This window comes from Panthera onca, chromosome D1 (assembly GCF_046562875.1).
Source record: "Panthera onca isolate mPanOnc1 chromosome D1, mPanOnc1 haplotype 2, whole genome shotgun sequence".
Lineage (NCBI taxonomy): Eukaryota > Metazoa > Chordata > Mammalia > Carnivora > Felidae > Panthera > Panthera onca.
The window spans coordinates 4,848,608-5,910,208 of NC_138348.1; the positions used below are offsets into that span (position 1 = coordinate 4,848,608).

The 1,061,601-nt window shown below is 51.0% G+C and overlaps 47 protein-coding genes, 6 long non-coding RNA genes and 3 pseudogenes across 150 annotated transcripts; 28 read left to right on the forward strand and 28 right to left on the reverse strand.

The window, feature by feature from the left end:
* The first annotated feature begins 2,912 nt into the window (after positions 1-2,912).
* CHKA (choline kinase alpha) lies at positions 2,913-64,093 on the forward strand. Of its 12 annotated transcripts, none has more exons than XM_078433752.2 (13): positions 2,923-3,412; positions 3,539-3,634; positions 28,340-28,451; positions 40,773-40,826; positions 48,239-48,352; positions 51,291-51,424; positions 51,677-51,781; positions 52,470-52,528; positions 54,369-54,456; positions 55,194-55,302; positions 58,036-58,142; positions 59,534-59,615; positions 59,966-63,508. In XM_078433752.2, exons 1-13 carry the CDS (start codon positions 3,069-3,071, stop codon positions 60,074-60,076), a joined length of 1,515 nt encoding a protein of 504 aa, XP_078289878.2. In that variant the 5' UTR covers positions 2,923-3,068; the 3' UTR covers positions 60,077-63,508. The 12 variants fall into 12 exon arrangements, with proteins under 12 accessions (XP_078289883.2, XP_078289885.2, XP_078289887.2 ...); XM_078433753.2 differs by lacking the exon at positions 59,966-63,508 and adding an exon at positions 63,860-64,093 and having other exon boundaries at positions 2,933-3,412; XM_078433763.2 differs by lacking the exons at positions 3,539-3,634; positions 59,966-63,508 and adding exons at positions 39,718-39,747; positions 63,860-64,093 and having other exon boundaries at positions 2,939-3,412.
* A 2,391-nt stretch (positions 64,094-66,484) lies between these two features.
* On the reverse strand, positions 66,485-77,897 carry TCIRG1 (T cell immune regulator 1, ATPase H+ transporting V0 subunit a3). 4 transcript variants are annotated; one of them, XM_078433749.2, is made up of 21 exons: positions 77,777-77,863; positions 76,612-76,676; positions 75,265-75,385; positions 74,812-74,890; positions 73,916-74,136; positions 73,733-73,818; positions 73,086-73,212; positions 72,922-73,004; positions 72,665-72,758; positions 72,373-72,585; positions 71,717-71,861; positions 69,378-69,517; positions 69,127-69,284; positions 68,952-69,042; positions 68,272-68,390; positions 67,968-68,181; positions 67,586-67,714; positions 67,342-67,446; positions 67,145-67,262; positions 66,734-66,911; positions 66,485-66,635 (listed from the first exon to the last, which is right to left on the reverse strand). In XM_078433749.2, exons 3-21 carry the CDS (start codon positions 75,379-75,381, stop codon positions 66,557-66,559), a joined length of 2,496 nt encoding a protein of 831 aa, XP_078289875.1. In that variant the 5' UTR covers positions 75,382-75,385; positions 76,612-76,676; positions 77,777-77,863; the 3' UTR covers positions 66,485-66,556. The 4 variants fall into 4 exon arrangements, with proteins under 4 accessions (XP_078289875.1, XP_078289874.1, XP_078289876.1 ...); XM_078433748.2 differs by lacking the exon at positions 76,612-76,676 and having other exon boundaries at positions 77,777-77,897; XM_078433750.2 differs by lacking the exons at positions 76,612-76,676; positions 77,777-77,863 and adding an exon at positions 76,718-76,931.
* A 2,503-nt stretch (positions 77,898-80,400) lies between these two features.
* NDUFS8 (NADH:ubiquinone oxidoreductase core subunit S8) lies at positions 80,401-84,818 on the reverse strand. Of its 3 annotated transcripts, none has more exons than XM_060607459.3 (7): positions 84,739-84,818; positions 83,585-83,642; positions 83,444-83,494; positions 82,497-82,586; positions 82,226-82,398; positions 80,652-80,780; positions 80,401-80,569 (listed from the first exon to the last, which is right to left on the reverse strand). In XM_060607459.3, exons 2-7 carry the CDS (start codon positions 83,640-83,642, stop codon positions 80,438-80,440), a joined length of 633 nt encoding a protein of 210 aa, XP_060463442.1. In that variant the 5' UTR covers positions 84,739-84,818; the 3' UTR covers positions 80,401-80,437. The 3 variants fall into 3 exon arrangements, with proteins under 3 accessions (XP_060463442.1, XP_060463443.1, XP_060463441.1); XM_060607460.2 differs by having other exon boundaries at positions 84,682-84,774; XM_060607458.3 differs by lacking the exon at positions 84,739-84,818 and adding an exon at positions 84,390-84,523.
* Positions 84,819-86,023: 1,205 nt separating this feature from the next.
* On the reverse strand, positions 86,024-99,659 carry ALDH3B1 (aldehyde dehydrogenase 3 family member B1). 7 transcript variants are annotated; one of them, XM_078433764.1, is made up of 11 exons: positions 99,607-99,659; positions 97,537-97,699; positions 94,642-94,752; positions 94,411-94,531; positions 94,065-94,150; positions 93,488-93,569; positions 91,383-91,769; positions 90,829-90,995; positions 88,249-88,348; positions 86,839-86,905; positions 86,628-86,738 (listed from the first exon to the last, which is right to left on the reverse strand). In XM_078433764.1, the coding sequence occupies exons 2-10, from the start codon at positions 97,696-97,698 to the stop codon at positions 86,874-86,876; spliced, it is 1,248 nt and encodes a 415-aa protein (XP_078289890.1). In that variant the 5' UTR covers position 97,699; positions 99,607-99,659; the 3' UTR covers positions 86,628-86,738; positions 86,839-86,873. The 7 variants fall into 7 exon arrangements, 5 of the variants coding, with proteins under 5 accessions (XP_078289894.1, XP_060463424.1, XP_078289890.1 ...); XR_014135280.1 differs by lacking the exon at positions 86,839-86,905 and adding an exon at positions 88,001-88,063 and having other exon boundaries at positions 86,660-86,738; XM_078433768.2 differs by lacking the exon at positions 86,839-86,905 and having other exon boundaries at positions 86,024-86,738.
* Positions 99,660-111,788: 12,129 nt separating this feature from the next.
* Positions 111,789-122,082, forward strand: UNC93B1 (unc-93B1 regulator of TLR signaling). The gene is made up of 11 exons (XM_060607436.3): positions 111,789-111,966; positions 112,171-112,312; positions 112,810-112,963; positions 115,236-115,397; positions 115,602-115,734; positions 116,067-116,160; positions 116,715-116,839; positions 117,643-117,825; positions 118,293-118,566; positions 120,440-120,558; positions 121,303-122,082. Exons 1-11 carry the CDS (start codon positions 111,871-111,873, stop codon positions 121,642-121,644), a joined length of 1,824 nt encoding a protein of 607 aa, XP_060463419.1. The 5' UTR covers positions 111,789-111,870; the 3' UTR covers positions 121,645-122,082.
* A 31,996-nt stretch (positions 122,083-154,078) lies between these two features.
* ALDH3B2 (aldehyde dehydrogenase 3 family member B2) lies at positions 154,079-160,639 on the forward strand. 3 transcript variants are annotated; one of them, XM_078433746.1, is made up of 10 exons: positions 154,079-154,185; positions 155,906-156,068; positions 156,748-156,858; positions 157,072-157,192; positions 157,344-157,429; positions 157,549-157,630; positions 157,842-158,228; positions 158,630-158,796; positions 159,375-159,474; positions 159,747-160,639. In XM_078433746.1, exons 2-10 carry the CDS (start codon positions 155,907-155,909, stop codon positions 159,929-159,931), a joined length of 1,401 nt encoding a protein of 466 aa, XP_078289872.1. In that variant the 5' UTR covers positions 154,079-154,185; position 155,906; the 3' UTR covers positions 159,932-160,639. The 3 variants fall into 3 exon arrangements, with proteins under 3 accessions (XP_078289872.1, XP_078289871.1, XP_078289873.1); XM_078433745.2 differs by lacking the exon at positions 154,079-154,185 and having other exon boundaries at positions 155,858-156,068; XM_078433747.2 differs by lacking the exon at positions 154,079-154,185 and having other exon boundaries at positions 155,859-156,068; positions 156,752-156,858.
* Positions 160,640-166,401: 5,762 nt separating this feature from the next.
* On the forward strand, positions 166,402-171,820 carry ACY3 (aminoacylase 3). The gene is given in 10 exon segments (XM_078432644.2): positions 166,402-166,640; positions 167,409-167,562; positions 167,565-167,597; positions 167,871-167,955; positions 168,095-168,130; positions 168,133-168,189; positions 168,389-168,428; positions 168,430-168,454; positions 170,583-170,765; positions 171,596-171,820. Coding segments are annotated over 10 exon segments (1,077 nt in total).
* A 1,010-nt stretch (positions 171,821-172,830) lies between these two features.
* TBX10 (T-box transcription factor 10) lies at positions 172,831-180,403 on the forward strand. The gene is made up of 9 exons (XM_060604512.2): positions 172,831-172,990; positions 173,311-173,364; positions 176,990-177,242; positions 177,328-177,429; positions 177,828-177,999; positions 178,837-178,992; positions 179,323-179,390; positions 179,577-179,671; positions 180,114-180,403. Exons 1-9 carry the CDS (start codon positions 172,831-172,833, stop codon positions 180,401-180,403), a joined length of 1,350 nt encoding a protein of 449 aa, XP_060460495.2.
* Positions 180,404-181,751: 1,348 nt separating this feature from the next.
* NUDT8 (nudix hydrolase 8) lies at positions 181,752-184,335 on the forward strand. 3 transcript variants are annotated; one of them, XM_078433744.2, is made up of 5 exons: positions 181,752-182,146; positions 182,783-182,915; positions 183,458-183,535; positions 183,633-183,870; positions 184,247-184,335. In XM_078433744.2, the coding sequence occupies exons 1-4, from the start codon at positions 181,953-181,955 to the stop codon at positions 183,858-183,860; spliced, it is 633 nt and encodes a 210-aa protein (XP_078289870.1). In that variant the 5' UTR covers positions 181,752-181,952; the 3' UTR covers positions 183,861-183,870; positions 184,247-184,335. The 3 variants fall into 3 exon arrangements, with proteins under 3 accessions (XP_078289870.1, XP_060463415.1, XP_081646353.1); XM_060607432.3 differs by lacking the exon at positions 184,247-184,335 and having other exon boundaries at positions 181,753-182,146; positions 183,633-183,941; XM_081790227.1 differs by lacking the exons at positions 181,752-182,146; positions 184,247-184,335 and adding an exon at positions 182,161-182,398 and having other exon boundaries at positions 183,633-183,941.
* An 11-nt stretch (positions 184,336-184,346) lies between these two features.
* On the forward strand, positions 184,347-189,683 carry LOC132662096 (double C2-like domain-containing protein gamma). 6 transcript variants are annotated; one of them, XM_060607429.3, is made up of 13 exons: positions 184,359-184,462; positions 184,692-185,033; positions 185,776-185,846; positions 185,964-186,350; positions 186,523-186,602; positions 186,679-186,750; positions 186,967-187,076; positions 187,172-187,307; positions 187,434-187,487; positions 188,668-188,819; positions 188,914-188,995; positions 189,170-189,266; positions 189,374-189,683. In XM_060607429.3, exons 4-13 carry the CDS (start codon positions 186,101-186,103, stop codon positions 189,502-189,504), a joined length of 1,164 nt encoding a protein of 387 aa, XP_060463412.2. In that variant the 5' UTR covers positions 184,359-184,462; positions 184,692-185,033; positions 185,776-185,846; positions 185,964-186,100; the 3' UTR covers positions 189,505-189,683. The 6 variants fall into 6 exon arrangements, with proteins under 6 accessions (XP_060463413.2, XP_060463412.2, XP_078289867.1 ...); XM_060607430.3 differs by lacking the exon at positions 184,692-185,033 and having other exon boundaries at positions 184,347-184,462; XM_078433741.2 differs by lacking the exons at positions 184,359-184,462; positions 184,692-185,033 and having other exon boundaries at positions 185,541-185,846; positions 189,186-189,266; positions 189,374-189,488.
* A 383-nt stretch (positions 189,684-190,066) lies between these two features.
* On the reverse strand, positions 190,067-195,525 carry NDUFV1 (NADH:ubiquinone oxidoreductase core subunit V1). Its single transcript, XM_060607428.3, has 10 exons — positions 195,354-195,525; positions 194,188-194,270; positions 193,945-194,115; positions 193,033-193,216; positions 192,011-192,200; positions 191,398-191,610; positions 191,059-191,225; positions 190,697-190,778; positions 190,324-190,469; positions 190,067-190,220 (listed from the first exon to the last, which is right to left on the reverse strand). The coding sequence occupies exons 1-10, from the start codon at positions 195,423-195,425 to the stop codon at positions 190,134-190,136; spliced, it is 1,395 nt and encodes a 464-aa protein (XP_060463411.3). The 5' UTR covers positions 195,426-195,525; the 3' UTR covers positions 190,067-190,133.
* An 11,873-nt stretch (positions 195,526-207,398) lies between these two features.
* Positions 207,399-210,373, reverse strand: GSTP1 (glutathione S-transferase pi 1). The gene is made up of 7 exons (XM_078433739.2): positions 210,276-210,373; positions 209,866-209,901; positions 209,452-209,558; positions 209,249-209,336; positions 208,813-208,916; positions 208,054-208,161; positions 207,399-207,876 (listed from the first exon to the last, which is right to left on the reverse strand). Coding segments are annotated over exons 1-7 (633 nt in total). The 5' UTR covers positions 210,277-210,373; the 3' UTR covers positions 207,399-207,687.
* Positions 210,374-245,035: 34,662 nt separating this feature from the next.
* Positions 245,036-247,420, forward strand: LOC132677581 (glutathione S-transferase P 2). The gene is given in 6 exon segments (XM_078432592.2): positions 245,036-245,142; positions 245,255-245,342; positions 246,339-246,365; positions 246,368-246,441; positions 246,536-246,654; positions 247,234-247,420. Coding segments are annotated over 6 exon segments (573 nt in total). The 5' UTR covers positions 245,036-245,049; the 3' UTR covers positions 247,406-247,420.
* A 5,822-nt stretch (positions 247,421-253,242) lies between these two features.
* On the forward strand, positions 253,243-258,571 carry CABP2 (calcium binding protein 2). 3 transcript variants are annotated; one of them, XM_078433738.2, is made up of 7 exons: positions 254,195-254,334; positions 254,896-255,078; positions 255,655-255,685; positions 257,000-257,134; positions 257,525-257,634; positions 257,748-257,895; positions 258,461-258,571. In XM_078433738.2, the coding sequence occupies exons 1-7, from the start codon at positions 254,278-254,280 to the stop codon at positions 258,484-258,486; spliced, it is 690 nt and encodes a 229-aa protein (XP_078289864.2). In that variant the 5' UTR covers positions 254,195-254,277; the 3' UTR covers positions 258,487-258,571. The 3 variants fall into 3 exon arrangements, with proteins under 3 accessions (XP_078289862.1, XP_078289864.2, XP_078289863.1); XM_078433736.2 differs by lacking the exons at positions 254,195-254,334; positions 254,896-255,078 and adding an exon at positions 253,243-253,407; XM_078433737.2 differs by lacking the exon at positions 254,896-255,078.
* On the reverse strand, positions 258,103-265,918 carry LOC144612998 (uncharacterized). Its single transcript, XR_013550284.2, has 4 exons — positions 265,834-265,918; positions 263,853-264,257; positions 259,017-259,286; positions 258,103-258,499 (listed from the first exon to the last, which is right to left on the reverse strand). It is a non-coding gene; the product is annotated as an uncharacterized LOC144612998 (long non-coding RNA).
* Positions 265,122-267,312, forward strand: CDK2AP2 (cyclin dependent kinase 2 associated protein 2). 2 transcript variants are annotated; one of them, XM_060607422.3, is made up of 4 exons: positions 265,122-265,805; positions 266,103-266,203; positions 266,291-266,423; positions 266,788-267,312. In XM_060607422.3, the coding sequence occupies exons 1-4, from the start codon at positions 265,724-265,726 to the stop codon at positions 266,853-266,855; spliced, it is 384 nt and encodes a 127-aa protein (XP_060463405.1). In that variant the 5' UTR covers positions 265,122-265,723; the 3' UTR covers positions 266,856-267,312. The 2 variants fall into 2 exon arrangements, with proteins under 2 accessions (XP_060463405.1, XP_060463406.1); XM_060607423.3 differs by lacking the exon at positions 265,122-265,805 and adding an exon at positions 265,820-265,936.
* A 366-nt stretch (positions 267,313-267,678) lies between these two features.
* PITPNM1 (phosphatidylinositol transfer protein membrane associated 1) lies at positions 267,679-282,045 on the forward strand. Of its 3 annotated transcripts, none has more exons than XM_081790228.1 (24): positions 267,679-267,852; positions 269,623-269,741; positions 271,453-271,667; positions 271,752-271,873; positions 272,050-272,274; positions 273,743-274,069; positions 274,146-274,241; positions 274,324-274,431; positions 275,102-275,163; positions 275,257-275,507; positions 275,836-276,025; positions 276,109-276,216; positions 276,488-276,645; positions 276,740-276,945; positions 277,411-277,581; positions 278,230-278,394; positions 278,644-278,792; positions 278,910-279,020; positions 279,473-279,589; positions 279,753-279,901; positions 279,987-280,136; positions 280,217-280,400; positions 280,759-280,887; positions 281,522-282,045. In XM_081790228.1, exons 1-24 carry the CDS (start codon positions 267,849-267,851, stop codon positions 281,783-281,785), a joined length of 3,780 nt encoding a protein of 1,259 aa, XP_081646354.1. In that variant the 5' UTR covers positions 267,679-267,848; the 3' UTR covers positions 281,786-282,045. The 3 variants fall into 3 exon arrangements, with proteins under 3 accessions (XP_081646354.1, XP_081646356.1, XP_081646355.1); XM_081790230.1 differs by lacking the exon at positions 267,679-267,852 and adding an exon at positions 267,998-268,122; XM_081790229.1 differs by lacking the exon at positions 267,679-267,852 and adding an exon at positions 268,452-268,661.
* A 583-nt stretch (positions 282,046-282,628) lies between these two features.
* AIP (AHR interacting HSP90 co-chaperone) lies at positions 282,629-289,164 on the reverse strand. Of its 3 annotated transcripts, none has more exons than XM_078433733.2 (6): positions 288,923-289,164; positions 285,528-285,707; positions 284,128-284,316; positions 283,490-283,666; positions 283,252-283,393; positions 282,629-282,944 (listed from the first exon to the last, which is right to left on the reverse strand). In XM_078433733.2, the coding sequence occupies exons 1-6, from the start codon at positions 289,019-289,021 to the stop codon at positions 282,739-282,741; spliced, it is 993 nt and encodes a 330-aa protein (XP_078289859.1). In that variant the 5' UTR covers positions 289,022-289,164; the 3' UTR covers positions 282,629-282,738. The 3 variants fall into 3 exon arrangements, with proteins under 3 accessions (XP_078289859.1, XP_078289860.1, XP_078289861.1); XM_078433734.2 differs by lacking the exon at positions 288,923-289,164 and adding an exon at positions 288,352-288,761; XM_078433735.2 differs by having other exon boundaries at positions 282,765-282,944; positions 283,260-283,393.
* Positions 289,165-298,585: 9,421 nt separating this feature from the next.
* On the forward strand, positions 298,586-303,586 carry TMEM134 (transmembrane protein 134). 8 transcript variants are annotated; one of them, XM_078433730.2, is made up of 9 exons: positions 298,588-298,859; positions 299,758-299,833; positions 300,341-300,403; positions 300,556-300,632; positions 302,187-302,305; positions 302,584-302,667; positions 302,833-302,877; positions 303,095-303,148; positions 303,236-303,586. In XM_078433730.2, exons 1-9 carry the CDS (start codon positions 298,717-298,719, stop codon positions 303,316-303,318), a joined length of 744 nt encoding a protein of 247 aa, XP_078289856.2. In that variant the 5' UTR covers positions 298,588-298,716; the 3' UTR covers positions 303,319-303,586. The 8 variants fall into 8 exon arrangements, with proteins under 8 accessions (XP_078289857.2, XP_060463399.3, XP_078289856.2 ...); XM_060607410.3 differs by having other exon boundaries at positions 298,590-298,859; positions 300,314-300,403; XM_078433731.2 differs by lacking the exon at positions 302,187-302,305 and having other exon boundaries at positions 298,586-298,859; positions 299,758-299,822.
* Positions 303,587-306,763: 3,177 nt separating this feature from the next.
* LOC132662089 (calcium-binding protein 4) lies at positions 306,764-314,163 on the reverse strand. Its single transcript, XM_060607409.3, has 6 exons — positions 311,574-314,163; positions 311,165-311,195; positions 310,938-311,081; positions 310,009-310,118; positions 309,523-309,670; positions 306,764-309,411 (listed from the first exon to the last, which is right to left on the reverse strand). The coding sequence occupies exons 1-6, from the start codon at positions 311,934-311,936 to the stop codon at positions 309,383-309,385; spliced, it is 825 nt and encodes a 274-aa protein (XP_060463392.1). The 5' UTR covers positions 311,937-314,163; the 3' UTR covers positions 306,764-309,382.
* A 475-nt stretch (positions 314,164-314,638) lies between these two features.
* Positions 314,639-319,268, forward strand: GPR152 (G protein-coupled receptor 152). The gene is made up of 2 exons (XM_060607407.3): positions 314,639-316,114; positions 316,307-319,268. Exons 1-2 carry the CDS (start codon positions 314,783-314,785, stop codon positions 316,586-316,588), a joined length of 1,614 nt encoding a protein of 537 aa, XP_060463390.2. The 5' UTR covers positions 314,639-314,782; the 3' UTR covers positions 316,589-319,268.
* Positions 319,269-319,496: 228 nt separating this feature from the next.
* CORO1B (coronin 1B) lies at positions 319,497-326,236 on the forward strand. Of its 2 annotated transcripts, XM_060607396.3 has the most exons (12): positions 319,497-319,595; positions 320,993-321,045; positions 321,856-322,058; positions 322,316-322,438; positions 322,544-322,673; positions 322,856-323,037; positions 323,126-323,245; positions 323,910-324,014; positions 324,098-324,243; positions 324,485-324,542; positions 325,310-325,588; positions 325,774-326,236. In XM_060607396.3, the coding sequence occupies exons 1-12, from the start codon at positions 319,573-319,575 to the stop codon at positions 325,897-325,899; spliced, it is 1,548 nt and encodes a 515-aa protein (XP_060463379.1). In that variant the 5' UTR covers positions 319,497-319,572; the 3' UTR covers positions 325,900-326,236. The 2 variants fall into 2 exon arrangements, with proteins under 2 accessions (XP_060463379.1, XP_060463377.2); XM_060607394.3 differs by lacking the exon at positions 319,497-319,595 and having other exon boundaries at positions 323,913-324,014.
* A 367-nt stretch (positions 326,237-326,603) lies between these two features.
* PTPRCAP (protein tyrosine phosphatase receptor type C associated protein) lies at positions 326,604-328,860 on the forward strand. The gene is made up of 2 exons (XM_060607406.3): positions 326,604-326,721; positions 327,997-328,860. Exons 1-2 carry the CDS (start codon positions 326,719-326,721, stop codon positions 328,618-328,620), a joined length of 627 nt encoding a protein of 208 aa, XP_060463389.1. The 5' UTR covers positions 326,604-326,718; the 3' UTR covers positions 328,621-328,860.
* Positions 328,861-328,968: 108 nt separating this feature from the next.
* On the reverse strand, positions 328,969-334,794 carry RPS6KB2 (ribosomal protein S6 kinase B2). 3 transcript variants are annotated; one of them, XM_060607399.3, is made up of 15 exons: positions 334,637-334,793; positions 334,270-334,310; positions 334,043-334,163; positions 333,691-333,759; positions 333,024-333,171; positions 331,897-331,954; positions 331,694-331,794; positions 331,479-331,569; positions 331,303-331,393; positions 331,073-331,180; positions 330,292-330,354; positions 330,077-330,154; positions 329,880-329,984; positions 329,663-329,775; positions 328,969-329,389 (listed from the first exon to the last, which is right to left on the reverse strand). In XM_060607399.3, the coding sequence occupies exons 1-15, from the start codon at positions 334,706-334,708 to the stop codon at positions 329,206-329,208; spliced, it is 1,443 nt and encodes a 480-aa protein (XP_060463382.3). In that variant the 5' UTR covers positions 334,709-334,793; the 3' UTR covers positions 328,969-329,205. The 3 variants fall into 3 exon arrangements, with proteins under 3 accessions (XP_060463382.3, XP_060463381.3, XP_081646358.1); XM_060607398.3 differs by having other exon boundaries at positions 329,880-329,987; positions 334,637-334,782; XM_081790232.1 differs by lacking the exons at positions 329,880-329,984; positions 330,077-330,154 and having other exon boundaries at positions 334,637-334,794.
* A 1,134-nt stretch (positions 334,795-335,928) lies between these two features.
* Positions 335,929-345,176, reverse strand: CARNS1 (carnosine synthase 1). 3 transcript variants are annotated; one of them, XM_078433727.2, is made up of 10 exons: positions 344,983-345,176; positions 344,501-344,527; positions 342,936-343,209; positions 342,060-342,149; positions 341,322-341,809; positions 340,915-341,089; positions 340,740-340,825; positions 339,807-340,038; positions 339,428-339,708; positions 335,929-338,113 (listed from the first exon to the last, which is right to left on the reverse strand). In XM_078433727.2, the coding sequence occupies exons 2-10, from the start codon at positions 344,501-344,503 to the stop codon at positions 336,887-336,889; spliced, it is 2,856 nt and encodes a 951-aa protein (XP_078289853.1). In that variant the 5' UTR covers positions 344,504-344,527; positions 344,983-345,176; the 3' UTR covers positions 335,929-336,886. The 3 variants fall into 3 exon arrangements, with proteins under 3 accessions (XP_078289853.1, XP_081646357.1, XP_060463373.1); XM_081790231.1 differs by having other exon boundaries at positions 344,934-345,176; XM_060607390.3 differs by lacking the exon at positions 344,983-345,176 and adding an exon at positions 344,885-344,936.
* Positions 345,177-349,799: 4,623 nt separating this feature from the next.
* TBC1D10C (TBC1 domain family member 10C) lies at positions 349,800-356,695 on the reverse strand. 4 transcript variants are annotated; one of them, XM_078433728.2, is made up of 10 exons: positions 356,479-356,695; positions 355,351-355,529; positions 354,519-354,618; positions 354,212-354,319; positions 354,017-354,123; positions 353,702-353,816; positions 353,015-353,080; positions 352,691-352,880; positions 350,785-350,939; positions 349,800-350,483 (listed from the first exon to the last, which is right to left on the reverse strand). In XM_078433728.2, the coding sequence occupies exons 2-10, from the start codon at positions 355,500-355,502 to the stop codon at positions 350,136-350,138; spliced, it is 1,341 nt and encodes a 446-aa protein (XP_078289854.1). In that variant the 5' UTR covers positions 355,503-355,529; positions 356,479-356,695; the 3' UTR covers positions 349,800-350,135. The 4 variants fall into 4 exon arrangements, with proteins under 4 accessions (XP_078289854.1, XP_060463386.1, XP_060463385.1 ...); XM_060607403.3 differs by having other exon boundaries at positions 355,814-356,695; XM_060607402.3 differs by having other exon boundaries at positions 355,796-356,695.
* Positions 356,696-356,818: 123 nt separating this feature from the next.
* Positions 356,819-360,092, forward strand: PPP1CA (protein phosphatase 1 catalytic subunit alpha). Its single transcript, XM_078433729.2, has 7 exons — positions 356,819-356,974; positions 357,518-357,649; positions 357,802-358,032; positions 358,619-358,723; positions 359,116-359,339; positions 359,423-359,557; positions 359,632-360,092. Exons 1-7 carry the CDS (start codon positions 356,920-356,922, stop codon positions 359,740-359,742), a joined length of 993 nt encoding a protein of 330 aa, XP_078289855.1. The 5' UTR covers positions 356,819-356,919; the 3' UTR covers positions 359,743-360,092.
* RAD9A (RAD9 checkpoint clamp component A) lies at positions 359,866-365,788 on the reverse strand. The gene is made up of 11 exons (XM_060607404.3): positions 365,573-365,788; positions 365,416-365,486; positions 364,882-365,010; positions 364,340-364,454; positions 364,160-364,259; positions 362,463-362,572; positions 362,238-362,347; positions 362,094-362,158; positions 361,880-362,002; positions 360,910-361,114; positions 359,866-360,820 (listed from the first exon to the last, which is right to left on the reverse strand). The coding sequence occupies exons 1-11, from the start codon at positions 365,604-365,606 to the stop codon at positions 360,725-360,727; spliced, it is 1,158 nt and encodes a 385-aa protein (XP_060463387.1). The 5' UTR covers positions 365,607-365,788; the 3' UTR covers positions 359,866-360,724.
* An 11,027-nt stretch (positions 365,789-376,815) lies between these two features.
* Positions 376,816-386,838, forward strand: CLCF1 (cardiotrophin like cytokine factor 1). 4 transcript variants are annotated; one of them, XM_060607385.3, is made up of 4 exons: positions 378,247-378,330; positions 380,218-380,408; positions 383,417-383,583; positions 385,412-386,838. In XM_060607385.3, the coding sequence occupies exons 3-4, from the start codon at positions 383,431-383,433 to the stop codon at positions 385,904-385,906; spliced, it is 648 nt and encodes a 215-aa protein (XP_060463368.3). In that variant the 5' UTR covers positions 378,247-378,330; positions 380,218-380,408; positions 383,417-383,430; the 3' UTR covers positions 385,907-386,838. The 4 variants fall into 4 exon arrangements, with proteins under 4 accessions (XP_060463366.3, XP_060463367.3, XP_060463368.3 ...); XM_060607383.3 differs by lacking the exons at positions 378,247-378,330; positions 380,218-380,408 and adding an exon at positions 376,816-377,622; XM_060607384.3 differs by lacking the exon at positions 380,218-380,408 and having other exon boundaries at positions 378,194-378,330.
* A 7,370-nt stretch (positions 386,839-394,208) lies between these two features.
* Positions 394,209-396,008, forward strand: POLD4 (DNA polymerase delta 4, accessory subunit). The gene is made up of 4 exons (XM_060607389.3): positions 394,209-394,511; positions 394,763-394,852; positions 395,032-395,143; positions 395,511-396,008. The coding sequence occupies exons 1-4, from the start codon at positions 394,415-394,417 to the stop codon at positions 395,533-395,535; spliced, it is 324 nt and encodes a 107-aa protein (XP_060463372.1). The 5' UTR covers positions 394,209-394,414; the 3' UTR covers positions 395,536-396,008.
* Positions 396,009-397,891: 1,883 nt separating this feature from the next.
* Positions 397,892-413,970, reverse strand: LOC132662076 (uncharacterized). Of its 4 annotated transcripts, XR_009602508.3 has the most exons (6): positions 413,743-413,970; positions 413,293-413,400; positions 411,204-411,328; positions 406,230-408,154; positions 402,863-406,175; positions 397,892-402,298 (listed from the first exon to the last, which is right to left on the reverse strand). XR_009602508.3 is itself a non-coding variant. In XM_078433725.2 (5 exons), the coding sequence occupies exons 1-4, from the start codon at positions 413,701-413,703 to the stop codon at positions 401,010-401,012; spliced, it is 339 nt and encodes a 112-aa protein (XP_078289851.1). In that variant the 5' UTR covers positions 413,704-413,970; the 3' UTR covers positions 397,892-399,895; positions 400,970-401,009. The 4 variants fall into 4 exon arrangements, 2 of the variants coding, with proteins under 2 accessions (XP_078289851.1, XP_078289850.1); XR_013550278.2 differs by lacking the exon at positions 413,293-413,400; XM_078433725.2 differs by lacking the exons at positions 402,863-406,175; positions 406,230-408,154 and having other exon boundaries at positions 397,892-399,895; positions 400,970-401,099; positions 413,688-413,970.
* Positions 413,971-414,156: 186 nt separating this feature from the next.
* LOC132662078 (uncharacterized) lies at positions 414,157-423,248 on the forward strand. Of its 5 annotated transcripts, XR_013550279.2 has the most exons (7): positions 414,157-414,302; positions 415,491-415,658; positions 416,149-416,306; positions 418,768-421,961; positions 422,093-422,233; positions 422,586-422,800; positions 422,988-423,248. It is a non-coding gene; the product is annotated as an uncharacterized LOC132662078 (long non-coding RNA). The 5 variants fall into 5 exon arrangements; XR_013550280.2 differs by lacking the exon at positions 416,149-416,306; XR_013550281.2 differs by lacking the exon at positions 415,491-415,658.
* SSH3 (slingshot protein phosphatase 3) lies at positions 417,325-425,550 on the reverse strand. 3 transcript variants are annotated; one of them, XM_060607377.3, is made up of 14 exons: positions 425,169-425,542; positions 424,611-424,648; positions 423,788-424,019; positions 422,724-422,842; positions 422,572-422,643; positions 422,154-422,219; positions 421,851-422,039; positions 421,674-421,767; positions 421,132-421,260; positions 421,008-421,054; positions 420,139-420,285; positions 419,741-419,941; positions 419,376-419,649; positions 417,325-418,310 (listed from the first exon to the last, which is right to left on the reverse strand). In XM_060607377.3, exons 1-14 carry the CDS (start codon positions 425,232-425,234, stop codon positions 418,038-418,040), a joined length of 1,947 nt encoding a protein of 648 aa, XP_060463360.2. In that variant the 5' UTR covers positions 425,235-425,542; the 3' UTR covers positions 417,325-418,037. The 3 variants fall into 3 exon arrangements, with proteins under 3 accessions (XP_060463360.2, XP_060463359.2, XP_060463361.1); XM_060607376.3 differs by having other exon boundaries at positions 424,611-424,651; positions 425,169-425,538; XM_060607378.3 differs by lacking the exon at positions 417,325-418,310 and adding an exon at positions 418,946-419,059 and having other exon boundaries at positions 424,611-424,651; positions 425,169-425,550.
* Positions 425,551-426,436: 886 nt separating this feature from the next.
* Positions 426,437-436,724, reverse strand: ANKRD13D (ankyrin repeat domain 13D). Of its 2 annotated transcripts, XM_060607379.3 has the most exons (15): positions 436,206-436,721; positions 435,647-435,782; positions 435,408-435,532; positions 434,601-434,646; positions 434,374-434,517; positions 433,932-434,121; positions 429,890-429,956; positions 429,409-429,490; positions 429,129-429,190; positions 428,895-429,025; positions 427,781-427,938; positions 427,570-427,692; positions 427,325-427,488; positions 427,150-427,241; positions 426,437-426,813 (listed from the first exon to the last, which is right to left on the reverse strand). In XM_060607379.3, exons 1-15 carry the CDS (start codon positions 436,293-436,295, stop codon positions 426,600-426,602), a joined length of 1,824 nt encoding a protein of 607 aa, XP_060463362.1. In that variant the 5' UTR covers positions 436,296-436,721; the 3' UTR covers positions 426,437-426,599. The 2 variants fall into 2 exon arrangements, with proteins under 2 accessions (XP_060463362.1, XP_060463363.1); XM_060607380.3 differs by lacking the exon at positions 427,570-427,692 and having other exon boundaries at positions 436,206-436,724.
* Positions 436,725-439,225: 2,501 nt separating this feature from the next.
* Positions 439,226-458,727, reverse strand: GRK2 (G protein-coupled receptor kinase 2). 2 transcript variants are annotated; one of them, XM_060607374.3, is made up of 21 exons: positions 458,377-458,727; positions 448,026-448,102; positions 446,167-446,240; positions 445,953-446,054; positions 445,756-445,830; positions 445,569-445,630; positions 444,787-444,838; positions 444,421-444,512; positions 443,938-444,037; positions 443,765-443,843; positions 443,543-443,673; positions 443,160-443,254; positions 442,977-443,084; positions 442,711-442,777; positions 442,330-442,430; positions 441,721-441,787; positions 441,546-441,641; positions 441,159-441,321; positions 440,866-441,002; positions 440,642-440,755; positions 439,226-440,529 (listed from the first exon to the last, which is right to left on the reverse strand). In XM_060607374.3, the coding sequence occupies exons 1-21, from the start codon at positions 458,487-458,489 to the stop codon at positions 440,365-440,367; spliced, it is 2,070 nt and encodes a 689-aa protein (XP_060463357.2). In that variant the 5' UTR covers positions 458,490-458,727; the 3' UTR covers positions 439,226-440,364. The 2 variants fall into 2 exon arrangements, with proteins under 2 accessions (XP_060463357.2, XP_060463358.2); XM_060607375.3 differs by lacking the exon at positions 458,377-458,727 and adding an exon at positions 456,325-457,718.
* LOC132662079 (uncharacterized) lies at positions 448,099-452,201 on the forward strand. Its single transcript, XR_009602513.3, has 2 exons — positions 448,099-449,343; positions 450,101-452,201. It is a non-coding gene; the product is annotated as an uncharacterized LOC132662079 (long non-coding RNA).
* A 10,941-nt stretch (positions 458,728-469,668) lies between the features above and the next one.
* Positions 469,669-583,419, reverse strand: KDM2A (lysine demethylase 2A). Of its 7 annotated transcripts, XM_060607372.3 has the most exons (22): positions 581,266-582,348; positions 581,058-581,182; positions 549,855-550,003; positions 519,567-519,705; positions 518,215-518,293; positions 517,717-517,763; positions 513,118-513,296; positions 506,262-506,368; positions 505,808-505,901; positions 504,471-504,624; positions 503,250-503,365; positions 497,310-497,436; positions 493,565-493,959; positions 483,632-483,715; positions 481,919-482,188; positions 481,229-481,360; positions 479,144-479,233; positions 476,257-476,969; positions 474,378-474,541; positions 473,711-473,869; positions 472,928-473,143; positions 469,669-472,504 (listed from the first exon to the last, which is right to left on the reverse strand). In XM_060607372.3, exons 1-22 carry the CDS (start codon positions 581,334-581,336, stop codon positions 472,323-472,325), a joined length of 3,792 nt encoding a protein of 1,263 aa, XP_060463355.1. In that variant the 5' UTR covers positions 581,337-582,348; the 3' UTR covers positions 469,669-472,322. The 7 variants fall into 7 exon arrangements, with proteins under 7 accessions (XP_060463355.1, XP_060463353.1, XP_060463352.1 ...); XM_060607370.3 differs by lacking the exons at positions 549,855-550,003; positions 581,266-582,348 and adding an exon at positions 583,308-583,419; XM_060607369.2 differs by lacking the exons at positions 549,855-550,003; positions 581,266-582,348 and adding an exon at positions 582,404-583,241.
* Positions 583,420-614,137: 30,718 nt separating this feature from the next.
* On the reverse strand, positions 614,138-623,264 carry RHOD (ras homolog family member D). The gene is made up of 5 exons (XM_060607367.3): positions 623,054-623,264; positions 618,723-618,810; positions 617,821-617,930; positions 615,321-615,455; positions 614,138-614,768 (listed from the first exon to the last, which is right to left on the reverse strand). The coding sequence occupies exons 1-5, from the start codon at positions 623,183-623,185 to the stop codon at positions 614,601-614,603; spliced, it is 633 nt and encodes a 210-aa protein (XP_060463350.1). The 5' UTR covers positions 623,186-623,264; the 3' UTR covers positions 614,138-614,600.
* A 5,361-nt stretch (positions 623,265-628,625) lies between these two features.
* SYT12 (synaptotagmin 12) lies at positions 628,626-650,976 on the reverse strand. 2 transcript variants are annotated; one of them, XM_078433720.2, is made up of 8 exons: positions 650,571-650,976; positions 644,115-644,170; positions 639,469-639,662; positions 637,087-637,479; positions 634,162-634,377; positions 633,508-633,628; positions 632,531-632,664; positions 628,626-630,834 (listed from the first exon to the last, which is right to left on the reverse strand). In XM_078433720.2, exons 2-8 carry the CDS (start codon positions 644,146-644,148, stop codon positions 630,661-630,663), a joined length of 1,266 nt encoding a protein of 421 aa, XP_078289846.2. In that variant the 5' UTR covers positions 644,149-644,170; positions 650,571-650,976; the 3' UTR covers positions 628,626-630,660. The 2 variants fall into 2 exon arrangements, with proteins under 2 accessions (XP_078289846.2, XP_078289845.2); XM_078433719.2 differs by lacking the exon at positions 650,571-650,976 and adding an exon at positions 650,108-650,445.
* A 12,607-nt stretch (positions 650,977-663,583) lies between these two features.
* LOC132662065 (small ribosomal subunit protein eS25 pseudogene) lies at positions 663,584-746,508 on the forward strand (annotated as a pseudogene). Its single transcript, XR_009602500.2, has 4 exons — positions 663,584-663,737; positions 672,602-673,003; positions 686,899-687,358; positions 746,228-746,508. The product of XR_009602500.2 is annotated as a small ribosomal subunit protein eS25 pseudogene (transcript).
* LOC132662066 (uncharacterized) lies at positions 666,998-668,150 on the reverse strand. Its single transcript, XR_009602501.1, has 2 exons — positions 667,775-668,150; positions 666,998-667,176 (listed from the first exon to the last, which is right to left on the reverse strand). It is a non-coding gene; the product is annotated as an uncharacterized LOC132662066 (long non-coding RNA).
* CD1H11orf86 (chromosome D1 C11orf86 homolog) lies at positions 684,631-686,390 on the reverse strand. The gene is made up of 2 exons (XM_060607365.3): positions 686,043-686,390; positions 684,631-685,479 (listed from the first exon to the last, which is right to left on the reverse strand). The coding sequence occupies exons 1-2, from the start codon at positions 686,310-686,312 to the stop codon at positions 685,381-685,383; spliced, it is 369 nt and encodes a 122-aa protein (XP_060463348.1). The 5' UTR covers positions 686,313-686,390; the 3' UTR covers positions 684,631-685,380.
* PC (pyruvate carboxylase) lies at positions 697,253-798,214 on the forward strand. Of its 6 annotated transcripts, none has more exons than XM_060607355.3 (23): positions 697,281-697,372; positions 701,437-701,530; positions 701,853-701,889; positions 774,809-774,944; positions 775,094-775,278; positions 775,494-775,659; positions 775,772-775,917; positions 776,077-776,194; positions 776,469-776,620; positions 778,152-778,270; positions 780,865-781,027; positions 783,315-783,497; positions 793,327-793,471; positions 793,826-793,915; positions 794,005-794,226; positions 794,713-794,869; positions 795,382-795,622; positions 795,773-796,022; positions 796,226-796,470; positions 796,557-796,736; positions 796,811-797,059; positions 797,364-797,504; positions 797,587-798,214. In XM_060607355.3, the coding sequence occupies exons 4-23, from the start codon at positions 774,809-774,811 to the stop codon at positions 797,833-797,835; spliced, it is 3,537 nt and encodes a 1,178-aa protein (XP_060463338.3). In that variant the 5' UTR covers positions 697,281-697,372; positions 701,437-701,530; positions 701,853-701,889; the 3' UTR covers positions 797,836-798,214. The 6 variants fall into 6 exon arrangements, with proteins under 6 accessions (XP_060463337.3, XP_060463338.3, XP_060463339.3 ...); XM_078433714.2 differs by lacking the exon at positions 697,281-697,372 and adding an exon at positions 697,409-697,425; XM_060607354.3 differs by lacking the exon at positions 701,437-701,530 and having other exon boundaries at positions 697,253-697,372.
* LRFN4 (leucine rich repeat and fibronectin type III domain containing 4) lies at positions 786,445-789,783 on the reverse strand. Its single transcript, XM_060607358.3, has 3 exons — positions 789,668-789,783; positions 787,869-789,227; positions 786,445-787,288 (listed from the first exon to the last, which is right to left on the reverse strand). Exons 2-3 carry the CDS (start codon positions 789,215-789,217, stop codon positions 786,727-786,729), a joined length of 1,911 nt encoding a protein of 636 aa, XP_060463341.1. The 5' UTR covers positions 789,218-789,227; positions 789,668-789,783; the 3' UTR covers positions 786,445-786,726.
* A 1,834-nt stretch (positions 798,215-800,048) lies between the features above and the next one.
* Positions 800,049-803,277, reverse strand: RCE1 (Ras converting CAAX endopeptidase 1). 3 transcript variants are annotated; one of them, XM_060607361.1, is made up of 8 exons: positions 802,982-803,277; positions 802,743-802,845; positions 802,566-802,649; positions 802,235-802,313; positions 801,540-801,707; positions 801,340-801,411; positions 801,006-801,068; positions 800,049-800,721 (listed from the first exon to the last, which is right to left on the reverse strand). In XM_060607361.1, exons 1-8 carry the CDS (start codon positions 803,164-803,166, stop codon positions 800,486-800,488), a joined length of 990 nt encoding a protein of 329 aa, XP_060463344.1. In that variant the 5' UTR covers positions 803,167-803,277; the 3' UTR covers positions 800,049-800,485. The 3 variants fall into 3 exon arrangements, with proteins under 3 accessions (XP_060463344.1, XP_060463345.1, XP_060463346.1); XM_060607362.2 differs by lacking the exon at positions 801,006-801,068; XM_060607363.2 differs by lacking the exon at positions 802,982-803,277 and having other exon boundaries at positions 802,566-802,645.
* A 26-nt stretch (positions 803,278-803,303) lies between these two features.
* On the reverse strand, positions 803,304-899,866 carry TOP6BL (TOP6B like initiator of meiotic double strand breaks). Of its 2 annotated transcripts, none has more exons than XM_078433717.2 (16): positions 899,735-899,866; positions 897,621-897,759; positions 890,591-890,644; positions 847,644-847,753; positions 842,214-842,297; positions 840,998-841,053; positions 840,552-840,623; positions 838,413-838,605; positions 828,978-829,128; positions 826,962-827,108; positions 822,710-822,831; positions 821,454-821,564; positions 819,653-819,751; positions 807,073-807,148; positions 803,559-803,746; positions 803,304-803,461 (listed from the first exon to the last, which is right to left on the reverse strand). In XM_078433717.2, exons 1-16 carry the CDS (start codon positions 899,762-899,764, stop codon positions 803,396-803,398), a joined length of 1,698 nt encoding a protein of 565 aa, XP_078289843.2. In that variant the 5' UTR covers positions 899,765-899,866; the 3' UTR covers positions 803,304-803,395. The 2 variants fall into 2 exon arrangements, with proteins under 2 accessions (XP_078289843.2, XP_078289842.2); XM_078433716.2 differs by having other exon boundaries at positions 838,413-838,608.
* On the forward strand, positions 851,159-865,500 carry LOC132662060 (elongation factor 1-alpha 1 pseudogene; annotated as a pseudogene).
* On the forward strand, positions 853,903-854,047 carry LOC132662675 (U2 spliceosomal RNA; annotated as a pseudogene).
* Positions 899,867-899,937: 71 nt separating the features above from the next.
* Positions 899,938-903,651, forward strand: LOC132662063 (uncharacterized). Its single transcript, XR_009602497.3, has 4 exons — positions 899,938-900,272; positions 902,042-902,183; positions 902,574-902,734; positions 903,465-903,651. It is a non-coding gene; the product is annotated as an uncharacterized LOC132662063 (long non-coding RNA).
* LOC132662062 (uncharacterized) lies at positions 900,658-923,093 on the reverse strand. The gene is made up of 5 exons (XR_009602495.2): positions 922,978-923,093; positions 920,493-920,680; positions 912,762-912,821; positions 911,499-911,594; positions 900,658-900,752 (listed from the first exon to the last, which is right to left on the reverse strand). It is a non-coding gene; the product is annotated as an uncharacterized LOC132662062 (long non-coding RNA).
* Positions 913,505-953,319, forward strand: SPTBN2 (spectrin beta, non-erythrocytic 2). 5 transcript variants are annotated; one of them, XM_060607351.3, is made up of 37 exons: positions 913,505-913,980; positions 920,765-920,943; positions 925,413-925,564; positions 926,013-926,186; positions 927,008-927,099; positions 927,259-927,339; positions 927,665-927,780; positions 930,309-930,421; positions 930,556-930,743; positions 931,991-932,108; positions 932,685-932,843; positions 933,170-933,472; positions 934,734-934,887; positions 935,148-936,018; positions 937,794-937,931; positions 938,297-939,053; positions 939,930-940,132; positions 940,516-940,606; positions 940,854-941,000; positions 943,399-943,662; positions 944,885-945,109; positions 945,419-945,508; positions 945,861-946,121; positions 946,207-946,337; positions 946,580-946,784; positions 947,341-947,715; positions 948,416-948,660; positions 948,754-948,892; positions 949,156-949,240; positions 949,515-949,711; positions 950,012-950,154; positions 950,245-950,320; positions 950,405-950,455; positions 950,677-950,897; positions 951,412-951,585; positions 952,086-952,128; positions 952,456-953,319. In XM_060607351.3, the coding sequence occupies exons 2-37, from the start codon at positions 920,787-920,789 to the stop codon at positions 952,687-952,689; spliced, it is 7,173 nt and encodes a 2,390-aa protein (XP_060463334.1). In that variant the 5' UTR covers positions 913,505-913,980; positions 920,765-920,786; the 3' UTR covers positions 952,690-953,319. The 5 variants fall into 5 exon arrangements, with proteins under 5 accessions (XP_060463334.1, XP_060463335.1, XP_078289839.1 ...); XM_060607352.3 differs by lacking the exon at positions 913,505-913,980 and adding an exon at positions 914,486-914,649; XM_078433713.2 differs by lacking the exons at positions 913,505-913,980; positions 952,456-953,319 and adding exons at positions 914,725-914,841; positions 952,232-952,438.
* A 5,292-nt stretch (positions 953,320-958,611) lies between these two features.
* Positions 958,612-969,208, forward strand: LOC132662055 (RNA-binding protein 4B). Of its 6 annotated transcripts, none has more exons than XR_013550277.2 (5): positions 958,612-958,799; positions 959,483-959,906; positions 964,991-965,667; positions 967,269-968,164; positions 969,089-969,208. XR_013550277.2 is itself a non-coding variant. In XM_060607346.3 (4 exons), the coding sequence occupies exons 2-3, from the start codon at positions 959,495-959,497 to the stop codon at positions 965,656-965,658; spliced, it is 1,080 nt and encodes a 359-aa protein (XP_060463329.1). In that variant the 5' UTR covers positions 958,612-958,799; positions 959,483-959,494; the 3' UTR covers positions 965,659-965,667; positions 967,269-968,767. The 6 variants fall into 6 exon arrangements, 3 of the variants coding, with proteins under 3 accessions (XP_060463329.1, XP_060463330.1, XP_060463328.1); XR_009602491.3 differs by lacking the exon at positions 969,089-969,208 and having other exon boundaries at positions 967,269-967,430; positions 968,084-968,767; XR_009602492.3 differs by lacking the exon at positions 969,089-969,208 and adding an exon at positions 968,165-968,767 and having other exon boundaries at positions 967,269-967,430.
* Positions 969,209-987,594: 18,386 nt separating this feature from the next.
* LOC132662054 (RNA-binding protein 4) lies at positions 987,595-995,306 on the reverse strand. 3 transcript variants are annotated; one of them, XM_060607342.2, is made up of 5 exons: positions 995,198-995,306; positions 993,794-994,216; positions 990,500-990,578; positions 989,885-990,169; positions 987,595-988,032 (listed from the first exon to the last, which is right to left on the reverse strand). In XM_060607342.2, exons 2-4 carry the CDS (start codon positions 994,203-994,205, stop codon positions 989,893-989,895), a joined length of 768 nt encoding a protein of 255 aa, XP_060463325.1. In that variant the 5' UTR covers positions 994,206-994,216; positions 995,198-995,306; the 3' UTR covers positions 987,595-988,032; positions 989,885-989,892. The 3 variants fall into 3 exon arrangements, with proteins under 3 accessions (XP_060463325.1, XP_060463324.1, XP_060463327.1); XM_060607341.2 differs by having other exon boundaries at positions 989,885-990,578; XM_060607344.2 differs by lacking the exons at positions 989,885-990,169; positions 990,500-990,578.
* On the reverse strand, positions 995,278-1,011,376 carry RBM14 (RNA binding motif protein 14). Of its 4 annotated transcripts, none has more exons than XM_060607337.2 (3): positions 1,010,931-1,011,376; positions 1,003,995-1,005,459; positions 1,002,339-1,003,216 (listed from the first exon to the last, which is right to left on the reverse strand). In XM_060607337.2, the coding sequence occupies exons 1-3, from the start codon at positions 1,011,265-1,011,267 to the stop codon at positions 1,003,009-1,003,011; spliced, it is 2,010 nt and encodes a 669-aa protein (XP_060463320.1). In that variant the 5' UTR covers positions 1,011,268-1,011,376; the 3' UTR covers positions 1,002,339-1,003,008. The 4 variants fall into 4 exon arrangements, with proteins under 4 accessions (XP_060463323.1, XP_060463320.1, XP_060463321.1 ...); XM_060607338.3 differs by lacking the exon at positions 1,010,931-1,011,376 and adding an exon at positions 1,010,434-1,010,911; XM_060607339.3 differs by having other exon boundaries at positions 1,003,081-1,003,216; positions 1,005,349-1,005,459.
* Positions 1,011,377-1,028,454: 17,078 nt separating this feature from the next.
* On the reverse strand, positions 1,028,455-1,041,279 carry CCS (copper chaperone for superoxide dismutase). Its single transcript, XM_060607336.3, has 8 exons — positions 1,041,147-1,041,279; positions 1,040,742-1,040,814; positions 1,034,173-1,034,310; positions 1,033,788-1,033,965; positions 1,033,211-1,033,271; positions 1,029,064-1,029,141; positions 1,028,889-1,028,992; positions 1,028,455-1,028,775 (listed from the first exon to the last, which is right to left on the reverse strand). The coding sequence occupies exons 1-8, from the start codon at positions 1,041,183-1,041,185 to the stop codon at positions 1,028,622-1,028,624; spliced, it is 825 nt and encodes a 274-aa protein (XP_060463319.1). The 5' UTR covers positions 1,041,186-1,041,279; the 3' UTR covers positions 1,028,455-1,028,621.
* A 72-nt stretch (positions 1,041,280-1,041,351) lies between these two features.
* CCDC87 (coiled-coil domain containing 87) lies at positions 1,041,352-1,044,428 on the forward strand. The gene is given in 2 exon segments (XM_060607335.3): positions 1,041,352-1,043,992; positions 1,043,994-1,044,428. Coding segments are annotated over 2 exon segments (2,553 nt in total). The 5' UTR covers positions 1,041,352-1,041,463; the 3' UTR covers positions 1,044,018-1,044,428.
* The last annotated feature ends 17,173 nt before the right edge of the window (positions 1,044,429-1,061,601 follow it).

Sequence of the window (1,061,601 nt, forward strand, 5' to 3'; positions counted from 1 at the left end):
TTGGTTGAGCGTCCGACTCTTGATTTCAGCTCAGGTCATGAACTCACGGTTCGTTAGATCAAGCCCCACGTCGGGCTCTGGGCGGATAGCACGGAGCCTGCTTGGGGTCCTCCCTCTCCCTCGCTCTCTGCCTCTCCCCGGCTCGTGCTCTCTCTCTCAAAATAAACAAACATCAAAAAAAATAAATAAATAAACTACAGTGTAGTGGAAACATAACTTTGATATATGGCACCGGGAAACCAAAACATTCATTTGAGTCACTTCACTGTGATACTTGCTTTATGGCGGTGGTCTGGAACTGGACTTGTCATGTCTCTGAGGCATGCCTGTGATCCCCATTTTACAGCCGCGGAAACTGAGGCTCAGTCCCAAGTCACACAGCTACTAAGTGAGGAGCCAGAACTTCATCCAGGCAGAAATATTTGACTGTCTACAATCAGGGCCTGCTGGTCAAGATCTCTCCCGGAAGTCCCACGTGGGGAGGAGACTGACAATACACAATAAACCAACGGGGATGAGGGGAGAGGCACAGTGTGGCAGCAGAGGGGGGGGGGGGGACAGTGTTGCTATTCTTTATTGGACCGGGAGCCAAGCGTAGCGGGTTGCCAGGTCAAGGGTCATGAGCAGATTTATCACTCTGGGTTTCTCCTTGTGGATCGTGATGGGTCTGGCACTTTTCTTGAGTGCCTACTGCACGCCAGACCCCGTCTTCACTATGTATCCTCACAGGTGACTCTGGAAAGTGGACAGCCTGGAAAATGCCTTCTCAACCCTCTAAAGCCTTGCTCAAGAGGCAAGGCTGGGGAGGCTTCCCCTACTTCTATGGCAGAATTAGTCTTTTTTCATTGTAAAACCTCTTATTTTAGCGTTACTCTAGGCCAAGCTTCCTCAGTCTCCCTCTGATAGTCTTGCCCCAGCCCTGAGGGTGGGCCCTGAGTGGCCAAACGAAGGATGAGCTAATGAGAGCTACATTCAGGACTTTAGCTTGCCTGCAGGGGAGGGAAGTTTTATATCCTCTTGGAAGTAATGCTCTTTCTTCACACAAAGGAGCGGGGACACCTGCCCTTGCCTCTCATCTTAGCCGAGGGACCTCAGCTGAAACACACAGACCCTGCAGGACTCAGTCTCCACATCTATAAACGGAAGCAATAATAGACAAAACTTTTCCAACACCTTTAATAAGGCATCGTTTTCCTCCCACAGGGAACGGCAGTTCCATAAAGGCGCCTGTGGGTTCTAATAGCTCAAACCAGCAGACGCCAGGGTTATTTCAAACAACAGAGACCCAACCCTTACTTCTAACGCCCTTTCCTCCCCGCCAGGTTTCTGGCATTCCTGAGATTACTAGGCGGGTGCCAGGGGACAGGGGGACAAAAGGTCTGTCACCTGGGTAGGCCACGGACACGGTCCCACCCCTGCAGTGGTATTTTTAGACAGAGTCCTTGGCTACTTTATCTAAATGGCCTGACTGAAGACCTTGAATTTTCAGCTTTTCAAACATCCAATGGGACTCCCACCCTGCTTCCCTTCTAAAACGCCCAGGCTACTCCCAGGTCCTCAGTTCAGGGCACAGGCCCACCTCTACAGCTGTCTTGCCAAAGGCCCCTTTTCATTATAATACTTTTGTTCAAAAAGTCCACTTTTCTTGGAGCAAGTTCAGCCAAGCACACACACGATCTAAAAAGAGATGTTTGCTTCTGGCCGACTGTGAGATCCCACACAGAAGCCATTTTCTGTAATCCAGGCGCTTAATTTCCTAAGCAGCCTGGGAAACCTCTTGTCCCAGCTCACGTCCCGTAAAATAGGATCTGTAATTTTTATATTTATCTGTAACCCCCTACCAGAAAGGATTGGGGCCACGGGCTCAAACAGGAGTGAGGGACAGGGGCCGGGGCGGCCCATTGGAGAAGGGGCCCTCGTCCCCCTCCGCGGGCAAAGGTGCGTTAGTCACGGTCACGCGGCTGCCTCCTGCGCGGGGGCGGGCGGGGCGCGTCCACAAAGCCAGCAGCCCCGTGGCACTCACCTTTGGCCAGTGATCCGCGTGGCCGCGGCGGCCCCGCTGCGGGATGCCGCCCCGCCTGCCCCGAGCCTTCAGTGCCCGGCGTCCTCAGCACCAAGGACAGGGAAACTGAGGCTGCGGGAGGGACCCCCCCCCCCCGGAGGGCGGGGTCACTTGTTCAGCCTTGAGCCAATCGCCTCTGCCCTGTTTTCGGACCCGGGGAAAATAATTCCTCCGGCTCTGGGTTGTTCGGCGCGCGGCCGCGCCTCGCAAGGAGCCGAGCCGGCGCTGGGAAATGTTATAAAAACACACCCACGGAGCAGCAGAGAGAGGTGCCTTGCCCCAAGGTCATGCAAAAAGAGAAGCCAGCCTGCAGGCACTAGCTTCCTGCCTGCACCCTGCCAGGCCCCGGCTTCAGATGTCCTGGGGTTCCCAGGGGCCCGAGCAAAGTTTCGGCTCCCAGAGCCAAGCCCGGGCTGCCCGAGGCTCCGGGGCCGGAGGCTCCCACCGGGCCCCCGCGCCGCTCTCCGGGCGCCCCCGCACCTCAGTTGCTGCTCTCCAACCCGGCGACCCCCGGCTCCGGCTCGACGCCCCCGCCCCCCGCGCCGGCCCCGCCCCCCGCGCCGGCAGCGCCCGGGGCGGGGGGCGGTGCCGCAGCCAATAGGGAGGTGGCGTGGAGAGGGCGGTGGCGACTGTGAGTCCAATCAGCGGCGGCCGGCGGCCAATCAGCGGCGGGCTCGAGGGCGGGCTGTGACGCGGGCGGCGCTCCTCGTGCGGCGGCGGTATAGGAGCGCGCGCCGCGGCCAGCGGGGCCCGCCGAGCGTCTCAGCCGCCGCCGCCGCCGCCGCCGCCGCCCGCCGCCCGCTCGCTCGCTCGCTCGCTCCCTCCGCGCCGCCGCCCCGCGCCCGCCCGGCGCGCCCCCAACCGCCGCTCCCTCCCCCGGCCGGCCCGTCAGCGAGCCGGCGAGCGGCCTCCGCGCCCGGCCTCCGTGAGGGGGCCGCCCGGCCGGACCCTGAGCCTCGCTCTCTCGCGCTGCGGCCGTCCGCGCCTCCTCGGCCGCCTGCCCGGCATGAAGACCAAGTTCTGCAACGGGGGCGAGGCGGAGCCCTCGCCGCTCGGGCTGCTCCTGAGCTGCGGCGGCGGCAGCGCGGCCCCGGCGCCCGGCGTGGGGCAGCAGCGCGACGCCGCCAGCGACCTCGAGCCCAAGCAGCTGGGCGGCCCGCAGCCGCCGCTCGCGCTGCCGCCGCCGCCGCCGCCGCCGCTGCCGCTGCCGCCGCCGCCGCCGCCGCCGCCGCCGGCCGACGAGCAGCCCGAGCCTCGGACGCGGCGCAGGGCCTATCTGTGGTGCAAGGAGTTCCTGCCCGGCGCCTGGCGGGGCCTTCGCGAGGACCAGTTCCACATCAGTGTCATCAGGTCGGTGGCGGCGCCCCGCCGGGGTGGGCGCGCAGGGCGGACGCGGGGAGCCGCTGGCCGGGGCGGGGGGCGGACCCCATGGGAAATCCAAGCCCCCCCCCCCCCCCCCCCCCCCCCCGCCCCTAGACCTTCCAGAAGACCGGCTGTTGAACGGATCCCGGTGCCAGGCGAAGACAGGTCTCCTCCGAGCAGAACAATACCGTTGAATCATCACCAAGTGCGGTTTGTGCCGAAGCTTCTTAAACCTTGCCGGGGGAGGCCCCCCCTTTGGGGGTCAGGGCCTCGAGTGAGGAGCGATGTTGTGACTGGCTTTAAAAGAAGACACTTGGTGCCTTTGCTGCTAGTTGCCCGCGTCCACGACCTGCTCCCCGCCCCCCGGGATTCACTCGTTCGTGTCCTGGGGGTAACATCTGCCCCTTCCCCGCTAACGCTGCTCAGCACCGGGGTGTATTCGTGGTCCGAGTTTAGGAGGTGTGGCTCCAGGAATGACGAGGAGCGAGGTGGAAAGGGCCTCCCCTTTGCTTAAGCTAAAAATATTTAGCCGTATACTTAAATGACCAAAAAAACGTACGCGTGTGTTTGTTCAGACCGAAGAGGACAAGGGGCTGCCTTGATTTTCGTTGCCACTCTGGCCCCAGGAGATGACCGTTTAACGTTTAGCGTGGGACCTACTTAGACCTTTATTTGTTTGTTTGTTTGTTTGTTTTTGAGAGAGCGCAGGTGGGGGACGGACAGAGAGAGGGGGACAGGGGATCTGAAGCCGGCTCTGCACCCGACAGCAGTGAGCTGGACGCGGGGCTCGAACTCACGAACCTCGAGATGGTGCCCTGAGCCACCCAGGCGCCCCTAGACCTTCAAAAGCGCATTTCTTTCTCTGCCCGTTGTCTTTTCGCTGGTTGACTAGGCTGAGTGTAGTATCTAGAAACTGGCCGCCCGCCACTGATAATCCCCAACTCCAAGTTTAGTCATTTGATTCCTTTTCTGTGCCCAGTCTTGCAGCAGAGCTTCACTTCCTTGTTGTGCCTCTGGCCCCTCTCACGGATTTGCTTGCGAGCAGCAGGAGCCAAAGGTGGGAATCAAAGGAGCTTGCCCAGTGAAAGGTGTTTTATATTTTCATTTTACTTATTAAAAAATTTTTTTTTAATGTTTATTTAGTTTTGAGGGAGAGAGACAGACAGAGTGTGAGCAGGGAGGTGCAGAGAGAGAGAGGGAGACACAGAATCCGAAGCAGGACCCAGGCTCCCAGCTGTCAGCACAGAGCCCCACGCGGGGCTCAAACTCACCAACCGTGAGATCAGGACCTGAGCCGAAGTCGGACGCTCAACCGACTGAGCCCCCCAGGCGCCCCTCCAATGACAGTTTTAAGCAAAAGACAACAGCCTAACGGACCAGTGACACTCCCCTGAAAGGGCCCACAAGGGAATGTCGTAAGGCTGGATCCCGGGTGTCCGAACATCCTCACAGGCAACAGGCAAGAGCACTGGGGCAGGAGTGGGGTACCAGAGACCTAGTCTCTCAGACTCTGACATCAGCGAATAGCCACTGACCTCCAGCCCCTCTGGGTTTCCCGTTTATACAGACTGATGATTACATGGCCTGGGATGGTCTCTATCACCCTTTTCTTTGAGAATTTTCAGGCCTACCTGAATGTGATGGTTTTGCAGACACTTTCATTAAAAGAATGAATAGGGGCACCCGGGCAGCTCAGTCGGTGAAGCGTCCGACTTCGGCTCAGGTCATGATCTCGTGGTTTGTGAGTCTGAGCCCCGTGTTGGGCTCTGTGCTGACAGCTCAGAGCCTGGAGCCTGCTTCCGATTCTGTGTCCCCTCTCTCTCTGCTCATGTTCTATCTCTCTCCTTCAAAAATAAATAAACATTTAAAAAAAATTAGTAACTGTTACTGTAAGAGCATTGAAGATGTTTTCTTTTCTCCAGGAATTGGTACCCGCAGAAGTAGTCTTGGAAGCTGTCCTTTTTGTTTAGAGGACCTTTTAAAACTATGGTATACATTGCCTCTTAGTCCTGTTTTCTGCAACAGGATGTAATTATGGAATGGGTTTCATGAGAAAAGAGGTGATTTAGCACATGGGAAGTGGGTGATGCCTAGCTTTAAAAAGGGGCAAAAGAGGTGGGCTCCTGGGTGGTTCAGTTTGTTACACATCTGACTTTGGCTCAGGTCATGAGCTCTTGGTTCTTGAACTTGAGCCCTGTTTCAGGTGAGCTCTGCTTCTCCCTCCCTCCCTCCCTGCCTTCCTCCCTCTCCCTTCCCCCGTCCCCTCCTCCTCTCTCCCCCCTCCCCCACTCTCTTCCCCTCCCCCACTCTCTCCCCCCTCCCCCTGCTCCTTGTGTGATTCTGTCTCTCTGTCCCTCGCTCACTTGTGCGCGCTCTCTCTCTCTCTCTCTCTCTCTCAAAAAAAGGTGGGGGGCAAAAGAGGCAGTTCACAGTGAGGAAAGGGATTCCTCTGGGTCGAAATCCAGTGGCCCTCCACAGGCAGGTGGCACTTCCTGTGTCTCTGGCTATCGTGTTATTGACACTTCACAATCTTTCAGCTTTTTACTGAGTGCTGGTCTATCCGCAGGGGTTTATCAGACCTCGCCACCTCAACTCAGTCCGTCTAGTCTGTCCCACGTTTAACCCTTTTGCTCCTTCCCACCCTGGAATATGCTTTTGCTGCTTTCTGTCTTGGAGTTGTAACAGCAGCTGGCCAGAGCTGCAGGACCACTGCCACCTTTGCACTCCCCCAGAGGCCCCTCCTCTGCCCGCAGTGACAGCTGAGACCTGGTGAGCCGCTTTTGCCTTTTGCGTTCACACCTGCTGTCTCCTCTGTTTGCTGTTTCTGAAGCCAGGAGTCCAGGCCTGCGCCCTTGCTTAGACCCTGTACCAGGAGGCACCTGTGGATGTCCTTGCACTTTGGGTCCCCCCCCACCCCCATCCATTCTATATCTCGTTGCTCGGTATTTCTCAAATATTGTTATTCTTGTTTTAAAAAATTAAAAAAAAATTTTTTAATGTTTATTATTTTTGAGAGAGACAGAGCACAAGTGGGGAGGGGCAGAGAGAGAGGGAGACACAGAATCCGAAGCAGGCTCCAGGCTCCGAGCTGTCAGCACAGAGCCCGACGCGGGGCTCGAACCCACGAACTGTGAGGTCATGACCCGAGCCAGAGTCAGAGGCTCAACTGATTGAGCCACCCAGGCGCCCCTGTTCCTTTAGCTTTAAAAGTTTACTGTGGCTTCCTGTAGCTGGAGATTAAAATCCAAACTTGTTGGCGTGCTTTCAGCCTGGGCCCCAGCCTCCCTTTTTAGAGTGGTTCTTTCTTGTTGTTGTTGCTATTGTTTAAAAATCGCTCTCCCCCCTTGCCAGCAACAAGGAACAGGGAGCTAGTTACACTGGACCCTGCGTTTCCTGAATGAGCTTTGTGTTTTCAGTCTCCAGGCCTTTCTTTGCGCCTCTACTCTGCTTGGCAGCCTGGTGTCTGCTTCTAAACTTCCTCCTTCGAGGCCTGGCTTAGGGAGAAACAGAATTAATTTCTTCCCTGTTTGTTTGTCTTCCATAGCACTTCATATACATACACACCTTCACGGCAACAGCACTTACCACATCTGTGTGTTTATTCTTTGACTCCCACGTTAGATTGAATTAATTCCTAGAGGGCATTTCCTGTTCATCCTTGTGTCTCCAGCAGTGGAATAGTGCCTGACTCGTGGTAGGCACTGGATTTTAGCTTAAATTGGCCTCTTCACTATCCTTTTAATGTGATTGATGGCAGGGGTCTCTGTAATCAGACTGTTGTTTGCCTGAGTCCTTTAGCAGTGGTATAGGGAAAGATAAGAATTACCATAACATAGGGGTGCCTGGGTGGCTCAGGCAGTTAAGCGTCCGACTTCAGCTCAGGTCATGATCCCATGGATCGTGGGTTCGAGCCCCAAGTTGGGCTCAGTGCTGACAGCTCAGACCCTGGATCCTGCTTCAGATTCTGTGTCTTGCTCTCAGCACCTCCCTGCTCTCACTCTGTCTCTCTCTCTTTCAAAGATAAATAAATGTTTAATAGAAATTGTCATTGATAAACTGACCGCTCAAAAATTTTGTCCATGCCCAACTGTCACAGCTGAACACTAACTTTTGTCCAGGCCCATCAAATCAAGTGTTTGTTATTATCACTCTCGTTGCTGATTGATAAAAGTCACAGTCAGTTGTGAAATGAAATTGCAGATCTCTGCAAGATTTCCTGAAGTTTGCTGGAAGAAACGCTTGAGGGCTGTTAAAGTTTCACACATACCTGTTGACACAATATATCCCACAGACCCACTAACAGTTGAAAATTGATGGGGAGGATGATACCATGAGCCCTTCACAATAGAATGATTTAAACATCAAAAAACAGAGAGAAGCCCTTGAAAAGACTGGCCAAGTCCGTAGATGTATTTGCAGAATGATGCAATAAAAGTCAAACAGGGAGTGAATTACGGTTTATGGTGTGTCATCATTAACTTTTTGGTAAAATTATGCCAAAATTCCCTACCTAATTTCCTTTTTATGTGCACGGTTGCATTATAACTTATGTTATAAATAACTTTTAGTTTCATTTTCCAAGATGTTTCATTTACATTTTGTTTTTACTGTTTACTGTGAAAATTTGGTCCCTTAAGGGGTCTTACTTTTTTAAAAAATGAATAAACTTGGAGCATAGGACTGGCTTAGTGGAGCATGTGACCCTTGATCTTGGGGTCGTGAGCTCGAACCCCACACTGGGCATAGAGCTTACTTAGAAAAAATAAACTTAATTTGTTTTAGGACAGTTTTAGTTCACAGCCAAACTGAGCAGAAAGTACCGAGGGTTCCCATATACCCCAGTCCCCCACCCCACCAGAACCCCCATCACTGTTGACATCGCCCCCCGCCCCACACACCAGAGTGGTACGTTTGTTAAAATCCGTGAACCTACATCAACACATCACCGTCACTCAAAGTCCATGATTTACTTTACGCTAAGGTTCACTTCCAGTGTTGCGCATTCTGTGGGTTTGGAGAAATGGATGAGGACGCATTTCCACCGTCCTAGCAACCTGCACAGTAGCTTCTGTGCCCTGAAGGTCCTCTGTCCTCTGCCTGTTTACCCCTCTCTCCTCCCAACCCCTTTTCTCAGATGTCGAATGATGGGAAGCACGAAGTATGTAGCCTTTCGATTGGCTTCTTTCACTTAACAGCCTGCATTTAAAAGTCTCCTTCGTGGCTTGATAGTGTGGGTCGTTGTAGTACTGAACACTGTTTCATCCGGATGGACTACGGTCTGTCCGTTTACCTACTGCGGGACACCTTGGTTGCCTCTAAGTTTCAGCAGTTAGGAAGAAAGCTGCTGTAAATATCCATGTGCAGCTTTCTGTGCGGACATCAGCTTTCTCCTCTTTTGAGTAAATATGAAGGGGTGCGGTTGCTAGCTCGTGGGGTAAGAGCATGTTTCGTTTTGTTAAGATACTGCTGGTCTGGGGCGCCCGGGTGGCTCCGTCGGTTAAGCGTCTGACTTCAGCTCAGGTCATGATCTCACAGCTTGTGAGTTCGAGCCCCGCGTCGGGCTGTGTGCTGACTGCTCAGAGCCTGGGGGCCTGTTTCGGATTCTGTGTCTCCCCCTCTCTCTGCCCTTCCCCTGTTCATGCTCTGTCTCTCTCTGTCTCAAAAATAAATAAAAACATTAAAAAAAAAAAAAAAAAGATACTGCTGGTCTGATCTCCAGGGCTGCTGCTCCGTCGTGTCCCGCCAGCTGTGAGCGAGAGCTCCTGTCGCTCCGCACCCTTGCCCGCATTCGGGGTCAGTGGTCTAGATTTGGTGTGAGCTGGTGTCTTGTGGTTTTAATTTGCAATTCCCTAAGGACATGTGATGTATATGCTTTCTTGTCCTCTGCCTGTCTTCTCTGGTGAGGCGTGTGTTTAGGGTTTTTGCCCATTTTTTAAGTTGAGCTGTTTATCTCCTTATTGTCGTGGTCAAAGGGTTCTTTGTATCTTTTGGCCGATAGCCATGTGTGTGTCTTTTGCAGGTATTTTCTTCCAGTTTGTGGTTGTCGTCTTATTTTCTTGAATGACGTCTTTTGCGGAGAAGTTTTAAATTTTAATGAAGTCCAGCTTATCGATTATTTCTTTCGTGGATCATGCCTGTGGTGTGGTATCTAAGATGTAATCACCATAACAGGGTTGTTTAGGTGATTTCCTGTCATAGTCTGGTTTGTCGTTTTGCATCTTACATTTACATCTAGGATCCATTTTGTGTTACCTTTGGGGAAGGATGTAAGGTCTGTGTCTAGATTTCATTTTTTAAATGTGAATGTCTAGTCACTCCAGCACCATTTGCTAAGACTGTCCTTTCCCTACTAAATTGCCTTTGCTCTTTGTCAAGATCAGTGGACTGTATTTATGTGGATCTATTTCTGGGCTGTGCAATCTGTTCCATCGATCTGTTTGTCCATCGTTTTGCCAACACCACACAGTCCTGATTATGCAGCTTTGTAGTAAGTCTTGAAGTCAGGTAGTGTCAGTCCTCTGACTTTGTTCTCCTCTTTTAATACCAGATTGGCCATTCTGGGTGTTTCGCCCCTCCATGTAAACTCCAGAGTCAGTTTGCCAACATTGGGATTTTGATTGGGATTCGTTGGATCTACACAAGTAGGGAAGAATTGACATCTTGGCAATATTGGGTCTTCCTATCCATGGGCATGGGATATTTCTTCATTTTATTTAGTTCTTTGATATTTTTCATTAGAGGTTTGTATTTTTCTTCTTATAGATCTTGTTGGTATTTTGTTACATTTATACTTCAATGTTTCATTTTTTGGTTGCTGATGTATGTGAGAATAGGTTTTTGATTTTAATTTGTACTTGTTCATTGCTAGTATAGGGGACAGTGATTGACTTTTATGTTAACGTTGTATCCTGCAACCTTGCTATAATTCTTATTAGTTCCAGGATTTTTTTTTTTTTTTTTTTTCAGCCTAGCCTCTTAGCTTGTCCAGCTCTGACACCGATGCCCATGTTCTCCTTCTGGGTTTTTCCCTGCAGTGGAACCCTGGCAGCCAGCCTGGCCCCCTCCACTATCTCACCATCCTCTATCAGCTGGCGGAGAATCTCGTCCTGCCCTTGGACAGCCCTTGTCTTTAGCTTTTCAGGGGTCTGTTTTGTATCCACAACGAGGTTGTACAGTACATGTCTTTCATAAGTTATGTATGTGTGTAAGCAAGCTCTGTACCCAACCTGGGGCTCACACTCACAACCCCCGACGTCAAGAGTTGTACATTCTACTGACTGAGCCAGCCAGGCGCCACTCCTTGTCATTCATAACGTATTTACACATCTCACTGTGGCCGGTGCTTTTTCTGTTCAGTGTCCCAGTGACCCAGGGGCTGATGATGAAACAGCAAGACAATAAGGCCTGGGAGGTCCATGTGAGCTAGGAGTGATGCGGGAGCCCTTTGTGGAGAAAGTGGCAGCACCCCTGAACTCTGAAAGGTGCAAGAACCTCTCTGGTGAGAAGAGCAGGAAGAAGCATGCTACCTTCCAAGGATGCTAAGAATAGTGGCTTGAGGGGCGCCTGGGTGGCTCAGTCGGTTGAGCGTCCGACTTCGGCTCAGGTCATGATCTCACGGTCTGTGCGTTCGAGCCCCGCGTCAGGCTCTGTGCTGACAGCTCAGAGCCTGGGGCCTGTTTCGGATTCTGTGTCTCCCTCTCTCTCTGAACCTCCCCCGTTCATGCTCTCTCTCTGTCTCAAAAAACAATAAAGGTTTAAAACAAAAAAAAAAAGAATAGTGGCTTGAAATGGGTATTTTGGGGGGGGCGCCTGGGTGGCTCAGTCAGTTAAGCATCTGACTCTTGGTTTCGGCTCAGTTCACGATCTCACGGTTCGTGGGTTCGAGCCCCACGTCGGGCTCTGCACTGACAGTGCGGTGCCCGCTTGGGATTCTCTCGCTCTCCCTTTCTCTCTGTCCCTCCTCTGTCTGCTGTCTTTCTCACAATAAATAAGTAAACTTAAAAAAAAAATCGGTGTTTTAGGAACCCTTTCTGTGGGACATGTGGATTACCACGATTGGGTGGTGGTTGTGGTGGTGGCACTAAGGGGATGTAGTGGGTGGAGAGCAGGGGTACCGCTAACCTTCTTACAGTACAAAGGACAACCCCTCCTCTTCCTCCAGCAGAGGATCCTCAGACCCCAAGTGTCAACAGTGCCAAGGTTGAACAGCCCTTGGAATACGGGGCTGAAGACCAGCTTTCCTCTTTTGTCCGTTTGGCCCACTCTTAACACATGCGCCTTTGCTTTACCATTGCTCCTGGTGGCGGCTGGCATTACCTGATCGTCACAGAAACCCCTATCAGATGCTCCTGCATCATTTTATGGTGAGAAGACAGGCTTAAAAGGCATCGAGTAACTTGCCCAAGGCCACACAGCTGTCTGGGAGCCAGCAGCTCACCAAGGTCAAAGGCTGTTCACTTAACTCTGCCTCCAGGCTCGGGGTTAAGGCCTCTGTTCCTGATTACCACACACTGATGCTGGCGTTTCACTCTAGTTTTGTTTTGTTTTTTTCCCCTCCACCTGAGCTATGATTATTTCAAGTTGAGTTTTAGATGGTCAGAAGAAGTTTTGCAAAAATCCACCCCCCCCCCCCTTTTTTTTCCTTATTCCGTTTGTGCTCCAAATTCATTGGCTGTTTTGGTATTTCACTGTCTTCTATTTTCTATGTATCCAGTCCTTTGTTCTTGCCAGTCCTTTCTCTGTGGAGATAGTGGTTGTGTTTGAATCCCCCCTCCCCTTGCCCCCCAGTCATTTGACTTTGAGAAAAAGTGAAACCTTTTGTTTCCAGGCGGCGAGCCCCAGGGAGACTGAGTCCGCGCGCTGGACCTGACGCCCAGTTACTTGTGGATAATTTGCAGACATTTCAGGAGCTTTTTTGCTTTTTAGCAAAATACGGTTGGTTAGGTGTGGATCAGATAACTCCCCATCTTAGTTTAGCAGGTGAAAATCTTTTGTTCAAGATTTCCCTGGAGTAGGCAGGTTCTTGGGTTGATCATTCCCTGAACATTGAGCTGATACACCTGAATATGAATCCTTTTCCAAACAATTAAAGATATACAGATGTTTTTGATGGATGAATGGATTAGCAAAATGTCCCATTTACGTACAATGGAATATTTGTTAACCTTAAAGAGAGTCTTTTTTTTTAATTTGAGAGAAAGCGCGCACTCGAGCCGGGGAGAAGGGCAGAGAGAGAGAAGCTTAAGCAGGCTCCATACTCAGTTTGATCCCATGACCCTGGGATCGTGACCTGAGCCTAAATGAAGAGTTGGACACTCAACCAACCGAGCCGCCCAGGCGCCCCGAAAAGAAGGAGGTTCTGACACATGCTACCACAGGGATTAACCTCGAGGACATGCTAAGTGAAATGCTTGCCAGTCACAAAAAAGACCTATATTGTACGATCCGACTTCTGTGAGACCTCTAGCGTAGTCATATTCATACACACAGAGTAGATGGTGGTGGCCGGGGGAGGGGGGCGGGGAGAATGGAGCGCTAGTGCCCAATGGCTCAGTTTCAGTTTTGCAAGATAAAAAGAGTTGTGGAGACAAATGGTGGTGGTGTTTGCAAAAACAGTGTGAATACACTTAATGCCACGGAACTGTGCGCTTAAAAACGGTTAAGGTGGTAAATTGATATGTGTATTTTATCACAATTTAAAGATTGGAAAAAAATAGGGGTGCCTGGCTGGCTCTTGACTTCAGGGTTGTCAGGCGAACGTGATAACCACTACACTACGGAAACCCTTGACTTCAGGGCTGTAAATTCAAGCCCTGCGTTGAGTGTAGGGATTACTAAAAAAAAATGAAGAAGAAAAAAGGGGCGCCTGGGTGGCTCAGTAAGGTGAAGCATCCAAATCTTGATCTCAGCCCAAGGCTTGATCTCACGGGTATGAGTTCCAGCCCCGTGTTGGTCTCCATGCTGAGCTTAGAGCCTACTGAAAAAATAAAAATAAAAAATAAAAACTTAAAAAAATGGCTGTTGAAAAATTGGAAAAAAAAGGTATGTAGATGTTTGACATTAGGAATGTCATATTTCAAGACTTTGGGCACTCCACTAAGTTGTATCACTATAGCATGGAATTTTCCTGCTTAGACTGCTGTGGAATAAAATAGGAATTAAGTGACCTCTTTGAGACCTGCTAAGTCTACAAATACAGGATGCGAGCCAGTTTTAAAACTGTTTAAAAATGTGTTCCTAAAATAAAAGCTGTATTACACAATAAACCCTATCTAGCGAAGTGATTATACTCCAAAATTTTAGAGAAATGCACTCTGTAGCATAAAGAGTTGAAAACATTGAAGCCACTCCTAGATGCAAATGCAGAGACTAGCTCAGAAGCTCTCTCTTATATGTTTGCCTTATAACTTGTAGTTAAAATTTGTTCTTCAGCAAAATCTCCCAACTACTTCTTTTAAAAAAAATTTTTTTTTAAATTTTTATTCATTTTTGAGACAAAGACAGAGCATGAGTAGGGGAGGGGCAGAGAAAGGGGGAGACACAGAACCTGAAGCAGGCTTCAGGCTCTGAGCTGTCAGCACAGAGCCTGACGCGGGACTCAAACTCACAGAGTGTGAGATCCTGACCTGAGCTGAAGTCGGACACACAACCGACTGAGCCACCCAGGCGCCCCTCCCCAGCTACTTCTTAACCTACAAACTGGTAGTTGAATCTCGGGATGTGACATTCGCCAAGTGCCCAAATCTGTACTGTGTATGCCAGCTTCCTGATGCTGATGTGTTAAAGTGGGTCACATGATGCAGCCCAAATAAATCACATCTACTGGACTGTTAAGCTTTTTTCCTGGGGCTGAGAAAGTTTTGATGATCTCATTGACTCCAGTCTGTCTTCCTTTTATTTATTTTTATTAGCAATTTTGTTTATGATTTCTCCTTTTTTTTTTAGATGTTTATTTATTTTGAAAAAGAGAAAGAGTGAGTGAGCAGGAGCAGGGAGAGAGAGAGAGAGAGGGAGAGAGGGTCCCAAGCAGTCTCCGCATTGTTAGTGCAGAGCCCAACATGGGGCTTGAACCCATGAACTGTGAGATCATGACCTGAGCCACACCAAGAATTGGTGAGCCACCAACTGAGCCACCCAGGGGCCCCTTCCTCCTCCTCCTCCTCCTCCTCCTCCTCCTCCTCCTCCTCCTCTTCTTTCTCTTCTTCCCCTCCTCCCCCCTCCCTCCTCCTCCTCCATTTTATTATTTTAAGTAATTTCTACACCCAGTGTGGGGCTCGAACTCACAATTGTGACATCACGAGTCACGTGCAGACACCCCTTGACTTCCTTTCACATGTAGAGTGTGTTTAACACGCTGTGTGAACTTTACAGAGCAACCAAAAAATTGCATAACAGTTTTCGTGGCCAACAGCTGATGGTAGCATTCGATGCTTTTGGCAAGGTGGGCGGAGAGTCTGGACAGATTTGCGAAGTGGCCTTTGTTTCCTCTGTTTGTGCTGTGGAACCAAGATGACAGCTCGCTCCTGTGACTTTATGCCTGGAGAGGGGGTGAGGAGCTTCCGGGCAGCACTGTCCTGTCCCACGTGACGGTCCGGACAGTAGAAAGCAGAGGGGTAACTTTCCAGCTGTGGCAGCAGTAACCGCCTTCCCTTGCTTCCTCTTCGTATGGTGGGGTCACTTCAAGCGACTTGTTCCCTGTGTTTCAAAGGGGAGCACTTCGGCCACCGCTGGCCTCCCAGGTGAAAAACAGCTGTGCCCCAAACGGTGACGTCAGTGGCCTTGTCTCATTTACCTCGTAGTGGAGAAGTGTCCATTTTCTCTCCCCTTCCTTGACGATTTACACTTTGCCAGTATATTACGTCCGGGAATTAATTGTGCTTTATGGCTACATGTTAGAGTAGCCTGTTCGAATGGTGAGGGCCTAGTAGCAAATTAAGAGGAACTTGATTTCTTTTGTGCACTGCCGGGTTTTGGGGTTTTGCGGACTTGCCCCGGGGTGTAGGTAACATATAAATCTCCCTGAGCTGCTTTACTGTCTAGCAGCCTAGACTTCTGTTGGAAAGGGGTGTGCTACCAGCTCTGGAACAATGGAGCTGATGTAGAGAAAGACAAGTTGGGGGAGAAGAATACCTAGTTCTCTGAAGTTGAGGGTTGGAAAATTAATCAAGAAGCAGATGAGCTCTTATTATAGATAATGGATAAAAAACATTTAGGCTGTGTTAAAGGCCATCAGGAAATGCAGGGCTGAAAAGGAGGCCTGGGCATAACAATCCTGAAAAGCACCCAGAATATTATCTGTTATGTGACTTGAGGCACGAAGTTTGCAGTAAAAGCTCGATGAGCTGGGGCCCAATTTACTGAAAATTTTCCTTATTCTTTTTTTTTTTTTTTTTTTTTTTTTAACTACTCTCTTGTCCATAAAATCAAGTAAAGGGTTAGATTTGTGCTTATCAAACTAGAATACCTATGTTAGTACTCCGGCCACCGTGTAATCTTATAAATCTCCCCAGAAAGCTAATTGTATTAACAGATTCAGAGAGTAGTTTGCATTGACCAGCTGTGTTTGTTAAAACAGAAAAATGGTATATTATGGAGCAGAAGAGAAAATGCTGCCTGGATATGTATATAAAAGTTTGCACTTAGGAGAAAGCAAACGTGTTTCTTACCTGGCATTCGAAACACTTTGATGGGAGAGTTTGAGAAGTTATGGTTTAAATGGTATCTCTGGGTTCTTCTGCTTTAATACTCTTGTCTTTTATGAGAAAGTTTTGTTTTTTATTGAAGTATAATTAACATACAGGGTTATATTAGTTTCAGGTGTACAACATAAGATTCAACAATTGTGCACATTATTCAGTGCTCACCATGATAGGTGTGGTCTCCATCTCACTAAAAAATGTTATTATAATATTATTGACTCTGTATTCTCTGCTGTACTTTTCATTTCGGTGACTTGTTTATCTCATTCTTTTGAAAGAAAATGTAAAAGTAAGAAGATGCAAGATTATCTAAGAGTTAAAAACATTCCCTGTTGTGCTTTGGAAGCCACTCAGGTCTGAGTTCCCTTGTTGTTCTTGCCTCTCTAGTTCTGCAGTGATATTTCATGTTTAGATCAGCAAGGGGCTCAGATCATTAATAGCTACATCATATTTGTAAGTTATATTTAAGGCAGGAATGGAGGGAGGTATGAAGGAATTTTAGATTTTCAACAAGAATGTTCCGTTAACCTGTAATTGTCTTGTGGTTAGGATGATACTTCTTCGTACCTACTTGACGATTAACCAGGAAGTTCAATCAAGTGGGCTAGCTCCCTCCCTGAGCATTCCTTTTCTTTGTGAAGTGATTACAGAAGACAATGGGAAAGAACAAGGGTTATTTTTGTTCATGTTGTTAAAAAAAATTTTTTTTTTGAGTAGGTAATCTGCGTACTGGTTTTCAAATTCAGACATGAAGGGGTGTGCCGTAATTCTTTCTGTCACCTCTGGCCCCAGTGCTCCTCTCTAGAGGCAAGCAACGTTCTTAGGTTCTTAAACATTCTTCCAGAGAGATGCTTCGCGTGTGTTAGTATATTTGGGTGTACTCATTCTTTCAACAAATATTGAGAGCTGCTCTGGGCCAGGCAGTGTGCAGGGGGCTACGAATATGTAGCCTCCTCCTCCTCTTTAAAACTTACAATAAAAAAAAAAAATGTGAACTTACAATAGGTCACCTTTTTTTGTGTGCTGAGAGCAGCACTATATCTCAGAGATCGTTTTATATTGGTATTTATTGAGCTGTCTTATTCTTTTAAGTAGGGACATGATGTTGTATTTTAACTTAACTATTATTCTGATATTTTCATGATAGTTCAAATACCAGAGCTTCTGTTTTCTAAGGTAATCACTCTAATAAAAAGATTGCATGTATGAAGTGCCTACTATTGCCAGATACTATATTGATCACATTCATCTCAGTTAATCTGGGTAGCGGTCCTAGGAGAGAGGTGTTCTTAGCCCCGGGGTCCCAGAGAGGTTGAGTAGTTTGCTGGAAGTGAAAGTGTTAATTAATGGTGTGAATAATCAGCCTCCTGTCTGATCTTCTAGTCTCCTTCCCATTGCAGTTCCCACACAGTGTGATGGTTCTTTCTAACATTCACTCAGATACGCGCTTCAGTTTTGGCAGGAGGTTATGTTCTCCTGTCCCTGTTATTGCCCAGCTTTTTTGTGATCAGTCGCTCCGTATGACAGCACCCATTGCTTGTCAGGTATGTGCGCAGGTATCCAAGGACTCCGGATGACCGTGAGTGTGTTGCTCAGTCCTGTGTTTGAGATCGGTAATAACCAAAAGATATTGCCACCCTCACATCCAATCAGATACGCCTGAGCGTTAGAGACCTGTGCGGGCACACATCCTGTGACAGTCCGGGACCAGGTGACATTTGTGTACATTGAGAGCAGGGGCATGTGGGGAAGCCCAAGAATCTTGCAGGTGTCTCTGACCCTTTTCAGGGACCCCACGTCACTAATGAAAACTGCAGACAGATCTGGTGTATGGGTGGCCCTTCGTCCATTTGTGGACTGTGAATAAAGAAGCCTAGGGTTCTGCAGGGCGTGTGTATGATCAGTGGGCAGGCAACTCATGCCTAAAGTAATGGTTGTAGTTTGACTTTTCCCTGCCCATGTGCTATTGAAAATGCCATCTTTTCTGAGTCTTCCTGTCTGACTCTCTTCCTTTTCCTGCCTTTGCATTTGGCCAGCTGGCTCAGTGGCGGAATTCAGGATGATGTGCTGCGGAAGCCCCCTCGGGGGGAGACGGCCATAGCTACTAAGGCAGAAGTTGAAGACTTTGAAAAGCCAGGAGAGTGTGGACAGCATGGGAGTCTGTAGGAGGAGGGCAAAGGGCAAGAGTGGTGGGTGTTAGCAAACTTCCATTCCCTGGACTTTATTCTGGAATGTTTCTCTTGACTGTTTTTACAGTGTCCTGGGTGCCAGGACGGTGGAACCCCGGCAGTGGGAGAGGGGGAGAAGAGAAGGTACTGGGTTCTGTGTCTGTGTGAGAGTCCTCTCCTACTGGCCTCAGACTTGAAGGGAGGAAGGAAAAGTGGCAAAAAAGATCTGTGGGGAGGAGAAAAGAAGGATCTGGCCGGGACCAGAGAGGAAAGGACCCCTGGTGGCAGTGGCGGGGCAAGAGTAAGAATGGACATGTGAAGCTGGGACTCAGAACAGCCGTGGAGAGGTTTCCGGAAACTGGGTAACTTTCTCATTCTGCAGCTCTTACTGATGTTTCTTTTTCCAGATCTGAAAACCAGAGCTTGATTGCTCTTAGGGTCTTCCAGTTCCACTGGAAGTGTTCAGTCGTTGGGAACAGATTTTAACCAAATGATGGTGGCCGTAGTTAAGACACCGAAGTTTAATATTAAGAGGATGGTTCAGATAAATCCATGAATGTTCAGTCCACAGTGAACTACTTAAGGCAAGTCAGTTATCACTGGCTTAAAGAGAAAAATAACAGCTTTATTAGGATACCATAAAGTGCACCCTTTTAAATTGCACAGTTCAGTGGTTTTTAGTATTTTTAAAGGGTTCAGTCACCACTGTCTTTTCAGAACATTTTCATCACCCCAGAAATAAATCCTGTACCATTATAGCAGTCTCTCTCCATGCTCCCCTTCTTAGCTCCTGACGACCACTAATCTATTTAACATCTTATGGACAGTTAGGGTCCTACAACATGTGTGGACTTTGTGACCGTTTCTTTCACTTAGTATAATGTTTTCAGTGTTTGTTCATGTTGTAGCATGTATCAGTACTTTGTTCCTTTTTGTGGTTGAACAGTATTCTGTTGCATGATATTCCACAGCTCGTTTATTCATTCATCAGCGGGTAGACATTTGAGTTTTTCCATTTTTTGGCTATTGGGGACATCGCATACAGTTTTTGTGAGGACATATGTTTTCAGTTCTTTTGGGTGTATATGTCCTAGGAGTGGAACGGCTGGGTCAGGTGGTGACTTGATATTTAACCTTTTGAAGATGTCACTGATCTTTTGAAGCCTCTGTCAAAGAGAATCTCCATAGACCCCAACAGATATTCTCCATTGTGATTGAGAGGATACCCAAGATTGTTGTTGCTTTGACCCGTTGTGATCTTTACCAGCACCATGTTTTCCTGCTACCTACGGTCTCGGTTTTATATATACCCTAAATTGCCAACTGATTTTTTGAGAAGAGTTTGTTACAGTGTATGCTGTTGATTGTGTATTAGATGCCATGAAGTATGTGACATAAGCTCTTAATTAAAAATTACAAACATTTAGAAAGTAGTAAAGAATTCAAAAGTAGAGGAACTTTATCAAATTGGAACACTCTGCTTAATTGGCCTCAGGTTCCTTCCTTTGCCCAGAAATAACCATCATTCTGAATTGGTGTTAAAATTCTCTTTGTTTCATCCTGAAATAAGATTGTGATCTAAAGATTAGGTCTTTATAATTGAAATCTTATATAACCTGTGTGGTTTAAGTGCTAAAGCGTTAGAGTATTAAAAAAAAATTTTTTTTAATGTTTTATGTATTTTTGAGACAGAGAGAGACAGAGCACGAGCAGGGGAGGGGCAGAGAGAGAGGGAGACACAGAATCCGAAGCAGGCTCCAGGCTCCGAGCCATCAGCACAGAGCCCGACGCAGGGCTTGAACCCACAAACTGTGAGATCATGACCTGAGCCGAAGTTGGACGCTTAACCAACTGAGCCACCCAGGCGCCCCAAGCATTAGAGTATTTTTTGTGGTAGGTGGAGTTGTAATAGAATAGCTGACATGTAGGAGAATTAGTAATCCTGTGTGTTTGGGGATATTGTGGTTCGTATCTGACTACATGGAACCTGTTGCCATGTAGGCTTCTATGGCGGGAAGACCTCTCATGCCAAGAAGGCATGGTTGATGTTTTTTGCCATAAGGAACTTTGAGAGCGAGTAGCATCAGATACCAGATGTTAGTGTTACATGGGGTGGTTTCTGTTTTGAAATGGTTTTGTAGGGCTTCTCAAGGCTCTTTTTAATAATTGTTGATAAAAAAAAGCAATTGTTGATTAGTATGTTGCCTACTGTGACATAGTATCTTTGACCCATTTCTGAGTCAACTAAATTTTTAGATTAACTGCTAGTTTACATTTTCTGATTTTCTCTTCTCCTCACAGTGGTTAGTGCAATTAATTTTATGGCTTTCTGGGGAGAGTAATGAGTTGACATTTATCAGTTTGGGGGAAAATCATTGATGCTTGTTGCCAAGAAGTCATTTAAATAAAGCTGCTGGCTCTCAGCATGTTTTATAGTTTATTTAATAACTTTTTTGGTCTGTATTGATGTACCTACAAATATTTCCTGTGCAAGTTTTTTAACTTTAAAATTTTTCGTAGCCTTTGTTAACTTCATGTATATTATAGCCTTAAAAAAATAAGTTCTCGCTAGCAAATTGATGTTTCTAGAAAGTAATATTTTGATATATCAATTTTTCATTGATAAGTCAGTCAAGACTGTGAGGCAGGAGTTGTGATGTGCTAACAGGCGAGGACGAGTGAGTGGCTTATATGTAGGATACTTTGGCAATGGGCAGCAAGAATTTTAAGATGTTAGTGTCCTTTGACCCAGGAAAACCAGCTGTAACTAAAGGGTCTCGTCAGATTGTGCAGAAAGGTTGATGTACAGGTGTCCATACTATAGAGTTATGAATAGAAGTAAACAGTTACGTAGAAGCCCGCCGTCTCCAGCAGTCCGCCCTTGGCTAAATAAACCATGCTCGGTCTTTAAGATGAAATTGTATGCATGATTAAAAATTGTGTTTTTAATGATGAATTGATGGAAAATGTTCGTAATATAAATGGAAAAGGAACATTAGAGTGTGGTCCTAATTTTAATAACAAGAAAGAAGTAGGAAAAGAGGAGCTTAGGAAAATGGCAAATAAAAAACCCAGAACGTGTAGGGGCGCCTGGCTGGCTCGGTGGATAGAGCATGTGACTCTTGATCTCAGGATCCTGAGTTCACGCCCCATGTTGGGCATGGAGCCTACTTAAAAAACAAAACAACAACCCAGAATTTTCAAAGTCGTCATGTTCGAGTGATAGACTTTGGGTAACTTGTTATATTTCTTATTTTGGGAGTCTTTAAGATCCGTATTAACAAGATTTTTTGGAACACGAATTCTGAAATCCGAAAGGCACACAATTTACTGCACGTCATAAGCAGGCTCCTTTAGTTGGTCCGGTAACACTGATAAAACCTGCGTCTTTAAAAACATGCCCAGGTCACCTGAGTTCTTTATTGCTTGTGGTGGGGAGGTCGACCTTCAGAGCCAGTGTGATGGAAGCAGCACAGTGCTGCTTTCTAGAAAGGGGCTGCTGTGTGGCTTTGTTTTCACAAACTACTTTCTTTAGCACAGAAACCCCTTAGCCATCGGGCTTCAGCTTGGTGGGGGTTTCTTTGCTTTGTTACTGCGTGGCTTTTCTATCCTTTGTGTTTCCACGTGTGCTGCCATTAGAGAAGTCGCTGTTCTTCGTTGTGAGTTGTTTCTTGATTAGCTGTATATCAAGAGAAATTGAGATGGTTATTTTAATGTCTGATTTAAGCACTTTGTTCCACCCATTGGTCCGTTGGCTCTGTGTTAGAGGCCTGCGCGCGGGATGGGTTACAGGCACGCGGCCTGGTGAGGGTGCCCGCCAGCGGCGCCGTCCAGGTTGCTACCTGCTGTGGGTCGCTTCCATGTGTCGACTGCGAAATGAATGTGTTCGTTTTGTTTGAGTTGATATTTTTGCTTACTTGAGTGTCCCCAGAGTTTGACTATGACACGTACGTTTCTCAGAGAGCTGTTCTGCCACTTGTTTGAAGCCTGGAGAGTTTCTGGGATTTTACTTTGGAGAATATCTCGACAAATTATACGGTCATTGGGCTGTTGTAGTCTTGCTACCATGTCTAGGGCATATCTTCCCAACATATCTTCTTGTTCCTTGCTGTGTTGTTTGGCTCCGTTGGTAACTGGGTTTTTGTCTACGTGGTTTCTCCCCGTTTGGGTCATCCGTGGTAATGACCTTGTTTCCTTTATCTTGCTAGTCACTACAAAATAACCAACGGTTTACTTCCTCCCGCTACAGCCTATTGAGCAACAGGGGCTACAGATAATTCAGGAGATGAAGGGTTTCCAGGTTGTGGGCTTGTTTCTGGCCCAGCTGGCTGGCCTGCCTCCTCTAGGAGTACGGGATTAAACTTTGAAATGAGTCACACAGTTTAGAACAGTAGCTCATCTGTTTGCTCCCGCTGTTGACTGAAGTCTCAAGAGTGTGTGACAGGAAGGAAAACGAGGGCTTTTAACTGATGGAATGCCTGTTCTCTCGCCTGGTAGCCAGGAGCCTGTGTGGCTGGGCGGTTCTGATAAGCTGCCCATTAGAGGCGTTGCCCTGAGTTGAGAAGAAAGGTCAAGGCTCCCTCAATCCTCTCCACACCTTTCCGTGTGCTTCAAGGTTCACTTGGGGGAAGTCCGAGCCTTGGGTTCCCCTGGTCTGTCTTCTTCCCTCACTGGGGTGGCAACTGATTTGCCTTTTTGGGAAAAGAGGTCTTTATTCTTGTGAAGATTCCTAGGTACTCATGATTGTTTTCTGTTAAATAAGATACTGAAAAAGTTCTTAAATATGACTTTTGTTTACATGTAGGAAATATTGTTTCTGTAGAAACACATTCAAGTTTTTAATTGGTTAGGGGAAAATCATTCCATAGGAAAAAAGCCATTTTTCTTTTTCAAAAAGTGCTTTATTGACATATAGTTCACATACCATACAATTCACCCATTCAAAGCATATGTATCGGTTGGTATATTTGCAGGTATGGGCAACTGTCATCCCATAGTCCTTTGTAAAAATAGCTACCTTTTAAAAAAATGTCTTATTCACTTTTGAGAGACTGCAAGCAGGGCGGGGGGGGGGGGGGGTGCGCAGGGAGAGAGGGACAGAGGATCCGAAGCGGGCTCTCTGCCGACAGCAGTGTGCCTAATGTGGGGCTTGAACTCATGAACTGTGAGATCATGACTTGAGCCGAAGTCAGATGCTCAACTGACTGAGCCACCCAGGTGCCCCTCCCACAGCCAATTTTAGAACATTTTCCATCATCTTGGAAGGAAACGCTGGCCCCTTCAGCCCTAGGCACTCACGGATCTACTTTCTGTCTATAAATTTCCTGGTTCTGGACATTTTGTATGAATGGAATCACATAATATGTGACTGGTTTCTTTCACCTAGCATAATGTTTTTTTTTTTTCAAATGTTTATTTTTGAGAGAGAGAGTGAGAGCCAGGGAGGGGCAGAGAGAGAGGGAGACACAGAATCCAAAGCAGACTCCAGGCTCCTAGTCGTCAGCACAGAGCCCAGTGCGGGGCTCGAACTCATGAACTGCTAGATTATGGCCTGAGCTGAAGTCGGACGCTCAACCAACTGAACTACCCACGCACCCTTCACTGAGCATAATGTGTTTAAGATTCATGTATGTCATAGCAGGTGTCAATACTTCATTCGTTTTTAAAAACATTGTGAGGGGCGCCTGGCTGGCTCAGTTGGAAGAGCGGGCAACTCTTGACCTCGGGGTTGTGAGTTTGAGCCCCATGTTGGACGGAGAAATTGAAGAAGCTTTAAAAAGATAAAACATTGTGGTGAAGTATACACAGCGTGAAATTTACTCCTTTTAACCATTTTCAAGTGTGCAGGTCGGTGGAATTAAGGATGCTTGCACTGTCGTGCAGCCGTCGCCACTATCCATCCCAGGAACACTTTCGTCTTCCTGGTCTGAAACTCTGTCCCCGGGTTACACATCCAGTTCTTCATCCCCCCCCCCCCCCCGCCCAACACTGTCCTTTGAAATTCAACTAGCTCAATCTGTTTTTAGTCATTTTGTATGTGTTTCGTGGAATGTGGTATATCCCTTTGATATTCAGCCCTGCCGACATCTTGATTTTAGCCACATAAGACCTATTTCCTGGCATCTGAACTCCAGAACTGTAAGATAAGTTTGTGTTGTTTTAAGCCATGAAGTGTGTGGTCGTATGTTACGGCAGCCACAGGAAACAAAGACCTTTGTTTTATGCAAGTTTGTACAGATTCATCCTGATGTAAGGCTCTTGGGATTGTGTGGCTGGCACAGCACCTACTATGTGCTTAGCATGACACCTGGTGCTCCCCCACTCTGTTTGGTCTCCCCATCTATGAATGGGCGGCAGGATCAGCATCCACCCTGCCGGACTGCAGGGAGAGTGAACTGAGCTCACCTGTTGAACACTGCAGCCCAAGAAGCGCTCTCTCTCTCTCTCTCTCTCTTTTTTTTAAGTGTATTTATTTTGAGAGAGAAAGCACGTGGGGAAGGGGTAGAGAGAGGGAGAAAGAGAATCTCCAGCAGGCTCCACACTGTCAACATGGAACCCAGTGTGGGGCTTGAACTCACAAACTATGAGATCATGACCTGAGCCAAAATCAAGAGTCAGACGCTTCACCAACTGAGCCACCCAGGTGCCCCATGGAGCTCTTAAAATGACTAAAGAAAGTGCAAGTCTTTTCCAGAGGGGTGAGTCTGAGGCTCAGAGAGATTTAGCGAGGTGCCCAAGACCACACAGCTGCCACAGTAAGCGGCAGAACTGGGATTTGAAGCCCTGGCTCTGAAGCCAGTGGTCTTTCTTGCAGCATGATGCCTTCTCCCGGGACTGTCTCTTAGGGGGCCTACGGTCTCATTAGTCAGGGAGCCACGCCTAACCCACTAGACCTAGTAGGACAGTGAACATGACAGGAGGGAATTGGAGAAGAGACACTCAGTGGGACAAGAGTGCTGTTGGTTATTGTCATCTTCAGAGAAGCTTTATTGAGCACTGACCATTGGGGGTCACTAGCCTTGAGTATTGAAGAGAGATATTCCCCCTGCCTTCAAGGAGCTAGCATGGAAGATGGGGAAAGCTTCTTGAGGAGGTTGGGCTTTGAACTTGGTCTTAAACCGTAAGGAGGTAGTTTTTAGCAGAGTAAGGAGTTTCCAGATGGGGAGAACACGATTAACTGGATGTGTGACCAGCTGGATCGGTTGGTACTAGGTTTAGCCGCTTCTAACGGAAAACCCCAGAGTAACAATGACTTAACACAGAGATTTATTTCCCTTTTGTGTAAAGGGACACAAAGGTGGACAGGCTGGGCAGATGTGGCAGCTCCGTGGGCTTGATGGGGATGCGGGTTCCTTGCAGCTAACTACTCTGCCAGTCCTAGGACGTGATCCAAGAAACCGCTGAAGCTCTGGCTGTATGTGCCTGGCGAGATCTCGGCAAGAAAAGCGGAAACAACACTAGACATTTCAACATAGAGAATTTAATATAGGGAATTGGGAATCGGCTGAACGGGTATCGGAGAACGCAAAAAGCAAAAATGGGACCCAGTGGCACACAGAACCGCAGGAAGCAGCCCCTTCCCTGGGCTGAGGGACAGAAGGAAGAGGTTGAGGTTACGAGACCCTGGGGCTGGAACCCCCAGCCCCCGTGGAGAGGGCGCTGCTGGGCTGCTACTGGATCTGAGAACTTGCAGGGCCCCCCGCCCGGAGCCGGGGCCCAGGCCTGCGAGCTGGTACCCTGGGTGATGCCGGTGTTGGCGAAAGCAGCGGGGCTTCCGCTGTTGCTCCCGCCGCGCTCGGAGAAGAAGAGCCGGCAGACGCAACATCTCCCTCCTCCTGCCTTCCTGCCTCCCTGCAGGACCCCCGCTGGCCGGACCTAACTGGGAGCAGCTGGCAAAGGAGATTTGTAACCGGTGGAGCCCCAGCCCGGCACCACAATGGAGAACTGCAGGGTGGATATGGACTCAGAGGCCAGAGCTTAGTCACCACTTGACACGCCACCGTCTCCCGTGTCAGACGGCAGGAGAAAGGACGGGGAGAAAGGGGCAAGGCCCGTGCGTGTGTTTTAAGTTGACCTCCACAAGTCGCACAAACACCTCCTCTCATGCTGTATTTGTCAGCACCCGGTCGCATGGGCACACGTACCTGTAAAGGCAGCTGGTAAATGCGGTCTTCGTGGCGGGCGCGTTGCTGCCTGCCTAAAATCTGGCTTTGCTTACCGAGGAAAGGGAGGAGAATGCCACAGCTGAAATTCTGAAATTGCTAGTTAACGTCAATCTGCCAACACAAACCCCCAGATGAAAATTTCTCCCTGTTCTCTTTCCGCCCCACACGGCCTCCTGGTCCGTATCTTGTAGCTCTTGGCGGCCCCGGTCATTGTGTGCTCGTGATACCTGTGTAATTGTGCACTTGACGGTGTAAATTAGGTTTGTGTTCTGGCCTCACTTGGGGAGCGTAGCTTGACTGGGCTTTTTATGGATGGAGCAGGGAGAGAGCTGGGGACTCCTGTGACCAGGAGATATCCTTCTAGAAACTGTGGTTCGGTCTGCTGGTCACTTTTCCTCCCAGAGTTGCACCTACTGCCACGAGATACCGCAGCCTCTGCGAGGCAGGTGTGGACGTTGCTGCAGCATGTAGCCTCCCGCACTGCCCTGTGACTTTGAATTCGGACAGTTTTATGTCTGCTTCCTTCGCCAGAGAGGATGTTTCTTGAGGGCGAGGCCCAGAACACAGTCGAGGTTTATGTTACCCTGGCTCCCGGCAGAGGGCTGTACTTACGGAATGGCTCCTTAAGATTTGCCAGGTGGATAAAACTAGGGCCGAGGGACTCTGAAGTCTGCTGCAGATGGGTTGCTTCTTGTATTTCGTATTCCTTCATTGAGCTCGATTCCTCCGTTCGCTAACCTTCTGCTTCTGTACCTGATCATGTCCAACCTGGGCAGGTGCATTGTCCCAAAGGCAGTTCCTTTCCTGTTTTAAATGACCTCTGTGACTTGTTTCTTGTCTCTCTCATAGAGTGCAAGTTTCAGGGTACTGAGATGTCCCATTTCCACTGAGTGCTCCAAGGACCAGTTACATTGCGAATCAAAAAAAAAAAATTTTGGGGGCGCCTGGGTGGCTTGGTCGGTTAAGCGTCCGACTTCGGCTCAGGTCATGATCTCATGGTTTGTGAGTTCAAGTCCCGCGTCAGGCTCTGTGCTGACAGCTCGGAGCCTGGAGCCTGTTTCCGATTCTGTGTCTCCCTCTCTCTCTCTGACCCTTCCCCGTTCATGCTCTCTCTCTGTCTCAAAAATAAATAAAAGTTTAAAAAAAAAAAAAAATTTTTTTTAATGTTTATTTTTGTGAGAGAGAGAGAGAGACAGAGACAGAACGCGAGCAGGAGAGGGGCAGAGAGAGAAGGAGACACAGAATCCGAAGCAGGCTCCAGGCTCCAGGCTCCAAGCTGTCAGCACAGAGCCCGATGCGGGGCTGGAACTCACAAACTGTGAGATCATGACCTGAGCCGGAGTCAAGAGTTAGACACTCAACTGACTGACACCCCCGGAGTACCCCCGGTTGAGGGATTTTTAAGAACATGAAACTACATGTACTTCCAGTGGAAGGTCCTGGGGGAGGTGGTTTAAGTATTGCCCCGAGATTTTAACCTGCTCGTTGTGGGAATATAATGGAAATTTCGGATCATGGAAGAACATGGGCCTGAAAGAGCGCATCTGGGATTTCCTCTATTCCCAGTGCTGCAGGGGGTTCTCTTCCATCCAGGTCATTCCCTAGAGGCACCGACCGTGTGCAGGCGCACACATGCAGTTTAGACAAAACTCCCCCCCAGCGCTAATCTAAGAAGAATACGTTGGGAATTTGCCTGTTTTTAATATGACTGAATTGGTCTAAAAACCGTGGAGCCTGTCATTGGTATCGCGTGTATCCTAAGAGCTGATGGAGACTTCGATGAGAACCGTTCCCGTGGGACCCCGATTTCTCATCCATAGTTGCCCAAGAAGGTTTAGCTGACCTTGAAAATACTGATGCTTACTGTCCTCTTACTTCCAACAGAGGTGGCCTCAGTAACATGCTGTTCCAGTGCTCCTTACCTGACACCGTGGCCACCATTGGTGACGAGCCTCGGAAAGTGCTCCTGCGGCTGTACGGGGCGATTTTAAAGATGGTGAGTTTGTCGGCTGTGTGGGGTCGGGAGGGCCCTGTGAACAGTTTTCATCCTCTCTCTTGAATTACCTGGAAAGAGATTTTAAATACTTGAATGGTATTATTAAAACTGTTTTTTACATACTGCTTTTATTTTAATTCGGCTGCACAACTGGGTTTTTTGCTTATATCCTGTTATGTTCTGAATTCCTGTTTTTGCTTATAATTCATTAGTATGCTAGTACAAATATTCTCAGCTTCATATCCAGAAGAAATATGATGTTGGTTACATCTTCAGTAGTGGTTATGATGCTTGGATTTTCCACACATTGAAATTTTTAGCTGAGACCTGGGTTGTAAAATTCTAATGTGGAAAAGGTATTGTTTTAAATTACATATCCAAAAGGTTTTATGGGTACAAGGGAGTTCCAGTGGACAAAGTATGATCTCAGTGGAGCTCTATTTATTAACTACCTCCCATCGAGATTTTTTTGAAACTTTGAATTGGTTAGACTCATAATCTTCCTAAATTTTTATATTACTAAATTGAATCTAACTTTCAATTAAAGTGCTTTATTTTTTGAATCGTCTTAACCGATTATAGGAGACGCCAAATGTCTGGCTTTTTTTATTTTTTTTTTACTATTTATACTCTGAATTTACCATTTTACTGACCATACACACAGATGTTCATTTGCTATATTTCTGTGGTAGAATTTTGATATCCATTTAAATTTTCTTTGAAAGGGCCTATTTTGATCATCATAAAACAGGGAATAATTTTCTCATTGTTTTAAGAGACTAGTCTCAATTCAATCTGATAAGCAGATTATGTCCATGCCTACAATAATTTGGTTGTAACGTTCAGAAATATTATAGTTAAAATCGGTACTCTGTGTCATAACGTGACCGAGCCTTTTCGTTGGATAGTTTTTCCTCGGCATTTTCAAGCTGTGCAGTGCTGAGGATCTGACAGTTGGAAGCCAGATGATATGTTCAAGTTGTGTGTGTTCACCCAAGGAGATCTGAGGCCTCTTTGTGATGGAGCACACAGCTGACCCCGGCCCCTTACAGACAGTACACAGGCAGCAGGGTTCTAATGTTGACCACCCAGCTGAGTTTTTCATTTCATCAAGTTGTACTTTCAAAGCACAGTTTTTGAAAAATCCAGTTGATGTCCTTTTGGTACTTTTATTTTTTTGTTTTTTTTTAATTTTTGTTTATTTTTGAGAGAGAGAAAGCATGAGCGGGGAGGGGCAGAGAGAAAGGGAGACACAGAATCCGAAGCAGGCTCCAGGCTCCGAGCTGTCAGCACAGAGCCCAACGTGGGGCTTAAACTCACAAGCCACAAGATCATGACCTGAGCCGAAGTCAGATGTTCAACCGACTGAGCCACCCAGGTTCCCCCCTTTTGGTACTTTTAAAGAAATCAATCTGTAGCCATTTTTTCTTTGGGGGACTTTCACATTTTCTAACCATTATGTCCTATTTCTGTTTATTTGTGTGCTTCCATTTAAGCTGCACTTTTTTTTTTTTAAATTTTTTTTTAACGTTTTATTTATTTTTGAGACAGAGACAGAGCATGAACGGGGGAGGGGCAGAGAGAGAGGGAGACACAGAATCGGAGGCAGGCTCCAGGCTCTGAGCCATCAGCCCAGAGCCCGACGCGGGGCTCGAACTCACGGACCGCGAGATCGTGACCTGAGCCGAAGTCGGACGCCCAACTGACTGAGCCACCCAGGCGCCCCAAGCTGCACTTTTAAAATACTTAAAAAAAAAAAAAATATATATATATATATATATATTTTTTTTTTTTTTACATGTATATATATATAGTTTACATGTATATATATATATTTTTAAATGTTTGCTTTGAGAGAGAGAGAAGAAGTGGGTGAGGGGCAGAGAGAGAGAGAGAGAGGGAAAGAGAGAATCCCAGGCAGGCTCCACACTAACAGCATGACTGTTCACGGCTTGATCCCATGAGCTGTGAGATCATGACCTGAGCCGAAATCAAGAGTTGGATGCTTAACTGACTGAGCCACCCAGGTGCCCCTAAAATACTTTAGTAACCAGCTGCTGGAATTGTGTATGATACAGACTATTGTTTAAATCTGCTTTATGAGGCTTTTATTTGTATTTATAACTTAAATAAGGGTGTTTTAAACGTGTGCGATGCACTCTTCCAGGTGCTGGGCTAAGCCAGTTGCCAGGCTCTGTGCTCTGTCTGGAGCCGCAGTTCGGTGACGGGGGCGAGGGAAGTGCTCGGGATCTGTGCCGTTTAGGTTGCTGGTCACTGGTCGCACGTGGCTACCAAACATGTGAAAATGTGGCAAGTGTGACCAAGGCTTGGAATTTTAAATTTTAATTAATTGAAATTACAGTGGTCACACCTAGCTGTGGCTACCATGTTGGACAGCGCAGCTCTAGAATGTGCTGTGTTATCTGATGGGTAACTTAGTAGAAGCCACCGACAGCACAGCCTGGAACTGAGCAGTTGTCTCTTCCCCCTAATAAAGATTCACTATCAGTAGTTAATATTTTGTCCTGTTTGAAATTTTGGCAGTGTAGAATTACTGCCTTACAGTACTTAAATGCAATAGAAATGTCTGGAAATAGATATATTTTTTTAATGTTTGTTTATTTTTGAGAGAGAGCGAGAGAGAGCAGGTGAGCAGGGGAAGGGCAGAGAGAGAGAGAGTGGGACAGAGGACCCGAAGCAGGCCCCAGGTTCCGAGCTGTTCGCACAGAGCCCTAGGCGAGGCTCAAACCCACCAACTGTGAGATCATAATCTGAGCTGAAGTCGGGCACCCAACCAACAGAGCCACCCAGGCACCCCTGGAAATAGAATTTGTTTTAACAATTCTATTTTCCTATTCATTTTTACAAAAACAAATAAAAAACCTCTTAGGTAACTCAAAATAAATAGAATAAAGCTACTCAAAGTGGAATTAATCCTTACCAAACTAACAGAATGGAGTATGTTTTGCATATAATTCTAATTTCTGGGGAACACCCTACGTTTAGCTTCTTAATGATGCTTATCAGCAAATGCCAGTTGCCGTTCCTGAAGGTGCATCCGCCATGCAGGGCAGAAGCTGTACCTGGAGGTGAGCAGCTTACTGACTGGACAGCAAACGTGTGTTTACAGTCTCACGATTGACTTATTAGACAATAATCTCATTTTTGTTGGAAAAAACGCTGTTCCTTTGCATTATAGGAGAGAACCCATTTTCAGCATAAATACTCGTTTGGTTGAGTCCTTACTTCAGGGACACTTTTTTGGTTGAAGTTCAAGCTTACTAAAAATATGAAACCTACAGCCTCAAATATAAATATTTTTGGTTCCCGAAACCCAGGTTTTGGCGGGGGCACTGGTTGCCAGTGGAATTTTAGACATTAATGGCCACTGTTAAAGCGTTGGTCATTTGAATACCTTGACAACAGGGGGAACCAAATCCGGGGCTCTGAGAAACGACTGCCCAAGAGAGAAGGGGGTAGGGACAGAGCTCGAGCCCGGGGGACACGAACCAGGCAGCAGGTGCTGGGTCCCGGGGCCGCAGAAGCTGAGCTGTCACCACGCTGTGCCAGGGACTTCACCACAAACTTAAATACCTTTTCCAGTATTTTCAGCTCAGATGTGAAGTACCTCTATTTATTTTGTTGCTGGGGCGTGGGTTCAGTCCTATCGCCGATCAGCTTTTCAGAAAGAACCTGGCCCTGTCGTGGAAGGACAGTTAGGTAGAGTCTACCAGGAGGTTCCCGTTCCCACCCCGACAAAGCAGTTGCCAGCGTTGACAGTGATGTGTCAGGATTTGCATCGATGAAGAGACGTGGCTGAGCAAATCTCGAGCCCGCCTGAATAACAAATGCCATTCCTCTCATAAATGTAGCGATTAAAGACAGAAATGTCATACAACTCAAATGTCACGCTCTCCCCGTCTGTACTCTGCCTGCGGGGAGAGCACACGCGTGCCTGTGCGTGGACGTGCAGTGTGCAAATAATCCGGGACCCCCGAGGTCGGCCGTAAACACAGTTGCGGCATCCTTGGAGGTGGGTTGGAATAAGCTCCTTCCTTCCACATCGTTCACTGACAGCCACAGGTGATGATGGTCCCGTGTGTTTTCTCAGACTGTCCTTTTTTGTTTAATGAAACCCTGGGCCAGGTGAGTTGAGTGTGTCCCTTCCTTCCCTTTCTCCTTCTCCTTTTACACTTTTGAGTTTTTTTACCTCTGAGAATCAAATATTAAGTAGAAGTATTTCTTTGATTTACACTTACTATTATTTGCAAGTGACCCGGCTTAAAATAATTTGATGTTGCTCAGCTTTTCCATTTTTCTTCATCTTGGGGCTGCAGAACGTCTAAGATCCTAGCAGCGCCACGACTGCTCTTTGGTGCAGCTCATGGGGGTTCAGGCGGCACAAAGCCTACAGTTTCCGTCCCCAGACATCGTTCTCCCCCAGCCCCTGTTTCTGTAACGTAGACACTGTGAGCATAAAAGTATCGGTCTGGTCTTAAAACAGCACCTGTCAATGTAATCGATATAATTCAGGGTCTGTTTCGCACGGCCTAGCTTTCACTTCAGTGGGGCGGTCTCCTCAGTGGCACAGACGGTGAAAACCGGATTCCAGTGTAAAATTACCCCGAAGCAAAGTGGGATAGTTTAACAGAAGCTGGGCAGAAGTACCAGTTCAGCCGCTGCCATTGTGGGAAGAGACGTAACTGCTAGAAGGAGCTTGAAACGATGACACAGGCTATAAATGTAACTTGGTTTTTTTCCTTTCTGACACTGGGAAGGAACATGAGCCCTGCAACGTCCAGCAGCGGCCTTTTCAAAGCAGCAAGTTTGGCTGATTGCAAATAACCCGTTTGCTTATTTATCATGAATTGTGGAAGACACAAATGTCAGTACATATTGTTCATTCAGTGTCACCTGTACCAGTGGGCAGAAGTCTCAGGGGACTGCTTTGTCCCTTCCTCGGTCAGAACAGCGACTCTGCGTGGAGCCAGTTCCTTCTGTGCGTGAATGGAGAGATTTGGCCTCACCGTTTTGAACGGTCTCACAGGCACGAACGTCTGGGATACACATCAAAGCTCTCTCGAGCGTTGTCTGGGAAAATGTTTTTGTGTGTTCTTTGAGTGAGGGAAGGCTAATATTAATGCTTGTTTGAGGACTAACCGTAATAAAATGAAAGGCACCAAGGCACAACGCAGATATGTGTTAATGACTCAAAAGAGTGCAATCTGGGACACGGTCTGCTTTAAAACCAGAAAGCAGAAGGTCGTCTTCCCTTAATGCCAGTTTAAATAGAAATTAAACCACAATAGAATATGGGAAACACCCGACACGGGAACAGCCCATAGATCATTCACAGTCAACTATTGGCCACTGAGAAATTGCTCGCAAACAATTCTCCCCGGAACGAGGGTTGCGTCGTGCAAAGACCGTGCGACTCACGTTCCCTCACGAAGAGCCCTGCTTGGTCCCAAGAGACTGTGAGAGCACGTGTCGCCAGTAACCAGACACTGGGAACTCTGTGTATTTTTTTCTCATTATATGAGGATTATCGTGAGTTTAACTTGTTTTTACCCTGCTTCTGAAAAACCGCCTCGTACTTTGTGGTGTGATCTGACTTCTCCCTAAGGTGGTGAGACTTGCCTCTCCAAAGTGAATTTTTCCAGTAGTGTGTGTGCCCATTTGGTCTCACCGAGTATTTCTTCAGTTAATGCTCGAGGGACGGTTGCCAGATCACCCTCTGTAGCCCCTTCCATACCTGCTTTGGTGCCTTCTTTTGATAACTAAAGAAATCACGGACTACTGTGTCTAATTTTGACATATGCAACATGTCTTTGTCTTGCTGGTCTTAAATGTGTGGGATTTATAGCACGAAGCCAGTCCGGGTTTCTGGTCCCTGGAGCGACGGTGTGAGCGCAGCACACCCACCTGGGGAAGGCATGTGCGCGCTGGGTGGCTTGAAGGGCACGCGGGGGGGATGTACCACTTTAGCTGTCTGTGCCTATGTGTTCTCTGCCGCAGGCTGCCCATGCGATCGTGCCTGGAGCAGTCTGCTTTCCAGGTGACAGACCCGATTCACGGTATAGTATGAGTCCTCCGAAAGTTGGAGCATTCTCTACAGCTTTAATTTCTTTCTTTTAGTTCTTGGGTTCAAGAAATGCCTTTTAAAAAGAAAATTGTAATGCTTTTGTTAAGTAGCACCAGCTACAGATTGTGCTGGGCTTAGAACAGTGCAGTGATGAAGATTTCAGAATGTTACGTATGGGCTCTATGGCCTTTGTTTCTTGGGGGGGGCGGGGGGGGGGAGCTTGTTTTTGTTTTGTCCCAGGCAAATCCAATTCCTCTCTTCTGTTTCCTCAGTAGAAAATGGTTGGGTGATTGTAGACATTCATGGGCCTCGACTTGGAAACTCACTTCAAGTATTTAGCTGCTTCCTCCTTCATACTGCTCCGTTGGAAACGCCTTGCTCTGTTGATATTCTGGTCGGAGTTAGAAACAGACTTTCTTCTTTGTCCTTATCAGGCAGTGCCCTCCCCTCCCCCACACCTTTATGGGGCGGGGGGGTGGGGGTGGGGGGGGGATCAGCAGTAGCTCTGGGCCCTTGGGAGGCGCCTGCAGGCTGGGGAAGCGAGGGCGCTGTTCCCGGAAGCGGAAGCATGTGGATTACACGTCAGCGCTTGGGGTGCTTATGCCTAATGCACTTGGAAGCCTGGGGGGTCTGGGGGCAGCAGGTTACCCTGGATCAGACGTAAGTTTTGAGGAGGTCCTGGGAAGAGCCTGCCTTCCGCGGTCTTCCCCTTGCCTGTCCTCTGGTTTGTGCCTTCCGAGAGCCTCTTTCTTAGAGGGTCTAGTCTCCAACTGACATTCGTCAAGTCGTCCGGTCCCATTTTACAAAGTCAGAAGATGGAATTCTTTTGGAGTGTTTCTCAGGGCAATTGAAGATGCACTAGAGAAGACCACAAAATGCTAAATATCGTTTGTCTCTTTAAGTTCTCGTAATTCGTATGTGCTCAGTAGGTAATCACATGGGCTATATTTTTTTTTTTAAGATTTTATTCATTTATAGATATATTTAGAAATTTATTTAAAAACATATACATTTATATAAATTTATAAAAACATTTATAAGTATTATAAACATGTTTATTTTGAGAGATGGAGAGCACGAGCAGGGGAGGGGCAGAGAGAGAGGGAGAGAGAGAATCCCAGGCAGGCTCACGAACCACGAGGTCATGACCTGAGTCAAAAACCAAGAGTCAGATGCTTAACCGGCTGAGCCACCCAGGCGCTCCTGAATTATTCTTTCTCAGTCTCTCATTTATGGGTCCCAAAGTGTTATCAAAAGGCCACAACCAACGTACTCTTTTGTACAGAACCTTTAAAGGAGCCGGCTGAAAATAAATAAATAAAAATAAAAGAGTCAGCTGAGTGCTCTGTGTAGTTTTTTGTTTCGGTTTTTGGTGGAGAAGGGCTAGTAAGAAGAAGAGTTGTCCTCTGTGTTTCTATAAAACACTCTTTTTTGTATCTTTTTATTTCTGTGGCTACTTCCTCCTTATAACAGTATTTACGATTGATGATGATTTGATTTCTTAAATGGCATTTCCAGCTCATTATACTGTTGATGAGACGTCATTCATGTAGCTGATTCAGCACTTTTCCCAGGCTGTCCCCTGGCAACTAGCTTGTGCCGTGCTGGGCTTTTAAAGATACTTTTTTTTGGGTTAATGTTTGTTTATTTTTGAGAGAGTGAGTGCATGGGAGGGGCAGAGAAAGAGGGAGACACAGAATCCAAAGCAGGCTACAGGCTCTGAGATGTCAGCCCAGAGCCGGACGTGGGGCTTGAACCTACGAACCGTGAGATCGTGACCTTGAGCCGAAGTCAGACCCTTAACCAACTTGAGCTACCCAGGTGCCCCTAAAGATACTTTAAAGACAAATGTTTTAGTCTTAGAGATGACATTTAAATAGCTGGACGCCACTCCATGCCACTTTCTTTACACCACTTTGACTGATTTATTTACATGCATAGCCACACATACACAGACTTTAGGGAGAGCGAGGTATGCTTTGTTTCATTGCACAAATGGGGCTTTCTTAAAGTAGTTCAGTTGTAACACTAGCTCCCTCATCATTAGAGGAATCTGTTAGTAAGAACTGGCCAGATAAGAGTTGATTCTGCACAAACGCGTAGACACATCTAAAGAAATAAACCTTGTGGAGTATGGGGTAACTTTGTTTTTTATTTTTATATTTTTTTAAGTTTATTTTTTTTAAAGGTAACACATATGCTTTATTTTTTTTTTTAATGTTTATTTGTTTTTGAGACAGAGAGAGACCAAGTGGGGGAAGGGGCAGAGAGAGAGAGAGGGAGACACAGAATCCGAAGCAGGCTCCGGTCTCTGAGCTGTCAGCACAGAGCCCGACACGGGGCTTGAACCTACAAACTGTGAGATCATGACCTGAGCCGAAGTCGGACGCTTAACCGACCGAGCCACCCAGGTGCCCCTAAGTTTATTTTTTATAAGAGGGGTTTATTCATTTTTGAGAGAGAGAGGGAACGCCTAGGGGAGGGGCAGAGGGGAACAGAGGATCCAAGACGGGCTCTACCCTGACAGCAGAGAGCTCAGTGCGGGACTTGAACTCCCAAACCGTGAGATCATGATCCGAGCTGAAGTCAGATGCTTACTTAACCAGCCGAGCCACCCAGGCACCCCTCGGGTAACTTTAAATAGAATGTTTTTGAATCCTAAAATTATTTAAGACAAAATTTAGTCAAGCGATATTTTCTCATCTCAGCCTCTAAAGTCTACTGACTTCCATTTTCTTTTCAAAGCATATAATAAAACATTTAAAAATCTAATAACTTATAGTGTCAATGTTAATTGTTTTCCTATTTAGAAGTTCTTGGCCCATGAAAAATCTGACTCCGCTTTCAAAATCTTGATCTCTAAAACGAAATATAAACCATACCCCTGTTACTACTGCTACCCCCTTAGACAATTTTATTTCCTATATCACAGTCTAATGAATATGTGGATTATAATGAATCCTTTTATAGATTCTCTTGAAAAACAAGCCCAAAATAGGAAGAAAAGAGTGAGGAAGATGGGAAGCCAGTGGCGGTATATTTTAAATTATCTTCGGGTGTCTTTTGTTTTTTGTTTTTTTAAATGTCTTTATGTTCTACAGTTCACCCATTTAGAGTGTACCGTTTAATGGTTTTTACAATCTTAAACATATTTGATGCATTCTGACTTCTTAGGCCCTGAAATTTCTGTTTACTTAAAAAAAGGAGTTTTTATTATGGGGAATTTCAGATACATACAGAGTAGAGCAGAGGAGTATAATGAACCCCAAGTGCCCAATACCCGCCTCCCCTCTGACCAGCCCTTTGTCTTCACCCTCGCTCCTTCGGTAAGGTTATTATGAGGCACACGCAGACATTGTGTTACTACTTCCGTGAACGTTTCGGTCTCTGTATACATAAGATGATTTAAAAAAAAAATGACCATAATCGTGTTCACATCCATAGATTTTAGTAATTATTTGATATTAACCAGTGTTCAAATTTCTAATGTAAAAAATTGTAGTTTTCTTTTATATATTTTCATATAGTTTTTATTAACTTGCAAGTTGGCAGAAAATTTGGGGTCGTGTTAAATATTTATACGAGATATTTTAATATCTGCTTCAAATAAATGTGTGCCTCTGAAGTAGAATCCCACAGATGCCAAGATCTATTTTACTTCCCGTTTTCCTGCACAAAAAAAGTTCTCTGACCTCTTTTTTGGCAATGTGAGTCTGTCTCTCTGTGGCTTATCAGGAGGAGGCCTCTTCTCTCAATTTTTGTGAATATCTGATTGGTTTGAGACTTCCTGGTCTTTTTCTTACTCTTCTTGTTTGCAGGATTGAGGGAACCTGAACATTCTGTACTGAGGAAACAGAACAGAGGGTTGAATATGGCAGAAGTCCATCTTGCCTTCAGGATGGTGCTCTTATGGTATAAGTAATGCATTCATTTGGGGGTGGAATGGAGTGGGCAGGGGTGGGGAAATTATTAACGGAATTGATTTCCACTTAAGGGTACGAGTATTAAAAAGGAATGGCCGTGGGAACTAAGGCAATTTGTGACTTTGGAGGAAGTGACTCGCTTTGGAGAGCACCATTGGACAAGGGAAAGGGACTTCTGTTGGCTGTATAACCCATTAACTGTATCTCCCTAAGAAGATACAGTTTGAATAATAACAGTGTAGGAATAACTGTAGTCATTTAGAATTCTGTACAGGTCAAATCCCGTTACAACGGATTTCAGTAGGATATCCACATTCCATATTTGTCTTTTTGACAAAGTATCGATATACAGTATGTCACATTACGGTACTTTTTTTGTTCTTCACTTTCCTTGGAGAGAACAAGCCCGGGAATTAACGTCTGGGGGGCATTTGGCCCCATTCAGCATCCTGATTAACACTGTAGCCAGTTTCCCCGCTGCGCTGCTCCGATCAGGGACGCGAGCTTGCCCAGTGCCCGCCAGCTCCGGCCCAGAGGCCATGCCTTGAGCTTCACAGCGCGGGAGTGGCCTTCCATCACCCCAACAACAGTGCAGTGAGCGCCCCGATTGCTTGGTGCTTTGGGGGAAGACTAACAATAAATAAAAGATGGAGTCCCTATTCATTAGGAACTTGTAGGCCACTGGGGAGAGAGGAGACGCTAAAGTCAGAGTCTGAGGTAACGGTTCAGTAAGGGGAGTATTTTGGAATTAAGGAAGGAGGAAAGCTTTAACGGTTCCCAGTTACTCCTTCCTAGAGTCCGTCATACCATACGTCACGCTGTCGGCAAACATCTAAAAGTATTTCCGTAGCGTTTTCATTTTTGTAGCTTTGATCGTAACGGGATTTCACCTGCAGCATCTTTTCATCAGAGAAACGCAGATTACGCAAACGAAACTATATGTCCTCCATTTGTATTTTTCTGTACTTTGTACAAAATGAACTTAACTGGATGTTAAAGATGTTGCCGAATATGTATAAGTGCGAGGTTTTTGCAGATAGCTTCATGAACGTGGGTATTTGTTTACTTTTATATCGCATAAGCCAGCACGTGTACGGTTTGTGCAGAACACACATTAAGACGTCTGTGCACTGTTTCCGTATATGATGGATGCGAGCCCCGCTTTAAATCACTACAGTCTTGAATGGTGCTAGAGTAGCTGGTGTTGCTTAACGTGGCATTTTTTTTCCCCTGTCCACACTTTCCACCCTCGGTACAGGTATTTTTGATAAAGCTGTGGAATGGAAAGGTATGTTTTTCACGGGATGTTCCAGAATCTTTTACCTTAAAATTTTTAAAAAGCTCCCTGTGGGCTTCCTTCTGTGTCTGGCTTAAGCCGACGTAGTTCAATGATAACAAGTAACATTTCTGGAGGTGATATTTGAGTATAAAATGTCGACACGATCCTTAAATTTCTGACTTGCTTTTCTCCATCCCCTTATTAAAGATACTGTGAAGGCTTTTAAAGCATTTGGGGTGGGGGTGGGGGGGCTTTTAAAACATACGATCTGTGCCTTGAAGAGAGAACGGAGCCAGAGAGTCATTTAAGGTACTTAATGATCTAGTTGTTACTTGCCAGATCCCTGGCTTCCAATAATTTGCAATTTCATTGAGGAAAGTGATACACGGATCCCTTAATCCATGAAATAAGCTTAGGGGCTTTATTAAATTTGCACGACCCTCTTTTTGGCGGAGGAAGAATTCAGATCGAGCCAGGGACAGGCGGAGCGAGCAGGGCCAGTCTGTGAACGTACCAAGTTGGCAGGCTCGTCGCCCACGTTCGGTGCTGCGTTTCCCGCCCGCACAGGGCTTTCTTCTCTGTCCCAGTTCTGTGCTGACCACCACTTGCCCTGGGTGTGTGTACACTGCCCGTTCTTGTAGGAAGGAGGCTTCCTCGGGATAGTGTTGCCTTGAAGGAACCGCCTACCTAAATCGGGGAGACCACTTGACGGTCGGTCTCGGGAAGGCCTGATTGGAAGAGCGCCCCCTATTGACTTTCCTCGGACAATGAAATTGTGAAAAGGTACAAGGCTGTGGGGTGTCGACAGCACATTCCTTTTCCTGGAGAGAAATGAAGCGATTCCTTGGGTATCAGTATTAGCGTGGGCACTGGTGGGGCATTTTAGCCTGCCGCTGGTGGCTTCAGTGGGTTGAGAAACATTCATTAAAGATCTGTGATGTTTTATAAACCCTGACTGTTCTGGTGGTTGCAAAGTTAGTGTCTGTGTGGTGTTCCCCATCTTACCGGAAGTGTTTGCTTTTTCTCATTCGTAGAGGTCCTGTAATAAAGAGGGATCCGAACAAGCTCAGAAAGAAAATGAATTTCAAGTAAGTAATTAAGTCCGTTCTGCGTCTGTATGAGGTGTAAACCCGTGTTAGCCCACGTCGGCGCTCCGGTCTCGGTGCCTCTTTCCCGCCCCTGGACGGCCCTGGTCTGTCGGTCTCAGGGCAAGGGCTCTTGCCACACTGGGGTTAAGACCGAGCGTGCAGCCGGTATTTTCAGTTCCTCCTGAGTGTAGGCAGTGGACGTGTGGTGCCCCTGTGGCAACCTAGACATTATTTGGGGTGCTGGGAGAGGGCAGTTTGGGGAGACGGTTGTGCGTGATAGGCATGTGCTGCTGCTCTGACCCCCTTCTCTGGTCACGCGCCCCTCTGCTAAGCAGGCACTGCCTGGTGCAAGCAGGGGTGCCTTTTCCCAGAGTGGCAATCCGGTCAGAGAGGCTTCTTCCCAATTAAAATGACCTCACTCTCTGAAATGCTCACACTCAGAGAAGAGCCTGGGGTCGGGAGCACTGCTGTGTCCACACCTGGCCCCTCTATGAGGCTCAGAAGTGGGGAGTCTTGAGAGTGATCTCCACGTTCCGGGGAGTAAGCAACTTTTGAGCATACTGTCCCAACATGTGCAAGTTTGTGTATAAGTATACACCCCCCCCACACACACAACACAGACATAAAACCTGCATCTACACACGCGTATGTAAGTACACTGGCTTCCGCACTGTATTCGAATTACTCAAATGGTCTAGAGGTAGGAACTGAAAAGAGGTGAGGTCATGAAGAAACAGAAGTACTGGGAGTGACTTCCTTCTCGTGTCGCGGTGCATTATTGTGGGTGCGCCCTTCCCTGGAGACCCTCGTCTAGTGGATCTGGAACTTGTGCTCTCTGGGTGACCGCTGACAGAGACGCCCTTGGGCAGGAAGTGATTGACAGTGAGTTTGCAGCCATTTGAGGCCTTTGCCTGTGGACCTTCGTGTGTGCCGGCGGTAGAAAAGGCTGGGCCACCAGGGCCACTGGGGCCTCCGTGACACAGACCCCCCGTGCGCCTCCAGTTCTGACTCCCCTTCTCTGCAGCACTCGATAGCACCCTGCCCTTTCTGAACGCTTTCTTCCCCTCCTCGGCCCCTTTTCAGGCCTGACCTCCTAGCGTCTCAAATGCCAGAATGCCCGTGACTTGCCCGAGGCTCTCCTCCCATGCTGCCCCTCGTCCCTGGGTCGCTTCCCGGCCCTGACCCCTGCCTGGGGTAGCGCCACCCGCCGCCGCCTCTCAGTGGCGTCACCAGGCCCAAGACGAACGCACGGACTCCTCCCCACCCCGTCCTCTCGGCAGAACCTCAGTTTCTCCTTTCTCTGCAGACAGAGGGCGGGGAGTCACCTCCGATATCCCCTTCTCTCCCTCGCCCCGTATCCGAACCCCGAGTCTATTTTCCTCTGAACTCTACCGAGGGTCTGTGTGCCCGTCTCCTCTGGAACCGCCCACCTCCAGGGTCCAGGCTCCCGCCATCTCCTCTGGGGGCGCTGCTTCCGCTCCCCCTCCCGCTCGAATCGCTCCTCTGGTCAGGTCAGCCTCTCGCCTGACATCCTTCAGTGCTCACTCCACCCCAGGTCGGGTTGGGCTTTATCCCAGCAGGTGCCTGTCTGATCCTGCTGAACCTTCCGTTCTCCCCTTCGTCCCGCATCCACATTCCTGCTCCAGCCACGTTCTCCTAAACTGGTTTTCTTGTAGCCACAGAGCCTTTGCCGATGCTGCTCCTTCCGGCTGGAGTGCTCCCCACTGTGCCCGCTTCCCACCCCCACTTGTGCACGTAATGGGACGTCACTCGGGGTTGCTTCCCCAGGGAGCCCTCCTGCTCTCTGGACTGGACGTGCGTGTCTGTTCCGTGCCCGCACCCCGAGCGCCATATGCCGCCACTCCGCTCCTTGTCAGGCCGGGGTTTTCAGTGTCAACGCGATTCACGTCTGCCTCCTCCTCTTGTGAGATTCTAGACTCAGGGCAGCACCTCGCCACCCCGTGTGGTCTCGCCACGGCTGTCCTGCCTGGTGTACAGCAGGCGCAGTATAGAATTGTTGAACGTCGGCTGCAGCTGGAGCCAGTGGACAGCTCTGGAACATTCTGCCCCTTGCCCGCTGGTGCACACGCTCCTTGTCCCTTCCCCTCCTCCGTCCAAGATGCCCTTGCCTCGGGTGACCCGTTGGTCACCGCCACGCTTCTTCCTCCTGTGCCTGCTGGATTTCCACTCAGAGCCCAGCAGCAAACAGCGGGTGCTCTGATTGTAATTTCTTTGGGTGAAAAGGTAGGGATTTGGCTGCGGGAATGGGGAAGGTGGTTTTTCTTCTTGGAGCCCCTTTGGATGGCTGGCCTCTGTCTGTAATCTTGTCCTCTCTCTTCTGAACGTTTCCCCCACCACCTGGCCTCTCCACAGGCTCACTGTCTCAGAGACTGCTCCCCAGCCCCCTTCTCCAGGCCGACTGGTGGGGGGGGGGGGTGGTGTCTTTTCGCTTCTTCCCCGTTCCTCTGTTGAAAACCGTCAGAGAGCTGCCCTGGTTCGCTGAAGATTTCCATGTCCAGCTTGGTCTTTGGGCCCAGCCACCTGGCCTTCTCTAAGCCCGTACCTGAGCAACATCATTGGCGGGAAACCGCTTGGCCGGGGAGGACCGCCCCCGGCAGGCCACGGAGCCCCAGTCTTTGGTGGCTGCTATGCTCTCGGCCCTCGTCTGTCCACTTGCAAGCATGTGAACTGTCTGTGTTTGCACCTGCCCTTTCCACGGGCTGGTCCTTCCCTTGGGCTCCAGACTCCAGCTGTCCTCTCTCCCTGTCTGCGGGCGCGTTGCTCCTGTCCCTCGTGGCGGACAGAGCTTGCTGGCCTTGCCTGCTCCCTCTTGTAGCAGGATTTCTTGAGGGAGTATGAGAGTACTTATATACTCTGTTTCTCACTTCCCGATCAACCTTTTTTTTTTTTTTTGAAAAAGTTTTGAGCGCGTGGAATAGCACAGAATAATTTAGTAAACACCTTTATGCCACCGCGCAGAATTTGTAGCTGACTTAATCATATTGCTGATTTCAGTCTTTTTTTTTTTAATTTATTTTGAGACAGCATGTGCGCAAGTGGGGGAGGGGCAGAGAGCGTGTTAGAGAATCCCGAGCAGGCACCCCACTGTCAGCACAGAGCCCCACGTGGGTCTCGAACTCAAAACCGTGAGATCGTGACCTGAGCTGAAATCAAGAGTCAGCTTAACCGACTGAGCCACCCAGGCACCCCCTGATTTCAGTCTTTTCTAGATGCATTTCTTTATTTTTAACTTTTTATTTCAAACGAATTGTAGACACAACGGAAGTTTGCTTTCAAGCTAGTACAGAGAGCTCCCATACGACCCTCCCCCGACCTCCCCTGACGTTAACACCTGACACACCCGTGGAGACCAACGTGGCCCAGTAACAACGACTTGAGTTTCCCAGGTGTTTCCACTGTTGCTCTGTTCTGAGATGTGGCCAGGACCCCAGTGCTGCGTTTGCTGGTCGTTCCCCCCTTAGTCCATGTATCTGCTTCCGTGTGCCTCACGGTCCCAGCGCTCGCTGGGCACTGGGCCCAGCCACGTCCCCTCAGGTTTGGGTTTGTCTCGTCTTTTCTCATGACCGGAACGAGGTTATGCATTTTGGGCAAGAATACCACAGAAACGCTGTTGTGTCTTCTCAAGAAGTTCATAAGTTTGATATTCTATTCCTGGATTTTAATTTCTTTTAATACATCTTTTAAGTTTAGTTTTGAGAGAGAGAGACAGTGCAAATGGGGGAAGGGCAGAGGGAGAGGGAGGGAGAGGGAGGGAGAGAGTGGGAGGAGGGGCAGAGAGAGGGAGAGAGAGAATCCCAAGCAGGCTCCACGCTGCCAGCGCCGAGCCCGATGTGGGGCTTGACCCACAGCCCGTGAGATCACCGCCTGGGCCAAAACCTAAGGTCGGACGTTTAACTGACTGAGCCACCCAGGCACCCCTGGATTTTAATTTTGTAAAGGAAAATGATCTATCATTATAGATAAAATGAAAAGTCTGCCTAGACACTTCTGCCCCTGTACCCCTCACTCCCCTGGAGAACCATTCTTGTTTTGGTCACCGACGACTTCCACGTGCTCGGATCCAGTGGCCACTTTGCTCCGCCCCTGAGTTTTGCCTGAGTGTGGTTGCACACGCAGCACCACACTCTCTCCATCACGGCTGTGCCCTCTCCGCCTCCTCTCCTGCTCCCTCCTCCTCCTGCTGCCCCCATCTGAATCGTTCACAGACATGAGATGTCAGCGTTTTTGTTGCTTTTTAAAAGGAAACACATTAGAAAATGCTAGAAAGTCTGGCACAGTCGTGAGCACATAAGGTTTGTTTTAAGGATCGAGTGGGTCCAGAGTGTGCTCCTCACTGTCGCCGGGAATTCTCAGGCCCTTTGTGGGTTCCTCCCCTTAAATGCTCCGCGCTGAGGTTTCTCCGGCCGGGCCTCCTCTTTCCTGGTGGCTGGGCTCCCGGCGCCCGCCCCTCCCCTCCCTCGAATGTGCCAAAGTCACTCCCGCCTCGGGACCTCCGTCTCACCCTCAGGTGTCCTTGTCATTTCCTGGAAGCAGCTCTGTCCTGCCCCTGCCGCAGGGCTTGTGCGTTGTCTGCTTCTCTCTCCGGGATACGGGTCCCTGCAGGCTCTTCCGGTTTCCCTGGGGCCAAGTAAATGGTTTCAAGCGGAGGTAGGACCTTCTGTCCTAAGAAATTAGGACCAGTGTCTGGATGGCCAGTGGCGGCGCCTGGGCCAGTGCTGGGGCGGTGAACTGGGTCGCTCTGGTCCCGTCTGGTTCTTTACTCGCTTAAGTAGCAAGCAGGGAGGTGTTTGGAGACCTGGCGGTTCCCAAAAGGCTGGCACAAGTCGATGCCCTCATTCTGAGATGGCCCGCTCCCCTTTTTCTTCTTTTCTTGAGTAGGCTCCGTGTCCTGCATGAGCCCAATGTGGGGCTCAGACTCAGGACCCTGAGATCAAGAGTCGGTCGCTTAACCGACTGAGCCACCCAGGCGTGCCACCTGCTATCCTTCTTAACCCATTTTAACCATTTTTCTTGCTTGTGATTGTTTTCCTTCGTTTCTTCCTCCTGACTTTTCCCCCCACGCACCAGCTCCTCTTCCTCCCTACCGGGAATAAATATTGAACTGCGATACTACATATGAACAAAGAGATTTCTTATTTATAGTGTTTGGAGCAATGCCAGAGAGAACTGCAAAGTTCTTAAGTCTCTTTCCATCTTCTCTCCATCCTGGCGATGGGTTGACTCAACTCTAGAGGATTCTGGACAGTGTGTGTGTTCAGCCCGAGTGCCAGCGACAGCACGGCCTGTGAGGTCAGTCCCCAGTAACCTTTGTACTGAGTGGACACGATGCGCAAAATGCTAAGGCTACTGAGGTAACGTGGTGGGTCTTAACTCTGTATAAAGTTTGTAACTTCGAACGCGCAGGCCTGTTCAGGATCGGGCACTCGGATGTTTTATACGGCGCCAACCCTAAGGCCCTTAGGCTTAGTCACTCCACACAGAGGGAAGCCAGAAAACAAATTTTGATTCCGACAAAATCTGGATACCCAGACAGAAGAAATCCTGATGCAACTCTTTGAAATTGTGAGACGGGAGGGTGTGCAGAGGGGAGGGTGTGCCGAGGGCTGCACAGAGCCACCACGGACAGCCTGTCCGCCTCCACACCCCCGTCCCCCGTCCCGCGGTGCCCGGCCTGCATGCGCCTTGGCATTTCACTCCACACCGACATCCAGGTGAGAGTCTGAGAGGCACCTTGCAGATCTGCGCACACTCTCCTGCGGGGTGTCTCTGGCGCGGGTCGTCGGGCCGCCAGGGACTCCACCTCCTTCGAGGGGTTCAGAAATAAAACCTGTCTGACCCTCGACCCTGTTCTCCACGCCGTTAACCTGACAGGGCAGTGCCGTGTGCGGTCATTGTCTGCGTCTGCCCAGGTTGCCATAACAGGCTCCGTGGGGGTGCGGACAGCACACGTTTATTTCTCGGCGCTGCGGGCCGGACACCTGAGATCAGGGTGCCGGCACGTTTGGGGTCTGGCGGAGCCCTCTTCCTGGCCTGCGGGTGCGGTCTTCTCCGAGCCCTCACATGGCAGAGGGACGGAGAGACAGAGGGAGGCACAGCGGGCTCTCTGGTGTCTCTTCGTGTAAGGACGCTGATCGCGTGGGCGCCCCGCACTCGTGACCTCATCTGTGCCCGTCCCCCTCCCAGAGGCCCGTCCTCACACACCATCACGCTGGGGGCCAGGGCTTCGGCGTGTGGATTTGGGGAGGACGCGGTATGGTTCATGGCAGCCGTAGGCGCAAAACTGCAAGTGAGTAAGTAAAGATCGGGTCTCACGAGGTGGTCAGCCCACAATTGTGGGAATAAATGACACACACGAGACGGTGGCTAAACTGGAATTATGCGGGACCACCAGCAAAGCCGTTTGCTCCCCAAAATGTGAAGGTGATCAAATGGCTGTTTACTCCAGTGTGGTTCCGTGTCCTTTGGAAAAGCAGCTTCTCTGTTTTCTTCTCTGTGACGTTAGCGCCCTGTCATTGCCTGAGTTGGTCCCGTTGCGCGTGTTTGTAACATGAGCGTACAGAGCTGCTTCGCTTTGCTCCGTGTTTGTGCGGGATCGCACTCCCCACGGCACGTTTCTTAACAAGGGGTGAATAAGAATCCTCTGAAAGCTCCCCCCGCCCCCCACGCCCGCTGGCCCCTCCTCAGACACAGTGACTTAGAGGTTAATTCGCTGTTTAATGGCAGAGGACTGAGGAGTGAATTTGAACTGAGGCCAAAAGATGAGTTTTGTAGGCAGGATGGTTGTGGATCCACCTGAGTCACTGGGACTAGAGACCGTTTAGGAGCCTCGGGGATTTTGGCAAGAGACAAAGTTAAACCGGCAGCAAAGACTAGGGATAAGAGCAGGGCATGGAGGCCGGGGATGTTCTGCGCCAGGGCGCTCTTTGGACGGAAAGACAGGCCCAGGTCTGTCAGTCGTCCTTGAGGATGGGTTCGGTGGCAGAAGGCCCCCGCGCTCCTGCTCTGCGCTCGCGGCTGAAAAGCAGGCCAGCACCCCCCTCTCCAGAGCGGACGGCATTGTGGCGGCCTTTGAGAAGGTGCCATGGGTGGAATTCAGAGAAGTTCTAAGATAGATACGAGCAGTAAAATACCAACAGATACTCTGTTTTTGGAATCAGCGACCCAGTTAAACTGGAATTTGAAATCTTACTGATATAGTGTGACCCCTGCAAGCACGGACCCTGCACGTTACAAGATGTTGATCTCTGTGTCTTCGCGTTCAAGATGGGGGTGGCGGTCATGACGCCCAGTCGTAGAGTCGCTGGGGGTGATGCCGCTGCTCCCGTGGAAGCGCCCGTGCCTGCGCACCCTCAGCCCTCAGGAAACATGTGCTGTGTTGCTGTCTGTTCTAGGGGGCCGAGGCCATGGTTCTGGAGAGCGTTATGTTTGCCATTCTCGCAGAGAGGTCGCTGGGACCCAAGCTCTACGGCATCTTCCCCCAAGGCCGCCTGGAACAGTTTATCCCGGTAAGATGTGTTCTGCACCCGTCGGCCGGCACGCGCCGCAGACAAAAGATGGATTCTTGCCCTTGTGGCCGCAAGAGCCCGAGACGTCGTGCTCTGGCGTAGCAAACGTGACGCGTTATTCCATTGCATCAGAAATAAAGAAAAAACAAATTTCTGTTGCGTTTACATTAGCACCTCTGTCTTTCTGCAAAGATGTTCATCCGAATGAAAAATCTGTATGAAGCCTACATTCCACTGACCCCTAAGGCTGCTTACCCCGGCATTTTCCCCCTTCACCTTGTTCCTGTGGACGTCTGGGCCTCCTTTAGAAGTCACAGCCGGTCCCCGTGGCCCTGGCCGTCGCGTGCCACACCCGGGTCTTCGCCCCGTGGGGCCACCACTGCTCTTTGCCTCGTCTCCCATCTCACTCCCTCTGTCTGAGTCTCCCCAGCTCCCACGGGCCGTCAAGTGCCTCTGGCGTTTCAGGGCCCGGCTCAAATCCCGTTTCCCAGAGTTGGGAGCGTTTGCCCTTTCTTGCTGTCCTGAGGCATTTCTGATGTTGCTCTAACGTCCAGACCCGCGTGTCTTGCTTAGAGTTACGTGTGAGTAAACCCACGAAGGGCTTTGGGCCTCAAGAGCTCGCGTTAGAGGGAGCGTGGGGCGGCTCCGGGCCGTTTAGGTGGAGCTGCTGAGCCTGGCTGGCCTGCCTCCCCACTCACGGCCAAGCTCACAGATGTGGTGAAGGGTTCCTCTTCTTCGGCTGTGGGGCCCCTCGAAAACAGGGTCACGCATGGCTGCCTTTTCCGGCCCGGCCTCACGTGGCCACCTGTACGGTTGGCCTGGCTGAAGGGAGGCCCTGCTCGCCAAGACTCAGCCCGTGTTCGGCGAGAGGCTGGAGGAAGGGCTGCTGATGGTCTGATTCCCCACAGCCCAGGGATAGGAGCCTCCTTGTGACCTGTCTCCCAGGAGGGGAACCCTCTTCTAGGTCGTGCGGTGGCGCCATACGAGCGGCCGCCAGCCGACAGGCCTCGGTCTCTAGCCTGGCACCTGGCTTGCCGCCTGGCGGTTGTTTTATTTATAACTGTCCCAGTAAGGACAGTAACATCTGGCTGCATGAGCATCAAATGAGATAATAATAAAGCATTTGAAAGAATTAAAAATCTAAAGCACTTCCTGTGGTTACGAGTGGCGACACGGATGCACCTTAAGATGACACTGAGCGACAAGACCAGGTGGTGAAGGCTACAGATAGGATAGGTCATTTTAATAAAGCCCTGGAAGCACTCCGGGAGCTGTGTGAAGTGTGCGCCTGTGGTGAAACTCCTCGTAGGGAAGGGAAAGGAGCAGGGACCGCAGCTCAGAATAACGGGGCGTCCTGTCCCGGACCAGGATGCGGGCGTCGGAGTGTCCGTGGGGTGCGTGCGGTTTTAGTTCTGTAGTTGCAGTGTCTTTATGTATAACGTTTGCTATGTCGTGAAGATTTTTAAAAATTCTGTTAAAATACTAGGTCGAACCACTTGAAACTACCGTTTTCCAACCGCTTTTGACCCCAGAGACGGTGATTGCATTTGGCTCGGCCTGATGGCACGTCTTACTTGCAAGTTTACTCAGGACTGCCGCGTGCGCCCCACCCCATCCGGTCCCCGTAGCCACGTTCCAGAGGGCACAGGAAGTGACCTCTGCGAACGCTGGTCTCCTGTTGCTCTTTCCGAAGGAGCTTAGAACCCTGCAAGGGGCTCATTTTTGAGCGCGGTTAGTCTTACACTTTCCACGGTGCCAAACAGATCAGGGGCGTTTTGTAACCGAGCCGAGGGAAAGCCGAGTGAACGCCCTGCCCTCGCCTTGGTGCCACCGCTCAAGAAGCTGCAGGGTCCCAGGTGCAGGAGGAGGGAGAGGTTGGGCCTGCTGCTTCCAAGGGAGCCCTGAGCTCTCGTCGCCGGGCTCCCACCATTTGTCAAGACCTGCCCGGCGGGCTGCTGGCCCAGGGCCCTTGCCTGCAGCGCCCGCCCTCGTTCGGAGCAGCCCGCCAGGGACTTGATGCGCTTCTCATTTTGTGGAAACCAGAAAGTCAGACGCAGAGGTCTGAGCAGCGTGCCTTTGGCCCCTATGCCTTTGGCATGAGGATTAAAGCCAGGGTTCGAGCCGGGTTTTTTTTCTCTAGCTTGGAGACTCCCCCTGTTCACCCTTGTGCTGTGCCGCTCTGGATTTTCGGAGGAGTGCCTCTTTGGGCTTCTGGAGGGGAGCAGTGCACGTGGGAAGGACGAACAGGTCTCAGTGGCTTGTGCTTTCCTCGTGAGGAGCTGGGACGTGCCTCCGGAGCGGGCGTGGCCTCGGGCCGCGGTAGTGGGGACTGGGAGCTCTGGGGGTGGCGGTGCCGGGAGCCGCAGTGGTGGGAGCTGGGCGCCTCTGTTTCTTCGCTCAGCTTTGCGCTCTGAGAGCCTGCTCTGTGCCAGGCGGGGGCTGTGGACGCCACCGTGGGCGAGGGGGCCGTGGCTCATGCTGAATTCCTGGCGGTGCTTCCGACTGGGACCACCTCTTGCCTGAGATGTGTCCGGGCGGGGTGTCCGAGCTGCTGAAGGAGTTAGACACGGGCTCGTGTGACAAACCGCTGGAAACCTGGAGCTTTTACCAGGGAAGAGGGCACGCTCTGGCGTCAGGCAGAGGGCAGGGAGCACGGAGTCCGCCTAAACGCTTACGTGCGGGGAGGACCTTCTCACGATTAAAAGGGTTCAAAGTGATACTGAGCTGTGGAGCAGGCCCCTCCCCCTTGCTGACAAATGCCATGGCGATTGCTGGGGCACTGTCCGCGGGGCACGGTGCCCGTTCCTACGGGACTTCGGTGCGCCGGAGGAGACTTAGATGCCCTACAGAACGGACTCCTAGTCCTTAGGCTTGTGTGATCGCACGCCTCCAGCTTCCCTGAACAAATGCCGTTTTCTGACTCCCTTTTTTATTCCAGAGCCGGCGATTAGACACTGAAGAATTAAGTTTGCCAGATATTTCTGCAGAAATAGCTGAGAAAATGGCCACATTTCATGGTATGAAAATGCCATTCAATAAGGAACCAAAATGGCTTTTTGGAACAATGGAAAAGTAAGTGGCCAAACCGCTTGGCTCTGACTCAGTTTTGTGTTAGCGGCCACCAGAGGTGCCAGCGTGAGTACTTGTTTGCCACGGTGGTCGGAGTCCTTCCTCTGGTCTGCCGGACGGGTGGGTGGGCAGGAAGTGAGTTTTCTAGAGAGCCCGGGGCTCCCCGCTGGCATCCCGTGGCTACGCTTCACGGGAGCTCCAGGAGGAGGCCACGGGGGACTGAGCGGTGGTTTCCGTTCTCCCCTTTCCTGCAAGGTATCTGAATCAAGTCCTGAGGGTCAAGTTTGCCGGGGAGCCCAGAGTGAAGCAGCTCCACAGACTCCTCCGCCACAACCTGCCTCTGGAACTGGAGAACCTGAGGTGAGGCGCGGTCCGTGGCGACGGCGCGGGTTTTCTTCTGGAACGGAGGTCGTGGGGGCGGCAGGCTGGGGGTGTCCGCAGAGGAGGGGAACCGTGCGCCGCAAGCTCTGGGGGGAAATGGAGTAGGAAACTCGGTGCTGGCCTCCGAGCAGGGGCTACCGCCGGCCTTTGGGGTGCAGCGGTGCAGGCCTCCGGCATTCGCCCCGAGTGCGGGCGGTCCCGGCCTTCCTCAGTCACATTTGCACGTGGTGCCCAGCAAGTGGTGACCGGGACGTTCTCCAAGGCGCTTGTGTTTTAGTAGGAGAGACGGAGACCAGCAAACACGTCCCGTAATGTCAAGTCGTGGTAAGAGGTGTGACGGAGACCAGAGGCAGACTGATGAGGAGGGTCATACTGGGGGGGGGGGGGGGGGCTGCGAGCCAGGACCCACAGCCACGTGAGGAGGGTCTTCCAGGAGGGGGCCCACACAGGAAGAGCTGGGCACCCCGGGGGCTCACGAGGGTCTCTGGGTTGAGCTGCCGTGGAGCTGTCGTCGCGTGATGGTGGCGCTCCCGGAGGCCACAAGAAAAGCACTGCACGGAGGCCGTGTGGCGCCGCGGAGCGTCCGTGCAGCGCCGGGCACAGAGATGGTGGCGCTCTGTCTCTGGCCTACAGTGTGACGAGTGACGACAAAACCTTCCTTTCCCAGGTCGCTGCTGGAATCCACCCCTTCTCCAGTTGTGTTTTGTCATAACGACTGTCAGGAAGGTAAGGATTGCTGCCTGTTTTGTGGAGCTGGCTTTGTGTGTCTGCTTGGAAGGCTGAGTGTGTGTGTGTGTGTGTGTGTGTGTGTGTGTGTGTGTGTCCACTGTGTGATGAGTGCCAGGGCCGCGGAGAGGGGAATGGCCGTGTGAATAATGGCAGGGCCGCACAATGGAGTGCTGTGTAACTGTTGAAAAGAACGAGGTCGAGTTTTTATACAGAAAAATCTCCAGGATGTGTTAAGAGAAAAAAAGCAACTTTTGGAAAAACACGGGGGGTATCCTCCCATTTTTGCAAGAAATATATTCACAGAAGAAAAAATGAGAATGTTCGCTAACCTGGGAGGATAAAGGATGGAAACTTCCCAAGTTACTTACTCGTTTAGTGTTTACTCTGGTGGACACAGGACTTCGGTAATCTGAGGGCACAGTAGGAGATGACCGTGGCCGGGATCGGTCCTGGGGGCCTCGTCCCCTCCACCTGCAGCGCCTCGCGGCTAATCGAGGTCACCTGCTCTCAAGATCAGTTCACTCTGCCATGGCCTTGAGTCTCTCTGCCTTCAGGAAATTACGATGCCGGATACCCCTTACTGTGAGCCACCTTTGCCCACCGTGACTTCAAATGGAGGCCCGGTCTAGCTGGGCAGGTCCCACGGGTGCTGCCGCGGTTCTCTGCTGTCCTTGTCCTCTCCGTCACTGTTGGCTCATGCCCACCCTCGGGCCGTTTGCCAGGCTCAGCGGTTTGTTTTTAATTTTAACAATAGTCCGTGTTGAGGGTCAGTCATCGATAAGACATCAGTTTGAGCCAAAATACGTTTTATTGAAGAGTTGATCATTGCTGGCCACGTCTCGCACAGTGTAGACGCGTCAACCACAGGTTTGCGTGGCAGCGGGCGGTAGCGGCACAGACGTCACCGGGGGCGTGAGGGAGGCCGGCTGCCGGCGGTGGCCATGTGTGCAAGGGCCAGAGAAGCTGGGGGCGTCTGTCTCCCTTTTTCTGCCGCTTTGGGCATCTGCTTCCGAGTCTCCTTTTGCTGGCCACCGGAAACAGAAGATGGATGCCGAGAAGCCTAGAAAGTGCACCTCCTGCAGAAACCCCGGAGAGAGAGGGGCCGAAAACCTAGCAAAGCCTGGCTCGCCGGTGCCACCCCCCAGCCCCGTAGTCACGCTGAACGTCGTGTAGAGTGTGGGGGTCTTGGAACGTGTGTCTGAAGAGCCAGTCTGGCAGTCAGTTCACTTGTGGCCCGGAATTCGGCCTCACGGGACCTGTGGCGGAAGGAACGCCACCTGTGGCCTCCTCCTCAGGAGGAGAAGTGGGTGAGGCGAAGCGGTGGGGCCGAGTATGGTCCCCGGAGCCATACGCACGGTAGCTGCCCTCACCGGTGACATCCTTGTCGGGGGGGACACCAGGACGCGGCTCCCTAGCTGGTGGGCCACATCCGGCCCGTCTGCCACCCCGCCTCAGCGCTGCCGGGCATGTTGGGTCAGCCAGAACTCTGGCATGCCAGTCCAGAGTCGTCTTCTGCACCCCTGTGTGAAACGACTGGGGAGTACTGCCCCAGCAAGCGAATGGCGGGCCATTCTTGTTCGGGGGTAAGCCCGGGGCCGTGTTACTCTTGGGCTGCTGTGAACAGGGGCTCTTGTGTCCGCGCGGCCCGGGCCTTCTGTTTTGGGGGTGGGGGGTGGGTGTGACAGTGCTGCTCCTGGGACTCTGTGGCCTGCGTTCACTCGTGTGGTTCGGATTCCCGGAGGGGATCAGAACCGCTCTTGGCCCTGCCGGTCAGGGGCTCGTGCCTTCGACTGTGAAGCCCACAGTAAATGGCACGTCGTCGAAACCTTTTTTGCAGGTAACATCTTAATGCTGGAAGGCAGAGAGAATTCTGAAAAGCAGAAACTGATGCTCATCGACTTCGAGTACAGCAGTTATAATTACAGGTAACACGTTACAGTAAAATGTGTTTATTTCCGTATCGTTCTATTAGGTTAATGATGCACGTAGGAAACAATTAGAGCAGAAAACAGGCAGCAGTGCCAACAAAATACAGCGGAAGCTGGTGCGTCTGCCCCCGCGGCCTGCAGCGGTGCGTGAGGCAGCGAGGCCTGTTCTCCGTGGTTCGCGGGGAGCAACGGTGTGAGGAGTCACGACGCACAACTTGGTATTTTGTCGGTGTCAGAGGTCAGAGCCCTGAGTGCAGGAGGCTCTCGAACCATTGCTTTTTTTCTTTTTTAAGTGTTTTTTTTTTTTTGAGTGAGTGCACACGCATGTGCAAGTGGGGGAGGGGCAGAGAGAGAGCGAGCGAGAGATTGAGATTGAGAGAGGGAGAGGATCCCAAGAGGCTCCACACTGGCAGCACAGAACCCAGTGCGGGCCTCCCTCCCACAAACCGTGAGATCGTGAGCTGAGCCAGAATCCAGAGTCCGACGCTCAATCGACTGAGCCACCCAGGCGCCTCTTGAGTCATGGGCACTTTCGTGGCTCCGGTCGGCTGTGGTTCTGGTAACTGCCCCGTCGGCTCTCCCTGTCACTGACGCTGTCATCCCCGGGGAACCTCGGGAAGGACAGTTTGTTGCTGGGAGGGGTGCTCACGACTCGGCCTTTGTCCTTCTCTGGCCGGGGAGCCTTGTGCCGTGGCAGGGTGCCCGCTTCGCAGCGTCTCTTACCTCTCTTTCAGGGGATTTGACATTGGGAATCATTTCTGTGAGTGGATGTATGACTATAACTATGAAAAGTACCCTTTCTTCAGAGCCAACGTCCTGAAGTACCCCACCAAGAAACAGCAGGTAGGAGACTACTGGGTGGAGGCTTGATGGGAGGTAAATTACATGAGTCAGTTTTATGCAGTTAGAATCGATTACTTCTTCAATTTTCACAGGACCCTTGTGAAAGGGTCAGTCAGAATGGTTCAGCAGACCCTTTTGCTCTAAAAGGTTATTTTGTGTCAAGACACAAACTTGACATTTTAATCCCTGAGCCGGCGATAACCTGTGTTCGGTTAGAGAGTGGTCTCTCGTGTAGCTCCTTCTGGTTTTTTCCAGAAAGCCCAGCCTCTGTTCTGCTCTCTGGCCCTCTTTTTGGAGATCACGGTGTTTCCTGTGTGTGTTTCACTCCCTGCAGACAGAAGGAATCTTCCGGGCAGCATGACTTGGGAGCCGCTGTGGTGCCAACCAGTTCCCTGTCCTGTCCCGAGTGTGGGGGTCGAGGGGCCGCGTGAAGAATCACCCTGTGGGAATCTCCCCCTTGGGAGCCCCTCCTCCATTCCTCAGCCCGCTGCCGGAGCGGCTGGGGATAAGTGGGTAGCGGGGTGGAAGCAGGCCAGGTTGTGGACAGGGAGGGCCAAGCCCGCTTCCCTGAGCCTGTGCAGGACGGCGTCTCTACCCGCTTCGCGACCCCCCTGCCACAGAACCGCTCTTCCCGCGGAACCCCTGCCGGTGAGCGGCATTTCAGAGAGGTCAGAGCGGCGCGAGGACGGGGATGCAGCCAGCTGCTGCTGTAACTCACTCGGGACGTGTTTCTCGGTCACTCGCCTGCGCCAGGCGCGGTGGTGGCGTCTTCGGTCGATGGCCCACACGCCAGGGGCTGCGGTTCAGATGTCGACTTGCTGTGGGACGGAAACTGCGTTGCCCTCTTCTCGCCACGTCGTAGGGCCAACTGTGATGAACTTGAGAACCAGTTGGCCGGGCTGGTTCTGGCCCTCAAGGTCATGCTGTGTGAGAAGGAAGGGAGGGGAAGAGTAGGCCATTTAGCCTGAGGAAGAAGAAACAGCCGTCTTCGGGTATGTGAATTTTTGCCTCACTGAAAAGAAAGCAGACCTTTGTAAAAACTGGGCAGCCCTAGAGGTGAGACCCCTCAAGCCGGGAAGAGGGGCTTTTCAGTAAGAAGGCAGGTTTCCTGTTAGCGCACAGAAGAGCGGTGTGACCGCCAGCACCGCACAGCAATGCAAATAGTTACTGGTCTTTTCTCGATACCCCTTCTGCACCGCTGAGGTAATCTCGCGCTTGCCTCACTTTAGGCCGTTAATGAGATGTTTTAAAATGTTAAACCATCTTAGAATTTCTAAAATAGACCACTCGAGTGAAGTGTGTTATTTTGGAGCGCTCTCTTGGATCCAGTTAAGCAATCTCTCACTTAGGGGTTTGACATCTGCGTACATATGTGGATTGGGCTCTTAACGTTGGTTTTAAAAACCATTATTCATATCTGCTTGTGCAATAAGGATTATACTAGTCTAATAAAATGAGTCGGGTATCCCTTTTTAATTTTCTGGAACAAATTTATATTAAACGTGACGTTCTTTGAAGATTTGGTAGACTTTGCCTGTAAGAAAACGTGGGCCTAGAACTTTTTGGGAGAGAAGGCCATGAATGGTGACCCCATCTCTTAGGGTGTTGATCTGTTCAAATTTTCTGCCGACTTGAGCATTTAGTATCTCCTGGAAATTAACCTCATCACGTGTGGTGGTTCACGCATGGGTTTTAGAAACTATTGTGCCATTTGAATCCCAATCTGCTACTGACTTTACTGTCACCTGCTGTGTCTGTGCTTCCATTTCCTCATCTGCAGGAATTATTTTGTCACCGTGAGGGGCGAGGTAATATGCAGAAACAAATGCTCAGAGTAGCACCTGCTGCATAAAATTTACTAGGGGCCAGCGGTCACCTTTTCTGTGCAGATTTACTCCTTCTGGAACCCCCTACTAGGACAGTGCTTGGGCTGGAGGGATGCCTTCTGGTGGGAGGGGGTGCACTGTGTGAAAGCCGGTTTTGGACAAGGGCAATGGCAGAGCTGGTTGAGAAGCAGTGTTGGCATTCCAAGTAGGTAATCGCTTCCTGGCGTTCTTCTAGGTCACGTAACTGATGCCGTTTCCTTATGTATCAGAGAAAGCAAGCGGTAGTTTGCTGTGTTCTGTATAAGATGAAATACTGAAGGACATGGGATCTCCCAAATCCTAATGCGGGTGTGGACTCTGGGGCCTGGTAGACCCTCTTCTCCAAACCAAAATTAGACGTGGCCAATGGACGGACATAAATGTGTAGATAATCATGGCACCGCAGGGGGAAGGCCCTTCTGCCTGGTCTGGTCAGCTCTCACCCTCGGGTGGCGGGGGGGCACCTGCCAACACCTTTGGGCTCCCTGGCGCCTGTGCCTGGGCTTCCTGCGGTGACCCCGCACAGAATGCCAGCCAGTCTGGGGAGACGCATGATGTAGGCTTTGCACCCAGACCGTGGGAAACATGAGTGTGGATTAGATTCTACCTGTTTTCGCTGGAAGTCATCGTAATTTCCTGTACTAGTCTTGCCAACAAGACAGCATCGACAGCAAGCTGGAGCTCACTGCCGGATCAGCGAGCTTCCACACTCCCCACGCCTGGCACAGAGCTGCTCGGGCTCGGCTGGGCCTTCTCCAGGCGTCTCTGGCGATGCGGGGTGTCCACTGGACGTGTAGTGCTTCCTGACAGCTGTCGACACCATCTGTCTAACCATCACTGACTCTAATGTAATTCCTTTTTTTTAAAGCTCCACTTTATTTCCAATTACTTGGCCGCATTCCAAAATGAATTTGAAAACCTCAGTAATGAAGAAAAGTGCATTATAGAAGAAGAGATGTTGCTTGAAGTCAATAGGTAATTGTTTCCTTTCATTGATTGATAAAGATAGCTGTCCTGTTCCAGAATATAAGTGGGGTGACTGCTCGCAATCCTGAGTATTTTAGGAGCTTCTCTACAAACATACGTCTCTAGGACTTGTACTTTGTCCAAAGGGGAACATTTGACACCTCTCCAGGTTGCAGCTCACGGCAGGGGCGGGGAGCAGGGTCAGTGCACAAGGTCAGGAGGCTTGGATGGTGCCCCAGACTGTAATCCACGTGTAAGACTCAGCGGAACAAGGCCGTGCCATCCAGGCCTGCACCCTCTTGTCGCCTGATGCTCGTGAAATGGTGGGCACCATCCATTAACGTGTTTCTTCTAAAAAATAATGACAGATTGTGAGCATTGGTTCTGAGTCTTGCTTGTTTAACTTTGTTTCAGCAGCTCTCAAAGCAGGGCTGAGAAACTTCTGGATTTTGTAGAGGTTCCGACCCCTGTGTATCATACACACTCCTCTCCCAAGTCTGGAGGCTTGAGTTACTCCCATCCTGTGGGGTCTGTTACAACAGGAGATTCTCGCTAAAAACGTCTCCGTACCTCTGACCCACCTTGTTCTGTCCAGCCCACTTAGCACAGATCATGTCTTCCAGATCCTGGTCTTCAGAAGTGTCCACACCCCTGTTGCTGAGCATGTGGCCAGCCCTGCCGTCCCCGGGGCTCCCCCTGCAGCACGGAGCTTCCCTCTCTGGTTCGGGAATGGATAGAAAATAGAAAAATGGAGAGCCAGACAGGAAGGGGAGCCCCAAGGGACGTGTAGAGGGTCAGGGAGTACAAGCAGGGGTGAGGAGGATACTAGAGCATTCAGTGAAGCCCACAGGCACTGTTGTGAGGGGGCACGTGCGTGGGTTCACGGTGACCAAGGCCACGGTGCAGTGTAGAGATGGGGACTGTCACACCCTCCTCTGTTTCACCGCTGTGCTGCGAGGGCAGGGGTGAGGGTGGGGCGGCATCCAGCTCCAGGAAGGGTGGTGAAGTTATGCAGAGGCCTGCATTTTCCCCCTCTTGCTGCACAATGCGCGCTGAGGGTTGCTGGTGCCGTGGGCTCACACGTGTAGCAGAGAGCGTTTCTTTCCCAGCGTAGCCCGTGCCTGCCTGCGTGGCCCCCAGGGCCCCCGTTGAGTCCCGTGACTGTGTGACTGTCGCTGTCCCACTCGGCAAGTCCACCCGCCCCCAGCCAGAGGTGGGCGGAGCCGGCAGCCGTGCTCCCAGCTGCTCGCTCCCTGTGGCGTGTAATCCCACCGAGCTGGCCAGGGCAGACCCAGTTTGCATCCAGAGGAGGTAAAATGCCCACCTGCAGGAAATTCCGTCATCGGGCCCGTGGCTGGTGCCACCCATCTCACGTGCGTCTCCTGCTCTTGTAATTACAGGTTTGCCCTTGCGTCCCATTTCTTCTGGGGACTTTGGTCCATCGTACAGGCCAAGATTTCTTCCATTGAATTTGGGTACATGGTATGTTTTGGGGGTGGTTTTCTCTTCTATTCTCAGAAAGAAAATTGTTAACGATGTCTGTGAATGCCTGGTGGTAAATGACCGCTCTTTGCAGAGGGCTCCCTGTGCCCCCGCAAGTTGTGAATGAGGCGACCCGGCACCAGGACAGCAGGCTCAGCCCAGGAAGCTGAGGGTTAAAGGCTGCATAATTTAACCCACTCTCACTGGCTCCGCATCTGCAAAGGCAGGTGACCAGCAGGCCAGGCCTTCCCTGCTCCAGAGAAGTGCTGTGTGGTCCTGTGGTTCGCCTGGGGGATGTAGAAATCGGACCCTAGAGGTCCAGCCCTTGACCTCAGTCCCTTCGGACACAGGGGACAGCGAGTGAAGGAGCACGATGGGGTCTGCCTCTGTGTTTTCCTCAGCTGTCACGGCTCCGTTCTCCGTCCTGCAGCACCCCACGTCGTGCGGGCGGCTGGTGCTGACTCATTGAGCCGTCTTGGTTGCTGCAGGCAAGTTTGACAAGCCAGGCTGTCGTTTTCTTCTAACTTTAGGAAGCGTCCTTGACATAGACAGTTTTAACCTCGAGTTAAGCCCTCTGTTGCCCCATGGTGAGTGTTGGGAGCGTGTTCCAGGGCAGGGGCGTGTAAAGTCTCTAGTGAGCACCTTGCTTTGAGACAGGAGGTGGGAGTGACTAGTTCTCTGATCCCCTAGTCCTGTACGAGGCGGAAGGTTGGTACTGCACAGGTGGTGTCAGGCCAGAGAAGGGGAATATGGAGTTTTGAAGCAGATTTAGTCACGGTCCAGTGATTATTGTAAGGCAAAGTAGACATCAAACAAATACTACCAAAGATAAAGAATAATTTTGTAATAATAAAAGGATCGATTGATCTAGAAGACATTAAGAAAATCGTGAATGCGTCCATACCTTTCTTGCTTCAAAAGACGTAAAGCAAAACCTGAGAAAACTGATGGAGAGAGAGGCGGACCCACAGAGCAGACCTCCCCCTCCCTTGGTGACAGCAGAGCCAGAAACACAGCAGCAGGAGGGACGGAGGAGTGGACAGCACTCTCCCGGCTTGACGTAATTGATGCCCACCGCAGAAGGTACATTCTTGCCCATTGAATATGGAATGTTCATCAAGATGGACCGTATGCTGAGCAGTAGAAAATAGGTGTCAAGTGGAAAAGAATTGAAATGCAGAGAATATACTCTGACCCTGGTGGAATTTAATAGGATATCAGCAACAGCAAAATCTTGAAACTTCTTAGTTATTTGGAAATTAAACAGTACATCTAAATAAGCCCTGGATCAAAGAAGAAATGAAACAAAATATTTCAAAGAAAATTATAAGGGAACACAGTATATCAGAATTTGTGAGATGTAGTTCGAGTAGTGTTTAAAAACTTGTGGCTTTGAAGGTTACACATCTGTATTAGATAAGAAAGTTTTCAAACCAGTGACCTTAAGAAGCTAGAAAGAGAAAAACAAGCTTAAGCCCAAAGTCAGTAGAACTAAATAAAAATAAAAGCAGAAATCGTTGAAATAGAAAATGAATGGGAAAAAAAAAAAGAGAGAGAAAGTCGGTGAAACCAAAAGTTGGTTCTTTGAAAAGTTCAATAATAATTATAAACTTTTGGTTATACTGAGCAAGTAAAAGAGAAGACACATGACTGATACCAGGTATAAAGAAGACATCACTACAGATCCTATGGATGTTAAAAAGGGTAAGAGAATATCATGAATAACTTCATGCCAACAGATCGACAGCGTGCACGTGCAAATTTCTTAGAAAATACAAATTACCAAAACTGACATAACAAATGACCATATACTTATTCAATAAATTGAATTCCTAATCAGAAGGGAAGAAGAACAACTGCCTTTATTTTATAGGTGACATGATCATGTACATGAGTAAATATAAAAGAATCAGTAGAAAAGCTAGTTAAACTATGCCGGGAGTTTACTGAGGTCACAGGATACAAGGGCAGTGTATAAAAACCAGCTGCATTCCCATAGGGTAGAAATAGTTACAGATGAAATTTCACCATATTGACAATGGCATAAAAGTATGAAATACTTAGGGGGATAAGGTTTTTAAAATATGTGCATGACCTGTATACTGAGAGCTGTAAAACATTGCTAAGAGAGCCTAAATGGAGACAGAGACCACATTCATGGCTTCAGGAGACTCAGTATGAAGAGTCTGTTCTTCCCAAACCGATCTCCAGAGTCTCCACGATCCCAGTCAAAACCCCCACAGGCTTTTTGGCAGAAACTGATAAGCTGATTCTAAAATGTATGTGAAACTAAAACTAAGGAACCAAGTCGGAAGACTCGTTCTGCCTGATCTCGAGATGTATCGACACAGTGGGGCATTGGTGGAAAGACGGACGTCGGTCAAATGGAGCAGAGTCCACTGCCCAGAAACAGACTCACACGTAGAGCCAACCAGTATTCGACAGAAGGGCCACAATAATTCATTGGGAGAAAGAAAGGGTTGTGTTTTCAAAACTGATGTGGGAACAACTAAATAGCCATATGGAAAAAATACTGAACCTTGATCTCCTGCCATACACAAAAGTTAACTTGAAAGAGACAACAGACCTAAATGTAAAAGCTCAGACCACCACGTGTCTGGAAAACACAAGGGAGAAGCTTCCTGACCGAGGCAGAGGTTTCTTAGGTTACATAAAGCACCGACCATAAAAGTAAGTTGGGCTTAATCAAAATGAAAAACTTTGGCTCTTTGAATGACATCCTTAAGGAAATAAAAAGGCAAGCACCAACAGGAGAAGATGTTGCAAATTTGTATCTGACCAGGACTTGTTTTTAGAATATAGAAAGAGCTCACAACTTAGCAAGAAACCAAACCTCCTTTATAAACAGGCAAAAGATTGGGACACTGCACAGAAGATAAACAAATGGCCAGTACACATCTTTTTGTCTGCATAATGTAATTAGTCATGAAAAGAGATGCAAATTAAATCTCCAGTGTGATTCCCTCCACACCTGTGATGGTGGCTAACACTTTAAGACCCTGACAGTATCAGACGTTAGCGGGAATGTGGAGCGGCCGGAACTGGCGTATGTTGCCGAGGGGGCTGGTGAGAGGGTCTGACCGGTCTGGAAGACAGTCCGGCCACACGTTTACCGTACAGCCCGATAGTCTTCTACTGGGGCATCATTGATCCAGGAGACGTGCAAGCATACATCCACGCCAGGACTTGGGTTCAAATGCTCACAGCAGCTTCCTGTGTGATAGCCCTGAAATGGAAGCACCCTCCATGCCGCTCAGATGAACGGATGAACGTGCCGTGTGAGGTCCAGATGATGGAGAAGTACCCCGCAGTAAGCCGGAACGAACCCAGATGCTCACCGCAGCACGGACGAATCCCAGGAACGTTATGCCGAGTGAAACAAGCCAGGCGAAAGGGTACAGACCGGGTGACTCCATTTATGGAAAAGCTTTCTATTAGCAACCCGTACTGATTGAAATTGGTTCAGAGGCTGCCTGTGGCCAGGCGGCGGGGTGGGACCCGTGGAAACTTGAGTGTGCCGGAATATTCTTTATCATAACTGTGGCGGTGCTGCTGAACTGGATGTATGCGTTTGTGAAAACCGTCCAACCGTGTGCGTGAAGGAGTTAATTTTTGTGGCGTAGAAGTTACACCCCAACACCGAGTTGTGAACAGCGATGCTGTGATCTTCTGGCAGTTAGCATCACACGCTTTTCAGTTTGGAGCAGGTGCTTAAGAGATCGCATCGTCCACCCCGACGGATGGATGGGGGAGCAGGCCCAGAGACACACGGTGGCTTGACCGTTCTCGTTCCCGAATGCCCGGAACGCGAGACCAGCTTTTCTTACTTCCCTCTCTCATTCTGGGCAGTAATCATGCCGTAGGGGGTTCCAGAAAACCCATGGTGCGTCCTTTCTTGCACCTCTGTCCTCTACTTCCTGACGCCCCCAGGACCTTTTCCTTTGAGAGGGGAGCCTTTGTTTGCATCAGTGTCTGCGGCGTTCCGGTCGACAAGATGGGGCACCGTGGCAGCGCACAAATACGTAGGCGGGGGTCCCGCCTGGATTGCAGGGCCAGGGTGGCCAGGGTGACTGAGCTTGGTGCCTGGGCTCCCGGACAGCCTGCGGCAGCCGGAGCTGCTCTGTGGCCTTGGTGGTTGGGGCCCTGCCCTGCAGGGGGGGACGGGACGTGGGCGGCTCTGGGCGGGAGTCCTTGGTGAGCCTGCCCTTCCTTGTGTCTCCTAGGACTATGCCCAGGCAAGGTTCGATGCCTATTTCGACCAGAAGAGGAAGCTTGGGGTGTGAGTGTGGGAGGCGCCAGCGGCTTCATCCCTGGACCGTGCAGGGGCGGCCGAGCCAGAGGGGCCCTCGGTGCTCCCGACTGCCGCACCTGCGGCAAGAAGGCTCGGATGTCTCGCTGCCCAACGCAGATGTGTATGATACGAAAGACTGTATTAAAACTGAGTAACATTTATTTCATATCTTGTTTACGATTTCACTAGGACTCTGCGATGAGATCGGGAAGCAGAAATATAGTACAATAGTGCAATATCTCAGAATCCTTTTAATCTAGGCAAGGCATCTTGTGTCCGGGGCCTGAAGTTTTCAGTCAGATATGGCAGACAGCAAGAGTGAACCGTGTTTCTGTGGGTACTTTTTTTGGTTAACGTTGATTTTTTCAAGGATGTGAGTGAACGTGCTGGTGAGCACGGCAGCCAGGCTCTCGGGGGTAACGAACGATGTGTGTAGACACCGCTCGCTCCCGAGGGTGGCCCGTCAGCCGGGACAGACTGTGATGTCGCTCTGCGGCCTGGCCGCGAGTCTCCGAAGCTGCTCCTTCACCTTCTGGTCCACGTGGCGGACGCACGAGACCGCAGACGGCTCGGGAGGGGGGTGAGCCGTTGTCTGCGTCCCGTGACCGTAGCCCCCGGGGACCGGTCAGGCCGGCGCGTCGCCCCCTAACCGGGCGCTTCCCCCGCCCTGCTCTCCTCCGTAACTGAATGTGCTTCTCTAACCCCAGCTTCGGGGCGGGCAGGCGGCTGTGGCCCACACAGAGCCCACGGCCGGCCGGGGAGCAGTGTGGGGTCCTGGGGACACACACGCCTCCCGGCTGCCTTCCCCGTGGAAAGCGGGGTTGGCCCGAACGTCTGCAGCTTTTCTCTTCCTCCTCTGCCTCTGCTCGGGGATCCTGTGACCGGGCTGGCTGCCCTGGCATCGTCCTGCCCGGGGGCTCCCTCTGCTGGGGGCCGTGGGGCGCCGGAGGCCCGGCTTTGGCCCTCGGCCAGGTGCCCCTGCCCTCGCTGCCCCCCTGTGTCCCTGACAGGTCATTCTGGTGGGAAAGAGCAGCCAGTATACGGAATGTGGGGGTGTGGATGCGGTAGGCCTGTGACACCCATATATATTAAATGTCCTTTGGGATGATTTTTTTTTTTACTCTGAACTCTTATTTGAATTGTTATTTTGTGCATACATTTCTGCTACCAGAGATTGTACTATACAAACAATAAAAGCATACAAACCGATCCTCACTGTCACCCTTGGGTGTGTCCTAAGTGTCAGGCAAGGCTCCCAACCCACCCCCATCCCCGTAAAGACCCCTACCTAGAAGGATGTAGAAACTGGAAGCAGTGGTATATCCCAGAGGAAACTGAACGGTTGCCTTGGCCAAGGCAGGAGGGACATTTTCCACTATTCACCCTTCTAGACGTTTAAAATTTTAACCAGGTGAATGTGTTTTGGTATCTGAGCAATAAACGGTCCCTCACGCCTGCGTAAGCTCTCACCCAGAGCGATGCTCCCCCCTCCTTCCTGTGCCCACCCAGGCTCTGGCCTGTGGCCCCGCCAGCCACAACCTCCCCACCGCGTCTGGGGGCTCCGAGCAGGGCAGTCCTGGACCCAGGGGACGGGCTCCTCCCAGCAGCTGGCCAGATGAGCGCCAGGCCACCCGGCTTGCTGTGCCCAGGGCCTTGCTGGCCTCAAAGCGGCCTTTGTTCCCGGGGCCTCCTGCCGGAAGAACCACTTTGCAGCTCTTCGGCCCGAGCAAGCAAGGCCTCTAAGAAGCACTGGTGCTGCCTCCTAGCCGGTGGTGGGACCCAGGCCAGAAAGACATGTGAAATGCCATCATCCACCCCAGCAGCCGGAGGATGGCCTCAGGGGAACAGGACCGGTCACCCAGGGAGGGATGGGAGAGACCACAACCTCCCCTGAAGGGGCGGTGGGGCCTGGAGGCCAGTTCAGCCTCACCCGCGGGGCCCTGGACAGCCTCTGCCCTTCTCTGCAGGACGGTGGCGTGTGTATGTATGTAATCACTGCCCCGTGTGAAATGCGTGCGTGTGTGCGTGCGTGTGTGTGTGTGTGTGTGTGTGTCCTCGCTTTGGACCATCGTGAGTGCCTGGGGTGGGGCTGGCACCAGGGCGTGGAAGTATTGGCCCATCTGTGCCAGACATCACCCTTCGTGCCCAGAGTATCCGGAACGTTCTCTTACAGCCAGTTTGCGCATCCCGCGGATGAGGAGCTCACTCCCCACCAGCTCAGCCTGGTAAGACACTCATTCGGAACTAGAATGTGCTGGAAACATCTCTCCTGGGTCCTAGTTCTGCCCCTACTTCACCCCAAGGCTCTGGGATTACTGCAGATGTGCCGTGGGGCCTCTCCCCAACTTCTCAAGGCTCTAGATCCCACACCAGGGCCTCCCACCCCGCTGTACCCCGCACCAACCTCAGCTGCAAAGGAGGGGACGAAGGAGACGAGCGTAAAGCAGGGTGCGGGGCCCACGACACCGGGAGCCCCGTGGGGGTGGGACCGGCGCGAGCCCAGAGCCCGGCCCTGCCTGCCCAGCCCCCGGCACCGCAGACAGGACTGACACGCAGGTCCCAGTCCTACGTCTTTATTTCTTGTCTCCGGAGCTAAGGGCAGGGACCGGGGTGCGGCCACAGACAGACACTAGCCCTCCTCTGAAGCGAAGGTGAAGGGGCTCAGCTTGTAGCCGGTGCCCGAGTAGAACTTGTTCTGAAACTCCACCCTGGGGGTGAGCAGGGGAGAGCCGGTGAGGGGAAGGCCCTGGCCCTCGCGCTGCGCCCCCCACCCCCCGCCCCGGGGCCGGCCGGGCGGGCCTCTCACCAGTGCAGCCGCAGCGCATGCAGGAAGGCCGAGAGCCCCTCCATCACCAGCAGGATAGCCACGGTCAGCACGGCGAAGGCGGCGAAGACGGGGACCAGCGCCACGGCTGCCACGCCCAACTTGCGGCCCAGGCCCAGGCCCGAGCGCATCACCATGGCCCACAGGACCTCCGACAGCTCTGGGGGGTCGGGGAGGCAGCAGTGGGGGCCAGGGCCGAGGGGGGCGCCCGCCCAGCCCCCCCGCGGCAGCCCGCCTTCCTGTGGAGCCGGTGGGGGGGGGGGGATCTCCTCCAACATCCTCCCTTTGCAGAGGGGACACCGAGGCCCGGAGAAGTGACCCGCCCAGGCCACCCAGCCGGCAGCGCTGAGCGGCAGAGGCGGCCAGCCCTCCCGCCGCGACCGGGTCACTCACGGGCGTGGGCCAAGCTCAAGGCCCAGAGGCGCAGGTAAGAGGCCGTGTTGGAGATGCAGCCCAGGCAGAACTCGATGGTGTGGATGGCCTGGTGCATCAACACCTCGGACAGGACAAACTGAGGGGCGGGCAGCTGTGAGGGGCGGGCCGGGCGGCGGCCGGCACCCCACACGCACACCCGGGGAGACCACACCCACCTCGGCCGCCTCTCCGTCCTCCGGGCACCCCGCTTTCTCCTCATCAGGGCCCCAGCCGGCCACGGATGCATCGGAGGAGTCCAGAATCTCGGACTTGTCCTCATCCTGGGGGTGGGGAGCAGGTGGCATGAGCGGGGACGGGGCCCGGGCCGCCGCCGCCGCCCGCTCGCAGCCCCTCGGAAGCCGAGAGGAGGCCGGGGTGGGGTCAAACCTCCCGGCAGCCCCCCCCCCCCGCCCCCCCTACCGGCTGTCGGCCAGCGGGCCCCCTCTGCGAGCGGCTGCGGTGCCGCCAGCGCAGGAACAGCGGCGTGCCGAGCAGCAGGACGGGCACCGTGACCAGGGCCAGGATCACCAGTGCTGACTGCACCGCTTCCTGCGGGGGAGGGGGTCCCAGTCACCGGCCCTCTCTGAGCCGCGCCGCGCACCCAGCCCCGGCCCCTCCCCCGGGGACGTGACTCCGCAAGGAGTCCTCGGAGGGGGGAAGCTCCCAGCACCCACTGCGCCGGCCCTCCTTCCACCTCCCCGGCTCCCCGGCGGAGGGAGGCCTGACTCGCGTCCCCGATTCTCAGATGAGGCTCCCAGTGGCCCCGCGGCGGGTGCGGGCCGGCACCCCCGCGCCTGCGCACCTGCCCGTGGAAGAGGGGCTGGTTGGTGGGGCTGCGGGAGAAGAGGAACATGTTGATGAAGTGGATGAGGATGCTGGGGGCCGAGGCAGCCCTGGCGGCGTAATCTTGCAGCCACTTGTAGACGACGAGGAAGACCAGGTAGCCGAACAGCCCCAGCAGGAAGACCAGCTCCGGCAGGGTCTCTAGGAGCAGCCGGTGCCACTGGCCGAAGTGCCTGCGCCGGGAGAAGGGCGGGGTCGCCGGGTCACCCACCCGGCCGCCCGGCCCCGCCTGCCCCGGTGTCCCCCGGAGCCCGGGCCCTCACACGTGGTTGAAGACTCCCAGGACCACCCCGAAGGTCATGTGGGTGACCCCTAGGATGACGGACATCTTCATCTTGAAGGAGTTGAGGAAGCTCAGGTGGTTGACGGCCAGGCTCCAGATCTGGGGTGGCAGGAGGGACGGGTGTCACGCGGGGGGCTCCCCGCCCGAGTCCCTCAGCAGCTCGTCTGCCCCCGTGGGGCCTCGGCACGTCTGTGGCCCACCTGCCCGCTGTGGGGCAGCAGAGGGGAATGGCCCCGACCCCAGCTCTTCCTAGCTAGGGGACACTGAGCCTGTGATCCCTGTGCCTCTGCTTCCTCATCTGCGAAATGGGGACGGTGCTGATGGGGTTGTCTAAATATCCCATCACGTCACGTCAAGGGCACGGAACAGTGCCCGGCGCAGCAGGCCAAGAACGAGCCGAGGGCCGCCCTTACTACCATACGCTTCTCTGCTTTCTGAAGCCAGGGGAGCCCCCTCGTCCTTCCGGACCCCCACACCTCCTGCACCGGCACCAGGCCCGGCACTCGGGAGGGGCTCGGCGAGCATGGCTGAAGGGGCGGGGGCAGGGGGTCACGTCAGGTTCAAGGTTGGGTCAGGGTCAGCGGAGGAGCCCCGGCCCGGCCCTCCCACCTGCCCGCACCCCCCCCCCCCCGCCCCCCGTGGCAAGTGGCGGGGACTCACGGGGTCGATGCCGAAGGGGTAGGGTCCCAGGAAGACGCCGCTGACGTTGGGGTCCAGGGCGAGCAGCGGGTGCTGGGCCAGGAACGCGTCACTGTGGCAACAGTACGGGGTGGGCGGGGGCTGCGGGGGGCGGGGGCGGGGGGGGGGGGGCTGCGGCGCCGCGGCCCGGCCTCACCTCCAGTCTGACTGGGTGGCCATGGCCGCCACGCTCCAGCCGGAGGAGAAGATAGCAGTGGCGCGGCTGAAGCACTCGTTGTAAATGAAGCCGGTGTAGACGGAGAACAGGCCCATGAGCAGGAGCAGGTAGCGGCCGCTGAAGAAGGTCTGCCAGATCTGGGGATGGGGGGGGGGGGTGCCGTGAGGGACCACCCCGGGCCCCCAACCCACGGGAGCACCGTGGGTTGGGCCCCCCGGGCCGGCCCTCACCTCGTTCTGCGCCGACTTCACGGCCGGCCGGTTCTCCGTGAGCACCATGGCCAAGGCGAAGAGGAACATGAGCAGCCCGTGGCCCACGTCGCCGAACATTACGGCAAAGAGGAAGGGGAAGGTGATGATGGTGTAGGGTGCTGCGGGCAGAGGGGCCAGGCGGTCAGCCAGGACCCCCAGGGACAGGCCCTGGGACCCCAGGAAACGGGGAGGGGTGCTGGCGAGGCAGGGGCACCAGGCCGTGTGTCTGCGTTCCAGAGCCCTGGCTGTGTGACGGCGGGCTAGTGACTTAACCTCTCTGAACCTCCGTTCCGACATCTATAAACTGGAGGTTCAATACTGCTGCTTCGTAGAGCTGCTGCCCATGAGTTTATGAGGGCAGTACTGGTGGGCCGCAGCACTCGAGGGAAACCGGGTCCTGCTGCTGTTAAGAGAGCTGCAAGCATACACTCGGAAAGAACAGAGAGCCCGGTGGCGGTCCTGACCCACACATGGCAAGTTCCGGAAGGCCCAGCTGGTCGCTTAACCTCGGAGGTCTCACTCTCCCTTCAGCGAAATGGGAAAAACCCCTAACGGGCGTTACGAGGACCACAACGCACATCCCTGTGAGGAGTGGAGTCGTGTCCCTTCCAAAATGATACACTGGAGTCCTAACCCCCAGTCCCTCAGAAAGTGGCCTTAATTTGGAGGTAGGGTCTCTACAGACGTGATCAAGGGAAAAGGAGATCAGCAGAACAGGCCCTACCCCGCTAGGAACGGCGTCCCGATAAAAGGGGGGAAACTTGGGGGCGCCTGGGTGGCTCAGCCGGCTAAGTGTCCGACTCTAGATTTCGGCTCGAGTCACGATCTCGCGGTTTGTGAGTTTGAGCCCCGCGTCCGGCTCTGTGCTGACAGCGTGGAGTGCTTGGGATCCCGCCCCCCCGCCTCTTCCCTGCTCATGCTCATGCTCTTTCAAAATAGACTTTAAAAATTGGGGGGGGGGGGGCGGATTCGGACACAGATGCATTCCGTGGGAGAGTGCCGCTTAAACGTGAGGATGGCTGTCTCCAAGCCAAGCACGGAAGTCGGCCTGGGACGGAGTCCCCGTCAGAAGGAAGCGGCCCTGCGGACACGGGGATCTCGGACTTCCAGCCTCTGGACTGGGAGACGAGAAGTACCCTTGGTTTAAGCCCCCACCTGTGTGCTTTGCTGCACCAGCCCTGGCGGACTGATCCCCCCCAAAGTGACTGCTCCGAGAGCTGGGGGCGTTTTGTCAACTGGCCGCCTGGTGGTCAGGCTGCCCTAGCTGGACTGGCCTCTGCTAACACGGAGGAGCTGTGAGCACGCGAGACGGGAGGGGCCCAGGTCGAGCTCCAGGATGCTGACCCCGCGGGACGGCAGGCCCCGAAGGACTACATGCGGCCCTGATCACCGTTCACTCGATGGTTCCATTCTCACGTCCTGCCCGGGCCACCTCGGGGAGGGGGGGGGGGGGGTCCCAGCACCCTGCCTCTAGCCCCCTGGGTGAGGCAGGACCCTTCCTTGGCCAATTACTAAGTCCTCTCCAAAAACGGGTCCCACCGTGGTTCGCCTCCTACACCCATTCTTTGGGCTCAGAGACCCACCGTGGTCCCCACCCGGTGACACAGGGGCCGCTGGGCCACTGGCTACACTGCAGCCAGCCTGCTGCAGGGAGAGCCGTGTCTGGAGGGAGAAGAACCAGGCAGGTGACAGACCAGGTGCCCCAGGAGTGCAGAGGGGGCTGGGGAGGGAGGAGAGCCAGCCCCCTGTGGCCCCCCCCCCCCCCCGACTCCCAGCCCTCAGTTTTCGCCCCTGCCCCTGCGGTCCCTGACTGGTTTCTCCCAGGAGCACCTCTCTTTAATTGAGTCCCCACCTCAGGGTGTGCTCCTGGGAGAGCCCGACGGCCCCCAATTCACGCTTCTCACAAACACGGTGCGGCCTAAAAGCGCATCAGTGGGCCGGCTAACTCTGGCCTCAAGGACTGCTGCCCTGCGATCTGATGACGGGCAGCCTTCCCAGCACCGCTCTGAGAGCCGAACTATGCGTCCCATTTTACAGATGTGGAAACTGAGGCTCAGACGAACGAAAAAATGTGCCAAGTTAAGTGGGACCTCAAACCTGAGCTGTTTCTACGGCAAAACCTGTTCTTTGCACAGCCCCGCGCTGGACCCCTCGTAAGCCTCGCTAGGGGGCTTGCTGGGGATAAACACAAAGTTCCCACGCGGCCTCCCCTTGCCCCCCACCCCCACCCCCACCCCGGAATGCTGGGAGTGTGCTTCTCAACCTAAGAGGGCGGGACGGCCCAGTGGGGAGACACCGCGGGGCTCCATGGCTCTCACCGGGATTGACCTCCTGGTAGCGGCCCACGCCGTAGGCGTCCACGATGCCTTGGAAGCTGGCCGTGAAGCAGTTGGTGCGGATGAGCGTGGGGGGCATGTCCCGGCAGGGGATGCGGTGAACCACGGCACTCACCCCTGCCTCGCTCTGGGGCACCGGGTGGACAGACAGAGGGATGAGACGGAGGGCGGGGACCTTCAGGGACCCTTTGACACGCCCAGCCAGACCCGGCTAGAGAGGCGGGGCTCCCTGGGCAGGTGCCTGGGAGACTCCTCCCCTCTGTGCGAGAGGACGACCAGCCCTACCTGCCCCAACCGCGGGAGATCCAGGGAGAGCCTGAGATGAGCTGACCCAGGAGAGGGAGCCCCATCGCTACACGTGAGAGCCGACGGGGCGCCCGCAGACGGCCGTGACACCCATTTCACGGATGCGTAGCCCCAGGCTCCCTCCGACGGCCCAAGATCCCCCGGGCCAGGGCCTGCTGAGCTGGCCTCCAGGGTGCTCTGGCCCGTCCCAGGGCTTCTACGACCTCGGGATGGCCGAGGCCATCAGGGCAGCCTCCCCAGAGGAAGGGGGGGGGGGGGGCTGGGCAAGGCACGGCACCGGGAACAGGCACCCGCCTGGCAGGGGGGGGAGGTGGGAGACCCGCCGCACTCACCGAGCTGTCCTGCAGCGCCTGCTGTAGGGTGGGCAGGTCGCGCGCGGCACACCAGCCCTCGGCGATGAGGCACTTGTGCGTGGCGCTCACGCTGCACTGGTTGAGGGCCAGGTACACGGCCTTCATCTTGCGGATCTGCACCTGCCAGGGCGGCAGCAGCTGCTGCACGCGGGCCAGCACCTGGCTCAGGAAGCGTTCCGTCTCCCCCAGGACCTGCGGCCGGCGCGGGGTGGGGGTTAGGAGGGGCAGGGGTGCGGCGGGCGGGGCGTCCAGCCTGGCCCCCAGCGCCCACCTCCTGCAGCTCGTGGCTCTGCTGCTGCACCTGCTGCAGGGCCCCGAGGCGGCCCTCCTCGTGCTCCGCGTACGGAAAGATGTGGCAGTGGAAGCTGGCAGGGAGGAGGGGTGACGTGAGGGGAGGCCCGGGGGGCTCCGGCTGGGCAGAGGCGGAGTAATGGGGCAGAGCGGGGGACAGGGTGGTGACAGGCAGGGGCCTGGGCACAAGCGCGGCGGGCGCCCAGCCGCCCCCCCCCCCCCCCCCCCCGATCTCACCAGTCCGTGATCTTGCGGATCTTCTGCCCTATCTGCTCGCCCCAGTAGGAGATGAGGAAGGTCATCCACGTCGAAGGCTCGCCCTGCGGGAGGGGGGCCCACTGTACCTGCGGTCCTGGCCCCGCCCGGGACGCACCCCCAGCCCGGGCCTCCCCGGCCCTCACCGTCACGGGGTCCTCTAGCTGTTGCTCTGTCTCCCGGAAGCTGGCGATAAGGAAGCCACGACAGGCCCTCCAGAGCAGGCGTTCGAGGGCAGCGGCCTTGGAGGGCTCCACGGCACCTGCCACAAAGCTGCCGGGCCGGCCGGGCTGGGCGGGGGCCGCCCCAGCTTCCCCCTACCTAGCCCCGGCCAGGCCCCCTGTTCAGGACAGTCTGCCAGGCACGGTGCCCTGCTCCCAGGGAGAAGGCCGGAGCCTCCCCACCCCGGCAGGGCCCAGAAGAGGAGAACCCGGGGTGCCTGAGTGGCTCAGTCGGCTGGGCATCCGACTTCGGCTCAGGTCGCGATCTCACGGTCCGTGAGTTCGAGCCCCGCGTCGGGCTCTGTGCCGACAGCTCGGAGCCTGGAGCCTGCTTGGGATTCTGTGTCTCCCTCTCTCTCTGCCCCTCCCCCACTCACACTCTGTTTCTCTCTCTCTCAAAAATAAATAAACATTTAAAAAAAAAAAAAAAAGAGGAGAACCCGCCCCGAGCCAGGGAAATTCTGGGCCAGAAGGAGGAGGCCGGGGGGCAATCTGAGGGTGGGCGAGGAGAGCACCGGACAAGGAGTCCGTCAGGGCCTCCGGCTGAAAAGCTTGAAGCGCCCCTTACTCACTTGACTCTCAGGTCCTGGTGGGGGCCCCCGGGGGGCTGGAGCAGGGGGACCCTTTCCGAGGGCCCGTCGGCGTGGGTGGCTGCCAACTGGGAGCCGAGAGGCACCGTGAGCCCCGCGACCGGACGGGGGCCTGGCACCCCCAGCCCCACGCGAGCCTCCCCGCCTCCCCGGGCTGGAGCTGACCGGCGGGCCGTGGCCCTGGCCCAGCACGGCAGCGTGGAGCCGCAGCTGGTGCAGCTGGACCTGCAGGGACTGCTGGTTGCCCCGCACGTCCCGGAGCTCCTGTGCCAGGCGGTCCGTCTCCTCCTGGATGCGCAGCAGGTCCCGGGGCGGGGGCGCGGGCAGCCTCCCCTCCGGCCGGGACAGCACCTGCCCGGCCCGCCGCACCTCCTCCTGCAGGAACACTGGGTGCGGAGGGTCGGGCGTCGGGGGAGGCCGTCCGGGGGCCAACACCGGCTAATGGCCACCGTTAGCCGAGGGCTGCCTGATGTCTAGGGGGTCCCGAGTGCCGCCCCAAACTCCGCTGGCCGCCAGCTAGTCGATTCACTGGATCCGAGACCCCCAGAAAAACCCCAGGCCAAGCCTGTATCTCCTCCCAAGCGTGTGTGGACTGCTTGCCCGCTCCAGGGCCCTGGCCACGGCCCCCGCCCAGGGCCTGGGCCCCACAGTGGTGGTCCAGGGCAGGGGTCCCTCTTGTCCGGGTTAAAGAAGCAGCAGCTCCTTGGGGCACCTGCCCCTGGATACTGGCCTCTGCCCACCCCAGTCCATCTGTAGCAAAGAAAGCTCTGTCTGAGCCCCTCCCCTGCTTAGAAACCATGGTGGCTCCCAGCAACCACTGGATGAGTTCCTAGGCCCTCACGCGGTATTCGAGGTCTCTTCCAAGCAAGCCCCATTGTCAAGAACCCCCCCACAGACCCCCCCACAGACCCCAGCTGCCCTATCCTGGCTCTGCAGGGCCTGGCCTGGACCTCTCTTCTCTGCCTTCCACCTGGGGCACCAGGACTCTTCCTTTCAGGCCAAGCTCGACTGGCACCTCCTCCGGGAAGCCTGCCTGGGATGTGGGCCTGGGGCCAACTCACAGAAGGTTTTCTCCAACTCCTCGCAGCGTCGAACATCCCCCACGAAGCGTCTCTGGAAGGCGCTCACCGAGGCATTGAGCTGTGGTCGCCGCACAGAGGCGTCAGTTTTCTGGGGAGGGGGCCGGGGAGGTCCCCACCCAAGGGCCCAGGCTTGGCTCTCTACAGGCCATGGCTGCCTCCCTCTCCCCCCGCCAAAAGGTGTGAGGACACCATGAACCTCCAGATGCCCAGCTGGAGACGGACCAGGCCCTGCGTGCCCCGGGGACGGTGTGACGGGGCCCAGGAGGCGAGATGGCCTCAGCCGTGCGTAAGACTGGCCTTTCAGGGAGCAGAGGACCTACGGCAGAGGCTGCTGGGATTCAGGCACAGCCAGGGGCCGTGTGGGGGTGGCGTCGCACCATCTAGGACGCCTAAGGACAAGCCCCGCCCCCACGCGCGTCCGGCCCCACTCACGTCTCTGAACTCCACGAGACCCAGCTCGCCAAGCTGGCTCACGCAGGTATAGGCAGCGGAGGTGGGCAGGAAGAGTTGCACCAGCACGACCTCCTCGCTCCGGAACATGGAGCCCATGGTCCTGTGGGACGGGCAGGGGGTGAGGGCTCAGCCGGCGGGGACCACAGACGGCTCCCCGTCAAGTAGGGATTCCGTCCGCCGCGGCGCAATCCACGGAAGGTCCCGCTACCAACCCCATCTGACAGACGGGGAGACTGAGGCCTGGGGAGCCTCAAAGCGGTGCTGAGGTCACACAGGAAATAAGCGTGCAACTGGGAGCGGACCGACCTCACGGCCTGAGCCACAGCCCGACCTCACTCCAGCTCTTTCCCAGCGGGCTCTGCCCTGTCCCGGACACCCACCCCTGACCGCTGGTGGCACCGGCTCTTCTCACACTTGCCCTCTGCTCCCACTGTCCCTCCTCTGTGGCCTGCCCTCACCTGGGATCCTGATCACCCTCGGCGCCCCAGGCCAAGGGTCACCTCCAGCAGCCGGCCTCCTAAGTGCCACGGCCCTCGCTGGCCATGAGCCCTTGTCCTTCTACACCACGGAGCGCCCATCCGTGACCCAGACACTCAGCACTGAGGTTGGGCCTGTCCCCACAGGCAGCTGGAGCCCTGCTCCCTCCCTGAGGTGTCTGGGTGTGTGCTGAGGGGGTGGGGTCTCCGCCGGCTCCCCTCACTGAGGCCCGAGATGCCTGGCGGCAGACATGCCCCTGAGGCCCGGACTGCTTGGCAGCTGCAGTCTACACTGGGGCGGAACAGCCTCCCAGGTGTCGAAATCCACAAAATGAAACTGGAAACTGACACGGGCAGGAAGGGCCCGCCGGGGGCCCTGCCCAAATGCCGAGGGAGGAGGCCCCGCAGATGCCCTGGCCCACAAGCCAGGACTCCATGGCCCCTGCTCTGGGGGCCCAGGGCCAGCCACTTCCCCTCTGTGGGACTCCGTCTCCTTAGCTCCCAAACGGTGGGGGAAGGGGACAGACACGAGTGAGGTCCCCAACTGAGAGGGTGACCAATTGGCACCAAAGGCCCTGCCGGCTGTCTGGGCCGGTTGGGGCCAGCCCAGCTGGTCACTTCCGCCCCCCGGGGCCTGGGTTACTTCAGTCTAATGAGGGAATGCAGCCCCGGCCCCAGCCTGGAAGAGGAGAAAAGGCTGAGAGGCAGCCCGAGGCCGCAGAAGCATTGGGCCCTGGACAGGGAAGGGTGGGCAGGAGGGGCTGGGTTCCATCCCCAGAAGGCCGGGGACCAGGGTTCAGAGCCCTGCCCAAACTGTGACTGGCTGTGTGACCTTGGGGGAGTCTCTCACCCTCTCTGGACTTTCACTTCCTCTTTGGGTAAATGGGACTTGGCCAGCCCCAGGAGACACGGGACCTGGGTAGGGAGTAAAAATAATGAGAGTTTACCCACACTACCTCTAAGCCTAACGGCAATCCTGGGGGGAGAGGACCCCGTAGGCCTGTTTTACAGACGGGTCAATGCACGTGGAGAGTTGAGGTCTGGGATCAGGTGGTCAGCAGGTGGCCGAGCCAGGCAGGAGCCCGGCCCTGGGGCTGCGGGTCTGGAAGTCCCAGTGCACAATATGTGCTCAGAGGAAATATGTGTTCTCTGCCCTGAGCACCCTGAAAGGCTGGAGGGTTGTAGGGAACCAGGTCTGGGGATCCAAGGGTCCAGCGGCCCCACGCTGCACCCTTCACTCACAGGGCCTCACCCTCGGCAATTCCCTTGGCGACAAGGACAAGCTGGGGTGGGCCCGGTGTGTAGGGAGCTGGTCAGACCCCTCCCCCACATTTTAGGACTCCACTGGCTCACCCCTTCCCCCCATCCTCCCTGGCCCCTACCCAAGCCAGGGGCCACCCCAGTCCCTTTGATGGAGCAAATGAAGTTTCCTCAGTTCTGTGGCCTTCAGGGTCCAGACTGCAGCCCTCTCCTCACTCTATGTCCCCTCCTTCTGGTCCCTCAGGGACTGAGGCCAAGGCCAACTCCAGGAACCCCCAGATCTCTCCTCTAAGCCCCCGACCCAGGGATGAAAGCTGGACTGGAGGGGAGGGCCTGAGGCCTCTTCTCTTCCAGACCGGTAGGCTCTGGAGCTGGAGTGACCCTATTTGCCTCTAGCTCTCCCTCTTTGTAAGTGGCCTTAATTTCCTCATCTGTAGAATGGGTCCCGCCCTCCGAGGAAGATGCCACAGAGAAAGCTCTGAGCACCACCAGCGCGCCACCAGGCCCAGCGGAGTTGGGCTCAGTAGTTAGTGGCTGTTAACTCCCCATCTTCCTCTTCCTCTTCTCTTTCCCCCTCCTCCTCCTCGCCGCTGTGGCCCCCACCAAGGCCTGACACCCGGCGGGCGGGCCGGCAGACTGAGTCTCATCCACTGATCCAGCTGGGTGGGGGTTCCAAGATCCCCTTCCGGGCGCAGGGCGAAGCGAGGGTGGCAGACGGGGCTGCGGGCCCTGCAGACCCCTGCCGGGGCACTCACCCCCGGGCCAGCAGCACGCGGCGACCCTCGGCTCTGCGCTCGGCTCCCGGCACTGCGCTCCCCGCCGCGGCGCCCACGCAACTCACTTTCCCCGGCGGGCGGGCGGGGCCGCGAGGGGCGGGACCACGGAAGCCCCGCCCCGCCCCGTCCCGTCCGGGCCCCGCAGTCCCCACCCGGAGTCCCGCGAGCCGCTGGAAAGGTCGCCGGGCTCCGGCTGCGACCCCGCCCGCCCTAACTTCCTGAGGGACCATTGGAGGAGTGTGCCGAGGGGCCCAGAGACCAGAGCGCGGACACAGACCAGCGCCGACCGCGCACGCCTACGTGGCCCGGGGTGCGGGGAGGCGTCCGGGGATAGGGCATGGGACGTCCCCCCCCCTCCCCCAACCTAGAGGCCTATGGCTGAAGGTCTCTCATGAGACCACAGTTGCACCGGATCCTTCCACCTTCCTGCCCCTGACCACCCGGGGTAGGGACCTAAGCTCCAGGCCCAGTGCTCTGTGCCCTTGGGTAGGTGCTCACTCTCTCTGGGCCTTTTTCCTCAATGGCAACAGGACATGGAGGGCCAGGCCATGTTATGTCCTTCCACTCAGGGCTGGACACCCAATGTTAGCTGTCGCTCCCCCTCCCCCCCTGCAGCTGGGGGCGCCCTGGAGACTTTGGTCCTGCCCCAGCACCCCTGAGCTGAGGTTCACACCTGCCCAGCTGCCTGCCCTTTGAACGGGCCAGGACCATACCCAGCGGGGACAGGAGGTGCAAGGGGCCCCTCAACTCGAGTGATCCTTGAATCCCACATGGCAAGGTCCTCTGAGGGGTGGAGTGGTGGGCAAATGGAGCCCCAGAGCTGGGGGTGGAAAGTACAGCCAAGGTCAGTGTCCTCTGAAAAGTGGGGGCCCCCATCCTGGGGCACTGTAGGTCTATTTCCAGGGTGGGGAGGACCCCTCAACACAACCAAACAGCACCAATGGGGGCCTCAGGTCAATACCTCCTGGTGCAGGGGAGACCAGGACCCCACTGTTACAAAATGGCATTAGAGGTGCATGTGCATGCACACACACACACACACACACACACACACACACACACGCAGTTTCTGACAAGTCAGAAGGGGGTAGAACCCAGTCAGGAGCTGGATAGCCTGACCCAATTTTTTTTTTTAATTAGAGAGCAAGAGAGCAGGAGAGGGAGGGGCAGAGACAGAATCTCAAGCAGGCTTCACGCTCAACACGGAGCCTGACACAGGGCTCGACCCCGTGACCTCGGGATCACATCCTGAGATGAAATCAAGAGTTGGACGCTCAATCCACTGAGCCACCCAGGCGCCCCCTGATCCATTTTTAGAAGCGTTCTGTTTGTCTGTGTACAAATATAGGCTCCGTGACAATTATCTAATGCTGGTTCTACCTGGGAAAAGTGAAGTTAGAGGTGATTTAGGAGTTTTAAGCCAGCCTCATTATTGCAGAGCTCTGGCATCCGACAGCCACCGGGGCTGGCCGGGGGCTACGCGCACAGACACTTCCCGGGGGCCGGTCTTCCCTTCCAGGCCTGCACTCACTCCTCAGCTCTGCACCTTGTTCCTTAGGCTGTGGGGGCCCAAGCAGGTCCTGGGCCACCTCAGCACCAGATGGCCCAGCTAGCAGCAGTGAGAAAAAGGGGTGTCCTGGGGAATGAGTTGGGGAAAGGGTGGGGTTCTTTGCTACAGGCCTTCTCAGAGCCTTGAACGTGGTCACACGCGGTGCCTATCACAGAAAGAGGGCACTTGGGGCATTTCCTGCACTGACTGGTTCACAGAACACCCTCCTCTCCCTTCTTTCCGTGAAACATCCTGGGAGGTTAGTGTTTTGTAAAAAGTACTTTTGGAAATGACGGAGAAGGGGGACTCAGATCTCCGACCAAGTTAGTTTTCATTGGACGCATGCTGTGTGATTCTGAGCCGGTCACTTCACCTCTCTGAGCTGGTTTGCTCACAGCTGAGAATATACTGAAGTCCCTCCGCAGGCCCTGGCGCGGAGTTCGAGGGAGCCGTCTCTGACGATTCTGTCCACACGGGGCTAGCGTGTGGCCCCACAGGGAAACCACGCCGCTGCCGGGATTGCGAAGCCGGAAGTTCTGAGCAAGCAGAAGCCAAGCCTACAGCCAGGGCCAGGGGAACTTGGGGAGGAAAGGGGATGTGGCTGGAGATGAGACAAGGCCAACTCAGGTGCAGCGGGGTCTGTGTCACCTCCTCGTGACTGTTACCCACCACTCCCAGCAGGCCTCTCCCTGCCCCCAGGGAGGACAACGCCCTGGCCGGAGTTTCCACCGCCTGATGTACTTCTGCCTGAGGCTCTGGGAGGCTCCATATCCATAGGGTGGAGTCGTGGGAGGCCCTCGGGTGAGGGCAGGTCCAGCCCCGACCCTGTGGGCACCCAGGATTATGGGAATAGCAGACCCCAGGCCGAGCCTAGAGGCACTGCCCAGAAGACGGGTGTGCAGCAGGGCCGCTCTGGGCTGACAGCCACAGGGAGCCCCAAAGGGACCCAGAGAGTCCCACAGGGAGGCCGGGCCACCTCTGGTGGCCCCACTGAAGGACCTGTCTTGGGGAGGAGTCCACAGGCCGTGGCCGGGATTCAGGACAGAGGCGGTGCGGGAGGGCAGAGCTTTTTTATTGGGCCGCGGGGGGCGTCAGCGGTACAGGTAGTCGGCCTGGATGTTGGCGGCGATCTCGGCCTCCCACTTGTCCCCGTTGTTGAGCAGTTTCTCCTTGTTGTAGAGCAGCTCCTCGTGTGTCTCCGTGGAGAACTCAAAGTTGGGGCCCTGCGGGTGGGGGCGGGGCGGCCACGTGAGGCGGCTCCAAGGCGCCGCTGCCCCGGCCTCACCCAACCCCATGCCCACTCACCTCGACGATGGCGTCCACGGGGCAAGCCTCCTGGCAGAAGCCGCAGTAGATGCACTTGGTCATGTCGATGTCATAGCGCGTGGTCCGGCGGCTGCCGTCGGCCCGCGGCTCGGCCTCGATGGTGATGGCCTGGGAGAGGGGCACGGGGCACTCCTTACCCTTCGTTCCTGTCCCCTGTCTGCCCTGTCCTGGAGGGGTCGCTCTGGGGCCACGGAACAGGTCCTGCCACCCACTTTCAGCCTGATGTGCCTTCCCTGCCGCCCCTCCCAGGAGGCCCCCGTCACACAGCCTAGCATGTGCCCTGGCTGACATTTTTCTTGTTTGTTAACGGCCGCCATCTCCCGCCCGAGAACCTAAGTCCCACGAGGGGAGGACTTTTGCCTACTCCGTTCACTTCAGGGCCTGTAGCCCCGAGGGGGGTCCTCAGGACTAGCCCAATTGCTGTCGGTTGCACGCTGAACGGCTCTCCCATTTATGTCTGGTTATCCCCCTTTAAGGGATGAGAAAATTCAGGCTCAGAGAAGTTGAGGGGCTTCCCAAAGCCACACAGCAAGTGAGGCTCAAAGCCCAGACCCGAAGGCAGGTCTTTAACCCTCAGTTTCTGGGTACGGCTTTGTGCCAGCAGGGAAAAGGCCAACCTCCCACAGCCCGAAGGACCTTCAAAGGGTGTGACAAAGGCCTTCACGTGCCCCCCAGCAGTGTAATGCCCACATTCAGTGGGACCCTAGACTGGTAGCCTTGCTTCTTTGTACCTCAGTTTCCTTGTCTATAAAGACAGGGATGATCACCTCTGCATCCTAGATTGATGCAAAGATAAGTCATGAGCTGGACCAATGCCTGATCCGTGGACGCTGCTCACTGCCCGGTGAGTGTTAACCACCACTGCTGTTTGGGGGCTCTTCTCTGTGCGCCGGGGTGGCTGGATCAGAGACATCGAGGCCACCACGCGTGGCCTGGAGCAGCCTCAGCGGTGGGGGCGGGATCACTGTGTGGTGATGAGTGACCACGGTGCCCGCTGGGGCTCCAGCTGGGCACGCCCACGGGCCTTCCCAGGAGCCTCAGCTGGATGTTTCTGTTTCTACACTAACAGCCCCCGCCTCTGGGTGGTCCATGTGGGACCCTCCAACAGAACTCGGAGCCGGGGGCTCCAAGGAGCAGCAACCAGGGGCAGGGAGGGCCTCAGCTGCGGCACGCGTGTCCTCAGGGCTGGCCCTGTGACAGGCACACGTGCACAGCTCCTGAGACTGCTGCTGTGCTCGGGGCAAAAGCGGAGACCTTCAGGGGCCGCCCCGTGGCTCCCAAGCCCAGGTTTCACGCCCCTGACCAGATCCCCAGGCGCGGGACCCACGTGGGTCATGTCACGTGGGTCACGCGGCCCGCTCAGGGCCACAAGCCTGCCTCCGATGACTCACTAACGCTGAACCGGCCCGGCAACGGGACTCAGACAGGGAAAGGGGTTTTCCTGGGGACACAGCCAGCAGGGGGACCAGAGTTTGGGCCCCAGGCTGCCCAGCTTCCCCCTCTCCGCAGCAGGCTGCAGCCTCCTCCTCGAGGGGCAGGGGCCAGGGGCTCACCTGGGCGGGGCAGACGGCCTCACAAAGCTTGCAGGCGATACAGCGCTCTTCTCCGGACGGGTAGCGGCGCAGTGCATGCTCCCCCCGGAAGCGTGGGCTCAGCGGGCCCTTCTCGAACGGGTAGTTAATGGTGGCCGGTTCCCGGAACAGGTAGCTCAGGGTCATGCCCAGGCCTGTGGGCAGCATGGGCGTGGTGGTGGGTGGGGGCCCCTCCTCCCCAACAATCTGTGCCCACGCCCCGCCTGTGCGGCCCCTTCCCCCCAGGGCCCACCTCGGATGAGCTCAGTCCACAGCAGGGTCTGAGCCGCCCGGTCGGTCACCGACTTCATGTCCATCGAGGTCTCCCGCATGTTCACGAACTCTGCAGGGGAGGTGAGTGGAGGGGCCGTCGTGATAGGGCTTCTCATAGCCGCACATGCCCAAGTCCCCCACGAGCCCGACTCAAGGAGAAAAGGCCTGGTCATGGGGTGCCTGGGGGGGTGCTCAGCCGGTTAGGCATCTGACTTCGGCTCAGGTCATGGTCTTGCAGTTTGTGGGTTCGGACCCTGCGTCGGGCTCTGTGCTGACAGCTCGGAGCCCGGAGCCTGCTTCGGATTCTGTGTCTCCCCTCTCTCTCTGCCCACCCCCCGCCCCCGCCCCTCCGACTCTGTTTCTCTCCCTCAAAAAAAAAAAAAAAAAAACATTCAAAAAGAAATTAAAAAAAAAAAAGGCCTGGTCTTCCTTCCAGCTGGACCTCCCCCCAAGGGCCTGTTCGCTCACCAAAACTGCCCACCTCAGCAAGCTCGGAGAGGCCTGCCTCTGGCTCTGGCCAATCCTTGCCCACCTTTCCCTGTGTCTGGGCAGCCATCTGAGCCCAGGAGTTGAAGGGGGCTGGAAGGGGGCTGGAAGGGGCTTGGGTGGTGGGGTCCTGGTGAGGAGGATGCACACCCAAGGCTCACACCTGGCAGTCCCCTGCCCCAACACACACCCCCCCCCCCCACCTGTGCCACGCAGGGTAGCTCTGAGATGCCCGTGTGGCCACAGGGAAGGCTCCCCACCCCCTAACTGACAGACCCTGCCCCCATGAATCATACTCAAGCTTGATCGTCATGACAGAGCAGAAACGGAGGCTCAGAGAGGGGGGGCCTCTGGCAAAGCCAGGACTGGAACCCAGGCTTCCTCCCCTGCCTCTGGCAAGTCCCTGATCAGGAATGAGGCTCAAGGTGCCCCGGGACTCACTGTAGGTTGCTGCCACCGTGCTGCTGTGGAGGCTCCGGCCACTGGGGTGCCCTGGAAGGAGGGGGATGACGCTGTCAGCGGCGGCCTCACATCGGGAGGCTGGGCCCCCCTGCGCCCCAAGAAAGGCTCCCCTGGTCCTACCTGCACGTGCGGCCTGGGCCAGGGCCCGAAGCAGCGTAGCTGTCGTCAGGCAGTGCATCTGCGGGCGTGAAAACGGAGGGAGACACGGGTGGGTCCCAGACCTGTCCCCGCGGGAAGTCTGGCACTGCGGGAGCCCTGACCCCAATGTGTCACCTGGTCTCCTGTTCCCCCCATTCCTGTCAGAGGCACACAAGGCCTCCCTGTCCCCAGGTGTGGCACCTCTCAGCCCTCCAAACCTGACTCCGCGCAGCGAGGCTAAGATTTAGGGAGTATCTGTGGGCCCAAGTTCCATCTAGCTCACCTTCTAAGAAGCCTTTAAAACCCATCCCTCCTCTCTTCCCCGATCGGTGCTCCTGCCTCCCACCTCTCCCCTCCCCTGTTCATCCTCCCCAAAGCTGGCCCAAATAAGCTGGCCAGCAGCCACCAGCACCGACAGCCCACTGTGTCAGGCACTGGGCTAGGGGGTCACACACACTGTCATAGGTCCTTACAAGGGTCTCTCCTGAGAGACACAGAGAAGCTGAGGCTCAGCCATGTTAAGTGACTTGTCCAAAGTCACACAATGCGGGTTGAGGGGTGGAGAGAGTGGGACCAGTATGGAACTCCTGCACACCCACAGTCCACCCCCGTTGGAAACCCTTTTAAAGGCTAAAATAACCCTCGGGACCAAATTCTTTTCCCCAGCATCAAGGTCCTTCTGGACCGGTCTCCTAGCCTGCCAGGTGACCTTGGGCGGGGGAGGTCATCTGACATATTTTCTCATCTGTGGAATGGGGGCCACGAGAACGAAGGGAGGTGTACATGCCCAGAGCTTGGCATCTGGCCGAAGCTCGAAAGTGCCCTTCCCGTGATCTGTGACTTGTCTCGGGCCCATCTCTTAGGACCGCTGGCTCCAGCGCCAGGCACCTGGCCCAACATCTGCCCGACCTTCGCCCTGACCTCTGACCCCACAGACGCGGGCGGGGCATGCGCCTTGATGGTGCCGGGTCACGGGTCTGCTCGCGGCGCGCTGAAGGACACCCGGGCCGCGCGTCGTGAGCAGACCGAGATGAAGTCTGGCGCAGAGTCGACGGGGCCGACGAGGGCACCGCACTCACCCCCCGACGCCGCGCCGCCGAGGTCCGGCTTCTAACAGCTGACCCCTGAGCACCCACCTTGAAGCGCTGCCTCTCCTTCCCTTGCTGAGCGGCCTGTCCGCCGAGAGGCGGAGCCTACACTCTGAGACGCTGCCATTGGGCCGGCTGGTTTCACCTTTTCCGCGCTCATCTTTTACGGCGTACTCTGATTGGCCAATGGTGCTCCTGAAAGAGGCGGGATCCAGCAGCATCTTTCCTCTGATTGGCTAGGGGGGAGCAGGCACTTGAAGTTGCGTAGGGCGCCTCCATGTTGGGTTAGAGAGGCCAATAAGCGAGGAGTCCCCACCACCGCAGGCGGGACATCCGGGGCGTGGCTTAGGAAGTGGCTCCGGGTCGGACCCGGCGCCCCGTGCTGGAGGCCGGCAGCTCACCGCAGCGGGTTGTGTGTGATAACGGTGCTGAGAATTGCGGCCGGCAGTGATTCCGCGGGAGCCGTGCCTGCTCGGCGCTAAACCTTTACCCAGGAGCTCTGTATGGAGGATTATTCTCGCCTTAACAGCCGGGGAAATGAGGCACGGGCTGCAAAGTGCGGCCGCCTGAATCCCACCTGGATCTGTGTGACTCGGGATCCTTGTCCCTCAACAGCCACCAAACCTGTTTCCTCCCAGTGGATTGATTGGTAGAGGGCCCCCGGAGGTTGCGGGCACCGAGAAGGCCCTTGGGACCGCCTCTGTGTTTTGGGGAGAATTGGGAGGTGGTCATGGAAGGCTTCTTGAATGATGGGATGTCCAGGCTGTCCGCGAGGAGGAACAGGGCAGTCCAAGGGCAGGGCAGGCGTGCCCACGTGCGCGCAGAAGTCCTCTTGAAAAGGAGCACGCCGGGTGTGGGGGCACAGGGCCCTGGCGGAGCCCCCCAAGGACTCGTGTGGGTCCTGACTCGGCGGGCCACTGAAGGGACTCAGGCTGAGGGGTGGAACGGTCCAGCCTGGGAAGATCCTCGGGTGCCCTGAGGTCGGGCCCACGGAGAACGGGGAGGTGACAGATGGCCCCGGGCCTGGTGTTCCGTGTGTGGATTGGCAGGTTCTACAGCATGATACAACCCTCAGGACTTTTCTCAAAGATGGGACTTGGGAGGTGAGCAGGGATCCCCCAGGGTTTAGTTTGGTGGGTGAGCGGATGAGGGACCCGTTTCATGGCGTCAGGGCCCGGGAGGGTGAGCAGGACAGGGAAGAGGGTGAGTCCGATGTGGGATGTGGCGAGGGGAAGACACCCAGTCCCGGGGGATGAGACTGCTCAGAACTCCCAAGGGGCCTGAGGGGAGACAGACTGACCCCACGCAAAGGAGGAGACAGGATGCCGGGAGCTTGGGGTCAACAATTCATTTATTAAACTGCAAAATCGAATCCTCATGACGATCTCCAAAGGTGCCAAGACATCACCTCCACTGTGCAGATAGAAAAACAAACTCAGGGAGGGAGGGCAAAGATTTTTTACCCAGGGCCTGGGCCACTGCAGGTCTGCGGTGTGGCCTGGGCCAGACTCCAGGGCCCCTTCTGCACCCTTCACAGGAAGGGGGGTGACTCAGAGGCATCCCTGTCTGCCGGCCTCTCCCAGGACACAGGTGGCTACATCGGAGGTGGGAGAGGGCAGGTTACTGCCTTGTTTCCCATGCTCTCTCACCGTGGCCCGTCCTAGCTGGGGGGCGGCCAAGGGAGGAGGCTGAGGGCTGGAGGAGAAGGCCCCGGGAGGGAGGAGGGCAAGGCCGGTCCGGGCTGTGGTCTTTTCCTCCTTGTGTGTGGAGCCCAGGCCACATCTCCAGGAGCTGCAGGTGGCAGGGGCAGCAGACTCAGATGAGAGTTGGAGGGACACCCCAGTGCCCGAGGCGGGCTCAGAGCAAGGTGCAGCTGCAGCCACGGGCCTCCATGGCCATCAGCAGCACCCTCAGCTTGCGAGGTGAGTAGGGCGGGTAGCGGATGGAGTAGATCTTCTCCATCCCGGGGCAGCGCAGCAGGCAGGCGCGGTGGTGGGAGAAGGTGTCAAAGGAGAACTTGCCGTGGTAGCTGCCCATCCCGCTGGCACCTGTACAGGGGCATGGGAGACAGCAGTCAGCCCCTCCCTGGCCAGCCGAGGGGTGTCAGACAGACCTGGGCTCTGCCAGTCACGCACAGTATGACCTCACCTCCGAGCCTCAGTTTCCCCATGTGTAAAATGGGCCTAGCCCCGAGCCTGCAGCAGCTCACCAGAGGCTGTGGCAAGATAGGTAGACTGGTCAAAGGTGTGGATTCTGGAATGACTGCCCAGAGTCGATCCCTGCTCTGAATCAGTTCTGTCACCTTGGACTTTGCCTCGGTCTCCTTGCATGTGACATCGGGTGACCGGGGCACCCACCTCCTAGAGCTGTGGGGGTCGGGCGGGTGTTCAGGCCCGTGGACGAAGTAAGTCCTGGGGTGTGTTAGGAGTCTGAAGTATCCAGGTGGGGAGGCAGTCAAGGACCAGGCTTCGGCACCGCAAGTCCGGGAGACCCAGGATGGGTGGGGTGGGGGCAGTGAGGGAGGGCTTCCTGGCGGGAGTGAGGTCTGAGGGACGTACAGTTGACCAGATGAAGAGGCAGGGCTCGGTGTGGGCAAGAGGGGCCCAGGCTTGGGGACAACCCAGCCTTGGAGGTGGGTGGCCTGGGCAGGGCTCAGTGTGGCTGGGGCAGCAGGGAGAGGAGGTGGGAGCAGGACCCCGTTGCCAAGCCGGGAAGAGCTGGGCCTCCGGAAGCTGTGAGTCAGGGCCTTGCTCAATCCTGGGGGGAGTAACAGGATCAGATTCGCCCCCAGACAGACCGCCCCACTTCCCTGGGGAGGAGGGGCTGGGACTGGAGACGGGCGGGCTAGGTCGGGGCTCCAGGACGGGGTGGCGGGGGGAGGCCACGCAGCCACGGTGTTGGCCCTCGGCCCGCTGTGTGCTCCTGTGGCACCGGCCGCTCCCAGGGAGTTTCCACACCCGCCCGGACAGCTTGCCAGGCCCTGGGTCATTTGCCCAGGTGCCTAGTGTAGACAGGTGCCGGGGTCAGTGTCTGGCCCTCCCAGTCCACTGAGGAGGAGGTGGGCTCAGAAAGGGGATGTGGTTGCCCCAGGTCACACGGCCAGTGGGCTCGCTGGGACCAGCCCTAAGGTTTCCTGCCTCGGAGGCCAGAACTTTGCAGTGGGAATGGGGGCTGCCGGGGCCGGGGATCCCCGCTCACCCGGCTTCCCTCGGGCAGGGAACAGCCCCTGTCTCCTGGGGGAGGGGGTGACATACCGAGTGCTGGACTGAGGGGACACAGGAAGGGTTAAAGGGGCAGTTGATAGCCTCACCGTGGCATGAAGGGGACACACGAGGTTGCCCCGCGTGAGCTGGTAGGCAGATTCAGAGCCGTGCTGTTGGTGAGAAGGGCAGGGCCAGCCACCACAGTGGGGCTGAGAACCCTGGATTGTGTCTCCGTGGGCCCACCCACACGTGTACATGCAGGGACAAGTCTGGAAGGTTTCTTCAGGATGGAGATGTCGGGATGCCCCTCGGTCCGGCAACAGCTAGGGAAGGCGGGGCCGTGCCGGCTACCTACCCACTCCTCCAAAAGGCAGGCTGGCGAGGGTCAAGTGCATGAAGCCGTCGTTCCCACAGAAGCTCCCACTGCTGGTCTGGGCCAGCACTCGCTTGACCACCTGCAAGGGAAGCAGCGATGAGGCCCCGTGGCTGGGCAGCAAGAGGCCACCAGGAAGAGTCTGGCCACCGTGTGAGCTGCAGAGGGGTGTGGTCGAGTGGCAGCCGACACTGAGCCCCCAACTCGGGACGTGTTTCCTGAGCATCTGCTCCGTGTGGCCCCTGCTGGGGATCCAGGCTTAGAGCCGAGAGGGAGGCGGGAAGCCCAGCGGTCGTCTGGGGACACGGAGAGTTCAGGGTGAAACGCCAGGTCGTCAGGGAGGCGTCCCAGAGGAGGGATGAGCTGCACCTGTGGCATCTCAGGGGGAAAGGGGGCCCCCCAGGCAGAGGGAGGGACAGGTGCAGAGACCCAGGGACTGGCCCACGCGGTGTGCGGCACAGGGAGGACATTGACCCAGGGCGACACAGCCAGATTGGTATTTTAAAAACATTAACTTGGCCCTTGCGTGACTTCAGGAAGATCTTTTCTCTTTAACCTATAGGTGTATTTGAAGAACGAGAGGGAAAGAAGATTAGTAAACGCTAAATAGTCGTTGCCGAAAACTTGGCTGTATTTAGCTTCAACACGTGATCCTGAGCTAATGGCTTGTCTGGACGGTGGGTAGAGTGAACCCCCCCATCAGGGGCTCAGGAATCACGTGGAGGCCAGCAGCAATCGCGACAAAAGATGGGACAGGAGTGTCATGGTGCTTCTCGGGGAGTAGGGGCAAGTCACGGGGGCAGCCAAGCCTCATAGGTGTGATTCTCTGTCTCCCAGGCAGTGCCAGGCCTTCAGAAAAGCTTGAAAGTCACTCTGCCAGACAACCCCCTTCCGGAAAACCCGGATTGCATTTTCTAAAGTTCAGTCTTTTAATTTTATGTTTTACGTTATTTTATTTATTGAGAGTGAGCACGTGCGAGTGAGCCAGGGGCAGAGACAGAGAATCCCACGAGGTGCAGAGAGAGTTTGGAGCCCAGAGCGGGGCTTGAGCTCACCCGATGCGGGGCTCGAACTCACGAACCGTGAGATTATGACCTGAGCCGAAGTTGGATGCTTAACTGACTGAGCCACCCAGGCGCCCCACTAAAGTTAATCCCATCCAGGTAAAGCAAGGCTCCTTCGAGGAATGGCTGATTCTAGGGCTGGGCGAGGGAAATACAGGATGAGCCAAAGCACCTTGTAGACCCTGAAAGGAAGGAAATGGTCCGAAGACAGAAGGGTGACTCGATGAATGGAGGGCTGGATGTCTGAGGGACATAGCAGCTCCCACTGCCCAGGGCAGGACAGCTTGAGCAAGGAAACAAGCCAGGTGTTGCCTTGTAACCCAGAGGATAAAGCAGATACGAGCAAGTCCACGCTGATACAAAGAAGTGGTTCCAGAGCAAAACCTTTCTGACAGATTCCGGGTGATCTGTGCACAGATTCCCCTCCAGCAGGTGGAGCTGAACCACCCCCCTCCCGTGGAAGGGGGGGCTAGTGACCGTTCCCAAGGAGGAAGTTCTCTTGGTGGAGACCCCTGGCGGACAAGACCTCGGCCAAGTGGTGAAGGTTAACCTCACCCGCGACGTGTGGATCCTGCGGATCCCTGATAGGACGTCAGAGGCCAGCCCTTGCTTCCGGGGTAATTCTCTCATGGGCAATACCACAGACCGCTGAAAGTGGGGACGGTGTGCCGGAGACCTTGCCAGTAGCTCTCAAGCTGAGAGATGGTCACGGGCCAGAGGAGCCATGACAGCTGAATGCAACGTGGGACCCTAGCTTGGATCTTGAGGCTGGAAAGAAAGCTGGCAAAATCCGTATCAAATATGAAGTAGAGTTAACAGTAACTGACCAGCCTCAGCTACTTAGTTTGGACCAACACACGGGCCCTTAAGTAAGGACGACTGGTTGTGGGATATAGTGGGACTCCCGGGACTGGCTTTTATCTTCTGTAGATCTAAAATTACTCCAAAGTAAAAAGTTTACTGAAAAAAAATCCTGTCCAACCTACGAGGGATCTCGTGGGAGCTGGGCGAGAGGGGAAGGTGGGCCTCGAACTGAGGACGCCCACCCAGTGCCCTGGAGGCTCCCAGGCTGCCCACAGCGGGTGAGCCGGTCGGGGGGCGGGGGCTCATTGTCCTGCCTGTGTCGTCTGGTCCGTCACCCTCCACTGTCATTCCACCCCATGCCACGTGTGCCTTCGATGAGCCAGGTGCTGGAAGGGGACCCTTGTCCACCAGCCCAGATAATGAGGAAGACCGAGGTGGGGACTGATAGAGCAGGGACACAACCCCGGGGGGAGGTTCTGGGGGCTGCTCTCTAAAGGCCCAGGAGACGGTGGCTTAGATGGGAGGGAGAGGAGGTCTGACTGTCCCAGAGAAACAGGACCCCTCACCCTGCAGTCCCTTTGGTCCACTCCTGTCCTAGAGCCACCTCCCCTCTGCTGCAACCACCCCACCATCCGCTCCTGGCCTCTGTCTCTATCTCTGTCCGACCCCTACCCAGCCCCACCCGAGCCCCCACCTGTTTGCTGTTGGAGAAGGCGTACAGGGCCAAGGGCTTCTCCCGACGGTTGATGAAGTCGATGGCCTCGTCCAGGCTCCTCACGTTCACGATGGGCAGGATGGGTCCGAAGATCTCCTCCTGCATCACGGGTTCCGTCTCCTCCACGTCCACCAGCACCGTGGGGGCTGCGGGCACAGGGGGCGGCTCAGCCCTGGGGAGGGGGGCCTCGGGCAGGGCTCAGGGACCTTCTGGGGAAGACAGTGTCCCCACGGCCCCCAGGAAGGACCGTGAGGGGTTCTCCAGCCTGGCCGGGGCTGAGGCGGATGCCCGCGTCTCCCAACAGTCTTCCCAGAGCCAGGGTCCAGGCTGGACGCGGCCAGTGCAGCCGTGGGAGCCTTGGGGCCCAGACTCACAGCCCAGACTCATGGCCCAGGTGGGAGCCTTGGGGCCCAGACTCGCGGCTCAGACTCGCGGCCCAGGTGGGAGCCTCGCGGCCCAGACTCATGACCCAGGCAGGATCCGCATCATGGACGGGTCTTCCCACGGGGGTCGTGGCAGGACGGCAGGCTCACCGATGTAGCGCTCGCTCTCGTCGCTCTGGCCGCCAATGGCCACGCGGCCACAGCCCAGCAGGCCTCGGAGCCGCTGGAAGTGCTTGTCGCTGATGATGCGGCCCAGGTTCGGGGAGCTCCGGGGGTCCTCGCCGTAGAAGCGGGTGATGGCGCTCTGCAGGGCGGGCAGCAGCCGCTCCTGCGTGTCAGGGCTGCACAGGACGTAGTCGGGGGCCACGCAGGTCTGGCCGGTGTTGAAGTAGCGGAACCAGGCCAGGCGGTTGGCCACGGTCTGGGGGTCACAGTCGTCGTCCACGTAGCAGGGGTTCTTGCCCCCCAGCTCCAGCGTGACGGGCGTCAGGTGCTTGGCGGCGGCAGACATGACGATCCTGCCCACCCGAGGGCTCCCTGGTGGTGGAAAGAAACCAGAGTGGCCCTCAGTCACCTCGGCCAGGCGGGACGGCCTCAGCCTGGGGATCGGGACCCCTCGAGGAGGGCCCACTCCCCGGAGAGCTGCACCAGGACCCTGCTCACGTCCTCCGCCAGACCAGCCCGAACAACGCAGGGTCTCCGTGGAGTCTGTGCAGGGCTCTGCACGGGGCAGCCAGCCAGGCCCCTGCTCCCTCTCCCGAGCTGCCCGGTCAGCAATCCAGGCGCCCCTTGCCCTGCTTCTGGTCCCAGGCTCACCCTGCCAGTGCCTCTTGCTTCCACGCCGCCCTGCACCCCTCCCCACCTCCCCAGGCTCCTCCAGCACTGACTCTGACTGCTCTGGCCCGAGACCAGACTCCAGCTCCAGGGGCCGGCGCCCGGGTCTCCCTCTCTGACCAACATGGCCGTCCTGCCCCCCTCACCACCCACCCTTCCCTCCGCTCCTGACTCTTGGCCGAAGTGGCCACCTGCTTGTCCCCTCCTCTCTCCTCTGGCTTGACCTGCAGGGCCTCACAGTCCCCTCCACCCACCTCCCCCCCCACCCCCCCATTCCTCCTTCAGGTCCTCCTGTCTTTCAAAACCATCTCCTTGTCTGGGAGGCCTTCCTGTGAGGTCCTCCCTGTCTGTTGAACCCCGACGAGCTTCCTGTCACGGGCCCTTCCAAGAGATGCTGTTCCTCTCTCTGTCCCCTGTGCCCTCGTTATGACGTGACAGAGTCTGGACAGGGCACGCTCTCTCAGAATGCAGTGAGCAAGTGAACAACACATTCCCCAGGCCATGTGCCGTGACAAAGGCTCCCATGAGTTCATGTGTCCTGGAGACAGACCTGTGACCATCGTCAGATAAGGAAAGGCCCGGAGAAGCCGGGAGGTTGTGGCAGAGTATATCCGGGTCAGTCTGCCGGCCCCTGCACAAGCTGCCCAGGTTCCTGGCCGCAGTCACGGGGGCCCAAGGCCCAAAACCCGCCGAGCCGCGGCTGGGATGCTAGAAGGTGGACCGCCTCCTCCCGGCTGTCTTCTCCCCCTCACTAGGAATCTGTAGGACCATCTGAGGACCCTGCCCCCTGCTTCTATAGTCACCCTCCCTGACTGCCAAGGCAGGGGGCCTCTGGGCCCTGTCCTGGGCTTGTGGCAGGGTCTGGGGGCGGGGGGAGGGCAAAAAGGCAGAGACAGCGCTCTCCCTGCTCTGATGTGGACAAAGGGTGCAAGGCAGGAGGCCAGTGAGCAAGATTCCCTCTCTTCCAGAACCTTGGCCAGGTGAGACTGCCACCTACCTGCCTCCTCGGCTCTTTCACTCAGAGAAACTCCCTCCTGGCCGCTTGAAGCCAGGTGGTGCCTGGGCCTCGTGGACACATGCCAGGGAGATGACAAGTGACCTCTGAGAACAATTCAGAGGGCCTGGAAGGAAAATCCAGCCTTCCCCGATCCTGGCCCCAGGGGGTGACCCAGGCTGGGGGCCTCATTTCTTTGTCACCTTGGCCTCCAATCCCTCACCTGTCCGGCCCTCCACAAGGCCTCTGGGTTGGTGGGGTCACACGTACAAGGTCCTGAGGCCAGTGGGTGGTACAGAAGGTCGTGGGGGCACAATGAGAGCTCAGCAGGGACAGATGCTGTCCTCTGTGACATTGTGACCAGTGAAGGGGCCTGCGCCAGGGGATAGGACCCAGCCCTCCAACGGTCCCGGGGGGTCAGCCTCACCCGTGAAGAAGATGTAGTCGAACTTGTGCTCCAGCAACTGCCCCATCTCCTGGGGCCCGCCCAGCACCACGGCAAAGCAGCTCTGTAGGACAGGATGGCAGAGGGATCCCTCTGGGACCCCAGCCCGGAGAACCCAGAGGCTGGCCTGCCTGCGTGGGGCCGCCCCCCTTTGCCTGGCCTGACCCCCCAGTTGCCAGGGCTCTAGGTGGACCTGGTGGGACCAAGGTGGGAGCAGGGAGCTGCCCGGGGACACTGGGCACCTGCCAGTCGCAGCCCCACAGGCGCGTGGTTAAGAGCCTGGCTGGGGTTTGGGGGAGCGGAGGCTGGGGCGTGGCAAGCAGGGGTGACCAGATGACAGATGGGAGTCCCCAGGGGACAGGCCCCTCAGAGCACAGCTGTGATCCCCACCCCTCTGCTTCACCCAGAGGGAAAGAGGCTGAGGGGTGGTGACCCGGCCATGGCCACGCAACCCAGGGGAGGCAGGATTGAGGGTGGAACTCGGGTCCTGCCCGAGGGGGCCTGCCTGGCCCTGTTCAGCCCAAGGGTAGCTGCTCGGTCCCCTCCCTGCCCGGCTCACCTGGTCCAGGTATCGGGGCAGCACCTCAGCCAGGACCTTCTCGGTGCTCCTGCTGAACTCCGATGGCTTCAGCACCACGCAGTTCCCTGCAGGCCAGGGCAGGGCAGGGGGAGCGCTGGGAGAGGGGTGGCCCCTCCCGTCCCGCCTCACTCTCCTTTCAGTTGAAGAACCTGGCTTGGAGAGGTGACCGAGGGGCCCAAGGCCCCACAGCCCGGGCATGGTGGGCCAGGTGGGAAGCAGGTTTTCTTAGCCAATTATTGCCGGCTCCCTGCTCACTGGCTCTGTGGGCCACCGTGAGGCCCGAGGGCGGGGACGGCGGCAGCGGGAAGGTGGAAACTGCTCTCACCTGCGGCAAGGGCGCCCACCAGGGGCACGAGGGTCAGGTTCACAGGGTAGTTCCAGGGGGCGATGACAAGCACCAGGCCGAAGGGCTCCTTCCGGATGAAGGCCGAGTCCAGCTGCGTGGCCTGGGCCCCCGCCAGCATGGTGGTGAGTGACAAGGCGTAGAGACCCCCCAGCCGCTCTGTGCCGCCCTCCACCTGGCTGCCTGCCCGCCCTGACCCCCAGGCTGGCTCACCAGATTCTTGGGCACTTTCTCATCCTTCATCCAGGCCCTCAGATTCCTGAGGGCCAAGTTGATCTCACTCTGGGTGATGCTGATCTCAGACACTTCCGACTCGAAGGCTGACTGCGGGGGAGAGGCCAGGCGACCAGCGTTGGCAGGTGGCCAGAGCCCTGTGGCGGGCACAGCCTCCTCCAAGCAAGCCCTCCTATTTGCTCGTTCATTCATCCACTCAGTGGGTGGTGAATGCTTACAGTGCTCAGGGGCCCCTCCTGTGCCAGGAGCGCAGCCGTGACCGAATGCACGGACAGCCTGATGACTCGGACAGAGCCGATGTTGTAGAGGAACAGCCAACATGTTAGGGAGAACACTGATGTGACAAGAGCAAGGGAAGGTGAAACACGGTAAGAGGGAGAGACTGCTGGAGCATAGGTGTGTGTGTGGGGGGGCGCTGTGCACGAGCGTGCGTGTGCGAGTGCATAAGTGTGTGTGCTTGTGTGCGCGTGTATGTGTGTTTGCTTTGCTTTATACCAGATAGTCAGCGCTGGCCTCGGAGATGCGGGGACATTTGAGCAGCAAAGATAGGGAGGAAGGGAGCCCAAGGATACCTGGAGGCAGAATCTTCCAGGCAAAGGGCACAGCATGTGCAAAGGCCCTGAGGCGGGTGTAGGCTGGCTATGTTCCTGCTAAACAAAGAGCAGAGTGGGTGAGGTGATGGGCCCAGGCAACGGGGGCGAGGACTGTCGAGCAGAGCAGGGACAAGATCTAATTCAACTGTCGGTGTGGTCGTGCTGTGGCCTGCCGTGTGGCTATCAGTCTGCAGGGGAACACCGGGGACAGATGTCCCTGGGTAATTGTGGATAGTTCCCACAGCCCAGGGGACAGGGCAGGAGTGAGAGAGAGGCAAAAATCAATAGGGGGATTGTTATCCTGATTTCTGCCTGTGGGCATGTCTGTTCCACTCCTGCCGCGGAGAAGAGACCCAGCCGAGGGCTACAGGAGCTGGAGGCCCAGGCCTGGGATACAGAGTCAGGCTGTCCTGATGCCCGAGACTCGGCTGTTACAGTGCAAGCTCTCCCCCGCTAGAATCGAGAGGGGCGAGCCTGAGGTGTGCCAGGACAGTCCAGAGAGTGAGCTGAAGCCTGTCCAGGGTCACTCAACGAGCCAGGGGCAAGGCCAGGGCCAGAGCTGAGCCTTGAGGAAGAGGGAGCCGGGACCTTGGGGAAAAGAACCACATACACCAGCACTTCTAGGAGCTGAGCCTGGTTCAGGCATGCCTTCCGCTAAGCCTGTGTCCAAAGCTCACGTTCCTGCCAGCAAGGTTGCCCTTGACCTGAGTGAGGTTTGGACCAGTTTATGAGCAGTCTGGACCCAGCTGAACTTTGGAAGAGGAGGCTCTTTTCATCCAGGGCTGTGTGCCCTGAGGCAAGACCGTGCCCTCTCTGAGCCTCCTGTGGGGATGACTGGGGGTGACTGTCCCTACCTGGAAGGACTGTTGGGGGTGAAATGAGAGAATTCGTTCAGGGAAGGCAGGGCAGATGCTTCTGCCAGAAGGGTCAGGGACAGGATTGATTTTCTGTGCTCCTGGAGCCTTGAGGAGTTGGAATGAGAGGCAGTAGGTAAAATCTGAGCCCAAGGGAGAAAAGGGACCAGATAGACAGGTCAGGTCTCACAGAGGCGGCCAGGCCAGGCCAGGCCAGGCCAGCAGGTGGGCGGTGGCTAAGGCTCACTGGGGGTGGGAGATGTAAGCCCCTCCATCCTGGACCAGGCCCAGGGAGTGGGACACTTCCCACAGAAGGCAAAGCTGGGCCCCTCAGGCAAGGGCACACCAGGAGGGGTGTGATCTGGCACGCTGGTTTCACCGAGAGACGGATGATTCCAGAAATGGCCGACAAGGAAGCCTGGGCCTCACCTGGCTACAGTCACAGAGCATCCTGGTTAATGGCAGGTTGGGGACACTGAGAAACGGAACAGGCATCGCCAGGCCACACCCTCAACATGAGTCCTTGTGGCCACACTTTGCTGTCCCCAAAGGACGGGGGTGCCCTTGTCCATGACCCCGGGTGCCGTGAGGCACTATTCTCCATGTCTCTGCTCAAGCGCCATCGTCTTGGGGGAACTGTCCCTGACCTCCTGACCTCCACATATAAGACAGCACCCTGATCCTGGTCCTCTCCCGCCCCCTTCGCCCCGGGAGGGTCTCTCCATCCAACAGGCTATACAATTATCTATTTATTGTTCTGTGCCTCCCTCTAGCAGGCCAGCTCCCTGGGCACAGGGACTTTGTTTTTTACCCTGTTGTACCCCCAGAGCCTAGAACGGTGTACCTGGCACGTAATAGGTCCTCAGTAAATAGTTGTGGAGTGGGTGAAGAAATGAGCAGATGGCCCTGCAGAAGAGGCCCTCCAGGCACAGGGAAGGGGGTGGGGCTTGATGGGCTTTTAGTTTCCGTTCCTGGGGGCCTAGAGGATGCCACTGTCCCCTCCCATTTATCCTGGCCTCCCCAGCCCTGCCCCCCCAGCCCCGCCCCCCTTCCCATCCTTGCCCCCCAGCCCCGCCCCCGTTCCCATACTTGCCCCCCATCCCTGCTCCCCCTTCCCATCTTTGCCCCCCATCCCTGCTCCCCCAGCCCTGCCCCCCCTTCCCATCCTTGCCCCCCAGCCCCGCCCCCCTTCCCATCCTTGCCCCCCAGCCCCGCCCCCCTTCCCATCCTTGCCCCCCGTCCCTGCTCCCCCGGCCCTGCCCCCCCTTCCCATCCTTGACCCCCGTCCCTGCTCCCCCGGCCCCGCCCCCCCTTCCCATCCTTGCCCCTCCCCTGCTCCCCCGGCCCTGCCCCCCCTTCCCATCCTTGCCCCTCCATCCCTGCTCCCCCCAGTCCTGCCCCCTCACCCCTGCCCCGCCCCCCCTCACCTTGTGCAGGTCCTGCGCCAGCGCCTCGTGCAGGAGCTGCTTGTGTTCCTGCAGGAAGCGGCCCAGGCCCCTGAGCTGCGCCGCCCGGAACTCGGCCGGCCGCGTCCGCCCTGCGCTGAAGGCCTCCCGCAGCCGCCTCAGCGTGTCCGCGAAGGGGTCCATCCTGCAGGGAGGGGGCGGCGTGGGCCGGGGCTCCCCCACCCTCACGGCCAGTCCCCCCGCCCCCGGCCCTGGCCGCAGCCACCAGGGCTCAGGACACTCCCGCAGGGACACACGTGTAGCCCCAGAGGGCCCGGGCTGCCCCCGCGCGCACACGCACACCACGCGGGGCACACTCACATGTACACGCGTACAGTCACGCACCCCAACAGGCTCACAGTCCCCTCCCTTTGGCCAGGGGGCAGGAGAGCCCCGGACCTTGAGGTGCAGGACGGGGCGTGGGCTCGGGAACAGCCACCCCACTGCCGCTAAGGGTAGGCAGGCAGCCAGGGGACCCCGCTTTCTCCTGCCCCCAGGCCACGACCCGCCCTACCCTGGTGCCCCTCGGGGAGATGGGACAGCCCTCGTCCCTGCCAGGCCTGCACAGAGTAACCAGGAGGAGTTTGGTAAGTAGAGGGACGGTCCACCAACAGCCACCGTGGCCATCCCTGTGGGACGGTCCAGACACAGAATACACTGTCCCCTCCGGCTCCTAGCCTGGGGAGGCCAGGCTGGCTGGTGGTGGCTCAGGGGGCTGAGTGACCTGGGCAGTGGCCACTTCTGTGCCCCGTCCCCGGTGCCAGGGATGGAAGAGCAGAGAACAGTGGGGCGCAAGGGCTGAGGGGCAGTGACGCTGCCCTGAGTGACAGCCACAGTCCCCCGGGCCCCCGCCTGTTTACTCGGAGCTCATCGGAGGAACACGGTGACGCACTCACTTCTTGCCCTGGTGCCAAGGACCCGTGGGGACCCTTTCCGCCTGCCCGCTCTGACTCGCTTCCCTTCAGGTCTCAGCTTGGCTAATGCCTCCTCTAGGCAGCCTGCCCTGATTATTCCTTCACACAAGGAGTGGGTTTCACCCTCTCTGCCCCCCCGCCCCTCTCTGCCTGCCTCCCTGAGTTTGGTCCCAGTGCCCCAATCTCCTCATCTGTTAGGGGGTCACGGGAGCGCCCGCCAGCTGACACGGTGCTTCTCAAGGATGAGACCGTGCTGTCCAGTTCTGAGCCCAGGGCTGGACATCCATGCACCCAAGGCTGCCAGCTACGGTTAAGGGGCTACCCCACGGCCCTCGGTTTTCTGGAATGCTCCATAGTCCTGAGAGCCGAGCCTGCTCCAGCCAATTGGATGGCCCAGCCCATAGGGTGTTCTGTGCTGAGAGCCTGGCTGGAGCCCTAGGCATGATGGGGGCCAGACTGACCCCACAGGCCTCCTGCTCTGATTGAGATTAACTGAGCAGTTGCCTGGGGCACAAGGCAGGCCCCATGGCCCCCAGAGAGGGTGACAGTGTAGCAGAAAGGGGACATTCTCAGAGCCCCTCTCGGTCTCGGCCTTGCCCCCCAGACCCCGCCCTCCATCTTGGCCTGTGCCAAGACCCAGGAGCCGAGAGCCCTGCCTGCCATCCGGGCTTGTCCCCTGGCCGAGACTCATACTGGCCTTGTGACCCCGGGCAGCTAACTCATCTCTCTGCCTCAATTTCCTTGTCTGTAAAGTGGGGACGATAATGGCACTTGCCACCGTCCTGATGGCTAAATGGCATAAAGCCATGTAGACGCTCAAGAAAGGCCAGCAGTGGTTATGGTTACCACGTACCTATCAAACATTTCTTTCTCTCCACCCTCCGCCACTCCCTTCTCTGTCTCGCTCACACCTTCGGACCCCCGCTGACGGATGTCGAGGGCAAAGCACAGCACCCCCCCCCCCCCCCCCGCCCTGCCGTGCCTTTTCATAACAGCGTGTGAAGAACCCACAAAAATGTAAGGCAAGTAACTAGAATGGCACAGGTCTGGGCAAGTGAGGGGCAGGGAGCTCCGTGGGGGTGCAGCTCTGGATGGAACATTCCAGCAGCCTCTCTTGGCAACACTGAGGTCAACTTACCTGATAGTGTCCCCGGCAGGTTGGTCACTCTGGACTGAGGGACCGAGGGGTGCCTGTTGGGGGATGGGAAGCTGGGCACAACCCAGGCGTGCAAAGGAGCCCAGGCCACCTTCTGCCTGGGATCTGCGGGACCCTGGGCCTGTGAGCTCACAAAGGACACCCAGATGAGGGGGTTCGTGTATCGGGCTGGGCTGGAGTCCTTGAGCCCACCCCCGTGCCCCGCCCCTCACCCCCGGGGTACATCTGACGCTGTGGAGGCTCGTAAGGACGCTGAATCACATTTCCTGTGCCTGTGTGACTCATCTGACCACCATGACAGCCTGCTGAGGGCAATGTCCTCTCCCACAATGAGAGGGATACCTGGGCCCAGAGACCGTAAGGAGGTGGCTGAGACCGCTCAGCTTCTTTACATTGAAAACTGGAATCCAGGGGCGCCTGGGTGGCTCAGTCAGTTAAGCGGCCGACTTCGGCTCAGGTCATGATCTCATGGTCCGTGAGTTTGAGCCCCGCGTCGGGCTCTGTGCTGACCGCTCAGAGCCTGGATCCTGTTTCGGATTCTGTGTCTCCCTCTCTCTCTGCCCCTCCCCTGTTCATGCTCTGTCTTTCTCTGTCTCAAAAATAAATAAACGTTAAAAAAAAAAAAAAAAGAAAACTGGAATCCAGAGGAATCCAGAGGAATCCAGAGGAACACAGGGCTGCCACCATCCACCCTTCATCCCCTGCGTGGCCGGGTGGGGAGCGGGGTAGCCCGACCCCTGGGGAGAGGGGACACCTCGGGGGCTGGCCTGAACTACAGATGCAGGGCCCGGCAGGCGGGCTGTGTGGCTGGGCTCGGGAGGGGCCTTCGAGGGGGAGCAGGCGTGCTGTTTGCTCCCGTTCCCTGCCTCCTTGCTGTTCCTGCCGGCCCCCACCCTGCTTCCCCCTCTGGTCCCCTCGGGCTCGGTGCTGAGGGCCCCACTTTCAACTACCCACTCGGCCGCATCTGTTCCTGACCTGATGCTTCTGGGTGAGGGTGGCAGGGGGTGGGGTGGTGGGAGTTGCTACATCAGTTGATGATGGCACCAATAAGTGGATGGCCTGGAGGCCGGGGGAGGACACGCCGCGACCCCTCAAGGCCGTGGGCCCGGGGCTCCCCTAACCATCATGATAAGCAGGCCCTGACTGCAGCGTGCCAGCCTGGGTGCCCGGGGTGGTGCAGTGTGGCTGTTAGCATGGTGACCCTGAAGGCAGCTGAGGCCCAGAGAGGTCGCGTGGGGTTAAGGAGGGGTGAATAAGGTGGGCACTCGGGTCTGCTGGCTCCAGAGCATCACTGGGAATCTACTGCCCTGCCCCCACCCGCTGCATCGTGGCCAGTCCTGCTGACGAACAATCCTCGGTGCAGACCCTACTCTCCTCCCACCCCAGCCTCTGCCCGCTCTGTCAATCTTTCTGCCTCAGTTTCCTCGGCGCTCCCAGAGGCCTCCTAAGGGCATCCTTTTGGTATAACGTGTCAGGGCCCGATGACCCGGGGTCGGGATCCTGGCAGTCCTGTTTGTTGGCTAGGAGTCCTCGGGCGGGTGGCTCGGCTTTTCTGTGGCTCACCTTCCCCATCTGTGAAATGGGGATGGTTCCTGTAGCTGCCCCATGGTTGGGAGAGTTCGGGGGTGCAGTGTTCCGTGCAGGGCCGAGCCCTGTGAGTGCTCGGTGACTATGGCCCTGCAGGATCATTATTCAGACAGACTGTTAAGGACACCTGTGCCAGCTTCAGGGAGGAGACCCCGGGGGAGGAGCCCGAGGAGACCTCGGCCCAGTGTGGGCACCAGGGAGGCAAGAGCCACGTAGGGGCAGGGATATGGAACTGGCCACGGTGACAGAGATAAAAATGGTGGTCTGAGGGCCTGGGGGACCCCGATCAGGCTGCCGGAGTCAGACGTCACAGGGCCGGCCTTGGTGACCCCATAGGTCCTAATAGCCCAGATCTCCCCTTGTAGCCTGAGCTGGATTTTCATAGGCTCTCCAGAAGCTCTGGCAGAGTCCCCTCCCTATAGTGGGGACCAAAGGAACTGGGGACCAACCCTTGGCCTGTGGGCTGAGCCAACCCCAGCCCCACCCTACAGAGAGGTCGGGCTACCCGTTCCCCAGCAATGTCCCTCTGAGAATCAGTCCCTCCTCGAGGCCGGGTGGGTCTGGCTGGTCCCACCTTCCTGGACTCTGGCAGAGCCCGTTCCCAAGGATGAGACGTCCCAGAACCACTGGGTACCCCTGCCCCAGCACCGGGCACGCACAGCAGTGCTCAGGAAATACGTGTAGCCAGGTGGATGCTTGATGCCCCCACCCCTTCCCCAATTCACCGCCCCCCCCCCACCCCATCCAAGGATGGGATTCCCTCCTGGGGCAGCCAGGACCGGAGCTGGGGCCCTCGGACCCATAAAAGATGCACAGTAACACCAGCAAGAGGAAGACGGTGGTCCAGCTCCCACAAAATGAGGGTGCCTGCTGACCACCAGCCTCAGGAACCCCAGAGCCTCTCCTCGGCCCCTCCCTTTCCCGCTCTCATTCTTAGATCGGGACAGAGGGAAGTTCCTCCCTCCTTCCCCTTTCTCCCCAGGCAGGCAGGAAGACAAAGCCAGCCTGTGACATGTGGCCGTGAGTGGCCAGGCCTGCCCAGGCAGCCAGCAACCTGGAGTCCCCGAGCGAGCCCACGAGCCGGGGCCCTGGCCCCGACTGCCGGCTGCTCCAACCCCACCTCCCTGGGACATCGTACCTGAGGCCCTGCCAAGCTGCCCTTCCTCCTGGCCGTCCCTGCTCTGCCTTGCTGCCCTGTCGTTTATGAGTCACGAGCCCTTATGAAATGTCCGAGGCTGGGCCAGCCCCTGGGGCGGGGCCGCCCTGGCCTCCTGCCTGACTTTGGCTCTGGGCCAGCTGGAAGCTGCAGCCTGAGATTTCACCACCTCCTCTCTCAGGGGCCTCTGGATCCTCTCCTGGACCACAGAGAAGGGCCCAAAGTCAGGCAGGGCCCAAAGACGGCCAGCATGAGGCCAGGGCCACACCGCAATTCTTTAGGGAGCTCTGATCGGAGGGGTCCAGCCCCAGGTCTGGTGACCAGGGACCCAGGCCCAGGAGGAGGAAGAGGAGGAGAGCCCAGGGCAGTGACCCTGGGACTTATGGTGTGGGGTGGGGGTCCAGTGGTCCGGAATCTCAGGGAAAGCCCTGCCCCCACACCACCCCCCAGCCCCTGCGAGCATCAGTTTTTCCATATGCAAAACGAAGACATCAGCGTCAAAGATGGCTGGAGTCCAGAAAGACGATCGCAGGGCTCACGCCCGCCGACCCCGCCATTCCCTAGCTCTCCCCATCTTGTCGTGTCTGTCAACACCACCTCGTCCAGCACCGCCTCACGGAATATGTCACCCTGCAACCTGACATTTTACGGCGAGAAAACACGGCCCTCGAGAGGGGACAGGACTTGACCACCCAGGGCAAGAATGTCAGGGCCGGGACCCACACTGGAAGCTTGTCGCTCTGGAGCAGAGGGGCCGTGTGGTCCCCAGATGTCCCCTGTCGTCTCCTTAGGGAAGAGCGCCACCCTCTGCCCTCGAGGACAGCTGTCATGATGTGTCCCCATGGTGGTTCCTGTGAGCTTGCTCCTCTGGCGCCTGAGCTGTGCCGAGGGGGATGGTTCCCGAGGAGCTCCTGGTGTCAGACAGCCAGGCGATTAGGTTACAGGTGCGGGGGCAGGAGCATCCTTTGTGCCACCGCCCCCGGCCCGGGCGCTGGGCCCACCGCTGCCTCTCTGCCTCGGTGCCTTGGGTCTGCGCGGGATCCTGGCCTGGGGCCCCTGGGCCGACCCGGCACCTGGGAGTCTCCTCACCTCCCTGCCCTCCCCGCTGCCCCTGCCTACCTGGGGGGCAGGAGAGGTCTCCTGGCCCACACCTGCTCTGGTCCCTGGAGGCTTCAGCCAGCTGGGACGGGGGTGACGGGCCGCGGGGCCCCCGTCCTCTGCGTGGGATGGAGCCCCCAGCCGCTGCCTGTCACGTGGCTCAGCATGTGACAGCCCTGCCCTGCTGTCTGGAGCGGAGCCAGGCAAAGGCAGAGGCAGAGCCGGCACCAGGCGGGGCTGGGCTGGGGCTGAGCCTCACAGCCCCGAGTCAGGAACCGGGCCCAGAGAGGGGCAGCTGTTGGCCTAAGGCTACACAGCAAATCAGGGACCCGCCTGGGGAAGTACTGGTGGGTGAGATGGGTGTTGCAGGATCCTGAAGGGACCCTTCCTGGCCAGGGATCGCTTTGCAGGGGCTACCCGTGGACTTGTCATGAATTCAGGAACAGCGTGGGACATCTCCAAAGAGGCCTGACCCCCTGGCACAGGCGTCCCAACCTGGCCTGGGAGCCTGAGTGGGCACTGACTGTCGGGGAGGAACAGGTACCAGCCCTCTCCCCTCTCTGGGTTGGATGCCTCTACTGGTCCTCGAGGTTCCAGGTCCTCAGGGGTCTGGAGGTCATGTCTCTGTTGTGGAAACCTCGAGATAAATGGGGAGAGGTCTGCGTGGGGTACCACCGAGAGGCGTGCCAAGGGCCAGCTCTGGTGCGTGACAGACTCTGCCAAGGACCCGGGTGGGGTGGACGTTGGGGGAGCACAGAGGTTGGAAGAGGGGACACAGAGGCCCTCGCTCGCCCTGCCCTTTGACAGCTCCTCTGGGTTTTAGTTTGGAGGCTTGGATGAAATGACCTTCATCATCGTCACCTTTGGCCCCCTTCTCCAGGGTAGAGGTGGGGGAGGGTGGGCTGGCCACCGGGGGGTGATGGCATCGGGCAGACTCATTAATTCACTCATTCATTCCCCTCCTCCCTCCCTCAGACACCCGGTGAGCCTGGTGCACGGGGCCTCAGGCCTGCTCAAGAGCACAGCCCTGCCTGGCCTGCTGACAGACTCCGGCCGGGCTCCTTAGCCCACCTGTAAGTGGCTTGAGCCGGTCATGGCCCCTCTGGGCCTTCGCTTCCACCCCTTGCCCCCCCACCTTGTGAAACGGGGCTGACTCTTCCTGCCTCGTGGGCTGCTAAGAAGATGAAACAGAAGCCCATTTGGAAAAACCCGGTATACAGTAGGTGCTCAATAGGCACGGATGCTTTTCTGCCCCTTTCCCACCCTCCTGAGGCCGTGGCCACCCTGCTCTTGTCCCTGAGGCCCTTCCTTCCTTGTCTCTGCCTTAGAGGCGAGACCACCCTGGCTCCTCTCTCCATGCACCCCCCCCCCGCCCCCCCAGTTTCCCCTCAGAAACCAGGAGGACCCATTCCAGGGGCAAAGTTAGAAGCCGCTGGTGCTAACTTGTCGCCAAGGGCCAGCACGCACTCAGCAAACCTGGACTAAGCACCTACGGTATGCTAGGCCGAGCCGGGCGCTCAACGCAAATTCTCAGGTAAGTCTCAGACATTATGGTCCTAGCTTTGCAGGAGAGAAAACAGGCTCAGAGAGGTGCAGTGGCCAGGACAGGCCCACACAGCAAGAGTGACAGATGGGGACTCCAGTCCAGCCAGGCCTGTCTCCCTGGCCCACAGCGTTTCCAGGGTGCCCCGAGTCCTTGCTTAGGAGCCGAGGGGAGTCACCCTAGCTCCCGGAAGCCTCATCTCTATGCTGAAAGCAACAGCCACCGTTTCCTGGACATTTGCTCTGCCAGGCACCGGGCAGTGTCCTTGGCACATCTCAGCTCGGGGACACGTCCCAACAGCCTATGGTGACTGCCATCCCTGATTTTTAGTTTCAAAAATGATAGAGTCAACTCAATGCCAGGGCCAGGGAAGCGCGTCAGGTGAGTGACTAGTGGGCCCAACGTGGCCCTCTTTGGGACACGATGCAGAGAACATGCTTTTGTTGCCCGAAGGTATCCCAGGAGAGGTTTCAGGGTGTCCGAATTGAGAGCAGTATTTCTCTCTGCTGTTTGCTTTTCCCTAATTATTGTATCATAATGAGAACAAACAATAAAACCTATTATAGAGAAAATAATTTGAAAACTGGGGGGGGGGGGGGATGGCTGCTCATTCCTGGTGACGCCTCTATGGGGGAGGGAGAGGGGTCGGTTCTCTGTCCCCTAGGCTGTCCTGACTGTGTTTATCTGGCCCCACCCCCATGCCCGGCTAGAAGACAGTCCCAGGCTTGAGGGTCAGAGCGAGGAAACAGTGTCATCAGCCCCGGGGGTCAGGGTCACCCAGGGAAAGCTGGCCCACTCTCTGGGCGCTGGGACCCTGTCAGGGCCAAGCCACTGCCCACGTGCCTCCCTGGGGAGAAGCACCCTGGCCTCTCTCCTTCTCCCCACCCCGATCTCCCGCCAGAACCTCCCATTGGCTGAGTCTACTCGGGGAGCCCTTTGTTCAAGTAGTTGAGAGCTCTGGTCTCCAGGAGCAGCTTGCCAGTCCCACCCAAACCCACGCCTGGACGGAGCCAGAGACGATTTTTCCTGCTGGTTCTGCATTAATAGACTTTAGGAGCCCTGGGGCCCAAAGTGCCTGCTTCTCACATTCCTCTGGTGTCACCATGTGGGAACGCTAACAAGACCAAAGCTACTCATTACTCACCTTGGGACATTTATATGTGTATTCTTTGTGTCTTTGTTCTTTTTCTTTTTCTTTTAAGGAATTTATATTTTTTTGTCGTTTAAATGTAAACATATTTCCTTTTTTGCTTTTAATAAGGTTAGAATAGTATCATCAATTATGGGGTGCCATAATGTCAGGTTTTGAACCAAGCTACCAGGACCCCCCGCCCCAAATATTCTGAAATGAATCCATTTTAATAAAGTAGTTGTTTGTTTTTTTATTTTTTTAAACATTAAACATTTTTTTACTGTTTATTTAAAAAATTTTTTTTTTTTACGTTTATTTATTTTTGGGACAGAGAGAGACAGAGCATGAACGGGGGAGGGGCAGAGAGAGAGGGAGACACAGAATCGGAAGCAGGCTCCAGGCTCTGAGCCATCAGCCCAGAGCCCCACGCGGGGCTCGAACTCACGGACCGCGAGATCGTGACCTGAGCCGAAGTCGGACGCTCAACCGACTGAGCCACCCAGGCGCCCCAACTGTTTATTTTTTGAGAGAGAGAGAGACAGAGACAGGCATGAGTGGGGGAGGGGCAGAGAGAGAGGGAGACACAGAATCGGAAGCCGGCTCCAGGCTCTGAGCTGTCAGCAGAGTCTGACGCGGGGCTTGAACTCGTGAACCGTCAGATTGTGACCTGAGCCGAAGTCGGATGCTTAACCGACCGAGCCACCCAGGCAACCCTAAAGCAGTTTAAAATTAGGGGCACCAGGGTGGCTCAGTCGGTTCAGCATCTGACTCTTGACTTCGGCTCAGGTCGCGAACGGCTCAGGTCATGATCTCACTGTTCGTGAGACGGAGCCCTACGTCGGGCTCCTGTGCTAACGGCGCGGAGCCTGCTTGGGATTCTCTGTCTCCCTCTCTCTCTGCCCCTCCCCTGCGCTCTTGCTTTCTCTCTCTCAAAATAAATAAGTAAACATTAAAAAATAATTTAATTACATTAAAAGTCACCAAGAGGCCACAGAAGGAGTTCCATGTGTAACGAGGGATCCTAAACTGTACAGGAACCTCTTTTAGAGGCAGGGACCGTGACCCCAGAGAAAGCGCGCACTCTCTTAAGTCAGCATCTAAGGCGCAGCGGTAATGCATGCGGGCAAGAACGCTGTGGGTGTCCGCTCGGCTTTTTCCTTAAAGGGTAGACCGCCGACTCCCTGGAACAACGTTTCTGCTCCCCGGCTACCTTCTCTTTGCTTTCTGGTTGTTTCTTAAAACACGCTCTGCTGGATTTCCTCTTGGGGACCTTCTGGGGGGAGATAAAAACACCGGGGTGGGGGGAGGGTGGCGGGTTCTGAGTCTCCCTGAGACCTTGGGTGTTTAGCAAGCCTTGACCCTTCTCCCCTCGAGCAGACAAACCCACCCTGGAGACATTTACCCTTGGACGACAGCCACGCACTCAGGGTGTGGAAATACCTGGTCGCCTTGAAACGTACCAACAGTCTGTGAGTTCCTCCCCCGCCTGGCCCAGGGCTGTGTGGCCCGTCCTCACCCCACTCCCGGCCGGAGACAGGTGGTGGGCTCTTGGGCCACAGCTTCGAAAGGCTGCATCTCAGAGCTTCCTCGTCCCTTCAGGGGTCACTCATCATCCCTCTCTCCATTCATAAGATTTTGTGGGCCTGCCCTCTTTCTGACGTAGTGACAACTAAAAATCTCCCGTCCTGTCTCTCTCCACAAGAGCCAGCTGGCGGGGGCACCCCCTCTCTCACGTCCCTAAAGGTGTGGTCCGGCGTCCCGGAGGCTTCTGTTCCTCCTATCCCCCTCCATCCTGCTTTTAGTGAGCAGAAGCCCTTTTCTGCTTATTCCCGTTTTGCAGGTGTGGGAATATGGGGGTCTGTGCAAGGTGAGGGGCTGTGGTTTCCCACACTAATGCCAGAGAAGACCGGGCACTCGGCTTGGGGGGATGCCCTGGGGACCCCGCTTTGGGGAGATAGGACCCTTCCCCAACCTTCTCCTTCCTGGCTTGTCCTGAGTTCTGGTGGAGACATGGCTGCAGCACAGGGCACTTGGCTGAGTTCTTCCTTTCTTTGGCGGCCTCAAGGGAAGAAGGGCTTTATAGACCACAGATGCTAGTCTCTCCCCAGGCACCATACGGCTTTGGAAGGGGTAAGGGCTCATTCTTGGCATCACTCTCCTGCAGAGCCTCGGAACCCCCTGCCTCCCACCCCTGCTCCCCCGAGCTCACACTCTGAGGCCACACTGCCCACCTCAGGCAGCCATCTTTCCTGCTCACCCACTGAATTCTACAGGACTGCATCCTCCTGGGGGTGTTGAAGTCCCCCCTGCGACCCCCAGGACCTCCTGGGCCTCCTCATCCCTTCCCACCCTGGGCCACCGCCACACCCAGGACTTGGTCATCGCCCAAGGTAACGAACCCCAGCATCCGTTCTCTGACCACGGCCTCCTGGCCTCCTAGCCTCCCAGCATGCACTGCAGTCCTGCTGTGTCCTGTCTCTTCTGCCTCTAGACCTTGAGCCCGCCCTCCCTCCGGCCGCTTTTGTAGCTCCTACTCTGGGCGGCTCCACCTGTCTGCTCTCCGCGCACCTGCACCAGGATGCAGCCTGAAACCTCTGCAGATTCAAGCCCTCGGCACCCCCAGCTCCCCGCCTGCCCAGCAACCGTGCTGGGGTGGATATTTGTCACCACGCACTCACTTAGCCGTCCACTTACATTTATTGAGCACCTACTAAGGGGCTGGTGCAATCTTCCGCGTGAGGGGTACATGGTGAGGATTTGCCCGGGAAGGAGGGGACGTGGGAAAGAGATCATTAAACCACAGAAAACCAGAAGGGAAATAGTCAACGGTGGGGGTTGTACCTGTCATGGGGTGGCTTCCTAGTCTGAGAGCGGAGGGAAGGAAGGACACCTCCTGGGAGGGGAAGGAGGAAGAGTGCTGCAACCAGGAGGGACAGCGGGGGCAAAATGGGGGCGGGAGGGAAACTGGACACTTTTGAAAATAGAGACATAACTGACATAGACCCTTGTGTAAGATTAAGGTTGTACAACATATTGATTTGACACATTGTTGCTGCAATATCATTGCCAGTGTAGTGCTAAAGAAAACCTCTATCACATCACACAATCATTTCTTCTAGCGGCGCGAATAATTGAGATCTAGTCTCAGCAGATTTATTGTTTATCGTGCAATTTTGTTGTCTGTGATCTCTGCTCTGTGTGTTACGTCTTTAGGATTTATTTATTCCAGCTGCGGGTACGTATCCCTGAACAAGGCCGCTCCCATACCTCCACCCCCACCCCCAGCAGCCACCATTCCACTCTGTGTGTGTTTTTTTTAATGTTTATTTATTTTTGAGAGAGAGAGAGAGACAGAGTCAAGCGGAGGAGAGGCAGAGAGAGGGAGACACAGAATCCAAAGCAGGCTTCAGGCTCCGAGCTGTCAGCACAGAGCCCGATGTGAGGCTCGGACTCAGGAACCGTGAGATCATGACCCGAGCCAAAGTCAGACGCCCAACCGACTGAGCCACCCGGGCGCCCCTCCACTGTGTTTTTTCGAGTCATTGTTGCTGTTCTTTTTAGTTCTATTTTTAATGTTTGTTTATTTTAGAGAGAGAGACAGCATGACCAGGGGAGGAACAGAGAGAGAAAGAGAGAGAGAGGGAGACACAGAATCAGAAGCAGGCTCCAGGCTCTGAGCTGTCAGGACAAAGCCCGAGGCGGGGTTTGAACTCTTGAACCGCGAGGTCATGACCTGAGCCAAAGTCGGACGCTTCACCGACGGAGCCACCCAGGCACCCCCTTGTTGTGCTTTTTAGATTCCACATAGAAGGTGTGTCCTATCATGTGTGTCCTTCTCTTTCTGACTTGTTTCCCTTAGCATAATGTCCTCGAGGTCCATCTACGCTGTTGCCAACGGCAGAATTTTCTCTTTTTTCCTCCCAGCTGAAAAGTATGTCATTGTATCCATATGCATCACATCCTCTTTACCCTAAATTCATCCACTGATGGACACTTAGGTTGCTTTTGTATCTTGGCTATTATAAGACTGCATTAACATGGGAGTGTAGACATGTTTTTGATAACCTGTTTTCTTTTCCTTTGGACGTACATCCAGAAGTGGGATTGCTACATCATGTGGTGGTTCTACTGTGAGTTTTCTGAGGAGCCTCCAGACTATTCTCCAAGATGGCGGGACCAGTTTGCCACCCCACCAGCAGGGCACAAGGGTTCCATTTTCTCTGCATCCTCACCGACATTTGCTATCTCTTAACTGTTTTCTTTTGCTGTGCAGAAGCTTTTAAGTTTGATGTCGTCCCACCTGTTGATTTTTTTTTCTTGTACTGTTTGTGCTTTTGGTGTGATAGGCAAAAAAATCTTTCCAAGACCCATGTCAAGAAGGTTTTGCCCTGTTTTCTTTTAGGGGTTTTATGGTTTTAAGCCTTCCATTCATTTCAAAATTTTTTTTTAACGTTTTATTCATTTTTGAGACAGAGAGAGACAGAGCATGAACGGGGGAGGGGCAGAGAGAGAGGGAGACACAGAATCCGAAGCAGGCTCCAGGCTCTGAGCTGTCAGCACAGAGCCCGACGCGGGGCTCGAACTCACGGACCTCGAGATCATGACCTGAGCCGAAGTCGGATGCTTAACGGACTGAGTCACCCAGGCACCCCAAGCCTTCCATCCATTTCAAATTAAATTCTGTGAGGGTGTCAGATGGGGATCCAGCTTCATTTTTCTGCGTGAGGTTACCTATCCAGTTTTCGCAACACCATCTGTTGAAGAGACTGACCTGGGAACTGTAGATTTTTAAAAGCTTCCCAAGTGGTTGCAACCAAGGTGAGAGCCAGCGCTGTGGAGCCTCAGCTCCTGCAACGCAAGAGCTCCGGGGGCTCCGCTGCAGGGCGGACCCCACGGGGAGGGTGCAGGAGGCTCCGGGGCGCAGCCAGCGGCCTCCCACTTCTGCCTGCAGCCGCCACACCGCAACTGGAGGGCGGTGCATGGGAGGAGGGCACCGGCTGTCAAGTCCGGTGGTGGGATCCCTCCGTGGGGCTGCTGTGGGGGGCCCTTTGCTGACCTGCGAACACACCGCATGGGGCGTGGAGGTGGAGCTGAGGGTGACAGTGGTAGCCCTGAGTAGAGCCTATTATGGCCTGGCACTTTTCTAAGGCTTTGCGTTAATTTAAAAAAAAATTTTTTTTTAATGGTTTTATTTTTGAGAAGAGAGAAAGCATGAACAGGGGAGGGGCAAAGAGAGAGAGAGGGACACATAGAATCCGAAGCAGGCTCCAGGCGCTGAGCCGTCAGCACAGAGCCCGACATGGGGCTCGAACCCACAAACCGTTGAGATCATGACCTGAGCCCCCCAGGCCCCCCAAGGCTCTGCATTAATTTAGCAATCCGGTGATTGCCCTGGGAAGCCGTGCTGAGTGAGAAAACGGAGACCCAGAGAAGTGGAGTTGACTCCCAAAGCTACCAAGCCAGGAAGTGGCTGAGCGAAGAGTCCAACTTGCTCCTCGCGTCTCCGAGGCCAGGTCCCGGCGGCCCGGGGACACCGGCCCCGCCCCTCCGCCCCGCCCCCGCCCCGCCCCCGCGTTCGCGGACACCTTAGGCCCCGCCCCTCGCGAGCCGGCGACCCGCGGGGCGGGGCGGGGGCGGGGCGGGGGCGGGGCCCGCCGCCTGGAGGAAGTGTCCAGCCCGCCGCCCGTGCACCCCAGGCGGCCGCCGTCAGTGCTCCCTCGGGGTCCGGCCATGGAGGCGGTGCCGCCGCTCTACCGCGTGGCGGGGGCCGCGGGGCCGCAGGGCGACGAGGACCGGCTCGGGGTCCCCGACGGGCCGGGGGCTCCGGTGAGCGGGGACGGGTCTGTGAGAGGGGGGGTGCGAGGACCGGGAGCGCGGGGGGGGGGGGGGGTGTCTCCCCGGCGTGGGGGAGGGGGGGAGGCGCCGCCCCCGGGTCGGGCCGTGGCAGCGGGTCCCGGGAGTGGGGCGGTGCGATGCGACCCCCGGGGCCCCCAGCCCGGGTGCGACGTGTACGCCGTGCGTGCCCCGCAGCTGGACGAGCTGGTGGGCGCGTACCCCAACTACAACGAGGAGGAGGAGGAGCGCCGCTACTACCGCCGCAAGCGCCTCGGCGTGCTCAAGAACGTGCTGGCGGCCAGCGCGGGCGGCATGCTCACCTACGCCGTCTACCTGGGTAGGCGGCCCGCAGCGCCAGACCCCGCGGCTTCCCCGCGGCCTCCCTTCCCAGCCCCGGTCAGGGAAAGAGAAACCTTAGGGGCCGGTTGGCTTCCCTTCCTCTTTCACTTCCTCCCCTGCCGCGCTCGCAGCTGCCGCAGCTGTGGCCTCACCACATGGAGGTGGGGTCAGGTGCAGTGTTCTGGATTCCCAGGCAGCACCTTCGGGAGCGCGTGGCCAGGGTCTGGGCGCCCTGGGCGGGTCTGCCGCCTTCCAGATCTGGAGCGCTGGACGTGTGTATGGGGGAAGGGGGGGGGGGGTGCGGGGAGGGTCTGGATTCAAGTGGCCGACGCTGCCACGGGCTGTCAGGACGCTTGGCCCAGCCTGGGCATCCCTCTCGGTCCTCATGGGCGTTGAAATCGGGGACTGGCGCTCCCTCCAAGCTCGCGCGCCGGCCTCTGTGCCGTTGCCGCGGGAGTTAGGCTGCCCCCTCTGTGCCCGCCCCCTGCCCCCCAGGCCTCCTGCAGATGCAGCTGATCCTGCACTACGATGAGACCTACCGCGAGGTGAAGTATGGCAACATGGGGCTGCCCGACATCGACAGCAAGATGCTGATGGGCATCAACGTGACGCCCATCGCCGCTTTGCTCTACACACCTGTGCTTATCAGGTGCGTTGCTGCTGTCCCCAACAGGGCTGGACTGTCAGTCAGATACTGAAGGGTGCAAGGGCTCTTGGCCCATGGGGTCTCCCCCTGCCCCGGTGTTCTTGGGGGTGGGGAGCTGGGGAGGCGCCTTGCCTTCCTGGAGGGGTGAGAGAGAGGGGAGGACCCAGGTTTAGGGAAGGGAGCAGGAACTTGACCCCAGGGCACATTTCCCACAACCGAAATCCACTCCTGCCCCTTCCCTCACCTTGCCTGTGCCCCACATGGCATTGTCTTTGGGCCCTCCTCCGTGGTTTGGAGCTACAGGGACCTTTCCAAGACCAGGGCTGTGGAATCTCTGGAGAGGATCTGATCAGCCCTAACACCCAGGCAACCAAGCCCGGCCTGATCAGCCCCATGGCCGGTATTGAGGGAAGACATGGCCCGGCAGGTGCCCCAGACGGTCTACCCTGGACCTGAGCCTTGGAAGCATCTGGTCCAGCCTTCTGGCCAGTGCAAAACCCCCCTCCACATGCACCCTCCCCACCAGGAGGCGGGTCTCCGCTCAGATGAGACCCAGAGACTAGCAGACCAATTAGATGGGTTTTAGTTCCTCTATCTTAAAACAAACAAACAAACAAACAAACAAAAACAAAAAACCCCAAACCCCAAACTCCTTTAACATCATCGTACAAAGACCATTAGGATCCTAACTGAAATCAGAAAAAAGAAAACCCTCCCAAGCCCTCCAGTAAATCAGCTGACTTTGTTGTCCCAGCAGCATGCAGGGATAAACGTTTACGTCCTTGTCACAAGAGCGTGTGCCGAATTCACGTTTGCTTGCTTTCTTTTCACTGCACGTGGCCTTCTCCTCAGTTTTCACATTGAGGAGTCTGTGACAGTAGAATCTTCTGCAGAGATGGGGGCACCCAACCGTGGCTCAGAGTTGGACATTCAGCCCCCCTCCTTTTGCTTTTTTTTTTTTTTTGCATATTCACTTTATGCTTGTAGCTCTTTCCTTCTTAAAATTAAAAAAAAAATTCTACAATAAATTTCTAGCGGTACCTTTAGCAGATCAGAGAAAGACTATGGCTCTGAAAACATACCACTGTTGCTAATAACAGCTAAGTCTTTATTTCCCATGTGCTGGGCCCTTTCTGAGCGTTACCTCATTCCCTAGGATCCCAGGGAGATCTAAGAGACGAGGAGAAAATGAGACATTCAACGGCTTGCCCAGGTCCCACCGGTAGCACCTGGCAGTCGGAAAGTTTGACTCCCTCGCCCTAAGCTTGCCCCTTGCCCAAACTATCAGGCTGATTTCCTAGAGGGCTGTGCCCATTTGCATGACCTTGGGCTGTGCGCATCATTTTTTTAAACCACAGCCTCACCAGCAATGAGTGCTGATATTTTTACTTTTTGCTCATTTACTCCATCAAAATGTGACTTGCCCCCCCCCCCCCCATAGATCAGAGTGGGCTGCCTATCTATTGTTTATATGGCAAAATAAGGATAATAAAAGAACTGGGGCCCTGTAATAGAGAAAGTAATTGTGATCGGAAAATCAGAGTCATTTGGCTTTGAGCTTCCTGGAAGCCAAAGCAAGGAAAGGAACTAATGAGCACAAATAACTCAAAAACACCCCAAAGCTCCTGGCAGTGGTTTTTAGCCTGACTAGCCTCCGTGCCCTGAGCGGGCCCTTATCCGGTCAGTGGTCAACCACCTTTAAGCCCAGTGTGGCATTTTCTCAGAGTCAGCAAGCCTGTTGTCCTAGAAGCCAGTGAGGACGGAGCTTCCCAAATGACCACAGTGGACGGCAAGAGCGATGGGCAGGGAGGAAGGGATGTTGGTCCTGCCAGGACCTCTCTCTGGTCCTAAGTTTCCTCGACCCAGTTTGACTTGCGTCCCTGGGCCCCGAAGCCACAGCACGTGAGCTTGGATGGAGAAGGGGGATTCGCGAGCCAGCCCGGAACACAAATGAGGGCTGGATGTGCACGCAGGCCACTGACCGGTGACACCGCCCCTTCTCCCCCCATCCTTGCAGTGGCCACGAGAAGCCTGTGGTTTGGGCTCTGTGCTCCCCCTTAAGCTGTGGAAACTGATTGTGGGGACCTGGGACTGAGACCACCAGCAAGTCCCTGTCTCTGCTACTCTTAGAGCCCCTGACTCCAAGGCCAGGGATTACTCCCCGTCTCGCACTGCCTGGTTGGCGAGCCGGCACCCGGGCCTGTGGCCCCTCTGGTCTCAGGCCCCAGTGGTCTGGGCAGGCTCGCGGTGCCAGCATCCCTCCTACTGCCCGCAGGTTTTTTGGCACCAAGTGGATGATGTTCCTGGCTGTGGGCATCTATGCCCTCTTTGTCTCCACCAACTACTGGGAACGCTACTACACACTCGTGCCCTCAGCTGTGGCCTTGGGCATGGCCATTGTGCCTCTTTGGGCCTCCATGGGCAACTACATCACCAGGTGAGCCTGGGGGGCCGCAGGGCGGGAGGCTGGAGACCTGGCTGTGTCTCTGCCGCACTGCCAACCTCAGCTGGCGGAGCTCGCTCTGCCTTTCGGGTCTCAGTTTCCCCGTCCGTGAGACGCAGCCCGTAGCCCTGCGTGCAGGAAGCAGAGGCACCGGGTAGAGGTTGGACTGGGGGAAGCTTTCTCTCCTTTGTGGTCCAGGATGGCTCAGAAGTACTACGAGTACTCGCATTATAAGGAGCAGGATGATCAGGGCCCCCAGAAGCGCCCGCCGCGGGGCTCCCACGCGCCATACCTCCTGGTCTTCCAAGCGATCTTCTATAGCTTCTTCCATGTGAGTCAGCTCCACGTTGGCGCCATGCGGGGAGGGTGTTGCAAGCCCAGGACCCACACGTTGGAGCCCATCCCACAGTCTTCTCAGCCCTCCAGTCCACTGCCCTTTCTTGAGCCACCCTCTGCTTACCGACCTCTGGTGACCGACCTCCTCCTCTCCTTGTCGAGGAGAAAGTCCTCCTGCGCTGGGCACTCCCTCCTGCCACCAGGCCGCCCCCAGAGCCGGGGGGGAGGGCTCCTCTTCGGCCAAGGCTGTGCCCAGACCCCTTTCAGACCATGCCTGTGCCCCGTGCCTGCTTCTGAGCCCAGCCCAAGCTGCCCTCCTGCCCACAGCTGAGCTTCGCCTGTGCCCAGCTGCCCATGATCTACTTCCTGAACCACTACCTGTATGACCTGAACCACACACTCTACAACGTGCAGAGCTGCGGTTAGTCTGCATGGGGTGGGACCCCCAGGCCTGTTCACCTCCCCCATTGAGTCATCCAGCAGACACGGGGCTCTTGAGAGTGCCCAGAGAGGATGCCCTTGCCCACAGGTCCAGGGCTGAGAGCCTGGTGGCCCACACCTCTTACGGGCAAGGCAAAGGACCCTGTAGGAGTATGCAGTCAGGACATCTGACCCAGCCTGGTGGGGACAGGGTGCATCAGGGAAGGCTGCCCGGAGGAGATGCCATCTGGGCTGAGCCACAGATATCCTCAGAGCTCAATCACTGCAGGGTGAATGTATGCAGTTGGGGGATGGACTGGTCCCCACCTCCAGCCTCCAGGCACTAGGGCAGGAAGGGGGGCTAGGTGTTCCTCTCCTTGTGGCCCCTCCAGCCCCAGTGGCCCTCTCCTCCAAGCTGCTCCCCAAATGAACCTTGCCTTTGCAAGCACTGTCCTCACCCACCACCTCTGACTCTCCCCTGCACCCTCCCTCCTTGCTCCATTTCTTTGTGGTTGACTTGACAGTGTGCTCTACGCCCTGTGTCCCACTCTTCAGGTACTAACAGCCAGGGCATCCTCAGTGGCTTCAACAAGACAGTTCTGAAGACGTTACCACGGAGCCGAAACCTCATTGTGGTGGAGAGCGTGCTCATGGCAGTGGCCTTCCTGGCCATGCTGCTGGTGCGACCTTGGATGGGGTGGCGGCGGAGTCAATAAAGTCTGGGGACTGAGGCGGGGAGAAACGGGTGCCATCTGGGCGCGTTGCTGGCAGGCAGCCCGGGCAATGTCCTGGTCTGAGGTGGGAGCCGGGTCTGAATCCTGGGGAGGAAGCCTGAACCTAGCAGCCAGGCTAGAGGTTTGGGAATGAACCTGGAGTTGGAATCCCAGAGAACGAGGAAAGGGGGACCAAGCCTGGTCTGGGGTGGAGCTGGAGACGGGGTCCTAGAGGACTGGGCTGGAGGCAGAACCCGAGAGGTAGGACTAAGGTGCAGGGGGCGTGGCTTGGGCGTGGCTTCTTCCTGGAGGCGGGGCTGGGAAACAAGGCCGAGGTCTATGGGTGAAGCTGGGGGCAGGCCCCGAGGCTGAGAGGCTGGGCTGAGGTCTGTAGGTCTGTGGGTGTGTCTAGGGGCGGGGCCCTGGGCTGGGAGGCGGGGCCGAGGTCTACCGGGGAGCCTGCGGGCAGGGCCAAAGGCTGAGGGGTGGAGCTTAGGTCTGCGGGTGTGTCTAGGGGCGGGGCCCGGGGGCTGGGAGGCGGGATTAAAGTCTGTGGTGAGTCTAAGGGCAGGGCCCAGGGTTGAGAAGCAGGGTTGAAATCTATGGGTGTGTTTAGGGGCGGAGCCCGGAGGTGAGGCCAAGGTCTGTGGATGTGCCTGGGGGCGGGGCATGGGGCTAGGAGGCGGGGCTGAGGTCTGTGGGTGTGTCTAGGGGCCGGGCCTGAGGCCTGAGTGCCTGGCAGCCCGCCCCCTCAGTCCGCGGGTCCGCAGGTTCTGGGCCTGTGCGGCGCCGCCTATCGGCCCACTGAGGAGATCGACCTGCGCAGCGTGGGCTGGGGTAACATCTTCCAGCTGCCCTTCAAGCACGTGCGCGACTTCCGCCTGCGGCACCTCGTGCCCTTCTTTATCTACAGCGGCTTCGAGGTCCTCTTTGCCTGCACCGGTCTCACCCTGGTAAGTACCCCCCTGCATAGCGTTGTCAGATAATATACAGAACTTCAGGTTAAATTTGTATTTCGGCTAAAGGTTTTGAATACATGTATAAGTATGCACAGGTGCGTCCCAGACACCCCCCTTCCTTTCTTCCCTCCCTTCCGCCATTCCCCCACTGCCTTAGGCATGTTATTTTAACCTCTATCTGTGAAGTGATTCTAATAACCATGCTTGCTCCCAGAGCTGTTACATGGTTGAGACAGAATAACGCCCATAAAGTGTATAGTTCCATGCGGGGTACAGCCTTGGTATCTGAGGACATTGTTCAAGCCTTCTCCCCTCTCTGTGCCTTCAGAAGCTCCCCATGAACTTCCCAGGAGTTAGCCCTGACTTGGTCCAGAGGGGACAGGGTGTGGCCTGAAGACCTCAGGTAGGGAGGGCCAGAGCCTGGGCCAGCTGACCTCTGACACTCACTCCTGTCCCCCCAGGGCTATGGTGTGTGCTCCGTGGGGCTGGAACGCCTGGCCCACCTCCTCGTGGCTTATAGCCTGGGCGCCTCCGCTGCCTCGCTCCTAGGCCTGCTGGGACTGTGGCTGCCGCGCCCGGTGCCCCTGGTGGCTGGGGCTGGAGTGCACCTGCTGCTCACTCTCAGCCTCTTCTTCTGGGCCCCCACACCTCGGGTCCTGCGACACATTTGGATCCTCTACGTAGCGGCTGTCCTCTGGGGTGTGGGCAGTGCCCTGAATAAGACTGGGCTCAGCAGTGAGTATAGCCATGGGCACTGGGATGGCTGGGCAGGGGACCCTGTGACTACCTCGGGGTGGTTGGGGAGGAACACAGAGATCCCAGGGACAGACATGGGGTCCCATGGATACACTAGGGGTCTGTTATGGTGGAGGTGGGCGAGCATCCCTGTGGACACTCCCAGGAGTGGGAGGAAGTTCCATGGGCTGCAGGGACAGATGAGGAGGGCTGTGGACGCACCAGGGGCAGGTATGGGAGTTGCACGCCATGGACATCCTGTCGACACCCCAGGGTGGGCTTGGGGCCCTGTGGCCACTGGGGGTGGGGGCGGTTAGCGTGAGATCTTGTGGCTACACGGAGTAGGTACAGGGCTCTGTGGGCACCTCTGAGCGACAGTGTGGAAAACCACACCTGGGATACTTTGCTTTCCAACCAGAGGACAGGGCCCACCCTGACACTGGGAGCAGATTGCCAGTCCGTGCTCTAGGGCGCCTGGGAAGCAGCAGGTGGCCCTGTACGCGCTCCAGGGTGCAGGCACACACATGACCTTTTTATGGAGAAGAGCTGGGAGCAGGCATGAAGCCCCAACGCCGGTCTGCAGAGTAGCAGAGTCCGGGCCCTGAGTCTGGGCTGCTGGGGTGGGGGCCCCGGGGAGTGGAACTCTGTTGGCAGAAAAGTGGGGGTGGGTGGGTCAGAGTTCAGCTGTGTGATGCTCGCTGCCCCCAGGTAGGCATATGCCCGTGACACGCAGTCAGTACACAAAAGGTGCGGTTATTTGGATCTTTCACATCAGCATCTGCTGTGATGGGCCAGTGCTGTTAACAGTTTTGAACATCACCCTGGGGGCGTGATGTGGTGGAGGTCATGCCTGCTGTGGGCAGAGCGGGGGCTGGCTCAGGTGACCCCTGCACCCGCCATCAGACAGTCAGGTATCCGCATCTGTCATAGGGCATGGAGCCCCGCATTCTGGGCCACACTCTCTTGGCTGTTGCTCTGAGGCCGCCAGATCTGGGCAGCATCCGGTGTTGGTACCAGGTCTGGATTAGGACCTGGTCCTGGAATCCCCTTCTGCCTGCCCAGTTCTGCTTCCTGCCTCCTCCTTGTGAACCCTGGGTGGGGGGGGGGGGGCTCCCTGTCCCTCCACAGTAGCCCTGGGAGGAGTGGTCACGCTGCAAGGCCTTAGGGCAGGGAAGTTAATGTCCTGAGTGGCAGGTGAGGGTACGATTTGCTAGGTGCTCTGTGGGCGCTCTCACATTAAAACCTCAGAACACGACATATAATATGCATCATCTCATTTACATTTGGGAAAACTGGCCATGGGGAGTTAACTTACGCTGAGACTACCCCATAGAGCCAACATTTGAATCCTCATCTCTGTACTAAGTCTCTCCACTTCACAGTCCTGAGTCTCCTGACTCCCTGTCCGGTGGTCTTTGTTCCCAGCCCAGGGGAAGTTCAAACCTCCCCGTTTCAGGTTTGATTTGCAGAAAGCTTGTTGCTGCAAGCGGTTTGCCCTCCCTGAGCCCAGGGTGAGGAGAAACAGCCTCCAAAGGCCTGGCATTATGCACCTGGGGTCCGAGAGATGACAGGATATGACGGCATATAGAGTTTTCCGCTTTTGAGACCACACATGTGCTCCAGAGTGAGGCCCACACTGTACCCCCTGCAAAGTTCACCTGTTCCTGCCTCTGCTCAGCTCCCCAGGCAGCGTAAAAACGGGGCTTCCACCAGGGGGCAGGCCAGGACCGGCTCAAAGGGCTTTCCAGGAGCTCCAAGGCCAAGGGCTGACACCAACCGAGTGCTGGCTCTGAGGGGGTCACAAGTGGGAGATCAGCCATTCTGGTCCCTGTTGACCCCTCTCCCCTTCCTGCCCTGTCCTGCCCACCTGCAGCACTCTTGGGAATCCTCTACGAGGACAAAGAAAGGCAAGACTTCGTCTTCACCATCTACCACTGGTGGCAGGCAGTGGCCATCTTCACAGTGTACCTGGGCTCAAGCCTGCCCATGAAGGTGAGCCTGAGCGTGGTAGGAGGAGGGTCTCTGGGGGCGTTAGGACCCCTCATGCCAGCACCCAGGCAGATACTTTCTGAGTGCCCACCCTAGCCTCACAGCCCCCCAAAAGGCACTACTCCCCAAGGGCCGGGTCAAGCCCACTCCAAACCCAGGACCCGCTTACTGCCTCACCTCCCATGGGCCTCAGTTTACCTGTCTCTGAAGGGGTTCACAGTTTCTCTTTCCTTGGGTGTTCATCCCAGACACCTGCGGGCAGTTTGATGATCTGTTCACAGGACGTCAGCTCTGAGCTGGGCGGGGAGGGTCTTCCCTTCATTGGCCTGCGGGGAGCCGGGTTCCTCGTGCTCTGCTCCCACCTACTGGTGGGTCAGTTTAGCAGGTCTAGACCCAACATTTGAAAAAATGAAATAGAAGACATGAGAGCAGGATGTGCTGCTTATATGTGTGTATGGACTGTTATGATGGGCAACTACGTTTGGCTGTGGGCTACAGCCAGAAACGTCTGAGAGGCATTTCTTACAAGGGTGCCTGCGCTAAGGGACACAGGAGTCTAAGCCCCAGGGAGGGGCAGAGCTGGGGTCTGAGCCTCGCCCGCGGCAGGGTGCTCAGGAAGCTAAGGTGGCTTGGGCAGCTGTGCAGTGCGATGCGGGACGCGAGCGCGCCTGTCCCGCGATGGGCTAAGCGGGGAAGGCGCGGGGGCGGTGACCCGCGGGTCCCCAGCATCCCTCTTCGTGCGCACAGGCTAAGCTGGCCGTGTTGCTGCTGACGCTGGTGGCGGCCGCGGCCTCGTACCTGTGGATGGAGCAGAAGCTGCGGCGGGGTGTGGTCCCGCGTCAGCCCCGCATCCCGCGGCCCCAGCACAAGGTGCGCGGCTACCGGTACCTGGAGGAGGACAACTCGGACGAGAGCGACGCGGAGGGCGAGCGCGGCGGCGGAGGCGGCAGCGGCGGCGGCCCGGGGGACGGCGTGGAGGAGGAGGCGCCGCCCGCGGGCCCCCGGCCTGGCCCGGAGCCGGCCGGCCTCTGCCGCCGGCCCTGCCCCTACGAACAGGCCCTGGGAGGCGACGGGCCCGAGGAGCAGTGAGGGGCCCAGCCTGCTCGCCGGCCTCGGTTTACCGCGTCTCAGGTCGGGGCCCCCGTGACTGCGCCTCCTTCAGGAAGGACCTTGGCCCCCAGCCCCGTGTTCGGGAACGGCCGTCCGGAGCCCCCGGGCCACCTGCAGCGGGGGCCCGTCCCGCAGCCCCTCTTGGACGAGACGGAGCTTTGAGACCCCTGGGTTGGAGAGACGGACGGCACAGCCGACCCCCTCACCTCCGGGGCCGCCCTCCACGACCCCTCCCCGGGCCCCAGAAGGGGCGGGGTCCTCCTGCCGCCACCGCCCCCAGTCCCGCCCCAGCTCCGCTCTCGGCTGCGGGGCTCCGCCCAGTGCACCGCGCGCTTTGCACATCATACCCCCGTGGTCCGTGAAGAGACACGACTTTTTATAGGAAATGAGAAATAAAGAGGTTTTGTATTGTCCTGACCGGGAAGTCTCGAGCTGCGGGGGTAAGGAGGGCGCCCGGGACGGGTGCCCGGCTGACCCTCCTGGGGCAAGATCTTCGACCCCTTGACCCCCGCCGAGGGGGCGGGCCCCCTAATCCCCGCCCATCCGCCCTGCCTCCCTCCTGGAAGCCCCGCCCCTCCCCACACCCACCTGTTTTTCCAGGTCCCACCGTGTCCACCCGGGAGAGACAAGCGCCCGGTTGGCCTGCGGGGACCGCGGCAGAGAGTGTGACGGGGCTGCCGGTCCCTCGTGGGTCTAGAGGGCGCGACAGACTCCGAAGGTCCAACTCCCACCGCCCCTCCTGCAGTCTCCATAAGCATCTCCAGCCCTCCCGCCCGTCCTCATCCTTTTTCTATTGGGGTGTTTCTGCCTGCAGCTCCCCCAAGGGACTCCTTTGGGAGCCAGGTCCACTTCTGAGCCGTGTCAAGGTCGCCCCTGCTGGTCTGGGCAGGGAGAATGGTTGTCTGAGCCCCGGTGAACTTGGCCACTGCCCTGCTGTAGCCTCAGCTGCGGAGCCCATGAGAGCCACAGACCCCCTACAGCCTGAGGGCGCCCCTTTCTCCACGACCCCCATGGGAGGGACTGAGACCCCACTGGAAAGGGCTTTGAACGCCTGGGTGAGGACAGCTAAGGGGGCCACATGAGGGTCATAAAGCCCTGGTTGCACCCCAACAGATCCTCTGCTGTGGCTGCACCATTCCTCACCCCCCACATCCCCTCTACCCCCTGAAGGCCAAGGCCAGACCGTGTCCACACCCACTTCAGCCTCAGTTCTCTTAGACACCCCACGCCCACCACCATAAACCACGCCTCCACTCTCTTCTCTCTGGCCTCGCTCGAGTCTGCATCTAGCAACCTCTAGGGGGCCTTGGAGCCAGGCTCTGTGACCTCAGGCAAGGGCCTGACCCATCTGAGCCGCAAAGTCCTTCTTGGTAAAGTCAGCGTCGGTAAACAAGGAGACATGTTTGAAACCCCTCAGCACAGTGGCTCCGTAGGAAACTCACAAGGATGCAGAGAATATCTTACATTTTCTAAATTTTGGAGGGAAGCAGCAATCCTGCGTACCTTTCCACCCCAAGCGAACTAATAGATCCACGTGGCTCCCAGCTTCAACATTAGATCACGGCACATTCCCTTCACGTTGTATCTCTGAGACGTTGGGTTTCCTGTGGTTTTGGGGATAAGAAGGGAAAGTCACCACCATGGACCAGGAAGGGAGGCTGGGGGGCGTCCAGTCTGATTTCAAGGTGTGAGAAGCCGGCCAGTGCACACAGCCGATTAGTAAGTAGTGGTAGTTTTTTTTTTTTTTAATGTTTATTTTTGAGAGAGAGAGAGAGAGGCAGAGTGCGAGTGGGGGAGGGGCAGAGAGAGGGGGAGACTCCAGGCTCTGAGCTGTCAGCACAGAGCCTGACGTGGGGCTCCAACTCACGAACGCAAGGCAAGATCATGACCTGAGCTGAAGTCAGATGCTTAACCAGCTGAGCCACCCAGGTGCCCCAAGTAGTGGTAGTTATTGAAGAATGAGATAAAAGTACTGTTTTTTCTTCCTATTTATGCATATTCTATTTCCTAAATGACCACTAAGTTATTAGGACATAAATTTGTATTAAGTTATTTGGACCTAAAATAATTGGTAAATAGATATTAGATGTTAGATATTTCTTTTGGCCTGGGAGCGCTGTGGAAAATGACCGAGGCACCAAGGGTGCCAGGAACCGAGAACGTTTAGCACAGCGCTGGCACAGAGAAAGCTCTCAACCAACCTCAGTGAGTCCCTCACTGGACCCTGTGGCACCGCTTGCCCCGAGGACCCGCTGCCCCCTCTCTGGGCCTCGTACCAAGGAAGGTGGGTAAATCTATGATCTGTGACTCATGACAAAGGAGTCCCCCCCCCCCCACCTATCTTTTGCAAACCAACATAAGCCCGCTATCAGGTTGTCTTTGGCAGATTCCGGGGTCCTGCAGGCATGGAGGGCAGGGAAGGTGACAGCTATAGTAAGGGTCATAGGTCCCCACCTGCCACCCCCACCTCCGCCCCAGCCTCCCTACCAGGTGGCCTGCACACTCAGGCAGGTGAAGGGCCGGAAGCTCAGACTTTCACTGACAAGCAGACCCGGAAAGGGTCACGTTGAGTGACCTGTAGTCCAGGTGAGCGCCATCCCTCTGCCCTTCGAGACCCCCATCAGCATCTGTGTGGAAAGGAAGGTTCTCTGGCAGCAGATACGACAACATCCTCCCGGCAGGATTGCAGCTAAACTCCCGTCAGAGCTGGGCAATCAGACACTAGCCTCTGAATGCAGGGCTGGGTGCTATTCAGAGTGTGGACCCCTGGGTGTGCCGGGCAAGGGTGAGAGGGGGCGGGAATAGGTCTATAATTTGTCACCGTCCAAAGTCATTTCTTTCTTTCTCCCACTCTTTCTTTCTTTCTTTCTTTCAGTTTATTTATTTTGAGAGAGACAGAGATGTTGCGAGCAGGGGAAGGGCAGAGAAAGAGGGAGAGAGAGAGAATCCCAAGCAGGCTCCGCATTGTCAATGCAGAGCCTGATGCTGGGCTTGAACTCATGAACCCTGAGATCATGACCTGAGCTGAAATCAAGAGTCAGATGCTTAAGTGACTGAGCCACCCAGGTGCCCCCAAAGTCATCTTTTTTTTTTTAGGATTTCGGGAATAGAATTTAGGGATTCATCACTTACATACAACACCCAGTGCTCATGCCGACAAGTGCCCTCCTTAATGCCCATCCCCCATTTAGCCCATCCCCCCACCCAACACCCCTCGAGCAACCCTCCATTTGTTCTCTGTATTTAAGAGTCTCTTATGGTTTGTCTCCCTCTCTGATTTTACCTTATTTTTGCTTCCTTTCCCCTATGTTCATCTGTTTTGTTTCTTAAATTCCACATGAGTGAAATCACGTATTTGCCTTTCTCTGACTGACTTATTTTGCTTAGCATAACACACTCTAGTTCCATCCATATAGTTGCAAATGGCAAGATCTCATCCTTTTTATTCACCAAGTAGTATTCCATTGTGTGTATATATATATATATATATATATATATATACATCTTCTTTATCCATTTGTCAGTCGATGAACATTTGGCTCTTTCCATACTTCATTTATTGTTGATAGCGCTGCTATAAACATTGGGGTGCATGTGCCCCTTCGAATCAGCATTTCTGTATCCTTGGGATAAATACCGAGTAGTGCAATTGCTGGGTCGTAGGGTAGATCTATTTTTAATTTTCCTAAAGCCATTTCTAACATCTATCTCAATATTAAACAAGGACTCTAATTGGAACAGATTGGAAGGTGGCCCGGGAATATGGAGCAGCCACATGGGAGGGGCGCGTGGTTTCTGATCACGTTTCTCGTGCCTAGTGAGTTCCCCATTAAGAGACTTCACAGACCCCCCTCGCTGCTCCTGGCACTTGGAGGAGACCCCCCCCCATGGCAAGCTGCCCCCATGACAAGCAAGACACAGAGCACCCAGGACAGGCAGTGGAATTGCTCGTGGCCGCAGACCCTCCAGGTGTGGTCGTGAGGTACCATCATCCCTCGTCTCCATCCCTTCTGGATAAAGTGACTGGTGTGGTTTCTGGGCCCCTGAGTGGAAGGAAGATCAGCAGGGCCATCACTGTCACCCCCCCACCCCACCTCCTCACCTCCCCCCCCCCCCTCGCCAACAGCAGTTTGATTTTGTCAATCTGCACCAGGAAGGTTTTTAAATTAAATGACTCCGAGAATCTACAGTCTGAGATCCGGTTTATCTTTAATTTCTCGGTAGCAGGTTAGATAGCCTGAAATTCTCCTTCTTGGGAACACCTAAAGGTGCTGGCTAGAAAATAACCTGCTTTTTAAATACATAGCTGAGCTGTCAGGAAAGTAAGCAAAGTTCTCCAGGGCCCACGCTGAGGGCCGCGACCCTCACCAGGTAGGGGCTGGTGTTAAGGCCACGCGGAAAGCTGGACCGTGGAAAAGCGACACTTTTAGGGAAAGGGATGGAAGAAATCCCACCCACAGACACAGGAAGACATAAGGAACTTTGGGCTCTGGGTGGGAAAAAAGTTTGCCTTGAGAGTTCTATGTTTTCAGGCACGCTTTCTGGAAGTTTGGAGTGCCTACCAAGGATTCACCCCATCCGTGTGGCCCAGGAGCCCCAACATTGAGAAATTAACATTAAAATTTCTTTTAATGTGGCTTGGTAGCATCCCTGGGGCTCCGGGCAAATACACTTGGAAAACCTCTCTGATGGCTCCCTGAGGCCCAGACACCCAAGATTTCTCACGTGAAGCCCCTCTGAGGCTGAGCTCACGGTCCAAAATTATAGAGCACGCGAGGAAACAAATCACAGTGAATGCAAGCTAAAAAACAGCAAAAGGAGGGATGCCTGGGTGGCTCAGTGGGTTGAGCATCTGACTCTTGATTTCAGCTCAGGTCACGATCTCACGGTTTATGGGACTGTGTGCTGAGCCTGCTTGGGATTCTCTCTCTCTCTCTCTCTCTCTCTCTGCCCCTCCCCTGCTCTCTCTCTGTCTCTCAAAAATAAGTAAATAAACAATTTTTTAAATGTTTATTTATTTTTGAGAGACAGAGTGCAAGTGAGGGAGGGGCAGAGAGAGAGGGAGACACAGAATCTGAAGCAGGCTCCAGGCTCTGAGCTGTCAGCACAGAGCCCGACGCGGGGCTCGAACTCACAAACCGTGAGATCACGACCTGAACCGAAGTCGGACGCTCAACCGACCGAGCCACCCAGGTGCCCCAGTAAATAAACATTTTTTAAAAAGGCACCAAAAGGAGCGGGATTAGACACTCCTCCCTCCAAGCACCTCCCCTAACTACGAGAAAGAGGTGTGCACGACAGGTGCTTCTAGAAGCCTCCCAGCGATCTCTGTCCCTTGACCCTTCACACCTGTGACATCTCCTCCCCTTGGCTGTGGGATGGACCTAGCGATTTTCTTCTAACAGAACACGGCAGCGATGGGTGGAGTGCCAAGCTGGCCTCCAGGACTCCCAGGCCCTCCCTGTGAATGTGGGTGGGGTCTCGTGCTGGGAGAGCCCCCGGGATCAAGCTCCCCATCAGTTGCCTGTCGGGTAATCAGAAGGGAGATTACCTGAGTGGGCTTGAGCTGAGGCCTTTAAAAGAAGAACTCTGGGCAGAGAGGCTCTCTTGCTGGCCTGGAGGAAGACTGGCCGGGAGCTGAGAGAAAATGGGGACCTCAGGGCTGCAACCGGGGCGAACCGAACAGAGCCAACACCTTGATCGCAGCCTCCGATAGCAGAGGCACATAGGTACCCGTGGACACAGCATAAAATGTGTTAATCACATAGTAAGCGGTAAAAGGATTCCCCAAAGAGAAGGCTCGGTGGGTCTGGAATGAAACAAGAGTGAGTAGCAAGGGTGGCTTTGGATCTTGGCTGTGGTCAAGGGTGGAGCTCAGCTGGGGTGGGGGGTGGGGGGCGGCCCCGGGCAGACCGGGGCTTTCGTGATGTGAAGGGGACCCGCAAAGCTGCGGCGTCAATGAGAGCGGGAGACATTCTGCTCAGTGAAAGAAGCTGGGCACAAAAAAAGCCACAGAGGGTAGGATCCCGTCTGTGTGAAATGTCCAGAAGAGCCAAGTCCCTGGAGACAGCGAGCAGATTTGTGGGTGCCGGGGCCCGGGAGGTGGGGAGAAGGAGTGATTGCTGATGGCTCTGGGGTTTCTTTCTGGAGCGATGGAAACGTTCTAAAAGTGGACAGTGAGGATGTGTACACAGCTCTGTGAATATACGAAAAGCCACTGAATTATATACACGAGGATCGTCCATTACAAGGATGAATTTCAGGATATGAGAATTATATCTCAGTCAAGCTGGTATTAAAAGGAAAGGAATAGGGGCACCTGGGTGGCTCAGTCGGTCAAGTGTCCGACTCTTGATTCTGACTCAGGTCATGATCTCACAGTCGTGAGATCGAGCCCTGAGTCGGGGCCTACTTAAGAGTCTCTCTCTCCCTCTCCTTCTGCCTCTCTCTGGCTCATGCATTCCCTCTCTCTCTCTCTCTCTCTCAAAAAAAAAATATATATATATATATATATAATTGAAATAAATAATAAATAAAAGGAAAGGAATCTCACGTACAATTTAACAATGATTGAAAATTTGGGGATAATTGTAGGTCTATGCAGTGAGGGAAAATTACCTTCAATTAAAGTTTCTGGAAGGTTAGCAGGGTAGGCATTAATTAGAGAAGGCAGGGCCAGTTTGGCCCATGGTAAGCTCAACACTTGATTAGGGCCGTGGGCTGTAATTTTAGGTAGGCGTATACGTAACAGTTGACCCTTGAACCACATGGGCCCACCTATCTGTGGAGTTTTTACAGTACGGTGAAAATTGTAAATGTATTTTCTCCTCTTTATGGTTTTCGTAACCCTTTCTTTTGTCTAGCTTACTTTATTATAAGAATACAGTCCACCTAACACACAAAATATGTGTTAATAGTCTGATTACGTTATCCATGAAGCTTCCTGTCAACGGTAGCCTTTTAGCAGCTAAGTTTTGAGGGACTCAAAAGCTACACTCAAATTTGCAACAGTGGAGGGGGTCGGTGTCCCTAACACCCATGTTGCTCAAGGGCCAACTGTCATATTGTTTGGAGGGATTCTGGGTACAAGAGAAAAAAGAGGGGGGAGGTTGGGGCTCAAGGTCTGTTTTTGGAGGGATTTGAGGAGTGCTGTGATGTTTTCAAGGGCTATGGGCGGGGTAGAGCACCTATGGGGAAGGTGACACTGGAGTCACCCCCAGAATTCAGTCTGTCTGTTGGCAGGGACGTGGTGGTCAGAGGGCAGCACCATTGGGAATGAATCTGACATCTAGGCACGAGTTAGCAGGAGGCAAGAGTAATCTCATTGGAATCTGGAATACAATAATTTGAGCCAAACGTATTACCTTTAGGCATAGAGCCCTATTGGTCAGGGAGGCACAAAGATGGATGAATGTCATGGGCTAATGAGTCAGTCACCCCACCCCACGGCGGTAGTATTCCTGCTGTGGATTAAGGAGCCCAAGGGTGCCCACATTCTGTTGGTACCGCTTCCAGTATTTTAGAACAACTCCGTTTGCTAATAACACGAACATATAGAGGCATGAAGGTCAGAGGCCGTCTGGGGGTGCAATCTGTCATTTTGGAGGCCTTTTGCTGTAAAGCGTGACTCCCTTTTAATTTTGAAAGAGGGTTGGGGCACCTGGGTGGCTCAGTCGGTTGAGCGTCCGACTTTGGCTCAGGTCATGATCTCGCGGTCCGTGGGTTCGAGCCCCGCGTGGGGCTCTGTGCTGACAGCTTGGAGCCCGGAGCCTACTTCTCATTCTGTGTCTCCCTCTCTCTCTGCCCCCTCTACCACTCACACTCTGTCTCTCTCTCTCAAAAATAAATAAACATTAATTGTGACAGATGATCAGTTGAAGAATTCCAAGATTGTGTCTTGTTGGAATGGATTTATTATCTTAGATTCTAGGAGGCTGTGGCCCCTACACAATATTGAATAACTCAAACGATCTTGGATGGCAATGGGGCCGAAAGATGGTCCATGAGTATTTCAAACCTGAGTGGAATCCCCCAAAGGATGGCAGTGTCCTTGACCCAAGTCCAGCTCAAAGAACAGCCAGAGCTGAGCAGATGCATTTTTATGCAATGGCCTGAGGGCCTGGAAGCCCTGACCTGGAATAAGCATTGTTTGGGGACCTTGGTTAATATTTGCGTGTCCAGGAGGACTTGGGAGCACCTCCTACTAGAACACACTTTATGATATGCCAGTTTTAACTCTTAACTGTCCCGTGAGAGGTTTTCATTGGGATCGTAATTGTGCCTTTTGTATTTTTGGTAAATCTTGCAGCTTAGGTAGGTGGATGTCCTCAGGATATCAGAGGTAGGCGTCGAGCCCTCTTGAAATTTATAATTAGAGGGTCACGTTCAAAGGATTCCCCTTGGGCCTCAATCTGGTCTTTTTCCCTTAAAGGATGAGAGTAAGGCTGCGGATGTGGAAATTTTCCCAAGTGTTTTGTTCAAGAGATGAGTCTTTTGGGGGTGCTGATTGGCTCAGTGGTTAGAGCACGTGACTCTTGACCTCGGGGTCATCAGTTGGAGCCCCACATTGGGTGTAGAGATTACATAAACAAATAAATAAACTTTTAAAAAATGTTTATTTATTTTCGAGAGAGAGAGGGGGCAGGGAGGGGCAGAAAGAGAGGGAGACGCAGAATCCAAAAAAGGCTCCAGGCTCTGAGCTGTCAGCACAGAGCCCGATGCCGGGCTTGAACTCACGAACCACGAGATCATTACTTGAGCCAAAGTTGGACACTTAACTGACTGAGCCACCCAGATGCCCCAAAGGTGGGCTAAAATTTTTTTAAAACAAATTGTTTTAATGTTTATTTATTTATTGTTGAGAGGCAGAGACAGAGCGTGAGCATGGGAGGGGCACAGAGAGAAGGAGACACAGAATCCAAAGCAGGCTCTGGGCTCTGAGCTGTCAGCACAGAGCCCGACGCGGGACTCAAACTCACAAACTGTGAGATCACGACCTGAGCCGAAGTCGGATGCCTAACCGACTGAGCCACCCAGGCGCCCCGCTAAACTTTTTGAAAAAGAGGGGAGGTGCCTGGGTGGCTCAGTTAAGCGGTTAAGTGTTCGACTCTTGATTTTGGCTCTATGATTTTGGTTACAAGGTCGAGCCCCATGCTGGGATGCTGTCTTTCCCTCTCTCTCTCTCTGCCCCCCTCCTCCTCTCTCTCTCTCTCTCTCTCTCTCTCTCTCTCTCGAAATAAATCAATAAACTTTTTTAAAAAGAGAGCGATGAGCCTTTTGTATTTTGAAAGAAGGTAAGACCTTCTGATACTTGTTGAGGTTGGAAAGCTTGGGACAGGTTGAGTCGTTTTGTGTCGCATATTGGGCATTTCGAGGTTACCCGAGTAGTTCTGTTTTTTTGGTGGCCCATCCATTAGCACAGGCTGGGGTGTCAGAGTCAGGAAAAGTGCATTGACGTCCCTGGTCGGCCAGGGTGCACTCCGCAGCCAAGAACAGCCCACACTTCAGCCAACCGAGGTGCCCGCGGGCCCCACGTTTGATCGGGGAGGGCCCGATGTCTCCAGAGGGCTCCCTCACCAGAGCTTCAAAGTGTACGAAGCCCCTTTCTTGTTTGCTTGCTTATTCCCGGGGGCTCCCAAAGTGGCTACCGACCCTGGGAGAGGGGTGGCCTCCCCCTCAGTCTCTGGCAAGGGACCAAGGATTGCACGGGGAATACGCCAGATGACCCAGATAAGGCTTTATCCTACAGATGTCACCTGTACTGTAGCAAGGAGGCTTGCGGCTAAGTTGAGCCCATGTTGAACCTCCACGGCCCAGACGTAACGGACACCTGTCTGGAGGGTAATGAGCTCATTTCCCATAGGGCCCAATGTGCGGCCAGCGGTTGGTTTAATGGGGTGTGGGAGCTGCCGGTGGCAGCTTTTCACACGAGAAACCCGTGGGCAGCCGTCCTGAGCCGCTCATGCCTCTCAGGGGCACGAGCAAGGTCTGGTCGAGAAAGGAGGGCTCGGAGGGCATCGAGGAAGTGCTTGTGGCGTAGCCGGTGGTGCAGCAGGTCGAGCTGACCCACAAGGCCAAGGTCAAGGCCCGGCTGATTTGCCTGGTGAGGACACAATGAGCCACTTTTGGGTTTAAGGTCGACTACTTGCACAGACAGTGAGACGGGGACTAAGCCACAGCTGCCGGCTCCCTGTGGTCCCTGTCACGTGTACCAAAAAGGAGGCCTTGAAACCAAAGGGGCCAGGGGACTGTGAGGCGCGTGGTGGGGTGCCCCGCGGCTGAGAGCCCGTGCCAGGCTGCGGCCGAGTGTCTTATGTCCCGCAGCTCTCTCCTGAGGAGGCCGGTCAGAGGCCTCCGAATAGTATTTTTGTCTTCGCCTGCAGTAACTTTATCTTAGCTTTTTGTAACTCAGGATAGTTTAGGGGCCCTTCTATTGACACACTTTTTTTTAATCCTGCAGGAAGTCCCCAAGTGGATCAGAATACAGCAGTGCAGTGAGGGCAGCCACACAACAGAAGCACCTTGACCTTGGGGAGCGCTGGTGAAGCAAGGCCCGCGGAAGCACCAGGCTCCAGACGTCGCCGCGTCGCGCTCACGCCCGGCGACCACCCCGGGGCCCAACCACCCTTTCCAGGCAGCTCTTGGGAAAGGTGGGGGTCGGTGCCTGGCTGCGACCTGTGACCATTCCCATTCTTCTCTCCGATGCATGGCTCAGCACTGCCAGGGTGCGGTCCGGGGTCAGGATCCTCAGGATCTGTTTCTTTGCATGCTTTCTCAACCCCGTCTGGGGCCTGGCCCTTGGGCCCTTTCCCCCATCGTTACGTCTGGCTTCAACCAGCTAGAGGTAAGGCAGAGGCTGGGTAAGATCCGATGGAACCAACGGAGAGGGCAGCGCCTGGAGCGCAGACGTGCCAGCAATTTCCTGAGCCTGCCCAAGCCCACCACCCGTGGGTTCCCGTGGAGCGAGCCCAGTGAGTACGCTGACAGAAGAAAGACCCATCGTCTGTGATCATCGTCCGGCCGCCCCGTTCACAGCACGAAGCGGGATGCCCGTGTGCAGGCTTGGGTTTCCACGACTTGAAATTTTGGCTTGAAATTTCTACCAAGGGAGAAGGGGGCTGCACGGGGGCTTTCTTACCGGGCTGGCCAGATGTAGGGCCAAAGGGAGAAGGGGGCTTGAAAGCTATCAGTGGCCAAAACGATACAAATGGAGTCTTTGTCCCAGTGCGGTAGGCATTCTGTTGTGGGCAGGGGAAGGGAGACCCCGAGGGGCCACTGGTTCACAGCAATTCCCAAATCCAGGCTGACAAAATCCGCCCTTGAGAGACCCTGAGCCAGAGGGCCCAGCGAAGCTGTAGTGGGATTCCCGACCCAGGGAAACTGTGATCGTAAGTGATGGTTTTTTAAGGCACTGAGTTTGGGGGTAATTTGTTAATGCAGTAGCAGATAATTCATACAGATTTTGATACCTGGAAAGAGAGTGCTACCATAATAAATAGCTAAAAGCAAGAGGGTGGTTTTTGAACTGGCCAGCGGGTGCAGCCCGGAAAGATTTGGGGATCATGTTAGAGAAAGTCTAAATTGCCTTGAACAGACTGTTGGTCAAAATCTGGACTTTGAGAACAGTGTCAGTGGGGGCTCCAAAGGAAGTGAAGAATGTGTTATTGGATGTGGAAAAAGGGTGATTCTTGGGGCGCCTGGGGGGCTCAGTCGGTTGAGCGTCCGACTGCGGCTCAGGTCATGATCTCACGGTTTGTGGGTTCGAGCCCTGCGTCGGGCTCTGTGCTGACAGCTCGGAGCCTGGAGCCTGCTTCGGATGCCATGTCTCCCTCTCTCTCTGCCCCTCCCCGGCTTGGGCTCTGTCTCTGTCTCTCTCTCTAAAATAAACAACCGTTAAAAAGAAAAAAAAGAAAAAGAAGGTGATTCTTGTGATGTGGTGGCAGAAAGCTCAGTGACAGGGGTATCCGTCGCTATGTGAAAAGTGGACAATGTGCCTGAAGAATTTCAGGCAAAGTGCTGAAGGCAGTGTCTGCTTTCTTCCTGGCGCTTTTGGTAAAATGCAAGAGGAGAGACACATGGAGGGGAGGACTGTCGTACAAAACAGTCTTTCCAAGGCACAGGGGACCAGAGGAAAAATAGACAAACTAGGCTTGATGAAAAATTTTAAATTCTGTGCATCAAAAGACACTATCCGTAGAGTAAAGGGAAACATTTGCAAAACGTGCGTCTGATGATATGCAGAGGACAATATACGAAATATACAGAGGACACCTGAGACCCAACAACAGCAAGATCGACAACCGGACTCAAAGTGGACACAGGGCTTGACTGGACATGTCCTCAGAGATGACAGCCAGATGGCCGATACATACATGAAAAGATGAAATGAAATTACCATATGATCCAGCCCTACGTCTGAGTATGTACTCAAAAGAATGGAAAGCAGGGGCTCGAAGACTTACTATGTTTGTCGCAGCATGACTCACAATAGCCACAATGTGGAAACAACTCAAGGGGCCATTGACCCATGAATGGATCAGCAAAATGTGGTCCATCCATGCAATGGAACTGTGAAAACCACTCAGCTGCAAGCGTGCACGCCCTCGCGTTAACGAGGAAGGGTGATTCAGAGGACCAAGACCCAGAAAGCAGAGCCAAGAGCCATGGAGAATTCTTCCTGGACCGAGAAACCTGATGGAGGAATTTCCAACATTTTGCTGGTTGGATTTCAGCGCGGCTTTGGGTCAGTTCCGGTCTACTGTGCCTCTCATTTTCTTGCTCTGTGAACAGGAATGTCGACTGCGGTTGTCCCACATGGACGTCTCCGTGCACCTCAGGCTACAGTTAGGGCAATAGAGTTCTAGTCGTCTCACTGCTTACAATGCAGATAACCCACTTCCAAACTCCCTCCCATGGCTGTTGGGTTGAATCCCTCCCATGGCTGTTGGCAGGCTCTGGTTCCTTGTGGGCTGTTGGGTTGAAGGTCTCAGCTTCTTACCGGCTGTGGTCCCAGAGGCTACCTTCAGTTCCTCCCACGTGGGCCTTTCCATAGAACAGCTCACAACATGGCAGCTGGCTTCATTAGAGTAAATGAACGAGAAGAACCGAAAAGAGCATGAACAAATGGGGTCATAGTCTTTCACTTTTGTGGAGGTGAAATTCAAATAACATACAACTAACCATTTTAAAGATGGGATTCAGTGGTATTTTCTGCATTGTGATTGCGACAACCACCTCTCTCTAGATTCAAAGATTTCATCACTCCAGAGCAACACCCTGTACCCATTAAGCAGTCACTTCTGAAGCACTGAAAGATCCCCAACAAGGCCATGGCCACATGCAGCTTACTCACCGCTCCAGCTATGCCCAGTGTGTGCCAAAGGACAAGGCCATTAAGAAGTTCACCATTCGGGGCACCCGGGTGGCTCAGTCGGTTAAGTGTCTGACTCTTGGTTTCGGCTCAGGTCATGATCTCACGGTTTGGTGAGTTCGAGCCCCACATCGGGCTTAAGATTCTCTCTCCCTCTCTCTCCGCCCCTCCCCCACTCACACTGTCTCTGTCTCTCTCAAATGAAAGAAAAAAATTAAAAAGAATATTAAAAAAAAAAAGAAGTTCATCATTCAAAACTTAGCAGAAGCTGCAGTCATCAGGGACACTTCCGAAGCAAGTGTCTTTGATGTTTATGCGCTTCCCAAGCGGCATGCGAAACTACATTACTGCGTGAATTGTGCCATTCAGGGCAAGGTTGTCAGGAATCATTCGTGTAAAGCCCAGAAGGACTAAACACTCACCCCAGTTTAGACCTGTGGGTGCTGCCCCATGACCTCTGCCAAAGCCCACGTAAATCCTTAAGGAATGGAGGGGGGGAAGCTAGTCCTCTGGGGGGGGGGAGATGCAAATTATACTAAAAAATATTGTTTTCTAATCCATGGACATGGGCTGTCTTTCCAGTTATTTATATCTTAATTTCGTTGAGCAATGTTTTGCAGTTCAGTGTAAAAGTCTTTCCCCGTCCTTGGTTAAATTTATTCCTAAGTATTTTATTCTTTTGGATGCTATTGTAAATGGAATTGTTTTCTTCGTTTCCTTTTCAGATTGTTCATCGCTGGTCCATAGAAACACAACTGATTTTTCAGTGTTGATTTTGTACTGTGCAACTCTGCTGACTTTGTTTATTAGCACTGGTAAAGTGTGTGTGTGTGTGTGTGTGTGTGTGTGTGTGTGTTTGAAATTTTTATAAACAGAATTATATAAAAATAAAATTCTGCAGATAAAAAATGTATTACTTCCTACTTTCTGATTCGAATGCCTTTTATTATTTTTTTCTTGCCAGACTTTCAGGAAAATATGGAACAGCAGCAGTGAAAGCAGCCGTCCTTGTCTTGTGCCTGATCTTAAGGGGAGAACTCTGTCTTTCACCCCTGAGTATGAAGTTAGCTGTGGGTTTTTCATCAGTGCGTTTTACCATGTTAAGAAAGGTCCCTTCAATTCCTAGTTTGCCAGGTGGTTTTGATTATGAAAGGGTGTTGAATTTGTCATTTTTTATATCTATGGATATGATTGTGCTTTTTTCCCCTTTTATTCATGTGGCATATTTATTCATTGTTTTTCTCACGTCGAATCACCTTTGCCTTTCTGGGATACATCCTACTAAGTCACAATGCTTTCAGCGTTCTGTGACTCATAATCCTTTATAGTCCAGTCTTATAAATGATATCTCATCACCTTTGCTCTAGTCTCTTCTTTAGAAACAAGTCTCCATACTCAACGGGAGAGGATTACACAATGGCATAAGTACCTGGAGGCAGAGCTCAGGGAAGCCATCTTAGAAGCTGTTACCTTCAGATTTATTATACAATATCTCAGATCTTTCACACATATATATGACAAGAACAACAACAAAGAATGGACCGACTGGGTTTATAGATAGAGTTTTGCCAACTACTCAAGGACTAGGTAATCACAAACTTATTTTCATTGTCCAGTGAACAAAGAATGGGGGGGGCGGGGTGCTCTTTAATTTACTTGATAAAGCAAGTCCATCCTTGACACTAAAAACAGAAAAAGATAGCAAGGCCAATCACATGTGTGACCTGAGATGCAAAAGATTAGCCAACGTAATCTTTCAATATGCAACAACCAAATTTTTTTCTAATACAACTCACCATATTTATTTATCAAAGGAGAAAAGGCACATGCTCGTTTCAACAGACGAAGAGAAAATATTTGATGAAATTCAATATCCACCCATGATTTAAAATAAACAAAATAAACAAGTTTTCTGACCAAGGGAGTATAGAAAGCCTTCCAAAGAAAGGTAAAGAACTCTTCCAAAAATGTACAGCAAACATTATACTCAAAGATGAATCATGATTCACAGGCCATTAAGGACAAGAACTAGACAATAATTCCCTCAGTCATTTGCTTCTATTCAACATCGTACTGGAGGTCCGATGCACACAGTAAAACTAGAAAAACCGGGGCGCCTGGGTGGCTTGGTCGGTTAAGCGTCCGACTTCAGCTCAGGTCATGATCTCATGGTTTGTGAGTTCGAGCCCCGCATCGGGCTCTGTGCTGACAGCTCAGAGCCTGGAGCCTGTTTCGGATTCTGTGTCTCCCTCTCTCTCCGCTCCTCCCCTGTTCATGCTCTGTCTCTCTCTGTCTCAAAAAAAAAAAAAATAATAGATAAACCTTAAAAAAAAAATTTAAAAAAAACCTAGAAAACCCAATGAAGTATAAGAATTGAAAAGGAAGAAACAAATCTGTCCATCTCTACAGTTTTTGTTTGTTTGTTTTTAGTTTTTGAAGTTTATTCATTTATTTTGAGAGAGAGAGAGAGAGAGAGAGAGAGCACATGGGGGAGGAGCAGAGAGAGAGAGGGAGAGAGAGAGAATCCCAAACAGGCTCCACGCCATCAGCACAGAGCCCAATGTGGGGCTCGAACTCCTGAAACCGTGAGCTTGTGACCTGAGCCGAAACCAAGAGTTGTCACTCAACCGACTGAGCCCCCCAGGTGTCCCAATTTCTACAGGTTTTATCTTCACTTACATGAAAACCTCAATATTATTAGAACCGGCAATGAAAATAAGATTAATACAAAGAAGTAAATTGCATTCCCATCCTCCTACACAATTTTAGTAAAGGGCGAAAGATTTATACGATCTGAAGAGAAACCAGAGTTTCTACACGATTTTAGAAAGTATAATTTTTAGGGGCGCCTGGGTGGCACAGTTGGTTAAGCAACCAACTGTCGATATTTCAACTCAGGTCATGATCTCACGGTACAAGCCCTGCACTGGGCTGTGTGCTGACAGCGCGGAGCCTGCTTCAGATCGTCTCTCTCCTTCTCTCTCTCTGCCCCTCCCCTGCTCTCTCGCTCTCCATCTCAAAACAAAATGAACGTTTAAAAAATTTAGAAAAAATAAAATAATTTTTAGAGTAGCAATAAAAAGAAGCTCCCTAGGTGTTCATTTAACTAAAGATGTGTTAGTGGACGGGCGCCTGGGTGGCTCAGTTGGTTAAACGCCCAACTCTTGATTTAGGCTCAGGTCATGATCTCAAGGTCATTAGATGGCGTCCTGAGTAGGCTACCGCGCTGTGGAGTCTGCTTGGGATTCTGTCTCTTCCCCGCTCGCTGCCCCTCCCCCACTCATTCTCTCTCTCTCTCTCTCTCTCTCTCTCCCAAATATAAATAAACATTTTTAGAAAATGCTAAAGAAAAAGATGTGGTAGTGAAAAAAATTACAATATTATATTGAAAGACAGTAACAAAGAGCTAAAGCACTGGAGAGATATACCATATTAATGGATGGGAAGATTCACAAAATAATTTAAATTCATCCAAAATGATCTATAAATGTAAATACTTTCAGTCAAGACCCCCAGGGAAATTTTCATGGAATTTGATGAGCTGATTCTAATATGTTTATGGAAAACAAACAGGCCAAGATAATTTGAAAGAAAAATGAGGTAGGGAAATTTGTCCTACTAGATTTCAAGACTTTTTATTAACGTACAGCATTTAAGACAGTATAATATTGGTATAGGGATAGAGAAATAAATAAATCAATGAAATAGAGTACAGAACCCAGAAACAGATTGACTACAAATAATATGTCATCCAGCCAGTTGCTAAAACAGCTAGTTATATTTACGGGAAAAAATTAAATTAGATATCTCCCTCACACAAATCACAAAAGTAAATAAATTCTAGCAGAACTTAATGTGGAAAGCTGACTTTGGGAAGAAAACACCCCCCCCCCCCAAGCCTCCCAACTTTTTTTTTTTTTTTTTAACGTTTATTTTTGAGACAGAGAGAGACAGAGCATGAAGAGGGGAGGGGCAGAGAGAGAAGGAGACACAGAATCGGAAGCAGGCTCCAGGCTCTGAGCCGTCAGCCCAGAGCCCGACGCGGGGCTCGAACTCACGGACCGCGAGATCGTGACCTGAGCCGAAGTCGGACGCTTAACCGACTGCGCCACCCAGGCGCCCCCAAGCCTCCCAACTTTTAAAATGACCTTTGAGTAGAGAAACATTTCTTCCACAAGGGATAAAAAGCACAAACCCTAACGTAGAAATAAACTGGACCACATTGTCAAACCGTCCAGCCAGAGATTAGTGAGACCACATTGTCAATGTCCTCCAGTCAGAGATCAGTGAGAACACGTTTATCTTTGAACACGTTGGATTTATTGCTTTGGGGACCACGGAGAACTGAAAAGTGCCTCAACAGAGGGCGCTAGAGAAGACACAGGATTTGTGTTTATGTCAAGTCATTTGGAGGAGGTTGGAGGAAGCTGGGCTTTGCTCTGGATCGAGGGCTGTTAGAGCGGGCATCTTTCTACGATCGGGTATCGGAACCAATCCTACCTGTACGGAGGGCAGACGAACGTGAGGGCTGAACTGCTATGGGGCCACAGCAGTCACGCACATCAGCCAGGATACGGGAGTGTGCGGCCGTTATTGTGGTTTGGACAATGTTCACGCCTCTTGGTGTTCAGTCGTGTTTATGGAGTAGTCTTCTTTCGTCCTAAACCATCAAGGCCGCAGCACGTCTTTGATTCTGCTGTTCTGAGGACTCGTTCACGTTCAACAGAAGAACAACAAGTCCTGGCTGGTAGGGCCAACCCAGCTCCTAGATGTCGGGGCTTGGTCTTCTCTTCCTCAACACCAAATTAAAATCTAATCTACAAAGGGTGCCCTAAACAAGCTGCCAGCTCAGAGAAGATAGGCTCGAGATATATACTTGGCTCCCACCCAGCTTGCGGGGAGCTGAGAAGTCATCATTCCCCCTTAACCACAAGACTAAACAAACCGAGGCGTCGACAACTCTTCTTGGATCCACCACAGAAGCGAAATCGCAGTGCAAAGTGCCGCCCCCAGAATCGGGGAGACAGACAGGGGGATACGGAGAAATACAACTCACGAGAGCAGAAACACCCCCGATGAAAAGCAACTTCTGTGGGAACTGGAGCCAGCCCGGGAAAACCTGCACGGTAATCAGCGACTTTGCTGGAGGCTCAGTGTGGACAACTCTGAGAGTGAAAAACTCCAGGGGGATCCAGTCATGGGGGACCCTTCCTCCTTTTAGGAGTTTTACCTCCAGGAGTTCGACCAGGACCTTACAGCGAACATGGGAGAAAAATCTGCTCTGGCGGGGGGAGGGGAAAGGGAACAATTCCCAAACACTCCAGAGCTTTCTGATCTTCGCAAGGCCCGCCCTCAGGAGAAACCGTTTTACCTGAGCGTAACCTCTGGGGTTTTACCGAGGTCTTCCTCTTGGGGAAAGGGAAAAAGTCAACTCTAGCCATCCTGCCGCATCTATAAGGAGGGGAAAAAGTGGAGAAGCGCTCAAGTTCAGAGGAAGGGCACAGGCTCACCAAGACTGAGATCCACCCACAGGACGGCGGCCCGGCTCCCCTCCCGGCACGTTACCGGGACGCTTCCAAAGGCCTGTTTGCCACAGTCACTTTTACCCAGTGCGTCATGTCCGCCTTCCAAAAAAAGATTACAGGAGGAGTGAAGATGGGGAAGCAGCATGGAGACCCTCGGTTTGTCTCGTCCCTGAAGTGCAGCTAGATCAGCACCAAACCACTTTTCACGCCTAGGAAACTTACCCGAGGGTTAACACCACGACCTGCGTAACTTGAGCCACAGAGCTCAGCAGGCACGTGGTGCGGAGGGGACCCGGGCTCAATACCACCAGCGTTCTATAAACAGTCGAGCACAGAGTGTGCAGTTCAGGAGTCCAGCGCCTGCTGGTTCTCTGGTGAGGAAGCCGGGCAAATCGCCAGGAGCAGGCGGCGGGGCCTGAGGGGTCCACGTGCCACACGGGGAGAAGCGGTCCCCCTGCTTGGAGGGCATTTGGTAGAGGCCACACAGCCTGCCCACCGGTAAAGGTCCCAGCGGACCCTGGAGAGCAGCCGTGTTTGCTGGTATCGGGACAGAGGTGGCCAGAGTGCGGTGAAACCTGGCACTGGCTGAGCGTCGGGATCTGCCTTGATCTCTGAAGCTCTGACGCTGTCCAACCGCACATTTTCCGGGGGATGCTGGCCCTGGGCCGTTGCCCAGCAAGACCTTCCCCCCCAGAAAGTCAGTGTGGGTTCAGGCCACAGGGGTCTCCGAAGCGCACAACCTCATCTGAGATAAAACTCTGGAGGGTGGTGCCACCCGGCAGGCGGACAGCTTGGACACAGACAGGGTAGAGGGGTGGAGTGGGCAAAGGCCTGCGACAAAGGAGGGGTGCTTGATCGCTGGTAGGTGAGAGCCCGGAGTTCCTGTGTTTCCGAGACCAGGGAGCTGGGTGAAGCCATTTCCACCTCTCCCACCACGCGCCGCACCCTTCCACCCCAGTAAGCTAAACAGCGCCACCTAGTGGAGAATGGAGCCATTACACCAAGCCCCACCCAAAGGTGTCGTCCAAGAGCATCTGGGAGATCAGCACTAGTCCCTCCACCTGCTTAGGGTACAGGCTATAGAGGGCTTCATAGTTTCGGTTCTAGGGGAAACTGGATGTAACTTTGGGTTTCATTCTGTGTGCTGGTTCATTTACTAGTTCTTTTTTTTTTTTTTTTTTAATTTGTTTCCTTTCTTTTCTTTTTCTTGGATACAAAAAGAGAAATTTTTATGTTCTTTCTTTAATTTTTTTTTAAATTTTTTTAACGTTTATTTATTTTCGAGACAGAGAGAGACAAAGCATGAACGGGGGAAGGTCAGGGAGAGGGAGACACAGAATCTGAAACAGCCTCCAGACTCTGAGCTGTCAGCACAGAGCCCGACGCGGGGCTCGAACTCACGGACCGGGAGATCATGACCCGAGCCGAAGTCCGCTGCTTAACCGGCTGAGCCACCCAGGAGCCCCTGTTCTTTCTTTAAATTAAAAAAATTTATATTATTTTTGACTTTTTTTAATTAAAAAGTTTTTATTCTTTGTCATGTTCTTTATTGCAGTTTTTCCCCGTTTTATTATAGAATTTTTTTTAATCTTTAAATTTTCCTTACTTTTTTTCTTCTTTCCCTTTTGTCTCTATTCTATCAAGCTTCTTTTAACAAGCAGACCAACATACACCTAGGATCTAGCTTCCTTTATTTGATTTTTTGTTTTGTTTTTAATTAAAAAATTTTAAAATGTTTATTCATTTTGGAGAGACAGGGAGTGAATGGGGGAGGGGCAGAGAGAGAAGGACACACAGAATCCGAAGCAGGCTCGAGGCTCCGAGCTGTCAGCACAGAGCCTGCAACAGGGCTCCAACCCACTAACTGGGAGGGAGATCATGACCTGAGCTGAAGTCAGAGACTCAACTGACTGAGCCACCCAGGCGTCCCTTGTTTTTAATTTTTTAATTTTAATTTTTTTTATTTCATTATTTTTTTCTTCCATCTTCTTCCAAGATGACAAAATGAAGGAATTCAACCCCCCAAAAAGAACAGGAAGAAATGACAGCCAGGGGATTAATCAACACAGATATAAGCAAGATTTCTGAACTAGAATTTAGAACCGCAATAATAAAAATGCTATCTGGGGTTTAAAAAAGCATAGAATCCCTTTCTGGGGAGATAAAAGACAGAAAATCTAATCAGGACAAAATTTAAAAATGCTGTAACTGAGATGCAATCTTGAATAGATGCTACGACAGCAAAGGATGGACAAAGCAGAGCAGCAAACCAGCAACATAGAAGACAAAACTATGGAAAATAATGAAGCAGAAAAAAAGAGGGAAACAAAGGCAAAAGAGCACAATACAAGACTTAGAGAACTCAGTGACTTATTAAAAAGGAATAACATCTGAATCATAGGAGTCCCAGAAGATGGAGAGAGAGAAAAAAGGGCAGAAGCTTTATGTGAACAAATTATAGGGGAAAACTTTCCTAATCTGGGGAAGGACACAGACATCAAAATCCAAGAAACACAGAGAACTCCCATGAGATTCAGTAAAAACCGACCATCACCAAAGCATATCATAGTCAAATTCACAAAATACACAGACAAGGAAAGAATTATGAAAGAAGCGAGGGGAAAAAAAGTCCTTACCCTATAAGGGAAGACAGGTCAGGTTTGCGGCAGACCTATCCACAGAACCTTGGCAGGCCACAAAGGAGCGGCAGGCTATCTTCAACGTGCTGAAGTGGAAAAATATGCAGCCAAGAATTCTTTATCCAGCAAGACTGTCACTCAAAATAGAGGGAGAGATAAAGACTTTCCCAAACAAAAACTAAAGGCGTTCATGACCACTAAACCAGCCCTGCAAGAAATTTTAAGGGGGACACTTTGGAGAAAAGATGAAACAAAACAAAAAAGACAAAAAGCAACAAAGACTAGAAAGGATCAGGCAATATCACCAGCAACACCAACTCTACAGGCAATACAATGGCACTAAATTCATATCTTTAAGTACTCACGCTAAAAGTCAATGTACTAAATGCTCCAATCAAAAGACTAGGGTATCAGAATGGATAAGAAAACAAGAGCCATCTATATGCAGCTGACAAGATACCCATTTTAGACCTAAAGACACCTGCAGATTGAAAGGGGATGAAGAACCATCTATCATGCTAATGGTCATCAAAAGAAAGCTGGAGTAGCCATACTTCTATCAGACAAACTAGATTTTAAAATAAAAACTGTAGCAAGAGGTGAAGAAGGCCATTATATCATAATTAAGGGGTCTATCCACCAAGAAGATCTAACAATTATAAATATTTATGTTCCCAATGTGGAGGAACCCAAATATAAAAATCAATCACACACATAAAGACAGTCATTGATAGTAATACCATAATAGTAGGGGACTTCAACACCTCACTTCCAGCAATGGACAGATCTTCTAAGCAGAAAATCAACAAGGAAACAATGGCTGGACTGGACAAACACTGGACTGGAAGGACTTAACAGATATATTCAAAACATTCATCCTAAAGCAGCACAATATGTATTCTTCTCAAGTGCACATGGAACATTCTTCAGAATAGATCACATACTGGGATGCAAATTAGCCCTCCCCAAGTACAAAAAGATCGAGATCACACCTTGTACATTTTCAGACCGCAACACTATGAAACTCGAAATCAACCATGAGAAAAATTTGGAAAGACCATGAATAGTTGGAGATTAAAAAACATCCTACTAAAGAATGAAATGGGTTAACCAAGAAATTAAAGAGGAAGTTAAAAAGTACATGGAAGCCAATGAAAATGAAAACACGATGGCCCCAAACTTCCGGGACGCAGCAAAGGCAGTCATAAGAGGGAAGTATATAGCAATCCAGGCCTTCCTAAAGAAGGGAGAAAGGTCTCAAATACACAACGTAACCTTACACCTAAAAGAGCTGAAAAGTGAACAGCAAATAAAGGCCCAAACCAGCAGAAGAAGGGAAATAATAAAGGTTTCGAAATCAATATCGAAATAATAATAATAAAGTAGAACAGACCAATGAAACCAGGAGCTGGTTCTTTGAAAGAATTAACAAAATTGATAAACCCCTAGCCAGATTGATCAAAAAGAGAAAAAGAAAGGACCCAAATAAATAAAATCACAAGTGAAAGAGGAGAGATCACAACCAACACAGCAGAAATAAAAACAATAATAAGAGAATATTATGAGCAATTATATGCCAATAAACTGGGCAATCTGGAAGAAATGGACAAATTCCTAGAAACATATACACTACCAAAACTGAAACAGGAAGAAATAGAAAATTTGAACAGACCCATAACCAGTAAAGAAATTGAACCAGTAATCAAAAGTCTCCCGACAAACAAGAGTCTAGTGATGGATGGCTTTCCAAAGGAATTCTACCAAACATTTGAAGAAGAGTTAACGCCTGTTCTTTTGAAGCTGTTCCAAAGAAATAGAAATGGAAGAAAAACTTCTAAACTCATTCTATGAGGCCAGCATTACCTTGATTCCAAAACCAGACAAAGACCCCACTAAAAAGGAGAACTACAGACCAACTTCCCTGATGACATGGATGCAAAAATTCTCAACAAGATATTAGCAAACTGGATCCAATGACACGTTAAGAGAATTATTCACCATGATCAAGTGAGATTTATTCCTGGGATGCAGGGCTGGTTCAGTATCTGCAAATCAGTCAATGTGATACATCACATTAATAAAAGAAAGGATAAGAACAACATGATCCTCTCAATAGATTCAGAGAAAGCATTTGACAAAACATAGCATCCTTTCTTGATAAAAACCCTCAGGGGGCGCCTGGGTGGCTCAGTCGGTTAAGCGTCCGACTTCAGCTCAGGTCATGATCTCGCGGTTTGTGAGTTCGAGCCCCACGTTGGCTCTGTGCTGACAGCTCAGAGCTTGATGCCTGTTTCGGATTCTGTGTGTGTGTGTGTGTGTGTGTGTGTGTGTGTGTGCTCCTCCCCTGCTCATGCTCTGTCTCTCTTTTCTTCAAAAATAAATAAACATTAAAAAAACCCTCAAGAAAGTAGGGATAGAAGGATCATAGCTCAAGATCATAAAAGCTATATATGAAAGACCCACCGCTGATGTCCTCAATGGGGAAAAACTAAGAGCTTTCCCCCTGAGATCAGGAACAAGACAGGGATGTCCGCTCTCATCACTGTTATTCAACATAGTGTTGGAAGTCCTAGCCTCAGCAATCAGACAACACAAAGAAATAAAAGGCACCCAGATCAGCCAGGAGGAAGTCAAACTTTCACTATTTGCAGATGATGTGATACTCTATGTGGAAAACCCAGAAGACACCACCAAAAAATGGCTGGAACTGATCCATGAATTCAGCAAAGTCACAAGATATAAAATCAATGTACAGAAATGGGTTGCATTTCTATACACTGAGAACGAAACTGCAGAAGGAGAAATCAAAGAACTGATCCCATTTACAGTTGCGCCAAAACCCATAAAATACCTAGGAATAAACCTAACCAACGAAGCGAAAAATCTATACACTGAAAACTATAGAAAGCTTAGGAAGAAATTGAAGAAGACACAAAAACATGGAAAAACGTTCCACGCTCATGGATTAGAAGAACAAATATTGTGAAAATGTCGATCCTACCCAAAGCAATCTACATATTCAATGCAATCCCTATAAAAATAACACCAGCATTCTTCACAGAGCTAGAATAAACAATCTTAAAATTTATATGGAACCAGAAAAGATCCAGAATAGACAAAACAACCGTAAAAAAGAAAACCAAAGCTGGAGGCATCACAATTCCGGACTTCAAGATGTATTACAAAGCTGTAACCAAGACAGTATGGTACTGGCACAAAAACAGACACTCAGATCCATGGAACAGAACAGAGAACCCAGAAATGGACCCACAAACACATGGCCAACTAATCTTTGACAAACCAGGAAGGAATATCCAATGGAATAAAGGCGGTCTCTTCAGCAAGTGGTGCTGGGAAAACTGGACAGTGACGTGCAGAAGAATGAATCTGGACCACTTTCTTACACCAGACACAAAAATAAACTCAAAATGGATGAAAGACCTAAATGTAAGACAGGAAGCCATCAAAATCCTCGAGGAGAAAGCAGGCAAAAACCTCTTTGATCTTGGCCACAGCAACTTCTTACTCCACACGTCTCCAGAGGCAAGGGAAACAAAAGCAAAAATGAACTATGGGGACCTCATCAAGATAAAAAGCTTCTGCACAGCGAAGGAAACAATCAGCAAGTCTAAATGGCAACCGACGGAATGGGAGAAGATAAGTGCAAATGACATATCAGATAAAGAGTTGGTAACCAAAATCTATAGAGAACTTATCAAACTCAACGCCCAAAAAACAAATAATCCAGTGAAGAAATGGGATGAAGAGACACTTTTCCAAAGAAGACATCCAGATGGCTAATAGACACATGAAAAAATGCTCAACATCACTCATCATCAGGGAAAGACAAATCAAAACCACAATGAGATACCACCTCACATCTGTCAGAATGGCTCACATTAACAACTCAGGCAACAACAGATGTTGGCGAGGATGCAGAGAAAGAGGGTCTCTTTTGCGTTGTTGGTGGGAATGCAAACTGGTGCAGCCACTCTGGAAAACAGTATGGAGGTTCCTCAAAAAATTAAAAATAGAACTACCTTACGACCCAGCAATTGCACCACTAGGAATTTATCCAAAGGATGCAAAACTACTGATTCGAAGGGGCACCTGCACCCAATGTCTATAGCAGCACCATCAACAATAGCCAAAGTACGGCAAGAGCCCCAATGTCCATCGATGGACGAATGGCTAAAAAAGATGTGGGATATATACACAATGGAATATAACTTGGCAATCAGAAAGAATGAAATCTTGCCATTTGCAACAACATGGGTGGAACTAGAGTGTATTATGCTAAGCGAAATAAATCAGTCAGAGAAAGGCAAATATATGATTTCACTCATATGCGGAATCTAAGATACAAAACAGATGAACATAAGGGAAGGGAAGCAAAAATAAGACAGAAACAGAGAGGAGACAAATCAGAAGAGACTCTTAAGTACACAGAACAAACTGAGGGTTGCTCGAGGGGTATTGGGTGGGGGATGGGCTAAATGGGCAAGGGTCAGTAAGGAGGACACTTGATGGGATGAGCACGGGGTGTTATATGTAGGGGATGAATCATTGGATTCTATTCCTGAAATCATTATTACACTATATGTTAACTAACTTGGATTTACATCTTGAAAAATTGAATATAAAACAAGATTTCAAACCATACTAAAAGACAAAAACAGTCTCAAGAGACCGAACAAGCATCAGAACCAGAGCCACGTACGACAAGGACGTTGGAATCATCAGCCCAGGAATTAAAAAAGACCTATGACTAACGTGCCAAGCACATTAATGGCAAAGGCAGACAACACGAGGTAACGGATAGACAACGGAAGCAGAGCGATGGACATTTGGAGGAAGAATCGCAATGAAACGCTAGAGATCCAAAACACCGGAACAGAAACGAAGGATGCCTTTGATGGGCTCACTAGTAGCCTGGACACGGCTGAGGAAAGAATTTCTGAGCTTGCAGATATGACACTAGAAACTTCCATAATGGAAGAGCAAAGAGAAAAACAGATTGAGAGAGAGAAAAAAAAAAAAGTACAGGCTGTCCCAGAATTGTGTGACAATAACAAAAGGCATAGCATACATGTAATAGGAAAACCCTAACCAAAAGAGAAATGGAACAGAGGCAATGTTTGAAGCAGTGATGGCTGAGAGTTTCCCCCAAATTAACACCAGACACCAAACCACAGATCCAGGAGTCCCAGAGAACACCAAGCAAGATAAATGCAAAATAATAATAATAATAATAATAATAATAATAATAATAAACAGTTACATCTAGGCACATTACATTTAAACTTAAGAAAATCGAAGATAAAACAAACATCTTGGAAGAAATCCGAGAGGGGAAACCTTATCTATATCTGACCTACAAACAAGGACAAACATAAGAATCATATCTGACCTCTCAGAAACCACGTAAGCAAGAAGAAAGCAGAGTGAGATTGTGTTGAGTGCGTGGAGGGGGGGACAAAGGGATGGATGGGAACCGTGTGTATTTCTCGCTCAGTTTTGCTGTGAACTGTTCTAGAAAATGACGTTCGTTAATTAAAAAAAACTAGGTACGCAGCGAACGATTATTACCGTGAATATTCAGAATCCTACAAGCCAGTAAGACATAAGAAAAGTAACACAACAGAAAACCATGCCCATTGTGTCAGTTTCCTAGAAGCGGTATAACCAATTACGCAAACTCGGAAGCTTAGAAACCAGATATTCATTCTCTCACAGCTCTGGAGGTCAGAAATCTGAAATCCAGCTGTGCCAGGACCACGCTCCCTGCACCGTCTCAAGGGGGAGGGTCCTTCCTTACCTCTTCCAACTTTGGGGCTCCAGGCGCTCCTTGGCTCATGGCTGCATCACCCCAATCTCTGCCTCTTGGTCGTATGGCCTCCTCCTCTTCTATGTCAAATCTCTTTCTTCCTCCTACGGGGACGTGTCTTCGGATTTAGGGCTCCCTTGGACAATCCGGGATGGTCTTCTCTTGAGACCCTTAACTTAATTCCATCGGTAAAGACCCTTTTTCCACATAAGGCTACATTCACAGACTCCCAAGGTTAGGGCACGGACATACGTGTTTTGGGGGTGGGGAGGGCACCATTCAACCCCACTGCACTCATTGGCCAAAAGCAAAATGCCAACTGTTGGAGAGGAGAGGGGGCAAGGGGAACTTGGGTACAGTGTTAGGGGAATTTCCATCAGTCACTCTCTTTGGAGGCAACATCTAGGTCATGTGTAGCAATACCTGGGCTAGTCGAAGAAGCACATACCATCTACAACTCTTACTCCCAGATACACACCCAGAGAAACTTTACAAAGAGATACACCCAGTGTTACTCACAGCAATGCCTGGAATCGCCAAAAAGGGGGCACTCTCTAAACGTCCACCATATTGATTTTGAAAGGTTGCAATTCGGGCCACAGGAGGCTGTCAGATCTCATGGAAGGAAGGTCAGGGCCAAACCTCAGAGGCCTCAACCAGAGCTGCTGTTCTGTCCTCAGGGTCGTCACACCCGACCTCCTCGCTCCCCCACTCCGGCCGATGTCACGTGACGGGAAGCACAGAAAAGTCCAGAGGAAATCCGCCCCTCATTCTCCACCCCCGACTCTGCCAGCCCTCACCCCACAACCACGTGCTCTGTCCCTTCTACCTTCCCCACCTGGACCATCCCTGTATGTGCCCCTGGATCTCCCCACTCTCAACCCATCCCACCCCTCAGCCATCACCCATTCTTGGCTTCCCCGTGGCCGCAGAACTCCTTGAAAGAATCATCTAGGGTGGTGGCTGTCAGCTGGGGGTGATGGCATCCCTCACTGGACGCACCGACTCCAAGGTGCTCCTTCCATGTCCCCTGCCTTCCCTCTGCTCTGTCTCACTGATGCACAGCCACGTTGATCCTCCTCTTGTCCTCAGATGTTTATGCTTGCGTCCGTCTGCCTGGAACGGACACTCTTCCCTCCCAGCTGCAGGTGTCCGAGGGCCCGGCTTATCTCACTGAGGGGTCAGCTCAGATACGGCTTCGTCAGAGAGGTGCCCCTGGCCGGCACAGCCTCTGGCTGCCCAACACTGTTCCGTCTAGTGTCCCTCTCCAACTTGGAGACTACTGCCCTGTGCAGGGCTAGTTCAAAGCCAGGTCCCGTGTGAGGCTCTCTCCTTAAATGCTCAGCAAATATTTGTTGATGATTTCAATACGTTTTCCTGGGAGTCATGATCCATTATTTTCCAGGATGATAAAGCAAGTGGCTTTTGCTTCCTACGGGAGGCTGACAATGGCTCCCAAAGACGTGTGCACCTCCTCTGTGAGTGAGACATTACTTTAAAAAAAGTGGCTTTGAGGGTGCCTGGGCGGCTCAGTGAGTTGAGCACCCAACTCTTGATTTCAGCTCAGGTCATGAGCTCACAGTTCGTGGGATTGAGCCTCACGTTGGGCTCTGTGCCCAACACATTCTCATTCTCTCTCTTTCTGCCCCTCCTCACTCCCAAAATAAGTAAATAAAGTTAAAAAAATATCTTTGCAGGGGCGCCTGGGTGGCTCAGTCCGTTAAGCGTCTGACTTCGGCTCAGGCCATGATCTCACGGTCCATGAGTTCGAGCCCCGCGTCAGGCTCTGTGCTGACGCCTCGGAGCCCGGAGCCTGCTTCGGATTCTGTGTCTCCCTCTCTCTCTGACCCTCCCCTGTTCATGCTCTGTCTCTCTCTGTCTCAAAAATAAATACACATTTTTTAAAAATTAAAAAAAAACCTTGCATATGTGATTAAGATAAGGATCTTGAGAGGAGGAAACCATCCTAGAATGTCTGATGGACCCCGAACTCAATCACAAGTGTCCCAGTAAGAGAGAGGCAGGGAGAGATTCAACACTGAGAAGACCCCACGAAGGTAGGAGGTTCGTGGCCACAAGCCCAGGGATGTGGGAAGCCACAGAAGCCGGGGGAGGCGGGAAAGGACTCTTTCTAGAACCCCGGGGGGGAAGCATGGCCCTGATTTGGGCCTTCTGGCCTCCAGAACGGTGAGACAATAAATTTCTGTTGCCCGCAGCCACTGTGTTGGTGGCCATTTGTTAGAGCAGCCGCAGGAAACTGACAACATGGGGCGGCAAGGGCCACTGTGTTGGTGGCCATTTGTTAGAGCAGCCGCAGGAAACTGACAACATGGGGCGGCAAAGGTGTCTTACGAAGGTTTTATCTTACGTTTTGCCAACTGCTGTTGGGGTGGAGCGTTTTGTTATTCGCTTATGAGCTGTTCAGCCTTCATGGTTCAGGTTTGCTTGCTTTTGTTTTGTTTTATTTTAACAGCTTCATTAAGATACAATTCACCCACCCGAAGGCATGAGCCAATGGTTTGGGGTCAGTGGGCGTCCTCAGCTGCCACGCTCCCCCTCCTCTCTACAGTGAGGCTCGCCAGTCACAGGTCCCCTTCCCGGGGTCATAACAGCACTGACATCCGAGGCTCGGGCCCAGACTCGGGCCTGGGGTTTGTGGCAGGCTGTGGCTCCTGCTTGGCTGACTCCAATCAGAGCCAGGGGATGATCTCAGGGTACACGGTGGGTTCTCACATGCTCTGCCTGGAACCGCTCTCCGCAGCCCTCCGCCGTGGGTGGTCTTGGTCTAATCTTTCCGTGTGATCCTCTCAAGGACCGTGACAAGCACTCTTGCGACCTGGAGAGGCTCAGAGAGGTTAAGTAACTTACCCAGGGTCCAACGGTGAATAAGAGAGTAAGTGAACAAAAGAACGAGGTAACCACCCGCAGCTCTACAGGTGTCCCTCTCACCCCCAGTCCAGGCTCTCTCTGCTCACAGCCCCTTCCTCTGCCCTGAGGATGCCAGTCAGACACATTAGGAGAGGGGGAATAAAGGGGCTCAATGGCATGAGGTTGGGGTGTGTGTGCAGGGACCTGGGTGGGCCATAAAACCCTGCTGGCTGAGGGCTTCCTGGAGGAGGCAGCATTTCCCACCAGGGTCCCACTGATCTTTTCATCCTAAAGCCCCCTGGGGGATTTGTCTCCTTCTCACCAACTCCCTGCCAGCCCCTGCCAGCACACTCAGAGTGGCCCGGAGTTGCCAGACCTGTTCTCTAAACAAATGCAGCCAACTCCCAGCCCAGCCTGGGGAGGGGTGTAGGTCTATGAATTAAGAGGCAGCTTCTGCTAGGTCTCCCCCACAGCCGCTCCACTGCAGGGCTTGGGCACAGGAGTCTGGTAGAAGCCGACAGGCTGCTGGGGCTCCTGGGAGGATTGGCAGACGGCAGAAGCAGGGGTGAGACCGGGCCGAGGAGCAGAATCAGCACACCTGGAGGCAGAATGTCAGGCAAAGAGGGCAAAGGTGCAGCGAAGGATCCAGGGTCGGAGCCCACACTGGGGTACGTGGGGCCCTGCGGTCGGGAGCCCGCAGCGCGAGGGAGTGAAATGTGGGGCCATAGGGCCAGGGGTCGGGAGCGGGCTCAGCTCAGGCAGGTGTCACTGCCCTGCTCCGGCTGTGCCTTCTGACTGGATCTCACTCCCCCCCCCCCCCCCAGCCCCTCCGGGACAGGCAGGCTCCCGGGAACACCCTCGGAGGGGCCTGTGCTGGTCTGGCCCCGGGGGTGGGGGGGGGGGTGGGGGGACAGATCCCATCCTTCCCGGAGGAGCTCCCAGGCTGGGGGAGGAGGCAGCATGTGGACAGACTGGGACCAGCCAGATGTCACCGGGGCTGGGATGGGGATGGCTGGGGAGTCGGGAGACGAAAAGCGGGGAGCTCCTTGGGAGGCGAGGCCAGAGCTGTCTTTGATATAGGGTTGTAAAAGCGACGCTTACTGACATTTCTTTCTGCTTCTGGAAGTATCGCAAGCTGACTACGGAACATCTGCGAGAGGCGGAGAGATGCTAGGAAGTCAATAAAAAAGCCCAGGGTGCACCTTGGTGCAGGGTCTCGGTGCCGGTGGGGTGAGGGGCTAGGGCCACACAGACTGGGACCGAAGCCGCCCCACAGCAGCCTCGAGGAGGGCAAATCGGGTCGCCTCTCGGAGCCCCGGTTTCCTCCTCCTTCCAACGGGGCAGTAACGAAACCCGCGAGGCTCAAAAGAGACGTCGCACACCAAGCACTCAGCTCCGGGGCACCGGCTGTGTTCCCCATGTAGCCTGTGTTCTGTGACGTGCCCACTGGCCGCGGGATAAGTTGCAGGGCCCTGCCCAGCTGTGTCTTGTTTCTCAAACCCCGGGCACACGCGCGTCCCTCGGCCCAGAACGCGTGCCCCCCGAGAGCCTCCGCCCCTGCCCCTTCCCCGCTGCAGCTGGCTCCCGCTGGTGGGGTCTGTCGCCGGCCTCTTGGAGCCTGTGGCACACCCTTGCACGCTGGGGAATTGCTTTCAGTGTCACCGTTCTGTGTTTGATTTTTTTTAATGTTCATTTTTGAGAGAGAGAGAGAGAGAGAGACGGAGAGCGCGAGCAAGGGAGGGGCAGAGAGAGAAGGGGAGACCCAGAACCCGAAGCAGGCTCCAGGCTCCGAGCTGTCAGCACAGAGCCCGATGCAGGTGTTCGAACTCACAAACCGTGAGATCAAGATCTGGGCCACCGACTGGGGCCACCCAGGCGCCCCTGTTCTTCTGTGTTTAGACTGTGAGGTCCCGAAGGGCCGACAGTCACCTACATGGCCCGGGCCCGGCCAAAGCCTCCCTGACAAGCAGCCGGGAGTTTCTTGTCGGCCACCCCTGAGGCCTTGCTCCCCTGCAGCAGGGAAGGCACGGCAGGGAGGCACCTTGGATGAGAAGCAGGAACCAGCTGGTCAGCTCCAGCCCCACCCCTGGCCTTGCTGCTGACCTCACCCCCCACCCAGCTGTCTGTTTCCTCACTTACTGGGCAACAGTGGGGATGGGGCTGGGGATCTGGCCACCCATAAGCTGAGTCTGAGATTGTCCCCAGGCACCCCAGGTGTGCACAATGGGGACACAGACAATGACGGCTGAGAAAGGCAGGGAGCCCCTGCCCTGCCTGCCTCACCTGGAAAAGGTATGATGGGCTGGGGCCAGGATCTTGGGATGGACATCAGGACACCCAGGTGCCATAACTCGTCCCAGACTCCTCCGCTCTGGGCCTCGATTCAGGGCTGAGGCTTTTGACCCTAGAGAGGTACTAGGGAGCCATGGACAAAGTTAGAGCAGGGCTGATAGGACCAGGAGCTGTTTGAACCCCAGGCAGGGAAAGCTGGGTGAGGGAGGGTGATGCCGGCATTCCAGGCAGAGCTCTGGGACTGAGGGTGGGCAGTGCCGTGGTCCACTCAGGCCTCGCTCCTCCGGGAAGTGCTCAGAAGGAAATGGGGCTCTGCTGTCTGGGGCAGCGGTCTAGGTGGGACACAGTCCCCCCCCCCCACCGGGCCTGGCTGTGGGAGGGCATGACTGGGGCCCCCTTCCAGCCCGTGACAAGAACAAGTCTTTACTGAGCAATTGCTGTGGACTGTATCCTCTGGACCCTGTGGTCCGGAGCCCCTGTCCCCACGGAAGGGAGTGGACAGTGCCGGGAGTGACGGCCTCACCGCCAGGGGGAGGGAGGCGTCTGCAGACCGCCTGGGAGTATGTACAGCACCTGTTCCCGTCGCCCCGAATTCCCCCGCTGGGACAACCCAAAGAGCTGGGCAGTAGCTGCTTTCCTTGTGTTATGGCTTCTGAGAATAGTAACCACGGCCGCCGACGGGCGCTGAGGGCTGCACGGCCAGGCCTGTGCTGTGTGCTCCACAGAGGCGGGCTGTTCCCACTTCCCAGATGAGGAGACTGAGGCTCGGAGAGAAGGAGTGACCGGCCTGAGGCCCTGGGAGTGGTGGAGGCACGGATGGGGCCGCCGGCCTGCAGGTGCCCAGGGGAGAGGCTGAGCCCCATCTCCTCCACGGCCGACGCGCTGAGGTCCTGGGCTCCGGCCTGCGAGATGCGGCTGAGGACAGAGGACAGCCCAAGACCACACGGACAGACAGACAGACACACAGACGTACACACAGACACACACAGGCACACAGAGAGACAGAAATATGCACACGGACAGACAGACACAGAAAGACATGGAGGCACACAGGTAGCCTCTGGGTTGGGGTGCTCAGAACCCCCCTTTGCTCTAGGTCTAGGGAATGCACCCCCTCTGCTGCGCCCCTGCTCCCTGGCCCCCCGCAACCCCCCCACCCTCAGCCCTGCGGGGGTTCCCTTGGGCGGTCTGGCTACGGCCCAGAAGGATTCGAGGCCCCAGGCTGTCTCAGCTCTGCCAACCTGGCCCTCCGCCTCTGTCTTTCCGAGCATGCTCGCCCACCAGAATGTTCCTCTGCTCCTTGCGCCGAGACCCTCCTTCCAGGACCACCTCCCCAGAGCAGACACGGGGCCCTCCTTCCGCTGCGGGCACCTGTGGATGGCACGCCCGGCCTCGCTTTCCCCGTGAGCCACTGCAAGCATTCTGTTAAGAACCCTCAGAGTCCCTGCTTTAGGCCCAGAGGGGGCCCTCCGTGTCATCCGTTGAATCCCTGCTTCTCAGTTTTGCTTGCGGCCCGGTGCCATGGCTGGAGGGGACCCAGGCGCGAGCGTGGGTGGGGCACACACATTGGAGGCGCGCGGGGGCAGCCCGGGCCCTCTGGGGCTACACGTGTGTCCCTGCGGGAGTGTCCTGAGCCCTGGTGGCTGCGGCCAGGGCTGGGGGCGGGGGGACTGGCCGTGAGGGTGGGGGAGCCCCGGCCCACGCCGCCCCCTCCCTGCAGGATGGACCCCTTCGCGGACACGCTGAGGCGGCTGCGGGAGGCCTTCAGCGCAGGGCGGACGCGGCCGGCCGAGTTCCGGGCGGCGCAGCTCAGGGGCCTGGGCCGCTTCCTGCAGGAACACAAGCAGCTCCTGCACGAGGCGCTGGCGCAGGACCTGCACAAGGTGAGGGGGGGCGGGGCAGGGGTGAGGGGGCAGGACTGGGGGGAGCAGGGATGGAGGGGCAAGGATGGGAAGGGGGGGCAGGGCCGGGGGAGCAGGGGAGGGGCAAGGATGGGAAGGGGGGGCGGGGCCGGGGGAGCAGGGGAGGGGCAAGGATGGGAAGGGGGGGCGGGGCCGGGGGAGCAGGGACGGGGGTCAAGGATGGGAAGGGGGGGCAGGGCCGGGGGAGCAGGGATGGGGGGGCAAGGATGGGAAGGGGGGGCAGGGCCGGGGGAGCAGGGACGGGGGGCAAGGATGGGAAGGGGGGGCGGGGCCGGGGGGGCAAGGCTGGCTGTGCCCCCCACTCGTTCCTGTTTGTTGCACAGACCCTTCCCGGGGGTGCAGTGTGGGATAGGCGCTCTACGACATTAACTCACCCAAACCTGTGGGGCGTGGTCCCCATGAGGAAACTGAGGTGCATGGGGGTGAAGACACCTGCCCAAACTCCCACACCCGGGAAGCGGCAGAGCGGGAGCTGGAGCCCGGGCCACCTGTCCTGGGGTCCACGCTGCTCACTGCTCACCATGCCGTTCCTCGGGAACTATCTCCACATCCCAGGGTGAGGATTCCTGGGGACCCCACGCCCTAGATCCCCTCCCCGCCCTGCCCCAGGCCCGATCCCTGAGTTCCATCTCCACGGCAGGCAGCTTTCGAGGCAGACATATCCGAGCTCATCATGTGCCAGAACGAGGTCGACCTCGCGCTCAAGAACCTGCCCACCTGGATGAAGGACGAGCCTGTGGCCAAGAACCTGGTGAGCCAGCTGGCCCGGTCAGGGGCAGTGCCCGGAGGCAGTTCCAGCACAGGCCTCTCCCCCACCCTCGTCCCACGGCGAGCCACTGATGCTCTCGGGACCTCTGTGTCTTCATGAGGACTCCGTTGACAGGCACCTCGGGGACACTGGGGGTGGCTTTGGGGTGCCTCCCCCCCGCAGCGCCTCACTATGCCCCCCACCCCTGCACTCCAGCTCACGCAGATGGGCTCTGCCTTCATCCGGAAGGAGCCCTTCGGCCTGGCGCTCATCATCAGCCCCTGGAACTATCCCGTGAACCTGACCCTGGTGCCCCTGGTGGGTGCCCTCGCCGCAGGTGAGGAGAGCGTCCTGAGCCCCCTCCCCACCCAGCCCAACAGCCCTTCCCTAAGAGGGCCCCCGGCCTCTGGCCTGTTCCCTGCATCTCTGCCCTGGGTGGCTGTCGGGGCCCTGGCCTCTCCCAACGTCTTCCACCTCTGTCCCTGCAGGGAACTGTGTGGTGCTGAAGCCGTCAGAAATAAGCAAGAGCACAGAGAAGGTCCTGGCTGAGGTCCTGCCCCAGTACCTGGACCAGGTGAGGATGGCCCCCCCACATCAGCACCCGGTGGCCCACCCCCCGCCTCTGTCAGCTGGGAGGGGTCCAGCCGTCCCCAGAGCTGCAGTATCTCCTGAGCCGCCTGTCCCGCCCTACAGAGCTGCTTCGCCGTGGTGCTGGGCGGGCCCCAGGAGACAGGGCGGCTGCTGGAGCACAAGTTCGACTACATCTTCTTCACGGGTGAGGGTGGCCTCAACCAGTGTCCCGGGGGGAAGGCTGCGGAGGGAGGAGGTGGTGGCCAGGAGGGGGAGCAGCTCAGATGGCGATCAGCCCCTGGGCCTTGGAAGGTGGAATCTGGGGGCAGCGAGGCCTGGGGCACCTGCCAGCCAACAAGGTACAAATGGGCCAGGAGAGGGGGGGCCTGGACCCTCGTCAACTCCCGTGTCCCCAGGGAGCCCTCGGGTGGGCAGGATCGTCATGTCTGCCGCCGCCAAGCACCTGACGCCCGTCACGCTGGAGCTGGGGGGCAAGAACCCCTGCTACGTGGACGACGACTGTGACCCCCAGACCGTGGCCAACCGCGTGACCTGGTTCCGCTACTTCAACACCGGCCAGACCTGCGTGGCCCCCGACTACGTCCTGTGCAGCCCTGACACGCAGGAGCGGCTGCTGCCCGCCCTGCAGAGCGCCATCACCCGCTTCTACGGCGAGGACCCCCGGAGCTCCCCGAGCCTGGGCCGCATCGTCAGCGACAAGCACTTCCAGCGGCTCCGAGGCCTGCTGGGCTGTGGCCGCGTGGCCATTGGCGGCCAGAGCGACGAGAGCGAGCGCTACATCGGTGAGCCTGCCGTCCTGCCACGACCCCCGTGGGAAGGCCCGTCCATGATGCAGGCCCTGCCTGGGCCACGAGTCTGGGCCGTGAGTCTGGGCCGCGAGGCTCCCACCTGGGCCGCCAGTCTGGGCCGCGAGTCTGGGCCCCGAGGCTCCCACCTGGGCTGCGAGTCTGGGCCACGAGTCTGGGCCCTGAGGCTCCCACGGCTGCACTGGCCGCGACCAGCCTGGACCCCGGCTCTGGGAAGACCGTTGGGAGACTCGGGCGCTCCGCCTCAGCCCCGGCCAGGCTGGAGAACCCCTCACGGTCCTTCCTGGGGGCCGTGGGGACACTGTCTTCCCCAGAAGGTCCCTGAGCCCTGCCCGAGGCCCCCCTCCCCAGGGCTGAGCCGCCCCCTGTGCCCGCAGCCCCCACGGTGCTGGTGGACGTGGAGGAGACGGAACCCGTGATGCAGGAGGAGATCTTCGGACCCATCCTGCCCATCGTGAACGTGAGGAGCCTGGACGAGGCCATCGACTTCATCAACCGTCGGGAGAAGCCCTTGGCCCTGTACGCCTTCTCCAACAACAAACAGGTGGGGGCTCGGGTGGGGCTGGGACAAGAAAGGGGTTTAAAAAAGGTGCAGACTGGTGACCTCCACCCATCACAGCCCACCCTGGGAGGGTTAGGGCAGCACCACTTGGCCAACGGTTCCCTGCACAAGGCTCCTGGCAGGGAGGGCTTGGGCAGGGCCAAAAACCTGCCAGATGCGTGGCTGGCCAGCCGTCTGCCCTGGCCAGGTTAGCCTCCAGCTAGACGATGGGGTGTCTTTTTCTATCTGGCCTGCTCAGAGAGCCCCTTCTTCCTAAAGTGCACGAAGGCTCTGTGTGGGCAAGCAGAGGCCCTGAAGGGGGAACGGGGCAGAGCTCCGGGGGACCTGACAGGCAGAGGGACATGCCTGCCAGTGCATGGCTGGTGCTTCCTACCCTTCCTGTCGCCCCTCACGGTCACGGGCTCCCTCCATGTGGAAGGGGCTCAGAGGCTCAGAGGGGAGATGTCTCAGCAGAGGACGGGAATAAAGGGGGCTCCTCTGCTCCCAGTGGAACGGTTGAGGGCCCGAGCCCTCTTCCCGGATCACAAGCCCACCACCGGCCGCCCCCCTCCTCCCCCCAGGTAGTGAACCAGATACTGGATCGGACCAGCAGCGGGAGTTTCGGAGGCAATGAGGGCTTCACCTACCTGACTCTGACGTCCCTGCCGCTGGGGGGAGTCGGTGAGCCCTGCCCTCCTCTACCCTCCAGCCCCCACTCCCAGGGAAGCCCGGGTTGGTACTCCGATCCCCGGAAGGCCCAGTTTCGCCTTCACTCTCTTGCTCCTGGCCCTGGGTCTCTCAAGGCCTCAGTTTCCCTATCCGCACAATGGTTTTTTGAGTGGCTCAGCTTTCCCTGAGCTCCTTGCCAGCTCTGGGCTCCCACTTGGGCAGGAGACTGCTGCTGAGGCTGGGTGGGCTGCCGGCCTCAGCCCCTCCCCTCCACGCCCACGCAGGGAACAGCGGGATGGGACGATATCACGGCAAGTTCTCCTTCGACACCTTCTCCCACCACCGCGCCTGTCTGCTCTCCCACCCCGGCCTGGAGAAGCTCAATGAAATCCGCTACCCTCCCTACACTAACAGCAAAGAGCAGCTGGTCAGCTGGGCCTTGGGGTCCCAAAGCTGCACCCTTCTGTGAACACCCTGTGCCCCTCCAGTGCCCTACCCCCACGATCCCTCTGTCCTGCCGCTGCCCAGGTGTTCAGTGAGGGGATCCTGTCCAGGAGTGCAAAGATCGTCTTCTTGGGCCTTTGTCTCAACAGACCCCTGGCTGGGCAGGACCTCTGGGCCTTTGGTCCGGCTGTTTTCAGGGCCAAAGTCCTTGCCTGTGGTCTCCTGATTCAGCTTGGCTATGCCTGGTGATGGAATTCTTGTGGTTGGAAAGGACTCCCTTGTATCAGATCTATAATTAGGCCCCCCAAATACAGAGCGATTTCTAACAGCGCCACTCACACCTGGTCTGGGGAGCTGACATAATCTGATCTTGAGCCCGGACCTGGCTAGTTGCCGAAGTCACCCTAAAGGGTGTCACTGGCAAGGACTCTGATGCTGTGGGTAGGTGGAATCAACAGGAAAGAGTACAAGGGGTGATTAGTCACGTCTGCTCTAGGCACAGGAGGGGGTGTGCACATTCCGGACATGTCTATCATCCGGCCGCAGACTCCCAGGAGGAGATCGTGGTCGGCAGAGTCTAAACCTAGCCACTCCATCCGACATATGGGGAAACTGAGGTCTAGAGACAGCAGGGGGCCGAACCGAGTTTATACAGGAAAGCAGGGCAGAGCTGAATGATGGCGGGTTTCTGGAGAAATTTGGAGGGGAGGCATCAGTAAACAGAATATATCTAGTGCATCGTGACCTGCCTCTTACTCTTCCCCAAATCCTCATCCTGGGAGTTCACTTCCAACCCCCCCCCACTCTTCATGGGGCTCCTCACCCCTCAGAGCCATGGGCAGACTGGGGGTGTGGCCTCCGGTTGAGGGAAAAGGAGGAGGGTGGCCGTCTTGCACACCACGATCTCTGAAATGTGGCCCCCCGGTGACCATCTAGTCAATGAGGGCATCTATCCATGGTGTTCAGATTCTCTAGTCCCCTGATGATGGCAGCCTGGTCTGCATGGTGACGGGGGACAGCTTGGCTTAGGCCACATGCCGTGTCCACACATATTTAGAAGCCTCGCCCAGAGGAAGGGACTGATACAATCAAGTTGCTGGTCCCTCCTCGGCCGGGAGCTCCGGTGGGTGGCCCCAGCTTCTTTCGCAATTGTCTTGGGTATTGTTTAGAACACACAGGACGTGCAATTACGTCACTGACCGAGTCACTGTACTCGGAGGGCAGTCCGGCCTCCTTGGCAAGATGCCATCCTGCTGGGGCACCGGGGTGGCCCCGCTCTCTACGCACCCGATCTAGTCAGTATCTCGGGCTCGGGCTCCAGCAAGGGCATCAGCTTCCCAACTGCCCGGGGTTGTGCCATGTGAACGGAGATGAAAACCGGGGAGGGAGGAGTGTCTCAGGCTCTTGCAGGTGAATCCGAAGGTCTTTCCACATCCGCTGCCCCCACAGAGGCGTGGGCACGAGCTTCCACCCCTCAGCTTCCCCTGCTCAGAGCTGCCAGGTTAATCCCTTTAAAACAGCCCAGCTGTCGTTGCCAAGGGTTAAAGGCCACGGCTCGCAATCACTGGCCAGATGACTTAGAGCTCGGCCCGCTGGTTGCTGCACTGGCTGCCGTGCGAGAGGCCGTACCCGGACTATGCCAGGTGAGTATTAGAAGTCATCCCAAACCCCCAAATCCCTACAAAGGCTCACACTTCTCTCACCTTCTTAAGGGTTGCACCTTATCAATCACAGCTTTGGGGACAGCACGAATCTTACCAATCCCCCAAACCTCCCAACGGCGCCTGGGCTTTGGGTTTTCTGTAGATAAATCTGTCTTTTCCTTTGCAGGTGGGTCAGGAAAGTCCCTGCAGCGGAGGCAGACCTTTGCTTGTTAACGTATCAGCAGTGCCTTGGGTCCGGGTCACTGATGTGGGGAAGGAGAACGGGGACAGGTCCTCAGCTACCACCCCACGACAGAGGGAGGGCGGGGCTGCACGGGTAGCTTTGGGGGAGCCCTTGACACTTTCATAGCCGTCCCTCCCACACGAAGGCAAATCGATCTTAGCTGTCAGAAACCCGTATTGCCGGTCTTTTCTTCGAATCTCCTGGCGATGAGGCACATTTGTAGGCATGCATTTTTGCCAAACCACTAGGGTAAAACAGTAACTGTCTGTAAATGACAATAGACTTGACAATGGTCAGGGTTAGAGATCTGATGACAGTTTGTTATAGCACATGGGGCAAGGGAGCCTCTCCAGCAGTCCGTATTTTGTTTTTATTTTTTTAAGTTTATTTATTTATTCTGAGAGAGAGAAAGAGAGAGAGAGAGAGAGAGAGATCTAGCCAGAGGGAGAGGGGCGGAGAATCCCAAGCTGTCAGCTCAGAGCCTGACGTGGGCTCGAACCCACGAGCCGTGAAATCATGACCTGAGCCGGTCACTCAACTGACTGAGCCACCCAGGCGCCCCCGCCAGTCTGTATTTTAAAAGCCTCTTGCCTCCTTTTTGCCTTCAGTCTCTGTGGGCAACGTTTGGGTTATCTCCCGGGATGTTTACATTTACAGACCAGACTTAACAACCTCCAGGGACAAAGAAAGAATGCAAGTTGTCTCTTAGGACTTTTGGGGTAACTGCTATTTAAAAATTTTCTGTAAAGGGGCACCTGGGTGGCTCAGCCGGTTAAGCGGCCGACTTCGGCTCAGGTCACGATCTCGCGGTCTGTGAGTTCGAGCCCCGCGTCGGGCTCTGTGCTGACAGCTCAGAGCCTGACGGATTCTGTGTCTCCCTCTCTCTCTGACCCTCCCCTGTTCATGCTTTGTCTCTCTCTGTCTCAAAAATAAATGTTTGAAAAATAAAATAAAATAAATAAAAAAATAAAAAATAAAAATTTTCCGTAAGTTAGGGGTCAGAAAGCAGGGCGCATTTTGTCTGTTTCCTCATCATTTGCTGCAACATCACCCTCTCCAACTTCATCAGTGTCTCAGAGATTCTGCCTCTTAGTGTCCCAGTCCGGCTGTGTCACAGTGCTGGGGTCTTAACCTTAACCAGCTTGCACCCTCCCTGGGTTGCAGACGGCAGGCCGAGGCCTCTAATTCATCACCCTGGTCTCCCTCCCAGCTCGCCTGCCAGCCTGAGGCCAACAGAGCAATGGACACCACGCATCTTTCTCTAACCTCGGCAATTCTAACTTGCTTCCCCTTTTTTTTCCTTTAGTTTACTTATTTTGAGTGTGAGCTTTAGTTTACTTATTTGAGTGTGAGACAGTATGAGCAGGGGAGGGGCAGGGAGCAAGAGAGAAAGAGAGCGAGAATCCGAAGCAGGCTCCACGTTTAGCGCAGAGCCCCCCTCGGGGCTCGATCCCACGCCCCGGCGATCATGACCCGAGCCGAAGTCAAGAGTCTGACGCTTAACCGACTGAGCCACCCAGGCGCCCAGGCCATTCTAACTTTCTAACTGGAGCTGCAGCCTCGGGACCTGCGGAACTGCTCGCGGCAGAGGTCGGCCCACCGGGGCCCCCGTGGCTTCCCTCCTCTTCCGCAGGGGACCACGTGCAGTTCTGCCGAGGAGCACGGACGACGGCTGGGGTCCTCGGGCGTCCCCTGTGTTCACACGGCAGTCCGCAGTCATCTGACACAGGCCGCCGCTCCTCGCGCGGAGGCTGATGGCCAAGTTGGGATATCCGCCCGCCCCCCCACCCCGAAGATGCCTCCTTCCCAAGGTCCATTTCTTTGCTCTCCTGGCTGGCTCACCAGGGGTTGGTCTGAACCCCTCTCGGGAGCTTCCCAGGTGTTACCTAAAACCGGCCCCCATCTGCGGAGGGCGGGGACTGATCGAGGAAGAGGCAGGTCATTCTAGGTTGGTAGGTGGCAGTGTTAATAAGCCAAAGGAACTTACATACGAGGCCCGGCTTGGGCAGCAGCAAGACGAGTGGGTCCCCTCACTGCCCGCCAGATCTTCAGTTTACACAGAAAGAGGCCTTAACCGGGTACAGTCACGTATACCGCGCAGGGCTACAGCTTTGGAGCAGCCTCCGGGAGCGGGAAAGGCACGCTTCAGAGAGCCTTGAACTCCTCCAGGCCTCGGCTCAGCTCTTCTCTCTTCCCGGGACGCCCTCCCTCTACCTCTAACCCACCCCTGCCTCCCCTCGGGCACTGCCTGTCTTGCCCTCTTGCAGTAGCCGGGGTCCCCGTCACTCCGCTGCCACACCGGTACCGGGTCCCTCAGCTTGTCTGGGCCTCCGCTCCCTTATCTTGCAGAACGGGGCTCCCACTTCTGTCTTAGAATCGCTGTCGGGGTTAAAAGGGACCACGCGTGTCCGAGGCGCAGAAGCTGTGCCCTCCCAGAGCTTGCCGGGGCTCTGTCACAACCGTGAGGTTTGTGCCAGAAGCCTCTCCTTGTCCTGCTGCCCTGAGGCTTGGGTGTGGCCCAGGTGTAGGAGTGCACACGACACCGATCCAGATGTGGCCCTCCGTCTCGCTCACGTTCGCTCGATGACCCCTCATGGGGTTGCGCGTTCGGGGCCCCTTGGAGATCAGTATGCGTACCTGAGAAATACCCACCCAGGCCCGGATCCCCGGGAGACTTGCCCCGGCCTCCCGGGAACCTGTCAGAGATAACACAGTCTTCCCCCTCCTGACGCACAGGCGACTGAGCCACAAGATCTAATTAAAGGCTAGCTGTCGGGGCGCCTGGTGGCTCAGTGGGTGTCGGGCTCTTGATTTCAGCTCAGGTCGTGACCTCGCGGTTCACAGGCTGGGGCCCCGAGGTGCAGAGCCTGCTTGGGATTCTCTCCCTCTCTCTCTCTGCCCCTCCCCTGCTTCTGCTCTCTCTCTCTCTCTCTCTCAAAATAAATAAACATGAAAAAAAAAGAAAAGGTTAGCTGTCAGGTGCACGCAAGCCCTTTGATGGCACTGGTCACCTCTCTGTGTAAGATCTGCAGACGAAAGTTCCCGATTTCACGGAGAATAACCACCCAGTTAGGTCATCGTCAGCTCTACCTGCCGTCAGTGGGTCACCCTGAGCAGAGCTGCGTAAACCTTATGGAGTGGCCTCCTTCGCTTCCCGGTCTGAAAGGGCCTTCTCAGCCCGGGGGATACTTTACTGTCCCTCCTCCACCTTCCAAACCGGGGTGTGGGAGGCCCAAACTCAGGGCCCTGGAGCCTCGCCCAGTGTAGGTGACTCACTGCCTGGTTCTGCCTCCCTCCTCGGTGACCTCCGGACTGTCCTTAGCTCTACCCTGACAGCTCGACCTGGAGGCCGCCAGGGCCGGGTGTGGGGGAACTTCCCCCTCATCCTAGCCCCCTTGACCCTTGAGAGCAGCAAGGAAGGGTAGGCTCAGACCGGACCACCCCCCCGGGTTCCGACTCCAGCTCTGCCCCTAATGCCCTGTGTTCCCTTGGCATTTTGTCTGAGCCTCGGTTTCCACATCTGTAAAATGGGTCTGAGGGTCATTTCCAAAAACAGAGCAAACTGATTCCTTTGCGTCACGCCTGTCCCTGAAAATGACCGGAAATACTGGACAAAACATTCCGAAACTTTGTTTAAAGCATCAAAAAGCTGGAAAAGTGGGACCGCACAGATCATAGCCCTTTAGGGTAAAGGTGACCTGGGAGAGACGCTGGCCCTCTGGGGTTACGAGCACAGAAGCATGTGGCTGAGGGGGTAAAGGCAGGGGGGGCGGTGTTCCTCATCTGGGCATCTGCCAAAGCACAGACCTCTTGGGCCGGGGGGAGGTTGTCTTCATCTCAGGCCTTAGAGATTCCTCGCAAGTAATTTTCCAAGTGTGCGTGCAGCTTCCCTTCCTGGTCCTGGGAGGGAGGGCTGGCCCCACTCCCAGAGGAGGGACAGAGGGCACGGACAGGAGCCTGGCCACGGGACCTGGGCTCTATGTGGCCGCAGCAAGTAGGAGTGTGGAGCCAGGTGGGGAAACAGCAGCCCTGACCCCTGGGGGGACCTGGGCCAGTTCTCCGCAGGCTCGGCACAAACACTGCCCCGGGGATCTCTGGGCCCATCAACATCCGCTGGCTCAGCAGGTGCACACCCAGCCCCGGAGGGCCCGGAAACCCAGACCACCTCTGCACGTAATCACCCCCTCCCTGAGGCCTCTGCACCGGCCCTGAGGGGCCGGCAGGAGCTACCTGGAACCCAGACACCCCCCAGCTAATCAGGTGACACTTCCCATGCTGCGCCCTGGTTCCCCCACCTACAAAATGGGAGCGTAGTCCTCTTGCTAAAGGGAGCCTGCCTTGGGGTCCATCTCTCCCACGGGAACGGGCCCCTCTTCCCAACATAGGCACCGGACGGGAGAAGCCCTGAGCTGCACCCCCAGAGGCACAAACGGGGCGGGGCTGAGCTGCATCCCACAACTTTTGACAGACAACCTCCTCGCCCAGCTGGGATCCCTCGGGCCTCAGGGAGCTCACCATTCTGCCACCCCAGCTCTGACCACTGGGCCCCGTGTCCGTGCCAGGGTCACCTAAGCAGGTCTGCCACCAGGTTCTCCACCCCACATGTGGATGTGCTTGCTGTCTGTGCCCCGAGGGCCCTTGCGCCACGCGGCAGTGACTGGGGGCACCCAGTGCCATGACACGTCTGGTGTCTACCTGGCCCAGCACTGGCTGCGGGCCCCGGGGGAGCTGCAGAGACCCAGCTTCGCCAGGCCTGGGCTGGCCAAGCCGGTGGCCACAGCTGCCGGCCGTCGCTGCATGGGCCGGGACCCCAACCGCACCTTCACCAGCGACTTCCTCACACGGGTGTCCTCCAGGCTGGCCCAGCCCCTCGGCCTGTCACTGAGTCCCCGCCTCAGACGGTCGCGGTAGACTTCAAGCTGATCAGGGCTTCCTCTGAGTTCCCCAGACCCACGGTTTGCCTCCGACCAGCCCCATAGGCTGCGTTTACCTGTCCAGCACCCCAACAGCTCTTCCTCCTCCAGTAGATGTTCGCTGGGCCCCATCTCCGAGCCGGGCTTTGGTCAGCTCAGGTGAAAAAATGGGGAATAAGACTGAGGTGTTGTCCTTAGCCCACTGGGGGACACAGAGGAAAACGGCAGCAACCACAACCCAAGAGGCTAAATGTAGGGGAGGGGGCAACATGAAGCATCTAACATGGCCAAGGGCAGCCATGGAGGGCTTCCTGGAGGAGGTTATATCTCAGCCAAGCCCCAAAGGGTGAGTAGAGGTTAACTAGGAAAAGAGAGGAGAGGAGATTCTGGGAAAGGGTCCGGCAGGTGCAAAGGCCTGGAGGTGCGGCTGCAGTGAAAGCTGATGAAGCAGGTGGCAGGCAGGTGGGGCTGGGCTGAGGGTTTGGATTTTATGGGGCCAGTGGGCAGCCGGTGGGGGTCCTAAGCAGGGCAGGGACGGCCACAGTGGCACAGAGAAGAGGCCTTGAGCTGCTCTGTCTCTCCTGCAGGGTCTCGGGGGCTTCACCCCTCCCTGCAGCATGAGGCTGTCATCCCATTAAACCTCTGATCACTGACTGAGACTCTTAGGGGGCTGACACCCCATTCCTGCTCCTGCAGTGCCAGGGCCAACCTGGATGACCCATGCAAGGTGACAAGGGCCCGAGAACTGAACCAGCTGCCGGGGCCCCAGGCCTCAGGCCGGGCCTTCGGCTTTGTCCTTGACCTGCACAGCAGCACGGCCAACACAGGCACCTGCCTCATCGCAGAAGCTTCCCACAGAGGGTCTTTGCCATGCACCTGTGCCACCACCAGGTGGCCCTGGCCCCTCAGGGGCAGTGGGGAAGGGGACAGCTGGGATGGTGCCAGTGCCTCCCCTGGCCCTCTCCTTGGGCTCCAGTCAGGGCCTGCCACCTGCAAGTCCTCCAGGCCCTCTGGTCCCTTCCTTCCCCCCTTCCTGCCAGAGGGTGGAGGGAGGCTGGGCTGGGGTAGGTAGTGCCCCGTGCTCCCTCCATGCTCTCCCCACGCCTCAGTTTCCCCTTCTTGGGGGCCTGACCCACCCCTCCTGTCCCTCCACCCCCACTGCAGAGCCCCAAGGTGCCCTGCCCAGCCCTGTACCAGCTGCCGGGGTGGGGGAGTTATAGCCTGGACCCCTTGGCCAAGAACGGAATGGGTAGGCTGCCACCTCAGGAGAAATGGGTGAGGGGGCGGGGCTTGGAAGGGTGGGGCCGCGTGATAGGCAGGGTCAAGGACCTGGGGTTAGAGCACTCCTCTCTGGGGCACCCCCCCACCCCTCTCCTCCTGGTCCCCAGTCCTGGAGCTGGGCCCCCAGCCTCAGGGTGTGCTGCGAGCAGGATGAGGACCCTGGTGGCCAAAGTCCTGGACTTCATCGAGCTCTTCACCCAGGGTGAGATCTGCAAGGACTTGCTGGGAAACTGAGACCCAGAGAGGCGAGGGCCCGACCCGGGGACCCTGGAGCCAGGCTCACGGGTGGGCTGGGGACCAGCCTTGGGTGGCCCCCACGGCCCACTGTGTTCTGGGCCCGGAGGAAGGGACAGGCTCACACACCCAGCCTTTGGCCCAGGCACAGCCTCTCCTGCTTTAAGCACATGGAACGGGCAGCGTGGACCGGCCACGCACGGAGGCTGGGGACCGGGCATCCTCAGCTGCAGGTGCGTGTGTGTTGCTGTGGGGAGATTCCTGGGTCACAGCTTTGGTGGCAGAGGCAACTGAGGCCCAGGGGCAGGGACCACGGGTGCCTCCCACAGGGTCATCAGGACCTCAGAATCAGGATCAGAACACGAGGCTGCCCCCTCCCCCCACCAATGCCCTGCCCCTACAGCCTCCCTGGAACCCCACGGACAGGCCTGGCATTCGGGGCCACAGTGATCTGCCCGGCGCCTGCAGAGGCCAGGAGGGGCTCCTCACAGCCTGGCCACAGAAGGCAGAGGGAGGTGATACGGAGCGGGCACCACCCAATCCACCTGCTTGCAGGTGCAAACATGGGGCCTGTCTTTATTTTCCAAGTACTTCCCCGAGCGTCCCTCCGCACGTTAGCAGGGAATCCGGCATTCCTGCTGCAGGCCTTCCCTTCCTGAACGTCACAGGAGTCTGGCCTCCCCGCTTCTGCGCCTGGCCTGGCCGGGAGGAGATTGGGAAGATCGCGCCGCCCACCGGCTACCGCTCTGCCCGCTGCCACGTGGGGTCGCTGTCACACTAGGTGCACGCCCTCCGTGGCCTTCGAGTCCTGCAGTGTCCAGGCCACAGGCCTCCCCACGCTGGGTGCCCAGCCCTAGCCTCCTTAGTAACCGTTCTCCAAGTGTCCCAACTGGCCTTCGGGGGGCGGGACGGGCTTCAGAGGGGGCCACATGCTCTGTTGGCACCAGCCCTCCCCCTGCCACGGCAAAGATCTGTCCCCCAGCCCAGTAAGCAGCCACAGCCCCCTCCTTCAGTGGTGAGTCCCGGCGGGACAGCATCGGAGTGACCCAGCAGACAGGACTGCTATGCACCGGGGGCGCAGCAGAGGCTGGGCACAAAAAAGAAAGAAATATCGGAAAGAATTTGACATTTCAAAAATTGTTTAAAGAACCAGAGTAACAGGGCACCTGGGTGGCTCAGTCAGTTGAATGTCTGACTTCAGTTCAGGTCATGATCTCACGGTTTGTGAGTTCGAGCCCCGCGTCCGGCACTGTGCTGACAGCTCCGAGCCTGGAGCCTGCTTCAGATTCTGCGTCTCCCTCTCTCCCTGCCCCTCCTCTGCTCATGCTCTCTCTCTCTTGCTCAAAAATAAACATTGAAACATTTTTTTAAAAGAACCAAAGTAACAATTGTAGGAAAAATCAGCCATTGGTTGGGGTTTTTTGCTCTTATTAAAGCTTCGTGTTTGATTTTGAGGTGTTCTCTTACTTATAACAACACCGTAGTGGAGGGGCAACATCTTTTCGGTGTTTAGGGCTGGGGGCCCATCCATTGTCCTTACAGATGCAGAGCCACGACAGTGATTTCGAGTGATTTCTCCCACAATTTAAAAATTTATTTGATAGGCCATTATATTATGTTTACTCTGTGTCAGACGCTGTTAAGCACTATTAGCCGTTTAACTTAAACCTCAGGAGGATAGGAGAAGACACTATAATTCCTATTTTACAGAGGAGGAAGCTGAAGAACAGAAAGGTTAAGTGACTTGCTCAAGGTCACCCAGCTAGCAAGGATTTGAACCCAGGCTCTACTGTCTGTGCCCTTAACCACGAGGCTACACTTCCACAATGACAACTGTCTTTCTAAGGCAACTTGTGTCTCCATTCTTTTTTTTTTTTTTTTTTTTTTTTTTTTATTTTTTTTTTATTTTTTTTTTTCAACGTTTTTTTATTTATTTTTGGGACAGAGAGAGACAGAGCATGAACGGGGGAGGGGCAGAGAGAGGGAGACACAGAATCAGAAACAGGCTCCAGGCTCCGAGCCATCAGCCCAGATGCCTGACGCGGGGCTCGAACTCACAGACCGCGAGATCGTGACCTGGCTGAAGTCGGACGCTTAACCGACTGCGCCACCCAGGCGCCCCTGTGTCTCCATTCTAAACACAGAGCCAGGGGCATCTCGGCAGACACCCTGTCACATTGGTTGAGAAAATGAAGCAGTGACTGGATGAGGCCATCGGTGAAGGGCATCTCTTGGGCACTGCCTGCTGGGGTTGCCCCCACAGGGGCCAGGGCAGAGGTCGGCCCCAGAAACCTTGGCCGGAGGCTCTCTTCCCAGGACTGAGGCTTCCAGACCCTACAGCCCGGTATAGCCATCCTCTAGATGTCCGGTGGTGAGAATGTGCTCTGTGGGGGGAGGGGGGGGGGGTCTGCCGTATACCCCATGTTCATCAACAAGGCCACCTACTATGAAAAGGGCATTGCCTCCATTCAGGCGGAGAAGCTCACGTTCTCCGTGCCTGCCCTGCCGCGCTGGCCCTCACCCTCACCCCAGCCCCTGACCCAGGCCGGACCCGCACAGCCTCAGCCCTCCCATCTGAACAATGGGTCCCGAGCCACAGTCTTGCTCCCGGGCACCCCTTTGCCTTCTGCTGTATACCATGTTTCTGGCCATACCCCCATGCCTCCGTACCTCAGTTTCCCATCTATAAAATGGAAGATGTCCAGGGGTTAATGGTTCATGTCCTCTGTCCTTCATGGTCCCTCTCTGTGACCTCAGGATCTGGCGCAGGTCTGGCCCAGGGTGGTCTTGGACATGCTGTGTGTCCTGGGGCCAGTGATGGCTGTCTCTGTACAGCCTATCGGTGCCCAGGGGGAAGATCCCCCTTGGAGTCAACAAAGGGCCTTCCAGAAGAGGCCACGACCCAGAGGGGGCCTCCCAACCTGCCTGCACTCCTGGGGCTGGAGAATCAGTCTGAGAGAGCAGAAGCCCATGCACGTGCCTACCCAGGCACTGTGTGTGTGTGTGTGTGTGTGTGTGTGTGTGTGTATGACTGGACACACATGTGTTTCCAAGAACTTCAATACCTTGGGTGTCCTTCTGAGGAGGTCTATATGTGGCTGGGCACACAGCCCAGATGTGCATTTCCAATGTATAATGAGCCCGGTGCCCATGGGGACTCAGGGGGAGTCAGGGCTGGAGAAGGGGTGCAGCTCGACAAGGCTGTCCCTACCCAGGACAGCCGCCCAGGGGCAGGGACGCAGGGAAGAGGTACCTTGGCCTGGGGTAGGGGGAGTCCTACCAGCGGGGCTGGAGGTCCTCAGCACCCCAAGAGGGAGCGGGCACGGGGTCTGCTGCTGGGGTCCCCTCGGTCCTGACCCAGGCCCTCTCTGCAGGGCGTCCACACAAGCCAGACTGGACACAGCCCGCAGCTTCTGCACCCACCTGAGCCTGACAGGCTGCGGCTCCTGCCTGACAGCGGGGCCGGGGGGCCCAGAGCGTCATCCTCGGGAGGCGTCTCCCCCCGGCCCCTCTGCACCCTCGCCTGGCCCATCCATCTCCCCGCGGCCACAGCTGCCACGCGGCCTCCTGCTATTGAGCAGCGAGATGAGAAGGTGTGAAGGATATGGGGGCGCCAGGGACGGGCTGGCAGGCAAGATGGATGAGGGGGCAGGGGGGCCAGCAGGCGCCTCCGGCGGGAAGGGCAGGCCGGCCGGGGAGGAGGCTGTGCAGAGAGGCGCGCCTGTGTGCGAGGCGTGTGCGAGAGAGAGAGCGCGTGCACCCATGCACACGGCAGCTTGTGCACGTGTGCACACGAGTGGGTGTGGGGCATGGGGCCTGGGGTTCATCTGTGTGCAAGTGGGGTGGCCCATCAGTGTCCTCACCTACATGCGTGGAGGGGGCGTTTCCCATCACACAGAGCAGAGCTGCGTGCAGGTGCACGCACACACGTGCACACACACACACACACACACACACACACACACACACCAGTGGCCAACAGGACCCTGGGCTGGCCCACTCCTGGGAGTCCAGGCTGAGGGGGAGCCAGGAGGATTGGTGGGCATCTCCCAAGACCATCATCTCTCCCCTCTCCCTCCTCCCCACGCCCCCGCCCCACTGTGGATCCTGGGACAGCGTGGCATGGCCGGTCACACACCTCACTGGGTGGCCCCTGATAGCCGCTGGGACCCTCCCAAGCATGGAGAACCTCCCCCCTCATCCTGCCCCAAAGCAAACCCCAGAGCTGTGCATGGGCCTACCTCTCCCAGCTTGGCAGGCAGGGATCTGGGCTACAGGAGACCAAAGCAGGAGGCACCCCTAAGCGGAGGGAGGAGAGGTCTGCCCCCGGGCATCAGGCTCTGGGAGGAGCTGCGTGTCATTCTTGGAGAGAAGCAGTCCTTCCGACCCGCGGTCCCTCCATGCCCACTGCCAGGCATGGGCCTCCGCCTCCCCCACGTCCCCAGTGCCACACTCTGGAGGAGGTGTATTGGGGTGGGGGGGTCTAGTCTGCCTTGGGGACCCCAGTCAAGTGGGCCCAGCCCAGCCTGAGGTGCTGTCCCCTAGTGCCGGCCTGGGGGTTGGCCTGGAACACTCCCTCCCAGAGTGAGCTCTCCTGGGGTCTAGCCCGATGACCCTCCCTGGGCAATCGGGCGGCAACGAGATGGCCAAGCAGCACTCTCATCTGACAGCAACCAACTTTGTGCCTTCCTGTGCCTTCCTGACCAGTGATCCAGGTGTCCCTGAATGCCGGGCCTGGATGGGCGTGGGCAGCCTGGAGAAGGCGCCTGGTCGGGCTGGAGAGAGCAGGCTGACCTGTGGGCAGAGCAGACACCCGCCCCAGAGACCTGTGACCTGGGCCAGCCTCCCACCCCGTGGGGACTACTTAGGCACCGTCAATCAGGATGGGAGCAGTTTACTGCTGTTCATCCCAGAGAGAAGAGATTATGCGCGCAGTTGGGGAAACTGAGGCACGGGGGCTGTCGGGAATCCACCAGCATCGCACAGCTCCTCGGGCCCCAGCCATCACCCAGACCCGGCTTCCTGCCATCCGGTCCAGGAGCTCTGCCTCTGCCAGCACTTGCTGATGCTGCCCCCTTGTGATTCCCAGTTTCCCAGGCGATGCCACACCAGCAGCAGCCCCAGGTCAGGGGTCGAGGTCCTGGTGAGAGGGCATCACCTCTGCCATCAGCCCTCGAGCTCCTGCGGCTACTATGGCCTCCCCGGCCTCCGCCAGGCCTTTTCAGGGCCCAGTCCTCCAGCCACCGGGCCTGGGCTCCTGCGGACCACCCGGCCGGGTCCTCCAAAAGGGCCCCCACTCTGCGCCTGGGTCCATTGATCAGGAGTGGCTGAGGGGCTCCTGGCTGGGAAAGGGAGGGAGCCGGGAGGGGGGACCGGGGAGGGGGGGAGGAGGCTTTGCAACGTCAGAGCCTTCCCACCTGCCCTCCTCCCACACAGCACCACTCCTGGAGCTGGACAAGCCCGGCCAGCAGCCTGGTGCAGTCCAGTCTGAGGGTGGTTTGGAGACGGGGCCCTGCATACCACAGGGCCGGAGTGGCCTGCCTGCAGAGACCAGGTGCCTGACTCCGGTGGAGAACCAAGACGTGAGTGATCGCCTGGAGGGAAGGACGGTCCCGCAGAACTGAGCTGTGCCGCTGAATGGGCCAGGAGATCAGGAGCGTCTGACCACCAACCCAGCAGGCAGGGACTCCTCAGGTGACAGCTGCAGCTGGCCCGCACTGAGCAGGACTTCTCCAGGAGCCAACGTCCAGGCCGTCCCCATGGCAGGTACGGTGTAGGCAGCGAGGTGGCCCCATGACTGGGCTCAGGCTCCAGGGTGAATGGGGCGGGGCAGGGACTGGGTGGGGGGCCCAAAGAAACCCTTCTGGATCCAGGTCTTGGGCAAGAGGGTGGGGCAGGGGCACCCCATGCTAAGGCCTCAGATCCCACCAGGGCAAGGTTGATGGGCTCACAGCTGCCCATGTGCAAATATGGGGGTGCTGATGGGCCGGGGTACAGAGCCATTTCTGGGAAGGGAGAGCCTTCTCAGGCATGAGTGACCTTGGACCTGTCCCTTCCTCTCTCTGGGTCTCACCCATTGAGTATCAAGGTCAGGGGCTACACAAGAAGTCTCTAACTTCCCCTCCAGACCTGGCTCCATGCTTGTGGGAAATTGTCAACTCCTGACCCCAAGGGATGCCAGCTTTTAGAGGAACCAGACAGAGAAGGGGCCCCTCCTGAGTTTCTGAGAGCACTCAGGGGTGGCACTTTGACCAAGATGGGCAGGGGGTGAGCTCATAGAAGACTTGGGAGCCAGTGACCAGCCTGTGAAGGCCCCAGACCCAGGGAAGCCATGAGCCTCTCCCCTGGGGACCCATGGACCCTTGGGGTTTTGTCATCAGTTACCCAGATGATAGACCTGCCCCAGCAGGGCAGCTGAACAACGGGCAGTTGCCCATGTGGTGGCCTGGTCCAGGTGGTGGGGACATCAGCCCGTCTACACTTCATGCCCCTCTGGGAGATGCAGACCTGATGCGGTCCATCCCTCTCGGAAAGACCCCCACCCACTCCCGGGGCTTTTCATACGTGGCCCTCAGGGCTGCGAAATATGGGACCGCAGGCCCTGAGCCCCACACTCCAATGAAGCACCTACTATGTGCCAGCTCTGGCCAGGCGCTACCCACCTGTTAGCTCATTACACGTAGACCACCCCGGGAACCTCCCTCCACCCATCCCTCTATCCGTCCGTCCGTCCATCCATCCATCCATCCAACACCAAAACCCACCTCTGCCCAGGGGATCTCAGTTCTACCAGGCTCTTGGCCACTTAGGGGGTTGCTAGAAACTAATAGTCCATTTTTCAGGATTTTTTTTTTTCTGGTTTTAATGTTTAACTTGTAAAACATACATAACACAAAAATTACCATTTTGGCCATTAAAAAAATTTTTTTTTTGTCTATTTATTTTTGAGAGAGAGAGAGACAGCACGTGCAAGGGAGGGGCAGAGAGAGGAGACACAGAATCTGAAGCAATCTCTAGGCTCCGAGCCCAACGCGGGGCTCGAACCAACGAACCGCGAGATCATGACCCGAGCCAAAGACGGATGCCTAACCAACTGAGCACCCAGGGCCTCCACCCCCCATTCGAGCCATTTTTAAGTGTACAATTCGGTGACGTTAGGTACATTCACAAGGCAGCCATCACCACCATCGTCTCCAGAACTTTTGCATCTGGCAAAACTGAACCTCTGTCTCCATTAGACGCTCCCCCCCTGTCCCCCTCCCTCCATCCCTGGCACCCACCGTTCTTCTTTCTGTCTCCGAAGCTGACTGTCGTAGGGACCTCTCACAGACGGAAGCACACGGGATTTGTCCTTTTGCGTCTGCCTGGCTTATTTCACTTAGCGTGACGTCATCAAGGTCCACCCAAGTCACAGCACGCTGCAGAAGCCCCTTCCTGTTTAAAGCTGAAGACGGTTCCGTTGTCTGGCTAGACCACACCTTGCTTATCCATTCCTCCAACAGTAGACACTTGGGTTGCTGTCACCTTCGGGCTGTCGGGAATCGTGCTGCTGTGAACACTCACACACGTGTCTCTGTTCGGGTTCCTGCTCTCGGTTCCTTTAGCGCATTTCTCCAGTTCTAGGTAACTCCCCAGAAGTGGCCTGGCTGGATCCTACACTCATTGTGTTTTTCGCAGCAGAGGCTCCATCTTGTACCCCATCAGCGATGAAGAGGGTTCCAATTTCCACACGCCCCCACCAACACTTGCAATTTCTTTCCTTTCCTTTCCTTTCCTTTCCTTTCCTTTCCTTTCCTTTTTGTTTCTTTTCTTTTTGGTAATAGCCATCCTCATGGGCGTAAAGTAGTGTCTTATTTCAGGTAGAATTTGCTTATTTTTATTTTTTATTAAAAAAAAATTTTTATATTTATTTATTTTTGAGAGAGAGAGAGAGAGAGACAGAGCATGAGTGGGGGAGGGGCAGAGAGCGAAGGAGACGTAGAATCCAAAGCCGGCTCCAGGCTCCGAGATGTCAGCACAGAGCCCGATGAGGGGCTCGAACCCATAACCGTGAGATCACGACCCGAGCCGAAGTCGGATGTTCAACCGACTAAGCCATCCAGGCCCCCCAGGATTTATGGTGTTTTTTTTTTTTTTTTTTTTAAGGAGGGTAGAGGGTGGCAAAATTTTTGGTCAAGGCTCGTGCCAGGATGGCACGTCAAGAAATGGAATGTTTATGGGGCGCAAAGTCAGACATGGGCGGGAGTCCTTGGTGGTGATTCGAGGATGTCCTCTCAGTTCAACTCTCCCGGAGCAGGACCAGGCACCAGGGTCTCTGCGGAGTGAAGACGCTCATTCCCGAACCCACGACCTCCCATGTCCTACCATCGTAACAGGTGTCGTTTTTGAAGGGTGTGCCGGGCACCGTGTGTGTCCTCGCAAATCCTCGCATCAGCCCTGTGAAGCGCGTATCAAGAACCCCTTGGGACAGATATAGAAACTGAGGCTCTGAGAGACGGAACGATTTTGTTGCTCAAGGCCACAAGGCCACGTGACTTGATGGCTCGAAGATTCCCTGAGGAGCCAGGCAGTTCCCGTCTCTGGCCTCCAGGAGACTTAAGTCGGCATTTGCCTCATGAAGTGATGCCCCGTCAGGGATACTATGGGAACACAGGCCTGGCAGTCAGGGAGGGCTCCCTGGAGGAAGAGGCACCTAGGTGCAGCCGGAAGGATGAGAGCCGGCTTGGTGGCACGGGGGTGAGGCTCAGGCTTTCATCCTCTCTCCCCAGCCTTCCTCTCTGCCGGCCTCGGGGTACTCGCAACCTCAGAGCCCTACACCCTGACCAGCTCCAGCTGGGAGTCCCGGCTGGACTCCCCATTCCCGTCAGACCCTCCCACCGGGGCCCAAGTCGTGGCCGAGCCCGGCAAGCAGGGCCCCAAGAACCCGCGTGTGTCCAGCGTGACGGTTCAGCTGGAGATGAAGGCTCTGTGGGAGGAATTCAACCAGCTGGGCACGGAGATGATTGTCACCAAGGCAGGCAGGTGCGAGCAGCGGGCGTGTGCGTGGGAGGGGACAGGGGGCCACGGTGGGGCCGCCCTTGGGCTGCTGAGCGCCGCCCTCCTGCAGGAGGATGTTTCCCACCTTCCAGGTGAAGATTCTGGGCATGGACACGCTGGCTGACTATGCACTGCTCATGGACTTCGTGCCTCTGGACGACAAAAGATACAGGTCTGGGGGCCGGCCCGGGAGGGCAGCTGGGACAGCAGGGGGGCGGGGCCAGGAAGTCGACCCCTACCTGCACCCTGGGGTGAGCCGGGGGCCAGTCGGAGCCATGACCGGGGAGGCCTACCCTGGGGCAACGGCGGGAAGCCTGACGGCAAGGCGAGGGGCCCAATGCAGGGCAGCCTGAGGCGGGCAGTGGGCTAGCCTGGGCAGGGACAGTGGGCTAGCCCACTGCGGCCACCGGGCGCTCGAGGCCAGACAGCATCCTTGGGGTCTCCGGTTCCTCGCGTGTGAGTTGGGGGTAGAGCAAGGGCCCCTCGGCCCCGCCGGTCTTCAGGGCAGGGGCGGCAGGTGAGGTGCCGTGGGGGCGGACGGGGCACCCTTCCCACGTGCTCTGTCCCCAGGTACGCCTTTCACAGCTCAGCCTGGCTGGTGGCGGGCAGAGCAGACCCGGCCACGCCCGGCCGCGTGCACTTCCACCCGGACTCGCCGGCCAAAGGTGCACAGTGGATGCGCCAGATTGTGTCCTTTGACAAGCTCAAGCTGACCAACAATCTGCTGGACGACAACGGCCACGTGAGGCCCCGGTCACAGCGGGGAGGGGGCAGGGCAGGGCTGGGGACACCGGGGCCTGATCATAACGAAGCCTGGAGCCAGGGCCAGCTGTGACTTTGGCGCCCAGCGTCCCCACCCGCTACTGGCGGCTAACGCTGGGGGCCAAGTTCACCCGGCCAGGGGTTGGGCAGCAGAGGGGACTGCCCGAGCAGGGGGCTGGAAGTGAGAACGTTCCAGCGAACACTATCCTCCTCGTAGACAGTGTGTATGGAACGCTGTTGCAGGGGAAGGAACAAGTGCAAAGGCCCCGAGGCTGCAGAACGTTAGGCCCGTCGGGAGAAGTGCAAGGAGGCTCCCCACGTGGCGGAAGTGGGGTGTGTAGGGGAGATGGGAGGAGAGAGACCCTAGAGGCTGCCAGGGCTGATCTGCGGGGCCAGTCGGCTGCGGAGAGGGTTCTGGCTTTTACTCTGTGCGGTGGCCACAGGAGGGTTTTGAGCAGGGGGTGGCACGCCGCAGCTCGCCGGGGCTGCGGTGTGGACAATAGACAGCGCAGCTGGACGGGAGCAGGGCCGCTGGCCAGGAGGCAGTGGGGTGGGAGAGGTGATCAGATGCTGGATATTTCTGAAGGTGGAGCTGACGGCGGGATGTGGGTGTGAGGGAAGGCAAAGTGGCAAAATGCTCAGACGCCACAGGGCCTTTGATGCAGAACCTTGGGCCCTCGGGACCAGACTCTGAGCCCCCGTTATAAGAAAGACAGCCGTTCTGCCCCGGAGAGAGAGGCTTAGCCCAAGGGAAGGTTTGCTGCTGCTCCCCCACACCCCCGAACACTGCCTTCCGCAACACCCCCCCCCCCCCCAGATCATTCTCAACTCCATGCACCGCTACCAGCCCCGATTCCACGTGGTCTTTGTGGACCCACGCAAGGACAGCGAGCGCTACGCCCAGGAGAACTTCAAGTCCTTCGTCTTCAAGGAGACCCAGTTCACGGCCGTGACAGCCTATCAGAACCACCGGGTGGGTTGGGACCACAGCTCACGAGGCAGCTGCCAGCCCATTTCACAGGGATGGAGGCAGCTGCCAGCCCATTTCACAGCTGCCAGCCCATTTCACAGGCTCTGAGCTCAGAGCCTTGCCCTTCTCTCCTTCCCTAGGACTCAGCAGACTTCTGCCCTCGGTCATTCCCCTGCCTTCACGCCCAATGACTCTGTGGCTCCTGGGCTGAGGGCCCGGGTCCCAGGGCCTCCTGATTGGGGGGGTTCAGGGAAGACAGGGTGGCTGAACCTGGGACCCCACAGCCTCGCCCTGGCTCAGGGTTGGCCCATAACTGCACTTTCTCCTCTGCAGATCACCCAGCTGAAAATCGCCAGCAACCCTTTTGCCAAGGGCTTTAGGGAGAGTGACTCAGACTCCTGGTACTGTGTGAGCCCAGCTGCCCCAACCCAGCCCCTCACCCCCATCTGCACTGTCTCCTAAGGCCTCGGGTCCTGCCCTTCTCTCTGCTTCCTGCCCACTGACTGGTCCTGGGGTCCCACGGCCTGCCTTGACCTGGGCTCTCCCCTGTGATCCTCTGCCTCCATTCCTGTTCGTCCCGTCTCCAGGACTGTCCCTCCACGAGCCCTGCTCAGCATCCCGACCCGGAGTCACAGCGGCCTCGGCCCCTGCCTGCTGAAGGGCTCCACAGAGGAGGGAACAGGTCAGCCTCCAGGCTTACAGACACAGTGGGACCAGAGCCTGCATGATGGGCAGGAAGCGAGGAGACAGGGCCACACGGCCTCCAGGAGGGGGCTTCAGCACGTCCAGCCAGCCCACTGGGCACCTGTGTGGACAAAGAGGAGGAGGCAGAGAATTCTGAGGCAGTTTGGGGCCAAGGGCACAGAGAACAGGACGGGGACAAGGTGCTAAGAGCAGGGGTGGGAGGTGTCAGACGGGCTTCCTGGATGAAGTGGCTCCTGAGCTGGGCCTTGAAGAACTGGGAAGGGTTTGGACGGCAAGAGATGGCAGGGAAGAGCGAACGAAGAGAGAACAAGAGCGAAGGCTGAGAGGGGGGCAGCTTGGGATGGGAGCAGGGGAGGAAGAGGGGAGGCTGAGGCTGTGAGGGAAGGTCCGGGGTCCACACAGACCATGTCTTCCCTCAGACTCCCACAAAGCTCCAGTCTCCAACTCCAGGACCTCCGCCCGGCTGCGACATCAGCTGCTGGCCCCCCCTGAGGCTCTGCTGGCCCCAGCCACCTACCAGCCCCTCGCCTACCAGGGCCTGTACCCTGGAGCCTCAAGCCCCCTCAGAATCCCAAGGGCCCGACCAACACCATACCCCCTCCCCAATGTCCAGAACGACAGAGATCAGGAGAGCCTGCCCCTCCCAGCTAGGCTGGGGCTCCTGTCCCCCACCGCCATGTGCTTGGGGACTGTCCAGGACCCTCAGTGATGATGAGGGCCCTGTGCACAGACTCCTCTTACCCTGAATACTACCCCTGCTGCCTCACCTCTGCAGAGGCCCTCTTCCCTCAAGGATAGCAGGGCAGGTGGAAGCCCAGAGAGGGAGGCTACCTGCCCAGAGTCACAGCAAGGCCGAGAAGATGCCAGGCTTGGAACCAGCCCCCCCCCCCCCATACATGTCCCCTTCTGCCTTGGGGGTGACTCCTCTCAACCCTGCTTTACCTCTCCTTTTCCCCCAACATTAAACCATTTGGCATGAGTAGTCAGAGCACTTCTGTCCTCGGGGGTGGGGGTGGAAGGACTCAGGAACACCCGGACCCCAGAGACGGCTGCAGACATTCCAAAGCTCTGCCCGGTGCCGGTGGTATCGCTGGGAGCACAGTGATGGTAAAGGTGCCAACACCAGCCGAGGAGCAGCGCTGTGAGTGAGGCTGCAGGCTCTGCTCCCGGCCTTAACGTGCCCAGCTGAGGACTGAAACTGCAGCTCAAAGAGGCACCTGCTCAAAGTCAATGCAAAGCATTGGCGACACCGGCCATTCCACTATAGGTGCTGCGCACAACTGGGGTGGTCTGGTCCGCGAGAAGCCAGGGTCTGGAGGGATGCAGAACCATGATGGGCAGTGACCACACGGGCCAGGCCAACTGGGGGGGTGGGGGAGGGCCTGAGACTCCAATCAAGACTCGACGCAGGACAGCTTCCACAGAAGAGTGACATTTAAACCTACACCTAAAGGAGTAGAAATTGAGAGCGAGAGGGAAGGGGAGGAGGGAAGACAAGCTCCCAGCGGTGGGAAAAGCAGGGCAAAGGCCTGGGGCTGGAGTGGGTCCCTTGGAGCGGGAGGGCACGGCGCGCGCCACCCAGAAGAACCAGGAGAGGGGCCCAGAGCGGGGCCGGGCTAGGCACTCCTCCCGCAGCCCCTGATGTCCCCGGCCTCCGGGAGGCGCGCTCCGTGGACCCCCTAAATGCCGACTCCGAACATCCTGGAGCACTGCGCGTGAGGTGCTTAGGAAAGGGACGGGCACACGCGGGCGTGGAGGGACGCGGGGTCCGGCCAAGCCTCGAAGCCTGACGCCCGGAATCTCGAACCCGGCTGTCACAGAGCTGAGTCCGGAAGCCGCCGAGACTCGAGTACCGCGAGCTACTGACTCCAGGCTCTCTGACACCCTCCCTCGAAACCACCAATGCCAGCTCCGCCCTCGGCCCAGGCCCGCCCCTTCTGCCGGAAGCCCGAGACAGGGGGACCCGCCCCTTCCGGACCCGCCCCACCAATTCGTGTCGAGGCCTCTCCCTCGGGCCCCGCCCACGGCCCTCTGGCCCAGAGCCCCGCCGCCTCCCGCCGAGGCCCCGCCTCTTGTGCGGGTCTCGCCCCCAAGGGCACAGCCGACGCCGCGTCGGAGCCCCGCGGGGCGGGGCGGGGCGACTCCTCCCACGGCCCCGCCCAGCTTCCCCGGAGACCCCGAGCGCTAGTGCTGCCTGCCCCCTCCCCTTCCTTCGCCTGGCGTGGCGCCCTCGGTGTCCCGGGTGCGCCCGGCCCGACATGCCGCCCCACTGCCTGTCAGCGGAGGACGAGCAGCGCTGCCGGCGGCTGCTGGCAGGGGCCACTGCCCGACTCCGCGCGCGGCCCGCGGCGGCCGCCGTGCTCGTGCCGCTGTGCTCGGTGCGCGGGATCCCAGCGCTGCTCTACACGCTGCGGTCCAGCCGCCTGGCCGGGAGGCACAAGGGCGACGTCAGGTACACGGCCGGGAGCTCCTCGCTCTACTGAGAGGAGGCCGCCGAGTCCCGGAGACCGCAGGGACCTGAGCGAGGCGCTTCGCCTGTCCGAGTCTGGGTTTCCGCCTCTATGGAATGGGTCTGGGGAGAGCCGCGCCCCGAGTCTGGCGCCGTGGGTGCCAGCCCGGACGCCACGCCGGACCCCTCGAAGCGCGTCCCGCACCAGCTCAGGACCGGGACACTTCTCGGAGCTGTGCCCGTGTTTCTAAAAAGGCAGGACCCCGCCCCCTGCCGGCGACTCTGGGGAGATTCGGGTCCTGGAGCCGACGAAGCTCGCGGGTGGGGTGAACTGCCTGGCTTCCCGCCCTGGCCCCGCCCCTGTCCCGTCGGGAATGAGGGACACGCTAGGGTCATAGCGCCACTGGGGCCACCATAAGCAAAATTTGCGTGTGTGAGCCCCAGGGCCTCTCCCTTACCCCTATCGTTTAGGGAGGTAAACCGAACCTGGAGAGGTCATGTGGCTTGCGGGAGGCCTCACGACAAACTAGGGGCAGAGACAAAAGATGCTTAGGTGGGTGATCAGCTCTCCGCACAGCCGTCACCCTCACCCGCCATGGCCCCAACAGACCAAGGACCAGGCCACCTGTGCTTGTTCAGTTTCCCAGGTGGCAAGTGGGACCCCACTGACCAGGACGTGGTACACACAGCCCTGAGGGAGACCCGTGAGGAGCTGGGCCTTACTGTGCCTGAAGAGCATGTGTGGGGCATCCTGCAGCCTGTGTATGACCAGGTAAGGCTGCCAGGCCCTGAGGCCACCGCCAGGGACAAGGAGAGTGGTCCTGGCCTCTGGTGGAGCTCCAGACACCTGCCTGGCAGTCATGTTCCATCCCCGCACAACCTTTCAGAGAGGGGTATCTTAGCCCCTTTTCGTGGGAGATACTGAGGCTCAGGTCCTGGGCTGGAGGTGGCCCCAGGATAAGCCAGCTCTGCCCAGCTTGGTGGAGGAGGGTGGGGGAAGGCTTCACAGGGTAGGCAGGGATTGAATGACAAGTGGGAGATTTCAGGGTAGTAAAGGTCAGGGAAGGTTATTCTAAGCAGAGGGAACAGTCTACAAAGGCCCAGAGGACTGAATGGCTCTAGTGAGTTTGAGGGGCCTGTAGCTAGTCAGCATGGCTGGAGTGAGCTCAAGGGCAGGGGCCAGGTGGACCCGACCTCCAAAACTGAAGGCCTCTGGATGGCGAGGTGGAGTCTCCCTCTCGGGCTCCCCTCCCCCGCCCCAGAGCCCCGCCAAGGCCGTGCCTCCCCTGACTGCCTGCCATCTTCCTGCCCCAGCAAAAGACCACCGTGGTGCCAGTGCTTGCCAGTGTGGGCCCCCTGGATCCCCAGAGCCTCAGGCCCAACCCTGAGGAGGTGAGTGGGGAGGGACGGTGGGGGCCAGGTTGGTCCACGCAGGGGAGGCTGCGGCAGCAGGTCCCGTGTCTACCCTCTCGCTGCCTCCTGCCCACAGGTGGACAAGGTGTTTGCCCTACCCCTGGCCCACCTACTGCAGGAGCAGAACCAAGGCTATACCCACTTCTGCCAGCGTGGCCACTTCCGCTACACTCTGCCCGTCTTCCTGCACGGGCCACACCGTGTCTGGGGTCTCACGGCCATCATCACAGAGTTCACCCTGCAGCTGCTGGTGCCCGGTGCCTACCAGCCCCGCCTGGCCCTCCCTAAGTGGTCCACGGGCTGAAGGCCTGGCCGTAAGCAGCACCCTTCCTTCACCCTGCTAGGCCAGCTCCATTCCGGGACCGAATAAAGAGCCTTTACCCATTCTGTGGCGACTGCATCTTGTGCACTGACCTTGAGCAGACCCCGTGGGACAGCTGGCTCCTGGATGGGGTGCCTCTGTCCAATCACAGTGTTACCCACTGAACAGTGGGCACTTAACACTTGGCCCTTACCACAGCCCTGAGGCGGGGCAGTGCTGGCCCTGACTGGTGAGACTGGGGCTCAGAGAGAAGAGACACCTTGCCCAAGGTCTCCCCGAGCTAGGATTTGAACCAAGCCCTCCCTGACTCCAGCAGCGCCCAGACCCAGCCACTCCCCTGCAGTTCCTGTTCTCTGCTCTGTGTCTAGCTGACCCCATGCCAGGCCGCAGGAATCCGAAGAGGAGCCCTGTGTTACTACAAAGTTCCAACACGCCGAACTCCTGCCGTGCACCAGGCACTGTGCTGGGGCCATATCTTCGGACCAGCCAGATGCTGCCCTGCCCTCTGGGGGTGACTCAGTCCAGGGAAGACCTCAGAGCAGGCCACAGAGATAATCATGTGATTGTACATTAATTAATCACAGGTAATAGTGGAATTAATTATACATCAGGTATGTAGAGCAGAGAGAGAGGATAAAGCAGTCTGACCTTGTCATGGTGGACTAGGCAGTAATATTAGCCGGGACAGGTGATAGGAAACTCCCCTCACCAGCTGACTTCACCAAAAGAGGCTAGCTTCAGGCATGGCTGGATCCAGGGGCTCAGGGGCTCTCCCTCTTACTGTGCTTTCTACTGTGCTGGCCTCACCTTTAGAGAATCTCTACTCTGCCGGGATGAGAAGTGAGGAGAGGGCAACGGCTCTCGGACGGCACAACATTAGCCTCCCATCGACAGAAAACAGAGCTTCTGTCTCTGGCCATCCAACCCAGAATTGTACTTCGTTGGGCCTCCCCGAGCCTGTCACCTGGCCTGCTGTCTTTGGAATTCCCTAGGCGGCAGGGTCTGGGGGCACAGTCCCAGGGAGGAGGATGAGCCTCCCAGACGGAGACTGTGGAAAGGGCAGTCCCCGCAGGACTGCTGGGAAGAGAGAGAAGGGAAGGTCGAGCAGGTAAAAAAGCAGCCAGGTTCGCCTACAGAGTGACCTTGAAACCAAAGGTGAGCAAGAACAGGCCACGTCAAAGGGCACAGGGGGGAAGTGGGGGCAGAAGGAGCAGCACATGCACAAAGTTCGGGGTCCTGGAGGAAACAAGATGAACAAGGCGGAGAGTCGGGGAGGGGCCTCGCCACTCAGGGGCCACCATGGTGTGCCAAGGGGACATGCTTCAGTGGTGACTTAGGATTTTGTTCCAGGTGGGGGGGCGGGGTGGGGGAAGGGGAGAAAGGTGTGAAGTGATGTGATTCCTGTTTTAAAAAGCTTGAGCTTGAGCTGCAGAGAACCAGACTGCGGGTGCCCCCCCCCCTCCCCTCCTCCTCCTCCCCCTCCCCTCCTCCTCTTCCCCTCGGCCCCCTCCCCACTCCACCCCCCCAAAGTGTCCCCCACACTGCTACCCACTCCTACACACCTCCCCCTGCATCCATCCCTCCCTCCTCACCTATCCCTTCCTTCACAAGCCCCTCCCATTGCCCTTCACACTTCACACACCCCCCCCCCCCCCCCCCCCCGTGTCGCCTCTGGCCCTCCAGACTCCTCCGCGGAGAGCAGGGCGCATGACCGTGGTAAAAATATGGTAAAAATAACTCACGGTGTGAAGGGGGACTGAGGAAGGAGGGAGGCTGAGCCCCAAGGGACCCCTGGGGTTGAGGGCAGAGAAGTGCCAGCCTCCTGAGCCCAGGAGATGGGCTCTGACCCCGCCCCTTCCCCCTCCCTCACCGCTCCCGGGAGGCTCTTGGCTCACAGTCTCGCTCGAGGGTCATCTCAGTCTGGCTTATACTCAGCGAACCAAACCAGGTGGACGAGCTCAGGGAGCGGTGAGTAGCCCAGCCGGCCTGACTGCCAGCCCACAGGCGTCCTCCTTCGGGCCAGAGCCCCCCACTTCTCCCCCACCCCACCTGCTTGGACCCTGCATTCTGTCCTTCTGTCCTCAGGTCCTGGCTGCCACCCAAGACTCCCCCCCCATGCCCTCAGGGATGCCTCTTCACCCTGGCTCCTTGGCCCGCTGCGTTCCCCCCGTCTCCAGTTCGTGGGGGCTCCTCTGAGTCCCCGGCCCCACGTCCAAGCCCCCATGGCAGGCGCAGCAGCAGGGAGCCAGGGGCGGCCACAGCGGGTGAACATGCAGGAGCACATGGCCATCGACGTGAGCCCCGGCCCCATCCGGCCCATCCGCCTCATTTCCGACTATTTCCCACACTTCTACCCCTTCGCTAAGCGCGCTCTAAGCGCCCCAGACCCACACCCTGCAGTGATCCCTGCCATTCGCTCTGCACCCCGGCAGTGGGCCGATCCAGAGCCAGAGGGAGATTCAGATGACAGCAGTGAGTGGGGACAGGGGACAAGGGGAACGCTCCTGGCCCAGCCCAGCCAGGGTAGGGTTTGGGGCCTCCCAGGCATCTGACCAGGGAGGGGCAGGGCGGGAGGCATAGTGCCATTTGGGGGGTGGGGAGGGGGTCGAGGCGGGAGCTGACCCTGCCTACCACCTCCCGTTAGCTGCCCTGGGCGCCCTCGAGTTCACGCTTCTTTTTGATGCGGACAACAGCGCCCTGCACTGCACGGCTCACCGGGCCAAGGTGAGGATGAGGGCAAGGCTCTAAGGGCGGAGGGCCCGGGCCACAGACCTGCCCCACATTCGTGGTCTCTTCTTAGGGTCTCAAGCCACCAGCCTCAGGCTCTGTGGACACCTATGTCAAAGCCAATCTGCTGCCAGGAGCCAGCAAGGTGAGGGTGAGACCCAGACCCCTACTGACGCTCTTTGGCCGCACCCCAGCCTGGAACACCCACCTGGCCCTGCAGTGCCCCGTCCCCCCAAAGCCTGGACATCAGGCATGGAGCTCCCCATTGTAGGGATGTGCAACTGGGGGCCCACCAGGCAGGTGAGCCAGGGTGGGGCTCTGGGGCCCAAGGAGGTCCTGATCCCCCCTCCCTGGCCCCTAGGCCAGCCAGCTGCGGACTCGCACAGTTCGGGGCACAAGGGGGCCTGTCTGGGAGGAGACGCTCACCTATCACGGCTTCACCCACCAGGATGCTGGGCGAAAGACACTGTGGTGAGGACAGGGCCGGGCCTGGGCTGCGAGGGGGCAGGGCCGAGGTGGGGGGGGCGGGGCTTGCTCGGCCAGGTTTGACCCCGGGCGGCCCGCAGGCTGTGTGTGTGTGAGGACCCGCGGCTGCGGCGACGGCGGGGGGCGCCTCCCCTGGGGGAGCTGCGGGTGCCCCTGAGGAAGCTGGTGCCCAACCGAGCCAGGAGCTTCGATGTGTGTCTGGAGAAGCGGAAGCTGGTGAGTGGGGCTGACACAGATTGGGGTGGGGATCAGGATCCTTGTGGTGGGGAAGCTGGAAAGGGGACAAAGAGGGAGACCCTGGGCGGTGTCTGGTCAAGGTGACCAAGCTCTCTGCTCTTTCAGATCAAGAGGCCCAAGAGTCTGGACACCGCCCGTGGCATGTCCCTGTATGAGGAGGTGGGTAGGACGGTGGGACCAAGCAGGGATGGGAGGCCCTAGGCCCCGTAGCCCTAGGGAACAGCCAGGCCCCAGTGGCTGGGCAGGGGTGCGACTCCCCCACCCCACCCCTCTCCACCAAGGCAGCCCAGAGCAGCTATTGGGCACTGGGACAATCAAGGCCCTCAGGGGGCAGAGATAAAGCCCGGCTTGAAGCAGAGGCTGAAACTGATGGGATCCACCCATAGCCCAAGTTGGGAGGGCAGGTCAAGGTCCAGGAGAGAATGGACAGCAGGATAGGGCATTGTGGACGCCGCTCCTGGGGCTTGTAGCCCTAGATAAGCTCTTGTCAGCAGGCAGAGGTGCTTGCAGGGGGCCCCACGCCAATGACCAAACACCTCCGGCTCGGCTCCGGCTCCCCTCCCCGCGGATGGAAGGGCCACACGCTACTGCCCTGCCCCCTGGTGGAGCCACAAGTTGCCGCACCTGCCACTTAGCCAAGGCCAGGCTGGCAAGTCCCACCCAGGTGGGGCAGGCACCCCGCGAAGGGCACTTCCTGTCCCAGACCCCACACGCGGCCGCACCGCTGCGCATGGCAGGTGCTTACCGAACCCTCCCTCCCTGAGGAGCCGGGGAGAAAGGTGGCCGGGCTTTCTGTAAACGGAATCCTCCGCGAGGTATGGGAGAAGCGCGTTCTTCCTGAACATCCTCCCAAGCCCTTTGCAAGCACCAGGGGCTGAGGGTGGCAAAGGACAGTCAGAATCTGGTCCCCTGGGTGGTGGGGGGTGAAGAGGGTGGTTTTTGTAGCTTTAGTGACCTGTACGTCATCAGGTAGAGGAGCACAGCCTCTCGGAGCTGCTTCTGTGACACAGGGGGAGGGTGGTGATGGGCGCGTAGTGAGACGCCACTCGGGAAGCTCCTCGCATGTTTGTGGCCTTCAGACACCAGCACCCTTCCCCTCACTGTGCTCACCAGTCACGTGGCCTGAGCAAGCCCCTCCCCTTCTCAGGCCCTGGAGGGTACAGCTGGCCGGGAAGTTCCCTTCCAGGGCACCGGGCCGTTGACTGTTTTGGGAGACTCATGACATGAAGTTGTTGGTCCTCGATTGCTTTGCAGCCAGCTCGAGTTGTCACATCCGGGCTAACACCGGTGGGTGGGTGGGCTTTGGGCTGCAGTTGGCTGACCACAGCCTACCCCGCAGGAGGAGACGGAGGCAGCAGGGGACGAACGCGGGCGCATCCTGCTGTCACTGTGCTACAGCTCTCGGCAGGGCGGCTTGCTGGTGGGTGTCCTGCGCTGTGCCCACCTTGCCCCCATGGATGCCAATGGCTATTCGGACCCCTTCGTCCGCCTGTGAGTGAAGGGGGGACAGGTAGGTGGGCCGTGGGGGCTCCCCGGAGCCCCTCTCCAGGGCCATCCCTAACCTGACCCCATCCTTCCCAACCAGTTTCCTGCATCCAAACGTGGGGAAGAGATGTAAATACAAGACCAGTGTTCGGAAAAAGACCCTGAACCCCGAGTTCAATGAGGTAGGCCGGGGTCCGGTGGAGGCGGTCCCGGCTGCCCCGGGGCGGGGAAGATCAGCGTTCCGCCTCGGTCAGAAAGCGCAGGTCCCACCTGACCTCACCTGCCTGAGCCTGTTTCTGAACCTGTAAAGGACCCGAGGCGACCCCCTTCCTGCATTTCTGCCCCCTCCCCTGCAGGAATTCTTTTATGCAGGCCCAAGGGAGGAGCTGGCCCAGAAGACACTGCTAGTGTCTGTATGGGACTATGACCTGGGCACAGCTGACGACTTCATTGGTGAGTGAGAATGCAGGGGAGCGGGCTGGCGGGGGGGGGGAGGGGGGGGCGGTGGGAGGGGGGCAGCGGGTTCCGACGTGGCTCCTGATTTCTGCTCCCCAACCCAGGCGGGGTGCAGCTGAGTAGCCACGCCAGCGGGGAACGCCAGCGGCACTGGTGCGAGTGCCTGGGCCGCAGTGACTGCCGACTGGAGCTGTGGCACCCGCTGGACGGTGCGCCCCCCCAGCTCAGCGACTAGAAGGGGTACCCGCCCGGCCCCGCTCACCACCCTCCCCCAAACTGACCCACAGAGCCGGGAGGACCTGGAGCTGCCTCACCCACCGTGCCCAGCCCCACGTCAAACTGTCTGCTCCCTTACCCCCGCGTCCAAGTTCACCCCTCTGCCAACCATGAAGAATAAACTTCCAAACCAGGCCAGACAGAGCCTGTTCCCTTCGCTGCCCGTCGCCTCGCCGGGCAGACTGGGCCCCGTTCTTGCTCCCATCCTCCAGATGCCCACGGAGGGCCAGGCCCAGGGCTGGACCCCAGGCCGCCGCTTCCCCCTCATCACGCTGGGAAGGCCCCGCCCCCGCCCCGCTATCTGCACTGAGGGATGGGCGCTCAAGATGGTCTAGGGCAGACTGACCCACCGGAAGCCAAGCTGTGGGTTCACGACATGACCTTGAGCTGACCTATCCCCCCTCCCCACAAGAGACCCACGTGGCGTATGGGAAGCCTCCCCCTCTGGGACACAGACCTCCCCGAGTAATGGGCCGCAGTGGCAGAGCGACGAGAAAGACCACAGAAAAGACGCAGCAGGAGACCGGGCAGCACTCGCTTTATTGTCCAGCCATCTGGACAGACAGACGTGAGCCCAGGGCAGCGGGATCAGGAGGCAGCTTGCCTGGCCTGGCGCTGCTGGGCGAACCTCTGCATCCGCTCCTCGAGCTCTGGCCGGAAGTGGCGGATCAGGCCCTGGGGGAGGGTAGGGGGCACCGTGTGAAGCGGAGCTGAAAATCCCCACGCCCTAGGCTCTCAGCACCCCCGCCCTAGTGCCCCACGGCGGGGCAGGGAGTACCTGCACGGGCCAGGCGGCTCCATCGCCCAGGGCGCAGATGGTATGGCCCTCTATCTGCTTGCTGATCTCCCAGAGGGAGTCGATCTCGGCCGGCCGGGCGTCCCCCTTCACGAAGCGGGCCATCACCTTGTTCATCCAGTCCACACCTGCAGCCGTGGCAGCAAGAGAGGGCCCGATGACGCCAGCCAGGGTGCAGAGAACGGCCCTCGAGGGGTGCAGGCCACAGACAGGGTGGGGCCGGGAGAGGCCAGAGCAGGCTGGGAAGCGGCGGCTGCACACTGAGTGTCTAGAGCCCACCCAACCTCCGTCCTGCGCCTGACCCAGGCCTAGGGTGAGCCTCAGAGGAAGCCCCCGCCCTGCCCGGGGTGCGTACCCTCGCGGCATGGGGTGCACTGGCCACAGCTCTCGTGCTTGTAGAACTCAATGAGGCGGGCGATAGCTTTCACGATATCCGTCTGGGGTGACACGAGACAGTGAGGAGTCACCCGGGGCCGGAGCCTCAGCCCGCCCAGAGCAGCGCCCCGTCCCCCCACCCCAATTCCAGCAGCATTCCGGCCACCTCCTCCACCGTCCCTGGGCATCCGGCACTGCCCAGACCCCTCTCTAGGCATTCTCTCTAGGGGAATTCTCTCCCACCTGACTGTATCTCAGGTCACATGAGCTGGGATCCAGGGAGGAGTACCGACCGGGTGGACACGAGGCAGGGACTGGGCGGGGAGCGTGGGCGGCCCTTACCGAGCGGTCCATGACAATCACAGCAGCCGTGCCCAGGCCCGTCTGCGCCTGCACCAGCGCGTCAAAGTCCATCAGGACCGTCTCACACACGGACTTGGGGATCAGTGGTGTGGATGAGCCGCCGGGGATCACAGCAAGGAGGTTGTCCCAGCCACCTGTGACACCCCCTAGGGCCCCGGTCCATCCCCAAAAGGATGGATGGTCAGGGCTGGGACCGCCACACCCGAGTAGTCCTGAGCCCAGGCCCTCTGTCGGCCCCCCGCCCAGCGCGGCCTCCCACCCTGGCTCTCTTCATGGACATCCTGCCCCACTCCGGCCCCGGCTGGCCCCTTGGCTCACCCGCATGCTTTTCAATCAGTTCCTTCAGCGGTACAGACATCTCCTCCTCCACAGTACAAGGGTGGTTGACGTGGCCAGAGATATTGAACAGTTTGGTGCCCGAGTTGCACTCACGACCAAAGCTGGCAAACCACGCACCCCCACGACGGCAGATGGTGGGGGACACAGCCACCGTCTCCACGTTGGCCACGGTTGTGGGGCAGCCAAACACTCCTGTAAAGGAATGGGATGAGACCAGTGGCTGCCAGAGGGTGGGGACAGGGTAGATCAGGTTTCCCAGCAGTGGGGTCTGTCCCAGGGTCGTGCTCTGTGGCACAGCCCCCCTTCACCCTTTGGTCATTCCCATCCCCCTCTGGACCCCAAACTCTAGCAGGCGCTGCATTGCCTTTTCACCCCTCTACTCTTAGTCCCTGGGGGGCTAGAGAGGACCTGGGGACTGGGACAGGGTGAGGGACTACAGATGGAACCTCTATGTTGTCACCCACCCTACTCTGTGTCTGGCCCCCAGTCCGGAAGGAACTCAGAAATCCCCTAAGAATGACCAATGGGGACCTGAAGCCAGATGAGATTCCACAGGATGCAGCACAAGGCCCAGGACCGGGCCGGGTCTCACCCACATCAGCAGGGAAGGGCGGCTTCAGGCGGGGCTTGCCCTGTTTGCCCTCGATGGACTCAATGAGCGCCGTCTCCTCCCCACAGATGTAGGCCCCGGCCCCACGCACAACAAACACATCAAAATCGTAGCCGGAGCCACAGGCGTTCTTGCCAATCAGACCAGCCTCATAGGCCTCTCGGATGGCCACCTGTGGGACAGAAACATGAGGGTACCATCCCCCCAGCCTGGGAACACTGTGTGCTGGGGAGGGGTACAGGCCCACTGAGCCCATGTTCACCAAAACCCAGGGATAAAGCTCCCTTTGGACATAACCAGAGGATGCTCTGGGACAGGGGTGGGATTTTTACAACGTTTATGCTGCTTTTGTAATAACAACACTTAACAAATTCTTCACCTATATGCATTTTTAGAAGAAAGACTAAGGAAATAATGAAAATTTTCATAAGCACTTTCCTACAGGTGGTGGATCTGTGGGAGGTTTTTCTGCGTGTTGTGTATGTGTGCAGTTTCCTATCTTTACAATGAGCAAGTCCTACTTCTGCAGGAAAAGAAAAGACCCTAGGGGTTTGTTTTTAAATACGTAGTAGTAACACTTATACACAAAGTTACGATGTGCCAGGCGCCGTCCCAGGAGCTGTTTCCGTTTCCCTTGTCGCTGCCGTACAGGAGCCTCACAGAAAGGTGTGAGACTCTGCCCCTGGACCAGTCACTACAGGCATCACTGAGCTGAGAACCGCTGAAATGACCCCTTGGCCCTTCTGCAGGAAAAATGCCTGTAAGCCCACCCCTGCCCCAGGAATCAGAGAGCCCGGAAAGCCTCCCGAGTTGAGGCTTCGGAACATGTCCAAAGAGCCCAGAGGAGGCTCTGGGGGCCACGTTCCCTTAACATGCATGCAGCAGGGGTAACTACTCTTCCGGGTCGAGCCCAGACAGATCAGGGGCTACAATCTAAGAACCATGCCAGGAAGCAAGCATGTGAGCGCACCCTCTCCTCTGTTGAGGCTCCTCCCCTTTCCCACCTGCAGATTGGAGGCCTCGTTGTAGAACTCCCCTCGGATGTAGATGTAGGCAGCACGGGCGCCCATGGCCCGGCCCCCAACTAGGCAGCCTTCCACCAGCTTGTGGGGATCGTGGCGAATGATCTCCCGGTCCTTGCAGGTGCCCGGCTCCCCTTCATCTGCGTTCACGACTAGGTACTTGGGCCTGTAGGTTCCAGCAGATCCGTAAGGCCACAGGGCCACCAGGGCTGGGCCTTCAGCTACATGCCACCCCACTCCGCCCAAGGAAGCCTCAAAGATGTCTCCTCCGAGAGCCGATCCCTCCCTGTTCTCCCAACACATTCCTAGAGGCTCTGCTGGCTCACAGTCAATGACATCGAGCTCACTGCCTATTACGCCTTTGGGTGGCTAAGACCACAGGAAAGGTCTTTGTTCTGCTCAGTCCAAACGTCTCCTTGTGCTTTCCTAAGAGCCCAAATTCTGCTCTTGGTCACAAAGAACCTTCCTGAACCTCTGCCATATCTCTGGGGTCAGAAGGAGGTGAAATAGCTGACATTTATCATTTGCTTTCTATGTGCTGACCAATGTGAGGGGCAAAAGCTTTGTGAACACTCTCTTTAATCCCTGCACAATGTAACGTCCACTTACAAAAAAGAAAACTGAGGTTCAAAAAAACCAGGAGACTGCCCAAGGCTACATAATTAGAAGGCAGAATTGACCAATGAGTCTGCTGAAGTCAAAATCTTGTGTTGATTCTTATACCCCTCAAGTTTCCCCTGAGGAAGCCCGACAGAGAACAGAGTCCCACCTACTTAAGCTCTGGCGATGTTTCCTTCACTCTTAGTTTCCAAGGAAACAGCCCCAAGGCCCGGGTAAGCCACAGCCACCCCCAAGGTTTCTCCTGCAACCCCACCTCTACCTCCCTACACACACCTGCCATCTGAGGGCTTATTCATGAAGCTCCATTTGAGGCCAGTGGGGAAGCCAGCACCGCCACGGCCCCGCAAGCCGGATGTCTTGACCTCACCCAGGATCCAGTCAGGCCCCTTCAGCAAGATCTCCTTTGTCTTGTACCAGTCACCTCGGCTCTGAGCACCTTTCAGCCTGGACAGAATGGGGAAGACATTGAAGGCGAGGCTCTGCTCCAGGACCACCGAGCTAAGGGCAGCATCTCACCTCCAGTCATGGCGGCCATACAGGTTGGTGAAGATCCGGTCTTCATCTTTCAGCGAGCCAAATGAGGTTTTCTTGGGTGCTGTCTGAGGACACAAAGGGTCAGGAGGCCCAACCCAGTTCTGCGGTCACAAAGGGCCAGGCCAGATGTTACAGATTCTCGGGTCCCCGTGATTAGACGGGGCTGGGCTGAGGAGAGGGTAAGGGCCTAAGCCTCAGAACCCTTCGTGGCATCACAGCTACCACCATCACTTTAGTGAGCGCTTCCTGCTTAGCAGGCATCAGGCTAAGCACTTTCCAACCCAAACCCCATTTCGTCCTCATAACCCCGAGACAAGAATGATTTCCTCCATTTTACAAGGGAGGAAACTGAGGCCAAGAACAAACAGCACTTATGGAAGGGCACACAACCAAAAGCTGATGGGATCTGAACTCAGATGTGTGGGTGGTCAAAGCCCACACCTGAACCACAGCGCATTATGAACTCCCTGAGCCCGGTGTGAAGTGTCCATTCATTTGCCCGGCTGTCCTGCTGGCCCCAAATTTGGTCAAACCAAGGCCTTATACAACTAACTTTGCGGGGAACAGAATGTGTTTACTGATGCAAAAGAAGCGTTTCACCGGGGCTGGGATACAAAGCTGATGGGAGACCCACTTGGGATAAAAGTGATGAAAGGCGGGGTCTGGAATTCCACATGACCCAGTGGTCAGCACCTCAGCTGAGAGCTAAGGGTACCAGGCTTCCAGACTCCCAACCCCCTAAAAGGCACTACAAGGAGCAGAGCGCTAGATGGGGCGTCAGGAGACGCACATCCTCTCCAAAGCCTTTCTGCATCTGTAAAATGGGGCAGAGGCACCTTCAAGCTCTACAAAGCTCGGGCACGGAAACAACGAGACAGGGATGCTTCGCCACCTGCAAAATTTCCCGCTATGTCGCCCGGTTGTTAACTAAGACAAGCCAAGGAACCGGAGGGCTGGGGGAGTCAGCCTCCCACTGGGGCCGGTTCCCTTCTACATCCAGGCCGGAGCGGCAACCTTCCTGTCGGGCTGGGGAAATGAGGAGGGTTCTCTAGAAGGCACTACAGACCCAAGGGACGGCCGGCGCAGAGGCGCTGCACAGAGAGACCCGGCCCGCAGACACCCTTGGCCCGAGCCAGGCCGGGCCTCACCGTGTCGCCGCTGAAACGCACAGACACCCGCGCAGGGAGCGACCCGCTGAGCAGCCGCCGTGCCGCCAGCATCGCGGGAGACGGCTCAGTCACCTCCCACTGTCACCTTCACGGTTCCGAGCCTGAAGAACCGGCGCGACCGAGGCGCTGGGCGGCGCACAGGAAAAACGTCACGCGCCCGGGCCCGGGCTGCGCGCCCAAGGTCCCCTGCGCCGCTCTCGCCCCGCCCCCGGCCGCCCTCCCTCGCGGGAGGGCGAAGAGGCTGCTGGGAGATGTAGTCCCGTGGGCCTCGGAGCCCGCCTTTCTCCCGGTGCAGGTGGCGCTTACTCTCGCGCTCCTCTGCTCCGATTGTTCGCATTCGCCTCCGGACTCCAGACTTTCAAACCCTAAGTAACCAAACGTCGCGTGTCACCGTTTGCTGGGTTCTGGTGTTTCCCACTTTCTACAGGTTCTGCATTTAGTGTGCACTTGTATGTCTGGGTGTATGGCGGGAGGAGGAGAAATCAGGCAGGTTGCAGCCCGACGACCCTGATGACCGCGTTGTAATTATTCTGCCCTGGTCCAAGCCTGATGATCTCTCCCCGACCCCACTCTGGGCACCCCTGGGCTCAGGGAAGTATTGCTTATTAGCGGCAGAGAGCAGGGACAGCTCCAGAGCCAGGCAGGGGATTGTTGGTGGAGGTCTTAGGTTGGGGTGAGACCGAGAGAGTGGAAATGGTGAAGATGGGCCGGTGAGTGGCACGTCCTCTTGCCGGCGCTGCTAAGCTCACGCAGCCATTCCTTCCTCAGCCCGTCAGTAGAGCCCGGGCCTTGGCACTCCTGCTCAAAATCTTGGGGTGGCCCCTAAGTGCCTTCACAGTCACGCCCTGGCCTAGCATTTAAGGACCCCGCCCCTCCCCCCGCAGGGTCATCAGGCCCAGACCCCATCACGCACGCACCCCCTGCCCAGGACCCCTTCTTCTTGAGGAGGTCACGTGTCCTTTGCCTTCCCCTCGAAGTCGCAGAAGCCTGATTAACTCTTGTCTGTATCCGTTCTCTGGGACCCTTTGGCTCTGAGACCTTGCCCTGGTCCTGTAACAAGCATGTCCGTTTTGCTCTGTCCAGCTGCTCTATTCTCTTTTCCTGTTATCATCCCTTCTGGTCTCTCCTGCTGTTTAGAAACTCATTTGCCCTTATTTTCAAAGATACTCCCCACCGCAGCCTTGGATAGAGTTAACGTTACACCTGAAAAAAATTGAGGCCCATGCAAGTTTTCCCTCTCGTCCATGGGCATGAGGGTGCCGAGTGCCGAGTGAATCAAATCAAAGCCTTTCTTCCTTTCCAGAGTGCCCCCTCCCCTCCTCCAGCAAACGCACAGAACAACCACACGCGTGTGACCTTCATTGAAGATGGCAGTGGTATTCCCAATAAAGGTACTAAAGCATCAGCATCTTGTCTGAGGTCTCACAGATGGGTAGGGCAGTACCAGGCCCAGGGCCCAGCAGTCCTGGCTCCCAGCCTGGGGACCCCCACTCCTGGGCAGGGAAAGAGATTGCCCAGACAGAGCTGGGGATTACACAGCTAATCCCAGCCTCCGCGACCTGAGTCCATGGATCCCTCCCTATGGGGCAGGAGAAGGGGGGCAGGATGGAGCCAGAGGGTGGATTCCTTCCTCATCCCTAACTGGGTCAAGGGAACACAAGGCCACGGGGAGAAGGCCGCCTGGGGAGGCCGTGGACGGGAGATGGTGGGGCATGGGATGATGAGAAACTGAGAGTAAGAAGCAGGGTCTCCTGTTCATCTAGCACCAGGCTCTGTGCCAAGCACTTGCCATGTGTTATCTCCTTAATCCTCCCACAACCCAGAGCGTAGGAATGATGAACCCCTGTTTTCAAAAGAGGACAGAATGTATTAGCAACACAGAGTGGCCTGCCCCGGGCAACACAGCTGCCAGAACTCAGCCTGAGGGTTCCTGACCTGAGATCCCCCACTCAGTCCCCACCCATCCAGAGCACCTACTTGCCAGGCTCCCCTCAGTGTCACCTCCCAGAGAACCCTCCTCTGAGGCATCCCAGGCCCCGGCCGTCCCCTCTCCCTCCGCACCTGTCCCGTCCTATGCCACTTTCTCGCATCTGCCTCCCCGACCAGCCTCCAAACCAGAAGCCATTGCTGTGTTGGGCTAACTTTGCCTTCCAAATGCTCCTTGTTCCTGTGCCCTCCTGCCCATCCCATGGCCATGACCGGGGTTCGCTTTTAGCCGCAATTTTGCAAAGCTTCCTTGAGGTCTCCTAGCCTCACATCTCGACCCCTCTGATTCCTTCTCTGCACCACGGGGTGAGTGGGATTGAACCCCAGATCCCTGTTGTCTCTCCTTTGCCTGAGACCACCGAGGGGAGGTTCCCCAGTGTCCTCAGGACAAAGCCCAAGCCTCCTGGCCTGGCATTCAAGATCAGGTGCTGACTTCTCTGGCTCCAGCTCAGATGGCTCTCGCCACACAGAGGATCTCTCTGATTTCCACCAGAGGATCCGTCTTCCTTCCGTTCTCCTCCTGAGGAGCCCTTTGAATGTCACCTCCCACCATCTCTAATAACCTTGCCACAGGTCCTTTGTGACAACGGCACGATCAGATCTCTCTTCTCCACCCCACAGCACAGAGCTTCTCAAGGGAGGTGCTTACTCCATATTATAATCCAGTTTTGTAATTGGAAGATGAAAAAAAAAAAAAATCAACGTCTTTCCTGTTAGGAATTTAAGATGGAAAAGCAAAAAGAAAGGAGTAATATGTTTTCACCACCCTGACTTAAAACCCACTATCGTTTTTCCTTGTTTGTTCCCACTCTGTTTTCTAGGTGATTTGAAAACACTTCACAAGCATTTGATCCTTAAAAATGTAGACCTTGGGGCGCCTGGGTGGCGCCGTCGGTTAAGCGTCCGACTTCAGCCAGGTCATGATCTCACGGTCCGTGAGTTCGAGCCCCGTGTCAGGCTCTGGGCTGATGGCTCGGAGCCTGGAGCCTGTTTCCGATTCTGTGTCTCCCTCTCTCTCTGCCCCTCCCCCGTTCATGCTCTGTCTCTCTCTGTCCCAAAAATAAATAAAAAACGTTGAAAAAAAAAATTAAAAAAAAAAAAAATGTAGACCTTAACAGGAAAAAAAAAAAAAAAAACAAAACCCACAAAAGTCCTTCCGCCCCAGAGCTAAATGCTTGAGTCCAATAATATCTTCCAATCCTTTAAAGAAAAAAAATGCCTTTACTTGTACATGCATTTACCTACAGGAATAATATGAGTGTTTGGTGCTTTCATACATGTAGTAATGAATCTTGCTATATCACAGTTTTTCACCTTGCTTTTTTGCATTCAAGACGCTATGTTTTTGAGATTAATCCATATGGATACAAATAGGTGTAGAAACATGATTATCTACAGGTAACACCAGAGCTTCAAGGTTAAGGACCTGGATTCAAAATCCTGCTTTCGCCACTTACTACCTGTGTGATTTTATGACCCGTGCCTCAGTTTCCCCTAATGGGAAATTAGGAGAAGCTGTGCCCTCAAGGAGCATCTGTTGGAATGGAGAACAGTAAATGAGCAGTGCCTGACACACAGCAAATGCCCAAAGAACGTTTAACTAAATGCCCTGGATTATAGATTAATTTGGACAAGATCCCCATCCTTACAATACTGAGTCTCCCCACCCAGGAGTGTGAGGTCACTCCTCATTTTTTCAGATCTTGTAGGTTCCTTGCTAAACATGTGGCACTTTTACTTTAAAAACGGTGCACATTTTTTAACATAGGAATTTTATGTGATGTCTTGTCCTTTTACGTTTTGTGATCTCTGTTTTAATAACATTTTCTCATTGGTGTGAATAGAGCACCATCAATTTGCCTGATTAGTGCTGATCTGGATCCCTTAATGGACTCTCCTGTTATATAAAAGTTTTTCCGGGGGCGCCTGGGTGGCTCAGTCGGTTAAGTGTCCGACTCGATTTCGGCTCAGGTCGTGATCGCACGGTCAGTGAGTTCAAGCCCCATATCGGGTTCCGTGCTGACAATGCGGAGCCTGCTTGGGTTTCTCTCTCTCTCCCTCTCTCTGCCCCTCCCTGGCTTGTGCTCTCTCCGCCCTCACTCTTGCTCTTAAAATAAATAAATAAATAAATAAGTAAATAAGCTTTAAAAAAAAAAAAAGTCTCAGATAAAGCTGGAGGCTCAAAACCTTCACAAGAGTATCTGCCTAGGCTTTTCTCTGATATTTGTATTACCTTCTTCTACTTAGAGTGTCTTCTCCAAACAATGGAAGGGGTCTTTCTGCTGCAGGCAGAGGAATGACCTTTAACCTCCAAGTAGCTTGCTAACACACTAAGGGTATGGAATGACCAGGCAATAAAATCTGAGTTGCCCTCCCAGATCTGGGCGAGGCTTGGTTTGTTGCCCAGGGGCACCTTGGAAATGGGCTGCCCTCCCATCAGGCAGGAAGGGAAAACATCCAGAGGACTCTGGCCTATTTATCTTGAGACAGCGCCTAAGTGTGACGATTGTCATGGCACCCTGTAAGTAGGAGGTGTGCCAAGGCCTTTGGTGGAGTCCTTGAGCATATTAGGGAAACTCCCTTGCAAGGCCCAGTTTTATCATGCATGAATGGGGCGCTCGGTTTCATTGAATACTTCTACATCTCAGATGTTATATTGTTTTTCTTCCTTCTTCATTACATCAATCCTTTTTCTAATCTGTTAAACTATGTTTGACCTAAAGGTGTGGTGGAGTGAGGGAGCTAGAACAGATTGTAGCCACTTGGGATTAAATCTTGGGCTCTCCTGCCTACCAGCTGTGTGGCCTTGGGCAAGTTCCTTGACATCTCTGTACCTCATAGTATCATCGTAATGGTTACATGTTTTAATCTCCATAAAACCTTACGTAGAGCTGTGTGTCTGCTGTTCTCGTGCTTTTCTTACTCCAGGGACAAACGTTTTGGTCATGCGTTCTGTTCTTTCACTGTAATGCTGGCTCGGGTTTTACATCAGTGCTCGTAAAGGAGGGTGGCCTATAGTTACATTCCCTCCAGGAAATCTTGCCCAGTTCTCTTAAAAGTGGATCGCTTTCGGGGCACCAGGGTGGCTCAGTCAGTTAAGTGTCCGACCTTGGCTCAGGTCATGATCTTGCAGTTCGTGGGTTCAAGTCCCATGTCAGGCTCTGTGCTGACAGCTCAGAGCCTGGAGCCTGCTTCGGATTCTGTGTCTCCCTCTTTCTCTGCCCCTCCTCTGCTAGCTCTCTCTTTCTCTCTCTCTCAAAAATAAACATTTTTTAAGAACATCTAATTAAATTTCATTTTGTTTTATTTTAACCCAATTAGCCTCTGCCTTTTAAAAAGTTTGACCCATTTACATTTATTGGTATTACAATATTATATTGTGTTTTCTACTTAGCATTCTTTCTCTTTATTTCTTTTTCCCTCTCTTTTTTGGTTTTCTGCTGAATTAACTGTGTTTTCTTTGTGCCATTTCCTTCTCCACTCTTGTTTTGGAAGTTACGCATTTTGTTTCTATTTTTAGCAGTTCCCCTTGCATTTTTAACAGTCATACATAAATTTCTTTTTCAGGAAATGCTAATTAAGAGTCTATCCTCCTGCTGAGTATGCCACTAAAACAAAAACAGAGTATACTGCCTCCCTCTGTGTATGCCTCCCTCCCAAATTCTGTCCTTCTGTTTTCTGGGTTGGCCCCATTTGTGACCTGGCATTATGGGTCCCCTGCTTTGTGCTGCCAGTGGAGACCTGGCCTCAGTCATGGGGACCTCTAAGCTTTGTTCTCCAGGGCCGAGTACAGACTGAGGACCTGGCCCCAAGCCCTGTGCGTTCAGCCTGCTGTGTTCCTGGCTGAGATACAAGCCTTCAGCCCCGCCCCCCCCCCCCCCCCCCCCCCCGCTAGCCTACAGGCTTCTTCTTGTTCATTTGTTGTTTTTGTTGCTTTTCCTTCAGAGGTTTACTTCAAGCCTACACAGAATTCCCTTTTCGTATCTGTGTGGCATTCAACTATTAACATTTTGTTTCTTCTCTGATTTTAATGCGTTTGAGAAGGACACGATGGATTTCTGGTTGTAGTCTGCTACCTTGAACTGGATACCTTCCTATTTTTTTCCCATTCACTTAAACTTTAGAAAGTAAGGTCGATCGGTCATGGCCAGGGGGGTACACACAGGACCAGGTCAGTGCATTTGAGGCAAGCAGCGCGATTGACGACGCGTCTAACACAGGTCTCCCCCCACTGCGCCCCAGCGTAGGATGCCTCGCATACCCTGTAGACTCTAGTCCTGACGTGAGCGAGAGCCACTCCCTGTCAGCCTGCCAATGTGTCAGGGCCCCTCTTTGGCTTCTGCTGGTTCTGAAGCACTGGACACTGCGGTCTCCCCCGTGGGGGACCGGTCAGCTCTCAGTTGGGCACAGGTCCCAAGCACCAGTACAAGCCCACCCCTCCCGGCCCCTCCCTCGCAGCACACCCACGGTCAGATGCCCAGCACATAAGGTCTAGGAGTCTGGAACATCTCCATGTTGGTCATTTGCCCACTCCACATCATCGCTTGGAGTCCTGCCTACAGCCCCTTTGTCCCCTCGCACAAAAGCTCTTGTCTCTGCTCTGCCCAGTGTAGCCCTTGATGGCTATTTGGGGTGACAGACACCAGGAAGAGTTCACACACCGCTCAACCAATCTCAAGCTTCTAGAAACATGAGACTCGTCTTCCCCATCCCTCAAGGGTTCGGTTTTTAGAAATGCTCTATCTTGTTCATCAGCAAAAAGAGAAAAAAAAAAACAAAAAACAACCCGCCGGACATTTATTATTGGAAACGGGTTGAACTGTTCATCTTCTGTGACACGTTTTTCCTCCCGATACACAAAACTCACGGCCACAAAGGACCTGTGGCGGGGGAGCCCTGTTGCTGCAACAGCTCGTGACACCAGAGCCAGTATTTATGGTTTTTCTTCCTTCTTCGTGAATCCCACACGTTTGCCTCCAGCGAGCACCCCAGCTGCTCAGGGGGCTTTACCAGGTGGGGGGGACTTGATACGAAGATGTCATGTCTCTCCAAATTAACCTATAAAAACATTTGAATTCCAATCAAAATCCCGTCAAAGTTTTTCGTGGAACTGGGAAAACGGATGCTAAAATCTATATAGAAGAACGCAGGGTCAGGAATGGCCAGGCCAGGTTAGAACAAGGCTCGGGGGAAGCTTCCCTACCAGACAGCAAGACTAATTATAAAGCTAGGAGAATCGAGAAGAGCCACCCAGTGATTCTGAAATATGGTGCTTTATCACAGTTTGCTAGAAGTTTTGCAATTTTGGTTTTGATTTCTTCTTTGACATGAGACATCTTAGAGATTTATAGGGGTGCCTGGGTGGCTCGGTCAGTTAAGCGTCCAACTTCGGCTCGGGTCATGATCTCACAGTTTGTGAGTTTGAGCCCCACGTCAGGCTCTGCTGACAGCTCAGAGCCTGGAGCCTGCTTCAGATTCTTTGTCTCCTCCTGTCTCTGCCCCTCCCATGCTCATGCTCTATCTCTGTCTCTGTCTCTCAATAATAAATAAACATTTAAAAAAATTTTTTTAAAATGTCATCGCAAGCCCGAGGTCATGGAGTCTCTTTTTTTTTTCTGTTAATATTTTATTTTTCTTGTCACATGTAGACAAACCCTACTTCAGGGTTTCTCATTCTTGACATTGAACATTTGGGACTGGATAATTCTTTGCTGTGGGCACCTGTCCTGTGTGCATCATAGGACATTTGACAGCATCCCTAAGTGCCAGGAGCACCCCACAAGTTGTGACAACAAAAATGTCTCCAGACATTGTCAAATGTAACCTGGATACAAAATCACACACACACACACACACACACACACACACACACACATTGAGAACCACTGATCTATTTGGATGTTATTGTATATGGTGTGAGGTAAGGATCCAGTACTTTTCCTCAATACGATGTATTAGTTTTATTAATATTAAATAATTCTTTTCAAACTTGTTTATGATGCCACTGCCATTACATGTCCACATCCTATACGTGCGTGCATCTGTGATTGTATATGGTGGACCCTGACTAGATTATCACAAACTCATTTCCTTTTCCTGGGCACAGAACCCCCTTGCATCTGAATGGGACAGAAGTGAAGAGTGTCACTTCCAGGTGTGGACAGCAGGGAGCAGGTGTGTCTTCATCATGTTCTCTCTCTCTCTCTCTCTCATCCCCTTCCAAGGACACCTTGTCAGAGTATGAATCTGGGGCTTGAATGGGCCTACCCAGTTCTTACTCAGGGTCTCGTGACCACAGTCAGATGGCACTTGTTGGGGCCACTCTGAGGGCTTCTTCCCTCACCTAGTGGGGCTGAAGGAGGAGCTGGAGTCTGAAACAGCTGTGGCTCACTGTCTGGCTGGGGTGTCTGTCTCTCCCTCCTTCACTTTCCCCCCTCTACCCTCTCTGGTCTCTGCACGTGGGGCTTGCCCTGTGGCAGCCTCAGGGTAGCTGGATTTTTTACACGACGACTGAAGTCAGTTGTCCCCGAGGGAAACTGCAAAGCTGCATGACCTTTCCTGACTCAACCTAAGAAGCCCCACAATGTCTGTTCCACTGTCTTCATCCAGGCAGCCACAAGTTGGGCACAGAGACGCCAGAGCATAAATTACTTGTGAACACGTGTCAAAATCACAAGCTATCCGATGCGGTTCCAGATTCCTTATCCCCTGGGTGTGGTGTTTGTTTCTCCCTCTGGAAGGTTGCAGGGTCTTCATTTCCTTCCCGACGACTCTGGAATTTTATGACCTGCTTTGTGGTTCTTTTGTCAACATGCTCGGCACTCATTGTGCCTTTCAGCTTGAAAGCCCATCTTCCGTCCTGGGAAAACTTACTGCGTTATTTTTATTTTACTATTTTTTTATCTACCCTCTTCTTTCTCCCTCCCTCTGGACCTCCTGGAATAATACTGTTATTCTTATCTTTCCATGCCTTTATCTTTTTTTTTTAATTTTCATTCATATTTTTCAACTCTATCTTGAAATTTTTCATTTCTGCAATCTCATTTTTAATTTCCAAGAGCTCCTGAGTACTCTTTATAATAACCTCCCTTTTGGGGCGCCTGGGTGGCTCAGTCAGTTAAGTGTCCGACTTCGGCTCAGGTCACGAGCTGGCGGTCCATGGGTTCGAGCCCCGCGTCGGGCTCTGTGCCGACAGCTCAGAGCCTGGAGCCTGCTTCGGGTTCTGTGTCTCCCTCTCTCTCTGCCCCTCCCCCATTCATGCTCTGTCTCTCTCTGTCTCAAAAATAAATAAACATTACAATAGCCTCCCTTTCTTACCTCCTGGATGTAATATCTTTGGTTATGTCCCTGAAGATAATGATTAAAGCTGATTTGAATTTTTCTGATACCACCTGCACGGTCCCTATCTTTTCTGAGTTCTTTTTCTTGCCCCGTTTATTGCTGTCTCTCTTTTACGTGAGAGATTTCTCTCAACTGTCTGGCAATTATCTGTTGTCCTTTGATATTTGTCGTGTCAGGGGTGAGCGGGAAAGCTGAGGGTTTATCAAACGCAGACCCTGTCACCAGGGCCCCTAAATGTCAGTTTCCGCTTCTCCCAGGGGATTGCTCCAGTCTTCCACTGGGCTGTGGGCCTCTGCCCACGCTCCAGAAGCTGGGCTGGAGGGCTGTGCAGGGGGTCTCAAGGTTTGAGTATGAGGACCCTCCCCTGGCCTGCAGGCTACTCAGCCCCACCCACTGAACAGGGCCAAGTGAAGACCTACCACTTGCTAGTTGCCACAGATGCCTGAAAACCCACTTAACGGGCACTGGGTCTGCTGGGGAAGGGTGATGCAGCGACAGCCCCCGATGGAGGTCACCAGCCCCAGCTGTGTGGCTTTTTCTGCAGCCAGATCCTCTGGACAGGCATTCCCACAGACCCACTCTTAAACCTCTTCGCCAACGCCCCCCGTGCCAGGCCCCCAGTCTTGGCCTCTTCCAAATTCCTGGGATCTCCCGGGGCCTCAGGGCCATCTCAGCGGGTCCCGAAGGAACCACGTGCCCGGGGACAGTGCCGTTTGGCACACCACCCCTGTCTTGGTGTTCCGATGGGCGACCCAGACTGGTCCTCGTGGTCAAGTGGCCGGGCTCCCCCAGGGCTCAGAACGGCCAGGAGCGGCTCCTCAAAAGGAGGATGTGTAGGCTTCTGTTTTCTCCCTGCAAGATGCTTCTCCGCTTGGCTTTAAGTGCCTGAGGAAGAGGCTTCCAGCTGGCTGGGGTCCCCGGTCTCCAGAAAGACGAGAGGCTGGGAACACAACAGACAGTGGCCAGACCACAGGGGAAAACAGAACTCTGACCCCGCGACCCGCGGCAGCCCGCCCAGAAAACCAACCTCTTGTCTGCAATAACCAGCCAGGAAGCCGGCGGCCGTGGGGCGCGCCTGCGGGAAGTCAGACTGCTAGCTCTGGGGGACAACGCAGGAAGCCAGGCAGCGAGCCTGGTGACAATTGCCCGGAATGTCCAGGACTTCATTCACAAGTGATAGCTTCCCCAGTTTTTATTTTTTCCTACTTAAGACCAACCAGAAAAAGCCACCTCTGCTCCCCCCCCCCACCCCCAGTTCTACCGAGCCCGCTCACTGCTTCCCCAGGCCAGCAGCCTCCATTCAGGGCACACCCGAAGCCTCCCTTTATCCCCGCGCGAAGCCCTCCCTCTCCCCTGCCTGCTGAGTCTCTGCCAAACACAAGTGAGCAGCCAACCCCCTCGCCAGCAAGTCTGAGTGAAGAGCACCGCTCACTCCCATTTGCTGCTCCAGAAGGCAGCTAGGCCCGTGGCTCCCAGAAGAGGAATGTAAGGTGCTGATGTGGAGGAAAAAGGAGGGCAGACCGGTCTCCGTCGGTCCACGGGGCCGGGCTCTTCAGGATGCAGAGGACAAGATGTGCGAGGGCGATGTGCTGCCCGAGGAAGGGCGGAAGGAGCGGGCCCGGCCTAGCTCTGAAATCCCCCTGGGCTCTTCCCCCCATCGGTGGCCAAATCACCCGGCCGGGCCCAGGCGCTGCCCCGCAGGAGCACCATCAGTTGTGCCCACGGTCCTCGGACAGGGCCCTCCTATCTGTGCCACCTTCCGGCCTGCTGCCGAACGTCCGCGCCAAGGAGAGGGCTGGGCCCTTCAGCTTCCGGAGGCTTCCCTTAGCCCAGGGTCTTCCTCCACCACCAAATGAGGGGATTCTAGCTGACTGTCACTGACCGCTCTCAGGGTCCGGTCTGGGGGAGCCAGAGGGGCCTGGTTTCAGCGTGGGGCGGGGGGGGGGGGGGTAGTCCCACGGCCCTCTCTCTGAACCCCTCCCCGATCCCCTGCAGAGGCAGTATGACGCTGGGAGCTGACCGGATTCCCTTAGCCTGAGAACAAAGGAGGGATCAGACAGGATGGGTCAGATTATGCTGTAGTAACAACAGCTCTAAAATGCCAGCAGCGTAAAACCGCAGGGCCGTTGCTCAATCACATCACGTGTTTGCCACACTTTAGCGGGGGCTCCGCTCCACGTCGTCCTTACACGGGGCCCAGGCTGCCATCACCTGTCCTGGAGGCTGGGGAGGACAGCGCTGGGATCTCGCAGGGGCAGCGGCCGCCCCGGGACTGATTTGCCCACCCTGCGCCCAGCCCACCAGCGACTGGAATGCGTCAGAGGCCCCTCCCCCTGGCAAGGGTCGTTTTCGCTTGTCACTCTCTGCCCGGGGAATGTGGATGGTGAGACAAGGCGGTGGGAGAGCCAGTGGATCGCGCAGGGTTGCTCCTGTGTCCGAGGCGCAGGGGGGAGCCGGGAGGGCCCCCCCGGAACAGCAGTGACTGCCCCTCCTCCCACTGACCCAGCCTGGGCCGCACACAGCTACTCAGCTCCTACCCTCAGCCCCCTTCCCCAGGGGCCCCTCGGCTCCTGGGCTCCGCTGCCCCCGGTGGAGGCCCTGTGGCAGGTGGCCCTGCTGAAACCAGAAAGCATTTTATATTAAGCGAGCCTCTTCTCTCTCTCTAGACTGTGGGCATCTCCGGGGCAGAAACCGTAGTTCATTTCTCTTACTGCTTTTTTTTTTTACTTTTTCGGTCTCTTTATTCCTGTTCCTGGAGCTCAGCAGACTGGGTTGAAGGCCCTAAGAAGATACACCCATGTGTTTTAGGACTCAAGCGTCCTAGCTGGCTGCCCCATCCCTCCCTCAAACCTGACTGTTGAGGATGTGAGAGCCCCTCCCCAGGAAACTGAATGCTCGCAGCAATGCTTCTCGCTTGGAAATTTTATTGGTCCCCAGGAAAGGGAGGCAGGCAGCCCCCACCTCCCGCCGAGGGCGCTGCAAACTCTCACTGCTTCCCGTTGCCGTTGATGGGACGGTTCACGTGCTCAGGGGAGGCCAGGAAGGCCTTGAGCTTGGGCCGGGCGCTGAGGCGCGCCACGTAGGCCGAGAGCAGGGGGAGGGAGTCCAGGCAGCCGGGGGCCAGGACCTGGTGAATCAGCAGCAGGTCCAGCAGGTTGTAGTCCGCGAAGGAGATCTGCAGGGCAGGGGGCAAGGGACTCAGCAGGCGGGAGCGTGGGAGCCAGGGAGTCTGAGCCGTTCCCCAAGTCCGCCCCGTTCTGCTGAGCCACGGGTTCCTGAGTTCCCTCTGCGCCTGTTTCCCCTCCGCCAGAAGGGGATGGTGCAGGGGGGCAGGACAGAGCCAGACGCTCACCTGGTCGCCCACGATGAAGGCCTGGCCCCCCTGGTTCTGGGACAGCAGCGTCTCGAAAGGCTTCAGGTGCTCCGGCAGTGCCTTCACATATTCCTTCTTGCCTGCCTCCTGCCAGAAAGACACCACCGCGTGTTACCCTCCTGACCCCCACGCTGCTGCCCACCCCAGCCTCTGCCCCAGCCCTGAGACGCCCCCTTCCTTTTGCCCTATTTCGTGAATCACCACCCGCCCAGGCCGGAGCCCCAGTGCCCCCCTGCTCGCTTCCCATCCCCAGGGCCGCACCACATCCTGTCCAGCTCAGCCGTGGATTCTTCTTTACCCCACCCCCACCTCTCCGCCTCTGCCGTGGTCTCCCACCAATCTACTCCAGAAGTCTTGGAAGATCCTTCTAGATCTCACATCCATACCCGGCCCTGCTTAAGATGCCTCGATGGCTCCCCACTGCCACCGGGGGACTATCCAGCCAGCCAGTTCGAGGCCCCGAGGATCTGGGCCTCTTGCCCCGCCAGTGCCAACTCCTGCCACGCTCCCTCTCCCTCCCCCACGGCCACACACATGCCCTGCGAAACTGGCCCCAGGTCCTCAGACGTGCTCCAAGTCAGGATACTTTCTGCACCTCAAAGGGCCAGCACCTGCTCCGAGAAGCTGGCTACAGATCCTTCCCCTCCCCCGCCACTAAGAAGCCCAGCCCTCCCAGGCCGGAGGGAGGCAAGCCTTTCTTTGTACTCCACCGTGCCCAGCCCTGGCGCCCGGGCTCACATAGTTGGTGTAGATAAGGGTGGCGTATTTGCAGCGAAGGTCCTCCACCCCGTCATTTACCACGTCCACCAGGGCTGCCTCGCGTTGGTCCTTCCCGTATAGCCCTGGGGAGAAAGTCAGCCAAAGCATGACCGGGTGTCCGACATGCCACTGGCAGGCCATGTGGCTGCCTGTGGGCACAGCCATGGAGAAGGAAGGACGGAAGGCCGGTCCTGACGCACGGTAGGCGCTCAGAACTCAGCAGGAGGCAGACCCAGGCTTGACTGGGGGCAAGTTAGATAACCTCCTCGTGCCTCTGTTTCCACCATCCCACAGGGCTCACCAGGCAGCTTGATTTAAACGGAGGAGGTTCAGAGGGGGGCAACAAGGAGATGTGTGGGAACACTGGCTGATGCTTGCCCCCCCCCGCCCTGCCACCTGCAGCCTCAAGACTCACCAAGCGTGCGCCCCAGGTGTCGCAGGATAGCATTGGACTGGTACAGAGTGAGGTCTCCGTCCTGGAACTTGGGGAGCTGCCCGTACAGCTGGGGGTGGGGGGGGCAGCACAGCTCCGTCAGAGATGCGGAGCTTGGCTGCACACCCCCCCCCCCCCCCCGCCGCCCAGCCCCCGGCCCCCCTCTGGGCACGGCAGCCACTCACACAGGAGGCCTTGAGCGGGCCCTGCAGCCAGGTCTCCTTGGTCACCACCTCTTCCTTCCAGCTCTGGCCCTGGTCGGCCAGCAGCATGCGCATGGCCTCGCAGCGCCCTGGGGGAGGGGAGGACAGGGTGGGGGGATGCGGGGAGACCCCAGCCTCAGAGCACCCTGGGGAGGGGCCGTGGAGGCGGGGACTCCGATGACGACCCCCCTGGACACTAGGGAGGGGACGGGCCAAGGTGGAGAGAGCAGATATTCGGGCCTAGGGAGCGCAGGGGAGCAGGGAAGGAGGCCCCAGCTAGTACCCACATGATGGAGGGGTGGGGTGGGGGTCTTGGGGTGCTCCCCAGGTGGGCGAGGGGCGTGGGCTGCAGCCCCAACCTCTGCCTCCCCCGGCTGCCAGTCACAGGGCGCCTACCTCGGACCGGGAAGTAGACAATGGTGTAGGGCGGCACTGGAGCGGATGGAGAGAAGTCTGTTAGGGTCTGGGAGGAGGAGATTACGGACGGGAGAGAGCGCCAATCCGTCCTCCCTGGGGTCCCCTTGCCGGCTCTGGGCGCTCCGGGGACCGTGGGAGCAGGTCTCTGCGCTGGAGGCGCCGAGCCCCCCCGCCCCCGCCCCGGAGAGCCAACCGCGCGCCGCTGGCGTCGTGGGTCCCCTGGATCCCCATCCCGGCGCGGGGGTGGCAAGGGGGGCGGGGGTGCAGGGCCTTCCAGGAACTCTGGCCCGAAGCTGGGGGGGGGGGGGCGTCCTGCCTCCAGCCGGGAGCGCCCCGAGGCCTCTGGAAGCGCCCCCCCCCTCCCCCGGAGGCCCAAGCGGGGGACTCACTGGTCGCAGCGCGGACAGCGGCGGCTCAGGCGGCGGTGGCGGCGGCGGAGCTCAGGCCCGGCCCGGCCTCCAGCCTTATAAGGGTTGTCCCGCCCATCCCCGTCCCGCTCCACCCCGATGCTGACTCACGCCGCCCCGGAAGCCCCGCTCCCGGTCCCGAGCCCCGCGGGTGCCCCCAGCCCACCGTCACACCGGCCGGAGGCCCTGCCAGCCCGCCCGCCGCCCCCTACAGGTGGCCCGAAGTTTGTGCTCAACAGCGGCCCGGCGCCGATGACTCCCGGCCAGCGCCAGCGCACCAGCGGCCAGATTCTTCCAGAGCCCTTCCCGTTTGCCCACCGCAGCTGCTTTCCCCGCTTGGTTCACAGACCTCAGAGGCACAAAGCCTGTGTCGACCAAAAAAACAAAACAGGCCGTTATTTTACCAGCAAAATGGGTTTATTCGGGAACAGCAGAGAAGTGTTACTCGGGACAAGCAAGCTATGGGAAAACCACAGGCAAGTCCAGAGAACAAAGGACAGGAACTCTACTTTTTAGAGAAACAGGAGGGAGCGGAGAGGGGCTGCTTTGAAAGAAACTCTATTGGAAGAAAAGAGGGGGTGATGGTTTTTCATTGGCTGGGCTATTGGAGGAGGGGAGGAGAAAATGGTTATGTTCCTCCTGCTGGGAGAATAAAAAAAAAAAAAAGAGTCTTCCTGTGGGGTCTGCAACTGAGGAGGAGTGTTCTGGCAGAGAGGTCCCCCCCTCCCCTATTTTACATGAGGTTTTCTTTATTCAGTCTCACAAAAGGGGGAACCCTTTTGATCAAAATCTCCTTCCTCTCCCCACTCCAAAAGCATCCATGATCAAGAGTCCCGTTTTCCAAATTCAGTGGCTTTTTTGTCCCTTCCTGCCAGGAGGGACCCTTCCCAGGTGGCATGTCCCACATTGGAGGGAAAGTACACAGATGGGAAACCCCTGACGCCACATCTGTAACCAGGAGGGTAGAAGGGAGGACTCTCGGGCATTTCCTCTGTGGAGTCGAGTCTGTATCTTTTCAAAGTCGTTCAGGTTGGAGATCATCTCAGAGCATTGAATGGCATCACCTTATTGGGCACATCATTTCTACAATGATTTGACCTGCAACGGCTACAAAACTTAAAAGTGATGCTATGAAACATAAAACGTAATTAAAGGCAACATGACGATTCTAAATTGTATGATGGTTCTGAGTTGTGCCCCTAGGCCTGAAGGTGATGACGGAGCTTGGGGCAATCTGAGGATAAAATACAGGCTGGCACACACACACACACACACACACACACACACACACACACACCCTGGCGGAATATATGTGATATTCCTCGGACACTCCTGGCTACCCAAGAATAAAGGAGAGGGGTTTAAGTGCTTGCCATGGTAATGTGGGAAACTAAGGCAAATGAAAAATTAAATTCCCTTACTGCCTACAGCCCATTGACAAGTCCTTGAAACCTCCCTCTAGGACCTCAGTGGCCTCAGTGATGACACTTTGCTGGGACAAGAGAAAACCTTAGCTTAACACTATCCGAACGTCCAGGATCCTATAAGTCTTTTTTTTAAATCTCAGCTGCCCCAATATATATGCTGGCAATCATACTCCAAGCTTATGCCCCCCCACCCCCCACATAGCTAAAGGGTCTCATGACTGAGGTCTTATTAAATGGTAATAAATGGCGTTTCCCTAGCAACAGCTAGCCCCTCGAGGTCCTGGAAACCTCGCTTCCAAAATTCCTTAGAGACTTATTCTATCCCTGACCCCCTCCCAACCTGAGGGGATATAATCAGTTACCCATCAGGACCCCAGCGCAGCTCTTCCTGCCCCTGGGTCCTATCCCCGTGCTTTAATAAAATCACCTTTTTGCACCAAAGACATCTTCAAGGACTCTCTGTTGGCCGTCAACTCTGGACCACCCTACCATCACCCCAATAAAGGGGAGACGGGACGGGAGGGCCAAAGGTAGCCAATAAAAAAAAAAAAAGGACCACGGAGAATCAGGTGCAATTTGCTGTAGCCCTAATTTTGTGCAATTGGGTTTCTACGTCCCCTGAGGCATGTACCTACATGCAGCCAGGAGATGCTGTTTGCTATCACACAGCTGCTTCATTGTTCGGCAAGGAGATAATCAAGGCCTATGCAATCGTCTTAGACAACGAGGTAAGTGCTCGTTAACCGGCTGCTCCTGTATTTGCTTCGGAATTGGCCTGCTCTTGATGTTAGGGAGAGATTTCCAATCACGTTCTCATTGGCACTTTCTCCAACCCTGGGGAGAAAAGTTGCCTGGGGAGGCAAACTCGGAATCCTGTCCGTCTCCTGGGAGCTGCTGTTCAAGGCAGCTGTGGAGAAGAAATGGCACAGATCAATGAGGGGTTTCTGATTTGTTACGAAAAGAAAATAGAATTGTAAACACGGCAAGAGCACGTTGTCCTTTTAGCCTCCAGCTGTCAAGACAAGGCGTTGCCCCAGCCCAGGCATCGTTGTCAGAAACCCCACATTTAGAGGAGTGGCCGGGGGGTGTGCATAAGGCTCCCTCACAAGCACCGTCTATGGACCCCTTGACCTGTATACAGAATTTGCACTCTTCAGCCAAGACTTCGATGCTGCATTATTACGTGTTAAAAGAGTACCTAGGTGTATGGGTGTGTCAGGAAGCTGACAAATGGCCCTATTTATATTGGCTGCCCCACAATAGATACAGATGGAGATAGATAGATAGATGATAGATAGATGGCAGACAGACATTATTTATATTTATATATATTTGAGAGATCTTGCTTTCCCATCCCAGGGGAGGGTTAAATTGAAGCAAGGAATGGGGTTTGGTGGGTTCTGTACTCTAACCTTATAAAAGGGACCTCAGGAACAATCTAGGCACACAGTGGAACTTGGGATTCTGGTGAATTCACTTAAAGAGTGAATTAAGGGATCGCTGTTGTCATAAACAGATTGAGGTTTCTGGGGACAAATCCGACGATCAGAGAGGTTTCCCCTTTTTGCAGTGGATTGGGAAATCAGATGGGAGTGTTATCTGTCTGGAGAAAACATAGTAAGACACAACAGTGAGACAGGGGCACACAGGCCTGGCCCACGCATCTTGGGAAAGCTGTCTCCACTGGATGTCGTCTGCTTCAGTTACTGGAAATCTTTACGTTCAGGTCACCAATCCATGTGCAGGTCCGACTGGGCCTTGGTGCTTTCTTTATTTATTAAGTTTATTTATCTGATTTGAAAAAGAGAGCACAAGTGGGAGAGGCACAGAGAGAGAATCCCAAGTAGGCTCCACACTGTCAGCACTGAGCATGATGTGGGGCTCGAACTCACGAACCACGAGATCATGACCCAAGCCAAAGTCAGCCGCTTAACTGACTGAGGCACCCAGGCACCCTGGTGCTTTCTTTAGATGTAACACGTGAATCAGGAGTCAATTCCCTGATGTTTGGAGACACTAGGGTTAGCTAACGGTACCTGGTAGGAGGCCTCCCAATGAAGTTGAAGAGAATCGTTGTGGACGTGTCTTTTCCGATAGAGGAAACAATCTTGGTGTTGCAAGGTGTGAGGGTTAATGTCCTCATCTCCCTGGAGTGTGCTGTAAAAATGTTGCTCTACCTGGGGCACCTGGGTGGCTCAGTTGATTGGGCATCTGACTTCGGCTTGGGTCATGATCTCATGGTCTGTGGGTTCGACCCCACATCGGGCTCTGTGCCAATGGCTCTGACCCTGGAGCCTGCTTCGGATTCTGTGTGTCTCTCTCTCTGTCCTTCCCCCACTCACGCTCTGTCTCCCTCAAATAAATAGATGTTAAAAAAAAATAAGCAAATAAAAAAAGGTTGTTCTACCAAAGCATGATTGCTTTCAATAGAAGCAATTGGGCCTTTAGAATATTGACATATATCTCCTTTTACTAGCTGTGGATCAAAGGAGGCAGGGGCAAAGCACATCGGGCACCTTGTGACTACCTCAAAGGATGAAAGTCTATGAGTTCCAAAGGGGGCAGATCCAAGATTTAGAAGGACCAAGGGCAATGTTCTGGGCTAAGATATTTGAGGGGTCTCTATAAATTTTGCCAGTGAGGTTTTAAAAAATTTTTGTTAATGTTTACTTATTTTTGAGAGAGAGAAAGAGAGCATAAGTAGGGGAGGGGCAGAGAGAGAGGGAGACACAGAATCGGAAGCAGGCTCCAGGCTCTGAGCTGTCAGCACAGAGCCTGATGTGGGGGTCGAATCCATGAACCTCGAGATCATGACCTGAGCTGAAGTCGGGCGCGTAACCAACTGAGCCACCCAGGCGCCCTCCGGTTGAGTCTTGATGATGCATTAGTGTGTTGATTAGCCCTAAGGACTAAAGTTGATATTGCATGGTCAAAGTGTTGTAGAACTGCCTGAACAGCACAACCCTCTCCAGGCACCTGACCGGTGAAACAAGTTCCCTGACCATTGTGAAGCATGGGGGGGGGGGGGGGGGGGTTCCCCAAGCAGGAAAAACCTTTTTAATAGGATTTTGGCAACAAAAGAGGCCTTAGCCTATCTACAAGGAAAACTTCAGTCCAGTGAGAAAACATGCAAACCATAACTGAAACGTATTTATATCCATGAGATGGGGCATTCTAGATAAAGTCCATCTGCCAAGGCTGGAAAGGTCCATTGGGCAATTTTAAATGCCCAGAGTTGGTATGGATGGCCATCCCAGGATTGTATTTTGGAAGGTGTGAGGTATGACAAGTGAGGCGAGCATTTTTTTTTTTTTTTTTTTGGTGACCTTATTAATACTTCCTTACCAGTGTTGGTTCAAACAGGCTATCATTTTATCAGTAGACCAACGATTTGAAGTATGTACTATGGTCAATAATGGGAATTTTGGAGTCTGGCAGGACTAGGCTGTATTTGGCCCAGGCTATAGTCGTCTCTTCTTAACCAACAATGATTAGATTTTCAATATTGTTTTCCCCTCTCTGGGGCCAATTCTTAGGCATCTCTTGTCAAATTTTTCTAGATTATCATTTGGAAGAACATCCCTTTGGACCATGACAGAGGTTTGGCTCTTGGTTTCCTTGAGCATTTTTGGTAGAAACATCAGCAAGATGGTTTCCTTTGGCCTCCAGGAAGTTGAGTCTGGCATGCACAGGAACCTTACTAACAGCCAGACTGGACACAAGCATGTGGCATCTAATCATAAATGGTGCTTACTTTGGGGTTTGGGGGAGGTCAGGATGCCATGAACCCTCTCTAGATCTCAGTGTAGCCCCTGTTCCAAGATCAGGTGCCCTAAATATTGAACCTGGTTTTGAGCAAACTGCAATTTTCTTAGAGAGAGAATTTAATGTCCCTTTTGGCTTAAAGTTTTAGCAAGTGGACGCTGTCTTCCTTTGAAGAGGTTTGAGGAGAGCAGAGAAGTAAATTATGTACATATGGTAACAAAGTAGAGTGTACAGAAAACCTTTTTTTTTTTTAATTAGAGAGAGAACAGAAAACTTTCTATCATCCAAAACAGCCTTTAAGTTGCGTGGAGGGGCGCCTGGGTGGCTCAGTGGGTTAAGCGTCCGACTTCGGCTCGGGTCACGATCTCACGGTCCGTGAGTTCGAGCCCCGCGTCGGGCTCTGGGCTGTTGGCTCAGAGCCTGGAGCCTGCTTCCGATTCTGTGTCTCCCTCTCTCTCTGCCCCTCCCCCATTCGTGCTCTGTCTCTCTCTCTGTCTCAAAAAAAAAAAAAAAAAAAGTTGCGTGGAAAGTACGGACCTTCTGTGAAACCCTGGGGCATTACTGTCCAGGTGTATTGTTCTCCTTCCCAAGTGAAGGCAAAAAGATCCTGGTTGGCCTTATCCACAGGGCTTCTGAAGCACGTGCTACGTAAATTGATCACAGTGAACAATTTGCTTTCAGTGGGGATGGAGGCCTCTAAAGTATGGGGATTGGAAACAGCAGGGTGCTGAGAGACAACATTATTGTTTATGGCTCGCAGGTCTTGGACAAACCTCCATCCTTGACCACTGGGGCTTCAGGTAAAACAGGGGTATGACAGGGACCAGTGCAGGGGATAGTGAGGCCCTGAGCCTTACAATATTTTATTATGGGCCTGATGCCTTGAAGGGATTTTTCTTTTTATAGGATTGATTCATTCTGGGGGAAGGTTTGAAGGATCTATTTGAATCTTAATGGGAGATACACAGTGGATTCTGTCAATATGAATCGACTTGACTGGTGGTAGAGGGTGGTGACTGATTAGTGTCCTTGGAGTTAGCTCCGGTGTCATCAGCAAGAAGCAAATAAAATATGTTGAAGGGTCAGGGCACCTGAGTGGCTCAGTCAGTTAAGCGTCTGACTCTTGATTTTAGCTTAGATCATGAGATCGAGCCCCAAGTTGGGCTCTGAGCTAGCAGCGTGGAGCCTGCTTGGGATTCTCTCTGTGTCTCTCTGTCTCTGTCTCTGTCTCTCTCTCTCTCTGCCTCTCCCCTGTGCTCTCCGTCTCTCAAAGTAAATAAATACACATTTAAAAAAATGATGTTGAAGGGTCATTTGATTCACCCGTTCGGCTACTTTGATTGCTACTGTCAAATTCTAGAATTGTTTCTCCTTTTAAGAGAAGGAAACTCCAGCCTGATACTTTTTTCCCAAGAAACCTCAGCCCAATGACTGAATCAGGGTAGAGGAACTAAGGAGAAAGGGGCAGATACCTCTTAGAGGATCGAAACAGAAGGGAATAGGTTTAGAGACAGAAATCTGTTCAGGTTTGTTAGAAACCCCCACTATATAAATCATTAAAAAATTTAAAAAAAAAAAAAAAAAAAAAGTTGAAAAAAAAAATTAAAAAAAAAAAAACGTTGAAAAAAAAAATTTTAAGATAGTTTGTTTGTTTGTTTATTTATTTATTTATTTATTTATTTATAGCGATTAACTGGATTCGGAGGGGACATGGTTTCCCATTCCATCTGGTCCTTTGAAAGAGAAGAGAATGATCCTGATTCGGCCTATTAACAAACAGAATTGAAAGCTACCCGAGTAGATTCGACCTCCAAAGGAAGACCAGAATTCTCCTTAAAAACAATCTGCAGTTGGGGCGCCTGGGTGGCTCAGTCAGTTAAACGTCTGACTTCAGCTCAGTTCATGATCTCGCGGTTTGTGGGTTCGAGCCCCGCATCAGGCTCTGTGCTGACAGCTCAGAGCCCAGAGCCTGCTTCGGATTCAGCTTCTCCCTCTCTCTCTGCCCCTCTCCTGCTTGCACTCCCTCATTCTCTCAAAAATAAACATTAAAAAAAATTGAAAACAATAAGCTGCAGTTGATTGTAATAGTTGTGAACAGGTTTATCACGTTTTTGCGTGCAAGTCTGAATTTTGTTCCAAACAACGGGCTTAGGAAAAGCTACTGTAATTGCTTGGTGGAAATTTCCAGTGAGTGTTCAGACATCTTGCCAAAAGTTAGGGGTCTGATTCTCTAAATCTCTTTTAGGATTTCCCATTGGGCAAGCCAGTGTCGACATCAGCCAATGTCGGACCTGACCCTCGCCAACAAGCATGTGGACTAATTGATAAATCTGAGAAGCTAAGTTGGAAAGTTGAGCATCTTTTCATGTGTCTGTTGCACATCTGTATGTTTTCTTTGGAAAAATATCTGCTCATGCCTTCTACCCATTTTTAATTGGATTACTTGTCTTTTTTGATATTGAGTTGTGTAAGTTCTTTATGTATTTTGGATATTAGCCTCTTATCAGGTGTATCGTTTGCGAGTATCTTCTGCCATTCAGTGGATTGTCTTTTTGTTTTGTTGATAGTTTCCTTCCCTGTGGGAAAAAAAAACAAACTTTGTATTTTGGTGTAGTCCTAAGAGTTTAGTTTTGCTTTTATCTTCCTTGCCAAAGGAAATATATCTAGAAAAATGTTTCTATGGCTGATGTTAAAGAAATTACTACCTATGTTCTAGAGATTTTATGGTTTCAGGTCTCACATTTAGGTCTTTAATCCATTTTGAGTCTATTTTTGTGTATGGTGTAAGAAAACAATCCAGTTTCATTCTTTTGCACATTGCTGTCCAGTTTTCCCAACACCATTTTTTTTTGAAAAGTCTGCCTTTTTCCCATTGTCATATTCTTTGTCAAGGATTAACTGACCATATAATTGTGGGTTTATTTCTGGGCTCTCTATTCTGTTTCATTGACAAATGTATCTATTTTTATGCCAGTACCACACTGTTTTTTTTTTTTTTTAATGTTTTTATTTATTTTTGAGACAGAGAGAGACAGAGCATGAGCAGGGGAGGGTCAGGCAGAGAGGGAGACACAGAATCCGAAGCAGGTTCCAGGCTCTGAGCCGTCAGCACAGAGCCTGACACGGGGCTCGAACTCACAGACTGTGAGATCATGACCTGAGTCGACGTCAGACACTCAACCGACTGAGCCACCCAGGTGCCCCAATACCACACTGTTTTGATTACCACAGCTTTGTAATGTATCTTGAAATATGGAATGGCGATACCTCCAGTTTTGGTTTTCTTCTTCCAGATTGCTTTGGCTATTAAGCGTCTTTTGTGGTTCCATACACATTTTAAGATTATCCTAGTTCTGTGAAGCGTGCTGTTGGTGTTTTGGTAGGGATTGCATTAAATCTGTACATTGCTTTGGGTAGTGTGGACATTTTAACAATATTTCATTCTTCCAATCCATGAGCATGGTATATCTTTCCATTTGTTTGTGCCATCTCCAATTTCTTTCATCAGTGTTTAATAGTTTTTGGTGTGCAGGTCTTCACCTCCTTGGTTACGTTCATTCCTAGATATTATATTATTTTTGGTGTGATTGTAAGTGGGATTGTTTTCTTTTTGGGGGTTGTTTTCTTTTTTTTAATGTTTTCAAGAGAGAGAGAGACAGAGCATGAGTGGGGGAGGGGCAGAGAGAGAGGGAGACACAGAATCCGGAGGAGGCTCCAGGCTCCGAGCTGTCAGCACAGAGCTGACACGTGGAGCTCCAAACCACGAATCATGAGATCATGACTTGTGCCAAACTTGGACTCTTACCCGGCTCAGCCCCCCAGGCACCGCTGGATTGTTTTCTTAATTGCTTTTTCTGTTACTTCATATTGGTGTAGAGGAATGCAACAGATTTCTGTATGTTGATTTTGTTTGTTTGTTTGTTTGTTTATTTTTTTTTAACGTTTATTTATTTTTGAGACAGAGAGAGACAGAGCATGAACGGGGGAGGGGCAGAGAGAGAGGGAGACACAGAATCGGAAGCAGGCTCCAGGCTCTGGGCCATCGGCCCAGAGCCTGACGCGGGGCTCGAACTCACGGACTGTGAGATCGTGACCTGAGCCGAAGTCGGACGCTTAACCGACTGAGCCACCCAGGCGCCCCTGTATGTTGATTTTGAATCCTGCAACTTTACTGAATTCATTTATCAGTTCTACTAGTTTTTGGTGGAGACTTTAGGGTTTTCTTTATATAGTATCATGGCATCTGCAAGTAGTGAAAATTTTATTCGTCATTGCCAGTTTGGATGCCTCTTATTTCTTTTCCTTGTCTGATTGCTGTGGCTAGGACTTCCAGTACTGTATTGAGGAAAAGTGGTGAGAGTGAACATCCTTGTCTTGTTCCTGATCTTAGGGGAAAAGCTCTCAGTTTGTCACCATTGAGTGTGATAGCTGTGGGTTTTTCATATATGGTCCTTATTATGTTGAGGTGTGATCCCTCTAAATCTACTTTGATGAGGGTTTTTATCATAAATCGATGTACTTGGTCAAATGCTTTTTCTGCATCTATTGAAATGATCATATGGTTTTTATCCTTTCTCTTGTTGATGTGACGTATCGTGTTGATTGTGAATATTGAACCACCCTTGCATCCCTGGAATAAATCTCAACTGATCATGGTAAATAATGTCTTTAAACTATGTTGCTCGATTCAATTTGCTAATATTTGTTATGGATTTTTGCATCTACATTCATCAGAGATATTGGCCTGTTGTTTTCTTTTTTGTAGTGTCTTTATCTGGTTTTGGTATCGGGGTAATGCTGGCCTTGTAGAATGAATTTGGAAGCTTTCTTTCCTCTTCCACTTTTACTCTGGGAAACTCTTTAACTATGGTTTGCAGTTCAGCTTTAGTCCAGGGAAAATTAGAAATTTGAGGTTTATTTGGATCCTTGGAAGACTTAATTTTAAAAGGATGGGTTTGGGGTGCCTGGTTGGCTCAGTTGGTTAACCACCCGAGTCTTGATTTTGGCTCAGGTCATGGTCTCACGGTTCATGAGATCGAGCCTCACATTGGGCTCCGCACTGACAGGGTAGAGCCTTCTTGGGATTCTCTCTCTCTCCCTCTCTCTCCGCCCCTCCCACACTCACAGGCACGCTCTCTCATTCGCTCTCTAAACAAACAACCAACCAAACAAACTTGAAAAGGACAGGTTTTAATAGGTTCAGAAGAGGGAATGGGAAGGGGTTCAGAGGAAAAAAGAAGTTCAGTGAAAGGATTAGAATCAGGGAGGGGGTGCAGAGGAGACAGAGGAATGATCCCACAGGTGGGGCCTCAGCACAAGGTGGCTGTCATTGTCTCCAGAGACAAGGAGGGGGGGGGGAGGCCTCAGAAGCCACTTGACTTCCTTCAATTGTTTGCTTACCCCAGTTAATTTAGAAATAGTATTTTGCAAAGAAGCAATTTTAGAATCTGGCAAACATTTGGAAGCCTCAAGGTACCAATTAAAAAAGCCATCCCATTCAGTTTGTTTAATTTTGGAGCTGTAGCTTTCTAATTTAGTTTTGAGAAAAAAACAATTTGGGGAGATTGAAAGCTTCCCATAATGGCCACTGAACTTCTAAATTATCTTGAGCTAAGTGGGCCCATATAGTTGAAAATGCACAGTAGGAGGGAGCATGGTTTTCAAACATAAAGCTGGGGAGGGTCCAAACAGGAGGGCTCTCTCGAAAGAGTTTAGACAGCAGGGATCCCCTTACTCAAAACCAGAGGTTCAGAAAAGTGAGTACTCACCATATAGAAAAAGCCTTTAAACAGATGCTGAGTCAAGCCTGGAGAGCTCCAAGTGCAAAGGGAGTGGCGTTTGGACCCAGGAGAAGTTTACCCTCAATCTCCGTGGCAGGGAGCTCTGGGCTCCGCACCGGTTTGCTCACCAACCTTGGAGTTGTTGGGACTCTTCTCTGGATCCCATCTCTGATCACCAAGTAACATCAGCCTTAAAAATAAGACCGCCGGGGGCACCTGGGTGCCTCAGTCGGATAAGCATCCAACTTCGGCTCCGGTCACGATCTCACGCTTCATGAGTTTGAGCCCCGAGTCGGGCTCTGGGCTGACAGCTCGGAGCCTGGAGCCTGCTTCAGATTCTGCGTCTCCTGCTCTCTCTGCCCTTCCCCTGCTCATTCTCTCTCTCTTTCTCGCGCAAAAAATAAATAAATATTTTTAAAAATTTAAAAAAGTAAGCCAGTTATTTTACCATTAAAATGGATTTATTCAGGAATAGCAAAGAATTGCAATTTGGGATAAGCAAGCTACGGTAAACCACAGGTACGCCCGGAACAAAGGAGAGGAATGCTACTTTATAGAGAAAAGGAAGGGGTTGGGAGGGGCTGCTTTGGAGGAAAGGAGAGTTGGGAGTGGTGGTGTTTTCCTGTTGGCTGGGCTGTTGCTGATTGAGGAGAAAATCTCCCAGGTGCTGGAGTAGTAGGGTGTTAGCGTCTTCCTTCCAGAAATGTAAGGCCCCTCTCTTCCTCCAGGGTTGCAATTGATGGCCAGTGGTGGGGGCATGACAGCGCCCCCTTGTGGCCTCCCAACTCCATTTAAAACGAGGTGCCCCTGGGGCGCCTGGGTGGTTCAGTGGGTTAAGCGCCCCACTCTGGATTCTGGCCCAGGTCATGATCTCATGGGTTGGTGAGCTCGAGCCCCACCTCCGGGGCTCTGCACTGACAGGGTGGAGACTGCTGGGGATTCTCTCTCTCCCTGCCCCTCTTCTCGCTCGCGCACAGGTGCGTGAACGCCCTGCACTCTCTCTCTCAAAATAAATAAACTTTGAAAAATAAAATAAAATGAGGTGTTCTTGGGGTGCCTGGCTGGCGCAGCCATTAGAGCGTGGGACTCGACCTCGGGGGTTGTGAGTTCGACCTCCACCTCGGGCATAGAGATTACTTAAAAATAATATTTTTTTTTAAGTAGGTTCACACCCAGCGAAAACGAAAACCTTTAAATGAGGTGTTCTTTATGCATGTAGACCTTGCGTGTAGGCACTTGTTGCCACAATGGTCTCTTCACAAAGACAGGCACTCCCTCCTTCCCTGCGCGCAACACACGCTCACGCTCTCAGACCCATACCGCCTTCGTGGTTCTTGCTATGGTCATGGTCCCGATGCCATCTACTGACCAATTTTCTCTAAATCATCTCAGTTCTTCGACTAAAACACGCTGAGTTTAGATGGAACCTGTGTCACTCCCCTAAGTGGGAAGGGGGCACCTCTTGAGAATGCTTTTTTTTTTTTTTTTTAATCTATCTGGACAAGGCGACACCGGGCCCTCCCTTTTCACAAGTGCCTTTAGCAAGTGCTAGGCGTTTCTGGCGCCCAGTCCTCCACCATCGCCATTCTGTGCTGGGTTCCACCGACCCCCGCCATCTGTGTGTATGTGCTCCCCACACTTCGCGCTCACGGCCCGCGGGCAAGTGCGCCTGGATCCCTCCACACCTGATTCCCCAGCAGTAGAGCCAGGTTGCCCTCCCAGACCAGCCCACTGCCTGCTCCCAGCTCTTCTGCTGTTCTGCAGGCTGAGTCCGGCCCCACAGACCCCTCCAACACGCGGGCTTAGTGGTTCCGGAACATTCGCCGGTCCAGCAGGCGTAAAGTGTCGTGCTGTTGTTTTCAGGCGTGCATCTCGCATTATGAAGGTTTACCATCATCTCCTCACACGCTCGTTGGATTATGCTTGTTGGAAACTGCCCCTTCGTATCCTGTTTTCTATTGGATTTGCTGCTTACTTTCTGTTGGTTTGCAGTTCTTTGTTTATTCCAGATAGTAGTGTCTTACTGGCTTCGGGCATTACAAAATACCTTCTCCTACTCTGTCAATGCTCTTTTAATGTTTTTTTTAATGTTTGTTTATTTTTGAGAGAGACAGACAGACAGAGAGACAGAACATGAGCGGGGGAGGAGCAGAGAGAGAGGGAGACGCAGAATGTGAAGCAGGCTCCAGGCTCTGAGCCGTCAGCACAGAGCCCAACGTGGGGCTCGAACTCACAGACAGTGAGATCATGACCTGAGCCGAAGTCCGACGCTCAACCGACTGAGCCCCTCCCCCCGCACCCCAGTGTTTATTTCTTTTGCATGTTTGTTCTCTCTGTATATGAGAGGGTTGTGGTAAGGCTGTTGGCTTGTCTATGTCTCCCTGCAATTCTACCAGGCTTTACTTCCATCGTGTAAGGCTATATTGCTTTCATCGAAGTGTTTTTATCTTTGTCTGTGGTATATTTTATGCGCTTGTAACATTCTCATTTGTCCTTTGTGATTTTTATGAATTACATTGTTTCACGTATTAAATCAGTCATATGTGAAGATTCCTGTCTTGGCTTTCTTTTTATTCACGTTCGTTTGGATTGGAATATCTTTCCCCACCCTTAAAAAAAAAAAATTCTTCTGCACCTTTAAGAAAAGGGAAGCGATTTATATTCAGTAAGATGTACAGATTTTTAAGTGTACAAATACGCGCATTGTGATAAATGTACGTACTCATGTAGCCACTGGCAAACCAAATCGTAACACATTCGTCATCTTGGAAGTCCCCTCGGGCACTTTCTAGTTGATCCCCACCCTCTGTAAATAACCACGGCTTTGACTTCCATCACCATGGGTTAGTTTTGCTTTTTCTCAAACATCACATCAGTACAATCAGTAAGTGTCCGACTTCTTTCACTCAACACAACGTTAAAAGATTTTTTATTGAGATACGGTTTACAGGTCGTAAAATGTATCCTTTTTGTACACGGTTCTGTGAGTTTGGACAAAAGCCATCCCTACCAAGAAGATCTAGAACATTTCTTTTTTCTTCTTCTCTTTTGTTTGATGTCAGACTCTTCACCCATTGAGCCAGCCAGGCGCCCCTGCATGCAAGTTTCTAAATGAACATAATTTTTCACCTGTCTTAGGTAAAGAAAACAAGAGGAAGGATTGCTGGGCCATCTGGTAAGCGTGTTTAACCTTGGAACGTGTTGCCGATCTGTTTTCCATTTCACATTTTCAGCAACAGTGTGTATGAATCCCACCTGCTAGGGGTGCCGGGGTGGCTCAGTCCATTAAGTGCTGGACTTCAGGTCATGATCTCGCGGTTTGTGAGTTCAAACCCCACATTAAGCAGAGCCTGGTTGGGATTCTCTCTCCCTCTCTCTCTGCCCCTCCCCCACGTTCTCTCTCTCTCTCTCTCTCTCTCTCTCTCTCTCTTTCTCTCTCTCTGTCTCTCTCCACCCCCGCCCCATCTGTCTCTCCCTCTCAAAAATAAATAAATATACTTAAAAAAAAAAAAAAAAAAAGAATTCCACTTTCTGTCTCAAGCCTCATCGGCACTCAGTACTTTCAACTTTTGTCCTGGCCATTCTAATAATAGGTTTGCAATTTTGTCTCACTGTGGTTTTGGTTTGCATTTCCCTAATGGCTAATGACATTGAATGTCCTTTCAACTTTCACTCTTATTTGCCATGAATGTATCTTCTTTGTCAACATGTCCTTTCAGATCTCCTGGCCATTTTTTAATTCGATTGTTCGTTTTATTATTGAGTTTTGAGAGGGTTTTGTTTATTTGTTTTAAAATTTTTTTAATGTTTATTCATTTTTGAGAGATGGAAAGAGACAAAGCGTGAGCAGGGGAGGGGCAGAGAGCGAGGGAGACACAGAATCCGAAGCAGGCTCCAGGCTCTGAGCCATCAGCACAGAGCCCGATGTGGGGCTCGAACTCACAAACCATGAGATCATGACCTGAGCCGAAGTTGGACGCTTAATCGACTGAGCCACCCAGGCGCCCCTCGAGAGTTTTTCATGTACTCTGGATGTTGTGTTTTTAACTAGGCTTCCTGCCCAGCACAGAGCCCCATGCAGGGCTTGAACTCACCACCTTGAGATCGAGGCCTGAGCTGAGATCAAGAGTCAGATGCTGCACCGGCAAAGCCACCCAGGCGCGCCTCGAGAGTTTTTCATATACTCTGGATGTAGTCCTTATTGGATAAAGGTTTATAAATCTTTCCTCCCAGTCTATGCTTTGCCTTTCCACTTTCTTTTCTTTTTTTTTTTTTTTTTTTTTTTAACGTTTATTTATTTTTGAGACAGAGAGAGACAGAGCGTGAACGGGGGAGGGGCAGAGAGAGAGGGAGACACAGAATCTGAAACAGGCTCCAGGCTCTGAGCTGTCAGCACAGAGCCCGACGCGGGGCTCGAACCCACGGACCGCGAGATCGTGACCTGAGCCGAAGTCGGCCGCCCAACCGACTGAGCCACCCAGGCGCCCCCGTCTTTCCACTTTCTTAACAGAGTTAACAGAGTTTCGTTTCTTAATTGATCTTTAAAGTTTTTAATTTTGATGAGGTAAAATCCATCAACATTTAAATTATGTGGATCATGGTTTTGGGGTCTCATCCAAGACATCTTTCCCTAAGGCAAACACCACACGCATTATCTTATGCTTTCTTCTAGAAGTTTATGGAAGTTGGGATTTCACATTTGTGTCGGGGATCATTTTGAATGTCACGCATGATGTGAAATGCGGGTTGGAGTTCATGTTCTTGCACGTGGAGGTCCAGTTGGCCCAGCCCCATGCAGTGAAAGATCATCCTTCCGTCATTGGCTGGCCTCTGCAGCTTTAGCAGATCCTTGGGGAAGCGCACTGTTGGGGTGGGGGTGACCCCACTAAGGTGCCTTCCTGGGGGCTTGTGGGGAGGTCTCCGCTCTTTTCCCCAGTGCCTCGCCCCACAGAGGTTTTGCAGCCCCAGGATAACCCTGGGGAAACCGGTTCTAAAGGCGGGATGTGGTAATGGCGACCTCTCAGCGACGCCAGGGAATGGTGAGAACCTAAGGCCAGCTGCTTCCCCCTGGCATCTTGTTGTTGCCACTGCTAGCCACGCCCCGTCCTGCCCATACACACGAACACACCCCCCAGACGTCCACACACGCAGGCACACACACGGTGTCAAAACAGCCATCAGTCCCCAGGAGGGGACAAATGTCTTACTTGTTTGGTCTCGTTTCACTTGCCCCTGGGCTCATGTCACGGCAGGAGAAGTTACTGTGCTCATTCGCCATCCAGACCAAAGGTCGGCATATGGTGGACCGCAGGCTTTCATCATGTTCCTTTTATCAATAATATTTTGTTGGAAGCCAGCCGCGCTCATTTGTTTGTCTGGTATCTGTCTCTGCTTTTGTGCCTCAAGGGCAGAAATGAGTAACCGTAGCAGAGACCATGTGGTCCTCAAAGCTTAAAATATTTGCTATCTGCCCTTTACAGAAGTTTGCTGACCTTGATCCAGACCTAAGTCCTGGGTCCTAGCCTCCTGGAGAAGGCTTCGACCTTCACCAAGAGGGTTGCTATGGAGCCCTGCAGAACGACGCCCTCTCATCGCCCTGTCATCCCCTCACTGCCCTGACATCCTGGCACCAATAGGTGATTCCGGTCCGGTGTGGGAGCCGCCGGGCTCTCCTGGAACGTGTCCCCAGGTGAGCTGGGCACCTCGTGTGGTTGGCACCCACCGCAGAGCAGGCCAAGGGGCTCACAGACAGGGCTTTTTCCTTCCCACTCTTCTCGTGAAATGTGTCCCATCGGGGGGGTCCTTCTGTCCCCATGGAAGGAATCAAGGGCACATCCCAGAGCTTGACCAAACCCTCCAAAGTCATAAAAACCCTTCCGGGTGACTTTGAGATCATTGAAAGGTCTGGTTCCATATAACCTTCGAAGTTCTGTTCTTATCCAGTTTGGAGCTTCTCTCTCCCGCCAACTCTCCCGCCCTCTCTCCTCATATTTCCCACACGCTGAAGCCTCTGTCAGCGAGTGCCCTCCTGCCTCTTCCGCCGGCCCCCCATTCGCCCCAGTTAGAACACGATCATTCTGCTCTGTCGGGCCAGGAGCTCTCCGGGCTCCCCCAACATCAGCCGGCACCCTGGGGCCGACACTTCCCACGACACGGCCTCCGGGGAAGGCCGACCCCCCCATCAGCACTGCTCACTCAGGGGCACGTTCAAGCCCTTGAAAGCCCCCAAAGGGCCCTGTGCCCCTCTGCAGGGTGGGCCCAGCAGCCTGCAGTGGGGCAAAGGGGAGGAGCCTCAGTGACCCCACTGAAAACCAGCCCATTTCGGTGACTTCCCCGGGCATCTGGTGGGCCTCCGGTGTGGGCCCCAGCTTCGCTGAAAGTTGCCAGTGATGCCCTGTCTCGGGGCCAGGAGCTCCGCTTTATGCGGGGGTGACAGGAGAAAGAGGTGCTGGAGAAAGCCCTGGTCCCCTGCCCCCTTCTTGGGCCAAATCTAGCACCACCCTGTGCCCACCAGTGAGCCCGCCGTGTATGGCGTGACCCCGGATTTGGGTGCCGTAGGGGAGCAAAGGTGAAGCCAGGGGCCTCAGCTCACCAGGACATGGAAGGCTGATGGTTTCACCCCAACAGTTCCCCAGAGGGGTGAGAGGCCAGCTGGGTGGGGGCGGGGGCTGCATTCCTGGTGCTCCGGGGGCCTGGCCACACACGGCACCGGGGCATGCCAGCCTAACCCGATAACCTGGATGAGCTCACTTTTATTTTATTTTATTTTATTTTATTTTATTTTATTTTATTTGTTTTTAATCTACATCTAAGTTAGTTAGCATCTACTGCAATAATGATTTCAGGAATAGAATTTAATGATTCATCCCCTACGTATAATACCCAGAGCTCATCCCGACAAGTGCCCTCCTTAATGCCCATCGCCCATTTAGCCCATCCCCCCCACCCATAACCCCTCCGGCAACCCTCAGTTTGTTCTCCGTATTTAAGAGTCTCTGATGTTTTGTCTCCGTCCCTGTTTTTATATTATTATTTTTGCTTCCCTTCCCTTCTGTTCATCTGTTTTGTATCTTAAATTCCGCATGAGTGAAATGATATGATATTTGTCTTTCTCTGGATGACTAATTTTGCTTAGCATAATACATTCTAGTTCCATCCATATAGTTGCAAATGGCAAGATTTCATTCTTTTTGATTGCTGAATAATATCCTGTTGTATATATATATTTACCACATCTTCTTTATCCATTCATCCATCGATGGACATGTGGGCTTTTTCCATCCTTTGGCTATTGTCGATAGTGCTGCTATAAACATGGGGGTGCATGTGTCCCTTCCAAACAGCACACCTGTATCCCTTGTCGTGCAATTGCTGGGTCGTAGGTTAGTTCTATTTTTAATTTTTTGAGGAACCTCCACACTGTTCTCCAGAGCGGCTGCACCAGTTTGCATTCCCCCCAGCAGTGCAAAAGAGACCCTCTCTCTCCGCATCCTCGCCAACATCTGTCGTTGCCTGAGTTGTTAATGTTGGCCATTCTGACAGGTGTGAGGTGGTATCTCATTGTGGTTTTGATTTGTATTTACCCATTTTTTTCATGTGTTTGTTCGCCATCTGGATGTCTTCTTTGGGAAAATGTCTATTCATGTCTTTTGCCCATTTCTTCACCAGATTATCTGTTTTTTGGGTGTTGAGTTTGGTAAGTTCTTTATAGATTTTGTATACTAACTCTTTATCGGATATGTCACTTGCAAATATCTTCTCCCATCCTGTCGGTTGCCTTTTAGTTTTGCTGACTGTTTCCTTCTCTGCGTAGAAGCTTTTTATCTTGATGAGGTCCCAGTAGTTCATTTTTGCTTGTGTTTCCCTTGCCTCTGGAGACATGTTGAGTAAGAAGTTGCTGTGGCCAAGATCAAAGAGGTTTTTGCCATCTTTCTCCTTGAGGATTTTGATGGCTTCCTGTCTTACATTTAGGTCTTTTATCCATTTTGAGTTTATTTTTGTGTCTGGTATAAGAAAGTGGTCCAGGCTCATTCTTCTGCACGTCGCTGTCCAGTTTTCCCAGCACCACTTGCTGAAGAGACTGCCTTTATTCCATCGGACATTCTTTCCTGCTTTGTCGAAGATTAGTTGGCCATACATTTGTGGGTCCATTTCTGGGTTCTCTGTTCTGTTCCATTGATCTGAGTGTCTGTTCTTGTGTCAGTACCATACTGTCTTGATGATGACAGCTTTGTAGTATAGCTTGAAGTCCAGGATTGTGATGCCTCCTGCTTTGGTTTTCTTTTTCAAGATTGCTTTGGCTATTCGGGATCTTTTTTTGGTTCCCTCCAAATCTTAAGATTGTTTATTCTAGCTCTGTGAAGAACGCTGGTGCTATTTTGATAGGGATTTTATCGAACCTGGATGAGCTCATTAAGCTGTTCAGCACTCAGAATAATCTCCCCAAACCTCCCAGAGTAACTGGAAACCCCAGAAGGGCTTTTCATCTCTGGTCTTGCTGGAGCAAGACTGTGTCCCCTCATTGCCGGAATTCTGGCAGTGACCGTGCTCCAGGGAAGGTGAGGGTCACAGCCATAGCTGACCCTCATGTTCCTTCAGACTGCAGCCAAAAATAACCGTGTCCTCAGCTACACCAAACCTCACCCTTACAAGGCTCTCCAGGGTCATGGCTGTGCCCTGCCTGCTTTGCTGAAAGCCTGGGAGAACGAAATTGGGATCCTTAGCTGAATAGCCCTTTGATGAATCAGCACTCAAGAAAGTGCTTCCTGGCACTCACATACATTATGATCCCCATCTGGGGCATTAGTGGCCAGAGCCTGGTCTCGGGTCCTGGGTTCAAGCCCTCGCTCCTCCACACTCTCAGAGACCTTGGTCTTGCCACTTAGAACCTTCTTGCAAAGTGAGGACCAGCTGTGAGGATGGGTTAGTAGCCGGGAGGATTAGAGGAAAGTAATACTTGGCACATAGCAAGCGCTCTGAAAATGCCAGCAGTCTGTGCTCTGCCCGCCTGGTCCCGGGGGCTGTAGAGGAAGGACGTTGATGGATCGGAGGGAAGGTGGTCAGAGACCACTGGGCTAGTTTAGGACCCATATTTATGCCCCCGCCGCCGACAACGCCCCTGGGATATTCCCAGATGCCTTTTCTTTTTTTTAAGATTTTAAAAAATGTTTATTTATTTATTTGAGAGAGAGAGAGAGAGAGAAGGAAGAGTGGAAGGGCAGAGAGAGACAGACAGACAGACAGACAGAATCCCCAGCAGGCTCTGTGCTAATGGCTCAGTTCAACCAGGGGTTCGAACTCATGGACCATGAGACCATGACTTGAGCCGAAACAAAGAGTCAGATGCTTAGGCAACTGAGCCACCCAGGCGCCCCTCCCAGATGCCTTTTCTAATCCCAGGATCTCTGCTTCCTGAGTCTGGCTCAAGGGAGTGAGGCCCTCCACCTACCGGGGGCCTGATGAGGTCCAGCTCAGTGCAGGAGAAGCTAGGGTCAGGACTCGGGCCCAGAAGAAGTTTTTCCCTCGCACCCTCGGACCCACAGCCAGAGACCTGTTACGTGGGGGTCCTGGGAGCCACGGGGCACACTTCTTTAGGGCCCAGTTCTGGCTGCTCCCACACTAGATCCCAAGGTTCTGGTGCCTTCCGAGGAGAAACCAGGGAGTGCAGCAGCCAGGACCACGCGTCCCCGGGGGAAGAAACCTTGCTGAGCGCAACCGGAGGATGATTCCAGGAACAGCCAGATGCTGCTTCCTTCAACAGATTTTTCCTGAGCGCCTAAGTGCCAGGTCCTGTTCAAGGTGCCGGGGACTCAGCAGGGAACAAGACAAAGTCCCTGTGCTCATGGAGCTTGCTGTCCATCTACCTCCCTGGGCACTGAAAGATGGCAAATGTCCACAAGAATAGTAAGTGTATCACATCCTTCCTCCCCTTCTCCATGTCAGAAAAACTCACAAAAATTATTACTATGACTACCCTTGCTGTCTTAGGCTGGGTCTCCGCAGAAGGCAGAGCCTGAGACCAGGGCTTGTGTGTGGCCGCTTCTTTGGGGAGCGGTCTGGGTAACAGGAATGGGGGCCAGGAATGGAGAGACACCTTCCCTAGGGGCCAGCATAGGAAACAATCGGAATCAACCAGTTACAGGCGGCCAGCTTCCCTCCCCGTCTAAGTAACTGGCTAAATGCAACTGACCCCACCCACCGAAGCACTCAAGGGAGAGAAAAAAAGAACTTCTTGATTTAACACTGGCCTCTCTCTCTGCCAAGAGCTCTTGCAAGGCATATTCACTAGAAGTCATTGTCAATTGACAGTCAGAAATTCCATGCCCTGCACGGGGTCATGCTGTGTGTTGGCAACAAATGACTGATTTGATCATCTACATTGTAAACCCTAGCATATGCCTCCCCAGCGGGTATGGTTCAGAGAACTCCCTTTCCCTGGCTGGATCCCGGAGGGGAGAGGACAGCACCCTCAGAGTGACAGAGACAGCCGGAAGGGGCTAGGGTCCCCAACACCACGGAGAGCGCACGCCAGCCCTGGCCAGAGGACGCGGGACTCTCAGCTGAGCGGAAAAAGATCCAGCTTGTCCCTGCTGCTGTTCCTTGGAGACTTTGTAACCTCAGCTGAACTAGTTAATAGCCATACTGAGAACCACAGAGACATCGGAAATGGTTAGGAGGATTTTTATTTTCAGCCTCCAAAAGCGAATTTATTTCTGTAAACAATCTGTAAAAAAAAAAAAAAGAAAAGTAGCGTCTGATCAGCCAAACCAAATACACGTTGAGTAAATATTTAAAGACTTTGGTTTGAAAAAGGAACATACTATTGGCCTACCTGCGGACATATTTCACAGCCCAACCCTCAGTGCAAAAAAAGTACTTGCCGTCTTAAGGTCTTTTGTGTGGCAACATTTTATATGCAACATTTTCTATACAACATTTCAGCGCGTGAAAAGCGCTCAGCATCCTGAGCAATCAGGGAAATGCAAATTCAGTCCACAACACCCATTAGATCACCACCATGCACCCATTGGAAAAATCGGAAGCACTGACAATTCCAAGTGTTAGCGAGGCTACAGAGCAATTGGAGCTTTCGTGCACTGTTGGCGGGAGTGTGAAAATGGCTCCACCACGCTGGAAAACTGCGTTATCTGCTAAAGCTCCAGTCCTACGTACACGTACTTGTGACGGTTAATTTTCTGTGTCCCTTTGAAGAGGCCACAGTACACAGATATTTGGTCAAACATTATTCTAGATGTTCCTGTGAAGGTATTTTTAGAGTAACATTTAATGAATAGACTGCGAGATTGCCCTCCGTAATATAGGTGGGCCTCATCTAATCAGTCGAAGGCCTTTAAAAAAAGACTCAAGAAAGAGGGAACTCTGTCGGCAAACTGCCTTCTGACTCGAACCGCAGCATCACCTCTTCCCTGGGTCTTCAGCCTGCCACCCTACACTGTAGATTTTAGATTTACCAAGCTTTCTCAAGCACACGAGCCAATTCCTTACTCATAATGGGCCCAAACTGGAGACAACCCCAGTGTCCACCAACAGGGCAATGGAAAACTTAACTGTGGTCTGATGTCCTTTGTTTTTTAAATTAGAATATGTAAATCTATTTATTATTTTTTAGTTTTACCTGAACTTTTCTTTTGAGACAACATCTTGCAAAACTCCAGTTCAATGTTATACCCGGGATATTGACATTGATACAATCTATCCGTCTTGTTCAGATTCCTGGGGGGTTATAGTCGGAGCTCTGTGTGTGTGTGTGTGTGTGTGTGTGTGTGTCCAGTTCTGTACCATGTTGTCACCTGTGTGAGCTCATGCTCTGTCACCCAAGGATCCCTCATGTCAGCCTTTTATAACCACACCGACTTCCCTCCCTCCACCTCCCGCTCCTGTCCTTAATCTCTGGCCACCCTTAATCTGTTCTCCATTTCTATAATTTGATCATGTCAGGAATGTTATATAAATGGAATCAAACAGTATGTAACCTTTTGGGATTAGCTTTTTTTTTTTTTTTTTTTTTTTTAACTCAGCACACTGTTCTAGATTCATCCGGGTTGCTCTATCTGCATCAATGGTTTATTCCTTCTTATTGCTGAGTTGTAGTCCTTGTGTCTCTCCATGCCTTTTACCCATTTTCAAAACAGAATTGCTCGGTGTTTTTTGTTTTTGTTTTTGTTTTTGTTTTTTTTAACTGGTGAATTTGAAGAGGCTGTTGTACGTCCCAGGGACTAGTCTCTCTCTGGGTAGGTGGTTTGCAAATATTTTCTTCCACCCATAACTAGTCTTTTCATGCTCTTCATAGGGCATTTGGCAGAGCACACTTTTTCATTTGTATGAGGTCTGATTTACCAGTTTTTCCTTTTACGGGTCATGCTTTTAGAATCACACCGGAGAAACCTTAACCTTGCCCAGATGCTGAACATTTTCTCCCATGTGCTGGCCGATGGCAGTTTAACTGTCCCAGCACTACTTGCTGCAAAGGCTCTTTCCTCCACTGAATAAATGCTTTCGCATCTTTGAAAAAAAAAAAAAATCCATCGGGCATATTTGTGTGGGTCATCTCGTCACATAGAGCAGAATTGCTATTACATATTTGGGTTTCAATCCGTGTTGCTTTTTGCTATTTGCCCTGTCTGTCCTGTTTCTTCTCTTTCTTGCCTTCTCTTGGGTTGGCTGGGTACATCATTCCGTTTTTCTTCACTACTAATTTCTATGGCAAATCCGTTCCTGTTCATTCAGGGTTTCCCTAAAACCCACCAACATACTTACCTCTTTGCTTACTTGCTTGTATCTCTAGCCTTCTGTCTGTGATCATTCCCTTCCTGCCTCGAGAACATCAGTGACTGATTGCAAACTGACTACAAGTTCTTCCCCTTTTCCTACACCTGCCCCCCTGCGGTGGGAATTTGGTGATTGTCCCATCAGGGGGTAAGGGAGTTCTCTGCCTCCTGAGTCCGGGCCTGGCCACGTGGCTTGCCCTGGTCAATGGGATGTCAGCGAGTGTGACAGGGGCCCCTTGTGCATTGAGGCTGGTCCTTGCCTGCCGCTGGAAAAACCTTCTGCCACTGCACAATCAAGCTTGGGCTGGCCTCCCAGAAAACAAGGGATCATCTAGAAAGTCGTCCCTGCTGTCTCCATCCATGGGACATGTGGAAAGGAGAGCCATCTAGACCACCAGGCCCCAGTGGAGTTGGCCCAGACCAGAATAGCCACCAGGCCAGGTCACATAACTGGGAGAAATAAGAAATGTCAGTTATTATTATTATTTTCTTTTTGAGAGACAGAGAGAGAGCCCGCGTGAGCCAGCACGAGTGGGAGAGGGGCAGATGGAGAGGGAGAGAGAAAACCCCAAGCAGACTCCACACTGTCAGTGCAGAGCCCGATGTGGGGCTCAGTCTCACGACCCCGAGATCATGACCTGAGCCGAAATCAAGAGTCGGACTCGTAACCAACAGAGCCACCCAGGCGCCCTGACATGTGAGTTATTTTAAGCCACTATTTGTTGGGGCAGTTTGGTATACAGCAAACAGCAAATGTGGTTGCATCCAGTGACACAGCAGAGAGGGAGTCTTTCCTTTGGGAAGCAGGGCTGGACCCGTACCCGGGTGTAAACATCGAAGGAGCTGCTGTGTGTAGATTGAGTCTCAATTAAAAAGTGGGTACCGACCTCGGCTCAGGTCATGATCTTGCGGTTTGTGAGTTCGAGCCCCGCATCATGCTCTGTGCTGACAGCTCAGAGCCTGGAGCCTGCTTCGGATTCTGTGTCTCCCTCTCTCTCTGCCCCTCCCCTGCTCATGCTCTTCTCTCTCTGTCTCTCAATAATAAAAAAAGAAACGTTAAAAAAAAAAATAGTGGGAACAGGGGTCCCTGGGTGGCTCAGTCGGTTGAGCGTCTGACTCTTGATTTGGGCTCAGGTCATGATCCCAGGGTGGTAGGATTGAGCCCTGCATCAGGCTCTGTGCTGAATGTGGAACCTGCTTAAGATTCTCCCCACCCCCCACCCTCTCTCAAATAAAATAAAGTAAATAAATAAAAGTGGGAAAGAAAAAGAATAACACAGTTATTCTAAAGGTGTTATTCTAACACCGTTCTCTCTAAAGGTTTCTAGTCATAATAAGCCAGCATTCTAGCACAAAATCAAACGTGCCCTGGAAACCTGGAGGCCCAGACAGTGCTTTGGACGCGTAGAGGGGGAGAAACGGGGCCAGCTGAGAAATGGCACCAACTATCAGTTTTGCAAAGTGACCGCTCCTGTTCAGCTCATTCCCACCTTGACCCCAGTGAATGCCCAGCGGGGGCGCCTCTCACTTCAAAGCGGCTCAGGCCAGTCCCAGGCTGCCTCACCCCTCACAGGAAGGCAGGGGAGTGGCCCAGATCAGAGGGCAGTCCTGGAAGGACTTTGCCGCTGAGGAAAGAGGGAGAGGCAGAAATGGCCAGCGTGAGGAGGGACAGCTGTCCCTCGCGGTTGAAGCATGAGAAGTGTGATACAGATCTAGAAGGACCATCATGGAGGGCTCAGAGGCAAAACTAAAACAAAAACAAAACAATATGGACTGTGTCTTTTACCCAAAAGGGAAAACTTCAAAGCAATTAGTGACACTTAATTTTACAGGTCAACTTGACTGGACCAAAGGATGCCCAGGTTACTGGTTAAACACTTTTCCTGGGTATGTCCATGAGAGCGTTTCCCAAAGAGATCAGCATTTGAATTGGTGGACAGAGCAAAGCAGATGGCCCTCCCGGGTGTGGGTGGGCCTCATCGAACCTGTTGAGGGCCTAAATAAAACAAATAGGCAGAGGAAGGTTGAATTCGCTCTCTGCCTGATTGTGGAGCCGGGATATCGATCTTCTCCTGGCCTCAGCCCTCCCGGTTCTCAGGCCTTCAGACTGGACTGGAATCTACCTTGGCTCTCTGGCTGTCAGCCCTCAAACCACACCACAACTCTCCCGGGGCTCCAGCCTGCAGATGGCAGACTGGGGACTTCTCAGCCTCCAGAATCATGTGAGCTGATTCATTATAACAAATCTGTTTATAGATCGATACATACATAATACACAGATATAAATAGATCTTTATATATACATATATATGTAAATCTATAGTTATACATAGAGATAGATATAAATCTTTTAAAAAAAATTTTTTAATGTTTATTTATTATTGAGAGACACAGAGAGACAGAGCGTGAATGGGAGAGGGGCAGAGAGAGAGAAGGAGACACAGAATCCAAAGCAGGCTCCAGGCTCCGAGCTGTCAGCACAGAACCCGACACGGGGCTTGAACTCACAAACCGCAAGATCATTGCCTGAGTTGAAGTCGGTCACTTAACCGACTGAGCTACCCAGGCGCCCCTAAATCTTTTTTTTAATGTTTATTTATTTTGAGAGAGAGAGAGAGAGAGCAGAGGAGGGGCAGAGAAAGGAGAGAGAGAGAGAGAGAGAGAGAGAGAGAACCCCAAGCGGGCTCCGAGCTGTCAGCACAGAGCCCGACGAGGGGCTTGAACTCACGAACCGCGAGATCATGACCTGAGCCGAAATCAAGAGTCAGGCTCATCATCTACTGAGCCACCCGGGCGCCCCTGTTTTGTTCTTGAGTCTTAAATAATGTGTGGATTTTCAAAACTGAACAATTAAAAAAGCCTCCCTGAAAAAACTTGGAGAGGAAATCGTAGTGTGGTAATATTCATTGGTTTCATCCTAGACTCCAGGGTCCAAGTGATGACTTGGCTGAAAATGTCAAATTTCAAGTTTCGCTAGAAGTTGGCCCACCGGCTATTTTTTTTTTTTTTTTTCTTCTTGCTCAATTGCTTATTTGCACAAAATGTATGGTGAGAGAAGGGGTGTGGCTTTCTCAAGACTGAGGTAGCTCCCACATCAATGCTGGCGATAATATCGGCAAAGCTGGGTTCTTACAAATGTTGTCAGCTTCTCATTGAGCACTTACTATGTGCCTCCCTGTGCTAAGTGTTTCAGGGGTGTTATATTGTTTGGGTATCCAGCTGAGGATCCCACAGCAGTTAAGGGACGGAGTTGGGACCTGAACTTAAGCTCACTGGCTGCTCTCTTAACCACGGCCTCCTGCCTCTTCAACACGAACACGAACACGCCGCTTTGGGAAGGGGCATTGGTGGAATGTGCATTGTCAGAGCTCAGCCACACTCACTCCGGGAATCCGGGGCATCAAAGGAAAGACTCCTGTTTTGAGGGATGCGCCTTCGTCCCAAGCACTGACCCACACCTCGGCAGAGTGGCCTCAGAGAAGACATCGAACCAACTCCCCTCCCCCCCCCCCCCCCCCCCCCCCCCCCGCCCAGGAACCAGAAAACCTCCGGAAAATAGTTTGTTAAACCTCAGAGCACCTGTCTTGCAATGTGAGCCTTGAGAGCTTTCTGTCTCCCACTGAGGCCATATGGTGCTGCTTGGTTGTGACTTTATATTAATTATCTATTGCTGCTTAACAAACCACGTCAAATTTCAGCCTCCTTAAAGCAACTAGCATGTATTAACTCTGTTTCCTGAAGTCAGAAATTCAGGAGTGTGGGGGCGCCCGGGTGGCTCGGTCAGTTAGCCGTCTGACTTCGGCTCAGGTCATGATCTCACGGTCCGTGGGTTCGAGTCCTGCGTCGGGCTCTGTGCTGACGGCTCGGAGCCTGGAGCCTGCTTCGGATTCTGTGTCTCCCTCTCTCTCTCTGCCCCTCCCCCACTCATGCTCTGTCACTGTCTCAGAAATAAATAAATATAAATAAATAAACATTTTAAAAAATTTTTAAAAGAAATTCAGGAGCGCGTTGGCTGGGTGGCTGTGGCATGGGGGGTCTCTGTTTTAAATAGAGCTTTAGTTATTTAGGTAAGGGCAGGCGGACCCACCCGAGGAGACAACTGCCATTGAAAAGATAGTTTGTTACTGGTGGATCCCAAACCAGCAGGAGGAGAGAAGGGAGCTGGCCTCCCGGGAGCTGGAACCAGGGACCTAAAATAAACTCCCTCCCTCTCTCCCTCTCTCTCTCACACACACTCGCGCGCTGTTCTCTGTGCATGGCTCTGCTCTCTCAGCTATAACCGCTGCCAGAGTGGGCTCTGAATTCACATCCTGGTGGCCTCTCGCACAGAAAAGAGAGCTCTGGTCCCAGAGGGAGCCCGTGGCGCCTGGCCAGATGGCCACCTTCTCGCCGTTGACACGCCCTGAAGCCAGAATCCTGTCGGTGGCACAGACGCAGCCAATGGGCGGACCCAATGTCTTCATTTTATTCCCCCCCCCCCCGGGTGCTGCTTTTCAGAACAAGGCTTGTGAAAAGCCAAGCTCATGCCCACAGGATCCTGGGCTGAGTTTCCTGATCCCGTGGAAAAATCCGATCTGAAGGTGAGAAGCCTTCCCCTTCACCTGTCCAAAGTCCTCCAATGGGGAGCTACGGAGCTCAAGTGTGGATTCATTGCCAAAAACCCCTCCCAGACACCTTCGGCGATCTGCGTTCCGTGTGCACACGCTCACCCCGATCCCAAACCCGCACGTGTTGAAGCGCAGCGTGGACGCAAACAGCAGAGGAGGCCAGGGCTGGGGCACGACCTATGCTCTCGCTTCTAAAACTCCCCCGCGGCTTTGACTCGATTTCAATCGGGATATTGAACATTTAACTGACATTAACATTTTATTTTTTATTTTTTTTTTTTTTTAATTTTTTTTTTTCAACGTTTTTTATTTTTATTTTTGGGACAGAGAGAGACAGAGCATGAACGGGGGAGGGGCAGAGAGAGAGGGAGACACAGAATCGGAAACAGGCTCCAGGCTCCGAGCCATCAGCCCAGAGCCCGACGCGGGGCTCGAACTCACGGACCGCGAGATCGTGACCTGGCTGAAGTCGGACGCTGAACCGACTGCGCCACCCAGGCGCCCCTGACATTAACATTTTAAATAACCACTCCATTGACAACAAGCTGTGTGCAGGGCACATTTGAGAGCATTATCTGGGGCTGTTTGGGAAAGCAGGTGGGCGTGTGCCCCTCGGGGCGCCTGCCTGCAAATTCCGGCTCTGACCTGTTTTCTCCGCTGTAAAACGGAGATCTTGAGACCTGCCAAGTGTCTGAATGTGGGAGGTGCCTGGTAAACAGGGTGGCACTCTGTGACCACCGGGACATCAGAGGAGGAAACAGGCCCACAGAGGATTGGCCACTTGTCCATGGTTGCACATCTGGGTAGGGGCAGCCAAGGGTTCTGACCCTCTCCCAGGGTCCCCGGACCAGGCCAGGGAGCAGAGTCCTCAGGCAGGTCATGAGGCAGGATAGGGAAGAAAGCATGGCCGGGGTGGGGGACATGGGGGTGAGGGGAGCCCAAGTCAGAGCCATCCGGAACCTTGACAGACCTGGGAGAAAGTGATGGAGGCGGGAAGCAGAGAGGGATGGGAGGGGAGGTGGTGTGGTTGGGGAGTGAGGCCCGCAGGCTGAGACCTAGACCCAAGGCCTTGAAGCAGCCCTCAGGTTCTGCCCCTGAGATCTGGGGCCACTCCCTGCACCCCTCATCCCTACCCTCCCAGGGCTGGTACCCCAGGGAGGACTCGAGTCCCAGAGGCGCCACCCTTGGATGGACTGACACCTGTGTCCTTGCTGCGACCCCGTGCAAGGCCATGGCAGCTAGCTGAGGACTGGAGCTCCGGGAAGGATGGAAGTTTTCATCTGTAACCAGCTGGGGAGCAAACCCAGTCACCAATCCCTGAATGTTCCAGCAAATGTTCCCCAAAGCGGAGCCAGCCCCCCCTCTGCCCGTGATAGGCTGGAAGCCCAACCTTTCTCTTAGGGTTCCTGCCCCCATGTAATTAGAGGGGTCACCAGAGCTACCAAGCCCCTGCGGGTCACTGTGCTCACCCTGTGCCAGGATATAAAAACTGGTGGCTCAAGTCCCCACCTAGAGCAGAATCATTACAGGCACGCGCTCTGGGGCCGGAGAGCCTGAGTTCAAATCCTGCCTTGGCCTCTTAACCAGCCGTATGTCCTTGAGCAGGGTGCCTTCACCTCTCTGGGCCCCAAGGTCCCCATCTGTGAAGTGGGAATATTGACAGCATCTACGAGGTGGCTTCTTTTGTGAAAACCAAATGAGTTAATACAAGTGACATGCCCGGGACATGGCTCGGAGAAAGCTCAACGCTGGGGGTCACTTGTCACCTCCCCAGCTGGAGGGGCTCCCAGCCTCTCCCCAACCTAGCCGTCTCCCCTCCCCCACACCTGGCTGCACCAGCTCCCCCGAGCCCCCAGCTGCCCAAAGAGGGGACCTGCCCTCCCCTCCCCAGGGTCCCTCCTCCTGACCACGGGAGCCTCTTCTATCCACCTTCTTGGGGTCGCAGAGCGATACAATCAAAATGCCCACGGGGCGCCTGGGTGGCTCGGTTGGTTAAGCATCCGACTCTTGGTTTCGGCTCAGGTCGGGATCTCAAGGTTCACGAGTTCGAGCCCCACGTCAGGCTCTTTGCTGATGGCGCGGAGCCTGCTTGGGATTCTCTGTCTCCCTCTCTCTCTGCCCCTTCCCTGCTCACCCTCTCTCTCACTCAAGAACAAATAACTAAACATTAAAAAAAAAATGCCCAGCCCGGTCACCCCAAAGAATATGGAAGCTGTTGGTTACAGGAAGCTTTCAAAAGAGCAGCTTTCTTCCTGCCGCTCTGGGATCTACAGGATGCCCGGTGTCTCCCCGGCCCGTTCTGTGACCCTCCTACGGCCACCGTCCCGGCGGCCTGCACGGTGAAACACCGCGGCCTGAGGGTCCTGCCCTCCGCCCCCCAAGCCACCGGTCAGGGCACAGAAGAGGCTCACAGGCCTCAGCCCTGCCCTGCAGTCACCCAGGGTGGCCCTGTGAAACCCAGGAGGACGACAGGGGCTTCCGGGCTCTGCCACTCTCCTCTCAGGGACCGGTGGCCCCTTCCCGGGGCGTTCCACACACAGAAGCCGGCTGTCCTCTAGGAACCCAAACTGCCAACCAGCGCCCCCAAATCCAGTGCACGAGAGACCCTCCTCACGGGGCCTCTGCCTGAAGCCCGTGGGGCAGAGGCTTGTCTAAAGGGCCGGCCAGGCCAGGCCACCCAGAGCTCCAGGCTGGCCTCGGGGCATATACACTTGGGCCCGGCTGGCCACCCGCCGGGCTGCCGGAGGGTGACCGTGGGCGACACGTGAGAATGAGCAACGCTGCTGCCCGTGTGAGACGGCAGACTGTGTCACTTCCTAGGGTACAACATGTGCGGAGGTCACCCTGAGTGTGTGAGCGGACCGTGGAACTCACAGATGCCGGGGACTGCTTGCCACATTCACGGCTGCCCTTGTCCCGGACTCGGAGGGCTCCCGGGTTGCCGCAACCGTGAGTGCCCCCAGGGAGGGCACCTCCCTCCCGCGGGAAGTCCTCCGGGTGGATCCTGAAGGCCTGACGTCTCCCCTGCCAGTCTGGACCCGGAACCGCTCTTTGTCTCGTGGCAGGTCAGCCGGGTGATGCCGTCCCGGGGGCCCAGAGGCCCAGCCCAAGCCTCATCCTCCCGAGGCTGCCCGGGAAGGGGCAGAGGGTCCGCGGTGCCCTCCAGCCCCTCAGTGACCACAGCACCGCTTTCCGCTCACCGTGTTTATTGGTCCCCAAGGGCAGTCCTCTCGAGGGAGGCACGCTCATGTCTAACGGGCGCCGAAGACAGGGCGGTTCACGTGCTCAGGGGAGGCCAGGAAGGCCTTGAGCCTGGGCCGGGCGCTGAGGCGCGCCTCGTAGGCCGAGAGCAGGGGGAGGGAGTCCAGGCGGCCGGGGGCCAGGGGCTTGAGCAGGGTCAGAAGAGAGAGGGGCTTGGGGCGCCTGGGTGGCTCAGTCGGTGAAGCGTCCGACTTCGGCTCAGGTCTTGATCTCACGGCTCATGGGTCTGAGCCCCAGGCTGGGCTCTGTGCTGACAGCTCAGAGCCTGGAGCCGCTTTGAATTCTCTGTGTCTCCCTCTCTCTCTGCCCCTCCCCCGCCCACGCTCTGTCTCTCTTTCTCTCTCAAAAATAAATAAACATTAACTCCTTTTTAAAAATGTTTAACGTTTATTTACTTTTGAGAGACTGAGAAACAGAGCATGAGCTGGGGAGGGGCAGAGAGAGAGGGAGACACAGAGTCCGAAGCAGGCTCCAGGCTCGGAGCTGTCATGATACACAGAGCCCGATGTGGGGCTTGAACTCACGAACCATGAGATCCTGACTCGAGCCGAAGTCGGGCGCTTCACCAACTGAGCCACCCAGGCGTCCCAAATGTACACTTTATAAGAGTGAAACTTAAGTAGCAATAAAGCTGTTTATTTGTATTTAAAGAAATGCCCAAGACAGGTGCTGATATACACATGGGCTGAAGGTGGGGGCATGGGCACAGGGAGGTTCCTGGCTCACTGGGCTGGGAAAACTGCTCTGGACCTCAGAGGGGGAGGCCTCAGGGGGGTCACAGAACTAGTCCACGGGCATTGCCTGTGGAGCGAGAGGATTATGGGTAAAAGCAGCCAGCTGGTACGCCACAGAATAGAGCCCCAAGGACCTGGGGGACAGCCAGCCCAGGGGACTTGAGCGTGATGGCTGGAGGGTATGAGCCGGTAGGAGGCTGGCCCGCTGGACAGGAAGGGGTCCCCCAGGCCATTGATGCCTGTCCACAAAGGGAGGGCACGCGTGCTCCAGGCCAGAGCGGGTGAATGAACCCTGGGGAACCTTGGTGTCCCCGTCAGGATAATGGGAACAAGCCTCCCTCCCTCTCAAGATGTGGTGGGGATGAAGTGAGACCATTTGTATGAAAGCTCTTTGTAAGCTGCTAAGTGCTGGGCAGATGTTCCTCCAGCTGTGAGTCACGGATAGAACCCAACTCTGGCTCCACCTTCCCCACCCCCCCAGCCCCAGGCGGCTGTGGGCTCCATGAGGCTCAGGGATTCTCCTGATTAGGTGCCTTTGGGTTTTTCCCCCAGGCTTTTAGATGGGTACTGCCCCAGGGGAAGGATGCCTTCCTGTGTCCTTGTGCCTCTGGCAGGAAAACCAGGCTGAGACATCCGGTTCGGTACGCTCCGGTTCCCGGGGAAGGACCATCACACCCAGTGGGCCACCCCCCACCCCCCAGGAAGGGGCAGCCAGAAGAAGGGGGCCGGGGGTGCCAGGTGGAGGCAGGCACTGGGTTCCCCTGGCAACACACAGCCCTCTCAGGGCCAAGAGGTCCTGCAGCTCAGTCTGTCTGTCTTTCTGTCCACCCGTATCCCCAGGTCCAGTCAGTTTTTAAAGAGTGCACAGCACTGAGACTCTGTCAAAAAATGGTTTGGAGATGACAGGGCTTTGCAGAAGAAAGGCCGAGGGTTAAAAGTGAGGCCCCTGGGGGGGAAAAAAAAAGTGAGGCCCCTGAAGCTAGCCAGATCTGGGTTTAAATCCTGTTTACTAGCTGTGTGACCTTGAGAAAGTCACCTAACTTCTCTGTGCTTCAGTTCGCCCTCCCAAGTCCTACGGTTGTAAAATCTACGTCAAGTTCCCAACACAGGCCTCAGCCCCTGAGGGTTTGCCACAATTATTATCTCAGAGAGAGGATGCGTAAAGGGCTGTGTCTGTTGACATTGCATTCATTCATACAACAAGAATTTTTTTTTTAATGTTTAATCTTAACGGGGGGAGGGGCAGCGAGATCCGAAGCCGGTTCCAGGCTCTGAGCTGTCAGCACAGAGCCCCATGCGGGGCTCGAACTCACTAACCGGGAGGTCATGACCAGGGGGGGACGTCGGACGCTTGAGGGACTGAGTCACCCAGGCACCCCTGCGACAAGCATTTAATGAGCACCTGCTGTGTGCCGGTGCTGGGGCCCCAGCCGCTGGCTAGGTCCTCAGACCTGGCCCTCTGTGGGCCCTGAGGAGTTCTGTGTGTTTGGGTGTGGCCTGGACGGGGTAGTGGCTGTGTGATGCGAAAGTCAGTGCCCTGCAGGTAGGGTACAGCCCTGCCGAGGAGCAGGTGAGCCTGTCCGGCCTTGCCCGATCCTCACCCAGCCTTACCCAGGCCCGAACTGCGCTCAGTGACTTGGCGCATTCCTGGGTGTGGCGGGAAGGGAGGAGGGGGTGGGACAACCAGAAATATAAGGTCACTGGGCTCCTTGCCACTTCCTGCCTCTCTTTTACTTCACGGCCCGCTAGCGAGTAGGGTCTGGGCCAGGTGGGGGCCGGGGCCGAGGTTGAGTCACCCCCCTTTCCCAGGGGTCTGACCCCACCCCTGCCACAGGCTGCTGGGAGGGGGGGGTCTCCCCCAGGGGTCTGACCCCTGCCCCCCCCCGCAGCTCCGTGGGGGGGTGCCCTCTTTCACCACCCTGTCTGTCTGTCTCTCCTAGTGCAGCCCTACACCATCGTCTAGTTCCCCGTCTGAGGTGCGGCCCCTGCTCCTCCAGGAGGGTGAGGGGCACGGATGGGCCAGGCTGCTCCCCCCCCCCCCCCCCCAGGGCCAGGGCCATGGGGGCGGGGCTGGGATGGCGGTGGCGGCCCCAGGCCTGGCCTTCCCCCGGGGCTGCATCCTCTTGGCCCCCCATCTGGCTGCGCTCTGGCCATCTGCCTCTGTCCCCATCCCGGGGCACTTCGGACTGCAGTCTGCACCCCTCGTCTCCCTCCCCAGACCGCACCGGTGCCGTGATCTCCATCTTTCTCTGCGGTTCGACTTCTCAGCAGACACCGAAGCTAGAGTTTCTGTCCTGTCGCCCCACTCCTGACCCCTCCCCAGGGTGCTCTGAGGCTGGGGTCTCCCCGCATCCCCCCACCCTGTCCTCCCCTCCCCCAGGGCGCTGCGAGGCCATGCGCATGCTGCTGGCTGACCAGGGCCAGAGCTGGAAGGAAGAGGTGGTGACCAAGGAGACCTGGCTGCAGGGCCCGCTCAAGGCCTCCTGTGTGAGTGGCTGCCGTGCCCAGAGGGGGGCCAGGGGCTGGGCAGCAGGGGGGGGGGGGGGGGCAGCCAAGCTCCGCATCTCTGACGGAGCTGTGCCGCCCCCCCCACCCCCAGCTGTACGGGCAGCTCCCCAAGTTCCAGGACGGGGACCTCGCTCTGTACCAGTCCGATGCCTTCCTGCGACACCTGGGGCACACCCTTGGTGAGTTCTGAGGTCTCGGGCAGCGCAGTCCCGCGAAGTACGTGACGGGTCCCACTCAGGTGTCCTGGGGCACCCGAGGACCAGAGTTCTGCCCGTCTGGAGGTCGGGCCACATGGCCCTAGAGGAAGGGGCAGGGCCTGGGTGACGAGGGCTCCGGGTCGTGGGGCTGGGGTTGCCAGCCCGGCAGGGCCAGGTGGGTTCGCTGTGCCCTGGTGACAGCTCAGAGGAGGCCGCCAGCCCCACGCGGGAGCTGGTGGAGGCCTAGAGGCCACTGCAGGTGTGACCAGGGGCTTTCCAAGCCGACCTCCTGCCCATTTTTTCCTGTTCTGGCCTCTCTTGAATCTGGAAAACCTGCGCTCACGTGAGCGAGCCTGCGGCCCCGTTACCACGCTGGCAGCACCGTGGCTTAGAGAGGTGGTTGCCTCAGTTTTGGCTACCTCCGGGGGGTCTAGAAAAACCGTGGGTCCCAGGAGGATGTGACAATGAGGGAAGGGGACAGAGGAGCAGTGGCGGCAGCCGGGCCAAGCCTACCCTCGCTTCTGCAGGACCCGGGGGGAGAGGACAGAGGCCTGCGGCTGTGGCCTGCCGCCACCGCTTCCTGTCCCTGTGCGGTCCTGCACTGCACGTGACACACCTGTCCCCACGGCCGAGTTCTGTTCCGGCCCCACAGACAGCTACTCCTCAGGCCTAGGGCACACGCACCAGAGGCTTGGTTCACACTTGCGGGCGGACAGATCTGGGGCAGGGGGCTTGGGGCCATCTGGGCCGGGAATCCCCGAGTCACGGGATGAGACCTAAGATGGGACCTGGGAGAGGCCTGGCCTTCAGCCGGGCGGGCCCCTTGGGCTTTTGGAGATGGGAGTCAGGCGGAGCGGGCCCTCCCGACCGAGGGACCGGTGGCCCCAGCCCGAGGCCGGCGGGCGTTTGGGGGTGAGAGAGGAGCAGCGGAGGACCAGCCTGGACTGAACCTGACCCGCTGCCCGGCTGCTGACCCAGGGCTCTACGGCAAGGACGAGCGGGAGGCGGCCTGGTGGACGTGGTGAACGACAGCTTGGAGGACCTTCGCCGGCTCTGCGGCTGCCTCATCCACCGCGACTACGTGAGCAGGGGCGGGGGTGCTCGGGGCCCGGGGCCCGGGAGGTCACCTCGGCCAGGCGTGCCGGGGGCTGCCGCTGAATCACCCCCCTTCGCAGGAGGAGGGCAAAGCCCAGTATATTCAGGGGCTGCCGGGTCACTTGAAGCCTTTCGAGACCCTGCTGATCCAGAACCAGGGGGACCAGGCCTTCATTGTGGGCGACCAGGTGAGTGCTGGGTCCTGCCCATCATAGATCCATTTCTGAGAAGGGTACACTGAGGCCCAGCGGGGGAGCCTCGGCAGGTTCACCGGAACAGCCAGTGTTCTGGCTCCCTGCAGCCCCTCTCTCTTCTTTCTTTCTTTATTTTTTTTAATGTTTGTTGATTTGGGGGGCACCTGGGTGGTTCAGTCGGTTGAGTGTCTGACTTTGGCCCAGGTCATGATCTCATGGCTCGTGGGTTCGAGCCCCGCGTCGGGCTCTGTGTATCATGACAGCTCCGAGCCTGGAGCCTGCTTCGGACTCTGTGTCTCCCCCTCTCTCTGCCCCTCCCCAGCTCATGCTCTGTTTCTCAGTCTCTCAAAAGTAAATAAACGTTAAACATTTTTAAAAAGGAGTTAATGTTTATTTATTTTTGAGAGAGAAAGAGAGACAGAGCGTGGGCGGGGGAGGGGCAGAGAGAGAGGGAGACACAGAGAATTCAAAGCGGCTCCAGGCTCTGAGCTGTCAGCACAGAGCCCAGCCTGGGGCTCAGACCCATGAGCCGTGAGATCAAGACCTGAGCCGAAGTCGGACGCTTCACCGACTGAGCCACCCAGGCGCCCCAAGCCCCTCTCTCTTCTGACCCTGCTCAAGCCCCTGGCCCCCGGCCGCCTGGACTCCCTCCCCCTGCTCTCGGCCTACGAGGTGCGCCTCAGCGCCCGGCCCAGGCTCAAGGCCTTCCTGGCCTCCCCTGAGCACGTGAACCGCCCTGTCTTCGGCGCCCGTTAGACATGAGCGTGCCTCCCTCGAGAGGACTGCCCTTGGGGACCAATAAACACGGTGAGCGGAAAGCGGTGCTGTGGTCACTGAGGGGCTGGAGGGCACCGCGGACCCTCTGCCCCTTCCCGGGCAGCCTCGGGAGGATGAGGCTTGGGCTGGGCCTCTGGGCCCCCGGGACGGCATCACCCGGCTGACCTGCCACGAGACAAAGAGCGGTTCCGGGTCCAGACTGGCAGGGGAGACGTCAGGCCTTCAGGATCCACCCGGAGGACTTCCCGCGGGAGGGAGGTGCCCTCCCTGGGGGCACTCACGGTTGCGGCAACCCGGGAGCCCTCCGAGTCCGGGACAAGGGCAGCCGTGAATGTGGCAAGCAGTCCCCGGCATCTGTGAGTTCCACGGTCCGCTCACACACTCAGGGTGACCTCCGCACATGTTGTACCCTAGGAAGTGACACAGTCTGCCGTCTCACACGGGCAGCAGCGTTGCTCATTCTCACGTGTCGCCCACGGTCACCCTCCGGCAGCCCGGCGGGTGGCCAGCCGGGCCCAAGTGTATATGCCCCGAGGCCAGCCTGGAGCTCTGGGTGGCCTGGCCTGGCCGGCCCTTTAGACAAGCCTCTGCCCCACGGGCTTCAGGCAGAGGCCCCGTGAGGAGGGTCTCTCGTGCACTGGATTTGGGGGCGCTGGTTGGCAGTTTGGGTTCCTAGAGGACAGCCGGCTTCTGTGTGTGGAACGCCCCGGGAAGGGGCCACCGGTCCCTGAGAGGAGAGTGGCAGAGCCCGGAAGCCCCTGTCGTCCTCCTGGGTTTCACAGGGCCACCCTGGGTGACTGCAGGGCAGGGCTGAGGCCTGTGAGCCTCTTCTGTGCCCTGACCGGTGGCTTGGGGGGCGGAGGGCAGGACCCTCAGGCCGCGGTGTTTCACCGTGCAGGCCGCCGGGACGGTGGCCGTAGGAGGGTCACAGAACGGGCCGGGGAGACACCGGGCATCCTGTAGATCCCAGAGCGGCAGGAAGAAAGCTGCTCTTTTGAAAGCTTCCTGTAACCAACAGCTTCCATATTCTTTGGGGTGACCGGGCTGGGCATTTTTTTTTTAATGTTTAGTTATTTGTTCTTGAGTGAGAGAGAGGGTGAGCAGGGAAGGGGCAGAGAGAGAGGGAGACAGAGAATCCCAAGCAGGCTCCGCGCCATCAGCAAAGAACTCGTGAGGCTCGAACTCGTGAACCTTGAGATCCCGACCTGAGCCGAAACCAAGAGTCGGATGCTTAACCAACCGAGCCACCCAGGCGCCCCGTGGGCATTTTGTTTGTATAGCTCTGCGACCCCAAGAAGGTGGATAGAAGAGGCTCCTGCGGTCAGGAGGAGGGACCCTGGGGAGGGGAGGGCAGGTCCCCTCTTTGGGCAGCTGAGGGCTCGGGGGAGCTGGTGCAGCCAGGTGTGGGGGAGGGGAGACGGCTAGGTTGGGGAGAGGCTGGGAGCCCCTCCAGCTGGGGAGGTGACAAGTGACCCCCAGCGTTGAGCTTTCTCCGAGCCATGTCCCGGGCATGTCACTTGTATTAACTCATTTGGTTTTCACAAAAGAAGCCACCTCGTAGATGCTGTCAATATTCCCACTTCACAGATGGGGACCTTGGGGCCCAGAGAGGTGAAGGCACCCTGCTCAAGGACATACGGCTGGTTAAGAGGCCAAGGCAGGATTTGAACTCAGGCTCTCCGGCCTGTAATGATTCTGCTCTAGGTGGGGACTTGAGCCACCAGTTTTTATATCCTGGCACAGGGTGAGCACAGTGACCCGCAGGGGCTTGGTAGCTCTGGTGACCCCTCTAATTATATGGGGGCAGGAACCCTAAGAGAAAGGTTGGGCTTCCAGCCTATCACGGGCAGAGGGGGAGCTGGCTCCGCTTTGGGGAACATTTGCTGGAACATTCAGGGATTGATGACTGGGTTTGCTCCCCAGCTGGTTACAGGTGAAAAGCTCGTCCTTCCGGGAGCTCCGGTCCCGGAGCTCCGGTTCGTATATTCGAGCCCCACATCGGGCTCTCTGCGTCATGACAGCTCGGAGCCTGGAGCCTGCTTCAGAGTCTGCGTCTCCCCCTCTCTCTGCCCCTCCCCCGTTCATGCTCTGTCTCTGTCTCAAAAATAAATAAATGTTAACAAAATTTCAAATAAAATAAAATAAAGTGTACATTCTGTGGCTCCAGTATATGCAATGTTGGGCAACCATGATATAATTCCAGACCATTTACATCACCCCAAAAAGAAACCCTTTAGCGTATATCAGTACGTCATTCCTTTCCATGCCGAGTAGTATTCCATTACCTGGATATACACGCTTTGTCTACCCATTTCTACACGGAGGGACGTTTGGGTTGTTTCACTTTTTGGCTTTTATGAAGCATGCTGCCATGAACATTTATGAGAAAATTTTTGGTGCGAACGCATGCTTTCACTTCCCTGGGGCACGCCCCTACGAGTGGGCTTGGCCAGGCACATGGCAGCTCATTTTGAGGAACCGCCAAACTCTTTTCCAAAGCAGCTGCACCGTTTTATAAGCCCCACAGCAGCATATGCAAAGGCCCCGACTTCTCCACGTCTTCACCAACACTGTTGCTGTCTGTCTTTTCCACTCTGGGGCCAAGCCTGGGTTGACTTGGGCGGAACGGGTGGAGAAGGGGCCATCATCTTCGCCCTCTAAAGAATCACAGCTCAGAATAGAGACAGACACGACGCTTCATTCACACACTGATTAGTACTTGTCAGGCCGTGAGTGGGCTAGACATCACGACAAACACCAGGACAGGTAAGATATGGTCTCCACGCTAATGGACTCTCTTTACGAGGAATCTAAGGCCTTCAGCAGCGGCCCACCCACCCATCCATCTACCTACCTCCATCCATCTCTCTGTCTGTCCATCTATATACCCCTCTACCCAGTCATCCACCCATCCGACAACCAAACATTTGACCAGCGGTCCATCAAAACATCCACCTCTCCACGATCTCGCGGTCCGTGAGTTCGAGCCCCGCGTCAGGCTCTGGGCTGATGGCTCAGAGCCTGGAGCCTGTTTCTGATTCTGTGTCTCCCTCTCTCTCTGCCCCTCCTCCGTTCATGCTATGTCTCTCTCTGTCCCAAAAAAAAAAAAAAAAAAAAAAAAACGTTAAAAAAAAAAAAAAAAAAAAACAAAAAACATCCACCTCTCTATATATCCACCCACCCATCCAACTACCCATATACCCGACCAGTCAATCTCTACCTGTCCATCCATCCATCTATCCATTCACCCAACCATCTATTGGTACAATCATCCATCCATCCACCTATCAACTGTTTAACCACTAGCCTGTTTACCCACCCTTCCATTCAATCAGCTACCTGTCCATCCATCCATCCATCCATCCATCCATCTGTCAACCACTGATCCACCTGGCCATCCTAGACACTGGAGTTGGAGCTCCAGCTTGGCTAAGCTGGGCTGGACAAGTCAAGGGCATCAAGATGAACACCCTAGCATGCCTGCTGTTCATTGAACACAAGTAAGGAAGGATTTCCAAGCCGCGCTTTCTCCACCTGGACACAAAGTCTTCGCTTTGTGATTGAAAACACTTTTAGCCGCTAGACCCTGACCAGTTGGCACCCCTCCTACGTTGGCTCAAACTTCGGGGCACACATCTCTAACCACTTCCCGCCTTAGATGGTCATGTGAGCACAGGGTCACTCATCATACATGATACCCACTGTTTTTCGAGCCCTTCCTAAGTGCCAGGAAACTGCTAGGCCCTTTATTTAATTTTCACAAAGGCACCACGAGGCCCAGGTCAACCCCCATTTTCCAGATAAGGAAACCGAGGTTCAGAGAGGTGAAATACCTTGCCAGGGGTCACACAGTGAGTGCGTGGGGAAATCCAGGCCTACAGGCCTTTTCTAGGACCTTACAGAAGATGGTAGAATTCCTGTATCTGAAGGATGTTCGCAAGATGCGGCCTGGGATGTAGTACTCCCCTGGCCTCCAGGAGGGGAGGCCCCAAGTACAGAGGGCTGGAGGCGGCTGGAGGCCGAACCTTCAAGTGGTCAGCTCGGACCCTCACAAGGAGCCCTTCCCACCCTGGACGACCTGGCTGGTGTCCACTCACCTCTGAACGCTGACCACTCCCCAGGTCCTCAGCTCCGCTCGGGGCTGCTTGGGGGCCGTCCCCTCTGCCTGCTGGCCACCCCTCCCTTCAGGTGGTCACTCCCATCGTCTCTCTGGTCTTGTCTCACACGCCACTTCCTCAGCCCCCCAGTCACAGCAAGGTCCCCATTCTCCTCCCTCTTGACAGCCTCTTCTCCTCCATAGTCATTCTGGGTCTGCTGAATGTGTATCTCCCACCAGCTGGAAGGTTCCAGGAGGCAGGGACTGGTCCCCGACACCCAGGAAGGCATATAGCAGGTGTTCCACAAACACTTGTTGAAGATGCCACCCGTCTGGAATTTTCTCCAGCCTCTTGCCATCATACCTCCTCCAGGGGCACTGACCGCTGCCTCCCCTCTGAGGACCTCCGCCTGGGGGTATGAGCCCTGCCTCCCCGCCTGAGGGCCTCCGCCTAACATACTCCGTTGGATTCCAGCACCTGAAACCCTCCACATTCACAGTTGATCCCCGCCAGGGTCCCAGCACTCACCCAGGGCTGAGCATGGGTTAAACATAGGTGGGCAATGTCTAAAAGGGAGGCCCCGTCCTCCCTTCTCCTCCATGAAGCCCCCCTGATGCCTGGGCCAGTGCTCCCGAGTACTTAGACTGTCTGGGGCCCTTTCCTGAATCAGAGGTGCCTGAGAGCAGGGCCTTCGGGACAGACATGGTCTGTCTGTGTAGCCCCAGCAGCTGGCCTGAGGCTCGGTCCCAGCCTCAGACGTGTGCAAAAGGAATGCACGAATGGGTGGCCATTTGTGTGGCTGAGGGAGGCCGGAGCCACCGGCTCAGGTGACAGGTGTCTGGAGGGATCCGTTTCCCTCAGACAGAGGCTGGTGCGGGGGGCAGGTGAATAAATCATGAGGGGCCTGGAGCGGGGCCGGGGCAGGACAACTGACCTCATTCTGGGTGGTGAAGCGCACACAGCTGGGCAGTCAGAGGGCTGGGGACAGAACAGGGGGGCACAAGAGGCCAGTGGGGGCTGCCTGGCCCAGCCCCACATTTCTCCCTGACAAACGAGAGGCCGGAGGTCAGCAGAAGGTAGGTGAGAGGTGCTGGCAGGAGGTGGGGAAGCTCAGAGCTGCTCTGAGGCTCTGGGTGGGGAGAAGGGGGGACGTCTGGGGCCAGGATGGTGGGGGGGGGTGCTGTCTTTCCAGAATCCAGGAGTCATCCTGGGGGGGGGGCAGTGCGGGCAGGGAAAATAGGAAGAGCAAGGATGGACAGACAGATGGACCAACGGAGCAGAGGGAGGGAGTGACAGAGATGGGTATGAGAGGTCAGAGAGACCCCCAGAGACAGCAGGGCAAATGTCAGCAGAGTGCAGGGGGGTGGCAAGGGGCCGTGGGTGAGACAGACGCAGAAAGATGGGCAGAGAGGGGCAGCGAGCAAGACCCAAATGGTGGGGAGGCGGGGGGGAGACCATAAGCCAGAAAGGCCAGGTGACCAGGTGACCAGGGCTCTGCAAGGTAGTCCGTGGCCAGCATGGGGCTGGAGACCGGTGGCTTGGGGGAGGCTAGGACTTGGGTGAGCAGCACGGGGAGAGCCCTACCAGCCTGTGGAGAGAGGGACAGGGGAAAGTACACGGGAGCCTGTGGGGACCGCACCCACAGCTGCCTACTCAGTCACCCTCCCGCAGGAACGGGGCGACCAGAGTGGGAAGAGGAGGCGCCCAGCCCTGGTCTCCATGGCCCTTCCCCAGGGCCAGGCAGATGGCAGTCTCCCCGCGGGGGACCCCAGCCCCTCTGAGGGCACCCCAGGGCCCAGCCAGGCCCCTGCCAGCCCAGCAGCCAATAGGCGGCGGGCACTCCTCAAGGAACTGGAGGCCCGGGTGCAGGCAGCCTACGGGCAGGTAAAGGGGACAGGGGTGTGGGGCACCAGAGGGAGCAGGGGGATCCCACGCCGCAACCGGGACCCTATAGGACAGACCCAGGGCAGAGCTCAGGGAGGAGCCCCGGGATGTGCAGGTGGGAGGAAGGCTCAGCCGGTCAGTCAGCTGCCCAGGACAGAAGCTGGCGTCTCTCCCCACCTCTGCCCTCACCGAAGCCCACGTCCAGCCCCCAGCACCCAGAGCTGTCTCCCTTCCGCTCTTCACCTGAGTACAGGGTCGGGGGGCTGGTCCAGGCAGAGGTGCCGAGGGCGGGCAGGCTGGCCAGGGGCTCTAAGGTGAGAGCAAGGGCCCTGGCCCGGAGGGTCAGGAGCTTTCTGGACCGGGCCAAGACGGCCTCCTCTCAGGACAGGCGGTAGGGGCAGGGCCTGCCGAGTTCATACCACCATTCTGAGGGGAGAGGTGCCCCAGCCCGCCCTGGCACCCTGGGCACCTGGTTTCCTCCTCCCGTGTCCGGGCCCTGCCTCTGAAGACATTAAGTCTCTCCTAATTGGGGGAGATTAGGGGTAGGGGTTGGGGGAGAAAGTGCTGGAGAGGAGGTGCCCAGAAGACCCTCAGAGTGAGCGCAGGGAGGCTGTGCCTTCCAGGGGGCCTTGGCTCCTGAGTGGCCCCCCTCACCAGCAGGGATGCTCAGAGATAATCCTGGATTAGGACCCAAGCCCCCGGGCCCAGGGCTCCCCGCCTGCCCACCCGCTCCCAATCTTCCCCGCGAAACCCTAGGAAAATCCCCTGCAATGCTCCCAGGCTCTCACTGGGGACAGCTGGGGGCAGACAGGAGCCCACAGCATCCGCTGAGGCCCAGCCCTGGGCCGCCCCCAGGACTCCAGGCCTGGCATGGTTCAGGAGCCCATGGGAAACTGTGCCAAACGGCCTCGACATCGGGGGCCTAAGGTAGGACGGCTAAGGGGGAGAAGCCAAGGCCAGGAGGCTGGGCTGGAGCCTGGAAGGGTCAGGTGGGGTGGGCAGAGCCCTGTGTGAGGGCCGGGCTGGGGTTAGAGGTAGAGCAGGGCAGGCGGGTGGAGGGGGTGGTTCCCACCACCCTAGACCAATCAAGATTTCCCCGGGGGAAGGCCCCAGACTCCGGCCCCTTGCGGTCCTGGCTCCCACGGACCCCCGGGCCTTCCCGCCAAGCTCATTAGGCCCCCCGGGTGCCCAACCAGCTGCCCTGTGCCGGCCGCTCTTCCTGCTCTCTGCCAGTCAGAGACAGGAGGTACAGAGCTGGAGCTGAAGGTCCCATTCTGCCACCGGCTTTCTGAGCAACCTTGGTCCAGTCCCTTGCCTTTTCGGGGGCCTCGGTTTGCCCAGTTGAACGGTAAGGGGGTGGACCCTTCCGGCCTAGAGTATTGATGGGTGAAGGCCCCCAATCTCCTGTGCCCGGTTCCAAAGATGGGAGAGGCTGGTGAATGAGGGTGGAGGGGCCGCCGCCCCAGCTCACAGCTGGCTCTGCCGCAGGAGCACTGGCAGTGGCCCAGCTCCCCCCCAGGGCGCTCCCACCACAGCCCCGGCCCCGGCCCCGGCCCTGGCCCCGAGGAGCAGGGGGACCCTGGGCCGGGCACCCAGGGTTACTCGGTGCTCAGCAGCCTGGTGGGGCCCGCCTGCATCTTCCTGCGGCCCAGCATCGCGGCCACCCAGCTCGTATGTATGGCAAGCCCCTGCCTTTGCCTCCTCTCTGCCTCTCCTTGAGTGGGGTCTTTGGAGCAAAGGCACACAGATCCAGGGGGTGGGACAGAGAAGAGTGGAGAAAACATCAAGGGGATCAAACAGCGGGGAGACCCAAGGAGACCCACCAGGAAAGAGAGAGGAGAGGGAACAGAGAACCTAAGAGACAGCCACCCAGGGGGTGGGCAGGGAGGTGGCAGGGCCTCTGAGAGAGAGAACAAGAGAGACACACGGAGGTCCCCAGGGCCGTGTCTGAGTCTCTGCCCGACCCCAGATCCACCTCTGGCAAATGGAGCTCTGTGACCTCTGCAAGGGGAGGGGCAGGAGGTGGGCAGAGGTCTGGGCAGGGGGCAGGGAAGGGGCGGCCCAAGATGCCCAGGCCAGCGGGAACCGGTGGCAGCCACCAGCCCTGAGCAGTGTCAGATGACCCAGGCCCTGCCCGTGCATGTTGGGGGTGCTGACTGGGGAGCCCCAAAGAACAAGAGGAAGGGGCGCAGGTGTCAGGGTGGTCCAGGGGATTCTTAACTTCTCTGTGCGCCACCCCCCCTCCAGGACCGGGAGCTGCGGCCAGAGGAGATCGAAGGTAAAGCGTTTTGGAAAAGACTAGTCTCCAGAGGGGTGGACAAAGGGTGGAGCGCACAGGGTGGGGACACTGGGTGGGGCCTCGGTGGTCTCCACCAGGAAGGAACTAGGGGCAAGAAAAGGGCTGCAGGAGATCACAGAGAGATGGGGACGAGACCGAACGGGGAGGAGTTGACAGAGCCCCCAGCTGTCAGTCCCCAGGTCTCATTCGCCAGGTGGGTCTCACTTCCCTTTTATGTTTGTTCATTGAGCAAACGCCTCCTGGGTGCCTACTGCGTGCCTGGCCCTGTGCTGGGCACAGGGAGTGTGGCAAACTAGACAGATACAGCCCATGTCCTCGGGGGGGGGGGGGGGGGGGTTGCAGATGTCAATGAGTCAACAAGTACAAACGATGCTAAGCGCTGGCAAAGAAATGAACAAATGGGCTGGAGGGGACTGAATTTAGACGGAAGACTTTCTTGGGCAGGTGACCCGAAGACCAGAAGAGGGAAGAGTGTTCCAGAATGTGAGCTCCATGAGCTCCATGAGGTTAGGGATTGTTTCCTTTCTTTTCCTTCCTTCCTTTCCTTCCTTCCTTCCTTCCTTCCTTCCTCCTTCCTTCCTTCCTTCCTTCCTTCCTTCCTTCCTTCCTTCTTTCCTTCCTTCTTCCTTCCTTCCTTTCTCCTTCCTTCCTTCCTTCCTTCTTTCCTTCCTTCTTCCTTCCTTCCTTTCTCCTTCCTTCCTTCCTTCCTTCCTTCCTTCCTTCCTTCCTCTTCCTTCCTTCCTTCCTTCCTTCCTCCTTCCTTCCTTCCTTCCTCCTTCCTTCCTTCCTTCCTTCCTTCCTTCCTTCCTTCCTTCTTTCCTTCCTCCTTCCTTCCTTCCTTCCTTCCTTTCTCCTTCCTTCCTTCCTTCTTTCTTCCTTCCTTCCTTCCTTCCTTCCTTTCTTCTTCCTTCCTTCCTTCCTTCCTTCCTTCCTTCCTTCCTTCTTCCTTCCTTCCTTCCTCCTTCCTTCCTTCCTTCCTCCTTTCCTTCCTTCCTTCCTCCTTTCCTTCCTTCCTTCCTCCTTCCTTCCTTCCTTCCTTCCTCCTTTCCTTCCTTCCTTCCTGCCTTATCCCCACTACCTAGAGCAGAGCTTGGCACATAGCAGATGCTCCTTAAATATTTGTTGAAAGAACGAATTAAAGAACTAGCACATGCAAAGGCCCTGAGACAGCAAAGAGAAACTGATGTTTACAAGGAGGAAATGATTCGACCAAAGGACGAAGGAAGGGTGTGCTGGTCCAGGCTGGGGTCCGGGGGGACGAGTGGGAAGGACTGACCCCGCCCTGCCCGGCAGAGCTGCAGATCGCCTTCCAGGAGTTTGACCGAGACCGTGACGGCTACATCGGCTACCGGGAGCTGGGCGCCTGCATGCGGACCCTGGGCTACATGCCCACAGAGATGGAACTCATCGAGATTTCACAGCAAATCAGTATGTGCCTCAGACCTGCCCCAAGCCCAGTTCTCCGGGGGCCATGGCCATGGCTTGAGCAGCTGGGCGGCCCAGGGAAGAGAGATGCCTCCACAGGTTGGCCCCCAGAGCCGGGGACCCTGGTCATTCTCAAGGCGCTTACTCTGCCTCTGAAGAATCTCCCCATCCCCTACAAGGTGGCGGGGGGGGGGGGGGGGCAAGGACCGTTATCCCCACTTGTTAGATGAGGAAACCGAGCAGATGATCCAGCCTATGGGGCCCCGCGAGAGGGAAGGACCCATTTAATGGGGCAGGGGAGAGGGACACGGGCCAGGAGAGGAGGGCAGGGGAGGGCCGGGGCCGGGCACGGGTCTCTGGTTGCCTGGGGTCCCTGACGGGTACGGCCCCCAGGTGGCGGGAAGGTGGACTTCGAGCACTTCGTTGAGCTGATGGGCCCCAAGCTGCTGGCAGAGACTGCAGACATGATCGGCGTTAGGGAGCTTCGAGATGCCTTTCGGGAGGTGCGGCCCCTGGGGCTGGAGGGAGGGCAGGGGCTTCGGGTCTGCCGTGACGGAGGGCTGAGTGAATGCGCGGTTTGGCCGGGGACTCAACGCCTCGACCCACGCTGCCACAGTTCGACACCAACGGGGATGGCCGCATCAGCTTGGGTGAGCTGCGGGCAGCCCTCAAGGCCCTGCTGGGGGAGCGCCTCAGCCAGCGGGAGGTGGACGAGGTCCTCCACGACATTGACCTCAACGGGGACGGCCTGGTGGACTTTGAAGGTACCGCCCACTGCCCTCCGCGCTTAGCGCCAGCACAACCCCCGGAGGTTTTTAAGAGCTCAAGGAAATGACCAAAGGGGCATCGGCGCCGTGCGCTAGGGACTCTGTGCCCTCTCCCCGGGAGCAGGACAAGACAGTCAGTTCTTAGGGAGGCGGGAGTGAAGCCAGGCGAGTTGACCAGAACCTCGTTCTTCCTCTAGGCCGCGTTGCCCGAGGGGGAAAGCAAGGGTTAAATAATGACAGGAAGCCAAGGAAAATCAGTATGTAGAAATTCTCCCAGAGTTGTTCCTGAGCTTCCTAGCAGCCAAAGCAAAGAGGAAAACAGGTTCAGTTACGAGGTTTGGGGGTCTTGTCGTTGCTGCTGTTTCTCTGTTTCGTTTCGTTTTGTTTTGTCCATAAAGCAAAGCCCCTCTTCTTCGCCTGGGGGCCCATTCCCCAGATCCAGAAGACTCCCTTGTAGGCTATGCCCTGGGCCATGCTTCCTCCCACCTCAAGGCCAATATATTGGTCTCACCCCTACTGGGGTCCAGACTGCAGACCCGCAACCTTGGCTTTGTCCCGGCAGAGTTTGTGCGAATGATGTCTCGCTGAGTCTGCACCGAAGCTGGAGGCAGGAGACGGGACTTGGGACCACAGCCACTGCCTGCCAGCGTGTGCCCGGAAACCCTCTGCTTCCAGCTGACCCTCCCCTACCCCCCCCCCCGACCGCCTCCCTACCCTGCCTGTGGGCAACACCCTGTCCCGCCCTCACCCTCACTCCCGCTTCCCCACCAAGCCCCACTGCCCATCCCTGTCTCTGTGAGAGTAAAGTGTCTTGGAGCCTGAGGGGATGGCTTCTGCTTCTCATTTGTTTACCCTGGAGGACCCAGTGTTTGGCCCCCCAAAAGTTATAAGATCCCTCGACCGTGAACTCCAGGTGGGCAGGGGCCCTTTCTGGATTCTGGGCCCTTCCCAGAGCCAGTATCAGGAAACGTCCCTAGATGAATAAATGCCACCTGCTTCTCCCAGAGCCGGGATGTGCACTGGCCCCTCATCCCGCAAAAGGGCTCCCGTCAGGGCCGGGGTTACAACAAAGGGTAGCGCAAGGGAGTGAGGGCTTTTCCCAGGCCAACCTCACGTACTCTGGGAGGGAGAAAGAGCTGGAAGGTCAGCTGGGAGGAGTGAGTGACAGACGGGCCCCTTCGGATACACATCAGCTTTGGGGTTCCCGCCTCAAACGCCCGAGCACGGCAGGGGCCAGGTCGGCGTCCACTCAGAGGCTCTGCTGCCTAAGCCCGCTTCCTCGCCCTCTCTCTCTTGCATTCCTGACTTCACCTCAGCGTCTGCTTCCGGGGGGACCCAAATGACATGTCCCCTCGCCCCAGCGCTGCCGTGGTCCTTAGAGCCCCATTCTGCAAACGGAGGAAACCAAGACACTGAGTCTAAGCAGCCTTGCTAGAGGTCACACGGCCCCACCGCCGTCTCTCCCCGCCCAGTCCATGCAGCACGTGCTGCCAGATTATTCTTTCTAAAGCGTTACTTGCGTTTTGCCACACTTCTGTTCAGGAACTGGCCGTGACACCACCCCCCCCGCCCCCATCGCCCCCAGATTAATCCAGCCGCTTCTTCAGGCACCAGAAGGCTCTGGGAGGATGAGGGCTGGCATAGAATCACACACAGTTAGGAGGAAGCCGAGGTGGGACTTACAGCCAGGCCCCGGGACTCTAAAATCACAGCCCCGACAAGCTGGTGCCTCGAGTCACCGTGGAGCTGGGCCCTGGCCTCCGCTAGCTGCAGCAAAGGCTTGCCTCGCAGAGCACTGCCTGACCCACGGCTGTTCCCACCTGCCGGGAGGGAGCCTTGACCTTTTGGTCGAGAAGGGGAGGGAGCTTACAGCGCCCCCGCCTGGTCGTCACCATCGCTGCTGCCGACAAGATGGCTTTGGGACAGAGAGGGCAGGGGGCCACCCGCGCCCTGCCCAGCCCAGAGCCTGGACGCCGAGGTGCCGGGGCTGGCTGCAGCGGTCTCAGCACCACTCGCCCGGCAGATCCCAATTAATCCCTAATTCTCAATTAGGGGATCTCTCCTGCCAGTCTGGCAGGCCTGGGGATGAGAAGGAGCTGCCCCAGCCCCAGAGCTTCCCTGGGGGCTCGGCACCCCCCCCCTCCCCGCCACCATCCCTCCTCCCTGCCACCACCCTCCACCTGCTGGCACAAAAGGCATCGTCCGTCCCCTCTGCAGGGGCTGGGGGTGGTGACGGACGTGTGTCAGGGGACGACCGGAATCCTGCTGAGGGTCTGCTGCCCGCCGCCCGCCGCCCGCCGCCCGCTCCTGGCCTGGGCTCCTGGCCTGGCAGGCTCTGTGGTTGGGGCGGAGGGAGGGGGAGGGGATGGCGATGGGATGGTGTTAATTGGCCGCCCAAAGTGCCCACAGCTCCTCCAAATCTCCTATATGCCTTCCTACCCCCGAAAAGCTGCTGGCCCAGAAAGTCCCAACAGAGTAACCGCTGGAGCAGGGCCCAGGGCCGGGAAGAAACCATGAGCGGACAGAGACTGTCCTGAGCCAAGAGCCCCTTCTCCACTTAGTGGGGGCACCTGCCCCCCAACCCCGTAGGCTGTGGCCAGCAGGAGCAGGCCGGAGCGATGAGATCTTCTGGGTTTCCAAAAGAAACTGTAAACTCAGACTTACATTGAGTCCATTTTATTGATTTTTTTTTTTTTTTAAGAGAGAGTGAGTGGGAGAAAGGGGCAAAGGGAGAGGGACAGAGAATCCCAAGCAGGCTTCACACTCAGCATGGAACCAGACTCAGGGCTCCATCCCACGACCCGGGGATCAGGACCTGAGCCGAAATCAAGAGTCAGACGCTCAACCGACTGAGCCACCCAGGCACCCCAATTAAGTCCACTTTAAATAGTTTGCTGACTATAGAATTCAATGAGGTGTATAAACCTTACATGTACAGCTCAATGAATTTTTACATGTGTGTGCACTCAGGGAACCATCACCCACATCAAGATATTACATCCACTTATTTTATTTAGAACATTTCTAGGCTTACAGAAGTACCTTGAAGATACTACAGGGAGTTCCTGTATACAATCCACCACAGCCAGCTTGGGCAAGGTTCTCCAGAGAACAGAACCAATAGAAGACATGTGTGTGTGTGTGTGTGTGTGTGTGTGTGTGTGTGTGTGTGTAGCTATTTATTGTAAGGAATTGGCTCAGGTGATTATAGGTGCTGAGCAGTCCCAAGGTTGACAGTCAGCAAGGTGGAGAGCCAGGGGAACTGGTGTTTCAGTTCCAGTCTGAGCCTGAAGGACTGAGGACCAGCAAAGTTTCGAAGACAGATGTCCTGCCTCGACCCTCAAGCAGGCCAAGTTCCCTCTTACTCAGCCTCGGTGCTCCATTTGGGTCTTCAACTGATCGGATAAGGCCCACCCACCCATCATGGGAAGGGCCATCTGCTTTACTCAGTCCTCCAATTCAGTGGATGTTAATTGCATCCAGAAACACCCTCGCAGTCACACCCAAAGTCACATTTAGCCAAACATCTGGCCATTTGCGACCCAGGCACGTTGGCACTTAAAATTAACCATCATGCTCTATTAATATCTTATGTTAGAATGGTCCATTTGTTGCAATTAATAAACACTGACACGTAATTATTAACTAAAGTCTATATTCTATGCAGATTTCGTAATTTTCCCCCTGACTATCCTTTTGCTGTCCAGAATGCCACCCTGGACACCACATTACATTAGGCATCATGCCTCCTCAAACTCCTCTTGGTTGTGATAGTTTCTCAGCCTTCCCTTATGTTGTTTCATTTTTCTGATCTTTACAGTTTTAAGGAACACTGGTCAGGTATCTTATAGAAAGTCCCTAAGTTGGGATTTGTCTGATGTTCCCCTCATGATTAGTCCGGGGTTTTTGTAGGAGGAAGACCACAGAGGTAAAGTGCCCTTCTCATCCCATCATATCAAGGGTACACAGTATCAACATGACTTCACTGTTGATGTTGACCTTGATCACCTGGCTTGAGGTAGTGTTTGTCAGGTTTCTATACTACAAAATTACTTTTTCTTTCTCCCATTATGTACCACACTTTCTGGAAGAAAGTTACTCTGCAAAGCCCACACTTAAGGGGTGAGGGGTTACAGTCCACCTCATTAAGGACAGAGTCTCTACATAAATTACTTGGACTTCTTCTATATAGATTTGTCTCTTCTTTCCCTTTATTTATTCAACCATTAGACATAGAGATAGATGAGACAGAGATAGAAATAGAGATAGAAATACATGTCAGTAAGGGCTCATAGATATTTATTTTATACAAATTATAATCCAATATTTTTTAAAATTTTGTTGCTCATATTCCTCCAGTTTGGGCCACTGGGAGCCCTTTCAGTTAGCTCCTGTGTCCCTTTGACATACCCCCATCATGGTGGCATTGAGGGTTTGGGGATTTGGGGGTGTGGTGGGTTTGGGTTTGTTTGTTTGTTTGTTTGTTTGTTCGTTCATTCGTTTGTTTTTCACCATTTTCTTACTTTCTAGCAGTATAAGATGCTCCAGGATCATCTTGTCTATTTTCTGCCCCAGTCTTAGAATTAGCCATTTTCTCCAAGGAACGCTGGTTCACTTTATTGGAGAATGCTATTAGAAACCAAGATCTGGGGGGGCGCCTGGATGGCTCAGTCAGTTAAGCATCCAACTTTAGCTCAGGTCATGATCTCGTGGTTTATGAGTTTGACCCCTGCATCAGGCTCTGTGCTGACAGCTCAGCCTGGAGCCTGCCTCGGATTCTGTGTCTCCCTCTCTCTCTGTCCCTCCACCCCCCTCTGCTTAAAAATAAATAACCATTAAAAAAAACTTAAAAAAAAAAAAAAGAAGCCAAGATCTGGGTGCTATATTGCTTATAGGCTCTCTCAGTTGATAGAGAAGATATGCATGTACACTAATCTGTGTATATACAATTTTTAAATATTTCTGTATGTAATCTACTGTATCTATATTGAGCTAAACACGAGTTCATATTAATGTCTCCAATTTCCGACCCATTATTACATGGATCATGCTAGCCTCCTCCCCTTGCTTACAAGTAACTTCTCGTCCAAAAAATAAGAAATCATCCATGTTCATTTACTTACTTTTTAATTCCCGTGTATGTGCACAGTGGTTTTAAAATTGTCAACCCACATCCCCACAGGAAATCACTTCAACTAGAGACAGTGCTCCTTCATTGTCACAGATCCACTCATTTCCAGATTAGCACCTTAGTCACCCGCCCCTTCAGTGAGGCCATCTCGTACATTTGTAAAACAGCTAGACTCTTTTGTCACATTCTTCATTCCATCCTGGGATCCCCTGACCTCCTAAATGATTTTTTAAATTTTGCATAAAGCTTACTCTTTACGACAGATGCTTAATATCTTGTATCCACCATTACGGTATCATATAGAATAGCTTCAATGCCTTAAAAAAAAAAAAATCCCCAGGGTGACTGGGTGGCTCAGTTAGTTGAGCATCCCACTGTTGATCTCAGCTCTGGTCTTGATCTCAGGGCCATGAGTTCAAGCCCAGCATGGGGCTCCAAACTGGGTTTGAAGGCTACTTAAAAAAAAAAAAAGTCCAGGGTGCCTGGGTGGCTCAGTGGGTTGGGCGTCCGACTTCGGCCCAGGTCATGATCTCACGGTTTGTGGGTTCGAACCCTGCATCGGGCTCTGTGCTGACAGCTCAGAGCCTGGAGCTTACTTTGAATTCTGTGTCTTCCTCCCTCTCTGCCCCTCCCCCCCTCCCTCTCTGCCCCTCCCCCGCTTGTGTTCTGTCTCTCTCTCAAAAATAAACACTAAAAAATAAATTTTTAATGTGAAAGAACATTACAAAAAATACATAAACTTTTAAACAATTATTTAAAACATCCCTTGTTCAGCTACTTAATTCTACCCCTCATCACCCCTGGCAACCAGTCATTTGTTTACCTTATGTAGAAGTTTCCTTTTTTCCAGAACGCCCTACAATTGGAATCATACAGTACATGGTTTTTTCAGACTGGCTTCTTTCACTTAGCAATATGCCGCTCTGCGTCTTTTCATGGCTAGAAAAATGATTTCCTTTTATTGCTGAATAATAGTTCATTATATGGATATATCACAGTTAATTTGCTCATTCGCCAATTGAATGCCACTTCCTCTGGGAAGAGTTCTGTGATGTCACCAAGCAGGCTCCTTCCTCCAAATTCCAATGCATCCTGTACCAGACTTCCCATTGTCTTAATATACTGTGTGCCTTCGCTTCCCTGTCCGTCTCTCCTTGAGACTAAGAGTTCCTTGAGGGCAGAAGCCATGGCCAGTTCATTTCCATATCATCAGTGTCCAGCACAAGGCCTGGGAGGAAGGATAGAGTCAGAAAAATGTCTGTTGAATGAATGAATGAATGAATGAATGAATGAATGAACGAACGAACGAACGAACGTCCTGCAGAGGAGGAAAATCTACAGACCTGGGGCATGAGGGGTATGCGAGGCCAGAAAAGTTTTGAGGAAGAGTAGCGTGGGAGAAAGGGTTAGTGTTTGGAGGAGAGTCTAAGATATAGGAGGAATATATAATATATATATAAGATATATATATAATATATAAGATATATAATATAATATAATATAATATAATATAATATAATATATAAGATATATATATATATATATGATATATGAGGAATGAGATTTCAGGGGAGGGGTCTGGGTAGAGAAATGGATGGAAAAGAGGAGAATGAATATTCATTTGTCCACACGACAGCCCTATAAGATAGTTATTATTAGCGTCCGCCTCTTAAAAGACGGGGAAACCCAAGCATGCCGAGGGGAGTAACTTGCCCAGGAGGACATCGCCTGTGGGGGTAGTGTGAGATTCGAACCATCAGCTTATTTAACTCCAGTCGATGCTCTCATCACCAGTTTGGGACAGGGCCCGACCTGCAGTGAGCAGTCAACGGAGGTGAGCTGTTCCTGCTATTGTCAGTATGAGGCACCGGCTTGGGGTCTGGGGGGCCAGGTTGAGGGGTCTCTGAGGTTGCCCTCGGACCTGAGACCCAGCCTGGACCTGAGCACTAGGCAAATGAGAAGCACAGGCGCGGTGGTAGCGTTGGTGAAGGACCCGTTGCCATAGGAACAAACGGAGGCTTTAGGAGGAGGGCGCATGCGCGGACCGGGGAAAGGGTGTTGAACCGGTGAAAGGTGACGTAAAAGCGCACGGGGTGAGACGCAGGGCTCCGAACGTCAAAGCCCTGCGTCCTCCGGCACCCAGAGCGGTAGAAAGGCGCGTTCGGTGGTGGCGGCGACAGCAATAACAGCCCCAGCTGGACCGTGACCAGGCGGAGCGCAGCCGACGTGCAAAACAGCGCGAGTGAAGCGTTAGGGCGGCGCCCGCACACGGGAAGACCCCTCCGCGTGAACCGCGGCGGACCGGACCAGGGTCCCGGCTTCCGAGGCCCCGCCTCTCGGGCCTTGGGACTAATCGGATTGAGAGCGCGCCGGCCTGGACCGCGAACTCGCCAATTGCGTAGGGCGTCAGCCACCGCCCAATCCGGAGCAGACAGGTGCGAGCCCCGAAAGGCGGAGGCCAATCAGCAGCGGTTGCGGCCTGTTGGGGCCGGTCTCGGCCAATGAGGAGGCTCGAGTGACATCTTCGCGCGCCAATAGGGAGTGAGAGAGCGTTCGTGCCCGCCTACCCTTCCGGCCTGAGCTCTATTTACCAGGGGCGTGCGGCCGGTTTACCAATCAGAGCGCGGCTGAGCGGCCAAGCAGCCAACCCCGGAGGAGCGGCCGGCCGGCGTCCGCCGCACCCAGGAGTTGGGGATGTCCTACAAACCCATCGCCCCCGCCCCCAGCAGTACCCCCGGCTCCAGCACCCCTGGGCCCGGCACCCCGGTCCCTACAGGTGAGGATCCAGCTCTACCCCTGCTCACCTGCCCGGGTGGTCGGGAAGACGGCCTGAGTTCTGCAACACTGGGCCTGCCGCCTACCCTCGCTGAGCCTCAGTTTGCTGGCCTGTGAAGTGGGCGTGGTCACGTAAGGGCTAGGTGGTGGAGTGCAGGGGGAGGGGTTTGTCCCTGAAGTTGAGCTCCTGAAGTGAAGCATCCGTTTGGAGGGAATCGGGCGAATCCGGTCGGGGGCTTGGAACGCTGGGAGGAGGCGTCCTGGCCCCGCGCTGACCTCTTACTCGCGCATGTTGCAGCCGGAAGTGTCCCATCGCCATCGGGCTCGGTGCCGGGAGCCGCTGCCCCTTTCAGACCCCTGTTTAACGACTTCGGACCGCCCTCCATGGGTTATGTGCAGGTGAGTGGGGCTGAGGGACTGCGTCTGGATGGGGACTGGGGGTCCCCTCGGGGCCTGAGTTCATCGCCCTGTCCTCTTTTGACACAGGCAATGAAGCCACCGGGGGCCCAGGGCTCCCAGAGCACCTACACGGACCTGCTGTCGGTCATAGAGGAGATGGGCAAAGAGATCCGGCCAACCTATGCTGGTAGCAAGAGCGCCATGGAGCGTCTGAAGAGAGGTAAGTGAGGCCTTCACCCGCCCTGGTCAAGAGACTAACACCGGACAGTCCTTCATGAGGAAGGGAAGGACATCTGAAGGCCACCTGAGCCAAGCCTAGACAAGGGCCAGGATCACCATCCAGAGAGGTGTTTTGAATTGAATTGAAATTGAGTCCGTTTTCGGGGAAGGACCAGAGCATTTGTATTTCAACAAGGCAGATTTGAGCGTTAGCCACGTCTCTAATCGTATTAGTCCCCTCGTTAGATTATAGTCCTTGTCCTTTTTACTGAAAGGAAAGGGGGTAGAGAGGGAGGGGTCTTCCTCTGGGGGGGGGGGGGGACTGTGGAGAGTCGCTCTATGTCACTTGCGCATCCCCACCTCAGGCATCATCCATGCCCGGGCCCTAGTCAGAGAGTGCCTGGCAGAGACAGAGCGGAACGCCCGCACGTAACAGGACGCAACTCCGCCTCCGAATCTGGACCTTTCCCGGCCACTGCAGAGCACCTGCTTCTCCCTGGCCTTCACCCCGAGTTGCACTTCCCAGCCTGGGCTTCCTGTCCTGTGTCCCGTGGTGGGTGCCCTCCAGGAACCAGGGGGCCGCTCTCACTCCAGTCGACAGCACTAACTGGGACTCTTTCAAGAGTTAGCAGCGAGGTCACTGTGAGTCCCACCCATGACCTGCCAACAGTGTTGATCCAACTGGAGCGTTCTCCTTTCTGTGGCCCCCACCACTCAGCACTTACCCAGGACTTTTCACCACTTTTCCCAGACTCCTCCCCTAGCAGGGCCTCCGAAGGCCTGTCACCTCCCTGCCTCGTCTCCTGGGCCATAGCGACTCTTTTTTCAGTGTCTTTTGCTAAATATGCCCTTTTTGTATAAATAAAAGATAATTTGGAGTTGTTCTCTCATCTCTTAGTCTTTCTGAGTCTGGTACTTCTGCTAAGCCAGGCAGAAATTGGGAAAGAGGAGACTTACAGAGGGGAAAGGGTCGGTGCAGTGGTGGGAGAGAGAGGGCAGCCGAGCCCGGCCTGGCCTTGCCCTTGCTGTCCGTTGATTTGGGTTGGGACCTTGCCCTTCTCCTGCCCTCAGCCTTCCCAGTTGTGGAAAGGGTTGAACTTTAGTACCTGGGAGCCCTGCCCTCCTACACATGGTGCCACCAGGGGGCAGCACAGGGCCTTGGCAGCCTCCGCAGCTGGAGGGCACTGTCGGCAGCCTGGGCCTAGAGGCTTCTTTCTCTGGATTGGCAGTGATGTCTGGCAGGGTGGAAATGTCAGTTCATGTGAGCCAGGCGGTCGCATGCCCTCATGCCCTAACATCTTGAACTCCGAGTCAGCCATGAGAGGCTCTGAACACATCCTGACTCCTCAGGGGAGAGGGGACACTGCTGCTTCCCTCCCCCCAGCACCTGGGAAGCAGAGCCAAGGGGAGAGGACTGCCTTCCGAAATGGGTGAGACCCAGCTCCGTGCTGCCATCCACTGTCCCAGCACCTTCTAGCCTGCTGGGTGTGGCCCCGTGAGCCCAGCCCTCAGGTGTCTCAGCCTTTGCCCAGGGTCTGGTTGGCCAGACTTGTGGACCCGGAAGGTATCAGTGGGGAAAGCCATGGGGCCCCATTCAGGGGCTAGACCACGGCTTCGGAGTGACTGCAGTCCTATGCCTGAGTGTATAGCTGAATGACCTTAGAGGCCTGGGGCGCTGGAACGCCACCCCCTAGGGACAGGCAAGTCTTAGACCAGCCTCTCCTCAGACTTTGGAGGCCGCGCGGCATCTCCCCTACCCTGGGTCCCGGGCTCGAGGGCTGGGAAGAATGGGGATGGGTCCAGCCATATTTCCAAGGCACACAGGAGGGCTGGGCCAGGGTGGAGATAGGAAGTGTTTAGGGGATCCCAGAGAACACGGAGTGAAAGCGCCAGCATTTGGAGAACTGCCTCTTCCCCTGCCGCCTTGGGGGAAGGAAGCAGGGGCCGCCCTCCTCCGCCGCGGGCGGGGCCGCCGGGACCCCGCTGAAGTGGGGAGGGACAGCAGGGCCCAGGAAAGGGGCGGGGCGGCCGCCGTGACGCGGCGGGCGGCGGGGAGGGACAGCAGGGGCGCCGGCGGGCGGACCCGGAGGAAGGTCGGGGCCATGGGCCCGCGCTGCGCCTTCAGAGGGTCCGGCCACCGCTGGAACCCGAGGCTGGGGCTGGGGGTGCCCCGGGCTCCGACCCGCGGCCCGTCCGCCCCCGCCCGCACCGGGTGAGGGGCGCCCGCCCTAGACTAGAGGTGAGCCGGGACGTCGGCGGGCGGGCGGGCCAAGAGCGCGGCAGGGGACGGGGACGCAGGGGAGCAGAGGGAAGTGGGGACAATGGGGCCTCTCGCCCGCTCGCTGGGTGCGAGGTGGGGAGGTGGGAGGGGTGCCTGCAGCGGAACCGGGGCGCGGGCGGGCGGAGCGGGTCTCCCAGGGTCGGGGCCCGTGGGATACCCAGCGGAGCGACTCTTGCCTCAGCTCGAAGAGGGGTCAACCCCGGGAAGGATGATGGGGTGGCTGCACAGACGTGCCGGGGGTCCAGGAAGGATGCTGAGGCGGGGAAGTCGAGGACTGGGCTGCCGGGCAGAATGGGGAAGGCAGATCTGGGGGCCGGAGGGGTTAGTTATCTGGTCCTGGAAGGTAGGTTCGGGGGGGTGGGGCGCGGGGGGGGGGGGGGGGAGGACACTGACAGACGTTACAAGGAGGGGCGCACGGGGCTGCTCTGCGGAGACACCCCGGGGGACAAGGTTCTAAGTGGATGTCTGGGAGTGGGGGGCAAGCGACCCCACCGACTAGGGGAAAGGGATGCAGGGGGCGGGCCCCGAGGGGCCGGTTGTGGAAGGCGGGCCGGGAAGGAGGGCACCGGGGCTCCCGGGGGTGGGTCCCCGAGGGATGCGGTGTCAGGGGGCTTAGGACACTGGCGCGGCGGGCCCGCTAGCCCGGCGGCCCGCGCCCGCCGCTCCGGGGGGCCCGCGTCAGCGCGCGGTTGCCATGGCGACGGGCGGGCGGTGAGGGTGGGGGGGGGACGGGGGCCGCGCGGAAAAGAGGTCAGCGCTCAGCCTCGCTGCGGCTGGCGGCGGCGCCGGGCTCGCCTCTGCCTCCCCCGTGGCGGGCCCGGGCATGGGGTCCCGCGGCCCGAGCCCTCCGGCCCGCGCGCAGGGCTCGGGGCCGCGCGCCGCCGCCCCGCACTGACTGCCGCGCCGTGCCCTGCGCCAGGCGGAGCGGAGGCCGCGCGCGGCCGGCCGAGCACCTTCAGGATGCTCATCAAGGAGTACCACATTCTGCTTCCCATGAGCCTGGATGAGTACCAGGTGGCCCAGCTCTACATGATCCAGGTGAGGGCGGGAGGCAGCAGGAGCCTAAGGGGGGGGGGGGGGGGGCACACTTCGTGATGGGGTAACGGCAGGAGCGCGCAGGCCGCACCTGGGACGAGGGGCCGGGCCGCCTCAACAACCCACCCCCCCACCTCAGCCCGGCTCTGGGGCCTGGAAGGACTCAGAGCCTAGGGGAGGACAGAAAAGTCCCCCTTCTGGTGCGGGGAGGGGGGCGGCGGTGGGAAAAGGGACAGAAGGGCCTGGTGGTGCCTCCCCATCCCCCAAGTGCCCGGCCCGGCTGGCTGGTTGCTGGTTGCGGCTCAGCCCACTTCTGATCTCCTTTAATCCTCCTTAGAATCGTAACCCCTTGCGGGAGGGAAAGGAGCGCCTGAGGAGGCAAGAGTGAGAGGCAGGGAGCGAGGAGGGGTGCTGGGTGGTAGAGAAGACTGGAAGCGGGTCCCCAGGGGGTCCTGACAACCCCAGGGGGTCAGGGAAACGGGGTGAGGACCAGACCCCAAAACTGTGACAGAGAGGGGCAGGCAGGGATCCAAGAGGTAGGGGTCTAGACTTGAGCTGTGAGACGCATGGGGCCGGGCAGGGGGAGAAGAGGGTGGGTGCAAGGCCTCAGGGAGGCCCCAGAAAGGAGGGTCAGGGTCTGAGGAGACAAGAGGGCCAGGATCCGGCCTCAGGGGGTTGAGTGGGCCAGGTTCAGGCTCCAGAGCTATAAAAGGGCCGTATCTGAGTGCTCTCAAGCTATAAGGGGTGTGGCAGGGGCCCATATTGGGGTCTCGGGGAGGGAGGGGACTGGCGTCAGGTTCTCGGAGGATCTCCCTGATTCTTCCAGCCCACCCTCCCTGGCCTCCTTGCTGCCCCCGGAGCACATGCCACACACTCCCACCCCAGGAGCCTGCACTGGCATCCCCTCTGCCTTGAATAGCTCCCCCCACCCCACATCTGCACTCCACCGTCTACCCTCCCCCACTTAAGTCATGTTCAAATTGTGGTCATGTTATCTTCTCAGGCTTTCCCTGATCATCCTGCCCTAATTGCCAATATGCCAATATGCCATAATCTCAACCCAATATCCCTTACCTTAGTCTACACTTTCTTCTTCCCATAACACTTCCCACTTCTTTTTTTTAAATGTTTTTATTTATTTTTGAGGGAGAGAGAGAGAGAGAGAGAGAGCGCAAGTGGGGGAGGGGCAGAGAGAGAGGGAGACACAGAATCCCAAGCAGGCTCCAGGCTCCGAGCTGTCAGCACAGAGCCCGACGCGGGGCTCAAACTCACAAACCGCAAGATCATGACCTGAGCCCTATTCAGACGCCCAACCGACTGAGCCGCCCAGGCGCCCCAACACTTCCCACTTCTAATATACCCTGTCACTTGGCTTCTGTTATGTCCCCCCCCCCCCCCACTAGAACTTAAGTCCCACAGGGCAGGCAGGGATCTTTGTTTTATTCATCAGCAGGTCCCAATTAATATAATCCCAATATGCCTGGAACAGAGCAGACAATAAATACACGAGTGAGTGCTGGGCTGCGAGCCCTGTGGAGGACGACAGCAGCTGTGGGCCTGATCCCAGGGAGCTGCAGGGGGCCAGGGTCAAGTTGCAGGGAGGTGGGAAGGCTGGGACTAGGGCTCCAGCACGGTGCAGGGGGCCAGGCTCAGCTGGGGACCCCAGGAGCTCAGCTGAGGCCGAGCCGCCCATTCTGTTCTGCCCCGGGTGCAGAAAAAGAGCCGGGAGGAGTCGAGCGGTGAGGGCAGTGGTGTGGAGATCCTGGCCAACCGGCCCTACACGGACGGGCCCGGCGGCAGCGGGCAATACACACACAAGGTGTACCACGTGGGCTCCCACATCCCAGGCTGGTTCCGGGCGCTGCTGCCCAAGGCCGCCCTGCAGGTGGAAGAGGAATCCTGGAACGCGTATCCCTACACCCGAACTCGGTGAGTGGGTGGGGCAGGCCTGGGGCTACAAGGAGAACAGCCCCGGTGGGCACAGTAGTGACCCCACCCCTGCCCTCCACCCAGGTACACCTGCCCCTTTGTGGAGAAATTCTCCATTGAAATAGAGACTTACTACCTGCCTGACGGGGGGCAGCAGCCAAATGTCTTCAACCTGAGTGGAGCAGAGAGGAGACAGCGCATCCTGGGTGAGGCCTGGGGCCAGTGAGGGGACCCTAGAGCCCCTCTCAGGCCACCTGCCCCCTCAGTGGGCAGCCTCTGACAAGTCCCAGACTCTGTCCTGGCCTCGGCTTCCTGGCTGCAGGGAGGAGGTGGCAGGGACGCAGGGGGTCCGTGTGGCTCAGTGCCGCTGGAACCCCCTCAGATACCATCGACATCGTGCGGGACGCCGTGGCCCCAGGAGAATACAAAGCAGAAGAGGACCCCCGGCTGTACCGCTCGGCCAAGACTGGCCGGGGACCGTTGGCCGATGACTGGGCTCGCACAGCGGCCCAGACCGGGCCCCTCATGTGTGCCTATAAGCTGTGCAAGGTCGAGTTCCGCTACTGGGGCATGCAGGCCAAGATCGAGCAGTTCATCCACGATGTCGGTGAGCACCCAGCCACAGGAGGCTCCCTTTACCCAGCATGCACCAGGCCCCGTGTTTGAGCCAGGGACGCTCCCCGTCTACTGGGGACACAGAAGCACAAAGCCATCGTTTCCACTTGATATGGTGGCACTGAGGCAGAGGGGAACAGCACAGCCTGGCTGGGGGCCAGGGGAGCCTAGCCTTGAGGTGGAGGTAAGAGTCAGGAGGGCAAGAAGCCGGGGGCCTGAGCTCTGAGGTCCACGCAGGCTCTGACGTTCAGAGATGCTGCTTCTCATCCGTGAGGCTTCCCGGATTCTCCCACGTTCTGCGGGCCCGGGGAGACTTAGAAACTCTCGGAAGGGTCAGCAGCCCTAACCAGCAACACACGAAGAAGTACAGGCTGTGACTCTGACTCATCCTCTTGGGGTCCCTCCCGCTCCCAGCTCCCCTTCTCACCCTCCTAAAGCTAACCCCACAGCCCCTGCAGCTCAGCCCTGCCCCGTCCCCCAGGTCTGAGGGTGGGCCGCCTGCAGGTACAAGAACCCCGGATGGGGGCCTCTGGGGGCCTGGGCTCCACGGGACCTCTATTGAGCTACTTCGCGTCTCTGCATCTTTGTTTTCCCTTCTGTGAATGAGCAGGAGGCCGGGCCAGGTATCAAGACCTAACATCGACTGAGCATTCACAACCTGCAAGTTCCTTTGCCGATCACTTCTCATGCAAGATTTCCTCTAACGCCCTGACACCCCTCCAGAGTGGGAGCTACGATTCCCATTTTACAAATGAGGGAATGTAGCTCAGAGAATAATCCAGGCTCCTTGTCTTGCGTTTGTAAAAATACCAAAAAGCACAAATAAGAAAATGAAATCACCCACAGATACCCGCTAGTAAGATTCCGATATATATCTCCTTCCAGGAGTTTATAATTATAATCCAACCATTATTAATTTCTTTCCTAGATATTGAAGCTCCTAACTTTATTCCTCTGCTTAAGATGAAAACATCCCAGAATGGGTATCATCTTTCACTACAAACTTCATTAAGTGCCAACGCTTCCATTAACTATTCACACCTTCATTAACTATCAACAATTTCATTAACTGTTAATGCCTTAATTGATGACTTCTCGGAAGAAGTCAGCAGGAAGCCAGCTGAAAGACAGCAAGAAGTGGCCTTGGTCCCAGCTGCCCAGAGTGTTGGGGTTGGGTTCGTGCTCCGAGTTGGGGTGTCCAGAGGCATGAAAGAGGCAGGGACAGAGGGAGGGAGCCGGGGCAGGAAGGCAAATGCCCCAGTTTCTATTCCCGTCTCCTGGGTGGCACCAGCCTCGCCCTACTCCGTGGCTCTGGGTGGGTGGTGTGCCCAGGAGAGCCATCACCCGCTGTAGAGGGCTGGCAATGTTGCTGCCCGGGGCGGGGGGGGGGGGGGCAGTGGCAGGGAAACTCGGGCTCGGGGCGCGGGGGGGGCATGGTTCTGACGCCCGGGCACCTCCAGGTCTGCGTCGAGTGATGCTACGGGCCCACCGCCAGGCCTGGTGCTGGCAGGATGAATGGACAGAGCTGAGCATGGCTGACATCCGGGCGTTGGAGGAAGAGACTGCCCGCATGTTGGCACAGCGCATGGCCAAGTGCAACACGGGCGGTGAGGGGCCCGAAGCCCAGGCCCCTGGGAAGCCTAGTGCTGAGGCCCGGGCTGCGGCCAGCCACGCTGGCACCCCCGACGGGCCCGAGGCGCCCTCCGGCCCCGATGCCTCGCCCGATGCCAGTTTTGGCAAGCAGTGGTCCTCATCTTCCCGCTCGTCCTACTCATCCCAGCATGGAGGTGAGGCTGGGGCGCGGGGAAGCGAGGGAGCCGCCCTCGGGCCGGACCCCAGGCTGAGACCGAGGTGGCCCTGCAGGCGGCGTGTCTCCCCAGAGCCTGTCCGAATGGCGCATGCAGAACATCGCCCGAGACTCTGAGAACAGCTCCGAGGAGGAGTTCTTCGATGCCCACGGTCAGCACCAGAGCCCTGCTGGGGGCAGGGGCGTCCCTGAGCGTCTCCTACTGCCCCATGACACGGCCCCCTGTCCTTTTAGAAGGCTTCTCGGACAGTGACGAGGTCTTCCCCAAGGAGATGACCAAGTGGAACTCTAGTGACTTCATTGATGCCTTTGCCTCCCCCGTGGAGGCTGAGGGCCCCCCAGGTAAAGACCGCCGGCCACCAGCACCCTGCATGCAGGGGGCACTCGGCACCGCCCAGCCCTCAGCTTAGCGGGGCCCTAAGTTGAGCGCCAATCCAGAGAGAGAGTGCGGTGAACACGCAGGTGAATGATGGGCGGGTGAGCGAGGAGAGACGGGGGCTTAGAATGGACTCCAAGTTCAGACATAGCACAAAACGTGGAGGAATTAACGTGGAGGCCGGGAAGGCGACACGGGCGAGGTGAGATGTGAGCCGGACTTTGCGGGGTTGCACCAGCTCCGTCCCACAGAACTTGCAGCCATGACGGACATCCACCAGCCACGTGTGGTCTTCCGGCACGTGGACTGTGGCTCGTGAGCCTGAGGAGCCGCAATTGGTGTCGTACTTTAATTCCTTCCCACTTAAACAGGCCCGTGTGGCCAGTGGCCACCATATTGGACAGGGCAGGATTAGAAGGAGTTTTCCAGGCAAACGGGCATTGTGGGGAGGAGGCGTCCCTCTCAGCAACGGGACGAACACGTGCAAAGGCCCGGCAGCCTGAGATGCCCCGCGAGAGTCTGGTGAGAGAGGTCAGAGGAAGAGGCAGACAGCGAAGTGAGGGTACCCGAAGTGCCGGATGAGGGGACCCCCGCAGGCCCCTCGGTCTCCTTCACTGGCTACCCCCCGTCCTATAGACCCTGGAACCGAGGCCACCAAAGACATGGGGGATGGGGCCCGAGCGCCCAGGGACTCAGAGGTGAGTACGGCCGGCCCCCCCCACGTCTGCAGTTCTGCCCCACACCAGGCAGGCTACTGCTCTGACACCCAGGCACCCCGTTGTGCCCCACAGGGCCCAGACGGAGCCGGGGAGCTGGGCGCCGAGGCGTGCGCCGTGCACGCCCTCTTCCTCATCCTGCACAGCGGCAACATCCTGGACTCAGGCCCCGGAGACGCCAACTCCAAGCAGGCGGACGTGCAGACCCTGAGCCTGGCCTTTGAGGCCGTCACACGAGTCCACTTCCCCGAGGCCCTGGGCCACGTGGCGCTGCGTCTGGTGCCCTGCCCGCCCATCTGCGCGGCCGCCTATGCCCTCGTCTCCAAGTACTGGTCGGGGGCGAAAGGGCGGGGGACACACAGGGTCTCCAAGGTGCAGACAGCCACCGGGGGCTCCCGGGACCAAAGAGGCCCACGAGGGAAGGGGCGGGGGAGGGACGAGGCGGGGAGGCCAGCCACCCACCCGGCTGGACTTCAGTTTCTCGTCAGTGGCTCCATCACAAAGGCCCCCTGGGTGCCGATGCTCCCCACAGAGGCGCCGCCACAGAGCTGGGACTTGCCAACAGGCCCAGGGGGCTGGGAGGGGGCGGTGGAGGGGCCGGAGGCCCTCCCTCCCACCCACCCACCCACCCACCCGCCGCCCCTCCTCCTCCAGCCTGAGCCCCTACAGCCACGACGGTGACAGCCTGTCCCGCTCCCAGGACCACATTCCACTGGCTGCCCTGCCACTGCTGGCCACCTCATCCTCGCGATACCAAGGCGCTGTGGCCACCGTCATCGCCCGCACCAACCAGGCCTATGCCGCCTTCCTGCGCTCGTCGGAGGGTGCCGGCTTCTGCGGGCAGGTCAGGGGTCGGGGACGGTCCAGGGAAGCTCGCCGCCGGAGCCCTGCGTCCGTCCTCCTGATGGCGCCGCTCTCCCCAATCAGGTGGTGCTGATCGGAGACGGCGTGGGCGGAATCCTGGGCTTTGACGCACTTTGCCACAGTGCCAGCGCGGGCACCGGGAGCCGGGGCAGCAGCCGCCGAGGGAGCATGGTCAGTGTGGCCGGACCCTGCCAACTCAGGAGGGGGCTGTTTCTCCAGCTCTAGGTCTCTAGGTCCCCCCCACACACACACACCGCCTCCCCGCAGTAGGACTTCTCTTCGGGCAGCTTCCCTGCTGCTTCGCTCTGTCCCCTCTTGGGCTCTGCCCCAGTTCCTTCCTTGAGTCCCTGCCCAACCTCCAAGCCTCTCTCCTCGCTTCCAAATAAGTAGAAATCGAATCGTCTCCAACCCTAAGGATATTTTTGTCCCCTGTTCTGTCTAGAACAATGAGCTGCTCTCCCCGGAGGTCGGCCCAGTGCGGGACCCCCTGGCAGATGGGGTGGACGGGCTGGGACGGGCCAGCCCAGAACCCTCAGCCCTGCCTGCCCAGCGTACCCCCAGCGACATGGCCAGTCCTGAGCCCGAGGGTGCTCAGAACAGGTGACACTCCTGCCCCATCACCCGTGCCCTGGGCTTGTGCTGGGCCGTGGAGGCAGCAGCGCTGAGCACCCTCCCCACCCCCCCCCCCCCACAGCCTGCAGGCGGCCCCCTCCGCCACCTCCTCCGGGGAGCCCAGGCGGGCAAGCACAGCCTCCTGCCCCCCTGCTGCCACTTCTGAGGCTCCTGATGGCCCCACCAGCGCCGCCCGCCTTGACTTCAAGGTCTCCGGCTTCTTCCTCTTTGGCTCCCCGCTGGGCCTGGTGCTGGCTTTGCGCAAAACCGTGATGCCCGCCTTGGAGGGTGAGCCCTGAGGGTGGGGGTGGCAGCCACGCCTTTTCCTTCATCTGTCCCTCTGCCGTCTCCTTCGTCCCCCACGAGATGCTGGTGTTATTGCCGTACCTCACTGAACAAATCAAACGGCCTGGCTAGAGAAGGGGAACCTGAGGCCCAGAAACTTGCCAAGGCCAAGTTTCCCAAAGCGCACCAGGAGGACCTCAGGCCCACACACGCTGTTCTGTGTGAGCCGGGGTCTGACTGGCAGGAGGAAAGTCTTCATCCTGAACCCCGTCGGCAGATGAAGGGTCTGCTCTCTTCTTAGCTGAGTCACCTGTCTCACATTAACAGGACCCTGGTGACCTCTTGGGGAGTACAGGTCGGGAAGGGCCGGTTCAGGGTCACCCAGCATGCCAGGTGCTGCTTCCCACACCCCCTACCTTCCAGCATGCCCAGCTGAATCTCCTCCTTCCTTTATCTTCTGGGTACCAGTGGCCCAGATGCGGCCCGCCTGTGAGCAGATCTATAACCTCTTCCACGCGGCCGACCCCTGCGCCTCCCGCCTCGAGCCCTTGCTGGCCCCCAAGTTCCAAGCTATCGCCCCACTAGCCGTGCCCCGCTACCAGAAGTTCCCCCTGGGAGACGGCTCATCCCTGCTGCTGGGTATGCCCCCAACCAAGATAAAGGGGAGAAGGAGGAGGGCACTAACAGGGAGGGATGGGGATGGGCGCCCCTCCCCCAGAAAGATGTGAGGTGGTTCCTATATCATTGGTAGCCTCTCATGTCGCCACTTCCAGGACCAAGGAGCCCTACCCTGGCCCTTTGTGAGGTCTGGATTCCCCAAGACCCTCTGACATTCTCTGCCAAGGAGTGGGGGGCAGCAGCGATGTCTGGGTTAAAGAGAGGAGCCAGGGTGGCACCGGGGTGCCAGTGTCTGAGAATCGCCACAATGTGGAGAGGCTGCTGTATCTGTATCTGTAGGGGTGTAGCCATATACACGTGTGTTCACGGATTGGTATGGGGCATGTACACGTGGGTGTGCCAGCGGGTACCCGTTTGGCCCCATGAGACAAATGGGACTGCACTGGGGTGGTGGTGACAGGCATTCTGGAAGGAACACAGTTGGCTGTCGGCCCCTTTTCACTTCCACCCAAATGTAGGGCACTTCAGCCTCAGCCAAGACCTGACCAGGGAGGGCTGGCAGGGAAGGTGGTGGATGTGTGAGGGCCAAGCTGTCCTGGAACCCTCAGATGGGAAGCCGGGAGGGCGGCCCGGCTCAGACCACGGCTCAGGCTGCCCCACCTTCCCCAGCTGACACTCTGCAGACCCACTCAGGCCTCTTTCTGGAAGAGCTGGAGATGTTGGTGCCCTCCACACCCACCTCTGCCAGCGGTGCCTTCTGGAAGGGCAGTGAGTTAGGCACTGATCCACCGGCCCAGCCAGCTGCCCCCAGCACCACCAGTGAAGTGGTTAAGAGTAAGTCAGCCAGCCCCCCAGACTGGGGAGGGGACCCTTATTCTACCTCCCAAAGCCCAGCTGAAACACCCTTGCGCCCCCCCCCCCCCCAGCGTTTGCTCTGGGAGGAGGGGGCCCCCGGTACCCATCCCTGGGCTTGGCAAAGAGCAGGCTCGGCAGAAAAGAGGGAGGAAAGAGTACCCAGGGGCCAGACACGTGGGCACGAGGTGGGAGGCCACCCCTGACTCCCTGCCCAACGTGGCCGTGCAGTCCTGGAGCGCTGGTGGGGGACGAAGCGGATTGACTACTCGCTGTACTGCCCCGAGGCGCTCACCGCCTTCCCCACCGTCACGCTGCCCCACCTCTTCCACGCCAGCTACTGGGAGTCGGCTGATGTGGTGGCCTTCATCCTGCGCCAGGTGGGCTCGGGGATCGGGCATACAGGGTGGGAGACGAGCACTGGACAAGGATGGGGAGCCGCCGGCCAGAGGAGGGGCAGACCCAGGTCCCCCGGTCACGTGGCCTCGCGTGCACAGGTGATCGAGAAGGAGCAGCCACAGCTGACGGAGTGCGAGGAGCCGTCCATCTACAGCCCGGCCTTCCCCAGAGAGAAGTGGCAGCGCAAACGCACGCAAGTCAAGATCCGGGTACGTGCCCGCCCCCTCGGGTCCTCGGGAGATTCTGGGGAGAGAGGCCCAGCCCTCTCTCCGCAGCATCCCCGCCCCTCGCCACCTTCCCGCGACCTCCCCGGGTGCCGTCCAGCCCGCTGTAGTCCTGGCCCCGCCCCCCCCGTCTCGGTCCCGCCCCTGGGAACCAGGAACCTCCTCCCCTTCCACCGCTAATTCGGGCCTCGGATCCCAGCTCTCCCCACCCAGCCTCATCCTCTGCATCCCGTCCTGTCACGGCTCCGCTCCCTGGGAGCCGAAGTCCGCACACAGGCACTCGGGACCTCAGGTGGGGGGCGGGAAAGCGCCCACCACTCGGGCCTCGCTCCTCCTGCAGAGGCCCCGCCCCCACCTGGGCTAGGGTCCCCCTCAGCAGCCGCTCCTGCATCCACGTCGTCTCCCGGCCGCGGTCTCACGCCGTCTCCTCTCGCCAGAATGTCACTTCCAACCACCGGGCAAGCGACACGGTGGTGTGCGAGGGCCGCCCCCAGGTGCTGAACGGGCGCTTCATGTACGGGCCCTTGGACGTAGTCACGCTCACCGGAGAGAAGGTCAGGACGCGGCCGTCTTGGCCCCGGGTAGACCCGCCCCCATCGAGCCGACCTCGCACCCGCAGGGAACTCTCGGTCCCGTCTACCCCCGACGACAGCCCGCCCAGACCCTCCTCCGCTCAGGCTCCGCCCCACGGGCCCCCTCGCCCGCTCTCCCCACCAGGTGGACGTCTACGTCATGACGCAGCCGCTGTCAGGCAAGTGGATCCACTTCGGCACTGAGGTCACCAACAGCTCCGGCCGCCTCACCTTCTCGGTGCCCCTGGAGCGCGCGCTGGGCATCGGCGTCTACCCGGTGCGCATGGTGGTCAGGTGAGCGCCAGGCGGGCGGGGCTTCGGCGGGGCGGGGGCTCCGCCGGCCTCGACCCACGCCGCTCACGCCGTCCGTGGGCCGCAGGGGCGACCACACGTACGCCGAGTGCTGCCTGACCGTGGTGGCCCGCGGCACGGAGGCCGTGGTCTTCAGCATCGACGGCTCCTTCACCGCCAGCGTCTCCATCATGGGCAGCGACCCCAAGGTGCGCGCCGGCGCAGTGGACGTGGTCAGGTAGGAGCGGCGCCACCCGGCTGGTCGCGGTGACCGACCCCACCCTCGGAGATGGAACCGACCGCCGTCCCACCCCACAGGCACTGGCAGGACGCCGGCTACCTGATCGTGTACGTAACGGGCCGGCCCGATATGCAGAAGCACCGCGTGGTGGCCTGGCTGTCGCAGCACAACTTTCCTCACGGCGTCGTCTCCTTCTGCGATGGCCTCACCCACGACCCGCTGCGCCAGAAGGCCATGTTTCTGCAGAGCCTGGTGCAGGAGGTGCGGCTGGGTGGGGAGGGCCCGCCCCTGCAGGAGGTGCGGCTGGGTGGGGAGGGCCCGCCCCCGCCCTCGTCCCCGCCTGGGGCTGTAGGACTTGTGCAGGCCCATCTGGTCCCACCCCCACGGGCCCGGGACCCTAACTGGCAAGAGGGGCCCCGAGGGCCCGGCCCCCTAGTGGTCCGAGAGGCCCCTAGTCCTCTGGACTAACTCCTGCTAGTGTCGGGGCCCGGTGACCTAGGACCCCCGTGGCCCCGCCTCCGTCCGGCTAGACCCTCCCGAAGCAATCAGACCCTGGATGCCCAGCCCAGCGCCCCAGTCTCGCGGCCCTAGGGTGGCTGACTGGCTTCTCCTGCCACAGGTAGAACTGAACATCGTGGCCGGCTATGGGTCCCCCAAAGACGTGGCCGTATACGCGGCCCTGGGCCTGCCCCCGAGCCAGACCTACATCGTGGGCCGTGCGGTGCGGAAGCTGCAGGCTCAGTGCCAGGTGAGAGCCAAGTACAGGCCGGGATTGGGGGCTGGCCGGGGAGCCGGAGCCTGGGTGTGAGGCCACGAAGACCACCTCTGTGAAGAATCACCTGACGGGGGCGGCTACAAAAAGGCCAGCTGGCCTCAGGGGACTGGGCTCCTCCTAGGACAGGAGTCATAAACAGCTCGAAGCTGCTGGGCAGGGATAGGTAACAGGCGGAAGTGTGATCAAGACCTTGAATGTTCGTATCCACCCCCGCATGGCCCTGGTCATGGACCTTGAGCTTCCTGAGCCTCAATTTCCTGTCTGTAGAACGGAAGTGATGAAATGGCACCAACCCCACAGCTTTCACGAACACCACTTAATGCCTACGGGGGTGGGAACAGAGTAGGTGCTTACTGTCAGCCGCTGTTACTTCCCGCCAAGATCCCAGGAAACTGAAGCCCGGAGAGGGGCAGAGATAGGAGGAAAGCCGGGGTGCTCTGGCTCCCGGTCTGGGGTTCCTATCTGCTGAGAGAAGACACCGGGTCAGGCTGTGCCGGGTCCGTAATGCTGCCAGCACTGCCCACGAGCCTGGGGGACGGGGACAGGTGAGGCTGCGTGTGGGCCTGAGACCAGCAGTGCCCTCAGCCCTACCCGTCTCTGCCCACAGTTCCTGTCAGATGGCTACGTGGCCCACCTGGGCCAACTGGAGGCAGGCTCCCACCCTCACGCCCCCACGGGGCCCTCCAGAGCCGCCCTGGCCAAGAGCAGCTATGCTGGGGCCGCCCCCGTGGACTTCCTCCGCAAGCAGAGCCAGCTGCTTCGCTCCAGGGGGCCCAGTCAGGTGGAGCGGGAGAGCCCGGGGACACCGCCCACCACCCTGGCCCGAGGCAAGCCCCGAAGCATCAGCCTCAAGTTGGACAGCGAAGAGTGAGGCCCGGACCGTGGTGGCCCGGAGTTATTTATTCATGCACTCGAGGGGCCCGAATGGCACACGGGGGGGAGGCTGGGGGCCCAGACCTCTGGCCCCCCAACCCCACACCCTACATCTTTGTCTGCCCCTCGGTGTTACTTCCCTTTCACGGGGGAGGCACCCAGCCTTGGGGGGGGGGGGGGGGGGGGAGAGGAGGAGGATGCGGCCCAGAGGCTTTTCCAGTGTGTGTGAATCCATGAAAATAAACCACCTGCATCCCACCTGACTGCCCACCTGTCTGGTACCACAGGGCAACCGAGCCCAGTTTCCAGTTTGATGGGGACACTGAAGGGCAGAGGGGCCTGGATGTGACTAGGGTCACACAGGTTAGAGGCGAGGCCAGGATGGGGGCCTGGGCCTTGGAGGTCTTATGGAGGGCTGTGTCCTCCCTACCTGAGGCCTCCTCCTGAATAGTCCTCCCACCTCATCCAGCCCTCCAGACCTGAGCCGGCCTTTCAGTTCGCAGGGGCCCAGACTGGGCTTCCGACTGAGTCCTCTGCCTCCCGAAGCGGGGGCCGTGAGGCCACGGGACCAGAGGCTGAAGGGGAGAGCTGCACTGGGGGACCGTCTCACTCGGAGCCCCCTGGCTGTGCCTTTGTCTCCCCCTGAAGACTGAAGGCTCCCAGGCACCTCAGCTGGCACGTGGCCAGCAAAACACACTTCCTTTGTGACAGAGACCATCCTCCTTATCTCTGTTGGGGACACTGAGGCCCAGAGAGGGAGGACCCCGATCCTTTGCCTCCCAAGACCACCCGAGTACCAGGAAATGCTGTCTCGCAATGGAATCAGCCCGGCAGGACCAGGGAGAGATAAATACGGCCTTTATATACAGAGAAGCATGACGGAGCGGGGGCAGGGGCGCTGGCGGCAGCAGCAGGGGGCAACGCAGGGCAGGCAGGGCCGGCAGAGCCCCATCAGTGGGAGAAGATGCCCCGGAAGCGAGCCTTGTCCTCTTCGTCCTTCTGCCGGATGCGCGCCTCCAGGGCCCGAAGCTCACGGCTCACGATGGGCGCCAGGGCGGGGTCCAGCTCCAGCACCTTGGCAAAGTCAGCCTGGGCCTCCTGGGCATTCCACACGGCCGCGTGCGCCTTGCCCCGCTTGAAGTAGGCCTTGACGTTGTCTGCAGGGGTACCAGCGGGCAGCAGGCACGCGAAGGCATGAGTGGGGGGGACCAGCCAGCCATCCGGCCTGACTTCTGGCACCACGGGCCCCTCGTGGGGCAGAGCCCTCCCGACCTGAGGATGCCAACCACACCTCCGACCCCATGACACATTCATAGGTCACTGGCACAGCAGGGCCCCCGGCCCCGCCTGGGTGGAGGACATCTGTGCGGGCTCGTGCAGGGGCTCGGCGGCTGGGCGGGGGGGGGGGGGGGGGGCGGGGGGCGGTCAGAGGCCCAGTTGTGTAGCCCGGTGCCCCGCGCTCACCGTCATACTTGTTGAGGATGGAGGAGCAGTGGTCCAGCACCTCGTAGTACTCCTGGGCCACCAGCTTGCACTGACAGTAGTTGAGCAACAGCGGCGTGATCTGCTGATCCAGCTGGATCCAGTCAGGGGACCCAGGCTGCTCCTGGGGGCAGGGGGGGGCGGGGAGAGGGCAGGAGATGCTGAGAGCTGGGTCCCTTGGCGCCACCTCGCCCCCTCCACCACAGCCTCTGGGCGGCACCTTCATCTGCAGGTTCTTGAGGCAGGCGATGGCATCGTAGTACTTGGCGGCCGCCTCCCTCACGTGGCCCTCACGGTACAGCCGGTTGCCCTCCTGGTGGATGACCGGCACCGCCTTCGCCTTCTCCTCATCCGTCATCGCCCAGGGGTCCTGCTGGTACGTGCCGGGGTTCTCCACCTGCCAGAGCGCCGGCCAAGTCAGGGGGCGGCCCCAGGGGCACCCCCGCTTCTCCGGCCGCAGACCTGACCTCTGGGCCGGCCGGACCTCTGGACGCTAAATACCAGAAACAGAGCCCCTTGCTCATCCGGTGACCAGTCAACAAACAAACGCTCTAGGAGCACCTCCTACCTGGCGAGCACTACCAGGTTCCAGGGATAGAACAGTGAACAAGATGGGGACAGTCCCCACCCTCACAGAGACGGGTGGAAGCAGAGGGGCCCCAGGAGGGACACCCACGGGGACTGCCGGGGGCCCCGCCAGCTGTTCTCGTACCAACACCCCTGTCCTGTCCCAACACCCGCCCCCAACAGTGCATCCACTGAGCCCAGCAGCCCCAGGCAGGCCGGCAGGGCCAGGTCCCGCGGTGAGGCCAGGCAGGGCTGGTTTGGTGAGGCACCTGGGGCTTGGTGGCCCCTCACCTTAAGCATCTCAATGTCGAAGATGAGAGGCTGGGGGTTCTGCTGCAGGGCGTCCAGATCGGCATGGCCCAGGGAGCTGTGTTCGTGCATCTGGGCGATCCCGCAGCAGTGCCGCTGGCCCTCCAGGGGGTCCTTGCCAGCCGCGATGTTGCGTAAACTCTTGGCCACCAGCGGATACAGGACCACGTGCTGCAAAAAGGCGAGCGGGCACCAGGGGTTCTGTCAGCAGGGGCTACCTGGTCACCGGGCCCAAGAGGCCCAGCCCCTGGCCCCACCACCACCTTCGAAAGGACACTGAAGCCCAAGGAGGGGCAGCAACCGGTCCGGTTGAAACGCAGGAGGGCCTTTCCCTCAGGAGTCCCCGGGCCTCCCAGCCTTCTACTCTGGCCAAGTCCCCAGCTCTTGCCACACTCTCTGGCCACCAAACCAAGCCAAGCACCTACCCCTCCTACCCCAACACAAACACACACTCTCCCTCTCCCTGTGAACCCGTCTCCCTGCCCTTACAAGTTCAGCGGGATTCATGCCTCTTCCCCCATCTTCCTAGGGGTGTGGCCCACAAGCTGGACTTGTCACCACTACTGGGGTCCCCTACGTTCTGTTCTCATGTCTCTTCCTTCTCCCCCGCCCCACCCCCACCCCCTTCAGGGCCTATCTCAGGGCTGGGCCTAAGGTAGGGCTCAAAGCCCTCAGCGGAGACCTCTAGGCATAGAGGACCTGGCCTTTGACTTTCACTAGGAACAGCTGTTGAGATGATGGGACCCAGACTCCCCAGTTCAACCAGCTCCGTTCACGGTCCCTACTGTCCGCAGCGGGGGCAGACCGCTACAGTAACATCCAGCCGGCAGACATGTCCTAAGTCTCGGTGCTGAGCATTGTGAGCTGGGGGTAAACACATCCAATCCCTGCTTTGCTGTAGCTCAGACCCAGGTAGAGGACCAGATCCTGGTCACGCAGGGCATAAGGGGTTAGAGGATCCAGGGGAGGGTGTTGAGCCAACCACCGGCAGTCACGGAGGGCTTCCTGGGGGTAGTGAACCCAGGAATTCACTTTGAAGGATGAGGGAGAATCTTGGCTGAGAAGGGGATGGAAAGGAAAGGCAGGGAGGTGAGTGGGAGGGGAAAGCTGACAGGGGTCAGACCCTACAGCTTATATATGTCTAGCCTGGCAATGATTAGGAGCCAGAGAGGACTGAAGAAGGAGTCGTATGGGTCATGTACAATCCCCTGGCTGCAGCCTGTCTATGAAGAGGGGAAGGCAGAAGAGGCCAGGACCCTAACGTCCCGTTGGTATGGCGCCCTAGAGGGAGTTGGAGGAGGCCTAACCAGGGCAGAGGCCCTGGGATGGGGAATAGGGGATGACTGCACAGACACGACAGGCAGGTGCGGGACATCGGGTACCTTGACATCGCAGCAGAACTGGGCGATCTCCCCTTCACGCATGGTGCACACGATGGTCTCCCACACAGGCAGCTTGAACTTCTTGCCAATGATGAGCTCCATGGGCTTGCCACGCACCCGGCTGTCATCCAGCACAGTGCCCTCCTTGTCGCTGTGCAGAGTCCGGTAGTGGAATGTGGCCTGCGGGCCACATGTGGGATAAGGCGAGGGCACACACTCCCGCCAAGCCCCCAAGGACAAGCCCGGCTCTCAGCCTGCAGATAGCGCCAAGGGACAGAGCTTGCCCGAGGGTCACCACCTGACCTTTACCCCACCACCCAGGGGAAGAAACTAAGTCACAGAGAGGGAAGTAAGGGGCCCAAGTCACATGGTTGGGTGGTGGGGGGGACGGGCTGGGATGGGATCTCAAGCACTCTGGCTCCAAATATCGTTTCCACAAATATTTACTGAGCACCTACTACGTGCCTGAGCTCTGTGCTAGACACAGTAGTAGGTAAAGCAGACAAAAGACCCTGTGCCCATGGAGTTCACGTGGAACTTCTAAAGGAAGGAGATGAGCCTCAAACAAAACAGTGGAGCTAAGGGTTATGGATCAGAAGATAAAATGCAGCAGAATAAGACAGGGCGAATCTATACACAGGGCAGCGGGGGGACTCTCTGAGGAGGCAACATAAGCAGAGATCCGAACAGAGTACAGAAGAAAGCACACCAGACAGATGCTGGGGTACAAAGGGGTGTGAACTTTCTAGGCCAAAAGAGCAGCAGTGGGATTGTGTGGTGTGTTCAAGAAGCATCAAGGCAGGGGCGCCTGGGTGGCTCAGTCGGTTAAGCTTCGACTTCGGTTCAGGTCATGATCTCGCGGCCTGTGTCGGGTTCTGCGCTGACGGCTCCGAGCCTGGAGCCTGCTTCGGGTTCTGTGTCTCCCTCTCTCTCTCTTTCAAAAATAAACATTTAAAAAAAGAAGAAGCATCAAGACAAGTGTGGCAGAAGCAGAGTGAACGAGGGGAGGGGTGCACTGTGGGGTCACCGGGGTCTGCAGGGATGGATCCCGCAGCGCCTGGAGGCTGTGGTGAGGACGTTAGGGGAGTTAGGAGACTACCACAGTAGGCCTGGGGGGACAACAGCGGCCTGGACCAAGGTGGTAATGGGAGAGGTGGTGAGAAGCAGTCAGATCCCGGCTGCATTCTGAAGACTTGTGGAACCGAAGAGAACTAAAGGGGCCGCAGAGACTGGGGGGGTGTTTTGCCTGAGCAACCAGAAGGTCGGGGGGCCCTTAACTGAGACGGGGAAGGCTTGGGCGCAGTGGGTGAATCTGAGCTGCTGACCAGACATCCGAGCGGAGATGGTGATTTGGGAGCAGGTTTAAGGAAGAGGTGCAGCCAGAAATACACATGTGGGGGACGCCTGGGTGGCTCAGTCGGTCAAGCATCCTACCGGATTTTGGCTCAGGTTTGTGAGATCGAGCCCCGAGTTGGGCTCCAGGCTCCGGGCTCATGGTGCAGAGGCTGCTTGGGATTCTCTCTCTTCCTCTCTCTCTGCCCGCCCCCCCCCCCCCACACAAGCACGTGCACATGTGTGTGCTCTCTCAAAATAAATAAATTAAAAAGATAGCTTCACATTGAAAGAAAGAAAGAAAGAAAGAAAAGAAAAGAAAAGAAATACACATGTGGGAGTAGTCCAGGCAAGGAGAATTTCTTATTTTTACTTTTTTTAATGTTTATTTAGTTTTGAGAGAGCAAGAGAGACAGAGTGCAAATGGGGGAGGAGCAGAGAGAGAGAGGGAGACACAGAATCCGAAGCAGGCTCCAGGCTCCAACTGTCAGCACAGAGTCCGATGTGGGGCTCGAACCCATGAACTGCGAGATCATGACCTGAGCCAAAGTTGGATGCTCAATGGACTGAGCCACCCAGGCGCCCCTACTATTATGTTTTAAATGTTTATTTATTTCTGAGACAGACCACGTGCACAAGAGGGGAAGGGGCAGAGAGAGGCGGGGGACAGAAGATCCAAAGCGGGCTCTGGGGCTGACAGCAGAGACCCCAACGTGGGGCTTGAACTCAGAGCCACAAGATCATGACCTGAGCCGAAGTCGGACGCTTAACCAACTGAGCCACCCAGACGCCTGAGAGTTTTTTAGAGATGAGCCTGGGGGAAATCATCTGGGGGTGAGTGCAGAGAGAAGAAATCTGAAGACTGAACCCTTGGCAGGACATAGAGAAGCCCACGTCAACAACAGTACCTATCCCACATTGTGGGAATGGAAGGAAATAAGCTTGTGTAGCATTTAGCACAGTGCACTAGTAGCATTCAATCTAACCTGGGGATTGTTATTTAATAACCAGGACCTTCTTCAAGGCCATCAACCCCCCGGCCCATGGGAGCATGCATCCACACCCACACCTCTTCTCTCCGCTCAGAAACGATCCCTCTCAATATAACTGATCACCAGAACCATGCAGCTCCCCTCTGCTTTCAGGGCACTCACACCGAGCCAGGCTAGGATCTTTACCCGCCCAACCTTGGCACAGTTCTACCCCAGGAGCGTGTGTTCATTCACAGCTGCTCTGACTTGTGGTGTCCTCAGTCTAGGCCAGGATCTTTGATCTTTCTCTCCCTGTGCATGTTCTGTGTGGCTGCTCTGCTGGGCCCAGGGGCTGCCCCTGGGAAGCTCCTTACTCTACAGACAAGTGGCAACCGGGAAAGGCACTCCAGGAGGAGGGACCTGCCTGAGCAGAAGCAGGGAAGCCCGGAGGCATAGGTTGTCTGGGGGAGGGGATCAAAGAGGACTGGATGTACCAAGGAGGAGGGTGGTAGGTTCTTTACCTTCCGAGCCCTAGTCCCAGCCCTTGTCCGTCCTGAGCAACATCACTTAGAGCTGCCGAAAGGCTCTCGTCTGGCAGACCTGACCTCTGGGCATATTCAATGGGTTTGCGTGCCCTGGGGCCTCACTTTTCCCATCTAAACAATGCGAGCTGGTTTAACTGTTTTCAGTAGGCCCTCCTATCTATACAAGAACTTCAGCCTTGCAACCCGGAGGCCCCGGGCTCCCTTCCCCAGTCCTGGGGCACCTCCAAGGTCCCAGGTTTCCTGCTCCGGGTCTCCTCCAGCTCCGGGTCGGCTTAGACACTGAGGCCAAACCCCTGCAACGTTCTTACGATGACTGACGGCCTCCCCGACCAATGCGGCCACACGGCCGAGCCACGGGGCGAGGCAGACGTATCCAAATTCACCCCGTACTGAAATTCAGACCAACCAGCGTCGAGCTCGGCATGTGAGCAGTAGGGTCACCGGCCACTACTATCTGGGCATGCGCAACCTCTCGCCTAAGGCCTCCTCCCGCCTCGCATGCGCACCGCGCCGCAGAAGGGTTGAGGGGAGGGGGCTAGGCACGAACCTTGGTTCCATCCTGAAAGTCAGGGAGTTCTCCTCGGCCTTCCTGTATCACACGCTTCTGGATCCCGTCCTCCCGGAGTCTTGCGATGAGATCCGCCATCCTTCTTCCCCGCTGCTCTCTTTCGGTAACTTCCGGACCCGTTCGGCAGCTTCCGGACCCGCTTCGGCAACTTCTAGCGCTTCGGCAACTTCCGAGACGGCGCCATTTTGGCTGAGGGCGGACGCCAAAAAGGGACTAAACGTAGAAGCGGACGGTGATTGGTTGTCTGCGCGGCGGCCGAGCGCGCGCGTCACCCAGGGGCGGGGCCTGAGACCCTCTGGGGGAGGGACGGGGTCCGTCAGGGAGGCGGGGCCAGGGTCTGCCCGGCGGGGCGGGGCGGGGCGGGGCGTCCCTAGCAGTTGCGTCCTTGTGTGGCTTTGGACCGGCCCTCGCGAGTGGTTGTGGGCCTCGCCCCCCGCCAGCCCGTTTAAAGTTGTAGTAGTTGGACAACATTACAGGGCTCGGAGGATGGGAGGACCCCATCCGCAACGCCACTCCCTAAAACTACTATTATTGTGTATTCTTTTCAGGCCTTTTCTTTTTGCATCTCTAGCACAATGGTGACTTTTGCGTCCTGGATTATTCTCTTTAAAAATAGATGAGTGAAAAATAAAAAATAAAACGAGGAGTAAGAGGGAAGGGAGGGAGGGCTTCAGTGTTCCTGGGAGTACAGTAAACTCCCAAGAGACTGTGAGAGCCCCTTGTGGGCTCGGGAGTAGTGTGTCGTCCACTGAATCCACAGTGACAAGCACACAGTAGGTGCACATTAAATATTAGGAAATACATAACTGAGGGAAGTGAGGTACTTTGAGGGCTAAAGCAAGGTTTCCCTCGGCCTCTGGAAACTAGCCGTGAACAATAGCGGTAGGAGTCTTCTCCCAATGTCAAGGTAACCCAGTAAGGGGACTGTCTTGAGGCCTGAGCCGGGCCTTCATCGTATCCTCCTAACTGGGAAGGATTATTGTCCCTCCCTTCTGACCCAGGTGCTAAAGGCTTCAGATATTTACTGTGATTCATTTCCCACAACAAGTCCCCCTAGAGAGGTGGGACCTCAAAGCGGAAAAGGAAATGTGCTTTGTTTGCTTGGTTTTTGGGTTTTACCAACACAGGAAGTTTTATAGGCAAGTTCTGCCAAATTTTGAAGCAACAAGTAGTCTGTATTTTATACACATTGTTACAGAAAATAGAAAAAGTGGAAAAGGTGACCAATATATTTTATGAGCTGAGTTTAACCTTGATTGTTCCTGAACCAGGTAAGGATACCACAAGACAAGGAAAGTATTTTTACTGATAAGCGTAGATGTGGAAAAGACTAATTGAGATATTAGGCTAATTGAATCCACTAGTGTATATAAAAAGGCATCAATATGCTAAGTGAAAGTCATTCTCAAAAAGACAAGTTAGGGGCCAGGGGAGCGGGGGAGGTGGGGGCGTCTGCGTGGCTCAGTGGTTAAGCGTCCTCCTCGGATTCCTGGTTTCCGCTCAGGTCATGATCTCATGGCTCCTGAGTTCAAGCGCCACATCAGGCTCGTGCTGACAGTGTGGAGCCTGCTTGGGATTCTCGCTCTCTCTCTTTCTGCCCCTTGCCTGCTCCCTCTCTCTCTCTCAAAATAAATAAATAAACTTAAAAAAAAATTCATACAACGTCGAACAGTGGTTGGCTGGGGGAAGGGAAAATGGAGAATTGTTGTTTTATGAATATAGAACTTGTTTCACAATATGCAAAAGTCCTAGAGATTGGTCATATAACAGTGTGAATATACTTAACACTACTTAACTGTGCATTTAAGAATGTTTCAGATAGGAGCGCCTGGATGGCTCAGTCTGTTAAGCTCTGGACTCTTGATTTCAGCTCAGTTCGTGATCTCACAAGCCCTGTGATCAAGCCCCAAGTCAGGCTCATCACTGATGAGCCTACTTCAGATTCTTAAGATTCTCATTCTCCCTCTCCCTCCCTGCTCCTCTCCCGCTTGTGTGCTCACTCTCTCTGTCTCTAAAACAAAACAAAACAAAAGTTTAAAATAGCAAATTTTATGTTATGTGTATTTCCTCACAATTAAAAATTAATTTTTTTCAGAAAAAAAATTAAAAGCATCAAGATCAAGTACAGCTCATTCCAGTGACAAAGGAATGGTTTAACATTAGGATTATCTATCATTGCAATTCATCACATCAGTGACCTGAAGGAGAAAACTCATATGGCTATCTCAAAATATTCAGGAAAGGCATTTGATGAAGTTCTGTGACTATTTATGATAAAAACTTACAGTTAGGAAAAAAGAGGAGCTTTCTCAGAATGATAAAAAGCCATATGTGATTAAGTATGATGGAATAAGTATTCACGCTTCTTTTTTTGTTTGTTTCAAATTTTTACTTAAATTCTAGTTAACTTACAGTGTAATACTGGTTTCAGGAGTAGGATTTAGGGATTCACACCCAGTGCCCATCATAACAAGTGCCTTCTTTAATACCCATCACCCATTTAGCCCCACATTCCTTTCAATATCAGGAACAAGGCAAGGAATGCTCTCTACCAACAATACTGTTCAGCATAGTATTAGAAGTCCTGGCCAGGGGCGCCTGGGCGGCTCAGTCAGTTAAGTGCCTAACTTCCGCTCAGGTCACGATCTCATGGTTTGTGAGTTCGGGCCGCCTCAGGCTCTGTGCTGCCAGCCCGGAGCCTGCAGCCTGCTTTGAATTCTGTGTCTCCCTCTCTCTCTGCCCCTCCCCTGCTCATACTCTGCCTCTCTCTGTCTCTCAAAAATAAATAAATGTTAAAAAAAATTGTTTTAATTAAAAAAAAAAAAAAAGAAGTCCTGGCCAAAGCAATAAATCAAGAAAAAGAAATTGTGAGAGTGATTCTATCTACATAGAAAATCCAACAGGATCTATGGGCAGACTTTTTTAATAAATTAGAGAATTCTTCAGTGTTGCAGGGATATAAAATAAAGCTACCAAAAGTTAACAACACTCTTCAAACCAACAATAACTCACTAAAACATGTAATAGAACGTAAGATGCCACTCACGAGAGCAATAAAAGTCAGAAAGCATTTCAGAAGTAAAAACACAGCCTTGAGCTTTGCGGAGCGAAAAAATTTAAGGACATAAAAGAAGACAAGAATAACTGAAGTGACATACTTTTTTAATGACTAGAAGAGCTTAACATTTGAAGCTGTGATTTCTTCTGATATCAATCTAGAAATTTAATTGAAATCCCAGTGAAAATTAAGATGGTTTCTGAAGAACTTGGAAAACACTTTTACAATATTTCTCTAGAAGAATAAAGGTTCATAAAAAGTTAGGTCAAGTTTGCAAAAGATGACCAAAGGTGGGAGGGGGCGGGGCTTGCCCTGTCCTATTAAACCACACCGTATGGGGCGCCTGGGTGGCTCGGTCAGTTAAGCGTCCCACTCTTGATTTCAGCTCAGGTCACGATCTCGCAGTCATGAGATCGAGCTCCGAATCAGGTTCCGAGCTGAGCACGAGGTCTGCTCGAAATCCTGTCTCTCTCCCTCTGCCCCTCTCCCCCACTCATGCTCTCTCTCTCTCTCTCTCTGAAACAAACAAAAACCACTGTAAACCATAATAATCAATAGCATGTGATACCGACTGAGAATTAGTCAAGCAGATGAAAGGAACCAAAGGAGAGCTTAAAATACGTATGTATGCTAACAACTGCATACTTGTATGATAAAAGTGGGACCACAGTTCCGAGGGAGAAAGAACTGATTGGTCGGCGATGCTGGGAAAACTGGCTCACTCTACGTTGAAACACATCTGGATCCCTTCTTGCACCACATCCAGAGACAGAATCTGTGGCCTTATGGATCTTAATATAAATTGTGATACCTACCATTGATCGAGTGCTCATATGGGCCGTGCCTGTTACTGTGCAGGAAATCATTTAATGCTAAATGAATGCTATGAAGGAAATACTATTATTACCTCCATCTGACAAATGAGGAACCGAAGGCACAAAGAATTTATGTAACTTGCTCACGGCTGGATGAGGGTGAGGTGAAGGATGTGAGCCGTGCAAAGTCAATTTGTATCTTTATTTGAATTGTTGATATTTTGTTCATCGTGTGTTTTCGCCTTAAATCTGACTTTGAAAAACAATGCATTGAAGTATTATTGACCTTGCTTACCGGATCTTTTGGTATCCACTTAATTTTTTTACACTAGTCCTGGCCCTCCAAATCCCAACACTGGTAAGAAGACCAGTATTCCAGTGGTCTGGCTCCAGATTCCGTGAACTATCTTATTGTGACACTTAGTAAAACTATCGGGCCAGGGGTGCCTGGGTGGCTCAGCCGGTTAAGCCTCCGATTCTTGATTTTTCCTCAGGTCATGGTCTCGAAGTTCATGAGTTCCGCATGGACTCAGCCCCGCATGGATCTCTGCACTGATAGAGCTGAGCCTTCTTGGGATTCTCTCTCTCTCTCTCTCTCTCTCTCTCTCTTCTCTCTGCTCCTCCCTTCCTCCCTCTCTGTCAAAATAAATAAACTTAAAAGAAAACAAAACTATCAGGCCACTAGAATATGACACTGGAGAATATCTTTATAATCTTGGGATGGGGAAACACTTCAAACAAAACTCAAAGAACACAAACCTAATGGACTTGAATATATAAAACGGAGGATTGGTTTTCTTTCTTTTAATGAAGGTTTGTGTAAAGTAGAAGCAGAACAAAATGAATATATTGCCCGATTTCTTTTTCAAAAATGAACTGAATATTAAAAAAATTTTTTTTAATGTTTATTTTTTGAGAGAGAGAGAGCGTGTGCAAGCAGAGGAGGGGCAGAGAGAGGGGGAGACACAGAATCCAAAGCAGGCTCCAGGATCTGAGCTGTCAGCACAGAGCCTGATGCGGGGCTCGAACTCACAAACCGCGAGATCATAACCTGAGCCAAAGTCAGCCGCTTAACCTCCCTCCCCCCCTTCCTTCCTTCCTTCTTTTACAAATTCACAAAGCTTTGGAAGGAAACGCAGTAAATTTTTGTTTGCAAATGGCTTGATCTACCTCTTTTCCTGGTGCCTTTGAAGTGGACGTTGAACTCTTGTGAGACAATCCTGGGTCCTCTAGGTCCTAGTCCACAAAACAAACCAGGCAGCGGTCAGCAGCTACCTTTATTTGGACCCAGACACCCGACTCCAACGATACTGCCAACAATCAGACCTATATGGCTTGTGAGCAAAACAGACGAAAAGAGGGAACCAAACAGGACCAGTTATCATTTTCCACGTATGTCCACAGGTTTTTGTGTTTTGAGTTGGCCTGGAGTACGAGTTTAGAGAAAGCTAAGGAATATACCAAGTGCTACCATGAAGAGATCCTAGATCCACAATGGAAGGGGCGTGTCAGCTGCCCCTCTGCTTCGACCGAGAACAAGCCCGGAAAGATGATGAAACTATCGGGAAGGGTGAAGTTATCCCTCAGGAAGCAGACTTCCGGATCAGGTTTGAGACACCGGGAGTAAAGGGACTTCTGGCAGGTGGTCCATAAAAACATACTAGACTAAGGTATGGAAAGAATAAACAAGCACTGTTTTTTTAAAAAGCTCTTCCAGGGGCACCTGGGTGGCTCAGTCGGGCAAGCGTCCGACTTCAGCTCAGGTCATGATCTCGTAATTCGTGGGTTCAAGCCCCGTGTCGAGCTCTGTGCTGACAGCTCAGAGCCTGGAGTCTGCTTTGGATTCTGTCTGTCTGTCTGTCTGTCTGTCTCTCTCTCTGCCCCTCCCCCACTCGTGCTCTGTCTCTGTCTCTCTCTCAAAAAATAAATGGACATTAAATAAAAGCTCTTCTGGGGCGCCTCGGTGGCTCAGTCCGTTGAGCGTCCAACTTTGGCTCAGGTCATGATCTCACGGTTTGTGAGTTCAAGCCTCGCATCGGGCTCACTGCTATCAGCACAGATCCTTCTTCAGATCCTCTGTCCCCCTCTCTCTGTCCCTCTGCCTCTTGTGCTCTCTCTTTCTCTTTCTCTCAAAAATAAACATTAAAAACAAACAAAAAAAAAGCTCTTCTGGGATGACCTGTTTAAGACAGAAAAAAACACCTCCCAGTTTAACCCGTTTCTGACCAAAAGTCAAACCAGGGCTGACCCATGAGAAAAAGTAAGTTCAAACCTCTCACAGGGGCATCTGTCTGGCTCAGTCAGTACAACATGTGACCCCTTGATCTTGGGGTTGTGAGTTCCAGCCTCGTGTTGGGTGTACAAATTACTTAAAAATAAAATCTTTAAAAGGAATTAATGAATTAGTTAAAAAAAATACACAAAACCTCTTGCACCCGTGGGTGGGGGGCAAGAAAACATGATGTCGTTTTTTTTTTTTTTAATTTTTTTTTCAACGTTTTTTATTTATTTTTGGGACAGAGAGAGACAGAGCATGAACGGGGGAGGGGCAGAGAGAGAGGAAGACACAGAATCGGAAACAGGCTCCAGGCTCCGAGCCATCAGCCCAGAGCCCGACGCGGGGCTCGAACTCACGGACCGCGAGATCGTGACCTGGCTGAAGTCGGATGCTTAACCGACTGCGCCACCCAGGCACCCCAACATGATGTCGTTTTTAACGAATGTTAAAGAGGAATGATTTCAGGGCACCTGGGTGGCTCACTCAGTTGAGCATCTGACTCTCGGTTTCAACTCAGGTCACGATCCCACGCTTCGTGAGTTCGAGTCCCACATCGGACTCTAAGCTGACAGCAGGGAGCCTGCTAAGACTTCTCTCTCCCTCTCTCTCTGCCCCTCCCCCGCTTGTGCTGCCTCTGTCTCTCTCAAAATAAGTAAATAAACTTTAAAAAAAAAAAAAAGCAGCACACTTTCAAGGCTGAAAGTGGCCTGAAAACTCTTGTTCTTTATTTTGCTGATTAGTGATATGCTGTAGAAAATCATGAGTCGAGGGTTTAGTCCCATGTATATCATGGGTCAAACGACCCGTGAACACGCCAAGCAAGGCCACGTTCTTGGAAGTTTACACAGTTTCTGGTCTGGTCCTGCCCTCAATGGAAGCTGGGAACACAGTGAGATATTTAGCACCACTTTCCTATAACCTAGTCCGCATCCCGTGGACCCAATCCATCCTTGGGGGATTTGCCTGTTTGTGCCAGTGTCCGTGGGAGGCAAGGGTTTGCTGTGGTCGCTGCCAGAGTCTTCCTCCTGCGTGTTGCTGCCGGGGCGTTTGCAATGCGACTGGAGACACGGGTTCTGAGCAGCCGTCCTCACTCTGGGTCCGCCAGGAACCTGTCCGTGGGCATCTCTACCCTGGGCCAGTGGTATTTCTCTCTCTCTTTTTTCTTTCTTTCACTTTTCTTTCTTTTCTTCTCATACTTGTAGGAGGGGCTCTGCAACGCAAAAAGCAGAAGTAGAAGGATGAGAAAGCGGGAGACATAGAAGGGTCAGCTGTTCGTGGAAAGTCTTAGGCCCTTGTCCTTTGACACACACTGGCTTTAGAGAAGTCCTCAAATAGAAATGTGGAGAGAACTCAAGTGGAGGGTGGCAGGGGTGTGGATCCTGCCGCAGGGGTGTGGCCCCATCCCAGAGCCACTCCAGGGCAGTGCTGGCATCCAGAGCCCCCATCATCCATCGGTGGGGGGTCCGGCGGGAGCCAAGGCTGCGCTCACGGAGAACGCCCCCGTGGGACGTGGGCCCAAGCCTGCACTCCACCCCAGGACTCCGAGCATTGTTAACGAAGGGAAACTCGGACAAAGTAAGGAGACAAAGAGATATATGCAACACCAAAGCACTGATACTTAGCTGTGTGTAGACATGCAAATCAGTAGAAAGAAGGCTAGAAACCCAATGGAAAAGATAGACAAAGGCTCCCCAAAGAGACAATTCACAGAAGTGGGAACCACCGTGACTGCCAAGTGCACGAAGAGCTATTCAAATTCCCTAGTCATCAAGAGAACCCAGATGGAAGTTAGGAGCCGCTTCAGATTCGTCAGATTAGCAGGCATCAGAAAACTGGAAAGCCAAGTGCTGATGGCAAACCAGAACCCTCGCGGTAAGTGTGGAAGTTCCAACAGCCACCCAGGAGAGCATCGTCGGTGCTTTGTGAAGCCGAGGGTGCGTGTACCCTGTGGCCTGGAAGTCCCACTTCGAGGAGAATTCTCCCACCGTCCATAAGGAGACAGTTGAAGACAGGTGTTCGCAGCAGTGACGTATGTGACAGGGGCACTGAGGCCAAGCTAAGGGGTGCATCACTGAAGGGTGTGGGGCATACTAAGAGTACTGGATGCTCGGCGTGGCATATTACATGCAACTGGCAGAAGTAACAAATGAGATGCATGTGGAAAACATTAGTGTTGAGTGTAAAACCGTAAACAGGATGAGTCTTACACACGACAGCATGTTTGTAAATCGCAAGCATCCATATAGGAGCCAAGCCATGTATAGAAGAGAACCAGACAGGATTCAAGGAAGCTGCCTGAGGACACCGAGAGGGGCCTTGTTTACAGTGGTGATGCGTCACAAACCGGGGAGGAGGCAAGAGTCAACTCTGCCCGTGAGGTCATACAATGAAGTGTGGTGGGTGGGGGACGAGCATCCCTGGAACCAGGGGAGCTTGGGTTCCAGCCCCAGTTCTACCACCTGTAAGCACTGGGGATTTGGGCAAAGCATTCATTCATTTCGTCCACAAATATTTAACGAGCATCTACTCAGGGCCAAACACTGTTCTGGGCACTGTGGACACGCTGGTGAATAAAACAGTGTAACATAAGTTACCCTCCGATAAGTGCCGTGTAATGTGATACTGACTTTAGATTGCATCATCACGGATGGCATCTCTGACACCTGACTTTCCAGCAGGGATGCAGATGATGAAAGGACCCAGTTGTGAAAGAGCAAGGTTAAGTGCTTTCCAGGCATAGGGAACAGCATGTGCAAAGGCCCTGAGGTGACAATGAGTTTGGCCTGTGTGGCTGGGTAGGTGAAAGAGGGGCAGAGGGGGCTTGAGGAGATTGAAGATGTAGGCGAGGAACAGATCATTCACAGCTTTGTAGGCCTTAGTCAAAAAGAGCTCAGATATTATTCTAAACACAATGGAAAACCAAGAGACAGTTTCATACAGAGGAGTGACTTAGCAGCATACTTTAAAAACAAAACAAAACAAAACATTGTTTTCCTTAATAGTGATACACAGAGAAAAAGATGAGATATATTTTAAAAGATCACTTTGGCTGCTGAGTGGAGGAGACTGGATCGGAGTGGAAGCCACATAAGCTTTCTGAGCCTCAGAATCCACACCTGCTATGGGTGAGAATACCCAACCGGTGCAGAGCCGCGGTGAGTCAAGGTGGGAACACAGTCTGGTCCTAGGAGTCTCCTTGGCACTCGAGGCGCAGGCTGGGACGCGCAACGCTCCATCTCGGGCCTGGGGTGCCCCTCCAAGCCCAAGACACAGACCTACGAATTGCAAGCGAGCGAACGCTGCACCCGCTGTGGCTCGCGTAGGCGGCCGCTGGGAGGCGCCGGAAACTCTGCGCCGTCCCCAAAGGAGGGCCCGCCCACTGGCCCGCTCGGCGCTCGGCAGCTCCGGCCTGCCGAGGGCGAGCAGGGGCGGGGCCGTTACGTGGGGGCGGGGCCTCGGCCGGGGCGCCGGAGAGTCGCAGTCCTAAGCCTACAGCACGGGGCGGGGCCTGCGTGCGGGGGCGGGGCCGCGGCGCTCGGGGCTGGCGGGCTCGGATGGCGGCGGCGCAGGGCTCCTGAGCGGGCCGGGGCCATGAGCGCCGCCCGGCCCCAGTTCAGCATCGATGACGCCTTCGAGCTGTCCCTGGAGGACGCGGGCCCGGGGCCCGAATTCAGCGGGGTCGCCCGCTTCGGGCCGCTGCACTTCGAGCGCCGAGCCCGGTTCGAGGTGGCCGACGAGGACAAGCAGTCCCGGCTGCGCTACCAGGTGAACGGCCCGGCCCACCTCAACCCCAGCCCGGGTCCGGGGGGTACCCCAGGCCGAGGCCGGACCTTGGAGAACCCCAACTCAAGGGAAAATCTGTCTAGACGCCCTACCTACGTAGCCACTGATTCAAGGCCCTGCCCAGACCCTCCCAATTCTGATTTTGGTCCCCAGCCACCGAACCCGGGAGTTCTTCCCCTAGCCCCAGCTGGAAATCCCACTCGGTGTCCCCACTTATCCTGGGTCGGGACCCAACGCCCTCTTTCCCCGCTGGGCTAGAGAGCTCTTCTTGTCCCTGAACCAGATCTTGCCCAAACTCCGGAGCAGACCCTCGAGCCTTCCACTCTCCCGCTTCTGTTCTGGAAGTCCCCACCCCATCCTGCCCCCGCCCCCACTCCCCTACCCCAGAGCTGGAGGCCCTCACTCACCTGATGAGTCCTTACCCATGCCCTGACTCCCACTAAACTGGGAATCTCCAATCTCCCTGAGGGACTTCCCCCAAGATCCTTTTATTCGAGCCTGTATCAGATTTCTGCGCCCCAAACCTGAAAACCAGGACTTTTGCCCTGTGGCATTCCAAATCCGGAGCTCCATACTGGGCCCCTGAAATACCATTCTGAAAGCTCCACCCTGACTCCCAAACTTGGGGGCGCTCCTGGCCCTGGGACCATGCTGGGAGCCCTCAACCAGCACACACACACACACACCCCCCCCCCACCTCCTACCTGGGTTTCAGTTTCTGTGAATCATCAAACCCGTTTTGCGGGGAGGGTGGAGGGCCAGGTGAGCAGCTGTCAAGCGGCCAGGCAAACAGCTGTGTGGGCTTGCTCTCCTCTCCCTGAGAAGGGAGGAGGAAGGGCCTGGGCCCAGTAACCCCTCTGAGCCCTGTGTTCTGGAATAGAACCTGGAGAATGATGAGGATGCAGCCCAAGCCTCTCCGGAGCCGGATGGGGGAGTCAGCATCAGGTCAGGGCCAGGTGGGGACCCGGCCTACGCCTCTAACCCTGCTCCTGGCTCCTTTCCCCAAGGTCCCTGGCCAGTTTCCCACCTCACACTACTCAGCTCTGTCACATCCTGTCCTACAAGGATTCCTAGCCTGATCCCCACGCCCCTCATGGGCTCCCCTGTCCTGCAGGGTCACCCTACCCCAGTGCCAGCCTCACCCCCCCCCCCACACCCCCACCAGGCTCTCTCTCCTGCAGAAAACCCCTAGCCTGGTCTAGCCCCTACCTTCCCCCAGGTCATCTGTCCTGCAGGAATCCCTAGCTCGAATCTGCAGGTTTCTTCCATCCTCGGTCCTGCAGAGACCCCAGCCCTTGAATCCTCCTCACTCTGTCCCCTCTCAGTGCCCCCTATCCCGCAGGGACACCCATCCTAATCCCTGTACCAAGCCCCACCACGTCATTATGACCCTTGATCACTTGCCCTGCCTCTCCCTGGGCCCACCTGGCCAGCAGGGATTCCGGCCGAACGTCCATCCGCAGCTCCCAGTGGTCCTTCAGCACCATCAGCAACAGCACCCAGCGATCCTACCATGCCTGCTGCAGGTGAGAGCCTGCCCTGCTTAAGCCACCTGCAGTCTGTGACCCCGAACAGGCAGCCCTGGCTTTCCCCCTCAGTCCTCTGGGTGGGGAAGAGTGATGGGAGAGGGTGGGGCTCTTGTCGCTTCTCACACTCATCCTGGTGTCCTGCCCCCCAGCTGGACGCAACACCCTTTGATCCAGAAGAACCGCCGGGTAGTGCTGGCCTCCTTCCTACTCCTGCTGCTGGGGCTGGGTGAGTGCCCCTGTGGGTCCCCTGCCTACCCCCGTGAGGGCGCCGTCCTCCCTTCGTGCAGGGTCCGGGTCCCCCTTGGCACACGGAGCCTCCCTACATCCAGCTGACTGCCATCACCCCACCCCCATTTTACAGGTGAGGAAACTGAGGCCTTAAGAGGAGCAGGCCCGGTCTCCTGGACACACAGCCAGGAAATCACACGTAGTGGAAAATGGAGCCTGGTCCCATGCTCCAAACTTTTTTTTTTAACTTAGCCATTTAATCCCTCAGGGAGCAAAAGAACAACAGCTACCATTTATTCTGTGGCTACTTCAAGCCAGCCGCAGGGTAGGCTTATTTCCGGCCTTACGGAGGTCACACAGAAAGTGAGAAGTGGGACCGTGACCCAGAACCAGTACAGAGACAAGTGCTCAGGGATATGCCCATCCCCGTCAACAGGGATGCTGAGCACCCTGCCGGCCCGACCCACGGAGCACCTGTTGCGTCCCCATCCCTGGAGTCTGAGAGCTGAGGAGGACCCCTCCCTGGCCCTCACCGGGTACACCTATTGCCCAGATGGGGAAAGCGAAGACCAGAGCAGACAGATCTCCCAGCCAGATGTTTTCTGACTCATTCTACGGGGCTGAGGAATCAGGATCCCCAGCAGGGACCTAGGGTCGGGATCAAGAGGGGCTCGTGAGGACAGCCCAGCCGCGGCAGCTGCTCTCCATCTCCCAGCACGGTCAGAGTCCCCTAGCCAGAAAGCTGAGCAGCGTCCTCGCCTCGGCTCTGAGTGTCTACGTGTGGGGGGAGGGAGCCACCAACTTCTCCAGTCCCCGCTGCAAGCTGGGCACTGGTCAGACGGGCCACCTGCCTTATCCCATTTCATTCTCTCTCCCAGTACCCACAAGGGCAAGCATTATTACCATCCCAGTCCAGAAATAAGGACAGAGGCTCAGCCAGGTAAAGGGACTTGCTCAGACCTCAGCTGTGAGGTAGATGAGCTGGGATTTAAACCCACATCAGTGACATCACCAGGCCTATAAAGGGCCTTTGTAGGACTTAGAAGACACCTCCTCTGAGTGGGCAGGGCCGCCAGCCCTAAGCCAGGGTGGCAGGTAGTGTTTCAGCCCCCACCATTCCTTTTTTCAGGTGCTCTATACGGGGCACAAGTCACCTAACAGTCCATGGTGGCCCCTCGAGCCTTCATGCCATATCGCTCCCTTGCTGGAAAGCCCAGCTCCCCCACCGCCCCCAATCCCATCCTCTAAGCGGGGACCCAGGACTCTGTAGGTCTGAAAAGTTGATCCAGCCATGACTTCCCCAAACCCACTGTTCTCAGCCAAAGTTCACATCCCTCGTTGGGGTCTACAGGCCCTGCCAGACTCCTCAAGCCCGGGCTCTTGCCTCTCCAGTCTTCTACTCTGGAAGCTCCTGGAAGGCCCCAAGTTCCTTCCAGACTCTAGGCCTTTGCCATGCTGCTCCCTCCGCCCGGAGCATTCCACTTCTTTTCTGCCTGCACCAAGCCCATAGCAAAGCCTCCAGAGTCCAAGCGCCTCCTCCTTCCACATGCAGCTCCCTGCGTCTCAGTTTCATCTTCTGTGAAATGGGGATGATAATACCTGTTTCATTCAGTCACGGTGACAATAAAGCAATGCAGGTAACAAGCTTAGCCCAGTGCCTGGCAGCACCTGGTAAGTAACAACTAAATGTTAGCTGCTATAGCTGTCACCACCCCTGCTCAGCGTCATTGCTACCGCCTCCAGGAAGCCCCTCCCGATCCCCCAGGCTCCCCCTGCCGCCTGCTCTGGGCTGCCACACCCCCATCACTGGATTGTAGCTTGGAGTTTCTTGTTGGTTGCACCACTAGGGAAGGGCCATGAGGGCAGGGACCTCATTCGCTTTTCCCTGTGGGATTCCCAGTCCCAGGCACACAGCAGGTGTTCCATAAGTGTTTGTCGATTGACTAAAGGCCACACCACGGAGCAGAGGAAAATCTCACTTCAGACATTTCCCAGGCCCTGCCAGGTGCCCTGCTCTGAAAACACAGAGCTTGGTGAGCTTCCCAGGAAGGGTCCTCTGGCTAGGGAACCTTCAGTTCAGATTGGGGACACTCCTGGGGCCTAAGCCTTGCTGGGGGTGGTGGGTGGAGTTCCCCGCCCTGCCGCCAGCCCCTGCCCCCGCCTCCCCCCCTCACCCTCGCGGATCCATCTGTGTGCAGCGCTGATCCTGATCGCCGTGGGACTGGAGGTGGCCCCCTCGCCAGGTGAGCGCCCCCTCCTACCTCCGCAGGCAGCGGGCTTCCCCACAAGAGAAAAACCCCTCCAGGACCCGCGAGCCCCCAACCCCCTCGGAAGTTTGCTTCCACCCTCATAGCAGGAAAGGACCCCTTTGACCGCAGCGAGACTTGACCAGACAGTGACCCGCCCCCCCTGGGTCCCGCCCGGTGCCTCCCAGCCTTGACTCGGCCCCTCCTCCTGCAGGTGTCTCCAGCGCCATCTTCTTCGTGCCCGGCTTCCTGCTGTTGGTCCCGGGAGGTGCGGAAGGGCTCCGGGCAGGGGCGGGGCGGAGCTGGGGGGCGGGCCGGGGGCGGGTCTCGGCGCTGACCGGCCCCGCCCCCGCAGTCTACCACGTGATCTTCATCTACTGCGCGGTCAAGGGCCACCGGGGCTTCCAGTTCTTCTACTTGCCCTATTTTGAGAAGTGAGCCTCGGGCAGACCGCGGGGATCCAGCCTCGCCTGCGAGCGGCCCCAGGGGGCGCTCCTCGGCCCCGCCCCGCTCTGGTTTCCTCATCTCAAGGGAAGGACTGCAGGACCCTCGAGCCCCCAGCCCCCTCGAAGTTTGCTCAGGAAGTTTGCCCACTACCCAGGCCCGGGAAACTCGTCCCTTGCCTGTTCTGTGCCTTAACTTATTCTCGAGCCTGGGGGCTGCTGCGTTGTTGTTTTGTGCTAATAAAAGAATGTACTTCACTCCAGGAGAGACCTTGATCTTCCTTTCCCGCCAACCCTGCCCAGCCCGTCGGCCTGGCCCCAGCCCCTCCCGCAAAACCTGAGGGAAGCGCTGGCTGCAGCTGAAGGCTCCAGGACCACCCGTCTCCCCCCGTTGTACCCGCGACGGTCCTGATCCTCTAAGACTTGCTCCTCCGTTTTAGGTGCGGAGCTGGGCCAGGGACTCTATCCCGCAAGCCTGGAGCAGCCTCCCGTCACCACCCAGCCCTTAGCAGAGCTGGCCCTGCCCATTTCTCTACCTGGAGGCGCAGCAGCCTTGGTGCCTGCCCAGGGGGCCCTGGCCAAGGGCACTGGGATGACGCAGGCCTGGGGCCTGGAGGCTGGTATCCCGGTTGCAACGTGGCTCTGGGGCCCTGGGCTGCCACAGCTCTGAATGTGGGCCACGACAAGGCAGCAGCCCAGCCCTCTCCGCCCATTGCCCTACTTCCAGGCTCAAGGGTTGGGAGAAGTAGGGGTGAAGACAATGAGAGGCAGGGCGCGTGTAACAGAACCTCCGTGATCGAGGACTCTCCACAGAACAGTGGAAACAAACCAACTCAGAATTTTGGGAAACCAAAGCATCTCAGAATCTCACGAGCCAGGAAACAATCTTTGAGAACCCTGAAATCTGAGATCATAATAGCTACCATTTATCAAACTCTTAGAAGGCAGCGGGTCCTGCGTTGAGCACTTCGCACAGGTTATTTCTGATAATCACCACCTCGGTCCCATTTTACAGATGAGGAAACCAAGATCCAGAGGGACTGATTCGCCCAAGGGCAGGGTTGGGAACATAACCCAAAGCTTCCAAGACACCTGGGGGTGGGAGGGAGAGGTGAGGGCACCCAGCCTGTGTGGTCCCCAGCTGACCACCCCAGGGAGGGAGGGCTGACTGAGGAGATCCTGTTCATACACTTACAGGTTTATACTCTGTCTTCCGAGCGAAACACGAATGGCGATGAGAAGAGACATGGGCTGTGCCGCAGCAGCCAGGAGAATGTCTTTGCGTTTCTGTGACTTTGCTGAAAGAGTTAACACCCAGACTCCTGTTCCCACTCCTGTTCTCCTGGCCCACCCAGACTTCCCAACCTCAGCCCCCAATCTGGGCACTTTTGGGGGCACCAGTCGGATACAGGAATTTCTAAATCAGTGGTTCTCAAAATAGCTGTAGTAAAGAATCAGTGTTCCTTTCTAATCCATCATGGACCGATACTGTGGTGAGATCAAATAACAATTGGAAAAGTGAGATAACAATGACATTCAGAACATAAGCCCACAATTTGTGTTCCCAGATTAACCAGACCTAAAATTACATTTCAGTGAATATAATCAGAACAAACAGGAAAGAAGGAAAATTATGAAAACTATTCATTGTGAGCAAATAGGTAATTAATACAGAGTTGCTACTGTGCTCATAACTTTTTATCATTTCACAATCTTTTTTTAAGTTTATTTATTTATTTTTTTATTTTTGAGAGAGAGAGAACGAGTGCAAGCAGGGGAGGGGCAGACAAGGGGGTGGGGGACAGGGGATCCAAAGAGGGCTCTGTGCTGACAGCAGCGAGCCCGATGCGTGGCTCAAACTCATGAACCATGAGATCATGGCCTGAGCCAAAGTTGGATGCTTAACCAACTGAACCACCCAGGTGCCTCTGTCATTCCACAATCTTAACACCAAGTTATTCCAGAAGTAGTCTCCATATAAGACTACGGCAGGTATAAGCAAGCTATAGCCCACAGGCCCAATACAGTCCCCAAGATAAAAATGGCGTTTATATTTTAGTAACAGTTGGGGGAAAAGTCAAAGAATAGTAAGATTTCTTGAGACAACGAAGTTTACAAAATTCAAATTGCAGTGTCAATAAATCAAGTTTAATCAGTTAATTACCAAATTTCCACCCCAGCCATCCCTGTTTGTGTGTGGACTGGGGCTGCTTGGCAATTTTAACTACAACCGCAGAGCTGAGCAGTTGTGACAGAAACCGTAGGGTCCTCAAAGCCTAAAATCTTTACACTATCTGGCTTTTTACAGAAAAAGTTTGCCAACCCTTAGTCCATAGGAACGTGTCGACAGAACACTGAATCACAACATTTAAGGTTTTCACGAGGGGCGCCTGGGTGGCTCAGTTGGTTGACCCTCCTGCTTTGGCTCAGGTCATGATCTCACAGCTCGTGAGTTCGAGCCCCGCGTCGGGCTCTGTGCTTGCGGCTCAGAGCCTGGAGCCTGCTTCGGATTCTGTGTCTCCCTCTCTCTCTGCCCCATCCCCACTCATGCTCTGTCTCTCTCTGTCTTAAAAATTAAAAAAAAAGAATTTAAAGTGCTTGATTTTTGCTGGTTAATGTTTGAAATCCAAACTGGGTTGATAGTAACACTATCCTCAGGGGATCATGAATATCTAAACTCTAAATGCAGCTTCTTTTTCAGTTGAAAAATACATCGATAGTTGTGTCCAGACGAGGAACGTTGGATTTCTTTAGTGAATTGTGACTCATTTTATCCCTAATGCTTTTTGCCTCCTAGCCCATTTCTGTCTGCTATGCCTGTACTTTTATGAGTTTTCTTTGGTTCATTTTCTCCTAGTAAATCTGTGTTGCAAGCCATCACGTTCAGCCTTTTGATTCTCATTATGCTGCTCGAATGTGCCTTAGATCCTACACTCCGCTGTGGGGAAGAGGCTGCTCTCTGCCCCCCAGTAGAAGAACCTTTGGTTTTTAGCTGGGCACGTGGCCACCCCAAATAAAGACTGCATTTCCCAGCATCCTTTGCAGCCCCCTGTACCAGGTGAGGAGCCCTCCCTAATAGAGTATAAGTGGTTCACGCTCTTTGTCCCTCTTTGTTCCTTGTTCCTGCCTCCATCGTGCCACCTGGAAAACATACAAACTTGGGCATACCCCAGCACCTGGTGCAAGGAGCTTGGGTTCCTGAAGACCATACGGCTGGATTTCACCTAAGAAATAAACTTCTCTCCAGTTTAAGGCATTGCTATTTGGTGTCTCTGTCAGTCACAGGGAACCCAATCGAACATTGAAACTTTCTTCTGGGACTGAGACTCTCTTTTAACCAAAAAACTTAATCTGCTTATAATTATTGTAATTTTGATATGTTTAGGGATTACTCCTACCCTCTGTTTTACTTTCTGTTTTAATGTTTTCATAAGGTTTTTCTTTACTTCCTCCCCCCGCCTGCTGTCTAGTCTTCTGGTTTAATCAAGAATTATTCACTTTCCCTCTTTTCTTCCTCTATGGATTGGACCATTGAAGGGAACATTCTATCTCTATTTCTGTTATATTAATGGCTTCAAAATAAAAGATGAAGATTTGCACTGTTTTGAAGTTTATTGCGGGGGAGGGGCAGAAAGAGGGGGACAGAGGATCCGAAGCAGGCTCCGCGCTGACAGCGGAGAGCCCGATGTGGGGCTCCACCTCAGGAACCGTGAGATCGCGACCTGAGCCAAAGTCAGGCGCTTGACCGACTGAGCCACCCAGGCGCCCTGTATTGATGGCTATTCTTAAATGGTTAACAAAGTCTAAAGCTGACCAATGCATCTATTCTCCTCTAGGAAAGATGAGAAAAAGATTTTAGCATATCTAAAGTATTCCCTCCCGTCTTCTGTTTTATTTTGTCTATTTTAGTCCCTCCTTATTTTTAAAATCCCCCAACTTAACTTTTTTATCGTTACTGCCTCTTTAGCTCCACCAATATGTTTACTGATCTCTTTCCTGACCATACTTTAGTACATACCCGCCTTTCTTCTGGTCTCAATTTCCTTCTTACTGAAGGAAATTCCCTTCCATGAGAGCACATGGGTAGGAAACTCTTATCAGCCTCTGTTTCCTGAAAAAAGTTGATATTTCACCTTCCTTCTTGAATAACGATTGAATGAGGTAAAGTCTTCTTGGCTGGCAATCGTTTTCCTCTGCATGCTGAACAATTTATTCCACTGTCTTCTGGCATTTATTGTAACCAATGAAAAGTCTTTGTAGAGGGGCTCCTAGGTGGCTCAGTCGGTTACCGACTTCGGCTCAGGTCATGACCTCACAGTTCATGAGTTCAAACCCCGCATCTGGCTCTGTGCTCACAGCTCGGAGCCTGGAGCCTGCTTCGGATTCTGTGTCTCCCTCTTTCTCTCTGCCTCTTCCTCATTCGCATTCTCTCTCTCTCTCTCTCTCTCTCTCTCTCTCAGAAATAAATAATAAAACATTTTTTTAAAAAAGGAAGAAGAAGAAGCCTTCGTAGGGCCTAATTTCTGCACCTCGGTAAGTAATCTGACTTTTGTCTCCAGTTGAATTGTATATAAGGTTTTCTTCTGTGTTCTGAGTTCTGCTGGAATGCATCTAGATATATATTTGTTTCTGTTCATCCTTCTGAGGCTCCACTGTGTTCCTTCCATCTGGGCATTTGTCTTTGTGGAAGTCTTTATGGAAGGGTTTCAGCCGTCACGTCTTTGAGGGTTGCCTCGTGTCCATTCTTTGTATTTTCTCCTGAGACTCCTGATGATTTTTAACTACTCTTTAATATTTGCCACCTGTTTATCCCTCAGGGCTACCTTATAGGTGATTCCTCAGATGTAGCTTCCCGTTCACTAATCTTCTCTCAAATGGTGTCTAATCTGCTGTGTAACCAACCCGTTGATTTTTTTTTTAGTCCAATGGCTATCTCCTTTATTTTCAGAAATTCTTTTATTCTTATTAATCTTCCTACTCTGTTTCATACCATCCCGTTACTACCTATTGGCCTCTCTCCCTTCTTTTATATCATTTCTGTTTGCATTGACTTTGTGGCCTCTTTCAGATTTTTCTGTTACTTACACTTGGGGGTGCTGATTTTCCTGTTTGTTGCATCTGCCTCGTCTCCCTCACGGGGACTTGTTTTCCCATGTGATCTGTAATTCTTTGTCATGAGTTCATCTTCAGAAGTGACAGGGCTGTTGTTTGTTAAGTCCCATGTGCTCTGGGTTGAAGAGTAATCTTCCGGTAGCTTCTCCCTATTTCTTCAGCTTCCCATACTGTGGAGATAGACCACACTCCTGCCTAATGTGCCAGCCTGAGTCCCAGGTTCCTTAGGGTAGCTTTGTCCACTCAAGGCCCTAGACATCCGTACCCTTGCTACTTCCTCACGCTGGTAGATGGAGGTATCTTTTGGTCCCCTTTTCAAGAACAGGGTAGCCCTCTGAGACCCGGGAAGGTGCTCAGGGTCCTATCCTGTTCCCCAGCCTCTTACAGGTCTTCTGTCATCCATGGGTGTCAGAGCCCAGGCTTCTGAACCTCTCTCCATGTCTGAAGCCCCCATGCTGTCCCCTCTCTCCCGCCACCCGGCTCTGAGTTCTTGCTTTGTCTTTAGTACTGGGGTCATCCCTGGCTTTCTTTCAAGTTCAGTTTTTGTCTTTTTAACATTTTTACACGGGTAGTGGGAGGCATCCAGCCACGCTCTCAATTCACCATGTTTCCAGAATCCCCCCAACTCCACGCCCCGCCCCTGTCTTTGAATACTGCGGTGCCAGGGAGCTTGCTACCCACCGAGGGTGTGGAGAGATCCAAATCTTGCTCACCCTGGAGAATGATGGACGGCGGAGTGCAGGTTCCCTCCAGGCAGCTCAGGTGGGAGGAAGGTGAGAATGAAGGGGGGTGGGTGACATCGAGCCCGCTCTCCAGCCAGGTGTAGGACCGAAGAAGCCTGAGGGCTGCTGGGTGGTCTTCCATTCTGAGGCCTCAGGGGGAGGGCGTACAGCATGAACCCTGCTGGCCTGGGGCCAGCGGGGTAACGCATTCTCCCTTCTAGAACTTCAGTGGGTGAAAAGCATCATCACAAACTCTGGGGGAGAGAAGGGCAGGGCTCGGGCCAGTCCTGGTCAGGGATCCCAGGACGCGCTGGGATCATCCTGGGAGCTGGAGGGGTGGGGGGTTGTCTGGGAAGGAGACTCACCGTCAAAGTCTACGGTGCCATCCCCGTTGAGGTCCACTTCTCGGAGCATCTCGTCCAGCTCAGGACCCGCCAGCGGCTCCCCCAGCAGAGCAGGTGCTGCCTGCCGCAGCTCTGCCACTGTAATTCGTCCATCTCTGTCCCTGTCAAACTAGGATCCCGGCAGGGCTCAGTCCCTCCCACCCAAAGCTGGCTCTGCCCAGACCCGTTTCCACCTTGCCACATCCTGTGCCTGGATGTCCCCACCTTCACCCACCGAAACCCTCCTCCTCCTCCTCCTCCCAGGCTGAGACAATAGGCCCCTCCTCCAGGAAGTCTCCTTGGGTGGATCCTCCAGCAATCCCTCCCTGGCCCAGTCCCACCATCTGCAGGGCTCTGGGCCTCCAGAGGCTGGGCCCCGCCCCCCACCGTCTCTCTGGCCCAGATGGGAAGCCAGTAGGTCCGCCGCCCAGCTGCCCACCCAGCGCCCGACTCGACCACGCTCCACACCTCTCGGAAGGCGATGCGCAGCTCCCGCACCCCCAACATGTGTGCTGTCTCCTCCCTCAGCTTTGGGCCCATCAATTCCACAAACTCCTCGAAGTCCACACGGCCACCCACTGCGGAGGCAGAGTGTCACAATGGAGAAGGCTGGGGCGCCGAGAAAGGACTTCCCAGGTGCCAGCCTCTCCCCAGCTCTACTTCCAGGAAGGAACACCCAGCATCCATGCCCTCGGGGACGGGGGTAGGAGGTCGGAGCCCCATTCTCCACAGAGATGACAGGGCCAGGTGCCTGAGTGCTCTCAGTGAAGCACCTGTGTCAAGGGGGAAAGAGGCCAAGGTTTGGAACCAGGCAGCCCTAAAGTTAAACCCTGGCTGTGCTGTCGATGGGGCATGGGTGACCTTGGGTGCCGACGGCCTTGGGCGACTTACTAAACCTCCTTCCTCATCCCGGGGCAAGGGTGAGAGAACCCACTCTTAGGTGCTTCCGGGGGTGTGCAGTTGGTGGCTCTGACATGCTGGGACCCCGTGGGCAGCCATAAATGCCTCTTAAGGAGTATGCCCACGTAGTCCCGCCGTTCTAAGACGCCATCGATTACGAAAAGCACCGGTGGTCAAATAACAGCTTTGGGGAAAAGAAAAGCATTGCGCTAAATGTTCACATCAAGTGTAAGCCACATCCCATTTTGCAAACCACAGAGCACATGCAGGTGTCCTGGAATGAAGGGAATCTGATATTTGACAATTTAGCTAATGATAATCACACAAGCGCACGCCCATCCGACATTTAATCGCCAGGAGCGGCCAGGGTTCTGTCACAGTCGTTCTCACTGAACCTCAGGAGGCTCTTTTCAGGAGCCTCAGGAGGGTCAGAGAGACAGAGAGCCAGATGGCTGCCGCCTCGCCCCGCCCCGGGCCGGTGGGGGTCAGCCACTGACTTCGCATCTTGACGTGCTGGGAGACCTCGATGAGTTCCATCTCAGTGGGCATGTAGCCCAGCGTCCGCATGCAGGTGCCCAGCTCTCGGTAGCCGATGTAGCCGTCACAGTCAGTGTCAAACTCTTCAAAGGCGGCCTGAAGCTCTGCAGGGGAGGGAGGTCAGGCCCGGGCAGCCCGGCTCAGGGACACCTCCCACCCACCACTGCCGCCAGCAAGGGCCACTCACCATCCAGCTCCTCGGGGCCCAGCTCGCGGTCCTGCAGAGGCACAGTCCAGCATGTCCCTGGGGGCCATCCTGCCTCCTCCAGCCCTAGCCCACGATGGCCTGGGTAGGGCCAGTCTCACAAGGGCAGGAGAAGGCAGCTGAAGTCCCACGACCCCCAGAGAAAAGATGACCCCCCCCCGACTTCCGGCTCCTGGGGCCCAGAGCTCTCCCAGAATCCTGGGTTTGAAGACTAGCCCCGCCCGCCTCGCAGCCAGGCCCAAGACCAACCCTTCCCCAAACCCTGCTTCTACAGCTCAGGCTCCCGGGTCTGGAGCAGAGGCGCTAGGAGGCCCGAGTACTAGGGGCAGGGTGGGCGGAGTCCAAGGGCACAAGTGTGTCCCCCTCCTCCCCAGCCCGGGCCCCACTTGACCTTCCCGAAGATGCGGTTGAGCAGGGGCCCGTATGTCTTCTGGGCAGCATCGTGCTGGGTGCCAGAGCGGTGTCGGTGAGACTGGCGACGACCGGCTGGCCTGGGGGCTGCAGGGCCTGTCCCCTCCTGCCCTTCTCCATTCCCAGAGAGGCTCTTGCTGCTCCCTGGGGCCTCGGGGCCAGGGATGGGGGTCTGCTCCTCGGAGCCACCAGCACCCTTCCGGGACCCTCGGAGTCCCCTGTCCTTCTTGCTCCTCCTCCTGGTCAAGGGCAGGCCCTCAGCACCACTCCCGGAAGCCACAGCCTCCACAGGAGGCTTCTGGGGGTCTGGGCCACGCTGCCCCTTCGCCTGTTCTGTGGCCATGTGGAGAGGGGCGACAGAACTCTGAGATGCAGCACCAGGGAGCACCCTTGGTTCTCAGGGACCATAAAGCTGCTTACGCACCCCTACCCTGAGAGCTGATTGCCTGGGATCGAGCCTTGAGGGGGATTAGGGTAAGTGAGGCAGGCAGCTCCGGGCCCTAATCCCGGCCCTCTGCCTGAGGGCAGAGACAGATGGGTCAAGAGAACTGCCCTCAGCGACAAGGGTGCCGGGACATGGTGAGCTTTGGACTCCGGCTCCTAAGTGGCCTCAGGAGCTGGGACACGCAACCATTTCACCTCCCTGAGCCTCAGTCACCCGATCTATAAAATGGGGGCAATACTGCTGGAGTCAAGGACTCAGCCGGGTTGTGTGACAGGAGCAGGACTCAGCTAAGCAAGGACGAGGGAAGTCATCTCAGGAGAAAGAGTGTGGGAAGGGATAGGAGAGTTGCCCCTCACGGGGACATCGTGGCTGGGGCAGAGGGTCTGTGAAATTGAGGAAGCGAGGCCAGATCACAGAGACTGAGGGACATGGGGGTGATTTCGGAGGAGGTGGCCTCTGGGGGGACCCAGAGCCTGCCCTGAGGCAGAGGGGCCCTGGGCGAGGAGGTTTTAACCGCGTGGCTCTGTCAGGGATGGGGTGGCCTGGCTGGTCACTCGGCCCTGCTGAGCGGGGGTTAGGGTTTCCCAGGGAGCAGCCCCATGCCCATGAATGTTTGATGTCTTCTCAGCTTGGGTTTCACGTCGGCCGCCTTAGCGCCGCCAGGAGCCATGTCCCAGGCCCCGGCGTGGGGCCCGACAGATGGCTGGACCACTGGGCAGGCAGGCACGCCCCTGCTCCTTCCGGCCAGCGGCCTGCACCTCACAGGTAAGCCAGGCCTCACCTGCTGGGGCTCGGGGGAGCCCAGGGCTCTGATCCAGTAGAGGCTGGAGCTTGCAGAGTGGGGTCTGCCTGAGCACTACGGGAGAGGAAGCCACTGGGCTGAAGGCCAAGGAGCTGGAGCCATGGGCCACGGGCAGGATCCAGCCTTTCTGGGGCACCTACTTCCTCCCCTGGCTCAGCGCTGCCATGAGGACTTTCTCCGTGTTCCAAGGGAAACCCCCTGGGCCAGTGAGGGAAGGCGGGCGGAGTGGGGGGGGGGGGGAGGGGTAGCAGGCCCCTATCATCACACTGCTGAGCCCCCTTCTCCTTCTGTAGGTGGCCTCAGGGGCCACCTGCCTGAGCTGTGAGAATGAGGACGGGGCCACAGGTGGGGGTGGAGGATGATGAAGGGGCTCCAGCTGCTTCCAGGACGGCCCTTCTGGCCCCAGGCTGCCGGGCCCTGAGTTGCAGACCTCACCCTGAGTTCATGAGCTGCACTTGCTGTGGGGAAGGGCCTCCTCTGGCCCAGGCTCCTGCCCACCCTTGGCCTCCTACAGGCCCACGGGACTCTGAGCCTCCCCTTCTTGGAATCTTAAACACTTGAACTCCAGGATACCAGAAGGAAAGGGGCTTGCGATGATCCGATGATCCGATGATCCGACCGAGTGGTTTTCAAATTGTCTTCCCTAGAGCATCCCCGGGGCTCCACTGTAATATTTTATTTGAAGATTCACCAGCTTTAAAAATATGTTTGAGGGGCACGTGGGTGGCTCAGTCAGTTAAGTGCCTGAATTCAGTTCAAGTCATGATCTCGCGGTTTGTGAGTTCGAGCCCAGCGTCGGGCTGTCTGCTATGAGCAGAGAGCCTGCTTTGGATCCTCTGCCCCTCCCCCACTCTCTCTCTCTCTCTCTCTCTCTCTCTCTCTCTCTCTCTCTCTCAAAAATAAACATTTTTTTTTTTTAAAGAGAAAAAACTGGGGCACCTCAGTAGCTCAGTCGGTTAAGCGTCCGACTTCAGCTCGGGTCACGATCTCATAGCTTATGAGTTCGAGTCCCACGTCGGGCTCTGTGCGGACAGCTCAGAGCCTGGAGCCTGCTTCGGATTCTGCATCTCCCTCTCTCTCTCTGCCCCTCCTCCACTCGCACTTTGTTTCTCTCTCTGTGTGTGTCTCTCAAAAATAAATGAACGTTAAAACAAAAATTTAAGGGGCACCTGGGTGGTTCACTTGGTTAAGTGACCGACTTCGGCTCAGGTCATGATCTCGCGGTTCATGAGTTCTAGCCCCGTGACAGCTCAGAGCTTGGAGCCTGCTTTAGATTCTGTGTCTCCTTCTCTCTCTGTCCCTCCCCCACTCATGCTCTGTCTCTCTCTCCCTCTCTCAAAAATAAATAAACATTAAAAAAATTGTTTTTAAAGGATGTGGATATGACATCTTTATAGAAAAGCATTTAAAAAATTAAAACTAGGGGCGCCTGGGTGGCGCAGTCGGTTAAGCATCCGACTTCAGCCAGGTCACGATCTCGCGGTCCGTGAGTTCGAGCCCCGCGTCAGGCTCTGGGCTGATGGCTGGGAGCCTGGAGCCTTTTTCCGATTCTGTGTCTCCCTCTCTCTCTGCTCCTCCCCCGTTCATGCTCTGTCTCTCTCTGTCCCAAAAAAAATAAATTAAAAACGTCGAAAAAAAAAAAATTAAAAAAAAAAATTAAAACTAAATAAAGAAAAAAGAAAAAAATGTAAAATATATATGTATATACTTGTATATATATATTTAAAAGCCTCGGTCCAGTCTACTTGGGCACACTGGGATTCCGCGTGGCAGAAGGCTTAGGTCTGAGTCTCAGTCCTGGCGCCTCTCGTCCTGTCTCTGACCTTGGGCAAGTCACTTATCCTCCGAACCTTCCTCTCCTCACCTGTAAAATGGAGTGTCTGCGGACTACGCGAGGTAATCTGTGTAAAGTCCCTGGCAGAGGCTAACTGCCCCAAAGGTGATGACGATGGCTCAGAGAGGGACAGTGACTTGCCTGGAGGTACACAGCACCCTCTCTCATACTCGGTCCCTCATGATTTCATTGGTTCATCAGGCACCCGCTCCGTGGCCAACAGCACACTGGGGACCTCGGACGGACGCTGCTATGGAAGCCAACCTGGGTGCCGCTGGCCGCGGGCCCCGCACGGAGCCAGACGATGAAGACGACTACCCCCAGGGTGGCTGGGACACGGTCTTCCTGGTGGTCCTTCTGCTCCTGGGGCTGCCGGCCAATGGGCTCATGGCATGGCTGGCCGGCTCACAGGCCCGGCAGGGAGCGGGCACGCGGCTCGCCCTGCTGCTGCTCAGCCTGGCCCTCTCTGATTTTCTGTTCCTGGCGGCAGCGGCCTTCCAGATCCTGGAGATCCAGCACGGAGGCCACTGGCCGCTGGGGACGGCCGCCTGCCGCTTCTACTACTTCCTGTGGGGTGTGTCCTACTTCTCCGGCCTCTTCCTGCTGGCGGCCCTCAGCGTGGACCGCTGCCTGCTGGCCCTGTGCCCGCACTGGTACCCTGGGCGCCGCCCGGCCCGCCTGCCCCTCTGGGTCTGCGCCGGGGTCTGGGTGCTGGCCACGCTCTTCAGCGTGCCCTGGCTGGTCTTCCCCGAGGCCGCCGTCTGGTGGTACGACCTGGTCATCTGCCTGGACTTCTGGGACGGCGAGGAGCTGCCGCTGAGGATGCTCGAGATCCTGGGGGGGTTCCTGCCTTTCCTCCTGCTTCTCGTCTGCCACGTGCTCACGCAGGCTGCTGCCTCCCGGACCTGCCGCCGCCGCCGGCCAAGGCCCACGGCCTGCCGGGGCTTCGCCCGTGTGGCCGAGGCCGTTCTGTCAGCCTACGTGGTCTTGCGGCTGCCCTACCACCTGGCGCAGCTGCTGTACCTGGCCTTCCTGTGGGACGTCTACCCCGGCTACCTGCTCTGGGAAGCGCTGGTCTACTCCGACTACCTGACCCTGCTCAACAGCTGCCTCAGTCCCTTCCTCTGCCTCCTGGCCAGCGCCGACCTCCGGGCCCTGCTGCGCGCCGTCCTCTCCTCCTTCGCGGCAGCTCTCTGTGAAGAACGGCCTGGAAGCTTCACGCCAGCGGAGCCACAGACCCAAGTGGACCCTGGGAGTCAGACTCTTCCTGGGCCAGTGGCTGGGGCCCAGCCCCAGGTGAACCCCGTAGCACAGCCACGGTCGGACGCTGTGTCCCAGCCTCAGGGGAACCCCGCGGCACAGCCACGGTCGGATTCAGTGGCCCAGCCACAGGCAGAGCCCACAGCACAGCCACGGTCAGATTCAGTGGCCCAGCCACAGGCAGAACCCACAGCACAGCCACAGTCGGATTCAGTGGCCCAACCACAGGCAGAGCCCACAGCACAGCCACGGTTGGATTCAGTGGCCCAGCCACAGGCAGAGCCCACAGCACAGCCACGGTCGGATTCAGTGGCCCAGCCACGGTCGGATTCGGTGGCCCAGCCACGGGCAGATTCAGTGGCCCAGCCACAGGCAGATCTTGTGATGCAGCCTCAGCTGAACGCCTCAGTTCAGCCACAGGTGAACCTTGAGTCCCAGCCCCATTTGGACTTTGTGGCCCAGCCACAAGTGAGCCCCGAGACCCCCGGACCTGCCTCCGGCCCAGCTCTCAGCCCCTGTGATGAAGCGTCTTCTGCCCCATCCGCAGATCCCACCCCCGAAGCCCCTGAGAACCCAGCGGTGCCTGCTGACTCTGAGGGAGAAAGTCCCAGCAGCGTCCCCCCAGAGGAAGCCCCCGGAGCAGGCCCCACCTGAGGGTCTGGGAAAGCTCAGGCCCATCAAGGCAGTGGAAGAGCCAGAGCCAGTCAGAGACGAGGGGAGCCGTGGAGGAAGTCATCAAAGAAACCCCCCTCAAGTCCCTTGGGGCTGGCAGGAGGACTTGGGGGAAGTGAAAATGAACCACCAAAAGTCCCAGGCAGTTTGTCGTGATCGTCTCGTCCCTACCCAGGTCCCGCTCAGTTTCTCCATGCTTGCCCCCCCCACACACACAGTGGCCCAACAGTCACAGCCGACAGGGTGCTGCTGGGTTCTGTCCTCCAGCACCCCTGGACCGCACTGCCCACCCCCCTCCCAAGTCTCAGTCCTGCGGGAGAAAGACAGCAGGGGTGACTTCCCTGAGCTTGTGCCGATCTCCCCGGAATCCTTCCTCCACCCTCTCCTCCCTGTCTCACCCTCTAACTCGGGCGTGAGGAGGATGAAGGAAGAAATCTCTGCAGAAAAGGAGGCATTTAAGAGCCAGAAGGAACCTGGGGTCCTGGGAGCCCACGCAGGCTGGCCGAGCCCTGTCCACCAGCCCCCTGCCCCCCACAGGCAGTGAGCCTGGCGCAGGACCTCCCTCAGCAAGGCAGCGGGAGCGGAGGCGATGAGAGCCACCGAGCCTGGATTCAAATCGGGCTCCGGTGACGGCAGGAGCCTGGCACACAGTAGGGGCTCAGTGAACAAATGTTCTCCATTCGCCGGCATCCAGGGAAGTCCCTGCAGGGCCTGGAGATGGAGGAGAGGAGGCGCCACCTTGGCCTGGGCATCTGGGGTCTTGTGAGCTTTGGGGCAGATCGGCTGTGCCCATGACAGTTCTGGGCCACGGATGCCCAGGGGGCCTGAGAGAGCGTCTGCTCCACTTAAGGGTTCAACTAGTGTCCACCTGCCCCCCCCCGCCCCCACCACGGGGGGCTGCAGGTATAGAGTGCTCAGTCCTGCCTCCATCTGAACCCCTCCTACGCACTCAGCCCACGCGCAGAGATGGGAAGACGTCCAGACAGAGAGCCCTGGGGACCAGTGGCTCCAAAAAGGGTACAGGCCCCCATCACACAGCATCTCTGGGGCAGAGCCAACCTCTTCCCTCTCAAGGCGCAGACACTGCAAGAAAAACGGGGAAGTGCCGAAGGTCTAATTCTGAACCCCCCACCCTACTTCCCCTCTTCCCTTTCACTCTTCTACACCAACCCCCTGCTCGCTCGCTTGCCCTCCACCCACCCTGTGTTCCAAAATCGCGAGCCTCTTCCCCTTTACCCCCCTCCCCCAGTCCTTTCCCAGTAGCTCAGTGTTGTGACCTGCAGCAGCTGAGAGACGCCCCTACGGCAGACACTTAAGTGCTATGCTTCCAGGGCGTTTCCATCTTAAAAAGGCAGCAGGCTGTGCGGACGGCCCGGAGAGGTGCGGGCAGATCTGGGTTCTGGCTGTCAGCTGCCGCTTCGCCTCGATTTCCTCCTCTGTACAATGGGGTGGTCATGTTCCCCTTGCAAGGGCCGCTGCTATCATGAACTGAGCCCGGGGGTGCCGAATGGTGGCGGGGGCGGTGTTGGTGGCGGTGGCAATGCCAAGGGCATAATTAGGGCATGTCCTGGTGGTGGAACTGTGGACACCGAGGCCGAACTACGGACGCCGTTCAGCGATTTCTGCACAGGCACGAATTTGTTGAATTCGGTCCTTCAGCAAATGTTTATCGAGCACTTGCTAGGCGACTCTCCAGCCAGCCTTCCATTCTGGAGACACACGGGTGGGGTTAGGGGCATGGCCGCTGGTGTCCCTCGGCGGTCTTTTGAATCCCAGCTCCACCGCTCACCAGCTGTGTGATCTTCAGGAAGGCTCTTGGCTCCTTTGGGACTCAGTTTCCGCATCTGTAAAATGGGGGTGATAACAATGGTTCCCGGGCCGGGCCTGGGAGCAGGACCGACCCACGGGCCAGAGCCCACGGGGGAGCATCCTGCCCGCTAGGCTTTGTCTGCTCCACCATACTGCCTCCCCCTCTGCAAGAAATGCTTTCACCCTGGCCCACCCCATTGGGTGCACCCTCCCTGGAGGCAGGGACTGGTCTTGCAGTGTCCCTCCCCTTTCTCCCAGATAGCGGTCCCAAAGCTTTTTCAACATGGTGGGCAGATCAGGCACTCAAACCCCAGCGCCAGCCACCTGCCATCAACTCTGGTCCCCACTCCAAACCCAGCATTTCGGAGAGTGGGGCAGCCCCATCTCCAAGGTCCCTGAGGGGGAATCTCACCCATAATGGGTAATCGCGACCCAGGAGAGAGGGCAGTGCCATGAAGGGCTTTGTGGGATAAAGAGGAGTTCTCCTGGTGACCCACAGAGTTTTGTTTTGGAGGAAACATGCACACCCGAGGCCACAGAGGTTGAAAGGAGGGCTCATCCCTGACGTTCCTCGGTCCATCTACCTCACCCCTAACACACCCCATGGGGCTGGACTCCTGTTGCCTTCTGGGAGACTCACGCCTTCTCCAGGTGAGAGGTACCCCTCACGGAGAGACTCATTCTGAGAGCTGTGAATACGAACATCGTCGATCCTACATTCAGGACTGCTGTTCATTCTTTCACTCAACGTACATGAATTGAATGCATGCTGAGCGGTAGGTCTCATTCTAGGTGCTTCGACACAGTGGGGAACAAGACCAAAGACCTGGTGCTACCCTCTACTTGCTCACATTCTAGCGGGGCGAGGCAGACAAAAAGCAAATACACAATGGTTACACAAGACGACGTCAGATCGTGATCAAGAAGGATATGGGGGGAACAAGTCAGGGCCAGAGAGTGACCAGCGAGGGGTTGGTTGGGGAGGGCCCTTTGAGAAGGCAACATTTGGGCAGAGCCCTGGAGGAAGTGAGGGTTGGAGCCTTTTCACAATCAGAGGGAAGCGTTTCCAGATGGAGTGAACAGGATGTACCCAGGCCCCGCAGTGGGAAGGAAGGTGGTTTGTTTCGGGGACAAGAGGATCAGTGTCACTGGGCCACATGCAGGGACAGGGCAGAGGAAGGTAACAAATGGGGGAGGGGTATGCAATGACGCGCATGTTATTTCAAGTGTGACAAGGAGGAGGGAAGGGAGGGCTTAGGGTAGGGGTGTCTTATCTGGGCTTTAGACAGACCTCTGGCTGTTGCCTGGAGGGCGCAACAGAGAGAGAGGCTAATGTGACACTCCCTCTTCCAAAGCACCCTCATTCCTGTCCTTTTTTGGAAGGGTCTGCCTGCCCCAGGGTTTATGGAACAAAGGGAAAAGCAAGGACTTTGGAGCCAAACAGATGGGAACTAAATCTCGGCGGGGTGACCTGGGGCAGGCACCCCTCTCTCTGAGTTGTTTCCTCATCAGGGGAGGAAAGCAGTGAGTAGGGTACGAGCCCCAGCCTGTGTCAGACACACAGTGGGGCCTCCTGCAGCCCCAGATAAGCCCCCTTCTAGCTTTGCTCTTCCTTCCTCTTCCCACCTACCCCCCTTTTTCTGGGAAAAAAGAAAAAGGTGACCAAGGGGTGATGGTCAGGGTCTCAAGGAAGGACTGAGGGAGGCGGCCAGTGCCCTGGGGACACCAGCCAGGGGCAGAGGGAGCAGATCTGCCTGTCGGACCTACAGAGACACCTAGGTCCCCCCCCCCCCCCCCGGGTGGGACACGGACAGAGAAAGGGTAGATCTAGGGAGGCCAGTCTGGGCCCCGTCACAGGAGCTAGCTAGGAGGGAGACATCTGCAGACAGACCACTAGGCCTCCGTGGGAGATGGTCGGGAAGAGAAAGGAAGGTGTGAGCGATCTGGCAGAGGGCATGTCCCCATTTCTATTTTTAATAAGGAGGCCCGGCAGACCCCGGGGGTGCTCAGGGGAAAGAAGGGATTGGCTGGGGCCTGCCGCTCACCCCTTAAAACACCGCACCGCTGGTGCATTTACACTGTTCATCAAGAGCGTGTACTTTTGTAACCCTTAAAAAGAGGCACGTGAACACACGGGCTGTCAGACTAGATACTGTATTTTTGGAGTGGGTGGGGGGTGGGCTGGGGGACCCGGAAGAATGCACCGGGATGGGGATGGGGACTGGGACGGCGGGCTGCACCCAATGCCCGTACTCCCGAGGGCTTCGCCAGAGGAGAGGATGGCGAAGGGGCAGCGGTCTGCGGGCGGGCAGCGCCTCGCACCTGCAGCCCTTCTGGCCTCACCCCTGCTCCTTTGCCCTAGAGGGGCCCGGGTGCCTGAGGGGCAGGGCTCGCCCAGGCCCCGCCCCTGCGCCCCCTTGGCCCCCGGGCTCCTGGCCTCCTGGGGCGGCTCGCAGTCTCCCGCCCCGCCCCTCCGCGCGTGACCTCGGCCCCGCCCCCGCGAGCCCCCGCCCCGCCCCCCCGCCCCCTGCCCCCGGCTCCTCTGTCACTTCCTGATTCCCGCTTCCTGCTTCCCAGAGGCCGGGATCCGGAGCCGCCCGAGGCCGGTGCCGCAGTCCCCGGCGTCCCCGGTGAGCGCGGCGGGCCGGGACTGGGGTCGCGGGCGGGGGACCCGGCTGGGCTGCGGGGGCGGGGCCGCAGGAGGCTGGGGTGGGGGTCGCGAGTCCGAGGAGCCCTTCCCCTCCGCGGCGCCCCACCCTCTGTCCCCACTCCCTGTGGCCACCCAGCCTGTCCCCTCTTGGTTCACCTTGGACCCCGCTCCGAAGGCGCCCTGGGATGCTCTGCGGCCGGGAGCGGCGTCCTGACCACCCCCCTTCCCCCCCCCTCCCCCCGCCCAGTCCTGCAGGCCCCCTGGGCCGGCCTGGGGCTCTCGGCAGCTCCCTGCACATTCCTGCAGGCACTGCACATTCCCTGGGGCTCGGAACTGGGGCTGAGTGCGGCTCCACAGAGGAGTCCTTTCCTGCCTCTTGTGGCTGTCCAACCCATCAGCCAACTTCCAAATCCTGGGCAGGAAGGAGCCTGCTTGCAACTGACTAGGACCCTCCGAGGAGCTTGCCCTGCTCTGGCACCTCCCACTTCCCCCACACATACCAGAGTCAGGGAGGGGCCTGGGTAGGGTCCCGCAAAGCCCCTCCCCACTCAGCAGTGGGGGCCTTGGGTCAGTGCATTTACCCCCCCCACCCCCAGACGCCACCTTAGAGGGGTGGCAGCCAGGGTCTGTCCCTGTGACCCCATTCTGTAACTGGAGAAACTGAAAGCCAAGAGGGTTACGACGACCGGGCCCCTGGTTGCATCCTCCCCGCCTCCCTTCATGCAGCCCCTGGGAGGGATGGGGGTTGTTGGGGTGGGTGAGGGCTGATCCAGGCCTCTCCACCCTGCAGACATGTCCTTCCGCAAAGTGGTCCGGCAGAGCAAATTCCGGCATGTGTTTGGACAGCCGGTCAAGAATGACCAGTGCTACGAAGATATTCGAGTGTCCCGTGTCACCTGGGACAGCACCTTCTGCGCAGTCAACCCCAAGTTCCTGGCGGTGATCGTGGAGGCCAGCGGTGGGGGTGCCTTCCTGGTGCTTCCCCTGAGCAAGGTGGGCCCCCTCAGGGCTGGGGGAAGGACTGGAGACTCGGCCACACCTGCCAGGCCTATCTGCTCACTTCACATTCCGTATCTCGCCCATCCCCACACTGTTGGACAGGTGTCATAATCTACATTTATTGCCCAGGTGGTATTAGCACAGATGGAGAAAGTTTTTTATTGCCACCGAGGCAGAGTCAGGGCCAGAGGCAGAGGCAGAGGCAACAAACATTTCCTGCTCACCCTTGACTGCCCCTCTCATGCCCGCAGACGGGCCGCATCGACAAGGCCTACCCGACGGTGTGTGGACACACGGGACCCGTCCTGGACATCGACTGGTGTCCCCACAATGACGAAGTCATCGCCAGCGGCTCAGAGGACTGTACAGTCATGGTGAGGCACGGGGCTGTGGTTGGGCCCGGGTCACAGGTGTGGCTCGAGGCTGCGGGCAGCGGGGCCGAGCAGAGGCCTCCCCTGGCATCCCCACCCCTCCCACAGGTGTGGCAGATCCCGGAGAACGGGCTGGCCTCCCCGCTGACGGAGCCGGTAGTGGTCCTGGAGGGGCACACCAAGCGAGTGGGCATTGTCACCTGGCACCCGACCGCCCGCAACGTGCTACTCAGTGCAGGTCTGCGCCGCCCGCCCCCCCACCCCCCTGCCCCTCTCTACGCACAGTTCCGGAGCCCCAAACCCTCGCCCGGGCCCATGTGAGGGGTGGTAAAGCTTGACCGCAGAGGTCGAGAGGCCGGGTCTGGTCCCAGGAGGGTGGTCCAAGCCAGCCTGGTGGGCTGATGGCCCCCTGCCCGGCAGGCTGTGACAACGTGGTGCTCGTCTGGAACGTGGGCACGGCGGAGGAACTGTACCGCCTGGACGGCCTGCACCCCGACCTCATCTACAACGTCAGCTGGAACCACAACGGCAGCCTCTTCTGCTCTGCCTGCAAGGACAAGAGCGTGCGCATCATCGACCCCCGCCGGGGCACCCTGGTGGCGGTACGTGGCCCTGGAGGGCTAGGATGATAGTGGACAGGCCCAGGGGCTCTGTCGGGGTGCCGTACTGACCACTGTGTCCCCCGGACAGGAGAGGGAGAGGGCTCACGAGGGGGCCCGTCCCATGCGGGCCATCTTCCTGGCGGACGGCAAGGTGTTCACCACGGGCTTCAGCCGCATGAGCGAGCGGCAGCTGGCACTGTGGGACCCGGTGAGTGGCCATGGCCAGCCCGAGGGGACAGGCTTGATCGAGACTTGGGCCCCACCCTGGGCAAGGAGGGCAGGAGTCACCCCGGAGAGAGGCCTGTGGTTCCCAGGTTCTCAGCCTAGCACCTGAGGCTCCCGGGACCTGGAACCCTGCCAACCTCTTCTGTCCTTGCCCCTTGCTCTCCAGCCTCCCCGACTGCCTCCAGCTTCCTCGAGTCTCAGCCCACATTATTCTTGCCAACCGAAAGGCCCTTCCCTCCTTTGCTTGCCTGTTCCCATCTGGCTGCCCTTCAGGACTCCGTGCAGAGGTCCCCTCCTCCAGGAGGCCTCCCAGCCCTTCCCCTGAAGTGCTCTGTCCCACAGCCCCGTGCTTCTGTATGGTGACCTGCACAAGTCCCTCTGAGACAGAGCTGGTGCTGCCTGGTGCCCCCAGCTGCCACGTGGTAGGGACTTTCTCAGCACTGGCTCAGTGGCCCGCAGTAGGCTAGGAAAGTGAGATCCTGGGAGTGGAGGGGATCCAGGAGGGTGGGAGAGACCCCGTCTGGTGTGGTGGGGGCAGTGCCAGCTGGCATGTGAGGCTGCTTGGGGCCAGTCCTGATGGGGGGCTGAGAAGGTGAGGAGAGGTGGGGGAAAGACTCTGGCCTGACTGCCCCCACCCCATGTGCCAGGAGAACCTCGAGGAGCCCATGGCCCTGCAGGAGCTGGACTCCAGCAATGGGGCCCTGCTGCCCTTCTACGACCCGGACACCAGCGTGGTCTACGTGTGTGGCAAGGTGGGGCTGGGCAGGCCTGACGGGGGAGCAGGGAAGAAGGCTGCCTGCCCGAGCGCTGACCCCTGCCCCCTCCCCCGCCACAGGGTGACTCCAGCATCCGGTACTTTGAGATCACAGATGAGCCCCCCTACATCCACTTCCTGAACACGTTTACCAGCAAAGAGCCCCAGAGGGGCATGGGCAGCATGCCTAAGAGGGGCTTGGAGGTCAGCAAGTGTGAGATTGCCCGGTAAGAAGGGCCTCCCAGGTGGCTGGCTCCAGCGGCAGAGGCCAGGCCATGGCCGTCCAGGGTGAAAGGTCAGATCTTCGGAGGCTGCTCAGAGCAGGAACCAGCCCACAGCAGGGCCAGGGTCAGAGGTCAGAGTGTGGAGGGGCTGGGGCGAGGCCTGGGAGTGGAGAGTGCAGGGAGCCAAGGGAGCCAGTGAGGGGGAGGCTCCACCCATGGCTCCTCCCTCCCCCGCCTTTCCCAGGTTCTACAAACTACACGAACGCAAGTGTGAGCCCATTGTCATGACCGTGCCAAGAAAGGTGAGGCCACCCGGTCCCCCGCCCACCCACTCCCTTCTCCAGCAGACAGGCCAGGCAGGCGTGAGGTCTGTGAATGGGACACGGTTGAGTACGGATGTGGTCAGTGGGCTGGTCACACCCAGCCGGGTGTTGGGCTTTGCCAGACAAGACAGGCAGGGATGGGACAGGTTGAGCTGAGGCCCTGCTCCGGAAGAGCCACAGGAGATGGACAGGAGCCGGGCAGCCGTGGAGGGCTCCCTGTAGTAGGCGACACAGGACCGACAGCATGGCTAGGGTGGGCATAAGCCAGGCAGGGGGAACAGAGGTGAGAATGGAGAGCGGACGGGAGTCTGGCTGTAGGGGAGACTCCCATGAGGAGGGCATCAGTCCCGTGTGGCCTAGCCTCAGATGTCCAGCCAAGAGCCTTGGACGAGCTTCGTTCTCCACTGAGTGGGCCGTTGTGCAAGCCGGGCACGTCCCAGGGAGCAGAGCTGTGAGGGAGGCTGACTTACACGGCTCCCAGGATCCCGTGAAACCACGTAGCTGGCCCCTGCTTAGGAGTGTTGGGAAGGCTTCTGAGGGGGTTGCTGGCGTGTCCCGAAGGGAAGTGAAATGACAGATTTGTGCTTGAGAGAGGCCGCTGGAGGCCAGGCCATCGGAGGATGGGTTGGCAGGGTACGGGCCTGGAGGCCAAGGCAGTGATGAGAGGGCGGCTGCCCAGGGTCCCGACGAGAGGACCCTGACACTGGGCCCCTGACTGATCCCGACCTCCCCCACCCCCTGCCCAGTCGGACCTCTTCCAGGACGATCTGTACCCTGACACGGCTGGGCCTGAGGCGGCCCTGGAGGCAGAGGAGTGGGTGAGCGGGCGGGATGCCAACCCCATTCTCATCTCCCTGCGGGAGGCCTACGTGCCCAGCAAACAGCGGGACCTGAAGGTCAGCCGGCGCAACGTGTTATCCGATAGCCGGCCTGCCGTGGCCCCCAGCTCGGCCCGCCTAGGAGCCTCCACATCCGCTGTCGCCACTCACACTACCGCCCCCAGTGGCAGCCTCGCCGGAGCCGGGGTACGTGCCTCACAGTCGGGGCGGTGTCGGGAAGCCCCAGGTGTCACCCTGGTCTGCTGTGTGCACCCGAACCATTCGCCGCCTGTCTGCCGGGCTCAGGCCCCTGCCTGGTAGATCTGGGGAGGGCTGCAGCTCCACGACACCTGACCGCCTATCCCCCCCCCCCACCCTCACTGTCCCTGCAGGAGGCTGGGAAGCTGGAGGAGGTGATGCAGGAGCTCCGGGCACTGAGGGCGCTGGTCAAGGAGCAGGGGGAGCGCATTGGCCGCCTGGAAGAACAGCTTGGCCGAGTAGAGAATGGGGACGCTTAGGACCGTAGGCCCAGGGGGTGCCACTCCCCCTCACCTCCTCCTCCACTCCCTTCTCACCCAGCCTCTGTTGGCAAGTCCCACCGCCGGCTGGCTGCCTCCTGCCCCTGCCCAGGGCCTCTGGGGCAGGTTCGGGGGCAGTCCACACCCTGTCCCATCCTGTGGGCCCAGGCTAGAGCCACCACCTGGCTCTTGTCATTGTTACTGTGGAGGGTTTTTGTACCAAGGCAAGCTTATACTCTGAGGGACCATCTCCCCCCCAGTTCCCTGCTCCTTCCGCAGAGTAAGCGGGAGGCACAGGCTCTATATTTTCATTCCAAATAAAATTCTCTTTCTAAAAGCCAGGTTTGCCATTCTGCAAAGGGTGGGGCTGGGAAAGGAAGTCTGGAAGGCTGGGGACAAATGAGGCCCACGGGGATCCCAGATCTGAGGGAGGTCTGGGGGCCATGAGCATCCCCCACAGCCAGCGCTTCCCTGAATTCTGCCGAGTAGAGAAACTGAGGTCGCGGACCTGTGGAGACCCGGGACGGCGTCCTGCTTTGAGCCGGTGCCATTCCTCCTTTTGGAGGCCTGGTCACAGGCCCCACAGCCCAAGCGTCACCCGGCGAGAGACCTATGAGGCTCCGGTGTGGGTCAGGGTGGTCCCGAGAGGCCCAAGGCCCCCCACCAGGGGATATGGCAGGGAGTGTTGGGTGGGGTATTGTGGGCAGGAAGCGGAAGCGTCGAGTAACCCCCAGCTGCAGCTGAGCGCGCCAGAGCTCACTTCCACTCAGCACAGTCAGAGCTGGCGGTGGGCGCCTGAGCACTGAGGCCGGCGGACTGATGGTGAGCCCAGGAGCCCACTGGGCCCTGCAGTGGGGGCGACAGGTCGGGGCTGGAATGTCTGGGCCCTGGGAGCTAAGTGAGGATTTCTCCCCCGTGCCCCACTGGGGCCCACGGGCAGAAGCAGCCAGTCAAGGGCAGAGGCGGGAGACCCCGGGCGAGCGTGGGGCAGAAGCTGGGCCCTCCTCTCCCCTTACCGCCGAGCTGGGCCTCCCTGGGATTCGGAGTGTGCCCCTAGCACCCCACTCCGGGCCTAGACCCCCTTCGAGAACCTTTGCTAGACTCTCTCTCTCACCTGCTCTGCTTGGGACCTGGGACCTGGGCAGAGCCTGCCTGCATCCCTGGAGCCCAGGCAGAGAGAGGGCCTGGGGCGCGCGAAGAGGAGGCTTGCTTGAAACCTCGGCACCCCTCCCCCCCTCTGCCACCTCCCCCATCTGCCTTTTTCCAACCGCAGGCTTCCTCTGTTAGCAGCACCAGCCTCTCCCAGCCCCTGGCCCTGCGAACCTAAGGCCCCCAGGGGACGGGGAGTTGAGCGGAAGCAGTGCAGCTGGGGCAGTCCCACGTGTGGGAGGGAAGAGGGGCTTCAGGGGCCCCCATCCTGAGGCCTGGCCGGGTGGAGGGTAAACAGTTGTCCCGGAGGTGGTCCCTCCATCCCAGGCCTCAGGAGGAGCCAGCCCCGACAACCTGCCTCGCAGGCCACCTCTCTCCTTCAACACCCCACCCCCACCCCACAGGCAGTCTGGACACTTTCAACCAGTATTAACTGAGCACCTGCTATGCGTGCTGGGAATTCAGTGCTGGAGCCGTAAGGATCCCTGTCTCCCTGCTGCTTACGCCGCTGGGGCAGAGACGGGGTAAACGGCAAGCACCTGCCGGCTGTGTGAGGAGCACAAGGGAGAGGAAAACAGAGCCAGGCTCGGCCAGGCGCGGGGGGAAGCGGCAGGGCAGTACTCCGGGTCAGATTGGGCCTCACGGAGATGGTCTGAGCCAAGGCGAGCCGGCAGCCGTGTGGCTCTCGGGGATGGGGCATCTGGCCGGAGGGACCAGGCGGCACACGGTCCCCTGGCAGGCGCAGGCTCGTACAGCGCAGGTGGGGTGGCGAGGGCAGGGCATCAGAGGCTCCGTGGCCGGATCTCAAAGGACTGGGGCCCTAAGAACTTGGGTTTTTCTGCTTGACTGTCCCCATTTTGCCCAAGAGGCAATTGAGGACCCAGGCACCAACTACCCCCTCCTCCCCCACCCAGCCCCGGTGACGAGCCCCCGCCTGTCTCCCCGCAGGACCTGCCCTGTGCCCTAGGGCTTGGGACACTGCTGGCCCTGCCGGGGGTCCTGTGCTCGGGCAGCGGCACCTCGGATGGTGAGGCCCCCAGCTCTGGCACGGTCGTGCTGCTGCTGCTCCTGCTGCTGCTCCTGCTGGTCACCGGCCTGGCGCTGGCCTGGCGCCGCCTCAGCCGCGACTCGGGGGGCTACTACCACCCGGCCCGCCTGGGCGCCGCCCTGTGGGGCCGCACGCGCCGCCTGCTCTGGGCCAGCCCTCCAGGCCGCTGGCTCCGGGCCCGGGTTGAGCTGGGGTCACCCGATGAGGACCCAGAGCAGCAGCAGGACGAGCAGGACGAGGAAGAGGACTACCACCTGGTTGGAGGCCTGGGGGAGACACAGTCCCAGGACGAGGGCCAGCGATGCGGAGAGGCGCCCGGCCCACGGCAGGCGGCAGAGCCCGCTGAGGAAGCACGTGACAGTAACGCCGACGGGGGCCTGGGCCTCAGCTCCCAGGGGCCGGCGGGCTCAGGGGGCAGCGCTGAGGCCCTGCTGAGTGACCTTCACGCCTTTGCTGGCAGCGCGGCCTGGGATGACAGCGCTGAAGCGCCAGAGGGCCAGGGCCTCCACGTCACCGCACTGTAGGAGCCCGCGTGGTGCCACATCCCCGTCACCGTGCCTCTGCTTCCCAAAGCCGCCACGGCCGCTTGGACACAGCCTGCCCTGGACCCACTGTCGCCCACATCCCCAGATGGAGAGTCTCAGACTATCACTCCCTTACCCATTCGGTCCCCAGAGCCGTGCATCCCTGTCCCCATCGGGAAGGCCACCCATCCCTATGGGCACTGGGCAGCCACCTGAAATAAAAGCCCTCCAGCCCTGTGACTCTGTGGTCCTGTAGCGACCCTTTCCATCTCTCAGCAGGGGCTCCTCCCAGCGCCACCCCACCCACTCCTGCCCCCAGAAATCCAAGTTCAAGAGCCAGGTCAGTGCCATGATTCAATATTTTAATTCGCTAAGGGCACAGCTCAACTGCAGGAGGCCAGCTGGGCGGCAAGGCCACTCCACTGACAGCCACAGCCTGTGGCCCTCTGTGGGCATGGTCCAGGGGCACAGCCACCCCCAACAGAGACACACCCTCACACACACTCACTCCTGTACTCTTGGACACACCTCCAGGCCTCTGGAACTGGCCCAGGGTCCCGCTTGCCCTCACAGCCATCCGTCCTCCTAGCGCCCAGGGCGCCCACGGCCCCTCTTAGACTTCTTGGTCCCTGAGGGGGGTCGGATGGGGAGGGGGGCAGAGCTCGAGGGTGGCGGTGGTGGTGGCAGGAGAGGAGGTAGAGGGGACTCCGTGGGCTCCAATGGGCCAGGGCTGGGCCGGAATCCCTCAAAGGGTGAGAATTTCAGGGGGCTGCAGGGAAAACCAAGGCTGAGTCAGCACCTACTGGCACTGGGGTCAGAGGGCCAACTTCCCCACCTGCCTGGGCACACAGACTATGAGGTCAGGTGCCCAGCCAGGCAGCCTGTGCCACGAGGGGTCCCCAGTGGTAGATGACAAAGGGGTCCCCAGCGGTAGAGGCTAGCACTGAGATTCAACCAAGGCAGCCCTGGGGTGGACGGGGCAGAGCCAAAGCTAGAACTGGCCTCCTGCTCCAGCTACACACTCCCTTCTGCCCTGTGGTACCTGACCGGGGTCCGGGGGCTGCTGTTCAGGCGCCTGGGGGAGCGTAGCTTGGGCTGGAAGGAGAAGCCCTCCTTGCTGCTGTCCAGGACGGAGGGTGCCACGTACGTGAAGCCCTGGGAAGGAGGTGAGGCAGGGCTGGGCAACGCTCAGCATCCCCCACTCCTTAGCCACAATCCTTCCCGTGTCCCCATAACCCTCGGGCCACAAAGGACCTCACCAGGAAGGCCTGGTTGGCGCTCTCACTGAGGGCCGTATCATCTGGACTGTCCACTGGCGTCTGCCGTGTGAAGTGGATGTCAAACTGGCTCACGTCCTCCTCTGACTGCTGTGAGCGACCCGAATGGGGAGGAGGGATCAGGGGGCGTCCAAGATGGGCCCTCCACCTGCCCCCAGTCCGGTGGGACCTCCACTCACCAGACAGGGCCTGAAAGGGGGGTCTACGCGGCGAGCCAGGAGGTCATCCCAATTAATGTGTCGGAAGAAGGGGTGTCTCTGTGGGTAGAGTGCCCCCAAACACCACCATTTCACCCTCTTCGGCTCCCTCAGTAACTCCCTCTGCCCTAAGGCCCTGACTGCCCCCTGTCCTTTGGGGGCTCAGCCCCGCCCTCTCCTGATGGTCCCAGACCCACCTGCACATCAGCAGCGTCTCCTGGGCCGCCACCCATCCGTTGGCTGGGATTCCGCTTCAGAAACTGCGGGGCGAGGGCAGAGGGTGAGGGTCTGGGGGACAGACACTGACTGTGTGTTCCCCTGTGTTCCTGGGGGCTGGCTGGGGCGGGGAAGGGTGGAGGAGGGAGAAGGCCTCTGGAGTTGGGTCTCCACCTACGGGCCACCCTAGGACTTCCAAACTTGGTCCAATGGGCCCTCTGCCATGAAGACTTCGTAAAGGCACCTGGTCACCGGGATCACTCCAGGGCACTCCAGCAGGGATCCAGTCTCCAAACCCACCCTTCCCACTTTTATCCCTAATGATTGCCTTCGTGATGGGAGAGCGGCTAGCTCATCATGAACGTTTTCTTTGGCTGATGAGAACTTGGGACTACAAATGGGTACAGGGTCAGCAGCTGGTCTACAACAGAGCTAAGGCACAAGCTCGGTGTCTTGGAACCCAAAGCAAGTGCCGCTTCATCCCAAAGGCATACTGCACAAGTGGGGATGTCGCACAGCCCAGAGGACCCCGTACGGGGCCTAGAAGACATGGGGGCTGGACCAGGGGCAGGAGGGAGCCCAACCGCCCTCCCCCCCTTTTTTTTTTAAGTTTATTCATTTATTCTGAGAGAGAGAAAGAGAATCCCAAGCAGGCTCTGCACTGGGGCTCGAACTCATGAACTGTAAGATCATGACCTGAGCTGAAATCAAGAGTCTGGACGCTTAACTGACTGAGCGCCCCCAGGCGCCCCCGGAGCCCACCTTTTTGACGAGGTCCCGGGCATCCGGGGTGAGGTAGGGGGGCAGTATCAGCTTCCCTTTGATGATCTTGTCCATGGTTTTCTTCCGGTTCTCCGCAGTGAAGGGTGGCTGGAGAAAGCAGACGGTGAGAGGAGACTTGCGGGCTTCACCCCAGGCCCTGCCCCTGGCCGGGATGGGGACCCCTCCCACCCCTCTCCCCCCTCCCCTCCTCCCCAGGAGGCTGGACTTGCCGATCCAGTGAGCATGTCGTACATCAGGGCCCCCAGGCTCCACCAGTCCACCGCCCGGTTGTGGCCACTGCGCACCAGAATCTCAGGGGCCCTGAGGGGACGGGTGAAACCATCAGCCCGGCCAGGGCTTTCCTGGCAGTTCTCCCCACCCCTGGTCCCAGCCAGCTACCACTTACATGTACTCAATGGTGCCACAGAAGGTGTGGGTGACGGCGCCCTCATGGATCGACTCCTTGCAGAGTCCAAAGTCTGTCAGTTTGATGTGGCCTGGGGAAGATGTTGGAGAGGGTGGTCAGGGCCCTGGCTCACTGCACGGTGCTCCTCGGCCCTCCCGGCAGATTCTGACCCGCCTCGCAGCTGCGGGGGGCAGGGTGCACGCGCGCATGCGCACCCTGGCTGCTGAGCATGATGTTCTCAGGTTTGAGGTCCCGGTAGATGATGCCTTGGGAGTGCAGATGGCCCAGGGCCAGCGTGATCTCTGCCAGGTAGAAACTGCAGAGACAGGACAGGGTGAAGGCAAGGGTAGGGGTGGGGCTTGCTCTGGGGAGAGGGGATCCCTGGAGCCCCTCAGGAGAGGCAAGAAGTAATACCTACCAGGCCGTGTCTTCCAGGAAGATGCCCTCTCGCTCCAGATGCGTGAAGAGCTCACCGCCTGCGACACAAACACGTCAGCAGCCGTGTGCTGGGAGCAAGTGCCTTTGCGCTCTGAATCTTGGTTTCTTCTTGGGGAGAGTGGGACTCGTAATTCCGGCCCTACCTGCCTCACAGAGCTGCCGTGGGGATTCAATTCAATTCAGCAAACATCTACCGACGCCTACTCGGTGTCTGGCCCTGTGCTGGGTGAAGCTGGGGACACAGAGATGAAGAGACCCAGCCATTGCCCTCAGGACGCTCAGTCTAATGGGGAGACAGACATGCACACAGGTGCTCTAACATGCCAGACTGAGGCAACAGCTCCAAGAGCTTAACCCAAAAAATCTCACAGAGGCGGCAAAATTACTCCCAATGTGAGGGGACACAGCCCATGGTAGCAATGAGAATTAAGGGGGCGCTGAGACAGACACAGATACTGGAGCTCACAGGGCCCATCTGGTGCAGATGGGACAGGGGGAGGGGGCAGGCCCCACCACTTCGTGGCCAGCAGGGGGCACCAGGCCAAGGAGGCCAGGCTTATCCGAGCAGTTACAAGGAGCCATGACTGTGAGTGTCGGGGACAATTCCACGCCACACGACGACCACCCTGGGAGTTCGTGGAGGAGACACTAGGAAGAGGGTGAGCTGAAGGCCTCAGGCCCGGTTTGGAAACAACTGTGACTCGTGCCCTCCCCTCAAGAGAGTGGAGATGATGGAGGACACTGCCAAGAATGAACCAGCTGGATCTGGGACCTGATCGGACACAGGGCACCCAGGAGAGAGGAGCAGGACATGAAGGGGTGGTGGATGTGGACAAAACAAGCCCCTGAGTTTCTGTACGAACTCCCACTGTTCCCGTCCACCCCCAATACAGGTGAGGGACACAAGAGGTGCCGGACAGACGTTTGCTGAACGAATGGATGGATGGACAGACGGGTGGATGAAGGGATGGATGGACAGACGGATGGATGAGTGTGGGGGCCCCCTAGCCATTCTACACACCACATCTCTCCGGGCTTCCCCAGAGTTCCCAGTGCTTCCTGGCTGGTTCCCTGGCCCTGGTTCCCCCGCTGGGCCCGCGCTCATACCACTGAGGCACTCGAGGATGAGGTAGAGTTTGCCACCAGTCTGGAAGGCATAGGCCAGTTCCACAATGAAGGGGTGCTTCACTGACTCTAGAATGTTCCGTTCAGCCCGCGTGTGTGCTGTGTCCTTGGCGTTGCGCACAATTTTGGCCTGAAGAGGCGGGGATCACAGTCAGAAGGTAGGTGCCTCGGGCTCCTTTAGTCCCTCCAGCCATTACCCTTCCGCCACCCTGTTTCACTCCATTGTATTTTTTCACAATCCCGCTAACGACGGTCATCCTTCTCAAGGACTGATTTATCCTCTAGAGGTATATCTCCACTTTGGCACGGATGGCATTTGGGGCAGGTAATTCTTTGCCGTGGGCGCCGTCTTGTACATCGGAGGATGTTTAACAGCGTCCCGGGCCTCTACCTACTGGATGCCAGGAGCACCCTCTCCAGCTGTGACTCAAAAATGTGGAAATTGCCACATGTCCCCTGGGAGGCAAAACAGCCCATAGGCGAGAACTACCATACAATAATATAACCGCAATGGACAATAAACCAGCAAATGCCCAAGACTGGCACCGTTTCCACCATCACGTTCACTAGTGTCTTCCCAAAGCCTGGAAGAGTGCTTGGGGAATGGCAGCCACCGAGTAAGGATTTGCTGGCTGAACAAATGACTCACCTTCCTCAGGACTTTCATGGCATATATTTTTCCCAAATTGGTGCCCTGCACCTTTCGCACTTGGAACACCTGTAGGGCAGGGGAGACAGGATTAACCTCCCTCTCCATAGCCTACCTTCACAAAGCTCCACCCTAAAGCTCCGGCCTTGAGACCGAGAGGCCTAGGCCCACCCAAGGGTGGGGCAGGAAAGATGTCGGGGGCGGACTCTGAGAGGATTTGCCCTTCCCTCCTTTATGTTTTTACCCCAGAGATCTACAGAGGCTCTAGTGATCTACAAGTCTAATTTGTTTTGAGACCCTCTGCTGCTGCAAGACTGAGGCAGGGAGACCAGCAGGGGAGAAGGGCCAGTACCTTGCCATAGCCCCCCTTGCCCAGCACACGCAGCAGCTCAAAGCAGTGGGGCCCGATGCGCTCGGGGCCCAGGTTCACACTGGTCTCCGTTAACTCCACCTCCTCGCAGTGTCCCACAGGCCTATTGACGCAAGAGGTTAATGGGGGCAAGGCTCCAGTTCGCCCCAGCCCATTCCCTCCCTGCACACCGCCCTCCCCCCCCCCCCCCCAACACAACCCGCACTCACTCCAGGCCAGCCGCCCTCAACTCTCCGTGGGGCCACACGTCCTGTGAGAAACCGAGGGGTAAGAGCCAAGGAAGGTACCAGGAGCCCTCCCCCTCAAGCTGGACTACTTGGCCCGGGAGAGGAGGGGGTCAGGAATGGGAGCTAGGGGGCGATGGGCCAGCACTGGGGAGGAGAGGCCGAGGGCAGAAAAGGGAGAACCAGGGGAAGGGCTGGGGACCTGGAAGACAGGTCAGGGTGGGTGAGGATGGGTCAGACCTTAATGGGGGCCGGGATCTGAGACACCGGCTGGGGGGAAGCCAGCGCCATTCCACCGCCTAGGGGGTGGGATCGGCTCCGGGATCGAGCCGCGCCCAGGAGGACCACTCACCGAGGGGCTGAACTCTGGCTCGCCCTCGCTGCCTTCCTCCGTCTCCAGGTCCAGGTCAAACACGGCCGCCATAGCGGCGCCGGCCCGGCGGGCCCCTCGGCCCTTGCTCGGCCGCGCTCGGACTGACAGTCCGGGGGGCGGAGGGTAGTCTGTACGTCATCACTCCGCGACCGAGGCGGCGGCGGCGCGCGCCGATGACGTAGGGCCCACCCCCAGGCCCGCTTCGTCAAGGAGGGGAGAAAAGATGGCGCCCAGCGCAAGGCCTCTCGGGAAGCGGCTTAACCCTCTTGGGCGGGACCTTCTCAGTCTTGCCAGCACTGTTCCCCCGGGGCGGCACCGGACAAGGGCTACCTGGAAGGCGCTCATCTTGGTTCTGGGGAGAGTTTGAGTGTGCCTGGGACAGAGGCACAGGCAGGTATGGCTGTAAACTTAACTCCCAGCCCCGTTCAAGCCGTGCGCTGGCTGCGTGGCTGGGTGGCTGGGCGCTGGCTGGGTGGCGAAAGGCAGGTCGCGTCTCTCTGTTCGGTCCTGAAAGAGAGGTAGCTGCGTCTCAGTCTCCTTAACGTGCCACCTGACTCGAGGAGCCTGCAAGTCAAAGCATATACTGGGTGACGACGGCTCCACGCCCAGGTCAGGCTGGGCTTTTTTGCCAGCTTCTTGCCAGAAAGGATTTGGGTCTCATTGATCCACCCGTAAATACGGGCTTGTGTTGAAGTGTGCTCCCATGCCAATTTAAGTACATTTCTTAATTTCGCTACTGGTACAGAATAGGTGCTTAATAAAACTTGGTTAAAAGAATGAATGAATGAATGAATGAATACACCAAACCGGGTCTGTGACTTTAGATTTGGGCATGGATTCTTGTTGGGGTTCTGGGCTGGGGGATGGGGGGGGGTGGGGCGTGAATTTGGGCCCCACCAGGTCCCGGATTGCTGGAGGTCTGATTGCTGGAGGCTGTCCGGATGTGCATTCCAGGGGGATGGGGAGGTGAAATATGAACTCAGATGGACAGAACTCAGGAGTCTCCAGGCTGGAGGAGGTTTTACCTGGTTGGATGTGACCCTCTGTTGAAATCCCACCCTCCACAGACTCTCAGGTTTGGGTCCCGTTGTGGGTGACCATGGCAGGCCCCTGCTCACCGTCAACCCAGAGGCCCGGCCGGTGTGGTGTTTTATCCTTAGCTCCAGGTGCTACAGGTATCCCGTAGCCACCTCTCCCTCCTCCCCTCCCCACCTCCCATCCAGCTGAACCTGAGAGGTGTTGTCCAAGTCACAAGAACCAGATACCGGATATTTCATTAGTCTAGAAGCCTTTATTTGGAGAGGGATGCTTGTGGAGCTGGCCACAGCTCCTGTGCTGCACAGAGGCAGAGTTATTAGAACAGCCTCCCCTGTATTAGGAAGGGAGTGTAGACTCTCCTCTGCCAATGTTAGTTATGCCAGAGGGCAAAGCACCAGAGCTTGGTGGAGAAGGTGCATGCTGCATGGGAGAAGGCGTTCACTCGTCTGAAGGCCACGTACGAGTGAGGGCGGGGAGGTGAGTGGGGTTTAGAAGCCGAGTGGGCACATGAGGCTTAGTAGAAGTGGAAACCTGAATCTGTATCTCGTCCCTTGATCCTCTATCTACGGTGGTATGACCTTGTGGCAATGGTTGTTCCTCCCTGTGCCTGTTTCCTCATCTGTAGAATGGGGCAATAGTGTCTGCCTGGAGAGGAGATGGTTACTGCTGACCCCAGGCCACCTGCTTCTACCGCTCAGGCCAAATGAGGCAGGCCGGGAACTGCCGAAAGTTGTCAGCAGGCTCTAGAGAGATCCTGGAATTGGCTAAATGAGGGGTGAGAGGAAGAGGACAGGGTTTAGTCTCAGGTTTTCATAGGATTTGTCCAAGGCCAGGGGCCAGCCAGCGTCTGTCTTCCTGTAGGCTGCAGGAAGAGAGGCAGACCTGGAGGGATGACAAGGATGGGCTAAGTTTGGGCCGCTCTCACCTCCCTGGGGCAGGTGTGCGTGTGTGTGTGTGTGTGTGTGTGTGTGCAGCTGCTGTTGCTTCTCCACGGCTAGAGTCTTGAGACAGGATTGGGGCCTTTGGGATGGACTAACAGCAAAAGGGGCCAGCGGCCCCCGCAAGATACTTTCTTTTGTGGCCCTCAAGCCAGGATTTCTTAATGTCAAACGGCCCTGCCACTCTGGAACGGACCTGAGGCCTCCGAGTGAGCCAGGCCAGAATTGGGGCAGGGCTATAAGGAGAGAGGCACTATTTGAAGTGGGACAGGAAGTGGGCAACAGGGTAGTGGGGCCCATCGATGCCCAGACCCTGGCAGAGGCCCAGCAGGCGGAGACGAGCCTCAGCCAGGCTGGGCCCAGCACAAGCCACACTGCAGTAGGGCTCCTCGTATTCACCAGGCACCAGGACCTCCTCCAGCAAATTGAAGCGCAGCAGGCCTTGGTCATGAAGAGCCTGCAGGGTCTCACGGCTGGCGGTGGAACTCAGAGCCTGAAGGTGCTGGGAAGCCAGGCACATGACGCCCACCAGGTGGCCACGGGCGCGTGGGTGGGTGGGCAAGGCAGGCCGCAGGCCGCAGGCCACCATAGCTGCAGCCAGCAGCAGGTCCACACCATACAGCTCCAGGATCCAGTCTCTCAGGTAGAAGCCACCCATCCGAGGGTTGATCTCGATGAGTTTCGGCCCGGCCCTGGTGAGCTTGAGCTCCACGTTGAAGACCCCATCCAGCAGCCCGCAGCCCAGGCAACAGCGGAAGGCTGCCTGCACCAGCTGTGCCTCCTGCTCCGGTGCCAGCCCAGTGGGCATGCAGGCTGCCGTCTCAGTGAAGCCAGGCAGCCTCGTGGGGCCATTGTCGGAGACGAAGGCGGCCAACAGTCGCCCACCATAGACCACCAGGTCCACATCGTGCTCGGTGCCCTCAATGAACTCCATCAGCAGCATGGCATTCCCCCAGCCCAGCCCGATGCCGGGGTGGTCGGCCTCACCCTGCAGGTCGCGGGTGATCCGGGAAAAGTGTTCGTGGCACTGCGGTGCGTCCTCCACCAGCCGCACACCCACTGCGCCTGCCCCAAACTCCAGCTTCATGACACCCGGCAGGGGCACCTGGTGGACGGCCCTCTCCACATCGGCCTCACTCTCCAGCGGGCAGCAGGGCACGGCATGGAGGGAGGGCGCGGGCCAGGGTGGGCCATGGCAGCGCAACAGGTGCAGCTGGGTGCAGCTCTTCTGCTTGGCCAGGCGCATGGCAGCCGGGGGGCTGCAGGGCAGACCCAGCTCCTGGCAGAGCAAGGCCGTGAGTACTAGGCAGTCGTCCCAGTAGGAGAAGCAGCCATCGAGCTGCAGGCCACGTGCCCGCACCAGTTCCGCCAGCAGCCGCGCATTCTCTTCGTCCCTCCGGTGCTCTGTCACATCAAAGTGGATGAAAGTCTGCACCAGTTGGGATGCAAAGTGGTTGGGATCCGACTCCACTAGGTGCAGCTGCAGAAACCACCAGAGGGCAACACACCCAGGTCAGCCTCTGCTGGACGCTGGGGAGATAGGATGGGGCCACGAACGAGGTTCTGGCCCTCAGAGGCGACGGAATCACCGGTTCTAAGTGCTCAAAAAAACATCTGTTGATGACTGACTAAACGGAAGGGGCAGAGATAACACACTTAGCCTGAAGGGGAAGGAAGGCATCTCAAAGGAGGCAATACTTCAGTCGGGAGCTGAGTAAGAATCAGCCAGAGGGAAAGGGTGTGATCTGAGTGGGCAGGGGCTGGAGCAAAGAGAGAGAGAGAGAGAGAGAGAGAGGGCTGCTGGGCTCATTCTCACTCTGACCAGAGCTTGTAGGGGAACCACCAGGGTTAGGGTTTGGGACAGGCGGTCTGGTGGCTTTGGGCATCATGTTCTTGGCCATCATTCACCCAAAGAGTTCTGACCCTCAGGGGGTGCCCACAAAGGAATCCAGTGGGGCCCTGTGCCCCAAATCTCACTGCCCGCTGGGGGAACACAGACACAAAGCAGCGGGTAACCAGGGCAGAGACAGCTCCTGAAGAGAGGGGAGGGTGGCTGTCTGCACAGTAACACTAGGCGGCGGGAGGAGTGGACATTCCAAGTGGAGACCACCGTGTGCAAGGCAGGGAGTGAAAAGACGTGGGAGTGGCTGGGGGGAGAATTTCCTAGGGGGCGTTGTACTGCGGAAGAGGGAAGAGGAGGCCACTGTGGTAGATTAGGGCCACAAAGAACCTAGACATTTGGCCTCTGTTTTATCTGTTCAGTGCAGATAAGAATGTCTGTGCCGCCTGCATGGCCCCGGATTCTGTGATGTGAGGCCGCTGCTCTGAATCTGGTTCGGGATGTGTAAGCTGCTCCCCAGCACTCTCCTCACGCCCTCAGGAATTCAACCTCGAAGGGTCTGCCCTTCCTGCAGCATAGGGCCGGGCTCCTCAGGCTGGCATTCGGGGTCCCGGTTCTGATACTAACACTGAATGACCCCCTCCCCCCACCCCTCCAGCCCTTCAACGCTGGTTTCTTTTTGCCCCGAAGGGCTCTATGCCCTCCCCGGGGACCTCTCTTACACCCGGCTGGAGCAGAACGTGGCCAGAGGCCAAAAAGTTTAGACTTCTGACCTTGGGCGGGGCGGCGGGCCCCACCCCTACTCCTGGGCTCTAAAGCCCCCAGCGGACACGCCCAGCTCAGGCCCCGCCCCTAGCGGTGCTGGCCCCGCCCCCAGAGCTCACACCGCCCCCGCGCCCAGGGCACCGCCTCCACCTCCACTGAGGCCCGGGGGTCAGGCCCGGCCCCGCCCACCTTGAGCCCGTAGTCGCGCGCCGCCTCCCACACGAACTTCTTGCTGACGCCGCCCGCGCCGATCAGCAGCAGCTGCTTGCCCTCCATGAGGCAGTGCGCCGAGCGTCGCAGCATGGTCTCCACGAGCGGCGCGGCCGCGGCCTCCCGGGCCGCCGGCTGCGGGCGCTGCGCGGCCCACAGCCCCTCGAGCGCACCGCACGCCTCCAGACACAGGCCGCCGTTCAGCTCCAGGGCTACGGGGGTCAGCGCGCGGTCTGCCACAGTCAGCGCGAAGTCTACGCCTGGGCCGGGGCGGGAGGGCGCGGGCTCAGCGCCGCCTGCCCTCCGGCCTCGGCCCCCGCCCCCGGCCCCGGCCCCGGCCCGGGCCGCCCGCGCTCACCGAGGAAGTCAGTGCGGGCCCGGCGCCCGCCGCGCTGCTCAGCGCTCAGGCCGGCCTCCAGGGCCAGCACGGCGGCCAGCGCGGCCTCGGCCGCTGCCTTGACGCGCCGCCGCACGACCGCCACCTGCGTCGCCTCACCCAGGCCGCACCGGGCCAGTGCCACCTCCAGCGTCTGTGGCAAGGAGCTCTGGTGCCGCAGAGGCCGGTCCTCACGGCCCACACTGCACACCACCTGGGCAGGGTGTGGCTGAGGGTGTCGGTCCGAGAGCAGCCCTCCAAGGACTGACACTGCCCCCCCACCCCCGCCCCTGCACTCCTACCCCGGTGCCGGGAGATCCAGGCCAGACCTCTCGCTGCGCATTCGAGTAGCCCAGTCCTCCTTTGTGACTTACGCTGCACAAGCCACTTTCCCCTGCCACTGCCCATCTGGTCCTTTACACCCTGAGGGGCGTCTACCCAGGCTTCCGGGCCCAGCTAGGGTCTCTGTTCCCTGAAGGCTCCAAGCCTACTTGCTGCTGCGGGCCCCGGGGGCCCGTGCCACCCCGCTTGGCTCAGAGCTATGCTCCCCAGAGGGTCCTCAAGCTGCCCTAAGTTCCCCAGCTTGGAGGCCCCCTCCTAAAGGGCCCTGGACACTGGAGGTTCAGGGACCCTCCGTCAGCCCCTTCTGTGGGCAAGAGCTCCTTGGGACTAGGATTCAGCCCTGGGCCCTGGTGCCTAGTATGGAGTATCAGAGCTCCTGATGGAGGAAGGGTGCAGGAAGGGGAGGGAAAAAGCTTCAGACCCAGGAGTCCTCCAGGACACCGCCAAGATTCCCCCCAAAGATTTTGTCCTCTCTCTACCCAGGGGCCCTCAGCAGCTCGTTGGAGCTGGGCTGGGTTGGGCTGGCCTGGGCTGTGGCAGCAGGGTCAGGACCTGAACCTGGGCCGCACTCACCTTGCTCAGCAAGGGCCTGTCACCCTGTGTCCGACATACCACAGCACAGATCCGCACAGCCAGCTCGGGGCCAGGTGGGGGACTGCCTGGGGAAAGACATGAAGCCTGAACCCAGCACAGAGCAGCCAGGAGGCTGAGCCGGCACCCGCTCCTGGCTGGCCCAGGTGGCTCTCACCTGGGAAGGGCAGCCGGGCAGGTGGGCACACAGCCTCCACCAGGACACTCTCCTCCTCCTCCAGTTTCTCCAGCAATGCCAGCACCATGTCGACCACTGTGCCCAGCTCCTTTCGCGAGTACAGACGCAGTGCCTGCCGCCCCCGCCAGCGCCAGCCGCTGAGCTTCACGGCCACCTGCAACAGGGAGGGGAGGGGGGCCTCCTTACCACCCCACGTACGTATGGGGTGGGATGCTCACACGTAGGATCCAACGTGTAAACTGAAGTAAGAAGGCAAGGGGTCGCCACAGAGATAGGCCAACAGCAGGACCCCAAGCTGGGGACAACGTCCCAGCAGGACTTGGTAACCATCCGTGGGTCCCATCCTGCTGGCATCTGCACAGACCTCGGAGGCAGGAACCTGTTACCTGCAGGGCATCACCCAAGGCCTCGGAGCGCAGAAAGGCCTCTACTTCCTCCTTCACCAGTGTCTCCTGGCCCTCTTTGCCACTCAGCTCCACCAGCCGGAGTCCTGGGCTGGCATCCCCTACCCGCAGCAGTGCTGGTGGCTTGTAGGTGAAAGCCAGGGTAGCTGGCACAGCCACGCCACCCTGCTGAGCCAGCAATCTCCTGGTCAGCAGCCTGTCCTCCAGCAGCCGGGCCAGCTCAGCTGAGGCTCCTGTGGGGCAGGTCAGGTCACGGGCAAGTTCAGCCGCCTCTCGACCCCGGCCAGGTCCCAGCCCCAGGCCCGCCAGGAAGTAGGTGGCTCGGCGTGGGGGGACAAAGTCATCCAGGAATGTCAAGCCCCCCGGGTAGAAGCTCACGGCCTTGGAGACCAGCAGGGCCGACTCGCCCGGCTGCCCAGGTGCCGGCACCTTCATCAGCCAAGCAGGGGACAGGCAAAGGAGCATGTTTCCTGCGGGCAGAAGGAGGACGGCTGCTGGCCAGGGAAGGCTTAATGCCCCCAAGCCCTCCACCTCCAGCCCGGGGACCCCGGGTAGTAGGGGGCAGCTGCTCCCAGAACCCACCCCCACTCAGAGCATGGCAGCTGGCCCAGTGGAATGCAGGCAGTTGCCAGGGTCAGTGGGTATTTTGGGATGTGGCCGGGCCAGGGCAGGGCTGCCCTTTCTGCAGGAGGGGGTGGGGGAACTTGGGCACACACTCACCCGGGCTCTGGACCCCTCCTTCCAGCAGCACGGACAGAAAGGTGCTGGGGGATCCCAGAATGCATAAGGTCACCTCCGCACCAGGGCAGCCTCGGGAGGGGAAAGAATGTGGCCAAGCTCAACAGGGGCTCCCCCCCCCCCCGATATCTTTCTGCCTACCCTTCCCTGTTCCATAGCCCTGCCCTCTTCTTAGGCCCCCAGGTCCTTCCCAGAGTGGGATGAGAAGAGTAGAGAGGACAGAGAAGAGACTGGAGAGAGAAGGGGCGCTGCCTGCCCATCCCACCCCATGAGGGTGGCTCCCTTCTCTCTGCAGCTGGCCTGGAAGATACTGGAGGCTGGGTGACCGGAGACCTGGGTTCTAGCCTGAGCTCTGACACTGACTTTCTCTGTGACCCAGGGCCCCCATGCAGTGTGGGGAGGAGTCCCTATGTCTCGGTTTCCCAGTGTGTGATCCCCAGGAGAGCCCAGTCTGTGATTTTCATGTCTTCTGCCTGTGAACCCCTCCGTCCACACAAAACCTTTGTGGCCATCTAGTATATAAAACAGATAAAGCAGGGGAGGAGTCTTGAGTCCCAACTGTTAGCAGCTCCCAAGGCACTTCTATAGAAGGTTTCGCTCCACAGAACATGGATTACAAATCCCATGGCTGGGTCTTCTGGGATACGAGGGAAGTCTGGATCTCTGCTTCACTGGTGCCAGGTGCCCTTTGAAACAATACTTGCCTGCCCAAAGTTTACTGGCCTTGCTTCCCTGGCTTCAGATCCAGACAGAGCCTGGGGGAAGGGGCTGACCTTGACAGGGATGGGAAGCAGGCCGGGCTGAGGGTGCCTCCCTCCCCCTCCCAGGGATACACCCCTCCACGGAGCCCTCGGATACCTGTGCGGGGCACCTGGCTGCGGTCCTGGGTCTCCGGCAGGCCAGCTTGCTGCAGACAGCTCTGGAGGAGGCTATAGTGGTAGACGGTCCACGCCCGGGCCTCCGCTCCCTCGAGGGAGCCCTTGCAGTCCAGGCCCACGTCATGGCGCCAGGAGCCGGAGAAGCAGCCTGGGGGTGGCAGGCCAGCGCCTCCTCCCCATGGGCCCTCCTCTTCCTCCAGGTCCTTGGAGGCCAGCGGGCAGTCCCACGCGGGACCCAGTGGATCCAGAGAGAGCTGAGAGGGGCAGAAGTGGTGGGTCTTGGGAAGAGTGGGCAAAGGACACATTAAGTCACCCAAGGGTTACAAGCCCGCCACGCTCCTGACCGTGGGTGATGTTTGGGGCAGACACTGTCCTAAGAACCAGGAGAGGATGGAGTCGGATTAGGGGATGAAGGCCTGTCCCCAGGAGCAGGCAGGTGGGAGTGCTTTGTAAACCGTAGGTGCAGTGCCCCGGGGAGGAGGGGTGGGTAGAAAGCAACGTGCTGCTGGCTGGACCACTGCCCTCCATCCCACGCCAAGGTCTGCCCTAGCTTGGTTCACAGGACCAGAGGTTTTGGTCTGTTTGTTCATCAAGGCAGGCCTGGTGCATAAAACAGTGTCTGGCACGCCATAGCTTCTCAACGAATGTTGACTGAAGAAGAAATGAACAAACGAGCCGAGCGATCACTCTTGAGCTGCTCATTTCTCTCTGCTTGTCCGTAACCTGCCATCACAGAGTTCTGCTGAGGCCTAAATACGTAGATGGATCTGGTCCACTGCCATCAGAGTAGGTCTTGAGGACCTACTGTGTGCCCAACCCTGTGCTAGGCATTGGCAGGGGAAAAAGCCGGTGCCCTTTTTACAGATGTTCTGAGTCATGGAAATGCTTTCTTTGGGTGAAATTTTACACCCCTGCCCCTCTCTGAGTCTGGCTGACTCCCACAGGAGGCTGCTCAGAGGCTCCGTGTGAACACAGTGGGGGACACAGGTGGGCCTGTCCTCCGGGGGACAGGCTGGGCTACCTTGTGAGGTTCCTTTGGGCTCTGTGGGGGCCTGGCATCTGCCCTGTCCCACCCCAGGATGCCAGTGAGGCTTGGACTACAGTCGTGGGGAGACCGCGTGCTGTGGCCCCGGAGGGCAGGTCTGGGCCCGAGACCTGGGCTTGAATCAGAGCTAACCAGTGCCACATTCGGAGCCTCGTGCCTTCTCTTGGAAGGTGTGCTCCCTGAGAGCCCAGACTGTGTGTTCGCTGATACATCCCCACCCCCAGAATGGTGTGCACAGACGTACGTGCACAATAAATGTTGCAGGATGAAGGGGTGCGTGCCAAAGGGGACCAACGGTGCCCATCCCCAGGGCTGATGGGGGAGCGCCTGGCACACAGAGCTGGGAGGCAGCAGGGGGTGTGTGCAGCTGGTCGCAGGTCGGTGTCGTCTGCACGGGGGTGCCCCCAGGGTTAGGCTGTTGGATGCCGAACTCTGCCCTCTGAGCCCTCCCTCTGGCCGGGGGCTTGGGCCTTTGGGGGGAACGACCGGAGGATACTCACCATCTTACAGGTGGGGCGGCTGGCAGGCTAATGGCAGAGACAAGGGGAGAGAGACCAAGGCGGGAGTCAGGGCAGCGGGGTCTGTACCCCACTGCCCAACCCCTAAGACGCGGGAAGAGAGGTGGCCGCCACGGTGCCTCCCCCTCACCCCGTCCCTGACAACAGGTGTCCAAGCCTGCCCCACCTCCACCCCAAGGAGGCGGTGAGGTTTCGGCCTCCGGGACCCCTCGGATCCCGCACCCCTGAGCTCACACATCGCGGGCTGAGCCAGGCGGCGCTGGGCCCTTCCAGCGGGCGGCGCGCTGGGTCCCCGAGGCCCCTGCCCCCGCCCCCGCAGCCCCCGCTCCCTGGCTCTCCCCTGGGCGCGGGCAGGAGCCGGGGTACCTGGAGGGCTCCCTGACTCTGCCCGGGGCGCGGGCAGGAGCCGGGGTACCTGGAGGGCTCCCTGACTCTGCCCGGGGCGCGGGCAGGAGCCGGGGTACCTGGAGGGCGGCGGCGGCGGCGGCGGCGGGGCTGGCGGGCAGCGCGGCGGCGGTGGCAGCACGGCGGGAGCGGGTGGCGCCGCTTTATATAGCAGTCCCCCGGGAGGGGAGGGAGTGCCCAGTGCGGGGCGGGGGCGGCGCGGGGCCCCAGCCAGCACCCCACCCCCCACCGCCTCGCCGCCCGCGACCCAGCCCGAGACCTGGGCTCCAGGGTGGAGCCGGGGAGAGACGGACAAAGTGGAACAGCCGGCCAGGTGCCAACGGACGGGATGGTCAGAAGAGAGGGTCACAGACACGAGGCTGTGGGGAAGAGAAGGCACAACCGGGACAGGGGCAGAGAGAGCCCGAGAGAGGGACAGAGGGAGAGAAAGTCCGGGAATGAAGGAGGGATGGAAGAAAGGGGGAGGGAGGCGCCGAGGGAGAGGGAGAAGCCGGAGAGGGCAGAGACCGGTGGCCGGGCTGCCCTTGGCCTTTGGGGGTGGGGTGGCCAGGAGAGCAGTCGGGGCACACAGTCTGGAGTCCTGCCCTTGGATAGAGTCCTGGGCTCCCTAGCGCATCCGGCCCACAGCAATGTGTCTCAGCCAGAGCACTCTGGCCTAGGGCAGACTGTCTCAGAAGCCCCTGTTAGGCAGGGGTCCCCATACATCTGTGGGGTTCCTGCCTCACCTCTCCTGGCCCCTGCCAGAGTAGGCACCAATCAGTAAGATGACCCCAGGAGCGGGGCAGTCCCGGTTTCCTGGGGTACCCTCTGCCCTGCAAGAGGCCAAGAGGGAAGAGGGTGCCCAAGCTGTGGGGTTCCCAGTGGATCTGAGCACGGGAAGGGGGGGGGGGATGTATAGGATCCGCTTCGCCCAAGTCTGCTGGACGCCAGCGGTCACACCCAGTCTCCCCAAGGCAAACAACATGACGCCCGGGTGCACTCACCCAAGCACCCACAGAAGAACACCTCAAGAACTTCTCGAGAAGTCCGTTCTCTTGCTGCGCGGGTAGCCCGAGCTCCACTGTGATCCCACTGGTGGGTGCAGGGGTGGGGCACGGATGTCACCAAGGAGCACGAGCCTTGGCAGTTAACAAGAGTTAAAAACTGAAACTCAACCGAGTAAATTTGAAATATTCTATTGGCTTTATCCAACGATGCATAAATTGGCAACATCCCATCTAGCAGATAGAAAGGAGCTCTGAGAGGCTGTGCAGAGTGGAAGACTTATAGGCAGAGGGGAGCAAGGGCAAAGAAGTTGCACTGGGCAAAAAAAAGTGGGTTCTTGTAAGATCACTTTCCTTTAGGGAACGGCAGAAGTCTATCAAGCACGTTGCCCAACTAGTGCTGACGGGTGATTCCCGATCCTGGTTTAAGAATCCATTTCTGAGGGGCGCCCGGGGGGCTCAGTCGGTTGCGTGTCCGACTTGGGCTCAGGTTATGATCTCGCAGTTCTCGAGGTGGAGCCCCGCATCAGGCTCTCGGCTTTCGGTTGTCAGCGTGGAGCCTGCTTTCGGATCCTCTGTGACGCCCCCCTCCACCTCTCCCCTGCTTGTGCACATGTTGTCTCTCTCAAAAATAAATACACATTAAAAAAAAATTCATTTCTGGGAGAGCTGAGACTGGGTTTGGCAAAGTGGGACTAAGCATAAGCATCTCCATTTTGAGCCTCTGGGGGTTTTTTGTTTTGTTTTTGTTTTTAATTTTTAATGTTTATTTATTTATTTTTTAGAGAGAGAGACAGAGTGTGAGCAGGGGAGGGGCAGAGACAGAGGGAGACACAGAACCTGAAGCAGGCTCCGGGCTCTGAGCTGTCAGCACAGGGCCCCACGCGGGGCTCGAACTCACAGACCGCGAGATCATGACCTGAGCTGAAGTCGACTGAGCCACCCAGGCGCCCCGAGCCTCTTGTTTTCAACACAAGCCATGCAGCCTCTGCGGGCTCAGGTTTTTCATCCTCGAGTGGGGATTATGATGCAAACGTTAGCCCAGGCTTGGCCGGGCAGGGGGCACCTAGCAGAAGGTAAGCGCTCCCCTGTAGCCTGTCTTGACTTTGTGCCGTGCGGAGGGCTTTGCGTGCTGTATCTCCCTTCACCCTGTGAGGTGGCAGTTACGAGTCTCTGCCGCTTACAGATGAGGCAAGCGAGGCTCAGAGGGTTAGAGGGCATTTCCTGTGTGGGGACTGCAGGGAGCCCAAGTTTGGCTTCCGGACGGTGTGGGGATGGGGGGACCCCCGGGGTGGGTGGCGGGCCCAAGATGGGGGCCATGGCTGGCGGGGATCCAACTGCCTTCCAGGAGTAAGTTTGTTTGTTTATTTCAAATGTTCGGTTATTTTGAGAGACAGCAGGCAAGTGGGGGAGGAGTGGGGGAGGGGGGGACAGAAGATCTGAAGCAGGCTCCTCGCTGACAGCAGCAAGCCCGACATGGGGGCTCAAACTCACAAATCATGAGATCGTGACCTGAGCTGAAGTCGGCCGCTCAACAGACTGAGCCACCCAGGCGCCCCCGTTTATTTATTTATTTTTAAGTAATCTCTCCACCCAATGTGGAACTCAAACTCATGACCCCGAGATCAAGAGTCACATGCTCTTCCGACCGAGCCAGCCAGGCTCCCCTGCCCTTCCACTTTTTTGCTTGGTCCCTACTCCTGTCCCTTGGGCCGTCCCAGGCCAATGGACATCGCCGGGCGCCATCCCAGCTTCAGTCCCTGCAGGCTGAGTGCTGTCAGAAGTATGGCTTGCCTTCCCTGAACCCCCTTCCGAGCAGGTTTGTCGGGAGCCGGGGCTGCCAGGTTTACTGAGTGTGGTTGTGCAGGTTGCTCACTGCACAAAGGTACCCAGCTCAGTGGTGACCTTCCCTCTGCCACATGGAGCTGCATGTGCCTGGAGGAGACAGATCTTTTCCCAAGTAGCGTGCAGGTGTCCTAGAGGCTAGCATAGTCTTGTGAGGACGACGTGCGCAGGTAAGGGTTTACATGAGGAGGGAGCTAGTTCTCTTCTGGTTGGACGCCCCCCACACCCCGCCTGGCTCGGGCTCCCCACGTAGATGGTTGATAATGGCACCTGCCCAGAAAATGCTTCCCTGAGTAGAAAACGCAGTGACTCAGCCCTAGCTGGAGGAGTCCTGACGGAGACCATTTGCCCCTAGGGTCTCTAGCCAGTGGGACCCACTGTCACCATGGCCTCCCTCCCAGCCTCATGACAGATTCCCGGGCCCAGGGCCGAGATTGCTGCTTTCCTGCTTCCCTACTCTCCCAGCAGAGGAGCTGAGCCCATGGAGGGTAGGGAGTTTACGAGCAGACTCTAGGAGCAGATCCCCCCACTCTATCTGCTACAAAGACTGCATGCTATGCCTTAAGCCTAAGGTGTCTAGAACTCACTGAGCCCTGTACCCTAGTGGCTCTGCCCCTCACTGTGATCTTGGGCTGGGCACTCAGCTTTGCCAGCTTCCACTTCCCCCCTTTTGTAATGAGGCTATCAGTGCTACCTGCGGGGTGGGGGTGGGGGGGCTTTGAGAAAGTATTCTGGGAACTGCAGATGACTAGGTTATTGTTAAGCTACAGACAGGTACTTTAGTGGGGTGGGGAGGAGGAAGGGAAGGCCCTGGAAGCTCTCTTTAACTCACAGGGGCCCAGCCGCTGCCCCACATTCCAAGGGGTGGGGCAGGGCTAGGGAGTGGGTGGGAGCAGGAGAGAAAATATCCCCCAGGACAGACCTGGGTGGGTGCCCAGCTATAGGGGAGACAGGTTCATGGCTGCCGGTACGGAGGCAGGGATAAACCTTGGGTCTGCCATGGGCAGCGAGGTCTTGGCCAAGTTCCCTCCCTTTCTGAGCCTCGGTTTCCCCCAGGAAACTCCGCAGATCTGGATCCAGACCTCTGTGTTCTCTCTTCCGGGCCATAGGCTCCTTGGGTGCAGGATGGTTGGCCCCAGAGCCAGGGCCTGGCCAGGCACATAAGAAGCACTATATGAACATATGTAAGAACAGGTGCGTGCCTACAGCCGGTGGCCCTGTCACCAGAACATTCCAAATCAGGGGTCTGACCAGTGGCCAGGCCGGTGTTCCAGCACAGCCATTGGGAGGAACAGATTGAATTCTCCACCATCTAAGTAGGAGTCCAGATGCTTTGTCCCAGTACTCCAGAGTCCCACCATGCCCTGCCACCCCCCACCCTCCACTCTCCACCCTCCACCCTGCAGGGGCGGGCCTCCAGGGAGGCAGGGCACCCGGGAATGGGCACTGTAGGGACACAGCCTGCATCGGAACCGGCCCCGTTGTCCTGGCGATAGCTCGTGTCCCAGGCACCCCAGGCACCCACAGGGGCAATTATCGAATGTGGGAGGGAGTTTCCATGGCGGCAGTCCCGAGGGGGTGCAGCCAAGGCTTTGGAAGGGGGCAAGGGGCCTTTGTCCTGGCACAGTAGGCTTTTGTTCTTGCCCAGCTGTCTCCGAGGACCAGACCAAGACCATGGGTGGGGGGCGGGCTTGGGTTAGAGTACCCCCATCCTTGGGGGTCCTGAACCAGCCTGGCGGGGGGGAGGGGAGGAATAGGGGACAGAGCCCCCTCCTGGGCCCAGCATCCACTGGGGGAACCTTCCTTCCACAGGTGCCAGAGCCTTACCTGCCCCGCCCCCCACCAGAGGCCGGGCAAGGCGGCTTCCCATTGGCTCCTGTTGCTGGCAACCACCTTTCATCAGCCAATGGGCAGCCTCAGTGTATCCTGTTGCACGCAAACCGGGGCTGGTCTAGGAGAGGCCGGGCTGTGAGGGGGTGAGGGTGGGAGTGGAGGGGCAGCTGGTCTCCAACTGGGGGTGGAGAGCACTCAGTCCAACTCCAGCCAGGTTTCTGCTCAGTCAGACTTTATTCTAGGCCTCCCCAGGAGCCCCGCGGGGGCCCCTCGCCCAGCCAGCTGCCCTTAACCAACCACAGTCCTTCAGCTTCCATTCTTGCAAGGGCCCAGCACCGGGACAGCTCCGCGGGAGAACGGCAGGTCTGGGCCCCTGAAACCACACCGTGTGACCTTCCTTCACCCTTGTGTCCGACAGGGTCTGCGGGAAGGGAGCTGATTTGCCAAATCCCGGCAGTAAAGTGCGGTGCCCATTTGTGGGGCAGGCATCAGGCAACCGGGCACTTGGGGTTAGGGGACGCCGAGTCCATGGTACCTCAGAAGCGAGACCTTCAGAATCGGGTATCCAGGAAGGAGGTGGAGCTTCGATGAGACCTGGAGGGGCCCTCAACAGGAGGGCCCCGGGACCGAGTCAGGAGCCCGTGGAAAGTCTTGCCTCGGGTCTGGGGCTTGCGCCGTGGTGGCCTGGGCTCCTCCGGGGGCTGCACCACTATTCGGGGCACCTCGGGTCTGGCGCCTCCCCGCGCTCCTGCCAGCTGCTGGGCCTCGAAGATGGCCTGGGCCCCAGGCAGGCGGGCCTGCGGCCTTGGGGGTGGCCCGGACGTTGACTGAGGCAGCTGGGCCAGCTGGGCCCTGATCTCCCGCTGAAGGTCACGCTCAGACAGGGCCACGCTGTGCACCTGTGAGGGGCGGTTGGCGCTGAGTGTGCCCGGACTGGGGGAGGGCAGGAAACCGTCAGGTCCCCACAGGGCGGGCAGGACCCAGCCCCAGGAAGCGGCTGAGGGCTGAGGGACTGACAGCCAGACTCGCTAAGGGAACCATAGAAAGCCGCTTGAAGCCTGGGGTTTTCACATTCTCTGCTGCTCAGAGGACAGGAACTGAGCTCTGGGGTCTCACTCTGACTTCCTGCCGTGAGACTCGGTTTCCCCAGTTGAGCAGCAGGAGCTGGGCCATTGTGGAAGGCAGGCAGGGGGCACCCACCTGAGACATGAAGACCTCCTCCTGCAGCTGGGTGGGGGGGATGGCTCGTAGGGCACCGAGCGTCTCCAGGAGGCCCGGGCAGGCCAGGCGCTGTTCTGTGGTGCCCAACGCCAGGCGCACCAGCGTCAGCCCCACACGGAACAGCACCTTCACACCTGCAGGCCAGGGGCTCACTCAATGCAGGGCCAGCCCTGCCCCTCCTCAGTCCTGCACCCGAACCTGCTCTTGGCCACACTCCTTCCACCCTCCTGCAGCTCTGCGGCCTTGACTCAGACCAGGAGCAACGAACGACGATGGGGCTGCAACTGGGGGCACTGATGAGTAAGTCTCTGCAGCCGCAGACACGTCGGAGCAAAGCAGCCCGCCAGGAGCCGGGGGCTGCCCCCGCTTCGCCCAAGCCTGTTCTCTGGGCCTCAGCAACTCGTCCTTACGAGGAAGGGCCAAGTGGGTGCCAGTTAAGACCCGTGACCTTCTTGTTCTGGAGAGATTCCAGCCAGAGCTCTTCACCCCTGAGCCAAGAGCACAGTGCACACGGGCACACGCACACGCCTGCACGCTCTCAGGCACACTCCGGTGTGACCTCGGGCTGTTCCCGGGGCCTCAGAATCCCTTCCGGGCAGCCTCGGGGACCAATGAGGCCCGGTGACAACTCTGACTCATAAAGAGATGAGAGCCACCAGTCATGTCACCATCACGATGAAAGGAGCCCCTCACAGTGCCCGTCCTGTCCTCAGCGGAGAGGGAGGAAGAGGGCTCAGCCAACTGATCCAGCCCTGCCCTGCCGGGCCCCAGAGGTCGAGGCTGGAGAGGCGGTGACGCGTACGTGACAACTTGAACACCTGCGGCCCGAACTCCAAGGGGGCCTGGAGCCGATGGGGCACACAGCAGGTGCTCAATAAATGTACCAATCGACGTCTACCAGCTTTTAGTTGCAACTGCCAGACAACCCGCACAGAACAGGACGCAGGTGGGTTGCCCATGGGGGTCCCGAGGCAGAGCCCCCACGTCCTGAAACGTCCGGCTCAGCTGGGCCCCGACTCCACTCACTCTCGGCCCGACCTCTCTGGCTTCATCTTTCTCCACGCCCGTGCCCGCCAAGTCGTCTGTAGCCGCGACCCTGTGGACAGTGTCTCTCCTGGCCTCGCGGCCTCCACGCGGGCCCTGCCAGTTTATGCCTCCCCCCATGCAGAGGCCAAAAGCATCTTGAAAACAGCACTCTCCTCCCACTGCGCCCCTAACACTCGGTCACGTCCCTTGTTTTATTTTCTTCGTGGCACTTAGGACAATCTATAAATACCTGCTCTTTTTTTTTTAAGCTCTATGCTCACCATGGGGCTTGAACTCACGTCCCCGAGATCAAGAGTCGCATGCTCTACGACGGAGCCAGCCAGGCACCTCTATAAATATCTTGTTATATGGTTACTGCTGTCTCCCCGCCCCCCCCCCCCACCAGAATGTAGGTGTCCTTCATGCTGGTGATCCCAGTGTCTACAGCAGTGCCTGGCACCCAGTGCCTGTGGGCTCCGGGGATGAGCGCCGTTCCGCTCCTACTGGCCGCGTCCCTGCCGCTGGCCGTGCCTACTGAGCCCGGTCCCTGAACAGCTCCACTGCCGCGATCGATCTCCCCACCTCTGCCCCCAGCCCGCCTCCAGGCAGAGCCTGCCCTCCCTAAGGGGGGGTCTCACCACAGGCGCAAAGCTGGGGATGACACTGGTGACGTGCAGCCAGGGGCTGCGCCGTTACCCCAGCGCCAACCCGACGCCATCACCCTGAACACACTCTGGCACCCCCACCCAGGCCGGGATTGGCAGCGGCAGGTGGGGCCAGGCACGGCTGGTGCGCCCGTCCCCGTGCGCACCCCAGGCTCCCGGCCCTGGCCACGCCCCGCCTCCAGCTGCCTACTCACCCTCGCTGAGGAAGGCATCCCAGACGCGCAGCACCGTGGGGAAGGGCAGGGAGCGGGCGAAGAGGCACAGGAACCACTCGGGCAGGTACAGCAGAGGCCCGACGCCCACCTGCTGCAGGTGCTTGTGCACGCGCGGGAGCAGCCGCCGGAGCAGGGCCGCGAACACTTCAGCGTCCAGCTGCACAGCCTCCTGCAGCCACGTCCGTCCGTCCGTCAGCACGACTCGCAAACCCCGGGCTGCCCCTCTCAGTCCCTAGGCCCCTGCCTGCCTGCCTGCCTGCCCAGCCCCTCCCCTGTGCCCTCCGACCCCCTCCAGCCTCTCACCATGTGGGGCCCGTAGTAGCCGGGGAGGTACACCTCACAAATCTGCACCAGGCACCAGAAGGCCTCCTGCGGGAGGGGCACAGGCCGTGAATGCCCGCCCCGAGGGGACCACAGAGGGAAGCACAGGGCAGGGGAAAAGAGCACGGGGGAGGGCCTGGGCATCATCCGGGGGTGGCTCTGGAGCCTGGAGCCCAAACGCGGCCTAAACTCAGGCTCTGACCGAAAGACTCCTCACTGCCCAGGTAGAGGCCGACGATGGGTTTAGGAAGGTGGAAGTCACAGGGCTCACAGTATCGATTTTCAGAGTCACAGAGTTGGGGCTCACTGGTCAAGGGTTGGGAGGCTCCCAGAGTTCAAGTCCTGGGTTCGTGGGGGGTCATAAGGGTCAGAAGTCATGGTCACGGGGCTCAAAATCAGGAGTTGTGAAGTCAAGGTGATGACATCCAGGTTCTCAGGTCACCGGGACAGGGGTCAGGGACCAAGGGTCCCAGGTTTCTGGAGTCAAGATCGTTGGCCTTGAAGGTCACGGAGGTTGGTGGTCATGAGGCCCCAGGTCACTAGCACAGGATCTGGGAGTCAAGGATCCCAGGTCCCTGAGTCCAGAGTTCCTGGGGTTGGGGGGTCACGGATCACTGGGGTTGGGGTGTCAGGGTCTCGGATCCCTGAGGTAGGGTCTAGGGCACTCACCTCTGGGGGCAGGTGCATGAGCAGCACAGCAGCCACAGGGCCCTGGGCCTGACAGTAGCCCTGTTCGGGCCGATGCAGCGTGTAGGCCTTGAGTACCTGCAGGAGCCCCTGCTGCCTGTACCAGAAGACCCCGTTAGGGGTCAGTCCTCCAGGCACCCCTTCCCCACCCGCTGGCGGCCCCTCCCCAGGCCTCAGCCCCCCTGGGCCTCACTGGGTCCCCCGAGATGGAAGGATATAAAGCTGAGGTGGGGGCCTGGGCCGATGTGCCCTGGGGATCGTGGGGCCGGAGGTCTCTGGGGGTCCCTGGCCTCCTACCCATGACCCTGAGGTGACACAAACATCTCGTGCAGAGGGAACTGGCGGTGCAGGTCCCTGCTGATGGTCTCCATCCAATGCGGGTCTCCAGGGGCCTTGGCCAGTTCCTGTGGGTGGACAGGAAGGTGGGGGTGAGGGCTCAGAGTGGCGAGGGGCTCTGAGAAGGGCAGGCAGGACCCCTGCCAACTCTATTACCTTATAGGTGTCGGGGCTGTTCTTTTGACACACGTGGGCCCCGCACAACAGAGGCCAGCACCGGGCCCGCAGAGCCGAGGGGATGCCTTTCCGGCACTGAATTTTTACCTGTGGGCGAGGCCAAGGGGTCCCGTTAGAACAGCTAGGCCAGCCTCTCCTGCTTCTGTTGGCAGGTCCCAAGCCCCAGCCTGTCGTGGGGCAAGGGTCACTTTGGGCGGTAGGGGAAAAAGGCAGGAGGTCCCGGGATGCGGGAGGGGTAAATTTTGCCAGGGCACGGGCAGAGGCAATGGGACCATCGTCCCCTCACCTTCTTGTATCGCCGAGACATGGTTTTCTCCCAGTGTGAGGTCATCTCTACCCACTTCATCTCTCGCTGGCGGATAAGGTCTGCAGGAGGGTGACCGGGCCTGAGGGCACATGACACAGGTGTCGAGGTGTGGGCCAGCTGTTACCTAGAGCCCACATCTGCCACCCTTCATGCTACCCGGGTAAACTCCGCTCCTGGCCCTGGAGATCTCTGGGGAGCCCTGGGGCGGGGCGGGGGGGTGACCTGTCACCCAGGAGTTGCCAATCGTTGTCATGGGGACAGGAAAGGATGTGGCTCTGATGTGGGCAGAAGCAGGAGAGGCTGAAGGGGGTGTGTAGGAGTGTGCTGGGGGAGGGGCTGGTTGGCCGTCCCCCAGGGTAAGAGAAGCTAAGTGGACAGAGCCCCGGACTAGAAGCCAGGAGTCCTGAGTTTGAACGTAGTTCTATTTGGTCGCCGGCGTGACCTCGGGCAAGTTCCTATCTGCACTTGTTTTCCTGTCTGTGTACTGGGAACGGGAGAGGGTGAGGGAAGAGGTGTGGGTTCTTTGGTTAGGTTCTGGGATTATTGGGGCAGAGATTAAAAGGGGAAGGATGTTTGGCCTTAAGGATAGGTGCAAAGCATTGGAGGTTCAGGGTAAAAGAGACAGATCAGAGACACTCTTGTCTCAGCCCCGCTGGCTTTAGGATTCTACCTGGAGTGTGAGAAGGGGTGACACTGGCTGAGTCCCCAGACCCTCCAGGACCCTCGCGGTTGAGCCTCACTCTAAAATTCATCCCTCAGCCCCCATCCTCAGCCCCAGCACCCCGCTGCCCCCCATCTCTCCCCCACTTACCCTGGCTCTGCTGAGCTGCCCCCAATGAAGCCATAGCGGTCAGCCTGGCGATATGGGCCAGGCCCACTCAGCTCGGAGTCAGATCCCAAAGAGCTGGAGTCATCCTGCAGCTCTGAAGTTTGCACCAGGTCCTCCCCTAGGGCCTGGGCCATGGTGCCCCAGACCCCTGCTACAACAGGCTGCAAGATGTGGGGAGAGCCAGGGTGAGAGGCAACTCCTGATCGGCCTGGGGCCTGGGCTCCCATCTAGCCGGTCCCCAGCCCGAGGACCTGACTGTGTGAGGTTCAGAGAGAAGAGGCTTCGGGGTATCTCACCAAGCTCCTTCTGCCCCGCTTTTATTGGGGGAGGGGAGGGTGGGCCCTGAAGTGGCAGAAAAGCCAGACCTCTGCATAGAGGCCCAGCCCCAGGCCCAGCCCCTGCCCCTGCCCCCCCCAGCCCAGCTTACCTCCCTGCTGCACCTCACCTCCTCCTCTCACTTCCTCCTCAGTAGCAGACAGCAACCCGCTGGGGGCCCCTCCCACACTACCCTCCCGAGTGTGTGGGGGGGGTCACCCCTTCCTCCCCGAAGCTCTTCCGGTCTGCCCCAGTGCTGCGGGCTCCTCCCACCCTTCCCGTGGGCTCTCCGTGGGCCCCCGTGGGCTGGATGGCGGCAGGCTTAGGTTTCCGCCATGGGTGTGACGGGTCAGGGCCCACCAGAGGTACAGAGGCCAGGCCACCTCCAGTTTTGAGGTTACCGGCACATAAAGCAGTTCAGGATTCCAGTGAGAATTAGGGTTTATTATAGTTTTGCTCTTTACAAAGTAATGCTTTGGACACGCACATAATGCAGCGTTATTATGCACTCAAGAAGCAATGACGGAACTTATAAAAAAAATATTAACTTAGCGCGCACCACAGTGTGGACCATAAAAAAAATAGCGCGCACCACAGTGTGGACCAAAACGCGGTGGGTGTCTGAGTCTGGCCAGCTGCCTGGGGGCCACAAAGACTCAGGAGGTAAAGGTCCTCCATGAATGTGAAGCTGGGGTTTTGGACCAGCCCCTTGCTATCTCTGAGCCTCAGTTTCTTTTTCTGCACCTTGAGGACTTAATCCGTGGTGTATGGGGAGACAGTTATTAACGTACTCACACCACACTCCCGCCCAGGGTGGGTGGGAAAGACTGGTCAGCCTTTGATAGAGAAAAACAACTTCCACAGTATTTCCGGTCCCATACCCTCGGAACTGGACTCGGTCATTCGTCAGGGGAGGGACCAGACTCGACCCCGCCCCACCAAGCCCCACCCCACTGGCCGGGCTCCGTCCTGGACACACACCCAAACTCAGCGCAAGCCCCGCCCCGTCACCTATGCCCCGCCTCCGGACCGCCGCGGCCGCTGCTCCCGGCGTCCGGCGGGGGCGCTAGAGCGCGGGGGCAGCGCGCGCGGGGCGGGGCGGCAGGCCGAGGAGGCGGGGCGGCAGGCCGGGGCGGGCTGGGGCGGGCGGAAGGAGCGCCAGGCCGGAAGGAGGCAGCGGGAGGGCGGGCGGCAGGAGTGGGCCCGGAGCTGCTGGGCCGGAGCGGCGGCGCCGCCATGTCCGACAGCGAGAAGCTCAACCTGGACTCTATCATCGGGCGCCTGCTGGAAGGTTGGCCGGGGCGGGGGAGGTCGGCGCCCGCCGCGCCCGGGCCCCCTGCCTGGCCCGGAAGTGGTGCGCGGGCGGGCCTGCCCCTCCCAGGGCCAGCTTAGATTGGGCGGGGACGGGCCGCGAGGTCCCGCCGCTGCGGCTGCCCCCCAGTCGCAGCGCGCCTGGGGGGGGGGGGCTCCAGGGACCCCCTGGCTCGAGCGGACAGCCCCCTCTCCTGGGCCCGGGGCGCACGGGTCGACCTGCGCTCTCCGGGCGAGGAAGAAACCTGAGAAACCTAGCTCCACCCCTCCCAGGGGTCCTGCGCCGTAGGGTGGGGTGTTGGATGGCAGGCCCCTGGGCACAGCAGACCCCCCTCCTGGAGGGGTCCCGACCTGGGAGGCCCGAGGCGGAGGTCCTGGGAGGCTCAACAGCGACAGCTGCCCCTTGGGCAAGGAGGGGCCCAGAAAGCCCATGAGCCCCCAGATGTGCCCATAGGGCCACTTGCCTCGTCCACCTTCCTCCTGCCTGAGGGACCAGAGTCTTGATGCCCCATTCCGTCCCCAGTGCAGGGCTCGCGGCCTGGAAAGAATGTACAGCTAACAGAAAACGAGATCCGTGGTCTGTGCCTCAAATCACGGGAGATTTTCCTGAGCCAGCCCATTCTTCTGGAGCTGGAGGCACCCCTCAAGATCTGCGGTGAGCCCCCTGCCCAGGCCCCTTTTGCTTTCTGAAAGTGGAATCTTCCTCCCCTCCAAGTCCTTGGATTGCTCCTCCCTGGAGCCCAGACTTGGTCCTGGGTTCAAGTGTAACCCCTGCACCTAGCGCTGAACAGGTTCTCTGGGTCACAGGTGACATCCATGGCCAGTACTACGACCTTTTGCGGCTCTTTGAGTACGGCGGCTTCCCTCCAGAGAGCAACTACCTCTTCCTGGGGGACTACGTGGACCGGGGCAAGCAGTCTTTGGAGACCATCTGCCTGCTGCTGGCCTATAAGATCAAGTACCCAGAGAACTTCTTCCTGCTCCGTGGGAACCACGAGTGTGCCAGCATCAACCGCATCTATGGCTTCTATGATGAGTGTGAGTAGGCAGAGTATCTGGGGTTGCCCAAGTCCGTGAGGGACTCCGCTACTCACTGGGACCCTCACATTGGCCTGGCAGTAGACATATTAGTGTCTGACAGGTACCTGCAGAGTATGAGCTCTATGAAGGGTGCACGTCGGTTCATGGCTCTCCACCCTGCCCTCCTGGCATGGGGCCTGGCACTCAGGAGGGGTCTGGTGAATGGCTGTTGACTGAGGACCATATATATTCTAATGTGGGGCCCTGCCTGAGGACACTCCCCTCCAGTACATCCATTAAGCACTTAGGATGCCTATTTGGACTGGGTTCTGTCTACCAGAAGCTGAGATAAACCAGACCTAGTCTTGGCCTGGCCCTGCTCACCGGGTGGGGGCGGGTTGTTCCATATTGGAACTCAGGTTCCTGTGGACTCCGCTGCTTTAGAATTCTTCCAGGACGGCTGGTAGGCAGTGGAGTCGGGGAAGGGGGGCAGGGAAGGGGGCTTCTCTTGCCTTCCATCCTTCCCCCAGCTGTGTCTGAGCGGCCCACAAAGTGTGCCGGGCGGGGGGCAGCTGGGCCTCACGAGGCATCTCCCTCCTGGCAGGCAAGAGGCGCTACAACATTAAACTGTGGAAAACCTTTACCGACTGCTTCAACTGCCTGCCCATTGCTGCCATTGTGGACGAGAAAATCTTCTGCTGCCACGGAGGTGAGGGTGGCTCTGAGGCACGTGTGGAAGGAATGTCTGGGAAGGAAGAGCCCCAGGCCACATCCCAGGGGTCTTGGTTTGCATGTCGCATCTTCCAGAAAGCCCCCCCGCCCCCCGCCCCGGCGTTAGGTCGCACTCACCCCCATTTTGGCCTTGGCATCGTGAATGTACTTTGTCTCCTTTGTTCAGAGAGCTCTTTGGTCCTTGAGGGCAGGAACCTGAAGAGGCAGAAGGTGATGACTTCTGCCCGCCTGGCCTCCTGGGACTCTGGGAGAGAGCCAGGTGGTGGTGGGTGAGGGGAGACTGGCCGGCAAAGGCTTTCTGGAGCAGGAGGGCTTCGAGGCTGGTTTGAGAAAAGTGACCTGTGTCCCCCTTCCCCCCACGCGCCCCAGGCCTGTCCCCGGACCTGCAGTCCATGGAGCAGATTCGGCGTATCATGCGGCCGACAGACGTGCCTGACCAGGGCTTGCTATGTGACCTGCTGTGGTCTGACCCTGACAAGGACGTGCAGGGCTGGGGGGAGAATGACCGTGGTGTCTCCTTTACCTTTGGGGCTGAGGTAGTGGCCAAGTTCCTACACAAACACGACTTGGACCTCATCTGCCGGGCACACCAGGTGGGCTGGCCGCCCTGGGCCGGGGGGGAGCCGGGGCCTGGTAGCTAGCACCTACTGAGCTAACTGCCCCCATCCTCCTCCAGGTGGTGGAAGACGGCTATGAGTTCTTTGCCAAGCGGCAGCTGGTGACACTCTTCTCAGCTCCCAACTACTGTGGCGAGTTTGACAACGCAGGCGCCATGATGAGTGTGGATGAGACGCTCATGTGCTCCTTCCAGGTGGGGATGGGGAAGGACGGGGCCCGTGACCCCACGGCTTAGCCCGTGAGCCTGACCAGCTTTGTCTCTTTTAGATCCTCAAGCCCGCTGACAAGAACAAGGGGAAATACGGGCAGTTCAGCGGCCTGAACCCTGGAGGCCGGCCCATCACCCCACCCCGCAACTCCGCCAAAGCCAAGAAATAGCCTCCACGTGCCCGCACTCTGCCCCAGATGGTGGATTGTACAGAAATTATGTGGCCGTTGGGGGGGGTTCGTGCTGGCTCCCCCCAGGCCCACCTGTCACGGGGAGCACGGAGCCTTGGTATATTTTTCTTTTTCTTTTTTTTTAATGAATCGATAGCAGCGTCCAGTCCCCCAGGGCTCCTTCCGCCTGCACCGGCGGTGGTGACAAGCAGGACCCTGGGGCTGAGGCTGCAGCTCAGGGCAAAGCAGGGCCAGATGTGGGTTTCCAGCCTCGCTTGGCCTCAGGGCCAGCAGACAGATCCTGGGGCGACCCATCTGGTCTCTTGAATAAAGGTCAAAGCTGGATTCTCGCCACGGCCTCTGTCTCCCTTGTCCCAAATACTGAGCCTGGCAGCCCTTCTGCCCAGAGCCGCTTGGGAGGACAGGCTTGCTGGGCATGGGGTGCCAGCCAAGGCAACCCCAGCCACAGGCTCGGGTCCACAGGGGCTTAGAATTCCAAACCAGGGCCAGACAGCATAGAGAAAGCAAGAAAAATAGTCTGCCGGCTCAAGGGATCCCAGGGGCGTGCCCAGGGTTTTAAGGAAGGGACACGTCATGATTGGCAAAGTTGGGAGAGTAGCAGGGGCCAAGAGCCCCTTTGTGACTTTTGTCTTAGGGAAGGCAGGTGTCCACCCTGGCTACGTAGTTAGAAGTCTGGCCTGAAGGCCTACGGGGAGGAACAGGTGAGGGACCTCCCATCAGGTGGCAGCTCAGTGCCAAACCTGGGAACAGACATGATTGGTTGGGGGTTGGTGAGAGAAGACAGGACCCAGGCTAGTCACAGACAGCTGGGAGGGGTCTGAGGTGGGGACAAGACCAACCAGCTCCACTCCAGCACAGCCCGCCTTTACCACCCACCAGGGCAGAGATCAGCCCTCTGGGGGAAGGGGGAGGCCGTGGCTTCGTCTAGTCCAGGGCCTCTGGACATGGCCTTGTTCTCAGTTCAGCCTTCACCCTCACTATCTTCAGCCAGCACAGGGCTGGGGCCGGGAGGGGAGCGTGCAGGGGCGAGGACGGAGCCAAAGAACAGCGAGCGGAACTGGAAGGGAGCAGAGGAAGCGGGGTGAGTTCTGGAGGCTGCTCCCTCCTTGCCTCCCACCCACCCCTGCCTCCATCTCCAGCCCCTACCTTCTTGGGGGGGGGAGTCCCAGGCTCTATACTGGGCTCAGTGTCGTTGTCCTCTGAGTAGGGGCCAGGGCTAGAAGGGGGCTGGTGGCCAGGTGAAAAGGACATAGAGGGTACTGCCCGGGAGCCCTCGATGTCTGCAGTAGTTTCCATGGCGATCATGTAAGAGTCAATGTCGTCATTGGCAAAGTCATCCAGGTGGGGCGTGCTGTAGGCAGGAACACGGTGTCAGGAACAGGGAGAAAAGAGGGTACAGAGGCAGGGCCTCTCCTTAGAGGACTCAGAGGGGGCTGTAAAAGCCTTGTGACCAGTGATGATCCCTTGGCTTCACTACCTTCTCATTTAGTTGGAGGGGAAAAGACGTAGTGGTTAAGTGGAGGCTTCCTGCAGGGAGTGGACCTGGAATCCGTTGGATGAGAGTTCAGATCAGGGCCTGAGGGAGGCATCCTGGGAGCGAGTTTAGCTCAGTTTGGGTAGGGGAGCGTCAAATCCTCTGAGCTAGACCACCTGGGGCCAAAGCCTCCACCTTCCCGGGAGACAGAGCTGGAGAGCACTGGGGCCCAGGGACGTGCTGGGCGGGGGGCCAGACTAAACTTCCTCTGTTTCGGCTACACTGGGCCCATCCTCCCCATCCCACCTGCCCTTCCAGCCACCTGCTTTCCCCAGCCCCAGGCAGCTCCCTGCCTCCCAGCAGCCTGTTCCCTCCTTGGCCTGGGAGGAGGCTCAGAGGGGAGGACTCAGCCAGAGAAGGAAACCAGCCCGACCTTGGGGACACTTCCCTGGGTGGGAGGGATCTCTGAGCACAGCTGATCGGGAAGGCTGAGCCTGCGGGGCTGGAAGGGGCTGTGAGGACTGTAGGGGCTGGGGCCTGACAGGAAGTGTGTGCGCCGGGGGTGGCACGCGGGCGGCAGGCTCAGGCCAGGGTGCAGAGGTGGCAGTGGGGAGGCGTGGGCAGGCGGGTGGGCATCCTCACCTGTCAGCCTGGAGCGGAGGCGCCAGCCTGTGTCGCTCTGGGGAGCGCAGGTCCGACTCGGACATCGTGGCCAGGACGAAGTGTCCGTCCAGCAGGGAGTCCTTGATGGCAAAGATGGCTGGCCTAGGCAGATGACAGGTCCCGGGCCGGGTCAGGGCTTTTCAGCTCCCAGCAGCCCAGAGCCTCCCCTCCCACACCTGAGGCTGGGAATTACCTGCCTGGCACATCGAAGTGAATGCTAAGAGACAAGTTTGCAGACTCTGCGAAAGTCAGGAGTCCCTGGGGGTGGAGAGGCAGAGCGGTGAGCCTGGGCGGGGCCGGGAGGGCAGGGTGGGGAGCGTGTTGGGGGGAAACTCACCCGGAATTCCTTGAGGCAGAAAGTGATGGCCACCCCTTCCCGGGCCTGCAGCTGCTGGAAGTCCTCCTCCCCGATGCTCATCTCCGTCACCATGGCTTTGACAGTCCTGTCTGGAGGCAGGAGCAGGAGGAACCCAGGCCTCTGGGCCCTGTCCCCTCTTACCCCGGCTGCCCCCACCCCACCCCCCCGCCCTGAGTCATCCCAGGCCGCATCTGGCTCCCTCACCTGCCTCGTCCTCCTGGTAGCTGCGCAGGATGACCCTGCGACCAGAGCCGATGCCCAGCGTCACTTCTGCCAATGTGGGGGGGAAGGGCTGAACAGCCTCCCCCAGGACCCTGTTGAGGAGGGCACAGCATCACACCAAGGCTTGGCCCTGCCCAGGGCCTTCGCTCTTGGTGAGCTGAGGCAGAGCTGTGGCGCGGGTTATTAGCGCACAGACACCTACCATGTGCCAGGCCTAGCACGCCCTGGGAGGGAGGACAGGGTGAGGGGGACCTGGTTCCTACCCCATCCAAAGCTCTCGGGCTGTTGGAGAAAAGTCCACCGCAAGGGATGGGGCAGACCAGAGCAGAATCCAGAGGAGGTAACAGGAAGGATGGGCTGTTGCATGGGCCGAACCAGGCAGGCAGCACCTGCCCACCGAGGGGTGGGAAACCACAGCGGTGCCATCCATCAACTCGGCCTTCAGAAAAAGGCCTTAAATCTTCATCTCTTAGAATACACGTTAACAAGTATTCACGTACGAGACAACGTCTGGAATTGGCCTCAAGACAACTGAGACGGGAGTGGGCATCTGCTTTTACAGATATTTGAAATTGTCCACGAAACAAGGAAAAACAATTGCTCATTAAAAGAAAAAAATAGCACCCAAATCCAGACTAGAGGTGATACCCTTCTCTCTTCCTTTACCCAAAAGAGTCCTGAGCGCACTATCCCAACAGAACTCAGAAAAATAGACTGTAGGGACTCAAAGGGAACTTCAGATACCACACCTTATGGCTACCAAAATGAACATGACCTTGGGCTACTCAAATACAAGCAGCATCCAGCAGAGGGTGGGAGGGGAGCTACCCCTCTCCACACTAGTGTTCTCCACTGGAGCCCCCAGCTGCCAGGTCCTGCACTGCCCCTGGGTGTTCAGATTTTCCCAGAACAGAGCCCCACCCCCACGGCTGCTTATTCAGGCAGCCGTTCTGGACCATGACCTCCCTGTCCAGCCTCCTTCCTTGGGCCGCGGACTCCTCAAATCTACAGTCCAGGCAGATAGGAAAAGAGGCTGCTCTCGAAAGAACACGGTCCCAGAAGGATGACCCCACCAGAGAAGGGTTTTGAGCTCCTGAGCCACAAAGCTTAAAGATGGACGTTCAAGGCTGTTCAGGCCAGAGAGAGGATTTACGTGCAAACCAAAGACATGCTTGGTTGGTTGCCTGCTTGCTTTTTTTCTTTCTTTCTTTTTAAACATTTTTTAAAGTTTATTTTGAGAGAGAGAGAGAGAGAGCAAGTGAGGGAGGGACAGAGAGAGAGGGAGAAAATCCCAAGCAGGCGCCACACCCAGCACAGAGCCCAACACGAGGCTTGATCCCATGACCCTGGGATCGTGACCTGAGCCAACATCAAGAGTCGGATACTCTGAGCCACCCAGGTGCTTCAAAGACCTGCCTTCTAAAAGAGGAGTCAGAATGGGTCTGAATGGCCAGAAAGCCAAGCTGGACCTTTGGGGTGGAGAACACAGGCTCCTGAAGATCCTGAGGACCCTGGGGCACCGCCCTCCTCCATTCCAGCCTCTGCCTAAGAGCCAGACCGGGCCCCGACAGCAAACGTAGAAGAGAAAATGAAGAAGGCATCTCCTTAAATCGACTCTTGAAGCTCCAGAGAAGAAAAGAAGACCCACGGCTCAGCTTGTAGCCAGCCGACAGACTCACCGTGCGGGGGCACGGAGCACATGGGAGCACAAGGCTGGGTCGAAGACGGCCTGCAGGGACTCGCATTCCTGGAAGGACAGGTTGTGAGTCTTCCTCACCCCTGGATGGGCAGACAGGGTCTCAGTGGGTCCTGCTAACCTCCACCCCAGGGACCCCGTGGCCAGCCGGCTGCCCGCTCACCGTATCTGCAGTGCAGCTGGACCACCAGGCGGCTGTTCCTGCCATTCAGCGAGATGCAGCATCTCTCCACAGTCTTCTCCACCGTCGCCAGCGAGCGGAAGACGGCCAGGAACGACTGAGTGGGGCAAATCCATCGGCTCAGTGCCGTGCCTCCACCGACCAGCTTCCACGTCCCGTGGAGGACCTGGCCATCCCAGGCTCAGCACTGTCACGGCAGGAAAGGAGCTCCACAACGTGCAGGACGTTTACGCCTTTCTGGGCCTTTGTTCATGCTGTCACACGTGTCCGGGATGCCTTGAAAGACCCACTTACCTTTCAAGGACCAACCTGGATATCACCACTCTCTCCAAACCCCGGCAGAATCAACCACCCTCTCCGTATCTCCCGTTACGCTCTGTGGTCTTTACTGTGCCCCTCACCGCATTTGACACCGGCTCGCTCCTGCAGTACCTCTCCCTCCCCAGGCAGTATCTACCGAATGTCCCAGAGCAGACACATTCCAGGGCAGCGGCACAGGGCGGCTGATGAGGGAAGGGCCTCACCTTCATCAAGATCTTACAGCGCAGGGCTTCCTGACCAGGGGTGGCTGCCTGGTACTGCTGGAAGAAGAGTGGGGCAAAGAGGAAGCAGGCATAGGCAGAGCGAGAGGAGTTCACCGTCCGGAGAGAGAGCTGGGCCAGGAAGAGCAGGGAAAGGGATGCGGTCAGGGGGCAGAGACGGCCCTGCCCTCTGGCTGGCTTTTGTCGCACACTTGCCCTACTGTCCTCCGCCGGCACCTGTGGAAATCCTCCCTCTCGGTCCCGTCGGCGGATGCCTTCTCCCCGAAGCCTTCCCTGAGTCCCTGGCGGCACTGCTCCCACAGCAAGGGGTCTACATACTCTGCCTTTTCCCCTAGTCACCCCCCACCCGCCACCGGGCACTTCAGGGACCAGGGAAGATGACAGGGCCCGAACTGACGCCGCAACAACGGGGTGGGGGGAGGGGGGAACAAACTCGGCAGACAAATCTGCCCAAGGGCATCTGGCCTGATGGGAGGCGAAACCGGCTCCCTGCTGTAATCCCACCCACCCCCTCACCCCGTCTTCCAGGGGCTCCAGGTAGAGCTCATCCCCGATACGGGACAGGGAATGGACGGCCTTGCCGAGCACTGCGGGGAGGAGAAAAGAAACGGGGGTTAGGCTGGCATCTCCCGCGGTTCCACGTGCCCCCGCCCACCGGTCGCCCCCAACTCACCCTTCACGTTGCCGCCCGTGACCAGACACTTCATGCTGCGCCCAGGACCGGGGCCGGGCCTGGCCCGCGACCGAGCTGAGACTGGCGGCCGGCCCGCAACGGATCCCAACCCAACCCCGGGGAGGCGGCTGGTCCCCGGGTCTCGGCCGCCGCCGCGGGGCCCCCGGGGGTTCCCTTCCCGCGCACCGCCCCCCGGAAGCCCCGCCCCGCGTTCTCATTGGCCCACACACGGGCGCCTCCGTCACGTGAGAAAAACGCTCGCCGGCTCCGCCGTCACGTGACGGAGTCCTCGGTCGGGAGGCGGGCCGCGCGGGGACTGGAGCCGGGAGCGCCGGCCCCTGCGTTTTCGCGCCCCTGGGCAGCGGGCCGGCCGGCTCGGCTGGGCCTCGGCGGCCGCGCACCCGCGGCCGCCATGGAGCGAGCACCGGGCTCGGAGCCCTGAGATGTACGGGCTCGCCCGCCTGGCTCGCTTACTACAGATCTTCCTGGGTGTCGTCTGGATACCTGGTCGAAGCTGGGCCTTCCGCACGGACACAAGCCGCAACCACCAGTTCTAAAGAGACTAAATTTGCTTCAGGATCTCAGGGTGGGAGGTCGGGAGGTGGCTGTGCGTTCTGGCTTGGAGGATCCGTCATTGATCTTGAAAAACAGATGATCGGGGCTGAAAGGGGTAGGAGGGTGTACCCAGCAGGGGCAAGCGGGAGTAAAAGGTCATTGGTGCGTGGGCTTTGCCCCTGGTCGGGGGGGGGGGGGGGGGGGCGGGAGGAAATGCTCCGTGAGCCTAGCAGAGGGGTGGGGGCTGCCAAATGATGAGGGACACCAGTGGGGAGCGCTGGAAACATTTTCCGAGCGTAGAGTCGCATTTGTGTGACCATTTTTTAAAAGACCCCCCCAAAGGGGCGCTTGGGTGTCTCCGTCGGTTAAACGTCTGACTTGATTTTGGCTAGGGTCATGATCTCACGGTTTGTGAGATTGAGCCTTTCCTCTGGCTCTGCGCTGACAGGGCGGAGCCTGCTTGAGATTCTCTGATCTCTCTCTTTCTTTCTCTCCCCCCCCCCACCTTCTCTCTCTAAAAAAAAAAAAAAAAAAAAAAAAAAAAGACTCCTAAGACCGTGCAGCCAGGGAAGTTTCCCCCCTTGCCCTGGGCCCCAGGTTGCAAGGCTGCACAGTGGAAAGAAAGTCTTGGAGGGACTTTCTGAGCTCTAGCCGGCACAGCACCAGGGTTCCTAGTGCTCTGAAGGGACTTGGGCATCGCTGAGTTCCTTAGGGTCGGGGCTTGGCCTTGTCCCTCGGGCATTGTCTGCAGTGAAGAATCTATTTGTCTACCTGCCCCTTGCCCTCCAGCTCCTGGCCTGCAGTTCTGGATCCCCCTTTGTCTCTCCCTCTCCTGCCCTAGGTGCAGTTTCTCACCAGTTTTCCCTAGAGCACTGGCGGAGGTTTTGTTTTGTTTTGTTTTGGTTTTTTTAAGTTTATTTATTTATTTTGAGAGAGAGTGAGAGAGGAGAGAGAGACAAGAGGAGGGGCAGAGTGAGAGAAGGAGAGAGGGAATCCCAAGCAGCCTCTGCTCTGTCAGCGCAGAGCCGCTTGTGAGGCTGGAGGTCAAGAAATGTGAGATCATGAGCTGAGCCTAGATCCAGCTGGATGCTTAACCGACTGAGCCACCCAGGCACCCGTGGGGGAGGTTGGTCTTGCCTCCCAAGGGGATCAGTGCAAAGGGCACCACCTTTACCCAGGCATTTAAGTCAGTCCTCTGGGAGTCATCCAGTCTCCATCATCCCACGTCACAGTCCTTCGGCAAGCCCTGACTGCTCCACCTTCCAAACGGGTGGCACCCACGGCCACGGCCACGGCCATCATCCTGGCTCCGGCCACCATTCTCTCTCGCCTGGATGCCTGTGGGAGCTCTCTGAGTGCTCCCCTGCCTCCAGCCTGTCTTCTCCAGTCTACCCTCCATACAGCACCAAAGTGACCTTCCTAAAATGTCCCCCTTGTCACATACTGGCTCCTGTTCCTGGGGCTCAGCTGCACTTGCTCGACCTCAGAGAGGCCTTCTCTGTGCCGCTGCCCCCCCCGCCCCTTGCATTTTGAAATAATGCAACATTATTTCATATACGTCTACTTAAGGTGCTGTGATGGAACTTCCAGCTTCTTCCCACAGTCCCGTCCTTCCCTGGACAGTAGCTGCCCTTCCCCCCCCCCCCCACCCCCACATTCTGTCAAAAAATAAAACCCACAAAAGAACCTAGCATTAGCTGTTCTCTTCCTTCCCTTTCCTCTCTCTCCATATCCCTCACTCTCTTTTTATCCCAGTGTAACTCAGCTTAGCCTTCACACACTCTCCACCGTGGCCCCACACCTGTCGCCTGGGCAGCCCAACTGGGACAGGAGCAGATGTCAAAGCTCCTGGAAGGCGAGGAGGGGGCACAATAATCACACAGTTGTGCCTCTGCCCCCGACACCTCTGACGCTGTAGGGCCCTGTGGCCTTGAGGTTTTTGGTGCAAGGCCTGGGGGAGGGAGAGAGAGACATAAACTCTCAGGATGTTTAATGAATCTTCAGACATACACCCACACACATGAAGTCTTTAGGATTTTTTTTTAAGTAATCTCAATGCCCAGCGTGGGGCTTGAACTCACAACCTCGAGATCAAGTGTTGCATGCTCTTCTGACTGAGCCAGTCAGGCACCCCTCTTTAGGATTCTTAATGAGTCTTTTCACTCACACACACACACACACACACACACCCTGCCAGAGGTCAGTTATCACCTGACCCTTCCGAAGGGCTCAGACCAGAAAGGAGCCTGGAGCTGGGAATCAGGGGTCCTGGGTCTCTAGTCAGTGCTTCACCACTGACTCGCTATGTGACTTGAAGGCCCCTCTCTGTCTCTGCGGCTGTGTCTTCATCTGTATGACGTGGCTGGCGGTGTGAGATGCTCACTGAGGTTCCTTCCAACCTTGACGTGTTGTGATCCTGAAGGGGCCCTCGGCTTTCCTGGGCCCGTCATCTGGCCGCAGTTCCGGGAGGAGTTGTAATTGGCTGTCCTGCTCCCCCTAGGCTGCGGGACTGGAAGGATGTTCTCCTGTCTGAAACCAGGCAGCCTCTCTGGGCTTGCAGTTGGCATAGGCACCGATGCCTGTCAGGTCCGGATGGAGCAGGAGGCACAGGGGGGTGGAGGGCCTTGCAACCGTGAGGCGCACCGTGTGTTGGGAGGGGAATAGGAACCCAAAGGCAGTTTGGGGTCTGTGCCGGAAAAGACCCGGGACCGCCCCAGCCCTGCTCACAGTCTCCAGCAAGTCAAGGCCTTTTTTGGGGCCTCGGCTTCCTCCCTGATAAAATGAGAGGGTTGCACGAGATGCTCTCTCAGGATCCTTTCAACCCCCAAATTCCTAATCTTCACCCCACAGGTACCAAAGTATGTAAGTATGTAGGAATATGTGTGTGGTAAGGCAAATGTGGATGCAGGAAGGTGGTTACCATTTCAAACGTTTAAAATAATTATCTGTTGGGGCGTCTGAGTGGCTCAGTGGGTTAAGCGTCCAATTTCGGCTCAGGTCATAATCTCACAGTTTGTGGGTTCGAGCACCGCGTCGGGCTCTGTGCTGACGGCTCGGGGCCTGGGGCCTGCTTCGGATTCTGTGTCTCCCTGTCTCTCTGTCCCTCCCCTGCTCGCACTTTGTCTCTCTGTCTCTCTCAAAAAGAAATAAACATTAAAAACATGTTTTTAAATAATTATTTGTTGATGGGGTTCCTGTGTGGCTCAGTCAGTTGAGCTCCTGACTCTTGATTTTGGCTCAGGTCACGATCCCAGGGTCGTGAGACAGCCCTGAATTGGGCTCTGCGCTGAGTATGGAGCCTGCTTGGGATTCTCTCTCTCTCTCTCTCTCTCTCTGCCCCTGCCCCGTTCACACTCTCTCCCAAAATAAACCGAAACAACAAACAAAAGCATGTACTGAATGACAAGGGTATAGCATTCGGAGAGGTTGCAGGACAGGCTGTCTGTCGCGGGGGACTGATGGCATTCTAGGCCCTGGTCTGCCCAGATCTGACTCCACTGCTCCCGGGCTGGACACATCGCTTCTTTCCTCTGAGCCTCAGTTGTCTCACCTGGAAATCGGGGGGAAGGGGCAATACCAGTCCTTCCCTCAAAGGGCTGTGTGAGGGTTCACTCGGTCCGCGTCCGTCCATGAAAGCTCTCGGTACACGCCGTGGGCATTGCCGCTGTTACTGTCGTGCCTCACCATCCCCGTCTCTGGAGTGTGCCCTCAACCTCTTGTAAACCAGCGTGGACGGAGCCCTGGTGAATCCCACTAGGAACCTGGGAGGAGAGCCCCCCCCCCCCCCCGGAGAAACAATACACAGAAAGGCCTGGAGGCCCGGGACTGGTCAGGGGGCTCCGGCGGAGGAGGCAGAGGTCAGCCCCGCAAAGAGGCGCGGTGCCGGAAGCCTGTGGCTGCCGCCACGGGGCCACCCCGCAGTCCCGGGCCCTCGGGAACCTCGGCGTCGTGGGGAGAATGAGTCCTCGCTGGCCTGGCAGGCTGCCAGAGGCCGGCACGAGGTGCTGGCTGTCCTCGCTCTGCCGGTCGCCCCGCGCGCAGGCGGGAGACCCGGGCTCCTCGGGCTGCAGGCTAGAGGTGGAAGGCGGATGGGATGGAAATTTTAAACCCACAGCAGGGATGCGGAGGGGAAGCTCCGGCTTGTTCACCAGAACCTGGCATGCTGGAGTTACAGGGCCCCCTCGGAGCGCGAGTGAGGTAAGTTTAGGACAAATCAAAGGCAGCGTGCTTCACCCAGCAGGGGAGGACCCCGATGGAACTCATTACTCCAAAATGTGGTCTCGGCTGGAAATATAAATAGCTGCACAAAAGGTTTAGATAAATCCATGGATGACAGTTCCATTCACGGGTTGGAAGGGGAAGGAGGCTGTTAGGGGCCTGCTGGCCTGCGGGGAAGGCATCGGGGAGGCCACCTGGCCTCCCTCAGACCACCCCTGGGGGCCCCTGTCGGAGACCGGCTTCTTCGGGCCGCAGAGACCCAGGAGGCGGCGGTGCTCCTGAGGGCGGCAGCCGGGCCCGAGTCCCCGGGCCCTCTTCGCCGCCTCCCCATGCTCCCCATCCACTGCCTGGGAGACCTGGACACCACCAGCTCTGTGCCAAGCGTCCTGGCCAGGCTGTCCCTTAAGGGACCAGTAGAGGGAGACAGACACCGCGTACAGCCCTGGCTTCCAGAACAGAGACCAGGCTGCTCTGCCCTGGGCGAGCGCCTGTGGGTGCCAGCTGGGTGCCCAACGCGGTGCTACGCACCCAGGGAGAAGGGGGCGGAGAAGCCGTCCTCCCTGGCCGAGATGGGGTCACCAGAGGGCAGGGGGAGCGCGGGGAGACTTCAGGCACCCGGGGTCGGGCAGGGGGGGGCCACTAATTAAGAGCAGGGCCCCGGCGACTCTGGAGCCATCTGGCCCTCCGTCCCAGCAGCCCCGGAGCCCCTGGTGGGCAGGGTGTGGGTCTCTCTATGTCCACGCTGTTCCTCGGGGCACATGTGGGGGGTGCTTCCCGAATGTTTGTTGGGGGGCTGCGCCCCACCGGCCTGAGTGCCAGCTCCTCCCGAGCCCCAGGCACGGCTTCCAGGCCAGGTGTGGGCTTCCCCTCTTTGCCACCCAGACCCTCCTCGGCCCCTTTCCAAGCCCTGCCTGCCCTCTCCTTCCTCTGCACCACAGCCCTTTGTGCGCCTTGAGTTCTCGAGCCCTCTGTCACTTCACGCATTTCGCAGCGGCTGGCGAGTGCTCAGGGTGCTCTGGTGGGAAGGACGGGACCTCTGAGAGGTGCCTGTGGGGGCTGGGGAGGGGTGAACTCCTCACAGACCCAACCACCACTCGAGTGTTGCAGACAGATGGCCTGGAAGCCCGGACGGAGTTGCGCCCAGTACAGCCCGGACCCCTTGACTCCACTCAGAGCCCCCTGTGCCCTGAGTGTCCACCCTTCCCCCTCTGTCTCTCCCTCAATACATGCAGCCCACCCCCCCCGGGGTTGCAAAGTCCAATGCTCCGAACTGGTCGTCGTGGGAGGAGGGTTGAACGACCGACGGCCCAACTCTCCAGTCTCGTATCTGTGTCCTGTGGTCTACGCCCAGCGTCACACGGTCAGATCCCGTTGGGGTTGTGGGGACAGGCTGCAGGAGGAAAGCAGGGTCTAAAGAACAGAAAAGGTGCAGACATGTGGGCATGGGGACTGGAAAGGGGGAGGTGGCGTCATTAGCCGAGACAGGAGGATAGGGCCCGACGGGGCAGGTAACAATAATACGCAACGTTATCGAGTGCTGAGTGCCAGAGATTTGACTCGTATTAGCTCAATCGTCCTTTTACTCCGAGGAAGGTACCATTATCATCATCCCTGTTCCGTGCAGGAGAAAAGTGAGGTGTAGAAGCACCAAGTGACTTGCCCAAGGTCACACAGCTAGCGACGCCCTTACTCCTTGTCACTGTCCCAACAGTGCTGGGGTGGCGGTCACTCGGGGTGGGACTCCAAGTCATCTCAGGGAGATGCCGTCTGTCCTCTGACCCCTGGGGCCCCTGAGGAACCCAGACAGTCTGGAGAAAGCCGGAGAAGTCTGAAGGAGGGAGGCCGGTAGGGAGGGAGGGGACAGAGCGGGAGGAGCCGGCAGTGACTCAGCAGGGCAGGATAAGGATCTTCCAGCCCAGGGAGAGGTAACCCCACTCCTCTGCCAGGGGAGACGGAGTCACGGAGCCCGAGGCATGGGTTGGCCAGGGCAATGGAACATCCTGGGAGGATGGCGGGGAAAGCTCCTGGCAGGCAGGGGAGGAGTTGAGCATCTGGGGCTACCCCTTTTGCCCCTGCCTTCCGGTACCCACTCATCACCCAGACATCCTTGCAGATGGGGAGACGAAGCCTAGGTCGGGCAGGGGAGAGGCAGGCAGCAGGGCCCGGTTCCCCTCAGCTTCACGGGGAGGCGGGGGGCAGGTGGGCGCGGTGTCCTCTGGGAGGCTGAGCCCGTCCAGGTGTAGGTGCAGGATGCAGGGCAGGGTAGGGCCGTGGCTGAGGTAGGAGGAGGTCCTCAGCACCCTGGGGTTTCCGCTGACATCACCGCCAGCGCAGGGTGAGGCAGGGCCCTCTGGGCTCGTGCCCGCTGGAGGGAAAGGGAAAGTGCACAGCCCTGCTGGTGGCCCCCAGGCCTGCAGCCAGTGGCGCGTGCGCGAGGTGATGGAGAGGAGGCCTCCCGTCAGGGATGCGGATCCGGGGGAGCCCCCGGCAGCCCAGGCAGAGCCTCTGAGCCTACCCGGCCCTCACTTTGCAGGCTAAATAGTAGGGCCCTCGGAAGCCCGGGGAAGCCCTCTCCCTGGCTGTGGGTGGGTGGGGACCCAACACGCAGTTCGGTCCTCATCCCGTGATTCAAACCCACTCGCCCGCTCCTGGAATCTACAATTCTAGCTGAGGGGACTGGAGCGCTCTTCAGGGGGCTGACTCTCGCCAGCCCGGGAGGGTCCAGGTCGGGTGCCTGCCCCCACGTGCCACACAGTCCACGTCAGCAGTGGGCAGAGAGCAGGAGGGCCCAGGTCCCCCGCTCCAGGCACAGGGAGATGCTCTTTCTGTCCAAAGGGACATCTTAGTGTCCCGCAGCGGCAGGCTGGCCCCAGCTTAGATAACCTCATAGCCAGGGGGCGCTGGCTAGTCCTGGTGCCTCTGGAGCCCGCTCCCAGCACCCAGCCCCTTCCCCTCTCGCGTGCCCCATGTTGGCATCTGAATGGTGTAATTCAAAGGGCAGACAGTGCTGGGTTCCAGTCCTGGTTCCGCCACTTGTGTGACCTGAGACAAGTGACTTCATCTTTCCAAGCCTCAGGGACCTCACATACAAAATGGGTAAATCACAGCTCCTGTTTTCTGGGGTTACAGCAAGAATCAAACGGTCTCGTCCACGAAAAACCTTAGCACAGGACCCAACACGTGGTGAGAGCTCAGTATGTTTAAACTATTGTCATTAGTTAAGCCTTAGAGTCCTAAAAGGAGTAAAAGTGTCACCAAGAAATGCCAGGCATTGCAGCAGGCACTGGCAGGCCCCTGCCTCTCCTGCCAGCACACAGGTCAGCCTCCACCCCTCATCCCCGTGGCCCCGTGGGGCTCCTGTCTGTGTACTCAGGACACGTCTGGTCAACACATGAATGAATCAGTGAGTGTCCTCACTTACCTCTGTGGGCTTCGCCAACACTCTCATTCCTGCCGACCCATCAGGAGGGGACTGGATCAGAGGCTTCCCTAGTTCGGGAATCCACGACATCCTCGGGGCCCAGGACCCCTTCAGTGCCAATTTTCTGCAGCTGTGTGGGACACGGGATTTGGGGGGCTTCTGGAATGCCTTTCCTGGGGGTACCAGCTATGGGAGTAGGGAGGGAAGGTGAGAGGGAGAGGTCTAGCCTGTCCCTGAGCCCAAACTGACTCACCCCACCCCCTTGGAGGGCAGCTGAAGCGTCGCCCGGTGCCAGACCCGCCCCCCTCCCAGCCACATCCCTTGGGGTCTGGCCTGCCACTCCCTGTGGATAAGGCCTGGAGACTGGAAGGCCAGAGAGGCAGCAAAGCAGTGTCCTCCTCATGAGCTCCCCGATCTCCCACCATCCTGTTGGGGAGGAGGGCACAAGGGGTCATACCCCATTCCACGAGAGGCCATGCCGCTGGCCAGTTGGAAGCCCCTCGTCCTGACTCCCAGCTTGACTCTCCGCAGAGCAGGGAGCCCCGTGGGCCAGGGCCAGTGCTCCCTCGGTGCATCTTCCTGTGGCTCCAGCTGTATTTCCCACCCTGAAGCTCCACCTCCTCCCAGAGCTCTCCTGCCCTTTCCATCCTCCGATCTCTCAGTGTAAATGAGTGCCCCTTGTCACCAGACCATGAAATTCTCAAAGGCAGCGGTGGGTTTTCCTTCCCTCTTCTGTCTCCGTAGCGCCTAGCACCCAGCAGGGTTTCGGAAACTTCTTGCACACCATGTACCAAGACAGATGGCTCTGGGGCTCAGGGGGCAGGAGTCTCCTGTAACCTCTGCCCTGCCCTCACCGGCAATCCCAGAACAAGAATCCCGTCTGAGAGCCACAGGGGAGTGGGAAGTTGACAGCCCCAACTGGAAATCAGAGGGCAGCCCCCTGTGCCCCCACGCCACAGAAATCCTGGAGGGGGAGCTATCACGCTCTGCCTCTCCTTTCTTCCTTCTCTCCCCCAATTCCCACAGCCCACCCTATTTAGGATTTGGCAGCAGAAAGGCAAGGTCTTTATTCCAGCCCCCACCCCAACCCACCTGGCAGCTCCCAGCCTCCTGCCTTTGCCCAGACACGGCAGAGGGGCACTGGCAGCTTGGAGATGGAGCTGATTTTCCCCTTGGCAGTGGGGAAGATGGGGGGGGGGGGGGCTTGGCCACCCCCTGGTTGAGGGGAGAGGGCAGGGATGCAAGTCTAGACAAGAGGCAGAGGGAGAAGGCGACTTCTCCAGCGTGCGGTGTCACCATAACAAGCTGGGTGGGTGTGGGGGGGTGGCTGTGTGTAAAGCCAGTTGTCCCTGCCCCCCCTTGGCCTGGGTCCCCATTTCAGGGCCACAGGCCCTCAGCTACTGCAGAGCAATGTTTTCTGGCCTCCCGAGGCGAGTATTTGCTGGGCGTGTGGTGGGATGGGGGGGTGCTCCCCTTCCACTGCAGTCTGTTCCTCTTCCTCCCTGGGCTCCTGCCTCCTCCCTCCTTCCTACTCCCACCCATTTACTTTTCTGCCCTTCCCTTCTCTCAGCCCCCCACCTCCCTCCTTCAGCTCCCCTCTCCCTCTTTTCCCTTTCTCTCCCGGCCCCCTCCTCCTCTCCCCAGTGGGGGCTGCTTTCTCCCTGACTCAGCAAGGTGCTTTATAAGGTGCTGAGGGGGCTCAGCCAAATCCAAACCACATTGTCTGTGCAGACACTCTCCACAAGGAGCAGGCTACAAACGAGGGGAGGACGAATTGCACGCCCCACTTCCCCACCGTTCGTGGCTCCCTCCTTCTGAAAGGGAGGCTGCTTGAGGACCTCATGGCTGGCCTCAGTGCCAGTCACCCACTGGACATCTGCCTTCTTGACCTTGGCATGGGCATCAAAAGATCTCAGGGCTCACCCGCCAAGAATGTCATTGAAACTGCAGAGTTCTGGCTGAGGTGGGGGGGAGGGTGGGGGGAAGAGGGAGGCCCTGAGCACTTTTCAGAAGGACACCCCCCCAAGACAGGTTTCCTTAAAGCTGCTACTGATGCCCCGGAAAGCCCCCTGCCCCCAACCCCCAGCCAGCTCCCCTTTCCCAGCTCTTTTTCTCCTTGTTTAGAAAGAAAAAAGAAAGGAGGAAAAAAAAAAAAAAAAACCCCAACAACAAAGTCTGTCCCACTCCAGTGAGGTAATTGAAAACAAACTTCTTCCCCACCCCCCCACCCCCCCACCTCAGTCCACACAGTGCAGAAAAGGGAAGAGCTGCCCTGGGAACCTAGCGCTGGTCCTGACCATGCCGCCTGCTCTGACCCGCAGGCTGGAGGGGCTGTGGCAGGGCTGGCGGGGCACCCTCTTTTCTTCAGGGACACAGACACGGGGCAGGAGTCGTGGACTGAAGAATCTGATGCTGTTGGGGGGCGCGGGGAGGAATCACCTTCCAGGGTTGGCCCACCACCACCTCTCCCACTTTGAGAAAACAAATAAAGGACAGAAGCAACTTATTACCAAATGGTTTAATTGGTGGTCTGGATCTAGAGTACTCAAGCCTTGGGGACCAAATGACTGTCCCCCAAGAAGTCACCAAAAGGAGATGTCTGGAAGCCCCAGACGGGGAGAGCTGTTTCCTCTGCACTCTCCCTGGCAGCTCTCCGTCGGGGGAGGGGGGCGGGGGGAGGAAGGGGGCAGGAAGGAGACCCTCCTGAGAGGGTCTAGGCTTAAGGGTCCCCCAGGTATCCCACAAAGCAAGTCCCAACCCAGGCCTGGGGAAGGAAGGAGGGAGCGCACTCCACAACACCAACAACCCCAAACCCCGAAGGCGAGAGAAAGCCAAAAGTCTTTATGGGGAAGCGTTTCACAAATGGGGACTCTGGGTCTGTCCATCGCCTTGAATGGGAGCATTCCCGCTGAGTCACCCATGCAGCCTCTGGTGTTGAAACTGGTCCGGTGCCTCGTGCTGATTAATGAACTACAATTCCCCCACCCCTGTGCGCTCTCCCGGCCGCTGGGAAGAACGAAGAACCTAGTGAACCTGAGAGAAAAACCCTCGGCCAAGGGCCCTCTACTCTCCTCCGAGCTGGGCAGTGGGCCCGGGGTGCCCTCTCCCTCCCCCCGCCCCGGGGGGCATTGTGAGGCCGTTAGTCACCTGCCCCAACCCCAGCGCCTCACTCAGCCCCAGCTTTTGGAAATGGGACTGGCGGCGGGACAATAGGCCAGGGGGGCGGTCAGCCCAGACAAAGGGCAGCAGGAAAAACACCATCACTTGCTACGAGGCCAGCTCGCTGGCATTTGGGAGAATGTGTCATTGCATTTACTCAGGGGGAGGGGGAGGAGAGGGAAGGTTAGAGATGAGGAGTCCGAGGTAGGGTGAGAGCAGGGACCCCGCACCCCAGGTCGACGCCGCCGGAGAAGAAAAGGAGAGGGCGGCCCGCTCCCCCCGGCTCGGGGAGTCTGCCGGCGGACTGATGCCCTCCCCGCCCCCTCCCCCAGGAGGCCCAGGGTGGTACCGCCGCAGCCTCGCCTCACCTCACCCCCCCTCGGTGTTGTGGGAGGGAGAGGAGCCCCAGAAGCCCTCCCTTCCCTCCTCCCCCCTCCTTCCCCCACCCCGGGGAGGGCCGCTACAATTTGTGGTTACAGCTTTACACGTCAGAAAAAAAAAAAAAAAGTTTGCAGAATGTCCCACACCGAAAAAAAAAAAAATCCGAAACCGAGCGAAAAAAACCTGCGAGTGGGCCTGGCGGATGGGATTATTAAAGCTTCGCCGGAGCCGCGGCTCGCCCTCCCACTCCGCCAGCCTCCGGGAGAGGAGCCGCGCCCGGCCGGCCCGGCCCCCAGCCCCATGGACCTCCGAGCAGGTAGGAGCCTGGCGTCCGAGGCCCCGGCCCCCGCCCCCGCCCGGGAGCCGCGAGATCCGGTTCCCGTGCTTCCCCCCGGGAGCCCCGAGCCGGGGCCGGGCGGGGGAGCCGGCAGCTACCCCCGCCAGCAGGGCTCGGGCTGGGGGGGGGAGGGGGGGTGTGTGTGGGGGGGGGGAGAGGCACGGCCGGGCGCCCTCGAGAGGGGCCGGGCGGGGACGCGGCATTCCTGAAGTCCGCTCGCCGGGGCCAGGAGGTGGCCGGGAGCGCGGCGGGAGCCCGCGCGACCCGCTGACCCCGGGAGCCGGCAACCTGGAGCCCCAGCGAGGCGGGGTGCCGGGAATCTCGGCGGAAAGAGCCCCGCGCGAAAAGTCGGGGAGAGCGAGTCCCAGGCGGGGAGCGGGGCTGCGGGAGGGAGACGCGGCGCGCGGGGAGGAGGGGGCCGGGGAGGAAGAGGGGAGAAGGGCGGGGAGCCCGAGCCCGGGCCGGCGGGAGGCGAGGGGAGGCCGACACCTCGGGCCCGCCGCGCTCCCTCCCCAGCCCGCCGGGGAGGGGAGGGCGGGAAGGAGGGCGGGCGAGAGGAGAGAGGAGGGAGGAGGGCAGAGCCGAGCCTGGTTGGGCCGGGCCGGGCTGCGGGACTCGCGGCTTCCTCGCTGCGCGCTGCGCGGCCGGAGCCCACCATGCTGCCCGCGGCCGGGGAGCCGGCGGCAGGTAGGGCCCGGGCGGCGGGGCGGGCGGCGGCGGCGGAGGCAGCGAGCCCCCCCACCCCCCCCCCCCCACCCCGGCCCGGCCCGCCGTGGCCTGGGAGTGATTAGTGCGGGGGACGGGCGCAGCCCGGCCGGACCGGGCAGGAGAAAGCCCATCACCGGCCGGGGAGCGGCGGCGGCGGCGGCCGCTCGGCCCCGGCGGCCCGCGGGAGGGCGGACGGGCAGGGCGGGGAGTTGACGCGCGGGAAAGGGCAGCGGCCCGGCCGAGCCCGAAGCCCGGCGCCCCGGACCCCGCCCCCGCCCCCGCCGCCGGGAAGGGAGCGACCGGGCGGGAGCGGGCCGGGGGCGGGGCCGGGGGCGCCGAGGCCACACAGGGGGAAGGCGCCGCCGCCGCGGGGAGGGGGCCGGGAGCGAGAGGTCACCGCCGAGGGGGAGGGCCAGCGAGCGGCCGCCGCCGCCGAGTTCTCAGGCCGAGCCCCTCGGGGGGAACCCCGGGTTCCCCCCCGCCTCGCCAGAGCCCCATCTCTTTCCACCTTCCTTCCCAGTTACTCCACACGGCGCTCCAGAAGCCCTCCCCCCAGACCCCCAGTCCCAGAGGACCCCGTCCCGGTTTCGTCCGGTGCCCGGCCCGGCCCTCCCCGCTGGGGTAGGAGGGGAGCTGCCGGGGACGGGAGGGGAAGCTGGAAGTCCCCAGCCTTGGAGAAAGGTTGTGGGTGAGGACGCCGGACCCACACCTCTGTCAGGCACTCTCTGATCCTGACCTTGACCAGCTGACATCTCCCGGCTTTCACAATCCCCACAGACCCCCTTTCGGGCTTGGAGCACACACTGCCCTTCCCTGGGGACACAGGGATGCATTCCTCTGAGAGACCGGACACCCCCCACCCCGCAGTTTGGCTCCGGCACCCTCACTGCCCTGAGCCCCGCACTCAACCTGAGGAGGAAACAGGCAGATGGCAGCAACTGTCACCTAGCAGCCCCCCACCCCCCGTCTCTCTTCCAGACTGGTCTAATGGCTCCCTCTCCCCTCCACGGAGCCCTGCACTCCTGCCCCGTTCACACTTGTGCACACCACCCAGCCACACCAGCTACTTTATTGGTGACACTTCACATTCCTCCCCACAATCCCACCTGCCTATTCACACCCTGGCTCCTGCCCGCTCCCTCCCAGCCCCTCCCACGCCTCTGAATAACAACACCCTTTCAACCCACACGCCGGCCGGGACCGTTTCCTTCACTGGGTCCCCCTGCCTGGCTCTCCGCCGGCTGCCTCGCCTAGCTCCCCTGGCTTCATCCTGCGCCCCTTGGGAACAACTGGGGTCCTCTTGGAGTCCGGTCCAGAACCCCCTCACTCGGCGACAGCCCAGCTCCTCTGTCGGCACTGACTTCACAAGGCAGGGCAGCTGGCCCACTGGCCTGCTTCTTTCCCTGGGCCTCAGTTTCTTCTTCTGTCATTTAGGCTGGAAGAGAAGGGCAGGGAGGGGGCTGCTGAAGATGACAGCAGAGGTGGAACCCCACGCGGTTGGGCTGAGAGGGACCTTAGCGTGCACAGCACAGCCCTCTCCTGCGAGCCCAGTCATGGGTTGTGGCAAAGCTAGGTCTCGGGACTTCTGGGCCTATGTGGACTCGCTCACTAAGCCACTTCTCAGTGGCCTGGGGCACAGGGAACCAAAGAGAGGACGAAGGGGAGAGAAGACGGAGGGAGGGGCAGCCAGCCGGAGGACAAGGAAAGATGGGCTATTTCCGTGGGCCTTTCCCTGAGGAGGCAGGTCAGGAGGAGCCCCTGAGGGTCGTTGCCTACAGTCTCAGTGCCTGGATCTCACACTACTGCGGACACACCACCCCCTAAACCACTTCCTTCCCCCAATTCCCCTCAACACATCCCTCCAAGGTCGCCAGGAAGCTGGCCCTGGTCTGGCCTGAGGGCATCCCAGGTGCAGAGTCTCCTGGACAATTGTCTGACTCACCCTGGCCACCCTGCACGTGTGCCCTGCCGAGCCCCCGACCCTTGCCGGAGGAGTTCAGCCTGGAGGACACAGGCCAGGGATCGAGGGGCATCTGGCTAAGGACACGTGGACCCTGGTATGCCTGCCCGTGCAGCCGTGTCAGGGTGGCCGTGCGCTTGCGTGGGCTGAGTGTGTGTGTGTGTGTGTGTTCATGAGGGGGGGCCTAGGTTCCCAGGGCCCAGGGATCTGGATGGAATTAGGGGCCGCTGGGGCGGGGGGCCAAGATGGGGGGGCGGGGGGCTCCAGCAGGAAACGTGAGCTGTGAGCTGCACTCATTAGCTCCTCACGTGCTCAGCCGGATTTATAAACACAAGGGAAGCCGGGATGTAAACAACAGTGGGCAGCAGCCAGAGGCAGAGCTGGGGCGGGGGGCTGGGCTAGGGGCCGGGACTGGGGGAGGGGGCCCGTCCACCTGCACACCAGGAGCCTGGAGAGAAGGATGGGAGAGGGCTCCACGATGCCCACCTAATGCTCCCTCCTAGGGACGCAGGTGAGCCCAAGCCTCACTGAGTTCCGGGGCTCACAACTAAGCCACAGGTGTTCTCTGCCCCAGATGGCCATCAGTTTGCCGCCTGAGATATGGGGACATCTTGCCCAGAGTGGAAGCCGTCGTAACAGAGACTAGAGCCCTGTCTCCTTTCTCCTTCCTAGCCTCTTCTCCCTCTAGATACCTGAGACCCCTTCCTTCTTACTGGGTCTCTCCATGGGCCGGTCAGTCCGATCTTTCTGCAACTTCCCCTGCCCCCCCTTCCCCGCCTGCAGTGACACAGTTACCTCAGAACTGAAATATTCCTGGAAACACCGGCCTCGTCTGGTTAATTTCATGAGCCGTTTTTCTGCCCAGATGACTTAGTTCTTGTTTATCCAAAGGCTTCTCCCCCTGCTGTCCCTGTGTAGGGAGCCAGTTCTCCCCAGGGATGTGCCACAGGGCCCAGAAGAGGAGGGGAAAACAAGGCCCAGAGCTGGGTTCCTGACCCGGTGCCCCCCCCGCCCCCCCCCCGCCCCCCCCACCACAGCAGAGGCAAAACTCAGTCCCAGAACTATGGACCGAAAGGCTGACCAAAGCAAGGTCGGGGAAAGAGGTGAGCCCAGCTCCCAATGTGGGCTTCAGCTGGGACCCTCAGCATTGCTGCTAACTGTGAGTGAGGCCAGGCTCAGTCCCGAAAGCTACCTCAAGCCTGGAAGGGCTGCCGCTCGCCTCGGCAGGTCTCCACCTCCAAAACACCCCATATTGTACCCTTAGGATCTTGGAGGTGACTCTGCCAGATATCCAGGCCGAGGGTAGCCCCAGGCTTCGTGCAGAGAAGGGCCTGGAGTTGTCTTGGAATATGAGGAAGAGTAAATAGAAAGGAACACAGAGTCAGCAGGAAAAGGCTGAACGAGGAAAGAAGCACCAGGAGGGAAGCCAGGGGCTGCAGATGCGGACAAGGACAGGGGAGCAGTCATGTGCCTGACACCGCGCTCTGTCCTAACGCACGCACGCACCCATGCACTCAGACCAAGTCCCTCGTCCCTAAGAGCAGGGTCTCTGAGACTGGTGTTCCCCCCGCCCGACCCACTCCCCTGCTCTATCAGTAAAGTTGCCAGCCACCACGCATCTTAGTGAGTCTAGACTGATGGCCTGGGCCGCTGCGGAAGTCCCCACCTGACCCCTACACTCTGTGAGAGGCATTCTGTACAGTTTGAGTCTTAAGCCCTCTCCAAAACCTTGACCCAGCGTTATGACTAACTCCAAACTCCCCCTAACTCAGTACAAACTGTCAAACCCGTATCCAACTCATTTCTAACTATCACAGCAACATATGTCATGATAAAAATTTGAAAGTCGAAAATAGAAAGTGGAAGAAACGACTCATAGCTCAACACCTACCCAAGCTTAAAACCCAAACCAGCCCTACTCTTAGTGACATGCCGTGCATTACCCCATCTGACATCTAAATCAACACATTAATAAACCTTAGCCCCAGCCAACCCTGTGCCTGTCCAGACCTCACCACATCCCCCAGCTGGACTCAAACCTCAACCACACTCAGTCAGCCAAATCCCAATAAACTAACCTGAAACTTTAAAAGTAACCCAGTCCTTAAACCTAACCTAGCCCCATACCAATTATAGCCTTGCCCTATCCTAACCCTAATTGCCTTTACCCAGTCCCGGTGCCCACTGACTCCTGGCCTAGTGCTCTTTACCTTGGCCCACACCTAAAAGCTGGGAAAATCATGTTTCCCAACTGCCTATGGGTATCTTCACATTATCAGCCCCTGGCCTCTGGTGTCCCAGGATGTCCAAACTCTCCGGCACCATCAGCTGACAAGCCAAACCCATCAGATACATCATATTCCCCCTCTTTCTCTCTTTCACATCCCCCACCCCGACCCTCTTTACTGTAGGTTCATCAGAAGACCTCACTCAGGCCAAACGTTTCCCCATCCAACCTCCTAGATAAGAATGGGGCAGACCTCCACCCCGCAGCTCCACACCCAGGAATCCCGTTCAAGAATGTACCCACCATGACTGCATGAGCCAGCCCTCTGTCCTTCAGCCTGACCCGCGTGATCTAACCCTACCCCTTGCCTCCTATGGCTCTCTGTGTGGACTCATCTCAGGGCGGCCTCTCTCGTGCCTTTCCCGGGGCTGGCAGCTGGCAGAGAGACACGTGCTGTTTCCCACCCCTTGGCTCCCTAAACTGCAGAGGGTCTGGATTCAGAGTCCCTAGGCCTGGCCCCGTCCCTCCACGTACACACACATACACATCGGCATACGTATACTGGCTCTTTCTTAGCTGACACACAAATATGCTTTCCGATATATACTGGTAGATACACACACAGAGGCCAAGTTCTCGTCCTCAAACACATACATGCCTCCATACACACACACACACACACACACACACACACACACACACACACCCAGGCCAGGAACGCTCCCCTCCTCCATCCCCCCTGCCTCCCATCTGGCGGCCCACCCTCACCAACCCTGCGCCCGGCCCAAGGTGGGGACAGACACCTGAGGGGCTGCCAGCTGGGCATCCTCCACGGGGCCTGGGCCCGCCCTCATGTTTCTTGCCCCTCCTGCCCGCAGGGGACTCGTGGGGGATGCTAGCTTGCCTGTGTGCTGTGCTCTGGCACCTCCCGGCAGTGCCAGCCCTCAACCGCACGGGGGACCCAGGGCCTGGCCCCTCCATCCAGAAAACCTACGACCTCACCCGCTACCTGGAACACCAACTCCGCAGCTTGGCTGGGACCTACGTGAGTATCCAGGGCAGCTGAAAGGTCTGGGAACTGGCAAAGAACGAGGAGAGAAGAGGGTGGAAGAGAGACAGAACGGTGGAGGGGTCCCGGTGAGCGGTGGTCACCAGGGGGCCCTTTGGTTCCAAACGGTCCCCATGTCTGGCCTATCTCCTACCCTTCCCTCTGAGGTGCCCCCCTCCTTCCCATCCCTGGCCCCAGGACTAGGCATGTGGGCAGGCCTCGCACCCGCCTTGGCCCACTGCCCCACTGGCTGCCGGCCCAGCCGCCCGCCTCCCCCTGGGGGCCGGGGAAGTCTCTTCTGTTTACACCGTGTTGTGGTGTCTCTTGCACGGGCGGGGCTGGGTGGGGATGGAGGGGCCCCACCTCCCATGCCTGTGTTCCAGCTCGCCTCTGCCCCAGACCTGGGGCCCTGCTGCTCTGGACCCATGGGCCTCCCTCCTGTCTGCCTCTCCCATCCTAGCTGGGCCTCCTAGGGGGGACTTGGGGGAAGGGGGCTGCGGGGAAGATAGGCCAGTAGTGGCAGGAGGTTCAGGGTGTGGATGGAAGTTGTGCCATGAGGATTTGGGGGCAGTCCAGAGGTGTTCAGAGAGCCCAGGAGAGAAGGAAAGAGGGTCAGAGTCGCCGAGGACCATGGGGAACCGGCCCCCTCTTCCCGTGTTCCTCTTCCACATCCCAGACCCTACTCTGGAGCCAGGGAAAGAAAGGGGAGGAGGGTGGCGGGGGAGCTGGCTCCAGCCCCAGGATACACCGAGGAAATTAGTTTGTCTCTGTGCTTGTCAGCGTGTGAACCTCCCCCTGGGCCCTTGCCTATCCCAGGCCTCGCCCCTCTCTTCTCCCTTTCTCTCCAGCTGAAACGTCCCCCTCAGCCCTTTCCCTGGGCCCCAGGCCTCTCCCTTGAGGGTTGGCAAAGCTCTGTCCTCTTCCCTAGACTGCCTCCTATACCCTTCCTCCTGCCCAACTCTTGAGACTGCCTCAGTTTCTTCCTTCTGCAGCCCTGCTCCTAGGAGCTCTTCCTTGGGGGGACTTGCTGCTTAGTGAGTACCATCTGCCCCCTGCCCTTCTGCTGGTGGGACCAAGCGTGTTGGGAGGCAAATGGAGCTCTGATTCCCACGGGCCCCTCTGCCTTCCCACCCGCTTTTCCCTTCCCTGGCCAAAAACCTTTGCCTGACTCTGCTACCCCCTCTAGCTCCCGACCCTTTTTCTCTCCTGGCCTTCCCTGCCAAATTTCTCGAAGGAGTGGTCTACACCCTCTGCCTCCGCTTCCTCTCCACCCACTCACTCCTTAACCCCCTGCAATCTGGCCTCCAGGCCACTGAAACGGCTCTCTCCAAGGTCGGCAGGCACCTCCTTTTCGCCAAACCCAACAGAATTTTCTAAGGCCCATTCCCCTTGCTCTCTGTTTTGCAGCCACACTGTCGAGCACTCCTGCCTTCTCGAACTCCTCTTCTTGGCTCTGCACTCTTCTGGTCCACCTTCCACCTCTGCGGCCTGGCCACCTGGGTCCTTCCGGCTCCTCTTCCTCTCTGCTCTGCCCCGTGGTGGGCACGCTCCCAAGGCTTGCACACACGGCCAATCGGCACGTCCTCCCCGAGTATCTCCTGCGTGTTTTTCTCTTCCTACACCTCTCGTCAACCCCCACTGCCTCAACCGCCACCTCCATGCAGATGACATCCCTGGAGAAACTTAGGGGAGGCCCTCGCACAGAGAGGCCTAGCGAGGAGATGGGGCCAGTGTCAGGGGACACAGGAAATAGGAGCTTTGGGAGCAGGTTATCTCCCGGTGGCCCTCCTCCTCCTCCTCCTCCATCGCCCTCTCCTTTTCGCAGCTGAACTACCTGGGCCCCCCTTTCAACGAGCCTGACTTCAACCCACCTCGGCTGGGGGCAGAGACCCTGCCCAGGGCCACTGTCAACTTGGATGTGTGGCGGAGCCTCAATGACAAACTGCGGCTGACCCAGAACTATGAGGCCTATAGCCACCTTCTCTGCTACTTGCGTGGCCTCGACCGCCAGGCTGCCACGGCCGAGCTGCGCCGCAGCCTGGCCCACTTCTGCACCAGCCTTCAGGGCCTGCTGGGCAGCATCGCGGGTGTCATGGCAGCTCTGGGCTACCCGCTGCCCCAGCCTCTGCCCGGAACCGAGCCCACCCGGGCCCCCGGCCCTGCCCACAGCGACTTCCTCCAGAAGATGGACGACTTCTGGCTGCTGAAGGAGCTGCAGACCTGGCTGTGGCGCTCGGCCAAGGATTTCAACCGGCTCAAGAAGAAGACGCAGCCCCCGCCGGCGGCGGTCACCCTGCACCTGGAAGCCCATGGCTTCTGATCTCTGACCTTTACCGCCTCCTCTCTCCTCTCCTCCCTCAAATCCTGCTCCCACTCTGGGAGGGAGAAACCCGTATGCCAACATCTGTTGAGCCAGGAGACAGAAGCCATGGGCCTCCGGCCCTCTCCGGACTCGGAAGAGGGCATGATCCACAGGGCCTATCCCCTCCCCGCTTTCCGAAGGCCTGCAGGTCTCTTCCACAGGGAGGAGCGCTCCCGGGGGCCGCAGTGGTTCAAGTTGGTGCGAAGGCTCCCACAGCTTCCTGCTTCCTGCCCGGCGCTTGCCGGCGCCCACAGGCCCCTCGCGCGGCACTTCCAGGAAGCATGCCCGCAGGCAGGGAGGGGGGCCACCGCAGCATGTGCCTTTCTGGGGCGGGGGGAGCCCTTTGGCTGCCCCACTCTCCTTGGATGGGCGTTGTTCCCCTATCCCCAAATAGCCCAGTACATCCAATTCAGGAAACACACACACACGGTGGCAAGTCCAAACGGGAAGAAACGGGATTTAAAAGCGGAAGAGGTGGGATCTGCATTGGAGGTCATGCTGAAAGCATAGGGGCAGGGACAGAGCGGACCCACGGGTCACCAAGGCAGTCGGTGGCACAGGACGGCAGCCAAAAGGACCTTGCCTTGCATCTTCTTGCCGGCATCATGGTGCCTCCTCTCCACCCCCTTTCCAGGGTATCTGTGGGTTGCCCAGGCTGGGGAGGGCAACCATAGCCACAGCCACAGGGTTTCCTGAAAGTTTACATTGCAGTAGCATTTCGGGGTGCGGGGGGCAGCTCCCCCAGGCCCTGCCCCCCAGCCTCACCCACTCATGACTCTAAGTTTGTTGTATTAATATTTATTTATTTGGAGATGTTATTTATTAGATGATATTTATTGCAGAATTTCTATTCTTGTATTAACAAATAAAATGCTTGCCCCAGGACTTCATCTCTTTGCTTGGCCTGGTGCTTCCCCTCCTGGGCCCCCGCGTGCCTGATGGCTTGGAGCCTGGCAGTCCAGGGCAGAGCTCGGAGAGGCAAAGAGCTTGGGGAAGAGGCTCTGCCCTGTCCACGGAGCGTGGTGCCCACAGCACACTCTGTTCCTCCACCCACGGTGCGTCCCTTTAGTCCTTCCAACATCTTGTCTGGCCGCGTGTCTTCCCCCTCCTGGCCTTTGCTCAGCCCGCCTCCCCTCTCTGGATTACTTTAAAGTTCTCATAGGTCTGTCTCCCTGCAAAGCTGTCCAACTGCGCCTCTGGTCAGCCACGTGCGGTCAGCCCTCACCTCCCCCGGGACCCCCACCTGTGGTGGCCCCCGGGGGCCCCCGGCAGTGACCCTTCCCTTCTCAATACCCTTCATCTCCTAGGGAGCGTGACTGACTGTGGCCACATCACAAGTGTCAGGCGTGACCCTACTTCCTTCTTGTAGACTGTTTTCAGTGTAAGACAGCAGGTGGGGCGGGGGGGGGCGGGTGGGTAAGAGAAAAACTCATACTGGTCTGCAAAGCGAATGGTACAGATGTGATTCAGGGATGACCTCAGCTCCAAGCCCAGCCTCACGGCCTCCTAGCTGAGTGACCTTGGACAAATTACTTAAAGCTCTCTATTCTCCGATTTCCCCATCTGTGAAATGGGGATAATTAAATACCCTTCTAAGACTGTTTGAAGGATGAGAGAGACAATAAAGGTAAGGTGCCCGGCCGCAGCCGCAGCCACAGCGAATAGTGATCTGCTCGCCAGTTATTTGTGACAGACTGGCCTGCACTGACACTCTCGTGAAGAGCCACTGGGTGAGCTAGGGGGCTAACTGCTCCCAGGTAACACAGAGGTATTTCGCCAGGGCCTCCGCGAGACAGTGCCCTAAGCACAGGAAGTAACAAATGATGGTGACGTCAATCAGTTGACGAACCTTGCAAAGATCTGCCCATCACTGCGCCGACTGGAGTAGGAAACCCAGCAGAAGTCTGAGACCCGCCTTGGCTCCTGCCCTTATGGAGCCTGCGATCTCTCTGGGAAGAGAAGACCAGCTGACCTGAAACTACTGACAGGTGCGTGAGTGTAGGTGCATGAGCTATTGGACTTGCTTGTGGGCGAGCCAGGTCCTGCTGAATGTCCCAGAGTCACCTGGCCCAAGTGGGAGGGAACATGCCCCGCCAAGGGGTCCGGGCCCTTCAGGCGGACATATCTGCCCGGACCCCGTCTAGATATCCTGCAGGCCTGCTTTCTGCCTAACAAGAGAGGGAGGGGAGGGCATCCGGGCTGTCTCCACATCGCAGCAAAACCTAGCAGCCTGTAATGTGCAAGGCAGCAAACAAGGGGGCTATGCAGAATACAGGGAGAAGGAAGGTATATCCCATAGCACTGTACTGTGTGTTTCTTAGGGGCAGACTCTGAGTTTTCCCCACCTCTCTATCCCAGTTCAGGCTCAAGCCCACGGAAGGTGTTCAGTTAGTGTGTCGAACAAAACACTCTAGAGAAGGGACTGGGACTCCCCCCGCCCTCCCTAGCTCCAAATGCTAGAATCCAAGGCAGAATTGGATCAGCTGTGGAAAGACACAGGCAAAATACTTGGAAGTCAGGGAAGGAGCGATTGCGTCCCTTCAGCGAGGGTGCCGGTCTGCAAGCCCTCTCAGGGAGGCAATGGTGTCTGCAGCCACCGCTGTCCTTCCAGTGCCCAACACACAGTAGGTGCTTCTGCACAGACTCTCAGGGTAGGGTATGGACAAGGGCAGGGCAAGGGTCAGTTCAGTGTGTCTGTCTCCCTTGGAAGCAGAGAGCATCTCGAGGGCACGTTGCACAATTTATTCATCTTTGCATCCCTCTAGCATTTTAGCACAATGCCCTGCACCGAACTAAAGTACTTGATAATTTAATATAAGCTGATTTAAAGAGAGTCAAGACAATAGTGTATGAGAAGCCAAGAGAGGAGAGTTTTAGGGAGGCAGCTGATCAATAGTGTCAGATGCCCCAGAAGCGCTAAGAGAAGAATTTGGGGGAAACCCACTGGGAAACTGGGAGGTCACAGGTGACCTTTGCGGGAGCATTTGGGAGGTAGACTCCAACCGTGAGATGAAAGGAGGGGGTGAGAAAGAAGGAAAAGGGGTGAATGTATTCTCTCGGGCATTTGGTGGCAGGATCAAGGAAGGTTTTTTGTGTGGTTGGTTGGTCTGCTGTTGTTTTTAAACAGAAGAGATGTGAACGTGAAATGGCTGCGGGAGGGGTGGCAGCTGGAGAAGAATGGAGACGGACAAGCAGAGGAAGGGAATCAAAAGGGCCGCTGGACACCACACGGAGCCAGGCGACACCAGCACACACATCTCTGTCGTGGATTGTGACACCCCCTAGCAAGCCGGGGATGGCAGGAGGAGAGGACAGGGTGAAAAGAGGGCACTTCCCAAGGCCGAGGACTGACGGGGCAGGAATGGCAGAGACTCGAGGGTCGGAGACTCCAGAGAGCTAGAAACGGTGCTTCCGTGCTTCCGAGTGGCCGGGAGCTGCAGCACACCCGGCGTCTCAGAGCCGGGCCTGCAGCAGATGGAAACAGAGGAGGAGAGCAACCGGGGAAGGGCGGGCAAGCACACAAGTTCGCCCGGCTGAGGACACAGAGGGGGCGTCATAAAGAGTAAGGTGGGGGAGGCGGACACAGGGGGCAGCTGAGCCGGAAAGGGCATCTCAGAGTCTGAATTCTTGAACTCTCCCCCAGATAGCCCCCTACCGATGGTGACTGATGGTGTCGGGGTAGGAGCCCGTCCTTTGGGTTTTGGAGCTTCGGACCGTGAGCAGGTGGCTCTTGGTAAATGACAAGTCATCAGGCTCTTCTATGAGTCCGTTGTTGGTTCTTCACCCACCACTGCTCCGGGACCGGTGGGGAGTCTGTGTCGGTTACTCAGGTTCCACCTCTTAAGTGTGGCCTTAGCGTCGGGGGCCCAGGTACGCAGAGGTCAGCTTAAAAACCTGGAATGCCTGGGGCCTGCGGTGCCATGGGAAGGAGGACATTATCTCTGGAAGTCCTTCTGTCCCAGGAAGGCTAGGGAGAGTAGGAGGGAAGGAGAGAAGCTCTCCTCCCCATCCTCTCCATCCAGACAGCACAGAGCGGATTAGGAAGCTCAGCATCCTCTTGGGTATCTGGAAACGCACCCGTGTGTGCGAGGATGGGCACGAGTTGGCGAACGGTCCCTCGGGAGAGGCAACTTCGGGGGCAGGGGTGGGAGTGGGTGTGGAAGAGGTGGAGGGTGGCCAAAGGGCGGTGACGCCTTGCCAGCTTCCTGCCTTTGCAAAGACTGACCCAACATCCAGGACTCGGGGCCCTCGCAGTATGTGAAGAGACTCATTCAAGTGCTCGTCTTACAGACACGCGCACACATTCGCCCACTTGCCACAGCCACCCCGAATGGGGAAGGGCCAAGGGAGGCCCTTGTTCCCCTTAACCTAGAGGGTAAGGGCCAGTGATCCGGGCCCCTGACTGAGTGCTCTGATGGGTGGTTCCCTCTCAGCTCCCCCTTCTTCTCTGGAGCCACAACTGTCCCTGCCTTTGTCCCTTCAGTTCTTGAGCTCCCTGACTCAGCCTGGTTCCCCAGTTCCCAGCAGTAGACAAAGCCCTTGTCAGTGGGGTGGGGGTGGGGACAATGAGGAAGTAGCTGTGAGCTTTAGAACCAGAGTTCCAGCCCTTCCTCTCAACCTTCAGGGTCTTCTAGCCTCCCTAGTGCAGAGGTCACCTCTAGGCCCCTCCCCAACTTGCCTTGACCTCTAAGGCCTGGCCAACCGGGTGGAAACGAACTAGGACCTTCCTCCCAGCTAGACAAAGTCTGACACCTGGTGGCCAAGGTGAGAAATGGCCAGAAGGATCCCTTTTCAACTGTTCCCAGAATTTCTCCAGGGCCAGCTGGCCAAGGTGACAGGGGCAGTAATGGGAGAAGGCTCCGAGGGGACGGTTGGGACACAGCAGAAAAGCCAGCCAGTGGCAGAAAAACCCAGATGCAGGGGGACCTTTGCCTTCCATCAGGCTCCTGCCCCTCAAAGCCCACAAGGCCAGAGAACCTGGAGCCGGGAGAGGTGGGGTGTCTGGGAGGGTCGTGATGGACTAGGAGGAGTTGCCTGAAAGAATTCTGGTCCACAGGGTGGGGAGTGGGGCCCATGGTGTGTGGGCATGTGGGTGGGGGGGCCAGGGATACGAGTCTGGCTGCCCAGAATCTCTAGCTCCGGGTGGGTGGCAGGGCCTGAGGGCCTGAGGGCCTGAGGAAGGGGATGCCGGGGAGAGGGAAGGAGAGCAGGCTACACCCACAGTCTGCTGGGCCCCAGGCAGCTGCTTCTCTATACCTGCCCCCACCTTCCCGGCTCTAGCTGACTCTCTCCAAGACGAGCCCCACTGTGAGCCCCACTAGGGGAGGGAGAAGGGGCTCCTAGGGCACCTGCGCAGTGCTGAGGCCCCCCCACCCTGCCACATTGTCTGAGCTAAGCCAGGCCTAATCCCCTTCCCCTCGGAGCAGTAGACAGTGGGCCTCAGCCTTCAGGAAGGTGCTGGGCTCCTGTTCTGGTCTTCGCTCTCCTTTTCCCTTGGGTTCCCCCAAGACTTTGGTCTTGGCCTCAAGCAAGGCCCTTGAGTGTTCCCAGGCTGAGATGCATCGGCCACTCCTGCCAGTCCCATAACCATCCTCTGGGGGTCAGAGCTGACCCGGAAACAGGCTCCTGGGTCTCAGGAACCTCCCTGAAGGAGGGAGAACTCAGCTCCTAACTCAGACCTCTGGCCTGGCCCTCCAGCCTGAAGCCCAAATTGTGATAGGTCGCACAACAGCAGTTTGGGGGATAGGCTGGGAGGCTGCTTGAGTAGGGCCAGGGGTTCCAGGAAGAAAGGAGATGGGGGCAGACAGGAAGGGAAGGAAGAAGGACAAGACCTGTTGGGTGGGTAGGCCGAGTTACAGAAGGATGCCAGTTGGACAGGGATGGCTCCAAAGCTCCTGGGTGGCAGCTCCTTTGAGCCTTGGAGCTCGGTCCCACTACTACATGACTAGGACAGGAGGGCGATGCTATCTGTGGAGAGTTCCCTTGACTCCAGGCCAGAAAATCCTAGGGTGCCTGCACTTGAGCTGATTGCCTTGATGGGGGAAAGCTACAGGCCAGGCTGGGTGAGAGAGGCTAGCAGGGCCTGGGCCAGGCAGAGCCGGGGGTGGCTGGCGGGGACGGCCCAGACAGTGCCCACAGAGCCGGCCAGGGTGCCAGAGGAGAGAGGGAAATGGGCTCGGGCGGCAGTAGGAGCCACTGTGGCCTCCCAGCGGCACACCTCATTTCACGCTCCCTGGGCGGTGGCAGGGCCCCACGGCTATCAGCTTTCAGGGGTGGGAAGGACTAGGAATGAGGAGGGGTCTGCCCCGCCCATGGCTTCCTACTCCCTCGGGGCTCTGTGGACTCAGGAGTGAGGTGCCACACACCTCTGGGACGCCCCCTGGGGAGAGAGTGGTCAGTCCCACCGAGCCCGGGCACGATCCCTCCGTGGCGTGCTCAGTGCCTGACTGGACTCCGCACCTCAGCCCTTCCCGGGCCTGGTGGAGAGGGCCTCCCTGCTCCCCTCCCCAGTGCAGCAGGGCCCCTGTCTCCCTCAGTGTGGGCCCCACTTAGTCCACGAGGCAGATGGGGGATTAGGCCAGGCCCAGCCCAGAAAATAAAGCAGGGAAGGGCCCTCCAGCTCTGTGCAGTGCATTCGCGAGCTCTGACTCCCACTCGGCCCTCCTCAAGGAAGTGGATGGGGAGAGCCAGGCAGGAGGAGGCCCCTGAAGACATGTCCTGTCCCTGCTCCTCCCCTTTGGCGGTCCACTCTGCAGACCATTTTCCTCTCTTGTGCCCACCTCACTCCTAACGCAGCGCACCCGCACCCCAGAGCAGTGGAAGAGGGGGCAGGCAGAAGCCTCTGAGCAGGCCCAGCTCTCCTGGAAGGAGGAACTAGATGGATCTCTAGAGGGCAGTTAGAGCTGGGCTGGTCCCTGTGCCGATTCCCAGACTCCCGCTGACCAGCGCAGTTGCCTGCTGCCAGGAAGTTGGTGAGGGGGAGGAGGGTGTAGGGGTGACTCAGCGATGACAGGAGCCCAAGGGACAAAGGTCATGGGCGGAGAATTGAGAGACACTGTTTACAGCAGACTGCCTCCTCCAGGAGGTCTTCCAGTGCTAAGGCAGCCCTGTGGTCCAACTCATCTCTGACCCGCCCTCTCCCCTATCCTTGTTAGGAACTTTATCCCCGCACTGACAACTGTGCGTCCCGTTTGCCTCCGCTATTAGCCTCTGCGCTCCTGGGAGGGGAGGGGTGGGGAGGGCACGGCCTGTGGTTTAACTGGGGCCCCACAATGCTGTGACTATCAGCACTTCCTACTTTCAAAAACCATTTTATGGGGCGCCTGGCTGGCTCAGTCAGTGGGGCATGTGACTCTTGATCTCCGAGTCATGAGTTCAAGCCCCACGCTGGGGGTAGATATTACTTAAAAAAATAAAATCTTAAAAAAAAAAAAGAATCATTTTACATCTATTTTAGTTGAGCGAATATGTGGGGAAATGCTGAGGACAGTACTTTGGCATACTGTAAGCGCCATATAAGTGTTTGGTTCAGTGTGGGTATTTTCTGCTCATACTGTCATATTAGTGAGATGGCAGGTTTTACTGATGAAAAACTAGGGATACCAATACACTCTGGCCTCCTGCTCAGTGTGGAATCTTCCTGACTGGTAGGGTGGGCATGGGGCAGGCTGCAGGCCTCCGGGAGAGTTGACAAGGCCAACGCTTGCCTGGACTAAGAGTGGGCAGGGTCTTTGGGCACAGACTGTGAGAAAGGAGCTTTGGAACCCATGGGCTTTTCCAGCCAGGTCTCCTGGGGCCAGTGGGGGTGGGATGGGAGCAGGGAGGGGGCTGGATTAGCCCAAACTCTCATCGGACCTCCAGACCTGCCCCCACTGAGCTCTGCGGGACAAGGGGTGGGAGCGGAGGCCCCAGCTGGACTCTGGGGAGTTACCAACCGGCCACGGGGATTAGTGAGGCTGAAAAGAACATTTGCCTAGGAAGGGCAAACGGGAAGTGAGAGGCTAAGGATAACGCTCTATTAAGTCCCCCGAGACCCACTGCAGACCAGTGGGGCGGAGGGGGGGGCAGGAGGAGGTGGTGCCGTCTGGGGCGTCTTGACAGGTCTCCCACCCCAGCCTCGCCCCTTCTCCCCCAGAACACAGCTGCAGCAGCTGCCCCGCCCCCTCTGCCTGCGCCGCCTGCCATTGGCTGAAGCCGGGCCCCGCCCCGCGGAGGTGGCCAGCCATTGGTTTAGGTCTTTAATGTTTGCGTGCTTGTGGGGGTGGGGGACAGGCGTCATTCCCTGGAACCAGCGGACTTCCTCTCGGCTAGTCTGGGTCACCGTGTCTGCCTGTCGCTGGCCCCAGGCTCGCTCTCTGGCCTCAGCCCTCTCTCACTCTCTCTCTCTCAGCAGCTGTCTCTCTCGTGCCCGCTGGCCTGTCTCCTTCCTCGCAGTCGCCTCCTTCTTTGCCTGCCTGGGTGGCCGCCATGGGCCGGAAGCGGCTCATCACTGACTCCTACCCTGTAGTGAAGAGGAGGGAGGGCCCCGCTGGGCACAGCAAGGGGGAGCTGGCGCCAGAGCTAGGTCTCTAAAGATTGGGGGACGGGAGCAGTGGACACCACCGAGGGGCATGAGAGGACGTGGGTGGACGCGGGCAATGGCAGGGGAAGTGAAGTATGTCCTCTACTTCCTAGTCCAGGCCTGGCAACGGCCGGCAGAGGCCAAGGGGTGGCGAGGGCCGGGGAGCAGTGGGACAGCTGTGAAGCGAGCAGCAGGGGGCTGGCCTTGCAGGGCATAGGCCCCGGGCAGGCCTGAGAAGCAGCATGTCATTGCAGGGGAAGAGCCCCAGCCTCTGAGCGTGGATGAAGCAGAGCTGGAGCTGCTGAGGCAGTTTGATCTGGCCTGGCAATATGGGCCCTGCACAGGTGAGAACCCCCTCAGGCCCCAGGAGCACATCCTGGAGACAGTCCTGTCATCCACACATCCCTGAAGCAAGCCAAGCCCCTGCCTGGGTCTACTGAGACTGGGGGGTGTGGAGGCCCCAACACACCCCTCCACACACATTCTCTAGCCTGGACTCAGTGTCTTCTTCCCACCCTGGCAGGGATCACACGGCTGCAGCGCTGGCATCGGGCCGAGCAGATGGGCTTGGAGCCCCCCCCGGAAGTGCGCCAGGTGCTGCAGACCCACCCTGGAGATCCCCGCTTCCAGTACAGGTCAGAGACAGGCCAGGGAGGGCTTTCAGGGGGGCCAGGGTTTTCGTCAGGCACCAGCAGCCTGCTGGCCCCAGGTGGGGGCTGCCCTGACCTGAGGAAGAAATGGGTGAAGGCTCTTGGGCTTTGCTGAACGGGTGAGAAGGGTCTACAGGGTGCCTGGCTCAGGAAGGCAGAAGATGGCTTTAATACTTCTTAGCTCTGAGCTAATGGTGGGGGAAGAGTGCACCCAGGGCCCAAGGGACTCTCTATTTAGTACAGAGGGGTTGGCCAAGGACTATAGGCCATGACCAAGAATTGGGGCTGGTGAAATCAGATCAAGGACTTAACTGACTCGCTCTGATTTTTCCCTCCCCCTCCCCTTGCACAGCCTCTGGCATGTCTATCCCCTTTGAGGCACCACCCGAGGCCTCCTGCCTGCGATCCCAGGACCTCAGGACACAAGCGGGAGCCAGTTTGCTGCCCCCTGGCTCAGTTCTGCCATGAGAGTTTGGCTGTGAAGAGTGTGAAGAGGAAAGAGGCTGAATCTGGAGGTCTCTGAGGCTCAGCCTTCCATCTAACCAGCAGGCTCCTGGAGCCCCCTCTGGGAGCCAACACAGCTGAAGTTTGCACTTCCTACATGGAGAGTGGTCTCTGAGGACCAGGACCTGACCATGACCCTTCAGATGCCTGCTACACACCTCCCTGACCTAAATGCTGTGGTCTGGGGAATAGCGTGGCAAAGAGGCACAGCCTTGGACAAAGCCAGACTCAGGCAGGTGTCTAAGAGGCAAAGACACACTCCCCACTTAAGGCTGGGAATCTGAGGGCAGAACTGGCAAGGGGTTCATTAATGCTTATCAATAAAGAACAGAGTCTGGAAGCTTGACCTCCAGTGCCTCAATGTGGCCCTGTTTGGGCTGGCAGCAATCAGCAAGTTGATAGGTGGGAAAGAGCCGGCACCATGCTTTCCCTCTGTTGTCCCATCCTAGATCTGAGATGGAAGAAAGACGCCTTAATAGATGGTGGGGCAAGTCCTCATTAGAGCTGAGCGACCTCTGGCGCCCCCTGGTGGTGTACAGGGAAACTACTCCTTAGTCACCTTCAAAGAGCCGCCAGAGAAGACCTACCTGACCTGCCATCAGGCCTGTCCAGTGTAGCCCACCTCACAAAAATGGGTCCTTTGTCAGAGGGGACTCCACAGGCCCACGCATCATAAAGCCCAGACCTACGCATTCTTAGCAAGCACCTCTGCTTCCCCACGCTGGGGCCACCTGGATCCAAAGTACACTTGGGGAAGTCCAGCCTGCAGGTCCTGCTTGGAGATGGGCATCATCTGATGGGCTCTGACGGGGAACTGGGTGGAGCAGAAACAACGCTTAGGGGACCTTGGGATGGTATGGAGTCAGTACTCCTCATACTGTGTTTACCTTCACTCCATCCTGAGCGGACAGACACCACACTACTATAACTCCTTGGGGACAGGCCTACAGAGCAGCCCAAGTGGCCCCCTCAGCCCCCACTGTACTGGGCGCTGCCCATGCCTCAAGCTCTTTAAATGAATAATCTCTAAAGTTCCTAAAGGGCCATCGGGGTACGTTTTGCGGAGAAGGAGCCCGAAGCCCAGAAGGGCTCTGCGGAGTTGCTCAGCAGTGCCAGCAGGTCCGTGGTGGCACAAAGATGAGAGGCCACGTGCATCAGGCTCTTCCCATCCATACCCATCCATACCCGTGCCCCTGCCCATTTGCTGAGCATCCTCTGTACGCCGGGCTCTAGAGGTCCTCTTGGGTGTTGTCAGTGGTGAGAGATGAAGGAAGACCCACAGGCAAATATTACGCCACGTGGTGGTCGGTGGCAGGCCACATCAGGGTCAGAGGTCAAAGAATGCCAGGGGTGCTTAGAGAGGTTGATCAGGGAAGTTCCCTGACAGGGCGGCATTTGAGCAGACCTGAGCGAAGTACAGGAATGAGCCTTGCACCTCCGTGGTACTTGGGAGCGAGGGAGCAGCAAGCACGCTCCCGAAGGCAGGAGAGTTTGCAGCCTGGTCCTGGACCAGCACGGAGGCCGGCGCAGCCAGGGCAGAGGGAGCGAGGGCGGTGCCAGGGGAGTGCGAGGGGAAATGAGGCCAGAGAGGTGGCGGGCCGGTCCCACAGGGCCTCTCAGGCCTAGATAAGGAATCTGGATTTTATTCTGAGTGAGACAGGAAGACAGTGGTGGGTTTTGAGCCAATAAATGACACAATCAAGCTTATGTGTTGAAAACATGACTCTGGCGGTTGGCGGAGAACAGATTGTGGGGTTGGGGGAAAAAGAGGCGGCAAAACTGCTCAGGCTTTTGGGGTCGGCCTCGAGAGAGGTGACGGAGATTTGGACCAGGGTGGGGAGATCAGTCGGTTGTGGGCTTGAGAGAGAGAGGAGCGAAGGAGAACTCCAAAGGCCTCGGCCTGAGCGTCTGGAAAGCCAGAGTTCCCATGACTGAGATGGGGAAGGCTGTGTGAGGGGTGGGGGTGGGGGGTGCTGGGGAACCAAGAGTCCGCGCCTGAAGTGGGTGACGCCCCAGCGGAGCTGGGGAGTAGGCAGTGGATACGCCAGCCTGGAATTCTGGGGAGCTCTGGATCGGAGATGGAAATGAGGACGTTTCTTAGGTGGCATTTAAAGCCCTGAGCGTGGATAAAGTTACCTCGGTGACTGCAGAAAGAGACAAGAAGTGGTCCAAGGACAGGCCTGGGACTTCTATGCTTAGAGGCGAGGAAGGAGACTGTGGGCGGCAGGCCCGGGGGGCCTGGACAGAAGGCATTTCAGGGCCTCAGGCGCTTTGGAGAGGCTGGTACAATGAAGCCTGAGGGCCGAATGCTGGATTTGGCCATGCAGAGGTCACCAGAGACAAGAAGTTTCCACGACTGCCAGGTAAGAGTGTGCTGCAGTGGGCTCAGAGCGAGTGGCAGAAGTGGAAAGGGGAGCGTGCCAACTCTTTCAGGGAGTTTTACTGGAAAGGGGGCAGAGGAATACAGCGGTGACCAGTGGGACGTGGGATCAAAGGAGGGGTTTTGATGTGTCGTTTTGTCTTTTGCTTTAGAGAGAGTGACACCACAGCATGATCACCCAGTGAAGACAGTGAGCAAACGGGGAGGGTACTGATGCCGCAGGAGACAGAGACAGCAGTCATATGAGGCCTTTGTGAAAGCGACAAGGGCCAGGACGAGTACCCAGGGAGAGGCCGGCCTCAGGTAGGAGCATCCAGCGTGACAGGAAGGGAGGCCAAGGATGTGGGTGTAGATGCAGGTGGGAAGGTATAGTTATCAGTGGGAACATTCGAGAATCCAACGTTTGCTGAGAGCCTCACGTAGCTCGGAGGGGTCTGATGTTTACTAAGTGCCCTGCGTGCCATCTGCTGAGCTGAAAGCTGCACATTCCTTATCTAGTTGACTGGAGTGACTCAAAACACTCTCATTAGGTAAGTATGAGCCACAGTTGACAGATAAGGAGGCTGGAAAGAAAAGCAACTTACTCCATCAGTAAACCCCGCGGCCGGACTCACACCTGGGGCTGCCTTCCGCAGTGCGTTACCCAACACCCGCACCCCGCTGGGCCTGCGCCCTGGGTGCTGAGGGCGCTGTTGGAGAGATGAGATCTACCCATGTGGAAAGTTAAGAAAACAATATACAGGCTACTTTGGGGCAATTGGGAGTGGTATCGACACTGAGTCTTCAGGAAGGAGAGAGCTCTGCACTTAAAAGGACCCTCATTGTGGGGACCCTGAGCACACAGACAGCCACCTCCCGCTACATTGGCTGTCCCTGCCTCACTTTAGCACCTCACCCCTTCCGCTGCAGAATGAATGAAGACCCCCTACCGCAGCTGGGGGGTGGCCTGAGACACCTCCACTCTGAATATTCTTTTTAAAAAATGTTTGTTTGTTTATTTATTTTTGAGAGAGACAGAGAGAGAGACAGAATCCAAAGCAGGCTCCAGGCTCTGAGCTGTCAGCGCAGAGCCCGACGCGGAGCTGGAACTCACGAGCTGTGAGATCATGACCCGAGCCGAAGTCGGACGCTTAACTGACCGAGTCACCCAGGCGCCCCTGAGTATCCTTACTAGTTGCATCTGTTTTCTTCAAAACCTTCTGCCAGTCTTGCGTTCTACTCCATGATATTACTGAGGTAGCTGCTGTAGCATTACAAATGGGTGAACTCACTTGTCAAGTAAAACGACCCCTCCAGGAAGATGGGCCGAGAGTGGCCTGCGGCTGGCTCGACACGCCCAGCACCACCCAACCAGGCGGAGCAGCCCTGCAGGAAGTGGCAAAGAGACGTTCATCAGAAGCAAAATGGGAGGTCAGGGGCCCATGAAGGGTGAGTAAGAGGAGAGGGGCAGAGAAGAGCATTCTAGATTGAGGGACTGGGCTGAGAGCAAAGGTGACAAGGAGAGGCGGACGTGTGCGCCCAGGGGAGGGCGTGCAGATTGCAGCACTTGCTTGATGAGAATCGGTGCACTAAACAGCTAGCATTTCAGTGCCTACTCCATATCCAGACTGTTCTAAGTGCTGTTTATCCTCTCAGATGCTAAAATCTTTATAAAGAGACTTTGAGGAAGAGATTCAGGCACAGTGAGGTTAAGTACTTGCCCAAGGGTCACACAGCACGTAAGTGTCGGGAACGGAATCTGATGCCTGCACTCACGTCATGTGGGATAACGCCAGCAAGTAGGGCTGGGGCCAAACATAGGGCCTGGAGCCTGAGGTGAAGGAATCTGCACTTATCCACAGTGAAGACAGCGCCTGAAGGTTGTTGAGCAAGAGAAAAATAGGATAAAAATAATCATTCCGGAGAATCTGTCTGGCCAGGTAGGAAGAAAGACTCGCAGGGAAGAAAGTGCAGGCAGGGAGACCACAGTAGAAGCTATTAAATATTCAGGACATGGGTGCTGAGATGCTGGGCTAGCAGTCAGAATGCAAAGGACAGAGAGCAACAAGAGATGTTGCAAAGGCAGGTGGCAAGGCCTGCGTTTGGGAAGGGAGGAGTGGGGAGGAGGCGTCGAAGATGACTCAGGATTTGAGCACGGGTGCGTGAGAGAAGGCTGATGCCATGGGCAGAAGACTGGAATCTGGGAGGAGGAGCAAGCTCGACTTCACGCCTGTTCAGTTTAAGACGATGACAGGACTCCCAAAAGGAAACATCCAGTAGGCAGCGGCAACTTAGAGGTCAAGTCCAGTGGCGAGGTCAGGGAGAGGTGGCATCCAGGGCAGGGGGGATCGCCTGCACAGAAGCGACGGCTGAGCCCATGCGCATGGAGGGGTTCTCAGGGGGTGAAGAGAGACAGGGAGGTGGCGTGACGACAAGACCAAAGACGGCGCTCGGGAAATCCTCTCTAGAAGGTGGAAGACCAGCAAAGGAGAAGGGACAGTGGCCGAGCGGCAGGAGAGCCGAGGCAGAGCAGTGTCCGGGAGGTTCCCGAGAACTTCGCAAACGGCTGGTGTCACGCTGCCAGACGTCAAGGGAGAGATCATGAGGAGGAGATGCAAAGAGGAGGACGGCCCACCCTCTGCCCTCACATTTCCCATGTCCCTCTGTCCCCATTCTGCCGTCCCCAGCTGCCACAGTGACGACCAGTGCCACACCCACCGATGAAGGCCACACTGATTCATTCTCTAGTGACTCAGGTGTGGTGGCATTTTTCCACCCTCAAACTCAGACAAACGCACCGGTAACGTCAGGCTTAAGGAGCTAATTTGCCAAGAAACTCAAGTAAATCCGGGAAATGAACATGTCTCCGAAAGGGTCTAGAGGTGGAATGAGGCCACAGCAGTGGCAGCTTGACGTGGCTTGGGGTCAGCTCCACCTCCAGGACTTACGGGATCGTCAACACGACGGCCTGTGTTCTCCATAGTTCGTTCAGCCGAGTGCTACACTAGAAAACAACTCCGTGCCAGTCATGGCAGATGCGGACGGTTGGAGCTCCGGTGCCTCAGCTCCGAGGGCTTCCTGGTGGGAGAGGGGGGCCTGGAGCTAATGCGAACAGAGCCACGGGACAGGAGTGCACGCGGACTTCCCGAAGATGGCCCCGTAGCTAAGTATTTCAGAACGAGCAGGGAGGACGGAAGGTGGACAGGGTCCCGGGTCCTTCCTGAGCTCTGCTGTGGTCCTTAGTCTCTTGAAGGAAAAGGCACTTCCCAGAAACCTCCTCTGGGGCAGATGCCTCCACCTCGCGGAGAGGTTCTGCTGGCTTCCAGACCTGCAAGTCCTGCCCTTGACCACATGCCGTTTCTCGGGGCAGCCTTCCCCAAGAGGAGGAGTTAAGGATTTCTCTGTTTATATTTTATGAGGGCACGTCTCATTGCCACAATACATCTCACTGCCTCCGCTAGAGACTGCCTCATCCTGGTGCTGTGTGTCTAGCCCAGGGTTGGCTACGTAGTAGGTACTCATGCCTCCTGTTTGGGCTGTTGGTCCTGTCCAGCCTGTGAGGATTGTTTATGTGTCGGACGAATGAAATCTGGTCCCTGTCTAAGTTGTTTCTCCTGGGGGTTGTGTGGCCTTGATGGCAGGAGCCGTCTTTTTTCTAGAGCCTGCTCAGCACGGAGGGCATCAGAGCTGTCAAACTTCAGAAGCTGTCAAAGCGGGCTCTGTTTCACTTCCCGTTTCGAAGCCTGTGCCTCCACTGGGCCTGCCCACAGAGCGCTCATCCGAGGTCCGCTTAGGTGCAGGGCAGAGATGATCATCCCATACAGAGTGCAAAGGGCCATCTGGCTCCACCCCCCCCCCCCCCCCGCCGCCCACATGCTCTCAGGGGGATGGCAGCCCAGGATCCTCCCCCACAGTCCCACCCTGCTGGGATGTAAACTGGTACAGCTCCAAGGACGCCAAATGGGCACTATTTGTCAAAATTACAAATGCACATATCCCTTTTGGTCCACATCTAGAAATTTATCCTACCGACACACTTGTATGTCTGAAAGAACATACATAAGGCTATTTCTTATCTTACCATTTGTAATAGCAAAGACTATAAACAGCCTAAATGTCTATCACTAAGGTACCGGTAAAGTAAGTTACAGTATACAAAGGACACTGTACTGTGAAAAAGTTCAAGCAAGCTCTGCATGTTTTGGTGTAGAATAGAATGAGATCTAAAATATATGTGAAGAGGGGCGCCCGGGTGGCGCGGTCGGTTAAGCGTCTGACTTCAGCTCAGGCCACGATCTCGCGGTCCGTGAGTTCGAGCCCCGCGTCGGGCTCTGGGCTGACGGTTCGGAGCCTGGAGCCTGCTTCCGATTCTGTGTCTGCCCCTCCCCCACTCATGCTCTGTCTCTCTCTGTCTCAAAAATAAGTAAACTTAAAAAAAAAAGCTGCTGAGGATTCAAATCAATTAAAAAAATAATAAAATATATGTGAAGAAGGTAAAATGGGGAAAAAAAGGATTTATAGAACAGGCTACTATTTGGGTAAAGATGTGTGTATTCACTTGTATTGTGCATAAATATCTCTGAAAGGACACCTAGGAAATTGATGCCATTAGTTACCTTTGAGAGGAAGGTAATTTGGTGGGTTGGAAATAGGGAATGAAGGGAAATCTTCATTGACAGTACTTTTGGATTTTGAACTCTGCAGCTGTCTTACCTATTTAATCAATCAATAAGAAAAAAATCTCGGGGCGCCTGGGTGGCTCAGTTGGTTGAGCACCCAATTCTTGATCTTGGCTCAGATCTGATAGTTTGTGAGTTCGAGCCCTGCATTGGGCTCTGCACTGATAGTGCGGAGACTGCTTGGGATTCTGTCTCTCCCTCTCTCTGCCCCTTTCCCACTTGCACTCTTTCTCTCAAATAAATACGCTTAAAAAAAAAAAAAGGAAGGAAAAAAAAGTCTTACCATGTTCGTGCCTACATATTTAACAAATAGTATAAATACTAGAGGGGCGCCTGGGTGGCTCAGTCAGTTAAGCATCCAACTTCAGCTCAGGTCATGATCTCACGGTTCCGATCGTGGATCTGAGCCACGCATCGGGCTCTGTGCTGACAGCTCAGAGCCTGGAGCCTGATTTGGATTCTGTGTCTCCCTCCCTCTCTCCCCCTCCCCCTCCTCAATGATAAACAAACATTAAAAAAAAAATACTAGAGACAATTCTACTAGGGTAAAGGGGGCATTGTGTCATGCATTGCAATGGCTCTGTGGATATCTCTGGACTCATAAAGCTGTACTCTTACTACGTCCCACGGGGAGAGAAGGGTCTTCTACCTGTTCTGGGGGGGAGGGGGAGTGTTGGCAGGGGGGGAGACCCGTCTCCTCTTCTTTTTCACTAGCTCCCAGCCAGGCGTCTGGCACTACCCACACTGGGACATGAGTCAACTGTCATGGTGACCGGTTTCACAACAGTCCCAACATGATGAGTCCGGTAGAGGTCCGACCAGTTTTTTCCTTTACTCATTTAACAAGTACAGGGCAGGGGCACCTGTTAGTGTGAGCAGTATGTGAAGTCCGCACCTTGGGTTCTGAGCCTTAAAGAGTTTCTAGTCTACCCTTAAATATATGACAAGATGCCCACTTTTTTTTTTTTTTTTTTTTTTTTCTGAGAGAGAGAGAGAGAGAAAGAGCTAGCAGGGGAGAGGCAGATAAAGAGGGAGACAGAGAATCCCAAGCAGGCTCCGCACTGCAAGCGCAGAGCCGGATGTGGGGCTCGAACCCACGAACTGCGAAATCATGACCCGAGCCAAAGTCAGACGCTTAACCTACTACTGAGCCACCCAGGCATCCCAAGATTCCCACCTTTAAATAAGATTGGCAAAAACTAAAAAACTTGGACAGTATATCTCAGTTGGCAAGCTGAGGGGAAACTTGTAAGAGCATAAAATTGGCCCAGCCTCCCAGAGAGAGGAATTTGGTGGTGCCAATGAGACAGAATGGCATTTACCCTCTGACCCAGAAATGCTATTTCTAGGAATTTCTCCCGAAGATTCACTTCCACAGACCTATAGCAACGTATGCACAAGCTTATTCACTGTGGCATTATTTGTAATGGCAGAATGTTGGAAAGCACCCACGTTCCATGGAAGCTGATTAAATAAACCCATCAGTGCAATACTGTGTAGCTATTAAAAAAAAAAAAAAAAGATTTTCATTAGCTGATACAGAGTGATTTCCATGATAAATTGCCAAATATGTAGTATGCTACCTTTGTGTAAGAAAGAAGGGAAAATAAGAAAATAAGATATCTATCTGAAAAAAGAAACACAGGAGGAGTAAACCAGAAATGAATGGTAACATAATTGTACAGAAAAAAATAACACAAGAATTCAAATGAATGTTCAATACAGTTCATGGACTTCCTAAGGACTACAAAAAAAAAACCAAAAAACACTTGAGCTTTACTTAATTGGTTTGTTGTTGATAATATCAGCGTAGGAATTCTAAAACTGTTGTTTTTGTATGAAAGATACAAAAAAATGAATAAATATATAGATGTTGGATATCAGAGATTACACTGTGAAAAAAAGGGAGATAAAAAATATGGACTGAAGGAAGGTGAGGAAAAATCCAGAAATGTCAGATCTGAACTGGAGATAACAGTATGCAGAATTTTGTTGTTGTTGTCGCTGTTAAGTAAGCTCTACACCCAATGTGGGGCTTAAAATCATGACTCCGAGATCAAGAATTGGGACCTCTACCTCCTGAGCCAGCCAGGCGCCCCTAGAATTCATAAATTTTTTTCACTTTATTGAAATATAATTTATCTACAGGTTTTAAGCATATAGTTTTGGCAAATGTATACACTGGGGTAACCATCAACCCAATTAAGATCTAGAATATTGGATCAGCCTGAAAGTTTCCTTACTCTCCTTTGCTCTCTTTCACCCTTTTGTTCTTGATAATTGGTAATTTGCATTTTCCCTCTTTTTTTTCTTAATCCATCTTGCTAACGGTTTATCAATGTCACTGATTTTTTTCAAAGAACCAACTTTTGGTTTTGCTAACTTTCTCTGTTCTTTATGTATTTCCATTTCACTAATTCCTGCTCTCATTACTCATTTTTGGGGATTTAACTTGTTTTTTGTTTTTTTTTTTTTTTTTGCTTATTTTATTTTGCTCTTTGTTTCGACTTTTTGACTATAGGACTAATGCATCTATAAACATTTGTGTACTGGTTTTTGTATAAATATATGTTTTCAGTTCTCTTGGGTATATATTTAGGAGTAGAATTGCTGGGTCATATGGTAAAAATATTTAACTTTTGGGAAAACCTGCCAAACTTCTTCCAGCTTCTTAGGGTAGAATCATAGAATACTGATTTTAAAGCTTTGTCTTTTTCGGATTTAAAGCTCTCAATTTCCCTCTAAAGCACTTCTCTCAGCTACACTACACAAATTCTGATACGCTGTGCTTTTGTTCAGTTTGAGATATTTTGCCTTCATTGTGTTTTCTTCCTTGACTCATGAATCATATATATATATATATATATATATATATATATATATATATATATACATGTTTTGTTTTAAGATTTTATTTTTAAGTAATCTCTACACAAGGTGGGGCCTGAACTCATGACCCAGAGAACAAGAGTTGCAGGTCCCACCAACTGAGCCAACCAGGCACCCCTAGAAATATATTCTTTAATTTTTAAACATTTGGGGGTTTCCAGATATATTATTATTTCTTTCTGATTTAAGAGAGCATATTCTGTGAGATTTTCATCTTTCGCAGTTTGTTTCGTGCCGAGGATACGATCTATTTCAGGGAGCGCTCTATGCGTGCCTCCAAACACTGCGGTCCTGCAATATCATGGGATAGAGTTCCCGCAGATACATACCATGTCGGCTCCGTCAAGTTGGTCGTCCCGCTCACACTTTCTATGTCCTATTGCTTTTTTTGTCTAGTTAATCACTTATCAATTACCAACGAAGAGTTTTCCAATCTCTGTGATTACGCATTTGCCTTTTTTTCCCCTTAGTTCTGTCAGTTTTTACTTCAGTTTTTTTGTAGCTCTGCTATCAGGTGCATATCCATTTAGGGTTACAGCTTTCTGTTCAGTGGGTCCTTTTCGGATTACGAAATGCCTCTCTTTATCTCTAATTCTCCTTGTCTGGACGTTAACCTGGCCTGATACGAATGTAGCTGTACCAGCTTCGTGTGCTTTCTAAGTGCCTAGCGTATCTGTTTTCATCCTTTTACTTTCCGTGTCTGTAGAGAAATTCTCTCTCTTTTACCTATTATATAGTGGGGTCTTGACAAGCTCTGTGTTTTAACTGGAATATTTACATTTACTGGAATTATTCATACAGCTGGGTTTAGGTCTAGGTTTAGTCTGTGTTAGTCTGGGTTTAGTCTGCTGGGGCCACCGTAACAAAGTACCACAGATTGGGTGGCTTCAACAACAGAGATTTCTTTTCTCACAGTTTTGGAAGCTAGAAGTCTGAGATCAAGGCGTTGACAGAACTGGTTCCTTCTGAGGGCTGTGAGAGAAGGATCTGTTCCAGGCCTCTCTCCTTGTCTGGTCGACGGCTGACTTCTCCCTGCGTCTTCACGTTCTTTTCCTTCTGTATGTGTCTGTACCCGAATCTCTTCTTGTAAGGACACCAGTCACACTGGATTAGGGTCCAGCCGAATGACCTCATTTTAACTTAGTATCTCTGCAGGGGCTCTAGCTCCAAACACAGTTGCATTCTGAGGTGCTGGAAGTGAGGATTTCATCATATGAATTTGGAGAAACAGAGCAAGGTCTGTCACCTTGCTGCTTTTTTTCTATGTGTCCTTTAATTCCTCAGTTCATCTCTTCCTGCCTTCTTCTGAGGAACTGAATATAATTAATACCATATTTACATATTATAATTCAATAGTCAGGATTTAAATATCATTAATATTATATTTTACTTCCTTTTTTGCTTTTTAGCTAGATCTCTTTTTATTATTTTTTAATGGTTGCCTTAGAAATTATAGTATGTAGGGGCGCCTGGGTGGCTCAGTAGGTTGAGCATCCGACTTCGGCTCAGGTCATGATCTCACAGTTCGTGAGTTCGAGCCCCGCGTCGGGCTCTGTGCTGACAGCTCAGAGCCTGGAGCCTGCTTTGGATTCTGTGTCTCCTTCTCTCTCTGTCCCTCCCCAGCTTGTGCTCACTCACTCGCTCTCTCTCTCAAAAATAAATATAAAAGAAAAAGAAATTATAGTACACATCACTAGTTGATCACAATCTACTTGAACTTCACATTTCACAGATATTAGAGCCTTACAACAATATAAGTTTATTTGCTCTCCCATTATTTCTACTATTATATTTTATTCCTCCATAGGTCATAAACTGTATCTTATGATAATATTACTTTTGCTGTAAATAGATCCTGGTCGTTTGTGGAAATTGAGAAAACAAAAAAGTAATGCTTTTAAATTTACCCACCTTTTACCATTTCTGTGGTGCTTCATTCCTTCCTATGGGTCCAAGTTCCCAAATTTCCTTTCAGACTGAAGAACGCCCTTTAGCATTTCTCGGAGCGCAGGCCTGCCGGCAGCAAAGTCTCTTCTCTGTCGCTCTTTTCCTTTTGAAGTTGTATGTATGTGTGTATGTATGTACATGTTTATTTATTTACTTATTTTGAGAGAGGGAGAGAGTGGGGAAGGGGCAGAAAGAGAGGGAGAGAGACTCCCAAGCAGGCTCCACGCTGCCAGCACAGAGCCCAGTGCAGGTTTTGAACTCACAAACCACGAGATCGTGACCTGAGCCCAAATCAGGAGTCGGCTGCTTCACTGACCGAGCCACCCGGGAGCCCCATCCTCTATCATTTTTCATAAAATGTCTTTACCTGTCTCTCCTACTGCAAGATATTTTCATTGGCTACAGAATTCTAGATTCTCTTCTTTGTCAGCACTTCAGAGTGTGAGCTCACTGTCTCTGTCCTCCACTCTTCCACATCACTGTTCCCCGATATGGAACCTACCTGCTTTCAAAATGTTTTCTTTACCTCTGGTTTTCAGCACTTGGACTATGACATGCTTACTCCAGGTGTGATTTTCCTTTGCTCATCCTGTTTGTGGCTTGCCAAGCTTCTTGAATCTGTAAGTGAATGTCTCTCATCAAATTTCACATTTTTTTTTTCTTACCATTATGTCTTCAAATACATATATTTTTCTGTCCCATCCTCTCTCTCCTCCCTTTCTGGAACTCCAGACACATACGTTAGACTGCTTGAGATGGTCCTATAGATCGCTTGGGCATTGTTAATTTCTATTCGGTCCTTTTGTTTCTGATTTTCAGATGAGATCATTTCTCCAGACTTGTCCTTAAACTCACAGCCTATTCTTCTTCCAAGCCTTCTTCAATCTTTTGGTAAGCCACTCCAATGGATTTTCAATCTATTCGGTTCTTTACAGTTGTATTTTTTTAATGTTTATTTATTTTGAGAGAGAGAGAGAGAGAGAATCAGAGAGAGAAGGAGACATCTCTGAAGAAGCAGGCTCTGAGCTGTCATGTCAGCACAGAGCCTGACGCGGGGCTTGAACTCAAGGACTGCGAGATCATGACCTGAGCCAAACTTGGACGCTTAACCCACTGAGCCACGCAGGGGCCCCAATTCTTTACAGTTTTAATTACTCTGTTAAGACTCCCAATTAAGACCACTATATTTTCCTTCAAGTCCTTAGTCATATTTATAGTAACTACTTTGCAGTCCTTGTACGCTAATTTCAACATTGGTATCATCTCATGATTATGTTTCCGCTGACTTTTTTTCTTTTTTTTTCTTTAAGTTTATTTATTCATTTTGAGAAGGACAGTGCAGAGAGAGAGAGAGAGAGAGAGAGAGAGAGAGAGAGGAAGAGAGAGAGAATCCCAAGCAAATTCCACACGATCAGTGCAGATCTCAACGTGTGGCTTGATCTCATGAATCATTAGATCATGACCAGAGCTGAAATCAAGAGCTGGGTGCTTAACTGACTGAGCCGCCCAGGTGCCTCAGAATAATAGATTATACAAAACACATAATAAATGTAGAAGGAATGATATAATTTAAAAACACACAATGAAATAATAATTTAGGCCAAGATACTAAAACCAATGATTGACAGATTGTTGGGGACAGGATATTCACACAACTTCACCTTACCACACAGCTCATGACTACAAAGGGAAAGGGTTCCTGGACAATGGAAAGATCTAGCAGATGGCATCTTAACCAGCAACCAAATTCAACATCAGCAATAATGAGATCGGGCAACATTAAATGGTTGAAGTAATGAAACAGAGAGAACTTACTGCTCATACAGTATTCTTGCAGAAAGGTTTAATCTGACTCTAACTGCAAGGAAACATTCAGGCAAATTCAAATTGGAGGATATTCTATAAGACAACTGGGCTGGATTCTGCAAAAATGGCAGTGTCATGAAAAACAAATAGGAAGGAACACTATTCTAGATCAAAGAAGAATCAAGAGACATGACAACTAAACGCAGACTGTGATCCCTGATTGGATCTTGAAACTTTTTTTTTTTTTAAGCTGTAATGGAAAATTTAGGGCTATTTGGGGAAATATAATTATGGTAGGCAATCTAGATAATAATACTGCATCATCGTGAAATTTCTTGGCCGCTGTGAAAACAGTTTGGCGACTCCTCAGGAAGCTGAACACAGACTTCACCATATGATCTAGCAACCCTACTTCTAGGTACGCGCTAAAGAATCAAAGCAGGGACTCAAACAGATGTTTGTGCAGCCGTGTTCACGGCATCATCCAGAGTGGCCAGAAGATGGGAACAACCCCTATGTCCATCAACAGGTGAAAGCCTAAGCAAAATGTCGTCTATCCATGCAGCACGTTATTCGGCCTTAAAAAGGAATGACATTCTGACCCATGCTAGAAAAATAGATGAATCTTGAAGATATTAGGCTAAGGGTCATAAGCCACACATAAAATGCCTATTGACTGATTCCACTTGCATGAGGTGGATGAGCAAATGCATGGAGATAGAAAGCAGAATAGAGATTGCCAGGGTGGATGGGATGTTTAATGAAAAAGTTCTGGAAATGGCTAGTGAGGAGGGTTGCACGACATAATGAATGTAGTTAATGCCACAGGCCGTGGAGGAGGCCCACCAAATGAAGAAATGAGCTGCACAGCCGTGTGTACTGCTGGGATAGACAGGCAGCTGCTGTTCTGGACACTTCCGCCCAGTTCCAAGCCTTCCCGGGCCACATAACTTATGGAGGGGGTACGTATAATAAGCTCTGTCTCCCCGGCCTTTAGGGGCACCCTCCTTCACCCAATCTGTCGCTCTCCCCCACGATTATGTCTGACTTGAGCGAGGCCAGCATGTGGCCCTTGCTTTTATCCGGGTCTTCTTCCACCCGCCCCTTTCTGCCACACCCCCCTCTCCATCTTCACCCCCGAGGCTCGCCGAGCTTCTGCGGGTCGCGCCAGTGGGGTGGAGTGTGGCATCTGTACCCAGGCCAGGGAAGCTCACCGGGCAAACTTCCCCAACTCGCCTCCCCACCCAGTGGGAGGACAGCTTTGTATTCTCGGTTCTCCAACCCAGACCCAGAATCCCCTCTGGTGTGCCAGCGGTCCAGGCAGCTGCAGAGCAGGAGAAGGGGCAGCGGCTCCCTGATGCGACATGCCGCCATGGGAACAAGTCAGAGTCTAGTGCGGGTACGAGAGTGAGACTCTGGCCAAATGTGTCTGAGAACAGCTGGGCCAGGCTGGAAAACTGAGGCAAAGGGGTAGGAAATTCTGACTGAAATGAGAAGGAAGGGGCGTACGGGTCTGCTTTCAGGTCAGCCTACGACTACGGCCCTGCCGGTAGGCAGATGGCACCCCTTCGGTGACAGCCGAGGGAGCGGAAAGATCGCCGGTCTCAATGCCACCGTCTGGCTCTTTGGTCTATAACCCCAAAACTCAGATCTCTCAGGTGGAAAAGTCAAGGTCATGATGTAAGACCTTCTGGCCGTTGTGAATTGTAAAGGACCGGCACGCCCCTGAAGCAGGCTGACGTAGGCCTCCGGGGCAGGCACTCGGCTGTGGTGACCTCCTCTCAGACGCCAGGCCTGGAGTTGCCAAAGCTTCGCGTGGCACTTGGCTACTCGGGAATCCCGATGCCCAGTGGGCACTTACCCGCAGCCAGTGGAGTGGGAGCAAAATGGACGAGCAGGACTCCAGAGTGGACGTGCGGGCTGCCGGGAAGATGAAAGAACAGCCGGTTCTGGGTCCCTCCAGAAGAGTCCGGCGCCATCCCCCATCTAGGGACAAAACAGTCCATCAGTCGTGCCCCATCCCTTCTTTGGTTGAACCCACTTAACCCTCCCCCAGTTTCTTCAATCCGAGGATGATTTCACGCTCTGTGAGCAACAAAAGGACCCCAGAGGGGAGCCTAAACAGGACCTGGGAGGGTCTGCCCTGTCCTCAAGCCACTCTCCTCTCAATATTCTCTGCTTTGCCGTCCTCAGGCGACACCTCTGTCCCAAGTGCTGAGGTGGTTCTCCCTTTCCCGGGTCTTTGGACAGCTGTTCTAGGTGGTCCCCTTCAGGGCTACAAGGGCACGGCCCTGAAGTCAGCCTGAAGATGGCGCCACCGAAGCCAACTTCCTTCCTCTGCGGGGGCTACAGGCCTTGGCAATCTGTTGGCATGGGGGACACAGTTTCCGCTCCCAGGTGGGTCACAGACGGGAGAGACATTTCTCTGGGGAGGAGTGGGCCGCAGACAGAGGAGAGCCAAGAACAGCCACAAATGCCACGAGACCAAAGTATCCATCACTGGCCCTCGAGACTGCTTCATAATCCTGCGCTGTAGTTTCCTCCCCTTGTGGTAGTTCAGCTCACTTCCGGGGAAGGAGGCTCACGAACCCTCCGACCCATCCACAGACCCTATTCACTTGACTCCTAGTCACTGCACTAGACATGCCAATGATATGGCCCCCCAAACGCCTGCCGATCACATTCTTCCCTTCCCGGGGTGTCTGTAAGACAGCGTGTAGGCTTAGCACAAGGGTCTCAGGATAAGACCTTGTCTCGCCAAGACTCAGAGCCCCGGTTCCTCCACTAATATTTCCTACACGTGTGTGCTGTGCTGGCAGTAAAACACTGACCAAAATCCAGTCCCTGCTCTCTAAGAGTTCACATCTAGATGGGGCTCCAGACGTTTCTCCCCCATTCTCGGGGCTGCTGGGGGTGGGGAGTGCCCACAGTGTCTTTTCCCCACTCCCTGGCACATCCACATTGTCTACATCCCTCAAGGCCCCGCTGAAATGCCGTCTGCTCCTTGCTGCTCTCAGGACACAGCCACTTAGCAGTGGTGTCTCCGGCCTCTGAATGTCCTCAGCAGACACCTGTATCTCTCTCATGATGTGTCACGTTCCTCTTGTGTTACGTGTTTGGGGTGCATAGTCGATCTTCCCTCCAGACTCTGTTTTCTTGAGGGCAAAGATCATCTCACACATCTCTGGCTCCTTCAGACCACACCACACAGTATCAGGTACATAATCCGTGGTCAAAAACTATTCGTACAACGCAGCTTCCTCATACAGATGCTCGTTGGATGAATGAGAACTTGTTTGTGAAGCCACTGGGAGTTCCCAGATTTAATAAATAATACATTTTATCACTAACTTAAAATTGCTTGTTGGGATTTTTCCCAATGAATACAGAGTTAGAACTCAATGCGAGTAGTATACGATTCTTACGTATTCCTTATAATTGTGTGTGTATCCATCTGGTCTTATGTAAATGGTATATAAATATTATAATTCAATATTCTGCGGTTTCTGCATCATAGCATGTAAGTGCTCACATCTTGCTTTTTTTGGTAATGTTTATTTTTGAGAGAGACAGAGCATGAGCGGGGGATGGGCAGAGAGAGAGGGAGACGGAATCTGAAGCAGGTTCCAGGCTCTGAGCTGTCAGCACAGAGCCTGATTGGGGGGGGGGGGGGGGCTCAAACTCACAGACCGAGAGGTCATGACCTGAGCCGAAGTCCGACGCTCAACCGACTGAGCCACCCAGGCGCCCCGGAATGTTCTTTAAAGTATCGGAAATGATGGCTGGGACTTGGGACAACGCTCACTAGGTGCAGGCCTAGGGCTAAAAACTTATGTGCATTATCTCATTTAACCTTCAAACACTTGAGGTGACAGTATGATTACCCCTGGTTTTGCAACTGATGAAACCGAGGCTCAAGAGATGTGATAACTTTGTCCAAAACCACACACCCAAGTTTCTCTGCCTCCAGATCCTGAGCTGAGACTGTCGCTCAAAACCATCCAGCTCCCCGTGTCTGGCACGCGGGGCGCACTGTGGGGGTAATGATCCCATATTCTCTAGAAGAGACCATAAAGATCATCTGCTTCAACCTCGTCACTTTGCAATAGAGGAAAACGGTCTCAGAGAGATAAAGGGACTTGTCCCCCCACCCCCACCCCCGCGTGGCACGGAGCCAGAGGCTGCTCTGCAACGGGATCGCAAGGTGCCCTAGAATTCCGGCCCAAGCCCCACTTGACGGAGGAGGAACTGAAGCCACGTTTGGTGAGCCCCGGGTCCCGGACCCATGAGACTCAACCCCGGGGGCGCTCCCTGCCTTGCCCGGCCGGCGCCCCTCCACGCTCACCTGCGGCGCCACCCATCCCGCGGGCTGCCGCGCCCGACCCGCGCCCCGGTAGTACCTGTCTGCGGCGCGCAGGCTTTCGGCCGGGGACAGGGCGCTGGCGCGGAGCGAGGCGGGCTGCGCGGGTCAGAGCCGGACGGACGCTGGCCTCGCCAACCCGGGCCTCCCCGGGCCCCTCCGCCTCAAACTCCCAGGCCCAGGAAGCGCGCGGACCGCCGGACGCCGAGAATTTGGCAGCGCTGGTCCCGGGAGGCAGAGCCGCCTGGCCTCCTCCCCTCAAGCCCCCTATTCTGCCCCGTCGGCTGTCCGCAGACCCAGCCTGGCGCGAGGGCACCTGAGGGGGAACAACAGCCACGCGCCCCGCAGAAGTCAAGCACCTGGGATCCTAGAGGGCGAGGTTCCCATGGAAACGAGAGAGGCTCTCCGCGCCTGCGCGGACGCGCTAGGCACGGTGGGAATCGTAGTTTCCGGGCTGCCACCCGGCGGCCAAAGGAACGGACGCGAGATGGCGCCCGAGCATCGCGGTGGGTTCCGCGCCGCCGGGGTCGTTTCCCCCCCCACCCCCTCACCCCCAGGCCGAGCGCTGCCGGCGTAGGAGAGGCCGCGGAGGCCTGAAAGGTAGTTACTCCTGGCAGCCGCGGCTCTGAGGTGTCTAGGGTGTAGGGGGAAGAGGCCGGGACGCGCTCTCTTCGCCGCGTTCAGTTGTGCCGTTTGAAATGTAGTCCTGACGAGGGGCCTCCCTGGCCCCGGCCGACCGGGGCCGGGTGGAGGGAGAACTCTGGGAAGGGGGTTGCTGGGAGGCACCTGCTGTCCGAGGGAGGCGAGCTTCGGGCAAGGGCTCGCGTCTGGGCTGGGCGACCGGCCCGGCGCCCGAGAGGCTCCCGCTGCGGGTGGGAGTCGACGTGGGATTTGCGAGCGACGGCCTTGAGCAGAACTGGTGAAACAGCGGTGCGAGCTGGACGCCGCCCTGTCCCTCCGAGTTCGGCCTCCGGGCTGAGATCTCGAAACTTAGGATCGATTTCAGGCCCTATCACTCAGTTACTTCTCTGGGCCTCAGTTTCCTATTTCCAAAACGTGGTAATCATAATGCGTGCTTTTTCTCCTCTGGGAGTGTTGTTAAGATTCGCTGGAGATGACGTTGCTGTGGTGTAGGCTGGACCGTCCTTTAAGGACACGCACAGACATTCCTGTTTGCTGTACATTGGTGCCACTTCGTGGAGGGAAATTAGGCAATGCCTTCCAGATTAAATGCACATAGCCTTTGCTTCAGCAATTCTAGAAATATGTCCTACAGTAGGCGCCTGGGTGGCTCAGTCGGTTAAGCGTCCCCACAGTCCTAGAGTTCAAGCCCCGCGTGGGGCTCTGTGCTGACAGCCCAGAGTCGGGCCTGCTTCAGATTCTTTGTCTCCCTCTCTCTGCCCCTCCCCCGCTCATGCTGTCTCTCTGTGTCTCAAAAATAAATAAAAACATTAAATATATATATATATATATATATATATATATATATATATATATATCCTACAGGTTTAGTGGCCCTGTGTGCACCAGAAAGTATATGCAAGAGTACTTAAGCATTACTTGGAATGAAAAAAATATATATCCATAAGCAACCTGAATGTTCTTTAGTAGATGAGCACTTAAATAAGTGGAGTCCATACAATAGAATGTGTATGATTGTTTTAGGAATTAGGCAGAGCTTTCCGAACTGATGTGCCACTCTTTGTGCTATGAAAAAAATGTCCAAGTGTCAATGTTAATATGCTGTAATTTATGGTTTTTTTTACGTTTATTTGTTTATTTTGGAAGAGACAGAGCACAAGTGGGGGAGGAGCAGAGACAGAGAGGGAGACAGAGAGAATCCCAAGCAGACTCCGCACCACTTCCAGTGCAGAACCCGATGCGGGGCTCAAACTCACGAAACCCGGAGACCTGAGCGGAAACCACCAGTCACGCTTAACCAGCTGAGCCACCCAGGTGCCCCTATCATTTATGTTTTTAAAACAATACATAAATATATTTGATGACATAAGCATGGAACGTCTTTGGAGGGACTCAGAAGAAGCTGTAACAATGCTGCCTGTGAAGGATTGGAAAATAAGATCTAAAGGACACATATTTTTCATTGTATATCTTTTTTTTTTAACTTTTTTTGCCCCTTTAGCAATTTGTGTGAGGTGTGTGTGTGTGTGTGTGTGTGTGTGTGTGTTAAATCATTTGCATTCTTTTAAAGTAATCTCTACACCCAATGTGGGGCTCGAACTCACGACCCTGAGATCAAGATTATCAGTTGCTCTACCAACTGAGAGCCAGCCAGTTGTTCCTGTCCATAGATTCTGGTCAGCCCCTAGCTCTGAGTTCATGATAGGACTCTCCATTCCCAGCCACAGAGGCTGTAGGAAGGCAGGGCCTGGCCTTGGCTTCCTTCCTGACATTGTCACCCTACCTGCCCCTAACCCTGGCTTAGGACCGCTGAAAGGGCAGCCTGGGTGAGACGCATGGTTGGCTGGAGGACGATAGGCACCCCACTGTTTGCTCAGAAGGGTGGACCAGCAAGGTGGATCAAGAATCAGGCAAGCCTCTCTGGACCCCACCTGGGACCCTAGGCATGTCACCTACACACAGGTACACATGGTTCTTCTAGAGAGCATGTTGGGGGTGAATTCCGTCAATGTGTAGGTGACATGTATCATTAACATATCAAAGTGGGAAGGGGGCGCTTAGGGATTTCCTAGTCTAATCCCTTTGTTTTACAGAAAGAAACAGAGACTTGAAGCGAAGTGAGTTATAAGTGGCCAAGCCAGGGCTGGATCCCAAGTTTCTTGTCCCTTGGTACTCTCGGAGTAGAGTAGTGCTGGGGTCCCACTGGGGTCTAGGTGAGAAATGGCCTTAAAATGGGGCATGAGTTCTCAAGTGGTGCCAGCTCCTACCTCTGAGTCTGCTTTGAAGGAAGGAGTTGCATATCCACCACCCCCCCCCCCCCCAACCGAAGTAGTGTGTTTATGGGGCAGAGGATATGATCTTGGGAAGAGAAGACAGAAGTGACAAACATGGAGTCACTTACTCTTTTTGAACAGTAAAGTGGAGCAAAAGGAACCTGGATGCAGAAGGGGGGGGGCCCATCGAGGGTCCTTCTTCCTTGACAGGGAGGGACTGGCTTGGAAGATCAGGCTGTCTTGCATTGTAGCAAGAGGAAGATTCTTGGGGCCCACAGTGCGCTCGAGAACGATCATCAAGTGTCCAAACAGAGCCTTAGCTTCCGGAACAGGCTTGGTCCTGTCCAGATAGGCGTCGGCAGCTCCCACTTCCTCATGGGTAACTCGCTTCAGCTGTCCCAACAGAGCCAAGCACCTGCTGCCCAGCGTAGACTTGTCCCCCACCCCAACCTGCCTGACGGGCGCAGGGGCAGCTAACATTTACCCAGGCCCTGCCCTAGGAAGTGAGGGAGATAGCACTGGTCTCCCCTCTTCTCTTCCCCATTCCTCTTCCGGCCCCACCCCACCACTACCCTCCCACCCCGCCAGTCCTCCAAAACGGGGCCTGCCTCAAGACACCTGGTGGTTGCTATGAGGAGGCCGGAAGGGCTAAGAGAGGCCAAACTCCGTGTGTAACCAGAGAAGAATCAGACTTACAGGCACACAGCTTTATCATAAAAGTGAAAATAATATGAAAATGTTTTTTTTTTAAATTTCTAAGTACAAAGCCAGATACTATTAAGACTGTGAAAAACTGGCCAGAGGCCGTGAAGGACAAGAAGAAGACTTTCTTTGGCCTGGTGCCCTGTGACCCAGCGCACTGCTGTCGGGGAGTGACGTGGGGCGGGTGACAACAGCAGAAGACGGGCTGGTTGTGGAGTGCGGGAGGAAGGCCCCGTCGGCGGGACCGCTCTCTGCTCCTCAGAGCCTCCAGAACTGGGAACTGAGGTTACTCTTGGCCTTTAAGGGCCACCGGTTCTCTGGCCTAGCGGGCCCCAGGAGTGAAGAGGGGCAGGGGTGAGGCACACGGGAGTGGGTGAGGGAGGAAGCATGAGGCTTTCTGCACTGGGTTTATTCCCTGGCTGCAAGTGAGTGTTTCAGGCAGCAGCTGGGAATGAAGCAAGGTGCTCTGGCCCCCAAAGGCACTTTCAGTCTCTCTGTCACATCCCCGTTATAGAGAAGATCTTGAGCCCTTGGAAAGGTGGACACGTCTGAGACTTAAGGCCATAGGAGCTGAGGCTGTAGTGATGGAATCTCGGGGCCACTCGGGAGGAGCTAAAAGGAATGTGGACAAGCTGACAGGAATGAAGGGCGCTCGTCCCAGGAGCTGTGTTCAGGCGCCTCTATTTGTGTCTAGGGGGCCATGAGCATGTGTGAGGGCTCAAGCCTCGCCCTCCTCCCCACTGCCATCCACACTGGCCTGCCTCACCACCTTCCGGAGCCTGGATGTGGAGGAACGGCCGGCCTCTGCCTGCTCCTGCAAGGCCCGGGTCCGGCTGGCCACCAGGGCGGCGCTGTTGAGGGCGACCACAGACTGGTGGGACTTCAGGGCAGGCCAAGGCCCCTTGGGACCCGGCTCGCCTCCCTTGGCCTTTGAGAGCTGAGGGAAGGGCACCGGAGGGTCTTCTTCTGAAGACTCGTTTGAAGAAAACACCTAGAAGGGTCAGAGTGCAAGAAGAATCACTGAGAAGTCTTTCCAGGGCAGAGTTATTGAGCACAAAGCCTGGGGAGGGGTAGGTGCGGAATGTTAAGTGAATGTAGAAAATCTGAGCTACTCGTGGTCGTATTTCCATAGGAGGGAAGATAGCACCCCCGCCCCACTGCCCTGCTCCTTGGCCCCCACCGGTCTTCCTTCTGGCCCCAGAAGCCCTCCTGAGCTCCCCTGCACCTGCCGTATCCTTGAGACCCCCTCCTCCTCCTCTTGCCCCCCTGCCTTTGTGCAGTCAGTCCTGAGAGCTGCAGGTGAAACACCTTCCGGGTACCGAGTGAAGACACTACCTTTAGGAACACCCACGCTCGCTCACCCATCAACCATCCATACCCAGTGCCACCTCCTCCAGGAAGCCTCTCCCAAATGTTCCCGCCCTCTGTAAGGAGCTCTCTTTCCTCAGGTCAGCCATCTTGGCCTCCAGTCCCGTGGTGGGTCTGGCTTCCTAAGGCAAAGGCTAGTCTCCGGTCTTCTGCTTGTGCCCTGCAGCACTTAGCACAGAGGATGCTCAACTGCCCAGCCCGTATTTGGTCACGTGAGTGCCATGACCCCTCTGTACCCCGTCCTCTGGTGGGTTCCCCTCAGATTTGGGAGGGGCCGCAGAGCATCTTCTCCACCTCATCTGGGGTTGGCAGTTGGGTGTCCAGCTCTCGGCCTGGGGAGGATGCTCGTGCCATGGCTGGACAGCCCTGCCCCTGAGGAAGCAAGTCCTTTCATCGGGCTGAGAGTTGTCTGCAGCCTTCACCCCGGGGCCGGCTCGGCTGAGAAGCCCACGCAGGTGCCTCCAGCCCCAAGGCTGCTCTGCAGCTCCCACGGAGGGCAGTGCTCACTGACCGCCCACGAGGTCTCCTCGGCTGCTCTGAGGGGACAGAAGTGAGCTGCCCAGGGAATGGTCCCCATGGGAAGTTGGGCCCCAGTCCTGGTCTCTCTCCTTCCTCCTGCCATCTGCCCCTCCTGCTTCTGTCCCCTGATGTGCCTCAGTCTGGGCTCCTTCCCTAGCTCCAGCCTCACCTCTGGCAGGTCACTGGCCCCTGAAATGCTTTCCAGCTCCGAGGAAGGCTCCAGGAGGCTGATGGACCTCATGACCCCTCGGAGGTTGATACGGGGCCGTGGCCCAGGCTCCTCTTTCAGGGCTGACTGGCTCTCCTCCAAACCCATAGCCTTCACCTCCCCACTGCCCCCTGGTTCCGGCGGAAGAGGTGGGAATGGTGTAGACGTCTCCGGGGCGAGGGGCTCCTCCGGGGAAGCCCCACCCACTTTCTGCTCCCAGATGTGGCTCTGCCGGCTGGAAAGAGGTGGGCCCCGGTCAGCTTTGAGCGACCCAGCAGCCACGCCCAGCGCCCACACCCACCTGCTCCCCGGCCCCCGGCTTGTACCTGGCGGTCAAGATGCCCTGGTAGGTCTGCAGCTGGCGCAGAAAGCCGGGGTTGGGGCGGGCGATGGGCCGGAGCTCCTGCACGTGGCGCAGAGCCTGCTCCAGACTCCAGCCATACTGCTTCATGGCATAAGCTATCACCGTGGCGGCTGAGCGGCTGACGCCCATCTTGCAGTGGACTAGCACCCGAGTGCCCTGTGCTCTGCGGAGGCAGAACACGGTCAGCCCCCGGCCCTTCCCCGCCCCATCGCTGTGAGGGGCCCTGCGGTGTGGGAGAAGGACAGGGAGTGCTCCGCCCAGAGCAGGGGAGGGAGTCAAGACCCTGAGGGCCGGGAGAGGTCCTGAGCCGGAGGGAAGAGGCAAGGGGACCACTTGAAGCTGGGGCAGGCGGAGCCCCACCTCGCGGCCTCCACGAAGCCGTGCGTCTCCTTCCAGTGGGGTAGCAGCTGGGCTGACTCCTCATCCCAGAGGCGCACGTTGTGGTAGATGAAGCGATCGGGGTAGAAGTTGTCAATCTCGCGGGCCACGTTCAAGATGTGGCTGACCCTGTAGCGGAGGGTATGCGGCCCGGCTGACGTTGCCAGGGGCACCAGGCCCATTGGCCAGCAGACCCGGCCGACCCTGCTGGTTCTGTTTAGTCCTTGGTTCTGAGAGTCGGGTGGGGACGGTGCAGACGTGAGGGGAGAAGGTGGCCGTGACCCTGAGCGAATCATGCCGCCCCACCGGGGTTTGAGTTTCCCCCTCTGGTCCAGGTAGCTGCTGGGCTGACGGAAGCACTAAGCCCACTAGTCTCAGAAGTCAGTGGGAGGACAGCTTTGATCTAAGCTGAGACCGGGTGGATCTGCAGCAGCTGGGTGACGGTGACGGGGGCCACAGTAGGTTTCCCGGGAGCCCGTGGGGGACAAATGGCAGGAACCAAGGAGGGCAGGCAGCCAGCCCCCCTGCCTGTCTCTGTGAGACGCGGTCAGGTGGAGAGGGGCTTTTCTGCTTGGGAAAGGCCCTCAGGGCGCCCACCTCACTGCCGCCCCTCTTCTCTGTGTCACTGCGGCCTTCCATATGGGGCTTGCTTTACAGAGTGGGGAGGAAGTGAGCCAGGGGAGCTGCCAGCAGGCCCCCAAGACCTTGCAGGGGGGAGGGGGTCGGAGGCAGAGCTAGCAGCTGCTGGGGGGGGGGGGATCTGGGGGTTTCTGGCCAGGTCGCCCCTTGGGGTGAGGCCAAGGGAAGGGGAAGACACAGGCTAGGTGGTCCTGAGGGGCCCGGAGCCCTACCTGTTCCTCTGTAGCTCCTCCAGGTTTGCCGCATTCCACTCTGAGCCCTGCGGAGGGACAGAAGCTTCACCCTCCGGCTCCCCCACCCGCGCACCCTCACGCCCGTCCTCACCCTGCTGCTCACCAGGTAGAGGTGGGGGAAGATGCGGGAGGCGCGGTCCTGCTGGGCCATGAGCAGCAGCATCTGGTTATCAATGAAGTCGCGGTACTGTTGGAGAGGACGGCCCAGGCGCAACTCCAGGGCCTGGCGGATCTGCAGGCGGAGCCAAAGGGGAGGAGAGGCTGGGGGGGGCGGGGGGTGCCTTGCAAGCGTCCTGATGCCCCGCCCTTCCCTCCGGGGCCTCAGAGGACAGCACCTGTCCATCTAGACAGAGGAGCTGAAGCCAGGCGCGGGGGACTGGCTCAGGACTGGGGGAAAGCTCTGCCCCCGTGGGAGGATTCTCCACCCCCACCCCCATCCCCCACTCCCCACCCCCACCCCCACCCCCACCCCCCGGCCCGGGGCCCAGCTCTCTCCTGGCCCCCGCTCCTCCCCAGCACCAGCCCAGCTTTTATTATTTTTTTTGAGTAAGCTCTACACGCGACGTGGGGGCTTGAACTCATGACCCCGATGTCAAGAGTCGCATGCAGCACCGACTGAGCCAGACACGGAACCCCCCGGCCCACCTCTTTGGAAGTGACGCTCTCCAGGTCGCTGGTGTCCAGCACCTCCCACAGCTCAGCCCGGATCGCCTGCTCCATCTGCTCCTGCTCTGAGGGCCTGGGAGCCGAGCTGGTCAGTCCAAGAACCCCTTCCCAGCTCCGCCATGGCACCCTCCCCTCTCCTCCCCTGCCCGCACTGACCGGCCAGGCTCGGCGCTGGGAGGCCGCAGGGATTCCAGGTCGGCCATGGCCATCCACTCGTTGAGGCAGCTCTGGTCAGAGCTCAGTCTGTCCTGGTAGTATCCAGCCCAGGTAAGGGCACTACCCCCTGGCACAAGACCGCTGCCAAGAGCCGCCTCACATGCCTGGTGCAACACCTGGAGTGTGGCCCTAGGACAGAGGATGGGCTGGGTCACACTCTCCTCCCTGCCGCCCCTCCCCAGACCCTCCGACCGGCTCTGAGAAGAGGAGGCCGCCCGGAGACCGGGCCGCCCTAACCCTTACCACATGGTCTGGATGGAGATGGGCTTGAAGATTCGGCTCTGCCCACCGGACGTCACACTGAAGCCCCTGAGGGAGACCAGGTGTGGGTAGAATCCAACTCCAGGCTCTGGGACAGAGCTCCTGAGAGGCCAACCTACTTGCCACCTCGTGAGGCTGGCCCTCAGAATATGTACACACACAGCATTTGGGCTTCAAAATGAGCCCCGTTTGCCACACCTGGGGTGGCCGAGGCCCAGAGAAGTTAGGTGACTTGCCTAGAGTCACACAGCAAATCCAAGATGGAGCTGAGTCGGCCCAGGCCCCAGATACCCAGCCTGCATTTCTTCCACTGCTCCCCACTGCCCAGTCACCCTATCCGGTCCGTCACCCTGCCGACCGCCCTCTCCCCTCTCTCCTCCCTCCAGTCGCCATCTCTTACCCGTCTCCATCTAGGTACACCTGGGTGTCACTCCAGAGAGGCAAGACCAGGCCCAGGGTGCAGCTCGGGGAGCTGGCAGGGGACAGAAGAAAAGCCATTGTTCCCCAGCATCTCACTTCTTTGCCCCCCTCCCTTCCTCTCCCTGCTCGCACCTGCTGTCGGGGAAATCCACTCCCAAGAGGACTGTCTCATCCTGGCTCTGATGTTCTCTTGTGGAAACTACCAGCAGGTAGCGGAGCCGAGGGGGCCGTGCCGCCTCCAGCTGGGCTGCCTGGGGAAGATGGGGAGGGGGAAGCCCAGGGTCACAGCGGCCCAAGAAGACCCTGCACCCCCTGCCCCCCCCCCCACCTGACATGCACGTGGGCCTAGAAGAGACCTGCTGCCTGCTTGCTCCGTGCCCATCCTCCTCTTCCCAGATTCCAGATTGGTAGTGATAACCCAGTGGCTGCCAACTTTGGGATTCCATGGTCCAACAGAATGTTTAAGAAGATTTTTCGTAAAGGGGGTATGTATGGAAAAAAGGGGAGAATGGGCCTAGCACCCATTGCCCATTTTCAATTTCTGCCCAGGAAAGAGGTTTAAAAAAACAAAACAAAAACCTTTCCCACTTGCCATTACCATCATTTGATTCAAGAAAGGTTTCTCATCAAAGAAATACTAAAGACAATCTCATAACAAAGGACAGTGCTTCCGTGGAATAAATTCAGCTTTCGGAAAGACTGCCTCCATTTTGTTTTTCCCATCTTGCTGCAGACAGTGAGATGCCCCACAGGCATCTGGGAACTGGTCCACCGGCTCCCACCTCTGCCCCACCCCGCCTGGCGCCCCTCCGGCTCAGCAGGCCCTCTGGAGCGCCCGGCCAGGCCTGAGGTGTGCGCACAACTCATGGGGTCAGGAAGGTCCTGTGCTGGTTGCACAGAACCCCACCTCCGTGTAATTCCCAGCTCTTGGACCTGATCGGGCCTTACAGGCTCATGCAGGGCAGACCCCCATCATTTCCCGCTCCTCCAGAGACCTGAAGACGTGATCGTGCCCTGTTTAAACAACTAGCTGAACCGGGAGGCTCATCAGGGTTTGGGGGATCCGTATTACTTGCCCTCGTACCACTGCTCCCCAGCAGACACACACGGTGGCTCCCTTCTACCCTCGCCTCCCCCCTCTCCACCCCTCAAGAGCTGGCTCTCTCCCCTTCTCCGAGGGCTCAGCGGCCCCTCACCAGGCGGATGTCGTCCTGTGGCCTCAGCAGCTCCACCATGAGGTGCAGGTGCTGACTCTGCTCCTGCTTCTGGGGACTCTGGGGCCCCTGCCCATCGTCTGTCTGGTCGCTGTGGGGCTGTTCTTCCCCCGGGGGTCCCTCCACCGCCTCAGGGCCAGCGTCAGCTGCTTCTCCATTGTCCTCTCCGTCCTGCAGTCCCAGGACAGCCCCACGGAGCACTGCAAAGCTCTGCCTGGCGGGGCAGCAGGGAAACCACTTTGCGTCCGTCATCCCCCTCAAGGCAGACGTGCATCAGATTCACCCACCAGGCTTGTTAGAACAAGTGTTGGGCCCCGTCCCGGGGGAGTCAACAGGCCTGGGGTGGAGGCCTGAGAATGTGCATTTCTAAGGAGTTCCCAAGTGCTGAGGCCACCACATTTGGGGAACTACTGTCTTGGAGGCTGCCAAGCCCCCGAGCCACTTGTTTAAGTGGGGGGGGGGGGGGGGGGCAAGGGTTGCTCCCTTTCCCTTCCCCCCTGCCTATCTCAGGAGATGCTGTAAACTTGGTGGGGACCCAGGAGCCCTTGGGCCCTGCCGTCCCATCCCTGCCCTTTGGCTTGTGACTACTGACCCGAGCCAAGGTCCAGAATAGTGGTGGAGGAGCTCCGACTGACCGGGAGGAAGATAAAAGCAAAGGCAGCCCGGTCAGCACTGCAAGCCCACTGTGCCCACCAGCAACATTGCCCCACATATGCAGTAGTTGGTTCGGGCCGAGTCCTCCAGTAGGGCAGGGGCCAGGCCTGGCAGCTGGAGGTAGTTGTCTCTGTCCGGGAGAGGTGCTCACCTTCGCTGGAGCCGGCTTCTCCGCTTGGATGCCTGGTCCTGCTGAGAAAGCAGCCCCCGGGGCAGAGTGAGGTGGGGGGTGGCAAGGACTCTCCTCTCTGCTATCAAGGCTGTGGGGGTGTGGGGGTGGGGGTGTGGGGGTGGGATCGCCCCACCCCCCAACCGGAGACTGGAACCAGGAAAGATGTCAGATCCCTTCCCACCCCAGTCCACTCCCCACCTGGAGGCACCGCGGGGGAGCCTGGGCAAAGATCCAGGTAGGGCAGCTGGGGTGAGTGGGTGGGGGTGCTGGAGGTGTCCAAGGGGTTGGCCCAGATCTGGGCCTGGAAGAGGGTAGGGCCTCCGCAGGCTGGGCTGGTGTTCGGGGCTCCGGATCTTGCCTTGGTCTAAGTTCTTGGGAGCCTCCAGACCCCCTCCCAGTCCCCTCCAGCGAGACACTTAGGGTCCCTCTTCCCACACCCCCAGCCTCAAGGGGAGGCTGGCAGTGGGCAGGACGCGCTCCCCGGGGCCCAGCTGGCAGCCAACTGCGTGGGCCGGAGCACGGCAAAGCCAGACTTACCGTGGGCCCTACAGGCGTGGAGTGGCCGCTGGCCGGAGGGGAGCGGCTCACTGTGACCAGGGCCATGGGGCCAGGCCGGGCACACCTGGGCCCGTCCGGGTACGGTGCCCTACCACGGCCCCACGGACAGTCCCTGCCCCGCAGGACCAGGAAGGAGAGACCGGAGCCACCAGGGCCTGGCACCTCCTCGGGGGCGGCCCTTAAAGGGCCAGACGCGCGTCCAGCCCGCGTCCAACCCGGTCTGCGGAGCCAGCACCGAGCAGCCGCCGCCCCTCCCTTTGCGTCTCCTCGGTTCGGCCGCCTCGCCCCCGCCCCCCCCCAGCACTTTGGAGGCGGGCCCGGGGCGGGGCGCAGGTGCGGAGCGCGGCGACTGGGAGGGAAGTGGTCAGAGGTCCGGCAACTTGCAGTCTTCGTTCCGGGGTTCCGGGGTTCGGTCCCTCCTTCTTGGAGGCGCCCCTGCCCCTGCCCCTGCCCTCCTGGCTCCGCCCACCTAGGTCACCTGAGTTCTGCTTTGGGCTTCAACCGTTCAGTTACCCAGATTGGCACCTAGGGAGGCAGGACTGGGGACACAGGTCTCAGAGAGGATCAGACATAATAGGTCTTAAGTTGGAGGGCACCCCAAAATTATTTCTTCTTGCTGACTGGCCCTCATGCTTCCACTCTCTGCACAATCATTGGGAGACATGCAGAGCTTGGGGGGAAACCAGGCAGAACTTAGAACTAACCCATCGCAGGATCACAGGCCATCCTCAGGGCCACCTTGGAGGTGAGCAGGGCAGAGTTGAGCAGGCTCACACTGCAGCCTGGGAAGGGACTTGTCCAAAGTCACTCGGATAGAACATGCTCGGATAGAACAGGCAGGAACCCAGGCCTGGGGTACAGGGGGCTCCTCCCAGTTGGTTGGGAATAGTCTGGAGGCCCAGCCTTTCCCCTCCTTGATAGGAGCAGGGGTGGGTTCTGGGAAAGCCTGAGTAAGTGGCAGGAGGAACCTGGGTCCCCAATAGGTGGAACAAGACTACAGGGAGCGGATGTTTGTGAGGCACATACTCTGTAAGGGACTTGACCGTATGTTGGTTTGTTGGTTCACTTCACCCTCCCAACAGCCCTGGGGGCTGGGAGGTGGTCTCATTTTACAGCTGGGGAAACAGGCTCAGAGAAGCTAAGGGGGCCACAGCCAGGATTCAAACCCAGGTCTGAGGCCACTGCCCACAGTATCTCCCCTCGATGTCGCCTCCCATGCTTTGTCATCCCATTGAGCAGAACAAGCCTGCTGCTGAAAGTCTCTTTATTTCCACCTTGGTCTCCAATGCAAGCCCATCCCCAGGGCTCCGGGCCGGCAGCTTAGCAGCAGAGAGTTTATAAATAAATAAGTTACAAAAGCAGGTCGGGGAGCAGACCAGACAACCCTCCCAGGGACTGGGTACTCGGTGCTCAGTGCTCTGTGAGTGAGAGCCGCAGGATCCTCTGTAAGTCTTCCTCCTCCTGCTGCCCCCGCCGTTCCCGCTCCTCCTGCTCCCTCGAAGACAACTCCAGGGCCAGGCGAAGCTGCTCCTCAAAGCTTGGGGGGGCCGGGGCCGGGGGTGTCCTGTGAGGGGACTCTGGGCCATTGGGCTCTGTGGACATCCGCAGGCTCTCTTGGAGGGCCCTTCCAGGCAAGGCGTGAGAGGGGAGAACAGACCAGTGAGCGCTAAGGCTGGGGAAGAAGGCCAAGTGTTGGGACATAGCTATGGAGGACAAGGTGGCTGGGACCTGGGAGACCGGAGAGAAGAGACGAGGCAGGGGACCCTGTGTCTCCCATCCTCATGCTGCCTTTGATGGCAGGCCACGTTGCTTCTGGAGGGTGGCCCCGGAGAGGGCATGGGGTCCTGGGACCAGCACCTCCCCGCCACCCACCGCCACCAGCCAAGGACCCCCTGGCTGGCAAGCTCCTTGGGGCAGGGCAGGCCGAGATACCGTCCCAGTAGGTGCTAGCGGGCCTCACCGCTCCAGCTGAAGCTGCTCCTCGTAGGCGGCGGCTTGGGGAGGAGGGTGGGCACCGGGCCGGGTGTTGGTCAGGGCCTCCCAGACAGTCACCTGCAGCAGACAGAGCCCGGAGCTGTCACCTCTGGCGCCCCTGCCCACCCCCCCCCAGGGTCTGGCCGCTGCCCGCGTCCCACCTGCTCCGCCTCCGCGCCCGCCTCAAGCAGGCTCTGCCTGATGGCGAACTGGAGCAGGGCGTCGTCCTCGTCGCGAAGGGGCTCGCTGCGCTCCGTGCCCAGCACGCTGTACCCCTCGGGCACCTCAAACACGGCGGGGTCCACCTCACACGGGAAAGGGCTCCCTGCGCAGAAGGGCAGCACTCAGCCCTGGGGCTCAGAGACCAGCGAGCAGCACCGCCGGCCCCCCTCGCCCGCGGCGGTACCTGAAGCTGTGACGGCAGAGCCAGAGCTGGGGGCCGGCACCCACACCGAGCTCAGGGGCTCGTCACAGCCACACAGGTTGCTGAAGGTGATGCGGGCGTTGAGCACGTGGAAAAGGGGGATCTCTGCGAGGAGACAGCCGAGCCTGAGCCAGAGGCCGGCACCACCCCGGGAGCTGCCCCAGACCCCCGGCTGCCCCAGACCGCCCCTCACCAATCTTGACCGGGAAGCCGGGGGGCAGGCGCAGGGTGATGAAGTCACGCAGCTTGGCAAAGTGAGCGTTGCTGATAGCCATCAGGTCAATGATGGGCGTCACCTGGTCACCCAGGGACAGTGGGTGCTCCTCGCTCAGCCACAGTGTTGCCTTGAACCTGCACAGGACGTGAGTCAAGGAACTCCGGATGGCCCCTCTGCTAAGACCCACCCACTCTGGACACCTGCCTTGACTCACACCCTCTGCCGGGCCTGAGGTGCCCTCTCGTCTGCTCAGCTGCCCCCGCCTGCCTGCCCCAGGAGCTTCTGTCCTTTGGCCCTACCGCCCGAGCTGCGCCCAGACCCTGGGCCCAGGCTGGGGCCTATGGCAGCTTGAGCCAGCTCAACTCATCTGGATGGAGAGGGCAGGGCCGGGCTGCTGGCTTCAATCATGGCCTTGTCCACAGCCGGGTCCTCCTCTCCAGCCCACAGCTGGCCAGCACCTCACAATTTGGCACACTTTTGGGTCCAGCGAAGCCCAGAGGTCAGGACGACCAGGGTTCGAATCCAGCACTCGGTGGCTAAGTCTGCCTGTGGTTCATAGGGCAGTGCTGGGCTCACCGCAAGTTCTACGTCATGGCTCATGAGATCCTCTTAGCACCCTTGTGGGCAGGTGGCTAAGTGTGACTAGTATTTTACTGAGGAAGAGAACAGACTCTCGGAGGAGAAGACGTTTCCTGGGGCCACAAAGCCGGGAGACAGTAGAGCTGTGAGCCCTTCCCCTCGGCCACAAGCTGGCCTCCAGGAGGTGCTCATTCAGTTGAACAGAAAACCATAAATGGGTGGTGCTGCTCATTCACTCATTCATTCACTCACTCACTCACTCACTCACTCACTCACTCACTCACCAAAGAAGAGTAACCAATCCTCTGGTCCAAGCCCTCTGCCAACAACCATGGTTAAGACAGACCTGGCTCCTACCCCCAAGGAGGAGAGTCTAGAAGGAAGCTGGCTGGATGAGTGGGTCCCCCACTCTGGTGGGCCCCGTGTGTGACAGGAGTCTACAAGGGGCTCGGGGGACCAGGCGGCATCCGTGTCCCTGAGGGAAGTCCCCAAGCCAGCCCCACGACCTCACCTCTGCACTTTGCTGGACATCTCAATGGGGCGGCCGATGTTCCTGGACTCCAGGCTGAAGTTGGGGTCGAAGTATTCACTGGGGGAAATGGCTGTGGGGTTGGTGGGGCTGGCGGCCTGCTGCACAGGAGCCTGGGAGGGTCCCAGGACCGGGCTTAGTGCTCAGGAGGGTGGCTGCCTGGCCCTGCGTCACGGCCCCCTGCCCGTGGCCCCCAGCCCCCTGGGCCCGGCTCACCCCGCTGTGAGAGGAGTGCTGCTGGGCCATCCCGAGGAAGGACTGGAATGGAGTCTTCCCTCCTGAGAAGGGGTGGGAGCCCGTGAGGAGACTTTGGGCCACTGCCCCCCGACTGCCCCCACCCACCGTCCACCCTGGGAGCCTCTGTCGGGTGGGAGACTGAGCACACGGAAACGGGGAGGCCTCCCAGCTCATGCCGGACGCTGCGGCCCTGGCCCCGGAGCAGGGTGACCCCGGCATATGGTGTGACTGGGCCACAGGCAGGCGCACCTGGGTTTACCTTTGCTCCTCGACTTGTCCTGATCAGAGAGGTGCTCCGTGCGAGTGCGTGTCACCAGCTCCACGTTGGTGGCACTGTATACCTGGGGAGCAGGGGGGGACACAGGCAGAGCTGAGGGCTCAGAGCCTGTCCCCCACACTCAGCCTCACCGGTACAGAACCCAAGCCCTCCTCTCCGCCGGGACAGACAGGACCTCGCCCCCCACAGTGGAGGAGGTGGCAGGGTCTGAACCACGGGGACTCAGTAACGAAGGGAAAATGCTCATTTTATCTCGGTAACCTGGGTCGGGGCTGGTGCCGGGGTGATCCCTATGTGCTCGGCAGGGCCTGGGCACTCGGGCCCCACTGAGTTCCCATCGCCGCACAGGGCCTCCAGAGCCCGTGGGCTACTCTGTCTCTCTTCCACATGGGTGGACATGGAGAAGGGGTGGGGTTCCTGGGCCTTGTCTCCTACCCCAGCCCCCACCACTAGCCTCTCCTGCCTTGGCCTCGTAGCCGCTGACGGTTTCCATCTTCTCAGACCGCCAGCCCCAGATACCACATTTGTTCCTGAAACAGACCAAACAGGAGCTCATGAGGACCCGTGCCCTCAACTTAGCCAAAGCCTTCCCTTCCAAAGACCCCTCCCAATTAGCCTTCCCACTGTGAAACACGCAAGGGCCTTGATGAGGATGCCTGGACGGCTGGCGACCATCAAACAAGGACTGGGGACTAAAAAGTACTGAGGGATTATCACTGATTTTGTTAGGTGTGATGACAGTGTTGGGGCTGGTTTTAAAAAACATCCTCTGTTAGAGTCGTGTGCAGAAGCATTTACTGTGAAAATGATAGGACACCTGGGATGTGCTTTAAAATAATCCAGGGTAGGGGCACCTGGGTGGCTCGGTCGGTTGAGCGTCCGACTTCGGCTCAGGTCATGATCTCACGGTTTGTGGGTTTGAGCCCTGCGTCGGGCCCTGTGCTGACAGCTCAGAGCCTGGAGCCTGTTTCAGATTCTGGGTCTCCCTCTCTCTCTGCCCCGCCCCCCCCCCCACTCACGCTCTGTCTCCCTCTGTCTCAAAAATAAACATTAAAATTTTTTTTAAAAAATAAATAAATGAAATAAAATAATCCCAGGTGGCTCAGTCGGTTAAGTGTCCGACTTCAGCTCAGGTCATGATCTCAGGTTCACAGGTTCAAGCCCCACATCGGGCTCTGAACTGACATCTCAGAACCCGAAGCCTGCTTCAGATTCTTGCCTCTCTCTCTCTCTCTCTCTCTAACAAAAATAAATAAATAAACATTAAAATAAAATAAAATAAAATAAAACAAAGCAAAACAAAATAAAATAATCTGGGGTAAAAAGGAAAAAAGCAAGAATAGATTCAACAAGATAGGCAGAATGTTGGTAAGTGTTGAAGTGGGGTGATGGGAACTTTCTAACTATTCTCTCTCCTCTCATACGTACACGTTTGAAATTTGCCATAATACAAAATGAAAAATAAAAGTACGACAACAACAATAATTGCAACACATCAACAGACATCCATTTCAATAATGGACAGGACAAGCAGACAAAAGATCAACAAGGAAACAGAAGACTTGAACAACCCTATAAGCCAGACTTAACACACTTCCCTCAAACACTCCACCCAACCACAACAGAACACATTTTCTTCTCAGGTGCACGTGGAACATTTTTCAGGGTGCATTATATGCGAGGCCATAAAAGAAGCTTCAATAAAACTGAAAGGAAAAAAATCCTATAAAGTATGTTCCCCAACCACTAGGGGATGAAATAAGAAATCAATAACAGAGTAAAGATTTGGGAAACTCACAAATGTGTGGAAAGTAAACAGCACACTCCTAAAAAACCCAAAGGATTGATGAACAGATCAAAAGAGAAATCAGAAAATGCTCTGAAATAAATGGAAAGAAAGACTCGATACATCAAAACTTATGGGACGCAGCTGAAGCAGTGGTTAGAGGGAAATTTACAGCTGTAAATGACAAGAAAAAAGTAAAGACCTAAGTAAGTGGGAAATGATCACATGTCCTTGGTAGGGGGCACCCAACATTGTTAAGATGGCAGTACTCTGCAAGCTGAGTTACAGATTCAGCGCAAACCCTATCAGAATCCCACCTGGCTTCTTTGTAGAAATTGACAGACTGAATCTGGAATTCAGGTGAAATTGCAAGGGACCCAGAAGACCCAAAATAATCATGAGAAAGAAGAACAAAGTCAAAAGACACACATTTCCCAATTTCAAAACTTACTACGAGGCAGCGCTTAATTAAGGCAGTGTGGCACCAGCACAAGGACCGACAGAAATCAACAGAATGGAATGAAGAGTCAATTGATTTTCCACAGGCGTGCCAAGACCATTCAATGGGGAAAGAACAGTCTCTTGAACACACGGTGCTGGGACAAGTGGATCGTCACCTCTAAAAGAATGAAGTCGGACCCTTACCACCCACAAATATGAATTCAAAATGGGTCAGAAGTAAGAACTAAAAAGTATACGGGGCGCCTGGGTGGCTCAGTCGGTTAAGCGTCAGACTTTGGCTCAGGTCATGATCTCACGGTCCGTGAGTTCGAGCCCCGCGTCGGGCTCTGGGCTGACAGCTCAGAGCCTGGAGCCTGCTTCGGATTCTGTGACTCCCTCTCTCTCTGACCCTCCCCGTTCATGCTCTGTCTCTCTCTGTCTCAAAAATAAATAAACGTTAAAAAAAAAAAAAAGTATAAAACTTTCAGAAGAAAACACAGGGGAAAATCTTTGTGACTTTGGATTTGACAAAGTCAAATATTGGTAGATGTGTGATGGTAGAAGCACAGGTGACAAAGGAAACAACAGATGCATCGGATCTAGTGAAAATTAAAAACCTGTGCTTGAAAGGACACCATCAAGACATGTGAAAAGTCAGCCCATAAGATGGGAGGAAATATTTGTAAATCATGTACCTGATGAGGGATGTACATCTGGAGTATGTAAAGAACTCTTGCAACTCAATGATAAAAAGATAACCCAATTGTTGGGGCACCTAGGTGGCTCAACTGGTTAAGCATCTGACTCTTGATTTCAGCTCAGGTCATGATCTCACATTCGTGAGTTTGAGCCCTGCGTCGGGCTCTGCGCTGACAGTGCAGAGCCTGCTTGGGATTCTCTCTCCCTCCCTCCTTCCCTCCGTCTCTACCCCTCCCCTGCTCGTGCTCTCTCTCTCTCCTCTCTCTCAAAATAAACATACATATATATATATATGTATTTTTTTTTAGAAAGATAACCCAATTGTTTAAATGCGCAAAGGATCTGAAGACACTTCTCCAAAGAAGATATACAGATGGCTAATAAGCACATGAAAAGGTGCTCAGTATCACTAATCGTTAAGGAAATGCAAATCAAAGCCACAATGAGATACCACTTCTCACATCCACCACCACGGTGGTTATAATCCAAAAATAAATAAACGAACATCAAGTGTTGGTGAGGACGTGAAGAAACCAGAACCCTCATACACGGTGTGTGTGTGTGTGTGTGTGTGTGTGTGTGTGTAAAATGCTGCAGCCCCCTCGGTAAAGGGTCTGGCAGTTCCACAAACAGTTAAACATCCAGTTACCATGTGACCCAGCAATTCCACTCCGAGGTATACACCGGAGAGAAATAAAAGCTTATGTCCACACAAAAACTCGTGTACTGATGTTTCCAGGAGCATTATTCATAACAGGCAAAAGACGGAAGCAATCCTACTGTCAGTAGATGAATCCATAAACGAAATGTGGCATAGCCATACGATGGACAGCCGTAGAAGGAATGAAGTGGTCACACGCTACAACCTGGATGAACTTGGAAAACACTCTGCTCGGTGAACGAAGTCACAAAACACGCCCTAGTGTAGGATTCCATGCATCTGGAAGTCCAGGATAAGCAAATCTGCAGGGACGGTCAATCACTGGCTGCCCAGCGCTGAGGAGGTCGGGGGCTCCAGGCACTGGAGTTGGTAGCTAAAGAATTTCTTTTTGGGGTGAGAACAATGTTCTAAAGTCAACTGTGGGGATAGCTGCCTATCTGTGAACACACTAAAAACCGCTGCGCTGTATGGTGTATAAAACTGTATTCCAATTAAGCCGTTTGCCTGTCTGTTTTTTAAGGTAGTCCTGAAGTCTGTTCCTGGAACTGGGACATACGTCGTCAGCGAGAACAGCCGGGCCGGTAGGGTCAGATTCCTCAGCTACTACCCACAAAGGACTCTGGCCCAGAAACAGCCATCCTACTGAGAAACCAACACTGGGGCACACAGCGCCCTGAGCCACAGCCTAAACCCTTGTTGTTATGGGAAAACACGTGAGGCCAGAAGTGAAGGCGCTGGGGACCCCGACCCAGCCTCCTCTGCCCACGGACAGCCATGCAGGGCCCCGAAGGTTGCCACAGGGGGTCTGAGCGACCCCCGCCCCCATCTGAGCAGCCTCTGTGGGTGGCCCAGCCTCCCAGAGGCCCGAGCCGGGAGCCTCAAGGGCACCACCTACGGTGCGGCCGGGCTCCAACTGACCTCTCGAAGGCCACATTTCGAGTGTCCAGGTGGGTGGAGACGATAGGAGAGGTGAGACGGCTGGCCACGTGCTCTTCAGTGGGCCGCATGGCGGCCAGCAGCGCTTCCGGCTCGTGCAGGGCGAGCCCCAGCGTCTCGGTGTGCACCACCTGCCGGTCGTGGTCCACTTCCATCACCAAGGCTCCCGCCTCTGCCAGCCGGAACGGGTGTGTGAGGGGGACACGTCAGTGCTGGGCCGCAGACAGTGGGGAAAGGGCCGCCACGGTGCCCTCAGCCACCTGCTGCTAAGTGGGTGAGGCCCCAGCCCCCGGGTCCCCTCCGCCCTCAACCTCTGTTTCTACACCTGGGAAGCAGAGAAGAAGGGCACTGTCCTCACGAGCCACGGGAGAACCTGGGCTGCTCTGGCCTGCCGCGTGCCCGCGGTGAGTCCCCCACAGCTCACCCTGGCCCTTGAAGATAAAGCTCCGCCGGCCGCGCTGCCAGGTCATGTGCTCAAAGCCCAGGAGACTGGTGTCCACCCGCAGGCTCTCGCCCCGCTTCCACACTCGGTACACGTCACTCGGGCACATCTTGGACACGAGGGGCACTGCAGGGGGTGTGGAGGTCACCAGGGTTCTTTCCCAAATCGCCCCTCCCCGGCCCCCGGGAAGCCAAGAGGTCCTCACTCACCCCAGCTGGTGAACTCCCACTTCATTTCCACGTAGAAATCGGGGGCCTGAGATAGACCAGAGCACCTGTCAGGGTGTGCCTGGTGCCGGGGACCAGCGGGCTTGGGGGGCTCCTTGTCTATAGCCCCTCCTGGGAGCCCAGCCCCTCAGCAAGTCTTAAAGTGCTGCTATGTCCCAGATATGCCCCCACCACAACCAAACCCCACCCAGCAAAGGGTGGGCTAAGTGGGGCCCTAAAAAGGTCTTGGAATAATCAGATGGTAAGTATCTGGGACCTGGAGGTCAGTCTCCACCTGGCCACTAGCCTGCTGAGGGGCCCTGGGGGAACTTCTGCTCCCCCTGGGTCCCAGAGTCCTCATCACTGATCTGGGCCTGCCCCTGGGGTGGGGGCCACGAGGTAGGGTGCCCTCCCAGCCAGGCTTCTTCATGCTTGAGGAGGGCGGACAGGTACTCTGGGGTACCAGGCCACACCCGCTGGTCAGATGAAACTCTCCCTCTAGGAAATATGCATTCACCAGGAGGCCCACATCTAAAGCTCTGCAGAGACTTCTGGTATGAGGGACCCGGGATGTCGCTGGCCACGGCTTTCCTCCCACAGGGCCTGATGTCACCCATGTGGGCCTGGACTCCTGTCTTTCCTACACAACCCCGGGCTGCAGTCCACAGAGAGGGATGTCGTCTACAGCGTTGGGAAAACAGGCTGCACAGACCGAGTAGGTGACCTGAGGGACCCCCGTGTAGTCGTCACGGCCCCTTGACGTGGCACCCTACCCCTCCCTACCGGCCACACCTGTGCACCCTGCTGTACCTGGCGGAGCTTGCTGAGCAATTCTGGAATGCCAGCCAGCCTCTGTGTGGCCCTCTGGTAGTCCCGGTACTGGAGCACCAGCTGCACCATCTCCGGGTCCCCGGTGCTGACCGCCTCCTGCAGGACTAGGGGCACCGGGCTGCTGGGGGGGAGCTCACCAACGGCCCCAGGCCTGACCGCTCGCTGCCGCACCAACCCCACTGCCAGCCTCGGGGGAGCCCCTCTGCCCTCTGTAGTACCTGCCCAGCCCTGGCAGCTCTCTTTGCCCACATTGGCATTGTGTCGAAGGAGCACTCTCACGGACTCCAGGTTCCCCAGGGACACAGCCAGCTCCAGGGGAGTGCGCCCCCGGGGGTCCTCCTGTTCAATGTCGTGCTGGGAGAGATGGGACACTCAGCACAGGGCAAGTAAGGAGAAGCAAGAAGGCCACTAGGCTGAACCTGGTTGGGAGTCATTGTGGGAAATAAAGATAGCAGACAGACCACGGAAATGGCAGAGGATGGCCTGCGTGTCCTAATAGGAAGGGGGAGGGGGCAGGTGGGAAGAGCCTGGGGGCCAGAACCAGGCTGCTGGCTCTCGGCCTGGCTCAGGGGTGATGTGGCGCGAAGTCGGGGGCTGGATGCAATGTGAAGCGGGGAGACGGGCTGGGCAAGGCCCAGCGCTGGAAGCGGAGGCCAGTGGCTCAAGCGAGAGGGGCAGGTGACCCGGGCTTCGGATCAGGCCTGGCGGCCTCCAGGACGGAGACCTGGCTTTGGGTAGGCGGCCCGGAGGACGGCCCGGGTGCCCGGTGGGCCTCACCTGGCGGCTGTGGAGCGCGGCCTCCAGTTCGCGGTGCCGGTTCGCCCAGACGAGCCGGTGCAGCGGGAAGGTGGGGCCCGGGCCGGCCATGCTGGGCTTCAGCACCGCATCCCGGGAGGGAGGGCGGGCGCGGCGGGGGCGGCCCAGCCCCGCCTCGGCTTCGGGCCTGGCGCGGCCCCCTCGCCTCCAGTCCGCGCCGCGCGGAGTTGCGCCCACCGCAGCCCCCGCGCCCCGCGGCTGTAGCGGCAGCGGCGGCTACGGCGCTGGCGGCGTGGAGGGCGGGCCGCGCGGGCGGGGCTCGCTGGGGCGGGGCGGGGCGTCGGGCCGCGCGACCCCTTGCCTCCCGCAGCCATGGCGACGGCAGCCGGGCCCGCGCGCGCGGGGGGCCGGCGGGAGGGGGGGGGGCGCTGCCCAGTCGCCTTGGCAGCCGCGCGCGCCGGGGAAGGAGCCGGGGCCCGCGTCTGCGGGACCCTGGCCTCAGCCGGGCCGGGGTCTGCGAGGGGCGGGCTGGCGGGCTGGGCCTGACTACGGCTCCGCCCTCAGCCTGCAGGGGGCGCCCCAGGTCCAGCTCAGACCCGGGTTGCGGGTCCGGAAAAGGAAGGAGGGAGTCCGGGGGCGGAGCGGTTCAATCAGGGGCGGAGCTTGGGCCCCCGGGACGTGCGCACGCATGTGCGCGTGCGTGCTCAGCGGGCAGTGGTCCTCCTGTCCTTGGGTTATCTGCGTTTCTCCCGCTGCCGTCCGCCGGTTCCCGGGTTTTCCTACCCGCCGCGGGTACCGAGTATGCCTGTAAGGGCGGGTGAGCTGGGGGAGCCTGGCTCCCTTTGCCGTCGCCTCCGAGATGTCCCTAACTGCTGGCCAGCTTAGCGTAAAGCACCTTCCCCAGGGACCTAGGCCAGTGTTTAGTGGTCGCCACACCATGGGCTGGGCCCAGCCATGCGGGGAGACGCCCCGCGGGGGCACCGCAGTCAGGGATGAGAGTACTGGGGAGTGGGGGCAGTGGGCCTGGCTGGAGTCAGACCTCTCCTGGTGGACTGCCCACCGTAAATGGCTGCCTTCACCCAGCGCACAGATCCCTTTTGCAGAGGCTGCACTTTGCTGCCAGTGTCAGGAAAGGAAGGAGAGTTTCGAAATCAGGGCCGGTCCCTCAACCCACACCGGAACTAGGGTGCAGGCCTCAGCTAGCTGCCTGAACTCTGGCACTGTTACCCTAGACTTAGGCTGGGATCTGGTGTTGGTGGATGGTGAGGCAGCCGCCAGGCTTGGCCAAGGCTGATCCTCTGGTCTCAGTCTCCCGGTTTGTAAAATGACTGACTACGTATTTTAACCTAGAAGTTTGAGCTGAATCTCTGGGCTGGGAGGGTCAGGTTGCCATTTTCACCCTGCCCTCTCACTGGGGCCAGGTGGCTCCTGTGCTATCTGGGATCACTTGGCCACCCCACCCTGTGGTATTGTCGGGTCACTGTGATGTCCTTGGTTCTCTAGCAGTTCAAAGGCGTCTGAAGGTCCGGAACTCTACATCAGGCCCTGCTGGCCACCCCGCTGCAGCCCTCTCTCACCTCCACTTTTTTTGAAAGGGGCTCCTCCCTCTCCCAACCTTTTCAACCCAAATCTAACAGCACTTCTCAGGCCCAGCCTCTCCTGATTTCTGCAGTCTTGAACACAACTCCCCACCAGCCTATGAATCCTAATTCCGTTGTCTTCTCAACCCTTTTCCAGGACCCCTTCTCCCTCTCAACCCCCAAGTCGGGCTTCTTTCTCCCTACCTGAAAGCCTGTTTCTAATCACCCTGATGCCACCCGGAGGACTGCATTTCATCAGTCATCATGGGACTCTCATGGGACATCTCTATGCCTGGTGTCCCATGCTATCCCATTAGCATTACTAAAACCAGATCTGGTCACATTCACCCTCTTTCCCCAGGCTGCACTCACTGCCTGTTTTAAGGCTGAGCATGCCCCAGACCTCCCTGTGTGCCCTTTCAGACTCCTACCTCTCTCGTCCCCAAGTGCAGCCCATTCCTGGTGGGCAATGTTCTTCCCATCTGGCCTCCCTGCCTCCTATCCTTTGCCTCCCTCCATGCATCATGTGCTGGGAAATCAGTGACTTGTTCTACAGCCGGCCCTCATCATGCAGCTTGTCCAGAGCCTTCAAGGGACTTCCCAGAGCCTAGCCAAGTTCAGACCCCACGTCCATTTCCAACTTCATCACTAAGTGCACGCTGGGCTCTGGGCCAGGATTAGCCTAGTGTTCAGGGCCTCCCGGGCTGGCTCCTTCCCACAGTGCTCCTACCAACCTGAGGCATTCCTGACTGCCTGGCCGTTTCCTCCATCGGGAACATCCTCCCCAACACCCCATCCCAGTGCTGCAGGCCTAGCTCAAAGGCCTTTCCCTCCCAAGTCTCAGCCTCTACCCCCAGCAGCCTTCCTTCTCCACCTGCCGTGCTGTGCTCTGGCTGTGGGCCCCTCAGCCCTGCCCAGCACAGTCCAGCACGCAAGGGGCAGCAACCAGCATCACCACACAGGGGCCTGTAGGGCAAGTATGTGGGGAAAATGAGGTTGAGCAGAGCCTCCGGGTAGAGACCAAATGCTAGGGAATCCCTCAGGCCGCAGGAACCCCTACTGGGGGGCTGCACAGCGGGGCAAGAGGGAAGGCCAAAGCCAGAGCGGTCTAAGGGCCCAGAGGCTACTGCGTGACCCCAAGGGCAGAGGTGCTTGACTGCCCGAAGGGTGTCCTCAGCACAATGCCTGGCGAGCTGAGGTGCTCGGCCGATCAGTCCAGATGGGACACCAAGCCCCTCTTCCTGCTTCCCCTTGTGTGGGAGGATGAGCCGGTGGGGCGGGAGAGGAGGCGTGGAGCCCCCCGCCCTACCCCGGGGAGGGACTGGGCCAAGGCAGGCTGGCCCTGATGCCCGCTGTGGCAGCAGAGGGGACCTGGCCCCACCAATACCCTCTCCCCTCAGGCCCTAGCCCAGCGGCGGCTGAAAATGGTCACTGGGCACAAAAGAATCGGACACGGTCAAGTCAGGCACCATTTTTTATAAAAACGCATAGTCTCATTTTTCACTCTTTAAAATCACATTCAAAAATCGGCAAAGGAGCGCCCCCGGGAGTAGATGGGAAGGGAGGGTGCACCAACCCAGCCCCAGGGGGAGGGGGCGCGACACCACACACGGCAGCGCGACTGGCACAAGGGGGCATGCGGCGGGCGGGGTGGCGCCCTGTGGGCAGTGGCACTGACGGGACGTGGGGCTATGGGGCTGGACAGCCCGGGGTGGGGGGGGGGCACACTGACCAGCCCAGGGTGGCGAGGGCTGGCCCCGCCTGGCCCCTCTCACTATGCTGCCCGGCCCGTCAAGGCTGGCCACCTATGGTCCCGGGCAGATGAGGCCTCGCCCAGCCCAGGGGGGGCGGGGGACCTCAGGGCCAGGCTAGGCCAGTGTGACACAACCCACAGCTGCCTTTCTGTGGTCCCTGAGCCCGGGCGCTCGGCGGGGGAGGGAGGGGGGGGACCGCAGGGAGGGCAGCCGCACCTGCTGCCAATGCCAGAGTCCCTCAGTGTCCAGGCAATGTGGGAATGGAGGCGGCCAGTGATACAGGGGCTCTTCCTGGGCAGGGGCACAAGAGCTCGAGTCACTGTGGCCGGGCCCTGGGGTCAGGGAGATAATGGGCCCCTCCTCCACCGACTGGCTGGAGGACAGGACAGTGCAGGACTGTGCCCCTGTCACAGGAGGGGCTTCGGTGGGAAAATTCAAGTAGTATCCCTGTGCTGCGGCCTCCCCTGGGGTGGGGGACGCTGGGCCACCCCGCTGTGCTGTGGGCACAGAGCCTGAGGGGACACAACGCGGTGCGGCATCGTCCCTGGAGAAGGGCCAGGAGGGCTGCAGGGGCTGCTGCTCCCCCCCCCCCCCCCGCCCCCTGCTCCCACCCACAGGAAGACACTGGGAGGGGAGGCCCCTGGAGGGTCGGGGCTGAGGGCGGCCGGACAGTGGCTGGGTCGGTGGCAGCAGGAGCCAAGGCAAGCGGGCCCCCCCTGGGGGCTGGGCCAGGCTGGGGCCACAGGAAATCACAATAATTACAAAATAAAACCTTTTCCGCTTTGCGGGAAAACAAATAATAAAAATTCGACAAAATAAATTAGAGGTTTATAAAAGGCGGGCGGGTCAGAGGCCGTTGGCACTGCCGCGCTGGACCAGCGGCACCTTGCTCAGCTCCACCACGGGCGAGCGCGGCTTGTTCTTCATCTTGGGCACGCGCTGCACCAGCTGCTGGGCCTCGCGGTACGCGTCCCGAAGCTCCTTCTTCCACTGCACCAGCTCAGGGTCGCTCTGCGGGCACCCGGGGCCGTCAGCCGGGGGGTGGGGGTGGGGGGGCCTGGGTGCCCGAGGCTCCCTTCCCAGCCCGCCCCACCCCCCGCCGCCGGCCCCTGGCCCCACTCACGTCGCACTGCAGCACAAACTGTTTGCCGCCGCGGATCTTGAGAAGGAGGCACTTCCGCTCCTTGATCTGCGTCTCCTCCACAGACTGGATCTCCTCCATGGTCAGCAGGCTCTGCTGCAGGGCGGGCGGGAGGGGCGGGCAGGGGCGGTGAGGATGCGGCGCGGGCTGGCGGCCCAGGCACTCACCCCGCCTCCGGCGCCCGTGGGCTCCGGCCCGCTCCTTACCGGGGCCTCGCCCTCGCCCCGCCACTCCAGCCGGTTGGGGAACAAGTAGAAGTACCGCCTCTGCCACTGCGTCAGGAAGGGGTTGCCCATCTTGGCCATGTAGCCATGCATGATGCAGTCCTTGCCCAGGGCGTAGTCTGCCGCGAGAGAGTGAGAGGCGCGCTCAGCCCGGCCCGCCCGGGGCCGGATCCTGGGCTCGGCCACCCGCTGGCCTCGGTGGCCTTCCGAAGCCTGAGCCGATTTCTCATCTCCAAGCTGCCCGGTGGGCGCCCACGGCAGCTACGAACCCTCACCTTCCTCGTGGCCCAACTGCTTGTTTTTGGTTTTCTTGCGGGCCTCCAGCCGGTCGGTCTCGGCATTGATGGTGTCGAAGACCGTCTCCGCCACCTCCTGCTGCCACCGCTCCGAGATGGTGAGGGGGAAGTTGCGGTAGAGTTCCTGGTCACTGTCCAGCAACTTCAGCGAGTAGACGGGGCAGGGACATCCATCCATCAGCCACAGGCCTGCCCAGCCCCAGGGCTCCCAGGCAGGGAGGGCGGGGGGGGGGGGGGGGTCTGGTCTCACACAGCCCCCCACCCTCCCAGGCACGTTTGGGGAGGAGGAGCCTGAGGCCCAGCGGCTGACAGAGCCCTGCAGGCCAGGATCAGGGCTCATGTGAGAGGCCAGGCCGGGCCCGGTACCTTGATTCCTTTTGTGTCCTCCTCGTCAAAGGAGCCAATGTCGAAGGCGTCAGCAGCGTTCACCTCCCCTCGAGGGGGGATCAGCGGGGGAGGGTACTGCAGCAGAGCACAGGCGGGGCATCAGCACCAGGCAGGGGCTACAGGGCGCCCGCCTGGCCCTGCCCCAGGCTGGTACCTTCTGCAAGAAGACCATCTGCCAGTCCAAGGAGCGGAAGAAGGGGCTCTCCTTTACCTCCTGGGCCCTGTGGGGAGATGTGGGTCATCAGGCGGGGGCGAAGCCTGGGCGCCGGAGCAGGTGGCCCAGGCTAACTCCTGCTACAGCCAGCCATTCTCTGGCTCTGCCACCCCGGGAAGGTTCCTTAAACCTCAGCCTGTTTCCTCATCTCGAAAATGGGGAGAACGGTTCCCACATCATAGGGCCGTTGGGAGTTTTCACATTTGTAAGTCTTGCGACATCGTGCCCAACAACTTAGTAAATGCTTAATAAACACAAAAAGCTGTTGCCCTCATCATTATCATCGCCGCGTTTGTTACAGGGGCCCTTCTGGAAGCCGGTCCCCCAGCAGCTCCGGCAGCTGTGCGCCAGGCAGCCCCGTCCCCTGAGAACACTGGATGGGGCTGGCCATCTCCCAACCCGTGAACCCCTCAAAAGAGGCTGGCACCAGGAGGGGGCTCCAGTGACGGGACACAGCCCTCATCCTCAGGCTAGCCTAGCAGCATGCCCAAATACCCAGGGCCTGGGAGGGAGGGCCTGAGACAGTTGGCCCTGGTCCCGGGCACTCACCCTCGACCCAGGCAGCCCAGTCTCCGGTTGACATCCCTCTGCAGCAGCCCCTCCAGCAAGGAACGGAGCTCGGGGGAGAAGGAGTCGGGCAGCTCCACAGCCTGCGGGGAGGAGTGGACACTGGCAGGGTCCGAGGATGGGACCTGGCCCCCGGCACAGGGAAAGACAGGGCCCAGCTTCCTCATTTGCCCCAACGGGCACATTTTTTCTGACAACACAGGGATAGGAAGCCTCTGGGGCAGGAGGCCAGAGTAAGGATGAGTGGCCCAAGTTTGTTGTTATTTGGTGAGAACCAAGAATCCATGACCCTGACACGCACAGGAGACCCCATCCCCACGGTGACCGCCCCCCATGGACTCCACCCAGCCTCCCTACACTCACCATCGTCAATGTCATGCGGTCAATCTCGTGCTTATCTTTGGTCTTGTGCTGCCGAAAGGGGCTGTGCCTGGGCAAGAAGCACAAGGTCAGAGGATAGGAATGGGGAAACCGAGGCAGGGAGCGACAATGATCCTCATCCAAAGCCAGGGATGGTGCCGCCCTGACACCCAGGCAGCTGTAGCCCCCCTCCCCTAGACACCTACCTGGACTAGGGATGAGCTCTTCCCTGTCCCGTCCCACCCGCCGGCCGGGGAGGGCCCACTCACCCCCGCAGCAACTTGAAAAGCATGCAGCCCAGGGAGAACCAGTCAGCGCTGCTATCGTAGGCCACGCCCTTCTGCAGGACCTCAGGGGCCATGTACCCGTGGGTGCCCCTGTGGGAGCAAGGAGGCCATGAGAGGGTCTGGCGGAGGGTGCGGGAAGGGAGAGTGGGGGGGCCGGGCACTCACACGCTGGCGTGGGGCTTCTTCTTGGAGAAGTCGCAGGCCAGGCCGAGGTCTGAGATGCGCACGTGACCGTGCTCGTCCAGAAGGATGTTGGCTGGCTGTGGGGGAAGCCCAGTGAGCAGCCTCAAGGGTGACTCAGGACAGGGCCTGGCCAGGCAAGAGGCCAGCTAGGTCACTGTCCTCACCCTGGAGTGTTGTGGGTGTCCAGGGACAAGGCCCCGGGTGGGGTCTTCCCCTCCTTTCCCCAGTTGCAACTGGAGTCCAGAAAATGGCTGGGTAGGGGGGCCGGTGAAGAAGGGAGCAGCCAGCCGACTCTGTCCCAGAATGCCACCGCTGTGGGCCAGGCGGGCCAGTGGCGCGGAGGGGAGGGGGGGGCAGAGCCTCACCTTCAGGTCCCGATAGACAACGAAGCGGTTGTGCATGTGCTCCAGGCCCAGGATGATCTCGGCCGCGTAGAAGCGCATGTCGGCCTCGGAGAAAACCCCGTGCTGGGACAGGTGGTAGTGCAGGTCCCCGCCTGAGGGAGGCAGCCCCGCAGGGTGGCGCTCAGCTGCCCGTCCCAGCCCCCAGCCCCGCGGCCCACCGGGGGGGCCAGGCCGCGCACTCACCGTTCATGAGATCGAGGATGAAGCTGAGCTTGTCCGGCGTGTGGAATGCGTACGACATGCACACGATGAACGGGCAGTCCTGGGAGGGCATGGGAGGCCAGGTCAGCAGAGGCCGCGCACGGTTCCGGGACCTGAGGCTGCTGCAGTGACCCGCCCGGGCCCTCCTGGCTCACCCCAGTGCTGACGAGGGACAGCATGATGCGCTCGTTCAGGGCCAGGGTCTCCCCCTGCTTCATCTTGATGCGCTTCTTATCCAGACACTTCATGGCGTACCTGGTGGGAAGGGGGGCGGGGGGCGCTGGCTGGTCAGTCAGTCCACACGCACCTTCAGCGCAGAGCCCAGGGCTGTGACTGGGGGGGCGGTCCATGGGGGGCGGGGCGGGGGGGGCAAGCCCTCAGGGCTCTTGCGGTGAGAACTGGACACTGAGACGAGGCAAGACAGAAGGCAGGAGAGAGTACTGGTGAGGCGGGGCCTCTGGGGGCCTGTGGGGGGCGGCAGCACCAACACGGAAAGGGGGGAGACAGTAGCCTCTGCAGAGACCGGCCCGCGTAGGACCTGGGGGCCCCGATCCCCTCACGGCTCTTCCATGCACACCCCCAGGGGGCCCTCCCCTCCCTCAGGCATCCCACTCGACACCGGCTGAGCTGGCGCTCACATCTTGCCCGTGTCGGCCTTCCGGCACCCATAGACCTCGCCGAAGCCCCCTCGTCCGATGATGCGGTGCACGCTGAAGTCGTTCATGGTCAGCTGTGGGGCGGCAACAAGCAGGGTCAGAGCACCCAGGGCAGAGACACCCAGGCAGCGGGGGGGCCAGTCCCAGGCCCGGGACCCCCCTCGCCATGCACTTACCTGCCCTGAGCCACCCTCACTGGGATCCTGGCACCGAGCCCACAGCCACCGCCCTGGGGGCTGAAGGGCAGGCTCCCCTGACCCGCCCAGCCCTGGCCGAGCTTCGGTGCCCAGCTCCCTGGGAAGGGTGGAAGGGAGGGAGCAGTCTTCCATGCCCACCCGGCCCACTCACATGGATGTTGAGCTCCACATTCTTCCACTGGCAAAATCGTGTGAATTTATCGCTGTAAGAGAAGAACCAGGGCTCAGATGAACTTCAGAAAGTGGGCAAAATGATGCTGGGTGCGAGCCTACCCCACACCACTGCCATTGTCTGGGGTCCCGAACCTCAGCTGTCCTCTCCTGGACTCCCGGGAGTAGCGCTGGCCCAAGTGGGTTTCAGATAAGCTTAGAAAAGAGGACCTCCGGTCTGACCTGGACTTCCTCCCACTGTATCGCTGACAATGCTCATCTCATCCCTGCTTGTACACCTCTAGTGACGCAGCACTCACCCCTGTGACACTCCCCCTCCGTTGCCTGGCAGCTGGGACCCTAAGAAAGCTGTTGCTCACATTATGCTGAAATCTGCCTGCAACTCCCACCCACCAGGCCAGCTCTGGCCACGGGGGCCACAGAAGAGGACGGTGTGTCCTTTTGTGCCACCCTGACGCTTCTCAGCATAGATGGGCCCAGCAAGGTGCTCAACAGTCCATGAGGAGGAATGACACTTAGGTGGTCCTTCACACCCCGGAGAATCCCCTGGGGCTCGGAGATGCCTGGCACTAAGAAGGACAGGGTGGGACTGTGGAGGAGGTGGTGGCTAGGAGCCTGTCCCACTTCTCAGGAGTCCCTGCATGGGGCCGTTGGCGGGGCCCAGGCACCCGCCTGCCTGGATTCTCTCCTCCACACCATCCACACCCCTTCTCAGAGCTGCCTCTTCCTCCCCTGCCCCTCCCGCATATGCTCTGCTCTCACCTCTCGATGAATTTCTGGAACACATCCCCTCGGAGGTTCTGACAAATCTCTTCAATGTATGGCTAAGGGGAGAAGCTGGAGGTTGGTGACTGAGCCAGACTGGGAGCCGGCCAGGCTCCGTGACCTCAACGGTCCCAGGGTGCCCCTGGCTGGGCAGGGAGGCAGCGGGGATAAGCCCAGCACGCACCTGGAAGAGATCCGGAGGAACCTGCTTCTTCACCAGGTGGCCCTGGACGTGCTCAGTGGCACTTTTCGAGAAGGACTGCAGAAGACAGAGGTGGCTGTGAATCCTCTGCAGGGCCCCTGCATCCCTGCCCACACCCCAGGCCGCTCTGGGCCGGCGCTGGGGTCTAGACCTAGGGACGGGCTGGCCGCGGCACTCACGTGTGAGCAGGCCAGCAGCTCCTTCATGATGTAGGTGTCGAAGACCTCCCGGCTGCGAGCCAAGCGCTCCTCCTCTGTCTCCAGCTTCTCGTATTTCTTGATCTAGAGGACAAGATCCCCACGGGTGACACAGAGGCACCAATAGCAGGCATCTTAGAGACTGAATGAAAGCAGCCCAACCTTCTCCCCTCTCTGCAGGCAGCAGGGGCCTCACCTCCTCATAGAACTCCACCAACGGCTTGGCCTCCTCTAGGTGTTTCAGGCAGAAGTCTCGGAAGAGCAGGTACCCTGAAAGCAAGTGTGTTGGGTCACACGGGGCCACGCCCCTCTCTGGCCTTCCCATCAGGGCGGGCGGCGTGGGCTTGGGGCTCCCTGGGCAGAACTGGCCAAGGAGGCAGCCGAGGTGGTCTCTGCCCCAGGCAGGGACAGGACGAGGCGGCCCCCAAAGCTGTCATCAGCTGAAGATTCTCAGTTTCGGGTTGAGGGGTGCCCGTCTCCCAGAACCCCAGATGTCAGCTGGAATGTGATGGGTGCTCCGGGCGCTCTGGCGAAGCAGAGGCTGACTCCGGCTCCCCGCCCTCTCCCTGCCGTCTAGGGCCTGCACCGCACCCCACTGCGCGGGCTGTGTGGGTGCAGAGCCACCTGGGTCAGGCCAGAGCATGGCGGGCAGGAGGAGGGCAGCCTCCCAAGGGACCCACGTCCCTCTCCCTGGACGCCCCATATCGTGCCCCCGCTGTATCTGGCCGATTCTCACAGCAGCCCTGAGGAACAGCTGCAGAAACACACCGGCGGAGGCCTGTCAGGTGGGCCACCGGCGGAGGCCTGTCAGTAGAAGGTTCGGCTCTACTACCCGCTGGGAGGCGCTGGGAAAGACAGGCCAGGGGGTGGGGCCTCGAAGGGCACGAGGCCACTGGGGAAAGTAAGAGGCGGGACAAGCTATGGGAAGGGCTCCCAGGCCTCACCCCTCCCAGGGAATGGGGGCCCGAGGCCCGGCCCCAGAGCAGCCCTGGAGAGCAAGGGGGAAGTAAGGGCAGTCCCCATTCCCTCCAGCCTGACATGGGTGACCAGCCTCGCACTAGATAGCTTCCATGCCTCTTTGGGGGCACTGCCTGGACACCTCCGGCACAGCACACAGCCGTCACTCCTGGTAAAGGCGGCCTGGCCTTCGAGTCACTCGTGACCTGGGTTTCCCAGTGGGCAAGGGGCTTTCACTGAGGCCAACTCATCTGGCCTTCCAACAGTCCCGGGCAGCAAGGCTTCTGAGTCCTAATTCCTAGGTGAGGACACCAACAGGCTCAGAGAGGTAAAGCCACGCGCCCAAGGTCACACAGCACAGGCAGGGGGCCGACCCAAGCTGTGCTTTTTGACGCACTGGCTCCCCAACACTGACTTCCAGTGCCTGGTCCTGCCAGGCCAGGCCAGGCCACTCCCACTTCAGAGCTGAGATCCTGCTATCCTCTCGGGAAGGCCGAACCAGAGCTGTGTGTGCCTGAAGCCTGCTTCCCGGGAACCACCCCAACCCAACCTCGCCCCGTGGGCCAGTGCTGCAGCAGCGGCACTGTAAAACCAGGGCACTGGAGGAGGAGGAGGCTCGAGGGGCCGCTGAAGCAGGTTGCTCTCAAAGAGGGCCCATGGGGGCGGGGGCGGGAGACCACAGCTCGGCAGGCGCCACAGGAAGGGCCCCGCCCCTTCCTGTCAGCTCTACCAACGGCCCCGCAGCAGCTGTGCCTGCGCCAAGGGGAAGCTGCAACTCTCAAAAACAAAAACCCAAAGGAGGAACTTCCCCGGCCGCCCTGGAAGACTGCTGGGCCCCCACCCCCTTCACGGGGCTCCCAGGGCTGACCGCCAGGGGCTGGGAGGCACAGTGGGTCACCATCCCGGGGGGGACGCTCCCGTCACAACCCAACCCTGCCCCATCAGATGGGAGGCCAGACCTCCAGGGAGGGAACAGAGGCCAGCCGGCTGGGGTGGGGGCAGGAGAGCGGCCTCAGGGTCCTCCTGCCCCCTCGCCCCAGGCCCGGGGCAGCTGGACGGTGGCGGGAAGTCCTTGGGGCTGGCAGACCTCGTACTCACCCAGCTTCTGGGAGAAGATCTTCTCAAAGGTCACCTCGCCCCGGTCTTCCAGGTACTTCTGCATGACGCTTCGGATGCTGAAAGACAGCGGGGGGGGGGGGGGGGGTGCCCTCAGTGAGCCGGAGCCCCCGGGGCTCCTGCCAGGCCTGCTGGCCCTGCCTCTTCCCCCCGGGATCCAGAATGTCACTGTTCCCTCCAAGAAGGCAAACTGCCAGTCCGGGCCTGCCCACCTGGGCTCTGTCCCCAAAAGCTAGGGTGGCCAGCAGGTGGCTGCTCAGAAGTCCGGTCCCAGTACTGCCTCATGCTGGCTTCGGGAACCTGGCCAAACCTCAAAAGCCGGGCCTCACCATCAGCAGATGATGGGTAACCAAAATGGGGCCTATCCTTACCACGGAATACTGCTCGGCCATAAGGTGGGACAAAGCACTGATACACGGAAATGCTACGACATGGGTGAACCCTAGCACGCAGCGAAACGATAAAAGAGAGTCACAAAAGGCCCCCAGTTCTATGACGCCACTTACGTCGCATGTCCAGAACAGGCAAATCTACAGAGACAGAGAGCAGATTAGTGGGTGCCAGGGGCTGGGGCACAGAAGAGGAGTGACTGCCAACAGGTAGGGGGTTTCTTCTTGGGGGTGATGGAAATGTTCTGGAATTAGGGTGAGAGCTGCCCAATTAGGTAGGTTGAGAGTTGTACTAAAACCCACTGGGCCGCACTCTTTAAAATGATGAATTTTATGTTATGTGAATTATATCTCAGGTTTTTTACACAGTAATAGCAAGACGAAACAAAAACCAAGCCCCAGCTCCTGTGTTCCTAACATCTGAATTAGAAACATGCCCCTCTGTCCCTGGGTTGCTTGGGAGGGCAGCAAGGGAGAGGCTGGCCGTTGTGACCATGGAAAGCCCAACCCAACGGTCCCCACCCGGAAAGCTCACCTTCAACACCAAGGGCTGTCTGGGCAAGCGACACGGGGCTATCCTTTGTGCCCGAGACAGACCTTGCCGTCCCCTCCTCCCCGCTCCTGGGTCACCTGTACACCAGCCCTGCCAGCCTGCCTGTCACGCCTCCACTGGCTCAGGCTCCTGAGGAACACTCTTAGCTGCCTGTACCGGGGACCAAGCTGCGCAGTCACACCTGAGCCCAGGCAATGCTCACAAGGCCCTTAGGATATGTGGGGCCACCGGCAGTCCACCGACAAAAGACGTCGCAGCTGGTGAGGACCAGAATGAGAAAGTCTGGGCTCTGTGGCCCTGCATCCCTCTTGGAGCCCAGCGCGGGTCACCAGGGTCTGCTGCCATTTTCTACTGGAAGGTACCACGTACCCCTGACCTCCAGGCAGGAAAGTTCCGCATGCGTGGCTCTAAGACATGACACAGTGTGTGACAAAGCCTGACAGGACCCACTCAGGAAGGGAAGAGTGTTCTGGGTCATCACGAGAGGCTGTGTGGAGGAGGAACTTCACTGGGTTCCTCCGTGCAAACAGGATGTCAACAGGTGGCAAAGCCCAGGGCAGGTGGGTGGATGTGGGGACAAGCAGGGGAAGACCCGGCCAAGGTGAGCAAGAGGCTATCCCAGGCAGGAGGGAGCTCGGCTAGGGATGCTTGGGAAGCTCAGCCGGGGAAGGCGGAGTCCGCTGGAGGCCCCACAGGAGGAAGCCCGGGTAGTGAGACACTAGAGGGACGGCCAGTAAGAAGGGAAAGAAACAGGGCTGGGTGCGAGCAGGCTCGGGCCATCGGGCAGGCAGAGGAGTTGACCAGGCCAGCGGGACGGCAGGCCAGGCCTGCAATGGTCTGGCCCACGAGAGAGGTGTCTGAGGTGAGAACGTTCCAGGCAGGGCCAGTGTGGCCCACGGACGCTGCCCAGCCGCTGGGCCTGTGCTCGGAGGCGGGGGGACTCCTGCCCTTTTCTGCTCAGCACTCTCCTTCTGAGACGGTCTGAGCGGAAGCCCAGGCTCCACTCCCCCCAGGCTTCCGCTCGAGTTTGAGCCACACAAGGAAAGGCCACGCAAGATAACATAGGAGAATTCAGAGCTATCTAAATGACTCCCTCCTCTGCTTCCCCACCCTAGAAGGCTGGAAGATGCCGTGACCTCCTCCAACAGCAAGAAGGGTGCTGATGACCAGGACAGCCCTCCCGTGTCCCTATCCTGCGACTCCAACCAACGAGAGCGGAGCTCCCAGCTGAGGGCCAGTGGCTTGGTGGCCCCACGCCGAAGTGGTGGCCACTTCAGAGCTGGTTCCCTCAGGAAAGCAAGGATGCCCTCTGCAGTGGACAGGGGCTCCGGGGCCAGGATGTGGTCCTCACCCAGGCCGCCACCGTCTCCCCTCCCGACTGTCACACGCCAGCTCACTTCCACCAGCCACCACCAAGAACACATCTCCCCAGCCCCAGGGGACCCACAGAGACTCACAGGCACTCGGGAGGCGAGGCCTGATTCCAAGGCCCGCTCTGTGCTCACACACGGCAGAAACTAGAGACACCTGCCCTGGGGCCTGCAGCCCAGAGACCAGAGCCCCTCATTTCCTGTGAGGGAGAGCTTAGGACCTCCTTTTTGGAGGACAGGAGGGCAGGCCAGGGGCGTGCTGGGGTGCAGCAGAGCAGCCAGGGCCCAGTGCAAGGCAGCGAAGGGCCGGCAGGGTCTTGAGACCAGGCAGCCAGGAGTTAGGGGCTCGGAACCTGGGGCTCCGTAAGGGCCAAGTGCCTGGATTTCACCTGTAAGGTGGAACAGGAAGGCTGGATCCTCACCACCCCTTGGCTCAGCTCTTGGCACGCCATGTCTGCACCCAAATCCTGTGTTTGGGGACATTTTGGTCTATGGAAGGGGATGGACAAGGTAACAAAGTGGGGGGCGGGGGAATCACAAAATGTCAATCCCCCACGGAGGTGAGTGGTCAGATGGAGGTCAGTTGCAGTCAAGAGGGATGATGTCCAGATGCTTCAGGTCCAGATGGGAAGCCCCCCTGAGCCCCAAACTGGCTTCCTGGGAACCAGCGTGGCTGACAGCAGCTTAGGGAAGGCAGCGTGATGGGAACACCCCCCGCTTCCCATCACAGGACCCGGTGACCCCCAGAATGGCTGGGAACCGGACCCTCCAGGGAAATGCCCTCTCCCCGAGGGCCCGTGGACGAGGGAGCCAGCCTGCAGCCCAGCCTTCTCCCTTCCCGGCGGCTCTGCTGTGGGGTCAGCCCAGGAGAGAGCAGAAAGTGGGGCACCGGTGGCCAGACCCCGCCTCCCCCCTCTGGAGCTGCATGGGACGCCTCTCTTCCCAGCCCACAGCACTTCACTTTCTTCCTTAAAAAGAAAAAAAAAAGTTTTCTAAATAAAATAAACAACCCCCCCCCCCCATCCAAACACAAGATTGGACTGAGCAAAGCCTTGAATGGAAGGCCCCCAAAGCGACAGCATTAGGGTTTCCTGTCTGTTCTCATGGGGCTGGTGGCCAAGGGAGCCTGTAGTTTAGAAAAACGTGTTATGGGGCACATTCCCGCCGGGTGGCAAATACAGGCTGGCACGGGCAGCAGTGGTGGCCTCCTGGGCTGGGTCACCTTCATCTGCAACACCCGCTCCCTGATACTGGCAGAGTCTAGGGTGGCGACGAGCCCAGAGCAGCATTTCTGCCCCCACCCAGGCCAACAAGTCCGATATACAGGAGCACGTGGCTCCCCGATCAACTCTGGGTTGTCAGGAGAGCCAGACGCCTGCATCCTCCCCGCCAGAAGGACCCTCAGGCTCTCAGTCTCTCTGGGGAAGGGCCCCTGGCTGCCTTGGCTCTTGCGGTCAGGGGGACACCCACGCCTGAGTTCCAAACGGCTCTCCCCAAGTCCCCTCCGTGGAGGAGGCCAGGCCAAGTCACAGACTTTAACCGTCCAGTTGGCCCACTTGTGAAATGAGGACGTCAACAAATTTCTGAACTGTCACCACCGCGCTGGCCAGGTGAAAAGCCCGAGAGGGGGCGCCTGGGTGGCTCAGTCGGTTAAGCAACCGACTCTTGGTTTGGTTTCAGGTCATGATCTCACGGTTCGTGAGATCGAGGCCCGAGTCCAGCTCTGCACTGTCAGTGCAGAGCCTGCTTGCGATTCTCTCTTCCTCTCTCTCTCTGCCCCTCCCCACCTCATGCGTGTGTGTGTGTGTGTGTGTGTGTGTGTGTGCATGCACGCTCTCTCTCTCTCTCTCAAAATAAATAAACTTTTAAAAATTTCTCAAAAAAATAAAATAAATACATAAAATAAAAAAATAGAGAGCCTGAGAGGACACAGCAGAATTGTCCTAAGACGCCAGCCTTGCTGTGAGAGCTCCCCTCCTGGAGGCAGCCCTCCCGCTGGGATCCCCCAGACCGCACCTCTTCTAGAACATGATCATAAGCTGTTTGGTCTCGTTTGGGTCTTTGCCCCACACCCTCCCACATCCTCAGAGGGTGCCGCCTGCTGCCAGGCCTCCTGACTGGCGAGCTCTGACCAGGGCTGGGGCCAGGTGAGTGGCTCACAGACCAGCCTCACACACTCATGCTCATCAGCCTGAGGACCCGGGGTGGGGGGGGGGGGTGGTGGGGGCAGAACCTGATACCAGCCCCTGACGAAGCAGCAAGGGCCCCGTGGCAGGAGGGCCTGCCCTGTCTGGCAGGGAGCTGCCGGACCCTGCGGCCTACGGCCAGGGCTGTTCGCTTTGGCCCCAGCTGCTCCCAGGAGCAGGCCAAGCCTGACACTGAGGGGGAGAGCGCGTCCTCCCCCGCAGCCCCGAGTGTGGGTAGGGGTGACAGGACGGCAGGCAGGCAGGAAGGGGGTGAGGGCTGTGGGGGAGAACTTCCGGTGCCTTCTGGAACCACATGGTTCAGAAGAAAGGCAAGGTCCCTTGCTCTGTGGCACAGAGGCTGATCCTGGCCCTCACAGACGACTCCCACACAGGGTCACAGACGGCAGCTCGTGCGGACTAGGAGGGACAGCAAGGGCTGGGGGCAGACATGCTTGTTTTGTTTTGATGGTGAGGAGATCTAGGCTAGAAGCTGAGTGGCCTGCCCAGCATCCCACATGGAGACAGCAGCCAGAAAATGTCCAACTCTCCCCGAGAAAAGGCGACTCGCCAGGCAGGGGCCTCCCCCTGCAACCTCTGCAGAGGACCCCGGACTTGTACCCCGGCTGCCTCCCCCTCCGTCCACTGCCAGTGCTGTGGGCAGCGGGTAGCATCTCTCCCGGGAGCCCGGCGGGCTACGTGCAGCTTCGGCTGGCACCTGGCAGGCCGGGGTGTCACCGGGATGCCAGAGTTGCGAAAGCCCAGGACGGTGCAGGATGGCACGGGGGCGGCAGGGCCTGGTGGGTCTGGCACGGCCACGCCTTGAATAGCCACGCTCTGGGAGAGGACAGTGAACAAGCCAGCGGAGCAGAGGCTGTGGCCGTGGCAGCGGCTCCTCTGTGGCATTTCCAGGAAACCTGGCACTGAGGTGGCAGCAGGAGGAGGAAGTCCTCTGGGGCTTCTTATTAATATTTCTCAATGACTTGCCCTGGGGCTCAGTGTCCTCAGCTCGAGAACAGGGCCGCATACCAAGTGGGAAAGACCAACCCTGAAGGCCACCCGGAAAGGCCAAGCCCAGGGAAGAGAAAAAGACGCGCACTAGGTGGCACGCACACAAGCACCCCCCCCCCCCCCACGCAAACGCCCAAGCCACCCAGGCTCCCAACAGTCAGTGCGGTGGCCACGACGTGGCTCCTTGCGGGATGTGCGGGGGGGGGGGGGGGGGGGGGGGGATGGTGCTCTCTGGCGGCCTTGTCACATGTCACGGCTTCTATGCTAACATGACCTGAGTACCACACCCTGCAATTTACTGCCATTATGTTAAAACGCACCAAGAACAAAGTTCTGGGGCCCCGTGGCCCGTGGTTCCCAGGAAGGGGCTGTCCACCCCGACCTGGGTGGCCTCCAGAGTCAGAGAATGCCCCACTCAGAGACAGAGCTGCTAACACTTTTACACCAGAAAACTCGCTTCTGAAACCCTGCTCCTCTGCCAACACAGATGCTACCCTTCGAGGCAGCAGAGATGCAGAGAAGGAATGTTATTTAGAAAAAGCTGCAGCCAAACACGTCATTTTCAGTATCTCTTACTTGAAACAGATCAGTGATAACTTGAGTACAACTCTCTGTCTTATGTGACCAACAGAGCACAGTGGCCCCTTGGGGCCACAGGAGGAAGGGGCAGGTGTGAGGGAGGCTGTGCGATCCTCAAAGACTCTCACGTGCTCCTGGCGTTGGCTGTTTGCTCCGAGGCAGGAGCAGAATATCCTGGAAGCACCAGCCGTGCGCGCGCAGCCCCTGGGTGCCCGGGGCGGGGAGGAAGCGCCGCTGCAGAGTGCCTACACCTGACGTCACCGGGAATTTACTACTAGGGATTGATCGTGCATTAATAGGACACGTTATTCCTGGTTTGACAGAGCCCAGATTCCCCTGCACAGATTCCAACCCATAATGCTCATGCTCCCTTCAAATCCACTTACTGAGGGAACAGCGGGAGGGCGGGCAAGCAACTTAATGGCAAAAATGTGAAACCCCATGGCCTGGAGAGGAGCGCAGGTGGGAACAGACGTCCCAGAGACCCACTCCTGAGCAAAGGAGGGGCTTCAAAGGCCCAGAGGGAATGACTGCTGAAAAGATCACCTTGTTTGGCGGGGTGTGGGAGTGAGGAGGAGAGCTACCGCTGGAGTAGAAAGTTCTGGGTGAGGGACAAAGGCTGGAAATAAACAGCGTTTTGCTGGTGATGGAGAAGTGGAGGAGGAAGGGAGGAAAGCTTCCCCTGCACCCCTTCCCTGCCCCCCCCCCCCATACAAATCGTGGGCAGGAAGTCCTGGAGGCAAAGAGTTAACAGGAACGAAGAAGCAGAGGAAGAGTGGCCCGGTCTGGGAGGCAGGGAAGCCAGAAAAGGGCAGGAAGGAGGAAATCCATGGTGGGGGAGGGACCAGGAAAGAGCTGAGAAAATGGGAGGCTGCAAGAGGCACCCGGCTCCGACAATCTGCTGCTGGGGCTGCCACTGTCACCAGGGAGGGCAGGGGCATCTCCTGGGACCGCCTGAGCGAGGCTCCTGAGCCAGGAGCCCAGAGATTAATTACACCCGGCCTCCGTGGTCATATTAAGCAAATGACAGTAATTACAGGACCGCTGCTGGTGGAGGGAGAGCAGCTCCATCGGGGAGAAGCACAGACCACAGGCCCGAGGGCTGAAGGAGCACTGCGAGGTCATCCCTGGGGGGCGGGCCCTGGCTTTACTGAAGGGGACACGGAGACAGGTGCAGTCAGGAAAAGGGACATGCTGGGATCGCAGCAGGATCACAAGCCGGGTCTCCTGTCTCCCGGCTACACAACACTGCCTCCTTCCATGAGGAGGTCGAGAAATGGGTCTGTTCCCTCGGATTCTATAGGGTGACAGAAGGGGAGGACCCTGTGCCAACTCAAAGTGGCACTGTGCCTGCCCAACAGCTCCTGTTCCTAGCCCTGACGAGTCAGAGCTGATGCCAGCCCCAGCTCCCGGCCAAGCCACAACCTGGGCACCAGCTGCAGGCAGGCTGCCAAGACGGACCACCCCAAGGTGGGAACGTCTCCAAATGGCATCTCGTCATGGACGAACCACGGCCATTCTTCCCGACCCTGACCTTGTGGGTGAGGGGAAGACGTGACCCCAGGCAGGAGCTGCCTCTTCCGCGTCCTAGCTTTGTCAGAGCGGCTCCATTCTGTCCCAGATGACGGGGCAGGGGCCGGGCCTTGTGTCCCGCTGCTTCCAGGCCAACCCCCAGACCACGGCGACCCAGATGAGGGGTGCCAGACGGGAGAGCAGCAGGGGCACAGCGCTGTGTGGAGGAAATGAAGCACAGCAGGGGGTCCGGAGACCTGAGTTCAAATTCCAGCTCGCCCCTGGGACTAAGTCTCCTCCCCTTCCCGGGCCTCAGTTGCTTCAAATATTAAACGGGAGAATACCACCTTCGGGGCCCTGCTCTCCCACAGTTGTGGAAAGAATCAGCTGGAGTAAAAGCTAGCTTGCAAACTGGGAAGCGCTAGGCAAATGTAAGACACAGTCCTCGTGACCTTCCAGGGCAGGAGGCATCCGACCCACCAGGTGTGCGAAGCATAAAAGCAAAGGCTGGCATGTCCTCCGTTAGGAGAGGCCTGGCCTCAGGTCACCGACGGGCGCTGCGAGGGCCTCTATCCATCTCACGGCGGTGGTGCATCTGTCCAACGCTGTGCTGCTGGATGGCGACCCCCTGTGAGAAGCCATGACACCTGGGTCTTGGTCTCCTGCTGTTCCCCTAAAACTCACAGCCTGGTTCCAGACATCACCCGGTCCTGATATTTCCTGAGCAACCGCTTACATGTGAGGCATGGCCGTGCCAACTTCACAGGTTGGTTTTTGGATCAACTGAGATGACAGATGTCATAATAAATAATAAATTGTTGTAATTTCCACCATCGTTCCTATCAGCACCGTCACTACCACAGATGGTAAAGGGGACAGGAAAAGAGGAACATCTCGTTTCTCAGGGTTCTAACACCTGCAGGGCCAACCCAAGGCGGGGCCCCATCGGGAGCAATGCATTCTGGGGAGAGATTACCCAAACACAGAGAGTTCCAGAAAAGGTTCTGCCTGACACTTTGCAGAGCCCCAACCTGCAGGAGGGTCTCGAGGCCGCAGCCACCAAGGAGAGCCGTTGTGAACCCCAGGGGCTGACTCCCCCCCATTTCCTCCCTCGTGGCTTTGTCATTTCTGAACTCATTTTTGTTCTAACTGTCGCTGCTCCCTGGACAGCCCCCAGCTGACAGTCAGCCTGGTTCCTGTTTTGAGAAATCTGATTGCAAATGTCTTAGAAAAAACGGGCCCTAACGGCCTTTTCAAAATGCAGACCAATTTTCCTCTCCCAGGCCTGGTGTTCAGTCAATCCGAAACCCAGTGAACAGGGCACAGAGAAGGGTGCTGGAGAGGTAGCCAAGGCACTCCCCACAGCTTTGCGCTCTGCTTCAAAGGCTTAGGACGCCACGGGGTCACAACCCTTATTTCACGCTACCCACATTTCACAGATGAGAAAACCGAGGCCCAGAAGCGGAGGGGAAGGGACTTGCCCAAAGTCACATGACAGCTAGGACAGGCCCAGGTTCCCAGGCCAGCCAGGCTTCCAGCATGCCAGCTCTCAGGCATGAGCAATCATGGTGGGCACACAGCTGTCGCAGATGCAGAACAGCCAGGCCCCGGCTCAGGCCTGAGCAGTAGCCATGACGTGGACGTGGAAGCCAGAAGCCCCGATCTGGTGGCGAGGGGCCAGCCGGGACTACCTGTGACACAGGGCGAGCCGCTCACCTCCGGGGCTTCTGCTCCCCCACCCGTGCGGTGGAGACAAAACTGTACCTGTCCTACCTGCTGACAGGTTGCAGTGCGGCTCACGCAAGGGGAAAACACTCTAGAAGCCATAAAATGCTGGCCAAACCTCAGCAACGGTCCATATCCTGAAGAGAACGTGCCTACATCCTGAACAGTTTCAACTTTGATACCGGGTGCGGTGACATCAATAGTCTCACGGAGAGGCGGCAGCCGTGGTCCAGCTGCTGCAGAGGTGCCGGGATATCCTCTGGCAAACAGCAGCCACGGGACACCACACGCAGGGCCGCCAGAGGAGGCATCGGAGGGGAGAGGGGCGGCGGGTGTCTCCCCCGCTGGGCTGGGGCACGCGCGCCACACCCTGCTCCCCCCCCCCACCACCACCCCGGCCCCCAAAGCACTCTTAAACCCTACCCCAAGCCAGTGACCCTCCCGATGGGTGGGGGAAGACCAGGAAGACTTGCCGCCTCCCGCAAAACCTCCCGCAAAACCTCCCGCAAAACCTCACGCAAGTGTCGACCAGAGAGAGGGGGCTAGGAGTGGGGGTGCTGCAGCCCCAAGGCGGGGTGCCGGGAGTCGGGAAAGCTAAGGGATGGGGGATGTAGTCAGGCCAGGTGGCCGGTGGCAGGTAGAGGAGGGGACCCCACGGGGACCAGGGGCTGCCGGGAGGGGCATGAAGGGCAGCACGGGGCCCCTGTGGGAGAAGGCAGGAGCGCGGGGCCGCCGGGGGCGAGGGCAGGCAGCGTGTACGAAGGGAAGGGAGGCAGTGGGGCAGGGGGCACTGCGCGGCCCCGGGAGCCGGCGGGGCCGGGAAGCCCCGGGTTCAGGTGCACTGGGCCTGGGGCCGCGGGGTCGGGTCGGGGTGGCCGAGCCCCGAGCGGTGGCCGGGGCACGGGGCACTGGGGTGGGGTGGGGGGGGTGGTTCAGGGGCCAGCGGCGGGGTGGTCTGGGGCCGCGCGGGCTCCGGGTTCGGGGAGCGGGCCCGGCCGGCGGCCGCCTCACCTGGGTTCGGGCAGCAGGATCTTCTTGCTGGCGCGCGCGGCCGGCGTGGCCTTGCTCTTCTCCATGGCCATCAGGTAGCTCACATCGGCCAGCACCGCCTCCAGGTCCGCCATCTTGGCGGCGGCGGCGGCCTCTCCCGCCGCTCGGCTCGGCTCCGCTCCGCTCGGCGCGCTCGGCCCCGGCCCGGCCGCTCCGTCGGCCTCGGGCGCCGCCGCCCGCCTGGCCCCGCTCGGCGCCCGCGGCTCCGCTCGCCGCGGCTCACAGGCGGCGCCGCCCCATGGCGCCGGCTCGGGCCCGGCCCCGGCTCGCTCCGCTCCCGCCGGGACTGCAGTCGGGCCGCCGCCGCCGCCGCCGCCGCCGCCGCCACCGCCGCCGCCCGCGCCCCGGAGCCGCCGCCGCCTCCGGCCCCGCCTGCCGCGCACAGCGCCAGCGAGCCCGCGAGGGGCCGGGCGGGCGGGCGGGCGGCGGCGCCCCCTGGAGGCCGCGCGGGCTGGCCCGAGCCTGACCCCCCTTGGCCGCGCGGACTCCTTCCCAGACCCGACCCTGACCCCGCCCCGGGCCTGGGCCGTGGCCCTTGACCCCAGACCTGGAACTCGCCGCGGGACCCGGGACCGAAGAAGACCCCGGACCCACCCCTTGACCACAGCTCGGATCCTAACTCGGACCTCAGAATCCACAACAGACCGTGGCCCTCACGCCAGACTGGCACCTCAGAACATGATCTCGAGGACTTGGACCTCAGACGCTGGACGTAACCGCTGACTTCTGGATCTTGGTGGAAGTGTCTGACCTGATATTAGTCCTGGACGACATTCCCGAGCCCGGCCTCCAAGCAGGACCCCAGGACTGGACCTCGGACCACTGCCTTAGACCACTGCATTAGACTCTGTGACCCGAGATCACAGCCCTGTGGCTCTCTCCACACCCAGACCTTGACACTGACCCCAGACCCCCCCCTCCCCAGGACCCCAGATATAGTGTTAGGACCATGATCTCAAACACTGGTCCCATCCTGGTTACTAACTCCAACCTTGATTCGAACCCCAGACCCAGACCCAATATCAAGAACTCTGAACATGGGAGTGCCTGGGTGGCTCAGTGGGTTAAGCGTCCTACTCTTGATTTCGGCTCAGGTCATGATCTTACGGTTGTGAGACTGAGTCCCGCATGGGGCTCTGAGCTGGGTGTGGAGCCTGCTTAAGATTCTCTCTCTCCCTTTCCCTCTGTTCTCTCTCTCTCTCTTTCAAAACAAACAAACAAACAAACAAACAAAACAAAGTAACAGCAACAACTCACTGTCAACATGGACCCAGGACCAGGACATCCAATGCAACCAGGGACCCAATCTAGACCTAGAACACTTAACAGGTCACCATGAACTTGGGACTTGACAAGCGCAGTCAGGCTCCAGGTCTACGCTAGCTCCAGTCCCCACCCCTTCTGTTCTAGACCCAACTCTTGACCAAGGATTTCCACTGAGGATAAAGGACCCTGCACCAACCTCCACCCTCCCTGGACCAGCTTGTGCTTGGCCTGCACCCCATCCCATCTATGGAATCTAATGGAATCATCATGATTCTACAACGTGGGATCAAACCTCTCTCGGCCTAGGAGGACACAGGAGTCTCAGTGGTGCCTGGTAAGGGAAATTCACTGTACTGAGAACACTCAGGGTGGGGAAGGAAGGTCCATGTGTCTCAAAGCAGCGCCCTCTATCTCTATAGAGCCTCTCTCTGTTTTCCAAGGTGACAAGATCCCTTCCTAGTCCCCAGGCACATGGGACTCAAGCCTGCCTCATGCCAGTTTATGAACCTCAGGCCAGTAACCAGAACCCTCTGGCAAAGCAGAGCCCCCTCAGCCCCTCTCTGTGCATTTCTTAGGCTACCGTCTGAGATCAGCACCAGAGCACCTCAGGAATAGCAAGGTCCCTTCTCAGTGGGCAACACTACCATCCACCCAGGTCCCCGAGTCAGAACTCCAGGTATCATCATCCTCAACAACTCCCTCGTCCCCTGGCCGAGTCTCTCGCCACACTCTCTTGTCTGGCCTGAGAATCATCATCTTCTTCTTCTTTTTTTATTTTTTTAATGTTTATTTATTTTTGAGAGAGAGACAGAGCATGAGTGGGGGAGGAGCAGAGAGAGAGGGAGACACAGAATCCAAAGCAGGCTCCAGGCTCTGAGCTGTCGGCACAGAGCCCGACGCGGGGCTTGAACCCAAGAACCGTGAGATCATGACCTGAGCCGAAGTCGGACGCTTAACCGACTGAGCCACCCAGGCGCCCCTGGCCTGAGAATCTTCTTAAACTTGTCCCCTTCTCAGGATCCCCATGGCTGCTACCCTGATGCAGGCCCTGACCAGAGACGCCTCTCCCAAATCTAGACCTGATGGAGTTACTAAGGACTTTGGGATCTGCTGAGAGTGGCGGATGGGGGTTGGGTGCTCTAGGCAACCCCCCCCCCCCCACCTCTACTCAAAGCAGATCAGGTGAGCAAGTTCCTTAAGTCAAGGAACGGGGATGACTGGACCCTGCCCCCCTCTCCTGCTTGTACTGCCACCATTCTCTGCACCTGCCCACCCGCCCGTTCTCACCTTTGTGCCATTGTTCTTTCCCGTGTCCAGAAGCGCTCTGTGGGCCTTCTTCCCTGGCCGACTCCTGCGCATCCTTTTAAGAAAAGACCCACCTCCTCCGGCCTCCCTGACCCCAAACTGTGTACATCTCCAATTGTGTTCTTAGCACCTATTTCCTTGATTTGAAAACATCATCAATTGCAAAATGTATCAAGTTTTTGAAGGGGGTGGGAGGGTGAAGCTTTATTAAATGTTTGTATCAATTGGAAAAGGCATCCTGATGTTGGATATGCTGACGGAAAAAAGAAAAAACAACGTACATACAGTCTCCAAGTGTAACTGATGCTCCTAGTTCATCTTTTGCCCCAGGGCCCACCAAGGACCTGACCCAGAAGGGCATAGTCTGTTCGATCAATGAATGAGGGACTGAATGAATGAGCTCCTCAGCCCAACGTGGCATATAGAGTTTGGGGGCAGAACAGGGCCAGAGACACACAAGGATGCCTCACAGGAGGCCTCTGGCCTCCCCTCCTCCTACCCCACCCGACTCTTCAACTCTCCAGGACTGACTACAGCCACACACTGGCCTGGGTTTTCTGGAACAGTCCCTATTTTAGTTTAGTTTAGTTTAGTTTAGTTTTACTTTAGTGTTTATTTTTTGAGGGGGGGGGGCAGAGGATCTGAAGTGGATTCTGTGCTGACAGCAGCGAGCCTGATGTGGGGCTCGGCTCATGAACTGTGAGATCATGACCTGAGCCAAAATCAAGAGTTGGATGCTCAACTGACTGAGCCACCCGGGGGGCCCCAGCCCCTATTTTAAAAATTCTTCCTGAGGGGGCAGCTACATGGCTCAGTTGCAGCCCCCCCCCCCCTTTTTTAATGTTTATTTTTGAGAGAGAGAGAGAGAGCAGTGGGGGAGGCACAGAGAGAGGAGGACAGAGGATCCAAAGTGGGCTCCATGCTGACAGAAGAGAGCTGGATGCGGGGCTTGAACTCACAAATCGTGAGATCACAACCTGAGCTGAAGTCAGATGCTTAACTGACTGAGCCACACAGGCACCCTGCCACTCTTGATCTCCGGGTTGTATGTTCAAGCCCCATGGTGGATGTAGAAGTTACTTTTAAAAATACATACATACGTCAGTTCTTTCTGATGAACTTGTCAGACTAGAATCCCTGTGGGTTCTGAAAGGCCAGCCACCTGCTCCAGGAGGTGGCCCTACCTTCTCCTCCCCGGCTGAAAACCCTACGCTACCCCTGCTCAGGCCCAACCCACATCCCCAGCAGGCCTGAAGCCGGGGTCCTTTGAGAGAAAGCCAGCCTCCAGGGCAGCCCTCACTAAATCCTGAAACCCCAGAAAGCATCTTCTGGAGCCCTGGGTGGAAAGAGGTTGAGGTGCGTCCTGGCCCTGGGGAGGCAGGTTTGGGGGGCGATGCTGCCCTCTAGTGGTTGAGGGAAGGTTGATTGTAAATTTGTTCTTTTCGTCTTTTTTTAAATTTTTTTTTTTTTTTTTAATATTTATTTATTTATTTTGAGAGAGACAGACAGACAGAGGGACAGAGAGAGAATCCCAAGCAGGCTCCGTGCTGTCAGTGCAGTGACCGATGTGGTACTCAATCTCATGACTTGAGCTGAAAATCAAGAGTCAGATGCTTGACTGACTGAGCCACCCAGGCACCCCAGTCATTCTTTCTCTTAAGCCTTTGCCCGGTGCCCAGACCATGGCAACCTCCAGCTGGGATGCTGGGGGTGAAGGAGAAGCGGAACCCCATCTCTGCCCAGCTGGCAGACCCACAGACGACACCATCACATGGCATCTCTCCCAGATGACTAATGGGTATTGCAAACTTAAAGCATCCCACACGGAGCTCCTGCTCCCCACCCCACCCCCACCACCCAGCCCGTCCAGCCTGCTCCCCTCCCACCTACCCATCCCAATTGTGGTTCCTCCTTCTTCCAAACACTTGGGAGTCATCCTTGATTCCTCTCTTCCCTTGCCTGCCCCCGCCCCCATGTATCCTCATGCTGTTATGAGGCCTGTCCTGTTGACTACCTGGCGTGTCTGTCTCCGAAGTATACCCTGAGTCCTTCCACTGCACCCCGCTAAGTCTCATCCAAGTCCCACCACCTCCTGCCTGGTGCTGACACCTGCACCGGCCTCCTCACTGGGCTTCCTGCCCCTCTTCTAGGCCTAAATCCAACCCCACCTCCTGTGACTGCTTCTGTACTAAGAATAGACACCCCCACCCTCCAGGGCCTGTAAGACCTACACCGTCTTGCCCCAGCCTGCCTCTCTCACTCTATTCCGTTTCCCTTCCCCTTGCCTCTTGGTCTCTGGTCGGTCTGGTCTTCCCTCTGTCGCTACACCACGCTAAGTTCATTTCCACCTCTGGGGTTTTGACTTCAGAATTCCCCTTGCCTGAAGTGCCCTTTCCCTCCTTTCCGACAAAGAAGGCTCCTGCTCACCCCTGTATCTTGTGGTTGAGAGGTTCTCAGAGGGCTCTCCCTGGGTGGTTCGTTGTGGTCACTGTTCATTCCTTCATTCCACACCTAGCATGGTGTGTGGCACAAAGTTAGAGTCACAAGGAGAGACAAGATTCAGTGGTGGCCCAGTCCAGTAGCGAAGACCTCTAAATGTATACCTCCACTTAAGCTGGTGAGAGCTACAATGTAAGGAGGTGGGGTGCTCAGAAGAAGACAGGGGAAGGGTTGGAAGAGCGTCAGGGAGGGCAGGGGAGAGATGGGGAAAGTCATGAGCTCGTGTACATGTGAGCATGAGTGAGGTTGGGGTGAGGACTGACATGTGCCAAGACCCAGGAGTGCAAGTTCCTTCTTGCTGGGGCCTCCTAGGCTTTGAAGATCCGGGAGGATAAACTTGGGGCCTCCCTGACCTCACCAGGAGTGTCGGGATTGACCAGGAGAAACTCCCGCCTAACAGGGACGGCTACCTCTCTGATGTCCAGAGCTTAGACAGTGCCAGGCTCTGGCTGGGATGCCAGGAGTTCGCTTCATTCACTCACTCAGCCAACAATATTTATTGAGCTCCTGCTACATGCTAGGCACTGGTACTTGACCTTGAGGATCCAACGTAGGGAGAGACAAACAATGACCTTACAGGCAAATTACACAGAATAATAACCACTGACATTTACTGGGTTCTCACTGTGTGCAGGGCACTGTCGATAGAGCCCAGATGATCTCATTTAGCGGGTGACAAATTATTATAAAAGCCAGAAGGCTTCTTAGGTAAAGTCAGGGAAACCTCTGAGGAAGGGCGTTTTTGCTGGAGCCACAAGGATGGAAGGAAAACAGCTTCGTTCGGGGCAGGAAAAAGAGCTTTTCAGTTATGTGGAACAGGAAGTACGAAGACCCTGAGGAAGGAAAGGGCTCTCTTATATGGGAGGCTCCACATCTCCAGGACGCAGGTCCTATGCTTCCTCCCGCACCGTCTAAGGCCCTTCGTGGCCCCTTGGCCCCCAGGCACCGGCTCACAATCCGGGGCCGGGCTTCCAGACAGCTGGCTCCGCGCGACCCGCTTTCCCGAGCAGCGCCTCTCCGTGGAACCCTCGGGAAGGTCATACAGTCTCGCACTGCCCCTGCCCAGCCTCCTTTTCCGCCTCAGAGCCTTAGCCCGGATTTGGCCTCGGCCAGTGGCCCCGCCCCGCCCCACCCCGCCCCACCTCGCCGCACCCCGCCGCACCCCGCCCCGGCCTGTGGCCCCGCCCCCGCCCCGGCCTGTGGCCCCGCCCCCGCCCTGTGGCCCCGCCCCACCCGCCCTGTGGCCCCGCCCCTCCCCGGCCTCGGCGGCGCCGCGCACCCGTCCTTCTCTAGCGCGCGTGCGCGCCGGCGTCCCCTGCTCCTCCTGGCGCTGAAGCACGCCGTGATCGCGCCGAGCGCGTTTGTCCCTGGACGCGTCTGGCCCGCGTGTAAGTGTCCGAAGCGCGGCCACGCTGACCCCCGTCATCTCCACGCTGTGGCCAGCGGGACTTGCGGTGTCCGGGAAAGGGAGGATGTGTGTGGAAAAGACTTGGGGTCGAATGCTAGTGTCACCTCGTAGTGCCCTGGCCGGGTGCCCCAGGCCAGTTACTTAACGTCTCTGAGCCTTGCCCTCCCAGCCTGACCTCACGGGGTTGCTTTGAGGATTAACGAAGTTGCAGTGCGTGCAGTGGTGCGCTCGGGGAAATGGCTTGCTGAGTGGTCATTGTCACATGTGGAGTATTTGGACCTCACTTGGATCTCCCTCTAGGCATCCTCTGTGGCCTCTTTTCTCTCATTTCTTTTCTTCCCTTTCCCTTTCTCTCCCTCTTTCTCTGCCTTTCCTTTTCTGGATCATTTGGGGGTGTTTTCCCTCTGTGTCTCTTTCTGCTTCTGTTCCTTCTGTTTTGCCATCTTCGCACTCTCATGACACACTCTGGGGGGGACGGCAGCTGGACCTTCCTGTCCGCTGTAACTCTCTGGAAAGGGTATTTGGCAGAGGCAGAAACTGGGTCACAGCACTAGGCTGAGAGCAAACTCAGGTGCCTGCTCCCACTTTCCTGCCCACTAGGGTGTCAGCTCTGAGCTTTTGCTTCCAGGCCTGGGTACCTGGAAAGGTGGAGGTAGGACGGGTCTCCCCAGCCAGCAACTGCCAGGCCTACTCTGTTGCCTCCCCAATGGCACTTAGCACAGAACTGGCCTGGGAGGGAGGAGGAGAGCTAGGATTGTTCCTCCTCCTCCGCCCCCTGACTAGCTATATACCTGTACCTATAGTGCAAATGAAATGCGGGGCCCCTTGTTTAAAAATTATTAAGATTTCAAGATAGAAAGAAAGGAAGGAAGAAAGAAGGAAGGAAGGAAAATGGGAGAGAGAAAGAGAAAGAAAGGGAGAAAGAATGAAAAAGGGAGAGAGAAAGAGAAAGAAAGAAAGAAAGAAGAAAGTAGGGAAAGGAAGGAAGGAAGAAAGAAAAAGGCACGCTCAGTCGGTTAAGCGTCCAACTTCGGCTCAGGTCGTGATCTCACGGGTCATGGGTTGGAGCCCCATGTCGGGCTCTGTGCTGACAGCCTAGAGCCTGAAGTCTGCTTCGGATTCTGTGTCTCCCTCTCTCTCTGCTCCTCCCCTGTTCATGCTCTCTCTCTCTCTCTCTCTCTCGAAAACAAAAGATTTCAAGGTTTTAAAAAAAAGGGACGCCTGGGTGGCTCAGTCTGTTAAGTGTCCAACTTCAGCTTGGGTCATGATCTCAGGGTTTGTGAGCTCGAGCCCTGCGCTGTGAGCGAGGAGCCTGCTTCAGATCCTCTCTCTCTCTCTCTCTCTCAAAAATAAACATTATAAAAAGAATTCAAGATGGCAATGGCAGAACATTAAACTGAGGAACCGAGTGTGGGGGTCCTGAGTACAGGGCCCTGTAACAGTGTAGGTCACTTACCCATGGGGTCAGTCCTGCCTCCCCCTCCCATACACCCACCTTTCATTACGCTCAGTAAATGCCCTTATCCCACCATTCCTGGTACAGATGAGGGTGTGTTGAGCTACTTAAGGCTAACCCCCCGGCTCCCCCCCACCCCCACCCAAGGAGTTCGAGGAGCCACGGGAGAGGGGTGGATGCTCAGAGGGGCACGGGAGAGCTGCAGCAAAGGCAGTAGTCTCTGGCCCAGTGTTCACATACATCCCAGCTTTGCTGCTGACCCTAGGGCCCTCACTTCACCTCTTGAGTTTTGGCTTTGTCATGCATAGAATGAGGACACCTGTCCCCTGGGCTGGGGTGTGAGAATGAAATGGCATCATGTGTACACAGAGAGGCTAGGGAACTAGGTGGACAGGACTGACTCAGGGGCTGGTCTGAAGGTTGGTTTTATTAGCCAAGACACTTCAGCTAAGTTGTTCAATATCCATAACCCAGTTGCTCACCTTTAAAAAGAGGATAGGGGTGCCTGGGTACCCGGCTCAGTTGTTTAAGCGTCCGACTCTTGATTTCAGCTCAGCTCATGACCTCACGGTTCCTGAGACTGAGCCCCACGTGGGGCTCTGTGCTGACACTGCCGAGCCTGCTTGGGACTCTCTCTCTCCCTCTCTCTCTGCCGCCCCCCCCCCCCACTCCTCCTCTTGAGTGTGCGCACGTGCACACACGCATGCCCTGTCTTCTCTCAAATAAATTTAAAAAAAAATAAAATGACGATAATGGTACGCTTGCTGTGAGGATTATAGGAGTAACTACGTGTAAGTGCTTAGAACAGCGGCCAACACATAGTAAGGCCCCCTAGGTGCCAGCTGTTTTTACTACACTCTTGTTGCCTGCCAAAGGCACAGAATGTCCAGGTTAATCCTTTTTGATCGGAGGGGAAATGGGAAGGGCTTCTGGAAGAAGAGATGTTCGAAGGAAGATTTTCATAGTTGCAGTGAGGGTAGCACATCTTTTTTTTTTTTTTTTTTTTTTTTAACGTTTATTCTTTTGGTACAGAGAACGAGCGAGCAGGGGAGGGGCAGAGAGAGAGGGAGACAGAATCCTCAGCAGGTTCCATGCTGTCAGCAGACCCTGATGTGGGGCTCCACCCCATGAACCACGAGATCGTGACCTGAGGGGAAACCAAGAGTTGGAAGCTTAACCGACTGAGCCACCCGGGCGCCCCGAGGGTAGAACATTTTAAACACAAGTTGTCGTTCAAGGTCTCTTAGAAGCACCTACCGTGTGCCAACCATGGTGCTTCCCATTTTACAGATGCCGGTAGCAGGATGAGTTTACTGAGTTTAGATATGACCCTGGAGGATTACATAAGTTTTTTGTGTGCATCTGAGGAAGATTAATTCATAGATGAATGCGGGCTATATTGGATAGAGCCACCCCCCCCCCCCCCCCCCAAGAGGCTAGTGGCATTAGCACGTGAAAGAAGGGTAAAGATGTATGAGGTAATGGAAAAAGTGAAGTTCGAGAACACGGCAACGGATGGACTGCACCGGGGAGGGATGGGCCTCTGGGGATCCGAGCTCTTGGGAACGTCACCTATTAGGTGCCAAGCTCTGCACCAGCCACCGTGGACGATGTGAGCAACGCAGACTCCTCTCTGTCCTCGTGGAGCTTCCCGGCTAGCTGGGGAGATGACCTCTGCATCCCCAAAGCTAGTAGGGTACTGTGGGAGCACATGACCCAGTCTTGAACAGGAGGGACGGTGGCTTCCCAGAGGAAGTAGCAGATAAACTGAGGCAGGTGCACCAGCTGAGGGAACGGCAAAGGCCCAAGGAGGGTGGACTGAATAGTTAGGTATGGGTGGAGAGGAGAAGGAAGGGCAAATGTTGAGTGAGGAAACTGAGGCCTTTATCCTGAGAAACACACTAAATGGGTTTTAATCAAAGTAGTCAAATCGGTCTTTTAAGGAAAATGTTCTGGCTGCAACGTGGAGGACAGGGGTTGGAGTGGAGGCTGGGAGGCTCATGCTGTGGTCAAGGTTCCAGACAATGGTGGCTTTGAGTAGGGTGGCAGAGATGAGATAAGCGAGAGGCAGATGGGTTTCTGAGATGGCTAGGACGCAAAACTGACACCGTTCCTCCCCCGGCTCTGGCAACATCCAAACATGGCCACATCCATATCCGTCCTCAGGAAACCGACATGAAATCAGCTCCTTGTCCAAGACCCTGTCCTTTTCTAGAATGTGCAGAATTGTAGATGGTCATTAACTGTCAGCTTGGGAATAGGATGGGCAGGGACTCCCCACTCCCTTGAAGATAGCGGTGGGAGGAAGGACTTCCCAGATGGGAGTTCAGCTCTCCTGAGATGCCACAATCGGGGCGAGGAGGCAGTCGGCTGGCAGCACCTGGCACACTGGCTAAAGGCCGCGAGCTCGTACTCAACAAGCCAAGTGATGAGAAGGAGCAGGATGCAGTGGGACAAATGCTGACTGGAGCCTGTCTGGCCCAGACCTTGCTCGGTGACCTTGAGCAGGCAGTGTCGAAGGGCCTGTTCTGCAGCTTTAGTGGATGGAGGTTGGCCTCGAATCTCCAGAGATGGCAAGATTAGAAATCCCCAGGCCTTCTCAGGACAGCACCGTGGGAGAGGAAGGGGGACTGCAGGGGGTCAGGTAATCACACTTAACATTTTCACATCCATCAGAAAGTTCACCTTGATGAAGTAAAGTATCATGGTGTTTCTAGAAGCAAGTAATGCTGTCATAGAAGAAAAAAAAGAAAAAGGCAAGTACTACAGGCGCATAGCAGTTCTGCTGCTTCTGCTCAGAGGAATGAAGCAGGCAACCTTGGCCTCCAGCACCAGAGCCTGCACGACCTTCTCTTTCACGCACACACACACCAAGGCAGAAAAGGTTTTGGTTTTGTTTTTGTTTTTAAAACCTTTTTATTAAAAAAGCAAAACAACCCCCCCCCCAAAAAAAAAACAAAAAAAACAACCCCCCAAACCCAAATCAAAATATTTCCCATCGGAGTCTATTTCTTTTTTTGTCTTTTAAAAATTTTATTACACAAATATCTCCCATTCCCACGTGTCAGAGGAAAGAGGTCCTTGCTCTTTCTAAAACCAATAGTGGAGAACGTTTAGAAAACAAAAGTCCAACTAGGTTCCCTCCTTCCCTGGCCCAAAATAACCCCCATGTGTCAAATGAGATAGCAGGACTTGCCCCCTTAATGCTTACATTTAATTTAAATTTTTTAGCACAACATTGGAGATTGACTCTAAATCAGCAACAAAAAATATATATTTACAATATTTCTCCGAAAAACAAAAAAACACAACCAAACCCTTTAAACATAGTGACTTTAGGAGTTTTATTTATGGAGCAGTTATTTTTTTAATCACCAAGTGATTTTATATTATATATATATAAATTTTCTTCCTTTCCTTTGTGGTTTTTCGCCCCGGTGCTCGGAAAGATGGAGGCGGGGTGTCTGGCCCTGCGGTCTGAGGAGGGCAGGCTCTCCTGGCAAGGCCACATCTCAGAGCAGATTGCAGGAAATGCGATGGGACTCCCGGGATCCTCTGTCCCCAGAGACATTTCTGTCCTCCACACGGACCAACCCTCACCTCTAAAAACCGTTTGCCCCCTTCCAGTCCCAGAGATAAAGGAAACCCGGCAAGGGCATAGGTCCAACTGCTGCCACTCCTGGGCTCCCTTTCCTGCTGACCAATTTACGTGCACGGTAAAAATGCTTGTTTTTCCAAACCAAAAACAAACCAAAATTAAAACCAAAACCCCAAAAAACCCAAACCATCAGCTTGGAAATTTCTGTGGATGAAATGTCCCAAAGTCAGAGGCACTCTCCCGGCACAATCCCTGCTCTGAGGGGGTCTCTCCACCTCCCCTTTTATAAAAAGACAACAAAACAAAACAATCTTTTCAGTACTTTCCACAGGAGCAACCAAAAAAAGGCAGGAAGCTTCCAATTATAGGTCATTAACAATAATATTAATAAGGTTTTTGCTCAATACCCAGGGTTCTTTACAGAGAAGTTCCCCTAACTGAGGCACTCTGGAATAAGTCACTGGCATTTCCTCAAAGTTTCAGCCCCAGGTTACTGGGGCCTGGAGACCGATGGAAGGGGCAGAGGGTCGTGGGAGCAGACTGCTGCTTTTAAGGAGCAGCCAAGAGAATCAGCAGATTGGAAGAAACAGACACAATGCCACCCCTTACCAGGACCCAGTTTTCTCTCAGGAGGCCAGTCAATGCCAGGGTCAAAGCTGGGCTAGGTGGCAAAGAGGGGGCCCCTCTGCCTCTATTGCTTTGGAAGTGGCGAGTGTGCAGTTGGCGTCTCTCCTCAAGGTGGCTCACGTTTCAGACCCCCGGGGCCTGGGCTCCGTCCCCTCCCCCTCCCCTGTAGGGTTTCCTCCCCCCGGAGGGTTTTGGGAGGAGGCGAGCCTGAGGCTGGGCTGCAGGAAAGGGGCCAGGAAGGGAGGGGCCGGAGGACGAGAAGGCGGGGCAAGGTTGTGCTATCGCTATCCTCACAGGTGGGGAGCAGAGTGCAAATCCGCATCCGTCCTTTATAAGCTCTTGCCACAGGCTGCTGCTATTGAGCATCTCCTCACACACTTAAATATTGACCCAAAAGAAATTCCGACCTTTCTTTCCTTTTTTTTTTTTTAAAGTGCAAAAAGCTCTCTGCTGCCCTAGAGAGAGGATCTTTGGACAGGCCGTTCAATGCAAAGTAAAAGGGGGCAGCTGATGGGGCTCAACACAGGGCGGTGGGGTGGGAGACACCATGCTCCCCTCCCTCCCTCCCTCCACACACACGTGTAATACACTCAGCCACACACACAGAGGCACATGCACACCCCCTTCCACGGCTGCAGGCAGAGGGCAGGTGACTGGCTTCAAAGCAGGACCCCCCTCCCCCCCACAAGGTGCCAGATCAGTGAGCCACTGGGGCTAAACACAGGCCTGGGCTCTGGGGGCTACACCCACTGGAGACCCAGAGCCTGCTGGGAGGCAGGTGGGACCGAGCCCAGCTCTCTGCTCTCCCCAGCCGGGGGATATCGGCTGCTCCCTCTGAGGACACGCATCCTGGGAAAGTCCTGTCCAGGCAGGAAGGAGGAACATGTGGAAAGGGCAGTGGGAGGCTAACGAGGGAGGGGAACAAGGAGATGGTGCCTGTCTCAGAATCTGCCTAGGAAGCAATAAAATGGGGGTGTCCCTGGGGTACACAGTTCCGGCTCCTCTGAAGAGCTTCAACCCCAATAAGTGCAACAAGGACCTCGTAGAGACTAGCGGGCAAGTCTGGGGTGGGGTAACCTCATTACGTGAACCACCACGAGCATCGGACAGGATCAAGCTACAGGGAGGGGGAGAGCGTGGACACGGATGAGAGGTTTTAGACACCTCAACAGCACCAGTATGATCGGCACGGGTCTAGCCTTCCCGGGGCTGCTGCCGGCCCCTCCTGCATACGCGGGGAGAGTGTGGTAGAGGAGAGACACGCACTGGACACCACAAGGAGAACCTGGCCATGGAGACAGGGCCGCTTTCTTCCCTGGAAATTTGCTCAGAACCAGGCACGGCTGGGGACCACGGCTGGGGAGAAGGGCCCCAGGGCCCAGCACAGATGACGGCTGCACAGACACCCCAAACTGAGAGCCTGGCCTCCTGGCCGGTGAGTGAGCGGGCGGGCGGGCAGGCGAGCAAGCGAGCAGGCACCTTGACAGCACAGAGCCTGTGCTTTCCCCTCGGATTCGGATCAATTTGCTTGCTACTCCTTTCTCCTTAGGAGGGAGAGGAGCAGGCAGGTAAGCCTGGTGTCTACCACCCTCTCTGCCCAGCCTGTAGGGAAAGGGCTCTAGGGACAGGAGAGCAGAGAGGGAGTGTGACGCTGGCCTCAGAGCCCGTGCAGGGTCGGGGAGAGAGGCTCTCCTGGCTGGGGAGTCAGGGGAAGATCGGTTTCCTGTTCAGTCTGGGCTGTGTGTGTTTTAGCTGATCTTCTGTATCAGCTTCTCGTCAGACAGGCAGTAGAGACTGTTGATGGACAAGTCTGAGATGAAGTGCTCGCAGGCTTTTCGAGTGATCTGCTTACATCCTCGAAGGTCAATCAAGGTGACATTGGCGATGCGCCGTAGGTAGATCAGGGTCTGGTCTGTCAATTTATTGCAACCTGTGGGGAAAGTGACAACGAGGACGATGCTGGGTACATACTGCCACAGGCGCCTGACTCTGCCGCTCGATTCCCCAGCTCTTTCCTTTAAAATGCTCAGCAAAAGCCCTCTGTATCTTGTAACTACCTGGCTCAGAGACGGGAAGTGCCCCCTGATGCCTCACTCCCTGCACTGCAAAGCTGACCAGGCTGTGGCTGGCAGTTGGCCATGACCTTAGGCATCTGACAACTACTTGGGCCTCCACCCCCATCGGTTAAAACAGAGAGCGAGAAATCAATGTCCTTGTTCAGGTGTGAGGAAACGAGTTAACACAGTTCGGTCAACAGACCCAAGTTCATTGTTTTACTGTCAAGTTCCAGGGAGGGCTGGGCCCTCCAGGAGGCACGGGGTACCGTCTGTCATGAAACATCACAGCAGCATACCTGCCATGTTGAGCTCTGTGAGGGAGTAGCGAGTGGAAGACCCGACAGCGGTGAGCAGATTGGAGGACTGATCTGTCAGGTGGCTGCAGTGACTGAGGTCGAGTCGAGAAAGGAGGGGCATGTGGCGAATGATGAGGCGAAGTGTGGCGTCTGTGATGTCAAGGCCTGCCAGCCGGAAGTCAGTCATGTTCCGGAGCTTGCTGCGATTGTCCTGACCTGCACAGAAAAGAACCTAGGTCAAAACTCTTAACTCTGGTCCAGCTCCAAAGCCTCAGGCAGCTTCAGCTCCTTCCTGGCCAGGCCTTCTTGCAGCGGTTGAGCGAACTGCCCACACCCAGCCCTGCCTGTAGTGAGCAGTGTGTGGGGGCAGTTTCTAGGAAACCAGACACGTTTTCTTTCTTCCCAGCTGCTAGATTATGCCTCACTTATAGAGCAAAAGGGTATGTGTGGAATGCTCCACCCCTTTCCACACTCCCACACTTTTTTAGACCATAATGCAAACAGCTTTCAATGTTCCACCTCAACCATGAAGCCTTCCCGGCCTTCCTCAGGATTATACTCTCTGGGCCCCAAACTCCAATACCCCTGAGACGGAGTAGTCCCTCCTTTATCTGCAGGCAGGTAACTGGCTGTAAATAGCTAACCTTGAGTCCATTGCTCTGTTCTCCATTTGCACTCATCCACAGCATCATTTGTAACACTTTTTTAGTTTCTGAGGACAAAGTCTGTCGAAAGACAAAGCTACCCTCAGGTGACCACAGAGAAGTCAGGCCCAGAGCACACCTGGTTTATCAGCCGGTGGAGTCAGCAAGTCCCGAATTTGAGGGTCCTTGATTCCCACTGCCCACCGAAGATCAAGGGTCCTGAGAAGGGGGCAGCTGGAGGTGCTGAGGGCAGAGACTGCAGACCAGGAACAGCCCGCTAGGAGGAGGTCTTTCAGTCCTGCAGCGGGAAGAAACAGACATGCAATCGTATACTCTATCAGCACATCCAAAGCCTCAACGACGAGCTGATGTGACCACGGTAAAATGGATTCTCAGTCTAGAAATCCAGTTCAAAAATTCCTATGGTCTCCTATATGACATCTTCTAGCTTTGGTGGTAAAACCAATTACTTAGTTCCTACAGGAGCAATGTAGTATGTGAGACACTGTCTTCCCAAGACCTCAAAATGCTGAGGGGAACAAAGCATTCTAAGGGGCTGATCATGGCAACATCTTACTCAAATCTCTTCAGTGGTTGTGTTGAGAAGACCCATTCTCTTCATTGTCCGGGGCAATGATTGGCTAGTCCAGCTAGTCTGGGGTGCCGCCTGGGGACTGGCAGTTAAGGTGGCCCTGGGTGAATCCCTTGTTAAGCAGAAAGACAACAATGGAATGGGACTGTTGCCCTAAATTGCCCTAAAGCAGTTTTAAGCACTGCCTGTAACTCAGCTTTCCCTGCCTGCTCACCTGGCAGTCTATTGACGAGCCACGTCAGTTGTTTTTTGGAGATGTTGGTCCAACTGAGGTCCAGGCTAACTGGTTGCCTCTTGATGATGCCACTGAGGGCCTGGGGTACAATAGCCTTACACCTACTCAAGTCAATTTTTGTCCAAAGTCTCTTGTCGCAGCACCTGTGACAGAAGGAGAGAACACTAGCCGTCAATGTGATACTCCTTGTCAGAGGAGCTCCCATCAAAGGGTACTGCAGGCTTCTAGAAAACACAGAGCACCTGGAGTGTCACCCTCCCCAGGTTCTTCTATAAGCAGACAAGGATCATGCCCTGCTGGGTTTTTTTTTGTTTGTTTTTGTTTTTTCAATCCTCAGACAAAAGGGCCTGTCCTCTATGGCAGCCCTACAGGTTAGTAGTAGGCAACTTGACCAGTTCACTGATTTACTTTGGAAGGGCTGGGAATACAGCGCAGTGGTTAGGAACACATGACAAACAGTATACTATACTCTCTCATGTGCATTAAAATGGTATGGCTCCCCAAAGTGTACATAAGGAATTATTTAAAAAATTGACTTCCTGCTGCCTGAAGCCTTAGGCTTGCCTTCATTCTCTCCTTTGTCAGTCATACCCAGCTGCCTGAGATGCAGGCGTTCCTCAGCATATCTACAGTCAGTCCTCCTTTAAGCTCTAGAAAGAGCCCACTACTGTATCAGGCAGAAAGAGGCTCTTTATTATCAGGCCTGGAGAGTCTTCTTCCCATCTTGCGTTTTTGCCTCAGGGCTATCTTTATATTCTCTGGTCCAGTCCAGACCAGAACTGAAAGCGAAAGACCTGCCTTTCCACTGCAATCTACAGTCCACAGGCCACAAATAGCACTGCAACATGCAGGCTTCTGTTTAATATTTTACAGCCCCTGCCTCCCAGCCCGGCTCAGAGTCTGGTTGGCAGGGGAAGGGGAGACAGCACATAATGGCAGTCTTATGTGGCTCAGCCTGGAAACTGAGGAATAGAGCCAGGCAGGCCCACTAGCTCTACAAAGAGAAAATATTAGGAGAATTTGGGTAGATCACATATTAATTCAGATTTGGGAAATAAAACTAGTGTTTGTAAAGAATGAGGTCTTTATTTAAAGACTGAAAATATTTCACCAGTGGCACATAAGACTTCTATGGCAGAAACAAGCTGCTTATGATAGAGCAGTGTATCAGAAGCCCCTGGAAAAAGTGTTAAAAACAGTTTGCTTGGCTCCACCCCCAAAGCTCTGACTCAGGCCATATTGAAACGGACCCTGAGAATCTGCATTTCTAACATGACCCCAGGTAATGCCAGTGGTCCAAGCATCACCCTTTTGAGAAGAAATGGTAGGTCTTATTGGGATAAGAACAAACAACTGGAAAACTGTGGAAACATTCAAATTTTTTGAAAAGCATGTCCACCCCTTTCATTAGATGGAGAGGTAATTGAGGCAGGGGCTTAAAAGCAGTCATGTGTGTCACCAATAACAGTGACTATCACATCATCACAGGCTCTCAACAGATGGGTGATGAGTGCAGCTTACTTGAGGGGGAAAACTGTCGCAGCTCCGTGGACTGAAGTTTCAGCACAAACTATATAAATCCATCCCCCAGATCAGTTTCATATGTTCAGTAAAAAGAGAGATGGGAAAGGTCGGAGCAGGGAGAGGAAGCAAAGGGCCACATTCCCCTGAAGGGCCACACCTATAGGCACGACTGGCCACAAATATAACAGGACCCACTGTCTAGGGAACAGACAGAGTGGATTCAATCCTTTAAGACCCAGCAAGCCTCCAGATGCCAGGACGCATGCAGTTCTCTTATGGAAAACCTGCCACCTGCTCCCATACCCCTATTCCTGATCCCTGTATCCCTGCTCACCATTTATACCACGTCTTGCACACTCGCATACATTCACAAAGTTCTCTGCGGCTGAGGTAGCGGAAGACAGACATCCAGACCTCCCGCTGCATCCAGCTTTCGTCTCCATCCTGAGCCCAACTGCCCCGGCCATTCAGCCTGGCTGCACCCCCCTCCTCTGCACTGTCATCTTCCTCCTCCTCCTCCTCCTCTTCCTCCTCCTCTCCCCCCAGCCCCTCCTCATCCCCACGCTGGGGGGTTCGGGCTGGGCAGTGCTGTACTAGCACGCGGGGGGAATGGCGAAGGTTGGCAGAGGAGGCCGTGATGGCCTGCAGCTTGGGCACAATGGATGTCCCGTGGAGCTCTTTGGTGGGCCTCTGTAGCGTGACAGTGAGGTACGATCCCCGGATCTTGGCTTTCTCAACTTCAGACAGCTCCTTTTTGCCGCTGGGATTGTTCTCCTTTTCCCGTACCATGGTGCGCTCTGTGGCCTGCAGCCGCAGCAACTGCCGCCGTTTGAAGCGCTCATCCCGGCTGGCACTGTGGTGGTCGCTGGGGCCAGCCCCAGGGGATGACCGAGTCACCATACCCCGAGGGGAAACCGGGTCATGGATGAGCTGTAGCATAGAAGTGGGTGAGTGAGGCGGGGGCGTGAGGGGCTCGTCGCAGCTCCGCAGGGGCCGCAGGACTTTGGCTTGCACGGATTCTTCATCGCTCTCTTCCATTTTCCGCTTCTGCAAAACAGGCCCCCAAAAAGCCACATCAGTGCTTTCTCCAAAACCCTCTACATTTACGGGGTGAGCCTCACTACTGCTCTCAGGAGACTAGAGAAAAGACAGATCACCGCTCGTCTATGGGGAAAGGGGTACCTGCATGCTACAGGGTGGTCACCTCCTCAGAGTCTAGTCTGCAATCTGCCTGGATCAGCAACCGAGCTCAAGTCTGTGCTGAGAAAGCTGATTACAGAACAAAACCCTTAAAATAGGTCACTTGGGAAATCTACCTGTGACAAAAAGGTCTGTGTTCAAGTATAGAGGAGTGAGATCCAAATTTGGGCTGCACGATTCCACAGCCCACCTTATTCATCTCTTGCCCCAATTTCTGGATTATAATTCCCTGGATAAAGACACGCTTTAAAGAGGCCACAACTTTACCCCTATGCAATCTGACCGTTTTTAGTTCTATCTCTAATTTAACTCCTTCACCCAGGAGATGCTTTTGATAGAAGAGAGATGCCTGTGGTAGAAGAAAAGCAGTCTACATATACCATTTAAACTAGAACACAGAATCTGACAGAAGTAAACACCACTTTTAGCTCCACTGGTGTCTGAGCTGGACTCCACCAGGCTGCTTCTTCCACTCAGCACCCTACCCTACCCTTAGAGACCAACTGCATGGACTATAAAGCAGAGAATGAGAACCTCTGAGGAACCACACTGCTCCAAAGGAATCTACTCTGGATGAAAAAGAATTTTGGTTCAGTGAAGCTGACATTCCATAAAGGTCCACGACCTCATCCTACGCCACTTGTCTCCCTCTGGGGCCACCGTGACGCCGCCGTGATGAGGCTGCACCAGTGTTCCACTAGGGATCAGTGAGCAGTGGTTCACATTTTCCTCAAGGAGATGGTTTCTGTCCCTCAGCAACAAGCCTGCTCCCTTTCCTCTACATTCATAGGGCACCGTGGTTGGAAGAGAATGACTACCTTGTGGGTGCTGGCTTTTGGTTTTTACAATGCAAGAAGGCAATACTAACGTACAGCCACCTGGGGCACCCGGGTGGCTCAGTCAGTCAAGCATCTGACTCTTGGTTTCGGTTCAGGTCATGATCTCATGGTTCGTGGGTTCGGGCCCTGCGTCAGGCTCTGTGTTCACAGCACGGAGTCTGCTGGGGATTCTCTCCCTCCCCCCCACCCCCTGCCCCTCTCCAACTTGTGTGCACACATGTGCTCTCTCCCTCTCTCTCAAAATAAATAAACTTAAAAAAGATAAAATGAGGCATCTGTCCCCCTACCTGCTGTGGCAGGGAGGCAAACACCACCACTACTGCCTCCACTGTCGTCAGTGAAGAGAAAATGTTTAAGAACCCCTAGTTTAAGAACTTGGGATAAGGAGAACTTCAGCACTAGTCCACTCTAGAAATCCCTGCCCTTCAAAGATATATAGAATGAAAATTCAGTCACCTCAGTACCCAAGTGGGAAAAAACAGACACCAGGAAACTTGTCCCTACTCCAGTGCAATGCGCCTGGAGGAGACCACTGGGCCTGGATGGCTGCCACTAGGCCAGCTGCCTCCTCTGTCTGTGCCCTCAACAGGTCTTATTCCTCCTGGCCTGATCAACCAGAGTCCTCTTGGCCCTTTGGTATTACCCATCAGGCCAGCAATGTCAGCTACTCAGGGCCAAGGTCATGGCACTGGTCCCCTTGCAGGGAGGGGCTGCCTGTGTAGGGCACAAGGGTAGGGTTTTCTGTAGGGCCATAAAGGTGAAGAGGACAAAAATGTGAGCCCGCTTAACTGGAAACTCCGGCACACCACTGTATTTACTAGCTGCCTCAGGTCACTGCCTTCCCTCTAGTTTCATTCCTCAGGAGCAACCGTGCTCGCCTCACTGCCCTCCTCACACAGCCTAGCTATGCTGCCTCTTTTTCTAGGGTCTCAGAGTGTAAGAGGACCTCAGCAATTTGCAGACCCCAAGTGGAACAATATTCAGTAACACAAAAACTCAAACAAAAGAAAAACAAATAATTAACCGAAGAGGGGGGAAAAAAGTTATCAAACAAAATACAAAATCATCTCCACAGTCAGAAAAACCATGCGAACAAAGACGCAAAGGCAAACAGACTCTAGCCATCCCCTAAGCTGGACGTTTCTTTTCTTCTCCGGTGCAGTCTGGATAAAGCTTCCTTACCTGGGCTTTCTCTGAGTTGTCCTCCTGGTAGCACTTTGGACACTCCCAGCAATTTGGCAATTCCTCATTAAGCAACCCCTCTCCATCCATCTAGAGGAAGACAGAGATGTTAAAAATCTGTCTCATTAAAAAAAAAAAAAAAAAAAAAAAAAGCCTGTTTCTTAAGGCTCCTTTATCAAACAATAACAGCCACATGGTTGGGAAGAACCTGGAAGTTTTACCCATTTGTAAACACATCGGCCCATCGGGGAGAAAAACCGAGTCATTCAGCCCCACTCCTAGCCACTAGGAGACCGGTCACCTTCACTCTTGGTTACTTGATCAAAGTTAGATTCCACGAGGAGATTCCCAAGAGTCTGCGTCAATCTGGGGTCTGCAGACTTCTATATGCATCTTTCCCGACACATTTATTTTCTTGAGCATCTCATGCCTCTCTGCTAAAGGAACTGACCACACTATTCAGAATGGTGCCAGACCTCATCTTGATAGTGGGGCATAGTAATTATGATTGCTTGGGTTCAGAGACTGTAGCCTAGTCTCTGTGACTCTGTTCTCAACTGTACAGTGCGCATAAATACTCCTATAAGGGTGTGGTGAGGATTAAATGAATTACTTGTTAAATAATGTGTTTAGATAAAAGCTTGACATATAGTAAATGCTTCGTTTATCAGCATGGAGAGGATACCTTAATTTTACTGATCTTATGATGCATATTTTTTTCACATTTGAATATTTCTAAAATTGAGCTGCTTCTCACAATTAACTGTATCTTACAATCATTGTCAGCCAGGTGGCAGTCGTGATATAGCTGACACCTTTGGAAAAATCGACAAAGTACCAGCACCAATGCCCTTTAAAGAATGAAGTAACAGGGTAGACCCAACTTCACAGGGCTATCTTAAAAGATGTAAACAAGAGAATGCATATAAAACAATGGTTGTCCACCCCAGCCACATATTAGTATCACTTAAGGAGCTCTGGCGCATACTTAGGCCCAGGGCCCATGCTTAAAGATTTGATGCTACCTCCTAAAGACTGTATCAGCTTCCCTATCACTTTTTCTTTCCTTTTAAGATTTTTTTTAGAGAGAGTGAGCGAGTGCACACATGAGCAGGTGAAGAGTGGTGGGGGGGGGGGGGGAGAGAGGGAGAGAGGGAGAGAGGAGGAGAGAGAGAGAGAGAGAGAGAGAGGGAGAGAGGGGGAGAGGGGGAGAGGGGGAGAGGGGGAGAGAGGGAGAGGGGGAGAGAGGGGGAGAGAGGGAGAGAGAGGGAGAGAGGGAGAGAGAGGGAGAGAGAGGGAGAGAGGGAGAGAGGGAGAGAGAGGGAGAGAGAGGGAGAGAGAGGGAGAGAGAGGGAGAGAGAGGGAGAGAGAGGGAGAGAGAGGGAGAGAGAGGGAGAGAGAGGGAGAGAGGGAGAGAGGGAGAGAGAGAGGGAAAGAATCTTAAGCAGGCTCCACGTTCTGTGCAGAGCTGGACTCGGGGCTTGATCCCACGACCCTGGGATCATAGCCTGAGCCGACTGAGCCACCTTAGGTGCCCCTCTATCATTTTCTCTTTTTTTTTTTTACTTGAACTCCCAATCTGTGACATCATGACCTGAGCCAAAACCAAGAGTCAGATGCTTAACTGATTGAGCCACCCAGGCACAACCTCTATCATTTTTTCTTAAAGGCCCTCAAGTGTGAACCAAGCCTGATACACTCATTAAACGTTAGCTGATACTATTACTCTAACCATCTTTCAGGAACTGACATCCAGAGATACAGTCAAGTACACAGGAGAGATGCTTAAAGGCACAAGGCATTCCCAAATAGACCAGGCAGTTCCATGATAGCCTGGGGACTCCAAACACACTCTATGGAGGCCAGACCGCAAGCTCCATGAGGGCAGGGAACGGGACTATTATTCTGTGTCCGAGACTATCCTCAGGGTCGAGCCAGTGGCTGACACACAGCATAGACCATGAATCAAGGACAGATGTTAGACCACTACATAGCCCATTGCTGATGGTCCAGATCGGGGATTCCCACCCTCCTCTGCTCCACTCAGTACCTGAGACCTTAGGGGCCCCTTTGGCCTCTCCTCACCTGGAGGCAGCCAGGATGAACAATCTCGTTGCAGATACAGCATTCCATAAGTTTCTTCTCGAAGTCCTGTGTCTCCTCATTTTGATCTACCTCTCCACAGAGGGAACATGTGACTGAGTGAGGCAGTCTGGGCTACAAGAGGACAAAGACAGAAACCAAGAAAAGAGCAGACTTAGATCCTTATCGGTTTAGCTTCCCTTTAACTGAAGACAAGTGCTTTGCTTCCTCTAATTCTCCTGGGAACACTTAGGGAGCAAGGAAACCAGGTGGAGAAGAGAGGTTTCTGGTAGGAAAACTAGATGAGAAAGAGGATAGGGAGAGTGAACCAGCTGAGAACTAGAGACTGACAGAGACCAGTTTATTTTCACCAGTCTATCCCAGGCCTCCCAGGTCCTTCCTTTCTAATCCAGTTAAAGAGGGGACAAGAAGCAGTGATTTGCCCTTGAAACACTGCTCCCTCATTTGAAAACTGGGCGAGCAAGGCTGAAAGGTTAAATGGGATCATTTTTAGTGTGAGGTATCTTCCTTCTGAACTCAGAGAGAAATGGGGCAAAACAAAGCAAGCCAAAGAGAGAGAGAGTAACTTCTCCTTTCCATCTCTGAAGGCTCTACCACCCTCTACTACCTGTGTTTCAGTCCTTTTGGCACCACCACCCCTCCCCCAAGCTCTGTATCCAGCAGACCACTTACTGCCAAGCACTGCCGAAGGACACACGACTGCTTCATGCGACCAGGCCCCCCGAACTTCTTCATGTCCCTGCAGTAGTGGCAGACACCACACTCTCCTTGCACACAGGCTTTGCATTTTCGACAGCGCACTCGTCTCCGCCGGGCTCCTGACACTATGGGGGAGGCAGCGGCCGGCCTCACAGGTGTTAACCGAGGAGCTGGTTTCATAGTGTGAGGCTTTGTGATGGGGATGGTAGGAACCCGCACCTTTGGCCGGGTGGGGAATTTAAGCTAGAAAGAGAAAGCGGTGAGGTCAAATATATCAAGTAGCTTTAAGGACTGGAGGGGGCAGAAGATCACAAGGCTTGGCAAACTATGGCCCGTGGGCAGATCTGCCCACTGCCTGTTTGTACATGAAATTTGACTGGAGTACCATGATGTTCATTTGTTTTCTGTCTGGTCTATGGCTGCTTTCACTTGCAATGACAGAGTGGAGAAGTTGCCGACAGAGACTGCGTGGCCTGCGAAACCTAAAATATTTATTGATTTTACTCTACTTATCACCTACGTATTACCTTCAAAGACAAGGTTTGCCAGTCCCTTCAGGCTATCTACTTCAGTCACGTCCCTCTCACTCTGCTGAGCTGTGAGATTCACCCCTCCCTGAGGCTTTCTATGTACCAAATGTCATTCCAGGGACCCTCCAATATTTCCCTATCCTGGATATTACTACTCAGAAGATACTCCTAAAGATGACGATAAACTACTTGAGGGCGAGATGAATGTTGCTCATTTCTTTATTACTCTGAGTCTGGTACATAACAGACACTCCAGTAAAATACATCCCTCAGGTATACGTTTAAAATTTTAGTGCTTGTATTTGTCCAGCTGGTGATCTTTTCAAGAACAAGGACTGGGTCTTTCAGTTTTTTCCGCGGTGCCTCAAACATGTTCCTGACACAAAACATTGAACAGCCAGAGATGCCTAAACTGTTCTGAGGCAGTCTCATGTGGTCAAGCCCAGGCCAAGTGGGACTCCTCCACCCTGGTAGTAAGAAGTGGTTCTTTAAGACATCTTTCACAGCTATTCACCTAAACACTCCTGGAATGTGATGGCTCTGCAAATTTCAACCGGGGAAAACCAAAGAAGGGCCTACGTATTTGCCAGACCCATGGGCCCTTACGTTTTATTTGATAAATAACCTTGACAAAGGACAATATGGGAAAAATTACACAGGACCTAACTGAAGAGGCATGAAAAATCATACCTGACAATTTATTAGCTTACAGGTGATCCCTTTCCTTCTCTTTTTGATACTGAAAAATCCAAATGAAGGGGAATCTTGAGTGTACACTCAGGCCATCATAGAAATACTCCAGCCATTTGAATATGTATGTAATTATTTTAACTAGTTTTAAAAAATATCTGAAAATGACCGAATCACTGGGCCAGAAGGATAGGAACTGATCCATTCTGGTGAACAAATGCACACTTTTGCATCCAAACCTGGAGGCAGGTTTCTGGTTTGATAGTTCCGTTAACAGAGTCACCTCTAAAGATAGCCAATTACCCTGACCTAAGAGTTAAAACAGAACTGAGTAATGATTTTCTGTCAGTTCATATTAATGCACCAAAAGCTGTCTGCCTCTAGTTGTTCTTTTTCTTCCCGGAATGGGGATGGTCGGCTAGCAAAATGCTTCAGCAGCCTGAAGATAAGAACAATAGTTTCTTACCTTATCCCTTTTTGGCCACTGTACTATAGGGACTCCAGTGAGGGCTAACTTGGGATCGCTGTTGGCAAGCTCCTCCAGCAAAATCTAAGGGCAGAATAGGATAGAAGAGGGGGGAAGAAAAGCAGGACACAGTGAACAAAGAGCCAACCACTCCCAACAGCATCCAGACTTAGCCTCGGTCCCCACAAGCAACATGGGAAGGGCAGGCTGGCAGCTGTGTTTTCCCTTCATTTAGAGACTCACTGCCAAACAAATAAATTGAAGATGAAAGAGAAAACTCAAACTACTGTAGTACTATCAAGACTTTGAATTTACCTTTGCTCCCAACCCCGTACCTGCATACTCACTGTACTGTTAATACGTATGCTGAAGTAACTAGTTCTGGGGCGACAAGTGTTACTTGGCACACAGTTCTATACATGGCAGTAAAACTTTATATTGCCCCCTTACTTTTCAACACCAGTGACAATTATCAAGAAGTACTGCTTTCATTTTGCAGATCTCAGCAAAGTGGCAAAAAAGATTGGCTAATACTTAATTAATAATATGAACAGAACAACAATCTTAATGTCTTGATTCAACCCAGAGCTCTGTTCTTCTAAGTCTGATTACAGAAATCCCAACTTCAAATTAACCAATCGATTAATCTCTCTCTCTCTCTCTCTCTCTCACACACACACACACACACACACACACACACACACACACAAAGTCAATCATTTGGCTTTATTCTGGAATGGAACAGGAACAATTTAGGGGCAACAGTTTTGATGGCTTTAGCCAATCTAGTTTGAATGACTTGAGGACACTGCTACAGTAAGAAACTACCACTTAAGTGAATCATACTGGTTGAGTGTTATTTGGAAGCAAGCCTTTATGTTTTCGACAGAAATTTCTGAATCCTGAACCTTAGAGCAGAAGACGAAATCCCTCTTCCTCTGACCTCATGCGCCCTACAGCAAGGGCAACAGCAAAAGAACACAAATCCAGAAGACAAGTTACGAGATTCCTTTCAGGTTGCCCTACTGTGTACAGGGTGTTAACTGTTTCAGTGTTTCAGTGAACACTCAACTTTGATCCTGGACAATAAGCATGCCTAGGCCATCTTTAATAACCATTTCCATAATCTTGTGGGCTCTGTGCCTAGAGGCCAGGACTTTTTGAAGCATGCGGCACTTCTCTACCAAGGATCATGCTCCAAATTCGAGTTGGGACTCAGAAAGACCCTTTAAAACACCCAGGAAGCTCCTCTACGAAGAACCCCTTTGCCAAGTCTCCAGCTGCCTCTCACCCTCCCCCAAACTGATTTCATTTGCAGACGTTTTATTTACTTCAAGTTGCTATGACATCCTATTCTGAAGTGTCCTGTTTAGCACCGCACAGCGTGGGGGTGAAGAGGCGGGGTGCGGTGCCACGTGGGACTAAGGCTCTGGGACTGGGCTCCAGTTTGGACTCCTAATCTCCCTAGGGTGAAAAATTCAGGTCCATTCAAAACGTGTGCGAGGGAGTGCACAGTTCCCCTCCCCCATGTCTACTGCTGAGGAGCAGGACTCTGCCCATTTCCTCTGCCGCCCCGGAGAGCACTGAGCTGTCCACAAACAGGGACTTTCCACTTTCAGCAAAATAGACCTCACAGAAAGATCCACAATTGTTTAAGAGTAGCAAAAGGAACCTAACCGTTCACCAAAAGCAGTCTAAATCTACCTGCAAGATTTTTTGTGGGGGATAAGGAAAGGTAGGTGGAGAAACTGTGTCTGCGTGGGGGGTGGGGGGCAGCTGTTCACACATATACGACTCTGTTACCGGGGTCTGTGTGGGTGTGGAGGGAAATGCAGATTTCCTTCCAAGCCTTATTTTGTTGGGGCCAGACAACCAAACTCGCCCTGCTTCATCAAAAAAGGCAGACTCCAGCTGAGGCCCTCCAAGAAACCATATAAAGCAGCCACCACCCTTCACCAGAGGGGGTTTGGGACAGGGAGCGGGGGTGGAGTGCGGAAAGGCTGACGCCTATCTAGGCTCCTGGCATTCGGGAGAACATTCAAACACAAGCCCACACCCCACACATCACAGGAAGGGGAAGAGAACAGCGGGCGTCTGGGAAGAGAAGGAAAAAGGATTCCCCAAAGCCAAGAGACCCCATTCAAGAGCACATCCCACCAGGAGAGGGAACAAGTGCAATGACGGCTAGAGCAACACCAAGTAACCTGAGCATTGTCCTGGAGTCCCTGGTAGGCTGTTCTTCCGCCTCTTCCGCTGAGACAAAGTCCCTACAGTTACACACACCCCGAGCCAGAAAGGGTTTGCCGCCCACCCGCCTGACCTTGCGTTTCTCGTCGCTCTGGAGCTGCTGAAGCTCTTGGTTGAAGTTTCCCCAGCGTCTTTGTTTTGTTTTCTGTATTGGAAGTTGTGCTGAAGGAGTTTAGGTTTTCTGCCTCTAGGAAAATCCTGATTTACTTGAAAATTCTGGAATCTCCCAAAGTACATCAGGCGGGGCAGTCCAGCTATAACCCTTGAGGCTACCCAGAGGGAGCAGCGTGTCGTGCTCTGAGCTCCTTCTCGAGCCCTTCAGCTCAGCCGCGGCTTCCTGTGCCTGCGAACAATGCTGCTGCGTCACCCACATGCAGCTCCCAGAAATGCTTTGCAACGGAAGATGGCAGGAGGGGGAGCTGAGCTCGAGTGAGCGAGCCAGGCAGAGGGCCCAGCCGTCCTGCTGCAGAGTCGGGAGGGGGTGTGCTCAGCCGGCGCTCTCGGCCTGGTGATTGGAGGAAAGGCTGCCCGGGAGGCGAGCCGGGCCGCGCCCCCGCCTCCTCCCTCCCACCACCACTGCAATAGGAGAACCCAAGGCCGGCCCCGGAGGGCTCCCTCTGGCCGACTTCGGAAGGCGCCAGCAAAAGGGAAGGCTTTAACCCGTTCTGCATCTGGGCCCGTGAGTGTCCTTGTCTTCGTCCACACCCTGCCCCTCAGGGTCACTTCTTATTGTTACAGCCGGCACTCCTGCCCACTGACCCCCCCCCCCCCCCAATTCTCCCTCCTGCTCTTCAGGCAAACAGCGAGTCACCCGAAGTTCAGCCTGTGCAAGAGCCAGGCACCCAAGCTGAGTTCCTCCAACTTCCCTTCTTTCCCCACACACCCGCCTGCTTCACCTGCCCTCACTGCTGCTCTCCCAGCCCAGAATCCAGAATGAGCATACATATTTCCAGAAAAACCTTCAGGGATGACACATTTCAACCAATACTGAGATATTCAATACATATGTCTGTTTAATATCAACCACTTCGACAACAGATGCCTGCCTCTGGTTACGACTGGGCACTCTACCACCATAACCGAAACGTCTAGGCAGCTCTTCCCGCGGTTCCATCTTGACCAAGTAAAGCTAGCCGACGTACAACCTGAGGTCAAGGCGTCAAGGGGCTTTATCTCCTGCCTTGGTACCAGCGCAAGGAGCCACTGAATCTGTGTCTGCCAATTCCACATCCACCAGTCTCCTGGGACTCTGCCCCTCAGATTACCCCTCCCCCCCAGGACACCAGCACTCCTGCCCATTTCCTATCCTAGTCGTTTGTTTTGCCTGCCACATTCTTGATGTTCCCTGGATGATGCGGCCAGCCTCGTATCCCGTCAGACGTCTCGATGCCATTTGTGGCAGCTACTCGAGTGATGCGTGCCACACACTCTCCACACACTGATTCACGGTCAGGGTGAAGCTCGGACTGAACAAGCAATCTCTCACTACAGTGTACTGTATTTTGGATCTAGATTTATGTAATTTTCAGACTCTCATAACTATAACTTGGCTTTTTTTTCAGAAATTACAGGAGCTGCTTTGAAATAAACATCTCAGGCCACTAAGAACCTAGCTCTTACCACTGGAAACCTTTTTATTTCCAGGACAGTTGTGTCAGTGAGTTTCTGATGTAGTCAGTGGCTTAATATGCTTTTTGGGGCTTGGGCTTTGCTGCCAGGGAGGGGCTAAATATTTCAATTTTTACAGTAGTTTACCAAGAAAGGTGGGAGTTTTGTGCTTTTTGGTTGAGCTCTCCCTGAAAAAGTTTCTATGGCCATTCTAATCCTAAACGTCTCGTTTGCCCTTTATCTTAAGACTGAAAGACCAAGTTCAATCAGATTATTATGTCTGAAACGCTCTCCTTAATAGTGTGAGAGGTCTTCTTGGAAAATCCTGGTTCTTATCTCAGTCCTATCTAACCTGGAGGGGTGATAAAGAATGGAATACTAAGGAGAAACATGTTACCAGCTGTAGCAAGTAAAACCCGAGAGGCCACCAGGAAAGGACAAAAACCAGACAGGGCTTCCAAATCGCTTATTAAATGAGGCCAGTCCCTCCCCGCCCCCCCCCCCCCATTAATTCAGAATAAAAGACAGGCACCAAAGATCAGAGATGGTAAGAACATGACATTACATAACACAATAATATAATAACACTTTGAAGAATTATTATGTATTTTAACCTAACCTTATATGCCTTGTAGCTATTAAATTATTCAAAACTTTTTTCTTAGGGGGTACCAGGCTGGCTCAGTTGGTGGAGCATGTGACTCTTGATCTTGGGGTCATGAGTTCAAGCCCCATGTTGGGTATAGAGTTTACATTTAAAAAATAAACTGATGAGTAAATAAATATAAAACTTCCCACTTAGAATGTGTGGATTATATTTCAAATGAAGTTTTATTTATACAGGTTGCCTTTCCCCCCTCTAATCTAGTTTAATGGATTAAGATCTAATTATAGTGGATCCTCTACCAGTTTTTCTCTTTAACTAGTGCCAGAGTCACCCCCAAAGTGTCAGATGAAGCGAATTTATCATTAGTGTCTGTATCTACCTGAAACCATGACTTTGCTTTTGGTTCCATCATACTCCTGAGAGAGAGCCGAGTGTAAATTTTTAGATCATGGTTACAAAATAAAATGTTAGGATCTTAGTTCAGAGCAGCAGTAGTAGCCTATTGCACCACAAAGAACAATTCTAGAATTCACAAACTGAGAGTCATTTATATACTGTTTTATCATCTAACAGGAAAGTTTATTAACTTTTTTTTTTTTTTTTTAAGAGAGAATGAGTGGGAGAAAGGGGCAAAGGGAGAGGGAGAGAGAATCCCAAGCAGGCTTCACACTCAGCATGGAACCAGACTCAGGGCTCCATCCCATGACCCGGGGATCAGGACCTCAGCCGAAATCAAGAGTCAGACGCTCAATCCACTCAGCCACCCAGGAGCCCATAGTAGAAGTCTGTCTGTCTGTTTGTTTGTTTGTTTGTTCATAAGCAATCTCTCTACAACCAACGTGGGGCTCAAACTCACAATCCCAAGATCAAGAGCCACATGCTCTACCTACTGAGCCAGCCAGGTGCCCCCTTAACTTCTGAGTTAAGACTGGCACTTCCTTCCCTCGGGACAGAATCCACACCCAGCTTCTCAGTGTTCAGGCAGCACTCTAGTGGCATGCACGGTGCCTGCAAACCTAGGACGCACTCACTTTCTCAGCCTATTGAAATGCCTGCTCCGCCACTGCCTTGCAAGACCCTCGAGGGCCTCATCCACAGCGTGTGCGCATATTTACCCCAACACTCAGCCCGGTTCTGGCACAGAGTAGGCAGGCATTATTCATAGATTTGTGACATCTGATTTTTTTTCTGTAATAGTGATATAGTTTATTAAATATTTACTAACATTATCATTAAATTTCACAACAGCCCCATTGAGGTAGATGTTATTTTACAGAGGAGAAAACAAGCTTTCATAGATCTAGTATCTTGACCACAAGTCACATGTTTGCCCAGCTTATCAAAATATCTTAGAGAAAACAGGAAAGTAAATACGTATACAACACTGAATTTGTTTCACTGAGTTGGGCAGCCAAATACATTGATATATTAAAACCTTTTTATGTATGTATATATATTAAGAGCTCCTTTATGACCAAAATAAATACAAAACAATAAATTCTGAATAAAAACAGTCTTCAGGCTGACTCCTACCTCCTTTCTGTGACCCACTGTCAGCAGGTGGCATGTCCCTTTCTCCAGCACCGCTGCAATGCACACAGAGACTTTCTCTCACTTTAATGGGACTGTATTACTGACACTGCTCTAAGTCCTGTCTTTTTTTTTTTTTTTTCCAGAGAGAGAGAGAGAGAGAGAGAGAGAGAGAGAGCAAGGAGTGGGGGAGGGGCTCAGGAACAGAGGGAAAGAGTGAGAGAGAGAGGGAGGGAGGGGAGGGGAGAGGAGGGGAGAGGAGGGGAGAGAGGGAGGGAAAGGGAGGAAGAGGGAGAGAGAGGGAGAGAGAGGGAGAGAGAGAGAGAGAGGGAGGGAGGGAGGGAGGGAGGGAGGGAGAGAGAGGGAGAGAGAGGGAGAGAGAGGGAGAGAGAGGGGGAGAGAGAGAGGGAGAGAGAGAGGGAGAGAGAGAGAGAGAGAGGGAGAGAGAGGGAGAGAGAGGGAGAGAGAGGGAGAGAGAGGGAGAGAGAGGGAGAGAGAGGGAGAGAGAGGGAGAGAGAGAGAATATGAATGACTATGAATCAATCCCAGGCCAGCTCAATGCTCAGCGAGGAGCGTGACTTGGGACTTGATCCCTCAGACTGTGAGAACATGACCTGAGCCAAAATCACGACTTGGACACTCAACATGCTCAACAGACTGAGCCACCCAGGAGCCCCAGGTCAACAGTTTTTAATGCCCCGTTTTTTTTTTTTTTTTTTATCTAATCCCCTCCCAACTTTATATTCTATTTTCTTTCTTTCTCTCTCTTTTAATTTTTAATGTTTATTTTTGAGAAAGAGAGAGAGAGAGAGAAGGAATGAACGAACATGCCTGGGGGAGGGGCAGAGAGAGAGGGAGGGAGACACAGAATCCGAAGCAGGCTCCAGATTCCGAGCTGTCAGCACAGGGCCTGACGCGGGGCTCGAACCCACGAACCCTGAGATCGTGACCTGAGCCACTCAGGTGCCCCGATCTTTCTTTAACAATGCAGAATTTAACATTTTAGAATCTTCAAAGCCCTTCCCCCCCAACAGTAAAATGGACTTTTCTTCCAGGGATATATAGCTATAGAGCGCTCATCTCTTCTGCTAGTTCTTCCTAAGAGCCACACAGGCTGCAACAAGAAACAATCCCTCTCTCTGCAGGAAGAGTAAACTCGGCTTGCTGCTGTCCTCCACTGCAGTGTAGGCTTCTATGCTACAAGCACCAAGCTCTCTAGCACTGCAGTCTCCAGCTGTGCGGTGATGGCACCTACCCAATGCACAGCTTCTTTTCTTTTGGGTGATGTTCAGATTCTCAAAGTATTCAAGCTCTATACTCACTATTATCTGAAGCTCAGATTAAATATAAATGGTCAAATGCAGGAATAATGAATCCATTTGATCTTAAGTTAAACTACCTGCATAGCTGGTATCTAAGTCTGTTGTCTTCTGCTATCAGCTGCATTTTAACTATGGTATCGGGCAAGCAAAACAAGGTGCAGACAAGCCCCTGCAGGAAGAATTCAAACACTGTCAGTCTCCTAGTCATCCTGCTGACCACTCCTTCCTCAGGCTCTGGTCTCTGTGCCACTCTGACTGAGCCCGGGGTGGCAGCCATGTTTTTCACGATTCCTGACAAACACAAGGAAGCTCTCTGTAGACACTTTTCATAATGCTAAGAGCCCTCTTTAGATACCTCTTTTTAACTCATTTGCCCCCTTCCCGCGCATACTTTTACTCTGCTTAGTATTTGACCCAAATTTTTCTACATTTTCCCCTGCCACTCTGCCTCAAGTATCTTTATTTAACAGTTATGGGAGTTTGTGTATTTCTATTATGACACTTGACCTTGTACAGCTGACTAGTGGATTACAATAAGGCTTCCTATAACTGGAGTCAATGGAGTCAAATCCCATAGGACTGAGAAGATAACTATTCTTTCTCATGATTCAGAAATACAGACGCCCAGGCCAAAAGACTGTGAGCTATAAACTTAGAAATCTTTCTTTTCAGGGATCCTACAGGCAAGTTAATTTAATGTTTCCTAAATGTATCTATGGAATAGCCACATAAAAAAAACTTCTGAGGAAAAAAAAAAGATGTTACACTCAAACTCTCAGGAAGTATTAATAGATATGTCCTATCACAATGGAAAAGAGAAAATGTATATGTCCTTTGCTCACTCAAGGGTGGAAAGTGAGTTTGGAATCTAGTTTGTGAGTCTGGAAAAGTAGGACTAACTAAGTTTGTTTTGCTACACATTAATCATTACAGAAATAGGACCACATTTATCTAGAACTTTGTCATTTCCTCCCCTAAATACAAGCCACGATGATGCCACCTGTCTCTTCTAGAACAAACCTTGTAAAACCAAACTGAAAAATCAACTGTTGGGGCACCTGGGTGGCTCCGTCGGCTGAGTGTCCAACTTTGGCTCAGATCATGATCTCACAGCTTGTGAGTTCGAGCCCCGTGTTGGGCTCTGTGCTGACAGCTCGGAGCCTGGAGCCCGCTTCAGGTTCTGTGTCTCCCTCTCTGTCTGTCCCTAACGCACTTGCATTCTGTCTCTTTCTCTCTCAAAAATAAACAAACATTAAAAAAAAAAAAAGTCAACTATCCTGCTTCTATCACCATTGGAGAGGACCAATCTAACCAGGCTACCACTTTTTTAAGCCTCTTTATTTTTTCACCCTTTCACTGATGCATAAACAATAAAATACAATGTAAAAGTCTGTTGTAAAAAGAAAAACAAAAGAGAAAAAAACCAGTTCAGGTCCTATCCCAGACTTTGGAACTCTTCCTGAGGTGTTTGCAGAAGCACTTCAGACCGTAGCAGTGGCCAAGGAAAAACACGAATCAGGAATCAGGAATGGAAAAGACGTACTCAGATATTCAGCCTATATTCCTTAGGGTCACATAAAATTATTCAACATAAATTCTTCTGTGGCTTAAGATAATCTGACAGGGTTTAAAAATAAATACTTAATTACTAATTGTGAACTAGCTTTCTACTACACATTCCCAGGCCTTGCACCCAAGATGTAGTTCCAAATGATGATTTTAAAAAGAAAATTGATATTTCCAGGTTTATACTTTTTGGTGTTCATGTTAATGGTAACTTGTGAGGAAAGACTTAAAAGAACTTCCTCCAATTTAGACAGCTGAAATCTGGATTCCTTAAAAATAAGCTAATTTCTTTGAGATCAATGCATGAGGGGTGGGCTAGGCTCTGAAAATACTGATACTGGGAGACCTCTTGAAAAAGAAAAATATATAACATGAAGAAACTGGATATAGCAATAGGATAGATTATGTCTTTTGGTTTTTTTTTTTAAATCTCTACACCCAACATGGGGCTCAAACTCACAACTCCGAGATCAAGAGTTGCACACTCCAGAGACTGAGCCAGCCAGGTGCCCCAGGACAGATTATGTTTACAATGACACTTTCTCAGAAGCTGTCCCAATGTATTTAATTTTTTTTTTTTTTTTGGTCTTAATAGTAGGTAAGTACGAAACTAAATATGCAAAGCCTATCAGCACCACCCAGCACAGCAAAGCTTCTCTCTCATCTGCTTGGGCGGAGGCTGCTGGAGATTGCTATTGGCCACTTTTGTTCTGAAACAGGCCTCTTTATCTGAGGGTAACTTGATTAAGTAATATTTCCTAATACAAATACTTTCTTAGATTAGGCTCTTCTTTATTTTTAAAATCAGTCTGAAATCTCTGTTTTTAAGACTAAATTTAAGTCCTAACTGAACATACAGAAGTCAGTGTTTTCGCAAAAGGGACTTAGCCTCGCCCTGAGAACTGAAGCACCGTGCAGCAGACACAGGTAGACATGAATGTCTTTCTGAATGAGCTGCAGATTATCCAGAATTCCTGTACTTTCTCTCTCAGAACTGAGCGACTGCCTGCCCCAGCCGGACCAGTGGCTGTCATACGACATAACCGACCTTACCTTTACGTCGGCAATAAGAGCATCTTCATCTTCTATCCCTGTGGGGACGCATTTCTTGTGCAGTGGCAGAGACTCCAACTTATCTACAAGACAGCGAAGGCCTTCAAGCTCAAAATGGGTCAGATGCACCTGCCTGTCCTTTCGGGGGCTACACTGGGGATCCCACACTTGGCCATTGTGGGAGCCCCGGCTAGAGTCAGAGGATGAGTCCCCCGACAAACTTTTCTTCAGACTTGGAAGACTTCGGCAGGTTTTGCCCAGTCCGTCATAGTCCAGGTTGACCCCGTTGGCTACGGGGCTAGTGAGGACAGAGCGCCTACTGCTCAGGCGCCTTGGTTCTCGATCCACTGCTTCCTCATCCCCATTTCCAGATTCCAACCCATTTAACTCCAAATCTGCCAGCAAGAAAAAAAATATAGTAAGAACATGCCACTTGACTGTGTGATCAACAAGAGAAACAGGTAGCATGGAAGGGGCCCTGAGGTTATAAAAAGTCAGCTGAAAATGGCTGTAAATTAGTTTCAAGTCCAAACTGAAATTTGGGATTGTGATTTCATTAACTTTTCTTCAAAAAGGCAGATATTATGAAGCATATACTTACAGTTTTTTTAATCAAGTTTATTTTGAGAGAGAGTGCGCACACATGCACATGTGAGTGGGGTAAGGGCAGAGAGAGAGAGAGAGAGGGAGAGAGAAACAGAATCCCAAACAGGTTCTCAACTGTCAGTGCCGAGCCCAATGCTGGGCTCAAACTCACAAATCTGTGAGATCATGACCTGAGATGAAATAAAGAGTTGGAGGCTTAGCTGATTGAGCCACCCAGGTGCCCCTAAAAAGCAGTTTTATTGAAAGTTTTGCCATAAAATTAAACTTTGGAATTGAATCCTGTCAATATGGCTAACAAAGTGAGTATTTCTTTTTAATTTTTTAATGTTTATTTACGTTGGGGGGGGGGGGAGGGGCAAGGGGTAGAGAGAGAGGGAGACACAGAATCCGAAGCAGGCTCCAGACTCTGAGCTGTCAGCACAGAGTCCGATGCAGGGCTCAAACTCACAAACCATGAGATCGTGACCTGAGCTGAAGTCGGATGCTTAACCGACTGAGCCACCTGGGCACCCCACACGCTAAGTATTTTTTAAAGGGAAGATTTCTGACAGTCAAAAGTTTTAGTGAAAGAAATATTGTTAAATGTGCATTGGTTCTTTGTTATGAAAGTAATACAAGAAACAGACCCTAACTACAGAGAACAAACTGATAGCTAGTTACCAAAGGGGAGGTGGGTGAGGGGATGAGTTAAAAAAGGTGATGGGGATTAAGGAGTGTGCTTTTTGAGATGAGCACCGGGTGCTATATGGAAGAGTTGAATCACTATATCGTCCATGCATGTTAAGTAACTGGAATTTGAATAAAAAGTTAAAAAAGGGGGGGGCACCCAGGTGGCTCAGTCAGTTGAGCATCTAACTTCTGCTCAGGTCATGGTCCTGTGGTTCATGGGTTTGAGCCCCGCCTTAGCCTCTGTGCTGGCACTGCGGAGCCTGCTTGGGATTTTCTCTCTCTCCACCTCTCCCCAACTCGCACATGCTCTCTCTCAAAAATAAATAACTTAAAAAAAAAATTCTTTTTTAACGTTTATTTTTGAGGAGAGAGAGACAGAGCATGAGCGGTGGAAGAGAGAGAAAGAGGGAGACGCAGAATCTGAAACAGGCTCCAAGCTCTGAGCTGTCAGCACAGAGCCCAATGTGGGGCTCGAACTCACGGACCGCGAGATCATGACCTGAGCTGAAGTCGGACGCTTAACCAACTGAGCCACCCAGGCGCCACCCCCCCATTTTTTAAGAAAACTATATGGGTGGGGCACTTGGGTGGCTCAGTTGGTTAAGTGTCTGACTTTGGCTCGGGTCATGATCTCATGGTTTGTGAGTTTAAGCCCCATATTGGGCTCTCTGCTGTGAGCAGGGAGCCTGCTTTGGATCCTCTGCCCCCCACCCCCGCCCCTTCCCCACTCATGTGTGCATGCACCTGTGCACATTCTCTCTCAAAAACAAACATTAAAAATACCCTATAAAAATTAATTAGCCAATCCAAAGGGAAAAAAAGTAATGTATGTTTACTAGTAATAATTTAGAAAACATAGGGGCGCCTGGGTGGCTCAGTCAGTTAAGGTCTGACTTCAGCTCAAGTCACGATTTCACGGATCGTGGGTTCGAGCCCCGCATCGGGCTCTGCACTGAGAGCTCAGAGCCTGCAGCCTGCTTCAGATTCTGTGTCTCCCTCTCTCTCTACCCCTTTCCCACTTTTGCATATGCTCTCTCTCTCAGAAATAAACAAACATTAAAATAATCAAAATAATCATAATTTAGAAACTATAGGATGGTACAAAGAAGTCATCCCTTATCCCTCTGCCCTTAGATAACTCAACAACTGATGTGTATTTTCTTTCCATCTTTTTTGACACATATGTGCACGACTATAGTTGCACTGGGATTATGCTGCATACACAATTCTGTATCCTGCTTTCATGTACTCGACCATTTTTTATTTTCAAACAAGAATATAAACAACCCTCAAAGAAAAAATATATCTGGTTTAGTTTTTTTTTCTTAATGTTTATTTATTTTTGAGAGAGAGAGAGAGAGAGAGAGAGAGAGAGCACACAAGTGTGGGGACAGAGAGGGAGACAGAATCCGAAGCAGGCTCCAGGCTCATCAGCACAGAGCCTGATGCGGGGCTCGAACTCACAAACTGCGAGATCATAACCTGAGCTGAAGTCGGACACTCAACTGACTGAGCCACCCAGGCGCCCCAAAAATATCTGGTTTAGATTGAAGATTCCATGAAACATATGACCACAAGATATTACAGTGTTGGCTCCTCTGCACCTTAGGGTATAAAACAGCCTAAAAATGTACAACTGAAAGTATCCTGGGGCACCTGGGTGGCTCAGTTGGTTAAGTGTCCAGCTCTTGATTTCGGCTCAGGCTATGATCTCATGGTTCCTGGGATCAAGCCCCATGTCAGGCTCCATGCTGACAGCAAAAACCCTGCTCGGGATTTTCTCTCTCCCTCTCTCTCAAAGTAAATAAACAAACATTTAAGAAAATCAAGAAAGAAAACGGAAGTACTCTTGTCTAATCACATCCACTGTTCTCAGTTTTGAAGCTGCCAATCTCAGTGAGAGTCAGGAGAAAAACAAAGTATCTTGCCATCCAATAAAATATTTCTCTTGATAGAAGTTGGGGAAACATTAAAGCATAGAGGTTAAGGATATAGATTGTAGAGTCTTACCAATCTGATTCAAACTGTACCTTCCCCACTTATTAACCGTTATTATTTCCCACTTATTAACTATAAGATCACAGATCAAGTTTTCTAATCTCCTTGAAACTTAAATGCCACCATCTGTAAAATGAGATAATAATACCTACCCTCATCAGTAATGATTAGAATTTAATGTATATACACTGCTTAGTAAAGTGCCTGGAACACCGTAAGAGTTAGTATGATGGCATGCTCTTAGTTTTTACTTTGCCAAAGACCACTCTTTATACAATAAAACACAGCAGAAAAGTGATCATCTTTCTTAAGGAGCTAAGGTACTAACAATTCAGACAAAGAGGAGATCCAGATATTTCATTTTGCCTAATAATTCACATCTGGGTAAGAGATCAGCTGCAAACGACATTCAGCTCCAACGAATGACTTTTGTAGACCCAAGCAGGTAAGTTCACGTAGGCAGAACACTTACCCATACTGAGGGACTCTTTTTGAAATTCCTTAGTTAGGTGGGAGCGGTTGGTTATGCAGTACACGTAGCGCTCCAACACGTACCAACACATCTCATAGTAGAATGGATAGCGGAACTTATTTGGAACCTGCATGGGAACAAAACAATGAGAAAAAGCAAGCTGATAACAATTTTCAAGGAAAGAGAGTAAGACAAACTGAATCACTGCAAAGATTAACCCAGGAAAAATGCTCTCTCGTCAACCTGAAACGTCGGGTGGCAATTGGAACAAGAATCTAAGTGGATCTGACAACCTGAAAAATGTTGGTCTTGGGAAACAATCACTAGAAATTAAAAGGTATCTCAGAACCACCAAGAAGGTGTCTTGGGAAAGCATCAAAAGAAGTTGTGGGGGTGCCTGGGTTGAGCAGCCAATTCTTGGTTTTGGCTGAGGTTATGTTCCCAGGCTTGTGAGATCAAGCCCCATGTCGGGCTCTGCATTGGGCGTGGAGCCTCTTGAGATTTATTCTCTCTCCCTCCCTCCCTCCCTCCCTTTCTCTCTCTCCAATGCCCCTTCTCCCTGGCTCTCACACTCACTCTCTTAAAAAAAAAAAGAAGTTGTGGGACAGGGAGTAAAGTGTTAGAGTAAGACACAATACACTTGAGAAAATGGTTTCAGGGTTCTTAGGACATAAAGGCATGCCAAGCAGTCTTGCCTTCACTACAGTTTTAACCTCAATCAGAAGACCAGGAAACAAAGAATCTAATGGAAAACAGGACATGAGCTGAAGTTATAGAAAAGTATAATTAGAGATTCATTCTCAAGCTTTGTCTAGTGTAGGACACAAGACAGTATTTTTCCCACCGTCAACTCTCAGCTTGTCTGTACAGTACTTTGTAGCCAAAAGGGCAAGTCCACAAATTAGATTACTGTCCCACACGGCCTAATCAGCCATTGTCTTTAGTTTTTTTTTTTCATGTCCTCCAGAAGTAGCATGAAATTATTCCAGCTGAATAATAATAAAAAGAACTGCCCTTCAGATCTAGCATAGTCAAAGAAAAGGCAAATCAGCATGGATTAACCAGTAAGGAAGATCAACAATGGGGACTAACCTATATATATTTTGCCATCATCTTTTAGAGAGGACATCTTTCAAAAGGATAAGCCATACGATACTTCTAAGATTGTTTTGAATATTCAACTCCTGAGTACGTTCTCATCTCCTTTTCAAAGCTCCACGTCAGGCAGTATTCCTGAATCAAGGAAATCTGGATGCCAGGCCGCTTTGAAAATCCTTCGCTAGGTCACGGAGCAGGACTGTGGAATGAGGAGGTTACTTTCCTCATTGCAAGGCAGGAGAGGTATGTACCTTTCATTAGGTTTCCAATTCAGAGGATCCAGGCTCTGAATCTCTCTCTCTCTCTAAGTAGGCTTCACGCCCAACGCAGAGCCCAACATGGAGGGCCTGAACTCACAACCCTGAGATCAAGACCTGAGCTGAGATCAAGAGTCGAATGCTTAACCAACTGAGCCACTCAGGTGCCCCTGAATCGAGGTCTCTTAAGCAACTACAGTTTTAACAACTAGAAGAGGTTTTCCTCCTTTATTTAAAAGTCAAATTGGGGGTGGCTGGCTCGCTCAGTCAGTAGAGCACACAACTCTTGATCTCAGGCCCCACATTGGGCCTAAAGCCTACTGAAAAATAAATAAGAGCTTAAAAAAGGTCAAACTAATTTACTTTTGGTAAGGTGTGGGAGGGGGACCACAAGAATTAACAGGTACTAGATGTCCCCAAGTTAAATATAATACACGGGCCTCTCTGCTCACCTTTTACAGGTATTAACACTTTTCTGGAAGGGTCTTTATTAAAAGTTCAGGACAACCCAAAATTCTACAGCCCTTTGGGACTCTGTTGAAAGCTAATACTGACAGTAAAAAAAAAAAAAAAAGGTAATATATAGTAGATCATTAAACTTTTGATTTTTTACTTGGAACTCATCAGACTGCATTAATAACAGCCAAGATATCACATACCCAACTTGCCTCATATTTTATCTATGTTGCCAGATACTACAGAGTATATCAAGTTTCTAAGACTGGGCTAAAATTTTTTGTGGGGCAGGGAGAGAGTTTTTAAAAAATCCACCTTACAGAATTGAGCTTTTCAGTGCTACCAGTGGAATAATTATCAGCATTCAAGTTTATTTAAAGTTTATTTATTTAGAGAGGAGAGAGAGGGAGAGAGGGAGAGAGGGAGAGAGGGAGGGAGAGACAGAGAGAGAGAGAGAGAGAGAGAGAGAGAGAGAGAGAGAGAGAGAGAGAATGAGCGGGGGAGGAGCAGATACACAGTGGGGACAGAGAATCTGAAGCAGGCTCTGTGCTGACACCAGAGAAGCCAATGTGGGGCTTGAACTCACAAACCATGAGATCATGACCTAAGCCAAAGTTGGATGCTTAACCAACTGAGCCACCCAGGTGCCCCTCAGCACTTGTGTAAATAGTATGGTATTTCCACACTGGCATGGCAAAAGAAACCAAAAACACTGTCTTAAATTTACAACACACTGCATTTTTGTAAAGTAATATATTAACTGGATACCAGCTGGTATTGGCACATAAAAGGTTGGTGTAGAAAGCAATAAAAAAATAATTGCTTTGTACATACATATGCAGGGACTCAATGAAATTTTATAGAAACACAGAGGAGTTCCTTATTGAGAATGAAAGAATTAAGCTATACTTAGGAAAAATGGAATAATATGGTGGTTAGACTGAAATTTGACATTTTTTTCATAAACAAAAAACAGTCTTAGAAAATTAGATAGGTAAATCAAGATCAGTTATTACAAGTTTAACAGTCTGTAAGAAACTCCGTGTGAAGGTAAGGTACCTCATTTCACCTATGCCACTGAATATATACATATTCTCCCTTTCTTCCCTCAAACTGAGCAACTAAGCAATTAAATCACGGGTATAATACAATAGTTTTTAGCCAAAAAAGGGGAGTACTTTCTAAAAACTAATTTTCAGATTGAGTCTTACAGTAGATAAGTGGTATTACCTCAGAATAATTTGGAGTTAAATAAGAGTATTCTGTGAAATTACATAATTTTGAAACATTTTAACTTTAACTATTTTTGACTATTATAATTTCAAACTTACTAATTATTTTTTGTAGCTTAATTACTTTTTTTTAAATGTTTGTTTACTTTCAGAGAGAGAGAAACAGACTGAGTGAGAGCAGGGAGGGTCAGAGAGAGAGGGAGACCCAGAATCCGAGGCAGGCTCCAGGCTCTATGCTAACAGCCTGACATGGGGCTCAAACCCATGATCTGTGAGATCATGACCTGAGCTGAAGTTGGATGCTCAACTGACTGAGCCACCCAGGAACCCCTCATTACTCTTAATAAGCAGAAATTTACTTTTATAAAATTTATTTTAAAAGCACTGTATCTTCTTAATTCAAGTGGGGCAATCCCTAGAACACGAACAATACCACTGTTGTGTGTAATAGCTCCTAACCAAAATAAATATTTCAAAATAGGCACCAGAATAGCTAACTGATCGTGTTCACAGTAAACAGGTCAATGACTATTCCTTCTAAAAATTGTAACTTCTTCACTAATTGTGATTATTTATTTATTTTTAGGGAGAGAGCAAGCAGAGGAGGGACAGAGAAAGGAGGAGAGACGGAATCTTAAGCAGGCTCCACACTTAGCTCAGAGCCCAATGTGGGGCTCAGTCTCACTACTGTGAGGTCATGACCTCAGCCAAAATCAACAGATGCTTAGCCGACTGAGCCATCTAGGCGCCCCAAATTGTGATTTTTTTAAATTTAACTTTGCAAACTTTCAAATCTGCTAAAAAAGTTCTTTCTCTCTCTCTTTCTTTCTTTCTTTCTTTCTTTCTTTTCTTTCCTTTCTCTCTCTCTCTCTCTTTTTCTTCTTCTTTTTTTTTTTTTAATATTCAAGTTAGTTAACATACACTATAGTTTTGGCTTTAGGAGTAGAACCCAGTGATTCATCTCTTACATATGACACCCAGTACTCAGAAAAGTGCCCTCTTTAATGCCCGTCACCCATTTAACCCACCTCCCCCCACCCACCACCCCTCCAGCAACACAGTCTGTTCTCTGTATTTAAGAATCTCTTATGGTTTGCCTCCCCCTCTGTTTTATCTTTTTTTTTTTTTTTTAATCTGCCAAAAAGCTTAAGAATGCTTACAGCATTCTTCAAGATTCACCAGCTATTAACATTTCCCCACATTTGCTAATCTCTATTCACATACGTGGCTGTAATTATTATTACTAAACTTAACTTATTTATTTTGAGAGAGAGAGCATGCACAAGCAAGGGAGGAGCAGAGAGAGGACAGAAAGAATCCCAAGCAAGCGCCATGCTCAGCGCAGAGCCTGAGGAGGGGGCTCGATTTCACGAACTCTGAGATCATGACCTGAGCCCATATTAAGAGTCAGATGCTTGGGGCGCCTGGGTGGCGCAGTCGGTTAAGCGTCCGACTTCAGCCAGGTCACGATCTCGAGGTCCGTGAGTTCGAGCCCCGCGTCAGGCTCTGGGTTGATGGCTCGGAGCCTGGAGCCTGTTTCCGATTCTGTGTCTCCCTCTCTCTCTGCCCCTCCCCCGTTCATGCTCTGTCTCTCTCTGTCCCAAAAATAAAAATAAAAAACGTTGAAAAAAAAAAAAAAATTTAAAAAAAAAAAAAAAAGAGTCAGATGCTTAACCAACTGAGTTACCCAGGTGCCCCAACATGGTTGTTGTTGTTGTTGTTATTATTATGTTGAACTACCTGAGAACAAGGTGAGAACATCATGCCTTCTAAAGGCTCTATACTCTAACTGCTGTTTAATGTCTACAACATCTATACTTTCATCATATATAATTCAGCCCTCACCAACTTGGGTTCTGCTAAAGAATTAAGCCCTGTTTCCCCAAGACATGGGTTGGCCAACAAACAGCAGCTAGTGGATTTGGTCTGCTGCCTGTTTTTCTGTGAGCTAAGAATGTTTTTACATTTTTAAATGGCTGAAAAAAACCCCTAAAATTAGAGCATTTTGGGATATGGGAAAACTATATGAAATTCAAATTTCAGTGTCCATAAATAAAATTCTATTTTATTTGAGCCATGCTCATTCGTTTAAGTATTTCACTCTCTGATCCTTTTCAGAAAAAGTTTGCCAACTCTTGCGAGGGTGTCCACCACATGTAACGAACTTTTTCTCCTATATATCTAGAATGGTATCAGCTATGTAACATCCTAGGGAAAGAAAACCAAGAGAATAAGACACACATATCATTTTCTAAAAGACTTAATTCTCTCATGGAACCCCAGCTGAGAAAAGCTGTATGCACATTTATTTATTAAGTACAGAGGCACCTGGGTGGCTCAGTCGGTTAAGTGTCCAACTCTTGATTTCGGCTCATGTCATGATCTCACAATTCTTGAAATTGAGCCTGGAGTCGGGCTCTGTACTAACAGGGCAGAGCCTGCTTGAGATTCTCTCTCTGCCCCTCCCTTATTCTCTCTCAAAATAAATAAACATTAAAAAAGAAAAGTACAACATTTCACATGTTAGACAGTAATCAGAATAAAGATACATACATGCACTCAAAGTTGTTGACTCTTGACTTGATGAATCCCATTACACTGGGTTATTCTACGAGCATACATATTAAAAACATGGCTCAAAAGATTACCAAATGTCTATCTCTAGCCTTATAAAAATCCAAGATATCAAGAACCTCAAAGAATTAGAGTTCCCCAAAATAAGCAGGTAGATCTTGTTAAAACTTTTTTCTCAGTGTCCCTGAAATGTTAACACTGCACTTTAACTCAAAGAAAAATTTTGAAATTTTGAGATAAACTACCAGTGAATCTGTTATAACATCTGGCTTAAATGGAGTTAATCTCTTCACATCCAACTGTTACATAATACAATTACTTACCCGTGTCCGATCTTCAATGTTGTATATTTTTAATTGCATGGGGATATTGAAACTATGCAAAAAATTGCCTCCAAAGACTAATGTGTCTGTAGGAGTATACACAGCATGAATCCAGCCTAGAAGAAAGGGAATGGAGGGTAGTGACTGTAAGCACACATTACAACATGGCTCTCTCAGAGAACTAGTATAATACTCCTAGGTCCTACTTTTTACTCTGGTTGTTACTTAGTGGTTGGTCAAGTTATTTAATCTCTTGCAGCCTCAATATCCTCTATATAAATTAAACTTTATATGGTTATTAGTAAGTATTAAATCAGAAAATGCACGTAAAGTGTTTAGCATACAGTAAGCTTAACAAATGCTGCTTCTATTTACAGGAGCACCTACTGTGAAGGTGCAGTACAAGAGCTGACATGTATTTCCATTTACTCCTCAAAACAAAATGTGACAGAGGTTTAAATATTTGACCAACAAGGTATTAGCAGGTAAACAAGTGTCAGAATTCTTCTTCTTTTTTTTTTTTTTTTTTTTTTTTACAAGTGTCAGAATTCTAATACAGGTCTGTGACTTCAAAATCTGTGCTGTCGGGGTGCCTGGGTGGCTCAGTCGGTTGAGCCTCCAGTTTCGGCTCAGGTCATGATCTCACGGTTTGTGAGTTCAAGCCCCACATCGTGCTCTGTGCTGACAGCTCGGAGCCTGCTTCGGATTCTGTGTCTCCCTCTCCCTGCCCTTCCCCCACTCATGCTCTGTCTCTCTCTCTCAAAAATAAATAAACATAAAAAAATATTAAAAAAAAAAAACAAAAAACAAAAAAACAAAATCTGTGCTGTAAATACTTATTTTGTAACTAGTGACCTCCTAAAAATTATCACTGATGCTACTACACCCCAGCCTTCATAGACATCCCTTAGAAAGTAGGTCTCTTTCACCCAGACGTTAGATACTGCCCGCTGACCAGGTCTTATCCTTAGAGATTCTGATTACCTAGACCTAATGTGCGGTCCAAATGTAGACCTTCTGTGAGAAGCCACCACTGACAATTCTGATTTTAGTGGAAAATCAGTGCCTTTTTCAAAAATCCACATTCTTACCATCTAATCCATAATGACAGGAAAGGACACTATTGTTTTCTGTCCACCCCAGCATCACAACCACTCTTGGTGGTAATCCATTAATTCTAGTGGCTAGAGTAAACAACTAATTTTTTCCCATCTTGCTTACCTGAGGGAATGACGAAGGTATAGCCCTGCTTGAGCTCAATGCGCTGACAATCTGATACCCGGTCACCCAGAAAGATGTCTCCCTGTTTCCCTGACAGCAGCCAATTCTCGTACAGCTCCAGGTTGTGGGCTGTAGGGGGGATGAGCCAGAAGACCTGTGAGTTAAAAAACTTCAGTCTGTTAACAGCCATTGACATGACCCAGTCGTCTCCCTCAACTGATAAACAGGTACAAAGTTAAGGCCAACAGGCAGAAGAGCAGCAAGCAATCCTCCTAGCCTGCAGAACCTGACCATTTGGGAAATTCTAGAGGCCCCAAGGAAGCAGATATTTTCTGTCCTTCACTTGATGAAATGGCTTTTAGGGCTTCCCTGGAGTTTCACTGTAGAACCCAGAACCCATCCAGGACTCAGGGAGAAGAGGGACATTCAGTTTGTTACCTAGGAAGTCCCTTACTTGCCCCTGGCTGTCTGGCCTCTACAGTCCTAAGAAATACAGTAGGTACAATATCTTCTAGAGACAGGCCTAGCTTACTTTGTTCTAGGGTAGTAACCAAGACCAAAAGGACAAAACTTGAGACACCATTGAAATGGATCCAAAGCAAACAAAATGACTTTGGATTTGGAGGTATAGTTGTTCTAAATTAGGACCTCACATTTTAAAAGCATTATGTGTTTTCATTCCGGTTCTACTTTTCTCTCACAAACGCATCTACTTCTAGCAAGGGAAAAAAGGGTAACTAATAATAAGAGCGTAATACTACAAACCTCTGACATTAATCCCAGATTTCCATTCTCACACAGCATTCAGAAACAATCTGACAAGCTGGAATACAGTTCTTTACGAATGAGAATAATCTTTCAAAATCTATTCACATCCTTAGGGAGGACTTAAAGGCTTCCTCTGGCCACATTTCAGATCAATGCCTTCAAAATAGGGAAAGGTGGTTTGGATTCTAATTTGCTGATTTCATCCTGAATCTATACAAAATTTGTGTTGCCATCTACTACTTTATCGCACTTCCATGTAGAGAAATTGTCTTGTCTTCCTAAAACCACTTTCTTGTCTTCATGTGGAGAATTCTGCCTTGGGAATCTAAAAATAAGGCTGCTGAGGTTTACTAAGTAGTATGCCAATATTGGTATTATGACAGCAGACTAGAAGAATACAAATTCCTACTGAAGTCCAGCCAAAAGGGTCAACATAATCACCGTTTCTCTCTAGAATAGGGGACAATTTCCTAACAGATTCATTTCTAGGTATATTAGGCATGCATGAACTGAAGCAGAGACATATAACCAGCTTCAGATTCCAACCCCCATCCCAACTATGACCGTACCTTTCCCCCTTGATGGATGTGATACCAAACAGAGGTACCACCAAAGTCCACATGGAAGTCAGTATAGCAGCCTCGAACACTCATCAGACAGTACCTGACCCAAAAAAACCAGCAGCCATTAGTGCACCGATGAGAAAAAGAGAGCATGCCCCACCACAATACCACACTCTCCCCTTGTGCACCCCACCTTCCACATAATCAATTCCCAGTCAGTAAGAGGAGTACAACTGCGTCATCATGTTACCAGAACGACACATTTTCTTTAAACTATGCAATTGTGGGTTGTGACACCGTTATATATACTCTTCCCTCTGGAACTGTGAAATCTGTTTAAAGAATTCATCTTTTTGATCATTTAGGACACAGACCAAGGCTCCAAAGGGAGGAACCATTCCTTGCAATCACTCTGGTTTCCCGGTGATGTACCTGAGGAAATGCAGGGAAAGCCACTTACTTCTGCACTTTGGGGTACTGCATCTCCAAGATGGCATTTGTTGATTCAGTCTGACTTTCCTTCAAATGCCTCGGCCACATGTTGTCTACCCAGTCAATGAAATCCACCTTTAAAAAGAAGAAGGAAACATTTAGGATTCAATGGAAGGACTGGGATTAAAGAGAACTTTAAAGTCCAGAAAAACAGAATTTCTCAAAATACACACTGAAAGACTATAATTTAATTATAAACAAAACAATCTGTTGGTGAATCTTAGGGTCGACAGGCAAACCTTCTAGAAATAATTTTTCAATGAGAATAAAGGCTAATGGACCCGTCAACATCATAAAGATAGCACTAATCAAAATGAAGTCATTAAATAACACAGTAGTATCCCCTTTGTGTCAATACTGGTATAATCAACTGTATTTTTCTAATTCAATCAAAGGTGCTGTCTGGAAGGTACTTCTAAACTTACCAGAGATGTAACACGGTGAACTGTTAGAGCAGCTAAGACATCCAAAGTGAAGAAGAAGAAGAAGAAGAAGAAGAAGAAGAAGAAGAAGACGACGACGACGAAGAAGACGACGAAGAAGACGACGAAGACGACGAAGACGACGACGAAGAAGAAGAAGAAGAAGAAGAAGAAGAAGAAGAAGAAGAAGAAGAAGGAGAAGAAGAAGAAGAAGAAAAAGAAACAAATCCAATAGGGATTTGTAACCCTACATGAACAATGTAGAATCTACTAGGTTAGAAATCAGAAGTTCCAGGTCTGTCATGTTTTCTCAAGATCACATGCAAGTCCCTGGAACTCATTTCTAAAATGAGGATAATTAAGGGGCGCCTGGGTGGCGCAGTTGGTTAAGCGTCCGACTTCAGCCAGGTCACGATCTCACGGTCCGTGAGTTCGAGCCCCGCATCAGGCTCTGGGCTGATGGCTCGGAGCCTGGAGCCTGTTTCAGATTCTGTGTCTCCCTCTCTCTCTGCCCCTCCCCCCGTTCATGCTCTGTCTCTCTCTGTCCCAAAAATAAATAAACGTTGAAAAAAAAAAATAAATAAAATAAAATAAAATGAGGATAATTAACTCCAAGGGATATTGTGAGGATTACATGTAAATACATGTTAAAATTTCTTGAGATAACGTTAGCAGAATTTAGTAATCTATTTTTTATTTCATTTTCATTTCACCTTTATTTTCTATCTTTAATCACTTGGTTTTTATTATCACTAACTACATGAACACAATACTTGGTCATTAAAAATACATGTGGCTAAATGTATAATTCTGTATTTTTTAAAACATATATAATTTATTGTCAAGTTAGCTAACATATAGTGTATATACAGTGTGCTCTTGGTTTCGGGGGTAGAATCCTGTGATTCATCACTTACATACAACGCCCAGTGCTCATACCAACAAGTGCCCTCTTCAATATTCATCACCCATTTCCCCCCTCCCACACCCCCTATCAACCCACGGTTTGTTCTCTGTATTTAAGAGTCTTTTATGGGTTTGCCTCCCTCTCTGTTTAAAACTATTTCTTCCCCTTCCCTTCCTCCAAGGTCTTCTGCTAAGTCTCTCAAGTTCCACATATGAGTGAAAACATATGATATTTGTCTTTCTTTGACTGGCTTATTTCACTTAGCATAATACCCTCCAGTTCCAACCACGTTGTTGCATATGGCAGGATTTCATTCTTTCTCATTGCCAAATAGTATTCCATTGTATGTATAAACCACATCTTCTTTATCCATTCATCAGTGGATGTACATTTGGGCTCTTTCCATAATTTGGTTATTGTTGAAAGCACTTCTATAAACATTGGGGTACATGTGCCCCTATGAATCAGGACTCCTGTATCTTTTGGATAAATTCCTAGTAGCACTATTGTTGGGTCGTAGGGTAGTTCTATTCTTAATTTTTTGAGGAATCTCCACACTGTTTTCCAGAGCGGCTGCACCAGTTTGCATTCCCACCAACAGTGCAAGAGGGTTCCTGTTTCTCCACATCCTTGCCAACATCTGTTGTTTTCTGAGTTGTTAATGTTAGTCACTCCGACCAGTGTGAGGTGGTATCTCAATGTGGTTTTGATTTGCATTTCCCTAATGATGAGTGATGTTGAGCATCTTTTCATGCGTCTGTTGGCCATTTGGATGTCTTCTTAGGGAAAGTGTCTATTCATGTCTTCTGCCCATTTCTTCACGGGATTACTTGTTTTTTGGGTGTTGAATTTGGTACATTCTTTACAGATTTTGGATACTAACCCTTTATCCGATATGTTATTTGCAAATATCTTCTCCCATTCCATTGGTTGCCTTTTACTTTTGTTGATTGCTTTATTTGTAGTGCAGAAGCTTTTTAGCTTGAGGAGGTCCCAACAGTTCATTTTTGCTTTTATTTCCCTTGCCTTTGGAGATGTGTCAAGCAAGAAATTGCTGCAGCTGAGGTCAAAGAGGTTGTTGCCTGTTTTCTCCTCTGGGGTTTTTGATGGTTTCCTGTCTTACATTTAGGTCTTTCATCCATTTTGAGTTTATCTTTGTGTCTGGTGTAAGCAACTGGTCCAGTTTCATTCTTCTGCATATTGCTGTCCAGTTCTCCCAGCACCATTTGCTAAAGAGACTGTCTTTTTTCCACTGGATGCTCTTTCCTGCTTTGTCAAAGACTGGTTGGCCATATGTCTGTGGGTCCAATTCCGGGTTCTCTATTCTATCCCATTGGTCTATGTGTTCTTGTGCCAATACCATACTGTCTTGATGATTACAGCCTTGTAGTAGAGGCTAAAGTCCAGGATTGTGATGCCTCCCGCTTTGGTTTTCTTTTTCAACATAACTTTGGCTATCCGGGGTCTTTTGTGGTTCCACACAAATTTTAGGATTGTTTGTTCTAGCTTTGAGAAGAATGCTGGTACAATTTTGATTGGGAATGCACTGAATATGTAGAGTGCTTTGGGTAGTACTGACATTTTAACAATATTTGTTCTTCCAATCCACGAGCATGGAATGTTTTTCCATTTCTTTGTGTCTTATTCAATTTCCTTTGTAAGTTTTCTATAGTTTTCAGCATACAGATCTTTTTCTATAGTTTTCAGCATACAGATCTTTTATATTTGGTAATCTATTTTAAATTATATGTGCTGAAAGAAGTGAAGGCAATATGAACGTATCTGCACTTTACACTGAACTGTAACATGTCCTCTACCTTCAAATGTGTGCATTACCCAACCACTGACCTCCAAGAAACAGTCTCAGGTAGATAAAATGTGAGCCAAAACATGAGTCCAGTACAGTATTGACACTACAAATAATCTAACTTAAGGCTATAAAACATACGTATACAGTAAGCTTTACAACAATACCTGTATTTAATAATTTATTTCCCTTACAATATAGATCTGGACAAATGCATACAATCTGTGCATAATGATATGAGGCAGGTGTCTAGGAAACCGTGGGAGCAAGGCTGGAAGGGATCACCAATGACATGCAAGTTGAGAGCAACCATGAAGTTAACTTGTGGCTGCACTTCAAAGATTTCTGCTCAGGGAGCCAATAGTTTCAACCAAGCATCCACTGGGTCTCAAACACTGAATGAACTCCAACTTCCTTCCTTTCCCTCAAACAAAATCTACTTTCTGTTCTCTTAATGTAGTGGTCAGCACCTTCTATCTCATGGTCCTCTCCTTTGCTAACACTGTAACAGAATAATGAATAACTGTACTTGCTCAAGACAGTATAAGCTCTTATGTCCGGATGGGGAAAAGAAGGGTTAAGAACACATGGGTATTTTTTTCTCAATTTTCATTCAGAGAAAGCTGAATTTCTTTGGCCAGAATTTCTCACCTGCAGCACTGAGTCACTCATTCTGGCCTTTTATTTTTTGGTATTATTAGGTATCGTCTTGTGGTATGGGACTCATACTTTTTTCCTTCGGTTAATGTTTAGGCTCTGGGTAGGCCTTTTACTAAATGGCCTGATCCATGTGAGAGCAAGTCTCCAGAAGGGGTAATCACCAGTTTCTACCTGCTCTGCATCAATACTAGGGCCAAACTGGTAAGAAGTCCAATACCCAGGACCTAATCTACTCACATGCTGCACAAAAAAAGCTCACGGCCTTACATGAACTGATTTTCCCACCACCAAACAAATCTGCGCATTGTATATGTTACTTTCCAGCTACCTCTCGGGTACTGCTGGAATGACAGCAGAAAACAATCTCTCTCCTTACCAGAAAATCCCATTTTATGCTAACACCCCAAGAGGCACCTAAAGGTTGCCCACCTTCCTCTTCCACTGCACCTACTTTTACACATACTACTTCTTCTGCCTGGAATTCTGGTTTTCATTCCCTTTGCCTCATTTCTTTCATGTCAAGCTTAGATATCACTTCCTCCAAAGAGCTTCCCCTAGTTCTCATCCAGTTTAGGTTAGAGGGGGGTCCTTCTTCTTGCCCCCACAACACTCTATATTTATTCACTTATGATGCACTTACCATTAGTGTGGCTTATAGAAATGTCTATCCTCTGGTCTTTCTTCCCCGTGAGACTTTAAGCACTGTGAGAATGACAATGACCTTATCTTCCACAGGTCCTCTAGCACCTAGCATAGTGCTCAGCACATGGTGGGCACTTGAGCCAATAATACGCTAACTCTGAAGGTGTGAATGTCACAGAGAATAAGAGATTATGTGGTTTACGTGAAAGATTACAAGAATATTTGTTCAAACTCATTGAAATGTATACTTAAAATGAGTATATTTTATGTCAATTATACCTCAATAAAGTTGGTTTTTAAAAAAGCATTATTGGGGTGACTAGGTGGCTCAGTTGGTTAAGCATCCACCTTTGGCTCAGGTTATGATTCCGCGGTTTGTGGGTTTGAGCCCCATGTTAGGCTCTGTGCTGACAGTTCAGAGCCTGAAGCCTTTGGATTCTGTGTCTCCCTCTCAATCTCTGCCCCTCCTCTGCTCACAATTTGTCTCTCAAAAATAAATAAATATTAAAAAAAAAAGAATAATAATAAAAAATAAAAATAAATAAAAAAGCATTACTGAGATATGTTAGAAAATACCTAAATAAATAGAAGGATACACTGTGGGGAAAAATACTCCAGTAAATAAATAAATAATACCCCAGCAGAATAAGCATATTATTGCTTACATAGCAAGTCATCAAAAGCTTTCCCGCTTTCAGGAAGTGACCTTGGTAATAGCTCAATCTTTCCAGTCATGTTTTAGGTCCCTAAAAAATATTGGTGCATTATTCTCTGCCCTCCAGAAAATTTCCTTTTTCTGAGCCCTTCCATAGTTCCACTCCTCCACTTAGGTCTATTATTTTTATGTTATATAATGATGGATTTTTATCATTAAAGCTAGGAACAAAAGTGAATAAATTAAGAATGTTACAAAAAAGGCTTCATGTGTGAATGACATAATTCTAAATTTCAAGAACAGAAAAGTATGAATGTTTGACTTTTATAGCTATAATCACTTTATTTTTAAGTTGAAATTCTAACAATATTAACAATGTTAATTTATAAGCAATATTAAAAACAATTTATAAACAAATGTTATTGTGATTCTTACATCCCTCTCTTATTATTTTAATGCACTGAACTGTACATTAAAAAAACTTTTTCTTTAAAGTAGGCTCTATATGCTCAATGTGGGGCTTGAACTCATGACCCCAAGATCAAGAGTTGCATACTCTACCAACTGAGCCAGCCAGGTGCCCTATATTCTTTATTTATTAAGTGCACCATGTTTGGCTAATAACAAGACTAAATTCTAACTGTCTTCCTATATTTCCACATGACCAAACAAATTATAATACAAAAGGATTTTTATCATTCTAAGGAGATAAAAGTTTTCTTAAGAAATTAAAAAAAAATTTTTTTAATCTTTATTTATTTTTGAGAGAGAGACAGAGTGTGAGTTGGGGAGGGGCAGAGAGAAAAGGAGACACAGAATCCGAAGCAGGCTCCAGGCTCCAAGCTGTCAGCACAGAGCCCAACGCGAGGCTCAAACTCATGAACCGTGAGATCATGACCTGAGCTGAAGTCGGATGCTTAACCGACTGAGCCACCCAGGCGACCCTTAATAAGAAATTCTGTACTTAGCTGTAGCCATCTCCAGTAACAAGAAGCAATGACAAAAAATTACATTGTCTCTTCAGGTAATAATAGTAAAATCCGAAGAACATTTTCCTGTTGGTCTGTACATATCAATGACTTAGTGATAATAACAATGCATCTTACTGGTAAGCTGAATGTAGGTGTATATATAAAATAACAATATTAGAAACAATTATCATAATTTTGATGCAATTAGGATAATTAAATGGAGATTGAATAAAACACTGAGATCTCGACTTTATTTATTTTTAAATGTTTATTTTTTATTTTGGGGTGTGGGATAGAGAGCAGGGGGAGGATCAGAGAGAGCAGGAAAGGGGCAGAGAGAGGGAGAGAATCCCAAGCTGGCTCTGTGCTGTCAGTGTGTAGCGTGATGTGGGGTTCAATCTCACAAACAGTGAGATCATGACCTGAGCCAAAATCAAGAGTAAGAAGCTTAAATGACAGCCACCCAGGCTGAGATCTTGATTTTAAAAGAATGATTAGGGGGCACCTGAGTGACTCAGTTGGTTAAGCGTCCGACTCTTGATTTCAGCCCAGGTCATGATCTCACAGTTCATGTATCAAGCCTGGAGTCAAGCTGTGTGCTCACAGCACGGAGCCTGCTTGGGATCCTCTCCGCCTCTCTCTCTGCCCCACCCCCCACTCACTCTAATAAATAAACATAAAAAAAAAGTTATAAATTCTCCCAGTATATAAACAACTCTCTTGGTGACAATGACAATGTGGAAAAAATGATCAGACTAACCGTGGAGGGCCTCTGCACCATATTCTCCAGCCTGGTGTGGCTGAACTCTAGGCTGATGACATTATAGAGTTTTTCTCGCTCCTCCTCTGGGGTCTCATAGTAGCGTGTCCACTGAGCCATGGTCATTTCAATGCCTTTCTGTGTGTTCACGTCCATGACATCCACCATGCGACGACTCCCTGCCACGAAAGATGTATCAATCATCTCTACTGAGCGGCTATTATCCTCAAATATATTAAGAATATAAAATCCAAGTAGAAGGAAACAAACTATCGTTTCTTTATTCAGGGTATTCAGTAATAAGCAAGGAGAGAGCTGTCACTCAAGGTGGATAAATCAACAGGAAATCAAACCACAGAGAATGGGAAAAACAACAGGTTAGTATAAAAAACCGATTCCCTATGGCATATTTCTATATGGTCAGGTAACAAATCCTATATTCAGTATCTTACTCAACCCTAACAATTCTAAATGGTAAGTACTAATCTCCATTTCATAGATGAAAAAATAGGTGTTAGGTAACTTGCAGGACAAGGCAGGACAAGAATCCCAGAACTCTACACCAACTCCAGAGTTAATGCTCTTACCCACTGAGCTACACTGCTTTGATGCAGTTTTAAGGATCTTATCTATCCTATACTTTGATCCACTATACAGTGATATAGTGAGTACTAGATTCATTCTGAAGCTGTCCATTCTTCTGTTTAAAAGGGTTATTTCCAAAACCTGTTAAGCATTTCTAATATAAACGTCCCTTTTCATTCATTTCACAAATATTTACTGACTGATAAAGCCACCATGAGGGACACAAAGATCTGTATCAGATTCTCAACCAACTATAACAACTACAACAAAAAGGAGAATGCATAAATTAGTAGGGAGGAAAAACAATAGCCTAATTAAAGCCAAAGATACCTAAGTTTAAATTTCAGCTCTAATAATAGTTGGGAAAGCTATTTAACTTCTCTGAACCTTAATATCTTCTTCTTTAACTTGGGAATAATATTACCTTGGAGGCCGCTGTGAAGGAAAATATTTAACACAAAGTAGGTGTCAATTAAACAGTAGTAAAAATAAAAGGAAAATTATTATTATTTTTATTATTTTTGTAACATTGGACTGACCAGAGAAGCCTTTTAGGAAAAGAAGGTGAAGAAGAGACTTTTGAGTTAGGCCTTGGAAAATAAAAAGAATTTCAACAAGAAAGATTCAACAGAGAATTCCAAGCAGAAGCAGCAGCATAAGAGACAATATGGAGAGGCAAGACAGCTAAAAAAGTTAAAATAATAGTGGTCAAGAAAAGGAAAGAGAATAAAAAGCTGCTGATATTAAGAATATTGTTCAGGGGCGCCTGGGTGGCTCCGTCAGTTAAGCAACTGACTTCGGCTCAGGTCACGATCTCACGGTTTGTGGGTTTGAGCCCCGCGTCGGGCTCTGTGCTGACAGCTCAGAGCCTGGGGCCTGCTTCAGATTCTGTGTCTCCCTCTCTCTCTGACCCTCCCCCGTTCATGCTCTGTCTCTGTCTCAAAAATAAATAAACGTTAAAAAAAATTTAAAAAAAAAGAATATTGTCCAATTTGTAAGAAACTAGCAAACATCTACTATATACCTGGACTTCGTGGCTATAACAACTAGTATCAAGACCTGGTCCCCTGCCTCTAAGACGTTTACAGTCTAGTCAGAGATATGAGATAATAGTCAGGAGGACTAGAATATGGCCATAATAAAGGAGACATGGCAGAATACACATAAGATATAACTCATAATATAAGGCAATAAAGCAAACCTACCCTTTATATTTTGGAAGAAAATGCTAATGCTAAATCAAAATTGCCTTGTAATACCATTTCACACCCACTATGATAGCCGTAAATTAAAAAAAAAAAAAAAGGAAAATAACAAGTGCTGGCAAGGATGCAGAAAAACTGGAACCCTCAAGACTTTGCTGGGAATAATGTAAAGTGGTGCAGCTGTTGTGAAAAAGTTTGGTGGTTCCTCAATAAATTAAACACGGAATGACCATGTGACCCAACAACTTCACTCCTAGGTATATATCTAAAGATACAGGTGACGAAAAAGTTCTGAACTAGAAACTGATGGTGACGGTTGCACACTGTGAATAAATTTAATGCCACTGAAGTATATACTTTAAAAATTATTATAATGGTAAATTTTATGTTACTTATATTTTAGCACAATTGTTTAAAAAAACAGGGGTGCCTGGGTGGCTCAGTTGGTTGAGTGTCTGACTTCGGCTCAGGTCAAGATCTCATGGTTTGTGAGTTGGAGCCCCACATCGGGCTCTGTGCTAACAGCTCAGAGCCTGGAGCCTGCTTTGGATTCTGTGTCTCCCTTGCTCTCTGCCTCCCCCCAGCTCATTCTCTGTCTCTTTCTCTCTCAAAAATAAAAACATTTGAAAAAATAAAAATAAAAAAATAAAAGTGAATGCTTTCCTTCAAAAATGTAGATCAAAGCTGTTGGCGAGGATGCAGAGAAAGAGGAACGCTTTTGCGCTGTGGGGAATGCAAACTGGTGCAGCCACTCTGGAAACAGTATGGGGGTTCCTCACAGTATGGAGGTTCCTCAAAACATCAAAAATAGAACTACCTTACAACCCAGCAATTACACTACCAGGTGTCTATCCAAAGGATACAGGTGTGCTGTTTCGAAGGGGCACATGCACCCCAATGTTTACAGCAGCACTACTGACAATAGCCAAAGTATGGAAAGAGCCCAAATGTCCATCGATGGATGAATGGATAAAGAAGATGTTGTATATACGTACAATGGAGTATTACTTGGCAATCAAAAAGAATGAAATCTTGCCATTTGCAAGACTGCAACGTGGATGGAACCAGAGTGTATTATGCTAAGCAAATTAGTCAGAGAAAGACAAATATATGGCTTCACTCATGTGGAATTTAAGATACAAAACAGATGAACATAAGGGAAGGGAAGCAAAAATAATATAAAAACAGGGAGGGGGACAAAACATGAGACTCTTAAATATAGAGAACAGAGGGTTGCTGGAGGGCTTGTGGGAGGGGGGATGGGCTAAAATGGGTACAGGTCATTAAGGAATCTACTCCTGAAATCATTGTTGCACTATATGCTAACTTGGATGTAAATAAACAACAACAAGAAACTTATTACTGTCCTGGAGGTCTGTTAGGAAAAGAAGTCCAGTGATGGACCTATAGGTACTCAAGAAGATTTTCTGAGGTCCTCTGAGAGAGCTCTGCATTGTGAAGAATGGGAAAGCATTTTAATTACTCAACAGACTTACTGAGTGCCTACTATACTCCAGATTGCACTAGGTATTAGGAAATACCCAGTGACAGGCAGACAGCTGGACTCTAACACAGAAATAGTGAAGGAGTGAAAAAACCAGGGAATTCAAGAACTTTCCTTCACCTGGGCTATCTGTGACTTTCACCTCTTGGATAAACAGAAGAGTTATCCAGCTGTCTAAAAAGGGCCCTCCGGTGGCTAGGAGATAGTACTGCAGTGTCAATTTCCAAAGCAAGACATTGCACTGGAACTTTAACATAGAGAACAAAACTTAACAGAAGCTATAATGTTGGGAGGAAAGCATCAGAAAAAACTCTTTTTGCTTCATGTCCTGTTGGAAACATGTCCAAAAGGTTTTAATCCACTTTACTGCTTTAACGTGTATAGGACTGCAACCATTCTGAATTCCAAAGGATCCTGGTGAGTCTCAGGGCTACCCTGAAAACCAAATGGTCTGCAGAAATTTGACCTGAGCCTTTACTGACACCAGGAAGCTTTCTTCTTTAATTAGGTTGATCCAATTTGTTTTTTTCCCCTAAATTTTGAATAGAATACAAATCAGACTAAAAACTCAACCAGTCACTGAAAGAAATGTTAACATATCTCTTTCTCGGCTTACAACGCTTTTGTTTATTATTACTATTATATATATATATATATACACACACACACACACACACACACACATATATATATATGTATATGTATATATATATATATAAATAAAATAAAAATATATAAATATACATATGTTTTTATTATATATATATTTGTTTAAGTAATCTCTCCTCCGAAAGTAGGGCTTGAATCTACAACCCTGAGATCAAGAGTCACATGCTTCAGTTTACAAAGTTTTAAACCTTGGTCAAGTTACCAAATGTAGCACTGGTGAAAATTTCCTGGAAATTTCTCTACTGCTTTTGGAGAATGGAAGAGAATCACAGATATGAATGAATCTTCCTTCTTGTTTCAAAGATATAAAATGTCACTTTCCTGGGTGAGATGCCCTGGAACAGGCTTTTCACGGAGAGAAGGAGGGGCACACAGTGATAAAATGGTAGGTAGGGAAGAAGGAAAAGTTTTAAAGTTCTATGCCCGGTGTGTACTAAATGAAGCAACTTTTGTAACTCTTTCTGTGAAAATTCTCAGTGGCCAATGAAATGGCAGTTTTTATCAAGATGCATATACTTCAATCAAATATGTACTTCAACGTTCCTAAGCCTTAAATCTCAGTCAGAAATTTAGAAATCAATTCCAATCTTAAATCTTTGCCTCATAGGCGCAACGGCCACACATATTACTACTTACCCACACACATTTTGACATCATTCACAGTGAAGTCTGGATCTGGCATCCTATGAAACAAACACTTGTAAGTATAAATGGAAGCACACCTTCTCTAATCAGTGTGAGTTCTTCATTAACGTACTAAAAACGCCCAAGTTAAGACACATAAATATTCATATTCATATTTAGATTTAATGACATATTTTAAATATGATTATATATTCACATATACATAATAAGAAAGAATATATAACAAAATGTTAACAAGTGATTATTATCCCAGGGTAATAGATTTTTAAGAGATTTATTTTCTTTTTAGGTCACCTATATTTTTTCATTTAATTATTAACAACCATGAGTTGTTTTTGTAACAAAAGAAGAAAAATACATGGTTTTAAGACTATATGGGGGATTCTTTTTAATTATCTACTGCTTTGGGTTATCAATACTGCATTGTCTATAGCCCTGGTGTAATATGGCCATTTCACAACTATATCCAATCAGGCCGAGAACACTTACTTTATTCCAAGTCCATCCGAATTCTTGAAAATCAGAGGGTCTCTTAAGCCACCCCGCTGAATATACTCTACATTAAAATCTGTCACCATAAGAAAACAACTGTTAGAAAGGCAAGAGGTATAGCCGGAAAAAGATAAAAAGACCATAAAATAGATCTTAAGTATTAAGGTGGAGATGGTGTTTGCTGTTTCTGTGTAAATAGTTTTGCTCTGTGAGACAATACATGCAAAAGAAGCATCCTTCGTTGGAGCACCTGGGTGGCTCAGCTGGTTCAGCCTCTGACTCCAGCTCAGGTCATGATCTCACAGTTTGTGAGTTCGAGCCCCACATCGGGCTCTGTGCTGACAGCTCAGAGCCTGGAGCCTGCTTCGGATTCTGTGTCTCCCTCTCTCTCTGCCTCTCCCTGTCTCTCTGCCTCTCCCCTGCTTGTGCTCTGTCTCTCTCCCTCTCAAAAATAAATAAATATTAGGGGAAAAAAAAAAGCATCCCTCAGGATATAGGAAACTCACACTGAGAGGCAGGGTTCAAGATGTTTTCTAAGTCTGTATTTCCACAGTAAATTCAGAATTTAACCAACAGAGGGTAGTACTACTAATGAGTCATCTCGTAAATCCTAAGCAGAAATTATCATCACCCTGTCTCTTAACAGCCCAAAAATTTACTACTGTCCACTAGAGTATATACCATGACATCCTTGTCAGTTTGCCAAGGAGCAAAGCTGCATAGTACACATGGAATCCCAACTCTGTTGTGGTTGTGGGGAGAGGTACGTGCATAGAAGAGTTTTTACTGGGGCGCCTAGGTGGCTCAGTCAGTCGAGTGTCCGACTTCAGCTCAGGTCATGATCTCACAGTTCCTGGGATTGAACCCTGCATCAGGCTCTGCACTGACAGGGCGGAGCCTGCTTGGGATTCTCTCTCTCCCCCTTCTCTCTGCCCCTCCTGCATGTGTTCTCTCTTAAAAATAAATAAACGTTAAAAAAAAAGTTTTTACTGTACTATTCTTAATTAAACCTAAAACAAGGGATAGGAGAAGAAGGAAGAGGGCTTCAGGGAAAAATTCCAGCAATGTTCCTGGCCCTAATAAAACACTTTTCTTCTTGTGTCGCAGAGAATGACTCCCAAGGTGGGAGAACTAGGGAAATGAGGGTGTGTGTGTGTGTGTGTGTGTGTGTGTGTGTGTGTGGGCACGCACATGTGTAAGAATAGCATTGTGTAATAAGATAAAATAAACAGCATCATAGCATCAATACGCAATATTTTAGCTGCACAGATACTGAGCCCATGGTTCCCAGAGTCTACAACTTCTTACACCAAGGGACTGCAGGTCCCTGGAACCAAAATGATACTGACCTTTTCCTTCCATAAAAGTAACAAAATTTGCATTATATTTGTTGGTGTGGAGTTTCTCTTCCAAGTCAAAAGTTCTTTTCCCTTCAATTTCATCATCTGAAATGCCATCATCTTCATAGCGTCGTCGCATGGTACCACGCTGGGGGAGAGAGGGACAGAAGGATCAAATCATGTACTTTTTCATGCTTATCTAAAAGTACTCACAAACATATGTACGCTTCAACTCTATGTACTTTCAACTTCAGGTGTTATGTCAAACATCAATTTTCCTTGCCTTATAAACCTTTCTCTCAACTAAAGGTCAGGTAATGTCCTCAGAATGTACAGAATATAACAAAATTTTGATGGGCCACTGGTTCCCTACTTGTGAATTCTACCTCTGCTAACTCTTTGGACCTAGAGATATAAATTTACAATAGAAATATGACCGGGGCGCCTGGGTGGCTCAGTCAGTTAAGTGTCTGACTTTGGCTCAGGTCATGATCTCATGGTTCGTGAGTTCAAGCCCCACATCGGGCTCTGTGCTGACAGCTCAGAGCCTGGATCCTGCTTCAGATTCTGTGTCTCCTTCTCTCTCTGCCCCTCCCCCACTCACACTCTGTCTCTGCCTCTCAAGAATAAATAAACATTAAAAAAAAAAAAAAGAAATATGACCAAATTGTGTTCACAGTCCAATAAAGACTGGAGACAATCTGTATATAGATATCTTAGGTCAGGATACAAAATACGATGTTTTCATAGGGGAAAGCTGTATCTACATTAGTTTTCTAAAACAATCTTCAAGAATAGGCTAAAACATTTGAATTAATGAAACAAAAACTCCTTTACACCAGATAAAAGAAGTTAATCTAAACAACTTAGTATTCCAAATAGCAGACCATCAATATTTAGCTTTAAGGATATCTCCCCAAAGAAAATATACAAGGGTGCCTGGGTGACTCAGCTGGAAGAGCATGCAACTCTTGATCTCGGTGTCACGAGTTCAAGGCCCATGGTGGGTATAGGGATTAATTAAATAAATTAGAAAAAGAAAACATATAAATGGCCAAAGAACACAGGAAAAGATACTCAATATCATTAGTCATTAGGGGAAATGAAAATCAAAACCACCATGAGATACCACTTCACACCCACTAGGATGGCTATTATCAAAAGGTGGACAATAACAAATGATGGTGAGAATCTAGAGAAACTAGAACCCTCATACACGGCTGGCGGGAATGTAAAACGGTGCAGCCATGGAAAACAGTTTAGCAGTTCCTCAAAAAATTAAATATGGAGTCATCTTATGACCCAGTAATTCTACTCCTAGGTACATATCCAAAAGCATTAAAATCCTATGTCCACACAAAAACTTGTACACAGGTGTTCATAGCAGCATTAACCCAAATGTCAACGGATTGATGAATGGATTAAAAAATGTGGTATATTTACACAATGGAATAATATTTGGCCATAAAAAGGAATGAAATACTGGTATGTAGCTACAGCATGGAAGAATACTGAAAATATTATGCTAAGTGAAAGAAGTCAAGCACAACAGAGCACATCATCACAGATTATGGAATTTTATTTACATGAAATGTCCAGAATAGGCAAACCCATACAGATAGAAAGTAGATTAATAGTTGCCAGGGGCTGGGGAGAGCAGTAGGAAGTGACTATTAATGGTATGGGTTTCTTTCAAGAGTCATGAAAATATTCTGGAATTAGCAAGTGGTGGTATTTGTACAACTCTTGTGACTATACTAAAAACCCAATGAATTATATACACTTAAACTGGTGAGTTTTACAGCATATGAATTATAGCTCATAAGCTATATATATATATATATATTTTTTTTTTTTTATTTATTTTTGGGACAGAGAGAGACAGAGCATGAACGGGGGAGGGGCAGAGAGAGAGGGAGACACAGAATCGGAAACAGGCTCCAGGCTCCGAGCCATCAGCCCAGAGCCTGACGCGGGGCTCGAACTCACGGACCGCGAGATCGTGACCTGGCTGAAGTCGGACGCTTAACCGACTGCGCCACCCAGGCGCCCCACATAAGCTATATTTTTAAAAAACTGATAACTTTGCTTATGCTGCAACACATTCTAGTATATTTACTTTAGCTAGTGTCCAATTTTGCTGAAATTTCTTGCATATATACACATGGGACAACTGGTATGGAAGTGGTAGGGGCAAAGGTTAATAAAGTAGCCCTACCCTAGGACGTACTAAGAACAAACAAACTTGGAATTTAAAGTTAGATATCAGGGGAAGGTCTCCTGGGGAATGGGGGTCAGTGAAGGGGCAGAAACGAGTCATAAGAAATAAAATTAAAGAAAGTAAGAATGACTGTTACACACTGGAGCAGAGCTAGATTCAGCATACCAATAGTATGTTTGGTAGAAATACTGAGGGATACCTGGTATCTTTTCCATATTTGGCAAAAACTTTGTAATACTTTTACCTACCACCTTTGCTGCCATAAGTCCCAGCTCAAAGGCCAAAAGAAGACCTAATTTTGGTAAGCTTCACTTATTTCAATACCATCACTGCTCAAAATATTTTTAGGTAGCTTGATAGAGGGGGTTATTTTCACCAACATTTCTTTTTTTGTTTTTATTTCTTGAGAGAGAGACAGATAGAGCAAGCTGGGAAGGGGCGGGGGTGGGGTGGGGTGGGGAGAGAGAGAATCCCAAGTGGGCTCCACACTGTCAGCACAGAGCCCGATTCACGAGCTGTGAGACCATGACCTGAGCCACAACCAAAAGTCAGACACTTAACCGACTGAGCCACTCAGGTGACCCTTCACTGACAGTTTCTGACACAAGTTTTGTTGTTTTTTTTTTTTTTTAACTTTTAAAGTTTATTTATTTTGAGAAAGAAGCGGGGGGCAAGGAGAACACACACTCACGGGAGTGCAGGGGAGGGGCAGAGAGAAAATCCCAAGCAGGCTCCCTGCTGTCAATGCAGAGTCCAATGCCAGGGGCTTGGGGTTCAAATCCACAAACCCTGAGACCTGAGCAGAAATCAAGAGTCAGATACTTAACTGACTGACCAAACCACCCAGGTGCTCCCCCACCTTTTTAAATTAATAAAAAAAATTTTTTTTAAATGTGTATTATTTACTTTTGAGAGAGAGAGAGACAGAGCTTGAGCAGGGGAGGGACAGAGAGAGAGGGAGACACAGAATCCGAAGCAGGCTCCAGGCACTGAGTTGACAGCACAGAGCCTGACGCGGGGCTCGAACCCACATGAACTGTGAGATCATGACCTGAGCCGAAGCTGGATGCTTAATTGACTGAGCTACCCAGGTGCCCCTTAAATTTTTTGTTTTAACGTTTTTTATTTTTGAGAGAATGCAAGCAGGGGAGAGGCAGAGAGAGAGAGCCAGACAGATCAGAAGCGGGCTCTGCTCTGACAGCAGAGAGCCTGACGCTGGGCTCAAACTCATCAACTTTATTTTTCTTCTATGAAACTATGTGGTGGCCACAGCTGAAGCCTGGGTCTTCTGCACGGAGACTGGTGTGGGTCTCTTTTACAACATGTCAGTGAATTCCTGATAGGGAGACTTGGTGAACACAGTCTCTTTCCAGAAGTCAGGGTTGAGACAGCTGTAGGTCTTATCTTGGAAATGGCATCAAAAGTGGCCTTGGCTGGGTGCCTGGGTGGCTCAGTTGGTTAAGCATCCAACTTCAGCTCAGGTCATGATCTTGTGGTTCCTGAGTTGGCGCCCTACATCGGGCTTGCTGCTGTCAGCCCAGAGCCTGCTTCGGATCCTCTGTCCCCCTCTCTCTGCCCCTTTCCCGCTCACACATGCTCTCTCTCGAAAATAAACATTAAAAAAAAAAAAAAAAAAAAAAAAAAAAAAGTGGCCTTGGCGAAGTTGCCCATGATGGTAGCACAGCCCCTAGCCAAGTGTCATCAATACTGGCTATCAACAGTAGCTTCTTGGGCACAGGAACTGCATGAGTTTACTTCCATATAAGATATCTTCAGTTCCCCTCCCCTCTTTTTTTTTTTAAATTTTTTAAATGTTTATTTATTTTTGAGAGAGTGTGAGTGCAAGCAGGGGAGGGGCACAGAGAGAGAGGGAGACACAGAACCTGAAGCAGGCTCCAGGCTGTCAGCAGAAAGCCTCATGCGGGGGCGGGGCTCAAGCTGTGAGATCATGACCTGAGCCAAAGTCGGATGCTTAACTGACTGAGCCACCCAGGTGCCCCTCCTCAGCTCCCCTCCTTACTGTACTTCATTTATGTGTCTTTGAAGAGAAGTCCAAAATATGAATTCCAAGTATCACAGAACAAAGACAATACAATCAGAATTAATGTAGTTTCCCCTTCTCCCCTGCAAAATTTAGAAAGCACTAATTTGCACTGTAAGTTCTAATATACTTGTAAAAAAAAAAATCCCAGTCATACTTTCAAATTTCAGCCTTTCCTGGGTCTACCATTACTGATTCTTCTCCAGTAAGGAGGACATAATCACCCTGATTATCCCAAAATTTCTAACATGGTAGCCAGAAGTTCCCCCATCCTTCCTTTATTTTTATATGCTTCTTCCTTCCAATATTCAAGAAGACTCCTTTCATTTACACTTTCAATATAGAGAATATAAGGATATAGGGAAATCTGCTCTAGCCAAGCCACGTAAAAGACAAGAGAAAAATGAATTTGGATTCTTGTTTTCTTTTTGAGTGTTTTAAATGGGAAGTCAGCAATAATGCAAAAATTATTTGTATCAGTTTTAATACTGCCAAGAATGGTGTTTGTTGTTTTTCTGTCTATTCCTTGTCTTAATGTAAATCCTGGTGAAAGTAAACATCTATAGCAAATTTCTTAGTGCTATAAAAACACAGTCAGTCCTTGTAATAAGCCTGGAAATCAGTAGGCAATAACACAATTTGCTACAGGTGAAACCCAAAAGGCAAGGCCACTTTAATGCTAAGGAAAGCAACCACCAATCCCCTCCAGCCCACCAACATTACCAAATAATTCAAAATGGTTTACCAGCATGCTGTGCTTTTTTTATTCTAGGTGCTTTTCATGAAGGCAATTTAGGCAACCCAGAGGAAGTTACTGGCCTCCCATAGATGCCAGCCCTCACTGAACTCGGTGTCACAATAAATAGCAGGTACAAACTGAACACTGAAATCTATTCCAACCACATTTTCACTCAAAAGCAATTTGTACTTTCCAGGGTCAATAGTGAGCTGTAGTCATGAATAACCAATCACTGTTTATTCTATTTAGATGACCAAACTATATAGCAAACTCATGTTTTCCAGGATTCAAATAATAAAAAGAATTTTAAAACTGCCTTAAAAACATTCACCACTCTTTATTTTTGAGACAGAGAGCACACACGTGATCTCACGAGCAGAGGAGGGGCAGAGAGAGGGAGGGAGACAGAGGCTCCGAAGCTAACAGTGCAGAGCCTGACATGGGGCTCGATTCAGGAACTGTGAGACCATGACCTGAATTGAAGTCAGATGCTCAACCAACTGAGCCACCTAGACGCCCTAACACTCACCACTCTCAGTCAAGTTGTAACTAACTACATTAAATGATATAAATGGCTACATAAATGGAATATTTAGATTAACTCAATTACCGACAGGTAAGTCAAGCTCAATGGATATAAATATTACACAATCATTTCCCTAGATGATTAGGTGAAAAAAAGATAATGAGGCAAGACTAGATGCAAACAGGTATCAATCATTATATAGAAACTTTCAGCATTCTTTTTTCTAAACATGTAGTAAAAAAAAGAATGATGGAAAGGGCACTGTCTTAAGATGTCTTTAGGCAACACACTTAAAAAGTAAAACAGCAGGGTGCCTGGGTGGCTCAGTCGGTTGAGCATCTGACTTCGGCTCAGGTCATGATCTCGTGGTTTGTGAGTTTGAGCCCTGCATCGGGCTCTGTGCTGACAGCTCAGAGCCTGGAGCCTGCTTCAGATTCTGCGTCTCCTCCTCTCTCTGCCCCTCCCATGCTCGTGCTCTATCTCTCTCTGTCTCTCAATAATAAATAAACGTTAAGAAAAAAAAAATTTTTTAATAAATAAAAAAAAGTAAAACAACAGAGCAGAGTAAGACAGCAGAGAGTAAAACAGCAGAGAATTTTTACAGAGAGTAAAAATTAAAAAAAAGTAAAACAGCAGAGAATTCCCTAATGCCAGCAACCATCTGCCTCTCTTAGATATTTGGGGAGTGGAACGAGGTGAGAAAGAGAAATCATTTTTAAAGGTCAGATAAAACTAGACTTGTCCTATAGGAAAACAGCTAAGCCATCCAAGGCTAACATATACTCTAGTGAATATGTGACCATTAACACATTTATTACAACAAATAACACTGAAAAGTGCTTATAAAATGCTAAGTTTAAAAATCAGTACATGTGGGGTGCCCAGGTGCCTCAGTCAGTTAAACATCCAATTCTTGATTTCGGCTCAGGTCATGATTTCAGTCATGGGATCAAGCCCTGCAGTGGGCTCCCCACTGAGTGTGGAGCCTAAGATTCTGTCTTTCTCTCAAAAAAAAAAAAAAAAAAAAAAAAAATCAGCACATGAAATTATGCGAATTCGAGCCCCTAGACAGGCTCTGTGCTGACAGCTCAGAGCCTGGAGCCTACTCTGGATTCTGTATTGTGCCTCCCTCTCTCTCTGCCCCTTCCCCGCTCATGCTCTGTCTCTCTGTCTCTCTCTCTCCTTCAAAAATAAACATTAAAGGGGTGCCTGGGTGGCTCAGTCGGTTGAGCGACCGACTTCGGCTCAGGTCATGATCTCATGGTTTGTGAGTTTGAGCCTCGCGTCGGGCTCTGTGCCGACAGCTCAGAGCCTGAGTCTGCTTCGGATTCTGTGTCTCCCTCTCTCTCTGCCCCTCCCCCACTCATGCTCTGTCTCTGTCTCAGAAATAAACATAAAAAAATTTTTTTTAAATAAACATTAAATTAAAAAGTGTGCATAAAAAAGAAACAGTGGAAGACAACAGTTCGTATTTGTTAACTTTTAGTGAAAGGTTTTCATGTTCCCCATACCATCTTTCTTTCAATACCTAACTTCTTTAATATTTTTATTACAAAAGTAATGTAATAGAAAGAAGGAAAAAAATGATGTGATCCTCTTTGACAAAATTCAGCACCCTTTCATGATAAAAGACATTCAGCAAATTAGGAACAGAAGGTAACTTCCTTCAGCTAATAAAGGGCATCTACCAAAACCCCACAGCTATCACACTTAACGGTAAAAGACTGAGAACTTTCTCCCTAAGATCAGCAACGAGACATGGATGTCTGCTCTCCACTTCTATTCAACACTGCATTAGAGGTTCTAGCCAAGGCGATTAGGCACGAAAAAGACATACAAGGGGGTACCTGGGTGGTTCAGCGAATTAAATGTCTCACTCTCTTGGCTCAGGTCTTGATCTCACAGTGGTGAGCTCAAGCCCTGCACTGGGCTCCATGCTGGGCATGAAGCCTATGGAAGGGGAAGGGTAGGGGGAGGGGGAGGGAAGAAGGAAGGGAGGAAGGAAGGAAGGGAGGAAAGAAAAGGAAGAGAAGGGAAGAAGGAAAGGAAGAGAATAAGGAAGGGAAGGGAAGAAGGAAGGGAAGGGAAGAAGGAAGGAAGGGAAGAAGGAAAGGAAGGGAAGGGAAGAAGGAAGGGAAGGGAAGAAGGAAGGGAATGGAAGGGAAGGCAACGGAAGGGAAGAAGGAAGGAAGGGAAAGAAATGGAAGGGAAGGGAAGAAGGAAGGAAGGAAGAAAAGGAAGGAAAGGAATGAAGGAAGGAGAGAAAGAAAGAGAAAGAAAGAGAAAGAAAAAGAAAAAGAAAAGAAAAAAGAAAAAAAGAAAAAGGAAGGAAGGGGAAGTTAAAGAACTTAAAAAAAAATGGATCAAAGACTTAAAATGTAATGGCTAAAACTGTAAGTCTTCAGAAAATGTGTAAATATTCATGAATTTGGATTAGGCAATAGCTTCTTGGATATAACATCAAAATAACTGAACAACAAAACTGAACTTCCTCAAAATTAATACTTTTTGTGCTTCAAAAAACACTATCAAGAAAAATAAAATCAAACTACAGAATAGGAGAATATATTTGCAAATCATGTATCTCATAAGTATCCAGAATACATATCTGTATCTAGATGGATATCTAGAATATATAAAGAACTCTTACAACTTAATAATAAAAAGACAAAAATTAAAAAACAGGAAAAGGGTCTGAATAATTATCTCTCAAATATATATAACTGGCCAGTAAGCACATGAAGTATCATTAGTCATGAGTTCATTAATAGTCATTAAGACAATGTAAATCAAAACTACAATGAGATACTACCTTGTACCTACGAGTTGGATAACTAAAGCGCTGGTGAGAATGTGAATAAAGTAAAACCCTCATACACAGTTGGCGGAAATGCAGACTAGCACGACCCTCTTGGAAAAAGTCTGGCAGTTCTTCAAATGGTTAAACAGAGTTACCATATGACCCAGCAATTCCATTCCCAGGTACCTACCCATGAGAATGAAAACATATGCCCACAAACATTCATAACAACATTATTCATTATAGCCAAAAGGCAGAAACAATTCAAAGGTCCATCAACTGGAGAACGGATAAATATAGTATATTCACACAATGGAATATTGTTTAGCAATAAAAGGGAGTGAAATACTGATACACGCTACAACACATAACAAGCTTTAAAAACAATGCTCAGTGAAAAAAGCCGGTCACAAAAGACTACATATTACATGATAACATTCATATGAAAGGTCCAGAATAAGTAAATCTATAGAGACAGAGTAGATTAGTGACTGCCAGGGGCTGGAGGGAAAAGAGATGGGGACTAACTGCTAATGACTTTTGGGTTTTTTTGAGGTAATGAAAATGTTCTGGAATTAGATAGTGGTAATGTCTGCACAACTTTGTGAATATATTAAAAACCACTGAATTGTACACTTTAAAAGGGTGACTTGTATAGCACAGAAGTTGTATTTCAATAAAAAATGACTGGCAATCTGTAAGAGAAAAAAAGGTTAAGAAAGGGGTAATACATGTATATGTTTAAATAAAGCACTGTAGTTTGATAATATGAGAATAAGGTTTGATGTAGACCCATTCAAGACACACTGCTTAATACCGTTTCTGATTAAGCACAATTTGTTTTCTAAATAATTGCCATAGCCATTTAGGTTGATTTTATATGAAAGGGAGCATAGACAAGTGACTAAAAAAAAGTTAAGTATTTAATGAACTACCATGATGTTCCAGGAACGCAAAAACAGTTTGTTAGTTCTAAGAATTTCCACTCCCATCTACAGATATAATTCACCACTTTAACAGGGTAGAGGACAAAAATGGTATGATCATCTACATCTGTGCTGTCCAATATGGTAGCAACTAGCAGATTAAATATATTTTCAACAAATGATGCAGGGAGGGGTGGGCTCCTGGGTGGCTGAGACGGTTAAGCGTCTGACTTCTGCTCAGGTCATGATCTGGCAGTCCATGATCTCGCAGGGAGGTTTGAGCCCTGCGTTGAGCTCTGTGCTGACAGCTCAGAGTCTGGAGCCTGCTTTGGATTCTGTGTCTCCCTCTCTCTCTGCCCCTCTCCCACTCATGCTCTGTCTCTCTTTCTTTCTCAAAAATAAACATTAAAAAAATAATAAAGCTGGACCCTTATCTAACACCATATACAAAAATTAACTCAAAATGGATCAAAAACCTAACCATAAGAGTTAAAACTATATGGGGCACCTGGGTGGCTCAGTCAGGTGAGCATCTGACTTTGGCTCAGGTCATGATCTCGGGGTTAGTGAGTTCGAGTCCCGCATTGGGCTTGCTGCTGTCAGTGCAGAGCCCACTTTGTATCCTCTGTCTCCCTCTGCCTCTCTGCCCAACCCCAATCACGCTGTCTTTTAAAAATAAATAAAACGTTAAAAAAGTAATAATAAATAAAAACAAAACAAAAAAAGTTAAAACTGTAACATTTTTAGAAAAAAATGCAGGGAACATCTTCACAACATTGGATTTCTTGGACATGACACCAAAAGCAAAGGAAAAAACCAGACATACTAGACTTCATCAAAATTAAAAACTTTTGTGCAGGGGCACCTGGCCGGCTCAGCTGGTAGAACATGAAACTCTTGATCTCAGGGCTGTAAATTCGAGCCCCATACAGGGTGCTAAGATTACTTTAAAATAAAATCTTTAAAAAAAGAAACTTTTGTGCAAAGGATACTATCAACAGAGCAAAAAGACAAACTACAGAATGGGAGAAAATATTTGCAAATCCTATATCTGATAAGGAATTAATATCTAGAATATATAAAGAATTCTTACAACTCAACAACAAAATAACTCAATTTAAAAATGGGCAAAGGACTGGGGTGCCTGGTGGTGCAGTCAGTTAAGCATCTAACTTCAGCTCAGGACATGGTTTTGCAGTTCACGGGTTCAAGCCCTGAGCTTGGTTCTATGCTGACAGCTCAGAGCCTGAAGCCTGCTTCAGATTCTGTGTCTCCTTCTCTCTCTGTCCCTCCCCTGCTCCTCCCTCCCCCTTCCTCTGTCTCTCTCTCTCTCTCTCTCTCTCTCTCTCTCTGAAAAATAAACATTTAAAAAAAAACTGGGAAAGGACTTAAACATTTCTCCAAAGAAGATATACAAATGACCAATATGCACACGAAAAGATGCTCAGCATCACTAGTTGTCAGGGAAATGCAAATCAAAACCACAATGAAGTTTCACCATTAGGATGTGTTATTTATTGTCCAAAAAAAAAAAAAAAACAAAAACACACCAAAAAAAACCCCAACACTCAAAATGACAAGTGTTAGCAAGGAAACAGAGAAACTGGAACCCTTATGCATTGCTGATAGGAACATAATATGGTGAAGCCTGTGTGGAAAACAGTGGGGCAGTTGCTCAAAAAATTAAATGCAGAATTACCATATGATCCGGTAATTCCACTTTTAGGTACATACCCAAAAGACTGAAAGCAGGGACTCAAACAGATATTTTTACACTAATATTCATAACAGCACTATTCATAATAGTCAGAAGGTACAAACAATCCCAAATGTCCACTGACAGATAAACAAATGGAATGTGGTATATAGATACAATGGAATATTATTCAGCAATAAGAGGAATGGAGTTCTGATACATGTTGCACCTTGAATGAATCTTGAAGACATTATGCTCTGCGAAATAGACCTGATTCAAAAGGATAAATATTGTAGGATCCCACTTATATGAGGTACCTAGAACAGGCAAATTCACAAAGACAGAAAGCAGATTAGAAGTTATCAAGGGCTGGGGGGAGAGGAAGAATGGGGAGTTACTGATGTATGGTTAGAGTTTCTATTTGGGGTAATGACAAAGCTTTGGAAATAAATACTGATGATAGTTGCACAAAGCTGTGAATGTAATTAATGCCACTGAACTGTACACTTAAAAATAGTTAAAATGGGGGCAGGCGTCTGGGTAGATCAGGTTATGATCTCACGGTTCGTGAGTTCGAGGCCTGCACCAGGCCCTCTGCTGTCAGCACAGAGACCACTTCAGATCCTCTGTCCCCCTGTCTTTCTGCCCCTCCCCCATTTGCACTCTCTTTTAAAAATAAACATTTATTTAAAAAAATTTTTTTAATGTTTACTTATTTTTGAGAGAGACATAAAAATAAACAAACATTTAAAAAGTAGTTAGGGGTGCCTGGGTGGCTCAGTCGGATCAGCCTCCAACATTGGCTCATGTCATAATCTCCCAGTTGGTGGGCTTATGCCCCGAGTCAAGCTCTGTGCTGACAGCTCAGAGCCTGGAGCCCGCTTTGGATTCTGTCTCCCTCTCTCTCTGTCCCTCCCCCACTCACTTGCTCACTCTCTCAAAAATAGACATAATTTTTTTTTAATAGTTAAAGCGGCAAATTTTATATGTATTTTACCACAATTTTAAAGAATCATGTAATATACCAAAAACCACCCTCTGAGAACCAATGTACAATTATATATCATATCAATTTTTGTATCAAATAGTTTTTCTTCTTTTCTTTTTTTGCAGTATTTATTTTGAAAAAGAAAAAGAGTGGGGCAGGGGCAGAGGCAGAGACAGAGGGAGAGAGAGAATCCCAACCAGGCTCTGCTCAGCACAGAGACTGACGCAGGGCCTGAACTCATGAAACATGGGATCATAACCTGAGCCAAAACCCAGAGTCAGCAGGTCACTTAACCGGCTGAGCCACTAAGGCACCCCTCTAGTAGTTTTCTTACCTAAGATAATCACTCTGTGAGGGTCAGGAAATAGGATGGCATCATTTTACAAATGAAAAAGACACGTAAAACTGACCCACATTAACTTTTTTGGGTAACAGAAAAGCAAGAAAGCAGAAGTGTCTAAAGGGAGAACTTACATAGTGTCATTCTACTACTACTACTACTTTGCTCTGCAATCTTAAGTAAATCACTTAACTTCTTTAGATCTAATTTTCCCTTGGTGTTAAGGTCCCTTTGTGTTCTAAAATAAAGTCCTCTGCAATCTGGTTCCAGCTGAGACCTCAGTCTTGCTCCTGTATTATACAATGTGGAAAATCTGCTGCATACCAGTCCCCCGGGTCTGTCTGTCCTTATTCAAAGAATATTTTTTCAGATCCGGCTCCCTCTGCCCTGACCAGGGAGACCTGCTGGCGGTTGGCAGGGTAGCTCTCCTAGGGACTTCCACATCTTCTTCCCATCTTCCCACAACTCCCTCTCCCATATTAAACAAACTTTCACATATCTCAGTCAACCAGATGTTAGTAGTTCTTTCTGGAGAGCTTAGGCAATTCTCATCCCCAAAGGGCACAAAAGAAATCAGAGAAGGAATAAGCTGTATAAAGTATGAAAAGGCAGTTTTTATTTTTTTTTAATTTTTTTTTTATATTTTATTTTTGAGAGTGAGCGAGCGAGCACACATGGGAGAGAGGCAGAGAGAGAGGGAGACACAGAATCCAGAGCAGGCTCCAGGCTCTGAGCTGTCAGCATAGAGCCCGACGTGGGGCTCGAACTTACAAACCATGAAATCATGACCTGAGTTGAAGTCGGACACTTAACCAACTGAGCCACCTAGGCGACCCACAAAAAGGCAGTTCTTATTAATGACACCCAGAAAGGCTACTGCCATAAGGCAAACAACATCCCTATAAGATTATTATCCTCTCCACTTTACAAAGAAAATGAAGGACAGAAGTAACTTCCCCAAGTTACAAAGCTAGTAAAATTGGTGTGGATGGTATCTGAACCCTGATACTTTGTTTCTAGGCCAATGGTCTTAACTACTGCTCTATGCTGACACTGGTTTGGAATGAAACTTCAGCCAGACCAGTAGCTTGAGGCAGATGGAAGAAACTAGCAAAGGAAGGAGACTCCATACAGCTGAAATGGCTCTGGCAGAGAAAGGAGAAGTGGTGAGAGGTGATGGCAACAAAGGAGATTTTCTTTAAATTAGAACACTGTGTTTTGTAAATAGGAGGTTAGCAAAGATTCTTCCCCAGGGTAGGAGATTTCTGGTATTCGCTAAGGGATGCTACTTTTCTAGCTCTGCCACTGTTTACCTACCTTCCCTTCTTTCTAAGATTTTTTATTTTTAACCAATCTCTACACCCAACGTGGGGCTTGAATCTACAGCCCTGAGATTTAAGACTCACATGCAGGGCTCCTGGGTGGCTCAGAAGGTTAAGCGCCCAACTCTCAATTTCAGCTCAGGTCACAGTCTCACAATTAGTGAGTTCAAGCCCCTCTGCACTCTCAGTGTAGAGCCTGCTTGGGAGTGAGTCTCTTTCATCTCTCTCTGCCCCTCTCCTGCTCACACTTCCTCTCAAAATAAATAACAAAACAAACAAACAAACAAACAAACAAAAAGATTCACATGCTCTACCGAATGAGCCAGGCAGCTGCCCCAATGATTCCTGATTTCTAATTCTAGTTTTTACTTGACAAATTATGTTACTGGTCATTTAGCTATTCTCGCTGAAAAATAATACTATTCTTAACCAGAGACCATTTTATATCACAGAGTGCTTTGAACTTAGCACATGAATTGTGTATACTATTAAACTTGTTCTCACTCTCTAAATTTGTACTCAAAGTGACATTTATTACACACTTTCTATAAAGATGAAATTGCCAATATTTTTTACCAAGATTAATTTCATCTCCTATTTTCTCGAACATTCTTTTTTTACGGTACAAAATGGCAGCACAGGGACAGGACCCATTATTTTCTCTACAATTCTGACCTATCTTACTACCTGAGAGAAAAATTTTAATTACAGAGCCTGTGCTGGTGATGATATAGGAAGTACAGTACTAACTAGATTTTCATGTCTCACATCATGATACTGCTATTAAAAAAAAAAGTTTGAGGGCATATTTTTATAAATTTACATGGATTAAATAAATCTGAATCTTTGCAACATATACCAAATCGCCACTTGATAGCCTTAGTATGCATTTATATACACTTCAAAAAGAAGAAACATGCTCAGGCTCTCATTCTCTCCCCAACACCCCCACAAACATATGAACAACATACACATCCCCAAAATCAATTGAACTTTAAAGTGTTGTTCTCATTTTCTTTATTCCATGCTTTTGAAAACGCAACATTACCCCAAGGTCACACACTGTACATATAGATTGTGGTCTATACCCCTCCCATGTGCATGTGTGTGTGTGCTATAAAAATTATTGTTTGAATAGTTATTCATTCATAAAACACACACTGAATATGAAGTAATAGCCAGATGCTCTGCATACAAAGAAAAAGGCACAGTTCTAGTCCTCAAGAAGCTGTTGGCCAGTAGAGGGAGACAGACATGTAAATGAATTACAGTATTACATTTCACCATGGTTTGTAGTAAAACAGATAGATACAAATGTTATTAAAGCTCAGGAGGAAGAACAACTAGCATAGAAGGGTTGGTTAAGGCTCCATATAAGAACTAATATAAGAGGAAATGTTTATTCATCGAGTACAGCTTTACTAAATACCTACGAAGTTCCAAGGACAATGGATATAAATAGACTCTATGTTGCTCCTCTATGGCAGTGACCTCTTCAGACTTTTATGGGCTTCCCTCTCATACTACTGGATTTCTCAGTATCTCATTAATAACCTATAGATAGACCGTGAGCTTTTTTCAAAAATAAAACGTTATGGGGCACCTGGGTAGCTCAGTCGGTTAAGCGTCCGACTTCAGCTCAGGTCATGATCTCATGGTCTGTGAGTTTGAGCCCTGCGTCGGACTCTGTGCTGACAGCTTGGAGCCTGGAACCTGCTTCATATTCTGTGTCTCCCTCTTTCTGCCCCTCCCCTGCTCATGCTCTGTCTCTCTGTCTCAAAAATAAATAAAAACATTAAAAAAATAAAAAATAAACAAAAGGTTATAATCTTTATTTAGAACATCTGAAAATTTCATTACACCTCACTTAATAGGGGATATTAATGGGAACATCCTAAGGTAGTACAAAAGTAGTGGGAACCACTGCCTTACAGTGACTGAACACAGGGCCCAAGTTTTTATCTTTTGATCCACGTAACACTTATTGCCCCAAAATATTAAGAGGCTTGAGCATAAGGATTAAGGAAGAACACATTTTAACGTAACTGCTTTAATACATTTCAAAGAATGAGTACTGATCAACTGGCATGGCTGAAAAAGCTTGCATTTCTTTTGTTGAAATTCAGCTAGGTCAGCCTCCAAGTATTTTCTGAGCTAACTTAGATCAACTTCTGCAGAGATCAACGGCACACAGAACACTTTCTATATATGAAAGACTTTAGTAGATCACAGTTAATTCCAACAAAAAGAGTAATCCATAAAAGGAAGACATTATCTATAGAATTTGGCAAGAAGCTTATTTGCAGCTAAGTCCCTCTTGATTTAGGGGAAAAAAAAAAAAAAAAAAAAACCAAACAGGCAGCTGAGAAGGCAGAATGCTCAAAGGGAAGAGGAATATACAACACAAAGTGAATTTTCTCTTGAAAGTTCTCTCAAAACTAGTGTCAAATACCTACTACATATACAGAATGATCCTAAAATTCTCTGAAAGAGTCAGCATACACTTACCCTGACCACAAATATGCCCTCCACAAAACCAACTGGCTGAGAAATGAGTTAAAGTGCTGGATCCCTTCCACCAACACTGCCTGCTTTTCTACATACCATTTAATATAATCAACTGTTCAGTGTGCTTGCTGCAGATTTAACCATGATACTGCCACAATTCTGCAAAGGAAAAAAGTGTGGCTACAAGTGTAGCAAAATCATCCTCTGAAATTCAGGATGAAGGTAAGGCATCTGAAGAACATCCTGAAGAAAAATAATCTGAGTTCAAATATTACACCAAAAGCATATTTTTATTCCCTCAAAGTCTTTCTTCTAATATACATACACTCTTTTCCTTGGATACTGGCAAAAGAAGTATCAGCAATATTACACTTTCTAGCAACATGCAAATGTACAATTACCTTATCCACAAGTAGCCTCGTAAAGATGTGTAATTCCTCACTCTACCTTCTGTCCCACTCTTTCAAACTTTCACCTCCTTTCTGTAGCCGCAGAACAATTTTTAAACTTATCACTTCCACTATCTGACATTTAAAAATTAGTCTAAGTGAAATCATAATCCTCCCCCCAAAATGTAAAATGTTTGCTTCTTCCAATTATTTACTTCCTAGAACAAAAAACAAGGGAATTTTAGAAGACCCAGTTAGTAGGAAATAATCTTTAAATTACCCACATGCTACAAAAAAATATCACCTACCAAAAATGGAAACAATAATGAACTCAGAAATACTCAATTTCTCCCTCAACTCGACCAATTTTTTAACTTTATTTTCATTAGCCAATAACATCCACTGAGATTCAAATACTCCCTGAACACATCTGTTTACTGCCTGATGTGTTTCTATAGCAACAGACACCCAGAACACAGAAACAGAGATAATACCTAGTTTTTTCACATCTTCTGTAACTGATGTAACTGGTACAACAGAAAGACATTAGTATAATATGTGGTGCAAGTCATGCCACAGCAGCTCCTAAAAGGTAAAGGTTAGTATGTCTGTCAGGCAACAACAATTTATAGAAAAAGAAAACACCCCTCGAAGTTAAATCTTAAATCTAAAGGGGAAGTAAGTGATCTTTCTGCCTGTCATTGAAAAAGGTGCTGCAGACCTTAAAGGACAGCTTGTTCTGAAAAACACTAACTCTAGACATTTGCTCAGTAAATAACACAAGCAATGAAATGTGCCACACACACATCTTCTGAATCTTTCAGTGAGTTTAGCGAGACAGCAAAAAGTCACTGGAAGCCAGATTATATAAATGCACCTATTTCCAGCCTTGCTACATTGCTCTCATCAGGATGCTTTCCTCTATGTCCCTTTGTGGAGCGATGATCAAGGTTTTGATTCACAGACAAAGGTCAATCTCGAGATTTAACGGGATCACGATGAGCAACTGAGTGGCTCAGGGGGTTGAGTGTCCAACTCTTGATTTCGTCATAGGCCATGATCTCAGTGTTCGTGAGTTAGAACCCCTCATCAGGCTCTGTGCTGAAAGCATGGAGCCTGCTTGGGATCCTCTCTCCTCCTCTCTCTACCCTTCCCCCACTCACACTTTCTCTCTCTTCCAAAGATAAACTTAAAAAAAAAAAGGATCATCAAATTTCATATGTAGAAGTAGAAGCTCTAGAAGGAATTGGCAAAAGAGCTGATTTTTTAAACTGTCCCCCATAAATCATTTACTCCTCCCCTATCCCACTGTCATGACTACATTATAATCCTGGCAAGACTTCTTTCCTTCTAAGCTTTCAGTCACCCATCTGTGCCAACTGAAGTTAAAGCAGAGAAAACTATGTCTCCACTCCTGAATCTACCTAGGAACATTAATAAAGAGTGGTAAACTGACCCCATCATTAAAAAGTCCAACAACAACAAAATATTTAACAAGGCAGTTATACTCAAGCTACCAAGGGAAGCCAATAGTGCCAGTTAACAATCACGTCTTTGCTAAATTTCTCTAGACTTAAGTATCACATCTAGAACACTACCAATCACCCTCAGCCAAGTTAAAATTCTTAACAAATTCACCTTCAGATATGACTCTATTATTTACTATCTTTAGCAATTCATAGTGAGAACAAAGAAACTGAACTAAGAAGCGGGTGTGAGCTTCAAATTCCCTAAGATGCCTTTTCGTCAGGTGAAAATGTCAAAAATTTCACCTGATGCACAGGATTCTTGTGAAGTTTATATGAGAACAAATGTACAACTATTCTATAAACTGTGAAGTGCCCTATGCATAAAAAGAGGCTATGGGTGCCTGGGTGTCTCAGTTGGTTGAGCATCTGACTCTTGGTTTTGGCTCAGGTCATGATCTCACATTGTGGGATCAAGACCGGCATCAGGTTCTATGCTGACAGCACAGAGTCTGCTTGGGATTCTTTCTCTCCCTCTCTCTGCCAACCCCCCCCCCCCCCCCCCCCGCTAGCACACTCTCATGCACTCTTTCTCTCAAAAATAAACAAACTTAAAAAAAAAAAAAAAAGCAAGAGGCTGGGGCACCCGGGTGACTCAGTTGTTTAAGTGCCCAACTTTGGGTCAGGTCATAATCTCACAGTTCATGGGTTCAAGCCCCACGTCAGGCTCTGTGCTGACGGCTCAGAGCCTGGAGCCTGCTTCGGATTCTTTGTCTCCTTCTTTCTCTGCCCCCCAACCCCCCCGCTCGTACTCTGTCTCTCTCTCTCTCTCTCTCAAAAGTATATAAACATTTTAAGAAATTTAAAAAAAAAAAAAAAAAAAAAAAAAAAAGCCGTATAGAGTAGTGGTAGGGTTTGGACCAGGTTTCCAGGGTTCAAATCAGGCTCATGGTTGAGCCTCTCACTATATATGAGCTGCTTAATTAACAGAAGTCATTGCACAGGACTGTAGGAGGATTAAATGAAATAAAAAACAGCTAGTACATGCTCAAAAAATATTAGCAATTATGGTTTTGAACATGAATCAACATTGGACTGAGAAACCAACTATCTTTTCCAAAAAGAATGGTCTATGTGGCTAGAGACAAATCATACTTCATACGCCTCTTCTCAAATAGCATTAAACATCAAATAAGATTTTCTTATCATCCCAAGTAGTATGCTTCTAATAAGCTTTCTAAGTCCATCCCTTTCAGAAGCTCTCTTCTGATTCCACCATCTCTAAATCTCCTCACACCAAATATCTAATCCTAGGGATAAAATTTTATGAAATCCAACAACTTCATTCTCTCCACCCGTCACTGCCAGCAATTTAATATGGTCATTTCTAGAAGGTGTAATTTGGGAGAAGCCTCTGCTCTAAACAACAGAGTGGGTTCTGTTCTTGATTTCTGGGTACAGAGAGCTTGAAGGGATGCTCAAATGTGAACAGAAGAAAAGAGTAGCAATGTGCTTAAGAACAAGTTTCTGGATATCAAGACAGTCAAGACTAGAGCAGAAGGCTGTAAGTAGACTTGGAAAGAAGAGGAATGATGAACAAAAATAAAAGGCTTAAGCGACATTCATACATCTTTGCCTGTGTCGCTCCAAATATCAGGGACTTTAGCAATAATCATTATAAAAAAAAAAAAAAGTAATCATTATCTATACCTACTAGACAATAAGAATTAAGTCATCCTAATCTGAGGGGCACCTGGATGGCTCAGTCCATTAAGCGTCCAACTTCGGCTCGGGTCATTATCTCATGGTTCATGAGTTTGAGCCCCACATCAGGCTCTGTGCTAACAGCTCGGAGCCTGGAGCTTATTTCAGATTCTGTGTCTCCTGCTCTCTCTGCCCCTGTCCCGTGTGCGCTGTCTCTCTCTCTCAAAAATAAACATTAAAAAATTTTTTTAAAAATCACCCTAATATGAATTATTTGGCACCTATTATTATAATTTTCTTGTATTGTTGGACTGTAATGAGAGAAACCCAGGTGAGAAATATGATAATTATGTTTGAACTTCATACTGCCAAGAGGAATGGAATTAACCAATGAAATCGATATTATTTAATAATTATAATTCATCCTTCATTATACTTCTTAGGAAGCCTGTTCGGCAGTGGAGGAAAGTTCCTAAGACAGAGTAAACAATCAGGAGGAGGACCTCTTTTCCCACCACCATCCTAATGGGAATTCCGAGCCTGTGTGTCCCATGGTCTTTGTACTAGGACTTACACGTCTTGACTGCTTACTGAAGGCTGAGTACTAAGACACAACAGAAAGAAATAGAAGAGAGCTGCTATTTTCAAGCAGCTCACAATTTGGGAAACAAAACTCAGTTAATTAAGAAAAGTCTAGAGGCAAAGGGAACAGCAGAGTGCGAATGAGAAGTTTAGTCAATCCAGCTTCACACAGGTGAGTGTGGCTAAGAAATAATTTAGCTACTGGACTTCAGGCTGTAATCATCAAGACAGTATGGTACTGGCACAAGAACAGACACCTCAGATCCATGGAACAGAATAGAGAACCCAGAAATGGACCCACAAATGTATGGCCAACTAATCTTTGACAAAGCAGGAAAGAATGTCCAATGGAATAAAGGCAGTCTCTTCAGCAAGTGGTGCTGGGAAAACTGGACAGCGACATGCAGAAGAATGAATCTGGACCACTTTCTTACACCAGACACAAAAACAAACTCGAAATGGATAATAAAAGACCTAAATGTAAGACAGGAAGCCATCAAAACCCTTGAGGAGAAAGCAGGCAAAACCTCTCTGATCTTGGACACAGCAACTTCTTACTCCACACGTCTCCAGAGGCAAGGGAAACAAAAGCAAAAATGAACTACTGGGACCTCATCAAAATAAAAAGCTTCTGCACAGCGAAGGAAACAATCAGCAAAACTAAAAGGCAACCAACAGAATGGGAGAAGGTATTTGCAAATGACAGATGAAGGGTTAGTATCCAAAATCTATACAAAACTTATCAAACTCAACACCCAAAAAACAGATAATACAGTGAAGAAATGGGCAAAAGACATGAATAGACACTTCTCCAAAGAAGACATCCAGATGGCCAACTGACATATGAAAAAATGCTCAACATTACTCATTATCAGGGAAATACAAATCAAAACCACAATGAGATACCACCTCACACCTGTCAGAATGGCTAACATTAACACCTCAGGCAACAACAGATGTTGGCGAGGATGTGGAGAGAGGATCTATTTTGACTGCTGGTGGGAATGTAAACTGGTACAGCCACTCTGGAAAACAGTATGAAGGTTCCTCAAAAAATTAAAAATAGAACTACCATATGACCCAGCAATTGCACTACTAGGTATTTATCCAAAGGATACAGGTGTGCTGTTTCGAAGGGGCACGTGTACCCCAATGTTTATAGCAGCACTACCGACAATAGCCAAAGTATGGAAAGAGCCCAAATGTCCATAGATGGATGAATGGATAAAGATGTGGTATATACACATACAACGGAGTATTACTTGGCAATCAAAAAGAATGAAATCTTGCCATTTGCAACTACGTGGATGGAACCAGAGGGTATTATGCTAAGCGAAATTAGTCAGTCAGAGAAAGACAAACATCATATGACTTCACTCTTATGAGGACTTCAAGACACAGAACAGATGAACACAAGGGAAGGGAAGCAAAAATAACATAAAAACAGGGAGGGGGACAAAACAGAAGAGACTCTTAAATATGGAGAACAGAGGGTTACTGGAGGGGTTGTGGGAGGGGAGATGGGCTAAATGGGTAAGGGGCATTAAGGAATGTACTCCTGAAATCATTGTTGCACTATATGCTAACTTGGATATAAATTAAAAAATAAAATTAACATTAAAGAAAAAGATATATAATGGTATAATAAAAATACTAAAATAAATTATTTCCTTTTTTTAAAAAAAGAAAGAAAGACTACAGCTAAGGGGTGCCAGGGTGGCTCAGTCAGTTGAGCATCTGACTTCATGTCATGATCTCCTGGTTTATGGGTTCAACCCCCGCGTCAGGCTTTGTGCTGATAGCTCGGAGCCTGGAGCCTGCTTCTGTGTGTCTTTCTACTCCCCCCGTTTGCCCTCTGTCTCTTTCTCTGTCCCTCAAAAATAAAAATAAACGTTAAAAAAAATTTTAAGGGGTGCGTGTGTGGCTCAGTCAGTTAAGTATCCGACTTCGGCTCGGGTCATATCTTGCAGTATGTGAGGTCGAGCCTCGCGTTGGGCTCTGTGCTGACAGCTCAGAGCCTGGAGGCTGCTTTGGATTCTGTGTCTCCCTCTCTCTCTGCCTCTCCCCCACTTGTGCTCTGTCTCCCTCCCTCTCTCCCTCAAAAATAAATAAAATGTAAAAAAAAAACAAAAAAACAAACTACAGCTAAATATCAATGTGGCTAGATGTTACTACATATTCAATAATAATAATAACAGATAACATATGAATGCTTCCTATGTCCTAAGCATTTATTTTCAAGGCCATTTTTCTAGCTCATTTAATCCTCACAAAAGCCTTATGAAGAAAGATAATAAAATGTCAATTTTAGTTATAAAGAAAGTTAAGAATCAAAAAGGTTAGGTAACTTGAGCCAGGATAATTTAACAAGTAGCCAAGCTGGGATTTCAGTCTAGGCCCAACAGTTACAAAAAGGCCTACATTCTAGTCAAACTCACAGAAGCAGAAAGTAAAATGGTGGCTACCAGGGGCTGAGGGAAGAGGGGAAAAAGGGAGTTGCTGCTCAATGTGTATAAAGTTTCAATTACACAAGATGAAAAATCTCTAGATCTATTGTACAACACTGTGCTTACAGTGAACACTGTATACTTAAAAACTTAAGAGTACAGATCTTACATATACACACACATACACATATATATATATATGTGTGTGTATGTGTGTGTGTATTTTTAAACCACACACATACAAAGTGTGACCTCCCCCACCTCCAGGTCTACATTAAAAAAAAATTTTTTTCCTAATGTTTATTTTTGAAGGCAAGAGAGACAGAGTGTGAGCAGGGAAGGGGCAGACAGAGAGGGAGACACAGAATCTGAAGCAGGCTCCAGGCTCTGAGCTGTTAGCACAGAGCCCAATATGGGGTTTGAACTCATGAGCCATGAGATCATGACCTGAGCCAAAGTGGGATGCCCAACCAACTGAGCCACCCAGGCATTGCCCACCCAAGTCTACATTCTTAACCCTCAAACTTCTTGGTCTCAGGAACTCCTTACATTCTTAAAAATTAGAGGACCTCAAACAGCTTTTGTTTATATGGGATATTTATGTCAATACTTACTGATCACAATTAAAACTGAGGAATTATCTTTTTTTTAACTTTCATTTATTTTTTAATGTTATTTATTTTGAGAAAGAGAGCAAGCAAAGGAGGGCAGAGAGAGGGAGAGAGAGAATCCCAAGCAGGCTCTGATCTCAGGGCTTGATCTCACAAATCATGAGATCATGACTTGAGCTTCAATCAGTGCTTAACAGACTTAGCCATCCAGGTGCCCCAGGAATTCTCTAAATATATAAAACTGCAAAACAAGACAACAAACTGTACATTTCCACATAGGCTGAAGGAAAACTTTAGGATTTCAAAGTAATGACTCACTAGACCACAATGAGGTTATAGAGATTATAGTAGGCAGGTATAATCAAAAGTAAAAGGACAATATGAGTACTGAAAATGGAGTTTAATATCTGAAAAAAAGGTACATTTATATCCTACTACTTTAGGAAATTATAGAAAATACAAGAATAGACAAATATACATGTCATTAGCCCTGCATGTAATGCCCTCACACATCATGTAGCTCTGGAAAACCTCCACTTATTAGAGAATGAGAAAGAAAAAAAAAAACAAGTAACATCTTAACATTACTATGAAAATAGTCTGGACTTTGCAGACCCCTATAAAAGAATCCTGACTATATACCACACTTTGCGAACCACTGTTCCACACCAATCATCTTTATTTATTAAAAAAAAAAAATTTTTTAATGTTTATTTATTTTTGAGACAGACAGAATGCAAGTGGATTAGGGGCAGAGAAGAGGGAGACACAGAATCCGAAGCAGGCTCCAGGCTCTGAGGTGGCAGCGCAGAGCCTGATGTGGGACTTGAACTCACAAGCTCTGAGATCATGACCTGAGCTGAGGTCGGACACTCAACTGACTGAGCCACCCAGGCGCCCCCACACCAATCATCTTTAAACCGTGAGTTATAAAAATCGATTTAAGTCATATATGCATTTTTGAAAAATGAAAAGACAGAATGAAATGGAAAAGATCAGAAAACGTAGTACACTTCCATTTCCTGAAACTTCTATTAGTTACATATATCTAGTATGCAAAGTACTAGGTGGTAACAGAATATATTTCCTACTGCAGGTCAAAAACTGTGAAAACACTGTACAACAACATAATTTCCAATTCTGCCAAAGCAAAGGCCATACAAATAACCTACAATCTGTAGACTAAAAACTGAGAATTTATGATAAGCTACACATTCTCCAACATGAAGGCAATTAAAGGTTTCAGATGGATAAAACTTCTACAGACTGAAGAAAGTCACAGTTCACCTTACCATATCATGCTACAGCCATCGCTAAAGCCTTTCCTACTACCTTCTCTTCCACAGTCAATTCAGGGAAAAAGGAAGGCAAGAGAGGTTATCCAAACTCCATCAGCCACAAATAAAGGTGCTCTTGAGCTCTTGCTCTTAATCAGAGGGTTTACTTCCTTCACAGCAAACGGGCCAAAAATCACTTTCCTACTGGCATTATGGTTACTGCTCTTATCCTGACTCTATAGGATTTCTTGGGTCAAAACTGCAGCATTCAGACAATGGTTCAAGTTGCAGATCTCTCTTGGTATCCTGACAAAGGCAGGCCTGCATCTGGTGAACTGCAACAAATGGAAACAGCACATAGTGAAAGGCAGAGCCAGTCTACCAACAGCTGAAGCTCCACCCACAGCCTGGGCACAATCCAGGACACCCAGAGGTCTCAATGGTTTCCCTGAGAATCAACTACAAAGACAAACTCTACTGAAGGCAGTGGGTGAGATATAAAATCACTGCCTCTTCCTCTTTACCAGAAATATACTATAGAATTTTGTTTCAGAAAGTTTCTCTCCCAACTAGTCCAAACAGACCAATAAGAAGCTTGATGAAAATTATAATGGCACATACTTTTTAAAAATTGTGGTAACATGTATAAAACATAAGATTTATCTTTTTAACTGTTTTTGAGCATGTAGTTCAATGGCATTAAGTCCATTCACATTGTTAGGTAACCATCACACTATCTCCAGAACTTTTGCATCACCTCATACTGAAACTCTGTACTTACTGGCATATACTTTTGCAATGATATAATTTTCTGTTATCAACATACCCTAAGATGCAAATGCATCCCTCTCCAAGGATAGACCCAATCCCACTACTGTCTTGAAACCTAGAGGGGAAAAAGGCAAATTCTGTGAGAGTAGAAATCTCTCTTTTTACGGTTGTCTCTTCAGAACCTAGTACATGCCTGACAAATATAGATTCAAATATTCATTTGTTATATGGTTAAAGTATGACCACACAAATTACTTACTAATTGCAAAGGGAAAAAAAAAAACCTTTATAATGGAAAGATCGGTTAGTTACCACTTTAACCAATCTTTTTTTTTTTCTTCAAATTTTTATTTAAAGTCTGGTTAGTTAACATATAGTGTAATAGTGGTTTCAGGAGTAGAAAGGAGATTTTTTTTAAAGCAATCTCTACACCCAAGGTGGGGTTCCAATTCATGACCACAAAATCAAGAGTCGCATACTCTACCAATTGAGCCACCCAAGCACCCTACCTTAATCAATCTTAACCATCACTACCAGTGGGACACTCTAATACTGGGTACCTCCCGACTTGATACAATTTGAAGTGTTCTGTCACCTAGGAAGCATTCTTTTTTTTTTTTTTTTAATTTTTTTTTTTCAACGTTTTTTATTTATTTTTGGGACAGAGAGAGACAGAGCATGAACGGGGGAGGGGCAGAGAGAGAGGGAGACACAGAATCGGAAACAGGCTCCAGGCTCCGAGCCATCAGCCCAGAGCCCGACGCGGGGCTCGAACTCACGGACCGCGAGATCGTGACCTGGCTGAAGTCGGACGCTTAACCGACTGCGCCACCCAGGCGCCCCACCTAGGAAGCATTCTTGCCAAAATGTTTAATGTGAATCTAATCCTCTAGACCCAAGTTCCAGTTTACAAGGAATACATTTTAGGAAAACAAACTACACAATGAAGAAACAAATTCATTTACATTTTTTTCCCCAGGTTTATGGAGACAGTGCAAGTGGGGGAAGGGCAGAGAAAGAGGGAGAGAGAATCCCAAGCAGATTCCGAGAGGAAACCAGAGATCATGACCTGAGCTGAAACCAAGAGTCGGATGCTTAACCAACTGAGACACCGAGGCGCCCCCAGACAAATTCATTTTAAATGATAATGTCACTCATACAAGCATAGTCAACCGATCTTTGACAAAGGACCAAAGACAATTTAACATTTCAATGTGGAAAAAAAATCTTTTCAGAAACTTTTCCTGGAACAACTGGATATACATATCCTTCCCCCAAATACAAATACTGACCTTATACAACATTACACAAAAACTCAAAATGGATCAGAGACTAAAAGGTAAAACACACAACTATAAAACTTCTAGAAGATAAAGCTTAGGTACATCGGATTTGGCAACAAGTTTCTAGCTACAACAACAAAACCACAATTCCCAGGGCACCTGGGTGGCTCAGTTTGGTTAAGCGCCCAACTTCAGCTCAGGTCATGATCTCAGAGCTGGTGGGTTCGAGCCCCACATCGGGCTCTGTGCTGACAGCTCAGAGCCTAGAGCCTGTTTTAGATTCTACGTCTCCCCCCTTCTCTCTCTGTCCCTCCCCTGCTTGCTCTCTGTCTCTCTCAAAAATAATAAACATTAAAAAAAAATAATAAAAAAATAACTGCTCTGCATGAGACACGGTTAAGAGAATGAAAAGATAAGCCACAACCAGAAAAAAATCTGCAAAAGGAAGTGAAAACTCATGTCCACACAAAAACCTGCACACAAATGTTTACAGCAGTTTTACTTATAATTGACACAATGTGGAAGCAACCAAGATGTTCTTCAGTAAGTAAATGGATAAACAAGCTGTGATACATCCAAATAATGGAATACTATTCAGCACTAAAAAGAAATGAGCTATTATGTCATGAAAAGGCATGGAAGAAACTTAAAATGCATATTACTAAGTGAAAGAAGCCAATCTGAGAAAGCTATATACATACCATATGATTCCATCTATATGACATTTTTGGAAAAGGCAAAACTATAAACAGTAAAAGGGTAAGTGGTTGCCAGGGGATATGGGGAGGAAGGGATAAGTAGGCAGGGCACAGATTTTCAAGAATCAGAATGAAAACTATTCTGTGTAATACTGTAATGGTGGATACATATCATTATACATCTGCCAAAATCCATACAGTGTATAACACCCAAAGTGAACCCTAATGTAAACTATAGGCTTTGGGACTAATGTCATCGTAGGTTCATTAAGTGTTAATAAATATAACACTTAATGTGTGTGATTCTGATAGAGGAGGAAGCTATGTGCACATAGCAGGGCAGGAGGTATATGAGAACTCTGTACCTTCCGCTTAATTTTACTGCGAATCTAAAACAGCTCTAAAAAATAGCCTGTTTTTTAAAAATGTATGTCCATAAAAAACCTGCAAACATTTATAGGAGTTTTATTCATAACTGCCAAAACTTGGAAGCAACCAAGATGTCCTTCGGTACGTAAATGGATAAACAAACTGTGGTGGTACAGCTATACAATGAAATATTATTCAGCAATAAAAAGAAATGAATTCTCAAGACACAGAAACATGGAGCAACCTTAAATGCATATTACTAAGTGAAAGAGGCCAGCCTGGAAAGGCTACATACTGTATTTGGATTCCAGCTATATGACATGCTAGAAAGGCAAAACTACAGAGAGAATAAAAATATCTCTAGCTGCTGGTGTGAGGGGGAGAGGAAAACAGAGAAAGGAAGGGATAAATAAATGGAGCATAATAGAATTTTAGGGCAGTGAAACTATCCTGTATGATACTTTTATGGCAAATACATAACCATATACATTTGTCAAAACCCAAAGAATCATAAACACAAAGAGCGAACTCTAATGTAAACTATGGGCTTTGGGTGATAATACTGTGTCAATGTAGGTTCATCGTAACAAATGTACCACATTAATGCAAGATGTTAACAGGAGAAACTGGGGGGCAGAGAAGAGGTATGTGGGAATTCTACTTCCTGCTAAATTTTTCTGCAATCTAAAACTGCTTCAAAAATAAAGCCTTATTAGGGGCACCTGGATGGCTCAGTTGGTTTAGCATCTGACTCTTGGAATGGGTGCAGGTTGTGACCTCGCAGTTGTGAGATTGAGCCCTGGGGCTCAGCATGGAGCCTGCTTGGGATTCTCTCTCTCCCTCTCTCTGTCTCTCCCCTGCTTGCTCTTTCTCTCAAAATAAATAAATAAATGTTAAAAAAATAAAGTCTTATTAGTTAAACACACACACACACACACACACACACACACACACACACACAGGGTGGCTGGGTGGCTCAGTCAGTTGGGCATCTGACTCTTGATCTCAGCTCAGATCATGATCTTATGGTTTGTGGGATTGATCCCCGAGTCGGGCTCTGTGCTGACAACATGTGGAACTTGCTTGGGATTCTCTCCCTCTTTCTGCCCCTCCCCCACGTGCTCTCTTTCTAAACAAATAAACAAACTTAAAAATAATCAATGTCACAAAAACAAAAAGATAGATAGACTGTTCAGAGTCATCAAACTTTTACTATAAAGGGCCAGAGAGAAAATATTTTAAGCTTTGTGGGACATATGGTCTCTATCACAACTACTCAACTCTGCCACTGAAGCATGAAAGCAGCCATAGACAACACACAAATGAATAAGCATGGCTTATTTATGGACACTGAAATTTGAATCTCATATAGTTTTCATATGTCATGATATACTATTCTTTTGATTTTTTTTCCAACCATTTAAAAATGTTAAAACCAAAGAACTAAAAACAGGTATCTAAACAAATACTTATACACAGATGCCCATGGCAGCACTATTCAAAATAGCCAAAAGGTAGAAACAATGCCAAAGTCCATCAACAGATGAATGGATAAACAAAAAGTGATATACCTTTATCAAAGTGGATTATTATTCAGTCATAAAAAGGAATGAAATACTGATACACACTACAATGTGAACAAACCTTAAAAACATGCTAAGTGGAAGAAGCGAAACATAAAAGGTCACATGTTGTGATTCCATCTCTATGAAACATCCAAAATAGGTTAATCCAGAGACAGAAAGGCAACTAGTACTTAGCAGAAGCTGCAGGGAAAGAAAATGGGGAGACCGCTTAATGGTAAAAGGTTTCTTTTTTGGGTGCTTAAAATGTCTTGGAACTAGAAAGACATGATGGTTACACAACATATTGAATATACTAAATGCCAATGAATAGTGCACATTAAAATGGCTGATGGTTACTTTTATGTTAGGTGAACTTTACCGTAAGTTTTTTTTCAATGGTACAGAAAAAAATGTAAAAGCTATTTTTGTCTGGTAAACTGTACAAAAACAGGTGGCTAGTAAGACTTGGCACATGGATTGTCAGGTGCTGACCTCTACTCTAGGTGAAAAGAGACTAAAGAGTCATAACTAAACGCAATGCATAAACCTGGTCTAAATCCAGAATTGAAAAAAGTCAGAAAAAAGGCTATGCAGAATATTTGGGGAAAAGTTAACATTGGATACCGTGGAATTACTGTAATTTTCTTTAAGTAAGACAATATATTAGTGGTAAGGTCATTTCTTATTCCTAGGAGAGGTGTGCTGAAATATTTAGGGATAACATCATGATATGCAAATTACTTTCAAATAATTCCACTCCAAAAAATACATGTAGAACTAAAGAAACGTGGCGATTTTTTTTTAAACAACTGGGGACTCTGAAGGATATATAAATGTTCATTGTATTTCTCTTTTAACTTTCCTGTATTAGAACTTTTTCAAAATAAAAATGTTTGGGGGAAAATGTATTTTATGAATATAGAAAACTGGCTTGAGACTGCCCAATATGAAGTCTGACAATATGTTAAGATTAATGTTCCATATTCCTTGGGAATAGGGCTTATTACAAGCTGGGCTGAGGACTATACCTGGTTCCAGGATTCTTTTCTGGGACCGAAAAGCATCACTCTTCCAAGGACAGGCTTAATCAGGTAGGAAGATTGGTAGGACCCGGGCCTTCTGATGGGTATAAGGCCCATGGGTATAAGATGCACCATGATCACTAGAATAGGAATTCCTGGAAAATAACACATACGTGCATGCACATAACACAAAACACACACAATTTGACACTGTAAGCCTATATTCCCACTGATTTAGATAAAACTAAATTTAAATTCTCCTCCTAGGCAGAGGCATGGGTTAAATGAACGATGAGTATTAAGAAGGGCACTTGTGATGACTACCAGGTGTTGTTGTATGTAAGTGTTGAATCACTAACTTCTACTCCTAAAACCAGTATTACACTGTATGTTTGGTGTTATTTATTTTAGAAAGAGAGCACCCTGGGGGAGGTGGGGAGAGGGGCAGAGGGAGAGAATCTTAAGCAGGCTCCATGTTCAGTGCAGAGTCTGACGCGGGTCTCAATCCCATGACCCTGAGATCATGACCTGAGCCAAAATCAAGAGTCAGATAGAGTTGGACACTCAACAAACTAAGCCACCCAGGCACCCCTACACTGTATGTTAACTACTAACTGGAATTTAAATAAAAACTTGAAAAAAAAAAAATTTCCCCCAAAGGGGGAAAATATCTGACTATACAAGTTAAATGACCCCTGAAGCATTTTTATGGAACTAAAATCACATAACATCTCTAGAACCACCCATATGAAATTTTACAGCAAGAAAAAAATTACTTATCCCTAATGCAGGTTGTTGTAGACCAGCAGAGCCCAAAAGAAACATAATGTCAGCTACATGTACAATTTTTTCTAGTAGCTGTATTTTAAAAAAAAATTTTTTTTTTTAACATTTATTTATTTTTGAGACAGAGCATGAACAGGGGAGGGGCAGAGAGAGAGGGAGACACAGAATCCGAAACAGGCTCCAGGCTCTGAGCTGTCAGCACAGAGCCCGATGCGGGGCTCGAATTCACGGACCGTTGAGATCATGACCCGAGCCGAAGTCGGACGCTTAACCGACCAAGCCACCCAGGCGCCCCAAGTAGCTGTATTTTTTAAAGGGGATATTAATTTGTAATGTTTTTTTAATGCTTTATTTATTTTTGAGAGAGAGAGAGAGAGACAGAGTATGAGCAGGGGAAGGACAGAAAGAGAGGGGACAGAATCGGAAGCAGGCTCCAGGCACTGAGCTGTCAGCACAGAGCCCAAAGCGGGGCTCAAACTCACAAACTGTGAGGTCATGACCTGAGCTGAAGTTGGATGCTTAACCAACTGAGCCACCCAGGCAGCCCAAAGGTGATATTAATTTTAATATGTTTTATTTAAACCATTCAATCTATTCATATGTAATACATAATAGCATTTCAATATGTTATCATTATGAAAAAATTACAGGGATAATTTACATTCTTTTCCCATACTAAGTCTTCAAAATTCAGTGTGTATTTTATACTCTCGTCTCAATTTAGATGAGTCACATTTCATATGCTCAACAGCCACATGTGACTAGTGGCTTACTACACTGGACAGGACGATCTAACTCTTGGAAAAAGCAACAAAAGCAAAGCTTGGAAAATGAGCTACCAATAAAGTGATTAATATATGTATATGAATCTCCCAAGGCAACATAGGCTGGAAATGTTCTATATTTTCATATGATAATCAGGTAAACAACAACTATTTATCAAGGTATAACTTTCAAACTAACTTCAATCCCTACTCTGGTATCCCGCATGACACCCTACAAACAAAAAAAGTTATCACATCTCTATTCTGGGCAAAAGGAACTTTACTACACCACGTCACACACATACCGGGATGGGAGTTCTTTTCTTTGACCTTCATTGCCAGGTTCAGTCTAAGATGAGAGTGAAAGAAGAGGAGCTGAGTCTTTTGCTCCACTCTCCACCATCACTCTCCCAAAGTGATTAGAAATAACACCACTCTAAATTGGTATTTTCCTTCGTCCACTAACCCCTCTCCACATAATTCTGTCCAGCTTACCTCTAATTCTCCACAGAAGAGAGATCATGTCAAATCCATATTCTCCAACTCTTAGATCCCTGCTCCCAAATTAACTATAGCCTCTTCCTCTTGACCTTCCCTTACTTAAAAAGAAAATTCTGTCCGAACAAGTGGCTTTAGGAGAACGAGTAACATCACTTCAAGATCAATCTCCTTCCCTAAGTGGGCTGGAATCTACTTCCCAATGTGTACGTACTGCTAACAAAAATGCCACAGGTCACTACAAAAATAATTTAAGTATACTTGAGGATCAGTGATATGAAAAGAATAGCTTCAATTACACTTTCCTATTATCCTCCCCCAAACGCTTTCCTTGCCCCCAAAGAAAGTGGCAACATTTTCCCATTTTTGAGAAAAGGAAAACTTTTTTACTTGTCAGACTAACAAACAGTATCTTTGACTCATAGTTGTGGAATTTAAGATAAGCTGAAAGACAGTAAATTTCCTAAGTTCTGACCTATATTTATTGGCTGGAAAAGCAAATGTATATTTTTGAGCTAAATGGCTTAAGCTATGTTTATTTCTTCTGGCTTCTTCCCCTTGACTAAACCTTTCGAGGGTTATAAAGAATTCTACAATTTGGCTCAAGATCAGACACTATGTAACAAATTGTTGAATTTTGCTATCATTTTGTTACTGAGTCTATAAAAATACATATTCTAATAACCAGAAATTGTAAATATTTTCAAAATTACTAAATCACTATCTTTTTAATTCTTGACCTATGAAGTAGAAACTGTGTGTAAAGAAAAAGACATGGAAGGATACATGAAGTGATAAAATAGTTACTTCTAGGGAAGGGATTGGGGCTAGAGAGTTAAGGGCCTCTTTAACCTTCTCTGTAAAACTTGGGCCTCTGTCAGTTAAGTATCCGACTTTCGCTCAGGTCATGATCTCACGGTTTGTGAGTTCGAGCCCTGCATCAGGTTCTGTGCTGACCGCTCAGATCCTGGAGCCTGCTTAGGATTCTGTGTCTCCCTCTCTCTGTGCCCCTCCCCCGCTCGAGCACGCACGCACGCACACTCTCTCTTTCTCAAAAATAAACATTAAAAAAAACCTTATCTGTACAACTTTAATTTTATGCAATAATGCTTCATATTTTATTTGCATAATTAAAAGCCAGTCAGATTTGAAATATGTAGAACTAGTTCATTATATAACTTAGTTTTAAAAATTATAATGTATACCATTTATTAAAAGTTCATTGTTCACAAAGCAGTCTACAGTCGTTATCCCATTAAATCCTCAAACAACCGTAAAAAGGTATCATTATTGCCCCCCCCACCCCCATTTAGAAATGAGTAAACTGAGACTCAGAGAGGTTAAGAAGTATCCTGTTTAAGGTCACACAAATGTTGGGACCCAGAAGGAACTCCAAAACGACACTAAAGCATACCATAGGGAACTTAACACACTGGTTATATATAGTCCTGCTAAAGGAATATTGAGTTAATTCAGGAATAAAGAGAAAACACTTTTTAGCTTTTGCTCTTAAAGAGCTCCAAAAGAAAATCTGCTTATTTACCTGTCTGCCTCAATAAAGGAAGCAGTAGGAACATCCGTGTTTGATTGGCTTTTTGAAAAGCTGAATAGGGCTGTGGCATCCTGAACCTATTGAAAGTTTTAAGAGATTTAAGTAGAACTGTAGTACTGAGTTAGGTACCTACCACAGGCCCATACCTCAGCTCTTTTGGTTTATTCTAGGTGAAGTACAATAGACAATTTCAGCGGATTGCACTTTATGGCATGGATTATTTGTTTCTAATAAAGGGAAAAAAAATCTATGATTTGAGTTCACCTACCAAAATACCCCATCATTTTCTTTAATGAAAGTGACAGCAACAAGTACTTACACCAAGTATTATGATCTAGTAAAGACTCTACATTAATCAATCAAAATGTATGTATCAAGTCGATTTACATCACCACTATTTCAGCCAGAAGTCTTACTATAAGAATGTCTAATGTAATGGAATTACTCAGTCTCTGGGTAAGCCCTTGATCCCTGAAATTCTCCTTCCTTCTTACTTTAATAAGTTTTAGCTAGGTTCAATGACTCCTGAAATCCAGGGAAAGGCCTATCTTTTTAACCTGACCTTTCCTAAGATGGCACAAGAGATATGGTTAAGCCTGGATGAAATACACACAAGGCTTATTTCTACTCTCATACACCAAATCTTTCATAATAGCATTGTTTTTAAGTTGATTACATACTGTAGACTCACATGGCAGACACTTTCATAAATTTTAGTTCTGTTTCAACTTCCATCTTGCATTGCGTTTCTGGCTGTTTTTACCTGGCTCAGGAAATCTTTACTGTTAGTGCCACAAATTAACTTTAGACCTCAGCCAGGTTATCAAGGAGTTTCAATCATTAACATGATCCCAAATGAGACCAGAAAGCTAGTACCTTTGAGAACTTTTATAAAACACTTATCCTCCGATTAAGGAATAAATAGATAAAACCCACTAAAGTGATAGGGAAAACATGGCATTATAGTTTGTAACCAATAATAAACTGAAGAGCTTTCTATAGCAAATGAGTAAGTAAGTAAATAAATAAATAAATAAATGTAAATGGTTACTTTCCTTCCAGTTTTGGTACTGCTTATTTTGTATTTAGTAGCATCAGTTCATACTACACATGCTGTTTCAAGTTCCTTTCCCAAACTCTATTCCCCATTCTATCATCTTTCCTTACAAATGATGACCTCATGGCTTACTTTACAAAGAACATCAAAACTTAAAAGCTAACAATTATAGCTTTCCTCCCCCACCATGTTGGGACAACCGCACCCTCTTTCATCTTGCCCCCAACATTAAGATACCTTCTCACTGGGTCTCAGGAAATTCAGTCCGATGTCAAGACAACTAAGTTCTATATTGTGCTTTTCCGGTCTTCCTTTCTAAGATTATTATTTCTTTGGCTCTCTTCCCTCACCAGTTCAAGACTCACCGTTTCCAGAGAAGCCATTACTTAATCCTGATTCCTGAATTCCTGTCACCACAATCCACCCAGTAACCATAAGTAGAACTCTTTTTTCTTTGCCACTACATCTAGACCAACCGAGCAGAGCTCAAATTCTACCTTCTCGTGAGTTTCTGCAACTGAGTGCTATATTTTGCTTACTGATAAAAATTTAAAAAGAAAGCCAGGGCACCTGGGTGGCTTAGTCGGTTGAGGGTCTGACTTTGGCTCAGGTCATGATCTTGCGGTTCGGGAGTTTGAGCCCCATGTCAGGCTCTGTGCTGACAGCTCAGACTGGAGCCTGCTTCAGATTCTGTGTCTCCGTCTCTCTCTGCCCCTCCCCGACTCATGCGCTCTCTCTCAAAAATAATAAACATTTAAAAAAATTTTTTTTAATAAGAAGAAAACTCCAAAAGTTTAGCAGGTCAAATGTGCATTTGTGTGTTAACAATTAAAATACAGTAACAGTGCCTTTGACATATTCATAGAACACATGATTCCAAAATAATTTAGGAATTACAAAGTTATAAAAAAAAATAAAAAGAAGTTCAATGGTGCTTTGGATCTTTTCTCCCGAGCTCATCTAATTCTTTCCTACAATAAAAAATACGTTATTTAATTTTTTAAATTTTTAATAATTTTTGGAGTGCCTGCCTGGCTCAGTTGGTGGAGCATGCAACTCTTTATCTCAGGGTTATGAATTCGAGCCCTATTTGGGTGCAGAGATTATTTAAAAATAAAATCTTTAAAAAATATTTTTTTTTTTGGTTACCTGTAAAGATAAAAGTATATCTGAGAAAAGACAATAAATTTATGATTGGTAAAAAAAATATAAAATAAAAAATAAATAAAATAAAAATAAAATAAAAATAAATAGATGATCAGTGAAATTGTTGAAGAACCTCAAGGTACCACACCACAAATTACTTTCCGATTACAAAGGAAAAAATACATTTTTACAGGAAAGACCTGACAATCATAACTGTAACAGAGTCAAACCTAGCATCATCAGGAGTGAGGTAACCTGACACAGCATCTCATGATATAATGCAATATATATACACAGTGGTACAGTATTTTTGCCAAAATACTTAACTTGAATTTATCACCTAAAGCCCCACAAACAAAATAAAATATAGCTAAAATGCTCCTTTCCTCATGTTTTACTCTCAATTTAGTCACTATCAAATGGTCTCTGGGAGGATCCCCAACAACCACCATGAAAAATGGGAGTTGTAAAATACATATGGATTTGGAGCCAGAGATATCTAACTTTGAACCCTGGATCTGATGCTAATTACTAAACTTACATTAGCTCTGTACCTCAGTTTCTTCATCTATAAAATGAGATAGTATAAAACACCACCAAACTTCAGAGGTTGCTACAATAATCAAATAACGTATCTAATACATGTAAAATATCGAAAATACTGCCTGGTATATTAGAACTATTCAGTATATGTTGGTTGCCCTACCATAACACACATTTGTTCTCTATGTGTTGTGGTTAACAAAGGACTTTTATATACATCCAGTCTCATCATCTGATCCTCCCTGTAAACCATAGCTACAATTCAGTAACAACAAATACAATTAACATAAATCTGCCTGCAAGGAGTTAATCTAACATTAGAAAAATTTGTATTCATTCGTACACGCTCTTTACACAGGTAGTACTTGTTTTGCATACTCCCAATATGCACAAATTTCAGTTACCACAGTTTAGTTAATTAAATAACATCAGTCCCCCAACAACATACTTCAAATTTTAATTACCATGGTATATGAACTCTGAGTTGTTGCATAAAATATAAACTTTACTGCGAGTTCCTTAGTCCACAATTCACCATGTAAACAGATGTACATCACGATCAGTAACCAATCACATCACTTCTTTCAAAGTCTGTTAGTGATGAGTCATTGGACACGTTATTCAGTTCACACACAAACAGCAAAGTATATAGTTGTATTGCCTCCTACTCTACCAGTGATAAACCCATTTACAAAATGGACAATCAAGAGAGGGAGCTGGCCAACAAGACGAAAATGAAGCAAAGAAATGAAAAGTGATAATGCTAGAAGTAAAACCTGGAAAGAAAATAAATGGGAGTTACACACATCAGAGAAAATTAGTACAGGCAAACTTTTCAACATAAATAAGGAAAGCGATTATGACAACAAGGATGAAGATGTCCCAGAGGAAGAGTTCTTAAAGGAACTCTCAAAGATATTACATGACCCTGAAAGTACAAAGGATGGAAGCCACAACACCCAAAAGATATTTGCTCCATATTGTAAGTTATATGACAAGAAGCAGGCAAGCACCATTTAAACTACTCAATACGTTTTTAAACAAAGAAATAAAAACTTTTTTTTTTTTTAAAGATTTTATTTTTGGGGGCGTCTGGGTGATTCAGTTAGTTAAGCGTCTGGCTTTGGATCAGGTCATGATCTCATGGTTCATTAGTTCAAGCCCCACATCAGGCTCTGTGCTGTCAGCTCAGAGCCTGGAGCTTGCTTCGGATTCTGTGCGTCCCTCTCTCTCTGCCCCTCCCCCACTCGTGCTGTCTCTCTCTCTCTCAAAAACAAACATTAAAAAAATTTCTTTTAATATTTTATTTTTTAAGTAATCTCTACATCCAAAATGGGGCCCATACTCACAACTGCAAGATCAAGAGGTACACGCTCCATCGGCTAAGCCAGTGAGGTGCCCCCCAAAATAAAACACTTTAACATTCAATGTTTCTAATGCTTTAAATTAGTGTACCAAATAAATATTAGTTTTGCTAGTTTTTCATTTCCTCATATATTTATAACCAATAATGAAATAGTTTTTAAATATATTTTTTAAAATTTTTTAGCATTTATTATTGAGAGACAGAGAGAGAGCACGAGCAGGGGAGGGGCAGAGAGAGAGACACAGAATCCGAATCTGAAGCAGGCTCCAGGCTCTGAGCTGCCAGCACAGAGCCCGATGCAGGGCTCGAACTCACAACTGGTGAGATCATGACCTGAGCTGAAGTCGGATGCTCAACCGACTGAGCCACCCAGGCGCCCCAGTTTTTAAACATTTTAACAAAAAATTAAAATGTCACTTCATGAGGCATCTGGGTGGCTCAGCTGGTTGAACGTCCAACTCTTGATTTTGGCTCAGGTCACAATCTCACGAACCGTGAGATCTGAGATTGACCCCTGCATCAGGTTCTGCACTGACATGCCAGAGCCTGCTTGGGATTCTCTGTCTCCCTCCCTCTCTGCTCCTGACTCACGTGTGCACTCTCTCTCTCAAAATAAATAAATAAACATTATAAAAACAAGGGGCACCTGGGTGGCTCAGTTGGTTAAGCATCCGACTTCAGCTCAGGCTATGATCTCACATTTCATGAGTTAAGACGTACATTAGGCTCTCTGCTGTTAGTGCAGAGCCCACTTTGGATCCTCTGCTCCTCCCCCCTCCACCTCTCTCTCTCTTAAAAGTAAGTTTAAAAAAAAAAGTGTTTTTTAATCTAACCACAGAACAGTTGTAAATTCTTCAAGTTACTTTTTAAAAACCTATCTATTATTTTCCACAAATGAAAGATGTGAATCAATGTCTGCTATTCAAAGACAAACTCAATAATTTTTAACTCTTCCTAGGTATGTGGGGAATGAAAAATAAAATTTTATAACCCTCACTTTAAAATATGTTACAATCTGGGGCACCTGGGTGGCTCAGTTGGTTAAGTATCTGACTTCGGCTCAGGTCATGATCTCACAGTTCATGGGTTGGAGCCTTGCTTTGGGCTCTGTGCTGACAGTGCAGAGCCTGCTAGGGATTCTCTCTTTCTCCCTCTTTATGCCCCTCCCCTGCACTGTCTCTTCCTTTCTCTCAAAATAAATAAATAACCTTAAATAATAATAATAAAATGACAAGTCACAGACTGGAAAAAGTATTTGTAGCACATACGTCTAACAAAGAATTTGTATCCAAATATATAAAGAACCTACAAATCAAAAATGAAAAGACGAACCAATAAAAAGGGGGTGGGAGGCAAAAGATCTGAACAGACATTTTATCAAAGAAGATACACAAATGGCCAATAAGCACATGGAAAAACATTCAACATCATTAGTCATCAGAGAAATACGAATTAAAGTAGTAAGATATTACTTTGTACTCATTAGAATGGCCAGTATCAAAAACAAAACGCTGGCAGGAATATGGAGCAACAGATCTCATGTATCATTGGGGGGGGGGGGGGGGGTATAAAATGGAATCCCATACATCATTTTGGGCAGGAGGTATAAAATGGAATCTCAAATATCATTGTGTGGGGGGAGGTATAAAATGGAATAGCATTTCAAGAGCTTAGCAATCCCTAAAGTTACACATATATTTATCACATGGCCTAGCAATTTCTCCTTTGTATGTAAAAACAAGTCTGCATCAACCTATATAAGAATATTTACCACAACCTTATTCATAACAGCCCCAAATGGAAAACAATGTAAATGTCCATCAAGGGGCGCCTCAGTGGCTCATTCGGTTAAGAGCCTATTGGCTCAGGTCGTGATCTCACAGTCCTGACATCAAGCCCCACACTGGGCTCCACACTGAGTGTGGGGCCTGATTGGGATTCTCTCTTTCCCTCTCTCTCTCTACCCCTCCCCTGCTCATGTGCACAAGCTCACTCTCTCCCTCTCTCAAAATAAACATTAAAAAACATAAAAATAAATTTAAAACATTTTAAATGACGCCACAGATAACCTATCAGCAAAATCCAGAAGGTGGGAAATTCTAGAAGACAAGTGACCAAATATTTCCACAAGAAAAGAAAAAGAAAAAAGGGGAGAAGTGACCAACAGATTGAGAGACTTCAGACACAGAGCAACCATACAAAACATGTGGATAGCCTTGTTTGAAAAATGAGATAGGGCGCCTGGGTGGCTCAGTTGGTTGAGCATCTGACTTCAACTTAGGTCATGATCTCAACAGTTTGTGGGTTCAAGCCCTGCTTCGGGCTCTGTGCTGACAGCTCAGAGCATGGAACCTGTTTCAGATTCTGTGTCTCCCTGTCTCTCTCTGTCCCTCCCCTGCTCATGCTCTGTCTCTTTCTGTGTCTCAAAAATAAATAAATGTTAAAAAAATTAAAAAAAAAAAAAAAGAAAGAAAAATGAGACAGCCAACCATTAAAAAAAGTCAGACGATTAGGGAAATTTGAACAATAAAGATATTAAGAAATTTTTCAGGGGCGCCTGGGTGGCTCAGTCGGTTGGGCGGCCGACTTCGGCTCAGGTCATGATCTCGCGGTCCGTGAGTTCGAGCCCCGCGTCAGGCTCTGTGCTGACAGCTCAGAGCCTGGAGCCTGTTTCAGATTCTGTGTCTCCCTCTCTCTGACCCTCCCCCGTTCATGCTTTGTCTCTCTCTGTCTCAAAAATAAAATAAAAAACAAAACAAAACAAAACAAAAAAAAACATAAAAGAAATTTTTCAGAGGCATCTGCCTGGCTCAGTAGGTAGAGCATACAGCTCTTGGTCTTGGAGTGGTGAGTTCAAGCCCCACAATGGATGTATAAATTACTTAAAACTAAAATCTGAAAGAAAGAAAGAAAGAAAGAAAGAAAGAAAGAAAGAAAGAAAAGAAAAGAAAGAAAAGGAAGAAAGAAAAAAACTGTTCATTGTTTTACTGAGATACTGGCAATGTGGCTATGCTTTTGAAATCTTTGTGTATTACAGAGAAACATGGATGAATCTCACAATGTTGGGCAAAACAAGCCAGACACAAAAGAATACACACTATATTATTCCATTTCTTAAAAGCTCAAAATGAAGTAAAACTAAATTATAGAGCCAGCAGTCTCCACTAGTGAAGAAAAACAAACCAGTGACTGGGAGGGGCATGAGAAAGCTTCTGAGGTGGTGGTAATTCCAAATCTCGACCAAGTGGTAGTTACCAGGGTATTCATTTTGTGATCATTCACTGAACTATAATAAATTTACATTTTATGCTCTTTTCTATATATGCATTATACTTCACAAACAGTAAATTTTACTTTTACTATTTACTTACTAAAAACTTAGATATAGGGGCACCTGGGTGGCTGAGTCGGTTAAGTGTCCAACTGTGAAATTTCAGCTCAGGGCATGATCTCACGGTTTATGAGATCTCACAGTTCTCTCTCCCTCTTTTTGCCCCTCCCCCACTTGCACACACAGGCCCTCTCTCTCAAGGTAATAAACTTAAAAAAAAAAAAACACTTAGATACGTATAACTTAAATATATACAGATGAAGTAAATGAACCTATCTGGGATTTAATTCAAAATAATTGAGAGGGAGGGGAGGACTGTGGTGAAAGAAGAGTTCCTCATGTCAATGATTTTTGCAGTTGGTGATAAATATACAGGAATTTATTATTTATTACACTATTCTTTACTCCACGCATGTTTAAATTTTTCCATAAGTTTTTAATGTTCATAACCTTAACTACTTCACTTCTAGGAATGATAAGAATATACTAGAAACACAGAAAAACAAATATATAATTAAGTTCACTGTGTTATCTTTAACGCCCCCAAAAGCGAATATAACCTAGTGCCCAATAACAGAAAAATGAGCAAATGAACTATAGAAGGTCACAGCGTAACTTTCACAAAAGTTTAGTGACATGGAAATGATCATAATAAATTTTGAAAGCAAGATATATAAAATTATATCAAGCATAATCTCAGCTACATAAAAATACTTTTATGCATGGGAAAAAATTGGAAGATATGCTAAAATGGTGATGCTGGTTAAGTCAGGGATTATGAGTGACCTTCTTGTATTTTTCACCACCAGCATTTGTAACTTTTATCACTGGGCGGGGGGAAATCCTCTTAAAAATATTGATTCTATCAAAGTAGAGGGAAGAAAGCAAGAACACTAATAAAGAAGTCATCACTATCATATTCAAAAGACTGATCAGTATGGAAAAAGGTAAACAAAATTTTACCCATGGGAAAATCCTATTTGAACTTTTCTCAAGTCCTTTGTATTATCCCTATATTTAATTACAATTCTAGGTACAACTAGCCAATAAACTATTTTTAGAATTTAATAGCATATAAAAAAGCATTATACACCCAAAGGAACTTCTTCTTTTCAGAAACTGAATAGAGACTATTTCACAGCTAAGCCAGTGTTTCTGGTTTAAAATCCCGTGGCAATGAACCTATCAGATGCTTGTGAAATGAACAGACATATTTTGATTCAAACAGACATGTGTCAGCTTGCCATTCTACTCCCATTAGAGCTTTAGCAGAAGCCAATGAATTTTATTAATATAGGCAGGTACACATAATCATTCAAATGATTATAATAGAACAAGATTGAGAAATTTTAGCCAATAGTTGTTTTCAGATGGGTCTTAAAACTAAGTCTTTCATCAAATTAAGGAAATATAGCTAGGTAATTAGAAAACTCTCAACCTATGAAAAATGAGAGAAGGCTGTTCTTACAGGGGGGAAGGCTGAGAGGCATAGAGATGTGCTATCTCCCCACACCTAAAACCATCACACACACGTGACCATGGCTTAGAAATTCCTATTCTACTTTTACCCAGTGGAGTTCTTTGGCTCCCAGCTGGTACAAAGTTGGCACAAGTATGGGGCACCTGGGTGGCATAGTCGGTTGAGTGCCTTGACTTTGGCTCAGGTCATCATCCTGCAGTTTGTGAGTTGGAACCTGGCATCGGGATCTCTGTTGTCAGCATAGAGCCTATTTCAGATCTTCTGTCCCACCCTCCCTCTGGTCCTCCCTCACTGGTTCTCTCTCTCAAAATAAATACACTTAAAGAAAAAAAAAAGATGGCACAAGTATCAAGAGAGGCTTTCCTGAATGGGCTATTATAATGGCCACATGGATTCCATAAAAGGAGAAAAGAAGTATAATTTATTTATTTAGAATTATAAAAACCTTTAGTAAGGCTTTGTACGGAATTTTTACAATGCCCTTTTTTTTTTTTTTTTTAATTAAACTCTACACCCAATGTGGAGCTCAAACTCACAATCCAGAGATCAAAAGTCACATGCTCTACCAACTGAATCAGGCACCCTCAGAATTTTTAAAATATAGAATCTAGAATAATTCTGTACCACATATGAAGAACTGGTAAAAAAAAAAAAAAAAAAAAAAAGAAATGAATAAAAAAAATAAAGTAAAGAAGAAAATAGATATCTCCAAATGTGTCCCCCATAACATAATGCTAGGGACAGTTCCTAGTATTTTCATAAATGACATAGAAGACAACATGGGGTAACAATACAAACAGAGGGAGATAAATTGAGAAAGAGCTCACAAGCCAAGTGAATGAATGTTGTATAATTAGCCTTTCACTTGGGCAAGTGTAAGGGAGAAGGCCTAGAGAATAATACATATAACAATTAATCTGAACTAGTTTTATCCAATAAAAAGTCACCCAAATCTATGCTGATACCTTATTACATTAGCCAAGAATCTCTGGTAGGTTTGTTCATAAAGTACTCTCCAAAACTGGTAAATTAAATACTACCACAGATGAAAAGATTAATATAAATAAATCAAAATTATATTTTTACCTCTGTATAAAACCATGGTATTCTCTCCCAGTCAATGGCACCACCCATCAACCAACAACTAAAGCCAAGAACCCAGAAGTCACCCTCCTCTCTGAGAACATCGAATGAGATCACCAAGTCCCATCAACTCTGTGTCAAAATACCTTGACTCAGTCTAGCCTCTACCTCCATTCTTGATACCAAACCTCTAGTTATCATTTCTTTCTAAACTATTATAATAGATTCTTAAGGCGCCTGGGTGGTTCAGTTGGTTAAGCGTCAAACTTTTGATACCTCGTGAGTTCGAGCCCTGCATTGGGCTCTGTGCTTATGGCACAGAGCTGGCTTGGGATTCTGTCTCTCCTTCTCTCTGCACCTCATCTGTTTGTGCTCTCTTAAAATAAATAAATAAACTTAAAAAAACAATAAAAGTTAACTATAATAGTAGATTCTTATTTCATTCCCTTGCCTCTGCAATTTTTCCACTACCAGCCTATCCTCCACAACACCCTCCAAGGGCAATCTCTCTAAAACAAAAGCATCATCAGGCCTCTTCCACATTTACAGTTCCTCTAACATCTTCCCATTTCCAATTGAATAAAGTACATACAACATTACAGGATTAACTTTTTGCATCTCAGATTCCCTCCCATCCTTATGTTCCAGTAACTCTAAACTACTGACAATGCTGTTTTGAGCTTGTAACGCTGTCTCATGCGCATTTGCCTCTGGACATGCTGCTTCCTCTACTTGGAATTTCCTTCCTTGCCCTCTGACATGCTTGGACCATACTTAATGTTCCAATACCCAACTTAGTAGTTTCCTTCTCATTCTCTCCTTTCTCTTGCCTCTATACTTTGTACTTCCTAAATTTCATTTATCACAGTATAGCATAAGTATTTGTTTATATGGCTCTTATTAGACTATGAGGAGAGGTTACAAGATATTCATTTCTATATACGCAGTACATTAAGCACCAACAGTATGCCTGACAATGTTTGTTAAATAAATGAGCACAAAGCCAAAAAGAACAAAACTTCTGAACCTATAATTCCTGTAGTTTTAATAACCACACTAAAAAATAGTTAACAGGTAGGAAAAGATGTGGAGAAAGGCAATTATAATAATTAAAGAAAAAAAAGCAACTTCCATGTAAGGAAAGACTAAATAGGCTTCTTCAATTTAGAAAGTCTGAGATGTTTTATAACTAAAGGTACAAAAAGAAAACAGGACGATACTGTTTACTAAATCCTGAAAGCATGCAACCAGACAGCAACACAGTATCTTAAAAGGAGTTCTTTTTAGGAATTCCATTTCTAAAAAATTCCCTTTATTTAACAGAGAATAAATTTAAACTCAAGGTATTCAGCCAAAACAATGGTGGAAGTGGGCCACATATGAAGCACTTAGCATGATGCCAAGCACAAAATTTACATCTGAGATATACTATTACATGGTTTCTATCAGTAAAGTGTGCAACTCCCTCTACAGGAAGTCAATGAATACCAACAATAAGCACTTTTCAGTCCACAACAACCTGTCGCAGGTAACACTGAGGGAGACGTTTATTGCTAAGAAAGCACCTTGGTAATCACTATCTTGTACACCTGAAACTAATTTAACACTGTTAACTATACTAGAATTAAAATAAATAAAATAAGCTCCTTGGTATAAAAGTGAATGAGCATGTACACCTGCTACTGCAAAAAAGCAACCTCTACTTTTTGATATGTCTTATTCTGCTATACCATTCATTCAAGTCTGCCCAATTAAGGCCTGTACTTTATCTTTCCTTCCTTTAACCAATCATGGAGAAGTTTCCACTGACAGAAAGCCATGCGTGTGTGCTAGGTGCATATATAAAGATATAAACACACACACACACACACACATTTCGCTTTTGCTAGCAGCATTAAGCAGCAGTCTTCAAATACTTCTGAACTGACTGCCTCTCGTTCAAAGACACTCTGGCTATACAGCTATGATCAGTAGCTTAGAAAAATGTCCAAAATTCAACATATGAAGAAAAGTGTTTTTGCTTTTTTTCTTTAAAAAATTAATGTTTATTTTTGAGAGAGAAAGAGAAAGAGAGAGAAGAGATCATGAGCAGGGAAGGGGCATAGAGAGGCAGAGACAGACTCCGAAGCAGGCTCCAGGCTCCGAGTTGTCAGCACAGAGCCTGACGCGGGGCTCGAACTCATCAGCTATGAGATCATGACCTGAGCCAAAGTTGGATGCTCAACCAACTGAGCCACCCAGGCACCCTGAGAAAAGTTAAAACTTTTTTTTAAACTTATTTTTAAAAAAATAACTTTAAGGGGCACCTGGGTGGCTCAGTTGGTTGAGCGTCTGACTTCGGGTCAGGTCATGACCTCAGAGTTTGTGGGCTTAAGCCCTGCATCCGGCTCTGTGCTGACAGCTCAGGGCCTGGAGCCTGCTTCAGATTCTGTGTCTCCTTCTCCCTTTGCCCCTCCCCCATTCGTGTTCTGTCGCTTTCTCAAAAATAAGTGAGCATTAAAAAAAATTTCTTTTAAATAACTTTAAGCTATGAAGCTTAAATTACAGTAACTAACTATAATTTTTTTTTTGAACACGCAGAAAACAAACTAAAATAATTCCACTGGTTCTCAAACTTTATTATCTACCAGAATCACCTGGTGGGCTTATTGACCCCAGAGTGTCTGATTCAGTAAGTTTGGGGTAGGACCTGAGAATGTATTTCTAACAAGCTCCCAGATGATGTGGTCAGGAGCACTTTGAAAACAACTAGTTTAAACAATTAGAACTGAGAAAGACCTTGCAGATGAATAACATAAAGCCTGAATAACTACCACAGTCTTCCTGATTACCAATCTAAGGTTCTTTCCATTGTTAGGGTTCAGCTATTATAAATATTTCATGTATCTTTAGGAAGTGCAATTTTGTCCAATTCAACAGACATTTTTCTGAACACTTATATAAGACATGATCCTTGCCTTAAAGAAGTCTACTCTAGCTGGATGAAAAGAGACTCAACTGTCAAATAATTACAACCCAAAGTGACTGGTCCCACAACAGAAATGCATGTAATGTGCCTCAGGAATGGAACTGAGGAGAACTCAAGAGAAGACTATCTGGGGCCTTTGGAGGGTAATTAGGAGCGTACCAGGAGGACAGAATGGGGTGGGAGGGAGAGCATTTTAGAGATGCACATTCACAGAAAAAAAAAAAAAAATCTATCAAGCACCTACTGTGGACCAAACACTGTACTAAGTATGGGGATAAAACAGTGAGAAAAGGCATGGTAGTAGCCTTTAATGAGGCTTGCAATCTGAAAGGGAAACAAACAATAATTCAAGTAAACATAAAGATGCAATTTTGATAAGTGTTATGCATAAGAGATATTTTATGAGAATGTATAACAGGAAGATCTAGTCAAAGAAATGCTTCCCTACAAAAAGGGTCTGAAGGATGGTACCTTGGCATTCTATACAACATGTTCAAACCTTTGTGCATAAGAATGTTTGTAGACACTATTACTGTTAAGTGAACACTGTGTCTCCTTTCAAAGTTCAAAGGAGGGATACTGGTAGGCTGCTACTCAACTCTACAAGACAAAAAGACTGTCAATTAGCTTCTTCACACTGCCTGGCAATGGCTATGAATACTCATGCCCATTATCTAGGAAACCCATTTCCCAATATCAACAAACAGGGGAACTTTACTAATTATGAAAATAGCCTGGTGAACACAGTATAAGAGCAAGGGTAACCAGATGGTCTTAAGAAATGAGTAGTGTGTTCCTTCTTTCTCTATCCAGTGACCATAACAAGTGAAGCAATCAGACATGGCAAATTCTTGTTCCTTGTCTCCCTTCTCTTTGATTCTGTTCTAAACATCACCCTCCTCATAACTGTGAGCACTCAACCACAGAATAGATTAATTTTATTACATTATGCTTTGTCTTCATAAAAAGTTAACCAACCAGCAATATGAGTCTTAATGATGTAAACAGTACTATGCTATGTATATGCCAGGGAAACCATGCCCTGTCCTCATGGAGCATACAATATAGACATAATTAAATTTTCTACCTTGGGGGCGCCTGGGTGGCTCAGTTGGTTGAGCAACCAACTTCAGCTCAGGTCATCATCTCACAGTTTGTGGGTTCGAGCCCCGCGTTGGGCTCTGTGCTGACAGCTCAGAACCTAGAGCCTGCTTCAGATTCTATGTCTCCCTCTCTCTCTGCCCCTCTCCAACTTGTGCTGTCTCTGTCTCTGTCTCTCTCTCAAAAGTAAGTAAACATAAAAAAATTTCTATCTTGTACGCAGTTAGACATCATGAGAGATACGGAAAAAATTATGAGGATTCGAGAAAGAGGTTTCCTTCTACACACAGGACTAAGGAAGCAGTATCACAAATGAGCTTTAGAAGATGAGAACTAAAGGGGCACCTGGGTGGCTCCATCGGTTAAGTATCTGACTCCTGATTTCAACTCAGGCGTGATTTCAGGGTCGAGACTGAGTCCTGCATTGGGTTCCATGCTGAGCATGGAGCCTGCTTAGGATTCTAGAAAGAAAGAAAGACAGACAGAAAGAAAGAGAAAAAGGATAAACTTTACCTTTAAAAAAAAAAAATGAGAACTAGGGTAGAGACAGGGAGACAAAATAGCACAAGTGTGTGGAAAAAAAACAAGAAGGTAGCTTGGTTTGGCTAGAACATATATAAGTTAAGAGTAGCTAATAAGACTATAATCAATTAGGGCCTGAATATCAGGCTAAGGAGTTTGTGCCTACAATGGCAAACGCTTAAGTTAACCAAGCACTTATAAACAATTTCCAAAAAGTAAGTTTTATTTTCACTAATTCCACACATGAAAAATTAAAGTTCCCAGGGGTGCTTGGCTGGCTCAGTCGTAGAGCATACAACTCTTGATCATAGGATCACTGAGTTCAAGCCTCACATGGGGGGTAGAGTTTACTTAATAAAAAATAAAAATAATAATAAAGAAATGAAGTTAAAAAAAGGTAAGTTTAATAAGCTGAAATTCAAAGCCAGGTCACATGAACCAAAGCCTAGTGTCCCTCCCATACCACCAGTGACTACAGAATGGGAAAGCTACAGAGAATAGGAACAACACGATCAGAACCTTGGAGCATAAACATTTAAGAAATGACAGAGGGACACCTGGCTGGCTGGCTCAGTCAGTAGAGCATCTGACTCTTAACCTTAGAGTCATGAATTCAAGCTCTACATTGGGCGTGAAATCTACTTAAAAAATAAATAGTAAATAAAATTAAAAATTTTTGAATTTAGGGGTTCCTGAGTGGCTCAGTCGGTTAAGCGTCTGACTTCGGCTCAGGTCATGATCTCACGGTTCGTGAGTTCAGGCCCTGCGTTGGGCTCTGTGCTGATGGCTCGGAGCCTGGAGCCTGCTTCAGATTCTGTGTCTCCCTCTGTCTGTCCCTCTGCTGCTTGCACTCTCTCTCTCACATTGTCTCAAAAATAAATAAACATTAAAACAAATTAAAAAAAATTTTTTTTTAAATTTAAATGGCAGTGGGAACTATCTAACAATGAATACTAGTAATTCATCGGGTCTTAGCTACTGATTAAACATGAGGGATAACAGACAAAGGAGTAATAGTTGATAACACCATTAAAAAAAAAAAAGCAGTGGTCTCTTCCATCTTAAAATATAACACACAAAAATCTAAGAGAGCCTTCTCTGGATCCTACACTTTAACTTGTAGCTACAACCTGCTCCCCTTCTCTCTTCACAGCCAATGTCTCTAAATGTCTCTTCTTTCATGATGTTTAATGTAACATTTATCTGATGTGTTCTGCTCCCAAATGCCACTGAAACCCCTGTTTAGTCACCATTAACCTCTATGTTGCCAAATCCAATGAAAATCTCAGCCTCTGGGTAGCATCCACCTCACCTGACCACTGCCCTCCTCTTTTTTTACATTCTCAGTATGAAATGTTGTTTATGTAGCCCCTTCTTCTGTCATTTTCCCGATCTATAAAATTGAAATAAAAGCACCTTCTTCATAGTTATGAGCATTAAGTGAGTAAAAATACACTAATGCTTAACACGGTGCTTGATAAACAGTATCACGGTTTCCTGTCTTCCAAGATACCAGTCTCTTTTGATTTTCCTCATACTTTTCTGCACACCCCTACCCCCCGCAATACCTTTGTAAGCTTACGCCACGTCTACCCAACTTCATTGACCATACCTATGCCAACGAGACACAACAAACCCTTCCTGTGGCCCAGAACCAGTTACCTACTCAACAGTTCTACCAGATGTCTCATAGGTATCTCACATTCAATCTATCCAAACTTACTCAAAACTGAGCTTACGTTCTTCCCTTCTATCTCCAGCCCTGCCCTTCTTTCAGTGTGCCCTATCTTGATAAAAGGACTACACCACAAGCCATTCACATGAGAAAACCTTGAGAGGCATGTTTACATGTACCCCCTTAAACTCACCCTCCCATGTATCCAAGGAACCAAAGTCCTATGATTCTATTTTCTAAAAATTCCATAACCTCCCGAATTCCACTGCCCACATTCGCAACTGTATTGCCGTCTTACCTCAACCACTGTAGTAGCCTCCTACTTGGCGTCATCAAATCCATTCTCCCTCCCTCCCTGATCCCTTCCCTATCCTGCAGCTGTTTATCAGTCCACCCATATTAGTCCTCTGATAAACTTCTGCCTTCCCACCATCTTCAAGATAAAGCCCTACTTGACCTGACCCCTGACTATCTTGTCAAGATTTTAACTCTCTCCTCCATCTACTTCTTTGCAGTTACACTAGCCTTTTTGGTCTTGCTTGGTTGGTAGGTTCTTCAAACACATCAGATTCCTTCCAATCTCAGGGTTTCTGCATATGCTAATGACTTCCTTTTTGACTGGTTACCTCTTACCCTTCTGGTCTCAGTTTTACTTTTTTTTTTTTAAGTTTACTTACTTTTGGGCGGTGGGGGGAGGTAGGGGCAGAGAAAGAGGGAGACCAAGGATCCAAAGCTGGTTCCATGCTGACAGTGGAGAGCCCAACACAGGGCTCGAACCCATGAACCGCGAGATCATGACCTGAACTGAAGTCGGGCGCTTACGCCCAACTGAGCCATCCAGGAGCCCCCAGGTCTCAGTTTTAAAGGCTTTCTCGGGAAAAGTGTTCTCTGATGCCTCCTCCCACTCCTGAAGTTTAGATTAGGTCACCTTATTATAAATTCTCACTGCATCCTATATTTACCTTTGTAGTCCTTTGCGTAACTATAATTGACATTACTAGCAGAAATATTTAATTACTGACTTCCCCACCGGACTGTAAGCTTCATGACAAAAGGACCATGCCTGTCTTGCTCATCACTGTATCCCAGTGTCTTTGTTTGGTGTCTGACACAAAGTTATAATATTTTCTCATTCATACCACAGGATTTTACATTAGCTGGTCCCTCTACCCAGAGCTCTTTTGACACAGATTTGGTCCCCTAAGCCCTTGAACTTCACAAGAATGACTCCACACATCCTTCAGGTCTCAGTCACAAAATGCCATCTTCTCAGGGAGCCTTTAGTGATCATCTAATCTCAAGGAGCAATCCTTACCCTAATAAGTACAGATGACCCTTGAACGACATGGGTTTGAACTGCATGGGTTCACCTACATGCAGATTTTTTCTGATCAACACAGCACAGTATTGTAGATGTATTTTCTCTTCCTTATGATTTTCTTTACATTTTCTCTAACTTACTTTATCATAAGAATACAACAGGGGTGCCTGGGTGGTTGGTTCAGTTGGTTGAGCGTCTTAATTTCAGCTTAGGTCATGAGCTCACAGTTCGTGGGATCAAGCCCTGCATCAGGGTCTGCACTGATAGCATGGAGTCTGCTTGGGATTCTCTCTCTCTGCCCCCACTCCTGCTCATATTCACATGCATGCGTGTGCACACTGTCTCTCAAAATAAACATTTAAAAAGAGAATACAACATATATATAACATACAAAACTTATGTTAATTGACTCTTTATGTTGCAGGAAGGCTTCCAGTCAAAATAGGCTATTACGACTTAAGTGTTTGGGGAGTCACAAGTTACACATGGATTTTCAACTGTGCAGAGGGTCACTGCCCCTAGCCCCCATGTTGTCCCGGGCTCAACTGTATTTCATCAACTTCTTAATTTCTTCAAAGCAATCAGCACTATTTGAAAGCACAGTATTTGGAAGTTCTAAAAAGTAAGGCCCAAGTAGCTGGCACAGTGAAAGCACTGAACAAACATTTATGCGAATGAATCTCCTGAATGAGAAAAGATTACCTGGGGAACACCCAAAGTTCAGCAACAAAACATATACAAACTGTCCTTCAACAAAGTAGAAAAAGAGGCAGTACGGTTTAGAAGGCTTGGTAGCCAGACTGCCCACTTTGGATCCTGACTCTTACTCTTGTTGGCTGGATAACCTAACTTCAGACAAGTTACTTAATTGTACTTGCCTCAGTTTCCAAACCAGAAAATGGGAATCACAGAACCTATCTCAAAGGGTTGCTGAGAATTAAGTCAGTTATATGTGTAAAGTGCAGCACCAAGCACACAGTATGCACTCAATTAATGTGTACTATTATCCATCAGATCGGACTTTTTCCTACCTTGTTTTAAATACACAGGGTGACTTTTCCTTTATCTTATCCACTCAAAAAGGCTCACCACTTTTTTTTTGTTCACCACACATCTCCAAGGGCACCTTTCAGATAGATTCAGATATCTGAATGGCACCTTCGGGAATTGTGCAACATGGTAGCACCATCCTCAAGTTCTGGCAACCCCCTCCCCCTGGATTATGATGATCAGAAGATAAAGATGATCAAAAGACACAAGAAACAGAGAAGTACTTTGGAAACTATGAAAGTACTATACAGTGATCACTGTATTTATGAATCTACATTCTCTTGAAGTCACTGTCAGAAACAAGAGTGTGTTGGCCAGATTACTGCCCTGACAGGAAAGAGTTCCTAGCTTCCATGATCCATGGACATCAAGAGATGGATTAAGGTTGGGGCTACCCTGAATTCACACTGAGGGCCACAACCAGCTCATGAAGTTGTTTCTTAAGAATGGTCATAGGGTATTGAGCTACAGGGCAATTCATTATATTTCAATATTTGCTCACATCAGTACCACAGCTTTTATCTCATTTTTCTATCCTTCAAAGAGTATATCAAAAGGAAATTTCTTGTTGTAACTTAATTATTGATCTCAAGACAGTGCAGACTTACTTACTTTGGTTATCCAAATAAGCTGATTTCAAGATAAATTAAAAGGAGTATTAAATTGGCACCTGGGTTGAGGATTTTCCATAACCATTTAGTTTTTGACAATGGACAACAAAACCCTTCATACTTTGGGCAAAGCCCTAGGGAAACGCAGTTTGAGAAGGCTTTTGAAATGTTCTGTGTTAGACTTAAAACTCTTAAGATTAACAGCAGAAAATCAGGATGGAAACATAGAACCTATCTACTGGATATTTCTCTTTAAATCAGGGTTTTCAATCTCACACTGTTGACATTCTGGACTAGATAACCCTCCTCTGTGGGGGGTTGAGCTGTGCGTTTAGGATATTTTAACAGCATCCTTGGCCTCTACTCACTAGAATACCAGTAGTACTTCCCTAATCTGACAATCAAAAATGTCTCCAGGGGCACCTGGGTGGCTCAGTTGGTTAAGCATCCAACTTCGGCTCAGGTCATGATCTCACAGTTCATGGGTTCGAGCCCCATGTCAGGCTCTGTGCTGACACCTCCTCGGAGCCTAGAGCCTGCTTCAGATTCTGTGTCCCCCTCTCTCTCTGACCCTCCCCTGCCCACACTCTGTCTCTCTCAAAAATAAATAAACATTAAAAAAAAATGTCTCCTGATATTGCCAAATATCCCAAAGAGGCAAACTCACACCCAGTCGAGAACCCTTGCTTTAAGTAATCTGTTCCAATTTTCTAAAACATCTACCCAATATTCTCTCCTCTCCCTTTCAAAACTCCTTCCTTTGGGGCACCTGGGTGGCTCAGTCGGTTGAGCTTCCGACTTCGGCTCAGGTCAAGATCTCACGGTCTGTGAGTTCGAGCCCCGCGTCTGGCTCTGTGCTAACAGCTCAGAGCCTGGAGCCTGCTTCAGATTCTGTGTCTCCCTCTCTCTCTGACCCTCCCCCACTCATGCTCTGTCTCTCTCTGTCTCAAAAATAAATACACATTAAAAAAAATTTAAAGGGGCGCCTGGGTGGCTCAATTGGTTGAGCGTCTGACTTCGGCTCAGGTCATGATCTCACGGTTCATGAGTTCAAGCCCCACGTTGGGCCCTGGTGCTGACAGCTCAGAGCCTGGAGCCTGCTTTAGATTCTGTGTCCCCCTTTCTTACCACCCCACCCCTGCTTGTGCTCTGTCTCTCTCTGTCTTTCAAAAATGAATAAACATAAAAAAAAAATTTTAAACTCCTTCCTGATCTTTCTAATAACCCAGACTTAATCCCAGGGTCCACCTTAATTCTTCATTCGCCTCCCAAATCCTCAGAAATCCCTAAGTACAATTCCCTCTATGACAGGTCAGTTCTCTTGTCAAAACAGCAGGTGATTAAGATGATACTGAAACTCAGCACTTGTGATCCCCAATCAAGCACTTTTTTCCATCATAACATGCTGCTAGCCATCAGTCACCAAGTTTTGTGAGTCCTTCATTTTTCCTCCCTTTCTATTTCTATTAACTATTCCCCAGAACAGTGGTTCTCAAACTTCTGCATGTATCAGAATCACCTGGCCTGTTAAAGCACAGATTGCTGGGCCCCAACCCAGGGTTTCTAATACAGTAAATACAGAGCAGGGTCCCCCAAATTTGCATTTCTAACATGTTCCCAGATACTCAGATAATGCTGATGCTGCTGGTGAGGGAACCACACTTGGAGAACCACTGCCCTAGAGCTCAGATACCTATCACCTTAAGAGATAACTTATTTCAATATTCTTTTGGACACATCCCAGACCTGAAACTGCAAAAATATTACTCCTAAAACACCACTTTGATCAAATTGCTATTTGATTAAAAACAAACCACAACTTCCAATGGCTCTCTATGGTCCATACCTGGCCTTCGTAATTGTTTAAAGTATGTTCCCAACATTATGAACAGTGCCTCCCAAAACAAATCTACTTTAGTCCTACGAATCTAATGAGCATCCTCAGGATAGGCCTAATAAGTGTCCCACTCCATAGTAAAGCTTATGCTGTCTTTACCTCCTGTAAGGCCACCCTCTTCCCTCCTCCTCTCTACCTACCTGAAGGAGGCCTTCACCACTGTATCTGCCAAAACCACTCGCTTGGTCACTATCTGCTGCCTTCTATCTTTATGGTTTAAGTTTTTACCAAGTACTCACAGATAGAGAAAACCCCCAAGAACCTAAAATTTAAAACAGAAAACAATGATATGAGTGACATGCATAAATAAAAGGCTTGACATACACACAAACTGCACAAATACTGCTGTTTTAATAGATCAAGTGCAATAAGCTCAAAGTTCACAAAAAGAATGTGCCAACTTTTTCTAAACATGATAAAACACTGACTGTCAAATATTTGTAGCTATCTCATTTAGGATGTTAGGATCTGTGAGGGAAGAAATTTTAAAAGCAGTTTCAAAAAATGAGAAAGTACTTAGTCTGCAACTTTCTACAACAGGAGTGGCTATCATTTGTTTTCTGTATGAGATAACACTGCTAGAAAGATGACAAGGTGTGACACAAGAAACATGGGGTTCAAGGTCTGGTTCCATTCCTCACCAACTTTGTGATCTTGGCCAAGTCACAGGCCAAAGGTTCCATTTCCATTTAAAAAAAAAAAAAAAAGTTTAAAACTATACCATCTACCTTATAGGCAGTTTTGAGAATTAAATAAGGTAATGTATATGAAAGAACTCAGCCTAGTACGTGGCTCATAAATGCTTACTGAATTCTAACATTTGTTGACATAAAAGCACAAAGCAACAATACAGGATTATTCCAAAAATGAGATTACACAGAGCAAATTAATGAAAACTACAGTCAAGGATGTCCACTTCCCAAGAAGAAAAAAAAATTTTTTTTTAACGTTTATTTATTTTGAGAGAGAGAGTGAGCAAGCAGGGGAGGGGCAGAGGGAGAGAGAGAATCACAAGCAGGCTCCATGCACAGAGCCTGACATGGGGCTTGATCTCATGATCCATGAGATCGTGACTTGAGCCAAAATCAAGAGTTGGATGCTTAACTGAGTGACCCACCCAGGCGCCCCCAAGAAGAAAAATTTTGCAGGACATAAAATAATGCCATGTCTCTCTGTATGGTATACAGTAAATATATCAATTCTTTGGCTTAATGATCAAAACCAAAACTTGAGAATAACACAAACACCATCACTTGCAACTTTGCAACTTTAAGGCTATCTAAAAGCCAGCTAAAACCTTGAAATAGAAGATTTAGGACAAGATTAGGGGTAGGAGAACTTAAAATTCAGAATGAGCTTTTAAAGTTAACATTTTTTCATTTGTAATGGCCCAAATACTATAAATATGTAAATATGTTCATCTGGGATGTGTGCTAAGCATATACGATATATATACATATATTACATATATATACATACACATATATATGTATATATATTAATATGTATATGTATATATATTATATCTGTATATATATCGTCATAGCTTAAAGCTTCGAGGCGCCTGGGTGGCTCAGTTGATTAAGCATCTCACTCTTGATATCAGCTTAGGTCATGATCTCATGGTTGTGAGACTGAGCCTCACGTCCGTGCTCAGCGTGGAGCCTGCTTAGGATTCTCTCTATCCCTCTACCACTCATTCTCTCTCTCAAAAGTAGCTTCTGGTTCTATGTACACTGCAAGACATACCCAGGTATTTGGCTCATCCCCAGTCACCAAACTCTCCTCCATTCCAGTGGCTTATTCCTAGCACTCAAGAAATTGGTAGCAAAGAAAAGTATTTATCAGGGCTTTCAACAACATCAACAAATACTTATTGAGCCCTTTCTGTGTTGTAGACGGAGTACTTTCTCTTTTTTTTGAGGCTACTTATTGAGCACTTTCTATGTGTAAGGCACTATTTGAAGCATCCAGTATATACCATAAACAAAAAGAAAGTCTCAACTCTCAAGGAGCATATACTCCAAAGGAGAGAGATGCACAAACAAACAAACAAGTATGGTACTGATTAGTGCTCAGCAAAATAAAACAAGAGAAAGTGATAGGGCTTAAATACAGTCCTCATTATGTGTCCCTAAAATATAGCTTACTGTGGAAGACTGATGCGTAAGAATAAAGAATTAGCTCCCTCATTATTTGCATTTTGAATCACCCAAAAAATGGGCAACAAGTTTTTCCTACATCATCAGTAAGGAGGCTGCAACACTCGGAACAATGTACTCCTCCACCAACACAGTTGAAGGTTAAGTCTAATGAAATAATTATAAGTAAGCAAATTCAACAATTTAGATCATCTTAATTTTTTTCCAGTTGTTAACAGTATGATACTTTCATGCTAGGAAAAAAAATGGCTTAAAACTAGAATTTTATTTTGCCTAGTCCATTCTTGGTCAGAATAGACCTTAGTGTGGTCAGAAAGACCACTCATTCAGAGTAGGACTGTTTGCAAAAGGGATGATCTGGTAACTGCTGCTGAATCTGGGAAGACAATTTTTAAGGGTAACCCAAAGAACGGTGAGAATATCACTAGGGCTTCAGTGCCCCCAGTTTCTTACAAAAGATAAATGATTTAGCTGATTCGAAGAAAACTGTATGTTGGGAACATTAACAGTACTGAACATCCAATAGTATAAGAACATCCTTTAGAATATCTCTTAATGTCATCATCAAGATTGACAAGCAAACTGAATTCTCAAGTAAATCGACAACTCCTTCTTCAGATAACACCACTAAGACTTAGGCGAATTCAGGAGGAAAAATATTCAGGTTACATAATTTCTTTTACCAGGAAGTATACTGTCTTCACTTTCTTTTACAATGATTTAGGTGTCCGTTTGTTTCTACAATTGCCTTTGGCAGAAGCTAATGAGTTTTTTCCATACTAAATGTAACAATGTGTACAAAATATTATACACGTTGAAGGCACATATCATAATCCAGTGTATTAAAATATTTAACAAGGGCCATCTCTTCCAATAAAAGTGGAAAAAGTCCCATGGTAAAGTGATACTACATAGCATAGAAATCTTAAGCATTTAAATGCACATTATTTTGCCCTTGATTTTCTATGCAATAATAAGGATTGCTCTGGATTGGTATGATTTTAGAAACCTGAAAGATCATTATAATTGCTAAGGATTTAACTTAACATTTTAGATTAAGAAACTGTAAGGTATTATACTAAACATTCCCTACAAATAAATACTTAAATATACACGGATAGTAACAAACATCCAAAACTACTCCAACACTTTGGCTCGTGAAATCAAATGGGAAAAAAAAAAGTTCCATCTTCAGTACTTGTCAGTATTTCTCAATAAGGTTCTCCATCTAAATTTACCAGAAACACGGAAATAAATCCTCTTTACCTCAGGACAACCAAATACCCACCCATCGCCAACACTGAAGCTTCTATCCCTCTCACTGGACTACCCTTTCAAGTGTATCAATTTGCCTTAGAGATCTATCTGGCTTTGTTCTAGGAATCTATACACAAAACTACTAATCTTCTCATTAAAAAACAAAACAATGTCTTGCTTAGGAATAATCAAACATTGTTCGCCCATCCTTGTCATTTCCTACTCTGCAAAACAAGCATTCTCGCTCCAGAAAGTAGAGCGAATATCCCAAATGTACTACATACACGCCATCTTCAAAGGTACAATTCTCTTCCACATGTAATAGTAAATAGATTGGCAAAAGGCATGCCATTTTTTTTAAACGAGCTGTTTCTGACTTTACAAAATGACAAAGAGGATATAAACATAATCAAAACTTGCCAAATTCAGCCTATGCACTTGAGAAATAGCTATATCATCAGCAAAAAGCACTGATATGATCTATTGTTAGATCATTACTATTAACAGTATTCTTACTAATAAAAATACAACTTTTTTTTCTTAAAGATAGGTAAAAGGTCCTAAATACAAAAAAGTCATTCCAAAATGAGTCTAGACTCAGGCTTTTAATACTGGTATTGTTTTCTCTCTCAAGAGGCTACTTTGAAGGTATATCACAGAGGGATGCCTATTTAGGTTTTGTCCCCTAAAACAACATGGAAGTAACATTTAAAAACACTATAATCAATGTACTAGATAATTCCATTCAATTTGACAAATATATATTATACGAGACCATGCAAATTTTAATCACTAAGCCAAATAAACCTGTCATTTGTCTCTTTCAAACTTTATCCTCTATGACCAACAACTGCAAAACAAAAATAAGTTCTACACTTTAGCCTAAAGACAAGGTGTTAAAAAATAGTTAACTACTATAAAAATCAGCCTTTATAGTCTTAAAATTCCTCAAGTAAGATCTAACTTAATCAATGTTGGATCAATAGGAGCACTCACGAGAGAGAGAGAGAGAGAGAGAGAGAGAGACATGAAGTTTGGTAGGCAAACTTGTCACTCAAATAAGCTGCCAACATGCTCTCACATCAAAAATTATGGTATAGAAGGGATTTACACTTCAGATATAATTTGGTCATGTAATCTTAGAAAGGAAAATACATGGGACGCCTGGATGGCTCAGCTGGTTAAGCATCCGACTTCAGCTCAGGTCATGATCTCACAGTTAGTGAGTCTGAGCCTTGCGCCGCAGGGCTCTGTGCAGACAGTGAGGAGCGTGGAGCCTGCTTCGGATTCTGCGTCTCCCTCTCTCTCTGCCCCTCCCGTGTGTGTGCGAGCTCTCTCTCTTTCTAAAATACATGAACATTTAAAAAAACTAAAAAAAAAAAAAAAAAAAAAGGAAAACAGACATCAGTCACTCTAAACTTCAGAATTATCACCCAAAATTCTAAATAAGAGCCCCCAAAATACCTGATGTACCCTCTTATACAACACTGCTACAATAGCACATGAACCAAAAGAAAAAATATGCTAGATAAGGAAAGGGTTAATGTGTGCAACAGGTAGCACTTTATGATTTAAAAAAAAAAAACAAAAACAAAAAAACTTGCCAGGACAAAAGTCACAGATTCCTTGGATCTCCTTACTGCTACCTCCCTATCTTAAAAATGTTAAAAAATGTGAAGAACTTTTGCTAGCTGAAGAAAAGGCTCTTCCTTTGAAAGACTGGATCCCAAGATCCAAGATCCCTCAGGTATTTATGTAACAGCTCAACAATTCTTACAGGCCTGACATGATACAAATGAATTCCCCATATAGAGCTGGGAATAATCACCTGGGAAGAGAATTTTGCAGCATCCTTTCTTCTACGTTCCCAAAGCTTAAGAAATGTCAAAACAAAAACCAATCCTTAGCACACAAAATTTCACTACTGATACACGTAGTTTATTTCTAAAAGCTAAAGAAATGTATTCTCAATACACAAATTGGGAGACAAGAGGCAAATCTCTGAAATAAGACTTGCCGGAACATACGCCTGCTAGATATACTTGCCAATGCACTCCACACCTTTGTAAGAGTCACATTTAAAAAAAGAAAAAGTAGCCTTTTCTCAAAAAGAGTGGAGATCATCAGAAAATAGATTATAGAATCACTCTTTCCCCCCCCAAATTCAGTCTAAAATGCAGACCTAAAGAAGACCACCACAAATTCCTTCAGTAATCTTCTAGGTCTTTCAGTTTACCAAAATTCACACAGTACAGACAATTCTTTGGTTTTCCCCAAACCTTACTCTACAGACACACATTCAAATTTCTGAAATAGATGGTGAGAATATTAATAAAGTTCTCTTTCACTAGGAAATACCAAAATCAAATTCTTAAACTCCAATAGGGAAACCCTGAAAGTAGGTCTTAAAGCAGCAAGCATTCATATGCACACACAAGGAAATTCCCTCCAAATCATTACTAAGTAAAAATTTCTTTCAACAAGATGCATCTCATATTTCCCTCCCAAAAATACAAAACACAGAACTTTTGGTATTCCACATTTTCTCACTCAATCCCCACCAACCCTCTAAACCTATCAGTATTACTTGTGTGTTAAAAAATAAAAATAAAAATCCATAGTTCTACTCCCCAGCTCAAAGCCACAAATCCTGACACACCATAATCTACAAAATGATATAGAACTATCCTTCCTCAGTTTCGCCCCTAGAATTTACATTCGAATCTAAATCAGATTACAGTATCAGTATTGCAAAATTAGTGATCCTTGTCACGTTGTAATCCACAAAATCCTTTGATTTACAATAGTTTGTACAGAAATTAAGACTACACATACAAGTCCATTTCCAAACAGGATGAGTATTAAGGCTCTAACTGCTTGGCCTAAAAACCAAATGAATATACCTTCTTTCCTCTGGTACACAGAAAGGCCACCTGAAAAGTTTTAATGATAGTAGGTTCACAAATAGAAACAAAATAGTTATTGTGCTTCAAAATTGGAAAAAAAAAAAAAAAAAAAAAAGGAGGATAAAATACTAACCAATCTCTGGCTGTAACGAATCCTTTCTTCTTCGGGTTCCATCTCTCACTCTTCTGTTGAAATTACTGTAAAGAAACCACTCCAGGGCTGCCTTCCTCTTCCTCCTTAGGAACCAGATTGCAACACTAAAGAATAATGATATGAGCAGAGATGAGAACTCATCCTCAAACTCAAGCTTTCAGAGAAAGAAGATTTAAGATATGTGTAAGTTAAAGGCTGACAAATCTGGTTCCTCTTCATCAGCCTGAGACCCCTCTGCTCTCGGGCAAGTGGTTCCATGTCATGACCAACATTAATCACGTTACAACTGTCCGAGGCCTAGGCAGAAGGAGGTGATGCTGGTTTCAGTTCCTGGTGGATGGGCCACACCACTGTTTCTCCCCACAGGACTACAATAAGCAAGCCTCCCCTTGATGGCAGCGATAGCAAAAAAAAAAAAAAAAAAAAAAAAAAGAGGTGGGGGGAGACTTTTATGTGTAGAGAGCTGACCAGGTGAAGCAGGCACTGAACTAATCCAGATCCCAATCAAATTAGTTCTCTCTCAATGGTAATTAGAAACTAAAGGGGGGAGGAAAAGGGCAGACAACATAAAAAGAGGACAAGAAATCAGGATTTAAAGAAAGATCCCAAAACAATTTCCCATACCCCTCTAGCAAAGCCGCACACAATCGTCGCCTTCCTTCCCAGACTCCCTGGATCTTTTCATTCCCAAACCAACACTCCACCCCAACCAAGATGTGTACAACTCTGAAACAAATTCAAGAGAGTTGCAGATCAGGTTCAAAAATTCCATTAGATCCTTTGGGATAAAGTAATAAAATGAGCGAATCCATCCAGAGAAACAAGTAAAATACATCTTTTCCAAAAATTACGACCGGTTTGCACCACGGTCGATCTATAATACCAAGAAAGGTTTTTCTTTTTTCTAAATATTCTCAAGGATAATGGCTTCCATAGGGAACGCAGATTTTTTTTTTTTCTCCTTTTTGTAACTACATTACAGCCACGTTAATAGCATCCTTTCAAAACTGCTCCAAGACCAGAGGACCCAATGACACAGTTTGCAAGAGCAGTTTGTGGCAGAGCCCTCCTAGAGGAAGCCCTTGTCCCAAGTCGGGAGGGAAAGAGACCGTGTTTGCACCCCCTGGGCGAGTGTCGCCCGGGACTGAAAGCAGCCAGGGCCGGCCAGGAAAATGGCAAATCTCGCCGGGATCCCCGCAAGGAAAGGCGTTTCAATGGTTCACCCATCGGAAAAAGAAATAGAAACTTTACATTAAGACTTCAGATGCCACGGTGAACCAAACTTCCAGGAGGGGGGGGGGGGGGCCGCGGAGGGGGAATCTCACCGGGGATTTTGCTCGTGAGTTCTTGTCCAAGTGAGAAGTAAAAGATTCCAAAAACTGAGAGGAAAAATTAAATCCCAAACGTCGTCTTCGGTTTTTTCCGTGGATCAACCCACTATCCAGAGAGGGTCAGGGCGACCCGGAAAAGAGGAAACAGTTGCTGAATCAAACCTCCTCTTCAGGCTTCGGAGACCAGCAGTCGGAGGCGTCAGGAGAGGGGAGCGCGACCCCTCGGCGCCGAGCCCGGGGCGCCCCCGCCTCCCCCGGGCCAGCGGTCAGCAGCCCGAGCCCGAGCCCCGAGCCAGCCCCCGGCCGCGGGGAGCGCCCTCTTCGCCGTGCCCTAGGCAAGCAGCCGCCCGGCCGCCTCCGGAGCCCAGGAGCGGCGGCCGATCAGCTGAGACCGGCCGGCCCGAGGTTCCCCGCGCCGCCCCGGCCCCCCGGAACGCGGGCCCCGGCCCCGGGGGGCGGAGAGGGCGGGAGCGGCGCGGCGCGCCGGGCTGGGGGCCCGGGCTCCCCTCGCGTCTCCCCCTCAGCCGGGGCTCCGCGCTGCGGGACGAGCCCCCGGCTACTCCCCAGTCGCAGAGGAGGGACTCCGGGGGATGGGCCCCCTGGCGTTGCCCCTCCTCCCGGAGCGCCCCCTGCCCAGGATAGACGGAGCGGCGACAGGCCCAGCCGCTGGGAAGGTGCTCTGCGAGCCGCAGCCTCCGCCGCCGCCGCCGCTGCCGCCGGGGAGGGGTGTTGTTTCCCTCACACAGGAGGAGCCGCTGAAGCAGCCGCCGCCATTTTGAACCCGTCAGACTCTCACATACACACAGCTCCGCGGCGCACTGCGCAGGCGCCGCCCCCCCACCCCTCCTCCGGCTCGCCTCCACCCCCACCCCCCTCCAAGCCTCCCTTCGTTTCTTACCGCTCTCCAGGGCGCACGTGAACGCGCACGCGTCACTCCCCTCTAACGCGGACACTCCGCGGCGCGCGCACGCGCGGATGCGTCGGCCTCGAATCGCCCGCGCCCGACGACGCCGACGCGGCTCCCCGCCCCCCTTCGCGTCAGCCCGCCCGCCCTCCCGCCGGCCCACCGCCCCCGCTCCCCGAGGGCCTTCTTCCTGGGCTCGGGCCCGACCTGCTGCTCGCGCCTGCGCGCAGGCCAGGATCCTCCTCCGCGCGCGCCCTCCCCTCCCACACGCCCTCGCTCGAACACACAGACTTCGCCTCTGTGACCCCGCCCCTTGCCGGCCAGCTGCGCCGGCGGCCCTCCCCCACCTCTCCCGGGAGGGTGGTGACCCCCCCCCCGACCCCCCACAAAGCACAACCACCCCCCCCCCCCCACAAGCAGTAGGGAGAAGCGCCCCGTTCCCTTTCAGCCGCCCTCTGCCCCAGTCGGCCCGTCACAGTCACACAACCTGAAGGCCAGGCGGCCTGGGCCAGAGCAGCCGTTGCCCGCCTCAAAGCGGGGTCTCCCGGGGTCAGGCTGCTGGGCCCGGCCGGTCCGACCTCGGCGCCGTGTTCGGGCCTGTCCAGGGCGAGGGGCCGCAGAGAAGGGGCGCCTTTGCGCGGGCTGCCCTCCCCTCGCCCGCCGGCCAGTGGGCCGAGGACGGCCTGCCCGCCATCCCCAGGCAGGCCCCAGCGCCCCCGCCGCGGGGCCCGTTCGCCCCCGGCTCGGGGTCTCCTCGGTGCAGCGGCTCGGCCCCGCCTCACCCACTCCTCGCCGCTCCGAAGGGGCAGGAAACGGGAGTAGCATGTCTGTCCTGGGCTCGGCTCCCCCGGGGGAGCTCCAGGCGCTTGACAAGGGCGTCCACAGGTACCAGGCGCGGGAGTGGTCTCCGCGACGGCCCGGGGGCGGCGGCGGCCGGCGCGCCCACTGCGGGCCCGAGGCGCCCGGGGAGGTGGCCCTGGAAGCCCCCGCTCCTCGGCCACGCTCAGGTTTCCGCAGCGCCGGTGCCCCCCGGCGCCCCGGGTGGGACGTGACCCCGCCCCCGGCGAGTCGGGGCGCCCCCACGGAGGGGTGCGCGGGTCGCCCCGGCCCCCGGGCCGACCCCGCCGCCCCGGGCCGCGGCGGGCGCGGGAGGCCCGGCCGGGAAGATGTCTCCTCTCGGTGCGCGCAGCTTCGCGCGAGGGTCAGCGACGGGGCAGCGGCCGCCCGAGCCGCGCCGGCCCTGCCCACGAACAGGCTCCCGCAGCTCGACAGCTGCCCGACGGGCTAGCAGGCTGGGGACGTCGACGGAGCCCGGCCGGAGGTATCTGAGCAACGCCATGCGAGCAGCCCAACCGCGATCAGGGCATTTCCCCAGCCAATCTCGTGCTTTGGGGCCCGTTTAAATTATAAATCCCATAAAGGACCGTGGCTTGGGCGTTACGCATCCGGGTCGGCACTGTTGGCTGCACTACACTCTTGCCGAGAGGTGTCACACAGATCTTTTTCTCCCTGCCTTGGGTTCCCAGTCTTTAACCTCTGATTCCTGGGATCCGGGGTTGCAGGGCAGGGGAGGAATGGAGTGAATCATATAACTTCTATAAACAGCCTTCAACTCTTTTAGGAAGATGATAAAGACAATTGAAATAATGATAGCTTCTATTTCTATTAAGATTTGAACTCTTGGGTAAAGGCGCTATGTAAACCCAAGGTATTATTATTTATTACCACACGGTGTTTTTCTACATGCATACGTCGGGAGTTTTACAGACAGTCTCTACTTTGTATCACAGCATCCTCAGGAGTCAAGCTAACGTGCCTGGTAGTATTATACTCCTGTTAAAGATAGACAATTGAAGTTTGGAAAGGTTAAACAGCTTGCCTAATTACTCTAACAGAGAGGAGTCCAGCGCTCTGCGATAGCAGACCGCAGCATCTCCCAACAAAATGAAAGGTTTGTTAAGCACGCTTGGGGTGATGAGCACCCAGTGGTGTGTGGAATTCTAGAATCACCGCACGGTACACCTGAAACTTAGACTGTATGTTAACTGGGATTAAAATAAAAACTTAAAAAAAAAAAAAAAAGATTTGTTAATATGGCCTTACCCTCTTGCATTCCAGTCACTGGGAAATATTCTTTATTCTGATACCAGTTTTTGTTCAGACTTCTTAGATTTTCAGGAGCACGGATGTGAAGATCTTCACCGAAACTTTATCAGGTCCAAAGCCTTTTTAAGTCTTTCAGACTACAGTAAAATATACCTTAAAAGCAACAGTCTTTCACATTGGTGCTACCAGACGTGGTCCCAGAGGCAACTGGCTGTCTATAGGTATAGAAAAAGGCAGCAGCTTGCTTTGTTTTTCAGTAGAAGAGGAGGACTCTTGCTATCCTTAGATTAAGTGTTAGGCCTCATTGCTATTTGCAAAATAAATGGCTTTATTACCTTGCCACCTGTCCTTGTAACCCGTGGGATACTTCAGCGAAAAGAGAAGGAGAAGGAGGTCTCTAGCAGTAGCTCAACTTGCTTTTGCCCTTTTTCTTATGGTTCCGACCCCCTTAAGTAATTAACCGTCAACACCGAGTGAGTTGCTCATTTTCAGCAAAAAGATACCTCCTACAGATTGAACCCAGTTGGTATGCTGGGAGGAAACCTAAGAAGGCTCTAAGAGCAGTCACAGTAATACTTAATTTGAACAGAACTGCGAGTAAAAGTTTGTCAGATTGCAACCAGCTCTTTTCCAGTTGAAAGCTATTTAACTAGTGTGCATTGCATGGCGGGGCCGGGGCGGGGGGGAGGAGGAATAGCGTTTAAACAGATATACACAAGCATTCTTTGTTAATATTTGAAAGATGTGCAGGGTGAGATAAGAGATAGTCAGGTGCCTAGCGATTCCTCCCAAATCCCAATTGGCAAAGGTGTAATTTTGAGGCTCGCTGCTTGCCCTAAAAGGACATTGTCAAGAATAGACTTTGGGTGATTCCCCAAGAAGGGCAGTAGAGCTATGAACTGTATGGCTTCAACTGTAACTGCAGGCAGATGCAGAGAGTAGTAGATGAGAAGGAAAGAAAGGTGCCTTCTAGAGACATGGAGAAGAGGACCCCTGGTTGAAATACGCTGGTACCTTAATAAGATATTAACACATCTCTGCCTTCTTGAGCAAAGCTGAGACCCAACAAGTGCTAAGAGTCAAAATCCAGATCACCCACTTCTTTTGGGAGACTTTAGTAGGCGAAAGGAGAACTGTGTAGTCTCATGAAGTAAGTTAATCTATTTCTAATTTCTCTGCACTCCTTAAATGTTAAGGAAATAGGGATGTCTCAAGCAGTAGAAGTCTAAACCAACATAGAGAAATCTGTCTCGAAGATGCCCTAAGAGGTAGCATAACTAGTGGTTAAAAAGCTTTGACATCTGAGACTGAAGGTATACTCTCTACCAGCTATTTGATCCTAATGAACTCCTCAAAGCCCGTTTTTCATCTATGAAGTAGGAAAATGCCTAACTCTCAAATGAATAATGTATTAAAGCTCAATGTCTGGCACATGATAACCTCCAATTGTGAGCATTTACTATGTTTCTCACCTCTGTTGTTGTTTTTTTTTTAAGTTTATTATTTATTTTGAGAGAGAGCATGAGCAAGGGAGGGAGAGGGACAGAGAGAGAGAGAGAGGGAGAGAGAGAATCCCAAGCAGGCTCCATGCTGGCAGCACGGAGCCCAACCCCAGCTCAAACTCATGAACCATCGTGAGATCATGACCTGAGCCTAAACCAAAGTCAGAAGCTTAACCAACTCAAGCGCCCAGGCGCCCATTTCTGACCTCTAGTTTTAAGGAAAGTTTTAAGTAAAGATGTTTCAATATTTAGGCAAATCGACATGGAGTATAAGTAGTGACTTAGAGCTTCTCCTCTTTCCCTTTCTAGCTGCTAAGCCTTTCTTTCCTCCCTACCCCTTGTGTCTCTGATTTCCATTTTCCTCTCTTCCTGGACTCTGCCTGTGCCCCTCTCATCATCACCTCCCTCCTAAGGTCTCTTTCTTTCCATCCTTCTCTCCATCACTCTGCCACTCTCCACCTGCTGTGTGCATTCCTCTCTCCCAGCCCAGCCTGTTGTCTTCTACTGTGTCCTCGGCAGACCTTACTTGCTCACTTCCCCTTATCCATCCATTTGGAGCACTTAAGCCCATGCTCTCTAGTTTTGTTACTTAATCATTTCCTGAATGGGGCACCTGGGTAGCTCAGTCGGTTGAGCATCCAGCTCATGGTCTCGGCTCTGGTCATGATCTCGTGGTTTGTGGGTTTGAGCCCCTCATCGGGCTTTGTGCTGACAGCATGGAGCCTGCTTGGGATTCTCTCTCTCTCTCCCTCTTTCTCTGCCCCTCCCCAGGTCATGCACCCTTGCTTTCTGTCTCTCGCTCTCAAAATGAATAAATAAACTTAAAAAAAATCATTTCCTGACCACCTCCGTCCACCTCCTTACACTAGACGATAAGTTCTGTCAAGGCAAGAGCCTGGCCACATTTGTATCTGTCAAAAAACCTTCCAAAATCAATATCACATACTTACTGTGTCAACCTTAGGAGGTATAAACACTAGGTGTTGGGTGATTGTGAGTTTTAAGGGATAGAAAGTTTTGTTTAGGGATGCCTGGGTGGCTCAGTTGTTTAAGCATCCGACTTCGGCTTGGGTCATTATCCCACAGTTCGTGAGTTTGAGCCCCACATCGGGCTCTGTGCTGACAGCTCGAGCCTGGAGCCTGCTTTGGATTCTGTGTCTTCCTCTCTCTCTCTGTCTTTCCCCCACTCATGCTCTGTCTCTGTCTCTCAAAAATGAATAAACGTTAAAAAAATTTTTTTAAGTTTATTTTTAATGTTTATTTATTTTGAGAGAGAGCGAGCCGGGGAAGTGCAGAGAGAGGGAGAGAGGGAGAATCCCAAGCTTGGACTTGAAATGGGCTTGAACCCGCAAATCATAAGATCATGACCTGAGCCTAAACCAAGAGTCACTTAACTCACTGAGCCACCCAGTCACCCCTAGAAGTTTTCTTTTGAGTTTGGAAGTAAAAATTGAAATTGATCAGGAGAAAAAAAAAAAAAAAAGGAAGCCAGAAATGCCCTGTCAGTTGTCATATATCATTGAACATGAATGGCACATGAGATTCTCGTAAGCTTCAGGGAGCATCGTTGATTCTTTAGGACTATGGGACCACAGCCCTCCCTGGCCCAATGCCTCCTTGCTGCCATTTTTTCTAGACATACAGCCTGCCTTTGTGCAGACCTGCCTCCCCTGACATATGGGTTTGACTTTGGCTGTTCGGGCACCTGCAGCAGCATCTGGGATCCACCTGCTCTTTTGAGCAGCCTTACTTCACGTTGGGGTAGGGCCACCCTCACTTTCACTTCTAAGAGGGAGGACTCCCTGCCTTTCCTGGAAGTGGGTCTTGAGCCGAGCCCTGTGCCTCACTACACCTGTGCTTGGTCTGGGGCTGTTTCTGGCTCCCTGGGGTTTCGGATCTGTTTGCAACCTCATGTTCATTTGCTGGCTCAGGTATTGATAGCTTTTCAGTCCTCCAGCCACATCCCCAAAGGGCTAGTTGCCTAAACACTTAGGCCTGTTCCTGGATTCTTCTAGTGGATCTGATCTTTGCCCATCTTCTTCCAAGAGCGTCCACTGCCTTTTGTCAGATTCGGCTAAAGCTGGCCCTTCTTTGGCCGCTTTGTGAGAGGTTCTTACCAGCTGTGTGTTATTAGCCCAGGCCCCTCACCTATCAGGATCCCTGTTCTCTCTTTAATAAAACTGACATAATGACTCCTGCCCTGTTTCCTGCTGGGATTGTTGTGGAATCAAATGGACTAATGCACACGAACGCTCTACGAAAGCTGAAAGACAACACATTTAGACAAGATTGCTGGTTCTCCTATTTCTGTTTATTTCTTCTTTTGACTACATGAAGGAATTGTTTTGTTGCTACGTACTGTGTGGCCAACACTAAACTGAGTGCTTATATGGAGACAAAAGATTTGAAAAATTAGAAAGCTTGGCTTTTACCCTTGAAGACTTCACGTCATGGAGGAGATACCATGAAGACATGACATGCTTGGAGAACAATCATCATTACGGTCAATCACCAGAAGATAATGTAAGAATAGGAACTGGATAGAGAATTCCACCTGGATGTAGGCCCCATGGGATAGGAAAATTTGTTCATTTTGTTCACATTCATTGCTGTATCCCCGGTGCCCAGGACAGTGCTGGCCACAGCTGGCATTTATTCGACCGTGTTTATTGATTCCATGAATACAGTAGTACAGTGATGCTTTTGAGAGACAGGGGTGTGAAGACCAGAGGGCTTGGAACCTTTGCAGGTAGGTTTGGTTTTGACAGAGTAAGAGAGGCACATAGATTCTGGAGCAAAGGATTGGTGTGATAACAATTGTTGCAGGTGAACTGTTCCTGCAGCTGTCACTTAGGTTGGAATAGAGGTGACAGACAAAGCCCTACAACTGCAAACCCAGCCAGGTAGCAAGGATGCGAATTTAAGGCCAAGTTCATCACTCTTTTTACTCCAGCTTCTCTTGTGACCTACTCTTTCCACTCTACTTATCTCTACGGCTTCCAGTTTCTGGGTGTCGTCTCTAGAGTCCATATTGGAGTACAGCGTTCGATGTGATATCATAAACTTAATATCTCCAGTCAACTTTTTTTTTTCAAAATGCCTCTTTTAATTACACCATTCATTATATGTGAAGTGTATAATTTTAAAATGACAATCTCCTTTCTTTTCCAAAATGCCTACTAAATATTTCAACTCCGAAATGTATTCAGTTGTCTTTCTCTTTCTGGCTAAATCTATTTTCACACTCTCTGGGGGACCTCAAGAAAATATTGACAACATTGGAGGTGAGATTTTCATGTTGTGTTTTTTTGCAATTATACCTGATTTGCCACACAGCTTGGAGTTTGTGTTTTGATTTTGTCACAATTACTAGATCTGCTTCTACCATTGATCTAATTATCTTATTGTTGGTGAGCTGCACATCCTTAGTAAACTTTCTATCCCTGTATAATTTCGTTGGTATAAGGAATGTGGGAGACACTATATGTTTACTCTTAGCCTTTATTATTGAAACTGATTACAAGATTTAGCAACATCTATGTTTTTTTAATGTTTATTTTGCGAGAGAGAGCACACAAGCTGGGAAAGGGCAGAGAGAGAGAGGGAGAGAAAGATTTTCTGTGTTCACAGCACAGAGACCTACACGGGGCTCAATCCCACAGAACCATGAGATCATGACCTGAGCTGAAATCAAAAGTCGGACGCTTAACCCACTGAGCCACCTAGGCACCTCCCAACATCTATTTTTAATGGATATGTTTCTGTTGGTGAAAGCTTATGTTCTGCATGAATGTTACTGTTTGCATGAATGTTAGTATTGTCTATAATATATTTAAGCATTTTCTGTTTCACCTCAGTATTTAGTGCTCATTTGCTATTTCCTATATTTTATACATTTTTATAGTCAACCAATTCAGAAAAGTGGGCAAATCGAATTCTCAGATACAGCTTGCTGGAAGATAAATATAGAATCTGCAATGTCTTCCTTTCTCTGAATCCACATTATTCCTCTTGAAGGGACCATATTTCGTTCCATATGCGTTTAAGTCGCTCCTTAATACACAGGCATGCGATCTGGCTGCTATTGATAGGAGAACAATGCCCCTCATTTCCAATAGCGGCTCTTCATTCGCTGGTGTACTTCTGATGAAACCCGCCACCCACCGTCTCACATTTGATTGGATCTCTGTGTGACCATCAGCATCATCAACCACAAAACACATGCCAGTTTTTAACTACCTGCTGGGTCCTCAAGATTTAAAATATAAAACTGGGACCTTGCCCTCAAGGGGCTTACAGTTTAAAGAGAAAAGAAAAGGACAAAAAGACGACTACCTCAAAACTGTCAAGGTGCATAGACCAACAAGTGCCTGGTAGGGCTGGAAGAGGGAGGAGACTGCACACTTCAGAATCTGCACACTTCAGAATCTGCAGCCATAGTTCTCTCTCATCCAGGACTCCCCGGTGCATTTACTCGGTGCTGCACCGACTTCTTCCTTAGGGTCTGTTAGATCCCTCTCTGTTGGGCACATTAGCATTGATTCGCAGAATCTCAGAGCTGGCGTGGAGCTTGGAGGTCATTTAATCCAACCCGCTCATTTTAAAAACCGGCAGTCTGAGACCCAAAGATGTTAAGCAGCTTGGCCAAGGTCATGCAGCTAGTTTAGTAATGAAATTGGAACTATAAACCATGTCTTCTGATCGCTGCTTTTTCTGCTACTACTCAAATTGATGTCATTTCTAACCATCAGATCTAAGATCATTCATTTGTTCCTTCCCCAGAAAGAGCACCAGCCTGCTCAGGACACTGTACTTGGCACTGAGGTTGATTGCAATGTGGGTGTGCATGAGACCACCTTATGTGTGCGTGGGGGGGTGGGGGGGGGGTCAGGTGACCATATAAGTTAGCCTCTAATTTATAGACCCTTTGAAACAGCAAAAAGGTCTGATGATAACTATATGCACATCAGGTGTTAAAACTAAGAAGAGTGCCATTGTGGACATCAGGTCTCTGCAGGATATATGCACGGTCTGTACAGGATACTTTGAGGGCACAAAGGTGGGAGGTGCCAATTCTGCACAAAGGGGCGGGGGAGGGGTGTCCAGTCAGGGAAGTCTTTCTGGAGGAGGTGATGCTTGAAAGTTACTGAGGTTTTGATGTTAACCAAGAAGACAATGGGGGAAGGGCATTTCCTATCCCTGACATGCTCTGGACGCAGCAGGATGGCCAGCAAGAGCTGAGTCTGCAAAGGTGGGGGGAATTCTATCCTAGAGGACCCCTCACACCATGTTCAGCAAGCAGATGGGGGCGCAGTGACCCCCAGTCCCCTTTGGATCCCGGCAGATATCTGGTCATCCAGGCAGCAAATATTTACTGAGTATCCACTAGGTAGCGGGCACTGCCATAGGGAATACGGTGGACATGACAGACAGATGGCTGTTCTGAGAGACAACATGGTGTGGTGGCCCGGCAGGGCCCCTGGAGATGTGCTGTCTGTGTTCCCAGTCTAGCTGCATCCTGCACTGATTATGTCACTTTGATCAAGCCACGGAGCTCTTAGGGTTTCAGTTTCCTCATCCATAAAATGGGGATGAGTCCCTCCTCATAGGTGGTTGTCACAAGATCTAAACGGGTTAACACTCACCGTGCTAGAACAGCACCTGGAACCTAGCAAGTGCTATGCAAGTTTGTGAAATAAACCTGAGCTTACAGTTAGTTGGGGGCACCACAGCAAATTATTTATTAGATAAATTCTGTGAAGAAAATAGGAGGGCATCTCTGAGGAGCTGACATTGGAGTGGAGATCATATGACAGACAGGAACATTCCAGGGAAAGAGAACCGCTTGAGCCAAGGCCCTCAGTGGGACCAGATATTCCTGTACTTAAAAAGAAGTGAGCCAGGGGCGCCTGGGTGGCTCAGTCGGTTAAGCATCTAACTCTTGATTTCAGCTCAGATCATGATCTCACAGCTCGTGAGTTTGAGCCCCTCATCGCCTCAGCACTGACGGCGTGGAGGCTGTTTGGGATTCTCTCTCTCTCTCTCTCTCTCTCTCTCTCTCTCTCTCTCTCCCTCTCTCTCTTTCTCTCTCTCCCCCTTTCTCTCTGCCCCTCTGCAATTCTCTCTCTCTCTCAGAATAAATAAACATAAAAATTAAAAAAGGGGGGGCACCTAGGTGGCTCAGTTGGTTAAGTGACTGGCTCAGGTCATGATCTCCCAGTTCATGAGTTCAAGCCCCTGCATCTGGCTCTCTGCTGCGAATGCGGAGTCCAGATTAGGCTTCCGATCCCCATCCCCTTTGTTTTCTGCCTCCCCCTGTTCATTTTCTCTCTCTCTCAAAAATAAATACGTACATTAAAAAGAAGAAAAGAAGAAGAAGCCGCCCAGATTGGCCAAGGTGGAGAGGGGTCTGAGAGGGGTCTGAGATGACCCAGGCTGGTCGTACAGAGCTTGCCACAAGCTGGGAGTGTACTCTCAGGGCAGGGGCAGCCCATGGTGGTCCTGGAAACAAGGGGATGACAAGATCAAATTTATGTTTCAGAAAGAACTCTCATGCAAAAGCAGAATGCTGGAGGGAAAATTAAGGTGTTCTGTCTCTCACTTTGAACTTGAGGCCATGGCCTCAGGCAGTAAATCTGGTAGAGGAGAGGGAAGGTAGAGGACAGCTCCGCAGGGTCTGGCCACACCCAGGTCTGTGTGGGCAGAGGGGTTGTGCCAGCCCCTGAAGTGGGGGCATCCGGGAGAAGCAGGGGCGGGGCAGGAGGAGGGGGATCGCACCACTCAGTCGCTGAGACTGGGGCTCTTCAAAGGCTGGGACAGAGGAAAGCAGTGACACCCAGACCCACCGTGGGAGGAACGAAGACCGAGATGGCCCATAGAAAGTGTGGGAGGAGCGGTGCCTGGGTGGCTCAGTAGTTAAGTGCCTGACTTCGGCTCAGGTCATGACCTTGAGATTCTGAGTTCAAGCCCTGCATCTGGCTCTGTGCTGACAGCTGAGAGCCTAGAGCTGCTTTGGTTTCTGTCTCTCTCTCTCTCTGCCCCTCCCCTGCTCGCACTCTGTCTGTCTGTCTCTCTCTCAAAAATAAACATTGAAAGAAAGTTTTTTTATTTAAATTTTTTTTAACGTTTATTTATTTTTGAGACAGAGAGAGACACAGCATGAACGGGGGAGGGGCAGAGAGAGAGGGAGACACTGAATCGGAAGCAGGCTCCAGGCTCTGAGCCGTCAGCCCAGAGCCCGACGCGGGGCTCGAACTCGCGGACCGCGAGATCGTGACCTGAGCTGAAGTCGGACGCTTAACCGACTGAGTCACCCAGGCGCCCCGAAAGAAAGTTTTAAAAAGTGTGGGAGGAGACCAGAATCTCAGGGAGAGGGCTGCAGCTGAGAGGACGGTGCACCTGGCCCTTTATCGGTCCCTGCTTCTTGCTTGAAGAATGAATGAATGTGGGAAGTGTCCAGCAGGGGAAGAGGAATCCGTAAAAGCAGCTGAGAAGGAAAGACCGAAGAGGTAGGACACGGGAAAGAGCGTGGAGGACAGTGTCCAGCGGGAGGGAGGGGTTGGGGGCAAGACACAGCTGGAAGACGTCCCCCCTCCGTGGGGAGCCATTATGACATCACCTTTGACAGCAGCGTCAGCGCAGATGGGGGTGGGGGGCCAGAATGCGATGAGCCAAGAATGAATGGGAAGAAAAGATGGCAAGTGTAAGCCTCCTTGAAGAGCAGGGGGAAGACAGGAGTGTGATGGGAAAGAACCGAGCTTGTGTGTGGCCTGCAAGGTGTCGGTAGAGAGAGGGCTTGGAAATGGAACCTGGAAATACGGGAGGCTCCTTGTGTGGAACAGCCAGCGAGGGCAGACCGGCCCTGAGATTAGCTCCGGCTAAGACACGTTCCTCTGAACTTGGAGAGGCTGCACAGAGATGGCTTGGGGGGTGCGGGGGCAAGAGGCTAACGCATTTACACCTGAGAACCCCTGGAGCTGTCTTAGGGATGGAGAAGGCAGTGTGGTAGGCTTTCGACCCCCATCCCTCTCTCTCTGTCAGAAGCCATGTCCTTGGATTTGGGGAGTAGTAGGGGGCTGGCGGGGAGCCTACCTCCTGTGACCTGCAGTCATGCGAGAGGTCGGTGAGGAAGGAAAACTTAGAAGAGTCCAAAGCAGGCCCCATGGGTCCCCAGCTGACAGATAAACACGGGTTTTCTGCCTCCCTCAGGTTCAGCCCCACCTCCCTCCCATAATTGCCCTTGGACTTTCTGCAAAGCCTGGCACTCAGCCCTCAGCTCTTCCTTCCCTTCAGGTCTCCACTTTTTCTAACTTCAGATATCATCTAGGTGGGGGTGACTCCCACAGCTACAGCAACCCTGACCTTCCCACACGGCCTGGCCAGCAACTTCGCTGTTGGAGCTTCCCCTGGGACTTTCCCGTGAGGAATGAGTCTCCCGCATGATCCTCGCCTCCAAACAGGTTCAGGCTCTGCTCCCTCCTCCCCAAGCCCTCCTCTGCTCCCAAACATGTGCACCAGGCCTTCGCTGCTGCCCCCCACCCCCGTGGATTCCCACAGGCCTGTAAACCACCCACCCAGTTTGGCATTTACTGCATGACCTTTTTGCATTTTAAAAATCTCCAGTGAGTATGTTTCAGTCTCCCTCATGGAGAATGTTCCCTGAAGTAAGCCCCTCCTGGAGTAAGCCCCCCTGAGGGCTGGGGCTTACGCGTGCTGATTTCCTCCACCGTCTCTGGAATCAGCCCTCGAAAAAAGTCATTTCCGGGGCCCCTGGGTGGCTGGGTCAGTCGGTTGAGTGTCCGACTTCGATTCAGGTCATGATCTCACCGTTTGTGAGTTCGAGCCCTGCATCAGGATCTCTGCTGTCAGCACAGAGGCTGCTTCAGATCCTCTGTCCCCACGCACCGCCCCCCCCCCCCCCCCCGCTCCTCCCAGCTTGCGCTCGATCTCTGTCTCTCTTTCTCTCTCTCAAATAAATAAACATTAAAAAAAAGAAAATAGCCATTTCCTCACTCATTTCATGTAATATGAGAGCAGGCCACTGTCTGGGGACGGAGGGCACGGGGAACAGACTAGAGGGCTTGCCAGGAAAGAGGTGGACTTCATAAAGTAACTCTCAGAGGAGAACATTGCGGGCACAAAGTATTTGCATCTGAGTAGAGACTCAAATGGGATGAAATGATGGAGGCCATTGAGTCCCTTTGTCAAGAAGGCCCAGCCAGTGGGTGGCAGAGACTGAAGAGGAAGAGGGAGCCAAGGGCCTGAGGAGGATCTGGTGGCGAGTTTAGCCTGGGATGGCAGCAGGTTGGTGGCCAATAGTCTCGAGGGGCTCCAGAAAGGGCAGTGTCCCATACTCAAGGCCAGAGATAAGAAAAGCATCTGTAACACCAGCTCTGGGCACCTGGTCAGCTGTCGCTAGAGGCAAGGCTGGTAAGGGGGAGGGTTGATGGTCACAGGCTAGACTGAGGCAGTGACTAAGGGACGGGAAGAGGAGTGGAAACCAGGCCGAGAAAGACCAGTGTTTGGCAGAGGGCACGGAATGAGGAGGATGGCAGGGACTCATAGAGTCGAAGCTTCGCCCTGCGAGCGGGAGGCAAGGCATGAAGAGAGGAGAGGCCGATGAACGCTGCATTTCTTGGTGGTCCCCATTCAACTCCATTCAAAAGGGTTGAAGAGAAAAGGTTGGAAAGGCCTCATGGGTGGTCTTAAGGGAGCATGGCGGCGTCTTCCCTCTGTGCAAGTGGAAGGGGCCAGCCGTCCTCACCTCATCGGACGCAGTCACGGGGTGGGTGCGGGGCTTGCGACCTAGGTTTGACCCGGCAGACCTTCTATTTCCGAGTATTGATCCTGAGCCAGGTGAAGCTCCCTGGCTTCCCGCCAACCCAAATGTGGTCCGTCAGTCCCCAGAAAATTCTGAGAGCCACCTCCCCCACCACACACGCACACTTAGATTAAACTCCTCTCTGGTTGGCTGGAGTCCATTTCTGTCGCTTGCGACCAAGGACCAAGAACTCTGACTAAATCCGAGAGCTCGATCCTGTTGACTGAAGGTTGAGGATGCTGTCAGATTCCTATGCGGATGTGGAGTCCAAGGAAGAATCCAGAAGAACCACAGATTTGTTCATCTCTTCAGTTTTCCTATGTGCTAGGTACGAGGGATGGAAAGAAACGTGGCAGACTCTGGCCTTTTGTTTTTTTTTTTTTTAAGCGTATTTATTTTTGAGAGACACTGAGACAGCATGAGCAGGGGAGGGACAGAGAGAGAATGGGAGAGAGAGACAGAGAGAGAATGGATCCCAGCCAGGCTCCACGCCATCAGCACAGAGCCCGATATGGGGCTCAAACTCACGGAACCATGACATCATGACCTGAACTGGAACCAAGAGTCGGACGCTTCACCAACTGAGCCACCCAGGTGCCCCGACTCTGGTCTTAATGTAAACAAAGTGAGTGTGTCTTGATTTGAGTTCACCCAGAAGCAAAACTCGGCACAAGGATTCCAGTGCAAGTCGTTTCTGTGGGAGGGTGGTCCTAGGAAGCACTGGTAGGGAAGTGCGGAAATAGGACAGGGAAGAGAAGGCGGCCAACAGAAGGGGCATCTCAGGTGACTGCTACAGCGGGTCCCTGCAGCTCAGCCTGGCTGGGGCCTCTGGGAGGGTAGAACAGGCCTCAGAGTTTCACTTACCCACCAGATGCCATCTGTCATTGGTTGAGGGGTGCCTCCAGAGGCCATGAGCTCCTTAGAACTTTCACTGCCTTGCACGCGTGCAGAGTTAGTAGCTTAAGGAGCCCTCAGGCAGAGACACAGAATGTGGGCTGCTAGGGAGCCATGGATGGGCCACCACATCCGGGACTGTGGAATGCAGCAGAGAGAGAGAGTTCTATGGGTTCTCAGCGCTGGGACAGGGGCCGTGGGCATCAGAAGAGAGCAGTCAGTTCCAGAGAGAAAAGATCTTCAGATTGGTTTTTCAAAAATTTTTTTAACGTTTATTCATTTTTTGAGAGACAGAGCATGAACGGGGAAGGGGCACAGAGAGAGGGAGACACAGACTCCGCAGCAGGCTCCGGGCTCTGAGCTGTCAGCACAGAACTCACGAGCTGCGAGATCATGACCTGAGCTGAAGTAGGACACTTAACTGACAGAGCCACCCGGGCCCCAGAGATGCCCTTTTAAACCAGTAGCATTTCTTGGGGCACCTGGCTGACTCAGTCGGTAGAGCATGCGACTCTTGATCCTGGGGTCGTGAGTTCGAGCCGCCTGTTGGGCGTAGAGATTGCTTAAATAAATAAACTTAAAAAAAAATACAGGTGAGGTCGTGTTCCTGCTCTGTTAACACATAGAAGGCTGTGTGTGTCAAGTGACAAGTGACACAAAATGAAGCTCTCCGAGGGCTGCTGGCTGCCTGAATGGCTGCAGGGGGCCTCCCGCGGGAACTTGACGGCCAGGCACGGGTGCAGTGCAGGAACATGGTGAGGAAGAAGCTTCCCTGGGCATCAGACTGGGGCAAGGCGGAAGAGGGACAGGCACTGCTGTGGGCCAGGGGATGAGACACGTCCACCCAACATGGGAGGAGCCCAAGACAGAAGTCACACCATCTCAGGCGCCGGAGAGCACTAGGTTTGCAAAAGGCGAGGAAGACTCAGCCCTTTCTCTCAAGCAGAACCACGGTCCAGTGGAGGAGATCAAAAAGGCCACGATAAGTGATGGAGGGAGGTGACGGCTGCCGTGGCAGGGCATGGCAGCAGCCTGGGAGCAGACATGGGAAGCAGAGAGAGCAAGGTGGTCTGATCCTGCAGCGGAAAGACGAACTCTGCCTCCCACTTCCTCACCCCCACACACCCCTCCCTCCTGCCTGCCCGCTCCTATGCACCCAGCGCCCAGGCCAAGGACACCTGCTTCCTCCATGCCCAGCAGCCATGCCTGCCCACCACGCATGCCCCTGCCTCTCCCCTCGCGAGGTTCAGCAGATTGCAGTTAACTGTGCTCTGGTGCTAGAGTGAGCAGCCAGAAGGTACCCCATGTCCGTTGTCCTCTTTGACCTCTGTTTGCTTAAGGACGTTGAGTGTCAGCAGCAGCCGGCAGCGATGTGCTCTCAGGGGCCCAGACGGGACCTGGGGGCTCATCGTCTTGCGACAAGTCTGAGGGCAGCGATCCCCTTGGACGAAGCCCCCAGCCAGCCGTCGCAGCTGAGCTGTGCCTGGGGTGACTTCGGGCGGCTCTTCGGGTACCGAGGCGATGCACCAGGTAAAGAGAGCTGCTCCTCACAGGGTGCCGACCTGGAGATACTTTGGAGCACACAACTCAAGCTTTTTTCATCCTCAGATGGGTGGGTATGACAAGTTTGTGAAGTTGAAATTCTGCTCATTTCTGAGCGAGAGCCCCAGCGAGGGGGCTAAGGTGCCTTTCCTGTCTATATGCCCCTCAGGGGGGCCGGGGGTGGCAGGGGCCGCAGCCAAGGGGCAGCCAGCGGAGGGTGGGTCCGCTGCAGGGAGGCTACTTCGTGCTCACAGGCCCAGTGACCACCACCCCGACGCCTGCCCCAGTCTCCTCTGGATCCCAGAGGGCTCCTGGGGAGGAGAGGAGGGAGTTGGGACCGGCAAGGAGGGGCTAGTCTGCAGGGGTCAGCGCAGCTTGTGGGACTGGGGCAGAGCCCAGCGGGGTACATGGCTGTGGGGGCAAGATCCCCTCCCAAAGGGAGGTTTGTCCTGGGTCTTGCCCACACCTCTGAGTGACTGTGATGTCCTAGCTGTCAGGTAGTGTACTTGGCGGGAGCTGAAAGGGCAGCTTCAGGAGAAGGGAGCCAGGGTGGGGCGCAGATTGGGCCTTTGCTCCTTAGGTGAAGGGTCTCGATCCTGGCCCTGACTAGTTTCCAACCTGGACATATGCTTGGGCAGCCTCCATCTTGCCTGTGGTTCTCACACCTGCTCTATCCCCAGCCCAGATGCAAAAATTCTCTGGGGTCCCCCTGCCTGGCTTAGCCCAAAATGTTTCCCTCACCTCCACCACGGCCCTCTATTCCAGGGCCCAGCCCCACGCACAGGTGACCACAGACCCCTGCTCTGTGAGGCTGGATCGGGTAGACCTTCAGCCAGAGGCTTAGGGAGGCTCGGGCAGGGTGAGCGGAGGGGCTCGGGGCCCCTTCTGGCCAGTGGACAGCAATGCCTTGTCCTCCAGCCGCCTCAGCCTCCCGGACACAGGCGCTGCGATCTCTGCCCCGCCCCGGCAGGCTTTTAATACTTGCCATAATCCCTTCTGCTGACGGGGGTTGGGAAGAGGGGCCAGTGAGCTTGGAGAGGCACTGGGACCTGCTCTATCCGCCGCCTGAAGACCCTGGGAGGGACGTCCTGGACCCTCACGGCCAGGAGTCCCTGGGGCAGGCTGCCAGCCCAGGGGCAGGGGTCATGCCTTGGGGCTCCGAATTGAGTTCATTGGGACAAACTACCTAGTTCTGATTTGAAATTGTTTGGATAATTGATGTGAACTGGTTTCCCCAGACTCCTGGGGTCAGGGGAACTTGGGCTTGGGCGGATACGTCTGAGAGTGAAAACGTGTGAGCAAGCCCATTAGGGGCTGTTTACATTTCTATTGTCAGCGGCCAGAGTCTGTTTGTTTAAACCCCAGGAGGTCTCCCCTCGTCCCTCTGGGTCTCTGCTCCAGTTCAGAACTTGAATTTCACAAGTCGGTGTGAATTGCACCCTTCTTATCTGTCTTGCCTGGGGGTGGGCAGTTCAGGCTTACATAGCCCACGTGCATTTATTTAATGAACATTAAAGGCCTCTGAGGGAGGCCTCCAGGGGGTGTCACTAAGTCTCTGGGACCTGCCCTCAGCCATCTTGCCAGGGAGACACCAGTCACGGTACCGCACGGGTTCCTGCTCTGACAGGGTCTTTAGAGGCTCTCAGCCGAGAGATTAGGGGGCCCTACCCCAGCATAAATAATAGGATGTCCAAGTAACACACGACTTCTCCTGATGACTAACTACTTGGATTAATGCTTTAAATAATCTTTTTGTATTTTAGAAGTTTTAGATTTATAGGAGAAGTAAGTAGCAGATAAGAGTTTCTATGTACCCCTTCACCCACTTTCCCCTATTACTAGTGTCTTATATTAACCTGGTACACGTATTATAAGTAATGAACATAGATATAGATATAGATCGTATTTAAAATTTTTAAATTTTTTTAAGTTTATTTTTTTTATTTTGAGAGAGAGAGAGAGAGGGCACGAGCAGGGGAGGGGCAGAGAGAGAAAGAGAGAGAGACAATCCCAAGCAGGCTCTGCACTGTCAGCGCGGAGCCCAATGTGGGGCTCAAACTAAGACCACGACCTGAGCCGAAATCAAGAGTCGGACGCTCAACCAACTGAGCCACCCAGGTGTCCCTAAAGAAATTTTTTTATTGTTTACCTATTTATTTATTTTTGAGGGAGAGAAAGAGAGAGCAAGCAGGGGAGGGGCAGAGAGAGAAGGGGGCAGACAGAATCCCAAGGAGGCTCAACGCAGAGCCTGACGCGGGGTTCACACACACGAACCGCAAGATCATGACTTGAGCCGGAGTCGTATGCTTAACTGATTGAGTCACCCAGGCACCCCCACCCCCTCAAATTTTTAAGTAGGTTCCATGCCCAGCATGGGGCTTGAACTCACATCCTCAAGATAGTCACATGCTCTACCAACTGAGCCAAGGAAACACCCTTAGTAATGAACCAATATTGATACGTTATTAACTAAGGTCCGTACCTCATACAGATTTCCTAATTCTTTTTCTGTCCCAGGGTCCCTTCCAGGACACAACACTACATTTGGTAGTCACGTCTCCATAGGATCCTCTGGGCTGTGACAGTTTCTTAGATTTTGCTTGTTTTTGACGTCCTTGACAGTTTTGAGGACGACCTGCCGGGTAGTTTGTAGAATGTCCTTCAGCTGGGGTTTGTCTAATATTTGTCTAATTAAATAGGGCTGGAGCGCCCGGTTGGTCAGTCAGTGGAGCGCGCGACTCGATCTCAGGGCTGTGGGCTCCAGCCCCATATTAGGTGTAGAGGTTACTTAAAAATCGAATCTTCGGGGCGCCTGGGTGGCTCAGTCTGTTAAGCGTTTGACTTTGGCTCAGGTCATGATCTCGCTGATCTCTGGGTTCACGAGTTCAAGCCCCAGATCAGGCTCTCTGTTGTCAGCACGGAGCCCGCTTTGGATCCTCTGTCCCCCTCTCTCTCTGCCCCTCCCCTGCTTGCTCTCCCCCTCTCAAGTAAACATTTAAATAAAATCTAAACAAAATAAAAAATAAATAGGGGCTATGGGTTTTTGGGAGGAGGATCACAGAGGTGAAGTGCTTTGATCAATTTCTAATATAAAAATCAATTACTGGGCACCTGGGTAGCTCAGCTGGTTAAGCATCCGACTTTGGCTCAGGTCACGATCTCGCAGTCTGTGCGCTCGGGCCCCACGTCGGGCTCTGTGCTGACAACTCAGAGCCTGGAGCCTGCTTCTGATTCTGTCTGCCTCTCTCTCTCTGCCCCTCCTCCGCTCGCGCCTGTCTTCCTCCCTCCCCAAAATAAAAATTTTTCTAATCAAATTATTTCCAAAATCGTCCACTTTTTTTCTCCCTTCCCTTCATCCCTACCTTTTTAAAAGTTTATTTACTTTGAGAGAGAGAGAGCAGGGGAAGGGCAGAGAGAGAGGGAAAGAGAGAGAACCCCAAGCAGGCTCTGAGCTGTCAGTGCAGAGCCCAATAAGCGACTCGCACCCACACACCTTGAGATCATGACCTGAGCTGAAGTCAAGATGCTTAACCAACTGAGCCACCCAGCACCCCCCTGCATCCCCACCTTCTTTCCTGCCTTCATCTTCCCTTTGTCTTCTGTGGTGCACCTGATTTGCCTGCCCCAAGCACTTCCTCCATCTGTCTGTTGGGTGGAGCACCGGACCTGGCCATTAGAGCTAAGGAGTTCGGGGGCAGGGCGCTCATTGAGACAGGAGAGGCCCTGGAAGGCCTCTAGGGGCAGGAGAGGGGCCAGCGAGGTGTAGCGGTTGAGATCTTGGATTTCCTGGGTTCAAATCTCGGAGAGTCTCGTACTTTCTGCATCTATGTTAAGGGCACTCACCTTGTCACGGTTGTTAGGACCATTAAGTGAGCTGGTAGAGAACAGACCCACCGAAGGGGATGCTCGAGGTGAGTCCGTGACGGGAGTGGTAGGGGGCGAGGAGTGACACTCCCCCCATGCCCTCCCCCGCCCCCAAAGGCCCTTCAGCAGCTGCTGCAAGGTCTGCAGCAGAAGCGCCCGCTGGGCTGGCTCTCTGGCTGCAAGGACGTCACTAATGACAGAGCGGCCTCCCTAGAACACCCACTAGGCTCCCATCTGCTGGGCACTCGCTAGGTGCTATGTGAAGTCCTCCCATACACGACCTCCTACGACTGTCAAGCCTGCGACCCGGGGAGGCGCTACCCCTGTTTTACAGAAGAGGAAGCTGAATCCCCACCCACATGTTAACTGATCTTGATCTGATAATATATCAATGTATCTGAAACCAGAAGTGTCATGGACAAAGCCAGAGTTTTTCCCTCTCTAAAAGCTTTCTTCTCTAGTTTACTGGACTCCCCTCAACAATTCTGAGTAAGAGCCACACTAGCACTTACATAGAGAGTTTCAGTTGGAGAACCGCCAGCCACTCCGGTCAGGATTTAGGGGCAGGAAGACCTGAGCCCGCCTCCAGCCAGCCCAGGGGACCGAGTCCCGTCAACTTTTTCCTTATCTGAACACCAGGGTGTGTGTGGAGGAGGTGGGGGGCCCCCGGGCAGTTAACACGCACTACTGATCATCAGCGCTACTATTAAATATCACTTTGTTTCTTTCATTTGGTGCCAAAATCTAGGTGTGAACCGGCGTTTGTTTTTGAAGAAGCTCTCTTATTTTCATTTCTTATGAAATCAGTTTTCTTACTTGTAAAACTAGAAACAGTGCAAATACATGTACAACAGCCAATAGGTATTTAAAACAAAAAACCTTGTTGTTAGAATATTTACTAGAGAAATAACATGCAGGTGCTAAAAATGATATTCACCTCACTGTGCCATGCTATCCTGGATTGGATCTTGGAACAGAAAAGAGACATTAGTGGGGTGCCGGGGTGACCCAGGTTGAGCGTCTGGCTTGGGCTCAGGTCATGATCTTGCGGTTCATGAGTCCGAGCCCCGCATCGGGCTCTCTGCTGTCAACGCAGAGCCTGCTTCGGATCCTCTCTCTCCCTCTTTCTTTGCCCCTCCCCCACTTGGCTCTCTCTCCCTCTCTCAAAAATAAATAAACATTAAAAAGTTTTTATGGGGGGGCGTCTGGGTGGCTCAGTCGGTTAAGCGTCCGACTTCAGCTCAGGTCATGATATCGTGGTTTGTGGGTTCGAGCCCCGCGTTGGGCTCTGTGCTGACAGCTCAGAGCCTGGAGCCTGTTTCGGATTCTGTGTCTCCCTCTCTCTCTGACCCTCTCCCGTTGATGCTCTGTCTCTCTCTGTCTCAAAAATAAATAAATGTTAAAAAAAAATTTAAAAAAAAAAGTTTTTATGGGAATGCAGGCTGGTGCAGCCACTCTGGAAAACAGTATGGAGGTTCCTCAAAAAATTAAAAATAGAACTACCCTACGACCCAGCAACTGCACTACAAGGGATACAGGTGTGCTGTTTCAAAGGGACACATGCACCCCAATGTCTATAGCAGCACTATCAACAATAGGCAAAGGATGGAAAGAGCCCAAATGTCCATCGATGGATGAATGGATAAAGATGTGGTGTATATATACAATGGAGTATTTACTCAGCAATCAGAAAGAATGAAATCTTGCCATTTGCAACTACATGGATGGAACTGGAGGGTATTATGCTAAGTGAAATTAGTCAGAGAAAGACAAACATCATATGACTTCACTCATATGAGGACTTTAAGACACAGAACAGATGAACGCAAGGGAAGGGAAGCAAAAATAATATAAAAACAGGGAGGGGGACAAAACGTAAGAGACTCTTAAATATGGAGAACAGAGGGTTACTGGAGGGGTTGTGGGAGGAGGGGGATGGGCTAAACGGGTAAGGGGCATTAAGGAATCTACTCCTGAAATCATTGTTGCACTCTATGCTAACTAATTTGGATGTAAATTTTAAAAATCAAATAAGTAAGTAAATAAATAAATAAAATGAAGACAGGAAAAAAAATAACAAAATTTTAGAAAGAAAGACAGAAAAGAGTAGTGAAAAACTGGTAAAACCCAAATAAGGTCCAGAGTTTAATTAATAGCGTTAATGTTAATTTCTTCATTTTGATAAAAGAGTGTTAACATTAGGGGAAGCCAGGTGAAGGGTTTGTGGGGACTTGATGTACTATTTTTGTAATTCTTTAAAAAAATTTTTTTTTAATGTTTGTTTATTTTCGGGAGAGGGAGACAGACCGCAAATGGGAGGGGCAGAGAGAGAGGGAGACACAGAATCCGAAGCAGGCTCCAGGCTCTGAGCTGTCAGCACAGAGCCTGACATGGGGCTTGAACCCATGAACCATGAGATTATGACCTGAGTTGAAGTCGGACGCTCAACTAACTGAGCCACCCAGGCACCCCCTATTTTTGTAATTCTTGTTCAAATCTAAGATTATTCTGAAATAAAAATTATAACGATATTCATGAGGTGTTTGGAATATAGGAATGTTTAGGCTGAAATTTTGAAAGAAAAAAGCAGAATGCAAAATTGTATGACAGTGTGAGCACAACTATGTAAAAGTTTTTTCATAGAAAAAAAGGAAAAAATATGCAAATGATCAAGAGCTGTTTGGGTTGGCCATGAAACAGAGTAATTTGAAGGTTATTTTTTATTGTTTCCCAATTTTCCCTTAATATGGGATCGCAAGCACTCAGATCTCTTCAGAGGCCCTGGACCTCAGAAGGGGCTGGTTAATTTCTGCAGAAAGGGCCTTATGGAAAGGCTGTCTGATCAGTGTGAAGGCAGGGGAGCAGATCCCCACAGGCCAGGTTACGGCCACTGAATGCTGTCCGTGGCCGGGCCACCCCCACCCACTGGCTGGACAATGCAGGGATCCAGCTCGGGTTTAAATCCTAGACCAATTACTTGCTAGCTTATGACCTTGGGCAAGTTTCCTAACCTCTCTGCCCCTCAGTTTCCTCATCTGTAAAGTGGAGCTGCCGACAACTGTACCAACGTTTTATGGTGGTTATAAGGATTGAATGAGTATATATATATATATATATATATATATATATATGTAAATATATATGTAAATATACATACGTATATATATATATATATATATATATATATATGGTAAGTATATATATAGTAGGCATATATATATATTTTTTACTGACTAATATCACTTAGCATAATACCCTCTAGTTCCACCCATATAGTTGCATATGGCAAGATTTCATTTTTGATTGCTGAATAATATCCCATTGTATATATATATATATATATATATATATATATATATATATATACCACATCTTCTTTATCCATTCATCCATCGATGGACATTTGGGCTCTTTCCATACTTTGGCTAGTGTCGATAGTGCTGCTATAAACATTGTGGTGCATGTGTCCCTTTGAAACACCTGTATCCCTTGGATAAATGCTTAGTAGTGCAATTGCTGGGTCATAGGGTAGTTCTATTTTTAATTTTTTGAGGAACCTCCATACTGTTTTCCAGAGTGGCTGCACCAGCTTGCATTCCCAACAATGCAAAAGAGATCCTCTTTCTTTACATCCTCGCCAACATCCGTTGTTGCCTGAGTCGTTAATGTTAGCCATTCTGACAGGCGTAAGGTGGTATCTCATTGTGGTTTTGATTTGTCTTTCCCTGATGGTGAGTGATGTTGAGCATTTTTTCATGTGTCGGTTGGCCATCTGGATGTCTTCTTTGGAGAAGTGTCTATTCATGTCTTTTGCCTATTTCTTTACCAGATTGTTTGTTTTTTGGGTGTTGAGTTTGATAAGTTCTTTATAGATTTTGAATACTAACCCTTTATCTGATATGTCATTTGCAAATATCTTCTCCCATTCCATAGGTTGCCTTTTAGTTTTGCTGATTGTTTCCTTCGCTGTGCAGAAGCTTTTTATCTTGATGAGGTCCCAGTAGTTCATTTTTGCTTTTGTTTCCCTTGCCTCTGGAGACGTGTGGAGTAAGAAGTTGCTGTGTCCAAGATCAAAGAGGTTTTTGGCTGCTTTCTCCTTGAGGATTTTGATGGCTTCCTGTCTTACATTTAGGTCTTTCATCCATTTTGAGTTTATTTTTGTGTCTGGTGTAAGAAAGTGGTCCAGGCTCATTCTTCTGCACGTCGCTGTCCAGTTTTCCCAGCACCACTTGCTGAAGAGACTGCCTTTATTCCATTAGACATTCTTTCCTGCTTTGTTAAAGATTAGTTGGCCATACGTTTGTGGGTCCACTTCTGGGTTCTCTGTTCTGTTCCATGGATCTGAGTGTCTGTTCTTGTGTCAGTACCATACTGTCTTGATGATGACAGCTTTGTAGTATAGCTTGAAGTCCAGGATTGTGATGCCTCCTGCTTTGGTTTTCTTTTTCAAGATCGCTTTGGCTATTCGGGATCTTTTCTGGTTCCATACAAATTTTAGAATTATTTGTTCTAGCTCTGTGAAGAATGCTGGTATTATTTGGTTATAAGGATTGAATGAGTCTATATATATATATATATATATATATATATATATAGTAAGTATATATACATAGTAAGTATATATATATAGTAAGTCAATATATATATTATATATATAGTAAGTCAATATATATATATATTAAGTATATATAGTAAGTATATATATATATATATACACACATATATATATACATATAGTAAATATATATATGGTAAGTATATATATAGTAGGCCTATGTTTGTTAAGGAAAAAAGTATTGCCTGTGTCACCAGAATGAATGTAAGTATGCCTCTTTGTCTCTTCGTCCAGATTCCAAGTCTCAAGTGTGAGGGACAGGTTAAGGATGCCAGGTTAAGGATGAATGAGGATCCAGTGGGGGGTCCAGCTTCCATAGAGAAGGGGTGCTGCCTCCCAGTCAGGCTGCACAGAGAATTGAGAAACCAGGGAGGGGAACAGGTTCCAGGCTGGGAGGTGCTCAGTAAAGAACTGTGGAGTGAATGACTGGATAGGCAAGCTAAACAAACACAGGCAACAACTAGGAGACTGAAAAGCTGGTTAGGGAGGAGGAGGAGAGGTGGGGACACAGAGCCGGGAAAGAGAAGCTCTGCATGATGTGTCCGGCTTGTCACCTCTAGGGTGATGGGGCGTTCAGACCCCCTCCCTCCACGCTGTGCTCAGGGTGGACCTCGGCCAGGGGTGGGGGCAGAGATATAGGAGAGGCGAGGGAAAGTTGCACACGATGAGTCCAGGCACGCGACTGGTAAAGCACTCTTTTTAATTTGGGGGAAGCGTTGGAGTGGGGAAGTTAAAAACAGTTGGGGAGGCCCCGGGTTTCTGAAGTTGGGAGACAGGCCAGAGGGAAGACCTCAAGGACCTCACCTGTGCTGTGGAAGCAGCCCCTTGTCACAGGATTCAGCGCCTTCAGCTGGTGGGGACATTGGGGGAAGATGTACTGAACTCCGCTGACCTTTCCCAGCACCCTCCCGCCCCCATCACAGGATCTGAGTCTCTGCTTGCGGTCTAGGTCTAGTTCTCCTGTAGAAAGGACTCCAGGGTCCTCCAGATCCTCTCCTTCCCTCCTCCTACCAGCTCCCCAGGTTAGTTCTGGCCATGTGGGGCGGGGCGTGCCCCCCAGGGGCCGGCCCACAGTGTCTTACTTTCTGGGAGCACTCCCTTGGGGTTCCTTGACATCCTTAAGTATTTTGATAATCTCCCACAACTGTGTTATAAATTCTGGGGTGGGATCAAGAGAGAGGAAGTGAGGGGCCGAGACCCCACCTGCCTCCCCAGGTACAGCACAGAGGAAATTAAGCGAGCCTGGGTCACAGGGCTTCGGTGAAGAGAGGTTCTGCCAGGATGTCTCCTTTGATCTCACTCCAGCCCACGCACTGTAATCCTGTGAGGCAGAAGCGCTGGGCTGGGATTCTAATTCCAGGTTCTGACACCAGAACCCCAGCGACTCTGGGCAGCATGATTTTCGTTCTACGTCTGCCTGGACTGGCCAAAAGGTCAAGTCACTTGGCCACTCTGAGACTGTTTTTTCTTCGGTCAACTGTTGGGATGGTCATGGCTAGTGGGTGGCAGCTGGCGGGAGCGGTGTGGTGCCCCACGGTGCCCCAGGCAGGGGCGATGGGACCAGGTCTCCACGCCCGGTACGCCTGCCTGCCAGCCTGCCCTGTCCTGGGGAAAGGCTCCTTCCTCTCCGTGGGCCCTGCTGCCCTCTGCTGGTCGAGGTCCAGCCACCCGGCCAGTGCCCAGGGGAGGTCAGGAGCCGGGGCTGGGAGTCCCATCGAGCGTCCAAGAGCCCAGCTCTACCACTCACTGCTTCTGGCCCCACTCTTTAGCTTTCTGAACCGGTTTCGTCCTCTATAAAGTAAGGGTATTGTGAGGACCGAATGAGGGGGGGATGTGCAGAATGTTACCTGCGGTGCCTGGCCAGACAGGACTCTGGGATGCTCTTCTGGCGGGCGGACAGGGGCACGGGTCCTACAACAACCCTGTTTCAGGTTTGTGGGTGTGGCGGGTGAGCTCTGCATGTGTGTCTTTCCTTCAGCAACCACCCCCGACCCCCACCCCGCTCCTGTGTATCTCAATGGCAGGAGCAGGCTGGGAGTGAATGTCAGACGCTCCCTCCCCCGCCGGTTGTGTCCACATTGGAGGTCCCATGGAGGATGGAGAATGGAGGCTTAGAAGGTAAGGACCACGTCCTGCTCACTCGCATACCCCCGCTGCTTGGTGTTCAACGTCTAGAACAGGAACCGCACGTGCTAGGCAACCCATACGTATTTCCTAATCAAACGCATCGAGTGTCTGCCCTGAGATTAGCACTGGTCCAGTCTTCGTGTTTCTGCAGATGTGAGCTCTGGAGGAAATTCCAGCCCATCCTCCTGCCTCCCCTTGGAGGGTCGGGCCAAATCCGACCTGTTTAAACGGAAGCGTTTAGCTGGAGATCCAGCCTTTAGAACGCAGGGTGAGCCGTCAGCTATCTGGCTCTCTTTTGGATCTCTCTGTCCCTCAGCCTGCTTTCGGGCTTGGTTGGTTCCCAGCCAGTGGCTTCGGGGTGACTTCCTGGGGTCCGTGAGTTTTCATCCTCCAGGGGAGGGCCCCCGGGGGCAGAAGGAGGTCCGAGAAAACAAAGAGGTTGACCTGAAGTGGGGTGATCTGGCAGCCACCCTCCCCTCCCTGCACCCGGATGTGGTGCTGTCCAGGCAGAGGGAAGCTTCGTGACTCACAGAGTGTGCCCCACCCTCCCCACCCCCAGGATGCTAGGGAGTGGCCTGTCCTGGAGGAGGTGACTTGGGGTCCCCACCCCCGCCCCCCCCCTTGCCTTCCCGGCAGGCAACCCCAAGACCGGTGGAGGCGGTGTGGAGAAATGAAGACACTGTGGTTTGTGGCTCTTGGCCCCTGCTGGCCTCTGGGCTGTGCCTTCCCCTGGCTCCCACCAGTCTGGCCGCCGCCCCGCCAGGCGGGCTTGTGAGGAACTGAAAGGGGGGCTTGGCGGGTGAGGAGGAGGAGAACAACAGCCCATAATAACAACCTGGCTCCCGGGCCAGGCGTCTCCAAGTGCTGCCGCCTGCTGTGCCCTCCTGTGACACCTGGGATGGCTGCGTGGGGTGGCCTGGTGGGATCCGCCTGCCTCCTCTCCCACTGCCGGGGGAAGGGGCTCGCCTTCTCCAAGCTCACGCAGGGGAGAGGACTGCATTCTTCCCTCACAGTGTCCCCGCCCTTCCCACGGTCCACCATGCCGCCACCACGGCCTCCGGCCCAGGAGTCTCCCGGCCTTGACCTGTGCAGGCTTGTTTCTTCTGTAGTGTCTAGACGACTGTGGCCGCCCAACTGGTCTCCTGCTCCCGCCTCTGCCTCCCAGCCGTCCTGCCCCGTCCATCACCAGACTCTCATCTTCAGGCTGTTCCCACAGCAGGGAAGCAAAGCCCAATTCCTGAGCCAAGGGGCCTGTGCAAAGACAGCGGACCCTTTGGGGTGTGTGCAGTGAGCAGGGGGTGAGCAAGTCGGCAGGTCCACAGGCTTCCTGGGAAAGGGGGTGTCTGAGCTAGACTCTGAAGGATTTGGGGATGGAGGGGGAATCTGAATAGGCGGTGATCAGGAGGAAGGGCGCGCCGAGGCGGGCCAACAGCCTGAGCAACAGTACCGGTCCGTGGTGCTCCCTGGTGCGGTCCCCCACACGTGGCTGGAGTGTCAGGTGTCTGGACAAGAAGTAGGGGAGGCGACTTGCAGCCAGATGCAGGAGACCCCAAGTCCCCGTCTGGGGAAGCAGGACGGCCTTCTCTGGGCAGAGGGGCTCGGGTGACGTGACTGGATCCGTGCTTCGGAAAATGGCTGTGCCGGTGGTGGTGAGGAGGACGGAGGAGGCAGGGAGATTTGCGCGGCAATCCGGGCAGGACGAGGCGTGAGCCTGAAGTGGAGCACCGATCCTGTCATCCAGCCCGTATTTCTTTGTGCTTCCTACAGGCTGGGCACCGCTTGAGACACAGGGGGTTCCAATAAACCCAGTCTGGGCTCTTGGGGAGCCCGCAATCCAGCGGGGGAGACAGACAGGACCAGGGCACACGGGGAAGAGAGTAAAGAAAGTAAAGGAGAGCAGCCAAGGGCGGGGCGAGGCAGAGGAGGCTAATGTGTGTCCCCGACTCAACTGCTCCGCTGCAGGGACCCCGTCAAACCGGGCACAGTCCGCTTCCCCTGCTGTGTGGTGGCTCCAGAAGCCCCTTCCCTGTGCACCACCGCGCCCCCCATCTCCCTGACCACCCTCCCTAGCCTCCCCTCTGCTCAGAGAGCAGCTCTTCTCTGCCCTTAACCTTGCAGCACGTGTTCTGGGTGCGACGCAGTGACCGCTGAGTTAAGCTTCAGGCCTACCTCCCGCCATGTGACCTTCTTCCTCAGGAAACCCGTCCGGTAAGGCCTTCCACTGATTGGATGAGGCCCACACAATACGCAAGGCCATCTCTCTACTCAAAGCCTACTGACTTAAATGTTAATTACACGCAAACGATATTTTCAGGGGCAGCATCCAGGCTGGTGTTCGTCCAAACGACCAGGCACTGTTACCTAGTCAAGTTGACACGTAAAGTAACCTTCAAGCCTGTTTCTTTCTCTACCTAATCATCTCATTCCTGGTAGAACACTGACCGCCAAGAGATAAGAGGCAAGGAAGCGGGACCTATTCTTCCCGTTTACCAGGTGAGAAGACTGAGCCCGTCCCAGGACCAAGCACATCACTCCTTCCACCTCCGTGTTAATCCTCTCAGCCCCACATCCTTTCACTCTGCTTGCCTTGCAAAACTTCACACGGCATCTCAAGCTCTCAGGTCACCATGATGGGACACGTGTTCCCCCCTATGCTTACCTGTGGTCCTCTTTCCGGGGAAGGGCTTTCTCTCCAGGTAACTTCCCAACCACCTCTTCAGGCTGGGGTTGGGACCCCTCCTGTGCCTATGCCAGGGCACTGTAAACACACCTGGCTTTGAGGGCACAAACCGCGGTTCCCGTGTATTATCCCCAGCTCTTGTCACAGCGTGGGGCACACCAGAGAGCTCGTGAGACACCAGGCTGTTGAAGGAACAGATGACAGTCCCTGGTTGTCTCAGGGAAGGAGCCTACGCCCCCTCCCCCGTCTCCTAACTTCTTGTTCAACATCTTGCCCTCAAGTATAGGACATACTGTCCAGCCCAGCCGTACTCCGTGCAATTCATTCCATGCTTCCTGCATCTTCCTTTATGGCCGGCACTGTGCTGGGTAGCGGACAAGCATTTTGTCACTTTGTTCCCATAGCAACCCTGTAGGATGGGTATGATTGTTCCCATTTGCTAGATGGGGTATTGAGGCTCAAAGAGTGTTAACTCTCATAAAATCACATGGCTATGGAAAATGAGAGCACTGACCTTCGAACCCAGATCTGCCACTGACTCCAGGGATGGAACAATCATCAATGCCAAAAGGCCAAGCCACATCCTCAGCTAGGAGCTGGGGGACAAAAAGATGAAGCCAATAGGATCCTTACTTCAAGGAAGTCAAGGTCTAGTGCAAGAAGACAGAGGCACAAGAAGTCAGTGTGAAAAGCATCATGGCGACATAAATATCAGCGCTCCAGGAACACGTATTTTGGGAAATTACAGAAGAGAGCGGTCTGAGCTGGGATTGGGGAGGGCAGGAAGCGGAGAATAGGGAAGAACATTCTGGGCATGGGGTATGCTTGGCGGGGAGGAAAAATCAAGCTAAAATCTAGGCCAGGAAAAGCTATTTCCCATTCCTAGCAGTTTCTAGTAAAACCCTGAAGCAGAGCCTGTAATCCACGTGGGGTTTTTAGAGCGGGCCCCTAACACCATTTCACCTGCCTCCGTTCAGTTCTGTAACCCAAGCTGTGAGCCCTCACCAGGCAGAAGTGGTCCCTCCCTCGAGCTTTTTCTAAAGAAACCGAAGGGGTGTGTGTTTGTGGCTGGTTCTACGTGCTGGGACCTCATCCGATCAGTTGAAGGCCTTAAGAAAAATGACCGATTTGTCGAGGAAGAAGGAATTCTGCCTCAAGTCAGCAACACAGAAAGCCTGCCTGAGTATCCAGCCTGCCGCCCTGCAGAATTCAGCCTCAAGACTGCAACATCAACTTACCTGAATCTCCAGCCTCCTCCTGCTGGCCCCTCTGATCATGTGAGATCATTAATATAATATCGAGTATATTACGTAGATTACAGCTCTGCAGTATTACATATTCATCATAAACCAAAATAATACTTGTGAATGTTTTGTGAGCACTTACTGTGTGCCGGGCACCTGCTAAGTTCTTTGCGTGTGTCTCATGAGGCTCTTACTCATCTAAAGGCTCCATGACATCATTTGTGATTTCACAGATGAGGATATTGAGATGCAGAGGGTGGAAGTAATTTGCCCAAGGTCCTAAGGTGATAAAGCCAGGTTTGGATCCAGGAGGTTCCCCTCCAGTGCCTACAGGTGGTGAATTCTTATCTGCTATGGAACATGCGTGTAAAGCAAGAGACATGATATAACTGACAAAAGATGTTGTTTTACTTGTTATAGTTACCACTGGATGGGCAAGGGGGAAGGGGGAAGGGGGAAGGGGGAAGGGGGAAGGGGGAAGGGCAAGGTGTGAGTTCTGACCCAGGTTCCTAGAAGCGCAAGGTCCTGAAGGTGCAGCCCTGGGAACAGCCGCTAGGCGGCACCAGGCTGCACAGGCTGCTTCCGGATGTGCGGTCCAGGCTGGGGGCTGGGCGTCTGGTAGTCATTCTAGGGCACTCCAGGACTAGCCCCCACAGGGCTGGTGGGCTCTGGGACCCCCTTCCTCAGGCCTCAGGGGGGTTACGCTCCAGTCCAGGGACCACAGACCCGGGGTCCGGTGCCCGGCCTTCATGGTGTCCATCTGTTTTGAGGTGCAGTTCGGTGGTCACAGCCTGGGGACTGGGTCTAGCCCAGTCAAGTGGGCAGAAAGAAGGTCAGCACCCAGCTCCTTCCTATGCTGCTGGGGTGGTGGGGGCAGGGAAGGCCTCAAGATGTCAGGTCAGCACACAAAAGCTCCGGGTAACCCTCCTCCAGAAGTTGCGACTGCGGCTGCTCAGGGCCACCTCGGCTGCTTCCTGGAAGACCGCGTGGACGTTTTCCTGGAGCAAGGCCGAGCACTCAAGGTAGGCCACTGCGCCCACGGACCTCGCCATCTCCTGGCCCTAACAGATAGAGTGCACAGGGCTGCCGTGAGGTACAGGACTTGGGGGCCTCACGTCCCGCCTCCCCGCAGCCCTCGTGGTCACCCTAGGGAGTCTCCAGGACAAAAGTGGAAGGCGAGTTTTTCTAGGACCCCTACAGCTCCTGCCCCCGATCTTGACCAAGCACTCTCGTGGCTTCGTTGGGTTTCCTGCCTCAGCTCCAGGATGGGTCCCTGCCTCTCAAGGCACCAACTAATCGACTTCCCAGGTATGTAGCAGAGAGGGGCCTGCAGAAGAGCTAAGGGTTCTTCTCCAGACCTCAGGTTCCCTATCTGTGAAGTGGGTGGGTAGGATTATCTGAAGGTGCACACCACTGGCTCTCTCTTCCATAGGCAGAACCTTCCAGAGTGTTCTAGGTACCACTTCCAAGCCCAGGCAATTCTAAGATGACCCCTGCCCTGACCCACTCTTAAGTGTGCTGGATGTCTGGCCCCGCTGACAGGCTGGGCTACATCAGCGTACCCAGAAGTTCCCCCCGCCCCCAGAACCGGGCCCCCGGGCAGAGTTTCCTACCCTGTGGTAGGTAACAGGCTCCAGTCTATTTTTCCGCAACTTCTTCACCAGCGACTTGTCCTTGCGCAGGTCCGTTTTGCAGCCCACGACAATGAGGGGCACCTCCTTGCAGAAGTGGTTCACCTCTGGGTACCACTGCGGGGAGGGGGGCAGTGCAGGTGTGTGTTAGTCATAGGAACTGTTCTTTTCTGCAGATGGGGAGGATGGGCCACTCTCCTGCTCCCCAGGCAGACTCCAGTGGTGATAATCAGTACAGCCAACATTTAGGGAGAACTACTCTGAGCTAGGCTCTAAGACTTCACATGTGTGATATCATCAATCCCCCAAGTCCCTGTGAAGCAAGTTCTATCATCAGTCCCATTGTACAGATGCACTAACTGAGGCTCGGAGAGGCTGTATAACTTGGCCTTGGCCACACGACTAGAAGTGGCAGGATTTGAGTCCAGGGGCTGGGGCCCAGAGCCCTGCTCCCACCTGGTCTAGAATCCTGCCACTCTGCAAGGTAAGGGCTCCCAAGTCCACCTCCCAGCTGGGTAAGATATATAAGGAAATAAGTCATCCTTTAAAAATAAAGCAGCTCACAAAATGGATGCAGCAGCTGTTTGCCTGTCGGAGGGAACACTTCTGTTCTGTGTCAGCTGCTCTTTGGAATGTGAGGCTCCGGGGCCTGGTTATTCCAGCCTGGACAACCACTGGGAAGTCTAGAATCTGGAGACGGGGGCTTTATATTTCCAGGAGTGCGTGCTTGCTCAGTTTGTATTCTGGAAAAATACTGGCATCAAACCGTCTGGCTCCTGGAGACAGATGGGGCCCAGGTGGGGTCCTGGGCTGACTCCCCATACCGCAACCCCCTCCACACAACTGCACTTGAAAACAGTCTCCAAAAATGGTCTCCACCATGACTTCACCTTGCTAAATCCAACAGTGAATCCTCAGCCTTCAACCTACCTGAGCCCTGGCACCAGCCAGGGATCTCTCCCTCCTCTATGACCTGGGTGGCGCTTTGCCCTAGGACCCTGCTCTCTTGGTTCTTCTCCTTGGGTCTCCAGGGGTCCTCTCCACCCCCACCCCATCTTGTCCAAAGCTGTTCCCCACTAGCAGTTCCCAAATGGATCTGCCCAGCCCGGCCTGGCCCTCTCCTGGGAATGGCAGACTAAGACCTCCGCCTGTCTACCTGGCCCTCCACTGGGATGTCCAACAGGCCCCCATCTCCCACCTCCTCGCCCACCCCTTGTTCCTTCTCATCTCAGCGGGGGGAAATGGCAAGGCTACCTTCCACTTGCTCTGGTCAAGACGTCTCTCCCACCTACATCCAATCTGTAAATCCTGATGGCTTTCCAAACAGGGTCGATACCCACCCACCTCTCACCACGCCCCCTGCTAGCACCCTGGTCACAGGCACCACCACCCACCACCTCTCCTAGGGCCCCAGCACCTAGAACAGTGCCTGGTGCACAGATGTGTTGCCACTTTATTTTTATTAAATTGAAAAAAATTTTTTAAATATTTATTCATTTTTTGAGAGAGAGAGAGAGAGAGAGAGAGAGAGAGAGAGAGAGAGAACGAGTGGAGGAGGGGCAGAGAGACAGGGAGACACAGAATCCAAAGCAGGCTCCAGGCTCCGAGCTGTCAGCACAGAGTCCGATGCGGGGCTTGAACCCACAAACCGCGAGATCATCACCTGAGCCAGTCAGATGCTTAACCAACAGCGCCACCCGGGAGGCCCCATCAAGGCTGCCACTCGAATAGATGTGTATCTTGGAGCAACGGATCCATTCTGGAGATAATACTACCATGGGCTCCATCAGGTTGTTAGATGGAGTAAACGAGTGGACGTGTGGAAGTGCCCGCCCACAACAGTGTGTGGCATAAGGAAAGTTCTCAATAAATATTATCATCGTCACTGTGGTTAACGTTACTGATGCTGTCACCAGCTGTGCTCCGGAACCCTGAAGCACACAGTTCACGTGGAGGCCTGGCAGCAGTGGGGTAGGAGCAGAAAAACTCAAGGGACCACATCCCTGACACCTGGGGGCAGGGAGAAGCCTTGGGAACCCCCGACATACCTGGGGGGTGGGTAGTTTGGGAGGCTGCTAAAAGCTAGCAGTCACACAGAAGGGGGCTGAGCTGCTAGACGCTGACCATTCATGCATCCTTGGGCAGGCCCAGGCTGGGGAGACGCAGGGGCCCCTGAGTCATCCAGTGTTCTCAGGCAGGGTCACCATGGAAAGAGCCACAGCATTCTGAGTCCAGTATAGAGCAGGCAAGGAGCACTGGACTGGGAATGTGAGGCCAGACCCTGCCACCAAATCCCTCTGGCACCTCTGGCAAGTTGCTGCCCTTGCTCTGGGCCTCGGTTTCCCCATATATATGCTAAAGATGCTGGACCGGATGCCATCCAGGGCCTGCCACACTCTGGCAGTCTGCTGAGTCAAGGGTGGGGGCAGAGCGGAGTGGCCTGGTTATGGGGACTGTACCTCCCCAAGTCCCTGGTACCTACCCGGTTAAAGATGTTGTCAAAGCTGTGTGGGCTGGTTACATCAAAGCAGAGGAGCAGGACACTGGCGTCAGGGTAGAACAGGGGCCGCAGGCGGTCATAGTCAACTTGTCCTGCGGAGAGTGGGGGTGGTCACTCCCTCCAGATCTCCCCCAACATCAGGGAGGTCATCCCACCAGACAGGGGCGTCTGGATCAGGGCCTGGTTGTGTGCCTCAAGGTCTTAGCAGATTCAGTGCTTAGCTGGTCATTCCACGTGAATGTCTCCCTCGGGGCAGTGTTCCCCTGGCTTGCCCGTGGGATGTGCCAGCCCTGGCCTGGGTGACACCACTTGCTGAGAGAGCCCTGTTCTGGAAGGAGCGGAGGGGAGGGCGGAAGCCCAGTCTGCAGGGACCGAGCCCATCCCACAGAAGCCTGCTTTGCCCCGGGCATCGGGCTGAGGACTAAGAAGCGGTAGGACCCTGGGCAAAGGCACCTTGGCGCATGCATGACGGTAAGGGGGCTGCTGGGCCTCCCTGGGGTTAGTGGTCAGCTCTGGCATGGATGTGACTGAACCCTCATGTAGGCGAGGTCAGGAAGCTGGAGGGCAGAGGTCAAAGTCAGGCAGTTCTTACGGAAGCTAAAGCCAAGGTGGAATGCTCAGGAGGCCAGAACAGTTCACCCCTTGAGAGGAAAGCGCTCTGGATTCCCCCTTGTCTGCAGGATGCACTTGGCTACCCTGGGCTGGGGAAGGCAGCAGACACAGGCGCAGAAGCAAAGTAGGTTCGGGTTCCTGGGGACCCTAACCCTGGCCAACACCTGTCCCTTGGTGATTGGTTGGCCTCCCTGGTTCAGAAGGAAAGGAGTAGGGCTTGGCTTCTGGGCATGTGAGGCTCCCCTCCCGCCCTCGCAGCCCTGCATACCCACCTGCTGTGTCCCAGATTTGGAGGTTCAGGGGTTTGCCCTTCATTTGCAGATTAACGGTGACCCGCTCAAACACAGTGGGGGTGTAGCTCTGAGGAAGAAGGGGACAAGATGCAGGCTGTGAGGACAGCTTCTGAAGCGGGGTGGCCCCCACTGCCCAGGCCAGAGAGAGCCCACGAATGCCTGCAGCACAGCTCCGGTTTGGGAGTCTGCCGGTGTGAGGGAGACAGTCTCCGGGAAGCAGGCTGTGGCCAGCAGGGTTGAGGCCTCGAGCTGTCGCTTCCTCCTAACTATTTGCCCCAGCAAGGCCCTGAACCTCCCCGGCCTTCTTGACGGTAAAGTGGGAATATTAAAAGTACCGAATGCACGGTGCTGCTGTAAGGATTCAGTGAGAGGCTCCGTGCAGAGCCTGGCACAAAATAAGCACTCTACACATGCCAGCTACTGTTATTTTTATCTTTGTCCCCCTGGATGGGGGACTGTCCCATTTCTGAGTCTTCCTTCATTCTGTCCCCTCCTCCTAGAATGACATTAACCTACATTTGTTCGTTCGTTCATTCATTCATTCGTTCGTTCATACATTCATTCAGTAAACATCAGCACCTTCTCTAGCTCTGGATATTGGGGAACAAGTAATAAACAAGGCTCACTGTGTGCCCTGGGGACCTTGCAGCTTTTTGGGGGGAGGGTCCCTGCTTTGTCTCTCAACCTCTCAGGCCCCTGCCCCATGCCACGTCCCCCAGGATGCCTTTCTGGAACCCTTCCCACACCCTCTCTATTTCTGCCTTTCTTATTTGCCCTGCGGGCATCAGGAGGAAGTCACCCAGACCACATGCCCTTCCTGCCCAGGCCGAGAGCCTGACTGCATTCCCTCTCCATAAAGGCTGGGTGAATGGAAACAGGGTGGGTTTTGTGCACAGACAAAATGCAGAAATGAGAAGGGGAAGCTTTTACGGATAGGGTCTGAGCAACAGGTGAGGAGATTTTCAAAACTCTACCCCAACACAAGCCCTCAGCTGGAGTGGGAAGCTAGACCAGCTACGTCTTGGGTCCCCAAGCCTCACTCGCTTGCTCAGGGTTGGTTGGTGGGATCACAGCATAGGGAGACCCTGTCCTCCCCACTTCCGATGCCAGGTGGGGCCCCCAGCTGCCTGTGACTCAGGAGGACTTCAAGCCTGCCTGCCTGTCTGCCCGCTGGCATTCTGAGTCAGGCCCTGGCTGCCTGGAGGGGCGGCCCCTTAGCGGTGGGTCAGTGCGGTCCTCCAGGCCACGTGGGAAGGTACAGGGGGAGGATGGAGGAAGGTGAGTCCCAAAGCGGGCAGATGGGGAAGTTGAGGATGACCCTGGGATAGAGGTTCGATCCGCCCTGGACCCTAGCCACCTGTCACCCTCTCTACTAGTAGGTACAGATGAGGGCTCCACCCACCTCCCCAGCACCCCCCTGCCCTGCCCCCTCCCCTCAGGCCCTTTGTCTGGTGGGAGGCAGCGTGACTTGGTGGCTAGGAGCACTGGCTTTTAGAAAGCTGGTCGCCAGGGGCAATGTCCATGCCAGCTGCCATCCATCCATCCCTCTAGGTGATGCGTCCTTCCCCCGCCTATCACCGTGGAGGGCACTGACACCTGCTTCCACTCACCCACTCTCCTGTGGCAGGACCCCTCCTGATCTGACATGGAGGGCAACCTGCCACAAAGCTCTTGGGAGACACATGTCAGTACCTTGCAAATGCCTGTGGAGATGACAGCGTCGTGCACATTTTCTAGGGATCTACTATGCGTGGCCCTCCATGTGTACTGTCCCTGACCCTTGCATCCTTGGGAAGTTGGCACTATTCCCATTTTCCTGATGAGGACAGAGGAGGGAAGGGAATTGCCTGAAGTAACATACTAGACAGCTGGCTAAGGATGGAGTCAGGTCTTTCTGGCTCCAGAGGTCAGGCTCTGTCCCCGGTCATGTGCCTTTTCCTGAGGTCACTGACTCTCTAGCCCCTGGTGACAGGAGTGGGTAGGAAAGCCCCATTCCAGGCTTCGTGGCTGGGTTGCTCCCGGGGCTTGTAACTGTCACAACCCTCCCCCCTACTCTGCAATGTCATCCTGGAGACTTTTACACCTTCTGTTGTGTTCTTTGAACCACCAGGCAGGGTCACTCTGACCATTAAGTGCCTAATCTTATCTGTTAAGCTGTCCTCAGCCAGGATGGCAGGGTGAGGCCTGAGCTAGACTAGGGCAGAGATGACTCAGGCTTGGATCTGTCCTCATGGGGCTCACAGACAGACAGATGGGTCATTATAGGACAGGAGAACGTAGGTCAAGAAGAGAGTCAGGGGTTTCACACCCATGAGAGTCCCTGTGCGGACCAGGAGGGGCTCAGCTGGTTCTGGAAGGTAGGGCTGGTGCTCTCTGCCCCCTCCCCTCCCCACTCCTCCATGGGACCCCTGGGCTTTGGAATGGTTGCTGAGTCAAATGTCAGCCAGGACTGGGCAGAGGCTGGTGCCCAGCCTGGACTTCCTCTGCCTCAGGAGCTCTCTCTACTCTGTTCCCCTGCCCCAAGGCTGGGCCACAGACAGACAAGAGTCACTGAGGCCCCTTTAAATCCCAGCCTACTCTCTGCTCTTTGGGGGACTCCAAGTCTTCTAGCTGCTGGCTCCCATAGCTTGGAGGGCTGCCAGGAGGAGGAGTTTAGGGGCAGGGGCAGGAGCAGAAGGCTGGTCTGGCAGGCAGAGCACTGGGGGCTATGAAGAGTATTCCGGTCAGGGGCGGGGAGAACTGGGCTCCTGACCTGCACTGCCACCACTGGGCTCCCTAAGGCAAGACTGTCGCTCTGGCTTCACTTTTCCCACCTGTAACATGAGGCCTTTCCAGCACTTGGACCTTGTAGTTCTCTTAAAAGGAGAGGTCTTTCTTGGGCCTGGAGACAGAGGGGTCCCTAAACAGATGAGGACAGGTCAGGTCCATCCCCCCTGGTGACAAGCATGTCCTCCCTTCTCCTGGCCAGCTCCAGCCTATCCTTCAAAACACACATTCCATCAACTTCCAGACGACCATTTCCACACCGCCACCTCTCTGGAATCAGGATGAGCCTTGCCATCAGGGATGTCTCAGAGCCCAAGATACTCCTCCCGGCTGGTCTCCTGGACCCTGGCTGGCCTGGTCCCTCTGCGGGCACTCTCCCCACCATGTCGTAATTGTTGGGTTCCCATGCGCAGCATGTGGGGGCCCAGAAACTTGTCCAACCCAACTTAAAAATGTGACTGGCCAGCGGAGGTGACGTCAGCTCCATAAACCACAAAGCAAAAGTTGGCTCGATGCTGCCACAGTGGAAAGGAAGGTCTGACACTTTTACCAGGCCTGGCCTCTCCTGCCTCCCCCATCGGACTCCCAGGGCTTGAGCAAACCCAGGGGTTTGGAGGATGCTGGGACAGGCAGGAGGGAGAAGAAATGCTGGAAGCAAACCCCCGGACTCCCAGGAGAACTGGGCTGAGACGTGGCACAGTGAGTGGGTCCAGCCCCTGTCCTGGTGCCTGTGAGTCCACATAGACAGTCAATGAGCATGCTAGTGAAGGACTGAGGGCCCACGTGCCCAGAGCGTCCAGGATGTGCCAGGTACACAGGGGCTGTCTCTCAGCCTTACCTGAATTCTGCCTCGTCACCACTCTTAAGTCTCCTGCCCTATGAGATTGCGTGAGGAAACAGAGGCTCAGAGAGGCTAAGCAAGTTACTGAGGGCCACACAGTTTGTTGGAGGACAGCTGAGGTGCCAAACAAGCTGCCCGACCTGAGTCTGGTATGCTTTGGCCCTCCAAGACAGAGCCCACGACATGCCCGTCGTACAGGCAAGAGCTGGTAGAGAAGAGATGACATTTGCCAACTTTCGGTGAGTCTCTCCTGTTGCAGGCTCAGAGGTGAGCCCTTGACCGGTACTAACTCACCCTTCACAGTGACCCTGGAAGGTGGGCACCATCCTTATTCCTCTGATGCGGTTAAAACAGGCACAGAGAGGGCAGGGGACTAGCCCAAGGGTGCACAGCTTTAGGTGGCAAAGTGGTAATTCGAACCCAGGCAAGGGTGGCTCCGGTGTCCTCAGTCCCTCCGAGCCGTGCCGCGCCACCAAGTGCTCTCTTAGGATCTGCTGGGTCCCCAGCTGGCCCAAGTCCGTCCCACGACACCTCTCCCAGGTAGGTGCCATTCTTGCCACTTTGCAGATGATACCACTGAGGCCCTCGCTGCCGATGGCGGAGCGAGAAACGCCTTTGCGCCCACACTCTGCTGGGAGACCCCTTGGGAGGCCGGGGTTGGGGGCGGGGAGCGCGCGAGGCGGGGTTGGGGGCTGCCACTCACCTCGGGGAAGGCCCCCTCAGTGAAGACCATCAGCAGCGACGTCTTCCCGCAGCCGCCGTCGCCCACCAGCACCACCTTGACGGACCGTGCGCCCGGCGGCGCCTCGGCGTCCGCGGTCTGGGCGGCCTTCATCGCGGGCCGGCGGGCTTCGGCGGGCTTCGGCTCGCGGCGCGCGGGGCGGCCGGCGGGGCAGGAATGTGGAAGGGGCGGGGCGGCGGGAGGAAGTGCGCGCCCGCGGCCGGGGGGCGGGGCGCGGGGCCAGGTGAGAGCCCGGAGGCGTGGCGAGCGGGCGCGCCGGCCCCCTCGGGACGCCCTTCCCCGGCCCCTGCTGAGGGCGGGGGCCGGGGCCGCGGGGGGGGGGGGGGGGGGGGCCTCGCCCACACTCGGCCTCCGTCCTCGGGAGGGCACCCGGGGCGGATGCGGAGAAGACAAGGAGCTGGACAGTGTGTGGGGGCGGTGTGGACGGGGAAAGACGAAGGCACCTGGCCCCCTTCCCCTGGGAGGAAAGCGGTGGGGGGTGGGGGTGGGGGTGGGGTGGGGGCGGGGGTCAGCCCGGTGGGCCGACCAGCTTTGCAGGGACAGGAGCTGGGTCCCTGGTGCCCAGCACAGGTGGGGCACCGAACAGGAGCCAGTGACTCTGGATGAATGAATGAATGAATGAATGTGCATTTCCCCCAGGGCTCTGGAATCAGAGCACACCACAATCCTCCCTCCAGATATTGAAGGCCAGGTGGGAAGGGGGTGACCCGGCCATGCCCTAATGGGTCAGTTGCTGGTGCTGCCAGGCTGGCCTGCCCTGCCCTGCCGTAGCCAGCACCAGGAAGTTTCGATGCAGGTGGCTGACCACCTGTCTCACCTCTGGCTGTGGCATAATCTAAGGAAACTGAGGGAACCTTCCATCTATAAACTGCTTAGAGGAGCAGGGTCTGGTGCATGGCTGGTGCCATGTATGAGTGATCCCTATTATTTAACCACCACTGACGCCCAAGGGCCTGGGGACCCTGAACTGTTCAAGACGAAGTCCCTATTCTGAGAAGCCCATGCCTAGGATGGGAGACAGGGAGGATGTCGGTGTGATTGGAGCTACAACAGAGATGGGGACAAGCAGCAGGACAGAAGCAGGGAAGAGGGGCTCCTTATCCAGGTGGGGTGGGGGTCAGGAAACCCTTCTGAGAAGAGGGGGCTGAGTGTTGAGGGGGAGGGAGAAAGGTGTTCCAAACTGAGGGAGCGGTACATGCATAGTATGGAGGCAAGAGAGAGGGGGCACTTTGGGGGGTTTGCAGTCCTTCCCTGTGATGGAAGGTGAGGTCGGGCTGGGGAGCTGGTGTCAGGAGAAGCTGAGGTTCAAATGGGGCCTGGATAGTGGCGCACTCTGGATGCTGGGAATAAATACAGAACTGAAGTGAAAACTCACTGTCCCCCGACTGCCCACCCCTGTTAGCAGCCAGAATTGAAATCTTTTGAAAATGGGCACAAGGGTCTCCCCAGAGTCTGGACTGACTGTTTTCAGTGAAGCTCAAGGGAACGGAGAGGGTAGAAGTCTTTGGGTTTCACACCCCCTTCCGCATGCAGGTCATGACGTCATCCCTTGTGGTGTGCAAAAGTGGGCAGGAGGAAAAGCACACTGAGCCCCCGTTGGACCTCACTGTGGACCAAAGAGGCAGCTGGGGCAGGAGTCACTGTCCTCATTGCACAGAGGTGGAGCCCAGACCCCTGATGCTTATTCCACGCTCACCCAGTGCCCCAGGCAGCAGGTTGAATGGATAGAGAGAGCATCTCGTGAAATCCCCACCCTTTAGGTGCCCTCTCCTCCCCGAAACTGCCAAAGGGCTGAGCAGTGACTTGGTGCTGAGCTGGGTGTGTAGCTACGGAGCAGGGCTCCCCGCCCCAAGGAGTGGTTGGGAGGCGCCCAGTCCCCCAACGATCAGCTGTCAGCCTTGTCATCCCCACTGATGCTGTCATCAGGCTTTGGGTGGCAAGGCTAGGAGGCAGGTGGGGCCAGACTGGGGGTGGAGGGAGCTGAGAGTCAGGCAGAGGCGTTTGGCCTTGGTTGCTATAGGGATAATCATTCTAATGATATCCTTGACGTCTGTCATGCCTTACAGTTTCACTGAGCACTTCCTAACAATAACAGCGCCCATTAATGGATTGCTAACCCTGTGCAGGCACTGTCCCTTCGCAGGTGGGAATCCTTAGCCCCATTTTACAGATGAGGAACCTGGAGGCCAGAGAGGTTCACTTCCTGTTTGAGATTCACAGCTAGTAAGAGGTAGAACTTGAACTGGAACCCGAGTCTTGGCACACAGCAGGGCTCTCTCCCGACATCATACCTGGTATGCAGTATTTCATCCAGCCATCAGACTGTGAGGTGGGCAGAACAAGGGATCTGCTTTCTTCATTCTACAGATTTGGGAACTGAGGCTCAGAGAAAGGCAGTGGCTTGTCTCAGCCTAGCTAGACACGGTCAGGATTTGAACCCAGATCTCCTGATGTGAAGCCCCAGCCTTACCTCCACTTTATGCTCATGCTTCTGCAGGAGGGAGCTTAGTTACTGGGTAAGGGGAATCTGCTCTGGTTGGCCAGGGATTTCCCTGAATCTCAGACTTTGCTGGGCCCTAGACAGCACCATTTTCCTGGGGCTTACTTTGGAGGTGGCCCAGGTCACAGTCTGCCTGGCCAGGGTACTGTTTACTGTTTTCTGGGGGGGGGGGGGGGGGGAGGGGGCTATCCTTGAAGGCCTGTGGGTGTCTCTGTCCCTTGAGACCCCACCAGTCCCAAGTCCAGAGCTCTTCTGCCACTCTGCACAGTGGGCAACTGCCTTGCAGACCCCAGAACATCAGAGGTGGCCAGGCTGGCCCTCGGCCTGCCATGGAATCCTCTCCTGGGGATGCAGGTGGCCAGGCAGGATCTTCCAGCCCCCAGCCTTGAGCACCTAAAGGCCAGAGACCAAGGCCAACCTCTGTACCCCTAGACAGCAGTGCCTGCCCCAGGCTGGCACCCAGCTGTGGCTCAAGATGTTATGTCCAATTGACTGCCTGGTTGGACAGAGGGGAAAGGAAGGAAAATGGGGCAGAGAGGAGAAGAAGGAAAGAAGGAAGATTGGTTGACTCAAAAGAATAGACAAACTTGGAGAAATGAAAACAGGAACAAATGATCGCATAGTTGAGTAAATACAGTGCATGACCTGACTGCAGGGTCAGCAGACAGGTGACCACCCTCCAGCCTCCCTCTGCTCAAGCCCACCTGGCATCCCACCCCACCCACTCTGAGGCCGGGAGTTCACTGGGGCCCCAGCAGAGTCTCTGCTGCCGCCATGTGGCCGCTCTGCTCCCTGCACCATCATCATGAGGGCTGTGGGCTCTGCTTGGAGTTCCTGCCTTGGGGCGTGGGGCGCGTATGGGTGGTTGAAGGAGAGGGAACGTGGGTGCCGGTGGTGGATGGAACTTCAGAGGTCCAGTTATGCGCCCTTGGGATGCCTTGGTGGGATCTTTGCTCCTCCCGCCTCCCTATGTGCCCTCCCCTCCCTTTCATCTCAAACACCAGATCCCAAGAGGTCTTGCCCGTGGCCAGAACTCTTTCACCCAAAACCCTGGCCGCACGTTTAATGAGCATCTCCTGGGTGACATACACTTGGCACGTGTACATTTCATTCCATCCTATTATGTATTATTCTTATCCTTTGACAAAGGAGGAAGCTGAGGCCTAAAGAGGACAGATAATTTGCCCAAGATCCCACAGCTGATACATGGAGAAGCTGAGATTCTAACCAAGGCATTTGGGGCCTTAGAGCTCCTCCACACAGAATCCCCAAAAGTCAGAGGTGTGGGGAGCCTTTAGAGTTCTTCCTGTTAAGACAACAAGGGGACAATATGGGGAAACTGAGGCTCTCAACAGGAAGGGACTTGTCCAAACTATGGCAGGTAGAACCCAGAAGTGCCTCTTCTCCCAAGGTCCCTTCTGTCCGGTCTCCCCCAGATCAGCTCAACTCCAGCTACCATTTAACTGGACTTCAGGGCTGGGGAGGCAGGACTCCTGCCCTTGCCTCCTCTCCCCGCCTCCCCATTCTCGATCCTTCTGGGTGGAATGAGGTTGATAACGGGTGAGGGTGGGCAGAGACTGAGGGGCCCTCATGGCCCGACCTTAGTGTTTGTTTAGCCTTTCCGTTTGTCCCTTTGGGTGTCTGCAGGCATAGATGGCCGGGGCAGGAGAGAGGAAGTGAAGGTCTGAACGGCGGTCGGCTGCGGATGATACGGTGGCTCGCCCTGCCCCTTCCACATGCAGGTGTGGCCCAGCCGCTGCCGAGGTCAGGTCACTGACCTCCATACCTGTCCTTTTGGGTGCGGCTCGGCTGATCCCTGAAGGCTCCCAGATGGAGGGGGCCTGGGACACGGGGGGCAGGCCCACGGGCCTAGGGCTGGGAGGGGGAAGAATGGGTGGGGTGGGGGGTATAGGCAGAAAAGAGAGGTCAGTAGTGCACTCTGGGCTGTGCGGAATGAACCTGAAACTGAGAAGCAGCTCAGACGGCCCCGCGCTGACCAAGAGCAGCGCTCGCCGGTGTCCCTGCGCATCACTTCCAAAGCCGCTCAGAAGCCTCTTCCTCCCTCCCTCCGACCTGCTCCTCTGACCGGGCCCAGTGGCTGTGTGGCTCCCCAGACACATGTAACACCAAGTAGTTCCCCTGCCTGGGGGTCCCTCTCTCCTCCACCAGGTGCACAGTCCTCCCCACACTGCAAGGCTCATGCTTTCATCTCCTCCGGCAAGAGGGGGAGTCCACGAGAGCTCTTCACAGGCTTCCTGGGGGCGGCTGGTAATCCCCACCCAGATCATCCTCCAGCACTTGCTGTGATCTTCCAGGGCAGGGGAGGGAGAAACCAGAGCAGCCTGGGATCCACAGGGGCTTCTCCGCTGCCCCTCAGCCCCACCTGGAGGACTTGGTGAAAGGGGACAGTGTAGCTTGACGGTCAAGAGCCTGAGCTGCGGAGCCAGACAGCTGGAGCTTGAATGCCTGCCCTGAGACTCTCTGGCTGTGTGATCTTGGACTAGTTGCCTAACTTCTCTGAGCTTCGGTCTCCATCTCTGCAAAAAAGGGGATGACAACAGTACAACGGTACCTCCCTCTAAGTAGGTAGGGTTGTGGCTGGTACCAGCACGCACTGAACTTGCACGACCCTCCTCCCCTCTAAGCCTTTCTTCTGGCTCCCTTCTCCCCAGCCTCCCCCAACTTTGCTCTAGCAAGGTTGACAAACTGGCCAAGTTTTTGCCCACTCCTGCCCTTTTGTGCATGTTGTTCTCTCTTCCAGGAATGCTTTTTAGGCCTTATCCACCTTTTTCAACCTTACACTTCTTTTTGCCCTGAAGACAACTCAGCGATACCACCAGGAAGCCCTCCGCGATATTCCCTAACGCTATCCTCCCCGCCAGACCTGACTCAGGGTCCCCCTCTTAGAGCTTCCCAAGCAGTCTGATGGCATTGGTCCCTGTGGTGGTCTCCTTTCCCTCTGGGCACCCAGCAGCAGGGTAATCTACTCAGAGTAACCCACACAAGTCCCTGATTCCTGGAGAAGAGACCAAGGTGATTTGGGGCTGAGCAAGGCTCCCTGGAAGCCCCCTCCTTCCTGCCCCAGCTTTATTTTGGTTCTAGAATCATTCCAGTCAGCAGACTTGGTCCCCACCATGCCCATCTCGGGTACACAGTCAACATTTCATGCAGTCAGAGGGACAGAAAGAGGGGGAAGAGAAGGTAGGAGTAAATGGCCTACGCTGCAGAGCCACTGGGGCAGAAAAGAGTCTGGCGTCTCCCCGGCTCCAGAGGCTCACCAGCTGTGTCCCCGGACCCTGTGCTGGCCTGGGCCGTGCAGACCTCCTGGAATGGGCCACAGGCCTGGGCCACAGCTGTGTTAGGTGGGGAGAGCTACAGTTCTGCCTCCAGCCCATGACCACTCTGGGCTCCCGCAGCATCACTGGAGATAACTGGTTGGGCCTGGGTCTCTATAGCTCATCAGGACCAGAGGCAGCCAGCCGGAGAGCCCATGTCCTGACCTGAGGGTGGCCCCTGGGAGCAGATGCCACAACACGCCCCGCTCCCCACCCCATCCTGATGAACCAGCAGGGGCACCCACCCCTCGGCCCGCCTGCTTCTCTGGGGCTGCCTTTGGCGGATGGGAGGCGCCTCAGCCCGTGACATCTGGAAGGCATGCGCTCTTCCTCCAGCTGGGGTGGGGTGGTAGCCAAAGCCCTGTGGGGGCAAAACAGCCCAGCCCGTTTGCTTCTGGGCAGGACCCCTGTGGGGTGCCAGTCACAGAGCTCCTCCATCAGACTTCAAGCCATCAGGCTGGAGCTAGACACTCCTCAAGCCACAGCTTACTTAGCTTCTGTCCCTGCTCCCTGGCTTTCCTCTCTCCCCTGCAGTTTTCCCCAGAGGGCTCCCCGCCTCCCCCCCCACCCCCACCCTGCATAAACCCCTCGCCTGAGAATCTCAGGGTCTGCTTTTGGAACTCGACCTAGGACACCCAGTGCCACCTCCTTCCCCGTCTGGCATTCAAACCTGCCCCCACCCCACCCTCCATCCGGACACCCCTCCACTTCCCCTCAATGCCCCAGCTCAGGCAGCCCCTTTCCTCCAAGGCCCAGCTGGAGGGCCTCCTGCTACACCACGCACGGGCAGCCCACAAAAGCCTCTCCCATGGGCCCCCTGCAGTCTGTATTCTGGCCCTCCCACTGCCCTCCAGCTCCCTAGAGGCTGAGGCATCTCTCTTCCCAAAAGGGCCTAGCCTGGAGGTACCCCAACAAACGCCGTGGAGCCAATGCCTAATTCAGTTGGGACCGAACACAAGGACCTGGCTCTGGGCCTCTTCAGACCTCTGGGCTTTGCAAGGGTCACGGTTCAAGGGAGCAGATTTCATAGAGCGTGATTCCGGAGCCAGTGTTTGCCGCACCCTGCAGGCCTCTGCTTGGCCTGGTCTCCTGGTCACTTCTCTTGCGCAGAGAAAGGCCCTCGTGTCCACTGCAGTAGGACAGTTTGTGATACGGAAGTTCATGTCCCTGCCTTGCTGAGGCTGGCTGCCTGCCTGGGACACATTTAGTTCTTTCCCTGCCCCTCAGGGCTCGGCTCCCATCTCGTCCTAGCAGACCCCAGAGCCCTCCCAAGTCCACATTCAGCACTGAGCAGATCCCCAGGGCAGGGGTCTTGCCCTCTGGACATGCTAGGGGCTGTGTCCTGTTCATGTCACGACTGCTGGTGCCTAGCACAGCACCTGGCCCCCAAGACTCACTCGGTTCCTGCATGTGGCCGAGCTTGGCACTGGCCTCCCAGCAGCCTGTTGGGGATCTCAAAATGGGGGCACAAAGGGCCAGTGCCAGGCTGCCCGTTCCTGGGTCACAGCCCAGCCACAGCTGGTCCTCGGTGGGAGAAAATCCTGGGTCCCTAGACACCTGGCCAGGACTGTTCCTCCACTGCAGTCTGGACAGACGGACCAAGATGGCTCACGGGGGCTCCAGTGGGGGACCCCAGCATTTATGGCTCCTGCTGGACTACGGAGGGGCATCAGAGCGGAGCTTGTGCCGGGCCCCAGGCAGCTCAGTGCCCACCCTGGCCCGTTTTCCAGCTGCTAGTTTCGCCGAACAGGGTGCCACATGGACACGGGCCTGCGCAGCGTGGCCAGCATCTGGTTCCAGTGCGTGGTGCCCATGCCACTGGCTGACGGCCCGATGATGACATGGCCCACGTTGTCCCCTCGGCCATCGCTGCTACTCTCAGCCACCGTCACACGGAGAGACAGGTCCTAGGGAGGAAGTGACATGGGTGCTGGGGACCGGGGGCAGTGCTGGAGACCCTCCGTGGCTCCCAGGACCCTGTCTACAGGTGCCAGGCCCCAGCGGGCTGCCAGGAGTGGCTCCCTGAATCTGTACCCCTGATCTGCCTATGCCCACAGGCTTCTGCTGCTGCCTCCCAACACAGTGGCGGCTCTGGACTGCCAGGTTCAGATGCTGGCCTCACCATCTCCCTTGCTGTGTGACCTTGGGTTCTTCCTACTTAGCCTCCCATCTGGAGGATGGTAATAATCATAGTTCCTACCTGTACCGGGAACAAAATGAGTTAAAACGTGTCAACTGCTTAGCATAGTGCCTGTACACAGAGCATCTCAGATGTCTGGTTATTCCTAATATGATCACACGTTGGACTCACAGCTGAGGAAGGAAAAGAGTGTGCTTGAGATTGAAGTGGAGAGGTTGAAACCCAAACCCAGACTGACCCTCTCTCTCTTCTCCTCACCCCCGCTCTCCCTCCTCCTCCACCGCTGCCCTGGCCCGAAGAGGTCTCCCACCCTCGGAGGCTGTGGACTAGTGGCGCTACAGCCGCTCCGGGGGAAGTAGGGGACAGATGGACAGTCTGTCCCACGAGGGTGGCAGGACAAGGCTAGGACACCCGGCACCAACCCCAGACACTGGGATATTTGCCTGGATTAGGAGCTTCCAGAGTAAGGCAGAGTTCTGGGCTTTCAAATTCAGATGGGGTGTCAGATTAGGTGGGTTCTGTACAGCCCCGTGACTCAGGGGCAGGTTTTGGCTCAGGGCACAAAAGGACATTCTCACTGGCAGGAATGCCCCAGCATGGGAGGAGGTAGTGAGGGGAGGTGGTAAGCTCCCCATCCTCTGAGGCATGCAAGCAGGGCCACCGGTGTGGCACAGGCCATATCCTCTGTAATCCCCCACCCTTGGTCTGTGATATCGGTGCCAGGAGAGGGGTCTCCCTGGGGCCCATGACCTTCTGAAAGCCATGGAGGTGTGGGGAGCTCGGCAGGGTCTCTGCAGGTAGAGTCTCCGGAGACTTCGGGCCAGAACTGTGGGCCCTTGGGTTCCCCTGGCTCATCTCCAGGCCTCTGCAGCTCCTTCCACCGGGAACCGGCTTCCCCCAGATCTCGGATTACCTAACCCCTCTCGTAAAAGCCTCCCCGGGCCGCCAAAGTCTGGCATGCGCTTAGTGGATTAGGATTGTCTGGAGAGGCGCCTGGGTGGCTCAGTCAGTTAAGCATCTGACTTCAGCTCAGGTCATGATCTCATGGTTTGTGAGTTCGAGTCCTGTATCAGGTGAGTACGAGCCCCTCTTCGGGTGAGCCCTGCTTCCCTCTCTCTCTCTCTGCCCCTCATGGGATTCTCTCTGTCTCCCTCTATCTGCCCTCGTTCACTTGTGCCCTCTCTCTCTCTCAAAAAAAAAAAAAAAAAAAAAAAAGGATTGTCTGGGGATTTTCTACCTTCTCCTTGTGAGCAACAAGGAAGCAGTGCCTGTGTCCCAGCACTGACCACAGGGCTAGTACCTAGTGGGTGCTCCATAAATGCCTCTCAACTAGAAAGGGGAGGGCTTGAGACAAACCAGCACCACCTGCAGGAACCCTAAGAAGCTAGGCCGAGGGCCTGGAGTGGCCCCAGAGCCCAGGAGCCACCTGGCCCGACCTCTACCCCTGAGCCATCCCCCCTCACCTGGAGCACGATGGCTGGCACTGAGAAGATCATGGCTTCGTTGAACACTGGGTTGGGGTCATCCCTCTTCACGGCTGTCTTCTTTTTGCTCATCTTCCTCCCATCCTGAAGCAGGTACACTTTGACGAAGGGGTCTGTGGGTGAGCAAGGGGTGGGGGTCAGGGCCAAGGCCACATCCACTTGGCATAGCTCTGCCTGGTCCTCGCAGCCCGCTAGCTCCAAGTTCCCCGAGCCTTCTCTGTTGCCATTATCTCCTACAGTCCTGCCATTGGGCCTTTATTTCTTTCCTATTTTACAGATGACAAAACTGAGGCTCCTACACGAGTCGGGAGAAGAGCTGGGCCCTGGGCTCAGGCAGACTGCCTCCCGGTCCACACAAGTGCTCCCTTCACGTGACGCTCTGGGGAGTGGGAAGGACCCACCACTTCTCATTCTATAATGAGCACAGACGTCAGGCCTGAGTCACCCTGCGCCCGCTCGGTGGAGCCCGACTCTGAAATAATGAGTCCCTCTCTACTTGTCACCCTCCCCGCACTGGGTGTCCTTGCTGTACCTGCCTGGACCATGGATCCCCCGAGGCTCCCGCTAGGTCGCTCCCCCAGCCCTTGGTTTCTAGTTCTGCTCCTGTAGACTAGGGGCATCAGGTCCATCCTGTTGGCCCTGGCCCCCATGTGGGATCTGGGATACAGTCCAGTTTCTGGGAGTGCGGCTTCTGTCATGAATTCTAGTCCTGGGAAGCGGGTGTCTGTCTACCGTGGTTTCTTCCCAGCACCCCAGGCACCTGCTCTCAGACTCCCATCTCCCCCACCATCCCGAACTCCTGAGCTCCTGGCTCCTGAGCTCGGCCAAAGCTGGGGGTGGAGGGGCCTGGTACGATGCCCCACACCTGCTGACGCCTCCCGCTGCCCTTGGCCTAGCAGCTGGGTCACAGCTCCCACCAGCCACATGAAGGAGCCAGCCAGCCAGCAGGGCCTTACCTGCCGTGGTCTTGTCGTTGGTCCAGATGAGATTCTTGGCCTTCACCACCACCACAGTGAGGCGCTCAGCCGTAGGGAGGTAGCTGAGGGACAGCAAGATCTCGCCCACAGCGTCGGCAGCCTGGAGGACAGGTGACTGGCTCAGAGGGCTTCCGAGGCCCCCCTAGGACCTGAGAGGTCCAGGGAAAGGCAGGAACTTCCTTCTCCACTGAGCAGTTTTTACTCTTGCCCTTACATGAGGCACCAGGCTGGTGGGATTGAGAAAGGGACCCCACTCCCCTCTCCACGAGGCATGCGCCAGCCCTCCCTCCCACCAGGCCTGGGTCCTGCCTTGGAAGGAGGACCAGAGGTTGCCTGTAGCAACCAGATGCAGTCCCTCATTCTAGCCCAGGGAAAACGTTCTGTAGTAGTAGCACACAGAGGTCCAAGTGGACTGGGGTTCGTATATCATTTGCTTAAATAGCAACGACAGAAGAGTGGTAAACAGTAATTGGGGCATTTTTGCTTCATGCAGTAAACAGTTTCTGTGAATGTGGCTCAGGCCTCTCTCTCTGTCATTTCCTAAAGAAGTCAGGGCTCGGGCTGTCGTGGAGGACAGTGGACTCCCCGCTCGGAGACGGGTGCGTGTGACGCTCTCTTCATGGGTGGACTGACCTTGTTCTGGTCCTGTAGGTAGAGCCAGCCGCTGAAGGGCTGTAGCGGGAGGTCGAGCACAGAAAGCTTCAGCTCCACCACGCCCGTGCTGATGTTCCGCTCGTCCTCATCGATGCCAAACACGGAAAACCGCAGGCTCTTCTCCTCCAGGGCTGCAGGGTCCAGGGGAATGGAGAACTTCTCGTCAAAGAAGATGGAGTAGGCATTCCTCTGGATCTGCACAGAGAAAGGGACGTGGAGGGAGCTTCAGCTCCGGGGAGGAGGTGGCAGCCAGACGCACGTGAGGCCATGGTGCGGAGAGAGCACCGGACAGAGAGTCCAGAGGCCTGGGCTAGAGTCCTAGCTCTGCTGTCCCATGACCTCAATGCCAATTCTTTCTTTGGTGGCTCAGCCTTGGGGATTTTTTTTTTTTAAGTAGGCTCCATACCCAACATGGGCCTTAAACCCCCAGCCCTGAGATTTAAGAGTCGCGTCCTCTACTGACTGAGCCAGCCAGGCACCCCAGCCCTGAGGATTTAAAAGCCCCCTGTCCTCCTCTCAGTGGCGGCCTGGCATTGGAAGCTTCCACACTCTGACACCAACTAATTCCCACCCTCAGTGCGCACGGCTCCACAGAACCCTCGCGATGCCCAGGAGAGACTGGTCTCCTCTTTGTCGTGTGTGTTCAGGTCCAACCCTGGGCCAGGCGTGCCGTAAGTACAGGTAATTGTGGAGTCGAGAGCCGCTGATGTCCCGGCCCCCGCAGAGCCTGGCCCAGGATGGTCTGAATGTTGTGGGATGGATGGACGGATGGAGCGATCAGGCGAGGCTGGGAAGACTCCACTTCCAAGCCCCGTCCTGACTGGTGGGCGCCTCTGGCCTCCTCCCAGGAAGCTGTGGGCAGACCCCCCGGGAAGGTGTCCTGGTGGGCACGGCTCCCCTTTCCCATTGGGGGTTGCCTTAGTCACTGCCTGGCAATATTTAGAGAGGAGCTCTCATCTCTGGCACTTCGCCTGAGGCTGGGGGGCTGCCCAGCCTGGGGGCAGCCACCTACTTGCTGGGACTAGCTGGGCTAGGATGCTGAGAAGCCTGCCTTCCTGGGAATGAATCTGCCAGCACCTCCAGGCGCACTGAAGCACACTCTGGTCACTGCCTGGCTCGTGGGAAGGTTTCTCTTCCACTGCTCCCTGGGAGCCACGTTCCCCACCCAAATGACTGACTGAGGATCTTCAAGGGCTCCTTCCCCTGTGGGATTAAGTCTACCTCCTGATCTTGACCTTGGCATTTAGGCTTTTCATGATCTGGCCCCATCTCTCCCTCCTCCTGCCACATGAGTCACTTTGCTGTCCCTTGTCCACAGGGGCTCGGGTTCCCGAACTACCCATTCTCTGTGTGTTATGTTTTATGAGCACACAGGTACGGGAAATGGGAACCCCCGGGCCAGGTCCTGGGGATGTGTTGGGCAAAGCACTCTCCTGAACCTGTTTCCTCATCCGTAAGATGCCCTCGGTCCATCCCACTGGGGCTAATGAGAGAATCACGGATGGGTGGGCTCTGTGAACAGACTCTCGGCACACATCAGGCTGTGGTGGCTCCTGTCTGCTAATGTCCCTTCTCACGGAAGGTGTCCAGAACCACCCAGGATCTTCTAGACAGTCCAGGCCACAGGCAGCGTGGATCCAGGCTCAACAGGGACACTTCATGGTCCTGATACACAATCTGTTGATCACTTCCCAGGGACTGGGCTGAGGACTTTGCATATAGTAGTACACCCCTTCCTCAAGAATTATGTTGCTCATATGACAGATGGGGAAGCTGGGTCGCAGACAGCTTATGGACTTATCCAAGGTCACGCTACTAGGAAGTGGGACACTGATATCTCAACCCAGAGGGTGAGGTTTTAGGGTCCCGCCCCTTACCACTCACCAACTGCCTCTCTTGGGCCCCACATGCACAGGGCTGTGGTCAGTTGTTGACCATCCTGGGGTGAGGGAGGCAGGGTGGGCTGGGAGAGGGATGATGGTGTCCACCCCCGAGGGACAGCTCGCTTCAACACTGTAAGAGTGACTGGACGCAGGTGACTCTTCAGAAAGCACTAGGTCCTACAGACCCTCAGGCTCCACCTGCTTTGGTTAGAGGCCACTGGGTGTCAACCTTACCCACCTCAGAGGACTCCCAACCATGGCATCTGGGCCCCTGCTCCCCCTAATCCAGCCTGGAGTAGAATGTGTCTCATGAAGGCTTTGCTCCCTCTCTTGGCGAGACAGAGGGACCCATGGAGGGGTAGCCTGGTGGGGCAGGGTGCTGGGTGCCTTCCCCACCCTGTTCTCACCCCCAGGAGCTGACCTCCATGGGCTGATCAACAGGCTCCTTCGGCCTCTGGCTTCTGGTGGGGTCTGGGGTCGGACAATGGGGGTCACTCCAGGGAAACCAGAGGACCCAGGGAGCTGGGGGTGTTCTTTCCCTAGGTCCTTCCCTGCGGTACTGCTGTGGTCTGAGCATGGCCCCTGACCAAAGGGCACAGCGCCTATCAACGTGGCAGCCCCACCACGCGCCTCTCCCCTTTGGCCTCCCCTTCCCCTCGCCCCTTCAGATGAGGGTGCCGCTCCATCCCTGAGGCCGCCCCACACCACTGTTAACAGTCCTGTTATTAAGCTGTCCCCAGATTAGCCAACTTGAACATGTCACCCCTTTCCTACCCGGACCCCAAGCTGACCCGGGGGACAGGCATGGGAACGGACAATTACCACCCACCGGATATACGTGGTAGGATTGCCGAGAACCGCGCACGGTGGGAGTCGTCAGGCTAGTGACACCTCCGGCTCTGGGATTAGCACCCAGAGCTGTCGCGTAGCACCCTCCTCACATCCGGCCTGGCCCCGCGGGCCTGGCGGCCTGGGGAGGGCTCCCCAAGAGCCCCGCGCGTGCCTCCCTGCCCCCACTCACCCGGGAAATGCCCACGATCTGCTCATCGGGCAGCAGGCTGACGCGCATGAAGCAGGACTCGAAACTGGCTTCTTCGCGCTCCAGGAGGTCCTTGCCCTGCAGCACGGCCACGTGGAGGGTGTGGGAGGCGGCATCGTAGTCCATGCTTACTTCCACCTGGCCCAGCGTGAAGTCCTGCCCGAAGGTGTTGCTCACGGAGGAGATGGAGTTCAGGGAGTCGGCCGACTGGGACTTGCGGAGGGTCCCGTAGGGGGCCAGGTCCAGCTCCCGGCCCATCAGCTCCAGGGGCCCCAGCTCGCTGATGCTCTCAAACGTGTCCTCGATGCTGAGGCTGCCTTTGCGACTGGGCGGTCCCCGAGTGCTGGCCCGCTGGGCATTCCAGGCAGGCACTCTCTGGGGGAGAGAAAACGGGACATGGGAGCGTGACAGGTGCAACAGGTGTGGTCTCGTAAGCCCTGTTCATTCAAGGCACCTCCTGTTCCCTGTGTGCAGAAACGGTGCCTGCCCTAGTCAGGAAGGTCTTTGTTTAATGCCATTTCACATCACTCACTTTTCTCTCCCGAACCCCGAGGAAAGAAAGCTTTTTCTCAAAACGCTTAGTGATATGGACTGAGTTCCACGCACAAAGATGTTCACTGCAGTGACGTTTGTAAAAAGGAAAAGTAGTAGGGCGCCTGGGTGGCTCAGTCGGTTACGCGTCTGGCTTTGGCTCAGGTCATGATCTCACAGTTCGTGAGTTCGAGTCCTACGTCGGGCTCTGTGCTGACAGAGCTTTGGATTCTGTCTCCTTCTCTTTCTGCCCCTCCCCCACTTACACTCTGCCTCTCTGTCTCTGTCTCTCTCTCTCAAAAATAAACAAAAACCTTAAAAATTTTAAAGGAAAAGTAGTTAGCAGGGGGGATGGGTAAGAATAACTAGACTATAGCTACTCAACAGATTACTGAGCAGCCTCCACGGATGTTTACCAAAATGTTCACCACAGAAGGTTTTCATGTTGGGTAACACTCATCCTAAAACTCAAATTTTTCCTTTCACTAAGTTGACCTCGGGATTTGGGAAAACAAAAGTCTTTGTGCCACAAGCATCTCCCATGCTGTTGCATAGCCCTCATTTTACCATCATTAAAAAAAATGTTTTTTAACGTTTACTTATTTTTGAGAGAGAGTGACAGAGCGTGAGCAGAGAAGGGGCAGAGAGACAGGGAGACACAGACTCCAAAGCAGGCTCCAGGCTCTGAGCTGTCATCACAGAGCCCGAGGCAGGGCTCGAACCCACGAACCGCGAGATCATGACCTAAGGTGAAATCAGACTTTTAACTGACGGAGCCACCCAGGTGCCCCCCATTACTATCATCTTAAAAATGGGCCACCAATTTGTCCCTGAATGGACAGCTGTGATTACCTTACAGACCCCCTACTGTTGGACATTTATGTTGTTTCTAATTTTTCACAAATATAAATAATGCAGAATCAAATAGCTTTCTTAAAATCCTAGCTCAGAGGACACAGTCCTTTCGAAAGCTGCTGACACATGTTGCCAAAATGCTCTTTGGGAAAGTTGTGCCAATTTACAGTCTCCGCCTCTCTCTCCCCTCCTCCCTCTCCCCCCCCCCCCAATGGGAGATAGTCCCTTCACACCCCAAACGAATGAGCATGTGGGGCTGCTATCTGGTAAAAGATTCTGGCTGTGCTCTCTGGAACTCTATATGATACTAGAAAAATTCTCTGCCAAGTGTCTAATGATGAAGCATTCAGCAGTATATATTGAGAGCCCTAAAAGTGTTGGTAGTCGCTGACACAGTATTTCCACATCTGGGCATCCATTCAAAGTACATAACCCTAATGAAGACAAAGTTTTACATATACAACATTCACTGCATTATTTACAATGGCGTTTAGTAAATCATGGCACGTACATAAAAAAGGAATCTGACGCTAAAATAATACTTATGACGGGGGCTCAACATTGTGGGAAAATGCTTTCGGCTGGGAGATGAAAAGAGCAGGGTATAAAATTCTGTGTAGAAATGACACCCGTTGTATAAAAACCTATGCATGGAAAAAAGAGTGGAGGATACATTAAAAATACCGGAGAGAAAGAAATCCAAATGTTAATAGTTAAAATACAGTTAACAGTTATTTGCCACTGGGTGGTGACATTTGGGGAGGGGTTTTGCTTGGTTTTTTTCCTGTATTTTTCCCAGGATGGCTTTTAAAATTGAAAACTTTCAGTCCCTCACCGAGTATTCACTGATTTCGCAGCACTGGGCTATGTTGGAAACGTGGAGGAGGACCAGGGTGTCTGTTCACAGGAGGAAATTAACCAGGAGAGAGCAAGGGAGCGGGGAGGGAGGGGAGGCCACCCCCGGGACAGAAGCCTCACCTTCTGCTTGGCCTCTGCGTAGGTCTCGCCATACTTCTGCTGAAGGTACCTATAGTCGTAGTTAGGGAACGGGGAGGGGCTGGGGAAGCTCCCCGATGTCCAGAGCTTCCACAGGCTCACGGCCGCAATTCCCAGCAGCGCCAGGGCCCCAGCGGTGTAGACACCCACCTCCCAGCCAGGAGGGCTCTTGATGACTGCAAGGGAAAGGCAGCCTCTCATTAGTAGGCTCTGGGGTCCCCCAGTGGTTAGAGACTCCCACCCAAGAAGCAGGCAGTTCAGCACTGACTTATTTATTCACTGAACAAATATTTATTGAGTGACTACTGTGTGCCAGGCTTAGTACTAGGTGCTAGGGGATCCAGTGTTGAATAAGACATATGTACCTTGCGATTTCTGCTTCTATCCCCTTTTCCACAGAAGCACCCATTCCTACCAGGGGTGGGATGGGGGTGGGGACACATGGCCAGACCAGACAAAGAGTTGTGAGCAACAGTTAAACGCTCCTTAGGCTTTAAACAAATGGGGTTCTTCTCGCTTCTTTTGAGTTCTCTGAGCTCATAGCCTTCCAGATAATCAAAGCAGCCTTTTGGGGTCTGGAGGAAGAGGGAAGGGGTTTGGGGAGAAAAGAAATGACCCCATTTTTGCTTTACCCTCATTTAAAAGAACCCAATGTCCAGCAACTGATAGACAAAATGTAGTCCATCCACACAACGGAATATAACTTGGCAACATAAAGCTACTGATACACGTTGCAATGTGGTTGAACCTTGAAAACATCATGCTAAGTGAAAGGCATCACAAAAACCCACATGTTGTATGATTCCATTTATTTATTTACTTACTTATTTATTTATTTATTTTTAATGTTTTTATTTTTGAGAGAGAGAGAGACAGAGCGAATGGGGGAGGAGCGCAGAGAGAGGGAGACAGAATCCAAAGCAGGCTCCAGGCTCTGAGCTGTCAGCACAGAACCCAATGAGCGGCTCGAACTCGTGAACCACGAGATCATGACCTGAGCCAAAGCCAAACGCTTAACCAACTAAGCCACCCAGGTGCCCCATGTATGATTCTATTTATTTGAAATGTCAAGACAAATCTGTACAGACAGAAAGTTGATTAGTGATTATCTGGGGCTGGGGGGACTGGGGCGGGGGCAACACAGAATACAGGGTTGCTTTGGAGGATGATGAATATATTCTAAAAGTTAATAGTGTTGATGAGTACACAAGATGTTAGGTGCACTGAATTGTATGCCTAAAGTGGGTAAATTGTATGGTCTGTGAATTTTATCTCAATACAGCTGCTACCAAAAAAAAAAAAAAAAAAAAAAAAAAAAAAAAAAAAATCTCAGCCAGAAGTGAGAGAGAGGTGGCTTTTAGGCTGTGCGGGACTTGGAGACAAATCCAAATGCTCAAATGTGCTTTCTTCATTGATAAGTAAATAACTTTCCCTGAGTCTCACTGTCCCCAGACATAGTAATTAACTGCCCCCTCAAGTGTGTTGGGTGAGCCCCCACTAGCAGAAGTGACCTTCTGTTGGCAAATAGAATTCTCAGTGCTGCCTCTATACTCAATTCAAATGGGGAAACGGGTGCACAAAGATAAACATTTACAAAAATAAATGACCTTTTGCCCAAGGTCAAAGAGGCAGAAGGAATGGCACTGGGAGGGAGGCCAGCTGTGGCAGCCAGACTTCAGACCAGGCCGGAGTAACCACTGCCCCACCCAGCCTTGACCCAGCACAGTTCCCAGACTATGCAGGGTAGAAAGAGGTGGGGAGGGCATTTCAGGGGTGAAGACTGACGACTGCACATCCACTGAACACCTATGGTGTATGCGAGCACCCTGGTGAGGGAGTCAGCCCCAGCCCCAGTCCCCGTCCTTAAGCAGCTCACAGTCTAGGGATGAGGTAGGTAGGCAAATAAATACACAAAACGGAGTGATGAGAACAGCCCAGGAGGGCTTCCTGGAGGAGGGGCATCTGAACTGAGATACGAAGGAGGAGCAAGAAATGTACCAGGCCAAGGCACCAGGGACTGGGAGTTCAGGGCGAGCAGAGGAGGGGATGTACAGAGCCCGGAGCATTCAGTGTCCAGTGGGGGAGAGAGAGTGGGGCATTTGGGGCTGGGGAGCTCTCTGTCACCATGCCCCTGAAGCCCGGATGCAAAGGTATCAGGAAGCAGTGGCAGCCCCTCTGGAAATGGGAGGCCTCACCCTGCCCGTTCCCCTGAGCCCAGCCAACTCCAGTCAGAATCCACAATGCTAACTCATCGTAGGTTAGGGGCAGGGCAGAAGGGCAGGGCCCGGCCCACCGCCTTGGCTCGTATCCAGCATGTAGCACCCTATGAGGTCTCTCCCTCCACTTGCTAGAGTAGGACAGCCGGGGCTGGGAGAGGCTAGTGAGCACACCCAGCCATTGGCCCAAGGCCACAGGGTAAGAAATGCAGAGCCTGGCCACGGGTGCCCTGGCTCCTTGGGCAAGCCACCTAGCCACTCTGAACTTGAGCGTCCTCATCTGGAGAGTGGAGATGACCACGCGCCCCAAGCAGCGGTCCCGCCCTGGGGAATTTATCTTGCGGAAGAAATCCCAGCAAATTTTATGTCTGCTGTGAGTCATCGAGACTGTATTTATAACAGCAGAAATGTGGAAACAGCCTGAAGGTCCAGCTGAGGGGCCAGTGGGGGCTGGTGGTGCTGACTTGGGAGGGAATATCACTGGCCTTTGAGAACCGAGGTCATTAGGATGTCACTGTGGCAGAGCAGGAAAACGTTTCCAGCATTGTTAAAAGGAAAAAAAAAAATCAATCCACGACATGGTCTAACCACACAATTTTGACATAAAAATCACAAGACCTTTGGATAAAGGCTGGGGGGGACCAGGGACAAATGAGAGGAGCTAGAAATCAGGATGGAGGGGCTGTGAGCAAGCCCTATTTACTCCTGACTTCTTGACGGAATGTAATTTGTGGGCTAACCCAAACCACAACAGAGATCTACGGAGGGCCCCAGGCGAGCCCTGCCGAGGCACGAAAGTTCTCGGCGGCGTCTGATGAATAAGGGATGGCCTGGTAAACTGGAGAGTGAGATGTCCATGTGAACCTCAGGTGGCTCCCGGCAGGGCCTGGGTGGTCCCAGGGGCAGGGAAGCAGGTGGGCCCTGAGTTCTGAGGTCCCAGCAGGTAACGGTCAAGGTGACCCGGCACAGTGGAGCCAGGCTCCCCTGAAAGCGAGGATCTGGGAGGAGGGAGGGCCTGAGGGAGTGCGGCCTGCATCCTGCTTGGCTGGGAAAGGGGGGCATTGAAAGGAAAAGCCCCAGGAAGGTGACACAAGATGATGACTGTTAATGCTCATTTATTTATTCCTTTTATTGACTACAGCCTCGGGGTGGTATGGGAAGAATTCCCAAGGGAAGTGAGGCCTCAGCTGAGACCAGAAATGAGGAGGAGGTGGAGGCGGCCGAGTGGCGTGGCGGTAATAATAGCTTCCTTTACTGTTTACTCTTTGCCAGGCCCCGTTCCAGCGCTTCATTGCATATTAACCCACGGAGACCCCGGAACAACCCTGTGAGGAAGGTTCTATTATTACCCTCATTGCCTAGATGAGGAAGCCGAGGGACAGAGGAGATATTCGCTGCCCGACAGTCTGGCTCCAGATCTGCACCTGTGACCCCCGCACAGTCCCGGGGGCTTAGCCAGGCAGAGGCAGGGAAGTGCTCTGGGCAAAGGGAAGGGCATGTGCAAAGGCCTGCTTTGGGAGAGAGTTGTGTTCGCGCTGGGTTGGGCACTTTGTGTAAGTTAGGTCACCGAGTCCTCCCAGCAGTCCTTGAGGCAGGCCTCACTGCCCCCTGTTTTACAGATGAGTAAGTGGAGGCTCAGAGAGGTTTCATCATTTGCCCAAGGCCATGCCAGGGCCTGGGACAAGGCCTGGGAGCCTGTAGGTGAAAGTGTGGTCCCTGGTCTACCCTTCAGCTCAGCTCTGGGCTGGTAGGGGGCTGAGCCAGGGGAGCAGCTAGAGTGTTGGGGAGCACTGGCCTGGGAGTCAGAAGACCTGGGTTTGTGTCCTGCACTGAGCCTCCCTTCTCCCATCTATAAATGGAGAGGGGAACCCACGAGAAAACATGGCAAGTATATCTCAGCTCTGACACCACCCACTATCAGCTGGAGAGCGGCTGCTATCTCGAGGCAGTTCCCAAGCTCAGCACCCACTGGGGCACACACAGGAAGGTCGGGGCTGCGTCTCAGGTATTTGCCATCCCTGGACTGGGCCACCTCTGAGCTTATTGTCCTGTGGCTCTAACATCAACCTTCTTGGGTTTCTTCTCACTTGGCTACTCAACAGGCTCTAGGAATGGCCCTGGGGGAGCGGATTCTGCATCTCAGTTTCTCCTTAGGGAGCACGGGACGTGGGCCTCCTGGGGGACTCCTCCAGTCAAATGTAGGGAGGTGGTTCCACAGGAAGGAGCCATCGGCACAGAAGGATGACGAGACCTTAGACTGGTCCCCGCCCCGTGTCCCCAAGGTTGTGTGGCCTCGGGCAAGTCACTGTCCTTACTGGTAAAATAGGGCCATTACTGACGTCCCACTGACACCCCCTACCCTAGGCCTGGTCGGGGAGCCCCGTGAGATGGCATGCTTCCACTGGGACTCACCGCTCAGGTGGTATTCTGCCACGTCCATGGCCATGATGCCCACTGCAGCGCTGGGCCTGGAAGGGGAAAGAGAGTCAGCAGGGAGGGCTTTGGAGGGCCACCAACCCCAACCCTACACCTTGACCTCCACGATGCCAATGGGCCTGTCATCCAGAGCTCAGACTCAGCTGTGAGGAGAGCTCAGCCAAAGGTAGGTGGTTTTTAAATAGCATTAAAAAAAATTTTTTTTTAATGTTTATTTATCTTTTGAGAGACAGCATGAGCTGGGGAGGAGCACAGAGAGAGGGATACAGAATCCAAAGCAGGCTCCGGGCTCTGAGCTGTCAGCACAGAGCCCGACGTGGGGCTTGAACTCGTGGACTGCAAGATCATGATCTGAGCTGAAGTTGGACGCTTAAGTGACTGAGCCACCCAGGCACCCTTAAATAACACTTTAAAAAAATGGAGTTTAAAGCTCTTTTCAACCACTCTAAGACCATCTTACTGTCACGGTTGCCAGATAAAGCACAAGATGCCCGGTGACATTTGAATTTGATTCATTTTTAGTACAAGTATGTCCCATATAATATTTAGGACATGCTTACACTTAAAAAAAATTATTCATTGTTTATCTGAAACTCAAAAGTTCCTGAGCATCCTGTATTTATATTATATCTGCTAAATCTGGCACCCCTACCTCATTTCCATCCTACCAACAACAGGCTGACCAGCAAGGAGGCTTTGATTCTTTGCTACTCATTAGCGTGGGCCCTCGGGGTGTTCACTAAGCCTTACTTCAAAAGCTTTTCTTTCAATTGGAAAGGAAAGGCTGCATTTCCACAATATTCTATCATCAGTCCTTCCACTACTCAGGATGGTTTCCTCCCCACCCCACCCTCCACTTCCAAGTTTTGTGAACGCGGAAGGTCTAGGTTGTTCTAGAAAGGTCCGGGCGTCATGCAAGCCATTACCTGAACCCAGGTGACTGCTCATAGCTTTATTACTGTCGTTGCTGAGAAGTAAATGTGTCTCACAGACATACTCGAAGGGACTGGAAAGGGGAGGCCGGGAGGAGCTATATCAGCCTCAGCTCCAGGGGCACAGAAGGACGGGACGGCCCCTGGCCCCGCAAAGGAGGCTGCAAACAGGTCACCCTGTGACAACTACAGAGTGCTTGCCCACCCAAGAGCCGCTGCTCTTCCGTTCCCAGGGGATGCCAACCCTGCATTGCTGGATCTTCTGGCTTTTTATGTTTTCATTTCATTTTATTTTTTAAAGATTTTATTTTTAAGTCATTTCTACACCCAGTGTGGGGCTCAAACTCACAACCCTGAGGTCAAGAGCCTCATGCTCCACTGACTGAGCCGGCCAGGCATCCCAATCTTCTGGCATTCCTTCCTTCCTTCCTTCCTTCCTTCTTTCCTTCCTTCCTTCCTTCCTTCTTTCCTTCCTTCCTTTCTTCTTTCCTTCCTTCCTTCTTTCCTTCCTTCCTTCCTTCTTTCCTTCCTTCCTTTCTTCTTTCCTTCCTTCCTTCCTTCCTTCTTTCCTTCCTTCCTTCTTTCCTTCCTTCCTTTCTTCTTTCCTTCCTTCCTTCCTTCTTTCCTTCCTTCCTTTCTTCTTTCCTTCCTTCCTTCTTTCCTTCCTTCCTTTCTTCTTTCCTTCCTTCCTTCCTTCCTTCTTTCCTTCCTTCCTTTCTTCCTTCCTTCCTTCCTTCCTTCCTTCCTTCTTTCCTTCCTTCCTTCTTTCCTTCCTTCCTTTCTTCTTTCCTTCCTTCCTTCCTTCCTTCCTTCCTTCCTTCCTTCCTTCCGGATTTTTAAAGCAAAGCCAGATTCCTGGATTTTTTTAATGTGCAATTTCCTGATTTTTAAATGTAACCAAGTCACACAAAAAATGTAAACACTGTTCAGGCACAGGGCAAAATGCTCCTGGGCTGTGGCTTGGGTAGCGTGTTTGCAACCCACTCCAGCATGCTGTGGGTTCCCTTTGGGACTGGGGTCAAATCAGAGGGTAAGCATTTTCCTGAATCCTGGGGTTCCCCCCAGTCTGTGGCTCTGGAACCAAGAAGTTAGGGTGCTTTGGTCTAGACAGAGTTATCTAACACATATGGGAGTTGTCTGAAGTCCCTGGCAGGAGGCCTGGAGAACTGGGGCAGTGAGGTGTGGGTCCTTCATGGTGACAGGAGGGAAATGCTAACCAGGGAGGCTTCACTCATGCTGAGGAACAGAGGCTCATTCCTGGGACCTGGGCAGGAGACTGTGATGACAGTTAACCTCGCTGAGCACTCCTTACGCCTGAGAGAGCGATTCTAAGCACTAGTCAACACAGGCCATCTGGCTCCACACTCCTAACTTCTGTGCCTTACTGCGGAGGGGTATACAGTTTCAGAACTTTCCTAAGAACCTGCAGGACCAACTGGTCACTGTGAACAAGTCCAAGGTGGCCCTAGTTCCTGGCAGACCACGGTCTGGATACACCAACATGCACATGTCCCAGCCTACCTCTGCCTTGCTGGGAATCCAATAACGCCGTCAGCTTTCTTTCTGCTCACTTGGCACAAGCCGACTTTGAGAATGAGGCTATGCTAGCGTGGGCTGGGTACACCGCGGTGGCCAGTGCACACGGCATGGGTCAGAACCCCGTATCTGCTGTATCAGACCTAGAGCAGTTGAGGGGTTCCCAGCCCTCTGGGGCTGGTCTAGCTCAGACCCCAGACTATATCACACTGCCACCTTCCCCTCTACACCCCTCATTGTAATACCCCTTGCTCGGGAGCTGTGATTTCACTGAAGATGTGAATGATTCTGAGCACACCCAAGCCCAAGTGGTCTCGCAGTGGTCCCCAGTGAAGGGGCAGAAACCACAGCACATCTGCCTGAATGGAGGGAGGAGAGAACTGGGGTAGGAGAGGGGTCAGGCAGCCTGAGCACAGCTCTGAATCTCAGATCTGCCCCCTCACTAGCTCTGAGCCTCAGTCTTCCCATCTGTAGAATGGGGCTCGTGGCTGTCCTATCAGGGTGCCAGGAGGGTAGAATGAGAGGTAAGTGTAGTCTGGCTTGGTAAATATTAGCTGCTGTGGTTATTGGCCTCACAATCAGCCCAAAGGCTAACTAACCTCTAGTTTGAGCAAAACTGTGTGGGTAGCACTGCCAGCTTGCAGGTATGTTTTATTTGTCTTAAAAATTGGGGAAATTCCCATTAAAAATTGATTTCTAAAAGAAAAAAAAAGCTGGATTCACTGCTTCCCTTTAAAAGTATCTGAAGACCGTGGTCTGCATCCCCCTACCCCCGCAAAACAGCCAAGGCTGGAGCTGAATGGGCTCTGCCTCTTGGGACAGGTCTGGCACCTCCCATCCCTCCATTCATTTCCAGAACCTGCTGGCCCCTGGAGCATCTCTGCTCATGAACCTGGTAAGCAGGCCTTTGGATGAGCTATGGGAGGTTCAGAAAGGTTAAGTGATTTGCCCAAAGCCACAATGCCAGCAGTGGTAAAGCCATGTCTGCGGCCCAGACCAGTGCTTCTGCCATTAGTAGCCACAGCCCCCAAGGATTTCACGTATGTGTTTCCATCACCTCCCCCAAGACCCCCATGGGACATATCCTATTATTGACCTGATTCCACAGAGGAGGAAAATGAGGCTCAGAGAAGGGCGGTGAATTTGCCCAAGGTCACCCAACCAGTAAGCAGGGAGCTGAGCCTGAACTAGATCTGGCTCTGTAGCAAGTGCCCTTCCTAATGGCTTTACTCACCATCCCCGAGTGCCCCTGACCCCATCTCACTGACTACCACCTCAGCAGGCTCCCACTGGCAGCCCGGAGGTCTACCAGGCAGAGGGGCTGTGACTCTGGCTGGCAACAGGATGCTGACCAGGCACATCGGGAGGCCAGGGCGGACCGCGACCAGAGTCTCCCGAGTTTCTGACACACAGGAAATGGGCCGCAACAGGGACGAGCCAGGGCTGGCCCAATCTCACACCCGAGCCCCGCAGATCCACGGCCCCTTCTCTGGCATCTTTCCCCACCTAGTCTATTCGTTCTGGCCCCAATCTCCCAAACTCGAAACTGCATGAAGTTTGCTCACTGGAAAGAGCTCTAGATTCGAATCCAGGCTTAATCAGACCTACCCGGCAATACCTACCTACTGCTGTAAGCGTAGACATGATGTATGCCAAATGCTCAGCACGGTGTCTAGCCTGTACTAGGCACACGATACAGACCTGATGACTGACTGGGTAAGTGGATCCCCATTTTATAGATGAGGAAGCTGCAGCCCCGGGTCACTCAGCATTTAGTAGCAACACTGGGACTGGTGCCAGGGTGTGATGGATCTGGGCCTGGGCTCTTGGCCGTGATGCCACCTCCTGACCAAGCCTTTTGGGGGTGGAGGTGGGTGGGAGGAACTGTCACTGGCCTCATCGGAATTGGACCACAGTCGAGGCCCCCTCCTGGGCTTGTCAGAGAAATGGCTTTCCAGGAATTTTGTGCCTCTTCAGGGAAGACGGGCCCCAAGTCTCTGTTCCCCCCACCCCGTTTCCTTGCTCACTGTGTCCCCACATCACGTCTGTGGCCAGCAAGGTGTTGACTGCCCCCCCCCCCCCCCCCATGGTCATCAGGTAATAGGATGTGGGCACAGGGCAGCCCTCAACCTCCCAAGCTGCAAGCCTCTTTAGGATCTTTAGGTTTGAGATCTTTTCAAGTGCTCCCCCCATCCCTGAAATAATCACATCCTGCTGCCATCCCCCCAAAGCCCGCAGAAACCACAGTGCAGACCAGCTAGGGTGGTGGTGGCTGGCATTTATCGGGCATCTATCATGTGCCAAGTACTGTACCAAGGACTCGCCATGTTTTATTTCAGCAAATCCTCGCTGCCTCTCCCTGAGGGGGCTGCTACTCTGCCCATTGCACTGGTAGGAAAACCGACGCTTGCCCAGTGTCACCAGAGCTGACAAGAGACAGAGTCCAAACTTGAACCCTAGCCTGGGAACCTCCACGCTCCCAAGCTGCTAGGTGAAGGTTTTGGATTTCAGAGTGGAGGGGGCAGGGGGTTTGGGCACTTGTCTTGACTCTTCTCCAGACTGGTGAGTTAACTTGGCTGGAACTCCTGTCTGCCCTGAGCCTCGGTTTCCCCATTTCTAGTAAGAAGCACATTTGCTGCTGCTCTCCACACCTGCCCCTGCCCCTGCCCCCAGCTTGGAGAAGGGGCTGACGCTCCAGGAGCCGCTTTCCCAGTCACTCTGGAGTGGCCTCACTGACTGAGCAGCGTGGCACACAGTTCTTCCGCAGCCCTGGAAAAGGGTCACCAGGATGGCTGGCTCAGGGCTCCTCCACCCACAGGCCTGGCTCCAGGTCCCCATGTCCGGCCCTACTCTACCCCCTCTTCAACCCAAATCTATAGCCCAGGGCCCAAGACAGGGCAAACTTCCTCTTCCAAAGAGCAGCGGCATCAAGGGTTCCCAGGAGCCTCCGGAAAGCCCCCACGCAGGCCAGTGACACTGGTCCGGGCTGGGGATCCTCTCCCAAGCTCCGAGGGCCTCCTGGCGATGGGGTGCGACATGCCTCTCCGGATCAGAGCATCTCCCGAAGACCCAGCACCCCTGCCGCGGGAACCCCTAGGGTATCTGGGGAGCGGTGTGCGGGGGTGGTCTGACCCGGGAGAGTCGCGAGCGAGTGTGCCCCAGGGGCCGTGGGGACAGTCAGGATGCTGAGTGTGAAAGTGAGGGGCGCTCGCGCGGCGCGGGCGCCGGGGAGGCGTGTAAAAGGCCGGGCGAGTCGCGTGTGTGCACACGCGGGACGGGCGTGCGGGGCGCGATGCGATGCGCAGTGCGCGGAGTGGCCGGGCCGGGGAAGGGCGCCCGGCGTGCGCTGTGCCCGGCGTACGTGTGCAAGCGCGGCGCGGGTGTGCAGACGCGCAGAGTGCGCGGAGGCCGGGGTCCGCGGCGCGGGGAAGGGTGCGCTACGTGCGTCCGCGCGCCGGACCGCTTCCCGGTGGGAGTCGGGGGCGGCCGGGTGCTACTCACCCCGGCTCCGCGGAGGGGCCGCTTCTACGCTCCGGCTCCGGCTCCTGGCTCGCGGCTCCCGGCCGGCCTCCCGCAGCGCGCACGCACCGGCGCCAAGCCCGGCCGTCGCCGGCAACGCCACCCCTGCAGTGTCGCCCGGCGCCCGCCTCGGAGCGGCGCGGCGCGGCGCGGGCCGGGGGCTCGGCCGGGCCGGGGAGGCAGACGGGAGCTGCGCCGCAGTCCGGGCACGCTCCCAGGAGCCCGCCGCGCGCTCCCTCGCGCTCGCCCGCCCCCCTCCCGCTCCCTCTTTAATTTAAAGCGACAACCCCGAGCGCTCTCTCGGCTCCCGCGAGCTGCGCACCGCTTCCGGGGTCTGAGCCGAAGATCCCCAAGCGCGCCCCGCAGTCCCGCGGGGTCGCCCGAGGCCGAGCCCAGCCCCTCACTCCCAGGCCAGGGGACGAGGGTGGGGTGGGGATGTGCTCACCAGGTGCTCGGAGAGGCAGGCGATGCGCCGGACGCAGGCCCGGGTTCTAGCCCCAGCCTGCAGCACGCTGGGCTCTCCTGGTCCCTTTCTGGGCCTCAGTTTCTTTTTCCGTTAAACGGGCCTGATGCTGCGCACCTCCTAGAAACCGGTAAGAAAACAGGTGGTAGACGAGCCGCGGGAGGTTTCCCCTTTCCTGAATGCATAATTACCCCTCCCACCGTAATTGGGCTGTGGGGCAGGCCAACATCATCGCACTTAATCTTCACAAAGATCTACTGGGTTCGTGGTCACTCCATTTTGACATGAAGAAACAGGCTCAAAGAGATCCAATGACCTTCCCAAGGCCACAGAGCCAAAGATCAGAGCCAAGACTTGAATCTACGTCTGTGTGACTTCAAAGCCCATGCTCTTAACCGGTTAGAGGTCGCGCTTTCTCTCCCAAAGGGATGAATGAATCATTCAGGAGATATTTATGACGCCCCCGCTGGACTCTAGGCAGAGTGCCAGGTGTGGGCGATCTTCCATGTTCCTGGAACAGGGGGACAGGTCCCACCCTACCCTCGCAGTCTGGCAGGGAGGCACGCACTCATCAGGGGCTGCGCGGGGGGGGGGGGGGGGGGGCAGGTGCCACAATGCCAGTGCTGTGGGCACTGATCAAGAGAGCAGGCTTGGTGAGCACCTGGAAAGTCCTCTGGGGAGTGGGGGGGGGGGGGGCGCTGGAGGATCTGGGATGAGGTGAAAGGAGAAAGGATCTCAGCCGGGGAGTGATGTAGGAAACAAAGGCAAAAGAAAAAATTTACATTTCCTAACTACCAACAACCCACAGACAAGTCCTTGAAACAGACAGAGTGACCTTCCTTTGGGAACTCAGCTGCCTCGATGTTGACACTTTGCTGAGGGCAAAAGGCAATCTCAGCTTAACATTATTCTGACCCCCAAGATCCTGTAAGTCTACTTATAAAGATTCCTTTGGAAGGGCGCCTGGTGGCTCAGTCAGTTAAGCCTCCAACTCTTGATTTCGGCTCAGGTCATGATCTCACAATCTGTGGTATCAAGCCCTGTGCCAGGCTCTGGGTTGACAGCTCGGGGCCTGCTTGGGATTCTTTTTCTGCCCCTCCCCTGCGTGCATGTTCACGTGCGTGCTCTCTCTCTCTCTCTCTCAAAATAAATAAACATTAAAAAAAATTCCTTTGGAAACTTCCTTTATCTCTACCGTCCAAATATATGTTAGCAATCATCCTCCAAGCATATGGCCCACTGACGTACCTCTGAAGGGTCTCATGACCAAGGTTTTCTTAGACAGTAATAAATGACCTTTCCCTAACAACAGCTAGCCCCTCAAGGTCCTGGAAACCTTGCTTCCAAATTCCTTCGAGACTTCTGCTAACCCTAACCCCCTCCCAACTTGAAAGTATATAATCAGTCGCTCCTCACAACCCCAGTGCAGCTCTTTGTGCCCACAGGTCCCGTCCCCATGCTTTAATAAAACCACCTTTTTGCACCAAAGACATCTCAAGAATGCTTTCTCGACCGTTCACTCTGAACACCATTTCCACAGTAGGTAGCAAGTGTGTAAAGGCAGCAGTGGTTCCTGGGTCATCCACCCTCTGGGACTTCAGGGCTGAGAGCAACCTGTGGGCACTCCTCTCAGGAGGAGCTGGGTCTATGCAGGCCTTATGGGGGAGTGGGCTTCCTTGGCCTGCAAGGCCTGACCCTGGGAAGGCAGGGGTGCAGTTTCACTTATACCCACAGGAGGCGCCCTTGGTTTTTGCTTATTTTCTGGGCCTGGAAGAACACAGGTAGGTACCAGGCACTGGGGGGTGGGCTTTCACTGCCATTTCTCATTTAACTTAATCTTCACATTCAGCTGCAGCTTTGGAATGATTGAGCCCATTTTCCATGTGAGATCACCCAAGCCTGAGGAATGACAGGGTTCCCGTTTGGGCGGGTGTGGTGAGTTAGATACACCATCAGCACACAAAAGGGCAACTTTGATGCGGGCTTCTATGGGAGCGGCAGAAAGCTGAACTTGAGGCTGGTCTGGTTCTGGTGTCAGCCCACCAGGCTGATGCAGGAAGTGCCCTGAACTTGGTAAGAAATCTTGTAAATTTCATGCTAAACCCTTCCTCAGGGGGGCGCCTGGGTGGCTCAGTCAGTTAAGCGTCTGACTTCAGCTCAGGTCATGATCTCACAGTTCATGGGTTCGAGCCCCACGTCAGGCTCTGTGCTGACAGCTCAGGGCCTGGAGCCTGTTTCAGATTCTGTGTCTCCCTCTCTCTCTGTCCCTCCCCTGTTCACGCTCTCTGTCTCAAGAATAAATAAACATTAAAAAAAATTAAAGAAAATAAAAATAAAAATAAATAAACCCTTCCTCGGGCAGAAAAGCTTATGCACTGTGCACCCACCAATGTCAGGAACCACAAGTGCCTGTCAACAGGTGTGTGACTGCATCGGGGTATAGTCACACGGCAGACATGTAGGGAAGGGAGAGAAAAACTACCACCACCTGCAACAAGGCGGATGAATTTCACCCGCAGGTGGTGGTGAATGGTGCTTATAGCGTCAAGTGAAATAAGCCAGACACAAAAGAACACATGCTGTATGATTCCATTTACTTATTCCATTTATATATTTATTTATTTTTAATTTTTTTTAACGTTTATTTATTTTTGAGACAGAAAGAGACAGAGCATGAACCGGGGAGGAGCAGAGAGAGAGGGAGACACAGAATCGGAAGCAGGCTCCAGGCTCTGAGCGGTCAGCCCAGAGCCCGACGTGGGGCTCGAACTCACGGACCGCGAGATCGTGACCTGAGCCGAAGTCGGACACCCAACCGACTGAGCCACCCAGGTGCCCCTCCATTTATATATTTAAAAAAACAGGCAAAACTACTCTCTGTTGTTGGCAGTCAGGATGGCGGTTACCATGAGGGTGGTGGCTGGGAGGGCCCAAGGGGATTCTGGGAGGCTCCTCATGTTTTTTTTTGTTGTTGTTGTTGTTTTTAAGTTTACTTATTTATTTATTTTAAGAGAGAGAGAGAGAGAGAGCACAAGCGGGAGGAGGGGCAGAGGGAAGGAAAGACAAAAATCCCAAGCAGGCTCTGCACCATCGGCACAGAGCCCGATTTGGGGCTGGAACTCACAAACTGTTGGGATCATGGCCTAAGCCGAGGTCAAGAGTCAGACGCTTAACCAGCTGCGCCACCCAGGTGCCCTTCATGTTCTGGTTTTGATCTTGGTGTTGGCTCCTGGGTGTGTTCGTTTTGTGAAAATTCCCAGCATTGGACACTTACAGTTTGCATGCATTTCTGCATGCGTGATCCACTTCTGTATACAAAAACAAAAGCACCTCCTGTGCCTGCCCACCACACTGGAATAAAAGCCAGACTCCTTCTGTGGTCCGTAAGGCCCTGCTGGTCTCTCCGACCTGTCCTACCGTCCTCCTCCTCACCCACCGATCTCCCGCCTCTCAGGCCTTCTGGTGTTCCTGACACCTGCCAAACCATTTTCCACCTCAGGGATTCTTGCTTGCTGGTTCCTCTGCCTGGAAAGCTCTTTCCCTGCTCGTGCTCCCTCTATCCCCTCAACATCACCCTCAAGCAGTCACCTCTACAGAGAGGCCCTTCTGACTACCCCGCAGAGAAGCCTCCACCCACAGTCATTTCCTTCAAAACACCAGCCGTGATCTGCAATTATTTCATGGATTTGTTTACAGTTAATTTTCTGCCTCCCCCACTAGACTAACAGTCGCAAACACACGGCACAGTTACTATTTGCCAAGTGCTCTTCTAACATTGTATCAAGGCATTGAGTCCCCACCCCAACCCCATGGGGAGATGCTACTTCTAGGCCTACTTTACAGTTGAGGCAAGTGGGGCTCAGAGAGGTTATGAGGTTACATGTAACTTGCTCGTGGTCACACAGCTGAAAAGCAGCAAAGCTGGGGTTTGAACCCAGGGAACCTGGCCCCGGAGTCTCTGCTTTAACTCCACACTTTGACAATGTTGCCTATCTTCTTCCTTGTAACCTAGCTGGGATGGTGCCTGGCATACAGTAGGTACTCAATCAATGTTTGCTATGTGAATGGTAAATGAACGAATGAGAGAATGAAGGGTTAGTGGAAAGTGGGGGGGAGCGGCTTGGATCCCAGAGTGGGTGTTGAGGAGAGGAGGTGTGCAATGGTATTTGGAGTCCCAACAGCAAGCTAACCAGGGAACTGAGAGCAGTTGGAGGTTGTGATACAGTTGGAACTAACTGCAAGCCGTGGTCAAGGCCAAGGCCTCACCTGGGTCTGGGCTCAGGCACATCTCCTGCCGAAGTTGAGCCCACTTTCAGCTTCCCCTACAGACGCTGCAAGGCACAGAGGTCTGGGGCTTTGGTGCCCCCTCAACCCCACAGTCCACACTCTGAAGGCCCTGGCTCAGGAATCGTGGGTCTCCACCGTGGATGTCCTGGGTGTCACATTCGCTCCCATTCGGCCATTCTCGAGAGTCCCACAGCTCTTCGGACTCCCTCTCACCCCACCCCCAGAAGCCAGGACCACCCCAGAAGAAACTCCCAGTTCTACCTGTGAGTTCTGGAAAGTTCTCTGTGCTTGGTCTCAGTTATCCCATTCCCTTCCATAAACTGGGATCATCTGTCCCGATATCACCAACTGTTGTGAGGATTACATGGTGTAACAGCCAAGAAAATACTTTGCTTGAATCCCAGTTCGGTATGATTACTTCAAGAAAATATGGGGGCAGGTAACAGCGGCGGCTCCCATTGGCCGAGGGCTTGCTGTATGCCACTCATGCACCCCTTTACTGCCCCTCCAGCCTTGGGAGGCTCATCCCCGTCTTACGGATGAAGGCACTGAGCTCAGAGAAGGGAAACCACTTGCACATAATGGGAATTCACTCTTACATCTGCCTGACCTCAGAGCTCATGCCCAGGGGCATTAGGGCTGAGCCTGTCCAAAAATGAAAGAGTCGGACCCTCGGAGGTGACAGGTCTCAAGATGCAGGGCAAGGAGTGGCCAGCCAGGGCCTGGACAATGTAGAGACGTGCTGGGTTCCCTGCCAGAACCCCCAAACCGGCGGGCTGGATTCATGCCTCCCATTTTCTCATTCACTCTGTCACACTCTAAGGTTGATGGGGGAAACAGGCAGAGCGCAAGAGAGGAGTCATGCCATGAGTTAACGGTGGATGGGGGTTGTGGCACTCTGTCTCCAACCCCACCTCCAAAGCCCAGGCCCTGTAGGGTGCCCGGTGCCTCCCCCACCCCTTTCCCAGGCTACCCACCCCCGGTGCCCTCTTGGCCACACTCTGCTCCTTCCGTGGCGTCTCCTACCTCAACCTCATCTTTGCCTTGGTGGACGACAGTGCTGGCCTGAGGTGCGAAGGCGAGCTGGGGACACCATTAGGGGCCCCAAGTGCTTAGAGCTAGGGGGACCCGCTCAGCATTGGGCAGGCACCGAGGCTTCTTAACCCCTCGGCCCCAGTGGCCCCTGGGTCTGGGCAGGGTGTCGCCACAGACGGCAGCTGGGAGCCAGGACGGTGGGGGATGTGGAGATGTGCAGAGTAAGCAGCAGCAGAGGAGGGGCAGAGCTGGCGGCGGGGGCGGGGGGTGGGGCAGGGTGCTGAGCAGCAGGGGAAGATCAGGCCCTCACAGTCATGTTAGTGATTTTCAAACTTTATGCCCAGAACCCTTTCTTTAGGAAACAAATCAAAGGGATCTGTTCTCACTGAAGCCAGAGCTTCCTCTCCATCCTGGGGCTCTGGGAAGCATAGTCTGAGGTTCAATTCACTGAGGTCTATTTTGGGGGTGCCCAGGTTGTAGCTGAATAATGGCCCTCTGAAGATGACCATATTCTCATCCCCCAAACCGTGAATATTACCTCCCGTTGTAAAAGGGAAGTTGCGTGTGTGAGTAAGTTAAAGGTCTTGCGATGAGAGTATCCTGGGTTATCACCGTGAGCCCAGCGTGATCACAGGGGCCTTGACAGGAGCGAGGCAGGAGGGCCGGAGTCAGAGAATAGGCAAGCGACGAAAGGCCAAGTGATGCCGGGCCATGAGCCAAGGAAGGAGGACAGCTTCTAGAAACAGGAGAAAAGCAAGGAAATGGATTCTCCTCTCAAGCTTCCAGAAGGAACTAATCCTGCTGAGACGATCTTGATTCTAGCCCTGTAAGACCCATTTCAGATTCCTGACCTCGAGACTGCAGGAGAATAAATTTAAGCCTCGATTGTGCAGTAATTTTTTTTTTAATTTTTTTTTTCAACGTTTTTTATTTATTTTTGGGACAGAGAGAGACAGAGCATGAACGGGGGAGGGGCAGAGAGAGAGGGAGACACAGAATCGGAAACAGGCTCCAGGCTCTGAGCCATCAGCCCAGAGCCTGATGCGGGGCTCGAACTCACGGACCGCGAGATCGTGACCTGGCTGAAGTCGGACGCTTAACTGACTGCGCCACCCAGGCGCCCCAGTAATTTTTTATTTTGTGTGGCAAAAGGAAGCTAATGCACCCAGGCGGGTCTTGAGTAACCAGCTTCAGGAAGGCCAGAAGCAGGCATGGGGAATGAGGGGGTGGGGGTGCACTGCCTTCTGCAGAGACGTCTGGGAAGAGAGCTGGCTTGAGGGTGAATCAGTTCCCAAGCTTCTGGTGGCTCTAGTATTTCGCCATATTCTGGGATCATGTCGCTCAGCATAACAAGTGTGGCTTATGCCCTGGCCGGGGACTCCCTGTCTTCTCTATCTGCCGCTTTCCTGGACCCAGGAAAGGTAGGGCCAGCCAACGGGTCTCCTGAAAGGAGGCAGACAGGGCCCTGCCCCCGGGGCTTATACTCTAGTGAGGAAGATAAGAGGTAAACAAGCAAGGTAACAAGATACTTAACGGATTTTGATAACTTGACCAGTAAGCAGGGTGACGTGACAGAGAGTGGCTAGGTGGTCAAGGAAGGCTTCTGAGGAGGTGACATTTGAGCTAGACCTACAACGATAGGACTCTGGGGCAGTCCAGGCAGAGGAAACAGCGAGTGTCAAGGCCCTGGGGCAGCAGGGAGCCTTGTGCAATCAGAGGGCCTGGCAGGTTTAGGCAATGGCGATAAAAGTCCCCTCAGAAGGAGCAGGGACCACCATGATCTAATGTCAGTTTTCGTGACTTCTTCTCTGGCTACTCTGGGGAACAGGGATAGAGGGCAAGAGTTTGGAAGCTATTGCAGGATTCAGGCAGAGAAGGTGAGAACTTAGAACCGAGTTTTTGTTTATTTTTTAAATGTTTATTTATTTTTGAGAGAGAGGGGAGGGGCAGAGAGAGAGGGAGACAGAGGATCCGAAGGGGGCTCTGTGCTGACAGCACAGAGCCAGAGGCAGGGCTCAAACTCCTGCTCTGTGAGATCATGACCTGAGCCAAAGTCGGATGCTTAACTGGCTGAGCCGGAACCGACTTTTGTCAGGAAGAGGAGTGGACAGATTTAGGGTCTATCTTGGGGGCACAACAACCAGTTAAAAAGAGAAGGTGCTGTCATTCCTTCTACGCCATCCACGAGGCTCATAAAATAGAGTGTAGTTCCAGAACAAGCTTGCCTCGGGGAGATTCTGTGATGCCCCTTTTTGATAATATGTGCCAGTTAGAGACTCTATCTTCCACGTTTAAAGAAACACTAGTCTAGCATCTGAAATGGCTGAAAAGTTATTTACATTTTTCCAAAAGCCTCTCTAGAAAATGCCAAAGAAGTGCATAACGCCCAGCAAAAATCCTTTCCTCCCGTCTTCTCTTACCCATGCCTGCTGCTCCCCAAATCTCTCTCTACCTGGCTCCAGACTCTGCTGAGTGCTCTGTTTGGGGCTCTCGCACCGCCTGCCCTCACCCTGCCTCTTGGTGCAGATGATGTTTCTCTCCAGCCATGAGCTCCTCAGCTTCCCAGTGAAATCCAGCCAGGCCTCCCCTGCTTTCTCCAGCCCCCCTCCTCCCCGTCCTTGCACAGTTTTTTCCGCTCACGTACAGGGAGGAACTTATAAAGATCCAAACGCGAAGGGATTCCAGTAGTGAAAGCCACAACAGCTGGGATCTGTCAGGCCTGTTTCAAACCCTCTTCATATTTTCACGATCTCATTTAATCCCACCAGGTTGATGCTATAATTAACTCTTTTTGCTGACAGAGAATCCAGGTCCAGTAAAGCTGAAATCACGGTCCATGTAGAGCCCCCGTACCAGGCCCCAGATCCTGGATGCTGTCTCTTTCCAAGAAGCCCCTTAACTTCCCTTTGTTCCTAGTTGGGGATCCCATCGTACCCGAGGGCACCCACCCTGCCTGATCCTGCACGCCTCCCTCATCCTCGTCAGGGTAAGGATGTGTCTCCAGCACAGCTCCTTGGAGAATTCCCCACTTGGGTGCAGAGAGCATGAGGCCAAGGGGCTGGGACCCAGGTTGGGGAGGGCCTGGAGATGTGTGTTTGGGGGCAGGGACTCGTTCTCCCCAGCTCCACTGTTGTAACACTCCGCTCGGGGGACGATGAGTCTCTGCACCCACAGGACACCCAGGCTGCCTCATTCATGCGTAGTTCAGAGCCTCTTGGTTGAGGGGGCTGCCACTGACGTCAGGGCAGAGGAAATTCAAGTGGAAGTGTGGCTCTGGATGTAAGGCGAGGTGGGGGGCCCTTTCCAGCCACCCAGGATGTGCCCACAGAGACCTGTCTGCCAGCCACTCTCCCCTGCTGGGTATCTGTCTGTCCGTCTGCCTCTGTGGCTTGGAGGCCCAAGTTTGCTGTGACTCTTCCCACCTCCCTCTCGAGGCCCACGTTCACCGGCTGGGACTGTCCTTGCATTACTCCTGCCCCTGTTTTAGGCATTCCCAGCTGCCAGGAAACACCACTGTAGGAGGTGTTCCCAGATGCCTGCGGAGGGCAAGACAGGATGCTTAGGCCCATCTGTGTCCTCAGACGCCCATGACAAACCTTGTTGCTGCCTCCATTTGAATGAAAACAGCTGTGTGACCAGCCCAGCACCCACCCCTTTCCTTCCCCTCAGCCTTTATTCCCCAGCCTGGGTCTCACCCACAAGGCTCCAGGTTCCCACCAGGTCCCAGGTGCCAGGGACATGCCTCGCTCACAGCCCGGACTTGGTGCCCAGGCAGAAGGCAGGCTGGCAGGGGGCCCTTCTCTAGCCATCTCCAGAGAAGCTGGTGCTGGGGAGGTAGGGAAGCTAGCCCGTGGTGTCTGTGGCCCCCCATTCCATCCACTCACCCCCCCAACCTCCCAGGTGCCTGCTCTGGGCACACTGTTTGGATTCCCAGTCACTGAGTTCATCAATAATGTTCTCCCAACAAGCACTGTCTATGGGGATGCAGAGGCGAAGGAGATACTGTTCCTGATCCCTGAATGCTCCTAGGCTGGTGGGATAGTGTAGCTGCATGAACTGTGCAACACCCCCCCCCCCGCCCCCCAAAGATATGTCCGAGTCCTAACCCCCAGCACCTGTGAATGTAACCTTTTTTAGGAATCAGGTCTTTGCTGAGATAATTTAGGATCTCAAGGTGAGATTGCCTTGGATATAGAGTGAGCCCTAAATCCGATGGCTGGGGGCCTCTTAAGGGAAGACCACAGACACAGAGACACAGAGAGAAGGCCGTGTGAAGACGAGGCAGAGGGCGGATGTAGAAAGCCCAAGCAAAAAAAAGGGTTGCTGGTCACGACCAGAAGCAGGGAGAGAGGCTTGGAAGAGAGCCTCCAGAGGGAACCGAACCAGCCCTAACAACACGTCGATTTCAGACTTCTGGCCTCCAGAACTGTGAGAGGATAGACTTCTGTTGTTTTAAGCTGCCAAGCTTGTGGTCATTTGTTATAGCAGCCCCTAATACAGATGGCACGAACCCCAACCTGTGCCAGAGCACCGAGCAGAGTGCCACGGGAGTCTGGGGGCGGAAAGGCCCAGAGAAAGCTTCTCAGCCAAGGCCACACTTGACATGGGCCTGCAACCACGCAGGGAAGAGAAGGGTCGGGAGGACCTCATACTTGAGGGTCCAAGGCAGGACCATCTGGTGTGCTCAGCGTCCAGCTAAATGGCTGATGGGGCCTCGGCCCAGGGAGGGAGGTTGTGGGCCAGGAGCCCAGGGGGAGTGAAAGGGATGAACCCAAGGCCTGAAGGCCTTGAATGGCAGGGTTGGGGCAAAGAAGAGAGAGGTAAGAATCTTGGCTGAAAACCAGAAAGGTCTGGATGGCTCTCTCAGCTCCGGAAGGGCTGTAGGGGGAGAAGGGAGGTGTGATCCAACTGGGCCTTGAACACCACCTGTCAGAAGAAGCTTTGGGAAGCAGATGTCAGCTCAGCAGAAACAAGAACTTGCTCACGGTCAGAGTCTCCCAAAGCGAAAGCATCCCCAAGAGGCACCAAGCTCCCACCAAAGGAGAACATAAATAAGAGACCTCAGCACTGGATGTGGTTTGTTACAGGTGATCCGTAAGGGCCTCTTTCCGTCCCGAGACGCTATACTTTGCCTGGCTGGGCCTCTCTCCCCGGCAGCCAGCCTTGGGTCTCTCCCTACCCCACCCAGTGACTTGATTACCCTGACCTACTCTGGCTCAAGCCACCCACACCCCCTTTCCTGCCAGACTCTGGAGCCTGTCACCTGGGAGACATAGATCTCATCCCCTGAGGCCCAGAACTCAAGAATAACAAGTAGATTCTTGCTGCCACTTCCCAAAAGAAAGGCTGACTCTCCTGGACCTCAAAGCCCCAACTTCTGTCCCAAGGGTCCCTTCTCCTTGGGGAACAAGCACTTCAGCCCCCTTTTAGCATGTGCCTACGTCACGCTAAGAAGCTGCCATCTGCTAACCTTCTCCACAACCTTCAGAGGCAGCACGTATGGTTCAGAGCACCAGAGTCACTATGTGACCGTGGATTGAGTTTCTTGACCTTTCCTATGCCTCAGTTTCCTCAAACTGCCAAACAACCATAACTGCCTCCTTAGACAAGTTAGAATCTGGAGTGTGGCTCTTGTAAGTGATGGCTCTTCTTATCATTTTTGTGGCCAATGGTGCTGATTTCAAGGCTCTTTTGCCCCATTCCCCTGCTGGCATTTTAAGTGCCTACATTTTCAGATGAAGGCTGGTCTGAGGGCCCATGAATGAGACAGACCCTACCCTCTTGAAGTTCACAGTCTGATAGAGGAGGCTAACTTGTAACCAAGAAGGTACAAGACAATGTGATAAGGGAGTACAGAGCATGGTGGGAATGTAAAGGAGTGTGGCTCACCCAATCTGAGGGGGAAGGGGTTCCCAGAGGGCTTCCTGGAGGAGGTGACCTTTAAGCTAAGACCTGAAAGATGACCAGGCATTGGCTAGGCAAAGCGGGTGGGAGAAGGCATGCCAAACAGAGGAAACTGGGCTGAAAAGAAGGAAGCACAGTTTGCTGGGCTGTAAGCTCCATGAAAGCAGGGAGGGGGTCTGATCTGATCAACCTTGCATGTTCAGCACCTGGAATGTGCCCAGTAAATATGTGTTGAGGGAATGAAATTCAATTGGGGAGGGGAAAGGAGCAAGATGGGGCTGTGGAGGTCGAGAGGGGCCACGTCGGGCCTTGTGGGCTCCAGTAATGTGGACTTTAGCTCAAAGGCTTAAATGCACATTGCAAGGAATCTTTTTGCTGGGATGAGAGGGGTAAGTGGCTGCGGGGCAGATCTGGAATTTCCTGCCACCCAGCACTAGCACCTGGCTTCAGCTCCAAGGCTCCAGCCTACTGGCCCATCCAGTCCTGGGGCCTCCTTCCCTGGACCTGGGCTTCCCCTTGCCTTCTCCTGCCCTTGACCCCTGGCTTGCACTCTTCCAGGTCCCTCACCTTTCCCTTGATCATGGACGGCCCCAGACTCCGAGTCTCTGTCTTTACTAGTAGTCCAGCTGCTGAGGCAACTGGCGGCTGGGTCTCCCTCTGCCTTTTGCAGTTGGTTTCTTGCCACTAGGGACCCTACCTAAGAACCTCACTTTCCCCACCTGTACAATGGGCACTCCTCATCTTTGCCATCTCACAGGCTTGCTGTGAGGAGCCATGAGATGAGGGGGCAGCCCCCAAGAAGTGTGGGGCACGAGGTCAGGCCGGTCCTGCAGGCCCAGGCTCCCTCCATCTCCAGGCCCTGCTGGAGGAGGAAAAGTTTCATGAGAAGACAGTCAAGGCACATTTCTTAAGCACCTGCTATGTGCCTGGGCCAGACTGGGAGACAAGTCCCTTACACCTAATGAGAATGTTGATTTCACAGGAGGTTTGTCACCAAGGGTGGGATTGTGACAGGGGACACTGTGAGGTTCAGAGCATGAGGCTCCCAGAGGGCCGAGGGGTTGGGGGAACTTCTGTGGGAAGCTCTTCAAAGACAGCCCAGTGCCTCCAACGCAGTTTGAGAGGGCCTACAACACCTGATACCTGGGGGAAATTATTGCCCTCAAATGAAGAAAAGCAAAGCAAAGTTAATATTTGATCGTGCACAAATATTTTGTCAACTAGTAAACTGCACCTCAACGTAGCGTGGTAAAGAATCCTATTTACTGTGACATGAGGACACAGTTGGCATGATGGGTTGTGAGATGCTGCCTTTAGGAGAAGGAGAACCTGAGGCTTTAGCAAAGTCTTAAGTGACCTTGGCCCCCAAGTCCTTTCCCTACTTCATCAGGCCTGGGGTTCCCTGTAAAACAGGACAGAAGAATTACAGGAATGCACCTCCCAAACCCTCCCCAGACCCTGAGCCATAGCTGAGGCTATCTTCCCCCAGAATGCCCAGAGAGGGGCGTCAGGGCCTCGTAGGCAAGAGCAGGATGCGAGGCAGTCACAGAAAGCATTTAGAGGTGGTGGCAGGTGTCACCGGCAGGGTGCTGGGCAAGCAGCTAACACAGAGCCAGAACAGTCCTGGTAAGACAAAGGGCATAAGCCCAGGAAGGAGTCTAGGGGACCTAGGGTTCAGGGGGGCTGGCACCGCCCACCTCCTGCTACATCACAATGCCTACTGTCTAGACTGTGACTCCTCCCTTGGCTCTAACCTGTCCTATCCACCCCTTAGGACCCAGCAGGACAAAGGTGGAGCCTGGACTTGGGCAAGGTGACTAGCTCAGAAATCATGCCACCCCTCCCCCTCGATGGAGCCTGGGATAGAGTTGGCCTGGAGGCTTCCAAGGGGGAGAAATGAATGAGTGAAGATTCTTCTTCTGGGTAATTCTTTTTTTTTTTTTTATTTTTTTTTTAACATTTATTTATTTTTGAGACAGAGAGAGACAGAGCATGAACAGGGGAGGAGGAGAGAGAGAGGGAGACACAGAATCTGAAGCAGGCTCCAGGCTCTGAGCAGTCAGCACAGAGCCCGACGCGGGGCTCGAACTCACAGACCGCGAGATCATGACCTGAGCCGAAGTTGGACGCTTAACCGACTGAGCCACCCAGGCACCCCTTCTGGGTAATTCTTAAGACTGCTCTTTCTTTTTCTAGCCTGGGAGGTGGCAAAATATTTTCTCTTAATGTCTTGGGAAGCCAGAAATCAGGTCAGATATTTTTGTAGTATTTTCTCACTTGTGCCTTCAGTTTCTTGTCTAGCCCTCCCTGTCCCTCGGGCCATACATTTTAAACTTCAGTCATAATGCCTTGGTAACTATTCCCCAAATGCACCAAATCTTTCTTGCCTCCAGGTTTTTGCTCAATGCAATTCCTTTGGCCTGGAATGCCTTTTACCTGTTTCTCTCCATATAAAACTCCTCTTCATCCTTCAAAACCCTCTCCTGCAATGCCTTTCATAACTGTTCCACCAGGTCAGAGATATGGCAACAACCTAAGTACCTGTCTGACGAATGGATAAAGAAGATGTAGAAGACAGGTACAATGGAATATTATTCAGCCATGAGGAAGAAGGAAATTTTGCCATTTGTGACAACACGGATGAAACTTGAGGACACTATGCTAAGTGATATGTCAGAGAAAGACAAATACCATATGATCTCACTTACGCATGGAATTAAAATAGCCAGACTGGGTGCCTGAGTGGCTCAGTCGGTTAAGCCTCTGACTCTTGATTTTGGCTCAAGTCATGATCCCACGATTCATGGGATTGAGCCCCGTGTGGGGCTCTGTGCTGACAGCATGGAGCCTGCTTGGGATTCTCTCTCTCCTTCTCTCTCTGTCCCCCTCACAAATAAACAAACAGACAAATAAGCAAATATTTAAATCAGCTTGTAAAAAAAAAAATTAGCCAGACTCAGAGATGCAGAGAGTAGAGTCGTGCTTACCAGGGTGGGGGAATGGAGAGTGGGGAGATAGATGTTGGTCAAAGGGTATAAATTTCCAGTTATGGATGAATAACTTCTGGGGACCTAATGTACAGCATGGTGATTACAGTCAATAATACTGTATTATATACTTGGAAAGTTGCCATGAGAGAAAAATCTTAAATGTTCTCACTCCAAAAAAGAAAGAGTAAGCATGTGATGTGATAGACGTATTAGTTAGCGCGATGGATCATTTTTCAATACTTAAGTATATTAAATCAATGCGTTGTATACCTTAAATGTACACAATGTTCTATGTCGATCGTATCTCCATAAATCTGGAAAAAAGGAGTTATTTTTAAAGAAAGAGTGGTTTCTGACAAATTATAAATGAGATCTGATGAAGGAATTCATGTATTTGACGCTCCTACAATTTGTACTTAACTGTGGTTTTTGCTTTTACCTAGTAAGAGAATAAATGAAATGATTTTCCACTAAAATATATATATATATATAATTATACTATATATATATATATATATATAATTATACACACACACACACACACACACACACACACACACACGGAAGACAGAAATGTGACCAAGGATGGGGCACTTGGGTGGTGCCCAGTTGGTTGAGTGTCTGACTTCAGCTCAGGTCATGATCTCATGGTTTATGGGTTTGGGTCCAGAGTCGGGCTTTGCGCCGACAGCCAGAGCCTGCTTTGGATTCTCTGTCTCCCTCTCTCTTTGCCCCTCCCTCGCTAGAGCTCTCTCTCTTCTCTCTATCCCTCTCTCAAAAATAAATAAACATTGAAAAAAAAGTGACCAAAAGCAAACACTAGCAGGTAGCAGAGGGGGTATTTGAACAAACGACTAAGGAGTAGTAGCGGTCGTAATAGCAGTAATAAGAAGGGAAAATAGGAGGAGGAATGAGCTGATGAATGAACAGATGACAATGACTAAAAGGACAGACAGGAGAAAATCAAATGAAGAGATGCTTCTTCAGTATCGGAAAGGAAGTGTTCTCCCTCCGAAATGAAGAGAAACCCTGTGATCCAAATCCAGTCTTTTAATAAATACACTCTTTCTTCTCCCACTTCCTCTTATTGCCTCTCACCCGGGAACTGAGAACTCTCTGTGTAAAAATAGCAAACCTGAAGGAGTGTGAAGGAAGCTCTCCACAGAGCACCCACCAGGAACCCCACTCTCACACCATGTCACCTACTTCCTATTTCCTGCTCATCCTTGGAAACCCAGCTCACGCCCCCTTCTCTGGAAAGCCTTTTCCAACCTCCCCCCACCGCCCCCAAGTAACAGAAACCCGCTCAGGCCAGCTGAAGCAGAAGGGGGGGGTGTCTCAAAAAAGATCCAGCGTCTCAAGATGCCCCGGCAATGCAGCCAGATGTCCATAAAGGACAAGGAGCAGGGACAGAGAGGCCATCACGGACCCCAGTGGCTTCCCTCTGCGGCCCTGCTCCCTTCTTCCTTCTCTGCAGCCCCTTCATGGGGGAGAAGGGCCACCCAAAGCCCCCCCAGTTAACATCATTTAGAATCCCAACCTGTGCTACCTTCTCTGGAGAGAACTCTGGTTGGCTGGTGTGGATCAGGTGATCGGCCTTGCCCCAACCCGGTGTGGCCAGTTGTGCTGTCTCATGGTCCACACCTGGCTTGGACGGCCTGCTGTTGAGGGGAGGGGTAAAGGGATGTTGACGTTGCCCAAAAGGTGCCCCCTGCCTCCTGCTTGCTCATCTCTCACCCTCACTCTCCTTGCAGAATTAATCTCTGCCTGTGCTAACTGCACATTCTTTGTTTTTTTTTTTTAATTTTTTTTTTATGTTCATTTTTGAGAGAGCATGAGCGGGGGAGGGGCAGAGAGAGAAATGGAGACACAGAATCCAAAGCTGGCTCCAGGCTCTGAGGTGTCAGCACAGAACCTGATGTGGGGCTCGAACTCATAAGCTGTGAGATCATGACCTGAGCCGAAGTCAGATGCTCAACCAGCTGAGCCACCCAGGCGCCCCATGTACTAACTGCGCTTTCTGGGCAACGTTATTTAAATTCTGATTGCGTTCTTCTGCTTGCTGTCTGAATTGGCCATCTTCGCGCACTAGGCCGTAGGAGGACTCCGGCATGCAGTACAGACAGACCCCTGACCCCTGTATTAGTTCAAGGTCTCCATCCTAACCTGTCTTCTGAGCTGTCTTCATGGATGTATACAGCCTGTGCACGGTTTAATCCTCTGCTGTTACAGTCTTGAAATTCACAATAATTTTGGGAAAAGAGTCCGCATTTGGGTCTTGCACGAAGCCCAGCAAAGTATGTAGCTGCTCCTTCTCTCCTTGCCTCACCTTGACGTCCTCTTTCCAACCCGGCTGTCTTAGTCTGCTGGGGCTGCCGTAACAAAATACCAGAGACTGAGTGGCTTACGCAGCAGCAATTGTTTCTGCATAGTTATGGAGGTCGGAAGTCCAAGATCAAGGTGCTGGCAAAGTCTGTTTCCAGTGACACCTCTCTTCCTGGCTTGTAGAGGGCCACCTAATGCTTTTCCTCATATGGTCTTTTTCCTCTGGGTCCCCATGGAAAAAGAGAGTGCTCTCTAGTGTCTTTTCTCCTCCTTCTCCGTCTTTGTCTGAGACAGAGAGAGAGAGAGAGAGAGAGAGAAGAGGCAGAGAGAGGGGGAGACAGAGGAACCCAAACAGGCTCAGCACTGTCAGTGCAGAGACCTACTCAGGGCTCAAACTCACAAACGGTGAGAACATGACCTGAGCTGAAATCAAGAGGCTGACGCTTAACTGACTGAACCACCCAGGCGCCCCTTTTTCTCTTCTTATAAGGAAACCAGTCCTATCTGATTAGGGCCCCACCCTTACGACTTCATCTAACCTTAATTACTTCCCCAACTGCCCAGTCTCCAAGTACAGGCATACTGGGGGCTTAAGGCTTCAACACATGAATTTGGAGAGGGCACAATCCAGTCCACATCACCAACCTTCTCAGTTCCTGGCCCCTGTGCTTGCACCTCGTGCACAGACTCACGCCTGCCCTTTGGATCTGCCTGGTGGCACCGTCTCTTGGGGTTGACGTCTGGTTTCCCTTCTCGATGGTGGCCCATCTGGCCTTGGATTCCTCACCCCGTGAAGCATCCTGTTCAAACCAGTCTACCCTTGCCCTTGTCTGGCACAGCCCTCCAGGGTAACGAGCACTCACACCCTTCAGGGACGCTGTGGGCTGCCTGGACGGTGTTTTCCACTCCTGTCAAACTCATCTGCAATCTTCGGGACTCGCCACGACCCCTCCTAATCCTGCGTGCCGTTTCTGCCCACCCCTCACTGCCCCGTGGCTGGCCTCAGAGTTCCCTCCTGTGCGTCTTCCACCAAACCGTGCCGTAGAGGCCCTTTTAGGCAACAGGCTTGAGCAGTGGAAACTTGAGCAAAGGCAAAAGGGCCGAGAGTGACCACCGAGCTGCCTGCAAACAGGCTCATTGAGCCAGGGGCCCTAACAGACCAGCGGGGCTACTTACAACCGGTCACAGGTACCAAACACACGCCCACACTCCCTCACTCTGGCCCATAGCTGTGGCCCCGCACCACCGCCTGTGCAATCTCTCCTTTGCTGTCCCCCTCGCTGCTCACTGCAGGGTATTCAATAAACTCCTGTCCCTTTTGTTCTGCCTTAGGTGAGTTCTTTCAGTGTCTGTGCCACCCGCCCCCACTTAATCAGTAAGCTCCACACCTAACACAGCGGCCAATATTGTGCCTGTTGGACCCACTGTTCCCTTTATGAAGACAGGGGCTCTTGTCACCGTCTCTGACGCCTCACAGAGGGGGTTAGCACAGCGTGGGCACAGTACACGGTAAGGGGGGAGCTTAGGTTTGTTGCCTTTGATCCCCTTCTCCCTAGTCCCTTTCTGATTGTACCCAAGTGTGCAGTGGGGACTGTCTGCGGGGACAGAGAGGGAGTTGGCCACTTCTAGGCCAAATGGGTGAAGAATCTTTTGGGTTCTTAATCATTTGGCTTAAAAACCTAAAGCCACCGCCCTGCTTCCGGTAAACTCGAGCCCTGCTTCAGGTGAGCCCCGCTTCTCTCTCTCTCCCTCTCTCTCTCCTTCTGCTCCTAATGGGATTCTCTCTCTCTTCCTCTCTCTGCCCTTGCTCACTTGAGCCTTCTCTCTGTCTCTCTCTCTCTCAAAAAGATAATAATAAAATAAAATAATTAAAAAAATAAAAAAACTAGAGCCACCAAAGGCCCCAGAGGACCTCATGGCCTTTGGTCCTTTTTGCTTTTTTTATTTGCAGTCATGATAATCTTTAAGAAATACATTAATTAATTTTATTTATTTATTTATTTATTTATTTATTTATTTATTATTTTTAATGTTTATTTATTTTCAAGAGAGAGAGAGAAAGCAAGCAAGCAGGGGAGGGGAAGAGAGAGAGGGAGACACAGAATCCGAAGCAGGCTCCAGGCTCTGAGCTGTCAGCACAGGGCATCACGCGGAGTTTGAATTCACAAACTGCGAGATTACCACCTGAGCCAAAGTCGGACACTTAACCAACTGAACCACCCAGGCTCCCCTATTAATTTTTTTTTATTTAAAAAAAATTTGTAATATATTTTTTTAACGTTTATTATTGAGAGGCAGAGAGAGACAGAGCATGAGCATGGGAGAGGCAGGGAGAGAGGGAGACACAGAATCCCAAGCAGGCTCCGAGCTGTCAGCACAGAGCCTGACGTGGGGCTTGAACTCACAAACCGCAAGATCATGACCTGAGCCGAAGTCGGACACCTAACCGACTGAGCCACCCAGGCGCCCCCATTTTTTTTTAAATCACAGAAGCTATATCACTGTACCAAGCATCAAACAAATGGCTGTACTTTAAGATTTGAAACACAAAAATTGGTATGAAAAACCAGAACCTTCTAACTCTGTAATAACTGGACTCAGCTCCCTTTGCCACAATTCTGCTTAATAGCAGCAAAATCCCTAACAGTGCCAACTTAGCACTGGACACTATACATTTACATTTAAATTTTGTGGTCTTTGAGAAGGTTTTTCTTACATTTTGACCTTGGCTAAAGGCAGGAAATTCATTGCACTTTGAAACCCAGTGCACCTGGGATAGGGAAACTAAAGGGACCCCATGAAAACCTGCTTTTTTCCCCCTCCTTTTCCCGTTTCTGTTCTTGCTAGGACCTACCCTCCCTCCTCACACATGCTTTAGAGAACAGATAACATACCTCTTCCTTGTAGAGGTCAAGGGTTTAATGATTTCTTTGGATTCTTCCAGCACAACAGATAGCATCTAAGGAGTAACTGGGCGGGGTGGTCATTAACATTTTCCAAGACCACTGACTCCCAGAGACCCCCTAGCTCCAGGACCTAAGTGACCTATGAAGGACACCTAAACACCTGTCTGTGTTCTTGGATGCCTGAGAAGACTCGTGCACCAGACCGCTGTCCTCAGTAAAACCCCCAGGCCCCAAACGAAGAGGAGACTCACTCTTATTTCCTTTCCGAGGGTCCCAGACACTATGCTTCTATCTGCACTCTATATCCTCAATAAACTCACTTCTTCTCAGCTTACATTTTGATTTCTATCCTGCGTGAAGCCTCAGGGACCCTCTTGGCTGGTCCTGTGGGACGCCCCCTAAAGGACAGCATATTTATCAGGTGTTTATTTAGGTATTTGCATATGCATACATGCACACAGATTTCTGTGTATACATACATATTTTTGCTGTTAATTTTACTGTTTAGAGGCAGCTTGCCTGGGCTCAAATCCCCACTCTGCTCTTCACTACTTGTGCAAACTTGGGAAAGTTGCTTAATCTCCCTGTGACTCAATTTCCTCATCTGTAACATGGGAATAACAAGGGTAATTGACACATAGAATTGTGAAAATGACATTGAGGGAGAGGCTAGCACACGGTGAACGCTATGCAGTGTTAAATGTGAGTATTGCATTATATGTGCAAAAGGTCAACCTCACGCTTTTGCTCTGTTGCAGAGTATTTTATTTTATGGGAGCATCATAGGCTATCGACGGACCAAGGCTGTTTCTAATTTTGGTTTTTGCTAATAATGCTGCAACAGGTACACCAGGCGCATGTTTTTTTTTTTTTTTTTTTTTTTATTAAATTATAGCCAAATTATCTCCAGAGATTATACCAGTTCATACTCTGGCAGACACTGACTCTTTCCCTGTGCTCTCATTGGTACTGGACACCCCCAGTTTCTCATCAGGTGAGAAGATGGTGATTCATTGTTTTAATCTGTATTCCTCTGGTTATATAAGGCCTCCTCGCGTGAGTACTGACCTGTTTCTTTCCTCTCTGTGAATTTCTCCATTTCCTTCCTTCGCCCGTGTATATGAGTTCCTATGTACCCTGGCTACAAATCTCCTCGTTTTGGACATTTACATATTTCCTCCCATGCTGTCTCATCTTTTTTATCTTTTGATACTTGTTAACATAAAACAGTTTTAGGCTTACAGAGAATTTGTGAAGGTCGAACAGAGTTGCCATGGACTCCACACCCAGGTTTCTCTATTAACATCTTAGTGTTAATTAGCATGGTACAATTGTCACAATTAATTAACCAATATTTACACATTATTATTAACTAGAGTGCAAACTTTTTCAGATACCCTTAGTTTCTTTTCTTTAAAAAATTTATTTTAACGTTTATTTATTTTTGAGCGACACAGCTCAGGTGAGGGAGGGGCAGAGAGAGAGGGAGACACAGAATCCGAAGCAGGCTCCAAGCTGTCAGCACAGAGCCCGATGTGGGGCTCCAACTCAAGAACCGTGAGATCATGACCTGAGCCGGACGCTTAACCGACTGAGCCACCCAGGTGCCCCCTGCAAAAATGTTTAGTTTTAAAAGAGAGTGACATGGGGCACCTGGGTGGCTCACTCGGTTGAGTGTCCGACTTCAGCTCAGGTCATGATCTCGCAGCTCGTGAGTTCGAGCCCCGCGTCGGGCTCTGGTGCTGACAGCTCGGAGCCTGGAGCCTGCTTCGGATTCTGTGTCTCCCTCTTTCTCTGTCCCAACCCACTCGCATTCTGTGTCTGTCTCTCTCAAAAATAAATAAACATTAAAAAAAGTTTTTTAAAAGAGAGTGACAGACTGTGAACGGGAGAGGGGCAGAGAGAGAGGGAGACACAGAATCCGAAGCAGGCTCTAGGCTCTGAGATGTTCAGCACAGAGCCTGACGCGGGGCTCGAACCCACAAACTGTGAGATCATGACCTGAGCTGAAGTCGGACACTCAACCGACTGAGCTACCCAGGCGCCCCAACTGTGACAGTTTCTAAGACTTTCTGTGTGTGTGTGTGTGTGTGTATGTGTGTGTGTGTGTTTAAATGACCCTGGCAGCTTTGAGGAGGACTGGTCAGTATTTTGTAGAATGTCTCTCGATTAGGATACGTCCATTTCCTCATGACTAGATAGGGTCTGTAGGCTTTTGAGGGGAAGGCCACAGAAATAAAGTACCATTTTCGTCACATCCCCTATCATTGTTGATGTGGACTCGCTTGGGGTATACTTGGCAGGCTTTCCACCGTCAAGTTACTCCTTTATTCCTCTGTTTCTTGTGTGTTAATTATATGGTGTCTTCTTACATGGAAGGTTTATGTGTTCAATCTCTTTTGAGCTGGAAGGACCTTCATCAAGGAACAGCATCAGTGGCACCCGCGGCTTTGATGTGCCGCGTGCTCCTGGAGCCTCTAACCCCACGTACCAACTTCCGCACGTGCCTCACCCCCCTCTGAGGACAACCCATAACGTTGGTCCCCTTATCGTTTCCATTTCACAGAGGGAAAGTGGAATCTTCCTGCCACTAAGCCACACCAGAGCCAGCGAGTGGCAAAGTCAGGATTCGTGCCTGGGTGAGTCTGACACTGGGCACAACTGCTTAAGTGTAGAAACCAAGGTGCGGAGGGAGGGTGCTTATCCGAGTCCCTCCAGCCAGTTGGTGGCTTTGCCCAGGCCCTTCTTCCACGGCCAGGCCACCTCTGATCCCAATGAGTCAGCAGCGATGGCTCAGCCACTGGGCCTGCCCTGCCCTGCCCTGCCCTCAGCCCCACCCCAAGCTGCCCACTCCTGACCCGCCTCCAGTTCATGTCCTTTGGCGGCCATGGCTTTTAGCACCCCCAGGGGAAGAGACCCAGACTGCCCAGCAAATAAACACCGCCCACAGATTTCCAAATATACGGAGGTAAGTGTTCCCGCCCACCTCAGCTGGGCCTGGCTGGAACTCCAAGCATCCCGCCTGGCCTCTGCGCCTCCTGGGGTCGGGTTCTGGGTCTCGAGTCCTCCTAAGAGCAGCCCGTGTCCTCTGCTGTGCGGAAACCTGCACCTGGGGGCGCCTTCAGCATCATCAACAACGGTAACGGCAGTTTTAGCTCACGGACATGTCGGCTTCCATGCACTGTCGGCTGGTCACGTTTTGCAAAACGATTGTGCCCAAAGTCTTCAAACTCATCTTGATACCAGTGTCTTTGTCATCAGACAGAGCCCTTTGTGGGTCCTCTGCCAGGCCTGTTGCTGTCGCCCGTACCCCCCAGCCTCACGCCCTGGGGGGTGAATCGGGCTGCAGAGCTGTGCACGGATGTGAACTGCCTCCACAGAGTCACCGCTTACAGAGAGGATTGCTTCTCCAAAGCTCTCGATTGTGCAGAATTTTGAATATAAAATTAGGCAGTCTCCACCCCCCACCCCCCACCCCCAGCTTCAGCTCAGGGCTGATTCGGCTTCATCTACATTCCCATCCATATCCCTCACCTTTAAAATTTTTTAAATATCCATTTATTTTTGAGAGAGAGAGAGAGAGAGAGAGAGAGAGACAGAGCATGAGTGGGGGAGGGGCAGAGAGAGCGGGAGACACAGACTCTGAAACAGGCTCCAGCCTCTGAGCTGTCGGCACAGAGCCCGACACGGGGCTAGAACCCACGAACCGTGAGTTTGTGACCTGAGCCAAAGTCGGACGCTTAACGGACTGAGCCACCCAGGAGCCCCCATATCCCTCACCTTTGAAGCAAATCCCAGATAGTGCATCATTTCATCCACAATAGGCAAGAATAATCTAAAGGCTGAGGTGAGGAGTTTTCCATTAATATAATTGTAATATAATTTCCACCCCCCCCCCCAAAAAAAAAGGAACAGTTCACATCAAATATCTGGTCAACATTCAAAGTTCCAGATACTTCATAAAGAATTTCCTTTTCAGGTCATGATCTCACAGTTTGTGGGTTCGGGCCCCGCACTGGTCTCTGTGCTGACAGCACAGATCGTGCTTTGAATTCTCTCTCTCCCTCTCTATCCGTTCCTCCCCCGCTCGTGTGCGCACTCTCTCTCTAAATAAATAAATAAACTTTAAAAAAAAAAAAAGAACTTCCTTTTCATTTATTTTTTTTAAGATTTTATTTTTAAGTAATCTCTACAGCCAGTGTGGGGCTCAAACTCACAACCTTGAGACTGAGAGTCACATGTTCCACCGACAGAGCCAGCCAGGCGCCCCAAGAATGTCCTTCTAAAAACATTAGTTTGAGGGGCGCCTGGATAGCTCAGTTGCTTAGGTGTCCGACTCCTTTTTTCCTTTTTTCTGGTGTCCAACACTTGACTTCAACTCAGGTTATGATCTCACGGTTTGTGAGTTCGATCCCGGCACAGACAATGTGGAGCCTGCTTGGAATTCTCTGTCTCCCTTTCTCTCTGCCCCTCCCTCGCGCTCTCTCTCAAAATAAGTAAACATTTTTAAAAATTGAAAACATAGTTTGAATTAGTATCTAAATAGTACACTGTGATTGGTTACTGTTTTAGATTTCTTTTACTCTAGAGTTCCTTTCCATCTCTTTTTGCCTTTGCCACTTGTTTGTTGAAAAAAAGGTTGGCTGTCTGACCTGTAGGGATCACCATAGCCTGGATTTCGCTGATTGCAGCCCTGTGGTGTCATGTAACATGTTTCTCTGTCCCCAGGGGATCGTACTGGGAGTTGGATCTAGAAGTTTCATAAGATGCAGGCTCGACCTTTTTTTTTTTTTTTGGCAAGATTGTTTCATACGTGGTACCATTTCTTCTATCAGGAGGCATATATTGTCCTCTTGCCATGTTATATTGTGTTATTTTAAAAAATTCCCATTTTGAAAAAAACCTCAAATCTATGGAATGCTGCAAGGATAGTACACTTTTACCCCGATTTACCAATCTTTGCCACATTGATTTTATCATTCACATTTACACACACACACACACACACACACACACACACACACCTGGATAGACATTCTTTGAGAATGGTCTGTAAGCATTAAACCCCTTCACCTTTAAATGCTTCCACATGTGTCTCCTAAGAGCTCTCTTTTATAACTATCTGAAATAAAAACAGTTTCTCTATATTCACAACATTTCTGACACCAAATGTGTGTATTTTCCCTCACATTAAACAATTCTCTGGGGCACGTGGGTGGCTCAGTCAGTTAAGTGTCCGACTTTGACTCAGGTCGTGATCTCATGGCTTGAGTTCGAGCCCCGTGTTGGGCTCTGTGCTGACAGCTCAGAGCCAGGAGCCTGCTTCAGATTCTGTATCTCTCTCTCTCTCTGCCCCTCCCCACTCATGTTCTGTTTCTCTCTCGCTCGCTCGCTCGCTCACTCTCAAAAAAATAAACATTAAAAAACCTCACAAGTCTCCAACTCTTTAGGCACCAACCTGGTGCCCTACAATTCAGTTCTCAGACTAACCATTCAGATTCAGCACAGATCCCACAGATGAAGGGTTCTGTCCCATGAGATTGTCCCCATGTTAGAAGCCAGTGATAATTCATAGGTAGTCACCTGCTTCTGACTGACCAGCTATAAATCAGGGATTCCCAGGCCTCTTTCTCAAGTTCAATAATTTGCTAGAAAGGCTTATAGAACTCAGAGAAACACTACGTTTCCCCAAGTTCATTATAGAGGATATAATAAAAGATACAGGGGGCACCTGGGTGGCTCAGTCAGTTAAGCGTCTGACTTTGGCTCAGGTCATGATCTCATGATTTGTGGGTTCGAGCCCCGTGTCGGGCTCTGTGCCGACAGCTCAGAACCTGGAGCCTGTTTCAGATTCTGTGTCTCCTTCTCTCGCTGCCCTTTCCCCCCCTTTCAAAAAGAAAATAAACATTAAAAAAAATTAAAAAGAGTCTGACTCAACCAACTGAGACACATAGGAGCCCTTATCCTGCCCATTTTAACCAATAGCCTGGGGATGAGAACTCAGGCTTGCTCAAATCTGGGTTCAGTTTCTGACTCTGTCATTTATATGGGGACAATAAAACCATTAAAAAAAAGATACAGGTGAGTAGCCAAATGGAAGAGAAGCATGGGGCAAAGTATGTGGAAGGGATATGCAGCCTCCATGCCCTCTCGGGGAGTGCCACCCTTCCCAGGACCTTGATGTGCTCCCCAACCAGGAATTTCCCCAAATCCCATTGTTTAGATTTTTTTTAAGTTTATTTATTTATTTTGAGAGAGAGAGAGAGAGAGAGAGAGAGCATGCAAGCAGGGGAAAAGCAGAGAGAGAATGTCAAGCAGTTTCTTCGCTGCCAGAGTAGAGCCCGACGTAGGGCTTGATCTCACGAACCAAGGGATCACCATCAAGCCGAAGTCAAGAGTCAGACGCTTGGCCGACGGAGCCACCCAGGCGCCCCTCTTTGTTTAGAACCTGTTTATGGAGGTTCCATTACATAGGATGATTGGTTAAATCATTGCCCATTGGTGATTGAACTCAATCTCCAGCCCCTCTCCCCTCCCCGGAGGACTGGAGGTTGGACTGAAAATTCCAACCCTCTAATCACATGGCTGCCTCCTCCAGCAACCAGCCCTGCCCCCACCCTCCAAAGGTCTCCTCATTGGCACAGACTTGAGGTGTGGTTGAAAGGGGCTTATTATGAATAGCAAAAGATGATCTTCCACCCATCCAGAGAAGTAGGATCCAGAGAAGACCCCTCATAAGGACCCTGAGACTGGGTAGAGTGGTGGGTTCCCCTTCCTCCACATCCTTGCCAACACTTGTTATTTCTTTGTGCTGGTAGCCACTCTAACAGGTGTGGGGTGACAGCTGATATCTTCTCGTGGTTTTGACTTGCATTTCCCTGATGACGACTGACGTCCAGCAGCTTTTCTTACACCTTGGCCATCTGTGTGTCTTCTTCGGGAAAATGTCAATTCGGATCCTCTGCCCATTTTTTAATCAGATTGTGTTTGCTATTAAGTTGCATGAGGTCTTTGTGCATTTTGGATATTAACCCCTTATCAGAGATATGATTTGCCTGTGTTTTCTCCCATTCCATTTTCATTTTATTAACGGTTACCTTTGGTGCGCAGAGACTTTTTAGTTGATATAGTCCCATTTGTTTCATTTTACTTTTGTTTCCTTTACCTTTGGGTGTCAAATCCAAAATATCATCACTAAGGCCATCAACAACTATTAATTGAGCACCCGCTATGCATAAGGTATTGGGGATACAGCAGGAAATGAAACATATCATGCTCCTGACTTGTAAAGTTGGCATTCTGGTGGCAGAGAGAATATGAATAAAAAAAAATATGTTGGCCAGAAGAAGTGGGTAAGGTGCCAAGAGGAAGGATGGGGTGAGGAGAGCTGTTTTAGATGGACAAGTCAGGGGAGTCCTCTGAGATGTGGCAGTTAATAAGCAGAGATTGCAGGAAAGCATTGCAGGTATCGCAAACAGTAAGTGCAAAGGCCCTGAGGTGGGAGGGTATGTCAATATGTTTAAGGAACAACAAGAAGGTCGGTGTGATTGGAGCTGACAGAGAATGGGGGAAAGGCCTCCTGATGCAAATTGGAAAGGTAGCCAGATGGTTTGGATAGTGTAAGTCATGGGATTTGCTGTGCATGAGCAGAGAAGCCATTCCTGAGCTTTGAGGAGAGGAATGACTGGCTCTGACTTTAGCTTTAGAGGCATAATCTTGGACGCATGTGGAAAGTAGACCACGGGGGGCGAAGCTGGAAGTGGCCCACCAGATAGGAAACCACGTGGTCCTAGTGAGGAAACCACAAGGAGATGGTGGCTAAGCCCAAGGCTGTGGTACTGAAAGAGAGGGCAGGGGCTCAGAGTTTGGATGAATTTTGAAGGTGAGGCCGGCAAGATTAGCTGGGGGAAGGGGCGCCTGGGTGGCTCAGTTGGTTAAGCGTCTGACTCTTGATTTTGGCTCAGGTCATGAACTCAAGGTTCGTGGGATGGAGCCCTGTGTGGGGCTCTGTACTTGGCGCAGAGACTGCTTGGGATTCTCTCTCTCTCTCTCTCTCTCTCTCTCTCTCTCTGTGAAAATAAATAAAGAACCATTAAAAATAAAAGCTGGTGGAGGTGGGATATGGAGAGTGGGGGACGAGCCACTGACTATAATGGTTAATTTCATGCGTAATTTGACCCAGCCATGGGAGGCCCAGGCATTTGATTAAACATTATTCAGCGTGTGTCTGTGAGGATGTTTCTGGACGAGAGAAACATTTGAGCTGGTAGACTGAGTAAAGCAGATTGCTCTCTCCAATGTGGGTGGGCCTTGTCCAATCAGGTGAAGGCATGAAAAGAACAAAAGGGTCCAGACTTGGACTGAAATGGACACCATCAGCTCTGCTGAGTCTCCAGTTTGCCAACTGCAGATGTAGCCTCTGTAATGAACCAATTTTTATAATAAATCTCTGTATGTATATATGTCACATACTGGTTCTGTTTCTCTAGAGGATCCTGACTTATATGCTGACCATTGAGCTTTCTGGTCCTGCCTATGGAATGCTTCGAAAGCTTGGAGTTGGCAGCCTGGACCAGATGACGGGAAAGACAGTTTGGGTCCATGGTGGGGCAACTTACAAGTCTGGCCAGGAGGAGTGTCCTCTCCCAGGGACCCCACTGGCTGCAGGGAGCCCACCGGGCAGCCTCCAGCTCACTTAACCTCCCCATAGAACATTTACACCGGTTCCCAGGGCCCTTCTGCCACGGGAAGGTGAAGTGGTGGCCATAGGGAACAGCTTTGGACTCTAGCCTTCTAACTGCCCCTGGTCTGTGGACATTTCACGTAAGCACGCTGTCTAGCCACTGTGTATGGTGTCTGTGTGTGTTCCGGAAGGCGGCAACTGGGCGAGCAAAGGTGGAGAGGTGGGTCGCTTGGCTCCAGGGCGGAGGTGACGGCAGAAGAAGGGGGTGGACGTGGAAAGATTGGGAGGGTGTCCAGAGCCAGGGGCAGAGGCAGGGGCCCAGCCCGTGGCCAGGCTCCTTGGCAGCCAGCCGTTCCTAGCAACACACCCACAACCCTGGCGGGATTGAAGCCTGCCCTGGGAAGGGGAGGGCCAGGCACCTGCCCTCTGGGAGCTCCTGCTGGCTGGGGAGGCGGGGCCCGCAGAGGAAAGGAGACGGAAGGCGGAGCTGTGCCAGGGCACACAGAGGGGAGGGGCTGGGCCTGACAGTGAGGTAGGCTGTGCCACATCCCCGTGCCCTTGCACGTTGCTCTTCCTTCTGCCTGGCGCGCCCTTCCCAACCCTGCCGCCGCGGGGTAGCACGCCCCCCTGCTATCCACTCCTCCGGAAGCCCTTCCCGCTGCCCGCCCTCCAAGGGCTAACCTGGCCCTTCTCTGGGCACCTCTGCTCCCCGAGCCAGCTCCCGCGGTGCTGGCTCACCCGCGTGGCTGTCACCAGGCGCTGCGCTTATCCCGTTGGCCCGAGCAGCGCTCCGAACTGACTGGTTGTGTCTGGAGCTCAGAGGAGGGAGACCCAGCCTCATGGGGGTGAGGCCGCACAGGTCAGGGACAACCACAGCAGGGGGGGGCGGTGAGGGGGGCGGTGAGGAGAGGCCTTCCTCCCACACCCGTTCCTGCATTGGCACTGGAGGAGAGACCGCTCCTGGGAGGCCCCGGGGCAGCTGTCTGGTCTGTGGCTGGGCCCGCTTCCCTGGATCCCAATGCCCACGGCCCTGCCAGGGCCCAGACAGGCCAAGGTGAGCTGAGGACACACTGGGTCTGAGCCTGAGGCGTCCCGAGGTTTTCGTTGAGCGGGCGGTCCGATGCTATCATCGGTGCCCCCTTTCTCAGAGGAGGCCGCTGAGGCTCAGGGAAGGGACCCACCCCGGGTCACGCCAGGTGAACGTCCTAGAACTAAGGACCGATGGCTCTATGTGTTTTGCCTGAGTTGACTCGGGTAACACAACAACCCTGTGAGGAGGCGCTGGTTTTGTTTTTATTGAACAGATGAGGAAACAAAGGCACAGAGAGGGGTTGGCGCCTTGCCTCAGTTTACCCAGCTAGTGTAAGTGGTGCAGCCAGCGTTCTAACTCGGGCGTTCGGCTACGGAGCTTGAAGTCCTTTGCTGTCCTGATGCTGAGGGTGGTGAGGAAGGGGCGGCGATACCGTTCCTTCTCAGGACACGGCGCGCCACAACTTGCAAAGCTTCGCCACGCCCGGCACTTGACGTGCCCTTCAGCCCCGGGAGACACAGAGATCAAGATCTCCATTTGGGGAGCCTGGTGGCTCAGCTGGTTGAGCGTCCGACTCCGGATTTCGGCTCAGGTCAGGCATGATCTCACAGGTTCGTGGAATCGAGCCCTGCGTCGGGCTCCACGCTGACAGCCAGAGCCTGCTTGGGATTCTCTCTCTCCCCGTCTCTGCGGCCCTCCCCCGCCCACTCTCCCTCTCTCTCTCAAAAAAGAAAAAAAAAGAATTTTCTATTTGACAGAGGAGGGTAATAATTTGCCCAAAATATTCAACGAGTTAGTTGCAGGCCAGGGGCTTGGGCCCCAGGTTTGACACTCACGCTTGGGCCCACCCTGGCCCCTCTGACTGGCTGGACGCTTTAAGTTTGGTGGCCCCCCAGTCCCTGAGGAAAAGGGGTTTAGGCACCCGGGATGGGCGGAGAGTTCCGGCATGCTGTAAGGCCTGTCTCCTCATCTGTAAAATCAACGGCCTGGATCCGTTGGGCTCTGAGCTCCCTTCCAGCTGAATTTGCTGCCCTTGCTCTGAGAGGTGCTTGGGGAGGCAGTGTTCCCTGCTTGCCTCGTCGCCTTCCCCACTCCTGCAACCGAGTGGCCCCATTTCTCCTGCGGGATAGTCTCTTTCACCTGCTCACAGCTTCGTCCCACCCGGCATGGCCGGAGGCTGCAGGAAGCTGAGGAAGATGTGCAACCAAGCCCAGAGGGGCACACTGGTCCAGGAACCAGGGCCTCCTGCTTGACCTGCCTCACCACCTTGCCCCGTGAGCTCCTACTCCACGGTGCATTGAAACAGAGCAGCTGGTCGCTGTCTGTCTGTCTGTCTTCCTCTCAAGCAGGACCGTGAGCCCCTTGAGGGCAAAAGTCAGATGGAAAGATCAGGGCTTGAGAAACAGTGCTCTGCAGTTCTGGGAACGCGTGCAGAGGGGCAGGGTATTAGGGGAGGGGGGCCGAAGGGTATTAGGCAGGGAGGGGGGCTGAAGGGTCCCAGAACCCTCTGGCTCCTGGCTCTGAGACCCCACGGCATGGGAGAGGCCTGGCAGGCTCTGCCCTTGTGGGCAGCAGAAACGGAACACAGCAGCACGAAATCTCTCTGCGTTTTGTCTCTGGGTGACCTTGGGGCCTATGCTGGCCCGAGGGTGGAGCCCTTAGAGAGCTTAGGGCTTTTGCACTGGCAGGGTCATCTCTCCAGACAGGTCACCCTTCCGCCCATATCTGAGAGGCCTCCAAGGGGAGCCACCCTCCCCCACTCACAGCCACGAGGTCGGCAACATCCTCCAAGGCCTGCTGGTTTGCTGACTCAGGAGTTGCCCCCCACCCTGCCCCCGGAAACAGCCTTACACCTGCCCTTTCTCATCTTGTTTGAACCGAAGCCCCCACTGTGGCTCTGACCCAGCTCAGGGTGGTGCCCATTCCTCCTCCCGTCACCTTACCCCACCCCAAAAGCCGATAAGGCAAGCTTATTATCCTTTCTCCTTGATGGATGAGGAAACTGAGGCCCCAGGGGCATAAGTGTGTGGGTGGCAGTCACAGAGCCTGGCCTGAGGCTCAGTGGTTTCCCCAGTGGCCCGCCCACCCCACGAGAGCGAAGGCTTCATGAGCAGACAAAACCAGGTCAGGTAGGGCCTGAAGAGGGCGCATCTAGGGAGGTCGGGAGGTGGGGTGGGGGACCGTGGGCAACAAATATGTCCAGAGCCTGAGCCAGGGACATCCGTCCTGTCGTAGACCATTCAGATGGTTTGCACTCCCAGATGCACCGTGTTCTCTCTGGGCTTTCCAGGCCGCTCCCTCCACCGGAAACACGTATTCCCTCCCTTGGCCTGGTTAACTCCTGCTCTCCCCCAGGTCCTGGCTGCAATACATTCAGTAATTCGACAACTGTTTCCTGAGCACCTACAGGAAGGCAGACACTGTCCAAGGTGGGCTGTTTACAGTGAGCAAAAAGAGAATTGTCCTGCCTTCTCGGAGTTTCCAGTCCCCGAGGTCCCACACACTGTTGATATGAAATCGTCAGTCTAGGCTTGAGGCTAACGAGCGGCCCCCGAATCAGAGGCGTAACACAACGAAGGCCTATTTTGCAGTCATATCACAGTCCAAACGGGTGACAGGGGACTCTGCCTCAGTGTCACTGCCATCTCCTAGCCTTGAAGCCCCCTTGGGCCCTCTGCACTGGGCAGGCCTGTGAGCAAAGAGGGAAGCATCGAGGGTTGGGCAGGGATATTTAATGGCTCTGTCTGGAGGGCCACGAATGCCAGCTCCACTCATATTCTACTGGCAAGAGCTTGGCCACACGGCCACACCTGACTGCCTGACTGCAAGGAAGGCTGGGAAATGTCGCCCCGCTGGCACATCTGGGTTTTTATAGACCTGACCAGTCTCTGCCAGGTAGAATCACACAAACACACCGTATTAGTTTCCCGGCGCTCCTGTAGAATTCCCCAAACTCTGTGGCTTAAGGCAATAGGAATTTATTGTCTCACGGTGCTAGAGGCCAAAGTCTGAGATCGAGGTGCTAAAGGTTCCAGGGGAGGATCCTTCCTGCTTCTACTGGTGGCTCCTGGTGGCTGTGGGCGATCCTAGGCTTCCGGGGCTTGTGGTCATTTCACTCTGCTCTCTTCCTCCACCTTCACGTGGCCTTGGCCTCTATGTCCTTACATTGTATGTGTCTCTCTAAGGAAACTTCTTGCTGGATTTAGGCCCTTCCCACCCCAATAATCCAAGATGGTCTCCTCATCCCAACATCCTTAATTTAATTATGTCTACAAAGACTCTTCTCCATACCCAGCAAAATTCACAGATTCTCGGGATGGGACTATGGACATATCTGCTTAGGGGCCACTTTAGGGGCAAGATCACCTGGACTCCTTTACATGGTACCTGGTTTCCAAGAGGCCACAAACAGAAGATGCAAGGCCTCTTAAGACCCGAGCTCAGAAGTCCCAGAGCATTGTTTCCATTGCATTCTATTGGTCTGAGCAGGTCACAGGGCCCACGCAGATTCAAGGGGAGGGAAAATAGAATATCTCTCCCGATGGGAGGTGTGGCAAAGACACGATGAAAGCAGGCGTGCACCATGGGATGAAGGCTTGCGGCCATCTTTGGAAACAATCTATCAGCGTATATGAAGGCCTTTGGTGAAGGCCTCAGCCATGGGTCCCGGAACTGTGCTCCCTGATGATGGGGTTGCTGATGGGGCTGAGGTAGAACCATTCTGCCTGAGTGGGAGGCCCCAGACCCGTGTGAGCGGCAGGCCTAGCCCAGCCATCAGCTCGCTGGGGGACCTTGGGTCAGTGCCTCATTCACTCAACGACAGGTTACTGAGTACTCAGCATGGGCCAGGCCCTGAGCCAGGCACTGGGGTCCTAGTGGTGAGCAGGCCAGCTCCCCGTGGAACTGTCTGTCTTGTGGATGACAGAAGCTCGTAACTAGACAAACTGGTCACAGAGCATGACAAGTAAGAGAACAGCAAGGAGTTGGGCTAGAAAATCCTTGGAACACAGAGGCCAGGGTGAGACTCACGGGCTCACGGGCAGAGACTTGCGGAGGGCGATGAGGACACCTCCCCATTCCGGGCCTCAGTTTCTTCCTCTTGCCATCCAGAGGGTTTGCCAGGGCTATGGACTCAAACCATGTTTCCTGGAGTCCTGGGGTTCCCCAGAGGCACTCAAGGGGCTACTGCACAAGACGGTGGAGTGGCAGGCATCTAAAGTTTGTGACTAATTGGTCTGGAAGCTTCTGGTCAGCTCTCAGAGTTCAGGTTCCAAGCCAGGCACCCTAGTCTCTGATCCCAGTGGCCGTCCGGGACAAGAATTCCCTAGGACCCCTCTTATTCCTCAAAGGCCATGCCAGGATTCTGGGCTCTGGGGAGACAGGGAACCTCCCCTATGTCCGGCTGGACCCTCAGGTCTCCCCACCATCCCAGAACAGACCTTGCGCTGGGATGCTTGCAGCTGACCCCTCACCTTTGACCTTGGGTCCGCTTGAGCCAGGAGAGCCTCAGGGACCCCACCGAAGGGTCAGTGTCTCTCAAAGAGCCCAGGCTCTTTGGGGTCAGACCCTCCCTTCTGTGTGGCCTTGGATGAGTCCTTGCTCTTTCCGGGACTCAGAGTGAGCCCTGCCTCGTGAGGGTGAACGCAAAAAGCAAAGCAGCCCCCCGAAGCTGGCTGGAGGTCAGCACAGGGGTAGGTGACAATTCCTCTGGGGAGTGAGGTCAAGAGAAGTGGCAGGAAAGACCCAGCCTCCTGGGGACCTATGGGGGACCTGCCCCTGGCGCCCTTGCTCCACCATCCGGCCAAATTCTGAGCCAAGCTTCCCGCGAGGGCTGGGAGAGGCCTGGAGGTGAATTAATGACTAGGCAAATTGTACACTTCAGCGCAGAAACCTTTATTCCTGTGTTCAGCCCCAAGGTTGGGAAGTGGGTGGGGGTGGGGCCATGGGTGCCAAAGACCATAATTTCTTCCCTGCTCTGGGCCTCGGTTTCTACCTCTGTCACACGGGGAGGGAAGGCTTCCCCCCGCCCCTTCCTTCATCGGGATACTATGAAGATACAAGTGATTATATACAGGCCTGGGCCTTTCAGCTGTAGAGCTCCGGTACCGGGGATTGCCCTGACTTAGTCCTTGCCCTTGGGGGGGCTCATTGTCAAGGAGGGAGGCCCATGCCTCGCCCACCACTAGCCGGGCCTGGCGGGAGGGGCGTGAGCAGCTGATGTGCAGAGCCTCTCAGCCGTGGGGCTGGCTTCACTGAGCTCTGTCCTGGAAGCTCACGACTGGTCTTGTGTGGGGCCGGGGGTGTCGACACCCCTATTTCTAGGCAGGTTTCTAAGGTCCTCGTACATGTCACTGTCCCAGGGTGCCTCCATGCCCAGATGGCAGAACCCATCAGGAAGCAGAGCTGAGCCCCCTTTTGGGGTCTTTACTGCAAGCCAGCCTTGGAGTGGAGGGCCAGGGCGAGGGGCAATCACAGGACCCTTGGGTAAGCTGGTGGCAGAGGCCTCGGTGCACCACGTGAGGAAGGCAGGAGCAACCTACACAGAGGAGTCCAGAGGGCCACGAAGAGGTAGGTCAGCAGACACGGCCGTCTCATCCAGATGCAGCAGGGGCCGACGCCGCTTCCAGCGTCCTCAGCTGGTGGTGCTCAGAGGGGGCTCTGGGGAGGCTGGCCGGCTCAAGGTCACACCAGGGAAGCCGGAGACAAAGCTCTCCCACCTTCTCTTTACCTGCTAAAAGACCGAGGATAGGCAAGATCAGGGTCCTGGTGCCACCGCCCCGTGGTGGGCTTCAGGTGCTGTTCCACCTACAGCCACGAGGTGGTGGTAGACCCCAGAGACAGGACCACTGCTCGTCGGAGACCTTTTTCTCCAAAAGAAAGGGGGCAGGGGCCAGGAGCCAAAAGGTCCCACCAAGGGGGTCAGGATGCCCCCTTTCCGGGGCATAGAACACAAGATGTAACCCTGGGGAAGTTTTACTAGCTGATCTCTTTGCCTCCAGCAAAATCCACCCATCCAACACATTGCCAGATTAATTATTTGAGAACAGCTCTGCTCTAAAACCTTCCGTGACTCCCCAGTGTCGAAGGGATAAATCCCAAGAGTCTTTAAGGCCCTCTGAAATATGGTGCCTGGATGCCTCTCTCTCCAGCCCCGTCTCCAGACAACTCTGTTGTCTTCTTGGTCCTTGGCCCCATATGTTCCTACCTCTGAGCCTTTGCTGCCCTGGGTCCCTCTCAGTGGAGTCCTTACCCTCCCCCTTTGGCGCCCCTCCATCCGTCAGCCCTCAGCCAAACCTGCTGATACTGCTTCAGCCACCGCCGGCGCTCTCCTTGCTGGGCTTGAATCAGCTGCTCCGTATCTTCCAGGCACCCTGGCAGCCACTCCTGACCGGGCGTGTCCAGCCTTTCTGGGCCTCCGTTTGAGGGCCTGGACTTCTCCTGGCCCTGTCTGAGGCTCAGCGCCCGGCGCAGCCGGCTCTCCAAAGGCTTCCCCCAGGGCTCCTGGAGCTTGCCATAGGAGGGTCGTGGTCCTCGCAAGGACTGACTGCGTGGCCCTATCCCCATGGTTCCTGAGGCTGCAAGTGCAGGACTGCTCCAGCCCCTGGGCAAGCCACTGGCCCCTGAGGTGGCTCAGAGTCTCCACCCATCTGATGGGAACTCACTTGGGGGCAAAGGTTGGTGCTGCTGAGGTGGCCATCATAAACCAAAGGGCAGGCCACAGGGGACAAGCATCCCTGAGTCACCATCACCACTGCCTCTCTACCTTCTAGGGCAAGGAGTATAGGTGTCTTTCTCCTCCTCCTCTTCCAGGCAGGCTTCCCTGACCACCCCACCCCTGTAGAGCTTGGCCTCCCCTGAACTGCAGCCCTAGCTGTCCAAATTCATTCTGTTGGCACTGAGAACAGATGGTGCAACAGCAAAACCGAGATGGGCCTTTAGGCAACAGGACAGCTCCAGGGCGCCTGGGGGGGCTCAGTCGGTTGAGCATCCAACTCTTGGTTTCAGCTCAGGTCATGATCTCGTGATCTGGGGATTCGAGCCCCGCATCGGGCTCCATGCTGACAGTGCAAAGCCTGCTTGGGATTGTCTCTCTTTCTCTCTCTCTCTCTCAAAATAAATAAATAAACATTTTTTTTTTTTTTTTAAAAAGAAAGAAACAGGACAGCTCCACTTTTTGTCCAACATCTCAGCGAGGCTGCAGGGGTGGCCGCTGATCTCAGAGCTTCACAATGTCTCCCAAGGAGAAAGAGAAAGATGCTGAAAAGCCAGCCAAGAAAGACAAAGACCCAGTGAACAAGTCTGGGGGCAAGGCCAAAAAGAAGTGGTCCAAAGGCAAAGTTCAGGACATGCTCAATGACCTGGTCTCGTGTGACAAAGCGACATGTGACAAATTTCGTAAGTTCCCAACTAGAAGCTTAGGACCCCAGCCGTCGTCTCTGAGAGACTGAAGATTCGAGGCCCCCTGGCTGGGGTGGCCTTTCAGGAGCTCCTTAGTGAAGAACTTAGGAAACTAGTTGCAAAGTACAGAGCTCTGGTCATTTACACCAGAAACACCAGGGGCAGAGATGCCCCAGCTGCTGGCGAAGATGCATGGACAGATCCCACTAACTGTACGTTTTGAAAAATAAAAATTTATTAAATTAAAAAAAAAAAGAAAGAAAGAAACAAGACAGCTCCAATCTAGAATAGTCAAATTCACAGAGACAGAATGTAGCATGCTGGGGGGGGGGGGGGGCGGAGCGGGGGCGGGAGGCGGGGCGGGGGAGGATTGGTCAATTATTTCATGGCTATAGAACTTCAGTCCTGCAAGATGAAAAAGTTCTGGAGGGGCACCTGGGTGGCTCAGTTGGTTAAGTGTCTGACTTCAGCTCAGGTCATGATCTCACGGTCTGTGGGTTTGAGCCCGGCATCGGGCTCTGCACTGTCAGCATGGAGCCTGCTTGGGATTCTCTCTCCCCCCCTCTGCGTGTTCTCTCTCTCTCTCTCTCTCTCTCTCTCTCTCTCTCAAAACAAATAACTTAAAAAAAAAAGATGGAAAAATTCTGGAGATTGGTTGAACAACACTGCGGCTATAGGTGACACTACTGAATGATACATAAAAATGGCTAAATGGTAAACATAATGTTTCCGTATATTTTACTGCAGCTGGAAATTATTCGTTAGACTAGATGAATCCCTTCCGCTCTCACTCAGTCCTGTCAACCGCAAAATGGGTGGCTGTGGAAATCCAATGAAATCGTGAACGTATAATAGCAAGACGACCAGCAGAAGCTTTGTTTTTCCGAGAGAAAGAGAAAGGTGCTTGGGCCGGCCCAGCGGACCGTCAGAATCACAGGATTTGAAGGCTGAAAGGGACCTCACACATCTGTTATTCCTTTTTGTATTAACCACTATTCTATGGCTATTCTTCCTCACACTGCATTTCAGCCTCATGATAGTCCTATGAGGTGGGCATTGCTACCCCCATTTCATAGATCAGGAAACAGAGGCTCAGAGGTGAAGCACCTGGCCAGAGAGCATGCCCAGTAAGAGGCAGAGCTGGAACCCATTCCTTGGTTGGCCTGGCTTTAGAACCCAAGCTGCCTTGCTCTGGTATCGGTGGCCAGGCGTCCTCCTGTGTTTGGGTTGCTGCACAGTGCCCCCTGCCCCCCCACGTCTGGGGTCAGGGAAGCACTGGCTGCAACTCTTGGCTCACCCTTGACCTCTCCCCAGGCTTGGCCTTGCTCTCTTTCCTCTCTCTCTCTCTCTCTCTCTCTCTCTCTCTCTCTCTCTCGGGGTTGCTAGGCTTTCCCTGGGTGAAGGGTCTTATAATATCTGCCAGGCTCTCTCCCAGCTACAGGAGATAAGCCAGGGCCAGTGTGAAGAGGAGAATGCAGAGGGGCCCTGATTCTCTGCCCCAGCCTGTCCCAAATTTCGACCTGCACCCAGGCCTCTTTACTCTGACCCTGACCACATTCCTAACGTCCAACCCACAGGCCACCCCTGGCCCTGGTGGAAAGGCAGCCAAGCCATTACGCAACCTTCACTGCCCTCGCCCCAGCACAGTGGGCTCAAACCCTGACTCTCACTGAAGTTTAAGCCTTTAAGCCAGGAAGAGTTTGCTAACTCAGACTTTTGGGATGTGCTGGGGTGAATCACCGGCTCTGGTGTCGAGCATGTAACTGCCTAAAACCCTCCTGCCCAGTGTATAATCTTACAATTTCCCAGATCCATGGAGGACAGGAGAAGAAGTGTGTTCTCTTCCTTCCCTCCCTATTGCCTCCCTGCCTCTGTCAGCTGGGAAGCTCTCACCTTTCCAGACTTCGCTGTGCTCAGTGATGCCTCCACCTGGAAGCCTGCCTGATACCTGCCTTTGGGATAGGGAGGCAGCTCCCTCTCCAGACCACCCGCTAAACGCAGTAGCAGCAATCACACACGTATGCATTCCCCCTGACACCGGCTGTCCCTCGAAGGCTTTTCACCTCTGCGTTCCCGGGACACGACACAGTAAATACTATGTCTTAAATATTGGAGACTCTTCACTGTCTATTGCCGCCTTAAAAAAATCACCCCAAAACTTTGTGGCTTAAAGCAACATTCACGTACGACCTCAAAGTTTCTGTGGGGCAAGAATCCAGGCATGGCTGAGCTGGGGCCTCTGGCTCAAGGTCCCTCACAGGCTCCAATCAGGGGCCTGCAGCCACCTCGAGGTTCAACTGGGGGGAATCTGCTTCCAAGGTCGCTCTGATGGTCATTGGCAGGACTCAGTTCCTTGAAGGTTGTTGGACTGAGAGCCTCAGTTTCTTGCTGGTTGCTGGCTGTTGCCACGTGGGCCTCTCCCAAGGGCAGCTCACACCATGGCAGCTGGCTTCAATCGGAGGCAGTAAGTGAGAGGTCGAGAGACAGTGGGCAGGCAGAAGCAGAAATGACCTTCCATCATTTTTGCCGTGTTCTCTTCTTTCTAGGTGAGTCACCAGGTCCAGCCTGCACTCCAGGGAGGGGTCCCACAGGGGCTTGCGCACGGGGGAGGCGGTATCGCTGGGTGTTATCATGGAGGCTGCTTACCCACCGACCTGGATGCTAAAGCCATGACACTGCCTGAGTTTAGAGCCTGAAACTTCCATGTGACAGCTCTGTGCTTTGAGTAAGTGGCTTAACCTCATGTGCCTCCGAAGTGGGGAAAATACCTTATTTCATCAAACTTAAGGTGGTGTCGATGTAACATTATTTCATACGTCATTAAGCAAGAATACTCTCAGGGAGCCTGGGTGGCTCAGTCAGTTGAGTGTCTGACTTCAGCCCGGGTCATAATGTTGCAGTTTGTGAGTTCAAGCCCCGTGTCAGGCTCTGTGCTGACCGCTCAGAGCCTGGAGTCTGTTTCAGATACTGTGTCTCTCTCTCTCTGTCTCTGCCCCTCCTCCCACTCTGTCTCTCTCTGTCTTGAAAGTAAATAAACTAAAAAAAAAAAAAAAAAAAAAAGATAAGAAAGAATACTCTCTGCCCAGACATTGGAAAATCACCCCATCTCAGAGAACGGGGGGAAATGGTGTGCCGTGAAATTAATGAAACACATGGTATCTATTTCCTAAAGAGGTTCTGAGGCTTAGATATACAGGAAGGCTGCAAACGGGGCAGGCCAGCCAGATACTCCTTTTTTTTTTTTTTTTTTTTTGAGTTTATGTATTTTTGAGAGAGGGACAGAGACAGAGTGCAAGCAGGGGAGGAGCAGAGAGAGAGAGGGAGACACAGAATCCAAAGCAGGCTCCAGGCTCCAAGCTGTGAGCACGGAGCCTGATGCGGGGCTCGAACCCACAAACCGTGAGATCATGACCTGAGCCCAAGTCAGAAGTTTAACTGACTGAGCCACCCAGGCATCCCTGTGCTGCTTAGCCCCGTTTTTCAGATGAAATAACAGAAACTTGGAGAGGTGAAGCAATTTGCCCAGGGACACACAGTCAGTAGTGGGTCTTAAATTCATCCCCACGGAGTCAGGCCAGAAAACAGAGGCCTCAGCAAATGTGCGGCCACCCTTTGCAGGTCGAGCCTGGGTCTTCACGCACCCTGCACGATGATCAGACAGAACTATGAGCCGAATGGTTAATGCCCCTAGAATTTTCCTTAAAAATATGATGCCCACCAGAAGTGAGGTGAAGAGGTAACGTATCTCTTTGTCTGAGCAGCTCTTATAATACAGTACATTTTGGGGAACCTAGTTCCTTTACTTCAGAATAATGGCACCAGGTGTGTCCACTGTTTTCGTTTTCATTTCCCCACAAGAAGTTAGAATGCCAGGCTATCGGGTTCAGTGCTAGACTTTGGCCACGTTACCGCTTGGAGAAATCAAACAAAGGGAATGATAAATTACAATAATGCTATTTATTATTAATGCTCCCACATTCTGATCACACCTGTTCTGTGCCAGGTGGTGCGCTTAGGGCTTCCTCTAGGTAGGGCCAAGGAATCCGGGGCGGATTATTTCCAGGTTACACAGAGTAGGGGCTTGGAGCTGGTAATACAGGTGCCCTTGAAGTTTTTCAAATATGCAGGACCTGATGACTGCTGATGGTAAGCCCATCCCTTCTCCCGTGTGAGCCTATGTCCTCATCTGTAAAATGAGTGGGTCCAGCTGGGGTGTCCCAAACTTCCCTTGTTAAAAACACCTGTTGCTGGTCCCTATCACAAGCCCCCCTCCCCTCCTGTCCCCAGCAAGGACAGGAGAAGCTATCTGTACAATCGTGCCCCAGGTGGTCTATATCTTGTGGGAACTCTTGGAAACATAATTGCTCAAGGCTCTTCTGCCTCTGAGACTGTGATTTTAGGACTCAAATTTCAGATCAAAGCCTTTCCTTTGAAATCTGCATTCCGCACATTCTTGGCTTCTCTTTTTCCCCCAAGGCAGCCTTTGGAGCAAAAATACCACAGCCGGGGAATCAGGGGTCTGGAGATCCAGTCAATCCTGACTCTGACCCTGACTAGCCATCTGATCCAGAGAGGTCATTTCCTTTCTCTGGGTCTCAGTGGGAGGACAAGAAGGGTTATGGCTGTGAGTGGGGTTGAGGAGGATTTTACCCTCCTTTGCCTTAGCCAGGGAGCCGCAGCCTTGGCATGGACCTGAAATACAGGGGCTGTGATTTGCTAGACCATGGCCCACCTTGGCAGGTGGAAGGTCTGTCTTGTAGAGGTCCCATGATGGCGTGGGCTCCATAAGCCCAGTGGACTGAATGACCAGCATAGGAGAAGGCTGAAAAAACAGTGTGAATGCCTGGGGGTAGGAGGTCTATGGGGTCAACTGAGCTTGGAGACCACAGCTGGGGAAGCATTGGGATTCAGGCTCCTCCAACCTCCAAAGTGTATTTGGGTGGCCATGGCAAAGGTACAAGGCAGCCTCACACAGTTGTACAGTTTCCACACTGCACAAGCACTCTTGGTGAGCTGGGACTGCAATCCAATCCGTCACACGCTGGTATGACCCTGCTGCTGCCCTTAAGAAGGGCCTCAGCGGCCAGGTTACTGCCAAAGGGGCACCTTTTCTGCATTGTCACAAGGCACATCATGGGTTCACGGTGTTTGTGTATGGGAGTTTCCCCCAAGAGCCTGGCTAAAACAGCCTGGACCCTTGGAGGACCTGAGGGGAGGAAAACCTATCTTGAAACACTTCCAGCACCTTCTGTGCTAGTTAGAATAAAAGACACAACTCCAGCCTGTGGAAAAAGACTGTCTTGTCCATTCTTCTTGCCTTCATTTTCCATCACGAAGGGTTTAACCCTCAGGTCTCGCCAGCAGCGAACTATCTGAGGCTTCAGCTGCCAGAATTTGGTTACTTTTTTTTTTTTTTTTTTTTTTTTAAGTGGCTTTCTTCTGTCTCCCAGGACAGAGATCTGGGATGTCTAGTTGTCCTTGTGAGGTCCTCAGGGCAAAGCCAGCCTTCTGAACTGTCAACAGGGAGGGGTGGGTTCATGGCGGCTGCTCCAGTCTGAGAGGTCCACGGCTTTGTCTGGGAGTCCCTACTCACCTGGGTGTTTCCGCTTACCCAAGCCTCCCCAGTCCTAACTGCTCTCCGTCTTCCCCACAGCCCCCTCTCAGGCTGTGCTTCCTGAACTTGCTGGTGGGCTGTCCCCATTAACCCCCTCCATTGACCCTGTCATGCCTCCCTGCCTTTGTTTGGGTCATGTATGAGATCCCTTGAACCAATATATTCACCCAATAAGCTTCCGACTTTATTTCTCTCTATTTATATATCAACTTAGTGAAGGCATTGCCCCCTCCAGGAAGCCCTCCATGCCCCTCTCATGGGGTATGGGACCCCCTCTTCGAACTCCTATAGCACTCTGGCCACAATCTCTAGCACAGCACCACACTGCTTTGAAATCAAATGCTTTGAGGTATATCCCCCTCTGGTCTAGGAGAAGGGTAGGGGTGGGGAAAGTAGTTCCTTTTTCTTTGTTTCTTTTCTTTTTAAATTTATTTTATTTTTGAGACACACACACACACAACACACACACACACACACACACACACACACACACACACACACACAGAGTGTGACGGGGGAAGGGGCAGAGAGAGGGGAAGACACAGACTCTGAAGCAGGCTCCAGGTCTGAGCTGTCAGCACAGAATCTGATGTGAGGCTTGAACTTGTGAGCCGTGAGATCATGACCTGAGCCGAAGTCGGACTCTTAACTGACTGAGCCACTCAGGCGTTCTATTGAGTGCTGCTGAAATGGCTGCAGAGTGAATGTGTCTCATTGTCTCCAGACACCCCATCCTCCCTCCTGGTCTGGGGCACTGTAGATGCCTCCCTCCTCAGAATTTGCACCTCCTGCCAGTCCGTGCCCTCCCCCTCTTTAACTCTCCCCTTCCCCTTAAATGTGGTGCCCTCTGGACTCCCCTCTCTATTGGTGGACTCCACTCGGGCTCGGGGGAAGCCTTATTCCCTCCCATGGTTTTAACCACTAAGTATGGGCTGATGACTCCCATTCCTTCATTTGCTGACTATTTATTAAGCATCTACTCTGTGTCAGACTCAACTCTTGTAGTGGTAACATTCACATGTTAGAAGGGGATGGGAGTACAGAAGACAGACAAAACCAAGAACTTTCCAGAAAGCGATTGATACTAAGGCAATAAGACAGACATAATCCAGGGTTACCAGAGCCCATGAGCTGCTCTGCAGCTGCCCCTGGACCACTCCCTCCCGACAGAGCTGTACTGCCTGAGCCCTACACACCAGAGCTAGCCTCCCCACTGGCCCTCCCAGGCTGATCTCAGCCTATCTGTATCACCTTCCCCTGCAGCCACCTAGGAACTCAGCAAAGTTTCCTAAGCTTCCTATGGCCTCAAAAACCAGTTGGGGCTTATGATAGAGAGATAGAAGATAGATAGATAGATAGATAGATAGATAGATAAAAAGATTCTTGGGTCCCATCACCAGATTTACTGAATCCTTACCAAATCAGAAGTCTCAGGGGCCAGGGGACCAGGAATCTGTTTTGTTTTTAAAGAACTCCAGGGGGTTCTTATCAGGAAGCCACGAGAGTAACTTCTCTTGGTCTCTTAGTGGTCTCAACACTAACCCTCATGAGAACCATTTGGAGAGCTTTTTTTTTTTTTTTTTAAGTTTACTTATTTATTTATTTTGAGAGAGAGAACATGGAAGGGGCAGAGAGAGACAGAGAGAGAGAGAGAGAGAGAGAGAGAATCTCAAGCAGGCTCTGCACCATCAGCACAGAGTCTGACCTGGGACTCAAACTCACAAACTGCGAGATCATGACCTGAGCCGTAGTCGGAAGCTTAACCGACTGAGGCACTCAGGGCCTCCTGGGGAGCTTCTTAAACTAGCAGTGCAATGCAGGGATCCCATTCCCCAGAAATGTGCCCAAGTATTCTGTGGTCATTCTAAGTCCCCTGAGTTGGTGACTAATATGCATTAAGAACCATGCAGTGGGGCTCAAGAATCTGCTTCCCCCAGGCAAGCACCCTGTCCTAAGGAGATTCCATTGCTAGTGTTACAGAAGCCTCCACAGAGAAATGGTTTTTCTAGCCACATGAGGCTCTCCACCCAGGCTTTTGCCTGGGCAGTTTTCTCTATCTGGGATGGAATAACCTTTCCAACTTTGCTGTCCTGGGAACTCAATCTCATGGTAGGACCAAGTCTGGAGAGGTGTCTTGTTTCCTAATCTCACTTGAACTAGGATAATTTTTTTTAAATGCTTATTTATTTTTGAAGGAGAGAGAGAGAGTGTGTGAGTAGGGGAGGAGCAGAGAGAGAGGGGGACACAGAATCTGAAGCAGGCTCCAGGCTCTGAGCTGTCAGCACAGAGACTGATGCTGGGCTCCAACTCACAAACTGTGAGATCACGACCTGAGCCGAAGTCAGCCACTTAACAGACTGAGCCACCTGGGTGCCCTGAACTAGATAATTTATTTATTATTACCGATTTTTTTTAACATTTATTCCTTTTCGAGAGACAGAGACACAGCACAAATGGGGGAGGGGCAGAGAGAGAGGGAGACACAGGTAAGAAGCAGGCTCCAGGCTCTGAGCTGTCAGCACAGAGCCTGATGTGGGGCTCGAACCCATGAACTGCGGGATCATAACCTAAGCCAAAGTCGGCTGCTTAACCAACTGAACCACCCAGGTGCCCCTATTATTATTTTTTAGGTTGGCTCCACGCCCAACGGCCCAACATAGGACTTGAACTCACAACCTTGAGATCAATAATTCTGACTGAGCTAGCCAGGTGCCCCAACTAGATAATTTACATGCTTGAGCTAACTTTTCAAAACCCATGCTTTTTTTGTTCACAGCAGTCCATTTTCTTTCTTTCTCCTACTTTTTTTAAAAAATGTTTATTTATTTATTTGAGAGAGAGAGAGAGAGAGAGAGAGAGAGAGAGAAGCAGGCCCCAGGCCCTAAGCTGTAAGTGCAGAGCCCGACTCGGGGCCTGAATCCATGAACCGTGAGATCGTGACCTGAGCCAAAGTTGGACGCTTACCCACTGAGTCACCCAGACGCTCCTCACAGCAGTCCATTTTCTAGTTCTGTTTTTTTGTTCAGATTGCTACCTGGTGGTATTGACAAGGTAATCACCTGAACCTGGTTGGAACCACTCACCCTTTGTTCCAGACCCATAGGGTCACAAGGACCAGCCAGCACTGAGCTGATGCATCACAGTGCCTTTAGCATAGCCAGCTCCAGAGCAGGGCCTTGCCTTTCGTGAGGGATACAGGGGGCTGTATCTTACACGTACACAGCAGGGGAGATAAGATACAGGCAGAAAATGTTGAAATCACAAGGTAGGCATACTAGAAGAGTAACAGGGACTCAGTGTCTATCAAGTCCAACCACTTTTTCCTGGCATAGCACTAGGCCGATAGTAGGTGTACAATCAAATGAATTGTTAATTGAATGAATATGTGAAATCTGGATAACTGGGATTTTAATTCTTGTTCTGCTACGAAAACCACTGTGTTGGACTGACCCGTGTTTGTCCAACCCGTGTTGGACAGACCACTGTGTTGGACTGACCACACAGGTGGAAGGAAGGACAAGAAAGTTGAAGAGACAAACCTAACAGATACAACAGAGAAGAGAATGAAGTTGTAATATCTCTCGATGCTCAATAAGCAACTTCTAGTTAACAAGATGAAGTTCTCATTGTCCTTGATTCTCCCAACTGTCTGGAAGCAGGTTATTTTTCCTCCATGGCCTGATTACCATCTGATGTACCCTGTATTTTATTTTTTATCGTCTGTCTTTTCCCTCACTGTAAAGCAGACCTTTTTGTTAATTTTGGTCACTCCCATACCCGCTGGTTGGCACAGAGCCCAGTTTACGAAGCTTTCTGTTTAACCGAGACCTCTAAACCTTCTAAGTCCTAAGGGGCCTCGGTTTGCAGATTAAGAAACTGAGGCTCACAGTGGTGAGGTTGCTTGTCCAAGGTCACACAGCGACGGCGACGGACTCCTGCCCATCACCCGCCTCCCCCCCACCCCCCGCAGCTAAGGGACACCATCATTCACACTCGTGTGGCACAATTGCCATCTCCTTCTTCCTGCCCTTTGCAAACACTTTTCCTCCGCCCTCTTCCCCACCCGCCCGCGTGTATCTGTGTCTAGCCTGGATCCCGGAGTCCCGGTGCGATCTGTTATGCTTGCGGCTTTGGGAGACACGTGCTACTCGGGTGAATGAATCGCACCTCCCCACCCCCGCCGACAGCCAATCACAGCGTGCCGGAGCCCCGTTACTTCCGCCTATTGCGGGCGGAGGCCCCGGCCTTGGGGCTCACGTGGGGCTCTAAAGACAAGGGAGTAGGAGGCAGTGCGCCAGGGGCGGGCTCTCCCAGCTTCCTCACCAATCCAGGGGCCCGCCAGCGACGCGAGGGGCGGGGCTGACGTGGGGCGCCAAGGCTTAAACGTGACGGGTAGGCGGAGGGTAGGGAGGAGTCCTGAGCCGGGGAGCGGTGAGTGACGGGAAGTCTTGTCCAATAACAGGAGGGGTTGGGCTGCCTGAGCCAATAAGAAGTCTGTAAGGTGGGGCCAGGACTGCAGCAAGTTCGGTTGCGCGGAGACCGCAGCTGTTCCCTGTCAGTGGAGGCAGCGGCGGTAGAGACGGTGGCGACGACTTGCGGCGGAGGCGAGGAGGTGAGTGCCGGCAGCGCTGCGCACCTTCCTCTGCTCGCGGCGGGTCGGACCAGGTGGGCGTGCGCCAGCGCCGCCGCGGGGGACGCTTATGTAAGGGTCGTGCGCGCCAAGGCGGTGCGAGCTCCACTAGTGACGGCTGGAGGAGACGGCGGCGGGCTTTGCGCGACGCGACGTGCGCCGCCCCTCCCCTCCCCCTCCAGCGGGCACGGCTGGCGTGGGTCCGCCCCCGCCCGCGCGCTCGCTCCCGGGACTCTTCCTCCGGACCCCGTCCCGCCTCCCCTCCAGTCTTCGTCGGCGCGGGCGCAGCCAGGCCTCCTCCGCCCCGCGTCCCTGGCGGCCGCCGGGGCCCTCGTTCTGGTCCTCGGGCCCATTTTGCAGATGTAGAAACTGACGCACGCAGTTCCAAACGCCTCCCGCGAGGTCCCTGAGGGTTCGAGCCCCAGTCCGTCAGGATCCGGGGGCCAAGTTTTCCCCAGCATACTGGAAGTTCAGTTCTGAAGAAAGCCGGGGCTTGCGAGGCGGGGGTTTTCCGTGTCCCAGGTGCCTGCGCTCCGCCTCCTGTAGGGAGTCTCCTGATAACCGGGTCGGGCATTCTCGGTTCCACTTAGTTTCAGAGGTGAAGCGGTAATTCGCCCGAGGCTGCTCAGCGAGGAGGAGGTGGGGCCGGCCTCAGCCCGTTATTCTACAGCTTTCTGCAGTTTACAAAGTACGCCAGCCAGCCGGGGGCGGTGAGGAGCAGCAGGAGGTCCGGGAAGTGCCCTCCCGGGCTTGGAATCCGGAGCCCTGGCTTTGAGGACCTGCCATACAGGTTCTTTTCAGTGGGACTTGCTTTGTGTACTTTTGAGAGGGTTGTTTCACCTCTGGCGAACTCTTTCGTCATCTCACGAATGCGGGGGTTAGGCCAAGTCCCTAGGTTCCCAGCTTTGAAAGTCTTAAAAATCGGATTGCTCATGGTGTGTGGTAAGCAGGCCAGGGTTCATTGTCCCCATTCTGCAGCCGAGAAAACTGAGGCTCCAAGAAGTGCCGGTATTTAATGCCAGATCACGATGAGAGCCGCTAGAGTCTTTACCAAGAAGTCTTTGCCTTGCAGCCCGGCCACCCTTCCCCTGCCTAGGATGCGGACACTTAGGGTGGGGTGGATGTGCTCAGCGTTTCTAGTTACTCTCAGGGACAGCTTTGCCCTTTCTTCATCCTAACTCTCGAGCTCTCCATGGAGCTCTCCATCGCATTCTTTTGCTCAGCTCCCATGCTGGGAGCCCTAGAATGAACACTGAGGGAAGATTGGGAGACAAGGTTAATCCTTGCTGTAGGACTGTCACAAACTGGGGAAAGGAAAGGAGACCATCTAAGCAGCGGGTCAGCATTGCAACAGATGTTTGTAGAGAGCCTGGTGTGGGTGAGCTAATGGCCCCTAGGGGGATGTGCAAGAGGAAGTTCAGGAAAGGCCCACAAATCAGGGCAAACCGCACACTAAGGCCAGGGAGAGGAGAAATGGGCTGGCTGGGGCTGGACTGGGGAAGGTTTTATAGGAGGAGGTGAGTCATGAGCCTCCTTCAATTCCACTGGAGCCGGCAGTGAAGCAGCAGCGATTGGATTTGAGCCGTCCAGGTTTTATTATGGAGGAGAGGTGAGTTTTCAGCAATGAGAACTTGCAGGAGAAAGGCTGAGGAATGTGGGGGGAATAGCACTTCCCAGTTGAGTAGAAATTTGGTCGGTCGCTCAGAAGAGGCCTCTCCAAGAGATGTAACAAGGTGAGGGCACTTGCTAAGGTGCAGAAAAGTCAGAAGTGAGATTGGGTTCCAAAGGTGCTGGGTAGGGCTCCCAGGGCCCAGCAGCCGGCCCGAGCTACAGGTTGTGTCTGTGTTCCAGGGAGCATCTTGTGAGCAAGCATCCTGTGTTTCTCAGTGGCTGCCCTGCCCTGTTGGAAGGGGCTTTGTTCAAAATAGTTGCTCAATATCTGTTTGTTGAATTGAATTAGGTTGCTGGCCAGAATTTCCACAATTTGTCCCAAAGTGCCTTATTTCTGTGCCTTATTTCTGGTTCTCTCTCCCGAAGCCTGTTCCAGCTTGATGGACCCTATCTGTGCCAGTTCTCACCTCCAAGATCACCCTTCAGGGAGGTTTGCCCCGGTGGCTATAGCCTCTTGCACTCCTGCTGCCTTTGATGTAGCAATACAGGCTGCTTGCCCCACTCCCCTCCCCCCCCCCCCCCCTTTTTTTGTCCTGCTCCTAGTTTTTTCCTTGTCTCACTGCTGGCACCCCAGTGCCCCGGGTGCTGTGCTAGGGGCCAGCCCTCCCAACACTGCTTATAGCGGTCTGAGACGTTAGCAGGGTGGACCTCAGACCAGGGTCATTCCAAGTTGCAGTTCTCTGTGTCCTTCTGCCCTGTACCCTGTCGGTGCTGTTGACACATGTTTCAGGTGAATTACTGGAAATGGCTCAAATTGGAAACCAGTGAGGAAGGAAGGGTGGAAGTTGGGGAGCCAGGAAAGAGTCACGTTTGGGAGCCGCAAGGATGATTGTCGTTGGGCAGTGAATCTGGGAGGAAGGCCTGGCAGGCCCCAGACGGCGCAGATCTGTGGCTCGCACTCTCCCGCGTAAGTTGGATGCCTCACCCAAGTAAACATTTTCCTCGAGGATTAGTGTGGGCCTTCTCTTTGGCTGCCTCCTGACAGCCTCTGACCCTCTTCCGAAGGGGCCCCTACTCCTTTTATGCAGAGAGAGTGCCTGCTTGGCGGCGAGTTTCTCACCAGAGACCTCTTTCGCGGAAGTGGCCCATTTTGCCTGCGTACTCTGAAACCTCACCTGGGCCTGGCTGACCATCCCTTGGTCCCTTTGTCCCCACTGCCTGTAGTCTCAGTTGTGGGGACGTTGCCAAACTGCCAAAGGAGGAGGGCATGACAGCGGACTTTGGGAAATGACAAAACCATTTCCTCTCACCTACTGAATACAAAGATGTGATCCCATCTATTGGCCTTTTTCTTGCATTTGACACCAGAGGTACCGTCTTCTGCCTCAGCCCTCATCTGAGATTGCTTGCTGTCATCCCGGACTTGCGTCCTGGTGTCCTTCCTCCACTCTTGTTCCTTGGTGACATTTCCTGCAGGGTTTTGCCTCTTACCTTGTCCTGTCAAAATGAAATTATTCTTCAAGACTCAGGCTTTCCTGCATTATTCCCCATATACTCCTAAATCTATTCAGTTGGATGTGGGCTGTCTCTTTTCATAATGATGATGATAAATGACTTACTGTTATTAATCACAAAAGCCAACCTTTATTGAGATCTTACTGTATGGTGGCAGGGGACCTACTAGCCCCCCGCATGTATTACGGCATTTGGTCATCATAGCAACCCGACAGCAAAGGTACTGTTAGGTCCTCACTTGCAGGTCTGCCCCAGGCTGCCAGGCTCAGAGTCCCCAGTTGGCTCCCTCTCGTGTATTCTCCTGTTTTCATCCTCTGTGAGCTAGCCCTCAACAACTTGCTTTTTGGCCTTTTGGGAACAGAGCCTGTGCCTTCTGGCAGGCTGCCTCATGTAAGGTATGTGCTCGATAAATATTTTATTGATTTGAATGCCCCAAACATTCATTTTTAGCCTCGACATAATCTATCAGGGCGACTGAGCTCCTTAGAACATGGATTCAGTCCATTTGATCGCTTGTGGCCTGTGTCTCCATTTTGCTCTTTACTGACCGGTGGGTGGAGCTGACTGACAGGTGTGGCCTTTCAAAAACAAGTGGTCTGTAAACTCTGAAAGCGATGGGCTTCCGTGGGCCTAAACAGGGGGGTGTGCTCTCGTGCGTGAATGTGTTATCTCTGCAAGAAAAGGTCTGAGGAAATAGGGAAATAGCAGACCTATCAGCTCTCAGGTCAGTTCTTAATTGGTGTCAGGTTGCTTAATGAGATAGGAACCAGGCTCAGAGAATCCAAAGGGGAGGTAGCTCCTGAAGGATTTGAGACAGCTCTGCAGAGAGAGTGGGCCTGGGGCTGGGTGGAGGTGGGCAGGAAGAGGAATCATGTCAGATACAACAAAAGTTTCTAGAACTTCTTATTCTTGTGTTGCAGGTGCCAGAAAAGGGTTTTACTTAAATGCTTCTTACTAAGCACGTTGGCTGATGTCTGAGAGCGTCCTTTGTACAGGCTTGGTGCCAGTGCTTTGGTGCGTGTTCCCTCCTTGGGAAACCCTGTGAGCTGGATGTTATTATTCCCATTTCACAGATGAGGAAACAGGCTTTGAGTGGTCATGGGAACGGGTGGCCAAGCGGCCAAGCAGCCAAGGTGGGGCCCAGACAGTTGGATGAGAGCCAGGGTGCTGTCAACCCTGTGCTGTCTGGTTCCCCTCCACTCCCCACCCCCGGCCGCCTGGGATGGAAGCGAAGCAGCAGTTCTCTGGGTTACAAATCTATGTTCTTGCCACCCCTAGGGTCTCTGGGGGGTGCCTGGAGAAAGGAGGATAACACTTCTTTTTTCTTTCACTTTAGATAGCAGCTGCCACTGAGAGCTGACAGAACACTGAGGGTAAGTCCGTGCCTGAAGCCAGGTCGGTGGGATGTGCGTGGGTCTTCTTCAGGAGCAGGTGTAGATTTTAGTAGTCCCAGCATGTCGCTTATCAAGTTCAATAAATAAAAAAGGCCAAGCTCTAAGTTTTGGAAAATACAAGCAGTCCTTGTCTGTTCTTGATCTCTCTCTCTCAAGTAACACAGGAAAGTGACATCTGGCTGCCCGCTGGCCCCAGTTGGTAGCCGGCAGCCTTGGCAGGAGGCCTTACTTCTGGAAGGGTGTCGCTTGGGAAGCTGGTCAAGGGGAAGGTGGTGAGGCTTCTCAGGACCGCAAGAAGCACGTCTAGGGCACGCAGCCTCTGAGAAGACCCCCTGAGTCAATGGTACAACAGGCAGCTGGGCAGTGGGGGGGGGACTCAGGGAAGCGTGGAGCTGGGCACAGAAGGTGACTCTGTCAACTGGCTGTAAAAATGCTTGACGTGTGTTTCCAGGCAACGACACCCATTCTTGGGGAGTCGCAATGATGAAGGGGCGAAGGGGTGAATGAAGGCGGACCTTCTCCCACCTAGTGCTCAGGCAGCACTGTCCTGTGTAACCGACTGTTTCTCCCACACAGGTTTCCCTTGATGCACTGATCAGGGTGCATCTCCTCGGCCTAAAGCCAAGGCCCTCTAGGCCGCAATCCACCTAATAATCCAGTCCTATGTCCCGCTGCTAGACCACATGAACGTCCCAGCCAGGCGCGATCCTCGCCTGTCTAGCCTTCTCCCTGTATTTCAGACACTGATGACGCTGCTCTTCCCTATATCCATAGGTAGGCCAGTTGCTATCCTCATTTCATAGTCAGTGGCCCTGGGGACTTTGTGGCTGAGGGACAGCCTTCCCCAGAGCTCATGTTCTGTGCTCAGAGTGCAGATTCCTTTGTGTAGGGATTTTTCTTGGGTTTCCACCCATTGTGTAGGGACTTTTCTCAGATAACTCTTCATGACCCGGGAAATGTTCTGCTTTCTGAGACGTTCCCACAATCCTCTCTTGTCCTAAGTCTTGGACTGGATATGGCCATTTCCACTCTAGGATTGTGTTTGCTTTGAAAAGTGGGTGGAGTGGGGGCGCCTGTCTGGCTCAGTCTGTAGAGCATGCGACTCTTGATCTCAAGGTCATGCGTTCAAACCCACGTTGGGCATGGAGTGTACTTAAAAACAACAACAACAACAACAACAACAACACCTTCTCATCACATGAAAGTCATGGGAGTAACGGCGATGGGTATGTAGTGAAAAGGGCTCTGGACTTTTGATAGACTCTGCCCTCCACACGGTTTCCCTGCCCTGTTCTCTCTGCTTGCCCTCGTCTTCCTCTTGGTTGATAGAGTTGCATGTTCTTGCTCTTACTTGCATCCCTGTAAGGAGAAGTGGGAGAGCTGGGTGAGGGCCCCAAACCACCTGTCTTAGGGAGCTGAGAAATTGGGGCCCAGAGAAGGCTGATCAGCAGAATCCAAGATTCTGACCTTACTCCTCCTTTATAAAGAGTATCCTCTTTTCTTGTATGTCTTCCCCCAAATCTGTCAGTAGCAAGGGAAAATTATTGCCAAGAAGGGCTGCCTCGTACCAGGTCATCTAATTTGTTAAGGCTTGTCTGGCACTTCATCTGTAAGTCCCTGCTGATTCCCCGGAGTTTTGCTTAGTTATGGGAACGAAGGCTGCCATGGAAGGTTGCCACACTGCCCTCCTCCTTTGCTGTCTCCTTGGTGATCCTGGAGGGAGAGGGATGCAGTTTTTTTGTTTTTGTTTTTTAAAGCAGTATGCCAGAGGTGTAACTGAAGCCACCCTAGCACCCCCTAATTGCTGTGTCACTTAGCTCCTTATCCTGATCGGCCTGCAGGTCAGAGAAAGGGTGGGTCGTGTATCCAAGAAGGCTCCAAGTACATTTCCACCAGTTGTGCGTGCAGTGGGGCCACATTCCACATGTGGCAGCTCCCCTCCCAAAACACCTCCGTCCCTGGCTGAGGCCTTAGGGAAAATTCCGTGATCTGGCTGTGCTGAGTCATGTTAGTCTCTGAGGATATGTGTGTCACCTTTCCCACGTCTGTCACTGGTCCGCCAGGGTCTAGGAAAGGCGCAGTTACTCACGGAGTGATGTCATGATGCTTATCTGTTGTATTTGCACATCACTGTATGCTTCTCCGAGTGCTGTTTATCAGTATGAAATTTATTAATATGAAATCATTAATAATGAGTGTTTTTTCTGGATTCCTCTCTTACGGATGAGGAAACTGAAGTTCAGAGAGACTAAGTGACTTGGTGAGTTTCAGGTGACTGGAATGCCTGGGTGTGGCTTCTGATGCCACATCCCTCCCCTACCCCTGGGCTTTTGTGTAATGCAAAGATTATTTGGAAGTTACTTTGGTTGAAAAAAAAATTGGGGGCGCCTGGGTTGCTCTGCCGGTTGAGCATCCGACTTCGGCTCAGGTCATGATCTCACAGTTTGTGAGCTCGAGCCCCGCATCGGGCTCTGTGCTGACAGCTTAGAGCCTGGAGCCTGCTTCAAATTCTGTATCTCCCTCTCTCTCTGCTCCAACCCCGCTCATGCTCTCTCTCTCTCTCCTTCAAAAAAGTAAATGAAAACATTAAAAAAAATTGATTTTCAATTTGTCAAAGTTACAAACTCAAAACAGCTTCTTCCTGTGAGAGCTAGTGTTTTGTTATTTTAAAATTTATTTAGTTATTTATTTTTAATGTTTATATATTTATTTAAGTAATCTGTACACCCAGCGTGGGTCTTAAACCCGTGACCCCAGCCAGTCAGGCATCCTAAGAGCTAGTCTTTTCCTTTTCTTTTAACTTAAAAAAAAATTTTTTTTTAATGTTAATTTTTGAGAGACAGAGCATGAGTGGAGGATGGGCAGAGAGAGGGAGACACAGAATCCAAAGCAGGCTCCAGGCTCTGAGCTGTCAGCACAGAGCTTGATACGGGGCTTGAACTCATGAACTACGAGATCATGACCTGAGCTGAAGTCAGACTCTTAACGAACTGAGCCACCTATGTGCCCCTAGTCTTTTCAATTTAGCTTTTAAGTGTAGTCTACAGATCTTTCTGTTCTATTTATGATTCTAGAAAATTTTAACAATCAGTTTGTAGGGACCTTTTGATTAATACTTGATTCCATTTGCAACCTTAGCTCGTTTGAAAATTGTAAATTAAATTTATAAATTACATTCAACTTTCTTTAATTGTTTTAATACTTCCAGTTGTTTTGCTTAACAAACATGCTTTAATAATTCCTGTAAATCTAATAAATTAAACTGACTGCTATCTTTTCTTAAACATCCTTATACTGTTTTCTGTTTTACCATTTGAAGCTATTTATCGAGGTCTTTTTAACATAATAAATTGCACATGTTCAGTGTGTGATACGTACGTTTTCACGTATGTATTCACTTGTATAACTGTAAGGTAACAGTTAAGACAGTGAATATATCCATCACCTCCGAAAGTGTCCGCGTGTCCCTTGATAATTCCTCCCCCCCACAACCCTGCTCCCCATCCCTAGTAATCACTGAACTGCTTTCTGTTACTGTAGATTAGTTTGCATTTTTTGGAATTCTGTGTGAGTGGAGTCATATAGCATGTGTCCTTTTTTGTCTGGCTTCTTTTACTCGCATAATTATTCTGAGATCTGTCCATGTTGTCTCATCCATCGGTACTTTCCCTTTTGTTTCAGAGTAGTATTCTGTTATGCGGGTACCCCACCGTTTGTTTATCCATTCGCCTGTCTTTGGGCATTTCAGTTGTTTCTAGGTTTTGGTGGTTCTGAATGAAACTGCTATGAACGAATGAATGTGGACATATATCTCCTTTTGTCTTGGGCATATGTATAGGAGTGAGTGTCTAGATCATAGGGCAGGTGTATGTTTAACTTAAACTACCCAGCCTTCTTCCAAAGTGGCCACACCATCTTTTCCAACAGCAGCATGTGAGAGTTCCGGTCTGTCCACATCGTCACCAACGTTGGATACGGTCAGTCTATTGAATTTTAGCCATTCTGAAAGATGTGTTGGTGTCTTATGGTTTCATTGTGAATTTCCTTGGTTACTAATGATGCTGAGCATCTTTGAGCTTCTTTATCATCTGGCATACTGATTTTAAACTTAATAAAATTCCTACCTAAAAGCACATCTGATTTTAAAACCAATTACTCAGTTGCATATTTTAATTGGAATCTTGAGACTGCCTTGTTATTCTGAACAGACTAAATTCCCTGGAATTAAAGTATATAAAAGAACAGATAGACACAGATTTCTTAACACAAAATGATAACTATAGTTTTTATTGTCTTAGCATGTTTATTCTTTTTTAAAAAAATTTTTTTAATGCTTATTCAGTTTTGAGAGACAGAGAGCAAGCAGGTGTGGGGCAGAGAGAGAGGGAAACAGAATCCGAAGCAGGCTCCAGGCTCCAGGCTCCGAGCTCTCCGCACAGAGCCTGGCGCGGGGCTCGAACTCATGAGCTGTGAGATCATGACCTAGCCGAAGTCAGACGCCTAACTGACTGAGCCACCCAGGCGCCCCTTAGCATGTTTATTCTTAATGCTTTATCTTGCTGGAATTAAAGAATTTTACCTCAAGAAACAATGCTATGATTGCAAACTACAGTAAATTACTTAACTAAGCAACTTTAGGAGTTTCGTTCTCAACCCGATGACATTTCTTTAAAATTCAAGAGATTCCTGGCCAGGATGAAACTAGATCTTTGCCTCTGAGTCCAACTGCTAGGCAGAGCCCAGTTCATTGCCGTTTTGCCCCCAAATATTTGGGGATGGCCTCACAGCCCATGTGCCCCAGATTCAAGCATCACATTACCCTAGTTTTCTTCCCATGGAACCTGTGTACTCTTCTACCCAGGCTGCCTTTAACATGTGATTGGACCACTAGATTCAATTAGCCTATTTAAGGCCTCATTTCTCACACACTATGGGCACAAAATAGGTGGGATTAAAGTACAAAATAGGTGGAACTGAGATTCTGTGTGTCTTCCGGGGCTTTGTCTGACAGGTGGCTGTAAAATCGGGCCACTGATCCTTCTGAGTCTAGGTCTGGCATCACCCCCATCGCCACCCCCCCCCCCCCCGCCCCGGGTTCTTACATCACCTCAAATGAAGAGAAAAGAAGTCTGGTACTTAAGAGTACTGGTGGTTTCTGGTCAGGCTTGGTTACCAAGAGATTCTGGCACCAAAAACCAATGCCTGCCTTTTCCTTTTCCTTCAGCTCACCTATCTGGAAATGGTGAGAACTCTTGCTTCTCCCTGACCTTTCAGTGAAGAGCTAGCAATGTCTTTGGAGGGGCCGTTACCATCACATTCTTACTTTTAAATGATTTGTTTTAATGTTTATTTATTTTTGAGAGGGAGAGAGAGAACAGGGGAGGGGCAGAGAGGGTGGCGGATAGAGGATCCAAAGTGGGTTCTGCACTGACAGCAGAGAGCCCAATGTGGGGCTTGAACTCATGAACCGTGAGATCATGACCTGAGCCGAAACCGAGAGTCACAACCTTAACTGACTGAGCCACCCAGGTGCCCCACTATCAAATTCTTACAGATTCAGTGTTAGATGATACGTGGATGTGGTAGACTTGAGTCACTGGGTGTGGCCTCAGGAAATGTGGGTGGCAAGTGGCACCCGGTTGAAAATTATTAACGCAGCCTCGCCTCTCCTGCGATGGCCGATGCTGATGTTGCCCCATATGGGTAAGAGTGCAGGTCTGTGGGGTTCCAAGAAAAACAAATTTGAATGGGGGGACTGTCTTAGATTCCTGCTCTGCCGTTTGAAATACAGTCTCTCTCTACCTTTGGCTCTGAGTTCCCCCTTCAGGTGGTGAAGCAGCACTGTCTGGTAATAAACAGCATATGAGAGTCTATTAATGATGGCAGTGACATCACTGAGTGGCACAGTCTTCATTCGGAGAGAGGAAAATGTGCCCCACACAGGGCAGGGCATTAAATGGCGGGGGAAAATGAGACGCAGCGATGTCAGTTCTAGAAATATAACCTGAAGTGTGACAGGGCAAGCGTACAATCTAGGCTGTTCAGATCAGCAATTTTACAGCAGAAAATGGGAAGCCGAGGTGTCTGGCTGGCTCAGTCCGTAGAGCTTGTGACTCTTGATGCTGGCGTTGTGAGTTTGAGCCCCATGTTGGGTGTAGAGCTTACTGAGAAATAAAATGTTAAAAAAGAAATAAAATGGGAAACCACCAAAATGTACATCAAAAAGTATTGCCTCACATGCTGTCTGTTCACTGTCATACAGTGCAGCTTTAAAAATAGCCCATGTACTCTAATCAAACTGTTGCTCTCAATTTATTATTCCAGAACAAGAGCCACGATGCTTTTTCTTGAGAAAGGTATATTATAAAGCAGAACACGTAACGTCTCCTTTTTGGTTATTTTGGAATGCTGTGCCAATATTTTTTTCCCGGATGCTGGGACTACAAAATTACATGTTTATAACTTTGTTTTGCTGTGTCTTTTAATTTTGAATGATGAGTCTTAAAAAAAAAATAGAGAAGGGCATAATTTATAATACTATTTAGGGCTCAAAATGAGGGACAGGGTGTTTAAGTATCAGAGTTCCTCTCTCTTACCCCTGTTCTCCAAAAAATTGTTTGGAGGGGGATAAAAACCTCTTTTTCTTTCTTTCTGTCTTTCTGTCTCTCTCTCTCTCTCTCTCTGTTTCTTTCATTCTGTGTTTATTTTGAGAGAGGGAGAGATTATCCTAAGTAGGCTCCCTCTGGCAACACAGAGCCTGACATGGGGCCCGAACCCATGAACTGTGAGAACCTGAGCCAAAATCAAGAGTCAGACGCTTAACTGACTGAACCACCCAGGCACTCCTGAGAAAGCCTCTTTCTAAATACCACACAAGATATAGATTCTGGGGAATAGTGGAAGAAAGACTTTTCTTAAAAGATGCTCCTCCATAAAGAAATGAAAAAACTGGCAAAAAGTGTCAAAAATCATCTTTTTCAGAACTCAAAGGCTTGCATCAATCGAAGGAACATTTATTCAAGAGAAATGGCCAAATCTTCTTTTCTTTCTTTAAAAAAAAATTTTTTTTTTAAATTTACATCCAAGTTAGCATATAGTGCAACAGTGATTTCAGGAGTAGATTCCTTAGTGCCCCTGACCCATTTAGCCCCTCCCCCCTCCCACAACCCCTCCGGTAATCTTCTGTTTGTTCTCCATATTTAAGAGTCCCCCTCCCTGTTGTGTCCCCCTCCCTGTTTTTATATTATTTTTGCTTCCCTTACCTTATTTTCATTTGTTCTGTATCTTAAAGTCCTCATATGAGTGAAGTCATATGATATTTGTCTTTCTCTAATTTCGTTTAGCATAATACCCTCCAGTTCCATCCATGTAGTTGCAAATGGCAAGATTTCATTCTTTTTGATTGCCGAGTAATACTCCAGTGTGTGTGTGTGTGTGTGTGTGTGTGTGTGTGTGTGTGTATCTATATATATCTATATACATACCACATCTTCTTTATCCATTCATCCATCGATGGACATTTGGGCTCTTTCCATACTTTGGCTGTTGTCGATAGTGCTGCTATAAACATTGGGGTGCAAGTGTCCCTTTGAAACAGCATACCTGTATCCCTTGGGAAAAAACCTAGTGGTGTAATTGCTGGGTTGTGGGGTAGTTCTATTTTTAATTTTTTGAGGAACCTCCATACTGTTTTCCAGAGTGGCTGCACCAGTTTGCATTCCCACCAGCAGTGCAAAAGACATCCTCTCTCTCTGCATCCTTGCCAACATCTGTTGTTGCCTGAGTTGTTAATGTTAGCCATTCTGACAGGTGTGAGGTGGTATCTCATTGTAGTTTTGATTTGTCTTTCCCTGATGATGAGTGATGTTGAGCATTTTTCATGTGTCAGTTGGCCATCTGGATGTCTTCTTTGGAGAAGTGTCTATTCATGTCTTTTGCCCATTTCTTCTCTGGATTATTTGTTTTTTGGGTGTTGAGTTTGATAAGTTCTTTATAGATTTTGGATACCAACCCTTTATCTGATATGTCGTTAGCACATATCTTCTCCCGTTCTGTCGATTGCCTTTTAGTTTTGCTGATTGTTTCCTTCGCTGTGCAGAAGCTTTTTAGTCTGATGAGGTCCCAGTAGTTCATTTTTGCTTTTGTTTCCCTTTCCTCCGGAGACATGTTGAGTAAGAAGTTGCTGCGGCCAAGATCAAAGAGGTTTTCATCTGCTTTCTTCTTGAGGATTTTGATGGCTTCCTGTCTTACATTTAGGTCTTTTATCCATTTTTGTGTATGGTTTGAGAAAGTTTATTTTTGTGTATGGTTTAAGAAAGTGGTCCAGATTCATTTTTCTGCATGTTGCTGCCCAGTTTTCCCAGCACAGTTTGCTGAAGAGACTTGTCTTTATTCCATTGGATGTTCTTTCCTGCTTTGTCAAAGATTATTTTGGCCAGACGTTTGTGGGTCCATTTCTGGGTTCTCTGTTCTGTTCCATTGATCTGCGTGTTTTTGTGCCAACCAAATCTTATTTTCAACAGAAGCTAGGAGTCATGCAAACAAGGAAGAAAGAGTGGCACATACACAGGAAAAGCTGTCGATAGGAACTCTTCCTAAATGGGGCATCTGTGTGGCTCAGTTCATTTGGCATCTGACTTTGGCCCAGGTCATGATCTTGCAGTTTGTGAGTTTAAGCCTCACCTCAGGTTCTGCACTGACTGTGCAGAGCCTGCTTTGGATCCTCTGTCTCTCTTTTTCTCTCTGCCCTTCCCCTTGTGTGCTCTCTTTCTCTCTCAAAAATAAGTAAACATTTAAAATAAACTGTCCCTGGGGCGCCTGGGTGGCTCAGTCGATTAGGTGTCCGACTTCAGCTGAGGTCATGATCTCACGGTTTTTGAGTTTGAGCCCCACGTCGGGCTCTGTGCTGACAGCTCAGGGCCTGGAGCCTGCTTTGGATTCTGTGTCTCCCTCCCCTCAGCTCCTCTCAAGATTTAAAAAAAAAAAAAACAAAAAACAAAAAACTGTCCCTAAGGAAGCTCAAATGTTATACTTTTTAAGAGTTTAAATCAACCATGTTAAAATATGTCTGAAGAACTAAAGTGTGAGAACAGTGCCTTAGCAAATTGAGATGATAGAAATTACAAAAAAAAAAAAAAAACAAAAAAACAAAAAGAAATTCTGGAGTTGAAAAATCTAATAACTGAAATGAAAAAGTCACTAGCAGAATTGAGCAGGCAGAAGAAAGAATCCATGAGCTTGAAGAAGATAGGTCAATTGAGAATTACCCAGTCTGAGGAACAGAAGGAAACAAAATTGAAGGAAGACGAGCAGAGCCTCAGAAGCCTGTAGGACACCACCTAGCCTGTCAACATTATTAGACAACAGAAATGCAGGCATAGTAAATTTGAAGATCTGATTGGCTTTCTTAAAAAATGATTCAGCATCCCAGGTAGTAAGTAGAGGAGCTGGGAGGAGTTGTACCAGGTATTTACAGGAAGGTGTTTACAGGAAGGAGCGGGAGGCAAGGAGTTATTAGCAAAAGAAAAGAAAGGGTTGTTCCAGACAAAGTCACTTTCCCTTAGGGGGAGGAGCAGGGGGTCTTACTGTTACGGAACCAGGCTGGAAAGCTGGTGGAAAAACCTAGCACTCGGAGATCTTGGTGGATTGGAGATTTATTTAACACTGGTGGTCAAAGATCTGAACGCCGAATGCCAAGTGGGACGGGTAATTTATAGGTGTCAGCCTCCATATCTGTGGAGGATTCCATGTGAGCAGCAAACAAAGGAAGAAGCACATGGAGGAGGGGTCTCTAAGCTGGAGACCAGAATTTGTTTTAGCCCCATCAGCCATCTTTGGTGTACTTTATATACTTCTCCAACATTTTAGATGGATTACCTTATTTTCTTCTGGGCTTAAAAAGGCCCCTGTGACGATTAAGTCTTTGGTGCTTACCAGAAAATTCCAGATCAATTGGTTTAAGATTCCACTCCTAGAGAAGTTGAAACTGAAAAACTAAGTCTAAGTTTGTTGTCCTGCAGGCAAGTGACTCCACTTTGAGCTTGTGCCTTTCTTTTCTTTTTCCTTTTCTTTAACGTGTATATTTTTTATTTTGAGGTAGAGATAGAATGCTAGTAGGGAAGGGGCAGAGAGGGGATGGGGAAAGAATCCTAAGCAGGCTCCACACTGTCAGCACAGAGCCCAATGTGGGGCTTGAACTCCTGACTGGTGAGATCATGACTCGAGCCGAATTCACATGCTTGACCGACTGAGCCACCTGGGTGCCCCTTTCTTTTCTTTCTTTTTAAAGTAAGTTCTAGGCCCAACATGGGGCTTGAACTCACAACCCCAAGATCAAGCGTCCCATGGTCTACCTACTAAGCCAGTAGCTAGGTGCCCCTGTGGGTTTCTTTTAAACAACATGTACATAATGGGAGTTCTAGCAGGAGAGGCTGAAGAGAAAGGAGCAGGATGAATATTTGAAGAAATAATGGCCAAAAACTCCCCAAATTGGATGAAAAGTAATTTGTGTACCCAAGAAGCTCAATGAACTCCAAATAGGAAAACTCAAAAGAGAGCCCCACCTAGGCATGTCATAATCAAAGAATCTTGAAAGCAGCTAGTTAACTCATCACAAAAACAGGGATCTTTGATAAGATTAAGAACTCATTTCTCCCTGAAAACCGTGGAGGAAGTGGGATGAACATGAATGCCGAGTGAGGCAAACCTTTAATGTATTTGACCTTTGACTCTGAGATAGCTCTGACTTTGTCTGTCTCAAGGACAGCCTGTCACTTTAGTCCCTAAATAACAATTAGTCAAGGTCTTTTCACACTTGACCTTCAGGAAGTCTTTTACTGAGTTTCCCTCCCCAAGTGTTTCTAGAAATACCTAAGGAGTGCTTGTATGTTTGAGCAAGCCTAGAACCTACATAGTAGGCCCCCCAGAATATTCGTCGAATGAAATCTACCTGGGTTGCTTACTTTCTTGACCAGCTGTCTGTCCATTCTTCCTGCATGGCACCTTGTTCTCCTGTCTCAGGGCTATTGCTCCTCTGCTCGTACCATTTTGCCTTAAACATGCAGACTGACCAGTTTAATAACTTCTCGAAGTACAGCTTTTAAGAACTATTACCAGACATTTCACAAAATTTTATTGAATGCTTGGGGATAGCAGAATGGACTTAACAATACAGAAAAAAAAGAAAGTTTTGCCTCAAGAAAAACAGAATGGCTGCTATAATCTAATAGTGACAGCCTCTCTCCTGCCCAGTAGCCATCAAGGTTTCAACAAATACTGGGGTCCAATCCCAACGGGCATGTTCTCAGACACCATGGAGCCACCTACTGACGTTCTGTTGTTTCTGTTGTTGGTAATCGTCCTTACGTGTGGATAGCACTTTATAGCTTCATCATTTCATGAGACAGTTCGTATTGGCACTGGTGAAGGTCATGGTTTCGCAGTTTATGGATGACAGAACAGAGGTTAGAGGGGTTCAGTGATCAACCAGCTCTTCCGGTTAAGAGGCAGAGGCAACCTTTGAAAGTGGCACCTGAATTCTGGCTTCGAGTTCTTCCTGCTTTTCCACAGGGGATTAGAATGTGATGTGGCTGTGTCCCGGTGCACGTGGCTGAAGGGATCACCCTGAAACTCTCAGTCTTTCCTATTTCATCTCTTCCATTTGCAGCTTCTACCATCAGAGCCGTCAGAGCTTCTAGCCATCAGAGCCATCAAGTGACAGAGCCATCAGTCACTTGGGCAAGGTCTCCTCTCTGTCGTGTTGCCCAAGGCTGAGGCGAGGGCCACTTCAGTGAGACCTTAGGATTTCCTCAGCCTTCCAGGCTTTTGACTGTTCTATTCCAGCTGGTTGCAGAGCAGCTCTTTGTATTTTTACTGACCTGAGCCATCTTTCCCTTCCCTTTTTTAACTTCCCGTCGTCCTAAATGGCAGTTTGAATATTTGGCAGAATAAATTCCCTGTGACCTAATCCTGCATTTCACAATTGACTGAATGGTTTAAGAAGGGCAAAAGCTATTGCCGTGCAATATTCCAAGAAATCGTTCCTTCCTCAGGCATTGACTGTGTGTGTGTGCTCTTTCCTGGATGCTGTAGGGCCCCAGGAGGATCTGACACGGCCCTTGCCCTTGGTGGTGCAGCTTGTGGTTGGGGAGAGAGGGCGTGCATGTGCCGGGGCAAAATACATGCCCGCTCAAGTAGTGCTTGTTAACGAGGAGCAGTTACGGCACTGCTCGCTGAGGCTGATTCTGTGCCGTGTGTGATGCTCACCACGAAAATGGATGCAGGCAGTTGCCAGAGAAGTGGCTGAGAGCAGGGCTGGCGTCAGGAGTGGAGTTTGGGTTTAGCCCTTTACCAGCCCTGTCACTCTTGGCAGGTTCCCGAGCCCCTTCGAGCCTTGGTTTCCTCATCTGTAAAACAAGGACGATAAAACCCTTGTGGAGGGATTAAACAAAATCACTTATGTGAAGTGGCACCCATCAGCATGGTGGCCGTGTTGATGGTTGGTGGAGAACAGTTACAATGTGACCTTATTACCTACAGCCCAGTGACAAATACTTGAGACTGGCAGTCTGACTGTTCCTCCCCACCCTCTTAATGCCTCAGGGGACAAAACCAACCTTAGCCTGACAATAGCTAGGCCTGCAGGATTCTGTGAGTCTTCTCAGAGCCCTTTGGAAACGTCCCCTTTTCTTTACCTCCCCCAGCTCCCCAGTACGTAGTCAGTCACCCTTCACAGCTGCAGCGCAGCTCTTTCTGCTCCCTGCTCCCGTGCTTTAATAAAACCACCTTTTTGCACCAAAGACATCTCAAGAACTCTTTCTTGACTATCGGCTCCGAACCCCAACACTTCAAACCACATCGACAAGGGAACACATTGCAGACAGGAGAGCACAGGAGCCCGAGGGCCTGTAAGCTGAGGGCACTGTGTCAGGTGGGTGGCTACTCAGGAAGGACTTAGGAGAGCTGGCCCTGAAGCAAGGGGCCATATTTGGGCTGGTGGAGAGGAGAGGACAGCATTCAGGTGGTGGCATATGGAGAAAGGTGATGATGAGAAAAGCCAGGTATTGGGAAGGATGATGCCCCAGCCTCGCTGGTAGGGGGAGGATGGTGGCAACCCTGCCAGGGTGGAGATTTGCGTCTGCTGTGTTCACTGCTGAACCCACAGGACCCTGCACTTAGGCAGTCCTGTTGAAACAATGGTTGCCGTTGGGGGGATTCGTTCTGTGAATGCCCAGCCGCCTGCTGGGATCTGAGACCGTGAGAAACCTCTGAGATGCCGGAGCCAGCGACCACCCCCAGGTGAATGGGGTTTTGAAAAACTCTTCCGGAAGTAGTGGGCCAGTGGGCCAGCTGACCGGGCTGGGGAGAGGCGAGTCCCAGCGTGGGAAACAAGCTCTGAGAGGCAGTTGTTGCAGCTCGGACATCCTGATGCACATGCAGACTAGGGGCAGGAAGAGGCAAATACGACGTATCACAGAAGAAAGTTGCCATGGGTGGGGTGGAGAGAGGACTTGGAGAGCTCCCATTTTCCACTCTGCCTCTGCCCTGAGATGCAGGGCTGGGATTTTCAAGCTCAAGAGACAAATTGGACAGGCACGGAAGCGGGGAATTGGAATGGGATGCCCAACTCACAATTTCCTGAGAAAATTAAGTTTGCTTGAGACCAGAGCAGCTAGTCCTGAGAATGTACCTGGAGGAAACTGTCCAGAGGGAGATCAAGCAGAGTCCTAATTCTTGAGCTGCATCTCCCCAGCTGTTGCCTCTTCGGGCCTTCCCCCCCCCCCCCCCCCCCATCTTTGGGACCGGATGAGAGACCAGCATGTGGTCTGTGCGGTGAGCCTGCCAGAACCCCTTCCTGCTCCGTTAGGTGGGCTGGCAGGGCTCATCGTGAGGGAAATGGCTTCCAGGTAGTTCGCGCTTTCCCTTTACGTCCAGGGCAGGACAGGTGGGAGCTGAAACTGCCTGCCAGTGCTGGCACTTACTCTACACAAAACAGTGCATCTGTAGAGGTTAAATTTGAGCGTTTTTGTTCTTTGCGTTGTTTAGGTGCATGGTGTGGGAGGCATTTTGGAGGGGGAGGTCTTCCTAGCACACGGAGCGTATGCATTTGTAACTCTGGTTTCTTTTTTTCTTCCAACTCTAAGTAAAACCTTGGATTACGAGTAACTTGTTCTGTGAGTGTTCCGCAAGACGAGCAGACGTTGCTAATAAATTATAACCTGATAAAAATGAGCCATGTCTTACAATACGAGTAGTGTTGTGCTGAATGTCACATGATCACAACTGAGTGAGTGGTTCTTGAAATTCGCTTTGATGTACAAGTGCCTTGGATTACAAGCATGCTTCCGGAACAGATTATGCTCCCAAACTAAGGTTTTACTGGTACTTGCATTTTCATGCTTCGTGTGCTGGGGCTTTAGGATGGCATTTGACGAGCAGAACAGACGTGGGGCACCTGCTGAGGAGAGGGAAAGTAAGTCCATTGAGACTGGTCATGAGTGAGGGGATGGTATACTTTACCTTCTAAGTGAAGATCTGAGTCTAGTCCTATACCTGGCCTCTCTCGTTTTTAAACTCTGAGTCAGTTTCTACTCCCTCATAAGCTCACTTCTCCTACTGGAGACAACACAGCTTAAAGAGTTTTGTTTTTTTGTTTTGTTTTTTCTCCAGGAGGCAAATGAAGGGCCTATCCAGGGCAGAGGGCAAAGACTAGAAATCCCTAGCAGATTTCTGGTCCCAGTCACTGCCTCTGAGATTTTTGTCCCAGATCAGCAAGCCAAACAAAGTAAGCCCGAGGGTCCAGTCACTGATGGGTTCCCATCCAAGGGTCTTTGATGGTGTTTTTTTACCCACAACATTTTAGAGACTAAATGTGTGGTATTTTTGCTAACACCAATTTTCTGACTCTATACCACCTGGGCATCCTACAATTTAATTCAGTTCTGACACTAACCACCTGGAGTTAGTGGCGACCCGGTGGGTTAAGGGCTCAGTCGTACAAGACTACCTCCAATTCAGATGCCAGTCACAAGTCCCACATTGCCACCTGTACTTCTGACCAACTGGCTGTAACTAGGGGGTTCCCATGACCACCTCCTTGGGTTTGATAATTTGCTCTAATGGCTCACAGAACTCAGGGAGTCACTTTATGTATGTTTACTGATTTGTTATAAAGGATACAAATGAACATCCCGGTAAAGGGGTACTTTGGGTAAAGTCCAAAAGGATCCTGAGCACAGGAACTTGTGTCCCATTGGAGCTGGGGGGATGCCTCCCTCCCTGCACACAGATGGATTCACCAACCAATCAGCTCTCTGAATTCTGCTGTTTAGGGTGTTCATGGAGGTTCCGTTACGTTCACATGATTGAACATCCATGATTGACTCCATCTCTAGCCTCCCCTTCCTGAGGCCCAGGGGTGGGGCTGAAAGTTCCAACCCTCTAATCTCACCATTGGTTACTCTGGCAACCAGCCTCCTCCTGAAAACTATCTGGGTGCCCAATGAGAGTTCTCATTAGCATAGACTGTGGTGTGGTTGAAAAGGGCTTATTGTGAATAACAAAAGACTCTCCTTGCACCCCTATCACTCAGGAAATGCCAAGGGTTTTAGAACCTTTGTTGCCAGAAACATAGAATAAAGACCAAGTTCACATTTCTTATTAAATTACAATAACACAGGGTCTTTGTGGGATTCTGGGTTTGGATGGGGTGGCATCCCCTTACAGTGAAATCTTTGGGATGATGGAGTGCCTTCCACCCTGAAAACTGAGGTCTGGTGGAACAGCCACCAGTGAGGCCAAGGCCTTGGAAGCCCTACACATGGACCTAATAGAGCCTTGTAACAGGAGACCAAGTGGTAAACCGAAGGATTAAGTTTAACTTAAAAAAGTATGTATTTCAGCTAAGTAATACTTGCCTCTGATCCAACATCTGTATATAAAAGCCTTGTTTTGTCCCTTTCCCTCATAGCCCAGTTCCACTCCCTAGAAGCCACTTCTGGTTGAAGTATCTTGTCTGTCCTTTTAGAGATGATGTGTCCATTTAAAATATAAATCTATTTCTATTTGTTTTTCTTCGTATACTCTCTCTCTGCTCCGTGCCCTTTTTATCTATCGGTTTGCCTTTGAGATCCTCCCATGTCAGTACAGATGTCCCTGCTTCACTCTTTAATAACTGTGTAAATTCCGTAGTAGTTTTTTTTCTTTTTCTTTTTTTGCTATATGTTTACTACAAAATATAGCACACAGAAGAGGAACTTTTTTTAAGTTTATTTATTTATTTTGAGAGTGTGTGCATGTGTGTGTGTGCGTGCTTGAGCAGGGAAGGGGCAGAGAGAATCCTAAGCAGACTGCACTGTCAGCGCAGAGCCTGATGTGGAGCTTGATCTCACAAACCATGAGATCGTGACCTGAGCAGAAATCGACAGTCATTCGCTTAACTGACTGAGCCACTCAGGCGCCCCTGCAGAAGAAGTATTTAAAACATATAGCCACACACATACATTAAAACAAAATAATGAACTTCTATGTTTCTATCCCCCAGGTTAGGGAATGAAAAGGTTAGGACCACACATGGAAACCTGACCCTCCCACCCCAGTTAAAGAGCCGTACCCTCACAGCTATTCTTTTGTAGTAATCATTCTCTTGATTTTTTTTTCAGTAGTTTTACCACCTATGACCAATCTCTGCATAATTTAGGCATAACTAAAGAATGTTTTTGAACATGATAGACATGGAGTCATACTGTAGACCCCTGTGTACTTTCGTGTTTTTGCTCTGAGGAACGATACTGCTGGGAACATTCTTTGTGCATGGCTCCTGGTGTGCATGAGCATGAGTTTCTTCAGGGAATAATCTAGGAGTGGAATTGCTAACACATCTGACCCTCCTAGGTTAGGGGAAACTTTTCCAGTGTGGTTGTACTAATACACCCTTCTTCCCACTAGCAGTATAGAGCACTGAGAATTTTCTGATCACCCACGTAGTGGAAATTTGGACTACAAATCCGTGAGTGTTGTTTTAAGATTACAGCTTTTGTGGGTGTTTTTGTTGTTTGTTTGTTTGTTTCTCCAACTACTCAGTGACTTGGATTTTTTTTGCAGGTAGCTGTTGTGGGTGAGGAGAGGTAGATCAGGTTCCTTTCTGGTTCATTCTCATGCAAAGAGAGACTCCCCACCTTGGGTGGGCTCTGAGCTGTGCCCTTATGCTAGTGAGGCTTTGAAGGATCACCTGGTTCTGTAGAATGGCCTCAGGGCAAAGACTTCAAGGTTTACTTGTCTCTGGAGGCGGGGGTTTCTTCCTCCATTTAGATTTTGGTCTGAGTGTTCTTTATTTTCTTGCTAACATGTTAATACTTTTAAGAAAATTTTAAAAATTCAGAAGTTTTTCTTTTAATTTAAATACTTAAAAAATTAAAAAGTATACATACATAAGTATTTTTATTCAGCATTTTTTGTCATCATCTGCAGGAGGCATGGATGGTGTTTTAAAAACACCCCAAAAATTCAACTGAGGAAATTCGAGGATTTAATTGGCTTTATTCAGGGATTCATGAGTTGGGCAGCATCTCATCTAGCAAATAGAAAGGAGCTGCAGAGCTATACAAAATGGGAGACTTTTGTTGGCAGAAGGCGCAGGGACAAGGAAAGAGCAGATTACCCCATCTTTGGGAGGACGGAAGGGGTCTATCAGGTAGATACCTCACTACTGCTGACCAAGAAAATTCTAGACTGATGTAAATTTTTGTTTAATGTTTATTTATTTATTTTTTTTTTTGAGAGAGAGACAGAGTGTGAGTGGGGAAGAGGCAAAGAGAGAGGGAGACACAGAATCCAAAGCAGGCTCCAGGCTCTGGGCTGTCAGCACAGAGCCTGATGCGGGGCTCAAACTCACAGCTCATGAGATGATGACCTGAGCCGAAGTCGGGCGCTCAACCGACTGAGCCACCCAGGCGCCCCTGTTTAACTTTAAAGTAGTGCTTTTGAGGCAGGGCCCTTTCATCCCTAGGTTGTGGCTCCCATTCTCACGCGTTTTGGCTTTAACACTGAGAATAAGACCAGGAGCATCACAGTGATGTTGTGGAGGTCGTTTGGGCCACTCTCCTAGAACTGTAGTACTTTGATGCTTGGGTTGGGCCTGGAAAGCTGACTCACTCATTTCAAACTCCTGTGCCATTAATTTGTCCTGGAAATTCCACTTTGGGAATTTGTAATGGAAAATAGAATCTCTGGGGTCCCCCCTCCTCATTCGAAAGACCCCTGGTTGACCTAAGTATGTCTTCGTGGGGGCTGGGTCCTCCCTAGCATTTACTTCACAGGTAAGGTTGCTTACAGAGCAGGAATAAACACCCAGGCAATTGTTGATATGTGTTTTAAGGAAGTTTTAAAATGATATCCTAGTTTAGACTCTGGTCCCCCTTGTCTGTGGTTGCAGACGCCTGCTTTCACATAGTTGTTTTTTCGAAATATTTTGCCCTTTTGATTTCTGGAATTCTCCATAATTTTCACATTTTTTGCATTCCTGGGGAGACTGTATGAATATCCCATTGTCGTTTCGCTACTGTCAGGTTGATCTTGGTAGGTGTAAATTTCAGGCTGGCCTAATTCTTGTTTTTGTTTTTTTAAAGCTTTTAATAATGTAATCTGGGTACTGAAGAAGCTACTCAGTTTTCCCTTTTTTCTTATTGTGGTAAAATACACATAACATAAAATTTACCATCTTAACCATTTTTAAATGCAAAGTTCATTGGAATTAAGTGTATTCACATTGTTGTGCAACCATCACCACCGTTCAACCCCAGAGTTTTTCCTCATCTTGTAAAAATGAAACTCTGTTTCCGTTAACCGATAACTTCCATTCTCCCCTCCCATTTGTGCCCTGGAAACCACCATTATACTTTGTCTTTTCATATGCTTAGTGGCCATTCATGTACCTTTGAAGAAATGTCTCTTCAGATCCTTTGCTCATTTTTGAATTGGGTTGTTTTGTTGTTGTTGAGTTTTAGGAGTCCTATATATTCTGGATATCAATCTTCTATTGGATATATTGCTTGTAAATGTTTCCATCCTGTGGATTGCCTTTTTACTCTGGGAATAATGTCTTTTGATGCACAAAATTTAAAAATTTTCATGAAGTCTAGTTGGTCTGTTTTTTCTTTTGTTACCTGTGTTTTTTGGCATTCTATCCAAGAAATCATTGCCAAGACCAGTGTCATGAAGCTTTTGTCCTGTGTTTCCTTCAGAGTTTTATGTCTTACGTTTAGGTCCTTGACCATTTTGAGTCAGTTTTTGCATATGATGTTAGATAAGGATCCAGCTTCATTTTTATGCATGAAAATATCCAGTTTTCCCAGTATCATTTGTTGAAAAGACTATCTTTCTCCATTGAATGGGCTTGGCATTCTCGTCAAAAACCCTTTGATCATATATGCAAGAGTTTAATTCTGGGCTCTCAATTTTATTCCATTGGTCTATATGTCTGTCTTTATGCCAGTTCCAGACTATTTTGATTACTGTACCTTGGTAGTAGGTTTTAAAATCAGTAAGTGTGGCGGCGCCTGGGTGGCTCAGTTGGTTAAGCGTCTGACTCTTGGTTTTGGCTCAGGTCATGATCTCACGGTTCATGGGTTCAAGCCCCACATCGGGCTCTGCTCTGAAGCATGGAGCCTGCCTGGGATTCTCCCTCTCCCTCTCTCTCTCTGCCTCTCCTCTGCTCTCTGTCTCTCAAAATAAATAAACTTAAAAAAAATTTTTTTTTTTTAAATCAGTAAGTGTGAGTCCTTCAGTTTTGTTCTTTTTCAAGATAGTTTTGTCTATTTGGAATCCCTTGAGATTCCATATGAGTTTTAGGATGGATTTTCTATTTCTGCCAAAAAAAAAAAAAAAGCCGTTAGGCTTTTGATAGGGATTGCATTGAATCTGTAGAACACTTTGGGTAGTGTTGACATTTAACAAAGTTAAGTCTTCCAATCCATGACCATGGGATGTTCCCATTTATTTATTTTTTATTTAGTTTTGTAGTTTTTATGGAACAAGGTTTCTACCTCCTTGGTTAAGTTAATTACTAACTATCTGTTCTTTTTGAGGCTATTATAATGAAATTGTTTTTGTAATTTTCAGATTGTTTATGGTTCATGTATTGAAATGCTACTGACTTCTGTATGTTGCTGTTGTATCCTGCTAATCTATTCGTTCTTATAATGTGTGTGTTTGTTTGTGTGTGTGTGGGGGTATCTTTTGGGTTTTCTACATATAAGATTACATCATCTGCAAACAAATAATTTTACTTCTTTCCAGATTGGATGCCTTTAACTTCTTTTTATTGCATAATTATGTTTGCTGTGAATTTTTCATTTATAGCTTTTATTCTGTGGAGATACTTTCTTTCTATTGCTTTTTTTTTTTTAGTTTATTTATTTTGAGAGAGAGAGAGAGTGTGAGGGGGGAAGGGCAGATAGGGAGAGAAAGAACCTCAAGCAGGCTCCACACTGTCAGCGCAGAGTGATGTGGGGCTCAAACTCATGAACCATGAGATCATGACCTGAGCTTAACCAACTGAGCCACCCAGGAACCCCTCTTGTTTTTTGTTTTTTGGGGTTTTTTTAGTATTTATTAATTTTTTTTCTCAGAGCACGAGTGGGGGAGGGACATAGAGGGGGAGACACAGAATCTGAAATAGGCTCCAGGCTCTGAGCTGTCCACACAGAGCCCGATGTGGGGCTTGAACTTGAGAATGGCAAGATCATGGCTTGAGCCAAAGTCAGATGCTTAACTGACTAAGCCACCCAGGCGCCCCTCTTGTTTTGTTTTGTTTTGGTTTTTTTTCCCCCACATTTTATTTATTTTTGAGAGAGAGAGCACAAATGGGGGAGGGGCAGAGAGAGAAGGAGACACAGAATCTGAAGCAGGCTCCAGGCTCTGAGCCGTCAGCACAGAGCCCGATGTGGGGCTCAAACCCACGAACCGTGACATCATGACCTGAACTGAAGTCAGTTGCTTAACCAACTGAGCCATCCAGGCACCCTCCGCCTCTTGTTTTTTTAACGTAAGCATTTATGGCTGTAAATCTTCCCCTTAGCCCTGCCTTCACTACATTTCAGAAGTTTTGGTATGTTTTGTTTTCATTTTCATTTGTGTAGTTTCTTATTTCCCTTGTAATTTATTCTTTGATCCATTGGCTGTTTAAAAATGTGTTTTTAGGGGCACCTGGGTATCTCTGTCGGTTAGGTGTCCGACTCTTGATCTCGTCTCAGGTCATGATCTTATGGTTCCTGAGATTGAGCCCCACGTTGGGCTCAGTGCTGACAGTGCAGAGTCTGCTTTGGGTTCTCTCTCTCTCTCTCTCTCTCTCTCTCTCTCTGCCTCTTCCTTACTTGCACATGCATTCTCTCTCTCAAAATAAAGAAAGTTAAAAAAAATGTGTTGTTCAATTTCCACAAATTGGTGAATGTTCCAGTTTTCCTTTTGCTCTTGATTTGTAATCTGATCCAGTTGTGGTTGGAGAAGATACGTGTATGATAGCTATCTTTTTAAATCCACCAAGATTTAATTTGTGGTCTAATGTATGATCTATCTGGGAAAATGTCCCATGTGCATTTGAGAAGATTGTGTATTCTGTTGTTGGGTAGAGTGTCCTGTATATATCTGTTAGACCTAGTTGGTTTATTGTATTATAGAAGTCCACTTCTGTCTGGTTGTTCTGTTATTCTGAGTGGGGTACTGAAGTCTCCAACGATACTGTTTATCTCTCTCTTCAGTTTTGTCAGTTGATGAACTGTCGTCAGGTGTGTAAATGTTTTTAATTGTTGTATTTTCTTGCTGTTTGAACCTTTTATTAATATATCTTTCTCTTGTAGTTTTTTTTATTTGAAGTCTATCTTGTCTGATATTAGCATGGCCACCCTAGTCTTTTTTGGTTACTCTTTGCAAAGAATATCTTTCTCTATCCTGTCACTTTCAACCAGTTTGTGTCTTTGGATCTCAGGTGAGTTTCTTGTAGACAGCATATTGTTGGATTATGTGTTTTTATTCATTATGCCAATCTCTGTCTTTTGATTGGAGAGTTTAATCATTTACATTTGAAGAAATTACTGATAAGGAGGGACTGCTGTCATTGTATTATTTGTTTTCTATATGCCCTATAGTGTTTTGTGCTTTCTTTACTGCATTATTCTTTTCTTTTGTGTTCAGTTAATTTTTTGTAGTGAAGTGTTTAAGTCCTTTCTCTTTTCCTTTTGTATGTATTCTAAGCTATTTTCTCTGTAGTTACTATGGGGATTAAATTTAACATCCTAAAGTTGTAACACTCTAATTTTAATTTATACTAGTTTAGCTTAAATAATATAAAAAAAATGTGCCTTTATAGCTCTGTCCTCACCCCTTTCAGTTGTTGATGTCACAAGGTTACATCTTTATATTGTGTGCCCCAAAACATAAACTAATAATTCTTTTAAACAGGCTCCTAAATTATGTAGAAAACAAGATTTGAAGCTACAAACTAAATTACGTTAATACTAGTGTCTACACTAATAATTGTTTTTTTCCTTCAAATGTATTAGTCTCTTAAATGATGTAAAAAAACAAAAAGTACAGTTATAAACCATTGTTGCAATAATACTAGTTTTATAATTGCCAATGTAATTACCTTTATTGAGATCTTTATTTCGGCATGTGGCTTTTTGAATTTGCTTCTGGTATCTGTTTATATTAGCCTGCATGATTCCCTTGAGCTTATCTTGCAGAGCAGGTTTAGTGGTCAGACCCTCCCTCTGCTTTTGTTTACCTGGGAATATCTGTTTTGTTTTGTTTTTTTTAATTTTTAAAATGTTTATTTTTTATTTTTAAAAAATGTTTATTCATTTTTGAGAAAAAGAAACAGAGTGTGAGGAGGGGAGGAGCAGAGAGAAAATGAGAGACCCAGAATCTGAAGCAGGCTTCAGGCTCTGAGCTGTCAGCACAGAGCTGGACGCGGGGCTTGAACTCATGAACCATGAGATCATGACCTGAGCCTAAGTTGGACGCTTAACTGATTGAGCCACCCAGGTGCCCCAAATGTGTATTTATTTTTGAGAGAGAGAGCACGAACAGGGGGTGGGAGCATAGAGAGAGGGAGACAGAATCCAAAGCAGGCTCCACGCTGTCAGTGTAAAGCCCGATGTGGGGCTTGAACCCACGAATCATGAGATCATGACCTGAGCTGAAGTTGGACACTCAACTGACTGAGCTGCCCAGGTGCTCCTGGAGTTATTATTTTTTTAAATGTTTATTTTTGAGAGGAGTGGGGAGAGGCAGAGAGAAGGGGAGAGAGAGGATCTAAAGCAGGCTCCACCCTGACAGCAGAGAGCCTGATGAAATCATGAACTATGAGATCATGGCCTGAGCCAAAGTTGGACACTTAACTGACTGAGCCACCCAGGCGCCCCTACCTGGGACTATCTTAATTCATCCCTCACTTCTGAAAGATGGTTTTGCCACATACAGGATTTGTGGTTGATAGGTTTTTTCTTTTAGCATTTTGAATATATTACTCCACTGCCTTTTGGCCTCCAATGTCTCTGATGATTAATCTGCTAAATACCTTATTGAAGATCCCTTGTATGTGACAATTTGCTGCTCTCTTGCTGTTTTCAAGATTGTCTTTGTTTTTGTCTTTTGGAAGCTTGATTATAATGTGTCTTGCTGTGGGTCTCTGACTTCATTTTGGGATTCGTTGAGGTTTTTATATGTTTGTATTCATGTTTTTCATCAAATTTGGGATGTTTTCAGCCATTAGTTCCTCAAATATTCTCTTCTTTTCCTTCTGGGCTCCTACAGTGTATATGCTGGTGTGCTCGCTGGTGTCCTACTGGTGCCTTAGGCTCTGTTCACTTTTCTTCGGTCTTTTTCCTTTCTGTTCCTCACACTTGATAATTCCCATTGTCCTGTCTGCAAGTTCACATATTCTTTCTTCTGCCTGCTCAAATCTGCCTTTGAATTGTTGCTGTGAAATTTTCATTTCAGTTATTTTACTTTTCAGCTTTAGAGTTTCTTTTTAGTTTTTTTTATATCTTTATTGATACTTTCCACATAATTTTCTTGACTTTTTTTTTTTTTTTCACATTTTCCTGTAGTTCTTTGAGAATCTTTAAGACAAGTTGTTTTAAAGTCTTTGTCAAGTATATCAGCTATTAGGTCTTTTTCAGGGGCAGTTCTATTTTTTCCTTTGGGCCATACTTTTCAGTTTCTTTGTATGCTTAGTGATTTTGTTGTTGAGCACTGGGCATTTTATTCTAATAGTGTGGTACTCTGGAAATCAGACTCTTCCCTTTCCCCAGGGAAAAGTCTGTTTTTATTTATTGTCTTCCTAAATTACTGTAGGCTGCCATCAGCCTGGGGTGTATATGTAAGGTCTTTCAAGTGTTTTCTGTTTTCCTGGCATGCATGGTCACTTTCCAATTCTGTGTGAGCCGTTGTTTCTGAATGTACTAGTCTTTAACATCTGGCTTCCCAAAGGGAGAAAAGTAAACCATGAAGGGGAGAAAAGAGGGTACATGCCCTTTAAATCCCCTACCGTCACTTCCATGGGAGGGGTAGGGGGCTTAGGACAACGGAGGGAAGTGCAGTAACCGTGACTACGCACTTCTTTGTCTGCACCTCTGTGATCAGAAACAGTAGCCAGTAATCAGAACACAGATCTTTATTTGGAGGTCCGGGTCCTCTTTGCCCACCCCTGCCCCAGCATGTTGTGTGTCCTCTGCTCCAGGAACATGCACACAGCTGCCTGCCTTGTGGCTAGGGTTTGGGAATGCATAGAGGCTACTGTGCTAAGAGGTGAAATTGACAGAAATTAACTGCAATCTACCCCTTAAGACTTTCCATGGAAATTGAAGACTCCAGACTTCCACAGACTCCAGAGTTCCAAAATAGTAACATCAAAAGATTCTGCCAGCGCAGTTGTTGTCTAGGAGGGAAGTCAGATTCCTGGTACTTCGTATTCTGTCATCTTCCCAGAATCCTCCTACTTATTATTGGCATACATACAGATAGATGATCATCTTTTTGTAGTACCTTACCATCTCCAATGTACTTTCATATGTGACTTCATTCAATGCCTACTTTGCCTACACATTTTAGAGGACAGACCTCTTTGGTGGTTCTGCTCCTGCTCCCGGGTGGTCTTTGCCCTCTTTAGTCCCTTTGGTATTTGCCTGTCATGCTGTGCTCATCACACACCACTAGTCTGTTCTCTGGGCCAATTTAGACGTAAATTCTTCTATTTTTGTTGTCTCAGACTTCCTTTCCTATTCCTTCATGTAAGTTTCTCCTATTCTTTACATATTTTCTCTTCTTTCTCTTAGGCCTGATTCTACTAATATTGCTTGTTTCCCATGTTCTGGTTTCCTGCCTTCATCACCACTCTATCACCTTAAGTAGGTTTGACACCATCCAGCCCTTCCTAGTGGGGAGAGTAGAACTCAAAGTTAGCACCCCAAGCGCTGTTCTTTATTGCGTGGACAAATGAACCTTTACCAAAAGCATGTTGTATGCCGGGGGTTGAGTAAGTGCTTCCCACTCGGCGTCCTGTGGTCTCATTTAGCCTCACAGCAGCGTGTTTTAGTACAGGATTCTAAAGGTCAGCTTGTAGAGTTTTCCATTGATTATCTATAATCTTCCTTCTATTAGTCTGTGAGGACGGGAAGGAATACATTCAGTCAGGTGGTTTTCTGTCCATGCAGCTAAGTGCTTCATGTATATTGACTGTCAATGATTTTCAAATTTCTGCAGCTTTCTTCTGCCATCTATCACATTTCTGGGCTGCTGTTATCTTCCATGGGAACAGAGAGGAGTCCAGCCGTGTGACTGGGAGTCGAGCTCTGGAGTCAGACTATTGGATTCAATAGTCTGATTAATTAAAGCATAACTAGGGAGGCCAGCCTGGACGGTTAAAAATTATATATTTAGGGGCGCCTGGGTGACGCAGTCGGTTAAGCGTCCGACTTCAGCCAGGTCACGATCTCGCGGTCCGTGAGTTCGAGCCCCGCGTCAGGCTCTGGGCTGATGGCTCGGAGCCTGGAGCCTGTTTCCGATTCTGTGTCTCCCTCTCTCTCTGCCCCTCCCCCGTTCATGCTCTGTCTCTCTCTGTCCCAAAAATAAATAAAAAACGTTGAAAAAAAATTATATATTTAAAATGTCATATATGCATGAATGTTCATAGCAGCATTATTCATAATAGCCAAAAAGTAGAAACAACCCAAACGCTTATCAACCAATGAGTGAATAAACAAAATATGTTATATCCATGCAATGGGATGGTACTCAGTCATAAAAAGGAATGATACATGCCACAGCATGGATGAACCCTGAAAACATTATACTACGTGAAAGAAGCTAGTACAAAAGGCTATACAGTATATGAAATTTATATGAAATGTCCAAATTCATAGAGGCAGAAAGTAGATTGGTAGTTGCTAGGTACTGGGGGGACAAGGGATTGGGGAGTGACTGTTAACAGTACTGTGTTCCGTTTTGGGATGATGAAAACGTTCTGGAATTAGATAGTGGTGATGGCTGCACAACATTGTGAAGTACTGAAATCCACTGAATTGTATGCTTTATTTAAAAAAAATTTTTAATGTTTATTTTCAAGAGAGAGAGAGAGAGAGAGAGAGAGAGAGAGACAGCGTGAGTGGGGGAGGGGCAGACAGAGGGAGAGAGAGACACACAGACACAGAATCAGAAGCAGCCTCCAGGCTCTGAGCTCTCAGCGCAGAGCCTGACGGGGGGATCGAACTCCCGAACTGTGAGATCATGACCCCAGCCGAAGTTGGATGCTTAACTGACTGAGCTGCCCAGGTGCTCCTGAATTGTGTGCTTTAAAATGGTGGGAGAAAAACTAAAAATTTAAAGTTGCAACCTGAAAGCTTAATCATATCACATTAGACTTCTCTTTATCAGTGCACCTGTATGTTGTATGTACATTATTAGGCCCATGTGCCAAACAGTTCTCTTTGGTCACGTACCTACTCTGGGGTCCTATCAACTTACCATGACTTGATAGTTTTTAAAAAATTCTACTTCCTACACTATGCCAGGCATTTAAGAAGTACAGTACACTATAAATGTTTATTGAATTACCTATGCTTGCTATTCCCATTTCATTAGTGCGGACAATTGCAGGTTAGCTGTAATTACCTTTTGCTCAAGATTGTTTCAAAAAAGATAATACCCCTTAAATTATGTGTCTTTCAGTAAGAGTTCTACATTTTATATTTATAATCTGGGTATATATTTTTTCCAGGTAGAAAATAGTGTGTTTGCCTTTTCTGATCACAAAGGTGATATTTGCTAATTATAAGCAAGATTCAGATAATGGTCTTGCCTAGACTGTGGCCTTTAGCTTTCAGAAGCCTCCAGACAATTCTGAATATGAAAAGGAGCTTCTTTCTGCCCTATCCTTCTTTTTATTATCATCTCTGCATTCTTGAGTTAGTTTGGCCTTCATCACTTTCCAAATAGCTTCTCAGACACCTTCTCTGACACAGAGAACACGAGGATGCTATTGTCCTCTTGTCCGAAGATCATGTCTGTCTGGTTTGCAAATAAGAAGAAAGAATATATGGTGTTTGCCATTTGTTCTGCCAAGTTAACGCCCCCTTAATTCCTACCTTTTTTTTTTCTCTCCCTTGGTTTTTTTTTTTTTTTTTTTTTTTTTTTTGCCTCGTGCTTTTCTGAATCCCGAAGCTGTGTGTTTTTCTGCGACCCATTTAAAGCCTTCATCCGTGACATAGCTCCTTTGTGGAAAAGAAGCAGTAGACTTCCAAGACTTCTTCCTTTCTCTGTGTGTGTGGCAGAGATGTTCACTAGCCTGCCTTCTTGCCACAGTGGTATGTGGTCCCCTTTCTCTGCTGCACTTATGGCTCAGCAACCTCGATCGAGGTGAGACGTGGCAGCAGTGACAGGCCGTTGTCTATTTAGCAGCTGATGTTATTGACCCACCTGTACCTTGCTTTTCTGTTGGGAGTTATTTTTTTATGTTTATTTATATATTTATTTAGAGAGAGAGAGAGAGCGCGAGTCGGGGAGGGCAGAGAGAAAAAGGGAGAGAGAAATCCCAAGCAGGCTCCATGCTGTCAGCACAGAGCGCACCAGGGAGCTCAGTCCCATGAACCGTGGGATCATGACCTGAGTCGAAACCAGGAGTCGGACGCTTAACTGACCGAACCACCCAGGTGGCCCTGGGAGTTATTTTCCAGCAGTGAGGATGCTCACATACTCCTTGTGTCCTTGTTTGAAACCCCTGTTTTGGCTAACGGCAAACTTGGACAGGACAGTTCATCAGGGTGAGGTAGAGCCTAGGACCTAGGCCAAAACTAACAGGCCTTCTCAGGGATGGAGAGGCCAGTGGCCCTCGGCTTCCTGTGGATGGCAAAGAACTCATACCCACGTCACCCGCAGCCATGGAGGGATGTGGACCAGAGACAGGAAAGAAGGGTAGAGCACAGGATAAGCAGGCACTTCTGTCTGGAGGTGTAGATGCACGTCCGCCAGGGCTGCGGGCTATTGCTTTGCCTGATTGACACTGAAGACTGAAAGCGTGTTTTCATCTGAAGTTGGGGCAGGTGCTCATTGAATGAAAAGTACATCTATCTATAGCTGCCTCTTCATCCTTCTTGTCATCGTTCTGTTTATTTAGATTTCAAGTGCCTCCCCACTCTGATTAAATTAAGACTGCCGGGAACCCCCTTCCTTCTTCAGAAAGTCTATTCTGGGATCGTAGATTCTGGGTGGGCTTGATGCAGACAAAGGGACGCATAGCCTCATTCACAAGCACAGGGGAATTGTAATGAGGAAGATGGTGGGTCTCCCTTTTCCTGTTTAACTGAGCCGGGGGTTAGGGAAGGAACCCCTTTGTAAATGATGTATAGGGGTTGGCAGCTTTCTCTTTGTAGAGCCTTGTCAGCCTGTAATTCTCAGGGGGTCTTCCAAAGTGTGGGGAAAATGAGAGCAGAATTCTTGGGTGGTTTTGTACCTGCTGGTTGATTTTTTTTTCCCCCCCCTTGTGGAGAACTAAATTTATATAAAAGAAATCAGCAGCGAAATAATAACGGCTGCTACGTTTGTTCTGCTCTGCTGTGGTCTCTTCTGGAGGTCGAAGGTATTACCTTGAGGAAACTGAGGCTCCTGGGGGTGATCGCCTTGCCCCAAGTTGTGCAGTGATGGAGTAGCAAAACTCAGCTTCAGACTCGTCTCTCTGGCCCGACACCCAGGCCACACGCCGGCCCTGTTGCTGTGCCACTGCTGACAGAGCACGACACAGCCAGCCCTCCGCCAGAAGGCCACATGCTTGCTCCTTTCTCTCAATGGCCCAGGGTTTCCTGTTGGCCCAGCACATGTCTGTGCTGATGTCCTTCGAGAAGCCTTCACCTGCTTTTATTTTCCCTTCCCTGCCAGCATCTGACATGATGCCCAGGGTGTAGAAGCAGGGTTCTTTGCTCAGAACATCTTGGTCCTTCTCTGGTTTACAAAATTATCCTTGGTCTCTGTTTTCTTTTTGCTTTTATTTCATCTCTAGAATGCTGCTGCTTTAAGGCTAAAGTGAAGATAAAGATAATCCTGCCCAAGGGTTTGAAGAGATGTAAAGGAGGAGTTTTTTTAGCAAACAGTTGAGTTTTTAGCAAGGTTGTTGCCACACTCCTCGATGCGCTAGTGAGAGTGGGTTGTCTTCCTCGTGACACAGCGGGGGCGAGGGTATAAGTAGATGCAGTCAGGGGGCAGTCGAGCCACCGACCGGCTAAGGCATCTTGTCCTTGGCCACGTTGCCTCCGTCCTATTTCTCTGCAGTGAACAAATGTGAGTCCAGGCCCAGTGCCATTTCCCGAGGTGGTCAGAGTTCTCCTGCAGGAGGAAGAGAGCCACCGGTGAGGCTGCCTGGAGGAGGGTATGGTGATAACATAGTGGTGGCTTCCAGAGCCTGGAGCTGACAGGAAACTGTGGCCAAGAGTTGGCCCTTGGTCCTTTGTGAAGCTGCAACAGGTCCCTGGAGGACAGTCCGTGTGCCTCGCCTGCTTTTAGGTCCATGCCATTTCTCCTGTTCCCCCGTATTTCTCCCAGCCCCGTATTCTGAGATCTGGGGCTGATGGCCCTGTTGGGTGGACAGCCTGGCACCTTTGTTTAGGGTATCTACTGTGCAGGCTGAGGTTTGTCTTGTTGGCGTGTGGAGTCTGAGAACACATCTCCCTTGCCTTGCCCCTCCTCCCTTCCCCTTCCCTCTATACCCCAGCTAGTGGCGTGGTGTATTCTGGGCCCGTGGTAAAGTGAGCCTCGTTGTTCCAGATTACTTACATACGTACTTTGTCTTTGTCTCTGCTAGTCTGATTACTGCGGATCGAACTAGTCTTGTTCTGAATCCATTCATCTGTATATTCACTCAGCGAGTGTCTTGTGCCAGACTTTGTGGAAACCTGCATTCTCAAACCAGTATCACTTGCAGAAGTTTGGGTCACTGATGTGCCTTTGACCTGATGCCTGTTTTATAAACTCCTGTTCCTCCCGAGTAATACAGTATCTTTTCCCCAAAGAGTTGAGGCCTAGATTTGGATTCTGACCTCATTCAAAGGGGGAGCCTGGGCCAGGCCCCTCACTGCCAGGCCTCATTTTTTCCCTCGGCATTGGGAGTTAGAGCCCCCTCCCCCTCCTTGCTGTCTGTTTACTATTCCTAGCACACAGATCCTCAGGACTGGCCCATTCACTGCCTCTGGCCTGGAGCCTGTTCCACTGTTGTCACTACCTCCCCCCTCCCCAAGCATCGGCTTCTGTTTCTTTGCAGCTTGTCAAGCTCCTGGAGGTCTCAGGGGAGCCTCTGATAGCACACAGGAAGCCCCTCCCCCAAGTTCCTCAAAGATGCTCTTTAAGGGTATGAGTGAAGGGGGAATTTGAAAATAGAAAATATTTTCTTCATTCATTTTACCCCTTGAGACTAACCTGGTGGCTTGAGATGGCCCATTTGGGTCCATGGTGCCGGGATTGTCTGAGTCTTCTCCAGGGCCTCTCCTGAAACCCTCTGGTTTATGTGGGCGCTGGGGGCCTGCAGGCTTGTGGGGCTTGGTCTGTCTCCTCTCTGAGCTGCCACATTAGAAGCCCTTTTGGATAGAGGAGTCTGCAGGGAGAAGACGGGGAGTGCTGCGGGCCTCCACTTGGCTGGGGCTCTGCTTTGAGGCTAGGGCGAGCCGAACATCTGGAAGCTTCAGGGGTGGAGAAGCCTTTTATTCATTCTATTTATTTATTCCTTTGCCTCTCATCTTCCCACCCATCTTCTTTTCTCACCCACACCGCCAAAAGAGACCGTCAGAAGTAGAAATGTTAACAGCGGCATAGGCATAGACTCCAGTAGACGTGAGGCCTGGTGGTTTGTTTATGCCCCCCTTCTGCAGGAGCTGCGGGTGGAGACAAGAATTCTAATTGCCTTTGTGTGAATTCTCCTTTAATGCAAAATTATTTAGGAGGAGGAAAGAGGATTTCATTTGTTGTTTTCCTTACCTGCTGGAGCGCTCACAGGCTGCTGCCAGGGAAGGAGTTGGCATTTGGAGTCAAGATTTTGCAGTGGATGGTGGGTGTTCCATAGGGGTAAGAACACGTGTCACTTAGGGGAGAGTGGACAGGATTCCAGTTTCTCCCCTCCCTGTAGCTGGAGGCCCTCCTGGAACTTCCAAAGGCCCTCCCCACAGCTGGCTGTTAGTTGTGAGCCCTGCTGTCCCTGATGGCTGAGGCGCTGCTTGCCCTGGGTCACCCAAATGCAGGCCAAAAGATAATCTCTGCCTTGTTACACAGGAATGCCAATAGTTTTCCAGACCCTTTCCCCTTATTGGTAACTTTCTTACATCCATCCAAGCAGTTGACACACATGTATTTAGGTGTTAGATTAATTAATCTGAAGCTTCGGCCTAGCTGAGGCGAAACACACACACCAGACAAAACCTGAGAGCAGGGAACAAACAGCAGACACACCGACTGCTATTAAGGATAATCAGCCCTCCGGGCCTATTCCAGTTTTCCTAGGAGCTTCCTTCTGGAATTTCAGACTTGACCTCTTTTCTCAGGTTATCAGTTCTGCATTCCCTTCTGACCCCAAGTAGGTGAGGCCCATCTCTGGAAACCTGTACCCGTTTGCATAGATCCTCACGGCAAGCACAGAACTCTCACATGTGATCCCGAGGGAATTTAGGGATTTCATTTTGCAGATGGTCACGAAGAACGAGGCCTGGGATCCAGATGTTCTGGATCCACGCAATCCCCTGGACATTCTGCAGTATTGTGTCTCCCCCTTAATGGCTTATCACTGCCACAGACATTTACCCTGTGCCTGTTGGTTTCCTGCTCTGCTAGGTCTGGGCTGCCAGGGGGAACAAGCCGTGGTCTCAGGCCTGGCAGTTGGCTGAGCTGCGTGCTGCCTCTAGCCAGCCGTGTCACTCGGGAGGTTAGGCTCTATTTCACCTTGTTAGGAGCACAGACCACACGCGTAAAACTGCTCAGCAACAAGCAGAGCAGGCCATCCGCAGCCATGAGCCTGGCTTGCCCACGGCTAAGTGGAGACAGTGGGCTGGGCTGAACGGCGAATCACCACTGGAGCCCTTGGTGTCCGTGGTCACTGGGCGCGGAGTGGTCTGCAGCTGGTCTTCACCCCCAGGGGCCACTGTGTGGCTGAGAGAGACCTGCATGCCCCCACCCCACCCCCCGGCCCCAGACTGATTACTTGTGTTCCGGGCCCCATGTTCCCTGCTGGACACGGCAGGGAACCACAAAGATGGAGCCCCGGTGGCCTGGTAGCAGGGAGGACAGGCAGAAGGCCTGTTACTGTTTAATTACAGCCGTGAAAAGTGCTGCGAGGGAGAGCGTGGTGGGGAAGGAGAGCGCCTTGGCAGGGCGGGCCGGGCAGTTATCTGCCTCCACAGTAGGCAGCTGCTGGGTGTGGATCTTGGCAGAACACAGGGAACCTGAGGCAAGTTTTGGCCACTCCAGCTTTCCACCTAGCTGTGAACGGGAGTGGCACCCTCCTTCCCCCCAGCTCCTCCCCCTCCTTGGCAGAGTCGGGCTCCTGGTGAGCGTCTTCTAGCTGGCACACCCTAGGACCTCTGGTGGCACGGAGATCCTAGGCACCTCATGGTGCCCCCAGGGGGCAGGGTCTGTTCGTGTCACTAAGTTGAGTCAAATGTTCTCTTGCCTGGCAGCGGATCGTCAGTTTATGGGTTATCTGGGCTTGTTCTTTCCTCATATTTGTCAGCCATTTACTTTGGACCAGGCTGAGTCCTTCCCTCCAAGAACTCCCAGTAAAGTCTCCTTGGGGCCTTGCTTCGTGGTGTCTTACCTGTTGCCTGCGCCGAGACCAGGCAGGGATGAGTGTAGGTGGAGGGGACGGAGCCGTGTTCGGGTCACCCAGGGGCTTGGTGATCAGGAAACAAGAAGCACCGGGCTCTGAGTTCCTAGATTTCTTTTTTTTTTGAAGGCAGCCCTTTAACCCTTCAAGCCCATGACTGTGACTGTGTCCGAGGGCCAGTGCCACCCTTAGGCCAGGCACACCTCAGGGGTCCCGCCCTTGGGAGTACCTCCCTCTGAATCTTCTGTGTCCCACCTCCGGTGCCTTTCTGGCTCGGCATTCCCAAAAAGGAGTGGGACCCACATCGCCCCCTTGGGGTCTCTCTGCCCTCTGCCCTGTGCGGGGACAACCAGATGTCCTAAGAGGTTGTCCCAAGGTCGCACGTCTGGGCCCGGTTCCAGAAGGGCAGCTCCCACCGGTGGCCACAGTATTTCTTTTGTAGGATCACGTGAGATCGCGCAGCCACGATGGTGCTGATAACGCAAAGTGTGAGTGACTCAAGTTTTTTTTGTGTTGGAGGAGATCCCCCCCCAAATATTTGCCTGGGGCCCACACATCCTAGGTGTGGTCCTGCCCAAGGGCTAGTCATTGGGCCCAGCCAGCTCTGCTTAGCAGCTCTTGGCCTAGACCACAGAAGAGGATAAGGGCCTATTGTTTGTCCCCAGGGCCTGAATGGCGCTTTGTTTTCCGAGTTGGAACTCCCAGGCCCATGGCTTTTCTGCTGGGGCTGTTGCAGCAGTCACGTCTAGGATGAGAAATCCGATCTCACTCTCACTTCACGTTCTACTGAATATCGTGGAAGGTTGGGGCTGTGAGCCGGGGGGTCTGTGTTCGTCTCTGTGGGTGGGAGTAAGAACCGAGATGCTGAGAGAAGGGGCCTTCCCTACCAGGAGACCCTAGCTGTGGCAGCAGGGAAAGCGGGGAGAACTGTGTGTTCACATTGAGTTGAGGAGCTAGTTGGCAGGAATCTAGGCCTGCTCTGAATTCGCAGGAAGGGAATGTGGTGGGAATGCCGGGTGAGCCCAGGCTGGGGGCCGCCTGGCAAAGGCGGGGGATGGGATTTGCTGCTCTCCTCTCCGTTTGCCTCCTTGTTCTCCTCCACCTGCACGCGGTTGCCACTTGGCCCTTTTTGGTGTGGAAACGGGGGAGGAGGGGGGACAGTCCTAAGAATTGAAGGTGCCTCTTCTGTGTTGGGGTCAAAGGAATGGAAGGGTGGTGTGGGGGCGCGGAGAGCAAACGGGGAAAGAGCTCCTTTGTAAGCTTTTGAAATCCGAGGCGAGCAGTCTTTCCCGCTCAAACTCCCAGGCCCTTTCAGGCTGTCAATGAAAGGGCGCTGAGTCAGCTCTCCTGCTCTGACTCAGAACAGGAATCCTGTCTCATTCTCTGCTCACCTCTTTGCCTCTTCTTAGGTCACGAGGCGAAGAAGGTTGTTTTAAAGTTGGTTTCCCTTCTCCCAGTCTGTAGGAAGTGGCCTCCAAGACAAGTGTCTCTTCAAGTGGGGTCCCCAAGACCATTTCAAGGGGGTCCCTGAGTCAGGATGATTTTCACAATAATACCAGGAGATGACTTGTCTTTTCCACTGTGTTGACATTTGCACCCATGGTGCAAAAGCCAAGGTGGGCAAAGCTGGTGCCTTTGCAGGAGTCAGGGCAGCCGCAGCAGACTGCCCGGGCGGGGGGTTGCGGGGGGCACAGAGCCCTTAGCCTCCTTACGCTTGCCGTTGCATAGAGCCGGCTTCACTGAGTGGCCTTGAGGAACCTCAGTGAAGATGGTTCATTTCGTTAACTCCCCTGGGATATCTTTTTCTTCTGTGTAACCTCCTCTTCTGGTTTAGGAACAATCTGTTCTTTTTCCGTGGGGATCCTCTCAGTGTGGCAGGGAGAGCTCATTGTACGGGTTAATCCAACCATGAGCCCTGAAAGTTCTATGCTGCGTCCTGAGGACCTCGTTCACCGGGATGTGCTCAATGACCAGAGAATCTACATCTAAACTCTCAAGTTCAGCATTACCCTCTGCATTTTTAAGCATGTACAGTAAAAATTCAGCACTCTTTTTGGGCCACCGATCCTGTGTCCAGCCCCACTGTTTGGCCTGGGCACACCTACCAACCCCACCCATTGCTGAGTCACCTCATGACACACATTGCTTCTGCAAAGTGACATTTTTCAGATACTTGGTGGCTATTCGGGTATGCATACCCTTGATGGCCTAGGCAATTTCATGTGTGTTCTTTTTTTTTTTTTTTTTTAATGTTTGTTTATTTTTGAGAGAGAGCTGGGGAGGGGCAGAGAGAGAGAGAGGGACACACAATCGAAGCAGGCTCCAGCTCCAAGCTGTCAGCAAAGAGCCTGACGCGGGGCTCGAACTCACAAACTGTAAGATCATGACCTGAGCTGAAGTCGGATGCTTCACCGAGTGAATCACCCAGGCACCCCTCATGTGTGTTCTTAAAGTGAACAGGAAGATTTGAACACTCAATTTGTATGATTTTGTGGAATTTTCTGGGTCAAGTGAGTAGCAAACCATTTTCAGAGGTCACTTCAGGATGGTTACGGAAAGAGAGCCATTTCATTAACTCTTCTCTGCGCGTGTGCGCGTCCTTAATATTCTGTGTGATAAACTGGGAAGGCGCTCCGCAGGCTGAACTACGTTTGTTGGCTTGAGGACAAGCACTTCTGGGGTTCTTTGGGTTGCCAGCTGGACTAGCCACTTTTTCCAGGGAATGCTGTTTTTACTTGAAAGCACAACTGGCTGCTGTGGTTATTCAGACTTGGGTATTTGACAGACTTTTTCTTGAAAAATGGTTCTAGGGAACCTGTTGCTTCAGAGAAAACAACTAATAGCATTTATTACCAATGGCAAAATTAGAACTGTGGCGCCACGGTTGGAATTTTGGAAAGCTTATATCCAACATCATGAGCTTGGCAGCTTTTTTCAGTACCTAGACTTTTCTGATGATCTTGGTGGTAATATTACACATGTGGTATCTTGACATTTTATTATAAAATGTGTCCACATCTTGAAGATCAGCATGAGTCAGTGAACCAGTATTTTCTAAATGACTAGTGTGCAACAAAATTATGTTGGGTAAAAGGCCCATTTATATTTGAAGATGGGCCAGTGGATTTAAACCTAACAGAGTACATTAAAGTTCATAGGGTTTCCTGTTTCATGTTATCATTAACTACTGTTGGTCAAGTTTTGGTGTAGAATCAAACAGGAGTATCCACAATTGTCTGAAAAGGCTGTTATTAAAATATTCCTCCCTTTTGCTAAATACATGCCTGGGCGAGTTGTCCAGATTTTCTTCATAAGCATGACTTATCACAACAGATTGAATGTAGAAGCACAGATAGGAGAATCTAGGATCTTTGTTTTTTATTTTTTATTTTTATTTAAGAATATTTATTTATTTTTAGAGAAGAAGAGAGAGCATACACACATACAAGTGGGGGAGAGGGGCAGAGGGAGAGAATCTCAAGCAGGCTCCCCACTCAGTTTGGAGCCCGATGTGGGGGTTGATCCCACAACACTGGGATCATGACCTGAGCTGAAACCAAGAGTCAGATAGATGCTCAACCGACTGAGCCACCCGGGTACCCTGAAAATCCAGCATCTTTGATTAAGCTGGACATTAAAGAGATTAAAAAAAAATGTAAAACAATACCACTCTTCCCAGTGTTTTTTTGTTTTTTAAAAAAAAAATTTTTTTTAATGTTTATTTATTTTTGAGACAGAGAGAGACAGAGCATGAACAGGGGAGGGGCAAAGAGAGAGGGAGACACAGAATCTGAAGCAGGCTCCAGGCTCTGAGTAGTCAGCACAGAGCCTGACGTGGGGCTCGAACCCACATACCGCGAGATCGTGACCTGAGCCGAAGTCGGACGCTTAACCGACTGAGCCACCCAGGCGCCCCATTCCCAGTGTTTTTAAAAATCTAGTTGTATGAAAAATATTTGTTAGCCTATAAGGTATTTATTATTATTATCTTAAAACAGATTAATAAATGTAAGTGAGGGTACCACATTCCACAGTAACCCAGCACTGAATTTGCTTTGCTTACAAAAAGCTCTCCACTCCTTCCTAGAAGACTCTCTGAGGTCATGGAGTATATAGACTACTGATTAGTGGTTAAGAAGCAAACACAAAATTTTTGTTTGTCCAAGGATTTTAACTTCTTAAGAAGGTTTAACGTGCATTAATTTTAAAAATGTATTTTTATAATAGCTTTACTTGAGATACAGTTCACATACTATAAAATTCACCCTTTTATATTTATTTATTTATTTATAATTTATTTTTAAATTTACATCCAAGTTTGTTAGCATATGGTGCAGCAATGATTTCAGGGCTAGATTCCTTAATGCCCCTTACTCATTTAGCCCATCTCCCCTCTCACAACCCCTCCAGCAACCCTCTGTTTGTTCTCTATATTTAAGAGTCTCTTATATTTTGTCCCCCTCCCTGTTTTTATATTACTTTAAAAAAAATTTTTTTTTAACGTTTATTTATTTTTGAGAGAGAGAGAGAAAAAGAGAGACAGGCCACTAGTGGGAGAGGGGCAGAGAGAGAGGGAGACACAGAATTCAAAGCAGACTCCAGGCTCTGAGCTGTCAGCACAGAGCTCGACGCGGGGCTCGAACCCACGAACTATGAGATCATGATCTGAGCCGAAGTTGGATGCTCAACTGACTAAGCCACCCAGGTGCCCTATATTATTTTTGCTTCCCTTCCCTTATGTTCATCTGTTTTGTATCTTAAATTCCTCATATGAGTGAAGTCATATGGTATTTGTCTTTCTCTGACTAATTTTGCTTAGCATAATACCCTCCAGTTCCATCCATGTAGTTGCAAATGGCAAGATTTCATTCTTTTTGACTGCCGAGTAATACTCCATTGTATACATATATACCACATCTTCTTTATCCATTCATCCGTCGATGGACATTTGGGCTCTTTCCATACTTTGGCTATTCGATAGTGCTGCTATAAACATTGGGGTGCATGTGCCCCTTCCAAAACATCATACCTGTATCCCTTGGATAAATACTAATAGTGCAATTGCTGGGTCATAGGTTAGTTCTATTTTTAATTTGTTGAGGAACCTCTGTACTGTTTTCCAGAGTGGCTGCACCAGTTTGCATTTCCACCAGCAGTGCAAAAGAGATCCTCTCTCTCCGCATCCTCGCCAACATCTGTTGTTGCTTGAGTTGTTAATGTTAGCCATTCTGACAGATGTGAGGTGGTATCTCATTGTGGTTTTGATTTGTCTTTCCCTGATGATGAGTGATGTTGAGCATTTTTTCATGTGTCGGTTGGCCATCGGGATGTCTTCTTTGGAGAAGTGTCTATTCATGTCTTTTGCCCATTTCTTCTCTGGATTGTTTTTTTGGGTGTTGAGTTTGATAAGTTCTGTATAGATTTTTGGATACTAACCCTTTATTTGATATGTCGTTTGCAAATAAATATCTTCTCCCATTCCATCGGTTGCCTTTTAGTTTCGCTGATTGTTTCCTTCGCTGTGCAGAAGCTTTTTATTTTGATGAGGTCCCAGTAGTTCATTTTTGCTTTTGTTTCCCTTGCCTCTGGAGACGTGTGGAGTAAGAAGTTGCTGCGGGCAAGATCAAAGAGGTTTTTGCCTGCTTTCTCCTCGAGGATTTTGATGGCTTCCTGTCTTACATTGAGGTTTTCATCTATTTTGAGTTTATTTTTGTGTATGGTTTAAGAAAGTGGTCCAGGTTCATTTTTCTGCATGTCGCTGTCCAGTTTTCCCAGCACCATTTGCTGAAGAGACTGTATTTATTTTCATTCCATTGGATATTCTTTCCTGCTTTGTCAAAGATTATTTGGCCATACGTTTGTGGGCCCATTTCTGGGTTCTCTATTCTCTTCCATGGATCTGAGTGTGTTTTTGTGCCAGTACCATACTGTCTTGATGATTACAGCTTTGTAGTACAGCTTGAAGTCCATAAAATTCACCCTTTTAAAGTGCGTGCTTCAGTGGTTTTAGTATATTGAGTATTGTGTAACCAACACCACTGCTCCAGAACATATTCATCACACCAGAAGGAAACCCTGTGCCCATCAGAAGTCATTCTGTGACCCCCAGCCCCTGGCAACCACTAATCTACCTTCTGTCTCTGGGGGTTTGCCTCTTCTAGACATTTCATATAAATGGAATCATATAATATGTGGCCTTTTGTCTCCGGCTTTTTTAAATTTGGATGTTTTCAAGATTCACTCACTTTGTCACAAGTAATAGTACTTCATTTTTTCTTTGGCTAAATAATATTCCATTGTAAGGATGGATATACCACATTTTGTTTATCCATTCACCAGTTGGACATTTGGGTTGTTTCCACTTTTTGGTTATTATGAACAATGCCATTGTGCTTATTTGTATATATGTTTTGTGTAGACGTGTCTTTTCATTTTTCTTGTGTATGTATCTAATAGCTGGGTCATGCAGTAACTCTGTATTTAATCATTTGAGGAACTCCACGGTTTTCCAAGGTGGCCGCACCATTTTCTGTTCCCGCCAGCTGTGTATGAGGGTCCTGATTTCTCTGTATCATCACCAATACTTGTTATTGTCTGTCTTGTTGATTATAGCTGCCATAGTGGGTAGGAAGTAGTATCTCATTGTGGTTTTGATTTGCATTTCCCTAATGACTAATGATGTTGAGCATCTTTTCATGTACTTATTGGTCATTTGTATGTCTTCTTTGGAGAAATGTCTGTTCAAATCTTCTGCCCATTTTTGTGAAGTTGTTTGTATTTTTGAGTTGTAAATTTTTTTTTTAATGAATATTCTGGATATTAGACCCTGATAAGATTATATGATTTGGAAAAATTTTCTCCCACTCTATGGGGTTGTCATTTCTCCTTCTTAGTGTCTTTGGGAGCACAAAAGTTTTTTATTTTGATGGAGCCAGTTTATTTCTGTTTTCTTTGGTTGCTTGTACTTATTCTGTTATAGCTAAGAAACAAAGGCCACAGAGATTTATATTTTATTCTAACAGTTTTATAGTTTTAGCCCTTATGTTTAAGTCTGATCCATTTTGTGTCTATAAATGGTGTGAGGTAGGGATCTGACTTCATTCTTTTGCTTATGAATATATCCACTGTTACAGCACCATTTGTTGAGTTGTTTTGTACCCTGCTGAAGATCAGTTGACTGTAAATATGAGGGTCTTATGGGCTCTTAAATCTATTCCTTTCATCTATGTGTCCCCTATCCCAGTCCCACACTATCTTGTTTACTATGGCTTTGTATTACGTTTTGGAATTGGCAAGTGTGAATCCTTCAACTGTGTTCTTTTTCAAGATTCTTTTGGCTGTTCTGCTTCCTTTGCATTCTGTATGTATTTTAGAATCACCTTGTCAATTTCTGCAACTAAAGTAAGCTGCAGGTTTTGACAGGGCTTTTGCATTGAGTCAGTTTGGGGAGTATTCCATCTTAGCAGTGTTAAGTCTCTGATCCATGAACATGAGGCGTTTTGTTGTTGTTGTTGTTTAGGTCTTCACATTTTTTCAGTGATATTTTGTAGTTTTCAGTGTACCAGTCTTGCACTTCTTTTGTTATATTTGTTCCTCACTGTTTTATTCTTTTTGATGCTTGTCTTACTATATACATTGACTTAACTTTGTCGTTTAACCCTCCTGCCGACTCTCTCCTCAACTAGACCAAGTCTCCATAGGGCCTGGCGCTTTGGTAGCACAGTGCACTGCAGTAGAGATTTCTTGTTTATTTTTTGTTCACACTGTTCTTGTGAAGAAGGACTGGTCTTACTGTCTCTGGCCTAGTAGTTGAAGAAACTGCAGCCCGGAGTGCACGGTGACTTGCCTCTTGGCACAGCACTGATCAGTGGTAGCAGAGGTAGGACCAGGATTTTTCTGATACACGATCCAGTTCCCTTTCCAGGCATCATCCTGTATGGCACTGACACTGTTCCTGCCCCCTACCCCCTCCACTTGCGTTTGTGTTTCTACCTTTTATATTGAGCCCCAGAGTGTGAGGGGAAGAGAGAAGGATTAAGGCTGCTATCACAAGGGCTGACCATTGGGGTTACTTTTGTGGGCAGCTCTAATGTGCCAGACTCTCCTAGGTATTTCCAAAATACGTGACCTAGTTAAGTTCTCAGAGAAGCTCTACAAGATGACTCAGATCACTCTGCATTTTATAGACCAGGAGAGGAAAGTTCAAAGGGTCATGTAAACTCCCAAATCAAAGAGTGAGTTATACATTGAACACCGTTCCCAAAGCTCCAGCTGTGGTACTGAAAGAGGGAGTTGTGGGGAGGACGAAGGGAATGGGGCTGTCTTAGAAATTGTGAAGCTCATTAACACCAGGGTTGAATTGGGTCAGTCCAGAAGCATTTGCTCATTGGCCTGGAGCTGCTGTCAAAACGAGTGGCTTGCTGCTTCTTTCTGGGGGTGACTCTCTCCCTCTGTTTCTTCAGAGCACCTAGCATCATTTTCATTACCCAGTGGACATTCCTTACAAGCTTTTGAATGAAGGAAAGACATTCTACCTTCCCGCTTTGCTTCATAGAAGTGGTAGAACCTTAATGCCTCTGGGGCTGGATTTGGGGTGATATAGAAGAATGGGGGACCAAGACCATTAGAGGGGTCCAGCTGCCCTGGTGGTGTGGGACAGATGCAAGATCTGCCTCTTGTCTGCCACGTCTCCACCCCCAGAGCAGAGCACAGACAGAGGTAGTTCCATCTTGGAGTTGCTGAATCTGGTCTGTCACACCCAGGGTCTACACTGTTGTTTCCACATCTGAGTGACCCATGAACCAGAACAGCAGTGAATATCTTTGCCATTGGTTTAACTGAGTCAGACCCTGACTCCTTACCCCCCACTTCTGTTCTTCTAAAACAAAACAAAACACCCAAACTAGGAAATAATAGTAACTGGTGGCCTTGGCAGTGTTTTACAATCGTATAGAAAGTTAATTGCTGCAGTTTTTGATGCTGGATGTTCTGCTTAGATTGAAAGCCGTGGCACAGATGATTATGTTTCGCTGTGATGCAGTGAGCTCGTCATCCTCCCCAGCCTTGTTCTGGCACCTGCCGCCCCAGCCACGCCAAGCTGTGTGCATGGCTTGTGAACACGCAAAGCCAGGTGGTGTCCCCGTCACATGGCTCCCTCTTCCTGGATGCTTGCCCTTCCTCCTTTCCCTCCAGACCACCTGTCCCTCTCCTCATCTTTCAGGCTACCTTCTGTGATGCCCTTCTGGGTACTCCATTCCCCCTTCACCTACCCCTAGCTTAGACCTGACACCTGCTTCTTAGGCCCTCACCCTCCCTACTTATTTCTATATGACAGCACCCGCCATACTTCGCTTACTTTTCTTTATTGAGGGATAATTGACATACTACTTTCAAGGGTACAGGGAAATGATTCAATGTTTGTATGTATTGTGAAGTGATCACAGTAAGTCTAGTTAATATCCATAGTTACACATTTGTTTTTCTTGTGATGAGAACTTTCAAGATCTACTCTCTTAGCAACTTTCACATATACAATGCAATTTACTGTAGTCACCGTGCTGAGCAATTCATTTCACTTCTTTACATGTCTAGTGTCTTCCCTGGCCCTGAATGCCTTGAGGGCAAGGACCACTCCTCAGTCCCTCAGGCGTTCTGTGTCCCCACTGCTGGTAGAGACATCTAGGCAGGCTGTGCTGGGCTCAACAGAAAACACGGTGCCACCATTGCCGCCGGTGGTGATATTTTTGGTCCTGTGAAATGCTCACCGCAGGCAGAGCTGAGTAAGACATGGGCCGCGTCTCAAGCAGCTTCTATCTGGAGGAGCAGGAACACCTGTGAGGGTTACTGTTCTGCCTGATCTGCATGTGCTAGAAATGAAGCATGAGCAGAGGCAGCTGGAGAAGTGTCCTGTGGGGAGTGGCATCAGTGCCACTGGAAGTTTTCCCCAGTCTCCTCTGACCGACCCTAGACGGGCCCAGGTCTTCTCAGTTCCTCTCAGAATGCAGGACTCTGCTCCTGGGACTATTCCCACTCAAAGCTAGGTGGCTTACTTCCTGGATCTCGTCCCAGACCTGGGTGCTGTGGGAAGAAAGGTACAGATTTCATAGCACCTCGGTGATGCCAGCGGGTGTCTGGGAGAAGATTACAGGGAGAGGTGGGTACATACCCAGCCATCTAACGGAGCCTCTTCAACCGCCAGCCTTTCCCCTTAACCCTCGTCCTTCTTGAGTTCTTCGATGCTGGAAGATTAACACAAGTTGGGGAAACAGTAGAATGTTAGGATATGTTTCTCCTTTCTGTCTGCCCACCTCTCTCATGAAGAAGGTTCTACTTCTGTGAGAAAAATTGGGAACAGTTGGAAGTAGAAACTGGCTATTCATAATCTGATCCATTGAGCCTTCGCAAACAGCCCTGCAAGGTATGTGTTGTTGATGCCCGTTTTACAAATGACAGAATTGAGACTCGGAGGTTAAGGGACTCCCCCAGGGTCACACAGCAGAGCTAAGACCCAAGCCCAGGTCCTTCTCACCGTGAAGCCCTGTTCTTGTCTTGTGCCTGGTTATCCTCGTGAGCAGCAAGGACCACCCATCTCTGAACCCGTGTTGCCAGCATATCCGGAGCATTGGTGAAGGGATTCCCATCTTTCCTGATTTTGGTCACTTCGTGTCCAGGGGTACTTGCCCAGGGTCTGTGCCTTTTCCTAAGTAGCCTCGGACTGTCCGGTCCTTCTCGGACCTGTTTGTGCACTTGTGTTGAGAGGGTCTCGGTTCCCCTCTGTCGATGGGGATAAATGTCCCTGTCCTGTCTTCGCCGTGGTCTAAGGAGATTGAAGTAAGGTATGTGAAGCACTGGACTATGATCTCATGCTGTAGAAATGTTCTTCAGACCAGTCTCGCTGCTGGCCCTGCCCCTGGATGAGGCCGAGGCCTGTGTGCCAGCCTGATGCCAACTCTTGCCTCCGGCTGATCCTCTCAGCAGTTCATCGGCCAGACGGCAGTGTGGATGTGGGAGTCGTGGCACTGCTCCGCCTCCAGCCGGGGAAGCGGCACCGGGTGCCTGTCCCGATGCCGGGGAAGGATGAGGCCTGTCTCGGCTCGGAAGCCAGGGTGCCGTACGCAGGGAGCCTCTGCCGGTTTCTCGCCTCGGCATTCCAGCCGACCCTCTACTCTTACTGTTTCCGGGCAGGGCCCCTCCGGAGTGTCACTGGCCTCCTCTTCCGGGATCTGCAGCTGCCTGCCTTTGTCAGGGTTTATTAGTGGTTAACACCCCTCCTTGGAAGCAGAACGCTGCTTGTTGTCGGCTCTGGAGAAAGATGGGCACAAGGTGGGAACAGAGTACCTGTGCAGGGTTGAGGTCCTGGATCCCAGAGGAGTGAGCAGGTTCCCTCCCACAATGAGTTTGCCTTTAACTCGTGGGTCTCCCAGAGACTCCTGACATTCGGACTTCCTCCTGACTTAGAACCTCTGCCCAGAGCAGGTGCACCCACATTTCATTAGCAGGACCATCCCTGGATTATCCCTCCTCCTTCTCTGGATGCCCCCTGCCCTGGCAGAGAGCAAGAACTCAGAAGCAGAGAAGGCCTCTCTGACTTATTAACCTCGGGTTCAGGGAGCTAAGCAAAGATAGAGATGTGCATTATTGACTGTGCTTCCTCCAAGAACTCTTGTCTGAGCTCAGCCTGGGCTGGTTTTTGTTTTGGTGGTATGGGGTGGCATCAGGGGGTAGGAGCTGTATCCCTATTCAGGACTGGAGAGGTCGTGGGGATAACGCTGTGTTAAATGCATCGATCTGAGTGGGTTTAATAGTATGTTCAAGCATTTAAAAATCTTGCTGATGAAGTCAGACGAGGCCAAGAGCCCATAAGAGCCGCTAGGTAACATGTGCCCTTGTGAGGAATCCTGTCTCCTGGCCCCAGAGGAGAAAGGACCAGGGTGTCTCCAGATCCCAGGGGGGCAACTTGAGACTTAGGTCTCAGCAAGAGGAAGAAGACATCAAACTCCTCATTTTTTCTTCTCCTGTCAGATCCTCTGCTCCTTTCCTTTCTTTTTTTTTCTTTTCTTTTCCTTTTCTTTCTTTTTTTTTTTAGTGTTTATTTTTGAGAGAGATAGAACATGGGGGGGTGGGGAGAGGCAGAGAGAAGGGGACAGAAGAGCAGGGGGCGGGGGGCAGAGAGAGAAGGGGACAGAGGATCCGAAGCAGGCTCTGCGCCACAGAGAGCAGATAGCCCAACGCGGGGCTTGAACTCACAAACCATGAAATCGTGACCTGAGGCGAAGTCAGATGCTTAACTGATTGAACCACCCAGGTACCCTTCTCTGCTCCTTTTCTTAGGCCAGAAGCTCTCTCATCTGGCTGACTCTCCTATCCCTGGCTTTCTTTCCTTTGTAAAAGCCAAACACCACTGCCCTTTAATCCTTCCGCTAATCTGTGGGCAGTGGTTTTGACTGCCCTCTCCCAGCTCACCCCTGACCTGGTTTTGTTTTCTCCCTTCCCTCAAACAGGCTGTTCAAGGTCAACTCCTGGGCCAGAGATTGGCTCTCTCCTCTGAGCTGTAGGGAGGGGATAATTCTAGAGAGTCATTGACAGAGGCTTAACCTAGAACGTCAATTATAAACAGGCGGCGTCAATTATAAACAGGCGGCGGGTAGAGGGCCCAGATTTGGGTATTCCAGTACCAGGAACGCCGTGGCCTCCCTAGGGCTCTGCAGACCACCTGTAATGGTAAGAGGACCACCTCTCAGCGGTCATAGGCACACTGTCCCGGGTGGGGCTGTGTACACACTGTGGTCATTGTTTCTCTTCCCTTTGGAACTTGCTACTTAGGAAAGAAGAGGGCAGAGGGATTCTGGGAACAGTCCTTAGAGACAAGAATCCAGGGGAAGGGTGGGCTGGATCATTGCTCATAGGCCTGTGGGGACAGCTCTGGAAAGGAATGGACAAAACCGAGGAGCCCAAAGTGGGCAAACCCTATTTGACAGTGGAAATGGGTTCTGCCTGAGAACTTGGGGATAGAGGAAGATAGGCCTAGGGGCTCTGAGCTCTGGGCCCGAGTGCCTTTGTGTGGTGGTGATATCTGGGGGAAAGGCCCTGTGGTTCCCTTGACTGGGGTCCCTTGTGGAAATGGTGAAGCGGCAAGTGGTCAGGAGAAGGGTCTGCTCTTAGTACAGCACCAGATCAGGGGCCCAGGGGTCTACACGTGCTGTGCCCCAGTTCCTTGGCCAGTTTCGGCCTTGACGAAATGCTCTGGAGCTGCAGAACAGGGAGGCCTGGCTCTCCTTCAGGAATCTGAAATGGAAGGGCCAAGATCAGTTCTCTTCAAGAGCTGAGTTTGTGATTACGTTCTAGACAGCAGTGAAGAGAAAGCATGTAACTACCCACATTTTGGGAGAACAGATTTCTGGCATTTGAGCAGGACCCACTGCTCAGATCCAAAGGGAGACAACTTTTGCTTAGAAGAAAACCTTTCCCTCGGTTCAGGAGGAGGAGAAACTCAGGCCTGAAATGGCTTCTGGTTATCTTCCACTGCAAACAGGCCAGATTCCTCCAGGTCCGGATAAGAATTCAAGAAGGGAGGGGTGCCTGGGTGGCTCAGACAGTTAAGCATTTGACTCTTGATTTCAGCTTAGGTCATGATCTCATGGTGAGATCAAGCCCATTTCCTGGTCTGTCAGCATGGAGCCTGCCTCGGATTCTCTCTCTTTCTCAAAATAAATAAACATTAAAAAAAAAATTCAAGAAGGGAGTAACAGGTTGAGTGTGTGTGTGTGTGTGTGTGTGTGTGTGTGTGTGGTTTGAGGAACAGGTGAGAAGGAGGACTTACTTTTCCCTTTGCTTTGTCCCAAACTTACCAGAGCAAAATTGGTAAGAAATGTGCCTTTTCTCCTCGTGTTCTGGACCAGGGATGGAGGGATGTGGCTTCTATGACTTTATTCTCTGTTGGGTGACTCAAAAGGAGTCCTGTCATCAGGAGGAAGTCTGAGGCAAGAAGACAGTCAGTGCTTAATTTATCTGAGTGGCTGGGTCTGGAATGATCTCATTTGTGCCCTTGATCTCCTCCTGACTAGTAGGAAATAGTCAGTTTCATGCAGGCAGGGACCTCTTCTCTCTTGTTCAGCTGTATCTCCAGTCCCTAACAGTAGCTGGCATATTGCAAAGGCTCAATCAATATTGAGTGAGTGAAGGAATGAACAATTTTTCTCTGCTTATCATTTCACTAAACCTCTCCAGTTTCATCTTTTGTTGGTTCCTCACCTGATCAGCATCTACTTGGTATCACCCGACCCTGACTCTAAACTAATCAGGCAAGACCATGCTTACAGGGAAAGTCTGATTGGCCCTGCCTGTCACCACTGGTCCATGCTGAGCAGGTGCTGATGTCCTGTGGGCCAGGTGCCACCACCCACTGGGGCCTCTGGAATGGGTTCTTCCTCTGAACCCAGATCAAGCCCCTCCTCCATGACACTTAGCTGTCCTCAACCGTTTTACTCTTCCCCCATCTCCCTTTTATCTCCAAACAGTTCCTTTGCATATGCTGGCTGTTTAATATCCCTTATATTTCTTTAAAAAAATTTTTTTAAATGTTTATTTATTTTTGAGAGAGAGAGAGCAGGGGAGGGGCAGAGAGAGACACCCGATGCAGGGCTCGAACTCATGAACTGTGAGATCATGACCTGGGCCGAAGTTGGACACTCAACCGAGCCACCCAGGCACCCCAATCCCTTATATTTCAAATGCGCTAGTCTTGTCTCCTCACCAGATGGAAAAGAATTTTTTGAAAGGCTTTAAGATATCTGTTTGTTTGTTTGTTTGTTTGTTTATTTGAGAGACAGTGAGTGCACTCACTCACATGAGCATGAGTGGGGACGTGAGCGTGAGTGGGGACGGGGCAGAGGGAGAGGGAGAGGGAGAGAGAATCCCAAGGAGGCTCTATGCCCAGTGCAGACCCCAACGAGAGGCTAGATCTCACTACTGTGAGATCATGACTTGAGCTGAAATCAAGAGTCGGCCACTTAACCGACTGAGCCTCCCAGGTGCCCCCAGAAAGTTCATTGAAGGCAGAGGCCATGTGTTAGCTTATCTTCTGTCTCTCAAGTATGTGTTATGGGCAGTGGGTGCTCAATAAACATTTGATGGCTCTAATTGTATGAAATCTAATCATAGCCCTTGGAGTATGTATTGAGGCTTAATAGTTTACAACACTGAAGGAGAATGGTCTGAGGTTTCATTTATGGCAGGTTGATTAATTGTCAATCCTCTGCGTTGCAACTGATGTTCCATTGATGGACTAACAGGTTCTGAGCCATTTTCTACTCATAACACTTCTGACAACAAATATATGGGTGGTTTTTTCTTCACACCAACTGGTTCTCCAGTTTTCTGTAGACACCAACTGGGAATCCTTCAACGCAATTCAGTTCTGACACTACCCAGAGTTAGCACGGACATCATGGGTGAATCGCTCAGTCGCACAAGACAGTATCCACCTGACGCTAATTGTAGGACTTTTGCGATTGCCTTTTTGGACCTCTAACAAACTAGCGATAAGTTGGAGATGACTGTGATCCCCATCTCAGGTTTGGTAATTAAAAAGGTTTTTTTTAATGTTTATTCATTTTTTTGAGGGAAGGAGAGAGAGAGAGAGAGACAGACAGACACACACACACACACTAGGGGAGGGGCAGAGAGAGAGGGAGACCCAGAATCCAAAGCAGGCTCCAGGCTCTGAGCTGTCAGCACAGAGCCCGACACTGGGCTCCAACTCACGACCCACGAGATCATGACCTGAGCCAAAGTTGGACATTCTAACCAACTGAGCTACCCAGGCACCCCATGGTTTGATAACTTTTTAGAACTGTTCATGGAACTGAGACAAGTGCTTTCCTTCCAGTTTATTGTAAAGGATCCAGTCGGACAGCCAGATTAGGACGGATATAGGTGAAGTCTGGAAGAGTCCTGCGTGCAGGAGCTTCTGTCCGCATGGATTGGGGTGCACCATCCTCTTGGCGTGTGTGGATGCGTTCACCATCCTGGAAGCTCTCTGAACCTCCTTGTTTAGAGGTTTGTTTTTTTTTTCCTCTCAAATGTTTATTCATTTTTGAGAGACAGAGATAGAGAGCAAGCAGGGGAGGAGCAGAGAGAGAGGGAGACAGAATCCCAAGCAAGCTCCACACCATCAGCACAGAACCCCATGTGGGGCTCGAAAGTTCCAGCTTTCTACTGATGGTTTGTTCCCAAAGCTATCTAGAGGCTCATCAGGAGCCCCTTCATTAGCATCAGCTCAGATGCCTTAGAAAGGGGGTTGTTATGAATAAGAAAAGTTGTTCTGGACTCCCCTACCACTCAGGAAATTCCAAGGGTTTTAGGTACTCTGTGCCTGGAGTCAGGGAGGAAAACCAAATCCTGTAGTTCCTCTATCAATATATCACATAAGTGCAGAGAGGTGGAGTGATCCTCAAGGTCATTCGACCAGATGGTGGCAAAGCTGGAATTTGAACCTGACTTTTCTGACTAAGACTTTGCCCTTTCCATGGAATCACAGCAGCATCTGGCCCCCACCTGCACCTTGTCTAGGCTTCTCTTGCCCTGCAGAGAGGGAGGTTCCTGCCAGACCTCACCGCCCCCCACCCAGGACCCCGGCTGCTTTTCCCTCTACCCTTCCAGCTCCTGGGACTGTTGACACAGTGTGTTGTGTGAAAGAACACGGTGGTGTCAGCAGCAGCAAGGAGTGCAAGAAGTGATGTGGGTCAGCAGATGGGGCTTTCCTTATCTATTAAATGAAGATGGGGCACCTGGGTGGCTCAGTCGGTTAAGCATCTGGCTCTGGATCTTGGCTTGGGTCATGATCTCACAGTTTGTGGGTTTGAGCCCCCATCGGGTTCTGTGCTGAGGGTGTAGAGCCTGCTTGGGATTCTTCCTCTCTCCCTCTCTCTGCCCCTCCCCCATTCCATCTGTCTGTCTGTCTGTCTGTCTCTCTCTCTCTCTGTCCCTCCCCCATTCGTTCTGTCTCTCTTTCTCTCTCAAAATAAATAAAACTTTAAAAAAATAAACAAAATGAAGGTAATGCCTGCCCTTCCTACTAGGCAAGGTTGATGTTAGTAGCAAATGGCAGTGTCTTTTAAAGTATCTTGGGATGCCAGGGTGGCTCAGTTGGTTAAGCGACCGACTTTGGCTCAGGTCATAATCTCATGTTTTGTGAGTTCAAGCCCCACATCAGGCTCTCTGCTGTCAGCACGGAGCCTACTTTGGATTCTCTGTCTCCCTCTCTCTCTCTCTCTCTCAAATAAATAAACATTTAAAAAAACGAAACAAAACAAAAAATACTTACTGGACTCTTAACTTAAAAATAAATAAATAAATAGTACCTTATAAACTGCAGAGAGCCAGAAGTATATTGTTGTTAAATATAGTATACAAGTTACAGGTCAATAAAACTGCCAAACGCAACAATACCCACCTTATAAGTGTTGGGGGATGACCTAGTGCAGGGCCTGGCACTTTACAGACACTTACAGCCATTATTATTGTTTTTACAACTATTGTAACACATGACCTCTTCCCTCAGATGGAGGGTGGCAACACTGAGGAGACAGCTTGGAGTAGGTAGCTTTCGGGTTGGGACTGAGAAGATGGGAAAGGCAGTCTGCCGCCTGGGTCTTTCCTAATTCACTTACTACCTCAGGTCCCAAAAGCCTGGTTCCCACAAAGCCTGAAGTTCTCGCCTGGGATGCTGCCCTCAACACTGGGGAGAAACTGTTGTATTCAGACGAACATGCCAGCAGAGCAGGAAAGGGAGTCTTGACAAGTTAGAACCTGCCCAGTAGGGTAGGGGTTGGAGCTCCTGGCAGGCACCCTGTTATCCCCTCCCCTGCCATCATCTCCCCTGCCTTCCCCTCCTCCCTGGGTGTGCAGGGCAGGGTAAAGGCCACTGTGAGCATGGGAGCCTCTGGTTATTTCTGAGGAACTCCAGAACACCCTAGGGAAAGTTTCTCTTCCACTCAGTTGGGTGCTCAGTCCACTGATGGGGAGCTTGACCGTGATGAGGCACAGTTAACCTGTGAGGGAAAGTGTGGTAGAGGGGGTGGCCCAGATGTGACACTGAGCCAGCTAGAGAGAGGAGGCAGCCCTTCACACGGTGATGGAATGCCGAGGTGTGGCCAGGGCAAGTGTGATGGTTGAGGAAGGGTAGTTGGGGGTCAAGAGGCAAGAAGGGGAGAGGATGGTGTCCACAGGGGGCTCCTGGGAATTAAGGCCAGGAGTGAGGCACCATTTGGGATGATGGGCGGACTGGACTATGGGTGCCTTTGGGCTTTGAAACCATGACCAAGCTATTTGTCTTGAGTTTCTGTTTCTTTACTTACAAAGCTGGGGCTGTAACCCTCCAGATAAGGTTTTGGGTGATTAAATGAGATGGTGTGCAGCACGTAGCCCGTGCGAACGTTATCAGTGCTTCTGACATCCTGCCACATGGCTGTGGTCATTAGGATAAAACCAACAATATTTCTCTGTATGTTAACTAACTTCATTTAAGTAAAAAGGTAAAACCAACAATAGTGGATGCCTAGGACTCTATCTTGGAAAAGCCTCTAGTCCAGTTTTTGTGCTTAAATTCCAAAGCAGAGGGTGAAAGGTCAGATCAGGGGGCTGCAAAGATATGTTTTCCTGGATCAAGAATAGGGAGAATAAGCAGCAGCAGCCATGGTCAAGGTCATATCCTATGTGAGTTGCTTTTTACTTCCTTCCTTCTGGACACTGAAGCACTTTGCCATTGAGTTTCCTCACTGTCTCCTTGGCTCATGGACTGGGCACTTATGTGATCAGTTTACCCAGAAAACCAAGTTGTCTGAGCCAGGTTCTACCCCTTCCTCCCAGAGGGATGCTTGGGGCGTGGTATCTAGCAGAATAGCAGTAAAGCCTGGCCAGGAATGGTTGAGGTCACACACTGATTCTGAGAAACTGAATTAATCAGGCAAGGCAAATCAGGCACCAAACCAGGGGAATTGAGGCACCCAGAACAGACAGCAGTGGGAAGCCATCACTTCCACAAGGCTTGACAGGGTCGGGAGAGGAAATAGTGCTTCTTCTAGACTTCAGGGAGGGTTGGCAGCATGGAGGCAGGAATGCCCAGCAGGGACTGTCATAGTGGCAGGATGCACCCAGTCAGGACTGTGGCACCCAAGCCCATAGAAAAGATATACCCATGCTGCCTCTCCTCCTGTGCTTCCCATTGGCTGAACCTGTGGGAAGCCACCCTGCAAAGGGAGCCCTTTCACACATCACAGCTTCCCTAGGTGCAGGGCAGAGGGATGTGGGTAGGTGAGTGGAGAGTAACCAACCAGGAAGCCTCTCCTAAAGGCTAAATCTGTGTGGAAACATCCACTTAACAGACGTGACAAGCACAGGAATGAGGGCTCTGGCTTCCTGTGGGTCAGAGGAGCTGCTGCTTCTGGGAAGGGGCTATCTCCAAATCAAAATTAGTCACCAGTTTAAATTTGGTCATCAAAGGCAATTAGGAGAGAGAATGAAATGAAAGGCATTCAGATTGGAAAAAAAGAAGTATCTTTATTTGCGGCTGACACGATCTTGTATAGGAAAACCCAAGTAATCCACTCAGAATCTACTAAAATGAATAAAAGAGTTTAGCAGGGTTGCAGGACATAAGATCAATATATAAAAATCAATTGTATTTCTATACAGTAGCAATGAACAAATTGAAAATGAAAACAATTCCATATATAATAGCATCAAGAAGAATACAACTCTTAGGAATAAATTTAACAAAAAACGTGAAGTGTAAAACTTACGAGAGCCTAAAGCATTGTTGAAATAAATTTAAGGAAACCTAAATAAATGGACACACCATGTTCATGGGTCAGAAGTGTTAATATTATTAAGATGGCAGTACTCCCCAAATTGTTCTAAAGATTCAGTGCAAAGTCTTTCACCATCCCAGCTGCGTTTCTTTGCAGAAATTGACACAATGGTCCTAAAATCCACATGGGAATGTAAGGGAAGCGGATATCCAAAAGAATCTTGAAAAAGAACACAAGTGGAGGACTCACACTTTGATTTCAAAACTTTGTACAAAGCTACTGTAATCAAGAGAGTGTGGTGCTGGCCTAAAGACACACATGTAGGTCAGTGGAATAGAATTGAGAGCCCAGAAGTAAATTGTCACACTTAGAGTCAGTTCGCTTTTGACAGGGGTGCCAAGACAATTTAATGGGGGAAAGAATAGCCTTTTCAACAAATGGTACAGGAACAACTGGATATCCACATGCAAAAGAACGAAGAACGAAATTGGACCCCTACCTCACACCACAGACAGAAATCAAAAAGGATCAAAGGCTTGGATGCAAAAGCTAAAACTATAAAACTTTGAGAAGGAAACAATCATAAATCTTTGTGATGTTGAGGTAGATAGTGGTTTCTAATCTACAACAGCAAAAGCACAAACAATAAAAAAAAAATTGACTGGACTTTCTCAATATTAAAAACTTCTGTGCAGCAAAGGACACTGTCACAAAAGCAAAAAGGTAACCCAAAGAATGGGAGAAAATTTTTGTAAATCTCATGTCTCAGAGGGAACTTGCATCTAGACCTTGTATTTAGAATATATAAAGAATTCTTACAACTCAATTGCAAAAAGACAAATAATCCAACTTAAGAATGGACAAGGGATCTGAGTAGACTTTTCTCCAAAGAAGATAGACAGATGGCCCATGAAAATATGCTCAGCATCATTAGCCATCAGGGAAATGTAAACCAAAACAATGAGATACTACTTCATACCCACTGGAATGGCTAACCAAAAAGACAGATAATAAGGCCTGGTGAGGATGTGGAGGAATTGGTAGACTATGAAATGGAGCAGCTGCTGTGGAAAAGTCTGGCAGTTAAACATAGAGTTACCATGTGAGCCAGCTAATACATGCCTGCCCAAGAGAGATGAAAACACACGTGCACCCAAACACTTGCTCCCAGATGTTCATAGCAGCTTTGTTCATAATAGCCAAAAGGTAGAAACAACGCAGATGTCCATCAACTAATGAGTGGATAAATAAAATGTGTTCTATCTATGCAACGGGACATTACGTGGCAATTCAAAGAAACGACATACTGACTCCTGCTGCAACATGATGGCCCCTGAACCCCTTAGGCTGGGTGAAAGAAGCCAGTGACAAAGGACCTTGTTATTCCTTTTATATGAGATGTCCAGAATAGGCAAATCCATAGAGAGAGTCAGGTTAGTGATGGCCTAGAGGCTGGGGGAGCTGGGAGTCGGTGGGGGTGGGGTGGGGGTTGAACATGTTCTATAACTGATTGTGGTGGTGGATGTGCAACTCCGTGTACTAAAAGCCATTGAATTGTACTACAGTGTGTGAACCATATGGTATGTGATTATTTATCTCCGTAAACTGTTGAATGCCACCCCCTCGCCCCCACCCACGACCTAGTCCCCTGTAGGCTAAGTCTGTGACTTAGGAAGCTCTTACCTGTTTTGTAACGGCCGGCGCTGGGCAGAGATGCCACCTGCATCGGCCACTGAGCTCTTGGCCTCTTTTTCTGGGTCTCAGAGCATGGAAGGACCCCCTAGAAAATTTTAATTCCAACCCAGTTGCATTTTGGTTCAGGTGAACAGTTCTGGAACCCTGCTGTGAACCAGGCACCAAACAAACTGGGTACTCTTGTGAAAAACAGGGGCTGCGGATTTGGATGGGCTCGGTGATACTGAGCTGGCTATTCCTGTGGGTCTTTCCAAGGTGGATTTTTCTAATCGGTGAAGCGAGGGTCGACCCCCTGGGATTGTAGTGTGAATTAGGGCGAACGAGAAGGGGCCTGGTATCCAGACGGCAGAAAATGAACCTCCCTCTGCCACGCTGCTGGAGCAAGTGCAGAGACAAGTGACACCTGACCACAGAGAGCTTGAGGTCCAGCCTTAACCAGCACTAGCTAACTAGCGCCCGGTGAGAAGCAGCAGGAAGGGGACACCAGACATCCTCCTGGCTCAGCGGTGTGGGTGCGGAACCAAGAAGGGGCCGCGAGAGTAGGAGGATCCCCTCGTCACATGTTGCATTTACTTCGTATTGTGAATAATCAGTTACATGATGTGAAGTCACAAGGGTAAATGGTGAAAGATAAACCTTTTCCTCATCTCTCTTCCCTAGAGGCACCTGCTGGGGGGAATTCTAGGGTATTCTACCCGCAGCCGAGCAAATGTGTGTCTCTGTAGGAGAACTGCTGTCAGTGGGGCAGGTTTGACATATTTCCCTGCTGGTGCTTGGGGACAGACGGCTCGGGCTAGGGTGTCACTCATGCCGCCTCTGTGCCTTGCAGTCACATTCGGCTAGGTTTGCCGTGGGGCCCACCAGTAGGAATGCTGGCTCCACTTCCCCTTCAGGTCCCCTGGAGGGCGGGGTGCCCCCACGGAGGGGTCCTGCCAGGTCCTTGCCTTACCCAGCGCCCCTCTCTCCCCACGTGCGTGCTCCCTGGGGTCTCCTGCCGCCTCTCGCTGCAGCTCCTGCCACCCTCGTGGGCCTGTCCGTGGCCTTGCTTGGGTGGAGCTCCTCCAAGGTAGCTTTCTGAGAAAAGAAGTGTCGAGCACCAGGGAGAGTCAGGCGTGGCAGCCCCTGCCTTCATTTTACCTTCATAAGTAGTTGGTAGTTGAGCTGGATAAGGAGTTGGAAAAGGAAGTCATTTTTCCTTTGCAATTTTGAAGGATTGCTTTGTACTGTTCTGGCCTCCTGAGTTGCTGTTGAGAAATCCAAAACCTTGCTGATGTCTGATTCTCTGTGTCCTTTTTCCTTCTCCCCCTTTTCTGAAAGCTCCCAGGACCTGAAGTTTCACGACCTGCCTGGTGTGTGTCTGGGTTCATCCATCCTGTTGGCTCATGGCGTGTCCTTCTGTGTGGAGATGTTCTCTTGGACATCCAGGAGTTTCTTGAAATCTTTCATTTTTCCTCTGTTCTCTTGTTCTGACACTCCTGTCACTTGGCCCCTGGAGCACTTGGTCTGTCCCTTTTCACTCTTGGGCCTGTTTTCCCTTTCTTTGTCTTTCTGCTTCCGTTTCTAGGAAGTCTCCTCTACCTTGGCTTCTTTCTGTTGATTCGTTTGTTCGTTTCTCCGGTCATATTTTTAATTTCCAAGAACTCTTTTTGCTGCCTGAATGGTTCTTTAACAATATGTGTGTAGTTGTCTGTTGATTTGCTGGTGTAATCTTTGATTTCTCTGAGGATATTATGGGTGTCTGTGTTTTTTCTTTCCTTTTTTTTTCCTTGCTCAGGCTGTTTCCTCCCAGTTGCTTTTTTCTGCTACTTTCCTTTGGTCTCTCCATTTGAAGGCCTCTGTCCTCAGCTGCCTGGTGACCTTTGGTGGCCTGCTCATGATTGTTAGCAGGGGCTAAAAGCTGCCTGAGAGCCCTGTTTCTGACCTGCATGGTGGCTGATGCATGTGCCATTTGTTGGGGAACCTCAGCGTCAATATCCTGAGGTTTTCCCTCTTGAGCTGGGTCAGGTCTCCGAGGAGAGGAAGGGCCGGCTGCTGTGTTACAGGAGCAGAGTGGGGTGAGGGGACAGGACGCATGGGCTTACTTAACCTTCCTCCACCATTTTTGACAAGGTGCCCAGGCCCTCGGCTATGCCTCCTATCCTCCAATGTAGACCCCGGGCTTTACCGTCTCCAGAGAGTAAACCGTCTTCAGGAGAGGGCAGGAGGGGGGTGGTCCCTAGCTGTATGAAAAGCCGTTCAGCCCTAGGCACTGGGGACCTGGAGCCACGGTTCCCTGGCCTCTGGTGGATTCTGTAGGAGGAAACCAGTGGGTATGCACCCTTCCCACTCCCAGATAGAGGCCTTCTCATCAGATGGTGTGAGCTGCCTTCTGGCTTCCACAGTGATGTTGCCGTGGTCTCCTTTCCTGGTCTCTCTGTCCTAGGGGCTTTAGAGCCTTAAGAACAACAAAAACGTCTTCACTCAAGTTTTGGTGGGATTTCAGGAGGAAGGAAAATTAGACACATAACCCAGCCACGAGCAGGCTTTGCACAGGTCAGCCCAAGGAGAAGGGTGTTCAGGTGGGGGCGTCTCAGGGAAGACGTGCTCCAAGGGAGAGGGGGGGTGCTTGGATTCTTTGGGAACAAAGAGGAGGCAGTTGGGCTGGAGTTAAAAGATTCAGGAGGCGGAGGACTGACTGATGGGCAATCTGGCTGGAAAAGGCAGGCTGCACTGATGATCAGAGAGGGTCTGCAGGAAGGAAAGCTTACCTGTGGGTGGGGGGGAGAGTGGGGGTGTGTTAAGAGGAGGGTGAAATAATGCGTGTATTTATGGAGACGATCGCTCGTATATAGCACGGCACGGAGCAGTAGGTAAAGCTAACCAAGGTTAGTGGTTGGTCACGGTTAGTAGGCTTTTGCAGTAGTTGAAGTAACATGAGGGGGACGATCTAGGGTGTGTTAGTAGAAGTGAAAGGAAGGAGGACATGGGGCTTTAAGAGAATTGACAGGCCTCCTTGACCGGATGGTGGGTGAAGGAGAGGGAAGAGCTGAAGATGGTCCCCCCACTGAAGCCCGAGTTCCTGGGAAAGACAGGAAGAGGTGTTTGGTTTGGGCTTTGGGGGTGTGTGTCATTTGGGGGAGCAGGAAGGGGGGGGGGTAGGTTGTGTTCTAGAATAGATGTTTGATGTGTACATCCAGTAGCTTTTATTTTAAGTCCTCACACTTCAACCTGCACGTGCCTATGTTGGTTAAGAAGAGAGGGAGGGGAAGAAAAGGCCTCAAGGATACGAACGAAGGAACCGGTCAAAACAAAAGAATAATTTTCATGTTGTTAAATGAGATTATCGAAAGAATTTTTATTTTGATATTCTCACAGGTTAATAGGTGTTGCAGAGTGGCTTCTGAACTTCACTTTTTTTTTTTTAATTTAAAAATTTTTTTTAAGTTTATTTTGAGAGAGCGAGTGAGCACGGGAGGGGCAGAGAGAGATAGAGAGAGAGAGAGGGAGAGAGAGAGAGAATCCCAAACAGGCTCTGCACCATCAGTGCAGAGCCCAGCGCGGAGCTAAATCTCACAACCGTGAGATAATGACCTGAGCTGGAACCGAGAGTCGGATGCTTAACTGACTGAACCCCCGAGGCGCCCCCGGCTTCTGAATTTCCTTAAGACGTGGAGAGAGTGCCAGATTCATTTCTTCCTTAGCTCACCCTCATGTTTTAACTGAATCAAGCCCTTGGACATCAGGCTTTTACAAATGAAAGAGGCCTCTTTATTTGAGTTCTGTAGCCAAAAGGGAAAATGGAGAAGGAGCGTCATTCTCTCAGCCACCCCCGCCTGTCTCTGCATCAAGGTGGCATACTTGGGCCATCTCGGTGCTCTTTTAGCGATGGCTCCGGGAGGGGAGAAGAGGGCCCTGATCGTCAAGGTGGCCGATTTCTGTGGTATACAGCTGCCCCCTGTGACTGACCGCAGCCTCCCAGTGCTATGCCACTGAGCACAGAGTTGGACAGAAGCAGAGGCGAGGAGCCAGCGGGCACGAGCAGGAGCGAGCCACACCTCCTGCGTGTGGCTCGTGGTGGGTTCTCGATGACGTGATGTGGCTGGGCAGGCAGACCCCGTTTCTCACGTCGTCTTGTTATAAGGAGGCTGTTGGCGTCGAGGCATGCTTCAGAGTGTCATCTCCATGAACAGCCTGCTTCGTGGAACAGCCCCGGCCCCGACTGGGCCTCGGCTGTCCTCTGGCTCTCCCTTCACGACCCCTCCCTCGCCACCTCCGTCCATCAGAAGCAGGTCCAGCCTCGCAGCCCAGCTTGTAGTACTGGAAGCTGACAGTTATAATAATAAAGACTGCTTATATACCAGGCACTGCTCTGAGACTTCACCAGCATTAACTCATTTGATCTTTGTAACAACCCTATGTGCCATTGCCATCGCTGTGATAAGAAACTGATGGCCAGAGGTTAAGCAACTTGCCCAGAGTCAGTGAGCTTGGTGGAGCCCTGATCTGAACTCAGGCAGTTGGACCCCTGGCATCTTAACCAGTGTTATCCCTGCCCTCTGATGTGATGCCAGCATCTGAGAACTCTCTTGACATGTTTCTTTCCTCCTAAGACCCAGTCGGGCCCTCAGCACTGCTGGCTCGGTGGGGTGAAATACAAATAAAATACAGGATGCCCAGTTAGATCTAAATTTCAGGGAAACAGCAAACAATTTTGTAGTATGCCCCAAATATTGCATGAAATACACTTATACTTTGAAAAAAATGCTATTTATCTGAAAATCAGATTTTAACTGAACAGCCACCCTCAGCTGGTTTTATGTTGGTTGAGAACTGAGTCGGGGGTGTGGGAGGGGATTGAAGTTCTCGGTCTTGCTGTTCGCTGGTTCTTTGGCCAGGTCGTGCTGAGGGCTCCATGTCTCTGATCTCTGGTACATTGTAACGTAAAGCATACTTATTATCGAAACTCCAAACATGTTTAACTTTTGCTGTTTTTCCTCTAAAGAAAGAATATTAAGACAGCATTTTGTAGGCACATGACAAAATACAGGTATAAAACTGTATGCTTCCCCATTTTCTGAGGACAGATGGTCATAACAGAAGTTCAAGAAGTGTCGTACAGTCAGGCTAACATTTTGCTCTTCCAAAAGTCACGTGACCCAAACCAACTCATTCAGAAAACTGCCTGAGTTCTTTTAAAACTCTCTCAGAGGGAAATGCCACTGCTTTGTCTGGTCTGTATCTTTGGCCGCTCTGACTGGCCAGGCGTTTTTCTTAAAGTTGAGTATCGCTCATCTGTGGTGCAGCTTGGACTCATTACTCTGGTTCTTGGAGCAGCTGCTGCTCACAGGGAGTTTGGGTGTGAACAGGGAGTCCTGCCGTCTGCAGAGTTGTCTTCCTGGGCTGCTACTCTTCCGGTTGTGCCTCCTGGAATGTGGTGTCCGGGCTTCTCAGCCTGGAGAGCCACAGTGCAAGAGCTAGTGGTCATTTCAGGCCTTGGCCGGGTCAGTGCATCAGGTTAGTGGGTGATACTGGGTCTCGACCACCTGCATATTGTAGCTGTCTGTGGCATGTTTCCACGGGGACTGTCCCAGCAAACGTAGGTGCTTCAGTCTCAGAGGAGGGAGGTGTTCCGTATCCACTTCAAGGCCAGTCTTTGACCTGTGCCACGGAACCCTTCCCTGAGCTTGCTCGTTTCTTACCGCCCACCCCACGTCCTCACTCTCTCCTCTTCCTAGAGCTTGCTAACTACTCTGTCCTGCAGGAAGGTAACTGCCACGTCTATAATAGAGAGTGGATTCGTATCTAATATATGTAAAGACTTATTGCAACTCAGAGGAAGACAAGCAGTCCAGCAGAAAAAGGGGCAAATGATATGAACAGGCAATCCATAAAAGAAAAAGCCTAAAAATATGTCAGCAATCTTGAGAAGATATCCAGCTTGCCTAATAATCAGGGAAATGGTTTTCTGCCCGTGAGGTTGACAAAAATACAAGTCTGACAGTAGAAGACTTGGTAGAGATGTGGGGAAATAGAAATTCTGTTGTGCTTCTGGCAGCTGCATGAATTATTGGGACAACTGCTATGGAGAGCTGTTTGGCAGTATCGATGTTTAGAAAGTGCCTGCAATCTGAGGCAGGAGTTCCAATTCTAGGTGTGGGCCCTGGAGAAATTCCTGCGTGTTTTATATATGGATTCAGGGTTATTCATCTGTAACATTTTAATGGACATTATTATGGCTTTTTTCAAACATACATCAAAATGGAGCAAATAGTACAGTGAATTTCGGGTACCAGCCCCTCAGTTTCAATAGTGATCCATTTGTCAATCTATACGTCACAGTTTTAATAGCTAAAATCTGGAGACCACCCCTGTGTCCCTCATTTGGGGATAAGCTGTGGTACATATACTATTATACAGCTGTTAAAATTAATCATTTAGATCTACTTGTACCAGTGTGGAAAGATTCCAAATAAGTTGGGTGAAAAAGGTGAGTTAAAAAATGACAGTGTATCATTTATGGAAAAATTAAAACACAAGTGTATGATCTGGGCACACATGTATCTAATCAGTGTAAAATCCACAAAGGGGAGCACCCCCCCGCCCCAGCACCTGACTGGTAGCCCCTAGGGATCAGGGGAGGAGGAAAGGGGTGGGGGGCTAGATTGGAAGAACCTCAAAAGAAATTGCAGCTGTTCATAGAGTGTGCTTTTCCTCTTACTAAATTTAACCGTAATTTTATCAAAAGAACACATGTGGACACTTGGGAAAGTCAAATTGTGTCATGAGGCCTCTAAAACCCCCCTAAGTCCCCTGTCCGACCTGCCCTCCCGGATTGTCTTTCCAGAGACAAACCCTCTGCTCCTAGCTGCTTACACCCTGTTTGCACAGAGCATTTGACTCCGTGTGCTGGGCTGGGCTTCTGCTGTGGAAGATCCAGCTGGCTTTTACCACCCACCCGGCCCCCCCATGTGTACCCATTTTCCCTGTCTCCATTCCCAGCATGGTTAGGCGACCATTTTTGTTAAAGTACATTTTTAGCTTTTACAGTATTAAAATCAAGTAAATATTCACATTGGTGAACCCAAATGTATACATGGTAACATTTTCTTGTGTGACTTCTCCATTTCCTGGAGTTACTATTTACCTTCTTTTTCATTCCTAAATTGTAAATTGCCATCTCCTCTCCATTCTTTCAGGGGCTAGAGGCAATGCAGCCTGGTTTTTTTGGTTACTTAACCCTCCCCTTTCCTGCCCTCTCTTGGAACTCCCCTCCCTCTGCTGATGTCCCAGGCGGTGGCTCTCTGGGCTCTGTCACCATCTTCCAGAGAACTCTCCTCCCCTCCTTCTATGCCGGCTCCCGGGTTCCTCATCTTGGTTTATTTACTTCCTTGTCTTGTTAGTGCCCCTCTCCCAGGAGCTTCCCCAGCACCAGGGCTCCTGGGCAGTGAACTTGCCTTGGCCAGGCGTGCCTTAAAAGGTCTTTATTTTGCCCTCACACTTGATTGGTAGTTTAATTGGGGAGCGTTCTAGGTTGGAGGATATCTTCCCTCAAAAGTAGCCTCAGGCTCAGTGTCACTGCTGAATCCCTTCTCCTCCTTTTCCAAAGTGTAGTAGCCTGAGGGATGGCCCCCAAAGATCTCCAGGTCCTCATCCCTAGAACCTGTAGGTGGCACCTTATAAGGAAAAGGGGTCTTTGCAGAGGCGATGAAGTGAAGGACCTTGACGTGAGGTGATCCCGGATTATGCAGGGACCCTGAATGCCATCACACGTGTCCTCAGGAGAGAGAGGCATGAGGCTACACTTGGCAGGGAAGACCAAGTGACCACAGAGGCCGAGACTGGAGGGATGTGGCCACAACAGAGGCAGCTGGCAGGGGCTGCGAGCTGGGGGCTGTGGGGTAGGACACCACCCCCCACGGCCAGGCCTCTGGGGGAGCACGGTCCTGCCAGCGCCTCGATTTGGGCCTGTGAAACTGATGCTGAACTTTTCTGGCCTCCCAAACAAAAAGGGAATACATCTTTGTTGCTTTAAGCCACCAAGGCTGCAGTGATTTGTGACGGTCTGGCCAGCAAACTCATGCGGGAAGCTGGTGGAGCCTTTCCGGTCCCTTTGCCAGCTGTGACTTGTGGTGTCGCTCTGGCACCTCAGAGTGCCCTTGCCACCGCCACCGAAATGCACGTCCCTGGCCCCGGGACTGCCATGTGCCGGTCTTCCTGTTATGCTTTCTGGGCGATGTCCTCGACTGTCTTCTCCTTCTTCTATTTATTATGGTTAAAAATGTCTGCAACTCTATTTTTAATTTCCTAGAGCTCTTCCTCGTTGCCTTTAAAATAGCTGCCGCCTCTCAATGCGATAGCTTCTCTTACTTCTCAGAGATTAATTATAGTTTTTTTTCCTAACTATCTGCTCTCCATATTACCAGAGTTCCCTGTTTTTTATTCCCCATTTGTCTTGGTGAATTTGGGGCGATCCCCTCAAATAGCTGGGGATCTTGGCTGTCCATTCATGCTGAAGACTGAGTTGGATGTGGGTTGGAAAACCTGAGCACGGCGGGGCTCGAGGGCCACCGGCCTTGGAGGGGAGACTGAGGCAGCCGCTTCCCCGGTGCCCACTAAGTGCTGGTTGCTGCAGCCCCACCCTGGGCTGCCGGTTTCCTAGAGAGGGGTCCTCGCTGCCTGCTGCCTCATCAGCCTGGAAGCCACTTTGTGGAAGGGGAGGGGTTTGCAGCATCCCTGTGCTGCCTGGCCTCCCTTCCCCAGTTCCCTGGGCTCTGTCTGCCTCCCTGCCCCCAGGTGAAGCCTCTGCAGGGCCTGGTGGCCAGAGCATCTGGCTTGCCTGGGCCTCACTTCCTGGGGCTCCACACCCGTGTCCTAGGGGCGCAGGGAACCATCATGGGCGGGGAGGTTGGGAAAACTCAGGACTTGACCATAGGGGACTCGGGACCGCATGGCCCTCACAGGGGCCACGAGTGTTGCTCTTCTCACCGGTCTTTACCTACAGCCGCTTCTGTTCTTTAACTTGGCATCACCACCGTTCATCCCGCTTTTAAAACAGGAGCCAAGAGTCCTCCTTACCTGCAGCTGCCACCCCTCATCTGAAAGGTGCTGGCCGTCCGATGGCGCCACGTTTCTTAGTTCGGTTCTCACGATCTCTTGCCCACATTAGAACATCTTCCTCGTTGTTTGCTACCTTCTAGCCTTGCCTCCTCAGATCCAGCAAGTCTCTTTCCCTTGCCTGGTTTCTTTGGTGGCACCTCCTGACCTTGGAGATATAGTCCACGCCCCTGACCTGGCGTCAGAGTCCACGTGTCTGCCCTTGGTCTCCCCTGAGCACCTTCACCCTGGCCTCTGGCCTCAGCGGACATCCACTAGGCTGGCTGCTCCTTTGCCTTGGCTCCAGCTGCCCCACACCTGAACCACCTCCCCCTCCTCCTCATCCTTGAAGACTTGGCCCGGTGTCCCTCCGGAGGTCTTCCTGCTCACTGGTCGTGCTGGCACTGCTCACTGCTCGTGTTTGCTGCCTCCCACTCGGCCCTCCCTGGTGGGGGCGCTGATCACGATCCCGAACAGCTCCAAGCTCTCAGGGCCCTGCTGCGGCCTCTGTTAGGATGAGCAGGTGAGAGAAGGGGACATCTTTAACAACCGGTGCTCCCCGCTCCTTGGTTTTAGGGTCTCTGTAGGTTCTGGTCATTAGTGGGGAACCTGGGTCTGTTAGTTTCCGAGGGCTGTCATAGCAAAGTCCCCAAACATATAACAAAGATTTATTATTTCACGGCTTTGGAGGCCAGAAGTCCAAAATCAACGTCGGCAGGGCCTTGTTTTCTCTGAAAGCTGTAGGGGAGGATCTTTCCTTTATCTTCCAGCTTCTGGTACTTTCCAGCAATCCTTATAGATGCATCTTTCTGGACACATGGCCGTCTTCTCCCTGTGTGTCTTCACATGATCTTCCTCCTGTGTCTTTCTCTGTGTCCAAATTTCCCCTTTTTATGAGGACACCAAGCATATTGCCTTTAGGGCTCACCCTGGGGACCTCATTTTGACTAATTACCTCTGTAAAGACCCTGTTTCCAACTAAGGTCACATTCTGAGGTGCTGTGGGTTGGGACTTGCATAGATCTCCTTGGAGGACTCAGTTCAGTCCATACAGTGGCATCTACTTCCTGCCATCTTGGGATTAGGGTGAACTGGGTAAGCACATGGGGGAGGAGGTCCTGCGTGACTCTCCAGCCGGAGTGCTGTGCTGTGAAGGAGTCAGGGACCTTCCTGGACTGCCTGCATGCCTGCTCTGTTCTGGTGTCCCATCTCCCTGAAAAGCCACTATCCAGCCACTGTCCAGAATGGAGGCTTTAGTGCCGGTCGCCTTGCGCGGTCCTCCTGGTTCCCACCTTTTTCTGACCTTGCCCTTTTAACTAAACATCCTTGTCAACACTTTGGGCTCTAATCTGTGGTAAGGGGCACTTGTATGTCCCGCTGACTTGTGTGTGCTGATCCTAGGGGGGACCAGGCCGTATTAATCTTTGTCTCAGCATTCCAAAATGTTTCTGGAAACTCTTGTGACCTATTCATTCGTTCGTTTGTTCATTCATTCCCGAGACATTTAATCTCGGTGTCCGGCACAGTATGGAGTGCTAGGGAAACAGTGAAGGACAAAATAGACAGAGGATCCTGTCCCCAAGGTCCTTAGAATGTCTTGTGGGATGGGTGAACGAATCATTACAACATTAACTGCTCCTTTCTGAGGACAGATGTGACCTCACCCACATCCTCCACAGACAGGACAGTAGGGTGTGGCAAGAACAATGACAGATCTTTCCCAGGGTGGGTATTGAGCTCGCCAAGGAGGTTGGGTGTCCAGGAATGCCTTTCTGAGTGAGTCTAAAGGATGTGGAGAAATCAGGGCAAGTGGCCTTCTGACGTTCTGGTACCTGGGCAAGCAGGTCGGCCGTAGCTCTCCTTTTGCACCAGGGGGCAGTGTTCAACCTGCAAGTGTCCCTGCCCTTGACCGAGGCTGGGACAGGGCAGCCACTGTATCGCCAGTTTGCCCCCTCCTCATCCCTGTCCTTCCCTGCTGCTGCCCTGCAGGCCCAGACCCCTTGCTCACCTCCTTTCTCTGAGCCTCCCTCCCCCTGCCCACAAATCCCAGCAGCCCACACAGTGCCATTTGTCCCAGTGTGGCTGTTTCACCTTCTCCCCTCTGCCTGCTGCCTTAAATCAGGGGCTGTGGGGGTTTTGTGGAGCCTTGTCGGCTGGTTCTGAACCACAGTGGCCTCTCAGGGTAGGAGCCGGCTGTGTGGCCCCAGGCCACGTGCTGTTTTTACTCCTGTCTCTGTCTTTGGTATTCTCGCTTTCCTTTTTTCTTCATCTGTCACCTTCACTGTCTTCCTGTCCTCCCTTCCGCTCCCCCTACCCAGATGTCTCAGCCTTAGTCAAGCCTCTCTCGGGAGCTTCAATACCAGCTGCTGCTGCCTGCAAAGTCCAACGGAGTCCTTTCCTTTCATCTGTCTCTGTTGGCCGCCAGCCCTGGGGCCCCGTTGGACACGTTGAGGACAGTGCAGAGCTGCTTGGAGAGAAAACTCCCCAAGAGCAGCCCCACCCATCAGAGGCTCGCTTCTGCTACGGCTGGAGTCCACTGCCAAGAACTCCGTCCTTCTGGTTTTGACCTGCTTTTGCTGGCACTGCTGAGGCCAACTGGGGGCCGGGGAAGGAGCACGATAATGGTACTGGTGCTGGGAGGGTCGGGAGAGTAGATGGATAGGAATCTTGTTAGTTACTTTGGAGATTCCTGAGGCCTATTTCTGGGCCGCTGTCCTTTCTCCTCACTCCCTCTGGCTGCCCTCCTACACACCTCTGACCTGGATTTGCTAAGGTGCTTGGGAACTGGGGGTGGGCAGTCCAGACTGTGGGCTTCTAAGACTGCCATCAACCAGGTACTCCCAAAGCAGGGCCATGGCTTTCCCTTCCGAATGTGCCTCCCTTTCCAACTGCCCACAGCTGTCCTCTGAGGCTGCAGGAGGTGCTGTGTAAAGAACAGGGATATTTAGGGTGGACGCAGTACAGATCCTTGAAGGAACGTTCCGGGGCCTGACACTTGGGCCGCAGCAGGCTCCTCTGGCCGGGAGCGCACACACCCTGAGCACAGTGGTCATATTGTCTGGACCAAAATTTGGATGATGATAGCTCGACACCAGAATTTTGTGCTGCTCAGGGTTGCAAGAGGCAGCTTGGGAGATGTAGTTTTGGTCGGAAGTCGTGGGACTTCAGATGTCTAGGGACATTTTGATGATTTATTGGAGTAAGTGAAGCTGTCCTAGCTTATCGGGGACACATGATTGCTGGCGCTGTTAGCCTGCCCTGGGGGGGGGGGGGGGGAGAAGTGCAGAGCCACTGGCTGCCCTGCAGGAAGTTCAGGCCAGTGACACAGTTTTTATCAGGAGTCGGTGTTTTGGTTTTTGGTTTCCAAGTGCCTGTCACACTGTGCCTCTGATAAAGGCCACAGCTTACTTCGCTGGTTGGTCATGACACTATGTGCCCTGAGAGATCAGAGCTCCTGCTCTGGAGGGCAGCCTGCTGGGTGACCTGGGCTGTTACTTAATCCCACCTGCCTGCTTCCTTATCTGTACAAGGGAGCGATAAGGAGCCTATTACGTGAGTTAGCACTTGCGGAGCATCCCACGTGGAGCCCAGCACCTGGTAAAGGCTAGAGGCTCTGCCGGGTTTGCTGGTCACCGTGTGTCCCCACCTGCCTGCACCGGCCTGGCACGTAGGTGGAGCGTGGTGAGTGCTGGGTGTCGTAGAAGCCAAGTGGGCAGGTCATTGAGATTGGGCAGTAGGTCTCCAGACCTTCCCCCTACCTCCTTCCACAGGTTCTTTAGGCACCTTCCTGACTTGGTTGTTACCACTACCTTCTGGAAGGGGAACGCTGAGCGTATTGATCAGTGTTGGAGGAGAAATTGAAGCTCGGGGAGAAGTAGAAACCGTGGAGTCCTGCTGAGAGGCAGCGGGGAGAAAGCAGGTGTCCAGCCACCCCTTGCTTCGCAGCGCCTCACGCTTGCCTGCAAGGCGTTGTTTACACGTCCCAAGTGAGAGTCAAAGCCGTCTTATTCCCCATCTCTAATGCACAACCCGAGGCCAAGGAAAGAGATCTGTCAGCTGGCATTTGCAAAAAATAGCAAACAGCCCTCTCTGGGACTGTCAGCTCTCTGGAGAGGAAACCGGGATGAGATCTTCGGGGATGGTTGCTTTTCTCCTACCCACCGTTTCTGTCCCCATCGCTGAGGTCAGAGAAGACTTTTGCCCTGAGCATCACCAGCCCGGAGCAAGGCCCGCTGTGCTCTGGCAGCATCTGAGCGGCCTGTCCTCCTGAGGAGACCCGCCCAGCGAGGCTGTCCTGTCCGGGCGAGCGCCTCCCTTGCTGAAGGGTTCCAGTTGTGTCAGGGAGGGTCTGCTGATGCGACACCCCGAGGGCTTTCCAAGATGCTGAGTTTGGTTAACAAGGCCTTTGGAATCGGAGATTCTCAAACTGTCTATGACCTTGAGGATTTCTTGGTTATCACCCACCAACCAAAAACCTGTGGTGGGAGCCTGGCTCCAGCCCCACCCCACTCACCCGTGACCAGCACTTCTGCACCTTTGCCTGTTCTCTGCCAGGTGTGAGGATGACAAGGAGGCCACCTGGAACAGTGCCTGAGGGAAGGCCTGCGCTCTGGAGGCTGTTTGGGGGAGAGTGCCACTGTGAGGAGCTGGCGCTCAGGTCACACTCTGCGATGCCAGGGTTTATCTCTGGGCAAGGGGCCCCGTGTCATGCCAGAGGCAGCCCCTGTGGGAGGGCTGCGGGAAGGGAGTTTGGTGCTCCGTGGCCTTCCCACTGCCCTCCGCTCCCGCCCCAGGGGCTCTGCTTCTACTGGTGGGTCTCGCCGGGTGCATCCAGCAGCACAGCTTCCGGCCTCCACTTCCCCCACCCCCAAGCACTGCACAGGGGCCTCTCCTCCCTCCAGGGGTGGGAGATGGGGTGAGATTCAGGGAGGAGTGGGAGTCTGCCCACTCAGCCCCTCCCTTTGGCCCATCCCAGAACCCTCAAACTCAACATACCCAGAGAGGACTCATCACACACATGACCCACGAATGTCCCGCTTCCCAGAAGAGAGGGCTCTGCCAGGCAGCCGACCTCTGCCCTGCAGTTTCCCCCAGCTATAGTTGATTCTGGAAAGGCCTCAGGAAGCACCTGGCAGCTGACCCTGCACTCCCCTACCCCCAGGGGTCAAGTCTGGGAGGAGAGTGGAATTTGACTAGGGGAAAGGCTGGGTGCTGAGTTAGCCGAGTTCTAAGAAGGGTGGAGATGTTCTGGGAATGAGGTAACTTTTTTTTTTTTTTAATTTTTTTAAGTTTATTTATTTTGAGAGAGAGCACGTGCACAAATGAGGGAGGGGCAGAGAGAGAGGATCTCAAACAGGCCCCTGGCTGCCAGCACAGAGCCCGATGTGGGGCTTGAACTCACGAAACCGCGAGATCATGACCTGAGCTGAAACCAAGAGTCGGATGCTTAACCAACTAAGCCACCCAGGCGCCCCATGGAGTGACATTTTTTTATTCATCCCCGTGTCCTCCTGTCCCAAGCCTAGCATTAGGGGTGGTGGGGGGTGTCGGGGTCACATGTGACTCAGCTGTGAATGGAGCTGCACAGCTGTGTCTAGGCTCTGAGGGGAGCATGACTGGTGCCTTCTGTCCGGACTGGCCTCTCCGGACCCTGCCCCGGCTGCTCACCGATGTTTCTGTGCCTTTAACCTCCAGTGGCAGCAGGTCCTAATCACTCACGGCTGTCCGCTGTCCCCCTGCTGGCTCGTGTCCTGCCTCAGATCATCTGCCTTGCAATCTTTCCTGGCCCCAGGGGGTCAAGGGAGCGAGCTTGAGGCTGTGAATCACCTACTGCCTGCATGACCCAACCTCCCTGCCTCCCTTTGCCTTGGGCCCCACAGCCACCGTGGGCGTCCCTTGCCCTGCTTTCAGTCTTGGCCACCACCTAGGCTTCCAGCACCCTGGTGCCTGAGCACTGTGTATGCCAGGGCCAGTGACCTCAGGCGGAGCAGCCACTGGCCCGTGGCCTCCCTGGGCAGAAGCAGCTGTGGGCCCCTGGCTGGTGCAGAGTGAGTGCTGTGGGGAGGGCCCACTGCGACCCCCTGAGTGCGGGTCTAACTGCGCATGGGCCAGGTGCCCTGGGGCGGTGGGCCTGGTGCTGTGGAGGGGGCTCAGGAGCGTGGGTTGTGTGGGGCTGCATGGAGACGGTTCCTTCTTGTCCCCGTGCTCTTGTGGGAAGAAAGGATGGTGGGAAGATGGTGATCGTGGCCCAGCATTTACCGCCGGACTCAGCGATCCCCAGGACGACCTGTCGAGGTTGGGAGTGGGGGTGCCCGGTTTCAGAGATGATGAAATGAGGCCTTGATTGTCCAGATCTCACGGCTTGTGGGGACCCTACGGGGGGGGGCAGTCCCAGGCCTGTGGACTCCAGGCTTGAACACTGGGCCGCCAGCAGCTAGACGGGGCTGCTCTCTACTCCTCTTTCTCCCTTGCTCTGGCTTTGGCAAGAAGGCCCTGACCTTTCCTCTCTGTGAGCTTCTGCCTGGCTCTCTCCTGCACCCCAGGGCCTGATCTGCTTGGACATGGCTTCAGGGGCATCTGGAGGCTCCCACCTAGATCCCGGCTCTGCATATGTTAACGTAGAACTGCCAGGGAAGGCCTGGCTGCAGCATCTGTGAGGATCCAACATGAGAATGTGTGTGCAATGGCCACCGAGGCCTGGGGGTTTTTCAGGCTCCCTGTGTCGTCACTGTGAGCTGGGAGGCGCTGGCACCCACTGTCCACCTAGCCTCCAGGGATCCCTTTCTGTCTCTGGAAAAGGGAGAGGGCAGTGTGAGGGGGCATTTAACACGAGGCAGTGGGTAAGTTCCTACATGGTAGGAGCAAACCCACCCAGGTGGGAGAAAAGATTGGGCCTCCCTGGAAACTTCTGGAGGTTTGTGACTGTTGGGGCCAGTGTCACCTGCTGTGAGGCTGCTCACCTGTAGACAGGTGAGGAAGACCCATAGCCGGTTCTTCCGGGCAATAGGTGCGGAAGGTGAGGTGGCCCCACTGTGCTGTGGGGAGAGGGCCCAGCCTCGTTCACTGGCAGCTTGTCTCACAGGACATAGCGGAGTTCTCTGTCTCCCTCGGGGAGACGGTTCAGGTGCTCTGCTTAGCTTTTTTTCTGCAAAGATCTTCTCTCTCTCTCTCCTGTATGTCTTCATTGCGCCTCTAATTGTAAATAATACATCTCTGGTGGAGAAAGTATAGACTGGAGAAACACAAGGAAGGAAAAAACCCAACACTGAGCCAATTCTAGAACATAGGAGTGAGTGATGTGCTGACAGAGCTCCTTCCAGTTGATTTCCTTGCCTAAAAAAAAAAAAGCTTCATGAAATCATATTTTTACCTTTCAAATTTCTGTAGCATCACATTCTAGCATAAGCATTTCCTATGTCACCAGAGCTGTGCACTCATTTTTTTTTTAATGTTTATTTTTGAGAGAGAGAGAGAGAGAGAGCGCGTGCACGTAAGTAGAGGAAGGGTGGAGAGAGAGGGAGACACAGAATCTGAAGCAGGCTCCAGACTCTGAGCTGTCAGGCCAGAGCCCGATGCGGGGCCCGAACTCACGAACCATGAGATCATGACCTGAGACGAAGTCAGACGCTTAGCCCACTGAGCCACTCAGGTGCCCTGAAACACTCATTTTTAATGGCTACATAATGTCTGTTTGTATAGATGTCTTCCTGTTGGATCCATAAGTGGTTTCTAATTATTTGCTACTGTAAATAATACTGTTTTGAGCATCCTTCTGCACCCATCTTGGTTCCCATTTTAGAATATTTCCTTGGGTTGGATTCCTAGAATGGTAACGACTGGGCCAAGGGGTGTAAATATTTCAAAGGCTCCTGGTAGGGTTTCCAGGGAGCTTTCCAGAGAAACTGCCCTGATCTCCAGACCTCACCTGCAGATCTGTCTCCCATAGGCCTTACCAGTGCTGAACCTGATTATTGCACAACACTGTTGCTACTCTAATAGGCAAAGTGCCACCTCACTATTCTCTTCTGTCTGTGTTTTCTCCTGAGGTGAAACTGCTAAGGGTTTATTAACCGCTTCTGTTTACTGCTCTGTTGCCACACTTGTCCTAAAGGAGCGTTTTGCCTCTTCTCGGCTTGACCCCGTGTGGTGGTTTGGGCTCTTTCTACGGGGCCTTGTCCCAGCTGCAGATCCGCATGTGGCCGTGAGCAGAGCAGGCATTCGGTGCCCAGGACGAGGCGAGATTTGTACCTCAGGCCTGCTCTCTGGCGTGTATGTTGTCGATGGCCAAGGCGGTGGGTTCGTGAAGCTCTGCCGGGAAAGAGCTTCCCTCCCGGGGGGGGGGGGGGGTTATCTGAGGCAGATCTCAGAGGATCGGGCTGCTGGTGGATCTGTGAGGGGGAGATAGCACGGTAATAGCTGAAGATCGCTGCACTTTAAGTGGCCTCTAGAAGAGGAGGTTTCTGCCACCATTTGAAGAAGTCTGCACTTCTGAAGTCTGAGTGGAGGCTTGGATGGCTTCCTGAGACAGCACTGGTGCAGGGGGGCTCCTTGGGAGATCTGTCGTCACCCTCATTGCCTGGCCAGGCGGAACCCTGAGGGAGGGACACGGGGGTCAGCGTAGTGTGGGAGGTTCTCAAACCCGGGCTGCCGGGCCCCGCAGAGGGCACCGAAGGGGACTCTGACGATATGCACAGCGAGGGAACGCAGGGCCTCTGGTTCACTGCCAGGATTGCTTTGAGAGCTTGTAGTGTTATGAAAGTTGTCAGGGCACTAGGGTGGGCTGGGTTCTGTTTGGGCTTGACTTCGCGCCCTGCCCTACAGCCAGTCAGCCCCCCAGGGAGTGTTGGGCTTGGCCGGGAACTGAGGAGGGAGAGGGTGCTGGCTTTTGTGTGGGGCCGCCGCAGGGCTGGGATGGGACGCTTACTCTTCCTAGGGAGACCCTCTGTGCTGAGGCTGCTCCATCCCGGCTCTTGACTTCCAGATGCTGAAGTTCCGAACCATCCGTGGGGGCCTGAGGCTCCTGGGGATCCGCCGAGCCTCCACTGCCCCTGCTGCCTCCCCACACGTCCGGCGCCTGGAGTACAAGCCCATCAAGAAGGTCATGGTGGCCAACAGAGGTGAGTGCCCTTGGGCCCAGTGAGAGGAGCCCAGCACAGCCTTAGCGTCCCTCTTCTGCCCTTGCCCTGTACACCAGCTCCCCGCCTGCCTCTGCTTCTGTAAGGACCCAGGAATCTAACGTCTTGGCCTGTTGCCCCTTTCCTCCAAGGTGAGATCGCCATCCGCGTGTTCCGGGCCTGCACGGAGCTGGGCATCCGCACCGTGGCTGTCTACTCAGAGCAGGACACAGGCCAGATGCACCGGCAGAAAGCAGATGAAGCCTACCTCATCGGCCGCGGCCTCGCCCCGGTGCAGGCCTATCTGCACATCCCAGACATCATCAAGGTGGCCAAGGTAAGCCGGGCTGGGCCTGGACCCCGTGCCTTCCCCACACTGGGCCCGGGCCCCAAGCCAGCCCACAGTAAGTGCTGTGAACGGGTGAATGGGTGAATGAACGAGTGAATGGAACGAGTGAGGCGGGGGCAGGTATGGGAGCCACAGGGTTTGGTCCGGGCTTGTGTGAAGGAATCTGAGAGATGCCTCATTCCTCTGATCCCTCCTGCCCCCAGGAAAACAATGTGGACGCGGTGCACCCTGGCTACGGGTTCCTGTCAGAGCGCGCGGACTTCGCCCAGGCCTGCCAGGATGCCGGGGTTCGGTTCATTGGGCCGAGCCCTGAGGTCGTCCGCAAGATGGGAGATAAGGTGGAGGCCCGGGCCATCGCTATCAGTGCAGGTGCATATGGCGGATGAGCCACTGGGGGCCGTACGGCTCCTCAAGAGGGGCTGTCCGAGGAGGGGGCTGGCGGGTTTGGGCAGGGAGGACCCGCATGCCTGTCTTCCAACAGGTGTTCCCGTGGTCCCTGGCACAGACGCCCCCATCACCTCCCTGCACGAGGCCCATGAGTTCTCCAACACCTACGGCTTCCCCATTATCTTCAAGGCCGCCTATGGGGGCGGGGGACGTGGCATGAGGGTCGTGCACAGCTATGAGGTGAGCAGAAGCCCAGGGCCGGGAGCAGAGCAGGGAGCTCCGCCAGGCCGTGAGGCCACCCATAGAGCAGACCCTGGGGTTCTGAGAAGGGGGTGGTCCTGCAGAAGGTGAGACAGGGCTTCAGGGCCCCATGTCTGCTCGCCTTGCCTGCCCTCTTAGGAGCTGGAGGAAAACTACAACCGGGCCTACTCGGAGGCTCTGGCTGCCTTTGGGAATGGCGCACTGTTTGTGGAGAAGTTCATCGAGAAGCCACGCCACATCGAGGTGCAGATCCTGGGTGAGTGGGGGCATTTGTGGGGCCACAGCACAAGGCAGGAGTGGAGCAGGCCTGAGCTTTCTGGGCTCACGACGGCTGGCCTCCAGGAGCTGTCCCTCCGGAAGACCCTTCCCCAGGAAGGGCTCAGGCCTTGGCCGTGGCGGTTTCCTTCCCGGCTGCCCCCTACCGCTGGGAGCAAGCGTTGATTGGCCGCGGTAGTTGTGTGGGGGCTGGGGGTGTTCACGAAGTGTTTTGGTCCCTGGAGAGGCTGAGGCCGGTTTACCTTTCACCGCAGGAGACCAGTACGGGAACATTTTGCACCTGTACGAGCGAGACTGTTCCATCCAGCGGCGGCACCAGAAAGTGGTTGAGATTGCTCCTGCTGCCCACCTGGACCCCCAGCTTCGGACCCGACTCACCAGTGACTCTGTCAAACTTGCTAAGCAGGTGAAAGGCGGGGGCCTTCAGGAACAGTCTCCCACGTGGAGACAAGGAGCCTGTTCCTATAGGCTCCCTCTGAGCTGCTGCTGGCTTAGGCCTCATGGCCAGTGGTCGCTGTCCAGATGTGGACAGTCTGCCAGGGAGCTAGGAGGTCCAGAGTGACTGGCTCTGGGAGGGAGGGGGGAGGACCATCTTGGAGGAGAAAGGGCTGACGTAGCATCCTCGGGGTCCTCCCTGTGTGAGAGCAGAGGTGTCAGGCCCGGGCCCAGAGGCCAAGCCTAGAGTCCAGAAAGGCTGAGAAGAAGGAGGAAAAGAGGCCACTGGCCACACCCTCTGCACAAATCGAGCTTCTGCGTGGCACCAACTAACCCCTGGAACAAAAGGCATGAGATCCAGTGGTTTCTGTTAGGATTAAGAAGCATTATTAAGGCATTTCTTCCATTCATTCTTGACCATCCCCTGCATCACATTTGTTGCCACCCATGGAATTCTCAGATCCTCCTTCTGCTAATCTTTGCTCTACGGGGTCATGGAGGCGGCTCCCCCAGCAGTGACCTGCCCCGCTAGGCCTGCCCGGGAGAGCACCCACCCGGGCCAGGCCTTAGCAGGGGTCCTGCTGTCTGTTGTTCTGCCCCCTCCCGCCCCCAGAGTCCAGGCATCCCGCCCCCACTTCCGCCTCCCCTTCCCAGGGCCAAGTGGGAGCATCTTCTCACACCTGCCTTCCCCAGCACCCCGGCGGGCCTTGGTCCTGCTTTCCCTCTCAGAGTAGTGCTCCCTCAGACCTCTCAGGAGGCAGATGATTCCAGAGCCTTCCCCAGCTGAAAGACAGGGTTGGTGCTCTACAGAGAGGCTTCAGCCACAGTTAATATGAGGCATTGATTAGGATCTAATTTAGAGCTGTCATTTGGGTTACTTCGTATGAGGAGTAATCTTACCTGGAGTTGGGTCTAATTTATCGGCTCAGGCCATGTATCATGGTATAATAGGTTTGAGGGAACTGACTGAAGTCTACTATGGGGTTCTGGGAGGACCAGAGAGAGACCGGTTGAATGAGGGTTGAATTTTGCATTAGAATCTTCACTGTTGGTTGTCTCGGGTGGCATCTCTTTGGGTTGTGGCCAGAGGTGGGGACGAGTAGAGCAGAGGGGAACTTTCTGAAAACCCTTTAAGAACGAGAAGGCCCTGCACAGGCCGGGCTACGCGTGGCGGGGCCTGTCCGCCGGGGAGAGGGCACTGATTGATTCTGGATCCGGTGGTGCCTCTGATGTCTCGCCCAGACAAGCCGGCCGAAGCTGGCAGAGGCTCGGCGGAGCCCTGGGGAGACATCCGGGCAGGGGTCCGGGCCCTGGGTTGGCGGTGCTCACCCAGGGTTTGGGGGGGGGGGGGAGGGGCGGCAGGGCTGGTGGGCTGCCCGCCGTCTCTTGGGGCGGGGTCCGCCTCAGTCTGCTCTTTCGGAACCAGCCCGGTGGCTCCGTCTGAGCCGGGGTGGCCGGCAGGCCCCCGTCGGTCGGGCCCTGCTGACGCGGCCACTCCACAGGTGGGCTACGAGAATGCGGGCACCGTGGAGTTCCTGGTGGACAAGCACGGCAAACACTACTTCATCGAGGTCAACTCCCGCCTGCAGGTGGAGCACACCGTCACCGAGGAGATCACTGAGTGAGTGGGGCAGGGGGGAGTGGGGCCGCGGCCCCTGGGTTTCCTACAAAATCCACAGCAGGCGGCTGCTGGGGAGCTCAGCTCACTGTCCACTGTGGTAGAGAGCAGCTGGCGATCTAGGCACTTACTCTTTGCAAAAAATATTACTAGCGAGCACTGTATGCTGGGGCGCCGGCGGGGGCTCAGCCGGTTAAGCGTTCGACTTCGGCTCCGGTCATGATCTCACAGTGTGGGAGTTCGAGCCCTGCACTGGGCCCTTTGCTGTCGGCTCAGAGCCCGCTTTGGATCCTCTGTCTCCCTCTCTCTCTGCCCCTCCTCCACTCGCTCTCTCAAAAATAAATAAACATTAAGGAAAAAAAAAAGTACTACATGCTTATCGTAAGAATTGAGGAGCAAATAAAAAAAATATGGAAAACTACCCCCCCCCGCCTCCCCAGAACTGGGATGTGAGGAGGCTCAGGCCACGGGTGGGCTGGAGGAAGCTCTGGGTTTCAGGTGAAGAGCTGGGGACTCAGGTCAAGCAAGTGGCCGGCCCAGCATGGCATCACCTGTGCCCACGCTACATCTCGTGGTTTTGTTCCATCTGTATGTATTTTAGTATATAAATAGTTAGACACAACTGAGATGCTTTGGGCAGAATTTCTATTCTACTTTTATTTTTATTTAAAAAAATTTTTTTTAAGTTTATTTATTTATTTTGAGAGACAGAGAATGTGTGATCAGGAGAGGGGCAGAGAGAGGGAGAAAGAGAGACCCAAGCAGGCTCTGCACTATCAGTGCAGAGCCCGACGTGGGGCTCGATCCCACAAACCGTGAGATCATGACCCGAGCCAAAATCAAGAGTCGGACGGATGCTCAACCGACTGAGTCCCCCAGGCCCCCCTCTTCTACTTTTAATATTGTTGAAAGCACTCTCCAGGTCAGTATTCTTTGTAATACTTTAGATATGTGTGTATCATAACTTATATACATAGCCCTCTGTTACTAGATGTCATCTCTGGGTTTTGTGGCTTATAAGGGTAGTCAGTTAATGTTCTTTGCACCTGAGTCTTTCCCTTCCCCTGTGAAGAGGTCTGGGGATAAACATTTTCAGTGTGGTTACCTGAGCAAAGCCTAATCAGCCTTCCAGATTGCTTGTCTCAGTTTGTATTCCCACAAGCAATGAGTATGGACATTTTAAAAATCTGCCCATTTTATAAACAATTCCGTTGTTTCAAGATACATATTTTGAGCTCTTCAAGTGTTAAGCCCTGGCTTTGGGCCAGTCCATCTCACCCTGGCACTTTCCTGACAGTTTGTTGCTTCCCTGACCTCTGACCCCACCTGACATTGAGGATGCTGTGGGGCACCTGCCTTTGCCCAGCCAGGTGCTCAGAGGCCCCCAGACTCCTTGCTCCCTTGAGGTAAATCCTGAGCTGAGGTGGATGCTCCAGCTTCAGATTCTCGCTCCTTGAGACTTTGCCCAGTTGTGCCACTAAAACTTCTCCTCAGCCTTGAGCCTGCTGCAAGCCTGGTCTGTTAAGGGTGGGGGTCGATGCTTGCCCCGGAGTAGAGGTTTTGTGTCAGACAGACACAGAGCAGGGCACAGGTTCCTTCCAGGTCACTGGCCGCATAGAGCTTGGGCGAGCTGCAGCCTCTCTGACCCTCAGGCTCCTCCTCTGATGGAAATGACAGACTCTCAGAGCGTCATTGTGGAGATCAAGCTTGAAAAGAGCACCCAGCCTTAAGTCCCTGGCGTGTGGACGTGGTGATGCATGGTAATCACCGTCACTACTATGAAGTGCTTTAGTAGGAAATACAAAACACTGAGGAAAATCTGCCAGTGTAGTTTCCAGCCTGTCCTTACCACAAGCTTCAGTGACAATAAATTTAAAACCTTGAGGTTTTTTTTTTTTTTTTTTTTTTAAACAGCTGTTCCTCTTGGATTTGTTGCTGTCCTTAGGAGCATGGCAGTCAGTGAGGCTGAGCTTATAAAATCATGCACATTCGGAGAGTTTTGTACACTAACGTCTCCTTCAGGGCGGGGTCTGGAGCTAAGCCCAGCTGCGACCCTGGTCCTGGAAGGGCGGTGTCCTCACCCCGGCACCTGCCCACCCGCCCACCTGCCCACGCGGACTCTCTCAACAGCTTCAGCAAGCCTGGCCCTCACAACCCTGTTCCCTTGCAAACTGCCCCCCACCTTCGCCACGGTGTAGCACATGCCGCTCTGGGTGCAGCGTCCGAGGCTTCAGATCCAGCTTGAACCGGGGAGGGTTTGGGGGAAGGCAGGAGGACAGAGAGACCCCAGGGAGAAAGGGCCGAGTGTGGGGAGGGGTTGTTTGGTGGGAGTACAAGAGCAGGCAGATGCAAATCTTCCCATTCGCCCCTCTCTAGCTGCCACCTTCTCCTTGTTCAGACTGCACAGGGCCGCCGGTGGGCAGTGGGCGGTGGGCAGTGGGCAGCGGCTGCTGGTCTGGTTGGGAGGAACTGATTGCCCCAGCTGGTGAAGGGGTGGGACAGGGAGGGGTGGGGCGAGGCCGGCCTGGCTGTGGGCACCACCCCCCCGCCCTGTCCATCCCCTGCCTCACGCTCCCCTCCTCCCTGCCCCCCTGCAGTGTGGACCTGGTCCATGCCCAGATCCACGTGGCCGAGGGCCGGAGCCTGCCCGACCTGGGCCTGCGGCAGGAGAACATCCGGATCAACGGCTGTGCCATTCAGTGCCGGGTCACCACTGAGGACCCCGCACGCAGCTTCCAGCCAGACACTGGCCGCATCGAGGTACGCCAGCGCCTGATAGAGCACAGCCTGGTCTCAGTCTGGACGAGAAGACCCTCCTGTGGGCCTGGCCAGGAGGGAAGACCCCCACTTGGGTTGGCTTAGGGCACAGGGGAACCAGGTGCTGTCCAAGAGTCAGGGAGAGCATTCTGGGGGCCGCGGGGACTGTCATGAGTGCAGACTAAGGAGCCAGTGAGTGAACAGGAGGCAGACCAGCTGTGTGGAGCCAAAGGTAGGGTCCCCAGAAACAAAGCCAGGCCCTTGACTTTGGCTTCTTAAAAGAGCCCAGAGACAGAGTGGTGGCCTCTGTCCTGACTTCAGTCTGAGGGAGTGTGATTGGCAGGGCAGGACCCAGGGGTCACCGCAAAGGATCAGGGCCCAGATGTCCCAGTGGTGGGGACCAGCTGAGCAAGGGGCCCATTAAGGCTGAGTGAGGGAGTCGGGAGATGGCGCAGGGCAAGGAGGAGGCAGGCTCGCTCGGGGCTGCCAGGGACTGGGTGGGCGGACGAGGGGGGCCCTGCCGTGCCTCCGCCCGCGGGAATATCTCCTGTACCTCCTCTCTTTTCTCAGCACAGACAGCCCTCCCTTCCGCCACCCTGCCCCCACTCCCAACCTCTGGGCCTGCTTGGGGCAGGAGCCCTCAGACCTGCTGGGGCACCTGTTCCCTGGCCCTCTATCTCACACTGCCTAAGGATACTTCTGGAACCTGCGTGTCAGCAGCGCTGCCACCAGCTCTGCTGGTCTGCTGCCTCCCCATCTGGTCTGAGCCTCCGAGAAAGCAGGACATGTGCAGGAAGCCAGGCTCTGCTCTGGGATCCAGGGAGAAGGCCAGGATGATTTTGAGATGGGTCCTGGGCTTCTGAAAAAGCAGCGATGTGGGGAGGGAAGGAGCTCTCTGGACTTGGAAAGTTGTGGTGTTGGTAGGCTTGAGGCAGGAAACTGCCACTGGAGTCCCATTTCTGGAGCAATCCAAGCCATAGGTGGGGGCGAGCCCTGAGGCTGGAGTGCTGCCCAGCGGGCGGGCCCCCGACTGCCTGCCCTCAGTGGGGAAGGGGCAGCCCTGTGACAGGCCGCTGCCTCCCCCCTCCCCCTCCGAGGCCTGACTCCTCTGAGGCTGGTTCACCACAGAATATTTTTAGCTGACGGTTCCTGCTCACAGCTGAGTGTTCACCCTTAAATATTTTATTAAGTTCCTTTTTATCGAACACAGGCCTGTGTCCCTTAGAAGCGGAAACATGGTGCAATGGGTGTCCCAAGCCCCCTGGGCTGTCCCTCCCACTCCTTCCTCACCCGTGCTCATGGGGGTCCCCTGTCCCAGGTGTCCACTCACCCTGCAGAAACTCCTCCCTGTCCCCATCACGGATGTGCTCGTGTGCACTGGTTACCCCAGACACCCTGAACCTCTGTCCCCCCGGGACCCTGTCTCCGTCTGTTGATTTGAAACCTCCATCCCCCGTGCACGAGTCTGCCTCTGTGACCCGTCCTTCTCTGCCCTGCTTTCCTGTCTGGGCACGCAGGCCCGCACCAGCTTTCCTGCAAACTCACGTACAGTCCTCTCTCCGAGTATTTCCTGTCTGCCTGCCCGGTCCTCTGCCGCCTCTCCCTCTCCCTCCCATTCTCCCCTTTTGGGAGGAAGAGAAACTGACGGGGGAGGGGGGGGCGGGTGGGGGGACACTGAGGCCTTCCCCATCACTTTACTGTATATGTTAAAACAAAAACTCCTTGGCCTGCCTTCTCTCTGTCCCTGGGCTCTTATCCTACAGCGTCCCGGTCAACAGTCTGTATTTCCTTGTTTGTCCGTTCCCTCGCCCAGCAAGCTGGGAGCCCCCTGTGAGCAGGGACTCTCTTTGAGCTGTTCGCCCCAGTGCCTGGCACGTAGTGGGTGCAAACGCCTGTGGGATGAATCTGCAAGGCACGAGGGTTGGTCAGGCAGGCAGGTGGAAGGTCGATGGGATCTGGCCCCTGCCCGCCCGGGGCCCCTCTCTGCGCCCTGCTAGGCTCTGCGTCAGCCCCTGAGCACTGCACATGCGGCCCCCTACCCTCTCCTGCCCCTTCCCCTGCCAGCTCCTCTCAGGGAGAAGGAGGCCATGGCTGTGGCACCCAGAGAAGTCGGTATGCCCCTGGGTTTGCTGACGGGAGTGAGGCAGAACTTCGCAAGCCAGAGTTGGGGCTAACCCGTGGTGCCCTGGTACCAGTCCCAGTGCCCTGCCACACCCATGCTTGCCCAGCCTGGGCTGGGGGCCACATCTTGACTCCCCCTTCCGACACAGGTCCTGACTTCTGCCCGCAGGTGTTCCGGAGCGGAGAGGGCATGGGCATCCGCCTCGATAATGCATCTGCCTTCCAAGGAGCTGTCATCTCCCCGCATTATGATTCCCTGCTGGTCAAAGTCATTGCCCATGGCAAAGACCACCCCACGGCTGCCACCAAGATGAGCAGAGCCCTGGCTGAGTTCCGAGTCCGGGGTGTAAAGGTGAGAGGCTGTGGGCCCTGCCTGCCTTCTGGTCGCTCACAGTCCTTGGCTGCACGTGGACTCTCCTGGTTGCTCTACCATTGCTGGGAGTGGGCCTGGGCACCAGGTTTCTCAGATGCTTAGGGGGGCACTGGCCCTTGCCCACAGGTGAGAGTCTTGCTCTGGGGAGCCCCACACTCGTCCTGCCCCTCTTAGGTGAGATCCCTTGGGGTGTGTGTTCCGTCCACAAATTACAGGCCTCCCTTCTGGAAATTCTGATCCCACAGGTTTGGGTGGGGGCCTCAGAGCCTGCGTTTTGAACGAGCTTTCCAGGTAATTCTTAATCCCAGGACAGCCCTGGGTGAGAGCACTAGCCTGTGTGGATGAGGTCACTTTGCATAAAGTGAGACCCCCGTCTGCCCTCACTCCCCTCTTCCCCTTGCCTGGCACATGCGTCGTGTCGGGTGCTTTAGTAGGGACGGCCGGGAAAGGGAGACTGCAGCGGGAGGCACGAGCAGGGGGCAGAGGGAGACCAGGGTTCCCCCGCCGCAGGGGGCTCATAGCGCAGGTGCCAGGCAAGGACCCGAAATGCTCGTTGGCCTCTTGGTTACCTGTGTCTGTGGCTAGAGATGAAATCACAGCCACGTACCGTCTTGTCCTTGAGGCCAGCGCTGCTGACATGTCTGTGGGCATCCCCCGGGCAGATGCTGCCAGTAGACACTGTGGGAAGAAAGGCTCTGCCCTCAGTGGATCGTGCCGCCCAGTGTGGCTCCTGGGACTCCGGAGGGAGGCACCCGGTGCAGAGGACGCCCTCCCTGGCTTGCCGTGCACGGTGGCGGTGGCAGTCGGGGGGGGGGGGGGGGACATGCTGGGGCCCTGGCTGGCGGCCCCCACGTGTCGCCTTCTCCTCTTGGCTGCCGCCGGGACTGCCTGGGCTCCGGGCTCCACTGGCAGTGTCAGGCCACGTAGGCAGCCCTGTCCTCTCTTGGTGCCCTGTGACAGCCCTCTCAGCTGTGGCAGCAGCCCCGGCGGGTGCGGTAGCCTTTCGAGAAAGCTCCTGGGAGGGGAAGAGGGAGGAAGGGAGACTGTGGGGCCAGTGCTTGGTCAGCTGTTTCCCCTCGGGCCCTCGGCCCACCTCAGAGGGAATGGCCCTGTTGGGGGTCTATGGGAAGCCTCAGGGCTCCTGGTCGGGGGGTGGTTTCCTGCACATGTACAGAGATGCGTTGTGACGTCATGTGTTCAAGCTGCTTCTGAGGGGTCTTGGTTTTCTCAACATGGCGTCCAGGGGCTGCTTTGGGGGCTGGGTGGCCAGCATGACCACACCATGACCCTAGTGTGGGGCCCGGCTATGCCACCCTTCGCCTGCCTGCCCATGTTGCTCTGTGTTGTCCTTATTGGTGACCCTGACTGGCCCTTGGGCCATGGGATCCTCCACCTGTCCCACAGCCTGGCAGGTTCACGAATACCTGCTGCCTTAGAGCTCCCTGGACGAGGGAGACCAGGGCCAGGGGGCTCCCAGGAAGCCCACCAGGAAGGTGGGAAGGCCAGCTGTGGGACACGTGTTTCTAGTTCCTTGGGGCCGCAGGGTCCTCCCCAAATTCACACCCTGGCATGTCTAAAGCCTCCCACGAACCCTGCACCTGCCACCTTGCAGCTCTCCGCTCCTTGTCCCTCTGCCACGGGCCCTTCAGCCTGTGTCATCCCTGCCTTCTCTCCACGGCCCCCAGGAGGGCTCGGGCTCTCCTGTTCTTCTGTTTCCTTTATTTAAACCGGGGTCTCTCCCCGGCCACATCCAGGTATGCGTTCTGGGGCTGGGAGGGCAGGCACACGTGTGTGTCAACACTGTGCAAACCCACAAGTGTGTGAGCTTGGCCAGCACACGTGTGCACACACATCTTCTTGTGCCGGTTCTCCCCAGGTGCCCACTAGAACCACGGCGGGCCGCACACAGAGACACTCGTGCGCCCCTTGGTGTGTGGACCGTGGCTGCCATAGCCCAGGCACCATCACAGGCCCTGGGGTGCCTGTGCCCACCGTCCACAGTGGGGCCCAGGCACCTGCGTGCTCTCGAAGCATTTGGGTGTGCCCCGTGCAGGGTGAAGAACCACAGATCTGCAAGTACTTGGAGCACAGATCCCTCCCAGCTGTGACCGGGAGCCATGATTGTTCGGAGGCTGGCAGGGATCTCGGGCAGAGAGGAGGCAGAGCAGGGCGTGCCCCCCCAGCCCAGGACTGTGGCTTCTTGGAGTGGGGCATAGAAGCAGGGCAGTGGCCCTGTGGGTGTAGGCACCTCTTGGTGTTTGCCCCTCCAGTGTCCAGTGAGGGTTTGACTCAGTCTTTCCGGACAAGCCCAGAGCAAAGCCACGGGGGAGCAGCTGAGAGCTCAGGGCCCATAGCCCTGACAGCACCTTCCAGGAGGTTTTGGGCTGATAGCAGGGCAGTGGAATTCCGAGGCTCTTCTAGTCCCTCTGGGATGATATTTTACAAATCCAGAAGCTGCCCAGGGAGATGGTGAATAAGGCTGTCACTGACGGGAGCCATGGGGGACTTTCTTACAGAGTTAAGAATGTTGCCAGTTCAGGTCTCTTTGCCCTGAAGGGCTGTGCCATGTCCCCCGGGGCCCCTGTTGCCACTGGGTATTGTGACATCCATGCCTCCATGAGGATGTCACGTCTTGTCCGCGTCCTGCCAGGGAGGAGCGTTCTGTCCTTACAGATAGAAGAACAGGGCGCAGAGGGCTCAGGCATAGTCCCCCACCCACCGGCTGTCTAGAGGCTGGCTCTAGAGGCTGGGACAGGAGGCACCAGATCCCAGCACTCCGCTATCAGGCGGACGAGGCTCGGGCCGTTTGGGCCGCCTCCGTGGGGCTGGCAGCCCCAGGCCTGACCCTGTTGTGTCCGTGTGCCTCTACTGGCCCACACGTTCCCCCTCCCCTCAGGAGCCTAGCAGGACAAGACAAGGCTAGCACTGAGGTGTACCCAACAATTTTATTATAAAGAAAAACAAGACTCCTGCTTGGTTGGCGCAGCCCCTGCTTCGGTGGCTGTGAGCACCTGTCAGTGGAACGCAGGTCTGGAGGCCAGAACCAGGGAAAGGGCCCCCTGCCTGGCCAAGCACAGAGGAGGCCTGAGGTACCAAGGGTAAAATCAGGAGGGACTCCCAGGCAGTGCCGACCCAACCAGGCCCGGCAGCTGCCCGCCCCACACCCTCTGCCCCTTCCCCAGCCCGCCCGGGGCCGACTCCCTTCCCATCACACCACACTCTCTTCCAGCTGCTCCGTGCTGCCCCCCACCCCCCGGCACCCTGCCCCGAGCAGCCCCCCATGCACAGAGTGGCTCCGGCGGGCCCAGGCTCCTCCGAGGCGCCTGGCGTAACCGTAGCACCCGCCAGCATCCCCCAGGTCCAGGGAGCAGCTGCGCTGGGGCCGAGGCGGCGGGCTCCGCGGCGGGTGGGCCTTGGGCGTGGGGCTGGGGCCTCCGTTGGTCTGGGATTGGACGTGGCTAAGCTTGAGGGGGAGGCGGCCATTCCCGGCCCCCCGGCCCCGAACCAGCAAGGCCACGGTGAAGACCAGTAAGGCAGCCACCAGCACACCCCCCACGGCCACGGTCAGGGTCCCGCCCAGCACGTGGGCCTGCAGGGCGTGGCACAGGGGCGCAGCCGGTAGCGTGGAGAAACGGGCACAGCCCAGCAGCCGGGTGGCTGTGAGGTCGGAAGGCCCAGCGGCAGGTGACAGGGCCAGCAGGCAGAGGTCATAGTCGGCACCAGGGACTAGGTGCTTCAGCAGGAAGTGGTGGCTGGAGGCCGGGACAATCCTATGGGCAAGGGTGGGTGGTCAGAGCCCAGGTCCGGGCTCTGACCCCAGCCCCCAGCCCCACATGGCCTCAAAGGCCCCTTCACCACCCGCCACCCACCCGCACCGCATGCTCCTGAGTCCCGGCTCTGAACACTCCCCTCCCCTAGGACCACATGGGCCTTGTTTACTGAAGAAGGCAGAGAAACCAAAACAGGCATGCATTTTTGCAATTGGGGACAGTGCAAGGGGACAGACAGGCGTGTGTGCTGATGCACAAGCCGGGGCAAGGCAAGGAGGTGGTGGAGAATCACATCGCCAGAGCCCGAAATAACACATGTGCAGCCCAGGCTTGTGTGCTTGAACAGAGACCAAACCCCGGGAAGCCTGTACCCACTCAGCCACGCCGAGGGACTTCTCTTGGGGCACTCCCTCTCTCCCTGGTGCCTGCCCCTCCCCTCCCTCTGCATCCCCCCCGCACCCCCCCCCCAAGAAGCTTAGGAGGGGTGTGTGAAAGCTGGTGAGTGCTGGAGGGGTGGAGAGGGGCTCAGAGGGCAGCTGGGAGCCAAGCTGGGGCTGTGGGCAGCAAAGCGCATCCTCACCGGTAGATGAGGGTCTCATCTTCACTGCTGTTATACTGGATTTGGAACATCCACACAGGGTCGGCTGGCCGCCCTGGCCCCCAGCTCACCAGCCCTGAGGTTGCAGTCACCTCTGTCACCTGCACAGCTGGCTCAGACTCCAGTGTCCCCTCGCCCTCGGCAGCAGTGCGGGCCGAGGCGGCAATGTCCGAGGGCCCTGGGCGGCCCCCCTCAGCACTGCCGTTCCCGCCGTGGGGCAAGGCCAGCACCCGTAGCTCCACACGGGCTGTGGCCTCCCCGGCAGGGTTGGTGGCAATGCAGGTGTAGCCCCCTGCGTCCCCAGAGCCCGTCACCCCGATCTCCAGGGTCCCGTTGGGGAAAGCCCGGGCTCGGGAGGAGTTGCCAACCAGGCGGTCATCAGGGCCGACCCAGTGCATGGTGGGCGCAGGGTCACCGAGGGCCCGGCATCTCAGAGTGGCCCGCTGGCCCTCCAGCACCCAGAGGCGCTGCGTGTGGCGGGCGATGAGGGGCGGCTCGCAGGAGAACTCGCCCTCGGGCACTGCCCAGAAGTAGCGGCCGGCCAGGCCTGGAGGGGAGGCGCACGTCTCCAGGTCGTCGGGCCGGGCCAGCCTCCGCAGCCACAGCAGCTCGCAGTTGCAGTGCAGGGGGTTCCCGCTGAAGCTCAGCACCAGGGGGGCGGGTGAGGCCTCCGCGTCGCGCCCCCGGGAAAAGAGCGGGTCTGGTGCCAGCGTGGCCAGGCGGTTGGAGGTGAGGTCGAGACGGGAGAGCTGGCTGAGCTGGGCGAAGGCGCCCGGGGGCAGTGCGTCGATGAGGTTGTGGTCCAGGTTGAGCGTGTGCAGGGCAGGCATGGCACCGATGCCGGCCCAGGGCACCTGCCGCAGGTTGTTGTAGGACAAGTCGAGGTCCTCCAGGCTGTCCAGGAAGTCGTCGAAGGCCCCGGGCGAGATTCGGCCCAGCTGGTTGCCACTGAGGATGAGGTGCTGCAGGTTGACGGGGCCCCGCAGGCTGCCGGTGCCCAGCTCAACCAACCTATTCCCGTCCAGATGCAGGGAACGTAGGCTCTCCAGGTCCCCAAAAGCGCGGGCCCCAATGCGGGTGATGGCATTCCGGGAAAGCGTCAGGTCCACCAGCCCTGTCATGTTCCGGAAGTCCGGTGGCCCCAAGGCCTGGATGAAGTTGTCAGCCAGCCGCAGCTCCACGGTGCGGCGGTCCACGTTGGGTGGCACGAACAGCAGGCCTCGGTGGGCACAGAGGGTGCTGAGTGATTCGGACAGGTTCTGGCAGACACAGGGCAGCGGGCAGGCGGCCGCTCCACTGGCCAGCAGCAGCAGCAGGAGTGGCGGGGCCATGGTGAGCGCCCTGTAGGGAAGGGCCACAGCCCAGGCACAGGTGGGGCTGGTGCAGGTGCCCACTGTGCCCCGGGGCCCGGTCCCCAGGGCCAGCTTCTGGAGCCTGGTCTGGGTGGGGATCAGGGTCAGAGGCCCGGAGGGCCCCCCAGGGATGAAAGAAGGCTGGGGCCTGCCAGGCCCCCCACAGCAAAGGTCACATTTCCCAACCAGGTAGGGGGGTCCTGGCCTTGGGGATGAAGTGCAGCATGAGGCAGGAAGCGGAGGTGGGCACTAGAGCAGGGAGGGTCCCGGAACTTCCTTTCTCTGGCGTCTCCAGGAATCGCCAGCCCCCTCCCTCCGCACCATCCCTCTCCCTCCAGGGAAGACACCCCCCCCCCCCCCAAGCCCCTCCCTTGGCCCCGTGCCCCTCCCCGGCCAGCCACTGCTGTTGTGCCCCGCAGCCCCCCTCACCTGGTGTCTGTAGCTTAGGGGGAGCGGGCCGGCCTCCCCGTGGGCCTGGCCAGCCCCCGCCGACTCCAGGCGGCTCTCCCGCGGGGGCGAGGCCAGGGGCTGACCGGCCGCCCGCCGCGCGCTCTCCAGCCCATGGCGCTCGGGCCCGCGGCCCCGGCTCACTCGGTTCCCGGCACCTTTTCCCGGCGGCTCCCGGCGGCTCCCGGCGGCGGCGGCGGCGGCGGCGGCGAAGACAGGCATGCGGGTGCGCGCCGGCGAGCGCGCGCTCCGCGGACACGCACGTGGAGGGCGGACGGGGAGGGGCGCACGGGGATCCACCCGGGCCGGCTGGCTCCCGAGGTCACGGGGACACGCGGCCACTGCAGCGCCCACGGGTGGCTCCCGGTCACGCCCGAGGCTCGGGCCGGCGCGGGCCCGCCGCGCAGTCCCCCGGCGCTGCCGCAGCGCACTCACCCTGGCACGGGCGCGCGCGCCCCCGGCCACCCTGGCGCCCCGGCATCCTGCACCGCACGGGCGCCCGCCGCCGCTGCGCGAACCGTCACTCTGCAGGCAGCCAGACAAAGCGCCAGCTCGCGGGCCCCTTCACCATCTCCCGGAGACGGGAGCCTTTGTCACATGTCGCTGGGCACCCTCCCCAACACACCCACACATGCCCACACACCCACACGTCCCCGCACCCACAGGCAGGGCCGGGCGCAAAGCCGCACTGTTGTTGGGACCCTCACAGACACACGCTGAAGGTCACAACCGTTCTGCATCACCGAGTCACGTGGAGGGTCCCCAACAGGCACGGGGCCGGGAGTGGGGGTGAGGGGCTGGGGCGACACCCCCGGCAGGCCTGCCGCGGGGTGGGGCGGAGAGGGCTCGGCCTCTCGGCTGGCGCCGTGCCCCGCCCCTCCCTCCCTTTCCTGGGCTCCCCGCCCCGCCCGGCATGCTCGGGAGCCAACCGGTCTCCGCCTCCGGCCCGATTGGTCTGCGCCGCGCCGTTTCCCAGCAGGCCGGCGGTGGCACGCTGTTTGAAGCTGTGCGTCAGTGGTCCTCGCCGAGCCGGCAGCCCCTCCTTCCCCCTTCTGCCCCTGCCGGGCCGTTTTCCTGGGAGAGCGGCCCACGGTGAGCTCGTCCCAGCTGAGGAAGGGCTCCCGGTGGGGGAGAGTTTCCGGCCTCCTGCCACCCATAGCCGCGGCTTGAGTGGGAGCACTGAGTGCTCGAACCAGGCTGGGCACTCTGGTCCTTCGGGAAACCAGGCAAGTCACCACTTCCTCCACGTATCTCCTAGTCCTCGGGCTACCCGGGCACCCCCCACGCCTATCCCTTTCCCTTGTCTCCAGACATGGTTCCCCAGGGGGTGGCAGCCACCCCCCCCCCCCCCCCCCGGGAAACACGGAATTCTGATTCTGCCTGGTAAAGTAGGTAACCTTGGGCAAGTTATTGTACACTGACACACTATTCATCTAAGCCGAGGGGGTATTAATTGCATGTACTTCTGTACCTCATAGGGCTGACAGGAGAAAGGATGTAGCCTGTGGGGGGTGTAGCTACCTGGTAACTGGAAGCCCTTCCTACATGTCGCCACTCCCAGGGCCTCAGCCACTGCACTTGTAAAAGGAAGGCACTGGATTCTAGCCCAGGTCAACTGATGCTCTGTGGCATTGGTATTTATGTTCCTCTTTTCCCTTTCAAAAGCGTTTTCATTCCTTCTTGAGTGTACAAGCGTACTAGCATCCATCACAAGCCACTCTGTGCTGGGAGCCGGGGTACATCAGGAACCAGATGGGCCTGGTTCCTGCCCCCCGTGGAGCTCACAGCATAGGGGGTCACATGACGTCTCCCCCAAAATTAAAAGGAGGAGGGGCCTGCAAATGGGAAGTGTAAGGTGGAACAGGGTAGGTCTCTGAGGATCCCTCCCACCCCTATGTGGTTCTAGGTTCTTTAGATGATTTAATCGGTTTTATCTTCTCAAATGCCGTGCTTTGGTCCAGTTGAAATGTCCCCATTCCTTTAGGAGAGACAGGGACTAGCCTCAGACAGACTGATCTGTCACATGAGACAGGCCCAAGGCAATGTTGGCTAGGTCCTGCTCTGCAATTCCTGTGGGGGAGGCACCCTTCCCACCTGAGGCTCCAGGTGATAGGAATGCTAGGTCGGATAGGCAGAATTTCTCAAGAGTAGCAACAGGGCCCAGCAACCCATGCTGGGCCTGGAGTCCCCACTGAAGTTGCCAACAGAGGTCATGAATGGGTGACACAGAGATGCTTTATCTGAAGTGACAGCCATGTGGACACTGGGATTCCACCCATGGGCTGGCAGTCCTGGGACATCTCTCAGTGCTGGCTCCTAGGCCCCAGGTGGCCCCTAGGTTGGACTTGCCCAGCTCCAGCTTCATGTTGTCCCCCAGCAGTTTAATAAGCAGAAATGAGGGCCCTTGTGCACAAAGCATGTGGACCTATACCTCAGCACCCCTGCCCTCAAAACGGTCCCAGGCGTATGAAGAATGGAGACAAGTAAAAGCTGAGGACAAGAGAGGTGTTTTCCGACAGCCGATCCCGCAGAAGCCTACTATAAAGGGGAGGGTCCAGCTCTGTTGTGAGGGCAGGAGGTACAGACGAAGGCCGTCAAGTTCAGACTTCCAGGAAGAGCTTACCGGGCAGGTGTAAAGGGGTGGAGGCGTGAGAGCACAAGGCAAGTTTGGTGTGGCTGGAGGTAGCCAGGACTTGGAAACCTGGCAGAAAGCATGGCCTGGAGACCAGGGGTCACAGAGTCTATTGATGGCCATGGTAGAGCTGTCTCTCCTGACCTGGTGACACAGGGGTGGGTGTTGAGGGTGACGGAGTGCAGGTTTTAGTAACTGGGTGCACAGTGAGGCGTGCAGCAGAAGGCAGAGGAGGACTGGGTGAGGGAAGCCGACTTTGGACTTGATGAACTTGTGTGAGGGCCACACAAGGAGAGGTGCCCAGGAGGGATTTCCGCTTTAGGGTCTTGGCTCTGGAGCTGGAAGCCCAGGATGAGGCCACCCAGGGAGTGTCCTGTATGAGAAGAGGCCCAGTGACAGCTCTGAGAACTCCATCCTGCAGGGGTGAGAGGAGCCCCCAGTGGGGACCGGGGAGGAGAAGGAGAGCAAGAGGTCTTGGAAGCCCAGGGCAAGAATGTCCAGGTGGGAGCTGTTAGCAAGCGAAGGGTGGGAAAGGGCGGGAAAGGGCCCACGGGAGTTAGCCACAAGGATGGCCCTCAGTGAGGATACCAAAGTGTAGCTGTTGGGGTGGTAGAGGAGGGGCTGGCAAAGGTAGGGACATGTTTCAAGAAGCATGGCTGCATATTATGTCATGGTGCTATGAGAAAGGCCTGACCCGTTTTCTAGAGTGTGTGGTGGGAAGGTGCTTTATTTCCAGATCCCTGATGAAGGAGGAGGTGATTCAGCACATGCTCTGGGGTGAGCAAGGGGGGAGGAAGTGGGCTCATCCCCCTAACAGCTTAAGGGACTCTGCCAGAATAGGGGGCTGGTGAGATGGGGAAATGTCATTCCAGAGGGATGAGGCCTCAGACTTCAGCATGGTATTCTGGGGAACTTGGAGAGCTGTGCTGGCCCAGGGTGGCGCCTTCAGCCTCTCCTTTCCCCCTCCGTGCTCCATGGTGATGCCCTCCCACCCACCTCTATTCTGCAGACCAACATCCCCTTCCTGCAGAATGTGCTCAACAACCAGCAGTTCCTGGCCGGCACCGTGGACACCCAGTTCATCGATGAGAACCCGGAGCTATTCCAGCTGCGGCCTGCACAGAACCGGGCCCAGAAGCTGCTGCACTACCTCGGTCTGGCCCCAAGACTGCCCTTCTCTCCTCTCTCAAATGCCTCGCTCCTGGCCCCCTGCCTAGAAGAGCTTCCTAGCATGCCCTGTCCCTGTCCTCATTCTGGTCCTGCACCCTCCCACCTTGCTCACCCTCCGTGCTCCTGATCACAGGGATGCCCCCTTCTCCACCCATGCAGCCCTTAGTAGGTTCCCACTGCCTGGACCCAGGAGGCCTTGGCTTTGGAGAGGACAGGGGTCAACTAGAGGACTTGGGATCCTGGAGGAACCTCTCATCCCCAGGCCCATCTAAATGTTACTCCTGCCCTCAAGACTCTTCCCCAGCCTGTCCTGACCCCACTTCCCACTCTCTCCCTAGGTCATGTCATGGTGAACGGCCCAACCACCCCGATCCCCGTCAAGGCCAGTCCCAGCCCCACAGACCCCATTGTCCCTGCAGTGCCCATAGGTAGGTGAGCTCATTCTACCAACTTGTGGGGGAGACAAAGAGGAGGTTGCTGCCTGAAGGATGGGTGCTAATGCCCAGGTCTGCCCTAGGCCCACCCCCAGCTGGTTTCAGAGACATCCTGCTGCAGGAGGGGCCCGAGGGCTTCGCTAGAGCTGTGCGGAACCACCAGGGGCTGCTGCTGATGGACACGACCTTCCGGGATGCCCACCAGTCACTGCTGGCCACTCGTGTGCGAACCCACGATCTCAAAAAGATTGCTCCCTATGTTGCTCACAACTTCAGCAAACTCTTCAGCATAGAGAACTGGGGAGGTAGGCTGGAGGAGGGCTGGAACGTGGGACTGCGCCTGGAAGGAATTGGGTATCCAGTGTGGCCCCACCACTGGCCACTCCAGGAGAAGCTAAAATGTTAACATTGGGGAAACTAGTGAGAAGCGAACAAGGCACGGTGTTCCATTTGTTCAGCAGTGACTCGTGCCCACTTTGGGCAGGCCTGGTTGCTGGACGTGAGATTGCATAGCTGAGATCCCAGTAGCTCAGGGTCAGAGAGGAGCCACGAGCCTGTTCTAGCATGGAGAACTGGTGGCAGGGTGGTACCCTGTGAAAGGGGGCAAGAGGACACTGATCCTGAGCTACCCTCAGCAGAGGGAAGTCTCCAGGGGTTGGAACAGGAATGTGAAGGATCCTGGAGATGAGTGCGAGGGTGTCCGGGTTAGAGGCTCAGGCTGCAGAGCTGCAGGGTGTGGCGGGGGCCTGGGGAAGTGAGGGGCTGACCTGGGCCTCTTGGTCCCCGTGCAGGAGCCACGTTTGATGTTGCCATGCGCTTCCTGTATGAGTGCCCCTGGCGGCGGCTGCAGGAGCTCCGAGAGCTCATCCCCAACATCCCGTTCCAGATGCTGCTGCGGGGGGCCAACGCCGTGGGCTACACCAACTACCCCGACAATGTGGTCTTCAAGTGAGCCTGGGGTCGGGTGGGCAGACGCCGCACAGCATGGTCCAGTGGGGGCCAGGCCACACTGCAATGGCCTGCGCTTCCCACAGAGAGCTTGACACTTAAGTCTCTCAGTAGCTGTATCCAGCGAGAGCTGCTATCTGGAAATTTCATGAAGTGCAGAATTCTAGTTGAAGAACTGAAGAACTTCTAGCTCATGGGGCAGCAGAAGCCTCAGGACTCCTTGTCCAGTGTTCCTTCTCTCTCAGACCACCACTCTTGCAAAGAATCCCTAGCTGATTCTTCTGACCTGGGCAGACTGAGCTGCACCGTACATGACTAGGGCAGGACAGCACTGCTCCATGCCAGATGCCTCTGAGGGGACCTGCCCAGCCCAGGCTGCCCCAGAGAAGGCCTTGTCCACACTGGGGTGCCCCCACACGGGCTCACCACCCTCCCTGCCCGGTCAGAGCCAGAGCGGGATGTACAGGGGAGAGTGGGATGGGGTTGACCCTTGGGCTCTTCTACCCACTCAGGTTCTGTGAGGTGGCCAAAGAGAACGGCATGGATGTCTTCCGGGTTTTTGACTCCCTCAACTACATGCCCAATCTGCTACTGGGCATGGAGGCAGCCGGCAATGCTGGCGGTGTGGTGGAGGCCGCCATCTCCTACACAGGTGACGTGGCCGACCCCAGCCGCACCAAATACTCACTGCAGTACTACATGGGCCTGGCTGAAGAGTTGGTTCGAGCTGGCACCCACATCTTGTGCATCAAGGTGCCTGGACCCACCTGTCCCAGGAGTCCCCCTGCCCCTTCCCCACCTCTCCCAGCTTCCCCTTCTCCCCCACTATGTCCCCCTCATATCCCCTGCCACATACGTATCACACCCCCTCCTTACCCGACCATGTCTCTCTTCTTGCCCCAGGACATGGCAGGGCTGCTAAAGCCAGTGGCCTGCACCATGCTGGTCAGGTCCCTCAGGGACCGCTTCCCTGACCTCCCGCTGCACATCCACACCCACGACACATCAGGGGCAGGTGTGGCAGCTATGCTGGCCTGTGCCCAGGCTGGGGCCGATGTGGTAGATGTGGCAGCTGATTCCATGTCCGGGATGACTTCACAGCCCAGCATGGGGGCCCTGGTGGCCTGCACCCGAGGGACTCCCATGGACACAGGTAGGAATGGCAGGAGTCCATGGCCATTTCCCTCACAGCCGTGGCCCGTAGTAGTCCCAGTAGAATCTGGCCTGTCCTAGAATCCAGATGATCTTTGCTGGCCTTACCCTCCATCACCCACATCTGAGATGGGACCTGAGCTGGCTCTGGGGTCCTGGGAGGAACACCTGGGAACTTGGCATATTTTCCTGGCCTCCCTGCAGGGGTGCCCCTGGAGCGCGTGTTTGACTACAGTGAGTACTGGGAGGGGGCCCGGGGATTGTATGCGGCCTTTGACTGCACGGCCACCATGAAGTCTGGCAATTCGGATGTGTATGAGAATGAGATCCCAGGGGGCCAGTACACCAACCTGCACTTCCAGGCACACAGCATGGGGCTTGGCTCCAAGTTCAAGGAGGTCAAGAAGGCCTACGTGGAGGCCAACCAGATGCTGGGCGACCTCATCAAGGTGAGCTAGGCCCAGTGATCTCATCCCTGCCTCTGAACCTCCTATAAGGTACCAAGCATCCTAACCCAGGGGGCTTTTCTTCTCAGGTGACACCGTCCTCCAAGATCGTGGGGGACCTGGCCCAGTTCATGGTGCAGAATGGGCTGAGCCGGGCAGAGGCTGAAGCCCAAGCAGAAGAGCTGTCCTTCCCCCGCTCCGTGGTAGAGTTCCTGCAGGGCTACATTGGCATTCCCCACGGGGGGTTCCCTGAGCCCCTTCGCTCTAAGGTAGGAAGGCCCAGTACAGTGTGAGGGTGGGGGTTGGGTACAGGCATTCGGCCTGACCCTGCTTTGCTCCCCAGGTGCTAAAGGACCTGCCAAGGGTCGAGGGGCGGCCCGGAGCCTCCCTCCCTCCACTAGATCTGCAGTTGCTGGAGAAGGAGCTGATAGAGCGGCACGGGGAGGAGGTGACACCAGAGGATGTGCTCTCAGCAGCCATATACCCCGATGTCTTTGCACACTTCAAGGACTTCACAGCTACTTTTGGCCCCCTGGATAGCCTCAATACCCGCCTCTTCCTGCAGGGACCCAAAATTGCAGAGGAGTTTGAGGTCAGTGGCTCTGGCACCTATCTATGCCCCACCCCAGCACCCCTGCCCCTGCATCCCTAAGGACACCAGCACATCTAGAGCTCCAGGCTTTGGCTTGGCTGTCACTTGGCCTCACAAGCTGTACCCAAAAGCACCCTTGAGGAACCAGGAGGTTAGGCCTTTACAAGTGAGGAGCTGAGACCCAGGGCTGGGGGACTTGCCTGGGACAGGGTCAGGGGGCTGTTCTACTGAGACCTGTGTGTTCTATTGCCCGCCCCACCCCCTCCCGCCTCACCAGCTCTGAGCCTGCATGCCCTCCCTACAGGTGGAGCTGGAGCGGGGCAAGACACTGCACATCAAAGCCCTGGCCATAAGTGACCTGAACCGGGCTGGCCAGAGGCAGGTCTTCTTTGAGCTCAATGGACAGCTGCGGTCCATTCTGGTCAAGGACACTCAGGCCATGAAGGTATAGCCCCACTAGGGCCAGCCAGGCGGTGGGAACAGGTAGGGCCTGTGCCTCACCACTCCTCCTTCTGTCCTGTCTGCAGGAGATGCACTTCCACCCCAAGGCTCTGAAGGATGTGAAGGGCCAGATTGGGGCGCCCATGCCTGGGAAGGTGATAGACATCAAGGTAGCAGCTGGGGGCAAGGTGGCCAAGGGCCAGCCCCTGTGTGTGCTCAGCGCCATGAAGATGGAGACTGTAGTGACTTCACCCATGGAGGGCACTGTCCGCAAGGTCCACGTAACCACAGACATGACACTGGAGGGCGATGACCTCATCCTGGAGATTGAGTGATCTTGCCCCAGATTGGCAGCCTGGCCATACCCACCCCAAGCCTTCAATAGACACTGAGCTGCCAGGGCAGGCCCAGGCCAGCCAGTGCCCGAGGGCAGAAAGGCCTAGCCCTGGAGCTCCTGTCCTCAGCTGCTTGTGGCAGGAGACGCACTGCCTGCTGTGGCACATTCCCTTCCTCCAGCCATCTGTCTTTTCCCTGCTGGACAGCTGCTCACATATTCATCTCTTGCCAAATAAGGGTCCTCAACTTGGAGACTACAGGTGGTGGTGTAGGTGGGCCTAAGACCCAGGGGAGCAAATTTAGGGGTCCTACCTCTTGGGGGAAGAGCTAGGCTCCAAGTCCTGAGAACTTTGCTCAATAAAACTGGCTTCCCCTGCCCTTCATGTTGGGTCCTGTGCAGCGCCCCCCCCCCCCCACCCCCCCAGCACTACTCAGCATAGGGGCAGGGCTGCCTCTTGGGACTCCCCATGGCAGGGGCAGGTCAGTTGTATCCTCCTTGGAGGGTAGGGGAGAATAGTAGTGGCCTTGGTTTCAGCCACTAGAGTGCCTATGGTATATACACCCCAAACAGGATTAGCTAGTTGCATGGAGAGCTTGGACAAGGGTGTGTTGTTCTACGCATTTAACACCCATTAACTCAGGGAATCAATCACATTTTGTGGACACAAATGGGAGTCCCAGGAAGGTTAAATAGCTTACCCAGGACCCCAGAGCTAGTAAGAGGCAGAGGAGGGTCCACACCCAAGCTGTCAGTGGAGTTGCTTTGCTTCCAGCCACACTGCTTTACTTCCTAAACTCAGGGCCAGCCTGCCACTTCAGTAGTTCAGGACTGGATGTGAACAGGCACCAGTTTCCGGGAGATGGGCAAAAAACCCTTGGATGTGGGAGCCTTTGGGGGAGGATATTAGTGGGAGGTCAGCACTGGATTGAGAGTCTCAAGATCTAATCCCGCCCATTCCCATAAGCAAGCTCTCAGGAGAATCGGTCACCTGCAGGGGGTTTGGCAACCCTGCATGTATCACTGCATTGCTGCCCACCCCCAACCTCCACAGGGGAGGTGACGATGGTGAGGTGAAATGGGGGTGCTGCGTAGTTCTGAGCAGTAGCATGAGGAAGGGGAGGAGCAGAGCTCGGATCTCCCAACCTTCAGGGGACCAGGCAGGTAGTATGTCCCCAGCACTCTGCCAACCCAGTGCTCCTCAGGTACCACAACCTAATTTGGGGGGCAGCTTTGGGCTTCCTCCTCTTTGGACACCAAGATCCCAAAGGTACCCTCTGAAACAGCCCCACACCCCATCTGCCTCCCCAACAGCTGCTACACAGGCTGGGAGGACAGGAAGGCTCTCCACAGCAAGGCAGGTGTGTGACTATCAAGATGACTTTTTAGATCCAGATGAATGTCGTTTAGTCACAGCCAAACTGGGGGTGCCTGGGGAGTGACTGCACATCCATTTCCTTTCAACCACCAGCCTCAGGGAACAAGACTTGGGACAGCCTCCTTGAGTTTAGAGTGGGACCTGAAAGTATATCCTTTCAAAAATTAAAAAATCCCAGGGGCAGGGGAATGAAAATATGAGAACCATTCTAAAAAGAAGATGATGGGCAGGTACAACACTAGAAGAGTCTAAGAAGCTTGACTTACATTGTTGTTTGGCAGGGTCCTTGCTGTTCTCAGGGCTGCAGCCTTTGTTCTGAGTTCCTCTAGGGACGAGACAAGCAGCATGGTGGCAGAGACCCAAGGCAGAGAGAGCCAGGAAAGCCTCTACTACCCAGGTGACCATGAGCTGGTTCCTCTACCATTTTGGACCTGTTATTTTCTCCTGTGTAATGTGAGGCTGGTAGACTTTGGGGAGGTCCTGGTAGAGGCCCCACAGTCGACCCTCTGCTCTCTCAGAGGATACAGGTTGGAGACTCCATCACTGAGGTCATGGCCCTAGGTTCCATCCCCTGACCCTAGTAGCCAAGGCACAGGCCCCAGGATGAGCTGAGTTCACACCTGGTACCTGCAGTCCCAGAACCCCACGTGCTACAACTTGGGGCATGGCTAAGAAAGGACGAAGGCAGCCAGAGGGGTCGACCCCATCCTGTCCTTCACTTCAGGGAACTGTGCCTCCCAGGCTGACCCGCCCAGTGGTCAGTGTCCAAGGTAGCCAAGACAGGTGGTGGGCACCTTCACAAGACCCCAAACAGATTGATTCTCAAAGGTCCAAGGCCATGTTACCCAAGTTAAATCTCTTTAGTATCTCAATACAAAGTCCTGATGCAAAAAGACAATGAGAAAACCCTGGGAAGTTGGGGGGAGGGATTTTGTAAATTCCACCCCCGAGCAGCTTTTCAGAGGCAGAGGGGGGAAGAGGAGCTCAGAAAAGCAGCAGTCCAAAGTGAGGAAGGGAGTGTACGGCTCCTGGGACCTGCCCCTTGTCCCCTCACTCCCAGCTGCTCCTCAACCCCCTTTGGAGAGGGGTTGCACCCTTTGGATATCTGCTCCTTTCTCTTGGTCCCTGGGATTCAACTAGCTCTGGCTTCAATCCCCTACAAAAATTCCTGAGATCTCGGGGACCCCAGCCAGCTCCTCCCCTGCAGTACCCCTTGACAGGGAAGGGCTGGGGAGCCCGTGAGAGTTCGTAGGAGCATGTACGGGAGCATGGGTCAGGAGCACAAGGGAGCCTCTGAGTCTCCTGCCCGTTCCAAAAGCACACAAAGGGGAAGGCTGCCGTAGAGCTTGGGGTCCGTGAGGGGCTGGAGCAGAAGCAGGAAGAGTCCTACACCCAGGGCATAGCCTGCCAGCAGGGGCCGCCTCTGCGGATGTTCCAGGGCTGCGCAAACGGCAGGAAAGCCCATGTAATTGCAGAAGGAGTGGCAAAGAACCGGCCCAATCAGGTGTCCTAGGGAGGGGAGACAGAGTAGCTCATGGAGCAGCCCCACCGCCTCCCAGGGCCAATCACCCACATCCCTGAAATAGGAAGTCAATGACCGCCCACACACACCACATGGCCTCTGCTCCCTTCCACCTCTCAGACTTCACCAGACTGAGAGCCCTGGCTCTGCCTGTTTCAAACACCACAGTAGAAGAAACCTGTCACTCCTACAACAAACACAGCATTCCCATATTCCCACCCACTCCTGTGGGCCCGAGTCCCCAGGGACCCGTGAGAGACTGAAGACCAACCTGTGCGGATGAAGAGGAAAGCAGTGTAGGCGCCGAAGACAGCTGTGTAGGAGAACTGGAACGCTGGAGACGGGGAGGCCTCGAGTGACCACACCTGCATGCTCTTCCAGTCCCAGCACTGCACACCCATCAGCCAGAAACCTCCCCTTCCCCCTGAGGGCAGTGGCTGCCTGCCCCAGCACCTATGGCTGTCCTCTACACCCCAACTCCCATGGCCAGGGGCCCTTCCAATACTACATCCCTCTGTTCCCAATTCTTCCTCCAGAATGGCTATGAGGGACACCCCTACACACCCTAACCCAGGACTGCCCCAGGCAAGCTTTCTAAGACTCACCTGCAGACAAGAAGATGCTCCCCACACTGCTCTGGCGGAATCGAAGCTGCTCAAAAATGTGGTGAAAATGGGCTGGAAGGAAGGCGAGAACCAGGTCACATTCCTCTATGCCTGCCTTGTATGCCACACCCTTGCCCCAAATCCCATTTTTGGCTCTCATGCTGGGAACATCTCAACAGAACCAGGTTAGGCAAACTTACCAACTCCAAAGAAGAGTGGGCAGGTGAACACGGCAGGGCCCAGGCCCGTGCATGGTGCTAACATGGGCAGCATACAGGCCCGGAACACCAGTTCTTCTGTCAGGGGCGCAATCACTTGGTTCCGCAACCAACGCATATCCGTGAGGCAGCGGGCCCAGGAGCGAGGAGCTAAGGAAGGGATTCAGGACCAGTAATCAGTGACAGGGTATGGAACAAAGAACTCCTAGAGGCCCCAGGGGACTCTTCTCCCACAGCCTTTTCCTTGACAAACTCAGACATCAATACTCCTGAGGAGACATTTAAGAGTCAAGCTTTGTTATCACACGCAGTATAAAACAACGTCTCGAGAACTGGAAGAAAAGACATGAATAGCTGAAGCAAAGTATTTCGGTAGTAAATTCTGGAAACATCAAAACCAGAACCCAAGACCAGCTCTGGTTTGAGGAAGCCAAAGATTAGGGGAGGAAGGAACAGCGCATTTTAGTCCACACAAAGTACTGCTGGGGGTTCCTAGGAGCCTCCTTGGATTTCAGAAACCAACTCTTACAGGTCATCTGTTACATGTTCCCATTTTACTGATCTGGAAACCAATAACATCTCCTACATCTCATGTCCAGGACTCACTATGAGGCCACTTATTCCCTTTCCCCACTGTGCTGGGCCGCCTGCTTTTTCTCTCAGCCCTTAGGACTCACCTAAGACAACCTTCAAACCATCTGCCAGGTCACATGGACAATCCATAGAGAGCTGCATCAGTGGGCCCAGGAAAAGGATCTGGGGACAAAAAAGCAATCACAGAAATGGTTTAAGCCACAGTCCCACTACCCTAACCCAGAAGAGAACTCGTAAGACTTAAAGCTTTCTATTCTTAGCCAGGATGTCCCACTCAGGCATACCCAAGGGCCATCTCAAAATTTCTGTCGCCCATCAGTCAAAAGATGGACACACACACACACACACACACACACACACACACACAGAAAGGAACGTCATGCTAACAAATGGAAAAATAAAACAAGTACTCACCATGGTCAGCAGCAGGGGTAGCAGTGCTGCTGGGAAAATACCCTCCAGCCTGAAGCCCATCAGGGTGAGCAGGGATGTGCCTGGCTGAGCCACAGGAAAGGAGGCATCAGTCTTGCTCTCTTCTCTCAGACCCCTGAGATCCTCCCCCTCTTGCCCTCTGCCCCGCCTCCTTCGCACCTGGATGCCTGTGAGTTCTCTCCAGAGTAGCACGCACAGAGGCGAGAGGCTGGACACCACCAATACACTGGTGAAACGCCGCTTGATGACTGCAGGGTGGTCCCTACGGAGAGGGCAGTAAGTTCAAGGGCCCACAGCCTCCTCTGGACAGCGCGGCCCCGCCCCCGGATCGCCCAAGCCCCGCCCACAGCCCCGCCTCGCGGAGGCGCGGGTTCCGGCCGCGCGCGCAGCCCCCGCACCTGGGCAGCTCGCTCTTCCAGACGTAGAGGCTGCCCACGTAGGAGCAGGCGAGGCTAAGACAGGAGAACACAGACACCCAGCAGCACAGCCCAGGGCCCGGGCCGCCCAGAGCTGCTGACTCGGGCTGCCGCTCCGGCCGCGACACCGACAGCAGGCGCAGCCCATCCCCGCCCAGCGCCGCCATCGCGCCCGGAGCCGCGGCGCGCACCAGTGACGCGATCCCGCCGCCGCTCGACCCGCGCCTGCCGCAAGTGCAAGTGATGTCATCCGGCAGCGCGGGAGCCCCGCCCCTGACCCCGCCCCCGACACTGAAGCAGAAGCTGCGCGCGCGGAGCAGGTTTATTGAACAACAGACAGCACGCTGCCCCGGCAGCTACCGGGCGGGCGTGGGCGCATGGGGAGATCACCCTAGCTTAGGGCTCAGGGCCGGGATCCAGCCACTCGGATAGATTGGAGACCTCCTGCAGCCATAGCGAGTCCTGCGGGAGGAAAGGAAGCTCGGGGTGAGGACCCATCGGCAGCGGCCGTCTCCGCCTTCCCTCTGCTCCATCACCTGCGCGGCCCTCGCCCGGTTACCTCCAGGCCGCCCCCGTGGCTCGCCCTGCTTCCGCTAGGGGTCGGGAAGGCCCCTGCAGGCGCTGTGTGGCACGCGGCGGCCTCTAGTTGGCTCGGGGCCCTGGCAGAGTGGAAAGCCTGCGTCTCTTCCATGCCCCGCCGGAGGCTGCCCCTCTTGAGCCTCTTGTTTTCCACTTGCTCGCTGGTTCCTAGACGAAAACAAGCCCACTTACCTTACGCCCACGGCCCAGTGCTAGAAAGATCCTTGGGGCTGAAGACACCTGGGAGAAGGGAGGAGCTGGTCCCGGCTCTCTTAGCCCTCCCATCTCAAATTCCTTTCATCAGGTCTGTCTGGATCAAAACTCGGCAGCCCCGGTCCTACAGGGCGAGGCTGCAGATTGGTTTCCATCCTCACTTGGGTCTTGCACCCACTCATTCTTTATCTGCACAGATTCCTCGTGGAGTCTGCACTATCCAGCTCCTCCCTCCCTGCCAAGCTGTGATCCCCCTGCCTGAAAGTCAGCCTCACCCCTCCCTTCGTAGCTCACACTGCGTTGAGCAGTGCCCACTGGCACCCTCCCTACCATTAACTGATGCACTTGTGCAAATTTAAAGGGAGTTTGGATCCATAAATTCTTTCTGAGCAGGTCCTGGGAATGTAGCTCAATGAACTGCTCCCTGGGTAAAACTCACTCATGCTAGAAGGGATTCAGAAGTGTGTACAAAGCCCAGGGATAGAACACGGAAAGAAGTTGTTAACCATTCCTAGAGGTGGAGAAAGGCTTCCCTGAGATGTCTCAGCTGGGTTTTAAAGGATAAAGAGAAATATGCCAGACCAACAAGGAAGAGGAAAGGAATTCCAGGTGGAAAGAGGCAAATACCCAAAGGCATTAATTAGTATCCTCCATAAAATGCAAAAAGGGGGGGGGGGGGCTCCTAGGAGATGAATCTGAAGGGGTTAGTACGAATCAGAGAAGACTTAAGGACAGGGATTCTTACTGTAGAAAGTGGGCAGGGAAGAATTTTAATAAGCACTGGAGATACATTGTTAATTTGTATCTTAGAAAGATTATTCTGTCAAAGGTGTTGGCTAGAGTCAAATTAGAAGCAAGAAGACTTTAAGAACCCAGGAGAGGGAAGGCAGCAGGGATGGATGGAGGCACCACTTCTGACACTAGGTGTCAGAAGTATATTCATGAGGCCATAACGACAGGTCTTGGCGACAGAATAGGAGGTGTGGTACATGATAATGAGTGGCATCTTAAGTGAATCTCACTTCAGATGTGAAAAACTGGGTAAGGAGTGGTGCTGTTAATCATGGTAGAGGTAACAACGGGACCTCCACATGGACCTGCCTAGTGAGCAGATAAATCTCCCATCTGGCACTCCAGAGAGGCCTGGGCTGGTCATGCCAACTGGGGAGTCTTGAGCCCAGATGTAAGGTTCAATGCCTGGGATGGAAGAGAGCAGCGAGGGAAGAAGTGCTCAGTTTAGGGGTGGCCTAAGGAAGCACAGTTTAGGGGTGGCCAAAGGAAGGTAAAGAGAACACTCAGAGGGAAGAATGACGTAAGTCGCAGTTTTACAGTGCTGAGTTTTGTAAATAGTTCGTGTACGGTAAAGATAAATTGTACAATTTGGTAAGTACAAAGCCTTCCCAAACAAGAGAGGCCACAGAAGAAGCAAGTGCCCTGGAGATTGGGAAGGAGAAAGGGAGAGCCAGATTGAGAACCCTGGCTGAGATGTGATGGAGAGGAATAAATGGAAGAAGTTCAAGATCATGGGAGATTTTCTTTTTAAGTAATAAGAGATTGCCCTGCTGAGAGGAAAGACCTCAGAAGGGAAACTGAAGGTGCAGAAGTGATGGCTGATGCAAGCAGATCCTGAGAAAGCAACAGGGCTAATGCCACCCCTGAGCCTAGCAGGGATGGATCCCCATGCTGATACAGTTTGGGCACTAAGTGTGAAGTAGGAGGCTAAGACAGGAGTCAGAGACTGGGTAGATTATTGAAAGAATGGAGTAGCTGCTGATGAGGCCAGAAAGATGACACAAAGGACCGATAGCTGGAGGCCACCAGTAAATGGACCATGGATGTATGGTGGCATCATCCAACTTTCAGTGATTTTCTTTAGCAGAACTGCCCATGTGGGTGGGACACAGGATTGATGGTGACTGGAGCTGCAACTTTGTAAAGCTGAGCAGCTCAAGCAGTCTTCTGGGGAGGCGAGGGGGGGTGGTTCATCAGATAATAAATGCCTAGATTTTAAGGCTTCTATTGCAGTGGAGAAAGCATAGGCTGAAATTCAGATTATTTTCCTGGAGAGCACTCTACCCAGCCTGAGTCTGGGTTGTCTCTTGTGAAAGGGGACTACTGCTGCCCATACCAAAGGGTCACTGTCAGAGGGGTTACTGGAAAAGCCTAGCATCCCCCTGGGTCCACAGAAGGTGCTGGATAGAACGTTAATTTCTCCCTTCTAAGGGAAGTACTTATTCTTTTACTCTTCACTACATAAATACTGACTTGAATGTGGTATACTTTCATTCTTTTAAATCTCCAAATCTTAATGTATAAAAATAGATTCTTTGCTTTATTATGACAGCCTTCACTGCAGGGTTCTTTCAGTAGCCAACAGCCCCCACAACATTTGAAACATGGTTCAACAGACAGAATGATTCAGGAATACCTCTCAGGCCTAAGTTTGGACATCATGCAGTATGTTGTAGTTGTGACCCTGGAAAGAGGAATTTTACCAACAAAGTATAGGTGCTGAAGTCAGTCCCCAAATTCCCAAAAGCCCAGGCTCTGTTTTGTTTGATGGTGCATCCCTGCTAGTCTTGGCTCTGGAGCCAGACTGCCTGGGTTTGAATTCTGGTTCTGCCATTTACTAGCTGTGTGACCTTGGGTGAGTCTACTGACATCTCTGTAAATGTCTCAGTTTACCTGTAAAATGAGAATAGTAACACTACATCATAAGATTGTTTTCAGAATTAAGAGCAGGTGCCTGGCACCTGCACTATCAGTTTCAGGCACCTGTGGCTAAGTTATTTCCGGCCATACACACATCTCTCTGCCACTGCTGGCTCTGAAGGCTGTGTTAAGTGTTGGAGGGAGAGGGGGAAAAGACCAGTACAATCACCACCATATCACACACAATGACAACTCCCTATAACATACATCAAGATTGAGATGGTATTCTGTACCCAGGAGTAGCTTCCAGAGCCCCAGAGTAGTAACCAAAACCAGGGAGCACAGCAGTAATGAGAAAAGATGTGAAGGAACCAACTAGATTCAGGGCCCTGCCCCTTCATTGCAGCTATCTTTAACTGTACAACGTTACTAGGAATTTCTAGTTCTATCATACCAACTTTGGGGAGGGAATGCCCCCCTGCTGCTCCAGAACACCCATAGTGGCGGTAGAAGCCGGCCAAATCCCATGATTTTGCTATGGTGTGGAAGGTGTAGTTTGAAAGCTTGAAGCCAATGTACCTTACTTCTGAGCTTTGCTCCTAGGCTCACCTGAGAAGCTGATCCCTTACCTGTAAGGAGTTCTGGACTGCTGTTCTCATGTGCATCTTCTGTGCTCTGCTCTGCATTTTTCTCTGGGAGCAGCTGCTTTAAAAATTAGAAGTCCTAAGTGAGTTTTGCAGGAACATGAACAAGCTCCAGTGAGACAAGTGTGCCTGGTGGCTTTGTTGGTCTCACAGGGCTACCCTCTCTTACCTGGAATTCCCTCTTCCTCCTTGCTCATGCGAGTCTCCCCTACCCAACCCCAATCATCAGGGCTTCCTTGTGTTAGAGCCTTTGCAGCTCATTCCAGGTACTCCAGGCATTTCCCACCTCTACCCATTTCTACCTGGCCTCTGGGTACCCATTGCCCACCTTTTCCCATTTCTACCTGACCTCTGGTAACTTGCTTACCATCTGCCCCACTCCTTGGGCTCTGAAGATGCACTGCCTGCCCTTATTTAACATTTTTATGTGTGTCTCATTTTCCACATTTTAAATTCCTTGAAAGGTAAGGTTCGCTGTGACTGCATCATTTTATAGCTAGCACAGTGTCTTGCATAGAGGTAAGTGATCTACATATAACTGACTGAAGTCAAACCTGGGAAGCCTGGCACATTTCGTCGTCCTCTGTAGCCTTTCAAAGTCCTGCCACACTTGGTTCAATTTGGATAGAGAAACAAAAGTTTCTCTAAGCTTACTAAGATCAGAACCCAATCCTAGCTTCTTGTTTTTCAAAAATACAAGTATTTAAAAACAGACACAGTCTTCGTCAAAATTAAAAACTTTTGTGCTTCAAAGAACACAATAAAGTGAAAAATCAACCCACAAGAATGGGAGAAAATATTTGCAAATCATATCTGGTAAGGGAGTTGTATCCAGAATAAAGAACTCTTGTAATTCAATAACAAACAACCTAATTAAAAGTGGGTTTGATAGAGTTGGAGACCTTTCTCCAAAGAAGAGATACAAATGGCCAATAAACCAATGAAAAGATGCTCAACATCATTATTCATTAGGGAAATGCAAATCAAAGCCACTATGAGATACTACTTTATACCCACTAGGATGGTAGTAGTAATAGTAATAAAATAACAACAATAATAATAGACAATATCAATAGTTGGTGACAATGTAGAAAATTGGAGCCACTACACATTACTGTTGGGTAAGTAAAATGGCCAGTTTGGAAAATAGTTTGAAAGTTACTAAAAATGTTAAACATAGAGTTACCATATGACCCAGCAATTCTACTACTAGATATATAACCAAGAGATTTACAAACATGTCCATCCAAAAATGTTCACAGCATTATTTATAATCGCCCAAAAGTGCAAATAACATAAAGGTTCATCAACTGATGAATGGGTAGAAGAAATATGGCACATCCATACAAAAGGATATTTACTCAACCATAAAAAGGAATGAAGTACCATCACATGTTACAACATGAATCTTGAAAATATTATGCTTAGTGGAAGAAGCCAGACTACCTATTTTGGTTCCATTTACGTGAACCAGTATAGGAAAATCCATGGAGACAAAGTAGACTGGTGGTTGCCAGGAGATGGAAGGTGGGGGAATTGGGACTGACTACAAATAGGTACAGGGTTTTTTTCTGGCATGATGGAAATATTGTGGAATTTAGTGGTAATTGTTGCACAGCACAGTGATTATATTTAAAGCCACTAAATTGTACAACTTAAAATGGTAAATTTTATGGTGAGTTATAACTCAATAAAAAATACTGTCATGTATTGTTCATTAAATAAAACTTCAACTTCTAAGTACATTCCAAGGAACACAGAATGGTAAAGATGGCCCTAACGGTGTGAAAAAAGAAACCGTACGAAGAAAATTTCCATTTTTTTCTTCGAGAGAAAGCTTTTTTTTTTTTTTTAAATTTTTTTTTCAACGTTTTTTATTTATTTTTGGGACAGAGAGAGACAGAGCATGAACGGGGGAGGGGCAGAGAGAGAGGGAGACACAGAATCGGAAACAGGCTCCAGGTTCCGAGCCATCAGCCCAGAGCCTGACGCGGGGCTCGAACTCACGGACCGCGAGATCGTGACCTGGCTGAAGTCGGACGCTTAACCGACTGCACCACCCAGGCGCCCCAGCTTTTTTTTTTTTTTTTAATGTTTATTTATGTGTGTGTGTGTGTGTGTGAGAGAGAGACAGACAGACAGACAGACAGACAGCACTACTGGGGAAGGGGCAGAGAGAGAGGGAGACACAGAATCTGAAGCAGGCTCCAGGCTCTGAACTGTCAGCACAGAGCCCGATGCTGGGCTCAAACCCACAAACCATGAGATCATGACCTGAGCCAAAGTTGGATGCTTAACCAACTGACCCACCCACATGCCCCAAGAGAAATCTTATTTTCTTACTTCATTCTTCCCTGAAAAATCTCATGTAATAGGCAAAACTTTCTCTTATTCTGAAACTAATATCACCAAGGAAATTCACATTCAGATATAAAGCTCTCAGACCTAGGGGAATCTTGTATACCCTTCATTCATCATCAGATTCCCCCAAATGAGACAGCTCTATCTTCAGGATACACCTCCCTGGATTTAACACTGTGAGACATTTAATTCCCCTCCCTGCCTCGGGAAACAGTACCTTTCCTGAGAAAATTACCTCCTTGTCACTGCTCTTATTATGGGTTTATGTTTTCAGTCACTACAGACATCTGTGACACTAGCCCTGGAGAACTACCTTGTCTATCCTTTATGGCCCACTGTCCTATGTTCCAACACCCAAGCTATAAATCTCCACTCCTGGCATGGCCTTTTCTTAAATATTTTCTATAAAACTCTAAATACATATTCTCTCATTTCTTCTACTTCTCCATAAACTATATAACAGCCATAGATGGTTTTATTCTATATTATTCAAGAGTAGTCAGCTATTCTACTTTATCAGTTTAAAAATGGAAACTGGGGAGGTGCCTGGGTGGCTCAGTCAGTTGAACAACTGACTCTTGGTTTCAGCTCAAGTCATGATCTCATGGTTCATGGATTTGAGCCTCACGTCAGGCTCTGAGCTGACAGCACGGAGCCTGCTTGGGATTCTCTATCTCTTCCCCAACCACCCCCCCCCCCTTCAAATATAAATAAATAAACATTTAAAGAAATAAAAATAGAAACTGAGGGACTGGTCCAGAGGTAAAAGAATTTGACCCTTGTAATTTTTAGCTGAAGCCACTGGGTGCCACTCTTGTGCCACTATCAAGTTATTTATCACCAAGGGGATGTTATAAGAAGGAAACAGTAATGGTCTTAAGTGCAGAAGCACAAGTTTTATTCATGAGTGCCTCTGATCACTCATCTTCCCTGGGTTATATGGTATGGAACATTCCTATACCAGTCCTATATGGTAACAATGTTACTAGGCTTTGGAACCAGGAGACCTCAGTACAAAGCCTAGCCTTGCCACTTATTAACTATGTGATTCTGGGCAAATAAGGAAAGTTCTCTAACTAGTTTCTTCATTTATAAAATGGGAAAACTACAACATATTTTGTAGGATCTTTGTGGTATTAAAGTGGAAGTCCTGGCACAGATTAAGGATCCAATAAATGTTCCTTTCTTCTAAGACCTAGGACTACTAAGACCTTGAGTTCACTAGCCATCTGCCAAATTAATTGGACTATGAATGGCCCAGAGGCTATAAGCCATCACTATAACAACAGAAGGGGGCAAAAGAGGTCAGATCATTTCCTTTTGAGAGATCACTGGGATATCAGAGAGGCCCAAGCAAAATGTCTTCACAGGCTGAAACACTTCTAGATCCTATCCATACATCCTAAGTCCTATGATAATGATGTATGCCTTACCCTGAAATCTAGGGTAAATTTCCTTATCCCTGGAAATCTGAAGATGTGGATGGCTGTAATGAGCGGAACAATGGCTCCCAAAAAAGTATGTCCAAGTCTTGAGCCCCAGAATGTGACCTTATTTGGAAAAAAAGTCTTTTCAAATGTAATTAAGGATTTCAAGATAAGATCATCATGGATTTAAAGTGGGCCCTAATTCTTTTTTTTTTAATGTTTATTTATTTTTGAGACAGAGAGAGACAGAGCATGAACAGGGGAGGGTCAGAGAGAGGGAGACACAGAATCCGAAACCGGCTCCAGGCTCTGAGCTGTCAGCACAGAGCCCGACGCGGGGCTCGAACTCACGGACCGCGAGATCATGACCTGAGCCGAAGTCGGCCGCTTAACCGACTGAGCCACCCAGGCGCCCCAAGTGGGCCCTAATTCTAATGACAGGTGTCCTTATCAGAGAGACAGGGAAATTTGAGAGACATAACAGAAAGGCCATGTGAAGATGGAGGCTGAGACTGGAGTAATGTGTCTATAAACCAACGAACATCTGGAGCCACCAGAAACTGGAAGGGGAAAGGAAGGAATCTTTCTTAAAGCCTTTGGAGGGAGCACAGCACTGCTAAAATCTTGATTTCAGACTTCTGGACTCCAGAACCGTGATAATACAATTTCTGTTGTTTTTAAGTCATGAAGTTTGTGGAAATTTGTTTGCTCAAGTTGTGGGTAACAGCATTCCAAGTTGGAGGGACATCAGCAAGAGTATTTGCAGTGAACCAGCTGAAAGGAACAGCAAATGCATTCAAGGAATGAGCTTCCTAGAAGGTACATAAAGCAATGAAAAAAGATGTGATGAAGGGAGCATTTACAGGGACTTCACTCCCATCCTCTAGCCTTTCTCGCTACAAAGCAGAAGAGGATAAGCAAATCTATGAGATGCTGTGATCCTTGGGTGTCTGGGCACCTAAACTTCCCCATCCAATCAGGCAAACTAAAGTAGGAGAGGGAGAAAAGTAGTAGAAGTACAAAAGGATCTATTACTCTCTCAGAAATGTGTAATTTTTTTATAGCAACTGTATTGGAATATAACATTTACTTAAATAAGCTGCATATATATAATATGTACAATTAGGTAAGTTTTGGCATATATATGTATTTGTGAAACCATCACCCCAATCAAGATAATGAACATATCCGTCCCCCTCAAAAGTTTCCTCTGAACTTCATAACCATTCCCTGAAACTCGTACATCTCCTATCTTCAAGCAATCATTGATCTGTAACTAAGGATTAGCTGGCATTTTGAAAAATTTCATGTAAGTGCAATCAAACAGTATGTACTCTTGTTTTTCAGGGCTTTTTCCCCCTTGGACACTACCACAACTGATCCAGTATTTTGAGGTTTCTCATTCAGCAGGGCTATTTAGAGATTCATCCACACTACTGTGTATTATCAATAGTTCATTCCTTTTATTGCCAAGTAGTATTCCATCGAATGGACACACCACAGTTTGTTTATCAATTTCCCTACTGACACTGGGTTGTTTCCAGTTTTGGGTTATTACAAATATGGCAGAAGTGCCATGAACATTAGTGTATAAATTTTTGTGTAGACATATGCTTTCATTTCTCTTGGATAAATACTTAGGAGTAGAATGGTTGGATCATATGATGTACATATTTAACCTTTTAAGCACTGCCAAACTATTCTCCAGAGTGGATGTACCACTTTAAAAAAATTTTTTTAACGTTTTTGTTATTGAGAGACAGAGACGGAGCGTGAGCAAGGGAGGGGCAGAGAGAGAGGGAGACACAGAATCCGAGGCAGGCTTCAGGCTCTGAGCTATTAGCACAGAGCCCAACGCGGGGCTCGAACTCACAAACCGTGAGATCATGACCTGAGCCGAAGTCGGTCGCTCAACCGACTGAGCCACTCAGGCGCCCCAGTACCACTTTTTATTCCTACAAATAGGGTGTAAGAGTTCCAGTTCTTCCACATCCTTGCCAATACCTGGTATGGTCAGTCTTTATTCCAAGCAGGTGTGAAATGGTGTCTCATTGTGGTTCTGACTTGCATTTCCCTAATGACCAATAATTTTAAGCATCTTTCTCAGGTGTTTATTTGCTGTTTGTGTATCTTCTTTTGTGAAATGTATGTTCACATATTGTGCCCATTTTAAAAACTGGGTTGTTTTCTTATTCTTGAGTTTTGACAGTTTTAAAATAGTCTCAATAGTCTCAAGGTTTTCAACTGAAAATTAAATCTCTTTAATAGAGAACTACCAGGTATATAGTGCTATTTCTTCTTGAGTGAACTTTGGTAATTTCTTTCAAGGAATTTGTCCATTTAATATAAGTTGTCAAATTTATTGAAGTAAACTTTGTTCATAATAGTCCCTGATAATCCTTTTAATATCTGATGTTACCTCTCTAATTTCTGGTAGTAGAAATTTGTGTCTTCTCTCCTATATCTTGATTAGTCTGGCTAAATGTTTATCAATTTTATTAATCTTCTCAATGAACCACCTTTAAATATCATTGATTTTTGTTTTTTTTTTCTATTATACTGACTTTCACTTTGACTTTATTATCTAATTTCTTTTGTTTAATTTGCTCTTATTCTAGTCTAAGCTGAGATCATTGATTTAAGACTTTTTTCTTTTCTAACATAGGTATTTTTCCAAGTACTGCTTTAGTGATGTCTCAGGTTTGATAATTTGCATTTCCATTTAAGTTAAAATACTTTTCCAATTTCCCTTTTGATTTTGTGTTTGACCCATGGGTTATTTATATGTGATGTGTCATTTAATTTCCAAATCTTTGGAGTTTTCTAGATATCTTTTTTTTAAGGTTTATTTATTTCTGAGCAAGAGAGGGAGGGAGGAGGGGCAGAGAGAGAGAGAGAGAAAGAGAGAAAAAGAGAAAGAGAAAGAGAAAGAGAGAGAGAGAGAGAGAGAGAGAGAGAGAGAGAGAGAGAGAGAGAGAGAATCCTAAGCAGGCTCTGCTCAACATGGGGCTCAAACCCATGAACTGTAAGATCATGACCTGAGCCAACATCAAGAGTCAGATGCTTAACCGAGCCACCCAGGTGCCCCTCTAGATATCTGTCATTGATTTTACTTTAATCCTATTGTAATCAAAAGCATACTTTGTATAACTTGAATCCTCTAAGTTTATTGAGATGTATTTAATGGCTCAAAATATGGCCTATCTTGTTAAATGTCCCTTTTGCACTTGAAAAGAATATTCTGCTGTGGTTGGGCAAAGTGTTTTATAAATATCAAGTCAAGTTAATTCATAGTGTTATTTAAGACTTTGTCTACTTGTTCTATCAATTATTGAGAGAAGTATGTTGAAATATCCAAATAAAATTGTGGATTTGTCTATTTCACCTTACAGTTCTATCAGTTTTGCTTCATTTATTTTAAAGTTCTCAAGTTTATCAAGTTTCATGAATGTTTGGGGCTATTATCTTCATTATGTTGTACTCACTGTATTGTATTCATCATTATGAAATGACTCTCTTTATCCCTAGTAATGTTCTTTGCTCTGAAATCTACTTTATAGTCTCTCTTTTTTTTTCTTTTTGAGAGACAGAGACAGAGACCATGTACACGTGCAGGGGAAGGGCAGAGGGGGAGGGACAGAGAATTTTAAGCAGGCTCCATGCTAAGTGCAGAACCCAAAGCAGGGCTTGATCTCACAATGGTGAAATCATTACCTGAACTGAAATCAAGAGGTGGACACTTAACCAACTGAGCCACCCAGGCACCCGTTATAGCCTCTTCAGTGCTTTTTTATTTTTTTAAGATTTTATTTTCAAGTAATCTCTACACCCAACATGGGGCTCAAACTTACAACCCTGAGATCAAGAGTCATATGCTCTATCAACTGAGCTAGCCAGGTGCCCCTCTTCGGTGCTCTCACTAGTGTAAGCACAGTACATTTTTTCCCATACTTTTATACTTTTACTCTATTTCTGTCTTTATATTTAAAGTGGGATTCTTGTAGGCAGTATACAGTTGGCTCTTGCTTTATTAAATCTAACAATCTCTGCCTTTTAATGTAAATAGTTGTAAAGGCCACTTATATTTAATATAATTGATATGGCAGAGTTTAAATATATCATTTTGCTAATTGTTGTCTATTTGTCTCATCTGTACTTTGTTCTTTTTCCTTCTTTTCCCTCTTTTTCTGCCCTCTTTTAGATTAAACATTTTTAAAAATATTAGAGAAGTTTTAAGTTCATAGCAAAACTGGGCAAAAGGTACATAGATTTCTCATATGCCCTCTGCCCCTACATATGTATAGCCTCTCCCATTATCAACATCCCCCATCAGAGCTGTACATTTGTTACAAGTGTTAAACCTACACTGACACATTGTTATCATCAAAGTCCATAGTTTACACTAGGGTTTACTCTTAGTGTTGTACATTCTATGGTTTTGGACAGATGTAAAATGACATGTATCCACCATTACAGAAACATACAGAACAGTTTCCCTGCCCTAAAAATCCTCTGTGCTTTGCATATTAATTCCTCCCTTTTCATCTAACCTCTGGAAACCACTGATCTTTTTACTGTCTCCATAGTTTTGCCTTTTCAAGAATGTCATATACTTGGAATCATAGTTTGCAGCATTTTCATATTGACTTCTTTTATTTAAATATGTATTTAAGCTTCCTCCATGTGTTTTCATGGCTTGATAGCTCATTTTTTCTTAGTACAAAATAATATCCCATTGTCTGGATGTGCCACAATTTATTTATCCATTTACCTGCTTAAGAATATCTTGGTTGCTTCCAAGTTTTGGCAATTAAGACATCCTTGCCAGTATTTGGTGTTGTCAATGTTCTGGATTTTGGCCATTCTAATAGGTGTGTAGTAGTATCTCATTGTTTTAATTTGCATTTCCCTGATTATATATGATGTGGAGCATTTTTTCATATGCTTATTTGCCATCTTATGTATTCTTTGGTGAGGTGTCTGTTAAAGTCTTTGGCTGCTTTATTTTTATTGTTGAATTTCAAGAGTTCTTTGCATATTTTGGGGGTTCCTGGGTGGCTCAGTCGGTTAAGCGTCTGACTCTCGATTTCAGCTCAGGTCACGACCTCATGATTCACGAGATTGAGCCCTGCGTCAGTGCTGTCAGCATAGAGCTTGCTTGGGATTCTCTCTCTCCCTCTCTCTCTGCCCTTCCCCCATTTGTTCCCCCTCTCTCCCTCAAAATAAACTTAAAAAAAAAATTCTTTGTATTTTTTGGGTAATAGTCCTTTAACTAGTGTGTCTTTTACAATTATTTTCTCCCAGTCTGTGGCCTGTCTTCTCATTCTCTTGAGGGTTGAATATTTTTTATGACTCCATTGTATCTCCTTTTTTGGATCAATAGCTGTAAATCCTTATATTATTTTGATGGCTCTTTTCATCTTCAACTTACCAGTCTACCTTCACGTAATATTATACTATTCCACATACAGTATAAGTCCTTAAAACAGTATATTTCCATCTCTCTCCTCCAGGTTTTTGTGCTGTTATTGTTATACGTTTTACTTCACCATAGGTTATAAACCTCACAACATATTATTGCTATTTTTGCTTTAAAAAGTTAATTATGTTTTAAAGAGATTTAAGTAATAAGAAAAAAAAAATTTTTATATTTATCCATGTAGTTGCCTAGATTCAGGTTTCCAGCTGGTTATCACTTTTTCTCTGCTTGAAGGATTTCTTTTACATTTCTCAACTGCTGATAATGAATTCTTTCAACTCTTGTATGTCAGAAAAATTCCTTTTTCATCTTTTTTGAAAGATATTTTTGTTGGGAGTGCCTGGGTGGCTCAGTCAGTTAAGCGTCCAACTCTCAATTTCAGCTCAGGTCGTGATCTCACGGTTTGTGAGTTTGAGCCTGCTTAGGATTCTCTCTCTCCCTTTCTCTTTGCCCCTCCCTTGCTCATGTGTGCACGCACATGCTCTCTCTCACTCTCTCTCTCAAAAATAAATAAATACATTTGGAGAAAAAAGGTATCTTTGTTAGGTAAATAATTCTAGGTTGAAGGTTTTTTCTTCAGTACTATCAATAAAGACATTGCTCCATTTTCTTCTATCTTATACTTTTTCTGATGAGAAATTTTCTGTAATCCTTATCTTTGTTTCCTTGTACATAAGCTTTCCTCACCCTTGTTTGCTTTTAAGATTTTCTCTTTACCATTGGTTTTAACCAATTTAATTTTGATGTGTCTTGGTGTAGTTTTCTTTGTTTCATGGGCTTGGGGTTTCTTAAGATTCTTAGATCTGTTGGGTTTATAGAATCCATCAAATTTGGAAAATTTTCAGCCACTATTCCTGAAGGAATAATAATAATAATAATAATAATAATAATAATAATAATAATATATTTTCTGCCTGTTTCTTCTTCAGATTCCTCAATTACACACATAATAGGCTACCTGAAGTTGTCCCATAACTCACAGGTGCTCGATGCTCTATTACTATTATCATCATCATCATCATCAATATTATTTTACAACTGTGTTTCATTTCAGATAGTTTCTACTGCTATGTGTTTTTAAGTGTCAATGTTCCATTCATACTATTCAGTGTAATTTCCATCTCAGAGACATCATAGTTTTCATCTTTACAGTTCATTTGAGTCTTTTTTAATACCTTCCACATCTCTACTTAGTATGTTCAGTCTTTCCTCTAGCTTCCTGAACATACAGAATATAGTTACGATAATAACTCTTTTAATGTCTTTGTCTACTAATTTTATCCTCTGTGTCAGTTCTGGATCGGTTTTCATTAAATGATTGATCATTTGATGGAGTTTCCTCTTCATTGTGGGTTGTATATTCCTGCTTCTTAGCATGCCTGTTAATTCTGATTGGATGCAGGGCACTGTGAATATTACTTTGGTGGGTGCTGGATATTTTTAATACTCTTGTAAAAATTCTTGACCTTTGTTCTGTGATGCTATTGAATTACTTGAAAACAACTTGATCCCTTTAGATCTTGCTTCTGCTTTTAAGCTTTGTTAGGCAGGACCGGAGGAGAGTTTATTAAGCAGAGGTGTAATTTTTCTCCATTCCCAAGGCAAGACTCTTAGTATTCTACCTGATGCTCCATAAATTATAAAGCTTTCCTCTGTGGTTGATGGAAATATGCACTATCTCTAGCCCTGTGTAAGCTCTGCATATTGCCCCCTCTTATCCGTCTGGATGGTTCTTTACCTGCATAGTTTCTTCACAAGAATGAGCTGATTAGCACTATTCTGAATACTATTCTGAATACTGAATACTGCAGATTCCCAGAATTCTCTCTCTGTGCAACTCTCTCTTTTCTGGTACTCTGCCCTGAAAACTTTAGCTGTCTTGGCATCCCGGGACTCTCCACTTCATCTGTTCAACTTAGGGAGACTACTAGGCTTTGCCTGGATGTCTTCTCCCTGTTCAATGGCCTCTGTACTTTCTCTAGGCAGTATGCTAGGGTAATCATAGGGCTCACTTCATTTGTTTTCCATTTCTCAGGAATGATTATCCTATTCATTGATGCCCAGTGTCTTGAGAAACATTGTTATATATATCGTGTGTAGATTTTTGTTATTTCACACAGAAGAATAAATCTGGTTCCTATTACTCCATCTTGGCCAGAAGCCACTGTATAACATCACCCCTAATCTCCTTCATTTACTTATATTATACTTTAGCTCCAGAAAAGTCAATCCTACTGACTGGAGCCAAGAAGGCCAGAAAAGTGTGCTTTACTTGGAACACCACTAAAAATTACCTAGAATCTGGAGATATACAGAATTTCCTAAGTTTGACTTCTTTTCACTCATTAGAGGAGTCTGTCACAAAACAAGATGAAGCCTTCTGATCTCGAGGGTGGAGACACTAACTAATGCAATTCTCTATCTCCAGCACCCAGAAAGGTGAATAGATAAAAGTATGGCTTTGATCACATCACCATTGTAAGAGTAAATATGTGCCAAGCACTTTATGTACATTATTTTATTCAAACCTCACAACAATAATTTTAGGTATGCGTCATTCCTGTTTTACTGATAAAACTAAGGCTTAGAAAGATTAAATAGCTTCCACAATATGACACAACTAGTTAGTGGCGGAAATAAAATCTGAGCAACATCTAACCATGCTCTTGACCTCTGTGTAATACTACGTTCTATTAAAGTTTTCCTAAACCACAGACTTCCTTGCTGAAAGGCCAACCTCAGAATATGCAATCTAAAGTACTTGTACCTGGGGCGCCTGGGTGGCTCAGTCAGTTAAGTGTCTGACTTCAGCTCAGGTCATGATCTCGTGGTTTGTGACTTTGAGCCCAGAATTGGGCTCTGTGCTGACAGCTCAGAGCCTGGACCCTGCTTCAGATTCTATGTCTCCCTCTCTCTGTCCCTCCCCTGCTTGTGCTCTTTCTCTCAAAAATAAATAGACATTAAAAAAAATAAAAAATTTAGGGGCGCCTGGGTGGCTCAGTCGGTTAAGCATCTGACTTTGGCTCAGGTCATGGTCTCCCAGTTTGTGAGTTCAAGCCCCGTGTTGGGACCTGTGCTGACAGCTCCGAGCCTGGAGCCTGCTTTAGGTTCTGTGTCTGCCTCTCTCTCTCTCTGCTCCTCTCCTACTCATGTTCTGTCTCTCAAAAATAAATACATGTTAAAAAAATTTTTTTAATAAATAAAAAATTTAAAGTACTTGCACCTACCCACCCTGTATTAGGGTTCACATATATCAATATGGAAGATTTCCACTAAAGTACTGATTATTTATACTTACCTGCTTCACCTCACATGAGCAGTGGGGAAGAAATCGGTGCTGGGTGATCTCATGAAATGATTTATGCAGTTTAGTCCCAAACTCTTGAGTGTCAGCTGCCTAAAATGGGCCAGAGAGAGAATGTGCTGAATTCCAGTACTGGAAACCAAAAGGAAGGTACCTACAGGATATAGGAAGAGGAGGAGACAAATTGGAAGGCAAACCATGTTTGTGTTAAGAGTTTCCTTAATTCCAATGAACACAGAAGAAGTAGAGAGAAGGCCTGTGAAACTGGCATGAGACAAGTAGCTGTGGCTTCTGTGTCTTCCAATTTCTGTTACCTAAGCAAGATCTTTCAAACAAGGCCTTTGTTCTCTTATCTCTATAGGAGGTACACATCCCAGAGATCCATCTGTTCATAAAAGGATTATGTAAATTGCTCTCCTCCAGAACAAGTTCCAAGACAGCATAGGTTCCACTGTATTCAAATAAGGCTGAAATAAGAAACTTTCCTCGGGTAAGTCTTTTAGGGAAGAAAGGAACAAGATGATAGTTAGCATCCATAAGCAATGGGTAATAACCTCTACTTTTTAGTATAGAATTGTAGGATATTAGAGTTAAAGGGGACAAGAGCAACCACCTAACACAACACACTAATTTTATAGACAAGAATACTGAAATCTAAAAAGGAGAAGTGATCCACTGAAGATCTCACAGCTAGTCAGTACAAAAGTTAGGACTGACTTTAGAATTGCCAACATAGTGTTCTTTTCATTACCCTGTGCTATCCACATGACCCAGATAGTTGAAGCTGTAAGATGCACTAGATTATAAAGGTGTTATACTCTTAGACCTAGTAACTCCATGTATAGAAATTTATTCTAAGAAATAATTCAAAAGAAGCAAGATATCACATAGAGGTATTAACTGAAATACTATTTATATTAGCAAAAAGAATACAAGCAACCTAAATGTCTATCATTAGGGGAATGGTTTATTAAATCAGATTAAATCAATGTAGTAGAATTGGGTAACTGATACAAATTTTAAGACAGCTGAAATGAGGAAATGTCAAATTATATATGAATATAGAATATGTTGGTTACAACTATACAATATAGCTTATATGAGATAATATGCAAAAATTGTAATTACACTGATACATATTATTAGTTATTTTTTAATTTGAATACATTATTCTATTTTTTCAAGATAAAGTACAAAAAATAAAATAGACACAGAATGAATGTGTCACCCCACGGATAATACCAACTGGTCAGCACAGAATTCTAAAAGGAAGGAAACTAACATTTATCCAGAACCTACCATATCCTATATATTTAGCCCTTACGCTCATAACAACCCTGTGAGGTACTATTATTTTTTCCAATTTATAGATGAAGCTCAGAGGCCTGAGTCCACATAGCCAGTTCTGAATTGAACTCAGGCCTCTAATTTCAACTGTTACACTATTCCATACTGCCAAATAAGGCTACTCAGTTATTTCCAATGTTTTCTGTAACCACGAGGTAACAAACATTCTTCATTAAGGAACTTGGAATCACTGATCTAGTCTTAGCTCTAACTGTAGCTAGCTATGTGACCTAAAGGAAGTGGAAATTTTAAATAACTTATTTTCTCATTTATAAAATAGTACACTATCCATTCAACAAATGTTTTTTAAAACACCACAAGCCTGATACCATATAGGATCACAAGAGGCTAAAATGAAATGCTTCTAAAAGCTCTGTGCATATTACTAAGATAGGTGGTAGAATATTGTTAAAAACCTGGCACTTTTAAGTGGCTCCAGTCTACTAACTTGAAGGGCCTGGAAGCAGATCTTTCGGAAGCTACTGCTGGTGCTTCCAGTCACGATACTCATGATGGAATTCACAGCCACTGAGAGTGAGGCCTGCAATTTCTGATGATCCTAAGGAACATAACAAGTAAGGGGAGATGGCAGTTTAAAATAATCCCAAGCTGCTGGTTCAGAGAATCCCCAAGGAATCAAAGATTTCAGTAAGGGCAGGATTTCAACAATTCTTCCCCCACCCCCCCATCAACAATACTTACTGAGATCATGTCATATAAAGGACACTGAGGTACTGAAACAATATACTCCCCTTTTACAGAGATGACTTACTGACACAGACACATTCAGAAAAGATAACCAACCCATAAGACACTAGGCAATAAAACAGATGCACATAGTATTTAAAAACAAAAAGCTTTAAACTTTGCTCTTAGTGTGGTTGGTTTTTTCCCCTGAGAAGGGGACCATATGAAGAAATATGTTACCACAAGTACACAGGATGGAGGAAATCAGAAAGTCAGATAAGAGAAAGTGATGTTATAAAGCATTGGGAAATGGGGGGAGAATATAAGATTTAGTGAAGCAATAGCTCCAGAAGTATGTGTGTGAAGGGAAGATAGTAAGGAACAGGTGCATTATCAGTCATTTTTCTCTATTATTTTGTCCCTATTTACTCAAATTCACCTACTAGTAGGTAGGACTAGTAGTAGAATTGTAGTATTATGGAAGTACTACTGCAAGATGGTTACAATGACATATCCTAAGTTAAAGCCTGAGTTCCTAGACTACAGGCAGTGTAAGGATCAGCCAAGGAAAAGGAAAGAGGAAGAGGGCATTAAGCGAGGAAGGCTCTCCAGGTCTGTCATATCCTCTAGTTTTTTTCTTTTTTTCTTTTTAAAGATTTCTTGGGGTGCCTGTGTGGCTCAGTTGGTTAAGTGTCCGACTTTGGCTCAGGTCATGATCTCACTGTTCGTGGCTTTGAGCCCACATTAGACTCTGAGCTGTCAGCACTGCTTCTGAGCTGGAGCCTGCTTCAGACACAAGCAGGGGAGGGGTAGAGAGACAGTGGGAGAGAGAGACAGAGAGGATCTGAAGAGGGCTCTGTGCTGACAGCATCAAGCCCGATGGGGCTGGAACTCATGAACTGCGAGATCATGACCCAAGCCAAAGTCGGACGCTCAACTGACTGAGCCACCCAGGTGCTCCTCTAGTTCTTTGTCTTAGAGAAAGTAGGAGAAAAGGAGTTATGAATTTCTTATTACCTTGGCAGCCTGGTGATACTGTTCCAAGGCCTGGTCCACAGTCACCTGGATGGAATCTTGCACTACACTGTGGCTCTCCGTGAGGATGGCACTGAGATGAACGGTGAGCAAAGTATGGGCTCCTAAGGGGAGTGAGAATGGCTACTTTAAGACTGATGTTCATGTGCTGTGAGTCAGGGTGGGCATGAGAAAGAGGCTCTTAGAAGAAGAGGCCACTTCTGCCTATCTACAAATAACTACTTTTTTAGTCCCCCACTGCCCCCAAAAATCCCAGCAACTTACAAACCCACCCAGTTCCACTTACAAATGAAAGAAAGCTTCAAAAATTAATGCGAAGCTTGACATTATTTTTGAAGAAACAAGTGAGGGTTCCTATTTGATTAATATTAGAAACAGAAATATATATCACATCACTACAATGATACTTGTGACTCTGAAAGAACAGGAGAATGAGGAAGAGGAAAGCCTCCTGGAAAGTTGTATCTACCCTACTCATCTCCTGTTTGAGCATCACTGCCGTGGTGAGCCACTGCTACTGTCAGGGTCTTAATCCTCTCAGATATGCTGTGGTATAGAAAAAGTACTTTATTTCTGATAAAGTAACCACAGGCACCACTGCACAGCAGAATAGCTAACAGGTAAGAGTGACAGGCAAAATATGTCATCCAGCAGTAGGCTCGCATTGATGACTCAGAGGCAACAGACACAGGAAGACAAATTCACTTCACACCTGAGGAAACCTTTCCTTTTCAGTGTTTTTCTACTCTACCCTGAAAAGTCTGTTCAAAGGTACTATGGTGAAGCAGCCAACGGCTGGCTGGCTTTTCTCAGGGCTGCATTAAAAATGCAAACCAGAAAGTACATTTTCTACCACAAGGCACAAAGATGCCTTCCCAGAAAGGAATGTAATATGTGATCTGCTCAAAAAGGGTCCAAAATTGGAGTTAGGAGAACATAGATTCTAGAGTGAATTCTACCACTAACTAATGGTGACCAAGTCACTTGACTGTTCTCACTTCAAAACTAAAATTGGCTTTATAACACCCGCTCTCACAGGCATGTTGTGCAGATAAACTAGGATAATATATATGAAGTGTTCTAAAATGTACATTGCAATATTCAAAGGGAAAATATTGCTATTGCTATGATGATATCATATGGATTGTTTTCTATAGTTTGGTCCTAAGAATAGCCTCAAGAAATCAGTTAGACCCCTTTGAAAGCAGACATTTAATTAAAAAGCTACAAGTTTGTTCTCCTAAAACTGCTGATACCACCAGATGCCTTTAACGCTGTAGCAAAATAATGAGTTAATCATAGAAAAGTTACCATGACAAGGTGGGCAGGAGGCCAGTGATTTTTTTTTAAGACACATGGAAACAGACTGTAGTTCTGCACAATCTGTTTCCTAAAAGTAGCTCTACAGAAAGCTTTCAAGGATATGAAAAAGAATAAGGGAGAAAGAAGATAAAATTACTATATCTCTATCCATATATCTGTATCTACCTACCTTCACAGTACATCTTTTTTCAAAGGCTAGTCCTAAACCACCAGATATGTCAGGAAATTTAAAAAGATACTATGTTTACTAATGCAGTGATGAGTTTCTATTTAATTCAGTATTGTCACTACCTGAGATGCTGCAGGCCTTCAGAGTCAAGATAAGCAGACATGTATAAACTATCACAGTACTTACTACAAGAATGATAGAAAACACTGGTTTTAAGGAATCTGAGTTCTTCAGGTATGGGAGGATTCAGGAATAATAGGATTCAGAACATGGTATCACACTTTACATCATCCTAGGGAAGACTGAATGTGGTACTCCCTCTAGAAGACCTCAAAAAAATCAGGGGGGCACCTGGGTGGCTCAGTCAGTTGAGCGTCTGATTTCAGCTCAGGTCATGATCTCGTGGTTTGTGAGTTCAAGCCCCACATCAAACTCGCTGCTGTCAGCCCACCAGCACAGAGCCTGCTTCTGATCCTCTGTCCTCTTCTCTCTGCCCCTCCTCTGCTTGCACTCTCCCAAACACACACACACACACACACACACACACACACACACACACACACACACGGAAAAAAAACAACAACAAAACAACCTCACTAGAAGATAGTAGATCTTAAGTCTTCAGAGGGTCTTGAGACTTGAAAGGGCCTTTTAGCCCCTAGTCTACCAATCTCATGTTAAATATATGAAAAGAGAGGATCAGCTGATTTATGAGACTTGCTTCTGAAAAACCACTGAGGAATTTGATTTGGCAGAAGTAAAGTTAGAACCAGCTCTCTAGGGGCGCCTGGGTGACTCAGTTGGTTAAAGCATCTGACTCTTGATTTTGGCTCAGGTCATGATCTCACAGTTTGTGAGTTTGAGCCCCACATCAGGCTCTGCGCTGACAGCATGGAGCCTGCTTGGGATTCTCTCTCTCCCTCTCTCTTTGCCCCTCCCCTGATCACTCACTCTCTCAAAAACTAAATGAACAACAACAACAACAACAACAACACCAGCTCTCTTGATTCTACCTGAAGTCCTTTCCCCTATACTAAGCTCTTCTCTTATCAGCCTCTGTCCATATGAGTGTGAGCCAGGTAACAACCCTACGCAACCTCATTCTGTCTTCACTGCTGGAAGCCTCATTAGTTTGGGTCTCTTCTATGCTCCCATTCCAGGGCCTTAATGAACAGAACACCAGGGGCATCAGACAAAAACAGCTCCTCAAATAAAGAGTTGCAAGGCAGAGCCCAGGAAGATAGTGCTTCTCTCCTCAACAATATATAGATAGTGAAGAAAGCCAGGAGATGCATGGAGGGCAGGCAGCAGGAAGAATCCCACAACTGACAATAGTTTGTTCAAAAAATAGTTGGCACCAATCAGCATGAGCTCTTCTGATCTGGGGATATAAGTTGTGTCATTTCTCTCATGACTCAGTGGGAGCAGGGCCACACCAAACAAGCACTGGAATGGCTCAGAGTAGAGTCCCAAGAAAAAACACTGGCTCACAGAGAAAGAATACAGAAACATACTGGGAGCATCAAAAGGGAGGCTTATGAGCCTTTCCCCACATATTTATAAGCTCCACTTCTTGCTACTTCCCTCAAAGTTTAGAAGGGCATTGAGAAACACGTAAATTTATCCCTCAGGGTTTATTGGATTAAAACACATAAGCTAACTCCTGCTCATATTCAGTGTTTTTCAAACTTTACTAAATTTAAAAGTTACCTGAGAATATTTTTAAGAATGCAGATTCTTGAGCCATTCCATATTTTTATATTATAACAAAACAATGAATTGATTCTTGGCTCAGGAAGAAACACATTTTCAAATACTCCAGGTGATTCTGATGCATGTTTCATGGACCACCAAACAGAAACTTTCTGATAACAGGTTATCATCAATTTGTTAGATACTAAAGGCTCCCCCTTGTATGCCTGAACGAGGACAATTTCTCCCTTCCCAGAGGTCTATGTGACAATGACATAAAGTTATTCATACCAATATGCTTCCCACACCTTATGTTGTAGTTGAGATACTGTGTCAAGGCCAAGCAAGGCCGGTAACATTTCTTGATTCCACCTGGAAAGGCAATAATGTGGTGGACAGTTCTCAGGCCTAAGCTTTAAAAACATACTGGTATCAGAGCACTGCCTCAGTCCAAGGAAATCATAATCCCTGGGGGTAAAGTTTGGGCATTTTTAGAAGCTCCCCAGGTAATATATCATGGAGCTAAGGTTGAGAACCACTCATCTAAGGTAATAGCCTCTTTTTTTTTTTTAATTTGTTTTTTTAATGTTTATTTATTTTGAGAGAGAGAGAGATAGAGCGCGAGCAGGGGAGGAGCAGAGAGAGAGGGAGACACAGAATCTGAAACAGGCTCCAGGCTCTGAGCTGTCAGCACAGAGCCCGATGCGGGGCTCGAACTCACGGACCGTGAGATCATGACCTGAGCTGAAGTCAGACACTTAACCAACCAAGCCACCCAGGCGCCCCAATAGCCTTTTTTTAAAGAGCATTATAGAAAGTATCTGCTGATTTCTGAACATTCTGGGAATGTCATCATTTAAGTGAGGTTTCATTTTAAGATACAGATCTTTTCTACACAGCATATAATCTGTTTAACCCATTTAAGATTTTTTATTAAAATTCATTATTCTACAGAAATATATGTAATTATATATGTAATTCAGATAAAGTCTCCCTTTCTTTACTCTCTTAACATTTAATCACACCCATACTGGCAGCCCCTATACCTACTCCAGAGTTCTGTTTGCTGGACTGGAAATCCGCTGTGGAAATCCACAAAGAGAAAAAGCAGCAGAGTCTGTCCCTGGGAGTCCATATTCTGAGATTGATCCCCCTCACTGGATTCCACCTGATAGCTCACATCTGGAAGCACCAAATCTAGAGGACAAGATATTATACAGTATTCTAAGATAAGTAAGGCCCTCAGAATGCTAAGTGAATAAAGAACCTATACCTCAAACAAAGAATGATCTAAGATCTAAAATCAAACACTCCCTTTTCCTCCTGAACCTGTTTCTCTATCCACATGATGGAAGCAAATATAGTGACTCATAGAAGGAACATCAAAGTAACAACTGAGTGTGCAAAATGTAAACCAAGCAGCATGCTGTAGAATTTATTGGGAAACACTAATACGATACACTTATTCATTCTTTATACAACTTTCTAAGGTAGGTATCACTAGTAAGAGGCAGACGTCAGAGTCAAACCCGAGTAATGATAACAATTAATTTGTATTAAGTGTTTACTACACGCTTTGTATTTTGTTAAATTCTTCACATGAACTATCTAAATATTTAGACTTCACAACAACACTAAGACATAGGACCTATTCTTACGCCATTTTACAGATAAGAAGTACAAATAGGTTAAATACATTGCCCACCATGAGACAGCAAGTGGTGGATCTGTTTTAGACTGACTCCAAAATCTGTGTTCTGAACCACATCACTATATTATATTTATACTCCCAAGTAATCTGATGCCCTACCGTCACTTTCTAGCACCTGGATCCTTTAAAACACAATCATGATAGTCCTAAATTCCATCCAGATCCATTCAGAGAAATACCTCCGTGTATTTCCACATCCTGGTTCTGTCCCTTAGAGTAATGATGGAGGAAGATGAGGAGATATTTTCTACATTATTCATCTCCAAAGTTAACTGAGCAAGTTCAGGCATCAAAAATCGGGAAAAAAAAAAAAAAACTAACAAAGCATGAAAATAAAAATGAAAGACAAAAGGAGATATGGAGAGCCCGAGAGATTCAAAAATTGTAATGGCATGACATCCCCTAGTTAAGACCAAGCATTCTTTCTTCACAAAACCATTCATCTCCAGAGACCCCGTCCAAGGACAGGCTTCTTTCATCCCACCCTCTGGAATAACTACCTATTCAAGAAAAAAAACCCTTACTCTGAAGCTTACTTCCTAGAGAAGACTCTGTCATTCCCCTAGAAATACTCCGTTCCAGGAGGCTCCAGTCTCCTCATGCCATCACAGCTCTAGAATACCTATTCCCCACTGGCTACCTTCCTCAGGATCCAGGTGACCAGACTACCGTCTAAATTTCAAAGAATTCTAGCTAATAACAGTCAAGTTCAACATTGTAAAGCTCCTAGATATCACCTCATGTTTGCATATTCCTACTTCCCAGTTTTATTTTTTGATCCAGTTATTAGGTGTCCAACTCAGTGTAATTCATCCAAAGCTAATGTGGTCAGGCTCTGCATAAATCTTATAGCTAGTTTCTTATTTGATTACTATATAGTTTGTACTCCTGCCTTGCATTTATATGGTAATATTTTCTAAGTAATTTTATGTGCATTTTCTCATTTCATTAGGAAACATTTCTCTTCCACAATAGTTCAAAGATGTTATTAATCTTTTACTATCCTTTCTAAAACAGATTAAGGTATAAGAGAAACCCTCTGAACAAGTCCTTAGAAAATGAAGGCTCAATGACTACCTCAGAGGACCAGGAAGAGAGGAGCCAGTAGAGGAAGTGAGAGAAAAACCAGCATTAACATGTAATGCCAAAACAGGCTCTAATGGAGCTTTGCCTGTTGACCTGTTGTTTGCTGCACTTCACGTGGATTCTCAGCCAGACCCCTAACAGCACCACCCAACCTAAGCCATCAGATCACTGGGTCCTGTTTTTTATGTACACCTGCTATTTATATTTACTTGCATTTATATAATATTCTCCAGGTTTCTTTATCCCTGTGCAAAGAGAGGGAGATATACCTCTATCCAAACTGAGATCCAAATTGGGCACCAGACACAAGTGGTATTTCTTCCAGTCAATGAAGAAAGAGGTATCTTCGAAGACAGTAGTAGTTGGCTGCTTCTGACTTGGCAATATCAGAGGCAGGCCTGACGGTCCATATAGAAATATGTATAGTCGCTAAAGAAAACTGCCAAATTTTAGGGTTTTTTTTAAATGACAATATATTCATTTGCATAAAACAAACATAATACTGACCTGGTTCACACTCTCAGAAATAAACTATGGTGCTAGCTAATTATATATTAAGCCTTTTCACATTGAATACAGGTGTGAGGCACCACAGACAGATCCACTAGAATCCCTAGAAATTTATTCTGAGTTCAGTAAGTGTGTGCTACAGGTATAGTATTAGACAATTAGTTTATTTCTTCATCTTGCTCATTCCATCATACGTTTGAGTGGTACTACAGGCTAAACACTATAGTAAGTTCAGAGGACACAAAGATGAATATTTTTATTAAGATTTATTAATATTAATAATAAATAAAATTAATATTTATTTATAATAAATAAAATTAATATTAGTTTATTAATATTTATTAAGATTTAATACCTACCTTCAAGTTATCATATTTATAGTACTGGAGACACACATAAAAAACAGTAAACTGTAATACAGTGTGATACATGCTACAAATATATACAAAGATATATCTTTCAGTAAGTACTTGAGTATATTCAGATTAAGAAGGAAACTCCTTACTTTCTCTAACCCTATTTTCTAACCAAGACAAAGGGGACAGGCCCCTGAAATGGTTTCCTTCTCTTTTTTTTTAATGTTTATTTATTTTTGAGACAGAGAGTGAGCAGGGGAGGAGCAGAGAGAGAGGGAGACACAGAATGAGAAGCAGGCTCCAGGCTCTGTGCTGTCAGCACAGAGCCCGGCGTGGGGCTCAAACTCACAGACTGTGAGATCATGACCTGAACCGAAGTTGGACGCCTAACCTACTGAGACACCCAGGTTCCCCGGTTTTCTTCTCTTGATTTTACTCCCACTCTCACTCTTTTAAACCCAAGGTTTCTCCACCTAAGCACTATTGGCACTTTGGGCCAGATAATTCTTTGTTGTAGGGGCTGTCCTGTGCACTGTAGGACGTTTAGCAGTATCCCTGGCCTCTACCCACTAGATGCCAGTGGCACCCTCCCCCTGAGTCATGACAGTCAAAAATGTCTCCAGACATTCCCAAATGTCCTCTGAGGGCAAAATTACCCAGTTAAGAACTAATACTTAACACTTTTTGTTCCCTGAACCAAGGCTGAAGAAACCAGGAATATATTTTCCTTAATCTTTTTTGTTTTCATCCTCTTGTGAAAAGGGTAAACACGAGGCATTAAGTATGAAGATTAAAATCCTCACCCAGTAGGCACTGGGGCATTATGAAAAGTCACAGCAGAACAAAGTGAGACAGTGCCCATAAATGAAGTCTCTATCCCAAATCCAAGAAGACATTAAAACGGGAGCTAAGGCCAACACATCCACTGTTCAGAGCCAGGCTAGCTTTGAGGTGCTACAAACTCAGTGAGTGGAGTGTCCGAAGAGTCAAAGTGTGTGACTTTTGATGGGCTGTTTAAACTATTTACATTTAATATACATACTGCTATGGTTGGGTTTTAAGTCTACAATCTTGTTATGTGTTTGGCATTTTCTCCTTACATTGTTTCCTTTTTTTTTTTTTCTTTTTCCTCTTTTCTATTTTTGGATTCTACTTTGGACTGGTGTTTTTTATAATTCCATTTTATCACTTAAAAAAAAATTTTTAATGTTTATTTAATTTTGAAGAAGAGACAGAGTGTAATGGGGGAGAGGCAGACAGAGAGGGAGACACAGAATCTGAAGCAGGCTCCAGGCTCTGAGCAGTCAGCACAGAGCCTGACACAGGGCTTGAACCCAGGAGCCGTGAGACCATGACCTGAACCGAAGTCGGATGCTTAACTGAGCCACCCAGGCACCACCCACTTTTTTTGATTTATTAGTTATAATTCTTTGTTGAAGCAACTTAGGGATTGCTTTAGGCTTTATAGTATACAACTTTAATTTATTACGGTCTACCTTTTAAGTGATATTATAACAGTTGCACATACATATAGTATAAGAATCTGGGAATAATATACTTCCATTTCTCCTCTCTTGGCCTTTGTGCTATTCTCACACATTTTACTTCCACATATAATATACTCTGATGGCATTTTTTGCTTTCAAAAGTCAATTATCTTTTATTAAAAACTTTTTTTAATGTTTGTTTATTTTGAGAGAGAGTATGTGTGCATGCATGTGCAAACGGGGAAGGGGCAGAGAGAGGGAGAGAATCCCAAGTAGGCTCTGTGCTATCAGCGCAGACAGAGCCTGACGTGGGACTCCATGTCACAAATCATGAGATCGTGACCTGAGCCGATATCAAGAGTCAGATGCTTAACGGACTGGGCCACCCAGGCACCCCATAAAAAGTCAATTATTTTTTAAAGAGATTTTTTAAATGGGGAAAAAATCTTTTATATCTATCCAGATAGTTATGATTTCCAGGGCTCTTCTTTATTTGTGTAGACCCAGAATTCCATCTGATAGCATTTTTCTTCTGACTGAAGGATTTCCTTTCACATTTCTTATAATATAGATTGCTGGTGAAGTCTTTTGTATGTCTGATAAATTCTTTATTTTGCTTCCATTTTTGAAATATATTTTCTCCTAGTATAGAATCCAGATTAAGGGATTTTTTTCCCCTTTATTATTTTAAAAATGTTGCTTCACTTTCTTGTAGCTTACAGTTCCCAATGAGAAATCTGCAGTAATTTGCATCTTTGTTCCTCACTATGTAAACGTGTCTTTCTACCTCTAGTCGCTTTTAAGATTCTTTATCACTGATTTTAATCAATGATTATGTTGTATCTTGGTATGATTTGATTCATGTTTCTTATGTTTCAAGTTTGCTGATCTTGGCTCTGCAGGTTCATACTTTTCATCAAATTTGGAAATTTGGGGGGGCATTATTTCCTCAAATATTTTATCTGCCCTCCCTCCCTGCAGGAATTGAATTACATGTCCCTGAATTAGGTCACCTGAAGTTATCCCACAGTTCACAGAAACTTTATTCATTTTTTTTAGTCCCTTGTTTCATTTTAGTTTCTATTGCTATGTATTCAAGTTCACTTATCTATTTCTCTGCAATGTGTAAATCTGTCACTAATCTCATCTAGTGTATCTTCACCCTAAAAATTTTAATTTCTATCTCTAGACGTTCAATTTAGGTTTTCACATCTTTTGTGTCTTTAGTTAATATGTTCAATTTTTTCCCTTTCACTTCCTGAATATATGGGATACAGTTATACCTTTGTTTTAAAGTTTATTTCGAGAGAGAGAGATAGAGTGTGGGAGGGGCAGAGAGAGAGAGAAAATATCCCACACAGGCTCCACACTGATAGTGCAGAGCCTGATGTGGCTTGAACTCACGAACTATGAGATCATGACCTGAGCTGAAACCGAGAGTCAGATGTTTAACGGACTGAGCCACCCAGGTACCTCCAGTTATACCTGTCTTAATGTCCTTGTTTACTAATCCTATTACCTATGCCATTTCTGGGCAGTTCTGATTTTTTATTATGGGTCCTATTTTCCTGCTTGTTTGCATACCAAGTAATTTTTTATTGGATGCCCAGCATTGTGAAGTTTACCTCACTGAATGCAGGATACTTTTGTATTCCTGTAAATATTCTTGTACTTTTTTTCTGGGACACTATAAAGTTACTTGGGAACAGTTTGAGCCTTTTGGGTCTTACTCTTAAGCTTTGTTAGGTGGGACCAGGGAACCCTATAGGCTAAAGCTAACTTCTCCACTATATTCAGGCAAATCCTTCTTAGGACTCTACCTGATGCTTTATGTTTTCCATCCTGCCTGGCAGGAACAAAAACTATTTCCAGCTCTGTGTGCACTCCAGGGATTCTCCTCTATCTGGAGCTCTCTCTGTGTATTTTATCTCCTCTTTGGCACTCTTTTCTGTAAGTTCTAGCTTCCCTGGACCTCCCTAACTCTGAACTTCGTCTTCTCAACTCAGATCCACCAGACTCTAGTTGGGTATACCCTCCTGGTGAACTTCTCTAGGTAGTACGGTGGTGCAATACAGGGTTTATTTGTTTCTCCTCTCTCTAGAACCACTGTCCTATACTCTCTGTTGTTTAATATAATTTTTTAAATTGTTCAAGGTAGGAGGTTGGATCCAGTCCCTGTTATTTGTTCATGGCTGGAAGTGGAATTTCTGAAATTCTCTGACAGAATCTCATGGCCTTTGATAGTTTCTTTGCTTTCTGGCTCAACAAGATACCCATGCTCATCTTGTACATTTCTCCTTTAGGCCTGGAATCAGCCATTCCTCCTTTTTAGTGAGCAATGACATTTAGAGAACACATTCTGGATACTAGGACTGCTCATTGCTCCTCAGTTTGTTTTTTGTTTTTAGCAGATAGAGCTAAAAAATATATAATTTCAAAAGTCAGAAAAGTTGGGCATACACACTGATATTTTCAATTCCACTTTAAGATTACTTTCAGGGGCACCTGGGTGGCTCAGTTGGTTAAGCATCTGACTCTTGGTTTTGGCTCAGGTCATGATCTCATGTTACATGAGTTCAAGCCCTGCGCTGGCCTCTGCACTGACATCATGGAGACTGCTTGGGATTCTCTCTCTCTCTTTGCCTCTCCTCTGCTCATGCTCTCTCTCAAAATAAATAAATGAACATTTTTTTAAAAAAAGATTACTTTCAAAATTTTTTTTATTTCAAAATAAAAATATTCTATTCCTTTGAATTTATACTCCCACATCTGCTATATTATGCTAAAATTTTTGGTTCTTAACAATTTAACATAATTACTTGTTTTATAACAAGTATGCATGCAAGAATTTCAGTATGGTAATACCAATGTTATTAACAAGAATCAAGACCACTAAATGAATTTCAAGAGCACTTTTCAGTTCATTTCATCCTTAGAGTATATACCAAGAATGTATGTCAAAACACTATGTTCTAAAGTCAGTTGAATTAATTCTTCTTACTATATGAATTATGACCTTTATATGGGTAGGTTATCTTTTAAAAAAATTTTTTTTAATGTTTATTTGTGAGAGAGAGAGACAGACAAACAGAGTGTGAGCAGGGGAGGGGCAGAGAGAGAGGGAGACACAGAATCTGAAGCAGGCTCCAGGCTCTGAGCTGTCAGCACAGAGCCCGACACGGGGCTCAAGCTCACAAACCATGAAATCATGACCTGAGCCAAAGTCAGATGCTTAACAGACTGAGCCACCCAGGTGCCCTGGTTATCTTTTTTTTTTAAAAGTTTATTTATTTTGAGAAAGAGAGCACGTGCGTGCACATGGGGGAGGGACAGAGAGAGAGAGAGAGAGAGAGAGAGAGAGAGAATCCCAAGCAGGCTCTGCACTGTCAGTGCAGAGCCCAACTCTGGGCTCGAACTCATGAACTGCAAGATCATGACCTGAGGCAAAACCAAGAGTTGGATGCTTAACCAATGGAGCCACCCAGATGCCCCAACATTATCTTTTATCTTGAGAAATATTGTTACTGGGTATGGAATTCTAGGTTGGTAGTTTTTAAATTTCCAGACATTAACACTATTATACTACTACCTCATGTTGGTATAAGGAAGTCAGCTGTCAATTTGTTTCTCTTTTGAAGAAAATCCATCTTCCTTAGCTGATTTTTTCCTTGTTTTTGATTTCCTAGAGGTATGCATATCTTTTTGTTTATCCTGCTTGATTGCTGAGCTCTGAAACTGTTTTAGTTGCTTAGCCATTGATTCTTCAACGACTGTTTTTGCCCCATTTTCTCCCTTCTCCTTTGGGACATGAATTAAATGTACATTAAATGTTCTGTTTCCTCTCACTGTTAACCTCTCTTCTGTATTTTCTATCCTTTTGTCTTTCTTTGCTTTATTTTACTAGTTTTTGCTATCCTTATCTTTTACTTCACAAATTCACTTATGCTGTGTCTAATCTGTTAAATCTGCCTATTTAATTTCAATGTTGGTTATTGTATTTTTTGGTTCTACAGTTTCTGTTTGGTTGTTTTAAAAATTATGTCACATTTTATAGTTTTCAGTTCCCTGGCAAAATTTTTAAGCTTGGCCTTCAATTTCATAAATATAATAAGCATAATTCTTTATTTTTAAAATCAATATCTGATGTTACCAATATCTGAAGTCCCAGTGGGTACTCCTGTTGCTTTTGTTTTTGCTAGCTCTTATTCATGTTGCCTTGTCCACTCTTTTACGTGTGGTTTGTGTGTGTGTGTGTCAGAGAGAGAGAGACAGAGATGGAGAGAGAGAGAGAGAAATGTACACATGAGCTGGACATTTTGAGAAAGTATTTGTTAAAATATTTGAAGCACAGATGTGGTGATCTTCCTCTAGAAAATAATCTTTGTTTGCTTCTGTAAGACATCTGGGAGAATTAGATATCTAGAATCATCTTAATCCAATTTTAAAGTTTAAGATTTTCTAGCCTTCCCAGATGACCCAAAAAATATATGCAGTTCATGTGAAGGATGGTTTATTTCAGGTTCATCTTACTCCTTAAAGTGTAACCTTTTAGTTATCTCTGCCCAAAACAAGAGGTGTTTTTAACAGCACCCCCCCAGCGCAGTAAGCCCTAAACTCTTTGGCCTTCTTGACCTACATTGATTCAGAAGTGCATCTTAGCCTCTCAGCTGCTTGCTATAATTTGCAAATGACCTCACAGCAAAAGCAGCCCCCAATGTTGAGCTCAGGCTTTCTGTAATTCCTGTCTCTATTGTGATCGCCCAGAAACTCCTCCCTATTTACTAGCTCTTAGAATCTTTTATGTCTTAATATTTCATCCAACATTTGTCTTCAATGGGAGGATTGGTCTAAATTACCTAGTTTGCCATTTTCAGAAACTGAAATCCTATCAGTTTTCTTTATCTTCACTAAAACATCACCTCCCTAGAATCTTCGCTTACTATAACATTTAAAATAACTTTCCTGTCATTATCTCTTTACCTGCTTTATTTTATCTTTAACTGTACTTATCACTACTGACATCTATTTATTAAAATGTCCTATTAAATGTAAACTTCAAGAGGATAGAAAAATTTGCCTTTTTCCCTCTGGAGAATGGGATGTGGAGGAGGAGAAACTTTTTTATTTTACTTTATACTCTTCTATATGCCCTAGATATTAAGAAAAAGCATGTTTTAAAATCCAAAAGTCCATGCATAGTCTTTATCACCATCCTGCTCCTTCCTCCTCCCTAAAGATATTTTCAGCTGACATTTATCATACCATGACCTTGGCCTTCTTCTGGTCTTATTCTTTATATTCTATTAGAACTTCATTTTACTTGTACAGCTTCAATTATATAACAATAACACCTAACATTTATTGAACACTTTTATGTGTCAGGAAATATGCTGGAAGCTTCATATAGATTATTATATATAATTAATACTAAAACAAACTAACCCCAAAACAACAACAACAACAACAAAACCTTTGCAAGGGAAAACAAATAAATCTATGAAGTGTTATTTTTATTAATTTATTTTTAAATTTAATTTTTTAACATTTATTTATTTTTGAGAGAGAGAGAGAGAGGCAGAGCATGAGCAGAGGAGGGGCAGAGAGAGAGGGAGACACAGAATCCAAAGCAGGCTCTAGGCCCTGACCTGTCAGCCCAGAGCCCAATGCGGAGCTCAAACCCACAAACCATGAGATCATGACCTGAGCTGAAGTTGGATGCTTAACTGTCTGAGCCATCCAGGTGCCCCTATTTTTTTTTTTTTTTTTAAATTTTAGAGAAAGAGCATGCATGAGCGAGGGAGAAGGGCAGAGGGAGAGAAAGAGAGAACCTTAAGCAGACTCCACACTCCACATGGAGCCCAACGCAGGGCTGGATCCCATGACCTGGAATAATGACCTGAGCTGAAATCAGGAGTTTGCTGCTCAATCAACTGAGCCACCCAGGTGCCCCTATTATCTCCATTTTAAAGGGGAGGAAATAAAGCCTTAGGCTGGTTGAGTAAACTACATGAAGTCACAGCCAATTAGTGGTGAATCTAGTATTTACACTCTTGTTCCATGCTCTAACCACAGCACTATACTTTACTTTCCGATGGAGAAAATGCTAAGGCTCTAAAATTTATCTCTAAATTGGCCACTTCCAAATTCCAGACCAAAATTTCTATATAGCTATACTTGCCATTTTCAAGGGATGTCCTACAGGAACTACAAACTTAGCATGTTTAAAGCTAAGCTAAGTCTTTACCTTCCAAATCTGCTGCTTATGATTTGTATCTTATTGATAGTATCATTATTCTGTCAGCCATCTATTGAAATGGTTTTTTTTGGCAGGGGGAGAAATGGCGCAAGCGAACAAGGGACAAACAGAGAGAGAATCCCAGGGCGGCAAGGGGGGTGGCAGGCGTGAGACAGAGAGAGAAGCAAGGCTCACCCGAAGTGGGGCTCATGTTTACCCAGGGCTCAAGCTCACCTGACATGGGGCTCGACCTAACAAACCATGAGATCATGACCTGAGCCAAAGTCAGATGCTTAATGACTGAGCCACCCAGGGGCCCTATGGAAATGTTTTTAAACAGCTGAGATTTAAACATATCACACAGCACACAACTTACCCACTTAAAGTGTATAAATGGGTTATAGTATATTCAAAGAGTTGTGCAACCATCACCACCATCAATTTTAGGACATTTTTACCATCCTCCCCCCACCAAATCCCTATCTATCTACTTCCTGTCTCTATAGATTTGCCTATTCTGGATATAGAAATATTAACATCAATTTTGGCCATTCCCTGCCCCTAATCTCTCCCTACCCCCACAATGAATTGCTTGCCTCATTATACTGATTCCTTCAAGTGATAAGTCTCTCTTTTCCATGCTCATCACATTTTTAATTCAGGCGAGCATTATCTCTTGCCCAGTTCACTTATTCACTTAGTCATTACTGACTTATCTCTCCTACCCATCCTGTACAATGCTGCTTGAGATGCCTAAAACATTCAATGGTTTCCTGCTATACAGAGAATGAAGTTCACAATCCTAAGTGTGATACAAAAGAGCCACCATGTCCACCATTTTCCAGCCTCATCTCTCCTGCTTGCACCATTCCATGCTTCAGCCATATTGGATTATATGAAAAGAATGTGGCACATATGTCACATTTTATAGTTTTCAGTATTTTGGGAAAATTTCTCAAGACTGGATTTCACATTGGATTTTTGTTTTTATACAAATTATACTGGCTTCTAGATACAGAGTTTATATGCTAAAGGCTTTTCTAGAATTGGGATATAAAAATTCATTTTTCAAAACAAAGTTGAAAATTTTGATGGAGTTTATCATCAAAAGGATATGGAAACTGAAGAAACTCTATTCAGCTGGTTGGAAAAGACCTTTGGGCAGGGACACAGAGCAGCAGCTGGAGTGAGTATCAGTTCTCCCAACGAGCCCATGCCAGCCACGTCATCGGGGATGAAAAGCATTACTGGATGTCCTAGCACAGGATGGATTCGGCTGCAGAGTAATTGAGCTGCACCAAATTTTGGTCTACTGTCAAAAAACAGGTAAGATAAATTTAGACTTTTTCTTTCTTAAGAAATTATTTTCTTTTTTATTTTTTTCCTTTTCTTCTTTTTTTTTTAAAAGTAGGTTCTATGATGGCATGCTTGGCTGGCTCAGTGGAACATGTGACTCTTGATCCCAGGGTTGTGAGTTTGAGCCCCACACTGGGTGTAGAGGTTACTTAAAATAAAATCTTTAAAAATAAATAAAATAGGCTCCACACCCAACATGGGGGGCTTGACCTCAGGACCCCAAGGTTAAGAGTCACATGCTCTACTGGCAGAGCCAGCCAGGTGCCCCTTAAGAAATTATTTTCGGGGCATTCAAAAGTCTTTGGATATCTCTAGCATATACATAATCATATAATCTACCATATTAGTTTTACTGGAATAAGTAACTTGTGTCTCACTCAGGGAATCACAAGCAATAGAAAGAGCAGACAAACTGGAATTTCAGGAATGATATCATGGCTACTGTTTCTGCTGCCACTATGCAGTTTAAAATTTTTTTTAATGTTTATTTATTTTTGAGGGAGAGAGAGTGAGCGGGTGATGGGGGGAGAGAAGGAGACACAGAATCTGAAGCAGGCTCCAGGCTGCCAGCACAGAACCCGACACAGGGCTTGAACCCACAAACCATATCATGACCTGAGCCAAAGTCAGACATTTAACCAACTGAGCCCCCCAGGCATCCCTGCCACTAGGCAGTTTTATATTCACTAATGTATATTTCCTCCACTGAAATTAGTCTACAGTTCTGAGCAGAAGTTTCCAAGATCAAAGATTAGCATGGTGAGGGTAGGGGTGAAGGGGTCCCTGAATCACAACAGCCTAAAACTAGCCCTGTGTTACTTAGATCTGCTCTCACACATGCTACACCTTCCCCTGAAGGAGTCCGAGGTTACTGTTTGATAGGAGTAATGAGAAAAAATTAGGGCATCTTTCTCTCCTAAAAGAATCTAGTGAAATTTGATACTTGCTTACTTTCTAACAGCTTTTCTTTTTTAAATAGGAAGAAATATTAATGAGCATTTTTCCTCTCTCTTTAAACTGATGAGGTCATCCAGGAATATATGTCCACAAACACTGGTTCAGAGGCTTAAACTTTTTCAGTAAATTTCTGATAATGAGCTGTCTAACTTTAAGGACTGTATGATAGTAAAGGACTACTAAAGATAGATAAAGAGTGGGGACTTTATTTACTGCACATATTAAAGAATAAAAAAATTCTAATCTGAAGTGTACTTTTGGCTAAGAGTAAAACAGACTAAAAAGCCATAAACAGTGTCTTCAAACCTTAAGATCCTATGACTACCAGTGCTGATTCAGGGCATACAAATGGAGTCAAAAACTATTGAATAAAGAATAAATTACTTGGACTAAATCATAAATTGTTTTTTTTTTCTTGCTATATGCATGTTCACTTTGGATTCTCTTAGGAAGGCAAGGCAGAGGAATAAATTCCATTTATTTGCCATCTTCTCCATGGATTTTTTTTTTGTAGTCTGGAGGTGGAGGTAGAGATGATTTCCAAACCTTGAAAAATGCCGATGCACAAAAAATAATATATAAAGAATTCCTTTGTGTTCATAGTATCTTTCTAGCCAAGAGTTCAAGGAACCTTCTCAAGTCCTTCCTCTCTTCTCATATGTAAATAAGATTGAAATTTGTTGTTTCATTACTAGAAAAAATAAGACATGGAAAGGAGAAGGGACGTGTTCTCAGGTCAATTAGAATACATTCAAGGAGCCAGAAATAATGAGAGTTTTCGATACAAATAGATTAAAAGTTTTACTTCCACTTTTCTTACAGAGAAGCTAATGCCTGGCACTAAGAAATGACAAATGAGGCTATGTTCAATTTCTACCCACACTCATACTCATAACAGGAGAATAAAACATGGAGAGGGACAACAATGCTTTTATCCTTCACCTCACATAATGTTGATAGTTTATAACAAGAGCAATTCCATTCGACAGGTTCAAAGTGGGTTCGTTCTTTGTCCTGGAAAGCAAAGAAAAGCTAAGCCATAGTTCACAGATTCTAAAACCAATCTTTACCTGATACAAATTTTGGCCCATGACCACCACCACCCACAGAGATTACTGGAATCCAACAGCCAACTAACCAAAGGGAAATGGAAATTTTTAAGATCACCCACTCTGGTGAGAGGGAAAGACACAAAAAGATATAGATGAATCTACTTACTCATTAAAAGTTAATATAGAATAAGAAAATGTGGGAGTCTCAGAAAATTAGTTTCAAGGTAACTTTGGGTCAAGAAGTCAAACTGTGAAGCTACTAGAAATAGGGCAATAATGACTGAGAAAAACTATAAAACCATGGCATAAATTTAAGCCATTGATTTAAGGACTTACCCAAAGATTTCCAAGGAAAGGATTCCATTCACCTTTACACTGAAATTAAATCTAATCTGCAAAGTAAATGGGGTATGAGATTTAACATCAACAAGGATGGAGATTTAAAAAATTCCATACTTAATTCCCAAAGGGTGTAGATATTCTTTACATCACCTTGTTTTCACTTGCACTTTCCCTAAACAACTAACAGAATTAACATTTACCTGTGCTCAAATTCTGCATCTAAATTTATATTGAGTCCTACACTTCAATTCCAAGTGGTCACAGATTATCAGAATATCCTAACTTTTGTTCTCTGCTGTTCTCCCAGTTATATCTTCTCCCCCTTAAAAGAACTATTGATTTTTCTCTCCATTTTTTCCATGGTTTTCATATATAGAACATTCCATACTTTTTTCTTTGTGTTTTCTTCCCTTCCCCCCATCTGACTTTTATGTCCTCCCTCCAATTCACTTCACTGTTCTAATTATTTCCTACTTTTGATTTACATTTTCCTTCCTATGTAATAGGAGACTCTAGAGCTAGACTGCCTGACTTCAAATCCTGGCTCTGCAAGTTATTTAATCTCTATACCACAGTTTCTTCAGCTGTAAAATGGGAATGATGATGATAAAACCTACTTCACAAGGGCTGTTGCATGGGGTGAGTGAATAAGTGTATGGAAAGGACTCAGAAGTAACTGGCATATAATATGCACTGAACCCTGCCAAAGACATAAAAAGTTGACTCTAGCAAGAGAAAAAAGGGAGAAGTTATATACCATACTTAACAGTGTGCATCCCTATAAACATATCTAACTACATGTAATAATAAAAATTATAGCTCTCCAAAGTTCGAAGTACTTTGTCAAAATTTCCTGATTTGCTCTTATAGTCACTTTGGAAAAGGAGGAAATAATCAGCAAGGTTTATTATCCAGAAAAATGAAGCACAGAGGAGGCAAAAAAGTATCTAAACTGATACAATAAAATAATATGGAAGTAAAAACAACAATTCAAAGAAAGTTCTATATTCAAGGGCTATCAACTATATCACATGACCAACACCAACACTGTGTTAGGGGCACAGAAATCAAATCAATTCAATATTAAAGTTGTAATCATTGTCATTAAAAGAAAAGAGGACCAAGCATATCCTTCCACGTCCTACAGAGTAGAGGTCTCTTGAAAACATGTGATTTAAAAGAATCATTACTATGCAAAAGAACAGCTTACCTTAGGGTGTACCATGATGATTCTGCGTAAAAAGTTCTTTATCACCAAACTATCTGTCATCAAAGTTCTGGGCTTTTCATCAACCTGTAACAATCCAACAAAAACTTCTACCACATATACACAAACCCAGGAGCACAAATGAATTAAACTGTGATATTTCTTCCTATAAAGGTAACTCTCACCTTAGAGAAAGCTCCTCAGACATCCAAGGGGATGGTCTAAGAATTGGATACAAAAGAGAATCTAACAGCCATCATTCCTTGGGTTAAACTATTTCATGGAACTTTAGGAGACATGTGAACAAAGGTCAGAGTAAAACCCACAATCTCAAAACCACTTTTTGTAACAAATTTAAAAGTATCAGACCAGAGCTAAGAAGCGTTAACTCTTTCTTAGCTCTGCCATCCTGATGTGAGAGTCAATCTCTATTAAGAATGGAGTGAAATTAACAGACACTAAAAGGAACCTACTTTTCATCATCAATCCATTTATCTAAACTTTATTTTTTGGGAAAAGCTATAAAACAAAAATCTCACAAGTCAGAAGACCTGTGTTCTAGTACTAGCTCTATAAAAATTACATACGTAACCATGAAAAAAAAAATCACTTAATTGCTTTGGACTTCATTTACTAATCTTCAAAACAGGGATAAAAGTTACCCATTCCCCCTCACAGAACTGTTTTAAGGACCAAATAATAATCTGAAAGTATATATTATACATGGCAACAATAGTACATATCACTTGTTGAATGCCTACTATATAGCAAGCATCAAGCATTTTGCAGGTGCTGTATCTACATTACCTCACAACAAACCTGGAGGCAGGTACTATCTTCTCTGTAGGTTTTTTCAAATGAGGTTCAAAGAAGTTAAGCAACTTGCCTAAGGTTACTCAGCGGTTCAGTGATAGAGCCAGAATTTAACCTTAAGTCTGTCTAACACTAACTGTCCGTGCTCTTTCAAGCATACCCAGATACCTCCCTATAAATATAAAATTTACAATTTAATGAGGATTTTCTCCATTCCAGGAATGGAGCAAAAGTACCTTACTTGTATTAACTACCTCATTTACCCCTCACAAAAGCCCTATTACGTACACATAACCCACATTCTGTGGATGAAAAAAATGAGTCTCAAAGAGGTCAAACAACTTTCTTAAGGTTACCTGATCTGGATTCAAAGCTTTAGTATTAACCACTATCCTATAATGGCTCATTGTATTTAATACAGTGTCCCTAAAACTAAAGTTATAAAGAGTCTTCTACAAAATAGAGAAGTTGAGGAAAATGAGAAGAAGAAATAGAGTAAAAAAATATCAGTAAGTTATCGGTGGCTCAGAGAATACAGAGCCATGTAGTAGGTACATATTAAGAAAAAAATGGTCCCAGATCTCAAAATATCATAACACAATGAGGAAGAAACAGAAAGAATAAATTATTGTAATACTTTTTGTAAGCACACTGAAAATGAGATCAAGAATTGTGCAATGGGTGGGGAAATTAGATTATTACAGAATCATTAGCAAAAATTATCAGAAAAATGGATGGGAATTATTAGAAAATTCTGGACACAGATCTAAGATTATTCATACACAAAAACAGTGGTAATTAATTTATAACTGCAGTGTACACATCACAGTCACATCCTTCATTTAAAAATTTTTATCATAAAATGTTCAAATAGTAGAAAAGCAATGATCTCTTTGAAGCATTTTCTGTAATTAGCACTTCCAAAACAACTTCTTGGAACAATTTCAAACTTCTGTAGCCTTTGTTATTATAGGGTACATCATAGAAAGGGCTAATTATATCTAGCAGTAAAGCAACCAAGTAAGTGTAAATTCCTTCAGCAGCTACCAGAAAGGGGCTACAATTAATAATGATGAGAGGTACCATTTACTGAACACCTGCTACATGCCAAACAGTTTGTACGCAAGTAGGAAATTTCCCCATTTTATTTATGAAAATAATGAGACTAAATAAGCTGTTTGATTTGTCCAAGGTCACACATGTCTAGTTAAGAACTGGGATTCAAACCTAGATATGACTTGTTTCAAAGTCCACATTCCACTATGCAATGCTGTCTCTCCAAGAAAGTTCATTTTCGGCGCATATAGCTTCCTGAATCAGATATTATGTTATCTATCATTACTTTTATGGACCCTGATAGGCAATACTTATGCAAACTACTGAACTATCCACTCAAAACACTCAGTGAAGCTTATTATATACTTGGGCCTACAGAGGAAATAAAACAATCTCTGAATTTGAAGAGTTCAGTTAAGTAGAAGGGAAAGACAAATAAATAACTTATATGACAATGTGAAAGTTTTATGATTTAGCTATATAAGAGATGCGAAAGAAGTGCACAAGAAAGACTGGCACCTAATTCAGATTGAGAAGATAAAGTGACCTAATGTCCTATTAGCAGAGGATAGTTAACATAAAGCAAATGCCTCCTTTTAAGATCTACTCATAAATTATTGAGAGAAACAGAGAGAGAGAATATATGTATGTGTGTATGTCTACAAAGTCTTTTACAGCCTTTTACAGTTGGGTGTTAGGAACGCAGTACCCCAGCCTAACATATCTATAGAAGCAGTGAATTTACTTAAGTGTGTTAGGAAAAAACAGATGCTGCAAGCCCTGGGCAGCAGAAACCACTACTGAATCATATGTTCAGGCTTCACCTTTAAATACAAATCTAATTATATCACAGAATATCAGAGCTGTTTTATATTTTCAAACTGAACTTATGTAGTCATGGGCCCTATATGACTGTCTAGAAGAAAGTCAGTCAGTGCCTCTGTCTCTTCCTGTCTCTAGTTAGAGAAATAGAGATAGATAAATATAAGTATGAAGATGTTTATATGTATATATGTTTATCTCTACCAATTTTATCATTTTTAATATTATGGCAAAAATAAATATAAAAATGGATAAAGTTTTCAAGAAGATCTTGTAAAATCAAATTGTTTTTGGAAGTACATGTTATCCAGCCTAATGGACTCCAAGATGCAAGATACAAGACTGACTCTGAGCTTATGCATCTCTCCTAAATGAAGCTCTCTTCCTATTTCCTGGGATTAGCTTTCCTCACATGCCCAAAGCAGTGGATCATTTATTATAGCTTTTTCACAGATGTCTCCATTCACTAGCCTCTGCTCTGAACCTTGCTATCTAACCCTTCTCCCCATTTGAGGTATATATAATTAGCTTGTTCACAATCTCCCCTTCTCACTTCCTTCATTCAAGTACCTTTTAAATAGCTGCATAGTACCAGAGAAAAGAGATGTAATAGAACAAATGCTTTCAGGGAATCCTTGTTCCTCTGAGGTCATACTACTCTTCCCCACTCTTCATGGATCACCAGCTGACTGCAGGCACTGAGATCAGTTTCCCTCAGCACTTTAAGACATACCATCATATGGGTTGACTTCCACATCCAAGTAGATGGCCTGTCTAAGCAACAATTTAGACATAATTTCCTGAACTCTTCAACTCCCAACAACCTTGACCTCCAGGCATTTCCAGCCACCTATTTCCATGGCCATAATTTGGAATGGTACCATTCTAAAAACCTGAAGCTGAAATGCCTCACTCTTATGTGAAAAGGTGCACACTAGGATGTTAACAGTGGCTACCTTGATTATGTCAAATTATCTGTGTTCTAGATGCTCTCTCTGATTTTCCTGAGGGAAACACTGCTTTTGCAATAAGGAAAAAAAATAAGACAAACTTTATCAATCTGAAGACAAATCCCTATTCTTTCAAGTCTCTGAACTCCTTATATCAGATAATCTGTTTTCAGTCTCATCAAGAGATGAGAACTGGGCACTTCCATTGGGTTAGATATCCTTCCTATATATATATCCTACCTCTATCATAATACATTTACAGTGTATTATAATTATTTGTTTGCTTGTTTATCTTTTCCTTTAGATTTCAGGTTCCTTGGAATCAAGTAACATGTCTTGGGTCACTGTACCTTCAACATCTAGCAAAGTAAGGCCGGCTTGAACAAACACAGGTTTCTCAATGAGTGAATAAATATTCAAACAGACCTGATTAATATGAGTACAAGACTTTGGTTCAAATTCTAATCCTGTCACTTAACTTTCATATGACCCTTGAAAGTCAATCTAATTCTCTGAATCTCAGTTTTCTTGTACCTGTAAATTGGGTGATAATCTCTGTTCTTCACAGAGTTGTTGGGAGGCTTAAATAATATACATAAATGTTACGTATAAGAATTATCATTGTTTGTTTAGACTGGCTAAAACACATGATCTCCTTTACTAGAACTGATTTCCTTGGTTCACTGAAATCAGCTTTTTTATCGCTACTTAATGTTAATAGTTTCAGAGCTGACTAACCATTAATTGCTCCAGATTGTTTACTCATCATTCTCCTAAAGAAGATAAGGCATGGCCAGGGAATCTATTGTCGCAATACTGCACCCCTTTCCTTTGAGAAGGAGCATATAATTGTCCAAACGTGAAGAAAGGCCTCCCAAGTGCTTCTTGGGAGAATGTTTAAAGTACTCTAATTCTTTATGTCTCCACAAATTCAAAGGAAAGAAAGAATAGGGAATCACAGAATTGGTAAAGGGAATGGAAAACTCAACTGTCACTCATAAATCTGGGCTACAAATAAATCAATAAAGATCTTTAAGTCAACCTAATAAAATGTATGCCAATAGGATCTACACTGGGAATCCATTTTTATTTTGTCTTTCAGGAGATCCAAACTCAAATAATGGCTTAATTTCAGTGGTTCTCAAGTTTACCTGCACATTAGGAATCACCTTGGAATTTTTTCATCTGGGATTTCAAAAATATTTTAAAGCCCAGGCCACACCAGTATGGACTAAATTGTATTCCCTAAAATTCATACGTTGAAGCCCTAGCCCCCCATGTGACTGTATTTGGAGACAGAGCTTTGAGGACATAAATAAAGTTAAATGAGGTCATAAACGTGGAGCCCTAATCTGACAGGAAGATGTCCTTATAAGAAGTTGTAGACTAATTAGAGAGCTCTCCCACCACATATACACAGAGGAACCATGTGAGGAAACAGTGACAAGGCACCTTAAACTTCTAGACTCCAAAAGTATGAGGAAATAATGTTCTGTTGTTTAACCACCCAATCCATAGTATTTCTTTATGGCAACCTGAGCAAACTAATCCAACACCCTAGGCCAATTAAATCAACCTCTTGGAGTGGGACACAAATACCAGTCATTTAAAAGCTACGGGGGGGGGGGGGGGGGGCGGGTTTGAAATCTGCACAGAGAAGTCTGGGAGCCAATGCCTTATTTCATTTCAACTTGGAACTGTGATGGACCTAGGCTTTTCTTTCCTATTATTATATTTGTAGAAAAATGAGAATCAAGATATCAGTAATTTATAGAACCACAACAAAACCTGCCTCAAAAATCATCTGGAAGGGTGTTGCCCCTGATATGTCCTGAGAAGAGCTGGCTTCTTCTGAAGTCCAGTTCAGCTTTGCAGAGAATCCGGGCAGTATAGATTGTATTTCTGTGTGAGAAGAAATGGAGACAAAAAATAAATAAATAAAAAGGCAGTTTGGATAAGTACCAGAGTTTCTGGAATTGTTTATTAAACTGATGAGCCAAGAAGGCATTTCCCTGATGAAAAGATTATCTGCAAAATTTGAAGTATGACTGGAAATGGCTATGCATCAGCAAATTGCTTGAACATTTAGAATTACTTTATGGGGTTAAGACATTTAATCTCATGTTTTCAATTTTTCACATTTGCTAAATCAATTTGTATTTTCAGTTAATTTCCACAAGGTCATGTCCAAAGCTAGAAATCTTCAGAACTGACAGCTCTAGCTTATATTCTTCTGTTTTCAATAAATTAATTCATTATTTGATAAACACAAATCCAGTAAGTGAGCTAATTTAGAATTAAAAGCAGAAAAATTCAAGAATGGCCCTCTCAGGCATTTACCTAATACAGTACTTTCTTTATTTAATAAGGTAGTCTTTACAAAGTAAAACAAACTCTTCCTAATTTTGTTCACAAATTAACCACTTGGTATGTTTACATATGTTAACTTAGAACTATCTTTCCACAAAGCACCAGGTGGTCCTGCATCATCAACAAAGAGAACCTCAAAATTTGCATCATTGTCCTTCCTTTCTGTATCTTGGCACTCATATTATAAAGGAAAAAAAAACAAATCTCCCATTTTATAAAATGCCATCCCTTATTTCTCCTCTACATTACTAGTATAATGGAGAACTAAAAACAAAGATTTTGTAAATGAGGTTGACAGTGTTGATATTATACAAGAATCCAACTTTAAAAACAATAATAAAATGCATCCTAAAATAAAAGCACAACTCTCTCCTACAGCACTCATACTACATATCTAATAAATCTGTAACCTCAGAAAGTATGGACATTACCAAGATCAAGTACTAGCTATCAATCTTAATGGGTAGTATTTTTCTTGCCATTATTTGTTTTTCAAATATAATTCAATTGTAAAGCTTGGGATAATATGGCAGCAAGGTTGTGCTACACTGAGGTTTAGTGAACTTGGCACTGAACCAAGATGCCTTGCATCAATCTTTAGTTTTACCAATGACCAACTCTCTGACCTAAAGTGATCCCTTTTTACTGTGATTAAATTACCTTTTGTGAAATAAGAGAAAATTTGTTCCTGAGTCCTACCTTGTCTTTGAAGTACTGATACAGTGCAGAATGGGTAAAACATGTAGATACATAAGAAAAAGTATTGTCAATAACTGAATTCTCCAGAAATCTAATTAACAATTTAAAAGAAAATGTGTAGTTATTTGAGGAAAATCAGTTTCAGTTGCCTCACTTCACACACACACACACACACACACACACACACACACACACACACACACACACACACACCTAGATGGACTGACTAGAGTTAAATGTGAAAGGCAGAACAATAAAACTAAATAAAAGCCTTTTATTTCTTTTTTAATGTTTATTTATTTACTTTGAAAGAGAGAGTGTATGCAGGAGAGTGGCAGAAAGAGAGGGAGACAGAGAATCCCAAGCAGGCTCCACACCATCAGTGCAGAGCTGGACGTGGGCATCGAACTCACAAACTGTGAGTTCGTAACCTGAGCTGAAATCAAGAGTTGGACGCTTAACCGCCTGAGCCACTTAGGCACCCCAAAGCCTTCTATTTCAAGATAAGTTGAGCATATGTTGAAACTGCACCTTCCCGGGGCGCCTGGGTGGCTCAGTCGGTTACGCGTCCGACTTCGGCTCAGGTCATGATCTCGCGGTTCGTGAGTTCAAGCCCCGTGTCGGGCTCTGTGCTGACAGCTCGGAGCCTGGAGCCTGTTTCGGATTCTGTGTCTCCCTCTCTCTCTCTGACCCTCCCCTGTTCATGCTCTGTCTCTGTCTCAAAAATAAATAAACGTTAAAAAAAAATTAAAAAAAAAAGAAACTGCACCTTCCCATTCAAACACATAAAATGATAAAAAAAAATTTTTAAGTTTTTATTTAAATTCCAGTTAACATAATAGTGTAATATTAGTTTCAGGTGAACAAGATAGTGATTCAACACTGTCATACATCAACTGGTGTTCATCACAAGTGCCTGCCTTAATACCCATCACCTATTAAAGCAAGTATTTTAATTTCTTTTTAATTTTTACTTATTTTTGAGAGAGAGAGAGAGAGAGGGAGAGAGAACAAGAACGAGTGGGGGAGGCATGAAGAGAGAGGGAGACACAGAATCCTAAGCGGGCTCCAGGCTTTGAGCTGTCAGCACAGAGCCCGACCCAGGTTTGAACCCATAAACTGTGAGCACATGACCTGAGTCAAAGTCAGACACTCAACTGACTGAGCTGGTCTGGTGCCCCAAAACAAGTATTTTTAAATCTTAATAAATACATAGTCTAGAAAATACATAGTCATGGTGAGAAAAAGAGAAAAATCTTTACACACCAGAAATGGAGACAGAGATTCCCCTTATCTTCAGAAAGGAAAAAAGAAAATCCACAATGGTAGGTGAGGACCAAAGATGTGCACCATCTTTGGGGCCTGGACTAGGGAAAAATACATAGGGCTAATATGGCAATAGCCATAGATGTAAGAGCAAGATCCACACAGGCCATACACAGGAGATCTAAACAAGGACCCAAAACACAAACTACCAGAGAGTTGATTAAAGCCAAGTGATGCTAGTAGCAGGATCACTGACACAAGATGAGGGCCTTAGAGCTACGTCATGTAAGTGGAGATAAGACTCAGAACTATGTAGTCTATTAAGATGCAAGAGCTTTGTATCTTACCACGCAAGCAAAATTTAATCTAAGATACATATCCTGCAAGATTAGGGCTCAGCAACAGAGAGCTTCCTACTGGAACCCTGTCAATGCAGAATGTGTTCAAAACAAATGGATGATGGACAATTAGCTCTTATCTAAAAGTTACCAACCAACAAAGACCAATAACATGAAAAATATGACACATATCAACTAATAAACTAATAAAACTTATACATGAAGAAACAGAATTAAAAAACAATCTGAAAGGAAAGAAGACTATCAACAAAACAAAAAGGCAATCTACTGAATGAAAGAAAATACTTACAAATGATATATATAAGGGGTTGATATCCAAAATAAATAAATAACAACTCAACACCAACCTCCCCAACAAATAATCCAATTAAAAATGGTAAGGTCTGAACATTTTTCCAAAGACGACATACAGATGGCGAACAGATGCATGAAAAGATGCTCAACATCACTCATCATCAGGGAAATGCAAATCAAAACCACAATGAGATATCATCTTGTGCCTGTCAGAACTGCTAAAACGAAAAACACAAAAAATAACAAGTATTGGTAGGAATGTGGATCCAAAAGGAACTCTCGTGCACTGTTTGTGGGAAAGTAAATTGGTATAGCGACTATGGAAGACAGTATGGAGGTTCCTCAAAAAATTAAAAATAGAACTACCATATGATCCAATAATTCCACTACTGGGTATTTACATAAAGAAAAGGAGAAAACTAATTCAAAAAGATATATGCACCCCTATATTTACTGCAGCATTATTTACAACAGTCAAGATATAGAAGCAACTCAAATATCCATTGATAGATGAGTGAATGAAGATGTGCTATGCACACGTGTGTGTGTATATACATATGTATACATGTATATATATATAAGTATATATACATCTACATCATATATAGATAGACAGCTATTGATATATACATACACACATACATACAATGGAGTATTACACAGCCGTAAAAATCACCCTATGAATTCACTCATAAGTGAAAACAAAAACAAATGAATAAACAAAGAGAAAGCAGAATCAGACCTATAAATACAGACAGCAAACTTATGGTTGCTAGAGGAGAGGGGAATGGGGGATGGGCAAAATGGGGGATGGGGAGTAACAGATACAGGCATGTGGTTATGGAATGAACAGGTCATGAGAATAAAAGCTACCGCATAGGAAATATAGTCAATGATGTCATAATAGTGTATGACGACAGATGGTAGCTACACTTGTATTGAGCATAGCACAACCTGTAGAGATGATGAATCACTATGCTGTATATCTGAAACTTATGTAGTACTATGTGTCAACTATACTCAAATAAAAAAAAAATTCAAAAAAGAACACATTGCCACAGATCAAACAGAAAGAGGGGAAAACTCTATTAGAAACCTTGGAAATTAAAGATACAGTGTTTGAAATGAACATGTTAGGGAAGGCAGATTAGCGACTGTAAAAGAGCACATTTAAAAGAAAAGGTAGTACCTGAATCTTTTACAGCAGCATTATTCTTAGTAGGGAAAAGTGGAAACAACCCAAATGTCCATCAATAATAAACAGATTAACAAAATATGCAATATTGTTCATCCATAAAAATAACTGAAGTACTGGTCCATACTACAATATGGATGAATTTTTAAAAAAATTTTAATGTTTATTAATGAGAGAGCAAGAGAGCACGAGGGCCAGGGAGGGACAGAGAGAGAGAGGGGGGACAGAGGATCTGAAGTGGGTTCCATGCTGATAGTACAGAGCCCTATGTGGGGCCCAAACTCACAAACCACGAGATCATGACCTGAGCCAAAGTCAGAGGCTAAACCAACTGAGCCACCCAGGTGCCCCACAACATGGATGAATTTTGAAAACATTATGCTAGGGCACCTGGGTGGCTTGGTGGGTTGAGCATCTGACTTGATTTCAGCTCAGGTCATGATCCCAGGGTCATGAGATCAAGCCCCGTGTCAGGCTCCATGCTGAGCATAGAGCCTGCTTAAGATTCTCTGTCTCCCTCTGCCCTTCCCCACTCACGTTTTCTCTCTCTCTAAAATAAAACAATTTTTTTTAAACATTATGCTTAGTGAAAGAAACCAGACACAAAAGACTACATATTGTATTATTTCATTTATATGAAATCTCCAAGATAGACAAATCTATAAAGACATTAAGGATAAACTTTTAAAAGACATAAACACTAAACAAATTTTTAATGGTTTTTTTAAGTTTATTTATTTATTTTGAGAGAGAAAGTGTCCACGCATGTGGGGGAGGGACAGACAGAGGGAAAGAGAGAATCTCAAGCAGGCTCCACACCATCAGCATGGAGCCTGACGTGGGGCTCAATCTCATGAACTGTGAGATCATGACCTGAGCTGAAACCAAGAGCTGGGCACTTAACCAACTGAACCACCCAGTCACCCCACTAAAAAAATTTTTAAATAAAAAAATAGATCCATAATAAATAATGACTGAGAATTATCATAAAACAAAGACAGATGTAAGTACTGTTTGAATAAATTTACCAAATGCCAAGCAGGATAAATTTCTTAAAAAAAAAAAAAAAAAAAAAAGGCACAAAAAAAGCCACACAGCTGAACATATCAAAGTGAAACCCAGAATAACAAGGATAAAGAGAAAACTCTAAAAACTACAAAAGAGAATGAAATTATCCTGAAGAAACATGAGTTAGACTTCTCATCAGCAATATTAGATATCAGAAGATAATTAAGTACTATCATCAAAGATCACAAAAAATTAACTTGGAATCTGGACTTTTAAGAGAACCAAACTACCATTAAAGAATGAAAAACTTTAGGGATGCTTGGATGGCTCAGTCAGTTAAGTGTCCCACCTTCAGCTCAGGGATCACGATTTCACGGTTTGTGAGTTCAAGCCCCACATCAGGCTCTTTGCTGTGAGCACAGAGCCCACTTCGGATCTTATGTCCCCTTCTCTCTCTGCCCCTCCCCCACTAGTTTTCTCTCTCTCTCTCTCTCTCTCTCTCTCTCTCTCTCTCAAAATAAACTTTAAGAAACAAAAATGAAAAACTTTAACTTATTTATTATTTATTTATGTTTTTATTTTTGAGAGAGTGAGTCAGAGTGCCAGTGGGGGAGAAGCAGAGAGAGAGGGAGACACAGAATCTGAAGCAGGCTCCAGGATCTGAACTGTCAGCACAGAGCCTGATGTGGGTCTCAAACCCATGAACCATGAGACCAGGACCTGAGCCGAAGTCTAATGCTTAACCAACTGAGCAACCCAGGAGCCCCTAGAATGAAAAACTTTAAATGTTTACATTACACATTCACTTGATGAAAGAACTAAATAAACCAAATCAGCATAACCATTTAAAAATGAGTTTAATCGCTTCTCGGCCTTTTGGCTAAGATCAAGTGTAGTATCTGTTCTTATCAGTTTAATAAAAATGAGTTTAAATTTGCACCTTTTTGCTGAGATAGTGTGGAGATAAGGAAGAATTATATCATCAACAATATCAAGCTATCTCTTCATATAGCTCTTCAACTGTTAAAGTAGCAAAATTTCAGTCATGTGGTAATGTGAACATACATCAAAACCATATACTGGGACTTCTTCCAGCAATGATGAAATAACAGGTACTAATAAATCAGCCCTCACACCAAAAACTACTATAAAACTAGGTAAAACACATGAGTCAATTGTTTTCAGGCACTGGACAACAAATAGCACAAGACTGTGATCCTTGAGAGAAGGCAAACTCCTGAGGTAAACCCTACGACTGCCCTGGATGTCTGCCTGGGGAAATTTTCCTGTCTACTGAGCAGGGACCTGGAGCCCAAGCAGAGTATAGTGGACCCAATATGCTGAGAAGGTACAGAACAGTTCAGAGTTGCAAAAGTACCTAGAATCTGCAAGGCAGGGCACAGGAGGGGAGGGAGCTATGCAGAAGTGGGTACTGAAAGTCTGTGTGGGAGCTCCCCATGAGTCCTTGGTCAAAAGCTGGGCTATGCATGCACAGGTGAGACTATATTAAATTTCCCAGACAGCAGCTGCAATGGAGTTGAGAATGAAACAAGACACAAGTGGTCAAGCAGTACTGGAAAATGTTGGGCTTCAGACCCAACCAGAATGGAGAGACCTTGATAAAACTGATGGTGTCCAGCTAAGACACCAAAAAGGTAAGGCTTTCTTAGCAAAAAAAAAAAAAAAAAAAAAAAAAAAAAAAAAAAAAAAAAAAAAGAGAGAGAGAGAGAGGGGAAAAAAATAGACAACAACAATAATAACCCACTTTCTAGATGAAAATCCATTCTTGACCTAACCTAAGAAAATGCCTAAAACCAAGACTCAACAAGATCCACAGAGGAGATAGTTTGGAGATTGAGTGGTATCAAGTTAAAGGAGTTTGGAAAATGACTTGAGTTTCTACATATGAACCCTATAAAAGGTATAAAAACAAGCCAACACTAGGTTAGATTAGCCTGCTAGAACAAAAATCAACACTCTTCAGAGTTAAAACAGAATATAAAATAGGAACACATTATCCAATATAAAATAAGGATTTACTAGACACGTAAAGAAAAAAAAATGTAACTCACAAGGAAAAAAAAGCAATAAAAAAGCCCAAGCCTGTCATAGATGTTATGTTTGGGAAAGACTTTCAGACACATACTATTTATTTAAAAAAATTTTTTTTAAGTTTATTCATTTTTGAGAGAGAGAGACAGAGCGTGAGCAGGGGAGGGGCAGAGAGAGAAAGGGAGACACACACTCCAAAGCAGGCTCCAGGCTCTGAGCTTTCAGCACAGAGCGCGATTCAGGGCTCAAACTCACGAACCACGAGATCACGACTTGAGCCAAAGTTGGATGCTTAACCGGCTGAGCCACCCAGGTGCCCCAGGTACATACTATTTATTATATGTTCAAAGACAAAGGTGGCTTAAATGTGTCAAATGATATGAAATATCAGCAGAGAAAGGTACACTAAAAAAAAAAAATCAAATGGAAATTCTATAACTGAAAAGTTCATTGACTGAAATGAATTTGCTGGACAAGTTTAATACATTAGATATGACAGAAGAGTCAGTGAAATTATTGAAGACAAAGAACAAAAATTATCCAGTCTGGGGCTCCTGGATGGCTCAGTCAGTTGAGCATCCAACTCTTGATTTCGGCTCAGCCATGATCCCAGGGTCATGGCACTGAACCCCACATTGGCTCCATGCTGAGTGTGGAGCCTGCTTAAGATTCTCTGTCTCTCTCCCTCTGCCCCTCCCTGCCACTCACACTCTCTAAAAATAAAAAATAATATATATATATATATATATATATATATATATATATATATATATATGTATCTCCATATCCAATCTGGACAGTAAAGAGATTGAAGAAAAATGAACAGAATCTTAGAGACCTATAGAACAATATCAACCAGTCACAAATATGTATAATGGGAGTTCCAGAAGGAAAAGAAAGTGGAATGGACAGGAAAAATATTAAATGGACAGGAGAAAAAATACGAAAATATGAAAAGTAATGTTTTTTAATTTGATGAAAAATATTAAGATGTGAAAAGCTCAGCAAACCCCAAGCAAGATAAGTGCAAAGAATATAATACCTAAGTACATAATGGTCAAAGTTATCTTTTTAATAAAGAAGATAGAGAGAAAATCTTGAAACAAGCTGGGGGAAAAAGCACATACTACCTACAGAGGACCTATAATATAAATTACAGCTGACTTCTTCTGAGAAACAATAGAGGCCAGAAGACAATGGAATGACTTCACTTCAAAACACTATCAAGCTAGAATTTCAAGTCCACTGAAATATATTTATTTTAAAATGAGGGTAAGACAAAGACATTTTTTGGTAAACAGAAGATTGAGTAATTCATTGGCAGAAGACCTGCACTACAAGAAATGCTAAAGGATATTCTTTAGACTGAAGATGAAAACCCAGATACACAGGAAGAAATGAAGAGCACCAGAAGTAAATGAGTAAATACAAAAAGCATTTTTTCTTCTCATATTTTTCTTAACATACAACTAACAGTTTAAAGAAAAAATAATAACATTGTAAGGCAGGAATTATAACATGTGAAAATACTCAAAATAGTGCAAAAAATAGTACTGAACTATAACCCTCCAAGTAAAATAAATAACCAAAAGTTCATCCTGATTAAATAACTGGATTAATAAATAAATGATTTAGAAGGGACAACACTTCATTATAGATAAATTCCAATAAATAAATGTAGAAGAAATGAGGACATATGATATCACAGTAATACTACAGTAATAATTGCTACAGGCCAGATCTACCAATGAATATTAAGTTAGTAGATGAACATTTAAGGAAAAACAGTATATTTGCAAATTCTCACAGTATTTCCCCCAAATATTTAAAAATTACACAAAGTAACTCTACTTAGAAAAATCTGACAGATAACACCTTAACCAAATGATCAAGGTTAATATTGCCACTAAAGAGACATCAACATCATCAATTCCCTCATAACGCACACTGAAATGGGCACATCACCTGTTTGGTATTCTTCCCAACAATGCATAACCTCAATCTCATACAAGAAAACATCACGTAAGTTCAAATTGAAGGACATTCTACAAAATACCTGACAAGTACTTTTCAAAAGTGTCAAGGTCATAAAAGAAAAAGGAAGTTGGAGAAACTGTCACAGATTGAAAGAGATTAATAAGACCTAACAACTAAATGCAAAGTGAGGTCCTGTAACGGATCCAGCAACCAAAAAAGGACATTAGTAGAAAAGTTGGTAAAATCTTAATGAAGTCTATAGTTTAGTTAATACTGTTTTACTAGTGTTAATTTGTTAGTTTTGATGATTGTACTATAAGGGGTTTAAAATATCAATCATAGGGACGCCTGGGTGGCTCAGTCGGTTGAGCGTCTGACTTCAGCTCAGGTCATGATCTCACAGTCTGTGAGTTTGAGCCCCACATCAGGCCCTGTGCTGACAGCCCTGAGACTCGAGCCTGCTTCAGATTCTGTGTCTCCCTCTCTCTCTGCCCCTCCGCCGCTCATGCTCTGTCTCTCTCTCTCGCTTTGTCAAAAATAAATAAACATTAAAAATATATATTACAGGGAAAACTGGATGAAAGATGTACAAGAATTCTTTGTGCTGTTTTTGCAACTCTTCTGTAAGTCTAAAATTATTTGCAAATTAAAAATATAAATATTCTGCAAAAGAATGAAACTGGACCGCTATCTCACACCATACACAAAAATTAACTCAAAATGGATTAAAGACCAGGGGCCCCTGGGTGGCTCAGTCTGACTCTTGGTTTTGGCTCAGGTCACAATCTCACGGTTTCATGAGTTTGAGCCCCACATCGGGCTCTGCACTGACAGCATGGAACCTTCTTGGGATTCTCTGTCTCCCTCTCTCTCTGCCCCTCTCCCACTTGTGCTGTCTTTCTCAAAATAAATTAAAAAAAAAAAAAAAAAAAAAAAAAAAAAAAAGGATTAAAGACCATGAATGTAAGACCTGAAATCACAAAACTCCTAGAAGAAAACAGACAGGAAGCTCCTTGACATTATGTCTTGGTGATTAATTTTTGGATTTGACACCAAAAACAAAGGCAGCAAAAATAAAAATAAACAAATGAGACTACATCAAGCTAAAAAGCTTCTGCAGAGCTAAGGAAACCATCAACAAAATGAAAAGGCAACTTACTAATAAATGTGAGAAAAATTTGCAATTCATGTATATGATAAAAGGAGTTCATATCTGTAATACATAAAGAACTCATACAAACCAATAGCAAAAAGATAAGAAATAATAAAGTGTTGGTGAGGATGTGGAGAAAAATGAACCTTGTGCACTGTTGGGAAGGATGTAACCTTACTATGTAACCACTATGAAAAAACAGTATGGAGGCTCCTCAGAAAATTAACACTATAACTACCGTATGACCCAGCAACTCCACTTCTTTGTATATATCTGAAGACAACAAAAACACTAACTTGAAAAGACATATGCACCCCCATGTTCACTGCAACATTATTTACAATGGCCAAGACATGGAAACAACCTGTTTCCACTAATGAATCAATGGATAAAGAAAATGCTGGGACCCCTAGGTGGCTCAGTCAGTTAAGCACCCAACTCTTGATTTCGGCTCAGGTCAGGATCTTATGGTGGTGAGACTGAGCCCCGCCACAGGCTCCGCACTGGGTGGTAGCATGCTTAAGATTCTCTCCCTCTCTCTCCCTCTGCCCCTCTTCTGTTCATGCTCACTTTCTCAAAAAAAAAAAAAAAAATTTTAAGGAATTGGGGCATGTATATATACAATGGAATATTATTCAGCCTTTAGAAAAATGAAATCTTGGGCACCAAGGTGACTCAGTAGGTTAAGCATCTGACTCTTGATTTCCTCTCAGATCATGATCTCACGGTTCATGAGATCAAGCCCAGCAGGGGGCTCTGCACTAACAATGCAGAGCCTGCTTGTGATTCTCTCTCATCCTCTCTCTCGCCCCTCCCCTGCTCTCTCACGCTGTCTCTCAAAATAAATAAGTAAACATTACAAAAATTATTAAAAAGAAAAAAAAGAAAAATGAAATCTTGCCCTTAGTGACAACACAGATGAACCTTGAAGGCATTATGTTAAGTGAAGTAAGTCAGAAAAGGACAAATACCATTTGATCTCACTTACACGTAGAATCTAAAAGAAAAAATGAGCTTATAGATACAGAGAACATATTAGTGGCTCCTGGTAGTGGGGGTGGAGGAGGTAAAGGGGTCAAAAGGTATAAACTTCCAGTTATAAAGTAAGTCAAGGGAATGTAAAGTTCACCATGGTGACTATAGTTACTAATATTGTATTACACATTTAAAGTTGCCAAAAAAGAGATCTTACAAGTTACCATAAGAAACAAATTTGTATCTATGTATGGTGATGGACGTTAGACTTATTGCAACGATCATTTCACAATGTATGTAAATGTCACATCATTATGTTATATACCTGAAACTAATATATCATTATACCTCAATTTAAAAAATGTTCCTTGTCGGATTATTTTGATGCTTTTATAAAAAAAATCAAGTAGCCATATAAGTATGGGCCTATTTCTGGACTCCATTTTTTCCCCATTTTTCTGTCTTTATGCCAATTCAATACTGTCTTAACTATTGTAGCTTTCTAGAAAATATTCTGTTGGGTAAGTTAAGTCCTCCAGTAATGTTCTTCTTTTTTAAGATTCTTTTAATTATCCTAGATCCTTTCCATTTCCATATAATATTTTCCCTGTTTTTCCCTGCCCCTCTTGCACTCATGCGCAGGCACATTCTCTCTCACTCAAGAAAAAAAAATTCAATTAATTAATTAATTAAAGAAAAAAATAATTAATTAAAAATTAATAACCTTTGGAGACTTCTGGGGGAGAGGGCAGAGTAGGAGGAGCCTAGGCTTACCTTGTCCCACAGATACACCTAGATAACACCCACATCAGTGTAAATAACTCAGAAAATGACCTGAACACTAGCGGCACAGACAGATAAATGTAGACAAAAGGCCACATAGAAGAGGGTAGGAAGTGCAGGAACACAGTAAGGAGACAAAATGACCCACAGCGCTGTCCACAGGAGGGAGGAACACCAGGGCATGGAGAGAGGAGAGGAGCAGACCCCACATCAGGCACCCCAGTCACAGAGGACCCAAACTGACAAGACAAATCCCCATAACATTCGGGTTTGAAAACTAGAAGGGCCTAACTTCACAAGTTATTACAATCAGTGGGGCTTGACACCTGGCACTTTAAAAATCAGCAGCTGGGCTCTGGGAGAGCTGGAAGGGATAGGAAACTGAGTCCCCATGCTTAAAGAGACAGCACAACAAATAGCCCTGCTGAGATACAGCATGGAAGCAGCAGCTTGAAAAATACCTGGGGAGAGGTATGAAGAGAGGGAGACTTCTCCAAGAATAAAAGAGGGGGCAGGCACCATTTCCCTCCCCTATACCCCACCCTAGATATAGAGACTCCTGTAAGAACCAGTGCAGGGCAAACACTCTCCACCTAGCTTGTTAACAGTGTGCTCCGTCCTTAAGGTTTTCCTTAGGGTTTTCCTTCAGCAGGAAGCACCCCCCTCCATCCTAGCCTGGGCAGGAGTTTCCCCCAGTGGGTGCAAGCCCCCTCCTGCAGCAGACTGGCAGAACTTGCTAGCACTGTGGGCCCTGCCCCTGCATTCTCCTGTAGACACACCCCCTCCAACAATCCTTGGCAGGAACCCATCCAGAGTGGTGCCACAAGCCTGGCAGTGTGCAAGCAGCCCTCACAAGGGCCAGCACAACTCCAAAGTGACTCCTGCCCTGAAGTGAGGGGAAGATAACCACACACACCAGTCTGACTGTGGCCCTAGCAGTGGATTGGGGGAGACATCGGGTCTGACTGCAGGCCCTACTCACCAATGAAAGCTTCTCAGAGGACAACACAGGGAAAGTGCCCTACAGTTCAGTGCTACCACAGCTTTGGTAAAACCCTGGTCTGACTCAATTCAAACCCAGTGTGGCTCCACCATGGCCCACTAACAACACAGGGACCAAAATCTGCCCACAACAAAGAGAGCCATTGCAGAAGATTGGACTGAAGGCAAATGCAGCTTGGCCACAAAAGCAGGGCACATGCAACATACAGGAGACACCCCAGGTTCTGGTGAACAGAGGACATTGCACTACAGGCCACTACAGGACCTCTTCTTCATAAGGCCACTAATTTCAAGAACAGGAGATATAGCTGACTTTCCTAACACATAGAAACAGACACAAGGAGTAAGACAAAATGAGAAGACATAAGAACATGTCCCAAATTAAAGAACAGGAAAACATCACAGCAAAAGAGCTAAACAAAATGGAGGTAAGTAATATGCCTGATAGAGAATTTAAAGTAATGGTCATAAAGATACTCACTGGACTTGGTGGAAAAAACAGAGAACTTCAGTGAGACTCTCAACAAAGAGATAGACAACATAGGGGCGCCTGGGTGGCTCGGTCGGTTAAGCATCCGACTTCAGCTCAGGTCGATCTTGCAGTCTGTGAGTTCGAGCCCCGCATCGGGCTCTGGGCTGATGGCTCAGAGCCTGGAGCCTGCTTCCGATTCCGTGTCTCCCTCTCTCTCTGCCCCTCCCCCGTTCATGCTCTGTCTCTGTCTCAAAAATAAATAAACGTTAAAAAAAAAATAAAAAAAAAAAGAGATAGACAACATAAAAAAGAACCAACCAGAGGTAAAGAACTCAATAATTAAAACTAAAAATACATCAGAGGGAATAATTAACAGACCAGAGGAAGCAGAAGAATGGATAAGTGACCTGGAGAAGAGTAATAGAAAGCAATCAAGCTGAACAAAAGAGAGAAAAGAAATAATAAAAAATGAAAATAGGCTTAAGGGAACTCAGAAATACTGTCAAGTATAATAACATTCACATTACAGGGGTCCTAGGAGGAGGAGAAAAAGGGTGGCAGAACATTTATTTGAAGAAATTATAGCTGAAAACTTCCTGAATATGAGGAAGGAAACAGAAATCCAAGGCACAGAGAGCCCCCAACAAAATCAACCCAAGCAGGTCCATACCAAGAAACACAGAAGAGGATGGATGCCACCATGATGTTTTATTTTATAGTAAAGACTTCACCAAAACACTACTAGAACTGATATATCTATTCAGTAAGGTCACAAGATACAAAACAATATACAAAAATCCTTTGTATTTCTATACACTAATAATGAAGTAGCAGAAGGAGAAATTAAGAAAATAGTCCCATTTACAATTACACTGAAAATAATAAAACACATAAGAATAAACTTAACCAAGGAGATTAAATACTTGTACTCTTAAAACAATAAAACACTGATGAAAGAAACTGAAGATGACACAAACAAGTGGAAAGATATTCCATGCTCATGGACTGAGAGAACATTGTTAAAATGTCTATAGTACAAAAAGCAATCTACAGATTTAAAGCAATCCCTATCAAAATACCATAGGCATTCTTCACAGAACTAGAACAAATAATCCTAAAATTTGTATGGAACCACAAAAGACCCTGAATATCCAAAGCAATCTTAACAAAGAAAAACAAAATTGGAGGTGAGGTGTCACAATCCCACACTTCAAGTTATATTACAAAGCTGCAGTAATCAAAACAGTATGGTACTGGCACAAAAACAGACACACAGATCAATAGAACAGAATAGAGAACCCAGAAATAAACCCATGATTGAGGCACTTGGGTGGCTTAGTCATTTAAGCGTCTGACTTTGGCTCAGGTCATGATCTCATGGTCCATGAGTTCAAACCCCACATCAGGCTCTGTGCTGACAGCTCAGACCCTGGAGTCTGCTTCAGATTCTGTGTCTCCCTTGCTCTCTGCCCCTCCCACACTCATGCACACACACACTCTCTCTCTCAAAAATAAAAAATTTAAAAAATTAAACCTCTATTTAAAAAGAAATAAACCCATGATTATATGGGGGTCAATTAATCTTCAACAAAGAAAGCAAAAATAAGCAATAGGAAAAAGACAGTCTCTTCAACAAATGATGTTAGGAAAACTGAACAGCTACATGTGAAAAAATGAAACTGGACCACTTTCTCCATACATAAAAATAGACCTGAAATGAATTAAAGACCTAAATGTGAGACCTGAAACCATAAAAATCCTAGAAGAGAGCACATGCAGTAATTTCTCTGACATCACCCATAGCAACATTTCTCTAGATATGTCTCCTGAGGCAAAGGAAACAAAAGCAAAAATAAATTATTGGCACTACATCAAAATAAAAAGCTTCTGCACAGCAAAGGAGACAATCAACAAAACTAAAAGACTACTACTGAATGAGAGAAGATATTTGCAAATGTCATATCCAATAAAGGGTTAGTATCCAAAATATATAAAGAACTTATACAACTCAACTTATACAACTCAACACTCAAAAAACAAATACTCCAACCGAAAAATGGACAGAAGACATGCACAGACATTTCTCTGAGGAAGGATTACAGGTGATCAGCAGAGACATGAAAAGATGCTCAACATCACTCATCATCGGGGAAATGCAAATCAAAACTACAATGACGTATCGCCACACACCTGTCAGAATGGCTAAAATGAAAAACACAAGAAACAAGTGTTGGCAAGGATGTGGAGAAAAAGGAACTCTTGTGCATTGCTGGTGAGGAATGCCAACAAGTGCAGCCACTGTGGAAATCAGTACAGTGGTTCCTTAAAAAATTCATGATAGAATTACCATATTATCCAGTAATTCCACTACTTACCAAAAAAAACCCATGAAAACATTAATTCAAAAGATGTATTTACCCCTACGTTTATTACAGCATTATTTACAATAGCCAAGATATGGAAGCAACCCAAGAGTCCATAGATATGTGAATGCATAAAGATGTGATATATATTTTTTGCAACAGGTTTACAGCCAGAACACAGGTGTCATGAAAACCACGGCTAAACCTAAACCAAAGTGGGAAAGAAAAATACTCATATCAACATCATCGTCAATGGACACACAGATTCAGGTAGGTCTACCACTACTGGTCATCTGATCTACAAATGTGATGGGATCAACAAAAAACCTATTGAAAAATTTGAGAGGGAGGCTACTGAGATGGGAAAGAGCTCCTTCAAGTATGCATGGGTCTTGGATAAACTGAAAGCTGAATGTGAACATGGTATCACCATTGATATCTCCCTGTAGAAATTCAAGACCAGTAAGTGTTATGTGACCATCATTGATGCCCCAGGACACAGAGACTTTATAAAAAACATTATTACAGGCACATCTCAGGCTGACTGTGCTGTCCTGATTGTTGCTGCTGGTGTTGGTAAATTTGGAGCAGTATCTCCAAGAATGGGCAGACCTGTGAGCATGTTACACATTGGGTGTAAAATAACTTATTATTGGTGTTAACAAAGTGGATTCTACTGAGCCACCTTACAGCCAGGAGATATGAGGAAATAATAAGGAAGTCAGCACCTACATTAAGAAAATTGGCTACAACCCCGACACAGTAGCATTTATTACAATTTCTGGTTGGAATGATGAAAACGTGCTGGAGCCAAGTCCTAACATGCCTTGGTTCAAGGGATGGAAAGTCACCCATAAAGATGGCAAGGCCAGTAGAACCACACTTCTTGAAGCTCTGGATTGCATTCTGCCACCAACTCAACCAACTGACAAGCCCTTGCGTCTTCCTCTTCAGATGTCTACAAAATTGATGGTATTGGTACTGTCCCTGTGGGCCGAGTGGAGACTGGTATTCTTAAACCTGACATGGTGGTCACCTTTGCTCCAGTCAATGTTACACAACTGAAGTAAAGTCTGTTGAAACATACCATGAAACTCTGAGTGACACTCTTCCTGGGGACAATGTGGGCTTCAATGTCAAGAACATATCTGCCAAAGATGTTCATTGTGGCAATGTGGCTGGTGATAACAAAAATGACCTACCAATGGAAGCAGCTGGCTTCATGGCTCAGGTGATTATCTTGAACCATCCAGGCCAAATCAGCGATGGATATACACCTGGGCTGGATTGTCACCTAGCTGTTCACTGAGCCAAAGGAGATTGATCATCATTCTGGAAAAAAGTTACAAAATGGTTCCAAAGTTCTTGAAATCTGGTGATGCTGCCATTGTTGGTATGGTTCCTGGCAAGTCTATGAGTGTTGAGAACTTCTCTATCCTCCTCTGAGCTCTTCTGCTGTTTGTGACATGAGACAGATGGTTGCTATGGGTGTCATCAAAGCAGTGGACAAGAAGGTAGCTCGAGCTGGCAAAGTCACCAAGTCTGTTCCAAAAGCTCAAAAGGCTAAATGAATATTATCCTGAATACCAGTCATCCCAGCCTTAAATCAGTGGTGGAAGAACAGTCTCAGAACTGTTTGTGTCAATTGGCCATTTAATAGTAAAAGACTCGTTAATGGTAACAATGCATTATAAAACCTTCAGAAGGAAAAGAGAATGTTTTGTCGATCACTTGGGTTTGTGTGTGTGTGTGTGTGTGTGTGTGTGTGTGTGTGTGTGTGTGTGTGACAGTTTTAAGTTATTAGTTTTTAAAATCAGTACTTCTTAATAGAAACAACTTGACCAAAATTCTGTCATGGAATTTTGAAACCCATTAAAATAGAAGCTTAATGAGAAAAAAAAAAAAAAAAGACGGGAGATACACATACACACACACACACACACACACACACACACACACACACACAGGAATATTACTCAACCATAGAAAAGAATGAAATCTTGCCATCTGCAACAATATAGATGAATCCAGACAGTATGATGCTAAGTGAAATAAGTCAGACTGAAAAGGGCAAATACCATATGAATTCACTCAGATGTGGAATTCAAGAAAACAAATGAACAAAGAGAAAACGATTCTTAAACAAAAAAACATATTCTTAAATATAGAGAACAAAATGATTACCAGAGGGGGAAGTGGATGGGGCGAATGGGTGAAATAGGGAGAGGGGATTAAGAGTACACTTATCATGATGAGCACTACCTGAGTAATACACAGAATTGTTGAATCACTAGACTGTCTACTTGAAACTAATATGTTAATTATAATGGAATTAAAACTATATTTTAATTATAATGGAATTAAAAATGTTTAAATGAATAACCTTTATTTTTTTACAGCAGTTTTGAGGGAAAAGTTGAGGGAAGATACAAAGAATTCTCATATACCTCTGTCCCCATACAGACACAACCTCTTCCACTATCAACTTCCAGTACCATAATGGTACATTTGTTATAATCAATGAAGTTCATGAACCAAGTGACATATCATCATCACCATAAGTCCACAGGATTCATTCCTAGTGTTATCCATCCTATGGGTTTTGATTAACATATATGTATCCATCATTATAGGATTACAAAGAATAGTTTCACTGCCCTGAAAATCTTCTGTGCTTTCCCTATTCATCTCTGCTTCCCTTCAACCCCTGGCAACCATGAATCCTTTTATAGTCTTCATGGTTTTACCTTTTCCAAAATGTCATATACTTGGAATAATGCAGCTTGTAGCCTTTTTGGATAGGTTTCTTTACTCAGTAACATGCACTTAAGTTTCATCCATATATTTTTATGGCTTGATAGCTCATCTTAGTGCTGAATAATATTCTACTGTTTAGATATATATAGTTTATCTACTTATCTGCTGAAGGATATCTTGTTGCTTCCAAGTTTTGATGATTAGGAAGAGAGCTTCTATATAAACATCCATGCACAGGCTTTTATGTGGACGTAAGTTTTCAATTCATTTGGGTAAATACCAAAGAGCATGACTGATTACTGGATCATATTGTAAGAGTGTATTTAATTTTGTAAGAAACTGCAAAACTGTCTTCCAAAGTGGCTGCAACAATGAATGAGAGTTCCAATGTTCCAAATCTTTGCTAGCATTTGGTATCAGTGTTCTGGATTTTGGCTATTCTATCAGGTGTGTAGTGGTATCTCATGGTTTTCATTTGCAATTCCCTAAACAATATGATGTAGAGCACCTTTTCATGTGTTTACTTGCAATCTGTTTATCTTCTTTGGTAAGATGCCTATACAGGTCTTCTGCCCATTTTAAAAAAATTTTTTTTATTGTTTATTTATTTTTGAGAGAGAAAGAGCGCAAGTGGAGGAGGATCTGCCCATTCCTTTAAATGGGTTGTTTTCTTATTAAAAGTTATTTTATATTTTGGATAGCAATCCTTTAATCAGATGTGTCTTTTGCAAATATCTCCCAGTCTGTGGCTTGCCTTCTCATTCGCTTGGTGTTATCTCTACAGAGCATAACTTTTTAATTTGAATAAGGCCCAGCTTATCCATTATTTCTTCCATGGATCATTCCTTTGTTGTTGTATGTAAAAAGTCATCTCCATACCCAAAGTCACCTACATTTTCTTCCATGAGTTCTACAGTTTTGTGTTTTACATTTACGATCCATTCTGAGTTAATTTTTATAAAGGTGTAATACATGTCTAGATTCATGTTTTTGTATGTGTGTGTCTAGTTGTTCCAGTACCATTTGTTAAAAGACTATCTTTGCTCCATTGTAGTACCTTTACTTCTTTGTCAAAGATCAGTTGACTATATTTATGTGAGCTCTCTGTTAGGGCTCTATTTCTGGTCTCCCTATTCAATTCCACTGATCTATTTGTCTATTTTTTCACCATCACCACACCACCCTGATTAATGCAGCTTTACAGTAAGTCCTGAAGTCAAGTAGTGCCAGTTCTCTGACTTTGTTCTTCTCCTTTAATACTGAGTTGGCTATTCTGGGTCTTTGGTCTCTCCATATAAACTTTAGAATCAGCTTGTCAATATTCACAAAATAACTCACTGGGATTATGACTGGGATTGCATTGGAACTATACAAACTGGGAAGAACTGACATCTTGCCAATACTGAATCTTCCTATCCAGGACATGGAACATCTCTTCCACTTATTTCTAGTTCTTTGATATCTTACATCAAAACTTTATATATTTCCTCATATAGATCTTATACATTTTTTTTTTTACTTTACACCTAAGTGTTTCATTTTGGCAGTGATAATGTAAGCAGTAATATATATTTTTTTAATTTTTTATCATTTATTCATTTTTTGAGAGAGCGAGCAAGCGCACAAGTGGGGGAGGGGCAGAAAGAGAGGGAGACAGAATCAGAAGCAGGCTCCAGGCTCTGAGCTGTCAGCACAGAGCCCGACGTGGGGCTTGAACCCACAAACTGTGAGATCATGACCTGAGCCAAAGTTGGATGTTTAACCGACTGAGCCACCCAGGCACCCCAAGAGTAATATATTTTTAATTTAAAATGCCACTTATTCATTGTTGGTGTATAAAAAACCAATGGACTTTTGTACATTAACCTTATATCCTACAGCCTTGCTAAAAATGCTTATTCATCCTTATAAATTTTTTAACCAGTTTGTCAATTTCTACAAAAGTCTGCTGATAACTATGATTGTGTTGAATTCCGAGATCAACTTGGGAAGAACAGACATCTTAGCAATACTGAATCTTCCAATCTTCCAATAGTATCTCTCTCCATTTATTGTTTAATTTCTCTCAACAGTGTTTTATAGTTTTCAGCATAGAGAACTTCTTATTTTTACATTAAATTCATCCCTAAGTGTTTTATGTTTCTTGATGCTATTATCAATGGAACTTATCTTTTTAAAGTAAGCTCTACACCCAACATGGGTCTTAAACTCACAACCCCTAGATCAAGAGTCACATGCCTCACTGACTGAGCCAGACAGGTGCCCTGAAACTGTTTTTTTTTTTTTCCCAGTTGTTTGCTGCTAGTATATTAATTTTTTGTTTATAGACTTTATATCCTATGACCTTGCTAAATACGTTTCTTCTAATATTTATTTTGCAGATTCCCTAGAATTTTGTACATAATCATTTCATTTGTAAATAAAGACAGTTTTACTTATGCCTTCCCAACTTCTATGCCTTTTATTTTTCTTGCTTTATTACATTGACTAGGACCTTTGCTATGATTTAAGTTCATTTGTTTATTTTGAGAGACAGAGCAGGGGGAGGGGCAGAGAGAGAGAGAGAGAGTCCCAAACATGCTCCGCACTGTCAGTGCGAGGCCTGGTGGGGGGCTCTATCTCACAAGTTCTGAGACCATGACCTGAGTGAAAATCAGGAGTCAGACACTTAACCAACAGAGCCACCCAGGTACCCCAGATTTTTTAACTGATACTTTCAAAGACTTCTTATGAAATAAGAAAATACTCCAAGTGAAAAATATAAGATATACTATGCAATAGGATATTTATATAAATATTTAGATACATAAACATAGGCTTTAAGAAAAAATATTTAAATGTTTAATTATCTCTAGAAGTATAGGTAATATTTGTTTCTTTCATTATTCTTTGTTTTATATCATACATATAAAATATTTCATAAATAAGAAAAAAATAATTTTAAAACAATTTATTTATTTTTGAGAGAGCACGCCCATGAGCTGGGGAGGGGCCTGATGCAGGGCTTGAACTCAGGAATTGTGAGATCATGACCTGGATGCTCAACTGACTTAGCCACCCAGGCACCCTGAAAAAATTAATTTTTAATTTTTTTTTTTTCAACGTTTTTAATTTATTTTTGGGACAGAGAGAGACAGAGCATGAACGGGGGAGGGGCAGAGAGAGAGGGAGACACAGAATCGGAAACAGGCTCCAGGCTCCGAGCCATCAGCCCAGAGCCTGACGCGGGGCTCGAACTCACGGACCGCGAGATCGTGACCTGGCTGAAGTCGGACGCTTAACCGACTGCGCCACCCAGGCGCCCCAGAAAAAATTAATTTTTAAATACCCAAAGAGTAAATACTAAAGAACTTGGATTTGATTTACCAAATAAATGCAGACAAGTCTAGAATACCTTAAAAAATAAAATTCTTGTCAGCTATTAGTCTATACAGTTTACATTCTATATCTGATAACTAATATGTACAGAAATTATTCTGGGGCGCCTGAGTGGTCAGTTGGTTGAGCATCCAACTCTTGATTTCATCTCAGGTCATCCCAGGTTCATGGGATCAAGCCCTGCATCAGGCTCTGAGCTGAACATGGAGTCTGTTTAAGATTCTCTCTCTCTCTCTCTCTCTCTCTCTCTCACTCTCTGCCCCTCTTACTCGTGCTCTCTCTCTCTCTCTCTAGAAAAAATAAGTAAATAAAAAGAAATTTAAAAAAATAAGTTATTTCTTTTTGAGAATAAAAGGTATGGAGAAATCAAAGTGTTTTTATTCTTGTTATGATTGTTTCAATAAATAACGTGAACTGATGTCATTTAGTTTTTTGATAGCTTCCCCAAAACAAGTAATACATAGTCAAGAAATCCTTTCAGAAAGTTTGGAGCAAAACAGAGAAATTATTTAGAACACAACCTGACTATTCAGAGTAAAGCTAAATGTTATTATTAATAATGGGTGATATTTATTTAAGCATTTCCTATGTATTGGGCACTGAACTAACACTTTATAATATTATCTAACTAAATTCGTGTGATTCTAGGAGATAGGAATTCTATTATTGCCCCCATTTTTACAACTGAGAAAAATGGTTTACACATGTCACATCACATGTAAAAGTTAGGGTTCTAGCACAGAGCTGACTGACTCTAAAGCACAGAGCTGACTATATAGGCTTTAGACTTATATACCTATATAGGTATAGGTATATATACCTATTTAGTGTAAAATAAAATCTGATAATAAAAGTAACAGTATAGACACTCAGTTTTTATTATTTTAATCTCTTTGAGAAAGAACATCATCATACAAATAGCTGCTGTTTAAAGAATTTTTTTTTTTGATGTTTATTTAGTTTGAGAAAGAGTGTGAGCAAGGAGAGGGGCAGAGAGAGAAGAGAGAGAGAATCCCAAGCAGGTTCCAGACATTAGCACAGAGCCTGATCTGGGACTCAACCTCACAAACCATGAGATCATGACCTGAGCCAAAATCAAGAGTCAGACGCTTAACCAACTGAGCCACCCAGGTGTCCCATTTAAAGAACATTTTTAAATAATATTCTAGCTCTTCAAGAACTTCCACAGGGATACTCTTGTACCAGTAGAGTATTAGAAGAAAATAAGATTCAGGAAATCATTACACTAAACCTATCATTCCATAGCCACTGTGCATCTTGAAACAAAATGGCATTCAATAGTGAAATGAATCTCAATGATTTGTACATCAGGGTGTCAAGTCTAAAAATACAAATTGTATAGTACCTAAGTCTGTTTGGGCTCCTATAACAAAATATCACAGACCTTGGCAGCTTATAAACAACAGGTATTTATTTCTCACAGTTCTGGAGGCTGAAGTTGGGTTCTGGGCCCTCTTACAGGTTCCAGACTTGTCATTGCATTCTCACATGGCATAAAGAGCTAGGAAGCTCTGTGAGGTCTCTGTTATAAGGGTACTAATCCCATTCATGAGGACTCCATCCACATGAGGTAAGCACTTCCCAAAGGTCCCCTCACCTAATACCATCACGTTGAGCATTAAGATTCCAACATATGAATGTTTGGGGAAATAAATATTCAGATCATAGCACACAGCTAGTAACTGAATTTATTCTAAATTTCACACTAGAAGTTTAACTGTAAAGATATGGAGAAAGTTGAGAAAAAGAAAGTACAGATAGTGAACACTTATAAAAAGTTTCAAACAGATACAAATTAACTAGTAAATTCGCTAAAATATTTTAAGTAACTGAAATTCCCAATGCTGACAAAGTATAAGAAGTTGATATCTTCACTTACAAATGCTACATTACATGACACAACTTTTTTTTTTTTTTTTTTGAGAGAGAGAGAGGTGCAGGGCGCAAGTGAGTGGGGGAAGGTGGGGGGGAGAGAGTGAATCCCAGGAGACGCAGAGAGAGAGAGAGAGAGAGAGAGAGAGAGAAAGAGAGAAAGAGAGAAAGAGAGAAAGAGAGAAAGAGAGAGAAAGAGAGAGAAAGAGAGAGAAAGAGAGAGAGAGAGAGAGAGAGAGAGAGAAGCAGGGCTCATCCGAAGTGGGGCTCGCATTTACCCAAAGCAGGGCTCGGGCTCACTTGATGCAGGGCTAGAGCTCACCCAACTCAAACTCAAGAACCATGAGATCATAAACTGTACGTGAGTCAGATGTTTAATGACTGAGCCACCTAGGCACCTGACACAACTTTTTTTAAATGCCTACAGATATCAAAATATTAATTTATGATACATCTTATGGACAATTTATTCATTAAAAATAATAACTAGAAGACTATGTCATAACATGAAAAAAATGCTTGCATGTCAAGTTAAAAAAAAGTAGTAGGACAAAACTAGGCATATACTGTGATTACAACTGTTTTAAAAATACACGGGAGGGGCACCTGGGTGGCTCAGTTGGTTAAGCGTCCAACTTCGGCTCAGGTCATGATCTCTTGGTCTGTGAGTTTGAGCCTGCGTCAGGCTCCGTGCTGACAGCTCAGAGTCTGGAGCCTGCTTCGGATCCTGTGTCTCTGTCTCTCTCTCTCTCTGCCCCACCCCTGCTCATGCTCTGTCTCTCTTAGTCTTTCAAAATTGAATAAATGCTAAAAAAAATTTTTTTTAAATACATGGGAATTTGGAAGAGAATATAATAAAATGCTAACATTTATTGTGCAAGAAATGTTTTCCTTTCCTCTATTTTCCCAATATTCTAAAATGGGTAATATTGCTTCTGTTAACAAAAAGTTCCTTTTAAAAATAATTTATTTGGGCTGCCTGGGTGGCTCAGTTGGTTAGGAGTCCAACTTTGGCTCAGGTTCATGAGATTGAGTCCCATGTCGGGCTCTGTGCTGACAGCTCAGAACCTGGAGCCTGCTGCAGTTTCTGTGTCTCCCACTGTCTCTGCCCTTCTCCCCCACTCATGCACTATCTGTCTGTCTTGCTCTCAAATATAAATAAAACATTTAAAAATTTTTTAAATAAACATTAAAAAATAAAAATAATTCATTTGACGGTGGCTAAATTTGACATCTGGCTGCATGTTGTTTTTTTTATTCTAAGAGACTCAGCAAACCAGCAACTGGCCTGACTTCTGTCCTTTAGCATAGCTTTATAATAATGCTTGCAAGTAATGTACCAGTAAATAAAGCAGCAGTATCAAGCATTTTAAAGAATGAAGCTAATTAAGCCAAAAGATGAAAAGTTCTTTGGTTGGCTCTGTGGCCTGATGCTATTAGTTAAATTGGCTAATTATTTCCACATTATAAAACAACCCCAGACATGCTTTAGTGAAAGAAATAGAAAGCAGAACATTTTAATGGAGGGTCAGCAACCTTTCAGAAATGTTGTGTCAGATCTTCACTCACTACTTCAAAAAAGCAGAGACTAGTTGCCATTGCTGCATATTCAGTGGGCTCTTCCAGCCAAGCAAGCCAGTCAGGAAGTGTGATCACTCAAGTCTATAACAAAGGAATATGCAGCTGAGCCTGATACTACTACTGGTTACCAAACAAAAAGGATGTAAACTGAGAATGGAGGGAGAAAAAACGATCATTTTCCAAAACTATACCTGCCTCTTCAAAGAACCTCAACAACTCAACCACCAAACGTGATACAGGTGATAGATTTCTTCAACCTGTGGTACGAGAGTAAGGTAAGAAGTTGTCAAAGGAAGAGAGAAATTAATTTCTGTTCATTCACTGAACAGAAATGAGAATTTGTTATCTGAAAAGCTAATATAGGAAGCAAAGCTCTAGCAAAACAGCATACTGTAGAGTAAACCAAAATACTATGGAATAGTGGTTAAGACAGTTTCTGGAGCCAGTCTATCTGGGTTCATATATCCCACTCAACCATTTACTACCTTTGTGACTTTGAAAAATTACTTACCCTTTTTGTTTAAAATGAAATGTCTGCTATTAGTGTTATCACCACCATCAAGAAAAAGGCACAAAAACGACATAAAAAATCAAAAAGAGATGAAAGTACAAATATCTGTAAGTCATAAAAGACTTCACATCAATTAATTTGAAAACTAAGATGAAATGTCTACCATACAGCAGGTGTTCAGTAAGTATGTATCGGATGAATGATTGAAAAGAAGTAAATAGGGGCGCCTGGGTGGCTCAGTCGGTTAAGCCGCCAACTTCGGCTCAGGTCATGATCTCTCGGTCCGTGAGTTCGAGCCCCGCGTCGGGCTCTGTGCTGACAGCTCAGAGCCTGGAGCCTGTTTCAGATTCTGTGTGTCCCTCTCTCTGACCCTCCCCCGTTCATGCTCTGTCTCTCTCTGTCTCAAAAATAAATAAACGTTAAAAAAAAAATTAAAAAAAAAATTAAAAAAAAAAAGAAAAGAAGTAAATAATCTGTGTGTTTGTGGTATTTTTTTTTTATAAGATATATATGTACCTCCAAAATTGACTCTGGGAGAAACAGAAAACTTAAACCAAACATCATCCAAGAAAACAAACTAGTTATCAAAAGTGTTTCCTACTAGGAGATCCTCGGTGACTGTCAGTTAAGCATCCAACTTCGGCTCAGGTCATGATCTCATGGTTCATGAGTTTGAGCCCCATATCAGGTTCTCTTCTCTCAGCAAAGAGCCCACTTCAAATCCTCTGTCCCCCTCTCTCTGCCCCTCCCCCACACTCACTCATGCTCTCTCTCAAAAAACAAACAAACATTAAAAAATATATATTTCCCTCTTCACCTACCTTCATCTCAAAATGCCAGGTTCAAATGATTTTTTTTTTACAGGTTAGCTTTACCAAATCTTCAAAGAATACATATTAAAAAAAACCCAGAACAGAAATGGATAAACCTACCCAACTCATTTTATAAAGCAAGTATAATCTTGCTACCAGAATAGGACAAGGACAATAGAAATCAATCTCACTGAGAACAAAGATAAAACATTAAATCCAGGATATATAAAAATCTCATGATCAAATTGTGATGGAACTTCATGGATGTCTACCACTATAAATCATCATATTAATAAAGATTTTAAAAACCATAAAATAGGGGCAACTAGGTGGCTCAGTCGGTTAAGTGTCTGACTCTTGATTTCAGTTCAGGTCATGATCTCACAGTTCATGAGATCAAGTCCCATGTTGGGCTCCGAGGTGACAGGACAGAGCCTGCTTGGGATTCTCTCTCCCACTCTCCCTACCTCTCCCCTGCTCATGCTCTCTCTCAAAATAAATAATGGTTTTTAAAAAACCATATCATAATCTCAAAAGATATAGAAAAAGCTCTTTAGAAAATACAACACACATTCATAACAAACACTACTAGCAAATTAAGAAGACAGATTCCTCAACCTGACAAGAAGCAAGTGCCAAAAAACTACAGTAAATATACTTAATTTTAAGTATATTTACTTAATTAATTTCATTAAAGGAAGACAAACCACAGATACATAATATCACCCCTGGTCTTCTAACCAGTACTAGTACTGTTCTATATGACAAGGAAAAGAAGTAAGCCATATAAAGAGTGAAAAGGAAAAGTCAAAGTTGTCATAATTTAGAGATGATTTAAGTGCCCATATAGAGAACCCAAGAGAATCTACGAATAAACTACCAAAATTAACAGTTCAATTCAGCAATGTTGAAAAAGAATGAATACCACTCATAATGGCAACAAAAATTATGACACTAGGGATATATATATATATATATATATATATATATATATATATATAACAAAATATATCTAAGACTGTTTGCTATGAGAAGAATCACAGTATTAACATAAAATAGGATCTAACCAGGAGTATCATCAGCCAAAGGGCAGAAGAGGAAGTCCCAGGTCCTTGCCCCCCTTTGGAGACACTGCCTCAACAACAATACCAAATTGCCTTTGTGAGAATTCTAGAAACCAATTAAGAGGTTGCAGCACTCCAGGCAAGTGCAAAAAAGGAGCCACTTCATAGTAGAATCCAGGCTAAAGGAATACCTTCCATTTCAGACATCCTAGCCTCAGAGTAGAAGAAAAGGAGCTAAGACCAAAACACATTGGCTCTTAAAGTTTCTCCTGGGAGGTCGCATATATCACTTCCACTAGCATTTCACTGGCCTAAGCAAGTTACATGGCCCAGCTTTATGTCAATGGGCCAGGAAGTATAATTATCCCATGGGGAAAAAATATTTTGAATAATAAAATCTAGCAAAATGGTCTCTGGAATCAGGCCAACTTTGGCTTTACTAATAACCATGTGCTCTTGGGAAAGCTCCTTGTTTTCCTACAGAATCCTTCTATTGAAGATTATAGTGCCCACCTCCTTGTTGTGGCAGTTAAAATTAAGTAACATTTTTAAAAAGCTCTAAATGAGAAGCTATATCAATTCATAGAAGCTCTAAATGAGAAGCTATATCAATTCATAGAAACAATACTATAAAAATGCTGCTACCAAATTAATCCGTAAATTTAATATAATAACAAGACCACAACAAGATTTTTCATGGAACTTAAATTATAAAATTCACAAACAAGAGTAACAGTTTGAAAAAACAAAGACAATTCTGAAAAATAACAATAAGGAGGGGGGATTTGCCTTATCATATAGCAAGATTTATTCTAAAGTTTTAGGAAATAAGACTATCATACTGACCACACTATCAGTAAAGAGCCCGATGTGTAGCTAGAACTCACCAACCATGAGATCATGACCCAAACTGAAGTCAAGAGTTGAATGCTTAACTGATTGAGCCACCCAGACGCCCTCAAAACTTTAGCACTATTAAAAGAACTATATTAAAGAACACCATAATTCAGTGTAGAAAAGAATGGTCTCAAATCAATGATTGCAGCTTCCACTTTTAAAAACTAGAAACAGAAGAGCAAATGAGATCCAAGGCAAGCAGAAGAAAGGAAAGAATAAAAGATCAGAGTGAAAAATCAATGAAAAAGAATACAACAGAAAGAACCTGATTCTTGCCAGACAGATTAAGGGAGAGAGAGAGGGAGAGAAGGAGGGAGGAAGGTAGGAAGGAGGGAAGGAGTAAGAGAGAGAAAGAGAGAACAAACAAATATAAATTACCAGTATCAGGAGAGAAAGAGATGATATTGCTAGAGATTCTACACAGTTTAGAAAGATAATAAGGGTATATTATGAACAGTTTTATGCCAATAAATTCGACAACAAATGAAATGGGCAAATTCCTTGAAAGACACAAACTACTCACACTTACTCAAGAAAAAATAGATAACCTGCATACTTAATGGTGAAAAATTGATATCCTAAGGTCAGAACAAGGTGAGAAAGTCTGATCTCACCACATATATTCAACATTGCACTAGAGGATCTAGCCAGTTCAATAAGGCAAGAAAAGAAATAAAAGGTATCCAGACTGGAGAGTAAGAAGTAAACTCTAGTTGCAGATGCTATGATCCTCAATGTAGAAAATCCTGTGGAATCTACATAAAAGCTACTAGAATAGTTTAGCAAGGCTGAAACAACTTCTAATCTATTGTATTCCAAATATTGGCAATAAATAATTGGAAATTTAAAATTTCAAAAATATCATTTACAATAGCCATCAAAAATATTAAATGCTCAGAGTTAAATCTGATCAAAAAGGTACAATATTCGTACACTAAGAACTACAGAAATTAAAGACAACCTAAGAAATTAATACATATACTGTGTTCATGCATCAGAAGAATGAATACTGCTGAGGCGCCTGGGTGGTTCAGTTGGTTAAGCCTCCAACTTTGGCTCAGGTCATGATCTCACACTTCATGAGTTTGAGGCCCCACATCCGGCTCTGTGTTGGCAGTGTGAAGACTGGGATTCTTTCTCTCTCCCTCTCTCTCTGCCCCTCCTCCACTCACATGCACATGTGCACATGCTCTCTCCCTCTCTCAAAATGAACTCTTTAAAACAAGAGACTGAATATTGCTAAGATAGATGTTAATTCTCCCCCAAACTGAGCTATCAATGGAATACAGTCTCAATCAAAATCCCAGCAGGCTTTTGCAGATATTGACAAGTAGATTCTAAAATAGATAGAAATGCCAAGGACTTACAACAAACATGAATGTCATGAACTTGAAAAAAAGAACAAAGTTGGAGGACTTAAAGACCTATTTTAAAGCCACAGTAATCAATACAAAGAGACCAAAGTAACAGAATTCAAAGTCCAGAAATAGACCCACACATATATGGTCAATCAAGTTTTCAGCAAAAGTACAAAGGCAATGTAGTGGAGAAGGACAGTCTTTTCAATAAATGATGGTAGAACAACTGGGATACCCATAAGCAAAAAATTAAACTTCAATCCAATTCTTGCATCATATGTAAAAAATTAACTCAACATGGGTCACAGACCCAAATTACAAATGTAATAAATGTAATTCTAAATATAAAACCTTTTATAAATATAAAAATTATAAATATAAAAAATATATATTTATAAATATATAAAGATTTATATAAATATAAATATATAAAAAATTAAAAAATTTTATGAAGAATGTATAGAATAAAACCTGTGTGACTTTAGGCTATGTGAAGTTTCCTTAGATATGACACCAAAAGCATGATCTATAGGGGTGCCTGGGTGGCTCAGTCAATTAAGCATCCAACTCTTCATTTAGGCTCAGGTCTTGAGCTCAGTTCATGGATCGATCTCTCTCCCTCCCTCTCTCAAACAAAAGTATATGATCCATAAAAAAAAAAAAAAAAAGATAAATCTGACTTCATAAAAATTAAGAACTTTTTTGCTAAAGACACTTAAAAGAATGAAAGAACAAGCCAAAGACTAGGAGAAAATATATTCAAACCATTTACCTGGTTTATCCAGAATATATTTTTTTAAACTCTCAAAATTCAATAAGAAGAAAACAAATAACCCAATTAAAATATAGGGAAAAGATATGAATATACACTTCACCAAAGAAAATACATGGATAGCAAATAAGCACGTTTCAAAACTTACACACTTAAAACACGTAGGGAGTAGGAGTTTCCAACTTTATCTTTAAGGTGTTATTTTTAAAAAGCTTGATGAAAATATATCACAATCTCAGTATCTGTTCATTCTGTGTAATGAGTATAATTATTTATTATTTATCCTTTGCTATTTCATGTATTTAAGCAAATATTTTATATTTCAAATGTTTTTTAGATGTTTTTAAGCATTTACTGACTACTCACTATATGGCCGGCAGTGGACTAAACACTGGGGATACACAAAAAATTTTAAGACAAAAATCTTACCCTCAAGAAATCTTATCCTCATGGTCTAGTAAGGGAGACAGATGCATTAACAGATCATTTTAGTAAGAGTGAGAATTAATCAAGAGCTAAAAGTGTGGTCTTGAGGAGGCTGGCAACTTTGAAGAAAATGGATTTGAGAGGCCAAGACTAAAGATAAGAAGACAAATTAGGGGTAGTTCTAGTTTGGCTCTGGTCATCTCCTCACAGTTCGTGAGTTTGAGTTCTACATCAGGCTCTGCACTCTCCATGCAGAACCTGCTTCAGATCCTCTGTCTCCCTCTCTCTGCCCCTCCCTCATGCACGCGCACTCTCTCTCTTAAAAATAAACATTAAAAAAATAAAACAACAGGAAGACCAATGAGGATATTATTATAGGCAAGAATAATGAGATTCTGAATCAGGACCATTATAGGGATAGAGAAAAAGGAGCAGTTTCAAGAAATATTTAGGAGGTACAATCAGCAAGATTTTGAGTCTGACTGGATATGAATTTAAGGAAAAGAGAAGAAAAGTTCAAATTACTAGGCTGTATAACTACTTAGATAGTAAAAAAGGGAATAAACTTGGAGGAGAGTCAGGCTTTGGGGAGAACATGAGAAATTAAATTTTAGACATGCTGAATTTGAAGTATCAGTGGACATTCAGATGACTATGCTAAAAAGTTTAGAATAGAAGAGACTGGAGAGAAAAGAAAGAATAGATACTAATATAGAGGAACAATAGGTATATGTATGACAGGACCTAAGTAGGATTATTATTTAAGGAATGGGTGAAAGTTAACCATTTTTATCTTCCTTAGGTCACAGACTGTTAAAATCTGATTATGCACCTTCTCACCAGATACATGCACATAAACACAAAACTGCCCAAAATCTTAGTTAGATCAGTGACCTTAAGAACCTCTGTTATAGACTGATCAGAAGGGAGCACAGAGAGAAAGGGGTTAAAGTTATTCAACCAGTATTTATTCAACACCTGCTATATGTGCAGATGTTGTAATGGATTCTGGAAACATAGGATTAAGGCAGACTACCCCCCTCTCCTCATGGAAGTCACATTCTAATTGAGAAAAATACATACATACATACAAGTATACCAAAACAACAAACCCCACAAGATTCCTAAAGAACAAAATAGGTGTAGTGAAAGAAACAAGCAGAGTAGGAAGATAAACTACTTTAAATAGGGTAGTCAGGGAAGGCTTCTCTGAGGAGGTGACATTTGAGTTGAGAAATAGAAATGGAAGTGAACCAACAAGTCACATGAAAAACTAGGGGAAGAATATTACAGGTAAAGGGAACAAATACAAAGGCTCAGAGATGAGAAAGAGTTTGGTATGTGTCAAGGAACAGAATGAGGCCAATGTGGCTGAAGCGCAAGTGAACTGAGGAAAGAATAGTTTGAGATAAGGTTTGGAGAGGCAGAAATAAGCCTGATCATTCCCACTAGCAAAATATGAGGGTCCCAATTTCTCTACATCCTTGTCAACACTTGTTATTTTGTTTTTTTAATGTTTATTAATTTTTTAATGTTTATTTTTGAGAGAGAGAGCACGAGTGGGGCAGGGGCAGAGAGAAGGGAAGACACAGAATCTAAAGCAGGTTCCAGGCTCTGAGCTGTCGGCACAGAACCTGATGGCAGGGCTCAAACTCACGAACCGCGAGATGGTGACCTGAGCTGATATTGGACGCTTAGCTGACTGAGCTACCCAGGCACCCCAATGTTTATTTTTGAAAGAGAGAGAGCAAGCAGGGCGGGGGGGGGGGGGGGGGCGGACAGAGGATCTGAAGCAGGCTCTGTGCTGACAGCAGAAAACCCGATGTGGGGCTCAAACTCATGAACTGTGAGATCATGACCTAAGACAAAATTGAGAGTCAGACACTTAACTGACTGAGCCACCCAGGTGCCCCTCTGCTTTTTTTTTTTTTTAATTACAGTCATACAAGGAGGTATAAAATGGTATCTCATTATGGTTTTCATTTGCATTTCCCTAATAATTACAATGTTGAGCATCTTTTCATGGGGCTTATTAGCCGCTTATATGGATAAATGTTGTCTTCATCTATTTCGGTTGCCATAACAAAATACCATAGACTGGATGGCTTAACAGAAATTTACTGCATATAGATCTGAAGGCTGAGAAGCCCAATATCAAGGTACCAGCAATTCAGCTCTCTTCATGGCTTGCAGACAACTGTCTTTTCACTGTCCTCACATGGCTTTTCCTGGGTGGGTGTACTTGGAGAGATTTCTCTTTCTTCTTCTTCCTATAAAGCTGCTAATCCCATCATAAAGGTCCCACCTTCATAACCTAATCTAACCCTAATTACTTCCCAAAGGCCTCATCTCCAAATACCCTTGCATTGGGGATTAGGGCTTCAACACAGGAATTCTGGGAGGACACATTCAATTCATAACAAATGTCTATTCATATCCTTTGCCCACGTAAAAATTAGGTTTTTATTGCTGAGTTGTAAAAGTTATTTTTGTTCTTTGGATATTAGATGCCTATCAGATACATAATTTGCAAATATTTTCTCCCATTCTGTAGGCTGTCTTCACTCTCTCTTTTTTAGTTTTTTTTTTTTTTCCAGTTTTAATGAGGTACAATTGATCTATAACATTGTGTAAAGTTAAGATGTACAACCTGTAAATCTGATACTTCCATGTTGCAAAATGATTACCATCTTGGCCTGAACTAACACCTCCATCATGTCATCCCGTCTTTTGTTGATAGTGTTCTTTGAAACACAGAAGTTTTTCATATTGATCAAATCCAATTTATCTATCTTTCCTTTGACTGCTTGTGCTTTAAATGTCATATCTATGAAGAATTACACGTATGTTTTCTTCTAAGAATTTTATAGTTTTACCTCTTAGATCTAGGTCTTTGATCCATTTTGAGTTTAACTCTTACATACAGTGTCATATGACTTTTTAAAATATGCTAAAAGAGTAACCATAAAAGTCTACTCAGTAAAGAATATTCAAAATGTCCTCTCTTCCCATACCAACCAAATTCACTACCACGGGCAGCTAACAATGTCTGCTACGGAAACGGAAGGGATATGGTAACCCAAGAGGCCAGAGCTGGAATAGTAAGTGCCCAGTTGATTACTCAACGAGGGGTAACAATAGTTCAAGGATTTTAAGCCAAAGCTGGTACAAGGCAGGCTAGCTCCTGCTGACTACTGAATAAAAGCCACTCAGCTGGAGTATGAGTCAACTCCCAGGATCTCTAATGGTAAAAGGTGTCCTTCTCTTCCTGCTCTACCTACCCAAGCTCAAAAGAAAGAGAAACATGTCAAGGTTCATGTCCTTTCCATCTCCTTTCCCTGCACATCAAATCTTAAATATATTCTCAATAGTAAAGTACAATTAAATATATTTAACAGAGAAAAGAGTAAAGAAATATTAAGAAAGCAAAAGAAGATGAAATTCATCTATTTTTTTAAGACTTTATTTTATTTTTTTAAGTAATCTCTAAACCCAACATGGGGCTCAAACTCACAACCCCAAGATCAAGAGTCACATGCTCCACTGACTGAGCCAGCCAGGCATCCCAACAAATTCATTTAACTTTTTTATGTTCAATCTTCTCTTTATAAAATCTTGCCACATGTTATACAAATTTGGCAGCAAGAGACTGTTTAGGACATATCAAAAGTCTGAGGATTAAATGTGGACTCACTGGGTAACCAGTGACCAATGAGTCCACAAACTCTTCCTTTACTTCTAAATTTAAGCTGAGGTAAAGCTCAGTTTCCCCATCTCCGAAAGAGAAATGATGATAACATATAAGTCTGACCTATCTCTGGAGAATGAATGAGATCATGTCTACAAAAGGAGCTCCTGGAGGAAAAAGTGTCAGATGAGTACTGAGCCTTAGAGTTGCTGATCTTGTAAGATCTAAAATTATAATAGATTTTTTCTTTGAATGAGAATCTCAGATTTAAAAATTCATATTAAGTCAGACATCCAAGAGTTCACCATTGTGAATTTCTCATTCAATGATGAGCAATCCTGGACCCATTAATTTCTCTAATGTACAAATAACATGACTTCTCACTTCCTTTCAGAACAAATTAACAAAGAAGACAAAATTAAACTAAACTTTTTTGTAAAGTCTCCCTGGTGGCAAAAGGGTGGAGTACAGAGAAGAGGCATAATCATATAACCATACATCAACAGCACAGCTGTCTTCCCCACTTTCAAGGGCTGGTATTCTTTTTTTCTTTTTTTCTTAATGTTTATTTTTGAGAGAGAGAGAGAGAGAGACCCACAAATTGTGAGATCATGACCTGAGCCAAAGATGGATGCTAAACTTACTGAGCCACCCAGGTGCCCCTGGGGGCTGGTATTCTTCTCTAGTCTTTTGAGGGGAAGAAAAAAAAATTTCTGACTTGGGAAAAACACTTGAACATGACTGGCCAAACTGTATTTTACTAAAGAGTTAAATTATGTCAATAAACATGGGAATGAGGAGGAAGTAATTAAAAAGATTAAAAAAATCAAAATAACATGAATGGAAGAAATAAGAAACAGCAAATAGGGACCTTTAAATATGGCCTTTTGCATATTCCCCATCTTATCACTCTCTTCTACACTTTCTTTTTTTTTCTTTTCTTTACTAGAGTAAGGACATGATAGGAAGTAGCTTCTAGATCTGGGCAAGAAGGACAAACTAAAACATCACATTTCACCAAATAGATACTTATAAGTAGTTCTATATACATGGATAAGTATATACATAAATGGATATATAAATGGATTCCTATATAAATGGATATGCATATTATGCATATATGCATACAAGCATATATGCAAAATAATAGTATATATATTAATACAAAGTAATGAGAACTTTTAACACATAAGAATTTACCTTTTTTTAATGTTTACTTATTTTGAGAGGGAGAGAGAAAGACCACACATGTGCATGAACAGAAGGGCAGAGAGAGAGGGAAAGAGACAGGGAGAGGGAGGAGGAGGGAGAGGGAGAGAGAATCCCAAGCAGGCTCTGTGTTGTCAGTGCCAACCCAATGCAGGGCTCGAACTTACAAACAATGAGATCATGACCTGAGCTGAAACCATTAGTCGAATGGTTAACCAACTGAGCCATTCAGGGACCCCAGAATTTATCTGTCTTAATGGTCATCATCCCTCAAAGTACAGAAGTTATTCTAATTGACAGAGGACCTCACATCTGGTCTGAGGTGTCTTTCCCTATCTTTATGTTCTTCCTAATAAGCAACTGGGAAGGACATATGTTTATATTCATATATAATTGAATAAAAGAACTAACAAAGAATTCAATTAGATTAGATAATGGAGAAAAGAAAAAAGAGGATGCCAAAAAAAAGCCAAAAATTTTAAGCCTGGAAAGTTATGAATGTTAGTATCATTGAAAGAAATGAAGACATTACAGAGCAAGTTAGTTTCAAGAAAATGAAACCCATTTTACCATGTGTTGCACATATATTTCAAAAGGAACCTTCAAATGGAATAGACTAATTGACAATCAAAGCTGGAAACATGTTAATGATAGGAAAAAAAGTCTCATCAGCATAGAAATGATATTAAAACTTTAAGAGTAGAAAACATACCTGAAGTAAATACAGAATAATAATACAGAATAATGAAGGGAAGAAAGGCATATTGGTGGCTGAACTTCAAGGAATATCCTCTGGGTTACCAAAGAAGCACCATGAATATACATACTTCCATTAGGTATACTTATCACATTACATTTTCAGAGCTACCTTTCCCAATGACTTCCTGTGGCAAAGCAGATATTCAATAAAAGGTGTGCTGAATAAAAATATGAATAGTTAGGAACCAGAGAAGACAGTGAGCAAAAAAGAGAATATAACCCATTAGAGAGGAAGTAGAATGGGGAGATTATCTTGGTCACTATTTATTAATCCAGCATAAACAAAACATCCAGAAATTAGAGCCTGTTTATATATGAATTGATCTGAAGTATACCAGATTCAGAGAAAAAGTACCTTGATACAATACTAATAGAATAGACTGAAGAGTAAAGAAAATTGAAGCTGGATGGCTCTACAACAGTACAGTTCCCCTAAAAAGAGATCAGATCTTATTCTACTCACTGAGAGCCACCAACCAAGCACTGAAGAGAACATAGTTGAAAATGAATTCAGAGGCATACTATTTTGTATAGGTAAGTAATTTTTTAGCATCTGAAAATCTCACGGTTAATGAATCAGCCACCAAAGACTGCCTAATGAGGCTAACTAAACAGTGTAAAGATTTGTGAATGGACCAATTTAAAGCAGTTTGTTGATAACACTACAGGAATGCTAAATAAATAACAATAGTAATAAAGGCATAATTAATGGTGCAAAAACCAGGGAGCTAAGGGATTTAAATCTTAAGCTTGGACAATTTCCTTTGTGAGCTTTAATGAGCCATTCTTGTTACTAATTAGTACAAACAAACAGTATTACTGAGTGGAGGTTAGTATCATGAACCTGGAGAGAAGACAAGCTAAAGTTAGCTACTAAATATGATTGACTATGAACAAATGACTCAATTTTTATTATGTACTTGATATGCAGTACTTCCTCTTTGTACTAAAAGTCAGCCACTTCCACTTTATCACAAGGATATAAAAACAGATTAAATAAATATGCATAAAATTGCTGTGAGCTTTTAAAAAATTACAACCAAGTTACCATGACACTGTCTGAAGTTTGTATTAGCATAATAAACAGGTGGTTATTCCATAAACTAAATTCAACTCAATACCTTCTCTCCAGGTATTAACAGTGATAATAAAACCATTCCCTTGTACCTGCATGGTTTTTCACTTTTTTCAAAGCACTTCCGCAAATATTAATTGAAGTAGTAGTATTATATACAATCTGACCACTCATTAAAAAGGCATGCTATTGGGGCGCCTGGGTGGCGCAGTCGGTTAAGCGTCCGACTTCAGCCAGGTCACGATCTCACGGTCCGTGAGTTCGAGCCCCGCGTCAGGCTCTGGGCTGATGGCTCAGAGCCTGGAGCCTGTTTCCGATTCTGTGTCTCCCTCTCTCTCTGTCCCTCCCCCGTTCATGCTCTGTCTCTCTCTGTCGCAAAAATAAATAAACGTTGAAAAAAAAAAAAAAAAAAAAAAAAAGGCATGCTAGGGGTGTCTGGGTGGCTCAGTTGGTTAAGCGTTTGACTCCAGTGCAGGTCATGATCTCGCAGTTTGTGAGTTCGAGCCCCACATCGGGCTCTGTGCTGACAGCTCGGAGCCTGCAGCCTGTTTCGAATTCTGTTTCTCCCTCTGTCTCTGCCCCTTCCCTGCTCATACTCTGTCTCTCAAAAAATAAATAAATGTTAAAAAAAAAAAAAGGCATGCTAAGTATCAGTTTATGTCACAAGAAATACTCCTATCTCCTCCCTAGTGCTAATAATAACATACTCCCTGTTATTTACATAGACTTTCACTTCTTTCAAAGCACTTTCACATTTATTAACTAGAGCAGTGGCATTACGAATGATCTTTCCATTCTTTGCTTCATCCTAAGGGCAGAACCCAAAAAAAGAAGACTAAAGATTGAGAAATAGACCAGATGGTTTTCAGGCAGTCAATTCATGATTCTTAAAGCTGGACTCGGGTTTCCTAAAAGTCAGAATCAGAGCAAACTCCCCATCCAGCACAATATGCTGATTCTCCCTTTCTTCCAGACCAAAGGTTTTAGGAAGTAATAGAATTAAGTGATTAAGATAACCTAAGTATGGGTGTAAGGGAAGAAACCAAATCTGTCTTGATCACCTCTGTAACCCCTCTGTGTCAAGCACAAGGCTAATGTAGAGCTAATGCTCAGTAAATCATCATTTATGATGATTACCACAGTAAGAACTTTCTACCCAAGCTCCCACAGAATATCTGCTATGGAGCCATTACTTTTCTTCCACAATTACTGCTTTCAAATGTGTGCACACTAAGAAGAATCTAAGGAAGATTAGGATCACAGAGCAAAAAGCAGAGGTCCATTAAGAATCCAGGCTACAAGAGCACCTGGATGGCTCAGTTAGTTAAGCGTCTGACTCTTAATATCAGCTCAGGTAGTGGTCTCACAGTTTGTGAGATAAAGCCTCACATCAGGCTCCGCATTGACAACATGGAGCCTACTTGGGATTCTCACTCTCTGCCCCTTCCCCTGCTTGTGCTCTCTCTCAAAACAAATAAAGAAACATTAAAAAAAATAAAAAAGAATCCAGGATATAGACTCCTGGAAGGTAGATTCAGAGGGCCAAGGCAATTTCAAAGGCAAAGGGAGAGACACCTAATGACCCTTAATTTACTAAGCAAGCACTTCTAAATTCCCATGCTTAAACTAAAAACTCCTTCAGCAAACTGGTGCAGTCACTCTGCAAAACAGTATGGAGTTTCCTCTAAAGCTTAAAAATAGAACTATCCTACAATCCAGCAATCACACTACTAGGTTTTACCCAAAGGATATAAAAATACTAATTCAACGGGATACACACACCCCAGTGTTTATAGCAGCATTATCTACAGTACCCAAATTATGGAAACAGCCCAAATGTCTATCAAAGTCCCTGATGAATGGATAAAAAGGATGTGGTATATATATATGTCTGTGTGTGTGTGTGTGTGTGTGTGTGTGTGTGTGTGTGTATACACACACACACACACACACACACAATGGAATATCACTCAGCCATAAAAAAGAATGAAATCTTGCCATTTGCAATGATGTGGATAGAGCTAGAGAGTATTGTGCTAAGCAAAATAACTCAGCCAGAGAAAAACAAATATCATATGACTTCACTCAGATGTGGTATTTAAGAAACAAAACAAATGAGCATAGGGGGGAAAAAGAGAAAGGTAACCCAAGAAATAAAATGTAGAGAACAAGAAGAGAACGGATGATTACCAGAAGGGAGGTGGGTGGGGGGAATGGCTCAAATAGGTGATGGGGATTAAGGAGTGCACTTGTGATGAGCACCCACCCGGTGTTGGACCTAAGTGCTGAATCACTAAATTGTACACCTGAAATTAATTTACACTGTATGTTAACCAGAACTTAAATAAAAACTTTAAAAATAACAATAAAAAAATAAATATTAACTCAAAAAAGAAGTTCCAAAAGGGAAAATATTTTGTTTATGTCCTTAAAGTCATTCATCATGTGAGTTATAAAAATAATTTCTTCTTTTTCTTTGATATGACCAAGATAACGGAAGGTACTTTGATTTATCCAGTAATTGAGTTACTGGCAATTTGGTTCTAAATTAAAATTTTTAATTGATTTCATTTTAAAAAGCACTAAGAGAAGCACCTGGGTGGCTCAATCAGTTAAGCATCCGACTTTGGCTCAAGTCGTGATCTCATGGTTCGTGAGTTCAAGCCCCATGTTAGGCTCTGTGCTGACAGCTCAGAGCCTGGAGCCTGCTTCAGATTCTGTTTCCCTCTCTCTCTGCCCCCCCCCCCCCCACTCGCACTCTGCCTCTCTCTCTCAAAAATAAATAAACATTAAAAAATTTCAGGGGCGCCTGGGTGGCTCAGTCAGTTGAACATCCGACTTCAGCTCAGGTCGTGATCTCACAGTTCATGAGTTCAAGCCCCACGTCGGGCCCACTACTGTCAGCACAGAGCCTGCTTCAGATCCTCTGTTCCCCCTCTCTCGGTCCCTACCCTGCTCACTCTCTCTCTCTCAAAAATAAATAAAACATTAAAAAAATTTTAAAGCACTAAGAAACATTAGTTTTTAAAAGTCCAATGGTAGGGTGCCTAAGTGGCTCAGTTGGTTAAGTGTCCAACTTCGGCTCAGGTCATATCTCATGGTTCATGGGTTCAAACCTTGCATCAGGCTCTGTACTGACAGCTCAGAGCCTGGAGCCTGCTTCAGATTCTGTGTCTCCCTCTCTCTCTTCCCCTCCCCCGCTTGTGCTCTGCTCTCTCTGTCTCAACAATAAATCAAATATTTAAAAAATTTAAAACAATAAAAGTACAATGATAAAATAAATATAAAAATAAAAGTACAATGGCAATACATTTCATAAGCATTTATAAAATTACACTGCTCTAATGTAGCTTTATTGTTTCCATATTTAACACATAGAACATTTTCTTAAAATAATGACAAATGTAAGTTGTTGTTTTTTTAAACCACCACAAGCTACTTACATTCCAAATTTGTTGGAGATGGTTTCTTTTAAAAAATTACTTTGTAGAGGTGTCTGGGTGGCTCAATTGGTTAAGCTTCTGACCCTTGATTTCAGCTCAGGTCATGATCTCAGGGTTTGTGAGTTCAGACCCACATAGGGCTCCATGCTGTCAGTGCTTAGGATTCTCTCTCTGCCTCCGTCCCCTGCCCATCCCCCCGCGTGTGTGTGCACACCGCGCACTCTCTCTCTCCCTCAAAAATAAATAAAAATAAACTTAAAACAATTACTTTGTAAAATTTGTAAACTAACCACTCATTAGGAAAAGATAGGCCCATTGGATAATTTACAAACTAGACAACCACAGATGATAAATATGAAAGCATAGAAGTTCTCAGATCATTTTGGTCTCCTTAAAATAAATGTATGTCCTTCAGCTTTAGATTATTCTCAGCTCAAAGGAAAGAAGAACTAAAGCCAAAGTCACCAAAAGCTCTTAAACCATACCAACTTTGGCATGTGGGGAATAGTATTAACGCTAGCCAAAATAATTTGCAATAAAGCATTCTTCACACGTTACCTCTCTGCACAAATACTTTACTGAAAATTTCATTTTCTATCTGGGATAATTTTATCTGAGTTTCTATAGAGAGTATTCAATTTTTTTTAACATTTATTCATTATTGAAAGACAGAGAGAGACAGAGCATGAGCATGGGAGGGGCAGAGAGAGGGAAAGACACAGACTCTGAAGCAGGCTCCAGGCTCTGAGCTGTCAGCACAAAGCCCGATGTGGGGCTTGAACTCACAAACTGCGAGATCATGACCTGAGCCGAAGTCAGATGCTTAACCAACTGAGCCACCCAGGCACCCCTATAGAGAGTATTCAGAGAAGCTATAGTGACCTAGGTGTCTTGTTCATCGCTGTATGTATACAATTTTATAGATCATCTTTCAGTAGGATTGTCAGATAAAATACAGGATAAAATACTGGATGGAACATACACTACAAAATTACTCATTGTTTATCTGAAATTCAAATTTAAGTGGGCATCCTGTACGTTTATTTGCTAAATCTAGCAACCCTATCTTTCAGTTTGTCTCTTTCAGAAAATAACAAATTCACTGCCAGGAAGAGACTTTATCTCTTGAAAGCAGAGTTATTCTTTACCTTTTATGAACTTCTTCAGAACCAAACCACCATAAGTGCTTCCTGCAGAAGCAACTGTAAGAAACAAAATACAAAGAAATATCACAAATAAAACAATTAAACATATTTTATCTAAAGAATCTTATGGAAGCCTAAAAACACTGCTTATAGATACAATACATTAAAAAGGTGACCACTAGGGGCGCCTGGGTGGCTCAGTCGGTTAAGCGGCCTACTTCAGCTCAGGTCATGATCTCGCGGTGAGTTCGAGCCCCGCGTCAGGCTCTGTGCTGACAGCTCAGAGCCTGGAGCCTGTTTCAGATTCTGTGTCTCCCTCTCTCTCTGACCCTCCCCCGTTCATGCTCTGTCTCTCTCTGTCTCAAAAATAAATAAATGTTTTAAAAAAAAAAAAAAAAAAAAGGTGACCACTATGTAATGAGTTTACTAAAAATGGAGACACCAAAAAAAAAACATTATGAGGCTACAACAACTCTCTGGGGGGAGAAATTAAAACCAAATGGCAAGCCTTTTCACCCATATCCAACATCAAGGCTGCTTCTTTAGATATTACTATTCCTGAGAGAAAAGGATTATAGGAAGACTGCACACTGTAACTAGTAACCAGGATATATCATGCCAATAACCCATATTCCAGTGTAAGATTCAATTTAAAAAGCTGGCCTTTCTTTGAAACAATTTACTCTTTAGTAGAAAATATTTTTTTTTTAATTTAATATTTATTTTTGAGAGAGAGACAAAGCATGAGCGGGGCAGGGGCAGGGAGAGGGAGACACAGAATTCAAAGCAGGCTCCAGGCTCTGAGCTGTCAGCACAGAGCCTGAAGTGGGGATGGAACCCATGAATGGTGAGATCATGACCCAAGCCAAAGTTGGACACTTACCCAACTGAGCCACCTAGGCACCCCTTTAGTAGAAAATATTAGACTATTACCTAAGAATTCTCCACACCGAGTTCTAAACTATGAATATCAGAATATTTAGAGTAATAATTAAAAAAATTTTTTTAAGTAAACTCTACTCCCAATGTGGGGCTCAAATTCACAGCCCTGAGATGAAGAGTCACATGCTCTACTGAATGAGCCAGCCAGGCACCCCTAGAGCAATAATTCTTCAGAGGAAGAGGGTAAAGGAGGAAACAGGCACCTAAGAGGGGAAGAAAAGAAACCACCCAGAGACTTTTCCAAATTGAACATTACCCCTCCCCACCAGAGAGATGCGACCCACAGTTAAGAATTTAAGAATCATTGCCATAGAAATCAATGTCTCTATCCCTCAAGAAATGTGTATTCTTCAAGCAGGGTGAAAAAGTTGAGAATAACAACTACAGTGAGAGGCAACACCATTCTCTAGATGTGTGCTATCCAAATATAGTAGCCACTAGATACATGTGGCTACTTAAATTTAAATTTAGCTAAATTAAATTAAAAATAAGATTCCTCAGTCACACTAGCCATATTTCAAGTGGTCATTAGCATCATTAGTGTGGCTAATGGCTACTGTACTGAACAGCATAGATATATAATATTTTCATCATCATAAAAAGTTCTATTGAAATGTTATTACAGCAGTGCTTTAGATTTCCAGATTCTGAATGATTCTGGACAAATGATATTTCAAAAGGCCTGGGCCCAAGTAGCATAGAACATTCAATAAAAGACAATCATTTCTTTTTTCTTCTTAACATTCCTCACAAGCATACACTGGTTCTAGCTTAAGGAGAGTTGGTCACTGGGGAGAGGGATGGCAGGTGTCAGCAGGCCTACACCAGCTAAGCAAGGAGCTGAACATTAATAAGAAAAAAATACAACCTATATATCTCACAGTGTTTCCATGATGTTTCTCAATTGCATATGCCATACTGGCTCCTCAAACATCTTTTAGTTTTAACAAGTACCATATCAACAATTGTTGAAAATGGGTCACTTTTGCTGAATGTACTGAGAGAGCAATTATCTTGCCTGCTCCACACCCCATCCTGCCCCCAACTTTTAGCTGTACTTCTAATGTCTCTGTACTAAAATAAAAGAGTACTAGGGGCATCTGGGGGCTCAGTTGGTTAAACATTAAGCATCCAACTTCGCCTCACGTCATGTGGCAGTTCAAGCCCCATATCAGGCTCTGTGCTGACAGCTCAGAGCCTAGAGCCTGCATCAGATTCTGTGTCTCCCTCTCTCTCTGTCCCTTCCTTGCTCACACTCTGTCTCTCTCACCTTCAAAAATAAACATTAAAAATATATTTTAAAAAAGAGTGTTATCCTTCAAATGCAAAGATAACAGTAGAGACTTAATTGTAAACCACGTATTTTTAGAGCAACACCATTCCTAAAATTCCCTCTATAGAACAAAAGATGATATTAAAAAAAGAAGTTGTTGAGATCAAATATATTTGAAGAATGCTGTATACTATAGCCCATTTTTTAAATTAATTTTATTTTTTTTTAATTTACATCCAAATTAGTTAGCATATAGTGCAGCAATGATTTCAGGAGTAGGTTCCTTAATGCCCCTTACCCATTTAGCCCATCCCTCTTCCCACACCCCCTCCAGTAACCCTCTGTTCCCCATTTATGAGTCTCTTATGCTTTGTCCCCCTCCCTGTTTTTATATTATTTTTGTTTCTCTTCCCTTATGTTCACCTGTTCTGTGTCTTAAAGTCCTCATATGAGTGAAGTCATATATTTGTCTTTCTCTAATTTCACTTAGCATAATACCCTCCAGTTCCATCCATGTAGTTGCAAATGGCAAGATTTCATTCTTTTTGATTGCTCAGTAATACTCCATTGTATATATATGCCACATCTTCTTTATCCATTCATCCATCGATGGACATTGGGCTCTTTCCATACTTTGGCTATTGTTGACAGTGCTGCTATAAACATTGGGGTGCATGTGTCCCTTCGAAACAGCACACCTGTATCCCTTGGATAAATACCTAGTAGTGCAATTGCTGAGCTGTAGGGTAGTTCTATTTTTAATTTTTTGAGGAACCTCTGTGCTGTTCTCCAGAGTGGCTAAACCAGCTTGCATTCCCATACTATAGCCCATTTAAAAAAATTTTTTTAAGTTTATTTATTTATTTTGAGAGAGAGAGAGCAGGGGAGGGATAGAGAGAAAGAATCCCAAGCAGCTGTCAGCACGGAGCCTGATGCAGGGCTGAACCCCCAAACAACGAGATCACGACCAGAACCAAAACCAAAAGCCAGACGTCTAACCGACTGGGCTACCCAGACACCCCTACCATAGGCTGTTTTAAAAAATGTATGTATTTATTTTTGAGAGCGAGGGCATGTATGCAAGCAGGGGAGGGGCAGAGAGAGAGGGGAACAGAGGATCCAAAGTGGAGTCCATACTGACAGCAGAGAGCCAGATGCAGGTGAACTGAGAGATCATGACCTGAGTCAAAGTTGAACACTTAACCAACTTGAGCCACCCAGGTACTCCTATAGCCCATTTTTAAAGATTCAGTCTACACTGTCATATCAAAGGTTCTAAGAAAATACAAAGTAATGAAACTCATTTGATTTTAACCAGCATTCCACAAATTTAGAGGACTATGTAACTCTTTCCTCCTAACTCATATAAACATCTTGTAGCATGCATTTAAAAAAAAAACCCTGCAATAAATATGTTAAAGACTTCAATTACTAATGGAAAAAGTATATAGTGATCTCTCAGTTTCTCATAGAGAGATCATTCAAGTAATAAAACTTGCTGCTGTGTTGTGAGTTCAATTTTGTACTCTAAAAGAGATTTAGAAGAACTAAGCCCCAGTACTTGTGAATACGACTTTATGTGGAAATAGGGTCTTCACAAATATAATCAAGTTAAGATGAGGTCATAATGGTTAGGGTGGACCTAAATTCAATTGGTGTCCTTAGAAGAAGGCTATGTGAAGACAGAGACACAGATAAACACAGGGTAGAATATCCCATGAAGGTAGAGGCAGAGATTGGAATGATACTCCTGCAAGCCAACACCAAGGGCTTGCTGGCAACTACCAGAAGCTAAGAGAGAGGCATATAATAGATTCTACCCTCAGAGTCTCCAGAAGGAACCAATTCTACTTTGACCTTGATTTTGGACTTCTGGCTTCCATACATGGGAGTGAATAAATTTATTTTATGTTTGTGCTACTTTGTTACAGCAGCCTTAGATAACTAATACATGGTTTTTCATCATCAGAGATTTCAGACCAAACACACCACTTCACACTTTAAGGTAAAGATGACAAATTGAACATACCCATTATTTTTACTACCTCCTGAAACTGCAATGAAACAATAGAAACAATAGAAAACAAAGTATTTTTAAAAGGAATAAACCCACAAGGACAGGAAAAAGACAGATATGATTATAATAAAATTCTAGAAACTGAAAAGCAGAAGGACTAGTGAGAAAGGATTTAGGAGACCTGAGAAACTGAATTATAAGCCAGAATAGGCAAAGGCCAAGAAACAACCAAAGTGATACAACAAAATCCCTGAAGATTCAGGAATGCAGAATCGGGAACTCCTGGAAGTAGGGGCGGGGTGGGAGCTAACATAAGGAGAATCAATTGAAAAAATGAATTTAAGAATAAGTCAGGTCTTTAGATTCCCTCCTCCACTCTGCATTCTAGGGACTGACCCTTTCTAACCTTGGCGGGGGTGGAGGAAGGGTTATTCTTTGAAAAGGAAGAAGCATGGGTTTTTCAGCTGAGGACCGAAGTTGTATTAAAAATAAATGGCCTGAATGAACATAAAGACTGAACGATGAGATCTCTCTCTTATCTCTCCATCCCAGAACACTCACAATCTGACTTTTTATCTACCTAGTGAGAGGCTATGAACATATACATGGAAAAATCTAGCAGAATGCATATTGAACATTAATTAATAATTATCTTAAGGGACAAAATGACTGGAAAGTCTCACCTTACACAATATATGTATCTGTAATATTGGAATGTTTCACGATAAGCATATATTACCCTTCCTTCTACCAAAAAATTTATGAAAATCATTACATAAAGATCAGAGATAATAAACACAATAAAGAGAAAATAAATGCTCCCTATACTTCGCATGGGCTGAAGAAGTCCATTAGGCTCAAAATACCTATGGAATTAGGTTTCTTTCCAAAAGCTAATGTGGCTCAAGTCCTCTGCTTTGAGCGATATCAACCCCGCTACCCTGGCCAGCTTATTGGATTGCCTCTGTCTCCAAATGCATGAACTAACACAACCATACACAGACCAACATCACCCTAGCCATGCAGCTATCCAAAACGTTCTTACAAATGATGGGAATTCTGTCCAGAGTGGAGTTCATGCACAGTAACAGCAAACCAACCTATCATATCTTCCTCAAGGATGTTTACTGCTAGGTACTCAAAGAGAAAACAGGGCATTTCAGTTCAGTGAGAAAATGTCTTGTGTAGAACCTAAAGTACTATTCAGTCTCAGCTGGGACTGAGGATGACTTTCATTCCAAAGTATCCTTCAATAAACCTACAGACAGACACACACTCTCTCTTCTCTCTCTCATATACACCTACACAACTAAACAAAAAAGTGATCACTTCAAAAGTTCAAGAAAATTAATTGTTCCAGGGTCACTCAATGCATCGTCTTTCCCTCAGGACTGTAGGCAAAAAAAAAAAAAAAAAAAAAAAAAAAAAAAAAAGCCAATAGAAGAGGTTTACTTTCAAACTAACTGCAAGTTAAGATTATCAAAGCATGCACCATTCATCATTTGATTTCTTTTCCCCCTTTTTTTTTTTTGGCCCTTTTCCAACTATCAAAGACTGGACATGAAAAAGGAGATAAAATTCAATGTAATATAATTTTTTTGTGAGAGAATGATAAAACCAAGAGCAAGAATGAGATTGCTTTTGAGAATTCTTAAACCAGTAAAATAATCCTCTTGACCAATCCTGGTGTCTGAGTGATCCCCAGAGCCCTGCAAATGGACCAGATTTCCAGAGCCTTGATAACAAAGGGTAACACCCCAAAATATGGACTCATTTTACACTCCACCTTCATTGGCCAAGCAGCTGCTAAGAACAAAGGCCACATATCCTGATACCTGGCAAACAAATGCACTATTGCCTCATGAATCGATTGCTTCTCTGGAGTGCCCACAAGTGTATTTGGAGAGAGACTTCGAGAGCAAGTTGAGGAGCGGCTGTCCTTCTATGAGACAGGAGAGATTCCACGAAAGAATCTGGATGTTATGAATGAGGTGATGGTTCAGCCAAAGGAAGCGGCTACTGAGATGGCTAGGAAGCTGGAGAAGCAGAAGAAATGCATGAAGGAGAAGAAACAGCTGGCCGTCTCTGCCCTCATGTCTTCAGAAAACAGCAGTAGTACCCCAGAGGAGTGTGAAGAGACAAATGAGAGATCCACAAAGAAGAAAAAGCAAAAGCCCAGGAGACCCTCGGAAGACCATCTGCCTCTGTCTCCAAATGCAAGAAAAAGAAATCTTTTTTCCAAGGAGGAGCTGGTTAGTAGTGATCTTGAAGAGACAGCTGGCAGTGGAAGTCTTCCCAAGAGGAAGAAATCTTTCCTCAAAGAGGAACCAGTTAGTGATGTTAAAGAGGAAGGAAATAAGAGCATCCCCAAGAAAAAGAAGAAATTCTCTTCCAAGGAGAAGCCACTCAGCAGTGGACCCAAAGAGGCTGCTGGCAGCAAGAGCAGTAGCTCCAAGAAAAAGAAAAAGCTGTAGAAGTTATCCCAGGAAGATTAGAATGGATATTTACCTGGTTAGGCATAACCCACATGACATTTCCCAACGCATCCCTTATATCCCCCCAAAAAAAACAAATTCACAAGAATAAAAAAAAAAATCCTGATAAGAGTCATTCTACTCACCTTTCCTGTATGACACATTTGTAAATCTATCACCAGATACTTATTACATAATTACTTAAGTTTTTTAACTATAGAATAACCTTGGAATAACATGATAAAAGATTATGACTAATTGAAATTTTTAAATAACCAGAAAAAATCATAACAGAACAGGAAATCAATTATTTCTTCCTGTACTTACTTGTTGTTACACAGTGAAGAGTATTTTCCTGGTGATTAGAATTTAATGCTTCCATGGAAATCACTAGCTGTCCTTCCAGCAATGCTCCATTTGATACTCCTGTTTCACACTTCCAGTGAATTATTAAATATTTCAAAATCTGAAAAGGGTACAATTCAAAGAAAACAAATCTTTAGAAATCATAGTAATAATAAATGTATATGATACAGCTGAATTAATGATTCTAATTTCCAAAAAATAATATTCTTACTTGCAAAATGTCAGATTTACACATTTAGAACAAAGTATTGTGTCTAAACAGAAGAAATAACTAGGAAAGTGACATAAGAAAGGAGGCATAAGAAATTAACACAATGCCCAACAAGACAGGAAGTGGCGACAATAAATTGCTTTATTCAAAGGGTAAGTTCATCTGGAAATAATAATTCAGAAAAATTAAGTGGGAGTTTGTTTTTCCTGTGTCTTTTTTTCTCCCCAAGTAAAAGCCAACATGAATATTATGAATAAGAGTGGCATCTGGTTATGAATCATCTTTACCTTTCATTAAATCATCATTTCTGAGGATGGGAATACTAGTTAAAGATCACTGGCTCTGGAGGCAGATGCCTGGGTTTGAATCCCTGATATGCCATGTGATTTTAGGCAAGTTACTTAACTCCTCTCTACTTCAGCTTCCTCATTTACCAAAATGAGGACAGTCTACCACTTATGGCTGCTGCTAACTGTGAACAAAATAAGAGCATAATGCTTAACACAATGCCTGGCATATATACACACACACACACGTATATATACACGTAGATATATACACCCCACACAATTTGTACATATATATGTATATAAACACATATACATATATATTCTTATGTGTATACGCATATATTTTTAATGCTTCTAGACATTAGCTTTCATTTTTAATAAGTTCATCTTTGGTGAAGACTGCACACAATATTTTAAATTAAACAGTCTTCCAAGATGTCTAGATAAAACATTCACTCTTGATGAGACAAATTTAAAAGAAAATATACTGTAGTTAATTCCATTACTTATGAAAGTAGACTCACACACTAAGGTACCATAGGGAAAATTACCACCCCTTTTCTTAAAGGCAAGATCTCAGTAAGAGAACTTGAGGATGAATATCCTAATTTGTACCATGGTTTATAACGATGGTTTCCAGGCATCTCTACAGTCTAACACCTTCCTTCTCACATCCTCTGTCGCTGTGCTTCCCTCTTACGATTTTCCCGCAGTTTCTTTATCCGTGAGGGAGCAGTTGGGAAAAGAATTCCGGCCTGTGAGTCAGAAGCCCTGGGTTCTAGGCTAGGTTCTGTCGTCTGTAAAATCCAACCCTCCAACTTTCTTTGATGAGAACGAAGGAGGCGAGAGGGCCAGAACTTTCGGGTGCCGTCACGCCGACCCTGTCTGGCCTGTGGCTCCGTTCTGTCTAGAACCCCTTGCAAGACCGGCGGCTAAGAACTCGATCAGATGTCGGCAGTGAAGGCGCCTCAACGGATGAACCCACGTGGCGAGGCGGCGCCTGGTGTTCAGTCCCACCTCCCACAGCTGGAAAGTTCCCTGGCCCGAGCGGTGCCGTCAGACCGGGGGGGGGGGGGGGGGGGGGGTGCTGCACCGCAGTCCGTCATCACCCAGCCCGGGCCGACCCCCGGAGTGCTCCCCACACGTGGCCCACCGGCCGGCCGAACACCACTCTCCCTCCCTGCCACTTCACCCCGACTGGTCTGGACTCCCGCCCCGAGCTGCCCATCCCTCCCTCCTGCGCGCCCTCTCGGCAAAGGGGGACACCCTAGGCTGGCCTCCCGACCTGAACCTAGGTGTCCGCTAACGCCGGGCAAACACTTCATCCTCCGGAGCCCTGGGGCCGGTGCCACCCCCTCCGCGCGGGCATTCCCCCAAGGGAGCCCAAGCGCTCCCTCGTCAGCTCCTCACAGTCCCGTATGAGGCAGGCGGAATGTCCCCGAATCCCCTCAGTCCTGAACCTTCCTTCTCTACCTCGGGCCCCGCCAGACCCCTCTGCCCAAACTTCGCGGTCACCTCACAAAACCCTTCTCACACAGTGTCCTCCTCTGCTTTCTCTCCCTTCCCGGCATCACCTCGCACACTGCCACCGCCGAGCCCTCCATGCCGCGCGGGGAGCGGCAGCGACGCCCACCACCTGCTGCCAGCCCGGACGTCGACCTCCGCCGGCGCCCACGCCAGGCCGCACGGCGTTCTTCCCGCCCGCGCGTGCGCCCCGCCCACCGGCCCCCGCGCTTGCGCACTTTGCGCCGCGCCGCCCCCAGGCCGCGAGCCGCCGGGGCTTGCCAGGAGCGGTGGGGCGGTGCCGGCAGCCGCGAGGGCCCGTGGGCGGACGGGTGGGCCCGCCGCCGAGGTGGGGAGAGCCGCGGGCCGCCACTGAGGCTGGAGGTGAGCCGGAATGAGGCCAGACCGCGACTCTCCTTCCTCCCGAAGGAAACTTTCCCACGGTTCCGCCGAGGTGCAGTCCTCAGCCGGGAGAAGCTGCTGGTGCCCGGTGCGGGATCTCCAAGTTGATTCTTGACTCTCAAGCAGCCTCACCTGTGGGGGCCATCCCACATGCCCTAGGCCAACCTCTGGTTCCCAGATTTACCAAATAAAAATACAGGATGGCAGGTAAAATTGAATTTCAGATTAAAAAAAAAAATATTTTTTTTAGGCATACGTATATCTCATGCAATATTTGGGACATACATATTATAAAAAATTATTCATCTAAAATTAAAAACTGGGCGCCTTGTATTTTATCTGGCAGCCTACCCCAAACCTGTCCCCAGCTTCATCCCCAGGTGCCTGGCCAGCCCCAGACAGGACCTGGAAGGCACCCCCCCCCCCCCCCCCCACCGCCGCCGCCGCCAGGAAATAGGCTCCTCCCCACGTTCGGCTCTACACTAAATATGCCAACTGCAGGAGCCTGGCTGGCTTTCTGGGCTCCAGCTGACAGGACAAGCTCTGGGGTTTTCATGGAGTGTTGCCAGCCGGAAGGAAGGTATTACTCCAGACTCCAGCTACTGGACTTCGGGCTGGTTCAGGGAGGGACGTGATGAGAGGGGCTTGAGCCCAAACTGATGATCTGGCAGCTAGTTCCTCAGGCAGCTGAAAGGAAACAGGTGAGAGAGATTCCTATGTGGCAAAGAGTTGCCCAAGGAGAAGGGTGGGACAGGGTGTTGGCTGCTTTCCTTCAGGGAAAATTCTTCCACTCCAGCTCCAAGAAGCTAGGATTGGACAGAACAGATGGGGGAGTTGGCAGAGTGCCCATCCAGTACACAGCCTTGGTGCTACTCCAAAGAACATGTCTGCTGAGACCTGAATCATAGCCTTGGCCAGTCCAGGGTCAGCGCTGTTGACCACCCTCCCCATCTCAGTTGCTCACAGGTGGACCTACTGGAGAGAGATGGGTTTTATTTCTGGAAAATTCATCATAAAACCATCTCAGACTTGGGGCAGTTCAGTCAGAGGAGCCTGCAACTCTTGATCTCGGGGGCATATGTTCGAACCCCAGGCTGGAAGTAGATATTACTGAAAAATAAAATCTAAAACAAAACCAAAAAAAACTATCTCAGACTTGATAAGAGAGCTGGCGTTCGGGGAATCATTGGAGTCCGCCTCTCCGCTTCACTCCCTTCTCTCTCAGGTGTTCCCTTTTAGGCAGAGGCGTTGTCGGGGGAAGGGAACTAACATTGATTGAATGCATGTTGTCTGATACCACTGGCTCTTTACACAAGTTTTTTCGCCCTCGCGAGTATCTTGCAAGGTACTTATTACCTTTACCATATTTACTATCCATCAGTGGGGAACCAAGGCCCTGAGGATGGCTCTCTAAAATATTTCCTATAGAGAGTTCTGGCTCAGCAGGAAATGCCCCACCTGGAAAGTGGCATTGGAAATGAAGGGTGTAGGAACAGTTACCCATGTAGATGTACTTCAGATGAGTTGGTCATCCTGGCTTCCAGCCCTTGGCCTTGGAGTGAGCATCAGGGATAAACATGCAGGGAACACCCAACACCATCCTAGAGTTAGGGAGGCCTGACAGAGGTAGCCAGGGACATAGCCACCTGCTATACTGGAGGTAGGCAGAAGTAAGGAAAGGAGTCTTTGATATGAGGGCCTGCCAGCAAGTCTTCCATAGCATAAACCCTTGTAGTTAGGTAAGGTTTGATGCAGGCTTGACATTTGGTGGGCATCTGCTCTGGGCTAAGCGGTCTTAACTTTTTCTAATTTATCTTATGTAATCCTCCCAACATTGTATGGAAGGTGTTATCATTGCTTTATAAAAGATGAAGATGAGGTTCCAAAAAGAGGTTGTATGACAGTGAGTTGTAAATGGTGGGGCCAGAATCTGAAACAAACAAAATTTCTTAACACCACTTTCTACTCCCCTACAGCTACCCAGTGCATCTCCCATCTGGATGTGACTGTCTCAAAGTCCTGTAGCATGGGAACATTGACATTACTGTGAAAAAGCCAATACCACTCAAAAACAAAGGAGCCAATCAACTCAGATGGCCTCGTCTCCCACAAACTAAGGTTTGAATGAGCCACAGCTCCCAACCCTTCTCTAACCCATCAATGTGTGCTTAGGGTCTAGTAACTAACATACTATTGGACTCCACATTATTAAAATGGTTTTTACCCAGACCCCATCCTCACAGCAATAGAATGTCAGAGCCAGAACGGACTGCAGAGGTTGTCAATTATTTTCAATAGCTGAAGAAATTTGAGGCCCAAAGAAATGAAATGACCTGGCCAACATTAAGGTCACTTTTGTCAACCAGGTCAACCAAGGAGCTTTTGGATGCTGCTCTGGACATTTTTAGCCCTGGTGTTCAGGGTCTTATTATCAATGTCTTCAGGGGTCCAGTTATCCCCAGTCTTAGTGGCATATTAATTCTGCTTGCATTCCTTCCCCCACCTCAGGATTTAGATTACTGTTGCAAGTCTGCTTTGGACATTCTGTTTATTCTGAGAAGAAATACCCTGTCTGGATAGAAGAGACCCCATCTAAAGAGCCCCGGACTGATTCTGACCCAAACCCAAGGGTTTAAGTGGAACCAAAACATCCGAAGGAATGCTGCCAGGTGAACGGTGACATTTTAGGAACTGTTGAGCTTTCTTTCCCTTTTGAATGTGCCCTCTCTGTGTATATCATTCCTAGACCTCTTAGGTCTACCTCGTTCTCAGGCTCCCCTAGAGCATTCAAAGGCCCTGAAGAGATTGACCAAAGGAACTTAAGTGGGAAATATCCCTGAGGTACCCCTTATTAGGTTGATGCAAAACTACATCCATTTGAGAATTTTTCTTTCCCCCTGGGAAACTAGTAAAAGAGGCTGTTTCCCATACATGCATCAGGAAAGGGTTAACCGTTTCTCTCGGGTCCTGAGCCAAGTCTGTCCCCTACCAGTTCCCATAACCGGGTTTCCTGAAATGGAGCAGGTCCCAGGTGCCTCTCCACTAATCACATCCTTGGAAATGGGGCCAGGAAGCTCAGATTAGCTCATCCCTTCACCTTCTTGAGGCCTTCTCCACCTGGAGCACAGAATCTGGGGCAGCTTCTCTACTCACCTCCCTCTGCTTCCCTAGCCAGGGTCAGACAGGGATGTTCTCACGGAGGTATGTTAGGTTGTGGGGGCACTAGAGGCCACAGTGGTGCTAACTCTTGTGCCAATTCTTGGACTACAGCATTTGTCCTTCCTCGTTCTAATACTTATGGGCAAAGGAAAGATTCTCCCCCAAGACAATACTAGAGTTTGTATAACTAGAGTATTTTTTCTTCACCCCTTTTCTCTGTTTTCTTCCTCTACTTCTTAGAATGACTGACTATGATACCAGATAGCTTCCTGTTTTTCCTGGCTGACAATCCTCCTGTGTACAGAGTCTGATTCCTCATCCATCAGTAGCAGGTTCTGGGGCCAACCCAGGAGATTTCATTCCTTCCCTCTTAGTGTCTAATTTCGACTCTTCCTTGATAACCAATAAAATCTGTATCACAAAGCTTGTTCTCTCTAATTGGCTTTTTAACTTTCTCTCTAGGCAGGTCTGGATTTGTCCCACTAGCTGATGTCCACTGTAAGGGAGGTATTCTTTGTGCCATAGAAGCCTTGGAAATGGAAACAGCAGTGCAATCTGGTCACACATGACCGAGTAAACCTATTGATCCAAAGGCCAAATGATCAATTTTGTTTGAAAGACAAGTAGGCTAACTGGGAAAAAAAGATTCTTCTTCTAGGAGCCCCATTCAAGAGCACACTGGCTCCACATGTTTAGTCTTGGTTCTGTCTTTGTATAACTATAGTACTCGAAGGACTTGACCAGGGATGTTGGTGTAGGGAGTCTTTAAAGCTAGTAATATGGAGCCTTGGTGGAGTTGATTCTCCACTGATCTCTAAAGTTGACTTGATTTCATCCATTCTAGCTTTAAGGCCACTACTATCTTCTGGTTCTGCAACTTCCATTCTCATCAGCTAAAAAGAAGCTATGGGATCAAAAGTCTAAAGGGTGAGGATATCTGAAATTTTTCCTATTTTACCACTCACTTTCAGTGTTATGTTTCAGTTTTCCTCAACTAAAATAGGAAAATTATCCCAGGAATATAGTTAAAATAACATCTGTGAGACAATTTGAGAGTCTTAGAATCTTTTTTTTTTCAAGATTTTTTTTTATTTTTAAGTAATTATACCCAACATGGGGTTCGAACTTATAACCCCAAGGTCGACAGTTGCATGCTCTACCTGAGCCAGCCAGGCGCCCCTAGAATCTTTAAATTAGAGGAAATCTTAGAAGTCATTTAACCTGGTATTTCCCAACCAGAGGAATAATTTTTTTTTTCCCAATTCATTTCCTTTATCCCCAACCCTCCTCCTGAAAAGCCTCTCTCTTCCTTCTTCCTCAACCCCTCCTGGTATCCAAGGTAGAGAACTGATCTAGTTTGCACAATATATTTCATGTGCTTAGGGTTGTGAAACAGTGCCCTAATTCAGCTCCCTATTTCATGCAATAGTCATTCCAACAGTCCCAACAAGTTGATATCTCGCTTTTACTTGAGTAACTCATGTTGGGAAAGTTGCCACCTCAGGCAACCCATTCCAGTTTTGGACAGCAGTGGTTTGTCAGGGAGTTTTTCATTATTTGAACTGGAACTCCCCCACTGTATCTTCCACCCGTTGGTCCCAGCTCTGCCCTTTGAAACCACAGGGAAGTCGTCTAATCCCTTTATAAAGGGCAGAAGGGAATACCCAGGATTGTTATTGTTAACCTGTCACAGTAGTTCATACCTGACCTGAATGATTGTATTACAGATGTCCTGTGCTTTGTACACTAGCTATGTTCCTAACACATTGTGTAAATCTAGTTGTGTGTGAATCAAATCATTTCAGACACACTGAGACGTTGACTGTCTAAAAGAAATCCTGTTACCTGTCCTTTCATAAACTGAAGAACTTTGTTATAATGCAAAGAACCTCCCCATTAAACTTTTCTGCAAATCTAGATTTTTCATACATCATGTTTTACTTAAGGCAAGATTTGCCTGCATACAAAACACGCAAAACAATGACAACAGCAACAGCTGACATTTCACTGAGCCCTTATCTGCACCTGACATGCATTATTTAATTTCTCACCACCACTCCTTGAAAATGGTCCCCTATTTACAGATGAGGAAACCAAGGCTTAAAGAAGTTAAATAACTTATCCAAGGTTACACAATTAGAAAGTGATGGGCCAGGATTCCAACAAGGTCTAGGACTCCAGAATCTTGTGTCTTAACCACCAGGAAGTTTCAGATGCCAATAATAATTGAAATAACTGGCTACTTAGCTGTGTACCTCAGCACAAGTAAATCAGGCTGCAATACAGAAAACTGACCTAATATTGTTGCAGGTTAAAAGATGTTCGCTAAATCGACTCATTTTTGGGTTCTGGCACCCAAAATCCACTCTTTGTAGGTTTCCTGCACAACTCACATTTTTCAGTGCAATTTGATCAAGGAGCTCCAAAGACTTCCCTTCAGCTGTTAGTATGAAGCAGATGCTGCCAAAATTTATTTCAGGCAGAAGGGTGTGATCAGACACTTTTTCACAGGATTTGTGTATTCCCAGGGGTATGTGGCATAAGCTTCTTAAAAGAAAGAAGTGGTTCATTATTGACAGGGACAATCAAAAGTATTGGCACCCTGGTTGATCCCAGTCTGCTCCCAGATGGGTTGAAATCGTTCAAATGTGTTTTTAGGTCCTGTTTTTAATGGTGTTTAGGTTTGCAAGATAAAAATAATTTGGGAGGGATGGTCCATAAATAAAGTGCTGTTTTGAATTCAAACTGGACAAAGATAAATGGATGTAATAGTCCTGTGTCTTCAAGTCAGTTCCAGTTTCTCCGATTTTCGTCAACAACAGCGAGCACTCACAACATTGCTCAGCTCAGAGCACACCCCTCAGGGCTCCTAGAATCTCAGACTTTTCTACACTAAATAAGGGAACTCTGGGTAGTACTCTTCTGTCCTCTGTGCACCTCCCCCCACCCTCCCCAGCATCAGAATGCCCCGTTTGACGTGAGACTTTATCTTGGCTCATCTGCAGACTTTTGCTTTCAAGTACATGATCATTCTTTGCAAATCTCATCCCTAGCAGATATTACACAGGCCTCCTGGTCCACAGCCATCAGGAATCAGGTCAGTCCTTGCAAGGCACCAGAACTCTCCTTGCAAGTCTACCTTTCTGACCTTTACTTTGTACACCAGGCTTGTTTATAACCTCAAGTCATAGACCCAGGTGAAGAAATACACAATTTTCTTTATCTCTTAACCTAGCTCTTCAGCCCCCATTTCCACTAATGGCAGAAAACTAATGAACTTTGCCAATTCCAGACAACTCAATCATTTCAAGTTTTAAACTCAGTCTCTCAGGAGTCTCCTTCCTTCTCGTCACAATGTGCTAGTTGGGGGTTTACATATCATTCTGACATCAGGGAAGGGCACCAAGGTCAGGTGCCATCTTCTGTTCCTCTTGCCTTACTTGGTCTTGGTCATTGGACTCTATCACCACTGCATCTGCTGCAGAGTTCCCTGGTGGGTGGCACCTGCAGCCTTGATATAGAAAGACACAGTGTCTGCTTCACAAGGAGCTCGGTGGCTCCCATCTCAGCTCTTCCTGGTACTACTGAGCCTCCATCTGGCTCCTGGCATGGGTCATGCAGCCCTCAGGCTCTACTGTGGGCTTCATCCCTGCCCCCCCCCTCCGCCCACTCCATAGCAATCCCCACGGGCACCCAGCTCTCAGCTCACCTTCACACTCCTCTCGGGAGCTGGGCACCAAGGCACTTTTCAGATCTCCTCCAAATGTCAAGGAGCCAAGTAGACTTGGCTTAGGGAGTGAGAAGGTTGTGGGTAGTGAGGAAATGTGACTTATCTCAGCCCTGCTTTGCCTACACGGGTGACAATGCCATTTCTACTCTGTGGCAGTTGTCCCTTGGTAACACAGGGGGCTTTGAAATGCTGTGTCTCCTCAGAGTTCTAGGAATGGAATGAAGCATAAGCCTCATCTGTCTACTGTTGTTTGGTGGTGAGCACAGAAAACAGAGCCCAAGGTGCATCTAAACCCTCTTTCCTCTTTTCTCAGTCTTTTCCAATTCTGCTCCAGGCTCAGAAAGGATTATACTTCTGTGTGGAGGGGAAACCCCCAGGCCCTTTGCATTTCAACAGTTAATGGCATAAACTCTAAGTTTTAGGTTTATCAAGTTCTGTCTCTTAATGTTTAAAAAAAAACCTGTGAAGGAAAAAAAAAAAAAATCCCTCTCAAGGACCCAGCCCTTACAATTTAAAAACTGGAGCCTCCGAGAGTATCTCCTCTGCAACACAGGAAACAACAGGAGTTGGCAAGGATGTGGAGAAAGGAGAACACTCTTACATTGTTGGTGGCAATGCAAACTGGTGCAGCCACTGTGGAAAACGATACAGAGATTCCTCAGAAAGTTAAAAATAGAACTACCCTTCGACCCAGCAATTGCACTACTAGGTATTTACCCAAAGGATACGGAAATACTTATTCAAAGGGAAAACATGCACCCCAATGATAAATTTATAGCAGCATTATCCACAATAGCCAAATTATGGAAATGATTTCACTCATAGTTGGAATTTAAGAAACAAAACAAATGGGGGCGCCCGGGTGGCTCAGTTGGTTAGGCGTCCAACTTTGGCTCAGGTCACGATCTCACAGTTTGTGAGTTCAAGCCCTGCCTCGGGCTCTGTGCTGACAGCTCAGGGCCTGGATCCTGCTTTGGATTCTCTGTCTCCTTCTCTCTCTGCCTCTCCCCCACTTGTGCTCTGTCTCTCTGTGTCTCTGAAAAATAAATAAATGTAAAAAAAAAAAAAATTAAAAAAAAAAAAAGAAAACAAATGAACATGGGGAGGGGAAAGAGAGGTAAACCAAGAAATTGACTCTTAACTATAGAGAACAAACTGATGGTTATAGGAGGAGAAGTGGACAGGGCATAGGTTAAATGGGTGATGGGGATTATGATGAGCACTGGGTATTGTATGTAAGTGTTGAATCACTAAATTCTACACCCAAAACTAGTATTACACTGTATGTTAACTAACTGGAATTTAAATAAAAACTTGGAGGAAAAAGAAAAAGAACATCTCCTCCGGGATAGATTTGAAAAGATCTAGTTAAGAATTCAAAAGCCCAAGACTTTGACTCTGATCTTTCTGTATCATCCCTGTGCAGAGGATGCTGCATCTAGAAAGCCTTGCTGCTGCTTAATGATGGGAAATAAATTCAGGGTAAAAGAAACGGAAAATGCATTGCTTGATATGAAAACATCTAGTTTTATCTTTTTATAACAAGGAATCACCTTCTCTTCCAAAATCTTTTCTGTCACTCATTAATATATTGCACAAATATATACATGTCTGCTCTAGTAGGGAAAGACTAGGAACTGGATGTGCTCTCTACTTTCACAGAGTTCACGATCTAAGAGGGAACACAACCAATGGGCAGTGACCATCCCATAGAGTGCCGTCTGAAGGCCCCTGTGTCAGACTTGGAGACCCTGGGAGGTTTTCTGGAGGAAATGACAGCTAGATTTAGACCTAAAGAGTAAATCCTCGGTGAATGGAAAAGGAAAAGTTTCCAACCAAATCTAATACCATGTTCAAAATCCTACAAATGCTGGAAAAACTCCCAACAGATTCCTTATGTCTAGGAGTGTCAAGTGAGGAGTGGTGAGCAAAGGGGACTGGAGAGGTAAGCAAGGTGTGTAAACTCTGTTAAGAATTCTGGACTTTATCCCAAAGGCTTTGGGGAGCCACTGAAGGGTTTTCAGCAGAGGAGTGATCTGTCAGATTGTTGTATTAAAAAGATGCTCTGGAGGCGCCTGGGTGGCTGTCGGTTAAGCGTCGGACTTAGGCTCAGCTCATGGTCTCACGGTTTATGAGTTTGAGCCCCACTTCAGGCTCTGTGCTGACAGCTCAGCCTGCCTCTCTCTCTCTTTCTCTCTCTCTCTCCCTCTCTCTCTCTGCCGCTCCCCCGCTCACTCTCTCCCTTTCTCTCTCTCTCTCTCTCAAAAATAAATAAAAACATTAAAAATAAAAAATAAAAGACTGGCTACAGAGTGGTAGATAAGGTGGCCCAGGAAGAACACATAGAATGAGAAAAGGGCCTAGAAGAAAACAACACAATTAAGTGACAAGCAGAAAGGAACTCACAAAAGAAAAACGGGAGAGACTACAGGGGTTGAAGGAAAACCAGGAGTGGGGCAATCCTAAACCAAAGGAAGAAAATTTCAAGAAGCAGGCATAATGAGAGTCAACCACTGCCAAGAGGAACAGTAAGAAAGCAATTGGAAATTAACATCAGATTTAGCAAGTGGATTACTGAGGACCTTGTTTGAAAGCAGCTGCAGAGGAATAGAAATTATATTGCGTTGGACTAAATCAATTGCCTCAGCACTCATTGTCTCCTTCACTCACAATCTGTCTCTGCACTCATGTCTTCCAACTGTGTATAAGTCTAGATCTCCACTTTGAGCCTCATAACAATCAACTACTCAGTATGTCCACTTGATTGTTTCAAAGGTATCTCAAACCCAGCAGGTTCCAAGACCTACACTCTCCCCACCCAAACCTGGTCTTCCTCCAGTGTGCCTCATCTCAGCAAATGGTACCTTTGGTCTTCCAGCTGCACAATCCTCCCACAACAAACCCTTTCCTCACCCTGTATCTAACCCATTGTCCCATCTTGTCAATTCTTTCTACCTATGTGTTCCTCTATCTCCACTGCCAACATTCAAGTTCAAGCTACCATCTTCTGTCTCATCTAAACCACAGTGGTAGCCTCCTCATTGGTTTCTCACATCAACTTGCACACCCCTCCAACCCATTCCCCACACAGCACCTGGAGTAATCTTTTTATATTTCTTTAAATGTTTATTTATTTTTGAGAGAGAGAGAGAGAGAGAGAGAGGATGAGCAGAGGAGGGGAAAAGAGAGAAGGAGACAGAGAATCCAAAGTGGGCTCTGTGCTGGCAGCAGAGAGCCTGATGCAGGGCTCAAACTCACAAACCATGAGACCATGACCTGAGCCAAAGTTGGAGGCTTAACCATCTGAGCCACCCAAGTGCCCTGGAGTAATCTTTTTAAAAACATAGTTGATCATTTCACTTTTTTGCTTCAAATCCTTCAATAATTTTTTCCAGGGCTCCAAAGGTGAAAAACAAAATTCTATAAATGACCTAGAAAGCCCTGCACGATCTAGCCCTTGCCTATTTTCCCAGCCAGCATTCACCACACATTCCCTCTTGCCCACCGTTTTCCCTCCCTTCTCTCCGTTTCTCATGTGCACCATGAGTCCTGCTGCTTCAGGCCTGGTGTCCACACACCGTGTCTCTGTAGCTAAGAACATGGTTCAAGTGTCAGACATCTGGGTTGAAAATCCCAGCTCTACCCCAGCCTGGTTAAATGACCCTGGGCAAGGCACTTCGTCTCTCAATGTCTCCATTTTCTCTTCTGTGAAATGAGGTTAATACTTACTTGTCAGAGTTTTTACAAGAATGAAATGAAATGATATGTGGAAAGTGCTACAAATACAGTCCCCAATTAGTGTTAGTTACCACTACTTGTTATCTCCCATTCTCAGCCTGGTTACCACTTCTCATATTTCAGATCTCAGCTCAAATGATCTGAGGGAGGTCTCCCTTGACACCCTCTCTCCAGCCAGGTTATGACTCTCTGTTAAATTCTCACCTAGCATCCTGAACTTTTAATTCATTATACTTTGTGATTATATATCTGAGCAGTTATTTTATTAATGTCTGTCAACCCTACCAGAATATAAGCTCCAAGAAGATAGAAATATCCCATTTTACTCATCATTAGATCCCCACATCCCAGCACAGTATCTGGCACATAAGCTAGATACTTTGTTTGTTTATTTTGAAAGAGAGAGAGAGCACGCGCACACGCAAATGGGGGAAGGGCAGAGAGAGAGGGAGAAAGAATCCCAAGCAGGCTCCACACTATCGTGCAGAGCCCGATGCAGGGCTCAATGCGGGACTCAAACTCAGGAACTGTAAGATCATGACCTGAGCTGAAATCAAGAGTTGGATACTTAACTGACTGAGCCACCCAGGTGCCCCACACCAGATGGTTTTTAAATAAATGTTTGATTAAAGGGGAAGCAAGGTAGTGGAGCCAATGTGTTCAAATCATTCAAGAAGATTGTGATCATAAAAAGTAAGGGCAAGACATGGAGGAGGACCAGGGTTTGTCACTTACTTTTTTAAGCTGGCAGATACTTGAGCATGTTCAAATGCTAATGGGAAGGAGCGAGAAGAGAGGGAACTTACCAGAATGACTGGGAGCCATGAGACTGCAGGAGGGGATGGCACTTAGTGCAGGAGCCAGAAGAATCATTCTCAGATAGGAAAGACACGTCTTCCATGCTACAGGAATGAAAGAAGAAAATTCAGCTACATCTGTAGACTTGGTGGCAGGAAGTGCTACCAAGACCTTTCTATGAATTTTGGTAACACAAGCAGCAAATCTGGATTCTCCAAAAAGCTCAGCATACTTGGTGGATTTCATTCCATGCACTTTTGCAACTCATGTAAAAAGGAAGCAGGTGGGTTTGTTTTTTTTTTTCTTCATCAATGACTACACTGATACACTACAGAGCAAAATGACAAGTCTCCAAAGCAACTGAGACCAGCGATCTCAGCGTTCTCTTTATTGAGCATGCTTCCTCAATATTGGGAAACAGTATGGGAAAATGATAATGTTATAAAATAATAATGGCTGACACTGGTTGAGGGCTACTATGTGCCAGGTGCTATTCTAGTACTTTATCTACAATAACTCATCTGATCCCCACCTTATGATACCATTCTGCAGGTAAGGAAACTGAATTCCAGAGAGGGTAAGTAACTTGCCCAAGGTCATCAGCAAGTAGGTGACAAGACTACTTTCAAACCCAAAGTCTGACTCCAAAATTGATGCTTTTTTTTTTTTTTTTTTTTGAGAAAGAGAGCAGAGGAGGGGGCAGAGGGGGAGAGAGAGAGAATCTTAAGCAGGCTCCATGCTCGGCACAGAGCCCAATGAGGGGCTTGATCCCATGGCCTCGGGATCATGACCTGAGCTGAAATCAAGAGTCAGATGCTCAACCCACTGAGTCACTCAGGCACCCCAAAAATTGATGCTTTTAACCACTCTACTCTCACTAGCAGAAGGGAAAGAACATACTAGGAATCAGAAACTCTGATGTCTCCACCATGAACTAACTCTGAACTTGGGCATTCATTTGCTCATCAACAAAATGAGAATGATAGTGTTTACCTTTACAATGCTTTTTAAAAGATTATGAAATGCTGAAAATGGGAAATACTATACAAAAGATCTTATGAGTATACTGATCATAAGACCTAATATCCTTGTCTTCTAATTGGGTCACAAGCCAATAGCTGTTGTTGAGACCCTTGGTTCCCATACCAGTACAGCAGCAGCAGTTTGGGTGTTCTGGTGTCTTTGGCAGATCAGCTGATTCTCATCCCATCAGCTTTAACATCCCTGGCCAGGTCTCCTTGATGACCCCTTCCCCCCGAACACACACCTACCCTTAGGAACAGTTGCAGCTTATGCTCTCACTTCTTTGATTCCATTGGCCAAAGGAGTGACTGTTAAAAAAAAATAAGCAGTAAATAGCCTGAATGGCAGCTACTCGTGAGGTACACCCCAGAAGGTCAAGTTCCACTTTGGTGGTAGAACCACTGTTCCAGTTTAGTGGTGGAATCAGACTATCAGAGCTAGAAGAGAACTTCAAGGTCATGTTTTAGTGCAACTCCCTGACACCCCTCCTTACCCATTTTATACTAGGAAAACCAAGGTCAGGTAGGCGAGGTGATACAACCAGATGGGATTGGTAGCAGCACTTTTTTGTCCTTGAAAATGTTTTCAAATAATTTTAAAGCAAATAATTTCACCTTGCCAAAATCATAATTGGAAAGTACTTCAATCACTTATAAATTTGTTTTGGTGCATGTACCTTTTCAGAGAGGAGCAAAATCCTAAAATTCCATTAACCATAAATAAATAAAACCTTAAACCCAATAACTCATGTGAAGTCCATGCTTCCCATTGCCCTTACTTGGTCATTTCAGGCATTTCCCAGGTGGAAACAGGCCCACATCTTCAGAGACAGCATAATCTGACAGTTAAATTCTCATTGCTCTGCACAAAGTCCAATCTATTATTACTAGTTCATCTCTGAGCTTAGTTTCCTAGTCTGGAAGAACAGTACCCACCTCCTAGAGCTGGAGTGTGGGATGGGGGTGGGGGGGGGGTGTCACATGAGATAATGCACTCTATAACCAGCTAGCACTCTATAACTTTATTATTATTTGAGCATAATTCTTTTCTCTCTCAAGCAGATAGTTCACCTTGCTTAATGACCTTAGACCTTCGACCACTCAAATGCTACTAAACCAAGGAGAAACCCAGCTGTGCCAGGCCTAGAAATGTCCATCCCCACCCCCACTCCCTTTTAAGACAGTGAGTAGGCCGGAATTCTCCTGGTTGATAAATGAGAGGAGCCGAGAAGGAGCAGAGAGAAGCTGCAGTGATGACTATTCTGAGAATCTGATCTGCGAGCAGGCGAATCTCCACCACATACACCATGGAGACGCTTTGGGAAAGAGAGCCGGCCTACCTGCCCGAAGAAGGATGCTCGAGAAAGGGGATGGACGACAGAATTGCTTAAAGGGAGATGAACTGGAGGTGCCCAAAGAGGAAAATTTGAAAAGGAAAACAGAGGCTGAATTTTGGGAAACCTGAGCGGTGAGTGTCATTAAAGGAAGGATTGCGTGTCTCGGGGAGACAGATTTTGGAGGAAACGAGGAGTAGGGACAAAGGTGGGGGTCCTCGAGCTGCGGAGCCCGAGCCGCGCAAGCTGTGGGGGATCTCCAGATGGCCCAGCGGTGACCGGAAGCCGACATTATGGGGGGCACCCACAGGGAAGGTGGCGGGGTCGGGAGCCGGCCGCACAGAAGCCGCCGCGTTCGCCCCGGGGAAGGTCAGCGACCCGCGGCCAGGGGACTGTGCGGAGAACTCAGAGGGGCCGCGGTTGCCATGGCGCCGGGCGGGGAGGGGGTGATTCGGGCCCCGCCCCGAGCCCCGCGGGGCCGCCGGCTCCAGATGGTCCCGGGCCTCCCGCGGGAGCCGGCGGCCTGCGGCAGGGGGAGGCTATTGTCCTCCTTCCGCGGCGCCGCAGTCCCGCCGCTCGCGCCCGCGCGCCGCCACGCGCCCCGCCGCCGCCGGCCCCGCGCGCCCCCCGCGCCGCTCGCGCCCGGTGACAGCGCCCGCCGCCGCTCGCCGTGCGCCCCGCCGCCGTCCGGCCACCCGCCGCCGCCCGCAACCGCCCCTCGCGGCCGGGCTGCGGGCGCGGCGACGACCGGTGCGCCCCCGCCCGCCGCGCTCCCGCCTGCCCCGCCGGCGCTCCGCACCGAGGTAGGTGCCGGCGCCCGGGCCCGCTTTGTCCCGGCGGCGGGGCGGCGCGCTTTGTGCAGCCGCGTGCGGGCGGCGGGGTTGGGGTCGGGGTCGGGGCCGGCCAGGGAAGTCCGGGAGGGAGGATGCGGCGCCTGGCCCTCGCTGCCGCCGGGTCCCGGGGACTGGATGGAGAGTCATGTGCCAGCCACCCAGGTACCGGGGGTGAGGGTTAAGGCGTGGGGAACGCGGGCCTTTCCGGAGCGGAGGGAAGAGTCTTGCAAGAGTTGGGACTGACAAACGCGTTGAGGGATCGGGTCCGCTGGGCTGCGAGCGTCTGACAGCGCTGGCTGTTCCCGTAGCCGAGGCTCCTCCGCCGACCGGCCGGCGCTGATCCAGGTGCTGCGGACACGCTCTGCCGTCTGTGCCCGGCGTGTGCGAGCGGCCGGCTCCCTCTCGGGAGCTTGTTGGGGGCTTCTCTCTGGAGCCGAAGGGGCTCCTCCTCGCCTCTTCGGTAGCTAGCTCCATGCCCTCCTTTATGCTTCCTCACAGTGTGTGCGAGAGGGGACACGGCTGGCTGTAGTGACCAGAACACTGGCAGAGGGGAAATGAAGCCCCTTCGGGCGGTGGGGAAGGAGCGGTGTAAGGTGTTTCTGTGGCCGGGACATCCAGAGGGCTGAGAGTCCACCCCGCACAGAACTCCTGGGCAAGGCCTCCTCCCTGGGGTGTTCCAACTCCAGCATTTACTGTCCACTCTGGGACCGAACGACCCCATGGCGTTGCATGCTCGTCCGCGCTGCAGGCTGGCCCCTTTCCTAACCTGCTGCATGTTGTCTCGTGGGTTTTTTCTCAGCTGCCCTCCTCCTCTCTCTGGAGCAGACACGATTCCAGCGCTGGAGAGGCTGTTGGTTCAGGCAGGCATGGGCAGGGTATCCACAAACCAGTTTTCCTTGAAGGTGAAGAGGGCAGAGTGAGTTCCAAATATGTGTCTTGGCTTTGGGTGCTGGGCAACCTCTTGGCCAATTCAGAAGAGGAAAGGATTAGAGAGGAAAAAGTTAATATGGATCTTAGTCCCTTGGAGAAACTGATGTAACCCATCAGTTACCGCTTGGGGAAGGGGCACAGCAAGGGAGTGAAAATTAGTCTGAATAATCCTACCCTGAGTGGAGGATTCTAAAGAAAATCAAAAATTCAGTGCCATTCTTCAGCCCAGTCCCTAAGTTCCTTGGAGGAGAGTCCCTGTGTTTCACCAGAAATACAGCCTTGAGGGAAATGGGTTAGAGGTTTGTTTCTCCACAGGGGTCTGTGATTGCCCTGAGTGCATCTTCCTTTTGCCCTCCTAGGAGCCCTAACTTTATTTGTGATCTCTTTTTCCTTTTATGTCTCTGCCGGTCCACTCGTGCTTTGAGTCAAATAAGATTTTTACATGGCCAAGGTCCCTATTTCTTCTCATTTATTATTCATCTTGCTGTCATTTGTTCAACTCTGCTACCCCACCCCAGCATCTCCAGCGTCCTTCTACAGCACATGTGTGATTCGCCTGTGTTGGGGCATCAGCTCTATTTGTGTCATTAGATCTAGAGTCCACTCCATCTTACTTCCTCTCTCATCTCCTGAGGCTTCTGGCTCTTTGTGGATCTTGGGGTTTCTCAGGGAAATTATATTTGCGTTTAGCATTGGGTAGAGCCTAAAGCCACCCAGAAGCTAACCTCAGGTCACACTCACCCCTGAAACTTTGTGTCTCTTCAGTCCTCCTAGCCTCCCCTAACCAACAGTGGCCCTTGAAGTGTGGTCCCCGAACTAGTACTTTAGTATCAGCTGGGAACAGGTTAGAAATGCACATTTCTGGGCCCCACCCCAGATCAACTGAATCAGAAACCCTGGGGGTGGGGGGACAGGGCCCAGTGGTCTGTGTTTTAATAGCCCTCCAGGGTCACTGGAATTCATGCAAGTCTGAGAATCCCTGATCCTGAACTGTAGAGCTTAACCCTGAGAGTACTCCAGCAGAAGGTCTTCTCCAATCCCATCTTTGCTTGAGTTTTTCTCCAGCTCTAAGAAAGACATTAATTTGCTGGTAAAAAAAAAAAAAAAAAAAAAAAAAAAAAAAAAAAAAAAGGAAAGAAAGAAAGAAAGAAAGAAACAAGAAAAAAAGAATTATGGTCGAGTCATTCACTATTTCTTTACCGAATACCTATTGTACTGAGCTTGGAAAGGACAAAACATGAGTAGAACACAGCCCTTGTCCTCAATGGGTTAAATGTGGAGCAAGCAGAGAGACACATAAACAACTAAGTGTAATACAATGTGATGAAAGCAATGATAGCTTCATGCTGAAGTTCTGTGGGAGCAGCAGAGGAGGGAACCATCAACTCTTTCTCCGAGGGAGGTAAAGAATTAATCAGGAGCAGGATGTGGCCAGAGGAGGAATTAGGGTATAAGACAGGCTCTAGCCGGGGGACAGGATTTCTAGTTTTGCATGCCAGCTAAAACAGGAGGGAAGGGGAAGGGGCGGGGGGGGGGGGGGTGTCTGCCCCTGAGGATCACCACGCGGCTGAACAAAATCTGCATCCAGCAATGCTTGGGTGGAGAATTGAGTAGGACCACAAGCTTGCAGCTGGTGGGAGTTGGCTTTATTCTAGCATGAACAATGTAAGCTACTTGGGCCTGGCCTCGAGGTCAGTGGCTAAGAATAAGGTGCTGGTGAAACTGTAATCTGGATTAGCTGCTGTACCGTCCTATTGCCAGAGTTCAGGAATCCATGAGGAGAATACAGAGAGACAGGGGGGCATGGGGCTGGTGGACAGGCTGACTCTGGAAATGTGAGTATGGAGACCCAGATCATAGGTGAGGAATAAGATACTCAGTGAAAAGAAACCAGAGCGGGATCTATGTGAAGAAACTCAAATAGAAAACTATAGGAATCTAGAGATGGGGGTAGGGAACAGAGAACACAGGGTATTGTCCAAAAGGCCAGGAGACTGCAGAGCCCAAAAACCGTAAACCAAAACTCAGAGGCCCTCGGAACCACTGTGCTGAACAACACCAGAGAGCACCATTCACATCCAAGTCCATGGGAACAAGTTCCTTGGAATGCCAACATGAAGCCCTATAAGGATCTGTGATCTAAGGACATCTGTGTCATCTTCGTTCCTTATCTATATGACAGCATCCCTGGAAACTCAGGACACAAAGCATGTATGCCAAATTTTGATTTGGTCAAAGGAGCATTTAAGTGACTGAGTTTTTATTTGAGAAGAAGGAGAAGTTCCAAATCCATACTTTCCCCCTCAAATTATAGGATTCCATGGAAAGGCTCTAACAGCCAGACTTTGCTGGGCGGTCTGGATCCCATGCCTGGGTCCCTTAGGAGGACCAAGTTGGATTACCAAAAGGAAGCCAGAGTAATACATGTTTAGGTTTTGTACAGTTTGGGGGCCCCAGGGACACACAGTGGTTTGGAGACAGGATCAGACAGTCTGTTTCTTTTAAGTGTCTGTTCTTTGTGGAGCACAAAGATATAAAGCAGGATTTGAAAACCTCAGAGGTCTTCAGGGCCCAGGCAGCTAACAAAAATACATGACGTAGCTGGAAAGGAGACAAAAGGGAATGGTGGGGCCTGTAGAGAACTGGAAAGTACCTTCACGCCCACCTAAAGGAATTCAAAATCAGTCATGTGTATATATATATATATATATATATATATATATATATATATATATATTTATTTAATTTTATTTATTTAAGTAATCTCTATACCCAACATGGGGCTTGAACTCATGACCCTGGGATCAAGAGTCACATGCTCTTCCGGCTGAGCCAGCCTAGCGCACCCAAAATCAGTTATTTGTAAACAGCTTATTGGACATAGACCTGGGGGCTGGCTGTAGTAGGTTTGTGACTCCTGATAAAAGGAAAAGGGTCATGGAAACTGAAGGTTAGAGGGCATTGCATGTACGAGTTTTTGTGGGGAGGTCTATACAGGGAGAGTATGAGTGCTTGAAATGTCAATCCCAGAGCTAAGTGTGAGCATGGCTACCGGCAAGGAAGCCTTAATCTGAAAAGCAGAGAGAATGGAATTAGTACTGGTCCTGGGGCTTGAGCTGCTTCCCTGTTCCAGTGCCTGCCAGTATTAGGTGACTCTGGTTCAGGTCACACCTTGCCCACAGCACTCTTTACTCAGGGTGACTCAACTCTGCCCTAGAATTTATTTTTATATAAATATTTACAGAGCAAATTCAAAGAATCTGTTGGGGATTAGGAGAAATGATGGATTTTAAGTGAGAAAGTTGTCCCAGGCTAGTGGAAATTAAGCTCTCTTGCCTATTACAGGGAATGAAAAACCCAGTCGAGGAACCTTAGACCTTAGCTCCCTCATACCTCATTAATGCTACTCCCAAGGAAATCCTTGTGCCTGCTTTCTCTTGCACGGAAAGGGGAGGGGCAGACAATCCTGGCTTCATGTGGTCAGGTTCAGGTTCAGCTTCATAGAACCAGTTAATGACAGAAGCCAAGTCCTGCCTTTGTGTGCCCAGGGGAACACACCAACCTATCTACCCACAACTCACCCCGCATCTCTTCTTCCTTCCCCCAAACCGCACATGAGGCTCTCCTGACTTCCTTTCCAGAGTCAGAGACTGCCAAGATCAAGCCTCGACTCTAGGAAGTAGTGCTAAAGGGTTAAAATGTGTTTGTGTTTGAGAGGTACTAGGAAAAATAGAAATGCAGAATTGGGGGTTCTAATAAAGTTACAGACCCAGCCCCCTCCATTCCCTTGAACGGCTGCTGAATTACCCGAGAACTTTGGACGGTAATGGTTTTTTTTTTTAATCCCTAGCAGCTAATCTGAAACTCATTTGTTAGTTTTGAGAAGGACAGAGTTTGTTTGCATAGCGTAGAATCGCAAGGAGTGCTGGCAACCATATGTGGTCCTAATTTCCCTAGCTTGGGCCCTAAAAGGGAGCCACAAGTGCTGATCTCTCCCATGGAACTCTGAAGGGCTCCAGTAAGTTCAAAGAACGTGTAAATGTTGTTATTAAGAGCTTGTTCCCCGAAGTGAGAAAGAACCTCTCTTTATTTTTTTTTTTTTAATTTTTTTTTTCAACGTTTTTTTTTTTATTTATTTTTGGGACAGAGAGAGACAGAGCATGAACGGGGGAGGGGCAGAGAGAGAGGGAGACACAGAATCGGAAACAGGCTCCAGGCTCCGAGCCATCAGCCCAGAGCCTGACGCGGGGCTCGAACTCACGGACCGCGAGATCGTGACCTGGCTGAAGTCGGACGCTTAACCAACCGCGCCACCCAGGCGCCCCAAGAACCTCTCTTTAAAACCCAGCTCTGCTCCTTCCAGCTGTGTGACCTTGAACCATGACTTAACTTTCACAGTGCAGCTTCTATGAATGGGGATGACAATGAACCCCTGCCCCATGGGGGTTTTGATGAGATGATGCATGTAAATAGCAGGGACACATATCACAGCTGACACTTATCCAGCACCTATTAGGTATTTCCTGTACAAACAAAAGGAAACAAAGGGGAGAGAGCCATACTGTGTCCTCCTCTGAACTCCTGGACACTTTGTCTGTACTTACCTAACAGTGCATCACGGTCTTCCTGGTGTATCATAAATGTGTCTTAGCTCAAGAGCAGGATTAGGGTCTTTTCAAATTACCTACTGGGTACAGGAGGCCATCTTATGTGGAGTGGGAGCTCAGAACAGTTTGCGGAATCAAGGAATCAAAGAACTCCAGTTTATACTCATTATTGCCCATGGGGTCCCATGCCTGCTCCCTTTGTTACCCTGGTTTGCACATTGCTGTGCTGAGCCATGCTATTAGCCATGGCTGCTTCCAGTCCCCAGCTTTGCGCACCTGTCCCTCTCTGGCCTGAGCCTCTGGAGCCCTTCCTCTCTGTTGCACCACTCTGGGACACTCCTGCCTTCGTGTTTCACTCCTGTCCTTCTGCTTCCCCACCATGGCTCCCCCTCTTCCACCGGGGCTGATTTTCATTGACAGAGAAATCAACCACAGCCTTCGGCCCTCAGGACAGCAGAGCAGATCTAGGGCAAGAGAAGAGAGGACATGGTGAGTACTGGGCTCAGTGGTCCTGAGATGCCCCTCACCAACCACGTTCCCCCTTGCAGGAGCAGGAGGCCACCTACCACCATGAGCAGCACCCTGTCACCCACAGACTTCGACAGCTTGGAGATCCAGGGCCAGTACAGTGACATCAACAACCGCTGGGACCTGCCTGACTCGGACTGGGACAATGACAGCAGCTCAGCCCGCCTCTTTGAGAGGTCTCGCATTAAGGCCCTGGCAGGTGAGGCCAGGGGAGATGCTGAGGAGGCTGGGGAGAGAAGCTTGTCAGGAAGAGTCCTTTAACCTTATGGGAAGACCAACTTTCTTTCTAAGCTGCTACACAAGAGTAGGAAATCCAGATCACCCCCATCAAGCCTCTGGGCCCAACTTAGCACCGAGAGCAAACATCATACAATCCAGAATGTTCCCCAGCTTCCCTTCCCCCAGGCACAGGACTCAATTCTCTTCCTCTCTGTCCCTGAGTCATGGTTCCTAGCTCTTTTTCACTTACTCCTGCCATCTCCACCCACCCATCTCCCTTAACTTTCATCCCCTTGTTGTGTCTTCCTTGGTCTTCACTGTCACCTCTCACACCTGTTCTCCCTCCCAGTCCATTATCCTCCCCTCTCCCTCCCCGCCTGTTCCTTCCACCTGCCGCCTGTTCCTCCCATTGTTTCATCTACCTGTTCCCTGAAGCAGGTTCCCTCCTCCCGCTGCTGGTTTCTGCAGCTGCCCATTCTCCCGGGTCTGCTCTCTACCCACCAAGGCCTCTGCCCTCCCCTAAGGCTTGGGCTCTTCCCTCAGCTTCTCGGAGCTAGCGAGCGCAAACAAACCCGTCGGACGGGCCTCCCTGCGTTCCTGGAGGAGTTGTCATGGCAACAAGAGTGCAGCTGCCACCTGACACCACCAGGGGCTGGCGTGGGGCTGAGTCACCCACACACCCTAAGGCCACCCACCCCGTCTGGTTTCCCTCCTTCATCCCACCCTTGTCTCTTCCACCCACCTGCTGGCCTCCCAGCCCAGTGCGGTGGGAGAGGCCGCAACTATTATTCCCCCCTCAGAGGCAGTGCTCCCAGCACGAGTGGGTGGCCTCCTGGAAGAAGGGAGACACTGAGGGGGTGGTTCCCAAACCGGGCTGCAGTTTTTACAGGATCACCCAGGGACATTTTTACAAATACAGGTTCCCAAGCCCCTCCCCTTCGTAGACACATTGAATTAGGATCTTTGAACATACGGTCCAGAAATCAGGATTTTTAAAAAGCTCTCCAGGTAACTCTTTTCAGGCAGCCCAGTATCCATCTGAGGACCCTTGGGTGATGGCTTTAGCTCTGGGGATCCCTCATCATTTTCTCCTGGACCTCACTGCCTTTCTGGTTGGGTCTTCAGGCTGGCTTATGAAATACACCTATCAGTGTTTCTATAGATGAGAACAGTGGGTTACGGACAATGTCACCTCTTTGAGGAAAAGTTTCCCTGGTACCCTGGTTTTGGATGCACGTTGCCTCTAGAACTGTCATGATGTCGGTGTGCACATGTCTTGTGCCACCCAGGACTGTTTCAATGTCCGTGCACATGACACATGATACCCAGGACCATCACCATGTTCACGCACACATGCCACCCGAGCTGTCATTTTTCCACCACCAAACCGGGCTCTCCCGAAGAGGCATCTCAGTATGGGCTTAGCCTAGCACTGCAGCTTGCACCTACTGGTGCAAATAAATACGGGATGAATGGAGACAGGAGAGAGGCAAGAGTAGGCTGTAAGGGGCAGGCGCTGAAGCCCAGAGAAAGGAAGGAAGAAGATCTGGCAGCCGTCCCTTTGGTGCTGCGCACTGGGGGCCTGGAATGGCCTGGCTGAGGAGGGCCTGGTGGGCCTAGCGGAAGGGAAGAGCCAGAACTGGAAGTGGTGACAAACAAGTAGGGAAGACACCAACACCTATTTCACAGATAAGGGGACTTGAGCAACCGCCTAAGCACAGAGCCTGGCACCTACTGAGCTGGTTTTGCCTCTTGGAGGATTTCTCTTTCTCTGCTCTGGGAGTTGGCGATTAAAGCTCATGTCCAGAAGGGGACTTCCCAGAGTCGCCCCAAGAGGGGCCAGCCTTGTTACACCTGCAAACCTTCGGGGGCCCACGCTGAGGCAGCCAGGGCGGTGGAGGGGGGGGGGGGGGGCGGGGGGTTGCTGAGGGCAGTTCCCCGCTCGCCCCGCAGGGCCCGGCCCGCCACAGCCGGCCGCGCTCCGCCTCCCGCCCCTCCCCCGGCACCGTCCGACCTGTTTGTCGGGAGCGGCCTCTGTCTCCTCTCGCTCGCAGCCAGGTCTGCTCCGTCGACTTGCCCCGGAGCTCAGGCGCCCAGACGGCCGGAACACCGTTTCCCCCGCTCGGCGACACGTTCACCACCTTTGAGCCAACTCCCTGACGGGAGCCCAGGCGCTCGGGGACCCCGGGTTCCGGGGGCGGGGGAAGGGAGCGGACCGGTGGCGCCCCGCGCGGCGCGGGCAGGGCATGGGCGCAGGGCCCTGGGCCGCGTGAGGGGCAGCGGGCGGCATGAATGGGAACGGAGTGAGCAGGGCGCACGGGCCCGGCCTGAACGGGGCGGGCGACTTTTACTATGAGGCCGTGGAAGGGGCGCAGAGCCCCGGGGGCCTCCTGCTGTCGCCAGCCGCCTTCATCAACCCCGCTCAGTACGCCAGCGTGCTGGAAGGCCGCTTCAAACAGCTTCAAGGTGAGCTGCCGGGCTGGGGGGCACCGGGCGGGAGCAGCGGAGCAAAGCCCGAGTGGGACATGGTCCGTGCTCAGCCGACGATGTGTCGGGGGAGTAATTACAAGAGCCCACGAAAAACTTGGTACTGACAAAGTGGGGAAAGGCTTGGACGCCCTGGAAGAAGGGACAGTGAGCGTGGCGGCAGCGCACAGGAGGGCACCCAGGCAGTCCGCTGTGGCTGCTGAGGGTTTGGAGGTGAAGCACCTGCCAGGATAGCTGGAAGGAGAGAGGGTGGTGAGCGGGAAGGCTGAGCCACCTAGGGCTTGTCCCTGTTGCCCTGGGTTTCTGAGTGGGTGTCCCAAGGTGTGTGAGGGAGTGCGTCAGACAGGCTCAGGTATATTCTGAGCAGGCATGTGTTCATCCTGGCATCAATATTTCAGTGTATTTTTGGAACCCACTGTGTTTTGGGGTGTCCGTGGGTGTTGTGGGCACCTTGTGAAATTCTGCTTTGCCTCTGGTTCTTGGCTTTGCCCAGTTTTCTCCTAGCTGCCACTGTTTTCACGTCTTCCTCTCTTACCCTACCTGTGGGCCAAAATGGCCTCACCCCAGTGCACCTGGCATCAGGGCAGTCTCCACAGATCCAATAACGGCTGATGATCTGGGCAATCCCCAGCTCAGAAGGGGCCTGTGGACCCTGAAAGGAGGCCCACAGAGCAGGGGCCCATGGGTGCAGTTGTTAGGACCCCAAGGCTGGCCTGGGTAAGAGACAGAGGTTGGAGGTAAGAGACAGAAATAGACATGGGTGTGTCGTTTTGTTTTATGGGTGAGGTGCCTAGGAATGTGAGACTCAGGGATGAGTCTTTTCAGTTTCTGAGATGCTGGTGCTGAGAAGGGAAACAAAAGTGACTCTTCAGACCCTGGCCACTTGGGTTGGGTCCTCACACTAGGCTTCTCTAGGGGAAATGGGCAGAAATCCTCGTGGCCAGAGCAGCTCCCAATGGCCTGCACTTCTTCCCTCACTTTGTCATTTATAACGTTTAAAATTTTAACTTTTCTGCAGAACCTAAAAATCATGTGTTTATCAGCAGCCCTTCTTGCAGACCAGGCAGCAAGGCATCTCCTCACCTTCTTTGAGATCTGCACCTAACTCTGCCCGAAGTTTCCCCCTGTGTTTCTTGGGCTCAGTGTTTTCCCTATTCCCAGTTTTCAAGATTGTTTTCCTTCTTTGCATTGGAATGTCGGTGTCCTGGGACAGGATCCCCTTTCAGCCAATCAAATGAGCCCACCCCAGAAGTAGAGTAGCCTGTCTTTTCTTTAAATTATCCCAGGAGAACAAGCTGACTCAGGAGGCTCGCAGCCTCTAATGTCATGTCCTTCTAATGACCACTTGGAAGAGCCGCTGCTGCTGCTGCTGCTGCTGCTGCTGCTGTAATTTAAGTCCACGCCCTTTCCTTTGTCCATCACCAAAGAGAACAGCCACACCTCCTGCTGGTCCTGGTTTTCCTTCGGGTTAGATCATGCCTGGATAACTGTAACTCATCAAGGAGTAACTCATCATGTGTGCCAAGCTTCTTACATACATTGTCTCATTTAATCAACGTAGTGACCCGTTGAAGTAGAAAGTCGAGTAGTATGCCCGTTTTACAGATAAGGAAAGTGAGGCCCTGATGAAGTAACAGTGTTTCACCACTGTTACAGGACAGAGCCCTGGTCCCAGATCCTAGCCCTTCTCCGTATGTCTCACTGCCTCTAATTCCTTTCATCCTTTCTTCTCAAAGCCTGTTTTCTCATTTTTATTTTTTACCTTATGAGCTCATTCCATTTTCTTTATTTCCTGCTTTGAAGTTAGTGATTTTCATCTCAGGCACCTTCCTTCCCCTCCTGCATACCCGACCTCACTTCCAGTCTCTCAAGCACCCCCAGGCCCCTAACCCTGTCAACTGGTATTTAGAAGCAGGTGCACTGTACTTGAAGGCTAGAAATGACCCCATATCGCTGCCACAGATGAGCGAGAAGCTGTGCAGAAGAAAACCTTCACCAAGTGGGTGAACTCACACCTGGCCCGGGTGACATGCCGGGTGGGAGACCTGTACAGCGACCTCCGGGACGGACGTAACCTCCTGAGGCTCCTCGAGGTGCTCTCAGGAGAGACACTGGTAAGCTGTGGTCATAGAGGAGGAGGGAGCCCGAAAAACAGTGGGCAAGGGGACAAACTTGGAGTTGCCCTTCGAGAGGAATGACAGCACAGAGTGGAAAGCAGTTGGCTGTTGTCTGCTCAGAGGATGGTTTCAGTTGGAGAGGCTTTGCTACATGGATTAAATAGGAGCATTGCTTCATGGAGACAGAAACAGTGGCCCCATTGAAAACATTTATTTTCCCACCCACTCTGGGTGCAATTAATTCCCTTGGGAATCTTAATCTGCCCAAGCCTGATCTGGAACCTCAGCTTTGGCTGTGTGAACTCTGGCCCAGCCTTGAGGGCTGTCCCTGTGTTCCTGAGGGGGGTCATGGGGAAGGTGTGCAAAGGAGGGCCTTGGGAAGGCTAGGAGGGAAGGAGGAGGAGGCCCATGGATTCATGTCATTGTGTCCTCTGTCCCTCAACAGCCAAAGCCCACAAAAGGCCGCATGCGGATCCACTGCCTGGAGAACGTGGACAAGGCGCTACAGTTCCTGAAGGAGCAGAAAGTGCACTTGGAAAATATGGGCTCCCATGACATTGTGGACGGAAACCACCGTCTGACCCTTGGGCTGGTCTGGACCATCATCCTTCGGTTCCAGGTACCCCACAGAGTGTCACGCAGAATGTGCTTCACACATTGGTGCTGTACCGTGGACAGGCACTGCCAGTCCCTGGCATGATCGATATAAACAGGAAGGGTCTAGAACCTTGTATAGCACTTTGTGGTTGCTGTGATATCCAGGCCCCAGATCAAGGGACTCTCCTCCTTAAACAGAGTAGAGACCAGTGTGGGTGTTGTCAAACTTCTGTGGCCAGTTCCCTGTGGCCCGGTTTGTTGACTGGTCACATGTAGTACGACCACATGTTGGACCACAAGGGACTGGAGATTTTACAGACTGAACTTTCACCCCTGAAAGTTTGAGAACTGCATTTGGGGCCTGGTCATTGGTCCACTCCTCTGTCTCAAACTCTGCTTGCCTCCCTAAAACAGTCACCGTACTGTTCCTTATGCTCTGAGCACAGGCAGTCCAGTGTCCTAATGCCATCACAACTGTCCTGGTTGTCCCCTTTCTCCCTGGGTGTAACTTCTTCAGCTCCTCCCAGCCCTGAGCAGAACTCCATCAGTGTCCCCTTTGAAACCCTGCTCTCAGGCACTCGTGGGTCCCCACCGGGAGGAGGCAGCAACCTTCGTTTTGAGGAACGTCCACTATTCTGACATCTTACCCCATCTTGATGCCTCAGATCCTTTTGAACCAATGTTTTGTGGTCACTCGCCTAGGAGGAATGGTCCCAGGCTCTGTTCCTGCACCCCTATCACAGGAGTCTAAAGAGCAGTTTCCTGCTGTACATTTCTGAGTATCTCCAATAACTCCAGGAGCCCCTGTTCAAAGAGTGAGGATCTTCTTTCTCTCCTTCTTAGATCCAGGACATCAGTGTGGAAACAGAAGACAACAAGGAGAAGAAGTCAGCCAAGGATGCCCTACTGCTGTGGTGCCAGATGAAGACCGCGGGGTGAGGCTGCCCAGGGACCATGGCCTTGGAGGGTTGGATGCACCAAGGCTGTGTGGTAAAGGAGGCCTGGGCTCCAGGACCCATTAGCTGGGGATCCATCGTTGAGTTGCAGACCTGGGCTAGGCCCTACTTACCATTTGTCCCGGTCTCTGTATATAGGTATCCCAATGTCAACGTGCACAACTTCACCACCAGCTGGAGAGATGGTCTGGCCTTCAACGCCATCGTGCATAAACACCGGTGAGGAGCCAGGGTTAGCGAGCCCACCCGAGCTGCTGGGTTGGTTCATGGCCTAGGGGCACACACACGCACAAACAGTGAGATGGGCCACCCGGCAGTTATGAGGAATGAACATTCAGAGAAGAGCTGGGATGTGGGGGCAACACGATGCACAGAGGGCAGGGATGGGAGCCGAGATGGGGAGGGATGGGTGGGTGTGGGTTTAGGGTCCTTGGTTCTGGACAAAATGGAGTTGGTGACGAGGATAAAGAATAGGGGTAGCTTTACTTTTCCTCTTTAGGAGCTCATGTGCTCCCAATGCCTTCTATATTCCCCCTGGTTGCAGGCCGGATCTGCTGGATTTTGAGTCACTGAAGAAGTGCAATGCACACTACAATCTGCAAAACGCTTTCAATCTGGCCGAGAAGGAGCTGGGGCTCACGAAACTGCTGGATCCTGAAGGTGGGGCAGAGGGATCTACCAAAGACGCTGCGGGATAGAGATAGAAGGCAGATGATGAGTGGGCGCCTGGGGCTGGCAGAGGGGTGGGGTGTGTGCATGGGAGGTGACTGCTAATGGATATGGGGTTTCCTTTGGGGGGTGATGTTCCAGAATAGATAGTGGTGAGGGCTGCACGTCCTTGTGAATATACTAAAAACTGCTGAATAGTATACTTAATTTTTAATTTTTTAAAAATGTTTATTTATTTTTGGAGGAGAGAGAGAGAGAGAGAGACAGAGCATGAGCTGGGGAGGGGCAGAGAGAGAAGGAGACACAGAATTTGAAGCAGACTCTGGGCTCTGAGCTGTCAACACAGACCCCAACGCAGGCTCGAACTCACAAGCTATGCCACCATGACCTGAGCAGAAGTCGGGCACTTAACCGACTGAGTCACCCAGGCGCCCCATGAATAGTATACTTTATATTTTTTTATTAAAAAAAAAAATTTTATGTTTATTTTTGAGACAGAGAGATAGAGTGCGAGCAGGGGAGGGGCAGAGAGAGAGAGGGAGACACAGATCTGAAGCAGGCTCCAGGCTCTGAGCTGTCAGCACAGAGCCCGCCGCGGGGCTCGAACTTACGAACGGTGAGATCATGACCTGAGCTGAAGTTGGACACTTAACTGACTGAGCCACCCAGGCGCCCGTGAATAGTATACTTTAAAAGGGTGAATTTTATGGTATGAGAATTATATCTCAATTAAAAAAAAAAAAAAAAAGCTGTGGGAAGAGGTGCCACCCTGTGGCAGAAAGAGCCCTAGGCTACAGTTCCATCCCAGCCCCACCATGGACCAGCTCTAGAGCCAGTCACTTAGCCTCTCTGTGGCTTAGTTTCCTCATCTCTAATATGGGAAGATTGGTCTATGTGGTCTCTAAGGCCCTTCTCATTCTAAAATTCTAGGGTTCTAAATAAAGCTGCATGACCTTTTTCTAAAAAAAATTTTTAATGTTTATGTTTATTCTTGAGAGAGAGAGAGAGAGACAGAGTGTGAGCAGGGGAGGGGCAGAGAGAGAGGGAGACACAGAATCCAAAGCAGGCTCCAGGCTCTGAGCTGTCAGCACAGAGCCCAACGCGGGGCTCGAACCCACAGACTGCAAGATCATGACCTGAGCCGAAGTTGGGTGCTTAACCGACTGAGCAACCCCAGCGCCCCTAAGTTGCATGACCTTGAGGACTCACCAAACATGGGCCTTACAGTCAGCAGCCCCTGCTGACTGGCCTCTGTGGTTCTGACATTAACACTGGTGAGACTGGCCATAGCCACCAGGCTTTTATTTGGTACCTGGCACTGCACTTGATGCTTCAATTAATTTAATCCTCACAACACCCCCTCGAAATCAGTACTGTTATTATTCTCCATTTATGGAGGAGAAGATGGGGACCTATAACAGGGTTAAGTGACTTTCCCAAGGTCATACAGCTGGTGGAGCAGAGAGTCAAACTCCAGACCTATTTGCTCAGCCACATCTGGGAGAGCAGAGAACAGACTTGGTGCCTCCAGGAAAGGGAGGCAGAGAAGGGCCAAGGGGCTTCCCAGCTGGAAACGCCCCTTCTTAAACTCCCTGGGCAGACTTGGGTCTCGGTTGTTTTCTCCCTGTTTTCCATCCCACCGTAGCCCCATCTCAGTCCCTCTCAGTCCAGAGTGACAACAGCTAACTGGTGTTAGAGGGAGAGCAAATGTAGGATCCTGGGAGAGCATTTGAGAAGCACAGCTGTGATAAAGAACATTTATGCAAAGCTAAGTATCCTGTAACTTGACGAGGTGATTCCAGTGGTTCCTTCCTGCCTGTGAGCTTTCAGAAGTGGTCAAAGGGCTGCTGGTCCTCTAGTCTTCCCTTTAGGCAGGATGGAATCTGCCTAATAGAACCCAGTCTTAGTCAGCCTTCGCCCTTGTGGTAGAAGCTGATTTGCCTCAAGGACATTCACCTCCTTGGACCCATAGCTGAACTTTGGGATTGAGGTTGAAAATAGCCGTGACCATGCCCCAAGATGGCCCTGAGAACTGCTGGGGCTCACTGGGCCTGTCCCTCTGAACATCCTGGGTGCAGGAAGCTTACTTTGTACCCTCCGTCTTGCTGCCCCTGAATCCATTGACTTCTTAGACATCTTTCCAGTTCTTAAGTACAAGATCCATCCCCAGACAGGAATACGGTTTCTTTCCTTACCTTTCTTCCCCTAAACAACTAACTTTGGTCTCCACTGGAAACAGTGGGTAAAAACCTCCTTGGGCTTCTGAATTTTGTCCTCTGCTTGTTTCTAGGAGGGGAAAAAAAAAAAAAAAAAATCTTAGCTTTTGCATGCCCTTTTAGTCCAAAGGATTTATTTGTCATTTTGTACTGAGAGGTACTGGAAAGAGGTCAGTCTTGGAGGGTTGGGGATGGGGTGAGGCTGGGACTGGGGTGAGTGATTCAAGCTGCAGGTGGATTTCTGGGAGGCAGGTTCCTGATCTCTAAGCATACATGACTGACCTGGGTGATCCTTTTTCTCAGATGTGAATGTGGACCAGCCAGATGAGAAATCAATCATTACTTACGTGGCTACTTACTACCACTACTTCTCCAAGATGAAGGCCCTGGCTGTGGAAGGCAAAAGGATTGGCAAGGTATTCCCCACTATGGGGCGGTCAGCACAGAGGTCTGGCCTGGAGGTCTTCCTCCCCTAAAGCAGAGACAGGGCGGAGCTGTGGGGCTGGGCCAGGGACCCCGTGGGCCGGCCCCCCATGTCGCTGTCTCACAGGTGCTGGACCATGCCATGGAGGCAGAACGTCTGGTAGAGAAGTACGAGTCCCTGGCCTCAGAACTGCTGCAATGGATTGAGCAAACAATTGTGACCCTCAACGACCGGCAGCTGGCCAACTCCCTGAGCGGGGTCCAGAACCAGCTACAGTCCTTCAATTCCTACCGCACGGTGGAGAAGCCACCCAAGTAGGTGCCTGGGGACCACCCCCTGCAGCACCATGCCTGCCCTGAGCCATGCTCATGGGAGAAGGAGCCTAAATTAGGGGGGCCTTTTGGGAGGGAAATTTGGCAGGACATAAATGCAGCGAAGGCTCGTGTCTCCCAGCTCAAAGTGCCAGAAGCAATTCCAATATAAATTTTTTAAATGATTATCCATTTTTTAAAGATCATGCTGCAGGAATGCTTGCTGCAGTAGAGTCAGTGCAATCCACTCGGATAAGATTACTGGCTGGGTGTTGCAGAACCCTATTCCAGCTCAGGGCCAGGGGGACTGGATCTGACAGGCGGGTCATAACCAGCAACACGGGTGTGCGACTGGTGACTTACACGTTGCAAAGGTTCTTACTGTTTACCTATATTAGAAATTGGCTTTTTTTCAAGTGCAGAATTGCCATTAGGCAGTTCTCTACCGTGCATGCTAAACCTTCTGTTTTCCTGTTTTTGAGCTTTTTCGGAGTTAATGTGTTTCAGCTCCAGAACGAACACTGATCCAGCAAACATCTGTTCCTACACATTCCAAGAATGATTTAAGGTGTGCCCTTTGACCCAGAAAGGCCTCTTCTGGGCATTGAACAAAGATATAGCTTCCAGGATGTTCACTAACCTGACCTTTGTAAAAGCAAAATGAGTCATGGGATAGCCACTGAAATTAATGTTGAAGAGCTGCATTTGTTGACATGAAAAGACGTTCATGAAAAATAGGTGAAGAAGCAGTTTACAAAACTGCTTATTTGTAGACAGTAGGGAGCAAACGGCTAAATGTTCAGGTTCAAAGTACCTGAGTTCAAATCCTGGCTTTGCCATCAAGCAGTCCCGAGCATTGGGCATCTTACTGAGCCTGTCTGTGCCTGTTTTCTCATCTGGAAAGTGGGGATAATAAGAGAATGCGGATAATAGTAAGAACCAAATGAGAGGGCCTGGCTCACAGTGGGGGGGTCCTTGGCCAACATTAGGTGTGGTTCTGATATAATCCCACCTGTGCACAAAAAAAGAAGAGGAAGCACGTGCCTGCCAAAGGGCAACCGGTCGTTTCTGTATGGGTTTCATTTGCTCTAAAATTATGTTCTTTTTGCCTACCAATATTTTCTGGCCTTTGCACTGAAACCATGCATTGCTTTCATGAGAAGAAAAGCAACCCAGGACACTTTATTTTGAGATGTAAAGCGATCCTGTGCCTAAGTGGCCCTTGACCCCAACCTGGCCTCCTGCCTCAGGTTCACCGAGAAGGGGAACTTGGAAGTTCTGCTCTTCACCATCCAGAGCAAGCTGCGGGCCAACAATCAGAAGGTCTATACGCCCCGCGAGGGCCGGCTCATCTCTGACATCAACAAGGTGCACGGCCTCCCTTCCTGTCCCACCGATGTCCCATCCCTGGCACCAGCCCCCACTACCCCAACTGGAACACTTGTCCAGGCTCCCCACGGCCCTCCCCGGTACAGATATGACTCACACATCCTCCTGTGCATCCTGCACATCCCCCCTTCCTCCTCCGTCTGTCTCTCCGTGCAAGTGCACATAATAAAATTACACCCTAGTTCCTTATCTTGTTCAGCATACCCCGAGTTCGCGGTCTCTACTTTCTTTTTTTTCACAATGTTGTGAGATTAATGTAAGTAATAGGGTTCACCTGCGGTCCCACCACCACAAACAAATCCAGGGGTTTCCACCGTTCCCTGTCCCTTTCCAGTCCTCATCCACAAGCAGATGAGCTTTCACGCAGCTCCGTGGCACTCACGTCGTCCCACTTCTCATACTTCCACGCACAAATGTCTAACCAACTACATTCCACGGACCCAGCAGACTGAGCTTCCGTGGGACTCATAGTGTACCCTCGGTCCTGATGATCCCTCTCCGCCCTCACTTCCTGAGCCCTGGTTCTTTTGCACCAATCCCATCCCCACCTCGCAGGCTTGGGAGCGGCTGGAGAAAGCTGAGCATGAGCGTGAGCTGGCCCTGCGCACCGAGCTGATCCGCCAGGAGAAGCTGGAGCAGCTGGCCGCCCGCTTCGACCGCAAGGCCGCCATGCGGGAGACCTGGCTTAGTGAGAACCAGCGCCTTGTGTCCCAGGTAAAACCCAGGGGGCTCTTGGCCTGTGCAGGCCGGGCAGGAGAAATGGGAGAACGAGTGGTGGATTAGGAGCCCTGCAACATGGGGAGCTAATGAAACCAGGAATCCACCGCACGGATAAGACCAGGAATCCCTGGAACGGGGGGCCAGAGGCTTGCGCTGGAGATAGGGCTAGTGAGATAGGATGGGATAGGATAGGGATGAGACAGAGCCACCTTGCGAAGTTGACATCTTGCAGTGGAAGCCCTCTGGGGAGCAGAAGGGACTGGCGAGCAGAGGTGGTGGCCCTGAGCTCCTCAACTTCCCCTGCCTGCCCTCTGCCTCAGGACAACTTTGGGCTGGAGCTGGCGGCCGTCGAGGCAGCAGTGCGGAAACACGAGGCCATTGAGACGGACATCGTGGCCTACAGTGGTCGGGTGCAGGCTGTGGATGCCGTAGCCGCAGAGCTGGCCGCCGAGCGCTACCACGACATCAAGCGCATTGCCGCGCGGCAGCACAATGTGGCGCGGCTCTGGGACTTCCTGCGGCAGATGGTGGCAGCCCGGCGGGAGCGGCTCCTTCTCAACCTGGAGCTGCAGAAGGTGTTTCAGGACCTGCTCTACCTCATGGACTGGATGGAAGAGATGAAGGTAGCAGCGGGATGCGGGCTGGGGGTGAAGATGAGCAGGGCAGTGACAGCGTGACTGGGGACCTGTTCCCTTGGCGCATCTTGGTGGAGTATGTCTCCGCGCAGGGCCCTGACCCCTATTCAGGTGCACAGAGCAAACAGGGCCCCGTCTGCACAGGGCTCACATTCTGGTGGGAGGAGGCTGATGATAAAACCCACGGACTCACCTGGTTGGCTCAGTCGGTAGAGCATGTGACTCTTGACCTCAGGGTCATGGGTTCGAGCCCCACATTGGGCATGCAGCCTACTTAAAACAAAACAAAGCAAAACAAAAAACAAAACACTCCACGAACCTATCAAGAAACAAAATAGCAGGCGGACATAAAGCCCACGAGGAAACTGAACAGGGTCATGTTATAAACTGGTCCAGGAAGGCATCTGAGAAGATGCTATTGCAGAATAACTGAAGGAGCCAGCACAGGGAGATCGGAGCAGGCACTGTTCCAGGCAGAAGGAACAGCCTTGGACCTGCACAGGCGTGCCGTGTTCAGCGAGAGCAGGAGGGCAGTGGCTGAGATAAGGGTGGAAGCAGCGAGCTCACCCAGGGCCTTCCAGGCCTGCTCAGGGGGATGAGTTTTGTTCAAAGTCATATGAAGCACTGAGAATGATTGGAAGGTTTTGGAAAGGAGAGACACGATTCTGCCTTAATGTTCTTAGAGGTCACCTTGACCATGAGGTGAAGGAGGACCGTGGGCAGCTAGAGTGGGAGCCAAGGGGCCAGTTAGAGGTGGTGTAGTGACCTGTGCAAGGGATGGGGATGAGGCTGGGTCTGGAGAGACACTGAAGTTGCTGGGGTGCTGGGGACCGAGCCATGACCGCAGGAGGGTGGCAAGAATCTGGGGCTGAGAAGATGAGTCAGAACAGAGATTTCAGGAGCAAGGTTTGGTAAGAAAGTCGTTCCACAGGAGGGGAGTTGAGTACAAAATGGCCAGGGAGCCTGGACAGAGCTGGGGTGTGTGTGTGTGTGTGTGTGTGTGTGTGTGTGTGTGAGAGAGAGAGAGAGAGAGAGAGAGAGAGAGAGAGAGCTGTCGCACATGAGCAGGTGGGCTCATCTGGGTGAGACACCCAGAGGCCCCCCCACAGAGGGGGTTAGGAGGTTCTGTGGATCCAGGAAAAGGGAGCAAGATTAGCCCATGTGAGTGGCAGGACTGAAAGAGGCCTGGCGGGGGGGTGGGTCCTGGGTGGCCCTCGGAGAGCCATGGGCATGCCACCTGTCCCGGCAGGGCCGGCTGCAGTCTCATGACCTGGGCAAGCACCTGGCTGGAGTGGAGGACCTGCTGCAGCTGCACGAGCTGGTGGAGGCAGACATCGCCGTGCAGGCTGAGAGGGTGCGGGCCGTGAGTGCCTCCGCACTGCGCTTCTGTGACCCAGGGAAAGGTGAACACGGGCTGGTGGGGGGAGCAGAGAAGGGGAGGGAGGGTCTGGGGAGGAGAACATTAAGAACTGAAGCTGCGAGGCCAGGGAAAACCAGGGACAGGAAGGATGAGGGGTGGATGGTAGGTGACTGGGCTAGGGAGGGAGCCCTGAGAGGTGGGGGTGGGGGGGTGGGGGGGGGGTGGAGATTTGTAACCATGGATGGGTAGAGGCCGCAGGGTGGCTGAGTCACAGCTCTCAACCCTCCACTCTGACCTTTTCAGAGTACAAGCCGTGCGACCCACAGCTGGTGTCAGAGCGGGTGGCCTCCCTGGAGCAGAGCTATGAGGCGCTGTGCGAGTTAGCAGCGGCCCGGCGGGCCCGGCTGGAGGAGTCCCGACGCCTCTGGCGCTTCCTCTGGGAGGTGGGTGAGGCCGAGGCTTGGGTTCGGGAGCAGCAGCACCTGCTGGCCTCAGCAGAAACTGGCCGGGACCTGACCGGCGTCCTCCGCCTGCTCAACAAACACACAGCCCTGCGAGGCGAGATGAGCGGCCGGCTGGGGCCCTTGAAGCTTACGCTGGAGCAGGGCCAGCAGTTAGTTGCAGAGGGCCATCCCGGGGCGGGCCAGGCCGCCGCCCGCACAGCCGAGCTGCAAGCGCAGTGGGAGCGGCTGGAGGCCCTGGCAGAGGAGCGTGCTCAGCGGCTTGCCCAGGCCGCCAGCCTCTACCAGTTCCAGGCAGACGCAAACGACATGGAGGCCTGGCTGGTGGACGCGCTGCGCCTGGTGTCCAGCCCCGAGCTGGGGCACGACGAGTTCTCCACGCAGGCCCTGGCCCGACAGCATCGGGCCCTGGAGGAGGAGATCCGGAGCCACCGGCCAGCCCTGGATGCCCTGAGGGAACAGGCCGCAGCCCTGCCTCCTGCACTGAGCCGCACGCCCGAGGTGCAGGGCAGGGTGCCCACGCTGGAGCGGCACTACGAGGAGCTGCAGGCCCGGGCAGGCGAACGAGCGCGGGCCCTGGAGGCAGCCCTGGCGCTCTACACCATGCTCAGCGAGGCCGGGGCCTGTGGGCTGTGGGTGGAGGAGAAGGAGCAGTGGCTCAATGGGCTGGCCCTGCCCGAGCGCCTGGAGGACCTGGAGGTTGTGCAGCAAAGGTAGGCCCCCTGCTGGCTCCCTCGGGGAAGGCCTTGTGAGCTGGGAGGCCAGCGTGTGGGTGGCGGGCCCTGCCATAAACTGCCTGCTCTTGCTACAACCCTTGAGTCTTAACGATTGTGTTTTCATTTTAATGAAAAATATTTTCAGAGAAAACATTAGGGGCCCCTGGGTGGCTCAGTGGGTTAAGAGTCCCAACTGTTGGTTTCAGCTAAGGTCATGATTTCATGGTTTGTGGGTTCGGGCCTCACATCGGGCTCCGTGCTGACAGTGTGGAGCCTGCTTCGGATTCTCTCTCTCCCTCTCTCTCTCTCTGCCCCTCCCCAGCTCTCTCTATCTCTCTCTCAAAAATAAATAAACTTAAAAAAGTTTTTTTAAAGAAGAAAATGTTATACAGCAAGCTCCTACATACCTAATCATCCAGATTCAATAATTGTCAGTATCTTTCTATATTTGGTTATTTTTCCTTTTCTTAAAAAAATTTTTTTTCGTGTTTATTTATTTTTGAGAGAGAGAAAGAGAGCACAAGCAGGGGAGGGGCAGAGAGAGAGGGAGACACAGAATCCGAAGTAGGCTCCAGGCTCCGAGCTTTCAGCTCAGAGCCTGACGCGGGGCTCGAACTCAGGAACCGTGAGATTATGACCTGAGCTGAAGTCAGACGCTCAACCAACTGAGCCACCCAGACGCCCCTTTTCCTTTTAAAAGTTAGCAAATCCCCACATTATCATTTTCACTTCTACATTCTTCAGGATGTGTCCTCTAACATATGGAGAAGTAACATATTCCGAAATATAGTAAATTATTTTTTAATTGCATGTGTGGACTTAAAAGAGCTGAGGCTTTGATGTTACAAACCTTTAGGCAGATACACTGATTAACCTCTTATGAAGTAAGTTTACTTACAGAATAATACATCTTAAAATCATTTAGAAAGGACATTTTTCTTACAGAACCACAATACCATTCTCACATAGAACAGAAACAGCAATTCCTTGATGTCTGTTACTCAGTCCATAATCAAATTTCCTGGTGGCTTAAAAAATGTATTCAAAGATTTTTTTTCTTGGTTTTCAAGATACTCTATGACAGAGATCAGCAAGCTACAATCCTGGGGCCAAATCCAGCCTGCTGCCTGTTTTTTTAAAATAAAGCTTTATTGGAACAGAGCCATGCTCATTCATTTACGTATGGTCCCTGGCTGCTTTTACTTTTTTGTATTGCTCTACAATAGCAGAGCTAAATTCTCTTGACTGGGATCTTATGGCCCAAAGGCCTAAAACACTTGCTATTTGGCCCCTTACAGAAGATGTTTGCAGACTCTGTGAGAATATCCAACGCCCCTAGGAGAAGTTATGCTTCACATCTTTATCATGCAAACAAATTTTTGGTTGTCAATTCATTTTTTAATACATGTTAATAGGAGGGGACCCAGGTAGGCAGCAAAGGGGTTCCAGGAAGAATGGGGAGGTTCCCATAGAGGGTGAAGCCCTGGGCCAGGAATTTGTTTGGCTCGTGCAACTGTTCGTGACATTCGCTTTCATCATCTCCTTGATTAACTCCAGAGGGGATTGCTTTTCTACTTGCTTGGGGGGAACCGAGGCTCCCCACTTGAGCCACAGATACTGCAGGTGTTATACGTGAAGATGTGCAGAGGCTTCTGAAGATCAGCCTCGGGTGGACAGAGAGGAGTTTTCCTGGGCATCCAGGGGAGATGGGCTGGTGCATCACTGCTCCCACAATCCACAGCCACCGCTTCCACCCTCTTCCACCCTCTCAGGTTCGAGACCCTGGAGCCTGAAATGAACGCCCTTGCAGCACGGATTACTGCTGTGAATGACATTGCGGAGCAGTTGCTGAAGGCCAAACCCCCGGGCAAGGACAGTATCATCAATACCCAGAAGCAGCTCAACCACAGGTGGGGTTGGGGAGGGCAACCAAGAAAGGATGCAGCAGACAGGGATGGCAACCAGAGGGAGTTCCGTAGGGCATGGAATGGAGGCTAAAAACGAGGAAGGAAGGTCATCTGGAACATGTTATGGGGCAGAGGCGGGAAATGTTGAGAGAAATGAAGGGGGTAAAGGTAATCCGAAAGGACTTGTGCCTGGACAGGGAGCAATCGAGGGGTCGGGAGGGTGAGCAAGGAGCAGCCTCTTTAACAAGCAGAAGTAGGTGGAGGAATATGCCAGAGGAGAGAGAGGCAAGGAAGAAGCTTCCGAGTATACCTAAATGGGGCAGGAAAGCTGAGCAGCTCTAGACACCAGGCCCTCCTTCTACTCTCAGGTGGCAGCAGTTTCGGACCCTGGCAGACGGCAAGAAGGCAGCCCTGACATCGGCCCTGAGCATCCAGAACTACCACTTAGAGTGCACAGAGACCCAGGCCTGGATGAGAGAAAAGACCAAGGTCATTGAGTCCACCCAGGGCCTGGGCAATGACCTGGCCGGGGTGCTGGCACTGCAGCGGAAGCTGGCCGGCACCGAGCGGGACCTGGAGGCCATCGCCGCTCGGGTGGGCGAACTGACTCGAGAGGCAAATGCCCTGGCTGCTGGCCACCCTGCCCAAGCCCCTGCCATCAATGCCCGGCTTGGAGAGGTGCAAGCTGGCTGGGAAGACCTAAGGGCCACCATGCGACGGCGAGAAGAGTCACTGGGTGAGGCGCGGCGGCTGCAGGACTTCCTGCGCAGCTTAGATGACTTCCAGGCTTGGCTCGGTCGCACGCAGACCTCTGTGGCCTCTGAAGAAGGGCCGGCTACCCTGCCTGAGGCAGAGGCCCTCCTGGCCCAACACGCAGCCCTGCGGGGAGAGGTGGAGCGGGCCCGGGGCGAGTACAGCCGGCTCCGGGCCCTGGGTGAGGAGGTGACCCGGGACCAGGCTGATCCGCAGTGCCTCTTCCTACGGCAGCGACTCGAAGCCCTGGGAACCGGCTGGGAGGAGCTGGGCCGCATGTGGGAGAGCCGGCAAGGCCGTCTGGCCCAGGCCCACGGCTTCCAAGGCTTCCTGCGGGATGCTCGCCAGGCCGAAGGTGTGCTCAGCAGCCAGGTAAGAGCCCTGGGACACAAAGTCCCACCCAGGAAGAGAGGGAACTAGGGGTGGGGAAGTGTGGAGGAGAGAAGTGGGTGGGGAGGAAATGGCAGTGAGGGAGTAGTTGAAGAACCAGGATGGACAGAGAGGGCATGTTAGAAGAATATGGGCGGGGCGCCTGGATGGCTGGGTTGGTGAAGCATCTGACTCTTGGTTTCGACTCAGGTCGTGATCTCACGGTTGATCGATTTGAGCCCCTCCCTCAGGCTCTGTGCTGACAGCATGCTACCTGCTTGGGATTCTCTCTCTCCCTGCGCTCTCTGCCCCTCTCCCACTCACTCATTCTCTTTCTCTCAAAATAAATAAACATCCCCAAAAAAGTTGATTTAAAAAAAAAAAAAAAGAAAAATGTGGGAGTAAAACAAACAAACAAAGATGTAGATACCTGGCTGGCTCATTCAGTAGAACATGTGACTCTTGATCTCAGGGTCGTGAGCTCAAGTCTCACATAGGGTTAGAGCTTACTTAAAAAAAAAAAACAACAACAAAAAAAAAAGATTAAACAGAATAAAAAGATGTTGGTATAACTTACCAAAACTGGCTTGAGAAGAAATAGAAAACCTGACCTGCCATGTAAGTGTTAAGTATGTGGCCAGAAAGAAGGTAAAACGGGATTGGGGCTGTTATGGTCCTCCTGCCTAGTTCCCTTGTAACTTTGCAAGACTGCAGCATAATCAGGCACCCCTCACCCCTCCACTCTGTCTTCAGAGCCAGGCTGTCTCCTCTCCTCTCCCCACCTGGCCTCCATGTCTGATATGTCCTTTCAGGAAGTCCCTTCTGAAAAGTTGACAAGTGCTTTTGAGAAGTGAGCTCTGTACCTCTCCTCCCACACAGGAATACGTTTTGTCCCACACGGAGATGCCGGGGACACTCCAAGCTGCTGATGCCACCATAAAAAAACTGGAAGACTTCATGAGCACCATGGATGCCAACGGAGAGCGGATCCGCGGGCTCCTGGAGGCTGGCCGCCAGCTGGTGTCTGAAGGCAACATCCATGCCGAGAAGATCCAGGAGAAGGCTGACTCCATCGAGAGGAGGTATGGTAAAGACAGTGGGTAAATGAGAGGCCCAAGGGGGAAGTGAGCGAAAACAGCATGGCCTGTTTCATTGAGGAAGAAGCTGGAGAACGCAGCACAGGCAGACAGATGGTGGTGGGGGCTGACAAACAGTAGAGGAGGAAGAACTAAGTGGTTGGAGAGAGACTAAGCCAGGAGCTGGGAAGCCCTGCCTCCCCCACACCAGGGGAGATGAAGGCCACTGGAGTCGCTGGATGCTGGACATCAGGATCCCTGGATTGTCTTGCAGTGCTCCCGGAAGACATTGTCCCCATAACAAGAGGACTGAAGGCTTCTAGGTTAGTTAGAGGGCCATAACCCTTTGACAGCAAGTTCAAGGGTCTCACAAGAGACTGTCATTACAGACACAAGAAGAATCAAGAAGCAGTGCAGCAGCTCTTGGGCCGTCTTCGGGACAACCGAGAGCAGCAGCATTTCCTACAAGACTGTCACGAGGTGAGGCTCTTGGTACCCCCATGTCCCCTCCGACATTCCCTAGCCATCCCTTCGATAAAACGCCCTGGCTCTCTGAGCCTAGAGTAAGTCCATTGCGGTATCACCTGAATAAGTGTCACCTGAATAAGCCACCTGCATGGCTTCTCCCCACATCCACCACTTCTCCCAGCTCACCTCGCCCCCGTATGCTCCACTCCATCTGAAATGTGCTCTGCCCTTCTCCACCCCTGCTCTACGCTTGGTCCAGCTGAAGCTCTGGATTGATGAGAAGATGCTGACAGCCCAGGATGTGTCCTACGATGAGGCCCGCAACCTGCACACCAAGTGGCAGAAGCACCAGGCATTCATGGCTGAGCTGGCCGCCAACAAAGACTGGCTGGACAAGGTAGACAAGGTGAGTGGTGTGACAACAGCAGCAGGAAGAGAGCCCAGGGGCCTCGTCTGGACAGGATCATGGCCACAGTACAGGGAGGGATCCTGGCTTTAGTCTATGGTTCCTTCAGGGTTACAGGTCATGGGGCCTCTGGTACCAAACCTCCAAGGTGGAGAGTTACAGTCTGGGGAACAAAGGTCTTCGGTCCATGAGACAGTGACTCCAGAACTGTGGGAAAGTACAAATTAGTAGTACGGGAGCCAAACTGCAGCCTTGGGTCAACACCGTAACTATCCCTGGGTCCAGAGGAGGATGACGTTCTTCAGCAGGGGTCAGCAAACTTCTGCAAAGGGCCAGATGGTAAATATTTTCAGCTTTGCGGGCCACACGGTTTCTGCTATGTGCCGGTGCGGCACAAAAGCAGCCATAGAGAATACATAAACGATTGGGTATAGCTGCGTTCCAATAAAACTTTATTTATAAAAACAAGTGGTGGGCCACATTGAGCCCACAGAGCACCTTTTTGCCAACCCTTGCTTTTGAGTCTTATTCTTCCTGGTTCTTGGTACCACTTCCTCAAGAGCTGAGCACAGATAAAACTTTATTTCAACTCAGCAAGTATTCCTGGGCAACAATATGTGTGCTCAGCACTCTGCTAGGTACTGCAAGGTATATAAAAAGATACTTTCCTTCCCTCAAGGGCATGATGGTTGGGGAGAGGAGGAGACCAGTGTATGCCCAGTGTTTCCATTTATTCAGCAAATATTACTATTTGCTGCTACTATATGCAAAAGCATTATATTAGGCACTGAGAAGGGTACATAGGCAGTTCCACCCTTGAAGAATGACACTATAGCCAGGCTCTGAGATGTATACACAAATACCTAAATTAAATCCAGAGCAGAATATAGCAAATGCAGTGAGAGAGGGCCTGATAAAGCCTAGGCCCTCTGTGTGTGCCTGTAAAGCTATGTACCAATAAAGCTTTGTTTACAAGGAGAGAAGAGGCACAGGAATCCTAGAGGCTGGAGCCTCCAGGGCAGTCCATGAAGGATGAGTAGAATTTGGACAAGCAGAGACACTGGAGGAAAAATGTTTCTAGGCAGAGAAAACCATGCAAACAGGAAGCCCAAGATGCATAAGTGGGGTACCTATATGGGAGCAAGGGGGTAAGTCAGACTGGCAGGAACGTAGAACGTGTGAAGGGGCCCCATGGAAGAAAAGGTAGGAAAAGCCTGCTAGGCCAAGTCATGAAAAGCCTTGAACACCACGTAAGGACTGTGCATCGAAGTGTGGACTGTGCTGAAGGTTTGTGAAGTTACCCAAGCAGTGCTAGACTCTGACACTCATCCTGGCAGCCATGCACAAAGTGGCTTCAAGGCAGTGTCTTGGCCTGTGTTCTTCTAGAAGCAGACCCTGAAATGAGGTTTCCAGTGCAGGCCACTTTATGACAGATGACCACCGAGAACACCAGTGGGGGCGTGGGGTGATGGGATGGAAAAGGAAAGGCATTTGATAATGGGCCCACGCTGCCATGCCAGTCACCCCAGTGGGCCACTGGTGCTCAGTACTAATGGGGCACCATGGGAACTTGGGAGACAGTGCAGAACATGCATCCACATAATCCCAGCCAAAGAACAAGGATGCTGAGTCTTTGTCCACCGGCTCCCTGTCTGTCACTGGTTGCGGGCTGCTTCCTTGGGCAGTAACTCCTGGGCACTTCCGGTCTGCCTTGCATGCAGGTCAGGAGACCATGCTTCCCTCACCTCCCCAGCAACGAAAGTCCTCAAGCAGAAAGGCTGGGAGTGGGGAGAGCAGGTGGGACTTGGGTGTACATAACTCAGGGAAAGGGTGACTTGCTGGGAAACAGGAGAAGATGGCAAATATACAAGACCATGTGTGGCGTAACCCCAGAAGCCACTAGCACGAGGGAGCCCAGAGTAGGAAAGGTCTCCATGGCTTCTTAGTTGAAATGAGATTCGAGCCAGACCTTGAACAAGTAGGGTGCAACCCAGCAGTGGAGGGTGGAGGGGCTAGAAGAGGCCTGAAACCTTGAGAAGAGCATGTTACGGAGAGTATGCAAGAACCTGGAATTATTGCCTTCACTTCAGGTTCCTACTGCCCTTTAGATCTCTGATCTGTTACCAACCCATAAAGTTCAGCAGTATCTAATTCTTTTTTTTTTTTTTTGGTAATGTTTGTTTATTTTTGAGAGAGAAAGTACAGGCAGGGGAGAGGCAGAGAGAGAGGAGGACAGAGGATCCAGAGCAGGCTCCGCTCTGACAGCAGCAAGCCCGATGTGGGGCTTGAACTCACGAACCATAGGATTGTGACCTGAGCCAAAGTCAGAGGCTCAATGGACTGGTGACGGGCACCCAGCATTATCTGACACTGACACCTTCTTTGTCCTGCCACCCAGGAAGGGCGGGAGCTGACCCTCGAGAAGCCAGAGCTGAAGGCCCTGGTGTCTGAGAAGCTGGAGGATCTGCACCAGCGCTGGGACAGGCTGGAGAGCACCACCCAGGCCAAGGCCCGTAGCCTCTTCGATGCCAACCGAGCCGAGCTGTTTGCCCAGAGCTGCTCCGCCCTGGAGAGCTGGCTGGAGAGTCTGCAGGCCCAGCTGCACTCTGACGACTACGGCAAGGACCTCACCAGTGTCAACATTCTGCTCAAGAAGCAACAGGTGCCCTGCAGGCCTGTGGTGGGGATGGGGAACCGCAGCAGAGAGGAGGAGGGAGTCTGTAGCTCCTGAGATTTGGGAGGTCATTCTCCGGCCTCACAGACAACATCTGTGCCAGTATTTCTCAAAGCAATGTCCATGGGCCACCGTCTCAGAATCTCTGGGAGCATGTGTCCGTCAGACTGAAGTCAGAAGATAGAAACCATTCTCTAACTTGAACGATGAAATTTTAGTAAAAAAGAAGTATCAATTAGTTAAGGGTGGTTAACTACCAAAAGGTAGAAATCGAAAGCAGGGATGAGAAAACATTTTTCTATAAAGGGCCAGACTAACATTTTGGCTGTTGTAGGTCATATGGTCTCTGTCGTAAGTATTCAACTCTGTTCTGGTAGGATAAAAGCAGCCACAGGCAATATGTAAAATAATGGGTGTGGCTGTGCGCCAATAAAACTTTATTTACAAAAACAGGCAGGGAGCTGGATTTGCTGATCCCCGCTCTAAATAGCACAGAAATGGCAAATGTAGGGAGAAGCTACTACCTCTAGTGCTGGGGAGGGGTACCCAAGGAGGACTGAGATGCGTCCCCCCTGACCCCACGGCTGTTTCAGACCTCGTTGGAGAGGGCCGAGGCCCAGGGGTAGGTATTGTAGAACTTTGCTGGGGTATCCTGGGACCAGGCCAGTCTAATGCTGGCGGGCCAACACTGGCCAGCAGGAAGTTACCACTGGGATGCCAGCAAAATTTGCTGGAGGGTGGTTGAAGCCACTGGATTTCCTGCACACCGTGGGCAGTCTTGCTATAGGAGCAAGAGCAAAAAAGCTCACAAGAACCATAAATTTTTGCACCTTCCCCTCCTTGCATTGTGCTGTGCCTCTGGCGCCCTCTAATGACAAGACCCAGCATTGCACCAGCTGGCAAAGGAGAAAGATCAACAGGGTTCAGTCCTAACATCTCAAAACAGGAAAAGATGTACCTGGAGCTGAGGTGATTTGGGGTCTGAGAGGCAGTAAACTGACAACTGGCCCCGTTATCACATCCCCCCCCCCCCGCAGGCTCTTATGTATATTAGAGTTTGAGGTCCACTGAGCTAGGCCATGAGGAGATGCTCTCCCTGGGGTGAACCCCGGGGATAAGAAATCTTGATTGGCCACAGGAAGTGTGGAATCTCCTCTGAGCTTGAAGGCAGATGTGTGGTGACAACAACTCCTTCCTCCCCGGGCTGCAGATGCTGGAACGGGAGATGGCAGTGCGAGAGAAGGAGGTGGAGGCCATCCAGGCCCAGGCGACAGCGCTGGCCCAGGAGGACCAGGGCGCGGGGGAGGTGGAGAGGACGTCGAGAGCCGTGGAGGAGAAGTTCCGGGCCCTGTGCCAGCCCATGAAGGAGCGCTGCCGGCGCCTGCACGCCTCCCGTGAGCAGCACCAGTTCCACCGGGACGTGGAGGATGAGATTGTGAGTCACTAGAGTCTGGGCTGAGGTAGAGTCGTCATCGTGGCAAATTGCTCCCTGCCATTCGCTTTCTAGTCTCCTTCCTGGATGCTGGGGAGATGCCAGCATCTCTTCCCTTTGGCATGGAAAACGGACTCTCGAGGGACTCTTGGGGATGCCCTCTGGGTCCCTGTGCCCCAGACTCAGAGATGACCATTCCCAGCAGGCACACACCAGGAGCCCTAGCAAACCTCTCCCCAAGTCTCCCCACTGTCCAACCCCAGCTCTCACTTTGCCCTCTGGACCTCCACTGACCCCCTCTTTCTCATCCAGTTGTGGGTGACAGAGCGGCTACCCATGGCTAGCTCCATGGAACATGGCAAGGACCTGCCCAGTGTCCAGCTTCTCATGAAGAAAAACCAGGTGAGGCCAAGGCTAAAGGCAAAAGAAAAGGTCTCAAGGGCCTCCCAGACTTGGAAGTTTGTTTTTTCTTAAAAAAAAAATTGGGATTTCTCTGGCTCCCCCTCAATCTGTGTGTCATTCTAGACTTCAGTGCTTGGCCTCTCTTCACCAAAGGAGGGTGGGCTCTCTTTGTAGCAGATCAGGTGGACTGAAGGGGTGTTACCATCCCATTCTTAGGTCAGAGGAGGGGGCAAGTGAGGAGGACTCAGGAAGAAAGAAAGCTGAAAGTAGGGGGCTGGCTGTGGAGCGGGTGGAAGGGAGAATGTGGTGAGGGGCCCCCTCTCAGAGTGTCCTCTTCTACTGCTGTGGACAGACCCTGCAGAAGGAGATACAGGGCCACGAGCCGCGGATCGCGGACCTGACGGAGCGGCAGCGTACTCTGGGAGCAGCAGCGGCAGGCCCAGAGCTGGCTGAGCTGCAGGAGATGTGGAAACGCCTGAGCCACGAGCTGGAGCTTCGAGGCAAGCGACTGGAGGAGGCCCTGCGGGCCCAGCAGTTCTACCGCGATGCCGCCGAGGCGGAGGCCTGGATGGGCGAGCAGGAGTTACACATGATGGGCCAGGAGAAAGCCAAGGTGAGAGGCCCAGCAGAGCTCAGGCTGTGTGGCTGCCACTCTCTTCCCCAGCCCCCTACTCCCTGATGCCCACTGTCATTCCCAGGACGAGCTCAGCGCCCAGGCAGAGGTGAAGAAGCATCAGGTACTGGAACAAGCCCTGGCTGACTATGCGCAGACCATCCATCAGCTGGCAGCCAGCAGCCAAGACATGATTGACCACAACCACCCAGAGAGGTGAACACAGCGGGGAACAAGGGGGAGCACGGCTCCTGGGGGAGACAAGAACGGGTTCCAGGGTGGTGCCGGGACCGTGGAGCCTTCTATGCTACATGTGTACAGAACTATTTAGAAAGCTAGACAGGCAGAGACTTGGCAAGTAGTGGGGGGCGGGGGGGCGGGCAGAACAGACTGGACTGTATAGAATAGGTAGGGTTCAGAGCCATGTGTCTTAAGTCCTGCCACCCCTGCCCCCACAGCACGCGAATATCCATCCGCCAAGCGCAGGTGGACAAGCTGTACGCCAGCCTGAAGGAGCTGGCGGGAGAGCGGCGGGAGCGCCTGCAGGAGCACCTGCGGCTGTGCCAGCTCCGCCGTGAGCTGGACGACCTGGAGCAGTGGATCCAGGAGCGCGAGGTGGTGGCAGCCTCCCACGAGCTGGGCCAGGACTACGAGCACGTGACTGTGAGTGCAGGGCGGGCACCAGCCCACCAGCCACAGAGCTGCTCTGGGAGGTGTGGAGGACGCCCCGGGAGGCCAGCGCCTCCTTCTGGCAGAGCATCGAGGGGCAGGGGGTGCAAGAGCAGGCTGAGCAGGCACTGCCCTTGGGTACTTAATTTGAAGAACCGTGCAGAAAAGAGGTCATGGGACTGTACGCAGGTGTGGGCAAAAAGGAAATTCCAATCGTTTTTTTCCAACAGAACTCAACAGCACAGGTGACTTCCTCTGCACTGTTTGGGAATTTGGGGCCCCGTTAGTGCAGACACATGGACCATAGTTAGGGTATTTTGCCTGACGGCCAAAGGTTCCAAGCACCCCTAATGCTTTTGCTAGGGGCTGGGGCATCAGTCACATGTGGGGTAAATGGGAACCAGTTGTCCTGCTGAAGAAACCTGTTTTGGCCCTTGTGGCCCATGGAGAGAGTCACTTCTCAGTTTTGGGGCTAGAAGTCTCGCCCACTAGACAGGGACTGCATCTACCCGTGTTAAAGCGCTGTCCACGTAACTGCTTCCTCCTCCAGATGCTCCGAGACAAATTCCGAGAGTTTTCCCGGGACACGAGTACCATCGGTCAGGAGCGTGTGGACAGCGCCAATGCACTGGCCAACGGGCTCATCGCTGGGGGCCATGCCGCCCGGGCCACCGTGGCCGAGTGGAAGGACAGCCTCAATGAGGCCTGGGCGGACCTGCTCGAGCTGCTGGACACGCGGGGTCAGGTGCTGGCAGCGGCGCATGAGCTGCAGCGCTTCCTGCACGGGGCGCGCCAAGCACTGGCGCGCGTGCAGCACAAGCAGCAGCAGCTTCCCGACGGGACCGGCCGGGACCTCAACGCAGCCGAGGCCCTGCAACGCCGCCACTGCGCCTTTGAGCATGACATCCAGGCCCTCAGCGCCCAGGTCTGACCCAAGCATGGTGATGTGGGGGAGCGGGGGGGGGGGGGGGAGGAGGCGGTGCTCAGAGGAGACTTCATGGGAAATGGTGGGGGGTTGGCATCCTCTGGAGGGATGCTTAAGGACAAAGTTAGAGTGGTTCCAGGGAAACCTCTCTGGACAGGGTATATCTAGCCACAGCATCCACACCTTTAATGACCAGCCTTCATGGGGGCCCATGACATTTTCAGATGGTCTCAATGGCTGGATTCTTCATAGCATACTAAAATCTGCGTGTTGGTCCCACCCAGGTCAGAGCTCCAGACCCACACCACAGAAGCATAGATTCTTTCTCCAAACGTTTAAACCCAGTCAACCAATACCCAAGTCCCTTCATGGCTGCAAATCTCATTCTAGCAATCGTTGAGGCCCCTTGTGTCCTGGGCAGGCCTCTGGAAGCTCAATTGGCCAGTGGTCTGTTTAAAAGATTGCCCCCGCCAGACTCCCCAGGCCCCATGTTGAGACCCAGCAGGGCAGGGTATGACAGGGCTTACTCTGGGCACCGGCCTTCATTTTTCCCGGCCGCTACCCTCTGCTCTGCCTCCTGCTTCTCTGGCTGGTAAAATGGATGGCAGATTGAGCACAGAGACCAGGACCGGAGAGACCCCTGCTCGTTGGAGTCCCCCAGCTCTGCCTCACTCTGAGCGGGGGTGGGGGGGGTCCACAGGTCCAGCAGGTGCAGGATGATGGCCATCGGCTCCAGAAGGCCTATGCTGGAGACAAGGCTGAGGAGATCGGCCGCCACATGCAGGCGGTGGCTGAGGCCTGGACCCAGCTTCAGGGAAGCTCTGCCGCCCGCCGCCAGCTGCTCCTGGACACCACGGACAAGTTCCGCTTCTTCAAGGCCGTCCGGGAGCTGATGCTGTGGATGGATGGGGTGAACCTGCAGATGGATGCCCAGGAGCGGCCCCGGTGAGGCCACGGTGCCCTGCAGCCTCCGAGGGCTGTGGGCTGGGGGCTGGGACAGGGTTGTGGGCAGCGGTAATGTGGTCTCTGTACCCCCAGGGATGTGTCCTCCGCAGATCTGGTCATCAAGAACCACCAGGGCATCAAGGCAGAGATAGAGGCCAGGGCCGACCGCTTCTCCTCTTGCATCGACATGGGGCAGGGGCTGCTTGCCAGGAGCCACTACGCAGCTGAGGAGGTGGGTGAGGTGTGGGTGCAGCCAGGTCATCCTCACAGGGGGAGGCCTCGGTGCTGATCTCTCCTCTGAGTCTTCCTCCTCCCTCTCGTTCTTCCTTCGCAGAACCACCCCCTTCCCCTTGGTGCTGTTCACGATTTCCCCATTCCAACTTGCCCCCAGAACCGTCTGCCTCCTGAAATCAGAAATCTCTAGTTCCCTGTGTGAGTCCTCCAGAGACCCCAGAAAGGTCCTACTGGGTGCTAACTCACGTCTCTGCCCCCTAGATCTCGGAGAAGCTGTCTCAGCTGCAGGCACGGCGCCAGGAGACAGCAGACAAGTGGCAGGAGAAAATGGACTGGCTCCAACTTGGTGAGCTGCCGTGGGCGCCAGGGAACTGGCTGAGGGCACCAGGCCCTGGGAGAAGGGGCTGGGGATCTTGCACCCTGTAGTTTCCAGAGTGTGTAAGACCAAGAGTCCTGGGCATGGAATTCAAGGTGCCTGCCCTTGGTACTGCCTGGCTCTGCCCTGCGCTCCTGCCCTGGGGCACTAGCTCCCTCTGTGTCCCTGTTCTTGAAGCGCTGTGGCAACAGTGCCCTGCTGGTGCTCTGACCTGCTATCTCCTCCTGACCCCCCAACCCCCCAGTTTTGGAGGTGCTCGTATTTGGGAGAGATGCGGGTATGGCGGAGGCCTGGCTGTGCAGCCAAGAGCCGTTGGTGAGAAGCGCTGAGCTGGGCTGCACAGTCGATGAAGTCGAGAGCCTCATCAAGCGTCATGAGGCCTTCCAGAAGTCCGCAGTGGCCTGGGAGGAACGTTTCAGTGCACTGGAGAAACTCACCGCGGTGAGGAATGCCCTCCCCTCCCACTGCCCCAGACCTGCGCTCTGTCCTGCTTGATGAAGACGTGTCTTCCCTTCCCACTGTACCAGCGTGTCCTGGATGTGAGCCGTGGGTGCCTGTTGTACCACGGCTCCAAGAGCCCTCAGCTCCCCCGTTGCTTCTAATCCCCACCTTCTTTTGAAATTCTATTTTCTATCCTTTCTGTTCCATCAGGCGAGCTGAGGCATCTCAGCTTTCCCCAGTGCCCTCCCTGGTCCTTTTGAGTGCGACCTTCTATGCTCTGACCCCAGAATGTTTTGACAGCTGGAGGAGCAGGAGAAGGAGCGGAAAAGAAAGAGGGAGGAGGAGGAACGGAGGAAACAGCCCCCTGCCCCAGAGCCCACAGCCGGTCTGTCTGAAGGGGACCTGGTGGACAGCCAAACAGCTCCCGATGCCACCCGGGATGGGTGAGAGCTGGGACCCTTGGGGACAGAGAACGCGGCTGAGTCTGAGCAACCCAAGGACTTAACGCTCTGTCTCACCTTCTGCTGTTCCAGAACCCGCCCCCGGCCGCCAGCATCTGCACAGCAGGCCAGCGTCAACGGAGTCTGCACAGATACAGAGTCCCCTCAGGTGACCCCCACTGCCCTGTGCCCCCCCCATCAGGATCTTAGCTCCCCATCTTGCATGTCCTCTTACAGCTTTTTGTCCTCATAGCCCCTGTTGGAACAACAGAGACTGGAGCAAGGCAGCTTCCCAGAAGGACCTGTGAGTTTCACCCAGAGGTGTGGGTGTTAATAACGGGAGATGAAGGGAAGAAGAGGGGTGTGAGCCAGGCGGTGGGGATCTCGGGGATAGGATAAGACAGGGGCCCAGAGGAAACAGGCGGCGGGAAGACCAGCTCTTGGACTTCAAGCTTCATGACATTTGGGCTAGGTATTTCCCATCTGGTCCTTTGACACTGACACTGTTGTCCATTTTGCCCACAGGGGTCTGGCACAGGGGACGAGGCCAACGGGCCACGGGGGGAGAAGCAGACCCGGACGCGAGGCCCAGCCCCTCCCGTAATGCCCCAGAGCAGGTCATCGGAGCCAGCCCGGGTTGCCACCTTGCCTCCTCGAGGCCCAGAGCTCTCTGCCCAGGAGCAGATGGAAGGGATGCTATGCCGCAAACAGGAGATGGAGGCCTTTGGCAAGAAGGCTGCCAACAGGTACTGGCCCTGGCCGCACAGCGTCGGTGGCCTCTCGGCTCCTGCCTTCTAAAGAGGCTTCCCTGGGCTCAGTCGGTTGAGCGTCCGACTTTGGCCCAGGTCGTGATCTCGTGGTTTGTGGGTTCGAGCCCCACGTCGGGCTCTGTGCTGACAGCTCAGAGGCTGGAGCCTGATTCAGATTCTGTGTCTCCCTCTCTCTCTGCCCCTGCCCCACTCACGCTCTGTCTCTCTCTCAAAAATAAACATGAAAAATAAAATAAATAAAAAGAGGCTTTCCTGGAACCTCTTCCAAATAGACAGGGAAGAGGTATGGTATAGGAGGAGGGTCCTCTGGGAGAGGGAGAGGACCCAAGAGAAGAGCAGGGGCCTCAGGTGATGGTCAGGAGTGTGTAAAGATAAGGGGCCCAAAGACAGGAATGGCACTGGAAGCCCTCGGACACCCAAGCTAGGGTTCTAGGCCCCATAGAGACCAGTCACCTGTCTCACCTCATCACCTACACCACATCCCTCCCAGGTCATGGCAAAACGTGTACTGCGTCCTGCGGCGTGGGAGCCTTGGCTTTTATAAGGATGCAAAGGCAGCCAGCACAGGAGTGCCATACCACGGAGAAGTGCCTGTCAGCCTGGCCAGGGCCCAGGGCAGCGTCGCCTTTGATTATCGAAAGCGCAAACACGTCTTCAAGTTGGGGTAGGAATGCAAAGTGCCCTCAGGATGGGAGGGGAGTTGGGGGCGATACGAAGTATAGGGGAGCCACAAGCTAGTAGAGGGAATCGAGTCACAGGGCTGGGTGTTTGGAGACAGAGATGTAGGTGAGGGAACGGGAGGGGGTCTGGTTGCACTCAGGGCGCAGGAGCACCAAGATGCGGGCCTGCCTGCTGATGTCAAGCAAAAAATTATCGTGCATGGGAAATCTGAAGGCGGCCTGCCTCCGGGGACCTCCAGGGGCCTGCCTCTGCCTGCCAGCAAGCAGCCAGTGCAGGAGGCACAGCCTGGGATGCAGGTGAGCTCACCGTGGTCCTCAGCAGCCAAGCAGGAAGGGCCTGCTTTTGCACAGCGCTGGGAAAGTGCAGGATGCGCAGAACGTGCCCTCCAGCCTGCTCTCAGGGTGATCACTGGGACTCCACGAGCGCTGGTGTCGCCGGTCCAGATTCTCAGCTCTGCTCTGAGGCTTCTCTTTCTCCCAACAGCTTGCAGGATGGAAAAGAATATTTATTCCAGGCCAAGGATGAGGTGAGCTTGCCCCTTCTCCCCCCGCGTCTCTATCTCTGGGCCATTCTCAGAACCTTCCAGTTGTAGATTCCCCTTTCTTCCCTCTCCTCTCTTTTTCCTTAAGTGTCTCCCTCTTCGTGAGCAGATAGCTCACAGTGTGCCACCTGGACGTTTGTGAAGGCCACCCAAAAACCTGTTCCCCGTCTTAAAGGGGTCATTTTCTCCAGTGAGACAAAATAGTCCAAACACTTCCCTGCCTGCTCCTCCTCGGCTTCCCAGCGTCTGCAGGCCACAGCTTCAGCCCGGCTGCCTTGACGCTGACCACCTGTCTTCCCGTGCCCTCCGCAGGCAGAGATGAGCTCATGGCTGCGGGTGGTAAATGCAGCCATTGCGACTGCGTCCTCTGCCTCTGGAGAGCCTGAAGAGCCAGCGGTGCCCAGTGCCGCCCGGGGCATGACTCGGGCCATGACCATGCCCCCGGTATCACCGGTCGGGGCTGAGGGGCCTGTCGTGCTTCGAAGCAAGGACGGCAGAGAACGAGAGAGAGAAAAACGCTTCAGCTTCTTCAAGAAGAGCAAGTAGTTGGGGGCGAGACTCCCAGGCCAGCTTCTTCCCTGTATTCAGGAAACTGCCAGGGACTGTCAACAGGGACCACCCTCTTGTCAGGACAACTGCCTGCTGCTAGGGTCTGTTGCCAAGGTCAACCCATCACCAGGAACTGTTGGGGGGTGGGGGGGACAAGTCAGTGTTCCCAAGGGCAATGCTCCTCTTCTGCTATTTAATTCCAGACTGGTGGTGGGACCCAGGCAACCCCCAATTCCACTCCCGCCTCCTGACTTCTTCCCTCTCCCCCAGCCCTATGCCTCTACCCTGACTCCGGTGCGGACAGCCCTGCACCCTCAACATAGGCCATGTGGGGAATGGCTGCCCCTGCCTCAGGTCATTCTCCCACCACGGCTAGGGCATGCCCCTCGGTTCCTTGCCCCTGGGGACCAGCCAGGAACCTCTCAGAGCTGAAGCAGGACCTGGGGGCAAGATTGCCAGATGGCCGAGTCAGAGGTGCCGAAATTCCCCCTTCCCATCCTAACTCGTCCTCTGACTCGAGTGGCTGCCCATCTGCAGCAACGCTCAATGGCTTCCAGGTGTGAGTTGTCCGAGGGCAACCACAGCCTTGAGTCTGGCCAAGGAGGTGATTAAACAGCTCAGCTTGTCTTACTGCTTCTGGGTGTCTTTGCTTTCCCGACCACAAGCCCCTCTGCCTATGCCCACGTTCTTGCCTTTGGCTCTGGTCTCCCGTATGTCAGGTTTCCGCAATGCCCCCAGCCTCCAAACCATCAAAGAACCACATTATCTTGAGAGCTTCCCTACTTTGGTCTCATTTCCCCGTGATAATGACCTCCAGTTTGCTGGGTTGATTAATGGCAAGCCTCAGTTTTAGACCAAAGAAGTTCACCATGGGTCAGGATGTTAACAAGCACTGTTAATGTTAAAGGCAGTGAACAACTAATTCCCCGGTGCACAACTTTCTTTACTCACGACTCTCTCAACTATTTTCAAAAATGAAAGACTGAATTGCCACAAGCAAGTCTCAGCCACTGCTCAGCCCAGCAGTGGAGAGTGGAGCACAGAGGGGGTGGTTATGGACCCCGTCTTCCCTCCCGAATGGAGAGGATCAAGGGAGTTCAGACAGGGATCAGATTAAGTGGCAAATTCCACTGACGGGTAGGATGACATCACCCTGGGAAGCCACGAGGTACATGCAAAGTGTGTAAATACACACACATACAACAGAATATATTCTAGATCTGGTGAAGTATTAAAAAAAAAACAAAACACCCGGTAGCTTTCTCCTTTGTCTTTGGCTGGCAATTGGAAGTTTCAGGCAATAGTATTGCCTTGGTGACCTCCTACGGGAAAAGCTTTGTTCTTTCATTTTTTCCCCATAAATACACAACCATTTCTTTTGGGGGCTCAGAGAAGATCTTTCCAGAGAAGCAGCCCTATCTGTAATTTTTAAAAATTTTAACTTCCAGTATAGTTAATGTACAGTGTTATGTTAGTTTCAGGTATACACTCTAGTGATTCAACAATTCCCTACATCACCCAGTGCTCATCACGACAAATGCATTCCTTAATCCTCATCACCTGTTTCACCCATGCCCCCTCCCCCACCCCCTCCCGTGAGCAGCTCTATATTTAGCATAATTGGCCAAGGGCCCTGGCTCTGTAGACCCCTGACCATCGTCAGCCACGACAGAGAGTCAGGTGTGTGCAGGCCCAGGACTGGCACAACACAGCCCCAGAATGGTCTCCAGACATGAGATCTGGTAGACCAGATAGCTCACCGAATAATTCTCCCTTTCTCGTAAGAAAAGCAGATTCAGAACTATCCTACAGTAAACATGTTGGATAAATGTAACTGAACAATCCGTCGTGGGACTATACATCAGTACAACCTTCTCTTGTTCTTCGGGTACAACTGTAAAATCTCCACTGTATGAAGGAAGAAAAAGTCATACACTGTCGAGCCCTCAGACTCGACACTCCAACATGGCAAGCCTGGGAGTTAAGAGGGAGAGCAAGAATGGGAAATTTTAGAAGGAAATGTATATAGGAGTGAGAAATTAATGAAGAAATGATCGTTTTAACATGTGAAATGTGAATGTCAGTAGGGCAGCTAAGTACAGCAGTCTTGCAGGATGCAGTCAGTCACTGTGAAAGGAGAAGTAATGGAGATGTGGTTTGAGCATCATCTAGGGGGCAGCTGAAGCTACCTGAGGACATGAATCCTTAAGAACAGAACATAGAAGAGGATCAGCATAAGGTCAGGGAGTAAGTCTTAAGAGATCCCTTTGGATATGAGTGCAAGAAAAGAAAAGCTCCAGAAAGAGAATGAAATGGAGAGTGGGGGATACAAGACAGGTTAAAGCACAAAAATGCAGTAAGTGCAGGCACCACAAGTCACGGGGAAATATGGGCAGATAAAAATGGATTGAGAAAAATGTATTTGTCATCTTACTGAACATCACCTCTAAGGATGAACTCTAGATCTGGGCTGTCCAAGACAGTAGCCATGAGCCACATGTAGCTACCCAGCACTTGAAATGTGGCTAGTCCAAATTGAGATGTGCTGTAAGTACAATGCTCACCAGTTTCAAAAATGGAAGAGGAAAAAAAATTAATATTTCATTAATACTTTTTATATTGATTATATGTTGAAATATTTTAGCTTTATTGGGTTTCAAAAGTATTAAACTGAACTTCAACGGTTTCATTTTACTTTTTAAATGTCTTTCCTAGAAAATAACATGTTTTTAAGTTTTTGTTTTTAAGTAATCTCTCCACCCAACGTGGGGCTCACACAACCCTGAGATCAAGGGCCTCATGCTGCACTGACTGGCCAGCCAGGGACCCCTGGATGGCACTGTTTTAAATTGACTACAGACCTAATGTAAAAAGGACAAACATTACTGTTAATAGAGAAAAATGTAGGGGAATATATTTGTGACTCCAGGGGGAAGAAAAGGACATCTTATACAAAAGTTCAAAAGCACAAACTTTAAGACAAAAATGAGATTCCATAAAAAATTAGGAATTTCTGTTCAATGAAGGACATCATGGACAACGTTGATAATTTAGTGGAACGACAGAAAATATTTGAAACCAATAAGAGATTTATATCTAGAATACACAAGAAAATCCTGCAAATCGACAACAAAGAGGAGATTACTACCACTAAGAAAGATGAGCAAAAGATATGAACAGGAAATTTACAGAAGAACAAACCCCAAAAAACTTTACACCTATTATACTGGTAAAAATTTGAAAACTGGATAATGTCCAACATTGGCAGAGTTGATATACAGGGCCCCTCACGTGCTGCAGGTGGGAGGTTAGACTGGTATAATTTTTCTGGAGAACAACTTGGTACTACTTAGATAAGTTAGTTCCAAGAATACCCTATGACCCAGCAAACTAGCAATTCCACCCCGGGTTTATATCCCTCCAAATTCTCACAGGGATCCATTAGGGCACACATAATTAACATAATGGTATTAACTGTAACCTTGTTTATAATGGTGGGGGGTTGGAGGCAACCTAAATGTCCTACATGTAGAGATGGATAGGTAAAATATGATGATTGCACACTAGGGAATATTACACAGTGGTTAGATATCACACAGCAACACCCGGGGGGGGGGGGGGGGGAGGAGGAGCGGTTAGCGGAAAAATTAAAACAATGAGCCATGCAACACAAGTTGCATAAAACATTTACACAATTTACCCACAATTACACGCATTGCACAATTACACAATGCGCAATGGGTGGACCTTGTTTATATCCACATTAGAAGAAACCAACTGCAAAAAGACGTATTTGCAACAATCTAGGAGAAATTTTAATATAAAGATTAGATAATATTAGCATAGTGCTGATGTTTTAATTAGAGGTAGATAGTGAAGGCCTTATAGGTGAAATGACATTACATCTCCGGTTGCTTTTTAAACACTCCAGCCCCCCCCCCCACACACACATGCACACACAAGTATAGAGGATAGATAAGATAAGCAGAATGTTGGTAATCGTCAAAGCTGGGTAAAGTGTCCATTAGGAGTTTGTCATAATATCCTGTCTCTATGCCTTTTTGAAAATTTCCACAACAAAACATTTCTTAACATGGAAAAAGCATATGCGCACTAAAAAGACATGTCTCGCAAAAACACAAAATAATACACATTAAACTCATTAGAATCGTTGCCTGTGAGGGAAGGGGAACTGAGATAAAACAGAATAAATAAGAGTAGGGAAATAGATGGGGGGGGAGGGAGATGGAACAATATAAAAACGCAGGGAAGAAAAGGATGGTGAATGAAATGAAATCTTTAGAAGGGTGAAACGTGTTAAAAAGACATTAGTTTTGGTGACCTCAGAAAATTTGGGGAAATTGGAAAGGTGGACAGAACCCAAAACACAGCACTCAAAGGTGGGCAATAGCAGGTTCAGACTCTATATTTGAAAATAAATCTGGCCTGGAACACAGAGAAAGAAGCCAAGATAGAAAACATTAATAGTGAAGATGAGTGAAAGCGATTTCACAAATGGATGAGGAGGTCCCTATACACGTTTTAAAAGTCTGAGTGTTGGGGCACCTAGGCGGCTCAGTTGGTTGAATTTCTGATTCTTGGTTTTGTCTCAGGTCATGATCTCACGTTTGTGGGTTCAGGCTCTGCACTGACAGTGCGGAGCCTGCTTGGGATTCTCTCCCCCCTCTGCCCCTCCCTCGAGCATGTGTTTTCTCTCTAAATAAACAAGCATTAAAAAAAAAAGAGTGTAGAGAGAAACTGGAAATTACCAAGAGGAGGAGGGAAGGAGAGAAGTAGATAGCAGTAGGAGAAATCATGAGTTGTATTAAATTTGTAAGGACAGTGCCTCTTCTGACATGGTGTGGGAAACAAAAAAAAGAATTCCGTGAAAGAAACTTATCAAAGTAGCTGGGGAGGAGAGCACCCTGGGGAATTTGTGCCTGATGGTATCAGAGAAGCTTCTTTGGAGCCACCACAATGAACAATGGTGATTGACAACCTCACTGGCATGCTCCACTCAGAGATAAACTGGGTCCATCAATCTCTATAAACGTCTATTCTTTGTTCAAGGATGACAGTGAGTAATCCACTTAAATAGCTTCTCTTTTGCCACCAGGAGGTGCCCTTGGACTACAGCTGAATTTTGAATGCTAGAAAGTGCTGAGGAGTCACAGTTGCCTAGACCTCCAGCAGCTTGGCGTGGACTTGGGAGACCCTTTCTCACCCCTTCCCTCCGTCCAAACAAGGAACTTCTCTGGGCCTCTGCACCAAGTATTCTTTTGGTGTGTTCACCACGGACCAGGGACCGTGAAGGACACACATCAGAGTTAATACCCTACCTAGAGAAAGAAAACCAGCCGACATATGTATATGAGCAAACAAAACGTTACTGATAAATGTAGCCTGGATAGCAATGCCTCATAGAGCTATCCCAGCTCTGCCATCTTTCTTCTCTTTCCTCACCAGTGGATAACATGTTTGCAGTGAAAAAAACTAAGTTATATTGTTATATCTAAAGCTCTACAAAAATTGACTACGTCTGCTTGAAACGCTTAAAATGCTTCCTTGTTTCTAAAATGTTATCCCAAGCTACCAAAGAGGTTGGCCAGCCCGGTAAGAAACCCCAGGTTAGAGGACCCAGCGAGATAACCCTTTGTCATCAGCTACCCGCCCCCACCCCCCAATAGCACGACCCATTGTGATGATTAGCGACATCCGAGGCTTCCGATTACACCAAGGCAATGGTTGCGTCCGGAGCCCTTCTGACGCTTGAGCTCCGACCCTCCCCCAACCCCGCTTCCAAGGTACTGATTGGCTAGCCGGGGCTGGGGGCGGACTGACTTCCGCTCCGCAGCGACGTCACCAGTTGGCCCCGCCCTCGTGTCAGGGCGGCTGGGAGCCTAGCCCGAGGCAGCCATTTGTATGCGGCTGCGGGATTGGCCGCCCGGCTCCCGCGAGGGGGAGGGGAAGGAGGCAGAGCGCACTCGCGCGTGCGTGAGCTGGCGCGCGAGAAAGGGCCCGGTCGCGCCGAGGCTCGAGCGGCCGTCGCCATTTTGTAGGGTTCTCTCTGACGCTGGAGCCGCCGCCACCGCCGCCGCCACCCGGAGGTGCGAGTGGGTCTTGTGGGTTTGTGGGGAGCCCGGGGGTGGGCCGGGCTGGGCCTCTGGCGAACGGGGCTTGAACAAGGTTTGGGTTTCTCTGGCTGCGGGAGGTCCGGGGAAGACAACGGGAGGAGGCGGGGCCGGGTCTCCGGAGGGGGCGGGGCAGGGGTCGGGTTGAGTCTAGTCTTTGTTGGGGCGAAAGAACTGGAGGTTGGGTCGCTGGGGGAGTACGAGATTGGGGCCAAGGAAGCCTCTTTATTCTTAGAGTGTCTTTGAAGGTATTACCGCCCGGAGGAGACGTGCACAGATTTCCCTCCAAAACCTCGTTACCGGGGTCACTCAAGATAACATGCCTCTTGTCCCTTTCTTGAGCTCTTTCCTGCCCTCCCCAAACAGTATTTTAAGACAGAAAGCAGCCAACCCTGTTATTTAAATGCTCCTCGTTTCACGGAGATGATAGGCTATGCCACGCATGCTGACCCCCGACCTCCTGTTTGTGTGTCACATCTCACACTACCCCTTAAGTACAAACCTTTCCCCTCTACTGAAAAAATAATGAACGTTTATGTGAACGTTTATATGAATCTTGAAGGTGCCAAGAACTTCTTTGGAGGGCTAAACCAAATGCAATGCACTGGAATTCCCCACTCCACCCCCAACTTTTGGAAATCTTGTTCCTTCCCTCCCAGGCTCTTGTCAGGATGGTGAAGCTGTTCATCGGAAATCTGCCCCGGGAGGCCACAGAGCAGGAGATCCGCTCACTCTTCGAGCAGTATGGGAAGGTGCTGGAATGTGACATCATTAAGAACTACGGCTTTGTGCACATAGAGGACAAGACGGCGGCCGAGGATGCCATACGCAACCTGCACCACTACAAGCTGCATGGGGTGAACATCAATGTGGAAGCCAGCAAGAATAAGAGCAAAGCCTCCACCAAGTTGCATGTGGGCAACATCAGTCCCACCTGTACCAACCAAGAGCTTCGCGCCAAGTTTGAGGAGTATGGTCCAGTCATCGAATGTGACATCGTGAAAGATTATGCCTTCGTGCACATGGAGCGGGCAGAGGATGCAGTGGAGGCCATCAGGGGCCTTGACAACACAGAGTTTCAAGGTGAACTGCTCTGGGATCTGGGTGGCAGAACTGAGTAGTGGGGTCTAGGTCAAGACAGAGATAAGAATGCAAGACCACGTGGCTGGCAGGGTGGTGTCTTCAATTCTATTTTGGCCGATATAATAGATTGCATGTTTACCACTCTTAGGTACGGTTTACTCTTGGGAGAAGCAAACACTTCCCCTTTTCAGATGTATTAGCCAAGATGTTCCTCCGCAGCTGTATAGAATCACAGACTGTGGGTTACTTTATCCCACAGTCTTCATTTATCTGAGTTCTGCTGGAAGTTTACTCTGCCTGGGCAAATGAGCACCTCATGTGAGAAGGGAGGATAAAAGTCTGTGGATTACCTGCTTCTTTTGTTATATTCAGGAAGCCTTATCTTCCTGATAGGAGTTTAAATGCCTAGGATTTTGTACTCTTTACTGCCTTGGGTGATAGGTTGTTGTAGGAAAGAGGAACAGAGACATCTAGAGAGATCCCTGTTAAAAATCTAGATGGTAAACCTGGATTTGGGGGAGTAGTATCTTTTGAGTGCTCAAATATATTCGGTCTGTGAACTATACAAGCAGGGCCAAAAACCATGCCATTGGACTATTCTCTTCGGCCTACTATTATTTAATGGAAAAATAGAGGAAATTTTAAAAAATACTAGGTTGAATGAGGTGATGGTCTTGCTTCTGAGAGGTTCCAGTAAGGGTGTTGTAGAGTGTATTGTGTAATTTTTTTTTAAGTCTATTTATTCATTTTGAGAGAGAGTGAGCAAGTGTGGGTGGGGGAGGGGCAGAGAGAGGATCCCAAGCAGGCTCTGCAGGGTCAGCCAGATGTGGGGCTTGAACCCCCGAAACATGAGATCGTGACCTGAACCGAAATCAAGAGTTGGGCACTTAACCAACCGAGCCACTCAGGCGCCCCTAATTTTACCAGTTGTAAAGGTACATCTGTTCTTCTTAATACCTTGAGGTTGTCTGAAGACTCTGCAGCTGTGCTAATGTAGCCACTAGGCACATGTGGCTATTAAATAAATTTAAAAATTCATTTTCTCAGTTGTACCGCACACATTTGAAGCACTCAGAAGTCACATGAGGCTGGCTAGTGGTGACTGAACTAGTGTAAATACAGAACATTTCTGTCATCATAGAAAGTTTTGTTGGAGAGTGCCGTTCCACAAGAAGTTTTCTGTTGACAGTATCATCTTGGGCCACACATTTACAGCCACTTTCCAGGTTCATAAATTAACACCATTTTTTCTGAGTGCCGCTAAAATTTGTTGAGAAGTATTTAAGTGTCCTCTGCTAAACCTAGAAAACAGTGAGAAAAGAAATGGGAGACAAGGAAAAGTTGACCGGAAAAGGGTAAGAAAGTTTGCGGATAGTGTAGATTGCGAATAGTGTGCATCACATCGCTCTGGCCTCAGCCACTGGTGCCCTGGCCTTTAGGTCACCTTTGTGGTACAGGGTGAAAGTCACAGATAACTTGCTACCGTTAACTAGTTGTGTGACTTTGGCCAAGTGTTTTAACCTCTCTGTGCTTCGTTTTCCCCACTTACAAAATAGAATTAATGATCCCTGCAGTACCTCCCTCACAGGATGGTAGTGAGGCTAGGATGAGGTAATAGATGTGAAAATGTTTTCACAGTAAAGCACTATAGGATGAAAGGGGAGTGTCGTCTGCTACAATGAGTGTGTTTCCATTATGGTTAGAAACTGATTTATAATTTGATAGTTACGCTTTACTCATTTACCTATTTTATTTTTTTTTTATTATTTTGGAAAGCTGTTGCCCTTTAGACAGCTTTAAAAATATTCTTAATTATTTTCACTTGAGACAAGAACATGACTGGACAGTGTTTGGAAAAAATGGGGGGGGGGGTTCTCTCTTGACAGGTAGCAACATGTAAAGAATGCAGTTAAAGCCGGGTACAAACTGCAAAGATATCCTAGTAGTGTAATACTCCACGTCCTTACCTTTTTAATACACGATTGAGTAAAAAGATGAGGGCAAAAGTATGCGTACAGAAGTCAGTTAATTGGGGGGCGCTGGCTTGGGAAGAGCGTGTGTTTTAATAAACCAGGTTTAATTACTCTAGGAAGTGGGTGTTTGAGTAATGGTGATCCATGAATTGTTTAAAACGTCATTATTGGAAAAGAAAAATCCTTTATTTGGTTTTCATGTTCTTAGCCTGGCTTCTCTGGAGAAAGGACTCCACTCCGAGTTATATATAGAGACATTTTTATAACCAGCTCTTTTTTTTTTTTTTTTTTTCCAGATGACAAGAGAAAGTTTAGCATTGGATAATATGTTAAGGGTTTTAAAGAAAATATAATCTACATACCAATTTGTCACATTTTTTGATAAAGCCTTTTTTTAGTCAACTGCTAATGAAGGTGGCCTCTTAAAAGAGGGCCATTTTGAACATCTTTTGAACCTTTATATGTTAATAGCTGCCAATTTAGGCTTCTGCGTTCAGGACTTAAGAAAGGAAACAGCAGAACCTCAGTTACCTGGGTCTTTCAGGACCTGTTTCCTCTCCACGTGTAGCAGTGAACGGGAATTGGGAATGATGAAGCAGCTGAATTGGGAATGATGCATGAGTTCGGGTGTCTTGTTCCCCTCCTCCCCCAACATGTAAACAAGCACTAAGCTGGAGTACCCTTGTGGGTCAGCTACACACCCAGCCTTCTCTGGGTCCAGGCACGGGATAGGAGCTCAGTGTTTAGGACCCCAAGTGGCCCATCTCTCAGGATTTTAATAATCTGTTCCAGTTTTCAGAAGAAAACACCTCTATTAGGTCGGTTTTCTGGGAAACGTTGGCAGCATATTTCAGTGACTTTTGGAGGTCTCAGAAAATCTTTTAAGTTTTTGGCTTCTCCAAGTGTAGTAAAGTGGTAGAATTTAATCTTTCGACATTCTTTGCCTTGGTTCCTTAAAGTAATAGAGAAGCACAGTATTTTTCAACTATAAGGACTTTAGGGGACTTAAAACCCTAGTTTTACAACCTTTGGAACATTGTGGAAAAAACACCTATCACTTCTATTCAGATCTTTCAATGCTGGTTAAAAAAATATTTTACCTGAATCCTTTTCACAGCTACTACAGAGGTAGATTTTGCCATAGATGTTTATAAATTTATGAGTTCTGCTCAATAAAACAGGAATGAAGACTGGGTGTAGTAATAGAAACATCAAGCAAAAATTACTGAGTTTTGTTTCTCAAGAAAAAAATTATTTTAATGTGCTTTTAGGTCTCTCAATTGGCTACTTTTTAGATTGGCATGGTTACTCCAACTTCAGAATTGGAGCAGTTTGTGTCTGTCACACAGGTTCATGTCACCATGCATGTTTGGAAACCAAGTACCTTGTGTCTTCCAGTCTAAGTCATAGGGAACTGTACGTTTGGGATATAAATTGGAGCAAAAAAGAAGCCGTATTTCTGTTCTAAACATAGTTAGCCCAGGGTCCTTACTAACGTCTCAGAATTAGAATGGGAGTATTTAAATCTCTGAAAGCAATAGGTGGCTAAATGCTGCTTTCGGAGAATGACTGCCATTTGGCATCTGGTGACTCTCAGTGGTGATGGTGGATGCTGCATCTCTGCCGGCAGCTAGAAGAAGAACCTGAGCACTTTTGTTTGTGCTAAAGAAAAGGTTTTAACTTGGAGGCGGCAAGTACTAGAAACTGGGGTGGTATGAATCTTAGACACTGGGCGGAACTGAGTTTGACTAAAGTGATGTTACTGCACTAACCCGCTCCCCTCTCAGGGTCAGTGCATGGCACTGTTCTGGCTGCCGTCCTGAATCGGGCTGTTTCCAACAGGATGGTGGAGCACGAGGCCTCCTATCCGCATAGCTGCATCCAGAACAAGGTCTGTTAAAGAGAGAGCAACTTGCTGATTGTGGAGGGGGGATTTGTTCTGAGCAGCCTTTAAGTGTGACGCGAAGCCCCTGTTCTCTGCCTCCAGTGGCTGCCTTTTGGCCACGATTTGAGAAGTAACTGACTTTATCTCCAAAGTCTTAGGCAGTTTGGCACTAAATACTGCCAAGAATAATCCTTTCCTCAAACTGCTTTTAAAGACCTTGGATGCTTTCATCAGTAAGGGTCCCTGGGCACGGTGGTACATAAGCCCTGGGCAAAGATTGTTTCTTCTCTTAGCTGTTCCTGGTGCTGGTCATTTCCTGGAGGAATGGATGTTGCTTGTTTATATGGGTGCCCGGAGAGACCTTTAGGTAAATGCTGCATTTTTCTAAGAAGTAGATAATCCCCTGTGAAGATCGTAAGCTACGCTGCAGGACGAAATGCCGGTCATTCCATTACATGGGAACACATTGTCCCGAAGAAACCAGAACTGTTTCAGTATCTTTCTAATTTTTGCTGTTGAGAGACCTTGGTCAAGTTTTCTTTTTCACGGTAGGCATGGATTCACCCTTGCTGAAAAATGTGGGGTGGGGTTGAAATCTGGAGGGCCTTATAACTCCTAGAGGTACTGGAGGTGAAGCAGATGATGAGCCAGGTATGATTTGTGTACCCAACATAGCCTTCTGGTGACATCTGCAGAAATGGCTGGACGAAACAAGATGGACAGAAGATCGCTGTGGTTTTTAAGCTACAGTTAAATGCTCAGGCCTTGTATTGCCCTGAGTAAATCAGTGAGAGGTTGGTAAGATGCTTTTCAAATGTGGCATAACTGAGGTGTCGTTGGCTATCTGATTTGGAAGAAATGGCAGGTCTTGAATCGTTACAGTTATAATCAATCTTAGCAGTGAAAAGTGCTGAACTGAAAAGTTTCTCAGTTTCTGTCTTGCGGGGAGAGGGGGAAGGAAGGGAACGTTGTGGACACAGAAGTAGGAGGGAATCTGGTCAGCCTGGTGTAAGTAGAAAGTATTGACTGATCGCAGAGAACTCAAAGTTCCTAGCTGTCCTCTATATTGAAAAGTAACTTCATCTTTTGGAGGGACTTGCTGAAATAGGGTTGCAGGAGTGTGCGTATGTATGTGTGTCTCAGACCAACTAGTTTACTTTCGTTTTGGGGAGGATTAAAGAATGTCATTGAGTTATAATAAGTCTTCTTGCATCTATTTTCTCAAGGCAAAAGAATGCACGTGCAGTTGTCCACCAGCCGGCTTCGGACTGCCCCTGGGATGGGAGACCAGAGTGGCTGCTATCGGTGTGGGAAAGAGGGGCACTGGTCCAAAGAGTGTCCAGTAGATCGTACAGGCCGTGTGGCGGACTTTACCGAGCAGTATAATGAACAGTATGGAGCAGTGCGCACGCCTTACACCATGGGCTACGGGGAATCCATGTATTACAACGACGCATATGGAGCACTCGACTACTATAAGCGTTATCGGGTCCGCTCTTACGAGGCAGTGGCAGCGGCGGCGGCAGCTTCTGCGTACAACTACGCGGAGCAGACCATGTCCCATCTGCCTCAAGTCCAGAGCACAGCTGTGACCGGTCACCTCAACTCCACTTCTGTTGATCCCTACGACAGACACCTGTTGCCGAACTCAGGTGCTGCCGCCACTTCGGCTGCTATGGCTGCTGCTGCCGCCAACAGTTCCTCCTATTATGGAAGGGACCGGAGCCCCCTGCGTCGTGCTGCAGCTGTGCTCCCCACAGTTGGAGAGGGCTACGGTTATGGGCCAGAGAGTGAGCTGTCTCAGGCTTCAGCAGCTGCACGGAATTCTCTGTATGACATGGCCCGGTATGAGCGAGAGCAGTATGTGGACCGAGCGCGGTACTCAGCCTTTTAAAAACTGGAGGTGAGAGTGGGGTGGGTGTGGTTAAGAGACTCTATTTTGTTTCCTTGAAAGAGACCTGTGCTGCATGGAGGAGGCTAAAGCCACCTGTTTGTTTGCTGTCAGGACGGTCTCCAAGTGGTATAAATTACATAGTAGTAGTTTTCAATATTTCTCTAGCTTAGGCCAGAGGTTCATTTGGCCTCTTGAGGTTTTTTAGTGTACGACTCCAACCAACTTTTTCCTTCTGAGAGAACAACAAACTCAGTGCGAATGTTATTTAATCAAGCGTAAGCAATCTGGGTTACAGAATGTAGTTAAGAGAACATTTGTTGAGTCCCCTCTTTGTACATTATATTATTGAGTCTACACAATAAGCCTTTAAGATGTTTTCTCTTTTACAGAGCAGGGAACAAAGGCTCAGAGAGGTTAAGTACTTTGAGGTCATCTGACAATTGAGAGGTAGAGTTCAAACTCAGGCCTTGCTGACTCCAAAATGACTCTCTTTCCACCATGAAAGTCACTGTGGTCTAAGCTGAAGAGCACGGGTTCAGGAGTTACGAATGAATGTCACGGTGAGAATTTTAACTACAACTTTAGACTTCTCACTTGCCAACAAAACTACTACTTAGGTCATTAGCCTTTATCAGAGGAAGCTCTTCTAATATCCTAGAGCTATAAGCCAAATAAAGATCTATAAACTTCAGGTGTTTATTAGTTCTAAGACCCTTGAAAGCAAAATGTTTTGATGCCACTGTCCCATGGAGTCCTTTCCTTATTGGTAATCCAGAGCATCTTCTTCTGCGTGGGCACTTTAAGCCCCGTTTCTGCAGAGTCTGTGTTACTATCGTGTAGAACCCCAACACTTCTCCTTTCTTCTAGCAGTTTTTGGTTTGTGTTCAAGAGGAACCTATAAGGAACTAGGAGAATAGGTAATTTTCTAACGGGTATAAAATCCCACTGGTGGTGCCCCTACTTCAGACAAGGTATGCCAAAGATGTTGGAATGTCAAGAATAATCAGCAGTAATATCTAGAGATTGATAAATCTCTTCATCTGAGTGGAAGTGGCATCACGACAACTTCTGTTCTCATGGTTTTCCTTGTGCTTTGAAATCAAGCATCACTTGAATTGGAAGCCTACCCGAGAGGTCAAATGGAGTTACCGCTGAGTTTCCAGGGTTCCTAACTTAACCTGTTGGTAAATATATGTGTAGAAGAAAATAAAGCAATAGGAATTTGCCCTTTTATGTAGTGAGAAGCAAATGATGGTTTGAACCTGTGATGAATTATACCCTGTGTGACCATGACACGACTGGGATCTCCTGAGACCACTGTGTAGTGGTGTATCTTCATGTGCGTGTAGGTAATCTTATACTTTGTGTAGCTTGCCTTAATTTTTACTTTTAATGCAGCAGGATCTGCCATGAAGCAGGATATTTCTCTAAAGGTGGTATCATCTACCAGATGACTTCTGTTTTTGTCATATGTGTTTCAAAGTTAAATTAGTGTACTATGGTCTTAAAAGGGTATCGTTAAGGTATTTTAAAGTGAATTTTGACTGCAAGCAGTGGTTGTTCAACTAACCTCTTTTTAGTGATGACTTTTAAAGAAACTTACCTTCCAGGTGTGAACCTCAAATGGACTGAATAACCCTGAGTTGGTTGCAGTCCCAGGAGCCTGATGTTAATGAGGCTGCCAGGATGAAATACTCCAGAACTGTTGGGGATCTGAATTTGGGTCTCACCCTAGCAGAACTGATTCAAGAACGTCACAACTTTTGAAGTCGGTTGGTACAGATCAAGACCAAGATTTGGCCCTTTGTCTGTAATAAGTAGAGGAACTTGGTGTGAGTTAACTTCTTTTCTCCCCCAGCCATTGGTGTCTGGAGTTCCCATCATCAATGGGAGAATTAGGGAATTTTAGGATTTCTTCCTTTGATTTGGTAAGGGAGATGTGATCAATTAGGGGAACTCCTGGAATTATGGCTCTAAATGTGTGACAGTATGACATGTAGGTATGTTGGAGGGTGAATGAACCATTCCTTGATATGCTTTGTGATTGCTGTTTATGAAGCTTGTTTACTTATGAAAGAGTAAAACGAAACAAATTTAGAGTAGTACAGTTGGCCATATTTGAGATCTTGGCATCTTCTGCTTTTTTCTGGACCTAAAAATTAAATTACGGTTTTGGATAATATCCACGTATGCCCTTTGTTGCAGTGACAGTAGCCTTGTATCACAGAGGTTGTCTTGCCTAAAAGATGGTAAGAGAGTGGAAAAGATGTATTTTATCACCAACACAGCAGTCTGCCAGATAGATTGCTTCTAATTCTATACATATAACTAGAAGTAGAGTCCTTGGTAATTACATGGGATGTAAGTTTGATCCAGTCTGACTTGGTTTTGTTTTGTTCTTTGTTCTTTTCCCCCTGGAATACAGGACGGGACCAGGGCCCTTGTGCTCGGAGCCAAGCTGCTCTCCAGGCATTGTGTAAGCCTCTTGTGTTGTGCTCTCTTTCAGGTAGGATAATTGCGGACTGAACCCTCGGGCTGCGGTCATATATGAGAACTTGCTCCGCGCGGTCCCCTTTGCCGGGATGTTTCCATTGCTTCATGTTTCAGTAAACAAAGGAGTTTGTGACCAACTATGTTTTCTTTCTTAATTTAATTCTTCTAAGTTGACTTTTCTTTCCTCCTGATACTAGTCTCTGTAGCCTTTCACTCTATTCCTTATATTCTCAGCCTCTGAGCAGCCCTAGGTAAGGATTATGCTGGCATCCCCTTTTTCCTGTACAGTGGAACCCCTCTTATCTTGCTTTCCTTAGGAGTTGAACCCTTCTCCCTGTCTACCTGCAACATCTCCTTTCCCTTTAAAATGACCATGTAGTGGCAAGCGACCTTTTACTCTTCTCTGTTAGCTCTGGACTCTAACATTGAAGCTAATCTTCTGAAACTGCTAGGACCATTGGGGTTTTGGGGGAGGGGGGTTGTTTTGTTTGTTTTGTTTTTTTATGTCTGACCTGTGATCGTGGTACAGCATTAGCTGAAATTTAGCCTTGTTTTATTCCACTCCTCCCACTTTTTTTTTTTAATATTTTGACAAATAAACGTTTCTAACACTTAAGTACCTTTTTGTGTTATTTACTGTTGTGTTATATACTGTTATTTACTACCAGTTATTTACTACTGTTATTTACTGCCAGTATCTTCTAACTCTTGTATCTTCTGGTTCTTTCTTAGTTGTGCTCAAACTACAAAATTCAAATGAGTAATTGCCTGAAATTTAGATGTAGAAGGAGGGGTTTGGTGCGGTCTAGGTAATATGGCCTCAGTCAGTAATGGGTGAAGAAAAGTTAGCCAGCATCTTGAGACATTGACAAGTATGCTACTGCATATGGTCGGGTTCCTTCTGTCTAAATAATGAGTTGCTCTTTTCACTTTACAGGTTAGCAAACTCAGATTAGAATGCCTTACCAGGAAAAAATAAGCCAGAATATCTCCAACGACATCAGGTTGACTCTATTTGACTTCATCTGTTCAATTAAATTCACTTAAAACTACTCGAGTCTCACTTCCTATGGTATTAATATTCTGCTAGGATTAGACTTTGCCTAAAGTGAATAATAGTTATGAGACCAAAAAGGGAGAACATGTCATATTTTGAGCAGAAAAGCAAGTAGGGTATTAATGATCAGAAGGGACAACATCCTGCAATTAAACATGTCTATAATTTTTTAAAAGATTTATGGATGTTGCTTAGGTCCCTAGAAAAGCAAGGTTAGTGATGGATTCAATGCTACTTAAGCTTTATTTATTGCAACCTAGATGGAAATGCTGGTGTGTAAATTCTGACTACCTGTGAATTTTAGAGCAAAATTTCCCGATTTTTTAGGGGTAGGATACAACAGTCTGGAGATACTAACCTGTCCGTGCACCACTGCAACCAAGTGGTAAAAGTACACGAGGCCCGTGTTAGCTTCAACATTCCCTAAGGAGGCAGGGCTATCCGTTTTACATTTTTAAAAAAGGCAGAGATACTGGGATTCCTTGTCATTCATGTACAAGGTACCAGGCCGAACAAAGATAAGTATGTACAGGTTTTGTTGAGCTCATCAAAATGTCAGGTCCTCCCTGTGTGCTTTGGGTGTGTGGGAACTTTTAATGTAACAGTTTAACATACCTTGATTTCTATCTCCCTGACAGATCAAACAAAAAACCCAAAACCCAGCATTGGCAAAAGTTCTACACCAACTCTGTCCAATAAAATCTTGGCAGTGTTGGAAGTGTTCTACATCTGTGCTATTCTCAATTTATAGCCATTAGCTACATGTGGCTGTTAAGTACTTGAATGTGACTAGTGAAGCTGAGAAACCAGTTTTTTTATTTTATAATTAGCCACGGTGGCTAGTGGCTGCTACTGGACAGCACGGTTTCGATGATAAAATAAGTTATGTAAGGAGGGGGAAACGCCTTGCACAATCATACAAAATATTTTTCCTTTAAAAAGTCCTTTCACTGCACCAGAATAACATACTGGGAAAGGGGTTGGTTTCCAGCCAATGTGAGGACGTTTCGTAGGAACAAATGTATTTCTAAATCTGTTATTACCATGAGAAATTGCATGTTGTGGACACAAAATCCCTTTTATCCAAAGACCAAATTTCTCTTTATAGACCATTTCTGAGTCCCACGAAACCTCTCACAATAAAAGCACCTGAATTCATTGATCAGTGATTTGAATTTCCTACTATGAGCCAGGATTTAGGTGATGAAGGAGGGGAGGCCTATGTGGTTCCTAGCAGAGAAACAAACGTTAATTACATCTTTTGTAAGCACAATGGAGGGTGGAGTACAGGACGCTCTGAAAACACAACAGTGACGGGGATCGGGGGATTGGGCGGTGGACTGGCAGTTGCTAGTCCAAGTGAGGAAGCAGCTCATGTGAAGGCCCCTGATCAGGAAGAGTGTGACCCACACTAGGAACCAAAAAGGGAGCTCTGTGGCAGAAGAAAGTGCAGTAGGAATCTAAAGAGGGAAGTTCTAGGCACAGTTCATTAGAGCCTTACAGGCTATCTTAGGAATTTCACCTTTATCCTAAAAGACTGGGAGCCATTAGAGGGTTTTAAGTTTGGGGGTAACAGGATCAGACTCACTCTTCTTAAAACAATCACTCTTGGGGGCGCCTGGGTGGCTCAATCAGTTGAGTGACCCTTGATTGCGGCTCAGGTCATGATCTCATGGTTTGTGAGTTCAAGCACTGCATCAGGCTCTGCACTGGCAGTGTGGAACCTGCTTGGGATTCTCCCTCTCTCTGCCCCTCTCCTTGTACGCTCTCTTGCTTGCTCGCTCTCAAAAATAAACATTAAAAAACAAAATCACAATTACTCTGTATAGGAACAGAAGTAAATTATTATATGTGAAATTTATGTGACATAATAGCAGCAGTCTGTCCCCTGATCATGAAGCCAAAAAGGGTGACATTTTGTCTTAAAGGGGGAAAACATACCTTGTAAACAGAAAAGGACCGTTCATAAGGACATGTGATTCAAGGGGCAAAGGGGTAGGGTTTAAATCCCTGAGGTTAATCAACCCATAAATAACAGAATGAGCTATGCCTCTCCCACCCTAACATTTGGTGAGCACCTGTTGTTGGCCAGAACCTAAGGGCTTTGCACAAGGAACCACTGAGGGGCAGGAGAGATGAGATTAGGTCTCAGCTGAGAGGATGGCACAATGAAAATGGTAATTGCTGTGAGGAATGTAAAAGTATTGTGTGAACTCAGAGAAGGGCAATTATTTATGCAATCCTACCAAAACCATGGTTTAATTTGTGCCTTAAGACCTCTCTCCTTTGAAACAAACACACTTACCAATTTACAGACAGTGAAAATGGAGGGACGATGGAAGGCCAAGGGGCTATCCCTGGCCCAGTTTGGGGGTGGAGGATAAGAATGAAGAATATCCCCAGATCTTCCATCACCATGAATTTCTTCCTGAGCAGTCTATTTGATGTGGGGTTCTGGGAATCCATCCAAGCAACACCCAGCCATAGTAGCAGCACTGTAAGGCACTTCAAGTACAAAGCAAAATCAATCCTAGCCTGATTTAAATATTACTGCCCAGAAAAGCATCCAGATTCCCCGAGGTGGTGTCTGAGAACTCCCTGGCTTCTACTGCAACACCTTCCCTGGGGTGGTAGGGGAGACAGAGACTCGTTACAGTGTCTACTTGGTGAGAAAATTCCTACTGTAGCTCCAAGGCCTCGCTCTACCCTTTAGGCCTGTGGCAGCAGACAATTCGGCACAAAAAGATACCAAGCTCTCAGCACTCAATGAACTGCACAGAGATTGTCTGAAGGCAAAAAAAGGTTGGCTGGCTTCAAGGCAGCCCAGAAAAGGGAAGCAACTTGCCCAAGATTGGCTTCATGGCTTGTCAGGATTTGGCTCACAAATCTGGTCCTCAAAGAGTCTCTTGCCCTAGATTTTGGAGGAGGAAAAGAGAGATAAAAATACATTCCTAGGAAAAGCTGTCAGCTTGTCAGAATAATTCCTCTCAGGGCTTTCTTAAGATCTTGGCTATGTTCTGCTAAGGAGACCTGAAGTACCAGAAATGACAGATCAGCCCTAGGAACCCACAAGGGAAGAGGTTAAGGTCTGGTGAGAGGATTTCAATCAGTAGTGCCTTAGGTTTGTGGGCCCTTTGAAGATCCCAGCCAAATTCAAACCGCACAACAGCCCTGTAGATTTGATGACTCATCAATCATCTCTGCTAGTCCACAAGAACCCAATGAGGTAGCATCCTTGGCTACCCTGGTAATTAAAGCAACAGAGGTTTAAAAAAGTTAAATGACTTGGCCCCGCTCCTCTGGCACACGATGCTGAGAAAAAAAAGGTTCCTGATTCCTAGTGCTTGTTTTCTAAAGCAGAAAGCCACAAGAAGCTACTGAAGAGCAGCTGGCAAAGGGACCCAGCAGTCCTAGCAGTAGACCTATCCACATGAAGGGGATACAACGGAAGATTTTAAGCTGCTTCACTTGGCAAGGTGAACTAGACTGCCAGTGAGAGTGGCCCCGGACTGACCTTGGCTCTGGTATCTCTGAAGTAGGGCAATGGCTACAAGAATTAGGAAAATGAGTGGTTAAGGAAAGCAGTCTTCCCACCACATACCATCATATTCCCTCCAAGTTGGGGCATGGCCAGGACGCTTCAGTGGCTGTGTGAACTGTGCTCCACCTCTCCATATAGACACAAGGAAGAATTTTAGAGATCTAAATTGGGCGATTGGCCAACACTCCATGGACCACACTGGTGCTGGCACCCGTTGCCACCTGGAACCAAAGTGCACTGGAGACAGAGGCTTGCATCAGGCAGGTATGGAGCCTTGGGACCCACAGGGAAGCCAGAACTCTGGGTGCACCTCACAATAGAGCTCTCACTGCCACTGCACAATCACTAAAGGCTGAAATTTGGGCTCTGGAACTAGACTGCAAAAACTTAAATTCAAGCTCTTTCTGTGGCCTTAGGTGTGTTACTTGACCTCTCTGAGCCCATTTCATTATAAAATGGGAATAATATAACCTTCCGGTTTTGTTGGGAGTAAATATAAAAAACACTGAACTGTCTATTCCCACCATAAATAAACTGGGGACCCTGGGTGGCTCAGTCGGTTAAGCGTCCAACTCTTGGTTTCGGCTCAGGTCATGATCTCATGGTTAAAGGCACTAAGCCCCATGTTGGGCTCTGCACTGACAGAATGGAGCCTGCTTGGGATTCTCTCTCCCTCTCTCTGTCCCTCCCCACTTGTGTGTGTACTCTCTCTCTCCAAATAAACTTAAAAAACTGATGTGGGCAAGCAAAAGAGAAGGTTCCACCCCTTCTGAAGCTCATGAATTAATGGAGTAGGTGGACCTTCAAATACACAAATCTATGATGACAAACTATTAAGAAGGCTATGCATGCTTGCAGAAAGGTGGAGGAAAGCTGTCATCATGCTCTTTAGTCCTTCAAGGATTCCAACTCCCCCTCCTTCAATTTCATACCCAGCTATGAGACCTAAAGACCAACCCACCTGCTCAGCCCTTAGGGATCACCAAATCTCAAAGCTAACTGGCCCTTCTAGGTTATCAAACAGTTCTACCTTCTCTGCTTTTTACTGACTGAACTCTTATGGGATAGAACACAACTCCAGCCCTAACAGTGGCCATCCCCCAATCCTCTGGTCCTACCCCCAGGGTCTGGTTCTATGCTGGCTGGCACTTTTTTTTAATGTTTATTTATCTTGAGAGAGACAGAGACAGTGCAAGCAGGAGAGGGGCATAGAGAGAAAGGGAGAGAGAGAATCCCAAGCAGTATATATCCCAAGTATGTGTGTGTGTGTGTGTGTGTATATATATATATATATATATATATATATATATATATATGTGCTTATATATGTATATACTTACATATATACATTTATTATTAAATGCCTGTTATGTATCAGGCACTAATGCCTGGCACAGGGAATTTAATTCCCTGTCCCACCCCCTCCCCCAAGCTTGCAATTTTGTGAGGAAAATGTTCACTAAATAAGCAAAGAAACTGAGTTAAGTACAAAATACATAAGCTGGCAGGGACAATGGCAGGGAAAAACACAGGGAAAAACACAATGGCAGGGAAAAATGGGAGGAGGCATCTACTTAGAGGTTGACAGGGAGGATCCTCTGATACTTGATCCTGAAGCTCTAAGATCTTAAGGGTATGAAATTAGCCCTAAAGTGGTTATCAACGGAAATATAATGTGAGCCACAAATGCAGGCTACATAAGCAGTTGATCCTGGAACAAGATGGGGGTTGGGACATCGACCTGTATAGGCAAAAATCCACATATAACTTTTGACTCCCCCAAAACTTAATAGCCTATTGACTTGAAACCTGATAACATAAACCTTACTTACACATATTCTGTATGATGTATGTATTATATATTGTATCCTTACAATAAAGTAAACTAGGAAAAGAAAATGTGAAGAAATTCATAAGGATGAGAAAATACATTTATAGTACTATACTGTATTCAGTGGGAAAAAAAAAAAAACCCATATGAGTCAATCCACACAGTTCAAACCTATATTGTTCAAGGGTCTTCGACTGTAATTTGAGAACTTCTACTAGCCACATTTAGAAAAGTAAAAAAGAGGGGCACCTGGATGGCTCAGTCAGTTAAGCATCCGACTTTGGCTCAGGTCATGATCTCATGGCTCCTGAGTTCAAGCCCCACTTCAGGCTCTGACAGCTCAGAGCCTGGGGCCTGCCTTGAATTCTGTGTCCCTCTCTCACTCTACCCCTCCCCCCACACATGCTCTAAGAATAAAGAAACACTAAAAAATATTAAAAAGTGAAAAAACAAAGGTGAAACAAGTAATTTTATTTAACCCAATATATCCAATATATGATCTAATATTATGGTCTTTTAAATATGAATATCTTACATTATTTTTCATACTAAGCTTTAAATACCCATGGGTATTTTACACTCATAGCACCCTATATGGCTATGGCTATCCTACTGGACAGCACAACTGTCCAGTTGGTATACAAAACCAAAGGAATTTATGAAATTGCCTAGAACAGGGTTTCAACCTTAACACTATTGACATCTGGGGCTAGGTGATTCTTTGGAGGGAGAGAGAGATTCTTTCCTGTGCACTGGAGGATACTTAGCAGCATCCCTTGTCTCTACCCACTAGATGCCAGAAGCATCCCTCCACCCCAAGTTTTGACAATTAGAAACTTTACACTGCCAAATGTGCCAGCAGAGGGTGGGGACCAAAGAGTGGAAATCACCAACGATTGACAACTAGTGACCCAGAGGGAGAGCGTAGAGAGAAGAGGGTCCAGGAAAACTATGGGGAACTGCAGATTTAGCATCTGCCTTAGGTAGTATACACAAGCAATTAAAAGGAACAAAAAGAAAAGAAGGGGTATGGTGATTTCCTGTGAAGACCTCAGAGGTCCATTTCTAGCACATGAAAAAAAACCTAACCAATGTCACTAACAGCAACATCAAGAAGTCTTCCCCCACCGTCAAGTTTTTCTCTTTTCTGAACCATTCCTCTAGACCAAGGAATACCCATGAAATTTCAAAAGCATATACAAAGGACCACTGTCCTCAAAGAAAAATTCCATATACCATTTTGGAGAGATTAGGAGTTATCCAAATTAGAGGAAATCATAGGTACAGATTCAAATCTCAAACTATCATTGCCTCTTAGACAGACAGCCTGCTTGAGCAGAGAAGAAATCTGGGGCTGGAAATGCACATGTGAGAATCTTCAGAATACAGATGGTTGGTAAAGCCAAGGGAATTTGTGATACCAACAAAACGAGAAGCATGGAGAAAAGAGAGAATAGAGCCCTAGCCTCATTTTCACTACCCTGAAAAGTTATCAGCTTCCTTTTCACCTTGAAAACCCAAATCTGTTTAAAACAAACAGAAAAGGGACTTAAAGGAACATCCAGAAAATAGCTAGTGTAAATACTAAGGGAGAAGAGGCCTTGCTATAAAAAGCCCAGCATACAATGTGACTGAAGGAGTAGGACAAAGAGAACTAAGATGAGGAGGGGACAGATCATGCAGGGCTTTACAAGCCTTTCGCTGGATTCTGACTTTGACTGAATGAAAGAAAGAGCCCCTAGCTGGGGTGGGTGGACACAGGTGTGGGGTGTTTGACATTATCTGATTTCCATTTTAAAAGGATCACTCTGAGGGGCACCTAGCTGGTTCAGTACGAAGAGCATGCAACTTTTAAGAGCATGCAACTCTTGATTTCAGGGTCATGAGTTCAAGCCCCATGTTGGGCATAGAGCTTAAATATAATAAAATTTTAAAAAAGGATCACTCTGGTTGCCATATTGTGAATAGTTGGTAGATAATGTAGAAGCAGGAAGATCAACTGGGAAAGAACTTCGGAAATCTAGGTGAGAGAGAATAATGGCTCTGCCTAGGCAGCAACAGTCAGGGAGATTCTGAAAAGTAAAACCAGTAAGATTCCCAATGTATTGAATGTGGGGGTAACGAAGTTCTGGGCCAGAATAACTGAAGGATGGAGTTTCCATCAACTGAGATGAGGGATGGGTATAAGAAGTGGTGGTGGAGGGGGATATCAGAAGATCAAAATTATACAAGTTTTAAAATATCACACACCTAAGCAAAAATGTCAAATGGGCAGTAGGATATGAATCTGAAGTTTGCAAGAAAGATCTAGAGCAGAGATTTAACTTGGGAATGTTGACATATAGATGGTTTTTGAATCCACAGCATCACCAAAACCCACAGCTGAACTATGGCGCCTCTAACATCAAGAGGTCAAAGAGAGAAGGGAACCAGCAGAGGAAATTGAGAAGGCAGAAAAACCAAGAGTGTTGTGTCCTGAAGTCAAATGAACTAAGTGTGAAGGAACAGAAAGTAATCAACTATGTCAAAAAACTAATACCAAAGACATAAGTAGGTAGATGAGGACTAAGAATCGACCAGGGGTTGAGGGAATTAACTGCAAAACAACACAAGGGCCTTTGGGGTGACAAAAATGTTCATCTTGTAATTTATCAATGTGTCAAACTGTACTCTTAAAATCAGTATTATTTTTTCCACGGAAATAACTTCAATAAAACCTATTTTCTTTATAAAAGGTGAGTCACACCACACTCCCCTGCAAGACTATTTCACTCAGAGTAAAGGCCAAACAGGTCCTAGATGATCTGTCCCATCACTGAACGATCTGACCTCCTCTCCTACTACTCTCTCCCCATCACTCCACTCTCGCCCCTACCAGCCTTACTGTTAAAACAGGCCAGCTACTATCCTATCTTGGGGGCCCTGCTCAAGTTGTTTTCTCCACTTGGAATACTAGAAGTCTGTTTGTCTCTTACTTCATTCAAGTCTGGTCAAACCTCAGTCTCTCCAGGAGGCTTGGTCTCCCATTCATCACAGTAATCTGCCCACACATACCTCACTCTAGCTCTCCTAATACTCCATACTCAACTCTTCCCTTGCTGTTAGGAAACAAAGCTGTTTCCTAACAATGTATTTATTCAGTATGTTCACTGACTTGGGTAGGAGTGCAAGTTTCAGAGGTGGAACTTCATGAGGATTAACACAGAGGAGAAACCACCACACCAATAAACCTTGGTCTTCTCAGTTTAAAAAAAAAAAAAGAAAGAAAAGAAAGAAAAAAAAGAAAAAAGAAAGTGACCACATGATTCAGCAACATGAAATCACAAGCAATGTTCTGGTAGAATGCTAGGGGTAAAAGTCTGACTAAAGAGGGGTGCCTGGGTGGTTCAATCGGTCAAGTATCTGACTTTGGCTCAGGTCATGATCTCATGGTTTGTGGGTTCGAGACCCGCGTTGGGCTCTGTGCTGACAGCTCAGAGTCTGGAACCTGTTTTGGATTCTGTGTCTCCCTCTTTCTCTGCCTCTCCCCTGCTCACACTCTGTCTCTTAAAAATAAACATTAAAAAAAAATGTTTTTTAAGTCTGATTAAAGTGGATTTAAGAGAAAACAGAAGGCAATAACTGGAGACAGAAACCCCACAGAAAACACTTTTGAGGAGTTTTGCTACAAAAAGGAGTGAAGAAATGAAGTGGTAACAAGCAAGGAAAATAGTCAAAAACGTTTTTTTAGTGGGAATAACAGATAATTTGTAACGCTAGCAAGACCCAGTAAAGAAGAAAACTGGATGACAAGACAGAAAAAAACACAGTAGCAAGTTGGGCCAGAGGGTCTAAGGAGAGCGTTGACCTTAGGTAACAGCAGCTCACAAGAGGGAATGTGATGTGGGTGCAGATGCTGGAGAGGAGCAGGTGTGAGAAGGCTAAAATTCCCTCTGATTGCTTGAAGTCTGAAGCCTATCAGTAGCTGAGTAAGTATATGAGAGGAAATGAATGGACCAGGGACCTATACTCTTGATTGCTTGGCAGAACAATGGGTCTACATGAAATACAAGTTTTGTGATCATTCATTAAAGTGAGACCAGTCACTGAAATTGGTTTTTCTCCATCACCTTCAGCCTTGTCAGTCAGGTAAATGAACAAACGAACTGGATTTAATCTGGATGTGATTCTGTCAAGGTGTATGATGAAGCTACGGTACTAGGTAGCCCCAGGGCTTGCAAGGTAAATGATGTAGGCAAACAAATGATAATGACTGGCTATGTATTTCAAGTTGGGTAAGGAAGAATATTAAGAGGGTGAGGGACAATGAAAAGTTGGATCAATGAATTAAAAGTTCTAGTGGGATCAAAGGGTTGGAATACTGAAGACAGTAACCTGGAGAGACAGAAGATGGCTAATGTTAAGAAAAGGAAGTAAAGGGGCGCCTGGGTGGCTCAGTTGGTTGAGCGTCCAACTTCGGCTCAGGTCATGATCTCGCGGTCCGTGGGTTCGGGCCCCGCGTTGGGCTCTGTGCGGACAGTTCAGAGCCTGGAGCCTGTTTCAGATTCTGTGTCTCCCTCTTTCTCTGACCCTCCCCTGTTCATGCTCTCTCTCTGTCTCAAAAACAAATAAATATTAAAAAAAATTAAAAAAAAAAAAAAGAAAAGGAAGTAAATTCTAAGAAATTAAAAAGATGGCATTTTGGAAGGGTTGTCTTCAAACCAAAAAAAAAAAAAAAAAAAAAAAAACAAGACACCCTTCTACATCAGTCGGTGCACCACTGATGTGATTTACGCATCCCCCCTTGGGGAAGGGGGAAAATACTGCCAGGAAGATTTCTTACCCAACTGTTACCTTAAAAGATGCCCAACATTAAAACCTAAAGGAAATTTGTTTAAAAAAACTGTTTTATGACTAATTTATTTTTGATGATTCCAGCTACTGTTTCCATTATTCACTCTGATACAAATGTATGAGTAGGTTCCAATATTAATTTTCTAAATTTAAAGTTATATGAGCTACGTAAGAAATTAGTTTCTGATGAAAAACAATCAACCAGTAGGAATGTTGGTCTCTATAATACATCATGCCATGTAAAGTCTGTCAAACAGTTTAGTGAAATCAGGGGGAGGCTGTTCCTGTTGCAGCATGAGAATGTTAGAGAACTGGATGCCAAGATGGGGTGGGGGGAAACCATGGCTCTGGACACCAAGAAATTAAGACACCTGCTAATATGTAACTATAATCTATAACTTGACCTACAATCACTACAGAAAACAGGATGGGTAAAAGTTCAGCAAGTTTCCCACTCAGTAGAAAACCTGGGGGTTGTAAGAGCTTCACTTAGGTCCACATAATGATCCATAACTTGGACCAAGTCTAAGATATGTTTTGTAGTCAGATAACTTACATATTGTAAAAGGCAACTAATGGTCTTGAAGCCTAACTCAAGGAAAAGGCCCTAAGACCTGAGTAAACAAGAACTCCTAACAGAGTAAAACGTAAGAATAGGCCAAATATGCCAATGCACCAGATGCAACTGGAGCAGCCAAATAAAATGAGCCTCTTTCACCAAATATGAGGACATTCCAAAAATTTGCAAAAACATTTTGTCTTAGATTGCCAAGTAGTATGATTTGCCAAAGGAAAGTTAAAAAGTTAAGGGGTTAATACTTATGTGTCTGCCCCAAGTTGGTCTGCATGCTTTCGACCAGAGCTAGAAACAGTGCTGTAACTAAGAGGCACAGGTGAGCAGAGAAAGGTCATTCTCATCCATCTGGACCAGTAAAGCAAGATGGTTCCTGTAGGCCCAATCCTGATAGAGAAGTCCCAGGCATTGTCACGAATGACTTGGGGAGTACCACCAGTTAGTTTTTCAGCAAGCTCTGTATGTTGAATACAGAACGAATCCTGGAGGACAGGCAGGCCAACCCCAACAAATCTGATTAACACATCATAAAGTAAAGCCTAAGTACTTTATTCTAAGCACTCTAGGCACAAATTTACAAGGGTTGATTTCTGCCCCCAAAGCCAACCCCTAGAGACTGTGATTTAATTGGTCTATGGCAGTGGTTCCTCCCTGGATAAACAGGATTTGTTAGAGTAGGTAGGAGGCATCCATGTCCTGTTCATTCCAGCCTTTCATCAAAAAGCGTACTAAATGGGCACCTAGGTGGCTCAGTTGGTTTAGTGTCCAACTCTTGATTTTGGCTCAGGTCATGATCCCAGGGTCATGGGATCAAGTCCCAAGTTGGGCTCTGCACTGAGCATGGAGTCTGCTTAAGATTCTCTCTCTCAACCCCTCTGTCCCTCTCCCCAACTCGTGAGCTCTAAAATAAAACTTCCTACTTACATTTGTTTAAAAATCAAAAAAAAGGGTACTAAAATTTCTTCTTATAATCAGAAAAGGAGATATGATTTCTAACAGCGTTACTTTCATCCCTTTAGTGCCACTGCAGCTGAGGTTTCAATTTGTTCCCAAATTGAGTGGCCACCTAGAAAAAAGAGGTTAGAGATCTACATCACATTTATAACAAATAAATCCCAAATAGATAAAAAAAATTTTTTTTTAATTTTTTTTTTTTACCGGTTATTTATTTTTGAGACAGAGAGAGACAGAGCATGAATGGGGGAGGGTCAGAGAGGGGGAGACACAGAATCTGAAACAGGCTCCAGGCTCCGAGCTGTCAGCACAGAGCCCGATGCGGGACTGGAACTCACGGACCATGAGATCACAACCTGAGACAAAGTCGGACGCTTAACCGACTGAGCCACCCAGGCGCCCCTAGATAAAAATTTTTAACTTAAAGATAATGAAACCATAAAAGTACCAAAAAAAAAAAAAAACCAACTTCTTCAAGTGCAGAAATACCAAGTATAATGCAAAACCTCAAGTCTCAAGAAGAAAAAACTGGAAATTCAACTACCATATATTTAATTTTCCTGCACGGCAAAACATCATAAAACAACAAAGTGGAAAAAACACTAGCAACTCATATCACAAAATTTATTTCCTTAATATATGTATTACTTCCACAAATTAATAAAATCAACACTCAACTGTAAAAGGGTAAGGGCTAACAATATGAGAACAAAAAGGAAATACAAATGGCTGTTAAAAATGTAAAGATGATCTACCTCATAAAAATGGATGCTAAATTTAACTATAATATTATTTTAAACCATCAGTTTGGAAAAAACCAACAAACACACTGGATCATGGTTTAAGGAAACATTTTCATACCTTGCTGGTGGGAATATATGAACTGCAATAACTTTTGAGAACCTGACAACATGTACCAAAATGTAAAATGCTATTCCACCTTAAGAATATAGCTTACATGAGTGCCTAGGTGATTCAGTCGGTCAAGCATCTGACTCTTGAAATCTGCTCAGGTCATGTGGTTGTGGGATTGAGCCCCATGATGGGCTGTGCTGAGCATGGAACTTGCTCAGGACTCTTTCTCCCTGTCTCCCTGCCTGCCCCTCCCTTGCTCATGCATGCCCTCTCTCAAAAATAAACATTAAAAAAACATACAGGGGCACCTGTGTGGCTCAGTCGGTTAAGTATCCAACTTCGGATCAGGTCATGATCTCTTGGTTCATGAGTTTGAGCCCCAAGTCGGGCTCTGTGCTGACAGCTCAGAGCCTGGAGCCTGCTTTGGATTCTGTGTCTCCCTCTCTCTCTGCCCCTACACTGCTCATGCTCTCTCTCAAAAACGAATAAATGTTAAAATACTTTTTAATAAAAAATATATATACTTACATTCCTGCAATATGCCGTATTTCATGGACTACAAAATGCCACTGATTTTATGGTGCATCATTACTTTACATACGACTAAAACCAAGGCACCTAATTAAAACTGTGGTATCAAAATACATTCAGAGATATTAAAAAATTGGGGAAAATGTAAGAATTGATTAAATATATAATCCTACAGGGGCGCCTGGGTGGCTCAGTCAGTTAAGCATCTGACTGCTGGTTTCAGCTCAGGTCATGATCTCACGGTTTGGGAGTTCAAGCCCCACATCAGGCTCCATGCTGACAGCATGGAGCTTTGAGATTCTCTCTCTCCCTCTCTCTGACCTTCCCTCTCTCTCAAAAGTAAATAAACTTAAAAATATGTGTATAGATAGATGTATCTATCTATCTATCTATATATATAAAATCCTATAACCTCACATTAATTTCATTCCATATAACTTTTATTATGGAAAGAGCCAGCGAACGCACACACGAGCAAGGAGGAGAGACGGTCAGAGGGAGAGAGAATCCCAAGCAGGCTCCATGCTCAGTATGGAGGCCTACCTCAGGGCTCGATCCCACAGCCATATCATGAACTCAGCCAAAATCAAGAGCCACACGCTCAACCGAGCCACCCAGGCGCCCCACACTTCTTCTTAAATTGAAGTATATATTCAAAAGTTGGTTCCCTATCTTTGCCAGGCCTTCTACATTTTATAGATGGTACCATGGTGAAACTCATCAGGAAACTTTTTTTGGCATCTTAGCTCCCAGGCTGCATCTCTGGCTTTCCAGGAAAATCTCCTTTGTTCACTACAAAGTCTGCTCTTCAATCTGTTTGAAATCTATAAATAAACCAAAAGGTCCTACTCCTGTTCAAGCCAGTGGGTAAAAACTATCTTCATTCCTCTTGCAATAGCCTGGATGAAATAGACAAGACTGGAAGTTTTATACTAAGGAAGCTCCCGACCCTCACATTGAATTTTAACATTTCTTACACAGTGAAATTGAGAGGCTGTACCTTGTTGCATAATGATGTAGGAATAATTCAATATGTTGCATAAAGGTACTCAATGAAACCAGCAGGTTCAACCCTTAGAGAAAGAACCAGCCCTCGTGGACAAAGAATACTGGACAAAGAATACGGTTTCCCTCGCTGGTCTTGACAAGTTAGACAAAACAGGAGCCGTAATAAAACGCTCAATTTAGCTTTTAAGGTTTACTTCCCACTAGCTAAGCATGTCCTTCATTGGAGTCCTACCTTGTATCTGAGGTGCTATTTACCGGTCAGTAAAGTAATACAATACAAGCCCCTGCTCCTGTCAGTTGGAAAGGTTCACGGAGCATTAAGCCATCATCTCAGGAGCTGTTAGCATGACAACTTTTATTTTTATCTTACTTCATCCTCCCCAGGTGCAACAACTTTTTAGCTGTTCTTACCTTTATGTGACTCAATAAGATGGTCATTATTCTCCATTTGCCACTTTTAAAATTATCTGTTGGAGCACCTGGGTGGCTCAGTTGGCTAAGCGCCCAACTTTGGCTCAGGTCATCTCACGGTTCATGAGTTAGAGCCTCACATCAGGCTCTGTGCTGACAATGCAGAGCATACTTGAGATTCTCTCTCCCTCTAGCTCTACGTCCTTCCTCCACTCTCGTTTTCTCTCTCAAAATAAATTTTAGGGGGACCTGGGTGGCTCAGTCAATTAAGCAGCTTACCAGCTCAGATCATGATCTCAGTTTTTGAGTTCAAGTCCCATGTTCGGCTCCGTGCTGACAGCTCAGAACCTGGGGCATACTACAGATTCTGGGTCTCCCTCTCTCTCTGCCCCTCCCCACCTTGTGCTTTCTTTCAAAAATAAACTTTAAAAAATTGTTAATTTCTATTATGGAATGAGTTTTGCTCTTACACATCGCACTACTCACCCATCTACACTTACCCATTCTCCCAATTTAGAGGACAATTATTTTACTAAATACACCACCATGATCAGAACTAGGTTGAGCCCCACTATATCTTACGAACTTTTGTAAAACACTTTTTTTCATTTATTTCCCATGTACTTAGTAATTCAGCTCTGAACTCTTCAAATGAACCAAAAATGTCCTTAAAATATTAAAACAGTAACTCTTAAAATGTCTTGGAGACATTCCCTTATGTAATTCTACTTTCTCCTGCTTCAACCTAGACTACAGTTCTGAGCCCAGAGCAGAAAAGTACTCCTGAGACCTTCCGTTCTCATTATTCTGGGACTTTTTTTTTTTTACCTCAGCATGAAACCACATGGAAAACACCAGAACTGAGCCGACTTTACTTCAGTAGTATGCAACAGCACTTAATACCACAATGCTAGGGGTGCCTGGGTGTCTCAGCCAATTAGCATTCAACTTGTCGTTTTGGCTCAGGTCTTGATCTTGTAGGTTCGTGGGATTGAGCCCTGTGTCAGGTTCTGTGCTGATGGTGTGGAGCCTGCTTGGGATTCTCTCTGCCCCTCTCCTGCTCTTAAAATATTTAAAAAATAAAAAACAAAACATGAGGCACCTGGATGGCTCGGTCAGATAAGCGTCTGACTTTGGCTCAGGTCATCTCATGGTTCATGGGTTTGAGCCCCGCATGGGGCTCCACGCTGACAACTCAGAGCCTGGAGCCTGCTTTGGATTCTGTGTCTCCCTCTCTCTGCCCTTCCTCTGCTTGCATTCTCTCTCTCGAAAATAAAACATTAAAAAAATAAAAATAAAAACAAAACAACAAAACAACTCGCAATGCTCTACCTCTCACTATTCTACCCCTAGAGTGTAGTTTAGTGCTGATGTAGCTCTGGGCTAAGGAGCCTGCTTTAATTGGGCATTCACCCAAGTCAACCCCAATTTTGATGCCTAGAAGACTCTTTTAAGTCAAAGTTAAGGTCTAACACCAATCAAACCCCAAATATCACCCTGGAAACTGTTTTAAGTCCTGTGACCCATCCAGAATCAGCTTGGCCAGATTTGGGCGCAGATGTCAACACTATAGGTAGTGTGACCATTCCCATCCCCACCTGACTTCCAGTGACACACCAATTATCTGCACACCCAAGGCCTAGACAGAGGCAAGGTAAGGACAGGCACCATGCCCTCCCTATTCATCTTTGTATTCTCCAGATGTGTACTGACACACAGTAGGCAACTTAAGAACTGTAAGAACTACAAATCCATCTCTCAGGTGGATGTTAAACACACTTTACTGAACACAACGAATGATAGAAGCCTATACAAAATCAACATATGAAAGCATTACTCTTGAGAAACTACCACAGAACTCCTGAGCTGACAGCAGTATGTTATCCATTACACATACCAGATTATGTGGCCTCAACTCAGAAGTACACTTGATTGGAAGCTTAAAACACCGCTAATTTAAAAAAACTTTATGTTGAAATATCACTAAGTCCAATTTAAATAGTTTTAGAATTCACAATTTTCCCACTGTTCTTAATAGTGTTTTGCCTTTCAACAAGTAAATAACTACAAAGCATAGTAGCGATATAGCAGCCTAGCCCAGATTTTGGCAGTCATGAAAAAGTACTCTTAGGTGGTCTGTTACAGGGAGATCATACTCTCAAAGCAGAAAGTAGGAATGACTCCCTTCAAATTCGTAACCAGACATCATGTTTTATAAAACAAAAATGTATTACTCCCATACATGACTACCGCGATGTGCCATCACCTCAGAAAAGCCTCCCACCATTCCCATATAAATAAAATGCTCTATTTGACAATATGTGTTTTGTCCCCCTCTTAGGCTTTAAGCTCCGTAACTATTCCCAGCACCTAGAACAGTATCTTGCAGAGAATCAAATTAGTCCTTCAATGAATACTGTTAGTCTCTATCTTTTTAAACTTTCCAACTCCACTTATCAGACCAAAGGGTGTATCTATAGCTGTACCAAAGAGTGATGGATCCATCTTTTCAGAGTAAAAGGGATCAAAGTGGGCACCACCCTCTAAAAAGTGGCACTGGAAGAAAACCAACCTACCCAAAGATTAACAAAGACAAATGCAAGACAAAAGTACTTAGACTTTACTCATAATCTTGTTATTGACCACTTCTCATCTGTAGGAGCTAGTAACTCTTCCCATCCCTAATCCCCTTAACTCGACCAATAGTTTTCTTGGAACTGCTATCTTAATCACTAGCAATTATGTTTTGAGGATAAGAGAAATAAAATATTTTAATTGACAGAAAAATGGTTACTGGATTAAATGGAGTAACACATAAAAGACCAATCACGGGGTTTCACACAGAGCAAACATTTAGTAGTTACAAGTTTTATCCCTACAATTATTTCCATTTTGGCCAACTACCAATTAGAACCAGTATGGTACAAGCTTAAGCAGAAAAATCTGAGAAATCACCCAACTAAAGACCAGATCCTTTTTCTGATCTCCCATCACCACAACCCACCTTTCCAAAAGGCATATGGTAGGTACTATTTGTTGAGTGAATGATTCTAGAAAATATCCTACATCCAGGCCTACTATGTATGTTAAAACTGGAACCAAGGTACAGACAAAACAAAAAAAAACAAAAAAAAACAACACAGTCTGAAAGACCATCTGTTGAACCGTAGAACTAAGAGGCAGTGGTTCTTCTTTGCACTCACCCCCATGCTCATTATTAAACAATCTAAAGCTCGCTGCTGGGTTCTGTTTCTGTGCCAATCATTTGAAAGGCTGTAAGTACAAGTAACAAGGTGCTAGTGGGACCATTCAGGGCACTCTTTGGATTTTAGCACAACTATAAAAATAGATGGTGAGAGGCATCAGAAGTGTTACTTACTGGCCTAGGGTAGCAGCAGAATGCTGACAGAGCCACAACTTTGTTTCTCCATATGGCACGAAAACTGAAAGCTCATCTCCTATTCCCTCAAATACTTCCTTTTCCTAGAATTCTATCTTGGAAATAAATCAAACTAGATGTATTGACTAAGTGGTTGAAATGGTTATTAAGAGGTGGGTGAGGATTTATTTCTCAAGCAAGGAAAGACTGATATCTTGAAACCATGAACAAGTGGTTGGTTTCATGACAAAGGTGGACTAGTGGAAGGAAGTCTTTACTGGAATGAAGCTACCTGCCTGGGTTCTTCCTTTGGCACCTTTAAGACCTACCTACAATAAAAAAAAGTAACTGCAGTGATGTTCACCCAGGGCTGAAAAGTCAAACTTTATACCCACCCCTTCTCTTCCAGGGACAAATAAAGAACCCAGACACAAGCCCAAGCAAGAACGCTCTCAAAGCACACATGCCCTAAGTTGAAAAACCATTTATTTCACTGGAAAAAAAAAGTGATCCAACTCTATGTGTCTACCCGCCACAAGCCTTTGGGCCAAAAAGACTCAGGAGCAGTGACACTCTCACCAAGGTCATTCCCAAGTCCAACACCCACCGGAAGCAGGAGGCAGGGAGACAGCACACCCCCCACCACAGTTTCTGCACGCAATGAGGCCTGCTGGGAGAACAGAACATAAATGGGAAACTACAGAAGTATTGAAGAACAGGAAGAACAGGAAAATGGGCAGGAAAGAGGAAAGGAAGAGGTGGTCTGAATTTAGCAAGGTAAATTAAGGTCCACGGTTCCTGAGGGACTGAACGTACAGAGCCGAGAACGTCCCGGAGATGGGGTACCACGAAGGGTGTATTCTCATGCACAACCGCAGCTCGGAATTTCAGCCCACACACATCCCACCTGCAAGAGAGCACAATACAGGGGCTTTACAGCAAAGCTCAAAAGGGCTTCCTACTTAAAACTTCAAAGAACATCTTTACAAACTCTGGTAACTTGACACTCCTTTTAAGTTTACTTGTACCCATCCCCAGTATCACAATAATCTCTAAAAGTAAATAAGCTTAAAGGCCAGAGAGAAACTGGGAAGGTCAAGCAATCCCAGACTGAGGTCCTTCTCTAAATTAAACAGCAAATATTCTTTGATGAGTGTAGGCAAACATAATTCATTTCTCTTGATGTTAACATCAGCATTCCTCAGAAAAGGTAATTCCATGTCCCAAATTGTCACTGGAGGGCAGGAAAGAAAAAAAAAAAAAAAAAAAAAAAAAAGGTTCCAATTAGCTCTCTGGGGTAAAAGTCAAAAGTATGTTTGAATCTGGGTTTAGTACCAAGGTCCAAGTTAAAAATCATTCAAGGTCTAGTCAAAGTAGCATCAACTGAACAATCTTTAAGACCTGAGGGCATCCAACTCTGCCTAGGGAAGAAACTAAAGAATGTAGTAGAGGGCATATGTAATCTACATATCAAGTCATTCACGTTTCTTTTCCAGCCCTACCAGTGATTTTCTATCCAATAATCTCTGGCAAGTCACATACCTTCTGCCTTAACTAAAAGATGACAGAATATCACTCACCCTGACACTACAAAATTACAGATCAATGGTAATGTCTGGGACACACTGGGAACTGGGGGTTCCCCCAAAACAAAGGGTATCTGAGAATCATCATTTAATACAACAGCAATCTCAAAACACCTAGAGCCCAAAGCTGGCAAGTATCACAAAGAATATACTCAAGTAGAGCCAAATGGATCATGAGGCTCAAAATGTATAGTATAGGAAAAAGCCAGAGGACTCAAGGTAGAGCTGGTTCAAGAGTATTAAATGCCCATAACTAGTGGGAAGATGAAGGGAGTAATCTGCTTAAGGCAAAGCTCCCAACCCTGGTGTTCATTCATATTTATATCACCATATCCCTTGAAGAAGCAGAAAGGATGTCCACCAGAACTCTGTGGGACAGTTTAAAAAAAAAATTGAACAGAGTAAACAGGTTCTTTTATAGGACAGATTCAAAGATAGAGCAATAGGGTGGGCACTCTATTCAGGGAATAAATCTGAGCTGAGTGGAGAAGTTGGATTTGAATCTATGCCTCAGACTCCTTATTGAAAGCTTTATAAACTAAAAGATACCTTTTCTTCTCTCTGCCCAACTTACCATCAAAGAAGTTTTTTCTATAAAGCTCATAGGGAGTGAACTGTTCAGCAATGTCAGAAAACGCTGCTTCAAGATTAAGATGATGCCACCTGGATAGTCTTCACAGTAACAGGGACCTGAGCAGTGATGACTAGTTAACTAGTTATGGATTTTATATTACTCTAGGTCATAGCAGACCTTTCACATAGCACAAAGCAGAACAGGAAACTTACAAACCTTAATAATGTCACACACCTAGGAATTCAACAAAGGCTCTGAGAAACAGCACACCTCATTCTGAATAAATGGGTCCCAGGTTCAGTTCAATTACAGCACATAGGTGTGATCCAACATTCATCACACCATTCTTCATTTTTCCAGGCACAAATAGCATCAGATTGACTCCCAATACTAGGAGCCCTGGAAAAGTAGCCATGAGGGCTAAGGATGTTTATATATTTCAAAAAGTTAAGTAATTAAGGACTTCCCCTAGTCTCTGCCATGCTAGTAGTAACCTTACCCTAACCCCGCAAAAGCAAGCAAGCAGGGCAGCCTAACTGGAGCCTGTAGGCTGCAGGAGGGATGGCAAAACCAGAACAGGGGACACCCACCGCTCTCACCTCAAGCTTTAAAAAGCTGAATACCGCGCCCGATCCGCATACTGCTCCCGCTCATACCGGGCCATGTCGTACAAGGAATTCCGCGCGGCCGCCGAAGCTTGGGACAACTCACTCTCATGCCCGTAACCGTAGCCCTCTCCAACAGTGGGGACTGGGGCTGTAGCGCGACGCAGGGGGCTCCGATCCCGCCCGTAATATGAAGTGGAAGCTGCAGTAACAGCAGCAGCGGCTGCTGCAGCAGCAGCAGCTGTAGCAGCAGCAGCTCCTGAGGTCGGCAACAGGTGTCTATCGTAGGGATCGAGAGAGGTGGAGGTGAGGTGACTGGCCATGGCTGTGTTCTGGACTTGTGGCAGCTGGGACAGGGTCTGCTCTGCGTAATTATAGGCAGAGGCAGCTGCAGCTGCCACTGCCTCATAGGACCGGGCAGCACGGCAGCGCTTGTAGTAGGCATCGAGCGCTCCGTACGCGTTGTTGTAATACAATGAATCCCCATAGCTCATGGTGTAAGGTGTACGCACTGCTCCATATTGCTCATTATATTGCTCGGTAAAGTCTGCCACTCGGCCAGAACGATCTATCGGACACTCTTTGGACCAGTGCCCCTCTTTCCCGCACCGATAGCAGCCGCTCTGGTCTCCCATCCCGGGCGCAGTCCTAAGCCGGCTGGTGGACAACTGCACGTGCATTCGTTTGCCTTGAAGAAACAGACGCAAGAAGGGTTGCTATCACTCTTAGTCATAGCCCCCGCCCCTACCCCAGACACTGGTCATAGCAATGGCTTTACTTAGACAACACTAATGCAGGATTCCTTGCCAAAAGATTTTTTTTTTTTTAAGTTACCAAAAAAAAAAAAAAAAAAAAAAAAAAGTCCACTACATAAATTCAATACAATGACCTGTTTAAAGACAAAGATCAGTAAGATGAAGAAATGTTTCAGCTCTAACACTAGTTTAAAGCTTGGGCCCAATAATAAGCACCTCATCCTTTGCCAAGTAACTAGACAGAAACTACCCTGAACAATAGCCCAATGACAAAAGAAACTGTATGAGTGCTCCACAAGATTCTCACATTTCCAATCTTCACCATCAAGACTGATTTCATTAAGCAGGACACTACAAAGGCCAGTTCCCCAGTTCCCCACTCCAAAAATCAAAGAGAATAAGACCTGAAAGTTACCACTGATAGAGAATATAACCCAGACCTGATCCGTGACTGAATGTGATAAGCAAGTTTCAAGATTTGTGGGAAAATCACTCATGAATTGGGGGAAAAGGGACAATCATATGCATTGAAGGACTGCCTTCCCCTTTAACAGAGTCCTTTAAATTGTTGGTCCTGATGTTCATTCTAACAATGATTCTTCACAATCTGACAACTTTAGGGACTTCCTGATAGGGTCTAAGGAAATAGGACAGGCAATTCACAAAATGCCTAAATTTTTAAAAAGATTATGAAAAACATGGAAGAAAAAGGGGAGGGAGATGAGAAAAAATGGGGAGAATAACCAGTAGTATTAGAGGATCAAATAATTCATTAACAAGACTAAAGTACTTTTTCTCCTTAAACTAGGGATCTGAAAGATGGTAAGAACACACACTAAATACTACTTTTTGCTGAATATTACAATTTATATTCTAGAAATAAAAAAATATTACTTCTGAAAACTTAACAAAAGACACTTTTCTGAAGAAACTTAAGGTTTAAATCTTTTCGCAGGAACAGCTTTGACCTAATATGATCTACCAATTTATTGGTAAGCAAAATTCCAGGAAAAACTTCCAATGCAATTGGCTAGTGTACCAAAACATGCAGATGATAAAGTGAATGGTTACAAGCAGAGGAGAGTCAACAGATAGATCATCTACTCATACAACATTACAGAATCGGTAAATAGACAATTTCACATGCAAAATTAAAGTCCTGGGAAGCTAGAGAAGGAAAAGGGAGGTGGAAGGATCAAACTACCCCCCAAAAAATCCTGTTGTAAACATTACATCTATGTGTAGATAGACTGCAAGTTAGAAGCTTAGATACACAATTAAGTACTGAAATGCTTTAAAGTGCTCACCTATGTCCCTCTGGTATTTGCCCTCGGGGCCACCTTGGCACCTAACAAAACCAGAGAAAACAGGTGCAACCAAGGAACTAACCAAGCACATTCATGACATTAAGGTCGTTAACTAATGCCCTGATCTAAGGATGCGTCAATTCCAAAACCAGGAAAAGAAACTAAACCTTTAAAAATATTTACGATAGAGATCTTTAAAATGGGCAAACAAAAGAGAATACACCCAACACTGAGAAACTGAAAAACCATCTTAATAAATTCCATTGCTCCATATACACATAGAACTCTACTAGACAATACTAAGGAGAATGACTAAGTAATGAAAATATAAATAAGCAGAAATAGCACCACAGAGCCTACAGTTCATACTCAAGAGTTATGCATAAGGACAGGTTGTCCTGAGTCAGGACACACTGGTCTCCCTTTACACATGTACCTGCTACAATCAGAAGCTACCACCCACTCGATGAATGGATTGAAGTGGAGAAGAGGGTCCAAAAATTAGGTATTATACCACAAACCCTCCACAAAAGCAGCCTTTGCTCCCAATTAAGTTGTTGGCAGCAAGTTAATTCTCAACTTACCAATTAAAAAAGAAAAACAAACTAGACCTGAGAGACTAGTGACACTTTTCTTTAATAATGCACAGCAATACCCACGACACAGTGCACTGTTAAGTTGGGAGAACGACTGGACCTCCAGCTCTAAGAAAGGTCCAATCTAAGGGAAATAAACCCACAAAACAGGAGCAATGACTGAACAAGAGAGTACTCAGAAAAGGAAGCAGTAACTACCTTGTTTGGGCTAAAAAGGTTGGAATACAGTTTAAAAACGTAGCAAGGAATTATAGGACTACCCCGTAATTTGGAAGTAGTTACAATCAAAGGGAAAAAGCTCTTTTTTGCTACAGGGGACACAAGGGGATGGTGGGATGGAAGAAAAATTAGCAACTCACCATGGTTACCACACTCACCCTTCCTGATTGCCACTCTTGCCACAGGAGCTCAGAACTCAAACTAAGAAAAGATACAACTTTCCAAATAAAGCAACAATCCATACCATCACTCATACTGCCCTCTAGGTACACTAACAATCTAGTCAAGGCTCTAAGATAACACCCATCTAAGGGCTCTATTCACCAAGGATGTTGAGTCCACCCTCAAACAGTGAAAAGACATTGCCATTATTGCCCCCAAACCCCAATATCCCCTCCTCAGCAACTCCTGAAATCAGACTTTTATTCTGGAGTGACCTCATCCTCAAAACAGAACCTCTGGGTACAAGCATAACTGAAAAGGAACAAGAGCGATAGCCCTTTAAAAACACTAGTTATCTCAACACTAGTTATTTAATAACTAATTACCTTTGCTGGGAAGTTAGGAGTTGGGATGAGGTGGGGGAGCTTACCAGGGATTCTGCTCCCCAAAAGTGTTAAGACGCTTTTGGGTTTGTCAGGTTCTTCATATGTAAAATAAGGCATAATGCTGATACTGGGCTGAGGCAATAAATTCAGAGTGAACCACTAAAATGTGCTCTACTATCAAGAAAAAGGGAAGGAAAAAAAGATAAGTGGGAAAATCAAAGGAAAAGACTTCTGCACTAATAGACATAAAAGCCTTAAGAGTTCCAAACTAAAGCCACGGGTGTTTTCCCAAAGGGACTGGTCTAAGTTAAAGCCTCTAATTCCCATGCATTCTCCATTTTAAGTATATCACCCACAATGATTCACCGTCAGCCAGCCAACAGCTCTATTTGTACCCCCAAACCCCTCCCCTTACTTATCCAACCTATTTTCTGCACACAGGCTGTGTTCAGCCCTCTTCCCAAAGAGGGTGGTTCACCTTGAAACTCTGTGTTGTCAAGGCCCCTGATGGCCTCCACTGCATCCTCTGCCCGCTCCATGTGCACGAAGGCATAATCTTTCACGATGTCACATTCGATGACTGGACCATACTCCTCAAACTTGGCCCGAAGCTCTTTGTTGGTACAGGTGGGACTGATGTTGCCCACATGCAACTTGGTGGAGGTTTTGCTCTTATTCTTGCTGGCTTCCACATTGATGTTCACCCCATGCAGCTTGTAGTGGTGCAGGTTGCGTATGGCATCCTCGGCCGCCGTCTTGTCCTCTATGTGCACAAAGCCGTAGTTCTTAATGATGTCACATTCCAGCACCTTCCCATACTGCTCGAAGAGTGAGCGGATCTCCTGCTCTGTGGCCTCCCGGGGCAGGTTACCGATAAACAGCTTCACCATCTCGACACAGCCTGTGTGAGAAGAAACAAAATTTCTAACAAAAGACCTTAGGCTCACATCAGTAAAAACAAAAACAAACAAACAAAAAACCCCCGGCCACCTCCTTTCACTCTAGCAAATTATTTCCAGTTCTCCTCTCTCACACTCCCACCTCCACACAACAATCAAAGGAAAAGTGGAAATAAGGAGGCCTGCCACAATACCGGGTGTAGAACCCTAGAATGATGAGAAAATGTAACAGAAAGCTCCTTAGTAGACAAAGGGTTTGATAAGAGTTGGATAGCTTCTAACGAAAATGGAAATGAAAATGAGAGCATACATGCAGCGCTGGGGATACTGGGCTTTTCTATCCACTGGGAGGTCAGAAAACGAAAGGTCTAACTGCAAGCTGCCTGGACTGACTACTGAAATTGTGAATCAGCTCTTCCTCCCGCAACGGAGTAAGTAGCCACCATTTCCGGAAAAGTGGGCCTTATAATAGCTTCATTTTAGGGTTTCCTTGGGAAGCAGTGAACGGGAGACCTGAGCCGGAGAGCAAGGCATGAGAAGACTACAGGAAGTGCAGGAGTGGGGAACGCCTCTGTCGGGGTGCTGTCCTACGAGCTCCTGCGGGATGGGGAGATGCGTGGCCAGAGAAAGGGGCTTCAGACTCATCAGTCAGACAACAATGTCTCACAGCCTAAGAAATTCTCGAAACAGGTTTCAATTTTTCTAAGTCTAAAGGAGCGCGGTAATCTCTATGGAAACCTCAGAGCAGGAAACCGAGCCAAGTCGGGTAGAGGGCAATGTGGGGATAAAGGAAGGTATTCTCGGGGGAGGTCGTGGGGGAAGGGCTGCTTCAGGCTTACCGCGCAATGCCCAGCACCGAGGTCGGCTCTCAGAGACGGGTGCGGAGGCCGTGACCCCACTAGGATACCCCTGAAGCCCAAAGGAGTGAGATAAGAAATTTAAGAGAGAAAAGAGAGGCAACGGAGGGGCTCGGAGTCTCTCACCCGCACGGAAACCAGCAGGGGCTCTTCCTCGCGGCGCAGACGCTTCTGACAAAACGCTAAAATGGCGACGGCCGCAGCAGTGACTCTGGGTAGAAGGGGAGGTGAGCCTACCACCGGATTGGCTGCTCGGTAAAGTTAAAGGCAGGCGTTCCCGTGGTTCCTCTTCCTGATTGGTTACCACCAACGCCAATTACCTGAGAGGCCGGGAAGAGGTGGAAACGTCAGTAACCCCTGAGCTTTTACGCGAATGCCAATGAGCGCCTATCTCGCGAAGCCGAAGTCACTGATTGGGTAAGAGGTCGGCGTGAGGGAGGAACTACAAACGTGGGCTTCGCCCGGGTGCGACCCGCCATTAGGCGGAGCGAGCTAAGGCTCCGGTGTGGCGGTCTTTAGCTTCGTGGCGCCAATTTTGTGAAGCTTCTGAAATGTTTCGCCATCAACACGTGCACATCTTGACACTATCCCCCGCTCCATTTTGCCTTCTCCAAATTTCTCCCTCTAAACTCCCAGCCACCACGCCTTCGCAGCCAGGATGCTACGAACCATAGCTTACGCAGACCCAAATGCCAGGTAAGAAAAATAACGAAGCGTCCCCACCGGAAGAACCAACCTCCTCCTTTGCCCAAGAATCCACACCGTAGCCCTCGGAGTCCCGGAGCTCCCCCCAGATCAAAACTACTGTCACGGGTGGTGAAAGGAACTCTGGAAACGGTTAATGGGCGCGGCTTCAATTAGGTTATAACGGTCCCAAGTGAGCCCGGTTGAAGGCTGCGTTACTTGGAGGCACTGAGGAGACAAGTTCCCTCGAGGAACCAGCCTCCCGGAGTGGGTCCAAGATGAAGAAACGGTTTCTGTGTGACCACGTAGACTGAAAACACCCCCACCCCACCCTGAGAAAAAACTGGAGCAGCGAAGTTTTTTGTTTTATTTTATTGGGTGCCATGGGCCAGAGCTGTAGGTTTAAACTCCTAGAACCGACCTTAGAGGGAAGAGCCTAATCACATGAAGCTATAAACAAAATACAATCAAAACAGCATTCTCCAGAGCGTCTGGCCTGCCTCATCACATTTTCTTTCTCATCCTTTGGCTTCTTCACAGAATTCCATCCTCACTGAGCAAGCAATGACCCTTTGCAAGGCAGCTTTTGAGGAGGGAAGTGGGGAAGGTGCTGGATGAAAAGAGCATGATAAAAGCAATGAATTCTCTATGAGGAAGGGGATCATGAGTGGAGATGACATAACACACGACTGTCCACAGCAGCCCCAAAGGGGGAGGGAGGGCAGAAAGAGAAAGGAGTTGAAGTTATGGAAATGGGTTTAAAAACCTGACATGACTCAGGAACCAAATGCTGGAAAACCGGTCAAGAACTTACTCTAGAGTGGGAAGAGCAAAGGACCTAAAAACATCAAAATAATACATTTACAGATGTGGTCGACACTAATCTTGGTCCATTTTCATTGTGGATTCTTATATACGGAATCTGAGTAAAGGCAATATAATCAGTGACGAAGAAAATCAATTCTATGTTAGTCAGCTGCATGTGTGTGCCCTTTTGAGGGGGCCGGCATCATGTGGGGTTCACCATTCAATCTGCAGGGAAACTCATCTGGTATAGAAATCCTCTTAGGTCCTTTCAGTTTGATCTTCCAAATTCTGTGTGTCCCAACAGCCCTGGAGATAAACTTTCTTCCAAAATACCAAAGCAGAGGAGATCAACTCGCTCTATAAAACTAGGAATCTGTCCAGGTCCAACGCAGAGAGGACTGGGAATATAAATCTCAGGATCACAATCCATGCCAGTTTGCAGATCACAGTACCGCCGCCCCCCACGCCCCCCCCAGCCCAATCTCATTACTTGATTTACCTTCTGAAAAGCCTTTAAGGTGGACTTATATTTGTTTCATTTTGCAAGCTCATCCAACTGTATAAAGCACATTAAATCATCCCCCTCTTCTTAAAATACACTGCACTGGAAAAATTTCACTTACCCTACCTGATCTGGTTCTTGCCAGAATCTCCTAATCTGTTTAACAACCCCCACTCGCCTCACCCCACTCCCACCCCACCCATACATACTATGCTCCACCCCACTGGCCTTTTTGTTCCAAGTTCATTCAGACTGGAATGTTCTTTCTCCAGGTGCTTCAGTGGCCACTCCATCTAGACATCCTCCTACTCCAAAAGCCTACCTTGGAACTCCATCCCATGACTTCATGTTATTTTTCCAAATACTTACCATCACTTGAAATCCTATTTGTTCATTCCATTTCTTTCTCCTACCTCCTACCTCCCATCAAATAATTTGTTCGAGGGCAGGGAGCTTTTCTTCTTCCTTACTCTATCCTCAGTGTTAGAAATGCACCTGAAACATGGTAGGCACCCAATTATTTGTTGACTAAGTTAACACAAAGGTGAATGCAGGAGTTAACTTCTTGGAAACCAAAAGGAGAAATGACGAGATTTTCAGTCAATATCAGCTTAAGATCATGGACACTTAGTTCTAAAAACAAGCACTTGATTCATGTCACCTAGTATACTTTCCAGTCTCCCTCAAACAGAAAAAGCAGGTGCCCAAAAGCCAGGGGGTAACCTATGCTACAGCTTTTCATCACCAGGATTACCAGTTTGACAAATGCTGCAAAATGAAGCTTTAGGCAGGAAGACATTTGTGGTTCGGCTGTCTCCACACTGATGTTCACCTATCCAACTCTATTTTACTGAGTACTAAAGGAGCTTAATACTCACCCCTTAAGGTTTATAAATTAAAGACATCTGGTCCAAATCTTCTACCACCCCAAGTATGCAAAATAGGATTGAATGCAGTATTTTAAAAGCACCTTGTCCAGGGGCACCTGGGTGGCTCAGTCTAAGGTTAAGCATCTGACTCTTGGCTTTGGCTCAGGTCATGATCTCATGGTTGGTGGGGTTCTTCGGATTTTCTCTCTCCCCCTCTCTGCCCCTTCCACACTCTCATTCTCTCTCAAAAATAAATGTACTTAAAAAAAAATTTTTTTTTAAAGCACTTTGTCCAGGACACTGTAAATACCATCTTGGTGATTCTTAATTTGCTGATCAGGTTACCAAGCACCTCAAAGGTAAACTGACTTCTTCAAAAAGTCATCTAGAAAGCAGGTATCTGTCATAACCAAGCATAAATATACATTCTGACTGCAGATTTTGAAAAGACAAAAGTGCTTGGAGCCTGGGCTCTTGAAAAGGAAATGAGGGACAAATCCAAACTTAGGGGGAAACACAGATATCTGTGAAAAACATTCAAATGTGAACAAACAAGCTATTCTTTCATACCTTTTGGGGTGAATATGTGTAATTTATACATGTTAATTACCGGCTCCTGTCCAGAAATGAGTACTGGTTTAATAAAAGTTCCAATTAAAAACCGGTATTCTCCAGGAATATTCAGACTGGCCTTCCTTGACTAAGCCAGTCAAGCAAACTTCCTAAGCCTCCAATCCCACTGGCAGCTACACTCTTAGCCTCCCCTTAATGTCTCTGCAGGTTCCCTACCCCTAACCTTTCTTTTCCATACCCAAGGAGAATATGATCCCAGGACACTGAACCGTGTTGCCTGAGACCGGACGTGACAAAAACCGGTGTGATCCATGGCCTACTTCACTCCTAGGTAGCACTCGGTTAAAAAAATCCACTGCTTCACTGTTGTTCTGAGTGCACTGAGTGCACTGTACTGCACTCACACCTACATCCACAGTCCTTTGCTCAGCTGTGTGACAGCTCCACCAGGCCACCCCAATCTCCCCAGAATGTCCTAATTCGGGTCTATGAGACGGCTAGCATTTAATAAGCAGTGACTATACATGAGGCCCCACACTTGTCACATGTTCTCATTTGATCCTTCCATGGCATTATAACAATTACAAGCAAAGTCCTAGACAGTTCAATTCAAAATGACTCAATTCCTTGATCTACTGCTTTCTAACCATATGATCTTACGAAAAGTTTCTTAAGGGGCACCTGGGTGGTTCAGTGGTTGAGCGTCCAACTTCAGCTCAGGTCACTATCTCCCAGTTCATGAGTTTGAGTCCCACATTGGGCACGCTGCTGTCAGCCCGTTGGCACAGAGCCCGCTTCCCATCCTCTTTCCCCCTCTCTCTGTCCCTCCCCAACTTGTGCTCTCCCAAAAAAGAATATTTAAAGAAACATTACTTGATCTACAGCCTTAATTTCTCCATTTAAAAAACAGGTTTAGAAATAATGGCATTTGGGTTGCAATGAAGATTAAATGAAGTTACTGTATGAAAAGCACTTTATCAGTGCTTAGCAAGTGTTCAATAAATGTTTTCATCTATAAAATCTCCATTTTATAGATGAAAAACCTAAGACAGAGTTCCTGACAGGCCCAAGATTACACAACTAAGTGACAGAAACACAATTCAGACTCAGGAAACCTGATTTTACAGCCAACCCCCCCTAGTCATTCTGTGCCAAGTCAATTTTCCATTCAAACAAATCCCATCTCCGGAACATTTTAACTAGTGGAATTGCCCCTTATCTTCCACTACACTAGCATTGCTTATTAACCGTAACTAGTTCAGTGAGGTAGGTCCTGCCTCCCCACATTATAAATTCAAGGTCAGCCCAAGGGCTCAGCTACTTAATACTGTATTTCTGGCACTACAGACACAATATTTCAAATGATTTACACTACGTTTGAAGTAACTTTTAAGAACTACCCCCCGCCCCCAGAAAACTTGATTCTACCCTTTATGATCTAAAGGTAACTACAATTTAGGTGAATATAAATTTTTCACTTGCTTTACATCTTATCTTCTCTATTACCCAAACTTTGATTACATATACTAGTCCATAAATCTAGGAAATTATTTTCACTATAACCCAAATCATCCCCTATTAGGGTCAGCTTACTTGGCTTGATAGGACAAAATGACTGGAGAACCACCAGTCTATACATAGACTTTGGCCAAGCTTAACTGATGGGCAGGACTAGAAAAGCAGCCTACCCAGAGGGTGACCACTGAATGATACTTCCATTACCTCCACTAGAAGGGATGGGGTCCCAGGCCTACCCCAGACAGAATGTGAAACAAGGTCCAAACCTCAGAAGAGAATAGGCTGACAAGGCTAGAAGCCTCTATGTGGTCTCATTCCAGGAATAAATCATCTTTAACTTCTCCAATGAAGGTCAAGTTGTAGAGGTGATAGATGCAGGAGTGCAAAACCTGGGAGTCCACATTCCCCACCCTCTTATCCCAAAACACCCATTAAATGTATGTCCTCCCATTCACTCAACCCAACCATCTCCAAGTTAAAGGACCCAAGAACTCAGAAATCCACAAAAAGCAAAGTATGAAGAGTGGGCTACAGGATTAACACAGATGGCGTAATTTAAATAAAAGAGAAAGAAGGAAATTTTAAAACAATCTGCAAGAAAGAAGAGAATGACAAATGATTTAGCTTTGTAACCTCTTCTGCTTGAACAACGAAAACCTTGAGGGCTGAGGCAGCAAAGGCATCAGGACCTAAAGATGTTAGGCAGTTAAGAGTGATCATCTAGGCCACATCACTCTGAAGAACTTGGGCTGCAATAAAGAACATCAACACTGGCCCCAAGAGCACATTAAGCTGTTTTTCACAGGAACCATAGGATTGGAATAGTGGCAGAACCCTCACACTGGAGAAAGGAAAACAGAAAGCCATATGACAAAGAAATATTACAAATGCACAGGCCACAATCACAGCCCTGTAATCAACCAACCCCTCTATTTTCCAGAGTAATAACCAGAGCTAAGTTTGTTAGCTTGGTCCTCAGATCACCCCACCCTCCCTGCAGAAGTGACAAGAAACCTATCAGACTCCCCCCTCCCAGTCCTTCAAAGAAATGAAAAGGAGCAGCAAAGCACCTGGAGGTAAAGCAGTGAGCAGAAAGAGCAAGGAAAGAGCTATGGCCCCAGTACCCCACCCCCCAAGATTACCCCAGTTACCATCCACAAGAGCTCATTCTTATAAAGATCATATGCTTTTTTGCCCACTGGGCAGAGGGAAGGGAACACTTGGGGCAAACTCCTCTGTCACAAGGCAAGTTCCCAAGGAACCAGTGAAAGGCAGAAAAGAACCCACCTGAACTCCACTTGATTGACACACACAATTCCCCAAAACCACCTTGCCCCAAAAGGCTCCCAAATCAAATCTCTAAAGCCCCCTTTCCCAAAGGAACAGCAGTAGGTTCCTACCCAACCAGTCTTCTGTTCACTCATTTATTGGTGAACCCAAGCCTCCATTTTGTCCCTGGCTGGAACTTTTTTTTTTTTTTTTTTTTGCCCAGGTCCTCTCAACCCCAGTCCCAGAATAAAAGTACAGAAAGAATCTTCAATTTCTCACTCTATCCCAGCATCCCTACTTGGGTTATGCTTGTACCTCACCCCCCTTTCCAGTCTGTGAGGACACCTTCAAATATAAATCCAGGAAGAAAACATCTGGAAACCCTAACAAATGGAGACGGGGTAAGTCTCAGGGAACTGATGGCAGAAGATGGCAGGACGCAGGAAGGACACTCCATGGTGATGTTCAACAGGCGAAATACCAGGTTTATGGCCATATCCCCCATACCTGCTTCCAATCGTCCCTGCTCCTCCTCTCTCCAACCACAGGGAAGAACCAGACAGACACCACCCTTACCCCACTACTGGCTCCTTTCCGGATCCCAGCTCCAGCACTCACTCAAGCCCACTGCCTGAAGGATCCACTAGCCTTATAAGCACCAAAGCAGTCCATTTCCCCACTTCTCACTTGAGAAGCCATACCCCAGAACCATCCTGCTTGGAGCACAGGTTGTTTCCGAACTGGAGATAAATCAGGGGGAAATGGGCAAATAAACTTACTGCACTTGGTGTGATTAATTCAACTTAAGGGCTGAGGAAGTCCGAGCAACTTGGTCTGGACTCTCCAGTCCTAAAGATGGCAGACTAATGGGACGACGATGACCTAAATCCCTCTGGGCAGCAGGGAAATCACTAGTTCCCACATACAAACCCCTTTCCTCATCTGCCCTGGATTCTCCAGCTGCCTTTCCTTTAGCTGTCATGTCTTCCTGGATGTCAAACTGGCTTCTCTGAAACTGAGTGCAATCAAGACAATGACAACCAGGTTTCCAAACTGCAAATTGCCCCAAGTTTTATTTGTAGTCCATACAAAAGGGAAAAAAAATTAAGGTTTTCTAACACCACCTACTTGGGGAGATGGGGATGTGGGACTGTGCCACTCAGCATCAGCTAGAACATCAGGGGGTCAGTAGGGATTTGGACATATACCGACCGTCCCGACAGGAACTCAGTCTCAACACAGTCTATAGCGGGACAAAGTCAGGGCCCCCTGGACTGCTGGCACACTGGCGCACAGGAAATGGTTAAGCTAACCTTTTCCTGGCCTCCCTCACATCTAAAAAGAAAAAGGCGCCGCCGACCTCAGTTGCAGGTTGCTTCCCCATCCAGACGACCTTAAATATCGCGCACAAAAATAAAAGGGAGCCAGGAAAAAATAAAAACATAAAAGAAATTCCCATCCTGGGGAGATGGGAGGCAGGGGAGAGGGGAAACCGCAGATCTAGAGCCAGTAGCAAGATTTGCTGCTGAGGCGAAGGAACAAAGTAGGTTACTGCCGAACACTCAAAAGGATCATCTCCTGGGAAGGCCCACAGGGTAGAGGGGATGAAAAACCGCAAACGGGAGAGGTATGGGCCAGTGGTTATAACCTGGGCCTGCACCCTACCCGACCTCTCCTCTCCTTCCCTCCCTGTGGTGCCCCATGCCAGGATGGCCCTACATGCGGCGCTGGTAGCCAGAGTGCATCTGAGCTGCCCGCAGGTAATCATTATAGGAGCCCGAATAGCGTGCGTAATCGGAATGGGCATCGGGCAGGCGACGGTAATCCAGCGAGGACTTTGTCGGCGAGCGGCGGAACGAAAGCTGCGACTCTGATAAACGGCGGTAATCAGAGAGCTCGGCTAAACGCCGGTCGGAACCATACCTAGTCGAGAGAAGAAGACAGTTGGTGAATGAGACAATTGAGGGGAGGGCTCCAGGTGGGCATGGGGGAGATGCCAATAGGGATAGGGAGGGTGTGATCAGATTGGTCTCCAACAAACAAGATTTTGTCCGAAGGCTCATCACCCTATCCAGGGCAAGAAATCAAGCCTGGTTCAACCAGTGGGAAACCAAGCCCACCACTGAAGCCCTCCCTTCTCAACTGGCCAAGGTAGATTTTAGTCTACATTCCCAAACCACAAACAAATTATCCCCACCCTGGGCCCTACACAGAAAGACCTTGGTTGTTTATCAACAGAACGGCGGACGAAAGCAAGGTCCCCAACTTCCCAAAGAGTGGACGCACCTCATACACCTTGCCTTCAGCCAGTGAGTGCCAAAGGGACTACTCTTTCAAACCCACCCTACCAAAGCCAGGACAACCACATAACAGGCTTAAGGATCCTTGAGACGGTGGGAAAGGCTATGGGCCACAATCTTGCAGGCAGTAGCTCCAATGGCACTTGGGGTAGCCTAGACAGGTGACACTGTTCCCAGCCTGACTAGCTGGTACCACCCCAGGCTGAGCACTAATGCTCCACCTGAACCCTGGTGATCAAAAAAGTTTACAGACATCACCCCCCTCGGCCTTTGGACATCCCATGGGAGTAGATGAGAGAAGACCAAAGGAGGGGCCAATGGCTCCAGTTTCCCTCCCATGCCAACCTCAGCCCCTTGCCCTAAGCCCCAGCTGGGGGCAGAGGCGGGGGGGCATACAGTACCTTTTCGACATGGCGACAGCCTTTTTGTAGGGATCGTCGTAGCTGGCCCGGGGTGGGGAGAGACGGGTACGCTCATAGGGCGGCGGGGTGCTGTTGGCGTTGGCAACGGCCCCCTGGGACATGGACAGGTAGGCTGCAGACGGCTGACCTGCCCCATCGTAGGCATTGCCCGGCTGGCCACGGTAGGAGGCAGCAGCCTGGGGATGCTGCTGGGCAGCATAGGAAGCAGCCAATGAGGCTGACGACTGAGCGCGGTACGGAGCTGCCAGGGTGGCAGAAGGCTGGGCCCCATAGGCAGCTGCAGCACCATAGGAGCCAGTGGCCGCAGCAGCTGATTGAGCCCCATAGGAGCCTGACAGGCCCATCGATGCTTGAGCCCCATAACTATTCAGCTGGGTCTGAACAACCGGCTGGGCCCCATAGGAGCCAGCCATTGGGGTAGTGGCTTGTGCAGCATAGGCAGCTGGTTGGCTGGCATAGGCAGCAGCTGTAGCTGGCTGTGCCACATAGGCAGCCGGCTGGGAAGAGTAGGAAGCAGCCTGCTGTGCAGCATACGGGGCAGACTGGGCATTGTAAGAGGCCGAGGGCTGGGCATTGTAAGAAGCTGCCTGGGCCCCATAAGCAAGTGAGGAGGCTGCAGACTGGGCTCCATAGGAGGCTGCCTGGGCCCCATAGGAGCCTAGGGAGGAAGCTGCTCCCTGGGTGTTGTAAGAGGAGGCAGCCGCACGAACCCCATAGGAGGAGGCAGCCTGCGCGCCATAAGAGGATGGCTGGTTACCATAGGAGGCAAGGGAGGAACCCTGAGCCCCATAGGAGTTGAGCGAGGAAGCCGCAGCTGGCTGACCCCCATAGGAGGAGAGGGCTGAGGCCGAGGGCTGAGCTCCACCATATGGGCCAAGCGAGGAAGCTGCAGCAGACTGGGAGCTAGGACTAGCCAGCTGGCCCCTGTATGGGGCCCCAAGGGAGACAGAGGGCTGAGCGCGGTAAGAGGCTGCCTGGGCTGTCATGGGCTGAGTCCGATAGCCGACACCCAAAGAGGCAGAAGGCTGGGCCCTGTAGGCAGCTCCCAACGACACTGAGGGCTGGGCCCGGTAGGTGGCTGGCTGGGCCGTCAGAGGAGCCACATAGGAGGCTCGGGGAGGTGAACGGCGCAGGGGGCTGCGGTCGCGACCAAAGAAGGGTGGTGTGGGCTGACGGGCTTGCCCATCAAAGCCACCAGTGCTGTTGCCAAAAGCCTGCTGGTAGTCGAAGGTGGCAGAGAAGCCACCAGTTCCAGGGAATGCCGTATCCCCAGCCCCTGGTTTCTTGGTCTTGTCCCCAGACTGGATAGCCAGGCCGGGCCCCTTCTTCTGACCCTTGGTTGAGAGTTCCACGTTGATGCGCTTGCCCTTCACTTCTTTGCCGTTGAGCTGCGCGATGGCGGCTTTGGCATCTGCTTCCTTCTCCATGTGAACAAACGCGTAGTCTGATAAAGCAGCAGACAGAGGGTTAGCGATTAGGGGGGCAGGGCATGCTACCTGATGGGTCCCAAACTGGACACACAACAGCACCCAGCTGTTGCCAGCTACCTCCAGGCCTCCAAACCCTCCTCTCCAGGAGTAGGTCATAAAACATGGTTCCCACATAACAAAGCTTCTGTCTCAAGCGGTCACCTTTCCCTACGTGTTCTCCCTATTCTCCCCTTTCCCCTGCCACATCACTCAACTCAACTCTCTGGTGAGAGAAGAGCAAAGATGAACTGCAACACAGGATAAAAATCTTCACAGCTCTCATGAGTGTAAATAAACCACCAGACAAAACACAGAAAGGGTTCCTGGATCACTCAATTATTTAGCATTCTCTAACCCAAGGTCACCAAACACTACTGCTCACCTTTGAAGCTTAACTCTGAAATACTGGAAATGACCACTTATGTCTTGGCATGACCCGTATCTCAGCCCAGGGTCCAACTAAATCAAGAAAATTAAAGTGCAGTGCACAGTTCATGAACGTTCTCCAATTTTTTTTTTTTCAGAGTACTTCTGTTCTCAAAGTACTTCCATGCATTGGCCTTCATTTGGGCCTCACAACAATCCTGTGAGGTACGCAGAGCAAAGCATCATTATCTCCATCTTACAGGTGGACAAATGTGCTCAGAGAATTTGTACGGCTTGCTCTAAATCAAAATGTCTTGAACCCAGGAACAGAATCCTAGCTCTTCCTTGCCCTTTCACTACACCAGTCTATCCCTGAGAAGTCAATATATAAAGCGAGACCATATTAACACAACAAGAAATTCAAACTTACAAAAGGAGAAGCTGGAACTCATGTAAGCCAATGAGGCGTGGGAATGGAAACCGAGCCTCTTGGCTGAGATCAGGCCCGAGCCTCTATCCCCCAGGCTACATTATATCCTCTACTGGTTCCTCTTCAAAGTACAGACGTATACCTTACCCCCTTGGGCTCCTGTTCACAGAACAGACAGTTTACAGGAAAGATCTTGTTTCTTAAGCTTCAAGGTGAGAAATTGCAGTAAGGGCAGCTTGCAGGCTCTGCTAAATAGGTTACCCCTGAAGTCCTCATTCAGGATTTGAATGAACTGTGGTGGGATATAAGCTTAAGATAGGATGTTGATCTCAAAGTCCTACTCATCTACCACACAGGAGAAAATTTTAGAAAGGGGAGTGGGAAGAAATTCTTATTCATGTCCAAAATCACATATCACAATGGTGCAAGCAAGATCTGAAAAACAATGATAAGACCATGCTCATGGCAAATAAGGCCATGCACTTAAACCCATCTGGATCCATGGCTACTTAAGTACCAAGTACCAAGATACCATCTCACATCAATTTAGGAAATGAAAAACTACCTAGATGAAATCACCAGGTTCCATTCCTGCAGATAACAAATCCTTTTAAACGACCTCTAAACAAGCATCCTAATTTCTAGATTCATACTGGGATGCCCTCTCTGGCTGCTCCCAGAAAGCAAGTCATTTTTCTTCTTGTGAGGCAATGCCACCAACCTGCTTCTCATAGAAATGAAAAAATAATCAACAAGGCATAAATCAGAAGTATGGTATGCACAAGGAATCCTTGGTTAGGCACTTAAAAGCCTCAATTATAGATCCAGATATCTGCCCTACCCACCTCCAAGTTAGGAGATTCAAATAAGAAGATAAAAGCGCCTTGTAAAATATAAATAGCTATATGATAACAAAGAATTATGACGATTATTCAGGCCTAGGAATAACCACAGGCTTCACTCCCTACAGAATATTATCTTTTATCTCTAATAATAAAAAACAAAAGCTACCATACCATTTATACATGCAAACTTGGAACCTGCCAGAGAGGATTAAAAAAACAAAATCAACTATCACAACTCTCAGTCCTCACACCCCCATGGTTAGAACCTGATTCCTTACCTGCCAATTAAGGCAAAAGTGTTCCTTTCAGCCTAGCCACAGAGTACTAGAACTGTCTTATGATCTCTCATCTCCACTTTGGGTAAAGGGAATTAAAAATAGATACTGGTGGTCAGTGATGTCTTTAAAAGCAGAGACTGAGCTGACCCTCCAGAGAATGCAAGGACAAACAAAAAGTGGGAGCTTATAGGCAGATTAAGGGAAATGGAAAAAAAACCTCCAGGCAGTGTGAGAGACTATTAATGAATGATATTATAGTCCTGGCTAAACTATCCACAAATTCCTGAGACCAGAACAAACTAGGGGAAAAAAAACACCCAACAAAAACAACAACAACTTCAAAAGGTTTACAAGAGCAACAGGACATCCCACTGTCTACTCCCTACCTTAGCCAGGTTTTATTAAGAAACCAACCAAGTTGAAATTTGAGAACTGAGATTTCACATGTACAATTTCAATTTACCACCCAGAGGAGTTCTAGAAACTGATTTTTTTAAAAGCCCTCAGATACAATTATAACCAATTTACATCAAAATGTTCCTAATCCTGACATTAAAGAGAAGTGTGACTTAGTGATCCAGCTGACTCAATTGTATCAGGGTTAACCCTGTTACAGCCAGAAGCCAAAATCAACACCTAACCCTATCAAAGATGCCCAGGAATCCAATTACTCTTAGGACGATGAAAAACCAGAAACCTAGAGAACTCTGCTTGGAAAGCTAGTTTAAGAAACAGTAACCTGTGAGGGAAATCCACTGCATTTAAAGGCACTAGAGCAAGCAATGTTTTACAGAGATCACCTATTGGTCTGGTGGCATCACAATTCCTCTAGAACCAAAGTTAAGAGAATCCAGAGTGGCGCCTCAGTGTCTCAGTCAGTTAAGCATCCATCTCTTGATTTGGGCAGAAAAAGGAGTTTTCCTATCCTGAGAAGAATTAAAAACCTCTAACTTTACACTACAGATTTGTGTATAGGAGGAAAAAATGGCCACCCACCAAGAAAAAAAAAAAAGGAAACAGTTTCCTCTTCTGCCTTTCACACCTCCCCTGAAGCCTAAATGGTTCCTAAAGCTGTCAGCAACTCTCATACTTCATCTTTGAACACCCAATAGCTGTGGAGAGTGGTTACAATCCACTGTTGCCACGGAGATTTTTGCTTCATAAATCAAATCACATAGAAGCTTCAGGGGTAACCAAGCAACTATGTTTTTCCCCTATGAAATGAAATAGAACTGGTTGTCTTATGCAACCTTAAGCTTCTGTGCTTTTCAAAGACCTGACAGCCAACACCAGAGGACTCGATCATCGAATGCCCATTCCCAACCCAAGAAATGCGTTTTTATAGAGCCAGAGCCAGTCTCTTCTGCTACATTCCCAACTTAAAAGCCACACTTTCTTTCACCCCAGAGAAATAGAAAAGCATCAGTGGAGGACAAGACAGTCAAATCTTTCCCAAAGTCTCTCACATCAAAGTATAGCAGAAGCTCTGTTACTTACCAGGATAACCACAAATAACAACTAACCACTACTGAGGAAGTTTAACACATTTCTGGGTGTTTACAAAAGGACAAAATAGACAAAACTTTCACTCTCTCGGAGTCAGCCAAGAGTTCTACAAACCACATGCAGTTATACACTTCACCCTCCCCGCCACTGTCACTTGGTATCAGTCCAGAGCGAATCCGGGCAAATTTTTAGTTTCCTCTACCACCTGAAAGCAAGTTTCTTGACCAATGAGTTCCATGGAGACTGTCCCCCTCAGATGTTAGTTTCTAGACTCCCAATCTAGTAGCCATCTTGCCTAAGAACCGCAAAAGACATGTGGTAGGTCAATTAACACAGAACTGTCATCAGGATCATGTACCCCCACTGGTTTCCTGGCCAGATGCCCAATCTGGAGTCCTTCCTACTCTTTAAACAAAGCAAAAATCAATGCACCATACAGCCTGCCTTAAGAGCACCCAGCAGGAAAGCCCGATTCCGGAGAGTCGTGGACTGGCATAACCTGAGTTGAGGAAAATAGAATGCAATATTAATGCAGAACAAGAACTGCTCTTAGTAGTGGAGACTACAACCCTTTACGCTTCCCCAGCTGCAGAAAGGACAAGGAATGGCCCCCAAAATATGCCTTATTAGGACAGCAAATGAAGTGTCTTGGTGGAAAAAGGCACCTGCACCCATTTAGTTCCTATCCCCAAAACTTTTCAGAGTATGGGTAGGTATGAATTCAACACCAGGAGTAGGGCATCAGATACTCCCCCAGGTTGCATCCTTGAAGATGGCAGGGCAAAGTTAATTCTGATCTGTTCACAAGAGGAACAGAGACTGGCCACATACACAAGGACGATCCCACCAAACCTTGCCAACATAAAAGAAAAAGAACTTACAGGATAGGAACCTAGACTACAAAAAAAGTCAACTGGGTCCCAAAAAGGAAGCCAGACCTAGATTACAGTGATACATTTTCCTCAAAGAAAAGGCAAACTGGGGATCTGCCCTAAGAATTAGACTACTCCAGCAAAGCCGATGAACAAGTAAATTTGTTTAGCCAATGTTTAACGAAGACCTCTCACACACCCCTCTCCACGTCCCCCTCAGCCACAGAGTATATGCCCCTTTGCAAAATCACCAAGTTATAAAAGAACACTGCCCTGAGGGCATGGGCTTGGCAAGTAAAGGCTAAAGAGAAGAGGCCTTCATAAAACAAGCCTCCTTCCCCATTCAAAAGATCGGGGTTTTCAGTTTATATATATCTATATCTATAGTAGAATATAAATATATAGACATACATATATAGATATAGATATATACATACAAAATCGATCCCAAGGAAAAAAAAAAAACAAACCCAAGTTTGAGGGACTTGGAATACAGCGTTGCCACGCCTAACCCACCTAACAATGTTGAAAGGCCAAAGTGGTTCGGAAGGGGTCCCTCCTGTACCCACGAGTAACTATATACCCATGAGTAGACCCATGCCACACAATGCTAAAAAATCCCAGCCCGAGAAACGTCCAAGGGCCCCGTTACCTTCCGCTCGGGAGCATTCATCGGCAGGGAACACGAGGGTGGCCTTGGGGCGTCAGCCCCCACCTTTTCCCTCTTCCCTTGCTCTGACCGACGTCTGGAGAGGAAGTGGGGAAGTGGCGAAATCTTCCCCGCTCCATGATCCGGCTTGTGCCCGTCACTTCCCAATTTCCGCTCGGTGCCAGGCCCAGGAGACCAGTGGAAGGCGCGCCCCCGGTATACTCGCAAGTCTCTCAGGCGCGTCCCCGGCCCCGTAGCTCGGCTCACAGTGGCCGCCGAACCCACCCAGAGCCACTTCCTCCTATCTGGAGAATGGTGCCTGGACCGCAGGGAAGGAGGGTGGCTCTACCCATCGCGCCCCCAACACCTCCGGCCTCGCTCCCGCGACTTCCCCACCCTCCCCAACCGCGCGGTGACCGACCCCCGGGAAAGGGGCGTGGCTAACAAGCAGAGTGCCCAGAGCGCGCCCGCGCCCCCGCCCCCGCGCGCCTCCGCGTTACCTTTCACCACGTCACACTCGATGACGCGTCCGCGGCGCTCGAAGAGGCTGCGCAATTCCTGGCTCGTGCACGCAGCCGACACATTGCCCACGAAAATCTTCCAAGTGTTAAGAGGCCGTGGGCGCGACATCTCCACCACGAGCGCGCGCCCAGGCCGCAGCTCGTGGCCGTGCAGGGCCTCGATGGCGCGCAGCGCGCCTGCATTCTCGCGCATGTGCACGAAGGCGAACTGTTTCATGACGGCGCAGCTCATGACCGTGCCGTAGGGCGCGAAGAGGGCTGCTAGCTCCTCTGGCGTTGTATCTGCCCCATCGACGTTTCCCACGAATATCTTCATTTTGCCGCCGCAGCCGCCTTCCCGGGGAGCCGGGACCTCTCCTCCAGCGACAGGCAAGACGTCCGACCGGCCGGCAGTCCTCCCCAGGAATGGCTGGCGACCGAGAACCCCGCCGCGCAGGCGCTCTGACCAAGCCAATCGGGGCCCGCATCCCGCGCGACCCGCAGCCAATCAGAGAAGCTGAAAGAAGATGCGCTCAGGCGCAGCCAATCCCAGAGGGTCTGGAGCCCGCTTGTTAGCCGAGGGGGCGGGAAAGGGACGGCGGCGCGCGACCAACCGCCACTGCCGGGGGGAGGGGGGAAAAGAAGGGTTGGAGAAGGGGGAACGCGCGCGGGGAACGTCGGCGGCCTAGAGGCCTACTCGGTGAGACGGCCTCTGGCCCGGGTGGGGCAGGGATCGGCGGACCCAAGGAAAAACTTTGTTCAGCCGGAAGTCAGAGCTCCTCCCATTCTGACTGCCTAGGCCAAACCCGCGCCTGGAGGTGGCAACGAGCTTGTCCACGAGAGGGTCGGGCCTGGCGGAAGAAACCAGGACAGCCGCCTTCAGTCAGCTAACTGTCCCCTCCGAGACTGCTGGGCTGTCTGAGGGGGCCTGAGAGGCATTTGCCCCGGAGGACCCTCGTGCTATTAATTCATTCTTTGGAAACACATTCCCTGATGTTGCTGAGGTCCTAGAAGTAGATGGAGAGTGACAAATCAGAGTTTGGCAGAGGCCTTTGTGGAATTTTCAAAAGAGGAATAATGAGTTGTATCTCCCTTGGTGTGCGCTTGAAATTATCCACAATAAAAAGTTTAGGGAAACGATATTGGGTCAAAAGAATGGTCCCTGAGGGGACAAAAGTTGAACCTTTATAGAAAACAGAAAATTCAAAACCAACAGATGTATGCAAAAAAAAAGTATTTTGCATAGCAGAAGAGAAAAACAAATCCGTGTGCCAAACTCAGGAAAATATTTACCTACATGTTCATGCTACAAATTTTTTGAGCACCTACCAAATGGGCAGCACCAAGGATATAGCAGTGAACAAAAAGTGACCAAAATTCTAACCTTGGAGCTTATACTATGGTGGGAAGAAATATAATAAACAAGTCAGACTTATAGCCTGATAGTGCTAAAGATTTGAAGCAACAAAGCAAGTAAGCTCTCCCATAGGGGAACCATTCCAGCCAGAAAGTACAGGTCAAAAAGTCCTGGGGCAAGAGTTTGTCTGCTTGTTCAAGGACTAACATTATGGCCGGAGGCTATAACAGCATAAGGATGTAGGGGGAGGTAGTGGCACCCTGTGGGCCAGTGAAATGACTGGCTTTCACTCTTTTTGATTTTTATTTTTTTAAGTATTCAACAATTCCATACCTCACCAGGTGCCCATCAGGACAAGTGGCCTCCTCAATCCCCATCACATATTTAACCCATCCCTCCACCCACCACCCCTCTGGCAACTATCAGTTTGTTCTCTATAGTTAAGAGTCTGTTTCTTGGTTTGTCTCGCCCTCTTTTTTCCCTTTGCTCTTTTGTTTTATTCCTTCAATTCCACACATGAGTGAAATCATACAGTATTCCTCTTCTTCTGACTGGCTTATTCTGCTTAGCATTATACTCTCTAGATCCTATCTATGTTGTTGCAAGTGACAAGATTTCATTATTTTTTATAGCTGAATAATATTCTTTTGTATATGTATACCACAGCTTCTTTAACCATTCATCAATCAACGGACACTTGGGCTGCTTCCATATCTTGGCTATTGTAAATAATGCTGCTACAAACGTAAGGGTGCATGTATCCCTTTGAATTAGTGCTTTGTATTTTGGGGGCAAATACCCAGTAGTGTGATTGCTAGATCATTAGGGTAGTTCTATTTTAAACTTTTTGACGAACCTCCACACTGTTTTCCACAGTGGCTGCACCATTTTGCAGCACGACCAACGGTGCAAAAGGGTTCCCCTTTCTCCGCATCCTCGCCAACACCTGTTGTTTCTTGTGTTGTTGATTTTAGCCATTTTGACAAGTGTGGAGTGGTGTTTCATGGTGGTTTTGATTTGCATTTCTCTGATGATAAATGATGATGAGCATCTTTTCATGTATCTGTTAGCCATCTGTAGGTCTTTTATGGAGAAATGTCTGTTCATATCTCCTGCCCATTTTTTAATTGGGTTGTTCTTTGGGTGTTGAGTTGTATATGTTCTTTATATATTTTGGATACTAACTCTTTATTGGATATGTCATTTGCAAATATCTTCTCCCATTCCATAGATTGCCTTTTAGTTTTGATAGTTTCCTTTGCTGTGCAGAAGCTTTTTATTTCGATGTAGTCCTGATAGTTTATTTCTTCTTTTGTATCCCTTGCTTCAGGGTTCCTATATATAAAAAGTTGCTCTGGCTGATGTCAGAGAAGTTATTGCCTGTGCTCTCTTCTGAGATTTTTATGATTTCAAGTCTCACATTAAGGTCTTTAATCCATTTTGAATTTATTTTTTGTGTGTGGTATAAGGAAATGGTCCAGTTTCATTCTTGTACATGTTGCTGTCCAATTTTCTCAGTACCGTTTGCTGAAGAGAGTTTTTCCCATTGGGTATTCTTTCCTGCTTTGTCAAAGATTAATTATGGATTTATTTCTGGGTTTTCTACTCCTGGGTTGCAAGAGTGGTTCAATATTTGCAAATCAATCAATGTGATATATTACAGCAATAAAAGAAAGGATAAGAACTGTATGATCATTTCAATAGATGCAGAAAAAGCATTTGACAAAGTATAACATCCATTCATGATTAAAAATAAATAAATAAAAATAAATAAAAACAAACCTAGATTTTACTCCTGAGGCTGAAAGTCTGTGGAGGACACATGATCCTGTAAGTCTACTTTAACATACAGAAATTCCTTTGGAATCTTCTTTATCTCTCCCCGCTCCCCCACCCCCCCCGACCGAGATATATGTTAGTCATCACAGTCCAAGCTTATGGCCCACTGATAAACATCTGAAGGGGTTCATTACTGAGTTTTTTCTAAACAGTAATAAATGACATTTTCCTAACAGTAGCTAGCCCCCTCAAGGTCCTGGAAACCTTGCTTCCAAAATTCCTTAGAGATTTATGCTACCCCCTAACCCCTTCCCAATGTGAAAGTAGATATCACCAGTTGCAACCCTGGTGCAGCTCTTTCTGCCCATGGGCTCTGTTTCTGTGCTTTAACAAAACCACCTTTTTGTGCTGGGGGGCAGGGAAGGACCTCTATGGAGGGCAGAGGGCAGAGGGGTTCATCCGATATGGCTTATCTTCCATAGTTTTTAAAGTATCATTCAGGCTGCTATTGAAATGAGCAAAAACCAATGGAAAACAGCTGTTTGTTCAGAACACTATTGCTAGAATCCAGGAGAAAGATGGTGGTGACATGGATCAGGGTGGCCCCAGCAGAATTCAGAGGAAGTGGACAGATTTAGATGTACATGGACAGTAGAACTAACACGATACACAAATGGATATGAGTTGTGAGAAAAAGAGGACTCACAGATGACGCTGAGCAGCTTGGAAGCATGGAATTGCCATTTACTGAGATGGGGACATTGTGGAAGAAACATTTTCTGGAAAGACCAGAAATTCAGTTCGGGACATGATAACTTTGAGATGCCTCTAAGTCACCCAAGTGGAGATGCCAATGGGCAATTAGATAGGTTTGTGAAGTTCAAGGTAGAGGTCTGAGCCCAAGATATAGATTTGGGAGTTTAAACAGTTAATATCTATACTGTACAAAGAACTATAAATTAGTTTTAAAAAAAGAGAGAGAGAATAATAAATGGGCCAAAGAGGTGAACTGGCAATTTTGTAGGAAAGGAAGTGCAAATAGCTAATAAACAAGAAACTTTAAGGGCACCTGGGTGGCTCATTCAGCTAACTGGTTAAGCATCCAACTCTTTTTTTTTTTTTTTTTGTAATGTTTGTTATTTTTGAGAGAGAGAGAGAGCAAGCAGGGAAGGAGCAGAGAGAGAGGGAGACACAGAATCGGAAGCAGGCTCCAGGCTCTGAGCTGTCAGCACAGAGCCCGATGCAGGGCTTGAACTCACAGACCACGAGATCATGACCTGAGCTGTAGTCAGCCACCCAACCGACTGAGCCACCCAGGCACCCCAGCATCTGGCTCTTGATTTCTGCTCAGGTCATGATCTCACAGTTCATGAGTTTAAGCCCCATGTCAGGCTCCACGCAACATGGAGCCTGCTTAGGATTCTCTCTCTCTCTCTCTCTCTCTCTCTCTCTCTCTCTCTGCCCCTCTGCACCCCCAAGATAAATAAACTTAAAAAAAAAAAAAAACCTTCATTGGTAACCAAGGAAATGAGAATGTTTTGGGGCACCTGGATGGCTCAAGTCAATTGAGCATCTGACTCTTCCCCCCACCCCTTTTTAAAGGGAGAAAGGGACAGAGTGCAAGCAGGAGAGGGGCATGCAGAATCCAAAGCAGGCTCTGGGCTGTCAGCACAGACCCCATCAACAGGGCTTGAACTCACAAACTGTGAAATCATGACCTGATCCAAAGTCAGATGCTTAACCAGCTGAGCCACCCAGGCACCCCACATTTGACTCTTGATTTCATCTCAAGTCATGATCTCACGGTTCGTGAGTTCAAGCCCCACTTTGGGCTCTGCACTGATAGTGCAGAGCCTGCTTGGGATTCTTTCTCCCTTTCTCTCTACCCTTCCAGGCTTGCTCTCTATCTCTGTCTCAAAATAAATAAAAATAAACCTCAAAAAAAAAAAAAAAAAGAAAATGAGAACATTTTTCATCCTCAGATTTGAAAAACTTAAAGAAAAAAAGAGGGTTTAGATCTGTTGCTGGTAAGGGTGTGAGGAAAGCACACACATATTGCTGATGATAGTGTAACCTCTATGTTCTTCTTGGGAACTATTCTGGCAATGTCAAAACTGTCAATGTGGTGATTCTTTAACAGAGTATCCCGCTTTGGAAATCTACCCTACAACAAACTTATCAATAAGAATTTTGGTATAAATTTATTTATTGTACCATTGTTTGTAGCAAGCAATGGAAGCAACCTGAATGTTTGTAAATAAGGGAATTGGTTATTGCCATAAAATGCAATATTATATTGCTACTATAAGTAGTTCAGAATTTATTGATATGGAAGGAGGACCATAAGAGGGACAAATACAAGTGTACAATGTTACATCTTTCGACGCTATAGGGGAAAAAAATCCTCCATATATAGGTGCATATGTTTTTTTCAGCACAGAGAAATAGCATCGGTTACCTGAAGAGGATGAGATGGGAGTTAATTTTTTTATACTTTTCTACGTCATTAGACTTTCAACAGTGAGCATCTGATTCTTTTACAATTTTTTTAAAAAGTACATCTTAAGGAAGGAAAGTGGGACACCATTTTGATACCTCTCTGGTATCCTTGCAAATCCTAACTGCTGGCAATATTCCCAGACTGGGTATCAGCAGACCCATGGCCACCCAACAAGCACAGCCTTTTTAACGGTATCATGGGGGGGGGGGGGGGGGCAGTCCCATGTTTTCTCCTATAATGCTGGTAGGGTTTACAGTCAAAACAGTGTGAAACAAAAATATAATGTAAAACCCATACAAGCTTTTCATTTTTCTGCTAGCCACCTTAAAAAGTAATAAGAAACAAAATTAATTTTAACAATATATTTTAGGGGCACCTGGGTGACTCAGTTGGTTAAGCATCCGACTCTTGATCTCGTCTCAGGTCTTGATCTCATGATTTGTGGGTTCAAGCCCCTCATCGGGCTCTGAGCTGACAGCATGGAGCCTGCTTGGGATTCTGTCTCTCCCGCTCTCTGCCCCTTCCCCATTGTACTCTCTCTATCAAAATAAATAAATAAACTTAAAACAAAGAAAATCATTAAAAAACACCAAAAAACCCAATATATTTTAACCTCATAGATCTAAAATCTCATGTAATCAATATATAAAAATTATTAATATTTGGGGCGCCTGGGTGGCTCAGTCGGTTAAGCGTCTGACTTCGGCTCAAGTCATGATCTCGCGGTTTGTGAATTCAAGCCCCGCATCAGGCTCTGTGCTGACCGCTCAGATCCTGGAGCCTGCTTTGGATTCTGTGTTTCCCTCTCTCTCTCTCTCTGCCCTGCCCCCACTCACACTCTGTCTTTCTCTGTCTCTCAAAAATGAATAAATAAGAAAAAATTTTTTAAAAAACTGCACCACAGCACCTGGTGGCTCGGTTAGTTAAGAATCCAACTCCTGGGGCGCCTGGGTGGCGCAGTCGGTTAAGCGTCCGACTTCAGCCAGGTCACGATCTCGCGGTCCGTGAGTTTGAGCCCCGCGTCAGGCTCTGGGCTGATGGCTCAGAGCCTGGAGCCTGTTTCCGATTCTGTGTCTCCCTCTCTCTCTGCCCCTCCCCCGTTCATGCTCTGTCTCTCTCTATCCCAAAAATAAATAAAAAACGTTGAAAAAAAAAAAAAATTAAAAAAAAAAAAAAGAATCCAACTCCTGATACGGGCTCAGATTGTGATCTCATGGTCGTGGGATCGAGCCCTGCATCGGGCTCTGCACTCAGTGTGGATTAAAACTGCACCAAAAATACTTTGTTTATAAGTGCAATAATTGATAAATAAGTTAAATAAATTATGTTCTAATTATAAACATGTTTTCACCTACAAGGATATCTGGTAGGACTTTTGAAAGTTGCGCAGGTTATAGGACAGTTAGCCCTTCATTTTGCCAGACCATCCTGCACACTGTAGGTTGGCAAGGATCCCTAGCCTTCCCCCCAAAAATGCCAGGAGTCCTCCTGCCCTCATTCAGCATTGTCACAACCTGAAAACCCTCCCTCACAAACTCTCAAAAGTCTCAAAAGAGCTAAGTTTGGGTAAAGATTCATTTCTGTAATAAAGCAATATGATAGGAAAAGTCCTTATCTCTTTACCATGAATGGAAGGAAATGTTAGAGAGAAATTCTGTCCTGTAAACTAGAGAAGAGAGCCTAGCCAAATTTACTTATGACCTTTGCCTTAATTAGAACAGCCCAAGTTCTTTGGTTTAATAGGTCATTGTAATAGGCCAAAGGTATCAGGTCCTAATCCCTGGCATCTGGAAATGTTACCTTATTTGGAAAAGGGGTCTTTGCAGGTCAAGTTAAGGATCTTGAGATGAAGAGATTATACTGGATTATTCGAGTAAACCCTAAATACAAGCACATGTATCCTTATAAGAGGGAGGCCGAGGGAGATTTGGCACAGATAAACAGAGGAGACAGTGTGGGGAAGACACAGCAGGGAGAGATCTGAAGATTGGAGTGGTGTGGCTACAAGCCAAGGAATGCCAGCCATCCCTCTAAATTGGAAAAGGCAAGGAATGAACATTCCCCTAGAAGCCCTAGAGAGAGTATGGCCCAAATGTCACTCTGATTTCAGTCAGTGGTACTAATTTTGAACTTCTGACCTCTAGAACTGTAAGACAATGAAGTTCTGTTGTCATTTGTTACAACAGCCACAGGAAGCTAACAGTCATATAGTATGTTTTCTTAACAACATGGATGAAGGTATTTTTGCAGCATGGACCTACGTGATTTTGTTCTGTATTTGTTCCTCCCTGATAAAGGGCGAGAACTTTTCCCTTTTCAACCTTCTTCCTTCCTGCTGTCTGCCCTGACCTTGTTATGTGTTAGCATGTGAGGAAAAGAGGCTTAACTGTGCAACCAAAAGAGGAGAGGGGTGCTAAGAGAAACCACAGTTCAGGGTGATGTAGTGTCCTGACACCGTGAGCCACTGGGCTCACATGAACAAGAAACGTCTAGTCTGCTTATTTTAAGAGATAATATCACATCTTTATTGCTCTGGCCACTACTGGTCAGAACTCTTGTTTCCTTGCAGAATTCACCTTAATATAGAATTTAAGAGACAATATCAAGATTGCAAACGAGAAATAGCAATCCAGGGGCACCTGGGTGGCTCAGTCAGTTAAGCGTCTGCCTTCTGCTCAGGTCGTGATCTCAGGGTTCTTGAGTTCAAGCCCCACATTGGGCTCTCTGCTGTCAGCTCAGAGCCTGCTTTAGATCCTCTGTCCCCCTCTCTCTCTGCCCCTGCCCCACTCACACTCTCTCTGCCTTAAAAATAAATAAACTTAAAATATAAAAAGAAATAGCAACACAGTCACGTTGCCTAAAAATATGAAGGTAAATCCCAGAAGAAATGGCCAAGGGAGTTGAAAGCTAAAACCTAATAGAACTAGGCTTGACTTTTATGTGCACATATTACTTAAGTAAAAGTAAATATAGAATTTAAAGTATCTTTAGTGAAAATAAAAGAAAATCTACAGGACACAATGGGTATTTGAAAAAACTTTGAATTAATTTTTTTTTTTTTAAAGCTGGGGTGAAGCACCTGTGGCCCACCTTTTTTTTTTTTTAATTTTTTAATGTTTATTTTTGACACAGAGAGAGACAGAGCGTGAGCGGGGGAGGGGCAGAGAGAGAGAGGGAGACGCAGAATCCGATGCAGGCTCCAGGCTCTGAGCTGTCAGCACAGAGGCTGATGCGGGGCTCGAACTCACAGACCGCGAGATCATGACCTGAGTCAAAGTCAGACGCTCAATCGACTGAGCCACCCAGGCGCCCCTTGAATTAATTTTTAAAGTACTCTACTAAGTTTGTTATCAAATAAGGTAAGACTGGACAACATTTATATTCTGCTGACCTACAAAGCACAGAAACAAAGTGGTCAGAAATATGGGGGAAAGTTCTTACTTAACATTATATTTATACAGATTCTACCTCCTCATGTGGCTAAGCAGCAGCAGAAACTTCCTAAGATGGTCACAGTTTCTTCCTTAATTCCCTGATGAAAGAATGAACTGAGTGAGTGAATGATAATAACAGTTCACACTGGACATTTACTAAATTTACCAGATGCTATTCTTTGCACAGGCAATCTTATTTGATTATCACAATAGGCCTGTGAGATTGGCTTGTCGTAATCCTCATTTCACAGGGAACACTGAGAGGCATTCCCCAAAGTCACAGAGCTAGAAAGTAGTAGACCTGGGATCTGGACCCAAAGCCCAGCTCATCACTATTATGTTTTCCTGGATATATGCATGAATAAGAATGATTAGTAAACATGGCCATACATAGTGTTGATGACACCCATCAAGGAATTCATTCATTATGTAAAGATGCTTCTATGTACATTCTCAGAGCCAGAAAAAAAAAAATCTGTCCTTAGAATGTCTTTGATTATGGCCAAAAAAAGAAAGAAAGAAAGAAAGAAAGGCCAACTTCTGATAGATTACTCAGGTTTAATTTAATTAAATAGAGAAGAGGAGAAGAACACTACAAGTGTGCGGGGGCAGGGGGGCAGTTTACACAATTTTCATTGCCTAACTCAGGTAATAAATTCAAGAGATTGTGAAAACATACCTTACAGGCCTAATCTGAATTTAGGAACCACAGTTTGTAAAGCCATTTGTAGGGTTTGGCCTGAGAGTTCCCTGTTAACACAGCAACAATGAAAAAAAAAAAAAACTTAAAAAAAAAATATTTATTTATTTATTTTTAACGTTTATTTATTTTTGAGACAGAGAGAGACAGAGCATGAACGGGGCAGGGTCAGAGAGAGGGAGACATAGAATCTGAAACAGGCTCCAGGCTCTGAGCTGTCAGCACAGAGCCCGATGCGAGGCTCGAACTCACGGACCGCGAAATCATGACCTGAGCCGAAGTCGGCTGCTTAACCGACTGAGCCACCCAGGCGCCCCAAAATATCTATTTTTTTGATTGAGAGAGAGAGAGAGAGAGCGCGCATGGGCAGGGTAGAGGCAGAAAGAGCGAGGGAGACACAGAATCTGAAGCAGGCTCCAGGCTCTGAACTGTCAGCACAGAAACCAACACAGGGCTTGAACTTGTGAGCCTCGAAATCATGACCTAGCCAAAGTCAGCTGTTTAACCCACTGAGCCGTCCAAGCACACTACCACAGCAACAATTTAAGAAAGACCCAATTTAAAGGAAAAATCGCCCTTGACACGTGTGGCCCCAGAGGCAAGCAGTCCTGGTCCTGGGGATTCTAACCCCAAATTCTTTTCAGCTGACAAAGTGTCCCTTTAGTGGATAATCTATCTTAATACTGAGAAGATCTAGATTTAAAAATAAACATGATGAAGTAAATGAAACACATAGTAATACTTTTAAGCTCGCAAGTAGATTTTTGTCGTATTTGGAGAAATCTGAATATATTTGGTATTTACAGTGTGTGTCATGGTAAAGAAATGTTGACATACTAGAGAATCTGACAGGTCAGTCTTGGTTTTCTAATTTAAAAGGTGTAATTAAGAAATTGAGGGGCGCCTGGGTGGCTCAGTCGGTTAAGCGTCTGGCTTCAGCTCAGGTCATGATCTCACAGTCCGTGAGTTCCAGCCCCACATCAGGCTTTGTCCTGACAGCTCAGAGCCTGGAGCCTGCTTCAGATTGTGTCCCCCTCTCTCTTTGCCCCTCCCCCCTGCTCCCACTCTCTCTCTCTCTCTCTTAAAAATAAATAAACATTAAAAAAAAATTAGGGGCACCTGGGTGGCTCAGTGTCATATCTTCGGATATGTCCAACTTCGGCTCAGGTCATGATCTCAATGTACGTGGGTTCGAGCCCCGCATCAGGCTCTGTGCTGACAGCTCAGACCCTGGAGCTTTGGATTCTGTGTCTCCCTTTCTCTCTGCCCCTCCCCTGCTCACGCATGCGCTCTTTCTTGCTCTCTCTCAAAAATAAACATTAAAAAATTTTTTAATTAAAAAAAAGGAATTGACTTCATGATCCAATCACAGAAGCACAAATATTGTATGATTCCACTTACATGAGGTCCCTGGAGTAGTCAAATCCATAGAGACAGAAGGTGGCTGCCAGGTGTTGGGGGAGGGGGACGTTGGTGTTTAATGGTGAGAGATTCGGTTTAGGGAGACAAAAAAGCTCTGGAGTTGAATAGTGACGTTGGTTACATGACAATGCGAATGTTTGTAAGTCACAAAAATGTACGCTTAAAAATGGTTAAAATGGTAAATTTTAGGTTATGTATGTTTTGCCACAATTAAAAAAAAAAAGGATTTTAGATGCTAAAACCAGTAGGCAAAAGTCTGATGAGAAATGGGATATTTATATAGTCTCCAAGTAGCTCCCCACAAAAGATTTACTAATTGCAAAGGAGAAAATTTTAAGGTTCTGTTGGAGAAATGCAAGAGACCCCACCCTAACCAAGTGATCCCATTAAACCGCAGCAGTAATAAGATATGTCAACATGATATACTGAGAAAGGCACAACTTCACTTCTGTGGTATTGGAACCAAAAAGACGTACCCTCAACCTAATCACAAGAAAATGCACACAAACCCAACCAAAGGATAAGCTACAAAATACCTGACCAGTACCCATCAGGAGTATCAAGCCAAGAAAGCAAACACCAGGAGAGTCTGAGAAACTGTGACAGATCGGAGACCAGGGAGACAGGACAGCTACCAGCAATGTGCCATCCAGGATTTGATCCCAAAACAGAAAGTGATCATTAGCAGTAAAACTGGCAAAACCCGAATCAAGACCTACCTACGGTTCAGTTGCTAGTCTTGTCTCAGCGTTAATTAACTGTGTACTATATGTGCACAAACTAACATGAGAGGGAGCTGGGAGAAGGCAACATGAACTCTCTATTGTTCTTTCTTAAGTAAATGATTGTTAAACATTGAGATATAATTCATATGCCATAAAATTCACCCTTTTAGTGTACAATTCAGTGGTTCTTAGTATATTCACAAGGTTGGGTAACCATCACCATCATCTAATTCCAGGACATTTTAATCACCCCCAAAAAGCAACTCTGTGCTCGTTAGCTCTCTGTCTGTCCCCTCCTCCCTAGACCCTGGTGACCACAGATCCCTCTGATTTTGGATTTGCCTCTTTCAGACATTTCAAATAGAACCACACAAACATATGGCTCTTGTGCCAGCTTCTTATACTTAGCATAAAATATTTTCCAGATTCATCCCACTGCAACTTTTTTGTTAATCTAAAACAATTTCAGAAGAAAATGTTTTTAAAAACTGATTTGGGGGTTGGGATTTTTAGCTAAAATACATAATATTTTTTTAAGTTTGTAAATTGTAGCAGCCTGGTTTCACTGTATTTATCAATTTAAGAGAGAAGCACGTTGGGTAGTTTACCTTCTGTCCGGGCATCCTTGGATATTTAAGAGAATTAGATGTGCAAATACAATTTTATTTATTTTTAATTTTTTTTTAGATAGAGTGTGGGAAATGGGGGGGTGGTGGGGAGAGATAAAGTGGGAAAATGGTCACAGGGAAAGGGAGGGAGAGAATCCCAAGCAGGCTCTGTGCTGTCAGCACAGAAACAATGAGATGATGACCCGAACTGAAATCGGATGTTTAACCAACTGAGACACCCAGACACCCAGACGCTGCTCCCTACAAATACAATTTTAAAACTTTGAGGGAACTTATGTTGCAAATGGATATGATTATGTAAGGGAGCCCAATGTATCCAACCTGAGTTTTGTCAAAAAAAAAAAAAAAAAAGGTAAAGAGAGTAGTTTTTATTTTACTCGATTTATAAATAGAATAGTAAGTTTTATAATTTGAACTTAAAGCCTTAAGGAAAACTAAGTTTTAAATGTGTTACTTTAATAAAATTGAATCCTAACTGCATCAGTTTCTTGTGGCTGTTATAACATCTCAGAATCTTTTTTTTTATTAAAAAAATTTTTTTTAATGTTTATTCATTTTTGGGAGAGACAGAGCACGAGTGGGGGAGGAGCAAAGAGAGAGGGGGACACGGAATCGGAAGCAGTCTCCAGGCTCTGAGCTGTCAGCACAGAGCCTGATGCAGGGCTCGAACTCATGGACCATGAGATCATGACCTGAGCCAAAGTCAGGCACTCAACCGACTGAGCCACCCAGGTGCCCCTCAGAATCTTTAACTTAATCACATCTGCAAAGACTCTTTTCTCACATAAGTTCACATTTACGGCTTCCAGGGATTAGGATAGGGATGGTAACATTAGGGAGCATTGTCAGCCAATCACAATGATTTTTTTTTAAGTTTTTATTTCTTTAGAGAGAGAGAGAAAAAGAGAAGGAGCACAAGTGGGAGAGGGGCAGAGTGAGAGAATCCCCAGCAGGTTCCATATTGTCAGCGTAGATGCAGGGCTTGAACTCAAGGACCATGAGATCATGACCTGAACCGAAGTCAAGAGTCGGACGCTCAACTGACTCAGCCACCCAAGTGTCCCCACAGTAATTTATTTCTAGAAAGTAACCACTAATCGTCTTTTCAGTGCACCAATACCACTAATGTGCATCAAAAACCCAGCGACAGTTCTTTCGTACCAGAATTGTTAGTGCTATTAGCAGGCAATGAGGCCCTGGGAACCCTGAGTTCTTTCCTCTTCACCTTAAAGCTGAGCACTGTCTGTTATGGTGCTTCCCTCACCTAGGTATTTAGGTATAATCTCCTCTTTATCTCTGGCTAAGCTACACCGAGTCCTTCTTGGAAGTAGATATCATATATGTATTTAAATTTGAGAAGTATGTGGGGGCTGGAGGATGATCCTGGACTCTGCTCCTACATCACGATAGAGAACAGCAGGCTGACATACTGCTCTGAGAGCCCTAAGCCAACCATTTTTTAAAAGATGAGACTAGAGGGGCGCGTGGGTGGCTCAGCCGGTTAAGTGGCTGACTTCGGCTCAGGTCATGTTCTCACGGTCAGTGAGTTCAAGCCCCGCGTCAGGCTCTGTGCTGACAGCTCAGAGCCTGGAGCCTGCTTCCGATTCTGTGTCTCCCTCTCTCTCTGCCCCTTCCCTGCTCATGCTCTGTCTCTCTCGGTCTCAAAAAATAAATAAACATTAAAAAAAAAAATTTAAAAAAAACAAACAAACAGATCTCCAGGGGGCGCCTGGTTAAGCATCCAACTTCAGCTCAGGTCATGATCTGGCTCAGGAGTTCCAGCCCCACATCAGGCTCTGTGCTGACAGCTCAGAGCCTGGAGCCTGCTTTGGATTCTGCGTCTCCCTCTCTCTCTCCGCCCCTCCTCTGCTCGCGCTCTTTCTCAAAAATAAATAAACATTAAAAAAATTTTTAAAAAAAGAATTACAAATAAAATACAATAAAATATAACGGATCTCCAGGCTTCACCCACAGTTTCTGATTCAGTAAGTCTGGAGTGAAGCCCTGAAATTTGCATTTCAAACCTTTCCAGGGGATGCTCATGCTGCTGGTCCAAGGACCACAAGAGCCCTCACCTGAGAGCCACTGGTTGTGGAAAAGTCAGAGAAGACAGACAAGAGGAACAGGGAAAAGGATTTTCAGAAGCCAGAGTTGCACTTGCCTTGGGAAACAGCCCCATCTCTTCCAAGGACCACCACCTGCAGCCAGGAGTCCTCAAGAAGAGGTCTGCCACTGCTCCGAGGAGGGACTCCAATGGGGACCCTGGGCTGGGATTCAGCTGGGGAGAAGTTCTCATACTTGGGAAAACAGAAGTTTCCTTCAATGTTCATAGCTCTCCAAACCCACAGTGTGGAATCCCAGAATGAATGGAATTGTCAGAGGGGAAAACCCAGAGAGAAGAGGGAGGGAGAGACAAGAGGTCCCTAAGACATGGCTAATGAGGTTGGGTGCTGGGCGCCACTGAAAAAAAGTTGTGGCAGAAGAAAAAATAATAAAATGGTGGCTGACAAAACAGGAGGCAAAAGGAAGTGTCTGGGTTCGGAGCACCTGGGTGGCATCCAGCACTTGATTTCAGCTCAGGACATGACCTCACAGTTGGTGGGTTTGAGTCCCACATTGGGCTCTGCACTGCCTGTTTGGGATTCTCTCTTTGCCTCTCTCTCTGCCCCTCCACCTCCTTGTGTTCTCTCTCTCTCAAAATAAATAGATATTTAAAAAAAAAGTGTCTGGGTTCCCTGAAATGCAGTGCAAAGCCACTGGAGTTATACACAATGTTGGTGCAGTTCGTGGATGAACAATTTTTATTTTAATTGCTATGTATGCTCTTTTTCTAGCAAACTTCTATTTATGACAAATGTATCTTACTTTCCATACTTTACAAGAGCACGAATAGAGTGGTTAAGAGTATAGACTTGGAGCCAGACCACAAGTCTGAACCTAGACTCTGCCACATTACTGTGTGACCTTACACAAGTTACATAGCCACTCTGTGCTTCAGTTTCCTCATCTGTAACGTGGGATAATAACAGAAGCTGCCGTGCAGTTATTATCTTGAGGATTAAGTGAAGTATTGCATGTAAAATGTTTAGAAAAGAGCCTAGGACTTAATAAATGACTATATGGGTATTACCTAATATGATTACGTTTTTAATGAAGTTTAAAAGTGAATAAAACTCTTATTTTATTTTATTTTTATTTATTTATTTATTTATTTATTTATTTATTTATTTTTAAATGTTCATTTATTTTCGAGGCAGACAGAGCATGAACGGGGGAGGAGCAGAGAGAGAGAGGGAGACACAGAATCCGAAGCAGGCTCCAGGCTCTGAGCCATCAGCACAGAGCCCGACGCGAGGCTCGAACTCACGGACCATGAGATTGTGACCTGAGCCGATGTCAGACGCTCAACCGACTGAGCCACCCAGGGGCCCCTGAATAAAACTTTTAAAAAGTATCTGGTAAATGACAGTACAAATGGTTTATGGACATAGCAGAGATTGAGAGCTCACACAAAAATGATGGAATTTGGCAAAGATTTTCACACTGTTCTCCCAGGAGCCCCAGGACTTTTGGGAAGGCCTATAGTCTGGGCTAAGCATCTTTGGCCGCTCTTCTACATATGTGTCACCGTTGGGCCTTCAAGATGTTTGAAGAGTGTTCTGTTTTAAACCAAAGTTTGAACACTACATGTTTAAGAGTTTAGAAGATGGGGGGAAAAAGGTTTAGAAGAGAGAAAAGCTAATGGGGGTGTTGCTCCCTTAAGTTTGCTAAGAGGTTTAGTCATAAAAGGGTTAACTCCAGCTGTCACTCCAGAAGGGAGATGGGAGGAGGCCAGGGGCTGGCTGTGGGCAGCATCCAGGAGCAGCTCTTGCAATGCTCTGGAGGGAGAATAGGGGAGACAGCCCGGGCCCCGTGCTTGAAAGGGTGGTTCCCAGGAATCAAGGGAGCTGGAAAGCAACAAGCATAGGTTTGGCAGCATAGGGCAAGAAAGAGCAGGGTTCAAGGGGTGGGGCTGGAGGCAAAGCCAGCAGCCGTGACCGAGCAACAGGCAAGGCCAGGGGGAGTGGGAGCAGAGCCAGGCACATCTTAGCCAAGGCCAGCTAACTGTAAAACCGCCTGCCCGGTTCCAAGCAGGCAGGGTAAGGGGCAAAGTTTGTATTCTGACAGTCCACTGTGTCAAAAATACCCCAGTTTTGTCATGGATGAGCAAGCATGACAAGGTCCAGTGGGGGGAAGGGTAGGGGGGCAAAACGGTAAGTGGGGAGGCCCAGAAACCCTGGCCCCACACATTAGTCCTTGGATATTGGCCATCCCTGTGAGAGGAGGGGCTTGGCTGGGCAGCTTCCAGGGGCCCCGTTTGGCCTCAGATGCACAGCCACTGCTCCCTTGACCTCCCATGTGCCACGTTCTGCGCCAAGCACTTTATTAGATTAATTAAGAGTCTTTTACTTGTGAGTAAAGAAATCAACTCAAGCCAGATTAATTTCAAACGGGGGGAGGGGGCGCTGCATGGGGAAAATCCAGGAGTGTCTCTTGACCGCCCCCCCTCCCGGTCAGGAAGTAGCTGGCCACAGGAAAGGCCCAGAGTGGGGACCCTGGAGCCTCTGGCATTATCCAACAACTCTCAGGTTCTCCCTGTGCGTCTGCCTCATCCCTCTCCTCAGCAGACAGTCTTTTTCTGATACTCAGTTGACAAGGCGGGGAGAAGAGGGCCGCCTGCAGCCCCCGTATTCCTATGTTACAGGTCCATCCACAGGGAGGAACTCAAGCAGGATCTGCCCTGACAGAAATAGGAGTGCTGGGGCCCAGCACTGACCCTGGGGAGGAGGACGCAGCCCTCGGGAAGTGTGTGGATCTGAATCCAGTTTTGCTTGGCTCCGAAGCTAGGAGGTGGTCCTCAAAGGGAGGAGACAGGTAGGGGAACTGTGTTCACCAAGGCCATAAAGGGACGTTGTTGGGACACGGACAAAAGCCAACGTTCTGTATGAAAATAAAACTTTAATTTGCCAAGGGGCCATCACAGCAACCCCACACCCTGTACCCGAGTTCTCCTGGGACCGGGCAAGCAGGGCCTCCCTGCCCACTCTCTGCAAGTGGAGGTGCTCAGCTGGGAGAACAGTCACACGTCCGAGGCTGAGGCCGTGCTCAGAGGTGGGCAAGGGACTTGGCCGGCTCCTTTCGTCCCTCACCAGCGATGGGCCGGTGTCGCTCCTCCCAGATGGTGAGGCCGTCGCAGGAGCAGATCTGCTTGGGGTTCTGGAAAAGGCCAGCGGAGCGTGCAATGATGCCACAGGCCAACCTGAGGAAGAATGTGTGGTCAGGAGCGGGTGCTGCAAACTGGTCTGGCTCCTCCAGGGCTGCCCGTGCACCGCTGGCACAGCACAGCCTCCTGCCGGGGGTGGCATCACTCACCTCTCTCCTGAGTTCCCTGTGACCTTGGATAAGGGATGGCCACCCCGGCCCAGGTCGTCTTCTCCCTCATCGATGACCAGGCTTCGGCCAATCACATCCCACACCTTTGAGGGCAGATAACAGCCTCAGACAGTGGACCTGTTAGGAAAGGTCCCCACCCTCTTTTCCACCTCACCTTCAGCTGCTTATCCTCTATCCTGAAGACAGCTCGGCCATCAGTGTCAGCGCAGACATTCCCCAGGTCTCCTCGGTGCTGCGGTGACATACAGGGGTGAGGAGAGGGGCACATGGGGCACAGCCGCCAGCTTCTGGCTTCCCAGTATCTGATTCCCCTTCCCCAAAAATATCAGTGCCCTCCTCTGGGTGCAGTCTGGTAAGATAAGGAATGGCCCAGGACACAGGATGGCAACTAGATGCTCCCTCCCTGGGACTGAAATCCTGGCCAGTGACCCCCTTCCTAGGAAGTCATGCCCACTGGACCAGACTGTTTCTCCTATAAGGTTGTCACCCTCCCTGCAACCCAGCCTCAAAAGCCAGCCTGGTTCCTTCTTCTTTACAAGCCCCGTTCTCCAGCCTCTTGTTGACTCTAAGCCCTTGGCGGTCTGCATGCAATGCCCTGGGCTTAAGTTGGCCAGGTTTGGCTTTCTGACCACAGGAAGCAGCCAGCACTGGTCCCTGACTCCCAGCCTCCAGGAACACAGAGAAGAAACACAGGGAGCAAGGAGCCTATCCTGCCCTCCCCCAGAAGTTGGCTCTGCCTACCTTTTCCCTTCGAAGGTAATAAAAAATGTCCTAACACATATACCAAGCACTTCCTCCATCAGACACACTTTGCTGGCATGCTGTAGCGTGCACATGCAGTCCTCACCCTCAAGGAGCTTGAAGCATGGTGGGGAGACAGACGTCGAACAGACTAGCGATTATGAAACACAGAGTTAGTACGGCAGTGAGTAGGTTTGCAGGTGACTGGACCTTACTGGTAAGTCACGGAAGCCCACGTCTGTACAGATAAATTGTGCCCAATCGGACGCTTTAGGCAGAAGCAAGTGCCTGTGCCTGTGCGGGCTGGTGCACATGGCTTTGCTGTGAAGAATGGTCACAAAGCAGGTCACTGGGGGACGGGGGTGACAAGCAGCAAGAAGTGCCACTTCTGCTTTATCTTGTTTTCCAGAGAGACATCTGCTGCTTACACCTGGCACTTTTTGTTATCCTGCGGTGGGGGCCTTTATGGCAGAAAGATCAAGGAAGGGGAGGTGATACTGAGCCTTGAGGAGCATCTTCAGGATTGGGCTGAGAGAGCAAGCAGCCTAGCAATACGGCTCAAGAGGCATGACCCAGCAGCACGGTCCACTCCTGCCCCTGCACTTGGGCAAGTAGAACTGGGCCGCAGGGCCTTGAATGTCACACCAAGCAGCTGGCCAGGGTCTATGCCCTTAGGAGCTGGGGAGCCAAGAAGGGCTTTGGGCAGGGGCATGGCATGGTTACTCTGTGCTTTGGGGCAACCTCTAGCACAGCGCATGAAGAGGAAGGATTGGGGGGAGGCAAGAGAAGGGAAGGCAGCTTGGGGACCAGTTAGGAGAGGTGCAAAGGGACAGCCAGGCTCTGGTGTAAACCCCCTCACTGAATTCACTTGCAGCTGGGCAAAAGCAGATGCAGAAATCCAAAAGGAACTTGTCAGTCACCATGGCAGCCTTGGCAGCCCAGCTCTTGCTCAAGTCTTTATCTCTATCAAGGACCTGTGGACAGTAGAGCAGCTGGCCCCAGCCCCTTCTCATCCCCCGCCCTGAGGGGGCCTGGGCTACAGCAAGGCTGCAAGCTGGTCTCTCACCCTTCCGGTCTCCACTCCCTAAAGACATAGGGCTGCCAGTTCCCAACTGCTCCCTGTTGGTTCATGCCGCAGGGCCTCTGCCTATGGAGTCGCCCCCACCCCCACCCCCACCCCCACCCATCTGTGCCTGCCATTCCCACTCTCTGTTCTTCACCTGCTTAATTCTTGCGCAGCACCTTGCAAGGCTCGAGGTGCTCTAAGATGCACCTTCCCTGTACTGACGTCCCTCTGTGTTCTTCCACTGTGCACGTGCTAGACCTAGCATCACTTACGAGGCTAGGTTACAAAGATAGAATGGTTCCGTCTTGGATGCCCTCTCTTGCATACTCGCTCTGGGGGAAGCCCAGCTGCCGTGTTGTGAGCTGCCCTAGGAAGAGGCCCACGTGGCAAAGGACTGATGTCTCTGGCCAACAGCCAGGGAGGACCCAAGGCCTGCCAACAGTGACATGAGCCTTGCGATGATTGCAGCCCCAGCCAACACCTTGATTATAGTCACCCCAAGCCAGAGGCCCCCAGCTAAGCTGCACCCATGTTCCTGCTCCGGAGAAATGGAGATGAACGCTTGTTGTTTTAAACCCCCAAGTTGGGAATGATTTGATTCACAGCGATAGATCACTGCTACACGGGACACAAACACAGCACCACACAGTGGACCCGACAGAAACCCTTCTCTGGCTTCCCAGGGTGGGAGGGGAAAGGAGTCAAACTTTTGACCATTGGAAATGTGAGGGAGCTGTCAAAAGTCCAAGAAATCAGGTACATGAGTTAAGAAACACGTACCATAGCTTCATTTGTCCTGTGCCAGAAGGCTACAAACCTTCATCAGACAGAAATTACAAATCCAGGAAGCCTGTGAGTCCTGGGAGGGTGTAAAGAGGGGCTGCCAGGTCCCGGGAGAGGGACCAGGCCCCAGAGCCTGCCCTGGTACTGAATCTCCGAGTACAGAGGGAACACATACCCCAGAAGTGAAGGAGATGTGACCGGGTGTTAGGAAACATTAAATCCCTGAGTGAGGGCAATCATCCTGGATGACACCCAGGACAAAGGTTTAATTCAGTCTTCAACACCTTCTCTAACATTCACTAATCTCCACATAAAGGAGAAAAAGCAGGCCTTCCTCAGTTCTCAGACCTTGCAGGCCAGAACCCAGCAGGACTGCACTAACGTTTAGTTGGCCTCCAATGGTCATTTTTGCAATGACCCTGCTCTTATGGCTACAAGTACTGGTTTTCCATTCTCTGTGGCAGTATTAGGTTTCTTGTTAAAAATAAACCGACCTTAATTACATGAAATGATGTCTTGATTTGCTTCAAAATAATGGTGGAGAAAGGCTGGAGGTGTAGATGAAAAATGACTGGCCATGGGGCACCTGGGTGGCTCAGTCGGTTAAGCGTCTGACTTCAGCTCAGGTCATGATCACACCGTTTGTGAGTTCAAGCCCCATGTCGGGCTCTGTGCTGACAACCTGGAGCCTGGAGCCTGCTTCAGATTCTGTGTTTCCCTTGCTCTCTGCCCCTCCCCGACTCATGCTCTGTCTCTGTCTCTGTCTCTCAAAAATAAACATTAAAAAAAAAAAAAACACTGGCCATGAATTGGTCACTGTTGAAACTGGGTGATAGGGACACGGGAGTTTAGGACAAGTTTCTCTCCTTTGGAATGTTTGAAACCTTCCATGATAGATTATAGCATTAAAAATAACCCAATCTGGGGCGCCTGGGTGGCTCAGTCGGTTGAGCGTCCGGCTTCGGCTCAGGTCATGATCTCACGGTCCGTGAGTTCGAGCCCCACGTCAGGCTCTGTGCCGACAGTTCAGAGCCTGGAGCCTGCTTCAGATTCTGTGTCTCCCTCTCTCTCTGCCCCTTCCCCGCTCATGCTCTGCCTCTGTCTCTCAAAACTGAATAAACATTAACAAAAATTAAAAAATAATAAAAAATAAAAAAATAACCCAATTTACCTAAGGAAAAACCTGAGTTAACTTACAGGAAACTGTGGAATAACTAACAGAACAAGCAATACTCAGATAAGCAAAAACCAAGGCAGCATAGAACTCACTGCCGACGGGAAACAATTCTCTGGTGAAAAACAAAACTCCAAGCTGGGAGTTGCACCATCAGAAATGGCCTTTTTAGTTCAGGCAAAATCTTCAACTTCCACACCTTCAGTTCTCCAGAAAGCTTTCTCCTACTGCCCATGTCCTTGGGTTCAGGCCGGATCGGGTGCTTGCCCTGGGCTCCCGGGGCCTCCCGCAGACTCCTGCAAGGGTCATCTCACTGCTCTGCAACCATGGGGTCCTCAAGGGTCTCCCTCACCAGACGGTGAGCTCTTGGGGTCAGGCCTCAACCACAGGGAGGGTCAATGTTTCTAAATTGGAACAAAATAAAATGAGGGGACCCCACCAAAATGGAATTGTCTGCTAACGCCCCAGGAGCAACCTGCCCTGCCTGAGGCCTCGGGCCCCCCCTGCAGCCTAAACTTCACCCAGATGGACACTTACCCGGTCAGAGTCCTCGGGGCCCCCATGAGATGCTCCATCAGGGTTAAAGTGGTCTCCACAGCTAAGAACAAAAGGTAAGCAGGAGGGCAGCAAAACAGTGGCTCGCAGGCCATCCTCTCTATTTATTTCACCTACTCACTCAGCAAACAGACTTACTCCGTACCAGGCTCTGGGTTGAGGGCACTGAGAAGAATCAGATGTGGGTTCTGCCCTCAATAAACTTTTGGGGGAGACACAGATGAGTAAGCAACTAATGGCATCACAGCATGACAAACACCATGACATGAAGACCTGCCTTTCTGTGTCTAGTAGGAGTTACTTCCTTCTCAGAGGCAGTAAGGTGGCTACGAGCAGGAATATCAAGGTTCAAATCCCACCCTACCATGTACGTGCCCTGGGGCCTTTGACTGAGCCTCAGTTTCCTCATCTGTAGACTGGGTGTGTGTGTATATGTCTTACAGGACTTGTGAGGAACAAGTGTGAAAGCCTGTGTAGATGGCCGAACACAGCCTCTGCACGGAGTGGGTGCACAACTGGGGGAATGAAGATGCCACCGGGGAAGTTACAGATAACTTACCTGCTGCAGTTCCCTGTGAGGTCCCCAAACTGATGGACGTGGAGTCCGTGCGGCCCAGGCTCCAGGCCATCAATGGTCCCCTCGATGAGGCAGCGCTCAGGGGTCAGCTGTAGGAAGCGCACCACCCCTTGCACAGGGCCAGGCCCCTCCAGAATGGCAACTGCTGCCCCCAGATTCTCTGCAAGGTATCAAGACACCTGGGCTGGCTCGCCACCTCAGCCCCACACCTTCATCAGCTCAAAAAGGGCAAAGAGAGAGCCCCGCATAACTCTCATGCCTTCCCCAAGGCCACCTGAACCCCCAACCCCCAAATCCTACCGTTTAGATGTGTACCAGCCCCCTCCCTCCCAGAGAAGCCAAGGCCAGGGCTGTAGCGGCTACTCACGCAATAGGCCACTGCCCATGCCCTTGAGCACCGCCTGCCGCCCTGTGCCTTCTAAAAGGGCCTGCACCTCCTGGCTGGGCAGGGTGGTCTGCACCAGGACCATCTGGTTCTCCAACTGAACCTCCACACTCTGGACACCTGTGGGGAGAGGGGGGGCACGGGCAGCAGAGGGCTGACACCCCATCCTCATCTTCACCAACCTCCCCACGGCTGGAGGCAAGCTGGGAAGCTGCCTGCTGGCTGTTAAAGGCCCTCAACCTCTCTGAGTCTGTGTCTTTATAAATAAAGTGGGGATAATGCCACGCGACCTCCAGGGTTATTGTGTGTCCCTGTTATAAGCCAGGAGTTATTTGTAACTTAAGAAACACAGGTAATTACTTAAGATGTTTTCATAAAAGTGGGCCATCAGTATTTCATTATTTATGATAGCCCAGAGGAGAAAACAACCCACATGCCCATCAACTGATGAATGTGCATCCAGGGGCGCCCGTGTGGCTCAGCCGATTGAGCGTCCAACTTAGGCTCAGGTCATGATCTCATGGTTCATGGGTTTGAGCCCCACATCAGGCTCACTTCTGTCAGCGTGGAGCCTGCTTCGGATCCGCTGTCCCACCGCCCCCCCCCAACCCCGTCCCTCCTCCGCTGGTACTATCTCAAAACTAAACAAACATTAAAAAAAAAAAAAAAAGGAAATGTGCATCAATACAATGGAATATTTCTCAACCATAAAGAGATAAAAAGGAATCAAAGGGCTGATAATGCTACCACAGGGATGCACCTAGAAAATATCATGTTAAGTGAGAACCAGTCACAGAAGACCACACATTAGATGATGCCGTTATGGACAAAACGTCCAAAATAGGAAAACCTATAGAGACAACAGATTGGGGGGTGGGGGAATAGGAGGGTGATCGCCAAAGTGTACAATTCCTTCATGAGGGGATGAAATGTACAATTGATAGTGGTGATGGCTGCATAACCCTGATCATATTAAAAACCACTGAATTGTATACTTAAAATGGGTGTATTTTAGGATATCTGAATTACATATCAACAAAACTGTCACACACACCTAAAAGGGGGGGCTGGGTGGTTAAATGTCAGACTCTTGGTGTGGGCTCAGCTCAAAATCTCACATTTCGTGACATCGAGCCCCATGTCAGGCTCCACACTGACAGCACGGAGCCTGCTTGGGGTTCTCTCTCTCGTTCTCACTCTGCCCCTGCTCCTGTTCTCTCCCTCTCTCTCAAAGTAAATTAATTTAAAAGGGCGGGGGGCTGGGGCACCTGGGTGGCTCAGTCGGTTGAGTGTCCAACTCTTGATTTTGGATCAGGTCATGATCCCAGGGTCAAGAGATTGAGCCCTGCATTGGGCTCTGTGCTGAGAGTGGAGCCTGCTTGAGATTCTCTCTCTTTCTCTCCCTCTGCCCCTCCCTACTGCATGCACATGTGCTCCCTCCCTAAAATAAAATAAAATAAAATAAAATAAAATAAAATAAAATAAAATAAATAAAAGGGGGGGGTGCTATCACCATCATCATGAGAGCTAACATTTCCACACATGTACTGTGGGCTTTTTATACTCTACCCATATTAGCTCATTTGATACTCAAGTCACCCTGTGAGGTGGGTATTAACATCCCTGTTTTACAGATGAGAAAACTGCAGAGACTTAAGAACCTTGCTCAAATGCACGGTGTAGTAGATCAGGGAACTGGAATTCATCTCAGGCAGCCTAGCTCTGGAAACCTGCCCAGACACTCCGCTCACCCTGAGAAGCAGCCCCTCCTCTGTCCTCCTGTAGGAGCTCCCTTTTCCCCCAAGTAACTCACGCTGCACTGCTTACAGTCCCCTGTGAGTGCAGGAGCTCTGTGTGGTCCACAGGGGTCAGCCTCCAAAGTCAGTGTGTCTCAGGTGCCCTCCAAATCCCTGAAGTGACCCTATGTACACACAGACTGCGGGATGATTGACCCACGCCTAGCTTTGAGGGCCACTGAGCCGACTCAAAGAAGGAAGAGAAGGGGCTTCTCTTTCATTCAGATATTTGGCCCTCCCAAGCCTTTTCAGAGAGCTCTCAAACCCTTAGCCAGCACACGGGTGATGTGTTGGGAACTATAATGCAGCTTTCACCAGCAGGACTTCCACCATTCTGCTTTCAACTTAGTAAATGTGTCCATTGCTCTGCAGGGTAAAGCCCAGGGGAGCCGTGGGCCATCCAGAGAACAAAGGTTAAATAAGCCACTTCACCCTTTTGAGCTGGTGCCCTGTGAACTGAAGTCTACATGGACTACTGGTTTTCCCTTCATCTTTGGTTTCCCTCCTCCATATTCTTTCAACAAATGTGTGCTAGGCACGGAGGAGGCCAGGGTCAGGAAGAGCGCTGGTCCTTGTCCTCAGGGAGCTCACAGGCTGTGGGGGAAGCCAGACTCCGAAGCCAGACTCCCTGTGGATTAACCATCAGGCAGAGATGGGAATAACAGCCCAGGGGGCAAAACTGGGAAATGCCATCAGGGAGAGGTAGCACCTAAGAGACAGGAATCTCTCTCACAGGCTCGTGTCTTCGGATCCCCTGCAGCAGCAGCGACACTGTTGGGGGAGCGGGAGAGGGGCAGAATTTGTAAGACATCAGACGAACACATGCATCCCCTCTCCTGCAAGTACAGGGTGACTCTGTGAGAAGAAAATCCTCCAATTACCAAACTGGCCCTCACTTCAAACAAAATTTTATCCTGAGCCACCAGGTAGCTATGAAGCGTTGGGCACTCTGGGTCCACTTAGAGATACCTTTGGATGCCAATGGCTGCAAAGGGGGTACAGGGAGGGTAATGGGGGAACTCTTGTGGTCTGACTCCAGGGTATGCCAAGAGCTGTGCTCTGTCTGACACACATCAGGATGATGATACTGTCCTCATCTGGCAGGTGAGGAGATGAGGCCAGGAGGGGGTCACCACTGGCTTGGAAGGCAGCCTGTCCAGCCCCAAAGCTGATGTTTGGTCCCCTTGCCCCACAGAAAGTAAGGTTGAGTCCCCTAAGGCTGATGTTCTGAGGCTCCTGGGGCTCAGATAAGCACACAGGGTGAGAAACTTTTTTATTTGCCTTAACTGACCAGCATACACTAAGCACCTGCCACGTGCCATGTTCCAGGCAGTGCAAATAAACAGGGAACAGGTCAGGTCACATCTCTGACCCATGAAATGGCACGTGTTCCAGTGCAGGGCCACAAATGCCCAATACACACATAACAGAGTTTCAGATAGTGAAAAGCGCGATCAATGAAAACAGGTGATAGGGAACAAATGCGGGGCAAGCCACTTAGACTGGTCAAGGAAGGTCTCCTTGAACCTCTAAGTGAAGGCCTGAATGTAGTCAGGTAAGAGTATTCCAACAGAGGGAACAACGCTGGCAAAGACCTTGAGGCAGGAACAACAATGACATGTTCTAAGAAGAGAGGAAGGCCAATGTGGCTAGAGCTGAGAGTAAACAGATACAGGGTGCCAGGGTGGCTCAGTTGGTTAAGCATCCAATTCTTGATTTTGGCTCAGGTAATGATCTCAGGGTCATGAGATTTAGTCCTGCTTTGGGCTCCGCACTGGGCATGGAACCTGCTTAAGATTCTCTCTCTCCAGGGGCGCCTGGGTGGCGCAGTCGGTTAAGCGTCCGACTTCAGCCAGGTCACGATCTCGCGGTCCGTGAGTTCGAGCCCCGCGTCAGGCTCTGGGCTGATGGCTCGGAGCCTGGAGCCTGTTTCCGATTCTGTGTCTCCCTCTCTCTCTGCCCCTCCCCTGTTCATGCTCGGTCTCTCTCTGTCCCAAAAATAAATAAAAAACGTTGAAAAAAAAAATTTTTTAAAAAAAAAAAGATTCTCTCTCTCCCTCTGGTCCTTCCCTGCTCATGCATATTCTCTGTCTCTAATAAATAAATTAAGTAAGTAAGTGAATAGTTAGATATGAAGCTGTAAGTGGAGACCAGTCAAGCAAGGCCCAAAAGGAAAGAATCTGGATTTTAATTTTAATGCAACGGGAGGCCACTGGGAGAAGCCACAGTGTATAGTGGTTAAGAATGTGGACTCTGGGGGCGCCTGGATGGCTCAGTGGGTTAAGCGTCTGCCTTCGGCTCAGGTCATGATCTCACGGTCCGTGAGTTCGAGCCCCGCGTCGGGCTCTGTGCTGACAGCTCAGAGCCTGGAGCCTGTTTCGGATTCTGTGTCTCCCTCTCTCTCTGCCCCTCCCCTGTTCATGCTCTGTCTCTGTCTCAAAAATAAACAAACGTTAAAAAAAAAAAAAAAGAATGTGGCCTCTGGAGTTGAAATTCTGAGTCTGCCACATACTAGATGTGTGGCCTTAGCCAAGTTACTCAACCTTTCTGTCGAGTTTTCTATTCGGTTTGTTCATCTGCAAATGGAGATACTACTACCTTCTTCAGAGAAATATTAAAGGCCTAAATGAGCAGTGCTTGGCCCATGGGACGCTCTCAAACATTATTACTTCTGGAGGATTTTTTTTTTTTTTTCAACATTTTTTATTTATTTTTGGGACAGAGAGAGACAGAGCATGAACGGGGGAGGGGCAGAGAGAGATGGAGACACAGAATCGGAAACAGGCTCCAGGCTTTGAGCCATCAGCTCAGAGCCTGACGCGGGGCTCGAACTCACAGACCGCAAGATTGTGACCTGGCTGAAGTCGGACGCTTAACCGACTGCGCCACCCAGGCGCCCCTTTTTAAATTTTTTTTCAACGTTTTTTATTTATTTTTGGGACAGAGAGAGACAGAACATGAACGGGGGAGGGGCAGAGAGAGAGGGAGACACAGAATCGGAAACAGGCTCCAGGCTCCGAGCCATCAGCCCAGAGCCTGACGCGGGGCTCGAACTCACGGACCGCGAGATCGTGACCTGGCTGAAGTCGGATGCTTAACCAACTGCGCCACCCAGGCGCCCCACTTCTGGAGGATTTTAAGTTGGGCAGTGATATCATCTAAGTCACAATTTTAAAAATCACCTTGGCTTTTGTATGGAAAAGCTATTGGAGGGGGCTACAGAGGCAACAGGGAGCACAAAGATGAGGTTCTTGTGTGGTTCAGGGAGAGCTAAGGTGACCTGGATTGGTGTGAAGGCCAATGTATGGAAAAAGAGAGGCTAACTTCTGAATATATTTTAGATATACAGCAGACAAGACTTTCTGATGGACTGGCTTCCATGCAAGTGGGTTCCTCTTCTGGGGTCTCCTAAGAGCTGATTCTCTGCTTCTCAAGTGGGAGGGCCCCAGTGGGAAGCTCCCTGTAACTATGCACTTCCTCAACTCTTGACCTTGGTCTGAACCAAGAAGGCTGGCTCCCCAGCTGAGCAAGATTCAGTGCAGCTGGTGCAGAGGGAGGCCGGGCCAGCCCTTGTTTAGCTCAAAGCCTAGTAAGAAAGAAAACATAAGACCACAGGGAACTCTAGGACGTGTTACAAGGGTTCAAGGAAGTGAGCCTTGGGCTTGGAGCTTCTCCCACTTATTTACGAGAAGAGCAGAACCCTCTTCTCCAAAGCCCCAGGCCTCCCAGAGAGGGCAAATCTCTCTCTCTCTCTCTCTCTCTCTCCCTCTGCTTCAATATCTGTCCCCGAATGCCTCTGCCCAATCAGATTGCCACCTGTAAGCCCTTCCTCTCATAATTTCCAAGATTTAGTGAGCTCTCACTACATGCCAAAGATTTTTCTAAAGTGCTTTACATGTATTAACTAACTTATTCTTCATGACAGTCCTGAAGAGTAGCTTATGGCCATTTAAATGCTGAAGAAACAGGCCCAAGTAGTAACATGCATGAAGTCTAAGTGCCGTTCAGTGGCAAAGAGGAGATCTGACCACAAACATTCTGACTCGAGAGCACATACCCTTACCCACTACTGCTGCCCTATACAGGCTAAGTGCCATCACTGCCCTAGCTTCAGAACCCATCTCATTCATCTCCTCTCAGAACTGCTCTTCCATGAGCAAGGCTTCCATGCTTATCATTACCTGAGGGCAGACTGTGTCTGAAACATTTGTGAACACTTCTCCCTGAAAAGCCCCCAGTGTCTGGTCCATACCTGCTGAACGACTGGATGAACATTTAACAGAATCAAAGGAAGGCAGTTCCCAGTGCCTTTGCCCTCTCAGATATTTCTGTTGTGCAAGGTCACCTCCAGACCAGTTAACTGGCTTATAAGAATCAGGAGCTGCCTGGGATGGAACACCGCCAAGGCTGCTGTTTGCGTTGTCAAGATTATGCTGTTGGGCAGCAAGAGCCGCCGCCGTATCCAGGGAACGCCCTCTGTAGGTGGGGCTATCTATCCTCTGCCTAGCTCCTCATTCCCTGGGCACCTGAGATGCACAATACCAGTGTGTCAGGGCCGGTAGAGGGCTCTGGCAGGGCAGGCTTGAGATCTGTACTCTAGGCTCTGCCTCTGCATCTCCGTATGACTCTAAGAACATTCCTTCCTGTCACTGGGTCTCAATTTCTACACCTGTAAATGGGAGTAGGGTTGGTCCAAGAGACTTGCCGGCTCCTTCCAGAGCCCTCAAGACTGTCCGCAGTTTTTCTGGCTCTTACCTGCCACCCCTTGTAGGGACGTGCGCACCGCGTCCACGCAGCTCTCACAAGTCATCTGCACCGCGAACTCCAGCTGCAAGGGCGTCAGGGACGCGCAGATGAGAGCTGGGGACCCCTTCTGCGTGACCCTGCTTCATTACCTCCCCTGTGGCCGCCCCGAAGGCCTAGGAAAACGTCTTCACGTGACCCCTCCTCAAGCGCCCTCATTATCAGTCATGATCGTTCCGGGACCAACACCCCAACCCTCCAACGTCAACGCCAAGAGCCCCGCAAGTCTCGAAGCGGTTTTCCGGGGAGGTCCCAGGCCCCGCCCCAGGTGCCTACTCTTTCCCTTCTTCCTGCGTTAACCCCGGGGTCCGAGGCTCTCTGCCCAGAGAGGCTCCCACACGAGGCCTCGACCCTCACCGTGCAGGCGGTCCCGCGGTCCCCGGAGTCCGAAGCCATCCCGGACCCAGTCACCTGCCAGAAGACCTGAACTGCTCGAGGTCTCAGATGCAAACCTCCAACTGCGTCGCGGAGAGGCGGGGCCTCGGAAGTCACATTTTGCCCCGCCTCCTGGTGCGCGCGCACGTAACACCCCTCCCGCACGTCTAGCTTTGGCACTCACCGGCTGCGCAGGCGCACTCGGGCCATCCGACCCCCTGGTTGCCTTAGTGACCCCTGGTTGCCTTAGTATCCTCCGGCGCTCTTCTGGCCAGACCTCCTGTGCCGCCAGCGCTAAAATGGAGCCCTATAAGCCGGACCCCGAGCTCCAGCGGTTTTACCACCGGTTGCTGTGTCCGCTGTCGCTCTTCCCCCGCAAGGCGACATGCTCAGAATCTCAGAAGCGCCTTCCGCCGGAGGTGCCCATGCTGCTGCCCTTGCCGGTCTCACGGCTGACGGCGGAGTCTCTGTGCCGCCAGGTGGCCGAGCGGCTGGCCAATAGTGGGCTGGCGGTGCGCGTGCCTACCGAAGGTCGTCTCCGTTTCACTCAGGTCATCCTGGACGAGCTCAAGTGCAGCTGGCAGGAGCCTCCCACCGAACCTAGTCTGAACCACTTGAACAACCAGAGACTGCGAAAGCGACTCCAGGTCTACGTGCTGCTCAGCAGTGAGCAGCTTTTCCTACACTACCTGCACCTGCTGAACACCATGTCGACCCCCGCAAGTGTCTTCACTGAATCCGCCACGCTCACCCGTTTGACCGCCAGGCTCGCCAAGGACTGCACAATCTTTCTTACCAGCCCTGAGGTCTATCATTGCTTGCTCGCCGACTTCCTCACCCTGCTGAAGATAAAGCAGGCCCACCGCGGCATGCACAAGCTGCGCCCTGCAGGCTCTACTGGGGCTTTCAAGCTTTTCCCTAGCCCATTGCTTCACAGCTCCGGCTTCGCCCAAGTACCGTGCTGCACCCTCAACCTGAACTATCTCATCCAACTCAGCCGCCCGCGGGAGTTTCTCAGTGAGCCTGAACTGGATCCACTGAAGGAACTGAAGTCCATCCCGCAACTGAAGAAGAAGAAGCCTCTCCAATGGCTGTCCTTCGTGCAGAAGAAGAGAGAAAGCGACTTCAGTTCCGCACAGATTGTGTCACCGCCCAGGTACTCTGTGACTCCCACCAGCGGGGCTCCCCCTACCTCCCACTTGCCCCTCTGCTCCCAGTTCCAGAGGGGCCAGTCCATGCCCTCTCTGCGGGAGGGCTGGAAGCTAGCAGATGAATTGGGCGTCCCTCCACTCCCCCCTCGCCCCTTAACCCCGTTGGTCCTGGCTCCAGAGAGCAAACCAGAGCTGGCAGGGGACACGGTGGCTGAGGACCTGAAGCAGATGATAAATAACATGAAATTGGAGAGGACTCACTACTCATCACTGGACACAGGCCTGCCCCCACTCGTAGGGGCCCTGACCCGCCGCCCAGCTGCAGCACATCGCCTGGAGGAGCTGCAGAGAATGTTGAAGGGCCTCGAAGAGGAAGAAGCCACTGGGCAGTGGGGCCTCCAGTGCCCCAAATCCCTTCCATTTCAACCACAGCCGGTGACTGTTACTTTGAAGCTAGGAAATCAGGTTGTGGTCCAAGCAGCTGCTGTGCAGGTCTCTGAGAGAAACTTTTTGGACTCCTTCCACATTGACAGGGCCGGAGTTCTATACAACCACCTGGCTGGTGAACTAGAACCCAAACTTATTGAGGAAATGGATGTTGGTTGCTTTGTTGGCAATAACATCAGGGAGGTCTACAAGGAGTTGATGAGCCGTGTCTCTCTTGACCACTTCTCTTTTGACCAGGGACCCCTCATTGAGCCTGCAGCCAATAAAGACTGGTCAACGTATCTGTCCTCGGCCTTTCTACATCAAGAAAAACAGTATCGCATCATCAATCCCAAGTTAGCTGGACTTTATTCCCAGAGAGCAAACATGTTACAGTCCACCTCTGATAAGATATCCTCCCTCACATCACTGCAAGCAAGCAAAGGCTGGGAGAAGTGGTCAAACAAAGCCTCACGGGTGAACTGGTGGAAAACCACCTTGTCTGTGAGTGACTACTTCAAGTACCTCACCAGCCAGGAGACGGATTTCCTCCACGTCATCTTCCAAATGTATGAAGAGGATGTTCCTGTGGAGGTCAAGGCCCCTGTCAGAGAGTCCATAAAGATTCGGCGCCCACCTCCCTTGCAGGAAGATGAAGAACCAGACTTTGTGCCAGGGGAGTGGGACTGGAACACCGTGCTGGGGCACAGGCTAGGAACTAAGAGGAGCGGCCCCCTGGGAGAACCCTACAAAATCCTGAATCTGCAGAAGCGTCTGGAGCGGCTGTGGTCCATGCTTGAGGTCCCAGACAAGGATCGGCTGGACATGGCCATCAAGTACAGCTCCAACGCTCGTCTGAGGCAGCTGCCTTCGTTGGTGAGTGCCTGGGAGCAAGCCCTGAAACCCATTCAGCTGCGGGAAATGTTGATGGGGAAACTGGAATGGTTTGAGCGACAAGCCTCTGACCCCAACCGCTTCTTCCAAAAGACTGACATGGACCTGAGTCGCCTCCTGGAGGAGAATCAGTTCCGCAGCCACCTACACAGAAAGATCAGTCTAGTGCAGACCCCTCTGGCTTCCCTCCTGGAGGAGATTGAGTTAGTTTTTGGTGAGCCAGTGACCTTTAAGGGGCGGCGGTACTTGGACAAGATGAAGCATGACAAGGTGGAGATGCTCTACTGGCTACAGCAGCGGCGACGGGTCCGCCACCTGGCCCGGGCTCAGAAAGCCTCCCACCAGCCAGGGCTGTTCCAGAAGCTCAGCAGCCAGCCTCTGATAGCTCCTGGGAATACTCCCATTATTCTTTGACAAGGCCAAGTGCCCTCAAATCTCCCCCTCACCCCCAAGCATCCAGCAGATCCTCCAGACCCCTTGGGTGCTTTAGAAGATAAAATATCTAGGAGTGCAGGGTTCAGGAACATTGTTTTCCAACTACCAAGGGACTGAGATTAATACTTTATTTTGACGTGAGGTTCTCATAATGCATCCCCAAGCCCAGAAGCCCAGTATACCCCTTTATTTCAAGCCATGCACAATAGAGCCAAAATCTCATATATCAAAAGAACCGAGACTCTCCCTTGGAGTTCACTGTAATGGGAAATGTCAGAGGAAAACCTTCACCTTTGGAACACCTCAGCTTAGCATTTATCATACTACATTAAATTGGCTGATTAGAGTCCCAAATCAAGAGGTTCTGTGGCATGATGCTTATGAGCTATTGCTCTTGGGGTGTCAGGGTGGCTCAGTCAAGCATCTGACTCTTGATTTCAGGTAATGATCTCACGGTTCATGGGCTCGAGCCCCACGTAAGGCTCTGTGCTGACTGCATGGAGCCTGCTTGGGATCCTTTCTTCTTCTCTCTCAGCCTCTCCCCTGCTCATGTGCATGCTCTCCCTCAAAAATAAATGAATAAACGTTAAGAAAATGATAATAAAAGAGCTGGGGCCCTGGAGTAGGAAATGTGGATTTAAATCCTGGCTTTGTAACCTCAGCCAAATTACCTAACTCCTCTGTACCTGGACCCTCATATGTCAGATAAAGGGGCTAGGTCCAGCTTGTTACTTACACTTCTAGGATCCTGTTGGTTGAGGTAAAAATCTGTATTACATTTTTACCAGTTAACACAAGCACGTGGTACAAAGAACAAAAGAGTATATACTGAAAAGTAAGTCTCCTTCCCATCCCTACCTCCCATACCCCAGTTCCCCCACTGTGGGACCATCACCAGTTCTTGTGCATCTTTCCATTCTCTTATTCAGCAAATAGTCACCGAGCACCTACTAGGTGACACATGCTTGGTCTGTATCACTAAACAACAAAGATCCCTACCCTTCGTAGAGTATATACCTACGTTACTTGGGAGAAACAGACCATAAACCGTAAACATAGTACCTAAGCACACAGAATAATAGAATGTTAGAAGGCGATAAGCACTGTGGACTAAAGAAAAAGGAGAGTAGGGTAAGAGGAAACAGGGTGAGGGATGTCATTTTAATTAGGGTGGTCAGTGCAGGCCTCACTGGGAAGGTAAGGATTGAACAACGTCTTGAAGGAGGGAAGAAGTGAGCCCTGTAGACATTGAGGATAACCTCCTTGACACCCACTACAAAGCCCTAAGGCAGGCAGGTACCTAGAGTGTTCCAGAAAAGCAAGGAGGATAACTTCGTTGACACCCACTGCACAGCCCTAAGGCAGGTGGGTGCCTGGAGTGTTCCAGAAAAGCAAGGTGGCCAGTGCAGGTGCAGTGGAGCACAGGGGAGATGAGTCAGAGGAGTCAACATGATGCCAAGGGGTAGGTTAGATTATGTAAGGCCTCATAGGCTAATGTATGAACTAGTTCAGAGAGACCCTGTACATATATGAGCATATATGCTTATGTTATCTATGCATATGTTTATAACTACACCAATAGTAGTAACGCCCTACACTGCTCTCTTGCCCCATTTCTTATTTCACGTAACATGCCTTGAGCTCATTCCATATCCATACACATAGAGCTGCCTTATTCTCTTTGATAGCTATACAGTATTCCACGGTGTGTAATTTTATTTTATTTAACTAGTTCCTCATTCATGGACATTTAAAATGCAAAATGTTCTAGAAAACATCCTTGTTCACCTATTTAGAAGGTGCATCTATTTCTATAGTTTAAATTCCTGGAAGTGGAATTATGTCTAAGCATAAGCATTTGGTGGTAACAATTTGCAGTATCATCAACATTGCATGAGTATATTTCTTTCCCCACTCTCACCAACAGAATGTTATCAAATTTTTCAACCTTTACCATCCAGCAGGTGAAAAACAGTAACTCATTTGAGTTGTGTTCTCATTTCTCTTATGAGTGAAGTTGCATCTTTTCTGTTTAAAAACTGTATTTCCTTCTCTGTAAAACGTCCATGCGCTTTGCCCACTTTGCAACTGGTTTTGACTATTTTTTTCTTGATTTTTCAGAGCTCTTTACGTATTCAGGAAATTTAGCTGACATGTTAGTAGTTAACACTTACTAAGTTCTTACCTTGTTCAGAACACTTTCCTGCATGTTAATCACCATTTTATGCTAAGGAAATGAAGGCTCGAGTAAGTAAAGTTGCTTCCCCAGGGTCATAAAGGTACTAAGTGGGGGATCCAGGACTCAAGCCCAGGACTGACCCCAAAACTCAGAAGCCTGCGTGTGCCTTTTTGGTGTACTGATTCTGTGAGATATGGTAAAAGAGCTCTTAGATACAGCCTGCCTCACCTGCCGGCATACCATAGGTAGTGTGAACGCCTTCACTCATCGTTGGCTGACACACAAACATCAACTTTGTTTTGGTTTCCCAACAAAACAGCATTTCTCAAACATCACCCAAATTCCCCTTGGAATGGAGAAACATAAACATTTTGGTTAGGTACGAGGGATTGGGGTGGTCGGGGAGGGTGTACTGATACAGGGAAGCAGTGCTAGCTAGCCTAAGGCCTGAGAAATTTCTTCGAAGTATTTTATTTTTGAAATTTATGCAAAATTTGCATTCTACTCCACGGTATGTCCAGTTTTAAAATATAAAATGATGCTTGAAATCACTTATCTTTGCATTAACCTGGCCCTCCAAGCAGATGTGCCATATGTAGCATTCATAGTGTGGCTTCACGTCTCTTCTGGTGCTGCTTCTCCAGAAGTTATACCTAACCCAGTTGAGCAATGCTTCAGCAGAGGTCAGCAAACTTTTTCTGTAGAGGGCCAGATAGTAAATATTTTAGGCTTTGTGAGCTACGTGTTCTCTCTCATGAGCCTCAATTTTGCTTTTGTGGTGTGAAAGCAATTATAGACAATGTATAGGTACATGGGCGGGGCTGTGTTCCAATAAAATCGTATTTACCAACACAGGGCCAGATTTTGCCCTCATGCTGTAGTTTGCTAACCAAAACGCCAGCACATCAGCCCCTGTAAGAAGCAAAAGACACTCAGGAGGAGTGAGACAGGAAGCTTAGTGTGGCATTTCCCAAAGTGTGTTGCACAGTAAACTAATCCTGGGTGATAGTCCTGGAGTAAGGTTTCCATGGTCAAACATTTTTGGGAAACATCACATATACATTTCCGCATTCCCTCAGAGATTGACAGTACGTATTGGCATATTGAAAGCTCTGATAAATCTTGCAAAAAAGACACTTCTTTAACTTTGACCAAAGAACCCTCTTATTGCTCGATAGCCATTATGATTACTGGAAAAGTCTTGGGGGAAACAGTATCTCACTGTGAATTAGTCCTTTGGAATTCTCATTGACAGTTCTAGATAGTGTTAGTGCCCAGAGATAGGACAAAGAGGGTACATTCCTAGACACACAGGTCTACTTGGGATATCTGGGCCTCAAGTGGCATAAAAGGGTATCTTAAAACCCAAGACAGGCTTGAGGATGAGAAGCCACAGGAGATGGAGACTCTTAGACCTGCTTCAAAGCACTCCCTCAGTAGATTCTGCCCTTCTACCCGGCATTCAGATGTGGAAATATACAGACCTAGGACCACCTCTCCCAAAGTTCCAGACCTAAACCCGTGGCTCTGTGATCCTCCCTGTGCTGATCCTATTTATGGTTTATGAAGTGCTTTTCACATTCATTCAGCTGAGAATCAGTTGAGTGTAACTTGCTCCTAAAGTGGTAGAGTCTTGACTCAAACCCAGGTTTGGAGACTTCAAATCCTTTGCCTTGGTTGTCTGGCTGCAGTGAGGACCCTTGCTCTGTGCCAAGCCTCCAAGCAGCCACGAGGCCCCTGAGCCCATCCCAGCAAACTCAGCTGTGCCGAGAACTGTTTGTGAAGTGTCATGCTCGGGTGCTTTAGGGATATTATTTCATTTAATCCTGAGAAACAATCTTGCAAAGAAAGAGAAGGCATTATTACCTCCCTCTAGGGAGACTGGACTCCAGGAAAACCGGATGAAAATCAATCCTCTAAATTCCTGAGGATTTTTGTAGACATTTCAGTTTTGCCCCTGCCAGAGGCCATCAGAAAAATACATTAAATCTGGCTGGGGTGATTTGCTGCAGGCTTTTTGCTGCCCAGGCAAGGGGCAGGGCCCAAGCCCATAAAAGCCCAAAGTCTTCTCTATTTGCTACGACATTAAAAGGATGATTTGTTCATTTGTCTGTTTAAGTATATATATTTAGGGGCGCCTGGGTGGCTCAGTCGGTTGAGCATCCAACTTCAGCTCAGGTCTGATCTCACTATTCATGGGTTTCAGCTCTGCGTTGGTCTCTGGGCTGACAGCTTGGAGCCTGGAGGCTGCTTCGGATTCTGGGTCTCCCTCTCTCTCTGCTGCTCCCCTGCTTGCGCTCGGTCTCTCTCTTTCTCAAAACTAAATAAACATTAAAAAAAATTTTTAATATATATATTTACCAGTTATCTAAATTAACATTCATCTCATCATATATTAACAGAAATAACACAGTTTTGTAAAAACTAACTTTTCCAAAACAAAAACTGTAGGGAAGACTGGCTGTTTTAGTCTTTTGCAAATCTTTTTAATGTCTGGCTTAATGGGAGATTGCTGGATTCTCCTATCTGTTTCTGCATACATCTGTTGTAATATCAGGGGTCACATAGCCTCTGGAAAAACCCTACTCTTGAAAGAGTGAGGTAGAAAAGGCAAATAATGTCTTAGCAGTATTATGAAAATAGTTTTGACACCATGAAACCCTAGAAAGGGTCTGGGGGCCCTATTTGTAATATTTTGTTGTTGTTTTAAGTAGAAGAAGGGGCAGACATGGGGCAAGGGCAGTGGTGAGGGTAGTGGTAGGGGCAGAGGGACATTACTGGATCAGGGAACTACTGGGCAGTTGCTGGGGCAACGGCAGTAGAAGCAGGGAGACGGGGGGCGGGGGGGGGCGGGTTGATCAGGAATATCGGTTTGTTATAGAATGTCAAGGGCAAGGCCAGAGGGAAAACTACCACTTAAAAGAAAAAAATTGATCATCTGCTGGTCAAACAGACTGGTTTTTGGTGATCTGGCCACTCTGGGAAGCTGAGAACCCGAGAGCCGAAAGCGAGTGCTGAGGCACACGGGTGCTGGTGGGGACCAGATTTGAGCCCAGGTACTTCTAACTCCACTAAGCCCACAGCCCCACCCCTCCTGGCCTTGAGGTTTCTGCGTTTGGTCCACCTTTTCCTTGTACTGTCATTCACCAAGCACTTTTCTTCATGCTGACTCACTTTTTAAGCTTATTTTTTTAAAAAGCAATTTAAACCATATTACCAAATACCTATATAGTGATTGATTATGAAACGCCAGCCTCGGTTCTACACACCTTACATACAGTAATTCATTTAGTCCTCATGGCAATGCAATGAAGCAGGTACTACTATTATTTCAAGGTCCAGATGAGGGAGCTGAGGCACAGAGAGGTTATATAACTTGCCCAAGGTCACACAACTAGGATCATGGCAGAGTCTGAATTCAGACCCAGGGTTCTGACTCCCAAGTACATGCTCCTAACCGCTACACTGTCTCTTATCTTAAAATATAGAAAACAAGTCTGCCCAGTTGAGGCCCACGGGATGAAGCTTCATATGATCAAATTTTACTTTCATTATTGCCTAAACACTGAGGTAATCAGGCTTTCTCGCAGCTCACCTGATTCCCAGAAATGACTCTGAGGCCCTTATCGCTATTCTCTCAGATTTAGAGTGCATTCCCTGAGCCTCTCCCAAGGTCCAGAGGCTCTGCCAAGAGGAGGGAGGTAGGGAACTGGAGGAAATCAGAGAGACGCAGTCCCTGTTGCTGATGAATCTAAAGTTTGGTGAGGAATATAATTTCAACAATGTAGCAAGCGAAGGGTACAGTGGGACCCCACAAAAAGGCCATTCAACAGAGCTGGGGGGGGGGCGGGGTAGGAACAGTGGTAAGTGTGAGAAGTGAGGGAGATGATTCATTTTCAGAAATACCAAATAAAAGCTGTGCTGTCTAGTTAACAATAGGTTTACAACCTATGGGAAATATGTACGAACCTCCCCAACAATGGAGTCCCAAAGCCTTAGACCTTCACTTCCTGGTTCTTCTTCCCCTTTCCATTTTGCAGGCTTATTTTTCTCAGGCTTTGCAAAGAGCATGTGCCAAAGAACAAAAGGAGGAGGGAACTGAAAGTCTCTGCATCACCTCAGGGAATATACATTTGTTCCAACCAGACTATGTTTTGCCTTACATGGGCATAGGTGACTTCCGGGTAAGGCTGTAACCTCTGCTGTACTCAGCCAATGAGGAACCAGGGGAGAGATTTGCATTCTAGGAAATAAATTGTCTGCTGTAGCTGCCCTGAGTGTGTCTGTCCATCAGACACCTGCTCTTGCAAGAATGTTGATTAAAGCCCGGCTTCACTGTGCTCCAAATCTCTGCATCCCTCCTTTGATTGGGTCAGTGGGCTTCCTTCTCGCAGTGAGGGAGAGCTTTCCTGGAGGAGGCTACATTCAAGCAAGATCTAGTTTCTAGAAGATTGAGCAGGAGTTATCAGGCACATGGTAGCAGAGGAGAAAGGGAGAACATTCTTTTTCTTCCTTTCTTTCTTTCTCTCTCTCTCTCTCTCTCTCTCTCTCTCTCTCTCTCTCTCTTTCAGTAGGCTCCATGCCCAACGCAGGACCAGAACTCATGACCATCACATCAAGAGTCACATGCTCTACTGACTGAGCTAGCCAGGAGCCCCAAGGAGGAAAGCTTTCTAAGCCCAGAATGAGCAAAGGTATGGATCACGAGCCTGGTGTATGTGGAGGAAATACACATGAACAACCTTGAAAGTTCCTGGAAGGAAATGAGGCTGGAGGGGGAGGCAGGGTTTTGTTGTGTGGGTGGTGGCAAGCCATGTATTCCTCAGCAAATGCCTACTGAACACCTGCTCTGTGAAACCACACTAAACAACACAGACAAGGATCCCTCACATTCTGGTGGGCGACACACAGTGGTCATGCAGGTAAAACAAATCATCTCTGAGATGGTGACAAATGTTATGAGGGGTAAGAAGAAAAAGCAAAAAGGGCAATAGAAAGTTCAGAGACTAGCAATTTAAAATAGGGGATCAGAAGAAACACAATAGACGAACATAGGGGAAGGGAAGGAAAAATAAGATAAAAACAGAGAGGGAGGCAAACCATAAGAGACTCTTAAATATGGAGAACAAACTGAGGGAGGTGGGTGGGGAGATGAGCTAAATAGGTGATAGGCATTGAGGGGGGCACTTGTTGGGATGAGCCCTGGGTGTTGTATGTCAGTGATGAATCACTGGGTTCTACTCCTAAAACCAATACTACACTGTGTGTTAACTAACTTGAATTTAAATAAACAATTTTTAAAAATAAATAAATAAAATAGGGATCAGAGGAAGGAGTATTTGAGCAAAGACTGGAAGGAGTGGGAGGAGTCATGTGATATCTGGAGAAAAAACATTCTAGGCGGGGAACTCATGTAAGTGCAAAAGCCCAGAAGTAGGTGTCTGCCTGGTGGGTCTACAGATGCCGGAGTTGCTGGAATGGAGTGAACCAGGTGGAGAAGGCTTGGGAATTAGGTCAGAGAAATAATGGGGTTTAACAGGCTTTAGTCGGAGAGGTGACATTTGGCTGGGCCACGGGTGACGGTTAGCAGGCTGCCAGGCTGGAGGTAAGCAGACCAGGGCAGAGGCTGCCCTGGGGGGAGCAGAACCACTGTGTTGGGCCGATGAACAGGAATAGAGTGTTTTGGAGGCAAATTTGCCAGCATTTGGTGATGAGTGGGTATGGGGAATGGGAGCAGGGAGTCAAGGGTACCTCCTGGGTGTGCCTGGCTTGGGCCGCTGGTGGAGCCCTTCTTGAAATGGGAGTCTGGAGGGCGTGGTGGGAGTGGGGTGGAATGGGGTGAGGGAAGGTGATGAGTTCAGCCCTGAAAAGGTTAAGTTGCCTGCAGAACATCCGAGTGGAGATCCAAGGGCAGATGTTTCTCCTTAGACTCTGCTAAAGATAGGAGCCCTCTCTGAGCAGCACGCTTATACACGTATGTCTTGTGTAGCTCCTATCTTAAGTCTGTAATTTTCCTAGCTATTTTTAGACTGAAAGTGTCTATCTGGGGCCTAAAATATGTGTAGAAATGATTGGTTTGAAATTTTACCAAGGCTACACTTTTTTAAAAAGCTGTTAATTACTGGGGTGCCTGGGTGGCTCAGTCAGTTAAGTGTCAGACTTCAGCTCAGGTCATGATCTCGTGGTTCATGAGCTCGAGCCTGCATCAGGCTCTGTGCTGACAGCTCAGAGCCTGGAGACTGCCTTGGATTCTGTGCCTCCCTCTCTGCCCTCCCCCGCTCATGCTCTCTCTCTCTCAAAAATAAATAAATATGTTTTAAAAAGGCTATTAATTATAAACACAAAGTTCACCTAATACCACGGAGTTAGGCATTGCTGTGGACTAAATGTTTGTATCCCCCTAAAGCTCATGTATTGAACCTCTAACCCCCAATGTGACAGTATTTTGGAGGTGGGGCCTTTGGGAGGTAATTAGGGTTAGATGAGATGATGAATGAGCACCCCCCCCCCCTAAAAAGCAGAGGAAACCAGAGCACCGCCCCACCCCTACGTGAGGACAGAGCAAGAAGGCAGCCAATGGCAAAACAGGAAGTTAGCCTTCACTGGACACCAAATCTTCTGGCATCTGGGGATCTTGGACTTTCCAGCTTCCAGAACCATGAGAAACAAATGTGTGTTTAAGCCACCCAGTCTTTGGTATCTTGTTACTGCAGCCCAAGCTGACCGAAATAGGCATCATCAAGGTATACCCTGGCCAGGAAGCTAGAAGTCCCGCGTTCCGTTCCTTGTGTGACCTTGGGCAAGGGATTTCTTCTCCTTTTCATTCATTCATTTGTTACATATTTGATAAGCACTCTCCGGGTCTGGTGCTGTGCTAGGCCCTGAGGGCACAACAATGAGCAAAGCCAACAAGGTTCCTGACTTCAGGGAGCTCCTGCTCTGGTGGATGAAGACCACAAACAGAGAGTAGAAGTTATGGGGAGAGTGGCCTGGGGAGGCCTGTGGCTCACCCTGACCTGGAGCCTCGGAGACACTCCCCTCCTGCCCTGAAGGGCTCAGCAGAGTGTAGGTTTTGTCCCGGCCCAACCAACCCCTGTGATCTGGGCTTTCTGTGACTCTCCTCTCGTTGTACTGTCATCACATTCCCTTAAGACTTCATTAGGCTCACTCGGCAGATGAAGAAATGCTCAAAGACGCAGAGCAATCTGCTGAAGGTCTTATAGTTAATAAGTGATACGTAACAATTTAAAACATGTGCGTCCATGGACACCATCAAGAATATGAAAGACAACTCACAGAATAGAAAGAAATATTTGCAAATTATATATCTGATAAGGGAATTGTAACTAGAATATATTAAAACAAACCTTACAACTCAACAATAAAAAGACAACCCTTTTTTTTTTTTAAATAGGCAAAGCATTTGAGAAAACATTTCTCCAAAGAAGAGATACAAGTGGCCAGTAAACACATAATACGATGCTCAATATCATTATTCATTAGAGAAATGCAAATCAAAATTATCGTGACAGGGGCACCGGGGTGGCTCAGTCGGTTAAGCATCCGACTTCAGCTCCGATCATGATCTCCCGGTTCGTGAGTTCGAGCCCTGTGTCAGGCTCTGTGCTGACAGCTCAGAGCCTAGAGCCTGCCTTGGATTCTGTGTCTCCCTCTCTCTCTCTGTCCCTCCCCTGCTTGCACTGTGTGTGTGTGTGTCTCTCTCAAAAATAAATAAACAGTGAAAAGAATATATCATGAGAAACCATTTCACAAACAAGTGGATGGCTATGATAATAAAAAGACAACAAGTGTTGACAAAGATGTGGAGAAACTGGAACCCTCAGTAAAGCAGGGCGGCCGCTGTGGTTAATGGCCTGGCAGTTCCCCAGAGTGTTAAACGCGGGGTCACCGCACGTCCTAGCAATTCCAACTTGTAGGGATACACCCAAGGGAAATGAAAGCATATGTCTGCACAAAAATTTGCACACGCATGTTCACAGCAGCGGTACACCTAATGTCCTAATGTGGTGGCTCCATCCAGTCAAAAGCTACTCAGCAGCAAAAAGGCACGAAGTGAGGACACACACGACGTCACAGGTGAACCTTGAAGACACGATGCTCCGTGAAAGGAGCCAGGCACAAGAGAACACATATCGTATAATTCCCTTTGTACGAAATACCCAGGGGCGCCTGGGTGGCTCAGCTGGTTAACGTCCCACTCTTGATTCTGGCTCAGGTCATGACCTTGAGGTTCGTGAGATCGAGCCCCCTGTCAGACTCTGTGCTAACAGCGCGGAGCCTGCTTGGGATTCTTCCTCTCCCTCTTTCTCTCTCTCTCTCAAAATAAATAAATAAAGTTAAAAAAAAAATCCCAGAATAAGCAAATTCATAGAAAAAGTAGAGTAGCAGTTGCCGAGTTCTGAGGGAAGACGGGGAAAATGGGTGGGAAACTGTCAACATTAGAAAGATAAGTGGTAGAGGGCATCTGGGTGGCTCAGTGGGTTAAGCATCTGAATTCAGCTCAGGTCATGATCTCGAAGTTCGCGGGTTCAAGCCCTGTGTTGTGCTCTCTGCTGTCAGCACAGAGCCGCTTCAGATCCTCTGTTTCCCCCTCTCTCTGACCCTCCCTTGCTCGTGCTCTCTCGTTCTCTTTCTTTCTGTGTCTGAAAAAATAAATAAATATTAAAAAAATAATAATAAATCATGGTAGAGACTGGGCAACTCCAGAGCCTGTGTCTTTCTGTTACCATGTGGGGAGGGGAGAATGACACACTGGAAGGTCCTTTTTGACATGGGTACCCCCTTACCTCTGCCAGGGCCCTGTACCCATTGACTGTCCAGTGGTCCCCATTACCCTTCCCACTCCCCCCCTCCCCACACCAAACTGTCCTCCAGTCTCCTGATTTGTGTCAGCTTTTACCTCCGAACTCAGTGAAGAGACTAGAGTACTGGTCTGGGAGGGAAGAAGAAAAACCAACCTTAATGAGTATCTACTGCATGCTGGACAAGTCACTGTGCCCGGTAGGGAGTTTCCCACAATCCTCTCACTTAATGCTCAGAAAGACCTCCTAAATCTCAGGGCTCATATTCTGTTCTCAGCGCCAAGCTGCCTTGAAGGCAGTGAGCTGATAGCAGATCCTTTCTTCTTGGTTTACATTCACCAACTGAAGGGGTGGCCGTGGACCGTCTCAGAGGTCCACTCCAGTTCTGACCTGCTCTGCAAACAAGTCAATGAAAGCTACTCACAAAAGTGGGAAGGATTTATGACGCAATAACAACTAATAATTTGAAGGATTTGCCACGTGCCGGGTCATGCTCTGAGGGTGTTTCAGGCATGAACTCCTTCATTCTTCACAATAACCCGCGTAGCATGGACACCAGCCCCTGTTTTGGAGATGAGGAGAAGAGGCGCGCATGGTCAAGTCCCGCTGTAGGTAGCCTGATCCAGGGCAAGAACGCAGGCTCTAGGGGAGCTTTGCTGTAGACTTTGGACAACTTAATCTCAGAGTCTCAGAGGCCACGAGCTCAGAGGAACTAGTCTCTGGTGACAAAGGAGCTCCCCTCTGAAACACAGGACTGGCTCAGGTGTTATTTGGAGAATCTGTTTATAGAAAGATACCCACAGAAGACCAAGATTTGGCCCCTGGGGAAGGAGACTGCTGCCTGGAGTCTGGAGCCAGCCTGAGGATTGGGGCAGGAGGGAGCATGGTAGGAGGGCTTCCCAGGGAGGGGCGAGGAGACTGGCACTGAAGCACACCGTGGGCATACAAGGGAGCCCAGCCCCCAGGGCTCTGGACCGGGACTTGGGGATGGGTGTGCTCTGTGCTTACCCCCAGCAGATGAAAGTCAAGTGACTGTCATTTCCCCCGGGTCTGTATTCCCCCACCCCAGGAGAGTCTCTATGCCAGCCTACCCCACGCCACCTGCCAACAGCTTGGCCCGTGACCAGTCCCACCATGCTGTCAGACAAACCGGACAAATTGGTTTCTTGCGGCCCTTGCACGCAGACTCCCACACTTGCTCGCCACACTCCCACCCCACGAACGGTGGTATTAGCCTAGACTTGGGTCTAGTTTCAGGTTTTAAATTGCTGTACCTCATTTGACCAAATCCTCCAAAATAACAACTTGCTGGCTAGTTAAAACAGAGACTTAAGTGGCTTCCGTTGTGAAAGTTCTTAAGATGTCAGCCTTTCCTTCTAGGCCTGAAAGCCTCACATCTCCTGGAGATGACTTTTTTAAATCAAAAGATGATTCCCGTGGAAGGTGTAGCACAGGGGCACTGAGTAAGCACTAGGTATGCATTATCATTGCTGTTATTGGATGACTCTTCCTAGTTATGCAAGCAGGAGTTAAGGTCATTCTGGGACTAGGGTGTAACAGGAATTTTGGGGGGGCCCTCCAAAGCTGCGGTAGCCTGAGATTTTGGCCACAAAGCAGGGAAGATATGAATCAATTTACGCACGAAGATATAGAGCACTTGCGATTGGAGGCAAGGAAGGTCATTACGCTAACCCTTGGCCTGATGATTCAGCCAGGGAGACCTGCAGGTGGACCATAGCTGTTCAGTCAAGGCTGAGAGATAAACCCACCTCCAGGAAAAAGAGTTTGGGCTGAAGTCCTGGGGCCCAGAATCTCCACCCATCCAGCCATCTGTCCATCCATCCATCCATCCATCCAGTCACTCAGCAAATACTAGGGGAGACCCACTAATGGCCAAGGCAACATCATTCTTTGGCCCTTTTTGGTTCCTCACCCCATATCTTACCACATCTTATAAAATGCACCTATGTCCCATATTAAATAATATTTTGCTATAAAATTTTTTGAAAGGAGTGTTATAATTTTGTTTTTGAAATGATCTGACTTCGTGTAACTTGTTTAAATTGTGATTTGCTGTGAGTTTTTAAAATGTTTATTTATATTTGAGAAAAAGAGAGAGTGCGAGTGGGGAGCACAAGCAGGGGAGGGGCAGGGAGAGAGGGGGACAGAGGTTCCAAAACAGGCTCTGTGTGACCTGAGCCAAAGTGGGATGCTTAACCAATTGAGTCACGCAGGTGCCCCTGCTGTGATATTTGTAAGCAATCATCCTATATACTCCAGATGGTCTTGGGTCGAGAAATTATAACTCAAAAATCCTTCTCAGTTATACCAAAATATTTATGAATATCAAGTTTAACAATAAAGTCAATGAGGCATTTAATGAAATATATAGCAATTTTTATTTTTAAGAAACCTGTAGACTCTGTAAAATTTTTTTCCAGACTCTAACATCTTCATAGGCCTTGGAAAGCTAAGAGGCCTAGGGTGTCTGATGGGGAAAATGGCCCCAAGGGTCAGGCATATGAGGATAAAGACAGAAGGGAGTCAGATAATCAAGGTCCTTGCTCTCAGAAGTTTCCAGTCCAGTGGGAATAAGCAAATAAGGGCATGTTATGATAAATACTGAAATATATAGCGTTTTGAGAAAAGGGCGGGTTCTTTAGATATCAGTGGTCCTACTCTGAAGAAACAGCATTTAGGCAGAGACTGGACAGTTGGGAAGAAATGTGACCTCTGCAGAGCAGAAGTCTCTCCAGGCAGAAGGGACGGACAGTACAAAGGCCCTGAGACAGGAGAGCAGTCAGCTTGTAGACAGGGAAGGAGTCACGGTGGCAGGGGCATAGTGAAGGGTAGCACAGGAGACAGGAGATAAGTTCAGACAGGAGGGAGGGACCAGATTGTGCCCAACCTAACAGGTCATGGTATGGAGCTTGTATTTCATTCCAAGTACATGGTGTCACTTAGGTTGGGATCTGCAGGGAGCAGATTCTAAGACAGGGTTTGGCAGGCAGGATGTCTGTGAGGGGTGCTCTCAGGACCAACACCAAGAAAAGAGAGGGAAAGTCAAGACCGGGCGGAGATAGCGAATGGCTATGCAATTTCAGTGGATATTATTCCTCACCCCTCAGGGGTTCTGAGGCTAAGGTGACCCTTCAGATTTGTCATTAGGTAGCAGCTGCTTGGGGAGGGGAGCACGACAATCCCTGAGGAGTTGACAGCCGAAGGCAGCTCTCCCAGTAGCTGGACACCAAGTCCATTCACAAAAGGGGCTCTGGTCTGCACACCACAGCCCACACTTGGTCCCGTTTATGTTTAAGGAGGTCCCTCTGGTTGCTTCAGGGAGAGTAAATTATTGGAGGCAAGAGTGGATCCAGTCAGGCAAGCAGTGATGGTGGCTTGGCCATGAAGGGTGGCCATGGGAACGGAGATAAGTGGATGAATTGGGAGATACTGAGAGGTGGAATCCAGATCATTTGAAAATGGGTTAGATGTGGGACATGAAGGAAAGGGAAGAATCACGGACACTTCTGGTCTCTGGACCGAACAACTGGGGGAAACAGCGATGCCATACGCTAAGATAGAGGATTCCGGAAGTGTGGTGGGGATTAAAACGATATGCAGTTTTGGCCAAGTTTGAGATGCAAGAGTTGACGTCAAGAAGGTGGTGTGAGGCTCCGAGGCCAGAACTTGGCTTTAATTTTTAGATGCGTGTAGGGAGTGTAAATTCGGGCTAATTTTCGTCCGGTGAGGCCAGACTCTTCTCTGGTCCTGCCTTCCTAGCCCAGCGATCACGCTTGGGAAGACAGTGGTTGCGTGAGAGGTGGGCGGGCACAGGAATAGGCGTCCCTGAAGTTCTTGCCGGGATGGTGACGCTCGCAACGTCCAGGACCAAACCTCAACAGCGCCACCGCGTGGCGATGATGCGTCACAACAGCAGTGGACTCCCACTCCGGGGCCCTGAGTGGTACCGGAAGACGTCGCCCAGAGCCAGGGCCCTCAAAAATCAGGCCCCACCACTCTGTTTGGCACTGAATAAATCACTGGGGATTCTGGACGACTTAGAGCCCGGAGGGAGAGGAGGAGCCTCAAAATGCAGAGATAGCTAGGCAATGGAGTTAGAGGAATTATCTGAGAAAGAGAAAATGGTTTTAGAATACCGATGCCATAAAGAAATCGATTTGCATAGTAATAATGCTGACAGCTCCCATTCAATGAGCACATATTCCGGGAGGCTTGATCTCATTCAGTCTACAAGGACGCTGAGGCTCAGAGAGGTGAAAAGATGTGTCTCAAGTCACATACTAGTCAATGGTTGTGGGGCTAGGATTAAAATCCAGTTTAGCCTACCAGTGGATCTTGACTGTGTCCAACAGGCCTTTTAACAACAAATATTTTGCAATGCCCTGTCACATCCCCAGCATCTAGATAGTGCCTAATACATAGCATGCACTTGGTCTATATTTTTTAATGAATGAAGTGAAATTTATAGATAATATCCTATCTACCCACATCATTTTAAAAATCAAGGAAAAATGAAGTGAAAGTACTTTGTGCTACAGAAACCTGCATTTCCACATGCACGTGCTCAGTCAGGATCACATGAGAAGACATAACTGAAGCCATCATTGTGAACTGGGATGGCTCCAAATACAGACTCGTGTTGCCTACAGAGACACAATCTTCTGAAACGGTGAACGTCTTTTGTAAAGATCTGGATTCATACAAGGGAAATTCTCGTAATAAATGCTTCAGTAGAATTCTTGAATAATTCAGTGTGTACTAAAACTATGTATGTAATATTATGTGTGTACATATAAACAGAGTTAAGGGTCTCGGTGCAGAGGATTATCAACAGGTTTTTTTCTTTTTCTTTTTTTTTTATGTCTTTTTTTTTTTAATTTTTTTTTTTTTTTCAACGTTTTGTATTTATTTTTGGGACAGAGAGAGACAGAGCATGAACGGGGGAGGGGCAGAGAGAGAGGGAGACACAGAATCGGAAACAGGCTCCAGGCTCCGAGCCATCGGCCCAGAGCCTGACGCGGGGCTCGAACTCACGGACCGCGAGATCGTGACCTGGCTGAAGTCGGACGCTCAACCGACTGCGCCACCCAGGCGCCCCTTTATGTCTTTTTTTGAGAGAGAGAGAGAGAGAGAGAGAGAGAACGTGCGAGCGGGGAAGGGCAGAGAGCAAGGGAGACACAGAATCTGAAGCAGGCTCCAGGCTCTGAGCTGTCAGCACAGAGCCCAATGCAGGGTTCAAACTCACGAACCGTGAGATCATGACCTGAGCTGAAGTTGGACACTTAACCAACTGAACCACCCAGGCGCCCCTCAACACGTTTTTTTTTCCACTTACATATAAATGACCAGTGGGACATTAGAAACTCGTGCAGGACATGGAAGAATTCTCGGTAATGTGGGTCTGTCCCAAACACTGAAGGATGTTAGGAATCTCTGGTCCCCGTCTGCTAAGGACCAGAAGAGCCCCATCAAAGTGAAAACCAAAAGTGCCCCTACAAATTCCCAAATCCCAGTTTCCAGGGACAGCAGATCTGCCTTTGAGACCTCTGATCTGTTAAAGCCCCGATGCCTAAGCTTTGCTTTGATGGTCTTGTCCTCTTTCGGGGCCCTCCCAAAGACCTGGGCTCCCACACTCTCACTTCTTTATCCCTCCCTTCAGCATTCTCTGCAAGTCGTTTGGTTTTAGTTTGTTTTTCTTTTTTTGTTTTGTTTTTTCGCTAGAAGGTTAGAACTGATGTGATAAATGAGGTACATTTCTATCTTCCTACTTCTACAAAAAAGTCTCGGGCAGGTGAAGTAACTTGCTCATAGACACAGAGCCAATCCGAAGTGGCAGAACCAGAATGAGAACCCAGGTGAGTCAATTTGACTCTAAAGCCTGTGAGTTTTGCCATCTTTTCTAATCCCTCCTCACTGTCTTCCACCTCCCAGTCCCAGAAGATTTCTGTTGTCACGGGGAACCAAGGCTGAAGAAACCCAAGTATCTCACTTACTGGGTAACGTTTCTGTAAGTTGTCCACCACTCTCAAAAGTCAGGAGGTGGGTCGGAGGGGTCTGGAATGAATTCAGACCGTATAGTTGTTAATTGTCGTTCTCATAAAACATTGCTGGAAGGAAACCCTGCTGTTTGCTCCCTTGTCCTAGGAAGGTCAGTTCCATCTGGTCGTGACCTGTGTATTGGGTCATCTCCTAGATGCTCTCATTTCTTTTTTTTTTATTTTTTTTTAAATTTTTTTTTTCAACGTTTTTTATTTATTTTTGGGACAGAGAGAGACAGAGCATGAACGGGGGAGGGGCAGAGAGAGAGGGAGACACAGAATCGGAAACAGGCTCCAGGCTCCGAGCCATCAGCCCAGAGCCCGACGTGGGGCTCGAACTCACGGACCGCGAGATCGTGACCTGGCTGAAGTCGGACGCTTAACCGACTGAGCCACCCAGGCGCCCCAAAGGATGAAGTTCATTTTAAATTTATGTTCTAGGGGCACCAGGGCGGCTCAGTCAGTTAAGTG

Excerpts from the sequence above, each read along its gene's own strand:
- CHKA (XM_078433752.2), top strand. The coding sequence starts at position 3,069 with ATGAAGACCAAGTTCTGCAACGGGGGCGAGGCGGAGCCCTCGCCGCTC. Across the intron at positions 54,457-55,193 it reads TACAGCAGTTATAATTACAG|GGGATTTGACATTGGGAATC; the intron begins GTAACACGTTAC and ends CCTCTCTTTCAG. Across the intron at positions 55,303-58,035 it reads ACCCCACCAAGAAACAGCAG|CTCCACTTTATTTCCAATTA; the intron begins GTAGGAGACTAC and ends TTTTTTTTAAAG.
- TCIRG1 (XM_078433748.2), bottom strand. The coding sequence starts at position 75,381 with ATGGGCTCCATGTTCCGGAGCGAGGAGGTCGTGCTGGTGCAACTCTTC. Across the intron at positions 68,391-68,951 it reads ACCCCTTCGGCATCGACCCC|ATCTGGAGCCTGGCCGTCAA; the intron begins GTGAGTCCCCGC and ends CTGCCACCCCAG. Across the intron at positions 66,636-66,733 it reads CATGCGCTGCGGCTGCACTG|GGTGGAGTTTCAGAACAAGT; the intron begins GTGAGAGGCCCG and ends GCTCACCCCCAG.
- NDUFS8 (XM_060607458.3), bottom strand. The coding sequence starts at position 84,458 with ATGGGCCCGAGACAAGTCACAGATCACGGGAAGGGCACTTTCGAGCTT. Across the intron at positions 82,399-82,496 it reads GTGGACTGAGCTCATCCGAG|GCCTGGGCATGACCCTGAGC; the intron begins GTGGGCCCTGGG and ends TGCTGCCCACAG. Across the intron at positions 80,781-82,225 it reads AGGCCGTCTGCCCCGCCCAG|GCCATCACCATCGAGGCCGA; the intron begins GTGAGCCCCTGG and ends CCCCTCTCCCAG.
- ALDH3B1 (XM_078433768.2), bottom strand. The coding sequence starts at position 97,698 with ATGGACCCCTTCGCGGACACGCTGAGGCGGCTGCGGGAGGCCTTCAGC. Across the intron at positions 94,532-94,641 it reads AGAAAGTGCCCAAGAATCTG|GCCACGCAGCTGGACTCGGC; the intron begins GTGAGCCAGCCT and ends GCGGGGGCCCAG. Across the intron at positions 94,151-94,410 it reads GGTGGGCGCCCTTGCCGCAG|GGAACTGCGTGGTGCTGAAG; the intron begins GTGAGAGCAGTT and ends CCTGGCCTGCAG.
- UNC93B1 (XM_060607436.3), top strand. The coding sequence starts at position 111,871 with ATGGAGGCGGTGCCGCCGCTCTACCGCGTGGCGGGGGCCGCGGGGCCG. Across the intron at positions 112,313-112,809 it reads CACCTACGCCGTCTACCTGG|GCCTCCTGCAGATGCAGCTG; the intron begins GTAGGCGGCCCG and ends CCTGCCCCCCAG. Across the intron at positions 120,559-121,302 it reads GCTCAAGCCTGCCCATGAAG|GCTAAGCTGGCCGTGTTGCT; the intron begins GTGAGCCTGAGC and ends TCGTGCGCACAG.
- ALDH3B2 (XM_078433746.1), top strand. The coding sequence starts at position 155,907 with ATGGACCCCTTCGCGGACACGCTGAGGCGGCTGCGGGAGGCCTTCAGC. Across the intron at positions 158,797-159,374 it reads CCTTCTCCAACAACAAACAG|GTAGTGAACCAGATACTGGA; the intron begins GTGGGGGCTCGG and ends TCCTCCCCCCAG. Across the intron at positions 159,475-159,746 it reads CCTGCCGCTGGGGGGAGTCG|GGAACAGCGGGATGGGACGA; the intron begins GTGAGCCCTGCC and ends ACGCCCACGCAG.
- TBX10 (XM_060604512.2), top strand. The coding sequence starts at position 172,831 with ATGACCCTCCCTGGGCAATCGGGCGGCAACGAGATGGCCAAGCAGCAC. Across the intron at positions 173,365-176,989 it reads GGTCAGGGGTCGAGGTCCTG|CCTTCCTCTCTGCCGGCCTC; the intron begins GTGAGAGGGCAT and ends CTCTCTCCCCAG. Across the intron at positions 178,993-179,322 it reads CAGCCTATCAGAACCACCGG|ATCACCCAGCTGAAAATCGC; the intron begins GTGGGTTGGGAC and ends TCTCCTCTGCAG.
- NUDT8 (XM_078433744.2), top strand. The coding sequence starts at position 181,953 with ATGCCGCCCCACTGCCTGTCAGCGGAGGACGAGCAGCGCTGCCGGCGG. Across the intron at positions 182,147-182,782 it reads AGGCACAAGGGCGACGTCAG|TTTCCCAGGTGGCAAGTGGG; the intron begins GTACACGGCCGG and ends GTGCTTGTTCAG. Across the intron at positions 182,916-183,457 it reads TGCAGCCTGTGTATGACCAG|CAAAAGACCACCGTGGTGCC; the intron begins GTAAGGCTGCCA and ends TTCCTGCCCCAG.
- LOC132662096 (XM_081790225.1), top strand. The coding sequence starts at position 185,714 with ATGGGCTCTGACCCCGCCCCTTCCCCCTCCCTCACCGCTCCCGGGAGG. Across the intron at positions 186,351-186,522 it reads GGGAGATTCAGATGACAGCA|CTGCCCTGGGCGCCCTCGAG; the intron begins GTGAGTGGGGAC and ends ACCTCCCGTTAG. Across the intron at positions 188,820-188,913 it reads TCGGACCCCTTCGTCCGCCT|TTTCCTGCATCCAAACGTGG; the intron begins GTGAGTGAAGGG and ends CTTCCCAACCAG.
- NDUFV1 (XM_060607428.3), bottom strand. The coding sequence starts at position 195,425 with ATGCTGGCGGCACGGCGGCTGCTCAGCGGGTCGCTCCCTGCGCGGGTG. Across the intron at positions 194,271-195,353 it reads TGCGTTTCAGCGGCGACACG|ACAGCACCCAAGAAAACCTC; the intron begins GTGAGGCCCGGC and ends TTGTGTCCTCAG. Across the intron at positions 191,226-191,397 it reads ACTGATTGAAAAGCATGCGG|GGGGTGTCACAGGTGGCTGG; the intron begins GTGAGCCAAGGG and ends CCGGGGCCCTAG.
- GSTP1 (XM_078433739.2), bottom strand. Across the intron at positions 209,559-209,865 it reads TGTCTACTTCCCGGTCCGAG|GGCGCTGCGAGGCCATGCGC; the intron begins GTAGGCGCCCTG and ends CCCCTCCCCCAG. Across the intron at positions 208,917-209,248 it reads ACACCTGGGGCGCACGCTTG|GGCTATACGGGAAGGACCAA; the intron begins GTGAGTCTTGAG and ends CTTTCTCCCCAG.
- CABP2 (XM_078433738.2), top strand. The coding sequence starts at position 254,278 with ATGGTTCAGGAGCCCATGGGAAACTGTGCCAAACGGCCTCGACATCGG. Across the intron at positions 254,335-254,895 it reads CTCGACATCGGGGGCCTAAG|GAGCACTGGCAGTGGCCCAG; the intron begins GTAGGACGGCTA and ends GCTCTGCCGCAG. Across the intron at positions 255,686-256,999 it reads GCGGCCAGAGGAGATCGAAG|AGCTGCAGATCGCCTTCCAG; the intron begins GTAAAGCGTTTT and ends CCTGCCCGGCAG.
- CDK2AP2 (XM_060607422.3), top strand. The coding sequence starts at position 265,724 with ATGTCCTACAAACCCATCGCCCCCGCCCCCAGCAGTACCCCCGGCTCC. Across the intron at positions 266,204-266,290 it reads CCTCCATGGGTTATGTGCAG|GCAATGAAGCCACCGGGGGC; the intron begins GTGAGTGGGGCT and ends CTTTTGACACAG. Across the intron at positions 266,424-266,787 it reads CATGGAGCGTCTGAAGAGAG|GCATCATCCATGCCCGGGCC; the intron begins GTAAGTGAGGCC and ends TCCCCACCTCAG.
- PITPNM1 (XM_081790228.1), top strand. Across the intron at positions 276,646-276,739 it reads CCCGAGGGTGCTCAGAACAG|CCTGCAGGCGGCCCCCTCCG; the intron begins GTGACACTCCTG and ends CCCCCCCCACAG. Across the intron at positions 278,395-278,643 it reads CACCAGTGAAGTGGTTAAGA|TCCTGGAGCGCTGGTGGGGG; the intron begins GTAAGTCAGCCA and ends GTGGCCGTGCAG.
- AIP (XM_078433733.2), bottom strand. The coding sequence starts at position 289,021 with ATGGCGGATCTCATCGCAAGACTCCGGGAGGACGGGATCCAGAAGCGT. Across the intron at positions 283,667-284,127 it reads TCGACATTGAGATGCTTAAG|GTGGAGAACCCCGGCACGTA; the intron begins GTGAGGGGCCAC and ends GCGCTCTGGCAG. Across the intron at positions 282,945-283,251 it reads CATCCTCAACAAGTATGACG|ACAACGTCAAGGCCTACTTC; the intron begins GTGAGCGCGGGG and ends GTACCCCTGCAG.
- TMEM134 (XM_060607410.3), top strand. The coding sequence starts at position 298,717 with ATGACGCCTTCGAGCTGTCCCTGGAGGACGCGGGCCCGGGGCCCGAAT. Across the intron at positions 302,668-302,832 it reads CTCTGAAAACACAGAGCTTG|CGCTGATCCTGATCGCCGTG; the intron begins GTGAGCTTCCCA and ends ATCTGTGTGCAG. Across the intron at positions 302,878-303,094 it reads GGAGGTGGCCCCCTCGCCAG|GTGTCTCCAGCGCCATCTTC; the intron begins GTGAGCGCCCCC and ends CTCCTCCTGCAG.
- LOC132662089 (XM_060607409.3), bottom strand. The coding sequence starts at position 311,936 with ATGGCCACAGAACAGGCGAAGGGGCAGCGTGGCCCAGACCCCCAGAAG. Across the intron at positions 310,119-310,937 it reads CCAGCACGTCAAGATGCGAA|TGGGTGGCCGTGTGGACTTC; the intron begins GTCAGTGGCTGA and ends CTGCCTCCGCAG. Across the intron at positions 309,671-310,008 it reads TGCGCATCGCCTTCCGAGAG|TTTGACAGGGACAGAGATGG; the intron begins GTGTGGAGCGTG and ends CCGGGATCCTAG.
- GPR152 (XM_060607407.3), top strand. The coding sequence starts at position 314,783 with ATGACGATGGCTCAGAGAGGGACAGTGACTTGCCTGGAGGTACACAGC. Across the intron at positions 316,115-316,306 it reads ATTCAGTGGCCCAGCCACAG|GCAGATCTTGTGATGCAGCC; the intron begins GCAGAACCCACA and ends GCCCAGCCACAG.
- CORO1B (XM_060607396.3), top strand. The coding sequence starts at position 319,573 with ATGCAGGGACAGGGCAGAGGAAG. Across the intron at positions 319,596-320,992 it reads CAGGGACAGGGCAGAGGAAG|AGGCCGGGATCCGGAGCCGC; the intron begins GTAACAAATGGG and ends CCTGCTTCCCAG. Across the intron at positions 323,038-323,125 it reads GCCGGGGCACCCTGGTGGCG|GAGAGGGAGAGGGCTCACGA; the intron begins GTACGTGGCCCT and ends TCCCCCGGACAG.
- RPS6KB2 (XM_060607398.3), bottom strand. The coding sequence starts at position 334,708 with ATGGCGGCCGTGTTTGACCTGGACCTGGAGACGGAGGAAGGCAGCGAG. Across the intron at positions 334,311-334,636 it reads AGCCAGAGTTCAGCCCCTCG|GACGTGTGGCCCCACGGAGA; the intron begins GTGAGTGGTCCT and ends GGTTTCTCACAG. Across the intron at positions 331,181-331,302 it reads ACGACATGCTCACTGGATCG|CCACCCTTCACTGCGGAGAA; the intron begins GCAAGTCCAGCC and ends TGCTTTCTCCAG.
- CARNS1 (XM_078433727.2), bottom strand. Across the intron at positions 342,150-342,935 it reads CAGCCAGGTGCCCCGCACAG|GCTGCCCTGGTGCGGAGGTG; the intron begins GTATCCGAGGGC and ends TCCCCTCCCGAG. Across the intron at positions 341,810-342,059 it reads AGGAGGGGTCCAGAGCCCGG|GAAACATGCTCCTTTGCCTG; the intron begins GTGAGTGTGTGC and ends TTCTGCCCGCAG.
- TBC1D10C (XM_060607401.3), bottom strand. The coding sequence starts at position 355,595 with ATGGGAGCCCAGGCCCCAGGCCGATCAGGAGTTGCCTCTCACCCTGGC. Across the intron at positions 353,081-353,701 it reads TCATGCACCTGCCCCCAGAG|GAGGCCTTCTGGTGCCTGGT; the intron begins GTGAGTGCCCTA and ends CCCCTCCCGCAG. Across the intron at positions 350,484-350,784 it reads AGGAGGTCTTCATGTCTCAG|GTGCACAGCGTGGCCCTGTC; the intron begins GTGGGTGCCCCC and ends CGCCCCTCACAG.
- PPP1CA (XM_078433729.2), top strand. The coding sequence starts at position 356,920 with ATGTCCGACAGCGAGAAGCTCAACCTGGACTCTATCATCGGGCGCCTG. Across the intron at positions 359,340-359,422 it reads TCATCTGCCGGGCACACCAG|GTGGTGGAAGACGGCTATGA; the intron begins GTGGGCTGGCCG and ends ATCCTCCTCCAG. Across the intron at positions 359,558-359,631 it reads CGCTCATGTGCTCCTTCCAG|ATCCTCAAGCCCGCTGACAA; the intron begins GTGGGGATGGGG and ends TGTCTCTTTTAG.
- RAD9A (XM_060607404.3), bottom strand. The coding sequence starts at position 365,606 with ATGAAGTGTCTGGTCACGGGCGGCAACGTGAAGG. Across the intron at positions 365,487-365,572 it reads CACGGGCGGCAACGTGAAGG|TGCTCGGCAAGGCCGTCCAT; the intron begins GTGAGTTGGGGG and ends TCCTCCCCGCAG. Across the intron at positions 364,260-364,339 it reads CCAGCTGCACTGCAGATACG|GGGTGAGGAAGACTCACAAC; the intron begins GTGAGCGGGCAG and ends CTGCCCATCCAG.
- CLCF1 (XM_060607383.3), top strand. The coding sequence starts at position 377,442 with ATGTCCCACACCGAAAAAAAAAAAAATCCGAAACCGAGCGAAAAAAAC. Across the intron at positions 377,623-383,416 it reads CCCCATGGACCTCCGAGCAG|GGGACTCGTGGGGGATGCTA; the intron begins GTAGGAGCCTGG and ends TCCTGCCCGCAG. Across the intron at positions 383,584-385,411 it reads GCAGCTTGGCTGGGACCTAC|CTGAACTACCTGGGCCCCCC; the intron begins GTGAGTATCCAG and ends TCCTTTTCGCAG.
- POLD4 (XM_060607389.3), top strand. The coding sequence starts at position 394,415 with ATGGGCCGGAAGCGGCTCATCACTGACTCCTACCCTGTAGTGAAGAGG. Across the intron at positions 394,512-394,762 it reads GGAGCTGGCGCCAGAGCTAG|GGGAAGAGCCCCAGCCTCTG; the intron begins GTCTCTAAAGAT and ends ATGTCATTGCAG. Across the intron at positions 395,144-395,510 it reads GATCCCCGCTTCCAGTACAG|CCTCTGGCATGTCTATCCCC; the intron begins GTCAGAGACAGG and ends CCCCTTGCACAG.
- LOC132662076 (XM_078433725.2), bottom strand. Across the intron at positions 411,329-413,292 it reads CTGGAGGCAGAGAAACTTGG|ATGGGGGATGGCGCCGGACT; the intron begins GTGTGTGGTTTT and ends TTTTGTCCCTAG. Across the intron at positions 401,100-411,203 it reads TCCCACTCCACTGGCTGCGG|GAAGCCCTCGGAGCTGAGGC; the intron begins GTAAGTGCCCAC and ends CTCTCCCACCAG.
- SSH3 (XM_060607376.3), bottom strand. The coding sequence starts at position 425,234 with ATGGCCCTGGTCACAGTGAGCCGCTCCCCTCCGGCCAGCGGCCACTCC. Across the intron at positions 424,020-424,610 it reads AGAAGCCGGCTCCAGCGAAG|GCAGAGCTTTGCAGTGCTCC; the intron begins GTGAGCACCTCT and ends CTGCCCCGCCAG. Across the intron at positions 421,055-421,131 it reads TCTTCCCCCACCTCTACCTG|GGCTCAGAGTGGAATGCGGC; the intron begins GTGAGCAGCAGG and ends GTCCCTCCGCAG.
- ANKRD13D (XM_060607379.3), bottom strand. The coding sequence starts at position 436,295 with ATGGCCGGCCCGGGCCCCACCTTCCCGCTGCACCGGCTCGTCTGGGCG. Across the intron at positions 435,533-435,646 it reads GAGCTGCCAGGGCTGGGCAG|TCCTGCAGGAGGCGGTCAGC; the intron begins GTACTACAGAGG and ends CGGTGCCCCTAG. Across the intron at positions 427,489-427,569 it reads CTCTGCCGTCACAGCTTCAG|GGAGCCCTTTCCCGTGTGAG; the intron begins GTACCGCCGCGG and ends CCTTCTGCGCAG.
- GRK2 (XM_060607374.3), bottom strand. The coding sequence starts at position 458,489 with ATGGCGGACCTGGAGGCGGTGCTGGCCGATGTGAGCTACCTGATGGCC. Across the intron at positions 444,038-444,420 it reads AAGGCCGACACGGGCAAGAT|GTACGCCATGAAGTGTCTGG; the intron begins GTGAGCGCCAGC and ends CCTTCCCACCAG. Across the intron at positions 443,674-443,764 it reads CATCCTCGATCTCATGAACG|GCGGGGACCTGCACTACCAC; the intron begins GTGAGTGCGCGG and ends TGCCTCCCTCAG.
- KDM2A (XM_060607372.3), bottom strand. The coding sequence starts at position 581,336 with ATGGAACCACTTGCCCGAGAGCAGAGGGGTCTCAGGCTGATGAAGAGG. Across the intron at positions 479,234-481,228 it reads TTCATCCTGGCTGCCTCCAG|ATGGATGGAGAGGGGTTGCT; the intron begins GTGAGGAGAGGC and ends GTCTTCCTCTAG. Across the intron at positions 473,870-474,377 it reads GCTCGTCAATAGACTGCCAG|GACTGAAAGACCTCCTCCTA; the intron begins GTGAGCAGGCAG and ends TTCCCGCTGCAG.
- RHOD (XM_060607367.3), bottom strand. The coding sequence starts at position 623,185 with ATGAAGGCCGCCCAGACCGCGGACGCCGAGGCGCCGCCGGGCGCACGG. Across the intron at positions 618,811-623,053 it reads CTGAGGGGGCCTTCCCCGAG|AGCTACACCCCCACTGTGTT; the intron begins GTGAGTGGCAGC and ends CTTCTTCCTCAG. Across the intron at positions 617,931-618,722 it reads CCAAATCTGGGACACAGCAG|GACAAGTTGACTATGACCGC; the intron begins GTGGGTATGCAG and ends CACTCTCCGCAG.
- SYT12 (XM_078433720.2), bottom strand. The coding sequence starts at position 644,148 with ATGGCCATGGACGTGGCAGAATACCACCTGAGCG. Across the intron at positions 633,629-634,161 it reads ACCTACAGGACCAGAACAAG|GCTGCCGACGCTGTGGGCGA; the intron begins GTCAGTCCACCC and ends CCTGTCCTCCAG. Across the intron at positions 632,665-633,507 it reads CAACGACAAGACCACGGCAG|ACCCCTTCGTCAAAGTGTAC; the intron begins GTAAGGCCCTGC and ends GCTCACCCACAG.
- CD1H11orf86 (XM_060607365.3), bottom strand. The coding sequence starts at position 686,312 with ATGGGGATAGGGCCACGCAGTCAGTCCTTGCGAGGACCACGACCCTCC. Across the intron at positions 685,480-686,042 it reads GGCTGAAGCAGTATCAGCAG|CAGGTAAAGAGAAGGTGGGA; the intron begins GTTTGGCTGAGG and ends TCGGTCTTTTAG.
- PC (XM_060607353.3), top strand. Across the intron at positions 781,028-783,314 it reads CAGACACTGGCCGCATCGAG|GTGTTCCGGAGCGGAGAGGG; the intron begins GTACGCCAGCGC and ends TTCTGCCCGCAG. Across the intron at positions 797,060-797,363 it reads AAATTGCAGAGGAGTTTGAG|GTGGAGCTGGAGCGGGGCAA; the intron begins GTCAGTGGCTCT and ends CCCTCCCTACAG.
- LRFN4 (XM_060607358.3), bottom strand. The coding sequence starts at position 789,217 with ATGGCCCCGCCACTCCTGCTGCTGCTGCTGGCCAGTGGAGCGGCCGCC. Across the intron at positions 787,289-787,868 it reads GATGAGACCCTCATCTACCG|GATTGTCCCGGCCTCCAGCC; the intron begins GTGAGGATGCGC and ends CCTTGCCCATAG.
- RCE1 (XM_060607361.1), bottom strand. The coding sequence starts at position 803,166 with ATGGCGGCGCTGGGCGGGGATGGGCTGCGCCTGCTGTCGGTGTCGCGG. Across the intron at positions 801,708-802,234 it reads TGGTTTGAAGGTTGTCTTAG|CTCCTCGCTCCTGGGCCCGC; the intron begins GTGAGTCCTAAG and ends TCCCTTCCTTAG. Across the intron at positions 800,722-801,005 it reads TTTCCTCTTCATCCGCACAG|GACACCTGATTGGGCCGGTT; the intron begins GTTGGTCTTCAG and ends TCCCCTCCCTAG.
- TOP6BL (XM_078433716.2), bottom strand. The coding sequence starts at position 899,764 with ATGGAGGGCTCGGCGGTGGCAGTGTGCGAG. Across the intron at positions 838,609-840,551 it reads AACTATCAACATTATGTGAG|TAGACCAAAATTTGGTGCAG; the intron begins GTGAAGGATAAA and ends GTTTTTTGACAG. Across the intron at positions 803,462-803,558 it reads GCCACGGGGGCGGCCTGGAG|GACTCGCTATGGCTGCAGGA; the intron begins GTAACCGGGCGA and ends TTCCTCCCGCAG.
- SPTBN2 (XM_060607349.3), top strand. Across the intron at positions 939,054-939,929 it reads AAGGTGTGCTCAGCAGCCAG|GAATACGTTTTGTCCCACAC; the intron begins GTAAGAGCCCTG and ends CCTCCCACACAG. Across the intron at positions 945,110-945,418 it reads GGGACGTGGAGGATGAGATT|TTGTGGGTGACAGAGCGGCT; the intron begins GTGAGTCACTAG and ends TTTCTCATCCAG.
- LOC132662055 (XM_060607346.3), top strand. The coding sequence starts at position 959,495 with ATGGTGAAGCTGTTCATCGGAAATCTGCCCCGGGAGGCCACAGAGCAG. Across the intron at positions 959,907-964,990 it reads TGACAACACAGAGTTTCAAG|GCAAAAGAATGCACGTGCAG; the intron begins GTGAACTGCTCT and ends TATTTTCTCAAG.
- LOC132662054 (XM_060607341.2), bottom strand. The coding sequence starts at position 994,205 with ATGGTGAAGCTGTTTATCGGTAACCTGCCCCGGGAGGCCACAGAGCAG. Across the intron at positions 990,579-993,793 it reads TGACAACACAGAGTTTCAAG|GCAAACGAATGCACGTGCAG; the intron begins GTGAACCACCCT and ends TGTTTCTTCAAG.
- RBM14 (XM_060607337.2), bottom strand. The coding sequence starts at position 1,011,267 with ATGAAGATATTCGTGGGAAACGTCGATGGGGCAGATACAACGCCAGAG. Across the intron at positions 1,005,460-1,010,930 it reads CGAGTGTGACGTGGTGAAAG|ACTACGCGTTTGTTCACATG; the intron begins GTAACGCGGAGG and ends CTGCTTTATCAG. Across the intron at positions 1,003,217-1,003,994 it reads GCTGTCGCCATGTCGAAAAG|GTATGGTTCCGACCGGCGTT; the intron begins GTACTGTATGCC and ends TCTCTCGACTAG.
- CCS (XM_060607336.3), bottom strand. The coding sequence starts at position 1,041,185 with ATGGCTTCGGACTCCGGGGACCGCGGGACCGCCTGCACG. Across the intron at positions 1,040,815-1,041,146 it reads ACCGCGGGACCGCCTGCACG|CTGGAGTTCGCGGTGCAGAT; the intron begins GTGAGGGTCGAG and ends ACGCCCTTGCAG. Across the intron at positions 1,028,776-1,028,888 it reads ACAGGGAACTCAGGAGAGAG|GTTGGCCTGTGGCATCATTG; the intron begins GTGAGTGATGCC and ends ATTCTTCCTCAG.